This window comes from Chiloscyllium punctatum, chromosome 4 (assembly GCF_047496795.1).
Source record: "Chiloscyllium punctatum isolate Juve2018m chromosome 4, sChiPun1.3, whole genome shotgun sequence".
In the NCBI taxonomy this organism is placed as follows: domain Eukaryota; kingdom Metazoa; phylum Chordata; class Chondrichthyes; order Orectolobiformes; family Hemiscylliidae; genus Chiloscyllium; species Chiloscyllium punctatum.
In genome coordinates this window covers 39,703,139-40,856,571 of record NC_092742.1, presented here as the reverse complement: position 1 = coordinate 40,856,571, position 1,153,433 = coordinate 39,703,139, and the positions used below count along the sequence as shown (strand labels likewise).

Genomic DNA, 1,153,433 nt, shown 5'->3' with positions numbered 1-1,153,433 from the left:
TCCTGGACTCTTGCCTGGGCACTTCGCTCCATTGCACTTCTCTCTTTCCTGACAATCTGCTAATCCCACTGCTACATGTCACTACTGTTATGAATGGTGATGATCTTTCTTTCCTTATGCACCTTGTATCCTGAAGCCTCTGTCCTTGATAAAAGCTGCATCCACACAAGCATTGTTTTCCAAGTATTTGCCAGAGGGATTGGAGCCAAAGGTTTCTATAAGTGAGATTTTATCTCAAGAGGCAGAGATGAAGTTAAAAACCCATCGAAACTACTGCTTAAACTCAACACTGCTTCTCCAATCAGTTTCCCAAGCCCTGAGGAACCTGTGTTGCACACATTAAATTTCAAACCAGGTTAAAACATATTTGCAAAGACTTCATTACCATCTTCTCCTGATGTTAATTGGGACAATAAGTACCTTCCTGCCTGCATTAATTAAATCTCTGACATCGCTTCACCCTGTCATTCAAAGGTACTCTGTAAAATAAAGTGAACAATTTGATCTGAACTGCATTTGGCTGTGCAAATCAAAAATCTTAAACCCCAATTCATCCACGCCCAAGCCATCTTTTGTTCAGAATGGAAATTCTGGAGGTCAACAGCCCACCCAGGGTTTCTGCCAAACCTCTGTTCAGGTTGTGGTGAAGACACCAAAACTGTAAGGAAATTATTTTTGTATAAGCCCTGCCTTGAAAACAAAAACAACTCTTTATTGATATGAGATGTGAACTGAGGATTTTGCATTCTTATTTTTCACCAATCTGTCACCAATTTGTTGTAAACTAATCAAAACTATCACCAACTAATAATGAGAATTCTGAATCTTTTTTTAAAAATGGATTTTATATTAAGACATTCCTCCCAAAACTTACAAAGTGATTGCTGTCCACTGGAGTTAAAAAGACATCTTGGGCAGTTCATTGTGGGGAATCTTTGAGGTATCTGGAAAGGGTGACCAAATTTAATTCCAAAACTGAAACAATTTGGCAAGATTAAGTTCACTTCTTGATAAATAGGACTAGGGGCCATAGGTTAAACTGGGGGAAAGGGAAGTTATGGCAGGGTGACATTCTCATGAAAAGAACAATCAACACTTAGCTTGATGCCCGGGTAGAACAAAGGAGCCTTGTTGCCAGTTGGATGCTTTAACAGTGGGTCTGTAAATCTGAATAGCTTCTGAATAGCTAGCACAAACTCAGTAGCCTTCCTCATCCGTATGTACCTTATGATTTTTTTGCACCATCATCCATCATTGAATGTTGTCAATCTGTCTCAAAGAGAACTGGCAATACCTTTCGTCCATTCTATTAGCTATCTTGCCACACCATGAAAAACCACCACTGTGGAGACATCAGTCTTCCTTATGGCTCAAAGAGATAAAAAGTAACAGCTTACTATTGCAAAAAAGCTTGACTCGAAATGAAACCAACTTTATCTAGTCCATACGCTATCCATTCTGTTCACTAACAATTTTGTCAAAATGTTGACATTCAATTGGATGAGTCAGATGAGTCATCAATTTTATTATTTGTCTGAACCTTCAAATATAGAAATGTTATTTTCTCAGGTTCTTTGGGCTGTCTGAAAGGGAACCTGACATTCTATGTTCTTTTAAATCTGCAAAACACCTTTTTTTTTCCAGCAGATTCATTTAAAATTCATCAAAGCATGGCCCTTTTGTTACAGAATTATTTACAACTCTACTGATTTTTCAATCTATTGAAAAGTCTTTGTCAGAATTAATTTTGGTTTATTCTCCAGTGTGAAATCTGAAATGCATGAAAATGTTTTAGTAATGGCATAAGTTATATCGTATGATATGATTGTCACAGACATGAAACTTTGGGTTCAACCTTGCGTATATTTGGCTCAGTTAATGGTAGGGTCCTGGGGCATGTTGCTGAACAAAGAGACTTAGGTGTGCAGGTGCATGGCTCCTTGAAAGTGGAATCACAGGTAGACGGGATAGTGAAGAAGGTATTTGGCACACTTGCCTTCTTTGGTCATAGCATTGAGTATAGGAGTTTGGATGTCATATTGCAGCTATACAGGATATCGGTGAGGCCAATTTTGGAATACTGCGTATAATTCTGTTTGTCCTTTTATTGGAAAGATGTTGTTAAACTTGAGAGGGTGCAGAAAAGATTTACAAGGATGTTGTCAGGTCGGGAGGGTTTGAGCACAGAGGGCAGCTGAAGATGATTAGATTACTTAGTGTGTGGAAACAGGCCTTTCGGCCCAACAAGTCCACACCGACCCTCTGAAGAGCAACCCACTCAGACCCATTCCCCTACACCTAATACTACGGACAATTTAGCATGGCCAATTCACCTAACCTGCACATTTTTGGACTGTGGGAGAAAACCAGAGCACCCGGAGAAAACCCATGCAGATACAGGAAGGACGTGCAAACTCCACACAGACAGTTGCAGAGGTAGGAATTGAACCCAGGTCTCTGGCAGTGTGAGGCAGCAGTGCTAACCACTGTGCCACCATGCCGCCCAAATATGCTGGAGCTTTTTTTTTCCTGGAGCGTCAGAGACTGAGGAGACCTTATAGAGGCTTATAAAATTATGAAGGGAATGACAGAGTAAATAGCCAAGGTCTTTTCCTTTGAGTGGTAGAATCCAAAACTAGAGGACAAGGTGAGAGGGGAAAGATTTAAAAAGGACCTGAGGGATAACTTTTTCGCACAGAGGCTGTTGCATGTATGGAATGAGCTGTCAGAGGAAGTGGTGGAGACAGGTACAATTGTAAGGTTTAAAAGCACCTGGATGGGTTAATGAATAGGAAAGGTTTAGCGGCATATGGGCCAAATGCTGGCAAACAGGACTGGGACAGATTGCAATGTCTGATCGGCCTGGATGAGTTAGACCGAAGGCTCTGTTTCTGTGCTGTATGACTTTAGCTCTATGACTCTAAGTCTGAGTCTTTTTGAATTATTTAGTGGGACTTTGCTGCCAGGACCTAGCAATTTCTCGCAACATATCTTGTCAAACGTATCTCATTAATTACTTACCACACCTGCATAGAGTCTCTCACAACTAATGTCTGACAAATCTTACCATATCCTGTTCCTGGAACAACTGGCTACTTAGTGGATATCTGATGGATCACTGGCATAGCTTGCACCTGCAATATGCTTAAAAGCCCATTGTAAACTTGGAGAAGCATTCTCAATCTGGAGTTGCCCTGCATGGTTCTCTGACATCTGCCTGAGAGATGGTGATCAGGGGGAATTTGGCACCCTGCCTTGTGGGCAGGCTCCTGGAAGACCTGTTGGATGTGTGGTACTGCATTGGACTTCCTCCTCCCCCAGGATCAGTAGTGGAGACCAGAATACCAGATGCTATGCCAGCCTGGATCATAGTTACCACCTGGGTTAGAGCAGTCTCAACCAATTGAGGAAAGCCTGGCATTGCAGGAAAATGAGTAATGTCCTTCTTCTTTCAGCCAGGGTTAGTGCAACCATCTTATCTCCAAGACCTCACACTTACTCTCTCTCTGCTACTGTACCCACTTCTCATCAAGGCTCACGTACTCTCACTCCTGCTATTGTCTGCAAGCTTCTGACTGGCGTTAATTGATTAAGTGACTGTGTAGAAACTGGGTGACTGAATAATCAGTAAACTCTACCTGAAAGGAGATGGTGTCTTGAGTTCTATTTCACTAAAAGGCTTAGATCCTAAGTTCCTTTGATGGAACAGTGCAGAGCAGTGGACCCCCATCATTACCTTATGGGGTCAAAGACATGAGGGCCATACCTAAATGGTGTCAGAAAAGGCACCAACTCCCTAAAAGCCAGCAGCATTAGTTTACATGTCTTTGTGTAGCATTTTGAAATGGTACTGCTGCCATACTTGGACCTTTGAAGCTCTTATCAAGACAACTCTTCCTAAGGAAAGTCATGACCCAACTCCCGAAACAGCCATCACCTAAGGTCAATGTAATAGCGCAATCTCTTCTTTCCAGTGGGCATTGGTTTAGCTCCGTTGGCTGGATTGTCAGTTTACAGAGTAGTGTGATGCCAACAGCATGGGTTCAATTCCCATCACCAGTTTGAGATTACCATGAAGGACTCTCCTTCTTAACTGCTTCTCTCACCTGAGGTCTGGTGGCCCTCAGGTTAAATCACCACCAGTTGCTTCTCTCTAATGAGAGAGCAGTCCCTATGGTCTAGTAAGACTATGGTGACACAAAACAATTTGCCTTCCCAGATCCCTGTGAGAAACTAGAGCTGCTCCTTCCTCCTCCTGACCAGCAGGACTACCTCATCTGCTGCTGCCAACTTTAACCAGTCGTGAATCTGAAGACATTTGTTCATTTGCTGCTAACTTAATCACAAAGGTATGGTTTAACATTGTTAACCATGTGCTTTAATGATTATGCATGAAATATTGTCACATTGAAAATCAGTTCTTCCTGTTCTCAGTTCCTTTGACAAAGTATCATGCAGGAAGCTGCTAAGTAAGAGAAGAGCCCATGGTATTAAGAGTAAGTTACTGGCATGGATGGAGGATTGGCTGACTGGCAGAACACAGAGTGGGTAAAAAGGGGACTTTTCAGGGAGGCAGCCGGTGACCAGTGTAGTTCCACAGGGGTTAGTGGTGAGACTACAATTATTCAACATTATTGTTCTAGATGAAGGAACTGAGGGCATTGTTGATCTGTTCGCATATGACACAAAGGTAGGTGGAGGCACAGGTGGTGTTGAGAAAGAGGGGAGACTGCAGAAGGACTTTGACAGGCAAGGATGGTGGACAGAGAAGTGGTAGACGGAATATAATGTGGGCAAGTGTGAGGTTATGCACTTAGGCAGGAAGAATCAAGGCAGAGATTATTTTCTAATTGGGGAAAGACTTTAAAAATATAAAGCCCATAAAGGGACTTAGGAGTCCTAGTTCAGGATTCTCTTGAGCGTTAACATGTAGGTTCAAGTGACAGTTAGGAAAGCAAATGCAACGTTAGCATTCATTTCAAGAAGGTTGGAATATAAGAGCAGGGATGTACTGCTGAGGCTGCATAAGACGCTGGTCAGGCTGCATTTTGAATATTGTGAGCAATTTTGGGCCTTGCTGGAGAGGGAAGCTGGTTTACAAGAATGATGCTGGGAATGTGCCTTTTTGACCATCACATCTACATGGCAAGACGAGGACGGTTGTATAGGTAAAAACAATGACTGCAGATGCTGGAAACCAGATTCTAGATTAGAGTGGTGCTGGAAAAGCACAGCAGTTCAGGCAGAATCTGAGGAGCAGGAAAATCGGCTTTTTGGGCAAAAGCCTTTCATCAGGAACAGAGGCAGAGTGCCTGCAGGGTGGAGAGATTGTCAGTTATCGTCACTCCGAGGAACTTGATGCTCTCCACTCTCTCAATCTCTTCCCCGTTGATGTAGTTGGGGGCATGTTCTCCTCTTTTCTTTCTGAAGTCAATGATCAGTTCTTTAGTTTTGCTGATTATCCATGCCCTCTTACTCTTGTTTGTTTTACACGTGGGAACAGCTTCTCCCTATATACTCTGTCTTATTCTGTCCAATCTCCAATCTACAAAATCATAGAACCATAAAATGTAGAAGAGATTCTTCATTTCAAGGAGTGTGTACCAACTTCTTCACAGTAGATCGTAACTAAAGCTTCTCATCCCTATAATCATTCTTGTAAACTGCTTCTGCACTCTCTTCAATGTGTTCACATTCCCCCTATAATGTGTCATCAAGAAATGTGTACAATATGCCAGCTGAGGTCTAATAACGGTCTTATACAAGTTCAACACCATTTCATTCCTTTTGAACTCTATGCCTCAATATTAAAGATGGGCATACTGAGTGCTTCCCTTACTGCTCTCTTTAACTCTCCTGCCACTTTCAATGATCTATGCACATATACACTCAAGTCTTTTGCTCTTACAATTCCAGCCCCACTTTAGAATTGTACCTCCTATTTTATATTGTCTTGTAAAGTTCTTCCTACCAAAGTGTAACATCTCACTCTCCTCTGCATTGAACTTCATCTGCAACCCATCTGCCCACTCCACCAAGATGTCTTGGGTTCTACAGTATACAATACTTGATTAGTGGTGCTGGAAGAGCACAGCAGTTCAGGCAGCATCCAAGTAGCTACTCGGATGCTGCCTGAACTGCTGTGCTCTTCCAGCACCACTAATCCAGAATCTGGTTTCCAGCATCTGCAGTCATTGTTTTTACCTGGTATACAATACTTGCAAGTTTTGTGTCATACTTTAAAAATGCCCTTACACTCCTAGAGCCAGATTATTAATTTATTTCAGGAAAAGCAATGGTACCAGTACTGATCCCCGGTGAATTTCACTAATAACCTGCCCCCAAGTCTAAAAATATCCACTGACCATTATTCTGTTTCCTATCACTTAGCCAAATTTTCTATCCACATTGCTACTGATCCACTAGCCCTTTTATTTCATAACTTTGCTCACAAGTTTTTATTTGAATGTATTTTTTGTTGTACAACAATTAGTTTTACAGCATGACAATGAGCTGGTACACAAAAAAAGGAACAGGAGAGTTGATGGTGTACTACCTTGCCCGACCTGCTCACATCATTGAATCTCTTACAGCACTAGTCTGCTGTTTAATAGATAAAAGGGTTTGCACTCAGAGTCAGTACCACCACAATTCATAGGGTTCATGCTACGTTACTGTCAGAATTTCTACCAAGCTCTACATCAGACTGTATCTCTTGAGACCAGTTTCATCCAAAATGGTTTTGCAGGCCATCATCAGTAATCTTTCCTTGTTCTGCTGTGCCCTGGGAATGTGCTTGTGTCCTTGTATCAGTGTCACACAAAAGTGGAATGAGAAAGAGTGAAGGAATATTCAGTGAAGCTAATTGATAGTCAACTGAGTAAGTCAAGCAGTATTCCTTAATAACAAAGTGCATAGTCAGCTATTCCAAGCTTTAGCTAAAACATATATTTTTTTTAAATTGCAATTTAGTTTTCCAACACCATAAAGTTTTTATACTAGTAACTCCTCCAATTGATATGCAAGAGCTGACCCAGTTAATGGAAAGCCTCTGCAAGTCATCAGCAGTAGAGCTCAGTTTATAAAAACACAGGATGATTGTCTCTTCATTGCTCTAAATTAAGATAGCTTGATGATGTTATATTTCAACATTCCTTGTCTAGCAACAGCCTTAGTGAACATTTTCACATTCAGCTGAGGAACCATACTGTGCTGAAAACCTTGTTAAAAAATGTTCAACTATTTTGATTCCTATAATTATGTTTTCACTTTTTTTGTTTAAAAGCTGTAATAAATCATCTTCAGACCACTTGTAGGTAATAGTTTCAAAGAACATTGCTATTTACATAAATACTGGAATTACTGATTTGAACTATTCCTATTATTGTCCCCTTACCACTAAAATGGAGGGACATGACAATCATATTTCTGTAAATGTGTATTAGTTGACCGTCCCATAGATACAACTTGCCTTTGAAAACTTATTCTGGATCCATTATCAGTGCACCTTGGATGATCATTCAGACATTTTTGTGTAATGAAGCAGTAGATGTAATTTTAACATAAAACATTGACCAAGAGCAAATCAATGAGGTGTAAAGCTTGCAGGTGATCTTTTTCCATGAATTTCCTAATCACTTGGTTAGCTTAAAATCACCCCAATGAAAATCCGAACTATTGGACTTGAATGCAGGTAGTACAGCAGCTGAAAGAGAACCCACAGACGTTGGTGGCAGAGATTATTTCTGGCCAGTTTCAGGGTGCAGAACCAACAGCCAATACCCCACATAGAAAATGGACCTTTGTTTCATAATTTACATGAGCTACCAGGGCCTTTCAAGCCAAGACAGGCAGTCTCTCCATTTCTACAAGATAAATTTTGGAACATTTGATTCTCTGGTTTTCAGATATATTCTGGTACAAGAACAATGTGAAGAGAACTAATCATTGATGGGCCATGGCCCTTGACGAGTGTATCATTTCCACTTTAAACTCTTCATCTCAGACAAGAAAACCTACAGAGCAGGTGTAACAACTGATTTGGTGAAGACAGTCCAATTTGACAAGAGCATCTCGAACCACGCGTTAGGGCTATATACAAAGGATTGAAGGCCTGAGCGGTTCACGAGGACACATGCAAAGCCACTTTTAAAAAATGTGTTGGTGCCATCGGTGCAGGTGTGTTATCAGACAATTGCTGAATTGATTGAGTAAAAATTGAGTCTTAAATCCTCGGATAATTGAAAGTATCTGCTGTTTTAGACAGGATTCAGTTTCCTCAAAAACCTGCACACAGGTTTATTGACCTTAACCCATTAACTATTTTCCTGAGTCAGGGTTCATTAGTGTATGTGGAACAGAAATGTCAAATATAGTGGTCCACTGGGAGGTCCACAATATATGAGAGAGTGATTGGTCATGTTAAGTGGGAATATTGATACAACACAAAGAAACCTGGAAAGAGAACATGAAATGGCAGAAAATTTTATATGAGTTGTTGGTTCTGAACTTGTTGAAGCCTTAAGCTTAGATTTACCTAATCTGATAATGCCATAAGTGCTTGCATGGGGAAAGGCAAAAAAAAAAGGATCTTGAAAAGGTCAGATCTAGTAGTCTAAGTAATAATCTCAATCTGATTAATGTAATTTATATGTGATTGCTATCATGCAATAAATGGTTTTGTGTATGAAAAGGCCCTTTTGTTGTTAGAATCCTCTAACACTTTAGGCCAAATAGACCCTGTTAAAAAATGAGAATGGTTGGCATCACATGTTTATCCACAACCTGAACAGCACAAACAATATCCCACTGGGGGCATCAGTTCCTTCTCCATTGGGCAGAATAGACTGAAAGGAAACTGACTCAGATGAGGGAAGTGAATGTAATTTAGCCAGGTTTGCAAGTAGCACAAAAACAGTGAGAAAGCAAATGGCGAGGATGACACTGTGATTCTCTAGAGGATATAGACAAAACTTGGCGGATGGACTATAATATGGGAAAATGTAAGATTATGCATTTGCCAGGAAACAAAAGAGGAGATGAATATTATTTAAATGGGAAAAACAATGTTGAAAGCTATAGCACAGAAGGATTTGGGAGTCCTTGTCCAAGCATCACAAAACTAACATCCAACCTCAGCGGGTGACAGAAAAGGCAAATAAAATGTTGCTTTTTATTTGGAAGAGAATGGAGTATAAAAGCAGGGAAGTTTTGTTAAAACTATACAAGGCACTGGTTAGAGCATTTAGGGAATATTGTGAACAGTTTTGATCCCATCATCTGAGGAAAAATCGGAATTAGCATTGGAAGCAGTCTAGAAAAAGTTCACTAGGTTGTTAACAGGAATGGATGGATTCTGTTGGGAAGAGAGGTTCAGTAAATTGGACCTGTACTCATAAAGGGAAGGTGATAGCTGGAAATGTTCTGTGGACCCAGCTTTCAATCCTGCCATATAGGTGGTGAAATTTGAGTTCACTAAATATGTGGAATTAGGAATCTAATGGTCACCATGAAACCATTGTTGCTTGTTGGAAACATCCATCTGGTTCAATAATGCCCTTTTAGGGAAGTAAACTGCTCTCCCACATCCCATGAATCAACATATTTAAAAAATGGGAGTTTGGTAGTGTAGGTGCAGACCTACACTAGAGGACCTAGTGTAGGTCCTCTGTGGGAGGATCTGGGATTAGATGTTTTAATTTCAGAGTAAAGAATATCCATTTAAGACAGAGATGAGGAAAAATGTCTACCCCCAGTAAGTAAAATTTCTGCAGAATTTTCTTACAGCAGAGAATGGTAAGGCTGGGTCATTAGTAATATTTAAGGATGAGAGAGACAGATTTTTTAATCAGAAAAGGAATTCAAAGCTATGGGGGAAAAGATGGGAATGTTCAGTTGAAGATAATCAGGTCCGTAGTGATCTCAGTCAATGTAGAATAGACTGAGTGAACCAAATGACCTACCTCTGCTGCTGCATTTTATGGGTCCTTACAAGACACCCTCCCAAAACAGAGTTGTTCTCTTAGCTTCCCAAGGGAACTGCCCCCTACCTGTATAATTTATCATATATTAAACCTCACTTGCTCCTCCCAATTTTGTCAGAATTATTATTACATTAGAAATCAGAATACATATCCATGGCATAAACATTCATTCATTGCCTTAAATCATGACACCTAAATCAGACCATCAACAAGTGCATTCAGAGCAGGAAAACAATCTGAAATGGAAAAGTCAGTCTGAGTTGTCAGTGATTGTTTTAAAAGCACCATGATCTCCACAGTCTCATACAGTCCAAATAATTTAGCACATTTAATATCAGTTTTACAGGATATTGGATGAGTAACCAATCAAAAAGTACAAATTAAGCAATATGTGCTATAACTGCATTTTACAAAGATGACCAAAACTTGAAATACATTTCAGTTGTGCATTAATCATCCATTAGAGTGTTTAGGTGCAGCTGTTTCTAATTTAAATTCATTCATTTCCCACATTATAGTTACTTGGCTACTCAACTGTTTTGTGAACCTGTATCACAGCAGAAATCCTAAAGGCATATTTCTTTGCTAATGCTAATGCTCTTATTCCTTTATTTCTTTATTTGGTGCCTCCTTAGCATTTTGTAAGTTTCCAGGTGTTCTAAATGTTTTATGTTAAACTGTTCAGTCATGGGAAATAAGAAATCAACTCAAAAATTGTGGTGCATCTTCTGATTAGTTTCTCTGCTGTGTTGTGAAAGGACGTCAGGACGCTGGAACATACTTGCAATGCTGTCACAGCACTGCACGTCACTGAGTATAAATGGCACAAAGTGGACAGAGTTAAAAAACGCTGGAAGAACATCACCGCACTGCAAGACTTGAAGAGTCACACAAAAGCACGAACATGAACACATGAAAAGGATGTCAGTCATTACCAAATACAACTGTCAGTCATAGTCTAATGTATCCATGATGACCACGTGTAAGTGTTCAGTTTTAATGTATAATAAATAATGTTAGTTTAAATTTTAAGTCTGGATACAGTTCTTGACTTTGCCTTCACTCTGATAAACTTGTAAATTTCCCAAACTCACAGTTTGGCAACAAACCACACAACAAAAGATACTGTATAATTAATCTAACCCAAAGATGGGTTCAAATGGAAAGTTAGTTCCTCCTTCAACAAAAACAGCCATTTGTTCCTTTACAGTAAGTATTGGTTTACAATTGCATGATAATTATTTAAATGTATAAAACGTACTCCCAGATTCAATAGGAATTAATATGTCTTTTGAGGGTTAAAAAGATATTGATAACAAGATGAGAATCCAAGGGAATATAATCCTTTTCACGCACTTTGATACTTTTTCTCTCTGATGTTTAAGGTAAGAACGAGGTATGCCATTGCTGAAAAGTAGAACTTGCGAAAAAGTAGAACTTTCTATTACATGCTCCCAAATGTGGATTTTATTTTTACAATGTTATTTTAGAAATACCATTGGATCAATTTTAACCCAATCAATGCTTTCAACTTTCTTAGATTATCAGAAATTTGGATGTAAATGGATCTAAACCGCAGACATGCTGTAAGGGTGAACATAAATTAAATGTAACATGTGGATAACAATTACATGATTAAAATGGAAAGGTCAATACTCGGAAAGGATTTGGAGAATTTCAGCAAACAGTTCAATCTACTATTGGTCGCTGCCAAGGTGAACAGAGCAGGAGACTGGAACGAATCAGCAAAAATGAGGAGTAAGTTAGTGCAAATGTATGCAATTGAGGGATCGGCTGGGCTGTGGTTAGATGACAGCTGGAGTGGAGATTGTCTGCATAAGGTTGGTGCATTGAAGTTTTCATTCTGTGCCTCACTCCATGAGCATTCTCATTGACCTATCTGAGGGGCTAGGAGAAAGTGAGGACTGCAGACGCTGGAGAGTCAGAGTTATGATGAGAAATTAGTTAATACATTTTCAAGAGTTAATAAAGCAATGTGCTGAAAAAAAACACAGCAGGTCAGACAGCATCTGAGGAGCAAGAGAATTAATGTTTCTGGAATAACCTGAAGAAGGGTTATACCTGAAACGTCGACCCTCTTGCTTCTCGGATGTTGCCTGACATGTTGTACCTTTCTCAGCACCACACTTTATCAACTCTATCCAAGAGGCATTGACCATTAGAGATAGTGTGTGCAAAGAGATGCTTGTGAGGAGCTAAATTTGAAAATGTGTTAACTCATTTTTCATTTGTAGAGCCAACATCTAATCAACTGAGGTTGGATTCGAACCAGGAGTGAAAGATGAACAGCTAACTTGCTACATCATGACGTTTCTGATCAAATGCATACATAGCATTCAGAAATATTGTATATTTAATAGTGATTCAAATACGGGTCAGAAGTGTTTGTCATAATACTGAACCCATCGTTCATTTCAGTCATGGAGTCATAGAGTCATAGAGATCTACAGCATGGAAACAGACCCTTTGGTCCAACTCGTCCATGTCAACCAGATATCCCAACCCAATCTAGTCCCACCTGCCAGCACCAGGCCTATATCCCTCCAAACCCTTCCTATTCATATACCCATCCAGATGCCTCTTAAATGTTGCAATTGTACTAGCCTCCACCACATCCTCTGGCAGCTCATTCCATACACGTACCACCCTCTGGTTGAAAAAGTTGCCCCTTAGGTCTCTTTTATATCTTTCAGTTCTGGTAAATACTGGCCCTTTCTAAAAGAAGAAATTACTCACTTGGTGAAAGTCTTCATATGAATATTTGCGCCCTGATTGCTCTATTGCCTTGCCTCAGACGAGCTTTACATTTAATCTCACCATGTCCCCAAATACACAGATATACAATATTTCAAAAAATGATCTAACCTCCCTATTTATAGTTTAAACTAATCCCTCACCAAGTAGAAAGGTGAGATACTCAAAAAAGACGTAGGTCCTAGATTTAATTGTAATAATATTTTCAGCTTCATTTGATAAAATCTCCAATTGAATAACAATAGCGTTGAGTCATTAAATGTTTATTATCTGGAAAGTGTGTTAATCCATTGTTACTGTATAACAATACTGAAAGACTTGGAATCTCTTTATAATTGGGTTTGATTAAGTTTTAATAGAATATTAACACTATGGCTTAATGCCCAATGCTTAGTATGTATAATTTTTATGGATCTGAAACGGTTAATTCTTGATTTCATGCATTAAGCTCCATCCGTAATGATGGAGTGATGGGGAACTTGGCCAGAGCAAAGCAGGAAGCAATTACTCTCCTACACTCTCTGTAGTAATTGTTTTCCTGATTATTCATTTACAGGAGGGCAGCATTGGCTAGGCCAGCATTTATTGTTCATTCTTAACTAAAAGTCAGTTAAGAGCCACTTACATTGCTGTGGATCTCGAGCCGCATGTAGGCCACACCAGATGGGGATGGCAGTTTCCTTTCCTAAAGGACGTTAGAGAATCAGATGTTTTTTTTAACAATCAGCAATGTATTCAGCATCATTATTAGGCTCTTAATTCCAGGTTTTTATTAAATTCATAGTCTACGTCTGCTGTGGTGGAATCCAAACATGGATCGTCAGAACACAACAGGGTCTTTAGATTGACAGTCTAGCGACAATATCACTAGGCTCTCAAAATTGAAGTCACATTCATATTATCTGTAAACAGCTGCAGTAATGTAATAAACTATGCAGTTTACCAAGCAAGCCTCCCCTTGTTTGATTATTCTGGTGGCTATCCTCATCCAGGCTAGACCATTTCAGGCATGAAGGAACTCACACATGCAGCATGGTGAGCAGTAGTGTGGTGGACGCTCGTGTGGTCCTGCCATAACTGAGTGATTATTTTAAAAACAAGTTGTAACTCTGATTGGATGTCACCCTCATAGCACACAGGTAGCAAAATGCAGAGCTGGAAAAGTGAAAGTGAAAGCTCAGAGATTGTAGGAAAGGAAAGCTGGGGAAGTCTTCAATTAAAGTAGGTAAGTATTGGGCAATTTCAAGACGTCTGCAAGTTTTGCCTGGCAGAACTTTTTTAAGGAGACAAGGCGAATGCTATGGGAGTCGTAGCAAGTCTTTAAACCATGGGAAAATCTCCAAATAGCTGCTAAATTTAGAAAAACCTCCACTGCACCAACAAAAGCAGGAAAATACTCCAGTACAGAGGGAAAGCATGGGTAAATGTGATTGTTGTAGATTAAACAACCTTTAAAGCAGATAAAGTCACATCAGAAAGCCAAAATATCTGAAATAACATTGCTAAGAAGATTTAATTTTAAGATTGGTCAAAAAGGACTCAAAACTAGATAACTTGGGGGAACATATTTCTTGAGGTATAGAGTAACTTCCACACTGGATGCTAAGGCAGAATTCATAAGAGACTGGATTGTCCTGGACATTATTGATGAGTCTGTCAGATTTATGACAGTCCAATAATGACCTAACCCAGAAAATATCATTCAAGTGGTAAGTGGTCCTGGAACAAACAGATAAATCCTAAGAGGGGATGATATGTGGAATCCATTAATGTGTTTGGGTATAAAAATTATGAAAGAACATCAGAGAAGCTAATGCAATGGGTGGGATAAACACCAAATAGTAACAGCACAAACCAATACTGCAGAAAAAGAGATCACACAGCCATGAGCAGTGCTTAGCTTTAAAAAAATGAAATGCTTTTGATGTTAAGAGGTTGGACACTTAACGAAAATGTTCTGAAGCAGGATAGAGAAACAAAAAGTCCAATGAACTACGCACATAAAGAGATAAATATGGTGGAACAGTTTTCTGTAACAGACAATCGTGAAGCTTTCTTAAGGGAAATTAATAACTCAGACCACTATTCCACTCGCAGCCATTTCTGTCAATGAGGCACCTCATGAATTTCAAATGTGACATTAGACAAGTGTCATTGTCATTCAACAGGATGATCCTTTTGCTGCTGCGGCCAGCATTTTATTCCATCCCCAACTGTCTGTAAGGCAGACCCGGGCATTTTATAGCCTGCGGGCCATATCCGGCCCTTTGGTCATTCCTGTCCGGCCTGCATGAGGTCAATCTTACATTACAACATAAATGAAAAAGTATTTATGCCATGCACGCAATACTTGTTTTGAAAAGGATGCTTTTTTTATTTACGTATGGACACACATGCGCGTGTATGTGCATGCATGTACAGCTAAAAGTGATGCTTGCTGGCAAGCCCTCAAAATGTCAGTTCACGCCAAGACATGTCATATCCCACAAAATCGCCAGAAACAGTAAACCGTTTTCTGATGGAGAGTTTATTAAGGCGTGCTTGTTGGACTCTGCAGAGTAATATGCCCGGAGAAAAAGGAGGCATTTGAGAATGTGCCCCTCTCCCGATGCACTGTAACGAGAAGGATTGGGGACATTGCGAGAAATCTGGAGCTTCAACTGCAGCACAGAGCGGTCAACTTTGACTTTTTTTCCTTGGCTTTGGATGAGAGCTGCGACATATGTGACACAGCCCAGCTACTCATCTTCGTACGTGGGATAACTATGGACTTTAAAATCACGGAAGAGCTGGCAGCCATGCAGTCAATGAAAGGAACAACAACTGGTAATGGTTTGTTCACAGAGGTAAATGCATGTTTGGGCACATTGGGACTAAAATGGGACAAGCTGGCGGGTGTGACAATGGATGGTTGTCAAAATCTAATGGGAAAAAATGTTGGACTCTTAAAGAGAATGCAGGGTAAAGTGGCAGAAATTGACCCTGAACAGAAATTGGTATTTTTGCATTGTATTATACATCAGAAAGTGTTGTGTAAGTCAGTGTTAAAAATTAACTATGTGGTTGATGTTGTAACTAAAATAGTTAACTTCATCAGGGCAAGAGCTTTGAATCACAGGCAGTTTGTTGCACTTTTGGAGGAAAATGAGACTGAACATCGTGATGTAGGCTACCACACAGCTATCAGGTGGCTCAGCCTGGGCAAAATGCTGAAAAGTGTATGGGACCTGAGAGAAGAGATTCAAGATTTCTGTGTGAAGAAAGGGAATGGCATTCCACAGCTTTCAGATGCAGACTGGATTGCAGACCTTGGTTTTGCTGTTGATGTGTCTAGACTTATGAATGAACTAAATGTGAAACTGCAGTGCAAGGGCCTTTTTGTGCGTGAAGTGTACAACTTGGGGAAGGCTTTTCTGAGAAGGTTGCAGTTTCTCTCAAGTCAAATGGAGGACAACATTCTCAGCCACTTGCCAACACTGAAGGAAGCCACACCTTCAGTTGATCACCCCCACAGGTACTCATCTATGTTAGAAGCACTGCATGGTGAATTTTCAAGGCAATTTCAAGACTTTAAAATGGTTGAGAAGGAAAGGCACATGATTTTTTTCCCCATTTACATGCAATGTGGAGAATGCACCTAGTGATGTTCAGCTTGAACTCATTGACCCGCAGTCTGACACACTTCTGGCAGAATACTTTAGGTCAGTCTCACTGCTTGATTTTTACTCTTCCCTCAAAGAGGAGAACTTTCTACACATGAGGAGGCATGCTCAGAAGATTCTAGTCCTCTTTGGATCTACCTATATATGCGAACAGACATCCTCAGTGATGAAGTTCAACAAATCCAAATACCGATCCTCTATCACTGATGATCACCCCTCAGCTGTCCTTCGCATACCCACCTCAGACATTCAACCAGATTTCAGTGCACTTGTTCAAGCCCAAAACACACTGGATTTTTCTCACTAAACAAGTAAAATGAACTGAAACACATCAAAAGCACTTATTGGTTTTTGTACAGAGTTGTTTGTTGTTTGTAATCCTGAACAATAATGTAACAACTTTTCATTATTGGTTTGTGAGATTAACATGTTAAAAATAAAATGAAATACCGAAATTATTGTTTTTACTGCTTATTTCTTCCATATTTTACCTCCACAATTTCATATCTTTATTGTAACAGAATGTCCTTATTCTTTTGATTATAAGTTTCAGTGCAAAACTATATAATTTAGTACTTTTTACCACGGGAGAAAATTAATACTGAGCAGAATTATGTTCAATTTATTGTTGGTTTAGCCGTCCAACACAACTTAGGTTTCTCATGTGGCCCTTTGGAAGAATTAATTGCCCACCCCTGCTTTAAGGTATTGGTGGTGAGCTGCCTTCTTGAATTATTGTAATCTACAGTGCTATCAGGAAGGGAGTTCCAGGATTTTGACTAAGCAATATAATTGCAAGACAGGATGGTGTGTGGTTTGGAATGGAACTTGCAGGTGTTGGTGTTCCCATGCATCTGCTGTCCTTGTCCTTCTAGATGGTAATGGTCATAGGATTAAAAGGTGCAATGCAAGGAACCTTGGTCAATGGCGACACTCAGAATGTTGATAATGGGGGATTCAGTGATGATGACAACAACTGATTCTCACCGCCACTATCTCAGCCAATGAAAGTAATGTCAACAGAATTGAGCCATATTTACACACAGCTTTGTAGACAGTTTTGCACTCCAAATTCAATCTGCCACTAAGGACCGAGGTGATTAAGAATTGACAAATTCACCCAAAAGGTCCGACTGCCCTATCTTCCAAAGAAGGTCCTCTAACAACTAGAAAGGGTATCATACCAGCAAGAATGCATCTCCAGGTAACATAAATGTACAAGTGAACAAATTGTTTTCACCAATATTCAATCACCAAGAAGGAAACACAAAACCCAACATTTTCAAGACATTTAAGTAAAACGTCTACCTTGGTCAGCACAGATCTACGGGTGGAATGATAGGCAAATTCCACTGAATCAAATTGGAGATATAATACAACTCTGCAGAAGGTGTCATGAATGAGAGACTAACAACATGCAAAGGGTCCAAGACATTACAAACAAAAAAATCATCTGCTTTAGCAGGGGTCACACTGATAGCCATAAACCAAGGACATACATCAGTGAAATTTTTTGTGAATGAATTACGAGATGTTAAAGGCTCTCCAATTCAAGACAGACAATGGACCTCAGACTGTCAGGAGGTCTGTCCATGTCAATGAACTTCTATCCAATACACCACTACCAATTTGCCAAGTCTGAAAATAACATGCTCAGGATGAATAAAAAGATGTCCTGATTATCTGAATTTATAAAGTTAAAGACTTGGGTATGGGCAGGAGGGGAGATGGGGTAGTGGTAAATTGATAAATATGAATACATAAACGAATGTATAAAAATAATAGTATGAAGGGAAAAAATAGAAGTGGGGAGAGAAATGTTAATTATGGGTCTAATAACAAGGGTAAGTATATGAATGAATGCATTAAGCACCACTCAGTGTGATAATTTCTTAGGGATTTGGCCACTGTAATGCAGCAGATGGTAGGAGACAGACTTAAGGCTCATGTGCTCTAACAATCACTGTAGTGATGTCCATCATATTCATGCAATATATAAATCAGTGCAATAATGCAATAAATTCATCGTATTTACTACAGGGGACTTTCTAATTAGACCAGAGAGGTATCTATCCTCATCCATGCTTTCTTATACCTTGCTACACATAACAAATACTCTCTCTATGGGTCTCATTTTGATGGTTATGCTTAAACATGAAACCATTTATCCATAGTCCTAATACAGCTACGTGGAAACCTTCTGCTGTAACACTGCATCCTGCAGTCTGTTCTATTACTCTGACGTACCTGTATCACATGATCTGCCTGTAAATCATGTAAAGACAGCACTTCTCACTGTACCTCAGTACACGTGATAATAATAAATTAAACCCAAGTCAAATCAAGTAAGGTATCATTTGGATAACAATCTATCTGATTTTCTCCAACTGTTGCTTGTAACAGTAACTGTTGCTTGTCACAACCTTTTTATAGCCTGCGTTCCTTGAGGGATGAGGATATTTACTTTAATCCTGGGGTTAGGGGAGGATTGATGTGCTGGCATTAGAATGAAGCACATGGTTCTCTTTGGTTAAAAACCCAATATTTAGTTTAGTATATAATTATGCTCAAAAGGAAAATAACTCAAGTTTCTTTTCTGTATTATTAAATAGGCCAATAGCATTTGTTACAAGTGTTAGAAATCTTTTCATGAATTTAAGCTCCATAATTATATGTCTTATGGTTGCCTTACATATGTAGTTTCTACCTAATTGGGACATGTCCACAGAGCCTTAACTCCAGGCTAGCTGCCCTCAGCACTGTAGATTAAATTTCTTACAGCACTTAGCTCAATGGGGAATAGCTGCTATAATTAATTATGTTGTAGGCAATTTAAAAAATTCCACATGACCTTTCATTATTGCAAATGGAGCTTCTAGAACTCTCGTTTGGTTGGAGCATTCATCTGATGTGACAATTTTATTGGGAGAGAGACCCAATCTGGACAACAGTGCAAAATGAGCCCATTTAATGGACTTCTTATTTCAATGGAGAGGTGAATTGAGCAGAGTGTAAAACCAGCTGCCAATGTGCAATCATCTCTTCTGCACTGTTACTGAAATTCAACTTCACTCATTATTTGTACAGATCTTATTTAACAAGAAAATGATTCTCAGTGTCTGAGAACTGAAAGTATTAAGCACTGTCAACATGCTTTTTTTAAAAGCAGATTTTAATGAATGGGCACATTAGTCTGCTTAGGATAAGAAATAAGTTTTCACACATTGGAAAGTTAAGGCATAGAAACAACTGCCTGTGTTGGAAGTGGGTTCGATTTAATCATTCAAAAGGAAGTTACCCTGTTATTTTAAAAAAGAAAGAATGTACAGTGTTACAGGGAGATTAATTGTATTTATTAATATAATGAATAGTTCAATTCAAGTACATTATGCCTGTGAAGTGAGGATCCTATAAATGTGTTAGTTAATCCAACTTTGCTTTTTAAGGATGTATGAAAACATGAATTAGGTCTTATAAAATATTCCATCTGATCAAACACAGAACCAAAATAATTGAAGTTGCAATTGGTGCCGCTGAGGACGATGAGGCTTGGAGTGGTGTTCAGCACCAAGCCTTCTCATTGGAAGGCTTGTCCAGAATAGAATTGCCTAAACTTTGCTCCACAAAATTCACAATGTGGTGCAGCTGAAAATGGAAAGCGAGATAGATTTGGCAGTGATCTGCTCACACGCAGTTCCAGAGTGGCCTGTGCCAATTGTTTTGCTTTGAAGGCTGACAGCATGTGCAGGAAGCGTGCGGAATGGGATAATGGTGACATCAGTGCAGGGCCTACATTTCAGTGAGTGCTCAATCTGTTTTGCTTGACCTTGCTGTCCTGTTGACGGTCTCTTAACATACATGGGGAATCTCTTGCTGAGTTATTTAAAGTTATCACCACTCAATATTTTGATGTGATACTCTCAATTTCCTTTTGCTGTTGCAGAGAAAGTGGAGGTAGTGTGCTGATAGTGAAGTAGATGAGATTTCTTTCATTCAAAAGAGAGTAGAGAACACTGGAATAAGTTACCTAAATTCTAAAAGCTTAGAAGCACAACACTCGCTCCTAGTTTTGAAGGCTTGACCTGAAGCATTACATGGGGGCTTGGCAGAGACAACAAACATCGAGAAGCTGTTCACAAAAGTACTTTCAGAACAATGGCAGACATTTAAGCAGATACTTCACAACATTCAGCAAGAATTTACTCTGGACAAAAGGAAGAACTCGTCGAAAAGCATGATCTATTCACAGTTAGCCAAAGTTAGAAATCACACAACCACCTGATGAAGGAGCAGCGCTCTGAAAGCTAGTGCTTCCAATTAAACCTGTTGGACTATAACCTGGTGTTGTGTGATTTTTAACTATGTACACCCTAGTCTAACACCGGCATCTCCAAATCATAGATAGCCAAAGCAGTGTTTTCAATCAAAGTCAAAGGAATACAAGGTAGCAAGAACTCATGAGAGGTCAAAGGACTCGGCATATTTTAGGACCAAGCAGGAGATGACAAAAAACCTAATAAAGAAAGATACAATTGATTCTGAACATAAATTGGTAAGAAACACGAAAACAAACAGCAAGGGTACGTAAAAGGACACAGAGTAGCTCAAGTGAGTGTAGGACTTTGGAAGATGGATCTGGGAAATTAATGATGGAGGACAGTGAAACGTCAGGTAATTTAAACCAACATTTTGTATTGGTATTCATGTGGAGGACACTATCAAATCACAACAATTACAGATAAGTAATGTGCCAGTTGGAGGAAAGATCTTGTGATAGTTTCTATCACAAGGAACAAAGTATTTGATCAACTAATGGGACTAAAGTGATACAAGTCACTCAGGACACAATGGCCTGAAACCAATGGTTTTAAAGGGAGGGGCTGCAGAGAGAGTAGTGGTATTGGTCAAAATATTCCAGAACTCACTGGATACCGGGAGACATCTAGCAGATCGGAAAACAGCTCACGTAATGCAGGAAACTATGGACAAATTAGCCAAACATCTCATTAGGAAAGTTAGAGCCCATTATGATAAATGGAAAACATCACACTTCGAGTGGCTTATTACAATCAAACAGAGTTAGTATGGTTTTTTTGAAAGGGATCGCAGATTTAACAAATTTGCCAAAGTTCTTTGAAGATATAACAAGAAGAGTTGTTTAAAGGGGAACTAGTAGAGGTAAAGTTTTTGGATTTCCAAAAGACATTTGATAAGATGCTGTAAAAAAGGTTATTGAAAAGATAGGAGCTTATGGTATGTGGGTAAAACCTTAGTAAGGATTGAGTGCTTGTTCATAAAGGAAAAAACAGAAAGTTGGGCTTAATCGGTCTTTTTCAGTTTCGAAAGATGTAACTAATGGAGTGCTACAAGGGTCAGCCATAGGCTTTCATTATTTAGTATCTATGTTGATGACTTAGAGGAGTGCAGAGTGTAATGTAATCAAATTTGTTGATGGTATCAAAATATGTGATAGGGTATGTAGAGATAAGGACATGAAGAATCTGCAAGGGGATATCGGAAGGTTAAATGGGCAAAAGTGTGGCAGATGGAATTTAATGTAGTAAGGTATGACACAATTCTGTTGCAACCAGGAATGTGTAGAAGGACACCATCGATGTCTTGAAGCTATGGTCATTTGCAAGGACTGAAATATGGGAGGGAAGGAATTGGTGGCATTCTACATGTACAGAAGCCTTTTACAAATTTCTGCATTGTCCACATTCTTACCATTATGTGAGTACAGTTCTTGTTGATATGGCTTTGGCAAGCACCTCTAAAAAGGAAGACCAGGAAGAGAAGGAAGGAAGGTGCAACATCTGCTCAGCGTAGGCTGTCCATGAGCACCTCATCAAATCCTGGTCTCCTAGAAACATTCCTAGATCATCATTGCTTCACAATTCCAGACATACAACCTCTCAGCTACAAAGTATCACATTATGTGAAACTATCACATATTCCGATCACTTAATCTGCACTATCAGCAGCACTCCACCCTTTCCTCCGCCCATACTCTCGCATAAATGCTGACCCTCTGCAATTCATGTCAGCTCTGACTAAGTTAACTAGATTTGAAATGTTAACTTGCTCTCTCCAGGATGCTGCTTGACCTGAAGTGATCTCCAGCATTTTTTGTTTTCAGTAAAACTTCCTGCATTTGCAGTAAATTGTTCTGAAATCATGTGAAAAGCTTGAAATAAAGGACACTTCAAAAGTAAACACTCCCTAATAACTTAATCCAAGACATTATCCAATTATACATATAAAACAGAACTACTCACTCTTGTTTGTTTCCTTAGTCCTTACCTTTGGCTCTGCTAGTTTTGTTGCACAGTGCTACTCCAGTGCAGCTGTCGAATGAATGGCTGACAGCTGCTGCCTTTCAGTGGAGGGGGCAGCATGAGGCACAGTTAGTTCGGGAGTGTAGGCTGCCAGCACTGCAGATTGGAATGTGCTCATGATCCAGAGCTTTTGCTATTTACAGTACACTCAGTTCTTGTTAGAAATCACATGAAATGAGTCAAAGTAGCTGAAAACAGTCTTTTGCAAAGGTGAAGAATCTGAAGGAGTTTTGCATCCATTTTACACTTCTACCTTAAGATGATTATAAGCATTCAGGCTTATCTTTTGCACTAATGTTTTGGACTCTGCCATCCTTGAGGTTGGGGACATTTAGGAATCTTCCTTCCTCCGAATTGTCCATCACTATTCAAGACTTGATTTGGCAGGACAGCAGAGGTTTGATCTAATCTATTGACTACAGGATCATTTAGTTCTAATTGTAGCATGCCACTACCACTGTTTACAATGCATGCAGTGCAGGGTAAATAGAATTGGTCACAGATCTGCCATGATCACCTTGATCAGTATAGAGGCTCAAAGTCAAGACTCCTAATTTCTTTACTTGTCAGTCAAATACCTGATTTCTGGAAGCTGCTCCACCTGACAGCAAGAAGACAACACAAAGGAAAAGTAATTGAATGTTTGTATCAGAAAAGGTACAGAAGATGTGGAATAACTGAAACCAGATGGAGTAAAGTGAAATGGAAATTTGGGCCACAGAATAGATAGCAGAAGCAAACTGACTCACAGTATTTTATTGAAAATTTAGTTTTACTTCTTTTTATTCATAGAATGTGATTGTTGGCAAGTGCAGCATTTGTTCTTCAACCCTAAATTATAGTTTACGTGAACTATTCTTTCATATACCATGCTATTAGGAAGGGAGTACCTGGGCTTTGACTGAGCATCAATGAAGGAACAGTGATCTGGTTCCAAGTTAGGATGGTGGGTTACTTCGAAGGTAATTTGCAGCTGATAATGCTCCCGTCATTTCATTTTACATTTTCTGACTAACATAATAGCATTAAAGGTATACTTTCATTCCGCGTTTTTATCATTATAACCCTAGATATTTGTGACAAAAACATATGTAAAATTTTCGGTTAATCAAAGGAGGCTTTTATTGTCTGACCCTGCTGGCAACTTACAGGTTAAGTGTTTATGTATGGTTGAATTATGTTTCATGCGTTGTTTTTTAGTTTGTTTTTCATTGAATTCAGGCTGTGAAGGAAAGTGACAGGATCAATGTGAAATCTGCTCATGTGGTGCACTTCCGAGTTGGTGAGGCCAACTTGTAAAAAATTGATATTACCCTTTTGTGATTACACTGCGTGACAGGTCAAGACCATTGAATAATAATCAATGAAGCAGTCAATAAATGAACAAAAAGTTTGTGTCATGGTTTGTTCCGTGGTAATTCGTGCCCATACATAATTATTGACTCATTGCAGGTATTTTGTATAGTAATTTAAAAGAAAATTTCAATCATGTCAGGGACAAATCAAATAGTCCTTGATAATTGACCTAATGAATACAATTGCAGTTGTACACAGTGTTGTAAGCTAAGTCAGCTTTGATGAAGGGTTTTTAACTAAAATTATATCATTGTCCTTTGAAGGTGTTGTTGAACCAGATGCATACTTTCTACAATTTTTGTTTTTTCACTCATAGTGCAGTTAACTGATGCATGTCTGTTCTGAAATATTTTGAAATAAACGTCCAATTCATTTTCCAGAAACATGACTGAAAATATCATACCCGATTATTAGAAGTAGCTTGGTAACTCTTGGAGATTTACACACTATGTCATTCTTCTAGTTGTTATAACTTCAACGCTAAGTTCCAAAAACTACATTTTCATTTCATCCCAAACCTTGTAAGAATCATTTCATAATTTCATGGGACTCATGAAAAAGCAAAAATACCAGTTATGGCAGACTAACAGTTATTGGTGCTCAGGGTAAATTTGGGACTATAGTCCAAGACGTTAACACTTTTCCATTAGCACTGACGCAAGATTATTACATCTAATGGTATTTTTAATCCATGCACCAACACTAATGCACCAGAGGCCACTATTTCATCTGGAATCATGGAATTAAATGAAATATAGGGACAGTTTATCCTATCATACCGGTGCCCCCTCTTTGGAATAGGTGTCTGATAGTTCAATTCCTCCTTTCCTTTGACATGGTCTTAAAAGTTGTTTCCTTTTATGCTCATTGTCATTTACATTCTACAGCTGCAAAGTGGGAAGGACACAGCAATCAATCCCATTGGACTGAAATTCCACAGATACTCTCCTCCAGCTACTGGGAAACTAGTGTTTCCCCTTGAAGAAATGGTTTTAGACTCCCTGTGGAATTTTACTGAAATTGAGTGTAGAATGAACTTAATTTACACATTGAGGAAGAAATTTCTCTCAGGGACACATGTAATGGATAATGCTACAAGTCAACTAAACCGGGGGAAGTGAGTATCAATGTGAACGATAAGTTTGTCAATGGACACACAGGCATCGTTTTAATTGAAAAGAAATTCCACATAATGGAATCATTTGCTGAAGTGTACTTCACATGTTTTTCATTTAAAAACTGCATTTCACCCTGACAGCGGCTGCAATGGCTAGCAACCAATGGGACATAATGGTGCAGAAACAAACTCCATTGCTAGAAACCTCAGGAAGGGCCCCTCTCAGGCAGTGGGGTGGCTGGAGCAAGTGTAGCAAAATATTCCATAGATACTGCAAGAGAGGGAAGCTCAGATTTGTCAGCCCAGCTTCCCTGAATCCCTCATCGCCCCCCTGGTGATTGTAACAGTATTAAAAAAAGCTATTTCTAATCAACCTGTTCAGCGATTTTATTACACACCTCAGGAGCAGGTGAGACTTGAACGCAGGCTGCTTGGCTCAAAGGTGGGATGCTATCATTGCACCACATGAACCCTTGAGCCCTTTGTACACACACACACACACACACACACACACACAGAGCTAGCTGACATTACAGTGCATCTGTGTATGTGGATCAGCCATTTTGGTGTTACGGACAATCACGCTGGATGTAGAAAGAGGATATTTGTGACGCTGTGACAACATCACAAAAAGAAGTGGAAGCTGTGAAGGAAATATTGCCTATATGTGTTTGAACTGTGGAAAGAATCCAATTTCTGTTATTTCATCTCTGTTGCCCCTGGGTATTGGGTTGAAAAAAAGAACAATATTGCTGTATTAAGCAGTTTCTCAGTAAAAAAAAATTGCTTCTAAAATTTATCTTGTGACTTACTGAACTATTTGTTATTAATATATAAAAAATACAGCTGCACAAATGCTGCACTCCCGCCTCAAGCTTGGCATATCAAACCTTAGCTCACTATCTGTGATACACTGCTCATTTCCATGAAAAAAACTAATCCCTTTGCAGAAAATGTAGGGCATAATTATTGAGCTTGCTGTTTAGCCCATGGATAAAAGCTTCAGGTCTCTAATATATTCAGAGGAGCACACCTAGAGTGAATGTCAGCAACTGTGAATTTTAAATTTAATTTCATAGGAGATAAGATGTTCCCTATAAAGTACTCGCAAAAAGTGTATGGCAAAATGAATTCACAAAATAAGTACCTACCTGTTCCCTCTCATCAATGTTTGATATTACTGATCTAAATAGGACCTTGAGGACTTTGGATCATACTGTGTAAGTCAAATTTATATCAGGCTTCAGTTTTTGTTTAAACTCTTATTCATTTCTAGATGTTACAGCTAGGGGTGGAATGAATTAACCCTAATTTGGATTCCGTGTTCATTTTGAATTGAGTGTGACACATATGAAATTAGCCTGGCATCACAATTGAGTGTTTCGAAAATCTCAGTTTTTTCATAAAGGCCTTCGTGAGTCACTATCTCTGCCTGTGGAAACAAGACATAGCACAGCATAACACGATGGCATCTGTCCGCAGTGTATTGATTTTTCATTGATTTCCTGATATAAAGGCTGCAGGTTCTATCCTACTTGTGGAACGTTTCAGAGAACACCTCTGGGACACCTGGACCAACCAACCCAACCGTCCCGTGGCTCAACACTTCAACTCCCCCTCCCACTCCACCAAGGACATGCAGGTCCTTGGACTCCTCCATCGCCAGACCATAGCAACATGACGGCTGGAGGAAGAGCACCTCATCTTCCGCCTAGGAACCCTCCAGCCACAAGGGATGAACTCAGATTTCTCCAGTTTCCTCATTTCCCCTCCCCCCACCTTGTCTCAGTCCCAACCCTTGAACTCAGCACCACCTTCCTAACCTGCAATCTTCTTCCTGACCTCTCCGCCCCCACCCCCACTCCGGCCTATCACCCTCACCTTATCACCCTCACCTTAACCTCCTTCCACCTATCGCATTTCCAATGTCCCTCCCCCAAGTCCCTCCTCCCTACCTTTTATCTTAGCCTGCTTGGCACACTTTCCTCATTCCTGAAGAAGGGCTCATGCCCGAAACATCGATTCTCCTGTTCCTTGGATGCTGCCTGACCCGCTGCGCTTTTCCAGCAACACATTTTCAGCTCTGCTCTCCAGCATCTGCAGTCCTCACTTTCTCCCTGCAGGTTCTATCCCATCTTGTTGCTGCTTTATGATGTTTTCTCTATACCAATGTCATTATATACACTCAATTTTAAGAGCATGGCCTAGAAGTTTGTTCACACTTAAAAAAAAACAGACATGTAGAGACGGTGCTTATGGGAGATCATTCATTGATAACCCCACTGAGACTGGTATCCCATCGCCAAGTCACCCTTTTCTGACACGTGGAAAGTTCTTGATCCAGTTATCTGAGAGCGAGCTGTCAGAGTCAACAGGATGTCGGATACTCTTGTTTATTTGTTTTTATGTTTTATTAACCAGTACAAATTACAAAAGACAATCAACATTAACAGCTGTATACAAGAAACAGTAATTCATAGGAGAAAAGAGCAACAAACCTCACCATACAACCAGCTCTCAGGAAAATGGGGATGAACCTCGAATCCCACCTGACATTACTCAAGAAGGAAACAGTAAATGCAATTACATACAGACAGTCTGATAAACCGAGCAATAAAACAGCGCATATATCATAGGCACCCCTGGCAACCCAGCAAACTACCCACCCCTCCCACCTTCCGGCCACTCAAAGGCAGCCCGCCCCTGCACCCTTTCCAGCTCTCACTCCATCCCATGTCCCTTCTGGCTCTCAGTTCGCCCTGACTCAGCTTCCAGTTACCTCTAGGCCAGCCCTCCCCGATACTTGCTCGGGATGACAGCACTGAGGATGTCCTACCTGCCTTCCAGCGCTCAGTCTGCCCTTGCATACCATCTGGCTCTCGCCCACCCTGATGTACCATCTGGCCTGTGGGCTGCACTGATACATCTTCTGGCCACCTCTATGACAGCCCGTCCCCTTCCCTGGGATGAGGGAGCTCAGGGCAGTGTACAAGCCTTCTGGATCTCGGCCTTCCCCTATGCACCTTCTGGTTCTCGGCCACTCTGACACACCTTCTGACCACCTCTAGGACAACGTGTCCTGATTACACCTTCTTGGGGCGACAGCACTCAGAATAGTCTACCCACCTTCCAGCTCTTGGGGCAACTGGCATCGGGGTGGCCTACCCACCTCCGGTTCACAGGCTGGCCTAGCCACCCTCCAGCTCTCAGGGTGACAGCTTTCAGGATGATCTATGAGCCTCTCAGCTCACAGTGAGGCCTACCAGACCCAGAGACACACAAGACAGCGCATGTGATAAACCTAATAAGTAACAAGACAGAGTCAATTACCAACAACCAGAGACCCTTCTGGTACACAGAGTCCATTACCATAAACTGTTCTCTTCAAAATGCAGAGTCTATTCCCAGGAACAGAGTCCACTCCAGTAAGCAGAATCTATTGTCAGAGATAGAGTCCACAATCAAAGGCAGAGTCCACTCTGGTATGCAGAGTCCACTCCTGAAGGCAGCAAATACACATCCCACAGCACATACACAGGTATTCAGTCCTTACAGAGGCCTAGTCCATCCATAGAGAACCAGGCCCATTCATAGGAACATAGTGTATTGTGAAGCTGCAGTTAACTCACAGGATGCTAGGAAATTGTTTCCGTTAGACGAGGAGACTAGGACCCGTGGACACAGCCTTAGAATTAGAGGGGGTCATTTCAGAACAGAAATGCGGAGACATTTCTTCAGCCAGAGAGTGGTGGGCCTGTGGAATTCATTGCCATGGAGTGCAGTGGAAGCCGGGACGCTAAATGTCTTCAAGGCCGAGATTGATAGATTCTTGTTGTCTAGAGGAATTAAGGGCTACGGGGAGAACGCTGGTAAGTGGAGCTGAAATGCGCATCAGCCATGATTGAATGGCGGAGTGGACTCGATGGGCCGAATGGCCTTACTTTCACTCCTATGTCTTATGGTCTTATGGTCTTATGGGTTTGGTCCATTCCCAAAGGCAGCAATTGCTCACCTCCCAGCACATGCACAGATGTTCAGTCTTTACAGAGGCCTAGTCCATTCACAGAGGGCCTGTCCTACCCACACAGGAACAACTCAACACATTGAATGTGTAGATCAGGTAGTTTAGAAATCAGTCCTCAATAAAGAGGAATACCAGTTAACAACTGGCTATATAATTCAGCCAATTTAGGATTCCCCCAAAAAACCAAGAAACCAAAGACAACAGTACACACTGACTGTGGACCAACCAGCTCAGAGTCAGTCCCCACCCAGACACAACTGGAGAGTCCTGGGCACTGATCCAGCTCTCTCAGAGCCAGCTCTCAGAGTGAACAAGATGTCTAACACTCCTGTTTACATCTCACAGCCAGTGCTCCCTGATTGACCCAGGTTAACAGCTCCAGTAAAGGAACTCATATTCTATGAGGTCCACTGTGCTGATCTCATTACAATCACTACAAGGGACATCATGAAATTAGTTTAGGTGGCTCATTTTAACAGGTCATGCATTCAGCTAGTGCCACCTCTGTTACTCAATGACTATAGCCTTTTAGGGCAGACTGGGAAACAGGCTTCTCTGACATAACCTATTGGCAGTCATTAGTTTTTAAAGGGAGGCTGTACCTGACCAAGTACAGAAAAGCAACACTCAACATTGCAAGAATTTGCAAGACTTTTAATCTGGCTTCTCAGGTTTTCCAATGCTATGTTGAAGGCCCTGGTCTGGGTGGTGAATATAAGGTCGGAGCTTAGGTGCCCAAGGTGAGAGAAAGCCCTCTAGACAATATTTTTCAAAGCCAGTAAGCTGAGGATTCTTATTTCCTTCCAGCAGTAAATTTATTTTACATTTCCACACTGCATTCTTTAAGGCAGTATCGGAGGGTGCCTGATAGATTAATTTTTTTTGTTCTTTCATGTAGCCAACCAAGTCTCATGGCTGAATAGCCAAACAAAATGGAAAATTGGCTTGAAAATTGAAAAATAATCAAAATCATATCTTATTTAAATCAAAGGCTTTGAAATAACTTTGACCTCTTTTAATTGCAGTATTATAATAAACTGGATAGTTAAACAATTCAACTATGAGGACATTGTCATCACAGCCTTTAGTGGTGACAGTTTTCAAAATTTTGCAGCTCTAAATTAATTTATTTATTCATGCAATAATATCAGAAAAGCCAATAAATTACATTTCAGCAGATCAGCTAAAAATACATTTGCCTTCATTTATATAAATGCTGATATCAACGCCTAATATAACTTCTACTCACATACCTTTTGTCTGTCCTGAGGATTTCATTTTGTCTGATTATTGCATAACAATTGATCAATAGATGATCTGTGTGTGTAAGGACAATTTTGTATGTCAGTATGACTCTATACTCATTAAAATTCAGAAATACATAACCAAAATAAACATTTTATTCAGTTCAGCACTCGCATTGAGGCCTTATGTAAACCTTGAAATAACTTGGATGTTCAGTGATTCAGCTAAATTTTATTTCTGTCTCCATTGTGTTTACTTCCATGAATTAATTTATTTGTTTTCAGAACTTCCTTTCTTCCCCTTAGAATGCATTTCCAATATTCTCATTCAAAGAAGAGGAGTTTTAATAATAAACAGCATGTTTGATCCAATGCACTGACTTCTGAATCTCACTACGGAGTATTTTGATACAAGATTGTAAACTCCTCCAGAAAAGTGGGTCAGTGAATATGAAATTGAAATTTGGAAAATTGAAAATTTTTTACTGATTAACATGACACGGACAGGTTTGCTGAGCTTCTGGAGATTGTTCATTGCACCAAAAACCAAAAGGAATCAACAGCAACTTATTGAATTACTTAAGTCAGATAGATAGATATAGATATATATTGAGGACGAGGACTCACATTACCTTCCATTGGGAAGGGAGTTATTTGAATAATTGGAATGAGAGCCTAAAGCAGGACACAGATTGACACTCAAAATTAAGATGGCTCGTACCAAGGTCTGCTTTTGGTTGGGTAAGGAGTAGTGTGGCTGTTAATAACAGTAAGAGCAAAATGCTGTGGAGAGTCTAGCAATGGTCAACAAAGTGGGACAACAGAGTGAGGAGGAGCAGAATGGGCATGGCGTCGAGATCAGAAACAGTTAGAGTTGAGGTTGCTGGAGGAACTACCTGCATATTAGTTTTTTGTGATGATCAGTCTTTCGGTGATGTTCCCCAATTTCTTGCAGTTCCAGACAGAATACCCATTTGTTAAACATCTGAGTAAGGAGAGATGAACAGTCTCCCTTCTTTATTTAAATGGCCCCTTCATTTGCCAAAACAAGATTCATTTTGTAAGGATTTTTTCGTTCAGACAAAATAAATAAATGTTTTAAGGAGCTAATGTAATCAAGCTGCTGAGTTAACAGAAGAATGAGTTCATTGGTTACTAAACACAAGAAGAACTAATAATGCAACACACATGCACACAGATTAAGAGTTGAGTCCCCAGAAAAGTTAAAATTAACATATAGATCTTTGATTTCTGAAAAGAGTAGACAATGAGACACTACAGCCTTTACATTGAGTATTATCAATGGAACTGACTTTGTTCATTGAGTTGATTTTGAGATTCTTGACAAAACAAGTTAGTGGAAAATCTTTTGTCTTGTTTCCTTTTAATGTTGGTTGATTTCAGCAAAGAGAGTGAAAGAGAGAGAGATTTCCTTTCTTCTCACCTGTAGCACAAGGATAACTAATGGTTTTCCCAGATGTTAGCCTCACAACATATAATTCCACCAACGAGCCAATTAAATTAGTATGTTTATTTCTGCTATTTAATTATCTTGTCGACATATAACCAGCTCCTTTATCTGGATAAAACAAAACCTCAGTATTTGTGGTAGTGAAGAGCAATGGTCTATATAATTACACTGCAATAGATGAGTCATTTTAAACTGCAGTCTTACCTCACACATATACCCATCAACACAAGATAGATGCTAGGCCTTTTATCTCCGAATGACTTGTGCTCCTTAACAGTATTGTAAATAACAACAGATATTTAGACTTTGTATGGGAGACAGTATGTGCCTTACTCAGTGGAAGTGCTCATTTATAGTTCACACAAGTCCTTGCCATTTATAGATTGGTGACCATTTTCCAGTTTTGTATGAGGCTCATATTTGTTTTTACAGAGCATGAAGTAAGGTTCACTGGCAGATTGATATATCACTCAGGACTTGTTTGCAAGAATATTTTGATGGAAATTACTTCCATAAACCTATTTTCAAACTATATTTTCAAATAGTCAAATTCAAGTTAAATTATTTATATCTATTGTCTTAATTTTCTTTCTATTTATCTAAAATTATTTTGTGTTACATTGATTTCAATTCTGTTCAAGCAAATTAAACTTATTGGTCTGGATTGTGCAGTAGTAATGATGGTGAAACTTTTAATGTTTATTGTCATTATCCATACTGGGGAGGGGTGGGGGTGCAGGGGGGTGCGGTGGGAGCTCTTCAGTGATCTCTATTTAGATGAATGTGGAGAGACAGATTTTTCTTATTCATTTGTGGGATTTGGGTATTTTTGGATGACAGTATTTATTGCCCATCTCTAGTTGGCCTTGAGAGGTGATGGTGAGCTGCCTTCTTGAACCATTATAATCAACTTGCTGTGGGTTGACCCACAATGTCGTTAGAGACGGGATTCCAGGATTTTGTCTTAGTGCCAGTGAAAGAACGATGATATATTTCCAAGTCAGAATGGTGAGTGGCTTGGAGGGGAATTGATGTTTCCATGTATCTGCTGCCCTTGATCTTCCAGATGGAAGTGCTTATAGGTTTGGAAGGTGCTGTTTAAGGACATTTGGTGAATTTTTGCAGTGCATTTTGCAAATATTGTGCGCTACTGCTACTGATCATTGCTGGTGGAGGGAATGGATCCTTGTGGATGTGGTGCCAATTAAGTGGGGTGCTTTGTCCTGGATGATGTCAAGCTTCTTGAGTGTTGTTGGTCCTCCAACCACCCAGGCAATTGGAGAGTATTCTATCACACTCCTGATTTGTGCCTTGTAGATGGTGGACAGGCTTTGGGGAGTCAGGAGGTGAGTTACTCGCCATGCTGTTCCTCGCTTCTGACCTGTGGTTGTAGCCATTGTGTTTGTAACAAGTCTGGTTGAGTTTCTGGTTATAACCTCCAGTATTTTGATAGTGGAGGTTTCAGTTATCATAGCCCCATTGAATATCAAGGGGTGGAAACAAGCTTGTCAATTATTGGAGATGGTCATAGCATGGCAGTTGTGTGGTGCAAATGTTACTTGCCACTTGTCAGCCCAAGTCTAGCTGTTGTCCAGATCTTGTTGCATTTGAATATGGACTGCTTCAGTATCTGAGGAGATGCAAATGTTGCTGAACATTGTGCAATCATCAATACACATCCTCACTTCTGACCTTATGATGGAGGGAGGGTCATTGATGAAGCAGCTGAAGATGGTTGTGCCTAGGACAGTACCCTGAGAAACTCCTGCAGAGATGTCCTAGAGCTAAGATCTTCAACAACCACGACCATCTTCCTTTGTGCCAGGTATAACTCCAACCAGTGGAATGTTTGTCCCTGATATACATCGACTCCAGTTTTGCAATGGCTCTTTGATGCCACATTTGTTTGAATGCAGCCTTATGTCAAGGGTTGTCAATCTCACAGCCCCTCCAGAATTCAGTTCTTTTGTCTGTGTTTGAAGCAAGGCTGTAATGAGGTCAGGAGCTGATTGGCCTTGATGAAACCCAAACTGGGCTTCACTAAGTAGACTATTCCTGAGCCGGTGCTGCTTGATAGCACTATTGATGACACCTTCCAAATGAAGATTGGTGGGGCTTTGTTAGATTTATTCTGCTTTTTGTGTACAGGACATACCAGGGCACTTTTCCACATTGTTGGGTAGATGCCAATATTCTAACTGTATTGGTGCTTGGCGAGGGAAGCAACATGATCTGGAGCACAAGCCTTTAGTACTGTTGTGGGAATGTTATCAGGACCCATAGACTTTGCAGTTTTCAGTGTCTCCAACCATTTCTTGATGTGTGCAGTAGGAGTATACTTAAGAGGGAAATCAGGAGGGCAAAAAGGGGACATGTGATAGCTTTGGCAAATAGAGTTAAGGAGAATTCTGATGGTTTTTACAAATACATTAAGGACAGCAGGGTAGAGAATAGGGCCCCTCAAAGATCAGCAAGGTGCCCTTTGCGTGGAACAAGAGGAGATGGGGGGGATACTAAAAGAGTATTTTGCATCAGTGTTTACAGTGGAAAAGGACATGGAAGGCATAGAATGTAGGGAAATAGATGATGATATCTTGAAAAATGTCCACATTACAGAGGAGGAAGTGCTGGATGTCTTGAAACACATAAAACTGGATAAATCCCCATGACCTGATCAGATGAACTCAAAAACTCTGTGAGAAGCTAAGGAAGTGATTGCTGGGGCCCTTGCTGAGATATTTGTATCATCATTAGTCACAGGTGAGTTGCTGGAAGACTGGAGGTTGGCTAACATGGTGCCACTGTTTAAGAAGGGTGGTAAGGACAAGCCAGGGAACTATAGATCAGTGAGGCTGATGTTGGTCGTGGGCAAGTTGTTGGAGGCAAGCCTGAGGGACAGGATGTACATGTATTTGGAAAGCAAGGACTGACTGGGGATAGTCAACATGGCTTTGTGCATGGGAAATCATATCTCACAAACTTGATTGAGTTTTTTGGAGAAGTAACAAAGAGGATTGATGAAGGCAGAGCGGTGGACGTGAGCTATATGGACTTCAGTAAGGTGTTCGACAAGGTTCCCCATGGGAGACTGCTTCGCAAGATTAGATCTCATGAAATACAGGGAGAACTAGCCATTTGGATACAGAACTGGCTCAAAGGTGGAAGACAGAGGGTGGTGGTGCAGGGTTGTTTTTCAGACTGGAGGCCTGTGACTAATAGTGTGCCAAAAGGATCGGTGCTGGGCCCACTATTTTTCATCATTTATATAGTTGATTTGGATGTGAGCATAAGAGGTATAGTTAGTAAGTTTGGAGATGACACCAAAATTGGAGGTCTAGTGGACAGCGAAGAGGGTTACTTCAGATTACTATGGGATCTTGATCAAATGGGCCAATGGGCTGAGAAATGGCAGATGGAGTCTAATTTAGATAAATATGAAGTGCTGCATTTTGGGAAAGCAAATCTTAGCAGGACTTATGCACTTAATGGTAAGGTTCTAGGGAGTGTTGCAGAACAAAGAGACCTTGGAGTGCATCTTGCTCATAGCTCCTTGAAAGTGGAGTCACAGGTAGATAGGATAGTAAAGAAGATGTTTGGTATGCTTTCCTTTATTGGTCAGAGTATTGAGTACAGGAGTTGGGAGGTCATGTTGCAGCTGTACAGGATATTGGTCGGCCCACTTTTGGAATATTGTATGCAATTCTGGTCTCCTTCTTATCGGAAAGATGTTGTGAAACTTGAAAGGGTTCAGAAAAGATTTACAAGGATGTTGCCAGGGTTGGAGGATTTGAGCTACAGGGAGAGGCTGTTTTCCCTGGAGCTCCAGACGTGAGGGGTGACCTTATAGAGGTTTATAAAATTATGAGGGGCATGGATAGGATAAATAGACAAGGTCTCTTCCCTGAGATGGAGGGAGTCCAGAACTAGAGGGCATAGGTTTAGGGTGAGGGAGGAAAGATATAAAAGAGAACTAAGGGACATTTTTTCTCACCTAGAGGGTGGTATGTGTATGGAATGACCTGCCAAGGAAGTTGTGGAGGCTAGTCCGAGTGCAACATTTAAAAGGCATTTGGATGGGTATATGAATAGGAAGGGGTTTGGAGGGATATGGGGCAGGTGCTGGCAGTTGGAACTAGTTTGTGTTGGGATATCTGGTCGGCATGGACAAGTTGGATCGAAGAGTCTGTTTCTGTGCTGTACGTCTCTATGACTCTATGACTCTATGTCCTGTGGAGTGAGTCAAATTGGCTGAAGATTGACTTAGGAGTAGGCTTAGATGAATCATCCACTCAACACTTCTGGCTGAAGATTACTGCAAATATTTCAGCCTTATCTTTTACACTGATGTGCTGGGCTCTTCCATCATTGAGGACGGAGATATCTGTGGAGCCACCACCTCCAGTGAAGTGGTTCATTGTTCACTGCTATTCATGACTGGATGTGGCAGGACTGCAGAGCTCAGCTCAGATCTGTTAATTGTGGGATCACTTAGCTCTGTCTATCACTTGATGCTTCCACCTTTTGGCATGCAAATATTTCAGTTAGTTGGCTTCAACAGGTTGATACCTTATCTTCAGGCCCTGCTCCTGACATGCTCTCCTGTGGTCTCATTGAACCAGAGTTCATCCCCTGGCTTGATGGTAATTGCTGAGTGGGGTATATGCCAGGCTGTGAGGTTACAGATTGTGTTTATAATGGCCCACAAGATCTGATGAACACCCAGTCTTGAGTTGCTGGATCTGTTCCAAGTCTGTCCCATTTAGCATAATGATGTTGCTACATAATTCAGTGAAGAATATTCTCAATATGAAGGCAGTACTTTGTCTTCACAGGGACTGTGTGATGGTCACTTCTTTGATACTATCATGTACAGATGCACCTGCAGCTGACAGATTGGTGAGGATGAGGTCAAGTATGTTTTTCCCTGTTGATGATTCTCTCACTGCCTGTTACAGCCCCAGTCTAAGGGCAATGCCATAGATTCATAGAGATGCACAGCATGGAAACAGACCCTTCGGTCCAACTCGTCCATGCCGACCAGATATCCCAACCCAATCAAGTCCAGCACCTGGCCCATATCCATCCAAACCCTTCTTATTCATATACCCATCCAAACACCTCTTAAATGTTGCAATTGTACAAGCCTCCACCACTTCCTCTGGCAGCACATTCCATACACGTACCACCCTCTGTGTGAAAATGTTGACCCATGGGTCTCTTTTATATCTTTCCCCTCTCACCCTAAACCTATGCCCTCTAGTTCTGGACTCCCCGATCCCAGGGAAAAGACTTTGTCTTGACAAAGGGTCAGTTAGACTCGAAACGTCAGCTCTTTTCTCTCCTTAAAGATGCTGCCAGACCTGCTGAGATTTTCCAGCATTTTCTCTTTTGGTAAAAGACTTTGCCTATCTACCCTATCCATGCCCCTCATAATTTTGTAAACCTCTATAAGGTCACCCCTCAGCCTCCGATGCTCCAGGGAAAACAGCCCCAGCCTGTTCAGCCTCTCCCTATAGCTCAAATCCTCCAACCCTGGCAACATCCTTCTAAATCTTTTCTGAACCCTTTCAAGTTGCACAACATCTTTCCGATAGGAAGGAGACCAGAATTGCACACAATATTCCAATAGTGGCCTAACCAATGTCCTGTACAGCAGCAACATGACCTCCCAACTGCTGTACTCAATACTCTGACCAATAAAGGAAAGCATACCAAACGCCGCCTTCACTATCCTATCTACCTGCGACTCCACTTTCAAGGAGCTATGAACCTGCACTCCAAGGTCTCTTTGTTCAGCAACACTCCCTAGGACTTACCATTAAGTGTATACGTCCTTTGGGACCTGACCAGTAATGCTGCTTCTGAACCACTCTTGGTGGTGGACATTGACATTTTGTGTCCTTACCACCTTCCGTGATTCTTCCAAGTGTTGTTCAACATGGAGGAGTATTGGTACATCAGCTGAAGGAGGACGGTATTCAGTATTCAGCGGGAGCTTTCCGTGTCCATATTTAACTTGAAGCCATGAGACCCCATGGAGTACAGAGTCAATGCTGAGGACTCCCATGGCAACTCCTTCCCGAATGTGTACCACTATGCCCTAACCTCTGTTAAATCTGTTTTTATGATAGGAGAGGAAAGATCCAGGGTTGGTAATGGTGGTGTCTCAGACATTGTTGATGAAGTATAATTCTATCAGGGTGGCTATATCAGGCTGTTGCTTGACTAGTTATGAGACAGCTCTCCAAATTTTGGCATTAGCCCCAGCTGTAAGTAAGGACGACTTTGGACAGGGCTGTTTCTGCCATTGTCTTTTGTAGGTCAATGTCAGGTGGTCTGCTCCATAAGATCATAAGACATAGGAGTGGAAGTAAGGCCAGTCGGCCCATCGAGTCCACTCCGCCAGTCAATCATGGCTGATGGGCATTTCAACTCCACTTACACGCATTCTCCCCGTGGCCCTTAATTCGTTGTGACATCAAGAATTTATCAATCTATGCCTTAAAGACATTTAGCGTCCCAGCCTCCACTGCACTCTGCAGCAATGAATTCCATAGGCCCACCACTCTCTGGCTGAAGAAACGTCTCCGTATTTCTGTTCTGAATTTACCCCCCTCTAATTCTAAGGCTGTGTCCACGGGTCCTAGTCTCCTCACCTAACGGAAACAATTTCCTAGCGTCCACCCTTTCCAAGCCATGTATTATCTTGTAAGTTTCTATTAGATCTCCCCTTAATCTTCTAAACTCCAATGAATACAATCCCAGGATCCTCAGCCATTCCTCGTATGTTAGACCTACCATTTCAGGGATCATCAGTATGAATCTCCGCTGGACACGCTCCAGTGCTAGTATGTCCTTCCTGAGGTGTGGGGACCAAAACTGGATACAGTACTCCAAATGGGGCCTAACCAGAGCTTTATAAAGTCTCAGTAGCACAACGTTGCTTTTATATTCCAACCCTCTTGCTCTGTTCCATATCTGTATGTTTCATTTCTTTGAGACTTTGTAGTAACTAGAATGGCTTGTTGGGCCATTTCAGAGGGCAGGAGGAAGTGAGGACTGCAGAGAGATTAAGGGTTTATGCTCAAAATGTCGATTCTCCTGTTCCTCAGATGCTGCCTGACTGGCTGTGCTTTTCCAATACCACACCCTCGACTATTTCAGAGGGCAATTGAGAGTCAACAACATTGCTATGAGTCCGGAGAGATTGAGTGAATTGGGACTACACTCATTGGAAATTAAAAGAATGAAAGGGAAATCTTGTATAAACATACAAAGTTATGAAGGGAATAGGTAAGATAGAAGCAGGGAAGTGAATACCACTAGCAGGTAAAAGTAGAACTTGGGGACATAGCCTCAAAATAAGGGGGAGCAGATTGAAGACTGAGTTGAGGAGGAACGTCTTCATTCAAAAGGTTGTGAATCTGTGGAATTCCCTGCCCAGAGAAGCAGTTGAAGCTACCTCATTGAATATTTTATCGTAAAGTTTTGAACAGTAAAGGAATTAAGGGCATGCAGGTAAGTGGAGCCGAGTCCACAAAACAAACAGCCATGATCCTATTCAATGGCAAAGCATGCTTGATGGGCCAGATGGTCTACTCTTGCTCCTATTACTTATGGAGTCACATGTAAGTGAGTCCAGCTGATGATAACAGATTCCCTCCCTTGAAGAACATTAGAGAAGTAGGTGTGTTTTTCCAACAATCAGCAATGGTTTCTTGGTCATCAGTAGATTCTTAATTCCAGAATTTTAAAACTGAATTCAAATCCTACCATCTGTCCCAGTGGGATTTGAACCCAGGTCCCCAGAACATGAGCTCAGTTTTTGGATAGTAGTCGAACGATAAGGTGCTAAGACCTCATGGCAATGGTGACGGAGCCCCTGTTTACTTTTCTGGGTGAGCACAGGACCTGGCATTGGAATTGGTGGCTGCTACATCAACAGACATGATGTTGACGAGGTCAGCCCAGCAGTGAAAGATGCTGCCTGAGGATTAGCGGCGTTCTTGTTGGTTGGATCTGGCACTGGTAGCAGCGAAGTGGTGGCAAAAGGGCATCATGGTTGCAGTGATGAGGTGGACCCAGCAACGAGAGATACGACTCTGACATTGGTTGGTCCGGTGTAGGTGGCACCAAGGCAGTGATAGAGGAGAATCGGCCCAGCGGTGAAAGATGGCGCCTGAAGAGTGGCGAATTCAATGTTAATTAGGTCCAGTGTAGATCCTGGCAGTGGAGGAGGGCACAAGTTTTGTTGATGATGAAAGCAAATTACTGCAGCTCAACGTTGAAGTCGCCACTCTTCAGGCTCATCTTTCACCAGTGGGCCGATTCTGCTCCATCACTGTCAGCTTTGACAAAGGTCAGTTAGACTCAAAACGTCAGTTCTTTTCTCTCCTTACAGACGCTGCCAGACCTGCTGAGATTTTCCAGCATTTTTTCTTTTGGTTTTGTTGATGATGAGCTGGCTCAGGAGTGATGGATTCTCTTTAAACTATATCTTTCTATTTTTTTCTAATTGTTAAAACTATGCAAAATGGCATCATTTCATGGCACTCGTGGAAACATTTTTCACTGTAGTTTACTGTTTCTTTTGCTCTAAAGTGCACATGACAATGAAATAATTCATTCAATAGGCTGGCCGTGCATTGGTACATTCCACAGCATCTGACTTTGGGGCATCAGATTACAGATGTCCTGCGAACTGACTTTGACCACTCGTGTGAAATCACTTCTTGTGGCACCGCTGCCTGATCCTTGAGTCCAAATGCCAGGAATTGATCTCTTTGGCTTTTTATTTTAGGGAAGCACAAACATCCCTCCTTCTGTTCAATGCCACTTCCCAAGGCATCCTGCACTGCATTCATAATTCTAGAGCCCTGTCTTTTTTGTTCCATTTCCCTTATTGAAAATTACAGTAATTCAGTGCTACTTCCATCTAAGCCGGACACACTGCCCGGAAGAATGGAACGTTATGACTCCCTGCTGAATGCAGGACCAGATAGCAGGGCAGCAGTCATTCCCTCTGTGATATGATCAGGTAAGTGAGGTGGCAGCACTAAATTTGTGTGCTTGCCCTGTCCCCCACTCCACTGGATCTGATCAAACAGGTTGTGAATTTGACTCCTATGCTTAATGAAAAACACCCCAACATTTAGCCCAGTAAATAAAACAAGGAGTAATTTGCATAATAGCAATCATGTCAAATGATGGAAACAGATTGCAAAGTGACTTGCTAATAATATATGAATTTGTGTGTGCATATGACTGGGTAATTTAATTTGTCAATTATCAGATTTATTAAAAGTAAATATAAACAACTGGATCGGTACAATATGACAAGTCCTGTCGCTCATTAATTCGATTGCTTACACATCAGTACAAATATCCCCGAACGGCCAATTAGGTTGCCGTTTATAGTCAAGTGACTTCTTTCGAAATAACTTAGCATCTGCTTTGTTATTTTTGTTTAACATTAATGTGTGTATATTTTACATAAAGCTAACACAAGAGTCTTTATCCTAGAAATAGTGCATTGATCAGCACTGGGCCTAAGAACGAGATTTAACATCATTCTTGGTGTTGAAAAACAATTTTTTTTACAACTGTTGTCACACTGGTTTAAAATACAGACTACCATCAACTAAATATTGTCAACTAACTTAAGACCATAGACTTTAGTTTTGGAGAAAGCAGTAAAATTTAATCTGTGACTCTTTTTAAAATGGTGAAAATCAACTGACCTGAAAGTAGCCAAATGTAATAGGAGTTGAAATATGTACCATACCATGAAAAGATGATGCAAGAGTAGTTGCTTGGACGCTAGAGTTCATTATCTGAAAATAAAGCTTATAATGAGACCTTCAAATATCTGAGAATGAAAGTTCTTGACTACAGATATTTCTGAAAGATCAGCCGTGCCTCTAACCTGTCAAACACTTTAAATATTTTGTAAGCTTCAATGAGATCACCTCTCATGCTTTGAAACTCAAGAGAAACAGGCCCAATTTGCCAATCTCTCTTCATTGGGCTACTCTCTTTATGGGAATAATATCATTGCTGAGATAAAAATAACTAAATTGCACACAGTATTCCATGTGCTGGATTAGTGGTGCTGGAAGAGCACAGCAGTTCAGGCAGCATCCAAGGAGCTTGGATACTGCCTGAACTGCTGTGCTCTTCCAGCACCACTAATCCAGAATCTGGTTTCCAGCAGTTGCAGTCATTGTTTTTACCTCCAGTATTCCATGTGGTCTAACCAAGCTCTTCGACAATTTACTCCTATATTCAAATCATCTTGCAGTAAAGGCTAACATTTGATTAGCTTTCCTAATAGTTCCCTGCACCAGTATGCTACCCTTTAGTAACTTGTTGCTCAGGATACCTCATTCCTTTTGTACATCTTCACTTTCTAACCTCTAAACCATTTAAGAAATACTCTGTACAGCTGTTTCTTTTGTCAAAATTACAACCTCACATTTTCCTATATTATATTCGATATGTCATGTTCATGGCCTTCAAATCTTCCTGAAATTGCTTTACATGTTCCTCACAAAACACATTTCCACTTTGTATTGCATCATGTGCAAATTTGGAAACATTACAATTGGTCCCCACTTCTAAATCATTGATATATATTGTGAACAGTCGGGTCGTAAGCACTGATCCCTGAAGTACCCCACCAGCTGCAGCCTGCCAACATGAGAATGACCAATGTAATCCAAGTCTCTGTTTTCTAATAGCTAATTGTTAATCTATGCCAGTGCAAAACCCTCTATCCCATGAGCTGTAACCTTTCCAACCAGTCCCTATGGCAGACCTATTAAAACTGTCTGAAAATCTAATTATACCACTTTCAGTAGCTCTCCTTTATCAATTTTCTTAGTAACATCTTCAAAAATCTCCAGCGGGTTTATCAAACAAAATTTCCTATTCACAGATCCATCAACTATGCCTAATGAGAGTATTATCATACAAGCGTATATATAACCTAATACTAATTATAGTTTCTTGCATTTCCCTTATATGATGTAAAGCTAACAGGTCTGTAGTTCCTCATTTTCTGATTCACTCTCTTCTTAAATAATGGGGTGACATTCATTACCTTCCAATATGTAAGCATCACTTTAGAATCTGTGGAACTTTGGAACATAACCACCAATGCATTGACTTTCTCGATGGCCACTTCTATTAACACTCTTGGATGTAGACCATGAGTCCTGTGGGTTTGCTAACTTTAGCCCTAATTATTTATACAGCAAATAATTCTTAATAATGCTAATTTGTTTCAATTTCTCATTCTCCTGAACCACTTGGATCTCTACTGTAGGATATTTCTGTTATCTTCCTCAGTGAAAACAGACACATTTCACTCCTTTGGCATTTTTCTATCTCCCATTATAAATTACCCTGACATCCTTTTAATGGACTCACATTTGTTTGAACTAAATGTTTCCTTTTTATATGCCAATAGAAGCATTTAAAGTTAATTTTTCTTGTTTATCAATAGACTGCATTCAAATTCAATTCTCAATTCCTTATCAGTTTCTTGATAAGCCTTTGATCTATTTGATAAATACCCAATGCTTATTTTTACTGATATTTCTGGCAATAGTTTATGCCTTTTCTTTTGACCTTACATGTCCTGAACTCCTTTGTTCCAAACAGTTGATAAGGCTTCTTTGAGCTTTTGCACATTGAAGGAATGTATAGTTGCTATAAGTCATGAAATACTTCTTTAAAGATGACCACTGCTTATATACAGTCATACCTTTAACATACTTCACAAATCCACTTTAGCCAATTTGTGTCTCAAGGCTTCATAATTTCACTTATTAAAATTTAACACTCTTGCTTCAGAATGAACTACCTCTTTTTCAAACATAATTTAAAATTTTATCATATTGTGGTTTGTCATCCCTAAAAGTTAATTTACATGATTAATTAGCTCTTTTTCATTACATAATACTAGATCTAAAATTGCCCTGCACCGAGATAGCTTCTCAACATACTGTTCTAGCTAATATGCCCATGACACTCCAGAAACTCATCCTCCATAGTTTTAGTGCTCAGTCAGTTTTCCCAGTCTATATGCAGATTAAAGTCATTAATGATTATTATATTACACATATTACATGCTTCTCTCATCTCTTGACAAGTACCATTCCCCACACTACCAATATAATTTGGTGGCCTTTAAATAAATCTAATCAATATCTTCTGACTCTTTCTGTTTCTTAACTCGACTCAAACAGATTCCAGACATTGTTCTTCTGATTAGACTTCCTCCCTTAAGAATATATTGATCTGTCCCATAATACCGGAACAACACTATCTCCACTTCCTTCTTGTTAGTACTTCCTAAATGTTGAATATGCAACCATGCAACCACCATGCAACCATGCAACAATGGTTAGGTCAGACCCATGTGTCTCTATTTGTGCCTTTAGATTGTCTACCTGCTGCAAATGCTGTGTATATTCAGGTACAGTGCCCTTGGATTTGTCTTTTTTTCCTGTTTTTAAAGTATATTCAATGTTTGCCTTTGTTTCTCTTGTCTTCTAGTGTGCAGGACATCTTTTTGACTTCCTGTTCTGACTTGGTTCTCCTGTTAGGTAGTAAGTCAGTTGTCCCTTCAAAAAAGACCTCTTGATTCTTCTGCACTGAAATTTTGGAAAACTGAACTAATGGCCTCCAGTCTCTTTATACACTCAGCAGTGTAAACATTCCATCCATTAACACCACAGGTCTTCTGCCAGTCACTTGATTGAAGTAATGCACCTTGTACTTGGGTCTATTTAGGTTATTGTTCCAAATGACTTTCTGACTTCTAAGAAAAACATGGACTTCACAATTTAAAATCTATCTGTCTCTATTTTAAAAATCCAAATCCCAAATTAGAGTACAATTTAGAACTACCTACTTTCAGTAGTTAAATAGAACAAGTTCTGCTTGACCACCCCCCTTGCTAGAACCTCAAGTTGAACATCAGAATGTATAAGATTTGTAATTGTTATTCAGTTCCACCTATTCCCAACAATGAACCTTACTTTGCTTGCTTGTACACCAGTATGACACAAGGAACATTGAACATTAGGAGCAGTTGTACGTCATTTGGCCCTTGGGCTAACTTTAACACTCAAAAGGAATATGACTGATCTGGTTCTAGTCGCAGTTTCACTTTCCTATCTGTACCATTGAATTCCTTATCTATCAGAAAGATATTGAACTCAACACTAAATAAATTTAAAGACTCAACATCCACTACCTTCTGGAGAAGAGAATTCTGCACTCTACTCATCCTTCGTGAGAAAATAAATCCTCATCACTGTCTTCAAAGTGACTTTTAATCTATTACCACTAGTTTGTGAACGAGTATGTGTCATGATGTCGGGGATGGCATTTACCTTTTTAATAACATTTATACCTTTTACTGAGTGAGTTTATAATGTGAAGGTCAGTGTCAAATCTAACCTGGTGACACTTCATGAAGTATTTTCAAATGTTCAACCATTTTAAAGGTTCTATATAAATGGATATTGCCAATGACTTCTGCTTTATTTTCAATACAATTAGCTTGCTGCATAAAAAGTTTGGAGGGAAGAAAATAAATTAATTACTACAAGTTGCTAAGCAGCATCAATATGTGCCACTGGGGAAAAAATAAATTCTGTTGTCATTCAGTATTGTGCCATTCGTTAATGCTATCATGAAATTTCTACCACAATAAAAGCAAAGTAAAACAAAATGCTTAAATCAATCACCTAATCAACAATGGCACTTGACTAGTTGAAACTACAAGACCATAAGAAGTGACATTTGGTAAATGCGTAGTCTATGTAATATCTGCACAGCATCACAATTCTGGTAAACCCATTCAGATAATACATGTATGGAACAGAGCCACTGAAAGTAACTGGTACAGTTCAGTTGTCTTGAATGTAAAATGAATGACTCAAAACAGAAAATGTCATTGGACAGACGTACTATTATTGATAAGTTTTAGTGGAGATACTGTCTAGAATCACAGTTGATACATTATTTTGAGAAATGTGAAAATTCAATCAATAATTAATTGACTTCAACCATATCTTTTTCACAAAAAAGCTTATAAATATTGTTTCAAAATATTTGAAAATCACCCAGAAATGTTAACACATGTTCTTGAGAGCAATTCAAATTAATTGCATTCCTGAGCCTCGGCATGTTCCTCTCTTGGACTCAAATCGTTAAGGTCGGTTACAAAGCTGGAAACTTTGGCTTTAAGCAACTCAAAGATGTTTAAACATGTAGTTTGAGCACCATGCAGCTGTGAATGTTCCTGTAGCAACCTTCACCATTTTGTCAGGATTTTGACCACTGACATGTAAAGGAGAAAACGGAACAATGAAAAAAAAATACGAAAAGCAAAGACTTCAGTACACAAATGTCAAGGAAAAGCAACTTGAAGGTATCAAGAAAAGAGGGAAGGGAAAATATAGAGAAAGATATGACAATGCAAGACACCAGAGGTTCTCAAAGAAAATGTGAGATCGAGTGTATGCTGGCTGGCATATAGCAGCGTGTTGCTGGAGGTCTGCATCAGTTCTAAATTTACTATTGAAGGTCCTGCAGGCACGTTGTCTAAAATTTGAACGAAGGAATACTGTTCCTGACAACTGAACCAGGAGTAGGTGTCACTTCTGCTCTCTCACATTCAAGACAACTGAACTGTACCAGTTACTTTCAGTGGCTCTGTTCCATGCATGTATTATCTGAATGGGTTTACCAGAATTGTGATGCTGTGCAGATATTACATGGACTATGCATTTACCAGATGTCACTTCTTCTGGTCTTGTGGTTTCATCTAGTCAGGAGCCATTGCCATTGATTTTATGCAATTTGTTCTACTTTGCTTTTATTGTGGTAGAAATTTCATGACAGCATTGTATTAACAAATAGCACAATACTGAATGACAACAGCTTTTTATTCCTCCAGTGGCACACATTAATGCTGCTTAGCAACATATTGTAATTAATTTATTTTCTCCCCTCCAAATTCTTATGCAGCGAGCTAATTGTACTGAAAATAAAGCAGAAGTCATTGGCAACTTGCACTAATATAGAATCTTTAACATGGTAGAACATTCAAAATTATTTCATGAAGTGTCACCAGGTTAAATTAGAATCTAGGAGCATGGGCAAGGATTAGTAAATGAGTAATGGCCATTTTTTGCTGATTCCTTTGCAATTACAATGCACCAATTCACTGTGATTGCAGGTGAGGAAGAAGGAACAGGCTGCCCTTCTATATTATGTAGTCATAGAGATGGGTGGAACTTAAAAAGGTTCCCTAGTTTAACTTAATATGTATGATTCATGGAGAAATTAGTTACAGTTTAGTGCTACAGGTGTGACACTTGTGCACCCTGGTCAATTACAATAAGATAGTAGGGCCTGTTAGTCCTTCTTTCCTTCATACAGATTGCCAGCTCAGAGAAATTGTCAGCTTGCAGATATTTGCTACGAAGTAATTAGCCCAAACTCAAAGGTGGTGGTCAAAACTACTAATGTGGTAATATCAGTTGCTTGAACAGACCTCCCTAAACCCAGAATGAGTTTGTGCATTTGCGTATAGCATTGTTACATTTCATGTGTAATAACATCATCATCTACGCATTCGCAAATCACTCTATTGATGCCAAACTACTGCATGTTCGGGGGAGCCTAGGTTAGAGAATCTAGGTGCATGGGAAAAGACTAGTAAAGTAGCACTGGCCATTGAGCACCATCTTAACCCACTTCTTCAAATGACCTACCCTCCATCACAAGGTCAGAAGTGGAGAAGTTCACCGATGATTGCACAATGTTCAGCATCATTCACTGCTCATTGACATTCAAGGGTGTTACCATCACTGAATCCCCAACACCCTGGGGGTCACCATTGACCAGAAACTCAACTGGACTCACCACATAAACACTGTGGCTACAAGAGCAGGTGAGAGGCTAGGGATATTGTGATGAGTAACTTACTTCCTGGCTCCCCTAAGCATGTCCATCACCTATAAGGCACAAGTCAGGAGTATGGTGGAATACTCCCCATTTGCCTGAACAAGTGCAGCCCCAATAATATTCAAGAAGCTTGACACCATTCAGGTCAAAGCAGCCCACTTGATTAGCACCACCTCCACAAGCATCCATTTCCTCCACCACCAATGCTCAGAAGCAGTGCACTATGTACAAGATGCATTGCAAGAATTCACCAAAGACCCTCAGACAGCACCCTCCAAATCCATGACCACTTTAATCTAGAAGTACAAGGGCAGCAGATGCAAGTTGCCCTCCAAGTAACTCACCATTCTGACTTGGAAATACATCACCATTCCTTCACTCCCACTAGGTCAAAATCCCTCCCTAACAGCGTTGTTGGTCAACCCACAGCAGGTGGATTGCAGTGATTCCAAAGGGCAGCTCACCACCAACATCCCAAGGGCAACTAGGGATGGGCAATAAATACTGGCTAGTCAGTGATGCCCACATCCTACAAATAAATAAAATATAGAGTAATGCAGCCAGGCAGTTCCTCGTCTTGAGCAAAGAGAGAGATTGGCTCTGGAATGATTTTGGATTTGGGAGAGATTTTGATTTGATTTATTGTAGTTATATGTACCTAAGTACAGTGAAAAGTTTTGTTTTACAAGCAATACAGGCAGATCATAGCAAACACAGAAATACCGGTCATCGGGTGCTTAGACAGAGCGAGGTCTACAACATTACACTGCACAGGAGGTGCACAAAGCAAGATTAACATTAGTAAGATCAACATATTTGAATTCAGTAACATTATCTAAAGAAGAGCTGACTGTACCAAAGATATTCCCCAACATTGCTTTCAGTTGCTGCTGCTTCGTTGGACACCCAAGTTCTGATTAAATAGACTACCCTTCTAGTTGGAAGGCAGCTGTGTTTGTCACTTGGTAATGATGTAACACTTGCAGGTGGAGTTTCTATGTCTATATACACCTTGTGGTTGCATTCCTGTGACACAGCCAGATATTAAACAAGGAGGAAAGATGGCTACTGTATGATGGGACCCTGTAACAAATACTGAATTGTTTTTCAAATAAGGCATTGTTGAAGTTTCATTTCACAATCTGAATAACTCACACACCACCTCACAGTCTATAGGTAGATGGTGATGTTCACACCTTAAATATTCTTAATAACTAAATATCTTTGTGCTTAAATGAGTCTATTTACTTCTGTGGACATCCACTCAATTCTGAAAGGTCTTTTGTGTCTGAGAATCTCTTCTGTTCTTTTGTCTTGAGTTAAAGGAGAATTTGAAGCCATAATTCTGACGGGCAATCTTTTACAGAAGTAATTTTAAATTTCAATCTTTTGTTTGTGCAGAGTAACCTTTCAAAATACATTTTTATAAGTTCATTGCATTGTCATTGATGGTTATGTTGTTTTACGTTCCAACGTATTTCTATTCCTTCCTTACTGGGGATTCCAATGTGTTTCCTGTTGTTAACATGATACAAACTGAACTACATTTTCCTTGACATTTTCTATCTACCTTTTGAAAGATCAGTGTTGGATATAGCTTTCCAAATATAACATTATGGGAACCATGATGTAGACAATTTTTTAATAAGTTGCCTAATGGCAAATTGGTCAATAAAGTAAGAGCCCATGTTGGTTTGAGAGAATACCAGCACACAATTTAACATCAGTTTAACTTGGAATAATATTAAATAGCATCCTTCATTTTATTTTGATAACATAATCTTTGAAGCAAAGATGATAGTTATACCTTAACAAACCTGATGAACTCTAAATAGATAACCAATATGAGAATATTATAAACAACCACCCTTTCTCTGTGTTTCTCAGCAGCTTAGTGTAGTGTTCCGTTACTGGTTGTTTGAAGCCAACAAAACTAGTTGATATGTATCTTACACTTGTTATTGCTCAAAAGAAGGCAAGTTACATTGAGAAGAGAGGTCCAAAGACTGTCATCAACTTTGCTTCAAGAGAAAGACAAAGAAACTCAAGCTACAGCTCCAAAATTGGAACCACCACACTGTTGTCACCTTTCTGGTGCATCTACAGTCAAAGGCACGAGTTGTCTAATGATCTGGCGAAATCTCTTCCCTCAGGAGCCAGTAAATCACAGATTAGTTGGCCTTGTCTCAGTCACCTCAAGACTCGGATTTGTTACTGCACCCTCACCATCATGCATGTGCACGAAGTCCAAAGAAAATCCACTGACAGTAAGTATGGAGATCTATCCAAGCAATGTAACATCTCCTGGAATGTCCATTAATACCAGAGGCTTGTAATTCTGAAGAGGTGAAGATTTTCAACTTTCAACCAGAGTCTGCACTAAACAGTGGCATGAGATGCTGTGGTGACAGGACAAAAATAATAAAGGTGTAACACTAGCTTCCCAATGGTAAATTGACCACGAGCCGCTCACCAGTGACAATCACCTCTCAGCATTTAATACTGGGTTGGAAAATAGAGCATTTTGTTCTCAGTGTCTTATTATGTTGCTCAAGAATAATTACTGAGTCTACTGGGAAAGGAAAATATTGTGTGGAATCTCCCAGGCCCTTAACCACATGGGTAATAGCTAGTTAAGTAGGAAGTATTGTATGAGATGGCCAATGAGAAACTTCTCAACTTTGAAGGCAAAATGCTTTATTTTCCAATCCAGTATTAAATGCTGAGAGGTGATTTTCATTGGCGAGTGGCTCGTGGCCAATTTACCATCTTCAGCATTGTATTACCATCCTCAGTATAATGCCATTTTACCTCATTGATATGCACGTTTCCATTCTCTTGCCCAACAGATAGAAACCAGGAAGTAATAATTCCCAACATGAAAGTCAGAACAAAAACCGGGTGATTCCAGTCACTTCCATCACAAACATCTCAGAGAAACACTCCATGGGCAGCAATTACATGCACATCCCCATCCAGTAGGACCTTCAGATCCCAGTCAGCAAAGCAGGGTACCAAATTGTGGGAGGACATGACAATGGCTGATACATCCACCTACAGTGAGTAAGTGAGTACAACTTGTGGGTGCCATGGGGTAATGGGACATGGGTAATACGATGAGTTTGGGAAGATAGTATGAGAAAATCCGTTAGGTCCTGTGGAGGGAAGTTTTATTTTTGCAATTTGGTTATCGTGCTGGTTAGTCAGTGAATATATTCACAAAGGCACCTCATAACATTGAAGAAGCACTTTAATATGCACTTGCAATGTCAAATCATCCAAGGATATGGGTTAACTGCTGGAAAATAGGACGACAATAGTTAGTGATTGTTGGGTGACCAGCACAGACTGAATGGGCCAAATGTCATTTTTCTGTGCTGAATGATTCTATGACTTCAAGTCTGTTCAAAATACAGAAGAAAACACATTTATTTTTTTAAAAAGCAATAAGACAACTGGGAAAGATCTCAGCAAAGAGGATCTCATCATTTGGAGCAGGGTTCTGAGTAGCCTGTCTACATGTGCTGAAGCGACTTGGGTTGCACCAGGCAAAAGGGGCAGGAGAAGAAAGAGGAAAACTCGGTAATCACATGAGGGTAATCCGATGCCTGTAAGAGAATACATATTCCACTCTCTAATAACATGAAATTTATTTATTAGCATCACTTGCAGAACAATGCTTGCAGACTGAATGCAATTCAATCAGTATACAATAGTCATGGGTGAAATTGTATTGCCTTCTGTAATCTTGCCACTTGTTTGCTACATAACAAAATAGTTATTTTGGCTGTAATCCTACTTTGCCACAATTACCTCATACTTCCTTTTTCCACAGCCAATTAAACTTAACTTAATGCATAGTTGGCAATGATGAAAATATCAATTAGACTGAACGTTAAGCTTTAGACCTGAAAAGGAGAAACCAATGAGCCATTTGCCACATCACATATCCATGTTATTGTATTCCATTATTAGTCACATTAGAAATGGGGTTAAGTGCTGTCTATACAGAAGGATACTTTTACCAAGGTAATGTGTAGCAGTATAACCTCATGTGAATTCTGTATTTGTTTTGGTAGCTGCTGGTTCACAATAGTGCAGTGGAAAATAAGAGCCTGACAGTTCTTGAAGTCTCTTTCAGTACATTTTTAACATAATTTGCTTACTTGTTGACATGTTATCTGTAGCTGACTACATCCAGAAGCTCTTAGGTACATTGCTATTAAGGACTTTTGAATAGGTTACAATATGTAAAGTGTGCTTTATGAGGTAGCCACGGTCTTAAAATCTGTCTACGCAGAAGCAATGTTGTTACTCTGCCTATAGAGTTAATTTTTGTAAAATATGTTCTACAAAGTTAATTCTGATTATTCTAGATGTTCATGAGACAAAATACTCTTTGTGAACTGATGAGCTCAGTGAAATTAACAATATTAAGTATTTGTTAGGAACTCTACTAGTCTTGCTAAAAATATATTGTGTCAAATTACCTGAAGTGATCTTGATAAATTGAAAGGGGAAGCCATGATACTTAAGGACATGGGCAGCTCAAAGATTATGAAGATGATGAACCAGGAATTCTTCTGCCCACTGGCATCAGGTATTTATAAATATGAAGTGAGATTAAGATAAACTAGAGATACAGAATATATATGTGAGAACATGCCTGTTTGAGTAAATCCTTAATCTGCCTCTTCATCTTTACATGTGGTTTATGAGGAGAGACTGAGTAGATTGGGAATATATTCATTGGAATTCAGAAGAATGAGGGAAGATCTTATGGAAACATATAAAATTATGAAGGGAATAGATAAGATAGAAGTAGAGAAGTTGTTTCCGCAGGTGGATGAAGCTATGACAAAAGGGCATAGCCTCAAAATTAGGGGGAGCAGATTTAGGACTGAATTGAGAAGGAACTTCTTCACCCAGAGGATTGTGAATCTATGGAATTCCCCGCCCAGTGAAGTGGTTGAGGTAAGGTAGATAATATTTTCAACAGTAAAGGAATTAAGGGTAATAGTAAGAGGACGGGTAAGTGGAGCTTAAGCCACAAAAAGAGCAGGCGTGATCACATTGAATGGCAGAGCAGGATCAAAGAGCCAGATGGCCGACTCCTGCTCCTGGTTCATGTTCTGACAAAGATTACTTTTCCTCCAGAGAGGATCCAATTGACTGGTCAAATTCCCTTACCTCAGTTTTCTCCCTCTTTGTTGGTACCTACTGCAAAGACCTTACTACATATTTCTTTGCTTGAGACCTGCCATTCATGAAGCTGTACACAAACACAGTGACTATTTCTTAAGGCACGGTACAACAGCAAACTGTAACAGTTTGATTGATCCATGATGGCAAGAAAGTTCAGGTTCATGTTAGTGCCAGCATTCTCATCTTGCAGCAGATAATTGGAAAAAGGGGATTAAGTAATGGTAAGGTCATTGAATGCCAAGTGATGATGGTTAAATTCCCTCCTGTTGAATATGCTTATTGCCTTGCATATGTGTGACACAAATGTCACTTGCTACTTTTCAACTGAAGTCTGGAAATTGTCCACCTCTTACTTCATTAAAAAATTGACTGCTTCAGTGTCTGAGGAGCTGTGAATGGTACTGAACGTTGTGCAATCTTTGGCAACTCCCCCACCTCTGACTTTATGATGAAGGGAGGGCCATTCATGAAGCAGCTGAAGATGTTCAGGCCTAGGACATCACTCTGATGAACTCCTGGAGCTGAAATAACTGAGCTTCTACAACCACACCCATTATCTTATGTACCAGGTATGACACCAAACAGCAGAGCGTTGTCCTCTGATTGCCGTGGACTGCAGTTTTGCTACAAGTTGCAGCAAGTTTTGGAGCACATCTTCAGTACTACTGCCTGACTACCTTTCTGGCCCTGTTGCCTTTACAGTATTCAGTTTCTTGCTATCACATGGAGTGAATGAATTTGGCTGAAGACTGACATATGTTATTAAGGGGGCCCTTTGGGGGAGGCGGAAATGGATATGTTAAGGTGTTTCCTCCTCCGGTGAATTGTTTAAATGATTCATTATTGAGGGCAGTCTCATTTTAAGTGGCCAGCACTGTCACTATTGCAAGCTTTTGGAACATCCCCTGGACAGCATCAACCATGCGATATATGGTAGAGATAGGAAAGCAAGGACTGGATCTGCACAGTCTGTCAGCAATCTATTCTGCCTGCCTCTACAACTTGATATCTACATCCTGATCCACTTCCACAGTCAGATGCTGGTCTTCATCCTGTTCTCACGAGTTCAGACTTTCCCAATATCCAATTGACATGATTCCGCACATCAACACAAGATAATTAAGGTTGTCACTACTAAGGCTCGTCAACTCTATCTGAACATTCCCATCCCTCACCACTTTGGCTGGGCAGTCATAGACTCATGCAGTACACCTTCAACTGCCTGTCTCTGTTAGATTTGAAGGAGGGATCCAGGAACATTATGTAGATGAGCTTCACCAGTTCCTTGTATTGAAAGACAAGGCTCTCCTCTTTGGCTCCCTTGCACTCATGAAACCTCTGCTGTAGCGATGTCAGGCTACTAATGTCCACACAAAACCTTGTCAGAACCAAAATGATCCTCTGCCGACTTCTTTGAATATCTGTACCTCTCTCTGGGTTCAATTCCAGCTCTGGGTGACTGCCTGTGTGGAGTTTGCACAGTCTCCCTGCATCTGCTCCAGGTTCCTGCCATAGTCTGCAGATGTATAGGTAGGTTAGGCCATGCTAAATTGCCCATGGTGTTCAGGGATGTGGCAGGCCAGATGGATTAGCCATGGGAATTGTGGGATTACGGGGCTGGGTCTGGGTGGGATGTTGTTCGGAGGGTTGGTGTAAACCCGATGGGCTGAATGGTCCCTATTGGCACTATGGGGATTTTGTGATAAACTAACAGGTACAGTGGCTCAGTGGTTAGCACTGCTGCCTCATAGTACCAGGGTCCCAAGTTCGATTCTAGCCTCGGGCGACTGTCTGTGTGGAGTTTGCACATTTTCCCTGTGTCTGCGTGGGTGTGCTCTGGTTTCCTCCCACAATTCAAAGATGTGCGGGTCAGGTGAATTGGTCATGCTAATTTGTCCATAGTGCGAGGTTGCACCCCAGAGGGTTGGTGTGGACTTGCTGGGCCAAATGGCCTGTTTCCACACTGTAGGGAATCTATTACTGGAAAACTGCAGTCTTATCTCTCCCTTGGGTTTTACAGGATTTTACATTCATCCCTCTCCTTCTGTCTATCCTTCCCTCTGCACTTCTTCATCACCTGTTATACTGCTAATATTTTCCAATTTTCATGAGAGATCATTGAGCTATTCACAGTTGCTGCCACACTTGCTGAGAATTTCTGATAATTTCCATTTCTAATGTGCATTTCCCGAACTCAGATACTCGATTATGTTCTGGACTCAGAAAGGTCACACAACTGAACTTATGTATCCTCTTCTACAAAACAATAAAAAAAGACAACACTTCTGTCCTGTTTTTAACAATCTCAGAGCATCCTAAAGTGGATTTGAATATTGTGCAATCATTGGTGAACATCCCCACTTCTGACCTTATGATAGAGGGAAGATCATTAATAAAACAGCTGAAGATGGTTGGGCCTAGGACTCTACCATGAGGAACTCCTGCAGAGATGTCCTGGAGCTGAGGTGACTGACCTCCAACAATCACAACCGTCTTCCTAAGTGCCACGTATAACGGCACAGTGATTCAGTGGTTAGCACTGCTACCTCACAGCACCTGCGTTCGATTCCCGCCTGTCTGTGTGGAGTTTGCACATTCTCCCCATCTCTGTGTGGGTTTCCTCCCACAATCCAAAGATGTGCAGGTCAGGTGAATTGCCCACAGTGTTAGATGTGTTAGTCAGGTGTAAATATAGGGTAGAGGAATGGGTTTCTCTTTGCAGGGGCAGTGTGGACTTGTTGGGCTGAATGGCCTGTTTCCACGATGTAGAGAATCTAATCTAAACTCCAACCAGCAGAGATTTTGCCTTGATAGCATTACTTACAGTTTTACAATGGGTCTCAGTTAAATGTGGCTTTCATGTCAAAGACTGTGGAATCGAGGGTTATGGAGATAAGGCAGGAACAGGACACTGATTAAGGATGATCAGCCATGATCATATTAAATGGTGGTGCAGGTTCAAAGGGCAGAATGGCCTACTCCTTTATCTACTGTCTATTGTCTATTGTCTATTTACTGTCACTGTTACCTCATCTCTAGAATTCAACTCTTTTCTCCATGTTGGAAGAAGGCTGTAATGTGGAGAGGAGCTGAATGGCCCTGGAGGAATCCAAACTGGGCATCACTGAGCAGGTTATTGCTGAGCAGGTGCTGCTTGATAACACTATTTCTGACGCCTTCCATCACTTTACTGATGACCGAGAGTAGACAGATTGGGCAGTAATTGGCCAGATTGGATTTGTTCTACTTTTTGTTTCCTGTCTTCCCAGAATCTATCCAGCTTCCAACTCTCAGAAAGTAAAATATCCAACCAAGGGTAAGGTTCGCATTCCTCTGTAGCATCAAGTGAACACACATTGGGTGTCTCTCTTTGGTTTGGCCTTGATATCCCATTTTTCTCTCTCAATGCCTGAGCCTTCAATGTTCCCTGAACAGCTTCAGTGTCTTTCATGGATATTGCCAATTTTCCAGCTGTCCAGTTCATTTCCCAAAGGGTAGACTAGAGGATTTGACATTAATCCACCAACAACAGTAGAATCCAGTTAAACGTATTTCAAAAGGGATCTAACTCCAAGTAGCAGGCATAACCTGGCAGCCATGGAGACTGATGTCTCATGCTTATCCTACTTCATAGGTGCCGTCTTTGCCTCATTAATGGCTCTGTTGCTGCACCTGCTGGCTAGGAATTGCCCAGAGAGCTGAGGTGGTCAGAGATCCCACATTCAGGTGGTGCTAATTGGCCCCAATGATGGTAGGAACTGGCTATCACCTTTAACCTGATGAGTCTTCTTGGTTGATCAGCTCAAGGATGATAACTTTAAGGCCATAAGATCATAAGATACAGGAGCAAATTAGGCCTTGTGACCCATCGACTCTGCTCCACTATTCGATCATAGCTAATATGTTTCTCAATCCTATTTTCCTACCTTCTCCTTGTAACCCTTGACTCCCTTACTATTTCAAACCTATTTATCTCTGTCTTAAATACAGTCAATGACTTGGCCTCCACAGTTGTCTGTAGCAATGCGTTCCACAGATTCATCGCCCTCTGACTGAAGAAATTCTTCCTCATCTCAGTTCTAAAGGATCATCCTAGATTAGGTTAGATTATCTACAGTGTGGAAGCAGGCCATTTGGCCCAACAAGTCAACACCGACCCTCCGAAGAATAACCTACCCTATTTGTAACAGTGAACCTCATTATTTGCAGACCTTCAATTCAGCCATGGCTTGCAATGTTTTGAAGATCATTTCGTAATATCATTAGCTATAGTTTGAAGACATGGGCCAATCTGAATTTTTTTAAAAAACCCACATTCTTCCTGAGGCAACCCTGTTCCCTGCTCAGAACATGGATTAAGTTTGTGGGAGGTTTAACACGATTTGGTTTGCTAAGTGGCTCACCTTAATTAAACTGCACTCACAGCTCCAGCCTAAATTCCGGCAGTGACAATTTAAATTTAAACCCTTGTGTGCACAATATCAGAAACATGACAATTCCAAGACATGTGGTGAGAAAATTGCTAGCTGATAATAGAAGGTAGAGTCCTGGGAAAAAAAATGCTGTCGGTTTTCTGAGCTTGTGTACACTTAACAGGTTTGATTGTTGCACTATCTTGAGCATATTGGTGAATTCTGAAGTTTTGTCTTGGCTAGCATGTGCCTGAGCTCTCAGTACTAAAGGAGATGGGCTGAAGGTTTCCAAGAGAAGATCAGGGTAAATTGAGGTTTGAAAGAGAAAATGACATTTGATAAACCATGGGAAAGAAAACAAAATCATTTGCTGAAGAAATAGCGATAAAAACCATCTGTGGAAATGTGCATAGATGGACAGGATGAATTTCATTAGCGTTTCTGCAGTGCATGTGGTGCTAAGAATTTTGTTATCCTGTTTTTTTTCTCTGTAGTGGAGTTGATCCACAATGTTAGTACCAAAAGAAGTAGGATGACATGGATGAAATGGGATCCTTTTCTAAAATGCTTCTTTTGAGAAGTTAAGGTCTGAAGGACGTTATGCCAGGTTTAGTGAAACATCCAGAGTTGATTTTGAGCAGGTTTGGGTAATTTCAAAGTTTGGCAGGCACAGCGGTATACAGTTGGGAAGGTGTTGCCCTGGGAGCCTGCAAACAGTGACTCCCGTCAAGATGAAATCTCACGTCATCGAGTCAAATATGGGTAAGGAAACCTCATGCTGATTAACATGTATTGTTCTCCTTTGGCTAATGAATCAATCCTTCTCCGTGTTGAATAACATTTGGAGAAAGCACAGAGGGTGGTAAGGGTGCAGAATTTACTCTATGTGGGGAATTCCTATGCCCACCACAAAAAGTGGCTTGGCAGAAGCACTACAGTTTGAGCTGATCATGTCCTAAAAGCCATAGCTGCTAGACTGGGTCTGCAGTAGCTTATGAGGGAACCAACAAGAAGGAAAAACATACTTGACCTCTTTCTCTGCCTGTTGTAGATGAATCTGTCCATAATAGTATTGATAAGAATGACCACCACACAAGTCTTTGTGGAGAGAAAATTTCATTTCCACAATGAGAATACCTTTCATCTATGCTATGTGGCACTACCACTCTGTCAAATGAGACAGAGTTCAAATAGGTTTAGCAACTCTAGACTGAGCTCCATGAGGCACCATGGACTAACAATAGCAGCAGCAAAACTAACGTCATTTACAAGATATCATGTAAGAACTGTGAAAAACACTACATCGGACAAACAAGCAGGAAACTTGCCACCAGGATACATGAATGCCAACTAGCCACCAAAAGACATGACCCACTATCACTTGTTTCCATACAGACAGACAAAAAAAGGACACCACTTTAACTGGGACAACGCACACATCCTAGCACAGGCAAAACAAAGACATGCATGAGAATTCTTAGAGGCATGGGATTCTAGCCAGAACACCATCAATAAGCCATCGATTTAGATCCCATCTGCCTTGTCTTGAAAAAAAAACTGGAAATGACATCAGCCACCTTGAGAAACAAAACCTATAAGTAGAGAGGTGGGACATACCACCAGTGCTTCACTGATGATGTTACCTAGTCACAAAACATCTGAAAACAAAGCTTCCAGCTCAGCGAGCTAACTTACATACTAATTACTGCTCCATTAGTTTTCCCTCAATCGCCAGTAAAAGTGTCATCAACAGTGCTGTCAAGCAGCACTTGCTTAACAACAAGCAGCTCAACAAGCAGTTCAGTTTGGGTTTTGCCAGGACCACTCAGCCCCTGACTTAATTCCAGCCTTGGTTCAAACATGGACAAAAATGATTCGAGAAATTACTAAACACAGGCTGGTATCCCATCACTCGGTCACCCTTTATTTACACAAGAACTGTCACAGAGTCATTGAGATGTACAGCACGGAGACAGATCCTTCGGTCCAACTTGTCCATGCCAACCAGATATCACAAATTAATCTAGTCCCATTTACTAACACTTGGCCCATATTCCTCTAAATCCTTCTTATTCATATACCATCCAGCGGTCTTTTAAATGTTGTAATTGTACCAGCCTCCAGCACATTCTCTAGCAGCTCATTCCATACACGCACCATCCTCTGTGTGAAAAAGCCACACCTTAGGTCCCTTCTATATCTTTCCCCTCTCACGCTAAACCTATGCCCTCTAGTTCTGGACTCCCCCACCCCAGGGAAAAGACCTTGTCTATTTACCCTATCTATGCCCCTCATGATTTTATAAATCTCGATAAGCTTAATCCCTAAACTCCGACGGTCCAGGGAAAAAAGTCCCAGTCTATTCAGCCTCTCACTATAGCTCAAACTCTCCAACCCTGGCAACATCCTTGTAAATCTTTTCTGAACCCTTTCAACTTTCACAACATCCTTCCAATAGGAAGGAGACCAAAATTGCGCACAATATTCCAAAAGTGGCCTAATCAATGTCCTGTACAGCTATAACACAATGTCCTAACCTCTGGCTCATAAAGGAAAGCGTACCAAATGCCTCCTTCACTATCCTATCTACCTGCGACTCCACTTTTAGGAACTATGAACATGAACTCCAAGGCTTTGACTATAGTACTGCCCCATACACAGTCAGGCACCAGACTGTCAGTATCTCCGACATGCAACCTTTTTTATGTCAGCCAGGGTTTTCTGATTGGACCAGATTAACAGAACAAATCAGTGAATTCATATTCTATGACATCCAGCTGGCTGGCTTCATTACAAGAGCTACAAACGATATGGGCATTTATGTGAAATGGGGAATTCAATCCTAACAAAGAGAATGAGTGTAAATATCAATAAAGTTTGAACATAAATAAAACAGAGGAAAAGGATTTTTTTTTCTTCACTGTAATGGTGGCATTTTTGGGGTAGTGTATAACCATTGCCAAGACTATGAGCAATTCTGAAATTACAGAGATTCTGGATGCATTAACACAGAATCATTACAGTTTGGGAAAAGGCCCTTCGCCCCAACAAGTCCACACCGACCTTCAAAGATTAACCCCCTCAGACCCATTCCCCCACCCTATTACTCTACATTTGACCCCTGACTAATGTACCTAACCGACACATCCCTGAACACTATGGGCAATTAAGCATGGCCAATTCAATTAACCGGCATATCTTTGGATTGTGGGAGGAAACCAGAGCACATGGAGGAAACCCACACATGCAGTCTGAGGCTGGAATCAAATCCAGGTGCCTGGCACTCTGAGGCAGCAGTGCTAACCACTGAGCCACTGTGCCACATTATTGGCATGACTAAGAATGAATTTGCATTGAGAGTTATATTCTGTGAAATGAGGCAGTTCTCAATTAAGGCTATGGCACACAATCATAAATGAACATAAGAGACACATCTGTATGTGGCTTAATGGACAAAAAAATCTTGGTCAAGTTTTTGAAGAAACACAATAAGCAGATATTGAAGTGGTCTAAGATGTGTGCACAGCTATGGAAATGGCAGAAAGAAATAGTTTTGGCCTACAAGGAAGTTCATTTTTGGGACCAGCAGGGAGTTTCAGTAGACTTCAGCATGATCTAGGCCAGGCTTGCCAAGGTCACTACCTGAGTGTCAGGAAATTAGATTTTTCCATTGAGATCACCATCATCTGTTTCCAGTCAAAGCACAATGTCTACAGGAAAGTTGGTCCTCTCCAGGTTGTGGAGCAGAGGAAATAGCAGTGCTCTAAGCCTCAGCCATGTACCAGGGTTAATGTTGTTGAAGATCTAAAGCTAGTTTAGGAGCCTATAAATTTTTGAAGGTGCATATGGTAGACGTGGAAATAGAGGTTAATGTCATTGAGCAGGAATATCTAGAAATCTGTCATAGGTCAGGGAGAAAAGCCAAATACCATGTAGAAAATATTAGGATATTAGGACCCATGATGAAAGTTCATCATCCACAGTACGCAGGAAAATCTGAGATTCATAACTTATTTCTATCATTGAAACAGCTGCAGCTGAGTCCATAATATCAGAGAGTACAAATGTCCATTATTGTAAAACCAGTGTAAAACTGACTCTACTAACAGTTTTTTGGGTGAGTTTGCACTAAAGTGGATTGCAATACTGCATCCTATTACTTGCTGTTCAGAGTAGTAAAAGGGAAGAAAGTATCACTGATGGAAGGAGTTCTCTAGAGATGATACAGTTACACAGGGGATGCACAAAGTGATCTAATCTTGCCTACCAAAGAATACCGTCCCTCAGAGCAGGAGATGTTCAGAGATTGACACTGATTTTGATGGCTTATCAGTACAAGATTAAATACAAGAAATCAGTGGATCATACAATTATTGGTATTCTCTTAAAATTTCCTGTTAAGATCAATTTATTTTTAGCCACAGCTTTACCTGAAAATTACTTTCTATATATGAATCACATGACAATGTCTATCAGAGAAATTAGTAAAAAAAAACTCACAAGGATATAATGCTCAGTGTAGCCTTGGAGTATAACAATACAAAATTGCAAGAGTATTGCAAATGTAAAAATAACCTGAGTATACCTTAAAGAGTCTCTTACGAGGTTTAAGGGTCATTACTCCAACTAGATTTAGGGGAAGATTGTTAGAGAGATTTCAACATGAACGCAAAGAGATAGTCTGTATGAAAGTAGTAACAAGAAACTTTGTTTATATTCAAACCTAGATAGAGAATTTAATGTGTTGGTGAGCAGTTATGAAGCGTGTCTCAGAATGAGAAATGATCAGGCCAGGATTCCTTTCAATTTACAAATAAATACGAGGAAGCAGTGGAAATGACTCGATGTCAAATTCTTTAAACTGGAAGGGAAAGAGTACCTTGTTTTAGTCATAAGTTACAGTAAGTGGTTTACATCAGAAGAGTTTGAAATATTTATAATTAAGAGCAGAGTCACTGTAAGAACACTATAATATTACCGCTTCACTTACCACTGAATAATGCTGCAAAGGTTTGTTAACAGATCTTCGCAGAAGTATTTTCTGGCAGGCAGTAATTTAGATCTTTCTCTTCAATGCAGGCTGGACATTTTTGTTTTGTTCCTTTCCCAAATAACCCCTCAGTTTCCTTCAGATTGTTCAGTTTAACAGTTGGTGTAGGAAAGATTTAAATCTGTGTAATAGAATGCCACTGTGAGTTAGAACATAGAACATAGAAAAGTACAGCTCAGAACAGACCCTATGGCCCACGATGTTGTGCCGAACTCTAATCCTATTGTAAAATATAGTAACTTAACCTACACACCCCTCAACTCACTGCTGTCCATATGCATGTCCAGCAGTCACTTTAATGTCCCCAATGACTCTGCTTCCACCACCACAGCTGGCAACTCATTCCATGCATTCACAACTCTCGGCGTAAAGAATCTAACTCTGACATCTCCTTTATACCTTCCTCCTAGTATCTTCAAACTATGACTCCTTGTACCAGTCAATCCTGCCCTGGGGAAAAGTCCCTGGCTATTGATGGTATCTATTCCACTCATTATTTTGTACACTTCGATCAGGCCTCCTCTCTTCCTTCTTCTCTCCAGAGAGGAAAAAAAATAAATCTTAATAAAAACAGAAAGATGAGAAATTAACTCATACATACTCCTAGGACAGGGTTTAGTTCACTTAACTCTGATATCATAGTAAAATAAAAGAAACCATTGCAAACTAAAGTTGAGTTGTGAGCAGGCGTGAAAATTGAAGAGTTCCGTGCTGGTTCAAACTCATTGTGAAATACCATTGTGGTGATAAGCACTATGCAACTGAAGTTGTTTTAAAGAGACTAGATGCATTCATATATTGAATTAAAATTGAAAGAATACTCCATTAGAATCATGTAGTTCATTTTCTTCAAAGAGGAAATCTGACAAAGAGAGAACATGATAAAAATACAAACTTTAAATTAATCCAACAACCCAAATAAAGCAACAGTCAAAAAGTAACAGAACATTTTCTAATACTACAAAATTCACTATTTGGAGAAAGTGGGTCAGGATGTTTGGTAGCAATAAATTAACTAAGGAAGGAATTTCAATGGTGAAGTCCTAGTGCAGCTTGCAGCCAAAATAAAAGTTCAAAATTGATGCAGTCAGAGATGTTGAGAGAGATTAGTCAAGCAATTTGAAATAGAAGAAGATAGATAAAGGAAAAAAGAAGCTGGGGAGTGGGTGGGGCGGAGGGGGGGGGGTTTGGCAAACTTACAATACATAGGTAGAAAGAAGAAATAAATTGTGCATTTGAAAACTTCTTGCTAAATGATGACACTTTTGTTAAATACTTGATGACATTGAAGAAAAATGTTTGTTTCCATGTACATTACTCTGGTGTGTTATTTATATGTGTATTTTGGTTATGATTACAGTTAAAAAGAAACATACAATCTAACCTATTAAATTTCAGTATGTTGATTTTGGTTTATTTATATATTCTAGGAAATTCTGTACTTGTACCATTTCACATTTTAATACATATATTTTTGCCAGTAAGTGGGAAGGGAGTGTAATATGTTGATGTTCTGAGCATTTTCTTATACTGCCTTCTCTGCTGGGGAGGTGTAAATGATATACCCCCATAATGGCTGCCTGCAGTAGAGTAGGACAGGGCATAATGAATTCACTTGCATACCTGCTGCTGTATCAGTTGCAAAGTTACATAAACGTAGGAATAAATGTCATTTACACCATTCTCTGACTGTTTATAAATAGGGTAATAGGCAGAATGCTTTAACATTTCACGCTGTGCTGTCATCACAAAGCATTTCTAATATATATATTCACTTAATTCTCAAACCATTGATACATTATCACATTGACATTTTTGGGTTAAAGTAAACATCATGCAAACACTCAAATTCTTTTTTGACAATTGACCTAATGCTCAAATGATCCATAACAACATTTATGCTTGATGGAAAGGGCAGAATTAAAGCAGCTATCACCAAGAAAACTCATGCTCCTAACAATTCATTTTAAACTATTTGCACTTGAAGGGAGCATTGGTAAATTTATTACAGGTTATGTCTATTTATAGACTGCGCTTAGATACTTTATTCCAACTCTTGGCAGGCAATGTCAGAAAGTAAATAAAATACATGCCGCGTACATGAATACCAAAAGCAAATGTGTTCAGAACTAACCATGTTAGAAATATAGTTATTTTATATGGAAGGTGCATTAGCTGCAATCTAAGTACAGAATAATATTTGTTATAGAAGCACCTATTGAGACACTTGTTATGTAATAATTTGCCATGAAGTGAAATGTACCTTTGAAGAGATATTTTTGCAAAATGTATTAAATCTTGAGAAATGTTGCCTTTGGTAATAATTAGAAGGGGGGACAGAGTGTCAGCATTGGATCATTACCTAAGCACAATACAGTTGAACCAATTTTGAAACAATACTTGGACAATATGATGCATTTATGTCGCTACCATCCCAAAATTTGACACACAATGCAAAACAGAATCAAGTAACTTCTCACATGTGACCAAGGTGGGTAAAGTCTGTAAGACATTATCTTCTTCTATTTATCCAGCTTCATTCTCCTGTTTACCAAATGTATCTTTTTCAAATGTACATCTATGACTCTATGACTCTAAATCAATACCTTGATGTCAATAAAAACTTAGTTGTGGTACAAGAAACATCTCAAATACTCAGATACCTTCGTTCGTGAAAAGTATTCTTTCAATACATTTTATCTATCCAAAAGACTTCTGCTAGACTTCAAAAGATTTCAAAGAGAAGCATCAATGACACACATAGTTCAGCATCAGGACCATGATTGTTTTTGATAAATACTGATGAATTGGAAGTAAGGGTATATGCAACAGGTTTGAAATTTACAAATGGTACAAAGCTTAGAAATGTAATAAAATAGTGAGGAAGATAGCAATAAACGTCAATAGACAAGCAGGAGGTTGGGAGAACACAGCAAGGCAGGCAAAATCAGGAGTTGGAGAAGTCAATGTTTTGGGTGTAACCTTTCTTCAGGGCTGGATGGGTGTAAGGGAAGCTGCAGATAATGTTGGGGGGAAATGGGCAGGGTGGTGACGGAGGGATAGGTGAAGTCAAATAGACAGTCCAACCTGATTGGTCGATGGGAGGAATGAATCCAGTTGGTGTCTGAGAGGAATGGAAGGGAGGGAGGGGCTGGAAAGGTAGTCAGAGGAAGGGAAGGGAGGTTATTTGAAATTGGAGAGCTCAATATTGAGTTCTCCAGGCAGAAGGCTGCCCAGGGCAGAAGATGAGGTTTTGTTCCTCCAATTTGCGGTTTGATTCATTGTAGCAATGGAGGAGGCCAAGGATGGTCATGTCGGAAAGGGAGTGGGAAGGGGAATTACAATGAGGAATGACTGGGTCGTACCCTCTACCTGTCTTCACTTATCCTCACCTCACCAACCTGCCCCTCTACCCCCTTAACCTCCAGCTCAGCGAGCTAACTCACATCCATATCATCAACTTGAGCTACAAACTTTCTCAAAAATGTAAGCATCCAGTATATATATTGCCTTGTGATAGATACAGATTCCTATTCTGACACTTACGTTCCACCTACATTTCCTTCCTTTCTATCTAGCTCAATCCCACCTTATAGTGCTTTATTTTCTGTCCTATGCTTATCTAATTCATTTTGAAACCATTGAAACTGTATGCCTCAACTATTGCCTCTTCCTTTCTGTCTTACGTTTTACCAAACTAGTTTACCCAGCTTGACTATCATTTTCTTACAGTTTGACATTTTTAAATCTACTCCCATAGTATTGAGTTGGAAGCAGCAAACAATATTTTGCTGAATTAATTACACCTAACTATACAGAAGCAGTAACTAATATGTCTTTGGTTTCGCTTATGGTGGAAGCAGAGACAATATATTTCAGACACTAGCTTTAAAGAGTATTTGAAATACAAAATATACGAGTGAGGGCAAAGCAATCAAACAGCTCTTCAAGATATCAAGGTAAACTATTTTTGCCATTTCCTTTTGTTATTATTAAAGTAGAAAAAAGAGCATCCTGTCTTTCTCCAATGACAGTAATCTCTGAAATAGTTTCTACTTGGGAATTTCATGTGCATGTTCAAATTAATAATTATCTGACAGAACTTGGTGGTCTCAATGTAACAATAGGATTCCAGCTTACCAAGAGACCCGGTAACGTGCATTGAGTGTTATGACAGGGCATTAATTCCTCTGAGACATTGGCTTACAAGCTCCATCTTTCTGATTTGTTTGTATCTCCACGCTGCAGACACTACTTGTTTGAAACTGACAGTTTTTGCAACACTTGCCTCAGCTGAAAAGAGAGCTGATGCATATTGATTAAAATGGCAATTATTCTTTCTACAACATAAGAGGGATTACAATTCAATAGATATTTCCGTTATATTTTCCAACACACAGGGAATTTGTGATGTTGAACTAAAAGATTGAAGTGAAAATTCAATATGTGTTTTGAATTCTAATAAGCCACTTCCCTTTGAGCCTGGCTTTTAAATACTTCAATATGTCTGAGCCAATTGCGTTTCAGTTTTAGTAAATTGCATCAAATAATATGTTTATATTAAAATATGAATGACCAGTTGTAAAGAAAGTTTGAGTTAATTTCTCATCTTTCTGTTTTTACTAAGGTTCCTTTTTTTTAGAAATCAAATTCCCAGTGCTATTCTCTGACACGAATCTAAAGCTTTCCTGGAAGTGTGATTCCCAGCACAAGATAATGGGGAAGACTTTAGCTGGACTGACCCCACAACAATTTCTAGGCCCACCTGATGTGTAAAGCACAGGAAAATGTCAAGTACTCTAAATGTCATTTGATTTAACTGGGAGTGGATAAGCTGTAGCAAGCTTTTAAACTGAGAGTTTGAAGCTCTTCATGCTTTTCTCATACTGACTACAGGGCACAGAGTTGAGATTTGACAAAATTGATATGGAAATTATTCAGACCAGTGTTTAGAAGCAGGAGAGGGGAGGGTAGCTTCTTAAAGGATGATAGGATCTCGGGATTATAGAGTGAGGTAATCAGGCTCTTTAATTTCCTGTCAAAGTAAAAAGGCATTTAAGGTAAAGGGAGTTGGCCACACTGTCCACACACTTACTACATTAGACAAGCAGCAGTTTTTGTTTGAGTTTTATCAGTTTTCTCGCAATCCTGGAATGGGTCCTTGTCTATATATACCTCCACATTCATTTTCTTCTGTTACTCTGAGGTATGGAGTGCATCAACAAATCGTCATATATCATCCTCATTATGTTTTCCATTGTGACCACCTTAATGCTGAATGACAGACATATTTGAATTTATTAGCATCCACCATTTCTACAGCAGACAATAGAAAGTTGAAAATGACCTAACATCTCCTGGAGAGTGCAATCAATCATGTGTTATTACTACATTGTCCCTCACCATCAGAAAGTAGAGTCCTCACTAACTCATGTACACTTCATGACACACAGAGCACAAATCAATAGGAGCAGAGAGTAGTGGCATGTGTGCAGGAAGGTACAGTAAATCAGAATGCATCCCCTTTAAGCTATTTTTCATAGCCTATGTTGATAGAAACAGTACTGCAGGTACTAGAATCCATGTCAATTTGAGTTCTGTAAGTCATACCTTAGGTGGCAGTGTGGGAGTTTATAAGGAGGAGTTTGTACAGCAATCTACCATGGAGAAAAAGGAGTTCCAAGAAATTGTTCAGCAGTCAATTCTACCTCAGAAGGCTTTATATCAATCTATGCTCCCTATTCAGAGTTGCTCCAGTGACTTCAGGCAGCAGATTGGAGAGGGCCATCTTTCCACTACTGACAGGCTTGATAACCATTTGTAAACAACCTAGATGCAGCCTTTCACTTAGTTCATTGAGACTATTATGTATACCTTCCTTCAGATTAATGATATTGTAGAAACAAGAGAACCATTACTAATAGTACACCAGGAAGGAAACATGGATGACGATTACAGTACATGTGCCCTTCAACTCAACACTAGAACATGTAGCTGAAAAGATGCATGGTCCAGCTTCCCACAAAATAGGAAATGAGGTGCTCCCTGTAGCAGACCTTAGCACTTAGCTTCTGTGAGAAAGTGAACTCACAAACAACAGAAGTTAAAGGCATAGGCACATGCTTTACAGAACTACAGTAGTAAGAAGCATGATGCACATATGCACAAACTATGAACTTCAAACCAAATTAGGCGAACATGCAGATATTGGTCCAGAATTTCCATGGAGCTGCTCCTCTTCTTCAGAAATGTGGTGCAAAACCCAGTTACCATCTCCAGTGAAATAAGAATGAGAAACGCAGGCAGAATTCCTCAAAAGGTCTGACAGAGTATGATGAGGGGTATGAATGGGAGTTGATTGACAGTAAAGAGAAGTTGGTAAATAATGGCATAAGTATGTGTTTTCAGGGGATCTAGATGCAGACAGCATTGCAGTAAGTGTCACACCATCCCATCTAAACAATTTCTTCCCCATCATCTCCTGCTGCAATTAGAATGAAGATATGATAGATTTTCCATTTTCTTTGCTCCATCTCTAATTACTGTCATTTTAATTATGCATGTGCCATTCAACATTCAGCACAGTCCGGTGAGATCATCACATTTCTAAATTAGAGGCTGTAGTTTTAAGATCTACTCGAGGGCTTAACACAGAAGTTAAGATCACACTTTGGTGCAAGATTTCATAATATTAATGGTGCTGTGTTTTAGATCATATATTTATAACTTTACTGCCTCAGCTCACTACAAAAGACCACAAGGGCAGTAATCAATGCAAATCAAGGAAGGCAGTTTTTATGATGTTGGAAATCACAGCGGGTCCGACAGCCTCTGTGGAGGGAGAATAATCTAGATGACTCTTCATCAGAGCTGATGTGAACAGTGGAGAGGGTAGCATTTATGCAATAGTGAGAGTCGGGGTGGGGTGTGGAATGCTGGGCAAGAAAGGGTGTGGGTAGTGCAGATTAAGTGATTGGAATGTGAGAATGGCAGAACAATAACTACCAAACAGAAAACACCAGACTGTCCCATTGCAGTGGGGGGAAGAGAGAGAGTACATGGTGACAGAGAATGTAACAAATAAAGCTAAAAGAAAGAGAAGGAATGGGAGTCTTTCCAGGTCAGCTCTGATGAAGAGTCATCTAAACTTGAAACATTAGCTTGCTCTCTCTCCATGGATACTGCCTGATTTGCCGTGATTTCCAGTATTTTTTTTTTGTTTACAATGCTTTTTCCTGGATGATATCAGGTTGCTTGAATAATGTTCGACGTGAACTCATCCAAGCAAATGGAGAGTATTTCTCACTTGTAGGTGAAGTGAAGGGTTTGGATAGTCAGGAGGTGAGCTCATCACCTCCCTCAATCAACACCATAGAAAACAGATTCACTATTAAAAAGATCCATCTTATGTTTTTGGGACCTCAATGTTTTACAAAATGACAGCTGTGCTTGTCTGCACAGCAGGAGCGACTCTTGTTCCAAAGGAATTTATTTCATGTGAAGAGCTTTGGAATGCTGTCTGAACAAGATTGGGTAATGCGAATTATTTTCCATTTCTCCCACAATCCATTCCCCCTCCCCAAACTGTTTTACCGTTCATCTTCAATAAGCATTTGATTGCCGCTTCTTAACCTTTCCCATCTCCAATGGAGATCCTTTTGTCTGTTTACTAAATCCTGTTCCAAAATTTCCAAACATGATTGTGTAAGATTAATTTGTTGTGAAGCATATTGTGATCAATGTTTTCGATCTGCCTAGTCTGGCTCAACACTTAGGAAATCAGACAATCAAGTTCACATGTCCTGATTCAATTCCTTCAATAATTCCATTGAACATTGAAGAGGTATTGGTCTCACAGCGCCAGAGACCTGGGTTCAATTCCTGCCTCAGGCACATTCTCCCCGTGTCTGCGTGGGTTTCCTCCGGGTGCTCCGGTTTCCTCCCATAGTCCAAAGATGTGCAGGTCAGGTGAATTGGCCATGCTAAATTGCCCGTAGTGTTAGGTACAGGGGTACGGGTGGGTTTCGCTTCGGCGGGGCGGTGTGGACTTGTTGGGCCGAAGGGCCTGTTTCCACACTGTAAGTAATCTAATCTTAATTCACTAGTCAACCATTTACATTTCTCTCATGACAAATCTTTAATCTGAATGTTTTTAACTCTTTAAATATTTTGAATTTAGACAGTCCATAGATGCATAAATGTCCACTTCTTCTGAGGTATGCGAAATCATTGGATGGAGGACAGCTGGTATTTTCATATGTGATAAGCACAAGAACATTTACCCCTACTTAGATATTGATATATCACTACAAAGTTAGTGACATTTTTGTGTCCTTGTCAATCCCAGCAGACTTCAAACTATGTGAAGGATTCAGTTTACTCCTGTTAATTACTATCACATAATCCCAGCATGGGAAAGACTGCAATTAATCACAAATGCAATTATCAAGGGAGCAATTGTAGCTGTTGTACTCGAAGTGACTTTCACTGTCTTTTCTTATGCCTTCAAGATTGAAAGAAATATATTACAATTGGGGCAGTCCTTTTCCTGAAACATATTCATTTCAGTTTTCAGAGGTTGAAAGGGAAAATACTCAATATAGTTTGCTATCTAATTGTCTCCTATCCAACACAGAACATTATAGGTTTAAGTCTCAATTGGGGAATTTAACTCCTTTTCTTTGCAAAAATGAAAGTAAATTCTTTTATTTTTGTTGTGTTTTCTGCAACCTCAGAATATTCTAAAGCATTTTCTAGTCAGTTAGGTACTTCTGAGGGAATTACTGCGATAATACAATATAGGATAGAGCCAATTTGTGTACAGTAAGAACCATAAATAACAATGTGCTCTTAATCAGTTTATCTTGGTTTTCGCAATGTTGAGTGCTTGATAATTATTAATCAATATATCAGGAATATCTCACCTTCTCTTCTTCAAAATTGATCTGTCACATCCTCCTTAATGTAGTTTAATTCTCAGTACAGGGTCCTATCTTCAAGACAACACCTTGAGCAATGTAGCACTCATTCAGTAATGCAGTATTTTGTTCAAGACTTTGATGTAAGATTGGAATTCATAGCCCTTTAACTCAGAAGCAAGCATGCTACAGCCTGATCCATGTCAGATACTTAGGCAGCAAGGGGATTAAAAGCAAGTGCCTCTATTTGCAGCTTCAATCTTATTCTTTTCTTTATTAATGGCAGATGCCTGCCAAACTTAGAAGGGAGTCTTATTAATAAATTCTAATGGTTTACCTAGGAATCCAATGTGATTTAAAAATGTCTGGGATGTAAAATTCACCTGACAGTCATGGAGGCCTGTGTTGGACCCACTTCACTGTTTAGCTGAATGTAAATAATTGTATAGCACTCACCAAAAAGCAGTAAGGACAAGATTGTTTAATACTTTTACTGAATATTTATCGGTCAACCAACATCACCAAACTCAATTACCTGGATATTCATCTCATTGACTCTTGTGGGATCTCACTCTGCATAAATAGGGTACTCTCTCTTCCTGCTTTACAACAGTGACAACTGATGAAGCATTTCAGGGTGTCCTGAGGACATGAAGGCTGCTGTGTAAACATCATCTCTTTCTTTCACTGATCTACATTGAACACATCTCTGAAATACTATGGATTTTCTTTGATTTGCAGAATATTAGAGTGCTGATGAAAGCAATGAAGTCAATGCAAATTGTACAACTCTAATTATAATACATACAAGGTGGTATTACTCTGCTAATTATAACCCAGTGCACTCCAACTTTAATCACATTCCAGTCCAAGTCTTGTTATTTGATTGTACAAGGCTGCTACCCATCACTGCCTGATATGAAACGAAAGAATATTTATCAATTCTCTACATCTACTTACATAAGCTCCACTTGTTGAAAAGTAACAATGGAGAAAATACAAAATAAGCTGTTGATTCTAATTACACCATTGTACAACATTATACTACGATAAAATTACTCCTAGTTAATAATTTCAAAGTGCAGTGATTGCTAATGCAAAATTATTTCTATGGAACTTACCAAGGAAAAATAGAAACATACAAAATAGGAGCAGAAGTCAACCATTCAATAAGATCACAGCTGATCTGTGTGTATTTTTATTTCCATATTCCCATTTAACCTTTCATTCCTTTTGTTAACAAGAATCTATTCACCACTTCTTAAACAAAACTCAACAATCCCGCTTCCAACCCCTTCAAGTGCAGAAAGTTCCAAACTCCTACACACCTCTGGGAGAAGCCCCATTTTTCCTCATCCTTGCCATGAAAGAGTGACAACTAAATTTAAAGCAGTTCTGGGGTCATTTCTTTACTATGTCCACCTGTTGAGACCTTTCAGGATTTTATACGCTTCAATCAAATCGCTTCTCACCTCTTCTAAACTCCAGTGGAACAAGGACAATCTGTCCAACCTATCCTCATGAGACAACCTACTCATTCCAGTTATTGATCAAATAAACCTCCTCTGAACCTAATCCAGAGCATTTGCTTTCTTCCTTAAATAAGGAGATCAAGTCTGCACATACTAAACAAAATGTGGTTTCACCAATGCCTTGTGTAACAAAAGTGATATCTCTATAGTAAAACAGATATCATAGAGTCATAGCATCCCTACAGTGCAGATAGAGGTCATTCAGTTCATTTAGTCTGCACTGACTCACCGAATAGCATCCCAGCAACACCACACCACACCCATTCCCCATAACTCTGCATTTACTGGAGCTAATCTGTCTAGCCTGCACAATCCTGGACACTATGGGGCAATTTAGCTCATTCCTGATGAAGGGCTTTTGCCCGAAACATCAATTTTCCTGCTCCTCCAATGCTGCCTGACCTGCTGTGCTTTTCCAGCACCACTCTCATCTTGACGGCAATTAAGCATGGCCAATCCATCTAACCTGCACATCTTTATAATATCATGTAACTTTGATATTATAATTGTGACTGTAAACTTTTATGTTTAATTCCTTTCTTAATAAATGATAGTATCCTATCAGCGTTCTTGATTAAATATTGTACTTGCATACTGTTATGACTCATGTACTAGAACACCCAACCTGTGAAGTGGCACCTTATGAAATGCCTGCTGGAACCCCAATTGCAATATTCCACAGGCTCCCTTTTATCTACAGTCCATGTTATTTCTTCTAATAAGTCTAATAAACTGGTTAAACATGGTTCCCCCTTCACAAACCATGTTAAATCAATTGTGAGTGTTTTTCCATAACATGGACAAACTTGGCCAAAGTTCCACATTGCTGAGTGAATGTCAGTGTTGTAATTGTACAAAAACAACTTGTCTGGTTGTATGGCTAACAATGCAACACATGATTTCAGTACTATTGTGGACGTTTTCAGGGGTCTTAGCCTTTGTAACATAAAATGTCTTCAGCAGTTTCTTGATATCATGTGGTGGATATCAATTTCACTGAATATTGACATCTGTGATGATGATTGGTTGGAGGGTGGAATGGATCATTTTCAAAGCACTTTTGGATGAATTGGATGTAAATGCTTCAGTCTTGTCTTTTACATGGATGTGCATATTTGTGGATCAGTCTCTTTTTGTTTGTCTAATTGTCTACCACTAATCATGACTGGATGTGGCATGACTGGAAGGGATTCAATCCATTAACTATTGAATCACATAAGCCCTTTTATATACGAGTTGTACTGCAAAAGCTCAGCAAGGCTCCTTTAACAGCCCTTTCTAAACTCCCACCTCTAGCGCCTAGAAGGACAAAGAGAGCAGGTGCATGAGATTACAACTTTCTGAAAGTTCGTCTTAAGTTCCCAGTCATTATGACTTGAAAATATGTTGCTGTTCCTTCATTGTCACTGTATTAATATCCTGGATCTCACTTCCGAAAGGTATTTTGGGTGTACCTGGACTGCAATGATTTAAGAAGGAAGCTCACCACCTCCTTTTCACAGGCAATTAGGCTTGGATAATAAAGGCTGGTCTGGCCAACAATACCAACAGCCTGATCATTCTTTTTTAGAAAGCTGTAATGTAGGATTACAAACAAGCTGGACAGTGGCAGCAACATGTCATAGGCAAAGATAAGCAATCCCTCAATTAGCGGATTGGATAAAAGTTTTCTAGTTTTACTACAACCAGTAGTACAGCTGGACAGAGTAGAGCCTGGAAATATAAAAGATAAAGTGCAAGCATTGTATCTATTTTCCACCAGAAAGGTGGAGAGGATAATTCACCTTAGTTTCCTCCTGCGATCCCCAAAATCATCAAGTCAGCGTACTTCATTCCATACGTTATCAACGTCAGAAGTCACACAACACCAGTTTATAGTTCAACAGGGTTATTTGAAATCATCAGTTTTCAGAGCACTGCTCCTTCCTCACTACACCTGACAAAGGAACAGCCCTCTGAAAGGTTGTGATTTCAAATAAACCTGCTGGATTATAACCTGGTGTTGTGTGACTTCTGACCTTGTCCACCCCAGTCCAAAACTGGCGTCTCCACATCATGTATTATCAAGAACAGAGTGGTGCTGGAAAAGCACAGCCGGTCAGGCAACATCTGAGTAGCAGGAAAATCGACTTTTCGGGTAAAAGCCAATACAGTATTCCTGATGAAGGGCTTTTGCCCGAAACATCGGTTTTCCTGCTCCTCGGATGCTGCCTGACCTGCTGTGCTTTTCCAGCACCACTCTAATCTAGACTCTGGTTTCCAGCATCTGCTGTCCTTGTTTTTACCTATTATTAAGAACAGATCAGCATGCTGCTACAGCAAAACCTAAAGGTTGTGCTGGCAGCACGGTGGCACAGTGGTGAGCACTGCTGCCTCACAGTACCAGGGTCCCAAGTTTGATTCCACCCTCGGGTGACTGTCCATTTGGAGTTTGGACATTCTCCTCATATCTGTATGGGTTTCCTCCGGGTGCTCCGGTTTCCTCCCACAGTCCAAAGATGTGCAGGTCAGGTGAAGTGGCCATGTTAAATTGCCCACAGTGTTAGGTGCATTAGTCAGAAGGAAATGGGTCTGGGTGGGTTACTCTTTGGAAGGTCAGTGTGGACTGGTTGGGCTGAAGGGCCTGTTTTGACGCTGTAGGGAATCTAATAATCTAATCTAAAAAGGAGAGTAGACAATAAACAGTCAGGAACCCTTGAATGATGCAATGATGAAATTAAGACTGGGGAATGTTGAAATGGGGGGTTTTTAACTAATAGTTTGAATCAGTCTTCACAGTGGAGGTTACTATAAATATCCCAAAGATAACAACCAGGTGGGTGCTAAAGTGAAAAGAATTGTAACAGTTTCTATCATGAGGGAAAAAATAATTGACAAACTACTAGGACTAAAGATGGTCAAGTCTCCAGGGCCTGATGGCCTGCACCCAAAAGCTTTAGAAGAAGTGGCAACAGACAGATTGGAGGCATAGGCTGAAATATTCCAGAACATCTTGGATTTCGTGTGTGTTCCAGCAGATTGTAAAACTGTTAATACGATTCCCCTGTGTAAGAGGGAAGGAGACAGAATCAGGAATGAGATCAAGTTAGCCTAACCATGTAGACATTTATCTCTACGTGTTTCGATAAAGCTTTGATAGATGTACAACATGCCCAGATCAAGTCTAGTTACTACAAATAGTAATTATAGTCAGTACAAATAGGCTGGGTAGCTTCACTTTGCTGTGTGCTACTCATCCTGGATAGATGTGCATCATTTGTCATACATGTGTGGTTGTTGTCTGGCATGGGAGGAGTTTGATCTGCAAAATCAAAACACATGGGATTGGTGGTTATATGTCAGTATGGATTAAGAATTGGTTCGCAGACGGGAAATAGACATTGTGAATAAATGGTTCTCTTCCAGAGTGGAAGGCAGTGTTAAGGGTCATACCACAGGAATTGATGTTTGGGCTGTAGCTAATTCACCAAATATATCAATGATTTGGATGAGGGAGTCAAATGTAATATTTCCAAGTTTTCTGACAGCACGTAACCAGGTCAGATTGTTAGTGTCGAGATGAAGGTAATGGCTTCAAGATATTTTTGACAAGTTGTGTGAATGTACAATTACATGGCAGATGCAATATAAAGTGTGTAAATATGAAGTTAGCCACTTTGGTCAGGCAAACAAAATGGCACAACATTAATTTAGTGATGACAGATTGGGAAATGTTTCTCTTGTACACTTCTCTTTGAAAGCAAGCATTCAGGTGCAGCAAGTCGTTAGGAAGGCAAATGGCATTTTGGTCTTCATTTAAAAAAAGTTAAGTACAGGAGCAAAGAGTCTTACTGTAGCTTGTGGCCTTGGTGAGACCATACCTGGAGTATTGTGTGCAGTTCTGGTCACTTTACTGACAAAAAGATATTCTTGTCTTCATGGGTATATAATAGGTTAATCAGACTGATTTCTAGGATGATAAGATAGTTGCATGAGGAGAGATTGGGTCAGCTGGAGCCTATATTCACCGGAGTTTAGAAGAACAAGAGGGAGTCTCATTGAAACATAGAAAGTTCCAACAGGATAATGATACTCCTGACTGACAGATCCATGGCAAGGGGTTACAGTCTCAGGATATGCTGTAGACCATTTTAGACTGTTACAACATGTAGCCAGACAGGTAAATTAAATCAACCTCACTGTGTTTGTATTTGAAAAACAGTAAAACTAAAACTTTCAAAGACCCTAAAAATTGACCAAATGGTTTCTAACCAGCCATTTTGAATAACCAGTCCTAGACTTTGTAAATAATCAATACTAGACACCAGGATTGTAGTTTAAACAAAATACTTAATAATTTGTAAACAGCTTTAGCAGAGAAAAGTTGAGCTATAAAGTAATCTAATTAATGTCTATGATTTAAACCCATTACCTTTGGTTTCAGTTCCATACACACAATAGATAGACAGAAAAACAAACTAAGCAATAAATCTTTGAAAGGAAAAAGAACGAATGTTGTGCCATCATTCAAGAAGGGCTGCAAAGAAAAACTTGGGAACTATAGACCAGTAAACTTAACATCTGTTGTGGGTGAGGTACTTGAGAAGATTCTGAGGGATAAGATATACATGAATTGGAAAGACAGGGTTTGATGAGGAGTAGTCAGCATGGCTTTGTGAGTGGGAGATCATGCCTCACAAATTTGTTAGAGTTCTTTGGTAAAGTGACCAAGAAGGTTGACAAGGGCAGGGTGGTAGATATGGTCAACATAGATTTCAGTAAGGCCTTTGATAAGGTACCACATGGTAGGCTGCTCTGGAAGGTTGGATTGTATTGAATCCAGGGCAAGCTGGCAAACTAGATACAAAGTTAGCTTGTTGGTAGAATGGTAGCGGAAGGATTCTTGCCAGACTGGAGGTTTGTGACTAATGGAGTGCCTCAGGGATCAGTGCTGGGCCCATTACTGTTTATTATCTATATCAATGATTTGTATAAAAATGTACAAGGCATGATTAGTAAGTTTGCTGATGTCACTAGAATAGGCAATATTGTGGACAGTGAGGAAGGTTATCAGAAATGGCAGCAGGACTTTGATCAGCTGGGGAAGTAAGCCCAGAAATGGTAAATGGAGTTTAATATAGATAAGTGTGAGGTCTTGAATTTTGGAAAGTCAAATCAAGGTAGGAGTTTCATGGTGAATGGTAGGGCCTTAAGGAGTGTAGTGGAACAGAGGGACCTTGGAGTTCAGGTGCACAGTTCTCTGAAAGTGGATTCACAGGTAGACAGGGCAGTGAAGAAGGCTTTTAGCACAATGGCCTTCATCGGTCAGGGCATTGAGTATAGAAGTTGGGAAGTTATGTTGCAGTTGTACAGGATGTTGGTGAGGCCATGCTTGAAGCATTGTATTCAGTTTTGGTCACCTTGTTAGAGGAAGGGTGTTATTAAACTAGGTAAAAACAATGACTGCAGATGCTGGAAACCAGATTCGGGATTAGTGGTGCTGGAAGAGCACAGCAGTTCAGGCAGCATCCAATGAGCAGCGAAATTGATGTTTCGGGCAAAAGCCCTTCATCAGGAATAAAGGCAGAGAGCCTGAAGCGTGGAGAGATAAGCTAGAGGAGGGCGGGGGTGGGGAGAAAGTAGCATAGAGTACAATCGGTGAGTGAGGGAGGGAACGAAGGTGATAGGTCAGGGAGGAGAGGGTGGAGTGGATAGGTGGAAAAGGAAATAGGCAGGTAGGACAAGTCATTGGGACAGTGCTGAACTGGAAGTGAACTAGGGTGAGGTGGGGGGAAGGGGAAATGAGGAAACTGTTGAAGTCCACATTGATGCTCTGGGGTTGAAGTGTTCCGAGGCGGAAGATGAGGCGTTCTTCTTCCAGGCGTCTGGTGATGAGGGAGCAGCGGTGAAGGAGGCCCAGGACCTCCATGTCCTTGGCAGAGTGGAAGGGGGAGTTGAAATGTTGGGCCACGGGGCGGTGTGGTTGATTGGTGCGGGTGTCCCGGAGATGTTCCCTAAAGCGCTCTGCTAGGAGGCGTCCAGTCTCCCCAATGTAGAGGAGACCGCATGGGGAGCAACGGATACAATAAATGATAGTAGTGGATGTGCAGGTAAAACTTTGATGGATGTGGAAGGCTCCTTTAGGGCTTTGGATAGAGGTGAGGGAGGAGGTGTGGGCACAGGTTTTACAGTTCCTGCAGTGGCAGGGAAAGGTGCCAGGATGGGAGGGTGAGTTGTAGGGGGGGGGGGGGGGTGCATGGACCTGACTTGGTAGTCATGGAAGGAACGGTCTTTGCGGAAGGCGGAAAGGGGTGGGGAGGGAAATATATCCCTGGTGGTGGGGTCTTTTTGGAGGTGGCGGAAATGTCGGCGGATGATGCAGTCTCCTCTAAATTGGGGAGACTGGGCGCCTCCTAGATCCTGAGGAGTAGCAGAATGATTTAGTATAGCTATCCAAAAATTATGACAAATCATTCTAATTTGACTCCCATAGATTATAGGGCTTGAACATTTATTGAGACAATTAGACTGAGGGTAGTGAGGAGAATTGTTAATATATTTTCACCATATTTTGGAATGGTGCATCTGAGAAGAGGGGACTATTATCAGACATAATTTGTTGAGGTACACAGGCATACGAAACATGATATTTAATATGTCAATTACCGATGACTCAGGGTATCTTTTATTTGTCACATAGAAGGGAACTTGGTGAAGTAGTCAGTCACCAGAATGTAATGGTGGCCTTAGACACGGAAAATATCATTGGGAGCACTGCATGACAGTACTGAAGAGCACTCATGTGGAATGAGATTCTCTCGATTGTTGATGTGATGGATAGATTCACTGTTGCAGTCTAGAACATTTGATGCTGGTGTTGATGGATTTCTAACCACATGTATCATAATCATATGTTGATCCAGGTATACTGATATGCCACTAATCAAAGGTGGAATCACTGGCTGGAATTGAAGCATTCAGAGAGAATGTGATGATTATTGAATAGAAATATTGTGCAAGGATGTGAGGAAAAGGTTAGAGATTGTTAATGAGTAATAGAATTAGTTCAGATAAAATGGACCTATTGGCATCCTTAGGTTCTCTCGGCCCATGCCATACTGTGCCACTTTTTAAAAGACTTCTCATGCCAGATGTGAAATGAGATGACATTTGCACTTGCACCAGTGTCAATGTTGGCATTTAGTGCATACTGTTTATTCCTTTTGGCATATGCAACTACTTGGATAGAGACAAACTCATTAGCTTTTCTGATGTTGTCCATACAATGTGCCAAAATAACTACATCTATTGCCTGACGGAAATGTGTATTCTGTGACATTGCTGATACCCAATGGACGTCACTGACATGTTTGCATGTCATCTATGATACTTTGGAAACCTTGTGGAGTTATTCCTCATTTGATTCTTTTTTACATGCTGCTTCAGAACATTGTGGTTTGGGTTTCCTTGGGCAATTGGTCTTCTTGCATGGTTCAGCAGAATTCTCTAATTTGCATATGTTACAAAATGCTGGCCATTGTATTTGTGGTAAGACAAGTCACATGTTGTACAAGATTTCCTGGTTTTGCTGAACATTTTGATGTGTTGTTATGAGATGGGGACTGACAGTTGAGCTAAGTCTGCCTTGCTATCACTTTATTTGTAACAAAGTAAAATCAAACCTTTGAAGACCACCAATATTCACTCCAATGATTTCTAAACAGAATTTTGAATAATCAATCCCAGACTTGCAAATAACTAAATTCCAGACACTGATTTTGTAACTCAGACAAAAGATTTAACTATTTACAAAGTACATGATAACTTTAGCAGAGAGAAAATTAAAAAAAAACATGGCAAGCTGATTACTGTCAGTGCTTGATACACAAAACATTTGTTTTCAACACCCATTCACAGAAAAGCTCGACAAGCAAACACACAGAGATTTGGGTTAACCAAAAGGAAATAACAATACTGTCCAGATTACTTAAATGTCTAATGCTTCATAGGCATAAACATGGACTCCTTCTCTATTTTTGTTTGAATCATTGCTAAGAGTCTCTTTCTCGGTTCATCTAAGCACAGGCAACAATGCATCTAACTCAACTTTCTTCTTTTGGGATTCTAGAAGTTGGGTATCAGATTAGGTAGGGAGCTTTCAAATCTTCATGCTGTCTCAGCAACAACCCAGAACCATCTCACAGAAAACATGGTTCAAAAAAACTAATTTTAACTTAGGTTCTGCTCTGATTGACTGTTAAAGCCCTCAATTACCATTCAACAAGTGCCATCTGTTTGAACATTGGATCTCTGCCAGATTTCACTGCACCAATTTCCAGGTACTGATCTCATTAATAGCCAACATCTGCTATTTGTTTGAACCCAATGCTCTTCCTGGTGGGACTGTCTGTTAGAACTTTTCATTAATCAAGGCTCAATTACCAACCCTGGCTGCAAAACAAGCAAAGCTCATTTGCTCTGATCTTTTCCTTTTTCCTCAAACTGTCCCAAAATCCATCAGTCATTTCCAGCTCATAATTCAAAATTGATAAAAGAATAAAAATAAAAATCATGAAAAGTCAGTTAGGATTCTAACAGGATGCATTAGTTGTTGGACAGTCAAACACCTGAAGATGCTACTGACCAGTTATAATTGCGTTGAACACTCCTTCGTACATCAATGATCCATGGGCTGGTCGAGAATTTTGTATTGTGAAGGGTATAATAAAATGTAGAGCCAATTGCAAGTTCTATTAGCCTTTCAGTTATGTTAGCTTTGATTAAAATATGTACCACACCTTTACATCAAAACCTGCCTTTGTATTGGTCAATTGTTTCACCTGGCTGTTGTTGATATGAAATGGACTCAAGCTGGTATATGAGTCAAAAAATGTGGTGCTGGAAAAGCACAGCCAGTCAGGCAGCATCCAAGGAGCAGGAGAGTCAATGTTTCAGGCATAAGTCCTTCATCACATTCCTGATCTCCACATCTGCAGTCCTCACTTACTCCTTCCTAAAGCTATCCTGAAGTTGACCCAAACTTGGAATATCTTTTAAGATCTTGACAATGTCTGGTCAATCTTTACAATCAGCATTAGAAATTCTGTTTTTTTCTTACTCTTTAATAAAGTAATCAGGGGTTTTAGTAAAAATCATAAAACTGCAGATGCTGGAAATCAGAAACAAAAACAGAAATTGCTGTAAAGGCTCAGCAGATCTGACAGCATCTATGGAGAGGAATCAGACTTAATGTTTTGGGTCCAGTGACCCTTCCTCAGAACCAGGTTTTACTGCCTGTCTTTCTTTGGCAGCTACTTGTTGATCTAAGGGAGAATGATTGATTCTTTCTTTAAATGACAAAATTCTGACAGAATGTCAGTGGATTTCCAGTCATAGAATTACAGAGATATACAGAGTGGAAACAGATCCTTTGGTCCAACTCGTTCATGCCAACCAGATATACCAACCCAAACTAGCCCCACCTGCCAGCACCTGGCCCATGTCCCTCCAAACCCTTCCTATTTATATACCCATCTAGATGCCTTTTAAATGTTGCAATTGTACTAGCCTCTGCCACTTCCTCTGTAGCTCATTCCATACATATATCACCCTCTGTGTGAAAACATTGTCCCTTGTGACTCTTATATTTTTCCCCTCTTATCCTAACCAGAGAAAAGACTTTGTCTATTTATCCTAGCCATACCCCTCATGATTTTATAAACCTGTATAAGGTCACCCCTCAGCTTCCAACACTCCAGGGAAAACAGTCCCAGCCTATTCAACCTCTCCCTACAGCTCAAATCCTCCAACCCCAGCAACATCCTTGTAAACCCTTTCAAGTTTCACAACACAATTCTGATAGGAAGGAGACCAGAACTACACACAGTATTCCAAAATTGGCCTAAATAGTGTCCTATATAGCTACAACATGACCTCCCAACCCCTGTACTCAATACTCTGACCAATCAAGGAAAGCATACCAAATGCCTTCTTCACTATCCTATCTACCTGCGACTCCACTTTCAAGGAGTTATGAACCTACACTCCAAGGTCTCTTTGTTCAGCAACATTCCCTAGGACCTTATCATTAATTGTATAATTCCTGCTCAGATTTGCTTTCCCAAAATGCAGCACCTTGCATTTATCTGAATTAAACTCCATCTGCCATTTCTCAGCCCATTGGCCTGTCTGATCAAGATCCTGTTGTAATCTGAGGTAACCTTCTTCGCTGTCTACTACACCTCCAATTTTGGTGTCATCTGCAAACCTACTAACTATACCTCTTATGCTCACATCCAAGTCATTTATATAAATGCCGAAAAGCAATGGACCCAGCACTGATCCTTTTGGCACACTATTAGTCACAGGCCTTCAATCTGAAAAACAATTCTCCACTCCCACTCTCTGTCTTCTACCCTGAGCCAGTTCTGTATCCAAATGACTGGTTCTCCCTGTATTCCATGAGATCTAACCTTGCTAATCAGTCTCCCATGGCGACCGCCTTACTGAAGTCCATATAGATCATGTTTACCACTCTTCCCTCATTAATCCTCTTTGTTACATCTTCAAAAAACTCAATCAAGTTTGTGAGACTTGATTTCCCACACACAAAGCTATGTTGACTATCCCTAATCAGTCCTTGCCTTTCCAAATACATGTACATCCAGTCCCTCAGGATTCCCTCCAACAACTTGCCCACCGCTGACGTCAGGCTCACCAGTCTATAATTCCCTGGCTTTTACTTAACACCTTTCTTAAATAGTGGTACCACGTTAGCTAACATCCAGTCTTCCAGCACCTGACCTGTGACTATCGATGAAACAAATATCTCAGCAAATATCTCAGCAAGAGGCCCAGCAATCACTTCCCCAGCTTCTCACAGAGGTCTAGATTATTCCTGATAAGTCCTGGGGATTTATCCACTTTTATGCATTTCAAGGCATCCAACATTTCCTCCTCTGTAATCTGGACATTTTCAAGATGTCACCATCTATTTCCCTACATTTTATATTTTGCATGCCCTTTTCCACAGTAAATACTGATGCAAAATACTCATTTGGTATCTCCCCCATCTCCTGCAGCTCCACACAAAGGCCGCCTTGCCGATCTTTGAGGGGCTCTATTTTCTCATTAGTTACCCTTTTGTCCTTAGTGTAGTTGTAAAAACCCTTTGGATTCTCCTTAACTCTATTTGCCAAAGCTATCTCATGTCCCCTTTCTGCCCACCCAATTTTCCTCTTAAGTGTATGCCTACCGTATTTATACTATTTTAAAGATCCAGTCAATCTATCCTGTCTATAACTGATATATGCTTCCATCTTTTTCTTAACCAAACCCTCAATTTCTTTAATCATCCAGCATTCCCTACATCTACTCGCCTTTCCTTTCACCCGAGCAGGAATATACTGTCTCTGGACTTGCGTTATCTTGTTTCTGAAGGCTTCCCATTTTCCAGCGGTCCCTTTACCTGTAAATATCTGCCTCCAATCAGCTTTTGAAAGTTCTTGCTTAATACTATAAAAATTAGCCTTCCTCCAATTTAGAACTTTAACTTTTAGATCTGGTCTATCCTTTTCCATCTCTATTTTAAAACGAATAGAATTATGGTCACTGACCCCAAAGTGCTCCCCCACTGACACCTCAGTCACCTGCCCTGCCTTATTTCCCAAGAGTAGGTCAAGTTTTGCACCTTCTCTAATAGATACATTCACATACTGTATCAGATAATTTTCTTGTACACAATTAACAAATTCCTTTCCATCTAAACCCTTAACACTATGGCAGTCCCAGTCTATGTTTGAAAAGTTAAAATCCACTACCATAACCACCCTATTATTCTTACAGATAACTGAGATCTCCTTCAAATTTGTTTCTCAATTTCCCTCTGACTATTTGGGGGTCTATATTACAATCACAATAAGGTGATCATCCCTTTCTTATTTATCATTTCCACACAAATAACTTCCCTGGATGTATTCCCAGGAATATCCTCCCAAAAGAACAGAGGAACCTCAATTATCCAAATATCAATTGTCCGAATATCAGATTATTTGAAGGAGATCTCGAGGTCCCGATAGAAACATTACATCAAAGACATGTTTCCAACACGATCGCTTCATTTGTTTACAGTGATTAAAAGTGAACTCGGCTTACTGAAATGCTGTCGAAGTAGTCCTGGTCATTGATTGGAGCCCAGGCACCGTCTGCAAGTGACTGACCTCTTGCCCTCTTGCTCTCCCCCCCCCCGCCAACACTTTCCCTGGAGTTCGACACAGGGGTGGACCCTAAATCCCCCTTCCCCAGATAATCTCTCCAACATTGTCCTGTACAAGGCAAAGGTGGAACCTGTCAAAAAGTTGTTGTAAAACGTTGTATGTGTGTGGGTGTGTGTGCGCGCGTGTGTGTGTGTGTGTGTGTGTGTGTGTGTGTATACATGTTGGAGACTCATTCACCCCAAAGACAGCTGCTGCAGTCTTGCTGTTGGTGTCCAGTTCGGCTGCCTCCGAGAGGGGGTGGGGGCAGACGGGGAGCGCACTGGGGGTGCTGGAAGGTCCATGGGGCGGGGGGTGGGTGGTGGCAGTGTTGCATGGGATTGGGAGTTGGGGAATGTAAGTGGTGTTGGACAGGGTTGGGGATAGGCGGGGCGGTGTTGGACAGAGTTGGGGGCAGTGTTTGATGGGGTTGGGGTGCAGGGGTGGGGTGGGGCCGGGTGGAGGGGCAGTGTTGGACTGGGTTTGGGGGGCGGGTGTGGGGCAGTGTTGGATGGGGTTGGGGGGCAGGTGGAGGGTGGCGCCAGATGGGGTTGGGGGGCTGAGGTAGGGGTGGGGGTGGGCGGGGAGCAGTGTTGGACAGGGTTTGGGGGGCAGGTGGGGGAGAGGGCATCGGGCAGTTTTGGACTGGGTTTGGGGGCGGGCGTGGGGCAGTGTTGGATGGGGTTGGGGGGCAGGCGGGGGGTGGTGTCGGATGGGGTTGGGGGGCTGGGGTGGGTGTGGGATGGGCAGGGAGCAGTGTTGGACAGGGTGTGGGGGGCAGGTGGGGGAGAGGGCATGGGGCAGTGTTAGATGGGGTTGGGAATTAGGGGAAAGTAGGCGGTGTTGGACAGGGCTGGGGATGGGTGGGAGCTGTGTTGGACGGAGTTGGGGGCAGTATTTGATGGGGTTGGGGCACAAGAGTGGGTGGGACTGGGTGGAGGGGCAGTGTTGGACAGGGTTGGGGGCAGGTAGGGGGTGGTGTCGGGTGGGTTTGGGGGGGCTGGGGTAGGGGTGGGGGTGGGCCAGGAGCAGTGTTGGACGGAGTTGGGGGCGGTGTTTGATGAGGTTGGGGCGCGGGGTGAGGTGGGGCCGGGTGGAGGGGCAGTGTTGGACTGGGCTGGGGGGGCAGGTGGGGTGTGGTGTCGGATGGGGTTGCGGGGCTGGGGTAGGGATGGGCCGGGAGCAGTGTTGGACAGGGTTTGGGGGGCAGGCGGGGGAGAGGGCGTGGGGCGATGTTGGACAGGGTTGGGAATGGGCTGGAGCGGTGTTGGACGGAGTTGGGGGCGGTGTTTGATGGGGTTGGGGCGCAGGGGTGGGGTGGGGCCGGGTGGAGGGGTAGTGTTGGACTGGGTTGGGGGTTAGGTGGGGGTGGTGTCGGATGGGGTTGCGGGGCTGGGGTAGGGGTGGGGGTTGGCGGGGAGAAGTGTTGGACAGGGTCTGGGGGGGCAGGCGGGGGAGAGGGCGTGGGGCGCTGTTGGACTGGGTTTGGGGGGCTGGCGGGGGAGAGGGCATGGGGCAATGTTGGACTGGGCTTGGGGGGCTGGCGGGGGAGAGGGCGTGGGGTGGTGTTGGATGGGTTTGGGAGCAGGTGGAGAAGCAGGGACTCGAGCACGGTGTGCTGCTGCCCAGTCTCCTGAACGGGAGTGAACTTAACAGAAAACTCCAAGCCACAGAGGAGAGGCATTGAACCAGTTAACCGAATAATCAATTATCCAAACAAAATAATGCCCGCCCATTTTGTTCAGATAATCGAGGTTCCTCAGTACAGCAATAATGCTATCCCTTAACAAAAATTCCACCCCCCTCCTCTCTTGCCTCCCATTCTGTCCTCCCTGTAGCATTTGTATCCTTGAACATTCAGCTGCCAGTCCTGTCCTTCCCTGAGCCATGTTTCCGTAATTGCTATGATATCCCAGTCCCATGTTCCTAACCATGCCCTGAGTTCATCTGCCTTCCCTGTTAGGTCCCTTGCATTGAAATAAATGCAGTTTAATTTATCAGTCCGACCTTGTTCTCTGCTTTGTCTCTGCCTGCCCTGAATGTTTGACTCATTTCTTTTAACAACTGTATCCATCTCAGATTGATCACCATTCTCAAGTATTTGCTTTCCATTTTTTCTCAACTCTATGTGTTTTTTTACTATGTCAGTGTGCAAATAGGTATTGAAAAGTAGTATGTACTTGTAGAGTAATTTTTACATAAAACTTTACATTTTATGCTTGTAATGATAGATGGTGTTTTCATTTTAAAAAAAGTCATGATATAATTAGTACCTCTCCATTTATTTTCACACCATCTCAAGAGTAATGGTATGTAGTTGACTGACATCTAGATGCAGGTAAGCATTCTCCTTCTCCTTTGATGCTGCCTGACCTGCTGCGCTTTTCCAGCAACCCATTTTTAAGCCCTGATCTCCAGCATCTGCAGTCCTCACTTTCTCCTCGCAGGTAAGCCTTGCTAATGTACAACACAGTTTTGTGTCGGCCTTATTTTGCTCCAGGGCAAAGTTGATGGATGGGCGTTGTCCTTCAACACCACTTAAAATCCTGATTTTAAATTGGGTCAGGTGTGACCACCCCTTTTGAAGAAGTGTGTATACCAGAAATGTTTCTTTGTTTATGGTTCTTATTGTTCAGTGCAGATTTATTGAAATTTAGTCTTGGTTGTAGATGTAACTTCACCTCTGGATTTAGGTAAATAATGAACAGTGACTATTAAATTGACGCTGCTGTAATCACCACTTTAGCCTTTCAGTACCAAACAGCTGGCATTGCTTTACTGTGACCATTAGCTTTTAGTACCCACACAATTCCACCAATGTATGGCATCATGACATGGTTTCTTAAGTCTTACCATGCAGCCAGTATGCTCTGGTCTGAATGCCGTCCTCTTTGCTAATGGATATAACATATACTCCAAATATTGGGTCCTTGTTGAGTCAGACATCTTAAAGTTTATTAATAATGTTAAGTATTTATATTGTTATTCTATGACGGACTTATACAGAGTCTGTATGCTGTGCTTACTGATGTTACAGTTCATGACGTAATTATAATTGAACACACGACACAGACTCCATCGTATTCAGAGACTGACTGGAGCCAAGGTGGGTATTCTTATGCCAGAACAGCACATGCTGTGATGTCATATAACTGCTATAAAAGTACATTACCTGCCTGGTCAGAAATCTAAACACAACACGAACCAATTGACCCATAAATTCCACCACAACATTTCAGGACAATGACAATCAGAACCATAAAATATATACCAAATGACCTTTGACATTCATGTACTTTATTGCTGTTTCAACTTAAATCACTAAGCTACATTTAATAAGTACAAAGCAGGTGATTGGAGGTATCACACAGTTATGTAAGTCCTAGTTATTGTCTATGTAATAGCTCAGGTGCATAAAAAGATGATGTTATTTGCAATGTTTGTGTTGGCCTTCACTTACAGTGTTTTACTGCATGCTGCTAGCATCTTCCAGCTCTTTCTATAGCTTTTTAAAATTTCCCCTGAGTCCACATCCAAGTTTAACTGAGTGAGAATCAGAAGCCAATGGATTCACTTAATCAAACGTAAAATAGTTGAACACGAAATTTGTGTTCAATCAAGGTTACATTACTTTACCAGTTACATACTAGTGACATCCTGCATATGGTTTCTGATTAATTTATGTGAATCCACTCATACATTATTGCCTGAAGTATTCAGTCAAGAAAGGTTGTAAACCCTTACTGCTATTGCATTGCCATTGAAATATATAAGAAGTAAATTGATACTTGTTCCCTTTAAATGAATATTCCCACTTATTGACATTTAGAGCATTTCAATTGATTCTTTCAAGTCAAAAGTGCTCTTTGATTACAAGCAACAATATAAATAAATCTGTTTTCATGATGCTGATTGGAATGCATCCAGAAAGCATCTGCCATCTACTGACAGCATTAACGCACTGCAGCTTACAATGATCTGTCCTTTTTAATATCAAACAGCTAAATTATGGTCTCAGCAATTCTATTGGACTGTAAAAGTCTAACGTGCCTAAATTTTAACATTATAGAGGTCTACAGCATTGAAAAATGGCCCTTCAGCTCATTGAGTCTGATGGATAAAAACAATCACATAACTATTCTGATACTATTTGCCAGCACTTGGTGTATAGCCGTGTATGCCTTGGCATCATAAGTGCATATCAAAATACTTCTTAAATGTTATGAGGGTTTTTACCTCTAACACCTTTACAGGCAGAGAGTTCCAGATTCTCACTCCTCTGGGTAGAAAGAAATCTTCATGTCTCTTCAAGTCATCTGCCCCTTGGTCTGTATGAGTCATTTTCCTGTAGATGCTAGTTTGAAGCTCCCCATTGGCTGTTCACTCTATTGTGGCATCTAGGAATGGCAGTTTGTTGTTGTTTTCCTTCTCTTTAGTGAATTTTATGCCAGCAAGGGTACTATTGATGGTCTTGAAGTTTTCCTCTAATTTGTTTTGTTTCGTGATGACAAATGCACCAACACACTAAAACAGCAGCTAACGAACGCAGCCCGCCAATTTCTCAGTGACAAGCCCAAACAAGCAGTCAAAACATGTCCAAAACCCTGAGCCACACTCCCCTACATCAAAGACATCTTGGAAATGACTGCCGGACTACTCAGACCCCTTGGCATCATGGTAGCCCACAAAATCACCAACACACTAAAACAGCAGCAAATGAACTTGAAAGACCATATACAGACAACAAGCAAAACTAATGTCATCCACAAAATACCTTGCAAGAATTGTCACAAACACTACATTAGACAAACAGGCAGAAAACCAACAAGAAGGATAAATGAACATCAACTAACCACAAAAAGACATGACCCTCTCTCACTAGTATCCTTACATATGGGTAAGGAAGGTCATCACTTCGATTGGGGCAATACATCCATCCTAGGACAAGCCAAATAGGGACACACAAGAAAATTCCTAGAAGCAAGGCATTCCAACTGGAACTCTGTCAAAAATTTCAAAAGCTGATTGGAGGCAGATGTTTGCAGGTAAAGGGACGGCTAGAAAATGGGAAGCCTTCAGAAATGAGATAGCAAGAATCCAGAGAATGTATATTCCTGTCAGGGTGAAAGGGAAGGCTGATAGGTATGGGGAATGCTGGATGATTAAAGAAATTGAGGGTTTGGTTAAGAAAAAGAAGGAAGCATATGTCAGGTATAGATATGATAGATCGAGTGAATCATTAGAAGAGTATAAAGGCAGTAGGAGTATGCATAAGAGGGAAATCAGGAGGGCCAAAAGGGGACATGAGATAGCTTTGGCAAATAGAGTTAAGGAGGATCCAAAGGGTTTTTAAAAATATATTAAGGACAAAAGGGTAACTAAGGAGACAATAGGGCCCCTCAAAGATCAGCAAGGCGGCCTTTGTGTGGAGCCACAGAAAATGGGGGAGATACTAAATTAATATTTTGCATCAGTAGTTACTGTGGAAAAGGATATGGAAGATATAGACAGAGGAGGAAGTGCTGGATGTGTTGAAACAGTTAAAGGTGGATAAGTCCCCAGGACCTGATGATATGTACCCTAGAGCTCTGTGGAAAGCTAGAAAAGTGATTGCTGGGCCTCTTGCTGACATATTTGTATCATCGATAGTCACAGGTGAGGTGCTGGAAGACTGGAGGTTGGCAAACGTGGTGCCACTGTTTAAAAAGGGCAGTAAAGACAAGCCAGGGAACTATAGACCAGTGAACCTGACCTCGGTGGTGGGCAAGTTGTTGAGGGAATCCTGAGGGACAGGATGTACATGTATTTGGAAAGGCAAGGACTGATTCAGGATAGTCAACATGGCTTTGTGCATGGGAAATCATGTCTCACAAAATTGATTAAGTTTTTTGAAGAAGTAACAAAGAAGATTGATGAGGGCAGAGCAGTAGATGTGATCTATATGGACTTCAGTAAGGCGTTCAACAAGGTTCCCCATGGGAGACTGATTAGCAAGGTCAGATCTCATGGAATACAGGGAGAACTAGCCATTTGGATACAGAACTGGCTCAAAGGTAGAAGACAGAGGGTGGTGGTGGAGGGTTGTTTTTCAGACTGGAGGCCTGTGACCAGTGGAGTGCCACAATGATCGGTGCTGGGTCCTTTACTTTTTGTCATTTACATAAATGATTTGGATGCGAACTTAAGAGGTACAGTTAGCAAGTTTGACACCAAAATTGGAGGTGTAGTGGACAGCGAAGACGGTTAACTCAGATTATAACAGGATCTGGACCAGATGGGCCAATGGGCTGTGAAGGGGCAGATGGAGTTTAATTCAGATAAATGCGAGGTACTGCATTTTGGGAAAGCAAATCTTAGCAGGACTTATACACTTAATGGTAAGGTCCTCGGGAGTGTTGCTAAACAAAGAGACCTTGGAGTGCAGGTTCATACCTCCTTGAAAGTGGAGTCGCAGGTAGATAGGATAGTGAAGAAGGCGTTTTGTATGCTTTACCTTGAGTAAAGGTATTGGGAGGTCATGTTGCGGCTGTACAGGACATCGGTTAGGCCACTTTTGGAATATTGTGTGCATTTCTGGTCTCCCTCCTATTGAAAAGATGTTGCGAAACTTGAAAGGGTTCAGAAAGGATTTACAAGGATGTTGCCAGGGTTGCAGGATTTGAGCTACAGGGATAGATTGAACAGGCTGGCGTTGTGTTCCCTGGAGCATCGGAGGCTGAGGGGTGATCTTATAGAGGTTTACAAAATTATGAGGGGCATGGATAGGATGAATAGACAAAGTCTTTTCCCTGGGGTCAGGGAGTCTACAACTAGAGGGTATAGGTGTAGGGTAAGAGGGGAAAGATATAAAAGAGACCTAAGGGGCAACTTTTTCACACAGAGGGTGATACGTGTATGGATAGAGCTGCCAGAGGATGTGGTGGAGGCTGGTACAATTGCAACATTTAAGATGCATTTGAATGGGTATATGAATAGGAAGGGTTTGGAGGGATATGGGCTGGGCGCTGGCAGGTGGGACTAGATTGGGTTGGGATGTCTGGTCAGCATGGATAGGTTGGACCGAAGGGTCTGTTTCCATGCTGTACATCTCTATGACTCTATGAATCGATGACTTGGATCCCATTTACCACCCCAACAAACAGGAAATGACATCATCACAAGAAATGATATCACCAACACAAGGAAACCCAAACAGATAAGTAGAAAGCAGGCTATACCACTCGTGCTTCATCTGGAGACCCGCAGATATTACCTAGTATGGTGACGAATTGTCTGAAAACGAACCTTCCAGCTCAGTGAGCAAACCTACATTCAGAACTTTAATTACTGTCCTGCTACCTTAATTGACCAGTGAACATGCACATCAAGCTCCCTCTGACGTCCAGTGCCTCCCAGGCTCCTACCATTCATCAAGTATTCGCTTCCCTTGTTTGTCCTGCCCAAGTGCATCACCTCAAAACTTTATCCTTCTGTATTCTAAGGCTATCCTCCTTACTATTTAGTTAGATTAGAAAGATGGCATCGGAGTAGGGCTCCTCAGCTGGAGCTCATCTGCTCTGGCCATTTTTGTTTTTTTTATCCTGTCAATATCTTTATTAACCTCTTGACCCTGAGCTTGGTCGGCATCAACAACTGCAAGAGCCCATCGTGGATCTTGAGTGGACATATCTTGAGTTGGCCCAGCACACAGACCTTGAATGGGTCCACTGCTTGGAACTTGAGTGGACCCAGCTTGCAGACCTCGAATGGACCTAGCACGTGGCTCTCAAGTGAACCCTTACTTTTCAGGGGTGAGCATTGGAATTGGCCATTGCCACCTTGGCAGAGGTGATGTTGGCACGGTAACCCCAGCAGTGAAAGATGGTACCTGAGGATTGGTGACTTTGTCATTCGTTGGCTCCGGCACTGGTAGTGGTGAAGCAGAAGCAGAAGTCCATCACAGCAACATCGATGAGGTGGGCGAGAGATGAGACTCTGATGCTGGTTGGTCCTGTGCAGGCGGTAGTTGAGGAGTATCAGCCCAACAGCGAAAAATGGCGCATGAGGATCAGTGACTTCAATGTTGGTTAGGTCCAGTGTAGACGATGGTAAAGCAGTGGATGAGGGTTGGTGATGCAGGCATTGTTGGTGATGATGAGCTGTCACTGGACTGATGGATTCTCTTTAAGCTACGTCTTTGTTTTTTCTTTTCCTTATTCTTAAGCTATTCAAAATGGCACCAAATCATGGCCACAAATTAAAGCTTTTCACTGTATTTTGTTGGATTCTTAATGTAGAATACATCTGGCAATAAAATAATGCATTCAAGTCAATCATTCATTTATTCACGACCAACTTTTGTATCATTCCCAGACTTAATAATCAACTTACCTACATTCAAGTCTAAGTCATTTATATACCACAAACAGCAAAGATCCCAATACTAATCATTGCAGACCCCACTGGATACACGTTTCTTGTCACAAAAACACCCCTCAAAAATTCTGCTTCCTGCCACTCAGCCAATTCTGTCACCAATTTGCCTAGTTTCCTTGGATCCCGTGGTCTCTTGCCTTCACTATTAGTCTCCCATGTAGGACCTTGTCAAAAGTCTTGCTGATTCTGATTAATTAATGCAGATTAAGTCTGTCCCTCGGAATTACTTCCAATAGTTTCCCCTCCGCTGAGGTTAGCCTGACTGACTGGCCTGTAGTATCCTGATTTATCCCTTACTCCCTTCTTGAATGATGGTACCAAATTGGCTATCTTCTAGTCCACTGGCACTGCTCCTGTGGCCAAAGTGGAATTGAAAATTATTGCTAATGCTCTGCTATTTCCTCCCTTGTCTCACTCAACAGCTTGCACAATATTTCATCCAGATTTGCAGATTTATCTATCTTTAAGCCTGCCAGTCCACACGGAACCTCCTCTGTGTCTAAACTAACTACTTTAAGTACATTATAGCCCTCCTCCTTGATACTTTTGCCCTGTCGGCTCTCTCACTAGTGAATACTGACACAAACTATTCATTTAGAACTCTACCTATGAATTCTGGTTCCATGCACAAATTACCACTGTGGTTCTTAATAGGTCCTACTTTTTCCCTAGTTATCCTTTTGACTAATACCGATACTCAGTCAGTTATTAAATATTTAACTAGACTACTGAACTTTAACCTTCAAAAAAGCAGAGGAAAAAAAAGCCAGTTCAATTTCCACACAGTTCCAAATTCCAAAAACCACACACACTCAGGCAGTGCCTCACTTAACCTGTGTTCTGTCCCAAAAGCTCAAGTGAAACTGACTGAAAAAAGAGCTAAAATTAAAAGTTGAATTTTTTTTGAGAAAGCTTTACATTAGAATAAGAGGAGCCTTTGTTTAGTTTGGATTTGTCTCTTTCACCTTGAATGTACAGAATGTTAATTACTATAAGGAGCAAAGTGGTTCAATTTTATGAACCAAGAGATTCCTATTTAAATGAAACATGTAGTCGCCACTTGCAGTTGAAATATTATTTTGAAGATAAAACTTTCATTGAAGGACATCTATTAATCTAGCCCAATCTTCATTAATGAAACTCACCTTTTTCCTAAAAGAAGACAGCAAAATATTGTGTTTAAATCTTGTGCTTCATGGATTCTCAGAAATAATGCTTTTATTTGAATACATTTTTAATGATAGGATTTCCTTGAAGTTTGAGTAATGGTTAGAGGTCATGATATGTTGACCTAGTGACGAGAGAGACATCATAACTTGGTGATTTTTCTGTTGCTTAACACATGAATATTAGAAGTGGCTTATTTTATTTATTGCTGCCCTATACTATGAAACAGCTAGTTTTCATTTTTACTTGGCTTTTTATACATTAATGATGCTGAGGAAATTGATAATCACTAAGTCAATAATTTTAACCAACATCCCTGTAATCCAGATTTATAGATGCTATGAGAGGTTGCCTCTTAAGTACTTATTTGAAAGGTTTTTCACCTTCAGTTCAAAAGCATGAGATTGAACATGAACAAAATCTACAAGTAGAGTTCTACATTGATAAGCTTAATCTTCTTATGAGCTCTGTTCACAGTTCAGGTCAGAGATAAGAAAAAAGCTAACAGCAAGTAATGTAAAGACTTTATACCTTTATACCAGCATGACACAAAATAAATCATTCCAAAAATCATCCAATATAAATTATTTGACAATGTACCAAGGCTTGTGATCAAGCAAATTTCACTTAAATTTATTTATACCCCTGTAGATGCAAATTTGAGTTGGGGTTAAAGCGACTTTGTAAACAACAGAGGAATTATAGTTCATTAAAAAAAATGCTACACAACCTAATCTTCCAGTGTCACAAAGCTAGTCCCTTTTTTCCTTGGCTCAGGGAGACTCTGTCCTTGATTTTTTTCAAAGTGGCAATAAACTGGGCCGGGATCCGATCAGTCTGATTTGGTACAGAGATGAAAAGGATTTTGCGAGGCCTTTTGTTTGTACGTAAACAGATGAGACCTCAGGCCAAAGTGGTCATGTTTTAGACGTGACCTGTATAGTGAAAGTGGTGTGGTCAGCTCTTTAGCTGAGCTGAGCAATATCAGTTCAGTCTTGAACTGGGAAGTCAACAGGGAGCTGTGTGGAAACTCTCTCTCTTTTCTGTCCTTCAACTTCAACCTGTAGGCATGTGTTCCATTTACACTGGGTTTTAAAGGAGTTTGCTTATTGGGACTGTTGTGTATATTCGTAACAGCATAATTAAGTCTAGTTGGATAGGCTAAGTTCTGCAGGAGTTCTTCATTTTGTTCTTTGTGTTTCATTGTGTAATTTTGTGAATACTTTTTTTTGTCTGTTTTAAAATCTAGTAGGCAACCTAGCTATCTTTCTCTGGTAATTTTCACTGCACACTTACCAAAACAAACTGCAAAGTTAGGTCAAGGGCTGCCTGCTTAACAATGGTTTGAGTTGTCTGGTCCAGTCTATAACAAAGGGAAGAGTTGCAAATATGATGATAATTGTTGAGAAGAAAATTATTTTGACCTAGATCATTGAATTAATGGATTTGCAGATCAGTTTGTGGTGGAGGAAAATAAGAAGGACACTCGCCAATCCCAACAGTTGATAGTCTTGCAGTCAGTAACTCTACTCCAGTATGGTCAACTTTCGGGAAAGGACAGGGAGAGGTTAGAGTTAATTTGGAAATTATGTATCCTACAACTGACTGGAAAGTGAAGAGCAACTCCTTCTCCACAGGATCTGGAAGCCAATGAGAAGCCCAGCAGCTGTTCAGAACCTGCAGCGCCGTTGGGACTAGTAACCACTATCTGAACTGTAGCAGACTCCAGGCCAGGAACCATACTGGAGACAATGGGACAGATGAGGTGGAGGTGGGGGAGGCTGACCAAGACCTATTAAGTAAGCTACATTAGCAGGTAGACAGCTGTTAGTCGAGAGAGCAGGAAGGGATGTCAGTCCATTGTGGGTAAAGTAAAATCGTAGAAAAAGAATCATCCAATTAAATCTAAACTTCAGTTAACTTTGTTTTGTGATGATGCTGCTCCTTTAACAAGGTTATGTTTCCTTGGTTTTCTTTCAGAGGGGCCATAAAATCAGAGGTTCCAATATGTCTAGGTTTATCTACTTGAGAATGCTTTTCGGTCTTTCTTTTACAACACCTGTACAATGAAAGGGGAGTGGCCAGTTCTCTCAATTCAGAGTCTGATTTAGTTTTAGCAAGCAGTCAGTGTTTGAGGCTGCTGGTCAAAGAAACAGCTCCACACTGATCCTCTCTCTCCCTGACATCTCTCCTGTAAGAACCTGGGTTTGATTTTACCTTTATTTTCGCTAAGGAATTATAGGAATATTACAAATATTTCAAACAGCAACATTAAGTTGAGTCGATTGGGTTTTCAGGTAAGTCATGTTATTTTATATTCTGTTCTCTTTTGTTCACGTATAAATAAATAAATATTCATTTGTTTAAATCTGAATGTTTGGGCCAGCTGCATCACTCTTGGAATACCCACTGTACACCTACATAAAACAATTAGAACAGTTAGGGTTTGGGCTACCTTCTTGAAATATTTTGAGGGGGTCTGGCCCGGTCCATAACAATTCTCCTTTGAAGCATTCAAACAACAGCTGGATTCTGAGGCAGAGCTACTTTATCCAACATATTGTCACAGGCTGAAGTATAAATATTCACAGTAAGCAATTAGTATTACATCAAAACACATTGCAAACTCCTGCTAGATCCCCACCCAGATGCCTGCTTTTTTTCTCACCTGTCTTTCTAGCTAGACTACCTGATGACAACCATTAGATTTGCATCCAATTTACCATCAAGGTAGTTGGTAAAGTGACCAATTAAAAAATGGCCTGAGGCAAACTTGCAATCAAGTTTCAAGCCTTCTTCTTTTAGCATAGAATTCACTGTCCTCAAACTAATTTAACTGGCAATTTTTCCCATATCCTTCTTACTGGTGTCTCATGCTCTATCCTCCCAAAGCTTTGACTCATTCAAATGGAGCCATAAGTTAACCTAACAATCCAGCTTCCATCCTTGCCAAAATACTTGCACTCTGCTCACCCAACACATGACTTGTTTTCCTCAAATTCCAATGGCTTATTCTTTTGAATTAAAATCTATGTCCTTGGCTTCAAATCCATGCTTGCCTTTCTTTACAGAGTTTTTATTCCCTTCCATTGAAATCTTTCAGTCATGTTTCAATGCTTTTTCTCTCTGTTCCTTCTTTGGCAAGTTGCCTCCATCTCTAGAGACTTGAGGCTGAACTTTTGCATTTCTTCCTTAAAAACCTTTTCAAACATTACTCTTTGACTGAACATTTGGTTGCCCATTTCATGAATGAATGTTAAATATAATTTTCTAATGACTCGATGAATTCTTAAAACTTTTTTTCCATTTGAGAATTGTCTTGCTGCACATTAATTCAATTGACAAAAACACCAGAAGGAAGATGTGAAGGTCTTTTAACATGGTGAACTGTTATGAACTGGATTGTGTGCCTGCAATAGTGATGGATGAAAGTTTATTATTAACTTTCAAAAGGGAACTGGATAATCGGTGCCGATTCCAAAGAGTGAGAACAAATTTCAATGTGGTGGATGCAGTTCCAGCTGTGACCCAAAGGTGGCAGCCTCATATCTGAGTGAAAGAATTGAAGATTCAAGTCATTTTTATCAGAATATAAGAATCCAGGCAGAGTCTACAGCAAGGAGGGAGTGCTGCATTGTTGGAAATGTTGTTGGGAGGTGTTGATGTGGAGTTAATGTCACTGGACTTTCAATCCAGATTCTCAGGCCAATGTTCTAAAGATCTGATACAAGTCCCACCATGGAAGATGTTAAAATTTAAATCCAATCCAAGCATCTAAAATAGAAAGCCAGCCCAATAATGACCAGGTAACCATTGTTAATTGCTATAAGAACAGATCTGGTTCACTAATGCCCTTGAAAAAAGGAAATTTGCTGATCTTACTTGGTTTGGCATACATGTGACTTCAGACCCACAGCAATATAGTTAACTCTTAATAAATACTAGTTAAGTGAGTGATGCCATGAACAAATAAAAATCATATTAAATCAAGATACTGTTTGTCCTCTCAGGTAGTCATAAAGATTCCATTGCACTATTTGTAGAAGAATTGAAATTATCTCCAGTGTCCTGGCCAACATTCACCCCGTCAATGGCATGACAAACATGCTATGTGTCATTATCATATTTCTCTTTGAGAGATTTTATGGAGGTCAGTGCATGCAAATTAGCAGATGCATTTTCTACTTTGCAATAGTGATTGCACTTCATGGGTTGTGATGTCCTGTTATTGTGAAAGATGTCAAATGAATTCAAGTCTTTATTTGAATGGCTTCCCTCTATCCTGTATAGTTCTTTGATGTCACTGAATGTGATAGTTAACCTATAGGTTCCTAATAATTATGCAGTGATGAGTATGGTCATGTAAAAGTGGCAATTCTCCGGTGAATACTTGGCACATAGTTTGAAATGTTGATGAGGACTGACTGATACTAATGAACTGATTTGGTTTTGCACACTTCAATTTTCATAAAGGTTCTGAACTCAAAACACCGAAAGAATTATTTATTCCTCCAAGATGGCACAATTCATTGCATCCTGAAAAACCAGTTAAATGTCAGCATCAGCCAGGGGTCATAGACATGTTTTGTGCATCTTTGTCATTACATACTAGAGAGATACTGTGCCTGACAACTTTTCCTAAATTATTACAATTAACTGTACTTACTTTGAATAACTAAGAAATGCTTTTCAGCAACAAATACAACAGAAAATAATGGAAGGGAACACACCCACACAAAATATTTCAACCATCAATTAATATAGACTATTGGTTTTTGTATGTGACAGTTGAAAACAATTCTTTGGCTAATCTTGCCTTGTAATGCCATGAATATTCTGACTATTTCACTTTTACGATAATTGCACATCATGTTTGAGATAAAAAAAGACGTTGTTAAAAAATACAAAATTAGACAAGACAGTGTGTCACTTTCAATCAAAACCATTTGTAATTGGTATTAAGCTCACAAACTTGAGAGAATGGAGGTGTTTGCCATTTAAAAATGAAATTTCAAAGTTTTGTGCTCTCTCAATTTCTTTTTTACCTTTTGTAAGGCAGAAAGTCTATTCCAAGAAAACATCACTTGACTTTAAATTTCTTGGCAAGCTAAGATCTGTTACAAAGGAAGACAATTTATTTTGTATTTTATTTAACAAAATCATGAATCAATTTTTAATTCTTTTTTCATGGAATGTGGGTGTCGTGACAAGCCCCATATTAAGCCACTCCTTTTATAATAACAATAGTACAATAATACAATACAAGGAACAGGCCATTCAGCCTATCACATCTGCGCAGAGTCATAATCCTTATTTTACACACCACTTATTACACTTACGTGATTTCTATCGCTTTCTTCACCCCCCCGTTCATGGTCTATCCTGGTCTATCAAGATATGCCTTTAGTGTGGCTAACACGTGGGCGGCACGGATGCACATTGGTTAGCACTGCTGCCTCACAGCGGTGGAGACCCGGGTTCAATTCCCGCCTCAGGCGACTGTCTGTGTGGAGTTTGCACATTCTCCCCGTGTCTGCGTGGGTTTCCTCCGGGTGCTCCAGTTTCCTCCCACAGTCCAAAGATGTGCAGGTCAGGTGAATTGGCCATGCTAAATTGCCCGTAGTGTTAGGTAAGGGGTAGATGTAGATGTAGATGTACATGTAGGGGTATGGGTGGGTTACGCTTCGGCGGGGCGGTGTGGACTTGTTGGGCCGAAGGGCCTGTTTCCACACTGTATGTAATCTAATCTAACATGCCTGCTTCAACCACTTGCACTAGCAGTGCATTCAAGGCACCCGCCACCTTCTGTGTGAAAACCTTTCCCTACAATTCTCTCCTAAACTTTCCACCTCTCACCTTGAACCTGTGTCTCGTGTAGTTGACTTTTCTACCCTTGGGAGAAGCCTCTGACAAGCCACCCTGGCTCTGCCTTGCATAGTTTTGTAGATCTTTTACAGGTCACTCCTCAGCCTCCAGTGAAAACAATCTGAGTTTACCCAACCTCTCCTCATAACTAAGACCCTCTAGACCAGGCAACATCCTGGTAATTCTTCTCTGCACCCTATCCAAAGCATCCATGTCCTTCTGGTTGTGTGGCGATCAGTTCTGTCACAATATTCCAAATCTGGCTTAACTAAAGTTTATACCGTTGTAACAGAACTTGTCAAATGAATATTTGGTGCCCTGGCTGATGAAGGCAAACATGCTGTATGCCTTCTTGACCACCTTATCCACCATGTGTTACCACTTTCAGGGATCTGTGGACCTTGTACACCTAGATTGCTCCTAAGGGTTCTGTGAAGTGGAGATGTTGGTATTGAACTGGGGTGGACAAGGTCAAAAATCACACAACACTGGATTATAATCCAACAGTTTTATTTGAAACCACAAGTTTTCAGAGCCACTGCTCCTTCTTCAGGCAGCTAGTGAGAGACAATAGATTGGACACAGAATTTATAGGTAAAAGATCAAAGGTTCATACAACTTATCCAAATATATTGAACAAACCTATGTGACTATTAAGTCTATTATATTATATAATTTACAGCTGAATTTGATCTTCCAAAGTGCAACACCTCACGTTTGTCTGGATTATACTTCATCTACCAATTCTTTGCCCAAATCTTCAATCTATATCCCACTGTATTCTTTGACAATCCTTCTCACTGTCTTTAACTCCCTCAGTTTTGGTGTCAGTCCAAACTTACTAGTCAGACCACCTACATTTTCCTACATCATCTATATATATATTACAAACAACAAAGGTCCCAGCACCAATCCCTGCAGAACAAAATTAGTTACTGATCTCCATTCTGAAAAGCAACATTCCTCCAGTACTCTCTGTCTTGTATGACTAAAACAGTTCAGTATCCACCGAGCCAGCTCATTCTGGATCCCATGACACTCTATGTTTGTACCAGCCTGCCGTGAGGTAGCTTATCAAATATCTCACTAAAATCCATGTAGACAACACTTTCCCTCATCAATCATACTTGTCACCTCCTCAAAAGGAGAAAGTGAGGACTGCAGATGCTTGAGACCAGAGCTGAAAAATGTGGTGCTGGAAAAACACAGCAGGCCAGGCAGCATCCGAGGAGCAGGAGAATCGACGTTTCAGGCATAAGCCCATCTTCAGGAATGAGGCTGGTGTGCCCAGCGGGCTGAGATAAAAGGTAGGGGGGAGGGAATTTGGGGGAGGGGCGCTGGGAATACAATAGGTGGCAGGAGGTGAGGGTGAGGGTGACAGGCCAGAGAGGGGGTGGGGGTGAAGAGGGCGGAAAGAAGATTGCAGGTCAAGAGGGTGGTACTAAATCCGGGGGTTGGGACTGAGATAAGGAGGGGGGAGGGGAAATGAGGAAGCTAGAGAAATCTACATTCATCCCTTGTGGTTGGAGGGTTCCAGGCATCGTGTGGTCAGGGTCTGGCGATGGAGGAGGCCAAGGACCTGCATGTCCTTGGCGGAGTGGGAGGGAGAGTTAAAGTGTTCAGCCACGCGACGGTTGGGTTGGTTGGTGCGGGTGTCCCAGAGGTGTTCCCTGAAATGTTCCGCAAGTAGGTGGCCTGTATCCCCAATGTAGAGGAGACCACATCGGGTGCAGCGGATACAGGCAATGATGTGCGTGGAGGTGCAGGTGAGTTTGCGATGGATATGGAAGGATCCACTGGGGCCTTGGAGGGAGGTGAGGGGGGAGGTGTGGGCGCAAGTTTTGCATTTCTTGCAGTTGCAGGGGAAGGTGCCGGGTGTGGAGGTTGGGTTGGTGGGGAGTGTGGACCTGACGAGGGAGTCGCAGAGGGAGTGGTCTCTCCGGAACACTGATAGGGGTGGGGAGGGAAATATATCCCTGTTGGTGGGGTCTGTTTGGAGGTGGCGGAAATGACGAAGGATGATATGATGTATATGGAGGTTGGTGGGGTGGTAGGTGAGGACCAGTGGGGTTCTGTCCTGATGGCGATTGGAGGGGCGGGGCTCAAGGGCGGAGGTGCGGGAAGTGGAGGAGATGAGGTGGAGAGCATCATTGACCACGTCAGAGGGGAAATTGCAGTCTTTGAAGAACGAGGCCATTTGGGCTGTTTGGTAGTGGAATTGGTCCCCCGGGAGCAGATGTGGTGGAGGCGAAGGAATTGGGAATATGGGATGGCGTTTTTGCAGAGGGCAGGGTGGGAGGAGGTGTAATCTAGGTAGCTGTGGGAGTCGATTGTTTGTAGTAAATGTCTCTGTTGAGTCGGTCTCCCGAGATAGAAATGGAGAGGTCTAGGAAGGGGAGGGAGGAGTCTGAGATGGTCCAGGTAAATTTGAGGTCGGGGTGGAGGTGTTAGCAAAGTGGATAAACTATTCAGCCTCCTCGTGGGAGCACGAGGTAGCGCCGATACAATCATCGATGTAGCGGAGGAAAAGGGGATGCCAGTGTAGCTGCGGAAGATGGACTGTTCCACATATCCGATGAAGAGGTAAGCATAGCTGGGGCCCACGCGGGTGCCCATGGCTACTCCTTTGGTTTGGAGGAAGTAGGAGGATTGGAAGGAGAAGTTGTTAAGAGTGAGGACCAGTTCAGTCAGTCGAAGGAGGGTGTCAGTGGAAGGGTACTGGTTGGTACAGGGGGAAAGGAAGAAGCGGAGGACCTGGAGGCCTTCGTGATGGAGGATGGAGGTGTATAGGGACCAAATGTCCATGGTGAAGATAAGGCGTTGGGGGCTGGGGAAGCGAACATCATGGAGGAGTTGGAGGGTGTGGGTGGTGTCCTGAACGTAGGTGGGGAGTTCTTGGATTAAGGGGGACAGGACAATGTCGAGGTATGCAGAGATGAGTTCAGTGGAGCAGGAGCAGGCTGAGACAATGGGTCGGCCTGGGCAGTCGGGTTTGTGGATTTTGGGCAGGAGGTAGAAACGGGCGGTGCGGGGTTGTGGGGCTATGAGGTTGGAGGCGGTGGATGGGAGATCCCCTGAGGTGATGTGGTTATGGATGGTCTGGGAGATGATGGTTTGGTGGTGGAAGGTGGGGTCATGGTCAAGGGGGCAGTAGGAGGAGGTGTCCACGAGCTGGCGTTTAGCCTCAGTGGTGTAAAGATCGGTGCGCCAAACTACTACTGCGCCTCCCTTGTCTGCCGGTTTGATAGTGAGGTTGGGGTTGGAACGGTGGGAGTGGAGGGCTGCACGTTGTGAGGGTGAGAGGTTGGAGTGGGTGAGAGGGGTGGACAGGTTGAGGCGGTCAATGTCGCAGCAGCAGTTGGATATGAAGAGATCGGGGGCAGGTAGGAGGCCAGCATGGGGTGTCCAGGTGGATGGCGGGAGAAGGGGTCTTCAGAGGGTGGGCGAGAGTCCAGGTTGAAGAAGTAGGCGCGGAGGCGAAGTCGGCTGAAGAAATGCTCTCCAAACAGACCCCCCCACCAGGGATATATTTCCCTCCCCACTCCTATCAGCGTTCCGGAGAGACCACTCCCTCCGGAACTCCCTCGTCAGGTCCACACCCCCCACCAACCCAACCTCCACACCCGGCGCCTTCCCCTGCAACCGCAAGAAATGCAAAACTTGTGCCCCCACCTCCCCCCTCATCTCCCTCCAAGGTCCCAATGGATCCTTCCAAGTCCATCGCAAATTCACTTGCACCTCCACACACAATTTACTGTATCCGCTGCACCTGATGTGGTCTCCTCTACACTGGGGAGACAGGCTGCCTACTTGTGGAACATTTTAGGGAACACCTCTGGGACACCCGCACCAACCAACCCAACTGCCCCGTGGCTGAACACTTTAACTGTCCCTCCCACTCCGCCAAGGACATGTAGGTCGTTGGCCCCCTCTATCACCAGACCCAGGCCACACGACGCCTGGAGGAAGAGCGCCTCATCTTCCGCCTAAGAACCCTCCAACCACACGGGATGAATGTAGATTTCTCCAGCTTCCTCATTTCCCCTCCCCTCACCTTATCTCAGTCCCAACCCCTGGATTCAGCACCACCCTCTTGACCTGCAATCTTCTTTCCGACCTCTCCACCCCCACCCCCTCTCCGGCCTATCACCCTCACCCTCACCTCCTTCCATCTATCGTATTCCCAGTGCCCCTCCCCCAAATTCCCTCCCCCCTACCTTTTATCTCAGCCCGCTTGGCACACCAGCCTCATTCCTGAAGATGGGCTTATGCCCGAAACGTCGATTCTCCTGCTCCTTGGATGCTGCCTGGCCTGCTGTGTTTTTCCAGCACCACATTTTTCACATCCTCAAAAGGCTCAATCAAATTAGTGAGATATGACCTTCCCATGACAAACCCATGCTGTCTATCACCAAGAAGTCCATTTACTTCCAAATGTGAATAAATCCTGTCTTTCATTACCTTCTCCAACAGCTTCCCCACCACTGGTGTCAGGTTTACCATTTTATAATTACCTGGATTATCTCGGTTTTCCTTCTTAAACAAAGGAACTACATTGGCCATTCTCCAGCCCTCTGGAACCTTGCCTGAGGCCAAAGAAGATGCAGACATATCTGTTAAGGCTCCAGCTATTTAGAAATATGCCTCCTGGTTTTGAATTCCTCACCTTATCTATGCCCCTCATGATTTTATAAACCTCTATAAGGTCACCCCTTAATTACTTATGCTCCATTGAAAAAAAGCCCCAGCATATCCAGCCTATTTTTACAACTCAAACCCTCCATTTCCTACAACATCCTGGTAAACCTTTCCTGAAGTTTCTCCAGATTAATAATATCCTTCCATAAACCCGATGACTAGAACTACACACAGTATTGCAGAAGAGGCCTCACCAATGTCCTGTACAACCTCAACATGATGTCCCAACTCTTATGCTCACAGGTCTGTGCAATGAAGGCAAGCGTGCTGAATGCCTTCTTAACCACATTCATCACATCCCTCTCTTTGGTGGATACCAATATAAAGAATCTCACCCATTTACTCTTGCTCCACATATAACCACCCTCCTTTATCATTAAGTGGGGCTACTCTTTCCCTAACTACACTCTTGATCCTAATATATGTATAACATGCCTTGAGATTCTCCTTAACTCTGCTGACCAAGAACATTTGATAGCCCCTTTTAGCCCTCCTAATTACCCATTTGAGCTCTTTCGTACTTTCTCTACAATCTTCAAGAACTTTGTCTGTTTATAATTGCACAAACTTCAGGTATCCTTCCTTTTTATTTGACTAAGCTAATAATTTCCTCTGTTATCCAAGGTTCCTGGATGCTGCCATTCCTGTCCTTCATTTTCATAGGAAAATGCCTGTCCTTCTCTCCAATCAACTTTTAAAGACTCCCATATATCAGATGTGGATTTATTCTTAAACAGCTGCTCCCAGTCCATCTTCTCCAATTGTAGCCTAGTTCAGTTAGAGCTGGCCTACCCCCAGTTTAACACTTTCATCTGAGGTCCACTCTCATCCTTATCCGAAAATTTACAGAATTATGGTCGCTATTATTAAAATGCTCACCCACTGAAACTTTGATCATCTGACTGGGCTTATTTCCCAATATTATATCCGATGTAGTCCCCTCTATCATTGGACTGTCCACATACTGCTTCAAAAAATAAATTCCTGGATGCACCTAACAAATTGCTTCCCATCCAAACCCCTGGCACTAAGGGAGTCTGAGTCAATATGGGAGAAATTTAAATCACCCAGCACAACAGCCCTGCTATTTTCACATCTTTCCAGAATCTCACTACATATCTCTTCCTCTATCTCCCATTGGTAGCTAAGTGGTCTGTAGTACAATCCCAGCATTTTGATTGCACTCTTCCTAATCATGAGCTCTACCCATAATGCCTTGCTAAAAGACCTCTCCAGGGTATCCTCCTTCTACTCAGGCATGATATACTCCCTAACTAGAAATACAACTCCCCCACCTCATTTGCTTTCACCTCTGTCTCATCTAAAACATTGATTTCCTAGAACGTTAAGCTTTCAATCCTATCCCTCTCTCAACCATGTCTCTGTGATAACAACAACATCATCATTCTATCTGAAATGTGCTTGTGTTTTTGAAGGTGCAATGAGGAAAGCTTTCCCTAAAGTTTTCTGTGTTGATTTTCTGTATTTTTTTCTTTTTTCCATTATTTTGTCCACAATCATTCAGTGAGGACAGTTTGCTCTCCTTGATTTTACACACAGAATCATTCATCGAGTGCAAGCATTGTGGATGAATTGCAGCAAACTTTTTGGCCAAGTGAGGATTCACATAACCAAAAGAGAAAATGCTGAAAAATCTCAGCAGGTCTGGCAGCATCTGTAAGGAGAGAAAAGAGCTGACGTTTCGAGTCTAACTGACCCTTTGTCAAAGGATTCACATATATGAGTAAGCAAATCCAGTTCTCAGTTGGCATTCAAGGTCACAGTGTTTTGTAACAATGATTAGGCGCAGGAAGAAAGGGACAGGAAAAGTCATTGAGCACATCCAGTCAGTCATTCTGATTGCTGTGGCTACACCATCAATTTAATTCCACATTCCTTTTCTTTCTCCATATCTCTTAGCATTCAAATTACTGTTTTGGCCTTTGTGACAGGAATGACAGCTACATTATTAGCCTCCACCTTCATTGCTCTTCTAAAACTGACACCATCTTCTGGAGTCCACACATGCCCAGTTAAACGCAAAAGTCCAAAGGTTGTGTCTATGGTTCTGTTGAGAAAATCATAACTTCAGAGGGTGAAAGGGTTTGGAAATGGGCTAAGGGGAGACAGCGGTTCAGATCATGGAATTAGCAGCATGTCAGGAAATCAATTCACCGACATCTACACTCAGAGAGTGCATTCAATACTTACTGTTTGCATGAAAATGCCTTCAGGAGTTGTGGGTTGCTACTTTAGAAGTTTATAACAAGCTATTTCAACTTTGTGGGTGTACAGATTTCCTGGACCTTCTGGCGTTCACTATTGAATATGAAGTGAGAGCTTGGTGACTATTAAGAGAGCTGACAAAGGAATACTATAGAAGTAATAAGATCTAACAATAAGACCATAAGATACGGGGGCAGAATAAGGTGATTTAGCTCAACAAATCTGCTTAGCCATTCGAATAATGGCTGAAATGTTTCTCAGCCCCATTCTCCTGCCTTCTCCCCGTAACCCTTGATCCCCTTACTAATCAAGAACCTATCTACTCTGTCTTAAAGACACTCAATTACTTGGCCTGTAAAGCCTTCTGTGGCAATAAGTTACATTAATTCACCACCCTCTGGCTGAAGAAATTCCTCCTCGTCTTGGTCCTAAAAGGTCAGACCTTTACTCTGAGGCTGTGCCCTCGGGCCCTAGTCTGTCCTACTAGTGGAAACATCTTCTCCACATCCACTCTATTCAGCTTTAACACTCAGTTTTAATGAGATGCCCACTCATCCTTCTAAACTCCATCGCATACAGATCCTGTCCATTCATCCAGTCTAAGTGAAATGGCTTTTACTCACATTAGTTTTTTTTTGTTTGATCATGGGATATGAGCATTGCTAACTAGGCTAGGATTTATTGCCCATCCTTAATTGCCCAGAGGGCAGTTAAGAATCAATGATATCGCTGTGGGTCTGGAGTTAACATGTGTTGCAGATCAGGTGAGAACAGTACTTTCCTCCCCTAAAGTGAACTGTGTTTTGTTTTTGACAATAAGCACTGGTTTCATGGTCATCATTAGCTCCTTAATTCCAAACTTTAATTGAATTCAAATTCCACCATCTACCATGGTGGGATCTGAACCCAGACCTCCAGGACCTTACCTGGTTCCGTGGATTAAGTTTAGATATAATAACATCAGGCCAATGTCTCCCCCTTTCTTGATCTGAGAGGCAACTTATATTACTTTGGAGAAGTTCTCACTATTTTGGAGAATTATACCTTTGATCTCAACTTTCTGTCATTTATCACTCATTAGGGTCACTGCTTCAGCTACTTGAACCTTATGAGTTCCTACTCTCCACCATTGTACGGGGAAAATATTTAGATTAGATTAGATTACTTACAGTGTGGAAACAGGCCCTTCGGCCCAACAAGTCCACACCGACCCGCCAAAGCGCAACCCCCCCAGACCCGTTCCCCTACATTTATCCCTTCCCCTAACACTACGGGCAATTTAGCATGGCCAATTCACCTAACCTGCACATATTTGGACTGTGGGAGGAAACCGGAGCACCCGGAGGAAACCCACACAGACACGGGGAGAATGTGCAAACTCCACACAGACAGTCATCTGAGGCGGGAATTGCTCCTCAAAACTGCTTACTTTCTTCTATTCATTGCTGTCAATGATTGTTGACTTTTCTGCTAAGGAAAATAGGTCATGTTATCCACATAATTTTACCTCAAATGTCCTTTCAGCCTCCTCTACCCCAAAGGACAAAGGTCAACCTTTTCAATCTTTCTCACTAAAGCTTTTCAGTCCTCATACTCTCACTAGAGACAGAAAGTAACCCCACCTGTAACACAGTGACCCGAACTGTATATTGTTCTCCAGCTGTGGTCTGACAACTATTTCTATATTTTAGCATAACCTCCCTGCTCTTTTATTCAATTACTTGACCAATAAAGGAAAGTATCCCCTTTGCTGTTTCAAACACCTTATCTACCCACTACTTTCAACTTCTCAACACCCAAATTCATTCTCATAAAAATGCATACATTTCAGTATTTATAAGGTAAACAGAAATGGTAAAACTGAATAAATCCTGGAAATAAATGATAGCTGTTATTTATAGAGTCATAGAGATGTACAACATGGAAACAGACTCTTCGTCCAACCTGTCTATGCTGACCAGATATCCCAACCTAATCTAGTCCCATTTGCCAGCACTTGGCCAGATCTCTCCAAATCTTTTCTTTTCACATACCCATCCAGATGCCTTTTAAATGTTGCAGTTGTACCAGCCTTCACCACTTCCTCTTGCAGCTCATTCCATACACGTACCATCCTCTGCGTGAAAAAGATTGCCCTGAGGTCCTTTTTATCCTTCCCCCCTCACCCTAAACCTATGCCCTCTAGTTCTGGACTCCCCTACCCGAGGGAAAAGACTTTGTCTACTTATCCTATCCGTGCCCCTCATGATTTTGTAAACCTCTATAAGGTCACCGCTCAGCCATCAACGCTCCAGGGAAAATAGCACCATCCTATTCAACCTCTCCCTATAGCTCAAATCTAAACTTCAGACTTTAACAAACATAAAATATCCATCAAATATTAAAGTTAGGTTATTTTAATCCCCAGGTGTGTGAAACTTGTTAAATTAAAAATAAGCCTGAAATGAATTTAAGCAAGTTTCCAAATAGTAATTATAATGAATTTCTTGGGTTGTTTAATTAATGATTGCATAGAATGTTTCACTTTGATCAATAATCTTTATTCAATATTTGTTGAAAGGACCATCTACTACAATGAAGGTGCCTGATAAATTACTAAGTAATGTAACTTTGACTTTACTCTTGAAAACCAGAGTTAGGTGACGATGCTGTCACTTTGAAAAGATTATTTTCTCCTGGGTTTTTTTTGAAGAGAGGTTGTAAAGGCAGAGGTGCCGAAGAGTCTAGGTTTAAGAGGCCTTTGGGTTTTTAAAAATAATTTAACAATGGAAGGGGAATGACCAATTCTCCCAGTTCAGGCTTTCTAGTTTTTTTTTAGCTGTAGCAATCACAAGATGTTGGAGTCCAGCAGAGTTGCAAGCTTCAGTAAAGGATTTCTCCTATTTCTCTGAAATCTCTCTCTGGATGTTGTTCCCTCCATCCTGTAAGAATCTGTGTTTGAATTTACCTTTTTGCCAAGGTTTGTGTTTATGAGATGTTACTATATTGGAACAGTTAATTAGCAACAGTTGCTGCATCAGGTCAGTTAAGTTTTCCAATAGTTATGTTATTCCAAATTCCTCTTTTTTTGTTGTTCATGTTTTAACTGTAGTGTTTAAATAATTAATGTTTTCATTAAAGCTGAGTGGTTTGACCAGCTGCATCAAACCTGGAACATCCACTTCACATCTCCCTTTACAATAAGAAAATTTTAAGGTCTAGGCTATTTTCTGAGGGGGTCTGGCCTGGTTCATAACAGATTAGTTCAATTTTCTTAGTCAAGTTTCAGGTAATAAGTCATGGGACTTATCTGATTGCAGCTTTATTTTTCAGAATGAATACTGTGCATTTACCTGCTAGTGTATGGGCAAGAGTCCATCAACTACTATTTTTTATATCCCTGTTAAAGAAATATATCCCGTTGTATGTGTTACTAAAAAGTAACTTTCAACCATATACTCCTGTATTAATCTCATATATTATGAATCATTTTCCTTCACACTACCTCACTGTTGAATAGCTGAACTAATTTAAACCCTATGAATTTCTATTGTGGAATATCCCTCATTTCATTCCCCAAACTATTGTCAGTTTCTTTCTTCCACAACTAGAGATGCTGAGGCCAGTTCTAGTGCTTTTATCTTTTCAGGGGCTGAAATTGGCTGAGTCCAAAAGTGGGAAAAGTAAATGGAGAGAAACCTACAATCTATTTCACCTCAGAGTACCTACCAAATCTACCAGGCAGCTAATTGGTTTTTCCTGTGATAAGAATTGAGAAAGTATCATCCAGGAAGAACTGTTGGCTAGTCAGAACCTGGCAGCACTAGCACTTACCAGTGTCTGGAAGGAAACTGTAGCTGCTAAAGCAGCACGCTGTGGATTATTAGTACAATGAAATGGCCCAGGGAAAAGAAAGAGTGCTGTTTGGGTGGGAATTGTGGTGTGGGTGATGATATGTATGGTCCATGTTGAGGTGGGGTCAACAGGAGGAAGGGCACTGGTGTCTGGAGTGTGAATATGAGGTGAACTCTGTACAGTCATCATGCTGTACTATGTCACACCCTCAATCGTGCACAAATCCTACAAATGGAGGCCCACCGCTATAGATTGCAACCACCTGCCAGCCCACCCACAAAAGGTTTATCAGATGGGTGAGTTGATTCATTTCTGTCTCACCTGCAATTGAAATAAACCCAGCTCAGGAAAGCTGAGGTGCTTCAGCAGTCATTCATTGACCACTTAAGGCCTCGTATGGTGGTGGGGCTGTAACATCGCAGCCAGAAATTCATTCCCCTTGAGGTCGGGAAAATAAGATGGTTCTGGTCCACAACCACCCTACCCAGTGATGATACTTTCTACCCTCTGCCCACCAACTCTGGGATTGGGAGATTCCACCATTCATATCAAACTTTCTTGGCTTTTGTGCCTCATTTTCTGGGCTAGCAGAGCCATTGAGGGAACTGTTTCAAAGTAACAATGGAAGACAACATGGACACCTATTGTAAACAGAATTCTCTCTCAGTTTGTGGGTTTGTACCATTTGTGTACTGCAATCTGTCACAAGCTGTATTTTTGAACGGTAAAGCCATTTTTCATTTCATCATGCACACTGAATTATTATGTGTAAGAAATCTTTTAATTAGGATTTGGCAGCTTTTGTCTTCACATACCATTTTTAATCTGTTAGCACATGTGTCATGAATACTGGGAGCTTTCAGATAGTGACAATACCTTTCATCCCTCTGCCTGCAACTGTCTTGCCCACAGAAATACCATATTGCAACTGCCTATTCTTGGCACAGATACAGATTGTTGTGCTGGTGCCAATCCAATAAAACAACTCTTTTCTTCATATTTGTATCTGTAGGTGATACCTCACTAAAGTATAACACTAGACAGCTGCACATAATTTATGGCATATATAAAAGGCATCACATATATAAAGTAACTTTTGTAACAATTGCATGCGCCCTAAGCTGTTCGATTATTTTATAGATGTGTTGACTGCACAATTTTCCGCAAGTTTGCATACACATTGGACAATGCTCCAATCAAAAAGCTTTTTTAGCAATAGGAAAGCATTGTTTTATTTTTACATGTTATAAATCACTCCTCCCTCTGCTTACTTGAATTTTTATCAGCTTACTACTTCTGATCCAGCTGCTGTAATGTTGTGAAAATAAAATATGTAGTAACTGGTTGGAAAGGCAATAAATCTTTTGCAAATGCAATAGCAGTATTGCTTGTAGTGGGAGGATATGTGACAATTGCATTAAGGATACTTAAAAAGATAATTCAGAGAATGATAAATATTTTACTATAAAACCATTGATCCAAATTCGTAAGTACCCAAATCTTAAGCAATAAGGCAAAATTCTGTTTTTGCATTCTCATTACTGCGTAGGATCATCTGTTGTGATTGCAGAACCAGCTTTATTTATGCTGTTTTTATAGAAAGACAGTTAGGCAGATTCCTTTACATGTGTATTCTCTGACTCACCCCACACACTGTGCCCAGCTTACCCAGGCTGATGTGGAGAACTTAATTCTATCAGTTTTACACCCTGATTGCAGCAGAATCTGCTGAATTAGAGAAAAAATTGCTCAACAATTTTAACTTAAAGTGAGATACACCCCAAACCACTTACTGTTCATGTAATCAGAGGGTCTATCATGTGACTCCACTATCATTTCCAAGTCAGAATCCTCAAAATTTCACCACCAAACACAATTGTGAAAGTAAGAAATGCAGCAGGTCAAAGACAGAACATCTCAGGGGGAAAAAAAAGTCCTTATTATCATCATATATAAGCCAAAACCATTTTTCAGACAGATCAATTTTTATTTGATTAGGGCATCAAGTGTTATAGGGAAATAGTAGGAAGGTGGAATTGAAAAATTATCAGATCAGTCTTGATCTCATTGAGTGATAGAACACACTTGACAGGCTGAATGGCCTGCTTCTGCTATTCTGTCTTATGGTTGTATTTTTGTAAATTATTTTATCATCAACTTCAAAAAGCCTAATGGCCAGGGAAGATCTGATTACTTTCAGCATCTTGTTTTTCTTGACCATGCGATTGGCCAAGATTGTAAGCACATACAGAACATGGACTCGGAAAATGATATTCTTCTGATCAAGCTTATCTCTTCCATAAGATAGAACCAGCTTTGTCATTGATATTACTCAATAAATTTTGCTCTCCAAAGAAAAATTCTGTGAGGCTTTCCTCTATTCCCAAAGGTAAATGAATCAAAAATCTAGAATGCTCCTCTAATCTAGCATTCTATAGGATTCATCTTTGATTGGTAGCCTTCATTAGCATGATATTCTTGTACATTCTACAAGTTAAGAATAATATGATCCAAACCTTTGATCAGGAATTGTTGCTGTAAATATTTCATGTTCATACCAAATCATCTTGTTAGCAAGACAAGATTCACTGCAGAAAATGAGAAACGTTATAATTTATGATATGTTCAGATTTATTGCCTTGATCTATGCTCTGTGAGTCATGCACTCACTATTCCCAGGCCAATTGAGAAACCTCCTACCTGTCTCTGTCAATACAGCTCAATAACTGGCTGCAGTCCAGGATAAATCACTGTCCAGTATCTCTTCTATACAGGAAGAGAGCACTTAACATGTGTTTGGCATGACTGGACAGAGTCCATGACAAGGTAAATAGTTCAACTTCAGTGCAAGATAAATTGTCATTGACTTATTTTTCTCTGTCCCTCGCTCCTGGCTTTTATTCTGAGAGTATGATGAAAAGTACTTACTGCTGTTGTTTTGGTCCAGGGATAACTTGATTGCTAACTGAAGAAAAATGATTGCGAAATCTATAATAAGTGGGGGGAAAGGGCAAAGGATGACAAGAAGGGAATTACATCTTATTTAAGCTTATATAACTTGACCTGCAATTGGATCATTTCACAAGCAGGCTTTTGCTAGTAAATAGCAAACACAAGATTCAATAAATAAATGCTAACAATGACAGATTTCATCATCAAATTATCATAATCAGGTATAGATGGCCTCAACTGCCTCCACTAGCTTGGTTGAATATTACTAATTAATTCTAAATTGTCCATGAAATGTAGCTAATTTCAACAACTTGAACAGCATACTTGTTTATCAGGTGACAAATGGACAGTCAGTACTTTATTGATCTCAAAATCCAATTGATCTGATTGTCAGGTGGACCTATAATGGATAAGACATGGGATGAGTAGTTTTGGATAAGAAGCTTCTTACATCCTTAAGTCCAGTTTGGAAGTTAAAGTTTAGATAAATCAGAAGTACAAATTACCAGAGAATAGTGAAAGCAAAGGTTGGCCCTTTAGAGGATGAAATTGGTGAAGTAATAATGGGAAATTCAGAAATGGCAGATGAACTGAACCAATTTTTGCCTCTGTTTTCACAGTGCAAGATAAGTTCTTTCCAAAAATTGCAGTTATTACAGAGGAATTTGTTGAAACTACTATAACTAGGGAGAAGGTATTAAGTAAACTGATGGAATTAAAGGAAGATAAATCCCCAGGGCCTGATGGCCTACACCCTAAGGTATTAAAGGAGGTGACAACAGAGATAGTGGATGCATTAGTTTGATATTCCAAAATTCCCTGGATTAGATTAAGTAATCTAATCTAATTAGTTTGATATTCCAAAATTCCCTGGATTCTGGGAAGGTACCAGTGGATTGGAAACATGCTAATATGACACACTTATTTAAAAAGGAAGATAGGCAAAAAGTAAGAAAGTTAGTTTGAGTCTGGAACAGAGAAGTTGCTGGGGTCAATCATAAAGGAAGAGATAACTAAACACTTGGAAAAAAACAAAGCTCAATTCACCAATATCAGCACAGTTTCATAAAGGACAAATTGTGCTTAACAAACCTGCTGGAGGTCTTTGAGGATGTAATCAGCGAAGTGAAAATGGGCATCGAGTGGATAGGTATGTCTAGACTTCCAGAAGGCATTTGAATAGGTGAAGCATAAAAAAAAAAACTGATCCAGAAGGTTAGATGCCAGGGGGTTAGGGATTGGGTATTGGCTTGGATAGAGGATTGACTGACTGAAACAAAACAGAATGTTGCGATAAATGGGTCCTTCTCTGGATGGCAAACTGTAATTAGTGGGGGCTACAGGGTTCCCTTTTCAGACCTCAGCTATTTACAATGTATTTACAATCAGTGACGCAGAGCAAAAAACACAGAGAGATACTAAAATATGTGGGGGAGCAGGCTGTAATGAGGAGGTAAAGAGATACAGATGGATATTGATAGGCTGGAAGAATGGGGCAGAAACTGGCAGATGGAGTTTAATGTGGATAAGTGCAAAGTTTTCCATTTTGGCTGAAAAATAAATGTGCAAAGTATTATTTAAATAGGAAACAGCTGCAATGTGTGTAAGTGGACAGGAATCTGGGTGTCTATGTGCATAAATTGCAGAAAGTAGGTATTCAGGTACAGCATATAATGAGAAAGATAAATGGAATCCTGGCAATTATTGCAAAAGGACTGGATTACAAAAGTAAAGAAGTGTTGTTACTATTATACAAGGCACTAGTGGGACTATACCTAGTAAATTATGTCCAGTTCTGGTCTCCTTACTTGAGGAAGGATACAGTAGCCCTGGAAGCAGTTCAGAGAAGATTCATCAGGTTGATTCCAGGGCTGAAGGGGCTGTCATACAAGGAGCAGTTGAATAGTTTGGGCTTGCACTCACTGCATTCAGAAGAATGACGGGGACCTGATTGAAGTATATAAATGCTGAAGGGGATTGATAAAGTGGACATGGAACAGACGTTCCCCCTTGTGGGACAGTCTCAAATAAGAAGTCAGAGATATACAGTGAAAGGAGGTAGTTTCAAAACTGAGAAGCTATTTCTCTCAGAGAGTTGTGAATGTGCAGAACACACTTCCCCAGAGCGCAGTACAGGAAGAATCAATCAACAGACTCAAGAAACAGATCGATATGTTTCTGATGAAAAGTGGAGTAAAAGCTTATGGGGAGCAGGTAGGAAAGTGGAGTTGAGATCAGGATAAGATCCACCATGGTCATATTAATGGTATAAAGGCTCGATGGGCTGAATTGCCTACTCCCTATGCTAATTCTTATGTTCCTATGCACATATGAAACTCTTCTCAATCAGCTCTTTTTAGTCAATAATAGATTGATATTTGCAAGGCAACTACAAAAAGAGGTTTCTGGAAAAGCTCAGCAGGGTCTGGTAGCATCCGTGAAGAGAAATCCTAGATTGTTGAACTTCTCCCATTAACTCAGATCATTGACTCCTGGTAACATTTTAAAAAAATTTCTTCCGCACTTTTTCCAGTTTAATAACATCCTTCCTATAGCAAGGTGACCACAACTGAACACAATACTCCAAGTGTGGCCTCACCAATGCCCTGTATAACTGCAACATAACTTTCCAACGTCTATACTCAGTAACCTGAATGATGAAGGCCAGTTTGTCAAAAGCTGTCTTCACTGTCCTGTCCACCTGTGACTCCTCTTTCAGGAAACTGTGAATCTGAACCCTCTGTTCCACTACACTCCTTAAGGCCCTACCATTTACCATGAAACTCCTACCTTGATTTGGCTTTCCAAAATGCAAGACTTCACACTTATCCATATTAAACTTCATTTGCCATTTCTCAGCCCTCTTCCTCAGCTGATCAAGGTCTTGCTGCAATTTATAATAACCTTCCTTACTGTCCACGGTAATGCCTATTTTAGTGTCATCTGCAAATCTACTAATCATACCTTGTACATTCTCATCCAAATCATTGATATACATAACAAACAGTCATGGGCATTCCACTAGTCAAAGATCTCCAGTCCTAAACAGGACCCTTCAGCCCATTAAGCTGAAAGTCCTGTCAAATGAGGTTTGGTTTAAGGTTTGACTAAACCAAGACCCTCAATCCATATAACAGAGATTGCAACTGGCAACTGTGATTTTTGATTTCTGTTTTACTTCAAAATTAACTCTTTGCTATAATTGCATTTGTTTTGAAACTTTAGAAACACCACATCCAACTATATCTTTTATGAAATCCAGTAGATGAGAAAAACTCTCAGGGATTGGGCCTTGTCTCTTTACAATCCTTCTAGTGGTTTTAGTAAGATTTGTTAGCATTGACTCTTCTTTTCATAGTATTAAGAATGTTAATTCTTTACTGCCCCAGAGCAACAAGAATACTGAGTATTACACAGAGAAGAATTGCTACAACAGCAGGGTTCGGGTTTAGTGTGAAAATGTGTTTTAGTTAAAGCAAAATTATCAGCGTGTCTTTTTGAAATCTAATATATTTCCTGTTCTATCTTGCTGTGCTCAGTGGTATGGTCTCTTGAACTAATATGTTCCCTGTAACTGAACATAATCATTATTTTTCCTAACTTGCAGTAAGTTTTACACTATGAATATTCTATTATATATAGACTAACTCATCAGCTTCCAAATGTGAGCAAAATTTGATTAGTTGAGTTTAAATGACTATGAAGGTATAATAACGTGCACATATGGCTATGCGTAATTTAACAACTATTAGTCACTTAATCCAATATGTCCCTTTGTGTTACCACATTTAGTTGTATAATTATAATTTCACATTACAGAAATTTATACTGTATTTCAATAAAAGATACAAATCCATTGCTAGTGAATTGAGAAGTGCGAATTGGGGCCTACATTCATCAACATCCGAAATCAAATGCACTGCAAATAACACATTAAAATAGTAAGCCAGAATGGAAAGGTCCACAAATACACCCTGAAACCTCATTATCATCATCATCACCATCATCATTTAGGCAAACTATGAATATTAAAATATTTGCAAAGAAACAAACCACAAAGGTCCAACGAATGGAGTCAAGATGAAACGACAATAGCTGGGCAAGGAGTTGAATATAAAAATAAAGCAAAGAACTGTGGTTGTAGCAGATCTGAAACAAAAATCAAACTTTCTGGAGAAATTCAACAGGTCTAGCAAAGTTAACATTTTGAGTCCAGTAACCCTTCTTCAGAAGAGAGTCAAAGATGTTACTTAATGGTGCATGAATCTTTTGACAGGGTGTTGATATGTATTGTGCTGAGATACAGGATGGTCTTGTCCATTTAATAATAATTACTTACAGCAACACTTTTATACCACTTTTATTTGGTGATTTAACTATAGAGAAAAAACAATTCACTGTGGAATGTACCACAGTATTGAATGCCAATGATTTGCCAATAAGCAGCAATAAATTTAATCACGTTCATTGATGTGAGTAACACATTATGTGTTACTTTATGTATGTGCAGGGTGTCCAACTGGTTAGTGTCCAACTTGGTAAATTCAAAAGTACAATTTTTCAAAATTCTATCATCAGATATTCTATGAACCAAAGTATGAAGTCAGCAGCTCCTCCATCACGTACATGGAATGGTTGAATCATGTAACACATAGTTTGGCAACAAGGCTCCGTCTTTTCAGGTCGACAGAAGTTACTAATGTAACACCAATCGTATTCAGTCATTACCTTGCATGATGTGGTGAGGAGTCCTTGAGGCAAGGATTTGGACTGCATACAATTGGTTAAGGACTTGGGTTCACAACGCATGTAATGCACGCAGGTGTGTTATTACTTACACCACGGTGAAGGCTAACAGGGATCCTTCCTTAAACTGTGAGTCTCAGGCTCAGCCTTTTCATCTTGGTGAATCCCCAAACCTAAATGACCAATTCCCAGGACCCCGCTTCATTAACCTCATAAGATTTGTACCTCCCTAAGTTCCCACTCATCATTTGTCTAATTGACCCTCCTCCCCCGCAATGTAAAGAAGCCAGGTCTAGTAATGTGTTGTCCCCCAATAATAGCCAGCATGCTGCTTACAGTCAATAATGCCCCCACCCACATGATCTTTTTCCCTGCCATTCTGTACGATATCACCCCATATATATTGAGTTGCATCACTTCTGTGTTTAATCCCTTCTTGATGCCAGTCTCCTGACTGCAATCCCCACAATTAAGTTCCTAAGCATCCCTCTCACAGAGATGTAGTTCCTGATGTACTCCCTCTTAACCTTTCATGGACAGACCTCCAGGAGTGACTGTGGTCCACCTCCTTGAGTGACTTAACTGGGCGGCCCCGAATGATGAGCAGCCAGATGCCTGACTGATTTCTATACAGCACCTCAAATGTCTTCAGAAGACTCCCTGAACTGATTGCACTGAATAAAACAGGGTTGACTGTGCGCCACTCCCTGAAGTGCAAAGCGATGGACTCCTGACCAAGCACACCCCAACCAGCCAGCTGACTGCACCTAAGTTCTTGGTCTGATATTGGAGACTGCCCTTGACTTACTCTGTCAGGAGCACTGGGCTGAAGGGTGTTCCCTTCAATTTAAGTGAGGACTATTTTCCTTTGACTTTGTGACCTGGCCATTTGTTTCTAGCACGTGCAGTGTGTTAGCTGTAAATGTGACACATGGTGCAGGGACAAAATTGAGGTAGCATGGTGCTGTTCAGAAACACGTCCACCCCTTTGACTGATGGCTGCTAACTAGTATGACAAGCTGTCTAGCTTTGTTTCGGCAAGACAGATGTATGTGAGACTTTAAAGTGCAGTTCAGGGGGCAAAGTGCAAAAGGACAAGGCAAGATAAGGCAGCGATGTTGTGAGCATGGAAGTAGGCACAAAGTGATTGAGCACTAACCGGGAAATCAGGCAGCTTGGAACAATTCATGACCTCAATCTGACAATAGATTACTTTTCAATTCTATTCTCCCGATGCACCAAGTGTCTGTACAAGAGCATTCCAATGATTGTTGCCTGTACGTGCCAGAAGCTGTGCAGTGAATTGTTCATGGATCAGAGATGTGCCATAATGATGCAGAAAGGTTAGTAGATGTTGGATGTCCATGGATGGGAGGTGTGTGTATGCACTACCCATGCAGTGTGCCCTAAGATTATAGTACTGAGTACTCAAGATCACAAAATCGTAGAATTGCTACAGTGTAAAAGGAAGCCATTCTGCCCAATGTGCCTGCTGAACCAGATCTTCAAAACAGCACCATGACATTGCACCAATCCCCTACTTTCTCCCACACCCTCACACATTATTTTTATCCAAATAATCATCTAGTGCCTTGTTGAAAAGCTCATTTGAACCAGCCTTCATCACATCTCCAGGCAGCGAGTACAAGACCCTAACTACTCTCAAATTTTGTCACATCACTCTTGTTGATTTTAAACATCACTTTAAATCTATGTCCTCTCTTTCTTGTTCCTTTTATGAATGGGATCAGTTTCTTCCTATCTACTTTATCCATGATTTCAAAAACCCCTTTCAAATTTCTTGTCAGCCTTCTTCTCTCTGAAGAACAGTCCCAACTTCTTCAATCCATCTTCATTACTAAACTTTCTCATCACTGGAACAATCTTGTAAATCACTTCTGATTGGGAAGTGTAATGTATAATGTATAACATCTCCAATGTATAACATCTTTCATACAATATATTGCCTACAACTGTACAGCTGAGATCAAATAAGTGTTTCATACAAATTCATTATCAGCTCCTTGATCTTGTACTCTATATCCCTGTTTATAAAACCCTGAACACCACATGGTCTATTAACTGCTCTTTCGACTTGCCGCCTTCAATGGCATGACCATCTTCAATTATGTGTGCACATATACATCCAGGTCCTTCTGTTTTTAGACTTGTATCCCTTATTTATAGTGCTTTTCAATGTTCTTCCAAAGTGTACCCCATCTCCCTCATATCTCAGCATTAAACCATATCTGCCACCGATTCACCCACTATATCGACTTGTCAATTTCTTTTGGACTTCTCACATCTTCTACTCACAGTTTGTAATTCTTCCAAGTTTTGTGTCATCTGAAAACTTGTAAATTGTCCCTTGCACACCAAGATCCAACTCATTAATATACATCAGGGAAGGTAAAGGCCCCAATACAGACACCTCGGAACACTATTACAAACCATTCCCCACCAAAAAACTCCATTGATCATTATTCTCTGTTTCCTATTATTCGGTTAATTCTGTATCAAGTTGCTATTGTCCCCTTTTTTACCATGATCCATAATTTTCCTCACAGATCTGTTCTTTGACACTTTAATAAATGCCTTCTGGAAATACATGAATAACACATCAACCTTATCCTCATTAAGCCTTTCTGTTACCTCTTCAAAGAAAGATAATTAAACAAAATTTATCCTTTAGGAATACATGCTAAATCTTCCAAACCAGCACTGAATTTTCCATGTGACTACTGATTCTATCTCAAATAATTGTTTCTGGTTTCCCCGCTACTGAAGTTAAACTTCAGGGCGGCACGGTGGCTCAGTGGTTAGCGCTGCTGCCTCACAGCAGCAGGGTCCCAGGTTTGATTCCAGCCTTGGGTGACTGTCTGTGTGGAGTTTGCACATTCTCCCCATGTCTGCGTGGGTTTGCTCTGGCTTCCTCCCACAGTCCAAAGATGTGCAGGTCAGATGAATTAGCCATGCTAAATTGTCCCATAACATTAGGTGTATTAGTCAGAGGGAAATGGATCTGGGTGGGTTACTTTTCAGAGGGTCAGTGTGGGCTTGCTGGGCTGAAGGGCCTGTTTCCACACTGTAGGGAATCTAATCTAAAAAAAACTGATTGTTCTTACAATTGCAGGGATTATCTTTACAAACTTTTTTGAACATGGCCATATGTTTGCAATTTGCAGTATTCTGGCACCACCCACAAGTCCAAAGAAGATTGAAAAAATATGACCATTGCCCCTACAATCTCTACCAATATTTCCTTCAAAATCCTTGGATGCATCTCACCAGTCCTGGTGCCTCTTCAAATTTAAGTATGAAAAATATATCCCGGTCTTCATATTTATCAATTTTAATGACAGGGTTTCTTCCTCTGTCACCATAACCTGAGCAGCATCCTCCTCTTTTATAAGAACAATTGCAAACTATTCATTTAACACCTCTATGGCCCTGCCTCCATATTTAAATGGGAGAAAGTGAGGACACTCCTGATGAAGGGCTTATGCTCAAACGTCGACTCTCCTGCTCCTCGGGTGCTGCCTGACTGGCTGTGCTTTTCCAGCGCACACGTTTTGACTCTGATCTCCACCAACTGCAGTCCTCACTTTCTCCAAGTTGATTATAACCTTACAGTGAAGCCTGTTTCAAGGATGCCCACCTTGAAGAAGTTCTCCTCCTCCCTCTCCATATGTCAGTCCCAAATTGATCTATAATTGGTCCTACTCCTATTTTTACCATTCTTTTACTACTTATATACCTAGAGAGGCTTTAGGATTCCCCTTTATGTTAGCTGCTAGTATTTTCTCATAATTTCTCTTTACATTCCTCATTTGCTTTTTAACCTGCCCTCTAGACTTGTTGTAATCTTCTTTGTTCTCGATTGCATTTTCTGCCTTATGCCTGTCATAAACACACCTGTTTCTTTCTATTGCTAATTTCTATTTCCTTTTATAATCTAGGGAACTCTACATTTGTTTGATTTATCTTTCCCATTTGAGGAAATATAGCTTGACTGAACCCAACCCATCTGTTTTTTGAAGGTAGCCTGTTTTTCAGTTACTGCTTTCCCCGCCAATGTCTTATCCCCTAGTCAATCCTGCTCAGCTCTGCTCTTACTCTACTGAAGACAACTCTCCACCAATTGATTTTTTTCTTTCTCTAGGTTGCTACATTTCATTCTCCATGGCCATCTTGAACCTATGATACACTGACCACGATCTCCTGAATGCTCCCCCACTAACATTTAATTCACTTTGCTCTTTCCAAGGACCAGAGCCAACTGCATCCTTCCTTGTTGGATTGACTTTGTAGAAAACTCTTCTGAACACATCCTGGGAACACTTGCCCACCACTGCCATTTATACTACCAGTATCACAGTCTATATTTAGGTTATTAAAGTGCCCCATTTTAACTACTGTATAATACTAGCACTTCTTTGTAACTTTCCTAAGGATTTGTTCCTCTACATCCTTTCCACTAGTTTGTGGCCTAGAGCAGTGGATTTGTCCCATTTCTATTCCTTTGACTTCCTTTTCTAGTTTTCATGAACAATTTACACGAGTAATATTCAAGACCCAGTGTTGCCTTTCCTTGTGCAAAGCCTCTGGTATATTTCATCGTATTTCCACATAGCAATCTGCAACTGTAACTCTCCAACCATTTCCCTATACTCCATGCACTAACACAAAGGAACGTTAACTCTGTGTTATATTTCCTTTTTTTCTCCCCTACATTGACTTAACCCATTAAATTGGTGTTCTCTAATTTAGTAACATTTGTATCCCCAAGTGTTTTATTAACCCTGGTACTGTCCTCCACCATTCTCCATTTATTTCCATCCCCTGTCAGGTTAGTTTAAAGCCCTCCCTATGGCACAAGCAAAATGCCTTGCAAGAACCTTAATCCTAGCTCTGTTCAGATGTAACCCATTCAGCTTGCAGAGGTACCATTTTCTCCAGAGTCAGTCCTAGTGTGCCAGGAATCTAAACCCCTCCTTCCTGTACCATCTTTCCTCAATCCTGTACCATCATTCATTCATCTGCCTTATCCTGCTATTTCCGCACTCACTTGCACGTGGCACCAAGATTAATCCAAAGATGATTACATTTGAGGTCCTGCTTGCTATCTTTCTATTTAGATCCCTAAATTCTAATTTAAGGACCACATCTTCCTTCCTTCCTATGCTTTTGGTACCAACATGGACCACAACATTTGGCTATTCACCCTCCCACTGAAGAATATCCAGTAGCCATTCAGTGACATCCTTAATCCTGGCACTGGGAAGACACATACTATTCTGGAGTCACATTGATAGCCACAGAAATAAATGTTTGTCCATTCCCCTAATAATTTTCCATCCTCATTTCAACCTGCTCTCCAAATACATTGCTACAGTACAACTAAATGGAGAAAGTAACAACTGAGTGGTACAGGCATAAATTGATAATTGTGGCTATCTCACAAGTTGTTTATTTAGCATAATGCACCACAATGGCCACCTTATGTAATTTTGTTTGTAATACAGGTACTTCAGCTACAAAAACCAGTTCCTTTTTTGCCATTGTTTTATAAGTACAATGGCCTGTATTGCAGGAAGATGAGCTGGTTGAACAAGAATGGAGTTGCAGTCCTTTGCGGTCACTGGCATTGACAATCCAAACTCCTTCTTATTACAGGGTTGGTCATTCAAAAGATCTGTAGAGAAGCAAAGCTTGAATGAAGAATGTGATGACCATTTACATAGAAGCAAATAAGGAAAATGTCTAATTTCTTTAAAATGTCCATGTAATCTGTAAACCACTTCAGAGAGTTTTTGAAAACAACTTTCAAAATTGGCATAAATTGCATCAGGATCAATTATACTCTATTTGAATAATAAGAAACACTGGGCTATCTGACCTGGAGACCCTTGACCTGAGAGTAATACCAAGGTATCAAGTCAACATATGAAAATCACATGACAAAACAGAAAAGAGAGCTGCAGCAGTGGAGAGAACAGGGAAGATGTATTTACAAGAGGCCATTTGTGTGTAATACAGTTAAGCAGAACAAAAATGAACAGAAGAACCAACATGAAATTTATCTTAGAATCATAGAGTCAAAGAGATGTGCAGCACGGAAACAGACCTTTTGGTCTAACTCGTCCATGCTGACCAGATATCCCAATCCAACCTAGTCCCACCTGCCAGCACCTAGTCCATATTCCTCTAAACCCTTCCTATTCATATACCCATCCAAATACCTTTTAAATGTTGCAATTGTACGAGCCTCCACCAATTCCTATAGCAGCTCATTCCATACGTGTGCCACGCTCTGTGTGGAAAAGTTGTCCCATAAGTCTCTATTATATCATTCTCCTCTCACCCTAAACCTATGCCCTCTAGTTCTGGACTCCCCGACCCTAGGGAAAAGACTTTGCCTATTTACCCTATCCATGCCTCTCACAATTTTGTAAACCTCTATAAGGTCACCCCTCAGCCTCCGACGCTCCAGGGAAAACAGCCCCAGCTGTTCAGTCTCTGCCTATAGCTCAAATCCTCCAACCCTGGCAACGTCCCTGTAAAATCTTTTCTGAACCTTTTCAAGTTTCACAACATCTTTCCAATAGGAAGGAGATCTTGTTACCTGTTAATTCAAGTTTAATTTGCATTGGTTCTGATTGTGTTAAAATACAAGTTACAAAAAGTGAATTCTTGGTACTGTCTTGATTTGGGTGACATTTACAAAATGTGATCATTCTGGTTTACAGTACCATGATAACAAGACTACTTGGGGCAGTCATTTGAATGAGTGAAAATGAGAAAACAGAAAGAAAGACACAAACATGTTAAGAATATAAATAGGAGCAGATATGAAGAATTTAAGTCACTGAGAGCTGGAAAATCACTGAAAACGGTATCAATCAAGACTCAAAAGCAACAGAATATAAACGACAGCTATGCAGCATTGAACCAGTGTCAGAGATTGTAAAGAGCTGATGGCTGATTTCTTCATATTATGACTACTTTAAGAAACAAATTAGAGTTAAATACAAAATGGTGCTAGTGCAGTACCATTGTGAGATGTTCTATTTCAATAGTTTTACCATCTTGGCACTTAAACTGGCATACTAGAATGCAATATAAATGCTTTTATTGAGATAGGTGACTGCGCTGACAAGGTTTGTATGATTTACATGGCCGCATCAGAAACTCTCATTTATTATTTTACCTCCTTGTCCTTGCAATTTCACGTGCTGTTAATTTCTGAAATTGACAGAGTTGTAACCATTTTCAGGCATCATCAGTTCATGATGGGCTTACCTCAACTCTACTTAAATATCAGAGGTCCCTATGGATACTTGTAATAAACATAAAATTAATAATCTGACAGGATATAAAATTCAAAAGTGGAACAACCTGAGCCATCTATTTTCTTTGTGAAATATTTGCCATTTTATTTCTCGAAGGATACTGATTGGTGTGTGAAAAATTGTTATTTGATAGCTAAAGGTGTACTTAAATTATCAGTGCCATTGTCACTACCTCTTTAATAAAGCCAGAATTATAGATAATTATCAGATGTGTTTTTATCTTTTGCAATATATTTTATCATGAAGTGAAAATAGCAAATGAGAGTTGATGGTTTGCTGACTATTGGTTAAGTATTACCTTTATTGGAGAACTTTCCCTGATTGCTTATGACTGTCTTATATCGACCTGAACCATATTGTCCAATCTGTACCAAGTTAGGTGACCTCAGCCAAAGTGGCAGTCATCAAGTCATAGAGTCATGTATACAGAAACTGATCCTTCGGTCCAATTGTCCACGCTGACCAGGTTTATTAAATGAACTAGTTCCATTTGCCTGCATTTGGCCCATATCCATCTAAACCTTTCCTATCCATGTACTTTTCCAAGTGTCTTTTAAATATTCTAATTGTACTCTCCTCTACCACTTCCTCTGGCAGCTTGTTCCACATATGTTCTGTGATAACGATGCTCCCCAGGTCCCTTTTAAGTCTTTCCCCTCTCACCTGAAGACTATGCCCTCTAGTTTTGGACTACTCCGCCCTGGGGAAAAGACCTTGACTATTCACCTTATCTTTGCCGTTCATGATTTTATAAACCTCTATAAGGTCACCCCTCAGCCTCGGACGTTACAGGGAACTGCTCCCAGCCTATCCAGCCTCTTCTTTTAACTCAAACCCTCCAGTCTCGGTAACATCCTTGTCAATCTTTTTTGCACCCTTTCCATTTTGATAATATCCTTCCTATTGCAGGGTGCCCAGAATTGCATGCAGTACTCCAAATGTGGCCTTACCAATAGCTCACAGCATCATTGAATCTCCATAGTGTTTGAACAGGCTATTTGGCCCAACAATCTACACCGATCCTCTGAAGAGTATCCCACCCAGTCCCATTCCTGTACCACTCTACATTTCCCCTGACTAATGCACCTTGCCTACACATCCCTGAACACTGTGGGGAATTCACCTAACTTGCACATCTTTGGACTGTGAGAGGAAATTGGACCACCTGGAGGAAACCCACGCAGACAAGGGGAGAATGTGCAAACCACACACAGACAGTCACCCGAGGCTGAAATTGAACCCTGGTCCTGTGCACGGTGAGCCACCGTGCCACTGTTGCCTGATATCCCAACTCCTGTACACCATGCTCTGACCAAGGAATGCAAACATGCCAAACACTGCTTTTGCCACCCTGCAACTCCACTTTCAAGGAACTAAAAACCTGCAGCCTTAGGTGTCTCTGTTAGACAACACTCCGCAGGACACTATCATTACTGTGTAAGTCCTGCCCTGGTTTGTCTTACCAAAATGCATCATCTTGCATTTACATAAATTAAAATCCATCTGCCAATCTTTGGCCGACTAACCCAGTTGATCATGATATCATTGCATACTTTTATGCCATTCTTAGTGTCAAAGTTTCACACTCCTGATTGCTATTTTTCCTAAAAGGTGTGGATGAACGAATTATTGAGTTTTTTTTTAATCTTAACTTTTTCAGACGTTCCATGACAAATCTCTGGATCAGGTGGCTTTTGAACATGCACCTTCTGGCTCACAGGTATGGCCACTACCACTTTGCCACTAGACACAGCCAAGGCAATTTAGATACTGACACTAGGATTGTCCGAAACCATGGTTAAATGATCCAGGGGCGCTCATGGACACAGATAAGAAAAGGCCAGTTATCTGGAGAATGTGGTCATGCAGTTCAGTTCCTCAGAACAGCCAAATTTAACATTAGGACATGATTTCATACTTGTAGAGGAGAGCACCAGTCACTGGCTTGGGAAATTGTCTTTGTCCCCATCATTTCCATTTGAGTGCCTTATGTCAGATCCACTCCGAAGGCATAACCTTCTGAGAAGTATCTTCAACAATACCAGTGAGGTAAGAAATGAACAGTCATCTCACCCTAAATTCACATCTATATTTTAGTAACAAAGCATCTGTCTTTAACTTTTGTCTGCTGATAATACAACTAAGCATTTCAATTATAACACATGAGAAAAGTACTGATGGTTCTGATTTTTGGTAACATCTTTCCTCACAAATATGATTGCTACATATAGAATGAGGAATGTTTTTGTTAAAAATTGCTGTTTGACCACTCCATCGACAGATGAAGTGTTTTTGAAAGGTTAGTTGCAAAAATAAATTATCTATCATAAGTGTGTGACCTTTGCGCGAATAAAGGAAATTGAGAAATAATAAAAATTTTCCCACAGCACTTTCTGCTTTATCGCACATTGACTAGCAAAGCCAGATAGCAGAAGCAGCAGATTTGTGTGAATCTGCTGGACATGAGAGCAGACAAGGATTAGCATGAAAGTCTTGCTTGTTCCTAAGGATTGTCAGTTACCAGGCTGTCACTGTGAACCTGGATACCCTCCAGTGTAAGTAAACTGTTATTGGTAAATGGATGATTAGCAACTTAACAGCAAATTCTGGTTAATTCCTCAAGAGTTAATTACTTGATCTTTTGTTGCTAATTGCTCTACTCACAATTTCACCACTGCCTTTTAAACACAACGGTTATCATGGCATCCTTTAGCTAGTTAGAAAATTAATAGACTCTTCATTAAACCTTTGGATGATTCCAAACTGTCAGGAAGTTCTTTCACATCCAGGTATTCTATATTTATAAAACTACCGAACACAGGTATTGAAAAGAAAATGAAAGTAAAGAAAATTGTTTTAATGCTCCTATAATTTTTCTCCAGAGTAGCTCACAGGAGTAGCATGTAGAAAATTGACCTTCCATTCTTTAAGGCAAATCTGTGGCACTAGCAATCAGTTGCAGACTGCTTTTTTCTTGGAAGGCAGACACAAATTATATGAACTGCAATGGCAAAGAAGGCAGAATTTTGAAAGAAATTACTGCTTGATCTAAAAGGCCATAAGTTTTTTCTGTATTTTTGATTGTGGAGCAGGATAGCACAATGGCTCAGGGGTTAGCACTATTACCTTACAGTGGCAGGAAACCAGGTTCAATTCCAGCCTTGGGTAACTTTGTGGAGTTTGCACATTCTCCAGTGTCTGTGTGGGTTTCCTCAGGGTGTTCTGGTTTTTGCCTACAGTCCAAAGATGTGCAGGTTAGCTGGATTGGCAATGCTAAATTGCTCATAGCATCTAGGGATGTGCAGACAAAGTAGATTAGCCATGGGAAATGCAATGATAGGTTGGATCTAGGTAGGATGCCCTTCAGAGGGTCAATGTGGACTTGATGGGCTGAATGGCCTGCTTTGCTACTGTAGGGATTCTATGAAATGGGAAAAAGACTGGTTTAAACAGCAAAGGATTGGCTGCATTTTTTTAAAATCAAGTTACCTGACACTCATTGTAAGTGCTGTTTTTACAAGAAGGGGTAAAGAGGGTGTCAGAGTATACTTGGGAGATTAATCAGGTGAGCTAATAGGGACACAGGAGGCTTTGGCAGATAAGGTAAAGGAGAATCCAGAAAGATTCCACAATTACATGTTGGGAAAAAAAGTAACTAGGCACAGAAGAGGACCTCTTAACGATCAACAAGGTCATCCATGTGCAAAGCCACAAGAGATGGGTGAGATTCTAAATGAATATTTCTCATCAGTAATTACTGTCAAGAATGGCACAGACACGAGGGAACTTGGGGAAATAAATAGTATCTTGAAGGGAACCCACATTACAGAGGAGGAGGTGCTGAAAGTCTTAAAACACATAAAGATAGATAAATCCCTGAATCCGATGAAGTGTATCATAGGAAATTGTAGGAGGTTAGGGAGGAAATTATGGGGTGCCTAGTGGAGATATTTGTATCATCAACAGCCACAGGTGAAGTGACCCATAGTTGGAGGGTGGATAATGTTGTGCCATCATTTAAGAACATTGTGACAAGATGTTCATTTTTGTTTCATGTACTTTGCACTGAGTAAGCCAGTGTGTGTGTGTGTGTGTGTGTGTGTGTGTGTGTATAGCTGTGGTCTAATCACCATCTAATTATAACAGAAACATTTTCACAGTTCCTTTCATAATAATTTCTTGGCTCCCACTGTAGGACCATAAACTATATAGTTAGATGCTGTTTCAGTTCCTCTGTACCCTTTTGTATCTGTCTCCTCTTAACTTAAACCTATGACATCTAGTTTTAGATTCCCCTATTATGGGGAAAATCTGTCGGCTATCTACCTTATCTATGCCTGTCATGATTTTACAGACAGCCAGGCAGTATCAGGACATTGAAATCAACTTTTTGGGTATAACCCTTCTTCAGAACTGGGTGTAAGGGGAGCTGTTGATAAAGGGGACGGAGTGGTGGGGGTGGCAGGGTGGTGAGATGGGGACAGGCGTCGACAGGTAGAGGGTACAATCTGGTTGGTTGATTGGGAGAATGAATCCAGTTGGTGGCTGGGAGGAGTGGAAGGAAGGGGGAGGGGGAGGGGGAGGGGAGGGACTGGGAAGAGAGTCAGGGGATGGATCTCCGAGCTGTAGGCTGTCCAGGCGAAAGATGAGGTGTTGTGACTCCAATTTGCAGTTTGATTCGCTGTGGCAATGGAGGAGACTGAGGATGGTCATGTCGGAAAGGGAGTGGGAAGGGGAATTAAAATGGGCGGTGACTGGGAGGTCAGGTCGGCCCCTGCAGGCCCGGCTGAGATGCTTGGCGATACATTCTTTTAGTTTACGTTTAGTCTCCCAGATGGAGAGAAGACTGCATAGAGAGCATTGGATACAGTAAACAAGGTTGGAGGAGAGGCAGGTGAACCTCTGTCTCACCTGGAAGGACTGTTTGGGCCCTGGATGGAGGTGAGGGGGGTGGTGTGCCTCCAGGTTTTGTATCTTTTCCAGTCGCTAGGGAAGCTACCGGGAGGTTTGGGGGTGGGGAGGTTGATGGGGAGAGTGGCACAAACCAAGGATTAGCGAATGGAACTGTCCTTATGGAAGGCAGTCAGAGGTGGAGAGGGGAAGATGTTCTTGGTGGTGGGGTCTAGCTGGAGTTGCCAGATAATGCTTTGAATGTAGAGATGGTGGGATAATAGGTGAGGACAAGGGGTCTCTGTCTTTATTGCAACTGCGATGGGGAGTTTAGAGTTGTGGAACGGGGAATGGAGGTGGTGTGATGGAGGGCTGTCTGGATGACAGAGGGAGAAAAAGCACGTTGTTCGAAAGAGGTGGACATCTGGGATGCTTGGGAGTGGAATGTCTCCTCATTCGAGCAGATGCAGCAGAGGTGGAGAAATTAGGAGAATTGAGTTTTTGCAGGATACTGAGTGGAAGGAGGTGTGGTCCAGGTAGTTGTGAGAGTCTGTGGGTTTGTAACAAACGTTTGTCTGGAGACTGTCACCGGAGATGGAAATGGTGAAGTCCAGAAAGGGGAAGGAGGTGTCTGAAATGGATGATGTGAATTTGAGGGCAGGGTGGAAGTTGTGGGAGAAGTCGATGAACTGCTCCAGTTCAGCCTGGGTGCAGGACATTGTGCCGATGCAGTCATCGATGTAATGGCAGAAGAGTTTGGGCACAGTGTCTGTATAGTACTAAAGAGGGAATGATTGACGTGGCCGACAAAGAGGCAGGCGGAACTGGGTAACGTTTTGCGGAGCATCTCAGCCGGGCCCGCAAGGGCCAACTGGACCTCCCAGTCACCACCCATTTTAAGTCCCCTTCCCACTCCCTTTCTGACATGACCATCCTTGACCTCCTCCATTACCATAACGTATCAAACCACAACTTGGAGGAACAACACCTCATCTTCTGCCTTGGCAGTGTACAGCTCGGAGACTCAACATTGAGTTCTCCAATTTCAAATAACCTGCACTCTCATTCCCGACTACCTTCCCAGCTCCTCCCCCTCCCTCTCAGCCACCTACTGGATTCATTCCTCTCATTGACCAAAAAGGTTATACCCTCTACCTATCTCCACCTATCCCCACCTCACCACTCTGCCCCACCACTCCCTTTTTCCTCTCTCTTTATCCCTTTACACCCACCCCAAGTCCTGAAGAAGGGTTACATCTGAAACGACGACTTCTCTACCTCTCGATGCTGCCTGGCTTGCTATGTTCTCCCAGCCTCCTGATTGTCTACCTTGGATTCCAGCACCTGCAATTTTTTGTCTCTCATGATGTGAGAACGATGAAACAGGATTAACATAGTGAGTAGTGTTAAGTGATGCACCCACAGGTATATCTGTATATATGAGCTCCAGTTCCAGCAGTCATCCTACCAATTAGTCACTTTAATTTCCCAGATACCCTTCTGAACTTGCTTTGTTTGCTGAATAACAGTAGCAAAAATGTGATTGTAACTGGACCCGCTGTAATTTTTCTAGCAGGAGTTCAATGTCAGTGTCATACTTCACTGACATTGACAAAGATCTCACTCCTCATAAAGATGTCTATGAGCTTGATTAGGCCTACCCTGGCTACGAGGTGTAACCTATTACTAAAGGTGGTGTTTTGGATGTTATAGTAAAGGTGCCATACTGACTGTATTCTCCCTTCCCCGTATACACGTCTCTGCTGTAATGTTCAGGTTCCAAGACTCTACAGTGCATTTTAGAATGGTGTTTGTCAGAAAACCAAACAAGGCATGTTCTTTTGAACATCTGCATTGGTCAACACTTACTGAATAATTCAGAATTTACAAAGTATTATGCTAACAGATAATTTAGGATTTTCACTTGGAATCACAATTTGACATGCTGACATGTACAAGAAGTTGCATATATTAATACACAAGGCCCTATTCTTGGCAGACAATGATAACATGTACAAGCACTACATCGTTTCAACTCAACAAAATAGTAATAGTCATTTACTAGTTCATTTCTCAGGGCAATGCTTTGACCAATCAGAATCAACTTGCCTGCTTTAATATGTAGGCAACAGTGAGGACTGCAGATGCTGGAAATCAGAGTCGACACACACACACACATACAGATATTCCTACACACACACACACTCTCTCACATACACACGGACACAGGTACACACAGACGCGCACACAGACATTCACACACACCCTTATAGACACACATACTCCTACACATGCACCCCCTCACAGACTTAAGACACTCTGCACTCACTACACACACACTTTCTCACACTCACAACCCCCACCCCAGACAGACACACACACAGACAGACAAAGACCCACATGCACACATATATATTGTGTGGTGAATTTTTTTGTACTTGCAGAGTTACATTGCACTTTGCTCAAAAACTGCATACATTCGTGTAGAACTCTGAGTTCAAAAACTGCATGAATTTATGTAAAACTCTGTTATCTCACTTTTTAGATTGGAATCAATCTAAACATCAGGTCATAGACAGAGAACACAGGGGGCTAACACCTTCAACATATTGTCTAGCTATCGCCATTGTTAACAGCTAACCCAAGAATGCAACTTTAAAAAAAAGGGTTTTGCGATTTACACATGAAAGAAGTGAAACTATCACTGTATTCTAACAGATGAAAGGCTTAACAGACAATCAATTCTTCAATGTATAATTTCAGTTACATCACACTACAAATTTTTGCTATAAATTCTGTGTTACGATCGAGCCTTCCACAATCACCTGATGAAGGACCGTCGCTCCGAAAGCTAGTGTGCTTCCAATTAAACCTGTTGGACTATAACCTGGTGTTGTGTGATTTTTAACTTTGTACATTAGAGTGGTGCTGGAAAAGCACAGCAGGTCAGGCAGCATCCGAGGAGCAAGAAAATGTAACAAAGCTTGGTAGCTAGCTGTCAATCATCATTAGTTGATTAATTTCCCATGATACTCCTCTAAAATAGCATTCGACACTGGACCCCCCCCAAGGATATGTCCTCAATCTCCTACTGTACTCCCTGTACACCCAAGACGGTATCGCCAAATTCCAAATGAACACATCTACAAGTCTGCTGATGACATCACCATGGTGGGTCGGATATCTAACAATGATGAGTTGAAATACAGAAGGAAGATAGAGGGTTTGGTGATGTGGTGCAATGAGAACAACCTCTCTCTCAATGTCAGCAAAACTAAAGAACTGGTCATTAACTTCAGATAGAAAGGAGAAGAATGTGTCCCCATCAACATTTATGGAACTGAGGTTTAAAGGTTGGAGAACATCAAGGTCCTCAGAGTGACGATAACCACCAATCAGTCTGGACATGCCACGTAGATGTGATGGTCAAGTAAGCACAACACCACCTCTTCTTCCTCAGGCAGCTCAGGAAATTTGGCATGTCAATAAGGAGCCTCACCAACTTCTACAGATGCAGTATTGAAAGCATACTGTCCGGATGCGTAATGGCCTGATATGGCAACTGCTCTGCCGAGGACCATAACAAGCTACAGAAGGTGGTGTGCACAGCCCAGACCAGCACAGAAGCTAACCTTCCATTCATGGATCCCATTTACATGGCTCACTGCTGTGGAAAGGCTGCCAACATCATCATAGACCCATCACACCTCAGTAATGCTCTCTTACAATCTCTTCCATCGGGCAGAGGATACAGAAGCCCGAACACATGCACCAGCAGATTCAGGATCAATTTCTTCCCAGTCATTATTAGATTGATGAATGGGCTCTCTAGCCTCAAATATTGCGGATCTTGCTGATGCTGATCTTGCCTCACGCACGCCCTGTGCAACATAACAATATGCCTCTGTCTAAGTCTTTTTGATCTGCACACCCTTGCTTACTATGATCTGCCTGTACTGCTTGTAAACAAAGCTGTTTACTGTACTTTGGTACATGTGACAATCAATCAGTCAATCAATCAACATCTTTACAAAATCAAAATCTTGTCAACGACAAGTCAAATGCTCTTTTGTTCTGCATCATGAGGCTATGTATCGAATCAGGGTCACCTGTTTATGACCACAAACACATTGTTGTAAGTAAACAGAAACTTGCAATCAATTAGAGATAGTAAAGGAAATTTACCAAGAGTAAAATACTTAATGTTTAACTTCAATATGTACCTCTTTATCATTAATATATCATTAATGCTCTCAAAACAGCCACAGGAGTTATAGAAGCAGACATTTTAAGACTAATTGGTGTTTGTGTAAAGAAGTAGATTTATAAATTAAAACAGTCAGGGAACCAAGCCTAGTGCACACTCTGAGAGAGAGAGAGAGAGATAGTGAAAAAAAGACATCTGCATAAAATAATTCTAAAAATAGATAAAACATTCCAACCGCTGAAGAAATTATAGATTCCATTTTTTTTCAAATTTCATACCCAATTTAATAAGGGTAAGGCAGGATTGCATTTAGTACAGTTACCGCTGCTGTTTTCAAATATCCCACTGATGCCTTCCAAGAATCAGAAGAACTCAGCCGTGACATTAACTGTATAGTTTAACACAGCCTCACATTACCCCACTTAATTATTTCAATATATCAGTCATTGTTATTTTGTGTTCCATACAGAAACATTTTTAATATTTAATGGAAGTTAAGAAAGACTCACATTTTCATGAAAATAACTGATTAAATTCACAGCTAAATGTAAATACATGTTGAAGGACTTTTATTCTTTATCTTGTTGAGATAACTATTATAGAGATTATGATGTTTTCCCTAAGTTTGGCTACTGTATTGGAAATATAATTTTGAGCAAAATAATTCTTCATTGTTATTTTCTATCCTTTTTGTTTTTGGTAGATTTTATCCCAATCCTTCAGCTCTGTAAAAATCATATTTTTTGTGTTCAAAATATTAATGTCAACACTGAGATGATAAATCCTCTTTCCAATCACAACCTAAGCAAACAGGCATATGTACAGGCTCCTCTTTCAAATATTTAATTAGGACACAGTCCTAACACAATCAAGTTATTAATTGAGTACAAATCATTCGTGGACTTGTTGCTGTAGTCAGTAGCCACTTAAGCACAGCACATGGAGGAGACCATTTGACCCATCATATCCATGTCATCAACAAATGTCTGATTATACCAATCCCACTTTCCAGAATCCTGAAAGCTCTAGCAGCGCAAGTGAATATTTAAGTGCTGCTTAAATGTTACAATTTTTTTCTGACACAAGCACCCTTTCAGGCAAGAGTTAGACTCGCACCATTCACTGGATTAAAAATTTCCCCTCGACTGATCTCTGCGTCTTCTGCTTGTTACCATAAATCTTTGCCCTCTGCTTTTTGACCTCTCTATAAATGGAAAAATTGCCATCCTATCCACCTTATCTAAGATCATTTTAACCTTATTAGGCCCACTCTCAACTTTTGCTGTCAGAAAGAAACAAAATCAGTGTATCCAATCTTTCCTCACAGCTCAGACCCACCATGAGAGGAAGTATCCTGGGAAATCTCATCTACACCCTCTCCAGCGCAACTACATCCTTCCTTTAATGTGCTGACCAAAATGGCATGCAGTAAACCAGTTGTGGCCTATACCATTCCAGCATCACCAATGTAAACAATGTTTAAACATGTGAAACAGGCTCACAGTAGAGCGTATTCCTCCTCCAAATTGTGTTAAGTCGACGTTATTACAATTATATAGCTTTTCCTTCCCTGATAGATTCTCTATAATGACAAAGCTGAACATGTTAACAAGAACAAAAACAGGCCAGTTGGCCCTTCAAGCCTGTCCTGTCATTTATCTCTCCCCACTTCAGGCACTCTGCCAGTATTCCTGATGAAGGGTTTTTGCCCGAAACGTCGATTTTACTGCTCCTTGGATGCTGCCTGAACTGCTGTGCTTTTCCAGCACCACTAATCTAGAATTATGTTAAGGACCAGACCAAACCCTTTTAAAATATATTAAGAAGACGGCTTCTAATGATCCAACTTTAAAAAAACACAAGGCCTCACAATTTGTTTCCTTGATTGGTTTTGGAGCAGACGACTCGCCATCTCTGTCCCATCATGAAAGAAACCAGGACCAAGTACACTTCTTAAAGTGATAGTATCGCAATCAATGAGATCATGGTTGATCTGAATTTAACATCAACTCTACATTCCTGCAAAGCCCTGATCAGCTTTCATTCCTTTGTTAATCTATCTACCTCTGCCTTTAAAATATTTAAAGATTCTGCATCCATTCCCCTTTGAGGAAGGAATTCCAAAAACTCACAATCTTCTGAGAGAAAAAAAGTTTCCTCATCTTTGTCTTAAATGGGTGACATTTTTAAAAAAATGACCCCTAGTTCTAGATTTTCCCACAAGAGGAAATGTCTTTTCCACATCTACATACATCCAGTCAAGTCCCCTCAGGATCTTAGATATTTCAATTACATCATCTCTGATACTTATAAACCCCACAGGATATATCTTAACCTTTCCATATATAGAAATCTGTTCATTATAGATATTAGTCCATTAAACCATCTCTGAACTGCTTCCAACACATCAACATCGTCCTATAGGTACAGTGAATAGTGCTGTACACAATACAGTCACCTCTGATATAATGTGATAGTTCCATTCTCATGCGATCTTGCATTATAAGAAAATTTCATAATAACCTCACCATTTAAAGTAGTGGGACTGGAATCGTATTATAGCCAATACAGGTAAGGAAAGTTCTCATTCAACAAATAATAGTATAAATTTTTCAACTTATTAAAACCAATTCGATTTGAAGAAACTTGCTTTATAACAGAACCAACTGTATTCCAGATGCAGCCTCAGCAATACCTTGTATAACTGAAGCATAACCACCCTATTCCCTATTCCTATACCAGAATACCCTACTCTGGTATTCAATTCCCCTTGTAATTATACATAATGTTTTGCTAGCTTTCCTGATCACTTATCGACCTGCAGACGAACATCGTGTGATTCCTGCCCTAAGACACCCAGAATTCTCTACATCTCAGAGCTCTGCAATCTCTCACCATTTAAATTATATATTTTTTTTTATTCCTTTAGCCAAAATGGACAGTTTGCTAGGTCTTCAACCACTCACATAATCCTTTGTGTTGTTTCACATAGGCTTTCCAGACCACGGGGGCTGCTCTCTCATTAGAGAGAAGTAACTGGTGGTGAGTTAATCCGAGGGCCACCAGACCTCAGGTCAGGTAACCTCAAGCCAGCGATGGGAATTGAGCCCATGCTATCAGTATCACACTGTTCTGCAAAGCCAACAATCCAGCAACTGAGCTAAACCAATTCCTATATGTTTTGTCAGCTCATTATTTCAACCTCACAGCTCACCTCCCTGTCTACTTTAGAGTCACCAGCAGATTTAGCTACCACAACTTTAATCCTTCATCCAAATTATTTATATTAATTGTAAAAATTTGAGGCCTCATTGCTAAGCCCCATGGCACACTTCTGACATCCTTCCAGCCTGAAACACAGTGACTAATTCCTACTATTTGCTTCCTGTTAGTGAGCCAATCTTCTACCTATGTGTATATGTTACCCTTGCATCATTTGTTTTCATTTTCTACATTAACCTTTTAGTGTGAAATGAATGTACAATGAATCCACTGATTCTCCTTTATTTACAGCACAAATTACTTCTTCAAAACACTCAAACAAATTAGTTAAATATGATTTCCCTTTGACAAAACTATGTTGACTGGCTGATTACTTTGAACTTATCCAAGTTTCCTGTTATAACATCTTTAATAAGAGTTTATCACATGTTCCTAATGACAAATGTTAACTGCCCTGCAGTTTCCTGCTTTCTGCCTCTCTCCCCTTTGAATAAAAGTGTTGCAATAGCTATTTTTCAATGTAAAGAAAATTACCCTGAATGAGTTTTGAAAAATTAAAACTGATGCATCAACTATTTCACTAGTTACTTCTTTTAAGAACCGAAGATAAAATCCATTAGGATTTGGGCACTTGTCAACTTGCAGTTCTAACTATTTACTCCATACTAATTCCCTAGTAATTGTAATTTTCCTGGATTCCTCTATCCCTTTGAAATCCTTATTTATAGCTATCTCTCGGATGTTACTTGTATTCTCTTCAGTGAAGGCCAACACAAAATATCTCTTCAAGTTGTCTGCCATATCTTTATCCTCCTTTATTAATTGCCCAGACTCATTTTCTATAAGACCAACACATTGTTCTCTCTTTGTTTTTTTTTAAAGTATTTGTGTATGTTTCCTATCTGTTTTTATGTCCATGGCTAACCTTCTCATTTTTCTCTCCTTATTAATCTTTTAGTAGTTCTTTTCTTTGTTTTTTTTCATAGTCTGCCCAATTTTCTGACCTGCCAGCTATATTTAAACATAAACCTTTTCTTTGAGTTTGATATGACTTTTGAATTTTTTTTAGTTCACCACAGTTTGCAGGATCATCCGTTAGAATTTCTCTTCTTTTTTTGGAATGCACCTATTCTGCATTTTCTGGAAAATCCATTTAACTGTTTGCTGCCGCATCCCTCTTGACTAATCTGTTAAACTGATCTACCAGTTATATTTTTTTCTAGTTGCCCTTCTTTAAATTTAAAATATTAGTCTTGAATCCATACTTCTTTCCCTTAAACTGTTCGTAACATTCAATTATTTTATGGTTGTTGTAACCCAGGAGTGTTTTTATGATGAGGTTAGTAATTAATCCTGTCTTGTTTGTCAATAGCATGTCTAGAACAGACTGCTCTCTGGTCAGTACCATAACATGTTGGTCTAAGAAATTGTCTTGGAAACCTTCAATTAATTCCTCATTTAGATGAGAGTTTAGAATATCCTTGATTGTCGTGTGTATTCAATATAAAATGCAGTGAAAAGTGTGTACTATCACACGTACATAGATGTCATTCAAGTTAACTTAGAGTAAAATAAACAAAAGATAACTTAAAGAGAGTCCAACTTCGCCTTCCCAGCTACTACAGTATGCCATCACCAGAATCCTGTTCTGGGCTTCCCAGCCCACACCATGCCGCAGGGAGTAATCCACTCTGGGCGTCCCACAGGGAATAATCCACTCTGGGCCTCCCAGCCCACACCATGCCACTGAGTAATCCACTCTGGGCCTCCCAGCCCACACCATGCCACTGAGTAATCCACTCTGGGCCTCCCAGCCCACACCATGCCACTGAGTAATCCACTCTGGGCCTCCCAGCCCACACCACGCTGTATGGAGTGATCCACTCTGGGCCTCCCAGTCCACACCATGCCACAGGGAGTAATCCACTCTGAGCCTCCCTCAGGGAATAATCCACTCTGGGCCTCCCAGCCCACATCATGCTGCAGGGAGTGATCCACTCTGGGCCTCCCAGCCCACACCATGCTGCAGGGAGTGATCCACTCTGGGCCTCCCTCAGGGAATAATCCACTCTGGGCCTCCCAGCCCACACCATGCTGCAGGGAGTGATCCACTCTGGGCCTCCCTCAGGGAATAATCCACTCTGGGCCTCCCAGCCCACACCATGCTGCAGGGAGTAATCCACTCTGGGCCTCCCTCAGGGAATAATCCACTCTGGGCCTCCCAGCCCACACCATGCTGCAGGAAGTAATCCACTCTAGGCCTCCCAGCCCACACCATGCTGCAGGAAGTAATCCACTCTGGGCCTCCCTCAGGGAATAATCCACTCTGGGCCTCCCAGCCCACACCATGCTGCAGGAAGTAATCCACTCTGGGCCTCCCAGCCCACACCATGCTGCAGGAAGTAATCCACTCTGGGCCTCCCTCAGGGAATAATCCACTCTGGGCCTCCCAGCCCACACCATGCTGCAGGGAGTGATCCACTCTGGGCCTCCCAGCCCACACCGTGCCGTAGGGTGTAATCCACTTTGGGCCTTCCAGCCCACACCATATCACCAAGAGTGACCCTCTCACCCATACCATGCCACCACAAGTGACTGACTCTGGACTTTCCAGCCCATGCCAACAGGTGACCCACTCTGGGTTTCCCAGCCAATGACATGTTGCTGAGAGTGCCTCACTCCAGGCTTCTCAATCCACGCCAAGCCATGGAGAATGTCCCACTCACCCATGCCATGCCATGCCATAGGGCATGACCCACTCCAGGCTTCCCAGCCTATGCCACACCAGGGCCCACTCCATAAGGAAGTGAGAACCCCACTCCAGGCTTCACAGGCCAACTGACTGGCTCTGTAGCCATGCTGCCTCAGTACACCCTATCCTATAAGTTGTGACTGCCTCCTGGTACAATCACAGTGTCTGTAGTTCAGCCTCCAGCTCAACCACTGGGCTGAACCAACTCTGAACAGTAACCCACCCAGACCCATTCCCCCTGACGAATGCACATATCCCTGAACACGATGGGCAATTTTGCATGGCCAATTTACCTAACCTGCACATCATTGGACTGTGGGAGGAAACCGGAGAACCTGGAGGAAACCCACGCAGACACCGGGAAAACGTGCAAACTCCACACAGAGAGTCATCCGAGACTGGAATCAAACCCAGGTCCCCGACACTGTCGGGCAGCAGTGCTAACCTCTGAGCCACCAAGCCACCTCAAATGAGTTCTCTTTACTTGATATCCTAGTTGAGGAATCAGTCAGGTGGCTCTCTATTACTGTCTACCACAAGTCTACCTTCAAGGACAATATGAATGTTCAGATTTCAATAATTTCACAGTCTATAGCATGGCCCTAGTAATAAGCATGTAAAAAACTGGTCTATGCTCTTTGTTCACTCTGCAAGCTGATATTGAATCTGCTGGTAGGGTGCACCTAAATGATGCTGCTTGATGATGACTACACTGATCTTGTCGTTTCTCATTGTATATCATGCAAACTCATGAACAGGCCTAAAATCATCATTTTTGTTGCTGCAAAGAGTCCAGTCTACCTCAGATTACCTTGGGGATAAGATATCTCAAAAGACCAAACAATAGATGGCTCCAGCTGTCCATAAGCTGTCAGGCCTAGAAAGGCAGACCTCCTGTTGTTCAAAGAGGCTCCTTTAGCACACAGTCTGTAAAATGCACAACAATTAGGGTGGGTACAGGACATATGCTGCTCCTCTTCTTTGGGGGATTTTGTGCCCAGGACACTTGCTCAATCTCACTGCTTCTGGGTTCAGGTAAAAGTGACTTTAATGGGTTTGCAAAGCATTGACTAAATATTGGCTCAAATCATCTATAGGAGCTGCCATTTTCTATGCTGTAATTCACAGTATTATCTCCCTTAACCTCTGGTCCTTGTGGGAGTACAATCACCACAAGGTGCCCAGGATAGTTGATGGGATGCCAATGTTGCAGGCAGTAGTGGGGAGAGAAGCATACAAATTGCAAGGGAACCTTCACAAGACAGTGTTGGAGATAGGGAGTCTGGATTAGTGGTGCTGGGAGAGCACAGCGGTTCATGCAGAGATAGGGAGTACCCCTTTCAGATGTATATAGCCATAGAAGAAATTGATGTGAGCATGGTGTCGCAGTGGGTGTTCTACTGGTGGTAACCAACATTAACATAACCATCAAAGACAAGGATTAATAAAACAATAATGTGAGTTCCTTATTTAAATATATAGCGATCTGCATAGAAAATTAATTTCATATGCATATATTTAACTTCTGTATCTTCCCTCTTGTCTCACTACATTAGCATCCCACTCTCCTGCCAGACGAGTTTAAACCCTCCTGAATAACTCGAGCAAGTCTCTCCGCCAGGATAGTCATCCCGCTCCAGTTCAGATGCAACCTGTCCCTCTTGTACAGGCCACTTCTGCCCAAACCCTGAATCCCTGCCACCTGCACCAGCTCCTCAGCCACACATTCATTTACCCCATTGTCCTATTTCTACTCTCACCAGCATGTGACACTGGCAGTAATCCAGAGATTTCTAACCTTGAGATTCTGCTTTTTAACCTCCTGCCTAATTCCCTATATTCACTCTGCAGGACGTAATTATTTTTTCTAACTATGTTGCTGGTACCAACTTGTACATCAACTTCTGGCTGTTCTGATCCTCTTTGAGAATTTTCTGCAACCATTGAGAGACACTCCGAGACTCCCTGACACCAGGGAGGCAACACGATATCCTGGAGTGTCAATGGCAGTTGCAGTAATGACTGTCTGTGCCCCTGAGCAGACAGAGTCCCCTATCACAAATGCTAACGAGGACTTTGCCATGTCCTGGTTTGCCAGTCGTGGTGCCAAAGACCTGGCTGCTGCTGCTATCGTCCCCTGAGAGGCTACCCTTCCCAACACAAAATGGTATCAGAGGGGCATAGCCACAGGAAACTGGTACAATACCTGTTTATCTCTCCTGGAGGTTCACCCATCTACCTAATTAAACTTACAGTGTGACCACCTCCCTGAAGCTACTGTCTATCACACTGTCTGCCTCATGTATGCTCCTCAGAGCTTCCAATTGCCACTCCAACCAATCCATGTGGTCTGAGATGATCCGCAGCCAGACTGACTTCCTGTAGAGATAGTCACCAGGGACACTCGACTGCTCCCTGATCTCCCACATCTGATAGGAGGGGAATACCACACCACTGACTGTCATCTTGGCCCCTTTAACAACCAGCACACTCAGGGGAAAGAAAGGTCTTAACATAGCCCATATCTTGTTGCTGCTTGTCCTCATCAACAAAGCCCAGTATTCACCTCGGCCTGCTCTTAGATCAAGCCAGTAATACCTTAACCACAAAGCAGCTCCTTTCAAAGAAAGCTGGAAAAAGTACACAGCAATACCTTCCTCCCCCACTTGCCAAAATTCCCAAATCACTCCCAGTGATTGCACATTCTTGCTGGTTGCACACTTGCTGGTCACCTCTTATTGTTCTAAACTCAGTGGATAAAAGCTGATACCAAAAGAGAAAATGCTGGAAAATCTCAGCAGGTCTGGCAGCATCTGTAAGGAGAGAAAAGAGCTGACGTTTTGAGTCTAACTGACACTTTGTCAAAACTAACAAAAGGGAGGTATTTATACTAGGCTGAGAGAAAGTCAGGAAGAAGGGCTTATGCCCGAAACATCGATTCTCCTGCTCCTCGGATGCTACCCATCCAGCTGTGTTTTTCCAGCACCACATTTTTCAACTCTGGTCTCCAGCATCTGCAGTTCTCACTTTCTCCTGAGAGAAGGTGAGTCATGGCTCCAGAAGCAAAGGTAGCAATAAAGAGGTGATAATGACAGTGCATAGAGAGATTATAGGGAGATTAGGAACTGTGAATGACCAAGGGTGAAGCCGGTGCTATGTGACAAAATATGTGAGGGATGGGGGGGATGGGTGAAGCAGAGGCAAAATGGAAAACAGGGGAGAAGGGTAGCAAAGGGGGAAGAGGAGAGGAAAAGGGTGACGAGAGAGTGGGGAGTGAGAGAAGGAGAGACAAAGGGTCAGTTCGACTCAAAACATCAGCTCTTTTCTCTCCTTACAGATGCTGCCAGACCTGCTGAGATTTTCCAGCATTTCTCTTTTGGTTTCAGATTCCAGCATCAGCAGTAATTTGCTTTTATCCAGAATAAAAGCTGATGTTCCTCATAAAGAACCCTTCCTGTCTTATCCAACTCCAGGTAAAAATTGAGTCAACCTTCTCTGAACTGTTTTCAATGCAATTAAGACATTCCTAAATTAGATCAACAATACCCTATTCCAGGTATCTTCTCATCTGCACCCTGTACACCTGAAGTACAATCTTCCTAGTTTGCTATTCAATTCCTCTTGTGATTAAATAATAACATCAGTTATCAGTTATCAGTTTAGTTTGTGGTTAGTTTTACAAATTACTTGCTGGACTTCTATATTAAGCTTTTACAATTCACACGCGAGGATGGCCAAATCCTCCTGTACCCTCAGATCTCAGAAAACTCTCACCATTTTGACAATGTGATTTATTTTGTTCTTCCTGCCAAAATGCACATTTTCACATTTTTTCTGACATGATATTCCACTTGCTGCATTTTTACCCATTCATGCAACCTATTTGTTGGTTTTTCACTACAACATCACATCCTGTCTCAGGTATCATGACTGAAAGCAGTTTAAAATATACTCGCTTAAAAGCTACATCATATCACAACATCCTCTTTTTTTTCTAAACCAAAAATGTACTTATAAAGAATCAAACTATTTACATGATCGCAAAAGGAAATAACATTGTGTTTATAAAAATGCTGTGATACAAAGCATTAGACTCACAAGACTCCAAAATGCATCAGTAATTTGATTATCCATCCAGACTTAGCTACAGCACTCTTGCCCAGATGCTGGTGTGTGTTTTTGGAATGCTGGCTTTGGATAAATGTGCAGTTTTGGGTTTCATACTGTTTGAAATCTGAATACTCGGTGACTATAGTTGTGGCATTGCTCTGATTTGACATCTGTTTCAGCTCATTGCCAATTGGAGTTTGTATGCTTTACAATCTAGGTTCTGGGCATAGGCTGACAATTTCTGATTGATTGCATGTGCCAATTTTTGACTGACATTCAGGTTGGATATTTCATGACCCACCTATTAGTTATTGACATTTTTCATATTCCCATGTTTTTCCAGTAATGTTCATGTATCAGTAACTAGTAAGGGAAGGTTTGCCAATATGTGTCTGCCAACTAGAGATTCTGTGGGTGAGAGAACAGTCACAATAAGTAATGTCATTCTAAGGTGCAGCATAGCTACATGTCAACCATGTTTTGTTTAAATCATAGAATCCCTACATTGTGGAAACAGGCCCAATAAGTCCATACTGACCCTCTGAAGAGTAACCCACCCTGACCTATTTCCCTACCCTATTTCTCTACATTTACCCCTGACTAATGCACCTAACCCACACATCCCTGAATGCTATGGGAAAAGCAGCCAATACACCTAATATGCACATCTTTGGGTTGTGGAAGGAAACCAGAGCAGCCAGAGGAAACCCATGCGGACACAGGGCGAACATGCAAACTCCACACAGGCAGTTGGCCAAAGTTGGAATTGAACCCTGGTCACTGGCATTGTGAGGCAGCAGTGCTAACCACTGAGCCATCGTATTTGACAGCATATTGGGGTGAAGGGTTTTTCAGTTCAAACCACATGATCTGCAATTTTATGACATCTAGGAGCAAGTGGTGGTCTGGTTGACTCCACACCTCATACATCAAAATGTGCAAATTTCAACAATGGTTTTGTTTGCTTGTGCCAACAATAACAAGGCTGTCTACTATATTGATGTAACACGTGATTTTAACATGGTGCTGCCCATGTCTTATGGTAAAACATCTTGGCTTAAGGTGAGCATAAACGGCAACCTTTGGAAACAGTACCTACTGAAAGGAGTATGTCCTTAGTCCTGGGATGTCTTCTCCAAGTGCATTGATGAGTAGCCATTTTTGGCTTCAAGTTTAAAAAATAATTTGGTCTTCCAGACTGAGGGATTATCTCCCCAAGTGTGAATGTTTTATAAGGACATTATTTTAAACTTCACACCTTACATTTGAGCAAATGTTTGTGGGGCCATTCCCTGAACAACATTCTGATGAATCTATATAAATCTACATGGTGCTGAACTGTTTAGACTATGTCATCTCTCTCCATGATATTCTTCTTGGTTTTCATATTGTTCAGGAGTAAAGTACTTAACTAGATGCAGGTCAATGGATCAAGTGGCATCTGTACATCATTGGAGCACAGGGGTGAATGTTGGAACCCTTGCTCTTCCTGATAATATATTTTAAGATTGAGACCTTGAAATACAGGGCACCAGTTCAATGTTCCTAGATTATATGAAACTTGGAAGCATTGTGTTCATTAAGAATAATAGGATCACGTTTCAAAAGGACATAGGCACGCTGACAGAATGGACGGATAGGTGGCAAATTAAGATTAGAGTGGCGCTGGAAAAGCACAGCAGGTCAGGCAGCATCCGAGGAGCAGGAGAATTAACTTTTTGGGCAAATGCCCTTCATCAGGAAGTTCCTGCTCCTTGGATGCTGCCTGACCTGCTGTGCTTTTCCAGCACCACTCTAATCTTGACTCTGATCTCCAGCATCTGCAGTACTCACTTCCACCTAGGTGGCAAATTAAACCTAACACAGAGAAATGTGAAAAGATTCACTTAGGTAGGAAGAACATGGGATAATAAAAAGATTTTAAAAAGATACAGTTCTAAAGAGAGACCTTGCTGTATATCTGCACAATTCATTGAACGTGGAGGGCAGGTTAATGTTGAGAGAATAGCTAATAAAGCACACAGTTCCCAAAGCTCTATCAATTGGGTCTAGATTGTAAAGGCAATGAAGTTATGTTTACTTCCATTGAGTATTATTTTGGCTTCAGCTGGAATATTGAATCCAGTTCTGGATGCCTCACTTTTAAGAAGCTGTGGAGGGATTAAAGTGACTGCAGAAAACAACCATGAGAGCAGTTCCAGCATTAAGGAACCTCAGTTCCATTGAAAGATTGAGATATTGCAGGCTGATTTCCTTGGAGGGTGAAAGGTTGAAAGGAGATTTGATATAAGTGTTCAACATTAGGAGGTTTTGGATAGAGCAGAAAGGGCTATGGAGCCTATTGTAATATAATAGTTATGTTCCTACTTCTGAACCAGAGACCTGGGCCCAAGTATCATCCCATTCCAGTGGTTGTAACAACATCTCTGAGCAAGTTGGTAAGGAAAATATCTGGAGTTGAAAGAGGAAAATCTGTTCCCATTGGTGAAGTGATTCAGAACAAAAGAGGACTGATTTAAGAAATAGGCAAACAAGCAGTACAACATGCAGAAATCATTTTTTGATGCAGCAAGTGGTTAAAAAATTGAATTTTTTGCAATGGGAATATGGTGGATCCAGCTTTAATTGAAGTTTTCAAGAAGGAAACTTCCTGAAAAGGAAGATAGTGCAAAACTATGAGGAGAATGAAGGTGAGTTAGTCATAGAGTCATAGAGATGTACAGCTTGGAAACAGACTCTTCGGTCCAACCCATCCATGCTGATCAGATATCCTAACCCACTCGAGTCCCACCTGCCGGCACTCGGCCCATATCCCTCCAAACCCTTCCTATTCATATACTCATTCAAATGCCTCTTAAATGTTGCAATTGTACCAGCTTCCACCATTTCCTCTGGCAGCTCATTCCATTCACGTACCACCCTCTGCGTGAAAAAGTTGCCCCTTAGGTCTCTTTTATATCTTTCCCCTCTCACCCTAAACCTATGCCCTCTAGTTCTGGACTCCCCGACCCCAGGGAAAAGACTTTGCCTATTTACCCTATCCAGAATTTTGTAAACTTCTATAAGGTCACCCATCAGCATCAGACACTCCAGGAAAAACAGCCCCAGCCTGTTCAGCCTCTCCTTGTAGCTCAAATCCTCCAACCCTGGCAACATCCTTGTAAATCTTTTCTGAACCCTTTCAAGTTTCACAACATCTTTGCGATAGGAAGGAGACCAGAATTGCACGCAATATTCCAACATGACCTTCCAACTCCTGTACTCAATACTCTGGAAAATATACCAAATGCCTTCTTCACTATCGTATCTACCTGCTACTCCACTTTCAAGGAGCTATGAACCTGCACTTCAAGGTCTCTTTGTTCAGCAACACTCCCTCGGACCTTACCATTAAGTGTATAAGTCCTGCTTAGATTTGCTTTCCCAAAATGCAGCACCTCGCACTTATCTGAATTAAACTCCATCTGCCACTTCTCAGCCCATTGGCCCATCTGGTCAAGATCCTATTGTAATCTGAGGTAACCCTCTTCGCTGTCCACTACACCTCCAATTTTGGTGTCATCTGCAAACTTACTAACTGTGCCTCTTATGCTCGCAATCCAAACATTTATGTTAATGACAAAAAGTAGAGGACCTGATCCTTGTGGCATTTCACTGGTCACAGGCCTCCAGTCTGAAAAACAACCCTCCACCATCACCCTCTGATTTCTACCTTTGAGCCAGTTTTGTATCCAAATGGCTAGTTGTCCCTGTATTCCATGAGATCTAACCTTGCTAATCAATCTCCCATGGGGTACCTTGTCGAACGCCTTACTGAAGTCCATATAGATCACATCTACTGCTCTGCCCTCATCAATCCTCTTTGTTACTTCTTCAAAAAACTCAAACAGGTTTGTGAGACATGATTTCCCACGCAGTTGTTCAATGTTCAAAGGAGATCTGCTGCAGATACAATGATCTGAATGGTCCGTGCCATAGTGATTTTCTATGATATCCCTGCACTGGTGCTGGACCAGCTTGAGGTATATTCTGCATTCCAGGTAATTTCTGCCTTGCTACTTGACAATGGTTTCTGTGTGTGCTCTCCTGCCAGTTAGGGACCCTTCTTTGTGTCATGTATTACTGCTGCACAGGCTTGCAGTGGAATGTGGGAAGGAGCTGGATCTATATCCAGCTGCAGCATTCCTGTTGGCAATTTTAATTGGTGACCTTGGCAGAACGCCCCTGATGCCATGGTTTTGGTACTTACAAAGTAAGGAGCTGACTCTTTATTCTTCCTGTGTGAAATTCCAGAAAGAACGAACAGCAAAGAAAATGACAGCACAGGAACAAGCCCTTTGGCCCTCCAAGCCTGTGCCAACCCAGATCCTCTATCTAAACCTGTTGCCAATTTTCTAAGAGTCTGTACCCCTTTGCTCCCTGCCCATTCATGTACCTGTCTAGATATATCTTAAATGATGCTATCATGCCCGCCTCTACCACCTCAGCTGGCAACGTGTACCAGGCACCCACCACCCTCTGCATAGATTAGATTAGATTCCCTACTGTGTGGGAAACAGGCCATTTGGCCCAACAAGTCCACACTGACCCTCCAAAGAGCAAACCACCCAGACCAATCCCCCTACATTTATCCCATAAAGAACTTTCCATGCATACCTCCCCTCTCACTTTGAACTTGTGACCCCTATAAATTGAGTCCCCCATTCTGTGAAAAAGCTTCTTGCTATCCATCCTGTCTATACCTGTCATGATTCTGTAGACCTCAATCAAGACCCCCCTCAACCTCCATATTTCTAATGAAAATAATCCTAATCTCCTCACCTTCTCTTCGTAGCTAGCATCCTTCATACCAGGCAACATCCTGATGAACCTCCTCTGCATCCTGTCCAAAGCATCCACATCCTTTTGGTAATGTGGTGACCAGAACTGTATGCAGTATTCCAAATGTGGCCAAGCCAAAGTCTTATCCAACTGTAACATGACCTACCAACTCTTATACTCAATACCCAGTCATGTCATATGCCTTCTTGACCACTCTATTGACCTGTGTTGGCAGCTTCAGGGTACAATGGACCTGAACACCCAGATCTCTCGTATATCAATTTTCCCCAGGACTTTTCATTTATTGTAAGTTTGCTCTTGAATTGGATCTTCCAAAATGCATCACCTCGTATTTACCTGGATTGAACTCCATCTGCCATTTCTCTGCCCAACTCTCCAATCTATCTACATTCTGCTGTATTCTCTGACAGTCCCCTTCACTATCTGCTACCCCACCAATTTTAGTGTCATCAATGTTCTGATGATTAAGTTGCAGCCATGATTAATACTTAAATTTCACAAACTTTGTGTACTTTCTGAATGGCTTCCCTTAACACTCCTGTCTCCACTGTGCACCAACCGTTCAGGAAGATTTCCAAATCATTACCTCTTCTATAAAAAAAAAATAGGTTCTGAAGTCAGCACTTTCACAAAATTGTACCATCATTTTCTAAATCTGTACTTGTTACATTCACAATCTGCCCCCCTTCCATACCCCAGAAGGTAGCTGCAGAAAGAAACAGAGACTGGACTTTCACTTTCATCACTTGACAGCAATTCTTCCCCGGTTCCACTTATATCATAACGCCACAAAATGTGACTCAACTCTCCACTCTCTTGAATTCCATCTGACTGCCTTTCCACTCCTCTATTAGGATCATTTGAAAACTTATCTCTTTGACCAAATTCTAGTTTTTAAATAAAATCTCCAAATATAGGCATTTGATTGGAACTGTCTGATTACACCAGTTGTAGTCTTTTTGACAACTGAATGGCTTGCAAGGCTAACTTAGAGAAGAATCAAAAGTCACTCATGTTGAGTGTAGGTCTGCAGTCCCATATTGGTAAGACTAGGTAATAATAGCAGGTTTCCATCCCTAAAGAGCATTAATGATCCAGCTGAGTTATTATAACAATCTACCAACTTTATCAGCACTGCTACTAATGCCAACATTTTGCTAGATTTATGAGATACTTCAAATTCTTACACTGAGCATCATTCATCAGAAAAAGGTTGGAATTTATTATTAAGGAACTCCTGGCAATTGTCATGAGAATACTAGGTATATCTGCCTGTGAACTGTGAATTTGTAGAGCTTATTTATTTCCTCTTTTAGCTTTTATAAGAATCCAATTTAAAACCAATCATAAGCAAGGCTTAGTTTTAAACATTCTATTATGAAATACTGAATAAATTGAGCATTTTTGAGTTCACTATAATAGAAATGATCTCATTGAAACAGAAACAATTCTGGAGGGGCTTGATAAGGGTGACATTGAGAGATTATTTCCATGGGCTGGGGAATCTAGTACATGGTGGTGCCATCGCAGGATAAGGGCAGTCTCATTTACAACTGAGATGTTAAGGAATGCCTTCACTGAAAACATTGCAATTCAATGGAATTCTTTACTCCAAATGGCTATGGCTGTGCCATCATTGAATATATTCAAGGCTGAGATAGACAGATTTCTTTGGTCTCTGAGGGAATAAAGGAATACAGAGAGTAGGCAAGAAAATGAAGAGAATTATTTCAAAATGTAAAGTAGGCTTCAGGTACTAAATAATCATTTGTTCCTGATACTTTATGTTCTTAAGTCATATTCTTTGGATTATTTGTCCAGTTCTCTGGTTTACCAGTCCAATGATATAACCGCTAACTTAAAATACTCCTGTATCATAATCCCTCCTGATAGCACTACAAACACTCACTATTTTTGTTCTGTCTATGAGAAGTATGTGGAGAATGTATCCTATGCTACATTGATAGTAACTTCTTGATAATTTGTTTGAAACAAATTCCAAAGTAAATTTTGAAAATCTGTCATTGAAATTTGTGCTCACTGTAATTATATGTATGTAATGTTGTACAACAACTATTTAGATTAGATTACTTACAGTGTGGAAACAGGCCCTTCGGCCCAACAAGTCCACATCACCCCGCCGAAGCGCAACCCACCCATACCCCTACATCTACCCCTTACCTAACACTACGGACAATTTAGCATGGCCAATTCACCTGCCCTGTACATCTTTGGACTGTGGGAGGAAACCGGAGCACCTGGAGGAAACCCACGCAGACACGGGGAGAATGTGCAAACTCCACACAGTCAGTCGCCTGAGGCGGGAATTGAACCCGGGTCTCTGGCGCTGTGAGGCAGCAGTGCTAACCACTGTGCCACCGTGCCGCCCACTGATACAATGATACATACATAATAGGAATAGCTTTTTAATTTCATGTTTTTGGCATGTTAGAAATGTTGATATATGCTGTGAAATATTTGTCACCAAGACTATGAAGTGCAACTGTTGATATGTACCTGTGTACTCTGATTGGGTGCACAATGTCAGGACATTCCCTTAATCATTTGACAAAAGATAAGAGATTAAATCACTGACATTTTTGTCACCTACTGGACTAACTAGCAAGTCAATAGGAAGCTCAGATAGAATTTTTCTCCACTCTAAAAAACTGTAGCATGGACAAGTTATATTTATATGAATGATATGTATGAAGAACAGTCTATTTAATCCCAATAAACCATAAACAATAGGGCTAACCACGATTGATGTTGCCTTCTTTGACATTTATCACCTGAGTTCCTCTTTCTGTAGTCTAAGAGAACATCCTGCAAAATGGTTTTAGAAATTGTCTGGTGATACCTGGGGAACATGATTATGACAAATAAATTAACAATAGAAATCACTTTATTTATGAAGAACAATGTCACCACAAATGGTAATGGCATTTGTTATTTTCAGCAACAACTCAAGTCTCAGCTTGAAAATGACAAGCACATATTGATGGAACTGTTCTTGCTATAACCAGTACTTCTCCTGAGGAACTGATTACCTCAGCCATCACAATTTGATCATTTATTTCTTCATTTAAGTTTGCTGTTTATGAAGAGAGAAAATTGAAACGTAGAGGAGGATTAAATCAGCAATGGAATGAAGTCACAAAACAAGGCTTCCTGAGGTAATGTGATAATAAAGTAACACTACGAAATGCATGAATTAAATGTACTAATTTGCTACAAAGCCAAATAACACCACTGAAGAGGAAACCACTCTATGGGTGATTCTGCTGGTTGTCTGCAGTTATATAGAGAGTTATAGGCTAATTGTGCTACTTTTCTAAGAAGAAGACTGTGTAAGATAATTATATCAGAACATTTACAATTACCTGGTGTAAAAATATCACAGAAGTTGAGAAAATTATCTTAGAATATGATATTTTTAAATGCTGATATTATAAAGGAATTCTGTGGTCATTTCTCAATTGAATTTGCCTATGTGTTACATGATATATTGAATAACTATGATTTACTTTCGGCTGTCTTAGGGTGCGATCATTGTGAAACCACCTTAATTTCAAATAACTCCTTCATAATTGCATCAATTATGTACTATATGGGACATGAACCAAGGCCTCATTAAAAGTGAGAAACTTGGTCACCATTTCTGGAAAGTCACTCCGTACCAGCTATTTTCACTTCCAGTTAACATGTAGTATAGAGCATGAGTGGCAAATTGATCCAACCATTAGTGTTCAGTGCCTAACCAATTACCAGAAACCAAGATGAACTAAGTTGAATTTTCTCATCAGAATATTAAAAAATAGGAGAAGTAGAACGTGTTATGATCTCTCAAGTCTGCTTTGCTGTTCAATAAGGTTATGGCATCTTTGACCTCAAATCCACTTTCCTGTTGGATCCCCATATCCCTCAATTCACTTTAAGTCCAAAAGCCCATTGTTTCTAACCTTGAATATTATTTATGAGTGAGCTTCCACAGCCCCTGGGATAGCAACTAACAATGATACAAAATGTTTGAGTGAAGAAATGCTTCTTGCCTCAGTATTAAATGTGGGGGTAGAGTCCTTATGTATATTTAAGGCTGAGATTGATAGATTCTTGATCAGTAAAGGAATCACAGATTACAGGGCAAGGGCAGGAAAGTGGATGTCAAGGTTGTCAGATCAACCGTCATCCTATTTAATGGTGGAGCAGGCTTGAGGGGTTGAATAAGCCAGTCCTGTTCCTTTTTCTTCGAGACTTAAGGCTCTTATACACGTTCAACAATTAACTCCTTGCTTTTGTACTCAATGCCCTGATTAAAAAAGCCGAGAAAACTGCACACTTTATTAACTGTTCTGTCAATCTGTCCTGTCACCTCAATGATCTGTACACACATACTATCAACTCACTCTTCTCCTACTCCTCCTTTAGAATTCCATCTCCTACTTAATGTTGTCTTTCATTTCTGATCCAACCAAAGTGCATCACTTCACACATCTCTGTATTGAACCTCATCTGCCATCTGTCTACCCACTCTAACCTACCTGTCAATATCCTTTTGGAGTTGCACACTATCCTCACAGTTTACAATTCTTCCAAATTTAGTGTCATCTGTCACTTGGAAATTGTCCCTTGCACACCAAGATCAAGATCATTAATATGAATCAGGAAAAGCAAAGTTCCTAATAGGTCCCAGGGAGCTACACTACAAACCTCCCTCCAGTGCAAAAAATATTAATTGACTGTAACTCTCTGTTTCTTATTACACAGCCAATTTTGTAATCATGTTGTCTCTGTCCTTTTTATATCATGACCAATAACATTTTTTACAAATATGTGATGTTGTATCAAATTCCTCCTGAAAAACAATACATACCACATCAAATGCTTTAGCTTCAACAGCCCTTTCCATTACCTTTTCAAAAAAACTCCAGCCAGTTAGTTAAACATGATTTCCCCTTTAGAAATCCATGCTAACTTTCCAATTAACCCACCTTTTTTTTCCCGTAAGATTACTGATTCTGTCTCAAATATTTATTTCCATAAGCTTCCCCACTGCAGAAATTGAACCGACTATTTTTTAATTGCTGGGATTATCCTGACACTCTTTTTGAACAAAGTTGTGATTTGTATAATTAGCATTCACAGGTTTGGAACATCTTGAGGACAGGTCATAATTTGCACATGAAAGCTTGATTAAGTCAATAATAAGTCTGTATTTTTGGTTAAGATGTTCAGTTTGGACAATTTCAGTTGCTTCCGCGTTCCCCTAAGGGTAGATCAGCAGTAACCTCTGTGTGGTATCCTCACAGCTTCCCACTGTTTTTGCCATTTCTGCAGGATTTCTGTTGAACTTTGAGTTAAAGCAAGAGAATGGAAAACTTCAGTCACTTATAATGAAAGAATTCACCAAAATATATGGGCATTTGACTTTATTTTAGCTCATTTACTGTACTGACTTGTTATTGACATGTGCAAGAAAACAGATTAAGTATTTTTTTAGTAACAGAATAATAACAACTTGACCCTAATCCTACACCAATTCATCACGTCATGTACTCTACTTGTTTTAATCTCCTGAAGTGTTCACTGATCTGCAAGAGTAATCAAGCAAAACTCTCATGTGTCCTCATTTCTTCACCATGCAACTTGAATCTGCTGTCCTCAGTAGTCATTGCTTAGCATCCCCAAGCATGTCATAACCTGGCAGTGCAAAAGACATTTGTCTGAATTATCCAGTCAGTTTTAAGCTTAAGTGGAACTGATGTAGTATACAAATCATCCCTCCTGTCCAAACCATAGCATGCTGATGCCTCATGAATTTTAGCATCTGTCTAATTTAAATATTGCTGCTGAGTTTCAGATATTGCAAAGACCTGTGACTGGGAGCTCACTGAGTGATATCTAGAAGGTCATGCACTGGTTTAACTTATCAAACTCTTAAAGAGGTAAGCTGTTGTTGCTTCCAGTTTGGAAACCAGTAAACCCTGGAGCAAAATGTGCAACAAGAAGTTTGCAGAACTGTTGTGAACCCAGTGTTAAGGGGAGAGACAGACTCTACCACCACGCTGCAATATACCATAAAAGGCTAAGGAACGTTCAGCCAAGTAAAAGAGGCCATTTCACCTTGCTTTCATGCTGTACTATAAATATGCACAGCTCTTGCAATGACTGACCCTCATGCTGTCTTAAAGTACTCTTATACCTTACCATAACATCCTGAAATACTGCAGATTTCCATATGCACTCTATCCTATAACTTTCAAACGATCCATCACTGCTTGCCTGAAATACAATCAACTCCCATCTACTGTCCCATATAATGTGGCTGAAATTGAACATGCTTGATATTTTCCCCCACTTATAACTTCCCACTTTATTTAGTATGCTTGAACAAAGAAAGAAATTCATGAGAACTATGTGACAGATGTCTACAGAAAAACATCTTACTTTTGGGGAAGTAATTCTTGTAATCATTTGAAAAGAATAAATTAAAGGATGCTGGATACAAGAAAATAGAAGATGTATTGCAACATAAATTCATTATGAACTTTCACTGTTCATCCTTTCCCATCATATTCCCTAATTCTTTCCATAGGGATTACATCTTGATGCTGTGGGAAAGGAATGCAGTTCCTGGAAGAGTCATCCAAGACATGAAGGTCAAAAAGGAGGCAGATGATAGCAAAGTCCTCCCACACAGAGTTGTAAGTTAGGCTAAGATAATTCCTGCTTAACAATGCTTTTTCTTATGGAAATAATCTCAGCAATAAGGCAGGTAAAAATAGAAAATACTGGAAATACGCATCAGGTCTGACAGCATGTTTTGACAAGTGAAACAGAGTTAACAAGTCAGCTTAACAACGTTTCATCAGAACTGGAAAAGTTTGGTAACATATTTTAAACAAATGGAGAGGCAAGGAATGCAGTAGGAAAGGGAGAGTCTTGGGGTCCGAGGGAATGTAGGAAAGCTAAAGTTGTAAAAGAGTTGATAGTACAAGACAAATAGTGGTGGTAGTGAGACTTCTAATGAAATAAAAAATAACTCTAAAGCATATATAAATGGAAAAGAAATGGGTGTTGCAATGTAGCATTGAGGACCAAATTGATAGCTTTGTTCTTTTGATGTGATCTTCCTTCAGAAAGTTGATCATTCCCATGAATTGTAAAGAGGTCAGGTCTCCATTGCTGGATGTTTGGTGTCAATGATGTTTGGTGTTAATGATGCAGAGTAACCATGACCATTATGCTTGCATGTATCTACACTCCAATGTTATGGATCTAGGACATTGAGTGTTGCTCCATTGAAATTGTGAGCTCTGAGTTAGAGGTGGCATTGTCTTCCATTTCAGTATGTACATGCTCTTTAGGATTCTAAGAGAAAGGATATTGGCTCTCACTCTAGTATCAATCTTTGCTCATAATCTGAGTTTTCTACCATAGATAATGTTGATGGTTACAAATGCTTTGAATGGTGCAATAGCATCCATGCATTCTGCGACATTAATCATGTCAAATTCTTACTCATTGTACTTTCTAGGGCTTTGGCCATTGTTCATTTCTTCAGTTTTTTTCACCACTTCATAGATGCAATTCCCAATAGGTTTGGCATGCCCTCTGTTTCTGACACAATGCTATATTTGTTTATCACTTAATCAAATTTTGCCATGAGCTTTGATTACCTCTGCCTGGTTATTTAAACTGTTATTTCCAGTGTCCTTTGCCACAAGACTCATGTATCACATGGTGCGTCAGGAAATTGTGAGTAGCATGCTCATGACCACATCTTCCACATAGTAAGACCATAAGACATTGGAGTGGAAGTAAGGCCATTCGGCCCATCGAGTCCACTCCGCCAGTCAATCATGGCTGATGGGCATTTCAACTCCACTTACCTGCATTCTCCCCATAGCCCTTAATTCCTTGTGACATCAAGAATTTATCAATCTCTGCCTTGAAGACATTTAGCATCCCGGCCTCCACTGCACTCTGCAGCAATGAATTCCACAGGCCCACCACTCTCTGGCTGTAGAAATGTCTCCGCATTTCTGTTCTGAATTGACCCCCTCTAATTTTAAGGCTGTGCCCATGGGTCCTAGTCTCCTTGCCTAACAGAAACAATTTCTTAGCGTCCACCCTTTCCAAGCCATGTATTATCTTGTAAGTTTCTATTAGATCTCCCCTTAATCTTCTAAACTCCAATGAATACAATCCCAGGATCCTCAGCCGTTCCTCGTATGTTAGACCTACCATTCCAGGGATCATCCGTGTGAATCTCGCTGGACACGGTCCTTCCTGAGGTGTGGGGACCAAAACTGGACACAGTACTCCAAATGGGGCCTAACCAGAGCTTTATAAAGTCTCAGTAGCACAACGGTGCTTTTATATTCCAACCCTCTTGAGATAAATGACAACACTGATGCTTTCTTAATCACGGACTCAACCTGCATGTTTACCTTTAGAGAATCCTCGACTAGCACTCCCAGATCCCTTTGAACTTTGGCTTTATGAATTTTCTCACCATTTAGAAAGTAGTCCATGCTTGTATTCTTTTTTCCAAAGTGCTAGACCTCACGTTTGCTCACATTGAATTCCATCAGCCATTTCCTGGACCATTCTCCCAAACTGTCTAGATCCTTCTGCAGCCTCCCTACTTCCTCAGTACTACCTGCCTGTCCACCTATCATCGGCAAATTTCGCTAGAATGCCCCCAGTCCCTTCATCCAGATCATTAATATATAATGTGAACAGCTGCGGCCCCAACACTGAACCCTGCGGGACACCGCTTGTCACCGGCTGCCATTCCGAAAAAGAACCTTTTATCCCAACTCTCTGCCTTCTGTCAGACAGTCAATCCTCAATCCATATCAGTAGCTCACCTCCATACCAGTAGGTCACAGTAACACCATGGGCCCTCACCTTGCTCAGCAGCCTCCCATGTGGCACCTTATCAAAGGCCTTTTGGAAGTCTAGATAGACCACATCCACTGGGCTTCCCTGGTCTAACCTACTTGTCACCTCTTCAAAGAATTCCAACAGGTTTGTCAGGCACAACCTCCCCTTACTAAATCCATGTTGACTTGTTCTAATCCGACCCTGCTCTTCCAAGAATTTAGAAACCTCATCCTTAATGATGGATTCTAGAATTTTACCAACAACTGAGGTTAGGCTAATTGGCCTATAATTTTCCATCTTTTGTCTTGATCCTTTCTTGAACAAAGGGGTTACAACACCGATCCAGGACTTTCCCTGACTCCAGTGACCTTTGAAAGATCTCAACCAACGCCTCCGCTATTTCCTCAGCCACCTCTCTCAGAACTCTAGGATGTAGCCCGTAGGGGCCAGGAGATTGATCAATTTTAAGACCTTTTAGCTTTTCTAGCACTTTCTCTTTTGTAATGGCAACTGTACTCAACTCAACCCCCTGACTCCTTTTAATTGTTGGGATATTACTCATGCCTTCCACTGTGAAGACTAACGCAAAGTACTTATTAAATTCTCCAGCTATTTCCTTTTCTCCCATTACTAGGCTTCCAGCATGAGTTCAAAGTGGCCCAATGTCTACTTTTGCCTGTCGTTTGTTTCTTATGTATTGAAAGAAACTTTCACTATCATTTCTAATATTACTGGCTAGCCTACCTTCTAGTTTGCTGGATTTGGTTCATTTAGCTACCATGTCAATAATTGAAGCTGCACACAGAGTATGTACCCTGCAATGATTACCTTATGTTCACACACAACATTAAGTGGTGCCTCAAGCATTTTAGTTTTTAGTTTTGATAGAAGACTATTTTGATAAATCTCAAAAGATGTTGCTGTCACTAATTTGATGATTCTATCAGCCAATTCTGTGTCAGAAAATTGGCAATCTCTGCCCTTTTCTCTACAGCAGATCCACAAACGATCTCTAGACATTTTTGGCTGTTGACTAAAAGGTATGAATTCCAGGTAATGACTCTTTGTTGGTTCTACTGAGATGTACCATATGGTATTTAGTTATTTTGTTTCTTTTTTGATAACCCTTGACATGTGTAAACTAGAAAGACCTTCATTACCAATTGAAATTTTTATCTTCACAGTTTGCTGTCTGGTTTTGACACTTAGATAAAACCATAATTGGCCAATTGATAAACCACAGTTGTCTGTGCTGCTCAAATAGCTTATATTTCGGAAGAATATCTGCTATTTTCCAGTTGTAACATGGTAATTTGACTGCTATTGTAATGGTTGTAATGTTTTTTTTCCAGTCTTTTTAATCCTTCCTGAAGCTTTTTGAACCTTTTGTTTGATTGACCTTCCTTGGTACGAGGGAAACTGCAAGCTGCCTCCTGTTGTTTCCTTTACTCATGCAGAACACAAATGTACCAACCACTGCAATTGGAACGGTAAACTCAAATGTCAGATTTTTATTCATGAAGATTAACTACCAATGCACAATCTTAGAAAGCGCCTGAGAAGACATCTTACTTGGATTACTAGACACTGTGGACCACCACAGTGCATAATCTCCTCATCAGTGTTGTATGAAGATCATAGTCTTGCCATGTATTTACTTCCAACTATCCAATTAAGTTCTTAAACACTACTCCCTGTTGAAATAACATTTTATTTTGACTTTTTACAATTTATTATGAAGTATATGATGCTAATGATGTGACCTTGTCTGCATAGAGGAGAGAAAATGCAGGTTGTGTGGTTGCTTTGCAAACATCCGCATTCAGTTTACAATTGTGCATCTGAGCTTCCCATCATCTATTGCTTTAATTCTCCATTCCACTCTCAGTCTGATCTCTGAATCTTCCATATCCTACACTGATCCAATGAAATCTGATGTAATTTTTCCTTCTTCCTGCTCCCTTTCTACATCCAATCTTTCTTTCCATTACTTTCTTTCCCTTTCTGAACCTGCACATTGAATATATCCACTTTAACTTTACCTTTGAATTTGGAATTTGCACTGTTGTTTTATTTATTCATTCACAGATGTGGTTGTCACTGACTAGCCAGCATTTATTACCCACCTGTAGTTACTGTTGAGAAGATAATGTTGAGCTACCCTCTTGAACTACTACAATCCATTTGGTATAGATACACACACAATGCTGTTCTGAAGAGTGTTCCACGATTTTAACCCAGTGACACTGTAGGAACAGTGATACATTTCTAAGTTAGGATGATGTGTGTCTTAAAAGGGAACATACAGGTGGCAGTGTTCTCATGTATCTGCTGCCCTTGACCTTCTAGATGGCAGTGACAGTGGGCTTCAACAAAGGAGTTATATTACTATCTTCCAATTTACTGGACCATCCCTGAGGAATCAAGCAAAGGAAAAAAAGCAAAGTACCGACTTTCTCACTCAGCACTTTTAAGACACTAGGATGAAGCCCAGCTGAACCCAGGCATTTGTCAGTCCATAGCTCCAACAGTTTACTCAGTACCACTTCTAACGATTGTGATTTTCCTGAGCTTCTCACTCCATTTCTTTCATGATTTTGTTTCGCTGCTTCTAGGTCTTGGTGAATTTCTGCAGTGTATCTTGTGGATTGTACACACTGCTGCCATTTTAAGGTGGGTGCAGGGCCACTCATGGAGATTGCTTTGTCCTGGATGGTGTCAAGCTTGTTAGTGTTGTCGGAGCTGCACTCATCCAGACAGGTGGATAATATTCCATCATGTTGCTTAACTTGTGCCTTAAAGGTTATGCTGAGGTTTTGTGGAGGGGGAGGAGGGGTGGGGGTGAAGGAGTGAGTTATTCACTGCAGAACTTTCAGTCTTTCACCTGCAGTTTAGCCACAATATTTACATGGCGCGTCCAGATCAGTTTCTGGTCAATTATAACTTCGAGAATATTGATAGTAAGCATCAGATGATACCTTCACTTTTAAAGATAGAACAAAGAACAAAGAAAATTTACAGCCTAGGAACAGGCCCTTTGGCCCTCCAAGCCTGATCCAATTTGGAGGGATATGGGTTGGGTGCTGGCAGGTGGGACTGGATTGGGTTGGGACATCTGGTTGGCATGGACGGGTTGGACCGAAGGGTCTGTTTTCATGCTATACATCTCTATGACTCAATGACTCTATAACTCTATTTTCCAATTCCTAAGAATCTGTATCCCTTTGTTCGCCACCTACCCATGCATCTGTCCAGACGCACCTCAAATGAATCTACCATGCCTGCCTCTACTACCTCTGCTGGCAACACATTCCAGGCACCTACCACCAACTGTGTAAAGTACTTGCTGCGTGTATCCCACTTCAACTTTTCATCTCTCACCTTGAACGTGTGACCTCTCGTTACTGAATCCCTCACCCTGGGAAAAGGTTTATCTCTATCTACCCTGTCTGTACCCTTCATGATTTTGTAAGCCTCAATGAGGTCCACCCTCAATCTCCTTTTCTCTAATGAAAACTCCTTCTATCGGATTGGTTATGATAATACACAGTTGCTTGCTTTGTTCACTCAGATCCTAGATAGCTTCTAATTTCCATCTTCTATTTAATAATTTCTATCTCACACTTCCAGAGATTTGCATGTGCAGTAGTTTGGAATATCAATAAACGGTGGCAAAGGTTAGTTTAATAGCCACTGACCAGTTGCCATTATATTTGGGTCAATATCTATTTATAAATCAGAATAGATATTGGCCAGTTTCCTTCGATATCTGTTCTGGACTAATACTGGATCCTTGCATTTTCTAGGGTGTCCTATTTAACTATGTAATGGACAAATCCTCAGCCTATCCCTTTCAGAGCCGACGAAATAAAGAAGAAACCTTAAAGGCAGAGTGAGTGAAAAGGGATTTCCTGCAATGGGAAGAGTGGAGGAGTGGAGGCCATTGCTTCATGCTTATGATTTTACCAGATTTTTACAGTCATTAAAATTATAAAACTTTTGACATTTTTAAATTTCTATTAATCCTAATGAAATTCATTATGCTCAACATTCTTACTGTACATTCCCAATTGGAAAATAAAACAACAAATGTTATTAATTTTCATTTTAAAAGGGATAAAAATTCAAGAATTTGTTCATGTGCAACCACAAAACTATTAGCTGGTTGTGAAGACCCAATGTATCACAATAGTCCTTCTTATGATATTGTCCTTATCCAGTCCAACCTAGGTGTGATTTCAGTCCCACTACATTGTGGTTGACTGTTATGTTTATGAAATCAATAGTAATTTCATAGTCACCATTGATGAGACTACCTTTAAATTCCCTATGTTATTAACTGAATTCAAATTCCACCAACTAATTTTATTTATTAATTTGTGGGACATGAGTGTCACTGGCTGGCCAGCATTTATTGCTTGTCCCTAGCTGCCCTTGAGAAGGTGGTGTTGAGCTGCCTTCTTTAATTGTTGCAGTTCAATTGCTGTAGATTGACCCACAAGACCCCCAGGGATGGAAATCCACGTGCTCTTGTGGGATTTGAATTTATGCTCCAAAGGATTCTCCTTGACCTCTGACTTGTTACAATGATAGTATTGCCAGTGTGTTACCATCAAAATGAAATATCCTAAGGAACTTCACATGAATATGACAGTAACAGTGACCTATATAAGGAGTTCAATGGCCTGATGACCAAACATTTGATCAAAATGTTAGATTTTAAGTGAGATAGAGAGGCAGAGGGAGAATGTTCAAAATATTTTCACCACAGTATGCAAGTTAATATTTACGAACAGCAGCAAATGAACAGTACCACTCTTTCACTGTTCTAAGTATAGGACAATTTGGTGTGCAGTAACTGGAATGTCTGATTGAAATCAATAACACATTATCAAGAAAAGTACTTTCACAAATTTAGTTGAACTCTTTTGACTCTCTTCAGTCTAATGCCATTTATTTTTGTATCCACTTGAAAAAGCGATTGTTTTACTGTAAGTGCCTCAGAATGAGGAATTGTTAGCAACAATACTGGAATATTTGTGTTCCCAGACTTCGAATTGTAAGGCAGTCAACAGACATCCTTTTAAATTTGACGCAAACTCTTAGAAATCCTAAACTGTCAAACTCTTAGAAACCCTAAACTGTCAAGCCCTTTCGCCTCACAATTGGAATACATAGCCCGCGTATTTTTGATGCTGCAGGTTCCAATTTGAGGCCAAAATGACACTTGTGTCTTGGATGCACACCTCTGTGCTGGTGTGAAAACCATATCTCTTTCTTTTTATACATTTTTGATTGTGGACTGAAATGGGAAATGGGCTGTTTTTGAAAGGCAAGGATTGTTGAAGGATTGCTGCACTTTTTTTAAAGTTAGTAAATGATGCTCATTGGAAGCATTGTTTATCCAGCTATGTGTTCAAGGTGTAGTTGAAGCCCAGTCTGCAAATAAGCTGGAGCCATGCAGTTTGTACAAACGAAACTATGGTCAGCAACAAGTAGCTGATTAGTCCGTGACTAGTGATCAGTTGTCATGCACATTGGCCTTAGGTCTGCCAATAGCTACACAATACTATCAGATAAACAAAACAAAGAACCGAAACAGAAATTACGAGAAAAAACTCAGCACGTCTGGCAGCATCAGTGGAGAGAAAACACAGTTAACATTTTGGATCCAGTGACCCTTCTTCAAGACTAATTGTAGCAAGGACAAGGTTTGTATATTTACTGAAGATGTGTTGGGGTTGGGGTGAGGGTAGGGGAGACGGGTAAACAATAGGTGGAGGTAGAGCCCAATAGAACAGTTGTACAGACAAAGGAATGTGTAAATGTCAGCCTGGGAGAATCAATAGCTGCAAATAGGGACAACACTATAGCAATAGGGTCCTCCTGGTCCTCATTTACCTTCCCACCAGCATTTGCCTCTAGAGGATCATTAGCCACCATTTCTACCAGCTGCAGTGGGATGCCACCACCAGACACATATTCTTCTCCCCTCCCTCGTCAGCCTTCCACAGGGACCATTCCGTCAGGGATACCCTAGTCCACCCCTGCTGCACTCCCACATCTCCCACAACCTCAAGGCACCTGCCATTGCAATTGCTTACTTCCTCCCTCCAGTTGCTTGACACTGTGATCTTTTGCTCTCAATTCTGTGTCTTATGATCCTGCTCCACAACAACCTGATGAAGGAGCTCCGAAAGCTAGTACTTCCAAATAAACCTGTTGGATTATAACCTGGTGTTGTGTAATTTTATACTTTAAATACCCACAGTTAGGATGGCATCTGAGAACTTTATGCCCTCTGGTCATATGTAATGACAAAATGATGATATTATGAGCATATATTTTCAAGGTATACTGACATCCTGACTCTGAGAAATAACACAACTATTTTCTCTTAAAGGCCTCTGCTCATAACGTTAACTGGTTTTGCACGCACAACACTTAAATCTGAAAATGCTTCTCAAAACAACTCTCCTTCAATGTGGGCAATCACCCTTGGGCATCATGTAGGTCAGTGCGTTATCCTGGCTGCAATCATGATGATGGTGCTCCTTCTCTACCAGTTCACCATCACATTAGCATTTGAGACACCATGAGTAATCAAAGAGTTCTACGTGTTGAAAAGGATGGGTCTAGTAGGCAACCAACAAAGATAGCATGGCAGCATTCATATAACGAGAGCCAAGCTGCAACAAGAAACATCATCGAGTAGACCACTCAGACACTTGAGCAACACTGCCATCCTGTCTCTCTGATAGTCCATCATGGCCTGCTCCGGTCTGCATAGCCTCATTCTCAATAGACACAGCTCTGATAAACTCAGAAAGAGAAAGTGAAGGAGGAGGAAGAAACAGAAAAAAAGAAACTCATTTTCCAGCTGAGCAGTGTGCGATTGGTTCATCCAAGTGTCAGAGATATATTTCCCTCCCTACTCCTATCCGCCTTCCATAAAGACTGTTCCCTCTGTGACTACCTCATCAAGTCCACACCCCCCCAACAACCCACCCTCCCCTCATGGCACACCTTCCTCTGCCACCGCAGGAATTGCAAAACCTGCACTCACACCTCCCATCTCACCTCTGTCCAAGGCCCCAAAGGAGCCTTCCACATCCATCAAAGTTTCACCTGCACTTCAACATGTCATTTATTGTATCCATTGCTCCTGACGTGATCTCCTCTACATTGGGGAGACAGGATGCCTACTCGCAGAGTGCTTCAGAAAACATCTCCAGGACACCCGCACCAATCAACCCTACCACCCCGTGACCGAACACTTTAACACCGCACCCTCTCACCCCAATCTGCCAAGGATATGGGCCTCCTCCATTGCCACTCCCTTACCACCCAACGCCTAGAGGAAGAATGCCTCATCTTCTGCCTTGTGACCCTCCAACCCCAAAGCATCAATGTGGATTTCACTAGTTTCTCATTTCCCCTCCCCCCACCTTACCCCAATTCCAAACATCCAGCCCAGCACCTGTCTGTTCCCATGACCTGTCCTATCTTCCTTCCCACCTATCCGCACCACCCTCTCCTATGACCTATCACCTTTACCGCCATCTTCATCCACCTATTGCACTCAGGCCTCCAGCCCTACTCCCATCTCATTTATCTCTCCACCCCCGAGACTATCAACCTCCTTCCTGATGAAGGGCTTTTGCCCGAAATATTGATTTTCCTGCTCCTCGGATACTGCCTGGCCTGCTGTGCTTTTCCAGCACCACACTCTTGGCCTTCATCCAAGTGTCATTCTAGTGCAGACAAATCCAATTTTGCAATCATCAATTACAATATGTACACTTTGTTGCAACCCATCATTGAATCCTCTTGATGCAGGGCTGTTGTGGTGGTGTGGTTGTGTCCCTACTTAGGTTTGGGTTCAATGGTATCTGCTCCAGAGGTGTGCCATAACACATCTAACCTCGATGATTGAAAAAAAGTACCAGAACCCTCTTGACCACTACACTGAAAGAAAAACCACCATGAAACTAAATTCCTTAACCAGCTTTATAAATCACAGCGGTGATTATTCTATAAAAAAACATCAACTTGATCACCTTTTCACTTGCTCTTAGTGCCTTTAAAGGTCCTGGTGCTCCAACACAGTGTTACTCCAGAGGCTGCTACATGCCTGATGGAAAGCTGCTGTCTTTCAGAGTAGGAGACCACAGATGGTGTAGAATTACCTCCTGTATATCTGACATTAGGAAGCATTTTTGCTCAGGACTTTTTTTTGCTTCATCTCAAAATAGGTGATAGGAGTCAGGGCTCGCTGGGTGACAGACAAGGTCACAGGCCTAGATGGAATGTTAGGGCCATGCACACTGAAAATCTGAGGGAAGACAGCAGGAAGGCATTTCCTACAGCAACTGCCAATCATCTGGAGTGGTGACTCAGCAATCGTAGCAACCCTCTGGCGGGCTAGACAGCTAGGTCAAAACAATGACTGCAGATGCTGGAAACCAGATTCTGAATTAGTGGTGCTGGAAAAGCACAGCAGTTCAGCCAGCAGCAGAGGAGCAGTAAAATTGATGTTTCGGGCAAAAGCCCTTCATCAGGAATACAGGCAGGACACCTGTAAGAAGCTCCAAGTTATTGGAATGGCAGCCATGATTCTAAGCCTAAACACATTTGAAAGTTTGGCAACCAATTTGGATGAGATTATGCAATATCATGCTGTAAACAAAGTGCATAAAGTTTTGTGGTTGTCCTTTAAGGTTCTTGCCAGTCACTGTGAGTTTCTGTCAGACGTGCCAATGCACCAAGCAAAGCCAAAAGTCACATGACACCAGGTTATAGTCCAACAGGTTTATTAGAAATCACAAGCTTTCAGAGTGCTGCTCCTTCATGAGGTGAAGTGACAAAGCAGCAGAGCTCTGAAAGTTTGTGATTTCAAATAAATCTGTTGGCCTATAACCTGGTGTCGTGTGATTTCTACCTTTGTCCACCCCAGTCCAACACAGGCACCTCCATATCAAGACATCAAGCATTTCAATATCTATACCCAGCAGCCTTTTTATGTACCTCTTAGTCTATAACTGAGTAGTCTACAGCAGAACCACAATTTGACTTTGTTACCTGGCTAGCTGAGAGCTGTACTATCCTTCTCCCTGCCCTCTCTCCCTGATTGCAGGCTACCAATGCCCAGTATTCACATTATCTGCAGATCCTATCTAAGGGCCAGCTTCTAAATTATTCAGTGTTGATGTCTGAGCTGGCGATTGTGAATATGAGATTCAGCGACAGTCTTTCTTCATAAGGATCTTTTCTTTCTCCTCTGCCTTGCTCCGGAATTACTGCTTAGCCAGGTGATAGTTCTTTTTTCGAGATTTGAAAAGCGAAATGCTTGAGGATAGGGTTTTGGTGAGGCAAGGTGGGACGACAAAGTTTATTGTTTACTCCATCCACAGCTTTTAAATCAGAAGAAGTGGGTGAGCATTTTTCCTTGCATGAGGACATGCATCAATGAGCTGTTGATTCTGGTCATTACCAATGTGTCCTGGAGATAGGGGGAGAGAGTGAATGTGGTATAATCTTTTTGGGAGTTATGCCTTTGGTAGTTGAGCAGTTGTACAAGCTGCGAGATATAGGTGTGAACTTGCAGCATAACTGTGTGTGTGAATATGAAGTGAGGCGATAAGAGAGAAGCATGAGTAGTGGTTAATAGAGATTGTTGCTCAGTGAGTAGAGGTAGTAGTAAATGGAGCAGTTTGCGAATCCAATAGTGCAATTATAGCAGACAGAATTTGAAAATATATTCCTTGGCCTTGGTCACTTGTGTGACGCCATTGGAATTCTTTTAGTACTGCATTCAGATTCTTGAGGTTATACTGCTAATACCTACCTCCACTACACTGCTCCCATTGCATTCTCTGGGTCTGTCTGAAGGGAACATGATGCCTCCATCTGAAGCAACGTTCCCTGAGCTCTTCTTTGGGTTTTATTAAAATTGACGATCCTTCATTTCTTTATCTGTCACTTCCTGACTTTGGCTTTCTGTTATGCAGGCTACCCAAAACCATGAACTAAATTTTTGCAAATCTCTTTTAACCAATCTTAACAATAGCTGCAGAGCTCTTTGCTTTACTATTCTGATAAAGCATTCTCCTCAGGACACTAATTCCACTTTAATCTTTACAAATTCTTGATTAGTATATTTTTCGCTTTTCTGTCTTATTTTCAGATTTTTCCTTTCCTTTCTAATTGCGCAGAGGGCACTAACTAGTTATGAAACCTACCAGGCAGATTAAACAGATAAGAGCTTTCAGTGATACAATATTGAAGATGTTTGCATAAACACTGTTGCTGATAATTAATTTGATGTTATAGGTGGATTCATTAACATAATGATAGAGAATGCATCTCATGATATGGCTCTCACAGGAAGCCACCTTATTATTGATAGCGTCACACAAAAACAATTACTATCATTTTTTAACAGACACTGAAAACAGCAATTTCTGGTTGCCATTGACGACAAATAATTGAACTCGTCATATAAATAGTTTGGGTACAAGAGCAGGTTAGAGACTGGGAATATTGTGCGAGTAGCTCACCTTTTGACATCCTAAAGCCTACGAGGTACAAGTTAGGAATGTGAAGGAATACTTTCCACTTGCCTGGATGAGTGCAAAAATACTCAAGAAGCCTGACACCATTCAAGACAAGGCAGCCCACTTGCTTAGCACTACATCCACAATCATCTACTCCCTCCACCACTAACATTCAGTAGCAGCAGTGTGTACTATGTACAAGGTGCACTGAAGAAATCTGCCAAACATCCTTGGACAACACCTTCCAAACCACTTCCTTCTAAAAGGACAAGGGTAGCTGGGAACACCATATATATGGGAACATCACACCTGCAAGCCACTCACCATCCTAATACTGAAATATATTGTCATTCCTTCCTAGAATCCTAGAATTATTTCCCTAATCACAATGTATGTCTACCTCCAGCACATGAACTGCAGTGGTTCAAGAAGGCAGCTCACCACTACCTTCTCAAGGGCAGCTAGCGACAGGCAAAGAATACTGCCCAGCCAGCGATGCCAACTCTCCACAAAAGATTGTTTAAAAATCCCACCATCACAAAACAATTTCTGCCTGGGTGCCTGACAACTATGAAAACCTTATGAAAGATTTACTCCTTATCCCTCTAAATGTGCTTGAACACACCACAGTATTCCAAAATCCAGAGTCATTTAGTGTAGAGGGCTGCAGAGCATCCAGAGAAAGAATTACCAGGATAAACTTCTAAATTCACAAAGAACGGAAAATCATGGCCAATACAGTTTCAATTTTTCTAAGTTGACTCAGCAGCAGAAACCTGGGAACTGAAAATGATATGTCGACCTGTAGAAGCTCCCTAACAGGACTACTTGCATGCCAAACAGCACGAGCAGCAGGTGATAGACAGACCCACAAACAAAGGATCAGTTCTAAGCTCTGCATCCAGTCAGGAATGGTGGTGGACAATTAAACTCACTTGAGGAGGAAGCTCCACAAATATCCCATCACCAATGTGGAAGAGCCCAGTACATCAATGAAAAAGATAAAGCAGAAGCAATTGCAAAAATCTGCAACCAGAAGTGCCAAGTGGATGATCTATCTTGGCCACCTTCATTTGTCCCCATCATTACAAATACTTCAGCCAATTCGATTCACTCAACATAACATCAAGAAACAGTTGGAGGTACTGTATGCTGCAACAACAATGAGGCCTGACAACATTCTGGCAATAGTATTGAAGACTTGTGCTCCAAAACTTGCTGTACTCCTAGTCAAGCTGTTCCAATACATATTCAACACTGGCATTTACCCAACAATGTGGAAAATTGCCCAGGTATGTCCTGTACATAAAAAACAGAACAAATCCAATGCAGCCATTTACTACCCCATCAGGCTAATCTTGATCACCAGTAAAGTGACAGAAGATGTCATTAATAGTGTTATCAAGTAGCACCTGTTCAGTAATAATCTGCTCACTGACACCCAGTTTGGGTTCCACCAGGGCCACTCAAGTTTTGACCTGATTACAGCCTTGGTTCAAATATGGATAAAAGAGCTGAATTCCAGAGGTGAAGTGAAGGCCTCTTTCATGATGTTATAGAGGTACACAGCTCAGAACAGCCCTTTGGTCCAACTTGTCCATGCTGAGCAGGTTTCCTAAACTGATCTAGTCCCATTTTCCTGTGTTTGGCCAACGTCCCTCTAAACCTTTCCTATCCATGTACCTGTCAAAATATCTTTTACATCTTGTAACTGTACTCACCTCTACCATTTTCTCTGGTAATTCATTCCACAAAAACACCAATTTCTGTGTGAAAACGTTGCCCTTCAGGTCCCTTTTAAATCATTAACCTCTCACCTGCCTCCAACCATTTCTTGATACCACGTTGAGTGAATTAAATTGGCTGAAGACTGGTATGCTGAGGATCACTGGAGGAGACTGAGATGGATCATCCACTTGACACATCTGCTGTCAATTGCACGAGAATTATTGTAATATGAACACATGATTAATTGTGATCACAATAAATTCATTCAACATTAGTTAATGAGAGTCTTTAGTTTCATGCTAATTATAAGGAAAAAGACATTGCAATCTTATAAAAACAGACATATGATTCAGTGAAATGCAAGAGGTACATACAGCTTGCAAAAATTGAGAATCTATCATACAATTGTTATATTTTAGACTAAAATATCTCAATCAAATCCATAAGTCAGAACTTCAATCAATGTTATTTATAAAGTATTACACCACAGAGATTAATTAGAAGTAAAATACTGTCAGAATTCATGGAACAAAAGGCAAAAATGAAGAAATGAGGCAAAAATAATTAAATTATCAATTGAAATTATTCACTTAATGAAATACAGTTATCTGGATCAAGAATAATATTAATGAAATAATCACAACACAGCACACCAGCAATCATCTGTTCTTGCTGCTGTTGAGACATTTGAAAAGGTGCAGATTGTGATTGTGCTCCTCAGAATAACAGATATGATCAAGATCATATTGTTCTTCTATCAGGGGCAAACTCTCTGCTGGTTGGAGAGTTCCTGGCACATAGGAAGTTGGTTGTAGTTGTTGGAGGTCGGTCATCTCAGCTCTAGGACATTGGAGTTCCTCAGGTAGTGTCCTTGGCCCAAACGTCTTCAGTTACTTCATTAATGACCTTCCTTCCATCATAAAATTAGAAGTGGGGGCGTTCGCCAATGATTGCACACTGTTCAGTGACTCCATCGTTACTGAAACAGTCTATCTTCAAATGCAACAAGATCTGGACAATATCCGGGCTTGGGCTGACAAGTGACAACTAATATTTATGCCACACAAATGCCAGGCAATGATCATCTCCAATAAGAGTCTATCTAATCAGTGGCTCTTGTCATTCAATATTGTTACTCTCACTCAACAGGACTGGCCACATAAACATAATAGCTACAAAAGCATGCCGCAGGCTGTGATAATTCTGAGTAATTCACCTCTGGACTTCCCAAAGCCTGTCCACCATCTACAAGGCACAAGTCAGGAGTGTGATGAAATACTCTCCACTTGCCTGAATGGTCCAACTTCAACAACACTCAAGAAGCTTGATACCATCCAGAACAAAGCAGCCCACTTGATTGACACCACGTCTGCAAACATCCAATACCTCTACCATCAATGTCCGATAGCAGCAGTATGTTCTATCTGCAATAAGCACTTGCATAAATTCATTGAAGATCCTTAGAGAGCACCTTCAAACCCACAACTACTTCCATCTAGTAGGTCAAGGGAAGCAGATACATGGGAACACCACCACCTGCAGTGATTCAAGAAGGCAACTCACCATTACCTTTTCAAGGGCGACTCAGGCCAGTCAGCACTTTCCACATATCATGGGTGAATAAAAACAAAAACCAATCCCTTCATTTCTAAAATATTGCTTTGTGTAGGGCTGGAACCCTGAAGCTTGAGAGTTCAGACTGACTGGCATGTTGGGAGGGTTAGATACAGCAAACTGAAGTTTTAGACCCCATGGAGCTCAGGGCCATCATATGACAAGAGAATCAGGAAAATCCCTGAATTGGTGCTTGTTCCTTCCTAGTTAAAAAAAAAGACATTCTGGCGTGAGCAGTGGAGCAGTGTTTTTAACCTAAAGAAGCTAAGTATTTATCCTTCTGGAAAAAGATATAAGAATGAGTTGGTATTGTATCCATTGCAGTTGCATGAAAATGTTCAGGGCAAAGGGTGGCTGTGAGGAAGGAAAGTGAAAGAGGAAATAAATTAACGGTTCAATGCACTTCTGCAATTTGCTGTAAAGCTTGCAAAGACATCAAGGCATAGGTTTGAAAACAGTTTACATGAATAACATCTGCTGTCAATTGCAAGAGAATTCTTGTAATGTGAACACAGGATTAATTGTGATCACAATAATTCATTCATATCAGTTAATGAGACTGTTTAGCTTCATGCTAAGTATAAGGAAAAATACATTGCAATCCTGTAAAAATAGACATATTATAATTCAGGGAGATGCAAGAAGTAAATGCAGCTTTCAAGAATCGAGAATCTACCATAGAATTGTTATTATATTTTTGACTTTAAAGTATCTCAATCAAATCCATATTTCAGAACTTCAATCAATGTTATTTATAAAGTATTACACCACAGAGATTAATTAGAAGTAAAATACTGTCAGAATTCAGAGAGCAAAAGTTAAAAATGAAGAAATGAGGCAAAAATAATTAAATTAATGATTGACGTTATTCACTTAATGAAATATAGTTATCTGGATTAAGAATATTACTAATGAAATAATTGCAAAGCAGCACACCAGCAATCATCTGTTTTTGCTGCTGTTGAGACATTCAAAAAGGTGCAGATTGTGATTGTGCTCCTCAGAATAACAGATATGATCAAACTCATATTGTCCTTCTAAAATTAAAAGGTCAGCTTTTTTTTGGAACTTTTTCTTCAAATTTAAATCATTTGAAGATAACTGAAAAAAAAACTGATTTTGTTTAAAATGCAAGATGTAAAATCTTTTAAGCAAAATGCTATTGTGGCAACTAAATGAAAATTTGGATTAACACTGCCATTTTGTACATTAATTTCCCCTAGGAAATCTCAGCTTGAATCTGATGAATTGAATATCAAAGCTATTTTGGATAAACAGTACTTTCAGTCAGAGATACTCAACAGAATGCAATGAAGTTGAAAATTAGGTTATTTGCACCCATGGCATGTATTGTATCTTGCTATTTGCTAGACATATAATTTCTATTCAAAACTGGTCAAATTATGAATCTAAATTATTAACACTTGACTATCAGGTTAGGCATAAGAATATGCTTAAAATATATTCATAAATAAACAGCTGTCTTCTCATTTGTAAAACAAGGTTTGTTAATCATATTGATGTGCTTTGAAGATTTTTTGGTATAAAAAGTAAGTTTTTGATATATGATGCTTAGCTACCCATTTCTGAACATTTGGAAGACTTTGCTGGGTCACAATTATCAAATTTTTCAATTGTTATGCTGCAGTACTCTCGAATTTCAGACATTTCACTGCGCAGACCTGGGAAATTACAAGCAAATTAAAGCCAAGAAAAATGTAACGCTATGTCATGGAAATGTATTAATATGTATCTTGTTGAGGTCCATCATCTTTTTAGTACTGAGTGCCTTCAGCCATTTTATGATATCATACAGAATGAATTGAATTGACTGAAGACTGGAACCCGTGATGATAGGGCTGGGATGGATCATCAATTCAATATTTCTGGCTGAAAACTGTTGCAAATACTTCAGCCTTATCTTTTACAGGAAAGTGCTGAGTTCCTCTACCATGGAGGATGAGAACATTTGTGGAGCCTCCTCCTCCAATGAGTTATTAAATTATTTGCCACCATTCACATCTGATCCATTGCTTGTGCAACTGCTTAACTCTGTCTATCACTTGCTATTTATGAGGTTTGACACTACTTGTGGGCTTCACCACGTTATCGCCTCATTTTTAGGTATATCTGGTGCTGCTCCTGGCATGCTGTATTGTACTATTCATTGAGTCAGTGTTGACCGCTGGCTTGATGATAATGAAGGAGTAGGGGATAATATGGGAGAAGTTATATGTCGACTGGTTTTGAGTACAATTTTTACGCTGCTGAAAGCCATAGTGTTATATGGAAGCCCAATCTAGACTTGTTAGAGTTGTACAAAATCCATCCCGTTTAGCATCATGTTAATCCTACACAACATGATACATGATGCACTTTTTTCCAAGGAGATGGCATGGTGACTTAGTGGTTAGTACTGCTTCCTCACAGCACCAGGTTCCCATGTTCGATTCCAGTCTCGGGCCACTGTCTGTGTGGAGTTTTCACATTCTCCCTGTGTCTGCATGGGTTTCTTCCGGGTGCTCTGGTTTCCTCCCACAGTCCAAAAATGTGCAGGTTAGGTAAATTGGCTATTCTAAATTGCTCATAGTGTTAGCTGCGTTACTCAGAGGTAAATGGGTCTGGGTGAGTTGCTCTTTGGAGGGTCAGTGTGGACTGGTTGGGCCGAAGGGCCTGTTTCCACACTGTAGGGAATCTAATCATGAAATGTACAGTGATCACTCCTACTTATACTTTCATAGACAAACTAATCTGCAGTAGAGAGATTTGTATGGATGAGCTCAAATATGTTTTTCACATTTTTTAACCCCATTTGCCACCAAATTGTAGACAAAATCTACATTTGAAAATCTTAAAAATCCTTAATCACTTCCTAGAGGCTAATAAAACAGTTCCTTTATCTGTAGCAGAACAATTCCCATTTCCAATTCATTCCAATGAATTCAGTCTGCCTCTGCCTCTGACTGCTTGTCTTCAAGTCTTCACCTTGCCTGCTCCTCACACTGATGCTGGCTGTCTGCCTCAGGGTCCTTATTTTGTCTGCTCTTCCCAGTGATGCTAACTGCTTCAATGCACTTACTTCAAACTGAAAATATCCTGAAACTTTAATTATTGGGGTCAATGATTTTTCATCAGAACTGATGAGCTCTGCTTTTCTCTCTGGACACTGCTGCCTGACCCATTAAGTGTTTCCAACATTTTCTGGCTTTATTGTCAAAACGTGTCCTGTATTGGCTGAGATAAAAATGGTTTAAGGTTGATTGAATTGACATTTTCAGAATGGAAAATGCATTTGATAGCAAGGAAACAAATAATTAATTTCCTCTATTGTGAGAATACAGAAAAAAAAGAGTGGGGCACGATGTTAAAATTAAAGTGAGGCTATTCGAGAGCAAAATCAGGAATCACTCTTTCACAAAAAGCGAGTATCTGGAGTTGTCTTCCCCAGAATCCCCAAGCAAATTAAAATTTGTAAGACTTTTGTTGATTTTTGTTAGGTAAGGATATCGAAAATGGCAACGGTGATTTGTATTTATATAGAACTTTTAATGTAATGGAACAATCCAAAACACTTCATTGACAGATTATCAGCAACATTTGACACTGAACTTGGTAAAATAATTAAGTTTTAAAGAGTATCTTAAAGGAGGGACGAGAGAGGGGTGCAGGGTAGGGTTTAGCAGATGAGGGTGCTGTTGACAGTGGTAGAGCAATTCAAGTCAGTGATGCTCAAGAGGACAGCAATGGATGCTTCTGTGACTGGAGCACATTACAGGGGTGGAGTGGGGAGAGGCTGCAGAGTGATCTGAAAATGAAGGTAATATTTTAAAATTGCTGCTTCACCAGGAACCAGGATATGTCAATAAACACAGGACAATTGAATGAGCAAATTAAGATATGGTCACGAGAGATTTAGATGGTCTCAGATTTAAGGTGAATAGAACATAGGTGACCAGCCAGGAGTACTTTGGAATAACTAAGCCACGAAGTAACAAAGGTATGGTTCAACAGATGAGATAAGACAGAGGCTGTGACATGCAATATTATGGAAGTGGAATTAGGTCATGTTATAACAATGCAAATGTGTAGTTAACATGAAGTCAAATATGATACCAAAGTTGCAACAATCTGATTCACCCTGAAACAATTGTCAGGGAAGGAATTGGTGATTAGGAAATTGAACACAATTATTTTGATCTCAAAACTTAATTGGAGGAAATTTCTTCTCAACATGCACTAGATGTCATTTATACATCTACCTAATTATTCTTCCATTATTGTTGAGCTAAGATTTGGTCATACTTTACCTCAACTCAGGTAATTGTTGAGAAACAAATAGTCACTCTATTTGTTTCCAGTGAAATTTAATTTTCAGCATCAATATAATCCTCCATTTTATTCCATAGCCTGATTGCATTATTCAGGAATTCAGACTTTTGGATTATTGAGATCTCTTCTGGTGCAGAAGTGACCTGTGCAATAGGGATTGGTTGCCACTGAACTGGAGGGGGAATAATATCCTGGTGGGAGATTTGCTACAGCAACTCGGAAGAGTTTAAACTAGTCTGTCAGGGGGTAGGGACCCTAAGTAGTAGTGAGACAAGACATAAGTTTGAGGCTGATCCAGAAGTTAAAGAGAGCAAGGTAAATAACTAGGCAGGCAAGAGCATGCAGTAAACAAGGGAAGACATAATAAACTATCCATTTGTTTCAATTCAAGAGGCCTGGCAGGTAAGGCAGATGAACTCAGGGTATGGTTGGGAACATGAGACTGGGATATCATTGCTACTACAAAGTCATGATTGAGGGAGGGACAGGACCAGCAGATCAAGCACAGATGATATAAGAAGGATAGAAGGTGAAACAAGAGCGGAGAGGGATTGACATTTTTTGTTTAGGAAAAACATCACAGCAGCATTTAGAGATGATATTCTTGAGGGATTGTCCAGTAAACTGGATGGGTGGAACTGAGAAATAGGAAGGGGGTGGTCGTTTTGATGGGATTGAGTCTAACTAAATGGCTCGAATAGCATGAGTATGTATCAGAGTTGCACAATGAGAATCTAACCAAAGTAGCAAGGTTTGTCTCTAGCACCATCTTATTTTTGATTATTTGTAATTATCTCTGTCTTAATTAATCAGTTCATGGTCATCCATTCGCTTGTTATTCAGGTGTTGATACTTCACTCACACCATTTGTATTAAGCTATTGAAACTTTTGATAACCTGCAAAGACTTGTGATTCAGCCAGTTGACACTCTACTTAGACTATTTGTAATTATCTGCTTCCACTCTTAATTACCTGAATTTATCTTACCATTATCTCTCTGACTATATATTCTGTGCCTGTGTGCACCCCTCCACTTCACCTGACGAAGGAGCAGTGCCTCAAAAGCTTGTGATTTTAAATAAAACTGTTGAACTATAACCTGGTGACTTCTTACTTTGTCCACCCTGCCCAGCACCGGCACCCCCACATCATGATTAGTAATAGTCAGCATGGTTTTGTGCATGGGAAATCATGTCTGACAAATATGATTAAGTTTTTGGAAGATGTGACCAAAAAGATAGATGAAGACAGAGCAGTAGATGTTGTCTACATGGATGGTAGCAAGGCCTTCAACAACATTCTGCATAAGAAGGTTAAATCACATGGGATCCTGGGAGATCTACCCAATTGGGTACAAAATTGGCTTGACATAGGAAACAGAAGGTAATGGTACTGGGTTGTTGTACAGATTGGAGGTCTGTGACCAGCGGTGTGCTGAGAGAATTGGTACTGAGTCCATAGTTGTTTGTAATTTATGTAAATGGTTTACATGAAAATATAAGAGGCATGCTTAATAAGTTTTTAGATGACATCAAAGTTGGTGGTATAGTAGACAGTGAAGAAGAGTGTTTACGAATACAATGGGATCACGACTAACTGGGCTATTTGGCTGAGGAATGGCAGATAGAGGTTAATTTATGTGAGTTGTTGCATTTTAGTAAGACAGACTAGGGGAAGATTTACGGAGTTAATGGTCGAGCCCTGGAGAGTGTTGTCAAGCAGCGAGACCTAGGGATATAGGTGCATTGTTCCTTGAAAGTGGCATTAAAGGTAAAGAAAATGGTAAAGAAGACATTTGACACACTTGCCTTTATTGATTAGAGCATTGAGTACAGGAGTTGGGATGTCATATTGTGGTTGTACACAATCACAATTCGAATCCTGGTTGCCCTGCTGTTGAAAGGATTAAACTGGAAAGAGTGCAAAAAATATTTTTAAAGATGTTACCAAGACTGGAAAGTTTGAGTTATAAGGAGAGGCTGGATAGGCTGGGATATGTTTCCCTGGAGTGTAGGAGGCTGAGGGTTGACCTTATAGAAGTTTATAAAATCATGAGGGACATGGATAAGGTATTTTCCATAGTTCAAAACTAGAGGTCATTGGTTTAAGGTGAGAAGGGAAAAATCTAAAGGCACCTGAGGGGCAGCTTTTTCACGCAGAGGGTGGTGCACATATAGATTGAACTGCCAGAGGAAATGCCAGCGATGGGTACAATTACAACATTGAACAGACAGTTGAACATGCACATGGATAAGAAAGGTTTAAAGTAATATGGGCCAAATGCAGGCAAATGAGACTAGTTCAGTTTAGGAAACCTGGTCAGCATGGACAAGTTGGGCTGAAAGGTCTGTTCCTGTACTGTATAACTCTGATTCTATGATGGTGGGCATAAAGTCATTCAATATTTCTAAACCTGAATCAGATAGACGCTTGATTGACTGGAAAGTCATAGAATATCAGGGCTCATTAAGAAAGTAGGGTTGAGGCCACAATCAGACTAGCCGTGACCTTATCAAATGGCAAAGCAGACTCAAGGGACTGAATGGCCAATTCCTAATTTGTATGTTCATTTGTATGTCTGTTCAAATTAAATATCATCTGTATAGATGTTCTGCACAGAGATCTGTAGATATATAGGAGAGTACCTGGCACAGTGAGATGACTGTTAGATTATTATCATGAATGGCTCTTATGTTTTTCACAAGACTCTTAAAGCATGTCTCAAAGGAGAGTGTCTGATGAGGGCAGACAAATATGGGAGCTGAGCATTGCTAGGTGGCACAATTAAAACAAAGATATTCACTGAGACAGATTTCAGATGAGGTAAACGCTGCTGCTTGTCATAAACCTATAAAGGCTTTTATAGTAAGGAAATCAAGCAGCTCTGTCTGATCTATATCTGACTGACCAATTCTAAATAGTTTTGGAGTGACTAGACTAGAATAGAATGTTTCTCTGACTATGCTGATAATGTGTTGCTGGAAAAGCGCAGCAGGTTAGGCAGCATCCAAGGAGCAGGAGAATCAACGTTTTGGGCATGAGCCCTTCTTCAGGAATGAGGAAAGTATGTCCAGTAGGCTAAGATAAAAGGTAGGGAGGAGGGACTTGGGGGAGGGGCGTTGGGAATGCGATAGGTGGAAGGAGGTAAAGGTGAGGGTGATAGGCCTGAGTGGGGGTGGGGACGGAGAGATCAGGAAGAAGATTGCAGGTTAGGAAGGCGGTGCTGAGTTCGAGGGTTGGGACTGAGACAAGATGGGAGGAGGGGAATGAGGAAACTGGAGAAATCTGAGTTCATCCCTTGTGGTTGGAGGGTTCCTAGGTGGAAGATGAGGTGTTCTTCCTCCAACTGTCGTGTTGCTATGGTCTGGCGATGGAGAAGTCCAAGGATCTACATGTCCTTGGTGGAGTGGGAGGGGGAGTTGAAGTGTTGAGCCACGGGGTGGTTGGGTTGGTTGGTCCGAGTGTCCCAGAGGTGTTCTCTGAAACGTTCCGCAAGTAGGCGGCCTGTCTCCCCAATATAGAGGAGGCCACATCGGGTGCAGCGGATGCAATAAATGATGTGTGTGGAGGTGCAGGTGAATTTGTGGTGGATATGGAAGGATCCCTTTGGGGCCTTGGAGGGAAGTAAGGGGGAGGTGTGGGCGCAAGTTTTGCATTTCTTGCCATTGCAGGGGAAGGTGCCAGGAGTCGAGGTTGGGTTGGTGGGGGGTGTGGACCTGACGAGGGAGTCATGGAGGGAGTGGTCTTTTCGGAATGCTGATAGGGGAGGGGAGGGAAATATATCCCTGGTGGTGGGGTCTGTTTGGAGGTGGCGGAAATGACGACGGATGATGCGATGTATATGGAGGTTGGTGGGGTGGTAGGTGAGGACCAGTGGGGTTCTGTCCTGGTGGCGATCGGAGGGGCGGGGCTCAAGGGCGGAGGAGCGGGAAGTGGAGGAGATGCAGTGGAGGGCATCGTCGATCACGTCTGGGGGGAAATTGTGGTCTTTGAAGAAGGAGGCCACCTGGGTTGTATGGTATTGGAACTGGTCCTCCTGGGAGCAGATGCGGCAGAGACGAAGGAATTGGGAATATGGGATGTCGTTTTTACAGGGGATGGGGTGGGAGAAGGTGTAGTCTAGTTTATAGTCGGTTTATAGTAAATGTCTGTGTTGATTCGGTCGCCCGAGATAGAAATGGAAAGTCTAGGAAGGGGAGGGAGGAGTCTGAGATAGTCCAGGTAAATTTGAGGTCGGGGTGGAAGGTGTTGATAAAGTGGATGAACTGTTCAAACTCCTCGTAGGAGCATGAGGCAGCGCCGATAGAGTCATCGATGTAGCGGAGGAAAAGGACTGTTACAAAATCCGACGAAGAGGCAGGCATAGCTGGTCCTACGAAGAGGCAGGCATAGCTGGACTATGTTGACCATATCACAAGAACTTATTTTGTAAATAGATTCAAACTGTCAAATGAAGTTGAAGTGGTCATGGTTATTATAACCGTCCTTGACAAAGGTGAATCTTTTGTTTTTTTTTTATAAAACTTGTGCCTTTTAAGAAAATTACATGTGGAACAAAGTATGGAATAGTATACAATGGTGCAGTATTCCAATTTCTTACAAGATATTCAGGGAAGGTGCAGGAAGGATACTTCTTCTGGTCAGAAGTCACCATCACAGAGTAGCAGATGACACATTTGATTAGATTAGATTAGATTAGATTAGATTAGATTACTTACAGTGTGGAAACAGGCCCTTCGGCCCAACAAGTCCACACCGCCCCGCCGAAGCGTAACCCACCCTTACCCCTACATCTACATCTACCCCTTACCTAACACTACGGGCAATTTAGCATGGCCAATTCACCTGACCTGCACATCTTTGGAGTGTGGGAGGAAACCGGAGCACCCGGAGGAAACCCACGCAGACACGGGGAGAACGTGCAAACTCCACACATTTGAGACTGAGATGAGGAGGAATTTCTTCATTCAGACAGCGGTGATTTCTTTTTCAATTCTCTGCTCTGTTGGGTGGCAAAGACTCAATTGTTGAGGATATTCAAGACAGAAATTTTTACATTTTAGACAAAAAATATCAAGAAATACAACAATTGTTCAGGAAGGTGACCTTGAGATAAAAATTTAGCCATGATTTCATTAAACAGCAGAGCAAGCTTGACGAGCTGAAGGGTTTTGGGTCCTGTTTCTTTTTTAATGTTCTTACTACATGCCATGAAATGACTCCTGTCTATGAATTTTTATTCAAGTTCTTGACTTTGGTGATGCAAATATGATTTCTGGCAGACGTTTATTTGGTGCAAACATTAACTCCAGTCATACATTTACAGTTCCTAACGATTAGTATGAGGATGAATTTAGCAAATGCCTGGATGTAGGTGATTTCTTATTCCTATGCTCTTAGAATTACAAGAGAAGTACAAGAGAATCTAAGAAAGAAGAATCTAGAATATTTTTTAAATTCAGTACCAAATATACATGGAAAATTGTGACAATGGATGAGCAACAGCAATATCAATACCTTGTTTAAGCATAGGCTGTTATTTACACTTTGAGAGGTAGTGAGGATAATGGTGAGTGAGATGTCTTAAACAGGCTCAAGTCCAATCAATTAGATTCCTGCTGCTGAGTTAAACTTCAGCAATTAAGTTCTTTTCCACTTAGATGAACTCATTTCTTACCGTCAAGTGGTAAAAAGCCAATTTGTGGGTATTTATCCCTCATAAATTCACAACCCTTTGGAATTACCTAACTTTGCCTTATCAATTAACACCAGTCCAGTTGAGCCACTTTGATTTCGCAACCTCACCACATATAGTAAGCATGTACATGTTGACTTACTCTTCAGCTTCCAGTCTGGGTGAGCTTTGGTTGCCAGTGAAACCTTCTCAAGATTCATCATCTTCACTTTTGCTGTTAGCTTTACATCTGTAGTAGCTATGTCGAAGAGACGCAGGAAGAATGTGTCCCTTGACCATTTTTGAACCAGAGAACAGCAGCACACCAGTTTCTGCTTACAGTGGAAGCTTAGTGCATAGAGTTAGTCAAAGGTTTTTGTCTCAGTCTGGTAATTTAGTGAGAAAGGCAAGGAGACAGCTTGCATCTGTAGGGAACAGTGAAGCATCAACACAAAAGGGGGACATATGGCAGAACGTATGTTGCTGAAGGGCACAAAGTTCCACCAATATTTGATGCATTTTTTGTTGATATGCAGCAAACATAGTACATGGTCAAGGCAAGTTATGATTACACTGACCTCGCTATGGAGAGGATGCAGTGTCAGCAAGGGCATCAGAATCTTCAGGGGTCAAATGAGGACAGTGACAGTAACATTAAAAAGTTCAACCAAAATAGGGGTAGGGTGAAGAGTCTTTGGTAAAACAGATGGAGAACATAGTGGCATGGTGAAGGATCACAAGCAAAGTCTGCAATTCACTGCAGTAAACATTCATTCTAAAGCTCATCATTTCAATCTGAAAATTAATGTGCAAGATGCTTTCAATATCAACAAAACAGGACCCAGAGTGGAAGGAATAATGGACATGTGTGTTTGGGAGTGGTGGGAACATAGGAGATAGGGGAATAAGGTAGTGGGGCAGCTGCTCCATGTCATGGTCACGTTGACACTTTTGGCCACCCTAAATGAGGTCAGCATGATAATTGTATGTGAAAAAGGATATTGTCAGGCTGAAGGGTAATATAGCAGGGGTAGATACATCTAGGCATCTGTGGTGCTGGTGGCAAGGAGCTGGCCTCTTAAGCCACATGACAATGTAGGTTGACACGGAGTGTTTGTTGGTTAGTGCTTTTTCTAGGTGTGGGACTTACCTCTGTGAAAGCATAAACTGGCACTTCATGGAGAAGAATATCAGGGATAAAATGTGCCTCTCCTAAGGCAGTAAGCTTTCGTTTACTGTTCTCACAGATCTCCTGTATGTGAAAGAAGCATGCCAGAGATCAACTCTGCTATTTATCATCTGTTCCTAGGAGCTGTTGCTGAAGATTGCTAATACAGCAGTAGCAGCAGCAACTTATACAGCCTGTAAAGGCAGAAGCAGCAAGATAAGAACCATAATGGAGGAGAGTTCTAGCACAAAACAGAATCTATAGGTTTTGATGTTGCTATCAGCAGATGAGTGAGAACCAGTTTGAAGAACAACTCAGGATGTCCTGAGCTTTTGTCTCATGCCTTCACAAAGTGTAGCATTCCATCTGATTTCTCTTCCTCCTGCACAGACCTCTGAGGTTCATGTGTGGCAGCAACTTCCAGATGTGGAAGTCATAAAACAGCATAATGATCAACATGCCATTGGGCTTCCCAGCAACTGTACAACTGAGAGGGAACATTACCAATGCCCTCTGGTCCAATGAGCTGAGTGGCAATTCATTTCAGAAGCCCAAAATGTAACAGTTTCCATCAGGTTCTTTGTCAGTGACTAGTTGCTGTGAGCTACTTTGTGGCATTTCATAATTTGGAATGTTGCTCATTGTGTCTTGCAATAGCCACCAATTCTTTATTTTTTCCTTTCTGTCATAGGGTGGGGATGTGTCAAGCAGCTAAGGCATTAAGCTTCTCAGTTGGCACTGGTTTCATGGTGTAATACCAATTAGAGTGTCCCAGTATCAACCAGCGTCATGGTCAATAGGAAAGAATTCCACTCCCTTATTGTCCAAATCCTTTGTGGCCACAACAGTCAGATAATGCAGGTCTGCACTCAATAACTGCAGAGCTACCAGGTCTCATAGCTCTTGGACTCCTTGTGGATGCCAACCACTTCGAAAGACATTTGGCCCATACAAGAACAGTTGCTGGGCAATGGGATACACACTCCATGTCTGGCTGATGTCACCTGTAAGACTGCCCTGAGGAGATGTAGAACTTTAGAATCATCGAGAAGTTACAGCACAGAGAAAGGCCATTCAGTCCATCGTGTTGTACAATACTTCAGGTGTAGATCTAAGTTCCTTTTAAACTAGTTGAAACTTTCTGGCTCCCTCATGAAATCAGGCAGTGAATTCAACCATCAACCACCACACATCACTCTCTGTTGAAAAGTTTATCCATGTCCTCGCTAATCATTCTACGAGATACATTAACTTGTGCATCCTGTAACTTACTTTCAGATGGGAAAATGGGTCATCCCTGTCCATTCTATCCAGATCCCTCATTATTTTGTCCACCTCAATTAAGTCACTCCTCGGCTTCGTCTATTCTAAGGAAGACAGCCTTAGCCAGTCTAATGTTTCTTTACCACTGCAATTTTAAATATTATTGTATGTCTCTTCTGTATGTTCTCCTTCCTGGATTGTTGTGACCAAAATTGTATTTGGAATTCCAGCTGTAGCTGAGTATTTATGAAGGTTTAGCATTACATTTCAGCTTTTGTATTATACACCTTGTCCATTAAAGGAAAGCATTCCAAATTCTTTCTTTATCATTTTATCAACCTGTTCTATACCAGCAGGGACCTGTGGATCATTCTAAGATCTCTCACTTCCTCAAACTCATTCAACATCCTCCTGATTATTGGACATTCCCTTGCTTTGTTTGCTCTCCACCAGTATATTACCTCATTCTTGGCTGAATTGAATTCCATTTCCCTCTTTTCTGTGTATTTGACCAAATTATTCATTCAGACACTGACAGTCATTCACTTCACTATCAACTATAAAGCGAAGTGCTGTCTCATCGACCATATTTCCCATTCATTGCCTGCAAATCATTATCATAAATGACGAACAATAATACTGTCCCTCTTTCTGAGCTCTGTGGAATCCTTCTGAAAAATGCTTTCCATTCAAAACAAAAATCCACGATTATCCACTGAACCACCAAGGGATCCAAATGCCTTAGTGGACGGCACGGTGGCACAGTGGTTAGCACTGCTGCCTCACAGCGCCTGAGACCCGGGTTCAATTCCCGCCTCAGGCGACTGACTGTGTGGAGTTTGCACGTTCTCCCCGTGTCTGTGTGGGTTTCCTCCTGCAGGCCAGGTGAATTGGCCATGCTAAATTGCCCATAGTGTTAGGTTAGGGGTATGGGTGGGTTACGCTTCGGCGGGGCAGTGTGGACTTGTTGGGCCGAAGGGCCTGTTTCCACACTGTAAGTAATCTAATCTAATCTTATATTTAAGGAGTTGGTTGTCAGCCCTCTGCTTGCTGTATGTCACATTCCTCAAGAATGAGTTATTTTTCTATTTACTTTATCTATGTAATAAAATGGCAACTTTTTCTTCTAACTGTAGTTCAGATTTCCTTATGTGAAACCAAAATGCACATACAAACCTTGTTGTGATCAAACAACAGCACTAAAGCAACTGTAATACATTGAGCATTTCCATGACCATGCACTCCAGTGTAATTGGACTAAAATTATCCTTACATAAAAGACTTAAGAATCACATGAAAAATATCTACTCCCAGGTGAATGAGTTGTCCCATATCATCAGACTACTCCATACACACTTTACACACAAAATCCTGCAGAAGATAATGATTCTTCATTATATCTTTGCAATGCCCAAGCATTTGTTTTGATTTGGTTTATTATTTGAGTTATTATTGTCACATGTACCAAGATACAGTGGAAAGCATTGTTTTGCATGCTTACAGAATATCATGTTACAGCTACAGAGAAGGTGCAGAGAAAGATTATTTCTAATAGATAAAGGGTTGTTCATAAGTCTAATAACAGTGGGGAACAAGCTGTTCTGAATTTGTTAGTATGTGTTTTCAAACTTTTGTATTTTCTGCCTGATGCAAGATGGTGGAAGAGAGTACAACTGGGGTGGGAGGGGTCTTTGATTATGTTGGTTGCTTTCCCGAGGCAGTATAGACTGAGGAAGTATAGACAGAGTCAATGGGTGGAAGGCTGGTTTGCATGATTGGCTGGGCTGAGTTCACAACTCTTTGGAGTTTCTTGTGGTATGGGGCAGAACAGTTGCCATACCAAACTATGATGCATCCAGATAGTATGCTTTCTATGATTCATCTATAAAAATTGGTAAGAGTCATTGTGAACATGCCAAATTCCTTTAGCCTTCTGAGAAAGTAGAGACATTGGTGTGGTTTCTTGAGTGTACCATCAACGTGGATGCATCAGGATAGATCCTTGGTGATATTTACTCCTAGGAACTTGAGGCTCTTGACCACCTCCACCTCAGCATCATTGATACAGACAGGGGCATGTCCCTCACTCTGCTTCCTGACTTCAATGGCCAACTCCTTCATTTTGCTGACATTAAAGGAGAGATTGTGTCTTTATAAAGTGCCATCCAATAAAGTTTCTAAATCTATGGGCTATGAAGTTTTGAGCTATTCATTCCACTTGGCTATATAATCATGTGATATTGACGCATGATATGGTAATAGATAAACACACCCTTCAGTTTGGGAATCCCATACCTGGGATGGTTCCTTCCATCCTAGAGCCTATAGATACATGGCAGTTACCACCATTGAGTGTATATACAGATCCACCAGTTGGGGATCCCTGGTTCCTGCCCCAAACCTTATCATTACTATCATTGGTCTCGAGAATGATCTATATCACCATTGCGCCATTCCCCATCTTAGAGATGTGTGGTCCTCTGATGGATGAGGTGCTCTCCTGACAACATTTTGCTGCTTATGAAAGAGGCATCTAGGTGTGGCATTTGAAAAGTAATGCATCCTTTCGATAGTGGAAGGTAATCTGTATCTTTCACTTCCGACAACCTTTTCGGCTTCTGTTGGTATCATAAGAGCACAACAGGCATTAGAATAATGCAAGTGAATAGATATTTACAAAATTTAGTTATTATATAGGCTTGATGAACATCTATGTCAGTGATGTACCCTCAAAAAGATTTTCTCTTTCACTAGTTTGAGGTGGACTCCTGACATCCATAGATAGGGTGAAGTAAGCCTGATGACTGGTATGCCCTGGTGACCTTGAAGACTTGGTGATATCCTCTGGTGCCTGTTCTCTGCACATTTCTAACGCAGGTGCAGACTCACCCTCCTTGGCCTCAGTTGCAGGAGGGAACAGGGTCACAGGCAGAGGCAAGGTGGAGGGGCAGGACACCTCTCTGGTGCCCTGAGAAGAAGCTGCCAGGGTGCCAGCCTTGCTCTCCTCCTTCCTGCGGGTGCTTCCTGTCATCAGCTGTCTTCTTGAGAAGCAGGAACAGCTGGAAAGAGGTCACAGTGCCTCATCCTCCTCGCACCTTGCCATTGATGCTGAGAACTCAAGACTGGAGAGATGGAGTGCAAACCCAGCTACCCAGCAATTTGCAGAACCTGAAACACCAAGCTGCCACCACAGTTTTTTTTAGATTCCCTACAGTGTGGAAACAGGCCCTTCAGCCCAACAGGTCCACAGCGATCCTCCGAACAGCAACCCACCCAGACCCATTCCCCTACATTTACCCCTGACTAATGCACCTAACACTGCGGGCAATTTAGCATGGCCAATTCATCTAACCTGGACATCTTTGGACTGTGGGAGGAAACCGGAGCACCCAGACATCCATACAAACACAGGGAGAATGTGCAAACTCCACACAGATAGTTTCCTGAGGTGGGAATTGAACCCAGGTCCCTGGCACTGTGAGGCAGCAGTGCTAACCACTGAGCCACCATGTCTTGGAGGCAGCCAAGTACTCAAACACCAGAGGCACCCCAATAACAAGAATGTGGACTAACTCCTCCACTTTCTGCTTTGGCCTACCTAGAGTCTTTAGCACACTTGTCTTTTGTCTTTCTGTCGGTTTCTTCAGGTTGAACATAAAGGCTCAGTTATTGCTTTGGGCAGAGCAGCTGGTCTCTGGTAGCACTTTCTTCCTGCATGAACTATGGACATGAGCCAATGATGTGCTCATCAGATTGTCTCCCTGAGTGTAATTTAGCTAAAAGAATGCGCCCAGCGAGGTGATCATCTCCAAGCTCCTGCAGGAGAATGCCTTACCAATGGATTTGCTGATGTGTCACAAAAACCCTCCTTAGAGGTGGTGCTGGTGCAGCACTGAGTCAAGCTACAACTCCTTTTGTTGGACTTGCTCCTGGGTACTGCTGGGTCCTTGAGAAATGAAGGGAATTAGTTGATGCTCATGCAGAGTGCTTACCTTTGTTCACATCTGGGAAGAACAAACGGTAATGTTGCTTCCTGGATTCCTGGGCCATTCTTGACTCCCTCTTGCTGCAGAAATGGCTGCAATCTTTTATACCCAGCTGGACAGCTCTTTCATCAATGAGTGTGAGGATTTGTGTGGCTGATCAGTTTGTGTTCTGAAATCCACATTCCCAACTAGCCTAAGTAATCTTTGATGCCCTAACAAGAATTTAGCTATGTCCACCTTCAAAATCCTTGATGACACAATCACCATTGCTTTCTTTTTTTGATTCACTCAAGGGACATGAGCTGCCAGCATTTATTATCCACTCCTAGCTGTCCTTGATCTGAGTCATTTGCTCGGCCGTTTGACAGTCACATGTAGGCCAGACCAGGTGAGGATGGCCGACTTTTTTTTCCTGAAGACAATTAGTGAACCAGATGGGTTATTGCTCACCAATCAGCGATGGTTTCATGGTCATCAGTAGACTCTTACATCCAGATTGTTTTTGAATGGAATTCAAATTCCACCATCTGCTGTGGCAGGATTCAAACCCAGTCCCCAGAATATTAGCTGAGTTTCAGGATTAATAATTTAGTGGTGGTAGCCATTGCTTCCTCCTCTACGACACAGAGTTCTGAAGTCAACAAACCTCTGAAAGCAAATAATTCTGCTCTTGTCTGTCTTAAAGAAGTGATCCCTACTTTTGAAATAATACGTCCTAGTTGTGGATTCACCCACAAGCAGAATCGACTTTTTAATGTACACCTTCTCAAGACTGTTCAGGATCTCGTATATTTTAATCAGGTCATCCCTTCACTTCTAAACAGTGGAAGTAGGCCCAATCTGTCCAACTTTTTCTCATAAAACAACTTACTAATTCTAGTCATCAGTCTGACAAATATCCCATGCTCCATCACCAATGTATTTGCATCCTTCCTTAAGTAAGAAGACAAAAACTGAACATGGTCTTTGAGATGTGGCCTCACCAATACCCTGTAAACTGAAGCAAAATGTCTAAACTTTTCATTTTGCACTTCATCAAGACAATTCACACGAAATATCAAAGTAAAAGGAAAAGAACATTTGTACTGTCTGATCTTATTGAATGTTGGAGCAGATTTGAGATGCCGAATGATTGACCTTGCTCCAAATGTATGTCCATATACTAAAAGTATCCAGTAGAAAAATAACAGCTGTCACTGCAGCACCAACACAGCAGAGTAATCAATACCTGATTTGGAACCCTTTCAATATTAACACACTGCCCATGAAATACCAATGAGAGGAGAAGCAATAACAAATGTATAAGACAAAACTGGAGACAGGTGAGATTTGGATGTTGTGTAAAGAAGGTTCACAATGACATTAGCTTGGTAGGAAAGTTGAACATTACTGTTGTGAATGTGTGCAAACCAATTAGAATACAGGTAGAATTTGTAAATAAAACAGCTATCTAGTGGACAGTTGAACTTTCTTTCATCTTGTCTTTAGTTCACAAGGGTTTAAACTAACTGTGCAGGGACATGGGAACCTAGACTGTGGCTTTAGGGTGCAGGACCTGGAGTGTAGGGAGGTTAAGAACATGGCATCAATCTCGAAGGAGGGTGCCTGTAAACAGGAAGGTGGCTTGAAGTGTGTATACTTCAATGCGAGAAGTATATGAAATAAGGTAGGTGAACTTGCAGCGTGGGTTGGTACCTGGGATTTTGATGTTGTGGCTATTACGGAGACATGGGTAGAACAGGGACAGGATTGGCTGTTGCAGGTTCTAGGGTTTAAATGTTTTAGTAGGGTCAGAGGTGGGGGTAAAAGAGGGGGAGGTGTGGCATTGCTTGTCAAAGATAGTATTACAGCGGTGGAAAGGATGATGGATGAAGACTTGCCATCTGAGGTAGTTTGGGCTGAGGTTAGGAATAGGAAAGGTGAGGTCACCCTGTTAGGAGTTTTCTACAAGCCTCCTAATAGTCCTAGAGACGTAGAAGAAAGGATTGTGAGGATGATTCAGGAGAAGAGTGAAAGTAATAGGGTGGTTGTTATGGGGGACTTTAACTTTCCAGATATTGACTGGGAAAGCTATAGCTCGAGTACGTTAGATGGGTCGGTGTTTGTCCAATGTGTGCAGGAGGGTTTCCTGACACAATATGTAGACAGGCCAACAAGAGGTGAGGCCATACTGGATTTGGTTCTGGGTAACGAACCAGGCCAGGTGTTAGAATTGGAGGTAGGTGAGCACTTTGGGGACAGTGACCACAATTCGGTGACTTTTACTCTAGTGATGGAGAGGGATAAGTGTGCACTGCAGGGCAAGAGTTATAGCTGGGGGCAGGGAAATTATGATGCGGTGAGGCATGATTTAGGATGCGTGACTTGGAAAAGTAGGCTTCAAGGGAAGGGTGCAATGGATATGTGGAGCTTGTTCAAGGAGCAACTATTGAGTGTCCTTGATAAGTATGTACCTGTCAGGCAGGGAGGAAAGGGTCGTGTGAGGGAGCCGTGGTTTAATAAGGAATTAGAATCCTTTGTTAAAGGGAAGAGGGTGGCCTATGTAAAGGTGAGGCGAGGAGGTTCAACTGGGGCAATTGAGAGTTATAAGGTAGCCAGGAAGGATATAAAGAGAGAGCTAAGAGCAGCAAGGAGGGGCCATGAAAAGTCCTTGGTTGGTAGGATTAGGGAAAACCCAAAGGTTTTCTACAGGTATGTCAGGAATAAAAAATGACTAGGGTAGGAATAGGTCCAGTCAAGGATAGTAGTGGGAAGTTGCGTGTGGAGGCTGAAGAGATTGGGGAGACACTGAATGAATACTTTTCGTCAGTATTCACTCAGAAACAGGACATTGTTGCCGATGTGGATATTGAGTCACAATTAATTAGAATGGATGGCTTTGAGGTATGTAGGGAAGAGGTGTTGGAAATTCTGGAAAGGGTGAAAATAGATAAGTCCCCTGGGCCTGGTGGCATTTATCCTAGGATTCTCTGGGAAGCAAGGGACGAGATTGCAGCCATTGGCCTTGATTTTTATGTCCTCTTTGTCTACAAGATTAGTGCCAGAAGACTGGAGGATAGCAAATGTGGTTCCCTTGTTCAAGAAGGGGAGTAGGGATAACCCTAGTAACTATAGGCCGGTGAGTCTCACTTCTGTTGTGGGCAAAGTCTTAGAGAGAATTGTAAGGGATAGGATTTATGAATATCTGGATAGGAATAATGTGATCAAGGATAGTCAGCATGGTTTTGTGAAGGGCAGGTCGTGTCTCACAAACCTTACTGAATTCTTTGAGAAGGTGACGAAGGAGGTGGACGAGGGTAAAGCAGTGGATGTGGTGTATATGGATTTTAGTAAGGCGTTTGATAAGGTTCCCCATGGTAGGCTACTGCAAAAAATACGGAGGTATGACATTGAGGGTGAGTTGGAGGTTTGGATTAGGAATTGGCTGGCTGGAAGAAGACAGAGGGTAGTAGTTGATAGTAAAGGTTCATCTTGGAGTGCAGTTACTAGCGGTGTTCCGCAAGGATCTGTTTTGGGACCATTGCTGTTTGTCATTTTTATAAATGACCTGGAGGAAGGGTTAGAAGGTTGGGTGAGCAAGTTTGCGGATGATACAAAAGTTGGTGGAGTTGTTGACAGTGAGGAAGGATGTGTCAGGTTACAGCGGGATATCAATAAGCTGCAGAGCTGGGCAGAAAGGTGGCAAATGGAGTTCAATGTAGGTAAGTGTGAAGTGATTCACTTTGGTAAGAGTAACAAAAAGATGGGGTACTGGGCTAATGGTCGGATACTTGGTAGTGTGGATGAGCAGAGGGATCTTGGTGTCCATGTACACAGATCTCTGAAAGTTGCCACCCAGGTAAATAGTGCAGTGAAGAAGGCATATGGCGTACTGGCTTTTATTGGTAGAGGAATTGAGTTCCAGAGTCCTGAGGTCATGTTGCAGTTGTATAAGATTCTGGTGTGGCCGCATCTGGAGTATTGTGTAGAGTTTTGGTCGCCATACTATAGGAAGGATGTGGAGGCACTGGAACGGGTGCAGAGGAGGTTTACCAGGATGTTGCCTGGTATGGTAGGAAGATTGTATGAGGAAAGGCTGAGGCACTTGGGGCTGTTTTCATTGGAGAAAAGAAGATTTAGGGGTGACTTGATAGAGGTGTATAAGATGATTAGGGGTTTAGATAGGGTTGACCATGAGAACCTTTTTCCACGTATGGAGTCAGCTATTATGAGAGGGCATAGCTTTAAATTAAGGGGTGGTAAGTATAGGACAGATGTTAGGGGTAGATTCTTTACTCAGCGAGTCGTGAGTTCAAGGAATGTCCTGCCAGTAGCAGTGGTGGACTCTCCCTCTTTATGGGCATTTAAACGGGCATTGGATAGGCATATGGAGGATAGTGGGCTAGTATAGGTTTAGGTGGGCTTGGATCGGTGCGACATCGAGGGCCAAAGGGCCTGTACTGCGCTGTATTTTTCCATGTTCTATGTTCTTCTATGTTCTATGGTTCTAAGCCTAGTCATCCTTGTCCTTTTGGAGGAAGCATGATATTATTTGTTGCTTTTTATAAAATATTGTAAACCAGTGGTGTGATAATAATAATATTATTATTAATCTGTTAAAGCTCTTTGTTTTATACCATTTGGGCCTGAATCATGCAACAAATATAACTGTTTGTTGCAATTATGGTATGAAAAATTTGATAACAATTAGAAAATGAAATGTTTTACTGTGGCCAAAACTGGACAATACCTGCATGTGTACTCTCAATTCTATTGACAGGAACAAAGAGTCAGACCACCAAACCCTCTGGCAGCTCATGCAATACCTTCTGCATGAAAAACATTACCCCTCTGATTTTTAAAAAATCTTTCCCCTCTCACCTGAAACCTATGCCCTCTAGTTTTTGGCCAAACAATTTCAGGGCCTAGATATGATAGCATCTGACTACCTGGTATTAGAACATGTGTCCACTAGAGGTGGTTTATAATGCTGTTAAATAGAGGAATACATTGCCTTCATCTTCCCTACTCATTTTTCTGTCCTCTTAATTACATACAATTGCCATACAATTGGGCTTTTTTGATCTTGGTTAATGGTATAGTCTAATATCCCATTTAATAAAAAATAGCATTGTGAGAGAAACATAATGGGTGACTCAATCAATATTGGTTGTCAAATTTATTCCAAACTCATTCCTTTCACGTCTGGCTGGTGTGTGCAAGTTTGTAAATAAAAATAAAAATAAAAATTGAAGGTACATATAAATCACAATTGATATATATGACTTAAAATTTTTGTTAAATGTTCATTCTTTTCACCCAGCCTTGGACAGTGGCCAGGGTGGAGAGGGGTATTTAGCTAAGGGAAAAGAGAGGTAGAAGGGATTCATTTGAGAGTACAACTTAATGGTTAGCCAGCTGCCAAATTTTAGGATGCATGGCAAGTTAGTCAAGATTAGCTTCAGGCAATTTGAAAATCTGACACTTTGGTTCAATGTGGATCATTTAATATTCTAAAAGCAAGCTAAATTTAGCAAATTACTTGCCATTCTGATGTCTTTTTTGAATAGTAAGCACAATACAAGATCACAAGAGACTGCCTATCCCCAAGAAGAGATTTCAAAGCAACAAGCTACTCATGTATGCATTGGCTGAGACATACTTCCTCAGCCGCAGACACTCTGCTTTATAACAAAAGGGCTAATTGGTGTGGTGAAGGGATTATGGGCATTTAAAGAAAAAGAACCATAAATGCTTCTTTGATAATGCATAGATTAGCTATGATTAGCTGAGATTGACCTGAGAAAATTAACTGCCTGGTAAAGAGATTGACCTAATTATTCTGAATGGCAGAGGCTGAATTTTAACTGCCCATGGTGGATATATCGCAATATAGCTCTGTAATGAAACTTTCTTTTTCAATCTACAAATAAGTTATTAATTTCTATAGAAATGATGGGTGGCACGGTGGCTCAGTGGTTAGTGCTGCTGCCTCACAGCAACAGGGACCCGGGTTTGATTCGGCCTCGGGCAACTGTGTGGAGGTTGCACATTCTTCCTGTGTCTATGTGGGCTTCCCCCAGGTACTCCGGTTTTCTCTCACATTCCAAAAGATATGCAGGTTAGGGTGAATTGGCCATGTTAAATTGCCTATAGTGTAGGTTATTAGTCAGGAGTAAGTGTTGGGGAATGGGTCTGGGTGGAATACTCTTTGGAGGGTCAGTGTGGACTTGTTGGGCTGAAGGGCCTGTTTCCACACTGTAGGGAATCTAATTTTTTTTTAAATGATTTTGTTTATGCTTTGACTGTATTGTTTCAAACGTATTAATAATGTTGAATAGATACAATAATAAAATATATCTGTTGACCACACAGATCTAAGCAGATTCAGAATTTTCTTCTTTGTATGTTGAAATTTGTGGGGGAGTTGATGGTAAGCGGAATTCAAGATTCATGTTTTCTGTTATGCCACTGTTGCTGGAACACACTCTATTAGGCACAAGTGGGTAGTTAAGCTACTTTAGTGAGATTGGTTAGGAAGAATGGCAGAACATAATAGTTACAAAAGCAATCAGGTTTGTTTAATGCCAGGAAATACTTAATTTCAGAACTTAAATTGCTAGTAATGCAGTTTTCCTGTAAAAGGTCAAAAGAGAGAGAGAGACAAATTCCTGAGAATGACTAAAATGTTTGCCACCAAAACACTGAATTCTCTTGACACTAGAAAAAGTACCTTTCACAACCAAAGAAGAACTTCCTAGATTCATTTTTTCCAAAACCGAATAATGTTTTTCCTGTGTTTTTCCTGTGTTTTCCCTATCTAATAGATACTATGATATACAAGGGAAATGGTAATAATAGGTTGCACATTTTATGTTGCGCTGAGATAGGGCTATCTCATTGCGTCAGATCCGTTAGTCTTTACCTGTCTTTCTTTCATGGATGTTTATAAATTTGTTGAGTCACTGTTACACAAAATTGCAAGAATTTACTAACCAGATCAATTAGCCTGGTTGTACAGAGGTAAAACTTTTCTAATGTTATTGTTACAATAAACTTCTTCGACCAATCATTTAAAAGTGAATATTATTGCAAGCTCATGCAATATTACATTATACAGAATGTTTCCAATGGTAGCAGTCTGCAAAGAAGTGACATAGATGGGGGATTAAACATGATATGTTCTGAATAAAGAGAAGAAATATTTTACAAAGTGGCCTGTGACGTTATGAAATGCATTGTTATGGGAAGATAATATACAGACAGCCATTCATATGGAGAACATGTGATAATATTTTGATATCTGGTTCAGTTATTTGCAACTTCATTGATTTCAACCACCTCAATTTGCCTATTTAGTAGGTTCAGTTTGGGTGGATAAGACAGAAACCTATTAAGGCAAAAGCAGAATTCTGGATAATAACTTTTAAAGGGAGTACATTAAAAGCAAAAAGATATACTTAATTTAGGAAGAACGCTTTTTGCAACTTCCCGAGACTGATCAGGCTTGAGACGTACAATGCTCAAACTCCTTTGTTGCACAGAGTGAGAATAGAGCTGACAGGGTTTGGGAAACCCAATAAGAGTCAGGCTGGTGGAGTTGAGCAATGCAAGTTGGGCTGGAATGGAAAATGTATCTATAAAGTGGGCTGGGTGAGGAGGAAAAACCAGGCTGAAAGACAACTTGCTTCCAACCATCACTTCTGAATAAACTCTGCTGAGGCCAGCTTTGAGAGTGTGCCACCAGAGTCAGTGTTAGTTAAATCTGACTCTTTAGTTTTGCCCTGGTCCCCACCCCTTCAGGACTTGGGGTCTGGTCTGTCTCTCTCTCGCCCTATCTCTTAACTGAAAAAGCAAACATTTTTATTAACTGCTGTTTGGCACTGTTTATTGGTCATTTTTTATTAATTACTCATTAAAATGATTAGCTATTTGCTTTGGAATTAGTTTTATTCCCTAAAATTTTTGTTTACTATTCATGTAAATGTTAGCTTTCTAAATTTGCTCATTGCTCAACCAAGGGAGCAAAAAATTGGAATGTTGTCCTTCATGGACAAGCCTGGTTCAATGTCAGGAAGACTCCAGTTAGCACATAATATTTAAATGAACATTTTTTTTCTTCAGGATAAGGTTACAAAAGCTACTTAATAGATTTAAGAAAAGCTTACAGTTGTTTGAGTATAACATAACATTAATACAAATACTAATTAAAAAATAATTATTCAATTGTAGTTTATTTGAACCTCTCTACTTAGTCAACCCCCAGTGTCTGATTGGTTATTAATTATACAGTAATTCTTGATTAATATATTTTAACAATCACAAAGTACAGAACACAAAGAATACAAAATGGCTCCTTTAGTCCTAAGATACTCTCAAAATGTCTTTTTTGGCCTCATTAGCTTGCTGGTAACAATGATATGTAAATAACCAAAATGGTCAAGTTATCTAAAAATTTACTGGCCAGGTCTTTGCACAATTGTTTCTGTGCCCTTTCACAAAGCCTCAACCAGTTCTATTCTGCTCAGTAACTTTCCAACTCTCAGGTTCAGTTTGCTTCCTTGGAAACTGGGAGGGTCAGTTGCCTTTTAGGCCACAAGACCATAAAACATCGGAGCAGAAGTAAATCATTCACTGATCAGGTCTGCTCCACCATTCAATTAGAACATGGTTGATCTAAAAATCCTCAACTCCACTTTCCTGCCTTTGCCCCATAGCCCTTGATTGCCTCACTAATTAAAACTTTGTCTCTTTCAGCCTTGAATATACTCAATGGCTCAGCCTCTACAGCCCTCCGTAGTAAGAAATTCCACAGATTCATGACCCTCTTAGAGAAGGAAGTCCTCCTCATTTTTATTTAGATGGGGTACTGGGCTAATGGTCGGATACTTGGTAGTGTGGAAGAGCAGAGGGATCTTGGTGTCCATGTACACAGATCTCTGAAAGTTGCCACCCAGGTAAATAGTGCAGTGAAGAAGGCATATGGCGTACTGGCTTTTATTGGTAGAGGAATTGAGTTCCGGAGTCCTGAGGTCATGCTGGAGTTGTATAAGACTCTGGTGCGGCCGCATCTGGAATATTGTGTGCAGTTTTTGTCGCCATACTATAGGAAGGATGTGGAGACACTGGAACTGGTGCAGAGGAAGTTTACCAGGATGTTGCCTGGTATGGTAGGAAGATCCTATGAGGAAAGGCTGAGGCACTTGGGGCTGTTTTCATTGGAGAAAAGAAGGTTTAGGGGTGACTTGATAGAGATGTACAAGATGATTAGGGGGTTAGATAGGGTTGACAGTGAGAACCTTTTTCCATGTATGGAGTCAGCTATTACAAGGGGGCATAGCTTTAAATTAAGGGGGGTAGATATAGGACTGATGTTAGGGGTAGGTTCTTCACTCAGCGAGTCGTAAGTTCATGGAATGCCCTGCCAGTAGCAGTGGTGGACTCTCCCTCTTTATGGGTATTTAAGCGGGCATTGGATAGGTATATGGAGGATAGTGGGTTAGTGTAGGTTAGGTGGGCTTTGATCGACGCAACATCGAGGGCCGAAGGGCCTGTACTGCGCTGTATTCTTCTATGTTCTATGTTCTATTTTAAATGTGTGACCCCTTATTCTGAGATTGTGCCCTCTGATCCTTGACTATCCCACAAGAAGAAACAAACTTTCCACTACCCTGTTAAGTCCCCTAAGATGCTTTTATGCTTCAATACATTCGCTCACATTTTCCTAAATTCAAACAAGTTTAGGCTTAACCTAATGAAGCTCTTTTCATAAGACCATCCCTCCATACCTGGTATCAGTATGGTGAACCTTCTCAGGACTGTGTCCATTGCCAGTATATGTTTCTTTAGATAAGGGTCACAAAACAGTTCAGTATTCCAGCTGTGGACTGAGTAATGCCTTGTGTAGTTTTAGCAAAACTTCCCATTTTTTATACTCCATTCCCTTGAAATAAGCACCAACATCATTTGCATCCCTATTACCCACTGAACGTGTATGCTACCTTTCTATGATTCATTGATGAGGGCTCCTTACTCTCTGTGATCAATAGTTTCTTGGAGTCTTTCTCCATTTTAATAATATTCCGCACCTCTATTTTCCTGCCAATGTGCACAAGCTCACATTTTCCGGCATTATATTCATCTGCCAAGTTTTTGCCCACATGCTTAAATTTTGCAGACTCTTTGTGTCGACCTCATCACTTATCTTCCTGTGTCATTCCCAGACTTTCCAAATCCAAATTATTAATATATCAGCGCTGATCCCAATGGCCCTCCATTTTGGATAGTTCCAGGTTGCCATATGAAAATGCCCCCTCATGGTCTTTTACTTGTTAGTCTGTGCTCAATCCACACAAATATACAATGTCCAACACCTTGGACACTTACTTTGCTAAGCAACCTAATGTCCATGTTTTCTTTCTGGACCATAAGACTATAAGAAATAGGAACAGGAGTAGGCCATTCAGCCAGCTGAGCCTGTTCCACCATTCCCTAGGATTATGGCTGATCCAATATTCCTCACATCCAACTTCCTGCCCTGCCCATAACTCTTGATTCCTTTACTAATCAAGAATCTAAGTCTTACAACCATTAATAAACTCAAGGACTCTGCCCTCACAAGTGTCTGTGACAAGGAGTTTCAAAGACTCACAATGCTTTGGAAGAAGTAATTCCTCCTCACCTCAGTCTTAAACTGCTACCCTAATTCTGTGACAATGCCCCTAGTTTTAGACTCTCCTATGAGGGGGAAACATCTTCTCAGCATTTACCCTGCCATCTTCTTTAACGATCTTCTATGTTTCAATGAGAACAGCTCTCATTCTTCTGAACTCCAATGAGTAGAGTCCCAACCTGTTTAACCTTTGCTCTATACCAGGGATCATCCTAGCAAACTTCCTCTGAACAGCTTCCAACAAAATGACATCTTTCCTTAGAAACAGGGACCAAAATGGCTCACAATATTTCAGATGTGATTTCATCACCACCTTGGATACTTGCAGTAAGCCTTCCCTACTCTTACACTCCACCCTTCTTGAACTAAGGCTCAACATCCCATTCACCTTCCTGATTATTTGCTGCACCTGTGTGCTAGCTTTCTGTGTTTCATGCACAAGTAATTTCAAGTTCCTTAGTGTTGCAGCTCTCTGCAGTTTTCCTGCACCTAAATAATACACCATTCTTTTGTTCCCTTTTCCAAAATGAAAAATGTCACATCATTCCACATTCTGCTCCATTTTTCCAACTATTTGCCTACTTACTTATTATTTTCTGTTTCACTTTTTGGTTTTGATTTTCTGTTCAGTTATATTCAGCTTTCCACCTGCCGTTTTAATATCTGCTCTTCTGAACTTTTAAGTGTAATGACTTCCCAGCTTAGTTATCTTGCATCTTATCAGATATTCACTATCTTAAAGTGAATTTTCACTCATTTACTGCAGTTAAAATGTTAATTTCCAAAAACAACAGGCTATGTTCTAAAATATATGATTCAGATACCACACCATTTAAACTATCCTGCCTTCCATCCTTTTGCAGAGCAGCTCTTTTGTTACTATTGCCTGTCCTTCTTTTCCTTATCTCTGCATGAGCTCAAAACCTGTTTCACCTCAATTTCGGAGGTAAAAACAATTACTGCAGATGCTGGAAACCAAATACTGGATTAGTGGTGCTGGAAGAGCACAGCAGTTCAGGCAGCATCCAACGAGCAGCGAAATTGACGTTTCAGGCAAAAGCCCTTCATCAGGAATAAAGGCAGTGAGCCGGAAGCGTGGAGAGATAAGCTAGAGGAGGGTGGGGGTGGGGAGAGAGTAGCATAGAGTACAATGGGTGAGTAGGGGAGGAGATGAAGGTGATAGGTCAGGGAGGAGAGGGTGGAGTGGATAGGTGGATTTCAGGACATGCTTGAAGAGCTTCAGGGCAGAGGAAATGACCTAGGAGTTGCAGTGGGAGAGGGACTCACTGAGATTCTTGTAGAGAGAGGAGGAAAACTTCTTCAAGGCAGGCATCCTTGCAAGAGGATTCGCAGTTGGGTTAAAATCAACAAGGTAAAAACAATGACAATTTCTGTCAGTTGTAAATACAAGGTTAACAACCTGAATTATTAATTGTGATTTTCTCTCTCCACATATTCTGCCTGACTTGCCCAGTATTTTCAGTGGCTCAGATAGAATCTGAAAAAAAATTGGTTCAAGTCCAAGAGATATTCTTTCTCCTTTGCTTTAGAAAATGTTTTTAAAATTCTTTTTTCAGAGTTTTTATTTGCATTTTCAATGTCTTACAATATGTTTCCAATATTGTTCTTTTTTAAAAAAATACAGGGCGTAGACCAGTTCCGGTCACAAACAATTCCGTATTCCCAAGTTCCTCTCTGGACAGAAATATCTCCTGTTCCTTTCATGTGTTTCTTAATGGTAATTTTACATAATGATCCATGTCACTGACTCTTCATAACATTAAAAAATTCTGACTATCCATTCCTTCTAAATAATTCAGAACTTGATTTTTTTCAAAAAAATCTTTCGTAAATATCTGCTATTCATTCTCTGCGGGATTAGTCTCAGCATCTCAACTTTTCTCTCGCAACTATAATTCCCTATAATTGGCCACATTCTAATTAAAATACGTTAGTGGTGACAGGAGGTTTCAATGTCCTTGGAGAGCTCAAAACTCTCACACCACCGGATCTGAAGTGTGAACCAACAGTTGTTTTGTAAAAATATAATTATTACCTCCTTACACTTGAACTCTATGAACTCACAAGACCTTAAAACCTACTGGTCAGTTGTTTGTAAATTCTCCGACCTGCACTCACACATTTTGGGTAATTATGTATCAGAATCATTTATCCAAACTCTGTAGGGATCTTCTCCACAGTAAATTACAGGTCGAATTGGCACCACTTCTGCTCACGAATGTTTTCCTTAGGTTTTTGACAGCAAGCCACGAGGGGGAGTCATAGGCTACCTGCCACATTTCGCATTTCTAACGTTTTATTGCTTCCCTGAATCAAGCAGTTGTCTTTCCCCAGCTCCATGACGCTGAATTTTGACTTTTTTTTTCTAATCACCTTATCAATTGAACCCAGAAATAGCCATAAGACAGTAAACCACATGACCACGAACGCAAAGTGCGATCACAACCTTTTAAAGTGTGGATTCATTGCCATTGTGACTGACAGGTATTCAGTTCAGTTTAAAGCGTGCAGATTCAAAGTAATCTGAAGGATGGATGATTTTCGTATTTTGAAAACTATTTTAAAGTTATGGTTCAGTGTTCTTTATGATTGTTCCCGCTTGAGTAAAGTGTTTGGAACATGTACTGATAGGTCAGATTGTTGCGGTCTGGACCATTGCACATCCTTCCATTTAGTCTGTGGTATTCACGTCTCGCTTACTTGAGCGAGATCAAAAGGACAGCACGCAGTCTGACTGCTGTACATGTGGTCTTCACATCTACATCGCCAGTGTCAACTGAACTTTGCCTGGACCTTTCACTCAACGGCAGTTTCTTGCTTCAACATCCAGAGGCACTGTTTGAGAAGGAACACTGGGGAAAGCATATATTTTGGAGCTGGATAAAGGCAGAGCTTGACAATAATACATTCATCTTTTAGATGCTATGTGATTCAAAGTAATGTTAATGAAAAGGCTATCTGAAAACATTGGAAGAATTTGAAATATAAATACAATTCGATATCTTTATTGCTCGAAAACTGAAACAATAACAGAATATAGTTGCCTCTGTGGAATTGATAAACAGTTTTAATTGTAAAATTGATATGCTTATTATTTAACTTTCACACAATACATTAATTACAGGATGTTTCGTGTGAAAAAAAATGCCTTCTGATGTTTTTATGCAGCTTTAACAAATACTAGTAACCGTGTGGGACCTCAAAAAGAACTTTCAGTTTGTAATATTTTAACTTTCTGTTTCAGTCGCACTCACCAGGAATCCAACAGCAAAAGCTTCAAAATGTGAGTGTAGTTGCGAGATTTAAATTCTAAACATAGCCTGAGCAGACTAGCACTGGGCTCTGATATAACTTAGCGTGGCATTTACAAATTTTCCTCGACTACACTTGAAGGTTTACTTCGTTGGCTGGAAAGCATTTTGGAATGAAATAAACGTTAAATTAATACCAAATTTTCCTTTTCGTATAGTAACGGTGCTTTTAGCATCATGGACAACTCCAACATGAAAGGTCAGCTCTGTGAATTGAAGACCTTGGACTGCATATCACCGACAAGAAGCACAAGTCACGTGGGCACGTTTATTGCACACTAAGTCATGATTTGCTACTAGAGTAACTCAGGTTAATGGTTCTCATCATTATTGACGCATAAAAGGTAGATGTCTACTTAAACTCGAAAGGCAGAAGTCACCAACCCATTTGTTTGATTTTGCTGTTAGCTCCATTAAACAAAAAATCATCTCAATTGAGTGGAATAAAATTGACATGCTTTCATAATAGGTACAAAATAAACTTACATTACTGAAAGTTAAATTTTCTTCATTTCAATAGATTTACTTTTAATTCTTCAATCAGTGGAATCTCTGAAAAGGTTTATTCTGAAAGGCACAGGATGAGCCAAGTCCCTTCTCCCTCCCTCTCTCTCTCTCTCTCTCTCTCTCAGTAAGCAGTATCTCAGAGGATCTCTAAACATTATCCAAAACAGGGCCATAAACCAAAGCTCGTAATTTCCAGTAAACGAGTCCAAGCAACTATCTTTAAAAAGAAGTCTTAATGTCTCAGTGTCTCCTTTAAAAACAACTTTGGTTTTCTCTTCTCAATAGAACATAGAACATTACAGTGCTGTACAGGCCCTTCAGCCTTTAATGTTGTGCTGACCGGTGGAATCAATCTGAAGTCTATCTATCCTACACTATTCCATTTTCATCCATATATTTATCCAATGACCATTTACATGCCCTTAACGTTGGTGAGTCTACTACTGTTGCAAGCAGTGATTTCCATGCCCCTACTACTCTCTGAGTAAAGAGGCTGGCTACAACAACTGTCCTATAATTATCACCCCTCAATTTAAAGCTATGACCCCATGTGCTAGCCATCATCATCTGAGGAAAAGGGCACTTACTGTCCACCCTCTGATTATCTAACCCTCTGATTATCTTGTATGTCTCAAATAAGTGACCTAACAACAGTCTTTTTTTCGAATGAAAACAGCCTCAAGTCCCTCAGCCTTTCCTCATAAGACCTTCCCTCCATATCAGGCAACATCCTAGTAAATCTCCTTTCCAATGATTCCACATCCTTTCTATAATGCAGTGACCAGAACTGTACACAATACTCCAAGTGAGGCTGCACCAGAGTTTTGTACAGCTGCAGCATGACCTCATGGCTCCAAAACTCAATCCCTCTACCAATAAGGCCTTCTTAATGTATGCCTTCTTAACAATCCTATCAGCCTGGGTGGCAACTTTCAAGGATCTATGTTCCCACCGAGATCTTTCTGCTTATCCACAGTACCAAGAATCTCACTATTAGCCCAGTACTCTTTATTCCTTTTGCTCCTTCCAAAGTGAATCACCTCACACTTTTCCACATTAAACTCCATTTGCCACCTTTCAGCCCAGCTCTGCAGCTTATCTATGTTCCTCTGTAACCTGCAACATCCTTCAGCACTATCGACAACACCACCGACCTTAGTGACATTTGCAAATTTACTAACACATCCTCCTATGCCCTCATCATGGTCATTTATAAAAATGACAAATAGCAGTGGCTCTAAAACAGATCCTTGCTGTATACCAATGGGAACTGAACTCCAAGATAAGCATTTCCCATCAACTGCCATGCTGTGTCTGCTTTCAGCTAGCCAATTCCTGATCCAAACTGCCAAATCACTCTCAATACCATCCTTTGGTATTTTGTGTAATAGCCTACTGTGGAGAACCTAATTAAATGCCTCACTGAAATCCATATACACTACATCAATGGCTTTACCTTCATCCACCTGTTTGGTCACCCTCTCAAAGAAATCAATAAGGTTTGTGAGGCACGATCTACCTCTCACAAAACTGTGTTGACTATCCCTAATCAATTTCTTCCTCTCTAGATGATTATAAATCCGATCTAAACAAAGAACAAAGAAAATTTACAGCCCAAGAACAGGCCCTTAGGCCCACCAAGCCTAAGCCAATCCAAATCTACTGTCTAAACCTGTCACCCAGTTCCTAATCATCTGTTTCCTCTGTTCCCCACCTACTCATGCATCTGTCCAGATGCATCTTAAATGAATCTACCATGCCTGCCTCTACTACCTCTGCTGGCAACGTATTCCAAGCACATACCACCCTTTTTCCAACACTTTACCCACAATCAAAGTAAGGCTCGCTGGTCTATAATTTCCAGGGTTGTCTCTACTCCCCTTCTTGAACAAGGGGACAACATTTGCTATCCTTCAATCTTCTGGCAATATTTCTGTAGACAATGCTGACATAAAGATCAATGCCAAAGCTCTGCAATCTTGTCCCTGGCTTCCCAAAGAATCCTAGGATAAATCCCATCCGGCCCAGGGGACTTTCACACTATTTTCACACTTTCTAGAATTGCTAACACCTCCTCTTTGTGAACCTCAATCCCATCTAGTCTAGTAGCCTGTATCTCAGTATTCTCCTCGACAACAATGTGTTTTTCCAGTGTGAATACTGAAGTAAAATATTTATTTTGTGCTTCCCCTATCTCCTCGGACTCCACACACAACTTCCCACTATTATCCTTGGTTGGGCCTAATCTTTCTCTAGTCCTTTTATTCCTGATATACCTAAAGAAAGCTTTAGGATTTCCTTGATCTTGTCCACCAACAACTTCTCATGTCTCCTCCTGGCTCTTCTTAGCTCTCTCTTTAGGTCTTTCCTGGCTAACTTGTAACTCTCAAGCACCTAAATAAGCCTTCATATCTCATCCTAACATTAGCCTTCTTCCTCTTGACAAGAGTTTCAACATCTTTAATAAACCACAGTTCCCTCGCTCGACCACTTCCTTCCTGCCTGACGGGTACATGATTTTCAAGGACACACAGTAGCCGTTCTTTGAATAAGCTCCACATTTCAATTGTGCCCATCCTCTGTAGTTTCCTTCCCCCTTCTATGCATTCTAAACCTTGCCTGATCCCATCATAATTATCTTTCCCCAGCAATACTCTTGTCCTGTGGAATATACTTACCACTTTCCATTGCTAAAGTAAAAATAACCAAATTGTGGTCACTATTGCCAAAGTGCTCACCTGGCTAACACCTGGCTGGGTTCAGTACCTAGTACCAAATCCAATGTGGCCTCACCCTTTGTTGGCTTGTCTACATACTGTGTCAGGAAACTCTCCTGCACACATTGGACAAAAACTGACCCTTCTAAAGTCCTCCAACTATAGAATTTACAGTCAATAATTGGAAAATTAAAGGTACCCATAACAACTACTATATTACTCTTGCTCCTATCCAGAGTTATTGTTGCTATTCTTTCCTCTACATCTCTGGAACTATTTGAAGGCCTATAGAAAACTCCCAGCAGGGTGACCTCTCCTTTCCTGTTTCTAACCTCAGCCATACCACATCAGTAGATGAGCCCTCAAATGTCCTTTCTGCCACTGTAATATTGTCCTTGATTAACAATGCCACATCTCCTCCTCTTTTACCATCTTCACTGTTCTTACTGAAACATTTAAATCCCAACAACCATTCCAGTCCCAGCTCTATCCCTATCTCCAAAATGGCCACAATGTCGAAGTCGCAGGTACTAACCCATGCTGCAAGTTCACCCACCTTATTCCGGATACTCCTGGTGTTGAAGTAGACACACTTCAAACCACCTTTCTGCTTGCCGGTGAACTCTTGTGACCTTGAAACCTCATTTCTGACCTCACTACTCTCAACTCCTGGACACTGGAGCTACAATTTAGGTTCCCATCCCCCTGCTGAATTAGATTAAACCCTACCAAAGAGCATTAGTAAATTCCACCCGCCCCCCACAGGATATTGGTATCCTTCTGGTTCAGGTGTACACTATCTAGTTTGTAGAGGTCCCACCTACCCCAGAATGAGCCCCAATTATCCAGGAATCCAAAACCCTCCCTCCTGCACAATCCCGGCAGCCACGTGTTCAACTCCTCTCTCTCCCTATTCCTCACATTGCGAGCACGTGGCACAGGTGACAAACCAGAGGAAACTGTTTTTTCTAGCACAAAGCTTCCACCCTAGCTCCCTGAATTTCTGCCTTAAATTCCCATCCTTTTCCTACCTATTTCGTTAGTACCTATGAGGACCACGACTTGGGGCTGCTCCCCCTCCCCCTCAAGGATCCCAAAACACGATCCAAGGCAACTGGGAGGCAAAGTACCAACCGTGAGTCTCTCTCATTCCCACAGAATCTCCTGTCTGTCTCCCTAACTATGGAACCCCCAATGACTAATGCTCTGCTCCTCTCCCCCCTTCCCTTCAGATGAGCAGGGACAGACTCTGTGCCAGGGACCTGTACTCCATGGCTTACCCCTGGTAAGGAGTCTTTCAAATGAATTGCTCTTACAAAAAGAATGAATGTCTTTGTAACTTTGTCCAGAAAAGAGTGAAAAGAAAGAAAAACAGAAAATGTTTACCAATCCATACTTATGGAATCAAAAGAAACTTTGATGAATTGAATTAAAGTTAATTCTCTTTCATGCGTACACAATCAAAGTGAGTTTCATAACCTTCCATTGAAATTTCTTGTACCTACTTTTATAATGAAGGTTCCCTGTGTAAACTTATATCACTGTAGTAGTTCTAAGTGTAATTACAGTGTGACAGGTTAAAATGGACAGAAAGCATATTATAAAGAAGCAAACAAGATATTTATACAGGTAGTTATGTAGAGATACACATCTCATTTTAACATTCAGATACCACCTTTGATTCAACAAACCTTAGGTGTCACATTTCAAGCATCACTTTTGTTATACAATACGCTTGCACTTGAATAGCTGAACTGCCACTTTCATAAAGAGCAACAAATCAGTCCAAGTGGAAACACAGCAATTAACAAATACAAGCAGGAAAGAAAGGCACCAGTCCTGAAGATCCATGAATCAAAGATATGAATGTCAAAACAGTGACAAATACAATGACATGAATTTATTTAGGAAGTTCTTTATATTATGATTTTGATTTATTCAATAAATTGATACTTCACACTCACATGAGGCTATAATATGATCAAGGTATAAACTATTACAGGCATTTACTATGTTTGGAGTGTTTTCCCTTGGACAGTCACATCTGTATAAGAACCATCAGCCAGGAAGTTCATGAGGCTTCCCAAGGCTATGATTCTGATAATAAAAGATTTCTCAGATTGGAAATATGATTGAAACAAATATTATTCTTTAAACTTGCAACATTGTCAAAGTGTGATTGATAACAAAACAGCACTCACAGTTCTTCTCATCTCTAGTGGGTCTTGCCCTCTTATGAATGGAAAGCTACTGCAGATGAGCCCTCCCAGGGGAGTCATTATTAGGCAGAGTTAAAGTATTTCCCACATGAGTTTTCTTTGTATACTCAACAAAAACAAGTTAACATGATCACTAGGTAATATTAAAACCAGAACCATGATATATTGTCTGTTGATGAAAGGTCAAAGACCTACTGATTTAACTGTTTTTCTTGCCACAGGTGCTGTTAGACCTGCTGAGTATACATTTTCTGTTTATTTTCATATTTCAATATCACAGTATTTTGTTTGCATAATCTTCATATTAGCTGGTTAATGCAGTAATGGTTAAAAAAAATTAAATCTGAACAAAGTTGGAAGTGAGATGTGGAGAAATACTTAGAATAAGTATTTTAAGTTTATTTTATTTATGTTTAATTATCTCAAAATTGAAATACAACCATTATGTACAAGAAAAAAGTCATAGGTTCTAGAAGGATGGCATTCTCTTTCTAATTGTGAGGCATAATCTGATTCAAATTCTCATTTAAATATGCATCCGTAAACAGAACATTTTAGTTACACTAAGTTTTGTAATTGAAATATCGGTAAAGCAAAGATGCACATGAGGAATTACATTTCATTTGTTCAGGGAATGTGGGCATTGCTGGCTAGGCCAGAATATTTGTCATCACTGGTTTTAGTACATTTTTATATTTTGCAGTAGTCACTATGAAAACTGTACTCTAAGATGTTGAACTACCCTATTATCTTGCCTTGTTAGCTCACTCCAAATATATTATTTTCTAGTTATCTTGATTGAAGTCTGCTTGATACTGTCCAACCAGCAGAATAGTCCTTTGATAACTCTCGGCATCCTCCTGTTGTTTTCTTCATTATCAACCACACAACCAATGTTTGTATCCTCTGGAAATTTTTTGATTATGTCCTCAACGTTCAAGTCAAAATCATTGATGTCAAAGAATGTTCGAGGCTGGTTCAATTGCAACATTTAATAGGCATCTGGATGGGCATATGAATAGGAAGGGTCTGGAGGGATTTGGCCCGGGTGCTGGCAAGTGGGACTAGATTAAGTTGGAATATCTGGTTGGCATGGACAAGTTGGACTAAAGGGTCTGCTTTCATGCTGTATGTCTCAATGATGCTATGACTCAATGCTGAGTCCTTTGGAACCCCATTGAAAGCAACTTTTCTTACGATAATGCCAACTGACCATTACTATTTGCCTCCAGCCTCTGAGCCAAATTTTGATCCACTTTGCCAATATGCCTTGAATTCCATGGGCATTTTCTTTCATGATCGGTCTGTCTTGTGATATTTCATCAATCGCTTGACACTTGTTGTTGCCTCCTCAAAAAATGAATTATGTTAATCAGACATGAATTTCTCATATCAGTCTAAACTGAATGTCTTTGATTAATTTGTGTCTTTCTAAATGTTTATCCCATCCCTGAGTGGTTTTCCCAATAATTTTCCTACCACCCAAATCAGAATGACAGACCGACAATTACGTGGTCTATTGATTTCCCTTTTTCTTATACAATAGCACCATATTAGTTGCTCTCCAGTTCTTTGATTTACATCTCTAGTCAGAGAAAATTTTACAAATTATAGTTAGATTCCCTGTTTTCACTTTTCATTTCCCGTCATAGCCTTGGATAGTTTTCATCCAGGCTTGTTAAATAATCCACCTCCAGCATAATGCAGTACTGTACTTCCCAATCTCTTCCATCAACTGTAGTGTTTGGTTAACCACTCTAGTTTTTCATATACATATTCAGAAAGAAAGACAATTGCAGAGTGTAATTGCCAACTAATTTCATTGAAATATTTGAGGAGATAACAAGGAAGCTCAATAAGAGTAATGTCTCAGTCCAGTCTTCAACTATTTTAGTAAGGCTTTGGTGAAGCTCTAACATGGAAGACTGATCAGGAAAGTAAGAGTTCATGACAGAAGATGATGGGTAATTGACAAGATTCATCCAAAATTGGCATATTGGCGGGAAGCTATGAGTAATGTTTAAAACGTGTTTTGGTAATTGAAAGGTTGTTTCTCATAGAGGTCCATAGAGCTCAGTACTGGGTCCTTGCTTTCTACCATATGATTTATTGTAAATGCTTGGGTCATAAGTAAAACATTAGCAGATGATTCAAAGCTTGGTTCTGTGATTGATGGTGATGGTGAAAGTTGAAGAGTATCAGCATTGGGTTGGTCAGATGAATAGAAAAGTGGCAAAAGGAACTCAATCTGAAGAAATGTGATGGAATGGTTTTGAGGAGGAGGTATTGTGGCTTAACTGGTAATTTCTCTATCTCTGAGCCAGGAGCTTCAGGTTAAAGTCGAGAATGTGGTGCTGGAAAAGCACAGCAGGTGAGACAGCATCCGAGGAGCAGGAGAATCAACACTTCAGACAAAAGTCCTTCATTAGGAGTCCTTCATAATCAATCCTGATGAAGGGCTTTTGCCCAAAACATCGATTCTCCTGCTCCTTGGATACTGCCTGACCTGCTGTGCTTTTCCAGCACCACATTCTCAACTCTAATCTCCAGCATCTGCAGTCCTCACTTTTGCCTTCAGGTTAAAGTCCCACTTCAAGACTTATTGGTGACAAAAGAGATGTTCATGATATAATTCAATAAGGTGATTAAAAGCTTACTAATCCTTCCAATTCTTTTCCATTATGTCCCATGAGGAAAAACAGTATATGAAGACACAAATAAATATGCACTTGAGGACAGCAAACAAGACAAAGGAATGCGCAATAAATTATAGGATTCGGAGAAACTGTAGATCATCCTGGAAGTAAATATCTGCAGATTGCTGAATGTGGCAGGATGGATAAATAACCAAGTATTTTCCTTTATTTTTTGAGGCATAGAATATCAGAGCACAAAGAATAGACTACAAATTGCACAAAACACAAATCAGGCCAATACCTACAGTTCTGGACACATATTAGAGGAAAAAGACGATGACACTAGAGAGGGTACAGAAGAGAATTATGAGAATGTTTGCAGGATGGAAAATCTTAGCTATGAAGAAAGATTGGAGATGTTGAAGCAGAAGAGTCTGAGGAGCTGATAAAATGAGATGTATAAAATGATCAATAGTCTAGATTGAATGGATGGGAAAGAATTTTTCTCTTAGCAGACATATCATTTCCAGTGGCAGAAATTTAAAATAATTGACAGAAAAGACTGGTTGTGTAAAAAATTTTGGAATATCACACAGAGGTGATGATGGTGGAGGTGTGGGTGTAGTGGAGTGGCAATCAAGGATTGTTGGGCATAGTCTGGACCTTTTTGCCCAAATGATAACAGAAGCAAAAACCCTCATTCCATTTACCTTATTTCATAACATTTGAATTGTTGAAACCCAAACAACTACAGGCCAAGGGCTGGAATGTCTGCCTGAGCTGGCATAACGACAGTGGGTCAAATACAGTGGGCCTGGGCTGTAAATATTCTGCCCCTTTGGTTTAATTAAAAACACTTTCTTTATTGTGATGGCTTTTTTTATTTCTCTTGTGTTATGACAGACAATAAACAATGTAATCATTTAAAGCTAATAGTTACAAAGATTCTTGTAGTAAAATGGAATATCAACAAAATCAATTTTAAATTTCTCTGAGCTCATAAGGGTGCAATAAGTGAGAATCAAAATTTAAATTATGCGCCATTCATGCCATCTTATAATAATAGAGTGAATAAACAGTTTATCAGTTTCCTGTTTTTTGCTGATTGAAGTTGAAAGAATGGAAGATGTCAACTATAATGCGTGCTTCTTTCTTACAGGTAGACAAATCAACCTTACCACCTGGCACTTAATGCAGTTCTTTGTCCATTTATGAAGTTTTAGAATTGCCAAGTCGCTATGGTGTTAATTTGCTAGGAACTAGCTTGACCTATATCCCCATAATTACGATGATTATAAACCACCTTTCCTTTCACTCCATCATTTATTGCATCGCCATAAAGACAAAGCATTATGTTTTTTTCTTAATTTAAAATGCTACTGTTATCATGGTCACTTGAAAGGAGAATTATATACCAAAAAGGAAAAAAAAAACAAAACAATTGAAGGTTATTCGCTGAACTTTACAAATGGATATACTAATTATTACTGAAAGGCATCTGCACTGCCAAATGAATAGCCCCTTCTTCCTTGCGGTGGCAGGCATCTATGGGGAGACTCTAAGCCTCGATTGTTTAACTCCACTCTAAAAATAACGACCGATTATTTACGGTCGCACGATCCTTTATGAAAGGAAGAGCTCAAGCATTTTGTGCGGATAGTCTGTCTTATCTGTACCGAGCAGCACTGTTAGACACCGGCAGCTCAACATTTGTATGTCTGCTGTGATCTTGCTAATGGATGGGGGTGGGGGTGCAGGAGGGAAAGACAGTGGCGTTCAAATCTCTAAAGCTTGCAGAAACAAACAACGGGTAGCGGACAGTGACATCCATTTTGCACATGTATTGCTGCCAATTAATCGAGCATGTAAAGTACTTTGAGTAATTCCACGATTATGCCAACCAATGCCAAATGTTTCTTTGGACGGAATTCGCGTATGTGGTTAGGGATCTAATTTTTAAATCTTAAAATCGTCACTAAACAATAAAGCGTCAATGATGTGACAGTTTGTTGATTCATAATAATTAGGAAGATTAAGACAAAGAATATTCTACCTAGAAGGCATCTTTTCATCAATTATTTTTCTGATGTTAACAAAACAGCATATGTTGATTATACATATTTATGGGTACTTAACACCCACATTCACACACAAGTAGATTAGAAAAACTCTACCAATACACTCGGGAAGTCGTCTTAGAATTTCCCAAGTTACAAAATAACTGGAGCTTACTAAATACGGATATGAGTTTGGGATCATTGTTACGGATTCGTGTCACTTTATTTTTGCCTAGTATAGCAATTAACTTTAAACTAGTTTTGAATGCCTCGAGTCATATGTTTAATACCAAAAGGAACATCAGCTGGCGTGAATAACCTTGGTCTGAATCAAAAAGGCAACACACAGATTTTGTAACGCTCTTCTGTTGGCTCTCTGCAATTAGGTTTGACGTGAATGTACTCGGAATCAAGTGGAACGGCAGCAGATGGAGTCGCGCGGTTGGATGTCTACGTGTTGCTCAGCTTGTTGGCCAGTAGAGTGCACTCAGTACATTAATACTGCAAGAGGTTTGGTACTGGCCGCCTCCACACAACTGTATATTTAAATCTGCTGATGTGCTCTTAAAAAGAACCATTGGCATTAATGGTAAATAATTGGCAGAATAATGGCATACACACACACACACACACACACACACACATTATAGGTATATCTACTCTGAATTATTATGGAAACAGTGAATTGATGTTTATTTTTCACCAGATTATTTCCAATGTACCAAATGCAACATTTGTAACCAGAAAGCTTCCTCCATCTCGCTTCTTTGCTGCTGAAGAATTGATAGTCTCGGGTGTTAGATAGACACAGTGCAGCAATGCTGCGTGGTGCATTTGAGCTAATGTGGTCCCTCAGTGGAATTGTCGCTTCGCTTCATTCGTGGCATGTGCTCCAGGACAGCACAGAAAGGACAGTCATTGAGGGAGAGCGAGAAGCTAATGGACCATTCAGAGCGATAGGCCTGTAAAAAGCTGCAAGCTAACACCTGCCGAAATGGCTAGCAATGGGCAAGGGCTACCTGAAGTGCCCTTATAAGCAGATCGTTGTCATCTGCTAACCTCTGCTCTCAGTGAACATACTTCACTGTCTCAAGTCAGGTTTTCCTTGATTGCAACCTTCTGGATGCCAATTCTCACGACAGTGGCAGAAAGTCAGAAGTGGGAATGTTTGCCAATAATTGCATAATGTTCAGCACCATTCATGACTCCTCAGATACTGTAGCAGTCCATGTTAAATTCAACAAGGTCTGGATAATATCCAGGCTTGGTCAGAGAAGTGGCAAATAACATTTGCACGACACAAACGTCAGACTATAACCATCACAAATAAGAGACAATCTAATCACCATCCCTTGGCATTCAACAGTGCTACAACCACTGAATGCCTGTGGTAGTTATCATTGACCAAAAACTCAACTGAACTCACCAATAAATACAGTGGCTACAAGAACACCTCAGAAGCTAGGAATACTGCTCACCTCCTGATTTCTCAATACCTGTCCACCATCTACAAGGCACAAGTCAGGTGTGTGATGGAATGGTCCCCATTTCCTGGATGCTGCAGCCCCATCAAACTCAAGAAGCTCAACACCAAATAGGACAAAGCAGCCTGCATGATTGGCACTACATCCACAAGTATAGCAGCAATGTGTGCTTTCTACAAGATGCACTGCAGCAGTTCACCAAAGATCCTCAGATAACACCTTCCAAACTGGAAGGACAAAGGCAGCAGATATATGGGAACACCAACATCTTCAGTTTCCCCTCCAAGCCACTCACCATCCTGATTTGGAAATATATTGCTCTTCTTTGTCGGTCACTGTCACTGGGTCAAAATCCTGGAATTCCCTCCTTAATAGCATTGTGGGTCAACCCACAGCAGGCAGTTCAAGAAGGTAGCTCACCCAAGGATGGGCAATAAATGTTGGCCAGCCAGCAATGCCCACATCCTACAAATGAATAAAAACAAAAACGAAATCTAGGGCAATAGAGCAGGGTGAAAATCAATTATGGTACTATTCGGAAGGTGCGAGAACTTGAACGCAATGGAAGGATAAGTCTCGAGATTAAGCATCCATTATGACTGTCAATCAGACATTCAGGCGTGACAGTCAATCGTTCATATGTGCCCATCACCCTGTCTTTTCAAGTTGCAAAGGAGGCATGACCGTTGTAAAGTGTTAAAAGACCTAAGCAGCATGGCGCTGTTGGAATCCAGGTCAGTTGCTGCCAACTTCAGGAACAGCCACGAGATCATATAAAGATACTGCGCTGTACAAGATGTACATGTTCCCACATGTATATTCGCACAACGGGCTCTTTTGAATTAGCAGAGGCAAGTAAATATCTATATTATTAACTTTGTGTGAAAGCTACAGGAATTGTATGATTATCAAAATAAATTGATTTACTAACGGAGAGGTGGGGGCGATCGGGGTGCAAGGACGAGTTTGAAATTGCCGTCACGCGCTCAACGTGTTTACGTGTGAATTTTCAAAATTTGTACGAAAGACAGGAAATTCCAACTTAGTCAATTCAGTAACAAGAAGGCCTACTAATAAAACATGGAGTGTTCTTATACAGTGTTCTTGCAACATAACGAGCACACGGGCTGCAGAAAGCGGTATCAACTCTCACAGAAGCACAACACTCACAGATTCCAGCCAGAAATCATCGCCAGTCTTCCTAAAGGTTGTAAATCGCGGATCTGCGACTTAGCAAAGGCTGCGCTGTGTCAGAGAGCGCATGTCAGCATCTCCTTGGCCTGTGTGCCGTTCTGCGGGCTGCGTGGCATTTACACCCCGTAAAGAAACATTGTCAGCGTAATCACCCTCGTGTGTGCAAACGGTGTTAATTCCACTTCTCGCTCAAGGAAGGAGTGTACCGGTGCGCGGTTTGCATGCTGTCAATCTGTGTGTAGCTCGGAGAAGCTATGATAGGAACTCATACTGCATTTCACATGATGAGGCCTGGAGGAACGTGATGCTGGCTATTCAGTTTAAAAAACTTGCCTTCCGCGAATAACCTGGAGCTGAGTACATTTGCCCTGTTGTGTATTTATTGGGGGCACGTTTATGCGAAGCAATGGCATATTTTTATTCCTTATTCAACTTCACAGAAGAAGTAAGCCAACAGAGAAAGATTTGCTAATGTTGAACTAATCACGAGGGCTCGTGTTGAACAGAGACTTGTCTAAAGTAATGTCACTATTAGAAATGCAAGAAAAGCAGATATCGCTTTGGTTATATTACTCAGTACGGAGGATTTTTTTTGTACTGAGGTGCGTGTTATATGAGACACTATTTATGTATAAGTTAATAAGAACATTAATTTTCTGCCCTTTTAAAACGATTGAAAGTGATTCCCTAATTAAACAGTTAATGGGTTATTAATGTGCCACATCTCAATGTTCATTCCGTTCGGCCGTAGCACTGTTAGAAGATCAAGAGAACGAGAAAATCGTATTTTATTGTATATACTTTTGGTTTCCATAGAAACCATTTGAGACATAACTGCGTTAGTGTTGGACTGAGGGGTAATATTCCCTCTGAAACACGTGCAGGAACTGGAAACAATAACCAGCAAGAGGATACATTCAATCTCATTCGCGTCTTTTGTTTTAGTAAACGTTATTGAATTTAAAGGTACCATTATTACTTGTCTTAATAAATGTTGGAAGGCGTGCTGGATCTTCCAGTCTTCTGCGTTGCAGAGTTGTTATTAACTTACAGTTCTTCATTGCCTTATATACTAACATGAGGCAAATCCCGAATCAACTTCACAGTCCCCTTGTTCATTTATTAATAGCGCCTTCGTTGTGCTTATCAAGATAATGGGAAGGAAGAGTAGGAAATTAAATTCCACTATACATCCAATTACAGAATGTAACATACCAGGATAAGGAAGCGTACAGACTTAGATCTACGCAAGGTTCAACCCTCCATTTCCCAACTGCACTGTGTGTTGGATGAGACATTGGTGCTAGGCCTGTCAGCCTACTCTAGTGTGTATGCAAAATCAATGAGTTTTTTGCAAGAGAATAACAGTGGCTTCTGATGTTTCAGCCAAGATTCCTCTCTCAAATACCTCTACGAAAACAGATCAGTGAATCAGGCCTTACTGCGCGCCAATGCGCTTGGCTCCACAATTCGGGTCACACGTTATCCTTTGGGCATCTGAAGCTCGAGAAAGTGAAAAACACTCTATAAATGCATTATTTTCCAACATATCAGCTTCCCCTAACAGAAACTTCACATATCAAGCCATCACGAGCAGTTTTGCGCCTGGATCTTTCTTCAGAAAGAACCGCCTTACACCGAATCTTGCCCAAAGCATCCATAATCTCAAAAGGGACAGTTGTCTCTGTGTGTGAGTGGCTAGCATCGTGTTAAGTCGCAACACTCGTTACTTTCAGATAGGTGACAATTGCTTTTCAAGAACTGACACATAACGATATTTTCAAACAGTATCCAATCTCCCGCAAGAGGTGATGGGCGTAAGAGTCATGGAGATGTACAGTAAGGAAACAGACCCTTCGGTCCAACCCGTCCATGCTGACCAGATATCCCAACCCAATCTAGTGCCACCTGCCAGCACCCGGCCCATATCCCTCCAAACCCTTCCTATTCATATACCCATCCAAATGCCTCTTAAGTGTTGCAATTGTACCAGCCTCCACCACTTCCTCTGGCACCCTCTGTGTGAAAAAGTTGCCCCTTAGGTCTCTTTTATATCTTTCCCCTCTCACCTTAAACCTTTGCCCTCTAGTAAGTTGAATCTGAGGTGTACAACAGGCGCCACTGTTAATGCTCAGCACACCGGCCCGGCTTATTACAAAGGCATCTGACTGATGGAGGGATTTTTTCCACTCAGCTCCAGTGAAGCCTGAACAGACAAAAGGAAACCTGTGTGCTATCTAAATCCCATAGTCCTCTGTGTATCGTTGGGCATTCGGAAACCTTGACTTCTGTCAACTTTGATTAATTCTCTCTGAATGTCATTAAAGCCATCCTATCCAATCCCTCCCCAATCTTCTCTCTGAGTCGCAAATCCTCCTTGAAGCTCAAACCTTTGACGAGGCAGCTTTGGCTCTTTGTCAAGTTTTGTCTGACCAGTCTGGCGTAGAACAGCTTGAGCAGTTTTACTCCATTTCAGTCTATTACATTATGCAAGGGGTTATGATCTTACAATCTGCAATCAGGCAATAGACAATTGCACTGAGGTGGATCACTCGTTTTCTTGGTTTCGTGAGGCGTAGCACAATTCGTCCATTTTTGACATTCAGTTACTAAAAAAATACAGATTAGTAGCAGACATTCCACAGTGCAACACTAATTTATGATCATCAGCCAGTTACTTTTCAAGGTTAACTCCATCAGTTTGTGTGCATCGGGAGCATTGGGAAAGGCTGCTGCCAGTTTTGATGGTGGCATCATTTCCTTTCCTGGGGGAGCTAAGTTTCAGCTACTGCCTCTGGTAGCAAAATACTGCAGCTGCAAGACAACTGTGTGTTTCGCCCCTTCGCTTTTGTTGCCTGATTCTGTCCATATCATTATGGCTTTGTTTGTGTTTTCACCGACATTGATACTGTCACGCGGGGCACAATTTCAAAATGTGCTGATGAGACAACACTCGGAAGTACTATTAACCATGAAGATGGTAACTTCAGAAGGGAATTCGCAGGTCGGTGGAATGGACAGACCAAATGGCAGATTAATGCAGAGAAGTGTGAAATGATTCATTTTAATGGAAGGATGTGGAGAGGCAATATCAAAGAAAAATCGCAATTCTAAAGGAGGTGCAGGAGCAGAGGTATTCTGGGTACATATGCATATAATCCCCTGGAAGTTGCATGACGGGTGGAGAGCGCGGTTTGTAAAACATACAGCATCCTGGACTTCACCAAAAGTGGCATAGAGTACAAAAGCAAGCTTATAATCAAACCAGCATAAAAATACAAGTTCAGTTCCAGCCGTGTCCCGTTCTGAGCACACACTTTAGGTTGTAAAGTTGTTGGATGACGGCAATAAATCCAGGAGAATGGTTGCATGTGCAAAGAATTTCAGTTATATGAGAAGATTCAGAGAAACTGAGACTGTTATGCTCGAAGACAAGAAAGTTGACAGAGAATTTGATTGATGTATTTACAAGCAAGAGAAGTCTGCATAAAATGGATAGGGAGAAGCTGTTTTCGTTGGTGGAAGGTTCCAGAATCCAGGGCAAAGGTTTAAGAGAAATGTCAAATGAATCAGTGGCAACATGGAGGAGTTGTTTTCTTTCCAGACAGCCGGGTGCAGATCACAGATCTGACTGAAAGTGAGATGGGGACTTTCAAAAAGCTAATTGCATCATTATCTGAACAAGGGGAAAATGCAGCTCCTCGGGAGAAGGAGGGTAGTGGCACTTGGGGAATTGCTCACACACAGAAAAAAAAGCAGACAAGACGGGCCAAAGAACCTCCTGCCTGCAGGCAATCGAAGATTCCAGAAGGCTATTCCACGGTTATCCAGAGGTGTCCTGATCAGAATCAGAAACACTCAGGCCTCTTGAACAATTGGACACACCTTGTATGCCCCATTGATCTAATGTTGCAGAATTTCAGAGACTAATGTCAAGGAGCTGAGATGGTGCAGAAGGGCGATTTCTAAGGTGGAAGGGTTCAACTGACTGATCGGCCGGGGGAGTGGGAATCCAGCAGTCTAAGGTCAGACACGGCTGTTTTAAAATGTTGTCCACAGGAGGGTCTGGACTCACGTAATGGAGGAGCGTAGAATGCGGCTTGAGAGACATGAATATCAGGTCACTGAAGGATGGGAAACTATCGTGTAACAGTGGACCAGCTCAGAAACCAAACACTGGCTGTCCTTCTTGGACATGGGTGATAGTTTAGGGTCTGGGGTGGCTCGATGATCTCATACTTGACCCTAGAATTGGGGACGGACTGGGAGAGCTTCTCATATTGGAACCAACTGGTGTGTTGGGAACTGCTCCTTCACCAGCTCGGCCCACCAAGGATACCTGCAGGGTGGCTATGTTCCCTGGCTCCTGTTGATTGCAGACGCCTCCCATGAGGCTGTTTGTCTGTATTGGGCTTGTTTGGGGTAGGAGGAAGCTGTCCCCTTTCACTAATCTCTCTCCGCACCCCCTGCATCCCGCAGTCAGGTCTGGTCCCAATGGGGAGTCAGCGTACTACCCCAGAGACACAGGAAATACTTCTGGGTAGTTTGACTGGTTGGACATGTACGTGTGCCAGGTACCTCGGCTGAACGTTTGGAAAACAAAAAGTTTGGCATTTTTTGTTTCTTGTTGTTCGTGAGGTTTTCTCCCAGGTGCGATTGAAAGCGGGACCGAAAGTCCCAGATCCGAATGTGGAACCAGAAACCATTGGACCCCGCGGGCACTGTCAGAGAAAGCTCCGGCTTCATCAGCGATGATCCACTCCCTTCCACGGGGAAGGCTCCTCTTTCACAGTTGGACTTTGAAGTTTTCCAAATGGCCCCGCGAGTTAAATTGCGACCGTTCCTCAATCGCTAATGAGGAAGGTGCCCAAATGGAACCTGTTTTCTGAGAGACAGAGAGAAACAGTGCGGTTATGAAAAAGGCCGCGGTGTGTGTGTGTGTGTGTGTGTGAGGGGTGGTGCCGGGTAAGGAGAGGGGAGCGGGGCCTCGCTCACTCCCACTGTGAGAGAGGGAGTGGGATGGAAGCTGCGCTCTCCCTCTGCTGCTGACGAGCTTCAATCACGCAGTCTGTACGTCTCCGGCTGTGGGCGAGCTCCATGCTCAGCATCGGGGGCACGTACTAAGCAACGTGATTCTCCAGCTCCGCTAAATATCTTACTTTCCCCCATCCCGACCCTCTCTCTCTCTCTCTCCGCCCTCCCCCCGCCCTCCCAGCAGCAGCAGCAGCAGCAGCACCCAGTCTCCAGCCACCACCACCACCCCCCAATCACCTCCAGATTTTCCAGCGAAGGGGCCGGCTGTGGAAGATTGTTCCTCTCTCTCTCTCTCTCTCCTGCGCAGTGACATCTTCACAGCCTTCTTTAAGCCCGGATCGAGCGGTGAAGCAGCGTCTCTCTCTGCACGTCCAGAACTTCTGGTTTCAGTGATTTGGTGTGTGTGTGTGTTAGGCTGTGCGGATCCAGCCCTCTCTCTCTCTCTCTGTGCTTCTAGAGAGGAGGGGCAGACGGGCTACTTGGAGCCGAGTCCACCCCCACCCCCCCCCCCCCCCTCCCACGGAAACAGGTTCCAGCCTGATGTGGAGGTGCTGAAATCCGATAGACACAGGAGTTTGCTGTTTGATTTTTACTGCTGCTGCTGATCTTGGCACAAGGATGGATGTGGCTGAGCGGTGACCGAGAGGCTTTTGTTAATCGTTCTCCAGGGAGCTTGGCGTGAGTTACTTGGACAGCTCTTCTCCCTCCCCCCACCCCCACCCCTTTGGGCAGCAGCAAAAAGCCCCCGTTTTCCCCGGACGGAGCGCTTTCCAATGGTTTTGCTCTCAGCTCTGAGCGGGCTCCCGGAGCCTTGAACCGCCGACGCCGGAGTTTCTATCCTGCCAGCCCGTGCTGCCCAGAGCAGGCGATCAGTGGGAGCTGGTGTGGCCGTCTTCCTGCGCTCGCCCACCCCCGGGACTGGCAGAGGGGGCATCGCTAACGGAGGACCCCCGTACCCAGAGCGAGCTGACAGAACGGATATGTTCACAGCAACGTGAAGATGGATTTTGCTTGTCTGCTGTTGTGGCTACTGACACTCGCACTGGAAAGCGTCTCGGGCCAGGGGGTTTACGGTAAGTTTGCAAATGGAAGCGATTTCCCCCTTTCTGGGGATGGGTACCAAATTGTCCTCCTTTAACTGTAAGCCGGAGGCGTTTTTCTCGACACTTGCAGCAATTTAGCGCCGCGTTGAGCCAGTATGTGAGCCCGTAGCACTGGCCTGAAAGCTCTGTCTGTGTTTTCCCTTCCAGCAGGTAGCATTCCGTTTGATGTGTTGGTTTGCACTGAGTCGCTTCATTGTGGTATATGCAAACACGGATCTTCAAATGGCAAAGTACTGAAACCGCGGCGCTTAATCGCCGGCCCGTTAAAGTGTAGCTCCAATAAAGCGCTTTCAAGGCGGTCAGGGCAGCTGTGGAATATGTACACTCTCTCACTCAGACACACTGGATGGGACCAGGGTTGTGCAGTGGGAACACTTGTATCTGAGGATATATGGAACTGAATTGTGTCCATGCAGATAGAGCGTGTGTGTCTCTGTGTGTGTCTGTCTGTGTGTGTGTGTCTGTCTGTGTGTGTGTCTGTGTGTGTGTGTGTCTCTGTGTGTGTGTCTCTGTGTGTGTGTCTGTCTGTGTGTGTCTGTCTGTGTGTGTGTGTCTGTGTGTGTCTGTCTGTGTGTGTGTCTCTGTGTGTGTGTCTGTCTGTGTGTGTGTCTCTGTGTGTGTGTGTCTGTGTGTGTGTGTATTAGCCACTTGCACCTCATTATCTCCAAGGTGGACTTCAAACTTGAGAATCTGAGCCCCCAAACCGACAGGAGACACCGAGGAGTGCTTACTGTTCAAGGTGCTCTTTTCTGGTCGATTTGCGGGGTTTAAGCGCCAAGTTTCCAAAGTGTGGGACATTTTCTTTTTTGGAAAAAAAGGAGACTGGCACCAAACTAAACGTGCGGGGCAGCGAGACATTCTGATCTCGAGCTTGCTTGAAAAGTGCAATAATCTCAAGCTCCCTCCCTCCCACCGAGAGCGGGTCACTGTTAAACACCAATAACCTCCCCATTATTTACTCCCATCGCACTTTGTGCCAACTGGATCGAGGGACTTTGTGCAAATAAAACCGACATAGATTTTATTTTTGCTAAGAATAGTAAAGGGAAGTAATTTCTTCCCTGGCAGGAAAGCATTGCCAAAGAGAGACAGAGAGGCCTCGGTAACTGCTACATACAGCGATTCATTCTCAAGGAGAGTTGTTGCATTCTTAAACTTTGAAATGAGAAAGATTTGAAAAAGCGATGCCATTTGTTTCATGGAATTTAATTATCTTTAACCCCCCCCTCCCCCAACCCCCCACTCCCACTTCCCATCCCTCCAAACGGAGGCCGTGAAATGGAGGTGTCGCCTTGACAGTCAACATATTGTCTCCTGCTGCAGATCCTGCCTGTCTAATGTTTAACATTAGATAATGTTTAACCCTACACTGGGCAATGGATGCGACAGCGATGGCATCAGCCGGGCTCCAAGTGAGTCGACCACAACCTTGTTTTGGTTTTGATTCCGAAAGCAGGGGGTTAAAAGGAAGGTGGTTCGCCGAGCGGAAATGCGAGTATATTCACCCAAGCCGATTCTGCATGTTAACAATTGCGCGGAACCTGTGCTGAATCGCCAGATGGATGTCGGCGAATTGGTTACAATATAGATGGTTGCAGAGGTCCCATTGTGAAGCGATCAGTGGGCTCGGCGGACTCACCCATTAGTCCCCTGCCCCCCATCCCCTCCACCACCACTCCCACCCCATCCCCTCCACCCCCCGCTCCTCCTCACCACCACCACCACCCCCCCCCCCTCCGAGTTCAATCCCTTGTCAAAATAAAAACTGCCGGGCGCCCTTCCTACCGACAGCGCTGTAAATTTGCTCAATGAGACGGTGGGTTTTAACGTCCGAACCTTCCAGGTTCTGGCCAGTCACCAACTGCTGGCACGCGTGAGTTCAGCAGCGAGCTGTCAGTAGTTATGTTAATTTCACGAGTGAAACTGACAGGCCTGTCCCCTGGTGATCAATCACTATTGCAGGATTCGAGGGGAATCAAATTATTCGTCACACTTGTAAATGTCAGTTTTCTGTTGTGTGCCCGCACCTCACTCCCACCCCATGCAACATAAGTAGCTAAACACACCGTCTTATAATTTTAAAAATAACCTGTGAAATGATTAATAGCGAAGTAATTGGCTGTCTAAGTCCTGCAGGTTTCCCGTAGATCCCCTTGCTTTGTGACTGACTGCCAAAAATGCCCGGATCGGGAGTCGTGAGCACAAGTGATTTGTACAAGAGAGTAGAGTGCTGAACTTGTTTATACAGAGAGAAATATTCAATGTAGAGCAGTTCAGATGTTGGTCCATGTACGGATTATTCTCGATGCAGAAGTGAGAATTGTTTTTGTCAAGGCCAGTGGCTTCTCTACTTGGATCTTAGATCGAATATTTTAAAGCCGAAGGCGGTCAGTTAAAGTGACAATTTCGCATTACTAAAATTATCAGGATCAGAATTTACTGTCAGTGGGCGTTGGTAAACAGATAATTCGGCTACTGTCTGTCCTAAAACAAAGCCAAAACAAAATTTAAATTTATCAGCCATACAACCGGGGCTGTAATTTTTTTGTTTCAGCTCAAGTAACTCACCTATTGGAAATTTGCTATGCTTTTATGGAAATTGACTCTGCCCACAAATTGCATTTACTTAGTGGCAGAATCCTGAAATTGGTCACTGCCTAAACCCCCTGCAAGATCGACAAAGTCAGTCCAGTTGGAAGCGTATATTCCACTAAAATGAGTTACGAATTCAAGCGAGCAACTGGACTGATTGAATCAGGGGCAACCTCATAGTTTTGCTTCTGGATAACTTTTAGAGATGCCCATCCTTCTTTCATCCACCAAAGTGATTCATTTTCAATGATAGTTTACAATATCGCAATATTTCAGTGCAGTTTATGCATTTGTAGTAGGAATACAAAGAATGAGTCCAAACTTTGAATTTTATTTTGCTTTAAAAAGTACAAAGAGAGGAAGAGACAGACATTCATTCCAACTGCTGTAACCCATATTTGACATTCTATTTTTAGTTAACAGCTGGAAGTGGAGGTATTTAAAATAGTTAATTGTACAGGAAAGATGATTGTGATGAATTAACGTAAAATTTCATAAGTAGGACAAAGGCTAAAAGTTCAGAGTAATAAAAGATGAATATAAATGTTTGCATTTCACGAAGTTCTGCACAAACCTGAAGTTGTGGGCGGCACGGTGGCACAGTGGTTAGCACTGCTGCCTCACAGCGCCAGAGACCTGGGTTCAATTCCCGCCTCAGGCGACTGACTGTGTGGAGTTTGCATGTTCTCCCCGTGTCTGCGTGGGTTTCCTCCGGGTGCTCCGGTTTCCTCCCACAGTCCAAAGATGTGCAGGCCAGGCGAATTGGCCATGCTAAATTGCCCGTAGTGTTAGGTAAGGGATAAATATAGATGTAGGGGTGGGTTGCGCTTCGGCGGGGTGGTGTGGACTTGTTGGGCCGAAGGGCCTGTTTCCACACTGTAAGTAATCTAATCTAATCTCTAATCTCTTAAGGTTCAGTAGCAATGACAAAAAAATTCTCACATTTCTTTCTAAACCAATTAGATGCCGTAATAGGAGGAGTTGAAGATTTTTGTGGATTGCCATAAATTACATTGAATTACTGGCCATGACATAGAATTACTACAATCCATTCAGGCTTTTGTGCTCGACATGAACCATCTACACTTCATTATCTATCTCCTTCAGCATACTCTTTGGTTCTTTTTTTCTACTTCTGATGGAAAAGGATGGGCCTAATCTAAAAATTAAAGTTCTAAATTGGAGGAAGACCAATTTGGATGGTATTAGGCAAGAACTTCCAGAAGTTGGTTGGGCCAGGTAATTCGGAGGTAAAGGGATGGCTGGAAAATGGGAAGCATTCAAAAATGAGATAACAAAAGTCTAGAGACAATATGTTCCTGTTAGGGTGAAGGGTAAGGCTGGTAGGTGTAGGGAATGCTGGATGACTAGAAAAATTAGGGTTTTGATCAAGGAAGCAGCAAATGTCAGGTATAGACAGCAGGGATCAAGCGAGTCCCTAGAAAAGTATAAAGGTAGTTATACTTAAAGGGGTAATCAGGAGGGCAAAAAGGTGACATGAGATAGTTTTGGCAAGTAGGGTTAAGGAGGATTCAAAAGGATTGTACAAATACACTAAGGACAAAAGAGTAATAAAGGAGAGAGTAGGTCTCCTTAAATATCAGCAAGGTTGCTTTTTTGAGGAAATGCAGGAGATGAAGGACAGACTGAATGAGTATTTTGCATCAGTGTTTACAATGGAAAAGGTTATGGAAGCTAGAGAACTTGGGGAAATAAATAGCATGATCTTGAAAAGTGTCCAGATTACAGAGGAAGAGGTGCTGGATGTCCTAAAATGCATTTATGCACCTTTATGCATTTTAATCCCCGGGATCTGATCAACTGTAACCTAGAACTTTGTTGGAAGATGGGCAAGTGATTGCTGGGCACCTTGCTGAGATATTTGTATCATTGCTAGCCACAAGTAAGATGCTGGAAGATTGGAGGTTGGCTAATATGGTACCATTCTTTAAGAAAAGTGGTAAGGAAGTGCCAGGGAAAACTGAGGAGCCTGACATCGTTGGTGGGCAAGTTATTGGAGGAGATTCTGAGAGATAGGATTTACATGTATTTGGAAAGACAAGGGCTGATTAGGGATAGTCAGCATGGCTTTGTGCATGGGAAATCATATCTCACTAACATAAATTTTTTGAAGAAATAACAAAGAGGATTGTTTAAGGCAGAGTGGTGGACATGATCTATATGAACTTCAGTAAGGTGTTCGACAAGGTTCGCATGGTCAACTGGTTAACAAGGTTATATCACATGGAATACAGGGAGTACTAGCCAATTAGACCACGAGAACTGGCTCATAGGTTGAAGAACCAGGATAGTGGTGGTGGGTTGCTTTTTGGACTGGAAATTTGTGACTAGTGGTGTGCCACAAGGATCGGTGTTGGGTTCATTATTTTTTGGCTTTTATATAAATAATTTGGATGTGAATATAGGAAGTATGGTTAGTAATTTTGTAGATGACACCGATATTGGTGGTGTAGAGGACAGTGAAAAGCTTTACCTCAGAATACAACAGGATCTTGATCAGATGGGACAATGGACTGAGGAGTGGCAACTGGAGTATAATTTAGATAAATGAGGGGTGCTACATTTTGGAAAGGCAAATCAGGGGAATTTTGCCGAACAAAGAGACCTTAGGTCCTTAAAAGTGGAGTCACAGACAGATAGGATAGTGAAGAAGGGGTTTGGTACGCTTGCCTTTATTTGTCAGTGCAAAGAGTAAAGGTGTTGGGAGATCATGTTGCGGCTGTACAAGGCATTAGTTAGGCCACTTTTGGAATACCGTGTTCAGTTCTGGTCTCTCTGATATGGGAAAGATGTCATGAAACTTGAAAGGGTTCTGAAAATATTTACACGGATGTGCCAGGGTACATGTTTTTGAACTGGAGGGAGAAACTGATTAGGCTGGAGCTGTTTTCAGTGGAACATTGGAGGCTGAGGGATGACCTTATAAAGGTTTATAAAATCACGAGGGGCATGGCTAAGGTGAATAGCCAAGGTCTTTCCCCCAGAATAGGAAGTACAAAATTAAAGCACATAGGTTTAAGGTGAAAGGGGAAAAATTTAAAAGAGACCTTAGGGCAACTAAGGTGGTGCATGTATGGAATGAGCTGCTAGAGGAAGAGGTGGAGGCTGGTACAATTACAATGTTTAAAGGGTATCTGAATGAGTACAAGTGAGAAGGTTTTAAATGGATTTGGGCCAAATGCTGGCATATGGGACTAGATTAATTAAAGATATCTGGTTGGCATGGATGAGTTGGACTGAGAGGTCTGTTTCTGTGCTGTACATCTCTATAACTCTATGATTCAAGGCCCATCTAGCTTGACCTTGATTGTCTCTGTATTATCTGTCACAATAAAAGAGTTTTTCTTCTCATTTATGGGATGTGGGTATTGCTGGCTGGGTCATCACCTGTTGTCCATCCCGAATTGCCCAGAGGCACAGCACTAGATTACTTTTCAAGGTCAGAAAAATTGTGCAGCAGTAGTTATAAACTGAATATGCCATTAAAAACCATTTAACATGGTGTAACTTTTAGAAGGGTTTTTACTGATTAGCTCAGTGATATTTAACTGAACATAACTGAGGGGACTTCAACCCTATGGAAAAGCAGAGAATCACTGACAGTTTTGGATTGCCATATTTAACTGCACTTTTGCAGACTCCAGAAATTATTGTCAATTTCAGTGATGTAATGATGATGAACACCATCATCACTGTCATCAATACTATCACAAAATCCAGACGAATATATGCAATAATTTGAGTAAGTCTGTTTTGCAGAGGTTAGTTGTGGATTTAATTTATCCAAATGTTATTCAGTATCATAAATGGGAAATTCAATTAATTGAACAATTTATTGTTCCTTCATTATATTGAAGCTATTGATGCCATTGAAGCTCCAATATAATCCCTTGTAAATGCCACTATCTATAGAAGGTCGTAGAAATTTCTGTGTAGAAAGACATCATCTCACTCACTGTGATTGTACCCATGAGAGTTCTATATTGAAACTAATCATTCCAACTCCATTTCTACAACTGGATTTCAAGTTATAAATGAACAGAAGAACTTCCATTTATGTAGCTTTATGCAAATCTCATGCCCCATACACTAATTGCAAGGGAAATTATTTGATATCTTTCTGTTGCAGCTTAGCAAAATACAGCCAAAGAGTTTTCACATATCAACATTTTAATGACTACTTAATCTCATTTACTGATTGTTGCTGTTTTGATGGATCAAGTCCATAGGAAGTGAAAGTGAGGGTGAACCTTGATTTTAATGCATCTATGGTAATACAACACTTCATCAGTATTGCAGTGAAGTGTTTACTTAGATTTATGGCTGAAATTTTACAGACCTTGCTTAAAGGCTGGAAGGAGGGAGGCTCCAATAGTACAAAATATAGACAGCATGCCACATACCACCCATCCATCTTTCCTTCCATTGTACAAGCGGGTAGTAGAGGTGTCATGTGGCTCACCCACCTTTGGGCCAGTTGAGGCCCTTAGGTGACCAAATAATAGCCACTTCAGTGCTTTATCCCGCCTCCACCACTAATTTATCTGTGGCATGGGTAGACCCCTACTGAGTGAGCAGGTGTCAGGCAATGAAATGGGGGCTAACTTTCTTTTGGGATCCCTGTGCCCATTTGAGAATCCCCCATTTAGTCCTTCTCCCATTCTCTCAAACCTAGACACTAGCCCCTTATCCTGTTGCTGTGACCTGAAACTAGGCTACACCGATACCCTGTACTTGCAAATTCTGGTCTCCATTATCTCCTTGACTGCTGAAGCCTGGTGCTGCTGGGACTATAAACCTGCCAGCTCATTAGATTGACTGGCAGCTGTCTAAGAAGGGTCTTCTCCCCAAGTGGAATTGGAAGTTTCATCCTTAGATAAATGTCCATCATCCTGCTGAACAATAAATAGCAGCAGGGAAGTCAGCATAGCATTCCCCTATGGTTCTTCAGGTTGGAATGGGGAGGAAGAGAGAAATGAAAGGTGGTTCCCTGTGTTCTGAAAAGTCCTGGTCTATGTAGTTAAGTCTATTTGAACTTCCAACTAACTGATTGAAGTAAGAACACTTCACTGAGCCAGAGCCATTGAAAATATACACTTTTCAGGCATATTAATAAGGACTAGGGTACCATGAATTTGTAATGTTTTATTACAGCAGTATTAAACAGGAGTAAGAGGCAAAATAAATAATAAGAAAAGAATGTGTAAACTTGTAATTTATGTGGAGAGATTAAGAAAAATTAAAAAGAGGAATGAAATAATGTTTTTCCCCTTTAACTGATTTATAATATTTATACATTAAATAAGTAAATGTACCACTGCCCAGAATGACAAAATGATATAGGAGAAGGCTTTTCACCCCATCATATCTGTGTTGGTATATCATGTTTGGTAGATATAGCTGTTTAATTCTATTTTTTAAATATTTTGTCCATTAATTTTTTTAACCAATTCCCTTTTGAATGTTTGTGAATCTAGTTCCTTTCACCTTTTCAAACAATGTATTCCATTTCATAATATTTCAATTTGTAATCGCAAAATAAAAGTTTCCCCATACCACCTCTGTTTACTTTGCCAGTCACTTTTAATTTATACCTCCCTGTTGTTCCTGTCCCTTTACTACTGGAAGCAGTTTCTTTGGATTTACTCATCAGAATCTTGAATGATTTTGCACCTCTTTATCAAGTCTCCTTTCAATTTTCTCAGCTCATATAAACACAACACTCATGTCTCCAGTCTCTCCATGTTCCTGAAATCTTTCATCCCTGGTACCATTTATGTCAATCTCCCTTAACATTCTAGGTAAAAACAATGACTGCTGATGCTGCAAACCAGATTCTGGATTAGTGTTGCTGGAAAAGCACAGCAGTTCACGCAGCATCCGAGGAGCAGTAAAATCGATGTTTCGGGCAAAAGCCCTTCATCAGGAATACAGCCTTAACATTCTTCCTAAAGAGTAGTGCACAGGATTGAACACAATACTCCAATTGAATCCTGACTGGTGTTTTATAAAGGTTTAATATAACTTACCTACTTATGTACTTTGTGACTTTGTTAATAAAGCCAAGGATCCCATCTGTTTTGTAACACACTTCTCATCTGGTCCCAACACATTTGAGGATTTGTCTACTTACACTTTCAGCTCTCGCTTTTCTTGCAGCATGTCAAAAATTGTATTAATTCATTCATAGTGCTTGTTCTTGCTTTTCCTACCAAAATATTATCTGCATTAAATGTAATTTCACATCCATTTGCCTATTTCATCTGTCTATGTCTTTCCAAATGTTTATTACATTTCCAAGTCATCATCTTAAATATCTAAAAATTATGCCTTTAACACCCAATTCCTGGTCATCTATATAAATAAAAAAAGGACAGTGAGCTTACTCCAGTTGCTGGGAAAAAACCACAGTGTAGTTCCTTCCAAAGTGAGAAGCAACTGTTCATTACTACACACTGATTTTTTTGACCCTTGGCCAACTTTGTAACCAAGCTGCCACTGCATCTATTTTGCATTCAGTTCTTGTTTTCACACTGACTGTATTTTATGTTGTCTTACCTGCAATTGTTATTGAGGTAGTGGTATGCAAACACATTGATCAATAATTGGAGTGCAGACACTGTAAACACACTCTTGTAGTTATTCTGGCATCAATGTGGATCGCATACTCAACGAATGAGTTCCAAATTGTATTTCTAATTGATACAGAGTGTTGGCAGTTAAACACATACTATTCAGGTTTTGAATGCATCATCCAAGCTGTGGTTGAAAGCTGCTATTATGTATCACCATAATCTCATGTTCACCTTTTGCGTAAATATTTGATGAAGTAGTTATTCCATTTATCTTGAATGTGGTAGGATACACAAAGAGGAGTAGCATAACCTGCATGGGTTGGCTGAGAAATAAATTTGATGTTCTGATTGGTGGAACCACTCATCAATGGGTTTTTAAATAGCAACAGAAAACACTGAAGATATTCAGCCAGTCTGGCAGCATCTGAAGAGAGAGAAGCAGAATTAATATTTTGAGTCATATTGGATTCAGAATGTTAACTCTATTTCTGTCTTCACAAGTACTGTAAAGTTTAAATGGAACTTCCTGTTTTTATTTCAGCATCCACAGTACTTTGGTTTTTATTTCAGTGATGTTTGTTATGTATTAGTCTGTGGTCAGCAGATTGGTTGCACTACTTTACTCACTGGCAATTGCCTGGTGAGAATTAAAATCCAAATCATCCCCTTATCTTTCTTCCATGCCTATGATGTTCTTACCCAACAAGAATCTAAATCTTGAAAATTCCATTTGTCTGTGCACTCACAACCTCTTGGGAGCAAGGAGACTTCCAGATTTCCATTACTTCGTACAGGGCAAAGCATGCTTTCCAGCTCCATTCTGATCAGCACTAGCTTAAGATTTTATTCTCTTGATCCTCTACTAACAGTTATTCTTTGTTCACTCTACATTACTATTTATTATTTTAAGCAAATCTATTATAGATCACATCTCAACCTTCTAATCTGAGAGAATTCAAAGCCAAATATATGCAATCTGGCCTTGTTTGTTGACTCTTTTAAGTCCTAGTATTATTATGCTACATCATTTACAAGGCCAACATATCTTTACTGAAGTTTAGTGGACAAACCTGAACGCATTGTTACAGATTACTGGAAACACACACACACACACACACAAACACACACACACACACAAACACACACATAGAATATTACAGCGCAGTACAGGTCCTTCAGCCTTTGATGTTGCACTGACCTGTGAAACCAATCTGAACCTCACACTATTCCATTATCATCCATATCATCCATTCAATGACCATTTCAATGCCCTTAAAGTTAGTGAGTCTACGACTGTTGCAGGCAGGGCATTCCACACCCTTACTACTCTCTGAGTAAAGAACCTACCTCTGATATCTGTCCTATTTCTATCACCCCTCAGTTTAAAGCTGTGTCCCCTCGTGATAGCCATCTCCAACCAAGGAAAAGAGTCTTTTACTGTCCGCCCTATCTAATCCTCTGATCATCTTGTATGTCTCTATTAAGTCACCTCTCAACCTTCTCACTCTAACAAAAAAAGCCTCGAGTCCCTCAGGCTTTCCTCATAAGACCTTCCCACCATACTAGGCAGCATCCTAGTAAATCTCCTCTGCACCCGTTCCAATGCTTCCACATCCTTCCTATAATGCAGTAACCAGAACTGTATGCAATACTCTAAGTGCAGCCGCGCCAGAATTTTGTACAGCTGCAACACGACTTCCTGGTTCTGAAACTAAATCCGTCTTCCAACAAAACCTAACACACTGTAAGCCTTCTTAATAACCATATCAACCTGGGTGGCAACTTTCAGAGATCTACGTACATGGACACCAAGATTTTTCTGTTCATCCACACTACCAAGAATCTTATCATTAGTCCAGTACTTTGTATTTCTGTTAATCCATCCAAAGTAAATCACCTCACACTTTTCCACATTAAACTCCATTTGCCACCTCTCAGCCCAGTTCTGCAGCTTATCTATGTCCTTCTGTAACCTGCAACATCCTTCAGCACTGTCCATAACTACACCAACCTTAGTATCATCCACAAATTAACTAACCCATCCTTCTATGCTCTTATCCAGGTCACTTATAAAAATGACAAACAGCAATGGCCCCAAAACAGATCCTTGTGGTACCCCATAGTAACTGAACTCCAGGATAAACACTTTCCATCAACCACCACCCTCTGCCTTCTTTCAGCTAGCCAATTTCTGATCCAAACCATTAAATCTTCCTCAATCCCATGCCTCTGTATTTTCTGCAAGAGCCTACCGTGGGGAACGTTATCAAATCATATACACCACATCAACCACTTTACCTTCATCCACCTGTTTGCTCCCCTTCTCAATGTAATCAATAAGGTTTGTGAGGCACAACCTATCCTTCACAAAACCGTGTTGACTATCCCTAATCAAATTATTTCTTTCAAGATGATTATAAATCCTTTTTATAATCCTTTCCAACACTTTACCCACAACCGAAATAAGGCTTACTGGTCTATAATTACCTGGATTTTCTCAACTCCTTGAATGAGGGGACAACATTTGCTATCCTCCAGTCTTCTGGGAGTATTTCTGTAGATTGGGTGCTGGGTTCTGTTTTAAAAACATGGGTAGTCAGAATGAAGAAAACTTTCAAAGATGCAAGTCTCTGTTTTGGTTGGAATATTTGGAAACCTGGTAAAGTTTCAACATCTTGGCATTTTGATTAGTTTTTAAATCCTGAGAAGCTAAACTATGACCACTAACCAGAATTAGCCTAATTTTTATACAAGCCAATGTTTACCTATATGATCTTCCATTACACACTCTGTGGTTGTGAAGAATTCAATGCCCGTAACATGAAACCTGATGAACTATGAGAATTCATCAAATTCTATCTTTTCTTTGACCATTAGCCAATAAAGGCAATTGTGTTTTCTTTCTCCATTTGCAAATATCATCCCTGTAAGGTTTGTGTTTTGTATTGTGTGAGTGCATTTGTGCTGGGATGAAAAAGGAATAGAGTGCTAATTCTAGATTATAATTTAGTTGTTAACCAATTTTGCCACTTGCTTTTTGCCAATGAGAATTGGTTTATTAAAAAAAAACAGATTATTTTTGAGTGGCTTAAAGAATCCTAGTAAAAGGTTTTGTTTTGTTTCCCTAGCAGGACCAAAAGAGAAATGATTGACCTTTTTGGTGATTAGTGGATTGAAAATACTTTCATGATTGGTGTAATTCATGGTGCATTGGGGCATGATTACCATCACATTTCTCTTGTCTCAGTTGTAACAAGATATAATGTGATAAAGCTTTATCCAACTGAAGCATTTCTTCCTCTGTGTTATATTCTAATCCCCAAAAGCCAACATTCCATCTTCAATAAATTTTTTCACTTGTATACAATTTTGGGTGCATGGACACTTAAATCCCATTGCTCCTCCAAAGTGACTACACTGCCATTCGGTGAATATGCTGAATTTTGACTTTCTTAGCATGAAAGTCACTGACCTCACATCCTCCATTTAATTCCATCTGTCATTGTTTTATACTCTCTCTATATTCATTTTAAATTCTCAGTCATATCAACATAGCTTCTTCAATCAAACTAATGAAAAGTCAACCGAAAACAGGGATCTACCACTCTCTATTCCTTCATCCATAACAATGATATATAGGATGAAAATATGAAGTCAAACTGCATGGACCTAGGAAACATCACTTGCCACGTTGTTTTGATCTAAAAATGAATCCTTGATCTCTATTCATTGTCTCACTTGTCCTTATTTTTGGTTTGCCAATGTGTATCATGATGTCACATCTAATTTTGTGATTTTAGTCATTTTTACTAATAGCCTTTTGCATCCAGTCTTATCAAATATCTTCTGGAAGTCCATTTAGATAATATCAGCAAATACTTACACAAAAATGAAACACTGCAGACGCAAGGTCATCAGCTCTGATAAAATTGGAAGAGAATGGGTTCATGATAGTTACATGCCTGTTTTTTGGATTTTTGTACTTTAACTTTTAATATAATCCTAACCACCCATCTGTGGAGTTTAGATTTAGATTCTTATGTGTTGGATTTTCTCTATATCATGAAGATTCCATAGAGACATGGCGTATGGGACCTGGATACTCAAATTGAACAGGGTCATTTCAAATGAATTCAGCATTCAAATAGATCCTTTTTGGCTGATCCATGGGCATTAGCCTGTGATATGGTCATCACAAAGTGGTGGAGGAAACAAAAATGTTCTTGAAGGTCAGATAAGGTTTGTTTAATGGTCAAGATGTTCGCAAATAAGGACACTTCAGCCAGAGCTCCTCTGCTTCGCCTGTTCTTTTGTCTTGTTATCTTTTTCTTACCTCTTTTCTAAAGTGTTTTTTAAAAAAACTTTTAACTTAAACTTCCTTCAAGGGGACTGAAGGAGGCAACTGCCAGACCAGAGGCTGTCGCAGGGAGACGAGTCCAGACCAGAGGCCAGCATGAGTGTCAACAAGGGGCGTATAATTACTGCATTATTAATTATTGCATTTATTTCCTTTAATTCTCTGGGATGAAAATCATCAATCACTTGAGATACTTTTATCTTAAATCCCATTTATATTTTCATTTTTAACAAATGTGAAACGCACTGTTCCTCTCCTTAATTCATTACTATTTTACTATTTGGTAGTGTGTCCATTTCCTCCACAATGAAGATGGAGACAGAGTATATCTTAGGATTCCACAGGAGGTTTCAAAAGAGAGTTCAATATATATTTGAAAGTGATGAATTTAGAGGGCTATGGAAATAAGGATGGAGAATAGGACTAGTTGGGTAGGTCCATTAGGAGTCAGTACAGAAACAATGGGTTGAATGTTTTTCTTCTATAAAATTCTATGATTCTATGGTTAACAGACTTAAGGGAACTGCAGCGAATTTGCTATTGTATGATTTTAAATCTGATAATAACCATAGCTATTAATTTTGTTCTGTCAATCATACAGCCATCTATCCTATCTGCTCATGTCCTTGTTGCTCTAACTAGGAGGATTTGAATCTTTCCAAAACACAATTCAGTTGCCAGACATAATAAAAATCATGGACATTTCATTCATGTTGTCAATATGGCATCATGGCTAAAATAAAGTTTGAGGATTCTGGAGATCTGAAATAAAAAGAGAAAGTTCTGGAGAAACTCAACATGTCTAGCAGCATCTGTGGGCACAGACAGAGTTTACATTTTGAATACAAAGTTGCAAACATATAGGACTTGAAATGTAAAGTCTTTTTTTTTGGCACTGATGTTGTCAGACCTGCTGGGTTTTACAGTGCTTTCTGTTCTTATTGCATTATGGCTATTCATGTTTTTTGTTGATGAGAAATCACTGGTAATTGGTTCCTTTAGAATCAAGGTCTTTTAACAGTTTGAGTGATCATGGGCTTCAAATATACTTTTGCTGTTGCTCTGAAATCTTTAATAGACTCAGGTTTTATTTGTTCCAAGTAAGATTCTGTATACACTTTGTGTTTCGGGTGATGACAAAACTGATCTGACAATTTTAAAGAATGTTTTAGATTTTAGAGGTAATTTTTGAGAATTGACAATTGCTTAACACAGAAGACAGTCAGGACTTATAGGTCATTCTTCCTCTTCTTTAACCTCATCCTCTGCCTTGGGACCATCCCACCACACAGCATCAATATCAACTTCACTAGTTTCCAAATCTCCCTTTGCCCCACCTCATCCCAGATCCAACCCTCCGATGCAGCATCACCCTCTTGACCTGTCCTACCTGTCCATCTTCCTTCCTATCTATTCGCTCCATCCTCCCCACCAACCTATCAGAATCATCCCCAATGTGCATCTTCTATTGCCCCTTCTATTGCCTTCCCAGCTACCTTCACCCAGCCCCACCCCCACCCTACTATTTATATTTCAGCCCCCTTCTTCCCCCCACCCTTCCCCGCATTCCTGATGAAGAGTTAATGCCCAACATGTTGACTGCCTGACTTGCTGTGCTTTTCCAACATCACGCTTTTCGACTCTGACTCTCCAGAATCTGCAGCCCTCACTTTCTCCTAGTCCCTGCAACTGTATAAAGTCTTTTAACAAACATCTTTTCTAATCCTACCAATGTGAATGGTACCAACATAGATGATGGCTAATGGATTCCTCCTCTTTCTCCAAGTTGCTCTTTAGCCCTGAAGAAATGTCTTTAACACTGGCACAGGTAGTCAACACAACTTTGGGATTCCCACTTACAACTGAAGAGTACAATATCTATCCCTCTGATTTTGCTGTCCCCTACCACAACTACGTTCCCAATTCCTTTCCCTACTTAAATGTGCACAAGATTATATTGAGGGGGGAGAGGTTGACAGGGTAAATGCAAAGATGTTGTTTTCCATATTGAGAGAGTCTAGGTACAGAGGGCAGTCTAGGAACAGAGGGCTTATTCTCATAATAAGGGGCCACATGTTTTAGACAGGAATGAGAAGGAATTTTTCTCTCAGGATGGCTAGACTGTGGAATTCACAACTGCAGAGGGCCATTGAAGTTGAGTTATTATGTATATTCAACGCTGAGATAGACATATTTTTCATCTATAAGAGAATCAAGCATTATGAGGAAAAGGCAAGAAAATGAATTTAAACATGATCAGATCTGCCAAGTTTGTATTGAATGTTGAAGTAGGGTTAGGGGTCAAATGGCCTACTTTTGCATTTGTCTTATGGTCTTATTCTACTTGTGTGGATATCTCAGTCATTTGATTTGCAGATTCTGAAGTCAATGGTTTTCAACTGAAGAAAATGAAAGATGGAATGGTGTGGATGATTGTGGCTTATGATTGCCTTTGAATTGAATGAGTTAGAATTCCAAAATTTGAATTGACTAATAGTTCTTTGTTTTTGCTATGGTTATTATTTGGTCAACCAGGAAGGGAATGCTTATGTTTGGGGGTTCACCGAAATGGAGAGGCTGAGCTTTAGACTCAGTGTTCAAGGTGTAATCATTGTTGGCTTCCATCACACTGGAAATATAGAAAGGACATGAAATTACTGTGCCCGTACCTAGACTGGGTGGGGTAAATTACTTATTTGGAGTGAAAAAGGTTTTTGATCTTCATCCTGCACTGCTGGCCATTCCTCCAGCATGCTGAGCTAGGTAGAAGCCTTGGAGCAGATTGGCAGGATCTGCTGCCCTCGTCAGAATGATGATGGTCATTCTGAAGGTGATGATGTTCCCACACCTCTCCCGCCCATGTCCTTCTAGTTACTGAGGTCACAGGTTTGAAAACAAAATCATAAATTGCTGGAAAAGTTCAGCAGGTCTGGCAGCATCTGTGGAGATAAATCAGAGTTAATGTTTCAGGTAGAGTGACCCTTCCTCAGAGCAGGTTTGGAAGTTGATATTAAAGAAGCTGTGACAAATTGACCAAGTGTATCTTGCAGCTAGAGTGCACTGTAGGTACATGCAGCAAATATGGAGAGGATAGATATTTACAGTTGGCCACTTAACAAATAACCTAGTATAGAGATGTCTAGTTGAGCTGCTCACAAGGTCATGCAGCAGTAATATGCATGACATTTGTGTGGAGAGCCCACTTGTGCTTTCTAGTTAATGACAATCCACAAGATGTTGGTAAACACCATTATTATTTCCATTTGTGGTCATCAAGTGTACAGTTAACAACAATATTCAAATATTATCCAAATCATGACATGAAAACACAAATTAGTAGGAAGAATAGGCCACTCAGTCCATCAATCCTGTTCAATATGATCGTCGTTGATCTAATTACTCTATCTTCTTGCCTAATCCTGATAATCAATATACACCTCACCTTGTCCTTCCTTACCATAAATATAAACACTTCTGTCTTAAAAATACTTTAAAAGATTCTGCTTTCAGTGCTACTTGAGAAAGAATGTTCCAAAGACTCTCAATTTCTCTTATCTCTTATGGGCAATCTCTTAATTTAAAATGACACCCAGTTCTAGGTTCTTTCGGAAGAGGAAACCTCATCTTCCGGGTCCACCCAGTCTGTGTGCTGTGGAGACATCAAGACAGGGAGCCAGTTTTTCCTGCTTTGAGCAAGGCAAGAGATAGAATATCATGGAAGTGGATGCAAGAGCAGTTATTGGTCATGTCAGAGCAGAAGTGGTAGTCATGTGTGCTCAGTAAGTGAGTAGGAATTGTAGAGGGCAGGAAAGGCTAGTAGCTTTGGAGAATGATGTGGATGTGAGCGCTTGAATGGATGAGGTGCATGGGATATTGTGGGTCTCCGTCCAGAAGCCTTGGTGAGATTTCTGTGCAGTGAAAGAGTGAGAGTGTGAGTGTCAGTTATCAGAAAGAAAATGATGGCACTTCCTCTTGCAGAGTGCAGAAGATCTTTGACCTTCTTGTGGCTTTGGTGTATGACAGTTTTGATATTGAACACAACACTGACTTGTAATGTAATCTCTGCCCTTGCTGTTTGGTGGCTTGGCCTCCTTTGCAGGAGCAGGAATATCAATCCCCTCCATCACCCATTCCAGCAACTCAAGATCCCTGTCCTGGAAGCATACCTTTCTTCTGTGACATTTCATGGTTGAATGCTGCTGTTTAAATATGACACCAGAGTTGGGTATGCCAGAGTTGGGTATGTCAGAGTTGGATTCCGCCTCTGTTACCATGTGATTTCGTGAGAATTGCGCCGAAGAGCTTCATATGATAATGAACGAGGTGAAAATAATGTTGAGATTATGTTAGTAAATTCACACAGGCAGACTGAAAACGGTGGCTTACGCATTAGCATTGCTACCTCACAGTGCCAAGGACCTGGGTTTGATTCCAGACTTGGGTGACATCTGTGTGGAGTTTGCACATTCTCCCAGTGTCTGTGTGGGTTTCCTCCAGGTGCTCCAGTTTCCTCCCACAATCCAAAGATGTGCAGGTCAGGTCAATTGGCTATGCTAAATTGCCCATAGTATTCAGGGACGTGTAATTTAGGTGTATTCGTCAGGGGTAAATGCAGAGTAATAGGGCAGGGGAATGGGTCTGGGTGGGTTATTCTTTGGAGGGTTGCTGTGGACTTGTGGGAGAATTCAGCATGATGAGTTGGTCGGGCTTTTCTTGGTCACTTATCTTTTACAGTCTGAAATAATGGAACATTTCATTTTTACAACTGAAGCGTATTGCAGTTGCTCAAGTGAGAATTCAAGCTAGATATTTTTATAATAGACCATTAAAGCTTCAGTTCCATTTTATAATTTGCCCTACCTCAGTTCAATGAACAGACCATAGCAGAGGATGGCCAGTAAGATCTCCCAAATGCCTCATTTGGAAGATGCTGATTGATGGATATATTGATTTCAAACCTGACCTTACCAATTCTTCTGGAATGAACATTTGCCATTATTTTACGGGGAAAGTCATCAGAGATTACTCATACACATTATCACACTGACCAGATTGAGAACGATGCATTGTACCTTTTGTGTTTGCTGAGAGTATGGTAATAATCTCATCCTTTTTCTTCCAAAAGTAAGCCCTTATCGCAATGCTTTTAATAAAAAGGGATAACCAACTTTTGCACAAGTCAATGAGCCATAGTGATAGTGAAATGTTACATAAATACATGCATCGCTTATTATGCATAGCTTGTTGCTACACATTGAGCTAAAAAAAATTCAAGTGAAATTAGCTTTACAGTGTGTTTGGGCTGAGATATAGCAGTCTCACTGAAATAATAAGCTTGATAATCAATGACATTTCAGTATTAAAATTCATTCTTTTAATCATGGGGTAACCAGGGTAAAATATGCAAAATAATTTACTTAAAATGAAACCCTTTTTTGTTTCCCAGCGAAATAAACTAATTTCAAAGCCTGCTGCATTGTTAGTTTGTAGATTTGGATGGTGATAAGCAGTGGATTGCAAAACTAAAGAAACAATTTATGTAAATACACAATGAATAATTTATGTAAATAATCTGAATAGTAACAACAATTATGTTATGGAATCTGTAGTCCAGAAATCTGGACTGATGATTCAGAGATGTGAGTTCAAGTGTCACCATAGCAGTAAGAGAACTTAAATTCAGTTAATTAAATAAATGCAAAATAAAAAGGTAGTATCAGTAATGGTGGTCATGTAACCTCAGATTGCTATTTAGGGCAGCATGGTGGCTCAGTGGTTAGCACTGCTGCCTCACAGCGCCAGGGCCCCAGGCTCGATTCCAACCTCGGGCGACTGTGTGGAGTTTGCACATTCTCCCCGTGTCTGCGTGGGTTCCTCTGGGTGCTCCAGAGGAGCACAAATTGGCCATGCTAAATTATCCACAGGTTAGGTGCGTTAGTCAGAGGGAAATGGGTCTGGGTGGGTTACTCTTCAGAGGGTCGATGTGGACTTGTTGGGCCGAAGGGCCTGTTTCCGCACTGGAGGTAATCTAATCTAAACCAATCTAAAAATCCATCACGTAGAGTCATAGAGTATGGAAACAGATCCTTGATCCAAATCATCTGCACTGACCAGGTATCCTAAACTGATCTTGTTGCACTTGCCAGCATATGGCTCATATCGCTCTCAACTCTTCCCATTCCTATACCAAACCAGATGTCTTTTAAATGTTACAATTCCACCAGCACCACCACCTTCTCTGAACTGCAGGAATTACCAAACCTGCTGAGTATTTCCACCATTTTCTGTTCTTAACCTCATATTTATTAACAGTCACAGGCTAGGGGAGGTTTCACATCCAATCTTAGTTGTGCACCAACTGGACTACTACCAGTAACTGTCAGCTGCTATAATCAGTTTTTGTATGCTTCCAGATAATTGCTATCAAACAATAAATCAACATAATACAATGTTGCTACCTTTTAGTTTTCCATGAGGTGTGATTGCTGCTTGTAAACCCAATGTTTATTACCAACTTCAATGTCATTTTATTGGTTCATGGAATGTGGATGTCACTGGCTGGGACATTCCCATTCCTAATTACCATGAGAAGGTGATGGTAAGTTGCCATCTCAAACTGTTATGGATGGGGTGTACAATTAGAAAGGAGTTTCTCCATTGTTAGTGAAGGAATGGTGGTTATGTTTCAAGTCAGGATGGTATATAGCTTGAAGGAGAACTTGCAGTGGGCACTGTCTCATGTACGTGCTTTCCTTGTCCTTTGAGGTGATAGGGTTCATGGGTTTGGAAGGTCCTGTCAGAGGAGCTTTGGTGAATTGCCTTTGAGATAATGAGGTGAGCCAACTTCTTAACAACTGAATGGTTTGCTAGGTATTTCAGAAAGATATATGCTGAGGAGCTGAATTCATACATAGGCCAGGCTGGACAGGAAGGTTTTTTTTTCCCGAAAGGAAATTGGTAAGTCATGAAACAAGTTTACAATGAATACGTCAGTACCATTACTTATTATGTCGAATTATTTAACTACCTGAATTTAAATTCCTTATTTGTTATGGTGGGTATTGAAATCATGTTTTTGGATTACTAGTCCAGTAACATAACCATTATGCTGATATTCCCACAAACTGTCTGCATAATTTATTTTCCATTTTGCATTTACATAAACTTGTTTAAAAAAAGAGAATATTTTTGCATGTTATTTCATCAGAATTGAATTAATACTAAGGTAAATGAAATGTTCTTAATATTAATGTGAAGTATCCTAAACAGTGCTGGTATTACTTAAAGTATGGTCACAACTTGTATTGCTTGATTTATATTGTATACAATGGTAAATTTTGAAATAGTTAACATTGACTCTAAGATAATGGTGGAGGTTTTGGTTTTTGTAAAGCAGTGAATTTGATCATCTTAAAATGTTCTAATTTAATGCATAGAGATGACACAAAATTGAACAGATGGTCGGTTTGAATCACAAAGGTGTTTGCAGTCTGAAGTTGACTTGGAGTCATGTGTTCATGAGGTGACCCATAAGGAACACTGCAAAGCTCTTTACTTTGTGACCTAACCAGCTGTTACATTCCTGCTTTGACTTTAATTAATTTTATTTCCAGTAAATACAATGACTGTTGTGTTAGGATACCAGCTAGATAGGTACACAGCCTGAGCTTCCTTTGTCAAAGTGATTGGCTGTGTGGTGTTGGGTTCTAAAGTAAAAGAAACCAATTACCGCCAATGGGAAAAAAAGACAATGCAGAACTGATGCTTCTATGCTCAAAGTTAACCTTTGTAGAAACGTGTTTACTGGAATTGTAATCACAGCTGGAGATTTACCGCAGAAATATGCTATACAGCAGCTGACATCTTCATGTGTCTGATAGAATAGAACTGGAAACTATGGTGTTATAAACCAATAAACTTTGTTGCCTATTTACATTATATATCGCAGCACATGGTCAGAATCTTCCTCAGTTTCCAGCTCCATGTTATCTGAACCATAGATGATGCACACGAACAATTTGCAGAAAAGCTACTAACCCCTTTTACTGCACGTTTTCTGAACATCACACAAAATGACTATTGAAGATACAGTATAGTTCCCAGATTTCCTCTAGCTAAAATAGAGCTCTCAACTTTGCTCTTGAGAAAAATACTCATTTCAAATAGAAACTTCCCAAAAGTAGTCATACCCATTTTATTCACCAAACTTCTTTTTATTTGCTTTCAAATTGCTTTGATTCTAACTGTAATGAAAAAAAACCCAGTTATTTCTTAAAGTTTTATTATTCTGAGCCAGTGATCATACTCATTTGAAAAGGGTATGTTGCTCTGCTGGTACCAAAAATAGTGCCTGGCATAAGTTGAATCCAAAAGGATTACATTTATGATGTGAATGAGTAATTATACTGAAACACAATCCCATAAGTATATTCTGACCCTGTAATTTAGCTACATAGTTAAAGAAGATTCAAGCAAGTGCCAATTAGATAATACTCTGGTGATAGCCAAAATGATTGATTAGAACATTAAAACAGTATGTAAGAAGATACAGCTTGCTGTTTCCTTACCTGTTCTGTGATTTACTCAATAGCTTGTTTTAGCAGTTATTTCAATCAGACTTCTTGATCCATTTCTTAGCCAATATGTTATCATTTAACAAAAACTGCTCTTGAGCTATTGTTGAGCAATGCATTAACTTCAAAGGTCATTGGGAGGGGTTGAGAATGTCCAGAAACTATATAAATGCAGGTATGATGGTGTTTCAGATGTCCTTTCTCTCCTGGTCCCAAATTAAACTTTTTTGTGCCATTGTTCGTGAAGAGTAGTCATACTGGTAAGATAACATTGAGGCCTTGGCATCTTGTTTTTTTTAATAAGAATCACCACCTTTAGGGAAAAATAATGCAAAAAATTGGCTTTGTTGTCTCCAATGTCTCTGCTAAAGGAACTTAATGACCACACTGTGTCCATACTAGACGATCAGTAGAGTGATCAGTAACATGTTACATTCTTTTGATAATTTAAATCTTATAATCAAATGAATAAATAAAGATAAGTGAACAGAGGTGTATTTAAATGACTGTAGTGTAGCAGAGGGAGGTAAATGGCATTTTGTGCTGTATGAACAAAGGTTGATTAACATTTGTCATTAGAGTGCCTGCAGACTGAAGTATTGCTGTCTTCCATTGATGGCTTTTTTTCTCTCTCTGCAATTTTCTTTGTACTTTTCCAAGCACACTCATGCTGAGTGTGGCTCCCAAGAATCTAGGAGCCTGGGGTACCTTCCACAAATGTATATTTTGTGTGATCTTTGGCATTTTGCGGTTTGCATTGATTCAGATATCAGTAAGAATGAGCTGGCCGAAGAGGAAGCAGAAATTGGCTCAGTATGGAGATACATCAAAAGAAGGCACATTGTCAAACTCAAATGAATGAGGGTTGATAGCTCTGACGCTGATCACAGTGTTGCACATGACCAAGATGCTTTTATCTTTTATGTCCTACATAAACCTTTTAGTCCCTGAAAAATTGCTGATTGTTCTGGAAATTTTAAATGCAGCAGTTGTTTCATTTGAATTTCTTGATATATCTTTTGTAGAGAGTGGATAGTTAATATCTACTGATTGTATTAAAAAAAACCTGCATGTTTTATAATGAAGGTAGTGCAAGTGACAAGAAATGTCAGATGGCAGGGAATGACGTGACAACTCTGTTGCAATGGCAGTTAGAAACCTATGATTCACTCTGTGCATTGCTCTATTATCTATGCCCATAGATTGCATTACAGCTCTGTAATTATTCTCATGCCGCTGAATGTAAATTGTGATGCTTGAAAATAATTCTTTCACATAGGGGTGGCAGTATTGCCTTGTGGACCTAAGGCACGTGATATTTATAGGTCCAGCTGCAGTTACAGGGCCTTCCATTGGCATTCACTGCCAGGAAGATAAGATGATGGCATTAATGGATTCAGCTGCCCCGCAGCTACATAGCAGCAAATAGTCTTCATACAGTACTCCTGTTAGCTTCAGCATCCCAAAGGAAAGAGGGATGAAAAAAATCAATTTGTGTTCCACTCATGACTGTTGCTCGGTATCTTCAGGCTGAAAGCTTCTCGTGTTTGGCCAGGTTCCAGCATGACTTTAACGTCTGACATGGTCACATAGTCTGCTATTGGTGGACTGGTCAAGGTAGATGGCTGTAACAACATACTCCAGAACACACTCCTTTTAAGAGAGAAGGAAAGAGAATTGAACAGATACCTTGTTAATTCATCATACTTTTATTATGGTCCAATGCTTCATACTGCAATGTCAAAATGTAAATAGAGGTTAGAACGCGTAGGGTAGAAAACTTCATTTCCTCAAAGCAAGGCTTTAGACCTTTGAGGTAACTGTCTTGTTCTCTTGCTTTCTATATCACGTGTACAGGTTTTTTGGAAATTTGAAAAAGAAATTTGGATACAAATCTTCATTTCTTCATTCTGAAGAAGGGTGACTGGATCCAAAACCTTAATTCTGCTTTCTCTCCACAGATGCTGCCAGACCTGCTGAGTTTTTCCAGCAATTTCTGTTTTTGAATCTGACTTCCAGCTTTCACAGTTCTTCAGTTTGTGATGCATTAGTTTTTATTTTGGTTTTTGGCTCTGGAAGTGTAGGAATCCCCGTCATAGCTCACACTGAAGGAATTGTCTCAGATATTGAATTTTCTGCTGGGCATTTCTTCTTTGCCAGGAAGTCTTTGAAAGATTATATTTAAATCAAAGACTTTGGAGGATTCCAGATAATTTAAGTACATAATTACTCAGGAAATGTTAAACTATTAAATACATAGACAACTCATGAATAACTATTCAACTGATGCCAGACTTAGCTCACATGTTCACAACTACATCTCCCCCAGATCACTTGCACCCCCTGACCCTCCCAGGACATGTCTCTTCTCTCTCCCACAACTGGACCTGACTGTCGCTGATCCCTGTCCCCTTCCATGGACTTGACATGGCCTGACCATCCCCCTGCTCTCCATGTTGGACCTGAAAGAAGTATACCATCCTCTCTTCCTGCTGGACTTGATTTTCCCACCCACATAGACTTACCCTAAACACTGCATTATTTACCTTGCCATTTTGCATGCTGACACCCAACCCACTTGGCATCTTAAACCTTTCCCACTTGGTATCATGCTCCAGACACCCGACACCCTAACAAGCTGGTGTCACTCAACTTACCTAGTACTATATCCCATATTAATCTATCCCACTACTTACCTGACATCCTTCACCCCACTACTCATCTGGCTACTTATCTCTGCTACCTTACCCTGTTTCTAGCTTACACCGTACTCAGTTGGCACCCTGTTTAGTTGGAGCCTGGCACCGTCCCCATCAGATACCCTGCTTACCTGGCTCTGTATCCCCTCTCCAACTGGTACTCTAGCCAGCTGACATTGTACTTGATTGGCACCCTACCCAGCTAGCACTCCACTAATCTGGCAACCCACCCCCATCCATCTGGCACTCTGCTCCTCCATGGCTAACACACTTCCCAACTGGCACTCTACCCCTCTGGCAGACTATCCACTTCGTTGTCTGGAACCTAGCTTCCCAGCATCTTTACATCACACAAAATTTAGTTACTTACAGTTTGACAGCAGCTGTCAGAATAGCAGTATGGATATTTAAATTTCAGCTTACAGAGTTGACTGTTGAGAAAAGATGATGGCAATTCTACACTGTGAGGGAGCCCTGAATAGAATCTCCATTCAGAAATGCAGAGCTCTCTTCCTTTATAACATGGAGGAGCTGGAGTAACAATCTGCATAAGATTTCCATCTCTCGGAAAATCCGGCCCACTACAATAACACAGCTCATCCCCTACATGGTGTGTGTGTGTGTGTGTAAATATATATATTATATTACCCATATATATGCCTATATACTTAAAAGATCTATGACTTTTTTTGAAAAAAAAGTTTGTATTTTTGTAAATCCATAAACTACACACTGATAAGTTCAGGTGAAATTTATTGAATGTCCAAAATGACAGTTACCCTGACACCATGCTCTTTTATTTAGAATGGAATGAATTAAACTAGGTCCACACATTTTTGGGGAAAATAATTGGGCAGTATTATGAACGGATAAGTTCATAAGAGTTAGGAGCAGAGTAAGGCCATTCAACCCATCATGTCTGCGCTGTCATTCTGATAGGACACAGCGCTCTCATCACACTGGTGTCAATTGGTAAGGCACTTTACTCCTGAATTTCAAGTCTAACACAGCATTTCAAGTTTAAGGTAAGATTTATTTCCTGTCGCTAATTGCCCAGAGGACAGTTAAGCATCCACTACATTGCTGTGGGGCTGGATTCACATGTAGGCCAGACCAGGTAAAAATGACAGAGTTCCTTCCTGGAAGGATGTTCATCAAAAACAATGGTTTCATGGTCATCATTAATGAGACTCTTAATTCCAGAGTCTTTAATGAATTCAAATTCCACCTTCAGCCATTAGCTGAGTTTCTGGATTAATACTGAAAAATGTGTTGCTGGAAAAGCGCAGCAGGTCAGGCAGCATCCAAGGAGCACGAGAAATTCCTGAAGAAGGGCTGATGCCCGAGACGTTGATTCTCCTGCTCCTTGGATGCTGCCTGACCTGCTGCGTTTTTCCAGCAGCACATTTTTCAGCTCTGATCTCCAGCGTCTGCAGTCCTCACTTTCTCCTTTCTGGATCAATAGCCTAGCGATAACACCCTCGGCCATTGCCTCCCCATAATAGATCTTGAAAACAACTAGTCACAAATAAAAGTGCTGATATGAATTAAGAACTGATAGATTTACGTTTAAATGTAGTTTTCACAAAACAAATTGTAAGAAAAGAATCAGAATTACTTTTTAGCTTTTAAATGGCCACTCATTTGATAGTTGCTTACTTGGCACCTGTAGTACTCTGCCCTCTGGAAATACAACACACTCCAGGCTGGAGTCTATGTTGCTTGACTGGAAACTACATTGAAGCATAAACTGTGCCAAAAAACAGAGAACTGACTTAGTGAGGATACATCATATACTGTATAGATATGAACAAATTGATTAGTCAGCTATGAAACCATTACAGTCAGAATGGACCAGAATCCCTATAGTGTAGATATAGGACATTTGGCCCATCAAGTCTGCACCAACACTCTGAAGACCATCCCACCCAGACCTACCTCAATCACCATGGCTAAGTCAACTAGCCTGCATGTCCTTGGACAGTACAGGGCAATTTAGCATGGCCAATCCACCTAACCTGAACATCTTTGGACTATGGGAGGAAACCAGAGAACCTGGCAGAAACAGGGAGAATGTACAAATGGTCGCCCAGAATTCAACTCAAACCTGGTGCTGTGAGGCAGCAGTGCTAAGCACTGAGCCAACATACCACCCAAAACACTCTGAAAAGATAATCGATTTTCTGGAAATGCCTAATAAGACCAGAAAGAAACTCATGCAGACAAAAAGTTGATGCGCAGCAGATGGAAAACATGACATGTTAAGAGCGGCATGTGTTGGAATTGAATGTTCTGAGGTAATATGATAATAGCCCACAGTGCATCATGGTGAGTTCAAACAAAATGTTCTTTGAGCAATATCAAACTCTTGAGCTCTCAGTATGCAAAATCTCAGAACCAGGATAATGGCTCTATTAGAAAAAGAAAGCTCAATTGCACAGCATGGGATGTAGAAACCAAATGTTTCAACTCATATTTATAGATTAAAATCTAAACAAGGAGAAAAGACTGCTTCTGGTGATAAAGCCATAGAACTCATGAGTCTTGTGTAGATCTTAAGCAAAATGATTTTGGATTTCATGAATATTTGATTATGCTCATGATTGAGAACTATTGAAAAATCCATTGGGTGTATTTATATAGCCTGGTGAATGTGAATACCAGAGTGGAGACTATGAAAACTAAGCAAAGATTATAGAAATGGAAGGCAAGCTGAGACAATGGCAGAGACATTCCCTCCCACGTCACCAACAAAAATGATTTGATGTTTTCAAGATCAATCTCAAACTCTCTTAACAGCTTGTTAGATTTCAAATACTGGCGTGATATCTTTCTGAAATTGATACCAACCTCCTGAGAACCTTGAACTCTGCCCTTCCGCATATTGAGTAGAACTTGGCTCCAGAAATAATTTGAACATCTCAGATCAGTTCACAAATTAATGTTTGACTCTAAGGCTAAAACAAAATGATAATTTCAGTTGGCATTAAAATGGATACTGCAGCTTTGGTTTGTGAGGAAGCACTCAAAATCAAAAAGCTTGATGTATAAATGATCAGAGAAACTTTGAATCTGATTTATGTGTTGAATGGAGTTAGGTCATTCAGTAAACTCCACTGTGTTTTAAAAAGAGGATGAGATAACTCGTAGAGTGATCAAAATGTTCTACAACGTTAAGTCCAGACCATGAACTGTAGAAGAGTTCCATCTTGTTTCAGTTTTGTTTTCAGCAACCAAATAAATTTATTAGAACATTTTTAATTATCAGATGAAAAATTGCTATCTAAATGAACTGTAATTTCTGGGGTCAATTTGAAATTGACTCTGGATTTTCAGAACAGTGTCAGCAACTTGACATCCAGATGAATTTCCCAAAATTGTTCCTAACACTGCTCAAGCACTGCAAACTTTAATTGTAAATGGTCTACTTGGTCTGGAGGTGGATTGGCACTCAGGAATGGTTGCTGAGCACATCCAAGAAAGCTTGCTTACCTGGTAGCAATGCCACCTACAAGCAGCAACTATGTTGGGGATAGCTGCTGCTGCCATGCTGATTGGAACAGCAACTCCTGGTAAGGCCAAAGAGATGGAATAAGATGTTCAATGGCTTTGCACTGCAAACTAAAGACCAGAGCTCATTCATTTTAAAATTTATTCTTTCACTGTAAGAATGATTTCATTATACTTGAGAGGGTGTAGAGTTGATTCACCAGGATTTTCTTAGGTTGAAGGCTCAGGGACCTGAGAAAGTGCAGAAAATTATGAAGTACATTGATAGTTTGGACAAGAAGGAGCCTTTTTTCCTTAGTTGAGGGATCAATAACCAGAGGGCATAGATTTTATGTTTGAGTTGCAAGGAGACGCTGGATATGCTGGAACCTTTTTCACTGAAATTTAGGAGGTTGAGAGGTGACCTTATAGTGGTGTATAAAATAATGACGGGTACAGATGGGGGGAATGGCAGGTGTCTTTTCCCTAGGAAGGGGGATTTCAAGACTAGGGGTCATACGTTTAAGATGAGAGGAGAAAGATTTTAAAAAGATGTGAGTGGCAATTCTTTTACATGGAGAGTGGTTCGTGTTTGGAATAAACTTCCTGAGGAAGTAATGGATGCGGGTACAGTTACAACATTTAAAAGACATTTAGCTTAGTACATAAATAGGAAATGTTTGGAGGGATATGGACCAAATGCAAGCAGGTAGGACTAGGTTCATTTGGGATTATGGTTGGCATGGACTGGTTGGACCAAAGGGTCTGTTTCTGAACCTTTGACTCTATAACTCTATGATTCAAGTAAAAGTAAGGCGAAGGAGCTTAAGAGGTGATTTATGGAAGAACTTTTCCCCCTCTCACAGGGTGGTGGGAATCTGGAACTCATTTTCTGAAAGGGTGGCAGGGGCAGGAACCATCAGACCACTTAAGAAGTATTCAGATGTACACTTGAAATGCTATGGCATATAAGGCTACAGGCCAAATGGAATATAGGACTAGAATAAATAGGTGCTTGATGACTAGTGCTGACATGTTGGACAGAACGTCTTTCTCAAAGCTGTAGAATGCTATCATTCTATCCGGCCACTTGCCTTTCCTCTACTTAACTCCAGCACTCTGTTGTAGTTTTTACTCAAATACTAAGTTATACTAGGTTGGCTGGCTTTATATGTTCCTAACACAAAAGGGCTGTCTAGCTTACTTGGTGGGGGGATCAACTTTCTCATTAAGCTGCACTTTCACTGAATTAAACCCTGCTAAAGGCTGGCATTTAGACTGTTAGTTTCAAGTTAATGCCAATGCTAAGATATAAACAAAATTTAGAAATCTAAAATTAGATCTAAATCTAAATTTAGATTTTCTTACCCAACAGCTGCGTTCTCTCAATCCTAGTCAGGCCCATGCAGACAGTTTGTCATACAACTGGAACTAAGCTGTACTCAGTATGTAATAGGGCAGAGTTTAAGGCTCTCAGGAGGCTGGTGTCAATCTTTGAGACATTTTGCTCTTATACTTCAAGTCTAATAAGCTATTAAGATGGGAGAGTTGCTTTTGTAAAGGTAGTTAGTGATCCAGAGGGTTTTTATAAACAACAATCAATGGTTGTTGTCATAGTCACCATTACTAATGATCAGCCTTTCTGTTCCAGGTCTATTACTTGAATTTAAGTTCTACCAGATATCAAGTGGGATTTGAACCCACATTACTAGAGAATTAGCCTGGGCCTCTGGATAGTTCACCCACTGATATTACCACTGCCCCACTAGACGATGTGAGCTTGTTCTACGCAAAAGTTTCAAAAATACCAAATGTATTCTGCAGTAAGCCTGACAACTGGACACTGACATGTGCGTGACTGTTCATTGAAAAAAAAATAAAGTTGCATTTGTGAACAAACAAATCCCTAAATAAGTTTGCCAATATGCTGAATAGGCCATTAATTGTCTCCAAGTATATTTCCCACACCCTGTACCTCTCCTGCCTTTTGAAAATTCCAGCTGTTCTGGAGACAGCAGATCGTGCTGCCTTCCTTGAGCCATGATTACCAAAGTCTGCCCACACCAGATCCTGATCCCAATGCTGTTTATAAAGCCCAGTTCAAATCAATTTCATTAATACATTTCCATATTGACACGTAAATGTTATTTCTGTTAATTTCAGCTTGTGAAAGGTCAGATATGACATCACCATGTGTATTTGTATGATTAATGTAATGAAGAGATATAATCCCATGTACGTTTGTTTGTATGAAAATATTTGAATTGTTATTGGCAAATAGATTAAGTAACAAACAAAGACAGGAATTAGAAGTCTAAGCAGACATTATTTATGATAAATAGGGTACAGGGTCAGCTCAGTGACAAAACTTATACCAGAGGAATGTTTAGAATATTTATGTAAATATGAATTTGCTACACTATGTCTTATCTAGAGACAAAACACAATTTTGAAAATCTTACATCTTTGTAGTCCTTGAATATTTTATTATGTTGTTATTCTACTGCATAGAGCTATGGATAGTCAATCATTAAATATATTCAAGACAGAGCTTGATATAATTTTATCATAATGTGAGACTTTGGAATTGAAATAAAGAATCAACCATGAACCTGCTGAATAGTGTAGCAAGTTCAAACAATCAAATGTCTTACTCCAACTCATTCTTATTGTCTTCTGTTGTTTATACTCTGCATAAATATGAATTTCTTTACCTATTAGCACACCAAAAACAAGAAGGCATGATGCAATTGAACTAATTTTCCAATTTCTTTTAGAATTAGCTTTTCAGTGAGGCAGAGAAGATGTATTCAGCTGCGAATTCTCTCTTGTACTTAACAATCCTCGTCAGGTCTCTCCCTCTGCTTTCTCTGTCTTAGCACAGAACTTGAAAATGTTCAGAAAAGAATTACAAGAATGTTGCCATGGTTGGAGGGTTTAAGCCATAGTGGGAGGCTGAATAGGCTAGGACTATTTTCCCTGGAGTGTCGATGGTTGAGGGGTGACCTTATACAGGTTTATAAGATCATGAGGGGCATGGGTCGGGTGAATAGGCAAGGTCCTTTACACAAAGTAGGGGAGTCCAAAACTAGAGGTTGTAGGTTTAAGGTGAGAGGAGAATGATTTAAAAGGGACATAAGGGACAACTTTTTCACACTGAGGGTGCTAAGTGTATGGAATGAACTGCCAGAGGAAGTGGTGGAGGCTGGTACAATAACAACATGCAAAAGGCATCTGGATGGGTACATGAATAGGAAGGGTTTAAAGGGATACAGGCCAACTGCTGGCAAATGAGACTAGATTAATTTAGGATGTCTGGTCAGCTTGGACGAGTTGGACCAAAGGGTTTGTTTCCATGCTGTACATCTCTCTGACTATGATTCTATACTTCTGCATTCATGGGATATGGGCAGTGCTGAGCCAGCATTCATTATCCATTCAATTTGCTTGGGAGAAATTGATGTGAGTTAATGCAGTCAATGGGGTGAAGGCGCTTTTGCAATGCTGTTAGGGAAGCACTGCCACAATGGATTGAGCCATTGTGAAGGAATTGTAATGTAATTCCTAGTCAGGATGATACATCACTTGGAGGGAAACTTGCAGGTGGTAGTGTTCCCATGTGCCTGCTGTCCTCTTTGCTTAGGCAGATGTGAGTTTAGAAAGTGCTTTTGGAGCAGCCTTGGTGAATTATTAAAGCAGTTTTGTTGATGAAGCACTCTACTGTCACTATGTACCCCAGGTGGAGGAAGGAAATTACTGCTCTAAGATCATTTGTCCATGCACTTCCTGCTCTCTTGACCTACTCTCAGCTATGATGGTTAATTTACATTTTCAATGTTTCTGTCTCCTTAAGTATTACTTCTTTGCCTCTCAAGTCCTTGTCTGCTTGAAACTTTGGCTTCCTCATTCCTAGGGAGCTAACAAATCCATATCTTCCTCCAGGCACAAAAATAACCCAGACCTGTCTCTCTAACATGGTCTGCTCACCAGGTGCTGACGTTTTAATCTGTAAGTTAGTAACTTGCAAACTTGATGAGGCCAATGAGATTCTGGACAATTTCACATTCACCATACTTGGTAAATATCTGGTCATCCAAAGCTTTCCTGCTCACACGCTGTCCTATTCATATATAGTTGATATACTTGCAGATCTAAATTGGTATCTGTTTTCCCAAAACCTCTATATTAAAATCCTCAACTTCATGTTTAAATTCCTTCATGGCCTGTACTGACTGATCTAAGTAACCTTTACCAGCCCTTAAACTGGCCACCTCTGACATCAGCATTCTCTATTCCTCCAACTCTGATCTCTTATTGTTTCTTCATCTTATGATTGTCACTTGATGCCTGGGTGACCAAAGATCCAAGACCTGCCCCTCTTCATACATGTCTCCTTAATAACTGCTTCTTATTCTTAAATTTTGGGCCAGCTTCTGTATAATCTCTGCATTGGCTCAGCTTTCAGTTTTGTTTGATTATGTTTCTGTGAAGCATTTTATGATATTTCATGAGGTGATAACTGTATAAATATTAGTTATCGAAGCTGATAGATTCAGTATGCATCCATCTCAAAAAATGTTGATGGTAAGTGTTAATTTGCTACCTTGTCATTTGTGTCTACTTTTGGCACATGAGCTTTAACTGCTTGTTTTCTTGTCTATCTAAGATATTGTTTAATCTTGTTAAGCTTTGGGCCACAATCATAGTCTTTTGTAATGTTAAAAGTTACATTTATGTGACATAATTCTCTTGTTAGATACTGAAGAACATGGATATAAACAAATGGTTCTATTTTGTGGATTATGATGTTTATGTGGGAATTCTTCTGTCCCCTCAACTTCATATCCCTCATAATATTCACTTTCTTCTGTCTTATTGAAAACTAGTCCATCACAAATGATCTCATACCAATCAAATGTTATGTCAAAGCAATCATTCAGAATCAAATAGTTATTTTGCCTCCTGCACCTCATAGCCAAAGCTATTGTAGCGAAATATGTTTTAAGCCCACAAGTATGAAGTAAACATTCCCTTTGAAGTAATATGTTCAAGAGCAAAGCAAACGGTTGTAAAAGCAGTGGCTGTATTTTCTATAAGCATATTACATACAAATAAAGAAGACAAACAACTGAAATTGTCCTATGATTGATTTGCACTATGAAAATGTGCTAGATGTTGGTAAAAAAAATTCAAATTATATTTTGGAACTTTGAAATGAAAAGTCAGGTAAAAGAAAATCCAAAAGTAATAGATAGATAAGATTAATCATTAAATATCTCAAATCAATTTGTTTGCCTCAGGAGTATCTCAAAGTCTCTCTCAAGATTCGAGGGAGCAAAAGTTGTCTTTGATGCCAGTAGAAAAGAGTCTGTTACAGGTAGGCAACCCTATCCCTAACTCTAACCATATCACAAGCACCTTATTTTACAAATCCACCTAATTTACTTACTGTTCCACCTCAACTACCCTAAACACCATTCTCCCATCCCAATGCAGAATCTTGTGTAATGTTTCTGTTTTAGTCTCTGTTTTAATGTGAGAATGGACCAATCAACCTTTTATTTCCCACAGATCCACATGTAATTGGGCCTCAAGGTTGATTTTTTGTATTAAATTGCTCATACATCTAGTTACAACACCCATTTGTTATCCGCATTCAGCCAAATTTATTTGAAGTGGAAAACATTGAATGAATTTGAGCATGTGCATGAGAGTTTGTTTTTGTTTATTTGGCAAGATTAAGTTTGTAAATATTGGAAACAGGACACAGCCCATCAATATCTAGTCCAGGTCAGCTTCAGTGCAGTTTGAGGCAAAGTAACAATTAATTAACTCTGTTGCTACACTAGAATAATAGTTTCTGTAGCACTCTTTGCACATTTCTATTATATTTGAATAAACCATAAGACTGAAACTACCTAAACTCATTGACGTAAACAACAAAAAGGTAAAGTCTGTGATCCTGAAATGTAAACAGATCAGGGTGAAGCTGCACAGCAAGTCAATAAGGAAAACAAAATCAAACTTTATATGATGCTTTGAATATGTATCTGTCCATTTATCAGAAGGTTGAAAATTAAAATGAAAGATTCTGACGAATTTAGTTTCATCAAGGATTAGACACCCAAAATATCACAATTTCTTTTTCTTGTTTATAGATTCTGACCGGGTCTGCTGTGTAATTACAGTGTACTATTATCTGTTTTACTCTGGACCTTTAGATCTAACAAATGATGAAGGTAGTTTAATCCCATTGGCTGAATTTGTGTTGACCAGGAATTTGTATCAAAATCTTGGTGTTTGAATCTGAAAAAGGTGATTACATAGAAATTTTGCAAGTTATCCAGTGACTTACTGCTTAAGGACAGAGGAAGGTTAGCTATTCAGTCCAGAAGGTGCTGGGTTAAATTTGGCTTTAGGCTGATGTGGGGTCAGGTGATGAGATTTTAACCTCCCTGTTCCAGGGAAGGGAGAGGGTTCAGTCAGTTTTGATACTCTTGGTCACTTTATACAATGTTTTCTAGTAACAAAAATGGACATGTATGAATTCAGAACAGGACTGGGCTCAAAGCTGATGCCTGCCATTCCATGTGGAATAGCTACATAGTTTAAATATCAGAGTATTTTTGATGTTCACAAGAGCATGGAATATCAAGTGTCAATGTCATTACGAGAGGCCTATGAACAAAAACCTTCAAGGTAGAAATTCCGGGCTTGTTTGTGGAGGCTTTGGGAACTCATTTGCTAACTAGACAGATGGTGAGTGACTGTTGTGGTTCCTCCAAGAAGGCCTCTCTGTATTAAGCATCACTTAGAGAATGGCAGCTGTGTTGAATGGCAGTGCTTCTGCAGTGGCCGTGGCTGATGCCAGGACAGCATCCATTGCAGGCCCAGGATCGAGGATCAGTTCATGCTATGGGTCAATAATGGTGGAAGTCGTTTTGTGGGGCAGGCAGTTGGAAGAATTTAGGAAGGTCAGCAGCAAAGGCAAGGAAGTGACTCTTTGTGGCCTTTCCCACACACCTTTATGATGTCTCATTTCTCAGATTACAAGCAGACCACACTGCCTTTCCAGTTGTGCACACCATAGCCAACAGGCTCAACCAGGTTAATTCCAGCCACTGTGGGGTGAGGACGTAAGTGCTTATTAATGGCCACTTAACAGCCTCAGTTGGTAGGGGTGGGAAGGCTGTTCACAGGCTTGTTACCATGACTTAATTCAGGTGGAGGCAGGAATGCAGCAGAGTTCAGGCACACTGCCATCCTGCCTAATTAATTACCATCTGCATCTTCAACCACAAGAGAGACCAGAAATCTTCACCCAATCAGTATGGATGCTGGAGATCTTAACCAAAGACAGAAAATGTCAGTTGACCCTTAGTAGGTCAGGCAGAATTAGATTAGATTAGATTACTTACAGTGTGGAAACAGGCCCTTCGGCCCAACAAGTCCACACCGCCCCGCCGAAGCGCAACCCACCCCTACCCTTACATCTACCCCTTACCTAACACTACGGGCAATTTAGCATGGCCAATTCACCTGACCTGCACATCTTTGGAGTGTGGGAGGAAACCGGAGCACCCGGAGGAAACCCACGCAGACACGGGGAGAACGTGCAAACTCCACAAAGAGAGTCACCTGAGGCGGGAATTGAACCCGGGTCTCTGGTGCTGTGAGGCAGCAGTGCTAACCACTGTGCCACCGTGCCGCCCCCAATTGGTGGACAATTTCGTAGTAATCGTGTTCTGTTTCTGTACAAAATAAATATGTTGTATCCAGCTGAATGTGATTCAATTTATAAGAGTTATTGCATTTTATTCATTCACGGCATGTGGGTATCACTAGCTTGACCAGGATCCGGGGTCACATCTAGGTCTGGCCAGGTAAAGATGGCAGATTTCCTTCTGTGATGGACATGAGTGAACCAATTAGGTTTTTCCTGACAATTGACATCATTGGACTCTTTATTTCCAGATTATTATTGAATTCAAATTCCACCATCTGCCATGACAGAATTAAAATGCAGTTCCTGAGATCTCTCCATCAATAGTCTGGCAATAATATCATTAGGCCATCACTTACTCAAAATGGTAGGTGAAAGTAATTCATTAACAGCCAGCACATTTTTTGTATGATAGCAAACTAAAAAGTAAGTGCTAATTTGGCCCATAGTGGGGGGAGGGGAAATGAGGAAGCTGGAGAAATCTACATTCATCCCGTGTGGTTGGAGGGTTCCTAGGCAGAAGATGAGGTGCTCTTCCTCCAGGCATCGTGTGGCCAGGCTCTGGCGATGGAGGACGCCAAGGACCTGCATGTCCTTGGCGGAGTGGAAGGGGGAGCTAAAGTGTTCATCCACAGGGCGGTTGGGTTGGTTGGTGCGGGTGTCCCAGAGGTGTTCCCTGAAACGTTCCACAAGTAGGCAGCCTGTCTCCCAAATGTAGAGGATGCCACATCGGGTGCAGCAGATACAGTAAATGATGTGTGTGGAGGTGCAGGTGAATTTGTGGCGGATATGGAAGGATCCTTTGGGGCCTTGGAGGGAAGTGAGGGGGGAGGTATGGGCGCAAGTTTTGCATTTCTTGCAGTTGCAGGGGAAGGTGCTGGGAGTGGAGGTTGGGTTGGTGGGGGGTGTGGACCTGACGAGGGAGTTGCGGAGGGAGTAGTCTCTCCGGAATGCTGATAGGGGTGGGGAGGGAAATATATCCCTGGTGGGGGGGTCTGTTTGGAGGTGGCAGAAATGACGGAGGATGATACGATGTATTTGGAGGTTGGTGGGGTGGAAGGTGAGGACTAATGGGGTTCTGTCCTGGTGGCGATTGGAGGGGTGGGGTTCAAGGGCAGAGGTGCAGGAAGAGGAGGAGATGCGGTGGAGAGCATTGTCGACCACGTCGGAGGGGAAACTGTGGTCTTTGAAGATGGACGCCATCTGGGTTGTTCGGTATTGGAATTGGTCCTCCTGGGAGCAGATGCGGCAGAGGCGAAGGAATTTGGAATATGGGACAGTGTTTTTACAGGGGGCAGGGTGGGAGGAGGTGTAAGCTAGGTAGCTGTGGGAGTCGGTTGGTTTGTAGTAAATGTCTGTGTTGAGTCCATCGCCCGAGACAGAAATGGTGAGGTCTAGGAAGGGGAGGGAGGAGTCTGAGATGGTCCAGGTACATTTGAGGTCGGTGTGGAAGATGTTAGTAAATTGGATGAACTGTTCAACCTCCTCGTGAGAGCACGAGGTAGCACCAATACAATCATCGATGCAGTGGAGGAAAAAGTGGGGGATGGTGCGACTGTAGCTGCGGAAGATGGACTGTTCCACATATCTGACAAAGAAGCAGGCATAGCTGGGGCCCATGTGGGTGCCCATGGCTACTCCTTTGGTTTGGAGGAAGTGGGAGGTTTGGAAGGAGAAGTTGTTAAGAGTGAGGACCAGTTCAGTCAGCTGAAGGAGGGTGTCAGTGGAAGGGTACTGGTTGGATCGGCGGGAGAGGAAGAAGCGGAGGGCTTTGAGGCCTTCGTGATGGCAGATGGAAGTGTATAGGGATTGGATGTCCATCATGAAGATAAGGCATTGGGGGCTGGGGAAGCGAAAATCATGGAGGAGATGGAGGGCGTGGGTGGTGTCCCGAACATTGGTGGGGTGTTATTGGACTAAGGGGGACAGGACAGTGCTGAGGTATGCAGAGATGAGTTCGGTGGGGCAGGAGCAGGCTGAGACAATGGGTCGGCCGGGGCAGTCGGGTTTGTGGATTTTGGGCAGGAGGTAGAAACGGGTGGTGCAGGGTTGTGGGACTATGAGGTTGGAGGCAGTGGATGGGAGATCTCCTGAGGTGATGAGGTTATGGATTGTCTGGGAGATGATGGTTTGGTGGTGGGAGGTGGGGTCATGGTCAAGGGGGCAGTAGCAGGAGGTGTCCACGAGTTGGCGTCTAGCTTCAGCAGTATAAAGATCAGTGCGCCTAACTACCACTGCGCTTCCCTTGTCTGCCGGTTTGATGGTGAGGTTGGGGTTGGAGTTGGAGCGGAGGGAATGGATGGCTGAACGTGTGAGGGTGAGAGGTTGGATTGGGTGAGGGGGTGGACTGGTTGAGGCAGTCAATGTCACGGCGGCAGTTGGATATGAAGAGATCGAGGGTAGGTAAGAGGCCAGCATGGGGTGTCCAGGTGGATAGAATGTATTGGAGGTGGGAGAAGGGGTCGTCAGAGGGTGGGCGAGAGTCCTGGTTGAAGAAATAGGCGCGGAGGCAAAGGCGGCGGAAGAAATGCTTGATGTCTAGCCGCGTGTCAAACTCATTGATCTGGGAGCGTAGGGGGATGAAGGTGAGGCCTCTACACGAGTTGGGAGGTCATGTTGTGGCTGTACTGGACATTGGTTAGGCCACTGTTGGAATTTTGCGTGCAATTCTGGTCTCCTTCCTATTGGAAAGATGTTGTGAAACTTGAAAGGATTCAGAAAAGATTTACAAGGATGTTGCCAGGGTTGGAGGATCTGAGCTACAGGGAGAGGCTGAACAGGCTGGGGCTGTTTTCCCTGGAGCGTCAGAGGCTGAGGGGTGACCTTCTAGAGGTTTACAAAATTATGGGGGTATGGAGAGGATAAATAGACAAAGTCTTTTCCCTGGGGTGGGGGAGTCCAGAACTAGATGGCATAGGTTTAGGGTGAGAGGGGAAAGATATAAAAGAGACCTAAGGGGCAATGTTTTCACACAGAGGGTGGTACGTGTATGGAATGAGCTGCCAGAGGAAGTGGTGGAGGCTGGTACAATTGCAACATTTAAAAGGCTTTTGAATGGGTATATGAATAGGAAGGGTTTGGAGGGATATGGGCTAGGTGCTGGCAGGTGGGACTAGATTGGGTTGGGATATCTGGCCAGCATGGACGGGTTAGACAGAAGAGTCTGTATATCTCTTTGACTCTATGACTTTATCAAAATAAGAACTAAGTTCTATCAAATTTTGATTTTCAAACATTGATTTCTAGAGTTAAAGCCTGTATATTAGTCACTGGAAACATAATGACAACTTAATCATGTAGGCATCATTTAACTTGAACAGACCATAGAATGCCTTTTTAATTATCCTATTCCAGCTGAGTCCAAATTCAGAAATCTGATCTTTGGCTCCTATAAAAGAGTTGCATGTCTGAATATAACAAGGTTGTCTTTAAAAACGCGTTTCTTTTTTTGGAAGGAATTATTTACATGTCTGGGAAACAAGAAAATGTCAAAACATGCTTGAGATTATCGTTTTCAGAACCAGAATGCTAACATTTCACAAATCCATTTGAAGTGGACTCACTTTCTGTCTTCTGGAATCTTTCTTCCCCAACGACTTTCCCTTTGGGACCACATGTCTTGGATCACAGGGTGCATACCAGAGGTTCCACAGATTCAGTTTAATGTAGTTAAGAGAAAACTCAACAACAGCAATTTGCTTAAATATCAACATTTATTAAATAATAATAAAAAAGAAAAAGTGACTGAGATATGAACATTTATTAAGTAATAAAAACAGATGAAAAAGGAACAAACAGGAACAATAAGCCTCACACCTTTTTGTCTGTCAGGGATCCCTGATCGATGGCTGGTCTCGAGGCTTAGGTTCACTCCTGGCACTGTTCCCAATCCCGGTCTGCGGTAAAGTCCAACGAATCGGAACTAAACTTTCTTTCTTCCGCAGTGTAATATGTCACGAGTACAGAAAAACACAAGTACAGAAAGTGCAGTAAAACAAGTTTGATTGTACTATCTTCGGCACATACAGTAATGTTCACAGAACTCATTCAAGATCATGCAGCTGTTGAATATCATCATCAATGTTAGCCCTTCCTGTACACCATCCTTGTATGGTTCCATTCTTAACTTGAGTGCTGCCATGTATTCTCACCAATTATTTACTTTTAAAACTCCCAAGTATAACCTGGTGTTGTGTGATTTTTAACTTTGTACACCCCAGTCCAACACCGGCATCTCCAAATCATGTCTTCCAATGTTCTCTTCATCCTCATGGGACCAACTTCCTTGTTTGCTAATAATATATAGCCCAGCTCTCTACCACTCAAGTGTTATCTAATTGCCTGGCCAATATAAGTCTTTGATGAATCACAGCTGATTCATGCTTTTCACTATTAACTCAGTCCACTCCATTATGGTTGCAAGTTCAGACTGAAACAAATTCTGCAAAATCATAACATCCTATCTGAACCACCGCTCCACATCAAAGTTAAACTGATATCCTATCTTACACCTTGGCAAATGAAGGAAACATCCCATTTTTAATCTCTGATGATTTAAGCTAGAAAGCTGTTGCATTTTCCTGGAATCAATTATTCCACCATAGACTTTTTTTATTGGTTTTTCTGAATGGATCCAACTGATATAGTGTCTGTATAACATCTCCTGTCTATTTCTTGCTAAATCTAACCTTTGTAGGTGCAAACTAAGGTGTGCAAGTCAGTCGCTATGAAATCAGAATTGATGGTATAACCAAAAGGAAGTAACTTTTCAATGTTATGCTCTGGAATCTGACATTTTAAAGACCAAACTAATAATGATACTAACCTTTAGCAACAAACCCATGTGCATACAATCATTTCAAGATTACAATCAGTTGTGTCCAGATATTTTGAATGGACCGAATCAGGCACACATTTAGAAACAGATAAGACTTAGGGCTCATGGCTTTAAAGGAGAGGACACTACAACTGTACTATAAGGAGCCCTACCTATTGCACCTATGTCACTTAAAGTTAGTTCCCCTATCTCTGGGCCAGAAGATCTGCGTTCATTTCCCATCTGTCCCAGTGGTGCATCATAACATGGCCAAACAGGTTGATTTCGAAAAATGATTGATTGTCTCTGCTGTAGATTGGTAACAATTGCAGCTGGATTATTAGTCTTGCTTGCTGAAGGTGTTAAAAAAGATTTTTAAACATATGCAACCTTCAGTGGCTAAGCAGCTGCCTTAACAACTTAAGCAAGAATTGTATCAAGAATTTAAATTACCTGAAGTAATTCAAAGTGACATCTGTAGGTAGCGCTTGATAAATGTTTGTTGAATTAAACCCACTGTCTGCTTTTAAGGTACTGTGGCGCTGCAATGGGATGCATAAAGCTGCACAAATTGGATTGGTTTCACTCCTGTGATTATTCTTTCACTTTGTCTTGGATGACCAGCTGTTTTTAATTTTACACTGTGAGCGGACCACGGTGTGTTGCTCTGTGTGCAGTGCAGCACAGTAGTGCGACCTTCTGTGGCTGCTTTGTGCCTTCTTGCATGAGATTATCTTGGTCCTGGATGAGAATCAAGCCCAGTAATAAACATCAAGACACGAAATAGGGAATAAAAGTTAAATAGGGAATGGAAGTTAAATAGGAAATTGGCTTTGCAATGAACAGATAATGGCAAGTGTAATGCTTAATTTCTGAACTGCAAAATGAAATAAACAGTAGTTTTGAAGCATGCCCTCCAGCATTGAAACCCAGGGCATGCATTGGCAGCCATTTACTTAAAGCTAATTTACTGTTATTAAATGCTTACAATCTGTTAAGGGACTAAACATGAAGCTGTAGTTATGCATACAGTGGGAATTCAGGTGTTTGTGTTGAATTGACTGTTAAGGCAATGGAGATACTGTAAACTGACATGGGCAATGACTATAAGAGTTCCTGCTGGTTATACACAATTAGTTTCCTCAAATCTGGAATGACGTAGTTAGATACAAAGCTAAGTTAATTTTATTATGTTCCAATTCATATTAGCAGCAAGAAAGGGGCTGTATATTTTCATATCTGGACAGTGTGGGCCATGAGCTCTTGCTCAATGGTTAGAGAACTGGAGTGAGTCCTATGTAGCTTTTCCCCTAGAGGCATTGTGGGCTATTCAGAGATCAGCAAGAACTTGCCTGCATGGCATCCGCTTCCCGAACAGTTGAGGCCAGCAGCTCTCCAGTATTGGTGGGAGTGGTCCCCACTATGGGAGTATGCTAGGGCCTACCTTGAGATTGACGGATGATCGCCAGATTGAACTGAGTGTGGGCCAGATAGGGGAGCAGAAAGCAGGGTACGGGCTAGGAGTTGGCTTGGAAACCAAGGAAGTTGGATAGCTTCTCCCTTCCCACTGCTGAGTCCCTCATCTCCCCCCCCTCCACCCCCACCAGGTATACCAAGGGGAAATCCAGTAGAGTTTGCTGGATGGTGTCCCACCATGGCAAGATGCCTGACGGCCATTATTTGAATACTAGCTGCAGCAGTAGATTATGGTCCTTATATGGAGATTAATTTGACAGTAAAGAGCCTCAGTTGGTATTCAGGCTGGAGGACATTTTCAGACCTAATTAGACGGAAGCAGGTCAGAAAAGGACATCCATCCTATACAGTCCCACCTAATCACATGTCTGGAGAGACCATCAGTTTACGCATATTCTCATCTTTTTTTCCTGTTCTGATGATGCCTCCTGGTTTAAAGCTTTATCAACAGGAATAACCCTTGGATAATTTGCCAAAATTTCTGTTTTTCATGGGGCTGTTGGCAGCCAATTCAAGCATCTGCACGTCTTAGCTGAGGTTGAGCAATACTCTGTAAAAATCCACAGGGCTTTGGAAGGCCCCTTGTGGCACAGTGATAGTGTACCTATCATTGACCCTGGAGGTATGGGTTCAAGTGCCACTCTCTGATCAGGCTATTTAAAAAATACCTAAGGTTTCTAACAGTGATCATTGGACAAAGTACACTATCTTGTTTTTCTCCTTCCTAATCAAGAGATGCTGAATCTACCAGGGGTACAATCAGCAATATTGCTTCAGATTAATTAAGTCAATCATATAAAGACCATTGTTCACATTTTTTGGTTGCCATTTTTGTCACATCATTTTTCTTATTCTCTCATGGGATGTGGGCATCGATAGCCATGCCAGCATTGATTGCCTATCCCTGGTTATTAATGAGAGGGTAATGATGAGCTACCTTCTTGAATCACCGCAGTCCACAAGCTGTAGATTGAAGCATAATGCCATTAAGGAGGGGAATTCGAGGATTTTGACCCAGTGACAGTGAAAGGATGGCAATATATTTCCAAGTCAGGATAGTGAAAGACTTGGAGGGGAATTTGCAGATGCTCATGCAATGCTTTCAATGTTACAATCGCAATAGAGTCTGATTATTTTTCATAAAGAAAGGAATCCCCATGGTACCAATGGAAAGAAAACTGTTGGACAAGATTTCATTTTCAAACATTAAAAAGTGAAGGATATTTAGCCAATGTTTTGCGGTTTAGGTGTTTAGAAAATTAGAAAAGAGAATGAGAGATACAGTCTCAGAATAAGTAATAGGCTACAAAAGTTGGAATGAAATTCTTTAATTTAGCGGGTGGTGCCTCTTTCGAATTTTCCACCCCACAGGGCTGTGGAATCTCAATAATTGAGAATGTTCCATCATATCTTTTCAGATAATGCCAGCTTCCACAGAAACACTTACAATGTAATTTCTTTTTCCTTAAATGAGTATTCTTTTCCACCATTTTTGACAGTGCCCTCAACTATGTCAAAGCCACTTCCTAAAATTCTACCACTCATGTTTTCTCTTCCCTGCCAGAACAGTGATAGGGTTCCACTTGTCTTCATTTACCCACTTCATCACTCTCGGCATTCAAATTGTCATCCTCTGCCACCTCTAGCAGGATGCCACAACTTAACATATCGTCACCTCCCTTACCTTCTCAGAATTCTGACAACCTTCTTTCCCTCTGTGACGTACTGATCCAAATCATTATCACTCCCAACATCTCTTCACTTGGCACTTTCCCACGCAAACTCAGATGGTGTAATAATTGTCCATTCACCTCCTCCCTCCTCATTATCCAACACCCAGAGACATCTTCAAAGTGAAGCAGCATTTTACTTGTGCTTCTTTCAATCTAGCCTGTTGTATATCCTGCTTACAATGTGGTCTTCTCTTTATCGACAAGATCAAGTGCAGACTTTGCGATCGCTTTACAGAACACCTTTGCTCTGTGCATATAAATGACCTCAACCTTCTGGTTGTTTGCTATTTCAATAAACTATCTTGCTCTGAAGTGAACATTTCCATCCTAGTCTGCTGCAGTGTTCCATGAAAACCAATAAAACTGAAGGAACTGCATTTTATTTTCCTCTTAGGCATTTTGGAGCCATCATGACTCAACTTTGAATTTAACAAGTTCAGACCATGACTTTTGATCTTTATTTTGAATTTTTTTTTGATTAGATTACTTACAATGTGGAAACAGGCCCTTCGGCCCAACAAGTCCACACTGACCTGCCAAAGCGTAACCCATCCAGACCCATTCACCTACACTTACCCCTTACCTAACACTACGGACAATTTAGCATGGCCAACTCACCTAACCTGCACCTTTTTTGGACTGTGGGAGGAAACTGGAGCACCCGGAGGAAACCCACGCAGACACGGGGAGAACGTGCAAACTCCACACAGAGAGTCATCTGAGGTAGGAATTGAACCCTGGTCTCTGACGCTGTGAGGCAGCAGTGTGCCACCGTGCCACCTACAAGTTATTTCCTTCCTCATCCCTCCAGTGTATTGTTTGCATGGGTTTGCTCTCAGCAGAGCTGACTTAATTTTTTTTGCTATTAACACTTGCCATTAATATACATGCTTTCTCTATGCTTCCTTTCTTCTACCATTTGCATTCCCTCTGCCTTTTTCTCTGGGGAACCTTTCCCATCTGTTCCACTTATTCTTGTTCCCAATACAGGTTGTTCTGGTATAAGTGTGTTTTGTCAATGTGAATTGGCTAGAACACAATTGTAGGTGCTGTTTGAATAATGTGAACTTTCTATTGGACAGGTATTACGATATTCTATAGCTATCTTTCAGAGTGTGATCTTCTAGCGGTTTCTCAAAGCACGATTTTCTATTGCATTAGGCTGCAGAGGAACAAGACTGTTGCTTCATGCCAAAACACCCTGTACATAGAAAGAAAAATCACTTTTCCAACCCCTTCAGAAATTTGCAAAAAGATTTGAAATCTTAACTTCATTGATCTCTAAGTTTCTGCTTTCTGTTTTTATGATGGAAATCTCACTGTTTTGAATACCTTCACTCCCTTGATTTCAGTGGTTCAAACAAATGGCTTAAAGGGCAATTTGAGATAGATAGTAAATGTTGGCCTTGTAGCCAATCTTGCACCTCAGTAAAGTTTGAAAAAAAAAACAAATAAAAGCAAAGTATGGAAACATAAACACTCAGGGCAATGCACCTGATCACCATTTTAATGGGGCCTACAACAGAAAGTAAATGCATCATTGACTTTAAAAGGGACTGGTCTTCAAAAATCATTGGTTGTGAACCACACAAAGAAGCAACAGGTGCGATATAACTTCAAGTTTCTTCCTTTCTGCTCTGTAGAGGCAATGAAACCAAAACTCTAACTACACATCAGCAGGTCTGTGTATACCTGCCTCACATTAAATGATACATTCCAAATAACTGAAGATAGGGAGGAAAGGTGTTGTTTGAAGACAACTAGTCACCTTATCTATACCTCTGTTCTTGTCCTTCCAATGCAAGCTGCTTTGTATTGGCTCTGTTTTAATTCCAATTTCAGAAGATTAGTTACTGTGAGAGGCACCTGGCACTTATCTATTTAAATTCAGCTCCCCCCCCAATAGGCAACTTTCCAAGGAATATTGAGTCTGCTGGCCAGGTAAGAGAATGGGATTCAGTCATGTATATGCCAGGAGGCAGAGACAAGTGAACCTTCCAGCTGAGGTGAGCAGTGTGCCTGTTTGCATGAGGATTAATAACTGTCTGCCACTTTGGACTGTGGGCGGGAAGACGAATGCCAGCTCCAAATGGCATAAGGAGTCTACTAGCTTGAATCAGAGTGGAGGACTTGTGGGGTGCATAGCTTTAATTGAGGGAAGCAGTAAAGATTGCCAACATATGAATCCGTGCCTCACTGGGGAAATGAATATACTTGACTTGGATTTTAGGGATCTCTGTGGTCTGTTTAAATATCCCACCCACATTTACGTTTTCTTCTTGGATTAGTTATAAAAGTATTTTAAATCTTTTGGAAAGGAAACTCAGGTGGGATGTAAAACAGACTGCCAACTCACTGTTGTTCATTTTGCGTGGCTGCTGGAGAATAGTTTCAACTTCCATATGTCACAAAATCTAACAAATTGTTGGTTAAAGAATGTGCTAATGAGTTTGCTCCGCCTGCTTCATCTCTTTTTTAAAAATGCTTAACTGCGATTACCTGCTTGCACATACATGGAGGTGCAGATAATTTGATACATTTTGTCATGAGGCATTAGCTGCATAATTGAAAGGACCCTCCTCCGCCATCACTTTTGTCCTGCACTGTGGGATTAAACTGTCTCAGTTCATTTTAAATGGCTATCTGACATGAGCAAACATTTAATGTGTTTCCTGCTGCTTCAAAGAATGTGACATAAGAGCTTTTTATTTGACTGAACAGTTGGAGTCCCACAGACAATCTGATGAAGCAGGTCATAGTTGGATGCCTGCTCACCTTCTTGAATACATCTACACAGTTCCACACCCAAACGTATGAATCATACATCAACAGCAGTCATTGTATAAATCAAACCAAAATTCAGATCCCTCTGTTCTAATCTAAGACTAGGAATACGTTGTGTACCTTTTGTTAGTTCTGTGGCCATTGAGTTATTGGTGCTTCCTCTCACGAGCCCAGCAAAATGCTGTGGCAATGAAAATGCTGAAGCCCGAGCCAAAACCATTCCCATGAAGGACTGTCTCCTCCACACTAATTGAACTAAGAAGTTACTCAGTATATAAAATTTAAGCAGGCTGCCAAATTCAAGGTGCCCTCAATCTCTCTCACTAGCTTTACACAGACTCTACTGGCATACGCCGTCTGGCCAAATCTGTGCCCTCCTACTCTTAACTGGATGGTGAAAGTGGAGGCAGCTGTTAATTTTTTGTCTCCTGTAGATATATTTAATCAACCTACTCAGACATAATATGACACAAATGTGGATCAGAAACTTCTGGCCTATAAGTAGGGACACTATCACTGCTTCTTCACAAGAGGCTGGCCATTCCTATATAGAAAAGCACACTACAGAAATGAGCAATATTGGGAGCTGGACTCAGTCTCAAAGTCTGAACATTTTTAATGTGATAATGTGCTCTGTTTTTAAAAAGTGATGTGGTTACCGCTATTTGGCCAGTATTTATTGTCCATCCCTAAGTACACTGCAGGAGATAGTAGTGAGCTGCCTTTTTTAACTGCTCCTCGGATGCTGCCTGAACTGCTGTGCTCTTCCAGCACCACTAATCCAGAATCTGGTTTCCAGCATCTGCAGTCGTTGTTTTTACCTGCCTTTTTTAACAGCTGCAGTCTTTGGGATGTTGGGATATCCACATTTTGGTAGGATGGATATTCCAGAGTTTTGACCCAGTAACAGGGGATGAACAATGGTATAGTTCCAAATTAGGGTGGTATGTGTTTTGGAGAGAAACTTTCACTTGGTGCTGTTCCCACGCATCTGCTGTCCTTATCCTAGGTGGCAGAGGTCACAATTTTGGAAGGTCCTGCCAAAGGACTGTTAGTGAGTTACTGCAATTGATTTTATAGATGGTAAACACTGCTGCCACTGTGCAATGGTGGTGTAGAATGAATGTAGAAGGTGGTGGATAGGGTGTCAGCCAAGCACGCTGCTTCATCCAGGGATGATGTCAAGCTTCGTATTGTTGTTGGAGCTGAACATACTCAGTTAACTAGACACTACTCAATCGTGCTCTTAACTTGTGTTTTATAGATGGTGGACAGTCTTTGAACAGATAGAAGGTGAGTTACCCATCATGGAATTCTGAGCTTCTGACCTGCTCTTGTATTTAAAGCTGATCCATTTCAGTTTCTGATCCACATTAATCCCCAAAATGTTTATAATGGGGACTTCAGTGATGGTAACGCTAATGAACATCGATGGATTATGGTTAGGTTCCCTCTTGTTGGAATGGTAATTTCCTGGCTCTTGTGTGGAATGAAGGTTACTTGCTATTTAATGGGCCCACATTTCATCTTCTGAATTGGAGTCTATTTCTATCTGATTAACTGTTGTGATGCACTTTGGGACACTTTATTCTATTAACAGAGCTATGCATTACTGATTGTTATGTGACAGAGCCTTATACATCATTGTGTAAAAGTATATTATAACATTTTGGAAAAGCACTACAATAGTTTTGGGGAACAATGGCCACATGAACCTGTTTATCACCCTGCCTTCTTCCCAAAATGAATTGGTTGATATAACAATTTAACCAGCTACTTCAAGGTGTCAAATACTGATAGCTGCTAGGGGCAGCAATAGATGTGGCATGGTACTGAAGGTGTTGAGAAATTCATAGATTTACTGTAGGTTAATGCATACAATGACAAACCTAGTTTAGTAAGTTCACGTTCATTCTGTATTTGGATTTCAATAAATGATGAATGGATTTCCGTTTGTCACACTTCAGAGAAGAGAGTTCACAGGCAAAAGGAAAGTGTGGTTCCAGGAAGTTCTTCATACACAGATTGTGAACAACACTTGGCATAAGATTTTGAATAGTGGAATGCAGGCAAACTATTTAAGAATTGGAAGTTGTAACGAGAGTTTTATTTTCTTAATGATGGTGCTTCCTCTTTTATATCGATCTTATGTTGTCAAGTTTGACAATTGGTATTGATATTCTACATGAACACTTTGGAATTCACGCAACTCTTGCTTTCCTGGTTTAGGGATAGCTACTCTTAGGGTATTGCTCCAGTTTTAATCTATGCAGTACTGTTATTATGTAACTTGGAGAAATTACTTCCCTGACATCACTGTACTGATGTGGGTAACTCTGCAGTGTGTCAAACAAGGTCAAATGATCAATCACAGTCTGGACAATTACTTTGGAGGACTCCAAAGTTTTTGACTGTGATAAATAGAACTATGCCATTCTGAAGATTTTACATCTTTTTCACACTTTTCACCAAGTACAAAAGCAAATTAGTGCAGATGTTGGAATCTGAAACCAAAAGAGAAAATGCTGGAAAATCTCAGCAAGTCCTGGCAGCATCTGTAAGGAGAGAAAAGAGCTGACATTATGAGTCTAACTGACCCTTTGTCAAAGCTCAAACAGCTTTGACAAAGGGTCAGTTAGACTTGAAATGTCAGCTCTTTTCTCTCCTTACAGATGCTACCAGACCTGCTGAGATTTTCCAGCATTTTCTCTTTTGGTTTCACCAAGTGCAGTTGGGATGCCATTTCAAGAACCAAGATGCTGGGACATTTAGATGACATGTGCCTGGATCATATCATAATCAATCTTCTTTTAAAAGTTATTGATTTTTGGTTTCTCAGTGCCAAAGCACACATTGTTTATCTTTCCATCATAGCTTTTACCATTGCAAATGATCTGCGTAAACAAAGCTTTAGAGTAGAGGTTAACCACTTCGTCATCAAATTAGTGACTAGTGATGTTCCAACCGGAACTTTATCAACAAACACATTGACTCGGACCCCACTTACCACTCCCCGAGAAAAAGAACAGGAAATGAAATCACCATAGGAAATGGCATCACCACAAGAAATGACATCACCAACCCACGGAAACCCAAACATTTAAAAAGAAAGCAGGAAACACCAACAGTGCTTCATCCAGAGACTCACTGAAGATGTTACCAAGTATGGTGATGAAACGTCTGAAAATGAACCTTCCAGATCAGCGAGTAAACCTACATCCAGAACTTCAACATGAGTGCTAAATCTTCTCAAAACTTGTTAGTGATTTATGTTGGTGTTAATGAATGAGACACTGTGTGCTTAAATAGTACATGGTATATATGTCTTGTTTAATATTCCTTTGGCTCATTGTATCAACGATATGTGGACAGGTGGGTTTCATCACTCTGTAAGTAGATATAGTATTTACATTATATGACACAGCATTTATAATATGGAAGCAAGATTTTTTAGCCCAAACGTTCCATGCCAATGATTATACTCCAAATTAATTGCTCCCTGTCATTATTCTATTTTCCCTAGTTCTGTTCTCAGCTTCTTAAAATTTATTTTGGTTAAAAATTATCACTTTGATCCTTATGATCTTCTTAATCTTTATCTTAACCCTTGTTATCGTTATGATTGCTATTATCCCAATGCTTCCCTAGGCTTCCTCTTTTTTTTGTTTCATATCCTATTATTAGATTCAGCAGTGCTCCAAATTTTCTTCTTGTTCCATACTGGATAGGAAAAGAGTTTCTACACACTGAATGTCTTTTGCAATTTTGACTGTTTATTTTAACATAGATTAAAAACATAAGAAACATTAAATATTTTGCCTGTTTGGGAGATTAGAGTTCTCCCACTGAGCCAAACCGATACTGGAATTAGGGTAATAATTTGGTTACTAAAACTTCACAATGGACTGTGGCAGTTTATAGGTCTGTATTTTCAAATTAGAATTTAGTACTTGCATTGCAAGTACTAACCTGCTTGGAAAGATACTAGCGATCTGTGTCAACCAGTATCTGTGCTCAGTCAGGGCAGGGATAAAGAGCTAATAAGTGACTCAGAAAATAATCTTAATAAGTAAGTAGTGCAAGTTAAATAGGAAGCCATTTAGATATTTATTAATCAACAATATTAATGACTTCAATTAACCTCCAAAAAAACCCCATCCATTATTGCATTGCAGAAAAAATTTTCAACTCACTGTCCAATTTTTCCTGGCTATGCTGTTGCTACTCCAGTATGATCGTAGGGAGCAAACAGCAGCATATCTCAGCTCAAGTAAATTTTGCACAGAACAATTAACATGTAGTCAAACAGGAAGCCAGAAGGTCATAATTCGTAGTCTTGTCCCTCAAGCTGCCTGACCTCTATTAAAACCTAATTACAGAAAAAGATATTTATTACTGTATTTGATCACAGTAAAACAAATGCTTTCAATTACCTTGTTTAGTTCATTCCATAATCCATATCTGTGGGTTAGAAGATGGTCATAGGGTCACTTAGTGAAGTCTCAGGCTGTAGTATAAATCAAGTATCATCAGTCATGATTTTTACAATTTCCTTCTCTCACACTCTAATGGTAAATGTGTATCAAGTATAAATTTCAGAGCACTGTTTACTCCAGATGCAAAGCCCTGTTATTCAGATCTGAACCTAGCTGGGGAGTATCATGCAACTATGAAAGACTGATTCATTTCTTCCTTTACTTGACTTTTCTCCCTGAAGACAGGAACAGTGCTATGGCTTTCCCACAATGTGGATAGTGGATTCCAAATATGGTCCAGTCAAAATAGAGATTGAACTCTATGCTGTTGGTGCCAATCTGATGCATACCAGCCATGCTGTCCAGACAAATGCTACCATCGACATTCCCCCCACCCTCAGTACAAACACAAAAGGAGTCTGAGTTGCTGTGGCTTTAGGTGCCACAATTTCTTTCCACCACATAGCTGACCAGGAATCTCTCCTGTTCTTGTCATGTGCCATTAATACATGTTCTAAGGATTTACTATTAACACAAAACTAGGTCAGAGTGTGAGTGCTGAGGATCCTGTAAAGAGGCTTTGAGGTGATTTAGACAAGCTGTGTGAGTGAGCAAATGTACGGCAGATGCAATATAACATTGATAGATATAAAGTTGTTGACTTTGATAGAAAAAAATGGCAGAGTAGTAGTTCAATAATAATAGATTGGAAATGCCAATGGACATAGGGACTTACATATCCTTCTACATCAGTCACTGAAAACAAACATCTTGTGCTAATCTGAATGAGGGTGCAAGAAGCAGATGTGAAATAAAAGACACCATTTTATACAGTGTGAGAAAAGGTTGGTGATTGGTTGGACCATCATTGGCATGGTGATCCATCAAAAACCATTAACTATCGATCTTATTTCTGACAAGCTGGCAGTTGGGGTCTGATTGGTTAGGTTGTTACCACTAAACACAACAGAGATCAGCTGTTTCCACAACACGGAAAGATAGTAATCAAGACTGCGCAAAGAATTACACAGGAAACCAGTTTAAGATCATCAGTCGGGCTGGCAGTATGATGCATTTGCACATGCTAAAAGCTATTCATAAATACTGTTTTATGATGGCAAAATGAATTTGTACAAACATTGCACCTTTTCATAGAATGGAGACAGCCAATCTCTACTGCATTCCTATGAAATCACCCTCACCAATCAGTATCTACCTTTCTAGTATGATAATTAAGATTTACAGTGAAATGTTCTTATTATATCACCAATGATGTCCCAACCAATCAGTACTCTCTTCTCATACTTTATAAAATGGTATCACTTTTTTAATGCTTGCTGCTCGCATCTTCAATCAGGTGACTGCAAAATGAAAAAGCTTCAACTTCCAGTGTCCTTTGAGTAATAGGGCAAGCAGATGTTACAGCTTTCCTACTGGGCCTTGATGAAAACACACCCGGAATATTGCTTGCAGTTTTGGACTCCTTACCTAAGAAACTATATACTTGTCATAGATGCAGTGCTAGAGGAAGTCTGCTTGACTGGACTGATTCCTGGATAGGCAGATTAATAATTTAAGGAAGAATCAGGCTGACTGGGCTGTGTTCACTGGAGTTCAGAAGAATAAGAGGGAGTCTCATTGAAATTTAAATTCTGGCATAGATGGACAGATTGGGTGCAGGGATGTTTCCTTGCCCATGATTATGTTAAATGGCAGAATGAACTTGATAGGCTGAAATGCTTTCTCTTGTTTCTATTTTCTAAGTATCTAGGACATGCAAGTTCACTTTCAGACTGTTTGGCTATGTTATGAGTACCCCTGCCTTGATCATCAAGTCGTGAAGTGGATCCTGATCCTGTAGCTTTTGGATTAGAAGCAGGGATGTTACCCATGGTGCCATCTTCTGATCTGAGCTTAATCTTGTCTTCACCTGATATCCATACACATAATCCCCGAAGGTGACATGATGGCACAGTGGTTAGCACTGCTGCCTCGCAGTGCCAGGTACTCAGGTTTGATTCTAGCCTTGCGTGACTACCTGTGTGGAGTTTGCATATTCTCCCCATGTCTGTGTGAATTTCTGTTGGGTGCTCCAGTTTCCTCCCACAGATGTGCAAATTAGGTGGATTGGCCATGTTACATTGCTCTGTAGTTCCAGCAATGTGCAGGCTAGATGGATTAGCCATGGGAAATGTGGGGTTACAGGGATAGGGCAGGGAGCTGGTGGGTGTGGGTGAAATGCTGTTCGGAGGGTTGGTACAGACTTGATGAGCCAAATGGCCTCTATCTGTACAGTAGGGATACTATGATTCGCCCCACAAATCTCTAATTAGCTTTCAGAGCAAGATGGCTTTCTGATACAGTAGTCCTCTCCATAGCGGTGTGGGATATGTTCCAGGACCTACCACAGAAGCCTGAAACCACAGATAGGAGTGAACCCATTCATTTAAATTGGTAACATACCTTCCTGGCTGGCTCCTGGTCCCTGATGCTGGAATGTTCCCTATAATATGTTCTGGCCGTGGTGAAGCGTGGAAAACAATTTCGCAGATACGGGGGTCACCCTGTAGTGTTATTAGGCAAATTGTAGCACCCCACTATTGCTCCTGATGTGATCAGTCAATTTATATGTAAGAACTGAACTGTACCGTTTAGTTTATCGCAAAACAGTGGCACTGAGTTTCTTTATGGAAACATAAGAGCAGATATTAATAGTTTATTACATTTTCATTGCACCTCCTGATCCATTTGAAATGTTATTGGCATCATTGTTGAATCATTACTGGTACTTTCTTGCTTTTCATGTATTGTTTCTTATACATTGAGGCCTTGGTGACAATCTTCACTCTCAGTGGTGTGATTCCATTGAAGCTTGCTCGGAGGAATTAATATAATGCTTTATTGATAGATATTGCTGATCTGCATCGAAGGTTCTTTGTCATTTTTATTTCTTTAATTAAGAGCTCCAGTCATCTGTTACTGGATTACGCCATGTCTTTAGGATTAAAACTCAGATTTCCTTCACACCAACGTCCTTGGGAATAGTGACTTCAATTTTCAAGCACCAAGTTCCTATAAACAATGCTTCAATGTTTCAAGAATTTAAAAGATTTATACTTATTAAGCTTGTCTTTAAATTGTAATGGAAGTTTTGATACCAGACTATTACAATTGAAAGGAATGGTGACTCAGAATGGTACGTCTTTTGTATAATAACGTCAATAACATTGAATCAAGATGGACTTTATAATGCAATGAATTCACTGAATACTGTTGAGTGAATGAAAAAGTAGGAAATGAAAGTCTTTCTAACCAACATGTCTGCATGGTCCTTGTTCGAATAAAATAGGTTATAGTAATAAGTTCAGCTAATCTGGTTTTACAGTTCTTACCACAATGGCAACAGACAATCCTTCTGTGCTTTTACTTTTATTCCTCTCACTTCAGTAGATTGAGTTTGGAATGCTATTTATTCCAATTTAGGATTGCTGATTGTCGTTTGATGAGGTTGGACTTCTTGGCTATAAACATTCATGAGCATTTTATCAGGTCCCAATTGCATGTTCACTAACAATGCTGATCAAAATGTTCAAAGATGCATGGAATACGAATGTATGTCTGGCTTGGGAAATAAAGGAAATGTTTTGGGAAATGAATCCATGAATTGTACAGAAATAAAATATTCATGAGGTGTATTATCTGAACTGAGATTGATTCTTGAAGAGAAAGTTGTACTTTCTGCAATGAAACCCAGGTGACAGCAGGAAAATAAAATCAAACAACAACTGAAATATTGAATATTACATATAATTTCTTATAATATAAATATTGTGGTTGGATTTTGTGGAGCACACAGTGAAGAGAAATGTGGTGTGCTCGGTGACTTAATTAGGCAGGATGTGAATTTTCAGTTTCGTAAAGACTGTTTAGGATGCAATGATGTATTTGCAGAAAATTAATGAGCATGTGAGATAATGTATATTTACAGGCCAAGAAAATGTATTACTGTGAAACAAATTTCAGTCCTGACTCCATAACAAAATAACATTTGAGAATTGCATAGCACCTGCTTTGTGGTCATTTAAAAGTGACATGCACTGTTAACTTTGTGCCATTGTGTATGTGCAAGGTCAGTGATTTTCCTTGGGTTAAGTAAAAAGCATAAGGGAGGAGCAGAAGAATGGATTCTTGCATGGCAGTTCAGGCCTGACAAGGGTGAATGAGTGGTGAAGTGGGTTATTGGGTTGGATTGGAGGTATAGAGGATTGAGGATCCAGGGAGGATAGAGGATGGAGTCAGGTGGAGTGAAGTTTGAAGGATCTGCTTTCCTGGGCGTGATGAGTTTTATGAGGACTGTTTGTCAATGTAAGAAGATGAGAGGCATGAAGAGCATTGGCAGTGTGATCAAATGTGTGTCGATTTACCATTTAGGCTGGCAGAATCCTTGCAGAGTTTTGAGTTCACCTACAAAATTTTGATTATCTCCACTGAGATTGCTCTCAGTCAATGTCTTTTATCACACCGTCAGGAGAATTAGTTAAGATGGCAAGTTCAGCCATATCACACAGAGTGGTAAGTACAACACTGGTTTCTAACATGGACATTCAATGAACAAAAACACAACAATGTTTCTTCCACAGTAAAGAAAATAGCTTGATCTCACCTTTATTCATAAATATGGCCAACAGTGAGGTACGCCACTACATTTAGGTGTTGGCTAGGCTAGTCTCTACAAAGAATGATGCTGTGTTCAGAAATAAAGTGAAACTGATGTGATTTGCAAGCGAAATTTAATTTTGAAAACCACTCACGTCACAACCATATGATCACAGGAAGCAGTAGCTTTGAGACACAGTCAGGAATGAAAATAATCAAACTGAAAATTCACCAGAAGCCAAATGCTTGAAAGTATTCAAGGGAATGTGTCCGTCAAAATAGTCTTATGTTGACGCAGCACCATGACTGTCTCACAATCGGCAACAAACCAGAAGCACATTGATTCAAAGTTTAATCCATAAATTTGGCATCTATTTAGTTGTTATTGAAATGGAACAAAAAAGGATACCATTACTAATTATGGGAAATCCATGCAAAGATTTTAAGGTTACAAATAGGTCAGTCATCTAGAGGATCAACTAAAACTGCAGACCTCTATGCTGCAACCAAATATTCAAATGCTTTCCTACAAAAAGCAGTCACAACAAAGTCATTAAAAGGTTAGTTAACTTTAGAATTAACATTATTTTTCTTTTTTTTTAGTTAGTACATAGTAGATAGATTTTTACAAAATAATGTGAATTTTGAAGAATATATAATTGATGTTTCTTGGATGTGGCCTTATTAGATTACAACTAACATAATGCGGCCTTCCAACATGAAAAGGTTCCCCACCTAATCTAAAGAATCTAATCTTTCCCATAAAAGAGGTAGATGTAAATATATGTGGGAGGAGCATCATCACTTGGTTTATAAATGAGGCCAAGCTATTTCCTGCCTGTGATTGACTGGAAGGTTGAAGTTCCAAATGTGTATTTTCTTTTTCAAATTTACTTGACTAGTTTCAAATGGTAATGATAAACATCAAAATCTGCGAATGTTCTAACATAACATTGTGATACCTGCTGGTAAGTTTATGTGCATAATGTAGTATTATAGTCCACATGTAAGTCTTACAAATTGTATGGTTTTGTTTCATTGTCACTACAGGTCCTGAAATATCTTGAGCAAAATTATAATTTTACTTGTAGATTTTGCTTGCTGTAAAATGAACAAACTATATGTGTATTTTGCAGTATTTTTGTGATTAATGGTGTCTGAGATGAATAACTTATCTGAATAGGAATTGGATTTACACTTCAGCTGCAAAAAGAAATTGCAAGACAATGGGTAAAATCAAGAAAGTGGAACTAACCAAATAACTCTTTTGAAGGTGTAGCATAGGTAAAATAGACTGATGACCTCCTTCTATGACTCTACCATTCTTAAAGACTGTCTATTTTGAAATGATGCAACAGCCAGATTGATATTTTGGATTTTCTTATGTAATTGTGTATCCTTACACAGTTTATATTTCCTTCATACTTCCAATGCTTTAACAATATATCTAAATGCAAGAGATCAATTTTCCTTCTTTTATTTAGGGACAGCCTTGTGTAGTTTTTGTTTGGCCATCAAATGTTATCTCCCTGATTAGAAGCACTGAGTCATTCTGGTACACAGGTTTTATTGTAGAGTTTCATGGATGATGGCTGTCTGAATTTAGATATAGATCTTTGTTTCTTCATTCAGCATCTGATGTTCTTCAATGATTTCTGCCCGTGTACCCTTCACTGTGTAGGTCTTTGGTTGGAAAATGTGATAGGATTCTAGGTTGACTCAGTTTCTGGCTGGAATAGCACAAGAAACTTACAATAATAGCTGAGTCACTTGAAAGGATATTAATGAAAAGTTTCTTTTTTTTTTCTTTATTTGATTGCGTGGCAGTCGCAGAGTTTCGAGATTGTGCACAGGAATTAGCATACAGTACTGAAATGGACTTTGATAGATTTCTTTTGAGAACAGACTACAGGAATTCATAAATATTTCAACAACATTGCAAAACAAGTTCATAATAATCACAACAAGGATTTTTTTCAAAGACCAGCTGAGTGTTGGTCTTTACAGCTGATTGATTTAGAATAATCATATGTCAGAATATTAAAGAGCAAGTAAGTTGTTTATTTGCCAAGAATAATGAAACTGATTTATAACTTGAAACTCATTCTTACTTTGAAAAGATTATTGATTTTAAAATCACCCACCTGTACACTCATTCTGTTTACCCGATCTTTAAATATTTTATAGGATGCATGCAGTGTTTGAATATCCAGGATTTATTCCCCATTCCTCATTATGTTGAGAAGATGGTTGTGAGTGATCTTCTTTGACAGACCATTTCTGAAGGTAGTTAAAAATCCAGTAGGTTAGATTGGATGAAGATGATAGATTTCCTTTCATAAGGGACATTGCTGAGTTTATCATAACTACAAGAGCAAAATCCTGCCTGGTGGATATTTCCATATTGTCTACATTCCCTTTCAACATAATGTTGATTGACTATTATTCCGACCAATATTCTGATTTGTACACATCAGATCCAAGTTTTCCTTTTGATTTAGTCCCTACTGGTGTAGTTTAAGGTGCAGAGGTAGTGAATATCCAAACTCCCAATCAATATAGAGAAAGAGTACAATAGAGGCACTGAAGGAATCTTGAAGAGTTATGATTTAGAAGAGATTCTATAAAAGGAGACTAGCAGTGTTACAAGGAGTACTAAAAAATAGACTCGAAGTCAATTTCAAAAGAGGGGAAATGGTACAAAGCTAAGTCGGAATCTAAGTTGTGAGGAAGATGCAATGCAGCTTCAAGAAGAGTTGGAAAGATTAAGGAAGACGATGGCAGTGTGAAAAAAAAAAGTGAGGCTATCCACTTTGGTTAGAGAAACAGGCATGCAGAGTATTTCTTAAGTATTGAGAGGTTGGAAAGTGTAGATGTTTAAAGGATCCTAGGTGTCCTTGTCAATAAATCACTGAAGGCTAACATACAGGTGAAACAAGCTATTAAGAAGATTGATGGAATATTAGTCTTTATTGCAAAAAACGTATACGAGTAATTAAGTCTTTTTTAAATACTATAGATATTAGACAGCATACAATGTACAGTTTTGGTGTCCTTATTGCAGGAAATATACGATTATCTCAAAGTGAGTGCACCAAAGATTGACTAGACTTGCTCCTGGGGTGGTAGGACTGTCTTATGAAGAAAGATTGGAAAAACTGGTCCTGTATTCTATAGTTTTGAAGAATGAGATCGTTGAATCTTACGTAATATTTAAACTGACAGACAGGGTAGATCATTTCCTTAGCTTTGGAGGCTAGAATAAGAGGGCACAATTTAAAAACTAAGGAGAAGGGATTCCATTCAGGTTTGAGATGAGGAAAAAGATTTTAATCTGGAAGGTTGTAAATTTTTGAAATTTTCTACTACAGAGTGGAAGCTCACATTTTGAGAATGTTTGAAGTCGAGATTGATTGGTAGACTTTTGTTGACAAGTGGCTATGGGAATGGGGTGGATAAATTACATTGAAATGTTTGATTAACTGTGATCATTCTAAGTGGTGCAACAGGATGGGCTGAATGGCTTACTTCTGTTTCTATGAAGGAGAACTTGTATGACAGAATGAAGACATGGCTGACAAATATTTGTGATATTTTTACAACAGTGCAAATGGGTCAATAGAAATGTCTGCAGAGGATGTTAAAGAGAATAATAGGCAAACATTTACAAGGAAAGCATTACATATGAAATAACAGTACAAAAGCCATTTGATATGGTCAGCAATATCCAAAAAAGAGGAACACTGGATGAGAGAAAATGAAACTAATAAACTTTTTTCAAAAATCTTTTAATACAACCTTGCTAAAGAAATGTATAAGTCAAGAGCTTTAACAAGATAATTTAATTCCATTAGGTGTGAACTACAGTTTACAGAGTTTCCTTTTTGTTGATTGCATTTGGCAAAAATAGTGCCAGTTTTGAAAATGTTCCTTCAAATCCCTCACTTGCACCATCTCCAACAATCAAATTTCTCTTCATATGTATTTGTAAAGCACTTGGAAGCAAAATTCTACTTGAGCCAATACAATTGGGCAACATAATTCTATTTTCAGCAAATTTGCATGAATGGCTTTCTATTGCATCATTAATAAAATGGGGAGCATTGAAGCATGAAACCATCTCATTGTGTGACACAAGTCACCGTTTACTAATCAGAGTACCTGTCCATTATCCTGACTCTCTGTCTGCTGTCAATTATTAAATGTAAATTTTGTTGTAAACAGTATTTATTCAACATCGAAAATTTCACTTGAGAATGTGGTAATGGGCTGTCCTCTTGAAATGCTGAAGCATAACAGGTATAGTTAGTAAGTTTGCTAATGACACCAAAATTGGAGGTGTAGTGGACAGTGAAGAAGGTTACTTCAGATTACAACAGGATTGTGATCAGTTGGGCCAATGGGCTGAGAAGTGGCAGGTGGAGTTTAATTTAGATAAATGAGAGGTGCTGCATTTTGGGAAAGCAAATCTTAGCAGGACTTATACACTTAATGGTAAGGTCCTAGGGAGTGTTACTGAACAAAGAGACCTTGGAGTGCAGGTTCATAGCTCCTTGAAAGTGGAGTTGCAGGTAGATAGGATAGTGAAGGAGGCGTTTGGTATGCCTTCCTTTGTTGGTCAGAGTATTGAGTACAGGAGTTGGGAGGTCATGTTGCGGCTGTACAGGACATTAGTTAGGCCACTGTTGGAATATTGCATGCAATTCTGGTCTCCTTCCTATCAGAAAGATGTGAAACTTGAAAAGGTTCAGAAAAGATTTACAAGGATGTTGCCAGGGTTGGAGGATTTGAGCTTTAGGTTGAATAGGCTGGGGCTGGTTTCCCTGCAGCGTTGGAGGCTGAGGGGTGACCTTATAGAGATTTATAAAATCATGAGGGGCATGGATAGGATAAATAGACAAAGTCTTTTCCCTGGGGTGGGGGAGTCCAGAACGAGAGGGCAAAGGTTTAGGGTGAGAGGGGAAAGATACAAAAGAGACCTAAGGGGCAACATTTTCACACAGAAGGTGGTACATGTATGGAATGAGCTGCCAGAGGAAGTGGTGGAGGCTTGTACAATTGCAACATTTAAGAGGCATTTGGATGGGTATGAATAGGAAGGGTTTGGAGGGATATGGGCTGGGTGCTGGTAGGTGGGACTAGATTGGGTTAGGACATCTGGTCGGCATGGACGGGTTGGACCGAAGGGTCTGTTTCCGTGCTGTACATCTCTACGACTCTGTGACTCTATATATATCCATAATGCAGTCTGAGAGGGTGTTCCAGGTTTTTGACACAGTGACAGTGAAGGAACAACAGTATTGTTCCAAGTCAAGTCCAGAAAATATTTTGCCTGGCAGGGCACTTGCAGATCACAGTGCAAGTACCTGTTGGCCTTGTTCTTCTAGGTGCTAGAGTTACAAAGTTTCAGCAGTGAACCTTATAGATGGGACACATTTTTTGTTGCTGTCTGCTAGAAGTGAATGTTGATTATTTAAAGTGGTGGATAGTCAATCAATGGGGATCCTTTGTCCTATGTGATCTGAGCTTCTTGAATATTCATGGAGCAGTACTCATTCAACAATGTGACAGCATTCCATCACAAGTCTGATTTGCACCCTCTAGATAATGGAGATGTTTTGGTAATTTAGAAGGCAAGTTAATTGGCACCACATCTCCAGTATTTGACCTTCTCTAGTAAGCAGCAACATTTTTATGGTCCAGTTAACCTTCTATTGGTAATCCCCAGGATATTGATGATGGGGGTGACTCTGCAATAACTATGCTGTTGAACATTGGAGGATAATGGTTAAGTACTCTTCTATTGGAAATGGTCATTGCCTTGCACCTGATCTGTGCAAATGTTACTTGTCACCTTTTAGCCCAAGACTGAACGTTGTCCAGTCTTACTGTACGTCAGCCAATTGCTTCAGTACCACAAAAATTATGAAATCATTAGCAAGTATTCACCCATCTGACCTAATGATGCAAAGATTATCATTGATGAAGTGGGTGAAAATGATTTAGACTGAGAGCACTACCAGGAGGACTTCATGTTTCCATTGTGTTCCTGTGCTGAGATGATTGAGCTCCAACAAACACAATCATCTCCATTTGTGTTAGGTATGACTCTAACCAGTGGAGCGTTTCCCCTGATTCCCATTGACTTCAAACTTGCCATGGCTTCTTGATGCTACAATTGGTCAAATGCTGCCTTGATGTCAGATTAGTCACTTCCTCCTCACCTCTGGAGTTGAGGTCTTTGTCCAGTTTTGGATCAAAGTTATAATGAGATGAAGAGCTGAGTCCCTCTGGCAGAACCCAAACTGAGTGTCAGAGAGCAGGTCATTGCTGAGTACATGCCACTTGATAGAAACGTTGATAACACCTTCAATCACTTTGCTGATCATTGAGGCTAGAATGATGAATTCAGGAATTTGCTGCATTGGACTTATCCTGCTTTTTATAAACCAGACAATCCTGAGCAACGTTCTATGTTTTTGGCTAGATGCCAATGTTGTAGCTACACTCCAATTTATTCCAAAACGTCAACTACCTGCATTCAATCTCTTCAGCTCAGCTTTATTTAGCAATATCTTACAGAGACTTTATCAAATGCCTTCCGGACTTCCATGGAATATTCAATGATATAAATGACATTAGTGTCTCCTCTTTGAAAAATTCAATTGTGTATGTCAGGCATAATCTATCCTGTACAAATCCATGCTGTTTCTCTTTGATCAGCTAAAAACTTAAGGTTTTTCAGTCATCCTAATATAATGACAGAGTCTATCAATTTCCTGATAATGATGGTTCGGCAAACTGTGCTGTAATGCCATAGTCTTCTCCTTTTGCCTCTGTTACAAAATGGGCTGAAGTGCAATCTTCCAAACTCAAGGAATGGTTCTGAACAGAAAGAATCTTAAAAGATTATAAAAAAGGGCATTCACAGTGGGTCTCACTTAGTCTGTTAAAAGTCCTAAGGTTGAAACCATCTGAGTCTGTTATTTTTGCTGCTTTTTAACAGTATTATTCTCTTCTTCATTTACTTTGCTTACATCACTTCTGTTGAATTTCAATGGGCTGCCTGAAATGCTGACCTCTTCATCAATAGCAAAAAACTGCTGTATAGTCATTACTTAGTACGCCTGGCATTTTCTTACTTTCATTGACAATATTATTGTTTCAATTTGGCTGATTTGTAGTTAACTGATGCAGACAGGCATGTTTTGATACGTAACTTGCAGGTTATTCATGTTTAAAATTTCTACTTGAAATTTAAAATGTTCAACTAAATTTCAGATTTAGGTATTCTCACCAAGACTGACCAGAAAATTTCCATGAACAATAAATTCACATTATTGGCTCTTCATTTCCATTGTACTGTACCCCTTTTATGACTACTATGTACAAGCAATGCACCCACAGTAGTCAATTCCTAGATATGCAAAGACAAAAATATAAGAACTAGGCTTAATAATTACCTTTTTATTGACCTTGCATTGAGAAGAGTGAGTTGAATTTCAACAGATTCCTCAAAGGCCTGCAAATGAATACAATTAGCAGAAACGTCCAATAGTGTTCAATTTACACTGCAATTACTGTATATGCAAACCCCAAACTTGGAATCTGTGGAATAATGAAGTAAATAGGACTCAGACTAGCAGGATAGAGCATCCACAATTTACATGATTATTATGTTGCTCTTATTATTACTGTTTGCATTACCAACAGCTTTACTGGAAGAAGAAAATCAGGCATGTGGTTTTGCAGGGAATCTAGCCAAGGGGAGAGAGATGATTTGGAGACAAAAGACATTGAACTTATAAACAATTATGTGTCATCTTTTCTTTCAGTAAAGTAATTAAACATTATTAAAAAGAAATAATATTAATACTTGTTGCTAACTGAAAAGCATGGCTGACTCATGAAGAATACAAACAATAGTAGGAAGATAGAGCTAAGTTAGTTCAGTGGTAAATGGAATTCAAAATGGAGAATTGAAGAACTGCTTGTGGCAATAATGAATATCAACAGGTTAAATGTATGCTAATAAAACAGGATCAAAAGATGCTATTATATACTTCTTAAGTTGTCAGTGCACATAGAAAAAGTCAGGAAAGAAAATTGGACCCAAGGTATTTTATACTTCACTGCGGAAGAAAGAAGGTACTGTTGACTTTGTGAAAGACCTCATTAGGCCATTGGTGGATAATTGTGTGCAGTTTTGAACCCACATTAATGAAAAGTTGACAGCAAAGATGTACTAAAATGACGCCAAGAAATCAAGATGTATATTTAAGAAAAATGATTCAATAAAATTAGAGCTTACTCTCTCGAACAGAAGAAGAAGATAATGGGAAATCTAATGATGGTTATTCAAGTGGAAAGTTTGAAATAGTAAAACATTTTGGGATAATTATAACTTGTGGATCTGCTTGCAGTTGCAAAAGACCCATTGATGGTTATTGAAAACAGATGTTCATGGCACAATGTTTGTTAAAGCCCTTTATCTCAATCGTGGCATTAGGTTCAAGGCTTTTGATTCCTGACAATTAGAGTCACAGAATGGTTACAGCACTGCTGAAGAGGCTATTTGGCTCATTGCACTTATTGCGCCTCTGCTACCACAATTCGCCAAGTTCTATCTTTTCTCCTTTGCCCTGAACATTTTACATTTTCAGATAATTTTCCAGTTATCAGTTGAAGGCTGTAACTGAATCTGCTGCACCACAATCTTCGGCAGTACATTTTAGAATACTTGCTACATTAAAAAAAGCTTTGTCTCCTGCCATTGTTGCTTCTTTCATCCATCATCTTACATCAATGTCCATTTGATTTTTGATTGTTCTTCTGAGAACTGTTTCTCCAAATGTATTCCATCCAAGACACCTCATGATTTTTTTATAAATGTGAACCTTCCCTTCTTTGGGGAGAAAAGACAACTCCTCCATCTATCTATATGATGGAAGCTCCTCAGTCCTGGAATTTTTCTCATGAATTGTTCCAGCACTATCTGTGATGATTTGACATGCTTTGCAAAGAAATGGATGCAACATGCCTATTCAGGCCGGTCTATGTTTTACGCAGATTTATCATAGTTTCTCTACTTTTGTACTTACACATAATTGAAATCCAGTGGAATGTTTTTTTAAAGCAATCTACTTCAGAAAACTTGCTCAGCAACTATGTATACACTGCAGAATCTAATTCCCATATACTTTGCCTTCCTCACTGAGAATTTCTGGTGGGTGCCAATTTGTTGTGCAGCATTTTCCCATTAAGTTAACTGAACAAAATGGAGAAAAACTGCATAGAGAAAGACAAAAACATGTTACTGAAGTCACATAGACAAGTAAGGCAACACCTGAGGCAGGCGGAGGGCGAAGGTGATCTCGGGTGACAGTTTGCTCAAAAGGAGGTCCAGGAGATAGGTTGCTGAGCCCTGACTGAGGGATTGGGGGAAGATGTTTCACAGTGAGTTAACAATAAAGTGGTGGTGATCCTGGTGGTGGAATTGGAAATCCAAGGGCTCAAAGTGGAAGGAAATGTAAAGTCCATGATGGAATCAAAGATCATGCGGAGTTGGGCTTGATGGGGACAATTAGTGTCGGGAACAGGGCTAGCCAAATGTAGATGCTCTCCAGGCATGTACATAGATCCAGGAGGTTGGCGAAAAGTTACTCCCTCTTCAAGCCGCCAAGTGCTACTTTGATGGAGCTACCGTGTTTCCTGGTACATTCTGGTTTCATTTAAAGTCAGAAGTAAGTAGTTTGGAGGCAGATTGGGATTGGGCAACAGTTTGTATTCCTGAAATGGAGGTTGAGGCCCCAGGTGGAGCCACAAGGTGAAATTTTGGAGTTGTAATCTCTGAGGCAGCAATGGGCACTGGAGATTTGGCAGAGCTAGAGGAGCTGTATTCCTGTTCTAACAGGACCCCACTCTAACAGCACCCCGCATTCACAGTTCTCACCAGCAGAATGCCACAATTTTTAAACTTCAAAATGGAGTCACAGCAGTAAAAAAGTTTGGGGAATCACCAGTTTACATTTTACTTAGTCTCAATTACTCCAAATCCATCCATTTTCTTCAAGTTTGTGATTAGCTCTGTCGTCTCTCTTAGTTGGTGAAATGTTGACACACAGAGCGTAGGACTAATATGATTATGATTAAAAGAACAACAAGATTATCCAAATTATTCCACACAAATGGTTATTAGAACAGAAAATGTTTTGCCACATGGCTTTTTGAGCATTCACTATATACTCAATTAAAATGGTATTTGACGACTACACTTAAGGAGAAGGGGGTTTCTGATTCCATGTCACCCATTCTGTCCATTGTAACCTTAGTATGATTTTATGCATCCTGATCCATTAGATATGATATGTATTTACTTTAAAAATGAATGAAATGAATAATGAAAACTGTTCACCATTCTTCTTTCAATGATTCACATAAACTGTCAACATCTATAGAGAACTCCTTTGATTGCACAATTGTCTTAGCATTAAAGCAGCTGGCCAGTAACAAATCAATCAGAACTACTTAATACTCAGGAGCTGTTGTTAGATGTACATTTGTGGTCCTTTAGCCCTTTGGCAATCCAGTACATGCTGTGTGCTGTCAACAGCAAATTGCAACAAAGGCCGTGTTGGCGCATTAGCAATTCATCACTGCATTGGAGATTTCAGAGAAGTTCACTTTAACTTAAAAACATTAAGGTAGAACTATTTAGAACATCTGAGCCACTCACTTATAAGACTTTATTTATTGATATGCACTAACCCTTTTTCAGCCATCAAAATTGACTAAGATTGTGCTGATACTTGAAAATACATTTTTCCATTATTTTGTCCCAATTTGTCAGGATACATTTCACAGATGAGTTGCATTTAAGCAGATGTATGGTTCGAGTCTTAAATCACTGTCTATTAATAGTTGATGGAAATGGTGACCTAAAGTTCTTCTTATTAGTGGTCAACATTTTTTTTTTGCAGAGATGCTACCGGAACAGCACTTTTTTGCAGTTTTGAGTAATTTAATACAATAAAACATAAAAATCAGTTTCTTTGTTACAAAGTTGTATACTTGTATAGAATAGTTGATTGTAAGATCAGTTATTGTTGATCTCTTTAGTAATATGAGATAATAAGATACCAGTAGACATTAGAAGAGATTTATATGCTGTTTTTTCTGAACACATCAGATGCTATAAGGCAAGTCTTGTTCAATATCCGATCTGAGTTACAAAGTTTAGGCTGTGTATTTGAGACACTGCTCAGCTATGAAAGAGCACACTTTGAATGTGGGACTTTAGTCCAGTACTGCTCATGGAAATGGAACATAGAAAAAGTGGAGAATTTTCTGATGAACGCTATGAAATCCAATGCAATTGTGAGTCAGCATTCAAATCACAGCATCACTTCCAACACCTAAGATTAATGAGACAGTGTTTCATCTTTATTTAGTCAAAAGTCATCAGCTTCATTCCTATAAAAGATAACATTTTGTCTTAAACAAGACAGTCAGATAGATTATTCACCATCTTCAGTGAATTGTAATCCTCATCATTTATGGTTCAGATCCAATCAAATTAACAGTTAAACAACTGATAGCACAGATTGCAGAACCAGTGAGGCACAAATTTCAATTTCACACCCAGCCACCTCAGTTTAACTTGATTTTTCTATTTTTGGGTGGCAAAGACTCTTAAAAATGAGGTGTACCTCACATTGGGAATGCATCCAGGGTTCCTAAGTTGGAACAAGTGTATGTTGATGATGCATAGCTCTTCCTGTCCATCTTCAAAACAAGAGAGCTCAACTCCAGCGTGGGTGTCTGACCTGCTGTAGTATGACATTGATATCTCCTACTTCATCTATCCTGTACCGTAGCAGTGTGAGACGGCTATTTTGTCCTAAAATATGAGAAATACTGTGATTGTGGAACTGCATATGTTTCACTCAAGTCTCTTCCAGATATAAGGGAGAGAATATGTCTAACTTATAATGAGAGGTCATGCTTTCAAGGTGAGAGGTGGAAAGTTTAAGGGGGATACAAGCGACAAGTACTTCACACAGAGGGTGGTGGGTGTTTGGAACACGTTGCCAGCAGAGGTGGTAGAGGCAGGCATGGTAGATTTATTTAAGATGCGTCTGGACAGATGCATGAATATAGGTGGGGAGCAGAGGGATACAAATGCTTAGGAATTGACCAACAGGTTTAGACAGTACATTTGGATCGCCTCAGCTGTAAATTTTCTTTGTTCTTTGTTCTTAACTATGCATGTTCTTTCTAAGTCTGAATGACATAAGCATTCTAATCCACCCATATCTTCAGCTGAGTTGTATTGCTTGCATTCCTGGTAAGATTGTTCGGGTAGGGGCTCTACTATAATTTCATCACTAGAAGGAAAATAAACACTGTTTGGAGGTACACCTTTCTAAGGTACTCAGTGAATGTCACCTTTAGCTGTCAGCCTTATCTAAACCAAAAATGAGCACAGACTGAGTTTTGATGTATTTCATTCTTGTTTTGTCAAAACTAAATTTTCACTGTCAATGGAAATCAAAAGAACAATCCTTCCGTAAAATACAGGCATAAATGAACCATCAGGCATTATTTGCAAGCCGGTGGGTGAAAATACTTTTCATGATGAAATTTAGAACAAATAATCTAATTGATATTTTATAGTGGCTGAAGGCCAGTGATATAGTTGGGAAAAAAATAAAGACTTTCTTTATGAGGAGCCACATAACTTGGAATACGCCAATGATCATTTCTGAAAATTAAATTGGCAGATAATTTAAGAACATAAAAATTCAGTGTAGACTATAGGTCATTTAGCCTCGAACCTGGTCTGCTATTCAATAAGATCATGGCTAACTTTATTTTCACTTTCTTGCCTGTATGCTATATGTCTCAAGGCAAATATTAATTTTCACTACACTGTAGGGTACAAAATTCCAAAGATTAGTTATCCTCTTGAGAGAAGAGATTCTTCATCATCTTACTCTTGTTATGGACCACTCCAGACCCTCTCAAAATATATTAACAAGATAGGTTGATCCAAACATTTTCTTATTTTAAAGACAGATGCCAGGAGTTTTGTTCCAGAATCAATTAGATTAGGCAAACTGAAGCAGAACACACTTTATTCATACACTATACTTAAAAATATAACAAAAGAAAGAGGAAATTGGAATAACTTAACACTACTGGAAAACTTAACAGAATAATAGATTATTTAACAACTAAACAGTAACTGTTCCAATAGTAACATCCCATTAACACACCCTTGGCAAATGCAAAGTCAGTAAAATAGATTGTTTCACATAAAGTTCTTGCAGCTCAGGAGGAAAACTATCAAGAAAATACTCTGAGAGAGTGTAGCAGGGAGCGACATACTGCAGCTTCCAAACCAAATTGAGACCCCAGCAACAACAGCTGTGACTGACAAAAATAAAAAGAAAAATTATAAATCCTGGTGCTGTGGGAGCTGGCCACAATCATTCAGGCTGCTTCTATTGTCTGATTATCAAAAAAACCCAAGGCCTCACAAGCTGTTATTTTATGGGTTTTTAATAGACAGCTCTGTGCCTCTGCCAGAAAACCTCTCAAAAAAAAGGACAAAACACACTTCTTAAAGCCAGAGTATCATCACACTCTTACAAAGGAAACAATATTATTAAGAAAATGTGTCCACAAGTTCTAGACTACCACACAGAAATGTTCACGAAGCATCTACCCATCTTCTATACTTCAATGAGCCAGTGGGCTGAGGAGTAGCAGATGAAGTTTAATTTAGATAAATGTGAGGTTCTGCATTTTGGAAAGGCAAATCAAAGCAGGACTTATACACTTACTAGTAAGGTCCTGGGGAGTATTGCTGAACAAAGAGACCTTGGAGTGCAGGTTCATAATTCTTTGAAAGTGAAGTCATGGGTAGATAGGACAATGAAGAAGGCATTTGGTATGCTTTCCTTTATTGGTCAGAACATTGAGTAGAAAGATTGGGAGATCATGTTGCGGCTGTACAGGACGTTTGTTAAGCCACTATTGGAATATTGTGTGGAATCCTGGTCTCCCTCCTGCAGGAAAGATGTTGTGAAACTTGAAAGGGTTCAGAAAAGATTTACAAGAATGTTGCCAGGATTGGAGGATTTGAGCAACAGGGAGAGGCTGAACAGGCTGGGGCTGTTTTCCCTGGAGCGTTGGAGGATGAGGGGTGACCTTATAAAGGTTTATAAAATCATGAAAGGCATGAATAGGGTAAATAGACAAGGTCTTTTCCCTGGGGTGGGGAAGTCCAGCTCCAGAGCGGCACGGTGGTGAGCACTGCTGCCTCACTGCACCAGAGACCTGGGTTCAATTCCCGCCTTGGGCAACTGTGTGGAGTTTGCACGTTCTCCCTGTGACTGCGTGGGTTTCTTCCAGGTGCTCCAGTTTCCTCGGATGGTCCAAAAATGTGCAGGTGAGGTGAATTGGCCATGCTAAATTGCCCGTAGTGTTAGGTGAAGGGGTAAATGTAGGGGAATGGGTCTTGGTGGGTTGCTCTTCGAAGGGTCGGTGTGGACTTGTTGGGCCAAAGGGCCTGTATCCACACTGTAAATAATCTAATCTAGAGGGCATAGGATTAGGGTAAGAGGGAAAAAATTAAAAGGGACCTAAGGGGAAATATTTTCACGCAGAGGTTGGAACGTGTATGGAATGAGCTGCCAGAGGGTGTGGTGGAGGCTGGCACAATTACAACATTTAAAAGGCATCTGGTTGGGTACATGAATAGGAAGGATTAAGAGGGCCAAGTGCTGGCAAATGGGACTAGATTAGATTAGGATATCTAGTCAGCATAAACAACTTGGACTGAAGGGTTTGTTTCCATGCTGGACATCTTTATGACTCTATCTGTCATTTTTCTAAACTCCAAAGAGTATAGGCTTCACCTGGTCAACCTTTTCTCATAATCTTTCCTTAATTACTGGAATCTACCTCATCAATCTTCTCTGAACTGCCTCAAATGCAAATATTTCCTCCCTGCTAGATTACAACGTTTTACAATAAAATTGAACATTGCATTTGCCTCTGACTGACTACCTGTGTGCTTTATTTTTGCTATTCGTGTATGAGAAAAGCCACTCCTTCCATACTGCAGAATGCTGCAGTCTCTCTCCATTTAGTTAGTTTGTGCTTGCCAAGGTGTACAATCTCAAATTTTCTCACAATGTTCTTCATTTCCCAAATTTTCCTCTTTGCCCATTTGCTGTTAGATTTTCACTAGCTTCATAGTTCTGTCTTTCTTTCAGAAAGCTGGCTGCAGTGTCATTATTTTAGTCAAACATAAGCCCCTACAGAGCAAAATGAATCAGCTTAACTTGGCAATCCACACTGCAAAGATCTAATGAATAAATGTCCCTTGTCAACAGCAATGTAACAGCAATGATGAATGGCAAACAGAATGTTAAACTATCTTCGATCATCTCTAGCAACAAACACCAACTGAAATAAGCTTAATGCCCTATCATCTGTGAGGTTATCACCTATGCCCTCTAGTTCTGGAGTTCTCCACCGCAGAAAAAAACCTTGTCTATTTACCCTATCTATGTGCCTCATGATTCTATAAACCTTTATCACTTAACCTATCTATATCCTTTTGTGAAATTTTTCTGCCCATTTCACAACTTGCCTTCTGTTTTTTTTTGTAGCATTAGCAAATTTGGCCATAATGCACTTCGTATAAGTCATTAACATGGATTGGATATAGTTGTGACGCCAATGCTAATGTGTGTGGCACTCCACTAATTACAGTTTGTCAACCTGAAAAGGATGCATTTTCCCTGTGTCTATTTGTTTTGAGTGTGATCCTCATGAGCTGAGGCTGCATTTATTTTCTATCCTTGATTGGTGAACTGCTTCCTTGAAGTCCTGGGGTCCTCCTTGACTGGTGTGGGTACACACACTGCTGTTCAAGAGGGAGTTACAAGTTTGACCCAGCGACAGTTATGGAACAGTGACACAGTTCCAAGTCAGGATAGTGGGCGGCTTGGAAGGGAACTTGTAAAGTGTGGTGTTCCAGTTTCCCAGTGGCTGGGAGCTTTCCATAATATAGAGAATTTTAGAGCATTATCTCAGCACCTAATTCTTTTAAGACCCCAGTCTATTTCTGACTGTCTTTGTGCTGTGGTTGTGTTATATTCAGAAGGTGAGAGCTAATTCCTGAAATAACGGGTTTCAAAAACAGCTCTCAATCTATTGTGTTGGTACACACAATGGTCTCTTTGTGATACAATCAAATGTCCAGCATGATTGCCATAATATTGAAATATATAATTTAGTTCAAGTGGCTGGAAGTCTAGTTTGCAAAAATGATGTCACCAACACAGGTTCAATTCCCATACCGGCTGGGTCAAGCTCATCACTAGCTGGCTCTGTCTGATGTAAGAACAGCCTATGGTCCTCTGGGACTATGGTGAATTTCACTTGCATGTAGATTTTACAAACAAAAATAACAGCAATTACAATGAGCAAAATCAATGTAAAGGGCTCTTATTGTTAATATATACGGGCATTTTAAAATCAAATCTGTATGTTTTGTTGCCTTCCAGCTCAAAGGTAGCAAATTAATTTAAAATTGAATAATGCAAATGGATTTTTGGTTAAATTGAAAAAGTTGTTTCCATAATTGATGTGATTGAAGAAATGAATTAACCCTTGCATGATTCTTGAACTTTTCTTCAAAACCAAAATCATCCAACACTTTTTTTGCTAAAAACCTCTAAACATCAATTTTAATTTTCATCTTCGCCCTCAGTGCAAAAATGTTGCATTGTCATCATGATTTTATGCTGCTTGAAGTCCATAAAAATCCCTTGTCAAGATTAAAACAGTTTTTCAATCAAGCTCGATATTTTGAGCTTTTCAATATAGCCTACATAAGTAAAATATGACTGTAAAAATGGCTACAATCTGGATTGTCACTTTGATTTTGCTATTAATAATTCATGTATATCCTCTTCAGTCATGATTTGTAGGGTTTTCTTCAATATCGACTTTTACAGAGCTATCTCTTTCTTTCAATCAATTGTTTCTGCGGATTGTGTTTTGGAACCTAAGTCTTCGATTGTGTTTTGGAACCTTGACTTGATATGTATTAAGAATGCTATGATCTAGATAAAGTTAAGGGGTTAACCTCACAAATGATAGGACATTAAGCTTATTTCAGTTGGTGTTCATTGCTAGAGATGATAAAAGATAGTTTGACATTCTGTTTACCATTCACCATTCACCATTGCTGTTACATCAACTTTATTCATTAAATCCTAATAGTGTGGATTGCCAAGTTAAGCTGATTCATTTTGCTCTGTAGGGGCTTATGTTTGACTAAAAGATGACACTGGAGCCAGCTTTCTGAAAAAAAAGATAGAACTATGAAGCTAGTGAAAATCTAACAGAAAAAGGGCAAAGAGGAAAATGGAATACAAGAGTCAGGAGGTAGAAATTAGTTTATTGCCAACCAACTAAAGTGGGACTGTGAGGTCATTATTCTATTTTATTATAAAAGACCAGTTTTGCTGATGGAAACATCTAAATCTGGTCATAGCTATTGTTATGCATATTCAGCAGATGGGAAATAATGTAACTTACTGATTCATGTCAAGCCTTAACTCCCAAGTGCACTCAATGTGCCTTTAGAGAAATTGAACAAAAACATGCACAAAAAACAAATATTCGAGTCAGATCACAAGGACTTGCTGTGTTTGAATCCTCATTTTACAATCTCAAGTAGACATAGTCAGCTCCAAAAACAGTAAATTATTCAGACGACATTTGGGCATTAGTGACTTCAAGCAACGTAAGGAGATATTTTCAGAACTCTCAAATGTGAAACAATCCTCAAACTGTAACCCTCCTACTCAACGATCTAGCTGTGACCTCTATACTTCTGTTCTACCCTCAACTTTGTCTGATTCATATCATACTGTAATGGAAGCTTTAATGCAGGAACTGCCAAAACTTCAACAGCTCAAAGATAGAAGTTTCTCCTCCAGGAAGTGGGACTACCTAGGGATATTGAAGCAACGTTATGTAGCTGTGAGAGCATTGAGATCAAACTTCTCTCCTACCTTAATAGATTCAACATAGTAACAGGAGCTATCAATGGAAATCAAGTGAAGTGAAGTTGTATTACTTGCATGAGTTTTCTTGATCACTCACTTTTGTGGTTATTTAGTCACTAACTGAGCCACATATACAAGGAAGGGCTTAAACCCTGGAATGCGTTTCACTAGTTCTGACTAGGACAAGGTAGGAAAAATGGATTACGGTTCCATCATCAGCTAGAAGTGCGTATGCATGGGTGTCACCCAACAATGCCATCTGCTTCGGAATGGATTCGACCTACTAGTGATTGAGTCACATTTTTAAGGTTGCTTTGTGTTTTGACTTGGTATGTGGTAAAGCAACCTAATTAATAACTTGTATCATACCTCATTCCACTAAATATTTGTTTAATTAACTTTTGACAAGACTGAAAAGTTCCTGTTTGAAAGGCACAAAGTTATTGATTCAGGTCATGAACATTATTGTTTTACTCTCTCTAGTTCAAGTTGTTATCCAGCAATGTTTCTGATGAAGGGCTCTTGTCCGAAACGTCAATTCTCCTGCTCCTCAGATGCTGTCTGACCTGCTGTGCTTTTCCAGCACCACACTCTCAACTTTGATCTCCAGCATCTGCAGTCCTCACTTTGCCAACCCAATATTTGTCAACCCAAGTCTCCCCACCGCTAGTAGGATTCTCAGACTATGACAGGAATGACTGATGTCACAAAATCTGAGAATGTTTCAATGCATGTTGTATATGTCACTAGGTGATGGAAACATTTTGAAGTTAGGTAGCAGCTTTCATGACTTATGGACATTGTAATGTGCTCTATATCCAATTAATTACAAGGAAGCTGCATTTTGGGTAGTGATTTCTTGGTAAGTTCTGCAAGTTATTATTGATGATTTTCGTCAGTAACATTGCTGACGTTATTATCATCAATATTTTAGATATGCTGCTGCACTGGTTGAAATTGAAACTTAATTGGCCCACTTTGGTCCAAATGAACATGAGGTGTTTTGATAAGAAAGATAATATTCTCATGCAAGCATAATCCATTTGTTGCAGGAACGTCAGTGCACAGCTGCCATTGATTTTAATATATCTACTTCTTAAGAATTTGGAAATGTTTAAAGATAATAAAAGCTTGCATTTGAAAAGCAGATAATAGGTATAAAAACAGCCAATGTTGTTCAGTCAAATGAAATATGAAATCTGACCTGGGTATTGTATTTTAAGAGGAACTGAATCTCTCTGGAATACTGGCAGTCAGGGCTACTGAAAGGACAGCTTCAAATGCACAAGCTGAAATTCCTATTACTTCACTAAGATGACTGACATGAGGGGTTTCACTCACGTTATGTGGTGGGTGGCATGGTGGCACAGTGGTTAGCACTGCTGCCTCACAGCGCCTGAGACCCGGGTTCAATTCCTGCCTCAGGTGATCGACTGTGTGGAGTTTGCACGTTCTCCCTGTGTCTGCGTGGGTTTCCTCCGGTTTCCTCCCACAGTCCAAAGATGTGCAGGTCAGGTGAATTGGCCATGCTAAATTGCCCGTAGTGTTAGGTAAGGGGTAAATGTAGGGGTATGGGTGGGTTGCGGGTCAGTGTGGACTTGTTGGGCCAAAGGCCTGTTTCCACACTGTAATGTAATCTAATCTTATGTAACAAAGTCATAACAACTGTAAGAAGATAGATTCCATGCAGTTGGCAATGAATCATTTAATTTTGCCATTTTTCAATAAACATTCTTCAAGTTTCTTGTAAATGGAATAATTGTGATAATCACTGAGTATATTAGCAATTCTCTGTTCACCAATAAGCTCAGTTGGGAGGTACTTTCTAATTATGGAACTAAATCATGCTAACCAGGACAATCAATCCCTTGTCTGTGCCAACAAAATCAATCACAAACCATGGAAAGATACCAGTGCAGTTAACCTCTTGTGTCCATTGGCTGCGGAGGAAGAACAACTCGAGGCCTATGTATGACTTCCTGAATACAGAGGAAATCAAACTTAGTTTGCAGTTTCCAAGTGTTTGAGGTCATATCCAAAGAATGACTCAAAGAGAGCAGCTCAGGCATTAGAAAGCTTCTGTTATCCATGAATCCACACTTGTAGGAAGATATGGAAGAAAACTGAAAGTTATAAAATGAAAGGACAGTACAACAGAAAATCTGATGGGGAGAAGTAAGTTTTCAATTAATTATTCTTTTATTTATTTGAAAATCTAAACTAAGGCACATTTATAGGTTAGCTTATGAAATTCTAACAACTTTTCTCATAGAACTAAAAGTTGTTTTGATCTTTTTCCAAAATTCCGTGAGAGTAGAGTTGCAGGTAGAGAGGGTAGTGAAGAAGGCGTTTGGTATGCTTTCCTTTATTGGTCAGAGCACTGAGTATAGGAGTTCAGAGGTCATGTGGCTGTGCAGAACATTGGTTAGGCCACTTTTGGAATATTGTGTGCAATTCTGGTCTCCTTCCTATCGAACGTTTGTTGTGAAACATGAAAGGGTTCATAAAGATTTGCAAAGATTTTGGAGGATTTGAGCTCTTGGGAGAGATGGAATTGGGTGGGGCATTTTCTCCTGGTGCATCAGAGGCTGAGGGGTGACCTTATAGAGGTTCATAAAATCATGAGGGGCATGAATAGGATAAATAGTCAAGGTCGTTTCCCTGGGGTGGGGGAGTCCAGAATTAAAAGTATAGGTTTGTCTCTCTCTGCGTCTCGATAACTTGCTTCTAGTTCCAATCTGCTCAGTTAGCTGAGAGTCAATCAGCTTCATTTGTAAACAACTTCTTGCTTTCTGATCATCTGTACATTTCAGCAATCGATAGCCCCAAAACCAGAGTTTATAATAGGTATCAAATTCCTTGTCGTAAAGTAATTCTGGTAAATCCCTGCTTTTAAAAATAGTCCTTTCTCATTGTAGTTCACAACTCTTAAACACACAAGAATTAAGAAGAAACAATGCACATTGCTACTACAAACGTGGTGGTGAAGAGAGTGAAAGTTTGTGGAGGCAGTGACAATCAATCAACTGCTTTCTCCTGGATGGTATCAAATCTTTTGAGTGTTCAAGTTGTATTCATCCAGACAAGTTGGAAATATTCCATCACACTCCTGACTTGTGTCTTGTATGTGATGGACAGGCTTTGGGGAATCAGGAGTTGAGTTATTCACTGCTATTATAGCCATTGTATTTATATGATTAGTCCAGTTTCCGCTTAATGGTGATCACCTGGATATTGATAGTTGGGGATTCTGTGATTGTAATGCCATTGAATGTCAAGAGGCAACAATTAGACTTTGTTTTACTGGCGATAGACATTTTCTGGCGAACAATGCATGCCACTTGCCTGGATGTTGTCCAGGTCTTGCTGCACTTGGACATACAGTTATAGAGTTATAAGAGATATGCAGCATTGAAATAGACATTTTGGTCCAATTTGTCCATGCCAACCAGATATCCTAAATTAATATAGTCCCATTTGCCAGCATTTAGCCCATATCTCTCTCAACCCTTCCTATTCATATACCCATCCAGATGCCTATTAAATGCTGTAATTGTACCAGCCTCCAACACATCCTCTGCCAGCTCATTCCACACATGCCTGAAGAGTCGTGAATGCTACTAAACATTCTGCAATCATCCCCATTTCTGACCTTGTGATGAAGGAAAAATGATTATTGAAGTAGGGTCTAGATTAGAGTGGTATTGGAAAAGCACAGCAGGTCAGGCAGCATCAGAGGAGCAGGAAAATCAATGTTTCAGGCAAAAGCCCTTCATCAGGAATAGAGATTATTGAAGTAGCTGATAATGGTTGGGCCTAAAATGGCATCTTGAGGAACTCAAGGCGCATCTGGCACAATGTGTCAGAAGTTCCTGACTCTGGGTTAGAGGGTCCATGTTCAAGTCTCACCTGCCCAGACTTGCCCTAACATATCTAAATTGGTTAATTTTAGGGGAAAAAAAGCTTCTTTGAGGAAGCCCTGATGTCCGAGAGCAAAGATACCTTTAGCAACCACAATCATTTTCCTTTGTGCTAGGTATGAATAACCATTGAAGAATTCAGCCCCTGATTTCCATTGATTCTACTTTTGCTAAAGTTCCTTGATACCACACTCAGTCAAATGTGGTCTTGATGTCATGGACTATCACTCTCACCTCACCTCTGGAATTCAGCCCTTTGGTCCACATCTGAACCAAGGTTTTAATAAGGTCAGGTGCTGAGTGGCACTGGTGAAACCCAAACTATTCATTAGTGAGCAGGTTATTCCTGAGCAACTGCTGCTCCATAGCACTGTTGATCACACTTTTCATTATTTTACTGATGATTGAGAGTAGATTGTTGGAATGGTAAATGGTGAGGTTGGGTTTGTTATGCTTTTTGATCCAAAGGATACACCTGGGCAATTTTCCACATTGCCAGGCAGATGTCAGTGTTGCCAATATATTGGAATAGCTTGGCTAGGGGTACAGCAAGATCTAGAACATAAGTCTTCAGTACTGTTTTGAATAATATTTAAGCCAGAATATTTTCAGGGCCTATAGCTTTTACAGTATCGAGTACCTTCACCTGTTTCTTGACATCATGTGGAGTCAATTGAATTGGCTGAAGATTGCTAATTGTGGTGCTGGGGAGCACTGAAGGAGGCTAGGATGGACCATCAACTCAGCACTTTTGGTTATAGATTGAAACAAATGATTTAGTCTTACCTTTTGCTCTGATGTGCTAGGCTCTTCCATCATTGAGAATCATGATACTTGTGGAGCCTTCTCTTCCACTGAGTTATTTAATTGTCCATCACCATTTATGACTGGATTGACAGGACTGCAGAGCTTAGGTCAGTGGATGATATTATTTGATCTTTAGAACTCTATTAGTGTTATTTTCACTCCAATTGTTCATTTTCATAAATGGTTGTTACTTTATTTGGGTTTGTGCCTTTTCTTCCAAGAAAGAAATGTAGCTGTGCAGAAACAGGTCAAGTCGTTCAACTGGTGTTGTACTCTATATAAGCTTCCTCTTACCTCTGCATCCAATCCTACTAGCAAATCTGTCTATTCCTATCTGTCACATTTGCTTATCTAGCTTTTCCTTGAATACATCTATGCTTCTTTCCTCAACTAATTAATGTGCTGCCAAATTCCACATTCCAAACTCTGAGTAAGTTGCTCCTAAATCTCTTATTGTATTTATGAATAATTTATATATGTCCTCTGGTTTTAGGCTCATCCAGATATGTTGCACTCTGTGGTTTTCCCTCTGTGTGAAGAAAAGAATCCATTTAGATTTCAAAGAAGGTCTAAACATTGGAATCTGTATGTATTCAAGGAAAATGAGGCTATTTGTCAGCTTTTTTTTAATTGATTTCTGTAACATGGTGAATATGCTTTGTTTACATGTGGCAACCACAACTGTACAAATTTAAATGACCAATGGGAAGATATTTGGTCTTATGTTTCAAGCCTATCAATTAACTGTGACACCTAGGAAAACCAAGTATTCTCAAAAGAATATACCACATGGTCAGTTAGATTATAATTAGTGAATTCCTGAAGCCTAGAGCTGTCTTTCTGGTCTGTCATATGTAGAACGTTATGCTGTATTTTGGATATTTGTGTCAGATCTAATCACTGAACGAAGTCTGTTTTGGACCGGGTCCATTTGACCATTAAAATTGGATGATTGAACACTTACTACTGTTCATGTTGAGGCTTTTCCTTGCACTTTCCTGAAGACAAGTGATACTGACCTTGGCTTGGGAGGACAGAATATGTTTGAGCCAAGTTAAAGGGAAGACAATTTGCTTTCGTGTTTGACCACCTTACATTCTGGTACCAAAGAGGGACTGGGTCACAATAGTCTTAGGGTTCTTCAGTGCATTCTCAGTTTTCAGTTTTGCAAGGGTTGCATGTCGGCTGGTGGGTTATTTTCACTACATGGTTTGCATGTATGTGAGCCAGTCAGATAGTCACATTATCAGAGCTCGCTGTATGATTGGCCAAGTGGCCAGGGTTATCAGAAGATAAATAATTTAATGTTTTCCCTCAATTACATTTTGCCCTCTTCAGCCTGTCTATTTGAAATAGACAAACAGGAAGCTGGGAAAACATAAGCCAGGCAACATCTGTAACCCTTCTTCAAGCTGAATTTTTTAAAATGTTGTGTAGCTGTGGATGTGAAGTGTCATCAAAATGACAAGTTATAAGTAACCTTCACATTGATTACTGGTTTGTCACGTGGGTGAACAACTTTTAAAAAGCAGTAGAGTTCTAGAGAGAAAATCAGTAAAGAGGAATTAAAATTGGACCTTTTTTTGTTTACAACGATCACTCTTTTCTGCAATGTTTTAAAAGTTTGTGAGAGTGTTATATAATCAAAGTTTCAACATACTGGAAAGTATTTTAGTTATGGTTTAATCTGAGATAAGAAACCTCTTATTTCAGTGAAGGTGAAGATCAGGGTTACAGATGCTTGAACACAATGTGAATAGGTACTTTCAGGCTGAGGAGTCAGAATAACAGTAAGTGACAATACACCTCTGAGAAATTATTTAGGAGGTGTTTTTGTCAGTGACTTGTTGATTGAACTGAAATTACAAGTGGTGAATTCCTGTAACTGTAACTGCACATTATAACCCTGACTGTGAGAATGGTTTCAAGGCACTGAAACAGTTTGATTATATTCTTTGTAATTGAGGTCCTTGAGATATAGATTTGGTGGATCACCTTTCATTTTGCAACACTAGGTGACCAAGAAACTCCCTGTCAGTCAACCAGTTCCTGAAGGATATGGTTGCAGTTATGTCTGTACTGTTGTTTTACAATCCCTGGTTAGCTTTGCCATTAAGTAAATATTAAGTAAATGAGCAAAAATTAGAAACAGAAGGTATTCTGTATAATAATCTATTCTTTTAATTATTGTGAACAAAGCCCAGGTGTCAAATGAGAATTGATCGGCAGAGGTCTCCAATGTACTCCAATTTGTTTACCAATGTAGTGGTAGTAACTTGATGATGAGAAATGTATTAGTCACACATGAGAAGCAATGTGCACTGTAGATATGTATCATTTTGGACAAAGATTCTCACTAATTTTCTAACACTCAACTCGAAGAAAGAAGAAAAAAATGCATTGGTGTTGGCCACAAAAAATCAATTGTTCTCAAACAAAATCATTTTTAAAAATTTAGTCAACCCACTTACTTTGCTTTAATTTGAAGACTGATTAATTTAAAGAATGAGAGGCTGTGGGTGGCCACATGATTCACGTTATTATTAGTTCTTCCCCACTTGGATGGAATTTTAACCAAGTATACACTGGCAATTACTTTCAGCATTAATTTGAATGTCTGTGTTATAACAAGGTCCATGGTGAGATCCATTCCCAAGGTCACAAATGGCTTTTCTTTTGTTAAGCAAATCATTCCAGATGGATCAAAGCATCAGTAGGAAAGGATTATACATTTTTATCACAGCAGTCGTCTTACAAGACTGTAAGAAAGTGTCCGGCACACTCTTCAGATAAATGCTATGTACAATTCCAACCTATTATTTGTATTTCTGCCATTCTGTGTGCAGTAAGTGTCATCAACATTGTTTACTTATGACCTTTCCCCCATATATTTTAAATGACTCTGTCATAGGACTTCAAGCTGACGATATCTTGATCATTTTCTGGAGATAGTGAGGTGGCTCTGGCTGCCTCATTGTACTGATCAGTTTGAATGCATAAAATGAATTGTATTACTGTTTTTGAAGAAGAAAATGTATCCTCAGCAATTAGAAATAACAATAACAATAAAGGCTGTGTCAATTGTAGTGGTATAAGAACTTCAGACACTTTGGGCCCAGGATGCAGCATCTGAGTCATTCAGATCTTGCATTCTGGTTGTCTCATCCTATTTTCAAACTTGTTTTGATCCTGTTATGGAGGTCGACAAGAAAGTAGAATTCAGCCACTATCTGATTTGCTTTGTTCTTATTGAAGGCGGGGCAAGCCCAAGGAGCTGAATGGCTCACTCCTGCTCTTCATTTGTATATTTGTAACTGGAAAGCTGCTACTTGGTTCAAGTATTGCATAACTATATAAAGCAATCAGTCAAAATGTGTGGCACTGGAAAAGCACAGCTGGTCTTGCGGCATCTGTGGAGCAGGAGGATCGACGTTTCGAGCATAAGCCCTTCATCAGGAATGTAAAGGGCTTCTGCCCAAAACATCGATTCTCCTGCTCCTTGAATTTGCCTGACTGGCTGTGGTTTTCCAGTGCCACATGTTTTGACTCTGATCTCGAGCATCTGCAGTGCTCACTTTCTCCGATACAAAGCAATTACTTCATCCTTGACTTGGAGGAACCGGTGTTGGACTAGGGTGAATAAAGTTAAAAATCACACTAAGTTATAGTCCTCAGGTTTACTTGGAAGCACTAGCTTTCAGAGTGATGCTTCTTCATTAGGTGGTTGTGGAGCAGGACCATTAGACACAGAATTTATAGCAAAAGTTTATAGTGATACATTGAACAAACCTAGATTGTAAAGTCTTTCATCATTTAGAATGGATTTGCTGGTTTCAGTTCTTCAACACGTAAATCCCAGAACTTCTTTTAAATCACATTGTCAAGATAATTTAAGGTTTTGAACAAAAGGTGTAATCTCAGCTCAGACAATGCCTTACAGATGTGAGTCAGACCAATCATGCATCAAACTGGTAATATTTCCAAAGTGGAATTTATAAATATTTTATGGATTGACTGCCTGCATTGACTGCTTGCAGGTTCTGCATTTGTTGAGCAAAACAGAATGTATCTGCAAATATAATTCTGCAAATACAAGTTCACTCCATAAACTTATGTATCCGTGTGTGCAGGAGAGAGAGAGAGACAAAGTGAGTGCATGTATGTGAAAGTGTGTGTGTGTAAGCTTGGTAAAATGTATGTGTGAGTGTGATGATGGGGCAAAAGCCTGTGAGAGGGTACATGTGTGGGTGAGAGTGTGGTAGGTGTATGTATATGTGCATGAGAGAAAGCTTGTGTATGAGAGAGAGGGTCTGTGTGAGTGTGAAGTGCATTGGGGACATCTGTCGTGTGATATGAACCCAAGGTCCCAGTTGAGGCTATCCTCATGGGTACCGAACTTGGCTATCAGCCTCTGCTCGACCACTTTGCAGGACAGGCAACAACACAAAGTGGCCAAGCAGAGGCTGATAGCCAAGTTCGGAATCCATGAGGTTAGCCTCAACTGGGACCTTGAGTTCATATCACATTACAGGTGACCACACTGCATTATACACACTCTCTCTCACATACACACACGCACGCAGACCCTCTCAAACACAAGCTGTCTCTCGTACACATGCACATACACCTACCATACACTCTCACCCATGCATGAACCCTCAGGCTTATGCCCCATCAAACTCACACACACACTTTGCCAAGCTTGGACACATACATGCACACATTCTCTTGCGCTCTCTTGAAATAGAATTGGTCTGACTCACACCTTTTCAGGCATTGTCTGAGCAGAGATATCACCATTTATTCTAAAACCTTAAATTATCATGAGAATGTGACATAAAAGAAGTTCTGGGATTTACATGTTAATGAACTGAAACCAGCAAATCCATTCTAAAAGCTGAAAGACTTAACAATCTAGATTTGTTCAATGTATCAGTGCAATCTTTTGCTATAAATTCTGTGTCTAATGGTCCTGCTCCACAACCACCTGCAAAGAAAGCAGTGCTCCAAAAGCTAATGCCTCCAAATAAACCTGTTGGACTATAACCTGGTGTTGTGTGATTTTTAATTTCACCCTTGACCACAGCACTTGCGATATGGTCTAAACATGATCTGGAAGCACTTTGAGAATTAAAAATAATGAATGCTGATGACTTCTGGGAAATCTGGCCAAAGTTGTCTTTCACCATTTCTCAAACACAGAATGCGTCTTCGTGTTTGAAACCTATACTGACTATCAGATGTCCTCATTGTCCCCATGAGCTAGATCATTCAGCAGTCACTGCTGCTGTTAGATACTCTATTGCAGCCAAGTGTTGACCAGGATTTTGAAGGTCTGTATGTTGCACTCCTGCATATCCAGTGCCTGAGCTGATGTGCTATGGAGGTAAATGAAACGTGGACAATTCTGCTCGATCCAGAACTCTCTGAGCAGGTCATGGTGAGGTCTGAATTCCCGACCAGGGTCAGTTACATCTGTCATCAGATGCCTGAATTTGTTCAGATACTATTACCTCCTCATCCTCAACCTTTACTCTGTAATTCTCTATCTGTACTCCTTCGAACCACACTAAGGATGACATTTATCTGGGGTAATGTGCAGCGATAATGGTAATAGTATCAAAAATGCCCTGGGTTGCTTTTATCTTTGACACTGACTAGTAAATCACTGTGTTCTTCTCATTTCATGATAAACAGAATGGATTACATAGTTCACTGAAACAGAATGTAATTACGCAGTTACACTTTCACTACTGTACTCATTGTGATCTTGCTCCAACTAACTTTGGTATTCAGTAAGATATATTGCAAAAAGGAAATGACAGTCCGAGCATCAGTTTGAGAAAACCCTCCAGTTCTATATTGCCATTGCTCCTGGATTCAGAACGTTCTGGGATAATGAACTGCAGTTGAACTTTAGAATTTCATTTTCCCTGTTGTTCAGTCTTTTTACGTTCAAGTAAGTTTCGTATTTCTCAAGTCATCTGATTGATGTGTTCACCATTTTGGTCATTTATGCATGTTTAATTGAGAAACAATTCATTGAAATATTAGCTTGAGTTCACTTTCTTTCACATCCGTTTAATGTTAAATTGATGTTATGTTTAATATGGATAAGCTAATAGGTTTATTCCACCCCATACCATATATTTTGCATGTGCTGTTCCTTGAGTGGGCTTGTGAATTACCAGTGACTTATTTTACCTACTCATCTTGCTCTAAAATGGGTCATTCCTTTGAGAGACATGCAGATATTCTGTCTCATAGATTGAAACTTTGTAATCCTGTACTCACTATCCTAAAGCTTCAAGTACCTGGTTTTCAAAAGGACAATTACTGCGCTTCCTATTTTCTGTGTCAGCAAATACACTCCTCAGGTAACACACAGATGTAAAAAAAACATATATCAGCATGTACCCTTCACATTTCAAAATAGGTCTGCTCACATTTATCCAGCTTCTTCCCTTTCCTCTTTGATGCCTTTCCCTTCATCCACTTATCTAATCTGATCTTGAATGTTGGCTGGTTCCTCCATTACTAAACCCAGAAGTGTACAACTTTGCAGGTCTGTTCTCGGTTTTCAATGACTTGCATTTATTTGTGTATCTTTGGCCCCTTGTTCTTCACCTTTCTGCTGGAAACAACCTGCTTGATCTACCTGGCCCAACATTTTACTTCAAGTTTCTAAGATATTGTCCCATAATCTGATTATCTACTTTAAATAACTGGGTGCAAAATTTAAAAATTGCAATAAAAGCCCTTGAAATTGGAGCTTTCCAGCTCTCATTCATCAGGGTGAACTGCCAGAAAAAAAAACTTTAGAAAGAAGGAAACATTTGCACAATAGAACAGGCTGCTCATTTTTGATCTATTGTAGACATGGAGATACAATTGTGTGGGTTAACTATTTAAATACACATCGGTTAGGCCAAATCTGACTGTTTATAGAGATGCAGTAATGATTTGTTTTCTCTATAGTGCTATACTCAGTGAAAAGGATATATTACTTTTACTGCCAAGTGATGTGGTTTTATTTGTGAATAAATGTAGATTCCAGCTCAGGTGGATGAATCACAGTGCCAACTCAACAGATATTCTTAAAGTGGTTTCCAGAGTAATTTTTATCCATACCAGACAGCCTCCAAGTGAAACTGTTATTTCATGATCTTGTGTATAGTATTGACCATAAATATTCTGAGATCCTTCATGGTTTATATGGGGCTAATCATTATCACTTGGCTATTGTGTTCTGTATCTCTTGAGGTTAGATCAATCCAAGAAACTGTCCAGTAACCTGTACCTCCAGTCCCTTTGCTCTTCCACGATTCTGAGTTTGCTTTGCTCACATATGCAAGTTAGAAATCTTGCAGTAGGAATTATTCTCTGGTGGTGCAGCAAAACAGTACTGAACGCCTATTATTTGCAATGTCTGTCTCTCCATTCCATTGACTACAAATAAACCGAATATCTATGGCTATGTATTTAAAGGATTCCACCATTTTGTACCACTGTCCAAGAAATGTCTGCCTCTGTCTAATTAGCATTTTAAAGAGGTTGTGTAAAACACTGTTGCAGTCAGTGTGATCATTATAGTGTAAATAATCCAATAATAAATTAGATTACAACTTTATATAACTTCAAAGAATATACATTTATCAAAATTTATAATTAAGGTTTGTAAGACCAAAAGTAAATTAAAATAAATGTCAGAAGACATCAAATTACAATCAATTTGTAGTGTAGATTTACAGCTCACTGAAACCTGTTTATACTCTTTCAAACAGTCGAGTACATGCTTTTTAGAGTCAGAGATGTGCAGCATGGAAACAGACCCTTCGGTCCAACTCGTCCATGCTGACCAGATATCCCAACCCAATCTAGTATCACCTGGCATATATCCCTCCAAACCCTTCCTATTCATACACACATCCTGCACAGCTCTAGGGAGAGGACGGACGTATACACACACAGACACATATTCCCCTGGCACTGAGCCATCCTTGTGTGTCTGAGGACATACAGAGCCTATGCTGATATGCACCTTAATCACCTGCAGGGGTCCTGTAGACCAGTCACATCCTGTGATGTTGGCCCTGTGGTTGTGATAGCTGAGCTGCAAGCTCTTCTTCCTCCTAGACTTGTCATCAGCCCTGGCCATTGTGCATCTGCCTTCAACTGGCAATGTAGGGAGTCAAACAGGTTTTAACTCTGAGAATAGTCAGTGGTGAAATATCCTGCAGGTGAGGCTGCCCACAGTAGTAGCCCAATAATGAGGACTATTTCTCCATCATTCATTCAGCTTCAGCCACAACAATGTGAAGGCTGTACACTGATTGCATGACCAAAACACTTCATCAAAACTCGTTCACATCCCAGACCCACTCCAAGAATAACACTCCATCATAGTCCATCATAATACATGACAGATGATGAAGCATTTGCCTTGCCTCCTGCAACACCTTGCTCATTTTTGGCCCTCATTCATCTCCTTAAATCATTGGCTTCTCATGAAGCAGGAATTAAAGACAATATTCAATTTGCTGGGACTAATGGCAAGGTGCAAATCAGCTTTGACCTACATTTGAATCCAAAGAATGTTCACTCTACATGCATTCCAAATGGACTATGAAATGGTTGTAAATATAACGTGGCTGCAGTTTACATGTTCCATGGATTTGCCCCTTCAATATTCTAGCCTGCAACAGACACGGATCTCCAGTTTTTGCGAATATACACACTAAACATACAGTCTGCCCATTAACTATAACTGGAAAATGGCTTGAATAGTGTCTTTGGACTCTTGATGCTTTTCTCGATCTCCTCCACCCTTCTTTACCACCAAACCCATTCCACTCCCCCCTCCCCCAACTGGATTGAATTTGCCCCAGAGCTCTGACCAACTTTGAGTAGCCAATGGACTGTGAGTGACAAGTGATGAAACTGGGATCCCTTGACCAAAAGCAGCGCCCCTTTTGACCATAGCCTGATGACAACCAACTTGCCCGCCTTCTCTGAGAGAGAGACTGTACTGAAAGATCATCTGCACAGCAGTACAATAGCTTTTAACCTCTGACTGAAGGCACTAACATTCATTGCACAGCAAAATAGAGATGTTGTAGAAATGTGGGCAAGTGCTCAGTATGTGAGTGCCAATTGAGCAGCCCTGAGATGTGGCCGAGTCCACTCAGCAAACTGGGTATCTGTTTCTGCATACTGTGACCCTGCAGCAGCTTTTCAAATGTTAGTTGCTTGTCCACCCAATGGTGCAAGTTTCCTGCAAGTGGACCAGAGAGTTGCTATGAGGATCCTGAGGAGTTGGCAATTATGAGATACCACCTGCCTTGGAAATGCATGTGGCTGGTGTCTGTGGCTCATCCCTGGGATGCTGTTGCATGGCAAACAACATGGACACTCTGTGATCAGTGGTGAAACTGAAGTCACAAGTACCTGCTCTGCTTGCCTTTGTCTAAAATTTGGCATCATTTGTTTGCTATGGATGGTAAGATTGGAAACTGAATATTAATGAAGTGAGCTGAGTACTTAATTAGACTGTTTTTTTTTTATTTCAAAAATATACTTTATTCATAAATGATTTGATGGTCTGTACATTGGATCATGCCATACATATGTCCATATTTACAAACACAGATTCGACTTTATTCTTGTCCTTTACAATCCTGTGCATTTTTTCAATCTTGTATATATACATATATTTGGCTGAGGCATCAGCAGAGCCCAAAAAAACGTCTGTATGGGCCCCCTGTTCTTCTTTCGGCAGGCCGATCTTACACAGTGGTCTTTCCCCACCGCGCCTTGGCGGCAGCTGCCCCAAGCTTCAGCGCGTCCCTCAACACGTAGTCTTGGACCTTGGAATGTGCCAGTCTGCAACACTCGGTCGGGGTCAACTCCTTCAGCTGGAAGATCAACAGGTTTCGGACCGCCCAGAGAGCGTCCTTCACCGAGTTGATGATCCTCCAGGCGCAGTTAATGTTCGTCTCGGTGTGAGTCCCGGGGAACAGGCCGTAGAGCACGGAGTCCCGCGTCACGGCGCTGCTCGGGACGAACCTCGACAAGCACCACTGCATTCCTCTCCAGACTTCCTCTGCATAGGCACATTCCAGAAGGAGGTGTGTGACAGTCTCGTCCCCCCCGCAGCCACTTCGAGGGCAGCGTGCGGTGCGGCAGAGAGTCCGGGCGTGCATAAAGGATCTCACAGGCAGAGCCCTTCTCACCACCAGCCAAGCCACGTCTTGGTGCTTGTTGGAAAGTTCTGGCGATGAGGCATTCTGCCAAATGGCTTTGACAGTCTGCTCAGGGAACCGCTCGACAGGATCCGCCCTCTCCTTTTCCCGAAGGGTCTCAAGGACGCTACGTGCTGACCACTTCCTGATGGACTTGTGGTCAAAGGTGTTTTTCCTCATAAATTTCTCCACGAAGGACAGGTGATACGGAACGGTCCAACTACTCGGAGCGTTCCGCGGCAGCGAGGCCAGGCCCATCCTTCGCAACACCGGGGACAGGTAGAACCTCAGTACGTAGTGACACTTGGTGTTTGCGTACCGGGGATCCACGCACAGCTTGATGCAGCCACACACAAAGGTGGCCATCAGGGTGAGGGTGGCATTGGGCGTGTTTTTTCCCCCATTGCACCGGTCTTTGTACATAGAGTCTCTTCGGACCCGGTCCATCTTTGATCTCCAAATGAATTGGAAGATGGCCCGGGTGACTGCGGCGGCACAGGTCCTGGGGATAGGCCAGACCTGTGCCACATATAGCAATACTGAGAGTACCTCACACCTGATGACCAGGTTTTTTCCCGCGATGGAGAGCGACCGTTGCCCCCATCTGCCTAGTTTCTGTCTCATCTTCCTGATCCGCTCCTCCCAGGTCTTGGCGCACGCCCCAGCCCCCCCGAACCAAATACCCAGCACCTTCAGGTGGTCAGTCCTGACGGTGAAGGGGATAGAGGATTGGTCGGCCCAGTTCCCGAAGAGCATGGCCTCGCTCTTGCCTCGGTTTACCTTGGCCCCCGAGGCCCGTTCGAACTGGTCGCAGATGCACACGAGTCTGTGCACGGACAGCGGATCCGAGCAGAAAACAGCGACGTCATCCATGTACAGGGAGGCCTTAACCTGCAGGCCCCCGCTGCCAGGAATAGTCACCCCTCTCAGGCTCGCATCCTTCCTGATGGATTCGGCAAATGGCTCTATGCAACACACAAACAAGGCGGGTGAGAGGGGGCATCCCTGCCTGACTCCAGATCTTACAGGGAAGCTATCTGATTCCCACCCATTGATTGAGACTGCACTGACAATGTTGGTGTAGAGCAGTCTGATCCAATTTCCGATTCCCTCCCCAAAGCCCATTTTGGAGAGGACATCCCTCATATATGTATGCGATATCCTGTCAAAGGCTTTCTCCTGGTCAAGGCTGATGAGGCAGGTGTCCACCCCCCTGTCCTGCACGTAGGCGATCGTATCCCTGAGGAGTGCGAGACTCTCAGAGATCTTCCTGCCCGGTACAGCACAGGTTTGGTCCGGGTGGATCACCGATCCCAGAGCAGACCTGACCCGGTTGGCGATGACCTTTGACAGGATTTTGTAGTCTGCATTTAACAGTGAGATCGGTCTCCAATTTCTAATTTCCTCCCTCTCCCCCTTCCGCTTGTAGACGAGGGTGATGATGCCTTTCCTCATGGATTCACTCATGGTACCTGCCCGGAGCATACTGACATACACCTCCAGCAGGTCCTGGCCGATCAAGTCCCAAAGAGCGGAATAAACCTCGACCGGTAAGCCGTCGCTTCCGGGAGTTTTATTCTTTTCGAAGGACTCGAGGGCCTTGGTCAGTTCATCCAGAGATAGCGGCTGGTCCAGCCTCTCTCGTGTTCCGTCATCTAGGACCTCCGTGATAGAGGACAGGAACGACTGGGAGGCCGCGCTGTCGGTCGGCTTCGAGTCATACAGGCTGGCGTAGAAGGATTTGCTGATCCTCATGACGTCAGCCTGAGATGACGTTACCGAGCCATCTTCTTTCTTCAGGCTGCTGAGCACGGAGCTCTCTTTGTGCACCTTCTGGAAGAAGAAACGTGAGCACGTCTCGTCCTGCTCCACCGAGCGGACCCTGGACCGGAAGATTATCCTGGAGGCCTCCGAGGCAAAGAGCGAGGCTTGCTGGCCCTTCACCTCCTTGAGGTCCTCCGTGACATCCACCCCCATCGTCTGCAGCAGGAGCAGGTTCTGCATACTTTCCTGGAGCTGGGACAGTTTTCCCCGCCTCTCTCTCGCCTCCTGGACACCTTTGAGGATAAAGAACCTCTTGATGTTCCCTTTTACCGTTTCCCACCAGTCCGCTGGAGACTCAAAGAGGGGCTTCACGGTTCTCCAACCTGCGTAATCCCTCTTGAGCTCTTCGATGTTTCCCGGGGTCAACAGCTTAGTGTTCAGTTTCCACGTTCCCTTGCCCGCCCGCTGTTCGTCCTGTAGGTGACAGTCGGCCAGCAGGAGGCAGTGGTCAGAGAAGAACACCGGCTTGACGTCGGTGGATCTGACCGAGAGCGTTCGGGACACAAACAGGTAATCTATCCTTGAGCGGATAGACCCGTCTGCCCGTGACCAGGTGTATCTACGCTGCGCTCCGTCTGCAGGGGCGCTGAAGACGTCGTGCAGCTTGGCGTCTTTGACCGTTTCCATCAGGGCCCTGGACGTAGCGTCCGGTTTACTGTCCCCCCCGCCGGATCGTCCATCAGCATCAATGATGCAGTTGAAGTCTCCGGCCAGAATGACCGGCCTGGACGTAGCCAGCAGCAGTGGAAGCTGTTGCAGGACGGCCAACCGTTCACTCTTACCCACTGGGGCGTACACGTTGATTAGTCTCACGGGAGCGTTTCTGTATTTGACGTCCACGACGAGGAGGCGCCCGCCCACCACCTCCTTAACCTCGGAGATGGTGAAGTTGCCTCCCCGCAACAGGATACCCAGGCCGGAGGCGCGGCTATCGTTGCCCCCCGACCACACTGACGGCCCGTGGGCCCACAAGCTCGACCATCTCCTGTAACTGCTGAGGTGCGGTATCCCGCACTCCTGCAGAAACAGGACATCGGCTTTGACGTTGGCCAGGAAGGCCAGCGTTGAAACACATCGCGTAGCCGCTTTAATGCTACGCACATTTATGCTGGCAATTTTAAACCCCATTTTAACAGTTTGCGGGGTTACCAGTGTCCATTTTCTTCTGGTCTTGCTCCAGTGGGGTAGCTGCGTGCATCCCCGTGGTGACAGCAAACTGCTGGACCTTCCCAGGGCTGAGGTAGTTGTCCGGCTCCACGCTGGAGTCATTTCCCCGCTCTGGTGTCATCGTGTCAGACCCAGGGTCCGCATCGCCCCGTTCTCCATCTGACATCAGGGCTGTCACTGGGACGCTGCTCCCAGTTCCCTGGAGCTGTGGGCCGGTGGGTACCCCTTGGTTCTCACCGGGTAGGGGGAGGCCTTCACCCATCCCCTCAGAGGGATCGTCTTTTCCTTCTTGGGCGGTGTTGCCCTCCTTTCTCCCCACGGCGCTCTGCCTCTTCCTCCGGAGGCGACCCTTCTTGCGCCCGTCCTCACCCTCGGAGGAGCTGCCTGTATCCTCCTCTTGGAGGTGTCTCTTCCCCCTTCGCTTGGTGGCTTTGGGGCCCTCGAGAGGTTTCCTTTTCCTGTTTTTAACGATAATCCACTGCTCTGCCTCCTTTGATCCCTCCTCTTCCATTTCCTCCGTCAGTCTTGCAGGAGCTTGGGTCGGCTGCTGCATCTCCCCGCTGTCTGCTGCCTGCTCCTCTACAACTTTCCCTTCCTTCTGGGTGCCTCCAGGCACCGTTCCTTTGCTGATTCGCGGTACCTCGTTAGACTTTGTCGGTCCGCGGCTCGTGTTGCCACCTCCGGCCATCTGTGCGTAGGTGGCGGCTCCTCGTCTCGGGCAGGCCTTGTACATGTGGCCCGCCTCCCCGCACAGGTTGCAGCTCTTTTCCTCCCGACAGTCCTTTGTCAAGTGACCCTCCTGTTTGCAGTTCCTGCAGATGGTCACTTTGCAATCCACCGCCACGTGTCCCGACTTCCCGCAGGTTCGGCACACTTTGGGCTGCCCTGCATATGTCAGGTAGCCTCTGCTCCCTCCGATTGCGAAGCTCGAGGGTGGGTGGAGGATGTTCCCACTGTCATCGGCCCTCAGAGTTACCTTGACCTGCCTCTTACTGGTCCAGATCCCAAAGGGGTCGATCACATCGGTGGCTTCTCCCTCGACTTGGACGTACCTTCCCAGGAAGGTCAGGACATCAGCCGCTGGAACGTAGGGGTTGTACATATGGATTGTAACAACCCGGTTCCTCTGTGCAGGAAGCACACACAATGGCGTCGCCGACAAGATGGAGAACAGCGGCTCCCCTTCCTTCTCCTTGAAGACCTTCAGGAGCTGTTCGCACTGCTTCACGCTTCTGAAGGTCACATCGAAGTAGCCTGCCCCAGGGAAATCCTGCAGGCAGTACACGTCAGCAGCTGCAAGGCCGCAACACTCCAGCAGAACTTTCTTCACAAACACCGTCCGATCCACCGGTGTGTGCTCCTCCACCTTCTTCACAGTCACCCTGACTGTGTTCCGAATGCCCTGGCCCGGGCGGCGAGTGGCTGCTGAGGCCATAGCTCAGAGGTTGGCTGGTCCCTGAATTGGCGTTAGGCCGAAGCCAGCATGAAGATCCACCAAGAGCAGGTCAGCACAACCAAACGATCCTCCAACGTCCAATCACGATCCAGTGATGGTCTCCAGCAGCTCCGACGACTCGCAACACGACCCCCGCAGTTTTTCCCCCGCCAGCACGCTTCTGCTGCGTCGAACCTCCAACACTCGAGCAGAATCTCTTCCTCTGGTCCTCAGGAACGACACATATTCCGAGCCAAAAGGCCGAGAAGTTAAGACCCTGTATTGGTAGCTTGTTTCCCCACATAGGTTACATTTGTTTGCTATGGATGGTAAGATTGGAAACTGAATATTAATGAAGTGAGCTGAGTACTTAATTAGACTGTTAACATGCACTAATTTCCCTTTAATAGGCAACTCTCTAAATGCCTGGAACTTAGTTAAAAGATGTAGTGAAAATCTCTCAACATTAAAGTGGGTGTCACTGGACTTTGCACATTTCTCACTGTTGTCCATTTCATTCAGACCCTGATCAGATTCTGCCTGTGTTGTTCAGCGGTCAGAATTTCTGTGGAAAAAAATGTTTTTTAATGAACTCTGAACATCTAATTTTGAAGTACTCAATTTAGAAATGGAGGTACCAATGCCAAATGTGCCTTTTGCCAATTGCATTCTCCTTTCTGTGCCCTCTCAAAAGCAAAACAATTGGCACAAACTGTTGGCAGTTTTAACCAAATGCACAAGATCAAAGGCAGGTGTCTCTGTTTGCCATTTTAATGTACCTGATATGAAAAACTGGCAAAAGCTAGTCAACAGCTTCAAATAAGCTGACAATGTAGAAACACTAATATTGTGACAATAATCTCATCCTTCTCTAAGGTTTCATTTCACATCCATCACAATTAATGGATAGAAAATCAAAGCAGCAGATATGACATTCCAAATTACCTGCTCCCCAGGAGCATGGTCGCGATAACTATAGTCAGGAGCTTGTGGGTTCTTTACAATTTTTGAGACATAAGTACATACAATCATTTTAGCAGTTTGTGGCAACAGCAGTCCCTTGTTCACCGAGAAAGTGGTGTTGGTGTAGGTAAGTGGAAATGTAATGGTAGTCTTTGAATTCGAGGTCTAACTCTATCCCACACCTGTCATTCCCCCAGCCCTCTAGGAGCTAGATATGTATTTGCATCTTATTTGCAAAAAATGCCATTCAGCCCAGCAGGTGGTTGCCAGCATTCCATGCAAATCACCTCCCACACTATTTCATTTAACCCTCCATTTCTGACTCCATGATGTATCTTGCATTCATTGAAAGTATTGCCCCTAACAACTGTGTTATAGTGTGTTATGCATTTCAACCACAATCTATGAAAATAAGTTCCTCGAATTCTTTTTCATAGTTTTTAATGAAATTCACATTTATGATATGGAGGTGCTGGTGTTGGACTGGGCTGGACAAAGGTAAGAATCACACAACACCAGGTTATCGGCAGGACTATAACCTGATGTTGTGTGATTCTTATATTTATGGCCACTTGCCCATAATGAAAGGATATATTGATAGATCAATGTGAAGTCAGTGGAGAAAGCTCAATTGAAACACAGAGAGCTCAATTGGAACTCTTGACCTACCCTCCCTCTTAAATACTCTCTTTAATTCAAAGCAATGCCTTTGTCTCCTATCCCATTACAGCTGCCCTAGCTTTGAATATAGTACCTGCTCTAGCTTACAGAAACTTTGTGGTTTCTGAACTCCTAAACTTCCCATGAGTGACCCCACTTTGTTTAAAAAGGTGGGACTGCCATTTGGGATATCTCGGGTAGACCCACTGCTACCAATCCTTATTAATCTGTTAAGTTACTGATATCGTGTGGGGAAGGGTTAGGTAGAATATTGGCTCAATCTTGATGAATAGAAAATAAGTCTTATTGCTTAATAGCTAGTCACATTGCATTAGATATCTCTGGTGAGATATCAGCCTCAACTTAGCAGCAAGAACAGATAACTGCATTAAACAGTATTGATAGCAGTCATTTAAAGCACTACACTCACTGCTTGTTCTTCACAGCTTCACTATCCACCAATTCATGCACTCATGAGGTCAATCCCAGGCGGAATTCTTTTCTGTCATTGAAAGGTTTTGACAAATTGCTCAGTCCTGCATTGTAGATAGGAATTTCTATCCTAGCACAATCCTTCTTTTAGTTCTGTCGAGCTGAGGTCCATGCCCCTACCCAGTGCAGATAACAAAAACTCGGTGTTGAAGGACTAAAAGAGAACATGTGGAGAAAAGCTGTAGCTTCTCCCAGCAGCAGTACTTTATATCCGAATGGGTGGAGCTTATCTTGTAATGTTAGTAAACTCTTCCAGTGCCTGATTCTCAGAGTATTATTCAGACCATGCAATAGGGTTCTACCATTGAAGCAGTATTGCCTAGTATTTGAGATCCACAGTGGAAGATTGAGCTTGAAGTTCATACCAAGAATTGGAGCAATCAGCAGAAGGAAAGTCTACATCAATTGTAAATCTATCTTATGGTAGTGTAGTGTGAACAGCATACCGTATAAGTGGTCATCATTGTTTGGAGTGTGCTTTTTGTGTCCAATATCTGGTGAATTTTAGATTTTGTTAGTTAGTAACTCTTGGTCTAGTGGGAAGTTTCCAGGAAGCTGTAAGCTGTATTTTGTAGTAGTCCTTTCCATTCCTAAAGAACAGGAATTTCCATAGAACCTTTCATTACCTCACAATACCGTAAAACAGTGTATAACATATGAAATATTTTTTGATATGCAGTCGCTGTTGTGATCCAATTTTAATGCACAGTTTTCAAAAGGTGCTTGGATTATTCAATTCAAACAAAGCAAATGGCCATTAGCAAAGGCATTCTTAGACAGATAAACTTGTCTGTTTCTGGTACCAAGCACTTAAATGTTTCACTTTTCTCAGCCTTTCTTTCTAAACTGTACACCACCTGAAGGGAACACAATGTTCATTGGGCATCATAGTAGTTTCGGACCATAGAACCAAGACATTGCAAGCTCATTTGGCTGTATGGCACTATGGTCATGGCTGATCAACATTTAATACTTGGTTGTAATTTTGCTCACTGAGGCTGGAAGGTTTGTTTGTAGATGTTTCACCACCATTCTAGGTAACATCATCACCATTTACCAACCTCCGAGAAAAGAACTGGAAATAATGTCACCCACCTTAACAGATGAAGACACACAAATAGAAAACTGGACAGAACCCAGTGCTTCATCAGAGGCTGACTGATGATATTACCGAGCATGATGACCAGACGTCTGAATACAAACCCTCCAGCTCAGCAAGCAAACGTACAACCTGAACCTCAACCTGATCTACAAATCTTCTCAAAAATCACAAGCCCTTCAATATATTTTACTCGCTCCATCTTGATAAGACAACACATCACTGCAATCAGAAATCCATCAATCTCTACTCACAGACTAAATTTCCACAGCCTCTGTGGTAAGGAAATCCAAAAGTTCACAGCATTCTCAGTAAAAATAAAAATTCCCTGATCTCGAGCCTAAGTAGCATCCCCCTTTCATTTAAATTGTCCCCCTGATTCTTGACTCCCCAACCAGGGGAAACCTCTATTAAGTATGTATCATGTCTATCCCTTTACTTATTTTGTAAGTTTCAATGTTCTCATTCTTCAAAGCTCTAGAAGAATAAAGGCCCCGTTTGCCCAATCTTCAAAGGACAATCCTGTCATCTTGGCAAGAAGTCTGGCAAACCTTTGTCATGCTCCCTCTATGACAATGATACCTTTCCTACAATAAAAATGCACACAGTAGTCCAGGTGTGGTCTAACAAAGCTCCTATACAATTGGAGCAAGTCTCCATACACCAAACGTTATACTCAAATCCTCTTGCAATGAATTTGATGCAGGTAATTGCCTTGGAGCTGAAGCATTCTGGGAATGTGACCTTGTAGTTGCAGTGTTAATAAAGATAGTCTTAAAGAATTGTTCATAGGCTGATACAAAAAAGTGCCTAAAAGGTGCATGGGATGTATTGTGCCACCTCATTGACTGGAATAATTAAAATAATGTCCTGATTGGTGCTCTGCTTCTCAATCTAATTGTATTGATGATTCAGTTTGACAAAAAATCTTGCAATACTTGCAATTTGTTATGTTGACTCACTATGCTTTGTCTTGCAAAATAATCAGTAAATTTCTTTATAATTACAATTTTATCCTAATAGAACAATGAGTCTTTTTTTATTCCCCCAGCCCACTGCAGATAAGTGTATTCCATCAAGGCACCTTCTCAACAAAGCAGTGGTGCAGGATGAAATAATTATCAAAGATGTAGCTTTGTGAACAGCAGTGAAATAATTCCTGATTACCAACATTTCCCAGTGTAGAAGTGGCTTTTCAACCATGCACAGAAAGGAGTTGGGGGAAGAGTCTTTAATGTGAAAATCATTGACCAGAGGAGACTAGGAATGGGATAGTTGTAGGTTTTTCTATTGAAATGAAACTTGTCAAGAAATTTACTAGAAGCGAGTGTTTTGTAGTGGTAATATATTGTAAGCTAAACCCTGGTCAGCTGTAGACAGACCTTAGTGGTGCTCCAGGAAATGCATACCTTTTCTCATTGGGTTAGGTAATTTGAACAAAAAGAAATTTTGGGAAGTATTTAGGGAATACTTTTCTAATATGTGGCGATGCTTTTCTTGAACACTTTCTTTCTTTCAAATATAGATTGGAATATTTGCTCTTTTTACTACTTGCCCTCTTATGTACTTATCTTTTTCTTTTTAAATGAATTTATGCTACTTGCCTCAACTACATATAGCAGTGATTTCCACATTCTATTTTTCAATCACAAAATTAATTTGAAGCTATTTATTAATATTTTCTGTTTAACTCTTCCAATTTTCTGTTCTTGCTTTTACTGACACTTATAACTAAGCTAGGCACAGGATTGGCCATTTCACACTCTTCAGCCTGCTCTACCATTCGTTATGACTGTAGCTGATCCATCTCAGTCTCAACTCCACTCTTCTGCTCTCCATAACTCTTCAACCAATTAATTAAAAATGTGTTTACCTCCTCCTCACAGTTACTCAGTGTGCTAGCATCCTGTGCACTTGGAATAATGAATTCCAGAGATTCACCTCCCATTTGAGCGAAGTAATTCTTCCTCATCTCTGTTTTAAATCTTCTTCTACCCCTTATCCTAAAACTATGACCTCTCATTCTAGATTTTCCCCATGAGAAAACTCCCTTTCTACATCCACATTGTCATTTCCCTTCAGTAAATTGTACACCTCAATTAAATTTCTGCTCATTTGTATAAACTCGACAGAGTATACCTTTCAGACTCTCTTCGTAAGACAAACTCTCACGTCTCGAATTGATTTAATGAACCTCCAATGCATCTGCATCCAACTGAAAATAAGGGGACCAAACCGTATACAATCGTTCAATGCTTAGCACTGCTGCCTCACAGCGCCAGGAACCCGGGTTCAATTCCAGCCTCTGGCGACTGTGTGGAGTTTGCACATTCTCCCCGTGCCTCCTCTGGGTGCTCCAGTTTCCTCACACAATCTAAAGATGTGCAGCTTAGGTGAATTGGTCATGCTAAATTGCCCAGAGATGTTCAGGGATGTATAGGTTAGTGCATTAGTCAGTGGTATAATATAGAGTAATAGGTTAGGGGAATGGGTCTGGGTGAGTTACTCTTCAGAGGGTTGGTGTGGACTTGGTGGGCCAAATGGCCTGTTTCTGCACTATAAGGATTCTGTGAAATACTCCAGCTGCAGTCTCATTATTGCCTTATACAGTTGCAGCAACGCTTCTCCACTTTTATACTTCATTCTTTTCACAATAAGTAACAAAATTCCATTTACTTTCCTTAGTATCTGCTGTACTTGCGTACTAGTTTTGTGATTCATGCACAAGGACATTCATATCCCTCTACACCAAAACACTTTGAAGTTGCTATCCATTCAGATAAGTTGCCTTTCTATTCTTCCAAGCAAATTAGATAACCTCATGCATTCATATTAAACTCCATCTGCTAAATTTTGGATCATTTGCCTAACCTATCCATTTCCACTTGTAATTCTTTTTGTTTGTTTATTACAGCTTCCTTTCTCACTTATTTCAGTTTCATTTGCAACCTTAACTATAGTGCCTTCTATCCCTGCATCCAAGCCATTGTAAATAATTGTTACAGCGAATTATTATGATGTGATACTGTCTAATCAAACCTCTTTACCTTGCATACCACACAATTATTGTGGTGTGAAGTTCTCGATTTCTGCTTTTAAAGAACGTTATGGTACTTTGAACATTAATGTTCTCTACTGTCAAAAGTTAGGCTAACACCATTAAATGCGCAATGAACAGAATTCACTTCTTAAACCATTTGCATGAAATAGCTCTATTCCTATCTTCAAATGTTTCCTAAAACCTAACTCTTTAATCATATGATCAGCTTCTCTCCCTTTCCTCTTCAAGTGAATTATATTGAAATAATCTTTTACATGCAGAATGCTAATGTAATTTATAAATGTAAATTATTAATGCAGGAATCTGAGACACAGTGAGAGTGAACCCAAGTCAAAGAACTCCTTGAAGTTAATGGCATGTTCCATCAATTCCTCTACTTTAATTGGAACAAGGTCCCATTGGGGAAAGTGGAGCTTTAAAAATGATTTTAAAATGCTGAATGTTTTTGCAGGTTCAAGACCATTTTTCATCTAATCAGATATGTTCACAGGTCACTAAGGAATCTTCTCTATATTGGTCTGTTGCTAATCTATAATATATCATTGATGACAGCATAAAAGTGACCCAGGGCCACCCAAAGTCATCTATCTAAGTTAATCTGATAGTATGTATCAGGAGATAATGCTGGGTTGATCCCATCCCTGCATGCATACTATCCTTCAGGCAGAAGGTGCACGGCTACCACAGGTAAGACTTTTTTATTAATAAATTGTTCTGTTTCTATGCAAAATGTTGTTACTTCTGCTGGGGGACAAAAATATCCAGTTGTTCATCAAATTTGATTCGGAGTTCTAACTGCTGAATTGAATGAATAATTATAAAATTTCTAACAAACTAAAGTGTTTTCTTAAATGTTTATTAATGGCATTTTGCAACTACATCAAACTCAAGTTGCTTATTTGCTGTTCTCTGAACCACTTTCTTTGAACAAATTGCAAATGTGAATCTTTAAATCTGCAAATTTATTGCAAGGTTTCCTCCATATGAACAGGAAAAAAATTGCATTTGTACTGTGACTCAATTTATCAGAGCATGCTATACAGCTTTCGCTACTTTGGAAGTATTGTCACTGTGTAATGTAGCAAAATGGTGTCAATTAATTTCCCCACATTGGAGTTCCAGAAATATTTTTAAAAGTCTGCTTTTGTTGTAAGTTAAGGAGTAAATATTATCCATTTCAAGACAATCTGTCTTGATTACTGCACTATTGATAATGATTAGACTGTTCATCTGACATCCAATATCAGATGAGCACAAATTTCCTCCAATTAAATAGTGACAAACTGAAGCCATTGGTTGGAATACTCCCAGGCCTTAGTCAACATGGGAAATGGTGACAAATGTTGGAAAATACAACAAGAATGAAAAAAAAACTGTGACATTGAGAATTAAACTCTGCTTCTCCCTTAAAGATTTCAGGACAAGATCTCGCTGAGCAGCTATTGCTTTATTTTCCATGCTTTTGTGTCTTGTCAATACCCCTATCAGCATCCTACTTGCAATTCTTCTGTCTTCTCCCAAGAAACAAGATGTTCACAATTCTTGACTTGAAAGTCATTGTGGTTACCTGGGCAGAGGCAGTTCATCACTTCTCTTCACTTTAATGTTCCTTCTCTCAAATGTCCTTAAATGCTCATAGTCCATGTCCCCCTCCACTCTTTGTCTGTTGAAGTTGGCATTGGCAAACTCACCACAGTATCATGGCTGATCTTGAACCAACTTCAGAATCCACTTCAGCCCTTCAGGACATCACTTTGCAGCTCAGGACCATCCTTGAATTGTACGTGCTTGTCAGGTCACATTGTACTCAGATACCTTCATGCATATCATGCATCTAAACAGGATGTATCATTGGGCTTCTATGCTTGAAGGTCCTGACAGTGGAGGAATGTCACGTCTCCTGCCACTTGATTCCATGAGAATGACGCTAAAGAAGCCAGTTGTATAAATTGAACTGAGCAGCAGAAGGTGTGTTTTGAAAATTGTTGTGAACCAGGACTGGACACCAGCAGTGAAACTTCCTGAAAAATCAGAAAATCCCAGCCTATTGTTCTGGTTCCCATTTCCATTGATTTCCTTGGTTAATCTGAGATTAAGGCAATCATTTGAAACCTTAGTGTCACCTTTTTTCAATCTCAGGAGGTGCCTCCAAGCTCATCTCGATGCCTTGACTAAGACTGTCTATCTCCATAAATTGCAAGTGTGAAGTTTTAAATCTGCAGATTTATTTCAAGGTTTTCTCCATAAATAACTATGAAAAACTTACCCTCATTTTCAGCTCATTTGCTAAAACCCTTAATTAGGCATTATGATTTCTCTAAACTCAATTATTCCTATTCTCCTCCATTCTACCATTCATAAACCTGAGTGTCTAAAACTCTGCTCTCCATTTCATAACTAGGAGCTAATTTCAATCACCTATCATCCCTGTGCTCATTGACCTACACTCAGTCCTGGCGAGAATAATTTAAAATTCTGATCCTTGTTTTCAAATTATTTTGTGAAATCATACTTCTCAATCTGTTCCAGCTCCACAATCCTGCATGATACATCCATGCCTTTTTGAATTCTGTCTTTGGATGAATCCCTGATGTTCATCTCTCCATCACTGGTGGGTTGCACTTACAGTTGCCTAGGCTCCAAGCTCAGCCCTCTCCATATCACTAAACCTCTTTGCATTGCTTTAATCTTTTGGGTGGCACGGTGGCTCAGTGGTTAGTGCTGCTATGTCATAGTGCCAGGGACCTGGGTTCGATTCCTACCTCAGGTGACTGCGTGGAGTTTGCATGTTCTCCCTAATACATTGCAATCTATGGAGATAGACCGTCTTAGTCAAGGCATCGAGATGAGCTTGGAGACTCCTCCTGAGATTGAAAAAGGTGACACTAAGGTTTCAAATGATTGCCTTAATCTCAGATTATCCAAGGAAGTCAATGGAAATGGGATGCGGATGCTCCGGTTTTCTCCCACAATCCAAAGATGTGCAGGTTAGGTGAATTGGCCATGCTAAACTACCCATAGTGTTAGGTTTGTTTGGGGTAAGTATAGGGTAGGGGAAAGGGTCTGGATGGGTTACTCTTCGGAAGGTTGGTGTTGACTTGTTGGGCCAAATAGCATGTTTCCATACTACAGGGAATCTAATCTAAAGTAATACTTCAAGCCCACCACTTTGAAGATTTGTTGTACTCATTCTTCAGGCTAATTCTCATAGGCTTGTCTCCTTTTTTTTCTCTGTAACTGCCTTCAAACCTGTCCCCAAACATTCCTCTCTTACTCTAGCCTCTACTACAGTTTTCTTCCTTTGGTTTTGGTTATATAGGCTGTACAATATGGAACCTGTTCCTCAACATTCTTTGCCTCTTCACACTTTCTGATTGACCTTTAAAGCCTGTTCAAAATGGATGGCTTTTTTGATGATCCCTTTGAAACCTCTCTCTAAATGATTCATTTGACTTGATGTCAACTTGTAGATTCAAATTCTTTTGAGAAAAATCTCCCAAAACAATTAAGAGGATTATCAAAAAGTGAAGGTCAAGTCAGTGGAGTAATTGGGTGCTCAGTGAAGGTCAGTTCTTGTTGTGAATGACAATAGTATTTGCTAAAGTCATGTATGTCTCTTGAATGTATGACTCAGCTAAAAGTGTTTCCATAAGCCAAACTGACACTTGTATGTTTGTAATTGTAGTTGACTTGTTTTCCCCAATCAGTGTCGTACAATTCCTCCATATCGTATAAGGCTGTATAAGTCTGAATATGTCAATGCTGAAGAGGGTATTGAGTAGTATCCACTATTATTCTGTCATGTGTGCTTGGTAGCTGAGGATTGCAAAGGAGTGAGACATAGATTTTGTGTATATGGACTAAAATACATCTGGTTTAAGACAAGAGCCTTTTATTAAGTTCCGAGGTGGTAATGCTCTGTTATGCTGGACCAAACAGATTTATAGATCTCAGGCCTGTAAGAGGATAGGACAGCAAATCTACGTTATAGTTGGTAATAGTACAGAGAGCTGTGGTGCAGGTAATTCATACAACGCTCCAAACCTACCCACCATAATTCCCAACATGACTTCTTAAATTTAAATCCATTCTATCTCCACTTTGTTCTTTTCAATGAGCATACTGATCATGTTATAATCTGTTATAACTGACGCTAAATTGCTAATGCCAAACACAAAGAGTTAAAAATTTCACTTGAGCACAATTAGGAAATTGCACCCGAAATGCATTTAAAATTACACAGTCTCAATAATAATTCAAGAGTTTCTGACAAAATCAATTGACATTGTCACAAACCTCTGTGGAACTGCAACCTGGAATGTAATTATTTAATTTTGTTTAATTTCCCATCAGAAGCTATTCCTGGATGTATTTAAGAGTGGTAACCGAGCACAATTTTATTAGTAGGAAATTAGTTTCCAGCAAAATTAGGCATTTCAGTGACAATATTGTGTCTACTAAAATCCTGATTTGAAATCACTGAAAATGACTTTCAAAGAATAATAATAGCCCATGAATAATTTTGGCATCCAATAGTCTGTCTTGAAGAAAACTTCGTTTGATATGAAAAGATATTAAAATATGTTCACTAATATCTGTGCACCTGTAAAGTGAATGTCAATTGCAAAACCTTCTGCCTAAATTCCATGAATATGATAGAGAGAAACGTGTCCACCATATTTGGAAGTGCTTGTTGTTGATAGAGGCAAAGTTTATTTCCTAATGTGAGCTTTTCATATGGAAATTTTCTGCTGCATGGATGTGGACTGATTGAAATTTGACATGGTATGTGTGATGAGTTTTAAATTTAGAGCCTGATTTGGATCAACTAAATCTTGAAACAGCATAAAAGATAATGAAAAACATAAATGTGAGAGATTTTGAGTGTAACTCATTTATACTCAAAGGTACTGGATCATTTAGTACTTACTTCACCAATTTTGCTCTCACTATTGACATATGTGAGCAGAAACTCCAGGCTCACACCACAGTCACACTGGGTGAAAAAATAGTTCTGATTGCAGTGAAGCTGATATAAAAAGGAAAATATTGTAGTTCAGTTTGTAGGTTCAGGAGTCCTTAAGCTTCAGCTGTTTCGCAAGTAATATTATTGAACCAAGGTTTTAAAGAATTTTGGCTGAATTAGCAGGCAAGAGTCCAGACTGAATATTTGGCCTGAACTATACCTCTGATGGAAATTTAATTGCTTGCTGATAAGTTGTCCAGTGGAGGTTTAGCAGCAACATTTATTGTCAAATGGCCAAGGTTAGTTTTAGCAGCTGAGGTCCTGTGGTCAGCTGTCAAACCTCCTGTTCATTCAAATTTGTTCAAGAGCAAATTATTAGAGGTATCATAAAGCTGTTAATTATTTGTAATTGAGTAAGGGTCAGTAAATATTCTTTTGCCTCTCAAGGCCATTGAAGGAGGTGTGGAACTCAGACTGATGTGATAAGGATTTTCCACCTTTTCTGAGACTAATTAGAAATAATTACAGATTAATTAAAGTTAAAATAGATGACCTACAGTATGCAAACAGGCCCTTCAGCCCAACAAGTCCACACCGGCCCTCTGAAGGGTAGCCCATCCAGAGCCATTCCCCTACTCTATATTTACCCCTGACTACTGCACCTAACACTATGGGCAATTTAGCACAGCCAATTTACCTGACCAACACATCTTTGGACCGTGGGAGGAAACTGGAGCACCCAGAGGAAATCCATGCAGACACAGGGAGAATGTTTGTGTGGAATTTGCACAGTCACCCAAGGCTGGAAACAAACCCAGGTCCTTGGCACTGTGAAGCAGCAGTGCTAACCACTGGACCACCACTGAACCATCCAGCTCAGTGAGTATACCTACATCCACTGAGCCACCGTGCCACCCAAAATCTGATCAGAGACTGGAATCTTCAACCTTTCAATTTTGACAAAGGGCTTTAGTCCAGTGGTGCAGAATCAGCACAAAATATTGTGGAAAGCATTAAAGATTTGGGGGTAACTAATTTACATTTAAAAATACCTAATCTTGGTGCTGATTTGTTTCTTCCACTCTGCACTGATATTGCTGGTGGAAATCCAAACTTCCTGATGTGGTTGTGTTTGATGTTGCTTGTCAGACAAAAATAAAAGCTAGTTGCACAATGTGTCTGTAACTGTGTAAACAATACCCGAACATACGTCAGGACACAAAGAAGAATAAAGGAGAAATTGGTGGCTAGTAAAGAAAGAAAATACAATCTAAGTGTCAGGGCAGTGTGGCACACCGATTCAATGAACTGAATAAGTGCCAAATGGTATTGGAACTCATTCAACTTTGCTGCGGTCTGCAATCTTGTAGGAAGTCTAAACCTCTAGTAGTGACTATGGTAATTTAGAGTTATTTTCCGATCAAATTGCTACATCAGTAAATATACACATTAGGAATGTTTCAAACTTGTTACACTGAATTACATCTTTGAATGCAAAAATAATGCAATTTCTGACTTAAATTTAGTTTCAATTCTCTTAGGCATGAAATTATTCACCACAGTGAAGATGTCAGTAAAATTTTCTTGCTTTTTTTTAAAAAACAAATCCTGTATATTGTTTGCAAAACCAGTGATGGTTTTCTTCGGGACCTCATTTAGGCAATAAGTAATGTGTTAACTTTTTTAGTGAGTTGAAATATACACTGAGTCTTTTGAATGGTCAGTATTGGCCCAGATTTTTCAACTGGAGTTGAAAACCCTTTTTCCAGACCCTGGTACATGTGACACAACCCGCAAGTTCCTCTTCAAGCCACTCACCATCCCGACTTGGAAATATGTCGCCTTCAGTGTCACTGGGTCAAAATCCTGGAACACCCTTCCTAATGATCTTCCTATACCAACTGGACTTCAGTGATTCAAGACAGCAGCTTGCCACCATCTTCTGAAGGGAAACGAGCAATTGGAAACAAATGCTGGCCCAGTAGGTGACATACACACCTGATGAATTAATTTTTAAAATATCCTCAAATTTCAACCTCAAATGGACTTTTAAAAAGAGATCTAAAGGCCAGGTAAATTCCAATTCCTACAGTCAGCTGCATTGGAATCTTCACATCATCCTTCTAAGTGACTCCAATTAATGCTGCTCATCCAAATTTCTGCTGCATAATGATGACTTTGGTTGCTGGCCATTGTCCAGACATTCAAGCCACGCAGCATCAGGAGATGGAGAAGTCAATGTTTCGGTTGTAACCCTTCTTGGGTTACACCTGAAACGTAGACACCTCCACCTCCTGATGCTGCCTGGCTTGTTGTGTTATTCCAGCTTCGTGCCTGTCTACCTTGGATTCCAACACCTGCAGTTTTTCTGTCTTTAACCATGGTCCAGGCATTCAGTAATGAAAACCTGTCCTAAGCTATCTACCAATATTCTGACATTTAAATGAGAAAACCAGATTGTGACAAAGACTCACTAAGCTGTTCACACCAACCCTGCTCTGAAAACCAGTGCAAGAGTTATGGCAAACCTGGGATTAGTTAGGGGTAATGCTTACATGAGATCACCACTTACTCGAGTGCATGGTGTTCATTCAACCTCTGAACAGCAGCACTTCCTACTATTCATTTGTGCTTTATTTTGAGAGTTTTTTTTTGTTTCTTGATATGTTGCCACTGATTTCATTGTTCTGACAAAAACAAAACAGTGGGGAGTGTGCATTGCTGTGCACCAGAGCACAAAGGTATGAGGACACTCAGAGGGTGGAAGCAATTTCACTCTCTGACATTTTTCAGCTCCTTCTCTGAGTCAAACTAACTGGAGCATATGACCTGATACAAATGGGAGGGGAAGAAATTGGTTCGGACAGTTGATCAGCAGTAGCCCCTTAGCAGCCAGTCCACGTGGTTTTCATGACTTGATCTTCACAGTGAGAAATACATTTTGGTTGATTAAAGTTCTAGAGTACAGAGAGATCCTTAGGTAATTAAAAATTAGCTTGTGTAGTTTAAATTTACTGCCCCACTATTTACTCAGTTTTTGAACTAAGGTGGCACAAGTTCTATAGGCTGTTTCACTCTGTTGTTCTAAGACACCTTTGGCATTTTCTGTCAAATGATGAGATAGCATGGTGGCTTAGTGGTTAGCACTGCTACCTCACAGTGCCAGGGACCCAGGTTTGATACCAGCCTTGGGTGACTTTTGTGTAGGTTTCCTCTGGGCGCTGTAGTTTCCTCCCACAGTCAAAAGATGTGCAGGTTAGATGAATTGGTCATGCTAAATTGCCCATAGTGTTCAGTGACCTGCAGGTCAGGTACATTAAGCATGGGAAATGTAGAGCAATAGGGTAGGGGAATGGGTCTGAGTGGGATACTCTTCAGAGCGTCGGTGTGGATTTGTTGGGCCTAATGGTCGTTTCCACACTTTTCAAATTCTATGACACTAGGTATTAAAAATTGAAACAAGTTAGTGAGTCCCAGCGCACGATGAGGATGTGCTATCCAACATGATTTCACTCATTGTAACTTCAGAATGTTGCTTGTCCCACTTGGGCTAAGGATGGTATGGGAGACAGGAATTTACCATGTAGAGTGTCACTTTGCCTAGATCTATTACCAAGTCCATAGAGTCATAGAGATATACAGCACAGAAACAGACCCTTCAGTCCAACTTGTCCATACAGACCAGATATCCTAAATAAATCTAGTCCCATTTGTCAGCATTTGACCCACTTCCCTCTAAACCCTTCCTATTCATATGCCAATCCATATGTCTTTTAAATGTTGTAAATGTACCCGCCTCCACCACTTCCTCTGGCAGCTCGTTCAATTCATGCACCACCATCTGCATGAAAGATTTTCCCCTTTGGTCCCTTTTTAAGTCTTTCCCTTTCACCTTAAACTCATGCCCTATAGTTCTGGATTCACCCACCCCTGGAAAAAGACCTTCTCTATTTACCCTAATCATGCCCCTCATGATTTTATAAACCTCGATAAGGTCACCCCTCAGCCGCTGACGTTCCAGGGAAAATAGCCCCAGTCCATTCAGCCTCTCCTGATACCTGAGCCTCTCCAACTCTAGCAACATCCTTATAAACCTTTTCTAAACTCTTTCAAGTTTCCCAACATCCTTCCTATTGCAGGGAGACCAGAATTGCATGCAGTATTCCAATATTGGCCGAACCAATGTCCTGTCCGACTGCAACATGACCTCCCAACTCACATACTCAATGTGCTGACCAATAAAGGCAAGCATATCAAAGGCCATCTTCTCTATCCTATCTACCTGCAAATCCACTTTCAAGAAACTGAGCCTGAAGTCCAAGGACTCTTTGTTGAGCAACACTCCCCAGGACCTTCATCATTAACTGTATAAGTCCTGCCTTGATTTGTCTTTCCAAAATGCACATTTATCTAAATTAAACTCCACCCATTACTCCTTGGCCCACTACACCTCCAATTTTGGTATCATCTGCAAACTTACTAACAAGACCTCCCATATTCATATCCAAATCATTTCTATAAATTACAAAAAGCAGTGAATCCAGCACTGATCCTTCTGGCACACCCACTGGTCCCAGGCCTCCAAACCGAAAAGCAACCCTCCACCACCATCCTATCTCTTCTACCTTCGACCAATCAAATCAATTCTGTGAAATGTTTTAATTCTTCAAAATAAAAACCAGTATGTAATTGCTTACTCAAATTTACAACAAACATCATAATTTCATCATCACCATCTCCACCCTGCCCTCTCCCACTCCCGATCAGAAGTCGATAAGCCAATGGTTTAAAAAAAAGTGCTGAGAACCTGAACTTAGCACTAACCAGGATAAATTTTCACAAGGTAAATGGGCAGAAGTAAAACCCAATCAAGCATTTGTCTATCATTATTCCCATTGGATCAGCATAACTAATGTCACTCGAATTTCTGTGCATTGTTTGTAATCTTTATTGTATAGAAGCTGAAGAGGCTGGTGTAGGGTGGTGAGATTAGGTTTGATATCACACGATGGTTGCTCATTTTTAGTAAGCTAAGAGTTACAAATGTTATGATACTCAGTATGCAAACTACATAATTGAAGTTGTGAATGTCAGCAGGAAAATTTGGATAGTTTCATATTTGGATGGCCCCCTCTATCCTCTCCCATTCTCAAGTGTTTCCAAGTAAAAACTTGCATAGGAATGGGCAGCTCACTGCATTTCAGTGGGAAACAATTTAAGGACCCACTTAGGACACATTTCCTGAACCTATTACTGTTTCGCTGGTGTTGGCTCCAAAGCCACTGACTCTGGAGCTAGCCAGAAGGCTATCCGTGCCACCCCTTGCTGGTTCAGTGAATGAGCCACAACTATGAAAAGATTCACAATCATCCTTAAAACCATTCCTATGGTGGTATTTTCCCCCCTTCACTTCTAACATCTGTAACTTTTCTTCACTTTAAATTTTTTAGCTGTTTTCTGAGATTATTTCTGCTTTGAGGAGACTTCACATTCTCCCTTCTGCATCATCTGTGCCCACCTCTCCCACCCAGTGAGATTGCCAGTTGTTCACTCCTGGAAGACCAGCCATTCTCCCCAGTTGACAGAAAATGTGTGTGTGAGAAATTAGGATCCTGCCTCTGGTAAAACTACATCATCAGGATCTGGTGACAAGGACAGGCTTGGGACTCACGTACGGTTCTGACATGTGTTGGAGGTTCTGGGAAATTTCAGTCCTTTAGTCTACTTCTTACCAGTGGCTGTAAGATGGGGAGAGTAGTGATATGGCAAAACAATTTGTACATTCCTGTCCAATCTCTCTCAAATTGGACCTATCTCTCCCTATTTCTTCCCCTTTTTTACTGAGTCCCTGCTCCAAGGAAGGCAATGACCTCATGGTATTATGGCTGGACTATTAATCCAGAGGCCCAGGCAATGTTCTGGCACCTGGGTTCAATTCTTGCGATTTTGGAATTTAAATTCAATAAATATCTGAAATTAAGAGTCTAATGGTGATTTATTAAATCATTGTCAATTGTTGGGGAAAATCCCATTTAGTTCACTAATGTCCTTTAGGGAAAAAATTGTCTTCCTTACCTAATCTGGCCTATATGTATCCCACATGCACATCAATTTTAATATGGCTTTGTAAAAAGCCATCATGGATAGCCAGTGAAAGATACAGGCCTCACTAATAGCAGGCTGAAATCTAGTGTATCCATGCCTGAAGCTAAAAAGAATGATGTCAATACTATTCCAACTATCCTCTTCATAATTACTGATGAGCAATAAATGCTGGCATAGCCAGTAATGCCCACATCCAGTGAATGAATTTTTTAAAAAGGCAATTTATTCCTTATTTAGGAAGGGCAGAGGCTTTTGAAACTACTGGCAAATCTGAAATCTGACAGATTCCAATATTTCCATGGGTCACTAATGGGACAGGATGTGACAAATCAGCTAACGTTGCGAAGTAAATTTAGTTGTGCCTTTTCCTAAGCTTACAATGGGTATGTAAAGCATTCTGAAGACAAGCCACAATTGGAGTATATGAAGTATCTATCTGGGTTCTGAAGAATGCTTTACATACAGGAAATGAAATCATTCTGGAGTTACAGCAGGCATGGTGTAATCACAAAATTCAATGCTGTATTTTTCCAGTTTCGATCCATGTTGAACCATGTGAAAATGACCAATATGCAGTGAGATTCTGACAAGATTTTAAATCCTGCAGCAAGACAAAATTATGAACTATTACTTTTGCACAGTTTTGCTTTCATTGTCCCCTACTTTTCCCTTTTCACTCTTTCTTCATTTGATGTACAGTAGCCAATTTTGGGGACACAATTTCCAAAAAAGTTAAAATACAAGTGAACCACAGATAGTAGCAATAGCGGAAACAATCTGCACTTACCAAGCACGTTTCATATCGAAAACATCCTTTTCTTTTGTTACTAGGGAGCAGGAAGAAAACATAATGAAGAAATGGACACTGACCCATAGGCAGAGCAGGAATAATTGGAAGAAGCTACAAAGCAGATGGTTTACAGGGTGGAAGTTTGAAAAAGTAGGTCTGAAGCAGCAAAGAGCTTGGCCATTTAATGAGGAAACAAAGAGCCATGTCACCTAAAAGAGGGGAGGTGGTCACAGTGATGAGATTGAGTGAGACGTTCGAATGAACCTGAACATAAAAAAAGAGGATTTTATAATCAGGACATAAATTACAAACAGCTGCTGTTTGGTTAGGAAGAATAATGGTGATGGATGATTAGTATGTGGTGTGGAACAGAAGATCCCCTAGTTAAGTATGTATTTGTACTGTATTTTGAAGGTTATTTGGGCTGAGGAAGAATAGAAAAAAGAAGCAAAGATACCATGGGCCTCCCATCCATCCTTGGACATCTGCTCCTGCATGACTTGGGTGGTATATACCAGGAAAACATAGAAAAAAAAGCATGATCTTATGGACTAATGTATTGGATACAGAGAGAATGGTTCATCTTGTGAGGAAGAGCATAATTGGAGGCCATCAATATAAGGTAGTCACAAGAAAATCCAATAGGGAATTCAGAGAGAACATTCTTCACCAAAGATGGTGAGCGTGTGGAACTTGCTACTGTAGGGTAAGGTCACAGCAAATAGCACAGATGCAATAAAGGAAAAGCTAGATAAATGAAATGAACAAGACAGCTAAAATTATATGTTTAGATGATAAATGATGGAAGGAATCTCAGGAGGAATATAAACACCAGCATAGGCTGGTCGTGCCAAATGGACTGTGTTGTATGCAAGTTGGTCTGGGTTTTGAGGTCTGTGCCCATTCTAAGCAGGAAGTATTGACATAATTCTTTTTAGCTTCAGGCATGGATACACTAGATTTCAGCCTGCTATTAGTGAGGCCTGTATCTTTCACTGGCTATCCATGATGGCTTTTTACAAAGCCATATTAAAATCAGAGCTTAAACAGCCACTTCAGCGGTTTCATCATATGCTGCAGCTAGTCTTAACAGCTGCGAGAGCTGAGGATTTTATAGCAAACTTTTCTGGCAATTTTGAGCTTATGTATAAATCCACTGAAATGTTGGCAATGTTGTTTTCAATTATTGTTTCAGGTCTTCAAATGAAACGCACTTAAGCAGATTATAGCCACCAATATTAAATTGAATCCTAAACCAAGTGTCCTACTTTGTGAAAAAAAAGCAACTTCTGGGATGATTAACAGAAAATAAGTCCATTCAGAATGCACTCATTCTCCATGTTGAGGCTGAGATTAACAAAAGCCATAAAAGAAAGTCATTTAAATTGGTTTCTAAGATGCACTCAGTCGAAGCAATCTGGATCATCCTGAACTAGAAGTTAATGTGCAACTTATATAGCACTCATTTGAATTGCTTTTCCACAATTGTGTCCATTTAAGTGGCTCAGAGCCACAAAGAATGATGTAACTGAGCAAGTATTGCAGCGTGCTTGCTATTTTCAAAACAATAAAATTTAAAAAGGGCCTGATTTATTTGTTATAAATTAAGATTTTGGTTTTTAAAGATAAAACATTATTTATGGATGAGTTCAAGTATGAAAGAAGTAATTTCAAAAAAAAAATTCCTTTCCCCACCTTAAATATTCAGGATTGATATCCAGTCAACACATTTTGTTTCATCTTAATTTATAGTGTAAAGAATATTGTTAAATGCTTATGTTACTCTGAAGAAAGAGCAATGTTTAACAATAGAACTAGGTCTGATGGTAAGTACTGGCACCTGATATTGAAGCCTTCCTTTGAGTGTCAGCAAAATAACAGACTACATTAAGAACAGTGATCATCTCACAACTGGAAATAGTGGATGCACCTGCTATTGTGAAGGTTGTGTGGAGTATGATCTTACTGGTGCATGTACATTTAAACTTGACCTTACAGGATGCTTCCAAAGTTGTAGTTGATTTGCTAGTAGTGGTCCAAGACAACCTCCCTATGGTAGGGCATTGAGGTCATCAAGCAAGTGTTTTGAAGCTGCTTCGAAAGGCATTCCCATTTTATGATTTCTCATCTGTCATTTTAAATGTGTCTTTACAGATTGATTACTGATAAGATCTGATATCCAATAGCATAAAGCTTTCCAATGTACCATCAACCACCACCACTTATTGTCATCAATTACAGATAGTTAAATCTGTAAAACTGTGTCATGGCTATGTGCAAACATGCCCTTTGTAAGTTTGGATATACCAAAGTTGGAATGACTATGCACCTTGATTCCAAGTCATCAAAATGCAATAAGTGACTTTCCAGCTAACAAGTCAGACAGAATCTAAGAGTAACAGGAATAATTCAGGCTCATTTTTAAGAATCATGTATCTTTTTTCAAAATTGGGATACTAGAAAATTGCAGCGCTCTCCTTTTACCCTGTCAGATATTGCTTCTTTTATGGTTTGACTGTAGAAAAATACCAAAACTACTCTGCAATTACTAGTATTAGGACATTACACTTTTAAATTGAATTCATTTGCTAGCAGATGACTTGCATCAAGTGCCTGTGGAATAGAACATTGTAGGATTATTGAATATTTCAACACAGAAATAGTACTGTCTCAGTACTTGGTACCATATGAGGTGCCTCGACTTGAAAGTATCCCATTCACCGCCATCCTTTTTAATAGTTCTTATTCTTTCAAAGAACTAAGTCTCTTTGAAAATAATTAAGGATCTTGCTTTTACAACAGTTGATGACTCAGTTTCCACATATTAACAATACTCTGAATTTATAGAGTCATAGGTTCATACAGAATTTCCTAAATTTTTCCTTCATTTTCTACTCCCTATATTGCCTCACCTAAAAACAGAAGCAATCTATGGTATTTACTTTTTTATACAACTGCCTTGTATCCCCAATTCCCTTACTATTCTCCATTGTTAACACCATGATTTTAAACGACTGTCTGACAAAGAGCATAATACACTCATTAGGCAAAAGCGAGGACTGCAGATGAAGAAGATGAGAGTCAAGAGTGCGATGCTAGAAAAGCACAGCAGATCAGGCAGCATCTTGGAGCAGGAAAATCAACGTTTCCGGCAAAAGTCCTTCATCATGAAGGGCTTTTGCCCGAAACATTGATTTTCCTGCTCCTTGGATGCTATCTGACCTGCTGTGCTTTTCCAGCACCACATTCGCGACTCATGATAGACTCATTTCTGAGCCAACAGCTTCAGCTCTGGCTTGGTAGTATTCATCTGATGAAGGATGGCCGTGTACCCAAAGATATTCTTTGTCGTGAACCTACTAGCCACAGAGTGAGGGCCTGTTGGATGTCCATTCCTCCATTAAAAGGACACTTCTGACCAAGACATGAAGATGACAGGTATTGACCATGACAACTGGGAGATGATATCTGACATCTGTGTCCTTTGGAGGTTGACAAGTTTGGTTTTTTATTTTGGCTCACCTGTTTTCAAGTTGCTTCCTTTCTGATTTATCCAGTGAAAACAGAGGACAGCAAATGCAGCAGAGACTGCTATACCAGAGTGAGGTTCCTGACCTTGGGTGATGTTTAAACAGAGTTGCTCACGATAATATCAACTACCATCTTACAAAATGGACGACTGTCATTGTGTCTTTTCTTTGTCTTTCAATGCTGTCATATCTGAGATTATCTAATTAAACAAAATCAGGGATTAAATCTGAGAGTATTCTAGTTTGTGCTGCACCAGGAAGTGCCAAATACCATTTTCAGTCATGTTGTGTCTGCAAAGTTTATTCAAAATGGGTATTAAGGACAAAAGGGTAACTAGGGAGAGAATAGGGCCCCTCAAAGATCAGCAAGGCGGCCTTTGTGTGGAGCCACAGAAAATGGGGGCAATACTAAATGAATATTTTGCATCAGTATTTACTGTGGAAAAAGATATCGAAGACTGTAGGGAAATAGATGGTGACATCTTGCAAAATGTCCAGATTACAGAGGAGGAAGTGCTGGATGTCTTGAAATGGTTAAAGGTGGATAAATCCCCAGGTCCTGATCAGGTGTACCCGAGAACTCTGTGGGAAGCTAGAGAAGTGATTGTTGGGCCTCTTGCTGAGATATTTGTATCATTGATAGTCACAGGTGAGATGCCGGAAGACTGGAGGTTGGCAAACGTGGTGCCACTGTATAAGAAGGGCAGTAAAGACAAGCCAGGGAACTATAGACCGGTGAGCCTGACCTCGGTGGTGGGAAAGTTGTTGGAGGGAATCCTGAGAGACAGGATGTGCATGTATTTGGAAAGGCAAGGACTGATTCGGGATAGTCAACATGGCTTTGTGCGTGGGAAATCATGTCTCACAAACTTGATTGAGTTTTTTGAAGAAGTAACAAAGAAGATTTGAGGGCAGAGCAGTAGATGTGATCTATATGGACTTCACTAAGGTGTTCAACAAGGTTCCCCATGGGAGACTGATTAGCAAGATTAGATCTCATGGAATACAGGGAGAACTAGCCATTTGGATACAGAACTGGCTCAAAGGTAGAAGACAGAGGGTGATGGTGGATGGTTGTTTTTCAGACTGGAGGCCTGTGACCAGCAGAGTGCCACAAGGATTGGTGCTGGATCCTCTACTTTTTGTCATTTACATAAATGATTTGGATGCGAGTATAAGAGGTACAGTTAGTAAGTTTGCAGATGACAGCAAAATTGGAGGTATAGTGGACAGCAAAGAAGGTTACCTCAGATTACAACAGGATCTTGACCAGATGGGCCAATGGGCTGAGAAGTGGCAGATAGAGTTTAATTCAGATAAATGCCAGGTGCTGCACTTTGGGAAAGCAAATCTTAGCAGGACTTATACACTTAATGGTAATGTCCTAGGGAGTGTTGCTGAACAAAGAGGCCTTGGAGTGCAGGTTCATAGCTCCTTGAAAGTGGAGTTGCAGGTAGATAGGATAGTGAAGAAGGCATTTGGTATGCTTTCCTTTTATTGGTCAGAGTATTGAGTACAGGAGTTGGGAGGTCATGTTGCGGCTATACAGGACATTGGTTAGGCCACTGTTGGAATATTGCATGCAATTCTGGTCTCCTTCCTATCGGAAAGATGTTGTGAAACTTGAAAGGGTTCAGAAAAGATTTACAAGGATGTTGTCAGGGTTGGAGGATCTGAACTACAGGGAGATTCGGGCTGGGGATGTTTTTCCTAGAGCATCAGAGGCTGAGGGGTGACCTTATAGAGGTTTACAAAATTATGAGGGGCATGGATAGGATAAATAAACAAAGTCTTTTCCCTGGGGTCAGGGAGTCCAGAACTAGAGGGCATAGGTTTAGGGTAAGTGGGGAAAGACCTAAAAGAGACTTAAGGGGCAACATTTTCATGCAGAGGGTGGTACGTGTATGGAATGAGCTGCGGAGGATGTGGTGGAGGCTGGTACAATTGCAACATTTAAGAGGCATTTGGATGGGTTTATGAATAGGAAGGGTTTGGAGGGATATGGGCTGGGTGCTAGTACGTGGGACTAGATTGGGTTGGGATATCTGGTCGGCATGGATGGGTTGGACTGAAGGGTCTGTTTCCATGCTGTATATTTCTCTGACTCCATAACATTATTTGAAATGGCGATATGGCATGTTGCCACAGATTACAAAGGGCAAGAACTTCCTTTCTCAATTTGTACTCCATCAACAAGGAGGGGATTCTGCAGATCCATAACATTTTCAACCAGCATCATAAGGACTGTGTAAAGTGAACTGTGTGTGTTTTTCTCTCCAAGTAATCCAAGTGTCTGTTACATCTCTTAAATTAAATTATCATTTCTTTCTACATGTCTCTGTGTTTTATTTATGTTTTGGCTGTTATGAAAACAAATATTTGTCCTTTCTTTAAATGCTAAAAATACCAGAAAGCCTATTTGTAACTATTCTTTCAAGTCACAAGCATTTGATTTATACCAAATTACAGGTAGTTATATGCTCAATTGCAATACAAGAAACTGGTTTATATTTAAGCTAAATTAACATGAGTTATTTTTATACCAGTCTTAAATTTAAATTTAGGTCACAGGTCAGTAAGAACAGTGCCATAACCTTTACAAAGACAAAACTGAATTGTTTACTTTATGGAAATCTTTTGGAATCTGATGTTTTATTTTCAGAAAATAATTTTTATAGTTGATATGCGATTCAAAACTTAACTCACGAGCTTTGACCATCCTTCTCAACATTCTATGGATTGTCCCATGCACCTAATCTGTTTTCAAGATAATAGAAACCTTTGTACAGGGCATTGATATTAAAGTTAGTCTTAAAATTACGTCGAGCTCCCTCGGATGCTTCATAATCACTCCCACACTTTCTTTCTAGTTTTCTCATTCACACTCTCATTTCCATGAAACATTCTCACACACACAATGGAGATTCATCTCAAGTATCAATGCAAACCTTTTGACCCAGTTCCTAAATTGCAACCCGATAATCTATCCATGATGCTGCCAAGCTGCTGTTTGCTTGAGTCTAATTTTCTGTCATTTGATAGTGCAATCTTAAGCCTCTTTCTATGGGATAGTTTAATACATGGTTTTGATTATCTTTATTCTTGTTCATTATTTCCTATATAAACTCAATCAGATATCTCCTTTTTCACTTTTGTTGTGGACAAGGTGAATCATTTGAGGTGTAATCTATTGTCCTGTGACATAGCCTAGAATATTTTTACGTTGCAGCCTCGAATCATCTTGAATTAAAAGGAACTGCTATTTTGGAACAGAATTACTACAGCAAGGACAAGTATGTTTTATGTACCAATATAGAAAGCAACTTTAGTTCGAATAAGTTCAGCAGTTTGGTTAATGTGAACCGACTGCAATACATAACTTTGCAGGTTAGCATTATTACTGATGTTTGAAATGAAATTTGGTGGCAATACCTGAATTTCATTAGTGTGATGTTTGGATGAAATTTGTGGGTCAAAACTTTGACAGTGGCAAATAATTTCTGATTGAAATTCCAATGATATAGTGTGCACTAAGGTAACAGAGTCTGAAAGTTATGGTGTAACATGAGGCATCATCTTGTACTTTTTTGAACTCTCTGAAAAATGTATCAATGTTGATGAAAATTGTGATGAATAATTCCTAAAAATGCTTAAAAACAGTGTCGTTGACCAAAAAAGGAATTCTGCTTGCAGCCATCAACTCGGTCACTGAGATTGAAACCACCACCAATGGGCAATTCAATGTGAGAAATACAGATATATTGGCAGAGTTCCAGCCTCAATGTTGTTCTAAATCAGAAGTTGCTGGAAAAGTTCAGCAGATCCGGCAGCATCTGTGGACAGAAAGTTGGGTTAATGGATCAGGGTGACATGTTGGCTCAGTGGTTAGCACTGTTACCTCACAGCGCCAAGGATCCAGGTTTGGTTCCAGTCTTGGGTGACTGTCCGTGTGGAGTTTGCACATTCTCCCTGTGTCTGTGTGGGTTTCCTCCTGGTGCTCCGGTTTCCTCCCACAGTCCAAAGATGTGCAGGTCAGGTGAATTGGCCATGCTAAGCTGTCCATAGTGTTGGGTGTATTAGTAAGAGGGAAATGGATCTGGGTGGGTTACTTTTCAGAGGGTCGGTGTGGACTTGTTGGGCTGAAGGGCCCGTTTACACACTGTAAGGGAATCTAATCTTTATGTTTCGGATCCAGTGACTCTTTATCAGAACTGATAGTAGTTCAGAAAAGATTGGTAACTCTGCTGAAGGAGGGTTGGGGGGGGAGGGGGAAGAGTTAATGATGGGTAGAGATAGAGCTCCCATCTCTGGGTGAGAAGAGAAGAGAGAAAAGAAAACAGTGGGGCAGACAAAGGAATGGGTAAAGGTCAGACTGGGAGATGCAAATGGGGGCTGTTCATGGCTGACAATGGGTTGTTTGTGGTAACAGCCCAGTTGTTGTCAAGGCCTGGTCGGTGGGGGTTCGGGTAAGAACCTGAGAGAAAATGCTCAGGGGCATAAAGCTATTGAACTCCGTATTGAGTCCTGAAGGTTGCAGGCTCCCCAAATGGAAGATGTGTTCTTCCAGCTTGTGTTGAGCTTATTGGAGCACTGCAGCAAGCCCGAGACAGAAGTGTTGGCAAGGGCTCACAGTGGTATGTGGAATTGGCAGGCAATCAGAAGCTCAGAATCATTTTTGCAGACAGGATGTAGGTGTTTCTCAAAGCAGTCGCCCAGTCTGTACTTCATTGTGAGCAGTGAACACAGTAGACTAGATTTGAGCAAACAGCAGGTAAATTGCTGCTTCATTGAATCATCGAGTTGTTGTACTGCACAGAAACAGACCCTTCAGTCAAACCAGTCCATGGCAAAAATAATCCCAAAATGAAGTAATCCTACCTGCCTACGCCTGGTCCATATCCCTCCAAACCTTTCTTATTTATGTATTTATTGAAATGGCTTTTAAACATTATTATTGTACCCACATCCACCACTTCCTCAGGAAGTTCATTCCACACATGAACCACCCTCTATGTAAAACATTTGCCCCCAAGTCTTATTTTAAACCTCTCTCCTCTCACCTTAAAAATGTGATCCCATTCTTGAAATCCGCCAACCTAGGGAAAGAACAACTACCATTAACTCCATCTACACCCCACATTATTTTATCAACTTCTGTAAGTTTACCTCTTATCCTCCTACGGTTTGGTGAAAAAGTCTCAGCCTATCCAGCCTTTCTGTACAACACAAGCCTTCCACTCCCAACAACATCCTGGTAAATCTCTTCTGAACCTTCTCCAGCTAATAGTACCCTTCCAAAAGCTGAGTGACCAGAACTGGACACAATATTTCAGGAGAGACTTCATCAATGTCCTGTACAACTTCAACATGACTTTCCAATTCCTATACTCAAAGGACTGAGCAATGAAGGCAAGCATCCCAAATGCATTTTTAACCATCTTGTCTGTGATCTATCTGAACCCTTAGGTCCCACTGTTCTCCGACACTGCCCAAGGCCCTACCATAAATTGTATAAACTCTACCCTTGTTTGTTGTACCAAAGCACAATACATCGCATTTATCTAGATTGAACTTCATCTGCCATTTTTCAGCCCATTGACCATTTGATCAAGATCCCTTTGTAATCTTAGACAACCACCTTCACTGTCCACTCTGCCACCAATTTTGATGTTCTCTGCATACTTGCTAACTATGTCATCGACATTCTCATCGAAATCATTGACATAAATGACATACAACAGAGGATCCAGAATCGATCCCAGTAGCATGCCACTGAAGACAAGTCTCCAGTCTGAAAAGAAACTCTTCACTATGAGTGTTGATCTTTTGCCGTTAAGTCAATTATTTATCCAATTGGCAAATTCATCCCGAATGCCATCTGAAAAATGTGTGGGGTCCTGGATAGTGAGGAGGGAGAAAGTAAATGAGCAGCAGTTGTACCTTTTCCGACTGCATGTGTAGGTAATGTGGGAAGTGGGGAGATATTGAGAGTGAGGGAGGAGTGGACCAGGTTTTCCCAGAGGGAACAGTCCCTGTGAAAGGCTGACAAGGGACGGGGGAGGGAATTATGTGTCTGGTGTTGGTATCCCATTGGAGGTGGCAGAAATGATGGCTTGCTGCTGCAGAAGGTGTAAAAGCTGTGCCCCCACCACGCCCCTCCTCTCTGTCCAAGGCCCTGAAGTATCCTTCCACATCCAGCAGAGCTCTTCTTGCATATCTAAATACCTCACCTACTGTGTCTGTTGCTCTTGATGTAGGCACCTGTACACAGGGAAACATGACACCAACTCGTGGAATGTTTCAGGGGATATCGATCAAACAAACAACCTCTCCGCCCTGTGGTCAACCACGTAACTCCCACTCCCACTCTGCCAAGGACATGCAAGTCCTGGGCCGCCTCCACCACCAAATCCTAGCCACCTGACATCTGGTGGAAGAATGCCTCATCTTCCACCTTGGGACCCTCTAACCACATGGCATCAACATTGACTTCACCAGTTTCTTTATCTCCCCTTCCCCCACCCGTTCCCAGATCCTACTCTCCAACTTGACACCACCCTCTTGAATTGTCCTACCTGTCTATCTTCCATCCCACTTATCTGCTCCACCCTCTGCTCTAACTTATCACTATTACCCCCCACCTGCATCTATCTATCGCCTTTCCAGATACTTTCACCCTACCCCCACCCTCCAATCTACTTCTCAGCCCCTTCCCCACTCCCCACATTCCTGATGAAGGGCTTATGTCAAAACGTCGACTCTCCTGCTCCTCAGATGCTGCCTGACCAGCTGTGCTATTCCAGCGTCACACTTTTCGACTCTGATCTCCAGCATCAGCAGTTCTCATTTTCTCAAAAGTGATTAGAATAGATTTGATTACAGTGTGGAAACAGGCCCTTCGGCCCAACAAGTCCACACCGACCCGCAACCCACCCAGACCCATTCTCCTACACCTAACACTACAGGCAATTTCGCATGGCCAATTCAACTAACCTGCACGTTTTTGGATTGTGGGAGGAAACCATAGCACCTGGAGGAAACCCACACAGACATGGGACGAATATGCAAACTCCACACAGAGGGTTGCCTGAGGCAGGAATTGAACCCAGGTCTCTGGCACTGTGAGGCTGCAGTGCTAACCACTGTGCCGCCATGCTGCTCGTGATTGTGCTCATCTGAAAAACATTAGAAAATTCCATTCTAGTCTGCGACAACTCCTAAACAAGCTCCCTATAAGGAGTTTAAAGGCCATTAATTAGCATTATCCATGTTCCTCACTTTGTTCCCTTGGACTTGCTTTTGAAAATCTGGAACAGTCCTGCAAGGGTCAATATCTCAAAACAACCTCCAGCACCATTAGTTTCACTGCCTGCTCGTATCAGGCCCTGACCCCTTTGGCAATTGAAAATCAAACCCATTATGTGTTGCGCTAAAAGGCAATATATTTTAGCCCTTTTCTGCCATCTTCCATCAGGGCAGTAGTTATTGCATTACTGCTTGATTCCTCTGAGAGTTTAAAGAACAAGAGGTCACTTTTGCTGCTCAATGCTGATTTAGTTAAATGGATAAATGCTTTCCAGATTTTATCACCCCTTGGCATTCACAAGGCTGACACACTTGTTGAAGATATTTAAATCTTTCAGCATTGTATAAGTGATATTGTGAACATTTATTTTCTTTTAAGATGTTTAACAATTGTCATTTGTGTTACATTTTCAAAATAATGAGCGGTACACTTTTGGCTCTAAATATAAAGCCTTTCAAAACAAATTGTGGAATTTTGTGCTTTGGGTTGGGACCCTGTTGGCTCTGTCAAATGCTGGAATCAGCCCCATATTAAATTGGGAATAGTCAAACTGAACGTCCATTTTGCTTGGATTAACTGATTGATTAGTGGCCAGAGAATGCCATTGCCGACTGATGAAGATGGTAGATGAGCCCCTGGCCAATGGAAGGCTCTCTAACATGAAAGGAGCTGCAGCATAAACAGCAGGCATCTCTAGCTTGTGCTCTCTCTGAACTTAAATATTTGAAGTCAAAAGTGACCACAGTTGCCAGCCTGCCATTGTGGTGCAGGCACAACTGTGTTCAGGCAAGTGGGGAGGGGGGGCCTCAAGGTCTCCCCAACTGAGAGGTGGCTTCCATATACCTGTGGTATGACAAAATGGCAGGTTGGCCATAGGGGTGGCACAGTAAACTGTAAAATTCCAGTTGACCCCTAAATGGCTTAATAGGCCCTCTTAATGATCTTAAGTTACCTGTTGCTTGCAATTCTGCCACTGATCCATCCTTCAGGAACATAGATTAGGGCTGGGATAATGTGTGGAAAATGGGCATGTCAGGTAGCAGCACAAAATTATCTACTTGCCTCTATTTCCACCTATGCTCAAGGTAGCAACTTCCATTTTCATCAGGTGCCTCACTTGCCTGTTCAAGAAAGAAACTGAGTTGACTCTTTAGGGCATGGTCTGCTCTACCTTCTTCCAATCAAACAGATTGTAAGAATACAGTACGCCTTCCTCTGAGTTCATGTTTCCAGGAGTAGAGATCCCACCCAGACAGGGCTACTGGGCAGCAGATCTTGCACTCAGCACCTCCACAGACAACACAGTGAGTGCTACCAGATGGATGACCAAGATCACATGGTCTTAATTAATTGCTTTTGGGTGGTGGGGCACAGTACCTGGGATGAGGGATGTGGAGCATCAGGAGCAAGTGCAAGTGGCTATTAGTGGTCACTCCACCACCCTAGGTCTATGCCCTACATCATGCACACATTAGTAATGATCAAGGAACACTCCCTAATTGCCAATGTGCCCTCACTGGTTTATCATTTTGGTGTGGAGGATACCATTTCAGAACATTTGGATGATATGAAACTTAGAAACATTGGAAACTGTGAGGTACGAGGGTAGAACTCCAAAGTGGATGTGAACAAGTTTGTGTCAGATAGGTGTGGATGAAAGTTTAGGATGCAGAAATCTGAGATCATTTTTTTCTATGAAGAACTTGAAAAGTCAATATAAAATAATAGCTGCTACTCTAAAGTCGGCAGAGAAGTAGATGAATCTGAGTGTACGTGTGATATTGTTTATAGCTTTCAACTCTTATTTGGAGCTAATTTAGCCTTACCATTCTTCTCTATTTCAAATATCAATTCCCATAATAATCTAGATTCTATTTCCATCTATTTCAATGCATTGGACTTTGAAGGAATGTGTCCAGCTTTTCGTCGAATCTTGTCTATTTCTTGCTCTGTATCTTTATTTTATCTGATCCTACAATGGCTCAGTTGACTATTCATCCTCATCGATAATGGACTGCCATTAAAGTCTTTCAATGCTTGAATTATGTTCCCTCCCAATGCCAGGGACAAAGGCTTGATTCCATGCGCAGGTGACTATCTGTGTGGAGCTTGCATGTTCTCCCACTCTATGTGTGAGTTTCCTGTGGGTGCTCTGGTTTCTTTCCACAGTCCAAATATGTCCAGGTTAGGTGGATCGGCCATGCTAAATTGTCCAGGGATGCACATGCCAGATGGATTAGCCATGGGAAATGTGGGGTTAAAGAGATAGGGTAGGGAGGTGTGATGCTCTTTGATGGGTCGGTATGGACTTGATAGGCTGAATGGCTGCTTCTGCACTGTAAGGATTCTATGATTCTTAATAGCAATAAATTCTTAAGCTCTTCTTTATTGTAATGATCATTGTTCTCACATTCAACACATCATTCTTCTTTATTACTACATATTCCCTATCCACTTTGTGACTGTGCTCTCATTCCCTGTCTGCTACTGTTCTTTATATTCAGATTGCCCCAGCTACATCATTAACATTCTGTCTCACCACATACACACATTAACCAATGCATCACGTCAGTGCACCATTTCACTACTTACTATTTAAATCCCATGTCCTGTTTGAAATTACAGGAATAATAGTATCCTGGAACATTGCAATAATCAATGTTTCATTATACTTTCTAAAATGATCATTGTACAATAAAGATTTCATTTTGTAATGTGAAAATCATAGTAGAGAGGTTCATGAATCCATTGTGACAGATATCCAGTTCGAGCTGAATCATAAAACATAAATGGCAATCTAGGCACAATGAATGTCACTCTTTCTTTTCTATCAGTTATAAAAGAGATGTTGATGACAACTGACCAAAGTTGGAAAATAGCATAATTGTAAACCTTTTTAGTTCAGTATTTATATATTCTCTGCCAGTAATTGTAATCTGGTGGCCCCTTAAGAAGGAGTGGAGGGAGGAATGATTATAAATTTTTCCAGGACAGTATTACTCTATATTCAAGTCTTATGTAGGTTACTTGTCTTCACTGCTCTTTTCACATGATCAAATAAATGAGCTTGAAAACAAACAAAAACAGCTAGAGAAACTTAACGAGTCTCGCAGAATCTTTGGAGAAAAAACCGAGTTAACTGTTTCCAGTCCAGTGATGCCCTCAGAAGAAGGGTCACGAGACTTAATGTTTAACTGTGGTTTTCTCTCTCCACAGTTGCTACCAGATCTGCTGAGTACCTTCAGCGAGTTTGGATTGGGTTTTGTTTGTTTCAGATTGCCAGCTTCTGCAGTTCTTTGTTTTCTTTAAATGAGTTGTAACCCTGATCAGGTGAAGGATTTGCTGATGAAGGGCTTATGCCCGAAATGTTATTTCTCCTGTTCCTCAGATGCTGCCTGACCTGCTGTGCTTTTCCAGCACCAAACTCTCTACTCTGATCTCCAGCATCTGCAGCCCTCACTTTCTCCTCCCTGCTCAGGTAGCAAATTAGTATTTTTCACTCCCTGCCAGCAATCTCAATGTTCAAATGAATGCATAATTTCCTACTAAAAGCGTTACTAAAAACAGGATGGTGGGTTCAATGGTAGGTTTGATTCAGCCTCTTTGTCCTTCCAGGTCAAATAAAGAAGTATATTCTAGTCCTTTGGTAGTATAGAACTGGAGTATTATTGAAAAAGACACACATTATCAAAGGTTTTTGTCAAATTTTGATGTGGACAATTTGCAAGAAGCACTAAAATAAAAGGAAAACCATATTTAGACAGTGTAAGAAGCATGGTCATCGTTAATCAAGGCATTCTCCTTCGCAGTGCCCCTACCAATCAAAGTTCACTTCCCAACCAAACAGCGCCTTCCTCTCATACAACCTGATTCTTTTTCTTTTGCTTTGAGGGCAAGATGAAAAGTGCCAATAAAATGGATGTTCTTTTTTCAGCAATACTGAAGTATCATGCCTCACAAGAATGCAGGAGAGTGCACGAATAGTATTTTCACCACAGAGCTGCAGTAGCTGCTCATTAGCGAAAATGTGAATCAGGGTTCTCAACCAACAAGTCTTTCATGCAAAACAAGGAGAAATTGTCAGTAATCTCTTCTATTAACCCCATTTATGCAACCATTTCTATCATCCCTCTGTCATTGCTTTCTTTTCCCTATCCAAAGATACCTGCAGATCGGAAACTGATTAAGATTACCCTATTCATTCGTTGAGAAAATGAGCTGAACCGATTACATGAAACACGTCCAAGCACACTTCATGCTCTCAATTACAGCACAACGATACCTACTTAAAAAGAAAATGAACTGCCAACTATCTTCCAAATAAGATTATTCCAATCTTTTTTAAAGTTACTTTTTAAAAATAAAAGTAAGATTTGAAAACAAATCTAATGATTGGGACTCTGTTGAATACTGGATCCTATTAGAGAAGACCTGTTAATTAACCTGACAGTTGTCAAAATGATGTCTCAGTAATTGACAGATGTTCTCATTCATTGCTATGTCCAGGCTTTGAGGGAAACAGAAAAAATGAGGCAGACTGCTTTGAACTTGTCTCTCAGCTGAGCCTGATGTTACATCAATACCTCTGTGGCAGCTTTTGTTCATTGGCATTTTAAGGCCATAAAGAGACTTGGAGAGACTTCATTTCCTTTATCAGAAACAGTTGTATACACATTCAGAATGATATTAAAATGGCATAGATGTGGAAGGTTACAACCAATTGGAAAAGAGGCAAAAAAAAATCATTTGGAAGATGAGTGAACTTGATCAGGAAAGATTGAACAGGCTAAAGCCCTTTTCTCCAATTGTGAACTGATGGGGTCTTCCATCTATAGAATCCATCTACCAGGCCTGCTGTCAAAGATCCATCCCAACCTAGCAATGTTTTTCTACACCCTCTACCACTGGGGAGAAGGCACAGAAGCCTGAACACACCAGCCAGTTTTGAAATGGTTTTTCCCTACTGTTGTTAGAATACTGAATGGACTCAAACTCTTAACATTCGCCTGTGCCTGTGTTTTTGTTTTTGTCACTGTTTACCTATTATTTACTTATCTATGCTACTTAACTCTGCCTGTGTTGCTCACAAGACCATAAGACCATAAGACAAAGCTTTTCACTGGGCCTTGGTACACGTGACAATAAATTCAATTCAATTCTTAAAGTCTTTAAAAGAAAAGGCATGGAGAATATGCTTCCACTTGTAGAAAGCTGAAACCTAGAGCTTATTATTACAATATTGTTATTGTTATTCTTAAATCTGATATTGACTCAGGAGAAAATTCCTTACACTCAGAATAGCAAGCATGAGGTACCCCGTTCCAAAAGGAGTACATGAAATACATAGCCCAGATATGTTTAAGGGGAAGATTAATCTGCACACAAAAGAGAAAAGAATGCAAGGCTATAGCTTTAGGATTGGGTGATGAAGAGTGAGAGGAATCTTGTATGGAATATAAATACTGGGATGTGGCAAATGGCCTTGTTGCTTACTGCAGAATCAATATAACTCAATATTGATTGATCTGAGATCATTACAATTTAAGGCACAGGATTGGACACTTCATTGACTGATATTTTTAGCTCAAGGTGTGTTATGGATAGGAATTGGAATTTTTAGTCTTGTACAAATGCAAAATAAAGACCCATAATCATGAAATAATGTAAAATGCCAGTATTCTTCAGGTAAGTGTATTCTTGAATAATAATCCATTTTCTCTCCAAGAACTCTATATGGCCCGACTTGTATTCTTGTGTGTTATGTTACATAAGGTGAAAGAGTTAACTGAAAGACCCTGTTCTGATATAGTCTGCCACGAGCTGTTCTAAGAAACTGTGGAAGTCTTCACTCCTTTAAATGGAATAGTTTGAAAGGTGATTAAATTTGGGTGCTTCAAAATAAGTGGAATAGATGCAGAGAAACTTCTTTTTATCTCATGAGAAAATCTAAAATGAATGGTCATAATCTTAATTTTAAAATATAGAATAAAATCAAAGGACTTTTTTAATGAAAATAATGGAATAGTGAAATTATCCCAATAATTGGACAAGTTGTGTCAATTAAAAATCTCAGTTGAAATGAACAGCTTTTGATTGGAAGAAAGTGAGGACTGCAGATGCTGGAAATCAGCATTGAGAGAGTGGTGCTGGAAAAGCACAGCAGGTCAGGCAGCATCCGAGGAGCAGGAGAATTAATGTTTCGGGCATAAACCCTTCATCAGATTTTGATAAGGTATGGTTGTGGTGAGAGGTTGATCAAAGACTGTTAAAGGGAATTGGGAATAAATATAAAGTGGGGTGGTTGTGGTATAGTGCTATTGTGGCTAAATTGATAATCCCAATAGTGTTCTCAAGACCTGGGTTCAAATCCCACATTTGTAGATGCTCTGGAATTGCAATTGCATTTAATGTTAGTGCTGGACAATTGAGATCCAGAATGAAACCTGACTTGATATTTCTTTCTGTAAAACATTTTAACATTGTGGTCATTCACTGAAACATAAACAAACAAGGCTGCAGATTTTCTTTTGCAATAAAAGTTCATTACACAAAAGGGAAAATAAGGAAACCAAGCCTTTCTAAATAGAACACAGTTTGGAAGACCTTACAATAAGCAATAAAATTACATCAGATTTATTTCCCCTAACATAAGCAATGTATAGTTTAACACCCCCTTACCAACATGTTTCCGCTGATGGGTGAGTGCCGAACCAGAGGACACAGCTTATAAATACGGGGTAGACCATTTAGGACAGAGATGAGGAGAAACATCTTCAGCTAGAGAGTGGTGGCTGTGTGGAATGCTCTTCCCCAGAGGGCAGTGGAGGCCCAGTCTTTGGATTCATTTAAGGAAGAGTTGGATAGAGCTCTCAAGGAAAGTGGAATCAAGGGTTATGGAGATAGGGCAGGAATAGGATACTGATTAAGGATGATCAGCCATGATCATATTGAATGGTGGTGCAGGCTCGAAGGGCAGAATGGCCTACTCCTGCATCTATTTTCTATTGTCTATTGTCTATTCTACAGATGCACTATTGACAGCAAAATATCCAGGTCTAGCCTTGTATGGTGACTGCTCTGCCCAGGACTGTAAGAAACCACAGGAGATTGTGTGCATAACCCAGACCATCATGGAAGCCCACCTTCCATTCATGGACAGCACTTACATGGCTTGCTATTACGGAGAGGCTGCCAACGTCACCAAAGACCCATTACATCCCGATAATGATCTCCTACAACCTCTTTCATCAGGCAGAAGACACAGAAACCTAAACACACGCACCAGCAGGTTCAGGAAGAGCTTTGTCCCAGCTGTTTCTTGATGAATGAATGGACACTTTAGCCTCAAATAATGCTAATCTTGGTAATGGTGATCTCACCTCATGCACTCCCTGTGCAACGTAACCTGTATGTCTCTGTCTAAGTCTTTTTGATCTGTCCATCCTTGCTTACTATGATCTGCCTGTACTGCTCATAAACAGAGCTCTTCATAGTACTTTGGCACATGTGACAATAAATCAATTAATCAGAGAAAGAACCCCTCTCACTCAAATCCTGACATTGAATTCATCTGATTCTACCTAGTTTATTCCTGTGAGTTGTGAAGTCACCTTCTAGTTAATAATATAACACCAAAAGCTTAGAATTAAAAACTGAAAGTGCTGGTGAAACATAGCAGACCTGGTAGTAACTGTGGAGAGAGAAAGAGAGTTAACATTTCAAGTGCAATGACTCTTCTTCAGAACACTGAACTGAGTTTTAAAAGGAGCTATTTGACTCAAGATGTTGACTCTGTTTCTGTCAGAGGAAACTCTGCCTGAAACTCATCTATCACCAATTTGCAAGCCCACCAATGTGTCAGTGTCCTTATGACATTTTGCACTGTTCTCATAGTTTGCAAAACGTCAAATTATTGTATCATCAACAAACTTTGAAGTTGTTCCATGTACAACAAGGATTTTATCATTAGTATATATCAGGATAATGTCCACTGGGAAATTCCTCCAACCTGAAAAAATATCAACTAACTTTCATTCAATGTTTCTGTTTTCAATTACTCAGACAATTTTGGATACAATATTCCCCTATCCATTTTTATTGGATGACCTCTAGCATTGGGATTGACCTTACAGAAGTTTATAAAATCATGAGGGGCATCAATAAGGTGAATAACAAAATTCTTTTCCCTAGGGTTGGGGAATTCAAAACTAGAGGGCATAGGTTTAAGATAAGAGGGGAAACATTTAAAAGGGGCTTGAGGAATAAATTTTCACACAGAGAGTTGTGTGTGAAATAATTTCACAGAAGCTGGTATCCCACCACCAAGTTACCCTTTAACTTACACATGAACAACCCTTGACTTTAGTACTGCCTCTTCAGAGTCAGCTCTCAGAGTGGCAGTATCTCTGACACTTTGATCTGATTGGACAGGATTAACAACCCTGTAGGTAAAAACAATATCTGCAGATGCTGGAAACCAGACTCTAGATTAGAATGGTGCTGGAAAAGCACAGCAGTTCAGGCAGTATCCGAGGAGCAGTAAAATCGACGTTTCGGGCAAAAGCCCAATAGGGAACCCATATTCTATGAAGTTCAGCTGCCTGACCCTATTGCAATCACTTGTGTATATATGGAATGAACTGCCTGAGGATATGGTAAATGCCAGTACAGTTACAACATTTCAAAACCATTTGGACAGGTACATGAATAGGAAAGATTTAGAGGGATATGAGCCAAATTCAGTCAAATGGGACTTCTTTAATTTGGGAAACTAGTTGAGATGGACAAGTTGGACTGAAGGGTCTGTTTCCGTGCTATATGACTCAATGACTCCATAAGCCTGTTGTGTGGCCATCCATCAAATTCCTTTTGAAGTCAATGTACACTACATCAACAGTATTGCCATCAACAAATTTCACCATTAAAACTTCAAAGAGAAACCTCCAGCAATTTGGTTAAACAATACATTCCATTAAGAAATCAAAGCTGACTTTCCTTAATTCATCCTAATTTGTCCATGTGATTATTAATTTTATCCTGAATGATTGTTTCTAGACGTTTCCTCATAATTGTAGTTAAACTCACTGGACTGTAACTATTGGGCTTATCCTTGCTTTTGTTTTAATGAGGATGTAATATTTGAAACTTCTTAATCCTCTGGCACCACTCTGAGTCTAAAGAAAACAGAAAAATCATGGCCAGCAATTCCATTATTTTGACACTTGCTTTCTTCAGTATTCTTCAATGTATCTTATCAGGTCCTGGTGCCTGGTGAACTTAAAGTAGGGACAGCTAATCCAATACCACTATCATATACATTTTGAAATAAATTTTATAATCATGACTAGGTAGCTTCTGATTCCATGGTAGGGTCAGGTACAAAGTATTCATTCAACATTGCAACCAGATCATCTGCTCTCATTTGTAAGTCCTCTTTTATTCCTTTGGTTCATATTCAGCCTCATTCCTCCTCTTACCTTCCTTTTACTATTCATCTGCCAATAGAAGACATTGGGACTCTGATTCTCTTTCGTGTTATCTGCTAATCCTATTTCATAAAATCTATTTGCTTTTTCAGTCTCATTGCTCACTTTTGAATACAAATTAGTTCTCAAGTGTATTTCATACCTGGCATCCATCTTAAACCTATATTTTCATTCATATCTTAAATCCTGTATCATTATCCATCTAGGGGTTTGCTTACCTTTTCCCATTTTGAGGAAATGTGACTTAGCTGTATCCAAACCATACCTTCTTTGAAGGTATGCTGTTGTTTATCCCATCAATCTTTAATTCCAGTCTAATTGCCCCAGTTCTGTTCTTGGCCAGATAATTGTTCTGAGGCTGGATGTTCCATTGTCCTTAGCCGGATGTTTCAATGTTCTTTCTCACCATCATCTTAAACATACAATGATCCCTGACCCATGAGTGTTCTCCACTGTCACTGACCTACGTAATCCACCTTGTTTTCAAGAACCAAGTCAAGGAGTGCCTCCTTTCTTCTGAGACTGGCAAATTAACACTGTCGGAAATTCTTTTGAATGCTATTGAGGAACATCTGTTCTTTTAATCTGACACTACTACTATTCCAGTCTACATCTGAAGAATTGAAAAGCCCCAATATAACTACACTTATATTTAAACACAATCCATGCTGGTCTCCTTAATGTACCCATATTTGTCTAGATGATTATATATTCTACCTGAATTATTGTTTCTAGAAGTTTCCCCACCATTGATGTTAAACAACAGGACTGTATTGGGCTTACCATTGTATCGATTGTTCAACATGGGCATAATATTTGCATTTCTCTAATTTCCTTGCAGATTTGACCCTCATACTAGTTGGTCGCCTGTAAACAGCTCTGAGCAATGCTGTTTCACATTTTTGTCCCTGTGCTCAAGCCAAATTGATTGTGTCCTTGAACCCTCTGAGACATTGTCTCTCTCCAGTACAGTCGTACATTCCTTATCAAGTAATGCCCCATCACCTCTTCCCTTCAGTCTTTCCTGAACACTTAATATTATTTGCAAGTTTACCCCTTTTTTTTTCTCCCAGGTTTGTTTCGTCATCTTTCGTTGGTTTTTAAAACTTTCCCAATCTTCTGTCTTATGACTAAGCTTTGCACATTGGAATTTTTTAAACTTTCAATTTGATGCAATTCTTATCTTACTGATTAACCACGGTTGGCTTATCCCTTTTCTAGAATCTTCCTTCCTCACTGGGATGTATCTTTGCAGTAAGCCATGAACTATTTTATTAAACATCTGACATTGTTCCTCAGCTGTCTTTGCTGTGAAACTTCTTTCCCAGGCCATTCCAGCCAGCTCAGCTCTCATCTCTTTTGTTGTTACCTTTGTTTAAGCTGAGCACAGTTGTTTCTGACCCAGGTTCCTTGTCTCAAACTGAATGCTAAATGGAAATCCAGGCAATCTTTTACACTGACAGCATCTCATAAATCTGCTTCATTACAGATCACCAGATAAAAAATAGCCTGATTCCTGACTGGATCCACAAAATATTGTCCAAGGGACCTGTTCTAGATATAATCTGAATTCTTCCTCATGGCTTTATCTGCCAATCTGATTATCCCAATCTACATGAAGATTTAAAGTCATCTATGATGAGTATATTGCCTTTGTTACATGTTTTCAATATCTCCCGATGTGTTCTCTATCCCACCATATAACTGCTGTTAAGGGATCTGTAGGTTACTCCCAAAAGTATCTTCTTGCCCTTTTTTTATTTCTTACCATCTCCCATGTGGATTCTACATGTTCTGATCCAGAATCATTTCTTGCTCCTTTTCTTCCAGTCCATACCAACAATGCTACCCCACAATCCTTTCCCTTCCTATCTGTCCTTTCAAAAAGCCACATACAACTGAATATTTAGTTCCCAACTCTGATCTCCTTGTAACCATGTCTCTGTAATGGCTATGACATCACAGATGGATTAACAGTGCAAAACCAGACTATTTTGTTCAGAATACAATGTGCATTGAAATAAACAGTTAATGTTGCTTTTTTCACAATTTTTATCCTTTTGTCCGTATTTACTGTGTTTTCTCTATGTTTGCCTACTTTGTTCGTTCCTGACCATTCTGGATATCATTATCCAAATAGTTGACTCAGTGATGCTGCCACGTCCTCTTGCTTATGTTTCCCCTTTCCCCCAGTTCATTTGTTTAAAGCCTTATCTGCAGCTCTAGCTATTTGATTCACCAGCATTCTGGACTCAGCATGGTTGAACTGAAGGTCCCTACACCAGAACAGTTCCCTCCTACCCAGTGTGTCTGAATCCACCTCCAACAACACTCAAAAAACTTGATATTATATAGGACAAAGCAACCTGCATGATTGACATCCCATTTCTAACTTTCACCATTCACTCCTTCCACCATGAACACTAAGTAACAATATTTTTAAAATGTATTGCAACAACTGTCTCAAAGGCATCTCCAACCTTTCAAACCATTCCACGCTCCTTGTACATAGAAGAACTAGGGATGATGACAACTTGTAAGTTGCTGTCCAAAGTTCCTATCATCCTGACTTGGGACAATATTGCTGTTGCTTCACTATCATTGGGTCAAAGTCCTGTAACTCTCCCCCCTCCTCTTGCAGCGTACTGGATGTATTTACATCATATGGTTCAAGAAGGCAGCTCACTACCGTGTTCTCCAGGGCAATTAGGTGTGAACAATAAGTGCTGGATTAGCAAGTGACACTCACATCCTATAAATGAATAAGTATTTAAAACGGCTAATGAGGATTTCATGGTATGAAGTTGATAAAGAGACTAAACTATGAAAACTGTTAGCTAACCTAACTATGATCCATACATTTGCAATTCTTCCTGCCTTACAGAATAACATATAACTCTAAGGATATAAGATTTTGGAGAACATAATTGAGGATTTCAAGTCTGCTTTACCATTCAAAGAGTTGATCGGTACCACAACTCAATTTGCCTGTGTTTACTCAATATCAGTTACTACCTTTATCTACCAAAATCATTAAGGTAGATGAAGCCTGGTAGATATTGTAAAACTCGGTGTCTGATTTTAGCAGAATGAACAGCTTTCTACGTCATTATATCAAATGTTATGCCTTTTACCCACTAAGTTTAGATTTGCTCACTATCTAGATTGCTAAGTTATCTTTGTGAAAGCTCTGAATTATTTTTGAAACATGACTTTTGAATTAGTGTTTTACTTTGGAAATTAGTTTGATGTATATTTAAATTGAATTTATAAAGCATGTGATTAAACTTCTGTTGCTGAAGTCTCCTCTTCAAACCTTAATTGAAGTGGCTATATTTAGGAGAGGCTAATGCTTTGCAATTACTGAAACTGCTTAAAGTAGTCAACCTATTGACAGAGTGAAAGATAAATACATATTCCATTCTAATCTCACATAGGATTATGTCAAATAATTGGAACACCTCTATAATGCCAGATAAAAGTTCATATGATAGATGAACCAAATTTGTGTCAATTTTTCCTGGAACTCCATGGTTGAATGATTTTGCATAGATTTCAACACCAGTCAGAGTAATGAAACCTCTGTAACTTGCCCTAATCAAAGGCCTAAAGTATTTCCTCTTTCTCTGTGACCTTGGTACACTTTTCTCATCTTCACTACTGCCCCAAACACACCTGACCACTCTAGCTGTCTCCTTGTTTCAGTGCTCTTTTCCAGTTCAGGGGCATTGTTTGGGCTTATCCGAACATATCCGTTATTGAAAAAAAACTCATGTAATTTATTCTTTTCTCTGTCTGATAATATTTTTTGAATTCTACAAAATACATTCCACCTCTGTTGTCAAAAATCCAAACATAGGAAGAGTCAGTTTCTTTACTCATTCACAGGTTGAGGGCATTGCTGGCCATGCAACATTTATTGCCTATCCCTAGTTGCCCAGAGGGCAGTTAAGACTTAACCACAATGTTGTGGATCTGGAGTCACATGTCTGCTAGATCAGGTGAGGATGGCAGTTTCCTTTGCTAAACAGCTGTTTGGTCCTTCAAACCAACTCCTCATGCAGTAAGATCATAGACAATCCTATTTTAACATCTTTGCATATCCCCAATTTAATCTTTCAACCTCCTTAGGGTTTTAGTAGTCAGTGTAGACAGGAATCTGTCTCCCTATCTTTAAAATTTAAAGATTCTTAATTCACTGCCTTTTGAGGAGAGGGTTTCCAAAGATTCTCAACAATGGGAAAGAAATATTTTCTCATCTGTCTTTAAATGGGCAACCCCTTATTTGGAAATTATAACACCTAGTTCTAAAATCTCCCTCAAGAGGAATCAACATCCATCTGGTCAAGTCCCTTCAGGACCTAATGTTTCATTTAAGTCACCTCTGACTCTTCTAAACTTCAGAGGATACATGCCAAATCCCTTTGGCCATTCCTCATAAGGCAATCTGTTCGTTCCAGGTATTAGTCTAGTAAATTTTCTCTAACCTGTATCCAATGCATTAATGTCTTTATGCAAGTACGGGTGACCAGTGCTGTACACAGTACTCCAGATGCAGTGTCACCAGTGCCCCATACAACTGAAGTATAATCTCCCTACTCTTGCATTCAATTCCCCTCACAATAAATCATAACATCATATTAGCTTTCCTGATCATTTGCTGTACCTGCATACTAACCTTCAGCAATTTATACAGACATACAGTCCATCTGGTGACTTCACCTGAAAGAGTAGTCAACTTGTCTACGTAGCTGATGATCGACATCTGTCATCGCCTTTGCCTCTGCTTTCAGACTGAATATTCAAATTAGTCCTCTATGGGATACAGTTCCTCCAGTTAATTAACACTAAGGCCAAGGCCTCTTCAACACAAACCCTGTGATATCTTTGTTTGCTACTATCCTGTTGTCACTGAACCTGTTCCCTTTCCTGTCATTGTCTCAAATTGAAACAGACTTTTCTCAGTGTTCTCTGAAACTCTGAGCTGAGATTTTGAAGTCTCCCTGATAAAGACTTCACTGTTTTCATCTCAGTCCCATGCTTCAGCTCATTTAGTGCTGAAACTGTTGCCCATTGTTTTGACATCTCCTGGATTGAACAAGTGTAGTACCCTTCTGATTACTTCCCTTACGTAAACTTCAGCTGATCAAACAGTCTGCTGCCTGTATCCTATTCTAAACCAAGTCCTGTTTACCTATTAATCTTATTCTTGCTGACTTACATTGGTTCCAGTCTCCCACTGCTGATCTAAAATCCTGATGTGTTTGTTAACATCTTCATGGGCTTGCTGTTCTCTAGTCCAGTAATGTTTAACATCCCACTCCTTTCTAGAGTTTTCCATTCCTCTGACACTGGCTTACCCTCTGGATTCCCTCCCAGTTCTTTTCATTTTAAGACATGTCTTAAAATATACTTTTGAATTTGTCTAAATGTATCTTTCTATGAAGCCCATTTGGCTCCTTTTGCATATTACATAGAAGTTTTAATAGCAACTTGATTTTCTTATGAGAACTGTTATCATTAAAGCAATTTATCTATGATCCGCATGTTGCGTATCTTAAGATTAGACTAATGTTGGAGGCAAGTCCATTGTTTGCTTTTCCAAACTCATGCTCTTGCAGGACTGAAAGAAAACCTGCAAGTGCCTGTCAAAGTGAAACATACTGTTCATTCCCTAGCTGTGGACCTTGACACTGTGCTGTTATTTAATCAGGAAAAGTGTGTACAGCAATTGATGGATTCACACTGTGAATTATCATTTATAATGTCTCGCAAACGTAAAACATCAACCTTGTAGAGGGTGAAACTCTGAGGTCTAAAATAAAGTGTATAGCTTCCAACTTAGCAAAAAGGTAGAATGGGAAATTTGTTTTACAACCACCTATCATCTTGTATACAAAGAGACATTTACTCAATGTTCTTAGAACTATTTATACCCTCAAAGAGCATGTCGCACATGATATCGATTTGCACATTTTGACGGAAAAATAGACTTAATTTGCCACATGTCCTTTGCAGTAAGGATTTCGATTACTGAGTTACAACGTGCTCTTGGCACTTCCATGTTTGTTTTGATGTTGAGATAATCAACCCGATGTTTTTCTGAAATGAGACTTCTCCCATTTCTGCTGATGTATGGAGGAATGATGCCTGTCTGTTTGTGGAGCAACAGGATTTCTCCACATTTGAACATTGAAACATCACATGAACGCAAGAAATAAGCAGCAGGGTGCATATATAGAGCTGAAGCTGAGTTACAGAATACGTGGCTGTCTGAATCCCACAAATGCAAGTTGAACCTTCATTTCCTTTTTAAAAGGGTCTTCACTTGTGCCTTTTTAAAAATCTCATTTTTGTTGCAGTTTTGACTCCGTATGGTTTTCATATCCCATCAGTACAAAAAAAAAGTAAACTAGTTAACTGAAGCCACAAAATGGAGATGTCTGAAAATATATTGACTATAATGGATTCTGAAGGATTTGGTTTCAATACTGTGGCTTCACGTAAACGGTTCCTGAATTATGGCCAGAACACATTGAACAGTAAACTATTCAATCATGTCAGAATGTTTTAATTTGTAACCTAAGAAGAGGTTGCTTCTGAATTTAGTTTGTTGTGTAAGGGGATTAAGACCATGGAGCAACCTTGAGTAGTCTCACAGAGCTGTGCATCACTCAGCAGAAATATCACAATGGAGGTGGAATTAGAAAACTCTGCAAGGGTCACAGTAGATGTCGTGGAATGTGAATCTCTGAAATAAATACTGAAAGCACATTAACCTCTTACCTCACTGCAATGGTCTCCCTCATGTCCCAATTCTAACCCCAGCTTGCCACGTGTCATTCTAGGATAACTTGGTATTCAATGGATATCCACCAAAAGAGTGGCGTTCTGTGGATCCATGCCATTTTTAAAAGCCCATTTTTCACCTGACAAGTATTCTCCATCTGAAGCTGCCCTGCAGCTGAAACTGAAACCCTGCTACATGAAGAAATTAGAATCTTTTGTTAACAGGAGGCTAGAGGTCCTGCTGGGTGTGGTTGTGTAGATGGGGATGTCCTCTTCTCTCCATTCTCCTCCCTCCCAAACCCTAGCCCAGGACCAGTAATGGGAAGCACCACGCTGGACACTAGGTGGCAACCTCATGTAAAGTGAAGTTGCCACCGAGGTCAGTTCTGACTCGGTTGTGTGGAGGAATGCACAGCACTATAGGAGCAGATCAAACCTCTCAAATCATCCAATGCAGGTGCCACCATCTTTAACTCATTCTGTCTCTGCTACTGTACCCATCAGAGCTTATTAACTTCTATTTTTACACTTGTCTGCATAATCTTACCCACTATCTGGGTGTCCCTTAGTGCAAAATGTCCACTACAGTGACAGTTGTTGATGCAGTACTGAAGGGCAGAAGGGTCTTGTAAATGGATTGGAAATATGTTTATGAGAGTTATTACAAGCTGGAACATGTCATATACCCTACCTCTGGATGTACGGTGCAACTGGCTGGTGCTCATGAAGTGTTCCCTGAGTAGATGTTACTTGGTCTAGATTTGAGTGGTGCTGGAAAAGCACAGCAGGTCAGGCAGTATCCGAGGAGCAGCAACAGGTTTCCAGCATCTGCAGTCCTTGTTTTTACCTCGTTGATTTTAACCCTCCTGTGAATCCCCTTCCAAGGATGCCAACCTTGAAGAAGTTCTCCTCCTCTCGCTACAAGAATCTCAGTGAGTCTCTCTCTCACTACAAACCCCACGTCATCTCCTCTGCCCTGAAGCTCTTCAACCATGTCCTGAAACAGACTCACATGACCTGTCCTACCTGCCTATCTTCCTTTCTATCCATCCACTCCACCCTCCTCTCTGACCTATCACCTTCATCCCAATCTCCTTTCACCTATTGTACTCTGTGCTACTTTCCCCCCATGCCCACCCCCCTCTCATTTATCTCTCCACTCTGCAGGCACCCTGCCTCTATTCCTGATGAAGGGCTTTTGCCCGAAATGTCGATTTTCCTGTTCCTCGGATGCTGCCTGACCTGCTGTGCTTTTCCAGAACCACTCTAAGCTAGACTCTGGTTTCCAGCATCTGCAGTCCTTGTTTTTACCTAGATGTTACTTGGTGTCCAACATTGAATTCCTTAACTCGCTGCATGCTCCTGGGATCATCAGTAGTTACTCTCATTTCTGATTCACTTGGTATCTAGTTTGCTCACATTTGGTAAGATAGGAAGCTGAATATTAGTTTGGTGAAATGTGGAGTTAACAGGTTGTTCGCAATTTTAATTGGAAAGTTGGTGCTACCTAATTGGAAACTCTCACCTTACTGCTCAGCAAATGGATAAAAGATGCAATGAGATTCTCTCAATGTTATGATATGTCTTGTCAGACTTTGTATCTGATTCAGCCACAAATTCTGCCATAGCCCACATCACTTCTAGAATTCCACTCATAATGTGGTAGCAAAGACATAATAAAAGATTATATCCAAGGAGCAGTAATGTTCAAACCTATTAAAGAAAAAGTTTCATTACCAAACTAGTATTCAGACATTGGCATTTCTGTGCCAGGCAATGTCCATATGTCCTCATAGGAGGAATGCAGGGTAATTGGTGTAACTCATCACTATTATCCTTGGCAACCCAAATTAACTTTTAATTGTTCAGAGTATGTTACTGTTGTGGTAAGGCTAGCACTTGTTTTCTGGCACTAATTGCCTTTGAGAAAGTGGTTCCATTTTGTGGTTCCCATTCCAGGATTCTGACCCAATCATAATGAAGAAACTGTAGTATGGCTCCCAGTCTGCATGGTGTGTCACTTGAACCTGAGCTTGCAGATGATGATTCTCCCATGTATCTTTTGCCGCTGTTTGTTCCTGGCAGCAGAGGTTGCAGGTTTGCAAGGTATTGTTGAAGAAACCTTGATGAGATTCTGCAATGCGTAATTTAGATGTTGGACACGACAGCTATGGTGTTTCAGTGGTGGAAGAATTGAAGTGTTAAATGTTGTTGAACTTCTCATGTAATGTTGAAGCTGCACCTGTCCACACAAGTTGGAGACATTGCATTACACTCCTGACACTCTTGGGGAGAAATCTTGAAGAAATCCCAGCTTCTAACCTTCTGTTGTAAGCATGGCATTTGTATGCCTGGTTCCAGTTTAGTTTCTGGTCAGTGGTGACCCGTGAGATGTGGAATTCAGTGATGGCAATGCCATTGAATGTAAATGTGATGAGTTAGATAGTCTCTTACATGAGATGATCTCTCTCTGGCACTTGTATGGTGGAAATGCTATTTGCCACTTAACAGTGTCATCCAGGTCTTGATGCCTGAAGGTGTTGATTGCTTCATTCTAAGAGAAATGATAAATAGGATGATATCTGTGCAATAATCAGTGAATATCCCACTCTGACATTATGAAGAGGTAACATCATTCGTGAAACAACTGAGAAAGATTGGGCCCAGGTCATAGCCTTGAGCAACTCCTGCTGCCGTGCCTTGGTGTCTTGTATTTACAGGACGACAATTGCTTTATAACAAATTTACATGGATAAAATGGGACTGATAATCAAGAGAAATATGTTAATTAGTGTATTTTGTAGTTGTGGTGACTAGCATTACCAGAATGTTTTTCTCCAACTATGTATTGGTTTTGCGTGAGATGAATTGCATTATAGAACATAGCATCCTTATCACACATTGTAAGTTAGTTCATGCTTTTATTGTAGGTTCTTGTCACATTTCAGATCCACTAATCAATATAGGGTATCCTTCCAGTAAATCACATGAATTGAATTCATGTCAATGAGCAATCTCTATCAATGCCATGACATTAGGGACATGTTTCTTCCAGCTTTGTTGAATTCAAAAAGAAGTACTGCAGGTGTTGGAAATAAGACGTAATAAAAACAGTAAGTGCTGAAATATTCAGCAGGTCTAGCAACATTTGTGAAAGAACAGTTCGTGTTTCAAGGTGAGAATGACCAATGGGCTGAAGAGTGGTAGATGGAGTTTAATTTAGATAAATGTGAGGTGTTGCATTTTGGTAAGGCAAACCAGGGCAGGAATTATACAGTTAACAGTAGGGCCTGGGGAGTGTTGCTGAACAAAGAGATTTAGGAGTGCAGATGCATAGTTCCTTGAAAGTGGAGTCACAGGTAGACAGGGTAGTGAAGAAGGCACTTGGCATGCTTGTCTTCATTAGTTAGGATGTTTAGCATAGGGGTTGGGACATCATGTTGTGGCTATAAGGACATTGGTGAGGCAAGTTTTAGAATACTGTGTACAATTCTGGTTGCTCTTCTATAGGAAGGATATTGTTAAACTTGAGAGGGTGCAGAAAAAAATGACAAAGGTATTGTCAGACCTCGAGGATTTGAGTTATAGGGAGAGTCTGAATAGACTGGAGCCTTTCTCCCAGGAGCAACAGAGGCTGAGGGGTGACCTTATGGAGGTTTATAAAATCATAAGGGGCAAGGATAGGGTGAATAGCTAAGATCTTTTGCCTAGAGTGGGGAAGTCCAGAACCAGAAGGCATAGGTTTGAGGTGAGAGGGGAAAGGCGGCACGGTGGCACAGTGGTTAGCACTGCTGCCTCACAGCACCTGAGACCCGGGTTCAATTCCCGCCTCAGGCGACTCACTGTGTGGAGTTTGCACGTTCTCCCCGTGTCTGCGTGGGTTTCCTCCGGGTGCTCTGGTTTCCTCCCACAGTCCAAAGATATGCAGGCCAGGTGAATTGGCCATGCTAAATTGCCCATAGTGTTAGGTAAGGGATAAATATAGATGTAGGGGTGGGTTGCGCTTCGGCGGGGCGGTGTGGACTTGTTGGGCCGAAGGGCCTGTTTCCACACTGTAAGTAATCTAATCTAATCTAAAAAAAAGACCTGAGAAGTCGCATTTTCATGCAGAAGGTGGTGTGCGTATGGAACAAGCTACCAGAGGAGTTGGTGGAGGTGGGTTCAATTTAAATTAAAAGGAACCTGGACGGAATGAGTAAGGAAGGTTTAGAGGGATATGGGCCAAACCCTGGCGAAGGGGACAAGGTCAGGTAGCGATAATGGTCAGCATGGATGAATTGAACTGAAGGGTCTGATTCTGTGCTGAGTCTATGACTCCATGACTGATTTGTCCAAGCAAGAATCATTCATATTATAATGTTAAGGCCATCTCCCCACAGATGCTGCCAGTCCTAAAGGGTATTTGCAACACTTTTTCCCTTTTTGTTTGAGTATACTTTTTAATGAGCCATACCTGAGTGAATTCAGCTTCTCAGTTACTGCATGTTTTGTATTGAAGAGGTACAGCTACTGGCATTCCTCAATGACCTCCAGTCCTATAATATCATAGGCAATAGGAGGGCAAAATGCCAATTAATTTTAGTACAATGCATTCCCAAAACAACAGTACCATTTGTAAAATATATCCAGTAGATATGTATGTGTTTACTTGTAAAACAAAAACAATTGATAAGGTTAACCAACATTTGTACATTTTACATTGCCATATTCAACCTTGATTGGTCAAAGACTGCATACAATATAATTGTGGAGTGACCTCTAAATGCTGATCTCTGATTTAGCAATTATCACAACCCTCAATTACAATATTTATATATCCAAGGATTAACACCATAGCTGCACCCACTGCTAAGCATTTTAATTTTCTGCTTTGATTCATCTGAGAATTTTAATTTATTTTGCTTTTCATCCTTGGAATATTTTATTTTTCATCTGCAGGCTTTATTTTCTGGCAGAAAGGCTCTCTGTCATCAGCATTGAGAAGTGGCCAGAATACGTTAGCATATAACTTGACCTTTGAGTGTCTTCTGGTTCAAGACCCTCCTGCCTTGCAGGTGAATCACAAGTCTGCATTGGTTGATCCAAATAAGACTTATGCACAGTGGGTGGTCACTATTTTGAAATGTGAGAAACAAAAACATATCACACGTAATTCATATTAAATTAAGGTGATGAAGAGCATTGAATAAATTAATTACATAGAGTTACTTTAAATTAAAATGAAAGTATTTTTGCCTTTCCAAATACATGTACATCCTGTCCCTCAGGATTCCCTCCAACAACTTGCCCACCACCAAGGTCAGACTCACTGGTCTATAGTTCCCTGGCTTGTCTTTACCACCTTTCTTAAACAGTGGCACCACGTTTGCCAACCTCCAGTCTTCCGGTACCTCACCTGTGACTATCGATGATACAAATATCTCAGCAAGAGGCCCAGCAATCACTTCTCTAGCTTCCCACAGAGTTCTCGGGTACACCTGATCAGGTCCTGGGGATTTATCCACCTTTAACTGTTTCAAGACATCCAGCACTTCCTCCTCTGTAATATAGACATTTTGCAAGATGTCACCATCTATTTCCGTACAGTCTATATCTTCCATATCCTTTTCCACAGTAATTACTGATGCAAAATATTCATTTAGTATCTCCCCCATTTTCTGTGGCTCCACACAAAGGCCGCCTTGCTGATTTTTGAGGGCCTATTCTCTCCCTAGTTACCCTTTTGTTGTTAATATATTTGTAAAACCCCTTTTCATTCTCTTTAATTCTATTTGCCAAAGCTATCTCATGTCCCCTTTTTGCTCTACTGATTTCCCTCTTAAGTATACTCCAACTACCTTTATACTCTTCTGAGGATTCACTCGATCTATCCTGACATATGCTTCCTTCTTTTTCTTAACCAAACCCTCAATTTCTTTAGTCATCCAGCATTCCCAATACCTACCAGCCTTCCCTTTCACCCTTTCTCTAGATTCTTGTTATTTCATTTCTGAAGACTTCCCATTTTCCAGCTGACCCTTTACCTGCGAACATCTGCCTCCAATCAGCTTTCAAAAGTTCTTGCCTAATACTGTCAAAATTGGCTTTCCTCCAATTTAGAACTTCAACTTCTAAATCTGGTCTATCCTTTTCCATCACTATTTTAAAACGAATAGAATTATGGTCGCTGGCCCCAAAGTGCTCCCCCACTGACACCTCAGTCACCTGCCCTGCCTTATTTCCCAAGAGTAGGTCAAGGTTTGCACCTTCTCTAGTAGGTACATTCACATACTGAATCAGAAAATTGCCTTGTACACACTTAAGAAATTCCTCTCCATCTAAACCTTTAACACTATGGCAGTCCCAGTCGATGTTTGGAAAGTTAAAATCCCCGACCATAACCACCCTATTATTCTTACAGATAGCTGAGATCTCCTTACAAGTTTGGATGTGAGCATAAGAGGTACAGTTAGTAAGTTTGCAGATGACACCAAAATTGGAGGTGTAGTAGACAGCGAAGAGGGTTACCTCAGATTACAACAGGATCTTGACCAGATGGGCCAATGGGCTGAGAAGTGGCAGTTGGAGTTTAATTCAGATAAATGCGAGGTGCTACATTTTGGGAAAGCAAATCTTAGCAGGACTTATACACTTAATGGTAAGGTCCTAGGGAGTGTTGCTGAATAAAGAGGCCTTGGAGTGCAGGTTCACAGCTCCTTGAAAGTGGAGTCGCAGGTAGATAGATAGTGAAGAAGGCGTTTGGTATGCTTTCCTTTATTGGTCAGAGTATTGAGTACAGGAGTTGGGAGGTCATGTTGCGGCTATACAGGACATTAGTTAGGCCACTGTTGGAATATTGCATGCAGTTCTGGTCTCCTTCCTATCAGAAAGATGTTGTGAAACTTGAAAGGGTTCAGAAAAAATTTACATGAATATTGCCAGGGTTGGAGGATCTGAGCTACAGGGAGAGGCTGAACAGGCTGGGAATGTTTTCCCTGGAGCGTCTGATGCTGAGGGGTGACCTTATAGAGGTTTACAAAATTATGAGGGGCATGGATAGGATGAATAGACAAAGTCTTTTCTCTGGGGTCAGGGGTCCAGAACTAGAGGGCATATGTTTAGGGTGAGAGGAGAAAGATATAGAAGAGGCCTAAGGGGCAACTTTTTCATGCAGAATTTGGTACGTGTATGGAATGAGCTGCCAGAGGATGTGGTGGAGGCTGGTACAATTGCAACATTTAAGAGGCATTTGGATGGGTATATGAATAGGAAGGGTTTGGAGGGATATGGGCCAGGTGCTGGCAGGTGGGACTAGATTGGGTTGGGATATCTGGTCAGCATGGATGGGTTGGACTGAAGGGTCTGTTTCCATGCTGTACATCTCTATGACTCTATGACTCTATTTTAGCACACATCAATTTCATTGTCTTTATCAGCAGATGCAATTATTCATCAAATTCATTCTGAAGCACTTTGGCTAATAATATCATGCTAGGAGTAACACTGCAGATCAGATGTAGTGTTTTTGGTTTCAAATCATCCCTCCTCAACAAATAAGTTCCCCCCCCACGCCCCATCCACTGAATATGGCACAAATGTTTTTTGAATGATGTGATGACAGTTTCTGCACTCACAGTATTTAATGTCAAAACCATGCAAAACATCACAAACATTCACTTTGAGGAAATACATTTACATAAAGCTTCCATCCTTGAATGGCTTGTTGAGGCAAACATCAAAGGGTTTAGTCCACTTGGGATAATTGAAATGTAGTTATTACTTTTTAGCAGTTTCATCCTGGTTTCATTAGTTATAGGCAATCTCAATGTGTACTGTACTGCACTCATGAACTGTAAGCTTTATGTAGGCCACAACGATACCATTTGTGGGTGGCACGGTGGCACAGTGGTTAGCACTGCTGCCTCACAGCGCCAGAGACCCGGGTTCAATTCCCGCCTCAGGCGACTAACTGTGTGGAGTTTGCACATTCTCCCTGTGTCTGCGTGGGTTTCCTCCGGGTGCTCCGGTTTCCTCCCACAGTCCAAAAATGTGCAGGTCAGGTGAATTGGCCACGCTAAATTGCCCGTAGTGTTAGATGTAGGGGTAAATGTAGGAGAAGGGGTATGGGTGGGTGCACTTCGGCGGGGCGGTGTGGACTTGTTGGGCCGAAGGGCCTGTTTCCACACTGTAAGTAATCTAATCTAATTTCCCCTCACAATCATAACTTCACTCCATCCTCAACCATTCCACCATTGTCATGGACAGACAAAAACCTCTGCAGGGAATTTGATTTGTGGTTTTATATTGCAAATCACTATAGGCTTTAATATTCCATCTGCCATGTAGTATCATTTCTTGTCATCTGGTTTTCACTAGAATTGTTTTGAACTTTTTCATGTCATATTTCAATTACCAGGCATGTTAAAATTAATGATATGGATGTATTTATGCATACAATGTACAGATTTGGGCTGACAATTGGCAAGGAACATATACATTGCGCAACTACTTGGCAATGATGATCTCAAACAAGTGAATCTTAATATTCAATCGCGTTTCTGTCGTTGAGTCCATTCTGTAGGTTACAATCAGCCAGAAATCAAACTGGACTAGCCATACAAACACTATGGCTCTAAGTCCAGGTCAGAGTGTAGGAATCCTTCAGCAAATAACTCAGCTTCACCTCAAGTAATTCCCCAAAAGACTACGCACCACCTATAAGGCACAAGTCAGTAGTGTGCCATCCACTTACTTGTATGAGTTCCTAAAGAACAATCCGAAAGAAACTTCACACAATCCAGAACAAAACAGCATGCTTGATTGAAACTACATCTCCAAACATTCACTCCCACCACCCTTGAAGCTCAGTAGCAGCTGTATGTATCAACTACAAAATGTTTTGTAGAAATTTACTGAGGCACTTTAGACAGCACCTTCCAAACCCCTGACCTCTCCCAACTAGAAGGACAAGGGCAGCAAATTTATGGGAACACTACAACCTGCACATTACTCTCCAAGCCACTCTCCACCCTAACATGGAAGTATACTGCTGTTCTTTCCTGCAGTGTCACTGAGTCAAAATCCTGAACTTCCTCTCCAATAGCACTATGAGTTTACTTAAAGCAAATGGACTACAATGGTTCAAGAAAGCAACACCACCAACTTCTTAAGGGAAATTGGGAATGTCCAATAAGCGCTGTTCTAGCCAGTGATGCCCTCCACACATGAAAGTATTTTAAAAACCATACCGTTAATGTGACATAATGGGCACTTGTGTTTTTGGTGCTGTGTGATGAATTGCCGGAGGCAGATAATTTTGGTATTGAGGTCTTCCAATAGTCTGTGGATGATCTTGGTCTTCTGTTGCAACACTTGAACTTTTTTGTTTCATGAAGGAGCTATAGTAACTAGCTTAACACAGGGTTTGATTTAAGTTTGTATATTTACATTGCATTTCTGGCAATGATTTTCATGGAACAATCCAATGCAAGATCAGGCCACAGGATGGTCCCTGTTCTTATGGCACGTTTGTTTTGACAATTATCTTCAGGAAGATTCTGTGTTACACTGGCTTTTCAGTAATGGGCCAAATTCCGTCTCTGTCACACAGTTATTTGACAAGTTAGCGAATGTTATACCTGTAAGCAGCTTCATACTTCATTCATTTAGTTGTAATACTCTTTGTCATTCACCATACAGGATCTGCTCTCTGCGGGCATCTTCATCTCTTGCACAACTTTACAGCATAGCCCATATCACCTACTGAATACATTGTACCCTGTTATAAGGCAAGCAAGACATGCATCTGTGGGATGAAAAATTGAGGCTATTACTGAGGGCACAGCATGGTATAGGTGGAAAGTGGAGTTACTTAACATGCTGAGTATGTGCAAAGTTTGATTTTTGGGATCATCTTCCATGCTGGGTTTACTTGCTGGTCCATTGCTCAGTTCACTTGTTATGACCACTGGTTTCAAATGCTCAAATGTTTTGTGTTTAAATATACTGACCGAAACATTTGCATATTAATATTCCATCTTTATCAATGAGTTGGCTGATTTCCATTACTGTTTAATAAACAGGTTCATTTTAAGTTACAATGGAGTTTGGCTAGTCATGGTGACAAATGATTTCATCTGAGTCTGCGTGAGTCAAGGAATCAAACATTTTATTTGAGCATAGGTAAGAGAGGTTTTCAGTTAACCAGATAAATTCTGAACAGTAGAGTTTGCAGATCATTTCTGTAATACTCAACTTCATCTTGGTCCATGTTATCTTAAGCTTTATTTTTTGGTCTGCTAGTTTTCATGATGATTCAGCTGTCCTCTCTGGTCTTCAGTTTCCCTTATCTCCTTTTTCTGTACTGCAATGATGATATGCATGCACAGAGTGTCATTGTTACAACTGCTGAATAATATTACTAAAACCTTGGTCAAGCATCCCATCATGCCATTGAGCTGAGCTACAGAACATGGTTCAAGACTACTATGCACTTTAATTTTAAGCCATCTCATATTAAACTCATGTGAAGGAGTTCAAAAGGTTGGGGTGGGGGGGGGGCGGTTTGGTGGCGGGGGTGGGGGGGGAGTGTAGAGAGAGGCAGGAAGTAGCAAAGTACAGAATGTTTGTTTAATGACTGTCATTGGGAAATGTTAAGAATTAACTTTTAGATGTAATAACAGAACATTTGGACATAATTCATCAAAGTCATGTTTGACTAATTTGCTAGAGTTCTTCAATGATGTAACAAGCAAAGTGAATAATGGAAGACCTGTAAATGCAGCATATCTGGACTTCCAGAGACATTTGATAAGGTACTGTGCAAAACATTAACACACACTATAAGATCACACAGGATAAGGAGTAATATATTTGCTAATGTGGAGGATTGGCTCAATATAATTCAGCATGTCAGAATAAATAGGTCTTTTTCTAATTGATGACAAGCTGTAACTAGGGTTTGGTCCTCAGAATTCCAACTATTTTGCCATCTGTATTAATGACCCGCATGGCGAGAATATACTATTGCCAAGTTTGGACTAAAATTGGTGGGAAAGTAAGTTGCAACAAAAAAAAAGAAATTTACAAATGGATATGGGTAAGTTATGTGAATGGGCTAAAATTTGGCAGTTGGAATCTAACATGGATAAATGTGAGGTTATCCGTTTTGGTCGGAACACTATGAAGACAATTTGTTTTCTAGATGGAGAGAAAGTTCAGAGTGTTTCAGCGCAGAAGGACCTGGGTGTCATTGTGCATGAATCACTGAAAAGTATTATGTATGTGCAGCAGGTAATGTTAGCAAATCGAATTATTGCAACCATCATTCAAAGAATGGAATATGAAAAGTATGAAAGTTTGTTGCAACAGTACAAGGCATTAGTGAGACTTCAGCTGGAATATTGTACACAGTTTTGATCCCCTTCCTTGAGGAAGGGTATAATTGCATTAGAGGAAGTTCAGAGAAGTTCACTGTATTAATTCCAGAAATGAAAGACTTGTCTTATGAGGAAAGATTGAGCAATCTACATCTACACTTGATTATACTTGGGTTGGCTGGATTGTTGGCTTGCAATGCAGAGTGATGACAACAGTGTGGTTCAATTCCTGCACTGGCTGGGGTTACCATGAAGGATTGTCCTTCTCAACCTCTCCGTTCATCTGAGACGTGGAAAACCTCAGGCTAAAGCACCACCAGGTGGTGTCTCTCGAGTGAGAGAGCAGCCCTATGAAATGATAAGGCTGTGGTGACTTTACTTTTACCCATTAAACATGCTAGAGTTTAGAAGAATGAAAGGAGATCCAGTTGAGATACTAAGATGCTAAAGGAGCTTAATGAAGTAATCATAGAGTGGATGATTCCTCTCATGGGGCAGTCTAAAATGTTTGAGTTCATGGTTTTAAGCTATGAGGAAAAATTACTTTTCACAAAGAAATCTGGATCTGTGCAATTCACCATCCAAAGTGTGATGGATGCTGGGACAACGCATAATTTTGAGGAGACAACTTTTTAAGTATTAATTAATTGAAGGTTTATGGAGAGCAGGGAGGAAATTGTAGTTCGGTCAAGTTGAGAACAGCTGTGACCGTAATAAATGATGAAGCGTGTTGAAGGGTTGAAATGTCTACCCCTGCTCTTACTTCACATGTCCTTTTGAAGTTTTTCTCAGTTTGACCTTACAGATATGAAAAGATTAAACCTGCAGTGACATTCTCATCTAATAAACAACAAAATGATTCTCCCATTAATAATGTCTCTGGGAGACCTTTTTAATGTATGTAATAGCTAGCAATCTTTTATATCCATATTGTCTATAAACACGCTTTTTGCCTGGGACAAAAATAACTTCAGTATTTAGAATTGTAATTTATATCACAAAATAATCAGTCATTTAATATGAGGGCTCTGCCCCTGCAATATTTACTGAGATGTATTTTCAAAACAACTACTTTATTGACTTGACTAATTTCTGGACATTGCTGAGAACATCGTTTCAGAGTTGCTGACATGCATCGAGTTAGGACAGAATCACCCAATGTTTCTTCTTTAAAAAAAAATCTTTATTTTTAGATTTGTTGGAAATGGTAAGGTCACCATTTCAATTCTGTTCTTAAATAAAACAGCGTGTTGCATTTTGGTTGACTGCAAGTGTTTTTTTTTAAGCTTGTCCAGTAGAAAAAAAAGTGTTATTTTCTTGCTACTGACTAAAATTAACAATATTAATTGCTTGATATACCCTGTTCTGACAGCAGTCTTCAATAATGCAACAGCAAAAAACTGAATTCTGTATGCTTGAAATTGGTACAGGATATGGTGGAAATCATCAGCAGTCTGGCAGCATCTGTAGAGGGAGAAACAGGATAAATGATTCAGGTTGTGACCTTTCAGCATTTTTCAAATGTTATTCTGTTTGTTGGAACTTTACATTCAACAGTGGTTTTATGTGGAATGCTAAGAGAGAGAAGTGTTGTGATGGTGGAAGTAAACAAAGCTATTTGAATACTAAATAAGTAAAGTCACCAGAGGACCAGAGGTTACTCTCTCATTCGAGAGCAAGGAAGAGTGGTAGTATAGCTTGAATATCATCATGCCTCGAGTGGGACCCCAGTTGGTGTGGGAATTGACTTGACACTGTTACCGTCATTCCACATCACACATCAGGCATTCAGACAATTGACTTAACCACCCCTAATCATGTGGTTATTTGAATATGTGTTTATAAATATACCAGATTGGATTTAAAAGTCTCAAGAAGGAAGGAAAGGCTAAGGAATTAAAGAAGAAATGCTTCCAATGAATAATGAATTAGAAACCTTGGGAAAAGCCTTAGTTTCATTATTGCCACTTTTGCAGTGGAGAGGGAAATTATGAGAAATTTATAGCAAAAGAAACTAGGATAGATAACTTCGAGGAGCACTAATCATTGATTCAATAAAATTACTTTGAATATCAGAGATGAGACATTTTGCCTTTATCTTGTCCCAGAAGTGTAAGCCTGGCAAATTATGTTGCATCAAAAGTTCTTTAGAGAGCAGAAAGTGGTTAGTTTGAGAAATTATAAATTTGGTTTTTTTTTGTAAATAAGGAAACACAAATATGAAAATTAATCCCATATTGTAATTACCTTAACTGTAAGCATTCTTATTAACTGAGTAGTTTAAATTGTTTAACTGTTAATTGATAAAGCCATAGAGTTATATAACACAATAAAGCCCCTTGAGTCTGTGCCAATCAAAAACAAGGCACCTATCTATTCTAGTCTCATTTACCAGAACTCTGCCAATAGCCTTGTATATCTTGGCATTGCAATTGAACATCTAAGTACAACTTAAATGTTCTGAGGGTTTCTGCATCTACAACCCTACAGGCAGTGAGACACAGATTCTCATCACCTTATGGGTGAAAAATCTGTTCGGCACTTCTTCTCCTTACATCTGTGCTCCCTGGTGGTCATTGGTCCCTCCAATATCCCTCCAAGGGGAAATATTTCTTGAGTGAAAACACCAAATGTTGGAGATCACAGCGGGTCAGACAGCACCCATGGAGAGACAGAAAGCTAATGCTTCAAGTCCAAATGACTCCTCATTAGAACTGAAGTGAAGCGCGGAAGGATAGCATTTATGCTATGTTTGGGTGTTGGTGGTGAGGTATTAGGTGAAGAGTGCTGGTGGAGAAAAGATGTTAGCAGTTTACATTAAGTAATCAGAATATGAGAATGGCAGAATAATGGTGTGTCTCCTGCCAGACTTGAAAAGACAGTAAATGGGATGTGGAAGAGGGAGACAGGACATGACAACAAGTTAAAAGGAAGGGAAGAAATAATTCACAATTTGAAGGTGTTGAACTCGATATTAAGTTCAGAAGGGTGTAAAGTGCCTAGTTTGAAGAAGAGATGTTGTTCCTCCAGTTAGCACTGTGATTCACTGGAACACTGCAGCATGCCGTGGACAGACATGTGGGCACACAGGCAGGACACTGCTAAAATAACCGACTACAGGAAGATTAGGGTCCTGCTTGTGCACAGACTGGATGTGTCTGTATAGGGAAATGACTGCGAGACTACTCAGACCTCTTGACATCATGGTAGCCCACAAACCCACCGACACACTAAAACAGAAGCTAATGAACTTGAAAGACCCTATACAGACAACAAGCAAAACTAATGTCATTTACACAATACTGTGCAGAGACTGTAACAAACACCACATTAGATAAACAGGCAGAAAACTTGCCACCAGGATACATGAACACCAACTAGCCACAAAAAGGCATGACCCTGTCTCACTAGTATCCTTACATACAGATGAGGAAGGACACCACTTTGACTGGGATAACACATCCATCCTAGGACAAGCCAAACAAAGACATGCACAAGAATTCCTCGAAGCATGGCATGCCAACCAGAATTCCATCAACAAACACATCAAGTTAGAGCCCATCTACCACCCCCTGAGAAAAGGAACAGGAAGTGACTTCACCACAGTAAAATGACATCAGCACAGGAAATGATATTACCAACTCAAAGAAACCCAAACATATAAATAGAAAGCAGCAATTATCAGCAGTGCTTCGCCTGAGCCCAACTGAAGATGTTATCTAGTAGGGTGATGAAACGTCTGGAAATGAACCTTCCAGCTCAGTGAGCAAACTATATCCAAAAAGGGATCAGGCTATTTTGGAACCGGTTAGGTGTAATGATGCAGGTTTAATAAATGCTCTGAGTAAAGCATTCCCTCGGTATCAGTGACCATAACATAGTAGAATTTGACATTCAATTTGAGAGTGACAAACTTAACTTGGGAACAACTGTGCTAAACTTAAATAAGGGTAATCAAATAGGTGAAATGCAGAGTTGGCTAGAGTTTACAGATTGAGGGGTTTGGCAGAAAAGATGTCTGAGAAACAATGGCAGGTGTTTAAGAAAATTGTTTATAACTCAGGGCTTTGATACACTTCAGTGAGGAAAAAGGATCCTCGGAAGGGGATAAACCAATCATGGCTGAAGAGCTTGGATAAATGGATAAGCTAATCATGGTTAACCAAGAAAGTTAAGCATAATAACAAATTGAAAGGGGAAGAAAAACATATATGTGGCAAAGATTAATAGTATATCAAAGGATTGGGAAAGTTACAAAAACCAACAGAAGATGACCAAAAAAACAATTAAGAGGAAGAAAATGAACAATGAAAGCCAAGTAGTAAATCCTATAAAAAAAGCTGCTTCAAACACGTAAAAAAGAAGACAGTGGCCAAAGTGGACATAGGCCACTTAAGAGAACAAGAATGGGTAAAGAGTAATGGGAATCCCAACATGGCAGAAATGTTGCATAAGTAATTACATCAATCGTCATGTTAGAGGACATTGATAATTTAGTATTTTTGGAATGCCATTAAGGGGCCCATTGGGACTGGTGATTGAAATAAACACAATAACTATCACAAGAGAAAAGGTACTATGGAAACTAATGGGGCTATCTATTGATACATTCCCTTGATTTGATAAATCCTAACATTTGAAAAAATGTAACTACAGAAATAGGTAGTAATCTTTCGAGAATCTTTAAATTGTTTAGCCACCCAGCAAGGTAAATTGTGGAGCCTTAAAGTTTTCTTGGAGACTGCTACAATTTTTTGTTTAAGCTTAAAAGAATACACCCATACCTTAGAGAGGAAGATGTTTCATTTCAGTTTTTACTTTATCGAGGGATTGGCCATCCATGGTGAACAGGAGGCAATTAGAGCCAGGGAACTGGAAATTGTCAGTATGATGGAGGGCATCAAAGGAGTCATGGATGTAGGTGGGCAGGGTCTGGACAAGTGGAGAGAGAATGGAGTCAAGGTAGGAGGAAATGAGTTCAGAGGGGCAGGAATAGACTGATATGATAGGTCTATAGGGGCAGTCTGGTTTGTGGATTTTGGGAAGTAGGTAGAAACGGGCTCTCCGGGGGTGGGAGACTACTAGGTTGGAGGCAGTGGGGGGGAGGATTGCTGGAGGTAATGAGGTCAGTGACTCTCCTGGCAACAATGGATTGATGTTCAGATGTGGGAACATGGCCAAGGGGGCAAAAGGAAGAAATGTCTGAGAGTTGGTGTTGAGCCTCAGCAAAATAAAGATCAGTGTGTCAGACTGCAACAGCACCACTTCTGTTAATAAACTGGCTGGCAAAGTTAGGGTTGCACCTAAGAAAGCAAAGTGTGGTAATGTCAGAAGGGGACAGGTGAGAGTGTCTGTCAACACTATGTCTGCCCCTCATAGATTCATACTTCTCAATCAGCAAGTCTCCTCTGTGCCATCTATTTTCTATTTATGCCCCAAATTGCAGTAATGTTCTATATAACCTGAATTTGATATTAATCTCTGCCTAAATATGATTAAGGAGGTTAAACCAATACAATTGTTCATACAACCTTTCTATTAAAATTGTGATGGAAATTTCTTCTTGGAATTTGTCCAGCAGTAAACAAAACATTGACATGGTGTTTGTAGTTGGTCATGAAGTATTATTACTGCAATTGATTGCAGTGTTCTTTACTGGGCATTCTCAGTGTGGAGCAGTGGTGATTACATAAAGGGATTTTCACAGGCAACCAAATCAAAAATCCAAAGCAGTAAAATAAATTTGCTTTTAAATTCTTTTGCACAGGACAAATTAAAGATTTAAACTTATACACGTAATGGAGGGAGAAGATTATTTGAAAGAAAAAGATTATTCTAAATCAGTTAGACAAAATGTACATTAAATATAGTAAATAATGATACTTTGCAAGTATAAAACTATTTCTTCAGATACCATTCAATTATTTGTCAAATTTTATTATTCACATCGGTATTAAAAATTCAGTTACATCTGCCTGAACAATGTATATATTCTGCTGGAATTTCTGACAGTGGTGTGGCAGTGGAAAAATTGACATTCTCGCAGATTGTAATGATAGTTGATTCTGAGGAAGGTGAATGGTGTGTCAAAGACCTAAGCAGTAAACCACAACTTGATAATTTCAACATTAACCTGAATCTTGATTGTGTTAATTTACAGAGGGCTAATAATGATGAATGCCAAGAGTTTGTGGCTGACTTCTTCCTACTGGGTTATTGTATATTTAAAACAACACTTCACAGAGTCATAAAGTCATAGAAATGTACAGCAGGGAAACAGACCCTTTGGTCCAACTCGTCCATACTGACCAGATATCCTAACTTAATCTAGTCCCATTTGCCAGCACTTATCCCATATCCCTCTCAATCCTTTCCATTCTCATACCCATTCAGATGCCTTTTAAATGCTGCAATTGTACCAGCCTCCACCACTTCCTCTGGCAGCTCGTTCCATACACAGAACACCCTCTGGCGAAAAAGCTGTCCTTTAGGTCTCTTTTATATCTTTCCCCTCTCAACCTAAACCTATGCCCTCTAGTTGTGGATTCCCAACCCCAGGGAAAAGACTTTGTCTATTTATCCTCTCCATGCCCCTTATAATTTTATAAACCTCTATAAAGTCATCCCTCAGCCTCCAAAGCTCCAGGGAAAACAGCCCCAGCTGATTCAGCCTCTCCCTGTAGCTCAAGTCCTCCAACCCTGGCAACATCATTGTAAATCTTTTCTGAATCATTCAAGTTTCACAACATCCTTCCAATAGGAAGGAGACCAGAATTGCACATAATATTCCAAAAGTGGCCTAACCAATGTCCTGTACACTGCAACATCACCTCCCAATACCTATACTCAGTACTCTGACCAATAAAGGAAAGCATACTAAATGCCTTCTTCACTATCCTATCTACCTGCGACTCTACTTTCAAGGAACAATGAACCTGCACTCCACAGTCTCTTTGTTCAGCAACACTCCCCAGCACCTTACCATTAAGTGTGTAAGTCCTGTCTGACTTGCTTTTCCAAAATGCAGCACCTCAATTTTCACCTCGTTCATTCACTGTTGGATATTTTTGTTTGGAGGTATGGAAGTGACCAGTCTGTTTCAGGTCACTGTGGTAGGATAGGTGTCAAAAACATCCAAGCAGCAAACAAATATACCTGTTATATGCTGCTGTTATGTCGTAGTAACTTCAGTGATATTTGAACAGAATGCTGCTGTCAAATCAAAACAGTGTCCTGCCTATCTCACAAGTGAGTAATGTAGTTTACAAATTTCAGTGCCAGCGTGATGCCTGGTATGTAGATCATATACCCTAAGCACTGGTGGATCATATCAAATTGCATATCTCTTTGTCTGTTCTCAACAAGTGTACCCAATCAAAAACTTAAAACTCCATGTTCAATTTGAAATGTGCTTTTGTGATTTGCAATATCTGCTGAATAGAGCAGGGTGTGCTAGGAATTGCATTGACATCCAATTTAACATTCAGTAAGGCTTGCACAAAAGATCGTACTGGAAATTACATAGATTAATACACGGTTTGAGGACAGAAAGTTAATGTAAACATATTGCATCTGTTTCAACTCAAGTGGCAACAGCCATTTACTGGTGGATTTCTTGGGAAAAACCTTTGGCCACTCAGAGTCAAAATATCTGGTTTAACTTTAGGCAAAACATTACAGTTAACTGTCAGTCATTATCAAACTGGTGCATTCCCCATGACAATGATTGAGTAAATCAGTAATTTCCTTTGATAGCGTGTTAATATTTTCTCTTAGCCACTGTATTTCCTGATTAGTCTGAGACAACATTTTGAGAAAAAAGAGTCTTTATTAATTAATACTGAAATGTTAAAACTGCCAGATTGCCAGACAGGCCCTTGCCTTGAATAGCTCATAGAGCAGTGAGATTCAGATCAGTGCAGATTTGCATGTATAACTGAAATGAGATTTTTTTGTGTACCTAACAACATTTTTTCTTTGTGTTTTCTGAAGTATCATCATTCATCGTTCTAATGTGCAGAATTAGATTTCTTTGCAAAAGTAAATTTACAGCTGTTACCTAATCCATTAAAAAAAAGTTAGTGTTTGAAAGTGTACAGTTTCCATTATGTCTGAACACTTGTGAGATTGGGGAGAGTTAGTCATAGATCCATAGAGATATACAGCATGGAAACAGACCCTTCGGTCCAACCCATCCATGCCAACCAGATATCCCAACCCAATCTAATCCCACCTGCCAGCACATAGCCCATATCCCTCCAAACCCTTCCTATTCATATACACCTCAGTCACCTGCCCTGCCTTATTTCCCAAGAGTAGGTCAAGTTTTGCTCCTACATCCACATACTGAATCAGAAAATTATCTTCTATGCACTTAACAAATAGCTCTCCATCTAAACCTTTAACACTATGGCAGTCCCAGTCTATGTTTGGAAAGTTAAAATCCCCTACCATAACCACCCTATTATTCTCACAGATAGCTGAGATCTCCTTACAAGTTTGTTTCTCAATTTCCCTCTGGCTATTAGGGGGTCTATAATACAATCCCAATAAAGTGATCATCCCTTTCTTATTTCTCAGTTCCACCCAAATAACTTCCCTGGATGTATTTCTGTGAATATCCTCCCTCAGCACAGCTGTAATGCTATCCCTTATCAAAAATGCCACTCCCCTCCTCTCTTGCCTCCCTTCCTATCCTTCCTGTAGCATTTGTATCCTGAAACATTAAGCTGCCAGTCCTGCCCATCTCTGAGCCATGTTTCTGTAACTGCTATGATATCCCAGTCCCATGTTCCTAAACATGCCCTGAGTTCATCTGCCTTCCCTGTTAGGCCCCTTGCATTGAAATAAATGCAGTTTAATTTATTAGTCCTACCTTGTCCCTGCCTGCCCTGACTGTTTGTTTGACTCGCTTCTGTTCTCAACTGTACCAGTCTCAGATTGATCTCTTTCCTCACAATTTCCCTGGGTTCCCCCCCATCCTCCACCTTACTAGTTTAAATCCTCCTGAGCAGTTCTAGCAAATTTCCCTGCCAGTATATGAGTCCACTTCCACTTTAGGTGCAATCCATCCTTCTTGTACAGGTCACTTCAGTCACAAAAGAGATTCCAATGATCCAGAAATGTGAATCCTTATTCCATACACCAGCTCCTCAGCCATGCATTCATCTGATCTATCCTCCTATTCCTGCCCTCACTAGCTCGTAGCACCGGGACTAATCTAGATATTACGACTCTTGAGGATCTCCTTTTTAAATTCCTGCCTAACTCTCTAATCTCCCTTCAGAATCTCAACCTTTTCCCTTCCTATGTCGTTGGTTCCAGTTTATATGATTAGATTAGATTACTTACAGAGTGGAAACAGGCCCTTCGGCCCAACAAGTCCACACCGCCCCATCGAAGCGCAACCCACCCAGACCCATTCCCCTACATTTACCCCTTCACCTAACACTACGGGCAATTTAGCACGGCCAATTCACCTAACCTGCACATTTTTGGACTGTGGGAGGAAACTGGAGCACCCGGAGGAAACCCACGCAGACACGGGGAGAATGTGCAAACTCCACACAGACAGTCGCCTGAGGCGGGAATTGAACCCATGTCTCTGGTGCTGTGAGGCAGCAGTGCTAACCACTGTGCCACTGTACCGCCCACAAATTATTTAGGGAGAAACGATACTTTTGTTCAGCTTCACTGAATGGACATCAGTTCTCTTGGTTAGGCACTCCTCGCTAAATGGAAGAGCATGCCATGTTGATAAAATAGACAGATGAGCCTCACTTCACAACATGAATGCACCACTGTGGTTTGCATGATACATAGCATTTTTGCAGTAGTGTCCTTTTGTGCAAAATTGAACAAAATTAAATTAAAGAAAAATCATGTGATGAATAATCAATTGTTAAGCAGAGATTCCAAAATGAGAGCCTGATTTTAGTGCAGTAGATAAAATGTGTGGAAACAGGCCCTTCGACCCAACAAGTCCACACCGACCCTCCAAAGAGCAACCCACCCAGACCCATTCCCCTTCACCATGGGCAATTCACCTGACCTGCACATCTTTGGACCATGGGAGGAAACCCACACAGACACTGGGAGAAGGTGCAAACTCCACACAGACAATTGCCCGAGGCGGGATTTGAACCCAGGTCTCTGGCACTGTAGTAGACTACTATGCTAACCACTGTGCCACTGTGCTATTCTCTTAAGAGCACATCAGAGCCTGAATGAAGTCACTGGACTCCAACTGTTGTCAAGGAATGAAGTCCCTGCTCGACAGTGCATGGTTGCTGTAATGCTGAAAACCTTGCAGTTAAAATGGCAGTGCATGTAAATGGAATTGGAATTGCTTAACTGTCATTTCTATCACCTTCGCACTGGGAGGAGCATTTAGACAGCATGGAATGTGATTTTAAAAATAAAATTAATTTATTGATGACAAATTGTTTCTAAATATGCCTTATCATAATTTTGTTGCATTATTTAGGCTTGACACTGAAATCTGATGGCTAAGTGTACAGAGGTTCATTCCCAAGAAAAGAAAGATTAACCGGGGAGGGATTAGACAACCTTGGCTGACAAAGGAAGTCAGGAAATGTATTAAAGAAAAAGAGAGATCCTATAAAGTGGCTAAGAACAGTGGGAAATCAGAAGATTGGGAAGGATACAAAAGCAAACAGAGGATAACAAAGAGTGTAATAAGAAATGAGAGGATCAAATATGAAGGTAGGCTAGCCAGTAATATTAGAAATAATAGTAAAAGTTTCTTTCAGTACATAAGAAACAAACGACAGGCAAAAGTAGACATTGGGCCACTTCAAACTGATGCAGGGAGCCTAGTGATGGGAGATAAGGAAATAGCAGGAGAACTTAACAAGTACTTTGCGTCAGTTTTCACAGTGGAAGACAGGAGTAATATCCCAAAAATTAAAGGGTGTCACGGGGCTGAGTTGAGTATGGTTGCCATTACGAAAGAGATAGTGCTAGAAAAGTTAAAAAGTCTTAAAATTGATAAATCTCCTGGCCCCGATGGGATACACCCTAGAGTTCTGAGAGAGGTTGCTGAGGAAATAGCAGAGGCATTGGTTGAGATCTTTCAAGAGTCACTGGAGTCAGGAAAGGTCCCGGACGATTGGAAGATGGCTGTAGTAACCCCCTTGTTCAAGAAAGGATCAAGGCAAAAGATGGAAAATTATAGGCCAATCAGCTTAACCTCGGTTGTTGGTAAAATTCTAGAATCCATCATTAAGGATGAGGTTTCTAAATTCTTGGAAGAGCAGAGTCTGATTAGAACAAGTCAACATGGATTTAGTAAAGGGAGGTCATGCCTGACAAACCTGTTGGAATTTTTTGAAGAGGTAACAAGTAGGTTAGACCAGGGGAACCCAGTGGATGTGGTCTATCTGGACTTTCAAAAGGCCTTTGATAAGGTGCCACACGGGAGACTGCTGAGCAAGGTGAGGGCCCATGGTGTTCGAGGTGAGCTGCTGGGATGGATTGAGGATTGGCTATCTAACAGAAGGCAGAGAGTTGGGATAAAAGGTTCTTTTTCAGAATGGCAGCCGGTGACGAGCGGTGTCCCGCAGGGTTCGGTGCTGGGGCCACAGCTGTTCGCATTATATATTAATGATTTGGATGAGGGAACCGGGGGCATTCTAGCGAAGTTTGCCGATGATACAAAGTTAGGTAGACAGGCAGGTAGTACTGAGGAAGTGGGGAGGCTACAGAAGGATCTAGACAGGTTGGGAGAGTGGTCCAGGAAATGGCTGATGGAATTTAACGTGAGCAAGTGCGAGGTCTTGCACTTTGGCAAAAAGAATATAGGAATGGACTACTTTCTAAATGGTGAGAAACTTAATAAAGCCAAAGCACAAAGGGATCTGGGAGTGCTAGTCGAGGATTCTCTAAAGGTAAACATGCAGGTTGAGTCTGTGATTAAGAAAGCGAATGCAATGTTGTCTCTTATCTCAAGAGGGTTGGAATATAAAAGCAGAGATGTACTACTAAGACTTTATAAAGCTCTGGTTAGGCCCCATTTGGAGTACTGTGTCCAGTTTTGGTCCCCACACCTCAGGAAGGACATACTGGCACTGGAACGTGTCCAGCGGAGATTCACACGGATGATCCCTGGAATGACAGGTCTAGCATATGAGGAACGGCTGAGGATACTGGGGTTGTATTCGTTGGAGTTTAGAAGATTAAGGGGAGATCTAATAGAGACGTACAAAATAATACATGGCTTTGAAAAGGTGGATGCTAGAAAATTGTTTCTGTTAGGCGAGGAGACTAGGACCCGTGGACACAGCCTTAGAATTAGAGGGGGTCATTTCAGAACGGAAATGCGGAGACATTTCTTCAGCCAGAGAGTGGTGGGCCTGTGGAATTCATTGCCACGGAGTGCAGTGGAAGCCGGGACGCTACATATCTTCAAGGCCGAGATTGATAGGTTCTTGTTGTCTAGAGGAATTAAGGGCTACGGGGAGAACGCTGGCAAGTGGAGCTGAAATGCGCATCAGCCATGATTGAATGGCGGAGTGGACTCGATGGGCCGAATGGTCTTATGGTCTTATGGTCTAAGTGTTCATACGCACTGACCTCAGCCATTATATAAGGATATGAAAAACTGCTTAACTTGGTCATGTTCAATGTTTTTTCCCCATATTGTCACATGATCAAAATTAGATGATATTTGAGTAGTAACATTAAGATAATACAAATTTTATTTCCTTTCATCAATTTTGGGCCATCTTGTACCTTCTGGTTAATGACTTATTTTATGCTCTCTGCACAGAAAAGTAATTCATGCATTTAAAAAGGGACATTGGTGTACTTTAAATGTATTCATACCTAAAAATGAGTCAATTTAAAAATAGATATTTGGGATAACTTGCTCAAATGCAAAATTTCACTCTTCTATCACTTCTGTCCTATGTTAGACCTCAGTGGCAGTATACCGAATTGGCCATAAAGTTTTTGTCTTCATCTGCAAGTTCTTCCATGGTCTTTTAATGTCTCTTCTCCTGCTCTGGATTGTCTGCAACCTCTATTTGCTCTCATCCTTGATATCCTTTCCAGCTTCAGCTGTGAAATTCTCATATAGCATTCCACAAATTAAAAAAAAAATATTTGAAGAGGTAGGCACTTATATTGGGGGTAGTTCAGAGGACGTTCAGTCGATTGATTCCAGGGATGTGGGCCTTTTTTTTACGAAGAGAGATTGAGCAGTTTAGATCTATACTCTCCAGTTCAGACGAATGAGAGGCGATCTAATCAAAGTGTATAAGATGCTAGGGGATTGACAAATTAGACATAGAAAGGGTGTTTCCTCATTGGGCAATCTAGACTGAGAGATCATAGTTTTAGAATAAGCGTTGGAAAATGTAAAACTGAGATGAGGAGGAATCACATCTCTCAAAGGATTGTGAATTTATAGAATTCACTAACCCAGTGTATGATGGATGCTGGGGCATGGAGTAAACATAAGAAGGAGATTGACATATTTTTCATTAATAATTGGTTGAATGGTTATGAAGAATGAATAGGGAAGTGGAGATCAGCCATGATCGTATTAAATGGCAGAGTAGGCATGAGGGGCTGAAATGCCTACCCCTGCTCTAAGTTCTTATGTTCAGATACTCTTGTATGAATGCCTCACCATATAGCCTCTTCCCTGCTTTGAAAACCACCTTTAAATTTTCAATGGAAATAAAAACATCTAAAATGGTTAACAAGTCAGGTAGAGCTGGCAGAGGGACACTTTTCCAATATTCCCTTATTTCAGGCTTCTATCACCTGCAGTACTTTGGTTATTTTGCCCTAAAATTTATCTCTTTGATATTGCCTTCTCTAAGATTTCTCCCAGCACTATTGACTGCCTGAAGTGTTGTGGGGTGTTTTGTTACATTAAACTGTCTATAAATGTGTAAGTTGTCACTTTTTAAATTGTGTAGAGTTCATTAGTGTTCACATAATGTATGACTTTAAATGTCACTGAACTTTATAATACCTGGAATTGAATTGTGTCATTGCCAACATCAATTACCATCCAGATACTGAAATGAAGAAATGCTGAATGTACATTAAAAGCAGAGTCAAAGAAAAGGCACTGCGTGGGCTGTTATCTTCAAAGGATGAAGTAAGCTGTTATGAATATAGCCTTGACTTCTTTAGGCTGCTGTTGAAATTTATTTTGGAGAATTTAATACTCAGGGTAACTTTTAGTGTTTGCTGGAGTTTGAGAAGTTGAAGGAATTCTATACTAAGCATTTTATCTTGTAAAGTTCTCTCAAAATGTGACAGGTTGCAGCATGATTGCATTCCTGGGTCTTTGATTTAGATCAGATTTATTGAGCCTTGGAATTTGAAAATAAATGTATATAATCATTCCACAAATTTTAATGTGAATCAAATCTAATAACAATAAGGGAACAGTCTTGAGTTGATTACTCTAATAAACTTGAGTGGTGATGTGTGACTTGGTTATATAAATGATTGCACAAAAATGATTTTTTGTGATCCAAATCATTACATGCAAATGAATCAAAGTTTGAGAGAACAATCGTGATATCTGATGCAGTAATGATTAGTTCAGTGATGAGTGATTTCAGAAATATAAGCCAAATCTTAATATATTCCACACCGCCCCCACCCCCACCAAAAACAGGATGACCAGGCATCTCATTTTAGAATTGATCATTTGCTTAAATATATTGTGGACTTTCTCATTGAGATGATCATTTACTTTTTAAAATGTGTCTTTTGTCTTTGTATTTTGCGATTTCTTTGAAATGTGTCCCTTATTAGTGATTTATTCTTGGACAGAAGCAAGTAGCAGCTAAGGCTTACAGATAATTATGTGTCAAGTGCCCTTTGCAAAACATGACCTAAATTTACAATCAGAGAAACAGTGCGACTTGACAAAATTCAGCTGAAAGCTGATAATTTCTGACTGAACTGGTAAACAGCCAATGTTTGATCATCTGATATTTTTGTGCTGTTTGTCATTTTACAATTTCTTTCATGTTAAGTACTTGCATATGACGGCTCTGCTGATTGAAGCATTTCTCTGAAAAACATCCAGTGCTCAGACTTTTTTTATCTTGGAACATTCCGATTGCACTTGAAATATTAACCTTGTTTCTTTCTTTGCAGATGCTGGCAGACCTGCTGAGTTTCTCCAGTACTTAGGTTTTATATCAGATTTCTGCAGTATTTTATATTTGTCCTGATGGGAGGGCGATCATTTCCTCTCCTCTGCTGAAGGTGTTGCATCTTGCATGAGTGGTTCTGTGATTGCCAACAACATGACTCCTATGGCCAATCTTCAAAAAACAATAAAGTTCTTTTGTGTGAAAACTATCTTAGAAATGCAAGCTCTTTTAGAGGTTCTCTTGTAACTAATAAACAAAATTCTAAATAAATTAGTCTTTAGGCTTCACGAAAAAGAGCTTTGATAATTAATTTATGATGAAGAATTGCTGGTAAAGAGCTTGGATAGACTCTTTAATTCTATGGTCTCCAATGTGAAATGAAACTAAAGAGTCATACATAATGCAAATGTTTTAGACATGTAACAATATATAACAAACAGGACTAATGTTTTCTAATTGGAGTGTTCGTGTTTTGTGTCTCAATGTGTCGTCTTATTAGAACTTCCACTAACGTGTCATGTAATGAGGAGAAAGTGACATTGAAAAATCTGACCGAACATTTGAGGTAATTTGTTAGAGAGTTCCTTGCAGTTTTTGGAACAAGAAATATTCACAGGAACCTTGAACCTAAATGGCAATAAAAGACAGAAATGAATAGTACACATTTTCACTAAATTTCTGTGATCCTACTCTTAATACAAATCAGTTTAATGTGCTGCAATTCATCCCTCTTTGATTGCTGTAAGGGCTCTAAACCAAGTTTAGTGAATCCAGTGAGGTCCAGACAGAGTACATAAGCAAAAGATATTTCCACTCGAGAAAGGAACAACTGCAAGGACACAGATTTAAAGACAGAAGCAAAAGTGATGTGAGGAAAAGCCTTTTCATGCAGTGAGTGTTTAGGATCTGGAATAATCTTCACGAGAATGTGATGTAGGCAGGTTTAACTGAGTCACTCAAAAAGGAGTTTTGTTGTTCCTTGTAAAGGAAGAATGCACATAATTATGGGACAATACAGGAGAAAAATTCATTTGGAGAGCCTGGAGAATGTTAATAGGCTGAATGGCTTCCTTCTGTGTTGTAAAGATTCTGAGATGGGGTCGAACTGCTCTACAATCAATTTTAATTTGCAACATGACGAAGCCTAGAAAAATGTTACTCCAATGCAATTGGGGCCATGTTTGGTGGTTGAAAACAAATCAAGTTGTTAGACCAGAGAAAAATATCTGCTCCTTCTGTTCTCTGTCTTTATGCAATGCAATTGGGAGCATTGATGACATTAGGTTTGAAATTTATAACAGATCATCAACATAATTCTAATAGCTTTCTCATTTTGAATGGAAGCATTACTCTTTGCAGTTGACTTATCTTTGAATTGGCAAGTTTGATAATGGCAGACTGGAACTAAATTGGTAAATTCTAATCTGATGTTTGAGTTTGGCAGGTCCATAATAACACATTATGCAACAGCAATTATCCAATCAACTTAGAACCAAGACTTCAATCTTTTTCTATTCTGATGGAGATCAACCCTGTAGGGCAGCACTCTGGTTTGGGGTGGCCATGGTGACTCAGCACTGGGAACTTTGTGTTCCCCTTCTGGTGAACTTCAAAACTTTATTATGCTAAACTCTAGATGCACACACACTTGCATTCTTGAGAGCCCCTAATAAAGTCATATAGCACAGAAACAGACCCTTCAGTCCAACTCATCCATGCTGACCAAGTTTTCCCAAATTAAACTGGTTCCACTTGCCTGAGTTTGGCTTGTATCCCTCTAAACCTTTCCTATTCATAAACCTGTTCAATTGTTTTTAAATGTTGTAATTGTATCTTCATCTACCACTTTCTTTAGCAATTCAATCCACATATAAACCACCCTCTGAAAAAAATTGCCCACACGTCTCTCTTAAATCTTTCTCCTTACAAAATGTAATACCTCACATTTATCCAAATAAAAATATGCCCTCTGTTTTGAATTCCCCTACCCTAGGGAAATGACCTTTGCTAATGGCCTGTCTATGCCCTTTATGATTTCATAAAGCTCCATAAGTTCACCTCTCAATCTTCTATGCTCCAGTGAACAAAGTCCTGGCCTATCCAGCCTCTCCCTATAATTTAAACCCTCCAGTCTCAGTAATTTCCTTATAAATCTTTCCTGCATCCTCTCCAATTTAATAATATCCCTCTTATAGCAGGGCAATCAGAACTGTACACAGCAGTGTGCAGAAAGGTGGCCTCACAAACGTCCTGTACAACCGCAGCATGACATCCCAACTCTTTTACTCGATGGTCTGAGCAATGAAGGCAAGCATGCCAAGTACATTCTTTACCACCCTGTCTACTTATAACACAACTTTCAAAGAACTACGTACCTGAACCCCTAGGAGTCTATCTGGCAAAAATCGGCAGAGCCATACCATTAATTGTATACATGCTGTGGAGATGCTGGTGTTGGACTAGAGTGTATAAAATTTAAAAATCACATATCAACAGGTTATAGTCCAACAGGTGTTAATTGTAAAAGTCTTGTCCTTGTTCATCTTACTAAAATGTAATACCTCACATTTATTCAAACTAAACTCCATCTATCACTCATCAGCCTCTAGGCCCAATTGATTAAGATTCCTTTGTAATCTTAGATAACCTTCTTCACTGACCACTGTACCATCAATTTTGGAGTCATGTGCAAACTTACTAACTATATACCCTAATTTGCTGGACTTAGATGGGATACTGAGAACAGAGAAGGAACTCCAGATAGATAAATCAAAGCAAATGTGGATTCTCAACCAATTTAATTTTGGAGTCTCTGAATTTAGTGTTAGAATTTTGCAAGCCAGAAAACAAGCTGACCAAAAAGAGCTGAGACAAGACAGAACCTTTCAAAATCAAATGAGTGTTGACTCTTTTTTTTTGTGTCTTATCACTCTGCTGACAGTGATTTCAAGCCTGAGGCAGTCGGCTGCCACAGGAACTCTTTGATCGAAGCCAACAACCGTTTACTCTTTCTCACAGATATCATCACCGGACACCTGCAATGGATTTCAGCATGCACATTAGATTTGGACATCCCTATTAATGTTTGATGTGAGTTGCTGCAGTGATAAATGTGAAGGTGAAGCAAATCATGTGAATGATTTAGGTTGAATTGAGCAGCATCTGAGGCTAGTAATGTAGGCAATGGGATATGGCATGTCAAGCTGGTCTCATTCACTATGACCATCCATGAACTCATTAACCCCACACCACCCATCCCCCCCCACCACCCCCAACACACACACACATACAGACCCACACACACACACACATATACATATATTTTGTGGGGTGAATTTGTACTTTCAGAGTTACATTGTATTTTGCTCAAAAACTGTATGAATTCATGTAAAACTCTGTATCTCACTTTTTAGATTAGAATCGATCTAAACATCATGGCATAGACAGAGAACACAGGGGGCTAACACCTTTAGCATATTGTCCAGCTAACACCAATTGTTACAGTTAACCTGAGAATGCAACTTTTAAAAAACAGTTTTGTGCTTTACACATGAAAGAAGAGAAACTATCATGGTATTCGAACAGATGAAAGACTCCACAGACAATCAAGGTATTTTTTAATGTTACATCACACTGTAAACTTTTTCTATAAATTCTGTGCCTTACAATTGTGTCCTCCACAACCACCCGATGAAGGAGCGGTGCTTCCAATTAAACCTGTTGGACTATAACCTGGTGTTGTGTGATTTTTAACTTTGTACACCCCAGTCCAACACCGGCATCTCCAAATCATTTTGTTGGTACACTGCAGAAATGAATATGTTAGGGTGATTAGAAGTTTCCAGTTTCAAGCAGATTAGATAACACCACCTTGGCGTTTAGACACAGTAGCATGTTGTCTTTTTTTTGAGCTAAGTAGATGTTAGACTCAACCAACAGTTTTAAAAAAAAAACTACCTGAACAAGTTTCTCACCATCTTTTTATCTACTCCTGCCCCGATTGTTAAATTCCCTCTTCATTTATGTCTCAAAGTGCTGGCAATCGGACTGAGTCAGCCTGTCTCACAGGACGGATGTATATGGCCTCATTAGCATTTTGCTAGTGGAATAGCTCCTTATCATGCACAGATGCTGCCATCTCAATGGACACAGCCTCCCTCTGGCAAAACAGGAAGCATTCAGATCCTGAGGAACCATGTTCCAAAGACAGCCATCCAGCTGGGACTTCCAAGGTTCCAGGGCTGCTGGCCCTCTGAGTTGGCCAGTAACATCGAAAGCTAGCCTACCATTCTTAATAAGAAGCTATTGCATGAAATCTTGTGCCAATTTCCAGTAAGTGCAGGTTCAAGACTCCAGTTGATCAGAATCTTGAACACTCTGGTAAGAACAAACCTGTAGGAAACTGGACAACACCGGCTCATTTGTTTGTTTTGCTGCTTACCTAGCAAATTTAAATACATTGAATTCATTTATCATGGGAGTTTGATTCATGCTCATATCCAATATTTGAAAAGGGATCCTTTCTGCTGTCGCTTTTTGGACTGGATCAAAAGTATTGTTACATTTAGTTTATTTACCTTTTGCTCACCATTGCAATTTAGTTCACATTTCAGTTATCAAACACCGGCTCTTCCTTAAGACCATGCTGGGTTTGACAGCAAGGTCTGTTCAGTCATAAAAACCAAAAAAAGCAGATGCTGGAAATCAGAAAATAAAACAAAATTTGATTGGCAAATTCAGCAGATCAGGTAGCATCTGTAGACAGAGAAACAGAGTTAACATTTCAGATCCAATGACCAGAGTCCAGTTCTGAAGAAAGGTCACTGAACTCAAAATATTAACTCTGCTTTTTCTCCATGGATGCTGCCAGACCTGCTGAGTTTTTCCAGAAATTTGTGTTTCTGTGTCTGTTCAGATATGGTAATTGTATCCTAGTGTTAGCAACTGCACTTATGAAACAATTTGAGTGATGACACTTTAAAATGTACTTGGCTCACTGCATTGACAAAGGTAGAAACCTATCTTACAGAACTGAATTAATAAAACAATTATCAGATAAAGAATACAATAAAATATCATACATCACTTTAAGGAAACACAGCTCTGATTGCATCACACCGCATCCATGTTGAACTATCCATATCAGGATACATCTGTATTCCTAGCTCTGGTATCCATCAATATTTCAGTTTACATTTGGCATATCTATTCATGTGGCAATTCCCAAATTATAACTTCTCATAGACACTGTTATTAAAACATTTTTTTAAAATGTAGAGACACGAGAGCGAACTAAAGCATTTTGCAGGATGGGATTAACTGGTGACTTTTTAAGAGAACAGGCACAGGGTTGATGAGTTGCCTGGCCTCTGTTGTCTGAACTTGTGATACTAACAGAATTTAAATTATAATTTGGAAAGATGATGCTGCTAATTTTTCACCTTTGAGGCTAATAATGAGTGAATGTTATCTTTTGAAGCTCTACGGTTGTTAATTCAGACAGTTTGGCTCTTGGAGAGTTTGGAAGAATCTAGGTAAGTGTGAGGACACCTCAAAGCTGAAAGGAAAATCAAAATGCCTGACCAGAGTAATAGGTCCCTGCTCAAGTTGTTTTTCCCTTTTTTCCTTTTGAGGTTTCTGGGTTTCTGCAATGAACACCATGTTCCAACAGCAAGTTCAGCCAAACCGGCCACAGAGTCCGTGCTGATTCTAGCAAAGCAAATGCAAATCACTCACACTATTTGAAGTTGATGAGGACTAGGACCAGAAATCTGCTCACCTGTTTGTGCAGACAGCATTGCAAAGGGAAAATGCCCTGTTCTAACACTGTAAAGTATACAATACTGGCAAGTTTTGCAATACGGGCAGTTTTCCAAAACGAAAGAAACAATGATGATGATATTTGCTACATTGGCGGGTCTTGAAAGTGATTGATAATATGCGAGTAGAGAGTGTGCCCTTTACATGAAGCTATACTCAATTCATGAGCTTCTGCATACATTTGTTTTCTTAACAATAAATCACAATGCTTAAATAAGTGAGGATTACTGTATACCATTTTGTCCTTAATGGCAGCAGCATGAAATTGGTTATTTCTCTTTATTATTCTGGCTTCGTTCTTGCTTCTTTGCATTTTGTGTATTTCATTTTTTAATGTTATAAATAGGTTTCTAGAAATATGAAGTTAAAAATCACACAACACTAGGTTATAGTCCAACAGGTTTATTGGGAAGCACTAGCTTTCGGAGTGCTGCTCCTTCATTAGACCTAGTGTCGTGTGATTTTTAACTTTGTTCACCCCAGTCTAACACTGGCATCTCCAAATCATTTCTACAAATAGATACATAGGATTTAAGCTGGAGACAGCTCCTGGAACACATTATAGAATCTCTTATAAAATGAAGAGCAATTTTATGAATGTTATTTTAATCAAAATAACATTGAATTTTTTGTGTTGTTTGTAAAATAAAGGAAATTGAAAAGAAATTGTTTCACTTACATTCTATGCCCTGCTTTACATGTGTTGCTCCTATTCATAATTTCTTTGCATTCTGGAGGAGCAGGAAAGCAGTGAGGGTGTGGAATTAGATCCTCCAATTGTTGAGAAAGTCTGTAAAATAAAATCAGTTTATTTTGAACATCATTAAAACTCAATGAAACTGGCAAGAGTCAAACCAGCCACTGTTAAACTAAATGACAACCAGCAATTACCGCTACAGTTCCCATACACCATTTTCGTGCACTTCAGTTGGGAAATTAATGTAATACAAGTTTCCGTGATCACAAAATATCATCAAGCTATTTTGACAGCAAGATTTGTGATGAAACTGTGCATTGTATAATGATGACTGCCGAAATGTATGTTTAAATAGTGCAACACTATCAGGGTCACATAGTATAAATATTTCAATGGTCTAATGAATATAATACTTAATGTAGACTATGTTTGGAATAAAATAGTATTATCATTGTGTGCATGTTGCTCATATAATAGCTGTGGTTAATTTTTAGATGTTATGAATACACTTCATTTTGTACATTTTTAATTTTGTCTTTGCTCCTTGGTGGGCACATCCACCGATATGAAGGTAGAAAGGCAGATAGACAAGGTGGTTAAGAAGGCATATGTAATATTTGCCTTTTATTAGCAGACGCATAGAAAACAAGAGCAAAGAGGTTATGCTGGAACTATATAAAACACTGGTTAGGCCACAACTGGAGCGCTCTGTGCACTTCTGGTAGTCACATGTTAGAAAAGATGTGATTGCACTAGTGAGGACGCAGAGAAGATTTGCCAGTTGCTGCCTGAACTGTCAGATCTAACCTATCAAGAAAGATTTGGATAGGCTGGGGTTAGTTTTCCTTGGAGCAGTGAAGGCTGAAAGAAAACCTGATAGAGGTGAATGAGAGAGATTGGAAAGTACATTTCCATTTGAGAGTGGTCGATAACCATGGGTATAAGTTTAAGTTAATGAGTAGATGGCTGAGGTGAATGAAGATTTTTTTTCTCTATGAGGGTCTTTGGTGTCTGGAACTCACTATCTGAAAGGATGTTTTGAGTCAAGATTTAAAGAGTATTTAGATTTCTGTTGCAGTTGCCATATGGACCACAAACTAGAAAGTGGGATTTGTGTAGTCAGATCTTTATTGAACTGTACAGATATGATGGGCCAAATGACCACCTTCTCTGTTGTAAATGTCTGAGTCCTGTCAACAAAAGTGCAGATAACCTGGTTCATTGTCTCACTGGTGTTTGTGCTACTTTAGTGCGTTGATTGTTCATATAATAGCTGTGTCAATTTTAAGGCTGAATTTACTGCAATAACTGTACAATCGAACCTGATTGAAAATTCAGATTGCTAGTATCTGTAGGAAATTTAATTTTGTATCTCAAATTCACAGCTTCTCCAGGTCTCACTGAGCTCACCTACAATGTGGACACAAAGTAGAATTCATTTAGCAAGAGTGATAAACATACTTAATAAAAAGCAGTAATGACAGCAAGAATGTTCTACCTCCAACAAGAATCAGAATCCTTCAATTGCTGACAGTGCAGCTGGATTTTTGTCTTTGTCCAAGCTGTGCCATGCTATTGTCACTATAGGGGTGATGGTGACTCGTGCCATTGACATTTTGAAACCTTTTGATGTTTATCTATAATTTTTGAATATCATGCGCTGTATTTGGACATGCCTGTATCAACTCTTCCAATTGCTTAGAAATGCATCATGATATGACACAAACAACTCTCCTGGACTTGGCTCCCTTTAGAGGGTGAAAATGATTTCTTTAATCCAGCATGACATTTGGTTGATCAACTATCTTCTCCCTAAGTGTTATTGATGAAAGTGTGGAGCCTTGTTCTTGGCCTGACAGGAGTACAGCTGTGTCATGTTTGTATCAAAAAGAAGAACTACTTGAATTTCAAGCCTGCATTCACTGTCAAGTTATGTTGCACTGTCCTCTTTTACCAGACTATTTTCCAGTTAAACAGTTAGTCAGAGTCCTCTTAATTTTTTTAGCTGCAGCAGTTCAAAGACAATGACCCATGTCAATTCACTGCGACCTATTGTTGTAGTAAAGGTTACATTTCTTGCCTGGCAAATTAACCAGGGTGATGTGTTCAGTGATTTGACCAACCTGGGCAATGTTCTTCAGTGGATTTAGAATTTGTTCCACATTACTTTCATTTTGAGTGACTTATGTAAAGTTATTATAATTAGGTGTTCAGTGAGAGAATTGAGAAGTTTCGGATGATTTTGTTAATTTGTGCAATAATTCTGTTCACAGCCAAGAACTTGTTAAAGGTAATCAACTACACATGCAATTGTCTTTATGAGAGAGTCAGTTAGACAGATGGAATTTGTGCATTTGTACAACTCAGTTGGCTGGTTTGTGATGGCATGGTTCAATTTCCACTCCATTAAGGTTTTGTCTTTTCAACCTCTTCCCAAATCTGAGGTGAGGTTAAACTCACCACCAGTGATCTCTCTCTCAGAGAGCAACCCTGTGGTCCTCTGGGATGACTATGATTTTACCCAGCCTGACTCCAGTAGAGTTGAAAATGTGTTGCTGGAAAAGCGCAGCAGGTCAGGCAGCATCCAAGGAACAGGAGAATCGACGTTTCGGGCATAAGCCCTTCTTCAGGAATCAAAGTAGATACTCCAGTAGAGTATCTTGTAGTGTAGTGCTAATATCCTAATCTCTCTGTACCAAAAAGGTTGGGTTCAAACCCTGGCAATTGTGTTACACCATATCTGAATAGATTGATTAAAACTACGTGGCACTTAGTGACACAGGGACTTACATCAGTTTCAGGAACAAATTTGACACAGTGTTAAGTAATTCTTAAGTTATGCCAAATGCTACACACCGAAAGCAGTGTGGTCTGTTTCGTTGCTATGCACATTTCTTTTTGGTTGTGTGCTAAAACACTTGCACATCTTAGATATTGCAAAATCAGCAAAATATGAAGCAGCCATGCCAACAGATTTGTCAGGAGTCTCAGTCTCAGTTATTTATTAGAAATATCCCCCTGTTGGACTGTCAAAAGATATTAGTCTCCCCATATTAAACCTATCCGCTGTTTGGAACAGAACTCAAATGGAGACCTGCACGGCCACATGTCAAACCACTCTAGCAATACTTAAAACTGAACAATATTCCACCTTCTAATTTGGCCATCAGTGCATCCCAATCAGTTTAACTGTCTTGGCCCAAGCTCTGGTGTTCCTTTTTACATATCGTCACTTCTCTAGCTGAAATTAAGGTGAGATCACATAAGGATGTAAAAGATTTTGACAGGTTTAGTTAAGATAGACCAGGAAAAACTATATGCATGAGCTGATGGTTGATTATAGTGGCAGTTGGCTTTCTGGAAGTTTGAAAGATCGCAGGATTCCAATAACAGCTGTTGAGTCTCCAAATACAGCCACAGTAACACTAGACTGTAGGGAATAAACACCAGTCTGGGTATGCACTAAATATGATGACCTGGACTTTCAGCACTTTGAGGTGAAGGCAGAGATATCCCACTGTCATCACTGTATTGTGTGCATTTTCCTTAACCATGCATAGTTAATTGTTTGGCTTCTGTATGATCATGTGTATCCAGCATCCTGTTCTAAGCAGAACAATCCTCACTTTCTGACCAACCGCTGATGACCTTGCCACTACCAGAAGATGCCACCACATACGTCATAGAGATGTACAACTTGGAAACAGACCCTTTGACCCAACTCGTCCTTGCCAACCAAATCCTTCCTATTCATATACCCATCGAGATGTCTTTTAAATCTTGTAATTGATTCAGCCTCCACCACTTCCTTTGGCAGTTCATTCCATACACACACCAACTTCTGTGTGAAAAAGTTGCCCCTTAGATCCCTTTAATATTTTTCCCCTCTCACCCTAAAGTTATGCCCTCTAGTTCTGGACTCCCCCAGCCCAGGGAAAAGACCTTGTCATAAAATCATAGAGTCACAGAGATCTACAGCATGGAAATAGACCCTTCGGTCCAACCCGTCCATGCTGACCAGATATCCCAACCCAATCTAGTCCCACCTGCCAGCACCTGGCCCATATCCCTCCAAACCCTTCCGATTCATATACCCATTCAAATGCCTTTTAAATGTTGCAATTGTACCAGCCTCCACTACTTTCTCTGGCAGCTTATTCCATACACGTACCACCCTCTACATGAAAAAGTTGCCCCTTAGGTCTCTTTTATATCTTTTCCCTCTCACCCGAAATCTATGCCCTCTAGTTCTGGACTCACCCATCTCAGGGAAAAATCTTTGTCTATTTATCCAACCATGCCCCTCATAATTTTGTAAAGCTCTCTAAGGTCATCCCTCAGCCTCCAACGCTTCAAGGAAAACAGCCCCAGCCTGTTCAGCCTATCCCTATAGCTCAAATCCTCCAACCCTGGCAACATCCTTTTTGGAACCCTTTCAAGTTTCATAACATCCTTCCGATAGGAAGGAGACCAGAATTGCATGCAATATTCTGACTGTGGTCTAACCAATGTCCTGTACAGCAGCAACATGACCTCCCAACTCCTGTACTCAATACTCTGACTAGTAAAGGAAAGCATACCAAATGCCGCCTTCACTATTCTACCTGTGACTCCACTTTCAAGGAGCTATGAACCTGCACTCCAAGGTCTCAACTATTTACCTTATCTGTGTCTCTCATGATTTTTTACACCTCTATAAGGTCACCCCTCAACCTCTGACACTCCCGGGAAAAGAGCTCCAGCCTGTACAGCTTTTCCCTGTAGCTCCACCATGTGATCTGTTGAATGACTTTGTGGGTTAGGTTCATAATCCATTTCCAGTCAACACAGATTGCAGAACTGTGCCCAAATCTAATTTGATGTGAGGCTATCAAAGGGGAAACTTCCTCTTGTTTAAACGCAGAATTATAGGAATACTATTCTTCAAGGTAATGTTATCTATATTTTCTGATTAAATCTTGCAATCAGATTCAAGCGCAGTGTTCACTCCTCTTGTTCCCACTTATTTTGCTAAATATCTTATATGGTGTCCTGTCATCTTTTTGAGCTGTTAAGACCATGAGTACAGATGGGGCATTCAACCCAATGAGACTTCTGTTTTGAGAAAGGGTATTTCAACCCAAAATGTTAAGTGATTTCTCTCTACAGATGCTGCCAGATCTTTTCCAGCAATTTCTGATTTTGTTTGTCATTCAGTCTACTCCACCATTCAATGAGGTCAAGATAATTTGATTATCCACAACTCCACTTTTCTGATTACCTTGGATTTCCTTGCTGTCTAATCTCACCCTTGAGATTGGGTCAATAAGTAAATTCAACAGCCCTCTGTGGTAGAGAATTCTATAGATTCACTATCCTCTGAGAGAAGAAATTCCTCCTTAACTGTATCTTAAATGTGTGACCCCTTGTTCTGAGTTCATGCCATCTGATCCTAATCACTTCCCATGAGGAGAAATGGCCTTTCTGCATCTACCCTGTCAATTCCCCCAGGGAATCTTGTATGTTTCCATAAGGTTACCTCTCATTTTTCTAAACTCCATTGAGTACTGGCTCAACCTTTCTTCATGAAATGGAGCCTGATTATATTTTGATTAACTCTGTTGGGATCTTTTTCCATTTCGGCACAAATTTTTTTTATTTACAAATTTCCTAGTTAACATTCTCGATGAACTTTGAATGCCTTCTTAATAGGACTGCTCCAGATTCCCATCTAGTCATGTGACCTCGCACCACACATCAAGACTTCTTAGACTCCTGTTGTTAATCCATTATTTCACATAGAGTAAATCTGTATCAACAAATTAATGCATTGATATAAATAATATCATATTTTGCAACTGTGTAAAACACAGAATCATTGCCATTTATTTTGATTTATGAATTATTTTTGATCACATAGAATATATCCTTTAGCTCAAACTCCCACACCCAACAGCATTGCTTCTTCACTTCTGTCTCTGATCAGCAGTTACCCAGAAATCAAAAATAGTTAGAAGAAATTCAATTCCAAAGAGATGTTACCAGTAGGCTTACTTTGATTCTCCATATAGGTAGTTCCGGAGCTCACTGCCTGTGGCAGCCCATGGAACTTTTGTTTCATATCTAGAAGTGACAATCTATGAATGTATTCTCTTCCACTCTAGTTTTTAACTCCTCAAATTCATCTGAATTTTTATTTGAATGATGCTTTCAAGATGTGGACATGCGCAGAAAAGTTTGCTAAGGGACATTGACTTCAGGATGTGATGTTTGTTCAAGCCACCATCTCGATGGTTACTGTTTGGCTTCTTGCTGTGTGATGGGCCAGAGGAAAATGGAGCATTTTACATTTAGGTAGGGTGAATGAGAACTGTTGGAACTGGTGTCACAAGGAAGTGTGAAATTCAGGAAATATGACAAAAGATTACCTTTCCCCAATTTATGATGAAAGGGTATTTTATTGTGCACCAGAGCAAGCCATTTTGGGGGCAGGGGGTGGAGTTATGTTGAGATATGAGTGCTGATTGGCTCACCACTGCTGTAAATGGAAAGTCACAGGACCTGCATCAGCAGCGTAACTGAGGATTTCCTTAACCAGACAGAATGAGTGCTGATCTTTCTTCTCCATATTCAGACCTGAAACAAGACTCTCTGCAAGTTCAGCTCATTTCTTTTCCCTTTATTCTTTCTTTAAATATGGCCATAACTGGCAAGTAAGTATTTATTTCCTATTCTTGGTTGCCCTTGAGCTGAGGCCAGTTAACAGCCAACTACTCAGAGTCATAGAATTATACAGAACGGAAACATACCCTTCATTCCAACTTGTCTACGCTGACCAGACATCCCACTCTGACCTCATCCCATTTATCAGCATTTGGCCCATATCCCTCTTAACCCTTCTTACTCATATACCCATCCAGATGCCTTTTAAATCTTGTAATCATACCAGTCTACACCACACCCTCTGGCAGCTCATTCCATAGACACACCATCTGCCACTTCTCGGACCACTGGCCCATCTGATTAAGGTCCCATTGTACTCTGAGATAATCTTCTTCACTGTTCACTACACCACTTATTTTGATGTTACCTGCAAAGTTATTAAACATACCTCCTATATTCACATCCAAATTGTTTGTATAAATGACAAAAAGCAGTGAACCCAGCACCAATCCTTGTGGCACACTGCTGGTCACAGGCCTCTATTCTGAAAAGCAACCCTATGCTACCCCGTCTGTTTTCTGCCTTCAAGCCTTATCCAATTGGCTATCTTCCCCCTAGATGCCATGTGCTGAAAAATGTATTGCTGGAAAAGCGCAGCAGGTCAGGCAGCATCCAAGGAGCAGGAGAATCGATGTTTCGGGCATAAGCCCTCCTTTAGGAATGAGGAAGGTATGCCAAGCAGGCTAAGATAAAAGGTAGGGAGGAAGGACTTGGGGGAGGGGCGTTGGGAATGCAACAGGTGGAAGGAGGTTAAGGTGGGGGTGATAGGCCAGAGAGAGGGTGGGGGTAGAGAGGTCGAGAAGAAGATTGCAGGTCAAGAAGGCGGTGCTGAGTCCGAGGGTTGGGACTGAGATTAGGTGGGGGGAGGGGAAATGAGGAAGCTGGAGAAAACTGCATTCATCCCCTGTAGCTGGAGGATTCCTAGGCGGAAGATGAGGCGCTCTTCCTCCAGGCGTCGTATTGCTATGGTCTGGCAATGGAGGAGGCCAAGGACCTGCATGTCCTTGGCGGGGTCGGAGGGGGAGTTAAAGTGTTCAGCCATGGGGCGGTTGGGTTGGTTGGTGCGGGTGTCCCAGAGGTGTTCTTTGAAATGTTCCGCAAGAAGACAGCCTGTCTCCCCAATGTAGAGGAGGCCACATCAGGTGCAGTGGATGCAGTAAATGATGTGTGTGTTCACCTGCACCTCCACACACATCATTTGCTGCATCCACTGCACCCGATGTGGCCTCCTCTGGGACACCCGCACCAACTAACCCAACCTAGGAACCCTCCAACCACAAGGGATGAATGCAGATTTCTCCAGCTTCCTCATTTCCCCTCTCCCCACCTTATCTCAGTCCCAACCCTCGGACTCAGCACCGCCTTCTTGACCTGCAATCTTCTTCCCGACCTCTCTGCCCCCAACCCCTCTCCGGCCTATCACCCTCACCTTAACCTCCTTCTATCTATCGCATTCCCAACACCCCTCCCCCAAGTCCCTCCTCCCTACCTTTTATCTTAGCCTGCTTGACACACCTTCCTCGTTCCTGAAGAAGGGCTTATGCCTGAAACATCGATTCTCCTGCCCCTTGGATGCTGCCTGACCTGCTGCACTTTTCCAGCAATACATTTTTCAGCTCTGATCTCCAGCATCTGCAGTCCTCACTTTCTCCTGGATGGCATGTGGTCTAACCTGAGTAACCAGTCTATCATGCAGAACCTTGTCAAATGCTTTGCTGAAGTCCGCCTGTGGGACTGGAGTCACATGTAGACAATACTGGGTAAAGATGGTAGATTTGCCATCCAAAAGGGTATTAATTACCTAGATATGTTTTTTTTGTTCAAAAATCAATGATCATCTATCTTACTAAGACAAGATTTAAATTAACTGTTTATTAGTTGACGTCAAATCCCACCAGCTGCTGTAGGCGGATTTGAACCTATGTCCCCAGAACACTAGGTTTGAGTCTCTGAATTAGTAGAATGACATTATTATTATTATGCCACCATCTCCCCAGTTGATTTTTAAATTTAATTCTTGAAAAGGTGAAACTCAAAAGTAACTCATACTTTCCATATGCTAAATATCTCAAAACATTGTATAGAATTGGTGTTCAATTTTATCAGACTACTGTTCATAGACAATAAATTGTACACTTAGGTATTAGATATTGAGGCTTATGCTTTGTTTCATGACTAAAATTAAATATGTTATATTGCACATTTACTTGAGTTTACAATTCTATAAAATTGAAATAGTGCATTCAAATCCTGTGATTGGATGGCGTCTATTGCTATTGTTCTTTGCTGAAGGATGATGCTAAATCTATTTGTCTGTTTTAATGCAGCCTTAAGTATTTATGGCAAACTTTAGCATTGCCATCTGCTGCTTCTGGTAGAATGTGCCATTAACAGATCTGTGGTGTTAGGGAAACAGATTTGCTTTCGCTTGGCCAACATCAATCATTCTGCTCATACAGAATTAGATGCAGCTTAGAATGCCTGGGTCAGTGCTTCCAAAATTTTGTCTGTGAATTGGATGATGTACAATACCAACAATATTATTAAGCCAGACAGGCTGTTATTTGATATTTCCAGAATAAAAGGAGTTTCCAAGACCCTTTTGCAAGAGCTCACTGAGTATCCAATCTGCCAAGGTTTCTCATTGTATCAAAAGTACCGACTCATATAGATATGCTTTCCTCTGACCAATGTGAAAAATGTCAGCATACATATCAAGTGAGAAAACCCAGTTTCTACTCTGCACTGATAAACCAGTGTGTCCAGCTCACTATGAGGTGGTAAGGCTACCTGTGACACTAAAGGTCTTTTATGTTATGCTAACCTCTGAGATCCCGAGAAGTAAATTTGCCAATATCCCTTTTTAAAATGTAAATTTAAATGATTTGTGGTCCTGACAACATACCCTATGTACTCTTTCTGGGAGTGAAGCAATTAATTTATTTGTGAAAAAAATCAAACAAAATTAGATTTTAGCAGCCATGCAGAGAAAGAAATCATTTCTCTGTAACTGTAAACTGAATTGTTTTAATTACAAAAACAAATCTTAAAAATTGGAATGACAGCTCTTGCAATTTCAACTTTATTTGCTAGCTACAAGCCAATATTATTTCCTGGAACAAACCCTAATACTGAAGTTTCACAGCTTTAGTTTGATTCACTTTACGTTATACCAAATCTGTCACATTCCATACATTTACATCACTATTTAGTCAAAAGAAATTGAAAATGAGACCTTGTTAATGTTCTAAACAAAAGTGCACTCTCAAAAGCTTGAACATGAATGAATGTTTGTTGCTTGCAAGGGTAACATTAGAATTTAACAGATTCTCTGGGGAATTGACAAATCCTACCTCTCAATCATTATGTGGTGTTTAATGACAGGAGTTTCACTTCAAAGTTTGTGAGAAGATTTGTAGCTTGGGTGCTCGTTGTTGTGGTTCTGTTCGCCGAGCTGGGAATTTGTTGTTTGTCCCCTGTCTAAGTGACATCTTCAGTGCTTGGGACCCCCCTGTGAAGCGCTTCTGTGATCTTTCCTCTGGCATTTGTAGTGTTTTGAATCTGCCGCTTCCAGTTGTCAGTTCCAGCTGTCCGCTGCAGTGATCGGTATATTGGGTCCAGGTCGATATGCTTATGTACAAATGCTGGAGGAAAGATCACAGAAGCGCTTCACAGGAGGCTCCCAAGCACTGAGAATGTCACCTAGACAGGGGACAAAACGTCTGCAACACAAATTCCCAGCTCTGCGAACAGAACCACAACAAGGAGTTTCACTCTTCAGATTGAGAGGCTCATTTTGCCTTCTTTCAGAAAAACCTGCTGAATTAAGTGCCAATCATGTGACACACCCCTTCCTGAGTTTGCCATCAAGGCTGGTCCTACCAGGAGTAGCAAATGCCCAATTGCATTGCTCAAGGAACCATCAAAGTGCAAGTCTCTCCAAAATATCAAGATGGCGATCCACAAAGAGGATTTTTACTGCAACGGACTAAATGAAATGCCAACTAACCATTGCTTGATGAGCAACTAATGCAATAAACCACAGAAAAGACATCATTATTAAACAAAACCAGAAATTGATGGAGAAAAATCAGCAGGTCTAGCAGCTAAAACCAAAGAATTGCAGATACTGGAAATTTGAAACAAATTGCTGTAGACACTGAGCAAGTCTGTCAGCATCTGTGGAGAGAGAAAGCAGAGTTAACGTTATGGGTCCAGTTCTTCAGAACTGACATCATTATAATTGTTTTAATGCACTCAAAACCCACATCACATTTATAGGTTGCAATATGCAGTCTGCAGGATTACAATTTTTACAAGAATCATTTCAAAGTTACTCTCAGCTTGTTTTTCCCTATTTTGCTAAGTTGTCATCCTGTAACTGATGATCCTTTGCCCATCTTCGGAGACATTCTGAACAGATCTTCAGCAGCACAATTCATTCTGGTTTGACTTGACACCCTGCCCACACACATCCCATGTGGCAAAGGCCACATCTTTGTAAGATCAAATTAAATTCCATCCATAAGGTGCAGAGGATGGAGGCACTTCCCTGCACCAGAGGTCAAAAAACAGAAGACTTCTATTATTCCTGTAAAAAATATTTATCCACTGCTGTGAGCCAGTAGGATATGCTGAACCCATATCTATGTTAATACATATTATTGTATAGTTTATATTTAAATTAAGTGAATCTAATCATAACTGCTACTGAATGTTCATGAGTGTTAAATAAATTAACTTAATATTGTCAAGCTCCCTCCTGTGTCCATAGCTTTCAGAGGTAGTGAAGGTACAAACTTTTATGCTTTCCACAAGTGGTGTGGCAAGATTCTCACTGGGCAGGGGCAAGTTTCTACTTGGTTTTTATTCCATGTCAAATGCCTTGTTAACAACCCAACTCACCTCATTAAGTTTAAGCCTCCTGTATTGGCAGCTCACCAAACAATCTCAACATCAGGAAATTGACAGGGAAATCAAAGTACAAGAGCGCCTGTACAATCTACTTGCCTTTTGCTCCAAATGACACTCATGTTAGAAACCAAGCACCAACATCTCAAGACTCACTTCCTTGTCTCCACCCAAACACATACCATGTGCACATGTGCTGGCATCCAAAATGTGTTAGCTTGTAAAAGTCCTCATTGCACATTTCTAATCAACTTATAGTACGCTTCTGCACTTTAATTCTACATCTCTGACTGCACTACCACCTGCCCTTGCAATGCTGCAGCAAGGACACTGTACTCATGGGAAAAAAAACTCCATGGACTGGAGCAGACTGCATCTCTAGGCTCTTCGCTGGCAATCATGGTGCTCATTCAGTCTGAGTTGATAGGTGGATGCTTACAGCATCTCTGCCTTGCCTTAGCTTTTTGTGCTTTGCCACTTCAGCCAGAGGTATCAAGCTTTCATTAGTCCTGTACTGCTGTGATGTTTAATGCAGACACACAGCAGGAAGCTTGTCATAATTTTCAGTATCTCAGTCAAGTCCAGGAGGATCGATTCCAGTCAGAAAGTACAGATCAGTAAGTCAGGGGCAGTCTCCGACATCTGTCCAGGCCATAATTGAGGCAGTCAGACTTCAGATTTTCTCCTTGTCAGGGGTTTTAGAGCTTAAAGTGGCCAGCACTCCATCTGACACAAGCCTTTTCTGTCCTGTTGTGGGCTGTTTTCTTCATGGAATGAGAAAGAGGCAAATATTATGAGAAACTAAAGTAAGCAACATCGATATTATTGTTAGTGCAGGTCTCCTAAGTGCCAAGATAGAGTAGATGCTATGTAGAGTTAGTGATATTGGGAACAAGAATGTGTAAGGGTGTGTTGGGAAGATGTTACAGACATTTAATGAGAACGGTAGAGGGTGAACTTTGGTGGGAGGTGAGTACAGTAGCAGGGAATGAGATGAGTGTCATCTCGGAGAGAGATGACAGTAGTGTGTTGGGTGAAATGGAGAAAGACATTGACCTTCTCTGCACTCCTCATTGGTGAGAATATTCACATCAAGGTGGAAACGTCATGGCCTGGTGTCGTGGCCTCAACTGCTGGTCTGGGAGGAGGAGGAGGTTATTCTATCTTAGTACCACTCTGCCCAGTGGGTCCTCCAGTTCCCTGCCCACAGAGCAAGGTACCGATTTTCCCCCTATCTGCCATATCCAGGGCAAAGGTCAGCAATTGTGCAATGTCACTCCAGACTGACCATGTTTGTCTGGGTGCACAAGGAACTTTTACAGATGGCCCACTCTAAGAGATGTCAAGATGAATTCCAAGATGCCCGCAGAGTAGCAGTTTGTTCTGGTAATGGCATGTGGTAACTTGGGTTGGAATTCCAAATTGAGACACCACTGGGCCTTAGTAGGAAATGTCTGTAGCAAGTTTGGTAAGATATAATGAGAGAACTCACCATGCCTCACAGTGTCAAACCTTTCAAAAGAAAACTTGATGTAGTTCCAACTTAGCCAAAATACATAAAGTTTAGCTCAAAGATCCAGTCCTGATCACAAGGATCTGATAGGCCCTCATACGTTTATATGCAGGTTGGTATGAGTGGATTCATATAAAAATAAAATGCTCAGACAACTTACAGGAGTAATTGACTTTCCAGACAGCAGAGATGTATTGATTTCAGAGTTGACTGCATCATCTACTATCTGATTCCCAGGAATTTCCTCTTTGAGCTATATTGCGACAGGAAATTTAAATGGCAATTTTTATCGTGTAACCATAAAGAAACTCGAGCATCAGCTTTTCGTTTGCCTAATTGGCAGGAAATATTGATGCTGTGAAGAGGCGAGCAACACTTACAAATGTATTCTGTTTGACTTTACACAAAAAGTACAACAGCTTCCATTTAACATGAACTCATTGACAGGTGCATTTCTTTAATAGTCAACCTTTTCATAGAAATATTATGTATTCAGCTTACAGCTTTCTACATTAAACCAGTTTGTATTTCTGAAATGCTTTTGTGCTTAAAATGTCGAATAATGCCCGCAAACACTACAATCAAGTGGCCCTGTTTTGGAACTGACATTATTGTGAGATACATTACAAGGAATCTAAGCTGTGATGGAAAAAAACAACTCACCAATGAAATGCAACTTGCTCTGCAATATTTCATGAATACCTTGTTGTAAGACTTTAAACCCAGGAGAAATGTGGGCTAAGCTAGGCACACACATCTAACATAGAAAATCAGCTTTTGAAAGAAATTATCCAAACAAATCTTCCTATTAAAATGACTTACTGTGCCACACTAATATCACTGATTACTGAAGAGATTAAGGGCATGGATAGATAAATTATAGGATGTTGGATTATTTTGTGTCCTAATCCTCTCAGTGATTGACCTTATACTTGATGTCATAGCCTGACCATAAAAGAATTGGGTCTGATAATGGATTATCACTGGCACTACATGTAACCCCACCAGACTGCTCTGTATTTGCAAATCTTACTTACTGTCCTCATCTAACACCATTACCTTGATAACTTGTTATGATCTCTCTGCCATAATTAGTTTGTACAATTTTGCATTACTTGTTACTTTGATTAGACCCTCGACATGCAACTCTAAGACCTATAATGTTATTCCAGCCTCTTTTTGTTTGTCTCCAGCATCGCCTTGTTTTTTTTTGTTAATTATCTCTTTGCCTCAATTAATTGGATAATAGGTGATCCCCTTCACTTTCTATTCAGCTGTTGACTAGGTAACACTCTAATCTAAAGTCAGGAGTCACACAATGCCAAGTTACAGTCCAACAGGCTTATATGAAATCACAAGCTTCCGGAGTGCTCCTCCTTCATCAGGTGAAGTGAAAAAAAGTACAGACACGGAATTTATTGGCAGAGAGATCAAAAGATCATGCAAATGATGTGAGTGGAATGTGAACTAATAAGTCTCTGCAGGTGATCAAAAGTGTCAGACAATGTGAGTAAAGTGTCAACAGCTGAATGGATCAGAGTGGTGCTGGAAAAGCACAGCAGGACAGGCAGCATCCGAGGAGCAGGAAAATCGATGTTTCAGGCAAGAGCCCTTCATCAGGAATGCAGGCAGGGAGCCTCCAGGGTGGAGAGACTCCTGACTTTGTCTACCCCAGTCCAACACTGGTACCTTGACAGTATGGGTCAGCTTTTGTGATGGATTCCATTTTTGGTTTAAGTTCCAGTGCTTACCTTGAACACCTATGTCCCCATAATCAGAGATTGAATTTATCAGTCTTTGGTTGTATATTTGGGGAAGTGATGGGTGTAGCTGAGGCAAAACAGGAAATTGCTCTTTATTTGTTCAGACAAGCAAGGGTCCTGCTGATGCTTGTGGAAACCATTGTTAACTGAGCTATTTCACTCTCTTGATTAGAATATGGAGCAGTATTTCTGTGGCATCATCTCTCTGTGATTGTCCCACTAAGTCCAAGCTACAACTAAAACTCTCAGGAAAAATCCAGATAAGTTTGAATTTTCCTAAGTTTCACAGATCTCCATGACAATATGGCATGCTATGCGAATGCGCTCAAATGGGCCTTCTGGTTAATTACCTTGCGTATATGATTTCTTCTTTGATCTGAAGAAAGAAATCTTGTTTCCACCTAGAGATCATTCACTGTTTAAGTTTCTTCATCTACTTTATTTTATTGTGCCTTTCTAATTCAGGGCCTCTTAAGTCAACATGGCGTAAAGCTTGGTTTACTTGTATTCACTTCAAATAATTTTCTATAATTAAAAACTGCACTTCCAAAAACTAACATTTTATATTTCAAAATACATGAATCATGAACTAGAGATTTGCAATAGTAGGAGTAGCTAAAAAAAGGTTACTTTTTATGCTGCATTTCCAGCATTGATGCTCATCATTATTTGAAGTAAGATTGTTTTACTGAGTGTTGTGGAAGATATTTGACATGTTCTGTTCAAGCCTTTATTGGTCAGTGCATTGTGTACAGGAGTTGGGAGGTCATGTCGCAGCTGTACAGGGCATTGGTTAGGCCACTTTTGGAATACTCTGTGCAGGGGTTCCCTGCACAGGTTTCATTGGGGCAGCACGGTGGCTCAGTGGTTAGCACTGCTGCCTCACAGTACCAGCGTCCCAGGTTCAATTCCAGCCTCGGGCGACTGTCTATGTGGAGTTTGCATATTCTCTCCTTGTCTGTTTGGGTTTCCTCCAGGTGCTCTGGTTTCCTCCCACAGTCCAAAGATGTGCAGGTTAGGTGGATTGGCCATGATAAATTGCCCATAGTGTTAAGTGCATTAGTCAGAGGGAAATGGGTCTGGGTGGGTTACTCTTCAGAGGGTTAGTGTGGACTTGTTGGGCTGAAGGGCCTGTTTCCACACTGCAGGCAATCTGATCTAATCTAATTCTGGTCTCTCTGCTCAAGGAAGGTTGTTGCGAAACTTGAAAGGGTTCAGAAAAGATTTACAAGGTTGGAGATTTTGAGCTATAGCAAGAAGCAGAATTGTGTGGGCTATTTTTTCTGAAGAGTCAGATGCTGAGGGGTGACTTTATAGAGGTTTATAAAATCATGTGGGACATAGGGTGAATAGAGAAGGTATTTACCCATCGAACAGTGTGACGCTGGAAAAGCACAGCAGGTCAAGCAGTGGCCGATGAGCAGGAGAATCAATGTTTTGTACATAAGCCCTTCATCAGGAATGTGCCCACAGTGGGGGGGGGGGGGGGGGGGGGTCCAAAACTAGAGGGTATCAATTTAAAGTGAAAGGGGAAAGATTTAAAAGGGACATAAGGGGCAACTTTTTCAAGCAGAGGGTGGTGTTTGTATGAAATGAGCTGTCAGAGGAAGTGGTGGAGGCTAGTACAATTGCAACATTTAAAAGGCATCTGAATGAATATATGAATGGGAGGGGTTTAGAGAGATATGGGCCAAATGCTGGCAAATGGCACGAGATTAATTTATGAAATGTGGTTGTCATGTAATAGTTGGACCAAATGGTCTATACAACTCAAAGTTCATTAGATAGAGCCAAACTAAGGTCTTTGAACCTGATGTTATGTCCTTTTCTTTGCTCTTGGGTTATTTCCACATTTAGATATATCGTTATTTTATGCAGTCACCATTGTTTTTCATTTTATTCAATTTGGTTGCATCTCTTTCACTTATTTTAATGGTTACGATGAGTCTGGGAATTGAATGAAAGTAGGGAGGTTACATTTCAGTTGTATGGGACATTGGTGAGATCATACCCAGAGGTTTGTGTACAGTATTAGTCTCTTTATTCAAAAAAGATGGTGAATGTATTGGGAATAATTCAGACAAAGTTTACTCGACCAATACCTAAAATGGGTTGGTTAGCCTGATGAGGAAAAGGCTGGGCTTGTATCCACAAAAGTTGAGAAGAATAAGAAGTGACTTGCTTAATGCATATAAGATCCTGAGAGGTCTTGACAGGATGGATGAAGAAAGGACATTTCCTGTTGTGGTCTGCTCTCCTTTATTGGTCAGGGTATTGAGTACAGGAGTTGGGAGGTCATGACTTTGGTTAGATCACTGTTGAAATATTGCATGCAATTCTGGTCTCCTTCCTATCGGAAGGATGCTGTGAAACTTGAAAGGGTTCAGAAAAGGTTTACAAGGATGTTGCCAGGGTTGAAAGATTTGAGCTATAGGAAGAGGCTGAATAGGCTAGGGTTGTTTTCCCTGAAGCATCAGAGGCTGAGGGCTGACCTTATAGAGTTTTATAAATTCATGAGGGACATGAATAGGTTAAAAAGACAAGTTTTTTTTTGGGTTGGGGGAAGTACAGAACTAAAGGGCATAGGTTTAGGGTGAGAGGGGAAAGATATAAAAGAGACCTAAAGAGCAACTTTTTCACTCAGAGGGTGGTACGTGTATGGAATGAGCTGCCAGAGGAAGTGGTGGAGGCTGGTACAATTGCAACATTTTAAAGGCATTTGGATGGGTATATGTATAGGAAGGGTTTGGAGGTATACAGGCCAGGTGCTGGCAGTTGGTACGAGATTGGGTTGGGATATCTGGTCAGTATGGACGAGTTGGACTGAAGGGTCTGTTTCCATGCTGTAGATCTGTATGACTCAATGACTCTGGAACCTAGAATGATTTTACTAATTTTAAAAAAAGTGGTCATCCATTTAAAATGAAGATGAGGAGTAATGTTTTGTCTGAAACTGTAGTGGATCTTTGGAATATTCTTTCTGTAATTTTTTCAAGGTAGAGTGAGCTAATTTCTTGAGAAGCAACGGATGAAAGATTGTCAGGGGGAAGTATGAATCAGTTGTGATCTTATTGAATTGCAGAGCAGGCTCAAAGGTCCAAGTGGTCTATTGTTCTCTATGATAGGATTTTTGTATTTGGCACTTCAAATGTAGAGATGGTGGTATCATGCCTTCTTGTAATTTCTGTTCTATACAAATTGACTTGAGTATCCCCTGACTTACATTGAAAAACGAACCTTAACAATCATATATTACTACTTTTAGAAATATAGTTTGGCCATCTTTTCTGTATAATTGTAATCAGTGTATCCCTGCCTGTTATCGTAGACAAAGCTCTCAGGCAGTAGCAGCAAGGCTTTGTGCCTGTGCTAAATGCCCGATAGGAATTCCTGCTAACTTGGACAGCCTGTGTTTGCATTGCAGGTCCTCAGGTTCTTCCTCACCAAACGTTTGAATGATTGATGCATGCGAGAAGTCCTGCTGGGCCCGACATTAGAGTTTCCATTTAATGTAGTAGACTGTAAGGATGAGCTCAGAGTCTATTCCCAGCTCAACTACCACCAAATTCAAGCTGTGCTGGATATGAAGGATTTCTCATTTTAGCAGCAGCCGGGGATGGTATTGCAATTTGGTCAGGAATTCTCTGTTAAAATGGTGTTCGTTTCTGACAGAAGTTGTAAGTTTATAGCATTTTATTTCCACAGTGGAGTTTCAGCCCTGCTATGTGGACATTTGAATTTATATTTGAGACTGAGATTACAAGGAGTGATATCATCCCCAGAAGTGAGATTTTTGCACTGCATAGTTTTGACTTTGAGCATTACTTGTAAGTAAAAATATATGTGTCCATCAAAATATAGTGAAGACAGGGTTCTTGCTCACAAGTATTATTCAGTTCACAATTCTTATCATCAAATCCCAAGTTATAAAAGTCTGTTGAAGAGGAAAAGTTTGGACTAGACATTCAACAGAATAAAATAGTCTAGATGAACTGGTATATTATCAGTATTCATAATGCCAGAAGATTATTAGCAAAAACTGAACATGCATAAAATTGAGGGAACATTTTGTATGGCCAGGGAAATGGACTGGGAAATGGGGACATAGAATAAAATGCACGTGCTACAATTGACAGAATGTGACTTGTGTGCCCAGATTTTCATCTTGGACCAGCAATATGTAAATCAGGTGAAATTGTGCCTTCAGAAACACGCTCCCGACTTATGTCTAAACTTTTGTTTCTCATAGGGAATATGATAAATGGACGTTAGGTGATCATAATCTGATGGGCATAGTCATCATGGATTTGTAAATGGGAAATCTTGTCTGATTAACTTTTTTGGAGACTTTGAGGAACTTAGAAACAGGATTGATAAAGGGGAGTTGGTGGGTATAGTATGAAAACAGAAAATACTTGAGAAACTCAGCAGGTCTGGGATGGAAGCATTATCCTTTGAAGAGAAATTTGGCGAACTGGGCTTGAAAAACAAGAGATGATTTGATTGAAACTAACAAGATTTTCAAAAGGATAGATAGCATAGATGCAGGTAAGATGTGGAATCTAAAACCAGTGGACTCAATGCCAAGATGAGGGGGAAACTGGGAAGAATTGAGATGAAGACTCTTCTTTACCCATGACAGCTAAGGAAACTCAAGCATTGAATATGCTTAATGTATAGATTGAAATTATTCTAAATATGATTGAGGTAAAGCACCATAGAAATGGTGTGAGGAAAAGGCATTGAAGTAAATCAAGTAAATGTGATTGGAAGGAACGTTGGGCTAACATTGATGGGCTGAATGACTACACCTGTCCGTGTGTTCTATTTTCATGCTAGGGTAATGTGCATTGTACTACTTAGTGTTGCAGTGTGGTATGCTATGTGTGTGGGTGCCGATGTCTAATTGTGTTGTTTAGAAAGGCTTTTTTTGGGGGGGCAGTATTTTTATTGCACCTCAAGCTTATTCCTTACCCCACACCCACTGCCTTACCACATATAATGTCCATGATCTCTCCCCATTTGCCCACTTCCCACATATTCTGCCAAGCCAATCACCAAGTATCTACATTGTATCCTCATGTCCAGAAAAGTACCCATAGCCACGGAGCTAATCTCTAGAACAGACAGGAAGCTTCAATGAATGTTTTCAATACAAAGCTAACACCACTCCAACGTCAGTCACAAAGCTTCAATATGAAAATTAAGCTGCAAGGCATTGTCAACTCCCCCTCTGAAGTATACCAAATATGATAAGCTAGAGATCCTCTTCCAAGCAGCTCCCACACTCACCACCAATTATGATCAATGGCAAATCCTAGACAATGTGCACCATTTTCTATATTTTGGCCACTTGTTCTCAACAAACATAGAACTAGATGGCAAAATTAATTTTTGCCTTCAGCGAACGGAGGAAAAGAGTAATTATAGAGTCGTAGAGATGTACAACACGGAAACAGTCTCTTCGATCTAACTCATCCATGCTGACCTGATATCCTAACCTAATTTAGTCCCATTTGCCAGCATTTGGCCCAAACCAGTTTCAACCCTTCCTCTTCATAAACCCATCCAGATGTCTTTTAAATGTTGTAATTGTACCAGCCTCCATCACTTCCTCTGACAACTCATTCCATACACGTACCCTGCTCTGCATGAAAACTTTGCCTCTTAGGTCCCTTTTAATTTTTTCCCCTCTCACTTTAAACCTATGCCCTCTAGTTCTGGACTCCCCCACCCCAGAGAAAAGACCATGTCTTTTTACCCTATCCATGCCCCTCATGATTTTATAAATCTCTATAAGGTCACCCTTCAGCTTCCGACTCTCCAGGGTAAATAGCCCCAGCCTTGTCAGCCTCCCCTATGCTCAAATCCTCCAACCCTGGCAAAATACTTGGAAATCTTTTCTGAACCCTATAAAACAGGATCTCAAATGTAAGACTAACATCATGGTTCACGGAGCAGCAGTTTTGTCTGCACGCTTATACACTTTAGAGACTTCAACAACCTACAGCAGGCACCTCAAAGTACTAGAGAAGTGACCAAGCAAGTAGATGAATGTAGGGCAGTTGAAGTGGTATACATGGACTTCAGTAAAGCCTTTGATAAGGTTCCACATGGTAGGCTGTTGGAGAAAATGCAGAGGCATGGGATTGAGGGTAATTTAGCAATTTGGATTAGAAACTGGCTTTCTGAAAGAAAGCAGCGAGTGGTGGTTAATGGAAAATATTCAGCCTGGAGACCGGTTACTAGTGGTGTGGCACAAGGATCTGTTTTGGGACCACTACTGTTTGTCATTTTTATGGATGGCATAGATAGCAGGCATAGATGGATGGATTAGTAAATTTGCAGATGACACTAAAGTTGATGGAGTAGTGGACAGTTTGTAAGAATGTTAAAGATTGCAGGGGGACTTAGATAAACTGCAAGATTGGGCTGAGAGGTGGCAAATGGAGTTCAATGCAGCTAAATGTGAGGTGATGCACTTTGGGAAGAATAACAGGAAAGCAGAGTACTGGGTCAATGGAAAGATTCTTGGTAGAGTGAATGTGCAGAGGGATCTTGGAGTCCATGTACATAGATCCCTGAAAGTTGTCGCCCAGGTTGATAGTGCTGTTAAGAAGGCATACCATGTGTTAGGTTTCATTTGTAGAGGGATTGAGTTCCAGAGCTGCAATATTGTGCTGCAACTACATAAAACGCTAGTGCAGCCACACTTGGAATATTGTGTATAGTTCTGGTCGCCCCCATTACAGGAAGGATGTGGAAGCAATGGAAAAGGTGCAGAGGAGATTTACCAGGATGTTGCCTGGTCTGGAGGGAAGGTCTTATGAGGAAAGGCTGAGAGACTGGAGTCTGTTCTCATTGGAAAGAAGAAGGCTAAGGGGGAGATTTGATAGAGACATACAAGACGATCAGAGGATTAGATAGGGTAGACAGTGAAAGACTTTTTCCTAGGATAATGATGTCAGCTTGTACAAGGGGCCATAACTACAAATTGAGGGGTGATAGATTTAAGACAAATGTCAGAGGCAGGTTCTTTACTCCGAGAGTGGTAAGGGCGTGGAATGCCCTACCTGCCAATGTAGTTAACTCAGCCACATTATGGAGATTTAAACAATCCTTGGATAAGCACATGGATGATGATGGGATAGTGTAGGGGACAAGCTGAGAATAGTTCATGAGTCGGTGCAACATCGAGGGCCGAAGGCTGTATTCTTTTATGTATTGCATGCAGTTCTTTTGGAAGATTCTCCAAATCCAATGGCAAGAAAAACTGTCCAACAGCAGCAGCCTTGCCCAAGCCAACATGCCCAACATTAAGGCACTAGACACTTAAAACTAGTTTAGTTGCCTGTGGCACATCACTCATATATACTTGATAACAAACTTGTGAAGCACTTGCAAGAGATTTCCAAAAGGACAGTAGAAATGATTTAAGGATGTCCTCAAAGCATCCCTTGAGATCCTGGGAGTTCCCAGCTTGCAGCCAGCTAAAACTTTCAATGTTTATTCAGGAAGGTTCTAAACACATGAAGGGACTTCAGAAGCATGCAGCAGCAAAGTTGAGGTATTGGAGACAGCACACAAACCTCCAAACATTTAATTTGCCCACTCCCTCAAGCACACGCTGCCTCTGATTTAGCAGAATCTACAGATCATGCATTGGACATGATATTCATCTCCATTGAATGGAGGGAATCATCTTCAATCCTGAGAAACTAAAATGGCTCACAATATAGAGTCCTCAGAAGCAATATAATAGCAACCAGTGCAGGTGTGAAACATTAATTCTGCGCCAGTTGACAGAACACTCATTCAATCCTCTCTCGTTGATACTGTGAATGAAACTGTAGGTGCATAGAAAACAATTTAATTCCTTACACGCCATGAAGCTGTTTAAACAAACAACCATGTATCAGGAACTATATCAAACCAGATTATTACTGCAACTTCTTAAAACTAAACACTGTACTTTAGATTAAACTCTATCTCAATCTAGGATCAGAGGTAGAACTGTCTGCCGGTAAGGCCTATGTTTGTAACTCTCTTTCTGAACCTTTCTGCCTTGCTACTCCATGCTGTGCTTTCATACACTCCTTGTCTTTGATATTTTCATTGTCATCACCTCTAGAATTTCCATTTGTCCTTACTTTTCTTTCTTTTCCCATTTGTGAATGTATCGAAATATTTAAGGTATTGTGAGAGCAGAAGTTGTTTTGTTCACTTTCTGTGATTTGAAATTTGCTGTAGACATTTACCATTTAATTATCTATTTGAACCAGCTCTGTCATGATAAGATGCCATGTGCTATCATCGGAACAGAACCTCTGCTAAATTTACTTGTGAGACTGAATTTGCCACATAGTCCATATTGAACTGGATAGTCAGGTTGTCTGGAAACTTCTAAAATATAAATTGGACATTGAAAATTTATTTATCCTTTATATTTTAACACTAGTTAATTGTTTTTGCCAATTTTAATGGCATCCTGAAATGTTACAACGTTGGTGTTGATGTGGAGTCACTTAGATTTTTTAATGACTAATGTATTAAAATGAAAAAACAAATCCCTGGCCTTCCATAAGGATTTGTTAGAAGGTGACAACTGGTAACTAAGCATTATGTATATATTTTTTAAAATTACTAAACATTTTTATGTAAAGTAATCTGAGGAATTAGAATTTACTTCTTATACTTATGACTATACTTCTTACTGTAAACTTAGTAGGCTTGATAGCACTCTGGCCGTTGAATTAAATATTGCTTCTTCAGTTGCTCAAAAGAAGAATGACATTTCTCTGGGTTTTCTTTAGAGTTACAGACTGAGTTAACCCCAGTTGTCTGTTTGAGTTGCTATAAAAGGTCGCATGGATTTTCAGCAAAGAACTCAGGATTCATTTGGTGTCCTGGCTAAACTGACACCATTAAAACCAGATTAATCCTTTGTTGTTTGAGGGACCTTAATTGCTTGTCAAATTTACTTATATAATGCCAGTGAGTGGACTCCAAAGTAATACAGTGATTTAGAATGCTTTGGCATGACCTCGCATTGTGATGATGTGTTATGCAACTGCGAATTATTTGTTTTTTTCCTTTTTTCACAAAGCTGGTTTGATTGTATGTACATTCAAATGAAGACTTGAGGTTTGTTTGACTGGATTGGGCTCAAAATTATCTTTGTCTACTGGCCAGTTTTCTTCTTCATTCACAAGACAGCTACTGTCTTGGAGAATGGCATTATTCAAAGCAATTTAAACAGCAAACACCAATTTAAATTATATCAAACTTTTGATCAAGGTTTGTGTACTTGTGATGCATTTGCTTGACTGGCAGAAAAACTGCCAATAATAAGCTTAGATTTACAAGATGCCAGCTTTTTGTTTTTGCCAATTTCACAGGTATGTGAAATACATTTTTAATTTAGAAACTGATGTCCACTAATATAACTTAAACATCATCTTGTAGACAACTGATGGCACACCAACACTATAGAACATTGTTAGATCTGTCCAGTTTTAGTTGAATAGAGGCTGTGTATGCTTTTTTGGTTCTTAACAGTTTTGTGCTGTTCAAGATTAGATGAGTAATAGATTAAAATAACTTGATTTGCTCTACAAGAGTGACTGGGACAATTCCTTAATCTGTGTGATGGTAAGACAGCAACTCTTTGGATCATACACCATGAATATATTAATCTGTACAAGCTCAAGATCATGTTTCCTTGGATGTTGATAGTCCACTTACTGAGATCAAAGTAACTTTGGATGCAGGAGAAATTTAAACTGCAACTATTAAGTGATTAAAATAAATAGAAGAAAAAGCACAGACTAAAGATGCTTATACCTTTCCAAGATACTATATACAAGCCAAATTTGCTTCAGCAATGCATTTTACAAGGATGCAGCGCCTTTAAAGTTTGCAAGGAAAACTGCCGCAATTTAAAGTTACAACTTCATAGAATCATAGAATCCCTACAGTGTGGGAACAGGTCCTTTGGCCCAACAAGTCCATACTGACCCTCCAAAGATTAATCCACCCAAATCCATTCTCCTAACCTATATTTACACCTGACTAATGCACCTAGCCTACTCATCCCTGAACACTATGGGCAATTTAGCATGGCGAATTCACCTAACCTGGAGCACCTGGAGACAGTTGCATATTCTCCCCCTTACAATGGAAAGATTTGCTACTCTGACATGTCCAAAAGGTTTCACACATCACATTATTTTAACACTGACGCAGTTAGCTAATGACCCAGATGAGTTGCATGTTGAGTGATGTCAAACATTGGTGACCTTTTCAATATTGGGATACACATCATTGTGTTGTCAGTGATACAACTTTAAAGCCAGTGAATCAGTCAGTATGATAAAAGAGTAAACAAAGTGCAAATCTCATACAAGTGTGAAGGGGGATATAGGCTTTCTGAAATCTGGAAGCTAAACTGGAATGAGACGATGACCCAGAGATATTATTGCTCAACTAGTAATCCAGAGATGGTAAAGAATGGAGCTGGACAAAGCTCAGAAGGTCAAGCAGCATCACAGGAGCAGGGGAGTCAACATTTCAGGTCAGGATGTTTCATCAGTCCTCTGATGCTGCTTGACCTGCTGTGCTTTTTCCAGTTCTGCACTTTATTGACTCTGACTTTCCTGCATCTGCAGTCCTCACTATCTCCTAGTAATCCAGAGACCCAACAACAGTAAGCACAGCCCTTTAAATCTTGCAAAGACCTCTTTCCTAATCACTGGGGGCTTGTGCTAAAATTGGGAGAGCTGTCTCATAGTCTAACAACAGCCTTACATAGACATACTAACAGAATCGTACCTTAACAGACAATGTCCTAGATAAGACCATCACCATTCCTGAATGTAACAGATCTAGCAGAGGTGATGACACAGTTGTATAGAATTGGGAAGGAATTCCTCTGGGAGTTCTCAACATTGACTCTGGACATCCGGGCAAACGTGAGCAAGGAAACCCGCTGATTAGCCTCTTGGCTGATGAACCTGTACTCTCCATATTGAACAATACTTGGAGGAAGCACTGAGGGTGGCTGGGGGCAGAGTGTAGTCTGGATAGGGGACTTCATTGTCCATCATCAATTGTGGATTGACAGCACTGATCAAGTTGATCGAGTCTCAGAGGACATAACTGCTAAACTGGGTCTGCGTTAGGTGATGAAGAGACCATCAAGAGCGAAAAACATACTAGACCTCATCCTCACCACTCTCTATGTTGTAGATATAGTCGTCCCTGACAGGGTCAGTCAGAGTGACCACAGGTCCTGTGGAAATTAAGTCCCATTTTTACTTTGAAAATACCTTGCATCATTTTGTATGGCACTATCACTTTGCTCAGTAAGATAAAGTCAGAAGTCACATGACACCAGGTTATAGTTAACAGGTTTATTTGAAATAAGGGGCTTTCAGAGTGCTGTTCCTTGTTAGGTGAAGTATAACTTGGTGTCATTTGACTTCAGACTTTCTCCACCCAAGTGCAACACTAAATGAGCTAGACTTCAAATGGGCTAGTGAGTACAGAAAGAGAAGAGAGCAGATGAATGAATGAGTCAAGAGTTGATGCAGGAGGGAAGTTTTAGATTCCTGGATCACTGGGAAACTTTTTGGGAAGCAGGATGGTCTGCAACTGAACCAGAATGAGACTAACATCCTTGCAGGTGGGTTTGCCAGTGCTGTTGGGAGGTATTTAAACCAGTTCGGCTGGGGAAGTGACACAGTGTTAGTGAAGGGTGAGGGAGTTCAGCCATGTTGTGTTTCAGGGGAATAAGGTGAGGCTGGATGGCCTCTGTTTTAATGCAAGGCATATTACAGGTAAGGCAATTGAGTTAAGGGCGTGGATTGACATGTGGAATTTCGAGGTTGTTGACATCACAGAGGTAAAGGAAAGGGTAGGAATGGCAAATCCACATTCCTGGAGATGGAACCTTCAGGTAGGTCAGGGGAGGGTGCAGAAGGGGAGGTGGTGTTGCAGTTTCATTAAGGAGTCAGTTACTGTTAAGGTTGAAAGTCTGGCTTTGTGAGTAGAGCTTGGAGTAAAGAAGGGGGCTGTCACATTGCTGGGAGTGTTATACAGGCTGCGAGTGTGTTATAGGCACCCAAATAGATTGTGGAGAGTAGAGCAGCAGATATGTTGTCAAATCACTTAAGGTGTGTAAAAACAATACAGTAACTATATTACAGGATTTCAACTTCTCCAGCATTTATCAAGATAGTCATATATAAAAGGTTGAGAGGGGAAAGTTTCTCAATGTATTTAAGAGACATTTTTATATCAACATGAAGAAAGTCCAACAAGGGAAAATGCAGTGCTAAACCTAATAATGGGGAGAATAGAGATGGGGGAATGAGGTGCTAGTGAGATCACATTTTTGTGAAAGTGTACACAACATCGTATGTTTTAATTTTGTTGCAGAAAAGGAACAAGGTGGCCTTTTTAAAAAAAAGGTTTTGGATTGCGTTAAGGCATATTTTATTAAAATAAGGCAGGATCTGGCCAAAGTAGAAAGGGAACAGTCACTACTGGGTAAATCTACAGCAAAACAGTGGGATGGAGACATTACCAATGGAATTGGGGAAGAATACAGGCTTAAAAGATGAGGGAAAGAATAGAAGCCATTAAGGACCAAGGATATGTGCCTTTAGCCAGGGGACGTTAATAGAGTATGAAACAAGGATTTCATATCTGTCTTCACTTTGGAGAGTCGGGTCAGAATCAGGGCTCTGGTGGCACAGTGGTAGTTTCCTTCTCTCTGAACCAGGAGGCCCAGTTTCATGTTCCATTTGCTCCAGAAGTCTGGATAAAATCTCTGAACAATGTGGTTAGAAAAATATGTTGGTACAAAATTTGTGAAGTTGGACTGTAACATTTTTAAGCAGTTTGACATGGGAATGAGGAGGTATTGGGCGTTTTGGAGTGTTTAAAGGTAACAAATTCCCAGATCGAGCTGAGTTTTATCCCAGGCTGCTGTGGGAGACATGGGAGGAAATTACAAGGGCTCTGACCCAAGTTTTTAATATCTGTGTGGCCAAAGAGGAGGTGCCAGATGCCCGTAGGACAACTAATGTGCTTCTGCTTTTCAAGAAGGGTGGTAGAGATAAACCAGGAAATTACAGATCAGAGAGTTTCACATCAATGATCAGGAGAGTAATTGAAAATTCTGCAGGAAAGAATTAATCTCCACCTGGAGGGGCATGGTTTGATCAGGGATAGTCAGCATGGTTTTGTCAGAGGAAGGTCATGTCTAAATTTCATTGAATTATTTTGGGAAATGACCAGACTTTTAAATGAGGGTCATGCAGTTGATGTAGCTTAAATAGATTTCAGAAAGCCATTTGACAAGGTCCCACATGGGAATCTAGGTAAGCTGGATTCCAAATTTACTCAGTGGTAGGGGACAGACGGTGCTGTTAGAAGGCAGTTTCTCTGATTGGAGGCTGGTGCCTGCAGTGATCAATGCTGGATCCCTTGTTGTTTGTGATGTACATGAGTGACTATAGAAGAAAACATTGGGAAGATGACATGAAGATTGCTTGGATGGTTAATGGCAAGGAAAGATGTCTAAAGTTACAGGAGGATGTAGGCTGATTAGTTAGATAGGCAGATTAGTGGCAGATGGCATTTAACCCTGAAAAGTAAGAGGTGATGTACTTTGGAAGAAGTAACAAGACAAGAGAGTACTCAATGAATGGCAGGACAATAAAAATCTCAAACGAACAGTCAGATCTTGGGGTGGTTGTCCACAGATCTCTGAAGATGGTAAGACAGGTTAGTAGGGTATTAAGAAGACATAAATTTTAAAAGCATGTAGCTTGTTGGAGGTATTCAAAACTTTGGTTAGATTGCAGTAGAGTGTGCAATTGTGGTCACTGCACTGAAGGGAGGACGTGATAGCACTGGAGGGGATGTGGAGAAGGTTCACCAGGAGCTTGCCTATTTGGGGTGGGAAAGCAGGTTAGCTATGAAGAAAGACTGGATAAGCTCAGGTTAAATTCTTTAGATTGGAGAAGTTGTGAGAGGAGACTGAATTGAGTTGCATAAGATTGAGGGGCATAGATATGGTTGATATGAAGCAACTGCTCCCCATACTTAAAAGATCAATACCAATAATTTTAAGATGGAAGGCAGGAACTTTAGAGGGCATTTGAGGAAAAGTTTTGTTTCACCCAAAGGGTCCTGAAAACATGAAATGTTCTACCTGGGTGGGTAGTTGAAGTGGAAAGTCTCAAAACTATTAAAATGTACAGCTCCAAATTTGAACTATAAACTGGTGTTGTGTGATTTTTAACTGTGTACATCCCAGACCAACACCAGCACCTCCAAACCTTTAAAATGTACGTGGATGAGTACTTGAAATATCATAACATTCATGGCTATGGGCCAACTGCTGGAAAATGGAGCTAATGTAGATTTAGAATAGATTTCATTGGTGCAGACTCAATGGGCTGATGTGCTTCTTCTGTACTGTATGATTCTATGATTCGAAGACTAGCAACTGAAGACTGGAAATTCATGAAGCAATATGGATCATCAGCAGCAGTCATATTGTACTCCAATACAATCTACAACATCATGGCCCTGCATATCACCATTAAGCCAGGCAATCGACTCGGGTTGAATGAAGGGAGCAGGAGGGCAGCAACAACACTAGCAGCTATTCAACAATGTGGAATCCTGCAGTAACGAACTCACCTCATTTATCTCCAAAACCTGTCGACCATCTACGAGGCACAAGTCAGGAGTGAGAGTGAATATTACCCACTTGCCGGGTTGACTGCAGCTCAACAATACTCAAGAAGCTTGACATCATCCAGGACAGAGCAGACCACTTGATTAATAGCATATCTACAAACATTCACTCCCTCCACAATGACACTCAGTAGCAGCAATTCACCAAAGTTGCTTGGCACCTTTCAAACCCATGACCACTACTATCTAGAAGGACAAGCACAGCAGCTACATTGGAACACCACCACATCTTTCTAAGCCACTCACCATCTTCACTTGGACAATATAACGAAATATTGTTGTTCCCTCAGTGTTGTTGAGTCAAGTTGTTGGAACCCCCTCCCATTGTTGATGCAACTAAACAAATGGGCTGCTATTGTTCAAGAAAGTATCCCACTACCACCTTGTCAAGGGCAATGAATGCCAGTCCAGCCAGCGATGCCAATATTCTAAGAGGAAATAAAATTTAAATACGTGACAACATGTCAACTAAACATTTTGAAATGTATTCTGTGAAACACTCTGGGACATTTTCCATTCATGAAAATCTGTACAGAGGAATGAGTCTTTCTTTTTACTAATGAAATTTGCATGGACTCTGTGTATGCACTGCCTTGGATGCAAACAGATGGCAAAATTGCAGTCCAGGAAATAAGTACAGGACCGACTGTACTCTTTGACTGTGTTATGCCAATGTACTGGCACACAGCACTGTCCTGATACTCATAGCTTCAATGAACTGTTCTGAGTAAGATATGTGACTATTATTTTAATTACCATGAAACCATCAGCCTTGAGATAAATGATTGGGATGGAGCAATCGTGACCACAGTAGCAAGGCAGGTACTGTATGTGCTTGTGATGGGCTGAGCTCTGCACTCCCAATGTATCGTGGAGTTCATAGGCAGTGCGTCATTGGAATCTGCAGGTGCAGAGCCTGTCATTTTCTGCCCATGGTCAATCAGCCATGATTTCCTGTAATAAGCTTTCAGCAAGTATCATTCCTCACTGGAAACATGTCATTGGCCCATGGTTTCATTGGAGGTTTTATAACTTGTTGTAATATTTACAAATTTAGTGAGGACAAATAATTCGCCTAAGAAATAAATGTTATTGTGGGTTAAGTAACTCCACAAAGGCTGGTATCGCATCACCAAGTCACTTTTTATTTGCATGTGAAAAGTCCTTGATACTGATCCAGCTCCCTCAGAGCCAGCTCTAAGTAAACAGAACCTCTAACACTCTCCTGTTTCTTTTTTTCCTTTTTATAAACTGCCTAACTGCAGTAGTGCTTATTTTTTCCTCAGCACCCATGTCATGTGTGTGCAGGTGTGAGACTCAGTGAGAGACACAAGGTGCACGAATCTTTATTCAAATTTCCACCACCAGGAAGAAAAGAAACACCCGAGTGGCCGGTGACAAGCAGGGCCCTTCACGTCAAAGGGCAATGCTGTGTGCTCAAACAGTGAAGGGGAGAGCAGGGGTTAAATCAAAATAGTGTTGGAGGGGGAAATAATGCACTCCACTCCCTGCGGTGCCCACCTCTCCCTGAACAACTCCAGGGTGTTGGTGGAGACAGCGTGCTCCTTCTCCAAGGACACCCGGGCTCTAACGTAACCGCGGAAAAGGGGCAGGCAGTCGGCCCTAACAACCCCCTCCATTGCCCGCTGCCTGGATCTGACTCTTTTTTTATATTTTTAAAATTTTTTTTCTTGAAGGGGAGAGTAGGGACGACACTCTCGTTTATTTTTTAAAAATAAGTTTAACCCCCACATTACCACCTAACTGCGGTAGTGCTTATTTTTTCCCCAGCACCCATGATGTGTGTGTGCAGGTGTGAGACACAAGGTGTATGAATCTTTATTCAATTTCCACCACCAGGAAGAAAAGAAACACCCGAGTGGTCAGTGACAAGCAGTGCCCTTCACATCAAAGGGCAATGCTGTGTGATCAAAACAGTGAAGGGGAGGGTAGAGACTAAATCTAAATAGAGTTGGAGGGAGAAATAATGCACTCCACTCCCTGCGGCGCCCACCTCTCCCTGAACAACTCCAGGGTGTTGGTGGAGACTGTGTGCTCCTTCTCCAAGGACACCCGGGCCCTAACGTAACCGCGGAAGAGGGGCAGGCAGTCGGCCCTAACGACTCCCTCCACAGCCCGCTGCCTGGACCTGACTCTCTTGTTTATTTTTTTTAATTTTTTTTTCTTTTTTTTTGTTTAGGGCAATGCTGTGTGATCAAAACAGTGAAGGGGAGGGTAGGGATCAAATCAAAATAGAGTTGGAGGGAGAAATGATGCACTCCACTCCCTGCGGCGCCCACCTCTCCCTGAACGACTCCAGGGTGTCGGTGGACACCGCGTGCTCCTTCTCCAAGGACACCCGGGCTCTAACGTAACCCCGGAAGAGGGGCAGGCAGTCGGCCCTAACGACCCCCTCCACAGCCCGCTGCCTGGACCTGACACTCTTGTTTATTTTTATTTTTTTTTTTTTATTTTTTTTCTTAAAGTGCACGAATCTTTATTCAATTTCCACCACCAGGAAGATAGGAAAGACACCCGAGTGGCCAGTGACAAGCAGTGCCCTTCGTCATCCTTTGTTTATTTATTTATTTATTTTTTTTCACCAATTTATTTTTTTTTCTTCTTTTTCTCTTTTTTTTTTGTTTTTTAAATTTAACCCCCACACTACCGCCTAACTGCGGTAGTGCTTATTTTTTCCCCAGCACCCATGGTGTGTGCGTGCAGGTGTGAGACACAGTGAAAGACACAAAGTGCACGAATCTTTATTCAATTTTCCACCACCAGGAAGATAGGAAAACACCCGAGTGGCCAGTGACAAGCACTGCCCTTCAAACCACAGGGCAATGCTGTGTGAGCAAAACAGTGAAGGGGAGGGTAGGGACTAAATCAAAATAGAGTTGGAGGGGGAAATGATGCACTCCACTCCCTGCGGCGCCCACCTCTCCCTGAACGACTCCAGGGTGTCGGTGGACACCGCGTGCTCCTTCTCCAAGGACACCCGGGCTCTAACGTAACCCCGGAAGAGGGGCAGGCAGTCGGCCCTAACGACCCCCTCCACAGCCCGCTGCCTGGACCTGACACTCTTGTTTATATCTATCTGCCAGGGTTCCCTGACTGGACCAGATTAATAGCCCAAATCAGGGAGCTCATATATTCTATGAAGTCCACCTGGCTGACCTCATTACGCTTCGGCGGGACGGTGTGGACTTGTTGGGCCGAAGGGCCTGTTTCCACACTGTAAGTAATCTAATCTAATCTAATCTAATCATTACAGCAGGTTGTACAGTAAGTCTAATCCCAAACCAATGTTTGGAATGATGTTCAACTTCATAAATACCAAATAATTTGACTGTGACAGTTATATTAACATTGTCCAGGATTAAAGTTGCCATCCTCTACATATGATAGTCAACTGATTTTAATATTATCTGGAAATTTTAAATAAACATTTTAATGGGATAACAAATGGAATTTAGAAGTCCATTTTTTGAATTATTATTGAGATTTAATCAACATTGTCAAACTGAATCAGTATATTGGCATCTGTAAATAGTAAATTGTTCAGAAAAGGCATAGTCTGTTGATGCAGTTTTAAAATTTTTGAGTGATTTACAGGTTTTTTTTCAGTTTTTGATACTCTTGTTAATTGCACTGAGACTGGCTTTTAACCAAAACCTTTCAACACTTAATAATGGGATTTAATGGAATTCTTATTCAAACTATGTAACAAATTACAGTTTTTGTTTGTTTTGTTGTAATTACCTACCTTTACAACCCACATTGGAAATCAGGCAGATTCAACATTCAAAATAACTATTACCTTGGTCACTAATGGAGATGCACTTAACATTGGCATAAAAGCATTTTAGTGTCACAAAAATGACTGACTTTTTCCAATGGTGGCCGGACACAGAAGACAAGACTCTTTCTGGGTCTCACTCACACCTGTGTTTGGGCACGCACTGGGATTTTCAGAATGGTCTTCATAATTGGCAGAGAGTCAGGTTCCCTGTCCAATTAAAGGCAATTGATGGCTTTTCAAAGCCGGATGGCTAATCAGAGGCATTCCAGCCAGAGAGAAGCAGCAGAGTGTGATGACAGGTAAATAACAGAGATGATGCTTCAACATGGAGATGCCTTGTCATCAATGTTTCCAATACCTTAAAGTATTTTCCTTTCCAATGATATGGGTGAAAGGTGCCTCTTTAGGATGATAAGTGGCTGTACTTATTTTCAAGGAGGCAAGGAGGGCCTCCGTGCCTTCCCTAGAGTGCTCTCTTTCTTTATTGCTGTTCACCTGCCCCGAAGAAACTGAACTGGTTGCTGCAAATGTCTGAAACTGGAGGTTGACTGAAAAATTAAAGCCATTTATTAGTAAATTGGTTAGACTAGGGAACTTGACAAACTTAATCAGCTGTCACATCAAGGCAAGTAGCTCTGAACACTGATCCTACCTAGTCTCAAATGGGCAGTGTTCAGAAAAACATTAGAAAATTGGCATGTTTTCAGGCCAGTTCCACCTCAGTTCCTTCCCCTGAATGGAACCCTACATGTTTCGAAATCTAGTACCAATCACATCAATATAACTAAGAAGCCTCATCCGACTGGTCAAACTATGCTACACTTTTTTGGCAGATTCCAGAATAAATCTCAAGTGCTTCAATTCTGCATTGCTGTTCCTTGGATCTGAGCTCAGTTCTGTGATCTTCATTGTTTGAAATTAGCTTGAAAGTTCTGTCCAGTAATTTTTAAAAATGACATAGCAAATCAAGGGTAACCATTATTTGTGGCTGTATGACAAGTAGCACTTTTGCAATTGTTTTTGTTTAATGCTTTTCTAATTGCTGCTCTTTTAGTTAAAAATTGACTGAAAAAAAATGTGATTCACACACCATGCATCCCTTGGGGTGTAACAAGTTAGGTACAACTTGAAGGAAGTGAATGATGATAAGGTTAAAGATGATTACACCATTACTCTCAAGTGAGAAAAAATGATATTTAACAACAGTGATCATTAGTAATATTATGCTAATAAGAATATGATGCTAAAGTTTAGCTTTGCTAAATTGTGGGGAGTCCTTACGGTGATATCCTGTGATCTACCCATTGGTATAAAATTTCAAAACTAAATGATCTTCAGCCTATACTGGTTAGGGAACTGTTACAAATTGGGCCAGATGTTCAGTGCAGTACATGTAACCCATGATCAGCTTGTCTGCATAATTATCCACACACAACGTTGCTCTCAAATAGAAACTTAGCCTAAGGTGTGAGTTTAAAAATCTTAGTCTTTATTATGCTAAATGATGTGGCAATAGTTTGACGCCCTTCTCTACATTTCAAACTATAATTGGCCTGTACCAAGGCTAAAAGGGTAGAGGAGCTGAAAGTAATATGAAAAATTAAACATAATTTAATGGTGATGTAGAATAGTTGGTATTGGAGCAGCTAAAAAGTCCTTATATCTATTGCATGGCCAATTTAGTGAATGTGGTAGAACAAGTTAATGTAGATGCTGGAATCTGTACTGAAAACAACAAATGCTGGAAATCACAAAGGAACAAATTACTGCAGATGCTGGAATCCAGTATATGTTGTTTTTAGTGAAGATGGTACTCCTGTTAGTAACTTGATGGAGCTTTACCCAGAATATAAATAGTGTAGCTATTTGGAAAGAGGCCACCTAGTGGATCTCCCATTGTTTTCAACAGTTTTGCTAATTTCATGTAATCATTTGAAGCATCTCTCTTATTGTATTCAGTGCCATGAAATCCTGTCAAGCAAACAATTTCAATTGTTTCCCATGTTATTGTGATATGTTTACAGCTTCTTATAAATTCAAATTCTGACTGGGAGCATAATCATATGAGTACCAGTGGGTGCCCTGCTTCACTACCCAAATCTGATTCACTGAGGCCCAACCTAATTTTTCTGCTACTATTGTTTCCGATAGTTGGTCGACTTTGAATGAGGCATTCAAAGTAGGACTGCAGATGCTGGAAACCAGAGCTTAGATCAGAGTGGTGCTGGAAAAGCACAGCAGGTCAAGCAGCATCTGAGGAGCAGGAAAATTGACATTTCATGCAAAAGCCCTTCTTCAGGAATAAACGTCGATTTTCCCTCTCCTCGGATGCTGCCTTGACCTGCGTTCTGTTCCAGCACCACTCTGATCTAAACTCTACTTTGAATGAGGTCCATGCCTTCTCTCTTTATTATCGTTTGTGAGTGCCTACATATTTTCTGTAACCACACACGTGGACACACAGACATATGTACCGGTTTCGATTCATAATTCCTCTGCTACTACACGATTGGATTTTAAAACTTGGTGCAGCCTTTTTGGACTCTATGCTGTCCAGTTTGTTTTATTCAATTGTGCAGTTCAAAAATTAGTCAAATTGGGGGTCTGTCTAGGGGCTGCAGATGTCCAAATGTCAGGTGTCAGCTGGATGTTCTACGCCCATGTTAAAGCTTGGGTTCTTGGTAGGCTCATGAAAATAATAATAGTTTTGTAAGCAGGAAGGCATCCAAGCTAATCAGGAGTGCACTGAATATAAGGAATCAGCCAGCTGAGAGGACCAGCAAGGTTTTCTCAGGGACAGAATACCCATTGTGCATCAAACTGTTAGTGGATTGAGGAAATAAAGCAATCTACGCGAAGGTATATACTGGCTCACTGAATGATCAGAGAATGTTTCCGGTTACTCTTGTGGAATATAAGTTTTGTCATTGCATTTTTATTGGACATTGAAGCACAGTAGAAGTGCAACAATGCCCCTGAAAACAAAGAAACATTATATTAAAAAATCATTCCAACATGTGAGAAACGAAGCTCACTCACTTCAATAATTTCAGTCAGAGACAAGATCTGAAGCAGTAGTATTGTTTATTATGCTCTTGCAAGAGGGGTGTGGTGTCTACTGTTTACAAAGGTCATCACACACACACCGAGTTTAACGAGTAACACAATATTTATGTAATTTGTTTCTCTTGCCCCCCCTCCCATTGCTCCTCCCATGTTTACATTTCCCACTACTCTAAGCCTGACGCCCACTACTCTTGTTTATCTCTGAACTCATCCAGCCTTGTCCGTGACAAAATGTTTACCTCTGGCCTCACAAGGCCGTTTGACCACATCCCTCTGTGGTCTTATTGTTATATATCCTTCTTCACTGCCATCTGTTTCCCTTGCTTTCCAAAGCAACATTTCCTTTTGTTCTTTGCCCATACTGGACCTTATGACCTCATGACCTCTTGATTGTGTTTTGTTCTTGTTTTGGCAGAAGCGGGAAACAGATGCTCATAACTACTGTTTGTACAGACGTATCTAGCTGAACCCCCTCCCCTCACAGCACCTTTTCTATTTGTCTCTAACATCTACCATTGTTTGCATGCACATTTCATTCTTGTATGCACATTTTAGCTAATACAAAAACAATTATATATTTCCTTCACATAGTTTTCATTCTTGTTAACACAGCTCTTGGATGAAACAATTATACACTGGTGTGAGTTCATTTACCTTGTATAAGCAATTATGATTGTAACACTGCTTTACCTACATCCCACAAACAGATGAGTGTTTTTTTTTTGCCTAATGGTGAAAATGGTGAGAAATACCTAATAAAGCAAAATGGGATGCTGTTTGTTGACAGCTCTCCCCCAACAGAGACCAAGGGGGGAATTAGGAGTCAGTCCATTTTCTGACTTCACAAACCTGCCTCCTGGAATCCAGTCCCTACTAATACTATGTTCATGATGGGATGGTGGGAATGGGCTGAATTCCAGGCTGTTATCACCAGAAGCAAGTCTGAGGTGGAAATGGAGTCAGGCGGATGTTAATGCTGGAAGGTTAAGAAGCTTGCCTCCTTTCACTGGAACACCACCTTAGTTTAGCTGATACTTGAGATGTTCCCTATTCCTCATTTCTTACCTGCTCACCTCCTCACCTCCTCAACCCTCTCTTTCTTTACATCTTTACTCACCCACTATCCATTATGTATAAACTCAGGATTGCTGTAAAAAAACAATAGGAAGAATTTTAAATGTTCATTAACCTGTCAAAGTATATAATCAGTACTTCATAATGCACTTGTAAAAACATAACCATATTAAAACCTTATAAAATTGTTCAGATAAGCAGTCAATCAAAAACCACTTCAAAAGATCATACCTATACTACTAAGAGGTCATACAATGATCAAAATAACTAAGCTCACAGCTTAATAGTTATATCAACAACTCCTGCTGAGATGAATCATTAGATTTTGGAGCTCAGCTAGATATTCACAATGAGATGCCATTCCACAACTGCATCATCAACTCTTGCATTTGAACATATGTAACTTTTCATGTAAGATTTCATTTTGACATAGAATCATAGAGACATCCAGCACAGAAACAGACCCTTCGGTCCAACTTGTCCACGCCGACCAGATATCCTAACCTAATTTTGGCAGCACTTTGCCCATATCTCTCTCAATCCTTCCTATTCATACACCAATACAGATGCCTTTTAAATTGTACCTTGTGAAGTTGACAAAGTCTTTTGAATGAAATGGTTATGATGAAGGTCAAAGCGTCTGACACCAGAACAGAACCCATGCTGAGGAAACCTTTGAACAAGTGTGGATCATGGTGTCTTTAAATGTTAGCCTAACTACATCAGAAATGCAAATATCTGAGGTGATCATCTTCACAGTGGAGCTTGCAATGTCAGAACAGCTGTGTGTACGCATGTAACTTGCATGCTTAGTCAATCCTGTTCTAACTTTCCAACAATAGGATTGCCACTGGCATTCCTGATATCACTCCTAAGCCCCTCCTCCACCCTCCATTAATTTTCAAGCCTACCCAATACAGGCTGATCCCACTTCACTGATTGGTGGGTTGTGGGGATGTGGAAATCCAATAACAGTGAGACAGTCTCGGTGAGGCCAAGGCCTAAATTCCTCTGAATGATTTTAAGGAACGAGTTGTCATTGGTTTTAAAATAACACCAATCCAACAATCTGTTGCTTCTAATTCAGCTGATGCTGCTGTCTCTCATTACCCTGAATTCTGTGGATATTTTGTGGATCTGCATGTCCCTTTACATTTAAAGCATACTTTGAGTCGGACCTTGTTTAATATGCATCAATTAGTGAAGTATTAAAATAATAAAACTTACAAGTTACAACATGAACCAAATTGATGGGTGGAATCTTCTCAGCCCCTGAGTGATGGGGTCAGTGGTGAGTCAGTTAGGAGACAATGACAATATCGACAGAAAGTAGATATTCAATGTCAAGTGAGAAAAAGATCAAGTGTGCAACCACATTTTGAATGGTGCGATGAAAAGCTCACTAGTGAGTGACAACAGGCCCATAGAGAAATAGAGAACACACACCGGATCATCAACGCCACACTCTCAGGAATCCGATTCACTAGAGAGGAAGAAAAGGACAACCAACTCCCATTCCTAGACGTGATGGTACAGAGAACACCGAACGGAGAATTCACCATCACTCAGGAAGCAGCCTTTGCTGGTGCATGCTCTAGAGGAGGAAGCCACACATCCTGGAGAGATGGTGGAAGATGAAATGTTTTCAGGGCCATTCTCTTAAGAGCGGAGACTGTGTAGATAGTTGATATTTTCAGGAAACAGAAGACAGAATGAATTCCCAAATAGGGGTAGATGTTTGGGCATGATAAGAGAATATTTGCAGTGGTGGTAATGGGAGAGCAGCCGAGCAAATAGGTAATGTGTCTTCCTTCATCATTGGGAAATGGAGGTTTCAGCATCTCGACATGAACTATCTTCATCCACTCAGAGTCATAGAGTCATAGAGATGTACAGCATGGAAACTGACCCTTCAGTCCAACCCGTCCATGCTGATCAGATATCCCAACCCAATCTAGTCCCACCTGCCAGCACTCGGCCCCATATCCCTCCAAACCCTTCCTATCCATATACCCATCCAAATGCCTCTTAAATGTTGCAATTGTACCAGCCTCCAACACATCCTCTGGCAGCTCATTCCATGCCTGTACCACCCTCTGCGTGAAAAAGTTGCCCCTTAGGTCTCTTTTATATCTTTCCCCTCTCACTCTAAACCTATGCTCTCTAGTTCTGGACTCCCTGACCTCAGGGAAAACACTTTGCCTATTTACCCTATCCATTCCCCTCATAATTTTGTAAGCCTCTATAAGGTCACCCCTCAGCCTCCGACACTCCAGGGAAAACAGCCCCAGCCTGTTCAGCCTCTCCCTATAGCTCAAATCCTCCAACCCTGGCAACATCCTTGTAAATCTTTTCTGAGAGTGAGGAGACAGATGTAGGGCACCCTCACCAGCCATCTTGGCTCTCTCTGCCCTATTGCGAGCCATTTCTTTGCCTGGAATGAGGAAAAAAAGGAGAGGGATTGAGTGAGATGGAAGTGGTGGTACAGCTGATAGTGCTGGCATTGGCAGGGGAACAAAGTGGGTGAGCTGCCCTGAGTGAAGGTGAAGCCAGTGTAGAGAACACATAATGATAGTAATGTGGTGGTTTGAGCAGGTGAGAGTGAGGGATAGGGCCACATGCAGCAGTGAGATTAGTAGACCATAAGCCTTGTTGGGTGGTGGGTGCAGAATTAGGGTGAGTTTAAGGTAGCTGAGACAAGATGGTGGCACTTACCCTTGTGGAATATAAAAGCTAAGACCATAAAGCAATAGGAGACCTGAGCAGAAATAGGCCATAAAGCCCATTGATTCTGCTCTGACATTCAATGAGATCATTGATCTGATAATCCTTAAATCTACTTTTCTGCCTTTTCCTTGTAACCCTTTCATTAATCTTCTTGCAGCATTGTTGAGTTTTTCTCTGGTCTGTGGAAATGGTACTAAGCCAGGATGGTATAGGTCAGTGCCATGTGCTCCGCTGGTGATCCTGAGGAAAGAAAATAGCCTTTATCTGCACCATCCCATCCACCAGGACCTCAAGTTCCCTGACATCAAAGCAGCAAACTAACTTGCCTCTATTGGCTATCTCCAGGGCAATTCCTCACAGTCAGAAACAGTGCAGGGCATTTCTGGACTGATGGCACTTGGCCTGCTGCATAACTACATTTTAAACAATTTGTTTATTGCAAAAATATACTTTATCTGCATTAACAGATGCTGAAGCAGTTTTTACTGTCTTTGCATATTAAGAAAAACAAACAATGGAATTTGACATTTCCTGCAATAACAAAACCAAAGGCATTTCTTACTCATGTGGGACAGTATTTACATTCAATGAGGCAACGAGAGGGTCCGATATCTGAACAGACCCTCATTATACTTTGGCAAAAAGACCTTAGACTGTGATCTAAGCTTTAGCATGTACCTCCGCATGTGGTCCTGGACTTTGGAATGCGCCAGTCTGCAACACTGGGTCAAGGTCAAATCTTTACACTGGAAGATCATCAACTTTCAGGCAGACCAAAGAGTGCCAAGAATCCCCAAAGCCCTGGTAGTAGAAAGTGCCTCTGCTGCTGGTGAGCAGACAATAGTGTGCGTGGGGATTGTGGAGGTGTGCTGAGTTGCTAATGATGTGAGCTACGGAGATTAGCATGAGAGAACTCACGAATGCTCACAGAGAGAAACCCTTCATGAAACTTCCTAGAAATTGACATTTAGCTTATTTTGGGTAAAATTCAATCAATGTCTGACAGTGAAGTTGGTTCAATGTTAATACATTTTTCCACAAAATGGAAACTTAAACTCCAAATCAAATAATGTAAATATTGATTTACAACCTATTATTCTACATCAGTGAGGGGAATATTAAATACCCTTCCCCAGAGAAAATACTTCTACTTAAACATTGCTTTTCATGAGCACCAGATACCTCTAAACACTGTACACCTAATGAAATATGTTCAAATTTATAGTCACTGTTGTAATGTTGGAAATAAAAATGACGGGCAAGATTCACACAGCAATGTAATAATAACCAGTTAATCTGTTTTAGTATTTTTGATTGTGGGATTAATATTGGCTAGCATATCAGGGATAATATCCCTACTTTTATTCAGAAATTTGCAATGGAATCTTTTACACCCAGCTAAGCAAGCGATGGGGTTTTGGTTTAATGGCTCATCCAAAGGACAGTAGACTCAACAATGCTGCACTGCCTTTGTAGTGCACTCACATGTCAGTGTAGGACTTTTTTTTTCTGTTAAGCTTTGTAGTCAGACAGAATCTTGGATTTACAGGCAAGACTGAGTCACAGCTGAGTCTGAACAAAATGACTGCCTTGAGGTAAGCTGTCTGCAGATCAGGTGAAGCTTTGTTTAATTTGATTTAAGGTTACAAAGTCTAACTGGACTGGTGCTGAAATCCAATCTTCCACTTGCTAAACTACTCCCTGCAGAGCTGTACTCTAATTAAACACACCCTAAGGGTAATTTGTGACTAATTGCTGTTGCTGAGGTAAGTTTACATGTTGAAGTACTAAATGGTGGAAATGGCAAACTTGCTTTATTTCCTATCTTTGGTCAGGGTAGAACAGATCATTGGTAGGGACTGAGGATTATTTGAGATCAAGGAGCTCTGAAATCAAGGTAGGCAGTGCATTTAATACAAACTGCTACAGCTAAGAGCTGGCAGAAACAAAAGCCAAGTGACATTATTGCATTGTTGTAAATTTCTACAGTGTTATGGTCTGGAATGCTCCACAATAAAATCTTGGGCCTTTCTTGCCTTTCATGCATTTGGGACCTTCTCCTGACTCCTCCCACCACCTGACCAGCTAGTTCAATACCTTGGCTCCAACAGCAGCCTTCTGCTCTCCTGTTGACCAATGCTTAAAGCTGGATGCATGTAGGAACCATATGCAGACTGTACTGTTGTGGCCTGGGAGCTCAGGTCTCCTGACCTTCCTGAAACTGTGGGCCAGATGATTTCTCATTAGTTTCAGCTCTTACCCACCTAAATTCTGCTGGAAGTTAATATCTAGGTTCCAAATTGGACTGAATCAGTATTTCTGTGGTAAATTCATCTGCTCAGCACAGTGGCGGATTCTGCCCAACTTTACTTTATGACCACGAAAAGGACTGTTTGCTTTATTTCTTCATCACACTGACTTGTACATTGCATGCTTCTCCTGGATCTCATTTAACACATCCATAAAAACTCCCCACTTGTTTCTTTGCTTTTACAGCAGAAATCAATTAAAAGGAAGATAGTTTATTGTTTGGAATTGTACTTGTTGAATAGAACCTGAATTTATCCTTGCATTTTTTTGAAAGCATTACATTTAAGAAGTAACTTTATCAATGTACTGCCTAGTTGTTAAAGGAATGTATTAAAACAGAACCTTTAAAATAAGGTACAGAGATTTATTTTTGTTCAGTGATATGCCTTTACTTGTACTCTTGAATAATGCATCCAAATGTCCTAGCAGGGGAAATCTAGGAGAATATGTTTAGTAGAAATCTCTGATTTAAATGGAATTTGAAACACCAGTGTGAATTCTTACTTTTGACAAAGTATCCAAGTTGGCTCACATCAAGAGTTCAGGAACAAAAGGACTGAAAGGACATCAATGCTCTCCTTCCATTTTAATTTGTAATGTTGATGATTTGAATGGCCATTTTCAGTTGAATATTTTTTGCAGTTCATTCACCTTCTCAGTTTCAGCGTGCTCAGTCACTCTCAGGAACTGTGTGTTTATGAATGTGAATACTGTCAGTTGGGTTTGTCCACCCCAGGGTTTCAACCTTCACTGTCACAGAAAATGTTCTTGCAACAAAAATAGAAATTTCTGGAAAGCTCTGTAGAGAAAAAGTTTACTGTTTGGGTTGAGTGACTTTTCCTCAGAATGTTTTGTTTCTGATTTACAGCATCTTCAGTTCTTTTGTTTTGTAAATGTTCTTGCAATTGGGTTGTCCTGTTTACCCACTGCCAACTTCAAAAATCATCTGTTTCTGTCTTCATGGTGGCAATATCTAAATCAGTAACACCTGTAGGTTTATATTGGAGAGTAGAGTAGTGCTGACATATTACTTTTTTATATATTAGTTTCTTTCACCTGTCAACGCTATTGACTTCCATAGTAATCTGCAAGTCCAACATCATTTAATCTTCTTCCAAATGCACAAATCTGACATAAATTGAAATTGCTGGAAAAGCTCAACAGGTCTGGCAGCATCTGTGGAGAGAAATTAAAGTTAACCTTTCAGGTCAAGCGACCCTTCCTCTGAATATTACCTTTTAACTGAGTGTTATGTTCTGATAATATGTACCTTTTAAGGAAGTAGTACTTTAAATTGCTGTCACTCATTACATACCTTGGCAGAATATGGCGTTTTTGTGTTGTACAATATTTCATAGCAAATATAGATATCTTCTAATCAACCTGCTCAGATTTATTATTACGCACCTCTGGGATTTGAAGACTGAGACTATCCTCACTGGAATTTAGAAGAATGATGGGGGATCTTATAGAAATATATGAAATCATGAAGGAAAGAGATTATATAGAAGCAGGGAGATTGTTTCCACAGGCGTGTGAAACTAGAACTAGGGGCATAACCTCAAAATAAGTTGAGGAGGAACTTCTTCACCCAAAGAGTTGTGAATCTGTGGAATTCCCAGCCCAGCTGAGGCTTTCCCATTGAATACTTTTAAGGCAAAGATAGATTTTTGAACAGTAAAGGAATTAAAGGTTATGCTGAACATGTGGGTGAGTGGAGCTGAGTTCATGAAAAGATCAGCCATGATCTTATTGAATGGTAGAGCAGGCTCAATGGGCCTGATGGCCGACTCCTGCTCCTATTTCTTATATTGTTATGATATACTGATAATGACACCACCATATCATGGAATGTAACCTGATGGGATAAAGTTCTGTCTCCATCTTACTGACCTCTGTCCTTTTGCAAGAAGACATACTGAGGGAAGTGTTCTAAAGTACATCTGAAGTACTTAGCTTCAGGTCAGGCACACAACTGCCTGTGATATTCATGTATATATGTAAATACCAGAAGCTGTAATGAAGGTTTGTTGAATTCTTCAGTAATACCTGACCAAAATCTCATCTTTATGTTATAAAAGCTAATGTAAGTATCATAGCATGATTGTTACAGATCATCAGGACAAGTTCCATGACTTGACACAGTCTGAAAAGGCAGTGATACAAGTAGATGTTACAATCTGTGGCTCTCAGTGAATGATTTCTGTGTATAGTCTTATCTACAAATGAAGAACCCACATTGTTGTTTCCTTGTATGTGGTTGGTATGTTTTTGTCTGAAATAAAGACATTTTTAGATTGATTGGAAAAAGCTGATCCCCTCACTGGATAGCCACGAGACAGAGCCAGGAGAGGGTGGGAGGTCAGAGGTCATACTCTGAAGTTGTGGAATTCAATATTGAGTCCTAGAGGCTGTAGAATGCTTAAATCTTTTCGGCATATTGAGCTCCACTGTAGCAGGCCAAGAATGGGAATGTTAACAGCAATGTGTTTTATCATAATGGCAAGCATCTTGTTGACTTTTCCCTCAGCAGAGCAGACTGATTTTTCTCACTTTCTCAGTTAATATTTAGATCTATTTTAGATATCTATTTTACATATCTCCCTCTCCTTTTATCAATGCCTTTGTCTTTTGCTCTGGGCATCCTTACAATCTGTTCCACGTGCTCCTCCTCCCCATCTGTCTTCAGCTTGAAAAATAGCATTTTCTAATTCCTTTGAGCTCTAAAAAAGAGTCATGCCAGACTTGAAACAATAGCTATTTATCTCTCCACAGATGTTCACAGACCTACTGAGTTTCTCCAGCACTTTATTCATATTTGTGTTTTCTAGTTCTCAGTCCTTCTGTTAATGGGGATAGTTTTCTCTGTCTACCTGTCCACTCTCAAATTTGGATACTAGAAATTAATCTAAAATATATGTCTGTCAAATATTTGCTTCTAAGTTCTCCTGTGAAGTGCCTTGGGACATTTTATTTTGTTAAGAGTGTGATGTAAATACAAAGGTTTGTTATTGTCTGCAAAACTCTCCTGTGTGACACCTAAATACTACTTTTTTAAAAAAATATTTTCCGGCACGAAGTGAATTATTGATCTAGCTGTACAAAGCCTATGTTTAAAGATGAAAACTGTTCTCCATCTGCTCATATAATTCTCAAAAATGGCATGCAATGTTTTGCTGTGTCAGTGGATTAGTGCCTTTTTCTGCTTTCCGTGTTAAGCAATATTGCTGATACAAGCTCATGGCTAATTTTGAAAGCACATAAGAAGAGGTCTGATAATTTGAATTATTCTGAGCACACAGGCAAAATACCGCAGACGTTGATAATCATGTGTTTTTTTTTAAAGAAAGCATGCTAAAAATACTCAGCTGGTCTGACAGCATCTGTGGAAAGAGAACCTGAGTTAATGTTTCAGGTCAATGATTCTTCGTCAAACGTTCTATGCGTTGCAATGATTGTTTTGATTCTGTGCAAACACTGGAAAAGAAAGCATCTTTTCCAGAGGTTAGCAAATGTCTTTGTATCAGTCAGATGAGGCCACATATGCCTGAGCTCAGTCAAATGGACATTTGTAAGCTATGTTTGTTCTGTTGATGTAGAATCCCAAGGAACCAATAACACTGAGATTTTGATAAAGGTTGACAATAGGACAGTTGTTCTGAGGTGGTTGCTGTGATCTACAGTCTCCAGGAATTTGACAGTGTAATGTAAGGAAGAAGTCTTGTGTTTATAATATGACAACAGTCAAACTTGACATGCAAAAGACATGTCAATTGTTGCTAATTTTGTTTTCACAAATAGCAAGAAGTCAAAATTGAACAGGAAAGGATATAAACAGACAAATTAGGTACATAATCTTTCATTGAAAACTGCATTGTATGAAAATATTCAAAACTGAAATGTCAGCAGCATTTTTTGACAGCTGAAAAGATTTTTTTTTGTCTTTGTTCCTGTAAACTAATGAGTCAGTGCTGAAAATTAGACCTCCTGCATTACTAAATACAAAAAAAAATGCCATTTTACTCTCATCACTTGCCAATCAAGCCAACCTGAGGTCCTTACACTTGGAGCCAGAGATAGCGGATGGTTCCTGGAAACTGATGGAGAACCTTGAAAAACATGGCCAACAGTACTTGACAAGTATAGAAATAAGATGCATCTAAAATACAATGGATGCTGGCTGACAATCAGCGTTATTTAAAAAAAAAACCAGCAAGCACAGAAGTTCCTGGAAGAGGAAAGTGTTAACCACCTTGCTTCTTTGTGGGAAGAGCAGGTGGTGACGAGGGCCATTATCACAACATGCCTTATTCCTGAGGTGTCCAGGATGGCCTGATTCCAACACACTTGACTTAGACTGAGGCTGTGTAGCAAGTGCCAAACACATTCTGAACCCATTGATTCCCATGAAATACTTGCATCAACTAGTCCCACATTCAACAGGTTTCACTGTCATGCATTGTTCATCGATAACTGTTATTACTTATCATAAGGAAGAAGGTCACATGAGAAACAATAGGCAAAAAATGATCAAGACAGCACTATGGAGCAGTGTAATAAATTTTATAGTATTGAGAAATGTAACTAGCTGCATACCCTTGAGCAACTACAGTTCCTTTCTTATCCACCCCTGCATGACACAACCCTTGTCAGAACATCTTGAGGCAGGCTGTTCATGTTGCTGCTCTGGTAGTTCCAGTACTCTTGGCTAACATCCTCTGGATTTGCAGCTCAAGATTTCCTCTATTTTGAAGCCTGACAGGACTCCAATAGAGATTTCTGAACTAAGGGTGAAGCTCAGACTGGGACAGCAGTGTAAGTGTTGCAAGGAGCATTTTGTATCTTGTTAGGTATTGTGATTAGCTTTCGCTATCTTCCCTCTCATGGGCTGTATTTACCTGATAGCAAAGAACAGGAAAGCACTTTGCACATTAGTGATGTGCTGAATAACCAAAGTGAGTCTTTCCTCCATCCTGTTTAATGGTGCAGGCCTAGGGCAGGCCATTAAGGGCATAATGCACATTCTTACTTGCAACATCTGATAACATTGCATGTGGCCACTATTTCTCTGGTTGCTAATACTAGTGCAAAAGATTGAAGCTTCATGGCACTGATACTGTGAATGTTCTCCACGCACTCTCTCCAACATTGTCAACACAACTGGAAGTATCAAAAGAAACCCACATCTTTCCTTTCTGCTCCAGAATGGTCCTGTTGGTTGATAGTCCCTGATGATGAGAACTGGTGTCCAATTAAACAATGCTTGGAGTTTCTTGTGCCTTACACAGAGTGTGGAAGTTGTCAGATGTTGGGGTGGGGAGGGTTACTCAGTGTGTAAGTGATTGGGGTTCGGGATGAGTTAGAGTTAGAGCAGGTCTTAGTCCTCTAACATTTCCTGGGTAACTGTCCAGGTTGTTAAATCCAAACCCTCTGAAGTTTCCAACTCTCACTTGCAGTTGCTGATTTCTTTTTTAAAACAGATTCCAGGTTCCACTGGAGGTTTAAGCTTTTGGGTAATTAACTCATTGACATTGTGTTGGGAGTTCTGAAGGGTTTGAATGTACATTTTTCAGTGTATATCTGGTCCCTAACTTGCTTGAGACCAGACCATTAAAGACCTTGTAGATAGCTGTTCAGTGAGTGAGAGTGAGCACTTGAATTATTGCCGAGGATCCAATATTTCATCCGAAACTAAGTCAGTTGTGCGGGGTGGGTGGAAGGCGCTCAGACAGTCAAGGGCAGAGGAGTCGCAGGGTTTCCCTGTGTAGTCTTCGAACATATTTCATCTAATCCCACATTGACTTACTCAGAGAAAGTGAGGACTCCAGATGCTGGAGATCAGAGTCAAAAAACGGTCGTACTGGAAAAAGCAAGCTGGTCAGGCAGTATCTGAGGAGCAGGAGATTTGACATTTTGAGCATAAACAGTACATCAAATGTTGATTAGCTTGCTTTTCCAGTGCCACACCTTTTTGAATACATTGACTTACTGACAGGTTTCACTGGAGAATCTGGCGTTTGGCTCAACAATTATAATGGCTCGTTTAAATTGCTGTTTTAATAGTAATTAGCATTTTAAGACTCCAAACTCTAAATATTAATGAGGTTGAAAAATGTGGTGCTGGAAAAACACAGCCGGCCAGGCAGCATCGGAGGAGCAGGAGAATCAACATTTCGGGCATAAGCCCTTGATTCCTGAAGAAGGGCTTATGCCCGAAATGTCGATTCTCCTGCTCCTCCGATGCTGCCTGGCCGGCTGTGTTTTTCCAGCACCACATTTTTCAACACTGGTACTCCAGCATCTGCAGTCCTCACTTTCTCCTATATTAATGAGGTTGTCATCTACTGGAGGCACCTGATAGGCTGCTGTCTGGAAGTTGCTCATTGGTGCCAGGGAGCACATGACATGGAGCTGTCAGCTCTGCAGGGCAATGGGGTGAGGACAGCTCAGTTTAAAATGACAGATATTTTGGTATTTAATGCAATAAACAGCAGTTCCAAGCAATAGTTAGTTTCAAACTAATCAAAGTTGAAATTGCAGCCCTGCTTTAAACTGCTTTTTTAGTCATCAATGGTGACACAAACATTGCCACAAGGAATAAAGTTAATTTGAATTCTGCTAATATATGGAAATGCCTGCCAATATATTTTCCCAGAATTTCAATTTGAATTTTCTACTACTGGTAATCTAATTTCTGTCTGTTTCACTGCTGGGAGCATCAACCAAGATGTCCACGCTATGACTGGGACCTGTGTACTGTCCGACCGAAAACTGACTGCTTAATCCAGTATGACTGTAATGAGCAAATACTGAGAGAGAATTCTACTCTTACATTCATAGGCTGCAAGACATTGCCCCTTGACCAGTTAAATCATACCACTCCTTGGCAGAGAGTAAGAATGCAGAGTCATCAAGACCTGAATGGCTGTTCACATCTTTAATAAAAGGCAGCATTGCAACAACCTGCCAAAATCACCAAATTTATATGGTCTCACCTGGGACCAGTAACCTTTTATGTTTCAAGTTGATGAAGTTTGAAATCCCAGCTATCTAATGATAGGATAAGGCCACAAGGTCCATGGTTTTGAACCAATAAACTAAACTTTATGCAGTTAGAATGCTAAAACAATCTACAATGTCTACACAACTTATCAACCAATAAAGAAAGCTGAGATTTAAAATGAGATAAATATGGGTAACAGACAACTGAGCACTTAGCAAAGCACATTAAATAGTAAATGTGTTCAAAACAGCCCCCACAGATTTCTCAGCACCCTCAACACCCAGATCGTAGTGACACTGTCTCACTAAATATCATTAAATCTTTATTTTCTTTACAAGACATTACATTTCTTCACTTTCAAAACTTGAACTTTGGAACTCTCTCAAAGGTCGCACTATCATAGACTGCATCAACAGCTGCTCACATTTTGGTGTACAATCTCTTCTCCCGAGTTTGCATTTCTCTGAATTCCCAAGACCACGCTCCACTGTCTAATCTCAGACACAATTCCATCTCTTTACCAAGCCAATGGTGACATTGCCCCTGGGTTTCTTCAGGTTCTAATGTTTCTCACCTATACCAAACAAAACCTGCCTATGGGCTTCTTTCACCCCCATTTTCAGCTGCATTTAACTACCAAAGACTCCCAAGGTTCATTCTGAGTCTTCTCTACAACTGACAATTCCCAGGGGTCAAGCCTCCATTCCCCAAGTCTCTGCAGTGGGATTGAAAACCAAACATTGTGACTCAAAGGCAAAAGAATTATGGTTAATGGTTGAACTTGTGTTTTTAGAATAAAAACCTTGCAGTTGAATGAAAAACTCTTGGAACTAATTGTTTTGATTTGCAATTATAGATCCTAGCAACATATTTTTAATTGTTTTGTGGAGGAGACCAAAAGTGTAAAGTAACCAGATTTGCTCAACCATGCTAGCCCTAAAACAATACGCGGAACAACCTCTCGAGTGTGGAGCTGGAGTTTTGAGCTGTAAGGATGAGAGTTGTGGCTGGGTAAAATTTGGACTCGATTAGTTTGTTAAGATTGATGAAATTCTTCAAATGTCAAACTATACTAGACCTGTGGTGAATTGGAATGTTGTTGCAACAGCAGTTTCTCTTTATGAGTATAAGGTATCGATTAAGCTCAAAATATTGATATTTTGACCAAAGTGTCAAGTTTGTTTCTTTGTTCATTTTTATACTGAAATACCACATATAAAAATAGAATCCATCACATAGTAAATCACCAAGATTGGAAATAAAATGCTAGTAAAGAAGTAAAGCTGGGTAGAGCATCTAGGTGCTTCCATTCTTGGTCATGAGAAGCTGGAAATGGGAAGACTGAAGGAGGAGTGGTCAGCCACACTTTTGAGAGTCTGGAGATATTGGATCACAACAGGATAATGAGTTCTAATGATAAATCACGCAGAATGATGTGTTGTATAGTTCCTTTGTGGGCATTGAAATAATGAGACAGGCAAGTTTAAATATTTAAATATTTCATCAATATGAAAATAGAAAAAGAGTCGATTTGTACTGAAAGAAAAATGAATTTTTCTGCATGGTAACAGAAATATTGAAGACCAGCAATTGAAAAAATGTTGTGCGATGGCTCAGAATTGTGCCCCTCAGGTGGAAGTATTGGGTTAAGCCCATATTAGTGGGCAAAAAAAGCCCTGCAGGAGCCAGAGTTTATTTGGATAAATCAGTGCAGACTCTTGCATGACACTGGGATAATGGAATGTCTTTGTGATGGGGTGGGGGGGGGGGCAGTATTCGTACCAGGGGATTGTAGCCAGGAACTTGTGGGAATAATTCCCAGTAATCAATAGCAGGGGTGACATGAGCAATCATGGCCATGATTGGGACGGTAGAGGCATGAGAAGTTAAAGGCAAATTTGGGGTTCAGTGATGTAGAAGCAATCAGGATTGGGGAGGGGGAGGACTGAGGTTGGAATTAATTGGAGTTGGTGTGAAGGAATAAATAGATGAAATTGATGATTTAAAGTTTGGAAGTTACCTTGTGGGGCAGTGGGGGTTAGTTGTCTTGGGGAGGATTTGGTTTTGCAGCTCCTAGTCAGAGAGTGACTAAAAACAGATGATTCTCCACTTAGCTTGGTCCTTTTTCGAGCCCGTTGCCTCCCTCAGCCTTGTTTTGTGTTATCAGACAGCTAACAAGATGATGCACTCCTGTGGTGAGGAGGAATTGGCCTTGACAGTTGCATATTAACATAAAAACATAGAAAAGAGATGCAGACATAGGCCCTTGGATTCTGCACCACAATCCAGTATGGTCATGGTTGATCATGTAATCTCAGCATCCCACTCCCATTTTCTCCCTATACCTCTTGATTTCTTTTGCCACAAAGGCCACATTCAGCTCCCTCTTGAATATATCTAAAGAACTGGCCCTGACAGCGTCCTGTGGGAAAGAAATCCACAGGTTTACAACTCTTTGAGTAAAGAAATTCTTCCTCATCGCAGTCCTGAATGGCTTACCCCTTATTCTTAGACTGTGACCCTTAATTCTGGACTTCTCCAACATCAGAAACATTATTCCTGCATCCAGCCTATCCAGTCCAATTATTTTATATGTTTCTATGCGATTTCCCCCCTTGTTTTTCTAAATTCCATCAAGTACAAGTTCAGTTAATTCAGTCTTTCCTTATGTGTCAGTGCCAGTAATCAGTCAGGTGAACTTTCACTGAACTCCCTCAACAGCAAGAATGTCCTTCCTCAGACTAGGAGACCAAAACTATACTCAATACTAAAGTTGTGGCTTCACCAAAGTCCTGTATAACTGCAGTAAGGTATCCTTACTCTGATACTCAAATCCTCTCACTATGAAAGCCAGCATGACATTAACTTTCCTCACTGCCTGCTGCGCCTGCATGCCATCCTTCAGCGACTGTTCCACCATGACACCCAGGACTCATTGCACCTCACCTTTTCCTAGACTGTCATCATTCAGATAAATCCTGCCTTCCTGTTTTTATGATGTAGTGAATAACTTCACACTTATCCACTTTATATTGCATTTGCCCACTCAGCCAGTCTGTCCAAGTCATCCTTTTAGCATCTTCCTCACAGCACACATACCCAGCTTAGTGTTATCTGTAAATTTGGTGATATAGCATTCAATTCCTTCATCCCAATTGTTAAAGTACATTGTAAACAGTTTGGCTCCCAGCACTGAACCCCACGACACCCCTCTCATCACTGCCTGCCACTCTGAAAAGGACCCGTTTATTCAAACTCTCTGCTTCCGGTCTGCCAACCAGTTCTCTATCCATGTCAATGCTTTACCTCCAATTCCATGAGCTTTAATTGTCCTTACTAATCTTTTGTGTGGAATTTTGTCAAAAGCCTTTTGAAAGTCCAAATATACAACATGTACTGATTCAACATTGTCTGCTCTACTGGTCACATCTTCAAAAAATTCCAGAAGATTTGTCAAGCATGATCTCTCATTCGTGCATCCATGCTGACTCGGATCGATTCTGTCATTGCTTTGCAAATGCTCAGCTATTGCATCCTTGATTTTTCTTCATTGCTGATGTCAGGCTAACCAGCCAATAATTCCCCATTTTCCCTCTCCCATCTTTCTTAAGGCATGGGGTTACGCTAGCTACCCTCCCAGCCACTGGAACTCTTCCAGAGTCTACAGCATGCTAGAAAATGATCACCAATATGTCTGCTATTTCTAGGGCCACTTTTTTCGGAGCAATAGGCTCTGAGGACTTACCAGGTTTTAATCCCATCAATCTCCCCAATACCATTTCCTTATTAATAAGGATTCCCTTCAGTTCTTCCTTCATGCTTGACCTGATGTCCCCTGAGCATTTCCTGAGGGTTGTTTTGTGTCTTCCTCAGTGAAATCAGCTCTAAAGTATTTGTTTAACTGGTCTGCCATCTCTTTGTTGTCCATTATGAACTCACCTGATTCAAACTGCACAGAACCTACATTTGTTTTCACTAGTCTTTATCTCTTGACATATGTATAGAAGCTTTTGCAGTCAGCTTTTATGTTTTCCACAACCTTACCTTCATATTCCATTTAGCCCTTCCAAATTAAACCCTTTGTCTTCCTCTGCTTCGTTCTCCTGGTCCTCAGATTTGCTGCACTTTCTGGCCAATTCGGCTTTATCTCTATCCCTGATTTCCCTTGTTAACCATAGTTAAGCCACTTTCCCTGTTTTACTCTTAAGCCAGACAGGGATATACAATTGTTGAAATTCATCAATGTGTTCTTTAAATGTCTGCCATTGCCTATCCATCGTCAACCCCTTAAGTATCCTTGGCCAGTTTATCCTAGTCAATGCGTGCCTCATACCATCAAAGTTAGCTTTCTTTAAGTTCAGGCCCCTAGTTTCAGATTTAATTATATTACTCTCCATCTGAATGAAGAATTCTACCACAATGTTGCTGATTAATCCTCTCTCATTCCACAATACCCAGCTTAGGATGGCTTGTTCAGTAGTTGGTTCCCTAATATATTGGTTGAGGAAACCATCCCTCATCTATTCCAGAAAATCCTACTCCATTGTATTGCTACCAGTTTGGTTAGTCTAATCAATATGTAGATTGAAGTCACCCACAATAACTGCTGTAGTCTTACTGCATGGATCTCTAATTTCCTGTTGAAACAATCCTAACATCACAATTACTGCTTGGTCATCTGTACACAAGTCCCACTGATGTCTTTTTCCCTTTTGTGTTCCGCACCTCCACCCATATTGTTTCCACAATGTCCAGGCTAATGTCCTTCCTTCCTATTGTGTTAATTTCCTCCTTAACCAGCAATGCTTCTCCACTTTCCTTTCCTTTCTATCTATCTATCTTTCCTGAAAACTGAATAACCCTGGACATTGATTCCCATCCTTGGCCATCCTGGAGCTAGGTCTCCATTGTCTCAATTACAGAGGAACCTCGATTATCCAGCATTTGATTTTCAGAATATTGGATTAGTGGCAAGATCGCAAGGTCCCAATGTTCGGCTAAACGACACTATCTGGCATTCGATTATCCGGAATTTAATTAACTGAACGAAGTACTCCCTGTCTGTGTTCTTTGGATAATCTAGGTTCCTCTGCACATCATATTGAATAATAATTGTTTACAGTAGTTAATTCATCCACCTTATTACAAATGCTCCTTGTCTTGAAGCACATAGCCTTTAGGCTCATTTTTTTTGACATTTATTGCCTTTTGGAATCATGATGTAATGTGGCCCATTTTGATTTTTGTTTGGTTTCTCTGCCTTCCACTATCACTTTTCCCCTTGCTGTTTTTTTTGTATCTGTTCCCACTTTACTTCCCTCTGACTTCCTGCATTGATTCCCATCCTCTTGCTATACATGTATTAGTTTAAACCATCCCCAGCAGCACCTGCAAACACTCCCCAAGGACATTGATTCCAGTCCTGCCCAGGTGCAGCTGTCCAGTTTGTACTGGTCCCACTGTCCCAGGAATGCAAATCCCTTCCCTTGCACCATCCTTCAAGCCATGTATTCACTTTAGCTATCCTGCCATTCCTACTCTGACTAGCACGTGGCACTGGTAGCATAACTCCATAAATTCAACTTGTAGGACCTCACCCCTTTTTTCTATCTACATCGTAGGAGCCTACCTGCACCATGACAGCTAGTTGTTCACCCTCCCCCTCCAGAATGTCATGCAGCCACTTTGAGAAATCCTTACTGCGTGTACCAGGGAGATAACATACCATCCTGGACTCTCAGTTGCAACCACTTACTTATCTATTCCCCTTACAATTGAATCATATATCACTATGACACTGCTGCTCTTTTTCTTGCCTTACTGTGCAGTAGAGCCAATCAGCCAGGTGCAATGAGCCAGGCTGCTGCCATCTTCCACTGGTGAGCCTTCTCTCCTAACAGTATCCAAAACCGTATGTCTGTTTGGAGGGAGATGCAGGAGGGCACCCTTGTATTGCTTTCCGACTCTTCGTCTGTTTGTTGGTCACCCATTCCTCAGTAATCTGTGGTGTGACCAACTTAGTGATGGTGCTAGCCATGATTCCCTCAACCTCGCAGATGCTCCAAAGTGAATCCAGCCACAGCTCTCGAGCTGTTAAGCAGTCAGACAGGAGCTGCAGCTGGTCACACAACCTACACGTGAAGGATTCGGAACATTGGAATGGTCCCTGAATTCCCACATCGCACAGAAGGAGCATGACACAGGCCTGGGATCTCCTGCCCTGACTTAACCCTTAAGTTAACATCAATACCAAGCAAAGAGAAAATAAGAAAGAGGGAGTGTGGATGAGCAGAGGGATCTTGGTGTCCATGTACACAGATCTCTGAAAGTTGCCACCCAGGTAAATAGTGCGGTGAAGAAGGCATATGGCGTACTGGCTTTTATTGGTAGAGGAATTGAGTTCCGGAGTCCTGAAGTCATGTTGCAGTTGTATAAGACTCTGGTGCGGCCGCATCTGGAGTATTGTGTGCAGTTTTGGTCGCCATACTATAGGAAGGATGTGGAGGCACTGGAACGGGTGCAGAAGAGGTTTACCAGGATGTTGCCTGGTATGGTAGGAAGATCGTATGAGGAAATGCTGAAGCACTTGGGGCTGTTTTCATTGGAGAAAAGAAGGTTTAGGGGTGACTTGATAGAGGTGTACAAGATGATTAGGGGTTTAGATAGGGTTGACCATAAGAATCTTTTTCCACGTATGGAGTCAGCTATTACGAGGGGGCATAGCTTTAAATTAAGGGGTGGTAGGTATGGGACAGATGTTAGGGGTAGATTCTTTGCTCAGCGAGCCGTGAGTTCATGGAATGCCCTGCCAGTAGCAGTGGTGGACTCTCCCTCTTTATGGGCATTTAAACGGGCATTGGATAGGTATATGGAGGATAGTGGGCTACTGTAGGTTAGGTGGGCTTGGATTGGCACAACATCGAGGGCCAAAGGGCCTGTACTGCGCTGTATTTTTCTATGTTCTATGTTCTATGAAACATTATCCAGCCATTCACTGTGACTGCACCGTTAATTCCTTTTCATTCACCTTTACCTTCATGCCTTCAGTAGTTGCAGTAGTTTGCTCCTCCTCGGAATGCCTTACCTTACTGCTGCTCGCCCTCCTCACAGAAGCCCAGAATGCGCATAAACCTCCAGCAGCACTTCCACCATTAAGCAGCCCTTCTCAAAATGGCCCCTCCACTGTAACATTATTTCCTTTTATTTGCTCTTGGGCAGTGACTGAAATTTTTTTTTCAAAAATATACTTTATTCATAAAATACTTTAATGGTCTGTACAGTTGGACATGCCATACATATGTGAACATTCCAATTGTTTGTATACCGAAACAGAGTAATCATTCCTATTTACAGGTCGGTATGATTACATTTTTAGCTGAGGTGTCAGCAGAGCTCAAATGACTGCGCGGGCCCCCTGTTCTTCTTTAGGCAGGCAGACGTTACACAGTGGTCTTTCCCCACTGCGCCTTGGCGGCAGCTGCCCCAAGCTTCAGCGCGTACGTTGATACATAGTCCTGGAGCTTGGAATGTGCCAGTCTGCAACACTCAGTCGGGGTCAACTCCTTCAGCTGGAAGATCAACAGGTTTCGGACCGCCCAGAGAGCGTCCTTCACTGAGTTGATGATCCTCCAGGCACAGTTGATGTACGTCTCGATGTGCTTCCTGGGGAACAGGCCGTAAAGCACGGAGTCCCGTGTCACGGCGCTGCTCGGGACGAACCTCGACAAACACCACTGCATTCCTCTCCAGACTTCTTCTGTGTAGGCACATTCCAGAAGGAGGTGTTGACAGTCTCATCGCCCCCGCAGCCGCTTCGAGGGCAGTGTGCATTGCGGCAGAGTCTGGGCGTGCATGAAGGATCTCACAGGCAGAGCCCTTCTCACCATCAACCAAGCCATGTCTTGGTGCTTGTTGGAAAGTTCTGGCAATGAGGCATTTTGCCAAATGGCTTTGACAGTCTGCTCAGGGAACCGTTCGATAGGATCCGCCCTCTCCTTTTCCCGAAGGGTCTCAAGGACACTATGTGTTGACCACTTCCTGATGGACTTGTGGTCAAAGGTGTTTTTCTTCATAAACTTCTCCATGAAGGACAGGTGATACGGAATGGTCCAACTACTCGGAGCATTCTGCGGTAGCGAGGCCAGGCCCATCCCTCGCAACACTGGGGACAGGTAGAACCTCAGTACGTAGTGACACTTGGTGTTTGCATACCAGAGATCCATGCACAGCTTGATGCAGCCACACACTAAAGTGGCCATCATGGTAAGGGTGGCATTGGGTGTATTTTTTCCCCCAGATATTTGTACAGCGAGTCCCTTCCGACCCGATCCATCTTTGACCTCCATATAAACTGGAAGATGGCCCGGGTGACTGCAGCGGCACAGCAGGTTCTGGGAATAGGCCAGATCTGTGCCATGTATAATAGCAATGACAGTGCCTCACACCTGACGACCAGGTTTTTTCCCGTGATGGAGAGCGACCGTAGCTTCCATCTGCCCAGTTTCTGCCTCACTTTGCTGATATGCTCCTCCCAAGACTTGGCACACGGCCAATCCGCATTTGTAATCCGCATTCAACAGTGAGATTGGTATCACATAGCATTGCCCTGTGGTTTGAAGGGCAGTGCTTGTCACTGGCCACTCGGGTGTTTTTCCTATCTTCCTGGTGGTGGAGATTGAATAAAGATTTGTGCACTTTATGTCTTTCACTGTGTCTCACATCTACACACACACACACCATGGGTGCTGGGGAAAAAAAATAAGCACTACTGCACTTAGGCGGTAGTGTGGGGGTTAAAAAAAAAGAAGAAAAAAAAAGAAGAAACAAGGGATTAAAAAAAAAGAAGAGAAAAAAAAACAGTGAGATTGGTCTCCAATTTTTGAGTTCCTCTCTCTCCCCCTTCCGCTTGTAGATGAGGGTGATGATGCCTCTCCTCATGGATTCACTCATGGTACCTGCCCGAAGTGTACTGACATACACCTCCAGCAGGTCCTGGCCAATCAGTGACTAAAACAACTCCTCCCAGAATCCTTCTCAACAGTGCACACTGTTGGATGCCCTTGCACCATTCGTTGACACCAGCTCTTCTGTGCTCCCTTCTCGGTTGCAGTGACTAAGACAACTTCTCTTAAAATCCTCCTTAGGAGTGCCTTTTTTTCCTAACCACATTTAATGCATGCTTCACCCAGCACCTGAATCTCTGTTGTATGTATTACAGGAACCAGAATTGACATTGGGTTGCTAGATATTGCTATTTTAAACTCCTTGTCTCATCCCAAACAGTGAGACCAACATCCCTATTATGGGTTTCTCATGCTTGTCATCCAGTTAACAGCCTTGTTTATCTGTCTGCATTTTAAATTAAAATATTGGATTGAAAGCAATTTTTGAATATGGAATTGAAGACAGAGAAGCTAATTTTACTTCATTGGAAAATGCTTTTGGCCTGTGGATAGCTGTGATTGTCACAAAGCCCTAAGTACCGTATCAAATCTGATTAAAGTTAACTCGTCTAAATTAGCAAAAATGTTTTAATGCTTTTGTAGACTTTAACAGAATTATTTTGTAAATAATGAATGATAATGGGCAATTTCATTGTTGTGATTTAATTGTAAATTTTCAGAGTGGCAGTTTACAAGTGTGAAAACCCAGTAAACAACTAGAGACGAATGTCAGTTATATTTTATGCATTTTGAAAGGGACTAATTTTGAAAATTTGAAGGATTACATTGCAACATTGAAGGCCATATTTTTGGAATGTCTTATTTGTTTGATCTTCCGTTCATCCACCCACATTAAAAGTCCTGAGATTACTCATTGAGTTATTTATTTTCTATCTTGAATTTCTCTACTGTCTTCCTCCTATTGATATTCTCTACTATCTTAAGAATCAACCTTTCATTTCTGTTAATGCTGGATTGTGATCTGGAATAGAAATCTTGGCTAATCTTCCCTTCCCTAACTCTTGAGAACCAAATCTTGAGCGTCCCTTCTGTGTTTGACACAGACTATAGTGTAGGATAGAGTACCAGCTGGAGTTTTGTATAGTTGGAGTAACTTTAAAATATGATAGGCAGGGGTTGGATGAACAAGTCCTGCACCAGTTTCCAGCAGCTCCCAGTGTTGGTGCCGGAGAAAGGGAGCAGGCCAGGAATCACATAGGTGGGAAACCTGAGACTAGCTAAGCCACCTGAAATTTAGTACTGAGTTCAAACAAACTCTTTTGGCTGTTTCTAGGTCTTGAACCTACAGAGTGAGAGTCATGAATCGATGAAAGAGATGTAAATGTTCTTGATGACAGAAAGAGCCATGATCTTAAGTCAATCAGATCTCCAGCACTTTCAAAAAAAAACTGCAGCTGTCAGGGTTTTAAAAAAATGCTGTTGCAGTGCATTGATTGAAACACTATCTGGTTTAACATGGGAAAAAGTAATTTCTGTCTTCTCCTGCAGTTACTATAGCCTCATTTGTTGATGTTTTTCATTTTCATTTTATGAGTCCATTTTTAAATAGCTGGATTTTCCAAAACCTCTGACCACGGAGGCTGAGTTCATATTTGGATTCACAATTTAAAGAGGTGATTAAAAACAAATTCTATCTTTGATGTGGTTACTGATTAGAAGTTTGTTATTATAACAAATGGACCACTTGAGAATGTTTGTTTAAAACTAATTGTATAGGTGCGAGAGATCTCTTTGAGTATTGGTCATTTATTTTCACCACCTGGGCCCTGGGATCTGCCCATGGTCAATACTGGATGAGTTACTATGGAGGTGGAGTGGTGTGAGGTAGTATGAAGTGGCATGGAGTATACGGACAGCTTAGGGCTAGGTGGTCTAACCACCTTTTATAAAATGTAGCTGAAGTGTTGTGGAACAGAGCTGTGACTTCTCCCTAGCCCTCTTCAGCACTCACTCATGGTCACATCCAAAACTGGCAGACCAACTTAGTCATTACAACTACTAGGTTGCAAGCCATCATCTCTAATGCGAGTTGCAAATAATTCAAAACAAGGACAGAAGGATGTAAACTCCAAATGTCTGTGAGGTGAGATCTTAATGACTCAGCATTTTCCCATCTTTTGCATTTGTTATGATGTTTTGCTTTGCCACAGTTTCTGCAATTGAGAGTGAAGGCTGCACAGTTGCTCATGACCAACTGCTGTTCTGCTGGGTACTCAGCTGATTGGATTAGCATTCTCTACATGAAACAATAGTGAGGTTGTCAATATTTCTTTGTTCTCATGGCAAGGTGCTCCACGGGATGTGGATAGAGGCAATAAAGGTCATTAGTTGCCGATTGAATACATTTGATAATACATCTTCAAAGCTATTAGTGGAATTGTTAAATTTTTGGTGGAGCTTTTGCAGCAGTCCCTTTGGACCCTATTTCTATAGAGAAGAGATACAAAAGCAATTCACACCATTAAGTTTTTATAAATGTGAGCTGTAAATCTGTAAAGTAAATGTATTCACACTATTGCCTTTGGAACCAATAGCACAGTTCAATTTCTTCCTCTACCTCCAATGCAAAATAACTTGATTCAAAGAATTTTGAGCTGGATATTTCATTGCAAGTCATTTGAAAAAATGTTGCAAATATGTTCAAAATTTCTAAAATTATCGTTTTCTTAGCTGTAGCCAAAGCAACAGAAGCCAAACTTGGCTATTTGAAAGTTGGAGAGAATTTCAAATCCAAAGTGGAACTAATTTTCAATCATATTTTGGAATATGTCAGATCAAACTGTGAAACTGAACTTAATTAAAATTTGTGATCTTTGAAAATCTCCCATCATGGAGCTAAACTCTTTCACCACTACTGTGACCAAGAATAAAGATGGTTCATCTTTGGAGCCAGATTGCTGAAACTTCGGGGCATTTTGAAGAAGGCAGCAACAAGCTTTGGTGTCAGTATTGTTGTGCGATGTTTTAATGCCAGCTGCAGAATCAATTGCTTTTTTATGATAGAATCAAAAATATGGGCATGCATGACAAAAAAAAACTTCATTCTTACTCTGTTGCAGGTTAGCTACAAAATATCAATATGAATTTATCAGGGAATGAATCAACATAAAAGGTTTCTCTACCTGCACCCTATTTAATGTTTTGATCCTATCATCCACACCATGAGCAAATCCCAATTTAGTAGGTTTAGAGAATGTCCTTCCTAAATGACGTTTACTTTCTCATCTGATTAGCAATTCTCTTCTGAACTTATCATATTTTGGATACTCTCACTCCCAAAGCTGGAGATATTTTACTTTTAAAGGGCGGCACGGTGGCACAGTGGTAAGCACTGCTGCCTCACAGCGCCAGAGACCCGGGTTCAATTCCCGCCTCAGGCGACCGACTGTGTGGAGTTTGCACGTTTTCCCCGTGTTTGCGTGGGTTTCCTCCGGGTGCTCCGGTTTCCTCCCACAGTCCAAAGATGTGCAGGTCAGGTGAATTGGCCATGCTAAATTGCCCGTAGTGTTAGGTAAGGGGTAGATGTAGATGTAGATGTAGGGGTATGGGTGGGTTACGCTTCGGCGGGGCGGTGTGGACTTGTTGGGCCGAAGGGCCTGTTTCCACACTGTAAGTAATCTAATCTAATCTAATCTAATCTTTAGCAGATCTTATAACTGAGGATTTGTAGTATGGTGAAATTAGTTCCTGAACACATTTAAAGCTCTGCATAGCCTGAGGTTGACTGGAAAGCCTTTGAGATGATGCCAAATTTTCTGGACTGATGTGTTCAAGTCCCAAAAAGAGAGTAGCTGTTACTTTTGCTCCCACTCTGTAAATTTGTTGAAATGCACAAGCATTGGCTAAGGTGACCACTTCTCTGACTGTTTGATACCCTCCTTCTGAGTTTCATTGCACTGCACTATGCTTGGTGTTCTGTCTTTAATGAGTGATTTCAACATGGGATAACCTTCCACCTCTTGCTGGCTGAGGTGCTGTGATTTAGGGTAAGATAGTAGTCATTTTCTTGTATACTTTAAACATGCCAGTGATCTACTTTGGTGCCTTATTGTTTCAAGTTGAAAATTGATCAATATTATAACCCTATGACTTCTGTTTGCCTTTTTCTCCCTGGTTTAACAGTTGGTTAGATCAATTGATTCAGTTTGAACATGTTTACTCTCACTCCTAATGGGGATAAATTAACAGTGACAACGCACAGGTTGAGCCTGAAGAACTGCTGAATGTAGAACAGTCATGGCAGTCATAACTCAGGAGCCATCGTCATCCTATTGTAAGAAGGGACAAAGCTAAATGAATTTAAAAGAGCAGGAATTGATCCAATGTTATGGCCATTGCTATAACAAGGAATGTGTAATCTTTTTTACAGTTGCCACTGACTTGAATCAATATGAGTACTATTGATCGTTTGACCAAGGAACTGCAAGTTATTTTGAAGCAAGGTTATTATGGTCCTTATAATGGAAATTTTGATAACTTTGTCTTTACATGCTTTGAGATGGGAAAATAAAAGTGACATGAAAAATAATTTTGTACTGCCGTTTCTTTTCATAATCATAAGGCTGGGAGGTCAGGTAGATCAGGCAGATTGGTGGCAGGCATAAGGCTCAGATTAATGCCAACAACATGGATGTAATTCCAATTCCAGCTGTGGACCTGCCTCCTCATCCTGCCACTGAGAGTAAAAAGCCAGTAAAAACTGTCATTGACAAAGTAATGGCTCAAAGTACCAGAGCACAATGAGCCAAGAACCTACTTTCAGATAGAGTGCATATATTTTCACTACATTATCCAAGTTCAAGTCAAATGATTTTTCAAAGATCATGCATTTTGTTCAATGATTGGTTCTAAAAAGGCTTGGGTTAGTGACTGTCGAAAAATCAAGTGAGTTACCTTAAGCTTCTGAAGTTGCACCCAAAACAAATAAGATAAATTCAGACTATTGTTTCTGTATTTAGACAGCAATCTTGCATATGTTGTGTCTCAGAATTCAATATTCACACTTAACAGGCTGGGGTTCAGGTGATAAAGTAACAATTCCAATACTTTCCCAATCTAGGATGTTCCATGATTGAAATAAATATTAATTTGGAAGTAAATAAGCAAATTCATAGCTTAGCAGACACTGTGACCTAGTACAAAATTAGATCCATGCAGATTATGCACGGTAGTCAAGAATTTTTGTTTTGTGAATAATTGATAATCAAAGGATAAATTATGCTCCAGTTTGTGCTAGCTTTCAGAAATTTCTGTTTATATTTCTGTAATGTATGTACATGTTGCTGTATAAACAAAACTTCTATGGACATTTGTAAACAGTATTTCAGCTTCATGAAAAAAATTGCATAATATCAATATTTCTGGATATATTTGAGTAGTAAGTTAATGCAGTTTAGGTACTATAACTGCATGTAAGTTAATGGGACAGAAAAGCATTTTTTTTATCAGTGTACAGTTTGCTGCATGTAAGTAATCTGATTTTAAGTAACAGTAGTTTTTTCCAAAAAACTATGCAGAACCAATTACTCATTTCAGTGGCATGCAATAGTGAGTTCCTTACTAAATGAAATCTTTCAAAAGGTATGTATTAATATTCTTGTGACTGAAAAGAACAATTTGATTTTACAGTCCTTATTGAAGCTTCCAGTTGTGGTTCAATTGAGATGGAAATGTGGCCAGTTTTGTCTGCTGGGCCAGCTGCAAGATAATTTTAAACTAGCCTACTCGATTTTGGACAATCAAATTTATGCTCACAGTTCTTGTTTCATAATGTTGGTTGGGCTGATATTGATAAGTTGGCCTGCAAAAAGATCAGTTCATTCCAGTAGAAACTCTTCTCACAGTTGTCATTATCTTGACCGCTTCACATTGCCATAGCTCTGTCATTAGCTACATCCAAACTGCAGAGCTGAATTAATAGCTTGTTGTGTTGTAGTGGCACTGTGGGACTGATTCCAAGTGAAGTTAGTAGGCAATGCATTGAATGTGAATAGATTATATTTTCAGCCTTTTTTATAAAGTTTTATATGCTAAACATATAACATGATATTTTTGAAAAAATATTACAATACAAATGCTAATCAGATTTTTAATTTCCTTTTGCTAAACTAGCATTTATAGTATCTTATGAAATTAGATGAGTTGTAATTTCTTTCACTTCTATGCAATTTTTTTCCCTCGTCCTTTTGCTCACTGTGTTGCATATTATCAGGGGATAGGAATGGGTGGTGGGGGTGGGCACTGTGAGGAGAGTGATAAATCCCTAGGTGTCATCCAGATTGTTCTAAAATCTTGAAACCTGCCATTGGTAAATCTTGACAGCCACCAAGACACAGAAAAGAGAATTTAAAAGATGGATTGAGGTGATGGATCTCGGTCTTTTTGCCTATAAATGTCTTACAACATTGTAGATGAGAAGTAATGGAGCTCAACCTCTTTAAGAGTTTTTTTTTGCCAAACGCAATGAAAGACAGAGCACCTAATAAAACACAACAGTCCATAAAGTGCAGATGAACCTTCACAGATTTAATTAGTAGCAATTCTGTCTTTAAAAAAAAACACTGCTGTCACTCCTCAGGGCTTTTCCTTCAAATGTTTAAAAGCTTGCCACTACAGAGAAACTTGAAAGGCAGGTAAGTGAGCTACTCCTTGCCCTTGTCTTTCTTCAGTTGCATGAGGTCAGTGGCAAATAATGTCATATAATTTCCTCTCCTCTGAGGAAATTATGCTTGGAACCGACCTGTTTGTAAAATCCAACTGTAAGGCAGTGGTATCAATGTCAAACTTTTGTGAGAAAATGGATTTATAATCCCAAAAACATTGAAAGTTGACAAATGAAAAGCTGGACAGTAAAGGAAAGAGAAGTGGCTAGTGTTTTAGTTTTCCACCACTTTATGCATGATAACGCAAAATGAGCATGTAATAGAGCAGAATGCAGAGTGAAATCTTCGAAGGCAGGTTATTCTTATTACCTTGATAGCCCTACTTTCCAATTTCATCACCAGAAGATCTTTTTCCCATCATGGCCTAATACTTTTAGTAATGATATTTTGAATTCTGCTATTCTCAACAAATGAGAAATAAAAACAAATAACTGAGCAAATGAGCAATTTATTTGAGAGAACAATATAAAGATAAAAGTTGCAATAGTCTCTAAGGACCATAAAGCTACTCTTTCGTCATAGAGAAATGACTAGTGGCGGTTTAACCTGAGGGTCACTGTGCCTCAAGTGAGAGGAGAGGTTGAAGGAAGGTCCTTCATGAATAACTCAGATACTATGGGAATTGAGCCCACACTGTTGGCATCACTTCATATTGCAACCCCAACTGAGCTAACCAGTGTCCTGGATAACAATATATAAATATAGCAATTGCACCTAAAATTATTATGCATTTCCTATGAGCAAAATAAAATATATAACTAGCCAAACCTCTGTGCCATTGTCAGTGGAGGGGTCCAGACTAAGGACAGTATTGATGTATTCAAGGTTGGTAGCATAATTAAACCAAAGGTTCAAACAGACCAAGGGAATGGGGGTGGAGAGTGGGGGCAAGCCATCAGGAAAACCTTTTCTGAATTGACTGCTCATCAAGTGAAACCACTATATCTGAAAATTGTACCATTTTGTCATGCAGGAAGTTTGTTGTGAGCTTGTTTATTAACTGGGAATGGCAGGACTGCACATAGCCACTTTTTGGTTTTTGTGCTAATTTAAAACAAAAGTTGAAAATGGTTCTTAGCTTGTTCTCAAGAAATGGTAATCAAAGCAGAACAATGCAGAAATAAAGTTAGTGGGGCTACTGTAATTCTGAGCAATGGAGCTCCCCACACTCTGGAAAATAGCAACTTGACTGATGCAACTTGACTTATTATGACCATTTTCTCTGAGGCCTGTTCTGAAAAGTCAACATTCCACACTTCCTCAGCATTTATCCTTTCAAGGGATTAGCAAGTTTGCTGATACTACAGCATCCTGTGTGTTTTGTGCATCACTATAACACTCTTTAACAACTAATCACATTGTTCCTGGAATTCTTCACTATAAATATGTTTTCATTTAGCTTTGAGAGAAAGCTGTCGGTAAACACCTGTATTTTGTTTAACCTTTTGTTTAGTTTTTGTTTTGTATTAATTTCAACAGTATTCCACAGCTCCATCATGCAAGTATTTTAGGGTTTATAATGTTGTTACTTCATCATACGTTTTCAAACTGGGCATTGATATCTCTTTTCAGAATATAATTTGGAATGAATAAAAACAAACCGAGCAAAATCACTCAACCTGTTGGCCTTTTCATGCACATTTAAAATGGCTGCCAAAGTTCCAAAAAATTGCTTTTAATCTTTTATTTTTCATTTTCATAAGTAAAGCATAAATGAATTCTGCACAAATGGTTTTAATAATTGATTAAAAGATTATTATCACTGGACTGTTAATCCAGAGACCAAGATAATATTCTGGGGACACAGGTTCAAATCCCGCCGTGGCAGATCGTGGAATTTGAATTCAATGAATATCTGAATTAAGAATCTAACGATGACCACAAATCCATTGCCAACTGTCGGGAAAAACCCATCTGGTTCACTAAGGTCCTTGAGGGAAGGTAACTACCATCCTTACCTGCCTTCATCTGACTCCAGACCCACAGTAATGTGATTGACTCTTAACTACCCTCTGGGCAATTAAGGATGTGCAATAAATGCTGTCTAGTCAGCGATGTCCTCATCCCATGAATTAATTTTAAAAAGTGCTCCACTTGTCAGATTATTGTCCACTCACCTAACCTATCTCCATCCCTGTTAAGATTAGAGTGGTACTGGAAAAGCATAGCAGGTCAGGCAGCATCCGAGGAGCTCCTGCCCGAAAAGTCGATTTTCCTGCTCCTCGGATGCTGGCTGACCTGCTGCACTTTTCCAGCACCACTCTAATCTTGACTCTAATTTCCCGCATCTGCAGTCCTCACTTTCGCCTATCTCTATCCCTGACTTATTTCTATCCCTTTGCATGTTGCTTATGTTCTCTTTTACAACTTAGTTTCCCAATTTTTTTTGTGTCATCAGTAAATTTTGCAACACTGGCTTCTTCTCATATAGAAAAATTACTCCTATATACTTTTTCTCTGTTTCCTGTTAGCTAGCACATCTTCTATCCTTACCAACATGTTACCCACCTACAATGAGGGCTTTTATTTTCTGCAAGAACCTTTGAAGTGGCATCTTATAAAATGACTTCTGGAGATCTAAACACAATTCATCCACTGGATAAAAGCAAATTACTGCGGATGCTGGAATCTGAAACCAAGAAAGAGAAAATGCTGGAAAATCTCAGCAAGTCTGGCAGCAACTGTAAGGAGAGAAAAGAGCTGACGTTTTGAGTCTAACTGACACTTTGTCAAATGTATCCACTGTTTTCCTTTTTTAAACAGTATATGACACTTTTTGAAGTATTTTATTAAATTGGTTAAATATGATTTTCCTTTCCCAAGCCATGTTCAATGATTACCTTGAACTTTTAAAAGTTTCTCACATTTTTCTTTGGCAAATACAATGCGATTAGGCAAGATTTAGGATGCATAGAATGGGGAAGGAAACTGAAGGGTATCGGCACAATTGAAATGTGAGACTTATTCAAGGACCACCTACTGCATGTCCTTGATAAATTATTGTTTCCTGTTTCCCATCCTCTTTGAATAAAAGAGTTACATTTACTAATGTCCATCTAATAAATCTTGCCAAAATTGAGGGAACACTAAAAATTCAAAGCGAATGCGTCAACTATTGAAGTATCTACTTCTCTTAAGACAATAAGGAAGAAGTCCATTGAGACCTTGGCATTTGTCAGCTCCTAGATTCAATAATTTGCTCAGTCTCACTTCTCCAATGACTGTAATTATCATGTGTTCCTCCTTCACTTCCATTTTCCTGAGGTACAGCAATTCTGGATGTGACTGTTATCAAACGATAAAGATTGATACAAGCTACCTCTTCAATACCAATTCCCCTAAGATGCCATCCTGTTATTTCCTGCAATGTTGAAAGGATCATCACTGTCATCTCCTTGTCAAAATCCTGAGACTAAAGGCACCACTAACAACAACAAAAACTTTATTCAAAAGTACTTTTCACAAAACATTAAAAACCAAATTATTTAGCTTCTTGCATTGCCCTAGTGTCTGTTTTGTGGGTACCTTTTCCTGACCTAGTGCTGGTATGCAGTTCTCCCCCAGTAGCTGCAGCATGGCCAGTGGATGTCTGGTGGTTTTCACATGAGGAGAATGCAGCCGATCTTAGTATGTTAACCTGGAGCAGTCCTGGGCCTTGATGGCCTGGGTTCTGAGCTGCACTCCCCAACGTGTGCAGCAGCAGTTTCATGAAATATAATAGAAAAGAAAGATTTGCATTCATGTTAAAATTTTCACAACTACTGGACATAACTTCCAGCCAATAAAGTACTTTTGAAGTATCATCATGTTTTAATGTATGCAATTTGCACATAGCAAACTGCCAAAGGTAGCTGTAGTGAATGTGACAAGGTCAGCCAGGTGGACCTCATAATGTGAGTTCACTGATTGGGGCTGTTATCGTTGTTCAATCAGGGAACCCTAGCTGACAGACATAAAAGGAGTGTCAGAGGCTCTGTTCACTCTGAAAGCTGGATCTGTGTCAAGAACTCTCCATGTGTAAATAACAATTAACCAGGTGGCCTCTGTGGAATTATTTCAAATGCAATGTGAATGACAAGTTAATCTGCCTTTTGAAGCTGAATTAGCCCTAAATATTGGCTAGGACCCCATGGATAACTTCTGTTCTTTCACAAAATACTTCCATGTGATCCTTTGCATTCATCTGAGCAGCCAAAAACATCCTCTGAAAGATGACACCTTCAGGGGTGCAGATTCCCTCAGGACAGCACTGGAGCATCAGACTTGGTTTTTGTGTGAAAGCATTGGAAAGAGAGGTTGTAACATTTTTAGGTTGCAATGTCTTTGCTCAAAAACATTTACAGTCACATCTTAAGGCAAGTTACTTTTGTTTTCAATAAGATTAAGTCTAAGCAGTAAATTTATCAATATATATTTCCTGATAGTATGTGTGCTCTTCAAGTTTCATAGATCCACTAGTATGTGTTACATATGAGAAAAGGACATGATTAAATAAATTATATTCAGATACCAACTTTAATTGTTATGTTGTTAAAAGAGCAGACTTATTTGAATGTCCAATCCTTGAGGTTTCATCAATTTCTATTTAGAGTCATAGAGATGTAAGCGCGGAAATAGATCCTTCAGTCAAACTCATCCATGACTCTATCCCATCCAAAGTAGTCCCACCTGCCAGCACCCGGCCCATATCTCTCCAACTCTTCCTATTTATATACCCATCCAGATGCCTTTTTAAATGTTGAAATTGTACTAGCCTCCGCCACTTCCACTGGCAGTCCATTCCACACACACACCACCCTCTGCGTGCAAAGGTTGCCCCTTAGGTCTCTTTCATATCTGTCTGTGTGGAGTTTGCACATTCTCCCCGTGTCTGTGTGGGTTTCCCCCAAGTGCTCCGGTTTCCTCCCACAGCCTGAAAAAATGTGCAGGTTAGGTGAATTGGCCATGCTAAATTGCCTGGAGTGCTAGGTGAAGGGGTATGAGTCTGGATGGGTTGCTCTTCGGAGGGTCAGTGTGGACTTGTTGGGCTGAAGGGCCTGTTTCCACACTGTAAGTAATCTAATCTAAAAAAAAAATGATTTTATAAACCTCAATAAGGTCACCCCTCAGCCTCTGATGCTCCAGGAAAATGGCCCTAGCCTGTTCAGCCTCTCCCTATAGCTCAAATCCTCCAATGCTGGCAAGATTATTGTAAACCTTTTCTAAACCCTTTCAAGTTTCACAACATCTTTTTGATAAGAAGGAGACCAGATTTGCGCGCAATATTCCAACAGTGGCCTAATCAATGTCCTGTACAGCTGCAACATGACCTCCCAACTCCTGTACTCAACATTCTGACCAATAAAAGAAAGCATACCAAGATCCCATTGCAATCCGAAGTAACCTTCTTCATTGTCCACTACACCTCTAATTTTGGTGTCATCTACAAACTTACTAACTATACCTCTTATGCTCACATCCAAGTCATTCATATAAATGATGAAAAGTAGTGAACCCAGAACTGATCCTTGTGGCACTCCACTGATCACAGGCCTTTAGTCTGAAAAACCGCCCTCCACCATCATCACCCTCTGTCTTCTACCTTTGAGCCAGTTCTGTATCCAAATGGCTAGTTCTCCCTGTATTCCATGAGATCTAACTTAGCTAACCAGCCTCCCATGGGGAACCTTATCAAATGCCTTACTGAAGTCAATATAGATCACATCTACTGATCTGACCTCATCAATCCTCTTTGTTACTTCTTCAAAAAAACTCAAGCAAGTTTGTGAGGCATTTCTCTCACACAGAGTCATGTTTAGTGAATTCAAGGGATTAATTCATGAATCAATTTCATTATCACGTTTGAATTTTTTCTGTAGGTTCATTGTTCATAATAGTTTCTGTTTACTCAGCTATATTTTTCCATGAACAATGAAAGAACCTAATTATGGTGAATAAGTTAATTCTTCAAAGCAATCTATCTGACTGGCCTGAAGCAATATTTTTTGTGCAAGCATAAAGACACAGATATTTGAAACAGAAGACAGGTGCAAATGTTTGGTTAGTTTAAGAATGACAAACTGTCAAGCTTTTTAATCAATTATATTATTCAATAATGTTCTCCCCAAATAAAATTCTGAATTTTGAGGCACTTTAGCTGCTCCTAGAACTGATTTTCAAGTCACTATGGATTATCTTGTGGGCGGCACGGTGGCACAGTGGTTAGCACTGCTGCCTCACAGTGCCGGAGACCCGGGTTCAATTCCATCTCAGGCGACTGACTGTGTGGAGTTTGCACGTTCTCCCCGTGTCTGTGTGGGTTTCCTCCGGGTGTTCCGGTTTCCTCCCACAGTCCAAAGATGTGCAGGTCAGGTGAATTGGCCATGCTAAATTGCCCGTAGTGTTAGGTTAGGGGTATGGGTGGGTTGCGCTTCGGTGGGTCAGTGTGGACTTATTGGGCCGAAGGGCCTGTTTCCACACTGTAAACTAATCTAATCTTCTTTTACCTAAACCAGCTTTTAGGAATTCAGTGAGATATTATCCAACATCGCTCAACCTACATTTAGATAGACAATGCAATGATCTACTATCTCTCAGTGATTTGGTAATTAAGAGTTTGCAAGAAGAGTTTCCTGGATAATTGGGGCCTCTACAAACAGGAGGGTCTTACCTGAACCAGAGGGATACCAATATCCTGGGGACAAAATTTGCTAATGCTCCATGGGTGGTTTTAAACTAATTCAACAGGGGAATGGGAAATGAAATTGCAGTTTGAGTATCCAGGAGGTCGAGAGTAATGAAGTCAGAACTAAGATTTCAAGATCACAAGAAGGCACTACAAGCAAGTCGTTGGTTTGAAGTGTGTGAACTTGCAGCATGGGTTGCTACCTGAGGTTTCAATGTTGTGGCCATTTCAGAGACATGGTAGAGCAGGGACAGGAAGTGTTATTGCATGCTCCAGGATTTAGATGTTTCAGTAAGAACAGAGAAAATGGTAAAAGAGGGGCTGGTGTGGCATTGCTAGTCAAGGACAGTATTATGTTTGCAGAAAGGACGTTTGAGGACTCGTCTACTGAGGTTGTATGGGTTGAGAGTAGAAACAGAAAAGGAGAAGTCACCCTTTTGTGAGTTTTCTATAGGCCTCCAAATAATTCAAGAGATGTAGAGGATAGGATAGCAAAACTTATTGTTGATAGGAGCGAGAATGACAGGGTAATTGTTATGGAGAACTTTATCTTTCCAATATTGACTGGAGGTTAGAGGTACGTGAGCACTTTGGTGATAGTGACCACAGTTCAGTTATGCTTACTTCAGTGATAGAAAGGGGAAATGTTACAGCTGGGGGAAAAGCAAATACAATGCAATTGGGCAAGATTTAGGATGCATAGAATGGGGAAGGAAAGTGAAGGGTATCGGCACAATTGAAATGTGAGACTTATTCAGGGACCACCTACTGCATGTCCTTGATATGTATGTACCTGTCAGACAGGGAGGAAGTGGTTGAGCGAGGGAACCATAGTTTACTAAGGAAGTTGAATCTCTTGTCAAGTGGAAGAAGGTGGCTTATGTTAGGATGAGATGTGATGGCTCAGTTAGGGCATATGAGAGTTACAACTTAGCCAGGAAAGACCTAAAGAAAGAGCTAAGAAGAGCCGGGGCGGAGGGGGGGAACATGAGAAGTCGTTGGCGGATAGGATCAAGGAAAATCCTAAAGCTTTCTATAAGTATATCAGGAATAAAAGTAGACTAGAGTAAGATTAGGGCCAATCAAGCATAGTAGTGGGAGGTTGTGCCTGGAGGTGGAGGAGATAGGGGAAGTGCTAAATGAATACTTTGCATCAATAGTCGCACTAGAAAAAGACAATGTTGTTGAGGAGAATACTGATATACAGGCCACCAGACTAGATGGGATTGAGGTTCACAAGGAGGAGGTGTTAGCAATCCTGGAAAGTGTAAAAATAGGTAAGTCCCTTGGGCCAGGTTGGGATTTATCCTAGGATTTTCTGGGAAGCCATGAAGGAGATTACTGAGCTTTGGCTTTGATCTTTGTCATCATTGTCACAGGAACAGTGCCAGAAGACTTGAGGATAGCAAATCTTGTTCCCTTTTCAAGAAGGGGAGTAGAAAAAACCCTGGAAGTTATAGAGCAGTGAGCCTTACTTCTGTTGTTGGTAAAATGTTGGGAAAGGTTGTAAGAGATAGGATTTATAATCATCTAGAAGGAAAATGTTGATTAGGGATAATTAACATGGTTTTGTAAAGGGTAGGACGTGCCTCACAAACCTTATTGAGTTCTTTGAGAAGGTGACCAAAGTGGTCGATGTGGTATATATGGATTTCAGCAAGGCGTTTGGTAAGGTTCCCCACAGTAGGCTATTGTACAAAATATGGAGGCGTGGGATTAAGGATGATTTAGCAGTTTGGGTCAGGAATTAGCTAGCTGAAAGAAGACAGAGGATGATGATTGATGGGAAATGTTCATCCTGGAGCTCAGTTACTACTGGCGTACCGCAAGGCCCACTGTTGTTTATCATTTTTATAAATGACCTGGATGAGGGCATAGAAGGATGGATTAGTAAACTTGCGGATGACACTAAGGTCAGTGGAATTGTAAATAGTGATGAAGGATGTTGTAGGTTACAGAGAGACATAGATAAGCTGCATAGCTGGGCTGAGAGATGGGAAATGGAGTTTAATGTGAAAAGTGTGAGGTGATTCACTTTGGAAGGAGAAACAAGAATGCAGAGTACTCGGCGAATGGTAAGATTCTTGGTCATGTAGATGAGCAGAGAGATCTCGGTGTCCAGGTATATAGATCCTTTAAAGTTGCCACCCGTGTTGATAGGGTTGTTAAGAAGGCATACAGTGTATTAGCTTTTATCGGTAGAGGAATTGAATTTTAGAAGCATGAGGTCATGCTGCAGCTGTACAAAACTCTGGTGCAGCCACATTTGTAGTACTACGTATAGTTCTGGTCACCGCATTATAGGAAGGATGTGGAAGCTTTGGAAAGGGTTCAGAGGAGATTTACTAGGATGTTTCCTGTTATGAAGGGAAGGCTGAGGGTCTTGAGGCAGTTTTCGTTAGACAGAAGAAGGTTGAGAGGTTACTTAATTGAGGCATATAAGATAATCAGAGGGTTAGATAGGTTGGACAGTAAGAGCATTTTTCCTCTGATGGTGATGGCTAGCACAGGGGGATATAGTTTTAAATTGAAGAGTGATAGATATAGAACAAATGTCAGAGGTAGTTTCTTTACTCAGAGAGTAATAGGGGCATGGAACACACAACTGAAACAGTGGTAGACTCACCAACTTTAAGCGCATTCAAATGGTCATTGGATGGACATATGGACGAGAATGGAATAGTATACGTTAGATGGGCTTCAGATTAGTTCCACGGGTCAGCACAACATTGATGACTGAAGGGCCTGTACTGCGCTGTAATGTTCTATGTTCTAATGCAGTACTCTTTTTTGAGTTTTTCCAATTTTCAGGTAGTCCATTGGATTAAATGTCAATCTGGTGTATCATTGTCTCCAGCCCATAAAGATATCACTGTATGTTTATGAGTACTTATTTATTCTTGCAGTGGTCCAAAGGAATCTTTCTTACCATGATTATCCAAAAAGAAGTGATTTTGTGTCCTTTTTTGAGCAATTTTGAAATGCACATAACCAAGCAGTCAATGGAGATGCAAACAGTCAACAGATTGTATCTCCAGTTGGTGAAACTGTCATTCAATGGGATAGGCTGCATCACTATATTGAGGAGGATCATGTACCACTGGCTATGTAATGAAGGAGCAGCTCTCTGAAAGCATGTCCCTCCAAATTCACCTGTTGGACTGTAACCTGGTGTTGTGTGATTTTTAACTTTGTCCACCCCCAGTCCAACACCAGCAACTCCACATCAAGGAGGGTAGTGGCAGTGCATTCATACAATTTATTGAGAGTTGTCCCATTCATTTCACTACTTGTAAGGTTTGATATTGTACTGTTGAGAATTCAAACTTATGAACTGTGTCATAACTTACTAGTGATCCTTTTCCTTAAGAGGCAAAAGAGGCCAACAAGATACTCGCAAATACTCGTGACTGGAAAGTGAATTACCAATCCAAGCAGATACTGAGTATACCAGGGCAGTGTTGAGATATTTCCTTCAGAGTTTCCAACCACTGAATTCATAGAAATATTTTCCATGGCATTTGAGGGTACAGATTATGATGGTAGTGGTCTTATATTCAGAGTGCTCGGTGTACATGAGCAGATCCTTCTTAATGATTTCCAAGTAAATCTTCAAGTCACTAAGAGTCTCCAAATAAATAAAGACGGAGCTGCACTTAAAGCCTCTATACTTGCCAGGCAGCAAATACCAGTGTGGTTATACTCTAGATATTATTATAGAGCTGAGTGGTACCACCCTTAGTGAGCCCTGTACTGTCTTTACCTCCACTGGACATCACAGCCCTGAGATAAATGTCTGTGATGCTCCGAGCAGTGTTGACGGTGAGTGATCACTTGGCTTCTTGAGAGGAGTTTCAAGGGTTGAATTTATCTCTAATTGTTTCAAGCTGTCAGCCACTGTGTCAGAGGGATAGAGAAAAGTTGGCAAAGTTTCAGGTGGCTAGCAGTCATCTTGTAAGCAGGAGGACAAACAAATATTTACTAATTCCTTTGAAACATTCCTATTCAATGATTGGAATCTTGCTGACTGCATGTTCTCTATATTTCATAAAAATCTCTCCTGGAGGGAAATAGTACCCCAATTTAGAGAATAGCAGTGTCTTATTTAAGAATATAAAGGGAGCATTACTTTCAAACATGCATTTTCCTAAATGCTGGAGAGACTTGACTTCCATAATTGTGCTGACTTCTTGCAATACATGAATAGGGGAGAAAGTGAGGACTGCAGATGCTGGAGATCAGAGTTGAGAGTGTGGTGCTAGAAAGCACAGCAGGTCAGGCAGCATCCAGGTAGCAGGAAAATTGATATTTCAGGCATAAGCCCTTCATCAGGAATAGATACACAGTTATCTTTCATTGACTTCGTCTTGGAATTTCCTGGACCGGAGCCTTTTGATATGAAACAGTGGAGATCAATCCAGCAGCAGGGAGAATCAATTTCAAAACTATGCCCCCTTTACATTAAGTGTTGCAATTTGTAGTTTAAATGTCCATTCACCGGTTTGACAGCTGCTGCAAATGGATAAGATGGCAAATGCGGAGTTGGAGAGTGGAGGGATAGGGACAAGTGTGCCAGAATGCTGAGAGGTTAGGATGTCAGGTGGTTGAACACATTGGGTGGCTGGTGGGTGAGGGGCTAGGGTGTCAAGTGGGTTTGGGATGTTCGTGGCATATGGAGGGTAGAGATAGGGTGACTGACACATGAGTGGGTTGCAGTGCCAGGTGGGTGAGGTGTCAGGGAGGCAAATAAGTGAGATCGTTTGGTTTTAGGGAAGTGGATGAGAACTTAGGGTCGATCAAAGGGCTGGTATCAGGTCCAGCTGAGTTTGGTGGTGTTGGTGTTTTGGGTTGGGAGATTATGAAGTGTCGGGGGGGGGGGGGGGGGGGGGGTGTAGTTTTGTACAGGTTATAGTGAGGCAGTGGTTCTCTTTAATAGTTGCCCAAGAGTTAGAATAGGTTTTTAATCTTGTAACTTTCCTGTTTGCACATTTAACCCAAATGAGTTAGAGCCCTCCAAAATCCTACAATGACAAGGGACTTTTCCAGAGAATTCCAGATGTAGAGCAATCAGCCAAAGGAAATTTGTATTTCCAGAATAGCTCACGTTGAATCAGCTGCTTTGGGGTTTTCGCCTGGTCCCGTATGCAGTTGCAGCCTTGCAAAAACAACCATTGAAATTTCTGCAGCATTCTCATTTCCCTCTCTCCATAGATGCTGCCTGATCTGCAGAGTATTTCCAATAATTCTGTTTTTAATTTCAGATTTTCAACATACAGCACACTATCTTTTGATTTAGCATCATTTTTGGCTGTTTGTTTTTTTTTAAACTTTAAAGCAATCTCTAAAATGCTATTTTGTGATGAGGCAGTTGAAGGAAATAAGTAGTTCATTCTGCTATTCAGAGGAATGTTTGTTGTAGATCAGTTTTATTATATGTATGAGATTGAATTACAATGATAATTTAGCTTCTTTCAATTTAGCAGATCATTTCATAAGATAAGTATATTGTTCAGTAGTTGCTGTCCTTGAATGATTAAGTGTGGCAGTCAATATAATTTAACATTTTATATCTTTTGTAGGTTTTCTGTCTCATAATGTCATCCAGCAAATGTTTAGCACAGCTGGATATATTCTTTAGTGATGTTTATGCATTCCCTCGAATGTCATTTGCCCTTTAGCAGCATAGGGTACGAATGGGATGATTATGTGCAGAAGATCCACTGTGCCAGAATGGGATTGACTCAGTAATAGCAACTGATCATTAATTGTCCTTCTTCCGCGCAGCAATATCATAGGCAGAACTAACATGATTCTTATAAACTAATCTCACTGTTTCTGTACAAAATTCCTTTAACTCTGGAGAGTAGCATTGTACAGAAAATTGTACTTGGAAGGCAACAACAAGATTATAATCACAAATAGTTATCTTTTGACCTGTTTTGGTATCGTTGATTGAGGGAGAAAAATTGGCCAAGAAATTAGAACAACCCTGTGCCCTTCAATGAACCCTGTTGTGTATTGGCATACTTTAAATCTTTTTTACAAGGTTTGTGAAGGTTTGTAGCTCAGGTTGAGGTTTAGGGTGTAGGTTTGCTCGCTGAGCTGTAGGTTTGACATCCAGACGTTTCATTACCTGGCTAGGTAACATCATCAGTGGCAACCTCCAAGTGAAGCAAAGCTGTTGTCTCCTTGTTTCTATTTATATGTTTGTCCTGGATGCAGTTCCTGGGATTTGTGGTGATGTCATTTCCTGTTTGTTTTCTGAGGGGTTGATAGCTGGTAGATAGATCTATGTGTTTGTTTATGGCGTTGTGGTTGGAGTGCCAGGCCTCTTGGATTTCTCTGGCATGCCTTTGCTTAGTCTGTCCCAGGAGAGATTTGTTGGCCCAGTCGAAATGGTGTTTTTTTTCATCTGTGTGTAGGGCTACGAGGGAGAGGGGGTTGTGTCTTTTTGTGGCTAGCTGGTGTTCGTGTATCCTGGTGGCTAACTTTCTTCCTGTTTGTCCTATGTAGTGTTTGTGGCAGTCCTTGCATGGAATTTTGTAGATGACGTTGGTTTTGTCCTTGGGTCGTATCCTGGTGGCTAACTTTCTTCCTGTTTGTCCCATGGATCCCATGGGATCTCCGCTATCAGGATTCATAGCAGAAGTGGTAATGCAAAGACTAGATCAAACAGCCCTACCAACCATCAAACCAAAAATCTGGGTCCGCTACGTAGATGACACCTTTGTCATCACGAAACGAAACCCTCACAGGCATAAAGTTCACCAAGGAGGAAGAAACTGATAACAACCTCACATTCCTGGACGTCACAGTCGAAAGAAAGGACAACAGAGAACTACAAACCTGCGTATACAGAAAACCGTCAAACACTGACCAAATACTTAACTACACCAGCAACCATCCCAACACACACAAACGAAGCTGTATCAGGACACTATTCCAATGAGCCACCACACATTGCAGCACATACCAACTTCGGAAAACAGAGGAGAACCACCTATACAACGTATTCAAGAAGAACAGATACTCAAAAAATATAGTCTGCAGATTCCTCAGGAACAAACCATGACAAGCAGACCTAAAACAGCCAGAAACCCTCACCACCTTACCATCCATCAAAGATGTCTCAGAAATGACAGCCAGACTACTAAGACCCCTCGGAATCCCAGTAGCACACAAACCCACCAATTCTCTCAAACAAAAACTAACAAACTTAAAAGACCCAGTACAACCCATGGACAAAACCAATGTCATCTACAAACTTCCATGCAAGGACTGCCACAAACACTACGTAGGACAAACAGGAAGAAAGTTAGCCACCAGAATACACGAACACCAGCTAGCCACAAAAAGACACGACCCTTTCTCCCTCGTAGGCGTACACACAGATGAAAAAAACTATCATTTTGACTGGGACAACACATCTATCCTGGGACAGGCTAAGCAAAGACATGCCAGAGAATTCCTAGAAGCCTGGCACTCCAACCACAACGCCATAAACAAACACATAGATCTATCTACCATCTATCAACCCCTCAGAAAACGAAGAGGAAATGACATCACCACAAACCCCAGGTACCCCATCCCGGACAAACATATAAATAGAAACCAGGAGACAACAGCTTTGCTTCACTTGGAGTTCGCCACTGATGATGTTACCTAGCCAGGTAATGAAACATCTGGATATCAAACCTACAGCTCAGCGAGCAAACCTACACCCCATATTTTACATCTATCTGGTGCATATCTTGAATTTAACTTATTCCAAAAGATAGAAGCTCCAACAGAACGGCAATCTCTCAGTTCCGCATCTAGGTGTTAGTTCAAATTACAAACAGCAATTCTGAAGTAGGGTTTAATGTAACAGTCTTCATGTATGTAAGTGGGTTTGATATTGTTGAACCAAATTATAGTATGGAATGTAAGTGAACTGTTTTCAAGTCTGTGCCAATGTTGTTCTTGTGCTGGTCATTTCCTGGAGAAGTATCTTCTGATTTAATACTTCACTAGTCATGAGGAAAGCCATATATGGACAAACCATATTGCAGAGAATGCACATCCCACCTCATCATACACCAACAAACAATGAAAAGAAACCAATTTATCTGCCTTTCTCCGATACTCAATTTTCTTAATCTTATTTTTCTTCTGTATCTTTTCTTCATTAGCCAATGAGCACAATTGTAGAGTCACATACTTATAAGAATTGGCCAATTCCTCCAGAATATTCTGAAATACAAAATATTTCAGGTGTGACTTTCTGGGAATTTGTAGAGAACCAAATTGGTACCACTTAACAGCTCATTTTCACTCAGCTGAATCGAGCTTCTGGGCTGCAAACCTCCAAATGTTGTTCAGGTGGAACATTGTTCAGAGAATAGGAATTTACAGCAGATGAATTGTTTTAAATTGGGATAGAAAAGGTCTTGGATTTTCACTGAACAGGAAATATTAATCAGGCATTTGTAAAATTAGTACTGACTGCATCTCTTTTTATTATTCTTCAGCTCCGCCAACTGTGAGCATCATGCACTCTGGTCAAGCATGTAACATAGAAGAAGAACGATATACAGAAAGGGTGTATACAATTCGGGAAGGAGAAACCTTGGAGCTAACCTGCCTTGTTAGAGGTCACCCACGGCCACAGGTGAATCCAAAATCCTTTTCCTTTTTGAATTGCCAATTTGTCGTCTTAATTTTGTTGTGTGGTGATTTTACGAATTTTGTTTTGAGTTATGCACGATTAAAAGATTAATATACTCCTTGCAAATATGATGTATGAGGCACTTAATAATATGGGTTAATGTTTGTCCTTCAGTTCAGAGACAGGGTTTAACTCTAATGCAGAGAAATGCAATGAAACAACCTGTCTGCTGAATGTTCAGCTCCATAAAAAAATAGTTTGACCTACTTCAATCCAGTGGCCAGTGGAAACAGCACATTACATGAAACACTCCTAATTTGCTACTAATTAGGTCTTCAAATTCTCAATTCAATTGTGGTCATAAAATTGTTGCTGGTAAAAATGCAAACAATTGTTTCTCTCATGCTGTCACGAGTGCTCTCTCAAGTTGGAGCTGAGACTAATTAATGGGGGACCAGGGATGTTAGACTGAATTATCATAATTTTTTGAGTGCATTGTTATTGGCACATTAGATGGAAAAGTAGATGGCACTAACATTCTTCACTCTGAGGCACAAGAAAGTAAAAATTAAGATAAGCATATCACTAAACATCTTGTAATTTGCTTTCTGGTGTTTCCCACCTTAGCCATCATTCTTGATTGCTTTCTGTCTGATGTATGCCATCACTGATAATCTGTCTGTGCCTCTAAGGTGTGTAATACTGTGTTTTCCAATCAACTTCTCTTTGTTTGAAGATGTACTTGTCAAACAGGCTGCAGCTCATTTGCACTGTGGACAGGTCGAGTTGGCACTAGCACCATTTCCAAATTTTAAAAAAATGAAGAATGTTTTCTTCACATTGTGCATTCTCTTCCAAATCGAAACCACAGTGAATAAAAATGAAAAATGAGCACATATAGGATCAGATTTTCATGATTCAGACCAACTTTAATAATCGATGACAATATATTGAAGTGTCACATTTCTTTCTTTATTCATTCACAGGGTGGGGGTATCATTGACTCGACACTAATTGCCCTAATTGTTTGAGTCAATCACATTGTATGGGTCTAGAATCACATTTAGGCCCGACCAGGGAAAGTCCTTTCCTAAAGTGAACAGATTGCGTTTTTCCAACAATCAATAATGGATTTGTGGTCATTTTTAGCCTCTTAATTCCAAACTTTTTTGAAATGAATTCCAATTCCACCAACTGCCATAGCTGAATCTGAGTCCCCAGGATCAGAACCTAAATCTCTGGGTTAATAGTCGAGTAATAATATCACTATGTCGTCACTTCCCTTTATACTGACAGGGCCTATTTTGGCAGCAGGGAGAGTGGATGGGGTAAGAATCACATGAGTGAGAAACTCAAACTCAGCAAGGCTATTTTAAATCAATATCAAATTTAAATTTACCTTATTTTCACAATTCATAATTTGATTAGCAGTTTTATGAGACTATTACAAGATGATCTGTCTTTAATGTAATTTGTGAATAAAAGTTTGATTTGACAACTGATTTACCACTTGTGGAAATATAACATTTTTGAATGGATTTCATGATTGGGAGTCTTTCAGTATCCAGTGATTATGAGTGAGAGCTCACTTAGATTGCTAGAATTTTAATTCCTTTCTCATCATCTCAAGGCCCATGGTGGATATTAGTTAAATGGCTATTGGGGGCAGGGGTTTGGTTCGGGAGTTGAGGGTTACAGACCTAACAGCCTTTTATACAACTGAACCAAAGTCTCAGAGAATGGAGCAGAGTTTACGAATCAGTTTGGCTTGACACTCAAATACCTGTGTAGCCACCCCCAGAACTCTCTATGGGAACGGGAAATCTGTTGAGCTCGTCAATTTTCCAACTTTTATTTCCTATCTTGATTATAAAATAATAACAAGAAGCTGTAGACTTCAGACAGATATCAATGGAATAATCAGTTAAGTACCCCCACCGTCACCTTACTAAAAACACATCGGGTTGGGGGGAGGGGCATGAAAGATCCAGCTTTAAATGTTTGAGATTTTCTACAAGTACAGTCTCAATGGCCACTTTAAAGTTACCTCATTATTATAATGAGTGGAGATGAGAGAACCTTTCCAGAAAATAATTTATGTTCTGACATATTTCAGTTAGGTTTCCCAAGATTACAAGAATTCTTAGTGATGAGCATGATTTGAGTTAATTATTTTGAGAGATTTAGTTTTGCTTCCTCCCAGATGAAGCCAGTTTCAGTTAGATATGCTTTAACATTCAGTAATACCATAAATAGACTAAGTTTATCCGGCAAAAAACATCTTCTCCCTGCCTCAACCATGGGATATTTGTAACAGCTAGAAGCACTGGAACATATGAGGTGCCAGAAAAAATTAATTTCAGTTTTCTAAACAGAGCAGTAAATAATTGGAGATAATGAGGAAACAGTTATTTATGCAGAAAGTAATTCTGCTAATAAACTGGTAGAAAGCCCACCTTACCCTGCAGGCTCAACAACATTAATACAATTATTTCAAATTTATCCATTGAATCTCCTCTGGCAATAAATATGACTTAGAATATTTTCTTCTTGTCAAACATTAAAGTCATTAGGCATTTTTTGGTCAAATAGTTAACTGGCTACTATATGCCCTTAAAGTCTTAACTGAAGTCATTGAAAAGGCAAAGTGATTTGGACCTAATCTGATCCAATGCTTCATTAACCCCAACTTATTTAAAGTTTTTTTTCCCAAAAAGAATAAAGCAACAATTTGTGAAAGAGAATTGCACATGATAACTGAGAAAAGAAAGTTGTAAAGAATCTCTTTCTAACATTCATTTAAAATTCTTTTTGCTCATTGCTTAAGTTTGTGACCTACTTGACCAATTTGACTGGCCTGTTAAAAACAATTTGGTTCTCCTGCCATGATTATGTTTTGTCACCACTTAACACTTTTTCCTGACCTGAAACAGGCCTAACTTTGCAAGTTTCTTCTGTAACTGTAACTCTAGTAATTGCTTAGTGAATCTATGCTGTGCCATTTTCATTAAATTTTCGTTCTTCCTGAAATGGAATGACCCAGACTGTAAACACATCCAAATTTATCAGCTATACTGACATCTTGTACAGACAGACCCATTAGATTGTCATGGAGACTGATGTTCCACAACTACAGAAACAAATAGAATTTAGATGGGTTTGATGGAAATCAAAACTAAATAAAGTATGTCCAAGTTTACTCAAAGATTTGACTTGTTTTAACAGTTATCCTCATCTATCTTAAAGAAAGCAGATTTAACTTGGCACCCAAAATCTTCTGGTCAAAATCGATGCCCAATGCATTGATGCTGTTTATGTGGATTCCTGCACTGTAGTCCTTGCACAATTCTTTAGCTAGGTCTTCTGATCCTGACTGAAGCATTGATAGTCAATGCAACATCGATGGGTAGACCATCGAGTACAAAAAAAGACAAAGTAAGGGAACTCCACTTTTTCGTGACTGTAGCTGATGCATCCCAGCATATTTTTAAAAGTCCAAATCTTTCAGTGGATTAGTGTGTGGGTGAGAGAGTGACTGAGATGGTGGTCGGCTGGGGAATTGTTTGGTCTGTTGGACGTTGGTGATTGTAGTGCTCAGTTGGTTATGTTGGCTATCAACCAGTGTAACATATTGAGCCTACTGCAAATATGACCCAAGAAATTGATAACTGCAGTAAATCAGCTCTTTGGAAGTTAAAGCTACCCAAGTAATTACTGCCTGTGCGTGTGCACCAGGAATTCCACAGAATTTGAACACAACTCCCAATGTGCATCCATTTTCCAGCTATCCAGACAATGTACTGGACAATTTGGGCTGGGGAAAGTGTTCTGTGGTATTAACTATGGACGGGAATACTGCTCATTTCTTAACTGTACTGGCACTTCTCTTAAATTTTCTGAATTTGACAATTTCAATCCCAAAGAGAGTGTGTAATCAGTAGAATTCTAAAACAATTTTGGAGCTGACAAAACCTAGCCATCTACCTCTTTATACAATTTGGCCAAGAGCTCTGTACAGGAAAAATCTGACATTTTTTGAACAGAATGATGTATTCAGAAGCATCTGGTTCTTTGTTAATTCTGATTGCAAGTCATTCTGTTTGGAATATTAATGCTGATTTTGCAACACCATGCTTCAAATTAAATTGCCCCAGGCAGCTGCAAATGCTCAACACCTGGAAACTACATGGATGAAGGAAACAAGAGCATTTCTCACTGCATAAGTATGTACTAAATATATTCATGAGTCATTTCATCCAACAAGGAAAGCCTTTCAGCGTTAACCTTAGACAAGAAGAATTGCATTCTCTTGTTAATGAATTTGTAAGACAAAAATTCCATGGGACCAAACTGACACCTATCATGACAGGTATCATAGAATTGCCCTTTATCTATGTAGTAACAATGTATTGAAGAATTTGAAGGTGACATTGTTAGACAAGTTATCCTTGTGAAATTTAAGTGTATGACATGAATATTCCATTTCAGTACTTCCCTATTTGATTCAATTGATTTTTTTCTTGTAAGGTCCCATTAAGTTTACACAATGGTTGGCAATGTGGTCCAAGTGCCTGAGGCATTGCTGCAGTTTGGGTAATAAAATATGCTCTTTTAGCATTGCAAACAGTTACCTTGCAGTGAATGCACACTGCTCAGAAACAGAAAGCGCTATCACTCTAGAATAATTAGGTCAAATGGAGCAATGGATACTATGACCATTACTCCTCCCAGGCAACTTCAAAGGTGCTTTCATCTCATGTTGGTGTTATTTGATAAGCTGAGAGTGTTGCAGAGATAGCTGATGAGAATCAAAAACTTATCTTGAAAGTTGGGATTATGCTATCACTTTGACCGACAAGGGTAAACACTGAAGTGAAATACAGTGTGTTCCACATCACTAGAGAATGTAGGGCACAGTATCATCTATATCATGAGAGAGCTGCAGTACCATCTTGCCAATACCTTCATCTCAACTTGCAGTCAGGTGCAAAGCAATGATAATTGTTGCTGACTTTGAAGAAAACTATGCTGAGCAGATTTTGTGATCATTTTGGAGTATGACCTCTCTTGATGGGTATTCCAGTGTTGATTCCAGTGTTGTTTGATGGGTATTCCCAATACTGAGCTGCATTGATAGCATCAAACTGTCTAAATAGGCAATCATATTAAAGAAATCTCATGGACAGCAAACCTGGAAGTGGAAATCCGTAATATTCAAATTCTTATGGAAACATATTGCAGAGAGCAAATTAAAGATTGGGACATAAACATTGTGTTAAAATAGAAGCTGAAAGATGGCAAGGAAATTTTAAAAACAAAATGACTTGTTTAAAAAGCAATTCATTAAAGATGCAGCTGCATCTGCAAGCAAGTGGATAGGGAACCAATAGAAAGGAGAAGACCACTTGATTTTGTCTGCACCAATCAGCTATAGCAGAACAGTACACAATCAGCACTGTAATCTAATGCCTGGCTCTCCCACTCTACCATTGTCATCAAGCCAGGAGATCAATCCTGGTTTGGGGAAGAGTGCAGGAGCAGCACCAGACATCATGGAAAATGAGTTATGAACATGGTGAAGTTACATTAGAATTAGAATTGGAATCCCTACAGGCCCTTTGGCCCAATAGATCCACACCAACCCTCCAAAGAGTAACCCACCCAGACTCATTCCCTTACATTTATCCCTAACTAAAGCATCCCTAAACACTATGGGAAATTTAGCATGGTCAATTCACCTGACCTGCACATCTTTGGACTGTGGGAGGAAATCGGAGCACCTAGAGGAAGCCCACGCAGATACTGGAAGAATGTGCAAACTCCACACAGACAATTGGCCGAGGTTGGAACCAAACCCAAGTCTCTGGCACTGTGAGGTAGCAGTGCTAACTACTGAGCCACCATGCTGCTGCCCCCCCACCCCCACCTCATGTATGAAGACAGTCAAAATCAACAGGGTTCTCCCACAACTAACAGTTCAAATCTGAGCTTTGAGGTGGTGTGAAATCTAGGTGGAGCAATTAAACAATGGGCAGGAAGGTAGAGCTCCACAAATATTCTCAACCTCCAAGATGAGGGAGCCTGACACATTGGTGCAAAAAGGCAAGGCCGTTGCACTTGTATCGCCGTCAACCCAGTAGTGCCACATGGATGATCGATCTGAGCAGCCTTCTGAGGTCTTCCACAGATGCCAGCCTTCAATCACTTTGTTTCACTCTATATGATATCAAGAAATGGTTGAAAACACTGGATTTGTACTGAGGGTTTGTGCTCCAGAATAAGTTGCAGCCCTAGCCAAGTGTAGCTTTCTAGTGTAACTAAAAAAAAACTGGTGTCTCCCCAACCTTGTCGAAAATTGCCAAGGTACATGCTGTCAATGAAAAAAGAGAAAATCAAATTCTATCAATTGTTGCCTCATCAGTCTACTCCCAATCACCAGCCAAGTGATGGAAGGCAGCTTCAACAGTACTAGCAGCTAGCAGCCTGCATACGCATGTTTGGGTTCCACAAGGGCTACTCAGCTTCAGATGTTTTTACAGCTTTCGTGCAAGTATGGACAGAAGAGCTGAACTTCAGAGATGAGGTGAGAGTGACTGTCTTGATGTCAACGCTGCATTTAACTAACTATGGCATCAAGGACCCCAACCAAAATTGGAGAGCATGGAAATATGGGTAAAACATTTCAATGGTCAGAGTCATGTTTAACATACAGGAAGGTGGTTATAGTTGTTGGACATCTCAGCTCTAAGACATCACTGCAGGAGTTCCTCAGAGTAGCGTCCTGGATCTTCAGCTGTTTTATGAATAACTCTTCTCTCCATCTTATGGTTAAAAGTGACCATGTTTGTTGATGATTGCACAATGTTCAAATCTATTTTATAAATTTATCAAAGCTGTTCTCACTCTGTTCTTAAGTACATATTAAAATAATACCAGTTTTGGGTGGATGAATTCCTTACCATTGTTTTAAATCTTAAAATATTATGAATCAGATTATTGGAAAAACATCAACTGCTCTGAACCATCATCCAATTAGAACTAATTCAAAATGTCAGTCTGTGCTGACTCCATCTAACCCATAATTGGTCCAGTATCATTTTGCACCAAGTCCTCAGGGCTGAATGCAGTATTTTGGAAATGAAGTAAGTCCACTTTGAGTCATCACTGTTCGTTGTAAATATTTGGATACCCTGTTTGAGAAAACACATTTACATTCTTAAATACATTTCCTGCCATTGTACTAATCAGTTGAGTCCATAGTCTTTTTTTGTTGTACTGTTTTTTGTAAATTACCTTTCTGCTTCTTCAACATCGAGTACTGGATGAGCTGAGGTTTCCTCTGAGTTACAATTAGAAGATTGAAACCCTTGTTTTTGGTCCCCATTTTCAAACTCTGTTCCCTAGCTACTAACTCCAAGCCTTTCTCTGACAAAGATCTTGGATTAAGCCAGTCTGTTCAAAACCTTGGTATCAGATCTGATCCTGAGATGAGCTTCCAAGCTCATATTTCGGTCTTCACTAACAGTGCCTATTTTCACTTCTACAATGTTAGTCAACATTGACCCTGTTTCAGTTGATCAGCCACTGAAATCCTCGTTCATTCATTGTCGTTAACATCACGTCTTCTGATGCACTCATGGCTCGTCCCCCACATTTCACTACCTGTAAACCTAAGGTTATCCAAAACTCTATTATAGCAAGTTCCTTTCACCACTCTTCTCATGCTTCCTGACTGACATTGACTCCTAGGCAAACAACATGTTCACTTTAATTTTCTAAATTTGTATTCAACTCCCTCCATAGCCTCATGCCTTATTATCATTCTAATCTCCTCAAGCATTGCAAACCCCTGAGATACCCAGCTCTTCTCATTCCAGTCCCTTGTGCATTTCTAGCTATCATTGCTCCAAACTAGGCCTGGCATTACCTCCCTACACCTCTCCACTCTCTACCTTGCCTACTTCATTCAAGATACATTATAATATCTATACCTACCTCTTTGCCAAATTTGTTTTGTTATCTGACTTAATATATTCTTATATTAGTTGGTTTTCTTTGTGTTATAGTACCCCCTTAAAGCATTTGGGACTGATCTTACTATGCTCCATTTTTAAAGTATAACTTGTTGTTATTGATATTTTTTATGTTCACATAATATTATGTTGCATTCTTGTTGAAATTGATTTTCAAGCACTTTGAGATTTTTGACTTGGACATTCTGAAAATTCTTATTTAGTTCTTTCTAAGCAAAGTCAACTGGTTCCAGTTTTTAACAGTATTTTGTGAACTCTTCCCCTGTCTGGCTTCCTCCTGCTTTGAATATCTGGATCTGTTCCTTTATACCACACATCTCAGTCTCTTTATTCCCTAAATTATACTGGAGCTCAAAACTTGCATTGTCTTTTTTTTTCCATGACGCATTCCCAGTAGTCTTGAATTTAAGTTCTGCATTCAAACAATTTTATGATTCATCAGCAAATCCTTTTCTTTTTATTTTCAAGGTATTTTTCACAATACTTGTTAGAGATTTCTGATACTTACAACTCATTGAGTGTTAATTGAAGATCTATCAGAATGGAGTTTGCTTCAGCCCTCATTCAAGTGTCCTAGTTTTTGTGATTGACACTGAATTGTTCGCATTAGTTCTGATTTTTCATGAGCAAACTTATTTATGTTGACAAAGGTTGCTTCTCTGCATTGATCAATTCGTCCTTCAGTGGCTCATTATTAGCAATAAGCTTTTTGTGTTTGGCCACAGTAAATTTGGGGAGCTTCACAAACTCAACATAATCAAGCAACCGCTTGATGTTATTCTCTGAATTATCAACTTTAAAGACTAGAGCTGCTTCTGTTTTCTTCAGAAAAGTTGTAGCAACGGATAGTCATTTTCAACAAATACCATACATTTCACCATGAAATCCTATTTGTTTAATTCCATTGAGTTCCACTGAATCATCTTTTTCGAAATGTTTGAAGATGCTACTTGGTCTCAGCATTCTGTAATCTTAGATTTTTTTTAGATCTTGCTATAACATACTTTATGATCCCAGTTATGAAAATACTGGACAAGCCAGATCTTTATGATTAGGCTGGATAGACCATTATATTTTAAAGAACTGAATGTGTGGAAGAACCTAGGGTAAGGAAATAAGTGGCAGGTTTCCACAGTTAAGTTGAAATACAAAACAATTTGCACTATATTATACAAATTTGAATAAATCAAACATAAACAATATTGAATAAATAAATATACTGAATATTTGAGATAATAACTCTTAACTATATGCGTTATGTACACACCTTACAAGCAATCAGTATTAATAGGAAATAAATATGTATTAACATACTAAATATGGTCAAATACTTTGCCAGCTCTATGACAAGTAGTCGATGTGGTCAAGATAGATTCCATACAGACTTTAAAAATATTGCGTCACTAAAGCTAATTAAAATCTATTTCCTTGGTGAGGAATTCCAAATCAACGCTCTTAATGGTCTAAGTTTGGAATACACACAAGGTTTCTTTGATTTGGATTGCCTCAATAGTTGCTCATGTGCCAGTTGTTCTCCTGAAACTGAGTTCCTCAACAGTTCTGAGATTGCTCCTAAGCATCTAATTATTGGAACAATTCCAACTTTTATAAAATAGCTCATTTCATGAAGTTGCTACTGAATTTATCTTGGCATCAGCCCTCCAGCAGTGCACCAGGCAAATGTTACTTGTATGCTTTCTTAACCCCACTCCCAACTATAGTGAGCTATCAATGGCTTTCAAGACTTCTATTAAGCCTAACCATTTTTTGCACCCATGGAATTATCATTTTATGAGACTCTTCCTAATTGCATGCTGTGTACTAACAGCAGCAAGAGACATTACTTCTGCTTTGGCAGAGGACAACTTGGTTGCACCTTCCCAACAAATGTAAGACAAATTGAAAACAATTTTGAGAAAATGCTTTTCCTCCATCACACCCCCTTAACTGGACAGGGAGACTATCTCCACACCAATTAAGCGGTTTCCTGTTTTTCCTCAGGGTGGGCTTCAAATGAGGAAATGTCCTGACTCCTGGCCATTGTTTATACCTGATACTGTCAAAATACTGAGTAAAATTAAATGCAGTGAATTTTCAGTTTCAAATCTAAAGGTTCAGCATTTCTAGAAAATTTGCAAAATGGTATCCTTTACTGTTGCCTTTTTGAGAATCAAATAAAACATCATCTGTTAATAAAGAGCATCTTATTAACGAATATGATGGTCTCCCAGATACAACAACATGGTAAAAGATTGACCTTTACCCAAAGTTTCTATGAAATGATGGAACATTAGGGAATGTTAATTAATTGAGAGCAAAGTTTGGTCGCAATGTTGTTCAGACTAAGCGCTTTTACTCCGGGCTCAGGGACCTTGTATATCTTTGAATCTTTTCCAGCACATTTTTTTTATCCTTTGATGATCAAAATGGTTTAAAATATATTTAGGTTCTATATTCATCTAAATTTTCACAAGTCTAACAGATTCTAAATAATTCAGCAGTCTATTTTATTAATTGGTAGACTCTTATTGTGCCTTCTGCTTTAAGTATAATAACCATTTCTAATGATGCTTGCTCAGATCAGATGGACCAAAACAGCAGGAAGTGCCTCTGACAGGTTTCACGACAACAGTGTCTTCAATGAGACCCTGAGGATCACAAAAATCCAACGTCACCAGGGAGGCCGTTACTACTGCAAGGCTGACAATGGCTTGAGCACCCCTGCAATCAAATCCATCAGAGTAGATGTATACTGTAAGTAATCTATGTCACATTATCACTTCTCAGGCACTAGATGAAACACAGATTCAAATTTGCAGAAGTTTACAATTGCTTTACACATTTGTGACAATTCTAGTGAAGTAGCTTTGATCAGGAAAGGTCAGAAAAAAGTGAAGAAATGCAAGAGAAAACCATAAGTCGATTGACAGTGTTACTGACTAATCTACTGCTCTGTCTCATGTTGGTGCATGTGATGCTGTACAGAGACACTCCTGAGACATGAAGAGATGTGTTACACAGAAGAAAGTACTTAACTTTGCAACAGAGTATGCACCAGTGGTTTGAAATTAGGTCATTCTTTGTATTCGAGCTAGGAGCTTGATTGTATTTGGACAACTATTTTGAATTTGACTGGATTTTCATTCTGTGAGGAAGATTGAAAATACTTAGAAACCAAAGTAAAAAGACTGTAGAAGCTGCAAATAAAGAGAGAATGTTGGAAATGATCAGAAATTCTGATTCCATAGTATTTGGACTGCAGAAGTTCAAGAAAATAGCTAAACACCAGCTTCATTAGAAAAGCAAGGGACATGTAATGTATTTTCAAATCAGCTTTGAATTCCGTTTCTTTTAATTCACTCATTGGACATGTGTATCATTGGCTGGGGCAGCACATATTGCACATCCCTTATTGTCCCTCAGTATGTGATTTTTGGAAGAATTAGACTCTTGTTTCTTTCACTTTTTAACAATTTATTAATTAAAAGTATATAACCTGAAAACCTTTTGAGTAGTCACCTGGCTGGAACATTGCCAGGCCTGCTGTTTTGAACATGGGTGCCTTGACCATATTGCAGCCACACTGTGCCTATTTTATCAGTTTATTTGAAGCAGCATGAGTAACTTAAGTCAAGCAACAATTTTAAAGCAAAATGCTTGTCTTCGTGGTAGCGTGTTGAAAGTTGGGGTTGCATTGTGCTGTGAAATGTTACTGATATTTAATTGCTTGCGGTTTAGCATTTAATGATTATTCAAGGAATGATAGTTCCAATGGTGAAGTAGATGGCTAATAAAGTGACTTGAAAAATTATGCTCTAATATGTGTCTTTACAAGATTCATATAGCATTGCTTATCTTAATAAATTTGCTAACGCAAGTAAAATGAAACATTTACTTCCTCTGTTGAAACAATAAATAGAAGAATGCAGGAGAAGGTTACTTGCATCATTTCACATGTTCTTGATTTACCTTCTCTGTATGAAGACAATTTCATGAACACCTCTGCATACTCATGGTAAACTAATGAGTCCTCTTCATGAATTCCCCAAAACTTTATCCTTCATTCTTAAATTTTCAGATGATAAAATAAAGGATTTTGATTGGATTAAGATAGATGGTAAATAACCAAATGTTCTTTAATACATAACTTTTAAAATTTTTACAGTATTATTCTTCATAATGGCGAATTTTGACATTTTCATTTCATGTAAATTTGTTTCTCAAGAGTGGACTTCCTTATTTGTTGAGGGCAGGTCTAGCACCAAACCTCCTACCAGTTTATCTGGAGCAGCAGGCATAGTTTAGGTAGAGTAGTCACCTTACAGCGAAGAGCTTCAATAGATTTTTAAAAAGTAGCTATTTGTTCCAAATCTGTGTTTCAATAAGAATAATTATGAAGTTGGTTTACCAGTAAATACCCAATTTCACCTTATTCCATTCAAGGTGTACAAGTAGTCTAAAAGTGTGCATTTATGTTTATTCAAAGATTTCCCATTGATTGAGCATGAGGGGTGGGGACATCAGTAACTTTAGAAATGCAGAATCATTGATAGCATTTTCTAAATTTCTGAATTATTCTATTCATGTACGGATTCCTGTTGTTCGTTTTTAGTGGTGTCATAACAATAAGTGCTAGCAGCTTTGCTATCATTCTCCACTGCAAAACTGTGCCAAAACTAAATTCCTCACACTTTTCTACTCCAGTGAAAATTGACCTAATATCTGGGATCTCTTTTCAGAATTATACGTTCTTGTCTCTGGCATTGTTCGAATGAATCAGCCACCCTGTATAATTGTAATGTTATTCCAAAAATAGCCAAAGTTGGGATTCACACTATTCGAATCATGAGTAATGTCTTGTACAAATGTATCAGAACTTCTCCACTGTAATATTTTAATTATACAATGGACAATATTATTCCTTTTGTTCATCCATGTCAGTATTAAATTCTTATAACAGGATGCTAAATGTCTAGGAGACAGAGATAACTAAGCAGACATATTTGGTGAATGAATGAATGAATTGTATTGAAATATATAAGGAATCTAGCAGCCCTATCTCTGAGCTGAAATGACAAGTTTCAGGTCTTACCAGCTCTACACCATTCAGCTATTTGTCATTGAATGGAAAATATAATTTCATGTTTTCCCATTCACACTTATTCCCATTTCGTTATAGCCATTAGGTTGTCCATGCTTTGCTGAGGTTTTTTGGCTGTCTGCCTACTTTTGTGTATTTAGCAAATTTTGAGATTGTGTCCTCCTTATTGAAGTGCAAAGCATCCAACTATTCCTGAATGAGCCAAGCTGGACTCAGCTTTGAAACCTGAGTGACATTACTTTACCATTCAGTGGTGTGAGCATTTAAAATTTATTATTTAACTTAACTTTGCTTCTGACCTGTCAAATCAGGTTTTTATCCATGAGCTAAATTTTCTCTCAAAACATATGTCTGAATTTATTTTTAACAATTTTTTTGTGGACCACTTCCATGCTTTGAAAATCCATATGTTTACTTAATTCCTTTCAGCCACATTTCTATAAATAAATTTTCAATAGATGTTTTTCAAATATGAGAACATAAATTGGAGCAGGGATAGACGTATAACCCTTTGAGACTGTTCTGCCATTCAATATAATCATAGAAACTTATTTACCTCGACTCCACTCTCCCATACGCTCTCCATCCCCTGAAAGAACAAATTTCTATCTATCTTGTATAAATTAAATGATGGAATATTCACAACTATCTGGGGTTAAAAATGTCAAGGATTCACAACCCTCAGAGTGAAGGCATTTCTCTTTAGTTTAGTCTAAAATGACAAATCCTTGTCCTAAGACTGTGCATCCTTGCTGTAGATTGTCCAACAAGGGAACCAGAGGGGTACCAATATCCTGGGGGGTGGGGGTGGAATTTGCTAATGCTCTTTGGGAGGATTTAAACCAATTCAACGGGGGATGGGCGCCTAAATTGTAGTTCCAGTATCCAGGATGTTGAGTGTAGTGAGATCAGAAATATGGTTTCAAGGTTGCAAGAGTGCACCAGCAAGCAGGAAGGTGGTTTGAAGTGTGTCTACTTCAACACCAGGAGAATCTGGAATAAGGCAGGTGTACTTGCAGCATGGGTTGGTACCTGGGCTCTCAATGTTGTGGCCATTTCAGAGACATAGATAGAGCAGGGACAGGAATGGTTGTTGCAGTTTCTGGGATTTAGATATTTCAGTAAGAACAAAGAAGTTGGTAAGAGGGGAAGGTGTAGGATTGTTAGTCAAGGACAGGTGGCAGAAAGGACATCTGAGGACTCATCTACTGAGGTCTTATTGGCTGAAGTTAGAAACCGGAAAGGAGAGGTCATCCTTTTGGGAGTTTTCTATCGGCCTCTGAATAGTTCTAGAGATGTAGAGGAAAGGATAGCAAAGATGATTCTGGATAGGAGCGAGAGTAACAGGATAGTTTTTATGGGGGATTTTAACTTTCCAAATATTGACTGGAAATACTATAGTTCGAGGATTTTAGATGGGTCAGGTTTGTCCAATGTAGGTAGGAGGGTTTCCTGACACAGTATGTAGACAGGCCAAAAAGGGGCAAGACCATATTGAATTTGGTACTGGGTAATGAACCCAGCCAGGTGTTATATTAGGAGGTAGGTGAGCACTTTGGTGATAGTGACCACAATTTGGTTATGTTCAATTTATCAATGGAAAGGGATAGGTTTAAACTGCAGGGCAAAAGTTATAGCTGGGAGAAAGGCAATTATGATGCGATTAGGCAAGATTTAGAATGTATAGGATGGGGAAGGAAACTGCAGCAGATGGGCACAATTGAAATGTGGAGCTTATTCAAGGACTAGCTACTGCATGTCCTTGATATGTACGTACCTGTCAGGCAGGGAGGAAGTGGTTGAGTGAGGGAGCCATGAGGAAGTTGAATCCCTTGTCAAGAGGAAGAAGGTGGCTTAGGATGCGATGTGAAAGCTCAGTTAGGGCACATGAGAGTTGCAAGTTAGCTAGGAAAGACTGAAACAGAGAGCTAAGAAGAGCCAGGAGGGGACATGAGTAGACATTGGGAGGTAGGATCAAGGAAAACCCTAAAGCTTTCTATAGATATATCAGGAATAAAAGAATGACTAGACGAAGATTAGGACAATCAAGGACAGCAGTGGGAAGTTGTGTATGGAGTCCGAGCAGATTGGAGAAGCGCTAAGTAAATATTTTACATCAGTGTTCACAGTGGAAAAAGATAATGTTGAAAAGGAAAATGCTGAGATATCGGTTACTAGACTAAATAATGGGATTGAGGTTCACAAGGAGGTGGCGTCAGCAATTCTAGAAAATGTGAAAATAGATAAATCCCTTGGGCTGGATGGGATTTATCCTGGGATTCTCTGGGATGCCAGGGAGGAGATTGTAGAGCCTTTGACTTTGATCTTCATGTCGTCATTGTCTACAGGAATATTGCCAGAAGACTGGAGGAAATCAAATGTTGTCCCCTGTTCACAAATGGTAGTAGAGACAATCCTAGTAATTATAGACCAGTGAGCCTTACTTCAGTTATGGATGAAGTGTTAGAAAACGTTATAAGAGACAGGATTTACAATCATCTAGAAAGGAATAAGTTGATTAGGGATAGTCAACGCAGTTTTGTGAAGGGTAGGTCATGCCTCACAAACCTTATTTGAGATGGTGACCAAACAGGTCGATAAGGGTAAAACGGTTGATGTGGTGTATATGGATTTTAGTAAGGTGTTTTATAAGATTCCCCATGGTAGGTTATTGCACAAAATACAGAGGCATGAGATTGAGTGTGATTTAGCGGTTTGGATCAGAAATTGGCTAGCTGAAAGAAGACAGGGTGGTGGTTGATGGGAAATGTTCATCCTGGAGTTCAGTTACTAGTGATGTTTCACAAGGATCTGTTTTGATCCACTGCTGATTGTCATTTTTACAAATGACCTGGGTGAGGGCATAGAAGAATGGGTCAGTAAATTTGCGGATGACACAATGGTTGGTGGAGTTGTGGGTAATACCAAAGGATGTTGCAGGTTAGAGCAAGACATAGATAAGCTGCAGAGCTGGGCTGAGAGGCGGCAAATCGAGTTTAATGTGGAAAAGTATGAGGTGATGCGCTTTGGAATGAGTAACAGTATTAAAGAGTCCTGGGCTAATGGTAAAATTCTGGGCAATGTGGATGAGCAGAGAGACCTTGGTGTCCATATACATAAATCCTTGAAAATTGCCACCCAGGTTGACAGGGTTGAAGGCCATACAATGTGTTAGCTTTTATTGGTAGAGGGATTGAGTTTTGGAGCCACAAAGTCATGTTGCAGCTGTACAAAACTCTGGTGCGGCTGCACTTGGAGTATTGTGTACAGTTCTGGTCACCACATTATAGGAAGGATGTGGAAGCTTTGGAAAGGGTTCAGAGGCAATTTACTAGGATTTTGCCTGTATGGAGGGAAGGTCTTATGACGGAAGGCTAAGGGACTTGAGGCTGTTTTTGTTAGAGTGAAGAATGTTGAGAGGTGACTTAATTGAGACGTATAAGATAATCAGAGGGTTAGATAGTTTGGACAGTGAGAGCCTTTTATCTCAGATGGAGGGGGGCGGGGTCATAGCTTTAAATTGAGGAGTGACAGGTATAGGACAGATGTCAGAGGTAGTTTCTTTACTCAGAGTAGTCGGGGTGTGGAATGTACTGCCTGCAACAGTAGTAGACTCACCAACTTTAAGGGCATTTAAACGGTCATTGGATAATCATGTAGATGAAAATGGAATAGTGTAGGATAGATAGGCTTCTGATTGGTTTCACAGGTCAGCGCAATATTGAGGGCCAAAGGGCCTGTCCTACACTGTAATGTTCTATGTTCTACTGAAACAACCTCTGTGTCTACTCTGTCAAACTTCTTCATAATCGTACATGGTTCAATCAGGTCACTTATTTTTCTAAATTCCAGTGTGTTCAGACACAATATATTCAGGCTATTAGCAGATAATTCCCTCAGCTAAGGAATTAATTGAGTGAAACTTGACTCTGCCGTCTCCAAGGCAGCTTTATTCTCCCTTAGGTATGTAGACCGGAACTGCTCCAAGTACTCCCGGTCTCAACTCAACAAAACCCTGTACAGTTGAAGCAAGATTTCCTTGTTCTTGTACTCCATTACCTTTGCAATAATGTCTAAAATGCCGTTCACCTTCCTATTTTCTTCTTCCATCTTTTGTACAATTGCATGCAAGTTTGTCAGAACATCATATTTTGAAAGTCTTACTCCTTTAAAAAAGAACAACCCATTTTATTCTTACTACTATCCTCAAACTTTCACATGTTATCCTCCCTTCCCACCTGGTTTCCCATAGACTGAGCAGGATGGAGCATTTTTCAGGTGAACTGCTCCTCAAAATCAAAAGACGACATAGAACTGGCCCCTATCGGTGTTTGACTCACTGGTAACTAACTACCCAGTTTATCCCAGTGCGCTACGTGTTTGATGTGGCAAGTCAATGACTCTGGTGTGTCTGGCTCGTATATGTGTGGAAAGTGTGCGCACATTCAGCAATTGACCGAGCATATTGCAGCACTGACGAAAGAACTCGAAGACCTTAGGCTCATCCGAGAGAACGAGATCTTTCTGGACAAGACCTTCAGTGATGTTATTACACCAATCATGCCAGAAGAGAGCAGAAGAGTGCAGACGATGAGGAAGGCAGAGAGGAGACAGGTGCAAGAGACGCCGGGAGAAGTACCTGTCAGGAACAAGTTGAAGCTTTTGGAAACAGTAGAGTCTGATGACACTACCAGTTCGCAAGGCGGCCATGTTTGTCCATCAAAAGTTGCCGCAGAAGCAGAGCGGAAGAGTCGGACATCACATAGAGCCGTGGTAATAGGGGACTCCATCGTGAGAGGAACTGACCGGGGTTTTTGTGGCAGCAGACGGGATTTAAGGATGGTGTGTTGCTTTCCTGGTGCTAGAGTGAAAGACATCGCGGACAGAGTGCAGGACATCCTCAAGGACGAGGGTGAAGAGCCCGAGGTGGTGGTACACGTCGGCACAAATGATGTCGGGAAGAAGAGGAGGAACATACTACAGCGAGACTTCGCAGAACTAGGAAGAAGGCTAAAAAGCAGGACGTCCAAGGTGGTTATCTCCAGTTTGCTTCCAGTTCCTCGGGCTAGTGTGGCCAGAAACCAGGAGATAATGGACTTGAACGTGTGGTTGGGGAACTGGTGCAGGAAGCAAGGTTTCAAGTTCTTGGATCACTGGGGTATATTTTATGGTAACCATAAATTCTACAAGAGAGATGGCTTGCACCTTAATAGAACAGGGATCGGCATTCTGGCAGGCAGGTTTTCTGCTGCAACACCGCTACATTTAAACTAAGTAGCAGGGGGGAGGGGACAAGCTGGATGTTTAAAAAGGAAATTGAAGGGGTAGTTAGAACAAGAGAAGTCAAGAAAGACAACTGTATCAAGGAGGCAGAAAACTGGAAAAGGCATCATGCTGTAAAGTTGAGTGAAATAAGGGTTGAGGGGAAGGGTGAGAGCAGTAACAAATTAAAAATTCTATATATGAATGCACGAAGCATTAGACACAAGGTGGATGAGCTTGAGGCTCTTTTGGAAATTGGCAGATACGATATTGTGGGGATAACTGAGACGTGGCTTCATGGGGACAGGGCCTGGGAAATGAATATTCAAGGCTACATGTGTTATCGTAAGGATAGACTGACGGGCAGAGGGGGTGGGGTGGCCTTGTTGGTAAGGGAGGATATTCAGTCCCTTGCGCGGGCGGACCTAGAGTCAGGGGATGTAGAGTCAGTGTGGATAGAGCTTCGAAACACTAAGGGTAAAAAGACCCTCATGGGAGTCATCTACAGGCCCCCAAACAGTAGTCTGGATGTTGGAGGTAAGTTGAATCAGGAGCTGAAATTGGCTTGTCGCAAAGATGTTACTACAGTTGTTATGGGGGATTTTAACATGCAGGTAGACTGGGAGAATCAGGATGGTATTGGGCCTCAAGAAAGAGACTTTGTGGAGTGCCTCAGAGATGGATTTTTAGTGCAGCTGGTGCTGGAGCCGACCAGGGATAAGGCGATTCTGGATCTGGTATTGTGTAACGAACCAGAATTGGTCAGTGACCTCGAAGTGAAGGAGCCGTTGGGAAGTAGTGACCATAATACAATAAGCTTCAATCTGCAATTTGAGAGGGAGTGGGTACAATCTGAAGTGACAATATTTCAGTTGAATAAAGGGAAATATGGAGCTATGAGGGAGCAACTGGCCAAAGTTCAATGGTATAATACCTTAACAGGGAAGACCGTGGAGGAACAATGGCAGATATTTCTGTGTATAATGCAGAAGATGCAGGATCAGTTCATTCCTAAAAGGAAGAAAGATCCCAGGAGGAGACATGGGCGGCCGTGGCTGACAAGGGAAGTAAAGAAGCATATAAGGTTAAAAGAGAAAAAGTATAACTTAGCGAAGATAAGCGGGAAAACGGAGGACTGGGAAGCTTTTAAAGAACAACAGAGGATTAGTAAGAAGGAAATACGCAGAGAAAAAATGAGGTACGAAGGTAAACTGGCCAAGAATATAAAGGAGGATAGTAAAAGCTTTTTTAGGTATGTCCAAGGCAAAAAAATGGTTAGGACAAAAATTGGGCCCTTGAAGACAGAAGCAGGGGAATATATTACTGGGAACGAAGAAATGGCAGAGGAATTAAATGAGTACTTCAGATCTGTGTTCACTGGGGAAGACACAAGCAATCTCCCTGAGGTAACAGTGGCTGAAGGACCTGAACTTAAGGGAATTTCTATTTGCCAGGATTTGGTGTTGGAGAGACTGTTAGGTCTGAAGGTTGATAAGTCTCCGGGACCTGATGGCCTGCATCCCAGGGTACTGAAGGAGGTGGCTCGGGAAATCGTGGATGCGCTGGTGATTATTTTCCAGAGTTCAATAGAATCGGGGTTGGTTCCTGAGGATTGGAGGGTGGCTAATGTTGTGCCACTTTTTAAGAAGGGTGGGCGGGAGAAAGCAGGAAATTATAGACCAGTTAGTCTGACCTCAGTGGTGGGAAAGATGCTGGAGTCTATTATAAAGGATGAAATTACGGCACATCTGGATAATAGTAACAGGATAGGACAGAGTCAGCATGGATTTATGAAGGGGAAATCATGCTTGACTAATCTTCTTGAATTTTTTGAGGATGTAACTCGGAAGATGGACGAGGGAGATCCAGTGGATGTAGTGTACCTGGACTTTCAGAAAGCTTTTGATAAAGTCCCACACAAGAGGTTAGTGAGTAAAATTAGGGCGCACGGGATTGGGGGCAAAGTACTAGATTGGATAGAGAATTGGTTGGCTAATAGGAAACAAAGGGTAGTGATTAACGGCTCCATTTCGAAATGGCAGGCAGTGACCAGTGGGGTACCGCAGGGATCCGTGCTGGGACCGCAGCTTTTTACAATATATGTAAATGATATAGAAGATGGTATCAGCAATAACATTAGCAAATTTGCTGATGACACAAAGCTAGGTGGTAGGGTGAAATGTGATGAGGATGTTAGGGGATTACAGGGTGACCTGGACAAGTTAGGTGAGTGGGCAGATGCATGGCAGATGCAGTTTAATGTGGATAAATGTCTGGTTATCCACTTTGGTGGCAAGAACAGGAAGGCAGATTACTACCTCAATGGTATCAAATTAGGTAAAGGGGCTGTTCAGAGAGATCTGGGTGTTCTTGTCCACCAGTCAATGAAGGCAAGCATGCAGGTACAGCAGGTCGTGAAGAAGGCTAATAGCATGCTGGCCTTCATAACAAGAGGGATTGAGTATAGAAGCAAAGAGGTGCTTCTGCAGCTGTACAGGGCCCTGGTGAGACCACACCTGGAGTACTGTGTACAGTTCTGGTCTCCAAATTTGAGGAAAGACATTCTGGCTATTGAGGGAGTGCAGCGTAGGTTCACGAGGTCAATTCCTGGAATGGCAGGATTGCCTTACACGGAAAGACTGAAGCGACTGGGCTTGTATACCCTTGAGTTTAGAAGACTGAGAGGGGATCTGATTGAAACGTATAGGCTTATGAAAGGATTGGACACTCTGGCAGGAGGGAACATATTTCCGTTGATGGGGGAGTGCCGAACCAGAGGACACAACTTAAAAATACGGGGTAGACCATTTAGGACAGAGATGAGGAGAAACTACTTCACACAGAGAGTGGTGGCTGTGTGGAATGCTCTGCCCCAGAGGGCAGTGGAGGCCCAGTCTCTGGATTCTTTTAAGAAAGAATTGGATAGAGCTCTTAAAGATAGTGGAGTCAAGGGGTACGGAGATAAGGCTGGAACAGGATACTAATTAGGAATGATCAGCCATGATCATATTGAATGGCGGTGCAGGCTCGAAGGGCAGAATGGCCTACTCCTGCATCTATTGTCTATTGTCTATTGTCTATTATCCTTCCGTTCCTTCCAGGATATTACATTTCCCAATCTCAGTCCCTAATCAGAAGTTGTACCCTAAGCAGGGATTGGCAATGTGATGAAAGCTTTCACTTTCTCCTCTTTTTCATCTTTCGAGCATCATAGGATATATATCTTCAGGCCATGGTGACTCACTCATCTTGAGTTCTGCCCTTTTCTTTGAATCAATTTTTTTTAAAATAATGTTACAGTAATTGCAATACATGCACTTCTAGTGTTAATTGAATAACATAAATATGGGTATGTGAAAATCAGAAATACATTTTAATTTCCTCATTTGTAAATGATTACCAATTGACTTTAATCAATGTGTCCCAGAATGTGAACAGTGGTGACAATAGTTAAATTCAGCCTGAACATGGAGATTAAGTTTGAATTTTTTTTAAATTACATTATATTTTGTAAAAGTGCTCAATAACAGCAGTTGATAGTTTTCAAGCACTTTGGGACATCTTGAGAGTATAATAAATCTTACTAAAATACTAATATCATATATATTACTGATATTTGTTATTTTGAGATGAAGGTTGGCTTTGTAATGTCACAGTGGATAACAATGTCTGACCCATAGTAGCAAGCTGAGTTCACAGCAATTTTAAGGCCTGCACATCATTGACACTGGCTTTCTACTCAGAATGGGCAGAAAATGGTGACCAAACTGATCACCATAAGAAAAATAACATAGGTACACTAATATTCTGACTTTCATACAATTTGTCAGATTTTCCATGCAGTGTTGAGAATTGCAACAAAGAGTCTGGGTGGCAGGGCATATAAGTACATTGAAGATGATCAGTTTTGCTTTTCATGTCCACCTTTGTCCCTAGAATCCAGCAGCATTATAAAATTAATGAGTGGTCACAGTACAGAATTTGGCAGGATTTATATGTTTCTTTGTAAATGTTGACAAAAGCACTTAATCGGGTTGACTGGATTACACTCTCAACAAAGCTGGAAGACATTAGAGTGGAAAAATAAAATTCATTTTCTCTGTCTCAAGTTGTTATCTTTTTTTGAAAATTCCTTCTGCACACCAGGGGCACTTCTGTAACTTTTCCTGTCAAACTATGGAAGTAAATAAATCAAAACCCCTCCGAAGTCTCTGACACTAACTCGAAGATGTGGACTTTTTTGGAGGGTTACAAGCAGCAGATAATTCCCCATTGGAAATGTAACCTTCTCAGGCAATTACCATGCAATCATTGCAATGGGATCTCTGAGGGATCCTGACACGCATCTTTCAGATAATGCCCAATCTCTGATTATTTGGAGATGCAAATTTCAGCCAATTTATTCATGCTACCTAAGGCATGGGAACAACAGTAGGTCATTTAGCCTCTTCAATCTAATCCAACATTCAATTAGATCCTGACTGATCTGTACTTCAAATTGATTTCCTGCCTTTGTTATACATTTCTGAATACCCTTACCTAATATAAATCTATCAATGTCAGGCTTAGATATTTCAATTAACTCAATGTCCACAGTCTTCTGGGGGAAAGCAAAGTTCAGATTTCTACGATGTGTGAAAATGCACTTCTGGATTTCATTCCTAAATGGCTTAGTTCTAATTTTAGATTTATGCCTCCTTCTTTAGGGTTGTCACCAAAGGAAGTAATTTTTTTTTCATCTACCCTGTTGAATAATTTTAATGGTATCAATTATATCACCCTCAGATCCTTATTGAAATTTATGCAAACTATCCTCATAATTTAACTTATTATGCACTGGCTACACTCTGGTAAGTCAGTGCCATAAATCCCCCAAGACGAGCGTATCTTGCTGAGGTTCTCCGTGCACAACTAATTGTCATATTTTAGAGGAGGACTAGCCAAGTACTGCTCTCAGTCAATGTTATCATAAACTATGTATGTTTCCAAATTCAGTTCTAGTGCATAATGTTTGATCATTGATTATACTGAACCGATAAATGGAAGACTCCTTTCTCTTACCCAGTCTTTTCTTGGACATTGGGTCCTGTTTTTCAGTTGGCTGCACCAAGGTTGCTGAGCATCCTAAGAACTGAGTTATTCTCACATAATCTGGACAAGTAAAATTTTGTACAGAGGAGCCTAATATTGAATAGAAGTGAAAGCTGGTGAGCACTTGCATGGCTCAGCAGGTATAGTGTTTAAATAAGCACAAAGCCTCTAAGAAAAGACTGAAAGGTTTGTAACTTTGATTGTACTGTTTGTAGTGACAGTGGGGTGTTAGACTGCGGTGGGGTGCAATGTTGTTGCAGAAGGGCATAGAAGTGTTAAAGGAAGAAATGAAAATAACTTCTCCAACTTTGATTTGACCATGTCTCATTTAATATTAATTTCTGGGCATCAGAAGCCAGAAGATGGATTATCAATTTTTGAGAGTGTAATGTGGATTATTAGAATTGTAACAGGACTTAAAGATTAAGGTGCAAGGATATACTCATTGGAATTTAGAAGGCTCAGAGGTTGTTTTAATTAAAGTCTTCAAGAAATTAAAAGGAATAGATAGGGTAGTTTGGGAGAAACTTTTTCAGTAGCATAAGGATGTTTGGTCCAAAGATTATAATGAATTGAATTGAATTATTTTTATTGTCACATGTATTCAAATAAGTACAGTGAAAAGTTTATTAGTCACCACTTACGGTGCCTTCATAGCTACAAACATACCTATGTATAACCCTTAGCTCCAAAACAGAAAAATGAAGAAAAAAAATTACCTTACAGCTGTGCACAGTTTAACCATAGGTCAGAAAGACAAAAATTACAGTCTCTTTCTTAAGGCCTTCTGCAGCAGACCAGTGCAGGGGATCTCAATGTGGTCTGACTGCTGACAGCTCCACACTCAGCACTGGACCACTGATATTGCCTCTTGGGCCATTGGTCCCCATTTCAGTCCATTGGTCGCTGGTGTCCCCAGTTCAGTCCATTGGTCGCTGGTGTCCTCAGTTCAGTCCATTGGTCGCTGGTGTCCCCAGTTCAGTCCATTAGTCGCTGGTGTCCCCATTTCAGTCCATTAGTCACTGGTGTCCCCATTTCAGTCCGCTGGTCGCTGGCATCCCCATTTCAGTCCATTAGTCACTGGTGTCCCCATTTCAGTCCATTAGTCACTGGTGTCCCCAGTTCAGTCCATTAGTCGCTGGTGTCCCCATTTCAGTCCATTAGTCGCTGGTGTCCCCATTTCAGTCCACTGGTCGCTGGTGTTCATACTTTTCTCGAGTGATATTCATAGTCTCTTTTTCAGAGATGATGTTTGGAATTCCCTTTTGCTGTTTGCAATCCATATTAGATCTGTTCTTAACTTTAAATCTGGGATTGCAAAATTTTTTAAAAGGAAAGGTATGGGGTGAAGATGGGAGTATGGCATTAGCCCTCGGTTCACACCTGGCAGAATAGACACTCAGGCTAAATATCCTATTCCTAATCTTGTGTTTCCATCTACAGCTCTGCAGTTTGTTACATCAAAGTACAATTGCTGCAGTTTTTCTCACTCACTTAATCTGTTTACAAGACTTCTGAAACTTTCTGCTCTCCTTTACACAACTAATTTCATCACCAGATATGTTTATAAGCCTTAATGCTTGAGACTGACAATTTACTGCTGAATCCTTCACTCCTCCTGAACTAGATTAGGACAGTCCAGAATCACTCCATTTACCAACAAGGCATGCGTTTGTCAGAATGATTATTATTCTTTCAGCCTGTGCTGAGTTTGGAGCTGAAAAGTCCTAAGGCTAGATTTTAAAAATTCATTTGTAGTCAATTGGCAGAAAATCTATATTCTCATCTAATGTGAAAAGTGCTGTATAAAGAGTCTTTTGGTTTCTTTTATGCTTGAATGCTGACCTAGGTTGCCCCAAGTCAATGTTATCATAAGCTACGTATGTTTCCAAATTCAGTTCTAGTGCATAATGTTTGTTCATTTGTATGATATATTTAACTGATAAATGGAAGACCCCTTTCCCTTACACAGCACTAAATTCTTTTCTTGGACTTTAGGTTCTGTTTTCCAGTTGGCTGCACCAAAGTAGCTGAGCATCCTAAGAACTGAGTTATTCTCACATAATCTGGACAAGTAAAATTTTGTACAGAGGAGCCTAATATTGAATAGAAGTGAAAGCTGGTGAGCACTTGCATGGCTCAGCAGGTATAGTGTTTAAACAAGCACAAAGCCTCTGAGAAAAGACTGAATGGTTTGTAGCTTTGATTGTACTGTTTGTAGTGACAGTGGGGTGGTAGACTGCGGTGGGGTGCAATGTTGTTGCAGAAGGGCATAGAAGTGTTAAAAACAAAAAGTTTACTTTCAGGATTTAGGAGTAGTAATCCAGGAAACAACTTCCAGTGCTCAACTGATCACTTCAATCTCGAGTAGATAGTTCATTCGTGGTTAGAAATGTTTTTGGCTAGTTTATTATTTTACCCGAATACTTTTGATTTGTGGTTAACATTATCTCTTTACTCTAAGGTAGCCTAGTTCACTGTATATCCTTCCCTACTAAGAACTGCTAATCTATATAGCCATCCTATTTCGACAACTTTGCAGGACTGCCCACGATAAAGGTCCTCTCTCTCTTTGTCTGTCTGTCTGTCTGTGTCTCTCTCTCTCTCTCTTTCTCTTCTCTCTCTCTCGCTTTCTCTCTCTGTCTATCGCTCTCTCTCTGTCGCTCTGTCTGTCTGTCTCTCTCTCTCTGTGCCTCTCTTTCTTTCTCTCTCTCTCTCTCTCTCTGTCAGCTATGTCCGCCAGTTCAACTTCCCATCAGCTTAAAGATAAACAAGTTCTGGAACTCTTTAACAAGCTTTGAGGTCCCATTACTTTACCATTCTGGGCTATAAAACAATCTAAATAAATAAAAGCCAGTACCATTTCACAAAACTCATTTACTGTAAAGCCAGGCTTTAAAATCTGTTTGTAAAAGAAATCACCATGGCTACAGAAATGTTTGCAAGGTGATTATTAACTTCAGGCACACAGAAAACCCACTGGTTATTAACTCGAAAAACCAGAAACTCAAACTGTCAACACATAACATTAAAACTTGTACATCCCACAGTTTACATCACGTAAGATTGAAAGAAAATCAGTGTTTTGTTTACATGCTGCAAAGTGTATTTATTTAATGCAAAAGCAGAAGTTGCTGGAAAAGTTCACTAGGTCTGGCAGCATCTATGAAGAGAAATCAAAGTTAACATTTTGGGTGCAGTGACCCTTCTTCAGAGCTGTTCCAGGGTCACTGAATCGTTAACTTTGATTTCTCTTCACAGATGCTGCCAGACCTGATGAACCTTTCCAGCAACTTCTGCTTTTGTTTCTGATTTACAGCATCTGCTGCAGTTCTTTCAGTTTTTATTATATATTTATTTAATGTTTACTCTATTAGATTAACAACTGCAGAATGGGACAATGATTTTGAAATTATTAAAAAGGCACTCACTTCAATTTATTCCAAATAAACCTCTGAAGTCGAAAATATTTGTTTGCTGGTAGTCTATTTTTCCCTTAACCTCTGATCTAGTTTCTCTTATCTTTTGGGTAACAACTGTAATCTTTAGACTGAATTTCCAATTGACTTTGTGTCAAAGAAAACTAACCAATCTCCCTGAGAACTTCTGGAACTTTTGTATGAAGCTGATCTGTGAAGAGCACAGTGCAGTTTTTGTCCAAGAACTCTTATTTGGTGCAACATTGACTGATTGTGAAATATTATTGAATATTCTTGTAAACAGGTGTGAAGAGAAACAGATTATTATTGTGTCATTTTGTAGCTGATTATAGAATTGAATATAACATGATCCTGAAAGAAATAATCTGAGATCAGCTTGCTCTTCTGTTGAATTTTATACAGTTTTCATCCTTTTGATGGTTCTTGTGTGTACAGGGCACATGAATTGCAATGTGATGTGGAGTCATGTTGTGCAGAAATGAGTCTGACTGTTTAGTTGTAAGAATAAAGGAGAACATGTCTATTAGATAAAGTTACACTGTGGTCTGCTGACAAATCTGCCAACTTTTACCAGTGTCAGTGTAATCTTCTGCTTCTCCTTTAATATTGTTTTTTGATCCCTGTAGATAAGATAAAAATAGTGTTACGATTTTATTCAATGCATCAAGATGCAACAAAATCAATGACTTATTTATATGGCACTTCCATCTCAATAAAATGCCTCAAGGCACTTGACAGTAATGTTATCGGACCAAATTTGTCATTGCATAAGGTGGTTTTAAGGCAGATGGCCAAAAAACGTAGTCAAAGGTAATGCTTTTAAAGATTATCTTAAAGGAGGAGAGAGAGAGAGATGTAAGAAAACAACTTTAGGGAGTTTCCTTAGTGGTGCTGCTGTTTAATTGAGCTTCTATCCCATGACTTCCACAATGGAAGTGACTTTTGACTCTGGGTGCTTGTTGCCAAGAGACAGCTGGTCAGTCAAGTGCCTGTGTGAAATAAGATGCAGCATGCCTTCCGTCAAGAGAGGGCTCTTGCCTGCTTTCTAGCTGGCAGTTGAGAACCCTGTCACCTCCACAAGATTCCAGCCCTTATCTCATCCGCAGGCACTATTTGCACATCTATAATTGATGAGAAATGAGGTCGTGCCGAACACGAGTCAAATTGGATTCCGAATTGTCATAGTGGAGAGCATGATATTGAATGTATTAGTGACATCTACTCAACATAATAACAGTTAAATGCCAGTTGGGAGTGTGATATTTAATGCTGTCAACAGATTCTGGATTTTCAAAAGCCCATGAGGATGAGGTGATGTGGATGCATATTGAAAATCTCAAAATCAGATGCACCACTAGTTATAGATTCTGCTGGAACACGATGTGACTTTTAATGGCAGGATAAGAAGGGCTGCGATTACATTCTGAATAGCTCCAGTTAAGAAATTGTTGACCTAATCACAGAACATTTGTAACAGTCTGGGGAACTGCTATCTTCACTATATCACCAAGAAGTATGGGGAACTAGTGTCTCAGGGATGCATTAGAGTGTAGCTTTTGGGGAGAAAGCAGGGATCCATGAGTACAGTTATGTGAACAGGAAGGATATACTCAGATGCTGAACCAGTGGCCCAGCATTGCCATCACTGGTACTGAGAGGTTTGCATACATGAAGAGTGAGTAGTTGGCTTATTGAGAGAGATGTGAGCCTGCTGGCATCAGCTGGACATCAGTTGAGAGAGAAGTTCCAAATAAACCAGTGGTTGAAGGTGTTGAGATAATAACAGGAGACTCTGATATTGGACAGAATAATGAGGAAAAGCTTCAACCATGTATCCTCCTGGTCTGGAGAGGTCAGAGAAGCAGAGTGAGGGCTGTGAAGGGAAGGAAGGATTACCCAAGACATCAAGTGTACCACCCAAATGTCAATTCTGTAAGCATGTGCTGAAGAGATGTGGATCTCAGCTTTTCTCCACCCAAATGTCACAGAGTGGCAGTTCCGCAGATGCTTTTGGACATTTGTGCTTTCCTCCTAGCAAAGTGACCGTGATGTGGAATCTTCATATATCAGCTTCAGACAAGAGTGGCAGCTCTCAGTCATCAGGCTGCAGAGAGTTGGAGACTGTATTCGTCCTGAGACAGGCAGACTATTGCAGGCACAATAGGCAATGGGCTTTGCTGCCACTGAGGGATGATCTCAGATCCAGGAGTCAACAGTTGCATTCATATAGCCATCAAAGCACTGACTGACCGACAACCAGATTGCCAGAAAAACCTTCCATGCAGTGAATGTCCACCAGCAAGCTTTCTTTTGAATTTCAACGGCCTCACATTTTCAAAAGAGTGATATTTAAATTATTTTGAGTAAAAGTAGCAGAAAGAGACACAAATTGGTCATTCAGGTTCCAAATTATGAGTTATGATTAGATTCAATTCCCTACAGTATGGAAACAGGCCCTTCAGCCCAACAAGTTCATACCAATCCTCCAAAGAGTGACCCACCCTGACCGTGGGCAATTTAGCATGACTAATTCACCTAACCTGCACATTTTTGAGTTGTGGGAGGAAACCAGAGGAAACCCACGCAGACATGGGGAGAATGTGTAAACTCCACACAGTCAGTTACCCAAGGCAGGATTTGAACCGAGGTTCCTGGCACTGTGAGGCAGCAGTGCTAACCACTGAGCCACCGTGCTGCCATGTGATTTGTTATCTTGTTATTCATTCAGGGACTAAGACCACAAGATCCTGGCCTAGTTTCCACATGCTGTATCAGCATGTAGATAAGAAATAGAGAGCTCTGATCCTCAGGCAATATTTGCAGTAACTGAAGAAGCAACACAAAGCATGTTTTCTGTACCATACGAAAACAAATGCAGTAAAGGTTAGATAACTTACAGTGTGGAAACAGGCCCTTCAGCCCAACAAGTCCACACCGACCCTCCAAAGAGGAACCCACCCAGACCCATTCCCCTACATCTAACACTACAGGCAATTTAGGATGGGCAATTCACCTAACCTGCACATTTTTGGACTGTGGGAGGAAACCGGAGCACCCAGAGGAAACCCACACAGACACGGGGAGAACATGCAAACTCCACACAGTCAGTTACCCAAGGCAGGGATTGAACCTAGGTTCCTGGTGCGATGAGGTAGCAGTGCTAACCACTGTGCCACAGTGCCACCCCTTCACGTTCAATCCCTAGAGAGAAATGCATGAAAAAGGAGGGAAAACAAATCAAATTTCAGTCACCCACGACTGAATTTGAGATGGATGAAAGTTTTCTATGCGTCAATCTGTGCTGAACTTGATAGCAGAATGTGGAGTTAATGAGGCAGCTATGCAGTTGGGAAACAAAGTCACAGCAGAAATTTCAACTCCATTTTCATGAGCTTTCCACCTTTCTTCATTCTGACAAAGGTTCCTTGTTTATGTCAATAGTTCGAGCTGTCTCTTTAACTGAGAGCTGAGGAAAGCAAGAAAATGGGGAAAATGAGAACAAATGTCTGAAATTTGATCAGTCAGCTTACAGATCTATGATTGAGGTTTAGCCTGATGCAAATATCACTGTTCTTCTTCTACCTAAAATCAGAAAAGGGCACAGTGAAACTACCAGCAGACAAACGTTGGTTGGCACTGACCCACCCACCAGCTGGCAGCTGTTACTAGAAAGGCAAAGGTATTCTTTAATTCATTCATGTGATGTGACAATCATTAAGCTCGAACTTGTTGCTCAACTCTTAATTGCTCCTCAAAGTTTTTGATTCACTCATGGGATTTGGACATTGATGGCTACGCCAGGATTTATCGCTTATCTTTTCAGAAGGCGGTTTTCAGCTGGCCTCTTAAATCATAGCAGTCCCTTGTGGTGTGGGTACACCCATGGTGCTTTAAAGATGGATTTCCAACAAAGTAAGGAGCAACAATATAGTTCCAAATCAAGTTGGTGTGTGGAGGGGAGGCGAACTTGAAAGCGATGACAGAGTTGTAAAGCACAGAAAAGGTTCTTCAGCCTATCAAGTCCAAGCTTAAACTAATGTCATTATCCAGCTCTCTTGGCTTTAGTCTGGATTGTTATGACATTTCAAGTGCTCATCCAAGTACTTTTTAAAGATTATAAGTTTTCCCTCCTTGACTATTCTCTTAGGCAAGGCAATCAAGTTTCCCACCAGCCTTTAGGTGAAATTTTATTTTCCTCAGGTCCCTTCTAAAGCTGCTGCCTTTAATCTTAAAGAAGATTCCTGCTTCTCTTCCCTCAAAAAGGAAATATCCCTTCAGTCACATCTTTGTCCATCCAACTACAAACTTTTTGAGCCTTCTGATAGGTTTTCCTGTTCAGCCTGCCAAGCAAATGCCTCCCGTAAATAATCCTTCAACTAAGGCAAACAATTGCTTCCTATCCACTCTGTCCATGCCCCTCATAGTCCTGTACACCTCAATCATCCTTTTCTATCTACAGAGGACAACCTGAGCTTATTCAGCCTCTCTTCAAAGCTAAGGTGCTCCATCACGGGCAACATCCTGGTGAATCTCCTCGACATAAACTCCCATCTAATTACATCCTTCTATAAGATTGGCACAGTGGTTCAGTGGTTAGCACTGCTACCTCACTGCACCAGGGACCTGGATTTGATTTCAGCCTCGGACGACTCTCTGTGTGGAGTTTGCACATTTTCTTGTGTCTGCGTGGGTTTCCTCTGGGTGCTCCAGTTTCCTTCCAAGGTTCAATGATGTGCAGGTTAGGTGGATTAGCCATGCTGGGCTAGAATAGGGTGGTGGGTCTGGGTGGGATGCTCTTCAAAGGATCAGTGTGGTCTAAGTGGAGTCTGCTTCCACACTGTAGAGATTCTATCATTCCAGTGTGGTGACCAGAACTGCACAGAGTACTTCAGCTGTTGCTTAACCAAAATTCTGTACAGCTCCAACACGACCTCTCTGCTCATATATTTGATGCCATGACTAATCAAGGCAAGTGTCCCAAATGCCTTTTTAACTGTCCTATTAACCTGTCAGCAGCTGTTGATAAGCACCGCAAGATCCCTTTGTTCCTTTGAGCTTCCTAACATTCTGCCATTCATTGAGTCCTCCCTTGTCTTGTTACTACTTCCACAGTGAATCACCTGACACTTTTCAGGGTTAAGTTCCATCTGCCACCGAACTGTCCATCTGATAAATCCATTTATATCTTCCTGTAACTTAAGACCTCCTTCTTCACTAACTATCCAGCCAATCTTTGTGTCATTCCCAATCTTACTTACCACGACGGCCCTCATTTTCTTCTACATCATCTCTGTATCACAGACAATATGAAACCCTGCATTGATTCCTGTGTATGTCACTGGACAGCAGCCTCCAGTCACACAAACAGGTTTCTACCACTACCCCCTGTCTCCCACAACTAAGCCAGTTTTAGATCCATCTTGCCAAGTTATCCTGGATCCCAAATGTTTTTACTTTCTTTATTAGCCTCTCATGTGGGACCTTGTCAAAGGCTTTACTGAAATCCATAAACACTACATCAACTGTACTACCCTCACCTATACGCATGATTACCTCCTTAAAATCATTTAGTTAATTTTGTTGGACATGACCTCCTTTTGTCAAGCTTGGAGAAAGTGAGGACTGCAGACGCTGGAGAGTCAAAGTTGATAAAGTATGGCATTGGAAAAGCACAGCAGGTCAGGCAGCATCCAAGGAACAAGAGAGTTCAGATTCAGGACAGGACTCTTCATCACAACAGGGGAGGATGAAGGACGCTGAGAGATAAATCAGGAAGCAGGGTTTGGGCTAGGGGAAAGAGAGGCGGGATGGCACTTGGTAGGTGATTGTGATATTTCGGTGGGAAGTGTGGAGCAGATCGGTGGGAAGGAAGATGGGCAGGTAAGTCAGGTCAAGAGGGCGATGTCGAGTTGGAGGGTTGGACCTGGGATGGGGTGGGGAGAGGGGAGATTTGGAAACTGGCAAATTCAATGTTCATGCCTTGTGATTGTAGGCTCCCTAGGCAGAAGAAGAGGTGTTCCTCCTTCAGTTTGCAGGTGGCCTTGTTTAGGTGGTAGAGGAGGCCCAGAATGGACATGTCCTCAGGGAGTGGGAGAGGTAATTTAAATGGATGGTCACATGCGGTTGGTTGGTGTGTACAGATCAGAGATGTTCCTTGAACTGCTCAGCGAGTTTGAGCTTGGCCTTTCCGATGTAGAGGAGACCACATCGAGAGCAACAGATGCAATAAATTAGGCTGGACGATGTACAAGTAAATCTTTGCCGGATTTGAAATGATCATTTGGGGCCTTGGACTAAGGTGAGGGGGAGGTGTGGGTGCAGGTTTCGCACCTCTTATGGTGGCAGGGGAAGGTACCAGGTGTGGAGACAGGATTGGTCGGGAATGTGAACCTAATGAGGGAGTAGCAGAGGGAACAGTCGCTATGGAATGCATCTAAGAGAGGGAAGGGAAACATATTTTTGGTGAAAATGGTGGAGAATAATGCTCTGGATTTGGAGATTAGTGGGGTGGAATGTGAGGACTGGGGGAATCCTATCCTTATTGCAGTTGGGGGGGTAGGGCTCGAGGGAGGAGATGTAGGAAATGGAGCAGATGTGATTGAGGGCACCGTTGATCATGGAGCAGTAAAAATTACGGTCCTTGAAGTAGGAGGACATCTGGGATGTCCTGGAGTTGAATTGCTCATCCTGAGAGCAGATAAGACAGAGGTGGAGGAATTGGGAGTAAGGGATCATGTTTTTACAGGAGGGAAGTTAGGTGGAGGTGCAGTCAAGGTAGCTGTGGGAGTCAATGAGTTTGTAGCAGATATCAGTGTTGAGTTGCTCACCAGAGACAGAGACGGAGAGGTCCAGGAGGGGGAGGGAGGTGTTGGAGATAGTTCAGGTGAATTTGAGGTCGGGTGGAAGATATTAGTGTGGTAGATGAACTGTTCAAGCTCTTCGTGGGTGCATGAGGCATCACTGATGCAGTCATCAATATCGTGGAAGATAAGGTGGCAAATGGTGCTGGTGTAGCTGTGGAAGATGGACTGTTCCACATACCCGACAAAGAGGCAGGCAGAGCCGTGGGTTCACCATTGCCACTGCTCTGGTTTGTAGGAAGTCAAAACCACACTGGTTATCTCTCATCAATTATACTTTTCCAAGTAGAGATTAATTTTCTCCGACAGAATATTGTCTAATGTGTTCCCTCCCACTGATGTGAGACTCACTGGTCGAAGATTCCCTGGTTTATTTTTACCATCTTTCTCAAAAAGTGAAACCACATTAGCTGTCCTCCAGTCCTCTGGCACTTCCCTTTGGCCAGAGAGGAATTCAAAATTTGGGTCAGAGTCTCCTCTTCCACAGCAAACATACTCTCTTAATATACAGCTCATCTGGACCTGGTAATTTGTCAACTTTTAAGCTTGGCACAACCTCAAATGGCTCCTCATTTCCAAGGTAGACAAGGAGGAGGCTGGAAGAACACAGCAAGCCAGGCAGTGTCAGGTGGTGGAGAAGTCAAAGTTTTGGGTATAACCCTTCTTAAGGACTGGGGGTGGGGATGGGAGAGCTGCAGATAAAGGGGGGTGAGTGTTTTGGATGGGGAAAGGGCAGAGTGGTGAGGTCGTGATAGGTGACTGCAGGTGGTGAGTATGACGATGGGAGGGATGAGCTGAAAGTGTGTTGCTGGAAAAGCGCAGCAGGTCAGGCAGCATCCAAGGAGCAGGAGAATCGACGTTTTGGGCATAAGCCCTTCATGTCTGAAGAAGGGCTTATGCCCGAAACGTCGATTTTCCTGCTCCTTGGATGCTGCCTGACCTGCTGCGCTTTTCCAGCAACACATTTTCAGCTCTGATCTCCAGCATCTGCAGTCCTCACTTTGTCCTCGATGGGAGGGATGAATCCAGTTGTAGGTGGAAGGGAGGATCAGTGGATGGGATGGAAGGGAAAAGGCAGGGCTAGAAAGGCAGAAGGTCCTGCAGCCCGGAGGACTCAATACGCCCCCTCCACCTGAACACCCCATGCCAGTCTGTCACCCGCTCTTGATCTCGTTATTTCAAAATTAACCTCATTGGGTTCTCCAATTTCAAATAACCTTCCCATCCATCTCTCGCCTCCTCCCTTCCATCCCTCCGACTGACTGTTCCTTCTAGCTTCCAACTGGATTCTTCTCTCCCATCGACCAACCACGTCGTACCCACCACCTGTATTCACCTATCTCTACTTCACCACTTTGCTCCTCTCCCCACCCATAACCCTCCCCCTCCCTTATTCGCAGCTCCCTCTACCCCCACCTTGAATCTTGAAGAAGGGTTATACACAAAACTTTGATTTCCCCACTTCCTGATGCTGCTGTGTTCTTCCAGTCTTTTGTTTACCTCAGATTCCAACATCTGCAATGTTATTGTCTCTAACTAAGTCCTCATTTAAATGTCAATCTGCTCAAGACCCTCACAATTGCTCATTCCAAGATCTATATCTGCATCCTCCTTTCCCTGAATGAAGACAGGTGTGAAGCATTTGCTTGTCACCCTGCCAATATCCTCCATTTCCATACATAGTTTGCCCCTTTGGTCCGTAGTGGCTCCTAGTCTTTTTCTGGTTATTCTCTTCCCATTACTACACTGCTAGAGTAACTTGGGATTCTCCCTAATTTTATCTGCCAGTGTTTTCTCATGCTCCTCTTTGCTTGCTTAATTGTTTTCTTAAGATCCACCCACAATTTCTATCCTCCACCAGGGCCTCTATTGATTTGCTCCTTTTGCATTATATGTGATACTCTGGTGTATCTGCTGTCCTTGCCCATCTAAATGGTCGAGGTCACAGGTTTCAAAGGTTGTCTAAGGAGCTCTGCTGAGACATTGCAGTGTGTCTTGTAGATTGTACGCACTGCCACTGAGAGTTGAGGGGGATGGATTGACTGTTTAAAGTGTGAGATGAGATGCCAATCAAGTGGACAGTTTTGAGCCGAATGGCCTCAAGCTTTTTGAGCGTTGTTGGAGCTGCAATTATCCTGGCAAGTGTGGAATATGCCATCACATCCCTGAACTGTGATGGTGGACAGGGGGTTTTGTGGAGTTAGAAGGTGTTTCTTTTCATCTGGCGAAGGGCAGGACATGAGTTTACCCATTACCCATTGAGTCCAAAAGAAGATTTCTGTTTTTCTTCACTCCATAAGGGAAATTTTCTTCAGTCACATCTTTGTCCTTTCAACTACCAACTATTTGAGCCTTATAGCAGGCTTTCCTGTTCAGCCTATCAGAGTACATAACACTCTGATTAGCATTTGGGCATGAAGTGCCTGCCTCAACCCTGGGTCCCTAATTCCTGAGTGTGTTTGCCAGAGCATCAACCATCAAAGCCTATAGTGTTAAAGCCTGAAAGAGAGAGAGGCAAGGATCAGGAAGGGAAGACATTCCATTTTGACTGTCTACCTCCTCCATTTTTACTCAGTGGGAAGAATTAAACATTCTGCACCATAATTTGTTCATTTCGTTTCTTCTGCAGCCATAAACGAGAAGTCGCATGTCATTAATCATCCTGACTTTTTCGAGGAAGTAATTAACAGTCAAAATAATTAGGTGGGATATTGAATATATTCAACAAGTAACCTTTTGGAGAAAGTTATGAAACTAATGAGAAGCTGGTGAGCTGACTCGGAGGCAAGAGGTAGAAGCTAATACTCTATGGGGGTGGGGGCTCGGTGGAGAATGGGTGTCTTCTGGGCTTTGCTTTGTTGTCCAACCAAATTATATTATGTGCCCAAGGATATTTAACAGTAAGTTAAAAAGTGTTATTCCAATAAGCCTCAAATACAAAACTTTTAGCAGCTTGATGCAACTAATCTTCAGGAAGATTCATTTGACATGATAGAAGGAATAAGTGAAAAGTAGCTAGGTTTATTCCACATCTTGGTGTCTTGTTTTCTAGTGGGAACCAGAATTGACATTGGAAGCTCAAACAGGGATGTAATCCAGATCATTATTACCAATAATTTTCCACTGTTTTATTGAAAACATCTTGGCACATTCTGCACAGGGTCATAATGAATGTATCTGGTTATTTCTACTCACAACAGGAGATTCCCAGGTAGATAACAGAAAAGCTTTAGGGATGTCACTGAAAAGGACCCTGAAAATATCAACCAGCTATTGGAGATGTGACCAAGTGGTGATGACTTTTGTTTCAGCCACTTCTGTAAGGAGAAGTTGCTGGGCTCGTCAAAAAGGCTCTTCAGAACAGCACAATGTTTTGTTAAAGCTTTTCAAGCTTAATGTGAAACTGCCTAATCCAATTCCCTCAGATACACTGTGGGATTCCTCATGGAATTGACCAGGTAGAGTTTAGGTTTGCGATAGACAAAGTCAGCTTTTCTGACCCCATATTTACTGAGAAGCAGATGGTGCACATGACATTGTTCTCTTTTACTTGAGTCATAATAAAGGCTAGTCCACTGATTATTTAAGATGGATGATGATGGCTATATTTACAATTTATACCTGTCCTAGTTGTAGCTGTACATTCAATTGATGAAATAAACATGCTCTTCGTTGACACTTTCTTATAAAAACTTGAACTTACTTCTGATAAAAATAAGTACATACATGATCTATCCTTCTTTAGACTGATTTTTCTAAGGTTCAGTGATTGCTAGTCATTGCTGCAATTGTACAACCAGTCCACATGATAAATATGGTTAACATAATGCCTTCTGCTCGGTTACATCTAATGTTTCTGGTTCCATCATAACCAAATGATTTGCATAAACTACTTAAAGTAAGGATTGCAACACAAGAAAAGAAACAATTTTATATCAATAGATAGCATGACTTACATTTTAGTTCAATCAACACAGGGTTATAAACTAACTGTGTAATCTTTGTTTCACATTAAACACTTGAGATTACGTGGGAGAAGGATTGAAGCAGGTATTTGTTTCTGTAGAAAGAACAAATTTATTCTTGGAATTTTTCCATGTCAGACTAAATGAATAAATTTGGAAAGGAATAATTGCCCACAAAATCTCACTTGTGCATTTGGTCTGTTAATTATTTCAAAATATCAATCGATCTGCTTTCAAAATGCAATCAAAAATTAGACATTATGCAAATTATATGCACTAAATAAATAGAGTTATGGATAATCTCCGGTGATAATCTAAAACCACTTTCAGACTGTCAGGAAAATTGATGATGTAAATGTAGGACATAGATTTAGAAGATAATAAATGGCTGTTAAATAAGTTTATGGGTTTTTACATCAGACTGAGGGGCAAAGTTATTAAAGTATATAACTGAAGAAATTGATTTTTTTTTGCTACTGTCTAATGACAACGCTAAAAATATAATAAAGCTTGGAATGATGTGAGGCCTACCTTCTTTCCTCAATATGGTTTTATATGAAACACTGACCATAAATCATTCTCTCCCGTTTGTTGCCTATTCCATTCCTTAAGTGATAGGAAGGGGTCACTGGCTCTGTAGGGGTCTGAGTTTTTAATTATTTAATTTAAATCATTCATGGGATGAGGCCATTGCTGACTAGGCCAGCATTTATTGCCCATTCTGAATTGCCCCAAGGACAGTTAAGAGTCAACCACATTGCTATAGGTCTGGAGTCACATGTAGGCACATCACGTTTCCTTCCCTAAAAGATATTAGGAAGCCAGATGGACTTTTTACCAACAATCTTTAATTGATTCATGGCTATCAGTAGACTCATAATTCCAGATTTTTATTAAAATTGAATTCAAATTCCATCTGTCATGGCAGGATCAAATTTGGGTCAGCAGAACAAAACCTGGGTCTTTGGATGAACACCACGTGGTCATTACCTCCCTAGTCTAATCTAATTAATCTAGTTTCATTTTCTTTGCAAATCTTGGGTTCGAGCAAATCTTCCAATGCAGTTTTCCAAACTAACTGACACTTTATTGAATAACAGACTTCTTGAACTGAAAACGAGTTGTGTTCGAATTCAGATTTCATCAATGTACCTTTTGATTTTCCATTACAATGCAACTGTTACAACTTTGATGATCATTGGTGAGAGGCAGATGAATGGCTGAGCTGATTCTTTTTGGCAGACGAATGAATTTGTGGAAAGGTAATCAAAGAGTTGATATTCTACCAAGTTATTGGAGCGTGGCTTCATTATTTCCTTATTAGGCCTACAATGGATCTCTTTTAATGTTAATTGTGACTGCCTAACTAACCTGTATAAATTGCATGGAGCTTCAGAAGAAACTTCAGAAAAACCACAATATGAACAGACAGAGTGATTGACGACTTTGTTTCAACTCTGGAGATGTGGAACCAAATGGCTGGTATGATGGTAAATTAAAAATTGTCATGCAGTTGTCTCACTTTATCATACTTAATGCAAAGTAACTCCTAAAATTTAAATTAGATTTCTTTTCTTTCAAACGTTGGTCACTGATCATTTGTAGTGATGATGTTTAATGATTGAAAAATTAGTTTTAATTTATAGTGACTGGACAATGGAATTGTACTGTTTAAAAACTTTTTCAGATTTTAACAGGGAAGATTCAATTTAATGAGCAGAGGATTGTAAACCTCAACAAGATGAAGTTTGATAATAAGAGGGACAAGGGTTTCTAAGGATGTGGGATAACTCCAATCATTAATATTTTTGTGCAAAGTTCCGGGCACCAATAAAGCTGGATTCACAAGGAAGGTCCAGGTTAGGTGGATTGAAGAAAACTTTGCTGTGCTCACCGTGGGGATTGTTAGATCCACATTTGAACCTCAATGGTCATGTCAGAAAAATGTTGCAACATAATTTTAATGAGAAACCTTTTGTGACCTCCATGCTTTTTCTGTCACACTTTCCATCTCCACTAATCATTTCCCAGCTGAATGTACTCCTCCCCTTGAGCACCAAGAATTGCACCTTGCACAAATGTTTCCTCCTATTTGTATCTTCATGACATGAATGGACCGTTCATGTTTTGTCTCATAGTTAATAGGCCGGTACACTTTTAAGTGACAAAATGTACTGGTACACCTTTAAAAGACACACTGTTTCATCACTGTATCATGATATGTGACCTGAGGGTATCGAGCTCTAAAATTCCTTATTCACTTGAATCATTTGAAGCATATCACATTACCAGAAACATAGGTCCTTTGCTGCAGCCAAATAGCCTAATACTTGCCCAGAAGAACCTGGATATGTAATATTTGTGTATTACAATACTCTGTCATCTATGTTATGAGGGTTAAGATAATCACTGTTGCATCAGGTAAAATATCCTGCTGGAGTCAAAATCCACATTACACCATTACATTTCTTTTTCCATTCCCATTCTTTGTCAAGATACAAACTGTTGAATAGCTTTTATCCCCTCCATCTTCCTTTCATGCCAACAGAAACCAACAATTCTTAATATCTAAGCTTGTCTTGACCATTGCTGAAACAATCTGTAGCTATTCCATCATTTCAGTTCTTCCATCACAAATTCAGCAGTTGATTGACCCCAAACTGAACCCAAATTAGTCTTGACCCAGTTACTAGAATGCTCTTGTGAGGCTGAAAATTTCCACGTCAATGTGGGAGTGGGCTGGGGGTATGAGTTCCCTCAGCTGAGGCAGAGTGCCACATAGCTGGTCCCTTTTATTCTAAAAGCTGTTCCTTTTCTCAACGATACAGTGTCCTTGGATTTTTTTCAGAGGGGTCATAAACTGCTCCTAGTTCTGATTAGACAGAGATTAAAGGGTATTGAGCGGCCTTTTTGTTTACATGTAAACAGATGAGACTTCAGGCCAAAATAGTCATGTTTTAGTAGTGACCTATATAATGAAAGGGGGTAGTCAGCTCTTTAGCTGAGCAGTTCAGTCCAGAACTAGTTAGGAGTTCAGCTGTGTGGAAACAAGGTTGCGAAACTCTCTCTCTCCTTCTGCCCTTCTAGCTTCAACCTGTAAGCATTTGTTCCATTTTTACTGTTTTTTTAGGGTGGCTTGCTTATTGGGACTGATGTATATATTCGGGACAGCATAGTTAAGCCTAGTTTGGATAGACTGAGTTCTGTAGGGGTTCTTTATTCTGTTCTTTGTGTAATGTTGTGAATAAATTTTTGTCTGTTTTAAAACTTTGTAGCCAACCTCGCCAACTTACTCCGGGTAATTTTCACTGTACACTTATTGAAACAAATCGCAAAGTTATGGTCTGGGCTGCTTACTTAAGAATGTTTTGAGTGGTCTGGCCTAGTCCAGAACAGATTGGGGGCTCTTTGCGGGATTTTAGGTGCCAGTGTCTTTATTTCGGGAGTTGGTTTGGTTAGGTCGACCAAGCTTGGGATAGTAATGGCTCTTTCAGTCGCCAAAAGTTTTCTGGAAGTGGATGCGATGACTTTGGAAGTTTTGCAAAAGGTAAATAGGACCAAGCTGGAGGAATTAACAGACCAGCTGGGATTGGACCTGCCTGCTTCTGTGAGGAAAGGAGAGATAATTACAGCAGTACTCAGTATTTGAACTTGCTGGAGAAACCATCAGAATCTATAGAGATGGCAAGAATTCAATTGCAAGTGAAGCAGCTTGAATTAGAGGGGAGAGATAAGGAAAGGGCAGCAGAAATGAAACAGTTTGAGTTACGGTTAACAGTAGAAGAGAAAGAAAAAGAGAGAGAAGCAGAACAGAGAGAAAAAGGGAGAGTGTTTGAACTTCAGAAACTGATACTTAAAAAGGAAAGTCAACTTAAAAGGCTGGAGATAAAAGCTGAAGGTAATCTTAGCTAGAAAGTAACGCAAACTCGTGGAAGAGTGGAATGTTCAAATGGCAAGCTGAAGTGGCTGATGATTATGAGCTGGTTCATAAAACTCTGTTTGGATTCCAGAATCAATTTCAGTCCATGAGAGATAGAAATTGGGGCAAACAGAGATTCTCACTTGGAAAGGGAAAGGTAGATCTCATAAGGATAACTCGCCACAGGGTAGAAAGAAAACCCTTGAAGGGGACAAAGAAATCAAAAAGTTCTGGTGTTTTCATCATAATATAAAGGTGGCTACACAAAATCACAATGTTGGTGGGCTAGGAGAAAGTCAGATGTAGGAAAACTGGACAAGCCTGGGAGTTTTGTTGGACTAGTAACAAAAAAACACAAGGGCAGTTAGACAACTGCCTTAGAGTGTACAAGATGATCAGAGGTTGTTTAAGGAGGAAGTGCCAGATCTGCTTTAAAAAATATACATGCAAGGGTAAAGTATTCACACAGACCAGGAGTAGCAGGTAAAGGGGTTACAATATTACGGGACACAGGATTGTCTCAGTCTGTCATGCTGAAGGATGAGGAAATATGTACTCCTGAGGGATAGTGTCAGAAAAGGTACTGGTAGCAGGAATTCACGGTGAGACAAAAAGTGCTCAATTATGTAAAGTGAAGCTAGAGGGTCCAGAGAAGACTGCAGAACTTGTGGTAGGAGTACTGGACTAACTCTCAGCTGCAGAAATACAATTTGTCCTTGCAAATGATATAACTGATTCACCAATAGGTGTGCTACCTACTTTAGTTGAAAAGCCGGTGGAGATGCAGGCAACTGAAGAAATGAAGGATGTTTATCCAGGAATCTTCCCAGATTGTGATCACAGAGGCACAAGTTGAAGCAGGAGAGAACAAAAGGTACAGCTAAGGAAGCTGATATAGCTTTATCCAAGACTTTTTTTGATCAGATAAGTGGGACGGAGCAGGAGCAACTAGGTAAATATACAATTATCTTTAGCTCTGCTAAGCTTATCGAATTACAGTAGAATGGTGAGAACTTAAAACAGTTATATCAAAAGGCATATACAGAAGAGGAGAGTGAATGCATCCCTGTGTGTTATTACTTAACACATCATGTCTTAATGAGGAAATGGAGACCATCACACATTTAAGCAGATGAGAAATGAGCAGAGATTGTTTTGCTAGTGGGGTATAGAAAGGAGGTACTGTGAGTGGCAAATGAGCTACCTCTTGGAGGTCATTTAGGGGTGAGGAAAACACAGGCTAAAATACAAAGACATTTTCACTGGCCTGGACTACACAAGGATGTAGTTGAATCTTGCCAAACGTGTCATACATGTCAACTAATTGGAAAGCCACAGGCAGTATTAAAACCTGTACCTTTAATACCTATTTCAGCATTTGAGGAACCTTTCACAAGAGTCTTGATTGATTGCGTAAGTCTAGATTAGAGTGGTGCTGGAAAAGCACAGTAGGTCAAGCAGCATCCAAGGAGCAAGAAAATCGATGTTTCGGGCATTCCTGATGAAGGGCTTTTGCCTGAAATGTCAAGTTTCCTGCTCCTCGGATGCTGCCTGACCTGCAGTGCTTTTCCAGCACCACTCCAATCTCGACCCTGATCTCCAGCATTTGCAGTCCTCCCTTTCGCCTGATTGTGGAAGTCCCCTACCTCAAACAAAAATTGGGAATAAGTATTTATTAACAATAATGGATGTGTCGACTAGATTTCCAGAGGCAATCCCATTACGCAACTCTCACAGCTAAAAGGGTAGTAGAAGAATTATTTAAATTTTTTTTACTAGATATGGACTACCAATAGAAATCCAGCCAGATCAAGGATTAAACTTCACATCTAAGGTATTGAAGGAGGTTATGGATAACTAGGGAATAAAACAATTCAAAACCACTGCAACCCATCCAGAATCGCAGGGAGTGCTAGAGAGATGGCATCAAACACGAAAGACCATGTTGAGGGCTTATGGTCAGCATTATCCAAATGATTGGGATAAGGGAGTTCCCTTTGTACTTTTTGCGATCAGAGATGCACTGAATGAATTGACCAATTTCCGTCCATTTGAATTAAATTTTGGGCATGAAGTAAGAGGACCGTTAAAATTAATTAAGGAGAAATTAATAAGTCAGAATTCAGAGACCACCCATTTGGAATATATGTCAAATTTTAGAGAATGATAAAATAGAGCTGGAGAGTTGGCTAGACAGCATTTAAAAGTATCACAGCATACAATGAAACAGAAAGTGGATAAGAAATCACATCTCCACAGTTTTGCAATTGGGGATAAGGTTTTGGTGTTACTTCCAGTAACAGGTGAAATTTTAAAAGCAAGGTTTAGTGGACTTTATCAAATTGAGAGGAAATTGAGGGAGGTGAACTACTTGATAAGGACTCCAGACAGGAGGAAATCTCTGAGTGTGTCATGTGAATAAGCTCAAAAGATGTTTTGATAAGGAAGGAATGCAAGAGGAGAAACTATTAATGATTACAGCACAGAAGGAAGAACCAAGGTTGGAGCATTCTAAATTGGACATTCCGCAAATCAAGTTGGACAATGAGGAAGTTGTCAAAAATTGGGAATAAATTATTGAGATACCTTCCACAAGAAAATCAAAATGACCTGAGTGAGTGATTACTATCACATGGGGAGATATGTGGAAATAAAGTGGGAAGTATTAACCTAATTGTTAATTAGGAGATATAGATATAGAAGATGCTGTTCGATTAAGCAACATCCTTACAGGCACAACCCTCTAAAATTGGCACATATCCAGAAGGAGATAAAGTGCATGCTCCAAGATTGCATAATCAAAGTGAGTTACTGTGACTGGAGCTCACTCATAGTCATGGTACCCAATGGTTATGTGTGGACTATTGCAAAGTCAATGCTCTTACAAAGACTGATGTACATCCAATTCCATGGACTGTGTCGAAAAAGTGGGACAAACAATTTACATTTCTAAGTTGGATTTGCTCGGAGGCTATTGGCAAGTATCTCTGTCAGTTCAACATCATGCCATTTGGTATGAAAAGCGCTCCATCCACATTTCAGAGACTGACTAATATGGTCATTGCCAGGTAACCCAATTGTGTTGTTTACGTTGAAGACCTGGTGATTTTTTTAGTCACTCATGGAAGGAACATTTTCAGCATTTATCAGACTTGTTCGAATGACTTTAGAAGGCAGGCTTGGTGGTAAACATGGCTGTGAGAAACAAAGCTCACTCACTTCAATAATTTCAGTCTGAGACAAGATCTGAATCAGTAGTGTCATTTATTTTGCCCTTGCAAGAGGGGTGTGGTGTCCACTGTGCACAAGGCAGGGACAGACACACTGAATTCAACTAGTACACAACATTTATGTAATTTGGTTCCTATTCTTTCATCCAATTGCTCCTCCCCTGTTTACATTTCCCACCTCTCTAAGGCCGGCACCCATTACTCTTGTTTATCTCTTGCCTTATCCAGCCTTGTCTGTGACAAAATGCTTATTTCTGGCCTCACAAGGCCGTTTGACCACATCCTGCTGTGGTCCATTGTTAGGTATATCCTCCTTCACTACCATCTCTTTCCCTCATTTGTATGACCTCATGACCTCTTGATTGTGATTTGTTCTTGTTTTTGCAGAAGTGGGAAACAGATGTTTATAACTACTGTTTGTACAGGCGTATCTAGCTTAACCCCCTCCCCTCACAGCACCTTATCTATTTGTCTCTAACATCTACTGTTGTTTGCAGGCACATTTCATTTTTGCATGCACATTTTAGCTAATATAGAAACAATTATATATTTTCATTCTTGTTGACTCAGCTCTTGGTTGAAGCAATTATACACTGGTGTGAGTGCATTTACCTTGAATAAGTAATTATGATTGCAGAAGTAACACTATTTTACCTCTATCCCACAATTTCCCCCTTTTTCTTTAATTACCATTTGTTACCTTCTGCATTTTTCTTTTAAGCATCACCCCTAAAATTCGCAAGCATCATTCCAGAGATTTCATCCATCTTGGTCTCCCTCATCCCCTCATTATTTAATCAATAAAGTCCCTCTGCCTGATTCCCTTTTAGGGGCATCTGTTTCATTAAGGCTGTCTCAATCAGTCTTTGGGTGAGTCCTCGTATACAGGGTATGATACAACAGCCAATGGCTACCAATACCCTGGCTACTACTATCAGGGAAGTAAGGATGGAAACCACCACCCCCTTTCATTTTCCAAACCATGATTCAAGCCATCCCATGAGAGATGTGTCTACTCCTGAATTCTCAGCCAGTTCCTCTGCTAAGGTAGTCAATCCCTTTAAGGCCCGAGTAATTGAACCATCAGGCGCAGTGTTATTAGGAATAAAGGTACAACAGCTTCCTCCTAACATCTCACACACACACACCCTTTTACCGCTAGAATCATATCAAAGGCCATTCTGTTTTCCCATACCATCCTACTTGTTGCATCAAGCTGTTTTGATATTCCTTGAGCCGCACCTCTTGTATAATTTATAAATCACTGTTGATTACAGAAAATGTAATTTATCCAATCTACATTTTTATTAATTGTTACCCACCAGAAGAGAGCTGACTCAAAGCCTGCTGCAATCTGGTTACGAGCATTGAACTCATCAGGTACCACACCCCCAGAATTGCTTCATGCCATGTGGTTTTCTTTATTGTTAGGTATATTGGGTTACGTTCTTTATCGGGACAATCGAGAGCTGATCAGAAGGGGGCCCGGCGTATGGTGATAAGACCATTATACCAAGTACCATCCCCAAAGGACTTAAGATGTATCTCTGAGCTGCTGTACTGTCTCTGATTATCTACATCCCCAAAATTTACTAAGCTACATGCATCAGGTCTATTACTTGCGGATTATTAGATTCAGGAACTGTTAATAACACATATGAAAATAATGTTTGACAAAATCCCAATATTAAGAGAGCTTGTATCATAACCCCAAGCATCCCAAAAATCATGTTGAAGCACCAAAAGACTTAATATATAATCCCATAGAAATAATCCCGCGCTCGCGTCGCCACTGTATAATCGGTTACTCAAAGCCTCTTTAGCCTGAGTTTCAGCGGTTCTTGCGTTGAATAGGCTGTCCAGACTTCTTCGTCAACTGGAGATTCCACTGGCCCTTTGATCCAAGTGTAGTGAGTCCAGCCTTTCTCTGCTGTCCTTATTGCCGTTTCGGTGGTCAAAAGAGCCTGATACGGCCCTTCCCAATTCGGCTGCAATTTAGTCTCTGTCCATGATTTTACTAAGACCCAGTCTCCCGGTCGAATCGGATAAACAGCGGGGCGGAGTCTGTGCCAATAAACCCTGTCTCCTGAGGAAAGACAAAGAGGAGGACAAGCCCAGTATAAACTTCTTTAAGAACAAATCTTTAGTTTCTGGGATTTGGCAGTGGCCAGAGATAGGAGCTTCCCGAGGACCGGGGACAGTAGGTATTAGGGAATAAACCACCGCTTCCTGTGGATTCAGGGCTGCTTCTTTCGTTACCTCATCAGCCAGTAATGTAGCTTTCCATTCTTTAATTAACAATGAATTAATGCAGTCATGTTTTAAGTTAGCCATGAATCAATATGACAGGTCACTGAGAATGTGTGAAGGGATCCTGCCAATTAATATTGATTCAGGCTAGCACAATCAATTTATTATAAATATTCATTATTAATTATATATTATATAAATATAAAAATCATTATCTGTAATTCAGGGTGGAAACGCAACAAATGACTAAAATATTTTTAAAACTGTAATTGCGCAGTTCTGTTTGTTTACCAGTCACTTGTGACTTCTCATTCTGTTTCTGTAATTGTTTTGCTCGAGCACATTCCTTTTTAAGAACCTCAACAGATTTCATAGCACCATTTGCAGTTAATTCAATCCCAATTTGATGGCAGTATCTTGTCATGAGCTCAAAACTGATTCTTCGTGCTTCTCATCACAAAACTGTCGCCATAATCCAATTAACTCTTTTGTTCCCGCTGCCTTGGGCTTAAATTTTAAGGATGACCTTGCTGCCCCCGTATCGACTAGGAAAACTATGTCCTCTTTATAATGTCCCACCTTTAAATTTAACAAGGGTTCCTGGTGGGTCCTCGGGGGCAGGAACCCCTGACACCCCTATTTTTCATCAAGGTTCATAAACGGTACTGTCTTTACTTCCTTTTTCAAATCTGGACACTCTCTCTTAAAGTGACCTGTCCTCTCACAGTAATAACGTCCCGCCTGTGGGGATTTCCACTTCGATCCTTGTTCCTGTCCACCAGACCCCTTAACATCTCCTCCCCGATCATTCTGGTTTCTTTCTCCTTTTTAGTTTTGTCCTTTATTACCTCATCAACCGTGGGCTATCATTATTTTTGCCTTTTGTTTCTACTTCTCATGTTATGTTGCCAGGTCAATTACTGACCCGATTTAACCAACTGAACAGCTTTAGGGCCACCTAATGGCCATTCTTCATCACCTAATGTTTTATTTAGAACTTGAGAATTTTTTTTAAAAGAAATATTGCAATACCTCTTGCTCCCTATAACTTCAAATACCAATTCATCAATTTATGCTTGTCTAACTTTAAAGCCTGTTCCTAACTTGTAAATACATATTTATATATTATAAATTCATTTATTCAGTATTCAATATTTAAAATGTAAAATGCATACAGTTCCCAACTTTGAAATCCACTATAATTATCCAGCTTTAGTCCCTTAATTTAAATCCAAAATTAGTTTTCTTAAGTAGTCCTGACCAATCATTGCTCAGTTACAATGCTTTTGGTCGTGAAATAATCAGAGCTGCCTTAAAAGGATTTGTCTATTCAAGTTAAATAAAAACTTCTAATGCATGAACAATGGCCGACTCCAAGGTCACAGATATTAACCATAGGATTTTTTTTACTACGATCTAATGTTGAACTGAAACTTTGACTGTCCTCCATAAATCGTTTTTATGTAAGGATAAAAGAGATTAGTTAGAAACTGATAGTAAGGCAGTCATGACCTGTAAAAAGAACAGGAGTTATTATTTTATTTCATAATCACTATAGAATCCTTAACCTTAAAAGAAATCATGTTAAATTTCCATAATAAAGATCAGATTCAAAACAGTCCTGGATCTCAAGCTCCAGGGATCAAAGCACAAACATTCAATCACCAACAAACAAATGTGCATTCAAACTGGATCACAAAGGGTTAAACTTTCTACCAGCTCTTTTTTTTCTCTCTCTCCCTCTCTCTCTCTCTCTCTCTCTCTCACATACACACCATATCTCACAGACACTTTCTGAGCTTCCCGCAACAACACCTCTGGGTGCTCCTCGCTTCAGCCCTCTATCTTTTGAATATGTTTCTGGATGTCTGCCCATGATTTAGTTACAAAGTGTACCCTCAGTAGCCCTTCCGACTTGAAGAATAATCTGATTCCTCCTGACTGTAAGGCTGTTTTTCATTGAGATATAAATTCAAATATTTACAAACCCAGTCTTTGTCCGACCCGTACTTTGACCAGAAGACAGAGGGAGGAAGAATGGATTCCTTAGTCCGTACAAAGCAACAATATTTAATCATCTTTTTCCCTTGTACAATTATTATTTTTCCAATTCCACAATATCCTGCCCAACAAACTTTCTTGAGGTATGTTGTAAGGGACCCTGCCTCCATTTCCATTGCCTTTTTCTTCTTTTGTTTTCCCGGAGGCTTTTTCCTTACCCATGGCACAGCACATATTGAGTTCCTTTGTTCATCCCTTAAAACTCAATCCCGGCCACCAAGGCAGTACTTAAAAGTCAATTTTCTTAACTTGGTCTGTGCACAGAGTTGCCTGGCCCCTTTTTGCCGTATTTCCTATCAACTTAGTTTCACTGTCTGATTCAGATGTCTCCCTTGTGGAATACGTACCAGTCGCCCAAGGGAGCAGACCCAACCGAGACACGAGACCGCTCCTCAATCGGGAACGGGACGTGTCTTCCCAGTGTCCAGGGCCACTATGTGTCTGGGCAAAGTGCCTACTTGCTTATTATACTGCAATTAACTGTTTGCTAATTGTTAAGTGATTGTACCCTATATAATCACGCAACTGTATCTCGTTGGAGTGACTTGTGACCATTTGGTTGACTTGTCCCTCCCTGTGAGCTTATGAATAAACAGTCAATAACTTTTAAGGTTTGTGTGGTGTGATTTATTGTTCCTCTAAATTGGACCGTTACAAGCGAGTCATCCACTGCATAATTTATCCCATCCCCAATAAAGATTAAGTTGTCAGAAAACATAGCGAGCAAGATTGAATATGTTCAACTCTAGGTAATGGTAGGTGAAGTCAGCTGAGTGGAGTGTGTGAGCTGTCACATGGGGAAATTATTGACCCTAACTGTATCCTAGATGACGACATGTACAGGAAGAGCTCTCAACTGCAGAAACTTGACCTCTGTGATTTGGGGCTTGAGTGATGGCTGGAGACAAAATTCACATCACCCTGTTACATCTTCTTTCCCATTCATATTCTTTGCCAAACACATTAAAAAATTCTATTGAACTGCTTATCTCCTTCCATTTTCCCTTCATTGCCAACAGAAACCAACAATCCTTAATATCAAAGCTTATATTTACCTTTGCTTCACCAATCCATAGCTTTTCCGATGGACTTGCACCATAAATAGCTACATGCTCAACCCCAAAATAGTCTTGTTGCAGTTTCTTAGTCTGTGGTTAATCTGTGATGTTGAGAGTTATATGGCTACCACGTTTGGAAAGGTGGTCACATCACAGTTCAAGAGACTGGAGGAATGAGGTGAAATGGTGACAGCAGACAATCAAAGAGAATCAGGCAGGTCATGCAAGAATCCCTTGTGTCGTGCTCACAAATCAGTTTTCCAATTTAGGAAAAGCATTGGCCTGATGGTACTAATCCAAAATGGTATTTAATCCAAAAACCCAGGTAATGTTCGGGGGACCCAGGTTCAAATTCTACCACAATGAATGATGAAATTTGAATTTTTTTAAAAATCTGAGATTAAGAATCTAATGATGACAATGAATCCATTGTCAGTTGTTGGAAAAATCCATCTAGCTCACTAACGTCCTTATCTTGTCTGGCCCACATGTGAAAGCAAACCCACAGCAATTAGAGAGGGGAATAAATATTGGCCTAGCCAGAGACACCCACATCCCATAAACAAATGATTAAACAAAACTGACGTGGGTGCTGGTTCCTCAAAGGAGTACAAACTGAACTGGACTTCTGGCTCCACAAGTGGCCTTATTTTACAAGAGGGGAGGAACAAGAAAGGAGAAGCAATAGTTATGGGGAAATTGTTAGGGGAACAGATGGGCATTTCTGCAGCTACCGATGTGATTCCAGGATGGTGTGTGGCCTACCTGGTGCCAGGGCCGAGCAATGTCACTGACATGCTGCAGGGTATCCTGAAGGGGAAGGGTGACAAGACAGAGGCTGTGATGTACGTTGATACCAATAATATAGATAGAATGAGATCTTGCAGCAAGAATTTGGGGAGCAAGGCATGACATTAAAAAGCAGGGCCTCAAAAGCTGTAGGTTTTGGATTACTCCTGGCTACTTGTGCTGGTCAGTGCAGAAATAAAAGAACATAGCAGATGAATGCATAACTTAAGTTTTGATCCAGAAGAGAGGGTCTCTGATTCCTGTATCACTGAGACCATTTCTGGGGAAGGTGGAACCTCTATAAGCAGAATGGTTTGCACCTGAACCAAGATGGGACCAACATTTTGTGGGAGGGTTGCCAGTGCTTTGAAAGGAATTGAATCTAGTTCAGTGGAGGAGGGGACACAGAGTGTAATTACAATAGGGACATACTTTAATAAAGGGGCCAGAGGGAGTTCTGCCACGTTGGGTTTTTTGGGAGTAAGACAAGGGTGGGTGGTCTCTACTTTCATGCTAGGAATATTATTGGTAAGACATATGAATTAAGGGCATGGATTGACATGAATAATGATGATTTTGCCAATACAGAGGCCTGGTTGAGAGAGGGGCAGGGTATGGAATCTTCAGGCAGGACAGGGGAGGATGTAAAAAAGGAGGTGGTGACACATTATTCATGACGGAGCCTGTTAGAATAGAAAGGAGGGATACCATCTTGGAAAACCATCTTCAAATGAAGCTTTGTGTGTGGAGCTTTGCAATATAAAGGTGGCGGTCACACCGCTGGAAATGTATTATAGGCCTTAAGTCAGTGGGCAAAAGTGGAGCAGATATGTAGAAAATTCACTGAACTGTGTATAACAATAAAGTAATTATATTCGTGGATCTTAACCACCCCAACACTAATTGGGTTAGTCGATGCAAAGGGTTTAGAGGAGACAGGAGAGTTTTACATATCAACATTTAGAAAGTTTCACAAGGGACGGTGCATTGCAAGACCTGATACTGGGGAACAAAGTCAGATTGATAGTTCAGATGGCAATGGGAGACTGTTTTCATGATAATGACCACAACTATCACTATCAAGATTTTAACAACATAAGGCAGGATCTGGCCAAAGTAGAAACAAAAACAGAAATTGTTGGAAATACTAAATGGGTCGGGCAGCATCTGTAGAGAGAAATCTGAGGGCTCACTGAACCCAAAACGTTAACTCTGATTTTCCTCCCCAGATGCTGCCAGACCTGCTGTGCTTTCCCAGTAATTTCTGCTTTTGTTTCTAATTTTCAGCACCTACAGTTCGTTTGTTTATTATCAGGCCAAACTAAATTGGGGACAGCTATTTCTGGGAAAATCTGCAGCAGAAACAGTGGAGGGCACTCAAAATGAAACTGGTGAAAGTACAGACCCAACATGCTCCTTTAAGGTGAAATGTAGGAGCAATGCTTGCTGTCGAGGAATATTCATGATTCAATTAGAAGGAAAAGAGAGGTTTTCAACCGATACAAAGGGAGCAAATCAACACAGACTTGAATGGAGTACAGAAAGTGCAGGGGGAAATCTTGTGCAAAAATGGGACATTTGAAAAAACATTGGTGGGTAAGATTAGGAAGAATCTCTAGATATTCTGTTCGTATATTAAGGGGAAGAAGATGACCAGTGAAGGACCCAATGGGTACCAAGAGTACAATTTGTGGGTGGAACTGGAGGTCATTGATAGATTGTAAAATGAATGCTTCACTCAGGAGAAAGAGGATGTAGGTACAAAGATCAGGAAAAGGAACAGTCAGATTCTTGGGCAGTTTGACATTGGGAAAGAGGAGGTACTGGAGATTTTGGTGAGCTTGAGAAAGGACAAACACTAGGTCCATACGAGCAACCTAGGCTTGGGAGATGAGGGAGGAAATTACAGGGGCTGTGACACAAATCTTTAATACCTCACTGGATACAGGGGAGGTGCCATAAGACTGCAAGATGCAAATACGATTCCAAGTTTCTTGAAGGGAAGTAAAGGTAAACCAGGGAATGACAGACCAGTGAGCCTTACACCAGTGAGAGGGAACATACTGCAGAAAATTCTGAAGGAGAGAATTCATCTCCATTTGAGGAAGCAAAGTTTGATCAGGGATAATCCGATGACCTTTCAGAGGGAGGTTGTGCTTAACAAATTTGCTTGAGTCTTTCAAGGAGGTGATCAGGTGTGTAGATGAGGGTAGTGCAGCTGATGTAGTTTATATGGATTTCAGAAAAGTCTTTGATAAGATCCCACATGTGAGACTGATAAAGAGGGTAAGTGCACTTTGGAGCCAGGATAACTTCGCAAGTTGGATCCAAAACTGACTTAGTGCTAGGAGTCAGGGGGTGATGGGAGAAGGCTGTTTGTGTGACTGGAGGCCAGTGTATGTGGCATAACACAGGGATCAATACTGGGCCCTTTATTGTTTGTGATATGAATGTAAATAATATAAAAGAAAATGTAGGGGTGGGGACAATGATATGTACTTTTGCGGATGACACAAGGCTGGATGGTTGACAGTAAGAAAGAAGGTCTTAGGTCACAAGAGGATCCCGATGGATTGGTCAGTTGGACAGATTAGTGCAAGATAGAATTTAACTCTGATAAATGTTGCTTTGGTATGGAACAGTTTAGCTATGAAGAGAGACTGAATAAGCTTGGTTGTTTCCTTTTAAGCAGGGGAGTCTGAGAGGGGACCTGACTGAGATGTACAAGATTATGACAGGCATGGGCATGGTAGATAAAGAGCTGCTGATCCACGTAGTTGAATGGCCCATAACAGGGGGCTTAATTTTAATGTGAAAGGCTTAGAGGTTTAGAAGAGATTTGAGGAAAATGTTTTTCACCCAGAATGCATTGCCTGGTAGAGTAGTAGAAGTGGGAAACCTCACAACCTTTGCACGTTCTCCCCGTGTCAGCGTGGGTTTCCTCCGGGTGCTCCGGTTTCCTCCCACAGTCCAAAGATGTGCAGGTCAGGTGAATTGGCCACGCTAAATTGCCCATAGTGTTAGGTAAGGGGTAAATGTAGGGGTATGGGTGGGTTGCGCTTCGGCGGGGCGGAGTGGACTTGTTGGGCTGAAGGGCCTGTTTCCACACTGTAAGTAATCTAATCTAATCTAAAGTACTTCAATGAGCATTGAAATGTCACAATGTTCAATATTATGGGCCAAGTGCTGGAAAGTGGGACTGATGTAGATTGAGTAGCTGTTATCAATGAGGTTAAAAACAATGACTGCAGATGCTGGAAAGCAAATACTGGATTAGTGGTGCTGGAAGAGCACAGCAGTTCAGGCAGCAGACTCGATAGGCCAACGGGCCTCTTCAGTACTTTATCATTCTAATACAATGGATACTGAATACAATCTGCAAAATACAATGTAAGGAGCTAGACATAGAGGCACCTGTGACCATATGTTTCATATTGAGCATAGTTTCTTCAGTAAATGACTAAGTCACCTATTCCTTTGACTGACTGTAGCAATCAGATTTCCTTAGCAACAGCTTGTGCGTGGGAAATCATGTCTCACAAACTTGATTGAGTTTTATGAGGAAGTAACAAAAAAGGAGTGATGAGGGCAGAGTGGTAGATGTGATCTAGATGGACTTCAGTAAGGCGTTTGACAAGGTTCCCCATGGCAGACTGATTAGCAAGGTTAGATCTCATGGAATACAGGGGGAACTAGCCATTTGGATACAGAACTGGCTCAAAAGTCAAAGAAAGAGGGTGGTGGTGGTGGAGGGTTGTTTTACAGACTGGAGGCCTGTGACCACAAGGATCGGTGCTTGGTCCTCTACTTTTTGTAATTTATGTAAATGATTTGGATGCGAGCATAAGAGGTACAGTTAGTAAGTTTGCAGATAACACCAAAATTGGAGGTGTAGTGGACAGCGAAGAGGGTTACCTCAGATTACAACAGGATCTGGACCAGATGGGCCAATGGGCTGAGAAGTGGTAGATGGAGTTTAATTCAGATAAATGCGAGGTGCTGCATTTTGGGAAAGCAAATCTTAGCAGGACTTATAAACTTAATGGTAAGGTCCTAGCGAGTGTTGCTGAACAAAGAGACCTTGGAGTGCAGGTTCATTTCTCCTTGAAATTGGAGTCGCAGGTAGATAGGATAGTGAAGAAGGCGTTTGGTATGCTTTCGTTTATCAGAGTAGGGAGGTCATGTTGCGGCTGTACAGGACATTGGTTAAGCCACTGTTGGAATATTGCGTGCAATTCTGGTCTCTTTCCTATTGGAAGGATGTTGTGAAACTTGAAAGGGTTCAGAAAAGATTTACAAGGATGTTGCCAGGGTTGGAGGATTTGAGCTATAGGGAGGGCTGGGACCATTTTCCTTGGAGCGTCAGATGCTGAGGGCTGACCTTATAGAGGTTCACAAAATTATGAGGGGCATGGATAGGATAAATAGACAGAGTCTTTTCCCTGGGGTTGGGGAGTCCAGAACTAGAGGGCGTAGATTTAGGGTGATAGATATAAAAGAGACCTAAGAGGCAACTTTTTCACGCAGAGGGTGGTACGTGTATGGAATGAGCTGCCAGAGGATGTGGTGGAGGCTGGTACAATTGCAATATTTAAGAGGCATTTGGATGGGTATATGAATAGGAAGGGTTTGGAGGGATATGGGCCGGGCGCTGGCAGATGGGACCAGATTGGGTTGGGATATCTGGTCGGCATGGACAGGTTGGACCAAAGGGTCTGTTTCCATGCTGTACATCTCAATGACTCAATAACTCTATACCAGCTGTCTATCTTTTTTTCAGTTTTGGGCAGGTTGTTATGTTGACCTGACATTGCTATATTATCAAACCCCATCTTGGGCAGCAACGTACAATAAAGAAACCATAAATTTTCCACCAGGTCGGAAAATAGCTAATGTAACTCTTCAATTCAATTAGTGAGGAAGGCAGCAAACAGGAAATTATAAGGTGATTTAGCTTGATGTCTGTCATGAGAAGCATGTTAGAATTAAGGAAGTTATAGCTGGATATTTTAGAAAATTGAAGATGTTTGGAAGAGCCAGCATGGTTTTGTTAAAGGGAAATCATGTCTAACCAATCTGTTGGCACTCTTTGAAGAAGTAGCATGTGCTGTAGATATACTGGAGCCTGTAGATATACTGGACTTTCAGTTTCAGAAGGCTTTCGACAAGATGTCACATGAAATGTTAATGCACAGAGTAGACTATTGAGCAGAGCAAACATAGAGCTTGGATTGAAAATTGGCAGGTTAGAAGGAAATGGATTATGCATAAATGGATCTTTTTCTGAAGGGCAGAATGAGATGAATGAAATTTCTCATTGAGCCTAGCTGGAGCCTCAGATTTTTACAATTTATGCCAATGACTTTGATGTGGGGAACAAAGGTACAGCAGCTAAATTTGCAGATGACACAAAAATAGGTAGGATAGTATGCTGTGCAGACGATGTGGGTGGATACACATAAGTTTAGAATATGGACAAAATTCTGGCAGATGGGCCATGTGCCTAAATATGAAGTTGTTCACTTCATAGAAAGATTAAAAAGCAGATGGGAATCAGTTTAGCTCAGATGCCAACAGCGTGAGTTCAACTCCCATCACCAGATTGAGGTTACCATGAAGGACTCTCCTTCTCAACCTCTCCCTTCGTCTGAGGTCTGGTGGCCCTCAGGTTAAATCATCACCAGTCACTTCTCTCTAATGAGAGAGCAGCCCCTATAGGCTGACAACAAAAAGCAGAGTATTATGTAAATGGAGAATGATTGCAGAATTCTGAGGAGCAGATGTCTTGCATTCTGTTGCATGAGACTCAAAAGGTTGGTGTATAGGTACAACAAGTAATTAGCAAGGCTAATGAAATGCTGTACTTAATTATAAGGATGCTTAATTACAGGACACTGGTAAGACCACATCTCAAACTGCATACAGTATTTGTTTTTTCGTTATTTTAAGGAAGAATGTAAATACATTGAACATATTCCAATGGAGGTTTACTAGACTGATAATTGCAATGAATGGGTTGTTTTGATCAGGAAAATTCGGATAGACTGGGATTGTTTCCGCTGGAGTTTAGAAGAGGGCAGGTGTGACTTGATTCAACTATGTCAGATCCTGCCCAGTCTTGACAAAGTGAATGTTTCTGTTTATGGATGAGTCCAGCATTGGGGAGCAGTGTTTTAAAATTCAGCATCATGCTTTCATTATGACCGCTTTGATTTATTTCTCTCAGGGGTTTATGTAACTTTGGAACTCTAAGTCTCAAACACAAGTGGAGGATAAGTCATTGTGTTTTTAAGGCAAAGGTGGATTGATTCTTGTTAAACAAGGGCATCAATTGTAATGAAGAGTTGATGGGGAATGTGGAATTCAAAATGCAGATAGAACAACCAGATCTTATTGAATAGCAAAGAATGTCCAAGGAAGCGAATGGCTTACTTCTGTTCATAATTTATCTATTTATATGTTTTGTTCTTTGTTTAAACAATGCATTAAAACTCAGCTTTATATAAAGGATCCTTGAAGAGCTCCTTGAGCTTTAATATATCTTTTCTGTCCTTGATTAGTCAAGCTTCCATATTGTCTTCCCTGACCTCATTTTACATTTCTAAAAATCATACAAGGAGACAGTGAAGTCTGCAGATGCTGGTGATCAGAGTAAAAAGGTGTGATGCTGGAAAAGCTCAGCCAGCATCCGAGCAGCAGGAAAGTCAACGTTTCGAACATAAGCTCTTTATCTTCATTCCTGATGAAGCACTTATGCACAAAACATTGGCTCCCATGTTCCTCAGATGCTGCCGACCTGCTGTGCTTTTCTCACGCCATACTTTTTGACAAGAATCACACAACACCAGGTTATAGTCTGAGTGCTGATCCATCATCAGGTAGCTAGTGCTCCAAAAGCTTGTGCAGAACAACCTTGATTATCCGAACGAGATGGGTGGAGAGTATTTTGTTTGGATAATTGATTGTTTGGATAACTGATTGTTCGGATAATGGATAACTTTTTTTGTAAATATATTTATTTGCAAATTGTTTTGAAGTTTACAAACATATAAAATTATTGAAAAATACAATCAATAACAAGTATCAGTATAATAAAAACTAAAAACCCCCACAAATTACAATACAACTGCTGTCTACCAACTACTAACCTACCCTATAATATAAAACAAACCCTAACACTGTGCAAAGCAACACCAAAAAAAAAGAAAGAAAAGCAAAAAAAACCCACAAAATTCAGATCAGCTATGCTCGGCACAAAGCTCCCAAACAAAGGAACAGGAGCATTGTATATATACCTGTATTAACTCAGGAGACCCCCTCCAGGGCCCAGGCTTGACAAGTCTAACCATCCTGATTAAATGCCCCAGTTAAGATAAATGACAAATCTATATCCAAATAACTCAAGTAGGGCTACCATGTCTTATAAAAATGGTCTGTTGTATGGTGCACCATGTTTGTAAAAAAGGTCCAATGGAATGTGCTCCATAATTAATTTCTGCCATCCCAGCTAACCCAGCGGGTTCTCAGACATCCAATTCATTAGAATATTCTTCCATATACAGTATGTAAGAATATTAAATAGTTTCTTCCGATGCCCGTCTAAAGATGGTAAATTTGGTAGACCTAACATCTGCAGTCATTGTTTTTACCTCTAAGAGGAGAGATATCGGGTCTACTTTGACTTCAGTTGTCAATACACTCCCTATCTCTCCCGGCACAGCACTCCAATACACACGGAGCCTGTGGCATGTCCAGAAGCAATGGGTAAGAGTACCTGCACTTATTTTACATATGGGGCACACTGAAGAAGCCCATTTTTTAAACTTCACCAGACGGTCTGGTGCCAGATGAGCCCTTTGCAGAACTTTTAACTGTGTAGCGTATGTCCTATTACTGATTGAGATCTTTCGAGTATTCTCCCATATGTTCTCCCATGTTTCAGAAGAGATCTCCACTCCTAGCTCTTGCTCCCAGACCTCACATAGCAGGTTAACATACTGCCAGGCCCTGCCACCCAGCAGGCGATAGAGGGCACTAACCAAAAGGGTGCTTGTGGAACATAGCAACAACCTCTCTGTATCGGGCCTATAGGGCTTAGTGAGAAGTGTGGTCTTCTTCTGGATGAAATCCCTAACCTGAAAAAAACAGAAAAGATCTCTGCTGGGCAACCCGTATTTATGGCTTAGTTGCTCAAAAGACATCATAACCTCCCCCTCAAACAAGTCTCCCAAACTAGAAACTCCTCTGGCTGCCCATAGTTTGAACCCTGAGTCCATCATCCCTGGTTGGAACCCTGGCATGTCAACTATAGGTGCTAGTGGCGAAGTCTTGGATAAACAACCCTCACTCTGACGCATCGCCCTCCATGCCTTGACTGTACTAATGATAATGGGGTTCTGGCAGTGTTCCATAACTGTCATGATCTTATCCATGAACAACAGGTTAATAGGGCACTTTGCCTGGGAGACCTCGATATCCAGCCATATTGAGTTTGGTTCGTTTCCTAACCAATCGCAGATAAAGGACAGCAGGGAACTGAATTAATACCTCCTGATGTCTGGGAAATCAACTCCTCCCCCTCCTTGAGGCAACTGCAATTTAGTAAGTTTGATGAGGGGCTGCCCACGATGCCAGACAAAGAAACCAAACCACCCCATAAGCTTCCGCAGCGTTGACCTGGGGAACATTATAGGGAGCATACGCATGGGATAAAGCAAACGAGGAAGAACATTCATCTTAATGAGAGATATTCAGCATGAAATTGGAAGAGCCTCCCATCTCTGGAGATCTCACCTAATATTGTCGAGCAAGTGAGCAAAATTAGTCTGAAATAACAGATTAAACTTGGGGCTAATAAAAATGCCTAGTTATCAGAACCCTGCCCATGATCACTTAAAAGGGATCTTAAGGCCACCATCAACTTCTGACACATCCTTAAGGTTCCTCGAAGGCATGGCCTCCGATTTAGCAAAGTTAATCTTATATCCTGAAATAGCCCCTAATGAATTGTTACATTGTACCAAATGGGGTACGGAGGTCATCGGGTTCAATAAAAACAGAAGGACATCATCCGCAGTGTAATCTTGTGTACCCACAGTCCCACTTCCACAGCGGTTATGTGGACGTTCTGACGAATGGCCTCTGCCAGCAGCTCTATCACCAACATAAACAACGATGGTATCCTTGCCGACTACCCCTACCAATCCTAAAATTCGTAGACTTCACCCCATTAGTGATGACCGTGGCCAGAGGGTGGTGATATAAAACCTCCACCCACCTAGCAAAGACCCCACCCACCCAAACTGCTCTAAGACATAAAAAAGATACGGCCATTCCACCCAATCAAATGCTTTCTCTGCATCTCAGGAAATCACCAACCCCTGAATTGATCATTGCTGACAAACCTGGACCATATTCAGCAACCTTCTAATATTACTAGAGGATCTACGACCCCTTATAAAGCCTGTCTGATCCTCTTTAATAATATGGGGCAATACCCTTTCCAATCTCAGTGCCAGGATCTTGGACAGAATATTGAAATCTGAATTTAATAGAGAAATGGGCCTGTATGAGGCACAATCCTCAGGAACCTTCCCTTTCTTAAGAATTAAGGAAATATTAGCTTCTCCAAAGATGGTGGCAGGCATTCATGTATATAGGAGTGGTTGTACATCTCCAACATCGGCCCTGACAGAATCCCTATAAACTCCTTATAAAACTCACCCGGGAGACCATCAGGGCCAGGCGCTTTGCCACTCTGAAGTTGCTTAGCTGCCACCTGTATTTCCTGAGCTGTTAAGGGGGCATTAAGGAGAGACGCCTGCTCCAAGGTTACCCCTGGAAAGTCCAGGTTCTTAAAAAGGTCTCCATTTTAGCTCTTCTGTCCTTGTAACCTTCAGACCGATACAATTCAGAGTAAAAGCTCCGAAAAGCCTCATTAATCTTTTTAGCATCATAAGTAAGGACCCCAGCACTGTCTCTAATTGCAGTAATGGATTGGGGAGCACGCTTTTTCCTAGTCAGGTACGCTAAATATTTCCCTGGCCTATCCCTATATTCGAACAGCCTTTGTCTAGCAAAAGTTCTTTCTTTGCATTTTGTCAGTATTGAATTCAAGGCATCCTGGAGGGCCGTGATCTACTGTAGGGCCGTGATCTACTGTAGCTTAGTCACCGAAGGCCACACAAAATGTGCCGCCTTGGCGGCTTTCAACAAGTCTCAAGTAGACGCTGCTGTTCCTCCTTCTGTCATTTCCGCTAGCTGAATAGGAAATTGCTAATCCCCTAACAAAGGCCTTAGCAGTCTCTCACAGCATAGACGACTACGAGCCGTGCCCGAGTTGATAGTCAAGAATTCCTGAAACTCCTTCAAAATGTATTCCACAAATTTGGAATCCTTAAGGAGAAAAGGGTCCAAACACCAGTGCCGCAAACCTCGCCCTTCACTCTTGGCCTTAACCTCCAAATACACTGCCACGTGATCAGAGATGGCTATATTCCCAATTTTACAACCCATAATCGAATCCAGAATGGCCGAGGGAGTCGGAAGGAGGTCAATCCTCATGTGACATTTATATGGGTTTGAAAAAAAAGGTGAAGTCCCTGCTGGTAGGGTGGAGACATCTCCAAATATCCACCAGCTGCAACCTCTCGCATAACTCAACCACCTGCTTGGCCTGCAAAGAAATAGTTAGGGGTCCACAAGGCATCCTGTCCATTGTCTGATCCAAAAGACAATTAAGATCCCTCCCTATAATAAGGTGCCATGTTCCAAAAGCACTCAACTTAGAGAAGGCACTAATCAAAATTTGAGGGGATGTGCTGGAGGACAGTAGACATTTAAAATGCCATATTCCTCTTCATGTATCAGTGCATCCCTGCTCATCTTTCACCTGTTCTATTAATGTGAACGGCAGATTTTTCTGGATAAGTACCCCCCCTACTTTTAGTAGTAAAGGATGAAAAGAATACCCGGTCATAGCCCCCCCTGTTGTAATTTCAGGTGTTCCCTATCATCAAGATGGGTTTCCTGCAACAAAGCAATATCAACCCTTTCCCTCTTAAGGCTAGAAAGCACTTTTTTCCTTTTAACAGGCGAATGACTTCCCTTAATGTTCCAGGTGCACCATTTAATAAGATACTTAGCCATATCCTCTTTCAGAGACCCTTGAACCCCTCGGAGGGAGAACCCTGCTTACAAAGCACCGAGCATAAGTAAATAAAGACTCATAGAGTCGAAAAACTATATATACAAAAACTACTCTATCATAACTATAAACAACTATTACTACCAAAAAACTACAAAGAAAACCAACTATTAAACCTTGAATGTAAGACTCTTCCCCCTGCCCATAAGGGGCACTCACCCTACCCAACCCCTCCTTCACAGCTCATTCAAAAAGGACTGTGCCCCAGCCTTAGGCCAGAAAAAAAACAAGAATATGATCCTTAAATCAACAGAAAAAGGACAAAGTCAGGATGAGCACTCCACCCATCCCGGGCTTCATGTCACCCCTACTTGTGACTAAAAGAGAAATAGAACAAACAAAACAAAACTGGGGGAGAGACAACAAAGAATATTCACAAAATTTCCCATCAGAAAATCCAGTTCATTAAAAAAAAGGAACAACTTATTCCAATGTCTTTTCCCTCCTTTCCAAAAAGGAAATTATTAGGGAGAAAGAAAGGAATATAAAAAAGGAAGAGAAAACATGGGGAAAGATAGAACGAGAACAAACATTAACCATATTCTTCAGGCCAATCTGTCTATTTTAAAATGTCCACAAAGTTTTTAGCTTTATCCACTGAGTCAAAAGTATAAATTGAGTCCTCGTGGCTGAAATTGAACACTGCGGGGTATCTCATGGAATACTGGATGCCCAGATTCCTCAGCCTCTTTTTAACTTCATCGACGGACTTCCTCTTTTGAATTACAGCTGCCGAGAAATCCTGGAAAAACATAATTTTTGACCCCTTGTACAGCAGTGCCTGCGGAATTTTCCCAGTGATCTGGAAGCTTCTATGACATTTTGCTTGTCCTTATCTGAATGGAAGTGCACTAGGACTGAGCAGGGGTGCTGCACTGGGCCTGACTTGTTCAATGTAACCCGATAAGCCCCTGCAATCTGCAGCCTGCTGGACTCTATGAGAAGGCCCAAAACCTTCGGCAGGCAGTTTTCAAAGAAGCTGTCTGGCTGCTCATCTTCCTCACCTTCAAGGAGCCTGACAATTCGGAGATTTATCCTCACACCTCGATTTTCGAGGTCGTCGATATGGTTTCGCAAGACCCGCACCTCTCGCTCTAGCACCTGGATCCGATTGGATGAGGACTCCATCGCAGCTTCCAAGGCCTTAGTTTGACCCTCCACCTCCTCCAGCCTCTCCCCGAGGCCCTGGATATCCTGCTCATGCTTCTGCAGCATGGATGTGATAGGTTGGACCTGGGCACGAATCTCCCCACGGATTTCCTCAATCGCAGCCCCAACTTTCAAGGTATGCCTCTCCATCACCGCAGCCAATTCCTGTGAGTCTGTCAGGTCCCCGGGGGGTTCAGGAGAGGCTGCTGCTGCTACAGTCTCTGGTGTGGTAGGTGGTCCAGGGGAGTGTCCTCCCTGCTGCTGTTTGCTTGTTACTTTTCCCTTTGGCATCCTTCCCACTCCCAAATATTAACAAATATGTGTTCTATAAGGTTTTAAACTAATAATTCCACCACATAAGTTGGCCAGGCATGGCAAGAAACACCTGTATGCCTTGGCTGTTAGGCAGAGCTGTTCACAGCAGTTCTACAGAATCGCCGCCATCTTGCTGAGTCCCATGGATAACGTTTTTACTGGACCTTGAGATCTTGTTTGGATAATCTGAAATTCGGATAATTGATGTTCTGATAACCGAGGTTATTCTGTATTTCCAAATAAACCTGTTGGACTATAACCTGGTGTTACTGGCACTTCCACCTCGTTTAACATAGCATTGAAGTGTAACTTTCTATTGCCTTTTCTGATATCTGTTTTTAGGTAATGGGCTTTATACCTATGCATTTTGCAGTCCAAAGAATTCTGTTTTCCCATATCCACTGAATGTAATTCGCAGCATTCAACGATGCAATTTTATTTTGAAATGTCTTTGTCCTTGCAAAGCATGCTCACAACACTTGGTCAATTTTTTTTTAGATTTTGTTAAAACTATATATTTTAAAATGACACTCTTAATATGAGGAACTTGTACAGGAGCAGTTAAAGCTAGCATCAGGAAAATGCAAAGATGAAGCCTTGGTAGGATCTCATCTGAGATATTAGAGAGTCTTACTCCCTTTTGTAAAGGAGAAATATACTTGCCATGGTGAGAGTTCAATAGAGGTTCACTCGATTAATCCTCGTGACAAGATTCCCGTGTGAAGGGAGGTTAAGAAAGCTGTGTGTTTTTTTTTGGGTCTTGAAGATTGAAAGGTGATCTCATTGAAGCAAACAAAATTCTTATAGGGCAAGACAGGGCTGATATAGATAGGAGAAAGTGGGGACTGCAGATGCTGGAGACCAGAGTTGAAAAGTGTGGTGCTGGAAAAGCGCAGCAGGCCAGGCTGCTCGGATGCTGCCTGGCCTGCTGCGCTTTTCCAGCACCACACTTTTCAACTCTGGTATAGATATGACATGATCTCAGGATAAGAGTCAAGTAATTTAAGGGATGAGAAGGAACCTCTTCACTTGGTGGATGGTGAACCTTTGGAATTTCAGTACCCCATAAGGCTGTGGAGGGTCAATCATTGAGCCGGTTCAAAATAAAGATTGATAGGTTTCTTGAGATAAATGATATTAAGGCAAATGGGAAGAGTGTGTGAAAATAGCATTGAGAAGATGATCAACCATGATCTAAAATGGTGGCTTGAAGGGCAGAATGACCTACTCTTCTTCCTATATTCCCATAAACTTAGTGGATTTCTCAAACACAAGAATTTCCTTTTCATTAATGTTCAGCTGGAATGCATCAAAAGATTATCATGCATGTCCTTGTAAGGTTTCTGGGAAGTAGCTATAATACCAGTCATATTATACTCGATGACTCTCACACATATCTTCCAAGTTTTAAGCAGACTAGATGGAGACATGCAACACCCTCTCAGGTGCCCTACCATTAAATGGCACAACCGAAGCCATATGAGCACAAAAGAGATAATCGAGTTATTTATTCAGATACTAAAACTACAACTCAGGAATCTTGGGTGTTCCTAGATCTGCCATCATGCACACCACTGAGTATGGTATTGGTCTGCTATGCTTTGCACAACATAGCGCAGCTGAGAGGTCTGCATTTACTGGAAGAGGTAGGTGAGGACTGTGCTGCACCTTAGAAGAAAAAGCAGGAAGGATTGCTGAAGGATGAGCCTCACGTGGCTCCAGCTGCATACTTGGTTAGAGACGAAAAAACTGCAGATGCTGGAATCTAAAGTAGACAACAGGAGGCTGGAAGAACACAACAGGCCAGGCAGCATCAGGAGGTGCAGAAGTCAACATTTTGGGTGTAACCGTTCTTCAGGACTGGGGATGGGTGGAAGGGGAGCTGCAGATAATTGGGGGTAGGGTGGGGGAGGGGAGGTGAGTTCCCCGGTATAGGCTGCCCAGGCAGAACATGAGATGTTGTTCCTCCTATTTGTAGTCTGATTCGCTGTGGCAATGGAGGAGGCCAAGGATAATCATGTCAGAAAAGGCATGGGAAGGGGCATGTAGAAAAGACCACATTAGGAGCACCAGACACAGTCAACTAGTTGGGAAGAGAGGCAGATGAACCTCTGTCTCACCTGGAAGGACTGTTCAGGGTCCTGGATGGAGGTGAGGGGAGTGGTCTGCCAGTAATCTTTGTGACTCCCATAACAACCTAGACTACATCTCCTCCCCACCCAGTTGCCTGCAAGAACTCCATACCGTTTTCCTAATTCCTCTGCCTCTGCAGCATTTGCTCGGATGAGGAAACATTTCACTCCCAAGCATCCCAAATGTCCACCTATTTCGAATAACGTGCATCTCCCCCCTCTGCCGTCCAATGGCCCTCCACTGCACCTCCTCCATTCCCCCCTCCACTGCTCTAAACCCTCCCCCTTCTAGATGAAATAAAGACAGGGTTTCCCTTGTCCTCACCTACCACCCCACCGGTCTCTGCATCCAACAAATCATCCTTAAACACTTCCACCGACTTGAACTAGACCTCACCACCAAGGACATCTTCCCCTCCCCTCCCATCTCTTCCTTCCGCTAGGACCATTCCCATCGCCAATTCTTGGTTCGTGCCATTCTCCCCACCAAACCCCCATGATCCCCAGGTACCTTCCTCTCCAACTGGAAAAGGTGAAAAACCTGCTGGCACATCATGCCCCTCGCTTAAAATGGATTCTTTCCTCCCATCGACCAGCCAGGTCATACCCTCTACCATTGTTCACCTATTCCTTCCTCACCAGCCTGCCCTCCACATCCCACCCCATATATCTGCAGCGCCCCTTACACCCACTCCTAGTTCTGAAGAAGGGTTACACCCAAAACATCAACTTCTCCACCTCTTGATGCTGCCTGGCTTGCTGCGCTCTCCCAGCCTCCTACTTGTCTATCACGTGCGCACTTAAATGCCATAGATACTCAGGTTCATAATATAGGCACAATTCAAATGATCTGAAACTGTTTGGCTGTGAGGATTCACCACATTGCCCCCTCACTCCTCCAGCACAAAATGTTCTTCAATAATCTTTTCAATTCACTGACACTACTCAACTCAAGTACTACTTTAATTTTGCTGGTTACCTTGAAGCTGTGCCCATTTGGCAAACAAAAGGTGACCATGGTGATACCTAGACAATAGAGTTGGAATAAAGTTTATGGTGTGTAACAATTGCAATAAGGTGAAGAGATTACAGACATTTGTGTGCCCAAGTGATTTTGTTTCCTAGATACAAGTTACATTTTGTCCTTTTTCAATAACTCTTGTGTCATGCTATCCCTACCTTTGGAGGTGTTGGTAGACACTGACAGTTGAATTGCTTGTGCTTGACTCTCTGCAATTTGGAGCCTGTAAGACCCATGCTGAATATGCAACAGCACAAGGGCAGAACTGATCATCAGGAGAGGGGTGAGGAGGGAATGGTAATAAGGAAGGAATAGGATATCCTTGAGCAAAGACCACTTTACCATGTCTCTCTTCTCCATCTTCCCTCTTAAGGTTCAGTTATGCTTTTCTGCTGGCGAGAAGTTGCTGAGGACCTTGCTGCTCTTCATAGGGTTTTTTCTTCATCCTGTTTGAATCAGCAGATGGAGAATGCAGGTCAATGGTGGAAACTAATATACACTGTGCTATCATTCACATCTGAATCTTCTCAAAGGAACTGAAAACAATACAAATGCCTTACATATCCTGCTACTTATGTGGAAACATACTGCTCCAATCTCTCTCCAATACTGAGTAATACATCTGGAAATGTTGATTTAACATGCCCGTATTTTCTGCTGCTGCTCCTATTTTTGGTCAATGATCCCTGAAGCTCAGCTGAGCAGATATTGGAAGACTGTGCAACCTCCAACAGGGACCATCCACTGCTGTCTCTAACATGTACTTCTGCTCACTTGTGGTTTGTAACTGATTTTGGTATAATCCAACTATGTGTTTTGAAGGTCCCAACAAGGTATCTGTGTCTGAGCCAGTGGAAGGTGTCAATGTGATTCCTCAGTGTAGCCTACCTTCTACTAAGGACTCCTTCATTGCTTCCTACACTAGCTCCTGTGTCATGTTTGAAAAATGTGCAGGAAAAGAATATAAACTGTAGTTTACAAGGCAAAAAGATTCAAAGTTCCAATTGTACCAAGGATCATGTTTCAGTTTTGGGTGATAAGATATTAAGACTTATGAGTTTTCTGTGCTGTGTGACTGTGAAATATCTATTGGATATCTAGGAGGTCCTCATTTCTATCTCTCCAGTGGATAATCAGTCCAAAACTTCGTGATTTTTGAATTATCTGATTTTAAAGTGCTCAGTGTGGCTATACTAAGGAGGAGCACTTTTGATTCTCTGCCTCTCCCTTGAGTTCTGCTTTTGACTTCTCCTACAAGGAGAGAGAATAGAGTGTTATCAGTGTGAGAAACAGAACAGTTTGAAAGCATGCTTGTACTTTTGTGAAAGGGACTGTGGGGAAAGTAATAAGGAAGTGGATAGCTGTGTTGATGATTTGGATGGGAAATGTAAGTCGATGCCTTGACAAAGAGAATGATTTGGGATTAGTGGTGCTGGAAGAGCACAGCAGTTCAGGCAGCATTCAAGGAGCAGCGAAATCGACGTTTCGGGCAAAAGCCCTTCATCAGGAATAAAGGCAGTGAGCCTGAAGCATGGAGAGACAAGCTAGAGGAGGGTGGGGATGGGGAGAAAGTAGCATCGAGTACAATAGGTGAGTGGGGGAGGGGATGTAGGTGAGAATGATTTGGTCTGATGAGTGTTGTGCTGGAGATAACGGTAGGTGTCTAGTGAGATGTTTGAGATTGAAAATGGTGTGTCACTCAACCTTCTTGCCCCCATAAGGTCGCCTCAATCCATATTGTATCCAGGGTCATGTGGCTACACCCCTGTTGTTGATCTTCTTTGAATCCACCAGCCATGTCTGTGAGCTTACAGTTGCTGGCCTCTATCTGCAGACCAATGTGAATAAAATGTTCCTTTTCACATGCAACCTGTAGGTGTGCCTCAGAGAATCAGAGGGATGTTGGGGTGGGCACAAATTGATAGACTGTTACTCCTTTCCAAGAGTTCTAGCCTGTGTACTGACTCTCGGAGAACAGATAAATTGTGGCCCCAACTGGACTCCAAGTGGAAACAGTCATGTATAGGTCATCATCAATTTTTGCTTGCACCAATTGCTTCGGAAACTTGAATGTGGAATGCTAGTGCCATGTGTTGGAAAGTCCTGGGAAAGTGTCCCCTTCAAATGTTCAGATTCCTAACCCATTAGCCAGACATGTTGAAAACAGGTCCACATGTTAAAATCCAGCCACTTGAACTCTGATGAGCCTGGATACAATATGGATTGAGGCGACCTTATGGGGGCAAGAAGGTTGAGTGACACACCATTTTCAATCTCAAACTTCTCACTAGACACCTACCGTTATCTCCAGCACAACACTTATCAGACCAAATCACTCTGAACATGAGGGTAGCATGGTAGCATAATGGTTAGCACTGCTGCCTCATGTCAGGGACCCAGGTTAGATTCCAGCCTTGCATGACGGTGTGTGGAGCTTGCATGTTCTCCCTGTTTCTTCCAAGTGCTCTGGTTTCCTTCCATAGTTCAACAATGTTAAAGCTGGGTAGACCAGCCATGGTAAATGTGGAGTTGCAGGGATAAAGTGGAGGTGGAGGTCAGGGTTGCGTGCCCTTTCGAGGGTTGTTGCACATTTGATAGGCCAAATGGCTGTCTTTCTGCACTATTGGAATTCTATGATTTTATTTCACAGCCGAATACTGGCATCCCTACTGACTGATCCATCCAAATATCTGTGATTGCCTTTATTCCTTAATGTATCCCACATTTTGCCTTCTCCGGGCATAGTCCATGAGGTCTTGGCTAGTTTAAAACAATTAGCAATGATCAAGAATTATTCATCTTTCATCATAGATTTCATGTAGAAAGACTTGATAAAAAATTTCCAAGGCTTTCCATGTTTTGATGTTCTTTGTAAATTCTCATTTTGCATGTACTGGAGGATTTCAGACGTTGTTATGGAGCCTGCTGTGGGTTGGTAGAGCAGAAATCACATCACAGAAGTACTGTTTTACAGCATTACAGCTCTCCCCTTGCACAGATGTTGAAATAAAAATATAATGTATCTTTCCAAAATAGATTTTTCATCCGCATGCCAGAACGTTGGTCAAGAATTCTGAATGCTCAGTAAAGATTCCCTAGTCCACTACATGGTCTGAGTTTTATGCAGCCCTGTACAATGGAAACAATAGCAAACAGGCCCAATAATTGTAGTCTAGGCCTTGCATCGTGTCAATGATAAAGCCTGTCTGGATTAGGTCAGAGAGGGGAAGGGGCTGGCAGGGGATTCCAAGCCATCAGCAACAAGATGGTGGTTAGGCTCATTAATGAGTCTAATTAAAGCCCATTATTCTTGAGCCCATCACAATTTCCTCAAGACTGAGAGACTAAAGGAAGGCAGCACAGGCCTCCAGTTGCCTCAGAAATCTGTCCAGCTAAACACATCAGGTTTGTTCTTAACCTCCTAGGTGGATGGTAGGTGGTGAGAGATTTGGGGGAAGGGACAGAGTAGAAAAGGGGTCAATTGCCAACAGACATTCTGTGGCCAATCCAGAGACCTGGTTTCAGGCAAGGGAATGGCAGCTAAAAGATAACCCCCTGCCCTAACCTGCAGTTTTTCAGACTTTCTTTGCTGGCAGCCAATTCACAGGGAAGGCTTGACAATTGCCAAATAAGTGCTTGCAAGGCATTTAATTCCATCAGGCCACCCCGCACTGTTGATAGGGTATATCTACTTGCTATCCAACTGCTGGATAAGACCACTATCATTCTAACAAAACCCAGGTTCAGAATTTAACAGGTATGTCTGTCAACCATTATAAATAACATTAAATCTGTATCCAAAGTCCAGTTTAGCAGTCTCATGTAAATTGTTCTGGCATGTGTTTACGTTCCTTGTGCTAATAAATGATTTAAAAATGTGTTATAAATTATTAATAGATTATATATTTCACACACAAATGGACAGAGACAGCCATTAATGCATAGATGGGCCATAAATACCTACAATGCTATTAGAATTTGGAAGTGGTATTGTGAAAGGTCATTGTACTCTTGCCCGGAAGCATGATCTCCTATATTGAAAGAGGGAGATTTTAACTAATTAAGGAGCGACTGCCTTAACAGTCTGTCTTCTATTCCAGAGTCATATCTAAAAGTTGTTATTCTGGAGAATATGCTGGTCTGTAAATGTGCATACTTTGGGACAAACCCTCTGATTGTGAGAACTGAATGTTTATTTCGAGCATCTGGGTTTTAAATGAAAAGAATTGCTATATTTTAATCCATGCATTGGTTGTAGCACATTTCATTAGAGCTTTATGACATTTAATGTAAGGAACAATGAAGTATAGTGTATAAATATTAAGAAAGAGAGGACATCTATTTATAAATATGTTCAATCAACCTTTGGAGCAGATGGATCTTCTAGCCCAGAGATAAGGACATCACCCTGATACCACAAGACCTATAATGAGCACTGATTTGCTGAAAACAATGAAGGCTTTGACTTGCATTTATATAATGTTTCTCATGGCCTTTGGGCATCCCAAAGCACATCAAATATTCTTTGAAGTGTAATCACTGTTGGTAAATAAGAGATGCAGCAACTAATTTCACACAGCAAGGTCCCACAGCAGCAATGTCTTAACAATCTTTGTTTTTAAATAAAGTTGATTGATAATAAATATTATACAGGAAACTTAAGAGCTTCAGTATTCTTTGAAGTAATGCCATGGGACTTTTTTGTATTCTCCTGGGAAACAGATAGGTTTCTTAATCTTGTCATCAGTGGCTGTCCTTGCTTTGAGGATGACATTTATTCAGGATTGCAAGTTTTTGCCATGGCCTTTATGTGATTTGAACAGGCTGATTCACAACATATGACCTATACAAATGTGGAGCAGGTTGGCCCATGAGGTAATAGGATTCAGACAGATGGATTTGCCTCCCTTTCTTTCCTTGTCTGCCATGGTTCAGTCTGATCATTAAGGCACTAGGACCCTGAGCGTGATGCAGCTTGATGAAGAACTTGCTGCTGTTCTGAACACTTGGCAAGCTCTCAATGTGAATGCTGCGATGTTTCAAGGATAGTTTCAGAATGTTTCTGAAATGTTCTCTTTGTCCTCTGTCTGAATATTGGTTAATTGAGATTTGAGAAAACACAAACTGGTGGGGATCTTGGTTGTCAGCCATCTGGACACAGTGTCCGGTCCACCTAAGTTAATTTAGCATTTCTGCCTGAATGCTTATGGAGCGCAGTTCAAGACGGCCACCAGCGTTTGTTTGATGGTCCTCTCATTGAATCCAGGTGACTTGGTTGAATTTCTCTAGTGCTCTTATTTGTCGATGCAGTTTTGAAGAGTAAAAGGTGAATTGGTTGAAATATATAAAATCCTGAAGTGTCCTGACAGGGTGAATGTTGAAAGGATAATTCTTCTTTTGGGAGACTCAAAAATGAGGGGCCACGACTTCAAAATCATTAATAACAGCGTGTATCGTAAAGATTTTTTTCTTACAGATGGCCATTGGTCTTTGGAACTCTCTTGCTCAAAAGACAATGGAAGCAGATTCTTTAAATATTTTTAAGGCTGAGGTAGATTCTTAATTAAAAAAAAGTGGATTCACGTTTATCAGGGATAAATAGGAATGTGCAAAAATCCATGATCTTATTGAATAGCAGAGCAGGACTGAAGAACCAATTGAGATATTTCTGCTTCTATTGTGTGATTTGTTTTTCATCCATTTGATTGCTTGATGCAATTCTTCCATCTGATGGTGGTTCACTGGTGGATTCTTCTCTGAGATTGCCGAGCCTTTGACATTGATCTTTAAATCGTCATTGTCTACAGGAATAGTGCCAGAAGACTGGAGGATAGCAAATGTGGTTCCCCTGTTCAAGAAGGAGAGTAGAGACAACCCTAGTAATTATAGACCAGTGAGCCTTAGTTCAGTTGTTGGTAAAGTGTTGGAAAAGGCTATAAGAGAAAGGATTTATAACCATCTAGAAAATAATAATTTGATTAGGGATAGTCAGCACAGTTTTGTGAAGGGTAGGTCATGCCTCACAAATCTTATTGAGTTCTTTGAGAAGGTGACCAAATAGGTAGATGAGAGTAAACTGGTTTTTGTGGTGTATATGGATTTCAGCAAGGCATTCGATAAGGTTCCCCACAGTAGGCTATTGTACAAAATGCGGAGGAATGGGATATAGCAGTTTGGATTAGTAATTGGCTTTCTGAAAGAAGACAGAGGGTGGGAAATGTTCATCCTGGAGTCCAGTTACTAGTGGTGTACTGCAAGGGTCAGTGTTGGGTCCACTGCTGTTCATCATTTTTATAAACGACCTGGATGAGGGCATAGAAGGGTGGGTTAGTAAATTTGCAGATGACACAAAGGTTGATGGAGTTGTGGATAGTGACGACAGATATTGTAGGTTACAGAGAGACATAGATAAGCTGCAGAGCTGGGCTGAGAGGTGGCAAATGGAGTTTAATGCGGACAAGTGTAAGGTGATTCACTTTGGTCGGAGTAACCAGAATGCAAAGTACTGGGCTAATGGTAAGATTCTTGGTCGTGTAGATGAGCAGAGAGATCTCGGTGTCCATGTACACAGATCCCTGAAAGTTGCCACCTAGATTGACAGGGTTGTTAAGAAGGCATATAGTGTTTTAGCTTTTATTAATAGAGGGATCAAGTTCCGGAACCATGAGGTTATGCTGCAACTGTATAAATCTCTGGTGCGGCTGCACTTGGAGTGTTGTGTACAGTCTGGTCACCGCATTATAAGAAGGATGTGGAAGCTTTGGAAAGGGTGCAGAGGAGATTTACTAGGACGTTGCTTGGTATGGAGGGAAGGTCTTACAAGGAAAGGCTGAGGGACTTGAGGCTGTTTTCATTGGAGAGAAGGAGGTTGAGAGGTGACTTAATAGAAACATAAGATAATCAGAGGGTTAGATAGGGTGGACAGGGAGAGCCTTTTTCCAAGTATGGTGACGGCGAACACGAGGGGGCATAGCTTTAAATTGAGGGGTGATAGATATAAGTCAGATGTCAAAGGTAGTTGCTTTACTCAGAGAGTAGTAAGGGTATGGAATACTTTGCCTGCAATGGTAGTAGATTTGCCAACTTTAAATACATTTAAGTCGCCATTGGACAAGCATATGGACGTACATGGAATAGTGTAGGTTAGATGGGCTTCAGATTGGTATGACAGGTCGGTGCAACATCGAGGGCCAAAGGGCCTGTACTGCGCTGTAATGTTCTATGTTCTATGTTCTATTAGTAGTCTGGCAAGTTTTATCAGTGGCGATGATGGATTCATAAATGGTGAGTTATTCAAAATATTTGTTCCAGCATTGACAGATGACATTGTTGTCATTAAGCAGAGAATCACCATGCTATAAATGAAGAGAATTTTGTCAATTTGACCTTAGTCAATTGATAGCCCTGATGGCTTCAAATAAAGCTTTGTATGTTCTGGTGGTCAGCATATTGTTAGGTCTCTTGGGTTTTCTCTTTCCATTGCAATCTTTTGAACTTGCCTCTTTGAGTCAGCATTAGGCTGCTGGAATGTTCTCTTTAAGGTTGTTCTGTCAGGCAATGAAGACTCCTGAGTTTTATTCCATGAGGCCATATATTTTGGCATAATTGTTATTGACATTGTCCTGGTGATGATGATGATGTTCAGCGCTGGTCATCTTGGTGCAAGAGACCAGTGAAGCTGACTTTATTTGATTCAATCTTTCAGGAACTAAGTTGGATACGTGACGATTTTTTTTAACCTTTTGTGTCTTTGAATGCACTTGGAATGTGCATTTAATGAAATTATCCAATTACATGCTCAATGACTGCATTGGAAGAATTAAATTCCCATTTTGAGATGTTGAGAAAGCCTTGACAGTTCAATGTCTCATCCAATAAGAAGGCATCCCAACAGAGCTCCACAGCCTGTCTACTGACCTGAAGAACCAGCATAGATCACCTACTCCAAGTGGGACCATGAACCCATAAACTCTGATTCAGTGACAAAGGTCCGAGCAAGTCTGGAGTCTGGCAGCATCTTAAATCAAACACCTATCTTTTCTTTCACTGCATGGCAAATCCTGAAGCAATTAAATTCTTTATGACCCTTTATATGTTGAAACTAATTTAGTGGATACACCATGCCATCTAATATATTATATATTTTGAGGAAAGAGCAGATAAATTGCTGCATAAATACAGCAAAATTGTTTAAATAAAGAGAAGCTCATGCAAATAAATACACAGGAATCAGTTTTAAAAGCAAGATCAAATTGCTTTGTATAAATAAATGTTTAATTAAAGAGATCGGATTAGAACCAATCAGAGGAAGACTCAAACAATTAAATAGAATGTTGTGGTTTTAAGCAATTTGATTTATTTTGTGAATGATTAACCCTCTCTAAAATATTTATTCATTAATAAATAAATAACAACTATTTCTATACTCAGTATAACATAGTTACCCACATTATATCATTTAACATTTCCCAAAATTCAGCCATATCTCTTGCCTATGTAAGTAAATCTGTTTTTGGTCCCTAATCAGCCTTTTAACATCTTTTTTACTATTGCTGTGCTTATAGAAGATTACTTACAATGTGGAAACAGGTCCTTCGGCCCAACAAGTCCACACCGACCCGCCGAAGCGTATACCACCCAAACCTATACTCCTACATTTACCCCTTCACCTAACACTACGGGCAATTTAGCATGGCCAATTCGCCTAACCTGCACATTTTTGGATTGTGGGAGGAAACCGGAGCACCCGGAGGAAACCCACGCAGACACGGGGAGAATGTGCAAACTCCACACAGAGAGTCGCCTGAGGCGGGAATTGAACCCGGGTCTCTGGCGCTGGGAGGCAAGAATTTGGGATTCCCCTTAATGTTAGCCACGAGACCTTTCTCGTAAACTGTTCTTGCCTTGCTTCTTGAATACACTTTTTCATATCCTCTCTAAACCGTCTGCATTCATCTTGGTTCTCACTTGTGTGTTTTTTTTTACCTTATCCTTGTCATAAGAATACCTTTCTCCTTTATTTTAAATTCCATCTGATCAGAAGTAAGAATGGGACAAACAGTTTTATTGTTCTCCTGGAATGCCATACTGTTGGTATTGTATACATATTCCAGTCAAACCAACACAAAAGAATGGCAGACAAAACGTCAATACCAGCCAATTCTAAATGAAAGGGGGAGCTATCAAAACTCTTTATGTCTGAGATAATACCAATAGCCCCACAGTTAACTGCTACAAAACACAGCTTTTTTTAATAAGATACATCAAAGGTCATTTTGACTTCTCTTTTACTTTCTTTTCTATACCCAGTCAGAAAACAAGAAAAGCAATTCCAGACTCAGTTAGGCCTGCATCAAAAAGTCTCAATCTCCCTTGAAATTTCATTGCTCTATTTCACCTGAAAAGTGAAGTAATTTCCCATCCTACAAGAAATATATTCCTGGGCCTTGAGAGGAATCCACCTATATCTGAGTTTGTACAAAAAATGTTCTACCAGATCAGCCAACTGCAAGAACTCACTTTTTAAAAATATTTGTTGTGGGATGTGGGCACCACTGGCTACATCAGCATTTATTATCCATCCTTAATTACCCAGCAGGCAGTTAGGAGTCAACCACCTTGTTGTGAGTCCAGAATAATACATAGGCTAGATCAGGTAAGAATGGTAGACTTCATTGCTAAAGTGTGGTGCTGGAAAAACACAGCAGGCCAGGCAGCATCCGAGGAACAGGAGAATCGATGTTTTGGGCATAAGTCCTTCTTCAGGACTTCAGGGTTTATGCCTGAAATGTTGATTCTCCTGATCCTCGGATGCTGCCTGTCCTGCTGTGTTTTTCCAGCACCACACTTTTCAACTCTGGTCTCCAGCATCTGCAGTCCTCACTTTCTCCTCCTTCCATTGCTAAAGGCCATTAGTGAGCTGGGTGAGTGTCTTTCTAAACAGTAATTACCATTAGACTTATTTTAAATTCTAGATTTTTTTTTAGTTGAATCCAAATTTCACCAACTGCCATGTTGGGAATCAAACCAGTGTCTCCAGAAAATTGATTGTATTGCTAGTCCAGTAATATTACCATTACACCACCATCCTCCGTGCATGGTAATTGGGCAAGGACTTACTGGACTTAAATTTATGTCAATTAATTAATTAATGTCATAACCTTTTCTCTTTTTCTTATTTTCCATTGTTTCTCTCTCTTTCTTCCCCTGCGTGATTTGTGTGTGTGGTTGTGTGGTTGTTTGTGTCTGTATGTGAGGTTGTGTGTCTATGTGTGTGGGGTTGTGAATCTGTGTGTGTGTGTGCGTGTGTATTGTCAACCATATACCCTGGTGTATGGTTCACAACACACACACACACACACACACACACACACCCAACCAATTAACAATAAAGAGAGTTGTTGTGAATCGTTTAAAAACCGGTCAAGTAGAGGATTTTGGGATAAATGCACAACATAACTTCAGAGATAAAATGAATAAAAATAAGAACTAAATTTAGGTTCAGCACTATTAAGGGCAGAAGAAAAGAACAGATCATTTAATTTACTTTCTCTCCGGTTAGTGACTGTGCCTCCGCACTGAAAGCTCCCAGTGTGGCTATACTTTGTTCTATCTGCTCTGATCAAAATGCCAGTGATAGCAGTGTGTCTTTCATCATCAAATCTCTCCCTTTATTCCATTTCCTCTTTCAAGGATATTGCTGCCTTTCACCCTTCTCCTGTTGCCTTAGAAATCCATTTCTCATCTGTAAATCTTTTTCTCCCAAAGCTGTACCTGAGATTCTTGTCAAAATATACATCGTCCTTTCCTCCCTCACCTTTATGATGATTTAATTCTCTCGACTTCACTTCACCATACATGCTTGGTCCTGCAGCCACCCTGCAACATGTCTGAACATCTTCCCTCAGCGTCATTATCCTTTCCTTAAGAACCATCTACAGTCCCTCCTCTTGGACCATGATTTCTCTTTCTTCTGATTTGCTTCCGCCAGTCCTCACTCCATTGCTCCCCTGTTTTAGCTAACCGTGATCAGCCACCCAATGGTATCCTTCAAAACACCTTATGTTTGGAGAACAGTAGGAACTTTTGTTGTTAACACAAATAACAAGCAGTCATCAAATAGAAAGATGGAAGTCCCAGCCAGGAAACACTCAACAAGTGAGAGCAAAGAGCATTGAATAACCACTCCACAAACATGCTGTAAAGGTTCAGCAGTCAGCAAATAACATGAGACTGAAATAGATATGTTTCACAGGTTCAATATTCAAAGCATTAATGAGGCTAAATGTGAGTGTTCAACACAAAAGATGCACCACAGGAATTCACCAAGATTCATTATAAGCATCTTTCAAAACGGTGACCATTAGGACACAGAAGGACAAGGGCAGTGGTTACATAGGAACACCACCATGTGTTCCCCTCCAAGCCATTCACAATCTTACCTTGTAGATAAATTACTGTTCTTTTTGTGCTGATGGGTCAATATCATGGATCTTCCTCCCTCATGGCATTGTGAACATATCTACAGCAAATGAACTGCAGCAATTCAGAAAGCAGCTAACCTTCTTAAGGGCACTTATGAATGGGCAATAAACACTGGCTCAGTAAGCGAAACCTACATCTCCCAATAAATTTAAAACAAAGGAAATGATACTCAATATTTACAAACCTGTGCTTAGCCATCAACTGGGTTTTTGTTTACAATTCTGTGTACCAAAGGGCATCAAGGCCTGGGACATGACACAGACAAGGTTAATTAAGATTTTACCAAGAATGACGGAGTTTATGTCCAGAAATAGGAATAGCTAGAATTTTTCAGCTTTAGAACCAGAATGTTTAGGGAAGACTAATTAATGGATTCAAAATTATGAGGGATTCTAATAAAGCACAGAGATGGAACCTATTTCATCTGGAAAATGGATTAGTAATCAAAGGGTGTAAACATAATAGAAGCACGGAGGGGAAATGAGGGGACATTTCCTCCACAAGATGTTAAAATCTGGAGCAGTACCTGAAACAGCGTTGCAATCAGATTCCAGAGGAATTTATAAAAAGGATTTGGGCATGTTCTTGAAAAAGACAATGTTGCAGAATTCTGTGAAAAAGCTGGGATTTGAGTCTATACAGCTAACACAGAGATGGCAAACCAACCTTTTGTGTTTAAGATTCTCTGATCAAAATGGGAAGTAATGTTCATGTCATATAAATGTGAGGTAATCATCATCTTCAAGATTAGAGAGAGATACTAGCCACTTCCCTTTGATATTCAACACCATGACTATCATCAGGGCCCTCATCAACAAACCCCTGATGAGCATTATTGACCAGAATTACACCGATAAAAATTCTAGATAAATATTCTAAGTTTGAGGCAGATCACCCTGTGTGACTTGTTTCCTTCCTAACTCCCCAAATCATCATCACTATCTTCACCAAAACCCAAGTTGGAGTGTGATGAAATACTCTGTACTTACCTGGATGGACGTAGATATAACAACACTCAAGAAGGTCCATACTATTGAAAGTAACACAATAAATTTAATTGGTACCTCAGTGACTGACTTAAGCATCCAAGTCCTCAACCTTTTGTATTCTCCACTGTATTCTAACTACAGCCAGCACATCCCAAATCCATGAGTTCCACCATCCAGAAAGACAAGCTTAGCGATGCATGTGAACTCCAGCCTCTCGCAATTCCTTTCCAAGTCACTAGCCATCTTTAGATACTTGACTGTACCTTCAGTGTCATTAGATCGAAATGCTGAAATTCCCTGCTTAATGAGATTTTGGGAGCTCACAAATCAAGAATGAATTCAAAAGGTTAGGATGGCTGATATCCCATGTGTTGAAATGACCATTGACAAACTGTATCAAGATAATTTATTTTTAATATTGAGAGAATTACCAGTAGCTTTTAAAGTTGAGAACCATTTTTGGTTTGAGATGAATCTGATGCACTGAATCCTTCTGTGAATTACTAGTTTAGTGAGACATGGCTGATGTCTCAGGTCCCAATCTGACAAGTTTCAAATTTCAGCCAGATTATCAGGCAGCCATGAAACAGGAAAAGAAGGTTATTTGAGGAGTCCATGTTGATTGCTGTCATGCAAGTGACCTATTTCTTAGGTCCTTATAGTTGTGTTTTCAGGATGGGTCATTCAGGCAGATCTCAAAGAAATCTGAGGAAAGAACAGGCAGAAATATGAATAAAACACAAAGTGAATAGAAACACTGAATAGCTTAGTATGGTGACAGGACATATCAACAAAAATGTGCAGGTGGTGCTATTGGACTGGGGTGGACAAAGTCAGAAGTCACACATTGTAGTCCAACAGGTTTATCTGAAATCACAAGCTTTTGGAGTGCAGCTCCTTCATCAGGTGAAGTGGAAGGAAGCACACAATTTATATGCAGAGAGATAATGGCAAGGTAATTCCAGGTAATTCAGAGTGTCAGAAGATAAACATAAATGGTGTGAGCAAAGTGTCGACGGGCTGAATAACAAGTCCTTGCAGTTTATCAAAAGGGTCACACAGTGTGAGTCAAGTGTTAACAGCTGAATAGGAAATGAAAGGATGACCGATTAATATTTACAAAAAAATCAAAAATAAGATGATGCTGTAGAAAAACCAAATGACTGGAATAAAATGATAGGTATAAGAGTCACATGACAAGGTTCTAACTGAAGTAACAAGTAATCCAAAATTGTACAAATTAATTGAGGTAGTGAGATAATAACAAGTTATCAAGATGATGGTGGCATAGCAGGATCTACTCAGATGAGGAGGAATGCAGCAGACGCATACAGATGCTGAAAGATAGCCTCAGAAGGACAGGATATGATGCTCAACTCATCGATCACCAGTTCTGACATACCACAACAAAAAACAGCAACGTTCTCCTCTGACGACAGACACTGGACTTGACCAATGGGGAACCCTTTGTTGTTCAGTATTTTCCTGGAGCAGAAAAACTATGTTATGTTCTTTGCAGCCTTCAACATGTCATTGATGACAACGTACATCTCACCAAAGCCATCCCTACAGCTCCACTTAGAACATAGAACATAGAACATAAAACAGGCTCTTCGGCCCTCAATGTTGCGCTGACCTGTGAACTAATCAAAGCTCCCCCCCACCCCCCAACACTATTCCATCATCATCAATATGCTTATCCAAGGATTGTTTAAATCTCCCTAATGTGACTGAGTTTTCTCTCCTTCAAACAGCTGCCTCATATCAAACAGACCATGGTTTGCAGCAAACTATCCAGCCTTCAGGAGAACAGTGACCGCAACACCACACATCCCTGCCACTGCAACCTCTGCAAGACATGCTAGATCATTGGCATGGATACTATCATGTCATTTGGGAACACTACCCACCAAGTACATGGCAGATACTCATATGACTTGGCCACTGTTGCCTATCTTAGGAAAGGAGGCCCCGAGGCCTGGGAGATCGACAAGACCATGCAGACACTAACAACAACAGTGAACACTGCAACAATTGCTGGGCAGGGGTGTTCCATCTCAGTCAGGGAACACTTCAGTGGTCAAGACCATTCAGCCTCCAATCTTCAGGTAAGCATCCTCCAAGGTGGCCTTCAAGATACATAACACTGCAGAATCGCCAAGCAGAAACTGATAGCCAAGTTCAGTACCCATGAAAATGGCCTCAACCGTGATCTTGGGTTCATGTCGTGCTACATGTAACCCCATCATTCTGTATTGTGTTTGTACAATCTTGCTTACTGTTACATTTTGACACCATCACCTTGGTAAGTTGTTATCATCTACCTAAATTAGTTTGTACAGTTTTTTGGATTACTTGTTACTTCGATTAGACTCTTGTCAAGTGACTCTTACACTGATCATGTTACTCCAGTCATTTGGTTTGTCTCCAGCACTATCCTTTTTTGATACTTTTGGAAATATTAATTAGTCATCCCTTCACTTTCTATTCAGCCGTTGACACTTTACTCATACCGTTTGACCCTTTTGATTACCTGCAAAGACTTGTTATTCAGCCCGTTGACACTTCGCTCACACCATTTATGTTTATCTTCCGACACTCTGAATTACCTGGCATTACCTTGCCATTATCTTTCTGCATATAAATTCTGTGCCTGTGTGCTTCCCTTCACTTTACCTGATGAAGTAGCTGTGCTCCAAAAGTTTTGATTAAAAGTAAACCTGTCGAACTATAACCTGGTGTTGTGTGACTTCTGACAAAAAAAGAAGCAGAAGCTAAAACAAGGTCATTTCAGTAATGATAAAAAGAAACAATCTGCTAAGGTGGAACTTGTTGGCAACTGAAATGTTTCAGGACACAAATGGATAGAAAGGGGAGCAAGAGAGGAGAGGGAGTGGCACGTTTGATAAGGGATATTATTACTGCTGTACTTATGGAGGAAATTCCGGGATATTTGGGTAGAACTGAGAAATAAGAAAGTAATCATCACCTTATTGGGATCCTATTATAGACCCGCTAATAATCAGCAGGAAATTGTGAAGCAAATTTCTAAGGTGATTTCAGTTAACTGTAAGAATAATAGGAAGGATATGGTAGGGGATTTTAACTTGCCAAACATAGACTGGTACTGCCATAGTGTTAAAGGTTCAGATGGAGAGGAATTTATCAAGTATGTACAAGAATATTTTCTGATTCAGGATGTGGGTGTACCCACTAGAGAAGGTGCAAAACTTGACCGACTCTTGGAAAATAAGGAAGAGCAGATGACTGAGGTGTCAGTGGGGGAGCACTTTGGGGCCAGCAACCATAATTCTATTAGATTTAAAATAGTGATGGAAAAGGATAGACCAGATCTAAAAGTTGAAGTTCTAAATTGGAGGAAGGCCAATATTGATGGTATTCGGCAAGAACTTTCAAAAGCTGATTGGAGGCAAATGTTCGCAGGTAGAGTAGAGTAGAGTAGCTTTTATTTGTAATTTCTACCATATATAATAGTAACAATTAGATAGCATTCCTCCAGTACGGAGGGTGCTACATGGACAGCATAAACTACACAATCGTACATGGTATAAAGTGCATAAATAGTGCAAAATACACAAGTTACAGTGTAACAGAAGAATGATAAATAATAGACATTTTTCTAGCAGCAGTTCAAAGTTGTGCAAAATATTTCAGATGGGAAAGAGTCTGATCATACAGTGTAAAGGAGCCTGATGGCTTACAGGAAGAAACTGTTGCACAGTCTGGCCATGAGAGATCGAAAGCTCCGGTATCTTCTGCCAGATGGCAGGAAGGATAGGAGTTTGAGTGAGGGATGTGTGGGGTCTTCCACATTACTCTTAGCCTTTTGGATGTGGACTAAATGTCTGTAATGGAGGGAAGAGAGACCCCGATGATCCTCTCAGCTGTCTTCACTGTTGTAGGGTCTTACAATCCGAGACGGTGCAATTCTCGATCGAGGCAGTGATGCAGCAGCTCAGGATGTTCTCAATGTACCCTCTGTAGAACGTGGTGAGGATGAGGGTTGGGAGGTGGGATTTCCTCAGCCTACACAGAAAGTAGAGACACTGCTTGACTTTCTTGGCTATGGATCTGGTGCTGATGGGTCAGGTGAGATTCTCCGTCAGGTGTACGCCAAGAAATTTGGTGCTTTTCACGATCTCTATGGAGAGTGGTCGCTCTGTGCCTTCCTGAAGGCAACAACCATCTCTTTCATTTTGTCCATGTTCAGAGACAGGTTGTTAGCTTTGCACCAGTCTGTTAGCTGCTGCACCTCCTCTTTGTATGTTGACTCGTCGCTCGGAGACCCACGTGCTGATGAGACCCACGACAGTTGTATCATCTGCGAACGTGATGATGTGATTGGACCTGTGCATCACTACACAGTTGTGTGTCAGCAGGGTGAACAGCAGTGGACTGAACACACAGCCCTGGGATGTCCCTGTGCTCAGTGTGATGGTGTTGGAGATGCTGTTTCCAATTCGGGCTCACTTAGGTATCCCAGTCAGGAAGTCTAGGATCCAGTTACAAAGGGAGGTTATTCAAGCCCAGCAGACTCAGCTTTCCAATCAGATGCTGAAGAATGATAGTGTTAAATGCAGAACTGAAGTCGATGCACAGTAGTCTGATGTGGGTGTCCTTCTCCAGATGGGTGAGGGCCAGATGGAGGGTGGTGGAAATGGCATCACCTGTTGAGCGATTTAGATGACATGCGAACTGCAGGATGTCCAGTAAGGGGGGGTAGCAAGGTCTCAATATGCCTCAACATGAGTCTCTCAAAGCACTTCATGATGAAGGGACGGCTGGAAAATGAGAAGCCTCCAAAAGTGAGATAACAAGAGTCTAGGGACAGTATATTCCTATTCGAGTGAAAGGAAAGGCTGGTAGGTGTAGAGAATGTCGGGTGACCAGAGAAATTGAGGTTTTGGTTAAGAAAAAGAAGGAAGCATATGTCAGGTATAGACAGGAGAGATCTAGTGAATGATTAGAAGAGTATAAAGACAGTAGGAGTATACTTGAGGGAAATCAGGAGGGCAAAAGCGGAACATGAAATAGCTTTGGCAAATAGGGTTAAGGAGAATCCAAAGGATTTTTAAAAATATATTAAGGACAAAAGGGTAACGAAGGAGAGAATAGGGCCCCTCAAAGATCAGGTAGGGTAAAGTGAGGACTGCAGATGCTGGACATCAAAATTCTTTCTACTCAAAATGTCGACTCTGCTGCTCCTTAGATACTGCCTGCCCAGCTGTGCTTTTCCAGCACCAGACTCTTTGGCCCTTCAAGGATCAGCAAGGCAGCCTATGTGTGGAGCCATAGTAGATCAATGGTTACTGCGGAGAAGGACATGGAACATTTGGAATGTGAAGAAATAGATGGTGACATCTTGAAATATGTCCATATTACAGAGGAGGGGATGCTGGATGTCTTGAAAGTATAATAGTGGATAAATCCCCAGGACCTGATCAGGTGTACCCTAGAACTTTGGGGGATGCTAGGAAAGTGATTACTGGGCCCCTTGCTGAGATATTTGTATCATCAATAATCGCAGGTGAGGGGCCAGAAGACTGGAGGTTGGCTAACGTCGTGCCACTGTTTAAGAAGGGTGGTAAGGACAAGCCCAGGAACTATAGACCAGTGAGCCTGACATTGGTGGTGGGCAAGTTATTGGAGGGAATTCTAAGGGATAGGATTTACATGTATTTGAAAAAGCAAGGACTCATTAGGGATAGTCAACATGGCTTTCTGCGTGGGAAATCATGTTTCACGAATTTGATTGAGATTTTTGCAGAAATAACAAAGAGAATTGATGAGGGCAGAGAGGTGGACATGAACTATATGGACTCAGTAAGGCGTTTGACAAGGTTCCTCATGGGAGACTAGTTAGCAAGGTTGGACCTCATGAAATACAGGGAGAAAGGGAGAACTAGCTATTTAGATACATAACTGGCTCAAAGGTAGAAGACAGAGGGTGGTGGAGCAGGGTTGCTTTTCAGACCGGAGGCCTGTGACCAGTGGAGTGTCACAAGGATCAAAACTATGTTTCGTCATTTATATAAATGAATTGAATGTAATCATAGGAAGTATAGTCAGTAAGTTTGCAGATGACACCAAAATTGGATGTGTAGTGGACAATGAATACGATTACCTCAGAGTCCAACAGGACTTTGATCAGATGGGCCAATGGTCTGAGGAGTGGCAGATGGAGTTTAATTTAGATAAATGTGAGGTGCTGCATTTTGGGAAAGCAAATCAGGGCAGAACTTATACTCTTAATGGTAAGGTCCTGGGGAGGGTTGCTGAACAAAGAGACCTTGAAGTGCAGGTTCATAGTTCCTTGAAAATGGAGTTACAGGTACAGAGGACAGTGAAGAAGGTGTTTGGTATGCTTTCCTTTTTTGATCAGAGCATTGAGTACAGGAGTTGGAAGATCATGTTCTGGTACAGGCCATTGGTTAGGCTACTTTTGGAATATTGCAATCTCAGTCTCCTTCCTATCAGGAGGATGGTGTGAAACTTGAAAGGGTTCAGAAAAGATTTGCAAGGATTGAATTGAATTAAATTTATTGTCATGTGTACTGAGGCACAGTGAAAAGTTTTGACTTGTGAGCAAGATAGACAGATCACAGAGTTAAGTAGCATAGAAAATAAATAATAGGTAAACAGCGGCAAAAACAAAAATACAAGTTCAGGCGAATGTTAAGAGTTTGTGAGCCCATTCAGTATTCCAACAACAGTAGGGTAGAAACAGTTGCGAAACTGGCTGGTGCACGTACCTTCTCCCCGATGGTAGAGGTTGTAGAAAAATATTGCCAGGGTGAGATGGATCTTTCAGAATGCTGGTGACTTTATTTGACAGTGGATCTGGTAGATGGATTCTATAGATGAGAGGTTAGCCTTGGTGATTGTCCAGGCTGAGTTCACCACTCTCTGTAACTGTCTCTGATCTTGAATGGTACAGTTGCCATACCAGGTAGTGATACATCCAGACAGAATGCTCTCAATGGCGCACCTATAAAGGTTGGCAAGGGTATTCGCCGTTATACCAAATTTCCTCAGCTGCCTGAGGAAGAAGAGACGTTATTGGGCCTTTGTAACCAGTGAAAAGTCCAAGAAAGCTTGTTGTGGATGACCACTCCCAGGAGCTTGACACTCTCCACTCGTTCCACCTCTGTGCTGTTGATGTGTAGGGGGCATGAGTAACATTCCAGTTTTGCTGGCATTGAGAGCTAGGTTGTTCTCACTGCACCATTTTTCCAGGTCTGCCACATCCTGTCTGTAGTCGGCTTCGTTGCCATCTGAGATTTGACTGACTATGTTGGTGTCATCAGCGAACTTGTAAATGACATTAGTCTGATATTTGGTGACTCATTCATGGGTATATAATAAGTACAGTAGAGGGCTGAGTATGCACCCCTGGGGGCTCCAGTGTTGAGTGTTAGTGAGGATGAAATATTGTCCCCATCTTCACTGATAGTTTCCTGATCCACAGGCCACAATGGACCCAGTTGCAGACAGTGGGGCTTAGTCAGAGATCACTAAGTTTAATAATCAGTCTCGAGGGGATAATAGTGTTGAAGACTGAACTGTAGTCAATCAGTAGGATTCTTATGTACCTGTTCTTGGTGTCAAGATGTTGCCAGGGTTGGAGGATTTGAGCTACAAGGAGAGGATGAATAGGCTGGGGCTGTTTTCTCTGGAGTGTGGGAGGCTGAGGGATGACTTTATAGAGGTTTATAAAATCATGAGGGGCATGGATAGGGTAAATAGAGAAGGTCTTTTCCCTGGGGTAGGGGAGTCCAGAATTAGAGGGAACAGGTTTAGGGTGAGAGGGGAACGATATAAAAGGGATGCAGAGGATGGTGCATGTATGGAATGAGCTGCCAGAGGAAGTGGTGGAGGTTAGTACAATTACAGCATTTTAAAAGGCACTTGGATGGCTATATGAATATGGGCCAAGGGCTGGCAAATGGGACTAAATTGGGTTGAAATATCTGGTTGACATGGACAAGTTGACCGAAGGGTCTGTTTCCACGCTGTACATCTCTGTGACTCTGTGACTCGAAGTTCATAAACATTAATGGAATGAAATCAGTTGTGGTCTCATTCCAGAAAATCAATGGGTCAAGTTCCAAAAAATAAGAAATAAAAAATAATAATTTTTGATTTACAAAATCTTTTGGATAGCTTTATGGGATGTCATTACTAAAACTATTGTAACTTTATTAATTCATTTTCAAAAATTGATAAATTAGGTTATGGAAGTAAGGAAGGTGATGGAACTCCATAGGAATGTATGAGTTACATGTGGTGAAGATATATCCTCCTTGTTTGATCATCTTATTTTTCCCAATCTTTCATCAGTAGCTTAATGACACTTCCTCTAGCATTTCCAATTGAGAAGCTTTTTTCAGATTTCATCACTGGAGCTGATGCTAAAAATATACAGCAAGTCGAATTGTATCTGCAAGACAGAAACCTTTTTTTCAATCTCCCAGGAGTAATGGAAATTTGATGTGAAATTAAGGGTTGTGTTTCTCTTTTCAAATTTTGACTGTGTTATATATTTATGAAATTTTCTCTCTTTATTTCAAATTTCCAGCACCTGCATAATCACTTTTACTGGAACGTCCAGTGTTAGAACACATTCTCCAATAGAATGAGAAAGATTAACTCTGTTTCAGATTATTAAACTACAATTAAAACATAATAGTTGTGTCCTAACATCCTTGCATAACGAGTTATCAGTTTTTGGAATTTTCATGAACAGAAAGGACAATCAGCAACCTCTTAAATTACATTGTCAAGGGCATTTTGGCATTCCACTTCTGAGTGTGTACATAAATCCCCCCAACGCAATCAAGAAAGATGCCAAACAGATCATTGTCTCTTTGTTCTTGCATCCATCCCAATGAATGATGAGAGAAGAGCTCTGGCACCAGCCAATGAACAATTCATCTATCTTCCTCTCTCAACTAAGTGAAGCTTAAGTACAAGGAGCACAAAACAAATCTATTCCTTGGGGCTAATGAAGCAAGTGAAGACAACTGCTTCATATGAAGAAAATACACAGATTGAGAACAAAAATGTGGTTGAGCTTCATGTACGTGAAAAATTTTATCCTGAAGAAACCACAATGAAAGTGAACCATTCATTTTATTCCTAAACTATATTTTCATTAATTCTAACCACAAACATCAGAAATAAAATATGTTCATTGATGGATTTCCTCTGAAAATGTAATAAGTACAGAATATTCCCTGTGTACATTTTTTTTGGAGCTCTTCAATAGAATAAATAATCTTCAATCCTGTAACTAGAGTTTAAATGGGACTTGGATTACACTTATTGAACTTTTAATGGCAGTTTTATCATTGAAGTGTGGGCAAAAGCAATCTATATTCAAAGAATAGGTCTACTCCTGTGAACGATTAATGCAAATGCTGATATGTTTGTTGAGATTTGATCTTGAGTCAATTGTCACTTTGTGGCTTCCGCATATCATTTACTTTCTACACATATGGTTAACCACCATGAATGTTCCACAATTTTGAAAGCTACTTTTATGCCCTATTTACAGAACAATGTCTAATATCATTTGCTAATTTTTACTAATCTCAAAATAAAAAAAACAAATCTAAAGGTTTACCTTATTTAACTTTTTAATGCCAGCTCTGATCAATTAAAAAAATTACCAACGATAATTTTTAAAAATCTGCACTTGAAGTTGGGGTTAATGTACAAAATATTCATTGTCTTTCAAAGGACCAATATCATGATTAGTTTGAATTGAAACGCATGCTACAGTCTGACTGCAGTTTGATTGCTGCAAATGCAGGAGTTATCTTTCAAGATTAGATTAGATTAGATTAGTTTAGATTCCCTACAGTGTGGAAACAGGCCTTTTGGCCCAATGAGTCCACACTGAACCTCCAAAGAGTAACACACCCAGACTCATTTCCCTCTGACTAATGCACCCAACACTATGGGCAATTTGGCGTGGCCAATTCACCTGACCTGCACATCTTTGGACTCCTCTACATCGCACCATGCTTTCCCATTCTACTTCAACTCACTTTATTGTGTAATAATAAAGTTTCACAATTTGTTACTTTCAAGCAAGTAAAATGTTGAAACTGCAGTATAATGTACCATCTGATCATCTTCTTATATTGTCCTTTCTGCATCCTTCCCTTTTAGGGAGGTATGAATAACTTTATAATAATGGTTGCCTACCATTGAGTCTGTGTTAGTCTTGTCTAACACACTAAACAAAACAAAGATAACTCCAATGTTGGGTGAGAATTATCTTCCACAATTCATTTGATTCATCAGAAGAGTCCCCAGTGCCTGAGGATATTAATGTTCCCTGTGTGCTGCACACCTCTCTGCCCCAGATATCTCTGACCACCGCATTCAAACAAACTCTTTTGAATTCAGAAGCCAGGGCAAGAATAGAGATGTCATAGGATGAAGGGAAATGGTGTCAGAAAGACTTGTTCCTCTTGCTTCCAGATGCTCAGCAGACTCTCAACACAGACATTGACCCATTGATTTATCCTGTATGGACATGACATGAGGTATAATGCTCGCACTGATATATTCTTGGCTATATGGAGACTCAAGGAAATAAATGTACTGGCAAGACAATGGACCTTATACAGATGAACTTCATTGTGAAGTTGAATGTAATGTGTGCCACTAATGAGCCCGCAGTATGTTTTCTTTTTCCTTTCACTCCCATTGTGTCTTAGTGTCAGCCCTGGTTCCTTAGCTGGGGAGAGGGTGCCTGCTCTACAGTGGAGCCTGGTTTCCAAGAAGGTTTGGTCAGGCAAGCAGGCCAGATAGTGTGGAATCTTTCAAGACATACTGAAGGGCTGCAAGCCAGAGGCAAGTTAACCTTCCTTGGCTTCAACCCCAAGAGCTGGAGGGTAGCAGGCAGCATGGAGCTGAAAGGCCTGACCACCAGTGGATTTTCCTGACCTGTCCTGAGCGAGGAAAGAACAACTGGAGTGCACACCAGGTTCCCCATGCCCCTGTTTGCCATAATTTCAGCCTTGAGGACCAATGGGCTGGGAGTGGGCGATGAGTTGTAGTTGTGTCCCCTCTCCAGCAGCCCCTGAGGAAGCTGGGCCTGGCTCTCCATGGCAGACACCATTCTGGCCATAGAGGCAGAGAGATGGCCACATCATTCTGCACTGCTGCAGCTTCTGGACAGTGAGGGCCTTAGTGTCCCACATATATGTCTGCTTTTCTGTGCATCTGGATAAAGTCCCTGATGACTGACACCACAGGATCCTCTCCTGCGTGGCACTGAACAGGTGCCTGCACTCCAGCAGCTCTCTGTGTTCCGACCAGCCTGAGATATCTCCTCCTGGGCCAGCAGTGGAGCTGACAAATTCATGAGTTTATGCTCCCTACCATTCGAAAGCTAATCTTCCAAGTGACGCATCAGAGCGTGCACTTCTGGGTGTGCTGGGTGCTCCCCGGGGCTTGAGTAGCTGGTGTCTGGGGGAGCAGGCTATTTTACCATGGAACTGGTGGAGATGTTGGTGTCACTTGCAAGAGAAAAGAGAATGTGGTTAGCTGCAGTATGCAGTGACTGACATTAACTTCATTGTCAATGTGAGAGTTGTAGAATGAAGAATGTGATTACTCAGATGGTTTGACATGGGTATATTGACACCCCTGTGGAAGTGATCCCAATTCTATCCTGAGAGGGCCTAGAATCTCTCCACACCAGGACTGAGGAGTTGAATGTCTGGTTCACCTCTTTCTGTCTGGACCTTCCCTGCTTTATTGTGGGTTGCATCCACGTGTACTGAAAAGGAGGGACTGACTGAACTGCTGTTGCGAGTGGAATGGTGAGGTATTCAGAGTAAGTGAGTAGCGGAGGCTATGATGGGTACACAGAATGTTAGATTAGTGTGGGCCAGGGAAGGAGGAGGGGCTATATATGGAGGTCTGTGATGGGGAAGGGGTGCACAGATTGATGGTGATGAAAGCAAGTGAGAAAAGTTGTTGCAGTAGATAGTAAGAGTGATAGAATATGAGCCTTGGTAGGAGGTGGGTGTAGTAGCGTGGTGCTGGAAAAAGTGAAGCAGGCCAGGCAGCGTCTAGGGAGCAAGTGAATCAATATTCCGGGCATAACTCTTCATCAGGACTGCTTGGCTATGACTGAAACATCGACTCTCTTGCTCTTCAGATGCTGCCTGACCTGCTGTGCTTTTTTCAGTGCCACACTTTACCAACTCTGACTTCTCCAGCATCTACAGCCCTCGCTATCTCGTAGTAGCAGGGAAAAGGTGCATGTGAACTGCAGAGAGATGAATGTGGCACTTACCCTGGCAGAGTGGAGAATGGCATTGAACTTCTTACGGCATCTCTTGTCATTCTTACATACGATTAAGATGGCAGTGACTAAAATGGCAACCTCCAGCCAAGTTACCAGGGTCTGGTGGCATGGTCTTCTCCAGCAGTGCTCTGGGAAGTGCATGCCCGTCCTCTACACCACCCCATCCATCAGGACCTCAGAGAATTACAGTTCTACGCCCTACTTCGCCCACATGTTCAAAATAATAAATCAAGTCAAATAAAGTCCCTACAGTATGGACAAAGGACATTTGGCCCATTGAGTCCATCCTAACCTCTGAGTAGCTTCCCAACCAGACGACCCCCTACATTATCCATGTAACCCTGTATTTCCCATGACTAATTCACCATCCTGCGCACCCCTAGACATAGTGACACGTCTGTTTGTAATTACAGTAAAAACAAATATGCAATTGTTGGTATGGTCATATTGTATTCTGGGAAATTCTGTGCACGTGCCATTTTTTAAAATGTACAATTCTTTTTAAAGCGGGCGGGTTTGTGCTATGTTGTGCGTTCTGCGCATTTTGTTCTAGTGCCCTCTCTGTTGCTCCCTCTATTGGGGAGCCATAAATAAAGCTGGTTTATTAATCCTGCATATAGATGAGCTAGTGACACTCCTTCCCTGTGTAAAGCACAACAGGAGCTGCATCTTTTCATGGGTTGAAGTCTTGTTCTAAAGAACGATGTAATGTTTACAATGACGTCAATCATGTGCACCTCATAGAATATGAGTTCCCTGACTGGGGCTGTTAACCTGTTCCTGACAGATGTAAACAGGACTGTCAGTGTTTCTGTTCACTCTGAGAGCTAGCTTTGAGGAAACCAGACCAGTGTTAAGTACAAAACACATGAGAATAAAGGGTGACTTGGTGTTGGGATACCGGCCTCTATGGGGTTATTTCATAAAGTGTAGCAGAGCTTATAAACATGACTGCGAATTCATGACATTACCTCTCACGATGAGCTTTTAGATCAAAGGGAAGACAACTGTTTGACACCAAGTCTGTGATTTTTTTTGTATAGTGAAGTGGATACTCATCAATGAGTACATCACTAGATTATTGCAAGTGTGCAGTATTCTGAATCTAATGCATAATACTGCTTGTACACTAACTATCAGTCTGCAATGTCTTGCAGTGACTTTGATATACAGGTATTGACTGTAACTAAGTGCTTCAGTTGCAAGTTGTTTGTTCCCAGGTCTCTTTAATTACAATTTGTGTCTACCATTGAATAATTAGAGGCTACTAAAGAGACCTTGTGTAACTTTTAGCAGCCATTGACCAGCTAAACATTTTAATTACATTGAAATATGTTGATTTCAGAGAAAGCTGTACAGGCGATGCTGGTGGCTGTTAATTATTTAAGTCTCAATGGCTATGTTGTTCTTCAGTGAAGCTTTGAATTAGAAGATTACATGTGTTATAATTTCATTCTCAATAAGCTTGTACTTTAATAATTATTCTGTCCCTTTTAACTCTATTTCAAACACTTAACATTCAACTAAGATTGTTAACTTTTGTAGTGATTTGTTTTAAACCTATTTCAATCTGAGAAATTTGGATCTCACACTCCTTCCTTCAATTTACATGATGTGAACAAAATTGGGGAAAAAAAATCTTTTTCTGTCATTTTGTAATTGAGATCCACTATATTCATGAACACTTTAAAATTTAATACTACACATGATCACTGTCCACAAGTGTTTATTTGTCCTAATATTAATCCAGAGCTGTGGTGAGTGGCAGTTGGTACAAAGTTTAGGTGTTGGGCAGGAAGGACGGCATTCCCTGAGGTAATGATAAATTTAACAGCAGGTCATGATTAGTATTTTTAGAATCTATTTCCCAGGGACCTTACAGAGGTTTATAAAATCATGAGGAGCTTAGTTAGGCTGAATAGTCATGGTCTTCTTCCGAAGGTAGGGCGTCCAAAACCAGAGGTTTAAGGTAACAAGATAAAGATTTAAAAGGGACCTAAGGGGTGATTTCTTCACACACAGGGAGGTGTGTGTGTGGAATGAGCTGCCAAAGGAAGTGGTGGAGGTTGGTCCAATTACAACATTTAAAAGGCATCTGGGGATATATAAATAAGAAGGGTTTGGAGGGATATGGGACAAATGCTGGCAAATAGGACCATGTTAATTTACAATATCTGTTTGACATGGATGGGTTGGTCCAAAGGGTCTGTTCGTGTGCTGTACCATTCTATTTCTCTCTGATTCAATATAGTCAGGGGGAGAGTGTAGTGCTGAAAAGCACAGCAGGTCAGGCAGCATCTGAGGAGCCGTAGAATGGACATTTCGGGCATAAGCCCTTCATCACTTTCTCCTATTTGATTAGTCAGCCTGTTGATTTGCTGTGGAGCAGGTTGGCCTTCAGCATCTGGCCATAACAGACAGAGGCTGGGAACAACTGGATATCAAGGGGCATCAACAAAGGACTGTGGGAAATCAGAGGAAGAGGAGAGAAGATTCCAACATGGCCTGGAAGAAAAGGAGGAATGGTTGCTATATTTCTGTGAATGACAGGGGAACTGCAGGAGAGGATCTCAGGTCAAAGTAGACATGAGGAGAATATTGGTTCATGAACAGTGATTTGATTGCTGTGAATGTAGAAGGGTGTCCGGGATGAGGCAATGGAAATGAATCCTTCTCCTTGACTATAAGCAGCATTGACAAAGTACTTTCTTATTCTTTGCATCAGTTTGTGCCTCCCTTTAGTTCTGAAATTTTCTGAGATCTGGGAAGTAGGCACCACTTAAAGTTGGAACAAGAAAAAGAAGCTCCATGACCAACCCACTTTCCAGCAATAAGTTGGTCAGTCACCTTCTTTTAAAGTTGGAAGTTGGCAGCTTTGGGACATGTTATATTCATATTTGAGATATTTTCTATTCATGCTTTGACACTTGATGGGGGTAAGCTGGGTTAAAACTCCTCTTCGTTTGGTGAAATGTTAACTTGTGCAGAACCCACACAGGGTTAAAATTGGGCCTATTCAGTCCATGTTGCTCATGACGACAGTTTGTGTCATTTGTGCAGCCATTCTCACTGATTTCAATCTATCTTCTATTTACAGCCTGACAGGGTCCCAGTTTAAACTGCCTAAACCTAACGACTACACCTTACAGCAAAATCTACCTTTACTTGGATGTTGATCAAGACTAAATTGAAAATCATGCAGAAAGTCCACAGAGTACTTAATCTCAGTTAATGCAGGTGTGAGCACTTCTCAGGAGTTCAGGCAGAGATTCTTTGCCAGGGTTGAGGGAAACATGCCCTGAGAATGTTTGCTGTTGACAGGATTTGAAACAAATAGAAAATATTTTCTTTCTTGCCATTGACATTATTCACCTTGAACACAAATTTCATAAAACTGAGTAGCAGAAAAATATAATTATATCTCCTCCATCAGTTTATGCCAGCAGAAAGTTACATGGAGAAGGAAGAGTATTTCACTCCTGAAACTGCAGCTGGCATTTCACCTAAGATTTATGATACAAATTCCACAAACAGTATTAAAATGATTGATATTAAAGGTTATTCAACTCAACTGAAGATTTTTCTTTTTGTGTTTTGCAGATTTGGATGACCCTGTACTGACGATACATCATAGTATAGGTGAAGCAAAGGAATTGTTTTACTTTGAAAGAACTGTATTCCTTAGGTGTTCAGTCAATTCAAATCCCCCTGTCCGATACAGTTGGCGTCGAGGAAGAGAAATTCTATCACAGGGATCAGACAAGGGGATTGAGATCTATGAACCCTTTTTTACTCAGGTACATTATAGACCTTATTGTCAATGTCTGAACAAAGTAACTGAATCCCATTTGACTTGTTTGTCATTTTGTTGTAATGCGACAATTATGTCTCTCAGCAACCTCATGCTATAGAAAATCATGCAATGGAAAACCACTATTGAAAATCGCACTGTAGAAGATTGCTATCGGAAATTACAATACCCATTCACTGGAAAGTTCGCATTATCCAAACATCATCCATAATGCGTTATAGCCAATTTGTGTTAACAAAACGCGTGTAATAGCAAAGCAACCTACATAGCAGACATGACTTCCTTGTTGATGGCTAGGCTGAAAATGCCTTCCATTAAGCTGTGTTCTAAGTTGGCTGGAAATTTGCAGAAGTGTCTCGGGAGGATAATCTAACTGCACTCTTCCTCCACGATCACTTTTTAATACTTCAACCAGTCTCCAGACTGGCTGCATATGGTATATTTTGCAAATGGACAATCTGCCATACAACAAAGCTTTTGATGCAAATTAAAACATAATAAAATGAATTAAGATATAACAAATTTAGCGAATAGAGCTGATATTTCAGGTGAAATAGTGCAATGCGGAAGTCTTCTGGCATCACAGGTAAAATTTCAAATATTTATTTTTAAATATATTTTAAATGTCCATTTTTAAAGTAAAATGCAAGAAACAAAACTTTCGTATTTGCATTTTTATTTATACTGATGTACTGTTCAAATTGGTCTAATTACAGCATGCTGATTAGTGGTGCATTTTGCTGATTGAAGCATTTCACTCAATTGCAGATTTCACACACTCCACCCCATTTTTTATCCTTGGCACCAAATTTGTGACAAGATCAAGCTGTTTCACTAATAAGAGAGATATGTTTTCTAACCACAGTATGTTCAAGTAATCCAAGATTAACACATCCTCTTTGACCCATGGTCTGTCCACTTCATTGTGTTATGATAAATGCCTCAGATTGTGGTAATGGCCTGGAGCAGATGGACATAGACAGATGGAGCAGTTCTCTTCAGCATCTGTACAGCTATAGCTATAGGATTTTCTAAACATTAGGCACTACCTATTGAATTTACTTTATGAAGTATAGAACAATTGGACACTTGGTTATACCAATTTTTTCCACTTGAAAGGATAGGACTATAGTGTGCCTTATTGTTGTGCAACAAATGTGTCAAAATTTGCTATTAATATTAGGAGATGAATAGTAAAAGGAAGTACAATAAACCTTCTAGCATTCTCAATGCAGGTTGCCCGTCTGAATTTTAGGTAATATTAACTCAAAAAGAAAATCCCACCGTTCTAATTTTGTGGAAACTGCAGGGTTTTGCTTCAACCAGAATCACAACATCAGCAAACTTCCTCAAGCATGTTCCAGCTGTCTGCCTTTTACTACTATTCCTAATTAAAATAAGCATCTGCATCCAGAAGTCACTGTCTACTAAATCTATTTTACAGTTCAGACTCTGCAGTTATATTTAACACAGATGAAGTGATATGGTAAATTGGATTAATGTGTATTTACAATTCCTTTTGTTGTTTTGAGAGTTGAATTAACATTTAAAAAGATGCAAAATTGTTGATAATTTTAAAAAGTCAATGTTTTGAGCTGAAGAATTACCTGGAGCCACCTTCGCCAAAGTGGAGAGAAAATTCCTCCTGTTCACTTGACGATTTAATTAAATTTGAGAATACAAACCCTTGCAGGTTTCATTATCTGCTTCAATATTCATTCTAAAAATTAATTTCTTAGTGGATGACACTGAGAATTAAATTGATATCAACAATCATACTAACTTTGGAGCAATTTTTAAAAGATGCTCCTGAAACTAGGATGTTAGTCCTAACATGTCCTTGAATTACCAGCAGTTTGGAATTAAGAAAGTTTGCAAATCGTATTAGCTATAGTTCAATGGGTCGTAGTCCCATGTCTGAGTCACAAGAATGTGAATTGATGACTGGAGCAAGGAAATCTAGTTTGACACTCCAGTGCACTATAGAGGGAATTTTGCATAGCCAGAGGTACATTTTTTCAGATGTGATATGAAACCAATGACCCATTTGCTCTCTCAGTTGAAACAAAAGATTCTGAGGCATTATATCCAACAGCCAAGGAAGATTTCCCTGCAGCCTGTTCAATCAACAACACACGAGCAGATTATCTTGCTATCATCATATTGCTGTTTGTAGGAGTGTGCTATGTGGAAATTGGCTTCGTCACTTCCTATATTAGAACAGTGACCACACTTGCAAAAATGCTTTCCTGTCTATCAATTGTTTTGTGATGACCTGAAATTATGAAAAGAGCTTTATTAATGTATTTCTTACATTACTCCTTTAAAGTCAGAAATGAGAAGGGTAACAAAGTGATAATGTAAATTAACTATTAATGCAGAGGCCTGAATGAATAAGTCAGAAACATGATTTCAAATCTTGCCACAGCAGCTAGGGAAATTTAAATGCAATTTATTAAAATAAAAATCTGGAATAGAAAGCTAATCTCAGGATGAAAGTGCCATTACAAGCCAATCTGGTCATTAATGAGTATAGAAAATCTTTAGATAGTGTGCCCTGTATGTAATCTGAGATGCATGGCATTGTAGTTGACTCTTAACTCCCCTCTAAAATTGTCAAGCAAGTCCTCCTAGTGTATCAAATGAGAATAAGATAGGACAAATGTCACCATTGACTTAGATATAAGATGTGATATGACCAACGTACACAGAAAACCAAAAAAATGTAGATGCTGGAAATCAGAAAGAAAAACAGAAATTGCTTGGAAAAGCTCAGCAGGTCAGGCAGCATCTGTGGAGAGAAAGCAGACGTAATGTTTCGGGTCGAGTTTCTGTCTTCAAAACTACTACTAGGTGCTGCCTATTGAGTTTTTCCATTAATTTCCAATTTTGTTGCATAAAACCCGTCCACCTTGCAAAGTTCTCCCAAATAAAATTGGGAAATTGTCACTGACTAGTTAGTGAGCAATCACACGTACAGAATCATTCTCTACAACCAATGTCCTCGACTCCTCCATTATCCTTCTTGGTTACCTCCTGACCCATTGATCACATTGAATGACCAGATGTGACAGCACAGTGACATACATTCAGAAATACTTGGATGGGATAGATTCAGAATTCCTGATGAAGGGTTTTGGCCCAAAACGTCGATTTTCCTGCTCCTCGGATGCTGACTGACCTGTGCTTTTCCAGCAACACACACTCAACTCTGATCTCCAGCATCTGCAGACTTTGCTGTCCTAGATTCAGATCAGTTTATAGCAGGTTAAAACACGGGGTGCTGTAAGCCAACATTTGCAGATGAATTATACTTTTTTAAATTTATAAACTCATTCAACTCCTCAAGCCTATTTGGTCATTCAGTAAGATTATAGCTGATCTGACCTCGGCTGCAACTCTACCTTCTGACTTAGCCCTAATAACATTTAACTCCTGTTAAGTAAGAATCTATCTCTGCCTTAAAAAAAAATTCAAGGGCTCTGTCTCAACTGCACACTGAAGAAGGGAGTTTCAACAACTCGAACATCTGAGAGAAAGATATTCCCTCATCTGCTTCTACAATTTTTACATGGCCCAGATTTTCTGGATGGTTGGGCAGTTGTTATTTCAGTTGAGTTGAGAGTTAGATGTGGGTACCCTGTGGAATCCCTATTTTAGTACAAGAATGAGAGGTGACTTTCTTAAAACATACATTATTCTTAAAGGATTTGGCAAGGGCAGATGTGAAAAGTATCTCCTTGTGGGAGAGTCGAGGGCCAGAGGGAATAATTTCAGAATAAAGGGTCACACATTTAAAACAGAGATATGGAGAAATTTCTTCCCTGAAGATTGTGAATCGAAAGACTTTTTTTTTACCACAGAGGGCTATTGGTGTTGGGATTTATTTTAGGTACATTCAAGGCTGAAACTGTCAGATTTCTAATAATTAAAGGAATCAAAGGTAATGGGGTAAAGGCAGAAAAGTGGAGTTGAGAATTATCAGGTTATCCATGATCTCATTGAATAGTAGAGATTCGATGGGCTGAATGACCTATTTGTGCTTCAATGTCTTATGGAAATGCCTGAGATTTTGAAGATCCCAGTGGGTTATTCGTTTGCACCTGCTACTCTCCAAAGGTCTCCATTTAAATCAAAGGATTCAGATGGTTCTCATAAAATTAAGTAAACAGATACTTAGGAAAAAATAGGGTCATTCAACACACAGTATAACCTTTGGATAGCTGTCCAAATAACCCTGTACTTACCTCACACACCCACAGCTGCATCTCCCCTGGAAGACTTACACTACACCAATCCTGGTCCGACACTATCACACCTCACTTGACCCCTTTGTCCTCCACCGACCACTCCTTCCCTTACTCTGTACCTGCTCTGCTCCCCCCACTTCCCCTGCTGTTTAATATGCCTATCCCTCCCTCCATTCCATACCCAGACCCCTCCCCCTGCTGCTGGATCCCAGCAAACCCCCAAATCAATATAAGGCACGATGGCTCAGTGGTTAGCACTGCTGCCTGACAGTACCAGGGACTCAGGTCCAATTCCAGCCCATGTCTGTGTGGACTTTGCACATTCTTCCCATGTCTGTGTGGGTTTCCTCTGGGTGCTGTGGTTTCCTCCCACAGTCCAAAGATGTGCAGTTTTCGGGAATTAGCCATATTAAATTGCCCAGTGTTCAGGCATGGGGTTAGGTGGATTAGTCATGAAAAATGTAGGGTAGGGGAATGGGTCTGGGTGTGATACACTTCGGCCGGTCATGTTGGGCAAATGGCCTGTTTCAATACTGTAAGGTTTCTATAGTAATACCCAGCCTCATGATTGTCTCACTTCCTGCCGCCCTTGTGAGCTTGCACTTGGCATCCTCTCCATCTGACAGCTTACCTCCTACACCCTTGTCCTTTCAGCACCATAACCCTCACACTTTAATATGTGCTTATCTTTTGACAGCAGCTGTCAATGTAGCTGTCTGTGATTCTGGATATTCACATTCCTGAGTGTGACAGCTCACTGCTGTGAAAAGGGCCTGTGGTTTCCGTTCCCCTGGAAGTCTGTACTACAAAAGAATTGTCAGCATAAAAGTACAGTTCCGCATTATGAAGAAGTCCTGGTCAGAATTATCTCTCAGCAATGTGGAGCTCCCTCTTTACACTGGAGAAAAATAGGGGCAAAATGGCAACTTGTGTGAGATTGCCACTCCTCAGAAAATCAGGCATTCCGTGTCAGATTTGGGTGGTGCAGTGGCTCTGTGGTTGGCACAATGGCCTCACAGCACAAGTGATGCAGGTTCGGTCTAGCCTTGGGCGACTGCCTGTGTGGAATTTGTACATTCTCCCTGTGTCTGCTTGTTTCTTCTGGGTGCTCTGGTTTCCTCCCACAGTCCAAAGATGTGCAAGTTAAGTAGATTGGATGTGTTAAATTGTGCATCGTGTCCAGGGTTGGGCAGGTTAGGTGGATTAGCCATAGGAAATGCAGGGTTACAAGGAAAGGGTGAGGGTGGTGGATCTCGGTGGAATGCTTTTCAGACGGTCCATGTGTGCCTGATGGGCTGAATGGCTTGCTTCTACACTGTAGGGATCCTATGTGTCCTCCTTGTTCTAGACATTTCCACAAGAGGAAACATCCTCAGGAAGCAGTGGAGGCAGCTTGGGAGATTTTGAGCAAAATGACGCTGCAACCAGCAGAACCAATTAATGATAGCCAATTGCAATTTTATGAAGGACAGTTGTGAGTGGCGCAAGACAATTAAACAATAAATGGAAGGGTAGAAATTTCAGGCAAAACTCAGCATATCTGGGAGCATCTAAGGGGAGAAAGCAGAGTTAACATTTCAAGGCCAGTGACTCTCCATCAGAACTCATGGTGAAAGTTGAAACATTAACTCTACGTTCTCCCAACAGATGCTGCCAGACTTGCTGAGTTTCACCAGCAATATCTGTTTTTTTTTCAGATCTCCAGCTCTCACAGTTCTTTGTTTTATTATAATGAATGGCAGGAGCAAGGTCCTTAGACACGTCAGTTTTGTGAAGGTCAGAGCAAAAGTGACTGTGTGTTTTTGTTGTGAATGTTTAGTTTCTCTGCTTTTTTCCCCTATCATAGGTAGATAACCTCAAATATTTCCCACATTATACTCCATCTTCCACATTTCTGACCACTGCAAAGTAACTTACCTAGTCTGTGTCAGACATTCAGTCCCTTTAATCATATTGAACAAAGGCTACAATGAGGAATACTTGAGTAGCCCAATATCTAACATGGAGGACAATCTCTCAACCTCAGAATACTGGTTCAGGAGTTCTTCAGGTCAGTCTCCTAGGGCCAGTCATCTTGAGCTCCTTTATCAATGCTATTTGCTCTATTATACCAGAATGGGAATGCATGCTGATGATTGCTTGGTTCAGTCTTATAATAAGTTCCTCAGATAATTAAACAGATTATGCCTGCTTGCAACAATACCTTGAGTTGAAGCTTATGCTAATAAGTGGCACAGTGCATTCATGCCACAAAATACCGAGGAAATGGCCATCTACTCTTGACATTCAATGGCATTGACATCTTTGAAACACCCACCATCAATATCTTTCTATTGATCAGAAACTGAACTGTGCACGGCATGTAAATGACATGGCTACAAGAGCAGGTCAGAGGCAAAGATTTAGTTCATTTAGTTTCTCTCTAAAACTGTTCAAAAGGCACAATTCAGTCAAAAGCCAATTATGTTTTATGTTTTGGCAATATATCGGTTTTATGTGTGTAACACGCGTTTTATTTCCAAGTGCTGCAGAAATATCCACGCTCTGGCTTCCAGCTTCTTGCTTTTGAGAATGCCCAGTGTGCAGATTAATCACAAATGATGGAAATGAATAGCCAGAAAAGTCTAGAAGACTTACACTGCAGACAAGGAAAAGCATGAAATAAAAACAAAATTGACACTTGTATCGCCTCTATAGAGAGCAACATTGGGTAAACAATTCAGGTTGACTGGCCCTTCTGAAACCTGTCTGGACATTGATCTCAAACATTAACTCAATCATTCTCTCTCCAGACATCATGAGAGACTGATTGAGTGTCCCCAGAGTTTCATGCTTCTTTACAAACTCAACAACAAACGGGTTGGGAGCAGGGTTAGTTGAATTAGACATTCAGTTTTGCTCTGCCATCAATAAAATCATGGCTGGTTTGGTTATTCCATATTTTTATCCACCCTGACATTCTCTCACCCTTTGCTTATCAAGACCTTGTCTACTTTATTCAAATATTCAAAGTCTCTGCTTCCATCATCTTTTGAGAGAAAAAGGGAAGCATAGTGGTTCAGTGGTAGGGCTGCTGCCTCACAGCATCAGGGTTTAATTCCACTCTCAGCCTGTGAGGAGTTTGCACATTCTTCCCATTTCTGCATAGGTTTCCTCCCATAGCACAATGATGTGTAGGCTGGGTGGATTGGCAATGGGAAATACAGTAATAGGAGTTTCTGGGTGGGATACTCTTTGGAGTAGGTGTGTTTAACCACAATGGGCTGAATGGCCTGCTTTCGCACTGCTTACAAGTGTTAGTTAAATTCAATTTTAATTCAAACCAAGATTTGCTACTTACTATATGTTTCATTGTTAGCCAATTTCAGTTTGAGATTGTTACAAAAGTGATAATTTTGTTAATATACTTTTGCCAATCCACACTAATGACTTGTATGTTCTAGCATGAAATTTGTAGGTGCTGATAGACAGTTGATCGGGCAAAGTTGCAGTCAGTGTGATGGGTTGAAGTGTGCCTATTTTAATACAAGAAGTGTCAGGAATAGGGGGGATGAACTTAGAGCTCGGATCAGTACTTGGATATCACAGGGGCAGGAATGGTTGTCGGATGTTCTGGTGTTTAGATATTTCAAAAGGAATTGGGAGGGAACTAAAAGAGGTGGAGGAGTGGCATTGCTAATCAGGGCTAGTATCACAGTTGCAGAAAAAGAAGTTGTTGAGGAGGGTTTGTCAGAGTCCGTATGAGTGGAAGTCAGAAACAGGAAAAGAGCAGTCACTCTACTGAGTTTTCCACAGACCCCACAGTAGCAACAGAGACATGGAGGAGCAGATTGGGAGGCAGACTTTGGAAAGATGCAGAAGTAACAGGGTTATTTTCATGGGTGACTTCAACTTCCTTAATATTGATTGGAACCTGCTTAGTTCAAATACTTTGGATGGATCAGTTTTTGTCAGGTATGTCCAGGAATGGAAATAGGCTGACTAAAGGGGAGGCCATATTGAATTTGGTGCTTAACAATGAACCAGGTCAGGTGACAGATCTCTTAGTCGGAAAGCATCTCGGTGATAGTGATCACAACTCCCTGATCTTTAATATACTCATGGAGAGGGATAGGAGCAGATGGTATGAGAAAGTATTTCATTGGGGGAGGGGGAATTACAGTGCTTTTAGGCAGGAACAGTGGAGCATAAACTGAAAACAGATGTTCTCAAGGAAATGAATGAAAGAAATGTGGAGGTTGTTTAGGGAGCACATGCTAGAAGTGCTGGATAGGTTTTTCCCACTGAGGCAAGGAAGGGATAGTAGAGTGAAGGAACCATGGATGGCAAGAGATGTGGAATATCTAGTCAAGAGGAAGGAGGAAGCGTACTTAAGTTTGAGGAAGCAAGGATCAGACAAGGCTTTAGAGGGTTACAAGGCAGGAAGGAACTGAAGAATGGACTTGGGAGAGCTAGAAGGGGGCATGAAAAAGCAGTGGTGGGTAATATTAAGGAAAACGCCAATGCATTTTACACTTATGTGAGGAACAAGACGATAGCTAGAGTGAGGGTAGGGCTGATCAAGGATAGTGGAGGGAACTTCTGCCTGGAGTCAGAGGAAGTAGGGAGGTCCTTATTGAATACATTGCTTCAGTATTCACTGGTGAGAGGGACTTTGTTGTTTGTGAGGACAGCATGAAACAGACTGATATGCTCAAACAGGTTGTGCTGGAAATTTTGATAAACATGAGGATAGATAAGTCCCCAGGGAACAATAGGATATACCCAAGGTTGCCACGGGAAGGGAAGAGATTGCTGTGTCTTTGGCAATGATCTTTGTGTCCTCACTGTCTATTGGAATGGTGCTAGATGTTTGAAGGATGTTTGAATAGGGATAATCCTGTTAATTCCCAGGGTTATCCCTAGTCCCTTTTGTTCAAGAAAGGAATAGGGATAACCCTGGGAATTACAGACCAGTCAGTCTTATGTCGGTGGTGGACAAATTATTGGAGAGGATTCTGAGAGACAGGACATGTGTTATTTGGAAAAACATAGTTTGATTAGAGATAGTCAGCATGGCTTTGTGAGGGGCAGTTCATGCCTCACAAGTCTTATTGAATCCTTTGAGGATGTGACAAAATACATTGATGAAGGTAGAGCAATGGATGTGGTGTATATGGATTTTAGAAAGGTGTTTGATAAGATTCCCCAAGATAGGTTCATTCAGAAAGTAAGGAGATATGGGATACAGGGAAACTTGTCTGTCTGGATACAGAATTGATTGGCCCATAGACAACAGAGGATGGATGGAAAGTATTCAGCCTGGAGTTCGGTGACCAGTGGTGTTCCGCAGGGATCTGTTCTGGTTTGTGATTTTTATAAATGACTTGGATGAGGAAGTGAAAGGGTATGCTCGTAAGTTTGCCGGTGACACGGTGCTTAGATAGTATGGAGGTCTGTTGTACGTTACAACAGGATGCAGAGCTGGGCTGAGAAGTGGCAGATAGTGTTCAACCTGGAAAAGTGTGAAGTGATTCACTTTGGAAGGTTGAATTTGAAGCTGAATACAGGGTTAAAGGCACAATTCTTGGCAGTGTGGAGGAACAAAGGGATCTTGGGGTCCATGTCCATAGATCCCTCAAAGTTGCCACCCAAGTTGATCGGGTTGTTAAGAAAGTTTGTTGGCTTTCATTAGCAGGGGATTGAGTTTAAGAGCTGTGAAATTATGCTGCAGCTCTAGAAAGCCATGTTTAGACCACACTTGGAATATTGTATTCAGTTCTGGTTGCCTTATTGTTGCTTTAGAGAGGGTGCAGAGGAGATTTACCAGGATGCTGCCTAGACTGGAGGGCATGTCTTATGAAGAAGTGTTGAAGGAGCACGGGCTTTCTCATTGGAGCTAGGAAGGATGAGAAGTGACTTGATAGAGGTGCCCAAGTTGATGGGAGGCATAGATAGAATGGATAGCCAGAGACATTTTCTCCAGGTAGAAATGGCTATCATGAGGGGCCATAATTTTAAGGTAATTGGAGGAAGGTTTAGTGGAGATGTCAGATGTAGGTTCTTTACTTAGAGAGTGATGGGTGCATGGAATGCACTGTCAGTGGTGATAGTAGAGTCAGATCCATTAGGGGCATTTAAGCAACTCTTGGATGAGCACATGGAAGATAGTACAATGAAGGGTACATAGGTTAGTTTGATCTTAGAGTAGAATAAAAGGTCGGCACAACATCGAGGGCTGAAGATCCTATACTGTGCTGTGCTGTTCTATGATTGAAAAACATATATGCACAGAAAGAATAATGGCATGTAAGTTCTTGCAAAGATATTTACATACTGTACTTGAGAACTGAACACTGACATGCAAACATACTTTGAGGTTTATGAATTTGTCATAGAGTAATGAAGCACTTAGGTGAATGTGCTCCCTTCTAATCCCTTGCCAATATGTTTGATGTTCAATCATCAAAGCAGTCAGATGTCCACTCTCGATTGTTTTCTCTTTTCATCATAGGATAAAAGTTCAAAAAGAGAGGAAAGATTGTTATCTTACCACCTGTCTTTTAAAAACGTGTAGAAATTTAAATTAACAGGGATGTAGGTTAGCTCGCTGAGCTGTAGGTTTGATATCCAGACGTTTCATTACCTGGCTAGGTAACATCATCAGTGGCGACCTCCAAGTGAAGCGAAGCTGTTGTCTCCTGCTTTCTATGACAGCCAGACTACTAAGACCCCTCGGAATCCTAGTAGCACACAAACCCACCAACACTCTCAAACAAAAGCTAACAAACTTAAAAGACCCATTACAACCCATGGACAAAACCAATGTCATCTATAAAATTCTATGCAAGGACTGCCACAAATACTACGTAGGATGAACAGGAAGAAAGTTAGCCACCAGGATACATGAACACCAGCTAGCCACAAAAAGACACAGCCCCCTCTCCCTCATAGCCCTACACACGGATGAAAAAAACCACCATTTCGACTGGGACAACACATCTATCCTGGGACAGGCTAAAGACATGCCAGAGAATTCCTAGAGGCCTGGCACTCCAACCACAATGCCATAAACAAGCACTTAGATCTAGATGCCATCTATAAACCCCTAAGAAAACGAACAGGAAATGACATCACCACAAACCCCAGGAACCCCATCCAGGAGAAAGATATAAATAGAAAGCAGGAGACAACAGCTTCGCTTCACTTGGAGGTTGCACTGATGATGTTACCTAGCCAGGTAATGAAACGTCTGGATATCAAACCTACAGCTCAGTGAGCAAACCTATACCCTAAACCTCAACCTGAGCTACAAACGTTTAAATTAACATTTGAATGTAGGGAAGTTGTAGTTCAGTAAAAGAAACTAAAAAGAGACAGGAATACTGGCTGGTCATCGAACACAGCAGTTATAATCAGACCAATATTAAAATGGAATGAATAAATTGAGGATTAATTGAGTAGTTAAAATAGAGACTGAAAATGAAATGTACTAGTGTTCATGGCTATCCTAAATTTGCCAAGAGCTTTCGTTTGTATATCATTATTGGATTATTTAGTTCAATCGTTCAATTTTAGAAAATAGCTCAAAAGGTAGAATCTTTGTGTTCAGGCCAATATCAGCAGATGAGGCAGAGTAGTTACTAAGATGGTCGAAGTGTAAAACTGTTTTCCTCAAAAAGAAAAATATGGCTGTGGACCACATCAATGATTAAAAATGTGCTCACCCTGCTTTGCTTGTAATTTGTGTTAGTGACCTCAAATGAGGTCAACTTCAAGTTTAGTATCACCACAAATTCAACAAATGATGACATCTTTAAAAACTGAAATCTAATTAGTTGAAATGCAGGCTGTGCTTTCCTCCTCACTGTGAATATTTCACATTTTCTAACATGTCAAGTTTGCTGTATAAGTTAAAGCCAAGCCTAATACATCAAACAGGTTCAGTTTCAAGAATATTTGATGTTGTTACATGATTTCATGAAATAATAACACTTAATTTTAAAGTTTGAGTTATTGAATTTTAAGTTTTACAGACTTTTGTGTATTACTACCTTTGGGGTGCTTTTGCACTAAGTGTATTGTTCATTCAGTATTACATTACAAAAAGTATATTCTTACTCAATTGCTATTTTTTAAACAGGGTGAAATAAAGATCCTGAAATTAAAGAATCTACGTCCTCTGGATTATGCGAATTATAGTTGCATTGCATCAGTCAGAAATGTTTGTAATATCCCTGACAAGATGGTTTCATTCAAGCTCAGCAATGCTACAGGTAGGTAAAGTCTCACTTTAAGTACAGCCATGTAGACAAATGATGCATGTTCAGGCACTTTGTTCCTCTTAATATTCAATCTGCATCCGCTGAGTCCTTTTTGATTTATGGTACTTTAGCAATAGCCCTGTAAGTTCACAATGTGCAGCACCACCCATGCACAATGTGGTAGGCTGCTGGAAGGAACCAATTATCCAAATCTATTCAAATGTTTGAGAGCTGAGATGCCCACTATCTATTTACACTGTGCCTTTCAGACTAGCTGTCAAAGTAATGCACCATTTTTTGTATGTACCTGGATGCATAAGGAAGGCAGTTTTAATATAATGCAGCTTCAGTTACATATATTGAACACTGTTTCTTCTGAATCACTAAACACTATCACGGTGATCTGCAGGTGAAAGTAGCAACAATGGATTTCACTTATGTTGCACCTTTAACCAACCAGAGTGTAATAAAACAAAATTTGACATTGAGTTAATTAAGGGAATACTATATTCGGGCAGGTAACCTAGCTCTTGACTAAAGTGGCTGCATTCTAAGGTGCAGCTCATTGGAGAAGAGAGAGAGAGAGAGTGAGAGAGATGCAGAGAGATTCAAGGAAACCATTCTAGAGGGTGAGTTATAGATGCCTAGGAGAATAAGCTCTAATGAAGAAAGATGAAAGCTGTGTGTATAGTAGACTCAACAATAGAGAAGTTCAGAAATTTGTAAGTGTTGTTGGATCGAAGGAGGTTGCTGAGATCAGGAGTGGCAAAGCCAGGGAATGATTTGAAATCAAAAATGATAGTTTTTAAAAATTCCGTGATTGTTGGACTAGAATCAGTGTAGGTTAGCAAGCAGTGTTCCTATAATGGATAAGGCTATAGCCTTGTCACGAATGCCGAATTGATGTACGACTGCAAACCTATTCACTTCAAAATCAAATCCATACTGTTAATGGGACATTGGGCAGTTTCAGTACATGTCATGATACTATGCATTGTCTCACTGAATGATAAACCTGATTCTATATCTGCCCCACTGATTTATCCGTTTGCGTGACTTTTGGTGAAAGCATATTCTAATTGCAGTTAGGTTTGTTTGATTCAAAATATTTTGACACAATTCAGCATATAGACTAGAGTGACAGCATTCACAGTAACATATGATTCAATCATCATAAATTGGCATTAGTATCATTTTACAGCTCTAACATGTCATTCATTTCAGCCTCCCACCTCAATGTATATAATTGTATGGTGCCTTACAATTCTACTGCATGCAATTTATTACCAGCCTCTAGTCTTAGTGTAAAGTATTTGGCTGCTATCTTATTCCACTCATTAAAAATGCACAATGTCAATGTATGTAATTAACTTCAACCTACAGCTCTAATATATGCTATTGATTATTACCTTCCAGCTCAACTTATATCATTGACTGTCAGCCTAACTATGTAACTTACTATGTTAGTGTGATGGATGTGTCTGAGCTTGACTTATGTTTTTTGCTCAGGGCACTGGAATTTTATGAGCATTGTTTAGTATTATTCAATACAAATTGTCAAGTAACTTAGCTTCAAAGCACAGGCTTTGCAGTTTAGAGCCCTGCAGGGTTATTGCTGGACTACAGTAAATCTACACAGTGAAATTTACTTAAAATGGTCATCATTGCAGAATACACAGCTACTCTTCACAAATAGATGGTTTCGAAATGTAGTTACAGGCCAAAATCAATGCTGTATTGACAAAATTATAGATGAATGGTCACTAAAGGATCTATGTATGTGAATATACATGGTTTTTGTGATCTTTAAGGTAATTTTCATCATACAGATTGCTTTCAAAGAAATGGTGAACATTTCATAAATAGTTTGCTATAATAGATTGGGGGTATTGGTGTGTAATGGAAACAATGTTTTCAGAGAGTTAGCAATTTAAATATATTTTAAATGGTTCTCTAGGATTACACCATAAAATGCAGAATATTACAGGAACAAACTAAAACACATTTAATTGATTTATAACACATGTTAAAGTTATCTTAGAAAGTTTACAAACAATGCAGCATTTAATCTTTTGATAGATGTCAAATGTTTTTCATGGTTTAGCTTTCTATTGCACAACACTGTAGGAGAAAAATTAAAATGCACAAGGTATAAGATTGAAGAATAGGGTAAATGCCAGGGTTTTAAAATTACACTTTATGATACTATTATGTACAGACCTGCCCCATTTATTTCTATACTCGCTTAGCATTGTAACTCATTTTTTTTTAAAAAAGGTATAAACCTTGTACTGAAATATCAGTAAGGACTTTCAATAACCAATTGATTGTTTATACATGGTGTCCTAGGTCATCATTTCAGGATCATGGATTTTAAACCATGACTTTTTAGTGTCAGTAACTTCTGCCAGTAATTTGGTAGAGTTTCTTTTTGGATGGACAGTCGGAGTCAAATTTGCATTGTAGTTGAAGTTATGCTCGCAGTAAGTGATGTTGAGTGTTGGAGCACAAAACTGGTCAAGGCACAGCTAAATTTTCAAATAACATTTTCTTCCCATCTCATTCAAAATTCCCTTTCCACATTGGGAGCAGATGTTTCAAATTCTGTAGAACTTTTAGACTTTATACCTGAGAAGACTCTAGGCAAAAGATATACCTCATAATTTCTTGCTTGTTGATGATTGTTGCCAGTTCAGAGCTGGAAATGCAGTGTAACATGGTCTTGCCCTCCTATAAATCTAGCTTCAGTCTTGTGGTCTCCATGAAGAACACTGGTGTAATTAACAGCCTGCTCTATGAAAGCCCTATTTGGATCTCAAACTCCCTGGCCAGATGTTGTCAGCACATAAATTCACTTCCCTTAGCTGTCTCTAGCTGTCCATAATTATGATGAGAAAAATGCAAGAACTGGCAAAGCAATTGTATCCTTCTTATACTTTATCCAGCAGTCTGGAAACGAGGATGAGTACGTCTGTAAGAAACACTCCTACCCACTCTGCTTTCTGCACGTGAAGCTTAGACTGTACCAATGTTAGGCTGAAAAGCTTGACCCCTTTTCTGTGAGCTACCTTCAAAGTTTCTGAAGGTGAGACAGCAGGACAAAATACAAAAAACTGAGGTCCTCACCCAAACTGACATGCCAAGTACAGGCCATAGTATCAGCCACAACTGGGGTGGGATGGTCATGCAATAAAGTCTGTGTACCTGTACCACATGGACTGCAGCAGTTCAACAAGAGATCTCACTACCAACATCTTAACAGAGTAATGGGGAAAGCTCACCCAAGATCATTACACTGGTACAACCAAACTAAATGTGCCCCTTTGAAAGTAAGCAGATTACAATTAGCGAGAAAATGCAAGGGACAGGTAACCCAGGACCAGATTTTTCAAACTACAGCCATCTGTAGGATCCCCTCCTCTTTGCAGCCAAAGCTTCTGGGTGCAGATTAGCCTCAGCAGTCACTTGTGTATACTCCAGAACTCTACCAAACACAAACAAAAACAGAAAAGCTCAGCAGGTCTGACAGCTTCTATAGAGAGAAGTCAGAGTTAATGTTTCAGGTCCAGTGACCCTTCCTCAGAATACTGTCAGTAGTCAACACACTCAGCTTCCCCTTGAAAGACAAGTGAGAAGGAGCTTCTGTGCAAATAAAATTTTCTATGAATCAGTGGCTTGAGGGAGGGTCATTGTGTGGGTGCAATTCATGAAGCAAACAAAAACACCCTGCAGGATAATATGTGTTAGCAGCACTTGTAACTGCAAATTCTATGAGTAATAAAATAACACATTCTGATGGTTGAAACACAAGCTAGAATTAGAGATATCAGTGTGTTGTAACAATGAAATGTTGAGTCACTAGATGTGTGATAAGAAGGCAGTAAATGGATACTAACTGACACTATTGTAGGAAGGTGCTTTCAACTGTAATCACTTCTTTGTCACAGTTACGCACATTTCTTTCCAGGTATTAACAACAAAAAAACACATCTGATGAAGAAACAGAACTCCTTTTAAAAAATTATGTTGTTGTTATCAGATCTTTCCACTACTTCTGGTCCTGGGTTACCTGTCCCTTGCATTTTCTCGCTAATTCTGATCTGCTTACTTTCGAAGGAGGTGCATTCTGTTTGGTTAGACCAGTGCAATGATCTTGGGTGAGCTTTCCCCATTACTCTGTTGGCTGGCACAGTTGCTCAGTGGTTAGCACTGCTGCCTCACAGTGCTGTGGACCTGAGTTTGATTCCAGCCTCGGGTGACTGTCTGTGTGGAGTTTGCACTATGTCTGCATTGGTTTTCTCTGGGTGCTCCGGTTTCCTCCCAAAATCCAAAGATGCGCAGGTTAGGTGAATTGGGTATGATAAATTGCCCATAGTATCTATGGTTGTGTAGGTTAGGCAGATTGGTAAAAACAATGACTGCAGATGCTGAAAACAAAATACTGGATTAGTGGTGCTGGAAGAGCACAGCAGTTCAGGCAGCATCCAACGAGCAGCGAAATTGACGTTTCGGGCAAAAGCCCTTCATCAGGAATAAAGGCAGTGAGCCTGAAGCGTGGAGAGATAAGCTAGAGGAGGGTGGGGGTGGGGAGAGAGTAGCATAGAGTACAATGGGTGAGTGGGGGAGGAGATGAAGGTGATAGGTAAAGGAGGAGAGGGTGGAGTGGATAGGTGGAAAAGAAGATAGGCAGGTCGGACAAGTCAAGGGGACAGTAACTGAGCTGGAAGTTTGAAACTAGGATGAGGTGGGGGAAGGGAAATGAGGAAGCTGTTGAAGTCCACATTGATGCCCTGGGGTTGAAGTGTTCCGAGGCGGAAGATGAGGCGTTCTTCCTCCAGGCGTCTGGTGGTGAGGGAGCGGCGGTGAATATGTCAGGGGAAAATGTAATATGTGAAAATGACAGAGTAGGGAAATGGGTCTGTGTGGGATACTCTTCGGAGGGTCAGTGTGTACTCAATGGACCGATTGGCCTGTTTCCACACTATAGGGATTATGTGATTCACTTCAAATGGTTCTACACTAACAATTTTTTATCCTTAAGCTACATGGAAACTGATGTGGGCAGGAATTACTTCACTGTACATTTTCAGTCTCTTTACCATCATGTGTCACTCTGAGAGTATCAATGGAGATGATGAGAATGAATAACCATCCTGTCACACGTCAGTATAAGCAGATGATTAAAGTCCAAATTTGCTACATCTTCAGAAGCATGGGAGCATACAAGTATGAAAAGCCCAACAGTCTTTTACTCATTTGTGTGTTTAGTTTTAGTCCAGCAGTGAATTGGTGCATATTTTTCTTCAGAGAGCTCCATGTTTTGGGATCTGTTTTGTGTTTCTTCAAGTGTGTTTATTATTTGCAAATGCATGGTTTAGGTGCTCTTTGGGTAGTGATGACTGCTATTTTGAAAGCTGAAGAGGCATTTAATTTTCAAACTACTGCCAAACCTTTAAACTGCTAATTTTGTTGTGTCCTTTATACTGAACAGACTGGAGTGATTCAATATGCATTGCATGAAGGGCAACCTTGCATTCTGTTAGAATGTAATCTTCTGAGAGTCACGTGGCAGTTCAATCTTTTAGTGACGTGGGCATAGGGAGTGTAAGTACCATTCTGTGAATTAAATTACCAAGGCTGGTGGGAAATAAAGTCAGTAAAGCCTGGAATTACACAACAGACCATTTAACAACGACAGAGAAATATAGGCAGGTCTATGTTTCATACGCTAGCTACCAGTTCACACCCTCTCATTAAAAGCATGAAGAACATACTTTTTTATATTTGTAAAGAAACTCTAAAATGGCACTTACTGAATCAGCTTATTAGCTGAAACTGAGCAAAATTCAATAGGTGGTCATGTGTTTTTAAATCTTTGTGGTTACGTTGTATTTTGCCCCTTCTTCAAACTGACCTATGGGTAATAGAAGTGCACATTATTGCATTCATAGTATATGCAAAAATGGAAGGCACTTTGGAATCAAAATGCATATCTTTGGCATGAAATATCTCGTTTAAATATTGCAGCACATTCAGCCCAAAAGTCTCCACACAATGATCCAATGTTAACAATCTTGCTTTAGAAAAGAAACAACTGCATCTGTGGTGAACATTTAACATCACATAAGAGGAGGTGAGCAATATCTTGTTCAGGTTTATATCGTGCCTTAATACTTAATATTTTCTCATCAGTCCGATTTTAAAAAAAGACAGCGAATAGTAGAACACATTTTGGAAGCAATGTGCCTCACATTGTCCACTCTTCTTCCTTTATGCATTATGGGAGCTGTTTGTTAGTTTAGTTAGTTTAGTTTAGTTAGTTTACTTACAGTGTGGAAACAGGCCCTTCGGCCCAACAAGTCCACACCGACCCACTGAAGCGTAACCCACCCATACCCCCACATCTACCCCTTACCCAACACTACGGGCAATTTAGCATGGCCAATTCACCTGACCTGCACATCTTTGGAGTGTGGGAGGAAACCGGAGCACCCGGAGGAAACCCACGCAGACACGGGGAGAATGTGCAAACTCCACACAGCCAGTCGCCTGAGGCAGGAATTGAACCCAGGTCTCTGGCGCTGTGAGGCAGCAGTGCTAACCACTGTTTGTGGAGGTTTCATCACCTGACCCATCACATTGCTTGGGAAATCAGTCTCTGAACTCTGGAGATGGCAGGCCAATCCTCCAAAATGTTGAGAGCACATTTTTGTGGACAATTTACACACTGGACTGAAGCAAAATAGATTGATGTTGCTATTTTATTGTAACATAGTTGAGTTAGGTACTGATTATCATCGGAATGTATATCTGGCTGTGCTACATTTACTGTTGGGTTGCAACTACATACCAAACCATGACGTTTTAGACCACCAGACACGTTAAAAACTGCAGAAAATATGTTCAATAACGCTCCAGTATTATGATCAGTGTTTCCCACCAATAAATGTATTTTTGAAAAGAAAAAAATCTGAAATTTAGTTACTTCCTAAAAGAATGGAGCCACAAAATTCCATGGTTGCAAGCAAATGAATTGTTATTGTACAAGAATCTTACAAAACAAACATTATATACTCTATTGAGTAATACAGTGTATAGGCCAGAATCAACTTAATTTAAACACAACTTAACCTTAATAGGCAAATTTTTGTTCATTATATATAATAGATTATACATTAAGTGGAAGGCACAGAAATACTCAGAAGATACTCAGACAGAGCTTACAAACTGGCCTGGAAATTTACTCAGTATATTTGTTGTCACTCGCAGTCACAAAATCCTTCAAAATGTTTTCTTCTGTTGTACTTGCCTTGATGCCCACTTCATTTGTCAGGATCGTAAGCCTAACCTGTGCTCACTTCAAAGGCCCTTTTCATCTGTCTCCAATATTCCCCACCACCCAGAGCTCTCCCTTTGGTCTTTTTCTTTGCGTCCAATCTCTCATGAGAACTGGCAACATGACATTGGCTGCTTTAATTTCTCTGTTCCCCTCACTTGACTGACCTGTCTCCCTCTGAATTTGCTACACTCTGTTCTCTCCAGGCTAACCCTGACTTTGTTATCAAACCTTTGTTTAGAAGGGTGGTGCTGTTGTCATCTGGTTTGCTGACCTCAACCAGACTGAGTGTCAATTCTCAAACACTTCCTTCTCTCTCCCCTAGACATTTCCAGGATTTGCCAGTTACCTCATCTCCTCCAGAGTTCTCCCATGCATAGCTTCCCATTTCAAAGTCCCCCAGACAAGCATAGCCCACTTCTACCTCCTTCCTGATTGACTGATCCATTTGATTTATTGTGATGTATACAGTGAAAAACTTTGTGAGCAGCGCAGGCAGATCATAATAAGCAAGGACATACAGATCATAAGGTGAAAAACACTTGGACAGATTGAGGCATACAGGTTACACCATGCAGGACTATATGCAGCAAGATCAACATTAACATGATCAATGCCATTTGAAGTTAGAGAATCCATTCATCAGTCTAATAACGGCAGGGAAGAAGCTGTTCCCGAGCCAGCTGTGCGTGTGTTGAAGCTTCTGTGTCTTCGGCCTGACAGAGGAGGTTGTAAGAGAGCATTACGGGGATGGGATGGGTCTTTGATGATGTTGGCCACCTTTTTGTGGCACGAGAGCTGTAAGTGGAGTCCATGGATGGGAAGTTGGCTTACGTGATGGTCTGGGCTGTGCACCCGGACAGTACGTTTTCCATGGTGCATCTGTAAAAGTTGATGAGGGTCCTTTTGGAAATGCCAAATTTCCTGAGGAAGAAGAGGTATTGTTGTGCCTTCTTGATCATCTCATCTACATGGGAGATCCAGGACTGATTGTTAGTTATCGTCACTCCTAGAACTTGACGCTCTCTACCCTCTCAACTTCCAATTCATTGGGGTGTGATCTCCTCCTTTCTTTCTGAAGTCAATGATCATTTCTTTAATTTTGGTGATGTTATCATTGCACCATGCCACCATCTCCTTTCTGTATTCTGACTCATTGTTGTTAGATATCCGTCCTCCCACACTGATGTCATCTGCAAAGTTGCAGATGATGTTCATTTGAAATTTGACGACACAGTCGTGGGTGTACAGGGAATACAGTAGGGAGCTGAGAACACATCCCTGGGGGGTTCCAGTGTTGAGTTTTAGTGTAGAGGAGGTGCAGTGGTCTGTCTTCATTTTTTGGCAGTCTATAGATCAGGAAGCTGAGGATCCAGTTGCAATGGGCAGAGCTGAGGCCTAGGTCTCAGAGTTTTAAGATCAGTCCAGAGGGGATAATGGTGTTGAAAGTGAAGCTGTAGTTGATGAACAGGAGTCTGACATAGGTGTCCTTGTTTTCTAGATGTTCCAGCGATGAGTGCAGGGCCAGGCAAATGGTGTCCACTGTGGACCTGTTTCACTGGTAGGCAAATTGTAGGGGGACTGAGACAAGCTGGGAGATTAGAACTGTCGCGGGCCATGAACAGCCTCTTGAAGCACTTGGTGATTTTGGAGGTCAGAGCCACTGGATAGTCGTCATTAAGACACATTGCATGTACTTTCTGAGGTACTGGGATGATGGTGGCCTTCTTGAAGTAGGTGGGGATTTCAGCTTGTAGGAAGGAGAGGTTGAAGATGCTGGTGAATACCTCTGCCAATTGGTCCACACAAGATCTGAGTGCATGGCCAGGAGACTCAGTCCAGGCCCATCGCTTTCTTTGGGTTGGCTCCCAGGAAGATCAACGAGGTAAAAACAATGACTGCAGATGCTGGAAACCAGATTCTGGATTAGTGGTGCTGGAAGAGGACAGCAGTTCAGGCAGCATCCAAGTAGCTTCGAAATCGACGTTTCGGGCAAAAGCCCTTCTTCCTGATGAAGGGCTTTTGCCCGAAACGTCGATTTCGAAGCTACTTGGATGCTGCCTGAACTGTTGTGCTCTTCCAGCACCACTAATCCAGTCCCAGGAAGATCAATCTGACGTCTGCAATGGTGACGCAGGGAACAAGTGCATCCAGAGCTGTCAGGGCAGGCAATACTGTGCCGCTGGCATTCTGCTCAAACTGAGCACAGAAAGCATTGTGCACATCAGAGAGGGATGTGCCTTTGTCTGCTATCTTGCTCTGCTTCATGTTGTGTCCTGTTATGTTGTTTAGGCGTTGCCACAGACAGCGGATGTCTGTATGGTTGGTTTGGGCCTCTAACTTGGTCCGGTTCTGCCTCTTGGCATCCCTGCTGGATTTGCTGTGGTCATACCTGAATTGCCTGTATAGTTCTGTGTCATCTAACTTGAATGCTGCATGCCAGGTCTTCAGTAGGGAGTGGATTTCCTGGTTCATCCATCTCACAGTGCGTTCCACGCACCCACCACTCTCTGCATAAAAAACCTACCTCTGCCTATCTACTCTACCTATGCCTCTCATTACCTTGTATGCCTCTTTCAAGTCACCTCACTTCCTTCATCTCTTCACTGTGAAAAGCCTGAGGTCATTCAAACTCTCTTCATGAGACAAGCCCTCCAATCCAGGCAGCATCCTAGTAAATCTCCTCTGCATCCTCTCTAAAGCATCAACATCCTTCTTATAATGAGGTGACCAGAACTTAGAGTCATAGAGTCATAGAGATGTACAGTATGGAAACAGACCCTTCGGTCCAACCCCGACCATGCCGACCAGATATCCCAACCCAAACTAGTCCCACCTGCCAGCACCCGGCCCATATCCCTCCAAACCCTTCCTATTCATATACCCATCCAAATGTCTCTTAAATGTTGCAATTGTACCAGCCTCCACCACATCCTCTGGCAGCTCATTCCATACACGTACCACCCTCTGTGTGAAAAAGTTGCCTCTTAAGTCTCTTTTATATCTTTCCCCTCTCACCCTAAACCTATGCCCTCTAGTTCTGGACTCCCGACCCCAGGGAAAAGACTTTGCCTATTTACCCTATCCATGCCCCTCATAATTTTGTAAACCTCTATAAGGTCATCCCTCAGCCTCCGACACTCCAGGGAAAACAGCCCCACCCTGTACAGCCTCTCCCTGTAGCTCAGATCCTCCAACCCTTGCAACATCCTTGTAAATCTTTTCTGAACCCTTTCAACTTGACACAATGTTCCAAGTGTAGTCGAACCAGCTGCAGCAAAACCTCCCGACTCTGAAACTCAATCCCCCTGTTAATGAAAGCCAAAACACGATACACCTTCTTAATAACCCTATCAACTGGGTGGCAACTTTGAGGGCTCTGTGTACATGGACACCAAGATCCTGCTGTTTCTCCACACTGCTAAGAAACCTGTCTTTAACCTTGCGTTCAGCATTCAAATTCAACCTTCTAAAATGAATCACTTCACACTTATCCAGGTTGATGTCCATCTGCCACTTCTCAGCCCAGTTCTGCATACTGTCAATGTCTTGTAGCCTGTAACAGCCCTCAACACTAGCCAACAACTCCACCAACCTTCGTGACATCGGCAAACTCACTAACCCACCCTTCCACTTCTTCCTCCAAGTCATTTATAAAATCCACAAAAAGCAGAGGCCCAAGAGCAGATTCCTGCAGGACACGACCGGTCACCGACCTCCGGGCAGAATACTTTCCATCCACTACCACTCGTTGTCTTCTTTTGGCCTGCCAATTCTTTATCTAGACAGCCAAATTTCCCTGTATCCCATACTTCCTAACTTTCTGAATGAGCCTTCCATGGGGAACCTTATCAAAGGATTTTTACTCCATTTTCTGCTGAGTACCTGAACACGGTCCAGTCCACCAACTCCAAGCAGTCCTAGAGATGGTCTTTAGCTGCCTCGGAGTAGCATTGCACTTCTCTTTGTGAAGGGTCTTCTCGGTTCAGCTTCTGCTTGTGAGCTGGGAGGAGGAACACCGTGCCATGATCTGATTTTCTGCAGTTTCGGTGGTGGATGGAGCAGTAGGATGTTTGGTTGTGTAGCAGTGGTCCAGGATGCTCAGTCCTCTGGTGGGGCAGGGGATGCGTTGGTGGTAATGTGACAGCACCAGGTCGATGGTCGAAGGTTGGCCAGGTCGATGTTGCCAGCCATGATGAATAAGGTCACAGGGAATTTCATCTTCAGAGTTTTGCAGCAGTGTAGATTTCATCCAGGGCATTCTTCACATCCACCTGGGATGGTACATAGACTGCTTTCAGGATGGAGGAGATGAACCTACGCGGCAGATAGTAGGGATGACATTTCACTGTAAGGTATTCTAGGTCCAGGGAGCAGTGGCTAGCTAGGGTCACCACGTCTGAGCACCAGGAGCTGTTGATCAGGAAGCATAACCCACTGCCCTTTGCCTGACATGAGGATGCCGTGCGGTCCATGCGATGTACAAAGAACCTGTCAGTTTGCAAGGCACAGTCAAGTATGGCAGGAGTGAGCCATGTCTTGTGAAACAGAGCACACAGCCGACTCTCATTTGCCTCTGGAAGGTAAGTCACACAGACAACTAGGGACACTAGTTCAGCTGGGACAATACATCTATCCTGGCACAGGCTAAATTAAGGCACGCATGGGAATTTCTGGAGGCCTGGCATTCAAACCAAAACTCCATCAACAAACACATTGATTTGGCCATTTACCAACCTCTCAGAAAAAGAACCAGAAGTGATATCACCCACTACAACAGACCCAGACACACAAACAGCAAGTGGGACAGTACACCAGTGCTTCAACGAAGGCTCACTGATGATGCTACCTAAAATGGTGATGAAACATCTGAGAACAAACCTTCCAACTCTGTGAGCAAACTTACAATCTGAGCTCTTGAGGTGAGTAGTTGAATACATTAAAAACATGGGTAGAGGAGAGCAAAATAATTACTCTGTCGCTTAGCAACAAGATGTCCAATGACAGAGGGAAACAGGATAATAATCAAATTACTTTCAAAAAGCAGTGTGCAGGTTTTCAGTTGGAGAGAAGAAGGTCCTTCAGAAGACTTGAGTGGCTAACGTGTCACAAAGAGAAAAATTCTAGGAAACAGAGGATAAGGAAGAGGAGTATCAGGAATCTATCTGAAGAAATAAAATAGCAATTTATTTGCTGGTCTAAGGAAGAGGTATTAACTAAAAGGAAGCAACAAATGAATGCAGAAAAATTCCTAAAAATAAACTAATTACAGTCCTCAATGGAATAAGGGTCTTTAGAATGCAGATAAAATGACCTTCACTGAGGTTTGAGAGTTTGAAGGTGTTTGTTGTCAATTAAAAGATGAATCTTTATATCTGATATTTGTAATAAAGTTTTTTCATGCCGTTCTTTTAAAGAATAATAATGTTTATGTTTTTGTTTTCTTTTGAATGACAAACTTTTTATGTTCTTTTGTTTAAAGTATGTTGGCAGCCACCTTAGAAAAATGATCAATGACTGATCACCAAGTAAACAGAAAGCTAAAATTACATTTATGATCGAACAAACCAGGTTTTACTCTGAAATCTGACTTGTCTAGTAGTACCATCAGCTGGGATCATAACACTTGTTCAGAAAATCAACAGCATGAACTGACTCTTACCTCAGCCCAGAAACTCAGGTTACTGAGTGGGATGAATTGACTTTGGCGGAAGAGGTGAGCTGAATTGCTGAAAATCTCTGACCTGATTTTTATTGTCAGTCCCATTCATCTCACAGTTGTACATAAATTCTTACCTTTTCTTTTCTGCCCTCTAAAGGAGCTAGCTGACCTTTCCCTCTTCACCAGGTGCCTGTTAAAAACTTTCTAAATGTACTTTATTGCGTGAAATTCCGAAATGACTTTGCAGCATCAGCCTCACAATTCACCATGAGCAGTAGCTGTGCATTATTGCAGTGGAAAAATAATTTTAATTTGCACATTTCAATCAATTTTTCTCTTGCTATTAGTGGCACTAATTTGGATTGATTTATTTCAATCTAATTCAACATTAAAACCATTTAAAATGCTGTTTCTGCTAGTCCCCGTAGTTTTAAAAATATCATACCTTTGATTCGAGAATACTTGTGTGATGGAATCATAGTTTTAAAACACTACAGTGTAAGCCAACTCTCCAATGGGAATGATGAATGCCAAATCTGCAAGATAGAGACACAAGACCCTACCACTTAAGTGATAGTATGAATAACATCTTGAGAAAAACAGCCAACACAGATTCTTAAGGTGTTCAGTTGAATTACGGCAGTGATCATTAACCTTATACAGTTTAAATTATCCAGAACAAAGTTAATGAATGTAATGGTTATATTGATCTAGAGGCAAAACACTTTCAAGAAGGAAGGATGGTCTTTAGTTACATAATTCATAAAGAGTTATGAATTGATTATTAACGGAATCTATATCCAAGGCGTCACGTTTTCTGTTTCAGCTGTTGAGTAATAAGCCTCCATGCAACCACATGGAGAACCGGAGGTAATATGCTTGATGAAGTACAAACTAAAAGGGTGATTATTCCATACTTACAGGAACTAAAAGACATAATGAATGTAGCAGCCACCAAAAACTCACTTGAGATATATATTCCTCAAACCACATACTTAGTATTTAAGCTGAGCAAATACCTATGTTTGCAGGTTGATACGGTATAGAATTAGTCAGTGTGAAAACAGCAAGAATTTTTGCAAGGTTTAGGAAGGTTTGTAGCTCAGGTTGAGGTTTAGGGTGTAGGTTTGCTCGCTGAGCTGTAAGTTTGACACTGGATTAGTGGTGCTGGAACAGCACAGCAGTTCAGGCAGCATCCAAGTAGCTTCGAAATCGACGTTTTGGGCAAAAGCCCTTCATCAGAAATAAAGGCAGTGAGCCTGAAGCGTGCCTTTATTCCTGATGAAGGGCTTTTGCCCAAAACGTCGATTTCGAAGCTACTTGGATGCTGCCTGAACTGCTGTGCTCTTCCAGCACCACTAATCCAGAATCTGATTTCCAGCATCTGCAGTCATTGTTTTTACCTTGTAAGTTTGATATCCAGGTGTTTCATTACCTGGTCAGGTAACATCATTAGTGGCAACCTCCAAGTGAAGCGAAGCTGTTGTCTCCTGCTTGCTATTTATATGTTTGTTCTGGATGGGGTTCCTGGGGTTTGTGGTGATGTCATTTCCTGTTCGTTTTCTGAGGGGTTGATAGATGGTACCTAGATCTATGTGGTAAAAAAAAATGACTGCAGATGCTGGAAACCAGATTCTGGATTAGTGGTGCTGGAAGAGCACAGCAGTTCAGGCAGCATCCGAGGAGCAGTAAAATCGACGTTTCGGGCAAAAGCCCTTCATCAGGAATAAAGGCAAAGAGCCTGAAGGGTGGAGAGATAAGCTAAAGGAGGGTGGGGGTGGGGAGAAAGTAGCATAGAATACAATAGGTGAGTGGGGGAGAGGATGACGGTGATAGGTCAGGGAGGAGGGTGGATTGGATAGGTGGAAAAGAAGATAGGCAGGTAGGACAAGTCCGGACAAGTCATGGGGACAGTGCTGAGCTGGACGTTTGGAACTAGGATGAGGTGGGGGAAGGGGAAATGAGGAAACTGTTGAAGTCCACATTGATGCCATGGGGTTGAAGTGTTTCGAGGCGGAAGATGAGGCGTTCTTCCTCCAAGCGTCTGGTGGTGAGAGAACGACGGTGAAGGAGGCCCAGGACCTCCATGTCCTCGGCAGAGTGGGAGGGGGAGTTGAAATGTTGGGCCACAGGGCGGTGTGGTTGATTGGTGCGGGTGTCCCGGAGATGTTCCCTAAAGCGTTCCACTAGGAGGCGTACAGTCTCCCCAATGTAGAGGAGACCGCATCGGGAGCAATGGATACAATAAATGATATTGGTGGATGTGCAGGTAAAACTTTGATGGATGTGGAAGGCTCCTTTAGGGCCTTGGAGGAGGTGTGGGCACAGGTTTTGCAATTCCTGCGGTGGCAGGGGAAGGTACCAGGAGGGGAGGGTGGGTTATGGGGGCGGGGGCGTGGGCCTGACCAGGTAGTCACGGAGGGAACGGTCTTTGCGGAAGGCGGAAGTCTTGGAGGAGGTGGAGGGCATGGGTGGTGTCTCGAACATATGTGGGGAGTTTGTGGACTAGGGGGAATAAGACACCCCGTGCTGGCCTATTACCTGCCTCCACCTGGACACCCCACGCTGGCCTATTACCTGCCCTCGACCTCTTCATTTCCAACTGCCACCGGGACATTAACCGCCTCAACCTGTCTACCTCCCTCCCCCACTCCAACCTCTCACCCTCACAACGCGCAGCCCTCCAATCCCTCTGCTCCAATCCTGACCTCACCATCAAGCCAGCAGATAAAGGGGACGCAGTGGTAGTCTGGCCCACTGACCTCTACACCGCTGAAGCCAAACGCCAACTCGAGGACACCTCTTCCTACCTTCCCCTCGAACATGACCCCACCCCAATCACCAAACCATCATCTCCCAAACCATACAGAATCTCATCACCTCAGGAGATCTCCCATCCACAGCTTCCAACCTCATAGTCTGGGAACCCCGCACTGCCCAGTTCTACCTCCTTCCCAAGATCCACAAGCCTGACCACCCTGGCCGACTCATTGTCTCAGCATGCTCCTGCCCCACTGAACTCATTTCTACCTACCTCGACAATGTCCTATCCCCCACATACGTTCGAGATACCACCCATGCCCTCCACCTCCTCCAAGACTTCCGTTTCCCCGGCACCCAACGCCTCATCTTCACCATGGATATCAAATTCCTCTACACTTCCATCCGCCATGACCAGGGCCTCCAAGCCCTCCATTTTTTTCCTCTCCAGACGTCCCCAACTGTACCCTTTCACTGACACACTCGTTCATTTGGCCGAACTGGTTCTCACTCTTAACAATTTCTCCTTCGAATCCTCCCACTTCCTCCAGACCAAAGGGGTAGCCATGGGCACACGTATGGGCCCCAGCTATGCCTGTCTCTTTGTTGGCTACTTAGAACAGTTGATCTTCCGTAATTACACCGGCACATCTCCCCACCTCTTCCTCCACTACATTGATGACTGCATTGGCGCCACTTCGTGCTCCCGCGAGGAGGTTGAGCAAATCATCACCTTCACCAACACATTCCACCTTGACCTTAAATTTACCTGCACCATCTCTGACACCTTCCTCCCCTTCCTGGACCTCTCCATCTCCATTAATGACGACCGAATTGACACTGACATTTTTTACAAACCCACCGACTCCCACAGCTACCTGGATTACACCTCTTCCCACCCTACCTCTTGCAAAAATGTCATCCCATATTCCCAATTCCTCCGCCTCCGTCGTATCTGCTCCCAGGAGGGCCAGTTCTACCACAGAACACACCAGATGGCCTCCTTATTTAGCGATCACAATTTCCCTTCCCACATGGTTAAAGATGCCCTCCAACGCATCTCGTCCATATCCCGCACCTCCGTCCTCAGACCCCACCCCTCCAACCATAACAAGGACAGAACGCCCCTGGGGCTCACCTTCCACCCTACCAACCTTCGCATAAAACAAATCATCCGCCGACTTTTCTGCCACCTCCAAACAGACCCCACCACCAGGGATATATTTCCCTCCCCACCCCTTTCCGCCTTCCGCAAAGACCGTTCCCTCCGTGACTACCTGGTCAGGTCCATGCCCCCCTACAACCCACCCTCCCATCCTGGCACCTTCCCCTGCCACTGCAGGAATTGCAAAACCTGTGCCCACACCTCCTCCCTCACCTCCATCCAAGGCCCTAAAGGAGCCTTCCACATCCATCAAAGTTTTACCAGCACATCCACCAATATCATTTATTGTATCCGTTGCTCCCGATGTGGTCTCCTCTACATCGGGGAGACTGGGTGCCTCCTAGCAGAGCGCTTTAGGGAACATCTCCGGGACACCCGCACCAATCAACCACACCGCCCTGTGGCCCAACATTTCAACTCCCCCTCCCACTCTGCCGAGGACATGGAGGTCCTGGGCATCCTTCACCATCGTTCTCTCACCACCAGACGCTTGGAGGAAGAACGCTTCATCTTCTGCCTCGGAACACTTCAACCCCATGGCATCAATGTGGACTTCAACAGTTTCATCATTTCCCCTTACCCCACCTCACCCTAGTTCCAAATGTCCAGCTCAGCACTGTTCCCATGACTTGTCCTACCTGCCTATCTTCTTTTCCACCTATCCACTCCACCCTCCTCCCTGACCTATCACCTTCATCACCTCCTCCACTCACCTGTTATACTCTATGCTACTTTCTCCCCACCCCCACCCTCCTTTAGCTTATCTCTCCGCCCTTCAGGCTCTCTGCCTTTATTCCTGATGAAGGGCTTTTGCCCGAAGCGTCGATTTTACTGCTCCTCGGATGCTGCCTGAACTGCTGTGCTCTTCCAGCACCACTAATCCAGAACCTAGATCTATGTGTTTGTTTATGGCATTGTGGCTGGAGTGCCAGGCCTCTAGGAAATCTCTGGCATGTCTTTGCTTAACCTGTCCTAGGATAGATGTGTTGTCCCATTCAAAATGGTGGTTTTCTTCCTCCGTATGTAGTGCTACAAGGGAGAGAGGGTCATGTCTTTTTGTGGCTAGCTGGTGTTCATGTATCCTGGTGGCTAACTTTCTTCCTGTTTGTCCTACGTAGTGTTTGTGGCAGTCCTTGCGTAGAATTTTGTAGACAATGTTGGTTTTGTCCATGGGTTGTACTGGGTCTTTTAAGTTTGTTAGTTTTTGTTTGAGAGTGTTGGTGGATTTGTGTGCTACTAGGATTCCGAGGGGTCTTAGTAGTCTGGCTGTCATTTCTGAAACTTCTTTGATGTATGGTAAGGTGTTTAGGGGTTTCTGGCTGTGTTAGGTCTGCTTGTCATGGTTTGTTCCAGAGGAATCAGCGGACTATATTTACCAACCGTAAACCAAAAATTTGGGTCTGCTACGTAGATGACACCTTTGTCATCACAAAACGAAACAAGATAGAAGAGACATGTAACATCATCAACAACACCCTTACAGGCATAAAGTTCACCCAGGAGGAAAATACCGACAACAAACTCACATTCCTGGACGTCACAGTCGAAAGAACGGACAACGGAGAACTACAAACCTGCGTATACAGAAAACTGACAAACACTGACCAAATACTTAACTACACCAGCAACCATCCCAACACACACAAACGAAGCTGTATCAGCACACTATTCCAACGAGCCACCACACACTGCAGCACAAATGAACTTCGGAAAACAGAGGAGAACCACCTATCCAATGTATTCAAGAAGTACGGATACTCAAAAAATACAGTCCGCAGATTCCTCAAGAACAAACCACGACAAGCAGACCAAACACAGCCAGAAACCCTAACCACCTTACCATATATCAAAGAAGTTTCAGAAATGACAGCCAGACTACTAAGACCCCTCGGAATCCTAGTAGCACATAAACCACCAGTACTCTCAAACAAAAACTAACAAACTTAAAAGACCCAGTACAACCCATGGACAAAACCAATGTCATCTACAAAATTCCATGCAAGGACTGCCACAAACACTACGTAGGACAAACAGGAAGAAAGTTAGCCACCAGGATACATGAACACCAGCTAGCCACAAAAAGACACGACCCTCTCTCCCTCGTAGCCCTACACACGGATGAAAAAAAAACACTATTTCGACTGGGACAACACATCTATCCTGGGACAGGCTAAGCAAAGACATGCCAGAGAATTCCTCGAGGCCTGGCACTCCAACCACAACGCCATAAACAAACACATAGATCTAGATACCATCTATCAACCCCTCAGAAAACGAACAAGAAATGTATTCACCACAAACCCCAGGAACCCCATCCAGGAGAAACATATAAATAGAAAGCAGGAGACAATAGCTTTGCTTCACTTGGAGGTCGCCACTGATGATGTTACCTAGCCAGGTAATGAAACGTCTGGATATCAAACCTACAGCTCAGTGAGCAAACCTACACCCTAAACAGCAAGAATTGCCTGAAGTGTCAATGTATGAAGCCCTGACTTGGAATATAAAAAAATTGCAATTGGAGGCTTGAATCCTGCTTTGATAGGAATCTCCAAGTCTATGCAAAGGTACTTTATGGTTTGAAGCAAAGTTGGAACAGCAGGATAGTTAGAGGATGTTACTGAAGATTAAAAAGTTATGTTTTAAGGCAGCTTTTGAAGGTAGAAACAGCACAGGTTAGGGAAGTTTTTGGCAGTTATAGAAATGTGCTTTTTTTTAAATATGCAAGGGCTGCAGTCACACACCTTCTCCTTTACAAGAATGCATGCACAACACAGTCAAACACTTGAAGACCGATTAAATAAATGAGCCAACATGCATGTAGCCAACGTTGAGTGTAGTCAAGTAAATACACAAATTAGAGGTAGGGCATGAAACTAATAGGATAAAATTTTTAATGAGCCAGAAAAGTCATGATGTACCAAATGGGTGCTGTATTTGATGTAGGATTCTATTATAGCCAATTTGAGCTTAATCTTCTTTCAACATCTGTGCACCTTTGGATAGCTGAACAATCTCTCTAACCTTGAACAATATAATTTATGTATATAGTCCCTTGCACTCATAAAGAAATTTAATTTGTGTTTTCTTTTTCTTTTGAAAATGTTTTCCTGTCTTTCTCTTGCATATCTTTCTCTCATTCCCATTTGCATGTATTAATCTCAATTGTTCTTCAAATATAATTTACATGTAATTTGTTTTTGCTTACTACTTCTTTACTGATCCTGGACCTCATTGAAAGTTCTTTAATTTTGTTTGATTGAAAAGTCTCCCGATTACTTGTCCTTTCCATCGACACCACAGAGGTGTCCTTCACAGGACACTGAATTCAAATTGGCAAAGGATTACTGGAAATCATTGCCAATAAACCTGCAAAAGATCTGTGGGCAGCTGTAAGCAAGGTGAATGGTGAAAACTGAACCTTGCTTGCTCACAGCAAAATCTAAACCATTATAGACCAATACTTTTCTATAATTCTCTGAGGAGCTCTAGTTGTTAAGTGTTTGTATGCAAGTTAAATGGTTAGGCCTTGAAACTTGAACTATCAGCTGCTCTCCAGTAAAATTGTTGTTACAGACTGAAAGTAGAGGATAATTCTGTTTACATGATTCAACATCATGATCTCAGTAACGTGTTTCAAATGCTACAAGATCATTATTATAATGAAGGAATTCCTAGCACTGGTTTGGTTTTTGTTACCATAATAACTACGTTCGCACTCTCAGTGGTATCTTGACCTATTTGTTTTGTTGCCCCTATCCATCCCTAAAGTGATTACTGAGGTGGATCAGATGCTTGATTACCATCTTTCCTGCAGCAGCCAAAAGAAACCTGACCAAAATTTACAAGCAAAGGGATAAGCGACTGTCCTGGCATTTAGTTGCAATTATTGCTTCACACCTTGGCAGTGTAACCCAACACAGGTGCCAAGCATCATCAAACAAACAGAGGTCTGAATGCTTTCAATGAGCACATTAGAGGCACACAGTGAAAGATGAGCTTTGTACTACAGGGTTACAAGGGTTTCTGGAAGCAGCAAGTGATTCCAAGCAGCCTACAGACCACATTACTGTCAGCAATACACTGTGTTTGATTTCTCGGTTATGAGTGGTTTGCATCTATTATATTGATTTATGTGGCCTTTCAAACTCCAGGCAGAGTCATTTTCTGAGGTTAAAAGCCCTCAGGATGCTAATGCACAGAATCCTTTGCGGTTTAAGTGCCACCAGCTGAACTGATGCAAATACCATTTCATTAGCCTTAATAACTGAGCTTAGCACCAACCAAAGCAGCTTACTTATGTGTCTAGCGTTGCAACATTAACAGGGATAATACTCTTGGTTAGATTTTCAATACACAATGAAGACACAGCAAAACAAATAATCTAAATTTCCATTAGATCTAGTGTTTGGGAGGACAGTGTTGGGCACTGTTTAGTTCATTGATTTTTGGAGGTACCTTTTTCAGTATTACGTGCATTCAGATGAGAAATGGTGTAGTTTAATTTTGCGAGTCAGCTGTTGTACGTGTTATTGATGTGGATACTCAAATTGCTGTAGAAATTTTCACATTACCTAATGCACATACTCCATTTTCCAAGACAAGAATTCATGTATCTTTGCAAAGCCTCCAACATAGCTACTCTCTGCAATTGCATATAGTGCTCTCACTCAGTCAGAGTTTCTCAACTTTTCAAAATCTTAACTCATAGACTCAAAGACTTTTACAGCACAGGAGATATTTGGCCTGTTGTGTTGGCACTGGTCAACATAATCTGAGTGCATCTAACTTTCTAGCTCTTGACTTAGACCTGGAGGCCATGTCAATACAAGTAAAAATTTAAATACTGCTTAAATTCAAAGTTGCTGATGGAACGACCCTTTCAGGCAGTGTATTCCAGACTCTCAAACAAAAGTTTCTCTTCCATTCTCTTAGCCTTCTACCTCTTACCTTAAATCTCTGCCCCCTGGTTATCAACCCCCTCCAATAATGGAAAAAAATGGCTTTCAATCTGTGCAGCTCATCATCTTACACCACTTTATATGGTCCTCTCTTAAACTTTGCTTCTCCAAGGAGAACAAACTCAGCCTCTCCAATCTTTTCTTATTGCTCAGACCTCCCAGCCCAGGCAGCATTCAGGTAAGTCGTCCTGTACCCTATCCAGTACAATCGCATCCTTCATATCATGTGGTGACCAGAACTGCCCACCCTACTCCTGTTGTGGCCTAATTAACATTTTATACAGTTCCAGCATAACTTCCTTGCCCTCGTATTTTAATTCGGAGCGACTTACCGCAGATGCTAGAATCTGTACTGAAAATAAAAAAAATCTAAGCTTTATCAATAAAGGCAAATATCACATACACTTTCTTAATCATTTTATTTGCTAGCCCTGCTACCTTCTGATCTATGGATATACACATCAAGATCCTCTTGATGTTCAGTACTTCCCAGGGACCTAATATTCATAGTGTAATCCCTTGCCATAATAGTCCTCCTGAGTGTATTACTTTGCAGTTTCCTGGGGTCAATTCCATTTTCCACTGCTCTGCCCATCTGAGTAGTCTTTTTCTATCCTTCTCCTTACAGCTGTCCTCCTCTCTATTTGTCTCCACATCAATTTACATGATCCATGAATATCTTGATCGTACTCCCACTGGGACAAGAAATAATACTGATGCTGCAAAAAAAAATGGTGAAGGTTGTTGTGATAAACATAGGGAGCCGAATGCATGTTGGAATGAACAAAACAGGCAATACTTCTGACGGTATCGAGGAACTATCTCCAAGCTTTGTTTCCTTATTGTATTGCTGTGAAAATGATTTGCATGGTGTAACATCTGCATTGACTCAACTTTATACATGACTGATCATTAGCTTGGAAAGAAAGGATGTATAAAATCCCATCAGTGATGCTACAATGAAGAAAAGGGAAAAAAAAGTAACTCGCATCAGACAGTGCCTTTCATGATCCCCATGTGTTCCAAAATGTTTTACGGCCAATGAAGAACAATACATTTGAAGTGAATTCATTGCTATACAGTTATGGGATTGCAGCACTCATTATGCCTACTCCTGACAAAGATTTCAGTATTAAGGAAAAGTTTCACCACAATTTTATCTTGTTGGTCACAAAATAGTCTTTAAATTGTATGTGGTGTCTGGGATATTTGTGTTGTTTGTGGGAAGCAATTGCTCTCAGTAAATAGAGTATGATATCTAGCCTATTGACTTTACCTCCATGGCTGGTGAAAAGCAGCTATTGAATTACAATGAATATGCTAAACCAGGATGAGTTACTGACAAATAATATCTTTCTATGAGCCTCTGTGCAGAAACATTATCGGTAGGAAAACAAGCTGCTGCTTCAGGCACAATGACCTTCATATGCCACAAGTACCAGCCGGCTTGATTATTACCAATGGGAAAGATGAATAATGACATGCACTCCCTGCAGGTCCAGAACACTCCACTGAGAAATCAGGACTAAAAATAGACAGAGACCACCAGGCTTCAAACCAGCGATTTCCAGGTGATTCCAATTGAATGAGCCCATTATTGTTACTAAAATCAATCTTGAACATTGAAGAACTATTTACAAAGAAAGACAATTAGCTATGCCTCACAGGGTTTTAAAATGTCATTTACAACACAGTTTGCCACTCCTGCACTGAAACACCCTCTGATACACATTGCTTACAGAGAGCATCTGAGACTCACGATTCGTCTTAAGACTTGTCCTCTGATATGCTTTGAAATATAATCATGATTGACAGGCAAGATATTTATGTAGGCTGCATGGAAGTTGTCAGTCAGTCACTTTAATCTCAGCAGGGCAAGAACCTTCATTTTAATGCTTCCCACACTAAATAGGACTTAAATTGTGATAGTCCACTGAAGGGGGTAGAACTATTGAATTTAGATTTTGGTAGGTTATGTAAACCTAAAATCCAAGATCCTGACATTCAACTTGCATTCATGCAGCTGTGTGCTCATCATTTTTGTCAAACCACTTCAGAGATATCTAATGGAACAGGATAGAGCTGCATGCTGCCCCTAAACTCTAATGCATGCTTCTCCTGTTTTATCTAAAATGTTGCACGAATGCAGAATTTGCAAGATAACATGAGGTACTGCTTTAAGTAGTAAATAAGCAATGTATAATATGCACAATGGTACTTTTAATAAAACAAAATACTCCCAGCTGATATTTAGGAAGCATTATTAAAACCAGACTTATCTGATGAATAAATGATCCTATTTTAAACGGATTCCCTCATTTCACCCAATAGAGATGGTTCATTTGAGTGTCCACACTTGGCTCAAGATGCTGCTTTGACATCAATGACCAGGAATGTCAGTAAATGGCTTCACTGATATCCTACAAATTGGTTTTGCAGCTCTTAACTTAACTAATTGCTCAATAGTAGAATTCAAAATATGTGTGAACTATTTAATGTTTGTGTTTTTTCTCGCTAATAATAATGCTTTTATGGTGAATATACCACAGGCCATAGAAATGATCCTTTTTAAATGAATGATCATCTAATTACTGGGCTTTTACGAAGCTGTCTGTCACCATGTAAAATTTAAATTTTTGAGTAAAAGTGTGTTCTTTGCAGACTTGATAAAAGATGACTAAGCATCCACATTTATATTTCTTCCATTGATTTTTTTTCCTTACAGCTTCCCCTTCCATCAAGTTGTTGGTTCCTGAGCATATTGTAGTAAACCCTGGGGATTCACTTTCCATGGTGTGTGTCACGACTGGCGGAGACCCCCCTCCCACCCTAACCTGGATCAAGGCCATTGGACCTCTTCCAAAAACAAGTGTGTTAAAAGGAGGGACCTTAACGTTGCATTCAATCAATGTAGAGGAGGCCGGAGCTTACAGTTGTCTCGCTAACAACAATGTGGGCAACCCTGCCAAAAAGTCGAGTACAATCACTGTAAGAGGTAAGGAAGCTTTATGTCACAAGATATTTCTGTTTCAAGATAATCATGTTATTATGGTGCTGAGAGCATTTTGTCTTATGTAGGTTAGCTTAATTCAGTTGGGACAGTAAGCAGTACTGCAATTGGTGCTAGTGCCCATGCTCTATGGAGGAACATGTTGTCTTGAGCCCCTGTTGCTGATTGCCATGAAGCAATTCCTGCTGATGGTGCACTGTTTGAGCAGACAATTTGGACAGGGACAGGCACAGGCACCCAGAAGCCCATAGATACTGGTTGTTTCGATTCAAGCAGGAAGAATGACGAGTTGCAACTGTATCTCAGCAGAGCAACTGAATGGAGGAGCGAGAAAAAGATGAACGCTAATTGGGAACACCAAAGGATTCTTTTGTCAATTATTGATTTGTTGCCCTTTGTTGGAAATTCTACTGCAATAGCCAGCACCCTCACCCATTCAATATACAATAACTAGGTTCAGCACACTGGGAGATAAAACTTTGAATTTGTATATCATAAGGGGTCCAATTTGAATTCTGATTGAAAATTTGAGTTTATATTGTACATACCCTCTTTACATGGAATCCTCAATGAAGAGAAACTATTGGTAATTGAAGTGACTTGATATCATTCAACATGAATTGTTATATAAACAGTCCATGTTAATACAGTGCTGTGAATCTATCTTTGCAGGTGTCCAGTACTCAGAATTAAAACATATGCTAGATGAGAAATGTTCAATATTTTTATTGTGATGATGTTGAACACAAATTGCTCTGTAATCCAGTTACATTGAAGTCTACAAACTGGAAGACAAGTACACTGAAAGATACATGAAGTTAGTGCTTCAAATAGTTGGCAGGGACAGAAGCTAATGGCGTGTTGAGATGCAGCATTTGACTCCTAACACTTAATGTGGTGGTAGTCTTTAGATAGCTGATTTTAGGGACCCTTTTAAACATAACATACTGGGTAAGGACATGATAAGAAAGTTCATTTTCTGAAGAAATCCATATATTTAAGAAAGTCTTGTTCATTAGAATATCTGGTGCTTAAACAGCAGAAATAGAATAGATGAAGTACAGGGTGACAATGAGAGATCCAGGACACTGGCTTGTTAGACAGAATGAACTCAAATGTGTGCTCTTTATTATAGGTTTTTATTTTTGGCACAAGGTGAAGATGAATCCTGCAATAAACACTGGTGATCTAAAATCCACAATAGGTACCCTCCTATGCATCATTACTACCATTAGATTATATATTTACTGTGGGGCTTTGCTGCTTTCCATTTTGTTGCATTAATGGAGGGTTTTTACTTGTTGCATTTGTTATATAGTTTCATTCTCAATGATTATCAGTTGCAGTGCTGCTGTGTCATTTTAATAAAGTTTATTTTTAATATTTTTTGCATGTAATAAATATTGATATGGAATGTATTATGCAGTTTCTATGGCTCCCCTTCTGCTGAACAGGGTTTGAGTAGTTCTGTGAGCTGCTCTTGAGCTCCTCCTAGAGGGATACATTTTATTGGCTATTTGATCTATGGTCTCGAATGCTATCGTGTGTGAGGTACTGTACCAGACGGTAAAGTTCCTTCTGTTAGATGATCATTCCTTAGCCCTTAACTGACCATCTGAATTTTGTAATGCGGATTGCTCTCTTTGATTGCTCAGTCACTCTCATTGTATTTTAGAAACCGGAAGAACGTGACCAATACAATGAAAATGTAATTGTTCAGGGACTCTAAATAATAATTGGAGTTAAAATTATTTATAACTTCATTCATGTGCTTGTGTATCTTCTAAGGTGTCACTTGGAAAAAAAAAGACTTACAAATATTCATAAATTAATTCTAACACTTGGTCAAGGCTGGCTGTTACCATACAGTATTCCTCATTACAGTCTCTCCCTGGGTTAATGGTGCAGAATGTGCTTGGCCCACTTTCTCCCAGTCCTAACTGTAGATATTCATTTCCTTTATAATTTTTGCCATCCCTCAGACTCAAACAAGGCTCTCATCTGTGGCAACCTTCAAGTGTTCTTTTATTTCCCTGCCATTTCACCTGCTTCTGATCTAAATTAAACTTCACTATTAAAAAGAAATTGTGTCTGAACATTCTATATTCCACTTGCTTGAGGTTTCTAATCAGTGGTCTTCATCACAAGATTTGAAAGAGGTTCCCTGTAAAATTTCAATGTAGTTTGCAACTATGTTTTTCATCTACAATACCATTAGATTTTGTTATCCCACTCAGTCAAAGACTGCATGTCGTTGGGAAAAGACCTGTCAGAGACTTTCCAGGCTGCTTAGCACATGGAAACCTGGGCAAGAATATTTTATGTGGTGGGAGTCAGGAGAGACTGATTACCAAAGTGTTGATGATGGAAGGCAGAAAGAGATTGTAACGTAACAAGATAAAGGGACAAAATTAGGGACAAAAAAGGTTCAAATGGCAATAGGATAATTATAACCAACAACTTCTGTTTGCAATTATTGGCAGTACAGCTATGATTTAGAATTGTTTGTGTTTGGAAGGCTAGATTGCCTAGTCAAGGGTGAGGTTCTGTTCCTTGAGATTCATTGCAACAGTGCAAAAGGCCAAGACGTTGATTTCAGAATGGGACTGGGACTGAAATTTAAAATGACAGGCAATTGGAAGCTCAGGATGAAGCTTGTAGATAGAATAGAATTTTTCTCAAAGTGATCACTCAAGCAGTGTTTGACATCCCTTGTGTAAAAGAGACCAATCATAACTGTGAATACTGTATTCTGACTTGGGATAAAGTCCAAGTAAATGATTGTTTCATTTGGAAGGAGTGCATGAGGCTCTGGAGAGTGAGAAAGGTGGACATCAAAAGGGTTGCATTTCATTGGAATGCAGGAAGTAGGAGCAGGAGTTGGCCATTTAACCCATCGAGACTGCTTTGCCATTCAAGCAGATCTTGGATGATAGTCCATCTTGATAGATTAATACTTATGATCCCCACGTTCATTGATGGCCTTTCCTGTGTTTTCATGATAAAGTACAAAGGGAAAGCGACAGAGTGATTGAGGAATAGATCAGGCTGTTGCCGAGGGAAAGGTCCCTTTCAAATTCTTTAGAGAAAAATGTGATTGGTGGTTCCATCATACTGGAGAGGGTGGATATAACAATGGGTTATTTGTTCAATGTGGAAGTAAATGAGGTAGAAAGTAAGGATCTGGTTTTGGGAGAGAATATAGTCCTACTAACTTTGACTCTCTTCTCACATCAGTCCTGCCATCCCAGGAATCAGTCTGGTAAACCATTGTTGCACTGCTACATCTTAATGCTTTACAATACACTGACAGTGGTCTCACCAAGGCCCTGCACGTTGTCAGCAAGACATCCCTGCTCCCATAATTGAGCCTCTTGCTATGAAGGCCAACATACTATTTTCCTGCTTCTCCACCTGCATGCTTACTTTCAGTAAATGAAGTATAAGGACACCCACATCTCGATGTACCATCCAACCTATCACCATTCAGATAATAATCTGCCTTCCTGTTTTTGCTATCAAAGTGAATAAACTGACATTTATCTACATTAACTTAATCTGCAATGCATTTGCTCACTCATTCAACTTGTCCAAATCAGACTGAGGCATCTCTGCAACCTCCTCACAGTTCACCCACTGTGTCACCTGTAAACCTGGAGTTATTATATTTACTTCCTTTATCTAAATCATTAATGCATATTACAAGTTACTGGGGTCCAAGCGCTGATCTGTGCAGTACCTACTCATCACTGACTGCCACTTTATTCCTACTGTTTGTTTCCTGTCTGTCAACCAGTTCTCTGTCCATGTCAGTACATTACCCCCAATCCCATGAGCTTTAATTTTATTTACATGGGGACATATGAAAGCCTTCTGAAACTCCAAGTAAATCACATCCGCTGGCTTTCTTTTATCAAGTGTATTCATTGCATCCTCAAAATTCCAGCAGATTTGTCAATCATGGTTTCCCTTTTATGTGTCCATGCTGACTCTGTCTGACCTTGTCATTGTTCTCCAAGTGTTCAGTTATTAAATCAATTACAATGGATTCTAATACATTCTCCGCTCTTGATGTCAGGCTAACCAGTCCTTCTGTCCTCTTTTTTTAAATAATGGGGTTACGTGAGCTACCCTACAACGGAACTGGTCCAGAGTTTGGAGAATCTTGCAAGGTGGCCACTCAGTTTGTATGTTCCTTGCAGTCTTATTTTTGTATTCTATTTTACCCCTCTTAATCAATCTGTTTGCCTCAGTTTGCTGAAACTGAAACTACTCCCTATCCTCAGGTCTGCTTTACTTTGGCCAATTTGTAAGCCTCTTCCTTGGATCTAATACTATCCTAAGTTTCTTTTGTTTGCCATGACCACCTTCAATGTTTTATTTTTGCGCCAGACAGCAATGAGTAATTGTTGCAGTTAATCCAACTGCCCCTCAAATGTTTGTCATTACCTATCCACTGTCATCTTTTTCAGGTATGTTCCCCAATGTCTCCCAGGCAGCTCATGCCGAATACCATTGTATTTAATTTATTTTATTTATTTATTGTCACGTATATCGAAGTACAGTGAAAAGCTTCATTTACGAGCTGTACAGGCAGATCATAGTAAGAAAGGATGTGCAGATCAGAAAGACTTAAACAGAGGCCTACAAGTTACATTGCACAGGGAGTGCAGTTGGCAAGATCAGCATTAGCAAGGTTAGCATTGTAATTTCCCATATTTAAGGGAGTCAGTTAGCTGGGTGGCTGGATGGCTGGTTTGTACTGCAAACTGACGCAGCAGCCAGTGTTTAATTCCCACACCAGCTGAGGTTACTATGGAGGTTTTGGCTTCTCCACATCAACCCTTGTCAGCCATCTCTCTCAAAAAAGATCAGTCCTCTGTGACTATGGCAACTTCACATCTTATTTAAATTCAGGAACCGAGTCTCAGAATCAACCACATCACAATTTAGTTGAATGAAGAATTCTATCTTCTTATGGTCCCAAGGGATGTTGCACAGCTAGGTTTCCAATTGTTCCTTCATCAGAAATCGTGAAAGAGGCTGGGGAAGGTCAGAACCAGAGATGAAGCCTGAGAAGGTGAGAGAAGGGTGGAAATTGAAAGGAATGCTGGTGAAAGAGAAATGTTAGCTGTGAATGTGCCAAAGATGGAAGAACATTATCATTCAGGTTGCAAATAAATTGAGCATGGTTTACATCCACATGGGACAGGCATCACAAAAATCTGTGAGGATCACAATCTCACACAAAGTTGTATTGAGCAGTTTCAGTGGAACGTTTTCCAGTCCTATGGATATTTTGTAGCCGTACATCAAAAGTAGAATGAACATCCTTGTTTTCTAGTTTCATCTGGTTAGTGGAGCTCCAACTTAATGGATTCCTCCCACACAATGCTATAAATAAAATTACAATGAGTTGGTGCTGTTAATGAAACATGCTTTGGAAAAACCCTGTGCGATTGTGGGAATTTAAATAAACTTGATAAAAAATATGTTGGCTTTCTTAGCAGGTGCACTGTAAGCTGACATCTGGCAGCTCTGGTTTTGTCCTGTTGTTAAGGATCCACAATCCTGCAAAGCTCAGTGTTGGTGACTCTAATCAGCCACTCAGTACTGTTACGTCACCTCTCCTATCTGAGAGAGGGAAAGATGTGAACAAGCAAAGAGTGGAGGGAGGAAAAAGAGATTGTCTCCTCATTACTTCAATGTAAAGTCATTGGCCAAGAAGAAGAGTGTGATTGGGAAGGAGGAGAATGTGGAAAATGTGTGGAAGAGCATGGAATAACTGAAAAGTGTAAACAGAAACATTCAGAGAATGAGCAAAAGTGGAACAGAGGAAAATAAAAAATAGCAGAGAAATATGGTGAAATGAATTAGAATGGCTGAAGTGAGCGTAGAAAACATGAGAAACAGATGTGATGAAAATTGGTGGAAGATATAAATGTATTCTTAAGGTTTGCAAGCATTCCAAATGAGCTTCAGAGTTGCACATAAGGCTTACTCATCATTCTGTATGAGTAAAATGTCAATCTAATCAAATACTGGCTGCTCATTAATTGTGCTTCAAAGATTCAGCTTGTGCTGTACAGCATTCTCTGGTGGGAGTTTATGATCAGTTGCCATGACTGCTAGTGTAGAAGGTGGAACAGACTAATGGTGATTGGGAAATTGGACAGAAAGCATGTACCAGATTTATACCCATTGGCATGCACATGACCTTCCAGTCATCTAAATTTCAATAGTTTAATTTAAATGTTAGAATGCATTTAAATAGATTTAAATGAAACTGCAGAATTTTATTCAGTTTAAGATGGGGTCATGATGTGAATTGATCTGAAGTGGGTATAAAGGGAAGCTTCATGTCTGATGGATCTCTTAAAGGAATAATAATTGATTTTTTTTTGCAACTGTTTCCCATGCATGTTTCCTACAGGCTTCGGTTTCTTTTGTTTTACGTGGGCTTCACATTTTTACTTAATTCTATTTGGTGAGAACAGCAGAGTATTTTTATGTTAAAGTTTAAATTAAGCAAACTGTTTTACTGGAGACCTAAGTGTAATTTAAACATTTGCGAATGTTTAGCTCAGCAAACAAACTGTGGTTGCAAGAAAGGTATATTCAGTGACTCTGCACATTGCTTCTTATCACTTGTAGGGATTTTGAACTATTCTGAGGAAACAAGTTTGCACATTAGTTAGTTACTTTTAATTGTCTTTTAAAACAACACCTTCTTGCACTCCTTTTTAAAATGGCCTCCAGACACAAAGTGGTCATTCCAATCAATGCCAATTGCTCTCCCCATACACTAAATAATAATGTTCTTCTGGCTTGTCTCAGTAATTGAGGAAAAATACCTCATAACCATTGTATTTGAACAACCCTTTTATCGTAAAGTGTGACTGGAGAGATATAAAAAGAGAGAAAGCTCACAATAGAGTTAAGTTTTAAAGGAAAGAATATTTGATGCTTTAGGTAAAGCCAGACATGCTAGAGGAATGGTAGAAGACCAATTGTTTGAATAAGAAAAACCAATTAATAAAGAAAGCATGACATACCACTTATTTAATATCATTCTTTGAAGGTAACTGGTGTTTTGTGCCGTTTGAAATCGATGAGCCTGGCTACAATAGTTGCTCTCTATTTCACTTATAAAATAAGATAGTGTATCAATTCTCAAACCTTATCCCCACAAGTGCTAATTTACTATTGGTAGAGATATTAAAGGTGTACTAAAATCGAATGCACAAATATTCAGATCTCAAAAAATGACTTTTTTTTTCATTCCTAGATGCATAATTATACAAGGACATATAAAACCATATGAGGCATGTTGCAATATCATCGGAGCAACTATTGTTAGTAAAAAAGAAACAATTTCAGTTTACACAATTATTAGTTCTTTTATAACATTTCTGTAAAGTTAGACTCAGCTTAGAAAGGTTAACACTTGAGGCTACATGCAATAAACTTTCTCAACTTTGGACTAGTTTCCTAGCTTTTGTCTCACAATTACTGACATAGTTTATATACTTTGAAGACGCACAATAGAATTATTGGAGTCTTTATTTATTTTTTCCTGGGATGTGAGATTTACTGGTATTTCCAGCATTTGTTGCCTATCCCTAATTGCTCTTGAACTGAGTGATTTCCCAGGCTATTCTGGAGGATGTTTAATTGTCAACCATTACCATGAATCTGAAAGTCATGTGGTGGCCAGACCAGAAAAGGATGATAGATGTCCTTCTCTTAGTGAACAAGGTGAGTTTTCCCAAGAGCATATAATAATTTCCATGCTCATCAATACAGACATTAGCTTTCAATTCTAGATTTTTTTATTAATTAAGTTAAATTTTACCATCTGCGCAGTCAAATTTGAAGCCATGTTATTGGAGTCTCTAGAATACCAATCCAGCAAAATTACTCTGACACCACCATCTCCTAATAATAAAAATTAACAAGAACCAAAATACTTTTTGTCTACATTTTATACAACTCTATCTGATGGTAATTTATTAGCTGGCTAGAGGAATAAAATAACAATCATATATTTTTCAATGAGGTCACCTTTCAAATGTCATGAAAAATTATCTGACAGATATGGATGGCACAGTGGTTAGCACTGCTGCCTCATAATGCCAGAGACCTGGGTTCAATTCCTGCCTCGGTCAACTGTCTGTGTGGAGTTTGCACGTTCTCCCTGTGTCTGGGTGCTCTGGTTTCCTCCCACAGTCCAAAGATGTGCAGGTTAGGTGAATTGGCCATGCTAAATTGCCCATAGTGTCAGATGGATTAGTCTGGGGTAAATATAGGGGTGTGGGTTTCTCTTTGGAGGGTCGGTGTGGACTTGTTGGGCCGAAGGGTCTGTTTCCACACTGTAGGTAATCTAATCAGATACAGAAAATATGTTTTACATTGCCACAGTGAGTAATTAGGTTTCTTTCTAAAAAGAAAATTCTGAATATCTGTTGTGGGAATGCACATGCATTTGAACATAAGAATAATAGACTGTTGGAGCCTTTAGATAATGAAAGATTCTGACAAATTAATTCGGGAATCAGCTTTCAGGGGATGTATGAATGAGAGAGAATTTCCAAGAAATTCAGAGATATCATTAAAAATGTTAAACTTGTGAGCTCCTCAGTCTTCAGTTCTGATGGTTTACAGTTAAATTAAAATGACTCTGGTTTGTGGAAGTTTGCATATATATTAAGTTCACATTGAACTTGAGTCAAGAAATAGAGCTGTGGTTTTCACGATCGACTAGTAAGGTGGAGATCATTTTGAAAATTATTTGAAGGAGGAGGAGAATATATTACACAGATATTGATTTTAGCAAATCTATTTAATGCAAATATTCAAGCAGCAATCTTTGGATGAGACACATAAGTAAATGTGATGTTGCAGAAATCTGAAATTATAAACTTCTTATAGTGCACTAGGATGTCCACTTGGATTGTTCCACCAGAAATATCTCACTTTTTTTTCCAGTGAGTCTAATTACATTGACTAAATTTGATACTTGAAGAAAATGAGGACTTCAGATGGTGGAGATTAGAGTCGAGAGTAGGGAGTTGGTAAAGTACAGCAGGTCAGGCAGCATCCGAGGAGCAGGAGAATCAACATTTTGGGCATAAGCCCTTCATCAAGAATAGCTTATGCCCAAAATGTCAATTCTCCTGCTTCTCAGATGCTGCCTGACTTGCTGTGCTTTTCCAGCATCCCACTCTAAATCTATAGAAATTAAAGAAGGTTCTGAAACATACATTGATTCAGATTTGATTTCCACTGATTCAAAGGGAAGCTTTGACATCTGGTCTGTTTGAAGAAAATTTTAGTTGAATGGACACCACCTGTAACAAATAAGAAATTTGAACATGCTTGTTGAGCTAACATTTACTGTTGATGATTTACTCTTTCTTTCATTCCATTATTTCATTCTTCCTATACTTGCAGTCTTCTTGTCAGGTTATACTAATGCTTCACATGAGGATTGGTAGTGGGTTCAGAATCTTATTTTGAAAGTTTTGAATTTGACCTTTCAAAGTATATATGTGGATTAAAATTATGGCTATCCCTTTCCCCCATAACAACCTAGACTGAATCAAGCCCAAATCCCTTTGGCCTTAACAATGCGAATGCTTGCTATCTGAGAACTGAAAAGGACAATACACTGTAAAATGTGAATGTGAATGACATACCTCTGAAGTCTGTTACAGTGCTGCAAATAAAAATGGTCTATTTTACTGGCAGTGTCCCCAAACTCCATAATCGATAGCTGGAACATGGAACAACAACATTAGAATCACATGACCAAAAGGAAGCCAAATCTATTAGATATATACATTAAAAATATGAGCAGATACAGTCATTCACAGGCTTTATTAACCATTTAATAAGATCATGGTTGATCTTCAACCCCCACACTGACATAGAATTTTAGAATCCCTACTGTGTGGAAACAGGCCCTTCAGTCCAACAAGTCCACACCGACTCTCTGAAGAGTAACCCACCCAGGCCCATTTTCTTCCCCCACCCCATTTTCCAATATTTACGCCTGATTAATGCACCTAACCTACACATCCCTGAACACTATGAGCAATTTAGCATGGACAATTTACCTAATTTACGCAATTTTGGATTGTGAGAAAAAACCAGAGCACCCAGAGGAAACCCACGCAGACTTAGGGAGAATGTACAAACTCCACACTGACAGTCGCCTGAGGCTGGAATCAAAACCAGGTCTCTGGATCTGTGAGGCAACAGTGCTAGCCACTGAGTCACCATGCTGCCCTTGGTCCTATTGTCTCTCTGGTTATTCTTTTTCCTTTATCTTTTTTAATTCACTGTAATCTTCTTAACCAATGCTATCTCGTGCCCCCTTTTCACCCTCCTGACCTCCTCCTTTAGTAAACTCCTGTATCCCCTTTATATCTCCAGGGATTCCCTTGATCCCAACTGCCTGTACCTGAGTCATACCTCCTTCCTTTTACTTGAGGTAATTTTCCAAAATTTTCTGGATTCTGGGGCAGTTCCAGCAGATCGGAAAATAACAAATATGATGCCACTGTTTAAAAAAAGGGAGACAAAATCCCTTCCCATATATGGAGCAGGTGAATGGTCTCTCCCTAGTATGACTGCTAAAGATTTCCAGCTGGAATGGATAATAGTATTCTTTCTCACAATCCTCATATTTCCACGGTTCCTCCATGGTGCTGGGGCAAACAGGACTGTTTGGATGGATTTCCAGTTACTACAGATAACTGAAACCTACACTGCATTCATCACATTTCCTGCATTTCTTATCAGCACTGGAACTGATGCGACAACACCAGTGGATTACAAGCCATGATCGATAATTAACTCCTTTACAACAATTCCATTTTCATAATGTTTCCATGGGGCAGGTATCCTTGTGTCTTTCTGGTTGCATGATTAATTGAAGACTTGTCCTCATACAAAACAAATCTGTGGCTTAATTGTTCCTGGGAAATGTGCCATGTTTTTCAGACTTTCAAAAACAATGAAATCTCTCTCCAGTCACCACACTAACATGGACTTTTGTGTATCTCAGTACTTTTTCGAGTCACACTGATATTTGAAATATTCTTCCACAGACCGAATGCACATCTTTCCTTCCACTTGAAAAGGCTAATGATATTCAGATCATCACAGATTAAGTAACTATCAGATCTGAGCGTGAGGTTCGATTTGAATTTCTTAATTCCAAATCCACTCTTTCAGTACCCTTTCTCCTTTCACAGTTAAATGCCAATCATATTCAGATGCTGGTGATTCTGCTGACTGTAAAAACTTGTTTTTGAGATCCCGGTCTCAATTATTCCCAATTAATGTGGCATCTCATAATTTATAGAGTCATAGTGTCATACAGCATGGAAACAGACCCTTTGGTCCAACCAGTCCACGCCGACCATGTTCCCATACTAAACCAGGCCCACCTGCCAGCATTTGGCCCATTATCTCTCTAAACCATTCCTATTCGTGTGCTTATCCAAATGCCTTTTACATGTTGGAACTGTACCTGCATCTACCATTTCTCTGACAGTTCATTCCACACACTAACCATTCTCTGTGTCAAAAAAGTTGCCTGTCCTGTCCTTTTTAAATCTTTCTCCTCCCACCTTAAATATATGCCCCCACCCAGTTTGAAATTCCCTTAGCTTAGGGAAAAGACCCTTGACATTCACCTTTTCTATGCCCCTTATGATTTTATTAACCTCTATAAGGTCTCCACTCAACCTCCTCTGCTCTAGTGGAATAAATCCCAACTTATCCAGCCTCTCCTTATAACTCAAATCCTCCATTCCAGGCAACATCATGGTAAATCTTTCCTGAATGCTCTCCAGTTTAATAATATCCTTCCTGTGACAGGGAGACCAGAACTGTACACAATACTCCGAGAGGCTTCACCAACCTCTTAATCAACCTCAACCTGATGTCCCATCTCCAATACTCAAAGTTTTGAGCAATAAAGGCTAAACACCTTCCTAACCACTCTACCTATATCACAAATTTCAAAAACTTATGTACCTGAACCCATTGGTCTGTCTCTTCTACAACACTACCCAGGGCCCTACCATTAATTTTGTAAGTCCTGCCCTTGTTTGTTTTACCAAAATGCAATACCTTGTATTTATTCAAATTAAACTCTATCTTTCACTCCTCAGCCCATTGACACAATTGATCAAGATCTCTTCTTCACAGTCCACTATACCATGAGTTTGGGTGTCATCTGCAAACTTACTAACCATGCTTCCTTTATTCTCATCCAAATCATTTATATAAATGACAAACAAAAATGGACCAGGACCAGGACCAATCCCTGTGGAGCATCGCTAAGTCAAAGTCCTCCAGCCCAAAAACAAGCCTCCACCACCATCCTCTGTCTCTTCTCTGTAAGGCCAATTTTGAATCCAATTGGCAAGCTCACCCTGAATCCCATGTGATCTAGTGTCAAAAACCCCATTACTCTCTTTCTTGAATATATTGAATGACTGAACATCCATGGCTCCTTGGGATAGAATATTCAAAAGATTCACAAAGAACTGAGCACAGAACCTTTGCTTTGTCCGAACTCCTAAAAAGCCGATGTCTTATCACATGACTCTGTATAGTTCTAGATCCCCAGCCAAGACCAACATCCCCAGCACCCACCCTTTCAGACTCCTCCATACAGAGGAACCTTGATTATCTGAACGAAATGGGTGGGCACTATTTCATTTGGGTAATTGATTATTCGGTTAATTGATTTCCTCTGGGGCTCGGAGATTTCTGTGACATCTGCTCCCTGTTCAGGAGACTAGGCAGCAGCACACCACGCATGAACCCCGCTCCCCTGCCCACCTACAACCTCGTCCGCCCTCCAACCCCATCCGCCTTCACCCTGCCCGCCCTCCAAACCCTGACCCCCCCCAAACCCCCATCCACCCCCCCAAACCCCGAATGCCACCACACCCCCACTTATTCCCCTGTACAGGACAATGTTGGTGAGATTAGCTGGGGAAGGGGGGTTCAGGGTACATCCCTGTGTAGAACTCTAGGAAAAGTGTGGGGGGAGAGAGAGGGCAGGAGGTCAGTAATTTGGAGACAGTGCCTGCACTGTACAGGACTGTTGTTGACAGCAGTGAGCTGAGTTTGTTTTCAGTCATTGTACCTGTAAACAAAAGACACAATTAGGGTTGAAACAGTTCTTTGACGTAATGTTTCTATCAGGATCTCGGGATCTTCTTCGGATAATCCGATATTTGGATAATTGATATTCGGATAATCGAGGTTCCTCTGTATTTCAATGAGATATCGCTCATTCTTCTAAACTCAATGCAAAATTACTCTAGACTACTCACTGTTCAAGCAATTATGTCCACTTCATTGCTAGTGGAATCAGCTTGGTGAATATTTGGTGCATTTCTTCTCGGATGAATACAGCCTGACGTGCCCTCTGTGGTGATGATACTAACTCTGGTAATATAAACACCGAGATTGGCTTCTTACTCAGAACAAGTATCAGAATATTTATTCATAGAGCATCTAAATTGAGTCCAACTCAATCATAAGACCATAAGACATAGGAGTGGAAGTAAGGCCATTCGGCCCATCGAGTCCACTCCGCCATTCAATCATGGCTGATGCGCATTTCAGCTCCACTTGCCAGCGTTCTCCCCGTAGCCCTTAATTCCTCTAGACAACAAGAACCTATCAATCTCGGCCTTGAAGACATTTAGCGTCCCGGCTTCCACTGCACTCCGTGGCAATGAATTCCACAGGCCCACCACTCTCTGGCTGAAGAAATGTCTCCGCATTTCCGTTCTGAAATGACCCCCTCTAATTCTAAGGCTGTGTCCACGGGTCCTAGTCTCCTCGCCTAACGGAAACAATTTTCTAGCATCCACCTTTTCAAAGCCATGTATTATTTTGTACGTCTCTATCAGATCTCCCCTTAATCTTCTAAACTCCAACGAATACAATCCCAGTATCCTCAGCCGTTCCTCATATGCTAGACCTGTCATTCCAGGGATCATCCGTGTGAATCTCCGCTGGACACGTTCCAGTGCCAGTATGTCCTTCCTGAGGTGTGGGGACCAAAACTGGACACAGTACTCCAAATGGGGCCTAACCAGAGCTTTATAAAGTCTTAGTAGTACATCTCTGCTTTTATATTCCAACCCTCTTGAGATAAGAGACAACATTGCATTCGCTTTCTTAATCACAGACTCAACCTGCATGTTTACCTTTAGAGAATCCTCGACTAGCACTCCCAGATCCCTTTGTGCTTTGGCTTTATTAAGTTTCTCACCATTTAGAAAGTAGTCCATTCCTATATTCTTTTTGCCAAAGTGCAAGACCTCGCACTTGCTCACGTTAAATTCCATCAGCCATTTCCTGGACCACTCTCCCAACCTGTCTAGATCCTTCTGTAGCCTCCCCACTTCCTCAGTACTACCTGCCTGTCTACCTAACTTTGTATCATCGGCAAACTTCGCTAGAATGCCCCCGGTTCCCTCATCCAAATCATTAATATATAATGCGAACAGCTGTGGCCCCAGCACCGAACCCTGCGGGACACCGCTCGTCACCGGCTGCCATTCTGAAAAAGAACCTTTTATCCCAACTCTCTGCCTTCTGTTAGATAGCCAATCCTCAATCCATCCCAGCAGCTCACCTCGAACACCATGGGCCCTCACCTTGCTCAGCAGTCTCCCGTGTGGCACCTTATCAAAGGCCTTTTGAAAGTCCAGATAGACCACATCCACTGGGTTCCCCTGGTCTAACCTACTTGTTACCTCTTCAAAAAATTCCAACAGTTTGTCAGGCATGACCTCCCTTTACTAAATCCATGTTGACTTGTTCTAATCAGACTCTGCTCTTCCAAGAATTTAGAAACCTCATCCTTAATGATGGATTCTAGAATTTTACCAACAACCGAGGTTAAGCTGATTGGCCTATAATTTTCCATCTTTTGCCTTGATCCTTTCTTGAACAAGGGGGTTACTACAGAATCATCACAGACATTCTGGTCTCAAACTGGTTGGCTAACTAGCCTTCCTGTTTGATTGATTACAACGTGTAGCAGTAACTATTCCAGAAGAATGTAATACCTTTACCCAATAATATCACATGACATGTCACACTAATGTCAATACTTAATCCTCTTGAAAAATGTGTGTGCTTGTCTGATCATAAATACAAGCGATATCACAACATTCTTTCTTTACCTTCCAGGAATAGGATTTATCCCACGAGAAACATGAACAAGAATATATTTCAAAAATGACAGATGCATTTACACATATTATCTTTTCATATTGAGATATTTTGATGATGTATAGTCCAATTAAATCAAGTTCTTTTTACAATTCTGAGGATGTGGGTTTACGAAGTTATGCAGTTATCTATTATTTACAATTATAAATTGATGTGGACTGGTCAGTGTTGATAAGTTATCACATCATTCTGATACAATGCTTTCAGTGCCTGTCTGATCATTTGAGAATATCTGTGGATTATCATATGTAATGTTTCATCGTGGAACATGATCATTGCTCATAGCAACATAGTTTGATCTGGATTGAGTATATGTTCTCAAAACTCTGTGTTATTGTCTCGCACCTTTACACTTTGACCTGGGTGAAGCTAACATAATTGTCTACATATTCTTCGAAGGTGTTCCTGCTCTGTTTTCTCTCTATTCTTCCCAAAAAGGAATTATATTCAACTAGTTAGGTAGGAAACATATGAGATGGAAGGATAATATGGTAATCTTACAAGCCTATGCGTTGTAAGTGAGGATGGATTCTTTGTTTTGAGTGTTGCTGAGAAGTTTATCATGGCAATTCAGAGGTCTTGACATGTTGACTTATATTATAATTGCAATATGCTCTGCCAGACAGTTGCAATGTGGATAAATGCCGGAAGAAGGTGATATGCTGGACTCCCCATTTCCTGCATGATCTTGGAATAGCTTGTCAATGTCCTGAGGACCATTGAGGATATAATCTGCTGTGGAATACCAAACATGCTGAAGATAGCAATTAATCTGTTCATGACCATGGTCCTGGTAGTATCCTTGATTTGCCTGGAAGGAAATTTTGTAAAGTAATTTGGCACCAATATATAATTTTTACTATGGACTTGAAATAGGTTTGTAGCAATCTTAGACCGTAAATTAGAGGGAATTATGTCGTGTGTAAGTGATTCTTCACATTGCTGGGATCGATGAAGTTGATATGTCTCACATGATTGTATCAATCAATGTCTTTCTTGTTGTTAGGACAATGGTCATGTTTGCATCTTACCCTTTTGGTTTTTTCAGCACTTCTAATCACTGTGAAGATGCTTCAATAAATCTTGATGCACAATTATTAGTATCAACACTTGCCTATTTTTGGAACTAGCATTTCTTGATAGGCCAAGAGAGTCAATGTTTTGAGTATATGCTCTTCATCAGTAACTTTCCTGATGAAGAGTTTATACTGCAAACATCAACTCTCTTTCTCCTCAGTTGCTGCCTGTCCAGCTGTGTTTTTCCAGTGCCACACTTTTTGACTCTGATCTCCAGCATCTTCAGTCCTCACTTTCTCCGAGTCAATATCAGTAAGACCAAAAGGAACATTCTTGTCCAAGAACCTACTTGATGCGTTCAGACCACGCACTAATGATGATATGTTTTAGCTGTGTACCTGGTCATCATCCCATGTGGTATATTGTGAATTTGTCCTGCTAGTTATGACTAATGTGGATTAAATATATGTATGGAATGAGCTGCCAAAAGAAGTGGTGGAGGCTGGTACAATTGTAACATTTAAAAGGCATTTGGCTGGGTATACGAATAGGAAGGGTTTGGAGGGATATGGGCTAAGTGCTGGCAGATGGGACTAGATTGGGTTGGGGTATCTGGTCGGCATGGATGGGTTGGACTGAAGGATCTGTTTCCATGCTGTACATCTCTATGACTCTATTTAATGATTCATTGTTAGTATTGTCTGGATTTAGCCCCATCCAGAGTATGGATTTGAAGTGGATATCTTTTGTTCAGCACACAAGTGGGGTCCAAAAGGCATGATGTAAAACCCTAACAGATAATATTGTTGTATTCAATTGTATTGAATTCCATTTTGAGGTTGTCCTTTATATGGAGTTATGCTTCAAAAGATGCAGTGCATCAACTTTAAGATGAAGGATCGCCTTAGATGTTGCAATTGGCGTCGCGCATATCAGAGGTATCGACTTGTGAGATGATGAATGGATTCAACTCATTTTTTTTTGTGATTATAGATACATGCAGTGCTGAGATAGATAATTCTTTCACTCTTTAAGAATCAAAGGGTTACAAGGAAAAGGCAGGAGAGTGGATGTGAGGGATGTCAGATCAGCTATGATCCTATTGGATGGCAAAGCAAGTTGGAGGGGCCAAACAGCCTTCTCCTGTTCACATTCCTTACGGTCAATTTCACAACATATCCTTCCTACAGGAATGAACCAAAACTGTGCACCGTATTCCAGGAACAGCCTCACTAAGGATCTATATAATTGGAGTGTGACTTATCTACTTTGACGCTTCAGTGTAAATTTTGAAAGGCTCATGTGCTATTTGCTTTCCGAACTGATTGTTGCATCTGCCTGTTAATTTTCTTTGATTTCTGTAAGAAGATCTATAGGTCTTCTGAATGCTCATATTTCCCAATTATCCACATTTGAAGAAAATCTTCTCTATTTTTCCTGACAATGTGAATAAGTTCACAGTTTAGATTAGATTTCCTACAGTGTGGAAACAGGCCCTTCAGCCCAACAAGTCCACACCAACCCTCTGAAGAATAACCTACCCAGTCCCATTTCCCTCTCACGATGGGAAATTTAGCATGGCCAGTTCACCTGACCTGCACATCTTTGGACTGTGGGAGGAAACCGGAGTGCCCGGAGGAAACACGCAGACACTGAGAGAATGTGCAAACTCCACACAGACAGTTGGCCAAGGCTGGAATCGAGCCTGGGACCCTGGTACTGTGAGGCAGCAGTGCTAACCACTGAGCCATCGTGCCATTCTCCACATTATATTCCATTTGGCACATTTTTACACTTGCAATTAATCAGTCTATATCCTTTTGTAGTCTCTGCGCCCTTGTCAACTGCCTACTTTCTCACCTTATTTCAAACCATCAGCAAACTTAAATATACTGGACACATCTAAGTCATTGAGACATCTTCAAATAGACACAGCTTTATCTTCCACTCTGAGAACAAATACAGAACAGATCAATGTAATTTCTAATTCATTTCCTTATTCCCAATTACTTTGGCCAAAATTCCAGAAGTGCCAATAGTCAGACTCCTTGGGAGTTGCTTAGGAAATTTGAACTTTTAATGGATAATTTTCCTGCTTCTTGATACACGTGGAAAGGTTTCTAAATGAGATGGAGTTAAAGAGTTCTGACTGACTTACCTGGTTAGTTACCCATGAAATCTGAAACAGAAAATTCCTAATCTAACTCCTGAATTCCAATACAACTGATCCCTCAACAACAACCCACACGCTAGTGTGTGGCATGGTAGCTCAATGGTTAGCACTACTGCCTCACAGCGCCAGGGACCCAGGTTTGATTCCCACCTTGGGCGACTGTCTGTGTGGAGTTTGAACATTCTCCCTGTGTCTACGTGGGTTCCCTCTAGGTGTTCTGGTTTCCTCACACAATCCAAAGATGTGCAGGTCAGGTGAATTGGCCATGCTAAATTGCCCATAGTGTTAGATGCATTAGTCAGGGGTAAATATAGGTTAGGGAACTAGGTCTTGGGCGGGTTACTCCTCTTTGGAGGGTCGGTGTGGACTTGGTGGGCTGAAGGGCCTACTTCCATATTGTAGAGAATCTAATCTAAACCTGCACTACAACCCTATCACCCCAAACTAACAGTCATCCATACTGATGTCCTCCATTCAACTCCACCTAATTACCCCTTCTGACCAGAGTCTCACTATAACATGCTGAGGCCCTCAGCTATGTCAAGTTTCAGGCATCCATAGTATTATCAAAAAGAAATTATTATTCTAACAGGGTAAGTAATCTGAAAATAGAAAAGCTTTATATTTTCAAATTTAATAAGTAACAACACAACCAAAACATTTTAAGACATATTTTGCAGCAAGTCCATCTGCATTATAAAATACTTTAAATGGAAATGCTTTATGATTTCTTCATCAGCAAAATAAAAACTTTTAACCTGCAACTACTCAAGGCAAATTACAAAGATCAGCTCTTACTAAATAAAAGCAGCAATACCATCTACTTAAAATTTTAAACATTTTCTTTGTGATTTTTGGACAGCAATGTCACTGATGATGTCCTCAAATGATAAGCTACAAAGTTTATTACTTTCTCTACACGTATTGCTGACAGCAGTGAGTTTTTTTTTTGCAGCATTGTTGACTGAAATCCATTCTTGGTGTTTTCCAACTGCAAAAGATGACCTTTCTCTTGGGTAGACTGTTACCAGCAGACTCAAGAAGAATTGCAATTTTGCTTGAACATCCAGGAAAGTCAATGGAGCCTTACCTTGGATGATGGTTTCATACAGGTTTTGGTGGCATAAATGTCCTTTATCTGAATGCTTTTTCCTATATATAAGCTTGACAGTACGTTACAACAAGGTTAAGATCCACATCATCAGGGTTACCTTTCATCAGAAGCTTCACACGTTTGTGTAGCTGTTTATATGCAGCATCTAAATCAAACAAAAATGAAAAATTGTTTGTCACATTTTTGTATATGATTGCTGCTTCTTCAAGTTGATTTCAAGTGTATCCAACATAGGAATTAAGAATGTCATTTTAAATCTGTCTCTCAGAAGAAAGCATTTCATCAGCATTCAGTGCCTCACCACTATTTATTATTTTTTTTCTCATTCCTTTATTTTTTTATTCACACACTTGTCTCTACATCAGGCAGGTTTCCTTTGAATTCTCTTTCATCAAACACTTCTTTTATATGTAATACTGCCTTGAAAGAGCCACAGAAGGCAATTTTATTTCATGATCAAAGTTTCAAAATGGATCACATGGCTGTCAGAAGTGAAGGGAAGGGGTCAGCACCATGGAGGTGTATTTGACCTGCATTCATCACTGTGAGACACAGGAGTCTGGCAGTCTGAGCACTGCACCTTTTTATTGGAGACTGGAAGTAAATCCAAGCTTTCTGATTATGTTCATTAGACAAACAGGACTGCAGGATACAATAATTATGTAGCTGAATATTAATGCAAGTATATTTTTGTCATATCACAACAACAAAAATTTCAGCTTTAAATTATTTTTTCTTGCGTCTGTTTTATGTTTCACATAATTATTTAAGGCTTCAAAACCTCTCATAACCTATAATCTATGATGAATGTGATGCCCAAATCTGTATCTTATTTAGCTTATGTTTAATTCCAGTGCTGATCCCAACTCATTAAGACCTAACCCAGCTCTCCCCTAATCCCAGCCTCCAATCCTAGTATGTAATTCTGGTCAGCCATCTTCACCTGACTACCCTCCAACCTGAACGGACTATCCCTTATCAAATACTCCCTTATAGATCACACTCACCACCCACCCGCCACCCCATGCCCACCTGCATCCCTGCCACCATGTACACACACCCATTCAACCCACCCTCTAACCCCCTCATCTCCATGGGCCCTGCCCATCTGGTATTCTACCGAAATGCCACCTGACCACCCTAATCATGAACCAATTTATCCACCAGCCTTCCTTTCCATTTACTTATATACCCCATCTACCCTATCGATTCACTCATTCATCTATTCTTCCAGTTGTTAACATTCACAGTGCACATTTAAATTTACTTCATGGCAGCTAGTGCCATAAGAAAAGGTGTCACATGTCTTCTGCGCTGATTCCCTTTGTTGCTGTCTGTGTGGATTCCTGGAAGAAGGCAGTTCTTCTAGTTACTGGACTTCAGATCTCGAAGTGTTTACTTTTATATCTGATTATTGTTGGACATAATGGTTCCAATGCTGATTGGAAAATCTGAGCTAATATCTTTTTATCTCTGCCTTTAAGCCCACATTCACATTTGCTAATCACTTGCCTTTTATATACTGATAAAATCTTTTTTTATATATTTCTTGGTAATTAATTCACTCAATTTCCCCTCGGCTTAATAATGTTTAGGTCACCCTTTCCTGAATTTTTAATTTCTCTTAACACAAGTTGGCAATTTTTTAAGAAAAAGTTATGAACCAAATCCTTTTATTCAGTCGTATTTTTAATTTCTTTTGATGGCATATTGGAGCATTCTTCTCATGAGGCTTTTAATTCCTTAAGGAATTATTTGTTGTGACTGTCACTCAACCTGAAACGTTCACTCTAATTTCTCTCCACAGATGCTGTCAGACCAGCTGAAATTTTCCAGCAATTTTTATTTTTTGTCTCTGATTTACAGCATCTGCAGTTCTTTTGGATTTTGTTTGTTATTCATTACTGACAGAGACCAGCACAACACTTGTGATCAAATTAATACCCTTATATTTTACAACAATATTTTACAACAATATTATTGCAACAATATTTTAAACGTGGAATTTCCAGTTATTCTTTCACCAAAAAATTAAGTAGTATCAAATCATCACACTCTGACAAAAGCTACATGACTGTCATGTGTTTAAAAAAAAGGGCCTGGAAATATAATTGCAATTCTGTCAATGGACTGGCCTTGTAGTTTGTTTGTAGTCAGACAATCTGAAAGTCTGAAACTTTGTGCTAGAAATGAAGATTCACTAGATTTACATAGAAATTTGTAGAAAAGTTGTTAGGTGTTTCAGAAGAATACTTCAGAGTTAATTCTACAGATGAAAATGATGTTAACAGTTTATACTCTTCTTCAGAACTCAAAAGAAGAGTTATATTTTCCAACCTCTTTGAATTCTGCAGAAGAACCATTTTGAACTTGAAATATTAAGTGTTTCTCTCTCCACAGACTCTGCCAGACTGAGTTTCTCCAGCACTTTGTTTTAAGTGGGTGTTTTAAATCTTTTTTTTAAATGATAGATACGACAGTCAGATGACAAGGAAATAAGGTGATTAAGCCTTGAATAATATTGAGTCCATCATAAACCTATCTCATCAACTCAGGAGAAAACAATTCCAAATTAGATTTACAGGTTAAAAACCGAGAGAACTGTGGATGCTGTAAATCAGGAATAAAAACAGAAATTGTTGGAAAAGCTCAGTAGATCTCCATGATTTGGAGAAAAATCACAGTTGAAATTTTGGTTCGAGTTTTGAGGAAGGGTCACTTGATCTGAAACATTGACACTGATTTCTTTCCAAAGATGCTGCCAGACCTACAAAGCTTTTCCAACAATTTCTGTTTTTATTCCTGATTTACAGCATCCACAGTCCTCTCGGTTTTTAACCTGTAAGTCTAATTTGTTTTCTCCTGAGTTGAAAAGATAGATTTATATATGATGGACTCAATTTTATTCAAGGCCTAATCACCTTATTACCTTGTGCTCTGACTGTTGTATCTATTTTTTTTTTAAATGATTTAAAACACCTATTTAAAACAAAGTGCTGGAGAAACTCAGTCTGGCAGAATCTGTGGAGAGAGAACCACTGTTAATACTTTGAGATCAAAATGACTCTTCCATAGAACTGAAAGAGGTTAGAAAATATAACTCTTCTTTTGAGTTCTGAAGAAGAGTATAAACTGTTAACATAATTTTCATCTGTAGAATTAACTCTGAAATATTCTTTTGAAACACATAACACAAGTTTCTATATAAATCTAGTGAATCTTCATTTCTATCATAAAGAATAACTTTCAAACAATAAATTCTATCAAATATTTCTCTACACCTTTTGCTACACTTGCACTTTGTGGGCGGCACGGTGGCACAGAGGTTAGTACTGCTGCCTCACAGTGCCAGATACCTGGGTTCAATTCCCGCTTCAGGCAGACTGACTGTGTGGAGTTTGCACGTTCTCCCCATGTTGGTGTGGGTTTCCTCCGGGTGCTCCTGTTTCCTCCCACATGTGCAGGCCAGGTGAATTAGCCATGCTAAATTGCCTGTAGTGTTAGGTAAGGGGTAAATGTAGGGGTATGGGTGGGTTGCGGTTTGGTGGGTCAGTGTGGACTTGTTGGGCCAAAGGGCCTGTTTCCACACTGGAATGTAATCTAATCTAAGCAATTCTATCACTTCGTCCCAAGCCATTCCTGTTTTCCCATATTTTCTTCATCTTATGCCATTCCATCCATCCCATACTACTCCATCCATCTTGCCATAATGATAACCTAAATGCTGGGAAAAGCCTGCACCTTTTGTTTTGTATGGTGAATGTCCATTTCTGACCAAAATGGCCATGGATATGTAAGTAGGCCATTGGATTTCCTTATTTTAACATCACTAAGTTCCAAGCAACTCTTATGTGATTTCAGATTGCCATGTTGATGAATAACTAAGAAGCAGAGGTAAACAAAAAGCTGATTGCATTATGGTTGGATCAGCCTGTGTTTTCTGACTTGCAGCTCAGAACAGAATGAGAAATTGCTTAAACAGAAAACAATGAACGAGTTTTCGAGTAAGCAGCTTGGTGTTGAAACAGGGCACTGAGAATGTAGCATGACAAGCCCTGTTACAACCCGTGTGAATGCCCACCCAGATTGCAACTGTACTCCTCCATGCTCTCTAACATAGTGCTCAGGTTCATGCACAGGCAGCTTCACAGACCAAACAGTTGAGGGTACAGTTGAATCTTATTTTAAGTTTATTGGTTGGTTGTTAGCAGTGTTTGTATCTTCTGCAGCTAGGAAAAAATTCACTTTCACACTTTGGTCAATTGCTTCCTGAAACATTCTAATTCCTTGTCCTGGTTCTTGAACGTGTATTCAGTAAATTTCCTAGTGTAGATGCTGTTTAACTGAGCATCTACATTATGTGGGCTGGCACTTTCCTGAGTTGATGATAGTTTATTCTTCGCAGTCCTGGCCTCCTCCTATCCAACTTCTGTTGAACCTAAGACTTATATGGACAACTGGAAAGGAAGACAGCTACTAGGGTTAGTAATTAATAAACGTAGACAGTTGAGTGGCAATTAGAAAACTTGTGGCTTCGACATGCAGTGTGTTTTATAAACAGATGATGGCAAAAAGAGAGTGTGAGAGGTGAACAAGTTACGTGTACCTTGCTGTGTGGTTGTGAATGTATCAATATTGAGGTTTGCATGTTATTGGTGCCTGAAAGATGACAAATCCTGGTGAAATGCGAAGCATTATCATGAAGACAATAGTGGGGGTAATGTTCAACTGTTTGCAGTAGATGACTCTGTTTGAGGAGAGTGAGGGGAAGCAGGGAAAGTGAGATTAAAAATGGAGAGAGCTACGGATGATACATGGTGAACGACATTATGGAAGGTATGACCAAGGTCTTACCTTAAGAAGTCTGATGGGATTATTGCAACTCATACAACTTTACAACAATGTCCTACCATTTCTGATGCTGGGAAAATTTCCATGACGCACCATACTCTCTTAAAGGAATAAAAATTCTCTCTATCTGATCACCTCATCTCCTGATACTTCTAAAGAAAGGTAAAGAGCACTTCACACAGCATCTCAGACAAGATGGTCAAGCAGGCATTTGGCACACTTGCCTTCAATGCTCAGACCATTGAGTATAGGTGTTGGGAGATCATGTTGCTGTTATACAGGATGTTGGTAAAGCCACTTTTGAAGTACAGTGTACAGTTCTGGTCGCTCTGCTATAGGTAGGATATTATTAAATTAGAGTGGTTGCAAGAAAGATTTACCCCCAGAATATTAGTGGGACTGGAGGGTTTGAGTTATAAGGAGAGACTGGACAAGCTGGGATTACTTTCGCTGGAGCATAGGAGGATTGGGGGAGACCTGACAGAGCTTTATAAAATCATGAGGGACATGGATGAGGTGACTAGGAAGGGTCTTTTTCCCCAGGGTGGAGGAATTCAAAGCTAGAGGGCATTTTTTTAAGGTAGGAGCAGTAAGATTTAAAAGGAACCTAATGGGCAACTTTTTCACACAGAGAGCTGTTTGTATGTGGAATGAACTGCCAGAGGAAGTAGTAGGTGCAGGTACAGTTACAACATTTAAAAGACATCTGGATAAATGCATGAATAGGAAAGGTTTGGAGAAATATGGGCCAAATGCTGGCAAACGTTTAGTTTAGTTTGGAAAACTTAGCATGCACAAGTTGGACTGAATGGTCTGTTTCCATGCCGCAAGACTCTGCATGACATTTAATCTATTTAACTCCATGGCTGATAGCAGCAACTAAAGTGTATCTCAATTGTAAGAGTTAGAAGTCATATTGCATGCTTCCTCTTGCACTACCTCAATCATTGAATTACCAATAAACAGAATTAATAGTATTGACCACTAGACACATGCAACCCTCTGAAACAGCACTTACTTTGATTTTGGCTTCAACTCTCTGAAATCCTCTGGTCTGAAGGGGTCCAGCAACAACTGAAAATTATAAAGGCTTAATTCAAAATGTCTGTGTGAGTGGGAATAATCTAGGCTCCTTGGACTGTTGCTCTCAAGCTGGAGCCACAAGAACAGCTGCCTTGTGTTGGAGCAAACTAGTCAGGAATATGCCAGCGATCTGTTCCATACAGAAATAAATGTCTTTACATATTTCATGTGCCTGAGCACCAAATTAACTTGGAACAAAGCAAACATTGAGTTCCTCCCATTAATGGCAATCTTTTATGGAAATAGTTTCAAAGGATGGAAAAGGTGATCCTCAAGAAAAAGCATTTGTCATTTTAACTATCTTCAGATTCCTAGTTTGTCTAAACTGAAAATGTTAACAATAGGAATGATTTGATGCAAGAAAATCATCAGTTATTAGCTTCATTCATATACATCTTTGAAATATTAAAGATAATATGACAAAGGTTTGGAAAGTGCCCCAAGCAATTTGAAATCAGGAGACTATCTGAAAGCATATTAATCATTTTAGCTTTAACCATGTATTTAACTAGAAATTCAGGTTGAATCCTGTAGGAGAAAATCACATGGTCTAAATGGATAATATTGATTATCTGACATTTAGGGTTATTAGCATAATTGTGACATGCTATAGCTTTAATAGGTATTATTTTAATGCCAGTAATAACTTATTAATTTTAAAATAGCTAGATAATCTGAGCTGATGTATTACCATTACTATGTTTCAGCATAACTGCAAAATTTGCTTTGATGTCAAGAATCCAACATCAGATTCCTGAAATTGGACTTTTACCCGAAAGTGAATCCTCAAGTATAATTTTATAAACCTGTGTTACTGAAAATGAAACCTCTAATTTCAGAATCCTAGTGCAAACAGAATGCAAAATGCTTTAAGTTCAACAGAAATGTCAGTTATTAATAGAGCTAAAAGAACAACAGTATAATATGCTAATCTATTGACAAATTAATACATTGGTCATAACCTTCAGAAATGAAATTGTTTGAAACAGCACAAAGTACTATTCTAATGTATTTTCTAATCAAACTGTTCAGAGATGGTATGACACATCTGTGGAGCAGGTGGGACTTGAATCCAGGCCTCCTGCATCAGAGATACAGACACTATTGCTACATGGAAAAGGCCTCAAAATGCAATTCTAATAGTATGGAGTGTTAATGAGCAGGGTAATATCTCAATAATTAGGTTTCAAAATAATGTTGATCTAATGAATTCTCTTCAATAATGACTTTACTAAGAAATTATGCTTTTCATTGATTTACAAATGATGTACAGCTCTATATGATCATTGGGAAAAGGTACCTTAACTTATAATTTTGTCTAGAATTTTACTGTAAATCAGAAAATGTAACAAATAAGGTTTGGTTTTAATCTCAATCAAAATTACTTAATGCATTAATCTAATCTGTTGGAATTCTATGATGACATTATGCACAAGGGATGCAATGGAGTCCCAGTAGATGTGGTGCATCTAGATTTCCAAAAGTCTTTTGACAAGGTGCTGCACAAAAGGCTGCTGCACAAGATAAAGATGCAAGGTGTTATGGACAATGTATTAGCATGGATAGAGGATTTGTTAACTAACAGGAAGCAAAGAGTGGGAATAGGTGAGTGCTATTCTGGTTGGCAATCAGTGACTGGTGGTGTGCCTCAGGGATCAGTGTTGGGATCGCAATTATTCACAATTTACATAGATGATTTGGAGTTGGGGAGTTTGCTGATGACACTAAGATGAGTGGCAGAGCAAAGTGTGCAGAGGACTGTGAAACTTTGCAAAGGGACATAGTTTAATTGAGCGGGCAAAGGTCTGGCAGATGGAGTACAATGTTAATAAATGTGAAGTCATCCATTTCAGTAGGAATGACAGTAAAAAGGACTATTACTTGAATAATAAGAAATTGTAGCATGCTGCTGTGTAGGGAGACCTGGGTGTCCTTGTGCATGAATCACAGAAGGATGGTGTGCAGATACAACTAATTAGGAAACAAATGGAATTTTGTCCTTCATTGCTAATGGAATTGAGTTTAAAAGCAGCGAGGTTATGTTGCAGCCATATAGGGTGCTGGTGAGGCCACACCTGGAGTACTGTGTACAGTTTTGGTCTCCTTACTTGAGAAAGGATATACTGGCATGAGAGGGGTGCAGAAGAGGTTCATTAAGTTGACTCTGGAGATTAGGGGTTTGGCTTATGTGGAGAGACTGAGTAGACTGGGATGATATTCATTGGAATTTAGAAAAATGAGGGAGGAATCTTATAGAAGCATATGATGTTATGAAGAGAATAATAAAATAAAAGTAGAGAGGATGTTTCCACTGCTGGGTGGAACTAGGACAAGAGGGTATAGCCTCAAAATTAGGGGGACCAGATTTAAGACTGAATTGAGAAGGAACTTCTTCACACAGAGGGTAGTGAATCTGTGACATTCCCTACCCAGTGACGTGGTTGAGGCTTCCTTATTTTAAAGCTAAGATAGGTAATTTTTTGAATCGTGAAAGAATTAAGGTTTTGGCGAGAAGGCGGGTAAGTGGAGCTGAGGCCACAAAAAGGTCAGACATGATCTTATTGAATAGCAAAGCAGGGTCTAAAGGCCAGATGACCTACTCCTGCTCCTAGTTCTTATGTTCTTATTTACCAGTTAATGAATGAAAAAGAAATGTAAACTGTATTTATAGTGAGCATACTATATGAATATATTATGAAATAAAACAAATTTTTTAAAGTTTTAAAAGCCATCATCTTTATAGTCTTGTTCATCAGACAATTTTTGAGAATGTAGATATAATAAATCAAATGTAATTAATTAATTAAAGGTGGTGGTGGAGGGTTGTTTATCAGACTGGAGGCCTGTGACCAGTGGAGTGCCACAAGGATCGGTGCTTGGTCCTCTACTTTTTTTCATTTGCATAAATGATTTGGATGAGGTACAGTTAGTAAGTTTGCAGATGACACCAAAATTGGAGGTGTAGTGGAGAGCAAAGAGGGTTACCTCAGATTACAGCAGGATCTTGACCAGATGGACCAATGGGCTGAGAAGTGGCAGATGGAGTTTGATTCAGATAAACGCGAGGTGCTGCATTTTGGGAAAGCAAATCTTAGCAGGACTTATACACTTAATGGTAAGGTCCTAGAGAGTGTTGCTGAACAAGGAGTGCAGGTTCATAGTTCCTTGAAAGTGGAGTCGCAGGTAGCTAGGATAGTGAAGAAGGCATTTGATATACTTTCTTTTATTGGTCAGAGTATTGAGTACAGGAGTTGGGAGGTCATGTTGCAGCTGTACAGGACATTGGTTAGGCCACTGTTGGAATATTGCATGCAATTCTGGTCTCCTTCCTATTGGAAAGATGTTGTGAAACTTGAAAGGGTTCAGAAAAGATTTACAAGGATGTTGCCAGGATTGGAGGATTTGAGCTATAGGGAGAGGCTGAACAGGCTGGGGCTGTTTTTCCTGGAGCGTCGGAGGCTGCGGGGTGACGTTATAGAGCTTTACAAAATTATGAGGGGCATGGATAGGATAAATAGACAAAGTCTTTTCCCTGGTGTTGGGGAGTCCAGAACTAGAGAGCATAGGTTTAGGGTGAGAGGGAAAGGATATAAAAGAGACCTAAGGGGCAACTTTTTCACACACAGGGTGGTATGTATATAGAATGAGCTGCCAGCGTAAGTGGTGGAGACTGGTACAATTGCAACATTTACAAAGCACTTGGATGGGTATATGAATAGGAAGAGTTTGAAGGGATATGGGCCGGGTGCTGGCAGGTGGGACTAGATTGGGGTTGGGCTATCTGGTCGGTATGGACAGGTTGGACCGAAGGGTCTGTTTTCATGCTATACATCTCTATGACTATATGACTCTATGTCAATGTACCTACTAGGAATGGAGCAAAGTTTGACCTTCTCTTGGAAAATAAGACAGGAAAAGTGACAGAAGTGTTCGTTGAGGAACACTTTGGGATCAGTGATCATAATTCTATTAGTTTTAAAACAGTTATGGAAAAGAATAGGCCTTATATAACAATTAAAATTCTTAACTGGAGTAAGGCAAATTTGATGGTATGAGACAGGAACTTTCAAAAGTGGATTGGAGTAGACTGTTCACAGGTAAAGGGATGACTGGCATGTGGGAGGCTTTCAAAAGTGAGATATCAAGAGTTCAGAGGCATTATGATCCTACTAGAGGGAATGGTAAAGCTGGTAAGATTAAATAACAATGGATGAAATAAGATATTGAGGTTCTGGTCAAAAATAAGGAGTCATATATTAGGTATGGACAACTGAATCAAATGAATCTCTTGAAGGATACAAGAAACAGAAGGGTGAGAAGGGGATATCCTTACCCTCACTGATGAGGATAAGGATAATCCAAAAAGGTTCTACATGAACTTTAAGAACAAAAGAGCAACCAGGCAGAGAATAAGCCCCCTTAAAGATCAATGAGGTTATTCATGCATGAAACCAGAGCTCATGGCAGAGATACTAAATGAACATTTCACATCAGTTTTTACTTTGGAGGAAAACATAGAGGATGGGAAACTTGAGGAAATAAATATTAACATCTTGAAAACATTTCACATTACAGAAGAGGAGGTTCTAGAGATCTTAAAGATGGATAAATCTCTAAGATGTGATCAAATGTTTCCCAGGATGTTGTGAGAAGTTATGGAAGAAATTGTGGGGCCCGTAGCAGAGATATTTGTATCATCTATAACCACAAGTGAGGTCCAGAAAACTAATATTGTAGCTAATGTTGTGCTTTAAGTAAGAAACATTGTAAGAAGGAGCCTGGAAGACCGATGAAGTCTACAATTCAATGGTGGGTAAGTTGTTGGAGTAGATTCTGAGATATAGGATTTAGATGCATTAGAAGATGCAAGGACTGATTAGGGGTAGTTACCGTGGCTTTGTATGTGGGAACGTTGTGTCTCACAAACTTGATTGAGTTTTTTGCGGATGTAACCAAAAAGGTTGATGAGGACAGAGTAATAGAAATTGTTTTACATGGACATTAATATGACAAAGTTCTTCATGGTAGACCGATTAGTGAAATTAGATAGTATGGGAATCAGAGCAAGTGGTCGATGAAGGTACAGTTACGATATTGAAAAGACATTTGGATAAGTACAATAGGAATGATTTAGTAGAATATGAGTCAAATGGAACTAATTTAATTTTGGAAGCTTGGTTGGCATGAACGAGTTGGACCGAATGGTCTGTTTCCATGCTGTATGACTCTATAACTATAAACATTGACCTGCAGTGTTGGCTACAAGGTACCTGGGCAATGTAATTGGGATGCTTGATTGCACTGGATATAGAAAGCATTCAGTGACTGTTTCACAGGATTCACACCTAAGTCATCGGCTGCTGACATATGTAACTTCAATTCTGCAGAATAAAGTGAGGAGAAAGGTCATGGCTGTAATTTAGAGTATATGCCTTGACATGATTCAATCTGATCTACTTCTGTAGAAACAAGTGCAATGGCAAAGCTTCTCTTTTTCATTGTTCATAGAATCCCTATAGCGTGGAAGTAGGCCATTTGGCCCATCAAGTCCACACCAACCTTCCAAAGAGAATCTCAACCAGACCCAGCTCCAACTGTATCACTGTAACTCTGCCTTTTCCATAGTTAATCCACCTAATCTACACATACCTGGAAGCTATGGACAATTTAGCACAGCCAATCCACTCAATCTGGACACCTTTAGACTGTAGGAAGAAACCAGAGCAACTGGAGGAAACCTACACAGACACTGGAAAAATGTGCAAACTCCACACAGAGAGTTGCCTGAGGGTGGAGTCAAACCTGGGCCCCTAGCACTGTGAGGCAATGGTCTGAACCATTGAGCCACTGTTCCAGCCCTATTATTGGCATTTAAACTAGGGTGGCAGGGGGATGGGAACCAGAGCAGCAGGTCAGCAAGTGGAGGGATTCAGGGGAAGGTAGATTTTAAGCCCAGTCAGTCAAAAAGGAAGTACAGGCAGAGACCGGTAAATAAACACAATAGTAATAATGAGCTGAAATGTGTTTATTTCAGTGCAAGGAGTATTATAGGTAAGGAAGATGAGCTGAGAACTTGGATCAGTACATGGGACTGTGATGTTGTGGCCAAGACAGAGACTTGGTTGAGAGGACAGGCCTGGCTGGTCAACTTTCCAGGCTTTTTGTTTTTGACCAGATAGAGAGCAAGGTAAAGGAGGTGGAGGAGTTGCATAACTGATCAGGGAAAATATCACATCTGCACTCAGAAAGCACATACTGGAAAGCTCATCCACTGAGGCAAGATAGGTAGAGATCAAAAATAAGATGGGTCAAATCTGTCTGATAGGATTATACTATAGGCCCCCCAACAGCCACTGAGATGTTGAGGAACAAATGTGTCAGCAGATTATGGTAAGATGGAATAACAACATGGTTGACATAGGGGTGACTTTAACCTCCCCAATAAGAAATGGGACTTCCTAAGAGTATGAGGCTCAAATAGGGCAGAATTTATTAAGTACATCTAAGACGGTTTCCTTGATTCAGGGGAGATGCCAGAAGACTGGAATTTGTCAGCATTACAATTTTGTTCAAGAGAGCTTGCAAAGATAAGCCTAGCAATTACAGACCAATCAGTTTAACTTTGGTGATGGGGGAAGTTTCTGGATACGATTACTTGGGATGAAGTTAGTAATCACATGGAAAAAGGTGAGTTGATTAGGAAGAGTCAACATGGATTTATGAAGGGAAAAACATGTTTAACCAACCAGCTTAGAAAGTTGACTGAAGAGACTATAATAATTTTAATACCTCAGCCCAATCAGTGGATAGTCTCCCAGAGTTTTGTTTCAGTCCTTTTGGGGATGAGTGGGATTCAGGTTCTGGGTTTTTTTTAGTCCTTGCTGGGAGTTGGGAACTCTGCTGAACCCACACTCCTCGTACACTCCAGCATAGCTCACAAAATGCATTGAGAGTATGACTCAAGGCAAAAACACAAAAGCAGATGCCATTTTATTTAAAATCATTCACAGGATGTGGGTATTTCTGGCTGGGCCAGCATTTACTGCCCATTTCTACTTGCCCTAGAGTAGGTAGTGGTAAGCTGCCTTGTTAAAACGGTGCAGTTCATGTGCTGTAGATTGGTTCACAATGCCCTGAGGAAGGTGGTTTCAGGACTTTTACTCAGTGACATTGAAGGAATGGTGATTTCATTTTCCCAAGGCAGGATGGTGAGTGGCTTGGAGGAATGGTCATGTGTGGGTCTGGTGTGCAGTTTGTAAACACCAAAGGTATGCACATTAGAGTGTGTTGAATAGAAAGGAAGGTTTCTTCTCACGTATACAACAATATATTGCCCTTGTAATGACATCTTGTCTGTTATGTCCAGTGGATAACCCTGATCACAATGCAGATGAGAAGGGGAGAGAATGCATCAAGAAGTGGATTCTTATCCATTCATGAGATATTGGCATTACTGTTTAGGCCAGTATTTATTGCTGTGGGTGTGGAGTCACACATAGGCCAGACCAAAGTAAGGATGGCAGATTTAATTTCCTGGAGAATATTATTGAATTGGATGGGCTTTTAAAACTATTGGTAATAGTTATATAGTTGCCATCAGGAATGTAGAAAAAAAAATCAGATTTTCATCCAGGGAAAAAATAAAATTGGTCATTTGCGCACAGAAATTTGTTTCTGTCCTTGGATGGAAAATTTGGCTTATTGAGTAGGATGGAAGGCTGTCACTGTGAGGACTTTGCCCAGATCATATTGTTCACCAGTGTACCAGCATGCTGAATAAATCCAACTGGGAGGGTGGATTTAATATATTTGCAGATGTTGGTTCAAGTAAAAATAGACACAAAATCGTGAAAATACTCAATAGGTTGGACATCATCTATGGAGAGAATGAAAGCTAAACTTTCTGATTGATGTTGGTCCTCTGGATGATGAAGCATTGGTCTCAACCTTAGCCATAGCAATGATATTTGGGCTTTGATATCTCAGAATAGATCACCACCAAAAGAAGGAATTCAGCACATAGTTAATGGGCCAATGAATATTAATGGATGGAGCCATTTCCAGTGTTCTTGTTGCAGAGATTCTAAGCTTTGGCATTGTGTACTTGAAAATCTGCATTATTTTCTACCAGTTATCAATGATTGAAATCTTTTATCAACCAACGGATTTTGCTATCTGTTCATTGAAAGAGTGAAAGTGTTTACTCTCTGCATTATCATGATCGAAAACTAAAATATCTATAAAGAATGTTCTGAAACTATTAGTAGATTCGAAATGTCAGACAATGTATTGTAATTCCATTTCAGATTTCAGGATAAGCCCATGGAAGAGTAAAAAAAATTCAATTTTAAGATTTTTCTATATTAATTTCTTTGTTGGTGGAAGTTCCTACTCCAGTCTCGTGCAATCTTGTCCATATTGTTTTCCATGGTGTGAGTCAGATGCTTGATTTTAAACACTCTTTTTAATCTCCAGTGTTTCCAGAAATTGATTAACTTGTGAAAACAAATTATTCCCTAACTTGTGAGTCTTCTATTCATAGCACATATCTAATGATACTATGATATTTATACATTCTATACGTGGTGGAGGTTGGTACAATTGCAACATTTAAGAGGCATTTGAATGGGTATATGAATAGGAAGGGTTTGGAGGGATATGGGCCGGTGCGGGCAGGTGGGACTAGATTGGATTGGGATATCTGGTTGGCGTGGACAGGTTGGACCGAAGGGTCTGTTTCCATGCTGCACATCTCTGTGACTCTATGACTTGGTTAATCAAAAATACAGTCGTCCAATTTATCTGGGGGTTGGATTATCTCAGCTGGCTGGATTGTTAATTTGCAAAGAATGTGGTGTTAACAGTATGGGTTCAAATCCTGCATCAGCTGAGGTTACCAGAATGGTTAAATCACCACCAGTTGTCTCTCTCTAATGAAAGACTAGCTGTATGCCCTATGACAACACAATTTCCCCAGAGTTCACAAACATTGAGATATAATTCTTGATTTGCAATTTTATAATGGATCTTTTGATGAGCAGCAATCAGCTTCACCAGTTTAACATTTGATTGGTGAAGCTGGAAGTTGGCCAAGACTGAAGGCCATGTCCTGATTTTTTTTTTGCAGAAAGGAGGTCCTGACTAAGCTACAATAGCACTAGAGGCTCAAATCCAGTTGCGCCACAGCTGAACATGTTCCCTTTCACTTTTGGCAGGGGAGGGGAGGGAGGTGGGTTGGCGTTGGTGGACAGAAGATTGTGGTTTATGCATTCATGGTTCATTGGTACACCTCCACTTATTAAAGTCTGAGTTCCACAGGTAGGAATTTCAAAGCATGACTTGTATATTTTAGACCCAACAGGAGAGAATCTAAACTTGTAAGAGCCCTTTGGTAAAGAAGAGGTTATTTTTGGACAGGTCAGGTATCCTTTTGGATATGAACCCAGAACACTGTTGTCAGGTATCCTGAGGGTTATCATTATATGATTAATGCATTGTAGCCAATTGCACAATCTATCATTGTCACAGTGGGATGACTGTCAATTCATAGTTTGATGCTTCGAGTGGGACTGTGAAATGTTTTTTTATAATGAATTAAAAGATATTAAATGTCATTCATTTGCTCATATCAATGAAAGTGTTTTTCAAATAGTAACTTAAGAACTTTGTCATCTCTGCACACATCCTATCTGCTCAAAGTCAACGGTTGAAGAGTTAGCATGGAAGATTTAAGATTAAAAATGGTGGATGGGAAGCATTAGTAAATTTCAGTTAGCACTAAATTGTCATATAGATTATAAAGCACAACAAGGGGTGTTGGCAGAAGGACACAGATTGATATTTGCTCTTTTGGGTGGGTTAGGGGCATAGGTTGGCACGAAATATTTAAGAATCCAGGGAAGAGAAACACAGGGTTTGACTGTCAAAGAGCTTACAATGGGACATGGGAATGCCAAATTGTAAAATGCTTGAGAAATTGAATAGCAGACTGAAGATTAGTTTGGATTTGCTGTTTACAAACTGAATATAGGATATGAGTTGTACAATCCACCATAGTTGAAGAAGAAAGAGCACAAGCATTTTATGAGGAAAACTGAACGGACAATATCTGTCAACTTTATTCCAATATCATATTTTGAAAATTAATGTTTCAAAATTATGACCAAGCAATTCGATTTCAAGAGCAATCTGACAGTATAGTAGTTTGAGAAGTGATTCTTCTTTGTTTAGCTTCCATTCACAATAGTTTTACATTGCAACATGGAAAATCTGCCATGTAGCAGGACATTTAGATGGTATTTTATAATGTATTTCTTTAATATGTTACATTTTAAAAAAAATTATTATCATTGAGTGGTAATGCAAGATTGTTAAAACACCCAAAAATAGGTTTATCATCAAAAAACATTTTTTTTGTCAAGAGTGTCCAGTCCACCATCTGTGACTAACCAAGTTTTAAATACTTGATGATTGTTTAGAAAAGTTATATTGAAGCGCTTACTGGTTATATTGATTACATGCATTTTGGATTGCTTTCTTATTTAAATTTGTCTTATAGACCTTATGCTGTAGAGTATAAATACACTTTTTAATAATGTAAGATGAAGTTTTATTGAGACACCCAGATTGGACAGCAATACTTCCTTTAAATATCTTCTTTTATAGATCGTCTTCATGTGAATGTAGTAATTTTGAGTTAGTGTAAATAGCCACACATGTGTGTACTCTCTTGAAGAGGAATAATTTGTGAGTAGCCTGCTCAGTACTCCCACATTGCTCACTCAAACAAATATAGGGTGGAATCTACTGAACCCTTAAATTATGTTGGCATTGGTAAGAAAGTTGGGAGAGTCACATGAGATCAGCAGCAAGGAGCTTCCGATCATTGAGAGCAAAATGTCCCATTTTGTTGACCAGTGAGAGGAGACATAATTCTCACTTGTGAGCCACAAGAGGATTCAGCATCCTTATATTCCATCATCCTGACTCACTGATGAACAGTCTCCTATTCTTCCACCCCCTCCATAGAAACTGGGCAGCGACAGTTCCCAACATGAATGTCAGAGCAGTAACCAGGAAACTCCAGTCTGGCACTTGGTCTTCTGGATCTTTATCAGTCACCAGCATTACAGGGCAATGATGGTATGCACCCTTGGCCAGCAAGAACTCCAAGTTAACGTCAGCAAAATGGATGATAATTACCATCTCTCTGACATGTCCAGTGGAAATAAAATGAATTGTGCAGGTCATCTGTGGATTGCAGGTGCTTGACTGAATGCATTGTTGAGCTTTATAGATTGTACCAGCACCAGGAACATGAGAAAAGCTCCAGGGCAGTGGGTAGTACATACACTTCCAGCAGATAGGGGAATGCCATCAGAGGGGTGCAATAGGATGCATACCTTATGGGGTGACTTTGGGATGACAGCATGAGAAAACTCACTAGGGCTCACAAACAGAAACCCTCCATGAAACTTGTGAAGCATTCCACATAACTACTTCCTGGTAAGATTCAGCCCATACTATTTTCATCTCTGATCATGACATGATCCACTTTGATTGCTTGGGGTGGCCAATGGCCTAGTGGTATTATTGCTAGACCTATTAATCCAGAGACCCAGATAATGTTCTGGGGACCTGGAATTGAATCACACTATGGCAGAAAGTGAACAGTGAATCCAAAAATAATCTGGAAAGAAGAGTTTAATGATAATCATGAAACCATGCAGATTATCAGGAAAAACACAACTGATACACTAATGTCCTTTTGGGAATGGAATCTGCTTCAATTACATGGTTCTGGCCTATATGTGACTCTTGACCACAGCAATGTAGTTGACTCTTAGCTGCCCTCTGAGCCATGAGAGATGGACAATAAACACTGGTCGAGCCAGTGATACTCACATCTTGTGAATGAATAAAAGAAATTCTATACACTTTATGAATAGGTTGTAAAGAAGGAAAGATACATATAAGTGACAGCAGAAAAAAAAAGCCTTGACTTTTGGTTCCTCCTTATTCTCTTCCAATCATCATATTGCCATTGTTAAATTGTCCTTTTGAATTCCATGCCATTCCTCATAAACACCAGCAGTGAAGCTGACATATTCCAGACCATCACGGACATGGTTGAGAGAATTTTATACATTCCATCATTCTTCTTTATGTGTGGAGATATTGTTGCCTTAAGCTCCCTTACATACTACATAGTTTACAGTCCATGCTGAGCAGAAAACTGTTTTAACTCATTGTCTGCTGATTCCACAGGTTGCATAGGACATTCCATTGTTCAGGTTCTATTAGAATTCCACTTCCACATTCCCCTAGTTTTTGCTGTTCTTGATCTGGATAATATCAGTATATGCATCCCAGACTATCCAACAATGACGTCTCATTGTAGCCCTGAATTTCAAGCACACGAACCTTAGTACATCGCAATTATCATATTAGTAATTGAGACGGGGCTAGTAAACGTTCTTGTCATGTTCTTTAACAATTGCCTCAACCGAACAACTTATTGTTGGAGGTAAATCTTCACTTTGTGAAACAGCTCCTCTCATTTATCAAACAGTTACAGTTTCAGTAACAAATGATGGCCAATACATAAATTTATATTCAAAAATGCAGACTTTGTTACTTGGTGAATTAAATAAAAATGATCATCAGTAGAAATGGTTAGCTCATTTCCAGGTTTATAAACATGCAGATTATCATCAGCACTATAGCATTTTAAACATTCTGCAAGACGACAACGTGGTGCTTTTCAACTACAAAATGTCTTCGTGATATTATGCGACTACACAGCAATCTTTAATTTTTTTTTCAGGTCATACCTCCAGCACCACTAAGATAATCACAGTTGATACTGACTCCTTAGCACCATTTCAAAAATATGAAAAAAAATTAAGATTTCCACAATTTAGTAGTTTAATCAAGCTCGATAATTCCACATTATTCAAACCAATACCTTATTAAGTAAACACAATAATCACCAGATAAATTAATCAAAGGAGCAATTTGTGTAATCTTCTTCCTTTACTTAAGATGGTTTTACAAATTACTACATACATATTGAATTTAACAAAAAGGTTAATTTCCACATTCTCGCACAATATGATCTAAAGGGGAAAGGATTCTCATAGTTTATGAGCTGCAAAACATTGTACTCTGCTGAAAATTATAGAGTATTTTCAACTTGTGACAGTAGTAATGAAAAAAGAATATTTATGTTTCCTCCTTATTTTATAAAGGAATAATTGAATATCTTTAACTCTGAACACAATTTGCAATTTCTGATTATGTTTTACTTGTTGGAACCTCAGGAACTTGGGATCTCAAACCAAAAGAAACCAAATTAAGAGAACAGTGTCTTGTGAACACTTAAATTAGTTTGAGGTGAGACCACACATTTCTAGCTAAAAGAAACTGCATGAAGCAATCACAACTTCCAGTTTCATTCCAATTAAAACAAAGCACATTGAAATTTTCAAATAAGCCTTGCTTCACTGTGATTCACAGATATATAAGTAAAATTTAGCCAAATAAAATCTACTCTGATATCTTTAACGAGTCTTTAACAGTTTCCCCATTTTGAATGCACATGAATAATCACATTGACACTTTCCCAAATGCAATACACAAATAGTAATTTAGACTTCGCAGTCATTAGCAAAGCATGGGCTTTTACTTTCATCTTGGGGGAAAAAAGGTCTCGTTGAAATGGCTCTGCTGAGACACTTGCCTCCATCAATATGCAATGATATTACAGCTGCTTGCAGCCTTCTTTCCCAGAGATATCCAGCGCAGAGCAGGCTGATGTCATCATGCTGTCCAAGCAACCAGTCAGATTAAAGAATTTTCACAGACATTCAAGCAGGAAATTAAAATCAATAAAACAAAATCATTTCCAAAATCATTTGACAGCGCAAATTAAAGATTGGAACATAGACATGCGATGAAGCTAGAAACTAAGCTATTCTGTCAATGTTAAATTATTAGAAGATTGAGTTTTTAAAATGTATTACTTAACAGAGGACAAATAATATGTAACCAATGGGTTTTGAGAAGATTTGTAGCTCAGGATGAGGTCCTGGATGTAGGTTTGCTCACTAAGCTGGGAGATTCATTTCCAGACGTTTCGGCACCCTACTAGGTAATATCTTCAGTGGGCCTCAGGCGAAGCAGTGTACATGATTCCTGCTTTCTATTTATAAGTTTGGGTTTCTTTGGATTGGTGATGTCATTTCCGGTGGTGATGTAATTTCCTGTTCTTTTTCTCAGGGTGTGGTGAATGGAGTCTAACTTGATGTGTTTTTTGATAGAGTTCCGGTTGGAATGCCATGCTTTTAGGAATTCTCATACATGTCTTTGTTTGGCTTGTCCTAAGATGGATGTGCTGTCCCAGTCAAAGTGGTGTCCTTCCTTATCTGTGTATGTTAGGATACTAGTGAGAGAGGGCTACTGTAGCCCACAAACCCACCAATACACTAAAACAGCAGCTAATGAACTTGAATGACCCTGTACAGACAATAAGCAAAACTAATGTCATTTATAAAATACCGTGCAAGAATTGTAACAAACACTACATTGGACAAACAGGCAGAAAACTAGCCACCAGGATACATGAACACCAACTAGCTACAAAATGACATGACCCTCTTTCACTAGTATCTTTACATACAGATAAGGAAGGACACCACTTCGACTGGGACAACACATCCATCTTAGGACAAGCCAAACAGAGACACACACGAGAATTCCTAGAAGCATGGCATTCCAACTGGAACTCTATCAACAAACTCATTGAGTTAAACTCCATCTACCACACCCTGAGAAAAAGAACAGGAAATGACATCACCACAGAAATTAACATCACCAACCCAAAGAAACCTAAATATATAAATAGTACACTGCTTCGCCTGAGTCCCACTGAAGATGTTACATAGTCGGATGACAAAAAGTCTGGAAATGAACCTCCCAGCTCAGCAAGCAAACCTGCATCCAAATATGTAAACAATTTCTCAGGGCCAGTTCTGTTCATAGTGCAGTTAAAATTTCAATTATACCTGACTGAGCAAGGTATACTCTTTGGTAGAGTTTCTAACAGTGACAGGGGAGTGAGAAAGTTGAAAATTATTGCTGATTTAACTATTTTCTATCTCTGAGCAAGGTTTACAGTACAATCTGTGGCAGACCTTTGAGTGACAGAACATATCTTCAAAATATTTTTGTGTTAATTTGTGTATGCCTAAACCCAATCCTTGGTTATGGTCAGTTTTAAAGAACGACTGAAGATGAATGATGACACCTCACTGGTAGCCTCCCCATTGTCCATCACAAAATCTGAGCCATTTACGCTTGAAGTGGATGATGAATTCAAAGTGCTTATCTATACATGATAAGCTCAAAGAATATACAATTCAAATACATTTCAGAACTAAAATCATGGCTCAAGGATCTGATAAATAATACGCATATATATGGATAGAATGTGTAAACAATGATCAAACCTAAAACCGCATACTCTTGTAGGAAAGACATTAATTAAAACTTAATAGTTCTAAAATCAAAAAGAAAAGCAAGAGAGGGTGAATAGAATGAAAGGTGGTGACCAAATCAAAAACATAACGCAGACATTTTATTTTAAGTCGTTCATTCCCATATGAAGAAATTTCCACAAATTGTATCAGAAAAGAAACAAAAAATAAATTACCTTTACCTTCCTACAACAAAATGAGATGGAAATACTTACATTATTACTTTTACAAAGCAGTTTGTACTTTTGTTATGGGCTTTTTTCTTTATCTCCTCGTCCTTTTTTTAATATCTCTTGTGTCAAGTGGAAAATCTTTTTTTACAGAATATTTTTACAACATTCGTGTGCTGTGAAAGGGCTCATATTAACTCTGATGGTACTATCTGTATGTACAAAGTGTTTAATTTCTGTGTTTTTCTTTAGCTTCCCAGTCTTCTCTCCTGCTAGGAGTTTCCAAAAATCACTAAAAGTAGTATCAGTCTCATGACTGCCATAGCAACTGAAGAATTGATGCTCGATATCTCCCCATCCATCAAGTGTGGAACTCCAATTCTCCACTTCAGTGGAAGATTGGTTGGTTGTTTTGTTGATGAGTTCCTGTGGAGACAAAGAGGCATCTAACTCATCCACTCTGTACCTAACTATTTCAGAAGTCACATAACACCAGGTTATACTCCAAGAGGTTTATTTGGAATCACAAGCTTTTGGAGTGCTGCTCATTGATCAGGTGAAGTGACTTGACAAGATGTTTACTGCAACAAAAGACTAAATGCTAACTTTCTTGCCAATATGATCAATAAACCAGAAAATAGAATATTTCCGTTTTCCTTTTAGTGCAACCAAAAACACAACTAAAGGATGGAGCAAGATGCCCCGAACGCTGATAAGCTTTGCTGGACTTCTTATCTGATTTTTCCACTATTTACAACATAGCCCATGATGCTCAGGCTGCTATGGGATTACATCCATAGTGTATGAGTGGTAAAACTTTAGAGAAGTCTTAAACAAATAAGGTTTTTAGAAATATCTGATTATGAAGTTACTTAAATTGTCAATCTTTTAAAACAAAAACTATCTGCCCATGTCTGAAAGCTGTCAAATGTTTAAATTATTGGACCTTTAAAAATGAAAAAACAGTCAGTGAGATATAGGAAAACCCTTAAGCAGACAAGTTACTTAATTGTCAAGAGTGTGCTGCTGAAAAAGCGCAGCAGGTCAGGCAGTATCCAATGAGCAGGCAAATCAACATTTCAGGCAAAAACCCTTCATCAGGAGGGCGATGATTCCTGATGAAGGGCTTTTGCCCGAAACATTGATTCTCCCACTCCTCCAGATGCTGCCTGACCTGCTGTGCTTTTCCAGTAACACACTCTCGACTCTAATCTCCAGCATTTGCAGTCCTCACTTTCGCCAAGTTATTTAAATGGCAAACCCTTTAAAATCTGAAAGAAAATTTGTCTGCTTTTTTCTGTCAGAATTGAAATAGATTTTTGAGGATTTCAGTATCTGTTTGTTGGCATAATGATAAATAATATCATCACAGGAATGATATTGCTTGATTGATTTCTACAAGCATCATAACCATAGTGGAGGGTTATATGTTCAAAGTTTGACAAATAGCATAAAAAGATTATTAAAGGTTTAGCTATCTTTAATGTTTTTTTATCATAAGTTCTTTCTTATTTCATTCAATTACAGCATGGCATCTGAGGTCGACATATTGTGAATACTGGATAAGTTGGCATTGAGGTATAATGGCATGGGGTTGAGAATGGGAGATCAAAAAGTGCCATGAATTAACACCACGTTTCATAATGACTACAGGTTTCATGGGAATGGATACATGAGTGGTCACATGTTGACATGTTGACATGTATGCCATGAAAAGCGAATGAGGTCTTGAAGGCAAGATTTGAGGGCAAGAGGGCCCAAAATGTAAAAAAAACTGAGATCAAATCCCAGGGAACCAAGGCAGAACTTCTAAATATCCTGCCCCAGCACAGGGCAGTTTCTGTGGCCATCTATAGTAGGGTGGTCAAGGCCCAAATCCATTAGGCACCCTCACCTCTCCAGAATAAAGATTCTGCCATTTGAGGCCTTTTCCCCTGAACTGTGTACGATGACCCAGAAAATTTCTGGACTCCCACAACCTGACTTGGAGGGGAAAATCCATCTATTTCTGTTTACTGCCAATTCATATTGGCAACACAATCCCATGATATTTCATCTGTATGATTAGGAAACTTTAGGAGGCAATAAGCTAGTGGTATTACCACTGGACTATTAATCCAGAGACCCAGATACCTGGGTTCAAATCCTAATATGGTTGATGGTGGAAATTGAATTCAATAAATATCTGGAATTAAAAGTCTAATGTTGATCATGAATGTATTTCTGATCTGGATCACTAATGTCCTTTGAGGAAGGAAACTATCATCGTTACCTGGTCTGGTCCATATGTGACCCCAGACCCACAGCAATGCGGTTGACTTTTAAATGCCCTCTGGTCAATTGGATATGGGCAATAAATGCTGGCCTAGCCAGTGATACCCTCATCCAATGATGAATTTTTAAAAATTATTTTGTACAAGTTAAATTGAGTCTTAAAGCTCTTAATCCTGAACCCATTAATAAACAATTGTGTTAATTTAAATAGTGCTGAACATAAATATCCTGCTTAATTTATTTTATCTCCTTCATTGTTTCCAGGATTTATAATCCATTAAAGAAAATAATTGCTATCTTGTATTAACCCAAAATTATTCAGTAAACTCAGAGTTATAAGCATTTAGTTTAATTTTGTTCGAAATTGTAGTTAAATGTGCCATTACCTTATTATAAAACTAGTTTTTTCATTTAAAGGTTGGTGAATAGACAATTTGTTGGTTGGATTCATTGTTGTGGATTTTCAGTGTTGTCAATGTCATCAAATGATGAAATAAGACTGTACACTATGACAGGAAGGATAGTTAATGCAAGTGCATTTGTAAATTACTGTTTTGCTTTTTTGTGGAAAAAAAAATCTGTTGAATGTGACGAGCTTTTTGATGAGATGAGAATGGTCTTGTGCTGAAAAATAAAGCTTGTTGCTGAGATAATGCTCAGTAACAAGAAAAAACTCTTGATATGTTTGGCTGTTAAGACTGTCACCTGTCACAGCTTTGTCAAAATGGATAAAGACTCTCAGAAACCAAAATCAGTGTGATGTTTTTCTTTCTTTACTGAGTTCAGTATTAGCAAGATATAGTAGACTAGCGAGGTACTGAGATGTGAATTGTCGAAGATAGAAAATTGAAAAGGTAGCAATGTTACAATGTTATAATTGGCCACAACTTTTGTAATTAGCAAAAATATTACATAATTAAGAAATAATGGCAACTTCAATCCCCAAGTCTGTTGACCTCCAAGTAAGACCTCTTGGGATGTGATAATTAGTGCTATATCAAAGGATGTAATTTGTGAAATATTTAATCTCTATCAGCCATTCAGTCAGCATTTAAATAGCAATCACAAACATTTTATAAATGACTATCAGTGTGTACATTGATAAAATACTACCATGCTCTCATGGAGGTCTGCTGGAGCATATAGGATAGAGTGCTGCCTGGAAATTGGCAAAACAATCTTTTTGACAGATGTTAAATCAGGGAGGTCGCCATTTCAAATGTTAAACAGTCCCTTTACAATTCGAAGGATCTTTGAATTTCTGTTATCTGATCTGCCATATGGTGTTATAATTTAGTACAATTTATTTGTCAAATTTTGGCTGCTAATTACTTCCAAATATGCATCTCCAAAATCTTGGTCTGCTATTTATCCCTCCCAACATAATTTTTTTTCTATTAATCTTATCAGTCCTCACCTCTCCACTTGACTATGTTGACTTCACTGGAGTATACTCCAAAGGTACCTTTTTCATTTATGTTCTGCAGGACACAAGGAAGTTCCGAGAAACTGAGGGACCTGAAGGTGCTTGTCCACAGATTCCTGAATGTGGCAGGACAGATTAATGGGGGTAGTTAAGAATGCAGCCTTTATCAGTTGAGCTGAAAAATGTGTTGCTGGAAAAGCGCAGCAGGTCAGGCAGCATCCAAGGAGCAGGAAAATCGACATTTCGGGCATAAGCCCTCCTTCAGGAATGAGGAAGGTGTGCCAAGCAGGCTAAGATAAAAGGTAGGAAGGAGGGACTTGGGGGAGGGGCGTTGGGAATGCGATAGGTGGAAGGAGGTTAAGGTGAGGGTGATAGGCCGGAAAGGGGGTGGGGCCGGAGAGGTCGGGAAGAAGATTGCAGGTCAAGAAGGCGGTGCTGAGTCTGAGAGTTGGGACTGAGATGAGCTGGGGGGAGGGGAAATGAGGAAACTGGAGAAATCTGCATTCATCCCTTGTGGTTGGAGGGTTCCTAGGCGGAAGATGAGGCGCTCTTCCTCCAGGCATCGTGTTGCCATGGTCTGGCAATGGAGGAGGCCAAGGACCTGCATGTCCTTGGTGGAGTGGGAGGTGGAGTTAAAGTGTTCAGCCATGGGGTGGTTGGGTTGGTTGGTGCGGGTGTCCCAGAGGTGTTCTCTGAAAAGTTCCGCAAGTAGGCGGCCTGTCTCCCCAATGTAGAGGAGGCCACATCGGGTGCAGCGGAGCAGTAAATGATGTGTGTGGAGGTGGAGGTGAGTTTGTGATGGATATGGAAGGATCCATTGGGGCCTTGGAGGGAAGTGAGGGGGGAAGTGTGGGCGTAAGTTTTGTGGTGGAGATGCAGTGGAGAGCATCATCACCAAGGATGTATTTCATGCTCTCCACCGCATGTCCTCCACTTCCCATTCCTCCAATCGCCACCAGGACAGAACCCCACTGGTCCTCACCTACCACCCCACCAACCTCCACATACATCGTATTATCCTTCGTCATATTCGCCACCTCCAAACAGACCCCATCACCAAAGATATATTTCCCTCCCCTCCCCTATCAGCGTTCCGGAAAGACCACTCCCTCCGTGACTCCCTTGTCAGGTCCACACCCCCCACCAACCCAACCTCCACTCCCAGCACCTTCCCCTGCAACCGCAAGAAATACAAAACTTGCGCCCACGCCTCCCCCCTCACTTCCCTCCAAGGCCCCAAGGGATCCTTTCATATCCATCACAAATTCACCTCCACCTCCACACATATCATTTACTGCATCTGCTGCACCCAATGTGGCCTCCTCTACATTGGGGAGACAGGCCGCCTACTTACGGAACATTTCAGAGAACACCTCTGGGTCACCCGCACCAACCAACCCAACCACCCCGTGGCTGAACACTTTAATTCCCTCTCCCACTCCGCCAAGGACATGCAGGTCCTTGGCCTCCTCCATCGCCAGACCATGGCAACACGACGCCTGGAGGAAGAGCGCCTCATCTTCTGCCGAGGAACCCTCCAACCACAAGGGATGAATGCAGATTTCTCCAGCTTCCTCATTTCCCCTCCCCCCACCTTATCTCATTCCCAACCCTCAGACTCAGCACTGCCTTCTTGACCTGCAATCTTCTTCCCGACCTCTCCGCCCCCACCCCCTCTCAGACCTATCACCCTCACCTTAACCTCCCTCCACCTATCGCATTCCCAACGCCCCTTCCCCAAGTCCCTCCACCCTACCTTTTATCTTAGCCTACTTGGCACACCTTCCTCATTCCTGAAGAAGAGCTTATACCCGAAACGTCGATTTTCCTGCTCCTTGGATGCTGCCCGACCTGCTGCGCTTTTCCAGCAACACATTTTTCAGCTCTGATCTCCAGCATCTGCAGTCCTCCGTTTCTCCCTTTATCAGTCAAGGTGTGGATTATAAGAACAGAGAGGTTATGTTGGAGTTGTACAGAATTTCGGTTGGGCCACAGTTGTAATATTGTGTGCAGTTCTGGTCACCGCACCATCAGATGGATATGATTGCACTGGAGAAGTGTAGAGGAGCTTTACCAGGATATTGCCTGGGATGGAGCATTTTAACTATGTAGAGAGGCTGGATAAGCTCCTGCCGTTTTCTGTAGAATCGAGAAGGCTGAGGAGGAATTCGATTGAGAGTAAGAGGAAGGTGGATACGAAGCAGTTATTCCCCTGAGTTGGAGGGTCAAAGTGAGGGGGCATAATTTTAGGGTGAAAGGCAGGAGATTTGATGGAAAATCATTCAACCAGAAGGTGGTGGAAAATTTGAACGTATGGCTTAGGATGGTAGTTGAGGCATGAAACCTCATAACCTTTCAAAAAAAAAGAACATTAATGAATACTTGAAATTTTGTACCAAAGAATTCTTATAGTGCAGAAACACACCATATTGACCCAACAAGGCCACACCGAACCCTGAAAGAGTAACCCACCCAGAACCATTCCCCTACATTTCCCCTGACTAATGCACTTAACCTACACATCCCTGAACACTATGGGCAATTTAACATTGCCAATTCACATAACCTGCACATCTTTAGACTTTGGGAGGAAACCGGAGCACCCAGAGAACACCAACACAGACACAAGGAGAATGTGTAAACTCCATACAGATAGTCACCTGAGGCTGGAATCAAACCCATGTGGGGCAGCAGTACCAATCACTGAGTCACCATGCCACCCATAGACATTCATGTCTATGGTCCAAGTTCTATAAAATAGGTCTAGTGTAGATTTAGAATAGTTTTCATCAGTGCAGACTCAATGGGCCGAAGGGTATCTTCTGTACAGGATGATATACTGGTTCTCTGATTCTCAAGCTTAAATAGTGCATGTTAACGCTAGACTGAAGAATGAGAGTGCTGAGACACTAGTTAGAATATAGAACAGTACAGCACAGTACAGGCCCTTCGAGCCACAATGTTTTGCTGACCTTTTGTCCTATTCTAAGATCAGACTAACCTACATACCTTTCATTTTACTTTACTCCATGTGCCTAACCAAAAGTCACTTAAATGCCCCTAATGTATCTAACGGTACTACAACTGCAGGCAGTGCATTCCACGCACCCACCACTCTGTGTAAAGAACCTACCTCTGACATCTCCCCTAAACCTTCCACCAATCATCTTAAAATTATGCCCCCTCATGATAGCCATTTCTGCCCTGGTAAAAGTCTCTGGCTATCCACTCTATCCATGCCTCTCATAATCTTGTACACCTCTATTAAGTCAGATCTCATCCTTCTTCACTTCAATGAGAGAGCCATAGCTCCCTCAACCTTTTTTCATAAGACCTGTCCTCCAGTCCAGGCAACACCCTGGTAAATCTCCTCTGCACAGTCTCTAAAGCTTCCACATTTTTCCTGTAATGACGCAACCAGAACTGAGCACAATATTCCAAGTCTAACCAGGATTTTATAACTTCACAGCTCTTAAGCCCAATCCCCCTGCTAATGAAAATCAATGCACCATATGACTTCTTAACAACCCTATCAACTTGGGTGGCAGCTTTGAGGGATCTATGGACATGGACCCTAACATCCTTCTGTTCCTCCACACTACCAAGAATCCTGCCTCTAACTTTGCACTCTGTGTTCAGATTCAACCATCCAAAGTGAATCACTTCACGCTTTCCCAGGTTGAACTTCACTCTGCATCCTGTCAGTGTCTTGTTGCAACCTACAGCAGCCCTCCATACCATCTACCACTTCACCAACCTTTATGTCATCGGCAATGTACTAACCCACCATTCCACTTCCTCATCCAAATAATTCATATAAATCACAAAGAGCAGAAGTCCCAGAACAGATCCTTGCATAATACGACTGGTCACTGAACTCCAGGCTGAATACTTTCCATCTACTCCCAACCTCTGTCGTCTATGGGCCAGTCAATTTTGTATCCAGACAATCAAGTTTCCCTGTATCCCATGCATCCTTACTTTCTGAATGAGCCTACCATGGGGAACCTTATCAAACACTTTGCTAAAATCCATATACATCACATCCACTCCTCTACTTCCATCAATGTGCTTTGTCGCATCCTCAAAGAATTCAATAAGGCTTGTGAGGCCTGACCTACCCCTCACAAAGCCATGCTGACTATCTTGAATCAAACTATCCTTTTCCAAATATTATAAACACTGTCTCTCAGAATCCTCTCCAATTATTTACACCACTGATATAAGACTGACTGATCAGTAATTCCCAGGGTTATCCCTATTCCCTTTGTTGAACAAGACAATAACATTTGTCACCTTCAATCATCTGGTACTACTCCAGTGGACAATGAGGACACAAAGATCATTGCCAAAACAATCTCTCCCCCGTTTCCTGTATTACCATGGATATATCCCATCTAGCCCAGGACACTTATGTTTCCTCATGTTTATCAAAATTTCCTGCATATCCTCCTTCTTAACATCAGCCTGTTTGAGCATATCAGCCTGTTTCACACTGTCCTCACAAATGACCGGTCTCTTTCAGTAGTGAATACTGAAGCAAAGTATTTATTAAGGACCTCCCCACCTCCTCCACTATCCCTGATCATCCCTACCCTCACTCTGGCTGTCCTCTTGTTCCACACATAAATGTAGAATTCCATCGGGTTTTCCTTAATTCTACCTGCTAAAGCTTTTCCATGCCCCCTTCTAGTCCTCCTAAGTCCATTCTTCAGTTCCTTCCTGGCTACCTTGCAACCATTTAGAGCCCAGTCTGATCCTTGCCTCCTCAGCCTTAAGTAAACTTCCTTCTTCCTCTTGACTAGATGTTCTGCATCCTTTTTCACCCATGGTTCTTTCAATCTATCATCCCTTCCTTGTGTCAATGGGGCAAACCTGGCCAGTACTATCAGCAAGTGCTTCCTAAACAACCTCCACATTTCTGTTGTGCATTTCCCTGAGAACAGATGTTTAGGTTAGTGCCCTCATGCACACGTAAAGCAGTTGGAAGTAGAAACAGGTTTTAAATGGCAGATTTTGTCTACAACAAGCCAAGCGTACTGAGGATAACTGTAGCATCACCCAGGGCCTTCTGCCTCCAGTTTGAGAGAAGGCAGGCAGTAATAGCTTCTCTTCCTAGAATCCAATGTGAAAAAGTTGGTGTCTGTGCTATTTAAAGCAATATGGCAGATTTTACTAATTGCACCACTTCCAAAATTGCATAGCTACATTCTCAAAAGGATATATCCTTGAAACTTGCAGCACACTATTGAGAGTTACAAGGCTGTAATCTATATCTATTGAACCTACTGCAGCTCAAAACTGAGCTCTCAGGACCATAGAATTCACAGATATTTATGTTAAAAGTTTTTACTTTAGTCTCAAGCCCTGCTTATTTTTAAAAATCTCTTCAGCATTTTGGAGACAGTTAAAAGTAATCCATGAAAAATGCATCATATGTTGTATTCAGCTATGTTTATAATATTTCATAGTGGTGCAAACCACTGACCTAAACAATAAGGCATTGTTTTCTTTGGTATTTCCAATTAATATACTTATATAGAAAATTCACGATATCTTATTATCTATCGGCGCTGAATATCACAAAGTAGCTATGATAATGAACTAACTCTCTTTTTGTCTTGCTGATTTAATATTAAGAAATAGTAGCTTGGTCTGACCATTGATGTTTGTGACAACAGAAAAAGAAATGAATTCTTTATGTCTGTTGCTCCACCCAACCAGATTGCCTCATCCATATAGATAATATGGAAAAGTTGCTCATTATGTGCAAGTACTGAATGTGTCATGAAAAGGACACAAAAAATAAGAATTAATTTTGATCCGCATCAGTGTAAAACTCAATTTTCTTTCATCATTCATTTTAAAGTCCAATCATACATTGATCATTTGAGAAATGCAGAATGCTCTTATCTGCAGATTAATTTCTGTAGACAAATTTTATGGGGATTATATTACAAAGAATGATTGATTGCAGTGATTCCTGAATTTTTTTACTTAGATAGCCCTGACAACAAGATAAAATGGAAATCTCAAATTCCAATTATTGTTGCATTTGGATATCTATGCCTGTGAACTTTAGTTTGTGATATTTATGGTTTGTTTTCATGTATGACCTATAAATATTTATCAACATGTCATGGATGTATCTGTAAAAGAAGTTAACTACACAGGTAAATATTGTAATAGTATGTTTTTTGCAGTAGGTCTTTGGAAAGTAAACTATACATTACTGTAAAAATAAATTGAATTTACAAGGCTCTTGAGTGCAGCCATACACTTTCTGTGAGCACAGATTGTAGTGGATAAGCTTCATGCTGTGATAGAAACCCGAGGGGATTGCTCTGGAGAATACATGATTCTTTACAGTTTGGAGAGTGGAATTGGTCCATTCTGAGATTCATTTTAGTTTTTGTTCTGGGCTCTGTTGAGTGTTTGTTTATTACTTATGGAACCACCTAGACAAAACTTAATCCCTCAATGTAGATCATCAGTAGGCAGGCCGAAGTAACCACAATAATTATCTGCAGAACTGCTTCATTAAGCTTCTCTTCATTGGTTATGTTACTGTTTCTCTATATAGTTACCTTTTGCCGAGCAGAAAGACAATGATAATATGCAAGGCCCTAAAGTCACTTGGCTAACAATAAATCATTCAGGCATATGTTGATGGGATATGAGCTAAAGGATTGTTACATGTGATATTTGCACTGATTGCCATTGCTAACACCTCATGATGCCTGCCACCTCTGCCAGTTTGTGGCTTTGGGGAAGGGTTGTTTGAGATGATTTGCTTCCACTGATCTTTCTTTGTCCAGGCTTGTTCTAAAGCCTGTCTAATTGTCAGTGGCAGAGGTAGATCACTTGACAGAAGAGCCATTTATTGATAAGACAGCAATATGAACAATTCACATTAGTGACCAGTTATATATGCTGAAGGTTTTGAGGAGCTGTAGAGAATACAACTGTTCATTAGGAAGGTCAATGCAGAATTCCTTGGCCCCACCTAAAGACTGTGACATCATCAGATTAGATAGAGTTACAGCTATTTTATACAATATCTTCTCCCAGCCTGATTTCTTAAAGTGAATGTATTAAACAATCATACATATAACTGTACTATTGCTGAAAAAGACACATTTTTATGAAGCTTTCTTCCAGGGAACAACATTTTAAATAGTATGAGAAGAGATACTGCTTGTTTAGCAAATTAACTCTGATTGGTAGCAATCTTGTCATGAAGAATGCACCACATTGATGATGACTGCCAGTTAACTTCCAGATTTTGTTGAAATTTAAACAAGGAAGTTGACACTTGATTATTCACGGCATTGCTCTGAGGAGTGAACCAAAGAATAACTATCACTTATTCTGATAAACTGAAACAGGTTGAATCCATATATCTGTTACTTCTGTATGTAAAGAACAGAGAACTCTGTATTATCATGGAAAACTCCAATATTTAACAACTCAGAACATCCAGGTTTAGTTAGAAAAATATGTTTAAGTAGACAGTAAAATAAGGAATCAAGTTTAATAAAGATGTGTACAATTGTTCAGAGGGGAAAGAAAAGTAGGCAATGTATGTACTTTAAAAATATTGCTGAAATAGACAAAGGTGAAGCTGAAGAGTTCTTGGAATCTAATTGGACTCTATTCACAAGCAATGGAAAGCAGCAAACAACCAAGTGAATAGAATGGCGAACTATACTGCAACATAAAAAAGATGAGTGGGTCTGCTCCACCTGCATTCACACATGGACCCCAACCTGCACCTACACATGGACTTATATCAACCCTCACCCATAGAAACATAGAAAATAGGAGCAGGAGTAGGCCATTCAGTCCTTCAATCTTGCTGTGCCATTCATTATGATCAATGCTGATTTTCACCCCATCTTTTCATCCTTTTCGCCCTAAGTGTGATACTCAGAATCATACAACATTGAAGCAAGCCCTTTGGCATGCCATCTCTATGCCAACCATAAAACACCAAACTACAGTAATCCCATCAACCTGGACATAGTCCAGAATCTAGTCTGTCCTGGCATTATAAGCACTCATCTACGTGCTTCTTAAATGTTGTGTGAATACTTGTCTCTACCACCCTCTCAAGCAGCAAGTTCCACATTTCTACCACCTTTTGAGTGAAAAAAGTCTTTCTCAGATCTCTTCTCAACTACTTGACAACTACTTCTCAACATCTTAAACTTATGTTGTCTGGTATTAGACAAGTTTGTTGTGGGAAAGAGATTCTCATGATCTACTCTGTCTATATCTCTCATAATTTTGTACACTTCAATTAGATACCCCTCAGTCTTTCCAGGAAAAACAAACCCAGCCTATCCGATATCTTCATAACTGAGACTTTTCATCCTGGTTAATCTCCTCTGCACCCTCTCCAGAGCAATTACATCCTTCCAATAGTGTGGTAACCAGAACTGCACAAAGTATATTATCAGTGGCCTAACTAATGTCTTAAAAAGTTGTAACTGGACTGCCTTGCTCCTCTATTCTACATACAGCTAATGAAGGAAAGCATCCCATATTCCTTTGTCACCACCCTGTCTACCTGTGCTGACACCTTCAGAGATCTGTGAACTTGTACACCAAGGTTCCTTTGATCTTCAGTAATTCTCTCAGAGTTCTACCATTCATGGCGTAAATGCTTCTCTTATTAAACCCCCAAAATGCATCACCCTGCACTTATTGTGATTAAATTCCACCTGCCACTGCTCTGCCCAGTTTACCAGCTGATCAATATGGCCTGAGACCATCCTGTTCAGTATCAACAAAACTGTGTGTGGAGTTTGCACATTCTCCCCGTGTCTGTGTAGGTTTCCTTCAGGTGCTCTGGTTTCCTCCCCCAGTCCAAAAATGTGCAGATCAGGTGAATTGGGCATGCAAAATTGTCCATAGTGTTAGGTGCATTAGTCGGAGGGAAATGCATCTGGGTACGTTACTCTTCGGAAAGTCGATGTGGACTTGTTGGGCCGAAAGGCCTGTTTCCACACTGTAGGGAATACAATCTAATCAAAAACCACCAAAGTTCATGCCAACTGCAAACTTACTAATTATACTTCCTATATTCACCACCAGGTCGTTAACTTACATAACAATTAGCAAGGGTCATAATGGTATACTGCTGATCACAGTCTCCTAATTACAGAAACAACCCTGCACCATCACTCATTGCCTTTTATTTGCATGCGACTTTTGTAACCAGTTTGCCAACTTGCCTTGGATCTCATGGCTCTAAATTTTTAGCCTTCCATGTGGGACCTTGTCAAAGACCTCACTGAAGTCCATGTAAACCATATCAAATTCTTCGTCATATATTTAGTCACTTTTTCAGAAAATTCAACTAAGTTACTAAGACAGGATTTCCCATGACATACCCATGCTGAACATAGAACAAAGAACATTACAGCACAGTACAGGCCCTTCATCCCTTGAAGTTGCGCCCACCTGTGAAGCCAACCTGAAGCCCATCTAACCTACACTATTCCGTTTTCATCCATATGTTTATTATTTAAATGCCCTTAAGGTTGATGAATCTACCACTGTTGCAGGCAGGGTGTTCCACACACCTACTGCTCTCTAACTACCTCTGACATCTGTCCTATATATATCTCACCCCTCAATTTACAACTAAGTTCCCTCAGGCTAGCCATCACCATCCAAGGAAAAGGCTCTCACTGTCCACCCTATTTAACCCTCTTATTATCTTATATGTCTCAATTAAGTCACCTCTGAATCTTCTTTTGTCTAAAGAAAACAGCCTCAAGTCCCTCAGACGTTCCTCACAAGACCTTCCCTCCAAACCAAGCAACATCATAGTAAATCTCATCTGAACCCTTTCCAAAGCTTCCACATTCTTCCTGTAATACTGTGTCCAGAGCTGTACGCATTACTCCAAGTGCGGCCGCACCAGCGTTTTGTACAGCTGCAGCATGATCTCATGGCTCCTACACTCAATAACTCTACCAATAAAAGCTAACACACCGTATGCCTTCTGAACAGCCCTATCAACCTGGGTGGCAGCTTTCATCAATTTATGTTCATTGACACCAAGATCTCTCTACTCATCTATACTACCAAGAATCTTACCATTCGCCCAGCACTCTTTATTCCTGTTGCTCCTTCCAAAGTGAATCACCTCACACTTTTCTGCATTAAACTCTATTTGCTACCTCACAGTCCAGCTCTGATGCTTATCTTTGTCCCTCTGTAACCTGCAACATTCTTCGGCACTATCCATAACTCCACCAACCTTAGTGTCATCTGCAAATTTACTAACCCATCCTTGTACACCCTCATCCAGGTCATTTATAAAAATGACAAACAGCAGTGGCCCCAAAACAGATCCTTGCAGTACACCATTAGTGACTGAACCCAGGATGAATATTTCCCATTGGCCACTACCCTCTGTCTTCTTTCAGCTAGCCAATTTCTGATCCAAACCCCCCACTAAATCACCCTCCTGACTATCCCTGCTTTTCAAATATTGATGAATAGTGTCCTTCAGAATTTGTTCCCACAATTTCTCTCTTTCTAACATCAAACTAATTAGTCTGTAATAACCTGGACTATCCCTGTTGCCATTCTTGAACAAAGAACGCATATTAGCTATCATCCAATCATATGTCACTTTGCCGGTGGCCAGCAATGTATTACGTAATTCTGCCAGGGCCCCATCAATCTCCTCCCTTGTCTCCCAGAGCAGGCTGGGACACATCTCATAAAGCTCTGGGGACTTACGCACTTGTATGCCTGTTATAACATCTAATTTCTCTTTCTTATTAATGTGAACATGCTCTAGAAACTTGCCATCCCAAATGAAATCCCTGGCTACAATGTATTTCTCCTTTGTGAATACAGGTGAGAAGTTTTCATTTAAGACCTCACACATATCCTTTGGCTCCATGCACAGTATTCTCCTTTGGTCTGTAATAGGCCCACCCTATCCCTGATAATCCTCTTACCCTTAATATACTGAGAGCAAGCTTTGGGTTTTTTTGATTCCCCATTCCAAAGATAGTTTGTAGTCCCTCTTTGCCCTCCTAGTTTCCTTCATTAGCATCTCCTACATATTGCATACTTTTGAAGGGCCTCCCCTGTTTTTAATACACTGTACCTGACAAATGTTTCCTTTTTTTTTGTTAAATTCACAATATTCCTTGTCATCCAGGGTTCTCTGCACTTGCTGCCCTTGCATATCATTCTTAGAGGATCATGCTGGCCCTGAGTTCTCACTGTACTACTTTTGAAAGATTCCCACTTGCCAAATGTAGACTTGCCTACAATTAGCTGCTCCCAGTCAATGTTCTTCAGATCTACGGAGAAAGTGAGGACTGCAGATCAGAGTCGAGGGTGTGGTGCTGGAAAAGCACAGCAGGTCAGGCAGCATCCGAGGAGCAGGAGAGTCGATGTTTCAGGCATAAGCCCTTCATCAGGAATGAGGCTTGTGGGCCTGGGTGGCTGAGAGATAAATGGGAGGGGGTGGGACTGGGGGGAAGGTCGCTGAGAGTGTGTTAGGTGGATGAAGGTTGGGGAGAGGTGATAGCGTGGAGAGGAGAGTGGAATGGATTAATGGGAAGGATGATGGACAGACAATACAGTTCATAAGGGTGGTGCTGAGTTGGAAGGTTGGATCTGGGATAAGGTGGGGGAAGGGAAAATGAGGAAACTGGTGGTCCACATTGATACCATGTGGTTCGAGGGTTCCAAGGCGGAAGATGAGGTGTTTCTCCTCCAGGCGTCGGGTAGTTGAGGTTTGGCAATGGAGGAGGCCCAGCACCTGCATATTCTTGGTGGAGTGGGATGGGGAGTTAAAGTGCTGGGCCACGGAGTGGTGGGGTTACTTCATGCGTGCGTTTCAGAGATGTTCTCTGAAGTATTCTGCGAGTAAGCGTCCTGTCTCCCCAATGTAGAGGGGACTGCATCGGGAGCAATGGATACAGTAAATGATGTGTGGAAGTAAAGGTGAAACTTTGATGGATGTGGAAGACTCATTGGGCCATGGAAGGAGGTGAGGGGGGATGTGTGGGCGCAGGTTTTGCAATTCCTGCAGTGGCAGGGGAAGGTGCCGGGAGGGGAGGGTGTATTGTTAAAGGGCATGGACCTAACCAGGTAGTCACGGAGGGAATGGTCTTTACGGAAAGCTGATAAGAGTGGGGAGGGAAATATATCTCTGGTGGTGAGGTCCGTTTCTAGATGGCAGAAATGGCAGAGGATGATGTGGTGTATACGGAGTTTAGTGGGGTGGAAGGTGAGGACTGAGGTGGGGTTCTGTTCTTACCAGAGGGATCTGGTTTTTCAGATCCTGTCTAATGATACTGAAATTAGCCATCCCCCACTTTTGGGCTCATAACTTCTGCACTGTCTTTATCTGTTTCCACAATGACTTTGCAGCTTACAGAGTTATAGTCACTATTCCAAAAATGCTTGCCTGCTTGACTGGCTTAATTCCCTTGGATTAGGTATAGCACTCTCCCATATCTAGTAAGTATAGTAATCCTTGAAATCATACAATGTTGGCCTCAACTCTTTCTGTGAATTCCACAGGCTTACCACTTTCTGGGTGAAGAAATTTCTCCTCATCTCAGCTCCTCTACGTTAGATTGTGACCCCCTGGTTCTGAACTATCCCACTATTAAGAACACGCTTTATGCAGTTGCCCTGTCTAGTTCCATTTGAATTTTATAGGTTCATCCCTCATTCTTCTGATCTACAGTGAATATAATTTGGTCTGATTGAATGTCTCCTCGTCCATCAGTCCTACCATCCAGGAATCAGTCTAGTAAGCATTCACTGCACCTGCTCTCCAGCAAGAACATCCTTCCTCAGATAAGGAGGCCAAAACTAGATACAGATTTCTGGTGTGGTCTCATCAAGGCCATGCATAATTGCAGCAAGCATTCAGCACCTGTTCACATCTTGACAGTTGTGGTGTAAGGGAGATATTTGAGAGGCTAAGTGGTTTCCTAATATTTAATTGTTCACCTAACCAGGTAACTGAGTTACAATAAACCCTTGAGGATTAAATTATTCTGAATATGAAGGATTAAACTGAAATGCACATAGCGTGTGGCCCTGATGGCAGAGTTGCACAAAGGTTTTACTCTCATCTGGTTTTTATTGAAGGGTGATTGGTGAACAGTGATAGATTTTCTATATATGTTATTTATCAGCAGCTATACTCAGGAACTACATCTTGGCCATGGTTGAGTGGCATTCTGAGTAGGTCACTCACACCAATTCCTGGGAGAAACTGCCTGAAGACCCTAGCACTTGATTCCCTGTTGCAAGTGTATTGACGTGCTCACTTGTGTGACTGTTCAAATTGAGGCTGAAGTAACTTTCATCTTGGCTGGGCAATGCTACAGGCTGGTTCTCGGCTACACTTGTTTCCTCTTCATTTGCAGAATGATCCAGCATGTTTTCTCCAATTCCAGTTTTGTTTCCACTCTTGGCCTCTCTGGCAGATATTTGGCTTGTATCTTCCTGGAATAATGATTGATTAATTGTTATTAAGCAAATACTATGAAAATCCTATGACTCCATCAGCAATAAACAGATTCTCAGAGTCTTTGGGAGAAGCGTATCCTTCTGCGCAAATGCAAAATTCTTAATGGTGGTCCTGTCAGTTATATCGTGTGATAACATTATCAATAATAGATGGAATCAGGATAACTTAATTTCGTTGCTCACTTTGTTTAAAATGGGCCTAGTGCCTTCATCCAGACACAGTGGGTGAATCCAACTGGGTATATTGAATGAAGTTGACCCATTCTGCTGGATACTCTCCGAGGGAAAAGAGCACAGCTGTAATTTGCTTGCTGTTTGTGCAAGTGGATGGATGTGATTTTGCTTCTGAGCATATAACAGATGCTGTTATATGTAAACACAAAACACATCTGCTATTATTACATAAAGTGGTCAGAAAGGACTTTGTGCAGGAGCAGTTCTACAGAGACATGACTTTGGCAATCTTTTGCACTGGTCTAGTATGGAATGGCTCCTGAACAATAAAGTTCACCTTAAAGATTGAGTAAGATTTTATTGTGGCTGGTTCATTGCACTGAGTTTGTGAGTTTTAGCCTGCATTTGAGCACCAACATAGAAAGATGAAATATCTGTGCTAATTTCTACCAAATTAGGAGACTGTTCTTAGCGATCTTGTCAGACTGCCTGGAGAGTTGGTTCTTATATAATGTAATTGTATGAACTTGTGTTATAAGAAAATCGCTCAATCTTCACGTTATTGCCATTACAGGTAAGGAAAGTTTGCATTCTCCAGATAATGGTCTGAATTAAAGCCAATTCACATTGAAGATGCACATATTATAACAGAACAGACTGTAAACTACTTCCTTTATTTATGCGAATATGCCTTAGCCAGTTGTGTGAATTTCTTTTCTTTTTATCAGTCTCTTCTCCTCCATAGAATTCATCTCATGTGCATTATGTACTATAAGACTTAGATTTATCTCTATCCCTCACAATAAAATTACATTGCTGGATTTCACTGTTGAATCATTATATTACATGTGTACAAATGCGTGACCAATTGATCAATGGATGATTCTGAAGGCTAAATCAAAACTAGTCACCAAACTCAAGTTCATTTCATTGACAATCCAACCTCTTCCAGTCAGCATCCAACTAAAGCATGAATACTCCAAAGCGATATGTTTCTGCTATCTACCTGAGATGTTTCTCGCTCTCCAATTACATTCATGTTTTGCTAGTTATACCTATAATCTCCAGATCTACTAGCATCTCTCGCTCTGAAGCAAGAGTCTACTGTTCCTTATCTGAATTCACAAATGTTTTATATGCTTCAGAAATTTCTGTCTTAATTAACAGCCTTCTTTCCAATTTGTAAATTTGAGCCATTTGAATCTTCAGAGATACAACACCCATCCCCACACCCCCTCCACACACTCTTTATACTTAGAATTATTAATGTTGCATTTCACCACTTCATTGAAACATTTGCATAGTGCTTTTCGTTACACCTTCCCAATCCCTCTACAGTGGTGTGATCAGAATGATGCACATTACTGTCAGCAGAATTTGACAAGTGCATTTTACAACCTCAATAGACTTGTGTTCATGAAAGGTTATATATTCCAGCATTTTATTTGATTTAATTGACTTGCTACATTGCCTATAGATTCACTGTTATTTTCAAATCTCTTTCTGAATCTTTCACTGCAAAATTAATCCTTTCATTTTGTGCTTATGTTGTTCATTGTTCCACATTGTATGTTTGCCAATATTCAGTGTAATTTGTCATTTCTCTTACTGAAATGCAAAAATCAAGTGAATCCCTCTGAAAGCAATTAATATATTTAAATTTCTACTGGAGAAGATACTAAGGAGAGGCTCATGGGATCACAGTTTGAACCTTTGTTGCTCATTCATATTTTGTAGAATCCATAAATTTGATAATCACATATTTGATTTTAGTATCGAGAATTATGTGCATAAAGAACAGAAATCCAAGCTGACGTTGTCGACTAAGTTCAATTTATCTAACTTCAGCTTTCCTAGATAAATTTCAATTTCCATATCAGGAACATATAACATTTCTTTCAATTGAATGTTGCATGATAACTGCAGAAAATTCTCCATGTGATCCAACCACTTTTACATCCATTCATATATCCTAGCTTGACCTCTAACTCTCTCATTGACTTCTCAACCATCCTTTTGACAAAGTCTTCCGAAGAAATCATCAAATTTGTCTCATGCGATATCCCAGGTTTTTTTTGCATAAACAGAAAATAAAAGAAAATCGTTATCTGAACAAGAGCTGAGAACTCTGGAAATGCACATTTGGTAAGGTCACAGCTGTAAACTGTAAAGATTTAACATATCAAGTATAGGCTTTCAATTAGAAGCATTCACTTGTGGTTTCGCTTTACAGATGTTGGCAGTCTGCTTTGACCTTCCAGCATTTTCTATTTGTATATTTTCATCTGTAATGCACTCGACCAGCTCCTTAACTTATTATAACTTTAATCAATCAGTGTTTTTCTTCAAAATCACAGTTTCTGCTACTTGGATGATGATTTTTCCTCAGACCTTTTATTTTGCAACACTAATTTGATATGTATTTGTATAGCCTGTTTTAACATAATAGTTTTTGAAAAAAACACATTTTTTGTGTGAAGAGTAGGGCTTGAAAACACAATCCAATATTACGACAATAGGCTGTCATCCCAAATTTTCCATAGGGCATCCTCTGCAAGTACTACTTCTTGATAGGTGTATCCTTTCCTAGAATCATTGTCACTGTCAACAAACTTTATCTCTGAGGTTAAATTTTCATTTTAGATATTCTTTCTTTCAGGCTATCTGCCTTGCATCATTGATTTCTCTTTCAAAATATTTTTGGAGATTGCTGTCATTCTAAGCTTTTCTGCCTGTAGTCTTTCTTTTGATTTGTGTTTTCATCCATTTTCCAATTATACTTTCATTTTAATTATAAGATCAGATTTCTAAAGAATGGTTCACAATAGTTGTAGTGAACTGAGAATGTACTATTCCGAATTGCTGAGATACTTTTCACTTGACGGCATTAAGGTTTGCTCTTGTATAGTCACATTATTGCCCTTGTATGTTCCTGAATAAATAGTGTTCTTGACAATTGAACAGTCCAGGACATCAATGAATATGAGAAGTCATGAAGGATGGTGCATTGTACCTCTTACCTGACTACTTTAATGCTGGACTGGAAAACCTAACCAAGATTTCTGTTTTGGAAGGTTTTGCCAAACGTTTATTGGTATAGGCAGAAGATAAGAAGGGGTGGCACAGTGGCTCAGTGGTTAGCACTGCTACCTCAGAGCACCAGGGACCTGGGTTCAATTTCAGCCCGGGCAACTGTGTGGAGTTTGCACATTCTCCCTGTGTCTACGTGGGTTTCCTCTGGGTGCTCTAGTTTCTTCCCACAATCCAAAGATGTGCAAGTTAGGGCGAATTGGCCATGCTAATTTGCCTATAGTGTTCAGGGATAGGTTAGGTGCATTAGTTGGGGTCAATACAGGATAATAGGGCAGGGGAATAGGTCTGGATGGGTTACTCTTTGGAGGACTTCTGTATGGACTTGTTGGGCCGAAGGGCCTGTTTCCACCCTGTGGGGATTCTCTTATTCTCTGAAGTCAAGCAAGGATATAGGAATATGTGTAAAAATGGTTGAAACACATATATTGGGGCTATTATCTGCAGTTATTGCTGTTTCTCCATTTCCAAATAATGTTTGATTTAAAACAAGTCATCCGTGGCAGATCGATGAACAACGTAGTAGTATAAGGCAACCTTGGTTCAGTGGGAGCTTTTGCACCACTGAAACAGAATGTTGTGGATTCAAGCCCCATGCTACAGACAAGTGCTTAATTTCAGCTCCTCTTACTGCGTATTGAGAGGTGGCAGGGGCTGGATTCTTTTTGCTGAGATGACACTGTTTTTCATCTGTAGAAATGACTGCAGAAGATTCCATGACCCTATTCAATGAAGAACAGCAAAGTTCTTCCAGTGACCTAGCTATTATTTATTTCTCAATCAATACCACTGTTCTGAGATTATTTGGTCATTTATCTTGCTGCTACTTGTGGGACCTTGGGTTGTACAAAAAGGCTTTTGTTTTTATATTAAGGACTACGGTTCAAAGGTACTTCATTGGATGTGAAATACTTGGGGACATCTTGAAAATGTGAAAAGTGACATAAGAATATGGGTTCATTTTGACTTACTGGATTCAGTTTGCTACACATATGAGCTAAAGTGAATGAGGTTTCGTTTTAATTATAATGCCTCATTATTTTAGGTGCTAGTAGTGCCAAAGACTTTGAGGAATGTGGTAAAGATTATCAACTGCAAAATAAGAATCTTTTTTAAATGACATAAGGAAGGTGAGGCAATCTCTGGAAAATAAATTATGTTGTATCAAAGTAAATAATACTATATAAAGGTATTTGTTATTAGAAGGTATATGCAAAAATGAGTTGAAAAAACAAATATTTACTTCTGTAAGAAAGTGAATTTCATATTTTAGCCATCACGTAACAGGTTTACATTTTATAACTACTCATGGTTAACATTATCAATGCTTAGGTTTTCCATCGAGATTTTTTTAAAAAAGTCAGGGTCATGTATTAAAGCACATTTCTGCTCACTCAATTAATAGCATTGCTACCTCTGAGTCAGTTGGCTACATGTTCAAGGTCCACTTGACATTCTAGTGCAGCACAAAGAGCTGTTACATTGTCGGTTATGAATGTAGGAGTTTTGATTTATAAGATGCTTTACATTATATCTTTCCTTTTGATTGTCATTCTTCCAAATAATTTTTTGTAATTAGAATGGTTTTTGGTGACTGTATTCTTAGTTTTCTTTGTATCTCTGTTGTGATGGGGTTGGGAATGAATTACTATATTACCTGGCTTTAGAATCTGTAATTTTGAACCTTTGGAACATAGAAGCAAGAGTAGGCCTTTCATCTACTTGAGCTGGTTCTGTCATTGTTAGATCTGTACATCAACCTGTTTAGAAGCCTTTGTTCAGCTCAATATTGCTTGGTATTCTAAATGATTAAAGTCAGACCATCTCAGGCCTGAAAAATTCAATTTATACAACATTTACAGGCTTTTCTGGAAGTGAATTACAGGTCCCTGTCTTTGCAGAAAGCTCTGCCTAATTTTGGATATGGTCTTTATCTAAGTTTAAGATTATTCCCCTTGTTGTGAATTCCCACATTGGAAGAAATAATGTATTTGCATTTACCCAATCTAATTCTTTCACCATTGAATAACCTTTCTTTCATTCTTTCATGGAGTATGGGCATCGCTGTCAAGGCCAGCACTCGTTCGTCATCCCCAACTGGCCTTGAATTGAGAGTTTGCAAGGCCATTTCAAGGCCTAAAGGATTCCTGTGGGCCTGGTGTCACACATAGGCTAGACTAGACAATGACATCAGAGTTCCTTTCTGATGGAATATTTGTGAATTAGATGGGATTTAAACAACAATATTTTCATGCTCATTAAGTCTAGCTTTCAGTTCCAGACTTACTCATTAAATTGTCATGGTGAGATTTGAACCCATCATGCCAAAGCATCTGTCTGGGCCTCTGAATTACGAGTCCAGTTGGCATTATCATGACACCATCATCTCCCCCATAAATTAGAACACTCTTCAATATCCTTATTGCAATAAATGCAAGTTACATTTATACAATCTGACTTCACAATTTAAAGATGAAACAGAAATTACTGGAAAAGGCTTAGCAAGTCTGGCAACATATGTGGCGAAAAGTCAGAGTTGACATTTCAGGTCTGGTGACCCTTCTTCAGAACTGATGGTAGCTCGGAAAATATTTTTTTTTAATGCAGAAGACAGGGTGGGAAGCGGGGTATGGAGTAAACAATATGTGGAGATAGAGCCCAAAGAGAGAGAATAGTTGGACAGGCACAAGGAGTGGATAATAATCAGCCTGAGAGAGTGAATAGCTGCTCCCCACCTCACCCCCACATACCAGGCCTTGTTAACATATGGTCTGCTTTTATACATGATCCATTGTTAGCCACTGATAGTCTCCAATTGCAGCTATTGATTCTCCAGGGAATCAGGTGCAACTTACGCCTCCATTGGATGGGTGGTTCTCTACATTCAGGTTTGGTGATGACCGCTTCAGCGGCAGCCCCCCCCCCCCCCCCCCCCCACCCCCTCCCCCAGTCCATTTTGGGGAGGAGTGGTGTAGTGTTGGGGCGATATGGATACCCAGCTAGCCTGAGGGGAAAGGGATAAGAGAGGTCTTGGGAAACTCAGGTGGAAGGGAGAATCTGAAGAAAAGGATAATGAATAACCTTGTCAAACCTTGCAGTCCCTCTCACCTGAAACATCTCAGGTCTCATCAGGACCCCACCTCTGCTTCTCAAGTTCTGAGAGCAGCTAAAACTGCACCTATCTCCATCTCACTGCTCCCCCACACCTCCCACCTCAACCCCCAGAGTTGGTCACCCTGCTTTCATTTTGCATGTCACTGTATTTTTCAGTCACCTGAGGGGATGGATTGTGCTCACCACTATTTCCTGGAAACATTTTGCATTCCTCCTGTCATCACAAGCTCAATGTCTGTCATGGAAATTAAATTGACTTGACTCAAATGCTAGCAAGAGCAAAGAAAAAGTTTATTCAGACTCTGCAGAATTGACCCAATACATTTGGCAAAATGCCTCGTGTAAGGGGTGCCTGAATAGCTTTCACATATTCCCTTTGTACTAAACTTCGCTTACTCCTATCACATCTCAAGGGCAAGAACTGGGAACATTCAAACTCCTTTCCATACATGGAGTTGTTTTTCTCATCCCTTGACTGTTGATATGATAGTTTACTGTCCTTGTGAGACTACTGTGAGTCTGGTTTAACTTTTACATTTTTCCCGACTTTGCTTTTCTGCCTGCCTGTGAGACTTTGCAAAGTATTCTTTTACAGATTTCACAATAAATGCTAATGTTCCATTACATGTCCAAATGTGACCATATTAAATGACTCTTCCCTCTTAGTCAGGCTGTTCTGCTCGGTCTGAAACATACTGTACTCCCTGTAGGCGAAAGTGAGGACTGCAGGTGCTGGAAATCAGAGTTGAAAAGTGAGAGATAAATGGAAGTGGGGGGGGGGGGGGGGCGCTCAGGGGAAGATATCTGGGAATGCAATACGTAGATGAAGGTGGAGGTTGATAGGTCAGAGCAGAGGGTGGAGCAGATCAGTGGGAAAGGAGATAGACAGGTAGGACAGTTCAAGAGGGCAGTGCTGAGTTAGAGAGTTGGATCTGAGATAAGGTGGGTGCGGGGAAATGAGAAAACTGATGAAATCGACATTGATCCCAAGTGATTGGAGGGTCCCAAGGTGGAAGATGAGGCATACTTTCTCCAGGCATCGGGTGGTTAGAGTTTGGAGGTGGAGGAGGCAAAGAACTTGCATGTCCTTGGCAGAATGGGAGGGGGAATTGAAGTGATCGGTGACAGGGTTGTGGAGTTGATTGATGCTTGGGTCCCAGAGATGTTCTCTGAAATGTTCTGCAAGTTGCCATCCTGTCTCTCCGATGTAGGGGAGACCACATCGGGAGCAACAGACACAGTAGATGAGTGTGGAAGTACAGGTAAATCTATCAGATATGGAAGGATCTTTGGGGCCTTGGACAGAGGTGAGAGGGGAGGTGTGGTTTGCAGGTTTTGCACTTTTTGCAGTGGCAAGGGAAGATGCCCAGAGTGGAGGGTGGATTGGTGGAGGGCGTGGACCTAACAAGGAAATCGTGGAGGGAATGGTCTTTGTGGAACACAGATAGAGGTGGGAGGGAAATATATCCCTGGTGGTGGGGTCTGACTTTAGGTGGCAGAAATGATGGAGGATGATGCGTTGTATCCGGAGGTTGATGGGAGGGCCAGTGGGGTCCTGTCCTTGTTGCGATTGGAGGGGTGTATTCAAGGCCAGAGGTGCGGGAAGTCGAGGAGATGCAATGGAGGGCATCATCAACCACGTGGGAGGGGAAATCGTGGTCCCTGAAGAAGATGGCCATCTGGCATGTTCTATGGTGGAATTCATCCTTCTGGGAGTGTATGCGGTGGAGACGGAGAAGTTGGGAGTAAAGGATAGTGTTTTTGCAGGACTTTTCCACGTACCCGACGAAGAGGTAGGCATAGCTGGGGACCATGCAGGTGCCCATGACTATCCCTTTGGTCCAGAGAAAGTGGGGGATTCGAATGAGAAATTGTTGAGGATGAGGACCAATTCAGCCAGGGGGATGAGTGTGTCAGTTGAAGGGTCCTGATTGGGATGGTGTGAGAGGAAGAAACAGAGGGCTTGGAGAACTTCATTGTGGATGTGTCCAGGGACTGGATGTCCACGGTGAAGATGAGTCATTGGGGGCAGGGGAAACAAAAGTCACGGAGGAGGTGGAGGGCGTGGTTAGTGTCCCAAATGTATGTGTGAAGATCTTGGACTGGGGGGACAGGACAGTGTCAAGGTATGCACAGATATGTTCAATGGGGCAGGAGCAGGCTGAGACAATGGGTTGACCGGGGCAGTCAGGTTGTGAATTTTGGGTAAGAGTTAGAACTGGGTGGTGTCAGGTTCCTGGACTATGAGGTTGGAGGCTGTTGATGGGAGATCCCCTGAGGGGAGATCCCCTGAGGTGATGAGATTGTGGATGGTATGGGAGCTTATGGCTTGGTGATGGGAGGTGAGGTCGTGGTTGAGAGGGAAGTAGGAGGGGGTGTGCATGAGTTGGCCCCTAGCTTCAGCAGTAGAAGGGTCAGTGTGCCAAACTACCACTGCATTCCCCTTGTCTGCTGGTTTGATGACTCTACTCTGTACAATGCTGTCAACACCAACCTATCATTCTGTTCAACCTATTGGTTTTCAAGTGCTGTGATTACTAGTATGCACCTAAATTGAGCTGTTTCATTTTCATCATCTGCATATTGCCTTTACAATGGAGCTCTGTGTCAAGGACATATGCTGATTGATGCAAGACTAATTGTTGACTCTGTTCCATTGATGATCTTATTGAATAGTTGCAAGTTTATAGTACTCCATTGTGGAGTATTTCACCTGTGCATGACTTTAATCAGCACTCAAGAGAAATAATAAAACAAACCTGCTTGTCAAGGCAATTAAAAGTCTTCCACATCTTTCAAAAATATCAGAAAATTAATCAACAATTGAGGCTAACAAGCTGATAATTAGTACTGAGATTTTTGATGTAATCTGCTATAAACCTGTAGTTGATACCTTGATTTGGTAAAAATAAATTGATGGTGTGTACCCTGTGGATGAGCATTTATATCCAGTACAGAGATAACCAGATTTCAATACTATTCTTGTATACGAACATAAGAAGGAGAAACAGGAATAGGCAATTCAGCTCCTGGACTCTGCTCTGCCAGGATATGATCATGGCGAATCTCATCTTGGTTTCAACTCCATTTTCTTGCCCACTCTCCAGAATCATTCAAACCATTACTAATTAAAAATCGGACAGCCTCATCCTTGAATTACTCAATATTCCAGCAACCACTGCAGTCTGAGGTAGTGAATTCCACAGATTCATGATCCTTTGAGAGAAGTAATTTCTCCTCATCTCTGTTTTAAATCTGGGCTGGTAAAAGCTCCTTCCCGAAATGTTGAATCTCCTGCTCCTCGGATGCTGCCTGACCTGCAGTGCTTTTTCCACTACCACATGTTATCACCCTTGACTCTCCAGCATCTACAGTGCTCACTATCTCCTATACTATACCGCATAACAAGTAGTTTTGATTTGTGATTCCAACTAAACAGGTTTTTCTTCGGTCCTCAAGAACATTGTCTCTTTCCAATATTGAAATAACTTGCCTGAATCAAAGTTGTTAGCCTCTCCTTTTTACCTTTTCTACCTTTCCTGAATACCTTATATAGAATCGTAGAATCCCTACAGTGTGGAAGCAGGCCATTCAGCCCATTGATTCCACTCTGACCCGCCAAAGACCATCCTACCCAGACCCATCCTTACCCTATCCCTGTAACTCTGGATCTCCCATGGCTAAGCCACCTATCCTGCGCCCCTCTGGACACTATGGGCATTTTGGTGAGATTAGAGTGGTGCTGGAAATGCACAGCAGGTCAGGCAGCATCCGAGGAGCAGGAAAATCGACGTTTTGGGCAGGAGCCCTTCATCAGGCAATTTAGCTGGCCAATCCACCTACTCTGCACATCTTTGGACTGTGGGAGGAAACCGGAATATCCACAGGAAGCCCACACAGACACCAGGAGAAGGTGCAAACTCCACACATACAGTCACCCAAGGCTGGAATAAAACTCAGGTCACTGGTGTTGTGAGGGAGTCGTGCTAACCACTGAGCCAACCAGTATCCAAGAATATTAACATTTCCATCCTCTGTTTTTGTAAGTCATTTCTCAATCATAGATAGTACATCATATTTCCATGGGTCAATTTGCACCTCCAGCTCAGCAACCAGTTTGAGCATTTAAACACACAGGTGGAAAATTGAAGCCTTCCCTTGCAGTGAGTTTGGACACGGGCATTTATTTGAGTCTTCAAGTAGCAAGTGGAAGTCCTTACCTGTGATGTCCATGAGGTATAACAAATTATCCATGGTGTGTAAACTTCAGATGTGACCTTGAAAGGTTCCAATTATTTGTGAAACATTCAGTTTGATCAGTGACGTGAAAAGCAATGAAGCAGCCATACAACCATTATGCTTAGGCCATAAACCTTTTTAGCTGATATTATAAAAACAATGGATTCCACTGCTCTTCTGTCGTGAAAAAAAGTTTATAAAAATGTTCTATTTTGCACTTTTTTATTGAACTAATCCAATACTATTGTTTGAAAGAAATGGTTCAGGGTACTCGGCTGGTAAAATTAATATTTGAAGAGATTAAACATATGACAGATTTGTTTGTCTTTGGCATTCTCTGCTCTTTATTCTGATGAAGGGCTTTTGCCCAAAACGTCGATTTCGAAGCTCCTTGGATGCTGCCTGAACTGCTGTGCTCTTCCAGCACCACTAATCCAGAAGTTGATGTCAAGGTTCAAGAAGTCCCAGAGGTTACTCTTCCTGTGTGAGTCTAGACAACTGGGTCCTTGTGGCCATGTCACATATTGAAATCAGTTAGCTCAGCACAGGTTCAAGAACAGATTTGGAAGTTTTGGGACTTTACAGTTAAGTACCTTTGCGGTGTGATTTTGATTATAAAGTTATGGAGAAGCAATGCTGTTAAATTGAACAAATGAGGTATTGATTTGTGCTTTAGCTTGGATTCTGATGGGAAATACAAACATTTCCACTGTGTTGGTGATCTCATAGCTACTCCGGGCATTATGCGGATGTCATTTATACACATTAGACATGAGTTATGAAATACAAACACAGTACGCTGGAGACACTCAGCAGGTCTACCGACATCGATGGAAAGAGAAGTAGAGTTACTGTTTTGAGTCCAATATAACTCTTCTTTGGAACCAAAGTTAAATTGCAAAGAAGAATCAGTGGACTCAGAAGGATAACTCTGGTTTTCTCTCTCCACAGATGCTGTCAGGCCTGCAATGTTTCTCCAGTACTTGAGGAGTTATATTTCAGATCTCCAGCATCCACGGTATTTTCCTTTTCTTAGACATGAGTTATATTCCTCCCATCCAAGTGTATGGAATATGTACTTAATTCTTCTTGTGATTTGTGTAATAACCTATTGACCATTATGTTTACTCTTTTTACTAGCTTTGAAAAAAGGACGTTTCTGGATAACACCAGATCCATACCATGATGATGACAACATTCAGATCGGCCGTGAAGTTAAAATTTCCTGTCAGGTGGAGGCCATTCCCCCGGATGAGTTGACTTTTTCTTGGTTCAAGAATGGACGTCCCCTTCGGAGCTCAGAAAGGATGGTTATCTCAACAACAGATCCTGATGTCTCACCTGGCACAACCAGCCTGGACATCATTGACCTAAGGTTCACTGATTTTGGAACATACACTTGTGTAGCATCTCTCAATAGCCAGGCTGTACCTGACATCAGCATTGACGTGAACATCTCCAGCAGTACTGGTGAGTGCTTAAACCCCAGGTAGAGATGACCAGTTTATCTTGAATTAGTTGCTGGTCAGTCAGTATTTTCTTCCACTTTGACATCATTTCTCAATTGCTCCATCATTGCTCTTCTGCATTTTAAAGATTATAATGACATGGAATATAATAAGAAATGTGTAAGATGATTTGTATAGGGATTTTATGTGGGTCTGAAGTTAATGGGAGAGTCAATAGATTTACGATTCTTCTATTCAGTTACTGGGCCATTGGAATACCACAGGCTGCCAATGATTTCCTCCGAGTGCTGAAAGGCTGAATGGTAATGTTGTGTATTTCTTTAAACTTGTTGATTTCAAAACAGCAATTGCTGCTATATAGCAATTAACAACAACTGAATTTGTATAGTGCCTGCAGGGTAGTTAAACAATCTGAACTCACTCATGGAAGCGTGAACAAATAAAAATCAAGACTGAGCCAAAGAAGAGGATGGTAAAATTTCCATCAAGTTTGATCAGTGAAGGTCATGAATAGCAAAGGCCTTGTTTCCAAGTGATTGAGAGGGCATGTGGAAGGACAGATATTGTTAGTTGGCTGGCTAAGTACACAGGGTTAACAGTGAAAGGAGTAGTAGGGATGGGAAGGAGGTTTATGGGGTTAGTTAGTCTCCAGCAAGTGCTGGGATGAAAGAGAGTGCAGTGGGATACTTGGGATTATTGCTCATTAGCAGGCACTGATTCATATTTTCATTGTCCTCCAGAACATGGTCAGGGAGGCACAGAAAGAGCATGGATCTTATTTTTTAAAAATTGCTGAGCCTGGGATGGGGACAAGAGTATGTGCACGTCAAGGCGTAATGAACATTCGGGTAATGAATTTCAATTGGGGTGGAGTAAAGTAGAAGTGAGAGGAAAAGTGCAAGGAGGTATTCCTGGTAACAGGAAGGGAAAGAAACAAGAGAGAAGACTTTAAACAGTGTAAAGCGAAATCCTGTGAGCAGTTGGCTGCCAAAGTGTGTAGATGAAAAGACATTGGGAATCTTGGGTTACAGAGTCATGAACGGTAATTTATACATATATTTAGAGTCATAGACATGTACAGACCCTTTTATCCAATTTGTTCATGCCAACCAGATATCCTAAATAATCTAGCCCCATTTTGCTGGCATAAACTCATACCCCTTTAAATGCTTCCTGTTCAAAAACCCTTCCAGGATATGTTTAAATGTTGTAATCGTACCAGCCTGCATCACTTCCTCTGGCAGCTCATTCCATTCACACACCTACCTCTGTGTGAACAAGTTGCCCCTGAGTTCCCTTTTAAATCTTTCCCCTCTCACACCCTAAACATATGCCCTCTAGTTCTGGACTCCCCCACACCAGGGAACAGACCTTGCCTATTTATCCTATCTATGCCCTCATGATTTTATAAATCTCTACAAGGTCACCCCTCAGCCTCCAATGCAAGGGAAAACAGCCCCAGCCTATTCAGCCTCTCCCTGTAGCTCAAATCCTCCAACCCTGGCAACATCCTTGCAAATCTTTTCTGAACCCTTTCAAGTTTCAAAACATCCTTCCTATAGTGGGGAGACCAGAATAACACACAATATTCCAAAAGTGACCTAACCAATGTCCTGTGCAGCTGCAACATGACCTCCAACAGCTGTACTCAATACTCTGACCAATAAAGGAAAACATTCCCAATGCCTTCTTCACTATCCTATTTATCTGCAACTCTATTTTCAAGGAGCTATGAACATGCATAGTCTCTTTGTTCAGCGACACTCCCTTGGATCCTGCTCTGGTTTGCCTTTCCAAAATGCAGCACCACACATTGACCCATTTGATCAAGATCCCCTTGTAATCTGAAGTAACCTACTGCAGTGTCCACTAAACCTGAAATTTTGATGTAATCTGCAAATTTACTAACCATACCTCCTATGTTCACATCAAAATCATTTTCATAAATGATGAAAAGCAGTGGACCCAGTTCCAATCTTTGTGGCACACCTCTAGTCATGGGCCTCCAGTCTGAAAAGCGACCATCCACCACCACTCTCTGCATTCTATCTTTGAGCCAGTTCTGTATCCAAATAGTTAGTTCTCCCTGTATTGCATGAGATCTAACCTTGCTAACCAGACTGTTATGAGGAACTTTGTCAAAAGCCTTACTGAAGTCTATACTGCCCATACTGCACATTGTTATTTTGTAATTACAGAAGCTATGTGGGAGGCCATGGAACTTTTTGTATAGGCATAGCCAGCACCCTAGATGACATCTACACAATTTATATTCATGCTGAGATTTGGTCATCATATAAAATTGCTGCTAAAAGCCTATTCCAAGTGATTTATAAATGGAATTTCACTGTGCCACTTTCTGGAAGTTCACTGGTCATCTTTTCCCAAACAGAATATTTTACTTTTATTAATAATGTGTCATCTATTGTCAAATCAAGCTCCATTGTGTTTCTCACGTCCTAGTATTTTGATCACTCCTCTAATCCAGGATTGCCTCCCAATCCCCCATTGTGTTGTCTTCTTCCATATATTGACATCATGCTTTGTTCAATAACCTTCTTATAAAGTACCTCAGGACATTTCATTACATTTAAGGCATTATATAAGCATAAGTTGTTGTTGTCACTGTTCACCTCAGACTGCATCTCGAAGGCAACTAGAGATGGGCAATAAATGCTGGACAAGGCAGTGACATCCACATCCCATAAATGAGCTTTAAGAAACCTACAACATTAGAGTTTTGGATAAACTGCTGCATGATCAAATGAAGTAACCTCTGGTGACAACCCACATCACCAACCACCAACCACCAACCCCCACTCCCCCACCCCCCACTACCCCCAGTGACACCGACTGAATTTTCCTCAGGTACACCAATAACATGCAGAGCTACTCTAATGTCAGCCAACTTGATGCCTTCACTGTCTCTAAAATTTTCAGCTTGTTCACTCTTCAAGTAGAATATTGGCAAGACTGAAGCCAATGTCATAAGTCCTAGCGACATACCCCTTTAAATGCTTCCTATTCAAAAACCTTTCCAGAATAACATTTAAATGTTGTAATTGCATCACTTCCTCTGGCAGCTCATTCCATACACGCACCACCCTCTGTGTGAACAAGTTGCCCCTGAGGTCCCTTTTAAATCTTTCCCTTCTCAACTTAAAACCATGCCTTCTACTTTTGGACTCCCCCACCCTAGGGAAATGACCTTGTCTATTTACTCTATTCATGCCTCTCATGGTTTTATAAACCTCTACAAGATAACCCCTCAGCCTCTGATGCTCCAGGGAAAACAGCCCCAGCCTATTCAGCCTCTCCCTGTAGCTCAAATCCTCCAACCCTGGCAACATCCTTGCAAATCTTTTCTGAACCCTTTCAAGTTTCAAAACATCCTTAGTGGAGATAGTGGGGAGACCAGAGTAGTACACAATGTTCCAAATGTGACCTAACCAATGTCCTGTACAGCTGCAACATGACCTCCAACTTCTGTACTCAATACTCTGACCAATAAAGGAAAGCATTCCCAATGCCTTCTTCACTATCCTATCTATCTGCAATCCACCACCGATTCCATCCCCTACCCTGACAATGATTTGAGGCTGAACCAGACTTTTCACAACTTTGGCATGAAATACCATTCTGAGATGAGCTGCCAACTACATATCTGCACTCTCCCTGTGACTATCTACTTCCACATCCATAACACCACTTAACCCCTCCCCTGCTTCAGCTCTTGTGCTGCTGAAACATGCAGCTATGCCTTTGTTACATCTGGACTTGTCTATCGGATACATTAGTGGCTAGTCTCCTGCAATGTGTTCTCTGCTAATTTGAAGACATCTGAAACTTTGAGTGCCCTAATACACAACAAACATTGTTCAACCATTGCCGAGATTGTGACGCTGGGAAAACACAGCAGGTCAGGCAGCATCCAAGGAGCAGGAGAATCAACATATTGAGCATTAGCGCTCCATCAGGAATTTATTTGCCCATCTCCCCTGTGTTGCTGACTTGAATTAGTTAAACAAAAGCTCAATTTTCAATTTCTCATCCTTGTTTTAAAATCCATCCTGGACCTTCCCTGTTTCTATCATCTTCTCCAGCCCCACAGCCCTCCAAGCTATAAATGTAATTATATATCCTGAGCATCCTCAATTCTAATAATTACACGATTTGTGGTCATACCACAAACTGCCAAAGCTCTAAAGTTGGAATTCCTACCCTGAAACTTTGTATTTCCATCTTACTTTCCTCCTTCAAAAACCCTTCTTATACTCACCTTTTTGACTAAGCTTTGACCAAGACTTTACTCATGAAACTCTAGTCATATTTTATATTGCCTCTCTGAAGTGCATTGGGATGTTTTAAAATCTTAAAGGCCCTATATAGAGGGAAAAATTGTTATTAAGTGGAGGAATACATGACCTTACGTTCATTTTAGTATGAGCTCTGAATATTATTTGAGATAAAGGACGGAAAATGAGCATTCAAAAAAGCCATTCAATATTGAGAAGAATATCCTTTGAAAAATATACAAGGTCTTTGTATATGCATAACTTTTCCGTCTTTGCTGGATGGGGGTAGTCACAACGTTCTATTATTTAAAAGGCTTTTGCAACACGCTTGCAAACAGCACTTTTGCAGATTTGTTCAAATAGAAGTACTTTCTTTATTCATATCTAGTAAAGAATAATGATACAGAATTCTATCTTGTAGTCTAAGTATCAACTGCATTCAAACACAGCCCAGTACAAAGCATTAACATTTTAATTAAATTATTCACAGTGCCTGAAGCTTTATTCTAGATTCCATCCACCTCTACTCCAACAGAGAGCACATTACTTAAAGGCTGAGTAAGGTCTGGTTTCCAATGATAATGGATACAACTGATCTCTCAATGATTGTGGCAATTAAACAGTTTTTGATCTTCACTCTGAACATTAGAAATTCGTTCATCTCTAAATAGAGAATTTAAGAATGTATTTACTGGTATTTTCTCACTCCGTTTCCTTATCAAATCAACTTCATTGAGGAAAAAAAACAAAAAACTTTTGTGGTAAACAATTCACAGTAAAGTTACATTCAATGCAAAAGAGCTACATGTGCACTTGTGTACTGCCTCGCAAGACAGATAGTGATGAGGGTCAATATTAGTTCTCAGCTACTTCACATAAATATGGTGAAATAATAGAATCTAGGAACTATTAATAAACAATGCACTGCTGTGATTTTCCAATCTATTAAATGTTTCTAGTGTTCAAGTCATGATTTAACAATGAGATGAAGAGCTATTTGGTGAAATGGAGTTATTTTTATTTCTGTTTACAAGTGCCGCCAACTTTATCTGTCCCGAAAGGAAGGTCACCAATGGTTACACGAGAAGGTGACACGGTGGAGCTACAGTGCTTGGTTTCTGGAAAGCCCAAACCCATAATTCTTTGGTCCCGTTTTGATAAGGAAAAGGAGAAGGAGCTCCCAATGCCTGATGGCACCATGCAAATGGAAAGCTATGATGGATTACTCCGCATTGTGAATGTGTCCAGGGATATGAATGGAATATACAAATGCCAAACAAGCCAGTATAATGGGTTTAATGTGAAACCAAGGGAAGCAGCCGTGCAGCTTATTGTACAGTGTAAGTAAATCATATTTCTCCTTGCACTATATCTTCCTGGATACTAATAACTTTATGCCTTCTAACTAGAGCAGTATTCTGCAGTCGATATATTATCCAAAAGTTTTTCGTTTGAATAAATCGAAATTCAGCTGATTCCTGATGAGTATATGTTCAGTCAAATTATCAGAAGAAATGCTTTATAATTCCCTATTAAGTAGAAGTTTCAATCCAGTTATCAAATTTCCCAGTATTCATATTAGCTTTATGCTTTTAGTTTTACACATTCCAACTTTTAAAGATCCAGTTTTTCAGCAGCATTTTGATTTAGTATCTTTACAACCTACTAAAATGAAAGATTTGGAAGGAATTGTGTGTCAGTCACTTCCTTTTTTAGACAGGCTGGACAAGTTTTAATCTGAGCACAAATAATTGCCAGACAAGTTAATGTGTTCAATCCAATTCCACTGGGAAGAAACATAAAATGATTGCAGATGCTTCAGTTTCCCCTGTGTACATTTAATATGAATCTGTACAGGCAAGCGATCCTCAAGGATCCATCTGCAGTGAAACAGTTGGAGGATTGATGGACATTGAAAAATAGTTGCAAATCAGGACTATGGGATTATTGTAAAGAATAATGTAAATTTAAAAGAGTGCCATGTGAAGTATAGCCTGGAAGAGCAATTGAGAAACTTTGTGCTGAACCTGCTTGGGATCAATATATCATTATATTTCCTGAAACAGTGCAAATGGCTATTTTCTGAGGTTATCACTTGGTACCCAGATATGTAGTTTGATGGAAACACAGCTGGACAATTTCCTTTGTCTGCACGTGTGTCTCGTTTCAGTACAACGCTCTGGAAATTCAGAAGAAGGTTGAAAGATGCTCGTTCGATAAATGTGGATGGCTTTTTAAATATGTCCAGAAATGTGTATTGTTACAGTGCAGCATGAGGCCACTTGGCCCGTTGTCTGTACTGGCTTCTGGCAGTAATATTTACCAAGTAATTCAAATTTCTGCAACATATGGACATATACAGACATGATGTACAGTGGTCACAAGCAAACATAAAATGTTCCAGTTTTGACAAGCAGCAAAACCATGAAGTGCCTCTTACAAAGAGCTATGATATTAATTGTGAGCTGTGCAGTCCAACTAGTTAAGGTATTTTGTCTGTTATTAAATGCTAAGTTAGCAGGAAAAGGGCAATAGGACAATCAAATGTTTGGAGCTTTTGTGTAAGAAAATTACATTGATTATAACTGGCCTGCATAAAACTTTATCATAGTTAGTCAGCAAGTCTTCCCAGAAATGGGATTTGGGAGGGGGGGTGGGCACTGAACCCGGGTTGGAGATGACCCCACTGCACTCAGCTCAGAGGCTGGAGGTCAAGGCCAGAAGCAGCTCAGGGTCCATGATTTCTGTCATTGATACTAATCACTGTAACAATATCATTAGTTAACATGGAACTTACATCAAAATATACGCAGCCGTAAATTATTGAAAAAGTTGGAATCTTTAGCTTCACACCACAATTTCCATGTCAAGTGGCTGCTGAAATACACCTTGTCTGAAAAAGAAACCTTCTTTCAATTTCAAATGTACCAAATGTTCATTTTTTATTGCTAGTCAATCTGTGCTGTCTGTGTTATTAATGAACATTGCGTGCTTCTGCATGATTTGCTGCAGTTGTTTGGTTTTCTTTTCAATGTTGTGTATGTTTTTTATGGATAAGTGTAGGCAAATAGAGCGATAAATGTAGAAAATGCCCAGGGCTATTAAAGTGTCTTCAAGCACTTCCAATGAATTGCTTTCCAAATGGACTAATTGTTCTGTTTACAAACAGGACATTTTAATGCCAGAATTACTGTACATCCCATAAATAGGAAAGAGATAGTCAATGTAATATTTGATGGTTTTGACTGGGGAAGAAATGTTGACCAAGAGGCAAAGAATATTCCATGCTGTTATGGACCAGAGCAGATGCCCTTAAAATATTTTGTGAAGGTAGCCTAGATCTTAATTTTTTTTCTTATATTAAAAGTAGATGGGAAGCACTGTGTTCCAGATGTGATTCAAATGGTCAAACTAGTCAACATTAAGCAAAACACAGTTCTTTTTAAACATTGTAGTTAAAATACAAACAAATAGCAGAGGAATTTGAATAACTTGCCTATCAGAAAATTTAACTGAATCATAAATATCAATTAACTGCTCCAATATAGTAACATAGCAAAAAGGCAAATTCAGACACAGGTTCTTACATGCAGCTCTCCAATCCTGGAGAGAAAAAGACATCAAGAGAAATTTCAGAGGAATTAATAGCTAGGAATCATTCACTGGAGCTCCAAACTCTTTTGAGACCCCAAACAGCTTCTGCTGCTAAAGATGAACAAATTAAAAATTGGAAAGCCTGGTCTATGAGATCTGGCCACACCCATTCAGGTTGTAAAAAAAACCAAGGCTTCACAAGTTGTTTAAACGAGTGGTTCTGGTGGACTGCTCTGTGCCTCTGTCTTTACAACCCCTCTTCAAAAAACCAAGGACAAAATAATCTTTTAAAGTGACAGCATCATTACACCTTGAAAAAATGACCAATCAACATACAAAGATGGCCTCACTTTAAAGCCCTTAGACTTACTCTATTAGTACACTACAATACATATACATTGTATTTATTCTAAGCATGAAAACATTCACTATGATATTCTATTTCAGTCCATTTACTCCCGCCACTGAACTCCTCCATCTTTCTTCATCAAAGTCATGACAAGGTGTTGGCAATTATGTTTTCTCATCCTTCTGTGTGTATAATTTTCAAATTTAATGACAACAGTAATAAGTTCCATCTAAACAGTATGGAATTTTTGTTGTTAAATTTCTCCAAAAAATTTTAATGGGTTATGATCAGTTTATACAGTTACCTCAGACACATTACTGGCAAGATAAATGTTGAAATGTTCTAATGGCAATACAAAGCTTAATCGTGCAATATTTCTGTTGATGAGTATTCAATTTTCTGGAAAAATACCAAATACATCTTCCAATCTTTCATCGTCATCTTGTAAGAATGCAGCACTGACACCCACATCACTCACATCGATAGCCACCTTGAATAGCATTGCGTAAGTAGGTGTGGCTAATACCGGGGCAGTGGTTAACACAGCTTTAGGGTATCAAATACCTTCTGACAGTCTACCATCCACTGAAATTTTCTGCACTTCTTCAGCAAGTCAGTCAGTGGGGCAATCACACTGCTAAAATTCAGGATGTACTTCCGATAAAACCTACTTAATCCCAGGAATCATAGTACTGCCCTCTTTGTCGATGGTAAGGGAAACATCCCAATAACCTTTGTTTTCATATTCCATGGAGCCATCTGTTCATATCCAATAACATGGCCTAGAAACGTAACATGGGCTTTTGTGAATTTACTCTTAGCCAGGTTTATCATCAAGCCTGCCTCCTGAAGTTGGTCAAACAATTCCAAAAATGCTGCAAATGTTCCTTCCATATATGACAAAAAATTATCAGGTCAACAATGTACACCACACAATTGGTTAATCCAAAAATTACTTTATTGGTTAATTTTTGAAATGCATCATTCATACCAAACGGCATGACTTTAAATTGGTATAGACCATTAGATGTCCTAAAAGCCGAAATTGTCTTTGCCCTTTTGGATAAAGGTATCTGCCAGTTTCCTCTGAGTAAGTCCAACTGTGAAAGGCAATTTGCTTGTCCCACCTTCTCAATGCAGTCTTCCAAACATGGAGTGAGACATGAATCAGATTTTGTAACTACATTGCCTTTGCAATAGTCGACACATAATATTTGGCTACCATCTGGTTTTGCAACCATTACTATGAGTTAGCTCCAGTTGCTGCAATTCACTGTGATTATGTTGTCTTTTAGCAAGGGTTCAATTTCTTTTGAACCTGTGCCAACTTTAGAGGGTTAGGTTGATAAAGATGTTGCTTGATTGGAACAGCATTTCCTCTATTTACATCATGCATATTTAAGTTAGTACTTCCCATCTTATTCCAATGTATCTCCCCATGCAACAGTAAGACCTCTTTCAGGTAATTTTGATTTTCCTCTGGAAGGTAATTTAATTATTTATCCTTACTTTTAGAACTTCCTTCTTGTCCAATTTAGTTTGAGTAATGTCCAATTCAGAATCCTCTGAACCTGGTACTTCACATTGTGTTGGAACCAGTAACACATTCTCCTTTTGCTTCCTATCTCTATAAAAATGTCTTTTGAACATATTCACATGACACACTCTGTGAGAGTTTTTCAGTCTGGTGTTCTTGTCAAATAATTCACTCAATCTTCTTTTGATTTGATAAACCTTGTTTTTAGAGGATTACCTATCACTAAAACTTTATCTCCACTGGAAAAATTGTGAATTTTTGATTTCTTGTCTGCTTCTTGTTTCATCATATGCTGTGCTACTTTGAAATGCCAACTCACACATTCCATTTAATCTTTCTCTGGAATTTGACACATGTCCAAATATGTGGTCTCTGAACTCTGATTCACCAATTTCTCCTTAATTAATTTCAGTAGCCCCCTCACCTTCTGCCCAAAATCAAATTCAAATTGACTGAATTTGATAAATTCATTTGGTGCATTCCTAATTGCGAAAAAGTACAAATATAATTCCTTCATCCCAATCCTATAGATTGTCTTGACTATAAGCTCTCAACATGGTATTTAAAGTTTAATACTACCATTTTAGTTATCCCTATGATTCTGGAGGGCATGCAGTGGACTTGAAATGTTTTATTCCTAAGTTATCCATAACATACTTGAATAATTTTGATGTAAAATTTGACTCTTTATGTGATTGTATTTCTGTGGGTAGCCCATATCTAATGCAATCCTTTTAGCTGTGATATTGTGTCAAGGAATGGCCTCTAGTGGACACATCTATTATGGTCAACAAATACCGATTCACATTTTTTCTTTTAGGTAGGGGTCCTACACAATCAATTAAGATGCTTGTAAAAGGTTCATCAAGTGTGGGAATGGGTATTAAATGTGCTGGTTTTATCACTGCCTGAGCTTTTTCAATTACTTGACACTGTGACATGTCTGGCAAAATTCCGTTACATTCTTGTGCAGTCCGGGCTTGTAAAAATGCTTTTGTATTTTGGCTGGAGTCCTCCTTACTCCCAATGACTTTGAATTGGTAATTCATATGTTATCTGCAACACTGCCTTTCTATAATCCACTGGTAATACAACTTGGTGAACTACTATCCATTTCTCAGCCACCTGAATATGTGATGGTCTCTATTTCCCCATCAAGAGATCATTTTTAAGATATTAACATCATTCTGAGATAGACTGAGATTCTCCTTCTGTGTAAGCTTTTTGATACAACTGCTTCTATTTTTCAACTTTCTGTTGTAAGTCAGTTAATTTCTCTGAATCAAAGCTTTCCACGTTGTCCTCCACCTGTTTTTGATTTTTCTCAACAATTTGATCAAATGTGGTCTCTGACAACTGCTTTTCAACTTCCTTATCCTTATTCTTTGGTTTCTCCTTTGTTTCTACCTGTGGCTTTGTGACCTTGTCATCACGCAGTCAGGAAGAATCCCAGGATATACAACCTGAAATGTCTCAGTTACCTGATTTTCCACTGGCTTCTGAACCACAGTAAGGCAGCACTCCTCCCTGTGAGCCAGCTGTATCGTTATCAAGGACAAGTTGTATTCCTGGAGTTGAGAGTTTCTCCAATACTCCTATCAACACTACTCCACATTTCATCAGACACTCCAACCTCCCTCACCATGAATTCTGCATCTTACCACTTTTTCTCTGGCAATAGCCCTGCTGAATTACATATCTCCTTATCTCTCAACATGAAAGATTGACATACACCTATATCTCTTAAAATTGTAATTTCTTTAACTGCTTCTCCCATCATATGCCAATAAATCTTACCCTCATAAGTAAGTGGTTTAAAAAGATCTGACACTTCCTTTTCAATCAATCCCTAACCAGGTTGTAAATTCTGGTGCAGCTTTTTAGTTTCCATTGTACTATCCTTTACCGTTTCAACAAAATTCATTGGTTTCTCCTGATTCCCCACACCGGCCTTCCTGTGCGTTTTCTAAACCACCAACTTCATGTTGCTGACTTTCTACCCGAGCTTTTTAAATTCTCTTTCCCTTTCATGAGTTTCCTATTTTACCCTGTGGTAAACTATCTTTATTATCTTCAATGAGATCTCCTTTTCCCTTACCACCTAAAGATTTCTCTTTTCGCCAGTTTCTATCCCTCACGGATTGAAATTGATGTTGGAAACCAAACTTTGATTTATGAGCTAATTCCTAATGGATGGCCATTTCAGCTGCTAATCTTGTTGTTTGAACTGTCTGCTCTTCCACGTAAGTTCACACTACTCCAAGAAGTGAATTTTTAACCTCCTCCATAATAATAATCTGTACAAAAGTTTATTCTATTTTCAATACCCTTATCCACCTACAAAAATTAATTTGTTTGATCCTTTCAAACTCAATGCACTTTTGACCAAGGTCCCTCCTTAGATTCCTAAAACGTTTTCTGTGGGCTTCTGGCATAAGCTCATATGTATGTAAGATGGCTTTCTTCACCTCCTCAAACTCACCATATACCTCTTCTGATAGGAATGCAAATACCTTACTAGCTCTACCCGCTAACTTTGTTTGGATCAACAAAGCCCACATGGTCACCGGCCACTTCATTTATTTAGCCACTTTCTCAAATGAAATGAAGACTTCCACATCCTTCTCGTCGAATTTAAGAGATGCTTGAACATATTTAAAAGATCCCTACCAGCCTTTTGGCTATGATGGGTTTGCTCATCATCACTATCTTCCTCACTAAACCTATTTTCTACCTTCACTTCCTCTCTAATTACTAACTTCCGAAGTTCAAATTTTCTCTCTTTCTTCTGCTTGGGCCTTCCTCTCCTTTTCTTTTTCCTCTGCTTTTAATTGTAATTCAAACTATTTCATTTCTTTTACTCTATCTTTTTGTTCTGCCAGGGTAATTCTTTCCTTAATTTTTGCCTTTAATTCAAGCTGCTTCATTTGCAGTTGAATTCTAGCCAGCCCCAAAGATTCTGATGGCATTTCTGGCAATTATAAAGGTTGAACAATTGTTGCAATTAACCCCCCTTTCCTCACAAATCCAGCCAACCCTAACTCCAGCTTGTCTACCAATTCCAGCAGCTTTGCTATGCTTACAGTTTGTAAACCTCCTGAAATCATTTCTTCTACCCCCAGAAAATGCTTAGTGACTGAAAGAGCCATCACTAAATTAGGGACACCCTGTTTAAAACAACCAAATTCAATACCCGAAACAAAAGATACTAACATCTACCACTCACTGCCTTTGAGTCCAATATGGAATTATAGATTTCAATCCCAGATGAGTGCCCAGTTTGTTCTGGTCCAGAGCAGACCTCCTCAAAATATTTTAAGAAGGTAACCTACATCCAAACTTGTTCTAATTTTAAAAGTAGATGGAAAGTGTTATGTTCCTGATGCAGTGTAACTGGTCACACTACCTGACATTAAGCAAATAACAGCTTCTTTAAACACTAGAGTCAAAATACAAAGAAAAGGCAGAGGAATTTAGAATAACTTGACTTTTGGAAAACTTAACCAAACCATAGATACAATACCATTACCAATTAACTGATCCAACATAGTGACATTTCACAAACACACGCCTTGGCAAAAAAAAGGCAAATTCAGACACAGACTGTTACATGCAGCTCTCCAACCCAGGAGGGAGAAAATATCAAGAGAAATTTCAGACAAAGTAGCAGGTAGGAATCATTTACTGAAGCTTCCAATATGTTTGGGACCCCAAACAGCTTCTGCTGCTAAAGCTAAAAATAAAACTAGAAAGTCTGGTCTGTAAAAACTGGCCACACCCATTAAGGCTGTTTTTTAAAAAAACAAGGATTCACAAGTTGTTTAATTGAGTGGTTCTGGTAGACTGCTCTGTGCCTCTGCCTTTACAACCCCTCTTAAAATAAATGAGGACAAAATAACCTTTTAAAGTGACAGCATGTTCCCCAATGATCCATAACCATTTATCTGAGCACATGGATGAGGTTCACGTTTAATTTCTCACTTAAAACAAACAGAAAACTAGCAAGGACAAAGCAGAGGCACTGGTTTACATGTGTAAACAAAAAAAAGAATAATATCAGGAGAGTGTTTGCAATTTTGGATAAGTCCTTAAAATAGCAAGCAAAACTAAAAGATAGCAACTAACAATTTTAATTAAAGATGAGGAATTTATTTTTAGTTAAAGGAATGCTGACAAAGTGAAAATTATTGCCACTGGAATGTTGAGAAGATAACATTTGGGTCACAAGATTGCATGTTTTACTGTCAGCCTCATTCACCTGATTTGCACTGTAATGTTTATGTCAGAGAATGGAATTTAATGTATGGAATGAGCTGCCAGAGAAGTGATGGAGGCTGGTATAATTACAATATTTAAAAGACACCTGGTTGTGTATATGAATAGGAAGGGTTTAGAGGGATATGAGCCAAATGCTGACAAATGGGATTAGATTAAATTAGGATATCTGGTTGGCGTGGAAGAGTTATACTGAAGGGTCTGTTCCTGTGCTGTATCATTCAAGAAAGACCACATGAAGCCATAACCATGTAACTTAATAAATGTGTAATTCTAAGTAATATTTTCTAAATGGAAACATCCCAAACCTGAAGACTTATGAAAGCACCTTTATTTAGAAGCAGCTGCATCAATAAGTAGCACAGGACAGTTCACACTCATTCTGTCTCAGATGTTTCTCCTCTGCCCATTTATACTGCAGTCCAAGATGAGGTTAAACACCACTGCCTCGATACCATGAGTTTTTAAAAAAAATAATTCATGTTAATTTGGCAACATTGCATAAGCAGCATATACTGCCTGTCCCTGACTGCCCTTGAAAGGTGATAGTGGCTTTCTTTTTGAAACATTGTAGTCCTTGAAGTGGAGGAGCATGCAAAATGCTGTGCAGGAGGAATTTCTTGGATTTTGATTCAGTGAAGGATATAGTTCCAAGTGTCAGGACTGTGTCTTGTTATTTTTGTGTTTCTGCAAGCTGGAAACTGAAATGGCAAAAAAAATGTTTATGAAAGAACATCATTTGAAAGATTATCTGGAGTTTTGAAAGCAAGCCATCTGAAACCTTTGCAGAAGGTGGAAACAATTGTTTGATCAAGCAGAAATTGAAGTTCAGACTGCGGGAAATCTGGAGCATAGGTGTGTACTAATGCAGCTCTTGGTAGTAACAAGAAGTTGACTGGACTTTGGACTAGTGGCAGTTATCAATGACCTTTTGCTTGCCAAAAACAGTGTGATTTGTTCTTAGGTGGTTGAGCAGCCTGAAGCTGGAAACAAGTTACAGAGAAACAGAGACAGAGAGAGAGCATTTACAAAGTTTACAGATCTTCTCCCAGCCTAGAACCTTCCTGTTCTCTGCGGTCAAAACTGAAATTTAAACCTGCAGAAAACCAGTTACATAAAGTTCAAGAGGTGCTGTAAACTGTGCCTTTTAAATTGTGATTTCAAAGTGAATCAATCAGTCTGTACTAATTACAAACCAGTAGAAGCATCCAGAGAAAGACATCTGGCCAGCAACACTGGAATCTGGAAGCAAAGAGCATTGAATGGTCTATCAATTTTTTTTACCTTTGACGATAATTTACTTTCCTTATTTGTCAGTTTGTGTGTGTGTTAATGTATAAGGGGAGTTAATCAAGTGATTGCAGATTTAGTCAGTAGTGTTACATACCAATGGTTTATATCTGTTTACCTGTAGAGTAATTACTTGTAATACAACATAATTCCTGTTCAATATGGAAACCTGGTCCATACTTTCTATCAACTTTCTATCTGAAAGTCAAATAAATGGAGGTTCTTAGAAAAAGAACTTGCATATTTGGTATGTCTGTATGAATAGCAGAGCTCAATTTAAGGCGCAATATCCCAGGGTGTCACAACACAGATAAGAATAGTGCTGGACGAGATCTTGTGCATAATAATATTCCAAAGCATTTGTGGCCCTCATGTTTGGTGCTCAATTATCCTGCATAGTTTATTGAATGATAGAAATGCACAGTCTCCGATTCTTATGTATGAATATTTCTTTACATGAATTTTGGAAAACTCCTAATTGACCTTCTGCCAGTCCTTGTCAACCATGTCCAAATAGTATTTACTTTTTATCAAATAAATTTTTCTGCAATTGCGGTGATGAGTGAAGCAAATTCTGGATTTAAACTTGATTTGATTTAAATCAAAATTCCAACTTAAACTACCATTTGAACTATGAGTCCTTTGTTTGAGTACAAATGGCTAATTCAGGACCTTAGTAAATGATCTCTTAATATTAGTGCAGGAATTATCATACCCCTTAATATCATTATCCAAATTTAAACAGAAAATGCAACATAATACAACTTTGTGGAGCCATAATTGTCCAGAATATTCCAATGAAGTATTTTAGTTAAAAATTACTGAAGAAATAGGTGTAATCGTGTGTTTTAAGTTAGAAATATTAGAATGGATAAATAGAAATATGTTATATTGTAAGATATACAGATGTTATTTTGAGTAGCACCACATCTCATGATAAAAATACATAGAAACAAAGAATAAAGTACACATGTTTTGTAGTGCAGAATTTGAGTATCGCTGAAAAAAAAAGGCCCTTTGTCAAAGTTTTTTTTATCTTTACTCATCAGGACAATTTACAAGAAAGGAAAAGACAATAAAGGGGAAAATACTGTATGAGAGAGGAGTACTGGTTAGTTGCAAGTGGACTGTTCCCCTTCGACAAACTGTGTCTTTTTTCAGCAATGCAGAAGTTAAGTAATTTGTGCACATTACATTGTTCGCCAAAATGTCTCCTACTCTAGGTGAAACAAATCAGACACCAGATAAAAATGTAGAATGTCCATTTCACAAAATACTTTGTTGTGTATATTATACCAGTAACACAACACAAATAGTCATTGTGTTCGCTGATATTTAGATTAGATTAGATTAGATTACTTACAGTGTGGAAACAGGCACTTCGGCCCAACAAGTCCACACCGCCCTGCCGAAGCGTAACCCACCCATACCCCTACAGCTACATTTACCCCTTACCTAATACTATGGGCAATTTAGCATGGCCAATTCACCTGGCCTGCACATCTTTGGACTGTGGGAGGAAACCGGAGCACCCGGAGGAAACCCACGCAGACACGGGGAGAACGTGCAAACTCCACACAGTCAGTCGCCTGAGGCGGGAATTGAACCCGGGTCTCAGGCGCTGTGAGGCAGCAGTGCTAACCACTGTGCCACCATGCCGCCCACGGTGTCTGGACTCAACCATGTTGTAGCATAAAACAGTTATTTATTATGTCAATAATGGGAAAAAAAGATGTACTATTTACAGAGGGAATTAAAACATTAGGAAACTTATTTGAGAGATCCTAACTAATGTATTCATGTGTGAAAGTGACACCAGTGCTTCTATTCATTGGTTTTAATTATTGTAATCAGGCCAGGTTCTGTGTGTGTTTCGTTTGATAGTGTAATCAGAGACCAATTTATTTCATTACTTGAGAAATACTGATACCTGGGTACAGCTGAGATGTTCTTGCATATTGAATTCAGGTATATTGTCTTCTATTGAAAAGCTTTAACTTAGATGTTTAGAATAATAAAGTTTATAACTGCTTTAATTTCAGAATGTCAGATGATATCTGTGGGATAGATAAGACCTACTAAAGATTAACATTACTGAAAGTTGATAATTCACCTATTTGATACATTTATGGTCTCCTTTGGGCATTGCATTTAATTGTTCAAAAGTGACTCCATACTGCTAACAGTTAATAATATTTGAGCATTAGTGAGACTTAATACTGTTAATGATCCTGTTAGGGACAATTAACATTTAAAGAAAATATCTGAATATTTCAGCGATGAACCGACCAAACTACAGCACGTGCTATGTGTCCTTCCTGTCACTTCCATATTGAGAATGGTCCGATCTTTCAATGGGTCCTCAATCTTTAGGCTTCTGAGATTTCCCCCTCAAATGTTATAAAATTCCATGGATGCCCAACAACATTTTTAAAATTGCTATCAAAAAATATTTGAAATTTATTGCAGCATTTCTCTCAATGTGAGGAGGTAGCTTCAAAAAGCACAGACATATATCTTGCTCAATGTTTACCCTTGGCTCCACTATGCTTCATTAGCAGATTCTTGCCACAGCTTAATAGGCTGTCGCTGTAAAGTTGTGCACTCTCATTGAAGTGAGACGGTCACTGAGGATGTAGACTGTGAATGTAAAGTTAATAGCATGTTACTTAGTTGATTCTTAGTCACAGTGTGGTTGTTCAACTGTTGCTTTGAGGTTGCTTGATTTTCACTGTGGGCTTGGTCTTATTAATGACCTGATAAGAAAGAATCCTCGAGGGAAGAGTGATCACAACATGCAGAATTCCAAAATCAATTGGAGGACAAGAAACTGGAGTCCGACAGAGTTCAGGAATTGGGCAAACCTAATTACATATGTATGAGTTTAATCAGGCCCTACTGGACTGAACACAAAGACTAAAAGATAGGATAGTTGATGAGCAGTGGCAGATATTTACAGAGATACTCAACTGCTCCCAGCTAAAACATAATCCAGAAAGGAGGACAAATATTAATGGTTAAGCAAGGAAGTTAAAGATACTATAAAAACAAAATTTAATGCATATTATATTGCAAAGGTCAGTGGAAGTTTGAGAAACTTTTAAAGATCAACAAAGAGTGACTAAATCTTTTTTCAAGAAAGCAAAAGTAAATTATGGAAGAAAACTCATGCATGTATAAAAACTGATATCAACAGCTTTTATATGTATATAAAAGGAAACAGAGTAGATCAAGTGAATGCTGGTCCCTTGGAGGATGAGACAAGGAAGTTAATAGTGGGGAAGGCAAAAAAGGCGGAGTCACCAAACCAGTATTTATTTCAAATTTTTATAATTTAGCTTTTAATTGTATTACCATCCCAAAAGTAACAAGTAATTGAATGAGCTGCCAGAGGAAGTGGTGGAGGCTGGTATAATTGCAACATTTAAGAGGCATTTGGATGGGTATACGAATAGGAAGGGTTTGGAGAGATATGGGCCAGGTGCAGGCAGGTGGGACTAGATTGCTTTGGGATATCTGGTTGGCATGGACGGGTTGAACCGAAGTGTCTGTTTTCATGCTCTGCATCTCTATGACTCTATGACTCTATGTGATGCAGATGTTATAGAAAGGGAGGAACTTAGAACAAGCAGCATCACTTGGGAAGAAGTAATGATCAACCTATTAGGATTGAAGGTAGACTTGTCCCCAGGAAATGATGGCCAATTTATTGCGGTATTAATGGGAATAGAAGCAGAAACAATAGATCAATTGGTTACAATATTCTAAAATTTCCTGAATGTGAGAAAGGTTCCAGTGGATTGGAAAAATGCAAACATAACATTAAAAGGGAGGGATATGGAAAGAAGAAATCTACAGACCAGTTAGTTAAACATGTGTTGTTGGGTAATTTTAGAATCTATTATTAAGGAAATAATAACAAGATATTTGGAAACTCAAAATACAATCCATCAGAGTCAGCATAGTTTTATGAAGGGTAAATTATGTTCTCAAGTTTTTTGAAGATGTAACAAGGGATCTTGTGGATGTTGTATATCTGAATTTATGAAGGCATTTCATAAGGTGCCGCATAAAAGGTTAATACACAAAGTAAGATCACATAGGGTAAGGGTTAATTCATTAGCTTGGTAGAGGATTGGCTAATCAACAGAAAGCAGAAAGTCATGATAAATCAATCTTTTTTTTCTGGTTCACAAAACATAACTAGAGGGTGTCCGCAGGGTTTGCTCTTCAGCCCCCAACCATTTACAATCTATATTAATGGCTTGGATGTGGGAATAGAAAGTACCATAACCAAATTTGCAGATAGCACTGAAATAGTTGGTATGGTGAGTTGCAATGAAGAAATAAGGAACTTAAAAATGAATCTGGATGGGTCAGGTGAATGGGCCAAAATTATACAGATGAAATTTAACACATAAGTGTGAAGTTGTCCATTCTAGCTGGGTTAATAGAAAGATAACTCATTATCAAAATGGGGAGAAAGTTCAGAGTGCTTTGCTGCAGATGAATCTGGGTGTATTTGTGCATGAATCACAAAAAACCTAGTATGCAGTACAGCAAGTAATAAGGAAGGCAAATGGAATTTTGCCATTTATTGCTAAAAGAGTAGAGTATAAAAGTAAGGAAGTGTTACTGCAACTGTACTAGACTGTCCACATCCTGATGATTGGACATAATTCTGGTCCCCTTACTTGAGGAGGGATGTAATTGTATTGCTGGCAGTTCAGAGATGGCTCACTAGATTCATTCCAGAGATGAGGGGTTTGTCTTATGAAGAGAGATTGAACAGTTTAGGCCCATACTTGCTGGAGTTTGGAAGAATGGGAGGAGACTTAATTGAGATATATAAGATGCAAAAGGACATTGACAAAGTAACTGTCAAAAGGATGTTTTCTCATGCCAGATAATCTAGAATAAGAGTGTTGTGAGTAAATCACCACAAGGTAGCTTTATCTGGCTACTTAGTAAGAAACCTCACAAACAATCAATATCAAAATATTAATTTTAAACTTTATTGCAGACAGCAACCAAAATAAGACTCAAGTAAGCAAGTTAAGCCTCAGAACCAAATTGCCTATTGTCTGATTAATGGCGGAATTTATATATGATTCCAAAAGAAGTGTCTTTTACTGCAAGTGTCCAAGGTTTGATCCCTGTGAGTTGTTATTCAACGTTCTGCTAAAGGAAAGCTATGGAATTGTTTTTTTCACATTTTTTTCTCTTTCAAGTTTGTGGTGTGATATATTAATGATCCTTAAAGATTTTTTATTCCCAACATTGATTACACATCTGGGATTCTTAGCTTGCCTTATTATCAGAAGCAGCTCCCCTGCTCCTTGTTACATTCAGTGCTAGTTAGCTGTTTGAAACAGCCTATCTTGAAATTAACCCCTTTACTTCAGGACAGTCCTCCTGCAGCCTGTTTTAATTGCCCTGCCGCCATAAGGCAGCAGATTATCAAACAATTATTATCTTCTCCCTCCCACTGTTTACTTTGCTTTGACTTCTTTCCCGACATGGTTAATTAGCATGTTGCTTTTAATTCCTTTATAACAACTTTTCCTTGTCCCTTTCATCTTGGGAAACAATTTATTCCAGGCAGAGTTATTGCTAATTCTTTCAATCCCCGAAGTTTACATTGCCGCAAGAGGTCATAATTTTAGGATAAGGGGTAACAGAATTAAAAACAGAGATGAGCAAAAATCTCTCAAAGGTTTGTGAATCTGTGGAATTCACTGTCCAAGAGTGTGGTGGATACTACTGCATTGAGTAAATTTAAGGAGGGGTTAGACAGGTTTTTAGTTAGTAGTGTGTTGAAGGGTTACGTAGAATGGGCAGCAAAGGAGTGTCAAGACTGGGATGAAATTAGCCACGTTTTCTTAAATGGCAAAGCAGGCTCAAAGAACTAAACTGTTTCCTCCTGATCAGAGTGATGAAAGCTAATCCCAAAATAAAATTTTAAAGGAGTATTGGACAGATTCTTGAAGATGGAGAACTTAAGGGGTACAGCTAAAGGAAGAGGTACATGGGCTTTAATATGACTGCTCTTTATAGAGCTAGCCATCAGGGCTCCTTCTATTCTGGGCATTTCTATAATTCTGTGAACTCAGCAATGGTTCAATTGGTAAGTATCATACTCATTTAAGACAGTTTTGAGTGGAGTTAGTAAACTGCACCAATGTGGATGGATCACGAGAAGAGGTTCAGAGTTTAGCGCCCAGGGAATGAAAAGCCCTGCCATTGTTGGAGAGGAAGGAGGATAAGAGATTTTCAGCCAAGCCAAGCTCACTGACATGCCCAAATTGAAGGGGGTTGCAGAAAGAATATGGCATTGAGGAATTTGTAAATGAAGGCTAACATTTTGAATTCAGTGTATGGGGTCAAGGGTTTTTGAGTGATTCATTGTGATAACTTACAAATTCCGAGAGCAGAAGTATTGGGAGAATAGGGCTTGGCACTGGACATTTAAACAATAAATTATAGCACATGTGTAGTGCAGTATTAGAGACTGGCAAAGCAATGTTGCGCTGGGAGTAAGACTAAAAGCAATAATTGGTATTTATCTTGCAGTGTAAGTCAGGATTTGAACTATAGTTGATCACAGGGAGAGTACCATGGTACTGTTTAACGTGGTCCAGCCAGAGCTGGGCTGTTAAACACAGATGGGCATAAGTCAGCAACCGTCAGATTAGAAAGGGTGAAAGTGACAATTGAACCAGGGCAAGGGATAGGAGACTGAGTAAGAGTTGAGTAAGTCTGCAGGGAGAACTGAAATTTACCAAATTTGAGTTAGTCGGTGCTCACCAATTACTGACCTGATTATTTTTATGTGCTATTATATTGGAATTACAGCATAGAACATAGAACATAGAAAAGTACAGCACAGAACAGGCCCTTTGGCCCACAATGTTGTGCTGAGATTTAATCCTAATGTAAAATACAGTAACTTAACCTACATACCCCTCAACTCACTGCTATCCATGTGCATGTCCAGCAGTTGCTTAAATGTCCCCAATGACCCTACTTCCACCACCTCAGCTGGCAACGCATTCCATGCATTCACTGCATAAGGAACCTACCTCTGATGTCTCCTTTATACCTTCCTTCTAATATCTTCAAACTATGACTTCTTGTACCAGTCAATCCTGCCCTGGGGAAAAGTCTCTGGCTATTGGCTCTATCTATTCCACTCATTATTTTGTACACCTCGATCAGACCTCCTCTCTTCCTCCTTCTCCCCAAAGATAAAAGTCCGAGCTTATTCAACCTTTCTTCAAACGGCAAGCCCTCCAGTCCAGGCAGCATCCTGGTAAACCTTCTTTGCACCCTCTCCAAAGCCTCTGTATCTTTCCCAAAGTAAGGTGACCCGAACTGGACACAATATTCCAAGTGTAGTCTCAGCAGGGACTTGTAGAGCTGCAGCAAAACCTCGCGACTCTTAAACTCGATCCCCCTGTTAATGAAAGCCAAAACACCATTTGATTTCTTAACAACCCTATCCACTTGGGTGGCAACTTTGAGGGATCTATGTACTTGCACACCCAGATCCCTCTATTCATCCACACTGCCAAGAATCCTGTCTTTAATCCTATATTCAGCATTTGAGTTCAATCTTCCAAAATGCATCACTTTACATTTATCCAGTTTGAACTCTATCTGCCATTTCTCAGCCCAGCTCTGCATCCTGTCTATGTCACGCTGCAGCCTGCAGTAGCCCTCTATACTATCGACAACACCTCCAACCTTTGTGTCATCTGCAAATTTACTAAACCACTCCACAACCTCCTCATCCAAGTCATTTATAAAAACTACAAAGAGCAGATGCCCAAGGACAGAGCCCTGCGGTACCCCACTCAACACTGACCTCTAGGCAGGATACTTTCCATCTACAACCACTCTCTGCCTTCTGTCAGCCAGCCAATTCTGAACCCAGATAGCCAAATCTCCCTGTATCCCATACTTCCTGACTTTATGAATGAGCCTACCGTGGGAAACCTTATCAGGTAGACTAGAATTATGCTCTCAACTCCATATGAGCCCCATCCCAACCTAATTGTCTTTCCCTGTTCTTCTCATTGTGCCACTCCTGCCTTCCCTTGAATCACTGTTATTCACTTCAACTGTTTATTTTTCTAACGAATGTTGCATTTTCACAAGTCTCTGGTAAAGCAGAAAAATACGCTTTTGTTTTGTTCACAATATCTATGCTCCTTGCTCTGGTCTCATCTATAAATGCAAACCATTGAAACTTCTGATAATTTTGAAAACTGTGATCAGGGCTTGGTCTTCTATATTTGAGGTGCGTCAATAATTCACACTAATTACATTGCTCAACTTTAACACCGCTTAACATCCTTCCTGAATATTAAATAGACAGGGCCACCAATTCACACTGACTAATTAAGTCAAATTCTTCTTTTCTTTAATGGTACTCTGGATGTTTCCTCGTGGTCTTGTGAATTGAATTCTTTAATTCCATCTGTTTTTCCCAAGCAAGTCATAAATCACTGGCCTTGGTGATGGATTAATGGAGATACTGGTGACGCTGTTCAAAGCTGCTCTGTTACTATGGTTGCTATCTTGCTGTGAAGTGATAACATCTGTTTAACAATAGTCAGATTTTCAAATCACTGTTGCATTTATTGGATTATTGCACTTTAAGCTTTTTACTGGCATTAACAGACCATTGGTTGAAAATGCTTCTGGGGCTGTACTGTTCTATATTTAGCTTTACACAATTATCTTCCACTTTTGAGTAATCAATAGAGAAAACCTGTTTTCTATAAGTAAACAATATGCGTTTCTCTCCTTAGGTGCTGTCATTGTAAGCTCAGTATTATAGAGTATGACATTCATTTGTGTTCATACACTTGAGCAGAATTCTTAGTCCTGTTTAAACTTTACCTCATGAATATTTACAGTTGACATAAATATTGCAGCTAATCTGCTCTTGATTTTAAGAGAGCTCTTTTCACATGTGCTGTGGATTTCAAAATGGAGGATGACATTAAAGTCCAGTACAACACGAGAGATAATCCTGTGGCTATTATTAAAAGCACTTCAAAATTTCAGCTGTATTTTTCCATCTAGTGACCTGTGTAAAGTTACAGACTTTAGACCAATTGCATTATTAATGAACTTTGAAGTTGAAAAATACCCTCAGGCCACTTTGGCCTAATTCATAATTTTTAAGAATACAGGAGAAAATATAAGCCATAGGATCCCTCGAGCTCTTTCATCATTCTATCAGACCTGCACCTCAATTCCACATATCTGCATTTGTTACATAATCCCACAATGCTCTTAAATTTAAAAAAAATCTGTTGATTCAACATCTATAGCATTTTGCAGGAGTAGAGTTCCAGATTTTCTCTATTATCTGAATGAAGCCAGTACCTCCTGATTTCGGTATCCAGTGACCTAGCTCTAATTTTAAGATAATATGAATTCAGTTTAGATTCCCCACCAGGGACATAGTTTTTTCTCTATCTATTCTATTCAATCCTTTACTAAATTGGAAGAAATATAAATTATGTTGATGTAATGTATTCTCAAATGTTAATAATTTCAGCCAAGATATTATTCTGGTGATTCAAATTAATGTGTTTTTCCCTGACTTTCTTAATAGACTCATATCTGCAAGTTTCAATCCAAAGGCACAATTCAAAATCTTACGAGTATTGGTGAAAATGGCCGCTAGTTGAAGCTTTACAACTTGCACTCATCTGAACCTAAAAAGCCTCATGGAAATGGAAACAACATTTTACACTATATGAAAAAAAGAGTGCAGATAGGTTGGCAAGTTGACCTTGATTGGAAGAGCTATTTCCATGGGCAACGCACTAGTCAGATGATGACAGACATTTAACGACCAAGCTTTCAAAGTTAATTGTCACTTATCATCTAAGTAGTTCACTCCACATGGCAATGCCTCTATCAATCAAGTTCTGCATGCCAATCAAACAGCACTTTCCTCTCATACAGAACAAAATATTGTTCCTGTTTAAACTGGTATTCATGAAAATGTTCTGATGAGCGCAAAACTAAAACTTTGACAAAATATGTCTTTTTTTTCAGCAATGCACAACAAACCAACTATTTAAATCTAGAGAGGTTCATAAATTTGTTACTAAAATGTTTGCAATTTTTTCACTTATTTATTTTAGTGGCCTGGATTTTGTAATCGCAATGATGACAAAACTGTCACAGTGTGCAAGTATTCTTCTGACATTGATTGTAATTTCGAGAATCTGGACAGATAAATGAAATCAATGATTCTCCACTACTCGATCAGCTACACTGTTGTAGCCCACTTTCACCTCCCTTCCTCACCCCCAATAACTGACTACAATTAAGTAAAAATAACTGAACTGACAAAAGCTTGCACAGATACTCTGTTAGCTTTGTTGTATAAATCATCCGGAAAGTTGAGTGAAGTGTAACTGGATTTTTAACAGCAAACTGAACAAGGTTTCCTCTGAAGTGTATAACTTTACTATGCTGCAATGATTTAGAACATACCATACAGTGCAACAAATTGCTTATAAATGATACTCCTGTAAGGTTTTTGTGTGTACTTCACAAAAGGCATGTAGCTTAACAACAAGCTGCATGGATCAAAGAAAAATGATTGGTACTTTGTTACATTTATTTATTCTGAAGAGTAAAACATTATTGGAATGGCTAGTATTTATTGCACATCCCTAACTACCTTTGGAAATGTGATGGTACTTGCTTGAAATATGACTATTTATAACTACTCCTGAAAACTCTCACTGACCCTGGGTAATTTAATTTTCTATGAAGAAACAATTACACATTGAAAGAGCATGTCAAGTAAAGATGAATTTTTGAAAGGCTTATAATTCTATCAATCAAACAAAGATAAGAATCCATTCCTCTCCCTCCCCTATCCCACTTCTGCTAGCAACCCTTACATGATTAAGTTCATTTCTTCATCTTGGAGCTCAGCCAAGCATTCAAAATGAGACTATCTGGAAAAACAGATGGCTGACCATCAGTTTATCCTGCATTTGATGATTCAGCTGCTCATCAAAATAGGGTGTCTAACAGGAGTGTCGGGGTAGGGTTGGGTGTGAAGGGTCAGTGCTAGGACATGAAAGATAGAATTAGGTCTGAAGATACCATTGTCCTCAAAGTTTCAACTCTGCTATTCATGACTGCTGATAATGATAGAAAGCATCACTTCCCTTTAGAGAATATCTGTACAAGTATGCTGTTCCTATTAGGAGATATTTAATAAAGTAGGTGTCCTTTAGTCTTAAAGCCTTGCATCTTGGGTGTGTCTTGGTTCCCCATTAGTCAGTGCAGTATACTTGAGAAGGTCAGTCAGTATTAGTTTGATGCAATAAGAAAATTCATGTGCAGATTTTCATAATCAATAATTGCAGCACAAATCTGCCCACCTTGGGAGGTCATGTTGCAGCCGTACATGACATTGGTTAGTTCACTTTTGGAATATGTTTGCATTTCTGGTCTCCTACCTATCGGAAGGATGTTGTGAAACTTGAAAAGGGTTCAGAGAAGATTTACAACGATGTTGCCAGGGTTGAAGGAGTTGATCTATAGGGAGAGGCTGTATTGGCTGGTGCTGTTTTCCATGGTGCATCATAGGCTGAGGGGTAAGTTCAGCAGGTCTATAAAATCATGAGAGGCTTGGATAGGGTAAATAAACAAGGTTTTTTTCTCTGGGGTGGGGGAATCCAGAACTAGAGGGTATAGGTTTAGGGTGAGAGGGGAAAAAATTAAAAGGGGCATAAGTAACGACTTTTTCATGCAGAAAGTGGTGCGTGTATGGAATGAACTGCCAGATGAAGTGGTGGAGGGTAGTACAATTACAATATTTAAAAGGCATCTGGATAGGTAAATGAAAAGGAAGGATTTTGAAGGATATGGGCCAAGTGCTGGCAAATGGGACAAGATTAGGTTAGGATATCTTGTCAGCATGGACGAGTTGGACCGAAGCGTCCGTTTCTGTACTGTACATCTCTATAACTCTATAACTTTCTTGAAATTCTGAAGGGTCTTTTGAAGGATGCTGCACTTTGACCGGAATGGGATCTGAGACAAGTGTCCACTCCTGAAACTATGCAGAAAGGTATTAACAGCAGTGTGTCTGGCATATTGCCACTGCACCTAACCTTTGTACCACTTGGTACTTCCAGACACACAACTGAAGATGTCAATTCATCACATCAAGCAATCATCATTGTATCACTCCCAGAACAGGTAACTGCTTCTATGACATGCCATCAGGCACATGTCATGCAACATGTGTCATTGGCACCCATTAACCAAGCAGACAAAATTTGAGCAGAATGTGATATTCCTAAAAGTACAGTCCACCATTGGTTTTTCTCATGTTATTGAAGTATCCATTGGCAATGGATGAAATTATTTCCAAATTCAAACTTAAAAAAAGATGAAGAAGAGAAAATGTGCAATGGTTCTGAAATATGTTCTCAGTGTTGTATTTGCAGAACGACATGTATAGTTCTACATTTTCTTTTAAGTGTGAGCAGACATGACAAGACAAGATTATTATGGTTGGAGAAAACCATTTGCACTATTATTATTCAAGCATCCAGAATGACTGAGAGCTCTCCACACTGTTGAAACAAAATAGCCCTAAAATGATTTCAATCTCCCATCCATTTCCACATTGTAATATTCTTTCTCAGAATCCATTCCATGTATTAGTTGGCTAAATAAGAATTTGAGGTGCAATCCTAAAATTGCTAATTTGAACCTGCTTCCTTATGTACCTCTTTTGAATATAATTTGAAGCAAATTTTAGCTATAATTTTCATTTTATAATCTTCTATACTTCTTTAAGATCATATTTCAGGTGTATCTTTCTGGGCTGAGAAGTCCAGGTTTCTGCAATGTTTCCTTAATTAAACTTGAAAGATTTTAGTCTAATTCATTCTATAGGTTCTGCATTGCTTTTTCCAATATCATTACCCCCTTTAGTTTGTTCTCCCAAGGAGGGCTGAGCTATTTTCTTAAGATTTTTCAACCTAAGTCGTTAACGTATGCAAGATGTAATAATGTTTTCTTGAAGCACATCTCAGCTACCCCAACCACGTCCACCCAGATATTTCTTTGCTGGTAAGTACTTGTGTCTTCCCATGTTTTAAATAATGTTTTTACCTGCACTCAAGAGAGATCCTTGTAGATTCTTTAGAGTTCCATCATGTCACACTTAACCAAATGCTGTTTTGATGTCAAGAGCACACTCACCTCAGGTCTGGAAGCTGAGTGCTTATATTGTAGCATTGCCTTCCATAATTTTTATGTGGAAGTGTCACTCAATGACAATGCCTTAGATCACTTTAATATGGAAGCGTAGAAAATAGGAGCAGAAGTAGGTCATTAAGCCCTTTGGATCATTTTTAATATGATCAAGACTGATCATCCAACTCAGTGACCCGTTCCTGCTTACTCCCCATATCCTTTGATCCCTTCAACCCTAAAAACTACATCTAACCTTTTGAAAACATTCAATGTGTTAGCCTCAATTGCTTTTGGTGGCCACATGCTGGCTATTCTCTGGGTGAAACTCCTTATTTCAATCCTAAACAGACAGTGAGTTTTGGTACTGGAACTCCCCAGCGATTGGGAACATCCTTCCTGGGTTTACCCCGTTAGAATTTTAAGGGGTTCCTTTCTCATTCTTCTAAACTGGAGTGAACATTGTCTTAACCAATCCGATCTCTCGTTATATTTGAGTCCTGTCATCCCAAGAGTCAATCTGGTAAATCTTTGCTCATGATTATGTGACAAATTATAATGGGAAAACTGGCAGATTTGTATTTTTTCATACTTTGAGGTTCACATCCAAATTCCGGATTATGAAATGATCAAATTTGCATTTCTGTGAACTTGGTGTGTAACGTTGGAAAAAATAACTCAGTGTGTAATTTGTAAGAGTATATATAATGGGCCGAATCTTGGAAAAGCACAGCAGGCCAGGTAGCATCCGAGCTTATGCCCAACATGTCAATTCTCCTGCTCCTTGGATGCCTGACTTACTGTGCTTTTCCAGCACCACACTCTTGATTCTGATCTCCAGCATCTGTAGTCCTCATTTTCTCTAATGGGCTGAAAGTTGTCATGTCAGTGTTTCTCTCTCCATGGCCTAGTCTGATTTCTTGTCCTTTGGCCAAAGTTGCCTCACTAATTAGCTCCTGTCTCATGGTGATGCACTCGCCAAAGCCAGCTCACCTGTACAACATACCAAACCCAGCAGAACTTGTCATATCAGGATATCTCAAAATAGATTGTCACTTGTGGTACTGGTGCCATCTTTAAAAGGCCATTATTACTTAGACAAGCACTGTCAGCCCAGAGCAGCCCTGCACAGTAACTAACATTTGTCCCAGGTATAGCAGAAAAGAGGAAAATGGCATCTTGCTTGTTGACAAGGTTCCTCCAGCTCCTCGAAAACCGCGTTAGGAAACTGGAGTTGGAGTTGGATGAACTTCAGATCATTCGGGAGTCAGAGGGGGTTATTGACAGGACTTCCAGAGAGGTAGTCACTCCCCAGATAAAAGAAAATGACAGATGGGTGACAGTTAGGGGACAGAAAGGGAACCGGCAGGCAGTGCAGGGATCCCCTGTGGCCATTCCCCTCAACAATAAGTATACCGTTTTGGATACTGTTGGGGGGGATGACTTACTAGGGGAAAGCAGTGGGGCACCTGCTGCTCAGAAGGGAAGGGGAAAGAGGAGCAGAGCAGTAGTCATTGGGGGCTCGATAGGGGTACAGATAGGACGTTCTGTGGGGACAAGAGAGACTCACGGTTGGCGTGTTGCCTCCTGGGTGCCAGGGTCTGTGATGTCTCTGATCGTGTTTTTGGGATCCTTCGGGGGAGGGAGAGCAGACCCAAGTCGTGGTCCACATTGGCACCAATGACATAGGTCAGAAGAGAGATGGGGACTTGAGGCAGAAATTCAGGGAGCTAGGATGGAAGCTTAGAGCTAGGACAAACAGAGTTGTTTTCTCTGGTTTGCTGCCCGTGCCATGAGCTAGTGAGGTGAAGAATAGGGAGAGGAAGGAGTTGAACACGTGGCTACAGGGATGGTGCAGGAGGGAGGGTTTCAGGTTTTTGGATAATTGGAGCTCTTTCTGGGGTAGGTGGGACCACTACAAGTAGGATGGTCTTCATCTAAACCAGAGAGATACCAATATCCTGGGGAGGAAATCCGCTAAAGCTAGTAAGGTGGATTTAAACTAATACAGCAGGGGGATGGGAATCAAAATTGTAGGACAGGTACAGAAGAGGATGAGAGTAGGGAGTTCCAAAATCAAGTATCTGACACTGGCAAGTGAGAACCTGGTTTGAAGTGTGTGTACTTCAACGCGAGGAGCATCCGAAATAAAGTGGGTGAACTGGCAGCGTGGGTTGGTACCTGGGACTTCGATTATGTGGCCATTACGAAGACATGGATAGAGCAGGGACAGGAATGGCTATTGCAGGTTCCGGGATTCAGATGTTTCAGTAAGAACAGAGAAGATGGTAAAAGAGGAGAGATTGATCAGGGACAATATTACAGTTGTAGAAAGAATGTTTGCGGACTCGTTAACTGAGGTAGTATGGGCTGAGGTTAGAAACAGGAAAGGAGAAGTCACCATGCTGGGAGTTTTCTATAGGCCTCCAAATAGTCCCAGAGATGTAGAGGAAAGGATATCAAAGATGATTCTCGATAGGAGTGAGAGAGGCAGGGTAGTTGTCATGGGGTACTTCAACTATCCAAATATTGACTGGGATCACTACAGTACGAGTACTATAGATGGGTCAGTTTTTGTCCAGTGTGTGCAGGAGGGCTTCCTGACACAGTATGTAGACAGGCCTACAAGGGGCGAAGCTACTTTAGATTTAGTACTGGGTAACGAGCCCGGCCAGATGTTAGATTTGGAAGTAGATGAGCACTTTGGAGGCAGCGATCACAATTCTGTCAGGTTTACTTTAGTGATGGAAAGGGATAGGTGTACTCCACCGAGCAAGAGTTACAGCTGGGGGAAGGGAAATTATGTTGCAATTAGGCAAGATTTAGGAAGCATAGAATGGGGAAGGAAACTGCAGAGGATGAGCACATTATAAGTGTGGAGCTTATTCAAGGAAAAGCTCCTGTGTGTCCTAGATAAGTATGTACCTGTCAGGCAGGGAGGAAGATATAGAATGCGTGAGCCGTGGTTTACTAATGAAGTGGAATCCCTGGTCGAAAAGAAGAAGAAGGCTGATGTTAGGAGAAAATGTGAAAACTCAGTTAGGGTGCTTGAGGGTTACAAGGAAGTCAGGAAAGACCTAAAAACAGAGCTCAGAAGAGCCAGGAGGAGACATGAGAAGTTGTTGGTGGATAGGATCAGGGTTAACCCTAAGACTTTCCATAGGTATGTTAGGAATAAAAGAATGATGAGAGTTAAATTAGGGCCAGTCAAGGATAATAGAGGGAAGTTGTGTGTGGAGTCAGAGGAGATAGGGGAAAGCACTAAATAAATATTTTTTGACTGTGTTCACTATAGAAAATGAAAATGTTGGCGAGAAAGATACAGAGAAACTTGCATCTAGACTATAAGAGATTGAGGTTCACAAGGAAGAGGTATTAGAAATACTGCAGAGTGTGAAAATAGACAAGTCCCCTGGGCCAGATGGGATCTATCCTAGGATTCTCTGGGAAGCAAGGGAAGAGATTGCTAAGCCTTTGGCATTGATCTTCAAATCATCATTGTCTACAGGAGTAGTGCCTGAGGACTGGAGGATAGCAAATGTTCATAAAGGGTAGTAGAGACAACCCTGGTAATTACAGACCAGTGAGTCTCACTTCAGTTGTTGGTAAAGTGTTGGAAAAGGTTATAAGAGAGCTAGGATTTATAACTATCTAGAAAAGAATAATCTGATCAGAGACAGTCAGCACGGTTTTGTGAAGGGTAGGTCATGCCTAACAAATCTTATTGACTTTTTTGACAAAAAGTGACCAAACAGGTAGATGAGAGTAAACTGGTTGATGTGGTGTATATGGATTTCAGCAAGGCATTCGATAAGGTTCCCCACAATAGGCTATTATACAAAATGCAGAGGAATGGGATTGTGGGAGACATAGCAGTTTGGATCAGTAATTGGCTTGCTGAAAGAAAACAGAGGGTTGTAGTTGATGGAACATGTTCATCTTGGTGTCCAGTTACTAATGACGTACCGCAAGAGTCGGTGTTGGGTCCACTGCTATTCGTCATTTTTATAAATAACCTGGATGAGGGCTTAGAAGGGTGGGTTAGTACATTTGCGGATGACACTAAGGTCGGTGGAGTTGTGGATAGTGACGAAGGATGTAGTAGGTTGCAGAGAGACATAGATAGGATGCAGAGCTGGGCTGAGAGGTGGCAAATGGAGTTTAATGTGGACAAGTGTGAGATGATACACTTTGGACAGAGTAATCTGAATGCAAAGTATTGGGCTAATGGTGAGATTCTTGGGAGTGCAGATGAGCAGAGAGATCTCAGTGTCCACGTACACAGATCCCCGAAAGTTGCCATCCAGATTGACAGAGTTGTTAAGAAGGCATACAGTGTTTTGGCCTTTATTAATAGAGGGATTGAGTTCTGGAACCAGAAGGTTATGCTGCAGCTGTACAAAGCTCTGGTACGGCCACACTTGGAGTATTGTGAACAGTTCTGGTCACCGCATTATAAGAAGGATGTGGAAGCTTTGGAAAGGGTGCAGAGAGATTTACTAGGATATTGCCTAGTATGGAAGGAATGTCTTACGAGGAAAGGCTGAGGCTCTTGAGGCTGCTCTCGTTAGAGAGAAGAAGGTTGAGAAGTGACTTAACAGAGACATACAAAATAATCAGAGGGTTAGATAGGGTGGACAGGGAGAGCCTTTTTCCAAGTATGGGGACGGCAAACACAAGGGGACACAACTTTAAAGTGAGGGGAGATAGGTACAAAACAGATGTCAGAGGTAGTTTCTTTACTCAGAGAGTAGTAAGGGTATGGAATGCCTTGCCTGCAACAGTAGTAGATTTGCCGAGTTTAAGTGCATTTAAGTCGTCATTGGATAGGCATATGGACGTACATGGAATAGTGTAGGTGGGATAGGCTTCAGATTGGTATAGGGGTAAAAATAATGACTGCAGATGCTGGAAACCAGACTCTGGACCAGTGGCGCTGGAAGAGCACAGCAGTTCAGGCAGCATCCAAGGAGCAGCAAAATCGACATTTCAGGCAAATGCCCTGCAGGAATAAAGGCAGTGAGCCTGAAGCGTGGAGAGATAAGCTAGAGGAGCTATGACAGGGCGGTGCAACATCGAGGGCCGAAGGGCCTGTACTGTGCTGGAATGTTCTATGCTCTAAGTCTTGGTGGATGGATGATACTAGGACCCGCAAAACAGCAGTCCCTTCTAGCCTGATCTGGCACTTACAAAAGTGTCAGTGCAGTCCAAGTTCTCTGGAGGAATATTCAGCAGTGTAGCAAGAAAGCCAGTGACCAAGGTAAGAGCAACCATATTCTCCCTGAAACTGCACTGATTCTACGTTTGCTGCTGTACTTACTTCCCTCCAAAGCTCAAGCTCTATCACTCTCATTATTGAGGACAATACTTTCCTTTATCCCCTTTTGCCCATCCCAATAGCCAGCACCACCAACCCTGCACACACTCTGTACTGCCTACTCATTCATTCAGGACAATTCATCCCTCACTCTTCCCCCAATTACACCAACGCTAAAAGTTGTGGCATTTGCTTTTATCTTATTCAGTCTGTCCCTTTCGTTCTGGGAGAATGGAGCAGAAAGAGTCAAGATGGTTTGTGTGCTCCCCAGTTTTCAGCTCCTCTTCCTCAGTGTAGAGGCTTCTGACCCTTGCAGTCCCACAAGACTGATTGAACATGCCCAAGACTCCAGACTGATATCAGCGGCTGCCCTTGGCACAGTATACTCATGACTCCCTGATTGAAGGGACTGACTTACAAGCATCCTGGATTTGTGAGTTAGTCAAGCAGCAAACCCCAAGATAAATATATTAGGAGTATGGTAGCTCTCGCTGAAGGGGCAAAGTGCTAAAAGGCCAGGCAAGACAGAGATGCTCATGGTAAATGGGTGCGAAGAGAGTGAATGAACTGCCTGGAGATGTAGACTGATCCAATCCAAGAGCTGAGTGCCTGGCCTTGCAGTATCATTCCAATGGTAGCTGCCAGTACAACTCAAAGTGAAGCTTTAAAGTAGAGAACCAGGATGTGAGTGGATTAGAGACTTATCATGAGGATTCTGAGAGGCAGGCAGATTTTGGATGCCAACATCCATGAATATGGGGTGCGTGTGGGTGGTGCCTTGGAGTGGTCCCTGAAATGTTGTTGCTAAGATAGCAGATTAGAGGAGCAAATGGTGAGCTGATGTTGTCAGGTACCCGCTCTGACTTGCATGTTCTGAATTACTGACATCTGCTTTCTTCACAGTGAGTGGTAGAGTAGGAAAGTACATATTAGTGAGGTGCGATTCATCATCAATGAGGCTGTTAGCAAGCAATAATCCTCCTTAATAGCCACCTTGCTGCTGTCTAGTGAGAATCTCATCTCAACGCCCAGAACTCTGATTGTAAATGCAACAAGTCACTCTATTTCTCATTTAATTTTCCTAGCTCTCTCACCATAGCACCTATTAGGTTCTGCCTGAGGATTTTATTTAACAAAGAGTTTAGCACAGAGGTTGAAGCTGTTTTTCATTTAGTATGCAACAACTGGCAGATTGCACTGTTAAGATGTTTTATAATGTTTTATACTTTCACTGGCATGCCAACTGCCAAATTTAGTTAGAATGAGTTCATTGTAGAATCCTGCAAAGAATTCAGGATTACTTTTATATCTCAAAAGACACAGCATATGCAAATATCTAGCCTAGGTTTTTGACTCAAGGCATACTGTTTTGTTGCAATTTTTAACAGGAGTTACTCAACAGAGATTATTTCTGCTGTAATAAAGTTTCACACTAATAGAAAATGAGAAGAGAGTATCAGGGGAATTTGATATTAGAAAGGTAGCTTTGGATATGTGGTCTATAGTTACATTACCAAGACCTCGGACTGATGACAATCATGTGATTTTCCTGCAGATGAGTAAAATCTAATGAATCTTTAATCTTAGTGGAGAAAATGCTCCATGTAATAGTCCAGTTACCTTGTCACAAAGATAGTAAGATAGCATCAACAAAGCTACTTCACTAGCATGCTCAGAGTAGACAAACTAATTATGGCACAGGATGTTAGAATGAGTTCAGACTACAATTTAACAAACCTACACAAGATTCAGTGAGATTAAACAAATCCAATAAGGAACTAATCTGGGTAACATACTTGGACAAACTGTGTTCCCACATTACCCTATTTATGCTTTAATGTATGCCCCTCATACAGTTGTTCCCTTTCACAATTGTCCTGCCCTTTTCTCCAGCCTATAGTCACCAATTCCCATGAATAGGTTCCTGAGACACCTTTCCACATTAGCATGACACCTACCCTGGGAAACCAAAGACTTTCTTTCAACAGTGCTGTCCATTCTTCCAAATTGTAAATGCAGCACTGACCCAGGCAGCGACCTTTGACCAGGCTGCCAGGGTCTCCTGGTGGCCTCCTTGCCAGTCCAACTGGAATGCCTCTCCTCTTCATCAACCTACCTACCATGGCTTCCAGGTCCATATCAGAGAACCACATTGCCATTTTTCTCTCCTCTGGCATCTTCAGAATGATAGTCTATCACCAAGCAGTACAACTTCACAATGCCAGTGATGGTCCTAAGATACGTTGAGAAGCTTGCTTGACTTCATGATAAGAAATTCTTCATGAAATTCAGTGCAATTGAAAACCGCTGAATGAAATGTAAGATTCACCCCTAGATTTCCATCTCCTTGAAACAAAATACTCTGCTCATTTCTTTGAATGTTTTTGTCCACTATAAAAGTATGGAAAATGATTTTAAAGACTCTTCAACTCAGTCGTTCAGAATATATCCTGCATCTTCCTCAGTGTCTTAGATTTTTATCCAGCTCTTTCTGTTGACGATCACTTGTGCCTTTTAGATGTCAAGGGCATTTGTAAAGAGAACTTGGGCAGTCTCAATTTAGTTGAGAAAGCTTTATGCAAAATTGTTCCTCATTTGGCGCTAATGGTCAAACTAACACATAGTGGTGATCGAGTTGCTGATTAGGAAATTGACGCAAAGGTTTCTCCTCAGTATTTGAGAAGAGTAGAGGAAGCTTTTCATTGCAGGGGGCTATACACCACCATAATTGGTGTGTGTTTGATGTCTGTTGTTAGAAAATTTGAACAGAACTCTTCCCTGGGGAAGTAAAATAACTTTTGAATGGTGCTCCATATCCTCAGCAGAAACATTGATCACTTGACTTAGCTCAAATTCTCCAGAAAATGAGTTAAATCCACAGAACCATGAAAACAATTTCAGAAAGTGTTTATTCCTGAGGTCAACCATGTTTTTTTTATAAAAAATTCAAATTGCCCTGATTGGACATATTATTAACCTGATCTGAGGCTGTTGCAACATTTTAAAAACTCATTTGTGGGATGTGGGCATCACTGGGTGGCCAGCATTTATTGCCCTTAAGAAGATGGTGGCGAGCTGCCTTCTTGAATAGTTGCAGTCCACATACTACAACTTGATCTACAATGCCATTGGGAGGGAATTCCAAGAATTTGACCCAGCAACAGTGAAGGGAATGTAATATAGTTCCAAGGTCAAGATAGTAAGTAGCTTGGAGGGGAACTTGAAGGTGGTGATGTTCCCATATATCTGCTGCCCTTGTCCTTCTAGATGGAAGTGATCATGTGTTTGGAAGGTGCTGTCAGAAGGTCTTTGGTGAATTTCTGCAGTGCATCTTGCAGGTAGTAGACACTGCTGCTACTGAGTGTTGGTGGTGGAGGAAGTGAATGCTTGTGGATGTCATGCCAAACAAGCGGGCTGCTTTATTCTGGATGGTGTCAAGCTTCTTGAGTGTTGCTGGATTCATCCAGATAAGTGGTAAATATTCTATAACTCTCATGACTTGTGCCTTGTAGTCTTTGGGGAGTCAGGTGTTGAGTATTCCTAGCCTCTGACCTACTCTTGTAGCCACTGTGTTTGTGTGGTGAGTCCAGTTGAGTTTCTGGTCAATGACAACTCCAGGATATTGATAGTGGGGGAATTCAGTGATGGTAACACCATTAAATGCAAAGGTCATTGACTTGAACCCAGACCATTTAGAACAGAGGTAGGATCATGACCATTGTACCATAACAGTCCATGGAAGTATTAATCAGGCTTAAGCTTTCAAATGAACTGAATTTATGAGAGACTTTGAGCTTAATTAATTTGGTACAAAGCAAGTGTTAGCTGAGGTTTTAACTACATCCAGAGATGAGTGGAAAAAGGATGACATTTCCTCATAAGGAGATTGATTATTTTGTTTAATGCAGAGTAACAAATTATTCATTTTATAAATTTATAAGGTTAATTTACTAGCTCTGTGAAATAATTCTGTGATTAAGTTACTGGTTCATTAATTATTAGTAAGTATATTTGACATTGAAATACTAAACTCGGCCTTGTTTCAGAGGTCTTAAACATGAGAATAGAAAAAGGAGATAAAGGAATTCAGAGAAGGATAACTCAAAGCACATCATCAAGCTTACCTATACATAAAGACAACTGTAAAGACTATTCAGGGCATAGTCAAAGATCACTGACAAGGGCTGTCTGAAACACAGATACAAAACCAAATAAAAATATAACTCACCCCTCTGCAATATTGATTGATAAAACCTGCAGGAATGTGTTTACAGTCAGGATTGTATTGAGAAAATGGAAATAGATATGACAAAATAACTGATGGGATTTTTGACAAGCAATTGTGCAAAAGTAAATTGCACCCACTGAGAATTGTAGAATAAGTTACAAATCTACAGACATGAGATTATAATAGAGGTAAACATCCCAGGAGTCCTCTTAGGAATTAGTATAAATCCGAGGCTGAGGTTTAGGTTCACACAGTATCAGGAATTCAGTCAAGACCATGCATTAGATTAGGAATTTGATAAGGTACATGCCTCCTCCAATGCAAAACCACACCATTTGTTTTGCAGTGCAGTTCAAAGAAATGACTTATGAGATGATTTAATTTTGTTGTGGCTTTGACAGAAGACCATATATCTGCAGAACAAATACACAGAACTTATCTTTGTTACTTAGATTTATTCTTTATATTCTTTGCCTAAAGTAACAATTCCATCCAGATTTCACCATTTTTTTCCACTGGGCTCTTCAGTTCAAATCATGTCCCCATAGCTTCGTTTTGTGGAGTTTGTTAATGTAATCCAAGTATTGATCTAGGTTGGTCCTTGGTCAACCTTTGACCTAACCACCAATTGAAGCCCTTAGGTGACCAATTAATGACCGGGCAATTCAAAACAAAGGATTGAATGTTGCATTTAATTGGAAACTTGGTCAGACCCTATCTGAGGTACAGTGTTGAGATTATTGGCACATTGCATAAATTGATTTTGCTTTGGGAAGAATGTGCCTGTATCACAGACCATTACATTTCTAGCAAATTTCAGCTGTTTACTTTGGTTAAAAAAACATGTTCCTGCTGTGCAGATGGATAACACATGGAAAATCATCTCTGCATTTAAGAAACTTCAAAATGATTCCTGAATTGCTATGTCGAGTTTTAATTTGCTTTGTAGGTACAGGTACTGAATCCTTTATCCGAAACGTTTGGAACCAGCTGGTTTTTGGAATTTGGAATTTTTCAAATTTTGGAATAAGTGACAGCTCAACAGTGAAATTTTTAAAAACTCTTACCGGATAGCAGACTCAGTGTGAGTAATGGGCCCTGAGGCAGAAATGAGGCCTGCCAGTGCTGAGCCACAGCCCCCCTACGTCACATCTGAGTGACACGCATCGAGTGGGTGTGGAGTTGGGTTAACTGTTTGCACGCCAAACAACCTTGTTAATGAGATAAAAACTTCACAAAAACATCTTTGGATTTTGGAGCTTTTCGGATTACGGTATTTCGGATAAAAGGTTGTCAACGTGTACTGAGTACTCTTTCCCATAGGTACACCTTTCACTTGGTTAAGCTTGGAGTGTTTAATATCATTTTGATATGAAGAGAGGTTTAGTGGTTTCCAGATGTGTATAGAATTGTTTCAAAGTTCTAATTAACTGAAGCAGACCCAGTTAACAGCAGGAAGCATGAGAAGATGTCTTATTGGTAGTCTGGGCAATGCTATGTTACGTGTTTAGGTACCTGTTTCCATGGTCATCTCAAGCTGAGTGGTAAGGTCCCAGTGCAAAGTTCATCATGACGAAGACCTTCCTGTTCAGTGAATGATCATTAAATAATGTTTGGGTGCAACAAATGAATGAAAATTTAAGTCAGTGCGATTATTGTGTCCCTAAAGTAATTGAGTAGAATGCCCCAAATACTTGGTTAAAACTTTTATTCATTAGCATAAGTATTCTGCTCTTAACTGAAACAACTCTCATGGAGAAAGAAATCAATATTTTGAAGGGAAAATTAAATTCTTATTGAACGTATTCTGATAATCCTGTAAATGCACTATTTTGCCAATTGCTATTGACTAAACAAGCCTGATTCAGGAGCTGTGTAAGTGTCGACTATCATCATCTTTAAGTAAGTAACACCTAATTGCCACAAGTGATTTGCAAAGCTGTGCCACTTCCTAACTGCACTCAAGAGAAGTTGGACAACAGCAACCTTCACTTGCAGTTTTTCACTTGTAAATGAAGCAGTTGTGTTATGTATTGCCTTTGAATTCTCCAGAAAATAAGTTCTGCTTCAGGTGATTACCCCTAACTCCCCATTGCTCCTAGACATGCTCAGCTTTGTGTGAAATTTCCTGGACATCTCTTGCTCATCAGATTGTGTTAGCTTGTCAGATTGCAGTGAAGCATCAGCACAGTGATGGTTTAAAGACCTATAGTCCTATTATATGCATGTGGTCACATTGAATATTAATATTCAATTGCAACAGCTCTTGGGCTCATTAGTATTCACTTACCTAGATTTTGTGTCCATTAATATTCAATTGCCTGGCCACTGCAGAGACACAGGGATAACAGCATATTTTCCAAGCAGTGGTAATGCAGCCTCCTGTATGATTTCAGTTTTGTAGAATCTGTTAGCAGGGCTTCCCAGTAGGTGAGTGTCATTAGCCAAAGTTTTGTGATTGTGAACTCCGAGGGAGCTGCCACAGAGCTCTGAGAGAGTGCTAAGAATAGCAACGTTCTTTAAAAACTCATCTTCATTTTAATGGTGTATATAGGGCCTAATTGGTTGGTTTTCAAGCCTTGATCCCTATCCTGTAAAACCCAGTGATAAAGTTAGTGCTTTTTACTTAAAGGTCGTGCTGTCTAAACAGTCCCATGCCCTGCTCTTACATCTCTCCACTTCCACCAACATCCCCACCCCGACCCTTTCCCAGTCCCAGTAATCTACCAGGTCTGGATCACAGCACTTTTTGAACACCAATTTTTTGTCATAATGAGAACATTTTGGAAAGCTCTGCTCTATCCACGGTAAAATGAATTGTTTGAGATAAAAGCCACAATGCGTTTAAAGAGAGAGCTCATCAAATACAATAGCAATCAGCTCAGATGCTCTGATAGGAATGTAGTTGCTGATGAGCTATAAATTAGGCATTGCATGTCTGGACCCAGCAGAACTCCTCTCCTAGTTGACTCTGTAGGGAATGACCAGGAAGCTGAAGCTTCTGATGAACAATTATCCTCTCAGATAGTTCCTGACTTTAAGTTAAGGTTGAAGACTTCAGACTGTTCTGATTTAGTTAATAGTTACAAAGGAAAAGCTGAAGGAGTGGAACCTGCTCTGGATAAGGGCTGAACTGACATCCATGACTCATCTCTACTCCCCTCCAACTCTCCACTCTGTCTCACTGACCCACCCTGATAACCCCTACTAACTCCAATATCACACCTACCCCGACCAGTCCTCAACTAAATCATGATGTAGCCTTACTCCTCACCCATGTACTCCATCGCTCCCCTTCTCCCCCCGCCATCCACTCCCTTACCTCAGTCATTCACAACCATTTATTAGTACTCATGAACTAACAATGAATGTTAAAAGAAATGTGTCAGGGGACTAGAAACTCTGCAGTGAGTAATGAGCCTTTTGTTTCCTCAATGCCTGCCCACCATCTACAAAGCACAAGTCAGAAGTTTGATGGAATTCTCACTATTTGCCTGGTTAAGTGCAACTCTAACAATACTCAAGAAGGTCGAAGCCATTCAGAACATAGCCTACTTGACTGGTGAACCATTCACCAATGTCAACATTTACTCCCATCACTACATATGTACACTGACAGCAGAGTGTATCATCTCAAGAAGTGTTTTCACAATTCAGCAAGGCTCCTAAGGTAGCACTTTCCAAACCCATGATCTCTCCCATCTAGCTGGACATTGACAAGAGTTACATGGACAATCCACCCACTTACAACTCCTTTGCAAGTTATGCACCATGCTGACCCAAAGCTACACTGCCATGTCTTTACTGTTACTGGGTTAAAATCCTGGAATCCCCTCCCTAACAATGCTGTGGGTGTCCCTACAAACCAAGAACTGCAGCAGTTCATGAAGGCAGCTGACTATCATGTCTCCAGGAATATTAAGTAATGGCCCAGGCAGGATCACCAACATATGGTGAATAAGTGAAAAAAAATAAAGAAAAGCTAATTGCATTTTGTTATTAAATGCCAGTGAGATTAAATCGTTAAAATAGATTTTATCTATTTTATCTTTAAACTTACAATTTGTAAATAAAAATAACATTTAATATTGAAAAGAAATAATAAAACAAATTAAAAGAACTATAAAGTTGAGACTGGAAAAGGGCAGATTTTAAGAGTCTAAAAGTTGAACTGGAGCACGTCGATTGGAAAAGCATTTTGTTGAGCAAAACAATAGATGCAAAATGGGAGAATTTCAAAAGAGATGAATCAAGGCAAAAACAGAAGTTACTGGAAAAACTCAGCAGGTCTTATGGTACCTGTGGAGAGAAAGCAGAGTTCAAAGGGGTCCTGAATCCAAAGAGTTAACTCTGCCTCCTCTCCGCAGAAACTGCCAGACCTGATTTCCAGCATCTGCAGTTCTTTGGTTTTATGAACAGGGACAAGATAGATACATACCTATGAGAAATAAATATGAGGAATCAAAGCTAGAGTAGCCTGGATGAATAAGGTTATTGGTGAGAAAACAAAGAAGCAAAAGGAGACATGTGATGAATACTGGAATATTAATAACAATAGAAATCAATCAGAAAGTGTAAGTCAAAAGCAAGAAAGAAGCTAAGGCTGGAATAAGGAAGGCTACGAGGAAGCATGAGGAAAGGATGGCAGGCTAAAACAAATAGTAAAATGTTCTTCAAGCATATTAATAGTAAAAGATTAGTGAAGGTGAAATGGGGCCCATGAAAAACAAGCAGGGTAAGTTGCTCACTGAAGCAAGAAGTATTAAATGAATATTTTGCCTCAGTCTTTACCAAATCAGAAAATGGTGATAATAGCCTGGTTTAAAAAATGGGTGTTGAGCAACTGAGCAGTGTAATGATTGTTAAAGAAGAGGTGCTATAAACGCCTGGCAGGTAGAGATGTCACCAGGCCTGGATGGCATGCATCCTAGATTGTCAAGAGAGGTAATGGAACAAATCATGAAGCCATTAACAGAAATTTTCTTGGCCTCTCTGAACACAGAATTAGTACCATGGGACTGGAGGACTGCAACTGTGACATTGTTGTTTTAGAAAGAGGCAAAGGATATCCCAGGAAACTACAGAATAGTCAGTTTGACATCAGTGGTGAGAAAGCTATGGAGGCTATAATAGGGTAAGGTAATTTTACAGTTAGAGAAAAATAAGTTAACACGAAACAGTTGATGTTGCTTTTTCAAGGGTACTTCATGTCTGACAAATTTAATTGAATTCCTTGATGAGGTGATAAAGAGCATGTAGAGCTACGTATGTTGTATATTTGGACTTTCAGAAAGAACTTGATACAGTACCATATGGCAGGTTGGTTAGGAAATTAAAAATGTTTGGGATTGGTAGGTCCTTGGCAGCATGGATTAGAAGTTGGCTAAAATAAAGGAAGCAGAATGTAGGTATAGATGGGTATTTATCAGATTGGAGATGAGTTGAAAATAGTGTTCCCCAGGGATTTATTTTGGAGCCTTGCTTTTTCTGATTTATATTAACAATTTGGAGATGGGTGTTAAGGGCAAAAATCCCTTAATTTGCAAGTGATATTAAGCTTGGAATAAAAGTGAACTGTGAAGATGATGCTGAATGACATCAAGGAATATTTCCTTGGGCAGATACCTAGCAGATGAATTTCAATGCAGAGAAATGTGAGGTAGTGGATTTTGGTAAAAGAAACATGGAAAGACAATACAGACTCAATGCTAAAAACTTGAGGGATGTATAGGAGCACAGGGACATCAGGGCTCATAATTCTCTGAAGGTGGCCAGGCAATTTGAAATAGTTGTAAAGAAGGCTTATAGGATGCTTAGGTTTATAAATTGAAGTATAGAGTAGGTCAAACTATATTTGGAGCATTGTGTTCAGTTCTGGGCATCATATTTAAGGAAGAATGTTAAAGCCCTGGTGAGAATTCAAAGGAGATTAACTAGAATGATCTAAGGAATAAAGAATTTTAGATACAAGGTGAGACTAGAGAAATTGAATGTGTTCTCCTTGGAGCAGAAAAGATTAAGAGGTAGCTATCCTGAAGTGTTCAAAATTATGAACAATTTTGACAGCATTGTAAACAATATTCTGTTTCCATTAGTTGGTATGTTAGGAACTAGGGGGTCAGAATTTCAGGTTGTCAGCAAGAGAGCTGAGAAGAAGTGAGATGAAGAGCAACTTCTTAGGAATTTGTTAGGATTTGGAATGCGCAGTCTGGGAGAGTAGTGGAGGCAGATTCCATAAGAGGTTTCTAAAAAGAGTTGGATATGTATTTGAAATTGATGAAGTTAGCGGGCCATAGGGATAGGACAGGAGAATGGGATGAGATGGGTTGCTCTTTTGGAAGCCGGTGTAGAAATAATGGATTGAATGGCCTCCTTCTATAATCTAAGATTCTAAAATTCTATCATTCTGTATCATATCTTTAACAAAGCTACAGAAAATACATTGTACTTACCTTTCCATCTAAGTCCTATCTGCTTCTTGTCTCTGTCAATGTTCCAGGACTTCCGTTATGATGGCAGGTATGAGAAATGTGTAGCTTGGCTGGGTCAAGGCCTGGTGTTAGCAAGCTGAGATAGAGCTATCGTGGTCACAGATGTCTGACTACAGAAAACACAGTGAAATATGTGGACATTTTTAAAATAATGATGCTCTGGATTTTCTGAGGAATGGCAATCCCCTAATTTCTTGCGTGAGGAGTGAACTTTGCATTTCTCATAGATCCCTAACTCCTGATAATGATCACTCCCCCATCCCAAATTCCCATGGTTAACTCCCCTAATCCTTGACAGGGATCACCTCGCCCAACATCCCACAGTCAGAATGGATCCATACACTCTTCAAATAGGTCATGGCAGATGTCTTGCTGTCCATCTGCAGGTGAAATGTAATGCCACATGCTTTTAGGCTGTAATGCCACATCCTGGCAGTGCGATAGACGCTGTTCAGCCCTTCGAGTCTACACTGACCCTCTGAACAGCATCATAACTCAGATCTCATGCACTTTGTTATATACAATGTGGATGCAGCCAAAAACATTTGGGAGAGTTGGAGGAGCGATACCACCACTAGATTTGTGCAGGCAAATACTTTGGGGATATGGGTTCACATCCCACCATTAAGATTCAGTTAATACATTTCAAATATTACGCTAGTCTAATGATGGTAACCACGTTATTAACAATAAATCTGTTTCACTAATCTTCTTTTGGGAAGAAAGTCTGCCCTACAGGTGATTCTGGACCTGGAGCAATGTCATTGACTCAACCCCCCCCTCTGTCACTTAGTTTTATAGCAGTCAAGATGGTGGCCTTTCCAGTGATATCTACATTACATGAAAGAACAAAACAAAGCAATAAAAAAAATCTATAACCAAAAAGACAAACTGCAAAATACGATCATTCAGTCGTTGTCAAGTTAGGTCCAAGGATCCCCTTATAAACCATGCATGAAGTTATGATAGACATATATCAGGTTAAAAGGAAAACAGCCCATGAAAATTGGCAAACACTTACTTCTGCCTTCTGTATGAAAATGTTTGCTCGATTAACCATCATTCATATTCATTAAGCACAGCACGATTAGCAACCTGCAATCAGGGATCCTTCTCCATTTTTAATCTGCCTTACGTTGTAAAATCCATTCCAAGAAATAGAAAGTACAGAGCAGATTTCAGTGAGAATTTTTTCTTTTGCTTTGTTTAAACCTCATAAATGTACAATTGCTGATGTCCTAAAGCCATCTTTACTTGAGCCAATCTTGTAATTTGTTCTGGGAACCTCCTTACATATTGTGGGAGACTGACAAGCAGGACCTTGCCTATGCTGTGAATATTTTAAATCCAATAGTTTCCCAGCTTTCAAGAAGCCTGAGTTAAATAGCAGAAGAAATAATTGGTTTCCTTTCTCTGTGTTGAGATCATTGCTTTCATTGCTCTTACTCCTTAGGGCTTACTTCTTGTATTTCAGTATTTTCTTCTCCACCTTTTCTTTCAAATAGCAGCCTTGCTCTTGGCTGCTCTTTTACTTACAGCAGCCAAATAGGCTCAGCACAGATCCCATTGAGGATTCAACTGACCTTGTTAGATTTGGATACGGAAGAGGAGACAAAAGAGATATATTTGTTTACACTTGAGATGTTATGCATATACTTGCCCTTACGACAGTGGGTCTCCTGGGAATGTCACGGGAGATCTGCCGTTGCAGCTTCCACTTCAGCGAGAACACAATCAATGATTTATTCCACCTCCTTCAGCCTGTGTTGCAGAAATCTTTCAGCACAACAATATCTCTACTCAGGGTGATGAGTTCTTACCTATGTGATATCAAATCCTTCCAAGTTACGATATTGTTGTCAAATTTACTTAGTGAATTGCAGATCACAATGTAAAATGAGCAGCATGGGATTAGTCTGGCGAGGGAAATGCTTGTCTTACTGAGTGATTAAAAAGGATGCAGACCTTCCTTATGGAGGGCTCTCCTAAAAGCATGTGGCATTATATTTCACCTGCAGATGGACAGCAAGACATCTGCCATGGCCTATTTGAAGAGTGTATGGATCCATTCTGTGGTAATCAAATTATTCAAATGGAAGCTTTCATATCTTGGCAATTCTGAAAATGCCATCATACTCTATCAGTCCCCAATCCTACCTTGATCTGAAAGGGAAGGAAGACAGGAATGATGGTTTCTCAGCATCTATGGGTATCCTTTGGTTTGTAGAAATCATGAATGGCTGTAGATTGAACTCAATGAAGCTCATGATACCATAGATTCCCTTAGATGAGGAATTGAAATCTTTTAGTTGGACAGACCTCATTTCGTAGGCTGTACTTTCATGGTGTTGGTGATGTTGCATGCTGGTGAAAGAGTAAGAAAGAGTTAATACTAAGGGATCCATTAAACACCACCCACTATGATGATGTTCTACTGACTGGGTGGGAGAACAGCTTAGGATCTCAAAGGTGTAAAGCCCACCCTCTGGATCTTCCTCATAGTCTTCTAATGATACTATCACACCAATGCAGCTTGTAACTAATCAGAGCAAGTAAGTGAAAAGTTAAATCCTTTTGTAAAGATTAGATTACTTCCAGTGTGGAAACAGGCCCTTCGGCCCAACAAGTCCACACCGACCTTCCAAAGAGCAACCCACCCAGACCCATTCCCCTACATTTACTCCTTCACTTAATACTATGGGCAATTTAGCATGGCCAATTCACCTAACCTGCACATTTTTGGATTGTGGGAGGAAACCAAAGCACCCGGAAGAAGCCCACGCAGACGCTGGGAGAATGTGCAAACTCCACACAGACAGTTGCCTGAGGCAGGCAGTGAACCCGGGTCTCTGGCGCTGTGAGGCAGTAGTGCTAACCACTGTGCCACCGTGCTACCCACTGCTATGATTTCCCATAAAAAAACCTTACCTCCAGAGCAGAAATACAAAGTACTAGAGCATTTTCTCCCTAGCTTGAGTTAATGGAGCCAGGAATTGTCTTGACTCAGAGTTCCCACTGCGGAGTGAAATTGAAGGCATTGCTGTCTCAAATTGTCCGTGTTTGGCTGCTCTGACTCATTTTTTGCCAATGGTATTTATGAAAGGAAATCACTCAACTGTCTTCCATTGGCTGAATGCAGTATCAGAGCCAGATGGGTAAAGACACATCTCATTTCAAGCTGAGTCTTGTGCTTGTAAAAATTATTTAATGAATAAAAAAGTTTGAAGCTGATTAGACTGAATTCTAACACCTACATTCAATATATCATCTTCCATTCAAAAAAGCTGTCACAGGAGTGAGAGGAACTAAAATGAAGAGAGATAGGTTATGAAAATCCCCACTGAGATGAATCACCTCCAAGCCCTGCAAATATTTTCAGTCAGTCTGCTGTCTCCCTGAGCATGTTGGGTTTTGGAGGATCAACTCTACAGCTCAGAGTGCACTTACCTATGCATTGCGAGCATTTCTTGTAAAATCATGAACTGTCACTGAATGTTGCAAGTTACTTATGCTGCAGTCAATTCTATGACCAATATTTATCCTGCAACTTACTAAATGTGAACTAATAGATGATATTTTGCCCAGACATTTATTGCCAGAGTTACAAGTATGAATGATATTTTACAAGCAATATAAATTAAACTTCATAGTATTACTCTTTTAAGTTAATTTTAGTAATCTTATAAAATTCATTAATTCGTTTTGAAAGGAGAGCATTAATTTTTTTTCCTTTCATATGGACATGGAAAACAGTCAAACTGGATAAAGAATCTTTATCATACTGTAATTCACGTGTGTTTACAGTTGTATATTTACTGGAGTGTGAGAGAAATGATGACCATAAAAGCAAGTTTTCAATGTTGAGAAATTGTTGAGGTTATAACTAATCTATATCTTACATAATCCCATTTGCCATTGATAGTTTAAAAGTTTATTGATAAGTAAAATATTCATCACTGATAATCTTCTTCAAACTTCCATTGCTTTCAGAGTAAAGTGGCACCATTTTTGTCGACTAAAATGTTATTTTCATTTTCTTTCATGAGAAAAATAGCATTCATTCTTGAAGATATGTGCTGCACTAGTTTTGTTCAGCCATTGGATTTAAAAATACATAGAATGTTGCACTTTTGGTGACCAGGACTACAAAAGATGTTGGGTAATCTCAAGATTGCGGCTATTGTGAATGTGAAAAAAAAAATTCTAAGATTCGGGGGACAGGAGTGTGAATTAACAAATTAAGTGGAGGGGTCACTATGCCCAAATAAATTAATTTACCAGCATCAGGGCATATTGACCTCTCTGCCTCCTGCTCAAATCCACATTCCCACCAAACAAAGTTTTATGTCAAGAATGGAATCTTGTAAAAGTTACAGTCAGATCTTGAGAATTTTCATGCTAACCTTGTGTTACAACTTTCCTCCAACTATTCAGGGAGGATATAGATATTGTTCTTAGGGCTAATGTAATCAAAGGATATGGGGGCAAGAAGGAACAGAGAATTGGATGATCAGCCAAGATTATATTCTGATGAAGGGCGTATGCTTGAAACGTCAACTCTCCTGCTCTTTGGATACTGCCTGACCGGCTGTGCTTTTCCAGTACCACACTTTTTGACTCTGATATCCAGCATCTGCAGTCCTCACTTCCTCCAAGTTCAAAGGACCAGATGGCCTAACCCTGTTCCTATTTTCTAAACATTTATGTATTTTGTTTTTAAAAGTGAAGTGCATTGATGTCAGAGTAGCAGGGCACCAAAGGATGATTCTGAATAGTGGGTAAAATTATTATTATTTTTAGTTATTTTATCAATTTTTTTACTGTGACACATTGTTACTGTCATCTTTAGAGTACCCAAATAATTGTTCAAACAGTATTGTTAAAAAAGTAAATATAAAATTAGGTTTTTAGAATATCTATCTGAGTCTTCCAGTTCTATTAGATAATACCTTGGGTCTCTAATGATGCTTGCATACAGTTCTGTGAATGGAATGATGCCCTGCTTTTAAACAGTGTCATTGACAACTTCCAGCCTTTTGAATGGCAGTAGCTGTTTTCATGTTGGGAATATGTCGGTCAAACTGGACACAAGAAACTCCGAGTCATGACAATGAGTCGTGACAATGATCAGACACATCTGCTTTGTTATATTGGTTGAAGAATATATATTTGCTATGTCACCAAGCAGAAAATCACTATTTCTTCTTCAGTTAGTGTCATATGTAACTGTAGCTGCATCCACCAGTTCTTCTGGCAATTCATTCCACACAAAACCCATTCTGTAAAAACTTTGCCCCTCATGTTTTTTTTTTATCTTTCTCTTCTCACTTTAAATATGCACCCTTTGTCTTGAAATCCCCAACCCTAGGGAAAAGACGTCTGCTATTTACCTTCTCTATGCCCCCTCATGATTTTATAAACTTTTACATGGTCACCTCTCAATCTCCCACTCTCAACTGAAAAAGCTCCCAGCCTTTCCAATGGAACGTTAACATCAATGGTTCAAGCCTTGAGAGTGTGAATTGAACCGATGATCTTCTGACCTTGCAGTAAGAGTGCAACCAATTAAGATAAGGGCCGCAACTGGAAGGAAGTGCTAGAGAGCACAATGAGCTCATTTTTTGCTGAGTTTCATTTCCCCCACTGTCTGTGGTGAGGAATGTTTAGTACAATATATTTTTATAGAAGTCAACACCTTCTCATGGCACTCTTTGCATACAAACTGGTATTGTTGAAAAATGACAAATTTTAGAGATTAAATTCCCTACAGTGTGGAAACAGGCCCTTTGGCCCAACGAATCCGCACCGACCCTCTGCAGAGGAACCCACCCAGACCCATTTCCCTCTGACTAATACACTTATCACTATGGACAATTTAGCATGGCCAATTCACCTAACCTGCACATCTTTGGACTGTGGGAGGAAACCAGAGCACCTGGAGGAAACCCATGTAGACACAGAGAAAATGTGCAAACTCCATACCGATAGTCACCCAAGGCTGGAATTGAACTTGGGACCCAAGTGCTGTGAGGCAGCAGTGCTAACCACTGAGCTACTGTGCCACCCTTTATTCAAATTCATTTTGTACACATTAAGACAATTCACAAGAATACCAATTTAAGGGAAAACCAATATTTATACTGTATGAGAGAAGATAATTGATTAGTTGGCAATTGGATAGTGATTTATTTAATGCCACATAAACTCATCACGTGATGATGACTAATTGTTAATTATCAGGCTTCTATTGAAATTTAAACCAGGCAGGTTGACTCTAGTCAAGGCAATGCCCTGAAAAATGAGCCAACAAATAGCTATCACGAAATTTTGTGTAGTTGAAGCAGATACAATATATGTATATGTTTTTTCTGTCTGTAATAAAGAGGATTTTGCACATATTGCTTCGGTGTTGATGTCATGTCATGAGAACCATACATCCTAACGTGCATGATGTATCAAACAACATATCCATTTGGCTGTTTGCAACAAGCAAGGTACTGACTACACCCAACCAACCCAGGCTTACAAAACATCCAACATTAAATGTGATTCCGCAATTGAACAATATTTGCTGGATAATCCCAAGCGTGTGAAGGGATTTAGGATTGTCAGTTGGGCTCACAGAGTCATGCTATTGCATGTATTATAAGTTGCATTTATTAAAACTTAGGGTTCTGTTCTTTGCAGACACCATGAACTTGCACCACACCTGTTTCAACTTAACAAAATATGCAATACCCATTCACTGCTTCATTTCTCAGGGCAAAGCCTTTACCAATCAGAATTTAAACAGTACATTGCAGTTGACTTTGACCTTTAGTCATCATTAATTGATACATTTGCCATGGCAATGCCTCTACTAATCAGAATTTACTTGTCAGCCAGTCACCTCAGACAGTATAAATTTTGGATTTCCCCTTAATTGAAACGTTTTCAAACCATCTTGATGACTGCAAGATGAAACACTTCGACAAAATGTGTCTCTTTTCAGCAATGCTCACGTACTATCAAATGACAAACTAGTATCATGTTAGCCTCGTGTAGCGTGCTGTTCTGTTCATATTTTTATTTTAAACATGAAAGCTGATCTGTTTAAGACAAGATTCCATGGCAATTCTCTTGTTCTCTTTAATGAAAATACTGGTAAATCTCCCACTGGGCAGTCTAACATACCATGTTTAGTTGCTGACCTTCCTTTAAGACCTTGCTTTATGTGATTTAAATACAAGTAACTGTAGCTACTGCTGTTTTTATTCAGGCAGGAGATGCAAGTACTTGTAATTTAAAGGCTCAAGCCTATTGATTCTGAACACTTTTAAGATGGATGTATATTTAAAATTTAGATTATATTGAGAGAAGGCAAATAATGTCATCCATAAATGATGTCTTACTTTGGCAATAATCAACTGGAATTATTAATACATTAATTAAGAAAATTAGTTTTGAGTTAGCAGCCCATGATATCAAATTAGAAATCTTTGCATTTAAAATGCAGGCAAATAAAAGGCATACTTGACTATGTCCTGCCTTTTTAAGTTTTAATTCTCAAATATTCTTATGTTTAAGCAATCTTAATTCTTTTCATTATTTTTCTTTAAATATGTCATCTTGTTAATTGGTTCCAGGAATCAACTGTGCTTTTTTCAAAGACTTAACTGCTAACATAACTGACTATAAGCTCTAAAATGTAGCCACTTACTTGGATTTACACAAAGTTAATTGTGTGTTTTACATTTTGGAGCATAGGATGGGAATAGGTGGATAGAAGTATAAATGGAAGATAGTTGGATTTACTTGAGGTAAATAGAGGATTGAAAATATCTTTTTAAAAACAAAGCCTAAATTTAGGCTAAGATATAAATGCCACATTTCTATTGAGGATCAAATTCATTTTTAAAAAAAAATTATGTTTCCAGAGTTCTTACAATTAAATAACCAGTTGACGTATATTCAAAGTTTGTGCGAAGATTTGTAGCTCGGGTGCTCGTTGTTGTGGTTATGTTCGCCAAACTGGGAATTTGTGTTGCAAACGTTTCGTCCCCTGTCTAGGTGACATCCTCAGTGCTTGGGAGCCTCCTGTGAAGCGCTTCTGTGATGTTTCCTCCGGCATTTATAGTGATTTCTATCTGCTGCTTCCGGTTGTCAGTTCCAGCTGTCCGCTGTAGTGGCCGGTATATTGGGTCCAGGTCGATGTGTTTGTTGATAGAATCTGTGGATGAGTGCCATGCCTCTAGGAATTCCCTGGCTGTTCTCTGTTTGGCTTGTCCTATACTAGTAGTGTTGTCCCAGTTGAATTCATGTTGCTTGTCATCTGCGTGTGTGCTACTAAGGATAGCTGGTCGTGTCGTTTCGTGGTTAGTGAGTTCTGGTGAGTTGTTGTCTGAGAGTGGCAGTTGGTTTGTGTGTTGTTATGAGTCCTAGTGGTCGCAGTAGTCTGGCTGTCAGTTTGGAAATGCTCCTGATGTATGGTAGTGTGGCTAGTCCTTTGGGTTGCGGCATGTCCTCGTTTCGTTGTCACCAGAACGAAGGACCCGATACCCAGCATGAGCAAAACCAATATAGTGTACAAAATCCCATGCAAAGACTGCACAAAACACTACATCGGACAAACAGGAAGACAGTTAACGATCCGTATACACGAACACCAACTAGCCACGAAACGACACAACCAGTTATCCTTAATAGCCACACACGCAGATGACAAGCAACATGAATTCGACTGGGACAACACTACCATTATAGGGCAAGCCAAACACAGAACAGCCAGGGAATTCCTAGAGGCATGGCACTCATCCACAGATTCTATCAACAAACACATCGACCTGGACCCAATATACCGGCCACTACAGCGGACAGCTCGAACTGACAACCGGAAGCGGCAGAGGAAACATGCCAGAGGAAACATCACAGAAACGCTTCACAGGAGGCTCCCAAGCACTGAGGATGTCACCTAGACAGGGGACGAAACGTTTGCAACACAAGTTCCCAGCTCCGCGAACAGAACCACAACAGTTGATGTATATGGACAAATATGATAATTTAGTCACAGAGAAGGAGGCTTTTTTCTTTCATTTTCTGTTAGAAGAGAGGATTATGGAATCATGACTGCTCCTGCAAATTGGACAGCTGGGCCACCGAGGGAGCACATAAATATGACAGACATTTGTGGAAATATTATTGAAAAGGTTAATGCTTTGACAGCAGACATTAGGTACCTCAAAATGAGTAGAAGCATCTGGGAATTTTGATGAAAGTGAAGGAGAAAGTGGACTGCCTTCAGAAAACTCTTCTGAGAGAGGCTCAACTGTTGAAATGTAACTCATGCATTTCTAATTTTTAGAAAGGAACAGAGTCACGGCTATAAGTATTATCATCAGGCTAAAATGAGATTCTTTTCTTTTATTCATTCATGAATAGCAATGTTAGCATTAATTAACCAGTGAAGGTCATCATAAGCTGCTTTCTTGCTATGCGGTGACACCCATGTTACTGTTAGGAGACAAGTTCTGGCATTTGACCTAGTGACACTGGAGGAGGGCACAAAAGCCAAGGTTGCGTGGGATATGGAGATGGACTTGCAAGGGGTGGTACTCACATGCATCTCCTGCCCTTTTCCTCCTCAATGACCTGGTAGAGGGCATTGAATTGTTAGGTGCTGACTGAACAATCCCTCAATCTCTCTAGGTTGGGGCTATTTTCCCTGGAGTATCACAGGCTGAGGGGTGATCTTCTAGAGATTTTTAAAGGGTATGGATAGGGTAAATAGGCAAGGTTTTTTCCCTGGGGTGGGGGAGTCCAAAACTAGAAGGCATAGATTTAAGGTGAGTGGTGAAAGATTTAGAAGGGAGTTAAGGGGCAACCTTTTCATGCAGAGAATGGTATGTGTATGGGATGAACTGCCAGTGGAAGTGGTGGAGGCTAGTACAAATGCAACATTTAAAAGGCATTTGGATGGATATCTGAATAGGAAAGGTTTCGAGGGATATGGGCCAAATAATCGATTAATTTAGGATATCTAGTCAGTTTGGATGAGTTGTACTGAAGGGCCTGTTTCTGTTTCTGTGTTGTACATCTCTATGACTCTATGAATCTATTTATGAGATTCAAATCAGAAGCGAAGTGAAATATTCATCCCTCATCTGTAACAGCAACAACGCTCAAGAAGTTTGACAATGTTAAGGTCAAAGGAGTTCACTTGTTCTTGCTGCTGAAAGACGCTGCAGGACATATCACGCAGGTTGCACTGTATTACCTACAACAGCACCTCACAGACCTGGCCCATTACCTCTGTGCACAAGCTGCTGTATTATTCTAGCTCATGTGGTAGGAAGATGGGAACCAAAGCAGTACGTCAGCAAGTGAAATGACGAGAGAGGAGTTCAAGACTAACACCAGTAAAGCTAAGAGGAAGAACAAACAGAGTAGTTACTGAATACAGGGACTGGCAGTCTGAAGTGTACTTGTTTTAATGTGAGGAATATGACAGCTGGTAAAGCAGATGAGTGAGGGAAGGCTAACTATGACACTATTAGGCAGGAACTGGGAAAAGTAGATTGGGAGTGGCTGTTTCAGGGTAAATCCACACAGAACATAGAACATTACAGCGCAGTACAGGCTATTCAGCCTTCGATGTTGCACTGACCACACTGAGCCTATCTATCCTACATTATTCTATTCTCATCCATATTTATCCAATGATCATTTAAATACCAATGTACTATTGTTGCAGGCAGTGCTTTCCACACCCCAACTACTCTCTGAGTAAAGAAACTATCTCTGATATCTGTCCTATATTTATCACCCCTCAATTTAAAGCTATGTACCCTCATGCTAGCCATCTGAAGAAAAAGGCTCTCACTGTCCAGCCTATCTAATCCTCTGATTATCTTATACCTCTCATCTTTCTTCTCTCTAATGAAAACAGCCTCAAGTCCCTCAGACTTTCCTCATAAGACCTTTCCTCCATCAAAGGCAACATCCTGGTAAATCTCCTCTGAACCCTTTCCCACACTTCCACATCCTTCCTGTAATGCGGTAACCAGAACTGTACACAATACTCCAAGTGTGGCTGCACCAGAGTTTTGTACAGCTGTTGCATAACTGGAACTACAAATTAGGTTCCCAACTGCCTTCTGAATTAGTTTAAACCCTCCCAAAGAAAATTAGTACATTCCCCCCAACTCCCCCCAGGATATTGGTGCCCTTCTGGTTCAGGTAAAGACTATCCTGTTTGTAGAGGTCCCACCCACCCAGAAAGAGCCCCAATTATCCAGATATTTGAATCCCTCCCTCCTGCACCATCCTTGTAGCCACGTGTTCAACTCCTCTCTCTCCCTATTCCTTATTAGGGCATGGCACAGGCAACAAACCAGAGATAACAACTCTGTTTGTTCCAGCACTAAGCTTCCACCCAAGCTCTCTGAATTTCTGCCTTAAATCGCCATCACTTTTCCTACCTATGTTGTTGGTACTTATGTAGACCATGACTTGAAGCTACTCCCTCTCCCCATCAAGGATCGTAAAAACACGATCCAAAACATCACGAACTCTCACACCTGGCAGGCAGCATGCCAACCATAAGTCTCTCTCATCCCCACAGAAACTCCTATCTGTTCCCCTAGATATGGCATCCCCAATGCCTAATCATCTCCACCACCCCCCCACCCCCCCACCCACTTCCCTTCTGAGGAACAGGGACTGACTCTGTGCCAGAAACCTGTACCCCATTGCTTAACCATGGTCGGTCATCCCCCCCAACAGAATCCAAAATGGTACACATTGAGGGGAATGACCACAGGGGATCACTGCACTGTCTGCTGGATCCTTTTCTACCCCTGACAGTAACCCATCTATCTCTTTCTTGCACCTGACTACCTCCCTGTATCTCCTCTCAATAACCCCCTCCACCTTCCAAATGATCCAAAGTTCAATCAGTTCCAGCGCCAGTTCCTAATGTGATTTTTGAGGAGCCGGAGTTGGGTGCACTTCCCACAGCTGCAGTCAGCGGGGACACTACTGATAACCCTTACCTCCCAGTTCTGCAAGAGGAACATAAAACTGTCCTAACCTCCATTTCCACTATTCTAAATTTCCCAAAGAGACTGTAGAAAAATAAAGAATAAAAAAAAGTTACCTGACCAATCCGGTGCACTGAACCTTATTCTTGGTTAGAGGAGGAGGATGGGTGGGAGACACTAACTAAGTAGTGTTTTGGGTAATACAACTACCTAAATATATTACTTCACTTACTCAGCAGTCCCATATCCACTCCTGCCCGCCTATTCACACGGCAAGTTTTTAAGTCAGTGATTCACCTTCCCATCAGCCCCCAGTCGATGCTCTCGCTCTTCCTGCTGCTGAAACAAACATGGAGGGCCCCAGCACTCAAGGTAAGTTTTCAAATCACATCTGTCATGTGGGAATATTTTAAAAACTAGTTGATTAGAATTCAGGACCAGCATGTTTATGTGAAGATAAAGGATAAGGATGACAAGATTCTGAAACCTTGGATGACAAGAAATTGTGAGCATCATCAGAAAGAAAAAGGAGGCATGCATAAGGCTTTGGAAAACAAAAAAAAAGTCAGAGCCCTTGAAAGGTATCATGAAAGCCAGAAAAAACTGAAACAAGGAGGTGGGAAGGTTAAAAGTGCCATGAAATGTACTTGGCAAAAAGGAACTCATAAAATCCTAAGGCATTTTATATGTATATAAGGAGCAAGGGGTAGCTTGGGAAAAGATAAATCCACTCAAGGAGAAGGGAGGAAATTTACATGTGGAGCCAAAGGAAGTATGTGAGGTCCTTAATAAATACTTTGCATCAGTGTTCACCAAGGAAAAGGACTTGGTGGATAATGAGTTGAGAGAGGGGAATGTTGATATTTTAGGGCATGTTGATATAAATAGCAGGAGGTGTTGGGTGTTTTAAAAAGCTTCAAAGTAGACAAGTCCTCAGAATCTGATGGAATCCATCCCCGAAAACTGAGGGAGGTGAGAGAAGAAATTGCCGGCCTTTGTACCTCTTTAGTCACAGGAGAGGTCCCAGAGGACTGGAGAATAGCCAACATTGTTCCTTTGTTTAAGGAATGATAATCTGGAAAATTACAGGCTGGTGGGCCTCATAACAGTGGCAGGAAATTTATTGCAGAAGATTCTTAGAGACAGGGTTTACTTACGCTGAGAAAAATATGCACTTATTGGTAATAGGCCATATGACTTTGTGGGGTGGAAGGTCATAGCTCAGAAACTTGATTGAGTTTTTTGAGAAAGTGAGAAACATGATTGCTGAGGGCAGAGCGGTAGATGTTGTCTGTGTGGACTTTAACAAGGCCTTTGACAAGATCACTCATGGTAGGCTGATACAGAAGGTAATGTAACATTGAGCTGATAAGATGGATTAAAAAAAACTGGGACGGTCATAGAAAACAGAGAATAACAGTGGAAGGATGTTTTTCTGACTGGAGATGTATGAGCAGTGTTTTTGTTTTATTTGTTCATTTGTGGGATGGGGGCTTTGCTAGGTGGCCAGCATTTATTGCCTGTCCCTAGTTGCCCTTGAGAAGGTGATGGCGAGCTACCTTCTTGAACTGCTGCAGTCTATCTGCCGTGGGTTGGCCAACAATGCCATTGGGGAGGGAATTCCAGAATTTGACCCAGTGACAGTGAAGGAACAATGATATATTTCCAAGTCAGGATGATGTGTGGCCTTGAAGAGGAACTTGAAGTTGGTGGTGTGTGTGGAAGGTCATATCTTAACTTGTTTTGATGTTCTTCAAAACAATTCGATGACTCAAAAACATAATGAGGATATCCTGAGGATAATGATAACTTGTTGTTTAAATGCATACAATGACTTTCTATTTGGCAGTAATTATAAGATTAAACATTGCAAAGTTTCATTAATGCAAGTGGATACTTAATGAAGCAAATCAAATATTGTTCTGGAATGGCCTATAAATCCAAGAATATTGTTCAGTCATACAGTACAGCAATACAAGAGTGTTTGTCGTAATTCAAATGAGATTTTAATGGTTCAGTAAATGTACAGAGAATAGCAAATGTTTCTTTTTAAAGTTTTCGGTAAAACCAAGTTAGAGAAGGGTGAGTGGGGTTCAGGTTCAAGCTTCGAAACAGTTAACAGTCAATGTATATAGAGTCATAGAGATGTACAGCATGGAAACAGACCCTTCGGTCCAACCCGTCCATGCTGACCAGATATCCCAATCCAATCTAGTCCCACCTGCCAGCACCCTCCAAACCCTTCCAATTCATATACCCATCCAAATGCCTCTTAAATGTTGCAATTGTACCAGCCTCCACCACTTCCTCTGGCAGCACATTCCATACCCGTACCACCCTCTGTGTGAAAAAGTTGCCCCTTAGGTCTCTTTTATATCTTTCCCCTCTCACCCTAAACCTATGCCGTCTAATTCAGGACTCCCCGACCCCAGGGAAAAGACTTTGCCTATTTACCCTATCCATGTTCCTCATAATTTTGTAAACCTCTTTAAGGTCCAACGCTCTAGGGAAAACAGCCCCAGCCTGTTCAGCCTCTCCCTATAGCTCAAATCCTCCAACCCTGGCAACATTCTTGTAAATCTTTTCTGAACCCTTTCAAGTTTCATAACATCTTTCCGATAGGAAGGAGACCAGAATTACATGCAATATTCCAACAGTAGCCTAACCAATGTCCTGCAGAGGCCGCAACATGACCTCCCAACTCCTGTACTCAATACTCTAACCAATAAAAGAAAACATACCAAATGCCTTCTTCACTATCCTGTCAACCTGTGACTCCACTTTCAAGGAGCTATGAACCTGCACTCCAAGGTCTCTTTGTTCAGCAACACTCTCTAGGACCTTACCATTAAATGTATACATCCTGCTAAGATTTGCTTTCCCAAAATACAGCACCTCACATTTATCTGAATTAAACTCCATTTGCCACTTCTCAGCCCAATAGTTACAGTTTTGGGGACTGTACAAGCAAAGTAAGAATTGGGAATGATGTTTTGTTGCACAAAACTGTTCAATTGTCTCAAACTCTTACAATTTCAAACACTTCTAACTAGAGCAGTTTAACTTTACAACTTAAAATCAAACTGCACACTTGACAGTTTCGGAATATTAAAAAGTGCTTCAGAACCAATTAAATATATTTGAAGTGCGATCACTGTTATTTTGTAGGTGAACATGGCAATTAATTTGTACACATCAAAGGCTCAAATATAATGAAATAAAAATGCAGTTTCTTGGCTGAGGTCTGAAAGTTAGCTAGGAGAATGTTAGAATTCCTATCTCCATTTTGCAAAAAGCTGACTGATGTAAGCCCATCTGCACCAGCAAACAGGCCATCAGTTTGATGTTTTGTATGAAATATAGCCCTTTTAACAATGATTCAATACATTTTTCTGCATTGAAATATCTGGTGAAATTACATTTACAAATATCTATGTGGAGCTAGTTGAACCCAAATGTTCAGATTGTGGCATGAATGTGCTACTGCCTGAGTCAAACTGAGACTTGAAACATCATCATAGAGAAGACAAATGGATAATTTCCAATGGTAGATATGTCGGGAGATGTTTGAATTTGAATTTGAACGATTTGTTGTCACTTGCCAACTCATATCACTGACTGCATTGGAAGGAAGACACAAGCATGTAATACAAAGCTAGAAAGATAAGGTTAATGTGATTATTGAATCTGACTGACTTGAAAGTAGCAACAATGAAAAATCTGTGTAACATTTGCCTTCAAATTCTAGATTCAGCAAGTAGTAACAAAATATGATTGATGAGACAGGGCATTGAAATGACAGCACAGAGGCTGGTGTCCTATCACCCAATTACCCTTTGTTTACTTGTGCACAGTACACTGGCTGTGAGCAGCTCACATCTCAGAGTCAGTTGCCTGAGCTGAGGAGATTCTCATCTGTATATTTTTTTCTTTTTGTAAATTCTCACACCACCGACAAACAGCAGTAGTGCTTATTTTTCCCCTGGACCCATGTTGAGTGTGTGCAGGTGTAGGAAATAATGAAGAAACGTCGAGTGCAGAAATCATTATTCATATTCCACCACCAGGAAGAAAAGAAACACCTGAGTGGCCAGTGACCAGTAGTACCCTTCTCAACACAGGGCACTGCCTGAGTGGCCTAAAAAGGTGAAGAGGAGGGCAGAGATTAAATCAAAATAGAATCAGAGGGGAAATTAAAACACTCCACACCCTGCGGTGCCCACTTCTCCCTGAAAGCCTATCTCCTGGTTATGTTGGTCAGCCAGGGCCTGATTGGCCCAGGTTGACAACTCCATTCACTGACCTTGTACTCAACAAGGTCAACCTGGTTCCAAAGGAGAAAGTGAGGACTGCAGATGCTGGAGATCAGAATCGAGAGTGTGGTGCTGGAAAAGCACAGCAGGTCAGACAGCATCCAAGGAGCAGGAGAATCAAATTTTCAGGCATAAGCCCTTCATCAGTCATTCCTGATGAAGGGCTTATGTCCAAAATGTCGATTCTCCTGCTCTTTAGGGATGCTGCCTGACCTGCTGTGCTTTTCCAGCACCACATTCTCATCCTGGCTCCAAACGCAACACTCCCTCCCCAACAATTTCCGGGCAAATAGGCCTGGTCTTCCTCTTGTAGCTTTTCCTGCAATGGTTTTGCCCCAGGTCCAGTACCACTGATTCAGACTCTGATAAGGGCAACATGTAGCGGACAGTAGCCCACCTCTTGCATCCAGAGCATCTCAGGGGTTTTCTCCTCTTCTTCCAGTGATAATGGTATCGAAGCTGGATCCATCTCGGACTCTGAGATTTCCCAACACTAGATGGAGGAGGTACGGCTGTGGTTTCAGGAAAGGTTTCTGGCTGGTCTGAGAGGCCAGTAATGTTTTGCTCTTGCCCTGTTTGTGAGGTAATAGTTTTCAGGTGATCAATGTGTTTGTTCCGGACTGCATCCTCTACCCAAACTTTGTAAGGCATGGGACCTGACATCGCATTCACCTTGCCTCGTACACACACTTGGCCATTTCCATTGTCCTGGCACAAACTGCATCCGCTGAATTAAATTGTCACTCTTGCTTCAAGGCAGTATGTGACTGGCATTAGTGTTCCTGCTACCATTTCACCCACCTCTCCAGGTCTGGAATATCATGTTTAACGTGGTGAGGTGCGTTCCCCCCATCAGCAACTCTGCTGGAGCTATTTCTGTTGTTGCCTGTGTGATGGTCCTACAATCAAACAGGGACTAGGACAGTTTGGTCTCAATTGATACAGTAGACTGCTTCTTTAAACCTGCTTTCAATGTTTGGACCACTCGTTCCGCTAGACTATCCGTCTACTCCTCCCTCACTCCCAACACTTTCCCTCCTGCAGCCCAATGGCACCATCCCTTGCAACTGCAGGAGGTGTATTACCTGCCTGTTTACTCCCTCCCCTCTCAGTATCCAAGGGCCCAAATGCATCTTCCAGGTGAAGCAGCATTTTACCTGCACTTCACTCATTCTAGTCTACTGCACCGTGGTCTCCTCTACACTGGGGAAATGAAGCATAGACTGGGTTACCACTTTGCACAACCTATGTTCTGCCCACAAAAAAGACCCTGAGCTTCCAATTTCCTGCCACTTCAAACGCTACTGTGTTCGCTGGCCAACATCTCCATCTGTCTTGCAGCAGTGTTCAAGGAAGAACAAGCCGGAAGAACAGCATCTCATTTACCACTTGGGAACTCTACAGCCTTTAGGACCCAATATCGAGTTCAACAATTTTAGATCTTGAGGCACCTTCCCTCATGTCCTTTCCCCAACCCCCATATGCCAGGCCTTGTTATAATGTGGTCTGCTAAAACACACAACCTATTGTTAGCCATAAATAGTCCCTGTTAGTATCTATTCATTCTCCAAGGTTGATCATCATCCACTCCTTTGTCTGTCCAACTGTCGTTCTCTCTCTTTGGGTTGTATCTCTACCAATCATTTCCACCTCAACCCCCCAACCCCATCCCCCACTCTATTTTCTACATTAAAAAAACACCTTTTTCCTGAAGAAGGGTCACTGGACCCAAAATGTTAACTCTGTTTTATCTCCATGGATGCTGTCATACCTGCTGACATTTTCCAGAATTTCTTACGTTGATCCAAGTGATTGTGATTGTTCTTGAAACTAGATTTTGCTGTTTTAATCTTATTTCTGTGATTTTCCCTTATATTGTATTACCTTCTTTTTCTTCTTTTCTCCCTTTCAAATACCTATGCAATTTCCTTTTCACCGACAGCATATTTTACGCTCTCAGCCTAAATAGCCATCTGTACAAAAAAAGTTTCATTTTGTTATGTCTCTCTGTGAATACATTCTTCTAATTCTCTCCTTTGTCTTTAGAGTGGTAATCAATGCCCTCTTTTCATTAATTTGCTAACTGGTAGAAGCCATTTTTCCTGGTATACCTTCAAACCTTTAATTACTTTGAAAATATCGGGTTGACATAGCAATATTATTACAAGGAACTGAGTGCCCAACTCAGAATCATGCCAATGTGAAAGCAATTCATTTCATAGCAACTATTTTGATTAGAACTGCTATGAGAAACTGGCTCTCATGTAATTGATTCCTGAAGAAGGGCTCATGCCCGAAACGTCGATTCTCCTGCTCCTTGGATGCTGCTTGACCTGCTGCGCTTTTCCAGCAACACATTTTCAGCTCCCTTGTAATTTCCTTCACATTGAGAGAAGGAAATATTTGGAGAAATAGGTGACTGTAGTGTACTATAGTGCACTGAGAACAGTATGTGCATCTGAATGACTTGAATGTATCTGAGACAAATGTGTTCCCAAGTTATAGGCTGAGACTGGTAAAATTCAGACAACAAATTGTCCATTTGTTTCAATGGGTATTGATAGGATGACACAAAAAATGGGGTACAATGCTTTGTAAAGGCAAATGTTTATAATAGATTCAAAGTCATTTATCTTTTAAATAAAAACGATAATACAAATCAGTGAGTCATTTTGCCAAAAGTGTCATTTTGTGGATAATGGGAAACACACCATCAGGCCATTCAACTCTTTTATTTTTGCACTCTTCTCAGAAGACCATTTCTGGTGTTAACTATCTAAACCCTAAATACATGTTTCAATTTTCTCCAATATTACTGGAGTGTGCTCAGTTGTTGACCCCTGCCGATGACATGAGGAAAACACAATATAGATTTTGCATTCTCTTTAGCCTCTTTCCACAATGCAAAATTCATTCTCATCTTTGTGTGTCAGCAGAGAACGAGAGTTCAAAAGGTGAAATTCAAATTATGTAAGCAGTAGAATGAGATTTGGCATACTTTCTAATTAATTCTCCATGGATTTCCACTTGCTATAATTAAAAAGTTGACAATATTGCAGAATATTCACTTCTATTTCTCAAGGATAGATTTTACCTTGTGGAGACTACAACTTCTCTGAAAATGTTGTTTTCCACTCAAAGGCTATTGATATTTGATAATATTATTGTATTGTGGAACTGAGGGCAGATTGTACTCTCAGCATGAAGTGTTTGGTCAACTTAAAGCCTTAAATACTACATACTATAGAATTATCTGACAAAATATTTTATTTTTTACTTTGCAATTTGTCACCAACTTGTCCATAGATATTACGGAGTGTTAGAATGTTGTGGCATGCGTCTGGGTATATCTTTCCTTGCTGTAAGAAATGTGAGCATAAAATTACATTTAAGCATACCTGCAGCTAATGTGAAAAGTACTTATTCTGAATCAACACGAGAATGGACCCCGCATTATAATCCATGCGAAGCAGAAATAGGAACTTCTAAGCAGCTAGAAGATACTTATCAAACACTATTTGAAAAGAAAAACATAGGAGGTAAGTTATTGTAATTTAAATAATTTATTATCAAATACACCTCACTAGGGTAGTGCACTGGGAATCATGCCTCACTATTCCTGGTGTTACCATAAAAACTGAAGATTTTATAAAGTGCACACAGATCCCCAGTTTACCTGACTTTAAGACTCAGGTTGATAAAAAGCATGAACCAGGTTTTGGGTTGAGTAAGAATTATGATTTATTAGACTCTAGTTACAAGTAACTAGTTTAAACTGTTGCCATCTCGTGCTATTAATTAGAAACATCTCCCTTGTCACTCGCAGACAGACGAACAAACTAAAAAAAAAAGTTACGAACAGAGAGTGAAAATAGGAAAGACAGTTCAGTTTCCTTTGTTCTCAGGTTCTGTTGTTAAGATGATCCTTGTGATTCTTCTCCTAGTGAGCACATGGCTTTAGATGTCTTTTGCTGGATGCTTCCATTAGTTGGTAAGAGATACAATGTCACTGGTTCCCTGATTTCTCAGTTAAAGGTCACAGCTCACAACAACTCTTGCAGTAAAGATGAACTAGTTTTCTTCAGATTTAAAATTCATTTTAACTGCAGAGAACTGAGATATCACTCCTGAGCTTGGTAACAACTGATTAATTCTCACTCTCTCTCTAACTTAATCCCAACTCCACACTGTTCAATTACCTGAGATTATATTGTTGTTGACAGGCAAAAGTTTGTGTCATCAATAGCTGGTCATTAGTCCATGGACCAACATCTTGTTGCCAACTAGAGCTGTGTCTGTACACCCCAATAGCTTTAACTGCCTGTAACTAAAACTTCGGTGACTGCTTGTTCACACAGTTATTTACATGATACTTGGCATGGGTGTCAGGTTACTTACTTTCAAAACATATAGCCACCCTTTTAAATACTGGCTTTAAAACAGCTTTCTCATTTCAGTCCACAGCATTAAAACAAAACAAAAAGACACAGTCCTAACATTGCCATAGTCCCAGCTTTTATGCATTCATTTGATGATTGTTCCCACATTATGATTTTGGAAGTTTGAACTCTTTAAACTAATTCTTGTCAAACAAAGCTGGAAGTGGTGATAATGTCCAAATAAATCTTGAGAGTAATCCCAAACTCTGATTTTATCTTCTATTCCCTTCTCTACTTTTTTTCCACCCTTTCTCCTACCAACTCTTTCTTTATCTTCTCATTATAAATTTCTTTCTATTTTAATTGGAATGGTGGCTTCATTTATACGAAGCAGCCAAATTCAATACTTCTCCCTTTACTTTTCAAACCCAGTACAAAATGTTGACCTTATACATTTTACAAATTGTTTAGTGCATGGAAAAAGTAAACATGGAATATGTCTTTAAATTAACTTTAAAGAAGGAGGACCAGCTCGTGCAATTTCAAACTAGTAATTTTGTGATGAATGTCAAGAAATTCTTCTTCATACAATGACTGAAGGTGGAACAGCTTTCTCCATAGACAAGTAAGGTAACATCGTTGAAATAATTTGAAAAACAAATTGCATTTCATAATTAAGAGCTTTCTGGATAAATAAATTAGAATGAGCTGAATAGATCCCTCCCCCAATATTTTGTCATGCTCTGAGAACCTCTAGAGAAAGCACTACCAATTACCATCCAAAAATTCATATACCTGAATGTAAGATCCAAACTCTCAGAAGCCAAGCCCTTTCAAAATACTTTAATGCATGAGCTTTATAGCAGTGAATGACAAATGTAGAAAGACAGCAAATCCGATCTGTTGCTTGATTGATTCTTGTTTTTACAAAAGTAAAATATCTGCCTTCACTTCTTCAATCTATGGGACTAACTATAAGACTGATTCAGAGCCATAAAACGGTTGAATATTGCTGATCTATGCTCTGTCTGTACTTGAATTCTTAATCATAACAAACTTCACTCTATCTATCTAGATCAACAGCACAACTCTATTTAATGGGACTGTCATGTACAAGATGTCCTAGGCCTGATTGCACAATGTTCAGCACTGTTATCAGCTCCTAAGACATTGAAGCAGTCCATGTCTACATGCAAGATTTGGACAATATCCAAGCTTAGGCAGATAAGTAACAAGTAGCATTCACACAACATTTGTGAAGCATTGACTAGCTCCAACAGAAGAAATTCAACCTTCCCCCTTGGCATTCAATAGCGATGCTATCTCTCAATCTTTCACTGTCAACATCGAGGGATGCTATCATTGATGAAAAAAGGAATTGGGCCAGACATAGAAATACTATGGCTATAGGAGCAGACCATAAAACTATAAGACTTGGAAGCAGAAATATATTTGAAGCCCAGCCATGAATCCAGCCAAGTGTTGGCAGTCCAGAGCTGCTCTTCAGTGAAAGAACAACCACAAATCAGTGCTTCTTAGTACACATAGGAGGCAGGACTGACACTTCATTACATATAAATGCTCAGTTTCACATCTATTGCTGTTTAGGATCCAAGCCATCACAACATATTTGTCCTTAGCCTCATCCCACTATACAGCCCTCCCCAAGATACTGGTACTCTTTCCAGTGAGTTTTGAGAAGATTTGTAGCTCAGGTTGAGGTCTTGGATGTAGGTTTGCTCACTGAGCAGGAAGCTTCATTTCTAGACGTTTTGTTACCCTGCTAGGTAACATCTTCAGTGGGCCTCAGGTGAAGCAATGCTGAAAATTCCTGCTTTCTATTTATATGTTTGGGTTTCTTTGGGTTGGTGATGTCATACATCAAATTAAACCCCATCTACCACCCTCTGAGAAAAGGAACAGGAAGTGACTTCACCACAGGAAATAACATCACCAACCCAAAGAAACCCAAACATATAAATAGAAAGCAGGAATTTTCAGCATTGCTTTGCCTGAGGCACTCTGAAGATGTTACCTAGTAGGGTAACAAAACATCTGGAAATGAACTGTCTAGCTCAGTGAGCAAACCTACATCCAAAACACTTTCCCGTGTTCAACAATTTCCAGATTGTCTATATTGTTCCACATGACTTGTTACAAGACTTTGATAACTGACCAGACTCCAACTGATCTTGGTGTTGCACCCTCACTGACCTATTAAAAATCTTCTGATTGATTGCAATGGATCCTGAAGGCTGACTGAAGCCAACTCTTTGGACCAAAGTGATATTCACTGCCTGATCATGTTTACCTGAAGTGGTCAACTGATCATCTCCAAGCCCCTGACCAAAGTTCGATAATGCCCATGACTTATTGTATCAAGACCCCGTGAATGATGGAAGCCTTGTTTGAATAAGGGGTGGTGGTAGCTAGTGTTATTGTTGCTAGATTGGTAATCCAGAAACACAAGTTAATGTTCTGGGACATGAGTTTCAATCCCATCATGGCAGACAGTGAATTCAATAAGATTCTGGAACAAAAGGCAAGCCTAAAGGTGTCCACGTAATCACTGTCAGTTCTCATTAAAACTCATCTGGTTCATTAATATCCTTTAAGGAAAGAAATTAACTCTGTCTAGTTTACATGTGACCCTCCAGCCTCACAGCATTTCTAACTACCCCGGACAATTAGGTATGGATAATAAATGTTGGTCTGACTAGTGATGCCCACATCCCATGAATGAATAAAAGTACAATTGGTTGAGGATTACTCCTCTTAGACTTTAGACGTGACCATTTAGTTGATGCACCTGCAGTGTATTTGTTGCTTAAGCTACTATTACATGCTGTAGGTGAGAGATTGACATAGCCTGGTGTTGTATCACAATATGTCCTCTTGGTGGCTGGTAGCCATGACAAGCTGCCTGACTGCACAGAACAGAAAGGCAAGACTGAAGGGTCATATGGCTTTAACTTCCAGATAAAGGGGCAAAATATCAAAAGTCATGGCAAAGTTGCTGTGAGTATTGAAGTAAACACCAAGTGCAGAGAGAGTGAGAGCAGCTTTGAGATGCAGCATGATGCAATCCATGATTTGAGTGTCTATCCCTCATTGCAAACTGTTCTTCTGGTAGCAGCATTCCAATGAAATGTGACAGCGTGCTTTCAAGTGCAGTATTAAAGGGCATATCTATACCGTAAGTGGATCAGAGATTGCCATGATGCAGTGAGGCCAGTACATGTCAGATGACATCGTCCATGGATGGAAGTTGCATGTGGTTGCTGTCCTTGGAGCATGCCCTGAGATTTTGCTGTCCAAGCTGAAGGATGTGGCATGTTAGAGTTGCCAGGGACCTATTCTGACTTTCACATCAGGAATTGTCAGCGTCCAGTTCATATCTTACTGGAGGAGAATGGGAAACTGCATATTAATAAGGTAACATTAAATTATAATGATATGTGAATGCCTGCAACTGCATCCAAATAGCTCAGCAGTAAGAATCTCATCTCACTGTTCAAATCTTGGTTGGAAATTTGAACATTTTGCTCATGGCATCATGAAAGCTCCTCATCGACCTCTAGTGATTTTCCCAACTTCCTCATTGCAGCCCTTGGTTTTCAAGAGATGGGAAGATTTCACCCATGGTTTCAAATCCCAACGTGACAAATGGTAAAATTTGAATTTAGTTAATAAATCTGGAATTATAAGTGATGGTGATCAGTCATCACTTGTTGTAAATATTTACTACTGTACTTTAGGGAAGTGGATCTGCTGTCCTTATTCCAGTCTGCTTTATATGTGATTCCAGAACTACATTGATGATGCTGACTCTTAACTGCACTCTGTGGGTCTAACAAACCATTCTGTTAAAGGTGGTTTGGGATGGGTAACAATTGCTGGCTTTGCCAGTGTTGCTCTCACTGCCAAGAAGAATTATTTTTTTAAAAATGCATTTATTATGTGGCTTCTGTTGTAGGCAAAGGAAAGAAAGAAAAAGTGATAGCAAAAGTTAGTAAAAGAAGAAAATGTTTCCCAGTTGTTGGTAAATAATATGATTGTTACAGCTTGCTGCATTCAGCTAGAAGCATACTTTCGGTGCAGAACACCTCATATATATGGGTGACTGTTAAAAATGTCAGACCAAGAAAGAACATGTAATTATTTAATGCTTTTCACAGAGTCATGATTTCCCAACTAACACTTTCCAGCTAATTTAACACTTTTGAGGTGTCATCAGTATTGAAATGTAGGCAAATTCAGCAGCCAGTTTTTACAACATTGACCCACAAACGGCATGGAGAGCAACCACCAATAACCTGCAGTGATCAACTTGATTGGGGAATAAATGTTGGCCAGGACATTTTAGGAGAACTCTTTAGGTCGTCTTAGAATAGAGCTGTTAGAATCCATTTTTTGGTCTACCTGAGAGGCCAGTTTTGTGCCCCAGTTTAACATTTCTGATAACACAGTCCACCTTTACTGCTGTGTTGAATGATAAGCCCAGATCCTGTGCTCATTTACGGAATCTGATTCAGTTCACATCCTCTTGACTCACTGATGAGTAAGTGCTTTGGAACCAAGGCTGTTGCAAAGGTAGGTCTGGGTAGTTTTGTCTAGTGTTGCCAGCACTGCTATTGTACAACTTTGTTCATTCACTATATGAGAGAGTCGCTGGTTAGGCCAGCATTTATTGCCCATATTGAATTGCCCAGAGGGCAGTTAAGAGTCAACCACATTGCTGTGGTCTGGAGTTACATGTAGGTCAGACCAGGCAAGGATGGCAATTTCCTTCCCTAAAAGACATTAGTGAACCAGATGGGATTTTCCTGATAATCAATTCATGGTCAACATTAGACTCTTAATTTCAGACTTCTATTGGATTCAAATTCTACCATCTGCCATGGCAGCACTCATACCCAGATTCCCAAGACATTACCTGAGTCTCTGGATTAACTGTCCAGTGATAATATCCCTAGGTCAATACCTCCCCTTCTCTCTCTCACTAGAGGAAATGTAGTACCAGTGGAATTTTAAAAATTTATGGAATTAAAAAAATAATAAACTACTTAAACTCCTGCAGATTTCATTGAACACTTTCTAACGTGAGTCAAGTCTACTGAAGGGAAGTACCCTTCAAGATTTTCTAAAAACATATTTTTAGCTACTGGATTTCATTCAGTTGGAATAAACCATAATGTATTATTCAAATCACTTAAAGACTAATGGTATGTCTTGTGGCTGCTCTGTTTTACAGTTGATTTTGTCTTTCTCTTTGGCCATTTTGCTTTTGACATTGATGTAAAGCCGGTGGATATTTTATTTTAAATGGACAACAAAAAATACATTTTATTTTATCGACTTTCATTGATTGGCTCTGCTTGCAGAGTCTGTTCCTGTGGTGACAGCGTGAGGTTATCACATAGTATTCCTAATAGTGATGATGTATTATGCCAATGTGGCTTCAATATTCTGCTCAGGCATGCTGACCTAAATGTCTTGGCCAGCCTAACTCATGCAAAGTTTGTTAGACCCCTATAGTGCACTTCATTTATAGAAATATAGAGTTAAGTAGATGTGGTAAAGTGGGATATTTAGTTGGCTGTCCTGACATTCAGGCTGTCAAGGTAAAAGCAGATCAAGTTAAAAGTGATGTCATAATAAAACAAAACTTTTTGTTAACAGTTACCCATCTCTCAACATTATTTGAAATTATGTCCAACTAACGTGGTGAAGCCAATTGAGTGTCAACTCAGGAAAACAGATGTTGCTGTTCATGAGATCCAGTTGTGTGTAAAATAGGTACTGTTTTCTACATTATGACTTTGACTATAAAAAGTACTTCATTGATTGCAAAGCTAACTTTACTAGACAACCCACATAGAATATAACCAGAAGAGGAGGCCAGAGCCTAGATATTTGGCAATGAGGAACTTATCTCCAGGCTCTCCAAAGCCTATTCACCAACTACAGGGTCCAAGTCAAAAGTGTGATGGGATGCTCTCCACTACAGCAACACTCTGGAAGTTCAAACAATTAGGATGAAACAGCCCACTTGATTAGTGTTCCACCCACGTTCAACATTCACTTCCTTCTCTAGTAGTTTATTGTGTGTACCATCTACCAAATGCATTGTAACAACTGGAGAGAGTTCAGACAAGATTTACTAAAATGACACCAGGAATGAAGGATTTTAGATACCAGGAAAGTTTAGAGAAATTGGATGTATTCTCCTTGGATCAGGAAGGGTGACCTTATTGAGATGTTAAAAATTAAGAACAATTTTGACAGGATAAAGAAGGATATTCTGTTTCCACTAGTTGATGTGTCAGTAACTAGGGGTCACAGTTTCAAGATTGTCAGCAAGAGCGCTAGGATTGAGATAAGGAGAACATCTTTACTCAGAGAGTTGTTAGGATTCAGAATGTACTGCCTAGGAGAATGGATGGAGGCAGATTTCATTGGAGGTTTCAAAAGGCAGCTAGATTTGCATTTTAAATTGATAAAATTAGAGGACTATGGAGATAGGGATGCATGGAGGGACGAGCTGGGTAGCTCTTTTGGGAGCCAGTACAGGCATGAAGGATCAATTGGCTTCCTTCTGTACTGTAAATGTTAGTGATTCCAGTTCATGAAGGTTTCTTCAACCACATTTTAAAATCTATAACCTTTCCTGTCTAGATGAATAAAGGCAACAGATGGACAAGAACCTTGTGAAATAGTTATCTATTCTCGGATGAATCGAGCACCTACTGTGCCAAAACCCACATGCACTTGAAACTCAACAGCATTCAGAATAGCCACAGCTGTTCAAACAATAGTCTTCTCCCTGGGAAGGGAGGACAGAAGGTGTTTATTTCAACTTCAAAACAGAGTGCTTGCAAATCATTATAAGAAAACAGGCAGTAAGATTGTGTCAAGTATCAAAACCATTTACATAAACTGTAGAGAAAACTAACAGCAGAGACTTTCAGGACATTTTGTGTCTCTGGACAATAAGTTTAGACTCACAGACTGATATGGTCAAAATTATTTCAATTCCTGAAGCACTGGTGTCAGTACTGGGCAAGGTGGGGGCTATATCATTGAGTTAATCGACTCCTAGACTGTACCAAGTTCTAGCAAGTCACACAATGAGGGAAGTGGAAAAGATTTTAAACCAAGTCATGGGGTAAGGAATCAAATTTGGAAAGATGTGGTAAATCAAAGAGTAGAGACAAATTAAAGGAGAATGCAATAAATCTGGGAAATGGTAAACAAATTGTGGCTGGAAGAAATAGAGAGAGAATGGGTGTAAGTGTAAATCAACAGATACACCTTGGAGATTACAAAAATAATAAATTGACCAAACCAAAGGCTGTGTCTCTGAACAAATGCAGCATTTGATACAAAACATTGAACTGCTAATGAAAATAAAAATGAATAAGTATAATCAACTAACCACTATGAGATGTGGCGACAGAATGACGTAGATTGAGATCTGAACATTGAAGTGTAATTTGGACATTGATAATTTGGAAAGTCAGGAAGCTAGGGAAAATAGAGGAATGATTCTGTTAGCTAATCATGGTACCAGCATGATAACAAGCAGTGAACTAAGTGATGATATACAAGTGGTTTGGACAGAGATGAGAAATGATAAAAATATGAGCTAACTTGTGAAACGTATTTATAACCAACACCCAAACCCCTCTCCCAATACCCCCACCCATTCCATGGTAACCACATGGTATATTAGAGCATAAATAAGAAACAATGTAAGTTTGCTGGATAAAATGGTGAGAATCATGGAAGATCTTAATTTGTATATAACCTGGAAAAATTAGATGGACAACGGCGACCTAAATGAGGAGCTCATATACTTCCCGAGAACAGCATGTTCTGGAGCTAACCAGAGAACAGACTGCACTTCATTTGGTATTAACTAATTATCTCAAAGCAAAGGTTACAGTGCTTACAAGATTAGTTAGGTAACAGTGATCATAATATGGTAGAATGTTACATTCACAGCAATTTACAATTTATATCAATGAGGCAATCAAACGTACTATTTTAAAGTTTACTGACAACACAAACCCAGGAGGAATTGAGAGTAAAAAGGGTTCAAGAGGATGTAAAAAGGGTTCAAAGTAATTCATACAAGTTGAATGATTTGGCAAATACATGCCAAATTCAGGATAACATTGAATTGTGAAGTTATCCAATTTGGTAGCAAATACAGAATGGCCAAGGATAACTTAAATTATGATAGATGGGAGAGACAAGGAATGGGTAAAGGTCAGCCAATAGCAGCTATTGATTCTCCCAGGTCGACCTTTAACGATGCCTTTGTCTGCCCAATTTCTGTTTTCTCTCTCTGGGCTCATGTCCACCTCCCGTTCAGTCAGCCCCGCACATCCCACTTCATCTTCAACATATATCTTTTCCTTTTCCCAGCTACAATCAGTTAGGAAGAAGGATCACTGGATCCAAAACATCAACCCTGTTTTCTTTGCACAGATGCTGCCAGACCTGTTGAGTTTCTCCAGCAATTTCTGTTTTTATTTCCAATTTGCAGCAACTGCAATTCTTTCATTTTTTTTAGCTTAAGGGATATATCACCAGCGATGTCTGACATTTCGGGAGACCGTACAGAATACACATGATAGATAATTCCAAAGAGAAAGAAAATTCCAACTGTATACTCTGTGTTAACTAAAAGAATTAAAGATAATCTCAAGCTTAATTAAAAAGAAATAATTACGCAAAGATGTGTGGCAAGTCAGAAGTTTGGAAACAACATAAAAACATAAAAAGTGACTAAAAGGAGGAAAAAAGTTGATATGTGAGAACACTATCTGGAAAAATGAAAAACAGGTAGTATATATTTGAAACTGAAAAGAGTTTACAAAGAGCTTGCTATTCCTATAGCAAGTATATCTGGACAATTAATAATGAAAAATAAGCAGATGGCTGATGGATTGAATTAGCATTTTGCATCAGTTTTCACTGCAGGTGATACAGGAAATATCTCAGCAATAGTTTATGTCAGGAAATAGAAAGAGGGCAGGACCTCAACATTACAATTTTCAGAGAAGTATTTCTAAGCAAATGATTGGAGCTGCAGGCTGACAAGTCTCTTGAGGTCATGTTAGACTTCATCCTAGGGTGTTAAAGCAAGTGGCTATTGAGAAAATTGAGATGTTGGTTTTGAATTTCCAAAATATCCTAGATTCTGGAAAGCTCCATTAGATTGGAATATAGTGAGGGTTAGTCCTTTATTTTAAAAGGGAAACAGAGCAGGAAACCGCAGGCCAGTTAGCTTAAATGTTGCAAGGCAGATGGCAGACATTGTGATTACAGAAGTTACAGCAGGGGCATCAGAAAGGCCTAAAGTAATCAGTCAGAGGTCAGTATGGTTTTTTCAAAAGGGATATCACGTTTAAGCATTTATTAGAGTTCTTTGAGGAATTAATGTGTGTTGTGGATAAAGGAGAACTAGTGGAAGTGCAGTACTTCGATCTTCAGAAAACTTTTGATGAGGTTCCACATCAAAAGGTTGTTGCAGTAACTACAAGTTTGAGGTAATATACTAATATGGATAGAAGACTGGCTGGTTAACAGGAAAAGATTGGCAATAATGAGTCATGTTCTGGTTGGCAAAATGTAATGATGCCACAAGAATCAGTGCTGGGACCTCAACGTTTTATAATTTTTACAAATGGCTTTGATGAAGGGACTGAAGATATGGTGGCTAAATTTGCTGATGACACAAAAATAAACAGAAATGTAAATTGAAGAGGGGACGAAAGGATGCTTCACAAGGATTCAAAGAAGTGAAGGTTAAATGAATGGACAACAATTTTGCACATGGAGTATAACATGAGATATGGTACAAATGCCAATTTCAATAGGAATGAAAAGAAAAAAACATTTTAGCGACATGGTGAGAAGCACAAAGCTCTGCATTACAGAATGATCTGGGTGTCCCAGTGCACGAATAACGAAAGCTTAGCCTACAAGTACATTAAGTAATTAGGAAAATGAATAGAATGTTATTGTTTATTGTGAGGGGAATGGAATACAAAGGTGAAAAGATTGTGCTTCATTAAACAAGACATCGGTGAGATCACCTTTGGATATTGTGTACAGTAGTGTTCCCTTTAGTTATGGAATGATGTAAATGCACTGGAATGATATAAATGTTCAGAAAAAGTTTACTAGACCAAAAATGATGTTAAAAATCACACAACACCAGGTTATAGTCCGACAGGTTTAATTGGAAGTACACTAGCTTTCGGAGCGACGCTCCTTCATCAGGTGATTGTGGAGGGCTCGATCGTAACACAGAATTTATAGCAAAAATTTGCAGTGTGATGTAACTGAAATTATACATTATGTATAATACATTATATATAATTATGTATAATTTCAGTTACATCACATTGCAAATTTTTGCTATAAATTCTGTGTTACGATCGAGCCCTCCATAATCACCTGATGAAGGAGCGTTGCTCCGAAAGCTAGCGTGCTTCCAATTAAACCTGTTGGACTATAACCTGGCGTTGTGTGATTTTTAACTTTGTACACCCCAGTCCAACACCGGCATCTCCAAATCATGGCAGTTAGAAAAGGCAGCATTCCCATCCCCTTCATAACTGTAATGTGGGATGAACAAATGTTGGTCTTGCCAGTGACATTCACATTCTGGAATAAATTATAAAAAAAACAATATTAAGATCAATGTCTCAGAATACAGGTTTAAAAGTCACATAAACATTTTAAATTGATTACAATTTGTAATCTCCAAATCATAGACCAAGAATGGGTGTATTGTCTTATGTGGAATGATGAGCAAGATTCTCATTCACTATGTTTTGGAGGTGATTTGATTGAAACATATAAGATTCTGAAGGGTCTTGACAGAGAGGATGTGGAAAGGTTGTTTCCTCTCACGAGAATCTGTAGAACTAGTGGCCACTGTTTTAAATTAAGGAGTTGCCCAATTATGATAGAGAATTTTCCTTGCAGAAGGTCGGTACTTTCTTCCTCAAAAGCCAGTTGAAATAAAGATTTTCAATATTTTTAAGGCATAGGTCAATAAGTTCTTTTTACAAGGTAGATCATGAAAAGTTGTGAGGAGTAGGCAAAATTGAGATTTGATACAATTAGCCATGAAGCCTTTGAGTGGCAGAACATGCTTAGAAGGCTGAGTGGTCTCATGCTTCTAATTCATATGTTCACAAGTAACACTTTTCACACATTATGGTGTTTTCTCCATCAGAATTGTAATGTGATGCATGAGAACAAATACACAGGGTTGCTCAATGTAAGGATGCACTTGCCTTCAAAGGTCAAATGTCCATGATGAACCTCAGCATGAAAAGCACATTTACTTTGTGATTTTGCAGCAAATAATGACATTTGAAGATTTGAAAGCACTTCGCATTTACCTTCCAGAATGCTCCTGACTGCTCAGCAGGCTTTCCATTTTCTTCACTGACTCTCAAAAAATGGAATGTTTCAATAGGTTTCCAAAATCTTAAGCAATGAAACAAAATTGGTACACTAGTGGAGATTTGATTTTTTTTTTAAGATCAGATTCCCTACAATGTGGAAACAGGTCCTTTAACCCAAGAAGTCCACACCAACCCTCCGAAGAGTAACCCCTCTGACTAATGCACCTAACACTATGGGCAATTTAGCATGGCCAGTTCACCTGACCTGCTCCTCTTCAGATTGTGGGAGGAAACCGGAGCACCTGGAGAAAACCCACACAGACACTCAGAGAATGTGCAAACTGCACACAGACAATCGCCTGAGGCAGACAATCGCCTGGTGCTGTGAGGCAGCAGCACTAACCACTGAGCCACTGTGCCGCCTCACTTTTCCTCCTTGATTGAAAATAGTGATCCCAGCCTCAGTAGAGGGTGTGTGTCTGTCTCTGTGTGTGTGTGTCTGTCTGTCTGTATTTTACATATTAGAACAACTGTCTTGCAAAAGGGCTGAGGAAAAATGCAGAGTTGAAAATGGAGAGGGAAATTGGATTTCTGCCAAAAAGCCATTAAATACCCAAACCTATCTGGAGTAACATACAGACCACTATCTCAACATCTGCTATTGACAAGAAAGTAGAAAATTTGGCAAATACTGACACTACAAATAAAAATTAAGGCAGGTTCATGGAAATCGAAGATTGGAATCAAATTCCATTTCACTTGGATAAATTTTAGGCAACGTATTTTTGGAAAAACACAATGATTATGTGAATGCACTCAGTGAAAAGTTACTAAATGATATGAATAAACAAATAGACTTAAGGCTTAAATATAAAATCCTTTAAAAGTGGAGAGGCAAAACATTTTTAGTTTAATAGATATCATATAGAGCTCAAAACTAAAGCAATATTGTTGTATTTATATAAAGTTGCTGGTTACGTCACAAAGAAGAGTACTTGAGGTGCTTTAACATCAATTATAACAATATTAAAACTGTAGAGGATGATAATGCCAAGCATGTGATATAATAATTAGAAAGAAAGACCCGGGATGCTGAAACTACCTTCACTGAACAAAGAAAGCTAAAAAGAAAGTGAATGCAGCTTTTCAATTCATGAAAGGTTTCCATGGAGAAAACTGATTATGTTTACATGAGGAATCAATTTAAAATGATCAGCCAAAGACTGAGAATAGGGACTGAGAATAGAGATAATTGCAATGTGCAATGTTTTTACACATAAATGGTTCAGGCAGAGATTTTTTAAGAGAAATTTGGCTAAATGCTAATACAGGGGCTATTGAAAGGGATTAAGGGAGTGAGATCCACTTAATTGAAGAATTGTCACTAAAACAACAGATTGAAGTGATGCAAATAGATTCCTGTGGTTCCATCAAAGTGAGGAAAATATGAATGCTTGCCATGAAACCCTTATATACTATGGATTATGGAACATTGTGTTAACTTTCTAAACGGAAACTGTGTCCAAAACCATAATATTCCCTTTCATTTCCCTAGGATTACAGCAAGATAGATAAAGCCATGTAATGAGTAAAGTTGGATGTAATTTCCCTATAGGTCAGGTCAAACTGAAGGTCAGCCTTTGAATACTGAAGCAGCACGCTCTCTCTCAAATGAGAATATTTGCTTGTTTAAGGTAATAGAGGGTAGTAGGTAAAAGCAGCCAGGCTAGTACTGTAAAATTTGCCTCTCAAAGCATTTCTGTGTTTGACAACTTGACTTGTGTTCAACTGCAGATGATTCTTGCACTCTCACTGCACTTCACTGCTTTGCAATTCAAATGATAAACTTCTCTTTTGTGTGGAATGACAGGATGACTATTACTTTCAGGTTGAACAGTTCATGACGAATTACTGCTTGAGAGCCCCTAATTAACATTGTTTTCACCTGTGTGCAGGATTAAGAGGAGAGATTACATGAGTAAGTCACTTCCAAAATGAGCGATCTGTATTCCAAGCAATGCACCAGAGAACTGGCTCTTCTGCTAGTGCTTCAAACTTATCTATTTTAAGAGTGTTCTAAATACCAACATGTGCAGGTTAGCAGAGCTGTTTTATCCCTATGGCAACAGTCTTCACATGGCTGTTTTTACATAAATTATTATTCAATGCTCTGGTTGGAGACCAATAAATAATGTGAGATTTGCTAAAGCACTTGTGTGAAAAACTTCATCTAGTTCATTTTTGGGAGTTTATCATGTTGAATTTATTTAACCTCTTCACTGAAAACTTCTGGGTGTCAAGATTGCTTTACTTTCCACTTTTTGGGATCTGCTGAAATTCAGACAATGACTCATTCTTCATACTTGGGTGTCCTATGAAACTGAAGCATTATATTCACTGGTGTTCTCGGTGCAATGTTCGTAACCTTCTGAGGGCAGAACCAGTGCGTTAATATTCATCCCTACCAGAGAGTGATCTGAAACTCAAATTCCATTCAGATGCAAAGAACATTACAAACAGCTAATGCTTTGCTCTTGGGATGCTCCCGTGGTTGGCACAGGCAAAGTTGGAAGTCAGACAAATAGCATAATGTAAGTATTTTATTTCTGTGCTTTTTAATCAATGGAATTAAAAGGTTATTCATGTCTCTGGATATTCGGTGCAGTTTTCAAACTTTGCTCCTTTCTCCCTACTCTGCATTTTTCACCAATATTCTATGGTCCATTATCAACCCTGAAGTTTGCAATCTTCACTGTGTGATCTATTTTTTTTTAGATTACATTACAGTGTGGAAACAGGCCCTTCGGCCCAACAAGTCCACACCGACCCGCCGAAGCGCAACCCACCTATACCCCTACATTTACCCCTTACCTAACACTACGGGTAATTTAGCATGGCCAATTCACCTGACCTGCACATCTTTGGAGTGTGGGAGGAAACCGGAACACCCGGAGGAAACCCACGCAGACACGGGGAGAATGTGCAAACTCCACACAGACAGTCGCCAGAGGCGGGAATTGAATCCAGGTCTCAGGCACGTGAGGCAGCAGTGCTAACCACTGTGCCACCGTGCCGCCCAGTTCTGTCAGCACTGTGGTGGTTTGCTGTCTATTTTAATTGCTCTCACTTCTGAAATGCCAGAAGCCATTTACATCTTTGAGTTAAAGATCTCAGAAGAGTAGTGCTCGAACAGATCACAACTTTGATGTGCCTGTTGCCCTTTTGCAACTGTTTCCAATTAAGGCCTGTTGTGACATCTCTTGAGGAAGCAACAGGACCATCTAACTCTGACAAAGACAAACCTGAATCCAAGCATAACTGGCACTGAGACTATAGCTTTAAGGCAAACGCTTTTCTTCAATATGCAATCACAGCAGAAAAGGAGCAGTAACCTTTATGTAGTGAATCCTTCACAGTCTTACTTCAAGTTACACCATCAAAGTGACACATGATAAACAGAATGAAATGGTCTTCTAAACAGGACTGAAAAAATCAAACTTCCCCTTGCATTCTAAATTTGCAGCTCATGTCGTTAAAACAGAAACATATAAGAATGGTTTTCCTTGAATTCTGATGATAAATGTGACAGATTAGGATAAAATTAACATATGTCTCTTATTCATTGCACACTGGGGGCAAATTCGAATTTTAACTTTTCTCTATGTTACTTTTTGGTATAGGAGTGCTATTTCTCTGTTCAAGGTAATAAAACATTAACTAAAAATAAACTGTGCCCTTATATGGTGTATTTCACATCCTTCTTGAACCTCCAAGGCACATCATAGCCAACAGTCACCTTTTAATCATGCGGGTAAATACAATAATAGGACACAATTGGGAAATTGATTAGGGTGTTTAAACAAAAGACAAAAATCCATCATGTACCTGCAAACAGTTTTTGGTAGCAAAATGTTTGATTCTCCTGATGTCTAATGTAAAGTTGTAAAAACAACAATTGATGTTCCTTGTGTTGGGTAGTATGAAACAATCAGATCTCCAATGTGAAACAATAACTAATGATTTACCGATGAGTCTTCAAAATATAGATGTAACTTATCAGAGGATATTGTTTTTTTGACAAAGTTACATTGGACATCAGAAGTATCAAACATTATGATTTGAGAGATTAAATGTTCCCAAATTAGTTCAATTTTCCTACATTGAAAAATACATTCTTGCACCATCTCAGGTTCTGCCCAAGTTTTGACATTTAACACAATTATTATGAACTTCATAACTGACATAGAAGCAATGGAAAAGGCCCAATGTAATGCCTGCTTTGTTTTTATATAGATCTTTGACATCGATCCAAAAGTACAAATATAACAATAATCTTCAATAATAATCACCACAGAATGACTTACAAGAATTTCATTGAGATAGCAAAGAAATTTATTATTCAATAGGAACATAAAGCTCAGGTTCACGGAGAAGGAAGTAGCTATCAAAATAGGGATCAGGACACAGTCCTAGCAGTATCTGTGCATTTTAGTATTGTCATGAATGTCTGGAGACCAATAAACCAAAAGAACAGACCAGACTAGGAAATCAATGGGCAAGATTTCAGCTTCATTTGAATTTATGTTGATTTTGGCTTCATGGATAAACATGAATTGAAAGTCAAATAGTGGTTAATAGGAAATAGAAAATATGCATTGAATAGGAGAAACACCAATGATTAGACCCAATGGAGCTCTTGGATAATTTAAGTAGGATTATATTTGGTAGTAATTTCAGCCACAAACTCCCTGAAATCTCTGAGCTTCCTCCAATAAAATTCCAGCTCCTTTTCACAGCAGCTTTTTTCATTTGTTTATTCATATGTTGGATGTGGGCATCGCTGGCTGGCCAGTGTTTATTGCCCATCCCTAGTTGTCCTTGAGAAGGTGGTGGTAAGCTGCACTCTTGAACTGCTGCAGTCCACATCCTATAGGTTAACCCACAATGACCTGAGGGAGGGAATTCCAGGATTTTGACCTAGCAACAGTGAAGGAATGGTGACATATTTCCTAGTCAGGATGGTGACTGACTTGGAAGGAACATGCAGCTGGTGGTGTTCCCATATACCTGCTGCCTTTGAGATGGAAGTGAGACAGGATATATTTAGGGATGGTGATGGTGGTGTCTGGGACATTGTCTCTAAGGAATTCAAGCCAAGATTCACAGATACAGGTTGTGCAAACAGTGCCCTTTGTCACATTCCTCTCACATCCAGTTCCCCCACATCCAGTGTTCTTTTCCGGGTGAGCACTGATTGTCACCTCTTCACTCCAAACTGGTGACTGGACCCATTTACAAAGTATGGAAGTTGATGTGGTTGTGGGATGCACCAGCAACTCCGATGTGCTTTACTGCACTCCAGCTGCTGTTGCTTGTTATGCTGTTCCAGAAACTCCTGTAACATTAAATTACAAAATAGTGCAAAGGAGAAACACAAAGGCACAGAGACAGAGGAAATATAACAATGCATTATAGTCCCTCAGCACTGCAACCTCCAAAAGATTGAAGATACCACTGTGGGAATAGTTGTTCAAGTTTCATGGTAATGCTAAATTTCATCTCCTTACAAATGTGTCTCTCACTCACCAGCAGTCTGCTCCACTAATGTGGAATTCTTGGAGAAGACTTTTTGCTTTTCATTAAACATAGAACAATACAGTGTATAACAGGCCCTTTGGCCTTTGATGTTGCCCTGATCTATGAATGAATCTGAGCCCATCCCCTTACACTACCCCATCATCATCCATGTGTTTATCCAAGGATTGTTTAAATCTCCCTAATGTGGCTGAGTTAACTACAGGTAGGGCATTCCACGCCCTTACTACGCTCTGAGTAAAGAACCTGCCTCTGACATCTGTCTTAAATCTATGCCCCTCGTACAAACTGACATTATCATCCTAGGAAAAAGACTTCCACTGTCTATCCTATCTAATCTGCTGATCATTTTGTATGTCTCTATCAAATCCCTTTTTAGCCTTCTTCTTTCCAATGAGAACATGCCCAAGTCTCTCAATTTTCATCATAAGACCTTCCCTCCAGGCTAGACAACAGCTTGATAAATCTCCTGTGCACCTTTTCCAATGACTCCACATCCTTCCTGTAATGGGGCGACCAGAAATGTACACCAGAATTGATGCCCTATTCCCCATCTCCAACTGTCAGCAAATGCAGGTTTCACTGGGGATTCACTTTGCTATGGAGTCACAAATTCTCTATTGATTGATGAGCAATAACCAATCATTGGCAGAATTATGCGGGTACCCCAAGGTAAGATTTCTTGAACACTGAATATGCCAAATTAATCAGTGTTGGCGTCAGTCAGAAATCTTTGTCAGCAGGATTTCCGTTGAATGGTTACACCTCAAACACTAAGACCATAAGACGTTGGAGCTGAAGTAGGCCATTCAGCCAATCAAGTCTGCTCCACCATGGACAATGATGATGGCACAGTAGCTCAGTGATTAACCCTGCTTACTTAGCACCAGTGACCTAGGTTCAAAGCCAGTCTTGGATGACTATCTGTGTGGAGTTTATACATTCTTCTCATTTCTGTGTGGGTTTCTGCTGTGTGCTCCAGTTTGCTCTCAGTCCAAAGATATGCATGTTAGAAAGTTTGGCCATGCTAAAAAAGCGTGGGATTACAATGATGGTGGAGGGTTTACATGAGATGCTCTATGGCGGGTCAGTGTAGACTCAATGGGCTGCATGGACTCTTTCCATACTGGTGGGATTAGAGGATTTACTGTTCACTGAGATTATGGGTGATTTTATCAGCTTCAATTCCACTTTCCTGCCTTTTCCCCTCGATTCCCTTACTGATTAAAAATCTGTTTATCTCAGCCTAGAATATACTAAACAGCCCAGTTTTGACAGCGATCTGGAATAATTCTTTTTAGATTCACTCCCCTTTGAGAAAAGAAATTCCTCCATCATCTCTGGTTTGTATGGGTACCCCTTGCTCTGAGATTACATTCTCTAGTCCAAGATAGTCCCAAAAGGGGATATAACCTCATAGAAACCATCTTGTCACATTTTAATAAGATCACCTTTCGTTCTTCTAACCTATGTAAACCTTATCAGAAAATCCTTCCATGCCTTGGATCAAACAAGTGAACATTTTGCTTTTATTCTTGCTTTCCTTTCTCATATACCATGCCAGTTTACTTTTTAAAGTTTATGTTCTTTTGTTTAGTCATCTTTTGTTGCTTTTTCAGACTTTCCTGATCTTACTACTAATCTTTACAATATCATTTCCACCCTTAACTCCACCTTTATTATCACCCTCAATACAATTTTTGCCATTTTGTATGTGTTTCATTTCTTTCAATTTGGTAATATCCTCAATTTCAGGGGTGGCACGGTGGCTCAGTGGTTGGTATGGTGGCTCAGTGGTTAGCACAGCTGCTTCATAGTGCCAAGGACTTGGATTTGATTGCAGTCTCTGGTGACTGTGTGAGGTTTGCATGTTCTCCCTGTGTTTGCGTGGGTTTCCACTATGTGCTTTGGTTTCTGCCGATGGTCCAAAAATGTGACTTTCAGTTGGATTAACCACGCTAAATTGCCTATGGTATCCAGGGATGCAGGCTAGGTGGGTTAGTTATGGTAAATGCAAGATTATGGGGATAGGGTGGGATGCTTTTTAGAAAGTCAGTATAGACCCGAAGGGCTGATTGACCTCTTCATGTGCTCTAGGGATTCTATGACCAATGATTCCCTGAATAGCCCTCACTCATTTAACCCTTTCCTAGTATCTTCTTTCCTCAGAATTTTAGCATGTTTTTTTCACTTCACAATTGGTGATCATCTATTTCTATCCTGTCTCTTTCCATTTCAGAGTTTTAACATTTGCATTCTTCCTTTTCATTTAATCTCGATGACTAACTCCACTGCCTGTGATATAGGTTATAGCAGCTTAGGATAAGTTGTAAAATCTCATCTATTGGAAGAAGTCAGCTTATTAGCTCAGTAATAATATTTGACCTACATTGGGGGAAGCAACTGGTGAAAATATTTTTTAAGGCTTATAAGAAAGGTGGGAATCTCAAGGAGCTAGTCTCTTAGTGTCACCATCTGTAGTTTCAGTATTCTACAAATAGCAAATGTAGCGTTGTTAACGTAACAAAATTTGTTGGAGAAAATAGATTGAGCAATCATCAAATAAAGAATAATAGATCTGTTGAAAATTGAAGTTTTGAAGATACTTATAAAGGTAGCGAGGATGTTGCTAGTCCAAAATGACTTAGCAAATAAGCTCCAGATGTTGCATTGAGACAGGTAAAGCCTTGATCTGAGGATTGTTATATGATAAACAGAAGATCGAGCTGCACCAAAATGACATTTGGGTTGAACGAAATGTGTAATGTAATGTAAAACTTCATGCATTTGATCCTCTTTGAATATTTTCTAATGAACCTAATGGGTAGGACGTATGGAAAACCAGACTTTGGAAGTGATGAGCCTGTCAAACATATAATGACGTATGATTGACTAGTTTGATATCTTTGCTGAAGATGCCAGTGTACTCAACATGCAGGTGTAAACCTCTAACACTTGTTGCAAGACTACCCAGAATCTTACTCAGAATATTCCTTCTGCAGGTTCTGGATGTTGAATGGATGCATTTTATACATAATTTGGATGTCTCCTTTTCTAACAAACCTGAATGATGTGATTCCACAGGTTGTTTCCTAAGAGCTTCAACGCAACCAATTCTCCAACTAAATGACTCAGCTTTGCAAAAACTCAAAGTCCATCTCACACCAAAATTGGAGGTGTGGTGGATAGTGAAGGTTATCTCAGATTACAATAGGATCTTGATCAGATGGGCCAATGGCTGAGGAGTGTCAGATGGAGATTAATTTTGATAAATGCAAGGGAAAGCTGCATTTTGGGAAAGCAAATCTTAGCAGAATTTATACAATTTATGGTAAGGTTCTGGGGCGTGTTGCTGAACAAAGAGACCTTGAAGTGCCGATTCATAGCTCATTGAAGATAGATAGGATAGTGAAGAAGGCATTTGGTATGCTTTCCTTTATTTGATCAGAGTATTGAGTGTAGGAGTTGGGAGGCCATGTTGCAGCTGTACAGGACATTGGTTAGGCCACCTTTGGAATATTGCGTGCAAATCTGATCTCCTTCCAATTGGAAAGATATTGTGAAACTTGAAAGGGTTCAGAAAAGATTTGCAAGGATGTTGCCAGGGTCGGAGGATTTGAGCTATAGGGAGAGGATGAATAGGTTAGGGCTGTTTTCCCTGGAGCATCGGAGGCTGAGGGGTGACCTTATAGAGGTTTATAAAATCAAAAAGGGCATGGATAGGATAAATAGACAACATCTTTTCTCTGGGGTGGGGGAGTCCAGAACTAGAGGGTATAGGTTTAGGGTGAGAGAGGAAAGATATAAAAGAGACCTAAGGGGCAACTTTTTCACTTAGAAGGTGGTAAGTGTATGGAATGAGCTGCCAGAGGAAGTGGTGGAGGCTGGTACAATTGCAACATTTAAAAGGCATCTGGATGGGTATATGAATAGGAAGGGTTTGGAGAGATATGGGCCAGGTGCTGGCAGGTGGGACTAGATTGGGTTAGGATATCTGGTTAGCATGGACGAGTTAGACCGAAGGGTCTGTTTCCATGCTGTACATCTCTATGATTCTATGACTCTGACACAAGTCAGCCCTTTGTTATTCCATGTAATGTAAAGGGATTGAATAGTTCAACAAATAACCTAAATACCCCTACTAAAATTGAATTTAAAGGATACATTGGCTAAAATAGAGTAATTCAGCACAAGTTGTTGATCAGGTCCTGCGCATATGGTATTTAAAAGCTCATTGTATTGGAGGTGGTATATTAGCATGTTTAGATGATTAACTAACTAACAGCAGACAGAGTCTGGATAGGGGGAGAGGTAGGGGGTGGGGAGCATTTCTGGATAGAACCCTGTAACTAGCGATGTGCCCCAGGGATAAATGCTGCGGCCATAAATGTATATTAATAGCCTGGATAAGGAAAGTAAATGTACTGTCACCAAGTTTGTGAATAACACCAAAATATGGAGAAAGGCAAGTGGTGAGGATTGCACAATGAGTCTGCAGAAGAATATAGACATGTTAAGTAGGCAGGCAAAAAGGTGGCAGATAGAATATCGAGCAGTACAGCACAGGAACAGGCCCTTTAGCCCACCATGTCTGCAACACCATGATGCCATTCTAAACTAATCCCATCAGTCTGCACATGGTCCATATCCCTTTATTCCCTGCCTGTTTGTGTATCTGTCTAAATGTTTCATAAACATTCATATTTGTTTCAATCACCTCCCTGGCAATGCGTTCCAGGCATGGGCCACCAGATGTATAAAAATGTTTCCTCACACTTCTCTTTTAAACACACCCTGTCTCACCTTAAACCTGTGTCCCCTTATATTTGACATTTTGAACCTGGAAAGAGATTCTGATATCCACCCTATCCATGCCTCTCATAATTTAATATACTTCTGTCAGATATTTTATATACTTCCTCAGCTTCCAAACATCAAGCAAAATCAATCCAAGTTTGTCCAGCCTCTACCTACAGCTAAAATTAATGTTTATGATTTAAATCCAATCTTCCTTGATTCTAACCCTTACTCTGACACAAAGTCAGACAGACACAGAGTATAGCACAACGAGTCTGCAGAAGACTACAGACATATTAAGTGAGCGGGCAAAAAGTTGGCAGGTAGAACACTGAATAGTATTTACCATGTGCAGAAATGTGAGACTATGGCAGGAAGAATAGAGGAGCTAAGTATTGTTTAATAGGAAAAGATGACAGAAAGCTACAGAATATTGGGATTTGGGGTCCTTGGCCATGAATTTCAAAAAGCTAGCATCCATTTTCAACTGGGTTAATATTGAAGCAAAATGCAATGTTGTTTTAAAAGAAATGGAATATAAAAATAGGGAGATTCTGTTGAAACTATACAAGATAGAAGTCAGAGATATGGGAGTATTGATGCATGTGTCAGTGAAATTGGCAGGACAGGTAGCGAGAATTGTTTATAACGCTTATAGTTTTTGAAACTTCATTAATAGGGACATAGAATACAAGAGCAGGTAAGTTTTACTCATTTTGTGCAGGACATTGTTTAGCCCTCAGCTGGAATATTGTGTCCAATTCTGCGTACCAAACTTTAGGAAGGATGTTATTGAATGAGTAACAGCACAATAGAAATTTATGAGAATTGTTCCAAAGACGAGAAACTTCAGTGATGAGGTTGGATTGGAGGAGTTGGAACCTATTTCCTCTGGAGAGGAGAAGGCTGAGAGGAGATTTGCTAAAGTTTTCCAAATCAGAGATCTGGACAGAGTTAGTAGGGAGAAAATGTCCATGCTCATGAAAGGACTCTGAAATAAAGGCCGCAATTATGAAGTATTTTGCAAAAGAAGTAAAGAAGGTGAGAAGACTTTTTTCACACAGTGAGTAGTGAGGGTTTGGAAAGTATTGCCTGGGTGTATACTGCTGAGTGTGGAGGAGGCAGGTTCAATCAGAACATGCAAGACTGTGTGATGGTTATTTGAATGTGCAGGATTATGATGAAAATACAGGATATTAGCACTAAATTACAATACAGAATAACCTCAGTTGTTCGAACATCAATTATCCGAATTTCAGATGATCCGAACAAGATCTCAAGGTCCCTGTAAATTCATTTCAACTGAAGTAGGAAAATTCTATTCCTCGTCCATTTAATACATCATTTTGTAAGTTTGAACAAGAATATAGATGCAAGTATGCTTTAATAAATAACTTCAAATATATACTCAAGACATGACTTTCGAGTTAAGTCTTACACTCTTTATAAAAAGGCTCTCAGATACCTACTCCCCCCAAGGACAAAGGTTTGTGACTGTGAACATACAAGAACAACATATGTACAAGCCCGAGCTGTGCACCCGAACAGTAGGATTCCCTCTCGACATTGACTCACTCCGTTTTGCAAACTCAACAATTTTTGTCCTCAGCTCATTCTCCAGAAATTTAAGTCAAAAAATGCACTTGCAATTTTCATTTCCGTTGCTTTTTGGATGGCGGGACGACAATGAACAGAAAGATGCCAGCTGCTGTCAAGGATGAGGAAAATGTCAATGAAAAATTTCACAGAATTTAGTCAAATTCTAGCCAAAAAGTGATTTTATTTGTGAAATACCATGAATCTTTCAGCAATTTCCAGTGTATGTACACATTTTATCAATAAAATGAAGTAAGAACTCTCGAAGCATGCTTTTTTAATGTAATTATGTTCAGTATGACTTCCTTTGTTTACGATCAGATCAGTTATTGGAACAAAATACACCCGCCCATCTCATTCAGATACTTGAGGTTATTCTGTACTGAGAATGACAGTTCAGACAAATAGACTCTTTATGCACAATCAAGAGAGTGGTGCTGGAAAAGCATAGCAGGTCAGGCAGCATCCGAGGAGCAGGAGAATGCTTGAAACGTCGATTCTCCTGCTCCTCGGATGCTGCCTGACCTGCTGTGCTTTTCCAGCACCACACTCTCAACTCTGATCCCCAGTTTCTGCAGTCCTCACTTTCTCTTTACATGTAATAAAAATTCTGTTCTGCGAAAACCACTTGTAGAACTGGATCTTTTGAAACTCAGCCAAGCACTCATAATGCAGCACAAGTCATGATAAAGCCTTTCAGTTCCACTATAGAACAGGGTATCTATTTCCATTTTAAAGTGGAGTGCCTGTCAGTCAGTTGATGGCAGGACAGCTACAACCCATTTTACCAGCTTCAGAAGCAAATTATTTTCTTACTGCCAGATATAGTGGTCAATTTAAATATGGGCACAAAAACATGGCAGCAGATAGCATACTTTTTACCATGTTCATTGCATCATGATGCTTTGATTAGATTAGATTCCATACAGTGTGGAAACGGGCCTTTCGGCCCAACAAGTCCACACCGACCCTCGAAGAGTAACCCACACAGAACCATTCCCTCTGATTAATGCAGCTAACACTATGGGTAATTTAGCATGGCCAATTCACCTGACCTGCACATCTTTGGATTGTGGGAGGAAACCGGAGCACCCAGAGGAAATCCACACAGACACGGGGAGAATGTGTAAACTCCACATAGACAGTCATCCGAGGCTGGAATTGAACCCAGGTCCTTGACACTGTGAGGCAGCAGTGCTAACCATTGGAAAAGCAGAGTAATGTGTGCTGCAATCACAGAAGGCTGGTTACTCTTAGGTCAACTTACCATTAAAAAGATAGGTCCCTCTATTGAATCACGCTTACAATATGATAGAGCACCTGATAGGGAATTGAAAGTGAGAAAACTTTTTCACTGGGTCATCGAAGTTGCAATGCCTCATCACATCTGTGCCAGCTTTTTCAATGTGCTTCACATGGAGTCTCATTCTCCTGCCTTCCTCCATAACTCTGTGCTTCCTTCCTTTTCAAATAACCATCTGATTCCCTTATAAATACGTTGATAGATCCTGATTCCAACATACTGTCAGGCAGTGCATTACAGACCCTAACCATTATCTGAAAACGTTGGTTTTTGTATCACTTTTGATTCTTTGATTCCTTTAGATCTGTGCCCTCTCATTCTCAATCCTTTCACAAATGGGAACATTTTCTCACTATGTTTCTCCTTTCACTAAATGTTTCTCCGACAGATATAAGACTTCCACTGGTTCATGAAAGATACTTGCATATTGCTGCTAGTTACTTACACATCATTGCCTCCAGGAATATTTGAGGGAGATTTGTTTTTCTTCTTGTTTTCTGAGTGGTCAGATATGAGAGAAAGGATCAACAGACTTTGAAGAGAATTAATCCAGGTCTCTGATTAATCAGTCAAAAGAGGTAGCCATGATGTTACAGGATGATGTGCTGTCTCCCTGGTGCCATGGGCAAGGATGTCTCTGAACGGGCACAGGATATTCTGAAAGTGAAAGGTGAACAGCCAGAGATTGTGGTCCCTATTGGTACTAACAACAAAAGCAAAAAAAGAGATAAAGTCATGCCATGGAGATTTAGGGAGTTAGGTAGGATATTGAAAAACAGGACCTCTCACCTTATAATCTTAGGATTACTCCCTGTACACATGTACCTGTGAGGATAGAAATAGGAAGCTAATACAATTGAATGTATGGCTTAAGAGCTGGTATAGGATGGAGGGATTCAGATATGTGTATCATTAAGACTCTCTTCTAGGGCAGGAAGGAGGTGTAGAAGAGGAGGGGTTGCATCTAAATTGGAGGGGCACTAATATCGTGGCAGGGAGGTTTGCGAGAGCCACTCAGAAAGGTTTAATCCAGAAATTATAGGCCAGTGAGCCTGACATCAGTAGTAGGGAAATTATTGGAGAAGATTCTTAAGATCAGGATTTATTTGCATTTGGAAAATAATGGGCTTATTAGAGATAGTTAATGTGGCTTTATGTGGGAGGAGTCTTCTATCACAAATTTGAGTTTTTTGAGCAAGAAACAAAGATGATTAATGAGGGCAGTGCAGTGGATGTTGTCGATAGGGACTTTACTCAAGCATTTGTCAAGGTCCATGATGATGGACTGATCCAGATGATTATTTGGAATTCATGGTGAGTTGGCAAGTTAAATACAAAACTGGCTTGGTTATAGAAGACTGAGGATCGTTATGGACAGGTGTTTTTCTGACTGGATATCTGTGACCATTGGTGGGACCTCTGTTGCTTGTAATATAAATAAATAACTTGGATGAAAGTGTCGGTGGCCTGATTAGTAAGTTTTCAGCTGACATGAATATTGGTGGAATTGTTGATAGTGGGGAAGGATGTTAAAGGATACAGCAAGGTATAGACTAGATGGGTGGAGAAATGGCAGATCGAGTTTAATCCAGTTAAGTGTGAGGTGATACATCTTAGCTGGTCAAATGCAAGAAGAAAGTATAGTAAATGGTGCCATCCTTAGGAGCACTGATATGCAGGTGGACCTTGAGGCACAAGCCCATAGCTCCCTGGAAGTGGAAATGACAGTGTTGGACTGAGGTGGACAAAGTCAGAAGTCACACAACCCTAGACTATAGTCCAATAGATTTAATTTGAAATCACAAACTTTGGGAGCACTGCTCCTTTGTCAGCTGAAAGCTTGTGATTGCAAATAAACCTGTTGGAGTACAATCTGGTGTTGTGTGACTTCTGTCCCTCAAAATGATAGCACAAGTGGACAAGGTGGTAAAGAAGGCATATGGAATGCTTGCCTTCATTATCAGTCGGGACATTAAGTATAAAAGTTAGTAAGTCATATTGCAGCTATATAAGTCTTCAGTTAGACCACATTGGAGTATTGTGTGCAGTTCCGATCGCCACACTACAGGAAGACTTAGGAGAAGGTATGGAAGAGGTTTACCAGGATGTTGCCTGGTTTGGAGTGTATTTGTTATAAAGAGAGGTGGACAAACCTGTGCTAGAGTGTTGGAGTCTATGTTGCAACCCAAGAGAAGCATGTAAAAAAGGCATGGATAGGTAGATACTTGGAGTCTTGTTCCCAAAGCGGAAATGTCAAATAGTAAGGGGCTTAGATATAAGAGGAGAGGGAGAAGTTTGACAGAGATTTGCGAGGCAAGCTTTTTACACAGATATGGTAGGTGCCTGAAACATGCTGCCGGGAGATGTGGAAGAAGCAAGGTATGATAGCAATGTTTTAAAAGCACTTATATATATACATGTGAACAGGCAGGGAAATAAGGGCTATGGACCACATACAGGCAGACGGGATTAATTTAGAATGGCAATATGTTGACACAGACACGGTGAGCTGAAGTGTTTTGTGCTGTATTGTTCTCTGTTCAATGTTACTATTTCCCTACTGTTAACTTTTTTTGATAACTGTTCTTGTCTATCATGAGAAATGTACAGTAAAGTTCACTTTTAAATATTTTAGTGTCATTTCTTGTTTATCCCACTTGATGCACAACAGGCGTAAAATGCATGAAAGAAGGACTGTTGGTTCCCTGCTTACTACCAACCTTTTATGAATCATAGCATTGGTCTTTGAAGTTCAAATAGATGTGGACCATTTGACAGAAATGAACCATCTTGAAAAAGAATGACAAGAACCTATGAAACCTCACCATTGCTATTTATTCCTAATGACCGCTGAGTGAATGGTGTGCTGTTGAGGCTTTTAGCAAAATTGCAGAAGGTTCCTACGTTGCACAGGATGCTGCACACATTGTACTGGTCCCTCACTTTCTACTGACGCTATCTAGTGTTTTTTGTCTGAGGAATGGGGCACTATGGACCTCAATGATAATCAGATGGACCCTGACCTGACACTCTAAAACTATGACATTTTTGGTTATATTATTGTGTCAAAATGTCCACATTAATACAATAACTGATATTACATTATGTGTTGTCTATATAAGTATTTTTCAGAAGTCCACACAATAGATAAAAATGATGCTTATCTTCATCTCAGTGCTTATTTGCCCATCATGCAGATGATAAATATGGAAGATTTAAGTTTCCTCTTTAAAATGATGCTTATGTTATATTTTGTCCATTATAACTACATTTCCTTTGACCGAGAAATGTTTACGCGATTGACAGCTTATGAAGATGGCTCATGAATTCAAAGCTCATGATTTGAAGCTCAACATTCGATATAAATATCTGTAAGCTCAGCTTAATGACAGAAATCTCACTCAAGTCTACATGGGTCAAAGAATGAGCCATGACAGCCTATTTCAACAGTATACACATATACACACACACACACACACACACACTTCAGGGTACAGACTGTTGCTCCTGTGATCTGGCCTGCAGTGCATTTTAAAAAAACCACGGTTAGTATTCCAGCATAATATTAAGGAGTACAGCAATGCTAGAAGTGCAATCTTTTAGATGAGGTGTTAAACCAAGGTCCTTTCTGGCTTTTCAAGTGGTTGTAAATGATCCTATGACAGTATTTTAAAGAAGAGCATGTAAATTCACTATCCCACAGTGCAGTGGATTCTGGGACTGTAGTGATTGTAATGAGGCCACTCAGCTGGACCTCATGATTATGAGTTTCCTAACTGGGGCTGTTAATCTGGTCAAATCCTGACTGACAGATATAAGCAGAGTTAGGCGTCTTGGGAGGCTGTCCTTCACAAAGCTGGACATGAGCCATGTAACCTTGACAATTGTGGTTAGATGAGAATGCCCAAAAATACATTATGATTAATACCCATAAGGATTTGTACTAATATATGAGATTGCCGTTTAATGTATCATTAGCCTGTGCAATCTTTCAGCAGACAGTAGAAAATATTTTATAAAGTCCATTTTGCCATTTATCTAGATGATATGTGAATAACTGGGAAGACCAAAAAGGAGCATTTAGAGAGTCTTGGACATAGTCCTTAGTTATTTCTCCCAGGTTGGCATATTCTTTAAAAGGGAAAAACATGTGCTCCAGGTACCCCCAGTGACCTACTTGGGCTACAGAGTCAATAAGACTAGGTTACATCTGTTGTCAAGAGTGTGGTGCTGGAAAAGCACAGGTGGTGAGGCAGCATCCGAGGAGCAGGAGAATCGACGTTTCAGGCATAAGCCCTTCATCAGGAATGAGGCTTGTGGACTGGGGTGCTGAGAGATAAAGGGAAGGGAGGTGGAGCTAGGGGAAGAATAGCTGAGAATGCAAGAGGGAGATGAAGGTGGGTTGGGCAGATGATAGGTCGGAGAGGAGGGTGGGGCAGATAGGTGGGAATGATGATGGACAGGTCAAGAGGCCAGTGCCAAGTTGGAGGCTTGGGACTGGGAGAAAGTGGGGGGAGGGGAGATGAGGAAACTGGTGAAATCCAAGGTGGAAGATGAGATGTTCTTCCTCCAGACATCGGATGGTTAAGGTTGGCAATGGAAGAAGCTCAGGACCTGCATGTCCTTGGTGGAGTGGGAGGGTGAGTTGAAGTGGTCAGCCATGGATCGGTGAGGTTGGTTGGTGCAGGTGTCCTGGAGAGACCTTCCCCCTAGCCCACCCCCCCCGCTCATTTACCTCTCAAGCCCCTGCCTGCAAGCCTCATTCCAGCTCCCAAATCTGTACCGGAGCTGAGGTCTTCCCTTGGATTGGTGAATTATTATTGAAAGTTCATCCATAACCTGGCCTCCATCCTGGCTCCCCTGTATCAACTCTTAAAGAAGGGTAAACCTTGGAAATGGTTGCAGACATAGTTCATAAGGACGTGAAGCAACAGCTATCATCCTCGAAGGTGTTGGCATGCTATGATCCTATGTGAGATCTGGTATTTATATGTAATGCCTCCCCATATGGTACCAGGGTAGTATTATCTTATAGATGGTCCAATGGAGAGGAATGTACAATAGCGAATGCATGCTAGATATTGGCTAATGCTGTGTGTAAATATGTCCAGATAGCGAAGGATGGTTTGGTGGTCATATTTGGGCCCAGGAAGTTCCACAGGTACTTTTTCAATTTGTAATAATAATGGACCAAAGGGTCCTGCTGGGTCTACTTAAAGAGAAGACGGCAGTGTTGCACATAGCTTCAAACTGAATTCAGCCATGGGGTCTCATGCTATATGTGTCTAATTACAAGTTGGAACACTGTCCGGGAGGCCAAGCAGCAAATGCCGAATCATTGAGCCATTCCCCCTCTGGCAGAGACATCACTGGTGGTACTGCCACCGGACAAGTCCATAATAGTTTTACATTTTCTGGACATGCTTCTAGTCAGAGCTGCCAACATCAGACTTTGGATGCAAAAGGATCTGGTCCTAATCAAACTGAAACAAATGTTTTTTTGGATCTGGAGAGACCAGATTTCATTGCAGGATGGCATATATTATCATGGGGCGCAAGAGTAATTGTCCACAGGAAAGGCCACCTCCAGTTACTGACTGAATTTTATCTGGGTCATTCAGGAGTTTCCAAAATGAATTAATATCTTTGGTCAAGATTGGATGCAGACATAGTTGAATTGGTGGGGCATGCTCAGAGAGCCAACAAGGACAGAAACTCCTGCCAGCAGTTCTCCCATATCCATAGGAATGGCCAGGTAAACCCTGGACTCCATTCCATGTTGATTCTGTAGGTCAGTCATGGGCATAATGTTCTCAGTCATTGTGGGTGCCCGCTCAATGTGACTGGATAGGCATAGAGTTCATTCGTCAAACAATGGGAAAAACTATGTGCATCTTTTATAGTACCCCAGACTCTAGAAGAATTGGTCACAGATAATGGGCCATCATTTACTAGCAGGGAAGTTAAGTATTTCCTGAAATCAAATGGTTTGTGATCCATAAGGACAGCTCCATACCATTCATCATCGAATGGTCCGGCAGAAAGAGCAGTCCAAACTTTAAGGGCAGGCTTAAAGAAACAGCCTACAGCTTCACGAGATATGAAACTGTCCCAGTTCCTAGTTGATTATAGGACCACCTGTCCTTAAGTGACGTGCATAGCTCCAGCAGAGTTGCTAATGAGGAGGAGACTTTGATCTGTGTTAAAGCTGATCTTCCCAGACTTGGTGGGTGGGTATGGTGATGAAGCAGCATCAGGAATGCCAATGCTGAACACAAGACTGCTGATTGATAGAGCCATTTCCTGAAGTGGATGACGTTTGGTAGGAACCATAAGAACGACCCAGCATGGGTAAGAGGCATGGTCAATTGAAGGTCAGGTCTAGTGAACTATAAAGTTTGGGTGGGTCCATTGGTCCTGAACAAACACATGGACTATACGATAGCCACAATTTCGCAAACAGTCCAGTCAAAATGTGTCGAGTTCCTCGACAGTCCTTCTGGGTTTTCTCTCTCCATCAATCATTGAAGATACTTTGGAATCTGGGATAGACATGACGGATGTGGCTGTCTTGATGCTTGAAGAGGAAAATGAATTTCTTACGAGATGCTCTTGGCACAAGAGGAGAACTAATATGTCTGACGCTTCACCTGCATCACAGGCAGAGTTAGAGGCACCTGATCTGGTGCTAAAACACCCCACGAAGAGCCAAAAAAAAATCAACTGGCCTAAGTCTGTGAGAGTCTGTGAGGAGGGATAGGCACTTGGTGGGGCAGTCAATATGATAAGTTGAGTTGTCTATTTTCATGCAAGAAGTATCAGGAAAAAATGGTGACAGACTCTGAGCATGGATCAGTTCTTGGAAATATGATGTTGTGGCCATTACAGAGACATGAGCAGGAATGGTTGCTGGATGTTCCAAGGTTTAGATGTTTCAAAACGAATAAGGAGGGAGGTAAAAGAGGTGAAGGAGTGGCATTGCTAATCAAGGATAATAGAACAGGGAGGTCATCGAGAAGAGTACAGAGTCAGTATGGGTGGAAGTCAGAAACAGGAAAGAAGCAGACACTTTATTTTGAGTTTTCTTCAGGCCCCCCCTATAGCAACAGAGACATGGAGGAGCAGATTGGGAGGCAGATTTTGGAGATATGCAGAAGTAACAGGGTTGTTATCAGGGTGACTTTAACTTCCCTAATCTTGATTGAAACCTCCTTTGTTCAAATAGTTTGGATGGAGAAGTTTTTGTCAGGTGTGTCCAGGCAATATGTAGATAGGCCCACTAGAGGGAAGGCCATATTGGATTTGGTGCTTGACAACGAACCATACCAGATTGCTTGGTGGGAGAGCATTTTGATGATAGTAATCACAATTCCCTGGCCTTTACTGTACTCGTGGAGAAAGATAAGTGCAGACAGTATGGGAAAGTAGGCAAAAATGAGGACTGCAGATGTTGGAAACCACAGTCTAGTTTAGAGTGGTTCTGGAAAAGCACAGCAGGTCAGGCAGCATCTGAGGCGCAGGAATTCCTGATGAAGGGATTTTGCCTGAAACATTGATTTTCCTGCTCCTCGGATGCTGCCTGACCTGTTGTGGTTTTCCAGCACCACTCAAATCTAGAGTATGGGAAAGCATTTAAATGGGGGGTGGGAATTACAATGCTATTAGGCAGGAACTGGGGTACCTAAATTGGGAACAGATATTCTTAGGGAATGCACAACAGAAATGTGAAGTTGTTTAGGAAGCACTTGTTGAGAGTGCTGGATAGGTTGTCCCACTGAAGCAAGGAAGGGATAGTAAGTTGAAAGAAACTTGGGTGACAAGGGGTGTGGAACATCTAGTCAAGAGGAAGAAGGAGACTAAAGAATGGGTTTAGGAGAGCTAGAACGGGGCATGAGAAAGCTTGAACAGGTAAGATTCAGGAAAACACGAAGACATTCGGGCGGCATGGTGCCACAGTGGTTAGCACTGCACCACAGCACCAGAGACCCGGGTTCAATTCTTGCCTCAGGCAACTGTCTGTGTGGAGTTTGCACATTCTCCCCGTGTCTGCGTGGGTTTCCTCCCACAGTCCAAAAATGTGCAGGTGAGGTGATTTGGCCATACTAAATTGCCCATAGTGTTAGGTACATTAGTTGGGGGTAAATGTAGGGGAATGAGTCTGGGTGGATTGTTTTTTGGAGGATCGGTGTGGACTTGTTGGGCTGAGAGGCCTGTTTCTATACTGTAGGTAATCTAATTCTACACTTCTGTAGGAACATGAGGATGGCCAGAGTGAGGCTAGAGCCAATCTGGGATAGTGGAGGGAACTTGTGCCTGGAGTCAGAGGAGTTACCTGATGTCAGAACTACATGGTGAAGGAACAGCGCTCCAAAGACTAGTGCTTATGTGATTTTTAACTTTGCATTAAAATAGGAACAACCCACCACACTGAGTGCACCTTTGCCATATCAACTGTCTATTTCTCCTCACAGACTCTCTGCACACTGTATCTAGCTGTTCATTACCTACTCAACCATCTAATCCACAGCTCCTGTTCCCATCCCCTGACAATCTAGTTTAAACCCTCCCAAATAGCACCTGCAAACCTCTACTTAAGGTGAAACCCATCCTTCTTGTACAGGTCTCACCTTTCCTAGAAAGTATCCCAAATATCCACATATCTGCAGGTTTCCCTAATACACCATTTCTGCAGCCATGCATTCAGCTGCACTCACTCTCTGTTCCTTACCTCACTAGCCTGTGGCACCAGTAGCAATCCTGAGATAACTACTCTGCTTGTCCTACTGTTTAGCTTCCAATCTAACTCCCTATCTTCACTTTTCAGGTCCTCATCCCTTTTTCTAGCTATGTCATTGGTACTGATGTGTACCACAACTTTTGGTTGCTCCCCCTCCCCCTTATGAATCCTTAGACTCAGTCCATGACACCCCTGACCCTGGCACCCAGGAGGCAACATACCATCCAGGAGTCTTGTTCGCAACCACACAATCCTCTATCTGCTCCTCTCACCATTGAAACTACTATTAGTATTGTTCTCCTATTCTCCCCTCTTCCCTTCTGAGCCACAGAGCCAGGCTCAGTGCAAGAGACCTGGCCACTCTGGCTTTCCTCTGATAGGTACCCCCACCCCTCACCCTACTAGTATCCAAAACAATATACTTATTCTTGAGGGGAACAGCCACAGGAGTTCCCTGCACTGCCTGTTGATTCCCTTTTGTTCTCCTGATGGTCACCCAGCCATCTTTATACTGTAACTTAGGTGTGACTACCTCCCTATAACTCCTCTCTACCACCCCCTCAGCCTCCTGAATGATCCGAAGTTCATCTACCTCCAGTTCCCTAACATAGTATGTGAGGAGCTGGAGTTGGGTGCACTTATCGCTGGTGATGTCAGCAGGGACACGAGTGGTGACCTTTACCTCCTATATCCTACATGAAGAGCATACAACCGCTCTAGCTTCCATTCCCTCTGCTACAGTTCCTGCAGCAAACTAACACAGATTGTCTGCCAATCTAAATGCCTTTAAGAGTATTTTGGCAGCATCATGCCAGCATTTGTAGCAATTACTAGGTATATAATTCAAACTAATCACTTGGATCTGTAGTCAGGGGTATAGTGCAAGGGCACTTTCAACTTTAAACTGCCAGGAGAATAAGTTCCCTTTGCTTTTGGCTGGAGAGTCTTGGCAACACTACAACCTTGTCTATAGTAACAATAGTGTTGAGGAAGCAAATGCTTGGAAATATTTGTGATCTAGTATCTTTTTGGAATTTTTGAAAACAAAAATAAAATAGATCAAAATTTACACTAAGAAGCAAAGTAACAGGGCAGAGATAACTGCACTTTTAGCAATCGTTCAACTTCATTATAGTTCTAAAATGGTAATTTAATTGGTTCCAATTATCTATTTTTCTATCAGTCAGGGCATCTGACTCAGGAAATATATTGCTAGCTGTAAGCTTTGAACATGAACGCGATCGAAGATGAATTAACAAGCTGCGCAAAGAATAAACTTTAATTGTTTTAGATCTTAAACACTGAAGCAAAATGAATATTCAAAAACTCAATGGTCTGCAGAAACTGGAAGTTTGGTAGAAGCAAACAAAAAGACACTGAAGGAATATGCTTTGATACAACTGGAGTAAAAAAACAAAATGGGACATAAGTTTTAGTACAGAAGTTTTCTCCAAATGACACCATCTTCAGGCATTTGGAACACTCTGATTGCTCCATGTGGATGTGACTGAACAGAAAAGCAAGATATTAATATATATTGAATAATAAGCAATATTGCCCCCTTCAATACCAGGATCAAAGGAGATAAATGATTGATTTTATGAATAATTATTTGATTATGTGTGTCTCCTGCTAATTTTAAGGTAGAGAAAAGGGCAAAATATGAAAGTGTCTTTTGTTTTGGAAAAGCTGAGCATGGATCATGTAAGCTTTCAACTACACCTGACCTACAATTCTGACAGTAGCCAGATATAATTGTGTGGAATTAATTGGATTACCTTGAGGGACCATATTTCCTCACTTCTGAACTGGAGGAGCCAAGGATGAGCTGGGAAGAATTGTTGGAATTAAATTCAGTGGTTCAGGCGGTGTCCGAGGAGCAGTAAAATTGACGTTCAATTATCAGTTGAGTTTTTGAATATTCAATTTGCCTCAGTGTTTAAGATCTAAAACAATTAAAGTTTATTCTTTGCACACCTTGTTAATTCATCTTCGATCGCGTTCATGTTCAAAGCTTACAGCTAGCAATATATATCCTGAGTCAGGTGCCCTGACAGTTAGAAAATAGATAATTGGAACAGTCGATCTTCCGTAATTACACTGGCACCACACCCCACCTCTTCCTCCGCTACATTGATGACTGCATTGGTGCCACCTCATGCTCCCGCGAGGAGGTTGACCAATTCATCAACTTCACCAACACATTCCACCCTGACCTTAAACTTACCTGGACTATCTCTGACTCCTCCCTCCCCTTCCTGGACCTCTCCATCTCCATTAATGACGACCGACTTGACACTGACATTTTTTACAAACCCACCGACTCCCACAGCTACCTGGATTATACCTCTTCCCACCCTACCTCCTGCAAAAATGCCAACCTATATCCCAATTCCTCTGCCTCCGCTGTATCTGCTCCCAGGAGGACCAATTCCTCCACAGAACACACCAGATGGCCACCTTCTTTAGAGACCGCAATTTCCCTTCTCCCGTAGTTAAAGATGCCCTCCAACACATTTCGTCCACATCCCGCACTTCCGCCCTCAGACCCCACCCCTCCAACCGTAACAAGGACAGAACGCCCCTGGCGCTCACCTTCCACCCTACCAACCTTCGCATAAACCAAATCATCCACCAACATTTCTGTCACCTCCAAATGGACCCCAACACCAGGGATATATTTCCCTCCCCACCCCTTTCCACCTTTCCAAAGACCGTTCCCTCTGTGACTACCTGGTCAGGTCCACGCCCCCCTACAACCCACCCTCCCATCCTGGCAACTTCCCCTGTCCCCGCAGGAATTGCAAAGCCTGCGCCCACACCTCCTCCCTCACCTCCATCCAAGGCCCTAAAGGAGCCTTCCACATCCATCAAAGTTTTACCTGCACATCCACCAATATCATTTATTGTATCCGTTGCTCCCGATGCGGTCTCCTCTACATTGAGGAGACTGGACTCCTCCTAGCAGAGCGCTTTAGGGAACATCTCTGGGACACCCACACCAATCAACCACACCGCCCTGTGGCCCAACATTTCAACTCCCCCTCCCACTCTGCCGAGGACATGGAGGTCCTGGGCCTCCTTCACCGCCGCTCCATCACCACCAGACTCCTGGAGGAAGAATGCCTCATCTTCCGCCTCGGAATACTTCAACTCCAGGGCATCAATGTGGACTTCATTTCCCCTTCCCCCACCTCACCCTGGTTCCAAACTTCCAGCTCAGCACTGTCCCCATGACTTGTCCTACCTGCCTATCTTCTTTTCTATCCAGACCTATCCAGTCCACCCTCCCCCCAACCTATCACCTTCATCCCCTCTCCCACTCACCTATTGTACTCTATGCTACTCTCTCCCCACCCCCACCCTCCTCTAGCTTATCTCTCCATGCTTCAGGCTCTCTGCCTTTATTCCTGATGAAGGGCTTTTGCCCGAAACATCGATTTTACTGCTCCTCAGATGCTGTCTGAACTGCTGTGCTTTTCCAGCACCACTCTAATCTAGACTCTGGTTTCCAGCATCTGCAGTCATTGTTTTTACCCACGGAATTAAATTCAGTTTTAAATCTTGGAATTTGTCGTAAAACAAGTATACCTTATATAGCTGCATATAAATGTGTAGAAGTCACAGTTCAGAAATAGATAATTCCTCTCTAACCCTATCAAGATATTCTTCTATTTATCTTTCTTCTTTGTTGTTTAAGTTAATGAATGTGAGAGAATTCGTGCTAAGCTATAATGAACACCATCTGATCTGATTATGTTGCATTGCCATTTTGTAGAGGAACAGTTCATTTTGTACTATGTCTTGAATAAAACATATGTAGCATATTTAACTCCTGATAATTGTATAATGCATAACTGGTTGATGTTAATTGTACCTATAGCTTTATGAAATTAACTGCACCTTGTTATGTAAGACAAGTGTCTCTTCTTAAAACTCTATAGTGGTTTATCCTCTATCATTTTTAGTTAGACAGGTCCTTAGGTGATGCCAGAATATAAAAATAAATATATACTTAAGATAAAGTTTTGCGATAAAGTTTTAAAAGCATTTGTTAATTATTTCAGTCTGAGACCATATATAATTCTTCAATGAGCAACATCAATGGTGCTGAGGTGGAGATGATCAAGAGTGTTTCAATTTTCAAACCAAATGTTAATTTTGCTTTTTGTGCACCTTTTTTGTAGGAGTAACATTTTATTTCTCACTCTGTAGAATCGCACTGTGATCTTTGTGTGGTATGAGCTGCCTGTACTACCCACAAAACAAAACTTTCCACTGTACCTAGGTACATGTGACAATAATAAATCAAATCAAATTTACCAGAAGATTTTTGCCTTACAGAGGAATTTCAATTTCATTAATTCTCACTATAGATAGAATAGAATATCTTTATTGTCACATGGACTCCAGTATAGAAGTACAGCAGTACAGTGAAAAGTTTTTACAATGGTTGCCTTTAATGGCACCATCTTAGATTCAAATCTTGGATACAAAAGAGGAATAAAAGGAAAAGTACCAGCATTACTTGCAGTGTTTAAAAAAGAAGTTAGAAACAAAATAGTTATAACATAGTAAAAGGATTGATATTACAGTCCAGTAAAGAATTTCAAATAGCAACTTCTCAGCACATAGTCTGACCTCCTAGGCCAGGCCCCAGTCCAACAATTGTCGCCCTCCGCTCCAAGCCTTTAGTCCATTCTGCACTAGCATTCAGTTGCACCAAGATAAGTTGCGCTACACCAGGACTCATTTCTCCCTGCAAGAAGGTAACCGGAAAACTGTCACAATGGAGATTATTGACGAGTTTTTGTCAGTTTTATTTAATATACAAGCAAGATTTACTTTTGGAGAAATCCATTCAAATTGTGCCTGAAACAAAAACCAGAAAGATACTCAGATTTTGAGAGAAGAAAAATAACCCTATCCCAAGAGAGCAACAGATCCAGTTACTTTGTAACATTCAAACATTATAAAGAGGCATGTGAAAGCCAACACAGAACATATCAAAAACAGATACATGTACACAATCCTTTATCCGAAATCCTTGAGAACAGTTGTTTTTTGGATTTCAGAATTTCGGATAAAGGAGTGTGAACCTGTACTAGGAGAATATAGATTTCAACATCTTGAGATGCTTATTCCAGGCCTTTAGATTACGAGTTCAGAACCTTACTAGTTCAGATATTGCTATATCTGATTTTTACTGTAAAATGTAAAATAGCACATTAGTTAATAAACAAGGCTACCTACAATGAATTACTTTAATACAGTTTAAAATGCAGAAAATGTTAATTCAATGTAGACTTTATAAATATTTTAAAGTCTTCTTTGTTGTGGTTACCTCTGCTGATGGTCACTACATTGAGAGTTGAAAAATGTGTCCTTGGTTAAAAATGAGCTAGCATGGATGCCTTAGTCTCTTTCTCTAAGTCATTTCCCTCCCTCGTTTGCTGTCCCTACACTTACTTCCTTTTCTGCTGCCACCTCTGCACTTGTCATCTCTCCACTCTTAACTGACTCCCTTTATCCTGGGGTCCATTCTAGGCTGATCTCCCACCCCACTGCCTCCTGCTCCTCAACCTCGTCATATTCCTGTAGGCCCCCCACCTTCCTGGGCAGCAACAAAATACACAAACTTTTAGGCACGGTAGTATTCTGTTTATGTTATCAGCTGTATGACCTATGGACTAATAAGACAGAGACCATGAGTTCAAATCCCAGTCGATAATTTGAAAATTTGAATTCAGTGTTCATGATATAGCAGTTTGCTAAACACAGTCAGGAACTATTTGTCAAATTAAGCATTTTTCTGTAGATAGTCAGTGCCCTTTGATGATTGTAGAGTAACACATCAGAAGAGACACAAAGGGAAATTATATTTTTCACAAATTTTCTTGAAGTGCTGTGAGATTTCTTCTTGCATTCTTGTCTTGAAACTTGTACCCAATGTTTTAACCTTAATCTAAAATGTATATACCAATGAACTGCAAGCACAGCAGTTAATGTAATGCAAGTGATTGCTATGAATTTAGATTGTCCTAAGCCTACTGATGTGATCTAGATAAAGTTTTTGTCAGTTTAATTAATCAGCTTGCAATACATCAGGCTGATCATCAGTTATCAACATCCAGAACTATTTTTACTTTGGGTTTCCCTTCGCTCAATAGAATTTGTAGTCTTTCTGTGGCATATTGCTGTAGGTTGTGCAATTAATATGTGTCGCTTCTGTGTATTTTTGATGGTGATGAAGACTGAGCGGGAAAATAAAACATTTTCTTTCATGCTGTGCTGGTGCTCCTGCATCAGATGTCACGGGCTCAGTAGCAGTGAAAGTTGCAACATGACATTGACATACCAGTTGGAGCTCGTTCTCAGAAGGATACACTCCGTTGTATTAGCTGACTTGCCTGAATCAACCTCTGTTATTTTTACTTCCCAATTTTCTGACAAAACCTTTTAGCCATTGTGGCTGAAAGTCTATTTTGTATGGTGTTCAATAGATTCCATTAAATAGAACATTTTGAACAATCGTTAATGACATTATTAGCTCTGCACATATTCCTCTACATTACAGCGTGGAAATGACTGAATGAGCTGTGCAAATCTTCTTTAGATTACTAATTTTTTCGCAAAGTAGTACCAGGACCAGATGAAGGCAAACTTGTACAGTTTCCCCTTTGATTTCTCCATATTGCCTTGTCAGGCATTGCTTGGTGGCAGGCACTTCATCAACTGCAAAGAGGCTGAATCATCACATATAATTTGCAGGGACTCCAATCTACAATTCAGCATTTGTAAAATTCCACACTCATGCTTTTTAGCCTCCTGCCAATTGTGTAATTGGCATGGAAGCTACACACCACATCCTATAATGGTAGAAGGGTGTGTCTTGATAATTTGCTGAGACATTGCCTCAGATTGAAAAAAACTATTTGCTGCATTTTTAATATATGTGACTACAGTCTTCATTCTACAGGCTCTTGATGCTAGACTTCTGTGTTGATACAAGACATATACTTAACATAATTTTACCATGTTGAAGATCCAACATAAGTTTATTTTATAATACAAATAGAAACTACGGTATCCTCATTATTTATGGCAAAAGTGAGGACTGCAGATGCTGGCGATCAGAGTCTCGATTAGAGTGGTGCTGGAAAAGCACAGCAGGTCAGGCAGCATCCGACGAACAGGAAAATCGACGTTTTGGGCAAAAGCCCTTCATCAGGAATGAAGGCAGGGACCCTCCGGGGTGGAGAGATAAACGGGAGTGGGGTGGGGCTGGGCAGATGGTAGCCAAGAGTACAATAGGTGGATTGAGGTGGCGATGAAGGGAGTAGGTCAGAGAGGAGGTTGGAGTGGATAGGTGGGAAGGAAGATTGGCAGGTAGGACAGGTCATGAGGATGGTGCTGAGCTGGAGGGTTGGAACTGGGGTAAGGTGGGGGGGAGGGGAAATGAGGAAACTGGTGAAGTCCACATTGATGCCCTGTGGCTGAAGGGTTCCGAGGCAGAAGATGAAGCATTCTTCCTCCAGGCATCATGTGGTGAGCGAGTGGCGGTGGAGGAGGCCCAAGACCTGCATGTCCTTGGCAGATTGGGAGAGGGAGTTGAAATGTTGGGCAGTTGGGTTGATTGGTGCGGGTGTCCTAGAGGTGTTCCCTAAAGCGCTCTGCGAGAAGGCATCTAGCCTTCTCAATGTAAAGGATACCACATTGGGAGCAACAGATACAATCAATTACATTGGTGGATGTGCAGGTCTAATCTAGACTCTCCTCATTATCTGTCTCTAACCAGAAAATTAATGCAGCAACAAACATTTTCACAAATACAAAAAGAGGGTATAAAACATAAACCTGAATTTTCACAGGGAGGAGACTTCTGATATGGCCAAAATAGTACTCCTGTATTCAGCATCTACCATGACATTGAGGAGATTGAAGGCAGGTCGTATTTTGGACATGTGTTTTATACAGAGGCAGCTGCCTTCCAGTAGATACAATTTGCATTAATGATATTCTAAGACATGACTTTTTTTTAATTGAAGGGCAGGAGATTAAACCTTTGTCAGTTATAATGAACATTACAGTTTCAATGAGTTTATCCATGTCTGCTCTTAATAATCCCAAAGGGCACTTAATTCTTCCACTCTCCTTTAAACTTTTCAATGTGTTTAAATGTATTGAAGTTTCTTGGAGAGGCAAAGGATAAGTCTGGGGCCTAGTTGGATATATAGGGTGTCCTTTGACTAGGTGCAGGGACTCCTTTGGGAGAGTGGAAAACAAAAGTTTCCTGCTTTCTATCTCCCTCTCTTCTTGAACAGGGACACCACATTAATGATTTTCCAGTCTGCTGGAATGCTCCCAGAATCCAGTATTTTCTGGAACATTTTGACCAATGCCCCTTTTTTTTTGCATCTACTTCTTTTAAGAACGATGTTCCAACCATTTTCTCCCTGACTGGGTTTGTGGAGTCAGGAATTTTCTTGACGTTTGTGCTCCTGACTTGAGTGAAAATCCAGGCTATATTCATTCTAATGCCTTTGGAAAATTGGAGTCATCCTGTATTTTGATGAATTAACACAAACCATTTTTTAAAATAGTATTGATTAATTCATTTGTTGTTTTGCTAATCTATTAATGTAATTAACAGTCTGTCCATAATAACTTTCAATTCATAATGTCTGTGCAGACATGCCTTTCTGTTTTTCTCACTTGTCTTACCATTGTTATGTGTCTGACAGACATTTCACAACAGCTTTTGTCATTATCATTTCCAATATTTTGCACATATATCAGAAAACACTTGGATAAAATCATAATTCTGATTCTGTTGTACATTCACAAATATTTCACAATCCTTAAATGTTTTCTTTTTTAATTTTTAAGAGCTTCCCCCCCTTTTAAGCACTAATGATTTCAATAATTAAGGCTTTAAATAAATTTAACATTTTTTAAAAACTGCATTTTATTCACAATAGCAGGAATTAGATTTGTTCCTTGAAGTGCTTTTACGTACTTTCATTTTTTTGATTAAAATTAAGATTGCTTATACCTGAAATGCTCAGTCTTTACTGAAGGTTTGGGCTTCAGTTAGTGCTAATTCTCAGCCGAGATGATTTTCTAAGCTTTATACTTTCCCTGAGGCTGGGATGACAGAGAGGAAGGGTTGTAAAACTGCTATTTCACTGTCACTTCATCGCCTTCATAGGTCTTTTATCTATGACGAACAGGCATCAGATGCTCACCTATGGTTCAGTTGAGGCTGTTAGGTATGTGGTCATATAAGGCACTCCTCCTACCACCTTGGGGATTTTCCCATAATTGGGAGGTCCACATTAAGTATTTAGGATGCCAGATGATTCTGATGGGAGCAGAGCTTTGTGTTCCCAATAGAGGACACTTTCAAGGTATTCCCACCAGATTTCCTCTCCATGCTACCAGGTTTCCTTTCCTCAAAGACTTGTCAAGTGTAACCTCAGTATCCCCATTTAAAAAAAAAACACATCTGTTTCTGAGACTTGCCAACTTGACCCTGGCAAGACCCCAGATGGGCAGAGAATCGAGGCTCTGTCATCAATGTCTTTTCGTAAAGAGGTGCAATTTCAGAAGTGGCCACAATTCCTAATAGCATTGGTGGGACTAGTTGGTGGACATATTAGAACATAGAACAGAATAGTGCAGAACAGGCCCTTCAGCCTTCGACATTGCACCAACCTGTGAATTAACCTAAGCCCATCCCCCTACACTATCCCATCATCACCCATGTGCTTATCCAAGGATTGTTTAAATCTCCCTAATGTGGCTGAGTTAACTACATTGGCAGGCAGGGCATTCCACACCCTTACCACTCTCTGAGTAAAGAATATGCCTTTGAAATCTGTCTTACATCTATCACCCCTTAATTTGTAGTAATGCCCCCTCGTACAAGCTGACATCATTATCCTTTCACTTTCTACCCTATCTAATCACCTGATCATCTTTTATGTCTCTATCAAATCCTCTCTTAGCCTTCTTTCTTCCAATGAGAACAGACCCAAGTCTCTCAGCCTTTCCTCATAAGACCATCCCTCCAGACCAGGCAACATCCTGGTAAATCTCCTCTGCACCTTTTCCAATGCTTCCACATCCTTCCTGTAATGGGGCGACCAGAACTTTACATAATATTCCAAGTGCGGCTGGACAAACATTTTTTATAGTTGCAGTATGACATTACAGCTCTGGAATGCAATCCCTTTACCAATAAAACCTAACACATCGTATGCCTTCTTAACAGCACTATCAACCTGGGCCCCTCACATTTAGCTGCATTGAACTCCATTTGCCACCTCTCAGCCCAATTCTGCAGTTATCCAAATCTCCCTGCAACCTGCAACATTCTTCCACACTGTCCACTATTTCACCGACTTTAGTGTCATCTGCAAACTTACTAATCCATCCATCCATGCCTGCATCTAAGTCATTTATAAAAATGACAAACAGCAATAGTCCCAAAGCAGATCCTTGTGGCACACCACTAGTAACTGGACTCCAGGCTGAATATTTTCCATTAACCACCATTCGCTGCCTTCTTACAGAAAGCCAGTTCCTAATCCAAACTGCTAAATCACCCTAAATCCCATCCCTCTGCATTTTCTCCAACAGCCTTCCATGTGGAACCTTATCAAAGGCTTTACCGAAGTCTATGTATACCACATCAACTGCCCTACCCTCATCTACAAACTTGGTCACCTTCTCAAAACCTCAATGAAGTTTGTGAGACATGACCTCACATTACAAAACCATATTGACTGTCTACAATCAACTTGTTGTTTCCTAGATGATTATAAATCCTATCTCTTATAATCCTTTCCAAAACTTTTCCTACAACAGATGTAAGGCCCACTGGTCTATAATTTCCTGGGTCATCTCTGCTGCCCTTCTTGAACAAAGGCACACATTTGCAATCCTCCAGTCCTCTGGTACTAAACCCATAGACAATGACGACTCAAATATCAAGGCCAAAGGCTCCAATATCTCCTATCTAGTTTCCCAGAGAATCCTCAGATAAATCCCATCTGGCCCAGGGATTTGTCTTCTTTCACTCCTTCCAGAATTGATAACACCTCTTCGTAACTAACTTCGATCCTTTCTAGTCTAAGATCCTTTATCTCATTCTTCTCCTCTACAATATTCTCCTTTTCCTGAGTGAAAACTGATGAGAAATATTCGTTTAGCACCTCTCCAATCTCCACAGGGTCCACGCCCAACTTCCCACATCTGTCTTTGACTGGCCCTATTCCTACCCTAGTCATCCTTTTATTCCTCACATACCTATAGAAAGCTTTAGTGTTCTCCTTTATTCTATTTGCTAAAGACTGCTCATGTCCTCTCTTTGCTCTTCTTAACTATCTCTTTAAATCCTTCTGAGCTAATCTGTATCTCTCAATCGTCTCATCTGAACCATCTTGTCTCATCATCACATAAGCCTCCTTCTGCTTAACAAGAGATGCAATTTCTGTAGTAAACCACGGTTCCCTTACCTTATCGCTTCCTCCCTGCCTGACAGGGACATACCTATCAAGGACACGCAATATCTGTTCCTTAAACTAGCTCCACATTTCAATTTTCCCCATCCCCTGCATTTTGCTACCCCATTCTATGCATCCTAAGTCTTGCCTAACTGCATTATAATTGCTTTTCCTCCATCTATAACTCTTTTGCTCTGTGGCATGTACCTATTCCTTTCCATCGCTAATATAAACATAACTGAATTATGATCATTCTTTCCAAAGTACTCACCTACCACTAAAATCAAGCACCTGGCCTGATTCATTACCAAGCATCAGATCCAGTGTGGCCTTGTTGGCCCTTTGACATACTGTGTCAGGGAACCCTTCTACACACATTGGACAAAAACTGATCCATCCGACATATTAAATTTATAGCATTTCCAGTCAATGTTGGGTAAGTTAAAGTCCCCCTAATGACCACCCTGTTTCTTTCATTCCTACCCAGAATCGTTTTGCTGATCCTCTCCTCCATATCCCTGGAACCCGGCTGAGGCCAATAAAAAACTCCCAACAATGTGACCTCTCCTCTCCTGTTTCTAACGTCAATCCATACCACCTCAGTAGACAAGTCCTCGTCAAAAGTTCTTTCAGCCACCGTTATATTGTCCTTGACTAACAAGACTACACCTCCCCCTCTTTTACTAACTTCCCTGTTTATTAGATTAGATTAGATTACTTACAGTGTGGAAACAGGCCCTTCGGCCCAACAAGTCCACACCGCCCCGCCGAAGCGCAACCCACCCATATCCCTACATCTACATCTACCCCTTACCTAACACTACGGGCAATTTAGCATGGCCAATTCACCTGACCTGCACATCTTTGGACTGTAGGAGGAAACCGGAGCACCCGGAGGAAACCCACGCAGACACGGGGAGAACGTGCAAACTCCACACAGTCAGTCGCCTGAGGCGGGAATTGAACCCTGGCGCTGTGAGGCAGCAGTGCTAACCACTGTGCCACCGTGCCGCCCACAAGATCTTAATGCAAGATCTAAACCTTGGATCCTACAACATCCATTCCTGACCCTGCTTTACCCATGTCTCTGAATGGCCACAACATCGAAGTCCCAGGTACCTATGCATGCTGCAAACTCACCTTGCTTATTTCGGATACTTCTGGTGTTGAAGCAGACAGACTTCAAACCAGCCTTCTCTCTGCCAGAACATTCCTGTGGCTGTGAAATCCTGTCCATGCCCCCCCTACTCTCATCTTCCTGTGCACTGGAACTATCCCCCTATTGAGCTCGTTTAGACCCATCCGAATAGCACCAGCAAATTTCCCACCCAGGATATTAGTACCCCTCTGGTTCAAGTGAAGACCGTTATGTTTGTAGAGGTCCCACCTTCCCCAGAATGAGCCCCAATTATCCATGTACCTGAAACTCTCCCTCCTGAACCATTCCTTCAGCCATGTGTTCAGTTGATATTTCTGCCTATTTCTTGCCTCGCTATCAGATGGCACAGGTAACAAACCAGTGATAACAACTCTGTTTGTTCCAGCTCTCAGCTTCCACCCTATCTCCCTGAAATCCTGCCTTCCATTTCTATCCCGCTTTCTACCTATGTCGATGATACCTACATGGACCATATTCAAAGGCCAGACTTCCTCTTTGATAAGATGCTGACCATTCAAAGGCCTGAGGGTCACTGAGTGCTATGTAGGTGCATCACTGATGTTTATATTGACAGCAGAAACACTGTAGCCACATTTCCCAGTACAAAAGCCAGCCCAGGATCTCTTGATCTTTTCTCTCAGGATTGTACAGTTCAGGCAGTTGCAGAGGAATACATTTTCCAGGATGTGTCAGCTATATTTATTGATATTATTCTTTAACTTCTACTACGGTTTCAACTCAAAAGTTCTATTAAGTTTATTCAAAGAAAAGCTAGTCAATGAATTTTAGAATGGTGAATTTCACACTGATTTTCTTTTAAGAATAATGGAGAGGCTCCTGCCTTCACACTTGAAATCTTTTGCGTTGCATTAACTTCAAATATGGAAAAGAAGTAATGGATTGAAAGGCTGAGAAATAAATAGGAATATTTTTTATTCATGCTGAAGTTTAACTACATGGAACACCTAATGACTACACTTGGATTTAAAGTATCCTTTAAAAAATTCAAGAAACATCAACAAAAACATCCACCTTTGTAAAAGTGATTCTTATTCAAAGCATTGCTTAGAGAGATGAGGTCAGCCAGTGTAAAAGCCACCTAGGAAGAATACCCTACAAATTGTTTCTTCTTTTGTTTCTTACATTGAAATTTGATAAATTGCCTTATAAAAAAAATCTGAGTTTTGACAACAATCAAATTATCTGAGAGAAAGGTGGAAAGGAGATTGGAAGTTTGAGGCGAATAAGATCGAAAGGGGACTTGAGAGAAATAAAGAGAGAAGATGGAAAGCTGGAGAAGGCATGATGAAGAAAGCATTGGGAGACAGACGATGATGTAATTTGATGAGAAGTGTACGTCAGGAGTTTCCATTATAAATATTTGTGGAAGAATTTACAGTAGAAGTGTAAAAATCAAAACAGAATTTAGAACTTGAAGCTGGGAACCTGATGTGAACATTTTGGCCTAATTATTCCCTTGTCTTTAATCTGATTTCACTCTATGTCTACATTTGTAGGTGTTAAGTTGCGATCCACCATGCTTCGGGAGGTTGACAAATATCTGATCATAAAAGAGACTTTTTCTATTATCCTCATTTATATTAGATGTGACCTGAGCAAACTGATCACATTGTAAGAAAGAAAGACTGGCATTTATAGATTGTCTTCTTTGATCATAGAATAACTCAAAGCATTTTGCAATCAATTAGATACCTTTTCTAGTGTAGTCATAACTGTACAGTTGAAAGTGTCACAGTCAGTTTCACGAAACAGGGTACCATTTGCAGACACTTGTTAGGGACTAGATAATTATTGGCCATAACATTGGAAAGAATGCCATATTGCCCTCTTTGCATCGTGTCAGTGGAACTTTTATATTTAAACTAAGATCGCACCTGCACTCTCAGTTCACATCTCACCCAAAAAACCGATCCAAATCTTCTCTTTATTCTGTGTGTACACGCTATTCTGTTACCAAGTTTATAATGAGTTAAAACAAAAAATGCAAGTCTTAAACATGGAGTTAAATTACATTAGCACCTGCCCTTGCTTCACTAAAAGGTAACATTTGAATTCAATTCCCAAGTACAAGTCATACAAGGTCGACTGGTTATAAGTACTATTAGGCATTGTTACTTTATGATATGGATACTATTTAAACTTAACAGTCTTCTATGAATCCTTAATGAAATTCTCCTTTAGCGGTCTCCAGTTCTGAAAAGTCACAATCAATACTTTGTTTTTCTCTCCATATATGCTGCCAGACCTGTTGAGTTTCTCCAGCATTTTTTTAAAATATAGTTTCAGGCTTTCAGTATCCACAGTAGATTGTTTTTATGGAACCATCCTAATTGACACTCTCAAAAAATTGTGATTTAAACTCAAGTCCAACATTTCCTTAGGTTTGAATCTTTCTTCTGTTGAGGTCTGTTTCACACAACACCCACTCTCAGCTAAGCCCCTGATAGTTTGAATGATTATGCATTACAAATTTCTTTGCTCTTTGGCCGAAAGGAATACCAATGTGTATGTTGTCTCAAAAAGAGCCATTTATAATCTCAATAGAGTATTATGGGATTGATGTTGTCATCATTTTGCCTCGAGTGAAATAGGGAACTTTATCTTCAAGTGTCAACTGCACCCAGGCCCAAGAATAATGGTGGTGGTTGGGGTGAGGAGCAATGGAGATATTCTGATTTTATGGCCCAGTAGTGGTTTCCAAGGCTCCAGGACATTTGACAATAGACAATAGACAATAAACAATAGGTGCAGGAGTAGGCCATTCTGCCCTTCAATCCAGCACCACCATTCATTATGATCATGGCAGGCCATCCTCAATCAGTATCCTGTTCCTGCCTTATCCCCATAACCCTTGATTCCACTATCCTTATCCACTATCCATCTCTTTCTTGAAAGTATCCAGAGACTTGGCCTCCACAGCTTTCTGGGGCAGAGCATTCCATACACCCACCACTCTCTGGGCGAAGAAGTTTCTCCTCAACTCTGTTCTAAGTGGCCTACCCCTTATTTTTAAACTGTGTCCTCTGGTTTGGGACTCACCCATCAGCAGAAACATGCTTCCTGCCTCCAGAGTGTCCAATCCTTTAATAATCTTATACATCTCAATCAGATCCCCTCTCAGCCTTCTAAACTCAAACGTATACAAACCCGATCGCTCCAATCTTTCAGCATAAGATAGTCCCACCATTCTGGGAATTGACTTCGTGAACCTACGCTGCACTCCCTCAATAGCTAGAATGTCTTTCCTCAAATTTGGAGACCAAAACTGCACACAATATTCCAGGTGCGGTCTCACCAGGGCCCTGTACAGTTGCAGAAGGACCTTTTTGCTTCCATACTCAATTCCTCTTGTTATGAAGGCCAGTTTGCTATTAGGTTTCTTCACTGCCTGCTGTACCTGCATGCTTACTTTCATTGACTGGTGTACAAGAACTGAAAATATGTTGCTGGAAAAGCGCAGCAGGTCAGGCAGCATCCAAGGAACAGGAGAATCAATGTTTCGGGCATCAGCCCTTCAACAAGATGTACAAGAACACCTAGATCACGTTGTACTGCCCCTTTACCTAACCTGACTCCATTTAGGTAGTAATCTGCCTTCCTGTTCTTGCCACCAAAGTGGATAACCACACATTTATCCACATTAAACTACATCTGCCATGCATCCGTCCACTCACCTGGCCTGTCCAGGTCACCCTGTATTCTCCTAACATCCTCCTCACATTTCACCCTGCCACCGAGCTTTGTGTCATCAGCAAATTTGCTAATATTACTTTTAATACCTTCATCTATATCATTAACGTACATTGTAAAAAGCTGTGGTCCCAGCACTGATCCCTGCAGCACTCCACTAGTCACCGCCTGCTATTCCGAAAGGGAGCCATTTATCACTATTCTTTGTTTCCTGTCAGCCAACCAATTTTCAATCCATATCAGTATTTTGTCCCTAATACCATGTGCCCTAATTTTGGTCACTAACCTCCTATGTGGGACTTTGTCAGAGGCTTTCTGAAAGTCCAGGTATACTACATCCACTGGATCGCCCTTGTCCATCTTCAGAGTTACATCCTCAAAAAATTCCAGAAGATTAGTCAAGCATGATTTCCCCTTCATAAATCCATACTGACTCTGACCTATCATGTTACTGCTATCCAGATCTATCGTAATTTCATCCTTTATAATTCACTCCAGCATTTTTGCCACCACTGGGGTCAGACTAACTTGTTTATAATTCTCTGTTTTCTCTATCCCTCCTTTCTTAAAAGGTGGGACAACATTAGCCACCCTCCAATCCACAGGAACTGATCCTGAATCTATAGAACATTGGAAAATGATCACCAATGCATCCACGATTTCTAGAGCCACCTCCTTCAGTACCCTGGGATGCAGACCATCAGGTCCCGGGGACCTATCAGTCTTCAGACCTAACAGTCTGTCCAACACCATTTACTGCCTAATATAAATTCCCTTCAGTTCAGGTCCTTCAGCCACTATTACATCTGGGAGATTGCTTGTGACTTCCCCAGTGAAGACAGATCTAAAGTACCAATTCAACTCTTCAGCCAGTTCTTTGTTCCCCGTAATAAATTCACCCATAAGACCATAAGACAAGACCATAAGACATAGGAGTGGAAGTAAGGCCATTCAGCCCATCGAGTCCACTCCGCCATTCAATCATGGCTGCTGGGCACTTCAACTCCACTTACCTGCATTTTCCCCGTAGCCCTTAATTCCCCGAGACAACAAGAATCTATCAATCTCTGCCTTGAAGACATTTAGCGTCCCGGCCTCCACTGCACTCTGCAGCAATGAATTCCACAGGCCCACCACTCTCTGGCTGAAGAAATGTCTCCGCATTTCTGTTCTGAATTTACCCCCTCTAATTCTAAGGCTGTGTCCACGGGTCCTAGTCTCCTCACCTAACAGAAACAATTTCCTAGCATCCACCCTTTCCAAGCCATGTATTATCTTGTATATCTCTATTAAGTCTCCCCTTAATCTTCTAAACTCCAATGAATACAATCCCAAGATCCTCAGCCGTTCCTCATATGTTAGACCGACCATTCCAGGGATCATCTGTGTGAATCTCCGCTGGACACGTTCCAGTGCCAGTATGTCCTTCCTGAGGTGTGGGGACCAAAACTGGACACAGTACTCCAAATGGGGCCTAACCAGAGCTTTATAAAGTCTCAGTAGCACAATGGTGTTTTTATATTCCAACCCTCTTGAGATACGTGACAACATCGCATTCGCTTTTTTAATCACAGACTCAACCTGCATGTTGACCTTTAGAGAATCTCAACCTGCATGTTGACCTTTAGAGAACCCGTTTCTGTCTTCAAGGGCCCAATTTTAGTCTTAACTATTTTTTTCTTTTCACATACCTAAAAAAACTTTACTATCCTCCTTTATATTTTTGGCCAGTTTACCTTCGCACCTTATTTTTTCTTTGTGTATTTCCTTTTTAGTTATCCTCTGTTGTTCTTTAAAAGCATCCCAGTCCTCCGATTTCCCACTCATCTTTGCTATGTTATACTTTTTCCCTTTTGTCTTTATGTGGTCCTTAACTTCCCTCATCTGTCACAATCACCCCTGCTTCCCCTTAGGATCTTTCTTCCTTTTTGGAATGAACTGATCCTGCACCTTCTGCTTAATACCCAGAAATACCTGCCATTGTTGTTCCACTGCCATCCCTGCTAGGGTATTGACCATTGAACTATGGCCAGCTCCTCCCTCATAGCACCATAGTTCCCCTTATTCAACTGAAATATTGTCACTTCCGATTCTACCCTCTCCCTTTCAAACTGCAGATTAAAGCTTATTGTATTGTGATCGCTACCTCCTAATGGCTCCTTCACTTCGAGGTCCCTGATCAAATCTGGTTCATTGCACAACACCAGATCCAGAATTGCTTTCTCCCTGGTAGGCTCCAGCACAGCTGTTCTAAGAATTTGTCTCAGAGACACTCCACAAACTCCCTTTCTTGGGGTCCAGTACCATCCTGATTCTCCCAGTCTACCTGCATGTTGAAATCCTCCATAACTACTATAGTAATATCTTTGCAACAGGCCAATTTCAGATCCTTATTCAACTTACACACTACATCTAGGCCACTGTTTGGGGGCCTGTAGATAACTCCCAAGAGGGTCTTTCTACCCTTAGAATTTCTCAGCTCTATCCACACTGACTCTACATGCCCTGATTCTAGATCCCCCCGCGCTAGGGACTGAATATCATTCCTTACCAACAGGGCCACCCCACCCCCTCTGCCAGTCAGCCTGTCCTTACAATAGCACGTATAGCCTTGAATATTCATTTCCCAGACCCTGTCCTCTTGAAGCCACGTCTCAGTTATCCCCACAACATCGTAACCACCAATTTCCAAATGAGCCTCAAGCCCATCCACCTTATTTCTAATGTTTCGTGCATTCATATATAATATTTTTAATGTGTTACTCCCCTCACCCTTCCTATCAATTCCTATTTCACTTGACCTTACGGCATGATCCTTTCTTGAGTTTTCTGCTCCATTGATTCCGTTGCCTTTCTTGACTTCTCTTGTTCTGACTTTCCCTTTAACTTCCTTCTTAAACTTCCAGTTTGTCCTCACCCCCCCCCCCCCCCCCACCCCCACCCCACCCCCTGCTATTTAGTTTAAACGCAGCTGGTCAGGGGCACAGCCTACTCTGCCCAGGGTACAGCCAGGAGTAGCACAGGCCCTTCTTTTCTGTCCCAGCCCCTCATGCTCCCCTAATATTTCCAGAAAAAAAACATTGGCTGCTCTTTTGGTCCTGAATGGTTCTCAGGCATTGGGCTCCTTTTATAATTTGATGAGGGGCTTAATGTTTATTTTAGATCACCTTCCTGAAATTGGGATACCCACAATGGAACTGTTTTAGCTTTCAAATCCTTAATGCCAGTTTTGTTTAAAAGTCATGTGAATCTGGGAGCAGCAGAAATGCCCTTCCAATGCCTCAGCACTTCTGTTAGCTGAAGCCATGACTGCTTAATTTCCTAGTTTTGACTCATTTCCCCCCACGCTGCTCACTTGAACCTCTTACACTTATCTAGGAGGCACGCTGTCCAAAATCAGCTGACTGAACTAAATGAGTTGTCCATTCAGGCCTGACAGGCACCAGCAACTTGGTCACATTATTGGCTAAGTCCCCAAAACCCAATGACAACACCTCAGGCCTGTATCTCCCTTCTTTAATCAGTGGACTGAAGTATTTCAGAGAGACACTCATGCAAATTAAGTCGCAATCAAGGTGTAATATAATCCAAATAACTTTATGTCCCTCTTTTTTTTTGTAGATTAGATTAGATTCCCTACAGAATAGAAACAGGCCCTTCCGCCCAACAAGTCCACACCGACCCTCCGAAGAGTAACCCACCCACACTCCTACCCTATATTTACCCCTAACTAATGCACCTAAAGCTATGGACAATTTAGCACAGCCAATTCACCTAACCTGCACATCTTTGGACTGTGGAAGAAAACTGGAGCACCCGGAGGAAACCCGGGCAGACATGGGGAGAACGTGCAAACTCTGCACTGACAGTTACCCGAGGCAGGAATTGAAGCCGGGTCCCTGGCGCTGTGAGGCAGCAGTGCTAACCACTGAGCCACTGTGCTGCCCATTTGTTGAGAACAAGGATAAGTTAAATACAACATACTGCCTTTATGAGCTTAGTTAGTTATTCCTGGTTAGTTCTCTGACCCTGGCTGGTTATGAGCTTGAGAGGACTGTGTCTCCTTTCACTATGATAAACTTCCCACTCATCGCTATGCTTCTCTGTCTATTTTCTACATATTTGTTTCCCCTGATCTCCAAAGTAGCTCGATCATTAAACAGGCAGGAACAGTGCTTAATGAAAGAAAGCTGATTATGATGATAGCTGATAAGGGAGCCAGGACAAATGACTAACATTTTAACTGGATCAACGAAACAAGTTATTCTAATACAGGAGATAAGCTCAGTGTGAGCTGTTAGCTTGTGTCATAAGCTAATAATGAGTCAGATGTTCTGAGTTCAAGTCCCTCTTTTTCCAAAAAAAATCTCAGAACAAGTTAATTAGAAAATAAACAGGATGGAGTGGGCTATTTGAGGGTTCTTGTGGTGGGGTGGTAATAGCCATTCCTTTGAACCCAGGAGGCCTGAGTTGAAGCCTCACTTGCTCCAGAGGTGTGAAATGATAACTCTAAACAGGTTGATTAGAACATATCAGGTGTGAGGCATTGGGGAGATTAGAGGAAATGGTACAATTTCCAGGGCCAAGCAAGGTGGAAACGATGGAAGAGATTGACTTGCCAGACAGAAAGCAGATGAAGGTGAGAGCAGCTGACAGAATAATTTCAATTTTAATGTTCAAGATGTAGTACGATACATGCACCCTGAAACCTCCTAGGCTTGTGGGATTAAAATTCCTCATCTTATTCAATATTTACACTCAACTGTTACAAATTGGTTTTATGCTACGTGGATAAACACCGAGCGTATTATTCAGTGCCTCAATTCCACCCACTGATTGTTGTCCAGACAGATTTAGCTGACAAGTCATGTTTTATCCTTTGTCTATGTGAGTGACATTGTACAATAATGTATGATTGTAATCTGCTGTGATGCAGAAATAAACATTTTGATAAATGAAGGAGAGTTTCTGCCTGTGTGACCTTGATAAAGGTGTGAGAAGTAATTAGCTTCACATTGCACAGCTCCACCTCAGAAATTGAACAGTGATAGGAATGTCCATTAAAGAGACAGTTCTAACAGCCTGGTGAGTTTGGAAGGTTTGAAATGAAAGAAGCCCAAAATACAAAGAAAACTTTTGTGGATAAGCATTTTTCTAGATTTAGTGATTTGAACTCCAATATCGACTGATTGATGGATGGGTTGAGCATAAAATACAAGGAAGGCACTTTCAGGATGCACCAGGTATATAATAAAATTTTTCAGCACTGTGAAAGAATACAGAAATGAACCCGTGCTGTTGAGCAGAAAATTTGACATCAGCAGCACTTGCTCAACTCCCAGACACCTTGACAACACAAGAACAGAGGAATGTGCTTTAAAAGTAAGATATTGTCAAAAAAGCTGTATCTGAATGTAATAGGGTGGCAGTAACATTTCAGAAATTGACACAACCTATGTTTGAACTTTTATTGCTTTCTCCAGAGTCCTTTGGAGAGATAATCAGAATACCTTGCATGAAAAGGACCACAGCCTTACTTTGAAGCAATATATTATTCAAACATTATTCTTCACTCTCTTGTTCAATATTCCCACAAGTATCTGCTAACATACATATATAATAAAAATACTTGCGATCTCTCTAATGGACGTAACAATTTTAAAAAATGGTGAATATTAAATATCCAAAATAAAAATATGAATAGCTGAAAATCCTTGCTGGATTAATCAGCGACTGAAAGTGAGCTGAATGATTTTTTTGTAGCTCTTTGCCAAAGCTCTGACAATGACAATGACAAGTCAGAGCTGAAATGATAACTGTTTTTTTTCCCGTTTAAATGATGATCACCCTGCAGCTTTGTTTCTCTCTGAATTTAAGTAAATGGGTTTCTTGACTCTGCATTAAAATGCTTTGCTAAAATAAAACTGATACTTAAAAAGAATCCTGATGTTAAAACAGCAACAGCTGTTGATATTAAGATAGAGGTCAAGAAGTCAGTTACAGGTGCGATAAGCAGTTCTATTTATGTAACAAGTTTGAATTAAATTTGGATCTTGCTGACTGGATCTCATAGAGCCATAGAGCATGGAAACAGACCCTTTGGTCCAAGTTGTCCATGTTGACCATGTTCCCAAACTAAACTAATCCCACCTGCCTGCATTTGGCCCATATCCCCGTAAACCTTTCCTATTCATGTACCTGTCCAAATATCTTATAAACGTCATTGCTTGTACGTGGATCCACTACTCCCTCTGGCAGTTCATTCCACAGACTAACCACTCCCTGTGTAAAAAAGTTACCCCTCATGTCCTTTTTAAATCTTTCTCCTCTCACCTTAAAAATATGGCCCTAGTTTTGAACTCCCCCACCCTAGGGAAAATATCTTTGCTACTGACCTTATATATGCCCCTCATTATTTAATTAATCTCTATAAAGTCACCCCTGAACCTCCTACTCTCCAGTGAAAAAGATCCCAGTCTATCCCGCCTATCTGATTAACTCAAGCCTTCCATTCCTGGCAACAACCTGGTAAATCGTTTCTGAACCTCTTCCAGTTTCATAATATCCTTCCTATAGCAGGGCAACCAGAACTGCACACAGCACCTCAGAAGTGGCCTCACCAATGTCCTGTATAATCTCAACGTGACTTTCCAGTGCCTATACTCAAAGGTCTGAGCAATAAAGGCAAGCATGCTTAACACCTTCTTAACTACTCGATTTACCTGTGATGCAAATTTCAAAGACTTATGTACATGAACCCCTATGTCTTTCTGTTCTACAACACTCCCAGAGGCCTGACATTAGTTGTTTAAGTCCTGCCTCTTGTTTGTTTTATCAAAATGCAATTCATTGCATTTATCCAAATTAGATTCCATCTTCCACTCCTCAGCCCATTGATCCAGTTGATCAAGATCCCTTTGTAATCTTAGATAAACTTCTTCACTGGGAGAAAGTGAGGACTGCAGATGCTGGAGATCAGAGCTGAAAATGTGTTGCTGGAAAAACGCAGCAGGTCAGGCAGCATCCAAGGAGCAGGAGAATCGACGTTTCGGGCGTGAGCCTGAAGAAGGTCTCATGCCCGAAACGTCGATTCTCCTGCTCCTTGGATGCTGCCTGACCTGCTGCGTTTTTCCAGCAACACATTTTCAGCTCTAAAGTTCTTCACTGTCACTATGCCACCGAATTTAATGTATGGTGAAGGAAATTAAAATATAACTTTCAAAAGGGGTTTGGATAAACACTCAAAGTGGAAGTGAATTTGTGGGGCTAGATGTAAAGAACAGGGACATGGGACAAGCTGGATGTCTCTTTCAAAGGGCTGACACAGACAAATGGGATGAATGTGCTGTAAAATTCTATTGTTTCCTGCAGTGAGACTTAGGAAAGCTAATTCATTATTTGTTTTATTTTTTTACACCACTTTTCCCCTTTAGTTAATAATATGGATATGTTGGAATTCTTAGTGGGTTGTTTATCAACTGTTGAACTGCAACATGAACACTTTTGCAAAAGTATCCTGGAGTGAGATTTGAACTTAGAGATTCCTGACAGCAGTGATACCTACTGAGTCCCAATGCCTCCAGAGGCCTTGATGATTGACATTAGCTCCACAGGTTGCACGATGCGCACTATTGGGCTAAAGTCATAGTGAGAGAAGCTGACTGAAAAATGTATTAACAGCAGGTTCTCGTACACAAAACACAGGTGTTGTTATTTCTTGAACATGGTATAGTGGATATACTGGATTGGATCTCTGAGGAGATTAATTCTGTGTACAAGCTCATGTTTTTCCAGTAGTCAGCATCAGACAATATATTACTCCTTGCACGTCCTCATCTTCCTGAACTGTCAGCTTCTTAATAAGTGATTTGGTAGCAGTGCAATGAATCAAAATGGGGCAAATCTGTTGCTTTTACTGCCATTCAGAGTTTAGGATATTGCACAGGTAGTAATCGTTATGCTTCTGAAGACTTTATACATGAGAACTTTCCTTTGTATTTTTCTCCTCCTTCTGCAACTTTGTAACTGATTTACAGTTATTGGTAAATGAGCCAAGTGACAAGTGCATGCAATTGATTGCTAATGGTTTGGAATAGAGCCCGTCGTGATGGGAGTTTGCTTCAGTGCCTGCATTTATCTTCTTTTCTAAAACACAATTAGTCAATTTGTCAGATTTGCAGAAACTGTTAAATGTAAAAGGGTAGCTGTGGAATTATTTTTAGCATTTACTGCTGAATAGAGATGGACCCTGTTTGGACAAAATATTTTGAACTGTTTGGATCCTGATTTTTTTGCCTTTGCACTTCAGCAAGTTGGGGCCCATGATACAATTTTTGAATGTTTTCACATTGTGTGGAATGGGGAAACTAGCAATTCAGTTTTACTCATCGTCCTCCATATTAGACCCAGATATTAATGATCTTACACCATTGTTTCCAAACCCTGTCAAATGCCATTCCATTGTGCAGCTGCTTCAGATTTAACAGTAATTCCAACATATGTTCAGACATGTATGTACTTAATCCCAAAACTACTGTGATAACAGACTATCAAGAAAATCTTAATCAACACTTGATTCTCTGGAAAGTAGTGTAAAAAATAAAAGTTTAGATGGGCTGTTAAATTTATATAAATCTGAACAGAACTGTATGCAGTTGTGCAGGTTTGAAAACCAGAAATGTTGAAGAAATAAAGATGTTACAATGCAGTTTCAGGACAACGCTGCCAAATATGGGAACGACAGATACAAAGAAAGCCTTGCAAAAGTTGGATTCTTTCAGCTAGAACAGGAAAGTATTGAAGTGATATGATGTGGTATTCAAAACTAAGATTGTGCTGAGGAGAGAACTAAAGCGTTGAAAGGGAAGTGAAAACTTTGTTTGAGTTTTTGAAGAATATTCATAATAGATAAGGGGGAACCAGCAAATGTAAATGTATTTTACTGAGTTTTGAGAATATTTGCAGCTCAGATTGAGATTCTGGGTGTAGCTTTGCTTGCTGAGCTGGAAGGTTCAGTTTTAGACGTTTCGTCACCATATTAGTTAACATCATCAGTAAGCCTCCAGTGAAACGGTGGTGTTATGTTCCACTTTCTATTTGTGTGTTTAGGTTTCCTTGGGTTGGTGATATCATTTGCTGCAGTGCATGCAGAGCTTGAACAAATAGCTCTGCCGACCATCCAACCCAAACTTTGGGCCCATGACGTGGATGACACCTTTGCCATCACTAAATAATACAAGTTAGAGGAAACCTTCAAGACCATCAATAATATCCTTATTGGCATAAATTTCACAAAAGAGGAGGAAAGCAACAACAAACTGCAGTAGAGCGAACAGTTATTGGGGAACTTCAAACCAGGAAACCAACACATACTGACCAAATACTGAACTACAGAAGCAATCATCTCAACACCCACAAACAAAGCTACATTAGAACATTACTTCAATGAGCCTCCACACACTGCAGCACAGAGGAACTACAAAGAGCAGAGAAAAATCACCTATACAGTTATTCATAAAGAATATGTATCCACTGAACACAGTCCATCAATTTCTCAGCAACAAGCCTAAATAAGCATACAAAATGCATCCAGAAACCCTAGCCACTCTCCCCTACATCAAAGACACCTCAGAAATGACTGCCAGACTACTCAGACCTCTTGGCACCATCGTAGCCCACAAACACAACACACCAAAACAGGAGCTAATGAACTTGAAATACCCCCAGACAACAAGCGAAACAAATGTCACATAGAAAATACCTTGCAAGAACTGTAACAAACACTACATTGGACAAACAGGCAAAAAGACTAGCCACCAGGATACATGAACATCAAATAGCCACAAAATAACATGATCCACCCATGTATTCATAAGCATCCTTACGTACAGATAAGGAAGGACACCACTTTGCCTGGGACAACACATCCATCCTAGAACAAGTCAAACAGAGACATGCACAAGAATTCCTAGAAGCATAGCATTCCAACTGGAATTCTATCAGCAAACACATCAATTTGGACCCCATCTACCACCCTCTGAGGAAAAGAACAGGAAATAACATCACCAGCACAAGGAATGACATAACCAACACAGGAATGTCATTACCAACCTAAGGAAACCTAAACACATAAATAGAAAGCAGGACATAACACCAGTGCTTCACCGGAGGCTGACTGATGATGTTACTTAGTATGGTGATGAAACATCTGAAAACTAACCTTCCAGCTCAGCAAGCAAATCAACATAGAACATAGAATATAGAACATTACAGCGCAGTACAGGCCCTTTGGCCCTTGATGTTGCGCAACCTGTGGAAATACATCCAAATGTACTTTAATTTTTGAAAAGCATTTGGCTAGTGCTGCTTGTAGTCAACCATGTGGACCTCATAGGATTTGAGTTCCTGATTGGAACCGTTAATGTGGTCCAATCAGGAAGCCCTGGCTGACATATTTGTTTAAGCAATATTACGACCCGAAGCTGCCTCTAATTCTAAGATGCTCTCGCTTTTACTCAGCAGTTCGAGACCAGGAGGATCTGCGTCGGGATCTTTGACCAAGGACAAGATGACTGGCAGGGGAATGTGACTTTGGTTTAAATCTTAATGAGATGCTGACAGACTGTGGTATGTGGGATTAATGATGTAACTATTCAGAAGCCCCTACTAGCTGAAACCCAGACTTCAATCAGGCTCTACACCAGGCTTTGTTGTTCAAAAATATGACAAGTGGAGCATATGAGTTGCAGGGTATGCCAATAGAAGTGGACATCCTTGCCAGTCCGAATGAGCTTGGGGAACACCACTTGAGTGAAGGCAATTGCATAGCATCACTCGGGACATATCCTGAACAGAGGGACTCTAGGTTAGCCCACAGCAAAACTCCAAAACAAAGCCAAGCCTCAGCCAAGCATTTTTGTCAGAGTCCTGGATAGCAAGCCATTATAATTGCTGCCAGCATTTGGACTCAAGATAGCAGAAGTGTTCCACCAGTCCTGAATCGAGTAAGGGAACATACAGGCCAGTATTCAGGAGAGTCCACTCCCTGGAAGGTCCACCTCCAACTGATTTGGAACAGATAAACTGCTTAGTAACACCCACATCAGAAAGAATCAAAATAAACATCTGGTTAAATGGTCACCCAGTTCTAATGGAGGTCAATACCAGTGTAGCTGTTTCAGTGATTGCAGAACCTGTCTTTTGCAAAATTCACTCTGGACTCCAACTCTTAAGTTTGTAAGACCTCAGTTAGCCTGAGAACCAATACCAGGGTAAATTTACAGATTCAGAGTACAACTTGGCTTCTGGTCTCTTATGAGAAGGAGCTGGTTCAGTTACCACTGTCGTAAAAAGCTCATGCTAAAGCCTGATGGGGCGAAATTGGTTGAGAACAATTTGACTTGTCTGGCTCAACATTTTTCGATTAGAAAATAGCTGCCTGAGTGAAGTCCTAATTAAACACATGGAAGTTTTTCAGGAAAGTCTCTGGACTATCAAAGCAGACAAGGCCACCTTGCATGTTGACCAGGAAGCAATTCCATGATTCTGCAAGGCCCGCCCAGTGCCATTTGCCTTATGGGCAAAAGATAGAGGCAGAAATCAAGAGGCTGGGAAGTGAAGTAATCATCAAACTAGTACACTTTGAGGAATAGGCAGCACTGGTTGTACTGATTATTATACGTGGCATCCATCCTGGCACCCTTAAATCTATTATTGAAAAAGGATCGGTCTTTGAAATGGTCTCATTGCCAAGACATAGCCTTTAGACAAATGAAGAAGCAGGTATCATCTAAGGTGTTGGCATACCATGGTCCTAAGCAAGATCTGGTGCTAACATGCTGTCCATATGATTTTGGGATGGTGTTCGCTTACAGATGGCCCAATAGAGGGGAACACTCAATAATGTTTACTTCGTGGACTTTGGCTGATGCAGAGTGCAAATATGCCCCGATAGGGAAGAAAGATTTGGTGGTCATCTTTGAGATGAGAAAGTTCCACCAATAATGTCTTGGATGCAAATTTGTAAAAGTAACAGCCCAAAACCTCCTACTACATCTACTCAAAGAAGACTGTGCTGCCTATAACCTCAGGTCAAATTCAGCCATGGCCCCTTATTCTCAGAGTGTATAATTATAAGTTGGAACACCATGTGGGAAGGGAGGCTAAACAGAAAATGCAGATGCCTTGAGCTACCTCCTGCTGGCAGAAACTTGACCATTTGTTCCATTAATGGAGGAGTCCATAATGGTTTTAAACTTTCTCGACACTTTTCCAGTCACAACATCAGACTGTGGATGCCAAAAGGTCCAGTCCTGGCAAAACTAAAACAGTAATGATAGGGGAAAGAAAGGGGCCGTCACAACCAAAATTGAAACCTTTCTGGACTGGCAAGACCAGATCACCGTAGAGGATGGCATTTTATTATCCGAGCAAAGGTTGCTACTAGATACTGGCTGAACTCCACTGAAGTCATCCAGGGGTGTCCAAAATGAAGATGCTAGTAAGCAGTTATGTCTGGTGGCCAGGATTCGATGCAGGCATAGTTACATTGGTGGGGCATTGGCCAGAATGCCAACCAGGACAAAAGTTACCACCAGCAGTTCACCCATGTTCATGGGAATGGCCAAGTAAACCCTGGACTTGGTCTTAGTCATTGTGGATGCCCACTCAAAGTGGCTGGCTGTGCATAGAGTTCATTCATCAAACACAGGGAATGATAGAAAAACTGTGCATATTGTTTTAAATACTCAGACTTGCAAAAGTGTTGGTCACAGATAACATGCTACTGTTCATCAGCAGGGAATTCGAATACCTCCTAAACTCAAATTGCCGTCTGTTTCTAAGGACAGCTCTATATCCTCTTTTATCCGATAGTCTGGCAGAAACTGCAGTCCAGACTTTGAAGGCACGCTTAAGGAAACAGCCCCCCCCCCCCCAACGATCGCAACTACTGGGGTAGTTCCAGCAGGACTGCTGATGGGGAGAATGCTCCACATCAGGTTAAATCTGACCTTCCCGGATCTGGAAGGTAGATTCAAAACAGCATCTGGAATGTCAATGCCAGACACTAGACTCCTCTATACAAGAGAGACAGTTTACTTCAGGGGACAAGGTTTGGTGGAGGAACCATGGGAAAGGCCTTGCATAGGTAAGAGGCATGGTCGATGTGAAGTCAGGTCCAGTGACGTATAAAGTTTAGGTAGGTGAGGTGGTCAGGAACAAGCACCTAAACCACATGAAAGCGGCAAACTTGCAAGTGGGGTAGAAACAAAATTTATGCAGCCCTTAGAATAGCAGGAAAGGCTGTCAGAACCCTTGGGTCCTCCCCCTCCACCTAGCATCGAAGAAACCTTGCAATCTGAGATGGACATGGTCGATATTGCAGCCTCAATGCTTTTACTACCCAAAGGAGAGGATGAATTTCTTCTGAGACCTTGTGGCCACAAAACAGGCTACAGCTTGTAATACACCATCCGTATCTAAGGCTAAGTCAGAGGAATTGGACCCAGTGTGAAAACTGCCCAGGAGGTGTTACAACAAACAGAATAAGCTAAGGTCCCTGGACATAGAGGGGAAGGGATATAGTGATTATAATGAGATCAGCCAGATGGACTTCATAGAATATGAGTTCCCTGATTGGGACTGTTAATCTGGTTCAATTAGGGAGCCCTGGCTGATAGATATAAATAGGAGTTTAGAGGCTCTGTTCACCCTGAGAGCTGGCTCTGAAGAAACTAGACCACTGACAAGTACTATGCATGTGTAAATAAATGGTGACTTGGTGATAGGATACTAGCCTCTATGGAGTTATTTCACTACTCACAAGGGCACAACATAAAATAAGATTTAGGGATTGGGGTTGCTGTAACAGTATGGATTAAGGATCGAGCAGTTAATACGGAATGGGAATAAAATAATCAATTTCTATTGGCAAAAGTAAAAATATTGGACACAGGATTACTGTTCATACGAAGGAGAAAAAAACATGGGACATGTTGTGATGAATGATGTCTTTACTTGGTGCAATTTTCATATAAAACAAGGATAGTGAGTAACCAAATGCCTAGAATCCATTAGTCCTGGATAATAATGTTCAGTGACTGTAACGACGTTCATTGTTTGAATGTGGTGTCAGTATGCAATCTGTGAAAAGTTTCATCCACAATAAAGATCACTGTGTGGATTTGCTGTTATTTTAAAAAATGCACACCAGGAACCAAACAAACATATCCCTTATTCAAGGCTGTTCTTCTAATATTTTGACTGGATTTGTCATAACTGTGGGGTCATTTCTTTATTGAAAGGGTATCAGGAATCAGATTACTGAAACCTACAGAACAAGCGCAGATCCAACAAGTTAAGAATCTTGACACCAGCGCTGAAAATGTGTTGCTGGAAAAGTGCAGCAGGTCAGGCAGCATCCAAGGAGCAGGAGAATCGACATTTCGGGCATCAGCCCTTCTTCAGGAAATCCGAGGAACAGGAGAATCGATGTTTCGGGCATCAGCCCTTCTTCAGAAATCTTGACACCATCCAAGTCAAAGCATCCCACTTGATTGACACCCCAACTAATACATTCAACATTCATATATTTTACCACTGATGCACAGTGACCCTCATGTACCATCTAGAAGATGCATTATAGTAACTCACAAGGCTTTTCGACAGCACCTTTAAAATGCATAACCTCAACCACTAGAAAGGCAAGGGCAGCAGATGTTTGGGAATGTGTTAGTTTTCTACAAGCCACACATTATCCTGACTTGGAACTGTACCTTTATGCCCTCACTGCCCCTGGATCAGAGTCCTGGAACTCCCTTCCTAACAGTTCCTCTGCTCCCTAAGATCCACAGTGATTCCAAATGGCAGTTCAACACCATCTTATCCAGGACAGTCAGCGATGGCCAATAAATACTGGGCTAGCCAGCAACACCTGCATCCTAGAAATGATTTTTTTTTAAGCCACTATAGGAAGATGTCCTTGCCCATCAGGGACTACAGGAGCTTTCTATTTTTAGCTACGTGACTATCACACATTCAGGCATTGGATGTGACAATATAATATTATTGTATTGTTGAAGAGGAGAGTGTGAAACGGACTGGTAAGCTAGAAGAGATACTTGTTAGGAAGGAAGATGTGTTGGACATTTTGAACAACTTGAGGATAGACAAGTCCCCCGGGGCTGACGGGATAGATCCTAGAAATATGTGGGAAGCAAGAGAGGAAATTGCAGAACCATTGGCAATGATCTTTTCGTCTTCACTATCAACGGGAGTGGTACCAGGGGACTGGAGAGTGGCGAATGTTGTGCCCCTGTTCAAAAAAAGGAATAGGGATAACCCCGGGAATTACAGGCCAGTTAGTCTTACTTCGGTGGTAGGCAAAGTAATGGAAAGGGTACTGAGGGATAGGATTTATGAGTATCTGGAAAGACACTGCTTGATTAGGGACAGCACGGATTTGTGAAGGGTAGATCTTGCCTTACAAGTCTTATTGAATTTTTTGAGGAGGTGACCAAGCATGTGGATGAGGGTAGAGCAGTGGATGTAGTGTACATGGATTTTAGTAAGGCATTTGATAAGGTTCCCCATGGTAGGCTTATGCAGAAAGTCAGGAGGCATGGGATAGAGGGACATTTGGCCAGTTGGATAGAAAACTGGCTAACCGGTTGAAGTCAGAGAGTGGTGGTAGATGGCAAATATTCAACCTGGAGCCCAGTTACAAGTGGAGTTCCGCAGGGATCAGTTCTGGGTCCTCTGTTGTTTGTAATTTTTATTAATGACTTGGAAGAGGGAGGCGAAGGGTGGGTCAGCAAATTTGCAGAAGATACGAAGATTGGTGGAGTTGTGGACAGTGAGGAGGGCTGTTGTTGGCTGCAAAGGGACTTCGATATGATGCAGAGCTGGGCTGAGGAGTGGCAGATGGAGTTCAACCCTGTTAAGTGTGAGGTTGTCCATTTTGGAAGGACAAATAAGAATGCGGAATACGGGGTTAACGGTAGGCTTCTTAGTAAGGTGGAGGAGCAGAGGGATCTTGGGGTCTATGTTCATAGATCTTTGAAAGTTGCCACTCAGGTGGATAGAGCTTGTAAGAAGGCCTATGGTGTATTAGCATTCATTAGCAGAGGGATTGAATTCAAGAGTCGTGAAGTGATGTTACAGCTGTACAGGACCTTGGTTAGGCCACATTTGGAGTGCTATGTGCAGTTCTGGTCGCCTCACTTTAGGAAAGATGTGGAAGCTTTGGAGAGGGTGCAGAGAAGATTTACCGGGATGTTGCCTGGAATGGAGAATAGGTCGTACGAGGATAGGTTGAGAGTGCTAGGCCTTTTCTCATTGGAACGGCGAAGGATGAGGGGTGACTTGATAGAGGTTTATAAGATGATCAGAGGAATAGATAGAGTAGACAGTCAGAAACTTTTTCCCCGGGTACAACAGAGTGTTACAAGGGGACATAAATTTAAGGTGAAGGGTGGAAGGTATAGGGGGGATGTCAGGGGTAGGTTCTTTACCCAGAGAGTGGTGGGGGCATGGAATGCGCTGCCTGTGGGAGTGGCAGAGTCAGAATCATTTGCGACCTTTAAGCGGCAATTGGATAGGTACATGGATGGGTGCTTAAGCTAGGACAAATGTTCGGCACAACATGGTGGGCCGAAGGGCCTGTTCTGTGCTGTATTGTTCTATGTTCTCTGTTCTATGGATGAACTGTCTAACTCCCAGAGACAGACATATTCTCTATTATATCATATTTAAAACTGACTCCATTGGTAGACACCCTTTGAGCTGACCCATGTGAAGTTTATGTTTATTCTATAAACATACCATAATTTACTGTTCACTCGATCAATATTTAATTTAAAGCATGGGAAATGAAAAAGAGCTATTTATCTCTGTGAAATTACAATCAAATCTTGGTGGAGATGGACAGCATTCCACAAATCATTTAAACCTGTGTTCATGTTTTTGCTAAGAATCCCTCAACCATAGAATAAACAGAATATCTAACCTTGATGATAAGGTCAAGGCCTTCTTCCACTTGTGTGGAAGAGCTTCATAACTTATCCAGGCCTGCAGCAGCTTTGACTGATGTCACGTTTGCACGATTGAAAGTTCTGCTATAATTTACAAGAACTGAGAGAGCTGCTCTTTATTTTGCCACCTCACAAAATCATTTTCTCCTCACTGAGACAAATAAAAATCAGCAACTGCAACTTTCCCAAAGCAAATCAAAGAATTACGTCTATAACTTTAAACATATTTATTTAAGGAGAAGAACCACAGACAATGTGCAGCAAAAGCTTATTCTTATGTCAAGCTGATTCTCTTAACATAGAAATATGGAGAACAGGAACAGGAATAGGCTATTTGGCCTTTTGAAGCTGCTACACTATTCAATATGATTACGACTGATCATCCAACTCTGTATCCTGTTCCTGCTTTCGCCTCATACCCTTAGATTCCTTTAGCCCGAAGAAGTATATCTAAATCCCTCTCGAAAACATTTGATGTTTTGTCCCCAATCTCTTTCTATGGCAGAGAGTTCCACAGATTTACCACTCTCTGGGTGAAGAAATTTCTCCTCATCTCAGTCTAAACTAACATACTCCATATCCTTAAAGTGAAGGAGATGGGAAAGTCAAGTTAGCCAACTTCCTGACTTGACATACCTATTTCCTTTAAAAAGGCTGTTGCCCACCATTTTTGTTTTCTTTTGAGGGCTCATGGATTGGGTGGAGTGAGGCTCACTGCCTCTGGAGGTAGGACTGAAGTGTTAATGGGCTGTGGTGGATGGGGTAGGCCCATAATCTGGATCACCTGCCTCTATTTACTGGGACATCAGTCCCATTCTAACTGTGAACATCAGCCCCTCAAACTCTCACACCTCACTCGGTCACCAGCCCCAAGTGCTCTTTCATAACATTGTGCATAATATCCCTCAGGCTGCTTCAGACTCCCAATGCCTCCTCCACTCTCCCCAGACATCCTTGATAGGTATTCACCCAGTATCTGCTTTTTACAGATATTAGGATAAATTTGAAATGGACATAAATGCAAAAACTAATAAACAAATAAAAGTATTGCAAACCCATCAAAGGAAATGATGAATGACAATCAGGGAGACAAAGCAGAAACACTGAACATTTAAACTTGGAGCTGAGAATAATAGGTCCCAATCAATCCCAAATGAGGTTGCAGCCAACAAATGTTTTGTATAATGGGTTTATAGCCTCCAAAATAATGCAATAATTTCCATGTTTTTATTTTAGAATTGATATCACAGTATTACTGTGTAGTCATTGATCAAGGCTTCTGTAGCTGATGTGAGCAAACGTCCTTACTGAAGGATTAGTATTTGACTAATGCACTGAGCAGGAGTGCACTGATAATCTACAGTTTGGTGTTTGAAATTGCAGCACAGGCAGACATTTGCAGTCAATAATGAATGAACCAATGACAAATTTAATGGAACAACGGATTATATGGACTACATTGTCACATCTTACTGAGGCAATGGACTGGAAAGCAAGCTTTGCTTTGTTGGAGTCATCAAAAATATTCAAGATAAAAATACACAAAGAAAATAAGTACACAAAATTCCCGAATTTACCTGATGTTCAGAGCAAATGTGATCAAAAGTATGAGCCAGGTTTCTGCACTTAACAAGAATTACAATTTATTGTAATTAGAGTCTAACTAAACCATTGTGTTGTATACCATTGTTGTATAACATTGTAAGTTAAAAATGTAAACTCTTATAAACTCTCCCACATCACTCACTCACTCTCACTCCCTCAATTGCATGTGCACAAACAAAAATACAGAAACAATGGGCTATTGACAGAGCAAGACTGGGAGGCAGTTCAATGCTTCCTATTCACAATTTGATGAAATTATCCTTATCCTGGTCAGAATGTTGCTTCTCAGTTGGTTTTCTCCACATGCTTCACTGGTTTTCAAAAGACACCCAGTGACCAAGGCTGGGAACTGAATGTTTAAGGATAGACAATCATTTCAGAAGGATAGACAAAAAGAAATCTGGAGCTCTGTATTGCTGTTAATGAAGGATTAGAGCAATAGATTAATAAGACAGATAAGATGTAGAATCAGTTTGGGTGCTGCTAAGGAAGAGTAAAAGACAAAAAACATTGGCAATAGTTATTTATAGGTCCGAAATAGTAATGGAATTGTTGGGCATGACCAAAAATAAGGACATGCTGTGGAGAATGAATTCCTGGTATGTAAACAAGATGGTTTTCTAGGAAAGTATGTTAAGGAACCAAATAGAAAGTGACTGTCTTGAGATCCAATATTTGCCACGAGAATGGGCTAATTAATAATCTAAATGTAAAGGAGTGTCTAGGGAAGAGTGACTATAATATGATAGAACGGTACATCAAGTTTGAACATGTAGTTGAACCTGAGACCAAGGTCTTAAATCTGAACAAAGAAAACCATGAAGGCAGGAGGGGGACAGGTTAGCCGTAGTAGACCACGAAACTGCTTTGAAAGATATGATGGTCGACAGGCAATGGCTAGCATTTAAATAGTAAATATGTGGTTTGCAACAAACTTATATTCCTTTGAGTAGAAAAAGTAATTAATCATTACTCACCTTCAATGATCAATTCCAAATCAGTACAAATTTGAACAATATGCAAATTGCTCAACACTGAAACAAGCAATAATATGATTTGTATTCATAGCACAATGGCGAAAACAATTTTAATTATAATTTGAAAAAAAATTATTCTTGAAAGAATGATCAGAAATTCCATGGTATTTCCAGTGGAGAAGTTAGTTTTCAAAATGTAACTTAACAATTATAAATGAGCAACTGCCAATAAAAACAAAAATTGCTGGAGAGATTCAGCAAGTCTGGCAGGGTATCTGTGGACAGAAAGAAGAGTTAATGTTTCAGGTACAATGACACTTCATCCAATCCTCACTAAAGCTGAAGATTGTATTCGAAGCTTACAAAGTTTCACAAAAAAGGTAGTAAGCTTGAGGGGTAGGGCAATTTAGAATTCGGGAAAAGATAAATAAGAAACTGAGATTTTAAAAAAACAGAATATGAAAGTAAGCTAATGAGACACTTAAAATAGATTGTAAAATTTTTAATGGGTGTATAAAAAGGAAAAGATTAGCAAAGAAATATTTGAATATTTGTCGTGACAAGAGAGTTTATAACAGTGAATCAGGAAATGACAGAAAAAGTAAACTCGTCATCTATGCTTGTCTACATGAAGGGAAATGGAACAAAAAAAGGGGAATATTAGGGATCCAAGAGACTAGCAAGAATAAGGAACCAAAAGAAATTAGTATTAGCGAAAGGAAAGTAGTACTGGAGAAGTTAATGTGACTTAAAGGTAATGTTCTTATGTACCAGCTGATTGACATGCCAGAATGTTGCAGTAATTTTAATCCCATTATTATAGAAAGAGCAAGAGAGAAAACATGAAACATCTGCTAGCCTAATATCAGTGATAACTGGACTTTTAGAAAATAATGATCAGATTGTGCTGATCCAACATTGATTTATGGACAGGAAATTTGTCAAATAGTAGAAATACAGGTTATGTAACAGTGAGGTATTGAAAAGTATTGATACACAAAGGAACCTTGATTTCCTTGCTTATGAGCCACTAAACATGCTGTGGCAAGCAATTAGGAAGGCAATTGGTAAATCAGCCTTTATTACAAAGAGATTTGTGTTATGGAGTAAAGAAATTTTGCTGCAATTATTTAGAAACCTGGTAAGACTATGTCTGCAGTATTTTGCAGTGTTTTAATTTCTCTTTGCCAATGAGAGTGCAATGAAGTTTTGCCAGACTGATCACTGGGATGGAAGAATTGCCTTGTGAGAAAAACAATGAGAAGGCTGGTCTTTTTTTTATCTCGAGTTTAGAAAAATGACAAATTATTTCATTGAAGCATAAAAAGTCAAAATTCAAAGGAAGTCCAATGGGTAATAGTGTCTGAATAAGAGTTAGATGATTTACGAATGAGATTTGGAGGAGTACCTTCACTTAGAGGTGGGGAATCTTTGGAATTCATGTGAATTTTATAGAGGTTTATCTCCCTACCAATATTCATCTTTTTTCATTGAACTTCATTTATCACCTTTCCACCAAGTTGTCTATATTTTGAAGTTCTCTAGTGTCTTTCTGACGATTCACAATGCTTCCAAATTTAGCATGATCCACAAATTTTGAAACTTTCCTGTGTATACTGAGGTCGCTATCTCATTAATGTAAATCAGGAGACTGAGGATCCCAATTACACAGAGAACTCCACTACAAACCTTCTTCCAATTTGAAACATACATTAACCATACTCTCAGCTCTCTATCTCCCAGCCAATTTTATATCCATACTGTTACAATCCTTTTATTTCAAACCACAACATAGTTCATAAATATGTGGTGTGGTACTAAATAGCTTATCAACTAAAAACAATATTATCAATCCGAATAGGTATTAACAAGTAGATAAGGAATAAGTGTTCCCATTGGTGGAAGGATTTGGGAATGACAGGGCACAGACTTGAGATAAGTCGATAAAAAGGAATGGAAAAAGCACGAGAACTTTTACATTCATCAGACTGTTAAGGTTGAGAATGAGTTGCCTGAGAGTTGATAGAGTCACATTCAATTGGGGTATTCGACAGGATATTGGATTTTTATCTCAAAAGAAAGCATGTGCTGGGTTACGGGGAGAAGGCAACAGAATGATACAAGATTCATTGCTCATTCTGAGGTCAGGCACAGACATGATATATTGAATGGCATGCGTTGTAATAATTTTGTGATTTTCAATTTCTCATTAGCTTCATCTTTCCTGTGCAGTACAGAGGGGTTGGTGCATTGTCAGAGATGATGTCTTTTGATGCGAAATTAAATTGTAAACTTGTCTGCTCTGTCTGGCGAGTGTAAGCACCTACAAGTTACATGTTTTGAAAAAGAACAAGGAAGCAAGGGAGTTGTCCTTCAAGTAAAAGCAAATACTACAGTTGCCAGAGATCTGAAATAAAAACAGAAAGTGCTGGAGATACTCTGTAGGTCTAGCGGCATTTGTGGTTCTGAAGAAGAAATATTGGACTTGAAATGTTAACTCTGTTTCTCCCTTCACAGATGCTGCCAAACCTGCTGAGTTTCTCCAACAACTTTTGTTTTTATTGTAAGGGAGTTAACATTGATACTGTGGCTAATGTTTATCCTTTAAACAACATCAGTAAAACAAATTATTTGGTCATTATTGCATTGCTCTTGCAGGAGCTAGCCATGTGCAATTTGGCTGCCGTATTCCCTACCTTACAGCAGTGACAACACTTTGAAAATACTTAATTAGTTGTAAAGTACTTTGAGATGTTTTAAGTTAGTGAAAGGCATTATATAGATGCAAATCTTTCCTTTTTCATCTTTGTAATTGCTTTGGACTATTTTAATACATTAAAAGTCATATAAATGGAAATTGTTTTATTGTTGTCATTTTTCCATGTAGCTGACAGAATAAAATTGTAAAGCTGATTAACATGACTGACTTCAAATTCAGCACTGTGACAAAGAAAAAAACAAGTTCTTGTATTAATGTATCATGCAGAAAGCGGAATGGCCAGATTGTTGTCAGAGCAGATTAAATTGAAGCAAAGATTTAAAAGAGGCATTTGATCTGATGAAGGTATGTGATGGTGTCAACTATGGAACAAAAGGAGACCATTCAGCCATTGAATCCATGGTGACTCTCAGGGAAGCAGTCAGCCCCTTCCTGGGCTCTATCCCTATAATTGTGCAAGTTTATTTCTCTTAAGTGACCATCCAATCTACTTTTGAAATTATTATCTGTCTCTTCTTTTCCACATGGAAAGAAGTTGTTTGCACTGGTGGGAGAGTTGATTCCTAGAAGATATAGATCTAAAATAATGGGCAAAAGATCCAGGGGAATAAGCCAAGATTTGCTGACACCACTCACATCTCTGCATGCACACATGCATGTGTGCTGAATTTGAAATTATTTTACCATATTAAGTCTGCACACACACAGTCAGTCACTAAGTCATCATGTTGACTTCCAGTATCAGGTCCTGGGAGTACAGGAGGGGTGTGTCATGTTAGGATCTAGGAGAGGTGTGTCAGAAGTTTGGGATATCAATTTAATAGTTACTCAGGAGTTTGACCAATTATTTAATAGTTTAACCATTAGAACTATTCATTTTACTGTAGCAGAAGCCCCTAAATTCTCCAATGGATACTTGCAGAGGATTCTAGTTGCAGAAGAATTGCCCAGTGGAATCTTCAAATTCCCATGCAATTCCTTCAGAGCCTGCTATGATGGTGATTCTGCAGGGTCTACAGTGACAACTGCATCTACACTTTAGAAATGACTGTCTAGCCATTGAAAAGTCTAGACCATGACAAGCAGTTACATAACAGATTTAATTTAAAATCACAGCAGATGTAAAGCGCCTGCAAAGTGCAGAATCGGTTAGCATTGCTGTACTCTGGTTTCCACCCACAGTCTAAAGATGTGCACATTAGCTTAGTATCCAGGGAAGTGCAGGCTAGGTGGGTTAGCCACGGTAAATATGGGGTTACAAGGATAGGGATGTGTCTGGGTTAGATGCACTTTGAAGAGTCAGTGCAGACTCGTTGGGCTGAATGGCCTGTACCTGCAATGTAGGGATTCTGTTATGGACCAAACAAGACCCCATCAGAATATTTTAAGAAGGTAGCCTGGACCCCAACTATTACTTACGTTAAAGTAAAATGTGAAATGTTATGTTCCAGATGCAATGCAACTTGTCAAACTACTAGCATGAAGCAAAACAATTTATTTAAACACTCTAGTTAAAATGCAATCAAAAAAAGAGGAACTTAGAATAACAACTCTATTGGAAAACTTAACAGAATAATAGATATAATAACTATTACTAATAACTGTTCCAATATAGTTAGATCCCATAAACTACTCCTTGGCAAAAAGGAAAATTCATCAAAATAGATCTGTCTCACAGGTAACCCATAGCAGATAGGAACCACAGGTCCTAGCTGTAACCAAGAGAGGAAAAAGATAGCTTCTACTTTTCAAATCCATAACAGCAACTGCTTAAAGCTAAATCTAAAATCTACTAAAAGCCTAGAAAGCCTGGTCTGTGAGAGATGGCCACGCCCAGCTAGGCTGCCTCCATTGTTCCACCTTTAAAACAAACTCAAGGCCTCACGAGCTGTTTTGATTAGAATGGTGCTGGAAAAGCACAGCAGGTCAGGCCGCCTCAAAGGAGCAGGAAAATTGATGTTTTGGGCAAAAGCCCTTCATCAGGAATGAGGCAGGGAGCCTCCAGGGTGAAGAGATAAATATCACTCCACCCCGGAGGCTCCCTGCCTCATTCCTGATGAAGGGCTTTTGCCCAAAACGTTGATTTTCCTGCTCCTCGGATGCTGTCTGACCTGCTGTGCTTTTCCAGCACCATTCTAATCTAAACTCTGATTTACAGCATCTACAGTCCTCACTTTTGCCTCACGAGCTGTTTGCTCTAGTGGTGTCGGTAGGGTGCTTTTCCTCTCTGTCTTCCAACCTCTCTTTAAAAAAAAACTGACAATGTAACCTCTTAAAGCCACAGCATCGTCACAATTCTATGATTCTATTCCAGTCTATAAAAATATTCTTGATCATGGAAGTGAGTCATTGTGGAAGATTTAACCATTCTTATTTCTGACAGGTTGACATATGAAAATGAGATATAATGGAAAAGAGCAATGTTGTATTGTAAACTCAGCACAAAGTTTTGTTTAAATATCATGCACGACATGCCCCTTTCCAGAAACACAATTGAAATTGTTGTTGTTAAGACACAGTGGTGGGAACTATAGACCAGTGAGCCTGATGTCAGCGGTGGGCAAGTTGTTGGAGGGAACCCTGAGAGACAGGATGTACATGTATTTGGAAAGGCAAGGATTAGGAATAGTCAACATGGCTTTGTGTGAGGGAAATCATGTCTCACAAACTTGATTGAGTTTTTTTAACAAAGAGGATTGTTGAGGGCAGAGCAGTAGACGTGATCTACATGGACTACAGTAAGGCATTTGACAAGGTTCCCCATGGGAGATTGTTTAGCAAGGTTAGATCTCATAGAATACAGGGAGAACTTGCCATTTGGATACAGAACTGGTTTGAATGTAGAAGACAGAGGGTGGTGGTGGAGGGTTGCTTTTCAGCTTGGAGGCCTGTGACCAGTGGAGAACCACAAGAATCGGTGCTGGGTCCACTACTTTTCATCATTTTGGATGTGAGCTTAAGAGGTACAGTTAGTAAATTTGCAGATGATACCAAAATTGGAGGTGTAGTGGACAGTGAAGAAGGTTACCTCAGATTACAATGGGATCTTGATCAAGTGGGCCAATGAGCTGAGAAGTGGCAGATGGTGTTTAATTCAGATAAATGCGAGGTGCGCATTTTGGGTCAGCAATTCTTAGCAGGACTAATACACTTAATGGTAAGGTCCTAGGGAATGTTGCTGAACAAAGAGACCTTGGAGTGCAGGTTCATAGCTCCTTGAAAGTGGAGTCACAGGTAGATAGAATAGTGAAGAAGGTGTTTGGTATGCTTTCCTTTATCGGGCAGGGTATTGAGTACAGGAGTTGGGAGGTCATGTTGTGGCTCTACAGGACATTGGTTAGGCCACTGTTGGAATATTGCGTGCAAATCTGGTTTCCTTCCTATTGGAAGGAAGTTGTGACACTTGAAAGGGTTCAGAAAAGATTTACAAGGATGTTGCCAGGGTTGGAGGATCTGAGTAAAAGGGAAAGGCTGAACAGGCTGGGGCTGTTTTCCCTGGAGCATCAGAGGCTGAGGGGCGGCCTTATAGAAGTTTATAAAATCATGAGGGGCATGGACAGGGTAAATAGACAAGATCTTTTCGTGGGGTCGGGGAGTCCAGAACTAGAGGGCGGAGGTTTAGGATGAGACGGGAAAGATATAAAAGAGACCTAAAGGGCAACTTTTTCATGCACAGGGTGATGCATGTGTAGAATGAGCTGCCAGAGGAACTGGTAGAAGCTAGTACAATTACAACATTTCAAAGGCATCTGGATGGGTATATGAATAGAAAGGGTTTGGAGGGATACGGATTGGATGCTGGCAGGTGGGACTAGATTGGGTTGGGATATCTGGTCAGCATGGACAAGTTGGACTGAAGGATTTGTTTCCATGCTGTACATCTCTATGACTCTATGAGTGCTGTTTTGGCGGGATGGACCATAGGGTACAAAATTCAGCTTGTGGTTCAACTTGTATTTTATGAACAAAATATTCATTAATTGAATACCAAATGAGCATTTCCCTAACTCACACAGCATTTACCTTTTATCTAGCCCTATCTATTTGAGAAAGGATATTACCCACAATTATCCATGTGTTTAAGTTGGAATCATTTCCTTTCTGATGGAAAGCTAGCTCTCTTCGACAAAGATATGTCTCTCAGGTCAGGGTGGATTTTGTCTGGCTCTCATTGACTTACAGAGTGGTCTTCTGTTATGAGTTTTGCTGCAAATCTTTATTGAGGGTCTGGCTTCTCAGTGTGTGTTTTTATCCCTCCTCATCCCAGATCTTCCAGGCAATCGTCTATGGACCATTGTGTAAATTGCTCAATACTGAAACTAGTGGGTGTAACCATAATAAATGCAAGAAAATGTAATGTTTATGAGCAATCAGTGCAGCTGAAAAATGTGGGTGTGCTGTGGAATTACTTGTCTCATTGAAGTGTGCCGATGCAAACGATCTAATTTTTGAGCAGTCCAGTGTATGTCAAAAGTACTGTCCTTCAAATGAATGTTGATGCAAGTCTGATCTGGGACTTGACTGCATTTTGAATATTACAAAAATTAAACTGTCAGCATTCTGGTCATCAATTCTCACCCAGCTTCATTTCTGTTTTGAAGATTTTGTTTTGTCTAAAATAGTTGTATTTATTTATTTACAGCACAGTAACTGACTACCTCACTGGTCGGAATTTGATAAAGTGCATCATCTTGGGATATGCTGAGTTAGGTAGACTTCCCTGCACCTTTCAATCTCAATTTTGTTTGCCATTTATCTTGCTTGCACTGTGAGCTGATGATGGTGAATGTAGGAAGCAGAGAATCTGGAACAGTTGGTGTGCAATGGAACCAATGACTTATCACTGTAATCAATGAAATGAAAACGTTGAGAAATAAAAGGGGAGGAGAATGAATTAAAGGAAATGTATTTGTTGTGAAATTAGGTTCAAAAAGACAAGTAAAAGTTAAGAAAGGAGATTGTTCCAGACAAGAAAAAAAAACAAGAGATTGAAAGAAAAGTAGGAAAAAATATCCAATTTGAGCTTTGACGTTTTAAAAATTTCCAGTGATTTGCTGCTGAAAAAGATGAGACACCAAACTTTACATTATTTGCTTTCTAAGCCCAAACATGAATGAAAATCAGAAACATTTAATACATTTTAAAAAGAGTATTCATTCTGTTAACCATTAGACCTAACTCTCGAATGGGTCATTAATGTGAAATTACAACATTTGTGTGAAATACAGAGAAGTTGGCATGGCGTGCCATTTTTGTAACGTTAACACTGAAATGGTGCATGTGTCTTTCCAAGTTTACAGGTGACACAAAGTGGGGGGAGAGGGTGAACTATGATGAGGATATTGAGATGCTTTAGTGTGATTTGGACAAGTTGAGTGAGTGAGCAAATGCTCAGTAGAAGTTCAAGAATAGACTCTCTAACCTCAAAGAATGCTAATCTGTTCACGTTGATCTCACCTAGCACACACACAACATAGCCTGTATGCCTCTGTCTAGATTTTTTTTACAATCTTTGACCTGTACCCTCTTATTATGATCTGCCTGTACAGTTCATAAATAAAGCTTTTCACTGTTCTTCGGTAAGGTTATCCACTTTGGTAGCAAGAATAAGGAGGCAGAGTATTATCCGGATGGCCATAGATTGGGAAAAGGAAACTTGAAACAGATTTTGATGTCCTTGTCGCTATGCAGATGCAGCAGATGGTGAGGAAGGCAAATAGTATGTTGGGCTCATGGCGAGAGGATTCGTGTACTGGAGCAGGAATGCAATTGTACAGGGTCTTGATGCAACCACATCTGTGTGCAGTTTGGTCTCCTTATCTCAGGAATGGGATCTTGCCTCGAGAAGGAGTGCCACAAAGTTTCATCAGACTGATTCTTGTGAGCAAAGAATGGACAGATGAAGGGATATTGGATCAGTTAGGACTAATATTCACTGGAGTTGAGAAGAATCTTAAAGAAAACCCGAAAGATTCTAACAGGAATAGAGGCTCAATGCAAGAAGGATGTTCCTGATGAGTGGGAAGTCTAGTACCGGGGTCACAGTCTTAGTGTAGGAGGTAAGTCACTTAGGATTGAGATATGAGAAATTTCTTCACCAAAAGAGTGGTGAGCCTGTGGAATTTTCTGCCACAGAAAATGGTTGCAACCAATACATCTATGTTTTCATGAAGGAATTAGATATCGTTCTCAGGGATCAAAAGGTCTGAGTTGAAAGTGAAAAAAGGTTACTGAGTTGGATGATCAGCCATGATCATATTAAATATTGAAGCAGTCTCAAAGGACCAATGGCCTATATTTGTTCATACCAATGGTGGCACAGTGGCTCAGTAGTTAGCACTGCTGCCTCACAGTACCAGGGACCCGGGTTCAATTCCAGCCTCGGGTAACTTGCTGCGTGGAGTTTGCACATTCTCCCTGTGTCTGCGTGGGTTTTCTTTGGGTGCTCCAGTTTCGTCCCACAGTCCAACAATGTGCAGGTAAAGTGGATTGGCCATGCTAAATTGCGCATAGTGTCCAGGGAGGTGTAGGCTGGGTGGATTAGCCGTGGGAAATACAGGGCAGGGGGTGAGTCTGAGGGGCTTGGTCTTCGGAGAATCAGTGTAGACTTGTTGGGTCGAACAGCTTGTTTCTCCACTGTAGGGATTCTGAAGAAGAAAGTTTTCTATGTTTCTAGATCTGGTGACTTATGATAATTTGCAATTCATAGAATCATAGAAAGTTGACAAAGCCCACTAGAACATTGTGTCTGCACTAGTCTAAAGCTGGGCAGTGAAGAGGGCTATCCAAAATTACAGAGATCTTAATTATCTAAGTCAATGAACTAAAGAGTGGCAATGGGTGTTCAATTTGGATAAATGTAAGGTATTGCATTTTGGTAAAACAAACAGGGCAGGACTAATACAATTAATGATCAGGCCCTGGGTGTTATTATAGAGCAGAGAGTCATAGAGGTTCAGGTACATAATTGTTTGGAATTTGTGTCACGGATAGACAGGGTGGTTAAGAAGGCATTTAGCATATTTGCCTTCTTTGCTCAGACCTTTAACTATAGATTATATGTTGAGTTGTACAGGATGTTGATCAGGTCTCATCTGGAGTACTGTTTACAGTTTGATCATCCTGCTATAGGAAGGATATTATAAATTGCAAAGGGTTCAGAAAAGATTTACTTGGATGTTTCTGAAAATTGAAGTTTTGAGTTATAGATATAAGCTTTATAGGCTGGGAAGTTTTTCACTGGAATGTAGGAGGTTGAAGGATACTCTTGAGGTTTATAAAATCAGGAGAAGCATGGATAAGGTGAATAGCAAGTATCTTTTCCCTCAGGTGAGGGACTTTAAAACTAGGGGGAATAATTTTAAAGTGAGAGGACAAAAATTTTAAAAACTCATGAGGGGCAATTTTTTTTACACAGTGAGTGGTTAGTATATGGAATGAATTGTCAGAGGAGGTGATGGATGCAGGTGCAGTTATAACATATAAAAGATTTTTGGATAAATACATGAATATGAAAGGCTTGGAAGGAAACGAATCGAATGCAGACAAGTGGAGCCAGTTTGGTTGGGAACATGATTGGTGTGCACTAGTTGGACCAAAGGGTCTGTTTCCATACTGTCTGAATCATAGCTCTTACAGGCTTTGCTTGTAAATATCAATTGGCCACAGGCGTGTTTTCCTGGTGGTGGAAATTAAAATAATCATAAAGTCTGTTCACAAAGCTGTTTTCATTTGCTGTCTCACTGAGAAAAAGAATGGAATTAACCACAGGTGATTTAAAACAAAACAAAAGAGAAAATGATGGTCAGACTTTCTGTGAGTTCCTCCCTAACTTCTTTTAATTGATGGGTGTACATTTAATCCAGCACCAGATAATGCTAATCCAATTAATACGTGTTCTTGCCCAATATTAATCACATCCACTCATTCTCTCACTTCCTCCTTAAAAACATTATCTGCATCATCCGCTTTATTTGTGAAGACAGACACAAAATATCCTTAAGCCTTAAACCCACATCAGTGACAATAAAAACACAAAAACACATAAAGCACAATTCTTTGTCTTTATTTCTACATCCCCTGCCTCTGCATGGATTTCATATTAGTCTTTTGCTAGCCTAACTCTTTCCTCAATTATATTCTCACTTTTAAAGTATTAATAAAACATCTTTGCATTCATATTGATTTTGATTGTCAATATTCTTTCTTGCTCCCTTATTGCTTTCTTGATTTTCTTATTGGTTTCAGCCCTAAATTATCTATACTCATTCCTGCTTTCTCTTGTATTCAGTTCTTGATGTCACATTTAAGTTTCCTTTTTCTGACTTATCCTATACACTGCTTAACATCCCAGAGGGCCCTAAATTTGTATGTCTCATGCTGTTTTATTGTGACAGCCTATTTATTCTGAATCCTTTGAATTTCCCTTTTGACTGCCTCCCACTCCTCTGATTCACCTACAAGTAGCTGTTTCCAGTCCACTTTTCTTAAATCTATGCTTAGAAAATTGGCCTTGGCCCAACGTAGAATTCTAAAAACTGCAAGACTGTTCCCTCTGGGGCGCCCTGGTCTACTCTTCCTTCACTCTCAGCAGCCCACCACAGCCCCATTGCACCTTCCCCTGCAACTGCTGAAGGTAAGACACCTGCCCATTTATCTCCTCCCTCCTTGGTATCCAAGGGCCCAAACACACCTTCCAGGTGAAGCAATACTTTTCCTACACTTCAGACAATCTGGTCTCCTGCAATCACTGCTCACAATGTGGTCTTCTTTGCATTGGGAATTGAAGCAGAGACTGGGTGACTGTTTCACAGAACATTTATGTTCTGCCCGTAAAAAGACCCTGAGTTTTCTGTTGCATGTCACTTTAACACACCCACCCTGTTCCCTGGCCAAAATCTCTGTCTCAGGCTTGCTGCAGTGTTCCAGTGAAGCTTGGCACAAGCTGGAAGAACAATACCTTATTTTCCACTTGGGGACCCTGCAGCCTTCCAGACTCAATATTGAGTTCAATAATTTTAGGGCTTGAACTCTCCCCGTCCTAGCCCCAAACCCCACAAACCAGGCCTTGTCTGCCATTACACACAACCCATTTTGAGCCACTAACAGTCTCCATGAACAGCTACTCACCCTCCCCCACGCCCCCAGCCAGATCGTTATCCACCTTTTTGTCAGTGCAATTGTTCTTCTCTCTCTTTGGGCTCTATCCCCACCAATCATTTACTTCTTACCCCATTCCCCCACCCTATCTTCTGTTTAAACTGACATTTTCCTAGCTACCATCAGTTCTGAGGAAGGGTCACCGGACCTGAAACATTAACTCTGATTTCTCTTCACAGATGCTGTCTGACCTGCTGAGCTTTTCCAGTAATTTCTGTTTTTGTTGTTGTAGAATTCTAACTCCTGTTCAGTTTTGTTCTGTTCCATAACTTCCTTAAAGCTAACTTAATTATGATCATTGTGACAAAAATGTTTTCCTGTTGTGACTCCGTCTATGTGTCCAGCTTAATTTGCTAAAACTTGATATGGTATCTCTTCCTCAACATTATGTCCTTGTCAACATCCAGTTTTATGACAGTGTGTATTGATTAAAGGCATTTTTTTCAACAAATTCTGGCCAGTGTTTCTAAAATATTTGTAAACAATTCTGATAAGGTGCCACTAAAATGCAAGTTTTCTTCCTTTTCAATCAGTTTTATTATTTTAAGGGTATCATTGCCTATACAAGTCTTAATTGGTTGTGTTGCTAATTGTTCATAATCATCTCCATCAATTACTTCACAAGATACTGCTTTGATTTTTTTTAAATTGTCCAAATTTTCTGTTTGCCATTAAGAAACCTTATCACAAAATGAACACATTGACTCAAGCATGTCTTTCCATTTTGCAGACCCACCAAGTGTGGAGCCTACATTTCTGGAGATTCGACAGGGTCAAGGCAGGAGCATTACCATGACCTGCAGAGTACTGAAAGCCTACCCAACCCGTGTGCTGACCTTTGAATGGAAGCTGGGCAATAAGATTTTACTAACAGGGCGATTTGAATCACAGGATTATACACAGATCAGAGTGGACAATCTTTCCAAAGACAGCTATGGAGTTTACAACTGCAGCATAATCAATGAGGCTGGTGCTGGCACGTGTAGTTTCCTTGTGACAGGTACTCATTTGAAATGTCATTAATGTGATATATTTATATTATAGATTATATTTTATTCCCCTGATGTCTTAACTTAGCATGGTAAAAATGTTTGTTTTCCTGCATTTGTCTGATTCACCTGGCAGAATCATTTTGCAGAGAATTTGCTGCCATGACTTTAGTGTCCAGCAAGTAAAGGGCTGGATTTTACATTTCCCTTGGACCTATTGAGAACCTGAAATGGTCAATTCATGGCCACTTGTGGGCTTTATCTGCCACCACTGATATTTCACCCATGTCAGTGGTGGTGGTGGGATGAGGATGGAGTGGGGGGATCATCCCATGAGAAGCTTTTGACTCCCCAAGTGGTCTGCCTGATTGCTGCAAGGAGCTTCTTTTACAGGGCACCATGTATTACCTCAGAATCATCAGTCCCCCACCTGGCCTCTTGAATCACATTTCAAACCCCTCGCCAAGGGGTCATAGTTTAAGGATAAGGGGTAAACCTTTTAGGACTGAGTTGAAGAGAAACTTCTTAACCCTGTAGCTGGTACGCCTGTGGAATTCATTACCACAGAAAGCAGTTGAGGTCAAAGCATTTTGTGTTTCCAACAAGGAGGTAGATATTGCTGTTGTAGCTAAAGGGGGGAGGATTGGGGGGAGAATATTGAGCTCAGTAGAGGAACAGCTTTGAGGAGTTGAGTGGCCTATTTTTCACCCCTGTCATCTTCTGTGAGGCACCCAACTCCAGACTTCTTTGAAATCCCTAGCATGGTGAGACCCATTGGTGCTGGTGGGACTACAAAACTATCAAATTGCGAGTCACTTTCTAAACTGGGGTGTCCTGCAGAGGTAGAACACAATGTCTTGGTTTGAAACAGTTAATGCTGCTCCCAGTGTTAAATTGCTGCAGGGAAGCCATTGAGAGTGAGTGTAGATTGTCCCTAACCTTTAAGGTCTTGTGGGCCAGGATTGTCTGTTTCATAAAATCCAGCCCATAGTTTCAGTTCCCTTTCTGATTTCCATTAGCATAATTTTCACCTTATTGCCATTATAACACATAGCATCAGCAGAGTAAAGGTACTTTCCCTTGTCTGAAGACTGAAGTGTATGTCCAGAATTAAAACAAATTGCGTTAATAACCATTATTAAAATGAATTATTGGAACTACTTAGCAGCTAGAAGGAACAGATAGTAGCAAATGAAAGAGAAAGATTTTAGTCTCGCAGTGGACATGGCATTTACAAACCTTTTCAAGGTTGATGGTTATAATGTGTGAAGACGTTGGTCTGTTTTTTTCCTTCACATAAATGATTTGGGAATGAGTTATTTTTTGAGCATCACTTATGAAACCAAAATGACTTCATGAGCTGTAGAAAAGCAAAAATGTTAAAGACTGCTGACATTGAAGACAAGTATTGAGGTGAGGTGAGCCAACTTGAGTAATATCAGTGTTCACAGTCTGTTATAAAATGCTGGAGAGCACATTACTGGATCATCAAATCTAAGAAAGATCCAGGTTCTATCTGTAGTAATCTAGGAACCCAGTAAAATACACTGATGTTATCCTTCAGGGTGTCTCAACATCAAGCATCAACAAATAGCATGTTGTGTAGTGAGATATTGATGTCAAGACATCATTTACTGAAGAACAGATGTCTGTGGCATTGGTGCAATCATCTTAGACAACATTAATAGTGTAGTGTGCAGTTTTGCATTGGTGAGACACCAGATTAAGGAGACAAACAATCATCGATTTCTATCTGTGATTTTAATTATTCAACATAACCTTAATTTGGCAACAGAGTCTCCACATATTCAAGCATTATTGTGTAAATGTCAAGCAGTAGGGTGAAGGTTATTGGCTGTAACTGAGTTTTAGCTTTTGCTAAAGATTTTTGTGTCATTAACATCTGTGCCAAAGATGACATTGAAGTGCTTGTCATTGTGTCCAGATAAAAAAAATTTAAATGTCTCATATTTTGAAATCATTACTGTAGACTCTACTTCCTGGCTAAATGAGGGAGTTCAATGTCAACAAAAACTTATATTTCGAAAGCACCATAACATAATAATTCACCTCAGGTGGACTCAAGGAATAGTGTCAAACACATCACACTCTCATCTCAAAATTACCTCACTGAGCCCTGGAAGGAGGGTCAGGTGACTCAGGTTTTTGATTTTAACAAATGCCTTATAGAAAGAAGAGAGGTGGAGAAGATTAGGGAGCGAATTCCAAAGTTTGAGATCTAGGCCTAAATCTGAAGAATGGTCACTGGACCCGAAACATTAACTCTGATTTCTCTCCACAGATGCTGCCAGACCTGCTGAGCTTTTGTTTGAGATCTAGGCAAGAGAAGAAATGCCACCAAGAGTGGAACAATTACAATCAAAGTTGCTTAAGTAGCCAGAAATAGGCATTGCAGATATTATGAAGAGTTGCGTGGTTGGAAGCTAAAGAGTGAGGCGTTGATGATTTGAAGAAAAAGATGAAAATTTTAAAATTATGATGCTGCTGAGTGGGAGCCAACATAACTCAGCGAGTATAGAGATTATGGGGAAAAGGAATGTGGTGTGAGTCAGGACTCAGGCAGCAGAGTTTCAGATAACTGCGTTTACCATGGGTAGAATATGAAAGGCCACCTAGGAGTGAGTTGGAGTGGTCAATTTTAGAGGTAATGACGGCATGAAAGAGGGTTTTGGCAGTCGACGAGTTGAGACAGGGGCCAAGTTGAGCAATATTATGTAGATGGGAATATGCTAATCTAGTTGTTGAATGAGCATATGGTTGTGAACTTGTCCCAGAGTTATATAAAAGACCGTGGTTGCCAACAGTCTGTTTCACTCTCAGATAGGTGGGAGGAAGAGAGACAGTGTTGGTAGCTAGGGCACAAAGTACAGATAGGGGTCCACAAACAGTAACTTCTATAATCCCAGTCCATATCACTCCATTCCCTGCCTTTTTATGCATCTTTCTAAATACCTCTTAAATGTTGCTATCATGTGCTTTTACCATCTCCCCTGGAGGTGCATTCCAGGCACCTATCGCCCTTTATTTAAAAAAAGTTATCTCACACATCTCCTTTAAACTATTTACCTCATACCTTAAACCTATGCCCCCCGAATATTTGACATTTCCGCCCTGGGAAAAAGACTCTGACTATCCATGTCTCTCATAATTTTATGTATCTCTATCAGGTCACCCCTCAGCCTCCAACTTCCAGGCAGTGTTCGACATGCACCATTGTGCCCCCTGTATGCCAATACTCCTCTCGCAATTGATCTCATAAAATACATCACCACACTTGTCTGGATTAAACACTATTTCTCAATCCAGCTTTCCAACGGATCTATATTGTGCTGTATGCTTTGATAACCTTCCTTATGAGCCACAGCTCTACTAATGGGTGGCACGGTGGCACAGTGGTTAGTACTGCTGCTTCACCGTGCTCGAGACCTGGGTTCAATTCCTGCCTCAGGTGACTGACTGAGTTTGCACATTCTCCCCATGTCTGCTTAGGTTTTCTCCGGGTGCTCCGGTTTCCTCCCACAGTCCAAAAATGTGCAGGTTAGGTGAATTGGCCATGCTAAATTGCCCATAGTGTTAGGTGTAGGGGAATAGGTCTGGGTGGGTTGCATTTTGGCAGGTCGGTGTGGACTCGTTGGGCCGAAGGGCCTGTTTCCACACTGTGAGTAATCTAATTTTCATGCCATTTGCAAATTTATTAATCAGACTAGTTAATTTTTATCCAGATTATTAATATATATTACAAACTCAAAGGTCCCAAACTGATCCCTGCAAAACACCACTGGTGACAGACCCTCTGTCAGAATAAAACCCCTGCACAATTATCCACAGTATTCTATGACCAAGCAAATTTTGTATCTAACATAACAACTCACCATGGATACCAAGCGACTTAATCTCCGAGACCAGACGATTATGAAGGAATTTGTCAAATTCTTTAATAAAGCCTGGGTAGACAACATCCTCTGCCCTACCCTCATCAATTATGTTTGTAACTTAGTCATAGAGTCGTAGAGATGTACAGCATGGAAATAGACCTTTCGGTCCAACCGGTCCATGCCGACCAGATTTCCCAACCCAATCTAGTCCCACCTGTCAGCACCCGGCCCATATCTCTCCAAACTCTTTCTATTCATATACCCATCCTCTTAAATGTTGTAATTGTACCAGCCTCCACCACTTCCTCTGGCAGCTCATTCCATACGCGTACCAACCTCTGTGGAAAACGTTGCCCCTGATGTCTCTCCCCTCTCACCCTAAACCTATGCCCTCTAGTTCTGGACTCCCTGACCTCACGGAAAAGACTGTCTTTTTATCCTATCCTTGCCCCTCATAATTTTGTTAACCTTTATAAGGTCACCCCTCAGACTCCAACGTTCCAGGGAAAACAGCCCCAGCCTGCTCAACCTTTCCCTATAGCTCAAATCCTCTAACCCTGGCAACATCCTTATAAATCTTTTCTGAACCCTTTCAAGTTTCATAACATCTTTCCGATAGGAAGGAGACCAGAATTGCACGCAATATTCTAACAGTGACCTAATCAATGTCCTGTACAGCCACAACATGACCTCCCAACCCCTGTACTCAATACTCTGACCAATAAAAGAAAGCATACCAAACGCCGCCTTCACTAACCTATCTACCTGCGACTCCACTTTCAAGGAGCTATGAACCCTCACTCCAAGGTCTCTTTGTTCAGCAGCACTCCCTATGACCTTACCATTAAGCATATAAGTCCTGCTAAGATTTGCTTTCCCAAAATGCAAAACCTCGCATTTATCTGAATTAAACTCCATCTGCCACTTCTCAGCCCATTGGCCCATTTGGTCAAGATCCTGTTGTAGTCTGAGGTATCCTTCTTGGTGTCATCTGCAAACTTACGAATCATTTTTATAAATGACAAAAAGTAGAGGACCCAGCACTGATCCTTGTGGCACTCCACTGGTCACAGGCCTCCAGTCTGAAAAACAACCCTCCACCACCACCCTCTGTCTTCTACCTTTGAGCCAGTTCTGTAACCAAATGGTTAGTTCTCCCTGTATTCCATGAGATCTAATCTTGCTCACCAGTCTCCCATGGGGAACCTTGTAGAATGCCTTACTGAAGTCCATATAGATCACATCTACCGCTCTGCCCTCATCAATCCTCTTTGTTAGTTCTTCAAAAAACTCAATCAAGTTTGTGAGACAAGATTTCCCACCCATAAAGCCATGTTGACTATCCCTAGTCAGTCCTTGCCATTCCAAATACATGTACATCCTGTCCCTCAGGATTCCCTCCAACAACTTGCCCACCACCAACGTCAGGCTCACTGGTTTATAGTTCCCTGGCTTGTCCTTACCACCCTTCTTAAATCGTGGCACTATATTAGCCAACCTCTAGTCTTCCGGTACCTCACCTGTGACTATCAATGATACAAATATCTCAGCAAGAGGCCCAGCAATCACTTCTGTAGCTTCTCACAGAGTTCTAGGGTACAGCTGATCAGGTCCTGGGGATTTATTCACCCTTATGCATTTCAAGCCATCCAGCACTTCCTCCTCTGTAATATGGACATTTTGCAAGGTGTCACTATCTATTTCCCTACAGTCTTTATCTTCCATATCCTTTTCCACAGTAAATGCTGATGCAAAATACTCGTTTAGTATCTCCTCCATTTTCTGCAGCTCCACACAAAGGTCGCCTTGCTGATCTCTGAGATGCCCTATTCTCTCCCTAGTTACCCTTTTGTCCTTAATGTATTTGTAAAATCCCTTTGGATTCTCCTTAATTCTATTTGCCAAAGATATCTCATGCTCCCTTTTTGTCCTCCTGATCTCCCTCTTAAGTATACTCCTATTGCCTTTATACTCTTTTAAGGATTCAGTCAATCTATCCTGTCTTTATCTTACATATTCCTCCTTCTTTTTCTTCACCAAACCTTCAATTTCTCTAGTCATCTAGCATTCACTAAATCCACTAGCCTTTCCTTTCATTCACCCTGGATTCCTGGTATCTCATTTCTGAACGTTTCCCATTTTCCAGCTGTCCCTTTACCTGCCAACATCTGTCCCCAGTCAGCTTTTGAAAGTTCTTGCCTAATACCATCAAAATTGGCTTTTCTCCAACTTAGAACTTCAACTTTTAGATCTGATCTATTACTTTCCATCACTATTTTAAATCTAATAGTATTACGGTCGCTGGCTCCAAAGTGCTCCCCCACTGACACCTCAGTCACCTGCCCTGCCTTATTTCCCAAGAGTAGGTCAAGTTTTGCACCTTCTCTAGTAGGTACATCCACATACTGAATAAGAATTTTTTCTTGTATACACTTAACAAATTCCTCTCCATCTAAACCCTCAACACTATGGCAGTCCCAGTCTATATTTGGAAAGTTAGTATCCCCTGCCAAAACCACCCTATTATTCTTACAGAGAGCTGAGATCTCCTTACAAGTTTGTTTCTCAATTTCCCTCTGACTATTAGGGGGTCTATAATACAATCCCAATAAGGTGATCATCCCTTTCTTAATTCTCAGTTCCACCCAAAAACTTCCCTGGATGTATTTCCGGGAATATTCTCCCTCAGTCCAGCTGTAATGCTATCCCTTATCAAAATGCCACTCCCCCTCCTCTCTTGCCTCCCTTTCTATCCTTCCTGTAGCATTTGTATCCTGGAACATTAAGCTGCCAGTCCTGCCCATCCCCGAGCTATGTTTTTGTAATTGCTACGATATCCAAGTCCCATGTTCCTAACCATGCCCTGAGTTCATCTGCCTTCCCTGTTGGGCCCCTTGCATTGAAATAAATGCAGTTTAATTTATTAGTCCTACCTTGTCCCTGCCTGCCCTGAATGTTTGGCTCGCTTCTGTTCTCAACTGTACCAGTCTCAGATTGATCCCTTTCCTCACTATCTCCCTGGGTCCCACCCCTTCACCTTACTAGTTTAAATCCTCCTGAGCAGCTCTAGCAAATTTCCCTGTCAGTATATTAGTCCCCTTCCAATATAGGGGCAAAACATCCTTCTTGTACAGGTCACTTCTACCCCAAAATAGATTCCAATGATCCAAAAATGTGAGTCCTTCTCCCATACACCAGCTCCTCAGCCATGCATTCATCTGCTCTATCCTCCTATTCCTGCCCTCACTAATCATAGCACTGGGAGTAACCTGGATATTACTACTCTCAAGGACCTCATTTTTAAACTTCTGCCTAACACTCTGTGATCTCCTTTCGGAATCTCAACCTTTTCCCTTCCTATGTCGTTGGTTCCAATGTGGACAATGACCTCTTGCTGGCTCTTCTCCCCCTTGAGAACATTCTGCACCCTCTCTGAGACATCCTTGATCCTGGCACTCGGGAAGCAACACACCATTCTGCTTTTTCACTGCTGGCCACAGAAACGTCTGTGTGTACCTTGGACTAGAGAATCCCCTAACACAATTGATCTCTTGGAACCCGACGTACCCCTCATTTCATTCGAGCCAGTCTCAATACCAGAAACTTGGCTGTTGCTTAAAACAATAATTGAAAATTGTGAAACAATACCTCTCCTGCATGAAGCCATGCTGACTGTCCCAAATAAGTCTAGTACTTTACAATGCAAGTAAGTCTTCTCCCGAAGAATCTTATCCAGTAATTTTCCTACAACAGATATGAGGCTCACCAGCCAATAATTTCCTAGATTATCCATGTTTCCTTTCTTAAACAAAGGCACAGCATTGGTTATTTTCCAGGCTTCTAGGATCTCGCCTGTGGATGAAGCAGAAACAAAGATTTCTGCCAAGGCCCCAACAATCTCCTCTCTTCAGTATCCTGGGATAAATCTCAACATGGGAACTTACCTACTTAATGTTTTTCAAGACACCCAATAAGGCTGGTCAGACAACCAAGAATCTTGCCTTGCTGGTCAGCAGTCTTCATTGAAGGGGTTACACAACTTGTTGTATGCTCATGAACTATATCAATCTCACACCTGACCCATCTGCCTACATCTTATTCAGAAAACACACTATGTGCAACAAGAACCTATCATGTTTCAAGGTATTCAGGGAGTAGTCTACACTGAAGTCAAAAGAGGCATTTGTCAGTCATGGGATCACAACACTGAAAGTCAGCCTCTGATTCCAGTCCAGAGATTGGCCATGGTCAAGCACTGGTTGGCATATTCTTGCTCAGGGGTCAGTGACTCTATACCCCCAAGGAGTAGGTCACACTAAGTTCCATAGCTCCAAAAATGCTTGTCATAGATCAGAGTCATACAGCACAGAAATAGACCTTTCATCTAACTAGTCCATGCTGACCATAATCCCAAACAAAATTTGTCTCACATGCTTGCGCTGGCCCATATCCCTCCAAACTTTTCTTATCCATGAATATTTATCCATTAAAAGTCTGGGGCTCAGGGCCAAAATACTAGGGGTGAGGCAATGTGGATTCAACCAATCAGAGTTCTAGCTGTCAGTCACAACCTGCCAAGATGAGAATGATCCAGTTATATCTATTCTCTATTTTCTGTCTGTTAGCCAACATTAATCCATGCCATTATCTTTTCTCTTATTTGATGTGCCAAGTTTGGCAAACACTCTTTTCTATTCAGAAATCCATGCTATGGCCAATCAGATCATTATCATTCTATTTATCCAATCCTTTCTAAGAGATTATACCACTTTCTCCACTATTGATGTAAGGCTGGCAGGTTTGCATTTTTCCCTCTTAGTTCCTTCTTAAATAGCGGGCTGACATTTGCTGGCATCAAATCTACAAAGTTAAAAATCACACATCACCAGTTTATAGTCCAACAGGTTTATTTGGAAGCACTAGCTTTCGGAGGGCTGCTTCTTCATCAGGTAGTTATGGAGCAGAATCAAAAGACACAGACTATATAGCAACAGGGTTGCAATGTCATGGAATGTAATATTAAACAAATTTAGCTTATGTCTTTATCTTTTGGAATGACCATGTTAGCTTCGGTTCCTTCATATGTAAATCCCACAAGTTTTTAAAGTTACATTTTCAAGATATAATTGGGAGATGCCGGTGTTGGACTGGGGTGTACAAAATTAAAAATCACACAACACCAGGTTATAGTCCAACCAACTGATGAAGCTAGTGTTTCTAATTAAACCTGTTGGACTATAACCTGGTGTTGTGTGATTTTTAATTTCCAATTTAGTTTTTGACAATGGGTGTCACATCTGCTCAGATATGCATTTAAGGTGTGAAGTTAAAGTGTCCGTGTCCCAATGTTAGGTCACACTGATTTTATTTCTAAAATGGGACTAATAGAATCTTACATGGATTTATGCAGTTTTTGAGTAAAACAAAATGTAATTCTGCAAATACAAATTCACCCCACAAACTTATATGTGTATGTGTGTGTGTTGGTGTGGGTGTGTGCAGGGGAGACCAAATGAGTGTGTGCATGTGGGTGTATGTGAGGTGGGGGTGGGGTTGGGGGGGAACGTGGTGGTGTTAGTGTCTGTGAGAGAGTGTGTGTCTGTGAGAGAGAGTGTGTGTGTGTGTGTGTGTGTGTGTGTGTGTGTGTGTGTGTGTGTGTACACGTGCGATTGTAAGAGTGTGTATAGTGTAGTGGGGTCACCTGTAGTGTGACATGAACCTAAGGTCCCAGTTGCGGCCATCCCCATGGATACTGATCTTGGCTATCAGCCTCTGCTTAACCACTTTTCGTTGTTGCCTGCCCCGAAATCCGCCTTGGAGGATGGTCACCTGAAGGTTCGAGGTTGAATGTCCCAGACCACTGAAGTGTTCTCCAACTGGGTTGGAGAACCCTGTCTGGTGATTGTTGTGCAGTGTCCATTCATCCATTGCCATGGCTTCTGCTTGGTCTCACCAATGTAACATGCCTCAGGGCATCCTTGCCTTCAGCATATGAGATAGACAACATTGGCTGGGTCACATGAGTACCTGCTGCATACATGGTGGGTGGTGTCCCCACGTGTAATGGTAGTATCTGTCTTGCAGCATCTGCCGTGACAGGGTTGTATGATGTTGGCCTGAAGGCCAGGCCGTTTGCTGCGAACAATGATCTGTTTCAGGTTTGACGGTTGTTTAAAGGTGAGAAGGGGAGGTGTTGGGTAGGTTTTGGCAAAGTGCTCATCCTCATTGATAATGTGTTGGTGGCCAAGAAGAACATGGCGTAGTTTCTCGGCTCCCGGGAAGTACTGAACAATGAGTTGCAGCTCGTGTCTGTCTTCTGAGGAGGTCATTACAGTTTTTTGCTGTGACATGTTGGAACTGGCAGTCAATGCACAGGACCTCCAACCAACACTGTACACCAGGTACATTGATGATATTTTCTTCCTCATGGCAAGGAGTCACTGAAACAACTACACAGTGATATCAATGAGTTTCATCCCACCATCAAACTCACCATGGACTATTCTTTAGTATCTGTCTCATTCTTGGACACATGCATCTCCATCAAGAATGGACACCTCAGCACCTCACTCTACCACAAACCCACGGATAACCTCCCCATGCTACACTTCTCTAGCTGCCCCCTGAAACATATTAAAATAGCCATTGACTATGGACAAGCCCTATGCATACAAAGGATCTGTTCAGATGAGGAGAAATGTGACGGACACTTAGAAGTACTCATACATGCTCTCATAAGAACGGGATACGATGCTCAACTCATCGACCGCCAGTGCTGACATGCCACAGCAAGAAAGCGTAATGACCTCCTCAGGAGACAGTCACTAGCTGCAACCAATAAGGTACCCTTCGTTGTCCAGTACTTCCCAGGAGTCAAAAAACTACGCCATGTTCTCCGTGGCCTACAACACATTATCGATGAGGATGAGCACCTCGCCAAGACTTTTCCCATGCCTCCACCTCTTGCTTTTAAACAACTGTCAAACCTTAAACAGATCATCACCATACAACCCTGTCATGGCAGACGCTGCAAGACCTGTCAGAGTGTTGACTCAGATACCACCATTACACGTGGGGATACCCACCAACCATGTATGTATCAGGTACTCATGTGACTCAGCCAATGATGTCTATCTTATATGCTGCAGGCAAGGGTGCCCTGAGGCATGATACATTGGTGAGCCCGAGCAGAGACTACGGCAACAGATGAATAGACACTGCACAACAATCAACAGAGAGGAGTGGTTCCTCCCAGTCGGAGAACACTTCAGCGGTCCAGGATATTCAGCATCGGACCTTTGGATGACCATCCTCCAAGGCGGACTTTGGGGCAGGCAACAACATGAAGTGGTCAAGCAGAGGCTCATAGCCAAGTTCAGTACCCATGGGGATGGCCGCAACTGGGACCTTGGGTTCGTGTCACATTACAGGTGACCCCATTACACTATACATACGTACACAAGCGCACACACACACACACACACACCTATCAGTTTGTGGGGTGAATTTGTACTTGCATAATTACATTTTGTTTTTACTCAAAACTGCATAAATCCATGTAAGATTCTGTAACCCCCACTTTAGAAATAGAATCAATCTGACCTAACACTGGAACACAGACAGACTTTAACTTCACACCTCCAATGCATTATCTGAGCTAAGGTGACACCTATTGTCAAAAGCTATCTTGATAATGTAACTTTAAAAAGGTTCTGGGATCTACATATGAAGGAACCAAAGTTAACGTGGTCATTCTAAAAGATTAAAGACTTAAGCTAAATTTGTTTAATATTTCATTCCAAGACACTGCAATCCTGGGGTAGTAAAGTCTGTGTTCTATGATTCTGCTCCACAACCACCTGAAAAAGGAGCAACACTTTGAAAGCTAGTGCTTCCAAATAAACCTGTTGGATGATAACCTGGTGTTGTGTGATTTTTAACTTTGACCATCCCAGTCCAACACCAGCTCCTCAACATCATGCATCCAATCCAAAGGCATCATTCCAGAATGTATAGAATTTTGGAAGATAATCACCAGTGCATTGATTATCGCTATCACCATCTCCTTCACTCTGGGATGTAAACCATCAGGTGTTGGGAATTTATTAGCTCTAAGGCTATTAATTCCTCCGGGCCAATCTTATTAATGGTACTAATTTCCGTCAACACTACACTCTCTCTCGTCACTATGATCTCTGATTCTGAATGATTTCCTGTATTTTCGTCAGTGAAAACAGACAGGAAGTAATAATTTAGGGTCTCTGCCATTTCACTATTCACTGTTATAAATTCACCTGACTCGCCTGTAATTGAATCACAGTCATTATGGAGTCATAGAGTTTACGGCATAGAAACAGACTGTTAGGTCCAACTCAACCATTCCGACCAGACATCCCAATCTAACATCGTCCAATTTGTCAGAATTTGGCCCATTTCCCTCTAAACCTTTCCTATTCATATACCCATCCAGATGCTTTTTAAATGTTTTAATGGTACTCGCCTCCACCACTGCCTCTGGTAGTTCATTCCAAACATGAACCATTCTCTGCTTGAAAAAGGTTTCCCCTTAGATCTCTTTTAAATCACTCTGCTCTCACCTTAAACCTATGCCATCTAAATTTGGACTCCCTTACCCTGGGAAAAAGACCTTCGCTGTTCACCCTATCCATGCCCCTCATGACTTTATAAATCTCTACAAGGTCACCCCTCAGCCTCTGACACTCCAGGGAAAACAGCCCCTACCTATTCAGCCTCTCCCTATAGCTCAAATCCTCCCATGCCAGCAACATCTTTGTCAATCCTTCAAATTTAGCAACATCCTTCCTGTCACAGGGAGACTAAATTTGAATGCAGTATTCCAAAAGTGGACAAATCAACAATCATGACATGACCTCCCAACTTCTGTACTCAAAGCACTGACTAATGAAGGCAAGCTTGCCAAACACCTTCTTCATCACCCTATCTACCTTGGACTCCACTTTCAAGGAACTTTGCACCTGCACTTCTAGGTCTCTTTGTTTGGCAATATCCCCAGGGTGCTACAATTAACTGTATAAGTCCTGCCTGATTTGCCTTAACAAAATGTAATATCTCACATTTATGTAAATTAAACTCCCACCTGCCACTCCTCAGCCCACTGGTCTATTTGATCAAGGTACTGCTGTACACTGAGATAACCTTCTTCTCTGTCCACTACACCACCCATTTTGGACTCATCTATAAACTTATTAACCCATACCTCCTATTTTCACATGCAAATCATTTATGTAAAAGCAGTGGACCCAGCACCGCTCCTTGTGGCATATTGCTGTTCAAAGGCCTCCAGTCTGAAAAGCAACCCTCCACCATCACCTTCTGTCTCCTACCTTCAAGCCAATCTTGTATCCAACTGGTCCTTTTTATGAATACGTAGAAGCTTCTATTATCCATTATTGTGTCTTTTCTTTTTGCGAGGTTGCATTCATTTGTGATTTTCTCTTTGCCTATCAATTTCTTGGTCCTTCTTTTATTGTATCTCATAAACCACCCAATTCTTAGAATTATTGCCAATTCTGACAATTTCATAGGCTTTTTCTTTAAATCTTGTATAATTCTGAACTTCTTTTGTTAGCCAAAATTGACTGAACGTCCAGGGAGTTTTTGCACTTTGAAAGAATGTACAGTTAATGTAAGGTATGTAATAGTTCTTTAAAGACCATCAAATGCCTATGTACAGTCATAACTTTTAATCTAACTTTCCAGTCCACCTCTGTCAATTTGTGCCTTGACACCTTCATAGTTTCCCTTATTCAAACTTATTACCCCTGTCTCAAATTGAACTGTCTAATTTTGAAACATAATCTAATTCTATTCTAAAATTCCAAATTAACTAAATAACTACTCAGGAGAAGTTAGGCTACTCATAGCTAACTATTTAACTGACACTGATACTAAACTCACAGACCCTTAACTAAACCTCCTCTAAACCACTTACATCATTCCCCCCAAGCCTGACCTGATGACCCTATTCCAACATTCCACTTACCTTACATACTCACTGTTTGACAACAATTATCAGTGGCTCCCTGCAATTCTGGATTTTCGAATTTCAGAATACAGCAGCTCACTGCAGTGAAAAAGGGAGATGGTTTGCTTTCCCCTGACAGTTCCGCAGTTGAGGTAGCTATTAGAATGCAGTTATGGTTTTGTATATCTGAAGGAGCCCTGATCACTAATCTCCTGTCTGAAATGCGGAGCTGTCTGGTTTTGTGGAAAAGGAAGGGGCGGAGTGAGAATGTGATCAGAAAATTCGGCTCACAAGAAAAGATTCCAGTTGAGTCAGCATTACTCCAACGAAGAATTTACACTTCCTCCATTCCGAGAATACAAATGTTTGAAATATTGGACAATAAAGACAGAAGGATATATTGAACCCCCAGCATAGTTGAAAGCAGTATGGTGCTATAGTCCACAAGCTGTCTCAGTTCATAAAACTTTATTAGCAGCTTGACGCTGGCTTTGTTAATGATTTCTTTCCTGTCATCATGGTAATCAGTGAGGTTACAGAAGAATACATCCTGGGATTTCAATTTAAAGCTGCTTAAATTTGACCTCCCACTGAAATAGTGCCAGCTTATTCTTATGAGCAGGTGTTTCCTGCTGTAGAGTGGCACTGGAACCTCTGCGGTGGAACTTGTTAATGATTCCATAGATCATTATGTGGTCAATACCATGGGTGTAAAATGAAAGAGTCCTTTCTAACCATTCCTTCATCTTTTAATAGCACAGTTCAGTCTTTGGTGGACAGACCATCCTGTCATTCTATTGCGCATTGAACAAAATAGCTTTTCATTTGAACGTTTTTTTTCTAATGCACAAAAATGTTGCATGTGCTGCTCCACCAAACATCAAGGACAGTTTATACACTATCCATTTAATATGCATGAGGCAGGCCATCTGGTCTATGATAGCCTATCCATTTTGAAAAATCTACAAACAGCATCAACACATATAGTTGTCTTTAAACTGCTTGTGTTCTACAGTCAGGGTCTCAGATAAATTAATTAAGTATTTTATTTCATCTGTAGCGGGATGTGAGCATTGATGTAAGACAGTGGTGCTGAGCTACCATTTTGAACTGCTGCAGGCCACTTAATGTAAGTGTACGTATAATACTGCAATGAGACTTGTGCACAATTTAGGGGAGCCCTTACTTGAGGAGGGATGTAGTTGTATTGGAGGCAATTCAGAGGAAGTTCACTAGATTGGTAACAAACAAGGGTTTATGTTATGAAGAGAGATTGAACAATTTAGGCCTCTCTGGCATTTAGAAGGATCAGAGGATATCCTGCTAAGGTATATCAGATGCTAAACAGGATTGACAAAGCAGACATAGAAGTGACATTTCCGCATATGGAACAATCTAGATCGTGAACCCATATTTTTAGGATAAGGGGTAGCAGATTTAAAACAGAGACAAGGAGAAATTACTTCGCTAAAGTGTTGTGAATCTATGGAATTCACTATTCCAGAGTATGGGAAGTTAAGTAAATTTAAGAATGAGATAGACATATTTTTCAGTACTAATGGTTTGAAGGCTTAAGGAGAGCAGGCAGGAAAGTGGAGTTGAGGTCGAGAAGAGATCAGCTATGATCATATCCAATAACAGATCGGGCATTGGGGGCTGAATTGTTTACTTCTGCTCCTAGTTTTATGTTCTTGGAAAGATGTTCCAGATTTTGACCCAGTAATGATGAAGGAACAATAATACAGTTTCAAGTCAGGATGCTTTCTGATTTGAGGGGAACTTGCATGTGTGGGTGTTGCAATGCATCTACTGCCCTTGTTTATCTAGATAGTGGAACCGCTGGGTTCACAAGGTGCTGTTGAAGGATCCGTGGTGAATTGCTGCAGTGCAGCTTGTTATTGTTATACACTACTGCTGGTGGTGGGAGGAGAAATATTAAAGCAATGGTTGGAGTACCCACCAAGTTTTGAATGGTGTTCAGTTTCCTGAGTGTTTTTTGAGCTCCATTATCTTACGCAAATTGAGCATATTTATTAAGACTCCTGGTTTGTGCCTTGTAGACGGTGGACATTGGGGAGTCAGAAGACAGATTATTCACTGTGGAGTTACTGTCCACTGACCTGCTGTTGTAACCCAGTACAACTACCACCATCACAAGGGCATTTAGGAATGAACAATAAATTACAGCGAATCCATTTATCTTTGTGACAGTGGGTAAACCCGAAGATGTTTAAGATGGGAGATTCAACTCAGTTAATTCTGTTGGATATCAAAGGAAATCATTTTGATTACCTGGCACTTGTGGTCAGTAGTTGCCTGGCACTCAGATGGTGTGAATATTATTGACCACTTAATCAACACCAGCTTGAGTATTGCTCAGGTCTTGCTGCATGCAGGCAAGACTGGCTTCATTTCTGAGGAGTTACTTGCGTAACTCAATACTGTACCATGGTAGTGAATATCACCACTTCTGGCCTAATAAAGTCATTGATGTAGCAACTAAAGTGGTTAGATGTGTATATTTCCCCGAAGATATCCCGTAACAATAACTTGAGCTAGGGTGTAGGACCTCTAACAAAAATAAATACTGGCCTTTGTGTTCAGTACAACTCAAGCTGGCTAAGGAGATTTCCTCCTGATTGACACTGGCTTCAGTTTTACTAAGGCTCTTGGGCTCACATTTGATTAAATGCTGCTCTGATATTAATGGCAGTCATTTTCATCTCACCGCTTGGATTCAATTTGTTTTTCTATGTTTGGACCAACACTACACTGGTATGTGGAGCCAGCTTGTCCTTGTAGAACCCAAAGTAAACATCAGTGAGAGAGTTCTTGGTAAATAAGTGCTGCTCTCTAATAGTATCAACAGAAACTTCCATCAGTTTGCTGATGATTGAGAGTGTGCTCAGAGGGTTGTAATTAGCCAGATTGGATTTGACCTGACAAGACATAATTTTCCACTTTCCAATTTTCCACATTACGGGTAGATGCCAGTGTTGTGACTGTACTGGAGCAGCTTGGCTAGAGGCACAGCTTATTCCCCAGCTCAAGTCTTCAGTAGTACGGCTGGGATGTTGTTGGAGTTTGTAGCCTTTGCTGTATCCAGTGAGTTCAGCTGTATATTAATATCATGTGGGATGAATTAGAATGGCTGATGATTAGCATTTGTGATGATGTGGACCGTAGTCTTAAATTTAATCCCAGGCTGAAGGCGATTTCAAATGCTTCAGCTGTTTCTTCATGATGTAGTCCCGTGTTGGCTTCATCAAATTGGCAACTCATTTTTGAGGTATGTCTGGTGTGGGTCTTCATATCTCAGCAGGTCTGACAACACCTATGGGAAGAGAAACAGAGTTAATATTATGAGCTGAATGTGATTCTTCTTCAGAACTGTTCCTAATATTCTCCACTGTACTCTTCATTCAAGCAAATTTGGTTTCCTGTCTAAATGGGAATGATAGATGGAACATGCTGCTTGACAGGGTGGCAGAGGTCACTACTCCAGCAACATTTAAGAAACATCTGATTGAACACTTAAAATGCCAGGATGTAGTAGGCAATGGACCAAGTGTCAGTACTGTATTTGTAGTTTGACGTTTGTTGGTCAGCATCGACATGGTGGGGCAAAGGGTATATAACGCAATGGAAGAGTCTCCAACGATATTGAATTTTCTGGACACGTTTCCAGTCACGCCTGACAATATCAGACTTTGGACACAGAAAGATCCAGTCATTTCTGAACTGAAACTGCTGGTATTAATGTGGGAAACTAAAGGTTGAGGATTGAAACCTTTTTTGGGCCCAGAGAGACTAACTCATGGTAGAGGACAACATATTGTTATGAGGATCAAGAGTGACCATCCCAAGCAAAGGTCACTGTCAAATACTAGCTGAACTTCACCCTGGATATCCAGAACAATCTGAAATGAAGATGTTGGTGAGGAGTTATGCCTGGGGGCCAGGTCTGGAAAATTGGTGGGGCATTGCCCAGAGTATCAACATGGGAATACTTGGGTAAATGTTGGACTCAGTTGCAAATCGACTGTCAGGGTCCTTTCATTGGCTCAATGTTCTTAGTTATTCTATGCAGCCACTCAAAGTGGTTGGACATGCATAGGTCCATTTGTCAAACACTGGGATGAAGATAGAAAAATTGTGCTAATGTTTTGCAATACATGGAGTCCCAGAAGTATTGGTCACAGCTGACAGGCCACTGTTTGCCAGCAGAGAGTTTGATTATTTCTTAAAGTCAAATGGTATTCAATATATAAGTCAGCTCCACACCCTCCATCATCCAATGGCCTGGCAGAAAGTGATCTAAACTTTGAAGGCTGGATTACAAAGGGAGCCTACATCCTTGCGAGATAACAAGCTGCAACATATCTTAATTGATTAAAGGAAAGCTCCACATGCAACTAAAGGGATAGCTCCAGCAGAGTTGCTAATGGGTAGAAGACTCCGCACCAGGTTAAGTCTGATCTTCCAAGACCCGGCGGGGGAGGGGAGGCTGGAACGGTACCAGAACTCCAGTGCTGGACTCAAGACTTCGCCAAATGAGAGAGAGAGAGAGAGAGAGAGAGAGAGAGGGGGGGGGGGGGGGGGGGGGGAAGAGAGAGAGAGAGAGAGAGAGAGAGAGAGAGAGACAGCTTGATACAGGGGATGAAGTTTAGTGTAAAAGTCATGGAAATGACTCTGCACGGGTAAGAGACATGGTTGGCACAAGGTCAGGACCGGTGAGGCAGAAAGACTCAATATTAGCTTGTTCTCTCTCCATGGATGCTGTAATCTCCAGTATTTGTTGTTTTCAGTACAGATTCCAGCATCTGCAGTATTTTGAGCCTAAAATATTTGGGTTGGTGCGACGGTCCTGAAAAAGCATGAGGACCATAAGAGAGACACAAATTCATGAATGGTGCAGGAACAAAACCAAGTCCCATCCTTCAGAACTGTCAGAAAGCTATCAGAACCCATGGCTTCACCCTCTCCAAGTGTTAACGTGTCCTCAGAATCGGAGATGGACGTGATGGCTTTGCCACCGGAAGGATAGAGTGAAATTCTACCAAAGAAATCCTGGTGCAAGAGGCAAGTTCCCGAGCAATACACACTGCCCATATTGGATGCCACATCAGAGGAATTTTACCGAGTGCTAAAACACCCCAGGAGGATCTCCAAGAGGAACGAGCAGCCAAGGTCCTCAGACTCAGAAGGGGAGGGATGTAGTGATTGTCATGAAGTCAGTCAGATGGATCTCAGAGAATATGATTTCCCTGATTGGGTTGTTAACCTGGTCCAATGAGGGAGCTCTGGCTGACATAAAAAGGTTGAATGTCAGAGATACTGTCACTCTGGTGTTTGACTCTGTAAGAAGCAATACTGTAGTCAAGGACTGTTCATGTGTAAATAAAGAGTGACTTGGTAACTGGAAATCATCCACTGTGGAATTATTTTAAAATGGCTTGTTTTAAGTGCAAATTAAAACAGATGGAAGCCATTGGTGGTGGCTTAGCTCTGTTTATCAGTTGCTACTTATGCTGTTTGACATGTAAGTATCCCTGTGTTTTAGCTGCACCTGGTTGGCACCACATTTTCTTTTTGGTGTGTCTGATGCAGCTCCTAGCATGCCCTTTTTCACTTTTCATTGAACCAGGGTTGATCTGCTGGCTTGATGGTAATGGTAGAGTGAGGGTGATGATGGGCTATGAGGTTGCAAATTGTGTTTGAATATAATTATACTGTGCTACTTATCTTAAACACCTTATGATTTGCTAGGCTTTGAAATCTATCTTACTCTATGGCAGTGCCATAGAGTACGATGGAGGGTAACTCAATGTAACTCGAGCCAGTCAGGCATCTGTGTGCTTTATTGCTCAACTAGATCAGTCAGTAGTGATGCTGCTGAGCTACTCTTTGTGATGGACATTGAAGTCCTTCATCCATATACACTCTGTCATCGAAAATTATTTCGTCAACATGGAGTAGTGCTGATTCATATCCTAAGGAAAGTTGGGAAATGGTAGCTACAAACAGCAAAAAGACTTCTTGCTAATTTGACCTTATGCTGCAAATTACAGGGTCTGGAGTCAATGTTGAGGAGTCTTGGGGCAAATCCCTCTTGACCTGTATACCACCATGCTGCCACTTCAGCTGGTTTTTTCTTCCCTTACACACTCAGGGATGTTGATAGTGGTTCTTGAGGCATTGTATGGTACAATTTAATGACTTTGACTGTTTCAGGTTGCTGCTTGACTAATCTATGAGACAGTTTTCCAAATTTTTGGCGGTAACCCCAGTAAGGAGGATTTCACAGTGTCAGCAGAGCTGAGTTTGTCATTGCCATTTCCACTGCCCAAGTCAATGTCACTGGCATACATGGTTTTATTTCTTTGTTGTTTAATATTGCTAGACTATTTTATAGAATACCTACAGTGTGGAAGCAGGCCAGTTGCCTCATCGAGTCCACAAAAACCCTTTGAAGGTCATCCCACCGAGACCCATAACCTTGCATTTCCCATGGCTAATCCACCTAACCTATACATCTCTGGATGCTATGGGCAATTTAGCATGGTCAATCCACCCAACCTATGCATCTTTAGACTGTGGGAGGAAACTGGAGCACCCGTTGGGAACCCACACAGACATGTCAAGAATATGCAAACTCCACACAGGTTGTCACCCGGGATGGAATCAAACCTGTGGCTCCTGGCACTTTGAGGCTGCAGTGCTAACCACTGAGCCACTGCAGGCCACCACCACTATGGCTGCTGTGAAGGAGCCAAGAGACCTTCCTCCGTTGCGACAACAGCTTTCAATTTCGAAATCAGGAATTCAGCAAATCTTGAGTGTTTTCAGACAGGAACCACACAAATGGAACATATATTTATACACAAGAGGTTCTACTGCTGTCTAAGCCTAAATATAGATGAACAGATCCTTGGAGTAGTTTTTGCAATTTCTAGGGCAGTTAGCAATCAAGCATGTGGGTCTGGAGTCACATGCCAGCCAGATTTCCTTTGCCAATGGAAATTAGTCAGCCAGATGGAGTATTGCAACAATAGTTTCATGGTTGTCATTGGACTTTTACTTCCAGATTCTTAAAAAGTCTAATTCCAACCATCTGCAATGATGGTATTCAAAGTCAGGTGCCCAGATTATTATTGCATTATTCCAATGACAATACCTTTATGCCTCCTGCAAGTTCAATAAATTGGAGATGGTAAAGGTTAAAACTGTTCAACCTTTTCTCCTGCCTAGCATATGATGTCCCAATCTCGCCAGTTTATAGGAATGCACTGAGGGTTCAGACTTGGTAGAATCACAGATTGACGCTATCATTCAGGTAATTATTGTTCCACTTTCTCTTCATCATCTTGGTCAGAACAGATTCAGCTTTTGTGATGCACATGTAAATTTTAGCATCAAGTGACTAATTTCTGGTGACTGTGGAGCTAAGATATGTGCAGCTATCAACCATCATCAGCATCACATAGTCAACAGTGAGATCTAGTGATACAACAATATCCAGGACCATTAGCTTTATCTTCTAAATGCTAATAGTCAAAACTAACATTTTACAGGTTGGAGATAATCTGTCCTTTTCCACTGAAGGTGTTCTTTGTGGAATTTGATTGAAACATTATCAGCTGGAGTATTTATTGAATGAAGATATAGCAAACCCATGTTATGAATGTCAGGAGTGCAAGGCTAAATAGTTTTCTGTCCGTTCTGGTTAATAAATAGACATCCCTCTTTGGATGGCCTCAATACATGTAACAACAGCAAAGAGAAGAATGTGCCAAAGAGTGTCAGTGCCAGGGCACAATGACCATGCTGTGAATCTTGAAGTGTTTGGCACTGTTCTGTTATAGCTGACCCTAGCCGTCAGGTTATCATGCGAAGAGGAGACTTTACTGAGAAACATCAGCAAGCTGCCAATTTTCTCCAGTAGACCTTTTCTGCTCACTTAGTCAAATGCTGTGATAATATCAATAAAATGGGACAGGTATGAGGTGGTCTCCTTGCTCAAACCTTGAATTGCACACTGGAGCTGGGGACTATGCACTTAGATGGATGGATGCTCACATCATTCCACATTTTAACTAAAGTGATGAGACTTAACCATGTAACTATAGGCTCATTAGATGTCTTCAGTAGTGAGTGACTCAAAGTTAATCGTATTGATGCTCAATACAACTACTCTGATAAGGAAATGATTTCCAGGAGCATCCATTCAAATACCTGAAAACAAAGTAACTTCTTATGGAGTGCTCTGTAAACTCAATAGGTTAAGTAAATGGGGATAGCACTATGAACATTTTCAACCTGAAACTTCAAAAAGATTTTAATAAGGTACCTCTCAAGTGGCATCTCTCCAGAAGTTTGAGAAATCCATTAGCGGTTCTGGTGAATTGAGAACTGGCTGAATGCCGTAAACAGAATGTTTTAAATAGATTTAGATTTGCTTGGAGACCAGTTACCATGGTAACCTTCAGTGTTTCATCCTATGGTCTTTACTCTTTATTATTTTCATTAATGACCTAGATGTAGCTACTGTGGAAATGATCTGTGGGATTGAGGTTGATACAGAAATAAATGTGAGAGTTAGCACTGTAGAGGATGCTCAACTGCTAAGTGCATATATCTTATTTTGGAAGGATAGATTTGGTCATTTTTGTAAACTTGAGTCGTGCATGGAGGCTAGTTGAATACTAAGTATGCACACAGCCTACAGGGAACAGTGCTAATGTTTGTTGCAAAAGAATTATAGAGCATCACACTCAAAAAGTTCATGGCCAGAGACATGAGGTTTAACTAAAGCAAGCATGGATTTACATTGTATTCACAGGGCAATACATGATAAAACAAATAAACCTTCATGTTTTTGTACAAGAACTTAATTAGGCATCTGTTGATTTGTGATCTGTTCATAAGTAAGCGATATTGTGGCACCTTAGCAAATAAACCCATACTTCAAGATTAAAGAATAAACTATATTTCAAAAAAAACCTCAGAGGTGATTTGATCTCGGTTCATAAAACAATGATGGGACCAAGATTGTGTTTACAAGATTCAATTAATTCAACTCGATAGGTTAGGTAGCACCAGAGGTCACATTTACAAGTTATATAAGCATAAAACTAGATTGAATGTTAGGTGGTTATTTTCCTCAAAGGTGCCAGCACTGTGAATCCTACTTCATTATGTTTCTTCAAGAATGAGCTGGATCTCTCTCTAGCTGGGGCTTTAACTGAACAAAATATTGCTAAATTGTAATGTCAATCTAGTTTCTGTGCTATCTAACATGAGTTTTGATTGCCCAAAGGTGGAATTATCCATATTTTTCCTCCATTATTGAAAGTTTAGGCTTTTATCTGTTTTTTTTCCCACTTCTCTCAGGAGATTGCAAGGTTCCAGCTCGGGTAGAGTCTGTCCCATGATTTATAAATCATCATAACTCCATAGGGCACACTTAGTGGGCCAGCTAGTGTCCCTCGCTGTCTTATTTGGCATATAAAAGTGCTGGACAAACTTAACAGGTCTGGCAGCATCTGTGGAGACAGAAACAGCTAATGTTCTGAGTCCAGTATAACAGTCTTTTAGAACTGTCATTTTTGTATACTTGTGCTTTTGAGCAGTTAACTTTTCAAAAATCCTGTATATTTAGTTTGTAGTTGACACCATCTCTGCAGATTGTTGGTGGGAAAGAAGCTGTAAGTGTCTTTGAGAATGTTTGCCCTATTACTGTGCACAAAGAAAAAGAGACCTCTTCATTTAGTCTTTTTTTTCTGTGGAGAAGGAATCCTATATTCAGCACATTTGTTTTAAATGAATTCTTATCCATAGCACATTCTCAATATTGCACCTGTTTATTTAATTATTTCATCTGCAATATCTCCAAAATCTTCCATTCTCAGCAGTTTCCTGAAGAACATTTTTAAATACTTTCCGCTTGTGGTTTGATTTCTGATTCAGTGACTCCCTGCCCTCAGCAAATTGCTAGCATCAAAGTAAATTTCTTTATTATCTTTCTTCTCACATACTAGAATTACAATGCAGCATAAAAAAATGTTGACTGGTTAAGGTCTCACAGTACTGACAGAAGAGGAATTACAACTGAGGATCAGTGAGATAGAGGAAATAGCTCAAAGAAATGCACCAGGGAGAATTGTGTGTAGGATTGGAAATAAGACCTGTTTCATTATTTTGTGATATGAATCATTCTATTGGTACACTACACACACATTGTTCAATATGAAACAGTTAACTTTGTAACTGTATACCTCTTGGTTCTAAAGGTCTCATTCGACCCTGTATTATGACATTACCAGCATTATTCCTAGGTTACACAATGTTGTTTGGCAAATATATGTCAAATGTGCTGTCCACTCAAAGGCCTGGCAATTCTTTTGGCAAACCCTTCATACTGACAGATCTTCTTGGCATCCCTTTTTAGTGATGTTTGCTTTGTGGTCAGATGTCTGTGTTAGTGATGTCATCTAACAAACTGGCATACAGTCTAACGTCTGTACCCTCTTCCAATAAATTAGCAGTTCAAGTAGCATTAAGCAGCACTGACTGTGCCCTTACCAGCTGTCTGATCAGCTTATTTTAATCACCTTGCACAATTTACAGTCAGCAGCCTTGCACATTCAGCTTGGATCTGGAACCAAAGTCTGTGCTTACATCTAACTTTTCCATTCCGAGTGTGCCTCTTTAACACTGGCCAGCTCCACACAACACATCAAGATTCTGAATCCTGTAACCACTTCTACTTATTATAGCTGGTCACAGAAATCTAAGGTGATCCCTCACTGTCTGGATAATTCACATGTTTTGTTGTATATTGTGAGAAATCACTGATGCTCACTGTAGACTCCAGGCCAAGTTTTGTTGCACTGCATTCGTAATCAGAAGATTGAGAAGGCTACAAAAAAATCAGAAGATTGGGAAGACTACAAAAAGAAACAGAGGATAACAAAGAGAGAAATAAGGAAGGAGAGGATCAAATATGAAGGTAGGCTAGTCAGTAATATTAGAAATGATAGTAAAAGTTCCTTTTAATACATATGAAACAAACAACAGGCAAAAGTAGACATTAGACCACTTCAAACTCATGCTGGAAGGCTAGTGATGGGAGATAAGGAAATAGCTGGAGAATTTAATAAGTACTTTGTGTCAGTATTCACAGTGGAAGACATGAGTAATATCCCAACAATTAAAGGGAGTCAGGGGGCTGAGTTGAGTATGGTTGCCATTACAAAAGAGATAGAGCTAGAAAAGCTAAAATGTCTTAAAATTGACAAATCTCCTGGCCCCGATGGGCTAAATCCTAGAGTTCTGAGGGAGGTGGCTGAGGAAATAGCGGAGGTGTTGGTTGAGATCTTTCAAAAGTCACTGGAGTCAGGGAAAGTCCCGGATGATTGGAAGATCGCTGTTGTAACCCCCTTGTTCAAGAAAGGATCAAGACAAAAGATGGAAAATTATAGGCCAATTAGCCTAACCTCGGTTGTTCATAAAATTCTAGAATCCATCGTTAAGGATGAGGTTTCTAAATTCTTGGAAGAGCAGGGTCGGATTAGAACAAGTCAACATGGATTTAGTAAGAGGAGGTCATGCCTGACAAACCTGTTAGAATTCTTTGAAGAGGTGACAAGTAGGTTAGACCAGGGAAACCCAGTGGATGTGGTCTATCTAGACTTCCAAAAAGCCTTTGATAAGGTGCCATACGGGAGGCTGCTGAGTAAGGTGAGGGCCCATGGTGTTTGAGGTAAGCTACTGGCATGGATTGAGGGTTGGCTGTCTGACAGAAGGCAGAGTGTTGGGATAAGGGTTCTTTTTTGGAATGGCAGCCGGTGACAAGCGATGTCCCACAGGGTTCAGTGTTGGGGCCGCAGCTGTTCACGTTATATATTAATGATCTGGATGAAGGGACTGGGGGCATTCTAGCGAAGTTTGCCGATGATACGAAGATAGGTGGACAGGCATGTAGTACTGAGGAAGTGGGGAGGCTGCAGAAGATCTAGACAGTTTGGGAGAATGGTCCAGGAAATGGCTGATGAAGTTCAATGTGAGCAAATGCGAGGTCTTCCACTTTGGAAAAAAGAATACAAGCATGGACTACTTTCTAAACGGTGAGAAAATTCATAAAGCCAAAGTACAAAGGGATCTGGGAGTGCTAGTCAAGGATTCTCTCAAGGTAAACATGCAGGTTGAATCTGTGATTAAGAAAACGAATGCAATGTTGTCATTTATCTCAAGAGGGTTGGAATATAAAAGCAGCGATGTGCTACTGAGCCTTTATAAAGCTCTGGTTAGGCCCCATTTGGAGTACTGTGTTCAGTTTTGGGCCCCACACCTCAGGAGGGACATACTGGCACTTGAGCGTGTCCAGCGGAGATTCACATGGATGATCCCTGGAATGGTAGCTCTAACATACGAGGAACAGCTGAGGATCCTGGGATTGTACTCATTGGAGTTTAGAAGATTAAGGGGAGATCTAATAGAAAATTACAAGATAATACATGGCTTGGAAAGGGTGGACGCTAAGAAATTGTTTCCGTTAGGTGAGGAGACTAGGACCCATGGGCACAGCCTTAAAATTAGAGGGGGTCAATTCAGAACAGAAATGCGGAGACATTTCTTCAGCCAGAGAGTGGTGGGCCTGTGGAATTCATTATCGCGGAGTGCAGTGGAGGCCGGGACGCTAAATGTCTTCAAGGCAGAGATTGATAAATTCTTGATGTCACAAGGAATTAAGGGCTACGGGGAGAATGTGGGTAAGTGGAGTTGAAATGCCCATCAGCCATGATTAAATGGCGGAGTGAACTTGATGGGCCGAATGGCCTTACTTCCACTCCTATGTCTTATGGTCTTATGGTCACCCTGAGTCTCACTGATGTTTCCTTTCTTTCTTAAGATTATGAAAGGAAGTGTAACAAAAAGCAATACCCGTAGCTCACCAACTCTGTTCTGTGCTGTCACATTGCACACAGCACAGCTGCCTTGCTGAAATCTGAGTCTCATTGTAAAATCAGTAACTCTGGAACCAAACATGATTCATTTGATACATCCAAGTGAGGAGTCACTTGAATCATTTCGCAGTGCACTAGGAACCAGAGTGAACTTGTTGAACTTGTGATTTTCTTCTTGTGAATGTAATCTAGGGCTTAGTTGTAAAATTAAGTTTATTCTTGTGGTGGCACAGGATTTGGATGGTGAATTATATTAACATACCGTTCTTTCACATTCAGAGCTTGTCTTCGACATCAGCTGGTACGCGAAGGATTTGCATAAAATGTTAGAATGGCTTACATTAATCTGAGTATCATCAATGTCATGCCACCTGTGAAGTGGTGAAGTTGTATATTTACCCAGGCACTCAGAAAAGCTGCAAGGGAAATGTAACTGTGTTGCAGTAAGGAATATTCTAAGTCGGAGTGTTCTAAGTTGGAAAATGCAAAGAGAATGGAGCATAAGCTAAAGGCAATTTGTAAATAGGTGATGCTGATTAAGGCTACAGAAAATAATACTAAGTCATTTTCCATGCTACTAACCAGCCACATCTTGATGAAACCAAAATCCAACTTGCAATGTGCAAATTCTTAGCATATGGAAATTGCTGATTTACATAATATCTTAAATTTTCCCTTACCTCTTCTTTCAGTAATTGTCAAAGATTCCCAACTGTATGAAAATGGTGCTGATTGTGCTGCTTTCCCTATGCAGAAAGTTCAAACAGCCATCTGTCAGAAATATCATCTGTAAGTGTTGCATTTGTACATAACACTCTTAACATAGTGAGATGACCCAAGTCCTGTCACCCAAGTGTTACCAGACAAAATCTGATGCCAAATCATTTGAGATACTCTGACAGTAGCTTTTAAGGAATGACATAAAGGAAAACAGGGAGGCACGAGGCAGCTGAAGGCATGGTTGCCAGTGGTGGTGCAATGGAAGTACAAATGAGCAAGAGAGCAGTTACAGGAATTGAAGAGCAATAGGGTGAAAGGTGGACTTGGAGATAGGATGGGTGAAAACACAAAGTGATTCCAGCAGAAAGATGATAATCTTAAAGTTTGGGTGCTGCTGGAGCAAAAGTTAAATTGTGTCAACAAGTACAGAGTTGATGATTGAACAAGACTTGATGAAACTTAGGATATTAGGGCAGTTGAGTTTTAGTTGTGTTCAAGTTTGAGATGGTTATAAAATGCTAACCATGAGAGTTGAGTCTAGAGATAACAAAAACATGGATAAAGATAAGCTGAGGGACTGAGGTGGTGGGTATGAAAAAGCTGAATGTAGGCAGTCTTAACAATGTGGTCTCCTCTACTTGCAGACCACTACAGAGAACACCTCCGGAACACATGCACAAATCAACTCCACCATCCCGTGGCTGAACACTTCAACTCCTCCTCCCACTCTGCTGAGGCCTTGCAGGTCCTGGCATTCCTCCACTGCCACTCCCTTACCACCCGACACGTGGAGGAAGAATGCCTAATCTTCCATCTTGGGACCCTCTAACTGCAGGGCATCAATGTGGATTTCACCAGTTTCCTCAATTCTCTTCTCCCTGCCTTACCCCAGTTCCAACCTTCCAGCTCAGTACTGTCCTCATGACCTGTCCCATCTGTCCGTCTACCTTCACATCTATCCGCTGCATCCTCCCCTCTGGCCTATCAACTTTACCGCCACCTCCATCCACCTATTGCATTCTCAGCTACCTTTCCCCCAAGACCCACCTCCCTCTCATTTAGGTCTCCATCCCCAAGGCTCCCAGCCTCATTCCTGATGAAGGGCTTTTGCCCAAAACGTCGATTTTCCTGCTCCTCAGATGTTGGCTGACCTGCTGTGCTTTTTCAGCACCACATTCTTGACTCTAAGCTCCAGCATCTGCAGTCCCCGCTTTTGCCTAGTCTTGGCAAAGGACAGTTCAAAACCCAATTAGTTGCGTAGCACGAGAATCAGGTCCAATATGTTTTCATTCTTGTCAGAGGTAAAAATGAACAAATAGTTTATATTTTAGGTAAATGTTCACTGGTTAGAGTCATACCTGGAACAAAGGTTGTGGTTGGAGGTCAGTCGTTTGCAGGGCATCTCTGGAAGTTTCACAGGGTAGTATCCTAGGCCCATCTTCAGCTGCTTATTCAATGACCTTCCCTCCATCATAAAGTCAGAAGTGGGAATGTTCACTGAAGACTGCTCTATTGTTAGCACTATTTTTAATACTACCTGCAAATCCCCAGATGTTGAAGTAGTCCATATGCAAATGATAAAATAAGTCTCAGTTATATTCAGGCTTAGGCTGACCAATAGCAAGTAACATTCACACCACGTCAGTGCCAGATGATAACCATTTCTGACAAGAGAAAATCTCACCATTGCCCCCTGAGAATGGGGGTTACCATTAACAAGCAACTAAACTGGGCAAGTCATGTAAGTATGGTGGGTACAACAGCAAGTCAGATGCCAGAAATCTTGCAGTTACTAACTCACCTTTCACTCCCCATTACCTGTCCATCATCTACAAGTCACAAACCAAGATTTGTGATGGAATTGTCTTCACTTACCTGAATGAGTGTAGCTCCAACAACACTCGAGAAGCTTAGGACCATTTAGGAGAAGCAGCCTATGTGAAGGGCACCACATCTGCAAGCATTCTATTCCTCCTCCATTGACCCTCAGCAGCAGCAGCAGAAGCACTGTGCACCATCTACAAGATGCACTGCAGAAATTCATCAAGGCTGCATCTTCAAAACCACTACCATCTAGAAAGGCAAGGGCAGCAGATAGAAGGGAAAGTCATCGACCGCAATTTCTCTTTCGAGCCATTCACCATCCTGACGTGAAAATATATTATTATCCCTTCAGTGTTGCTGGGTCAAAATCCAGGGACACCCTCCAGAATGGCATTGTAGGTCTATCGACATCAAATAGACTGCAGCAGTTCAAGAAGCCAGCTCACCGCCACCTTCTCAAGTGCAACGACAGAGAGGCAATAAATTCTGGTCCAGCAAGTAATGCTCACATCCCGTGACTGAATACCTAAATAAAAATCAGGACTTTAGTAATCACCAAAATGTGACACTGTGAAACTGCAATCAGTCTTGCAAACTTTATATTAAATATTTTTATATTGCTCCTCATCTATACATTGATGTTTCAGTGCATTTCACAGGATGCTGTCTGGAGCATGGATACTGAATGTATCTGGAAGCTAAAGTACAAGCAAGGAAGAGGCTTCAAAAGTCAGGGAGATCAGAAATAGACTTTCAAAGAGCAGGATCCCGGTGAATAGAGGGTTAAAAAGAATCCAAGAATCTGATGACTTATTGGAAGTCCAAATTAGGAAATGTTTATGTCATTAGGGTAGAGCTGAAATCATTACAAAAAATCATGAATTAATTGTGAGAATTTTGAAATCAACATATTAGAGCAAAGAGAGTCAGTGCAGTTTAAAAGAAGAGTGTTCTGGAAGTATGAGACTTAGGGCGGAACTTAATGCCTTCCTGAGGTGAGTTTAATGCTGGGGGGTAGGGGGGTAGGATTGGTGGGACCCCTTCCAGCCTCTGTCCAGGTCAAGTCAATGGTGGTATGGTTCACTGCCAGCCTACCTGCAATAAAAGCGTGTAAATGAGCCATGATGGTCCACCGAGGTGCCGCGTGGCAGTGCAAAATTGGCCATGCGAAAGCCTGTGGATCTTACTTTTTCAGGACCATTTGCAGGTTCCCAATTGAGGGTTCCCCAGTTCAGAGACATTCAGTGACTGATTGATGAGCCCAACATCAGAAAAGGGATCCAGCTGAAAGTGACCTCTCCTTGAGGACAACCCTTGTACCACTAGAAGAAAGTGAGGATTGCAGATGCTGGAGATCAGAGTCAAGAGTGTGGTGCTGGAAAAGCACAGCAGGTCAGGCAGCATCTGAGGAGTTATTTCTGATGAAGGGCTTATGCCAGAAACTTTGACTCTCCTGACTCTTGGATGATGCCTAACCAGCTATGCTTTTCCAACCCTTGTACCACACCTCATTCACAAACCCTACCATGACTGATGGACGCATTGCCACCACTTCCCTCCAATGTTTGTGAGGTTTCAGACATTGGGATTCAACACCCCCGCCCCGCCCCCATCTGAGTTCCTTTTTCCTCAGCTGTCTGTCTATACCCAGTTCGGAATTTAATTGGCATTTACTTTGGCAGTGCTTTCTGAAATAATGCAAGACTCTTACCTGGTTCTCCAGCTGGCAGGTGAGATCCTGTTGTTTGAGGGCATAACTGGTGACATTGAAGGGTTGAGGCAGAGAGATCACCCAAAAAGCTGTTAGTGAAGAGCATCTGAATGATGCAGACGTAGACTACGAGTGCAACAGCAAAAGGGAGAAATGGTTTGGCTAACAGTAAAAGGCTGATGTGACAGTGATTTTTTTTAAAATGCTGGTCTGGATGTTTTGCCTCAATATCCCACAATGTGCATACCAAGTGATTTCCCATTCTCAGTTGTGATTTTTCAACCACTGAAAAGGGGCTACATTGTGAAATTTCTTGGCATGCTGTTTCAATGTATTCAGGAGTGTTGAAGAGGAAATTCCAAGATTTACAGTGTAACTGCTCTTTTAATCCTTTTACAGCTCTACACGAGTGTGCATGACCAGAATCTGTTGAATCATTATTAATTCACTATAATACAGACCGAGAGATGGTTCTATATTAAAGTTAAAGTCACCTGCTGTGTCCACCTCCCCCCACCTGCTTACACCTTTCCCAGATGGTCCCAGTAACATTGCTGCAATGTGATTTGAGCTGTGTTTTCGTCGTTTATGCAGTGCCCAAGAGCATGCTGCAATGATGCCAAAAGTGCAGTTTGAAAGCAACGTCAAATTATAATAAACGTCAGATTCTACTAAAGCCGCTTTCCTTTGGCTGTGGTGCTGCTTTTCCTCACAGGACACAATGCTTATCTGTTCTTAGTTCAATACCATGTATTGAACATTAACACTGTGCACATTGGCTACTGTGCTGACACTCAGTAATTCAGTGTGCTTGACTAAGAGGTCACTTGTTCTGTACTTTAAATTAGCTAGTAGGTAAACTGGACTTTATTCACTGAGCTGATTGTAATGAAGAATGGGCTCTTTAATCAGTCACTTCTGACAAGGGGTCCTTCACAAATGGCAGTTTGTGTGTGATCAGCAGACTAAACCATTGTTGTAACTGGACAGTTCTGATTATAATTATACTGAACCCTAGAATTCTCAAACTCCTCACAGCATTCAAAATTGTGGACCATGGACAGAATTATAATCTCGTCTGTGTGGCTTGTCCTTCAGATGTCTGCTGAACAACTTCATTGAGTTGCAGCAGCAGCAGGCTAGAACACAAACATTGTGAAGTGATGAGACTTAGGCTTGTAATCCACCTCCCCCCTGCACTTGATGCAGTTCTTATTTGCTGCTGCAGCCCCTGAGGAAAAGACTGAGTAGGTGCCATGGTAACTGGTGCAGGGAGGTGAAGCAAAGAGGGCGGCACGGTGGCACAGTGGTTAGCACTGCTGCCTCACAGCGTCAGAGACCCGGATTCAATTCCCGCCTCAAGCAACTGTCAGTGTGGAGTTTGCACGTTCTCCCCATTTCCTCCGGGTGCTCCGGTTTCCTCCCACAGTCCAAAAATGTGCAGGTTAGGTGAATTGACCATACTAAATTGCCCGTCGTGTTAGGTGAAGGGGTAAAGGTAGGGGAATGTGTCTGGGTGGGTTGCTGTTCGGAGAGTTGGTGTAGACTTGTTGGTCCGAAGGGCCTGTTTCCGTACTGTAAGTGATCTAATCTAATGTGAAGAGTTATCATTGGGTCAGCCTTCCTAATAGCTCTTTACAAGTGTCTCAGAGCGGAATTGGAAATGATTCAGTTTTCCACTTCCATGGAGCAGTATTAGCGACATCAGTGGAACAGGGAAGGGTACAACAGAAAACCAGACTGAAAATATTCATGATAGGTAGATTGAAATTTGAGTGTTCCATAGTGAAGCCTGTAAAGAGAACATTATTCAACTGTGACAAAATCATGGAGACTATTTTAGATGGTGGGTAGGTTATGAATTTGGCTATTTTTACTTATAATAGAATGAGTTTGTGTGGCTGTTGATTTAGATTAGATTCCCTACAGTGTGGAAACAGGCCCTTCAGCCCAGCAAGTCCACACTGATCCTTTGTTGAGTAACCCACCCAGACCCATTTGCCTCTGACTAATTCACCTAACACTAAGGGCAATTTAGCATGGCCAATTCACCAAAACCCACGCAGACATGTAGAGAATGTGCAAATTCCACACCGACAGTTGCCCGAGGCTGGAATTGAACCTGAGTCCCTAGCACTGTGAGGCAGCAGTGCTAATCACTAATCCACCATGCCGCCCCAACTGAGCCACCATGCTGCCCCACTGAGCCACTGTTCTGCCCTACTGAGCCACCGTGCTGCCCCACTGAACCACCATGCCACCCCCAACTGATTTAACTGATAGATTTTGGCTGACGTTGACAATTTACTTAGTAATCTATATTTTCACAGCACATTTCCCAACTTCAAAAAGGTCCCAAAAAGGAAGGCCTGCATTTATGTCATGTCCCTCAAGATCCCTCAAGTTCTGAATACAGTGACTTTTTGGATGTAGGAGAAGGAAGACAAAGAAGAAATAATTGGAAAACATTAAAAAGGAAAAGATACTGCTTGATATTAATATGCTTGACTTTGTATAAATGTGCAAAGCATTAGAAGTAAAGTTAGGGAACTAATGCTGCAAATTTAAATGGAAGATCATGATATGATAGTCTTAAGAGTAAGGTCAGTTCAGGCAGGACAAGAATCAAAAATGTGTATTCTTGTCTATAACCTTTCCAGAAAGCTTAAAAGAAAATTTGAGGAGCAAGCTGTTTAATCAAAAGACTTAAACATTCACAGCAGTTTTCTTTTTTAATTCCCTTGTGGTGCTAAGTACCTGCAGAAAGTGAGGACTGCAGATGGTGGAGATCAGAGTCGAGAGTGTGGTGCTGGAAAAGCACAGCAGGTCAGGCAGCATCTGAGGAGTCATTCCTGATGAAGGGCTTATGCCCAAAATGTCAATTCTCCCTTTCCACAGAAGCTGCCTGACCTGCTGTGCTTTTCCAGCACCACACTCTCAGTGCTAAGTATGTTTGGTTAAAACTAATAAACAAATAAACCAACCCGGATTGTGTGATGTCTAGCCAAGTGCATAGAATTCATTTTTTTTAAAAAAAGACATTGCATTTAAAACCACTTTTCCCAACCTTAGGATGGCCCAAACTGCTGTACTGTCAACTACAAACTTTGTGAAGTGTGGTTAATATGAAACACAACAGCCACTGCTCTTACTTGGTTTCACTCCTATCTACATAATTTTATCCAAAGTTTCACTTCCAGTAACTAATCTTCCAACAATGTATCCATGATCTTCTATTCCTTATGTACATGCTGCCACTCGGTGACAACATCTGAAAGCACAGCATCAGTTTTCACTTGTATCCTCATTTCACCCAGTTCTCCTTCACCACCAGCTTCACATCACTTCTACTGTCAATAAGTAATCAGATTGTTTTTCCAATACCCAGATGTGCAAAGATTTCTTTCAATTACAGGAGTGAAGCCATTGTCTCAGCTTCAAACTGTTCATTGGTGTCAGCGTGGACAATTGGACTGAGACTTCACCAGTCTGTTTGTAACCTTGATATAACATTTGATCCCAGGATGAGCTGGGATTCTGAACATCAAACATTACCTGGCTTCAGTCTCCCTGAGCTCATCAACTCCTGGAACTTTCATATAAATGTTTGCTATCTTTAGACTTGACCACTCTAGCACACATTTGGCTGGACTCCCACATTGTATCTTCCTTAAATGTGAGGCCTTCCAAAACTCTGCTGTCTATGTCACAATTTCCATCAAGTTCTGTTCATCCAACATGACTGACCAACATTGGCTCCCAGTCAAACAGCATCTGGGATTTTAACATTTTCAAAGTTGTTTTCAAATCCCTTTGTTACCATATCCCTCCCTATATATGCACAGTCCTTCAGCCCCAGAAATCTCAGAGGTATTGGTACTCTTTTCTCTCTACTGTGTTTTCCTCATTAGAATCTAAAGCTTTGACCAAACATTTGGTGATTGACCTCACATTTCCTTATGTGTCTCAGTATCAGTCTTTCTTGCTTTGGGTGCTTCCATAAAGTCTTTTTGATTGTTTTATTATGTTAAAGGCACTGTACCAATATGAATTGTTGCAATTCAAACATAGAACAGAGAACAGTACAGCAACAGGCCCTTCAACTCACCATGTCTGCACTAACCACAATGCCATTTTAAACTAATCCCATCTGCCTGCAATTGGCCCATATCCGTCCATTCCCTGCCTGAACACTTCAACATCTAAATATTGCAATAAGGCAAAAGTTTGAAAAATGGAGAAAGACTCTTTCAATGCATCCAAAATTAGTTTCCTGATGAGCACAGATCCATCAAGGATAGACGTCACATTGAATCTGGTTCTAGGTGATTGAATCAGGACAAGAACACTTTTTTAATTAGCACTGAAGTAGAATACAGTGAAAAAAGAGTTGGAACCTGTCAGAGATAAGCAGATGCATCCCATACTTAGGACTGAGGGAAGGATGGACACTTTAACAATGAGATCTACAGAGAATCTAGGAGAATCACTACTGGAGTTAAACATTCAATCACAATTGTATTTTTAAGAAATTGAATTAAAATTCAGAAGACCAATGAAGCACAGATTCATGAATTCAGAACAGAAAGGTGGAAGGGACAGTAACAATATTAGGCTTTGAGTACTGGTGGGAAAAAAAAGCTTTGTTTTGCCTTGCTCAGGTCAGGTGCAAGAATACCAAATTTCAAGAGGACCAGCTATTTATAGCACTGGAGGATTGATTGGTTGTTCAGTCTGCTCTGGCTGAGGTGTTCATATGGAGAAGCACGTTCCAAAGATTTGGCTAAGATTAAGTTATCTCAAAATACACTAATGAATGTTCCAGCCTTTACATAAAGGGGAAGAACAGTAAATCATTGATTAATTGTTCTTACCACGTTTGTACATAGACATTTATAAGACCTCACAATGGACAGGAGAGCGTGTGGAGAAAGAATATTAAAAATGTAGTGTTCTTCCTCCAGATCTCAAACAATTGCTAATCTACTTGCATACATTTTTATCTTAACAGGCTTTATTCCACACTTGTAATTCCCCTTAATAGACTAAGAGCATCATCATTATACTTAAGTCAGAGAATCACAGTATAGAAGAGAGTCTGATTTAAATTTAATGTCTGCAGGTTAGGTTTCTCAAGTTTGGTGTATGGATGTGAATTTATTCTTCCTTCCTCCTGGTTGCAGTCTGGCCCCTCCCCCTTTAATCCCTCTACATCTCCCGTCCCCCCCTCTCCTGACTGCTTGTCCAGCACCCTTCATTCCCCTTCTGCCGCATTATATCTTCTAGTTCAGAGTCCTGGAGTTCATAATATGGATTGAAACTAGTGAAGGTCTGGGCTAGATGGAGATTGTCAGCATGAACGCCAGAGGAGAATTTGTCTGATTTAATTGACGTCTTTTAGAGAAATAAAAGAGTGTGTAGATAATAGAATAATTGTTGTAGATGTGGATTTTCTTGAGATTTTTAACAAGCTGCTATGCAAGAGACAAGAGGCAAACTATGCATTCTTAGATATTGGAATGAATAGAGATTTTACAAAACAAAATCAAGGCTATGATTGGAGTATTTTCTCATCTGGGCTGAAACATGTACCTTGAGATATCTAAAGAATGGAAAGTTATGAAACGTGATTGTGGAGCAAAATGAAACAAGTCACTTGGAAAGGACATAAGAGCAACATAAGGTTCTTAGAATGGCAAAGGAAGACACATCATCAGTGAATATCAAGAAAAGTCAACAACATTGGACTTCCCATATTATCAGACATGAAGGAAGTGACTGAAGGAAGAAAAGAGATCTGGACCAAGCGAATGGAAGACAATGGTAATGTTAGTCAAATTGAGATTAAAAATGGTCAACTCTTATGAGCAGTATCAGAGGAAAACACAAGATCTTGAAGCATGTAGAAATGAGCAGAGAGCTTCCCTTAGGGTAAATCACCAATATTACACAGGACTTATTAAGAAAAATAGAGTAAATAGAGCCACACAACTAGTAAGAAGATGTGGTACAAGTAAAGAAAATAGGGAAATAGTTTTTTTTTATTTTATGTGCTTAGTGATGGATCCCAGGAATCTGAGCTATTTTGGGGTTCCATTTGCATCAATAATTTAGCATAAAAGTACAACAGGATTGGTGGAAAAGTTATTGGTCGTATCAGTTTAGTTGCTATTCTGAACAGTGAGTAATAATATATTTGGTTATTATGTGAAGAAATGGAAAGTTTACTGAGTCAGGAAACAGGGTTGGAAAAAATGGAGCCAATGCAGCAGAAAGAAATAATAACAAAATACTTTCCTAATGACAAGTTTAAGTGTGGAGTTGCTGAGAGACCTATGTAGAACTTTAAAGATGGGAGCATAAGGAGTGAAAGGCCTTAAAGTGGATTTTGTATCAGAAAACACAGTGGGATCACATATATAAACAAGCAACTCTTGTTAAATTTGAAATTATTTTAATAGGTCACAAGTAGATTAAAGCTGATAGTTATAAAGAAAGATATCTTAGGAAACTAACTGTGGCCCTTTCGATCAAACAATTATCCAAATGTTGGCTCCAAAATTATTAAGGGTTTGAAAAAATAATCTATAATAGATCATCTCCATTGATTAGTGAATCAGTAACCAGAGAATTATCAAGAGACAAATGAAAGGGAAAGTTTGAAGCTATTTTCACCTCAAGGTCATGAGAATATGGAATTATGATCACAAATCGATACTGAGACAGAGATTCCAGCAGTAAAAAGGCAGTTCGATAAGCACTTGAAGTACAAGTGAACGGAATTAGTCACCTGAGTGGAAGAGCTAGTATCTCACTAAATTGAATAGCCGTCCTTGCTGTAAATTCCATAAAACCAGAGATAATGCAGATGCATATCTACTCAGTTTAATATTCCATTTAAATTAGAATAAAAGTGATACAGTTCACAGTTATAAGCATATACTGGGTCTCTGCCTGTCTTATAACAAGTCTTAGAAAGTAATAGGAGGGAAATTGATGAATTAACTGGGCATCTGTCATACAGTGAGGCCCTTAAGTTGTTTTAATAGTGAATTAGTTCCTTAAAAAATCATACACAAAGCTATGGGATGTAATCAGCAGTGTTCCTGAGATTTGATGTCTCAAATGAAGAAAAATACCATTTCAGATTAAATGAATTAAATGGCCTGGTCCTATGTTCCAACATTTTATGATTCTGTAAGTTGTTCAGCCAAGGTTTGAATTTAAATGTAGTATTCTGCTTTCACTAATGGCCAAGAAATTATTTTAGATTTGTGCACTATTTCTCACAGTCAAATCAGATTCTCTGTCTCAGGTGTAACATGAATAATGCATGGAGCAAACTTTGCTGAGCATCAACATTTTAGCTGTTTAGGGAATTTTTTGAGAGTCTTAACATTGGTTTGATAACTTGTCTCAGTCAGCTTTAGTAATATCCCAATTGGCTTAATTTTTATTCCACAATATGGTCATGTTTGTGCAGGTATTACTACAGTTGCCTTTTGCATGACACTGAGGTAATATATCAATTTTGCTTACTTTCTGTTCTATTTACCCAAACTGTAGCCAGTTGATGAGGCGAGATGATATATTTGCATCTGGAGTGTGATGAGTGGAAATGTTCACAGGCTGTTGTGAGGTTGGGAAAACTGGGAGATTCAGGTTTTCCAAATGCCCTGCAGAATCTAACTGCAGGGCTGTTTTACACTTGTTTTCCAATAGGGTTTCGTTGACATGCAACCTGACTGACACATGGGACCTCTGTCAGGACCTGGTTCTCAACCCTATAACCCTTCAGCAGCTGGGGGTGTATGGGGGATTATGGGAATGTGAGGGTCAGACACTGTAGTAGATCTGTGGATGGTAGATGGGGAGAGGATAGTGTGAAGTTGCAGTTGAGTTCTGGATTATGGGAGTTTGCAAGAGAACTGGAGTGTGGAGTGTGGTGTTCATCTGGGGTCTGGGTTAGAAGGCATGTGTCTAGTAGTCAATCAAGAGATCCCCATCAAAAGAATGAGTGTCTGGTGGTGTTTTGGGAATTCAGACAGATTTTGGAGGAGCACTTGTGGACCAAATGACTTGTTAGATGTAGAAGGAACACTCCTGCTCTTCCAGGTGCATATGTTTTGCTGTTAAAGGCACCTGCCCCATAGTATCCATCATTCTTGACTTTTTTAATTTGCTGAGTATTCCAAGGCCTGAGAAACCTGGCAATTTATGGTTAAAAATAGAATGACTGCAAAAACAAAGGCAGGCAGCCTTGTTATAACATTGACATTCATAACTTGCCCTCAACTTATCTTCACCAAACTCTGATGAGGTACGTTTGGTTTCAGTTCCAGATTTTTTGAATTTGCACACAGATATGATACCAACACAATTTTTCTGAAGATGTTAAGACTAGGCATTTTGGCTTTCAGTATTGACTGTGTTAAAGAGCACATCTTGATATCTTGGTTCAGTCTGAATGACAGTAAATTACAGTAAAATTATCCAAAGTAACTCAGATTGAGGCGACTGTAAAATAGTAACCCCAAGAGCATAGGAGTAATGCAAAACATGCTGAAAAAATGTTCTTCAATTTATTTGCATTTATTGATAGATTGATTAGCTAGAAATTTTTAAAAAATGCTTTTCATGATTTCAATATATCATGAATCTGGGGTCTGTCAGGTCACTCCCAACATTGGCTCCAATACCTGGATCCCCAACTCCCTGTGAGAGTCAACAGAAAATGATTGACTCTCATGTCATTGGATTTTCTGGAGACTTCTCTTCCAAACATGATCCCTTGTGTTTCAAATCCAAAGCTCTCTGATTGAATGGCAGCACTGGCAATGTGGATCGTCAATGTTTGGGCCTGTGATTTGCTGAGCAGCTTGTCAGTCAGCTTTTAACAAGCTGATTGGAGGGCCAGAGAGTCAGTCACCACACAACATGCCTGCTCACACACCTAGGCTACAAAATGGCCTTATTCTAGGAAAGCTTTACTGCACCTTCTGTGTGGTTCAAACCATTTTCATAATATGGACACTGTTCACACTATCCCAAATATGATCCAACCAAGATTCTATGTACATTAACTATAATGGTGCAGATCTTCTGATTAAGATCAGAAACCATATATCCCTTACCAGGCAAAACAAAAGTTCACAATTCCCTTGCTTTTACTTTTCTGTTCAATGTGCTTTTCTGATGAAGCATCCACCAGAACTGACTCAGTGCAGCACATCCCACAGAAGTCAGTGCTGGGAAGTCATGCACAGGACATGCCTCCTTCGGTAAGTGAACAGTTTAAATGTCCCAAGGCTTCTTTGAAAGACTACTGACAGAAAGTAAGTGTGCAGAGGGTAGGGTGAATGCTGCCTCACAGTGCCAGAGACCCGGGTTCAATTCCCGCCTCAGGCGACTGACTGTGTGGAGTTTGCACGTTCTCCCCATGTCTGCGTGGGTTTCCTCCGGGTGCTCCAGTTTCCTCCCACAGTCCAATGATGTGCAGGTCAGGTGAATTGGCCATACTAAAATTGCCCGTAGTGTTAGGTAAGGGGTAAATGTAGGGGTATGGGTGGGTTGCGCTTCGGCAGGTCGGTGTGGACTTGTTGGGTCGAAGGGCCTGTTTCCACACTGTAATGTAATCTAAAAAAAAACTCCATAGAAGTCTGTATCCTGTCACCAGGTCACACTTTATTTACATGTGGAGAATCTTTGACACTGATCCAGCTCTCTCAAAGCTAGCTGTCAGAGTGAACAAAACCACTGACACTTCTGTTCTTGTCTGTCAGCCAGGGCTCCCTGATTGGAGCAGGTTAACAGCCCCAATCAGGGAACTCATATTCTATGAGGTCCATTTGGCTGACCTTATTACAATCAATACAGTGGGTAAAATAATAGCTTGGCATGGGTAAGTGGAGTAAGTGAGGTAAGTGGCTAAGGTGAATTATAAGGTGGGATGGATTAATAATAAGTAAACGAATAAGAGGATACGATGCAAATGGGTCGATTGGTCAGATATAGGAGGTGGATGGTTGGCTTGAAGGGGAGTTGGGTCAAGATTAATGAGAGATTAGTGTGAATGGGCAGAGTAGCATTTCCTATATAATTATAGGGAGGTCTGCAGAACTGTCATTGGATACTTTTGCAGGTAGGAAATTGGTCATCTGAAATTCAAACTTCCCAGTCAATTCCTATAGTGCCTACGTATGTTGGGACTTTCGAGACATTGTCTGATCTCTAACCATCCAGACAGCAGACAATCTGGCCCAACATCTCTGCCTTTCAATTTTATTTAACGCCAAGAAACCCAGTGCTTTGCTTTTATCGTCGTTATTAAACAGTCTCATCACTTTTAGGAACAGAAACAGAAATTGCAGGAAGAGTTCAGCAGGTCTGGCAGTATCTATGGAGAGAAATCAGAGTGAATGTTTTGGGTCCAGTCACCTCTCCTCAGAAAAAATACTACTTTTAGTAATGTGTGTCTATGTATCCCCAGACGTAACATTTCCTTTGCCTTTGTTAGGTGGAATTTTCCAAATGGAATGTTCCCTCCCAACTCTTCCTATTAAAATGTACTATCTCACACATGCTTATGCTTAAGTTTATTTGCCTTTATTTATGACTTTAATTAATGTAATTACTGTATTTCAATATTATTCAGCTCTGCATTAACTACAACCCTTTGTAGGCATCTTAACAACCAAATTGGACAGAGTGAGGTCCCATAAACTGCAATCAGACAATGACCAATCAGTCTGTTTTTATCATTGTTGAATGAAGGGCAAATACTGTTTAGGACGGGTATTGATGTGATTTGGCCAATTCCTGAACATGTACGTTAGGCACTGCAAAAGTTCACAATTATTTAAGATTTGCTCCTATGTAGCTTATGCATCTATTAAGTGCACAGTAAATTCTGTGAAAGTTCTGTTTTGAGCATTTATTACATGGCAACTCTATCCTGTTGGAAAAATATCACAAGGAAGAGCTGAGTTGTTTTTTCCAAAATCTATTTACCATCATTCTTTCATCAATAACATGGTTTGTTAGATTCTCAAAGACCAGTTCTTCTGGTACATTACCACTTACATCATGCACATCATTCTTGCAACAGAGTTCAAACTCAATTATGTGCTAGTACTCTGGGACCTTGGCTGAGTATAGCAGCTGTACAGTCATGGAAATAAAAACACAGACAGCTGGAACACAATGTACCCGTTTATATCTGTACTGAGAAAAGTCAGGATAACGTTCTTGACTTTTAATTTTGGCACAATTAGAAAGAAATGGCAGTTGAATTCTTGTAGAATTGATCAAAATAGGATCTAACATGAAGGAAATAAATGAAGTTTGGAAATGATTAAAGAAAAAAATTGAACTAGATTTAAAAAGGTGAAAAAGGCAGATGCTGGAAATCTGAAGCAAATATATACAATGTTGGATACGCTCGGTAGGTCTGGCAGTATCTTTGGAGAAGGAAACAGAGTTACTGTTTTGAGTCTGATTCTGACTTTACTTCAAAACTGACAAGTTCAGAAAGATACTTTTTTTTGTTAGCTTGGGTTTGCTGCTCCTATTCTTTGGGGCACTCTCACAGCTCCTCTAACACAACCCCTGTGACGTTGCTGCCAGTGATGCCATAGAAATTGTATCATGGCTTCCTACTTAACATCTATTTTGTACAGCAGCCCAGTGCCCTTGAAATAAAACTATTGACCCAGAAGAGTACCCAGGAAGAGCACTCAGTGTGCCAGTTATCACCGCACTTTACCCTGCTCCCTGAGGGAAGTGCTGATCTGGACCGCACGGTGAGAGGAGTAGCAAGAGGAGTGGCCAGCAGGACAGCGAGGGGTTAAGGAGCAGGGAGCCAATGACAAGAGAGCAGCCAGGGTTCAACCAGTGGTGAGGGGACAGAAAGTGGAACAGCAAAGAAGAGGGCAGAAGTAAAAGGCTTACCATTTGCAACAAGATTATTACTTTTGGTTCCAATGCAGTGTGGATGTAAATGATGACAGAAGCAGGTAACATGAAGTCAGCATCACCGAGAGGACTGAGTAAAGTCAAGACCTGGTGGCAGGCAGGCAGTCAGTTTGTTTGAGAGGAACAGAAGACTCTTATAAAGGGGCAGAAAGATTCCTTTTGGACCTGATTCAGGACACATGTGAGAAAAAGATACTTGTGATCTATAATTAAGCAGAGTAATGGTAAAGTAAGAGCAAGGAGCTTTATGCTATTTAGCTGTGGTATGTCTGGAGAGCTCAGGCCTGTGATGTGCACACTGTGTACAGTGTGAGAATTCCCAGTTGCTCCTGGCAGTCTGCATGACCCTATATCCAGGAGGTACCCCAAGCTGCAGCAACTCAAGCCCTGGGTTTTTGGAGCTTGAGGGATATTGAGACATCCCGCAGCTGAGAAAAGTGCAGGCAGTGAGAATTGCTGACCACCAGACAGAAGAAGGAAACCAGGCAGGTGGTGAAGGATTCCCTGAGAACATCTTGCTTGCAAATCCTTTCACAGATTTGGTGAGGATGATGGTTTCTCTGTGGAGGCCAGCCAGAGTCAAGGCCAAGGTACAATGGATGGTCCAGTTGCTCAGTGTAGGAGAAAGAAGGATGGAAGGGCAATATTTATAGGGGATACATTAATGAGGAGAGTAGACAGGTATTTCAGCTGTAGGTGTGAGTTGAAGATGATAGATTTCCTCCCAGGTGTCAGGGTCAAAGATGTTAGGGAACAGCTGAAGGACATTCCAAAAGGGGAGGGTGAACAGCCAGAGGTCATGGTATATGCTGGGCCCAATAGCATAGAAAGAAAATCAGAAGTCACATGGTGTCAAGTTATAGTCCAACAGGTTTATTTAGAATCGCAAACTTTAGGCGTGCTGCTACTTCATCAGGTAAAGTGGAGGGAGATATACAGACACAGAATAAACAGACAGAGATAATGGCAAGGTAATTCCAGTTAATAAAGAGTGTCAACAGGTAAGCACAGAAAACACAGTTCATTGGTCATCTCTTCATTTGTTATTCAGCTATGATGAGGAGGTGCTGGTATTGGATTGGGTGGACAAAGTTAAAAAAATCACATGACACCAGGTTATAGTACAACGGGTTTATTTGAAAGTACAAGCTTTCGGAGTGCTGCTCCTTCGTCAGGTAGTGTCATTTTTAACTTTGTTATTTGGCTGTTGACATTTTATTCACACTGTTTGTTTGCATTAAGCTGTTAAAACTCTTGATTGCCTGGAAAGACTGGATATTCAGCCTGTCAACATTCTACTCACACTGTTTGTACTTACCTGAACATCTAATTACCTGAAATTATCTTACCATTATCCCTTCACCTATATGTTCTGTACCTGTACACATCTCTCCACTTCACTGATGAAGGAGCAGTGTTCGAAAAGCTTGTGAATTTTAATAAACCTTTTGAACTATAACCGAGAGCCATGTGAATTCTGACTTTGTCCACACCCTCCAACACGGATATCTACACATCTTAGGAAGAAAGAGAAATTATGTCCTGTAACAGAATTTAGACTCTTAAGCAGATATTTGAAAAACAGATTTCAAAGGTAGGAGTTTTTGGATTGCTCTCAGTTCCAGAGAGTATTGAGTGTGGAATAGAAGTACAGAGTGGGTGAATGTTGTTGGAGGTATTAAAATTAGATTGATGGAAAGATGGGGTCCTGTTAAGTGATTCAGAGGGGAAAGAAGCAGAGATGGATTTGGAATTTACAACATGAGTGAGCGAGCCTGGAAGGCAGAGAAAATATAAGCTATGTAATAAAGCAAGGCTTTCTGGAATAGATTTTAATGCAATAATCCTGAAGAAGATGACAGATGAATTGAGAGCACAGATAGGTCCATGGGAGTATGACATCATACCAATAACTGAGACTTGGGTGAAAGATGGGCAAGATTGGCAACTCAACATTCCTGGTTATAGGGTTTTCAGATAATGTAGAGAGAGGAAAAGAAGGAGGATGGGTGTTGCAATATTGACCAATTATAGCAGTGAAGAGGGATGATATCTTGGAAGAGCCATCAAATTGGACCATGCGGGTAAAAGTAAGAAAAGACAAAAGAGGCACACACACTGAGTGTGTATTTAAGCCTTCAAATGATCAGGGAGAGGTCGAGGGGTAAGTATGAAATCAAATTTTGGACAAGTGTAACAATAATAAGACATGAATAGTCTAGGATTTTAACTAGACAAATATTAGGGAATCAAATAAGCACATAGTACAGAAGAGGCATATCAGCCCATCAAATTTGTACTGTTGAAAACCATTCTAAATTTGGTCCTACTTTCCTGCACTAGGTCGATAGTCTTGAATATTATAACAGTTTTTTATAGGTTGTGAGGTTTCCCACCTCAACTACCTTCCCAGGCAGTGCCTTCCAGATTCCCACCACTCACTGGATGAGAAAAACTTTCCTCAAATCCCCTCAATGTTCTGTCTTTCACTTAAAAATTATGGCCCCTTGTATTGACCCTCTAACTAAGGATAACCTGTCCATCCTATCCACACCTCTCAGTATCTCATAAACCTCAATCAAGTTCCCTCTCAGCTTTCTCTGCTTAAAAGAAAACAACCAGTACTTATGCAGCCTTCATCCCTAAAGTGCTCTATCCCAGGTCACATCTTGAGGAATTTCCTCTTCATCCCCTCCAATGCAATCACATCTTTCCTATAGTGCAGTGACCAGAACTGCACACAATTTTGTTAATTATGTAAACAGCAAGGGAATAAGCCAGGGAACAATTAGGGCCATTAGTGACCATACAGGTAATCTGTGTGTGGACTTGGAAGACATAAACATAATCCTCAATTAATGTGTTGTATTGCTGTTCACAATGGGAAAGGACATGTCCAACATGGACATTGGGCAGAGAACTGTGAAATATTAGGAGACATTAATTTAGAGAGAAAGGAGTTATTTGTGGATAGATTTGCTGGCTCAGATGTGAATCTGAGTCAAAAGGTGTGCTGCTGAAAAGCGCAGCTGGTCAGGCAGCATCTGATGAGCAAGAGAGCTGATGTTTCAGGCACAAGCCCTTCATCAGGAATCCCCTAAATGTTGAGGGAGACAAAGAAGGAGATATCAGTAATTTACAAATGTTCTCTGGCCACAGGTGTGATGGCCTCCAGAGGGCTGAATGATTGGTAACATTGTTGCAGTATTTAAAAAATGGGAACAAAGCATAGGCCAAGAAATTACAAGCCAATTTGTCTAACCTTGGTGATGGGAAATTTTGTAAGAAAGAATTTTAGTGACAGAACCTGGAGAGACATTGATTACTCAGGAATGTTCAGACTGAGCTTATTAAGACAAGGTTGTGTTTCACAGACCTGAACAAATACTTGGGGTGGTAACCAGAAATATTGATGAAGCTAAGGCATTTGATCTGGTTTACATAGCCTTTTACAAAGCTTTTGATAAGGTCCTGCATAGTGGACTATCAAGAAAGTAAGAAGCCTGGGATGCAAAGCAATGTGACACATTGAATCTAACATTGGCTGAGAGGCAGATGGTCGACGGACATTCAGTGCCTGGAAATCTGTTTCCATGGGGTTTTGCACACTTTGGTGTCAGAGCTCTTACAGTGTGTGGTCTATATTAAATCTTGGCATCATCAACACCACTTGCAAAGGACATGACGGATTGATAGGGTGGTGAAAAATGAGGGTGATGGCTGTAAATAATAGGATTTGCCAATGAATTGGTCAGCTGTGCAGAGCAGTGGCAAATAGATTTCAACTTAGAAAAGTGTGAGGTAATGCACTTGAAGAGGGCTATGAATACAAGGTGTTATACTGCGAATGGTAGAATCCAAGGTAGGCGAGCAAGTGTGCTGCTCTGTCTTGGATGATATTGAGATTCTAATAATTATCAGGACTTCACTTCATACAAGTGGAGACAATGCATCACATACCTAACTTGTATTCTGTAAATCGTGGACAGTCTTTGGGGAGATGGGAACTAAGTTACTCACTGCAGAGTTCCCAGCCACCGACCTGCCCTGGTTGCCATAGTTTTTACTTGGTTGGTCCAGTTCACTTTCTGTAGTCAATAATAAACCACAGAACATTGTTGGTGTAAGCTCTAATTGTTCTAATGTCATTGAATGCCAAGGGCAGATGGTTAGATTTCTCTTGTTGGAGGTGGTTGTTGCTTGATCCAAGTGGTATCAATGTTACTTGGCAGTTCTCATGTTGAGTAGGCTTTGTTGCATGTCAGCATAGGTTGTACAGGAAAATACATTAGTGAGCATTAGTGAGTGTAAATTGAGAGAATGACCAATATTTTCCACAGTCTTAACAATGGTGTAGAAGGAAGCAAATGACCAAGTAATGCATCTCTTGCAGTTGAAGAGAGAAACATCTGAGGAAGATTAGCTGATGGTAGATGTGATGAGTGAATGAAGATTGAATAAAGTTTGATCTTAGAAAATGTAAAGAAGGAAGTAGATGGACCAGTGTAAAATGCTATGCCCTGCTGTATTTAAAAGACAATTTCATTTTGCCTTTCAGTACAGTATAACCATGACTTCTCTGTCATTAAGCTATTCTAGATCTGTGATTCTCAAAGTTTTACAGTCTTGTGACACTGTAGTGTGCCAATCGAGTCGTCATAAATCTTGGAAACAGGAATTAATAATCTTCTTGTGTTATTAAAGCTTTTGCAGTGATGTTTATTGACCTTATTTTAATTTGGCTAGTTCTATAAAAGGCTATATCCTTACCATTCCTCCTTGTTGGTGATATAAGGTCACATTTTGAAGCATCAACGTTTCTGTTTCTTTCACAGATGTTAATTGATCAAGTTTGCGTTTACACCATTTGCTGCTTTCATTTTGGATTTCCAACATTCAGATCTTTGTCTATCTCTCCTGGAGCCTATTTCTTTACCCACACAAATAGCACACATATTGTCCCAGGTGGACAAGTTCATATTTTACCGCCTTCATTCTCTACCCCTTTGAGGTTCTCTGACCGCTGCAGATTGTCAATCGCACATTTCAGTTATTAAATACCTTGATGTGGTAAAACTCTGGTCTGGGGTAAACCATCTAGATACTCCAACCTCCTTTAATCTGTGGTGGAGTTTCTTTACCTTGATGACTTTGTGCCACAGAGCAAATATATTTTACAGCTGAAGTAAGAGGTGATGTGTGATCCTGTGTCAGATTTTGTTCTTTGTGTTCCTTCACTGACTTCCCAACAACTGCCTTTGGCCATTTATCAGCAGATTCCTTTGCATCATATAAATCAAACTTAATTTATATTACTGCATGTTTATAGATGTCACTTTTCAGTTACAAATTGGGAAAGAAATGTTGCTGCAGTTTGAACTCTGATTGAACTTAGAATTGGAACCCATCTGATCCCAATAAGCCTTGTGTTTTAAAGTAAAATCCTCCTTACACTAGCGACATTAATAGGGTGATGACATACTTCAGCCTGGCATCTGTCCAGTTTTTGTAGACTCTGGTTGCTGCACATCTTGGAAGACTTCCACCAATGTGGTTAGGAAATTTGGCCAATAAACATTTTAATTCATGACAAGTGACTACAAAACTTTCAGTGACCAATGTGCCCTGTAGCTAAGAATGACCTTTGGCAACCCAAGCTGCCAATTTTATTGAAAACCAAGTAACTTGGTGCAATGATGTTACAGGACTTACTTCCTAGCATACTATTGAGAGACAGAGGTATTGTGCTGTTATCATAAGATCAGAATTGTGAATTGTTGCTCATGTCCCAGGGCTAATGGAAATAAATCTGCCTCTGTTTCATTTGTATTCTGAAAAATCTATGTATTCAGTGATGTTTGAAAATGTAAGTTAAGAAAGTGCCAGAATACTGAAAAGATCCCAGAGGGCAGAGAAGGCGTAGATGCTTTTCCGAACCTCTAGAGAATAAAGTTACCATCAAGGCACCAGGAAAGAAGCTTATAAAAAATATGGGCCAGAACTGTGTAGCTTTGTTACATGGAAGTGTGAAAAATACTGGGATTTGTCAAGAAGCAAATCTTTCCATGATGGTGGATGTTATTGTCAATCTCCACCTGCTGGTTTTTTGTAGGTATTGCAAAACTGTATAAAAATTATTCCAACATGATAGTTCGGCAATTCTTTATTTAAAATCCAAGCTATCACACTCACCGCTATTTAGGAGTAAATTAGACAGCAGTTCTAGTGTCTGAACATGCATAGTTAAATGTGGAATTCAGGAAATTGCTGTCTGAGTGCCCTTCACATCCAGGAGTTGTGCCATACTGCTACCTCACTGAAAGATATGACATTCAAACATGTCAAGATATAAACCAATGCTCCTAAATATACCAAAGTCATTAGGAGACATCCAAGCTAACTTAAGTGAATTCTAAATCAACACCAATACTTAAATTTATATACAGCCTTTAAAATAGCAAAACAGCCCAGACTGCTTCCCAAGAGCATTGCCAGATAAAGAAATGACACCGAGCCACATTGGGGGATATTTAGGCAGATGACCAATAGCCTCGTCAAAGAGGTTGTTCTTAAAGTGTGTCTTAACTGAGGAAAGAGAGTTGTAAGGTGGACAGTAATACCAGGAAAGAGGAAAGAGAACTATTAAGAAAAGCTAATATTGGAGGAGGAAAGGGAAATAACCACTTCAGCTCTGGAAAGTTAATTTTAAATATGTCCTTCAGAGCTTAATTATTGTTGGATATTTTAAAAGTTTAATTAATTTTGTTTTTGTTTTCTCCAATCTGTCTTTCATTCACTTTATTTCACTTATTACAACAGAAATGTGGAAGCTGTTTAAGGAGCAGTTGTTGCGAGTTTTGGATAACTTTTGTCCCACTGAGACAGGCAAGGAATGATAAGGTGAAGGAGCCTTGGATGACAAGAACAGAGGAGCTTCTCATCAAGAGGAAGAAGGAAGCTTACTTAAGGTTGAGGAAACAAGGATCTGGCACAGTTTTAGAAGCTTACAGGAAAGAACTCAAAAATGGACTGAGAAGAGCAAGGAGGGGTCACAAAAAAGCCTTGGCGGGAAGGATTAGGGAAAACCCAAAGGCATTCTGCACTTACATGAGGAATAAGGGAATGATCAGAGAGAGGGTAGGACTGATCAGGGATAGCGGAGAGAACTTGTGCCTGGAGTTTGAAGAGGTAGGGGGAAGCCGTAAATGAGTTTTTTGCTTCAGTATTCACTAGAGAGGGGGACCTTGTTAATAGTGAGAACACCATCGACCAGGTTAATGGGCTTGAACAGATTGATATTAAGGAAGTGGATGTGCTGGAATTTCTGGGAAGCATCAAGATAGATAAGTCATCAGGGCCAGACCAGATATGTCCAAGGCTACTATGGGAAGTGAGGAATGAGGCTGCTGAGCCTCTGGTGATGATCCTTGCATCCTCACTCACCATGAGAGTAATAGCAGATGATTAGAGGGAGGTGAATGTTGTTCCTCTGTTCAAGAAAGGGAATAGGGAAACCCCTGGGAATTAAGACCAGTCAGTCTTACATCTGTGGTAAGCAAGATACTGGAAAGAATTCTGAGAGATAAGATTTATGACTATTTGGAAAAACATCATTTGATTAAAGATAGTCCGCATGGCTTTGTGAGAGGCAGGTCATGGCTCACAAGCCTTATTGAGTTATTTGAGGATGTGACAAGACACGTTGACAAAAGTGAAGCAGTGAATGGGATGGCTATGGATTTAAGTAAGGCATTTGATAAGGTTCACCATAGTAAGCTCATTCAGAAAGTTAGGTGGTATGGAACACAGGGAAACGTGGCTGTCTGGACACAGAATTGGCTGGCAGAAAGAAGACAGAGTGGTAGTGGTTGGAAAGTATTCCTCCTGGATGTCGGTGACCAGTGGTGTCCCGTAAGGATCTGTTCTTGGGCCTCTGCTCTTTGTAGTTTTTATTAATGACTTGGATGAAAAAGTGGAAAGGTGGGCTAGTAAGTTTGCTGATGACACAAATGTTGGTGGTGGTGTAGATAGTGTTGAGGGCTGTTGCAGGCTACAACAAGACATTGACAGGATGCAGAGCTGGGCTGAGAAGTAGCAGATGGAGTTCAACCTGGATAAATGTGAAGTGATTCATTTTGGAAGGTTGAATTTGAATGCTGAGTACAGGGTTAAAGACAGGATTCTCGGTAGGGTGGAGGAAGAGTGGGATCTTGGTGTCCAAATACATAGACCCCTCAAAGTGAAGACGTATGTTGTTTTAGCTTTAATTAACAGGGGGATTACATTTAAGAGCTGTGTGGTTTTGCTGCAGTTCTATAAGACCCTGGTTAGACCACACTTGAAATATTGTGTCCAGTTCTGGTCATCTCATTATAGGAAGGTTGTAGATGCTTTAGAGAGGATGCAGAGAAGATTTACCAGCATGCTGCCTGGATTAGAAGGCTTGTCTCATGAAGAGAGGTTGAGTGAGCTTGGGCTGTTCACAGTGGAGAGAAGAGGGAAGACAGGTGACTTGATAGAGGTGGACAATGTAATGAGAAGCATAGATAGAGTAGATAGCCAGAGACTTTTTCCCCAGGGCAGAAATGGTCGTCATAAAAGGTTGTAATTTTAAGGTGATTGGAGGAAGGTATATAGGAGAAGTTAGAGGTAGGTTCTTTACACAGAGTGGTGAGTGTGTGGAATGCACTGCCAGTGGTGGTAGTAGTGTCAGAGACATTAGGGACATTTATGCGACTGCTGGACAAGCACATGGACAGCAGTAAATTGAGGGCTGTGTAGGTTGGGTTGATTCAACATCATGGGCCAAAGGGCCTGTACTATGCTGTACTGTTCTATGTTCTATGTTCTATGTTCTATGTTCTATGTTCTTGGTTCTGTACAAGTTTTGGCATTGAATTAAATTTTCCAGCTTGCACTTCGAGTTGAGGCTGTATTTAGGTTTAGCTTGAAGAGATACACTTTTATTGTTAATTCACATAAACCCAAGACTGTTTGTGGGAGGCACCATTCTGTTTGACTGTCTCATTACCACAGGTTACAGTACAAAGGTTCGAGGAAGTGCAACAAGTGGTCCCCACCATTTATTCTCCATTGACTGCAAAGTCTATTCTAATGTCTGATCCAGTGAATTTTGCGGACAAGCTGATAAGAAATTCCAATAAGACATGAGCTTTCATTTAAGATGCTAAATATTATACTTGTAATTCAATTGTGAAACATTTATTCGTTGGTGATAAATATTTTTTTATTGTTACCTTGTAAAATATGGTAAGAGAAGTAAAAAGGACCAACAATATTTTGTTAGATGATCATGAAATGCATAGCTGATAATCTTATTCAAAGTTGTCGCAGTTGCTCAACAAGACTGATGACTTTCCTCTCACTTTCGGTGAGAAGCATTGAATATGTACAGAAAATGCAGAAACTAAAGTGAAAGAAACAGAGTTACTGTTCCAGGTGAATAATTATTTGCTTGTCAGAGTAGCAATTTATGTCAGTTAATTTCATGAGACCATCAGTGGGTCATTCAGCTCATCATGTCTGTTCGTACAAGTAAGCCATGACTTTGATACCACATTCAGTTTCAATTCGCTGCCCTTTTCCATATCTTTTAAAGCATTTCATTGCCTCCCCTTTGGCCCTCTATGGCTTGTGATACATAATTTCACAAGTTCTTACATCAGGAAGTTTCTCCTGAACTCACTTATAACCAGCTTCACTCAAGTTTAAGAGGCCTCCTAGTTAATTATCAACTGAAAATTTGAATACAGTTCCCTCTGTTTCTAAGTGCAGTGTATTTAAAAAACTGGGGCCCCTCACTCGTGCTAGCAATGCAACCATCAGTGACGCATTTCATAATCAGCTCATAAAATGCGACTATGTAAAATATTCAATTCGAATACTTGGACATGGTTTTCCTTTCAAAAACTAAATCAATTCTCCCTAAGCAGCTTATACTTTTCCATGTGCTTGTTTCCTATGTCTCTAATGAAATATTCTAGAATGTTCTTGATACTAATGTTAAATTCACCCTCTGCAGGAATTTTTGTTTCTCATTCTTAATTTGAATGAAAAGGCAATGTCAAACAAGAAACTGTTAATAGCTTGGAAATGGGGACTAGATTTGAATTTTATAAAAATCTAGGTGGTGAGAAGCAACTCACCTTCATTAGAATATATTTGAAAGCATTTGTTGGGCAGCATTACGTTTGGATTATGAATATGCATAGAGAATTTACGAATTTTGGATCTGAAATCTTCAAGGAACGACTGGCTAAAACAGATACAAACAGAGCACATATTCCAGCTGGAAGGAGATTCTGACAGCTTTTAGATGCCAACATGCTTCAGGTGGATGGAAATGAAAGATATAAATTAAACATCCCAGAGCGGGAAATTCAAAGTGCATCAGGGACAGCAGACACAACAGTGAGGAACTGACAAATAATGCAAGAGAAAAATGATCGAACCTCACCAATCAGTATCACAAAATGGTGTTGACTAAGATGGAAACTGCTCATTCTGCCCGATCCTTTTCATTTGCTTGAAGATAAACATCTTCCAGATTATAATCAGTTCACACTGAAGCAAAGGAGAACTCTGTGACCATCATAAAAAAACATTAATGCACAACTGTAGCAGCTGAAAATAGATCAGATCCCAAAGAAAACCCTCTTACAAACCCTGGTCCTGAATTTCCTTATCGGCTGGCCACAAAGAGTTTGGCTGGGTTTGAAATTCTGCTCAAACCAATGCCAGTGATCTATCACGCTTTCAAGCAGTGCATTTCAGATTGTAGCCACTCACTGCGTTTAAAAAATACTTTCCTCATGCTGCCTTTACCTCTTTTGATAATTGCTTTAAATTTCTGTGCAATGGCTCTCAGCCCATCTGCTACTGGGATTGGTTTCTCTCTATCTACACTGCTCAAATCCCTCATGACCTTGAACATGCCCATTAAATCTTATGTCAACCTTCTTTTCTTTAAGAAGATCAACGTCAGCTTCTCCAGTCCATCCACCAAGAGTTGGATTCATCCTCATAAATCTTTTGTGCATTGTTTGTAAAGCTTTCACACTGAAAGTGCTGTGTATGGAACTGGACAAAATATTCCAGCTAAAGCCAAACCAAGGTTTGGAACGTGTTAGTGGTCGAGGACAGAGCGATCAGAGTGAGATGCAGATTTGAAATAGCAAGGAACTAGCACTTGTTGGTTGAAAGTTATCATTCAGTATGTTATGCAGGAAAGAAAAAGATTACCTGTTTTCCATATTTAATAAGCCATTTCCATTTTAAGGATGAAGTAAATGCCTATGATCCTGGGAAATCTTACTGTTTCCATATCTTCCAATCATCTAATATTCTCTGTGTTCAGCCTAATTATGCCATTGTGTCCTTAGACATTTTAATTTTTAACATAATAATTATTCCATGAACTGTGATATTTTCTTCTTGAACCCTTCACCACGCCATCTTGAACCACGGCAGTTCATGTACTGTAGGTGGATCCATAATGTTGTTAGCAAGGTAATTCCAGGATTTTGACCCAATGACTCTGATGAAATGGCAGTGTATTTCCAAATCAGGATGGTGAGTGGCTTAGAGGGAACTTGCAGATGGTGGTGTTCCCATTCATCTTTCCTTTCCAATCTTCCACAGAAATCCAAGATGGTTTCCCTTGAATTACATTTTCACCCCTCCCGCATCATTGAACTGGAGTTGTGTGGAGACCAGAAGATATAGGATTCAAATTAGGCCATTCAGCCCATCGAGTCTGTTATACCATTCAATCATGGCTGATATGTTCCTCAACCCCATTCTCCTGCCTTCTCTCCATAATCCTTGCACGCCTTACTAATAAGCCCATAAGGTACAGGAGCAGAACTGGCCATTCAGCCTTTAAATAAAAACCTCACACGGTCCCACTCTTATCTATCCAATTGCAGGCAGAATCTCTCTAGCATTAGCTTCTTCACCGGGAGCTTACAGGCTACAGGTAGATTGATCCTTGGTTATTTTCTCTTCCTTGTTTAATTTATGCCTTCGTGCCATTATCAACACTCAAGTGGTCAACTTCCACACCTAATGTAACCTTTAATATTAACTTTCTCAACACCTCTATTGTGTCTGTAATATTAGACTGCTTGCCTGGCATCAAACTGTGATGAAGCTGTGCTGTGAAGATTAAAGCCATCATCTTCTTCCTCAAACTCAAGCTCAGCCCCATCCCAAAGACTCAGTTCCTTGCAACAAACTTAACACTTGCAAATTCAATGCTTTGTTTAGCTCTGGGTTCAGTGTCTGTTTCCATGACTATCTGCCTCCAGTGATAACTGTCCATACACTCTTCCTACCAAGGTTGTTGTTGCAATCTTCAGCCATGGCTGTGTCAGACTCAATCATTTCAATATCCTCCTGGACAGCCTCCAATCCTCCATCATCCGTTTCTTTCAACTAATTAAAAGCTCTGATTTCTATATCTTATTTCACAGGAAGCTCTGCACAAACTGGCACTTCATCTTTCTCTTTAAATCATATCAAGGTTGTGTATCCTTCCTATCTCCAATTTCTTACTACCCTCCAACTCCACCAGCATCTCAGCCTCGATGACTCTATATTCCCCTGGGCTTGTCTCTTTTTATAGAGCTTCTTGCCTTCACACCAGTGTTAGCAACTACATCTTCAACTAAATGGCCTCATGTTCTGAAACAATCTGTCAACTTTAGTCCATCAGCCACTCCTTTAAACCCATGATGAACATCTTTCATCAACTTGTAGATATTCCTGAAAATATCTCTTTTTGGCTTGGCATCATTTTATTTTTCCATACAATTCTTTGAAGTGACTTTAAATACAGATGCTATACAAATGCATGTGGTAGTGCTGGAGTATGCAGGTCTGTTCTTTTTTGTGAGTGGTATCTGATTTTCCTAGGAATCGAGTGATAGTGTACCTGCTCCCTTGCATTTACAATTGAATGTATGATAGTGGGATTCCAGTAGCCATTTGTCAGAGTGTATAGGTAAAAACAATGACTGCAGATGCTGGAAACCAGATTCTGGATTAGTGTTGCTGGAAGAGCACAGCAGTTTAGGCAGCATCCAAGGAGCTTCGAAATCGACATTTCGGGCAAAAACCCTTCATCAGGAATAAAGGCAGTGAGCCTGAAGTGTGGAGAGATAAGCTAGAGGAGGGTGGTGGTGGGGAGAAAGTAGCATAGAGTACAATGGGTGAGTGGGGGAGGGGATGAAGGTGATAGGTCAGGGAGGAGAGGGTGGAGTGGAGAGTTGGAAAAGGAGATAGGCAGGTAGGACAAGTCGTCAGAGTGTATATGTTCCCCTCAAGGGCAGTATGCATGAAATATCCTTCAATACTGGCAGGTTGGGTAGACTGGCACACCATCTACAGGATAAGGTACACAATTGATTTGTTCTGTGGGATAATATAGCATTGCTTTCCCTTTGTAGTGGTTTGTTAATTAATTATCAAGTCAAGTTGCCCAGAAGGTAATTAACTTTATTTCAGCTGTATAAATTAAATGTATATAACTCTGCCAGAAAAGAATAGAATTGTACAAATCCAGGCAGGGCTCGTACGCGATCTAATTGCCCAATTAATTTAGCAGAGAATTTGAAAACTCCTAAACAGTTTTGGTCTATAATCTGGACAATATGCAATCATTATATTGCCATTTTTTATTGTTATAACTTGTCCTGGAACAGAACCCTGCCAAGCTGGCCCCACTACAAACATCTTGAGGTTTCCTTCTCCAGGTTACAGCAATGAATTGATATTTATTGGCACCATCATATAAGTACCAACTTGCTTCCCCACAGCTATAATTAAGTCTGAAAAAGTGGTCATTAGTGTAATTGCTCCCATGAACTGTTCCCATGAATCCATTAACTTTGACCTGCAACTAATCCTTTTTATAATCAATGCATTGTATTTGATTTTCACTTCTTTTTTTATCTATTCATATCTGGATGGCTGGTGAATAGGTTTTCTTTTATTCTCTGGGTTCTAATAGTATTTTGCAGTCTTTTTGCTACAGTATAATTGGCATTTCCTGATGCATTTTTGTTTTCGCTGTGTCTCATACCATTATTTTCTCATCAAATTGGTGGATGGGCGCGAAATGAAAAGCTGCACTTGTTACAGACAATATTGATCAGATTCAGCCATCACTCTCCACTTGTTATTGATTTTTGGATTTAAAAGGGGAAAGAATCCAGAACAAATCAAAACTCCTTTTATTATATTGTTACTAAGCCCAGGAAAGAAACTTCTTTTATGCCAATAATCATCAAGGAAGATCAAAGTGATCAGTCCTATTAATGTCAGTCATCTGAACCATTTACTATTACTTTTCTCATCGGGCAGCGTTAGTCATGAGATATCATTTCTTGTTCTATTTCCAATTAGTCTGCAGTTTTCTCCATCTTGTATTAATATACATCTTCCTCTAACAAGTTTCTTCCCAGGTTCATGAATGCTTTCCTTGGGAGCAGTTGCACAATGCATTCTTCTAAAATCTTCATCACACTTGTAAAAGATGGTATCTTTCCACTTAACTGCCAAATTTCTACTTCACCCTCTTGAATTATGCCTTGAATTGCCTCCTGCAATACATCTTCTTCTCTTTACCTCTGCTTCTGTATAGTGAGTATAAAATTGAACAGAGACTGTTTTCTCCAGCTCCTCCTCTGTTGCCTCCACTAGGTTCATTTCTGTCAATCATACTCTTGCTGTACTTGTATATCTCAGTGTCGTATGACCGTGTTTTCCAGTAAATTATCTGGATATTCCTCCTCGTTTGTCAAAGTGACTCTATTTCATGTTCCAGTTCAATGACTCTGAGCTGGAGGGATTTAAAACATCAACTTTGCGTTCCCTTCTTTGATGAGTAGTTATTATTGAATTAACGGATAATTGAACAGTCATAATGATACACTGTAGATACGTCATAGCTGCTCCCTTTGATGTTCTGCATTGTGCACTGAACCAGACACACAATCCCTGAATATTAACCTTTACATGGTTTACAGGTTAGTTTCTGACCACCAGCTGATTCTCGCTAGCCTGTTATTTTTCTGTGATGGACTCAGATGAATAGCTCAGGTGGAAAAAAAGACAATCTCTAATGTACTGTTCAAAACTTGAACCTGACCAAATAAATTGAAATATGAACTTCTTAAACTTGGATAAAGCTGCCAATTATGTATGTGTTCAAACAGGATCTTTTTTCTCTGAAATGAATGTCTAAGACGAGAATTAGAACAGGAATGAAAATTAAGCTTTATTGTCACAAATTAAGCAGTTCTCAATGGCTGATTGAGGCCTATCACATATGGAGTGATCGGCCTCAATCAGCCATTGAGAATTGCTTAATTTGTTTTGAAATAGCCCAGATCTGATATTAGACCCAAATCAGGTATCAGTAAGTACTTTCTAACTTATTTCTTTATTCTTCTACTTTTGTATCTAAGATTTTGCACCTACGAAGGTGCTGGGAATAACAGTTTTGTATGCTTTTCACTCTACTCCTGTACCCCATACTTGAGTACACGTGACAATAAAGCCTAATTTTAATTCCTGTTCTAATTCTAGTCTTAGACATTCATTTCAGAGAAAAAAGATCCTGTTTGAACACATACATAATTGGCAGCTTTATCCAAGTTTAAGAAGTTCATATTTCAATTTATTTGGTCAGGTTCAAGTTTTGAACAGTACATTGGAGATTGTCTTTTTTTCCAATTGAGCTATTCATCTGAGTCCATCACAGAAAAATGATACATCATAGACAGAAAAATTTGCTTTTTCTCAGCCAACACTGACCTAGTTTTATTAGATGCTGCTAAACCTTAAGTGATCCCTTGACTACAATAATGAGTCAAAAAATGCCAATTTATAATGTATGTTTGTCCTATTTTTACAAGAGAAAAATAACGTGTAGTTGAGGCTAATGGCATTTTGCGTCTCTAAAAGAGAATACAGATTCACTCAGTTTGCTTGATGGGATTTATGACAGCAATCTGACTGTTCCATGCAGGAACCATTGTAGCAAAAGAATTCCCTACAGTCTTGAAACACCATATATATTATTACATCTGTGCTATGAAAGTGCTCCTGAGTGGGTGCAAAATTAAGTGGGAAGCTGATACTTATTGATGAATCACTGCATGTACGTCTGTTATTTTTAAAAAAATCACTGGAGGATGACAGGGATTGTCTTTTGTGATAAGTCATTGAGTTTACTATTGTGACATTAAAGCAGAATCTCTGTTTTTCCCCAGTATGATACACACATTGTATTTCTGCATTGCAGCACTGATCAAACATAAAATATTCCTCACTACTGTAAAGGCATTGATACATCAGCTTCAAAACCTGTGAAACAAAATTGTATGAATGCGATCATCTCACTAGATAACTCATTTCTCTGCATTATTCTGCACATATTTTCCAGCAAAGTCAACTGCACTGAACATGAAAGGACATGATTCCAAAAATAACTGACTGGTTGTGTTTTTCATTCCTCCTTCTCAATAACAGCTTCGGCATAATCAATTGTCAAGTGATTGGAGGCACAATTGTGACAAAGTGGTGATCTGTGTGATGTGGTCAGTGTTTCTCCTCCCAATGTCCGTTATGTATCAGGTTTAGCGACAATAAGATAAATAAAAACAGGAGCAAAATCTGGAACACTGGGTTTCCACCTGTTTTGTCCTTGACATGTATTTTCATGAAATGGACAGAAAACTCCCACCTAGGCGGAAGTGGGTACTGCAGATGCTGGAGATTAGAGTCAAGGTTAGAGTCAAGATTCCTGATGGAAGGGCTTTTGCCCGAAACGTTGACTTTCCCGCTCCTCGGATGCTGCCTGACCTGCTGTGCTTTTCCAGCACCACTCTAATCTTGACAGAAAGCTCCCACCTGGTGAGAGCATTTACGTAAGAATTACTAACTGAAGAAAGGCTGAGAGCCATTTTGTTTGACTTTAAAACCTGGCTGTTTCATGATGCAATGTTTCTGGAATTGTTCACTAATTCTAGCAAACACTCACCATCACTTCACCTGCTGTACATGACATGAGGTAAACACCGGTGATCGAGAGCTTTGGGACACAAAAAGCCAAGGTTACCTGTTCCTTCCAAGCCAGTTCCCAAATACCAGATCTCAAATCACCCATGGACCTCATTCCAAAAGAATTTACTGAATTGAATAAAATCTCATTTTAATTTCAATGAATTAGTACTAATTGCTTTTCACTTTGAGTGTGATCACCAGGTTGTTCACTCGCTCACTGAAATATTATTGGCAATTTGTGGATTTGCGTTTGGCAGGAAGATAAGAAGGGAAACAGTATCGAAGCCAGATACTACAAACCTTGAACCAATGCAGTTCTGCTTTTAACAGAGGAGGAATACAAGCACGAGAGATCAACCTTCTCTCAGGCACATAGCTTCATTTTAATATTTAAATGAGATATGTGCCTGGGTTTATTCTTCCTACTTCCACTTTAAGGTTTTTCCTTGAGGTGGTGAGGAAAGCTGTTTGGAACAACAAAGTGCCTGTGCAGCACAACCTATAAAAAGCCTTCTAACACGCTCACTTCTTAACCTCCCCAATGACTAGACTCCTTAACACTTGCTCCTCTCCATCTCAACCACCACACTTTTTCCTTCCTGACATTATCATGTAATCTTCTCTATCATCATTGTCCCAGTTACTGATCTAACTGGATCCACCACTGATGTCTTCACCAGTGCTTGATCTCTCCCTCCCTGCCTTCTACTCCTCAGCTGTGGCCCAAAGCACCAGGCTTGTTTGTTTGATAGCCAGTTGGTCCCTCACTTTGCTTGGCTGTGGTTGGGAAATAGAGGCAGAAAGTTCCAGTGAAGCCCTGCTGCTAAATTCAATAGGACCTGATGGGAAATTGGTCTTCTTAGTTCATTCCAGGACTATTGGTTCCATTCATTAGTTGTTTTCAAGACCAACCTGTCAAGCCACTTCATACTTGTAGCTCAATCAATCACTCTTATTTCTTCAGCCATGTGTTTCCTCTCCATTTGCTTTATAAATAAAGAATAGGCCATTCCCCTTAACCAGACTCCTGGTTAACTAAATTAATCAGCACAAGGAAAATTCAGTCCCTGTATCATGACACTCCTCTTCCTAGAAAACAATTACCTCAAAATATAGACTCCTGCCTTCATAAGGAAGCATTTTGTAATGGAAAGACTGTATGTAAAAATGAATAATGTTGATGAACCAACTGAAACAGTCAAAGTGTTCTTTAGATAACATTTTTCCTCAGTAAATAATTTACTTGTTTTTGCTGGAGAAGAGATATTTCTGGACTTGAATTAAGAGTTTTCAAATGGTAGTTCCAGTGGAATGTTTGTTTGGTAGCTTATTGCAATATTTAATGGACAGTAAAACCTGGGAATCACACCTGGTCATGTGCTGGACAACAAATTAATCTGAGGCCAGATATCATGTAATAAAGCTTAATCATAGGCGATGGGGGGAAAACAAATCATAGGTTGCATGCCCAACAGCCAAATATCTGTGTTTCCATTGTCAGTACTTGACATTACAAAGTGAAATTCATTAATTTATCCAGTGATGATAATGTTAATACATTTATTTAAGTAAACTGCATAACAATAGAGATCACTTGTGTTCTTTGATGCTATTCAAGTTTAGGATGTAATTACAAAAAAAAAAATTAATACTTCATGTGCTATTGACAATAAAATTAAAATAATCCACAATTTCATAAGATTATTGATATAGAAACATAGAAACATAGGAAATAGGAATGCACCACCATTTATATGATCATGGCTGATCATACAGTTTCAGTATACCATTCCCACACTCTCCCCATGTCCAGCTTCCTCTTAAATATATCAAATGAACTGGTCCCAATAGCTTCCTGTGGGAGAAAGTTCCACAGGTTCTCAATTCTGAGTAAATAAATCCTTCCTCATTGCAGTCCCCTTATTCTTAGACTGTAATCCCTAGTTCTGGACTTCCCCAACATTGGGAACATTCTTCCCGTATCTAGCTCTCCAGTCTCATCAGGATTTTATATGTTCCTATGAGATTCCCCCTCACTCTTCTAAATTCCAGCAAGTACGTGCCCAGTTGATCCAATCTTTACTCATATGTCAGTCCTGTCATCCTGAGAATCAGTCTGGTGAACCTTCGCTGGATTCTCTCAATAGTAAGGATGTCCTTTCTCAGACTAGAAGACCAAAACTGCACACAATACTCAGGTTGTGGCCGCACCAAGGACATGAATAACTGCAGAAAGATTTCCTTACTCCTATTATCGTTTAAGTAAATGGAGAAAAATGAATTTCTAGAATACGTCAAATGAACTCTAAAGAGAAATAATGTATTGTATTAGATTCAAAAATTAATGAGTTTCGAGATTTTTGAATAAGGTGTATGAAAAAATCTTGTTCCAAATTATATGATAACAAGCTAACGTTAACTATAAATAGAATTCATATCTAATGAACATTAAAAATAATTTTTACCCATTAGTTTTAATTCCTTTGCAAACTAAATTGGTTAGCAGTATGCAATTGAAATGCATGCAGTATTCATGACCCTTGGTCATCTCTTATTATGTGACAGTGAGTTTAGCAACATCATTAACAATACATCCAGTTCGTTTACTGTAATTTCTAATGGGAAGATCATTATAAATGGATAGAAAGATGGACAATCAGGCTATTGGCATCAGTGGAGATAAAATGTATTTGGAGAAAATCTTTCTGAATTTCAAAATGAAAGGCAAGCATACATATTAACAGACTGGAATAAAATAAAGTCTCCCCAGCATTGCAAATACCAAAATTTGGGATAAGATTTGGAGCTCGGGTGCTCGTTGTTGTGGTTCTATTCGCCGAGCTGGGAATTTGTCTTGCAAACGTTTCGTCCCCTGTCGAGGTGACATCCTCAGTGCTTGGGAGCCTCCTGTGAAGTGCTTCTGTGCTGTTTCCTCCAGCATTTATAGTGGCCTGTCTCTGCCGCTTCCGGTTGTCAGTTCAAGCTGTCCGCTGTAGTGGCCGGTATATTGGGTCCAGGTCGATGTGTTTGTTGATAGAGTCTGTAGATGAGTGCCATGCCTCTAGGAATTCCCTGGCTGTTCTTTGTTTGGCTTGCCCTATAATGGTAGTGTTGTCCCAGTTGAATTCATGTTGCTTGTCATCTGTGTGTGTGGCTACTAAGGATAGCTGGTCGTGTCGTTTCGTGGCTAGTCTTCCTGTTTGTCCGATGTAGTGTTTTGTGCAGTCCTTGCATGGATTTTGTACACTACATTAGTTTTGCTCATGTTGGGTATCGGGTCCTTTGTTCTGGTGAGTTGTTGTCTGAGCGTGGCTGTTGGTTTGTGTGCTGTTATGAGTCCTAGTGATCGCAGTAGTCTGGCTGTCAGTTCAGAAATGCTCCTGATGTATGGTAGTGTGGCTAGTCCTTTGGGTTGCGGCATGTCCTCGTTCCGTTGTCTCTCCCTTAGGCATCTGTTGATGAAATTGCGAGGGTATCCGTTTTTGGCGAATACCTTGTACAGGTGTTCCTCTTCCTCTTTTTGCAGTTCTGGTGTGCTGCAGTGTGTTGTGGCCCTTTTGAATAGTGTCCTGATGCAACTTCGTTTGTGTGTGTTGGGGTGGTTGCTTTCATAGTTTAGGACTTGGTCTGTGTGTGTGGCTTTCCTGTATACCTTTGTGGTGAATTCTCCATTCGGTATTCTCTGTACCATCACGTCTAGGAATGGGAGTTAGTTGTCCTTTTCTTCCTCTCTAGTGAATCGGATTCCTGTGAGTGTGGCATTGATGATCTGGTGTGTGTTCTCTATTTCTGTGTTTTTAATTATTACAAAGGTGTCATCCACGTATCTGACCCAGAGTTTGGGTTGAATTTGCGGTAAGACTGTTTGTTCTAACCTTTGCATTACTGCTTCTGCTATGAGTCCAGAGATCTGTGAGCCCATGGGTCTTCCGTTGATTTGTTCGGATATTTTGTTGTTGAATGTGAAGTGTGTTGTGAGGCACAAGTCCAGTAGTGTAAGTATGCCGTCTTTGTTGATAGGTTCAACGTCCTGTTGTCTGTTATGTCTGTCCAGCAGGTTGGCTATTGTTTCTTTGGCTAGAGTTTTGTCGATGGAGGTGAGCAGTGCCGTTACATCGAATGAGACCATAGTTTCTTCCTTGTCTATGTGTATATTTCTGATGATGTCCAAGAATTCCTGTATCGATTGTATAGATTGTCTGGATCCACTGATCAGGTGTTTCAGTTTCTGCAGTCGTTCTTTGGCCAGTTTGTGTGATGGTGTCCCTGGTGGTGATACTATGGGTCTGAGTGGGATGTCTGGTTTGTGCACTTTGGGTAGTCCATAGAATCTGGGGGTGTTGTTGCTTTCAGGTTTCATTCTTTGTAGGTCAGACCTGGTTATCTGTCCGTTTTTTTGTAGATTCCTCAGTGTGTTGTTTATCCTATTGGTTAGCTGTGGGGTGGGGTCAAACTCCCTCTTTTGGTAGGTGTTGGTATCTGCAAGTAGTTGTTGTGCTTTTTGCATGTACTCTGCTTTGTCCAGGATGACCGTCATTCTGCCTTTGTCTGCTGGTAGTATAATTATGTTCTTATCATTTCTTAGTGATTTTAGTGCTTCCCTCTCCTTGGTGTTGAGGTTATGTGTTTGGCTTTTCCTTGTTATCAGAGGTACGATACTTTGTCTCACAGTTTGTTGTGTCTCTTCTGTCAGTCCATTGTTCCTGAGTGTGCATTCTAGTGCTGCTAGGAAGTCTGCTGTCTTGGCATCCCTGTGATTGTAGTTGAGTCCCTTGGCCAGTATTGTTCTTTCCGTGTCTGTGAGCTGTCTGTGGGAGAGGTTTTTAACCCAGGTGAGTGTTGTGGTGTCCTCTTCTTTGTGTGTTAGTTTGGCCATTTTTTCTTTTAGTGCGTGTTTTTTTGCGGTGTGTGGTCCTGTTCTGTCCTATGGTGACGGCCTGTCTATGGTCTGGGTCCATTCCTGATTAGTGGTTTTTGAAATTAACGATTTTTGGCGCGCAATTTCTTGTCTGTATTTGTGTAGTCTGTTGTGAGCATCTGTAATCATTACCTGGATCATTCAACTCCCATTCCGAGATGTGATGGTACAGAGAACACCGAATGGAGAATTCACCACAAAGGTTTACAGGAAAGCCACACACACAGACCAAGTCCTAAACTATGAAAGCAACCACCCCAACACACACAAACGAAGTTGCATCAGGACACTATTCAAAAGGGCCACAACACGCTGCAGCACACCAGAACTGCAAAAAGAGGAAGAGGAACACCTGTACAAGGTATTCGCTAAAAACGGATACCCTCGCAATTTCATCAACAGATGCCTAAGGGAGAGACAATGGAACGAGGACATGCCGCAACCCAAAGGACTAGCCACACTACCATACATCAGGAGCATTTCTGAACTGACAGCCAGACTACTGCGACCACTAGGATTCATAACAGCACACAAACCAACAGCCACACTCAGACAACAACTCACCAGAACAAAGGACCCGATACCCAACATGAGCAAAACTAATGTAGTGTACAAAATCCCATGCAAGGACTGCACAAAACACTACATCGGACAAACAGGAAGACAGCTAACGATCCGTATCCATGAACACCAACTAGCCACGAAACGACACGACCAGCTATTCTTAGTAGCCACACACACAGATGACAAGCAACATGAATTCGACTGGGACAATACTACCATTATAGGGCAAGCCAAACAAAGAACAGCCAGGGAATTCCTAGAGGCATGGCACTCATCCACAGACTCTATCAACAAACACATCAACCTGGACCCAATATACCGGCCACTACAGCGGACAGCTTGAACTGACAACCGGAAGCGGCAGAGACAGGCCACTATAAATGCCAGAGGAAACAGCACAGAAGTGCTTCACAGGAGGCTCCCAAGCACTGAGGATGTCACCTAGACAGGGGACGAAACGTTTGCAAGACAAATTCCCAGCTCGGCGAACAGAACCACAGCATTGTAAATACCAGGCTTTAGCCAATTCAATTCACTTTGTGATAGTAAGAAACAGCTGGAGGCAATGGAGGGCCACAGAGGCTATGGGCCCTAACAACATTCCAACAATAGTACTGAAGACTTGTGCTCCAGACCTTGCCATTCCCCGAGCCAAGCTGTTCCAGTAGAGTTAAAACATTGCACAACAATGTAGAAAATTGCCCAGGTGTGTCATCTGCATTAAAAGCAGGACAAATCCAAGCCGGGCAATTACCGTCCCATCAGTCTATTCCAGCTCATCAGTAAAGTGATGGAAGGTGTCATCAACAGTGCTATCGAGCAGCACCTGCTCAGCAATAACCTGCTCAGTGACGTCCAGTTTGGGATCCACCTGGGCCACTCAGCTCCTGACATCACTACAGTCCTGTTTCTAATCTAGATGAAAGAGCTGAATTCCAAAGATGAAGAGAGATTGACAGTCCTTGATATTGAGACCCCAGTCAACTGATTGTGGTATCAATGAGCCCCAGGAAAATTTGAATCAGTGTGTATCGGGGACAGATTCTCCATTGGAACATTGGAAGACGGTAGTGATTGTTGGAGATCAGTCACCTCAGCTCTAGGACATCTCTGCAGGAGTTCCTCAGGGTAGTGTCCTTGGCCGAAACATCATCAGCTGTTTCATCAAGGTCAGAAGCGAGGATTTCCACCAATAATTGCAAAATGTTAAGCACCATTCATCACTCCACAGACAATGAAGCAATCCATGTTCAAATTCAACAAGATCTGGACAATATCCAGGCTTGGACTGACAACTGGTAAGTAACAATTGTGCCACACAGATGCCAGGCTCTGACCATCACCAATAAGATACAATCCAACCACTGCCCCTTGATATTCAATGGCCTTATCATCACCAAAATCCTGACTATCGTTGACCAGAAACTCAACTGGATTCACCACATAAATGCAGTGGCTACAAAGACAGGACTCCGGTTCGAAATGCTGTGGCGAGCAACTCACCTCCTGCCTCCCTAAAGTCTGTCTATCATTGACAAGACTCAAGTCGGGGGTGTGATGGGATAATCCTCACTTTCCTGGATGAGTGCAGCTTGACTCAAGAAGCTTGACACCATCCAAGACAAAGCAGCCCGCTTGATTGCACCACTAGAAGGAGTACCCACTCTCTCCACCATTGATGCTCAGTAGCTGCAGTCTGTACTATCTACAAGATGCACTGTAAAAATTCACCAAAGATCCTCAGACAGCACCCTCCGTAGCCATTACCACTTCCATTTGGAAGGACAAGGGGAGCAGATATGTGGGAATACAACCACTGTAAATTTTCCTCCAAGCCACTCATCATCCTGACTTGGAAATATATTGCTATTCCTTCACTGTCACTGGATCAGAATCCTGGGATTCCTTCCCTAATAGCATTGTGGGTCAATCTGCAGCAGGTGGACTGCAGCGGTTCAAGAGTGCAGCTCACCACCGTACCCTCAAGGGCAACTAGGGATGGGCAATAAACGCTGGCCAGCCACGATGCCCATCTCACACATTCAAATAAAAATAATAAAAAAGTATCTAAAAATAGGTTTTAAAACGAGCATGGTGAAACATACAAAAAACAAATTACACTAAGCTTCAATGTTGACTTGACTTGGCTGAAACACTTAGATCAGAGCCAAATATCAGATTGACACAAGCTGATGGAGTTCCTTCTGGTTACTATCCTGGTTCCATTTCTGAAAGTGAGGCCAACAAGAGACTTGATGATAATGAAGTTTTCATTTTGTCATTGAACTGCAGGGATGAACTGTTGTAGCAACTCTGATTTTAGCCCGTGCTAAATGTTAACGTGATATGCATTTAGCTCAAATCTGATGAAAATCTGCTGGAAACAATCCGTACACGAGTGCATTCCCTCAGGGATGGACTAGTATAAGATTTTGCAAAGCTGAGTAGAGGGATAATCTATCCATCATGGTCCCTGCAACTCCCAGCAGAGCAAGCTGTTTATCGAAAGAAAAGCTACAAACTCCCAGAGGAAGCGTGCAACATTCTTTAAAATACACGCAACTGTTTAAAAATGAGAGCGAGATGATGATTGTACGGGCTTTGTTTTATTGACAAGTTTTTCGTGTAAAGCTCCAGTGCTTCCTTTACAATGTTACGAACTTCACACTGTATCTGCAAACAAGAGGAATGTATTACTTAAAAATGTTTTCATGTTGATAAACTAGCTGATAAACTATCACTCCAGTGTAATTTAATAATGCTGGCTGGGAGATGTATCACTCCAGTGTTATTTAATAATCCTGGATGAGGGATGTATCACTCCAGTGTTATTTAATAATGCTGTCTGTGTGTTGTATCACTCCAGTGTAATTTAATACTGCTGGCTGTGTGTTGTATCACTCCAGTGTAATTTAATAACACTGTCTCAGAGATGTATCTCTTCTCTATAATTTAATAATGTTGGCTGAGTGATGTATCCCTCCAGTGTCATTTAATGATGCTAGGTGAGGGATGTATCACTCCAGCGTAATTTAAAAATGCTGGCTGAGGGGTGTGTCAGTCCAGTGTAATTTAATCCTACTGATTGAGGAATGTATCACTCCAGTGTAATTTAACAATACTGACTGAGGGATGTATCCCTCCAGTATAATTTAATAATGCTACATGAGGGATGTATCACTCTGGTGTAATTTAACAATACTGACTGAGGGATGTATCCCTCCAGTATAATTTAATAATGCTACATGAGGGATGTGTCACTCTGGTGTAATTTAATTATACTGGTGGAGCGATGTGTCCCTCCAGTGTAATTAATAATGCTGGCTGAGAGATATATCATTCCACTGTAATTGAATAATACTGGCGGAGGGATATATTACTCCAGTCTAATTTATTAATGCCGGCTGAGGGATATATCACTCCAGTGTAATTTAATAAAGCTAGCTGAGGGATGTATCACTCCATTGTCATTTAATAACGCTGGCTGTGGGATGTATCACTCCAGTGTAAGTTAGTAATGCTGGGTGAGGGATGTGTCACTCCCCTGTAATTTAATAACGCTGTCTGAAGGATGTATCATTCCAGTGTAATTTACTAACGCTGGCTGACGGATGTGTCACTCCAGTATAATTTAATAAATCTGAGTGAGAGATGTGTCACTCCAGTATAAGATAATATTCCTGGCTGCAGGATGTGTCATTCCAGATTAATTTAATCATCCTGGCTGAGGGATGTGTCATGCCAGTGCAAGTTAGTAATGCTGGTTGTGAGATTTGTCACTTCAGTGCAACTTAATAATGTTGGCTGGGAGATGTATCATTCCAGTTCAAATTAATAATACTGCCTGAGGGATATATCACCTCACCGTAATTTAATAAAGGGGTAAAAACAATGACCAGATTCTGGATTAGTGGTGCTGGAAGAGCACAGCATCTGGGCTGCCTGAACTGCTGTGCTCTTCCAGCACCACTAATCCAGAATGTAATTTAATAACGCTGCTTGAGGGATGTATCACTCACTCCAGTGTATTTTAACAACACTGACTGAGGGATATATCCCTCCAGTGTAATTTAATAATGCTGGCAGAGGGATATATCACTCCAGTGTAGTTTAATAATGCTGGCTGAGGGATATATCACTCCAGTGTAGTTTAATAATGCTGGCAGAGGGATATATCACTCCAGTGTAATTTAATAATGCTGGCTGAGAGATGTTTCATTCCACTGTAATTTAATAATACTGGCTGAGGGATATATTACTCCAGTGTAATTTAATAATGCTGGCTGAGGGATATATCACTCCAGTGTAATGTAATAGAAATGGGTGAGTGATGTGTCACTCCAGTGTAAGTTAATAATTCTGGATGCAGGGTGTGTCACTCCAGAGTAATTTATTACTGCTGGCTGAGGGACATATTTCTGCAGTGTAATTTATTTATGCTGGCTGAGGAATGTATAACTCCAGTCTAAGTTAGTAATGCTGGGTGAGGGATGTGTCACTCCACTGTAATTTAATAACACTGTCTGAAGGACCTATCATTCCAGTATAATTTAATAACGCCGGGTGAGGGATGTGTCACTGCAGTGTAATTTAATAAATCTGAGTGGGAGATGTGTCACTCCAGTATAAAATAATACTTCTGGCTGCAGGATGTGTCATTCCAGATTAATTTAATCATCCTGGCTGAGGGATGTGTCATGCCAGTGCAAGTTAGTAATGCTGGTTGTGAGATTTGTCACTTCAGTGCAACTTAATAATGTTGGCTGGGAGATGTATCACTCCAGTTCAAATTAATAATAGTACCTGAGGGATGTATCACTCCAGTGTATTTTAATAATGCTGGCTGAGGGATGTATCACTCACTCCAGTGTATTTTAACAACACTGACTGAGGGATATATCCCTTCAGTGTAATTTAATAATGCTGGCTGAGGGATGTGTCCCTCCAGCGTAATTTAATAACTCTGGTTGGATGATTTATCACTCCAGTGTAATTTAATAATGATGGCTGAGAGATGTTTCATTCCACTGTAATTGAATATTACTGGCTGAGGGATATATCACTCCAGTGTACTTTAATAATGCCGGGTGAAGGATGTGTCCCTCCAGTGTAATTTAATAACTCTGGTTGGGTGATGTTTCACTCCAATGTAATGTAATAATGCTGGCTGAGGATAATATCACTCCAGTGTATTTTAATAATGCTGGCAGCAGGATGCAACTCTCCAGTGTAATTTAAGAGGACTGGCTGAGGGATGTATCACTCCATTGTAACTTAATAACACCGGGTGAGGGATGTGTCACTCCAATGTGATTTAATAATGCTGGCTGTGGTATGTATCACTCCAGTGTAATTTAATAATTCTGGCCTAGGGATGTATCACATCCATGTAATTTAATAGTGCAGGCTGAGGGATATATCACTCCAGTGTAATTTAATAATGCTGGCTGAGGGATATATCACTCCAGTGTAGTTTAATAAGCGTGGCTGGGGGCTGTGTCACTCCAGTGTAATTTGATTTTGCTGGCTGTAGATTGTATCACTCCAGTGTAATTTCGTAAATATGGCTAAGGAATGTATGACTCCATTGTACAATAATGATGCTGGCTGAGGGATAAATCACTCCAGTGTAATGTGATAATGCTGGCTGAGAGATGTATCACTCCAGTGTAATTTAATAATGCTGGCTGAAGGATGTGTCGCTCCAGTATAAATTAGTAATGCTGGCTGAGGGATATATCACTCCACTGTAATTTAATAATGCTGGCTGAGGGATATATCACTCCAGTGTAATTTAATAATGCTGGCAGAAGGATATATCACTCCAGTGTAATGTGATAATGCTGGCTGAAGGATGTGTCGCTCCAGTATAAATTAGTAATGCTGGCTGATGGATGAGTGACTCCAGTATAGTTTAATAATGCTGGCTGAGGGAGGTATCAGTCCATTGTAATTTAATAATCCTGGCTGAGGGAGGTATCACTCCATCATTATTGAATAACACTGCCTGACAGATATATCACTTCAGTGTAATTTAATAATTTTGGCTGCGAGATATGTCATTCCAGTGTAATGTGCTAATGCTGGCTGAGGGATGTGTCGCTCCAGTATAAATGAATAATACTGGCTGATGCATGAGGCACTCCTGTGTAGATTTGTACTGCTGGCTGAGAGATGTGTCAGTCCTGTGTAATTTAATAATGCTGGCTGAGTAATGTATTACTCCAGTGTAAATTAATAATGCTGGCTGAGGGATGTGTTGCTCCAGAGTAATTTAATAATGCTGGCTTTGGGATGTATCACTCCAGTGCAAATTAATAATGCTGGCCAGCGAATGTGTCAGTCCAGTGTAGTTTAATACTGGTGGCTGAGGGATGTGTCAGTCCAGTGTAGTTTAGTAATGCTGGCTGAGGAATGTATCACTCTAGTGCAATTTAATCATTTTAGCTGAGGGATGGGCCACTGCAGTGTAAGTTTTTAATACTGGCTGAGGGATGTGTCTAGGCTTCTGCCTGACACATCGATTTTCCTGTTCCTCTGATTCTGCCTGACCTGCTGTGCCTTTATAGCACCTCTCTAATCTTGAGGGATGTTCACTCCAGTGTAAATTAATAACGCTGGCTGGGAATGTATCACTCCAGTGCAATTTAATAATGCTGGCTGTGGGATGGGTCACTCCAGTGTAATGTAATAATGCTAGCTGAGGGATGTATCTCTCCAGTGTAAGTTGATAATGCTGGCGGAGGGATGAGTCATTCCAATGTAATTTAATAAGCATGACTGAGGGATGTATCACTCCAGTGTAATTTAATATTGCAGGCTGAAGGATGTATCACTTCAGTGTAATTTAATAATGCTGGCTCAGGGATGTGTCACTCCAGTATAATTTGATTTTGCTGGCTGAAGTTTGTATCATTCCAGTGTAATTTCGTAATGATGGCTGAGGAATGTATGACTCCATTGTACAATAATGACGCTGGGTGGTGGATGAATCACTCCACTGTAATTTAATAATGCTGGCTGAGGGATGTATCACAATAGTTTAATTTAATAATGCTGGCTGAGGGATGAATCACTCCAGTGTAATTTAGTAATGCTGGCTGAGAGATGTGTCAGTGTAGCGTAATTTATAAATGCTGCCTGAGGAACGTATCACTCCAGTGCAAATTAATAATGCTGGCCAGCGGATGTTTCATTCCAGTGTAGTTTAATAATGCTGTCTCAGGGATGTACCCCTCCTGTGTAATTTAATAGCGCTGTCTCAGGGATGTGTCTCTCCAGTGTAATTTAATAATGCTGTCTCAGGGATGTATCCCTCCAGTGTAATTTAATAATGCTGTCTCAGGGATGTATCTCTCCAGTGTAATTTAATAACCCCGGATGAGGGATTGTGGTACTCCAGTATAATATAATAATGCTGGCTGTGGAATTAATCACTCCAGTGTAATTTAGTAACACTGGCTGAGGTATTTATTACTCCAGTGTAATTTAATACATCTGGGTGAGCGATGTGTCTCTCCAGTGCAAGTTCATAATTCTGGCTGCAGGATGTGTCACTCCAGAATAATTTAAAACTTCTGACTAAGGGATGTATCACTCACTCCAGTGTATTTTAACAACACTGGTTGAGGGATATATCACTCCGGTGTATTTTAGTAATACTGCCTGTAGGATGCATCTCTCCAGTGTAATTTAATAATGCTGGCTGAGGTATTTATCACTCCAGTGTGATTTAATAAATCTGGGTGAGCGATGTGTCACTCCAGTGCAAGTTAATAATTCCGGCTGCAGGATGTGTCACTCCAGAGTAATTTACAACTGCTGGCTGAGAGATGGATCTCTGCAGTGTAATTTAATCTTGATGGCTGAGTGATGTGTCACTCCAGTGTAAGGTCGTAATGCTGGCTGAGGGATGTAATTGCAGTTTAATTTAATAGCGCTGGCTAAAGGATGTATCATAATAGTGTAATTTAATAATCCTGGCTGGGAGATGTACCACTCCAGTGTAATTTAATAATGCTGGCTGAGGTATGTTTCACTCTACTGTAATTTAATAATGCTCGCTGAGGGATGGAGTACTCCAGTGTAATTTAATGATGCTGGCTGAGCAATGTATCACCCCACTGTCATTTAATAATGCTGGCTCAATGATGTATCACTGATGTGCAAATTAATAATTTTGTCTGAGCGATATATCCCTCCAGTGTAATTTAGTATTGCCGTGTGAGGGATGTATCACTCCAGTGTAATTTAATTTTGTTGGCAGAGGGATGTGGCACTCCAGTGTAATTTAATAATGCTGGCTGAGGGATGTATCACAATAGTTTAATTTAATAATGCTGGCTGAGGGATACATCACTCCAGTCATTGAGTCAAAGAGTCATAGAAATGTACAGCACAAAAACAGACCCTTCAGTCCAACTCATTCATGCCAACCAGCTATCCCAATCCAATCTAGTCCCACCTGCCAGCAGCTTGCCCATATCCCTCCAAACCCTTCTTATTCATGTACCCACAGATGCCTTTTAAATGTTGCAATTGTACTCACCTCCACCACTTCCTCTGGCTGCTCATTCCATACATGTACCACCCTCTGAGTGAAAAGGTTGCCCCTTAGGTTTCCTTTATATCTTTCCCCTCTCAACATAAACCTGTGTGCCCTCCAGTTCTGAACTCCCCGACCCCAGGGAAAAGACTTTGTCTATTTATTCTACCAATGCCCCTCATAATTTTATAAACCTCTATAAGGTTACCTCTCAGCCTCCGATGTTCCAGTCGAATTTAATAATGCTGGCTGAGGGATGATTCACTCCAATGTAATTTATTAATGCTGGCTGAGGGATGTATTAATCCATTGTAATTTGATAGTGTTTGCTGAGGGACGTGTCATTCCATTGTAATTTAATAACGCTGGCTGAGGGATGTATCACTCCACTATAATTTAATAATGCTGGCTGTGGGATGTATTACTCCAGTGTAATCTAATAACACTGGCCAAAAGATCTGACACTCCGCTGTAAATTAATAATGCTTGCTGAGGAATGAGTCACTCTACTGTAATTGTATTGTGCTGGCTGAGGGATATGTCACTCCAGTGTAATTTAATAATGCTGGCTGAGAGATGTATAACTCCACTGTAATTGTATTGTGCTGGCTGAGGGATATGTCACTCCAGTGTAATTTAATAAAGCCTGCCGAGGGATGTATCATTCCAATGTATTTTGGTAATGCTGGCTGAGTGATGTATCACTCCAGTGTAATTTAATAATTCTGGCTGAAGGATATGTCACTCCAGTGTAATTTAATAATGTTGGCTGAGAGATGTATCACTCCAGTGTAATTTAATAATGTTGGCTGAAGGATATGTCACTCCAGTGTAATTTAGTAAAGCCTGCCGAGGGATGTATCATTCCAATGTATTTTGGTAATGCTGGCTGAGTGATGTATCACTCCAGTGTAATTTAATAATGTTGGCTGAGAGATGTATTACTCCAGTGTAATTAAATAAAGCTGGCCGAAGATGTGTCACTCCAGTTCAATTTAATACTGCTATCTGAGCAATATGTTCCTCTAGTGTATTTTAATAATGCTGGCTGAGGGTTGTACACTTGAGTGTAATTTAATAATGTTGGCTGAGTTATGTGTCAAACCAGTGTAATTTATTAACTCTGGTTATGGGATGCATCAGTCCAGTGTAATTTAATAACACTGGCTGATGGATGTGTCACTCTGGTGTAATTTTATATTGCCGACTGAGGGATGCATCACTCATTTCTAATTTAATAACGCTGGCTGAGGGATGTATCATTCCAGTGTAATTTAGTAACATTGTCTGAGGAATATATCACTCCAGTATAATGGAGTAATACTGTCTGAGGGATGTCTCACTCCTGTTTATTCAATAATGCTGTCTGGGGGATGAATCACTCCAGTGTAATTGAATAATTCTGGCTGAGGGATATGTCACTTCACGGTAATTTAGTAACGCTTACTGAGAGATGTATTTCTCCAGTGTAATTTAATAATGCTGGCTCAGGGATGTGTCACTCCAGTGTAATTTGATTATGCTGGCTGAAGGATTTATCACATCAATGTAATTTAATAATGCTGTCTGGGGTATGCATCACTCCAGTGTAATTTAACAATGCTGTCTGTGGTATGTATCACTCCAGGGTAATTTAATAATATTGTCTGAGGAATGTCTCACTCCAGTGCAACTTAGTAATGTTGGCTGCGAGATATATCATTCCAGTTTAATTTAATAATGGCGGCTGAGGAATGTGTCACTCCAGTGAAATTTAATAATGCTGGCTGAGTGATGTGTCACTCCTGTGTAATTTAGAAACATACAGTCATAGAGTCATAGAGATGTACAGCATGGAAACAGACCCTTCAGTCCAATCCGTCCATGCCGACCAAATATCCCAACCCAATCTAGTTCCACCTGCCAGCACCCGGCCCATATTCCTCCAAACCCTTCCTATTCATATACCCATCCAGATGCCTCTGTTGCAATTGTATCAGCCTCCACCACTTCCTCTGGCAGCTCATTCCATACACTTACCACCCTCTGTGTGAAAACGTTGCCCCTTTGGTCTCTTTTATATCTTTCCCCTCTCACTCTAAAACTATGCCCTCTATTTCTGGACTCCCTGACCCCAGAGAAAAGACTTTGCCTGTTTACCCCATCCATGCCCTATATAAGGTCACCCCTCAGCCTCTGACGCTCCAGGGAAAACTGTCCCAGTCTGTTCAGCCTCTCCAAGTAGGTCTAATCCTCTAACCCTGGCATCATCCTTGTAAATCTTTTCTGAACCCTTTCAAGTTTCACAACATCTTTCTGATAGGAAGGAGACCAAAATTGCATGCAATATTCCAACAGTGGCCTAACCAATGTCCTGTACAGCCGCAACATGACCTCCCAACTCCTGTACTCAATACTCTGACCAATAAAGGAAAGCACACCAAACGCCTTCTTCACTATCTTATCTACCTGCGACTTCACTTTCAAGGACCTATGAACCTGCACTCCAAGGTCTCTTTCTTCAGCAACACTCCCTAGGACCTTACCATTAAGTGTATAAGTCCTGCTAAGATTTGCTTTCCCAAAATGCAGCACCTCACATTTATCTGAATTAAACTCCATCTGCCACTTCTCAGCCCATTGGCCCATCTGGTCAAGATCCTGTTGTAATCTGAGGTAACCCTCTTCACTGTCCACTACACCTCCAATTGTGGTGTCATCTGTAAACTTACTAACTGTACCTCTTATGCTCGCATCCAAATCATTTATGTAAATGACAAAAAGTAGAGGACCCAGCACCGATCCTTGTGGCACTCCACTGGTCACAGACCTCCAGTCTGAAAAACAACTCTCCACCACCACCCTCTGTATTCTACCTTTGAGCCAGTTTTGTATCCAAATGGTTAGTTTGGATACATACTGAATCAGTCTCCCATGGGGAACCTTGTTGAACATCTTACTGAAGTCCATATAGATCACATCTACCACTCTGCCATCATCAATTCTCTTTGTTACTTCCTCAAAAAACTCTAATCAAATTTGTGACTCATGATTTCCTATGCACAAAACCATGTTGACTATCCCTAATCAGTCTTTGCCTTTCCAAATACATGTACATCCTCAGGATTCCCTCCAACAACTTGCACACCACCGATGTCAGGCTCACTGGTCTATAGTTCCCTGGCTTGTCCTTACCACCCTTCTTAAACAGTGGCATCACATTAGCCAACCAACCTCTAGTCTTCTGGCACCTCACTTGTGACTTTCAATGATACAAATATCTCAGCAAGAGGCCCAGCAATCATTTCTGTAGCTTCCCACAGAGTTCCAGGATACACCTGATCAGGTCCTGGGGATTTATCCACCTTTACCTATTTCAAGACATCCAGCACTTCCTCCTCTGTAATATGGACACTTTGCAAAGTGACAGCATCTATTTCCCTACAGTCTATATCTTCCATATCTTTTTCCACAGTAAATACTGATGCAAAATACTCATTTAGTATCTCCCCCATTTCTGTGGCTCCACACAAAGGTCACCTTGCTGATCTTTGAGGGGCCCTATTCTCTCCCTTGTTACGCTTTTGTCCTTAATGGATTTGTAAAAATGCTTTGGATTCTCCTTAATTCTATTTGCCAAAGCTATCTCATGTCCCCTTTTTGCCCTCCCAATTTCCCTCTTAAGTATACTCCTACTGCCTTTTTACTCTTCTAAGGATTCACTCGATCTATCCTGTCTATACCTGACTGTGTGGAGTTTGCACGTTCTCCCCGTGTCTGCGTGGGTTTCCTCCGGGTGCTCCGGTTTCCTCCCACACTCCAAAAGATGTGCAGGTCAGGTGAATTGGCCATGCTAAATTGTCCGTAGTGTTAGGTAAGGGGTAGATGTAGATGTAGGGGTATGAGTGAGTTACGCTTCGGTGGGGCGGTGTGGACTTGTTGGGCCGAAGGGCCTGTTTCCACACTGTAAGTAATCTAATCTAATCTAAAAAAGATAGGTAGAACACACACATATAGACTCTCACATGATATGCTTCCTTCTTTTTCTTAACCAAGCCCTCAATTTCTTTAGTCATCCAGCATTCCCTATACCTACCAGCCTTCCCTTTCATCCTAACAGGAATATACTTTCTCTGAATTCTTGTTATCTCATTTCTGAAGGCTTCCCATTTTCCAGCCGTTCTTTTACCTGCCAACATCTGCCTGCAATCAGCTTTCAAAAGTTCTTACCTAATACCGTCAAAATTGGCCTTTCTCCAATTTAGAACTTCAACTTTTAGATCTGGTCTATCCTTTTCCATCATTATTTTAAATCTAATAGAATTATGGTCGCTGGCCCCAAAGTGCTCCCCCACTGACATCTCAGTCACCTGCCCTGCCTTATTTTCCAAGAGTAGGTCAAGGTTTGCACCTTCTCTAGTAGGTACATCCACATACTGAATCAGAAAATTGTCTTGTACATATTTAATGAATTCCTCTCCATCTAAACCCTTAACTCTATGGCAGTCCCAGTCTATGTTTGAAAAGTTAAAATCCCTTCCAGAACCACCCTATTATTCTTACAGATAGCTGAGATTTCCTTACTAGTTTGTTTCTCAATTTCCCTCTGACTATTAGGGGGTCTATAATACAATCCCATAAGGTGATCATACCTTTCTTATTTCTCAATTCCACCCCGATAACGTCCCTGTATGTATTTCTGTCAATATCGTCCCTCAGCTCAGCTGTAATGCTATCCCATATCAAAAATGCCACTCCCCCTCCTCTCTTGCCTCTCTTTCTATCCTTCCTGTAGCATTTGTATCCTGGAACATTAAGCTGCCAGTCTGCCCATCCCTGAGCCATGTTTCTGTAATTGCTATGATATCCCAGTCCCATGTTCCTAACCATGCCCTGAGTTCATCTGCCTTCCTTGTTAGGCCCCTTGCATTGAAATAAATGCAGTTTAATTTATTAGTCCTATCTTGTCCCTGCCAGCCCTGACTGTTTGACTTGCTTCTGTTCCCAACTGTATCAGTCTCAGATTGATCTCTTTCCTCACTATCTCCCTGGTCCCACCCCCCACCTTACTAGTTTAAATCCTCCCAAGCAGCTTTAGCAAATTTCCCTGCCAGTATTAGTCCCCTTCCAATTTAGGTGCAATCAATTCTTGTACAGGTCACTTCTACCCCAAAAAAGATTCCAATGATCAAAAAATGTGAATTCTTCTCCCAGATACCAGCTTCTCAGCCATGCATTCATCTGCTCTATCCTCCTATTCCTGCCCTCACTAGCTCATAGCACAGGGAGTAATCCAGATATTACTACTCTCAAGGACCTCCTTTTTAAATTTCTGCCTAACTCTCTGTAATCTCCATTCAGAATCTCAACCTTTTCCCTTCCTATGCTGTTGGTTCCAATGTGGACAATGACTTCTTGCTGGCCCCTCTCCCCTGTGAGTACATTCTGCACCCTCTCTGAAACATCTTTGATCCTGGCACCAGGGAAACAACACACCATTCTGCTTATTCGCTGCTGGCTACAGAAACGTCTGTCTGTACCTCAGACTAGAGAATCCCCTAACACAATTGATCTCTTGGACCCTGACATTCCCTCATTGCATTAGAGCCAGTCTCAATACCAGAAACTTGGCTGTTTGTGCTACGTTCCCCTGAGAATCCATCACCCACAATATTTTCCAAAACAGCATACCTGCTTGAAATGGGTATATCCACAAAAGACTCCTGCACTAGCTGCCTACCTCTCTTACCCTTCCTGGAGTTAACCCATCTATGTGACGGTATCTGAGACTTTCCCCCCTTCCTATAACTGCCATCCATCACATACTGTTGCTGTTGCAAATTCCTCATCGCTTCCAACTGTCTCTCCAAACGATCCATTTGATAATAATACTGGCTGAGGGATGTATCATTCCAGAGTATTTTAATAATTCTGAAAACCTGTAAAGTAAGTTGCAAATATAATTTTGAGATACATTCTGCAACAGCTGTAGGTGATTAATGGAAGGGCAAGATACGGTATCAAAGTACTTGAATCCTTAAAGTTACGATTGGTATTTTTTTCCACCTAGTAAAGAGGAGTGAGGGCACAAATCACTGGAGTAAATGTCAGCCTTTCAGCTGATTGAGCCTGTGCTGATCTAATATCGTCAACTCCACTTTCCTGCTTTTTTCCCACTTATCTTGATTTCCTTACTGATTAAAATTCTAGCTTAGCCTTGACTATTCTTAACAACCATGTCACAGCAACCCTCCATCTAAAGAATTCCACAGATTCTCTCCCCTCATTACTCCTCATCCCTCAGTGAACTCTTAACTAAATTCCTGGATGTTTTTCATGTTAGTCTAGTGACTATTAAAGGAGCTGAGGCTGCCTTGCATGTTGACTAGGAAACAATTCTGCAAGGCCTGCCCAGTGCCATTTCCCTTACATGCAAAACTAGAGACAGAATTCAGGAGGCTGTAAAGTGATGGGAACATCAAAGTAGTCCAGTTTGCAGAATGGGCAGCACCCGTTGTATCGATGGTGAAGCTCAACCACTAGGTTCATCTTTGTGGGGATTTTAAACTAATGGTAATGCACTTCTTGCAGCTGGATAAATATTCACTCCCTCGCACAAAGGGCTTACACCTAAAGTTGGTGGGGGGGGATCGTCCTTCACAAAGCTGGACATGAGTCATGCATATTTACAATTGTATTTCTATGAGTATTCCCAGAGATATGCTACAATTAATATCCATGAGGGTTTGCACTAATACACAAGTTTGCCATTTGGAGTATTGTCAGCTTGTGCAATTTTTCAGCATATGATGGAGAACATTTTACAAGCTTTATCCTGGGTCACCATTTATCCAGATGAGTGGCAAAAAACAGGGAAGACCAGTATGGATCATTGTGAGAACTTGGACATAGTCCTTAGATGTTTCTCCAATGTGTGTTTGAGGCACCCCATGTGACCTACTTGGGCTACAGAGTCAACAAGATTGGGTTACACTTGCTGGAATGTGAAGTGAGGGCGATCAAAGGTGGCCCGGCTACCAGATCTGTATCAGAGCTTACGTCTTGGTCGGTGAATTATTTTGGAAAGTTCTTACATAGCCTGGCCTTCATCCTGGTACCTATGCTTCAACTCTTAATAAAGGGTCAGCCTTGGAAATGGTTACATAGCCAAGCCGTAGCCTTCAAGGACGTGAAACAGCTGTCGCCCTCTAAAGTGTTGGGAAACAATGATCTCAAGTGAGATCTGGTATTGACATGCAATGCCTCTCCATACAGCATCAGGGTATTATTAGCTGATAGCTGGCCCAATGGAGAGGAAGGCCCAAGTGCAAAAGCATCCATGACTTTGGCAAATGCAGAGAGTAAATACACCCAGATAGAGAAGGAAGGTTTGGCGGACATATTTAGAGTTAGGAGGTTCCACCAATACCTTTACCGATTTAAATTTGGAATAGTAATGGACCACAAACCCTTACTAGGTCTACTTAAAGAGTACAAGACTGTGTCACTCATAGCTTCAGGCCAAACTCAGCAAGGGGATCTAATACTGTGTGCATACAATGACAAGTTGGAACATTGTCCAGCAGGGCAAATAGCAAGTGCATATGTATTGAGCTGTCTCCCGCTGGCAGATATATTGCCAGTAGTACTGACACTGGAAGCATCTGTAAATTTGTAAATCTGTAAAGCCTTTAAATTTTCTGGACTCACTTGCACTCACATCTGGCAATACTGGACTTTGGATGCAAAAAGATTTGCTCCTGGCAAAACTGAAACAGCCAGTGGTAATGGGGGACGTCCAAAGGGCTGTCACAAGCAAAAGTAAAACCTTTTTGGGCCTGGAGAGACCAGATCAGAGTAGAGGGTGGCATATTATTACGGGATATGAGAGTGATTGTCCTGAGCAAATGTCACTGCCAGATACATGCTGAACTCTACCAGAGTCATTCACAGGTTTCTAAGATGAAGATGTTGGCAAAATATTATGTCTGTGGCCAGGATTGAATGCAGGAATAGTTGTATTGGTGGGGCAGTACCCAGAGTGCCAACAAAGACAACAATTACCACCAGCAGCTCCCATGCATGTGTGGCAACAGCTAGGTCAACCCTGGATTGTGTTACACATTGACCATGCAAATCCTTTCATGGGCTCAATGTTCTCAATCATTGTGTATGCCAACTTTAAGTGGTTGGACATGCATAAAGTTCATTCATCAAACACAGGGCTAGCAATAGAAAAACAGTGTGCATCTTTTGTAATACATAAACTCGCAAGAGTCACAGATACCGGGGTAGTGTTTACCAGCAGAGAAGTTGAATATTTCCTAAAGTTGAATGGTATTCAATATATAAGGAAGCTCCATACCATCCATCATCCAATGGTCTGACAAAACAAGCACTCCAAACTTTGAAGTGAGCCTTAAATAAGCAGCCTACAGCTTCGCTAGATACCAAACTGACCCAGTTCCTATTTAATTATAGTACCACCCCTCTTGCAACTACACGAATAGCTCCAGCAGTGTTGCTACTGGGGAGAAGAATCTGCACCAGGATAATTCTGATCTTCCCAAACTTGGGTGAAAGGTGAAATGGCATCAAGATCACCGATTTGGACAAGACCCCAATAAGTGAGAGAGACAGTTTACTTCAGGGGATGAAATTTGGTAAATGAACTACAGGAATGGCCCTGCATGGGTAGGAGGCATGGTTGAAGTGAGTTCAGGTCCAGTGACCTATAAAGTTCAGGTGTGGTATGTTGGTGCTGAACAAGCGTGTGGACCATATGAAAACTGCAAACTTGTAAACAGTGCAGGAGCAAAGCTTGCCCAGTTCCCCGATAGCCTTTCCCTTTGTGCTAGAACAAGTGAGTCCTCTCTCACCGTTCAGCATCGAAGATATCTTGGAATCTGAATAGGACACAGCAGATCTTGCCATCTTGACACCTTTGCCGCCTGACGAAGAGAATGAATTTCTTCCAAGATGTTCTAGGCTCAAGAGGTGAGCTGGTATGCATTACACACTGCCCGTATCAGAGGCAAAGTTGAAGGAACCGGACCCTGTGCTAAAATGCCCCAATAGGAGCTAAGAAAAAGAGAACCAGCTTATGACCTCAGACTCGTGGGAGGGATATAGTGATTGTAAAGAGGTCAGCCAGGTAGCTCTCATAGAGTATGAGTTCCCTGATTGGAGTCAACCACATTGCTGTTAGTCTGGTCCAATCAGGGAGCCCTGGCTGACAGATACGAACAGGAGTGTCATCTGTTCAGTCTGAGAGTTGCTCTGAGGAAGTTGGATCTGTGTTAAGGACTCTCCACCTGTAAATAAGGGTGACTTGGTGATGGGATACAAGCCTCGGTTGAGCTATTTCTGATGCCAAAAACTGTTCACAGTATTCCAGCTGTTGTCTGACTAATGCCTTGTACAGTTTGAACAAAACCTGTCAATGGTTTTATTCCACTCCCTTTGGAATGAAGGCCATCATTCTATTTACTTTGCCTGTTACCCCTGAACTTGGATGGTAGATTTTTGTGATTCCTGGATGAGTACTCCCAAATCCCTCTATCTTATAGCTTTGTGCAGTCTTTCATTCTTTAAATACTATTCAGCTCCCCTATTCCACCTGCCAAAGTGTATAACCTCACATTTTCCCGCATTGTACTGCATCTGCCAGGTATGTATCAAGTCTTTGGGTCATTCTTATCACTTCCCGTCCAGTTATTTTAAGTCGTCTGAATACTTGGCTCTCATACATTCACTTTCCTCATCTCAGCCATTAATAATGACATTTATATCATAAATACTTACATGTAAAAGTAAGCTAATGTAATTGTAATACCTTAGGCTTGCTATTAAATTACTTTTTATTCATTCACGAGAGGAGAGCATCACTGACTAGGCAACGTTTATTGCCCATTCCTAATTGCCCAGAGGGCTGTCAAGAGTCAACCACATTGCTGTGGGTCTGAAGTCACATGTTGGCCAGAGCAGGTCAGGAGGGCAGCTTCCTTCCCTATCCATCAACACAAGAAAATACTGCAGATGCTGGAAATACGAAGTAAGCATAGTAACTCCTGGAAATACTCATCTGTACAAATTAAAGAATTTTCAAATCCATGAACAGTAATGATGTTGGTCATTGACGAGAACATTAATTCTATTTTTCTCTCTATAGATGCATGTTCAGCAACTGTGTATTTCATGACATGAAGCAGTTAGTTTTAGTGCTGCTCATTCAGAAAGGTAATGTGGTACAGATAGACAGCCCATTATTTTTCACTTGTTGAACTCACCATTAATTGAACAGAGTTGGGTTTGTAGATTCACCTCCTTGTCAATGTTAATATTCTGTCCAGAGCCATTTTTGCAGCTATTTATCATTCTGCTTCAGGTGCTAATTTTAATATACAATTCAGAGTCCTATGGTAAAGATAGAACAGTTTTGACCATCCTCAGACCTGATATTGTACCTACACATTATGCTGTAGGATCAACACTAACAAGTGAGTGTGGATAATTACTGGAATTGCAAAAGCTTTAACATTAAGACTTGCTTCATTTTACCACTTTGAACTTGATTGAGCCTATTTTGGACTTCAACTGGATGGTTGAAAGTGCATTACCACAATCAAATCAAGAATAAGGAGGTTTTTATTATAGAGATCAGAATGCTTCTACATTTTCCCTGCAACTTTATTCATTCCCCTCTTTAAACTCTGAAGGTGTTAGGTGGAAGTCACCTGTCACATTTCTGAGTAGCCTCACAGCCTTCTTCCCCCTCAGCCGTATAAGCTGATAAACTGTGTGCACTATCCTGACACATGCGCATATGGAGTCTGCTGTATATTGTTTACAAGTTAGACTGAAAGAATGAGAAAATGTTGTGAAATAGATGGGAAGGAATTGAAGGAATGACTCAAAGATCAGACTTCATAATATCAACACATTTAAATCATTCAGACTTGCATAATTCTAAAAAGGTTGCTTGCGTGATAAATTGAGTTCAAATGTAGATAATTGATTGCTGAGATTTTGTACTGACAGTATTATTCAAATCAACTCTACAAGATGTGAAACTGCACTAATCAATGGCATCGGCAGTGAACTTCATTTGAATGAATAAATCGATCCAAGGAGATCTGAAATTAGTCACTCAAGTTTCACAGAGATTTAGTCAACAAAATCAGAAGAAATAATTTGACTGAGTGTCAGCTTCTGGTGAGGCTTGTTATGAAAACAAAGATTAAAATTCTCAAAATCATATGATAGAAATGAAGAGCTGGATGTATCCATATGGGAACAACAGGGAATCCCTTGCAATTTTCCATTTGCAAACATGACAATATCACATTATTATAGTGGTTTTGTTTTAATAAATTTTGCAGACTTGAGTTTGAAGTGTTGTGGATATCTGGATTTTTTAAGAGGCCAATTAAAGAATAAAGGGACATTTTTAAATGAAAACATTTCTTGTAAGTCGATGCAGACAAGATGGTGAAATGGCCTCCTCCTGCATCAGAAGAATTATTTGTGTAAAAGTCACATGTCCTGTCATAAATGACTGTTTACTGTAGAGCCCCTCTCTGAATTTATGACTGTCTGGTTGCAGATTCTGCTTTGGAGATTCTTTGGATTTTTTTCCTTCAGGGAATGAAAATAGCATTGCAGCCCAGCTCTCCTATCTCTGAGAAAACATTTGTCATGAGTCCACATGAGTAACTGGAGTCTAGGTCCAGTCTGAACACTGATTGTCCTCCTAAAACATATTCAGAAGAATCCTCAGTATTATGTATCCTGGGCAAACTCTGTGGCAAACATCTCAGATGCATCAGCTCACTTTTAGTGATGTCCATCTTTGTGTGACAGAACATCAGAACAACAACTGTCTGAACATTTCACACGTTATCCTTTTTTTGCCTTCAAAAAGTAAGATATATTGGCCAAAAGTGGTTCTTTTTCAAAGTGAATTTCTGCAGAGGGTATTTCTCCTTCTTTACCTGCTGTGCATGTTTCTGTGTTTGTGTACATTTCAATTTATTTGGAGAGAGAAATGTTTTTATTTCGATCAAAGAAACTGTAAGTGCGTTGACCATGTTTGTTTGTATAATCATTGAATAAGCTCTCTTAATCGCGTATCATTAATTTTGTGTTTGTTAAAGAAACTTGATGTAGAATCATTTTAAGTCTAATATAGGATAAGCACATAATTGGTCATTTTGGAATTGGAACTGGGGAAAACAATTACATGTAGTCTGTAACCCAGCGAATAGTGGGAACGGAGAAAGACAAGGCACTGCTCCCAACATGGTGAAAGCAATAATCTATTCTGTGTTGCTATAAAAATATTATGATTGGTTGTTGCCTGAACCTATTTATTTTGTCTTCATCACTGCTTTAAAATACTTTAGAGCAAGTTTGATTCGCAAATGTGTATTTGTGTCTTGTTTCTCACTGTTTCAGCAATGGTACAAATTTGTCTCTCATTTCTTTTTATCAACTCCCTCTATGTTTTGTAATAAAAGAAATAGACTGCAGCCATTTAGCCCTGGAGTCTTGGTCCACAATTCAATTTCATCATGGCTGAATTGTACCTCAATCTCATCTAACCACGATTACTCCGTATGCCATTAGCTAATCTTTCTATCTCATTCTCAAAAGTTTTAACTCTTCCTTCATCCACAAGCTTTCTAGAATTCCAGGTTTCTGCTACCATTGTCTGTGGATGTGTTCCTGACTTCTCTCCCAAACATTCTAGTTCTAATTTAAATATCCTCCCATTACCCCCAGTCCCTCAGTTCCAGATTTCTTCACAAGAGCAAATAGATTATTTGGATCCATCTTGTTGAACCATTTCATTATTATATTTGTCTTCCATCTTCTAAACTCAATAACCCAGACCATGTAATCTACCTTTTAATATCAAAGTTTAACCCCAGTATCCTTCTCTCCACACACCCCACACCAATAATGATTAGACAATAATGGTCATGTCACCTTTCTCAAGTGTAACACCCAAATCGGAATGAAGCACTCAAGACATTCTACTAACTCTTTGATTGGTTTTGCATCTCTCCAAATTTTCAGAACGTGTACACGCGTTTCTCACAATTAGAACACACTAAAATTCGTCTAAGACTCAAAGTGGATTACTACAACCTTAGCTGCATTGAACTTCATTTGCAACAGTTTTGCATTTATAATATGTTTAAAACATGTTTGTAAGTTCCTGCTTCGATCAGTGCTACGTGTGGCCCTGAAACTTCCACTTTATTGACAAACTGTGAATTGCATGCAGTTTTTTTTGGCGCGTTTCTTGCTGTGAGGTTTTGCACTGTATCTTACAAAACATGCCTCATTAACTATCGTCCCCAGCCCAATGGTGCCCCCCACATTTGCTACTATCTCTGTCATTCCATGGACTTCCCAAAAAAACACATTACTCATTAGAAATCTGCCAAAAGACCACCATCCCGAGCTGCCATGTCATCTTTAGAAGCCCATTGTGCATCTGTGCAAGCACTGTCTGACTGTAGCTGCTCTGCACAATTCAAGATATTTGCTTTGGTCATGGCAGACAAGGAGGAATTGGTGTTATGAGATGCAAGCAGGGAGCTCTTGCTGGATGGAATGCTGTACAGGTGGGACTTCCTCTTTGTCCAGGATGAGAAGTAGATAACATGACCTCAGACCATGCCAGCCTGGTCCACGGTTGCCATTCAGGTTAATGCAGTCTCAGTCATCTGGAAGAATTCACAACAATGTAGGAGGGATAATAGCATTGGTGTAAGTTCTGACATCTTCTGTCACAAAGCTGCTCCCTTTTTTTTCTAAAAGCTGATCCTTTTCTGAAGGATACTGTGTCCTTGGGTTTTTTTCAGAGGGATCTGGAATGGAAAATTAAGAAATTTTACATTTGTAACAAATTTTACATTTACTGTGAAATTTGAAAGAGAATGCATTTCTAAAATTTAATGCTGTGCTGAGCTTTGTAAACAATACTTTGACGAGGTTTGCAGCCAGCTTGTCGCTGTTTGAATTTTGTAAACATTCAACCCAACCTTGCGACAGTCGAACTCAGCGTAAGCTGAAGAACTGTTATGTCCAAGACCAGGGGATGAGAGAATAATAACTTGAGTTTTCCCAGCCTTTGCCCTTGAGAGTGTGATAAGAAACAGTATAAGGCAAGTATCTGAATTATGCTCAGGTACCCTTTATATTGAGGCATCCAGTTGAATGGACTGGGTCAATTCTGCAGAATTTAAATAAAGCTCCTTTCTTTGCTCTTGCTTACAGTTGAGTCAAGTCGATTTAACTTCCACGAGAGGTCATAAACCAGCTCCCGGTTCTGATTAGACTGGTTTGGTACAGAGATTGAAGGGTATTGAGAGGCCTATTGTTTATATGTAAACAGATAAGACTTCAGGCCAAAGTGGTCATAGAGTCAAAGAGTCATAGAGATGTACAACATGGAAGCAGACCCTTCAGTTCAACCCGTCCATGCCGACCAGATACCTCAACCCAATCTAGCCCCACCTGCCAGCACCCAGCCCCATTCTTTCCAAGCCCTTCCTATTGATACACCCATCCAAATGCCTTTTAAATGGTGCAGTTGTACCAGCCTCCACTACTTCCTCTGGCAGCTCATTCCATACACGTACCAGCCTCTCTGTTATAAAGTTGCCCCTTAACTCTCTTTAAATCTTTCCCCTCTCACCCTAAACCTACGCCCACTAGTTCTGGACTCCCCCACCCCAGGGAAAAGACTTTGTCTATTTATCCTATCCATGCCCTTCATGATTTTATAAACTTCTATAAGGTCACCCCTCAGCCTCCAATGCTCCAGTTTTAGTAGTCACATTTTAGAAGTGACCTGTAAATGAAAGGGAAGTGGTCAGCTCTCTAGCTCAGCAGTTCAGTCCAGAACTAGTTAGGGGTTCAGCTGTGTAGAAACAGGCTCTCTCTCTCTCCTTTTGCCCTTCTAACTTCAAACTGGAAACATTTATTCCATTTTTACTGTTTTTTTGGGGGGGTTGCTTATTGGGATTGTTGTGTATATTTGGAATAGCATAATTAAGTCTAGTTTGGACAGACTGAGTTCTGTAGGGGTTCTTTATTCTGTTCTTTGTGTTTCATTGTGTTATTTTGTGAATAAATTTTTGTCTGTTTTAAAACCTAGTAATCAACTTTGCTAACTTACTCCGAGTAATTTTTACTGTATATTTACCGAAACACATTGCAAAGTTATGGTCTGGGCTGCCTGCTTAAGAATGTTTTGAGTGGTCTGGTCCATAACACTTCCCTCTGATATCTCTGTGACTGTATCAATGTCCCACCAAGACTCATGCTAATTTTTTCACTATTGCTGGGAACATCTTTCACATTCGCTCTCACTACCCCAACCGTTGATAGCATTAACTCTGCATACCCTCTGCACTGCCAAATCACTGGCTTGGGACAACTCCCCATCTGTACCAAAAATTATAGTTGCGTTGTCCACTTTCATCTTCCTTCGTACCTGCTCCTCCCTCATTCCAGGAGTGAAACAACCCACAATAGGGGCAAAAAGTGGCAAGATAGCTAGTTGGATGCCAACTTTCATCTCTTCACCCTTTATGAGTAGATTATCCTTTTTGTGACTGCCCTGAACACATGATTAATTATGCTAAAGACCCTTGCGTTACTGTACTGGAAGCCCCCGACCAAAATGCTCTTCCTTGACTTGAATGAAGACTGCAGCCAACCACGACATGCATCCTGCCTTTGTGTCTGCACTAAGAAATGGTCGGTGTAGCAGTCATGTGAACCTGGTATCTCTAGCTGAGGACAAAAGGCACAAAAAGGCAATGAAAGGTAGGGATGCTGTGACCATCCAGGTCAGCTTAAAATGAGCACATGAGCATTATGGTAGTGAGTGAAAAGCCTAGAGATCTGGTCTGGTCCCATCCATGAGCTGGGTATGTATCCCTGAGCGCAACATTATCCCTTGTAGCAGCCTTAAAATGGCAGTTGCTGTTGCACCCCAGGGTGTAGCATTGAACTGGAAACACAGCCTGTAAGTGGAAATAGGGTAATGTGTCATGGGGGTTCATAGATTCTGGCACACATCTGATGTCAATACATTTGGACATGGGTTGAGGGTGACGAGTATCTGAAAAAAACTCCACAGAGACTGGTATCCCATCACCAATTAACTTTTATTTAAAATTAGAGAGTCCTGGACACTGAACCAGGTATAGCAGAGCCAGCTGTCAGAGAGAGCAGGGATGTCTGAAACTCCTGTTTATATCTGTCAGCCAGTTGTTCCTTACTGAACCAGATTATCAATCCCAATCAGGGAACTCGTATTCTCTGAAGCTCACCTTGTGACAATCACTAGAGTATCCATTCAAGTCTGCCCTAAAATGTTGGCCTCCAGTATCCAACACAAAAGTCTCTGGAGCAAGCGGTGAGATGAGATCACCAGACACCCATTAGAGTGGTGAAACAGCTGAACCTCAGGGCAAACTTGTTTTGCTTGACAGCTCTGGCCCTTTGATGTCAGCTGTGTGTTGCACAATGTTTATTTATACAAAATAAATACATTTTAAGTCCTTACTATGTTTACGATTGATAATATAAAAAGCCTGGATGATTCTGGAATCATAGAGGTAAACAGCACAGAAACAGACAAAGGAGATTTAATAAAAAGCTCTTTTATTGTATATTCTATTATCATTATAGGATTCATTCATTCTCCGGAGACTTATAGCTGGCGAATAGACGTGGACGTGTCACGGTTTGGTATGGAGGATATGAGGGGTCAATGAGAGTGGGTGGGGTAGGAGCAACCAAACACCTGCTCTAGTTTCCATATCGACTCTTTTATAACATCTAGTTTGTTGGGCATATTTGATAAGATTGCAATCAGAATGTGAATTGTGCTGATAATAAAGACCTTAATAAATGCTAATCATTGTCAATTGGCACGTTGCATCTGCCTGGTGAGCCTTTCACCATACAACTTGTGAAAAGCGTAAAAGATGGGGAAATATTATCTCAACGTCATTTTGGGCCTCACAATGTTTCTCAGCTAATTCTGCAGTTTATCTCGTCTTAGCCCATGTCACTCCAATTCTTTAAGATTCTGTCCTATATTCTTTAAGATTAAAGTTTCTTTCAGTGTGCAACATGTGACTAAGTCCTTATTTAGATGGTGCAAACAACAGCAGTGTAGCTGGTGTTCGTGGTTTCCCATATCTGGGAGCAAGTGTGATAGTTTGGTTCAAAGGACACTAAAGGATTCTCAGTGAGATCTGGAAGGATGTTCCTGACCTGCACGGAAACTTAAAAAATACATTTCAAACTTCCTTGCTGAGCCAATTCTGTCCTATCATGAACCTGTTGGCAGGTTTCATATTGGTTGGAGCAGAATTCTCATCCCCTCCTGCCCTACAACCTTTACTGTTCAGGCCTCAGGTTGAGTTTGGAGATTAGATGACATAGTTAGACCTAATAAAACTGGATCCCTGCTTTCTTTCTTTATTCCCAGCTCAGAGGAGCAAGTTACAATGGGAACATCTCAGAATGGAAATGGGATTAAACGGCTTGACCAATTCCTGTTTTTTTGTCTTTAACAGCTCTCTGAGACTTCTCAGTAGGTTGAAACATTTAACATTGAGCCCAAAGTAATGATCTATAGGAACGATGGAATTAGACTGAGGAAGCACCTGGAAGGAAGCATTGAAACAAGCTATTGATAATGGGCAAATACAGACTGGTTATATTTATTTCTGACAGTAGCAGGGTAAGGGCCATTTTGGACAGTGTCATACATCTCTTCCTTGGTTAATGTTTCTCAATAAATCCAGTTAGTTAATTCGGAATCAGAGCCAAGCTTGTCTGAAGTTTATTCCCTTCTTCCCTTGTTTCATTGTAGCTGGAGAGCTATAAAGTGAGTTGGATATTAGCATTCCAATGTTGTGTGACCCCTGGGGTTTCTACAGGGTTCCAGCTTCTTCTTCGAGGTGGAACATGCAGAAAGATCTTTGCGAAAGTAGGTACCTCACTAAAGGACAATAAAAGTATGTTACAATGGTGGCGGACAGTTTTTGAAAATAACTAGTACGTATGTTGCAAGGAACCTATTGAATCGAATAACTTAATATCACCTAAAAAAACTACTGCAGAAAAAATAATTGTTATATCCCATTCAAAGTGAATCCAGTTGCTTTCATGCACCAACAAATATATAGTAACAATAGTTTGTACAGCTTGCTGTGATAATCTTTGCTATCATTTCCAATGTTGTACATGCAGATGATTTAATCTAGTCTTTGCAATAAAATGTCATTTGCCTTCCTACCTGCCTCCCAACTTGTTTGTGTAGGAGGACACCCAAATCTCTCTGGTCTTTAATATTTAAGAGTCTTTCACTCCAGTTGTCCTCCGCGCTTTTGTTTATTTCAAACAGGGCACAACGCTGAGATATACTCCTTGTTTATGCAGAGAACAGGCCCCTGCATATGAACATACATGACTTCTAACATGTGTACGTGAGCCACATTGTGAACTTGGCTCGTGATCCTACATTGTTTGTTAGTGTAATTTTTAGCACACTCAGTTGCTGTACAATTGGGGGAGCACAATCTCCTTTTCACTATGAAATAGCCTCTGGAGTTTAGAATTACAATTAATCCAAAGGAATAGGAACAGTTAGTATTACAAGCTCTAAATAAGGTTGTTAGGTGGAGGGAATCAAATTGGTTTCGATGTTCTCGACTTTTAAAAATTGATCCTCCATGGAGGACTGGGTGGCATTGGATGCAACACCAAATTGTGTTGCCATTATCTCAATCAAAAGAAATCTTGGAAGAAAGTAGGAAAGGAAAATCATGAGAACATGGGAGGCGATGGCCTAGTGGTATTATCGTTGGACTTTTTAAATTCAAAGATTCAGGTAATGTTCTGGGAACCTGGTTTGAATCCAACCAAGCAGACAGTGGAATTTGAAATAGAAAACCTGGATGAAGAGTCTTCTGATGACCAAAACTCATTTCAATTATTGGAAAAAGATCCATCTGGTTTCCTAACGTCATTTAGGGAAGGGAACTACCATTCTTACCTGATCTGACCTACATGTAACTCCAGACCCACAGCAATGTGGTTGATCTTAACTGCCTACTGGGCAATTAGGGATGGGCAGTAAATGCTGACCTAGTCAGCGACACCCTCATCCTATCAATGAATAAAAGAAAGAGTACAAAAAAATTAGGTTTGGATGTTAAAATGACTTGCTGATATCTGCCCTTAATTTTCCTTTTGCTGATATGAATCTCAGTCACCTTGTCATACATTCAATCTAGTTAGAAGTAATTTGCCCAATTTACCTTTTCATATGATTTAGTATCTTGCATGCTGTTATAATGACACATTTCTGGCACTTCTCCCAGTTGGAAATGTTAAGAGTCTCAGAACGAAATCTGAAAGGATTTTGACAAAGCTTTGTGAGGGATATAGCTCAAAACAGTGTAATGAATATTTTTGATTGTCTTGAAATGTGAACTAATTGGCATTTACATTTTAGATGGTACATTGTAATCAACACAAACTAGCTGCAAGTGTGCTTAAATCCTTATATCCATCTTATTTTATTGTTTATGATAAAGCAAAATTAAGCTGGACAGATGAATAAATATGGATGCCAGTTATTCAATCACTTCTTTCAAGTTGTGAAATAAATATATTAGTAAATTATTGTTACGCTGTGCAATGTTTTTTGGTTAATTTGAATGATGGTGTGATTTAATTTCTTAAGTGCAGAGTTGACTTTAAATTATCAGGAATGGCTGCAGATGGATAGCAATAAAAACTAATTGCATTAGATCCACCAGAATTTGGTTTTAACTTTAAATTCTTGCTCCAGAAGGAGTAATTAATAGCACTTGTGAATTGTACATACTATCTAACTTGTCTAGTACAGCTCAAAGTGGAGCTTCAGTATTTCCCCTGCTTTCACCAACTATTTCTTTTAGCAGTTAATGCACATCTGAGACTGGCAGTTGATTTTGGATTGATATTTGGGCAGCAGTAGGTCCAGCCACAGCTATGAAAAGAGGGAATTGAATCTAAAGCACATTAATGGTTCAGAACAGCAACAGTGTCAAGATAGCAGACTCAAATTAAAGCCCAGACAGTTTGTCTCTTGTGGCCTGTGTGAAGCATGTAACTTGCTGCATTTACTTACGTGCCTCAGAATTGTGACTAATTTGTGTAGGAAACTCTAATGCTGAGGATTTGTTCTGCATTGATAACACTTCTGTGAGTGTTTAGTGATTACTTATCCAAGCATTTAGGATGATAGGAGGTGGAAATCCACTGGAAAATTATTCTCTTCTAACTAGCAAATAGAGTGCAATTTGTACAGAAGTTGTCAAAATGATCTTATAAACAATATAATGATCAGCACCCACAGGAGGGACCTCTCTTGGGATATCCCAAGATTTATGCTGCTGCCTTGTAATACAACAGGAACCATGACATTTTGATGTTGACTGCAGCCAAGTGGCATCTCTAGTTTAAAACATTGTGATTTGACTTGACAACTCAGCCAATTAGTGATCATATAGGAAATGGACCAAGCTGTTTATTGCTCATTTCTGTCTGTAATTCATTTGACCTATATCAGCAGTAAGGTACTGTTGGCAGTCAACATGTCTTTGAACTTTACAGACTTAGTTGTGAAAACAGCCAGAATATTCCACACCTTGAACAGATGGGGATAGTCAGTATTGTAGCCAGAATTTGTCACATTACAAGACTGTCCAAAATACAACTGGAGATGCGTCCTGTCACGTTGATGTACAGTGGAGGAATTTAGCAAATCAGGTGTTATTGATAGTCTCAATAACAGCAATGTAATCTTCCCTGAGAGTTGGCCACTTTATAATCCACAAACAGGAGTCATCATTAAGACAGACAAGTTCTGCTTCCTGTTTTATGGATATAATGTCCATATCACTTCAGGGCAGGTTTCAAGGTTTTGCTTTCGAACTAGTGGGGAACTAACCATGCACAGACTCTACCCAACAGGATCTTGTGGAGAAAGGGTCACTCTGATGTCAGTCAGTGAAACTTCATTAACGGTTCTAGTGAATTGCTATTTTAATTAATTCTATGAAATTTGGTAATGTCTTTTCATGACATTTTCCTTATTTAATTTTAATTCCTTAATGTTAAAACAAAGATATCCCTTATAAATAATGTCAAGGATTAATAAGTGTCAAAACAAATCCTAAACTAAATTATTAATAATGCCGCACCTTCATTCTCATCACCTTTATATCAACATTCAGTACAGCAACTTAACATCTTGGGAATCATTCTTCTGTTTAGCATGTCACACACAGCAGTTATATCTCTCTATGTGGCTGTATTTCACTTGTCCAGACATTCCTTTAATTATGTGAATTAGATCAATTCTTTGAATTTTGGTGAGTAACCTGCAAATTGTATTCATGCAAATTTTTAAAATCAATCATTAAAGCAGCCATCCTAACTGATTTGGATGTTAACTGGTTATTTTTTGAGATACTAAATGCAATATGAAGAGTAGAGTGTCCAGGTGAGGAGATTTGATAATATAGGACATCAGAACACATATTCTACCCATCTCTTTAAGTCCATCTGGATGTTGAAATGAACACTTTCAATCTTCCTAAACACTGAAATTGTTTTTTTTTGTACAGTCAGCTTATGTTCAATCTTGCTCCAGTTTTATTATAATTGTTTCTTACCCTTACAGTTTGTTGTGTTATGGGTAGTGATAATTTTCAATTTAATTATCTGGGCAGTCACTTGGTGGAATGTATCACCAGTTTTTTACAGATGTTTTTATAAAGGGTGCTCTATCTGCTCAATCAGGTCACTGCCCAAGTGACAAATGGTGGGAGTAATCCCTTGAAACTAGTACAAATAAAATTTGGTCTTCACTATCTGTACCTAAAACATCCTGGATTGAGTACTGTGAGGAGAATGAGACCGGAGGATGATGTTCCCATAGTACAGCCTGCTCAATGTTTCTTCAGTGTAGATGATTGAAAAGAAAATCAGATGACCCTATTGAAATATTTTATATTCTAAATTCACCTATTCATAAATGAAGTAACCTTTAAACTAAAATGTTTAAAAAGAGAAATGTATCTTGCTACCTACCATATCTCATTCCCAATAGTAATCCTGCTTCTCTAGTCTCCTGCTCCCTGTGCGGTATCTCTCCCTCCCCCTTCCAGTTCACCCTCTCATCACTTCCCTCTTCTGGTCTTTCATTTCTGTTCAAAACCCAGATTCAATCCACTCTGATGTAGAAGTGCTGATGTAATGATTCAGAACTGCTGGGGCTTTGCCAATCCTTGCTGTTTCTAAATATTCCCACTCTTGGCCTCCCTTTCCTGAATCCATGGGAGAAAGGCAACAAGGACAGAAACAGCTTTGAAAGTTATTTTAAAAATACATGAATTATCAAAGACTGAGCACTTCTGAACCCCCAGGGCTCTCATCTCCATAATATCAGAACTTCAGCTTTAGACTGAATCTGGATCTTGAGCAGAAACTCAAGAGCACTTGAGGAAAGCTGCTTCTGGGTGAGCTGAGGAGACAGAGGTCCCAACAAAGAGGTCAGGAAGTGGTAAAATGCTGGAATTCAGAAGATGGAGAATAGGGAGAGGCATCAAGTTAAATGGCAGAGAGAAGGAGAGTTCGCAATTTGAACATCAGGAGTGTGGAGAGACCAAAACATGGAGGTCTGGAGTGCCAAAGAAGCTTCATCTTTAGGTTGGAGGAAAGCAAGAGGTTAGGGAATAGGAGAGGCACCAATCAGATTCTGTTCAAACAATTCTCAGCGATACTTAATGAGTTTGTAAACTCTATTAATTTACCAAAGGTAAAGTAAATCAACATTAGGCAAGGTAACTTTAAATAAGGGCTCAACGTGCAAAATTCCACCATATAAACTTCGAAAGAAACCATCATTTCAGAATCCATTTTCTGTGAAATTTTGATTTGTTTATTCAGTTTTTTTGATATCCTAAGATTATTGCACAAAACCCTTTTGTTTTAAATGGTCCTTAATGATCTATTTCTATAAATGAAATCATGCTTTGTTAAGTTTGAGTTCAGTTACATGTTCTGAATGTTCTGTTTCTCATAATCTTGAGATTATGTGACCTCAAGAAACAAAACTGCCTTCCTAGTGGAAAAAATTGTATCATTCATAATGAGTCTCATGGATTTCAATGCATTGTTAATGTCACCTTGCACTCATTTGAATTACTGATTTCTGAAGCTGCTTGTAATGTGTCCTCTTATGTATTCCATTATTGTTCATGGAGTGTCAGCATTGCTTATCATGGGGAAAGTACATTATGAACAGATCATTCTATTTTAATGCTCTGTGCACTTCGTGGTTCAGTAGCTCATATTTTTTCTTGTTCCAGGTAAAGCTTACCCTCCTGAATTCTATTATGATACACCAAACCCACTCTGGCAAAACCGAGCACGCGTGTACTCCTACATGTTGCAGTGGACTCAGATGAACCCAAATGCTGTTGACCGTATCCTTGCATATCGTTTGGGGATCAGGCAGGTATGGAAATTTAATCACCTCCATCTCTCCCTCCCAGAGAAATAGTTTGGCTGTTCTTCAAGGATTATCACTTGAAGGCACAATGAACCATCATTTGGTTGTAACGGGCACTAATTTGACCAGTTGTGCTGTGACAGTGGTTTGATGAGTCAGTTGAAAGATGCAGTGTCTCCACATGATTCATTGTTTCAGTACATTGCAGACATTGTCAAAGAAGGAATATGACTTTTTATTCATACAATGGTAAATAAAATCATTGTCACTATAAAATAATTACCATGTTGGCAGCAACTAGTCACAGGAAAATACATTGACTTTGTTTTAACTCACCGAAGAATAGGTTCAAACAAGTGAGCGCTTCTTATAATTGTCTTGATTGTGCTTGTGGCAAGTTTCTTTAAATAGCTTCTGAAGCCTATGTCAAGCAATAAAGATATGTAAATACATTCAAAAGATGTTTGCCCATAGCCATTTGTATTGTCGCTTTGCATGATTCAGTCACTGGATGAAATTTGCTGTCATTAACAGTGATTTTCCGTCATCTTGAGAAATATTAGCCAAAATGCAAGCTCTTTGAAAAAAGATGAAGGTTTGGCATAAAACACAGATGAATGGATGCTATTCTAATGAAAATTGCGATAATGTAATTTTGTAGAAAATTAGTAGATTCATTCAAGGGTAGACTGGTATGTGAGTTTAATTTTGTCACAGAATTTCATAGTGTATTGGGTTCTGTCTTTAACCTTTTGGCTTGCCTTCAAGTCCCAACACCATAAATATTAAACAATAAATGAGCAAGTTCTTCTCTCAGCTAGTTAAATGTTTGCTGTGAAATGCATTTAGATGATGTTAATCCAGTTCCCCTGTGAACAGAAGCTGACAATACAAAAGTGCTTCACAATGAGCTAATGTAGGAGTGTAAAATAAGAATGGAGGATAATCTTTTGGTCATGCAGTGGTAGTAAAGTCCTACCTCTAGACCAAGAGAACCCAGCTCAAGTCATGCCTGCTCCAGAGATGTATATTATCTCAGAGCAGGTTGATTAGAAAATACCTAGTATGAGAATTGTGGAGCTCTTGTGGTACACTGGTACTGTCCCTACCTTTGGTCTAGAACACTCAGGTTCAACACCTGAATAATGTCTTAATATCTAAAAATATATTAATACCAATTTATAATGTGAGTTCGACCATGTATTTGAACCCACTCTTGTGGTATATTGCTAGTGACAGGAGGCCCAAGTTCGAATCCCATCAACCTCAGAGGTGTGTCATAATATTGCTAAACAGATTGGTTAAAAATATCTGAGTGAGAATGGTTCTTATGAGTCTGGTCCTGGACATGGCTATCAACAGGTCAAGGCAATGTGCCAAGGAGGGGGTTGTAGTTCCCAACTACCCTTCCTCTGTCATGGCTGTATTTGTACATGCGTGTCCATTATTCTCGATGTTATTTGAGAGAGTGGGCACTTCAGGGGATGGAGTGCCTTTCTTTCCCCCTCCAATTCCATTTTGATTTGATCCCCACATTATTTCCTTTGTCCCTCAACTTTGATGTTATTGCAACACTTCTGATGAGCTGTATCCGTTAATTGATGTTTTAACTGGAAAGCAGAGGTGATTTGATGGTGGAGGATAAATAAAAAAAAGCACTGATAATTTGGTGATGGAAAAAAGATCTCCAGTTTTGCATGAAAACAATACTGGATATAAAAAAAAATAGAAGAAGAAGAAATATTGAAAGAGAATGCAGCACAGGGGCACTTTTCCCTACCTCTGTGGTAGGAGGCCAGCTTCGGGTCCCACCTGCTCCAGAGGTGTATAATAACAGATTGCTTTAACGCGTCGAGACTGAGTATGACAAACCAACTCTTTTGTGGGTGGACTTGATGCTATTTTGTCTCAATAGTACAGACAGAGAATAGAGTTGCAGTTGAGAGAATACTAGTTAGACTGAGATTCACAGAGACCAGCCAGACATATTAAAGACTTGTTGACTGACGGATAAACATTTTCTCTCAAGATGTTCAGCTATGTTATCATGTGCTGAATGGCAGTATACTCACCTCTAAGCCAAAGGATCATTGATTCCAGACTAATTCTACAGCCTTGAGAATCATGACTGATACTTGCAGTACCTAAGAATTGTTACACTTTCAGAGATGGTTTATTTGAGATTTTGAGATGAGGCTCTAGGATCATTGTAAGACCCAGGGCATTAATTCAAGAAGACCCAAGGAATTTGGCCTAATGTTTATACTTGACCCAAGCTACTAAAACCAACTCATCTGGTCACTTCCATTATAACTGGGAATAGGAGCTGATTGTGCACAAATTGGCACCCATGTTTGCTATGTTATAATAATGGTGTCTTATGAGGAATTGATCCGTTATAAAGTGCTTTGATGATCTTGGGAAGTGAAAGATACTATGAACTGTCTTATGTTAAAATGTTTCATCAAATAAGGTTCATGGTACCCAATCCACCATGGCTCGGAGTGACTTTTCTCATGCAGTCTCTGCCTGTCACCTTGATAGTTATGCGTCTGGATGCCACATCGCCTTTCTCTTGGCAAAAAGTACTGGCCACTGCAAGGACCTTGCTTCACTCAAGGTGCTGGTACCATGTTTGAAGCCCATCTGCACACTGGCAGGCAGGACCTGTCTCCATCATTCTCAATGAGCACCTTGCCCAGAAAGACAAGGTATTTCCTCACCTTACCCACTGAGACATGAAAGTGCTCATGGACAATGCGAGCAGCACTTTATCCTGCTGACTGGCAAAGAAGGACAAATCACCAGTTAAACAGATCACATGGCAGTGCAGGAGATGGGTCAGTGATCTTCTGCACTCCACAAAAGTAAGTGCCACCATCTTTTTTTCTGCAACCTCACACTCCTAGGAGTACCACGCACACTATCTCTGCCACTGTACATGTTTCTCACCAGGGCTCACAGACTACACTTTCATATTGCACACAGCATATCCACTCAATAGTTCTTCCCCACCTTATGCTTCCAAAGTACTAACCCTACCTGCCCTCTGTGCTTGCTACTCACTCACTGGGAACATTTTATCACCTCCCTGTTCCTGTGTCACTAGTAACTGCTCTTCCGTTGATTTCCAAAGTTCGAACTCTATCTTTGTCTTCTGACAGGAAAGCTTGGCCAGTATCAAGGCCAACAGGTTCAAAACCAGTGAAGGAATAGCAGACCTCACGATGCACATGTGTTATGAGGAAAGTTGGTTGGAGAAGGGCGCAGGTGCTCACATGAGGATGTGGAGACCTCAAAGGCAGCCAACCAGTTAAGCTTGAGTGTTGAGTTGTGGTACTCTCCCATTCTCATCCAGGTTAACTCATTCTTAACCTACACAGGGTTTATCCCACTTAGACAACTAATTCTCTTGCCTTACCCATGCTGGCACTATTGACACCTAATCAAGGTCCGGCAGGAAGGGACCAGCACCTCCTCCTCCTCCTCCGAGGAAGCGACTGAATCCTCAGAGATACAATGTCAAGGCTTTCACGCAGACCATCCACCAGCTCAGAGACTTTCACCTTGGTGGGTGTGTTTTCTAGACTAGATTCAGGAACACAATCTGCTGAGAATATCCCTGCCATGTTTCCACAGCTGATTGAGGAAGAATGCCCACTTCTCTGATTCTCCAAGAACTACGGGAGGTGATGTACCTACTAAGCTTCAGGCAGGAGATGATCCCATGCTGTCGGCCATTAATGACTTTGCTGACATGTACAGACAGGCACAAGAATATCAGGATATTTTGTCAGAAGCCATTGATAAATTGGATTGAAGGATGGAGGAGCACACCAATGATATTTGCACCGTGCTGATTCTGGATTGTATGCATCTGGCTGGCTCTATGATTGGTTGGTGGCCATCTTAGAGACACAGAACATCCAGCGGGATATCAGAGTCTGCAGATTTGTGCATGGACTTGCACTTTATTGCTGTCGCTATCGGTCTTTGACATCAAAGGCACAATGAGAAGGGGATAAGGGCTTGGATGAATTGTCCAAGCATTTAAACCTGGAATTTTCTCTCTCCACCTTTACATTTCTTTCTGATTGTTGAAGTCATTCCTTTAAACCTGCGCATCTGACAAAGCTTTTGGGTCACCTGTCTTAATGCCTATGAGTGACTCAGTGTCAGGTTTTGCCTAATCATGCTCCTGGGAAGTTTTACTATGCTAAAGATCCTACATTTAAGTGCAATTTGCCACTGCTGTTAATTAGAAAGTGCTAAAAGTGATAGCAATATAATACTTGTCTTACATTTTAATGTTTTACTGCTTACCTGTGCTCTTAATTGCAAACTGTTCAACAAAGAGTCTTGCTTAATAGATGAGACACTTTCGGGCACATTTTCTTCCTGTGGCTTTTGATCATGCTTTGTGCCACTTATTTGCAATTGACACAAATACAATTTTCTGTACATGACTATCTGGAAATGTGATGCAGAGTTAAAACTATTTGGCAATTCCAATAGTACGATTAAGCTGAATCTAACTGACAAATTCAAACTATTTATGCAGTAATGGTTCCAGTAATAGCCTAAAAATGCTAATAGGCTGGTCGCATGCATCAATGGATACAGCAACCAAACTTCTTGCATGCTTTGTTATCAAATGTGTATAAATGCTTCAGCTACAGCAAATCACTGAGCAGCAATTTGGCGCTGGATGGAGAAAATGAGACATCAAACAACTTGAGACCAGCAACCATAACATTTGTTTTTGGAGCACTGTTGGAGCAGAACAAATAGTCATGATTTGCAGCAAACTATTTATAATGAGAAGATTTCACTACCTAACTGGGCTTACCAAAAGTCTTATATGAAAATTTGAAACTTGGGCAGGTGGCTGTCCTACTTAATTCAATAGGTTGTAATTCCCATGGCAATTCTGCTGATCAAAATTGCCAGAATAAATCACAAAATTTTTCCCAGTATCCAGAACAATAATTTGCAAGTGTAGAGTTTTTGACCCAGAGTTACACTCTGTATGCTAATAAATTCATGTTCTTACAGAACATTAAATTGCAAAAGTGGCAAAGTCATTGGTAGGAAGTCTATAGGCTCCTCAGCAGTAGCTATACAATGTGATAGAGAATAAATCAGGAGGAATGGCAGTATCTTAATCATAAATGGCAGTATCTTAATCATAGATGATTTTTAATCTTCACGTCAATTGAGATAGTCTGACTGACAGAGTAGGAATTCATAGAGCGTATTTAAGACAGTTTCCTCAAAAAAAAATGTTGCAGATCCAGCCAGGGATCAAGCTATTTTAGATCTTGTGACTTATGATGAGAAAGGTTTACTAAATGATGTAAGAATAAATGATCCCCTAGGAAACAGTGACCATATGGGGGCGGCACAGTGGCTCAGTGGTTGGCACTGCTGCCTCACAGCACCAGGGACCTGGGTTCGATTCCTGCCTTGGGCAATTGTCTATGTGGAGTTTGCACATTCTCCCCGTGTCTGCATGGGTTTCCTCCGGGTGCTCTGGTTTCCTCCCACAATTCAAAAATGTGCAGGTTGGGTGAATTGGCCATGCTAAATTGCCCATAGTGTTAGGTGCATTAGTTGGGGTAAATATGGGGTTGGGGAGTGGGTCTGGGTGGGTTACTGTTCGGAGGGGTGGTGTGGACTTGCTGGGCCTAAGGGCCTGTTACCATACTATAGGGAATCTAATCTAATCATAACATGGTGGAAGTTGGCATTCAATTTGAGAGGGAGGAATGTGGGTTGGGAAATAAATGTGCTAAGCTTAAATAAGGGCAATTACAAAGGAATAAGGGTGGGCTGGACTGGACTGGACTGCAAAAGGAGTTTAGTAACAAGGACAGTTGAGGTAAAATGGCAGATGTTTAAGAAAATAGTTAATATCTTACAGTAAATGTGTACCCCTGTGAGAAGGAAGGAGGCTAAGCAGGCGATAAGCAAATGATGGTCAACCAGGGAAGTTAAGTATGCATTCAACTTGAAAGAAAATCACATGATGTGGCAAAGCAAAAACTGACAAGTTAGAGGATAGGGAAAGTTTTACAAAACAACAACAGAACACCAAAAAAGTAATAGAAAGGAGGAAGAACTTTAATATAAGCTTACAAATAACAATGATGGACAGCAAAACTTTTTTTTATATTAAAAAACAGACCCCAAAGTGAACGTGGAATGAGGATGGGAAAATAATACCAGCCAATCTGGAATTGGCACCGGAGCTGAATAAATATTTTTCATCACTCTTCAGAGTAGAAGACGCCAATAGCAATTCACAAATACTAAATAATCAAAGAGGAAATGGATGAGAGAAAATAACTTCAATAACTATCAGTAGAGAAAAGTGCAAGAGAAAATATTGGGATTAAAGACCAATCGGTCACCTGGACCTGATGGATACATACAATATTAGAAGAAATAGCTATGGAGATAATGGTTGCACTGTTTGCAATCTTCCAAGAATCCTTAGATTCTGGAGTAGTTTAAGATGGTTGGAAAATTGTCAATTTAACATCTTATTTTAAAGAATAGAAGAAAAAAAAGAGTGAACTACAGGCTAGTAAGCTTAATATTAATTATTGGGAAAATGCTAGAGTTTATTATAAAGAATATAATAGCACAACATTTAGAAAAATACACAATATGATCAAGTAGAGTCGATATTAATGAAGAGGAAACCATGCCTGACAAATCTATCAGAGGAGGCAGTGATAAGCGGAATAGATAAAGAGAAAAATTGGATGTAATTTATTTGGCTTTTCAGAAAGCATGTGATAAGGCACCATATGTTAGGCTACTTAATCAGATAAGAGCCCATGGTTTTGGGGATACTAAATCAGCATGGATCAGAGATTAGCTAATTAATGGAAATCAGTGAGTTGGGATGAGGACTTTTTTTTAGGATGACAACTTGTGACTTGTGGAATGCTACAGAGATCAGTACTGGGGACACAATTATTTACAATATATGTAATGACTGAAATGAGGAAAATCAATGTACTAAGTTTGTGATCACCCAAAAATAAATGGGAAGAGGTATGGATAACACAAAGAGTCTGTAGAGAGATATAATCAGGTTAAGTGAGTGGGCAGATAGATGATAATGTGGAAAAGTTTGAGTTATGCATTTTGGCAGGATGAGTAGAGGAGATGAATATTATTTAAATGGGAAAAAAAACTGTAGAAAGCTACAGGACAGTAGGCTTTGAGTGTGCTCATGCTTAAATCACAAGAAGCTAACATATGTGGAATGGAGTATAAAAATAGGGAAAGTTTGTTAAAAAATACACAATGCACTAGTTAAACCACACCTGGAATACTGTGAACCGAATTTGTCCCTTTGCTGAAGAAAAGACAAACTGGCATTGGAGGTAGTCCAGAAAAGGTTCAGTCAGTTGATCTGTGGCATTGAAAGATTGTCCTCTGAAGGGAGATTGAGTAAGGTTAGGTTTCAATCATCAAAGTTTAGAAGAATGAGAGGTAATCCTATTGAAGCATACAAAATTCTTCAGGGATTTGACAGGGTAGATATGGAATGGTTGTTCCCCTTTTGGGAAAGTTTAGAACCAGAGGACATGAGCTCAGAATAAGGGGTTACCCATATAAATGTGTCTAATTGCAAGAGAAAATGACTCATAATAAAGCAGAAAGCACCAAGACAGGTGGTGGCATGCCTGACATTTGGGTCCCCACTTACTCTGAGACGATGAGACGTTGCTGACTATGCCTGCCCTGAGCAGCTGACGAATCATGCCCCAGCTCCTGACCTGTATTGGATGCTACCATGGTATTGCAACCTCCTGTCTGAAGGATGTCTCCCTTAACTTGACTAAGGGCTATTCCCCACAGGCTTTGAGACATGGTCATTTGAAATGCAGTGTGATAACTGTGTGCACTGGAGGCACATGGTGCAGTTTTAAGATTGACTAGAACTGTGCTGTAATGTAACATGTCCTCTCCATTGACTGATCACTCCTGACAACCATGCTAGGTTGACTAGCTTTGTGGCTGTGCTAAAATGTAGAACAAGACAGAAGCAATGTGAGTCTTTTAAGCTCAAGCCAACTGGGCAAAGTGCAAAACAGGATGGTAAAGTAAAGTAGAGATACTGTGAGTATTCAGAAAGACTCAAAATAAATGAGAGAATAAGTGAAAAGCCCTGAGATGCAGCCTGGTCCAGTCAATGATGCGGGTGCTTGTGTCTGTCTCCAAAATTTCCTGTCATTAGCATGGGAATGAAAGGTGCTGGAGCATTCCAGAGAGCAACACTGGACTTCAGAAAGTGCACTGTCAGTGGATTGGAGATGGTGCATGATAATACGGCAATGCTGGCACATGTCAAATATCAAGGTTCATGGACGGAGGCTGTCTCAGGTCACTGGATAAAAGAGTGTGTCCTGAGATTCTGGTGGCAGGAACCCAAGCTGGAGCTCCAGGGAAGCAAGCCATAAGGTGGAGTCACTAGGTACTTGCTCTGACTTCCACATTGAAAACTCTTGGCACCTCATTTCTATTCAGTAAGTGGGAAAATGAGAAACTGCATATTCATGAGGTGAGCTTAAGTAATAAGAAGGGTGATGATGAATAATAATCCATGCTACTAGGCCTCTGGTCACTCATAGAACCCCAGCTTCTGTTGCGACACTACAGATTTCTTACAGAAACTCAGCACTCACGGACCAGTCGAACCGGGAACATTCCTTGTCAAAATGGATGTTTCCGCACTCTACACCAGCATCCCCCACAATGATGGCAACGTGGCAACAACCTCAGTACTCAACACCAACAACTGCCAATCTCCAAACACCATCCTACAACCTATCCGCTTTATCCTTGATCACAACGTCTTCACCTTTGATAACCAGTTCTTCATCAGACACATGGAACAACCATGGGGACCAAATTTGCACCCCAATATGTCAACATTTTCATGCACGGGTATAAACAAGACTTCTCTATGCAGGATCTCCAACTAACACTATACACCAGGTACATTGATGACATTTTCTTCCACTGGACCCATGGAGAGGACTCAAGTTTCATCCCACCATCAAACTCACCATGGACTATTCTCTGCTATCTGTCTCATTCTTGTCCACATGCGTCTCCATCAAGGATGGGCACCTCAGCACCTCACTCTACCGCAAACCCACGGATAACCTCACGATGCTACACTTCTCCAGCTCCCACCTGAAACATATTAAAACATCCATTCCCTGTGGACAAGCCCTATGCATACACAGGATCTGTTCAGATGAGGAGGAACATGACACTTGGAAATGTTCAGGCAAGCTCTCATAAGAATGGGCTACAATGCTCAACTCATTGACCACCAGTTCTGACGTGCCACAGCGAGAAACCGTAATGACCTTCTCAGGAGACAGATATGAGCTACAACTGACAGGGTACCTATCATTGTCCAGTATTTCCAGGAGTCAAAAAACTGCACCATGTTCTGACCAGCCTGCAACACATTACCAATGAGAGTGAGCACTTTGCCAAGACCTTCCCCATGCCTCCATTTCTCGCCTTTAAACAAACCCCAAACCTCAAACAGATAATTGTTCATAGCAAAGTGCCCGGCTTTCATTGTGATAGCATACAACCTTGTCACAGTAGATGCTACAAGACGGTTCAGCATGTCGACACGGACACCACTATAACACGTGGGGACACCTCCCACTATGTATCTGACAGGTGTTCATGCGACTCAGCCAACGTTGTCTATCTCCTACGCTGCAGGCAAGGGTACTCTGAGGCAAGACTAAGCAGAGCCTACAGCAACAGATGAATGGACACAGCACAATCAACAGACAGGAGTCTCCCAGTTGGAGAACACTTCAACAGTCTGGGATGTTCAACCTCGGACCTTTGGTGACCGTTCTCGAACAAGGACTTCAGGACAGGCAACAACGAAAAGTGGCCAAGCAGAGGCTGATAGCCAGGTTCGGTACCCATGAGGATGGCCTCAATCAGGACCTTGGGTTCATGTCACGCCACAGGTGATCCCATTGCACTATATACACGCACACACTCATGCAGACCCTTTCTCATACACTCACAGAAACAGTCCTACACACATCCTCTCACAGACTTATACCTCTTTACACTCACACTCACACACACTTTTTCCAGATACTCATAACCACCCCTCAGCCCACCACACACGTACATATATAAGTTTGTGCGGTGAATTTGTACTTGCCGAATTACATTCTACTTTGCTCAAAAACTGCATGAATCCATGTAAGATCTGTAAATCTGTTTTTAAAATTAAAATCAGTCTGACCATTGTGGCATAGACAGCCTCACACAGGGAAACTCACACCTTCAATACATTATCTGGGCAAGAACATGACACCAATTGTTAAAGTCCACTTGAGAGTGTAACTTCTAAAAACAATGTTTTGTGATTTAAATATGAAAGAACTGAAACCAACATGGTCATTCAAAAAGATGAGAGACCTAATGGACAATCCAGGTCTTTTTCAATATCTAATTTCAGTTACATCACACTTTTGCTCTTTGTAAACTTTTGCTTTAAATTCAGTGTCTTACAATCTTATTCTCCACAACCACCTGATGAAGGAGCAGTGCTCCGAAAGCTAGTGCTTCCAAATAAATCTGTTGGACTGTAACCTGGTGTTGTGTGATTTTTAACTTAGTTAGAAGCTGGTCTCCTTGTTCAAAACTTTCTTGAAAAATGTGACATCTTGCTCTCAATTCTGAGAAGGTTCTTGCTGGACTCCTCACCTGATATTCCCATGTTTCCCATGATGGCTCATATTGTAGCATGCTGGGAAGATGCTGCCTGATGTTCTGGTCACTGGACATAGAGAATAAGTGCATCATTTTCTAGTCCGTAATTTGTTCTCAATGGCAATGGATGTACAGAACATAACTGAATAAATGAAAAAATAGACTATCCTCAAATGTGAGCCTGTATTCAACCGGAGACTGATATATTTTTGACAAAAGACTGATATGAAGTATGCCAAACAGAAAATAGCTAGAATTGTGGTTAGAATAGAAAAGAATCCTCAGGATTATGGGTGGCATGGTGGCTCAGTGGTTAGCACTGCTGCCTGACAGCACTGGGCCCCAGGTTCAGTTCCAGCCTCGGGCGACCGTCTGTGTGAAGTTTGCACATTCTCCCCGTGTCTGCGTGGGATTCCTCCGGGTGCTCTTGTTTCCTCCCACAGTCCAAAGATGTGCAGGGCAGGTGAATTGGCCATGCTAAATTGCTGGATTAGTGGTCCTGGAAGAGCACAGCAGTTCAGGCAGCATCCAATGCTGCCTGAACTGCTGTGCTCTTCCAGCACCACTAATCCAGTATTTGGTTTTCAGCATCTGCAGTTATTGGTTTTACCATGCTAAATTGCCCACAGTGTTTGGTGTATTAGTGAGAGGGAAATGGGTCTGGGTGGGTTACACTTCGGAGGATCAGTGTGGACCTGCTGGGCTGCAGGGTCTGTTTCCACACTGTAGGGAATCTCATCTAATCTAATCATTATGGTAATTGACACCTTACAATTTGGAATTCAAATATCGTAGAAATAGTTGTCAACATTTTAAATGTTTAAGCTGCCAATACTGGAACAACAGCAAGCTATATTTATACACAACATTTAATATACTGAAACACCCCAAAAAAATTCAGAGGGCATAAAGATCAAAATATGAAAACAAATGACATGGGGATTTTAATTCAGAGGACAAGGATTCAGTTAAAGAAGCAGGTTTTTAAGGAGTGCTTTAAATGAAGAAACTGGGGTAGAGGCAGAGAGCTGGAGGGAGGCTATCCTGCAGACAACTAAAGACCGTGGCATCAATGGCAGAATAATTGTAGTTTGGCACAAAAAGCATTTTGAAAACAAGACAATGCTTGTCCAAGAGCCAGTGTAAGCCAGCAATAGGTGTGATAGCTAATAGGCTCTTTTGGCATCTTAGAAGGTTAAAAAGAACTTGACCTCTCCTTCTCAGTTTCCATGCACAGATTGAAAGCTCCTACCAAAGCCATAGCAGCCTAGCGATGACTGTGGGAGAGCTAACTCCTCTGGCAAGGTGGGGTTGTATGGGGGGAATGGAGGAGTCAGCTATTGTCTGTGGCTGTGGCCCAGCTTGTGTTATGGGTCAGGCAGTAGAAGGGGGTTATCTCATTTTACCTTGCAATAAACCACCCCAAACCCAGTCCATCATCAGCCCTCCTCATCATCAGCCACACATTTTCACCCTGAGCTTAGAAAAGTCCTGGACATAAGCTGCCCATGTTGCTGCGTTACATCAGTCGGCGTAGGGATCAGACCTTATTAGGCTCATTCTGATTGGCCTTCTGTCACCAGGAGACTTTGTGGCTGCTGTCACTGATTGGTTGGGGAATGAGATCCCAGGCCTTTAGCTATCTGGAGTATTGAAAATGAGAGTGGATATATCTAAAGCTTGTCATGAAGAGCTGGGGTCTGGATGTATATACATTAGAAATCCAGCCCCCTAACAATGATAAAGATAGAGCTTGGTCAAAATCACAAAGGATGCCATTTATGGCTTTGGTAAGAGCTGTTTCAGTGCTGTAGCAGGGACAGAAATCGAATTCAGATATGCAGCTTCAGGAAAATAAGCAAGGATTTGGGAGGTGCAAACACATTCATGAAGAGAAATAGGCTTCAGACCCTGACAAAGTAATCATTCCATGTTTCATAATTATTGGGCAGGGAGTTGAGATTTGCTGTGCCAAAGGAAAAACTTAATCATTTATATTCAGTCAAATCAGCCAGTGGATGTTTATTTGTATAATACCTAGAGAAACAGTTTCAGTTGTTTAAATTTGTTGAGCTCATAAGAGAAGTTGAATTTGATTACAGCTTTGGAAAAGATGTTTCTTCTAGCTTTAGAATATTCTGTTCAAATGCTAGTCTGATGAGATTTTTTTTTGCCACAGGATAGTTGTTTCTTTCCCTCATGTAATTACACTTGAGCAAATTCTGAAGCTATGACACTAATTATGGAATTGCCTTGATATGTGTGCATTTTATTTGACTAATAATTTTCAGTTTCTTGCTTTTCTCCCAGTAAAGTAGAAATATTGCTCTGTAACAACCCTGGTAACTTTTTATTGCAGTTTAATTAGTTCTTTTATTTAGTTTAATGAGTTCTTTTCTTTTTATTCTTGCTTAATGCATGTTTTGCCAAAAGTGCGACTCATAAATTGGACTGTGCTTTGTGTGTTCATACTGTTGGGATTTCAAACTCATCCGCAAACAGAGCTGGTTGCTTTGGATTGAGTGTTCTCAAACATGGTGTGCAATTTAGGTTAACTGCAAGAGGGCAACATTTGCCTTTTCAGCTATTAAAATGATTGCAGGTCACTGTGTGTGCTTGCCTGAAAATGGAGAACTGTAGATTGGGACTCTATTCCAATGGGATAATAAGCTTGCTTGACACTGCAATAGGCAGCATTTTATTCTCTCTCCCTCCCTGAAAGTGATCTAACAGACAGGAGGTACTTGATCAGATGGAATGATGCAGCAAGATGGATAACTGTACTCTTCTTAACATCCCCTTCATAGCTCATGGCTGAGAACAGTTTTAGACCCATTTTCCAGGAGATCTATAGCTAAGACAGCAGCTAAACAGTTGAACTCAAGACTGTTCTTTCTTGCAATCCAAGGGAATCTTAAGATCTGCAACTGCATCTGTCTATATTTTCCCTTTCACAAAAATGTAGCCATGCCTTACACCATTATACACTTGTTACCTATTTTTCTGGTATTGTTTTGAGTGGAGAAGCTGCTGTCAGTAAGAAATCGCCACTCTCACTCAAGATTTGAAAGCTCATGTGAACAAATCTGAGGTCAGTTGTAGGCACAATTAATTTCCTCTGAAAAGGCAAAAACACCGACTGAATGATATAAACTCTCTAAAGTTTGCCATTTGTTATTCAGTTAATCAGAAACACATTAGCCCAATTAAGGACCAGCGTTGCTGAATAGTTAGGTCAATGGAGGCAATTCGGTTGAAAATTCACTGTGAATTTACTGCAATGATTTACTAGAACAAAACTATTCAGAGAGAATAACACATTTCCTATTGCTTGGACCTTATTATGAGTCTTGACATAACGCATCTTTGTACACACAGTGGCACACATACTCCATTGACCATTTTGCCAGTTTTGATAGGTTCATTGACAATTCCAATGAGCACATTGTTAATGAATTTTAAGCACTTTTCATTCACATTCATGCCGACTTTTATCAGTTCTGAAGCTCTCCCAAAGAGTATATTTCTCAAGTGTCCCTGGTGGAGTAGACTATCCTCCAAAGGGGTTCATTGGCTATCCAACCTACTCTTAGCAGCTCTGGTCTGCATACATTGGGTTTCTCATTCCTGGGCTATCAAAGTTAAAGAAGGTGGCTACTGATGTTGATAGGAGGCTGTTTCTGTCAAACACACCCAAAGGAATTTGGATCCAACCCCATTCCTGCCTCGGCAAAACTTAGAAGTACCTTGTTTGAGGTGGGAATTCTGATATTCAACCACATTTGCCATTTTTGCAACAACTCAGAGACTTTTCATGTGATGAAACTTTCGGCCATTGTCTCCAAATGAGCTATCTATGCTTACAGAAATCCCTTGATCCTTCTAAATTCACCAGCATATCTTGCTCACTTAACCAAAGCTTGAAGAATCCTAATGACCTAATCGAAACCATATCTTTACTTCCATCACACAAAATACATTAGTATAGCAATGCCATATAATTTAGTTGCTTTTCATTATGTCTCACTAGATATTCTAAATTTTTCAGCTAATCTTGTTTCCAATGTATCAATAGATTCAACACTTTGTTCTTTACCATAGCTGTCCGTGCCTACAATCCCATGATACTTTTTTTATTTTGCTAATCTGTTAGTCTACTGTGTTAGAGATTATTCAACATGCTGTTGGGGCAGATGGATGTGTTAAGGTAAATTAATTTTCATTGTATACTGCTTCCATGGCGATACACTTCCATTTGATAGCCCTTGAAAAATTCTGCTGTTCTGACTGATCTGTGTCATAAAAATGCTATCCAAAACTTCCAAAATCTTGTGTAAAAAGACTTTATGCCAAAGGGCTAGCGGATGGCAAGAAAATATGGCAAAAACCAGGGTCTCATTGCAATCTAAGGAAAACAACTGGATTGCCTTTTCGCTGTATTTCTTCATGATCTCAGAACCCCATTACCATGCACCATTCAATCACATCATAATGCGTGGTATAGTAGAAGGAGTTTATTTGATTTTTATTTCTTGTCTATCAGATAACTGTCAGAGCTCCATGTAAGTTTAGATCTATATTGTATGTGATCTCGAGTTACATAAGACATACAGCCCATACAGGTGATTATAATGATTTTAATTCAAGCCTTTCTCCTATCTTCCTTCAGTAAAATCTAACAGTATATCCATCTCTGTCTCCTTCATATGCTAGTCTTACTTCTTGAATATGTCTACACTGTTTGTTTCAGCTATTCACTATGATAGCAAGTTCTACATTCTCATCAATCTTCGGGGCAGAATTTCCTTCTGAATTCCCTTTTGGATTTCTTGGTGGTGATTTCATATTAATGGCCTCTTAGTTATGCACTTCCCCACAAGAGGAAACATTCTCTCTGCATTCACCCCATTAAAATATTACATAATTACAAAAGGTAGGAGAAGCCTTGAATCAAGCCTGATTCCTCTTCAATCAAACAAGCCTGGTGACTGGTGTCACTACAGCATCAGGACATATGAGAAAGAGGAGGTTATGGCCTAGAGGTATTATCGCGAGACAATTAATCCAAAAACTCAGCTAATGTTCTCTGGATCAATGTCAAATCCCACCACAGTAGATGGCGGAATTTGAATTAAATTCTGGAATTAGGTAACTACTGAAGTCCATGAAATGATTGTTAGAAAAAAACCATCTGGTTCACTAATGCCCTTCAGGGAAGGAAGTTCACCATCTTCACATAATCTGGCCTACATGTGACTCCTAATCCACAGCAATGCAGTTGACTCTCAACTGCTCACTAACTCTTAACTCTGTTCAAGGGCAGCTGTGGGTGGGCAGTAAATGCTGGCCAGTAAAGCCCACTCCCACAAGTTTAGTTGTTAAAAAAGCCATTAACCCATTGAGCCCGCTCTGTCATTTAATCTGTTTATGACTGATTACGCAGTTCAATGCCTTTTATCCACACTATCTCCACTACCTTTTACGCCATTGATAATCAAAAATGTATTAACCTCTACTACAAATATACTCAAAACCTGAGCTTGCAAAACTCAATAAGGTAGAGGGTTCTATAGACTCACGACTGTCTGAATAAAGAAATTTCTCCTTAGCCTGGTTCTAAGTGTCATCTCCCTTATTTTTAAATGTCTCCCCTGGTTATCAACTTCCAAACTAGTGGAAACATCTGACCCACATCCATCCAGTCTATCTTTCTAACGATGCTCTCGATTTCAGTGAGATCATCACTGAGATCATCACTCATTCTTTGAAACTCTAGTGAATACAGACTCCATTTCAGAATCTCTTTTCATAAGATGCTGCCATCATCTGTGGCAATGATATCTTTTCTGAGATAGGGTGACCTAAATTGCACATAGTACTCCAGGTATGTTCTAAATAAACTTTTAAACAACTGAAACGAGGCTTCACTACTCGTGTGCTTAAATCCTCTTGCAATAAAGGATAACATTTCATTGGCTTTCCTCATAGCTTGCTGCTCCTGCATGTTAGCGAGTCATTGACAAGGGACATCCATACTTCCCAATGTCTCAATATTTCTCTCTTCTACCAAAGTAAATCTGAGAGGAAGAAGATAGAACCTGAGGTAACAGTGTTACAGCTGAATGAAGGCAACTACAGAGGCATGATGGAAGAGCTGGGCAGGATTGACTGGGAGAGGAGCCCAGCAGGAATGATAGTGAAACAACAATGGCAGGGCTTTCTGGGAGTGGTACAGGAGACACAGCAGAGATTCATCCTGAGGAAAAAGAAGCAGAGCGAAGGGAGGATGAGAGAACCATTGCTGATGAAGGAAGACAGGGATAGCATTAAAGCAAAAGAGAAAGCATATAATGTGGCAAAAGGTAGTGGGAAACCAGAGCATTGCAAAGACCAGCAGAAAGTAACAATAAAAAGAAATAAGGAGAGAGAAGATAAAATATGAGGGTAAGCTAGCCAGTAATATAAAGGAAAACTGTAAGAGTTTCTTTAGATATATAAAGGACAGAAGAGAAGCAGAAGTGGACATTGTGCTACTGGGAAAGTGACGCTGGAGAGGTAGTAGTGGGGAACAAGGAAATGGCTAAGGAACTGAATAATTACTTAGCTTCAGTCTTCACGGAGGAAATCATAAGTAAAATTCCAAAACTTCAAGAGAGTGAGGGGGGAGAGCTGAGTATGATGGCCATCACCAAGGAAACGGTGCTAGAAAAACTGAATGGCTTGAAGGTGGATAAGTCACCTGGACCAGATGGACTACACCTCAGAGTTCAAAGGGAGATAGCTGAAGAGATAGCGGAGACGTTAGTGATGACCTTTCAGGAAATACTAGAATCAGGGAGGGTCCTAAAGGACTGGAAACTTGTTAACGTGACATCCCTGTTTAAAATGGGTGTAAGGCAAAAGACAGAAAATTACAGACTGATTAGCATAACCTTGGTCATGGGTAAGATCCTGGAATCCATTTTGAAGGATGAAATGTCTGAATATTTGGAACTGTGTGGTAAAATAGGGCAAAGTCAGCATGGTTTCGTCAAGGGGAGCTCCTGCCTGACAAATCTGCTAGAATTCTTCGAGAAAGTAACAAACAGGTTAGACCAAGGAAGCTAATGGATGTCATCTACCTGGACTTCAAGAAGACCTTTTACAAGGTGCCACACAGGAGGTTACTAAGTAAGATAAGGGACCATGGTGTCAGAGGCAAGGTGCTAGCATGGATAGAAACTTGGCTGTCTGGCATAAAGCACAGAGTGAGGATAAAAGGCTCCTTCTCAAGATGGCAGCTGGTGACAAGTGGTATTCCATAAGGCTCAGTTTCACTTTATACATGAACGATGTAGATGAAGGAACTGAGGGCATTCAGGCTATGTTTGCAGATGATACAAAGGTAAGTAGAGGCACTGGTAACATTGAGGAGGCAGGGAGGCTGTAGAAGGATTTGGGCAGGTCAGGGGAGTGGGCAAAGAAGTGGGAAAATGTGAGGTCATGAACTTTGGTAGGAAGAATTGAGGGACGGCTGGAAAATGGGAACCTTTCAGAAATGAGATAACGAGAATCCAGAGAAAGGATATTCTGTTGGGGTGAAAGGAAAGGCTGGTAGGTATAGGTAATGCTGGATGACTAAAGAAATTGAGAGTTTGGTTAAGAAAAAGAAGGAAGCATATGTCAGGTATAGACAGGATAGACCGAGTGAATCCTTAGAAGAGTATAAAGGCAGTAGGAGTATACTTAAGAGGGAAATCAGGAGAGCAAAAAGGGGACAAGAGAAAGATTTGGCAAATAGAATTAAGGAGAATCCAAAGGGTTTTTACAAATACGTTAATGATAAAAGGATAACTAGGGAGAGAATAGGGCCCCTCAAAAATCAACAAGGTGGCCTTTGTGTGGAGCCGCAGAAAATGGGGGAGATACTAAATGAGTATTTTGCTTCAGTATTTACTGTGGAAAAGGATATGGAAGATATAGACTGTAGGGAAATAGATGGTGACACTTTGCAAACTGTCCATATTACAGAGGAGGAAGTGCTGGATGTCTTGAAACGCATGAAGGTGGATAAATCCCCAGGACCTGATCAGATGTACCCTAGAACTCTGTGGGATGCTAGAGAAGTGATTGCTGGGCCTCTTGTTGAGATATTTGTATCATCGATAGTCACAGGTGAGGTGCCGGAAGACCCCAGGTTGACTAATGTGGTGTCACTGCTTAAGAAGGGTGGTAAGGACAAGCCAGGGAACTGTAGACCGGTGAGCCTGACCTTGGTGGTGGGCAAGTTGTTGGAGGGAATCCTGAGGGACAGGATGTACATGTATTTGGAAAGGCAAGGACTGACTAGGGATAGTCAACATGGCTTTGTGTGTGGGAAAGCATGTCTCACAAACTTGATTGAGTTTTTTGAAGAAGTAACAAAGAGGATTGATGAGGGCAGAGCGGTAGATGTGATCTATATGGACTTCAGTAAGGCGTTCGACAAAGTTCCCCATGGGAGACTGATTATCAAGGTTAGATCTCATGGAATACAGGGACAACTAACCATTTGGATACAGAACTGGCTCAAAGGTAGAAGACAGAGGGTAGTGGTGGAGGGTTGTTTTTCAGACTGGAGGCCTGTGACCAGTGGAGTGCCACAAGGATCAGTGCTGGATCCTCTACTTTTTGTCATTTACATAAATGATTTGGATGCGAGTATAAGAGGTACAGTTAGTAAGTTTGTAGATGACACCAAAATTGGAGGTGTAGTGGACAGTGAAGAGGGTTACCTCAGATTACAACAGGATCTTGATCAGATGGGCTAATGGGCTGAGAAGTGGCAGATGGAGTTTAATTCAGATAACTGTGAGGTGCTGCATTTTAGGAAAGCAAATCTTAGCAGGACTTATACACTTAATGGTAAGGTCCTAGGGAGGGTTGCTGAACAAAGAGACCTTGGAGTGCAGGCTCATAGCTCCTTGAAAGTGGAGTTGCAGATAGATAGGATAGTGAAGAAGGCGTTTGGTATGTTTTCTTTTATTGGTCAGAGTACTGAGTACAGGTCATGTTGCAGCTGTACAGGACATTGGTTAGGCCACTGTTGGAATATTGCATGCAATTCTGGTCTCCTTCCTATCGGAAAGATGTTTTGAAACTTGAAAGGGTTCAGAAAAGATTTACAAGGATGTCGCCAGGGTTGGAGGATCTGAGCTATAGGGAGAGGCTGAATAGGCTGGGGCTGTTTTCCCTGGAGCATCGGAGGCTGAGGGGTGACCTGAGAGAGATCTACAAAATCATGAGGGGCATGGATAGGATAAATAGGCAAAATCTTCTCCTGGGATCGGGGAGTCCAGAACTAGAGGGCATAGGTTCAGGGTGAGAGGGGAAAGATATAAAAGAGACCTAAGGGGCAACGTTTTCACACAGAGGGTGGTATGTGTATGGAATGAGCTACCAGAGAAAGTGGTGGAGGCTGGTACAATTGCAACATTTAAAAGACATTTGGATGGGTGTATGAATAGGAAGAGTTCGGAGGGATATGGACCGGGTACTGGCAGGTGGGACTAGATTGGGTTGGGATATCTGGTCTGCCTGGAGGGGTTAGACTGAAGAGTCTGTTTCCATGCTGTACATCTCTATGACTGTATGACTCTATATTTCACTTGCCATACCCAATCAGTAAGCTTGTCCAAATCTTCATGAAACTGCTTTGCACATCTTCCTGACAATACACATTCCCACTCCATTTTGCATCATCTGTTAATTTGAAAATATTGCATTTGATCTCACATTTTAAATCATAGATATATATTATGAACATCTGGGCTCAAGGTATTGCTCCTTGCAATACCACATGAGAAACTTAATATATCTTTCATTCCTGGAGAAAGATCCAGCTGGTGAATTGTTGCATTGAATTTAAAATCTTCACACGCATTGTCCCTTCTATCATGAGTTCTCTACTGCCTCTTCACGTCTAACCTAGACACTACTTTTAGTTTTATCGATGACATATGGTTGGTGCCATGGTTTTCTGGTGCTTAACTTGGATAATATTAACCACTTCGATACATCTACAATGCCTTCATCGTTTTAAATTACTGATTTACATTCCCTCTAACTCACCGCTGTTCCAAGATAAAAATACATTGCTCTTGTTAAATAAAAACTTTCAAACTATGAATTTATCAATGGATTGTCCTCTCTATTTTACTATTGCTTTTAAATTGAGTGTGCAAACCTGCCAAGTTGAAATAAATTGGCAATTTCATTCAAACAAAATCCCCATAATGTATCTGGTGCAAATTAAACATAAATGTCATAGTAATGGAGTTTAGGGAGATTAATTTTGAGATTGGGACTGAGGCTTGTCATTGGGACAAAGGAGAAGTAGCAGTTCATTAGGCTGATACCAGGGATAGCAGGATTGTCATGTCAGGAGAGATTGATTCAACAGGGCGTGTATTGACTAGAGTTTTGAAGAATGAGAGGGGATCTGATTGAAACATATGGAAGTGTATCAAACTGAACAGAGCAGATGCAGGATGGATGTTTAAATGATTAGGGAGTTTCGAGCCTGCCACACATTCTCAGAGGTGGACCATTTAGAACTGAGATGAGGAAAAAGTCCTTCACTCAAAGAGTAACGAAGCAGTGGAATTTTCTCCCCAAGTAGGCTGTGGAGGGCAAATCATTGAATGCAGTCAAGGAAGGAATAAATAAATGTTTCGCTTTTAAAGACATCAAGGGATATGAGGAGAAAGTGAGCTCTTTAGATTGGTCACTGGACTTGAAATGTTAGTTCTGTCCTCTCTCCAAAGATGCTCGCAGACTTGTTGAATTTCTCTAGCAATTTCTGTTTTTGTTTCTATGTTTCTTTGCTCGAACTCCACTAAGACTGGTTTGGACTGCATGATGTCCCTGTATTGGGAAATAGTCCATGGCTTAATATTCCTCACTGTAATGAAAACCCCAAATGACATTAATAATCAGATAAATAAGCAAAAATAAAATAATCCCATTGAAGAATTAATATAGTGAAGAAATAATTTCTTTCACACCATTGGAGATGAGTTCTTCTTAGTTTCTGGAATCAAAAATTGTTCATTCTAAAGACACTTTTGACCTGTCTGCCTGTTAGCATCTCTTTATAATGATGGTGTCTTATTAGTGAAGCCTGAACACATCATTGTTCACAAATGAAATGAATTAGGCAATTGGTGCTGTCACTCGGGCCTGAAATAATAACACAATCTGGACCACACTCAAAGGCAGTGAATGGATCTTATCAAAGATGTAGTTTATAGAAAGCTATGCTCAGTTCAATGTGTATTAAATAATACTTAACTTGTCCAGGCTAAGAAGACACAATACTCTAAATAGATTTGCTTAAAATCATACATAAGAATAAAATAATTTTAATTTGTAGTTAAGTTTTAATAAAATGACTTTTTGTGTGTTCTATTTTGATAACAGTATAAGTTAATGAGAGAAATGCGTATTATTGCAAATGTAATTAATGTTTTTAATAACTAATTTCTTTCAGGCTTCTGTATTGTTTAATTAATTCATTATCTTGCCTTGAGAGAAAAAAAATTGCATTCAATTATTGCAAGTATTTTCTGCTCTAGTTGAATAGGTGAATTCAAATCAAGCTGTTAATTTTGTATTTTGCTATGAATATGGTACTAGCCTGTGCCAGTAGATTATTTGCAGGAGCTTGCAAAATATTGACACTAATTTTACATTGCAGATTTTTGATTTTATTCATTTTGTGGGATGTGGCCGTTGCAGGGTGGCCAACATTTCTTAGGCAGAAGTGGGTAATACAGACGCGGGACATTAGAGTCAAGATTAGAGCGGTGCTAGAAAAGCACAGCAGGTCAGGCAGCATCCGAGGAGTAGGAAAATCAACGCTGTGGGCAAAGGCCCTTCATCAGGACTCATTCAAATGAGATGCTGGGCCTGAATCTCCATGGCAGACACCAACCTGTCCATGGATGCAGCCAGATGATAACATGACTTGGCGCTGCTTCTGCGCAGGGAAGTACCATCAATCACATATTCCAGTCAGTTGCTCCATTCCCTCTCTGTGAATGATTGGGGGTGGGGGAGGAGGGTGTTGCAGGAGGCAGCTTTACCAATGAGACCTAAGTATTCCTGTCCTCAGAGGTTCTGGGGAACTCCAGCATTTCACGATGGAGTTTACAGAGATGATGGCAGTACTTGCCAAACAAAAGAGAGATGGCATCTCCGGTAGTGACTAGAAATTGGATGTCATTAATGAGATTGCCAGCAGAGTTACTGATAGAGTTACAATGGAACAGGAGTGGTTCGTGCTCCATTGGCAAGATATGGATGTCTTGACATCCTCGTGGGAGCAGTCCCAGTTTTCTCCTGTGAGGGATAAAATTCTCTCTTCAAGGAGTCTGAGAAATCAAATGCAGAGCATTTTTCTTTGCACTTTCCACCTTATTGTGGACTACCCCTCTCCTGCAATGAGAGCAAGGGGTGCAATTGAATGGGTAGAAAAGATATTAGTCCTGATGTAGGTAGGTGAAAGGTAGAGAGGTGTTCATATTTAATAAGTGGGCAGCACAGACAGAGACCATACAAGGTTTGTGAAGTGAGGGGTTGGGGAGTTAAAAAGAGCAAGTGAGGGAAGATGGTGTAAGCAATAGTGAGAGCGGTGGGCATGAGTCTTCATGGTCGTAGGTATAGTCACAGAGGCAAAATGAGTATGAGGTAGAAGAGAGAAGAGTGAGACACTTACTCTGGCAGTGAAAGTCATTGACCTTCTAATGGCAGTAATGTCATTTCTCTGCATTGTTAAGATGACACTGACCCAGGTGGTGACCTCAAACCAAGCTTCTAGTACCTGGCGCTGCATCTTCCTCTGCACGCTCTCTAGGAGGAGGTTGCCTCTCCTTTGCACAATCCTTCGTCAGGACATCAACGTCTCTGCCAGAGAATCAGGCTGCCATCTTCCGCTGCTCTGACGAGTTCAAGTTCTCTCCTTGACTGAGCAAGGCAGCATCTAAATACCAGTGCTCGTTCTGGTACACAATGACTTCATAAATATGGAATGGATGCCAGGGAAGCCAGTGTTGCGGTGGATATCTGCTGAGTAGTGAGCTGTTCCAGGAATGGTGCATGGTCAGGTGATGATGGGACTGGGCACAAGGGACACCACTGGTGTTGGGTAGATATTTAATGAGGTTCATTTGGTGTGAAATCTTACTGCGGGTGGTGATGGGAATACCTCCCAAACCCTCAATACAACTTGCATTTAGCCAATAAAATGTAACATTCAGTCCCATGTATCTGTATTGCTAGCCAATCATTTTAAGGCATTTACTTGATTAATTTAACAGCAATAGTTCTGAAATAAATTAAATTTCCCTTTATCTTGTTTAAAACTCAAGCTTTGCTACTTGTTATTTATAATATGTCGTGCTTCACTGGTTAGAATGGTGAAAATTAAGCCCAGATTTGTCACAAAAGTTAAAGATTTTATAAAGTATGCCGTTTCCCAATTTACAAAACTTTCACACCTAGTTTGATAGAATGCATACATTCTTATTACATGATTTCTGCATGTAATACGAATCAAGTAATTGCACTCTAGCTACAAATAAAGAGTTACAAACCATTGGCCTCCTGCTCTACAAATTAAAGCTCTGATACCGTCAGAAACTCCCATTCACATACACACTAAGAATGACACGGACAGGATTTAAAAAAAAACATAGAGTCATAGAGATGTAAAGCATGGAAACAGACCCTGCGGTCCATGCTGACCAGATATCCCAACCCAATCTACTCCCACCTGCCAGCACCCGGCTCATATCCCTCCAAACCCTTCCCATTCATACTCCACCACTTCCTTTGGCAGCTCAGTCCATACACATACCACCCTTTGTGTGAAAAATTCTTAGGTCTCTTTTATATCTTTCCCCTCTCACCCTAAACCTATGCCCTCTAGTTATGGACTCCCCAACCCCAGGGAAAGACTTTGTCTATTTATCCTATCCATGCCCCTCATAATTTTGTAAACCTCTATAAGGTCAACCCTCAGCCTCTGATGCTCTAGGGAAAACAGCCCCAGCCTGTTCAGCCTCTCTCTATAGCTAAAATCCTTCAAACCTGGCAACATCCTTGTAAATCTTTTCTGAACCCTTTCAAGTTTCACAACATCTTTCTGATAGGAAGGAGACCAGAACTGCACGCAATATTCCAACAGTGGCCTAACCAATGTCCTGTACAGCTGCAACATGACCTGTACTCAATACTCTGACCAATAAAGGAAATCATGCCAACCGCCTTCTTCACTATCCTATCTACCTGCGACTCCACTTTCAAGGAGCTATGAACCTGCATTTCAAGGTCTCTTTGTTCAGCAACCGTCCCTAGGACCTTCCCATTAAGAGTATAAGTCCTGCTAAGATTCGCTTTCCCAAAATGTAGCAACTCACATTTATCTGAATTAAACTCCACCTGCCACTTCTTAGCCCATTGGCCCATCTGGTCAAGATCTTGTTGTAATCTAACATGGTTATGGACAGATGGAAAAACTGAAAAAGCAGTTCATTGTTTCTGTTCACAAGGGTTGCTGAGACCATTCTTATGACTCTTGTACTGTTTAGAACTCTATTTCTTAGTTTCCTTCTCCAGATGCTTCCATTGGTTTACAAGAGGCACAGAGTGGCTGGTTCATTTATAAATGATCTCTGATTATGGATTTAAAATTACAGCTTATAGCAATTGCTGAGCAAAAGGTAAACTGATTTTCTTCAGGCCTGGTGTTAAGCTAGTGGTGGTCCAGGGTGAGTAAATATTAGCTGGATTTATTGAAGATAACTGCACAGAAGGATTGGCGAGAAAAAAAATCTCTGGAATCCTACAGGCACAAATTCCAATTCTATGGTATCTCCTTTATTACATGTTGGATAATCACTGAGAGTAAAGATAACATTTACCTTCTTCACACTCCACAGCTCCGACATTAGCAGAGTGCAGTATTGAAATGTGCTGTATTTATGCTGAGCAGCATTTGTGAGACATTACATTGCAGAATCTGAGTGATATAATCTTATTTGGTGCCCAACAAATTAATAGAACTCAAGCTGTAACAATTGGCACTTGTAAAAATAAATGCATTTCTCAAATGATGACATGGTTCTTTACACTCATAATAGTACGTATCAAGATAGCCCTCTGTAATAAAAATAGAAACACTGAGAAGATCTGGCAGTATCTGGGGAGACAGAAACAATTAAGATTTCAGGTTGATGAACATCACTAGAATGCAAGTGTTGTTTTGAACAATAAAAGTTAAATCCAGAATTTAAGAACTCTCTTCCTCCCCTATTCTTCTGTGTGAACAATTACATTTTGCAACATCTTAAAATAAAATCTCCTATATTAGCTTCTGAAAAAAGTCAGAGCATTTGCTTCTGAATTTAATTGACATTCATGGGCATGCAGAATATGCTGTAGATTCAGATGTACTGAGAGGTGACTATACACTTTGCACCAGAGTTCTAATATTCAAATTAGCCTTCTGATTATAATTTGTAAAATTGAAATGAGGTCTCTGAGGTTATTTCACTTGCACTTCACTGTAAGTCATGAGCAATGTGTTCTTTAAAAATTACAATTCTGAAGAGCAGTCATTTATTTTCTTCTCCCTTCCATTCCAATAATAAAACGGCAGAGCAGCAAATCCACATAATCTTGGTGACATCTCCTTTAACCTATGTTAACTTTGGTGATGTGACTTCTATTACCCAGGGCATTCCCTTGATACTATACTCTGCAAATGAGGAGCTTGTTTGCATGCCTTCAGTTTCGACTTCCTGAAAACCGAGTTGTAAAAGTTGAGGTGTAAATGCAATAGGAACTCATTGACTGTCATGTTTGCACCTTGCCTGCTTAAATATCCAGATAGCATATGCTCACAATGAGCAATAATAGGCAATGTCACTCACAGCTGATACTAACAGCCCAAGGACAGCCAAAAAAAGGATTGTGGAAAGGAAATATCAGACAAGAAAGTACATGCTACATGATTAAAGCTTCCTGAATCTGACAAAAACAGAAACAAAAATTGAGTGACTTTATTTCTCAGTAACATTGGTGATAACAGAAAGGATCTCCCAAAAATAGTATTAAAATCAGTGGACATTCTAGTCAGCTTGTATCCTGTCTGGACTTTCCTGGTGTCATTATTTCGTGCTGTGTGTGCACACGATTGAGGATGAGCAAATTTTGCAACATTGCGAAGAGTCAATCTAATCTGTGGCTCATGATATAACAGGACATGGTGTTGCAATTGTATGGGGAGGCTGCCATCTCCAAAATGAGCTGTTTGCTGAACACAGCATTCAGGCAGAATAGTGAGGAACTGGGAATTAATTCTTAAAAACCACTAAACTGATAATTATTTTCAGTGGCTTAAAAAACTAAATGAAACATCAATTTCATAGTTTAGAGATTGGCAATGGGAAGGGGGAAAGGCTAAAGTGATTCAGTTTTAGAATTGACCTCTATCTGAAGAAACATGGGGGCTGAATCTTCGCAGAAAGTGTCAGTTTTGTCAAGTTTCATGGAGGGCTTCTCTCTGCAAGACCAAACAAATCTTAACTCGTTGCTTTGGTACCCCTCTCATCTGTTATTAGCCTAATTCTCCAACTCAATGCAGCTAGGACATGCTGGGATTCCTAATGCCAGTGCCATCTTTAAAAGACTGTTGTATATCCAATCAAGGATTGGCTATCCTGCATGGTGTGTGGTATTTACTGCAGGAATTGCAGGTAAGGTGAAATTGGCTGCATTGTGGACAATGATCTGGGTGGATGAAAGTGAGGACTGCAGATGCTGGAGATCAGAGTCAAGATTAGAGTGGTGCTGGAAAAGCACAGCAGGTCAGGCAACATCCAAGGAGCAGGAAATCAATGTTTCAGGCAAAAACCTGATTCCTCTAATCTTAACAGTGATCTGGGTGGAGTCCAGTGTAATAGAGAGCTGTCTTCAATCCCTGATATTGTTAGAGGGGACCAAGCCTCCAGGTCCTGCCAGTGTGGTCTGGGGCTGTACCTGGGTCAATGCACAATGTTACAAAAAAAATCAGTGATTAATTCCACGCTGCTGCAATAAGAGCCACTATCTTCTCTGTGCTACCTTACACAAGCTCTATCTCTGCCACTCCACCCATCTCCGACCTAAGGCACTTGATCTTCCATTTTCACTGTCACCTGCACTGCCTCACCCCTATCACCAACGCCTCCACCTCACTAATTTTGCATGGCCTCTGCACCTCTTACTCACTTCCTTGGGACACATCTACAATGCTCCACCACCAGCATGACCTTTATTAGATGTGCCAGCCATATTCATCCCGCTCAATCCCTCCCTTTTCTCATACCAGGAGAAAATGTCCCACAGTAGCTTCTCATCAACCATGTGAGGAGGGGATCCTGCTGTGAGTAACCACACACCTGGAATGATATTAGACAAAGCTATAGCTTCCAACCGCAACCCCGCCATGGCCAACTTTACTTCACTGAGGACTACTCCCCTTTGACTTTGAGACTTGGCTATTTGATTGATTCATATGCAGTGTGTTATCTGGGTACCTCCTTTGATTGATCACTGTTGACAACCATGGCAATCAGGAGCAAATTATTGCTTATGCTAGAAACTGTACCAAGAACAACAAATGCTGGAAATCACAATGGGTCAGGCAGCAACCATGGAGAGAGAGAGCGAGAGGGATAAAGAGTCTCAATGATTCTTCAAGGTAACAATCAGCTTGTCTTGAACAGCAATGCAAGACAGAAGTACTATGAGCCTTTAAGCTCTGGCTGAGCAGGCAAAGAACAAAAAGGCAAGAATGCTGTGAGTGTTCAGGGAGGTGCAAAGCGAGTGTGTGACGAGGGAGTGGGGGAAGCAGCCCTGAACTACAGCCTGTCCCAGTCTGTTCACTGTGTGTAAAGTGTTCTTACAGCAGAATTGTAATGAAAGGTCCTGGTGTGCTCCAGCAGGAAGTGCAGAAGAGCACTGTAAGTAAATATGAGATGTACTATGATGATGAAATGGAGGACCCCAATGTCCATGCATTCTTGTCATTTTGTTTCAATCAACAGGTGGGAGAATAGGAGCCTGCATATTAATCTAATGAAATGAGTTCGTAATGACATTATAATGAAGGAAAATCACTTAATAGACCTCTTGGCACTCGCCAGTGAAAATCTTGTGTCAACATCCAAGACTTATTTGGTAACTGCAATGTTTTGGTGTTGATACTGGGACATTGTACATCCCAATATTGCGCCTGACCTTTTCGAAACTTCTCACCATCAGCCATCTTATTGATGTGCTGAGAATATTCTGCCATGTTCTCTTGCCTTGACTGCTTAATGATCATGAGCCTGTCGTCCTCTAATAAGGAATGATTGTATGATGTCTTTAATAACAGAGAATGCAAATAGCACAGCTACCAGGAAAATTCAGAGTGCTGATGTTGCAACTGAAGAGCACCTAGGCAAAAGTGAGGACTGCAGATACACAGCAGGTCAGCCAGCATCCGAGGAGCAGGAAAGTCGACGTTTTGGGCATTCCTGATGAAGGGCTTTTGTCCAAAACATCGATTTTCCTGCTCCTCGGATGCTGGCTGACCTGCTGTGTTTTTCTAGCCCCAGTCTAATCTTGACTCTGCAGTCCTCACTTTCGCCTAGGTGCTCTTCAGTTGCAATATCAGCATCACTCTAATCTTGCCACTGAAGAGCACTTGGCAGGCCATCCTAACAAAACCACCTCTCCCTTGTCAAACTGCTGCTCAAGGAAGAATCACCCATCATGTACAGCAATATGAAGCAAGGCAGAGTCTCAATCACTTTGTACGTGAATGAGCACCCTGAAAACATTAAGTCTTACAATGTAGGCTGTAGCACAATGTCATACTTTCTCAAGAATTGCCCTCAAGCAGAATGTCATTGAGGTAACTAGAAATAAAATACAGTTAATGAAAGTAAATTATTTGAGCCTGAAGCAACATGATAAATATCTTTGGGGCTGACATTAATTTTCCTTGCAAAATACAATTGCAAGGAGATCTCTGAAATGCCTTGTATTCTGGCAATGCATCTATAGTCTCCTAAGCCTGCATGTCCCCATCCCACCACTCACCCTCCATAATATCATCTCCCTCCAACCTCTCCCTCTCCAGCCATTTCGCTCTGGCTCTTCCCTGCTTTCCTTTCAAAGGCTAGACTATTGCCTTCCAATCCCAAGCTCATGTAGCTTGCATATCATCCAACTAGCTTCACATTTAATATACACTCAGCCCTTCCATTTATCAAACTCCTTCAGTTATCAGCTGGTCATAACCAGCCTTTCTTTTCCAATATGCACAGTCGAAATTTCCCCGAGTGGTACATTCTCGCAATGTTGCAGTTGAAACCTTTTTGGGAGCATGTGCCTTTCTTTGCTGATTTTTCACCAAAATGAGCTTAAAAGTCATATGAAGTCACTTCTGTTAGATGGATTGAAAGAACTGCTGAAAGGGAATGTATGTTCATGTCCAGAAAGTACAAAGTCATTACAGCTAACAGCAAGGAAACATCCTTTAGATTTGTCCTGTTTAAGTATTAAACTACGCCTGACATTAATATTGACATTTCATTTCTGAGAAAATAACTTGTATTCAAATACCAGCACCTCTGCTTTCTTGTTGACCTATCCCTTTGAGCAGTGATAGGGAGCTGTTAAATGAACAAAACAGTAACAACCATGGGCACAAATGCAGCATATGATTTCAAGAATAAAACCTTACAAAGGACACAGGCTGACATTTAAAGAAAACTGGGGGGGAAATGAATAATGGCTGGCTTCCAATTAGCATTTCTGTGAGTATCGCTTGAAAGGGCCAATGCTAATTTGTTATACATCCTTGGATACAATTGTGGATTAATTAGGGAAAGCTCGTATAGCTTTGTGAAGGAAAACTGACATAATTGAGTTTCTGATGCAATTTCAGAGAGGGTTGATGAGGATAATGGAGTTGAACGTGTTTTAGATTAGATTGCTTACAGTGTGGAAACAGGCTCTTCGGCCCAACAAGTCCACACCGATCCTCCGAAGAGCAACCCACCCAGACCCATTCCCCTACATTTAGCCCTTCACCTAACACTACAGGCAATTTAGCATGGTCAATTCACCTAACCTGCATATTTTCAGACTGTGGGAGGAAACCAGAGCACCCAGAGCAAACTCCACACAGACAGTTGTCTGAGGCAGGAATTGAACCCAGGTCTCTGGCACTGTGAGGCAGCAGTGCTAACCACTGTGCCACCGTGTTGTTTTATACGGGCTTCCAAAAGACATTTAATAAAGTGACACGTTACAGGCTTGTCAGAAAACTCACAGCTCGTGATTAAACAGGGATAGTGATGGTATGAATATGAAGTTGGCTGAGAGACTGCAACAGAGTAGTAGTGAAGGGTTGTTTTTCAGGCTGGAGAGAGATGTATAGCGAAATTTTTCAGGATTGATATTAAACCGCTGATTTTCATGATATTTATTAATGACCTTAACTTTAACACAGCTTTGATATTTGCTGATGACACAAAGTTTGGAAATATATTGAACTATGGGGAGGTTAATGATAGATTTCAAGATGACATTGACAGCTAGTGGAATTTACAGTCATGCGACAGATGCAATTTAATTTAGGGAAATACACAATTATACGTTTTGATAAGGCAGATGAAGAGAGATGAAATAAAATTAAGGATGCAATTCTGAAGGGGGTGCAGGTGCACAGTGAATTGGGGATATTTGTGAACAAATAATTGGAAATGGCAGTTTGAGAAAGCAATTAATAAGATGCCACGGAATTCTGGAATTTATAAATAAAGTACAAAACAGGGAAGTTATGGTGAACACTTATAAACATTAGTTTGGCCTCACATCAGGAGGAATATGAAGACTTTAAGCTGCTGCAGAAAAGATTCCAGGAAAGGTTCCAGGGATGAGGAGACCTCATGGATAAATTGGAGAAGGTCCATTCTCCATAGAGAGTGGAGAGTTAATTGTGTTGTTCAAGATCACAAGGTTCCAGACCCACCAAAATGGGTGAAGATGCTTCAATTGGCAGAAGAGTGGAAAATCTGAGGACACTGATTTGTGCTGTGTGACATAAAAACCAAAGGTGGTGGGAAGATATATGCATTTTTGCAGTGAGTGTATAGGATGTAGAATGTTACATGGAGATCATTTCCATAATAGCTTGATAAAGGGAGTTGAAAATTGGCTGAAAAGAAAATAATCTTTCAAACTGTGGAAAAAGCTGGGGAAGTAGGTCATGTTGAATTTGATTCACCCACTCAGATGATCTACGTGAGATGAGTTAGCATTTTGTGGCACATCTGCCAAATCTTTAATAAAACATTGTGGGCATTAACCATCCATATTCCCTGTCTGCACTCCCTTCACAGCGTTAGTCTGATGTGCTTCCTGCCTTCTCTGGAAACCGGGCATCTTCCCTGTCCGAGACCTCTCAACAGAGACAGTCCAGGCTGGTGTCACAAGATCTGAGAGACCTTTCTTTCTCTTGTGCCTTTACATCTTCCTGAATACTAAAAGGTAAATTATCCAGCAGCTTACTGTTCCTGGTTGCAGTTTTCCCTTTTATACATGTTGTCCCTTTAAGAAGGAAAGGCTGCCAACAGTTTGTTCAGAATCTGATTCAGTCCTCTGGAGTGTGGAGAGGGCAATTACGATGAAATGAAACTCCAAGTTACACAGGACCTGCTCATACATGTCCTCTGGATGCAGGCACACTGCAAATTGAAACCCCTGCTCCCAATTATCAGCCTGAATGAATTTTGCATTCACATCAAGGTGGACATTATAGAGTAGCCCTTAGTTAACATCCACAGATTCACACATTTTAGTGCAAGATACTGCAAACCAAGCCACAGTTTGAGAGTTTTGATCATTTCTTTTCCTTCGTAGGCAAGTTTTCTGGACTGAGTTATCCTTTATGGTCCGTGCTTTAAAACAAAATAAATTGAAGTGTATATAAATGAAAGGACAACAGGTGCAAGGTTTGAAGACATGTTCAAGGCAGTCTGGCCAGCTTATAGAATAACAAAAACCAGCTTATGATTATATAGGAATTCTAATGTAGTAAACTGGCCGAAGTTACTTTACAGGAAGATGATTGAACAAAATTTGACAAAACGCTGCTTGAGAATTTAAGACAAATTTTGACCAAAGGTATAGTTTTTAAGATGCATTTTAAGAAGGGAAAGAGATGTAGAGCAGCAGAGAGATTTAGAGAGGGAATTCCAGAGTTCTGGGCCTAGATAGCTGAGGCCACAATCATCAGTGTTGAAGCAATTTAAATCGGATATGTTCAAGCCAACAGTATTGGGAGAATGCAGGTCTACATTCAGAATGTAGAATGAAGGAAATGAAAGTGATGCAGAAGCAATGACATGAATCATTGGATTAATTTGCCAATACTTCTCAATCAGATATGATTTTGGATATAAAGGGAGTTAGCAGTCAACGGATGTGGAGATTTGGAAAGGGAAGTAGATTAATGTTTGGTTTTGGCTAATGTTGGCAGATATTAGAAAAATGCATATTACCATGATGTATACTCTTCGGGACTTATTGGTCCCAGTGCTCATGAAAAATTGTTACTTTTGTAGGTCTCCAGCCAGAATTGACTCAGATATGTGGAGAGAATAATATTCTGGAACTTTACCTCATAATCTTATCAATTTGGGACTATAATTATGTGCTGATCCATTATTATGCACTGACAAAGTATTAAAGACTGAATGCTTGAGCTTAAGGTTGTAGATGTGAAGATTAATCTAGAAAATGCTATTCACTTCCCTGTGGGTCCTGGCTCATCAGTTTCATATTTCTGTTGATAAAAGTAGCATACCCTTAAGATCCATTTCCAATCTAATGTTGCATTATTTTTCACAATATTTTAATGAGAAAATACAAAATATCATATTTTATTGTTCTGACTGACTTGTTTATTTGCAGTTTTTGTATCATTGTTTAAATGGGAACACCAGATAAAGAACTGTGACTCTCAGACCTCAGTTCTTCTATTCACAAAGTTGGATGTGCAATCAGAGCAATTTTCAGCTTTGCAAGGCTGACTTGTAAACATCAGGTTCTGGTTCAGGGATGGGGAGCATTGAGCCAAGTTAGATGTTGGAGCGGGTGACCCAAAAATAGGAGACTGTTAGAGCTAGGCCTGGCATCAAGGCCTGCCCCAGAGCACCAGCACAGTGTCTGAATTTAAAAAACAAACAATAAACTATCCCTCCAGCCATTGCTCCTTCCATTCCTTAAACCCCGATATACTTTCCATGCCACCTCTATGCTATGAATCCACCCCCATAATTTCTTAAACACTCCATACTAAATTAGCCACTTTACCCACCCCTCATATCTTTCACACCTACCAGTGCCCTTACGCTCACCTCCCATTGCCCTTTATACACCATATGCTAACTTAGTGCAAAGTTATTGTGGCCCCATGATAACTTATGTTAAGCATCAGAGTGAAAAAGCAAGATTTTTCTTTCTATTCGTGGCACTTATTTTTAAACATTTAAAGATTTTGACACTTCCTCTTCACATTTTTTGACAGGACCTCTTGACAGTTGCTTTTGATAGTTCTGTTGATCGTTCCAAAGAGTTAGACAGTTCCAATGGGTTAATCAGATTTTGCATTTTTTAATGCATGTTCACATCTTCTCTTAAAAAAAATCTCTCCCAAAAGGCAGCTTACCTCTTCCAAGATAGTCCTGGGAACATATCCAAAAGAATGCTTTACCTCTCCAAAAGGATACGCTGGCCATCCAAGGAAATCCAAAGATTCAGACTTGCTCCTGGAAGCCGAATATTTGTAGCTGGTGTGTCAGGCTCTAATATCACGCAGGAGTGGAGACAGCTGCTTGCACAAAATGTAAATGTCTGAAACATGACTGTTAGCTCCCCAAAACCGACAGATCCTGTGCTGACACTTCTGATTTTTGGCTATTTCTTTTAATTTTGAAACAAAGGAAAGGCTCATAAACAAAGGAGAACCAGTGGACATGATCTATTTGGATTTCCAAAAATCCTTTGACAAGGGGCTGCACTGAGGGTTGCTAAATAAGATAAGAGCCCATGGATGCGTTAGGGGGCAAGGTACTAGCATGGATAGAGGGTTGGCTGACTGACAGATAACAGAGAGTGAGGATAAAGAAGTTTTATTTTAGGATGGCAGTGGTTACAAGTGGAATTCTGCAGGAGTTTGTGTTTTGGACCTCAACTGTTCACATTATACATTAACTACCTGGATGAAAGAACTGAGGGTAGTGTTGCTAAGTTTGCAGAACAACACACAGAATCGTGAAAGGACAGATAGTGTTGAAGAAGCAGGGAAGTTGCAGAAGGACTCGAACAGGCTAGGAGACTGGGCAAAAAAAGGAGTGGTGGATAGAATATAATGTGGGAAAGTGTGAGCTTCTGCACTTTTTTCGGAAGGCTCGAGGTGTAGACTATTTTCTAAGAGGAAAGAGTTTGGAAATCTGAAGCACAAATTGACTTAGAAGCTCCACTTCAGCGATTCTCTTAAGGTTGACATGCAGGTTCAGTTAACAGTTAGGAAAGCAAAAACAAAATTAACATTCATTTCAAGCTGGCTAGAGCAGGGACATATTGCTGCGGCTATATAAGGCTCTGGTCAGATCGCATTTGGATATTGTGAGCAATTTTATGCCCCATATTTGTGGAAGGATGTGCTGTCTTTGGAGGCGGTCCAGAGGAAGTATACAATTATGATCCCAGTGATGAAGGGCTTGTCATATGAGTAGCAGTTGAGGAGTCTGCCACTGTACTTGAAGTTTAGAAGAATGAGGGATCTCTTTAAAACTTACAGAATACTGAGAGGCCTGGGTAGAGTAAACATGGAGAAGATGTTTCCACTTGTAGGAGAGGCCAGGACCTGAAGATACAGCCTCAATGTGAAGAGGCAACCCTTCAGATCTGAGATGAAGAGAAATTTCTTCAGCTCATGTACGGTGAATTTGTAGTACTCATTGTGCCACAAAGGGTGGAGGCCAAGTCATTGAGTGTATTTAAGACATAGTTTTTTGATTAGTAAGAGGATGAAAAGTTATAGGAAGAAGATAGGAGAATGGGGTTGAGATACATATCAGCCATGATTGAATGGCAGAGCAGACTCAATGGAGCAAATGGCCTAACTGTGCTCCAGTATCTGATTGTCTTATGGTCTCTCCATTGTGGCAAAAAGTCACGTTAATGAAGGGTACCTTTTGTGCGTAAATGGTTTGACTGTGTATAAGATTTCAAGAAGAAGGAAGGGAAGAGTCTCTCAGTTTCATACCAACAGGTGAGTAAAGCCATGGTGACATTAAAGCTGCTGGGTTTCATTATTGTGCTGCTGATCCACTTCCTGGAATGGACAGGATGCAACTGCAGGATTTGCAAAAGATCTTGGTTGCTCAGTGGCATTCAGATGTGTGTGGACAAATGGAGGATGGGGTAAAGTTCATAGCAAAGGAAGCTTAAACTTGCCAGATCGGATCTTTAGGAACATTGGTTTTCAGAATTTATTCATGCCATGACCCTTTTCTGACTTACAAAGAGCAAGGATGCTGTGGAGCACTTGGTCAGTTTTAAATTCTATAACGGTCTGACTGGCCTGACTCAACTCTGGTTAAGTTGCATTGAAGATGGCTGCACTGGCTTCAAAGGGTGCCTTTGCTGCATTGTGTAAATGAAAACTGAAATTGAATGTTGTGAAATCTAACCACCTTTTAGGATGGGAAGCAACCAGATAGGTATGACTAAAATTCCATCTCCTTCTTTGGTGAAACTTATTACTCAATGGAAGATTATGCAAAAGACAAAAGAACACTTTAGAATGCATGGTAATATTACCACAGCAACTTTTAATAAAATATGCCAATTTTATAACTGCAGACAGACAAACAGCACTCTTTTAAAACACAAAGACAGCCTCTGGCATTATAGACTGTCTGCCAGTATTTACACTGGAGTTGTTTCTCTAATGATTTCAATAGAAACTTTTGGATGAATGCCATGTATTTGCAGCTGTAAAACAGCAGAGAGGTAAGAAGTGTACTGTGTTAAAGTAAAATACTGTTGAAGTACTGCTGTGCAGTATTAATAATAAATATTTCAATGCATGCAAATGGCAATTTGCTATCAGTATTTTCAGCAAAATCATGAACAATTGTACCAGAGCAACTAGCCTGTATATATCGTCTTTTATGATTTTAGGATGCCTCAAATTGATGCTCAACTAAATAATTGTTTTCAAAATATAGGCCACAACATTCTCAGGCATTGAATGGTGAGAGCCATTATGAGAAATTTCAGAGAATCTCCTGAGATGGCCAGTGGGGAACTTCTCAATGTCAACAGCGAAAATCCCATTTTCTTATCAAGTGTTGAGTGGTACAATGAGATTCTCACTAGTGAGCAGCAAGAGGACTATAAGCATGACCACACATGCATATCTCATTCTTCATTAATCTTGCCTCATAGTTTCCATTCTCATTCAAAGCAGTTATGTGGCAACTTCAGCTCACCACTTGATCCTGCAGACCTCCACCTTGGAGACCAGGCACTAATAGCTCAGGGGACACTCCAAGGATAGCAACCCCATCTATAGACATTGGCATTCAACACAAATCAGTTTCACTGTATCATCATGGCACATGTTTGAACTACTTATGGTATGGTACCCCACTTTAATGGTGCAAGCTTAAAGTGTACTGGTACAGTTCATTGTAATGCTGCTGCCAAGACACTTAGTGCTGAGGGGTAGGTTCCCATCTCATGGAGTAGACCAGGCTGCATCTGTGGAGAGAAATCAGAATTAACATTTTGGGTCCAGCGACCCTTCAGAAGGCTGGTTCAGATGCTGCCAGACCTGCTGAGCTTTTCCAGCCCTGTGTTGTTTCTGATTTCCAGCATCTAACGTTCTTTCGGTTTTTAGTTAGTGCACTTTGATGTTGAACCGCTTGAGGAGATATAACGAGAGAAGTAGATTTGAAAGATAGTTGTAAAAGAGGAAAGAGAAATGGAAAGACAAAGAGGTTTAGGGTTGAAATTCCATAGATTAAGAAGCTGAAATCTGAAAGTCACACAACCACTTGGCAAAGGGTTGGAAATAGTGATGTGCAACAATTGCAGCTGTTATTTTAATATGTAAAGGTCCCAGGTGTTTCAAAAGAGTCTTATTTCATGTCATTTCATAGTTGCAATTTTAACATGGACCGTGCTTGTACTTAAGTTTCTGTAATTGTCTTAATTTATTTAAAAATTGACACTGCACTCAGTTTCTTTGTCTCATGGTTTGCAATACATCAAGGGGAAGCTAGCGAGGCCAGTTATTCACAAGTTAATTGTGAAAGACTACCTTCTGTTAAATATCAGTGGCTGTTAAAACGTGTTACTGAAACTGATTCCCTGATATGGAGACCTCCATCTGACTTCTATTGTATCCCAAATCTGAGAAGAGACCAGAGCAATCTGTGGAATAACATCAAAAGATCAGCAACAGAGTTGCCATTCAAGAAACCAAGAGGCGTAAATGTCTCTTAAAAAACCCTCCCAACCTAATTCCAAACTGCAAGGTTACTTTAAAGAAATTGGAGCTTCTGATACAACAGCTACAAGTGCGGGTCTGCGTAACATGCTGAAAAGCCTTTTCCTCAAAGGAAATCTGCTGTTTATCCAGATATCTGACCCCAACTATTTGAGCGTACTTAAAATTCAAGTCAAGAATGGAAAAGGTTTTCTTCTTCAGTAGACTCTGAAAATAGAAACTGTCAATTAATCCTTTGGTTCAATACTTGTAAATTGCACACCTCTGTTTAATTGTATTTTTTATGAGTATGTGGTCTACGAATGATGTACTGACATTTGACTGATGGAACATTTTAGCGATGGAGAGAGCTAAAATAGACAGGACTCACTTTCTTTAGACCAGGGAGGACTGAGTCAGACCAGATTGAGCTACACAAAATTGAGGGGAGTATATAGGATGGATGAATGATTTGAATGATTTTATTGTCACATATATTTACCAGTGAAAAATAAAATAAAATACAGTGAAAAGCTTGCACCATCACTCTGATCCAGTGCTATTTTGAATAGTTTAAGAATCACAAAAAGAAAAATAGAGCTTAAAGAGAGTCCATGACCCTTTCACCAAACTTCGCTACCGCCAGTGATAGACCCTTCAGTCAAAGCAGTGATGTGGCAACTCTAGCTCACTGCTTGATCCTGCAGACCTCCACCTTGGATACCAGACACCAACAGCTCAGGGCACACAGCAAGGGCAGCAACACCATCCACAATGTCGAAGTCGCTGATCCTCAGGCCCCATCTTTCACCACTAGGGCTATCTTGCCATCATTGCCTCCACTGATGTAACAGCTGATGCGGGGTCCTGTGCTCACCCCTCCACCAGCCGTATCTTCGCCTATGTGTGTCAGAGTTCTGCTTCGGGCTCACCAACTGCCACCACACGCTGGACCCCAATGAAACTGCCTTCCGTCTTCGTTGTCAAAGCTGTTGCCACCAATGCCACCACAACCGAGCTTTCCCCAGAAGACAAGTAGAGGCAAAATCAAAATAAGAGAAAAAGAAAGAAATTAAGAAAAAAATAAGCCAACAGATATAGTGGCTGAACACTGCACTCAGGAACCTGGATGCCACCACCACCATTTTGAACCTGTAATAGGATAGATAGGAGTAAACCTTTCCCCTCAGTGAAGGAATCAATAACCAAGGGGCATTGATTTAAGGTAAAAAGTAGATTTAGAGTGAATTTAAGAAATAATTTGTTCACTCGGCGATGATTATCTGGAATTCACTGCTTGAAAGGATGGAGAAATGGGAACTGTCACAATTTTAAAGAAATATTTAGATGAAGTGACATGCATAGAAGAATACAAGCCAAATGCTGGAAATTTAGATGTGAGTAGATAGGTGCTTTAAGCCAGCACAGACATGATGGGCATCAGGGCCTTCTTCCACGCTGTAAACTCTATGATTCAAAAACTTTATGTTTCAGTGGTATGTAATGTCACCCATTCAAAAGGAACAATCAGTTAATCAGAATGCACTTGAAGAATCAACCTTGATGGATTTGAGAACTTGGCTCAAGGTTTTTGCAAGAAACATTTTGTAAGATTGCTTTTATTTCTCTCCAGTCCTTGTTTGTAAATGGCTTTAAAAAAAAACAGGAAAAATCCTCAGCAAGGGAAATTTGGTTCTCCAAGAATCTGGATGCCTTGTTCTGCATTTTATAATTTCACGATGGATAAGAGCTGATATTTTTATTCCAACAAAAAAGATGAAAGTTTGTGAGAAGATTTGTAGCTTGGGTGCTCGTTGTTGTGGTTCTGTTCGCCGAGCTGGGAATTTGTGTTGCAGACGTTTCGTCCCCTGTCTAGGTGACATCCTCAGTGCTTGGGAGCCTCCTGTGAAGCGCTTCTGTGATGTTTCCTCTGGCATTTGTAATGGTTTGAATCTGCCGCTTCTAGTTGTCAGTTCCAGCTGTCTGCTGCAGTGGCCAGTATATTGGGTACAGGTCGATGTGCTTATTGATTGAATCTGTGGATGAGTGCCATGCCTCTAGGAATTCCCTGGCTTTCCTGTATACCTTTGTGGTGAATTCTCTGTTCGGTGTTTTTTGTACCATCTTGTCTAGAAATGGGAGTTGGTTGTCCTTTTCTTCCTCTCTAGTGAATTGGATTCCTGTGAGTGTGGCATTGATGATCCGGTGTGTGTTCTCTATTTCTGTGTTTTTAATGATTACAAAGGTATCATCTACATATCTGACTCAGAGTTTGGGTAGAATTTGTGGTAAGACTGTTTGTTCTAACCCTTGCATTACTGCTTCTGCTATGAGTCCCAGAGATGGGTGAACCCATGGGTGTGCCGTTGATTTGTTCATATATTTGGTTGTTGAACATGAAGTGTGTTGTGAGGCACAGGTCCAGTAGTTTGAGTATGCAGTCTTTGTTGATAGGTTCAATGTCCTGTTGTCTGTTCTGTATGTCCAGCAGGTTGGCTTTTGTTTCTCTGGCTAGTGTTTTGTCATTAGAAAATTCCTAGAGGCATGGCACTCATCCACAGATTCAATCAATATGCACATCGACCTGGACCCAATATACCGGCCACTGCAGTGGACAGGTGGAACTCACAACCGGAAGCAGCAGAGACAGGCCACTATAAATGCCAGAGAAAACATCACAGAATCGCTTCACAGGATGTTCCCAAGCACTGAGGATGTCACCTAGACAAGGGACGAACCGTCTGCAACACAAATTCCCAGCTCGGTGAACAGAACCACAACAAAAAAGATGAAAACTAAACAAAACATTAAAGCACTTGATGCAAAATTATCGACTCAAATGGAAACAATTTTAGAGCCAGACCATATCACAGGGACTTCTTCAGTCTATGGTTACTGACTGAAAATATTTTAGTTATCATCTTGAAGACATCAGGATATTTAAAATGCTGCTTAAAGAACTTTAGTTAGGCCACACTTGGAATATTGTGTGCAATTCCAGTCACCACATGACCTGAAGGATGTGGATGCTTTGGAAAGAATACAGAAAAGAGTGACCAGGATCTTGCCTGTTAAGGAGGATTTTAATTATGAAGAAATTTGGAAAGACTGGGTTTGTTTTCACTGGAATGCAGGAGATTGAGGGGGTGACCTGAGTAGAAGTTTATAAGATTGTGAATGCCATAGACAGTATTGGAAAGTGTGAGGCATTTTCCCAGGGTGGAGGGGTCAATTACTAGGGGACATGGGTTTTTTAAGGTGCAGGGGGAATGTTTAAAACAGATGTGCAAGGCAGGTTTTTCACACAAACTGTGGTGAGACCCTGGAACACATGTCTGAGAAGGTGGTGGAAACAGACACAATAGCAGCATTCAAGAAGCACCTGGAAAGGCAGAGAGGGTTACAGATCCTGTAAGTGAAGACAGTTTTGGTGTGGAAGGGCATAACGTGTTGATGCAGGTGTGGAGGGCTAAAGAGCCTGTTCCTGTCCTGTACTGTTCTTTGATCCTGTTCTTTGTTCTAATAGCCATGTTGTTACTAAATAAAGTCAATTAATTCAGGCATGTGAGTAATGGGCGAGTGAGTAGGTGAAGTTAAATGCTTACCTGCCTCTTTATTAGACTGACAGTTGCAATACAATAGCGTAAAGTTGAAATTTTGATATTCTGATTAATTTTGATAATAAAAGGCACCTTTGGTAAATACTTTCCTTTTTTTGTATTCAATTGTGGTATGTGGGCGTCGCTGGTTGGCCAGCATTTATTGCCCCTCCTTAGTTGCCCTTGAAAGATGATGGTGAACTGCCTTCTTAAATTCGCTGCATTTCACCTGCTGTGACTTGACCCACAATGTCCTTAGGGAGAGAATTCCAGGTTCTTGACCCAGCGACAGTGAAGCAATGGCGATATATTTCCAAGTCAGGATGGTGAGGGGCTTGGAGGGGAAGTTGCAGGTGATCATGTTCCCATGTGTTGCTGCCTTTGTTCTTCGAGATAGAAGTGGTTGTAGGTTTGGAAGGTACTATCTGAGGATCTTTGGTGAATTTCTGCTGTGCATCTTGTAGATAATGCATACTGCTGCTCCTGAATATTGGTGGTGTAGAGAAGAGCTGTTTGTGAATTAAGTGCCAATCAAGCGGGCTGCTTTGTCCTGAATGTTGTTAAGCTTCTTTATTTAAAATGCATTTATGAAGGCCCTTTGTTAATTTAGTATGGTGTTAATGGAAGTTGATCTTATTGTTCAGTGTGTGCAAGTGAAATCAAAATCCATGTTACAGCAAAATCCATGAATGGGCACATTCCTTCATGTTCAAACTTTTGTCTTAAATATCATATACTCTTGAAGACTCATCTCATGTGATTTCCCTTGCTATTTTGAAGAACGTCATCACCCAAGTACTCATACCTGAATGATAAAGAAAATAATCACTCAAACTAAATATATATTTAATACTGCTTAACAGTGTGAAACACAAAATGCCAGGCTGAATATTAATTTGATTTTCTTTTAATCTTGATGTAATAAATATAAAATTAGAACATGTCAATGACTTCACCTGTAATTTTATACTCCTTGCTCTTACTTTAAATCATAATTAGATTATAGTGTTTAGCCTGTACAGACTAATGAATTTCCATTTTCTGTTTCACACTAATCTGTAATTGTATTAAAATATAAATGTAATTAAAGTATTTCACCTGGTAGTATTAATCATATATTTAAAAATAAAATGAGCAACAGTACCATTGAAAACTTCAATTATCTTTATATTGGCTTACAGTACAGAGACAGACCATTCAACACAACCAATTCATGCTGGTCTCTACGTACCTCTCAAACTTTATTTCATCTTTCCTCATATACCCACACATTTCGGTTATTATCCTTGCAGACTTTCTCACATCCTCTGTAGTTCCTCAGTATGGTTTTTATAATATGGTAACCAGAACTGCACACAGTAATCCAAGAGTGCTCAAAAGAAGGTTCAATATGGGTATAGCATAGTTTCTCTAATTTTCAATTACATCCCTCAAGAAATAATGCCTATTGTTTGCATTTTACATAACCTTACTATCAAGTTAAACAATTTTTAACAATGGACATTGTGGTCTTTGTCCTTTTAATCTGCTTAGACTTATCATCTTCCAAATAATAAGTCACCTTCATATTCTTACTATCAAAATATACAAACCCATATTTATGTGTGGTGAACATCATTTGTCATTTATATGCCCATACTGTAAATTTATTGATGAGCTCCTGTAACTTCTTGCAGTACACCTCTTCACTGTCTCTACCTGGCCCCCACACTCCCAATGTGGTGCCATCCAAAAATGTAATTATTTGTTTATTTTAAAGTCCAATTTGGTGGTATGAGTTGTTAAGGGAAATGGTTCCAGCACTAATCCTTTCAGAAGATCATATTACAGGTTTTCTGAAAATCCAGTTGAGTTACTTAAATGGAAGATTACGAACTGGAGTTTCACTACTGAGACAAATAGTTCAAGTCAGGAAATTTCTCAAGTTGGCAGAGTTGACCCTGAATGAAGCACCTATTAGATTCTAATTCTAGGAAGTCAAAGAGTGATCATTTGTGCACATTCGATAGTGAAAGATAACAACTTCGTGAAACCAATTCAAAACTTTCAAATCTCAAATGTTTAATTTCATAAAAGAAAAAAAAGACCCAATATCAAAGAAAGCTAATTCTTTAATAGCTTCTTTAAACTGTTAATTACATTGTAAACTCAGAAACGCATGCTGACATTATGATAGCATTTGAAACTCAACTAAATTTTAATAATGATGTGAGAAAAAACATTGGCTAAAACCTCTGTTGAAACTGTACAAACAAATTATTTTCATGATATGTTACTAAAGCTAGTTTATCAATCAAAGTAGTCTGCAGAGGGTTTCTCTTCTCTGTTGCTGACAGCTTCTGTCTATTTCATTCATGTTTAAAGAGCAGAAGATTTCAAAAGAAGCTTCTGATCCTGACATTTAAAAAGCCTTTACCTGCTCCTCAGGAGACCATTTTTAATGTATTTCATCAATGTGTGCCTCCTACACTTCAGGTAATGTCCTTGCCACAGTCAGAACATGTTTGTTTGAATTTAGCAATAATTTCAAATGGTTCTGCTGAGTTTAAATTTCCTGCCAATGAAAACTATTCTCCACCTCCTTCCCCTGCCAGCAAAAGTTGTATCTCTCAGAAAGAGGAGTGAGACTTCCAAATCCAGGTCTTGCCCATCATTTTTAAAGGTTCGTGACTCTGCAAAACTCCAGCCTTACACTTACTCTGCATTTATGAATTTTTCTTTGGCCCATTTGAATCTATCTATATTTAAGTGTAATTTTATCACCTATTGCCTTGCGTAGAGCATTACTGCCTTAAGAGCTACAGTACAACAAGGACTTGCATTTAAATAGCACTTTTCAATCTCTTAAGATATCCTAACATGCTCAATGCCTAATGAAGTACTTTTTCTTAAATTGCAGTCACTAGTTTATTGTTGAATACAAAAACTTGATTATATTTAGTGTGCTGTTCATTTCTTTATAATAAATAGAAATGTGTTGTCATCAAGGAAACATTGAGACCCCATGTAACTGCCATCTTTATTTTTTTAATGATGCAAACTCACCTATGTTTGCTTGGCAACAGAATGAGTTAATAATAGAATATTGTTAAACATTATTGAACATGTGCATGCACATAGAGGGATCTACCGAAGATAAAGTATGTTGAGACAATAAATACGTTCATTAAATATGATTTAAGAAATACTCCGTGGATATCTGTGATGTTGACATGCTGAATGTTAGGACTGCTTTTGAGGGTTAGTGCAGGTAATGTAAAAATGGAAATGCATGATGTCAGACGATGGTGCAATGATAATCAAAATGACTTCTAATAGTCTAAATATTTGAGAAGGTTTGAAATGCCATAGGAATTATAAAGGCATTGTTAGGTTTGCTCTGCACACATCATTAACCTTTGAAAGAGACAGACTTGATATGACATTGAGGTTTGAGGGACTAGAAGTACAAGGACTAATTTCCCACTTCTAGTGACTTAGTTCCTGATATCAGCAAACCCAGATTGGACAGTGAATGTCTAAAACCAATGTGTTTCCAAGGGCTGTTAGAGTCAGTGCGAAGACAATTAAGCAAGTGAATGAATTACTTCATTGTTCACAGATCTGGTCTTTTTTTGGATGTGGAGAGTCATTTATGCAGGAAGGTTTCACACATGCCTCTCCTTTAACCTGAGTGCCCAAAAAGTCTTTGTGGAGGAATACTTTAAATAGATATCTCAAGAAGTCAATTAGAGGCTGCTTTTTGTAGAATGTTTCAGTAAATTCAGCTTATTATAAATCCACACCTTTTAACTCTGGGGAGTGGCAACGCTATTGAATGTTGTTGGGGGGAGTGGAGTATGTCAAATCATAGAGTCATAGAGATGTACAGCATGGAACAGACCCTTCAGTCCAATCCGTCCATGCCGACCAGATATCCCAACCCAATTTAGTCCCACCTGCCAGCACCTGGCCCATATCTCTCCAAACCCCTCCCATTCATATACCCATCCAAATGCCTCTTAAGTGTTGGTTGCTGAGATATTTGTATCATCGATAGTCACAGGTGAGGTGCCAGAAGACTGGAGGTTGGCTAACGTGGTGCCACTGTTTAAGAAGGGTGGTAAAGACAAGCCAGGGAACTATAGACCAGTGAGCCTGACGTCGGTGATGGGCAAGTTATTGGGGGTATTCTAAGGGACAGGATGTACATGCATTTGGAAATGCAAGGACTGATTAGGGTTGTCAACATGGCTTTGTGCATGGGAAATCATGTCGCACAAAATTGATTGAGTATTTTGAGGAAGTAACAAAGAGGATTGATGAGGGCAGAGTGGTAAATGTGATCTATATGGATTTCAGAAAGGTGTTCAACAAGGTTCCCCATGGGAGATTGATTAGCAAGGTTAGGTTTCAAAGAATACAGGGAGAACTAGCCATTTGGATGCAGAACTGGCTCAAAGATAGAAGGGTGCTGGTGGAGGATGGTTTTTCAGACTGGAGGCCATTTCCAAAAATTCATTAGATTTGGAAACAGCCCCATCAAATTGGCAGGCGGCAAATGTTTCACAACTTTTCAAGAGCGGACGGACAGAGAAACCGTTTATCGACAGGATGTTAGCTTAGCATCAGTCATTAAGTAAGTGAGAATGCATCTTCATGGTTTTCCAAAAAGGAAATCTTTCTGACAAGTGTCTTTAATGATGTAACTTGCAGGAAAGACAGTGGGAAACTAACAGAAGTAACATAGTTTGACTTCAAAAAGGCTTACAATAAGATGTCACACAAACAGTTAATCACGACATAACTGATGGCGGCAGATTAGGACACTCCAGTCTGAGCTTTTCTGTTCCACCCATTCTTTTTCTTTTCCTTTTTCTCTTTTATTTTCAAACTTTTAACTTTAAATTTACTCGGAGGGAAATGGAGGAGGTGACTCCCAGACCAGAGGCCATCACAAGCGAGTTCCAGACCAGGCCGGCACAGGAGGCAAGTCCTGAAGGTGAATCCCGGACGTGAGTCCTGGACCAGAGGCCATCTCGGGGAGATGAGTCCCAGACAGGAGGTTGGCACGGGGAGTAGAGGCCCTTCCAGGCTGGAGGCAAGGCCTCAAGGTTTGAAGCCCAGCGTGGTCTGGAGACTTGGCCCATTGCAGTCTGAAGGCTCATGCTGGCACAGACTGGGATGAATGGACTGTAATTCAAGCACTTATTTTTTCTTTTCATTTTTTAATGGACTTTTATTTATTATGCTTTCAATTTTGCACCAAATTCTTAAGTATCTGTACCTAGGTCTTGTACCTAAGGCGACACCACAAGTGGTGACATTGTAAACTTTTCACTGCATTCACTCAAGTGCACATGATAATTCCAATTCTGAGCGTTCTTTCTTTCTCATGATATTCTCTTATACTTTGAAGTGTGACATCTCAAGTGTGACAGACACCACTAGACAAATGAGGACTGCACCAATTTGGATGCTTTGATGCAGTAGAATTTAAATATCTGCATTGTTTGCCATGTCCTGTTTGTACAGATTAGCATACCAGACAATTCACTTCAGGAGCACTGTATGGTACTTAGATGCTTACAACCATTCTATTGAGTTAATCCACTTTGAGAGCTTAAGTCAAACAGACAATCAGGCTGGAATTCGTTTCCATTCTTTATTTTCTTTCCATTCGGTTGGGCAAATATTCCAAAAAATGTTTAAAGTTACCAACTCTGGCAGGACCAATTCCTGGTTTTATCACTTGGCTATTTTCTTGTTGCCCATTGCCCCAACCATGCCCTTGCCATCGGTTATTGATACGTCTTTTCTCTAAGTGCACTACCTTCTCACACTAAATGAAGAAGAAAATGGACTTCATTAAAGCAATTAATTGATTCTTGGATGTCAGTCAAACATTTTCCCATGTCAGCTGTTATTATAACCACAAAAATAAAAGTCTTCCTAGAATTTGTTTTTTTGAAATCACATTTTTTTTGTAATGTTCCTCCAAATGTTCTCCCATTCTGCTCGGAGCAGCATCCTGGAAATCATTCTTTTATTCCAGAGAACTACAAGGCCAAACCAGGGGATTGACAACCTTATCTCGGAATAACAGTTAACCTGGAGTTATTAAGAGATGTCAACATCCTTTGTTCCTGTTTCGTTTCAAACCAGATTGGCTTCTTTTTCTGTGACAAGCTTGTTTTACCTGGAGGGCAGTCTGTAGTTAGTTTTAGATTTGCAGCCAACAAATTAATAGCTGTGTGTTTTTAAAATGTTGATTCAGCCGAGAAAGAGAGTTATGCCAGATGAAACCGTAAAGCTCAGTTTTGTCATCTCAGTTTAAAGGGCAAATTTATTATATTGTGTATCAATATAGATTTATTTATATGTTTTTAAGAAGTGCATGCCACATAAGTTTTACATTGCTCGTATATTACAAGGTACTCTATATTGCAATAGTAGATAGTATTATACAGTATGCTACTAATTTTCTTAGAAACATTTACAGAGAAAAACAAAGCAAAAGGCTCTAGCTCAGTAACTAAGAGTACATCTTAATCCATTTTGGTGAAAGGTGAATTACATTGAAGCATGTTTGTAAGTGATGCTTGTAATTCCAGGAGTTGGTGTGTCAAGTTACAGTTCTCTGAGTTATCTTGGATCTTGTTAACATTTTCTAAAGTATCAGTCACTCTGGTTCTTAAGAAGCACACTTCTCATTTACAGGGGTGGCTTATGTTGCTGTACCAAGGAAATACTGGAATAAAAGTGTAAATTGTGTCTATGATGGAAATTCACATTTGACGCTAAGATAAATCTGAAGTGTGATAGACAGGAAGTGTAGACCATATGTACAATGTTTAGAGCATTCACAGTTCACAGTCAGTCAGGGAAATATGCTGTCTTGTAAAATCAGGACTCTTATACCATGGTAACACATCTGGCTTATTGATTTATAGTTGCTGTATATGTCAAATTAAACAGAGAAATCACAGATTCTGAAAATCATTTAGACCTATGTTCATAAGTGTTGTTTAAGTGAACAGAAGCAAGAAATTACTGTTGATTGGCTGTCCATTCCAATTTCCAGGTGAACGTCTTTGGAAATTGTCAGCACTCCACTAGAAACATGTCATAAGGCAGATAATGTTGTCAGGATCACTATCATTTTCATTTCAGCATGCACTGCTTAACCCTATTATGACCCCTCACGATGGATAGCTGCCAGTGATTTGATTTTAATGGTTTCGAAAGGTATTATCAGCTGTTTCCAGTCAAAAGATTTACAAGAAATTTGCACAGGGTGGAGGGTTTGAACTGTAGGGTAAGGCTGAATTAGCTGGGGCTATTTTTCATGGAGCAGCGGAAATTGAGGAGTCACCTGATAGAGGTTTATTAAATCATGAGGAGCATGTGTAGGATGAACAGCCAAGGTCTTTTTTCCAGGGTAGGGAATCCAAAAGTAGAGGACATAGGTTTATGGTGCGATGAGAAAGATGTAACTGGGACCGAAGGAGAACTTTTCCACACAAAGGGTGGTGCATATATGAAATGAGCTGCTAGAGGCAGTGGTGGACACTATTTCAATTACAACATTTAAGAGGCATCTGGATGGGTATATGAATAGGAAAGGTTTAGAGGGATATGGGCCAAATGCTGCAAATGGGACTAGATTAATTTTGGATATCTGGACAAGTTAGGCCGTATAATCTGTGTCCGTGCTGTATGACTCTCTGATTAGATTAGATTAGATTACTTACAGTGTGGAAACAGGCCCTTCAGCCCAACAAGTCCACACCCCCCCGCTGAAGTGCAACCCACCCATACCCCTACATCTACCCCTTACCTAACACTACGGGCAATTTAGCATGGCCAATTCACCTGACCTGCACATCTTTGAAGTGTGGGGGGAAACCGGAGCACCCGGAGGAAACCCACGCAGACACGGGGAGAATGTGCAAACTCCACACAGAGAGTCGCCTGAAGCGGGAATTGAACCCGGGTCTCTGATTCCATGAATACTTATTACTTTGCAAAATTGGCTACTTCAATTTGCACTTAAGTGTTTGTATTATACGCTGATTTGAGAGAACTAATGTATTCATAGCATATTCAGTTTGGGAGGGTACTGTGTACTGATTTCTGTGTTGGGAGAGGCTGGGAACTTATTTCTCATTTTCTGGGGAGAGAATTTTGTGATAGGATCTGCTCAATGGATGGAGTGCTTTGGCTGTATTTCTGCTCAGTTGTCAGATTGGGGAGAGGTAATTGAATAGATTAGGTACAGGATGCGTTCAAAATGAGATTTCATTCAGTGGAGAGCCATAAGACAAAGTAGGCCATTGAATTAATTGAATGTGCTCTGCCATTAGATGACATCATGGTTGAACTAATAATCCTCATCTGCAATTTCCTGCTCTTTCTCCATAACACTTAATTCCCTTCCTGATTAAAATCTGTCTGTTTCAGTTTTGAATATACTTAATGACACAGCCTCTGCAGCCCTCCGCAATAAAGAATTCCATAGATTCACCACCGTCTGAGAGATGAAATTCCTCCTTATCTCTGTTGTAAGTGGATAACCCTTTCCTCTGAGATTATGATCTCTGGTCCCAGACTGTCCCACACAGGAAAACAATGTTTCTGCATCGAGACTGTCGAGTCTACTGAGATATTTGTTTGTTTCAAGAAGGTCACCTCTCATTCTTCTGTGCTCCAATAGGTACAAGCTCTATATACTCAATCCCTCCTTTTAAGATAATCCATTTATACGAGTTATCAACCTTGTGGCTCTCTTTGGACTACCTGCAATGACAATATATCTTTCCCTAGTTATCTAAAACTGTCCACAGTATTCCAAGTGTGATCTGACACATGCCTTGTACACTTTTAGAGAGTCAATTAGCACAGTTGGCTAGATGGCTGGTTTGCAATGCACAGTGATACAAATAGTGTGGGTTCAATTCCTACACCTTGATGTTAATATAAAGAACACACTTTCATAGCCCTTGTCCCACCTGAGGCATGGTGACTCACAGGTTAAACCACACCAATCACCCCTTTCTAATGAGAGAGCAGCTTTATGGTCCTGTAGCACTCCGATGACTTTACCTTTTTTAGAATAGTCTTAGGAAGACCTCTCTATTTTTATACTCTATTTCCTTCAAAATAAAGTCCAACAATCAATTTGCTTTCCCAATTACCTGCTGAGCTTGTTTGCTAGCTATTTGTAATTTTGAATCATAAAATCCATATCGTGTGGAAACAGCCCATTTGGCCCAACAAGTCTGCACCGATCCTCTGAAGAGTATCCCACCCAGAAACATTCCCATACCCTATTATTCTATATTTCCCCTGACTCATGCACCTAACCTACACACCTCTGAACACTATGGGCAATTTAGTATGGCCAATTCACCTGATCTGCACATCTTTGGATTGTGGGAAGAAACTGGAGCACCCATGCAGACACAGGGAGAATGTGCAAACTCCACACAGTTACCCAAAGCTGGAAGCGAACCCGGGTCCCTGGCACTGTGAGACAGCAGTGATAACTACTGAGCCAATTTATGCAAATGAATCCCCAAATCCCTCTGTGCTTCGGCTTTCTGCAGTCTTCCTTCATTTAAATAAAATTCAAACCCTCGATTCCTGCCAAGGCTGACGCTTTTCCACATAATATTCCATCTGACAAGTTTTTGCTTACTCGCTTAAACTGTACATAACCCTCTCTAGACTCCTTGTGTCATTCGCATCGCTTGATCTCTCACCTGCTTTTGTATCATAGTGTCATAGAGTCGTACAGGATGGAAACAAGTCCAACGAGTCCATGCCGGCCATTTTCACAAACTAAACTAGTCCCCATCTGCCTGCAATTGGCCCATATCCCTCCAAACCTTTCCTATTTATGCACTTATCTAAATGTCTTTTAAGTTTAAGTATACCTGCATCCACCACATCCTCTGGAAGTTCATTCTACATACTGAGGTCTCTCTGTGCAAAAACATGTCCTCTTTAAATCTTTCTCCTCACTGTAAAAATATACCCTCTGCTATTCATCTTATCTATGTCCCTTATGTTTTTATAAACCTCCATAAGATCACCCCTCAACCTCCTACATTCCAGTAAAAAAAGTCCCAGCCTATCCTTACAACTCAAACCTTCCATTCCCGCCAACATCCTGGTAAATCTTTTCTGAACCCTCTCCAGTTTAACAATATCCTTCCGATAATGGGGCATCCTGAACTGCATCCAGTACTCCAGAAGAGGCCTCACCAATGTCTTGTACAACCTGAACATAATGTTTCAGTTCCTTTCCTGAAGGGTCTGCACAATGAAGGCAAGTATTCAAAATGCCCTTTTAAACACCCTGTCTATCTGTGATGCAAATTTCAAAGAGTTATGAACCTGAACTCATCGGTCTCTCTGTCTTTGTTACAGGACTTCCTCATCCCAGTCATTAATATATAGTGTAAATAATTCTGGCCCCAGCAGTAATCCATGAGAAACTCCATTACTTACAAGTTGCCATGCTGAGGAAGCATCCCACCCATCCCAACTTTCTATTAGTTAACCAATCCTCCGTACATGCTGATATGCGATCTTCAAAACCATGAGGTCCTGTCTTATTAAATAGCTTAAAGTGTACCTTATCAAAAGTCCATGGATGAGTGCCAAGCTTCTAGGAATTCTCTGGTTGTCCTCTGACATCTTGGAACCGACAGCCAGACTCCTCCGACCACTCGGACTTATGACAGTACATAATCTGACAGACACGCTTAGATAACAACTCACCAGAACAAAAGACCTAATGCCCATCATATGCAGGATAAATGTGGTGTACAAGACTCCATGCAGAGACTGCATGAAATGCTGTATAGGACAAACAGGCAGACAGCTAGCAATCTGCATTCATGAATGTCAACTAGCCACTAGACGCTGTGACCAGCTGGCCCTAGTATCTATACATACAGACAACAAGGACTACAAGTTCAACTGGGACAACACAACAATAACAGGACAAGCTAAACAGAGGATAGCTAGAGAATTCCTAGAAGCATGGCACTCATTCACGGTCTCCTTTCAATAAACACTTTGACCTTGAACCAATATACCGACCACTGTAATGAACACCGCAACAAGCAACCAGAAGCAGCGGGAACAAAAGCAAATAAATTCCAACTAACACAGTACAGCAGCACTTCACAGAAAGCTCCACAGCACTGAGGATCTCATCTAGACAGGGGACAAAACATCTGCAAACCAAATTCCCAGCTCGGCGAACACACCCACAACCACAGCAACCGATACCCGAGCTACAAATCTTTACACAAATCTTGAACTTTTTCTCAATAATAGTTAATATGTTCATTTCATTTCCTTCTTTTGCCCTGTGAGTATTTATTATTGTTAGAATGCTATTAGTGATGGAGGAAAAGCACTTATTCAACTCGTCTGCCATTCCCTGGTTCTCAATTATTATTTATCCAGCCTCATGCTCCAATTGTTAGCTTTGGCCTCTCTTTTCCTTTTTATTTAATGAAGGTCTAGCTATTTGCTTTTATGTTACTTTCTAATTTGCCTTCAGAGTTTATTTTTGCTTGGTTTATTTTTATCTGATTATCTATTTTTGTTTTTAGAAACTTTCATAGCCCTCTGTCTTACCATTACTCTTTGATACATTATATGCTTTTGTCTTTTGATTTCATGCTACCATAAACTTCTGAAAATTCCCCAGCTGGTTATCCCCTTCCTAGAATCCTTCTTTCTCAATGGGATATATATATATATATATATATATATAGAAAATTGTTGTGATCCATGAACTATTTTCTTAAACATCTCCCATTGTTCTTAAATTATCTTTGCTGCTAACCCCTTCCCCAGTCAACCCCAGCGAGCTCTACATTCAATTCCTCAGTTGTTCTTATTTAAGCTTAGCACAGTTGTTTTGAATCCAAATTTCTCTCTCTCAAGCTGACTGCTAAATTCTACCATGTTGCTGTCACTGTTTCCTGGGGATCTTTTACTCTGACTTTTTAAAAAATTAAAACATGCCTTATTAGACAACACCGAATCCAAAAGTGGTTAATCCTTGATTTTGATCCACAACATTTTTAAGAAACGTTTTAAGAAACTATCCCAAATATGCTTTATGAATTTTACATCATGGCTACTTTGCTGTATATAAATCCTGCAGGAACCAGGATTTATGCTTTCATACTTACTCTCATAATCACTGACATTGATTTTCTTTTGTGCTTGACAGTAGCTTATGACCATATCATTAACTGCGGGCGACAGACTGTATTGTTCTTTTAATTTTGTTAGTTACCATTCAGATCTGCTTCATTGTAATTAATAACATAGCATTATGGTTATAGCATTGCACACTGGCATAGTTTGCCATTGTGTTATGCATTTCATGATTTATGCTGAACTTACACAAAATTAAGGAGCAAAATACAACTCTAATATTTATTATTTAATTCATCACGTTTTTGTGCATTAATAAAGATGAACTGCACTCTAACCTTTTATGCAGATTCATAATGTCCAGTCATTCAAATTAATTGAGATTTGAGTTTTTTTTCTATCAAACAATTGTCGATAAAAGTTTTTGTGTTCAATTCCCATGACGCATGAAGTTTTACTGTATTCACACACTGCTTTGTCTCTTGACAGGGAAGCACATACCCATTATAATATTTGAAGAAACAATAAACAAATGATTGAATTCTGAGCTGAAAGTTGCTTTACTGACTGCAGGGGAGCTTTAAACACAAAGTGTGTTGATTGCAAATTCCCCAGTGGTCTACAGAATCTGTTTTCTCACTTAGTTTACACAAACAGGTTTTACTTGTCCTAAGTGAAAGTCTGAGCTTCTTTAGAAGTCAGATATGCAAGCTACTTCAACTGGGAAGCTGACATTTATACATTCCCTTAATCTTACTCCAGAGTTATCAAACATGTAAAATCTCTCGTGTTTCATGTGAAAATGAACATTGTGACACTTTTTAAGTGGCTGTACAGCGTACACTTTGTGAAGCAATCCTGTCACCATTGCTTGTGGGAATGCTTTGGCTTTATCCTAACCACAAGGAAATCATGTCTCACAAGCTTGATTGAGTCTTTTGAATAAGTAACCAAGAAGATTGATGAGGGCAGAGGGGTAGAATTTATTTACATGGACTTTAGTAAAGCCTTTGACAAAGTTCCGCATGATAGACTAATTGGTAAAGTTAGGTCACATGGGATTCAGGGTAAGCTTGCCAATTGGTTACAAGATTAGCTTAACGGCAGGAGTCAGAGAGTGATGGTGGGTTGTTTTTCAGAGTGAAGGCCTGTGGACATCAGTGTTCCACAGGGATCGGCACTGGGTCCACTTTGGTTTGTCATTTATATGAACAATTTAGATGAGAACATAGAAAACATGGTTAGCAATTTTGAAGGTGACACCAAGATCAGTGGACAGTGAAGAAGGCTATCTAAGATTACAAAGAAATCTTGATCAGTAGTGACAAAGGACTGAAGAGTTGCAGATGGAGTTTAATTTGGATAAATGCGAAGTCTTGCATTTTGGTAAAAACAAACAAAGGCAACACTTATACAACTAAAAGTAGAGCTTTGGGTTTTTTTCATTCATTCACAGGATGAGGGAATCTCCAGCTAGGCCAGCATTTCTTGCCCAGCCCTAATTGCCTAGAGGGCAGTTAATAGTCAGCCACATTGCTGTGGCTTTGAAGTCAAAGGTAGAATGGACCAGATAATGATAGCAGTTTCTTTTCCCATAGGACATTAGTGAACCAAATAGGCTTTTCATGGTCATCATGAGACTCCTAATTATAGACATTTTTTTGAATTCAAATTCCACCATCTACCATGGTGGGATTTAAACCCAGGTCCCCAGAACTTGACCTGGGTCTTTGGATTAACAGTCCAGCAATAATACCATTAGGCCATCACCTAGAATACAGAAACCTAGGGGTTCAGGTGCATAATCGTTTAAAATTTGCGTCAAGGTAGACTGGGTGGTTAAGACGGTGTATAGCATGCTTGCCTTCAATGCTCAGACTTATGAATGCAGGAGTTGAGATGTCACATTGAGGTTGTATAGGACATTGGTGAGGCCTTTTCTGGAGTGCTGTGTCCAGTTCTGGTCTTCCTGTTATGGGAGGAACATTATTAAATTGGAGAGGGTTCAGAAGAGATTTGACAGGAAGTTGCTAGGAAAGGAGGGTTTGTGTTATAAGGAGATGCTGGACAAGCTGGGGCATTTTTCACTGGAGCTTAGGAGGTTGAGAGTTGACCCAATAGAGATTTATAAATTCATTAGGGGTATAAATAGGATGAATGGTGGGTGTTTTATTTTCCTTAGGGTGGGGGGTTTCAAGCCTGAAGGCATATTTTTAAGATGAGAGGAGAAAGGTTTTATAAAGGCACGAGGACTATTTTTTTTTACACAGAATGGTTTGTATGTCGAATGAACTTCCAGAGGAAGTTGTGGAAGTGAGTACAGTTACAATGTTTAAAAGAGATGTTTGGACAAGTATGCAAATAAGAAATGTTATGAGAGATTATAGGAAAGTGCAAGCAGGTAGGACTAGTTTGGTTTGGGATTATGGGCTGGTTTGATCAAAGAGTCTGTTTCTGTGCTGTACGACTTTATGACTTTGTAAATGCCAATATTTGTGAATTATTAGCTTTTCATTATTTGTGCACTGAACTACATGACTCTTCTTTCTCATATTTTCATCTGTGAAGGATTAAACCACAATCTTGTTTCCAACTCCAAGTCAATGTGTGTTTGAAGACTGGAATTCCAGACTTATCATTTCCAAATGGCTTTGACATTTATATTCTTGGTATGAATTCTATAGAATTGAAATGATCTCAAGCAAATACAGGTTGGAGATTGAGGAGAAAACCAGCTTCACTGTAACATTGTATCCTTGGCAAGGAGCTGGTCTGAGAGCTACATATCATTGCAGTACAAATTGTAATCAATTTAAAATGTTTATGTGACTTTTAAACTTGTATTCTGAGACATTGACCTTAATATTGTTTTTTTATAATTCATTCCAGAATGTGAATGTCACTGGCAAGACCAACATTTGTTCATCCCACATTACAGTTATGAAGGGGATGGGAATGCTGCCTTTTCTAACTGCCATGATTTGGAGATGCCGGTGTTGGAGTGGGGTGTACAAAGTTAAAAATCACACAACACCAGGTTATAGTCCAACAGGTTTAATTGGAAGCATTAGCTTTCGGAGCGGACAACCACCTGATGAAGGAGCTGCACTCCGAAAGCTTGTGTGCTTCCAATTAAACCTGTTGGACTATAACCTGGTGTTGTGTGATTTTTAACTTTACTAACTGCTTCAGTGCTTGTGCTGAAGGTGTTGCCATTGTGTTGTTAAGTATAGAGTTCTGGAATTTGATTCAGCAACGATGAAGCGATGTATGTTCAAGTCACAAATGTGTGCAACTTAAAAGTGGTAGCGTTGTGTGTGTCTGGTTGGTAAAGGTCATGGGTTTAGAAGGTCATGCTGCAGAAACCACGATACGTTGCTGCACTGCATCTGGTAGATGGTACATACAGCTGCCATAGTACTCCATTGGGAGGAGGAGTGTTTTTTTTCTGATGATAAATAGGATGTCAATCAACTGAGCTCCTTCATCCTGGATGTGCAGATCTTTTTGAATGAGTCTGAAATTATAACCATCCAGACATGTGAAGAGCATTCCATCACACTCCAGACTTGTTTAAACCAAAAGAACTGCAGATGCTGTAAATCTGTAACAAAAGCAGAAATTGCTGGAAAAGCTCTGCAAGTCTGGCAGCATCTGCAGAGAGAAATGAGTTATTGTTTCAGGTCGAGTAGCCCTTCCTCAGAACTGATGGTATCTAGGAAAATAAAAACTGAAAGAACTGTGGATGCTATAAATCAGAAACAAAACCAGGAATTGCTGGAAAAGCTCAACAGGTCCAGTAGCAACTGTGGAGAGAAACCAGAGCCAACATCTCAGGTCAAGTAACCCCTCTCCAGAACTTCTGAGGAAGGGTCAGACTTGTTAAACCTCTCTCTGTATTATTAAATATATTGCAGGTTCACCTCACTGTTTAATTTCTGAACAAATGGCCACTTGTTGATTGCAGGTCATTCTCTCACTCATTTTGGGGATCTGAATAAATGTCTCCAGTCTCTGCATCATTTGTTGTGCTCCTCCAATTCTAGCCTCTTGGGCATCCCCAATTTCCTGGCCCCACTGTTATATAGTCCATACCTTCTGTTAAATGTAGGAGGTTGAGGGGTAACCTTACAGAGGTTTATAAAATCATGAGCAGCATGGATAGGGTGACTAGCAGGAGTCTTCTCCCTAAGACCGAAGAGTTCAAAACAAGGGGGCAAATTTTTAAAGTGAGAGGAGAAAGTTTTAAAAAGGGCATGAAGGGCAATCTTTTTAGACGGAGAGTGGTTAGTGTGTGGAATGACCTTCCAGAGGATGTGGTAGATACCAGTACAGTTACAATGTTTAAAAAACATTTAGGTAAGTACATGAAAAGGAAAGCTTTGGAGAGATATAGTCCAAATGCAGGCAAGTGGGTCTAGTTTTGTTTTAGAATATGGTTGGTCCGGACCACTTGGACCGAAGTGCCTGTTTCCACACTGTCTGAATCTATGACTCTAACAGTAAGTGCATAAAGTCATGTAATTCAATTCCTGCCAAGATCTTAACTCTTCCTTCCTTTCCTTCTCTGCTCTGCAAGGTAAAACCAGACACTGTCTCAGCATCCAATTTGGACCAGAGCTGACTCATTGACTCTATATCCCATTCATCAAAAGGACAACATACTTTCAATTCTGCAACATTCCCTTAACGTGGTGATTGTCAGCCACCTCTTAGATTGTTGAAACCTTATTTTATCTCAAGACTCAAATTTATTAACATCCCTCTCATTGTTTTCCTGATGTTCTTCAGTACGTACTCCCGTTCAACCAAAGTTCTGCATCCTCACTCCTTGTGTTGCTGGCTTCCATGAGCTCCCTGTCTTTCAGTAAATTAATTCAAATTAATTTGTCTTTTCACTCTTTGCTCCAACAACACTTTGCATACATCTAGCACCTTTTACAGAACAAAACATCCCTGTGAGCTTCACAGACAAAATTAGGCAAAATTTAATACCATGTCAGAACTAATGACCAAAGCCTTGATTAAATAGGTGAGTTTAAAACAGTGTCTTAAAGAAGAAAAGTGAAGTGGAGACACACAGAGGCCTGGAGAGGAATTCCATAGCTTAGGCCCAAGTAGCTAAAAGCACAGTCACCAACATTGGAGGAATTAAAACCAGGGACTCTTAAGACTAGTGAATTGGAGGGGAGGAGATGAAGTGTTAGCACTGATGCCTCATAATGCCATGGACTTACGTTCAATTCCAGTCTCAGGCAGCTGTCTGTGTGGAGTTTGCATATTCTCCCCCTGTCTGTGTGGGTTTCCTCCGGGTGCCCCGGTTTCTTCCCATAATCCAAAGATGTGCATGTCAGGTGAATTGGCCATGCTAAATTGCCCATAGGTTAGGTACATTAGTCAGGGGTAAAAATGCAGGGGAATAGGTCTGAGTGGGTTACTGTCATGCGGGTCGGTGTGCACTTGTTGGGCCGATGTTCGTGTTTCTATACTGTAGAGAATCTAATCATTGTAACTAGAACAGTGAGCATAGAGTCATGAGGGAACAAAATTTCAAGCATGTTAGAACCAAAGCAGAGTTTTGAACGACTTCAAATTTAGAACTCGGGATGAAAACTAGGAGTACATTACAGTAATCAGAAGAAGAAATGGTCTTGGTGATCAGTCCTGAGGAAGAGTCGTACTGGACTAGAAACATTATCTTTGTTTTTCTCTCTCCATTAGATGCTGCCAGACCTGCATTTCTCAAGCATGTTTTGTGTTGGTTTCAGATATCCAGCATCCACAGTTTTGTACTTCCATTTCAGTAGTCAAGTCTGGAAGTAAAACAGGCATGGACAACCTGTGCAATTGCTTCCAGGCTTCTATCACAGCTTCTATAGTCTTCTTAATTTGTATTCCTGTGACTTCACCACTGTAGACTGTTCTCTTACAGCACCTCCCAGATGCATGTTCCACTGGCTCTGTATCAAGATTTGAAAAATCAGCCTTCCAGATAAATTTAAGCCATTAATCTTGCAACTCAAATCAACAGCACAGATAGAAATCTGGTTCACTTTCGTCTTGTTCTTGATTCTGAGTCTTAGTGAAATGGAAGATTTTAACCTTCATTAAGTTGTCAAACAGCAGTCAGATTCGAGTTTCTTTCTGCTCTTGTCAGTTTGCTGAGTGACATGGATAACGACAAGTCTGTTGAAGTGATTCCCAGTTTCTTGATCAGTGTTATTGTTAATTTTATTTTCAGACTGGCCAACAGCGTTGGTGGGAACAAGAAATTTCAATGAATACTATGATCCAATCAGGAGAATTAATCACACACAACCTGACTGAACTACTGAAGCCCGAGGCCTATGAAGTTCGTCTGACACCGATTACACGATTTGGAGAAGGTGATTCCACCATTCGAGTCATTAAGTACACTGATGGTAAGAATTATACTCAGAGATATTTCAGATTCTGATAATTCATATAAAAAAACTCTGAAGATAAATTGCTTGAGATAAATACAGCAATATGTCAGCTTGTTTAAAATTTTAAAATATGTAATATATGAACGCATCCTTTCATCATACAGAGCATCATTTACAGTTTTTGGAAAGAAAATCCTATAACACTGATGCAGCCTGTTCATACCTTGCTTTTTATGTGGTGAAAAAGCTCTTTGATTCAATATAATTATTCAGATTAGGCCCATGAACTAAAATTACCAGACAGTTTAGTCAGTCCCTTAACCTTGACTAATTTTAAGACATGCATTGGTGTATGACACTTGAGAATCTTGTCAAAAAGACATTCAACTATAGGTCATAAGCACACCAATGGCCTATAAAACAAAATGAAGTGGAAAAAGTATTACACTGACTTTTTTAAGGAGTGATTCATAGTTCTGTCATCAATTTTGTGCATTCTCTCAGTGGTTCATGTTGCCATGACATATTGAGATTTAGACTGGGGTTTTGAGAGAAATAAAGATCAGCAGAATGATATCAAAATGGCTTCAGAAGGGAAGCACAATGTGTTCATGCTACTGGGAAGAGTAGTTCCCACAGGAGGCTATTCTGGTAGGTAGAAGTCATGCTTGAAGGTAATGGGAAGGTAATTATATATGCTAAACAGTTAGGTCATGAAAAGCTATTTTACCAGAGATTTTATATTTTGATGGATGAGAAAGCAAGAATTCATCTTCACTAACTCTAAGGAAGTGGATGTTCAGTTGAAGATGCATTGTCAATGGTAGCAGTAGGGAAGGTGTGAAAGAGTAGGCAGTGACAATCCCAATCTGGAGTCTATCCAAATCTATCTGACATAATGGATTGTGCTGTCTAACTTGTTAGTTGTATGCATGGAGTTTGGGGCTCAAGGTCCTGAGAATTGAATGCAACGATTTTCAATGTGCCCCATTCAGTCAGATCTTGAGATCTCATTTAGGAGCATCAGAAAGGGAGGGTGCAGCAGCACTCCGGCATCAGGATTAGGAGGCTAGAAGGACAAGGAAAGCACAGGCTGGTGAACTACCAGCCTCTTGCACAAATCACACTACCCACCAGAGAGGTGTGACCTCTGAGGCTCTCCTTTCCACAAATGCTAGAGCAGCAGTGTCACCAAAGATTGAGTCTCTCCAGGGAGACAGTACAAAGTGACAGAAGAGGATCCAAGGGGAAGTGGCACACTCCTGTTGCTGTAGTGAAAGCATCTGTTGTGCTGAATCTCTACACCTCAGGATCATTCCCAGGATCCATTATAGATATCTATGGGATCTCATATTCTATAGCTCATTGCCACATCAAGATGGTCATTAATGGTCTATTGAAGGGGAAGGGTCAATATATGCACTGGATATTTAAACTGAGAGTTCTGTAGGAATCAGGACCATTATCGACTACATACATATGGGCCTGAAGAGAGTAGACAGCAGCCTCTATTAACTGGAACAACATTCTCTTGCTCTAAGTGTGTGTGTGTGTGTGTGTGTGAGCATTGCAAAAGGACCTTTCAGGTTTGTGCAAGGTTCCTGGGAAACTGTCACGATGCTGTCATATTTCAGTAATCCAACATACCTGGCTTTTTCAGGTGCTTCTTTGGCTCTGTATGTCTGTCGAAGATGAAGTGTAAATGCAGAGGAGACATGCAATAGTTGCCATAGGACAACTCAAGTGACCATCGTGCAAAACATAGCTTACAAAGATATGACTCACAGGGCCTTTATATACCTCAGCCTTTCAATATGTCCCAGCAAAGCTATTGCATATCTTTGTAGTCAGGTGTTCACTGCAAAACCTGGTGCTAAAATACAGAGAAGTGTTGAACAATGAAGACAACTAGGAGCATGATACCTCCCTCAAGGATAAGGATATGGAGGAGAATGGTGACAAGGCATTGTACAGTGAGAACTTCAAAGGAGCACCGGCAAAAGACAATATGATACATGTGAGATAGGCTCGTGGCTCACAAGCAACTTATACACTTTTCATTTGAGTATATGTGACAATAAAGCCAATTCTCATGCTAAATAGAAAGATTTCTCCCAAACTTTCCTCACACCCCTGTGTGAATCTTACAGCTTCTGTAGCCTGTTCTACTTTTCTTAAAAACCCTTAAAATGTCACAGATCAGAAGCTGTTAGCATGTGAGTCTCAGGCTTGGGAAATGTATTGATGTCATTGAGTGTGCTCTTCCTCACTGCACCCAGTAACCTGCCGCTGAACCAGCCATTTCTGAAGGAGTCTCTCTGTGATGCAGCATGTTAAAATTCATTATAAGCAATTAAGCAGCAAGGTGACATCTAAACATATAATTTAACCCAATGAAATCCAAATATTTTCTCAACTACTTGTGAATGTAGTGTTAGCTGACATAAAAGTGAAAGGCTAATTTCCTGCTCCATGCTCTTCACTGGCATCGGCAGTCATCTTCTGGTTGTCTGGGGCCTTGAGACTCCAGACCTCTTGACTACTCATAACCTGGAACATGTTTTTGTATCGACCTGGGTACTCACTGTCTGGGTCTCACCAACTTTTTATGCCCTGTCTTTATGCCTCCCAGCTCCAGTGCCTCTTTTTCTACAGCTGTGAGATATTCAACCTTCCAGTTCTTGATCTTTCTCAAACATTTTAATCACTTTTCTTTTGTAATTAGAAATTTCCATTTTATTTGTCCATCAAGAGCACAGACTACAGCTATAGAAGTGAGAGCCTAACTGTGTGTGGTGTGACAGAGGTGACTTCTGCATTCAGCCATTCAAAACAGACAGTGCAGAAGTTAATGCTGCCTAACACAGAGCTGTATTATAGAAACCAGAAGCACATGTGCGCCTAAGAGCGTGCTCCACCTTTCAACATGATTGTGGCTGATCCTCCATTTCACTACAATATTTCTGCTTGTTCCTCATACCTCTTGGAATGCAAGTTCATTGTCCCTTGAAAGTAAAGTCTGAAATAAATAGGATAGTAAAGAAGATAGTTTAGTATGCTTTCCTTTATTGGTCAGAGCATTGAGTATCGGAGTTGTGAGGTCATGTTGCGGCTGTACAAGACATTGGTTAGGTCATATTTGGAATATAGTGTGCAATCCTGGTCTCCCTCCCAGAGAAAGATTGTTGTGCAACTTGAAAGGGTTCAGAAAAGATTGACAAGGATGTTGCCAGGGTTGGACGGTTTGAGCTACAGGGAGAGGCTGAGTAGGCTGGGAATGTTCTCCCTGGAGCGTCAAAGGCTGGGGGGGGGGGGGGTCTGACAGAGGTTTATAAAATTATGAGCGGCATGAATAGGGTAAATAGACAAGGTCTTTTTGCTGGTTTGGGAAAGCATAAATTTAGGGTGAGAGGGGACATATTTAAAAGGGACCTAACAGATAACTTTTTAACACAAAGAGTAGTGCATGTATGGAATGTGCTGCCAGAGGATGTGGTGGAGGCTGGTACAATTAAAACATTTAAAAGGCATCTGGATGGGTACACGGTGGGCGGCACGGTGGCACAGTGGTTAGTACTGCTGCCTCACAGTGCCAGAGACCCGGGTTCAATTCCTGCCTCAGGCAACTCTCTGTGTGGAGATTGCACGTTCTCCCTGTGTCTGCATGAGTTTCCTCCGGGTGCTCCGGTTTCCTCCCACAGTCCAAAAATGTGCAGGTTAAGTGAATTAGCCAAGTTAAATTGGCCGTAGTATTAGGTGAAGGGGTAAATGTAGGGGAATGGGTCTGGGTGGGTTGCGCTTCGGCAAGTCAGTGTGGACTTGTTGGGCCGAAGGGCCTGTTTCCACACTGTAAGTAATCTAATCTAATGAATAGGACGGATATAGAGTGCTAGCAAATGGGACTAGATTAATTTAGGATATCTGATTAGCATGGATAAGTTCGACTGAAGAGTCTGTTGCCATGCTGTACATCTCTTTGACTCTATGACACCGAAGTGTAATGACTTCACATTTATCCACTTTTATACTGCATCTGCCACATGCTTACCCGTATACCCAACTAGTCTCAATCATCCTGAAGCCTCTTTGCATCCTCCTTATTACTCACAATCCACAATCCTGACCAGTTTTGTGTCATCAACAAACTTGGAAATATTGCATTTCATTCCCTTATGCAAGTTATAAATCTATATTGTGAATAACTGGGGGCCAAGCACTGATTCCTACAGTACACTTCTATACCTGCTACATAGAAAAAGATCCATTTATTACCACTGTCTAATTTCAGCCTGTCAACCAGTTCTCAATCTATGACAGGATATTACCACAATCTTGCATGATTTATTATTTCCATTAACTCTTCTGTGGGAACTTATCAAAAGCCTTTTTCAGAATCCAAATACATCACATCCACAGGTTCTCCCTTAACTATTCTATTGGCCACATTGCCAAAAAACTCCAGAGAATTAGTTAAGCAGGACTTGCCTTTCATAAACTCATGCTGACTTTATCTAATTTCATTAATGCATTTCAAGTGTTCTGTTATCACATCTTTTACAATAGGTTTCAGAATTTTTCCGACTACTGATGTTAACTGGTCCATAATTGTCTGTTCTTCCCCTCCCTCCTTTGTTCAATATTGGGGTTACGTTTGCCACTCCCCACTCTGGAGCTGTTCCAGAGTCTCCAGAATTTTAGAAGATGATGCTATTGCATCAATATTTCCAGGGCCACTTCCTGTAGTATCCTGCAATACAGATTGGCTGGCACTGGCAATTTGTTAGACTTTAACCCCATTAATTTCTGCAGCTCTTCTTTTTTTTTAATAATTCTGACTTTCTTCAATTCTCCCTCTCACTGGACACTTGATTCCCAAATATTTCAGAGAAATTACTTGCACCCTCTTTTGTGAAGACACAGCAAAAATACATGTTCAATTCTTTCTTCATTTCTTTGTCCAACACTGTAACTTCCAACTTTTCTGACTGTAACAGATAATTGTCTTCACTTTTTTTTGTGTGTTTGCATACTTATAGAAGCTTTTACAGTCAGTTTTTATGTTTCTTACAAGTTTCCTCTCATAATCTATTTTCCCCCTCTTGAGCAATCTTTTTGTCATCTTTTGAAGGGTTTTAATGCTTTCCCAATCCTCAGGCTTGGTGCTTTTTCTTGCAATATTTTGTGTCTCCTATTGGAATCTAATGTTATTCCTAATTTCTCTGGTAATCCATCTTTACCTTGCTGTAATCTAGAGCCAATACTGCTGTTTGACCAGGTGGACACTGACTGCTCCAAAATCATATTTACTTTGAGTCACATTTAACTCATATTAGGTCAGCTTAACATTGTATGCTGCATTCACTTTGCCTGGACACATCAGGCTATTGACAAGTATGTGGAACAATTGGCTGCTTAACTCCTCTGCTATCACTATCCAGGTCTATTTCATTCCACCAGCTTATCTCCTTCTGATATTTCAAGGGAACAAAACTCTAGTCACCCAGAGGAACAGTATAAGTGAATCTATGCTCTGCATTCAGTTGCAGGAGCACAAGAAATAGAAACAGCAAAAGCCATTTGCTCTTTTGAAGTTGCCACTCGTCTACATCATAACTGATCTTGTACTTCAGCATCAAACTCCTGCATTATTGTTACATCCCTAAATGCCTTTGGAGGGAAAAAATTACTCTATATCTCATTCCTAAATTGCATCCCTCTTGTTCTGAGACTGTGTCCACTGATTCTAGCCTCACCAACCAGGACAAACATCTCTGTGTTTCAATGAGGGTGACTCTCATTCATCTACGCCCTAGACGTGAAAGTGCTACCATTGAGCCATAACTACACTCTGTAGCAACTGCTCCATATGTCTGAATAATTATTTCAAATCTTTTAACTAGTGATCAGGCCTCAGCCATAAGTTTCATCTTGAGCTGCAGGTTTCAAGTTTGGTGGTTGACTTTATCTGCAATAATGCTTTTAATGTCATAGAAACATTGGAAAGAGGTCACCTTGTTCGACCATTTTGAAGTCTTTTCTGTTTTAATTTTATGCCATTCATGACAAAGGAAATAATTTAAAGATATTGTGTGTTCATTGAATGTATGATTTATTGAATATATGATTTATAGGCAAAACGAATATTAAAGAAATTCAGTTTTCATTACAATTAGGCCACAATGGATTGTTAGAGTCAATATGGCATGATCTTAGCTTATAATATTTAAAGATTACATTCAGAAGGTTACTTTACTTGAGACAAAGATGGTTTGTGTTTTGTGCAGCAAAAAATAGTTCCTGTATCAAACCAATTTATATCAGGCTGAAGCCCTGAAACCAAAGGCTGAGTTCATTGTCTTTCAAATAATCTCCAAACTGGGGATTTGTTTAACAAATTCTCCTCAGGCTTTTTATTCATTTGAAATGTGTAATATTTCTTTTCTACACTTCCTTATTTCATGTTGTTTTATTGAACTTGCCATTTGTGAAAATGAAGCACCTTTTGCAGAGGGTTAATGGTTCTTTGCTGGGACTCAACTAATCACTATTTATTAACCATTTCGACAGTGGGATAGAAAGGCGCATATCCAAACTTACTGATGCCACAAAGAAAGGCAGCATTGCAAGTCATGTAAATGGAAGCATAAAATCACAGAGAGATTACATGAATGGGCAAAACTGTGGCAGATGGATTTCAGTGTAGAGATACTTCAAATTGGACCTCAAAAGGATACATGAGAATGCTATCTAAATGGTGAAAAGCCAGAATTACTAGAAATCCACAGAGTCTTTGGGGTGCCAGCACAGAGATCATTTAAAATGGCATAAACAAATCTCCTGAAAATAACAGACAAGGCCAATGAAATGCAAACCTTCAGTGCTAAAGGATGAGGGTACAATGGGGTAGAGGTTATACAAAGCCATTATTTGATCACACTCAGTAATGGGAACAGTTTTGGGCTCTATATCCTACAAAAGGTATGTAGGAATTTAAACACTACAGCATAGTTTATCAAATGATACCTGGACTCCAAAGGTTCAATTAAAGTAGACCATACAAATTTGTGTTTATTGTCTGGAATTTAGATTGTATGGTGTGATGTGATCAAAATTGTCAAGGCGTTAATGGGAACCATTTTCTCTCTATTTACCCTTGGTCTATGAGTTAGAGAGTTCAGCACTGGGGTGCATAGGGCCACATGCACTGTACAAAAATTAAAGCCAGCGAGTCAAAATGACAATTTGAAAAATCTACACAAAAAAGTGGTAGAATTAAGGAACTCCTCTGCACCAGCAATAGATAGATGCTAATTTTAGATCTGAGATTGGGGTTTATTTACATCCAAAGGTGCTGAGGGATATTGGCCCAAGAAGTTCGGTTGCAGATTAACCAAGAGTTCATTGAATGACGGGAAAGGTCTGAGGGGCAAAAAGACCCAGTCTCATTCATTTGGCAGTAAGAAAAAGATACATTTTGGATTTTGGTGTTGCTATTCCAGCATGATTATGCAGTTTATTTATATAACAGGTTTCTCATTAGCTTCTTTTACCCTTTGTGGATAAAACTTAACTATTATTTGTATTTATGATAGCTTTATGAAACTGACGAACTTGGTGTTACATCGAAAGCATATAGCGAAGTAATTAGCAGATTAACATTTGCATTTGTGACAACCGTGATACTAGTTGTAAAATTATAAATAATCAAACCGCAAGAAATTTTATTAAGATAACTTTAAGATAAAGACACTTATCTGCCTTTATATGAATGCAACATTCTGTACTCTGATTTTGTTTTGAAATATCAAAGTAATTAAAATTGCCAATATTTGAGCTGGTACACAGAACAGTGTACCTTCAGCCCTTGATTTTGTGTCGACCTTTTAACCTACTCTGAGACCAAACTAAGCTACATAACCTTCATTTTACTATCATCCAAATGTCTATCCAAGAGTCGCTTAAATGATCCTAATGTATCGAAGTTTGGATGTATCTAACTCTACTACACCACCGGCAGTGCATTCCACGCATCCACCTCTCTCTGTGTAAAGAACTCTCTCTGATATCTCCCCTAAACCTTCCTTCAATCACCTTAGAATTATGCCCCCCTCATGATAGCCATTTCCGCCATGGGAAAAAGTCTCTGGCTATCCACTATGTGCATGCCTCTCATCCTCTTGTACACCACTATCAAGTCACCTGTCACTTTTTTTCACTCCAATAGAAAAGCCCTAGCTCCCGCAACCTTTCTTCATAAGACCTGCCCTCCAGTCCAGGCAGCATACTGATAAATCACCTCTGCACCCTCTCTAAATCTTCCACATCCTTCCTATAATGAGGCAACCAGAACTGAACACAATATTCCAAGAGTGGTCTCACCACAACTTTATAGAGCTGCACCATGCCTTGCGGCTTTTAAACTCTATCCCACTGTTAATGAAAGACAGCACAAAGTAGGCCTTCTTAAAAGAGTATTGACACTATTCTGTTAGTGCTTGGATAAATGAGATAAATTTTCATGTACAATAATTGGAATTAGAAAATGTTGCTTAGCAAATAAAGACTACAGGACTAACCCTTTGCTACGACTGTAAAAAATCCATGTTATAAATAATGTTATGCCAACCTGATACAATTACAATATTTAAAAGGCATCTGAATAGGTACAAGAATAGGAAGGGTTTCAAGGGAGGAACAAATTACTACAGATGCTGGAATTTGTACTGAAGACAACAAATGTTGGAGGTCACAGCAGGTCAGACAGCATCCATGGAGAGAAAGGAAGCTAATGTTTTGAATTCAGATGACTCTTCATCAGAGCAAAAGTGAGGTGTGGGGTGGGGTGGGGTGGGGCAAGCAGAGGTACTGAATGCAGGGTGCTGGTGGAGAAAATATGTCTTTAGTTCAGATTAAGTGATCAGTATGTGAGAATGGTGGAATAATGGTGTGTCCACTGCCAGACTTGAAAGGGCAGACACTGGGATGGGAGAGGGGAGGACATGACAACAAGCTAAAAAAAGGGAAGGAATGATTCACAACTTGAAGGTGTTGAACTCAATATTAAGTCCAGAAGGTTGTAATGTGCCTAGTCTGAAGATGAGATGTGATTCACTGGAGCACTGCAGCATGCTGAGAACAGACATGTGGGCAGGCAAGCAGGACGTTGTGTTAAAATGACCAGCTGCAGGAAGGTCAGGATCCTGCTTGTGCACAGACTGGAGATGTTCTGCAAAGCGGTCACCCAGTCTGTGTTTGGTTTCTCCAGCATGGCTTACTCTGGTGTGTCTGTCCTCGGCCTGCTGGAGTGTTCCAGGGAATCACGGAGCAAACTGGAGGAACAACATCTCATCTTCAGACTTTACAGCCTTCTGGACTTCATATTGAGTTCCACACCTTCAAATTGTGAACTATTTCTTCCCTTTCTTTTAGCATGTCATCATGTTCTCTCTCCCCTCCCCCCATCCCACTTACTATCTTTCCAAGTGTGGCAGGAGACACACCATCATTCTGCCATTCTCACATTCCGATCACTTAATCTGCGCTATCAACATCTTTTATTCTCTGACACCCTACACCCACTATCACTAGTGCTCACCGTCCCCCCAAACTATCAAATAAATGCTGACCCCTCCACACTTTACTTCAGCTCTGATGAAGAGTCATCTAGACTTGAAACATGCTGTCTGGCCCACTTGATCTTCAGCATTTATTGTCTTCAGTAAGGGTTTAGAGGGATATCGGCCAAATGCTGGTAAATAGGAATAGATTAATTCAGAATATCTGATTGGCAGAGATGAGTTTGATGAAAAAGATGTACATCTCTGTGACTCTAAGTGGGTCTTTGGTACTAATTATTGTGAAATCAGAATCCAAAGTCTTTAGAAATGTCTGAAATTACCAGCCTATTGGTTACTAAAGGGTAAACGTCTTTTTGGAATGACAATCTGATGGAGAATGCAGACTTGAACATAGGGGGAATGTTGGCATGGCAACAGAATATATATTAAATTGCTTTTAAAGTTTCAGTGAGCTATTCAAAAAGCTAATACCCAATTGGACTTAGGAAATGCTATCACAGTCCTATAGAATTTTCCAAGGTGTGTGTGTGTGTGTGTGTGTGTGTGTGTGTGTGTTTTCTCTATTTTATTGCCCATTGATTTGAATCTTTGTTTTTATATTTCTGTGTGTTCTCACTCCTTCTCCTCTGTGCCTGTCTAGCCCTTTCATCTCTTACTGATTTTTTTTATGTTTCTTTTCATTCTTTAGGTTTCTCAATTCATCTGTTTGTCTAGAGTTCTATCTGTGTCCCTTTATCCCCAGTCAGAGCCACAGTAATAATTCAGAAGTAAATATGTGCAACAATGAAATGTGCATCAGAGCAATGGGAAGCTGACTACCTACCTTTTAAGAACTTGGCATGCAGCTGCTTCTATGCAAAACATTTTGTATGGAATTGTCAAGTTTCCCCACATCATTTGTTTTTAAACCCAAGCACTGACTTATACTCACTTTATATCATTACTGTGGAAACAAAAGAGTTCATTGTAGCCTATCAATTCTATACAAATAAGTGATTCAGGTTTAAAGGCAATGTTTTCTTGTTTATCTACAGAATGGCTATCTCCCACAGCCTGAGAACCACTGGCATCGCCAGCCTGGTGTGTGAGCTGTATTGGAATTATACAACAACTATTTGTGTTTCTGTAGCATTTTTAGCATTATAAAATACCCTGAGGTGCTTCACTGGAGCCTTATCAAAGAAAATTCAACACACATTGCAGTATAGTATTAGGTGTGAGAAAATTGTCTGTTTCAAACCAGTGGCATGCATCAAGTGCTGCCTATGGTGCAATTTAAAGTTTTGACATAGACAGTAAGTAACAGTAGTTAACAATTCCTCTTTGTAGAATGTTTTGAGAGGGTCGGGATCCCTTCATTTTTTTTGTTTGTCTCATCCCCACCCCTACTGTCTGTCTTGAAGATGACCACTCTTTGCAGGGCTATGATGCTCTGTTCTAGTTCTCTGATACCTTGCCAAATCGTAAGACTAAGATGTCGGGGCAGAATTAGCCAATTTGTTCCATCAAATCCGCTGCATCATTCAATTATGACTGATAAGTTTCTCAACTCCATTCTCCTGCCTTTTCCCCATAACCCAAGATGTTCTTACTAATCGAGAACCCATCCATCTCTGTCATAATTACACTCAAAGACTTGACCTCCACAGGCTTCTGCTGCAGTCGGATCCACGGCTTAACCCCCTCTGGCTGAAGAAATTCCACCTCGTCTTAGTTCTAAAGGGCCAATTCCTTCACTCTGAGGCTGTGCCCCTGGGTCCTAGTCTCTCCTACTAGTGGAAACATCTTCTCCACTTCCAGTCGATTCAGCCTATCAGTATTCTGGAAGCTTCAATGAAATACCACCTCATCCTTTTAACATACATCGAGTACAGACCAACAGTCCTCAACCACTCCACATATGACAAGCTGTTCATCCCTGGAGTTATTCTTCAAACTTTCTCTGGACCTCTTCCAAGGCCAACACATCCTACATCGGAATCAAGAGCTGGAGTACGCAATTTAGTGCTTCAAGCCCACCCCACTTGATATTTTCTGAGATACAGGGCCCAAAACGGCTCAGAATATTCCAAATGCAGTCTGACCAGAGCCTTTTGCAGCCTCAACACTACCATTCTGGTCTTGAATTCTCGCCCACTTGAAATGAATACTAATATTACGTTTGCCTTCCTAACGGCCAACTGAACCTGACTACTAACCTTAAGAGAATCCTGAACTAGTACTCTAAAGTTCCTTTGTGTTTCAAATTTCTGAAGCCATTTCCTGTTTAGAAAATAGTCTATGCCTCTATTCTTCCCACTAATGTGTGTAACCTCACTTTTCAATGCTGCATTCCATTTGCCACTTCTTTGCGGACTCGCCTAGCCTATACAAGTTCTTCTGCAGCCTTCCCATTTTGTCAACAATGCCTGTCCTTTTACTTACCTTTGCATCACGTGCAAACGTAGCAACAATGCCATCAGTTCCTTCATCCAGATCGCTAATGTATAACATTAATAGCTGTGGTCTCAAATCAGAGCCCTGTGGAACTCCACTAGACATTGGCTGCCATCCTGAATTGACCCCATTCTCCTCACTGTCTACCTTCTGCCAAAGTTACAAATCATACAACACCAGGTTATAGTCCAACAGGTTTATTTGGAAGTACATGCTTTTGGAGCACTGCTCCTTCATCAGGTAGCTACGGAGCACTCCAAAAGCTTGTATTTCCAAATAACGCTGATGCTGTGTGATTCTTAACTTTGTCTTCCCCTGTCCAACACTGGCACCTCCACATCATGGTTGTCGTCTGCCAGTCAGCCAATCCTCTATCCATGCCAGAACCTTACCCCTAACATCGTGAGCTCTTATCTTATTTAGCAGCCTCCAGTGTGGCACCAAAGGCCATCTGGAAATCCAAATATATTGCCAAAGACATATTTCATCACATCTGAACCTTAAATATGAATGTCAGCAAGTTACTCAGCTGAGCAGTATGCTGATCTTATCCTCAAGTCTTCATCCACATGAGATTTCTATTCCAGTTCCTGACTATTAATTGTAAGAGAGACCAAAAGTTGATCTTCTGTTTGCTGACATATTTGTTACTTCATTTTGGTTTGTTGTGTTTGTTGATTTTAAATTTGGATCACGAATAATGATGTAAATGTGCAAATAAATTAAAGAAAACCTAATGAAAACCTAAATAATGATGGATGTTCTTTGTCTCAGAAAATACTATATGCACAACTGATTATTCATTTAGCTAACTCTGGACTGGACTTTCTAATTGTTGATAGGTTTCTCCACAGTTGGGACACAAGGATTATGAGAAATAATAAGAACATACCGGTTATGTTTGCATTTCACAAGAACCATGAATCGAACACGAGGTAGATGGAGGGTAAATTTGAACAGGGAATACTTTATTGTAGGTTTCTTAGCCCCACAGTCAATGTTTAACTGCATTCCCTAGCTCCTGTGCCAGATCACCTGACATGCTCTCTAAAAGGGGCAGCACACACCCAACTGCATATATAATATGCCTCTGCTTTATTTCCATATCCTTGTAGAATCATAGAATCCCTACAATGTGAAGGCAGGCCACTTGGCCCAATAACTCCACACCGACCCTCTGAAGAGTAACTCACCCAGACTCATTCACCTAACCTATTACTCTACACATACCCTTAACTAATGCACCTAATCTACACATCCCTGAACACTGTAGGCAATTTAGCATAGCCAATTCACCTAACCTGCACATCTTTGGATCGTGAGAGGAAACCGGAGCACCGGAGGAAACCTATGCAGACATGAGGAGAACGTGCAAACTCCACGCAGACAGTCACTCTAGGATGGAATTGAACCTGGGTTCCTGGCACTGTGAGGCAGCAGTGCTTATCACTGAGCCATCATGGTAACTACATATATATGTGTGTGTATATATATCTGACAATTATAACTATTATCCAGGCATGGTATAATAGTTAACATATGTACATCATTAGGAAGTTTTCCAAACAGAAACAAATCATGGAAAAAGAAAGTGACTGTCTGGCAGTCTACGTTGACAAGATCACTCTCTCAGGGAGATGGTGATTCCTTAAAGACCGTCTCAGGAACCTTACCTGATGTGGTCTCCCTGAAGCTCCTGTTGTTCTGCAGGAACGTCCCTCTCTGGCTGCCATTGTCCAGGGACAAAGCTGCTGCTATCTCCCTAGGGATGGCCAACTCTGTCTCAGAGATACATGACTCGGTTGACACCATTGGACCCATCTGGACTGTCTCAGTGGTCTGAGGGACAATCACCCCATTGGTGAGGTGCAGCAACCAGCTGTCTCCTCCAGTCCATCTTCACCCCTGGTCTGCACTGTATATGACAATGGTCCTGCTGAAGCCACCACCACTGTTGGGATCCATTTCTCCCCAGAAGTGTAATTCCAGGCCAACATGATCTCTCCTCTTTGGAATATCCTTGACTTTGAGGTTCTTGCTCATCTATCTGTCCTTCTTGATGTCACTCTACCACCTCTTTGCTCTCTTCCAGCCGCAATAAGTCAAACATGGTTCTCAGCCGGCAGCTGAACATTAGGGACATTGGCGAATGCTGGGTCTTTGTTGTGTGGTGTGTTCCTGTACGTGCTGAGGGACTTGTTGAGCTACTGTCCTATTGAGCACCCCCCTTGTGAGGCCTTTAAGGCCAACTTCAAGGTTTATACAAATCTCTTCATTTGGCCATTTTGTCACAGGGTGATATGGAGCCATGTCGGACTCCATGGTTTTCCAGATACCCCTTGAACTTTCACGACACAAACTGTGGACTATTGTCACTCATGCTTTGTTTGAGGTTCCCGAACCTGGTAAGGATTTCATCCAGTCAGTCTATTGTTGCTTCCATTGATACCAACTTCATGACCACCACCTTGGGCCACTTGGAGTAGGCATCCATGACCACTAGTACCATCTCTCCTTCTACTGGTCCTGTGAAATCGACATGAATCTACTGCCATGGTGGTTGAGGCCATTCCCATGGATGAAGGGGTGATAATGGTGGCAGTTATTGAAAAGTGTGGTGCTGGAAAAGCGCAGCAGGCCAGGCAGCATCTGAGGAGCAGGAGAATCAATTCTCCAGCTCCTCGGATGCTGTCTGGCCTGCTGTGCTTTTCTAGCACCACACTTTTCAACACTGGTCTCCAGCATCTGCAGCCCTCACTTTCTCCTAGTTGATAATGGCGGTACCTTCCTTACTAATGGACAGGATTGTCATGATCTCGCTTTCTCCTAACCTGGAAGTCCCCATTCAGCCATCAAAAGTAGCTCCTGGCTATTTCCTTCACTTGCACTATGCCAGGCTGCCCTTGGTACTTTTGTTCCAGCACCTTCTTTCTTAACAGGGAAGGGATAACAACTCTCACTCCCCTCATGATGCAGACAACTCCCACCTCCTGGATAGGTAAGGGTATAATTCTGAGCAGTTTCTATGACAAGTCCTTTCTGTCAGGACTAAGTCCATCATTCGGCTCAACACTGGGTCATTCTGGGTAGCGCTCTGCGCCTGACTCACTGACACTGGCACCTTGTCATCATGGAAAAAGTACATAATTTTCAGGTTCCAGTCAGGAACATTCTTATTTGGTGACAAAGCATTGTGTGTATTGCTGTGTTTCTCTGCCTGTTGGTATCTGATTTCATTAGACTAGGCTGACAGAGCCAATGCCCATATCAGCAGGCATACTGCTGCCATTGAGGGTATATTACTGGCACTGAACAAGATGACAGCTGAGTAGCAGGGCTGCGTGCTGGTTCTTGATCCCAGGGCTCTTTCACTCCCATCTCCTTGCCTTCTTTTTTGTTCCTTTTCACTTCTGCTCTTTTTCTTTTTCTCCTTTTGTTCTTTAATTTGTTTTTCTTTAAAGCCTATTGCAGGGGGTTAATCAGTGGCATCGGCCTGGGAGCGAGAGCGGAATAGTAGCAGCCTCCCAGAAGTTGGAGGAGGTTGAGGTGGTGGACACAGCTCCTCCTTGTGATTGGAGATGGCAGCTGCAACAGACCTTTCAAGATGGTGGGCGCTGGCATGGCGACATCTCAGAGGAGTGCAGGCAGAGTGGGACACTTTGCAAGACAGCGGCCTGGCCTGGCAGCAGAGCCAGGGACTTCTAGTTGCAGTAGATCCTGAGGAGGGACTCCAGGCATTGGCGAGGCAGAGGCTGCAGCACTGTATGCCCTGAGCCGGGACTCCTGGTGTTATCGAGGCTGCAGTGGAAAGTCCTGCTTACAGTCAGGGTTCTGGTTATCTATGAGGCAGTAGTGGCAGCTCCTCTTTGTGGTAGGCCCAGAGCTAAGGAACTCCTTGTTGCGAGGTGTGTGGGGGTCCAGCACTCGACCCTGCATCAGCAATGGTGTCCATGAGGTGGGCACAGTGGCAAGGAAATGGCGCCTAAAGACTGGTGACTCCTATATTGGTGGGTTCAGGACTCTTGGTGGAGGCAGTGGGCAGACTTTCTTTCTGTTCTATCTTTTTATTCTTAAATTATTCAAAATGACGGTGGATTGTGGTGACAGTTACATTTTTTCACTGTATTTTACTGTGTTACTTACTGTAAAATACAAGTGACAATAAATCATTCAATTCAATTCCTTTCTGTGGCCAAAAATGGCCTGTGGTCAGTCAGCAGCACTAAGTGCCTGCTGACAAGGAACTGGGTGAACTTCTTAACACTGAATCCAATGTTCAATCCTTCCCTTTTCACTTGGGCACACTTCTCCTCCATCTTTATTAGTGACCTGGATGTGAACACAATGGGCCTTTCCTCTCCATTCAGCAGGATGTGTGACAGTGCAGCCCCAACCGCGTAAGGCAAGGCCTCACACACCAAGTGCAGTGGCAGCTGCGGGTCGAAATCAGTCAACCTTTCGATCATTTTAGGGCTTGCTTCACCTGGTGAGCCTCCTCACATTCTTAGGTCCATTTCCACAGCTGCCCTTTGCCCAGCCACCAATGCAGAGGTTTCAGCACTGTTGCCAAATCAGATATGAACTTACAGTCATAGAGATGTACAGCAGAACGATCTCAGTTGAGGCACATTCTCTAATCTAGGGGCCTTCTTGATAGCCTCAATCTCCTTGGGTGCCTTGTGTGATCCCTTGCCATTGATCACATGACCCAACTACTCTATGAATTCTTTACAAAAACTCACATTTCTCTCTTTTTACTCGCAGGCTGTGTTTCTGCAATCTTCTTAGGATTTTTTTCGAGGCTTTTCAAATGCTTCTTTTCAGAGGATCCAGTAATAAAAACATTGTCCAGATAACACTGGACCCCTGGCAATCCACTCACAAATTGGATGATGACCCTTTGGAATAGAGCCAACACTGACCTGATGCCAAAGGGAAGTCGCTTCATGCAGGACAGTCCCCTGTGAGTACTATTGTCAGCAGCAACTGACACTCCTCCATGACCCCAGAGGTCAGCAGGCCATGGCAGATTCATTTTGAGAATTTCTTTCTCCCGGCCAGTCCCTTTAACAGAAATCAGAGACACTGCTGCAGCCATATCCACTTCAATCTTTACTGTCTTCTGCTCTGGAAGGACCCAGGAACAATCAGCTTCACCCCATACCAACAGGATGTTCAACTGAAACTCTGCTGACTCTGGGCCTTCTTCTTCTCCTGCAGACCCAGCTGACTTGCAGTCTACTTACTGGCTGACAGAATGGACCTGGTGGCATGCTCTCTGAATGATGTCCTTCTCTTGTACCCAATGATTTCAGTCAATATGACCCACTCGGTTACACCTGCAGCATTAGCTTCTTGAGTACAATACATTGACTCCTTGCAGCCACTCTTGCCACATCGGCAGCATTCTACGATTGATATTACACTCAGCTTCGACTCTATGCACCTAGGCATCATCAGTCACCTGTGTTGGCAGCCAACTTCATTGAGGTAATGATTTGGAAAGGTGCCTTGAAATCCAGATCTCCCCTTGTTCGTAACTTCTGTTGGATGACTTTGTATTGGAAGCCACAAATCACATGATCCCACAAGACATCTTGGTGGAACCCTTTGAATTCGCAATATTCTGCTAATCTCTTTAAGGCAGCCAAAAATTGGGTGATGGACTTTCCTTCACGTTGTATGTGTTTATAAAAACTTAAATGCTCTGCAATCATCAGTGGCTTTAGTGCAAGATAACTCCCCAACACATTACTTAGATCATGATATGTCTGGGTTTCTCTGATTGTACCAGTTACGTTAGAATCACAAAGATCTTCCTCGCAATGGTGCTGAAGAAAACCTGTACCATAATGTCTTCAGCCACCTTATTTGCCTTTAAGTACACATTAAAACGTTCGGTATAGAATCCAACTTTCTGTCTCTTCGGTAAACAGTACCATCATTCCAAATTGACCCACCATTTTGTTTTCCCGCTGGCAGGAATTTTTCTCCCATTCAAGCCTAGTCACCATTGCAGCCTGAATCCCCTCAGTGAATGCTCTCTGTGCCAACCTCTCCCTTACCAGCTATGCTAGTGTACCACCACTCTTCCTTGGCATCACCTACGACCCGAGACCTCTCATGACCACTTCCCTCAATGTTATCTCCACAACCCCACATCTTTTTCAAAGTCTGGGCTACATCCTTCCACCCAACCAAAAAATGGAATTTGCACACAGTTTGTGGGCTGGATCTCACTCTTGTCACCAGTTATTATGTTCGTGGCTCACTAGAACTATAAATAGAACACAATGCAAAAGGAGAGTAAACTTGAACAAGGAATACTTTAATCTAGGTTTCTCAGTTCCATGGTTGGATTTTAGGCTGCTCCTCTAACTCCCACCTCCTGTTCATGTGACCCATTCTCTTAAAGGGGCAGTGCACACCCAACTACAACATGCACATACTGACATTAAATATTAAGCTTTATGCGCTCAGGCAAGCAATGCACACAGAATAAAGGCTCAACACAGAATATAAAGAAAAACAAACCACAGAACTCATACAAAGCAAATGCACACACAATTATATCTTTCAACCAGAAATTAGCTCTCCTTAGCCTATGAATAAAGATGATTTAACAATGCAGTACTCAGCTTATTAAATTGTTATATAGTTGCATGAGTCATAAACTCCTTTTTATTGCAGACTTTTTTTTGATGATGGGTCAGGCTCCCACAATTTTTCTGATGATGCGCCAGACTCCGTAGATATTTTTGCAACAATGAGTTGGACTCCCTTAAACATCCAGGAAAAAGTGAGGACTGCAGATGCTGGAGATCAGAGCTGAAAAATGTGTTGCTGGAAAAGCGCAGCAGGTCAGGCAGCATCCAAGGAGCAGGAGAATCGATGTTTCGGGCATAAGCTCTTCTTCAGGAATGAGGAGGGTGTGCCAAGCAGGCTAAGATAAAAGGTAGGGAGGAGGGACTTGGAAGAGGGGTGTTGGGAATGTGATAGGTATCCAACGCCCCTCCCCCAAGTCCCTCCTCCCTACCTTTTATCTTAGCCTGCTTGGCATACCCTCCACATTCCTGAAGAAGGGCTTATGCCCAAAACGTCGATTCTCCTCCTCCTTTGATGCTGCCTGACCTGCTGCACTTTCCCAGCAACACATTTTTCATCCCTTACTAGTCCACCCAACAAGGGTTCTAGGCTTTCTTAAATATTCCACTAAAGATGAGGTTCTGTCGCCCTTAAACAACTAGTCCTGAGCTGAAAACAGATGATTTGTTCTGCAAATGAGTCACGCTCCTCTTTTGGCTGCTATTCTTCTCTTGGCTGCAGCTCTCCTTCTGTGATTGATCAGTGTGCCTGCAGCCACAAGGTTACCAGCTTCTTTTACATCTAGTTCCTTTCAACGCTGAACATGATGTTACATCGCCAAGGCCTCACTGGCCTATCAATGACAGCCTTGGATCAAGATAACCAGTGATAGATCACATTTTGTTTCAATCTTAAAGTTAAAACCGCATGACACTGCACATCAGCAGACTTCCTTTCTGTAAATCCCGGTCTTGAAAACTACATTAACAGTTGAATGGCTGGTTGAAAGAAATCACAAATGCCTAGCTGAGATACCTCCTGATGAGGCTTTATAACAAAGTGTGAAATCTATGTGGAACATCATTTTGCACAGATCTTTTATTTTGACTATACCGTGTCTGTTTGATTAATAGCCCTGTTTGGTTTTGATACTTTGCAGAATCCTAGCAAGCTTTGATTTTTTTTTCGAAAAAAAGAATTTCATTCCATTACATATTCAGTTGAAAGTCTTCCTTTAGAATTTTATTAAAAATGTTTTTGTTTCCTATTATTCATTTCACTGACTTGTTGTGCAAAGTCATGCAAGAAGGATTACACTTTGATATCAACCAGTAAACTCTTGCATATCCTTTTCCATTTAGAAATATGAATTGTGCTGCATGATTTGTCCATTAATTGAGCGGTTGATTATTATTGGCTGTTGTATTGCCAGTAACACATTCCCTGTACTTCAAGTAAGTGCTGCAAAATGTTTTTGAGACATTGTGAAACATACTACAGAAATTGATAACATAGAGGCCAGTTAATTCATCTTGTGTGACAATTCCTTATGAAAGCAATTAAAACAACCTATTTGCTTTATTCCTTTTGGCCGTCTTCTCTTCCTGTAGCCCTGTATCTTCCTTTGTTTCAAATACTTATTGATTTCTTTCCTGAAAGATTCAATCATTTTTGCCTCAAACACTTTCTTTCAATAAAGTCATATATTTATAAAGCACTTTTAACATAAGAAAATGTTCCTAGGCTTTTGCAGAAGCCTTACATAGCAAATTAGATTCTAAGCCACATAGATGATAATGAGAATAGATGGCCAAATGCGTTGTCAAAGCAGTAGGTTTTAATGAAAATATTTGAGGAAGAAAGATAGGTAGAGTCAGAGACATGTGAAGAAGGATTTCCAGATCTTAGGACCAGGTGTGACCTCCAATGACGGATTAAAATTCAAGTATATTAGAGAGGCTAGATTTAGATAAACAAAGATATGTCGGAGGGATGTGGAGCTGGAGGAGATTACAGCGATAATGAAGCTTGAGTCTTGGAAGAATGTGAAAAAAAGGATAGAATTTTAAACCAAGATAATGTTTGCCCAGTAACTATTATAGGTTAGCAAGCACAGGGGTTACACATGATTTGATGCATTTCAGGACAGGGAAGGCAGAATGTTTGGTGAGTTCAAGCTTACAAAGGATATGATGTGAAAACCAGCCAGTGGTATACAGGCATAAATGAGTCCAGAGATAAGAAAAGTATGGGTGATTATTTCAGTAATAGAATAGCTGAGAACAGGATATGGTCGAGTAATGATAGCATAGTAGAAAGGCGATCTTACTGAATTTATCGCTATGTAGCCAGAAGCTCATCTTGGAGTCATATGCAAAATATGGTTTAATCCTTTAAGAAGGCAAACTTCCACAATCTCTCATTCAAAAAAAGACTGAGGGTCACTTGCTGCTTCCTCCAGACGCCAGTTAAATAATTCTTCACAAAGTTCGCTGTAATTTAATAAATGTATTCAATTCAACCTCCATTTAGCCTCATCTGTTCCAATAGAAATATTGCCAGTACCTTGTATTTCTTCTCCTAATTACTGTTCCTATCTCTGGCAACGTCTGGTTCAATCTGTGGAGCACAGTATTTGGCTAAAGTGGCTTTTCTGTCATTGGGTATGCTAAACATGGTTTTTCAACAGTCACTTGCTTTTTAACTAGGCAAGAGTAAGGACTGCAAATGCTGGAGATTAGAGTCGAGAGTGTGGTGCTGGAAAAGCACAGCAGGTCAGGCAGCATCCAAAGAGCAGGAAATTGACATTTCAGCACACCATACACTTGCTTTTTCACACTTGTTTCACAATGTTCCTCTGTGTAAAATTCAACATGCTATTGGTCTTCTTCTGGATTTATCGACCTGAATCCATACTTTCAGATGTTTCCATCTTTGTACTTTTATATTCCTCTGTTCAGTCACACTTTTCATATCTTTCACATCAAAGCACAATCACATTCTTTTCTTTACCAAACATATTGTGTTGTTAATCCCAATCTCTAAAAACAACAAGAACCAAAGTTAGAAATTAGTACTTTCTGTCACATCACTTCCAACCTTCCTCCAGTCTGAGCAATGCCTGTTTCCTTAAGCCTTGACTCCTATTATCAACTAATTTTCTCAATAAATACCCAAATTAAATCAATTCTTTCCCCTTTTTTCCCACTCACTTCTTGTATAGTTGCTTTCCAGTTCACAAGGAAGTTTGTTAAGTTTAAAACTTTTGTAAAAGGCATAAACATGATCATCTATCTGTTCATTAGTGTTTAATAGTTTCATCTGATTGCTAAATATATGGGGGGGGAGAAATTGTTTTTTGTAGCATCTCATTTCTACTGGTGCTCTGCAGATTTACAGTAATTTCCCCAGGGCAGACCGTGATGCCACTTGTACACACATGGCCCATACAATGTTCTTCATTGATAGAAGCGACAGTACAAAAAGAATTATCAGTCTTGTAACCCAGTGCATCATTATTCTGCTGCCGTCCAGAAACAATGATTATGTGAAAACATGAGAGAGAATTAAAAAGTATATAATAACAATTCTCTGCATTCCCAGGACGCATTGGAAGAATATCTGAGCAGATGAAGAACAAGCTTAAATTCACAAAGAGCTATGACTTGTGATAGTATTTTAAAAGGTTGAAGCAAAATCTATTGTAATGTTAAAGAAAAGGAACTGAAGAAGTGTTTCAAGAATTAACACTGCTTTTATGTTATGCAATTAATGATGTGCTGTAGCTAACTGTCATCACTTAAACTAATCTCTAACCTTTGGTTCTCCGTTTCAAAAGAAATGTTTGAATTAAAATATTGCCTTAGTGTGACTATGGTAGCACTGATCTCAAGGCCAGGTAAGTTTGAATGAATTAATATGGTAAAATATATTTGGCGTTTTTTGGTTTAAGTGACACATGACAAACTGGAATGAACAGAAATATGTACAGTTGTGGAAATAATGTAATAATGTGCAAGGGGCTCAAAATTCCTTTTTGTTTTATTTATAGCTCCCATGACGAATCCACATTTAGGTAAGTGCATTTTCTTTTCTTCTTTTGGAGTCACCAATCTATTTGTACCATTTGGTTTTTTCTGGCTGGAGGATTGCGACCATAATAATGTGATTTGTTAAATTTTGAATTGGGTCTGCCACCATGAACTTACAAAGCACAATTTTTCAAACAAAGATGTCTTCACTTTGATGTGTGCCGACTCCAGCACCCTGTGGAAATTTTCATATTACGTAGCATTAAAAAAGACTTTTTATAAATCTTTTGAAGAAATACCTTGAAAATGTGTACTTCCCAAACGATGTGTGATTTCTTCATTAGACTTTGGTTTCAAACTTTTTAAGCTCTCTCAGTTAACTATTCTGAAGCAGTTGATTTGTTTGTCACTTGCAAATGATCATTACCGAGACGGAATGCCATTAACATCATGTTGATAATTTAGGACTGAAAGAGCAGACTACAGGATATATAAAAAATTGGTTGCATGTTAGCAATTGGAAGATTGTTATTAATAGTCGTCCTCTTGCATGGAACTTGATAATGCAGAGTCCTGCAGGAATTTCTGTGAGGATTATTAGTCAATAATATCTGTGTTAGTGATCTTTTCCGCCACCTCCAAACAGACCCCACTACCAGGAATATATTTCCCTCCCCACCCCTTTCCACCTTCCGCAAAGACCGTTCCCTCCACGACTACCTGGTCAGGTCCACGCCCCCAAACAACCCACCTCCAATCCTGGCACTTGCCCCTGCCACCGCAGGAACTGTAAAACCTGCGCCCACACCTCCTCCCTCACCTCTATCCATGGCCCTAAAAGAGCCTTCCACATCCATCAAAGTTTTACTTGCACATCCACTAATATCATTTATTGTATCCGTTGCTCCCGATGCGGTCTCCTCTACATTGGGGAGACTGGGCGCCTCCTAGCGGAGCGCTATAGGGAACATCTCCGAGTCACCCGCACCAATCAACCAAACCGCCCCGTGGCCCAACATTTCAACTCCCCCTCCCACTCTGCCGAGGACATGGAGGTCCTGGGCCTCCTTCACCGCCGCTCCCTCACCACCAGACGCCTAGAGGAAGAACGCCTCATCTTCCGCCTCGGAACACTTCAACCCCAGGGCATCAATGTGGACTTCAACAGTTTCCTCATTTCCCCTTCCTCCACCTCACCCTAGTTCTAAACTTCCAGCTCAGTAACTGTCCCCATGACTTGTCCGGACTTGTCCTACCTGCCCATCTCCTTTTCCACCTATCCACTCCACCCTCTGCTCCCTGACCTATCACCTTCATCCCCTCCCCCACTCACCCATTGTACTCTATGCTACTTTCTCCCCACCCCCACCCTCCTCTAGCTTATCTCTCCACGCTTCAGGCTCACTGCCTTTATTCCTGATGAAGGGCTTTTGCCCGAAACGTTGATTTCAAAGCTCCTTGGATGCTGCCTGAACTGCTGTGCTCTTCCAGCACCACTAATCCAGAATCTGGTTTCCAGCATCTGCAGTCATTGTTTTTACCTGGGTGAACTAACTGAGGGAACAGTCCACATGTTGTGGATTATTTAAAGATTTATACTAATGTGTAGGGAAAACAAAAACTGAAATCGCTGGAGAAATTCAGCAAGTCTGGCAACTGTGGAGAAGAAGCAGACTTAATGTTTCAGGTTCAGTGACCTTTCTTCAGAAGTAGCCAGGAAAACATGGTATATAAGCTAAAGGTCAGGGGTGGGGTGCGATGGCAAAGGAATGTACAGATGGGCAGAAATGGAGCCCAGAGAGAGAGAAAGAATGACAGCTAGCGAGACAAAAGGTGTTCAGCAAAGTGGTCGTCCAGTCTGCGTTTTATCTTCCCAGCGTAGAGGAGACCACATCGTGAGCAGCAAGCACAGTAAACTAGTTTGAGTGCAGTAGAGGTAAATTGCTGCTTCATCTGGAAGGTTGGTCTCCAGACTTGGATAGTGAGTAGATAAATGGGCAATTATTCAACAATTGCATCGATAGGTGCCATAGAGATGTGGATGGTGTTGGGAGTGGAGGAAGCGTAGATCAAGGTGTCCTGAGGGGAACCTATGAAATGTTGACAAGGGAAGACAGGAGAAATGTGTCTTGTAGTGGCATTCTGCTAGAGATGGCAGAAATGGTGGCTTATGATCCACCTTTACATATAAAACAACTTTTCTTAGTTACTATCAGTTCTGAAGGATGGTCACTGGACTTAAAATGTTAATTCTGTTTCTCTCTCCACAGACGCTGCAAGATCTGCTGAGTTTCTCAGCAATGTCTGTTGTTGTTTTGGATTTCCAGCATCTGCAATTCTTTGTTTTATTCTAATACTGGGAGGTTCTGCTATTTGTAGGTTTCACTGTGTGCAGTGTGCCATTTGGACTTGCTGATCCCTATCTTCCTAGCTGACACAAATTCCCTTCAAATGTCCAAACGTGCTTGGGCCTGATGCTGATGTCACTGCTTGCAGAAGGTAACTGAGGTGTTCAGTTCAGTGTCTCATGATTGACAGGGAAGAGCAACTCATTTCAGCTCCAGGGTTCAGAGAGAAATTTGATGTTTTATGTGGAGAGGTGGAAGAGATTGATCTATACTCACTGGATTATAGAAGAATGAAGGATGATCTTATTGAAGCGTACATGATTCTTAGGGGACTTGACAGGGTAAATGTTGGAAGACTGTTTCCCTTTGTGGAGAATGTCAAGGGCATCATTTCAGAATAAGGAATTGCACATCTGAAATAGAGATGAGGAGGACTTCCTTCACTAAGGATAGTGAATCTGTGAAATTCTTTACCTCAGAGGGCTGTTGAGACTGGGTTGTTAACTATATTCAAAGCTGAGATAGACAGACTTCCAATCAGTAAGGAAATCAAGGGTTACGGGGAAAAGACAGACCAATATAGTTGAGGATTATGTGATCACCTGTGACCTGATTGAACAGCAAAACTGGCTTGATGGATTGAATGGCTCCTTCTGCCCTTATGCTTTATGGTATTATGTTAATCCAGGTTGACCGATTTATTTCTACCAGTAGATAATAGGAGCACTGGGAGTCACAACAATTAATTTTACGAATGTCAACAGAATACATTGGGTGCATAGTGAGTCTGCAGCTATGTCTTCACTCCCTAAGCAACAGAGATTTTTAAAAATATAATCTTTTTAAAAAAATAATATTTATCAAACCCAACCACGAGCTTCCAAAGACTAAGTTCTCCTGACATCCTGTAGACTGTGATGATATATTGTGAATAAGACAACACAAAATAAGGCACCTAAAACATAAGGCTGTACCTTATGTTTGTTTGGCTAAGTCTGAGCTGGGTCAAATTTCTGCAGCAATTTCTGTTGCGGAGTACAGCAAGTTTTCTCACTGTATCTTAACACACTCACTTCATTAACTACTTACTCGACATCCATTACATCCAGTTGCAACCTGAGTTTACAATGTCATACCCAGGCCATTTATTATTCAGCAGTTATCCTGGAATTCACTGGCATCCTTTGCCTGTACCATGCTTAAAAATGTATCATGCACCAGGGTAAGCACTGTTAGTCCAGAGCTGCTCTGCACAGTTCCTGACAGTTGCCTCGCACATGGCAGCCAATGGGAAATCAGTAACCCACTGTGCAGGAAGGAGCCTGGAGCTCCTGCTGGGATGGGTGATGCAGAGGCAGGAGCTCCTCTTCGCTAAGGCCCACCAATGGAGGCCACGTCACCAGACCTTGCAGCTTGGTCCAAGGTTGCCATCTGCGTTAAACCATTCACATCCATTTGAAGAAATGTACAGGATGAAGGATGGTCAATGACCTTCATCTTGCCACTATTGTAATTGCCACCATCCGGTACCTCCCACCTATTCCACCTCTGCTCCTGTACCACTGTACCACTTCCACTATTGGCTGTAATATCTTTCCTCACTCACTGTCACACAGCCCAATCCCCAAAATCACTAACCCAGTGCTGCCTACTTACTCACTTGGGACACCTCTCGACCTGCACAGACAATAACCACTGTGCCATGCACTTTCATCGCCCTTAATATGCATCTCTTTCTCATTCCAGGAGTAAAGTAGCTCCCCCCAGCAGTACAGTAAACCTCAAGGTGGGTGGTGGGCTGTCTGATGTTCAGTTCCTCATTCATTATGTGGAGACCATCCTGACTCTCACCACCTCAAGTGACTAACTGACTGTTTCCAAGCTCCAGGACTGGCATCAGAGGCTGATCTTGACTTATTGTGCTGGGGTCGCTGAGCAAAGGTTATCTCCCTTGGCTTTACTGAGGCTAGCTCACTACCATAAAAAACTTCTTGGCTTTGTGACAGTGTAATACCACGATGTGGAGGTGTCGGTGTTGGACTGGGATGGACAAAGTTAAAAATCATAACTAGTTACCTCCATGAAGGAGCAACACTCTGAAAGCTCATACTTCCAAATGTACCTGTTGAGCCATAACCTGGTGTTATGCGATTTTAACTGCATAAAACCAGGCAAAGCAACACAGCAGTAATATGAGCCTGATATCTCTGGCTGAGGGAGCAAAGTACACAAAGGTAAGACAAGGCAAGACAGTCAGGTAAGCTGAGAGTGAGTGAGAACTATGACAGTAAGTAAAGATCCCAGAGATACACCATAGTTGAGTCCATGGAAATGAATGTAAGTGCTTGACACACACTGTTCTTGTTACAGCTTTACAATGATAGTTATCCATGCAGTATTGAAGTAAAGGAGTACATGTAAATGAATTGGAAATCTGCCATTAGCATTCTTACAGACCGGCACATTTCAGATACCAATGTTCATGGAGGTGCAGTGCATGTGGTCCATATCCCTTGAATGTGACCTAAAATATTGCTGCTCGATGTCCAACTTGGAGGTCCTATGGTGCAAGTGAGGAGCTGAAGCCACCAGGTTCCGATTTCCATGTCATGTTTTCTCAGTATCTAGCTTGTTTGGCAAATTTGGCACAACATCTGAATATTAATGAAGGGTGTTGGATCGCCAACACCGCATTTACCAAGCAGCAATCCCTCTTAATTGGTAATCCACCCCAAAAGATGCAGCGAGATATTCCTGATGTCAAGATTGGCTTCTATGGAATTCTAGTCTAATTCTGCCACAAGTTTCTCCACAGCCCACATTGTTCAGATCCCAATAAGATTCCCGCCATTGTTCTATGCTGCTGATAGTGGACATGGTGCACCTCTGTGTGTAGAACAATGAGGTTATTTCAACGTTCTTTCATTCCAGCAAATGACTTTTCATCAAAATTTAGAAATGATCAAACAAGAAAGTTCAATGCAGTATTCATTTGACGTTGAAATCTCCATTTCAATGAGCTGGCTGCTAAGGCATGACCAGATATTTAGGCAGTTGGCTGAGTGGGGAAGATATGAAATTAAGGAAAAATGTTGCAACATTTCTCGTTGATCACCAAGTCTGTCCAAACCTTCCCTTTGCACAGTGTGAACTTCTTACCGTCTAATGACATAAAATTTAAGTGCGATAAAAGATGTTTTATAACAACTTCCACCAGGCAACAGGGAAGGACAGGATGACACAGTATCTCAGTATATTCTGCTTTTGCCTCAAGGTCCTGACATCAAAACTTGTCTGATCTAATTTGATGAAAGTTTGTTTGTTTGTTCTGTCTCCTGGCTGGAAGGTGTCTCAGTGAATTGAGTTCAAAAAATCTCCAGCCAGTTTCATGTGCTTTTGGGCCTGCAGCACTCAACAGACTATAAGGAACACTGAACAGATTGGATGAAATAAAACTGCTGGTGTCCACTTTGCCCATCCAAAGCCCAAGGATTAATTCTACAACTGTACATATCATGATATGCATCTGAGACAGTATCATTCCAATGTAAAAGTTTCATGCAACTGTCTCCCTGATTTATACTGTAATCTGTTACCAATCTTCGATGTGAAATCTAGATCCATATTGACTGAGGGTGTGTGAATGTACTGGTGTACACTTTCAGAAAGGAATGCAATGGCCTCCATTTATGTTTGGGTAAGTCACAGTTGTAGCAGGGCTGGGGAACTGACGTAAAGCTGCTTCTGTGTATCTGTTTAGTTGTGAAGCATGGGGTGAAATAAGCAGATCTGAGGAACTAGCTCTAAACACTCAATGAACAATCATGTGAAGTGCCTAACTCTAAAAGTGCAAATATCTGGGGGCTGCAGCTGGAAATTCTGACATTGCCATCACAATATTTGGGAGTTCTGGCCAGAGAGACACTGTTCTGGGTTTGAAAGATAATGGATTCTTCTGTATAAATTGACAAAGTCAAAAGAAATACCCTTTCTCTGACATCACCTCCTGCATTTGTCGCTAATTCAAACATATTTTTTATCATTACTGTCTAGACTGTCCGTGTTTTTGAGGAAGTGGATTTAATGGTGGATGAAGCCCTTTAATTGAGAAAAATATGAATTGGGAGTTGTGAAATTAAGAACAGTGACAAATGTTGAAAGTTAGCAAATATAATTTATGCAGGTATAGAGAAAGCTGCAGTTTTTATACTGGCAATATGTATTCAACAGCATGATCGACTGTTATTTTTAATATACCAAATTTGTGGTAGTCTGAAAAATTCAGTTATTTATCACTAATTGTCAAAAACAGAACAGTTCACAGAAATCAGAGGCACAATAAATTTATTCAGAAAGTAAAATCTTTTTAATGTCCTGTGTACTCTGCAAATTCTTGTATTGTTCAACATATTGATGAGTTTAACAATTGCTATGGACATTAACCCCTGTAATAAATGAGCACTGGAAATTCCAAATGTTAGTGTTCCTCCCAATGATAATTTATTATTAATAACAGAGAAGGGCCAAATTTGGTCAGATATCAAACAGATTTATTACAGAAATTAAGCTTTATTCCAACTAAGGGCTTCTGTACAGCATCTGTGCAATGAAATGTAGGTTTGAGCTAGGACTCGGCATCCTTAGTATTCTATCAGGGAAGTCATTTTTAAGGGATGTTTGAAGACTTCTTGGATACAATAAAGAAAATCAAACAGAATTTAAGTGAGCTGGAATTTAAGATAGTGCAAATTTAACAGCAAAGCATTTATTTTAACTTGAGTGGCCCATCTGCTATTTGAGCAGAAATAAAATGTTGGAATTCAAAAATTCCAAGATGACGAACAGAGAAAGAATGACCTATTCTTGAATTTGTCAGGTGAAGTGCATTTTGAGGAAAGTAGCAGATGGAATATAATGTGGAGATGTGTGCATTTTCATAGGAAACACCGAGAAACAGATTATTTTTTAATTGATGATAAACTGGAGAAATTGTGTGCCCTTGTGCATAAGTCACAGAAAGTTAACATGCGGGTGAATAAACATTTCAAAACCAATGATTTATTGTATTTTATGCAAAGGAATGAGAGAATAATAGAATGAATAAGTCTTAATGAAATCATTATGTGCCATGATGAGATCACATCTTCAGTATTATGTGCACATCTTATGTCCTAAGTAAAGGAGGGATCTCTTGCCTTAAGACGAGTGTGATGAAGGTTCAACAGGCTGATTCCTGGGGAAAAGTAATTGTCTTATCATAAGAAATTGAGCAGGATAGGTTTGTGTTCCACACCGCTTGGAAGAATGAGAGATAATTTAATCTTTAGATAGCTTGGTAGCATAAAAGCTGAGAGGAAGATTGATCTGGTGGGGAATCTAGAAATTTGAAGCTGGTTTTTAACACTGAATTGAGGAGGAATCTCTTCACTCAAAGCATTGTCCATCTACAGAATTCTCTACCTCCTGAGAGCTCCAGAGTGTTTGAGGAATTGAGTATTTTTCAAATCAAGAGATTGATAAATTATTTGGATGTGAGAGGAATCTAAAGCTATGTGGATAATGTAAGAAGGTGTAGCTAAGAGAGAAGTTCAGTCATGATTCTTTTGATTGGCAGAGCAAAAGGCCTGAGGGCTTATGCTTCCTGTTTCTCTGACACTGTTATTAGTAACTAGTTAAAAATCACACAACACCAGGTTATAGTCCAACAGGTTTAATTGGAAGCACACTAGCTTTCGGAGCATCACTCCTTCATCTACCACCTGATGAAGGAGCGGTGCTTCCAATTAAACCTGTTGGACTCTAACCTGCTTTGTGTGATTTTTAACTTTGTACACCCCAGTCCAACACTGGCATCTCCAAATCATTAGTAATTAGGAACACAAGACATTCAATAGCTGATCTATCAGTATGTTAAGATATTGTTGTAATTGAATATATCTCTGTTAAGCATGGGAGCAGTTCAGTTCTATGCTTCCAAAGAATTAAAAATGCACAAATAAAAACAGTAAGTGCTAGAGAAACTCAGTAGGTCTGACAGCATCTGTGGAAAGAGAAACAGAATTAATATTTTGAGCCTGTATAAATCTTCTTCCAAAGAAAGGTCACATGAAGCTTGAGACATTAAGTCTGCTTCCTTCTCCACAGATGCTGCTGGAACTACAGTCTTTGTCTAATACTCTTTCTTTTTATTACATATTTCCGGTGTCTGCAGTATTTTATTTTTGTTTAAAAATATCCACTGAATTTCTTTGTGTATTGATGCATTAAAAACATGGTGTGATAACAAAGCATATTATAAATCAGCAATTTAATGCGGTCAAAATCTAATATTCACAGTGAACAAATAAATGCAGTAATAATCTGTTCAATCATCTTAAATAAAAATGTAATTAAACAGATATTGGCAGAGTTCTACAGTTATCAGTGTGACTGCAAAGTTATTTCGGCGCAATGACAGCATTATTAATGCAACTTAAGATAATGTGTTGTGGTATTCTAATGAGAAAAATGGCTTTGAAATATTAACACTAGCCAACCCAATATAATTTGTGAATACTGGATCTGTAAAGAGCTTCATTAATGATGTCTTACATCATAACAATGAACTTTTCAGTCCTTGTAAGATTTTTCTAATTCACTCATGGGATGTGGTTTTACCAGCATTTATTGCCCATCCTTAATTGCCCTGGACCACTTTCTTGAACTGGTACAGTCCACATGGTGGAGGTACAAACACAATGTTGTACCACAATGAGAAGGGGAGTTCTAGGATTTTGTCCCAGCAATAGCAAAAGCGCAACACCATAACACCATCCAAAAGCTCAACCTGAGCTACAAATCGTCTCAAAACAAGCTAAGACCATAATTCAGCATCAGGATTGGATGTGGTTTTGAGGGGAACTTGCAGGTGGTGTCACTCCAGTATACCTGCAGCCCTTGTACTTCTAGGTGGTAGAGGTCTCAGGTTTAGAAGGTTCATCGAAGAGCCTTGATGAGTAGCCGCTGTGTATCTTCTAGATGATATGTACTACTGCCAGTGTACTTCTGTGGTGAAGGACCATGAATGTTTATGATGTCAGATTGGGTGCCAATGAAGTGGGTTGCTTTATCCCAGATGGTGTCAAGTTTGTTATGCTATTGGAGCTGCAGTCATCCAGGCAAATGGGGGTATTCCATCACCCTCTACTTTGTTCAGCAGAACTGGTTTAAAGGAGACAGGAGGTGAGTTACTCATCATGGGATTTCTAACCTCTGACCTATATGAGTTTTCTTTGTCAGTGGATGGACTGTTCTGGGGCCGCCCACAAGATATGTTAAGGAAATTAATGAACATCCTCTTTGCAAGAAAATGAAGAACATGGGTTCATGGATCAAAGGAAATAACAGAAAACATATGGAGATTCTGTTAGGATCTAAATACAGTTACATAGAGTCATAGAGATGTACAGCACGGAAACAGACCCTTCTGTCCAACTCATTCATGCCCAGCAGATATCCCAACTTAATCTAGTCCGACCTGCCAGTATACAGCCCATATCCATCCAAACCCTTCCTATTCATATACCTATCCAGATGCCTTTTCAATGTTGTAATTGTACCAGCCTCCACCACATCCTCTGGCAGCTCATTCCATTAATGTACCACCCTCTGTGTGAAAAGGTTGCACCTTAGATCTCCTTTAGATCTTTCCCCTCTCACCCTAAACCTATGCTTTCTAGTTCTAGACTCCCCGACCCCAGGGAAAAGCTTTTGTCTATTTTTCATTTCCATGCCCTTCATAATTTTATAAACCTCTATAAGATCACACCTCAACCTCCAATGCTTCACGGAAAACAGCCCCAACCTATTCAGCCTCTCCCTATAGCTCGAATCCTCCAACCCTGGCAATATGGTTGTAAATCTTTTCTGAACCCTTTCAAGTTTCACAACATCCTTTCAATAGGGCCATTGGCCCATCTGCTCAAGCTCCTGTTATAATCTGCGGTAACCTTCTTCACTGTCCACTACACCAGCAATTTTGGTGTCATCTGCAAGCTCACTAACTATATCTCTTATGCTCACATATGCTTACATCAGGTGTTGAAATACAGGAAACTGGAACCCCCAAGCCTGGACGTCACTGAAGTAATTCAGCTGCATGAAGGTGGTGGATGGATGAGAGGTAGACCTTTGGAAACTGAATGTACGGGTTAAATTTATTTGGCCCTGATAGGGCCAACGCAGAAGTTGGTAGATGCAGAGTATCTTACTGCAAGCTGACCTGTCAGTTTCCTCTATCAACCTTAATGTCCACCAACCCAAACCATTGTCCTGGAAGTAGGATTGTGTGGGAGGAGTCAGTAGAGTCACGCACCTGTAAGTAGCCATGAGGCAACATTTTCTTGCTGGAAAAGCACAGCAGGTCAGGGCCTCGGATGCTGCCTGACCTGCTGTGCTTTTCAAGGAACACACACTCGACTCTGATCTCCAGCATCTGCAGACCTCAGTTTCTCCTGTAAGTGGCAATGAGCCAATTCTCCTCAATGATGGTCTAATGAGGGCTATTGTTGAAAGCCAACTCGAATTGTCCAGTCAGTCTCCAGGTCCTTGGAGGCATTGGGCACCATTGTCTGAAGTTATAGAGTCATAGAGAGTCATACAACATGGAAACAGATGCTTTAGTCCAACCCGTCCATGCCAACCAAATATCCCAACCCAATCTAGTCCCACCTGTCAGCACCCGGCCCATATCCCTCCAAACCCTTCCTATTCACATACCCATCCAAATGCCTCTTAAATATTTACAATTGTACCAGCCTCTACCACTTCCTCTGGCAGCTCATTCCATACACGTACCACCCTCTGTGTGAAAACATTGCCCCCGTAAGTCTCTTTTATATCTTTCTCCTCTCATTCCTAAACCTATGCCCTCTAGTTCTGGACTCCCTGACCCCAGGGAAAAGACTTTGCCTATTTACCCTATTTACCATGCCCCTCATAATTTTGTAAACCTCTATAAGGTCACCCCTCAGCCTCCGATGCTCTAGGGAAAACAGCCACAGTCTGTTCAGCCTCTCCCTGTAGCTCAGATCCTCCAACCCTGGCAACATCCTTGTAAATCTTTTCTAAACCCTTTCAAGATTCACAACATCTTTCCGATAGGAAGGAGACCAGAATTGCATGCAATATTCCAATAGTGGCCGAACCAATGTCCTGTACAGCCGCAACATGACCTCCCAACTCCTGTACTCAATACTCTGACCAATAAAGGAAAGCATACCAAATGCCTTCTTCACTATCCTATCTACCTGTGACTCCACTTTCAAGGAGCTATGAACCTGCACTCCAAGGTCTCTTTGTTCAACAACAGTCCCTAGGACTTCACAATTAAGTGTATAAGTCCTGCTAAGATTTGCTTTACCAAAATGCAGCACCTCGCATTTATCTGAATTAAACTCCACCTGCCACTTCTTAGCCCATTGGCCCATCTGGTCCGGATTCTGTTGTAATCTGAGGTAACCCTCTTCACTGTCCACTACACTTCCAATTTTGGTGTCATCTGCAAACTTCCTAACTGTACCTCTTATGCTCGCATCCAAATCATTTATGTAAATGACAAAAAGTAGAGGGCCCAGCACCGATCCTTGTGGCACTCCACTGGTCACAAGCCTCCAGTCTCAAAAACAACCCTCCACCACCACCCTCTGTCTTCTACCTTTGAGCCAGTTCTGTATCCAAATGGCTAGTTCTCCCTGTATTCCGTGTGATCTAACCTTGCTCATCAGTCTCCCATGGGGAACCTTGTCAAACACCTTACTGAAGTCCATATAGATCACATCTACTACTCTGCCCTTATCAATCCTCTTCGTTACTTCCTCAAAAAACTCCAAGTTGCCTCCAAGTGGCAGACTAGGGTTGGGGTAGATCATCAGTGTTCCTCCAGGCAGCCTGAGAGAGTCCCACTAACTGTATAGGTATACCTGCACTTAAAACCTGAGTTTCAAATGTCTTCAAGGCTGGGACTCACTCTGGGTGTAATTTTAGAGTCTTGGAGGTTGCCTCTAAATGTTGACACCACAAGGATAGCCTTCAATGTTCAAACTGCTGCCAGTGGACTAGGGGAGCCAGGAACCCGTTCAGCCTGGTGGCCTCCATTCAAATATTGATATTCGAATTTTCAAAGGGCAAATCAGCAAACCCAAATAGTTTGATACCTAGCTGTCAGGTTCCCTTGATGGGACGTCTAAGTGTTTTTTTGTAATTTTATTTTATTTGTTTCATGGGTTAGCTTGTGCCATGTCAAGTGATGTACCCGCATTTTACCTTCACGGCCACTTTGTTCTGGGTCAACACTGCTGGCCTCTTTGAAGGAGCTGCCAATGAGTGATAGCCCTCATCATAGCTGCCACCTGCTTTTGCAGCTGGTACCATACAAATGCCTCCCACCTCCTGAATTTATATAGCACCATTAATTGTGTTCCCAATTAGAACATTTATGTCCCAAAATCATGTTGCAGAGTCTGAAACTAGAATTTATCTGGGTTTTGGGTTCTTTACCCTGCTCTGAAAATCCAGCCCTGGAATAGCTTTGCACTTTTCCCATATTGTATCCCAAAAATTTCACAAGAATGAAAGTAGCATTAAGTGTCGATATGCTATTTTGTACTAACGTGGGGAACCAATTTACTTGCAATAATGATCAAGAAGACAAGGTAATAACCTTGATTTATTTGCCCATTTTGTGTTTGACAGACGCTCTACTGATGTGTTTAAGTCAAAGATACGTAGAACTGAACTCTCAAATAAATTGCATCATGTGTGCAAAGCTTCATTATAAACTAATTTGCAGGATTATAAACCCACACAAATTTAGAATCGTAGTGCACATAATAATACAAACTTCATTTGAAACTAAAGAGGACATAACTTTAAAAATAAAAGATGTTGATTTAAAATGTGGCCTGCACTGATTAAAGATGCATTTATATAATTCATTACCTCCAGTACTGAAGGTGAGAGAGGTAATGTTTTCATCCTTGTTTATCGATTTGTAAACAGTAATCTCAAAAACTAACATACTGATCCCAATGCAAATTGGTATCCAAACTATGGTCAAAAGAAGAGTTGATTAATGTTTAACTAAAATGTGAATCTGAATATTGGAACCTTTTAAATAAAATATCCATGAAACATTGTGAGATAGGGCAAATTAATGTTTTTAATATTACGGGTTGTTTCATTTGGAATATTGGTGATTGTTTTAGAATGCTGTGGATCGGTTCAACTGAGGTGTTGAAAAACTGCTAAAATGTAAGCAGAGCTTTCACAGCAGATTATAAGATTGCCTGAATCCTCAGTGAGCTGGAAGATCTCAATAAATAGTGTGCTTTTTTGGCTCAGGTTCCTGCCCCAGGGTATGGCAGGTGCTTGATTCAAGGATCCATGTCTGTGTAATCTGGAGATTGTGAGGATTACAGGACTGACAGTCTGGATAGGGTGGTGACATGAGTCTTGAGGGTGCACCAACTTTTCTATAATGAGCCATAAGGAGGCACTGACTATGATGACAGTGAATGGAAGAGCAGTTCGTGCTGATGTAGGACCAAGAGAGGTTATAAAGTGTCCCCAGTGAGTGAGTACGAAGTGCAGAGGGCAGAAAGATACGGGAGCTTGTGAGGATGAGATGTAGTGTTGAGTGTTTATGTTACTTGCAGTACTGAAAGTTGTGGTTCATGATTGTGAGTAGCAGCATCATAAGACGTAGGAGATGTAGAAGTAGGCTATTCAGCCCATCAAGTCTGTTCTGAAATTCAATGAGATCATGTCTGATCCGATAATCCTCAACTCCACATTCCTGTCTTTTTCCCACAATCCTTGGTTCGCTTATAGATAGCTGTCTCTCTCTCAGCTTTCAATGTATTTAATGCCCCAGCCATAAATAATTCACTGATTTACAACCATCTGAAAGATAGAATTACTTGTCATCTCTGTCTTAAAAGTGCAACCACTTTTTCTGAGATTATGCCCATTGGTCCTTAACTCTCCCACAAGTGGAAACAACTTTTCCTATATACCCTGTCAAGTTCTCTCCAAATCTTATATGTTTCAATGAGGTTGCATCTCATTCTTCTTAAAGTGAGTGGTGGTCCTGTGAGTGTGAGGTAGCAGAGAAGTTGGTGACACTCATCCTTGTGGAATGCAGAAGACCAGGCATGGCGTTGTTACCAGGGCCTCTGCACGGTGTGGACTGCTGTCTAGGTGGTAGCTGACCTAGTCTGGGAGTATGGCCTCTTCTGCTGGTCAGCTGGATACCGCACTGTCCTCCCTTCTACCAAAGGTTTCATGTCTCTGTCAGTGAACTGAGGTACTAACTTGCCCTCCTCAATCATTTCTTTGGTGTAATGCTGTGGGATAACAGGGTGAAAGGCAGTTCTTGGCTTATAACATCTAAAGTATTGTGGAGCTGGGGTTTAAACTTGGTCCCAGGTGTGCAAGTGTCTCAAAGTCCCAGCAGTGGCAATCCCTCCCACATTTCTTGTTTTGCAAATCCATAAGTCAGGCATCATAACCATAAGAAGGTGGTTGCACGGGGAGGTGAATGAGATAGCGAGCGGAAGATTGCAATGGGAAAGGTTGCCGTGAACCATAGTGGGCTAGGCACCATGCATCCTATTTGGAAAATAGACTTTGTCAAATACTGGAAACATTTAACACAGTGATCTGGTGTCAAGATTTATTTTCATCATCTCAAGACTCTTGTACCTGCTTAAAATAACCATTAATTATTTTGAAGAGATTGTTTTCAGCACCTTTTTAATGAACAACTTATTCAGGAAGATGTGGTGACTAAAACATGGAGAAGAGCATGTTTTGGATCTCTTTAAGTCTTAAGTGTTTTCTTGATGTGCAGTTACAGAATATTCATTTAAACCACGTCAAAATTGGTGGCCATCTACCTTTGAACCAAAAAACCGAAAGAACTGTGGATGCTTCTGTATTCTATGTTTCTATGTAAAAATGTGGTAAGAACACCAGCTCTAAACCTATGGATTTCCACTGACAATGACATATCCAAGAATTCACCAAGGTCTGCCAAACTAACTCTTGTCACATCCTCAGTGAGCTGCAGCAAATTTATCAAACCAAGATCTTCCACCTGTGAAGTTATGTTAATTCCTGCTCATTACGAAAACTGCTTTTATAATGTCTGACATGCAGCCTAATACTGTTGGTTCACAATACTTGGAAAATTCTGACAAGTAATGGAAATTCCCAAACCAAACTTGCAGGATTCATTAAGGCTGGCCGTGCTTAGAGATAACAAAGTTTCTGGTTAAAAATCACACAACACCAGGTTATAGTCCAACAGGTTTAATTGGAAGCACACTAGCTTTCGGAGCGACGCTCCTTCATCAGGTGATTGTGGGTGAAGGAGCGTCGCTCCGAAAGCTAGTGTGCTTCCAATTAAACCTGTTGGACTATAACCTGGTGTTGTGTGATTTTTAACTTTGTTCACCCCAGTCCAACACCGGCATCTCCAAAGTTTCTGGTAGTTTTGTGAATCTGATCTATTTGGTGCATGTGACTATACATGCTAGGAATCCACAGAGTCACTAAGAGTATGAACTGTGACTGCAACATAAATGGTCTGTATGGCTTGACATGTAGTATGTTTTGTTTGATGGATCAGCAGAATATTTTGATGATATATTGGATTTAATTTGTTAATATGAAGTCAATGTAGATGAAGAGTGTGATACAGTGCCACTGTGCAGGTTACTTTACAAAGTAAAAATGATAAGAATAAGGAAGCTTAGAACTAATTGTTTTGTTATTAAGTAAGCTTGATCAATAGTTGGTTCTCTTTAGCCATATATTCTCAAAGATATTAGCGTAGTTTGACAATGACAGTGAGAGCATTTTCGGTGATTTCAATTTGTCTAATGATGAGTCATAGATAAAAATGGATCTTTTGGTATTTCCATGAGGACCTTATCCAGGCAAGGAGGATTTTTTCTGAATTCTTTTTTCAAATTCATCACTGCTTTTCTTTTACCTCCCATGTTACTCATTTTACCTTTTGGAGAGTGTGGCAAATGAAGTTGTATAATCAAATGGTAGAGGAAGATTAATGGAACCAATTCAGTTTTATTATCTTTTTGTACTCATGTATATTAAATGCACTTACCAAATGCAGTCCTGTATGTCAAAGTGTCTAATTTCCTTGAAATGGTGTTCAATTTATGATACCATTGATTACAATATGAACAGTAGCTGCAGGAAGAAGTTGCATGCAGTTCAACTTGATAGTTTTTCTTTCCTAATCAACCTTTGCAAAGGTGTTGTTACACACCTCTCAGGTCAGGTAAAATTTGAATCCAGGCCTTCAGGTATTGAGGTAGGGACATTACCACTGCACCACAAGAGTTCTTCTGTGCTAATTCTTTATGTACATAGTGGGGTGGCATGGTGGCTCAGTGGTTAGCACTGCTGCCTCACAGCACCAGAGTCCCAGGTTCAATTCCAGCCTCAGGTGGCTGTCTTTGTGGAATTTGCACATTCTCTGTGTGGGTTTCCTCCTATAGTCCAAAAGCATGCAGTTCAGGTGAATTGGCCATAGTGTTGGGGAAATGGGTCTGGGTGGGTTACTCTTCGGAGGACTAACCAGTCTGTGGACTGGTTAGGCCTTTCGGCCTCACTGTAGGAAATCTAATCTACATATGTTTTTATCCAACTTTTCTAATCAACCACTTCAGAAAAGTTATTGCCCAGTTCTGAAGTGGCTGGGACTTGAACTCAACCCTCCTTGTCCACAGGTGGAAACACTACCAAGAGCCCTTCAATTCCTATTTACTGTATCCTAGTTTTCTAATCAACCTGTTGAGAGATCGTATTACAGACCTGTGGAGCAGGTGGAACATGAGCCTGGACCTCTTGGTTCAGGGCTAGGAACACTACCATTGCACTACAAGAGCCCTTCAGTTCCAATTCGTAAGTTAAACTTGCAAGGGACTGTTAGAGACAGAGACTCTTGTTTGAATAATGCATGAGTTGTTGTGTACTGTGCATAGGCTGTCATTTTTCTTTGCATTTATGACAGTGTGTTTTGGGAATGATGGGATTATACTTTTACTGTTTGCTTAAAAGATGGTTTGATTTATTCTATTTTATCTACATTTATTCTGTTAATAAACTTCTTATTTATTGTCAAGCCAAAATCTACAGCATTGTGTCCTTATGTTTCAGCAAGATACCACAGTGTTAAAACCAAAATAAAATAAAATAAGATTTACCAAGTTAATCAATCTGGATCTGCAGCTATAACAGGATTGTAATAAACATTATTGCATCAAACCTTTATGGTCCAGTTACTGGTACATTTGAGCTGTTACTGGACTGTCATATATTCAAAATATATAATGGTAAATACAGCTGTAATAAAATGATTCGAAGTTGCATGTATTTGTTAACAGGCGAATTCAACTGTGCATTTGAAAATGAGAAGATCTGTGGATTCACACAAGATCGACTTGATAACTTTGACTGGACGAGACAAAGTGCTTCAACCAGGAACCCAAAATACACTCCAAATACAGGACCCAGTGCTGACCGAAGTGGATCCAAGCAAGGTAAAGTAGCAATTTCCATTTACCAAAAAGGCCCTGTCGAAACAGAAATATGTTCACAATTCTAAAAGAAGAGTGTAATATAATCCTGTTTCTTTTCATTGTCACCGTTTTACCTCATGTGCTATTTTATTTGGTTGGTATAACATCAAGTTGGAGCTGGGAGAATCATTAACTGTGGATACATAATGTGGGGTAAAACTAATTGCTTGGATAAAATAGATTATTGTAGTTACACCTCAAATTAAATGAACTCAGAGCTCCTCCAGAGAACCACGCTGTTTCTGGCAGACACGATGAACTCCACTGGAGTAAAATCCAATCCTTCATAGCTTGATCTTTTTTAAAAAAAAACAAATGCATTTTGTTTTCACATGGCCTACACATTATAAAATAAAATCAGGAACCATTCAAACAATTCCATGCATTTTACATTTACTTATAAACTGTCCTTTAAAATTTCAGGATCTAATTTAATTGGTAAAAAATAGGAATAGCTATAATTTCCAATCAAAGGACCCATGCTGTGTGTTAGATTTTCTCTCATGTTTGGATTTTAGAAATGCTTTACATCACGATTTGTAAACAAAGCAAGCTGGGAATCAGGCAGGGTATTGGGGAGCATGAGTGAACAGTCCAAATTACTGTATTTTTAATGTATTTTTAATGAATCACCCCAAAGATTGTGAAATAAACAGTTCCGAAGTTGAGGAGGAATCATAAATTTAAGTGGGTGAATTTTCAACATCAAAATCAGGTTACATTTACATGAGTGAATTTTCTATTGTCTGACAGCAATTAACTCACATTACTTATACTTAAATGGATAAGACTTTACTTTTCATTGTTAGATTAGCCCACACCTACCACACTAATATAGTAACCTCATGGCCTTCATGAAGCAGTGAAATCCAACCTTAATGAAAGGGTTTTGCATCATGGACAGGAACTTTTGGATTTACAAACTTAACTGTGCATTTGTGCATGCCTAAAGATGCTGTGGCATTTGCAATAATTTATAAGTGCCATGAACTTTGTGGTTATTTTAGCAGCAAATATAATACTTTTCTTGTTGACATGGTAACATAAAGCATAAAAAGAAAACAACAGAGTTAGTACAGTGTAATGAACCTTGATTATGCTTCCAAAAAATTTGCAAGGCAATTATGAACTGTTTCTATCACATTTCATTGGCTCAGGAAAGTGGTGAACAAAAATGGAATAACTTGTCTGGTTCTGCTGAATTAATGACAACTGAGAAGTAAATTGTGTGTTCGGATTCAAATTTGCATATGAACATGAACATCCATAAACACCTTTTCAAACAGGGAAGCATTATTTTTCTAGGCAGATGTGAGCAGCACGAGAGAAGAAAATGAAGCTTTAAAGTTACAGAAATTTTCACAAGAACTCTACACAATATAATAACATGCAAACACTAGATAATTTGATGTTTAATTCTTCTATTTGTGTTTGATGTTCAATATGGCAGGTGTCTCTTTGGGCCACCACAATGCAGCTCTTTGCCATTTTTCTTTCAGTTTTACAATATTGGGGTTGGGGTTGGAGTTGGAGTTCTGTTTTGCATTTGGTCTATTATAACTCCTCAAGTCCACTGTTAGCAATCAGCATTCGAACTTCCAAGCATTACACTCCTGATGCATCACAATTTTTTCCTGAACTCTTTGTGGTACCTACTTTTCATATCCTCCTCAAAATTGCTCATCGAACCATAGACTCAAGAGTACAGAAGAGGCCCTTTGACCAATCATGTCTGTACAACCAAAGCTGCACTAAATCTACACTCGTCCCATCTTCCAGCACCAGACCTACAACATTGGAAGGTGTGACACTTCAAGTACTTATCTCAGAGCTTTTAAAAGGTTGTGAGATTACCTGCCTCAACTACCGTCCTAAACAGTGCATTCCACACCCCCACCACTGTCTGGGTGAAAAGACTTTTCTTCAATCACCTCTAAATGTTCAGCCTTTCACCTTAACATTATGCCCCTCATTATTGACTCTTCAGCTAAGGAGAATAGCTGCTTTCCAAACCACCCTTTCCACTTATGAGATTAGAGATCAGATTCCCTACAGTGTAGAAACATGCCCTTCGGCCCAACAAGTCCACTCCGATCCTCTGAAGAGTAACCCACCCATATCCATTCCCCTACCTGATATTTACCCCTGACACTGTGGGCAATTTAGCATGGTCAATTCGCCTGACCTGCACATCTTTAGATTGTGAGAGGAAACCGGAGCACCCAGAGGAAACCCACGCAGACACGGGGAGAATGTGCAAACTCCACACAGACAGTTGCCCGAGGTGGGAATCAAATCTGGGTCTTTGGTGCTGTGAGGCAGCAGTGCCAACCACTGAGCCACCGTGCCGCCCCATACTTCAACCAGGTCCCCCCTCAACTTTTTCTGCTCCAAAGGAAAGAACAATCTGGGCTTATCCAGCTGCTCCTCACAGCTAATTGCTCTTTTGTACAAATCTTTGGTCACAGACATTAACTCTTCCCTAATTCTGATTTAATATCTTTTTATCTTCCTTTGTCTTTCCTTTTCCGCTCTCCAACTCACTGAACTGCTTTGACCACGTTCATAAGACTAATGTATTCTCTCCACTCTGTGCTTTGCTCCTTCATCTTGTTCCCCACCTGATGGGTGTCTTGCTGTAATGAATTAATGCTTCAAATTCACTGGACTGAATCATTACTCCTTCCTGGAGCTGATAGAGTCTTAGAGTCATGGAGATGTCGGCATGGAAAAAGACCTTTCAGTCCAACCTGTCCATACCAACCAGTTATCCCAACCCAATCTAGTCCCACCTGCCAGCACCCGGCCCATATCCCTCCAAACCCTTCTTATTCATCTGCCCATCCAAATGCCTCTTAAATGTTGCAATTGTACCAGCCTCCATCACATCCTCTGGCAGCTCATTCCATACACGTACCACCCTCTGTGTGAAAACGTTGCCCCTTAGGTCTCTTTTATATCTTTCCCCTCTTACCCTAAACCTATGCCCTCTAGTTCTGGACTCCCTGACCCCAGGGAAAAGACTTTGTCTATTTATCCTATCCATGCCCCTCATAATTTTGTAGACCTCTCTGAGGTCACCCCTCAGCCTCCAACGTTCCAGGGAAAATAGCCCCAGCCTGTTCAGGCTCTCCCTGTAGCTCAGATCCTCCAACCCTGGCAACATCCTTGTAAATCTTTTCTGAACCCTTTCAAGTTTCACAATATCTTTCCGATAGGAAGGAGACCAGAATTGCACGCAATATTCCAATAATGGCCTAACCAATATCCTGTACAGCCAAAACATGACCTCCTAACTCCTGTACTCAATACTCTGACCAATGAAGGAAAGCATATGAAACACCTTCTTCACTATTCTATCAATCTGCGACTCCACTTTCAAGGAACTATGAACCTGCACTTCAAGGTCTCTTTGTTCAGCAATACTCCCTAGGACATTATCATTAAGTGTATAGGTCCTGCTAAGATTTGCTTTCCCAAACTTTAGCGCCTCTCATTTATCTAAATTAAACTCCATCTGCCACTTCTTAGCCATTCGCCCATCTGGTCCAGATCCTGTTGTAATCTGAAGTAACACTCATCGCTATCCACTACACCTCCAATTTTGGTGTCATCTGCAAACTTACTAACTGTACCTCTTATGGTCGCATCCAAATCATTTATGTAAATGACAAAAAGTAGAGCACTGATCCTTGTGGCACTCCACTGGTCACAGGCCTCCAGTCTGAAAAACAACCCTCCACCACCACCCTCTGTCTTCTACCTTTGAGCCAGTTCTGTATCCAAATGGCTAGTTCTCCTGTATTCCATGAGATCTAACCTTGCTAATCAGTCTCCCATGTCGAACGCCTTACTGAAGTCCATATAGACCACATCTACTGCCCTGCCCTCATCAATCCTCATCAAAAAACTCAATCAAGTTTGTGAGACTTGATTTCCCATGCACAAAGCCATGTTGACTATCCCTAATCAGTTCTTGCCTTTCCAAATACATGTTCCAAATCCTGTCCTTTAGGATTCCCTCCAACAACTTGCCTACCACCAAGGTCAGGCTCACCGGTCAATAGTTCCCTGGTTTGTCCTTACAGCCCTTCTTAAACAGTGGCACCACGTTTGCCAACGTCCAGTCTTCCGGCACCTCACCTGTGACTATCGATGATACAAATATCTCAGCAAGAGGCCCAGCAATCACTTCTCTAGCTTCCCACAGAGTTCTCGGGTACACCTGATGGGGATTTATCCACCTTTAACTGTTTCAAGTCATCCAGCACTTCCTCCTCTGTATTCTGGACATTTTGCAAGATGTCACCATCTATTTCCCTACAGTCTATATCTTCCATATCCTTTTCCACAGTACAATGGGGAACCTGGAAAGCAGGTTTACTTCACTCGACACAACTTTAACTTAACTTACACTGATCAGATAACTGACTAAAAGTCAAAATTAACTGATTGACAAGCTTCCAGCCGATCAGAGAGATAGTCAGTGAAGACTCCAAGACTGTGTAATCCCATGACAAATAGGTGAGGAGGAGGGGTGCAATCTTGAAGGTTATAGTGGTGTGTGGTAAGGACAGCAACAAGTCCAATCGCAGCGGGGGTGATCAGAGATTTTTGGGAAGCTGCAGGTTTGTCAAAGCTGCATTCAGAGTGAAATAGAAACTGTGTCACTCAGGGATTAGTGGCAGCAAAGTAATCTTGCATCTTAATCTGTACAAAAAAGGCAACCATGCTGTCACATTATTCCTTATGGAACTCTCAACAAAGTTTCTCCCATTTATAATATAAAATCAAGGAAATAGAATTCATACCTGCATGCACACTGCTGAGGAGAATTAGTGCGTCACGTTGTTTACCTCCTTAATGCTGTTTGAAGGTTACATTGGAACCATGTTTTTTGAAATTGATAAATATTTATTCTGGACTTTCTGTGCCATATGGAATTAAGTTCATGTCTGAAGCAGAGAAGGAAAGAAATATTTGTTACATCAATAGTCTGCTGTGAATCTCATCACATCTAGTGTATTGGTGTATTTGAGGCATCAGAAAAAAAGGTATACTTTACAAAAATTACTTGTCAAAAATGCAAGTACGTAGCAATTATGATCGTAGAAATGAAAATAGCAGTGTTATACAGCTACACTCATACATTTGTTGCCATGATGGGAAAGAACACAGACTGATTGAAGGAGTTTAAATTCCCACTAGTCTGACCTTTAATTTTAAATAATAAGTCAGTCTGCACAAGAGCTGACCTAATCCAGTCTCATGAATCACTCTTTAAAACCACTTTAGTCATTGAACACAGCAAGGGATCATGTAGAATTTTTAATAAGAAAAGGTTGGTGCCTCTGTTATGCCTATTACCTACATGTTATTTGTTATGCAAGCTTTCAGAGCTAATGAATACCAGAAATTTCATTTGAAGAAAATTGCTTGTTGTAAGTGATATGTTTGCAAATGGACATGGGTAGCATTATAACCAAAGACATAATAACTTACAAGCATCTTGGTAGAAGTAATCATGATTCTGTACATTTAATGCTTTCTACAGTAAGAGTAAGGGCAAATTATGAACTCCCTAAATAGTCTTTTGTGAATGGATAAGCATTTGGTTCTGTCTGCTGATTGACAAGTGCAATGATGTTAAATAGACATTGTCATAAATAACACAGCTATTTACGGGTTAGATAATAAAACTATGCCTAATTAGAAACAACAAGGCCTACAATTCCTGGTCCTAGTTGATAATCCCAGTCGGAATTGGGTCATAGCTGTTGTCAAGAATTTTCAGCTTCTATATTTTTTTCCTCAAATTTCCCTCCCTTCTTAAAGTGAGAGCCCTGGCTGACTGGGCTGGTACCCTAGATGTCTTTTCAAACAGGAATAACTCTACAGAGACTGGTATCCTGTCACCACGTCATCCATTATTTAAATGTGGAGAGTCCTTGTCGTTGATCCAGCTCCCTCAGAGCCAAATCTCTGACAGAGCAGAACCTCTGACATTTCTGTTTATATCTGTCAGTCAGGGTTCCCTGATTGGGACTATTTTTCTGGACCAATCAGGGAATTCATATTCCATGATGTCTACCTGGCTGACCTTGTTACAAATCTTTGCTACAATGGCTGTTTTTCATGAATGGGCACGATAACTGGCAACCAACACACCTTACCTCCACACATGCACTTTTTGGAAGTCAGTTATTCAACCAGTAGCAACCTGGTTTGGTGTTTGATACGTGGAACCAAATACAGTGTGCCTGCTGCCACTCTGATTGACCTGCAGTATACAGATATGAGCCAAGGATGAAACTTTGTGAATCTTTTAGGCTTATGTTCTACGTTGTGCAATGCGATTGCCAGTTAAGCCTTTAAGCTAGTGCAAGTTATACATCACGTATTGCTCCTAAATAAGTAGATTCAGCAGAGCGCATAGATTTAAAGTGACCTGCAAAAGAAGTAATGGTGAAGTGAGGAAATTTTGTTTCACTCAGAGAGTAGTTAGGGTATAGGACACAATGCCTGTAGGTGTGGGAGAGACAAAAAAAAACTTGAAGATGCTGGAATCCAAGGTAGACAAGCGGGAGGCTGGAAGATCTCCGCAAGGGTTACACCTGAAACATTGATTTCTCCACCTCCTGATGCTACCTGCCTTACTGTGTGCTTCCAGCCTCCTTCTTTTCTACCTTGTAGGTGTGGTAGACGCAGGTGCAGTTCAGGCAGTCAGAGGGCACTGGATGAGTATTTGGATAAAAATAATGTGCAAGGATATGGGAAAACAGCAGCAGATTGGCACAACATAATGATGCTCACTTAATAAGCTGGTAAAGCATGATGGGCCAAACAACCACCTTCTGCTCCATAACAATTCTTCATGGGATCAGGAGTCAACGTTCAGAAAATCCTGGGCAAATCTAACTCAATGTACACCAATGTTTGTCCACCTCTGCTGGAGCTGTCTTGGCTCTGGGACAAAGCAAATGCAGGAATGGTGATGGTAGTGTCTGGGACATTGTCTGTAAGCTACAATTCAGTAAACATGGCAATTTCAGACTGTTGCTTAATTAATTTGAGGTATAGCTCTTCTAATTTTGACATCAGCCCCTATATATTCATAAGATAGTGTTTGCCGCTATCATTTCCAGTGGTTAGATCAATGCCGGGTTAACTTCTGATTTTATTCATTTTAACCTTTGTAGCATTTTTATGTAATGGAGAACTTGGTAGTGCATTTCTGAGAACATTCAATTTCATTGCTGTGAGTTTGAAATGATATCAAGGCTAGATTGTTTAAGAGAAGATTTTAATGTAAATAATTTCAAGGTTACCAATACTGAGATGAGATTTTAATACCTTATTTGTTCATTGAATTCAAGTTTCATCAGCTGCCTTAGTGAGGTTTGTACCTGTGTCGCCAGAGTATTTGCCTGAGCCACTGGATTATTCAAGCAGTATTATACTCTAGAGTCCTGATGAAGATTGGAAGAGGGAGAATTTACTTCATTATACAATCAATTAGCATGACTTCATGCATTAAGTGAAACAGCAGGTGAGTGGTGTACAACAGCAACATTCCTTCCTGAAAATGAGCCAATTGTTGAACAGATTGGGGAAAGGCTTCAGAAACCTGAAGCACCAAGGCACTTGGGAGTCCTCGTTCAGGATTCTCTTAAGGTTGATGTGCAGGTTCAGCTGGCAGTTAAGAAGGCAAATGTAATGTTAGCATTCATTCCAAGAAGGTTACAATACAAGAGAAAAGATGCACTGCTGAGGTGTACAAGTTCTGGTTAGGCAGCATTTGGAATGTTGTGAAGCAGTTTGGACCCCATATCTAGGAAGGATGTGTTGACCTTGAAGGGGTTCCATCGGAGATGTAAAAGAATGATCCTGGAAATGAAAGGCTTGTCAAATGAGGAGCGATTGAGGGCTCTGGGTCTGCACTCAATGGAGTTTAGAAGGATTAGGAAGAATCTCATTGAAATGTACAAAATATTTAGAGGCCAAGATACAGTAGATGTGGATAAGATGTTTCCACTAATAGGCACAAGTTCAGAGTGAAAGCATGACTCTTTAGATCTGAGATAAGGAGGGAATTTTTCAGTCAGAAGGCGGTTAAACCGAAGGCTGTGGAAAGTCATTGAGTGTATTTCTGACAGATAGATGGATTCTTGATTATTAACAGGATCAAGGAGAATGGAATTGAGAAACCATAATGGCATGATGGTGTAGACTTGATGGGCCAAATGGACTAATTCTGCTCCTATATCTTATGGTTTTAAAATCTTATCATAATCTATCCTGTATTCGAGCTGCATGAAGCAATCTCAGAATAATTTCTGGTTAGACTTTGTGGTGAAATTCATTAAATATTGACAATAAGAAAATCATTACAACCTCACAGCAGATGGAAAATTGATGTCCTTTCTCTTCTATTTAAGTAAAGCTCAAATCAGAGATATCACATCAATTTATTTTTCACATCCATAATACAAAGGTTGGTTCAACTATTAAATGAAATATTTTTGTCCTTTTACGTCAAAGTGATGCCTGATGTATGTTGAAGGCAGTAACAAGAATTGATGACATTGAGTCTCCTGACAATGTATATCAAAATAAATTCCTAATTCCAAAACTAATTCCCTTGATAGCACGTTCTAAACCCACACAGTCACTTCTAGCTAGAAGGAGAAGGACAGAAGATATACCACAAGCTGCAAGTTTCCGTCCAAGCTAGTTGCCATTCTGGACTTATATTGCCATTCCAAGCCTGAAATTCCCTCTATAACAGCACTGTGTAGTCTACCTATAAAACACAGAATGCCCTTTGAGGAAGGATATTCCACAGACTGTCATGACTGGCAGAGTCAAAGGTCTTTGTGAGATCGAATAAGGCCACATACAGAGGTTTGTGCTGTTCCTGTACTTTCCTTGGATTTGTTGTGCACTGAAAGCCATGTCCATTGTGCCTCTTGATGGGTGAAAGCCACATTGAGATGCTTCAGCCACTGTGTAGAGGTGGTTGAGGAACATTCTTGTGCTGGCTTTTTTCCGAGTAAATAGTTGGGAAATATCTCTGTAATTTCCACAGTCAGACCTGTCTCCTTTCTTGAAGATGATCACAATTCCCACACCTCTGAAATCTCCTGGCAAGCTCCCTTCCTTTCAGACCAAGGCAATGAAGTCATGGATTCATGTCAAGTATCACAATTATATAATTACTGCTCAATAACTTCATCAAAAAAGATTCTACTCTGTAATCAAAGTAGGAATCTCCAGCTAGGGAACACTCCTGTTGTCTATTTCTTCTCTTCTTTCTCTCTTTCTTCTCTTTTGTGATTTATTCCCCTTCCTTCCTCTCGACAATGTGCTGAACTCCTGGCCTTAGAGCAGTCCCGGTATGGCAGTCTCTCGGCCCAGCCTGGGAATCTCTTGGACTGGAATTGCAGTTTTCCGGGGCAGCATGGCTATCTCTCGGCATGGTGGTCTCTAACGTGGCAGTATCTCAGAGCAGTGTAGCGGTCTATCGGCCCAGCATAGGAGTCTCTCAGTCCAGCGTGGCGGTCTCTAGGCCCAGCATGGCGGTCTCTCGGCGTGGCAGTCTCTTGGTCCAGTGTAACAGTCTCTCATCTGAGCGTGGCAGTCTCTCTGCCCAGCGGAACTGTCTCTCATCCCACCATGGCAGACTCTCAGCGTGGCAGTCTCTCGGCTTGGCATAGCGGTCTATTGGTCCAGTGTAGTTGCCTATTGGCCCAGTGTGGCATTCTCTTGGCTTGGCATGGGAGTCTCTCTGCCCAGGGTGGTGGTCTCTCAGTCTGGCGTTGTGGTTTCTCAGCCCAACGTGGCAGTTTCTTGGTTCGGCATGGTGGTCTATCGCCCCGGTGTTCTGGTCTCTCTGCCAAGCGTGGTGGTGTCTTAGAGTGGCGGTCTCTCGGCCCAGTGTTGCAGTTTCTTGGCTCGGTATGGCAGTCTGTCAGAAAGCATGGTAGTCTATCAGCCCAGTATGGTGGTGTCTTGGCCCAACGTGGTGGTCTGTTGACCTGGTGTGGCATTCTCTCAGCTCGGCATGGTGATCTCTCGGTCCAACATGGCAGTCTCTCTGCTTGGCATGATGGTCCCTCGGCCCAGCATGGTGGTCACTCAGCTCAGTGTGAAGGACTCTTGGCTCAGTCTGGTGGTGTCTCAGCCTGGTGAGGTGGTCTCTCGGCTTGGTATGGCAGTCTATAGGCCCATAGAGATCTCTCAGCCCAGCGTGGCGGTCTCTTGGCCGAGTATGGCTGTCTGTCGACACAGCATTGCAGTCTCTTGACATGGCATTCTCTCGGTCCAGTGTGGTGGTCTCTCGGCCCGGCATGGCAGTCCCTCAGCTTGGCGTGGCAGTCTCTTCGACTAGCGTGGTGGTCTCTCGGCCTCGCATGACAGCCCCTCGGCCGGTGTGGCAATCTCCCAGTTTGATGGACTCTTGGCTCGGTGTGGTAGTCTCTCGGCCAGATGTGTTGGTCTCTTGGCCCGGTGTGGTGGTCTCTCGGCTCAGTGTGGCAGTCTATCGGCTCAGCACGGCAATCTCTTGGCCCAGCAAGGTGGTCTCTTGGCCTCGTGTGGCAATCTGTCAACACAGCATGGCAGTCTCTTGGCCCAGCGTGGTGGCCTCTCTGCCAGGCATGGTGGCCTCTCGGCCCAGCATGATGGTCTTTCAGCCTGGCGTGTTGTTTGTCAGCCTTGTGTGGTTATCTCTCAGCCCAGTGTGGTGGTCTACTGGCCCAGCATGGTGGTCTATCAGCCCAGCGTGGCGGTCTGTCAGCCTAGCATGGTGGTCTCTTGGCATGGCAATCACTCAGTACGGCATTGTGGTCTTTCATCCTGGCATGACTGTTTCTCTGTCCAACATGGCGGGCTCTCGGCCCAGCATGGTAGTCTCTCAGCGCAGCTAGTGGTCTCACAACCAGATGTGGTGGTCTCTCAGCTCAGTATGGTGGTTTCTCAGCCCAGCATGGTTGTATCTCAGCCTGGCATGGTGGTCTGTCAGCCCAGTGTAGCAGTCTCTTGACCCAGTGTGGTGGTCTATCGGCCTGGTGTAGCGGTCTATCGGCCCAGCATGGTGGTCTCTTCGCCCGGCATGGTGCTCTCTCAGCCCAGCATGGTCATCTCTCAGCCCGGTGTGGTGGCCTCTCGGCCAAGCGTGATGATCTCTTGGTCTGGCAGGTGGTCTTTCATCCCAGCATGGCAGTCTCCAGGTGTGGTGTGGCCTTAGCCTGGACTTGCAGCTTCAAGATGAACCCCAGACTGGAGGCTAGGTGCTGGGTTGGAAGGATTGTTATTCTGAACTTTTATTTCTTTATTATTCTAATTTTTTCCCCTAAAAAATTGTGCTTAAGAAGCTGTACTTAAGTATCTAAGTATGTAAGATGGTACTGTAACTAGTGAGTTGTAAACTTTTCTCTAATTTGAGTAAATGTGACAATAAAGCTAAGTCTAATTCTAATTCCAATAAATCAAAATCTGGCACCTAAATCACTTGCCAATTCCTCATTACGCATGAAAATGGTTGCAGACGATGACTACTGTATATCTAAGATTTTTTTCTGAAATAAAACAACCCTGAAAAATTGTAGGTTTTTTTAATTCATTTTAATTCACTTATAAATGAGCCGTAAGAATGCAGAAAACAAAAGATTGTGGAGGCTGGATAATTAAAATAGAAAGAGAAATTGCTGCAATTACTCAGCAGATCTTGCAGCATCTATGGAGAGAGAAATATTTTGAGTTGATGCCTTTTCATCACTTCACAGGTTCTGCATGACCTAATAGGTTTCTCCAGAATTTTCTGTTTTTATTTCCAAAACATATTACAAAGTTTGTCTGATTCAAGAGTCCAGCATGATTGTGTACAAAATACAGTAAGAATCTCTTGGAAATATCCAAAGGTAAATTTATTATTATTAAAGATATGCCTATATTCTGTACCTTGAAGGTTAAATATTCTTCAAGACAGAGGGATTTTCATTGTTGGAATGTCAAATTGTTCACAATTATTTTGATGGTGTTCTCATTCTTGGACCCTGTAGGACCTGCAACAAGGGCCAGATGTCATGAGGTTGTATAGGACATTGGTGAGGCCTCTTCTGAAATACTGTGTGCTGTTCTGGTCGTCCTGTTATAGGAAGGATATTATTAAATCAGGGAGGGTTCAGATTTACCAGAATGTTGCCAGGAATAAAGGGTTTGAGGTATAAAAATAAGCTAGAGAGACTAGGACTTTTTTTCACTGGAACTTAGGAGGTTGAGGGGTAACCTTATAGAGATATATAATATCTTGAGGGATACAGATAAGGTGAACAGCAGGTGTCTTTTCCTTAGGGTTGGGGATTTCAATACTGGGGGTATATTTTTAAGTTAAGAGGAGAAAGATTTAAAAAGACGTGAGGGGCAAGCTTTTTGCAAAGAGAGTGGTTCAGGTGTAGAATGAACTGCTAGAGGAAGCGGTGGATGTGACAATGTTTTAAAGATGTTTGGATAAGTTCTTGAATAAGAAATATTTGGAAGGATGTAGGCTAAGTGCAGAGAGGTGGGACTAGTTTATGTTTGGATTATGGTCGACAGGGACTGGTTAGACTGAAGAGATAATTTGTGTGCTGTCTGACTCTAATAACTCGATGGCTAACTTACAGGAGAACAAGATGGTGTGAGATGCAACTATCTTTGTCATAATTTCAGACTTATTCAGAATGATACTAAGTTGTAGGTAAGTATAGATATGAGGCATAAAACATATTTTTCAATTTACTTAATTATGTTCCGAAAAGCTTGTTTATGTAATTATTACAATTTATAGGTTGTGACTGCATCTGTAATTTAAGGTAAATGGAGGCGGTCATGTAACATGTTCTGAAGTTTGCCTGAGAATAAGCAAACATGGTTTGATTGCTCAAGATCGAAGGATGGCTTCAATTGTCCTGAGAAGAAGGTGAAAGTTCTTAATGAAATAAAAAGACTGAATCCTGGAAATAGCAGGTCAAGTAATATGTTGAGGAACCAAACAGAGCATAGCTTATTTTAGATTTCATCTTAGACAACAATGATATAGTTCAATCTGAATTAAATCTAAATAAGGGCAATTATGAAATTGTGGGGAGAAACTTGCCTGTGGCCAGTTAGAAAAACACATTAGAAGGTTTGACATTAGATAGGAAATGTATCGTATTGAAAGATTTAATGGTTGCTTTTCAAATGAAAGGTATAAATTCCTTTAAGGCAAAATAGCCAACAGAGGAATTGAGAGAACCATGGCTAATGAGGAAAGTTGAGCAAAGTCTAAGTTCAAAGGAAGAGGTTAATAAATGTAAGTCTGATGATAGGGAGAATTTCAGGATTCAGCAAGGAAGAACCAATGAATTATTAACAGAGAGAATAGAATCTGAATATAAAACAGAAAGAGACATAAAAATAACATGTCAAGATTCAGTAGGTGTGTAAAAAGATAAAGATTAATGAAGATAAATGTGAGTTCATTACAGCCAGAGACAGGAGAATTTATAATAGGAAATAGAGAAATAGCTGAAAAACTGAACAAACATTTTACAAATGTTTTCTCAGAGGAAGACAAAAGAAATCTCATTGAAATAATTAAGATCCAAGGCTTTGGTGAGAATGTTAACCTGAAAGAAAGTGACATTTGAAAAATTTAGGTTTGAAGAAATTAATAGGATTTAAAGCTGACAACTACCGTAGACCCAATGGCATTTATCATAAAATGTTGAAAGAGGTCTGAGAATTCTGGGTTATTCAAGGTGAAGGACAGGAAAAATTTCTGCTCCTTTTTTGAGGTATTTTAGATGCTGGAGGTGATTTCCTTGAATGCCAGGAGCAGCAATTACTGTTTTATATGCTGTTGCATTGTTTTGGAACTTTGGAAAAAAAAAGTCAAAACAACAGTAGTTTTAAAAGGAAGAAGAACAGACAAAGGAAGCACATGGTGAGGACAGTGCAGGAGAGAGAGAGAGAGAGAGAACCTGCACAGTTACTGCCTTTGCTGTTTGAATTCATGTATCGTTGGACATCGGAGTGCATCTGAGAAAATTAACAAACAGTGAAATTCACAACTGATCTTGGAGGAACTGTTGGGCGAAGTGTACAACACAGAATCAGATAAGTGTATTGTATTGTTTTTAAGTGTGGCCTACAGAGAATCTACAGTAGTGAGAAGAGTGGGTTCTTTCTTGATTATATGTTTTTGGAGATAAGTCTCTTGATTAAATTTAAAATATAAGCCATAGCTATTAATTTAAACTGGGGCAGTGTTGGTAGAGGAATAAGATGGTGTTATTTTCTGGGTCTATAGATTGTGAATCAGCAAAAATGGCCTTTAATAGAGTGATATGTACTTCTTGTCAGATGTGGGAGTTTAAAGAGAGTTTAAGCGTTACTGCGGATTATATCTGCCATAAATGCTGTTGGCTGCAAATCTTATCAGATCGAATGGATCAGTTGGAGAGACAGAGAGAAGCAATGAGGAATTTGCAACAGCAACAGTATGTCATGGATAGCAGTTACAGGAAGGGGGGAAAGTTTCAGATACAGTCACATAGATGGGTTAACTCCAGGAAAGGTAGGGGAGGAAGGCAGCTAGTGCAGGAGTCTTTTGTGGATATACTCATTTCAGACAGGTATGCTGTTTTGGAAAATGTAGGGGGTGATGGATTCTCAGGGTATGTAGCATGAACAGCCAAATTTCTGGTATTGAGACTTGCCCTAATGCAATGAGGGGAACGTTGGGTTCCAAGAGATCAATTGTGTTAGGAGATTCTCTAGTCTGAGGTACAGACAGATGTTTCTGTGGCCAGCAGTGAAAAAGCAGAATGGTGTGTGGCATTTTTGATAAGGGATAGTATTACAGCTGCGCTGAGGGAAGATATTCCAGGAAATACATCCAGGAAGTTATTTGGGTGGAACTGAGAAATAAGAAAGGGATGACAACCTTATTGGGATTGTATTATAGACCCCCCAATAGTCAGAGGGAAATTGAGAAATAAACTTGTAAGGAGATCTCAGCTCTCTGTAAGAATAATAGGTTAGTTATGGCAGGGGAATTTAACTTTCCAAACGTAGACTGGGACTGCCATAGTGTTAAGGGTTTAGATGGAGAGGAATTTGTTAAGTGTGTACAAGACAATTTTCTGATTCAGTATGTGGATGTACCGACTAGAGAAGGTGCAAAACTTGACCTAGTTTTGAGAAATAAGGCACGGCAGGTGACTGAGGTGACAGTGGGGGAGCACGTTGGGGCCAGTGACCATAATTCTAATAGATTTAAAATAGTGATGGAAAAGGATAGACCAGATCTAAAAGTTGAAGTTCTAAATTGGAGAAAGGCCAATTTTGATGGTATTAGGCAAGAACGTTTGAAAGCAGATGTATGCAGGTAAAGGGACAGCTGGAAAATGGGAAGCCTTCAGAAATGAGATAACGAGAATCCAGAGAAAGTATATTCCTGTTAGCGTGAAGGGAAAAGCTGGTAGGTATAGGGAATGCTGGATGACTAAAGAAATTGAGGGTTTGGTTAAGAAAAAGAAGGAAGCATATGTAAGGTATCGACAGGATAGATCGAGTGAATCCTTAGAAGAGTATAAAGGAAGTAGGAGTATACTTAAGAGGGAAATCAGGAGGGCAAAAAGGTGACATGAGATAGCTTTGGCAAATAGAATTAAGGAGAATCCAAAGAGTTTTTACAAATACATTCAGGACAAAAGGGTAACTAGGGTGAGAATAGGGCACCTCAAAGATCTGCTGCCTTTGTGTGGAGCCGCAGAAAATGGGAGAGATACTAAATGAGTATTTTGCATCAGTAATTATTGTGGAAAAGGATATGGAAGATATAGACTGTAGGGATATAGATGGTGACATCTTGCAAAATGTCCATATTACAGAGGAGGAAGTGCTGGATGCCTTGAAACGTTTAAAGGTGGATAAATCCCTAGGACCTGATCAGGTGTACCCTAGAACTCTGTGGAAAGCGAGAGAAGGGATTGGTGGGCCTCTTGTTGAGATATTTGTATCATCGATAGTCACAGGTGAGGTGCTGGAAGACTGGAGGTTGGCAAACGTGGTGCCACTGTTTAAGAAGGGCAGTAATGACAAGCCAGGGAACTATAGACTGGTGAGTCTGACCTCGGTGGTGGGCAAGTTGTTGGAGGGAATCCTGAGGGACAGGATGTACATGTATTTGGAAAGGCAAGGACTGATTAGGGATAGTCAACATGACTTTGTGTATGGGAAATCATGTCTCACAAACTTGATTGAGTTATTTGAAGAAGTAACAAAGAGGATTGATGAGGGCAGAGCGGTAGATGTGATCTATATGGACTTCAGTAAGGTGTTCGACAAGGTTCCCCATGGGAGACTGATTAGCAAGGTTAGATCTCATGGAATACAGGAAGAACTAGCCATTTGGATAAAGAAGTGGCTTGAAGGCAGAGGACATGGGGTGGTGGTGGAGGATTGTTTTTCAGACTGGAGGCCTGTAACCAGTGGAGTGCGACAAGGATCAATACTGGCTCCACTACTTTTTGACATTTATATAAATGATTTGGATGTGAGTTTAAGAGGTACAGATAGTAAGTTTGCAGATGACACCAAAATTGGAGGTGTAGTGGACAACAAAGAAGGTTACCTTAGATTACAACAGGATCTTGATCAGATGGGCCAATGGGCTGAGAAGTGGCAGATGGAATTTAATTCAGATAAATGTGAGGTGCTGCATTTTGTGAAAGCAAATCTTAGCAGAACTTATACACCTAATGGTAAAGTCCAAGGGACTGTTGCTGAACAAAGAGACCTTGGAGTGCAGGTTCCTAGCTCCTTGGAAGTGGAGTCGCAGGTAGATAGGATAGTGAAGAAGGCGTTTGGTCTGCTTTCCTTTATTGGCCAGAGTATTGCCTACAGGAATTGGGAGGTCATGTTATGGCTGTAAAAGACTTTGGTTAGGCCATTTTTTGAATATTGCATGCAAATCTGGTCTCCTTCCTATCGGAAAGATGTTGTGAAACTTGAAAGGGTTCAGAAAAGGTTTACAAGGATGTTGCCAGGGTTGGAGGATTTGAGCTATTGGGAGAGGCTAAATAGGCTAGACCTGTTTTCCCTGGAGTGTCAGAGGCTGAGGGGTGACCTTATAGAGGTTTATAAAATCATGAGAGTAATGGGTAGAATAAATAGGCTAAGTTTTTTTCCCTGGGGTTGGGGAGTCCAGAACTAGAGGGCAGAGGTTTAGGGTGAGAGTGGAAAGATAGAGATAAAAAACCTAAGGGGCAACTTTTTCATGCAGAGTGTGGAGTGTGTATGGAATGAGCTGCCAGAGGAAGTTGTGGAGGCTGGTACAATTGGAACATTTAAAAGGCATTTGGATGGGTTTATGAATAGAAAGGGTTTGGAGGGATATGGGCCAGGTGCTGGCAGGTAGGACTAGATTGGGTTGGGATATCTGGTCAGCATGGATGAGTTGGACTAAAGGTCTGTTTCCATGCTGTACATCTCTATGACTCTCTGACTCGATGTTGTTCAATGCCATTTTCCTATGAAACACTATGTCTATTTGGTGTCATTCATATCCATTAATCTATCGATCCCAGGTCTGAACAGTCAATGACTAAGCTTCCACATAGAATTCCCAACAATTATTAGCGTCTAAGTGAAGAAATTACCCCTCACCTTGGTGCCAAACAGCTTGCCTTTTATTCTGAGATTGTGTTTCCTGAGTCTGGACCCTCCAGCCAGGCAAAACATCCTTTCTGCATCCACCCTGTCACAATTAAAAATCAAAACACTGAATGAAACCACTTCTCAGTCATCAAAACTTGAGAGAGAATACAGGGCATGCTCCACAATCCGTCCTCACGAGGCATTTGGCTATCCAAGGAATTAGTCTTGTGAACTGTAGGGTGGGTATTCCAGAACTGAGGGCACAGTCACTGAAGCCACACCCACCAGATCTAGAAATAGGTGAGCACTGACAGGAGTTTGGGTCGAGGAAATGCAAAGGTTTTGAAACCAGGGTGAAAACTTTAAAAGTAAAAATAGTGTAGGTCAGTGAGTACAGGCATGGTAGATGAATGGCATCTAGCCTGAGTTGGGACAGGACCAGCAGAGTTTTGATGACCTGACATCTTTAAAGAGTATTATGTCCGAGGGCAGCTGCATTAGAAAGTACATTAGAAAAGACAAGTCTGTGTACAACAAATGAATCGTTAATGTGTTTACAGCAGAGGTTCTGAGATTGGGGTGGGGATGGGCAATTGTTATGAAGGCCTCATGGTGGTGTGAATATGTGATTGGAAGTTCACCTTGGGATCACCTATGCCACTGAAGTTGCAAACAGTCTGGTTCTGCTTCAAGTAGTTGCCAAGGAGTGGTCAAGATGGCAGTGGAGTAGGATTCTCCAAACGAAGCTCCTCCAATCCTTCTGTTCCCTTCTCTTGTTTTTGTTCCCCTTTGGTCTCTCGGTGGCTCTCGGCCCGCTCTCTCAATGATACAATGCAGCTCTCTGCCCGGTCTCTCGGTGAATCACAGCAGCTCTCAGCCCGGTCACTCGGAGAATCATGGTAGCTCACAGCCCGGTCTCTCGGTGAATCACAGTGGCTCTCGGCCCGGTCTCTCAATGAAACACGGCAGCTCTCAGCCCGGTCTCTTGGTGAATCACGGCAGCTCTCAGCCTGGTCTCTCGGAGAATCACGGCAGCTCTCTGCCCGGTCTCTCGGTGAATCATGGCAGCTCTCAGCCCGGTCTCTTGGAGAATCAAGGCAGCTCTCAGCCCGGTCTCTCGGTGAATCATGGCAGCTCTCAGCCCGGTCTCTTGGTGAATCACGGCAGCTCTCAGCCTGGTCTCTCGGAGAATCACGGCAGCTCTCTGCCCGGTCTCTCGGTGAATCATGGCAGCTCTCAGCCTGGTCTCTCGGAGAATCACGGCAGCTCTCTGCCCGGTCTCTCGGTGAATCATGGCAGCTCTCTGCCCGGTCTCTCGGTGAATCATGGCAGCTCTCAGCCCGGTCTCTTGGAGAATCACGGCAGCTCACAGCCCGGTCTCTCGGTGAATCATGGCAGCTCTCTGCCCGGTCTCTTGGTGAATCACGGCAGCTCTCAGCCTGGTCTCTCGGAGAATCACGGCAGCTCACAGCCCGGTCTCTCGGTGAATCATGGCAGCTCTCAGCCCGGTCTCTCGGAGAATCACGGCAGCTCTCTGCCCGGTCTCTCGGTGAATCATGGCAGCTCTCAGCCCGGTCTCTCGGAGAATCACGGCAGCTCACAGCCCGGTCTCTCGCTGAATCATGGTGGCTCATAGCCCAGTCTCTCGGTGAATCACGGCAGCTCTCAGCCCAGCCTCTCGATGAATTACAGTGGCTCTCAGCCCAGACTCTTGGTGAATCACTGTGGATCTCGGCCTGGTCGCTCGCTGAATCACGGTGGCTCACAGAATCACGGTGGCTCACAGCCAAGTCTCTTGGTGAATCACGGTGGCTCACAGCCAAGTCTCTTGGTGAATCACGGTGGCTCTCAGCCAAGTCTCTTGGTGAATCACGGCAGCTCACAGCCCAGTCTCTTGGTGAATCACGGCAGCTCACAGCCCAGTCTCTCGGTGAATCACGGCAGCTCTCTGCCCAGTCTCTCGGTGAATCACGGTGGCTCTCAGCCCAGTCTCTTGGTGAATCATGGCAGCTCACAGCCCAGTCTCTCAGTGAATCACGGCAGCTCACAGCCCAGTCTCTTGGTGAATCACGGCAGCTCTCAGCCCAGTCTCTTGGTGAATCACGGCAGCTCTCTGCCCGGTCTCTCGGTGAATCACACCAGCTCTCAGCCCAGTCTCTCGGTGAATCACGGTGGCTCTCAGCCCAGTCTCTCGGTGAATCACGGCAGCTCTCAGCCCAGTCTCTCAGTGAATCACGGTGGATCTCGGCCCGGTCTCTCGGTGAAGCATGGCAACTCTGAGCCTGGTCTCTCGGTGAGTCACGGTGGCTCTCAGCCCAGTCTCTTGGTGAATCACGGCAGCTCTCGGCACGGTCTCTCAGTGAATCATGGCGGCTCACAGCCCAGTCTCTCGGTGAATCACGGTGGCTCTCAGCCCAGTCTCTGGGTGAATCTCGGTGGCTCACAGCCCGGTCTCTCGGTGAATCACGGCAGCTCTCTGCCCCGTCTCTCAGTGAATCACGGCAGCTCTTGGCCCTGTCTCTCGATGAATCATGATGGCTCTCAGCCCGGTCTCTCGGTCAATCACGGTAGCTCCCGGTCTCTGGGCGGTGTGTCAGTTGGTCTCTCAGTGGTCAAGGCAGTGTCTCAGCTCAACATGTGAGTGGATCTTGTCTGAGTATGTTGCTGAGGCAACGGGGGTGATCGGGAGGCAGCAGCTCTGGCAGCGGTGATGATATCTGTGACAGTGGTATCAAGAACAGACAGCTGAGCAAGATTAGCGGCGGACTCATCAAAGACCGTTGAACCTTTAACTATTCCTTTATTTTCCGAGTTTAAATTATGAAAGATTTTAATGTAAACTATTACCTAGTCCTTTATTTTTCTACTCTCTCATATCTCTTATTACTTTGTACCTAAGTTACTTTTGTACCTAGATCCCTTGGAACCTAAAATGGGACCATATCTGGTAACATTAGACACTTTTGACTATACGTCTGTGCTTGAGTGCAAGTGACAATGAAATCTAAAATCTAAAAGTCTGGAGCCGATGGTGAGCTAATGGAGTTTCTGGAAGAGCCTGAAGACAATGCTTTGGTCTTCCCAATATTTATTAAGAGGAAGTTTGTGCTTATTCTGTGCAGAATATTGGTCAAATAGTTTTGACAATCTAGTGACGAGATCGGGTCATGTGATGGTGAAGTAGAGCTGCATGTCATCAGCCGACAGAAAGAAACTGATTTGAGTGTCACTGAGTACAGCTTGTAGCTGAGGAATGGGAGGGGGCTGAGGATAGATCTTTGGAAGCCACCAGGGACAAAGATGTAGGAATGGGAAGAGAAGGCATTAAAGACTGTTCTTGAACTGCAATTAGATAGATAAGAAGGAAACAAAGTTAGTGTACTCTTGTCCAGCTTGATGACAATGGTGAATCTTTGGAGGTGGATGGTATGATCAAGTGTATCAAAGGCTGCTGACAGTGCAAGAAGTACAAAGAGGGCTTTATATATTTGTACCAATTACACAGCTTATCATTCCTATACGAGGAGTAAATATCTTGTTGGCGTGATTCAAGCATGGAGTTTCAGGGTACAGGGGCACGCATTTGAAGGTGATAGCACTATCAAAGCTATTTCAAAGGACCAGAGGTGTAAAACATTGTTTTTCTGAGGAGGAAGGTGTAAAACATTGTTTTTCTGAGGAGGAAGGTGTAAAACATGGTTTTTCTGAGGAGGAAGGTGTAAGACATTGTTTTTCTGAGGAGGAAAGTGTAAAACATTGTTTTTCTGAGGAGGAAGCAGAACTAGACCATTCGACCTATCAAGTCTGCTGCACCGTTCAAACATGGCTGCTCCATGTGAGGTTGGAAGATATAGTGGAAAGAGATTTTAACGAGTAGTTTAAAGTAAAGAATCTGGGCTTTACCTTTACATCCACCATATCGTTCCAAGTTTGCATCCCTTGAATTAAGGGAGCGTAGGAGTGGACCACACTTGGGGTATGGTCAAGGTGAGATAAAGGAATGGTTTTAATGGGATCTAAAACATTGAAGATATAGGTGGGAACTTACTTGAGAAGAATTGTAACTGTAGAAAGTCATGGCGAATAAAGAGGCATACGTAAGACAGTTGATTATTTGAGAATGCAGACACAAAAATTGGGTTTTGGGGGGAAAAGCAGGATATGAGGAATTCATATAAGGAATTGTTCTGGCCTTAATTTTTTTGATACTATGGGGGTAGAGAGGCCATGTAAGTTGGCAGGCTATGTCACATAATGAGATTGTAAGCATGATTGATACAAGTATTGAAGTGCATCAATTTATTAATAATTGAATAGACCAACTTTTTTCTATAAATTATACTGCGGCAAAGAACTTTGTATAAAGAGTTTATTGGGAAAAATTTATGATAGAATTGTTCATGCAGTGATAATCTTTGCCATTACCTTGTCTGCCGGATGTAGTATTTATTGTTTTTGAATCACAACGTTTTATTGTATAAGTCTCATCACTATCAATTACCCAACATGAGACCCTCAATGTGACATTATTAGATAATAAAATGTTCCCTGTTGTCTTTAATGCCTCATCTTTATTGATCTAGCAATTGCAGTGTGGATGTACATCTTTGCAGTAAATATATATCATTGCTAGTTAATCCATTAATGCATTCCAATATACAGAATTAATCTTTGGGAATTAAAGTTTAGCTCCTGGAATAAGCTTCAAGATTCAGAAAATGTAATATTGAAGAAATGCAACTTTTGGAAAAATATTATACTGTAAGCTATGAGATTCATTCATAATATCAGCTTCCATTCAGATGATACACTTCTTGTTTACAGCTTTGCTGGTAAATGTCAGTGGGAAAATGTAAATTTTCTTCGCAAACAGTATTACTGGTTGCTACAGGCCAGTATTCAAAGTGAACACATGCTAGAAAAGAGCAATGTATAAAGCTGCTGACCATGGTTTAGTCTGGTACTGCTCTGAATATGCAACTGGTTTAATTGCAGACCTGCATTCAAATGGTTCCTCTTGAACCATCGCTGAAAATATATGATCTTAAAAGTACTTAAATGAAATTTGTAAGTAAAACCAGAGTACAACATAATTTTCATCCCTGGTGAAGTAAAGATAAAAGACTGCAAATTCTGGGAAAATGAAACTGAAATCGTAAATGCTCTGTTTTTGGGCTCCTTCCTTTTCCAATGAAGGCCATGAACAGCACCTGATCATTCTGCTAGACCAACTCTCTGGTTTTAACAATACATTCAGAAGATTTAATCTCAAATAACAGGCATTAGCAGTGAAGGGTGCTGCTTCACAAGCACTCGGGAGTAAGGGAGTTATGGATTAGTGCTTGGGGTGGAATCCCTTATCATGACTAGTTGGTTAAGTTGTCCACTGTCCTGATGTGGTGTTTGGTCCATTATCCTAGGCCACAGTTTTCATCTTTCCCTCCATTTTTTTGAAGTGATTGACACTTTTTCAATATCAATTTAAAATTTTTTTAAAAACAATTCCATCACGCAACAAGGCATTGATGACTGAACCTACATTTATTACCTATTCCTAGTTGCCCTTGAGAAGGTAGTGATGAGATTCCTTTGGAACCGCAGACCCTTTGGTGTGAGAACACCCCCAATGCTATGATGGGTGGAATTCCAGGATTTTGACTCAATAACACTGAAAGAATGGTAAAATATTTTCAAGTTAGGATGATCAGTGGTTTGGACAGTGGTATTGATTCCATTTATCTGCTGCCTCTGTCTTTCTATATGGTTGTTGTTGTGGATTTGGAAGATGACATCTAAGGATTTTTGTAGTGCATCTTTTGTACAGTATACACTGCTGCTACTGACCATCAGTGGTGGAGAGAGTGGATATTTGAGGATGTTCTGCCAATCAAGCGGGCTGCTTTGTCCTGGATGGAATGAAGGTTCTTGAGTGTTGTTGGAGGTGCACCCATCCAGGCATGTGGGAAGCTTTCCATCCCAGTCTACACTTGCTTTATTACCAACCCCTTCAGAATTTATCATCGTTCTTTTTGTCATTTAACCCTCAGCTTACCACAGACTTTTGTTTTTTTTCTCTCATACATCTTAAAAGTTGCTGTCTCTTTCCAGCAATGTTTTTATTCCTTCACTAGTGTTGGTAAATGGGTAGAGTACTGCACTGGTGATTTGTTTGCAACTATACACATGGACCGATAATCTCATTCTCATCACAATGAGAGTTTGGAAGTTTGAATTCAGTTTTAAAACTTAAATTTATATGCATATATATGTGTATGTTAGAAATTAATAAAAAGATTGGTTTTATTAAAAGAAAAGCTGTCATATTATTATAAAACACCAAATGGCTCACTATTGTGCATTGCAGAAGAATGTCTTTTGGCCATACATTGTCTGACCTATATATTTCACATCGATGTACTTGACTCTGAACTGGCCTAGTAAACCATTCAGTTGTTTCAAAGTTAGACAACTAGGGATGGTAATTTCTGGCCTTGCTGGATATTTATATCCTGAATGAATGAATAATATAAAGAATGAACTTGTACTTACGTAGTGCTTTTCATGACTTCATTATCCAACAATTGCAAAGTGCCCTTGACTCTCTTATTTTGGTTCTAGGGGTTGTCCTGATGTATATTTGCAAAAATTTTTAAGATTACTTCACACCTTTCCTTTCCAGGAAGAAAAACCTACATTTCTTTCATAGTGATTTATCAATCAGGATTTTGACACTGAGTCTCCAATATATTGGAATCTCAGAGTGGTGGGATGGTGATTGTTCAGGCAGTCTGCAGTAGGGAAGGTTGGAATTTAAATCTTAACTGAAAAATGAAATTGATCTTCATGTTGAATACGTGAATATTTATTTTTCTGAGCAGATTCCCAATCCAGCAAATAGTCTGATTGCTCAAACCAAAAACACTCATCGAGGGAGGCAATCGCCTAATAAACTCTTAATCCAGAGACCCAGGTAGTATTCTGGGGACCCGGAGTTGAATTCTGCCATAACAGATGGGGACATTTGAACTCAATTACAAGAAAATATCTGGAATTAAGAGTCTAATAATGGTCATGAAACCATTGTTGGAAAAACCCATCTGGCTTACTAATGTCCTTTTAGGGAAGCAACTGCCATCCTTACCTGATCTGGCCAACATGTGACTCCAGACCCGTAGCAGTGTGATTGACTCTTAACTGCCCTCTGGACAATTAGGGATGGGCAATAAATGCTGGCTGAGCCAATGAAGCCCACATCCTGTTGGATGGCACCTTCGAATAGAAAGAGTGAACTTTTCAGGTTAACAAGTTGAAATCAGATACAGAATGGAAATGGATCATTGAAATGAAATGTTATTTCAAAACATATGCTGCCTGAACTGCTGAGTTTTTCCAGTATTTTCTGTTTTTATTTCAGTTTTACTGCTTCTGATATATTTTCATTTTTGCTGACTCCCTGTTGGGTGGGTACACTCCAGAGGGGTGGATAGGGCTTTAAATTATCAAGATAATAAGGTTCAGATAAGGGCGTATTTATGGGTTGAAATTTACCACATGCTTGGGACCCAGTGCAGAAAGTGAGTCCTGATCCTATACTCGCTAGCAGTGGGATTGGTTGTGCTTAGAGGCAGCTTCTTTGCGATAGGGATATCATGTGGGCTCTTAATCTCACTCGTCTAATCCGAGGATTGGCCACTTCTGTCGTGTTCGCAGCACCACCAGGATAGGTGAGCACTGATGAAGCACATAGGACATCTCAGGGGCTTTCACAATTAAGAAAAATACTCAGTGCAACTGAGTCTCTGAGGTGAAATCTCTCCAATGGTGGGGGAGGAAGGATGGACCCCTGGATCCTTGAAGCCTCCACTTCCTGTAGTCTCCAGTTTTCACCATGGCACCTGCAGTTCCAATGACCTTCTGCTGGCTACTACAGGGAGACTACTTCCCCTCAGCAGTGAAGCATGGAGTCACCCTACTATAGGCAAAATGCTGGCAGCCCCCACAAGTGGCTATTCATAGGTCCTTTAAAATTTCTCTTTAGGGTAGGCAACCATCCTGCCATACTGCTGGGAAACTTACCATTGTGCTGGCATCTATAGTGTCTGTCTCAACTTGACTCTCCACCAACTTAATTATCTACTCCACCATCTAGCACCAGTGAATTACTGTCCTTTATATCTAAAGAGAAAAATCAAAGCTGTCAAGCAGAGAAAGAACTTGGGTAAAATCACGCACATGTGACAAGAGAGCAAAGCGTCAGACCATTATAATAAAGCTTAGCACAAGGCCACTTCAAGGACAGGTAGTAAGATGATAATATGAATGTTACTTTCTATAACTGTGGGAAATGTTTGCACAAGATACATAAATTAGACATAATTGTAGATGAATATGCTTGATAAAGCAGCCTTACTGAAATGTGGTGGCATGGTGCCCGAGGATAGAAATCCAGGAAGTCCTGATACTTGACTTTTTGAAAAGATAAGGTGAAATGGAAAAGGAAGTAGAGTCGCTCTGATAGTAAAGGATGAGATAAAAACAATAGGGCGGCACGGCGGCACAGTGGTTAGCACTGCTGCCTCACAGCGCCAGAGACTCGGGTTCAGTTCCCGCCTCAGACTGTGTGGAGTTTGCATATTCTCCCCGTGTCTGCGTGGGTTTCCTCTGGGTGCTCCGGTTTCCTCCCACAGTCCAAAGATGTGCAGGTTAGGTGAATTGGCCATGCTAAATTGCCCGTAGTGTTAGGTAAGGGGTAGATGTAGATGTAGGGGTATGGGTGGGTTACGCTTCGGCGGGGCGGTGTGGACTTGTTGGGCCGAAGGGCCTGTTTCCACACTGTAAGTAATCTAACCTAATCTAATCTAAAAGTCTGAGCCTAGAAGAATAGATGCAGGATCAGAATTAACAGAATTAAGAAACAGCAAAGGGCAGAAAACTCTAGAAAACTCTATTGTCTAACTACATTTACAAAAGTTGCTTGTAGGATAGGTTCATGGAATCCATTAGAGGCAGTTTTCTAAAGTAATTTATCAAAAAAGCAAATGGTGAACAGGCTATTTTTGATCCAATATTGCATAGCGCGACAGAGTTAAATAGTAATCTCGTATTAAAGAATCCTATGGTAAACAATGATCATTATAAAAGTTTATATTAACTTTGAGAGTAGCAGGTTAAAGCTAAAACTCAGATTTTAAATTACATCAATTACAGGTGCAAAGTCAACTTGGCCAACATAGTTTAGGAACCTGGATTAAAATAAGTGATAGCAGTTAATCAATGAAATACCTAAACTTAAACAAATCAGGATTTTAAATGAATACACATGCCCACGAAGAATAAAAACTGTTGGAAAAGAAGAACAGCCATGGCTGCATACTGAAGTTAAGGGTACTATTAAGATTCAAAGAAAAGATTGACTAGATTGCTAAAATAAATGGTAAGCCTCAGGATATAGATGATTTTAAAACTAATAAAGAACGTCTAAGAACTTGATAAAATGATGAAAATAGAATATGGAAGCAACGAAGAAGAATTTTTAAGAAATGATTGTCATGAAAAGGGGGAGATTATTTAAAAAACCACAGTTGGACCTTTACGAGATGAGACAGGGAATTAATAATGAGGAAAAATGAAGAAATAGCAGATATGCTAACCAAGTATGCTTCATTTCTCTACATTGGAAGCCACAAGGAATATATTAGAAATACTGGGGATCTAAGAAGCTATTGATAGTAAGAAGTTAATATTCTTAACATTGATAATTGGAGAAGTTAATATAACTTAAAGCTAACACTTTGATGGGCCTGACAACCTATGTCCTTGAGTTTTAAATGGGTTGACAGAAATAGTTTAGCCTTGATCTTTCAGACTTTCCCAGCTTGTAGAAAATTCTGAGCCAATTGGACACCACTGTTAAAGAAAAGAGAGAGAGTGAAAGCAGGGAAATAATGGCTAATTAGCAGAGCATCAGTCATACGGAAATTGTAGAAATCCATTACTTAGGAGATGGCATCAATGCATTTGCAAAACCACCAAATGAATACTGAGAGTGCATGTGATTTTACCAAAGGATGTTCGTGTTTGACTATCTTTTCAAGTGTATTGAGGTCTAAATGATAGGACAAATTTGGGAAAAATAATGGATGTAATATATTCAGAAGGCATTTAACAAAGCGTCACACCAAAGATGTTTGTACTGATTATGGCTTTTAATATACTAGCATTGTATGAGAATTGATTAACAGATAGAAGGTAGAAGTAAACAAGACATTTTCGAGATAGCAGGCGATAATTCATGAGAAACTGCAAGGATCAGTGCTTGAGCCCTCAACAATCTATTCTGTGTACATTATATGATATGTCAATGGTTTAGATGAAGGAATGGTATGTCATGGATTGAAGCTTTTTGATGATACAAAGCTAAATTGGAAGTAAGAAGAATATAAAGAGGCTGCATAAAGATACAGACCAAGAATAGATCATTTGGCCTGTTGAATTAACCCTGTCATTCAACATGATCAGGACTGACTTTGGACATCATCGTCAATTTCCTGTCTGCTCCCCAGAATCCATCATTCCCTGAGAGATCAAGAATCTGCATGCTCCTGCCTTAAACACATTTGCCAATGAATCATCCACAATTCTTTGCTGCAGAAACTTTCACTTATTTATAAATCCTTGAGTGAAGACATTTCTCCTCAACTCTGTTTTAAATGGTCCAGGCATTAAGCCAAGAGTATCCCCCAAGTGAGAGATAAACAACCTTACAGTGTTTGTCCTGTCAAACCCCAAATCAGTGACAGGGCAAGAAGAGGGCCAGTGGAATGTAATGTTTGAAACTGGTGGGGAGAGTCGAAAAACAAAACACTTTTATAATAGTGAATATTTATATGCAGAAAGTTAACGTGCATTTCAAGAGATAAATACGAACATAGGAAGAGGAGTAGGCCATTCAGCCCTTTGAGCCTGTTCCACCATTCAATAAGATCAGGACTGATTTGTGGCCTAACTCCATATGCCTGCCTTGGGCTCATATCCCTTGGTCCCTTTGCTTAATAAAAAATTGTCCACCTCAGATTTAAATTTAACAATTGAATTAACATCGGCCACCATTTGAGGAAGAGATTTCCAAACCTCCAATACTCTTTGCTTTAGAACATCTCTGCTAAATGGCCTGGCCTTATTGTTGTGGTTCTGTTCACTGAGCTGGGAATTTGTGTTGCAGATGTTTCGTCTCCTGTCTAGGAGACATCCTCAGTGCTTGGGAGCCTCCTGTGAAGCGCTTCTGTGATGTTTCCTCCGGCATTTATAGTGGTTTGTACCTGCCTACTATTATAGGACAAGCTAAACAGAGAACAGCCAGGGAATTCCTAGAGGTATGGCACTCATCCACAGATTCAATCAATAAGCACATCGACCTGGACCCAATATATCGGCCACTGCAGCAGACAGCTGGAACTGACAACTAGAAGCGGCAGATTCAAACCATTACAAATGCCAGAGGAAACATCACAGAAGCGCTTCACAGAGGCTCCCAAGCACTGAGGAAGTCACCTAGACAGAGGACGAAACATCTGCAACACAAATTCCCAGCTCGGCGAACAAAACTACAACAACGAGCATCCGAGCTACAAATCTTCTCACAAACTTTGACCTGGCCTTAACTTTTAGACTGTGACCCCGGTTCTAGAACCTTCAACCAGTGGAAATAGTTTATCCTTATCTTCCAGTCATTCCCTGGTAACATCCTGAAAACCTCAATTAGATCACTCCTTAACCTTCTACATTCTAGACGATATAGGCCTATTTTGTCTAATCTCTCCTCATAACTGAACACCTGAAGTCCAAGTATCATCCTTGTAAACCTGCATTGAACTCCCTCCAGGGTCAAAACATCCTTCCTAAAATGTGGTGTCCAGATCTGTTGTCATTACTTTAAGTGGGGTTTGACTCGAGTTTTGAATAACTGCAACACAATCTCTACATCTACTCAAGCCCTTTGGATATGAAAGCCAGCATTCTATTGGCTTTCTTCACTATTTTCTGCACCTGATTGTAGTATTTTAAAGAGCCATGTACCTGAACCCCCAAATCCTGTTGGACATCCACTGTAAAACACCCTGATGTCTCCTTTTTTTGGTTTGAAATGGACAACCTCACACTTGCCTATATTACAATCCATCTGTCACAGCTTTGCCCATTCACCTAATCTATCAATATACTGTTGTAATTTTATGTTGTTGTCAACACTATCTCTAATGCTGCCCAATTTTGTGCCATTATCTAAGTCAGTAAGGAATATTATGAACAACTGGGCCCCCAACACTGATCTGTGCTGGACACTCGTTAGTCGCATCCTGCCAATTTGAGTATTTATGATTCCAACTCTCTGTTTCCTGCCACTCAACCAATTTCTTGTCCATGTCAGTAATTTGACCTAAATACGTGGGCGTCCACCTTATAAAACAATCTCTTCTGTGGACTATACCAATAGCCTGCTGGAAGTCCATATAAACAACATTCATGGACTTACTTATGTTGACCACCTTCGTCACCTCTTCAAGGAACTATGACATTTGTCAGGTATGACCTACCTTTCATGAATCCATACTGACTCTCTGTGATTCACTGAAAATTTTCAGGGTGATCAATTACATATTCTTGACTATAGACTCCAACAATTTCCCCACTACAGATGCCAGGCTGACTGGTCAGTAATTCCCTACTTTCCCTCTTTCACCCTTCTTAAACAGCAGAGGGGCATGAACAAATTTCCAATCCAGTGGTACTCCTAAATCCAGGGAATTGTAAAAGATTATGGTGAGGGTATCTGCAATATGTGCTCCTACTTCTTTTAACACACTTGGAAAGAAACCAACATCAATGTCACTCTTCTGTTCCATTAACTTCCCCATCATTAATGATTTACTTATGATAATTTTATTTAGACCCCGACCCTGATCTTCTGTTAGCTTTTCGGATATGAAATGTTAGCTATTATTTCAAGTGGAATTGGAGTACAAGAGTATATACTGGGTCTTAGCGAGACCATACTTGGACCACTGTGTAAAATTTCATTTTACTTAAAATAAGTATATCCTCACTTCAGAGAGAGGTCTCTAGACTGATTCCTGAGATGATAAGAGTGCATTATGAGGAGGCATTAGCTACAGTAAGCCTGTACTCCCCAGAGTTTACAATAATAATAAGTGGTTTCATTGAAACATGTACAGTTCTTAGGAGTGCTTGATGTGATAAATGTTGGAAGTCAGTTATTCCCCAGTCAGACAAAAGTAAAATGAAAGCTCCCCCACGTCCCTCCTCCCTACCTTTTAGCCTGCTTGGCACACTTTCCTCATTCCTGAAGAAGGGCTCATGCCCGAAACGTCGATTCTCCTGCTCCTTGGATGCTGCCTGACCTGCTGCACTTTTCCAGCAACACATTTTCAGCTATTTTGGGTGAACACTGTGATCTGAAGTTCAATCTCATTCTTTGCATTGTCTTTATAGATGAAAGTAGCCTTGCTTCGACCAGCAGAACAAGACACAACACTCAACACATGGTCAGAACAGAGCACTCTACAGTTTGGTTACGTCTTCTGACATGCATTCAAATTTTTTAGTAATCAATATTAAATATCATAGAATTTTTTTGTAGATGGCAACAATTATGCTGTACGATTCAAATCACAGATCTGCCCCTGTGCAGAATTCCTGAAACACAATTACTTCTCAAACGTGTAGCAGTGTTTTTATAACAGCATATTATCTATGAGAAAACAATACTGCAATATTCTATCCACTATAAAAGAAGTGCAGGGGGGAACTGAATCTCTTAGGTACAACTCCTATTTCAATTCATTTTGTCAAAATGAGGCAGTAATAAATTCACTTCATTGTATCTTTCTTCTGAATGAAAGCTGCAGCTATCATCTTTTGAGATATAAACAAATCATTATGTCAGAAAGACATGGTCTCTAATATTTCCAGACATTATCTGGCTGAGAGGGGAGTTAGGGAGCATGGGCAACGCTCTCTACTACATTTCCTGTGTGTCAATTTTGAAGTTAGTCACGTTACTCAGTGTTGAGCGCCATTGTAGAGAAGAATGATTGCTTCACTGATCACGAGCATTTAATTAGCTGTGTACAATATGTTGGACATGTGAGTCTGATTGTATTGATTTTTGAATCTTTTATAATCTCAGCTGATGCTAATACTGGAAAAGTCAATTCCCAAAGTGACACCTGACTTGGTAAACATAAACTTTGTGACTTCTTTTCAGCCATGGAAGCCAATTATGAATAAATTCAGAGAGTCTTACGGTATACTTTCAAAACAAAAAGTGTTTCGTAAACAAAAAGAGCACAATTTATGTTACATAAGTTGAAAGTTTGGAAAGACTTCACTACAAATGGCAGAAAAGAATTCAAATTCAGTCTATCTATTTTATCCCAGCAATATATTTACAAACATCAAAATCCAGCAAAGGTTTATGACTAACTCCATAAGAAAGCTTTTGTTTTGGCTGGCACAGCTGTATCTGGTTTCCTTCTGGTGAATTTCTGCTCATTCATTCAATAACTCTTTTCTTCAGCTACTATTTCTTCCTGAGACATCTAAAGCAAACACATTTTCAAATCTTTTAACTTCAAAGCAGCCATATAAATTTCCTAAATTCCATTTCCAACTTACATGTAGGATTTCTTGCTGGATAGTATCTGGCATACCCATACTATGACTGACTGACGGACTCCCTCCCTCCTGGATTTTTGTGTGTGTCTCTATGTGTCTTTGGATCCCAATGTCTAGGCAACAGCAGAATTTTTTTCACCACTTCTTTTACTGCACTAAACTACAAAACCACCTCTCTTCACTTCCAAGGATGTAAAACTTCATTAAAAGTGCACGTAGACAAACAGGTCTCCAAACCTCCAACCACCAAGCTCACAAGAACAACTGGGGGGAAAAAATGCCACTTGGCATGTACAAAATATGTAAAGTAAACTTATTTATAAGAACTGGGTATACTTCAGTTGTAGAATAATCATTGATTGTAAAGTATGAACGTAGAGACCTTTTCAGAACTCAGTCAAGCATCACTGGCTAGACCAGCATTTATTTCCCTAATTGATATTAAGAGTCAAACACATGGCTGTGGGTCTGGGGTCAGCATGTTTCCTTCACTAAAGGGCATCAGTGAACCATATGGAGTTTTACCATAGTGTTTACATTGGGCTAGATTTTAATTCAACATTAATTCTTATTGAATTCAAATGTGTCCATGTGCTATGGTGGGATTTGAACCCTGAATATTCCCTGAATATTAAACTAAGCTCTGAATTACTCACCTAGTGATGTTACTATTACATCACTGCTTCCCTTGTGGCTTTAGCTACTGCTTTTTACTTCAATGGAGAGACAACGTCTCCTTCTATGTTTGAAAGAACTGTTACCTGGAATAATGGAAACATGGTAACGTGTAATATCACATGGAAATCTCTGTTTTAGTCCTTCCCACAATCAAAGCTTTCATGACAAGAATTCCTGAAATTACATATTAATGAGTAGGAATGCTTCATATTCCCACTACCTGTATGAAGATTCCAGTATGTTGATCCAAACATACTTTATAAATTGGTGTTGATTTCAATGGTTGGCTCAGAAATAGGAAATAATGGAGAAACTCAGTAGGTCTGGAGACAGAAGATAATTTGAGTCCAATTATCCTTTGTCACACAGTTAATGGCTCCTCTGTTGAAGAATACTTTTTTAGCCTACAATAATAATTCATATTTGATGGGAATATTTCATCTTTTTCATGCATGCTACCACTGTACTTCATATATCACTTTCTGATCACATGAATTTTTGATTTTACCTTATGTATTGGGACACTGAAACACTAATAGTAGTTGCTATCAAAAGCAAATTATTATAAACAATCAGTAAAATCTCAGTTCAAACTAAAACTTGAAAATACATTACGTCGGCTCTCTCTGCTCTCCCATGTTCATTTCTGTTGACTCTGTCCTGTTTGTACTTTATCATTGCTAATCTTTGTACCTCAGAACATACTTGCATGGCTATTCATCATGTTCTTTCTCTTGAGTGCTTTCTCACTGAAGACTGGGTTTGAAAGTAAATTTTTCAAAGTTGACAGCTCAGACTTGAATAGTTGATGAGTCTTAAAATCGAGACTGGCTTAATCTGCCTTATCGTTTTATATGTCAAAACCAAAAAGCAGTACCAAATGACTATAATCAGTACCTTCTTCTGCAGCCTAACAGCAACCAGATAATTAAGCATATTAACAGTGCCTGAAGAGAAAAAGACTTCACTCTTTCTCTTTTCAAGTGAAATCAGAAGATGCTTTAGCTTCAGATCGCTCTCAGAGCATTGAATAATGCAGCAGTAAATGGTAAAACAACTACATTCATTGGACAGGATTTTAACTTCTAAGTGGGGGGGCAGTGTTTGGGTGTGAGGTGGCAGTTAAATAGCAACAGTAAGAACTTCCAATTACGCAGTACTACTTACATACTAAAACATCACAAGGTCAGATATTCAGTCGGATGACTAAAAGTTTGACTCAAGAAGTAAGTCTTGAGTAGTGTAGAAAGTGACATATATAGATATACAAACAAATTGAGAGATAGAGAGTGAATTCCAGAGTTTGGGTAGCTAAATGCACAGTGACCAATTGTGGAGCAAATAAATTTGGGGATGCTCAAGAGGCCAGAATTCGATGAACATAAATATCTCAGAGCATTGTGTGCCTGGAGGAGATTACAGATAAATGGAGAGATGTGGCCATCGAAAGATGTTACTTAATCACGAAAGTAGTTTCCAGGGAAACGGACAGAATCAGTAGTTAGAGAAAAGAGACTGGAGTAGGGAACAGAGGCTTCAGCTTTCCCAATATTTAAATGAAGGAAATCTCTGTTCCTCTCTTGCTCGATGCTGGATAAATCAACAGTCTAGGACAGAGGTGGTGATGAGATAGAGTCGGGTATTATCTGTGTCTGTGTGATCCTTGAAGAAGCTGAAAAACGTGTTGCTGGAAAAGCGCAGCAGGTCAGGCAGCATCCAAGGAGCAGGAGAATCGACATTTCAGGCATAAGCCCTTCTTCAGGAATGAGGAAGGTGTGCCAAGCAGGCTAAGATAAAAGGTAAGGAGGAGGGACTTGGGGGAGGGGCGTTGGGAATGCGATAGGTGGAAGGAGGTTAAGGTGAGGGTGATAGGCCGGAGAGGGGGTGAACAACTTCTCTTTCCAATCCTCCCACTTCCTCCAAACCAAAGGAGTAGCCATGGGCACCTGCATGGACCCCAGCTATGCCTGCCTCTTTGTCGGATATGTGGAACAGTCCGTCTTCCGCAGCTACACTGGCACTACCCCCCACCTTTTCCTCCACTACATCGATGATTGTATTGGCGGTACCTCGTGCTCCCACGAGGAGGTTGAACAGTTCATCTGCTTTACCAACACCTTCCACCCCAACCTCAAATTCACCTGGACCGTCTCAGACTCCTCCCTCCCCTCCCTAGACCTCTCCATTTCTAACTTGGGCGACCGACTCAACACGGACATTTAATATAAACTGACTGACTCCCACAACTACCTAGGTTACACCTCCTCCCACCCTGTCCCCTGTAAAAACGCCATCCCATGTTCCCAATTCCATCGCCTCCGCTGCATCTGCTCCCAGGAGGACCAATTCCAATACCGAACAACCCAGATGGCCTCCTTCTTCAAAGACTGCAATTTCCCCTCAGATGTGGTTGTCGATGCTCTCCACCGCATCTCCTCCACTTCCCGCTCCTCCACCCTTGAACCCCACCCCTCCAATCGCCACCAGGACAGAACCCCACTGGTCCTCACCTACCACCCCACCAACCTCCAGATACATCGTATCATCCTTCATCATTTCTGCCACCTCCAAACAGACCCCACCACCAAGGATATATTTCCCTCCCCACCCCTGTCAGCATTCCGAAAAGACCACTCCCTCCGTGAGTCCCTTCTCAGGTCCACACCCCCCACCAACCCAACCTCCACTCCCGGCACCTTCCCCTGCAACTGCAACATTGGGGAGACAGGCCGCCTACTTGCGGAACTTTTCAGAGAACACCTCTGGAAAACCCGCACCAACCAACCTTACCGTGGCTGAACACTTTAACTCCCCCTCCCACTCCGCCAAGGACATGCAGGTCCTTGGACTCCTCCATCACCAGACCATGGCAACACGACGCCTGGAGGAAGAGTGCCTCATCTTCCACCTAGGAACCCTCCAACCACAAAGGATGAATGCAGCTTCCTCATTTCCCCTCCCCCCACCTTATCTCAGTCCCAACCCTCGGACTTAGCACCGCCTTCTTGACCTGCAGTCTTCTTCCCAACCTCTCTGGCCTATCACCCTCACCTTAACCTCCTTCCACCTATCGCATTCCCAATGCCCCTCCCCCAAGTCCCTCCTCCCTACCTTTTATCTTAGCCTGCTTGGCACACCTTCCTCATTCCTGAAGAAGGGCTTATGCCCGAAACATCGATTCTCCTGCTCCTTGGATGCTGCCTGATCTGCTGTGCTTTTCCACAACACATTTTTTAGCTCTGATCTCCAGCATCTGCGATCCTCACTTTCTTCTGATCCTTGAAGGACACTAGGTAACACGGTATGAAAGCAGGAAGAGAAAAATTGCAATTGATTCCCTGGCTATGATTGGATGGTTGTGAATGAATTAGGTGGGAGCAGAGAGACATTGAGAGGACGGTGTGCTTAACCATGTCAAAGACTGAAGACAAGTCAAAATAGACAACGAGGAAACATTGACATGTATTAAATTTGTATAGGACTCCAACTGTGCCTTTGCTAAGAACTGTTTTGGTCTTGAGATGGGGAAGAAAACTACTAGGAAAATTGGAATGGATTTGGGAAGAGACAATACATCCAAAGACTTTGGAGGGGTAAGGGTAGTTCAAGAGTGACTGGTAATTTGTATGGGTGGCGAGGCTGAGGGACTTTGTTCAGGAGAGACGTGATGATGGCAGTTTCAAAGGAGAATGGGGCAGCACTTGACGTGAGAGAACCATTAACAATATTGATTAACATGGACACAGGAAAGGAAATGAGTAATCAGCAGTTCAGTCAGAATAGATATAAGATATTAGGAGGTGGATCCCATGGATAAATTAAGCTTGGAGAGGGCATGAGAGCAGATAAGAGAGCAAGATGCAAATTAGATCTCGGTCTGGACAAATCCTTTGAACAAGGTTGGTCAGGTGAACTGGTAAAATTAAGGAGCTTGGCAAACGCTTCTGATTGTGTGGTCTAGATCACAATGGAATCCCGATATCTTACCAATTTTAACCTGTGTGGATTTGCAGGCAAGTGAGAAAAGAAATCACCAAGGAACTCATAAGTGATCAAAGTATATAAACACTCCCCTCCCCTCCCCCATGATTCAACTCACAATTTGACTCAGCATTTTGGCTTTAAAAGCTCCCTGGGCTACATAGGACTCACCAGGGTCAGTTAGGTGAGAGCACAGTGGCAGGCTGGGAAGCCATCAAAGAATAAAGCTGAATAGCTGCAGCCATTCCTTGAGGTGAAAGGCTGGTATTGGCAGTATCAGTTCTGAGAGTGTTCTTCTACTGCATCATGACTGTTTTCCAACTTCATAGGGACTATTAATAGAGTCACAGAAGCATACAGTGTGGAAACAGGCCCATTGGTCCAACTCATCCATGACAACCAAGTTTCCCAACCTAAACCAGTCCCACTTTCCTATGTTTGGCCTATATGCCTCTAAGCCTTTCCTATTCATGTATTTGTCCAAATGTCTTTTAAATGTAACTGTACGTGCATCTTCAACTTCCTCTGGCAGTTAATTCCACCTACAAACCCTATCTGTATGAAAACCCTCAACTCCCTTTTAAATCTTTCTCCTCTTCCCTGAAAAATATGCTCCTTAGCTTTAGACTCCTCTATTCTATGGAAGATACCTTTATTATTCATCTTCCCTATGTACCTCATGATTTTATAAACTTTTATAAGATCACCCCTACGCTGCAGTGAGCAATGTCCCAGCCTATTCAGACTCTCGTTATAACTCAAACCCTCCAGTCCTGGTAACATCCTTGGGAAACATTTCTGAACCCTCTCCAATTTAATAATATCCTTCCTATAGCAAGGCATCCAGAACTGTACCCAGTACTCCAAAAGTGGCCTCATCAATGTCCTGTTCAAACCCAGTACAACATTTCAACTCCTGTACTCAATGGTCTGAGCAATGAAGACAAGCATGCTAAATGCGTTCTTAAATATCCTGTCTACCTGTGACCCAAAGTCCTATGCATCTGAACCCCTAGATCTCTTTGTAGAATAGTATTACCCAGGGCCCTACCATAACTTGGAAGGGTTCAGAAAAGATTTACAAGGAAGTTGCCAGGGTTGGAGGGTTTGAGCTAAAGGGAGAGGCTGAATAGGCTGGGGCTATCCTGCAGTGTCAGAGGCCGAGGGGTGACGTTATAGAAGTTTATAAATCATGAGGGGCATGGATAGGCTAAATTGCAAGGTCTTTTTCCCAGGGTTGGAGAGTCCAAAAGTGAAGGGCATAGGTTTGAAATGAGAGGGGAAATATTTAAAAGGGACCTAAGGGGCAACTTTTTCATGTAGAAGCTGGTGCAAATATGCCATGAGCTGCCAGAGGAAGAGGTGGCGGCTGGTACAATTACAACATTTAAAAGGCATCTGAATGGGTTTTTGAACAGGAAGAATTTAGATATGGGCCAAATTCTGGCAAATGGGACTAGATTTATTTAGGATATCTGGTCAGCATGAACAAGTTGGACCGAAGGGTCTGTTTCCATGCTGTACAACTCTATGACTCGAAGTCCTGCCCTTGTTTGTTTTACCAAAATGCTATACCTTGCACTTATCCAATTAAACTCCATCAGTCACTCTTCAGCCCATTGACCCAACTGATCAAGATCCCTTTATAATTTTAGAAAGTCTTCCTCACTGTCGATTATATCACCAGTTTTGTGTCATCCACAAACTTACTAACCATGCCTCCTAAGTTCGGATCCAAATCGTTCTTGGTCTTCATTCGCTTAGATCTGCACTTCTTTTGCTGCAGCACAAAGGCAGCTCTATCTTGACTTCTGATGAGCAACAAAAATGGCAGCCAGGAGGAACACCAACACCAGTATCATTTCCTCAGGCACTTGCTGATCCACAGGACAAAGAATAATGGCACAGATCGAGCTTGCAGGAAGTGAGTTCCCCAACTCAGGATCTACAGACTGAGGAGCAGCAGTCTGAGCACCAGGATCCTGGGTGTTTTGGGGGAGGGGAGCGGGACAGGGATTTTCAGCAGCTCCTATTGCTGATATCTGCAGTATTCAGGCTCAATACTGCATTCTCATGAAAACAAGTGGGCATACATGGCCAATGGGCTTCAAATGGACCTCCTTGCTGCCAGGTTATCTGCCTTTTTTCTCCTGAAAAGAGAGTGTAACAAGTGATTGAACACAGAGAAGGCAAAGATATCATGAAGCAGGGATTCTTTAATCCACTGTCAAATTGAAAGGAAATAAGATTAAAGATGAAAATACTTACATAGAATAAAGCCTGTGATTTAGATTGGGTTCAGGAATCCTTTGTCTTGTCTGCTTCATCTGATGAGCCCTCCTTCACTTACAGGCACACCTTTTCCAGACAGGGCCCATTTGACTGCTCCTGCCATCTTCCCTCACCGTCATCACCTGCTGCTGGACATTCCAGAAACACAACTCCTTGCTTGAAACTGGTCATCCCAACAGTATACATAGCATTTACTGACCATTTGCTAAGCTGTTGCAAGATTAGCAGGTTCAATTGCACTATGATGCCAAGAACATGAAAGTCCACATTAGGGGCAGAATACCATTCTTGCACCAATTACCTGGGCACATGGTAAATGTTGGGACGATATCAGCATTTGCTTGAGAGGGCCTTCTCAGCCTCTTATCAGTACTTGGACCTTCTAAGGGATCCTGGCTCTCTTTTTATGAAGTGAGTGGGTTCAGTGGATGTCTGGGCCATGAAGAGTGTTCAGATTACATGCCACAAGAGACCTCAACAGATTTTAACTCCCTGGTTTTGTTGCTTGGCTTCCTGTCCAATCAACATTATTTCCAGTCTGGTCCTGGAACAATGGTCCCTTGGACTAAATGAATTGGTTGGGCAGGTGGGGCAAGGTTCAATTGGGGATCATCGTTTGGAGTGTATATGGGATACTATGGGTAGGGTAGGCCCAAAGTTTCTTTGTTGGGCCGAGAGACACTCTCCAGTTCCATTTGACAAGCAAGGAAACCTAAAAAAATGCTAAAAATCACACACCAGGTTATAGTCCAACAGGTTTAATGGGAAGCACGAGCTTTCGGGGTGTCGCTCCTTTGGCACCCTGAAAGCTTGTGCTTCTAATTAAACCTGTTGGACTATAACCTGGTGTTGTGTGACTTTTAACTTTGTACACCCCAGTCCAACACCAGCATCTCCAAATCATAAAAAAAAATGCTTTTGCCGGTTTATCTCTTTGAGTTTTTTTTACGACCTAAACCCTTTTCTTGACAGGGAAGGCACTCAGGCTTTGGGCTATGTTTGCAGATTGGGACTGGAATTGAACTAGTTGTGTTTTTAAAGATGGACCACGCTGATGTCTACCATTTGGGTCCTTCTGAGCAGACCAATAAGCTATCTGGTCCATCTTTACTGCCCCACACTTGCCACTATTTTGTTGATGAGTGAGGAGGTCATACTGTCCTTTTTCCACTAGTCTATATCGAACAGGTTTCCTGAGATTATGTGGAACAGTGAGTACTATTATGGCTATAGAAATGAAATAATGAACAGAAACAAACAAGTCTACCAGCCAACTTGTTATGGGCGGAATTTAGGTAAGGCTGGATGATGTAAATTTTCTATTAGTTTCCATTGTATCGTACTGCTGAGGAAAGGTTTGAGCAGAAATCAATGACTTTTTTCTAAAAAAAGTGAAACAGAAAGTCCGTGGAAGAGTTTGCTAGGAGTCAGTGTTAGGATCTCTGCGTCACTATATTCATGACCTGGATCTTGGTTTATAGTGTAGAATTTCAAATATGCAAGTAATATGAAACTTGGAAACAGTGTGAACTGTGAAGACGGAAGTGTAGAACTTCAAAAGAATGGACAGATAAGTGCAGGTAAAAGTAAATAGACTGAAATATATAAAGTGATTTATTCAGTAGAAACAACATGGAGAGACACTACACAGTAAAGACTCCTATTTAACGGGGTTACAGGAGCAGAGGGACCTGGCTGCATGTGTGCATATATCATTAAAGGTCACAGTGCAGACTGAGAGCATGGTTAATAAAGTAAACAATACCATAGGCTTTATTAATAGCAGCAGAGAGTAAAAGAACAAGGAGGTTCTCTTAACCTTATGTAAAGCAATAGGTCAGCTTCACCTGGAGAATTGCATCCAGGTCTGGACACCACCCTTTAAGAAAGATGTGAAGGCATTGGGGAGAGTGCAGAAAAGATGGACAAGAATTGTCCATTCTGTTACATACCAGCTTGGAGAAGTAAGAAATGTTTCTTTGGGGAGGAGATTTGACAGAGGTATTCAAAATCAAGGACAGAGAAGAGAGAGAAAAAATGTTTCTACTTGGAGAAGAATCGAGAGTATGAGGGCAAAGATTTAAAATGGTTCACAAAAAAATCAATGTTGACATAAGGAGAAACTTCTCACTCAGCAAGTTGTTAACATTTAAAATGTGCTGCCTCAGAGAGTGATGGATGCAGGTTCAATCATTCCACTCCAGAGGGAATAGATTGTTATCTGGAAAGGAACAAAGCCCGGCTACAAGGGCAAGGCAGGAGCGTGGCACTGGGTGCATTGCTCCTTTGGAGATTTGTTGCAGCTATAACCAACAAACTGGCTTCCTTTGGTGCTGTGACAGTTCTGTGAATCAAAGTAATGAAGCTGCTAATCTTTGAAATAGCAAGGTTAGTACAACAGGGCAAACACAAAAGGAGGAACCTTGTTGTTTTCTGACTGGTGTGTGCTATGGTGGGATTTGTGGCAGAATCAGATGAGAGATCCAGTGAGATCTAGCTGGAGAGGATCTAGCTGCATCTTGTACGCTTTTGCTGGGTTTCAACCAAGTTTCTCGGTTCGAGTGTTGCCAATTAGGAGGATTATAGTTAGCAAAATGCCTTATTAATAGCACAGCTTGCCTCATTATTATTCCACTTGTCATCTTACTAAATGCACCAAGTAAGCCAAGAAAATGTGACATGGAAATCAGAGCAGGTGCCTGGCAACTTCAATATGCCCCTTGTTCCACCAGACATCACACTGGACAGCACTGGGCAACTTCTCAGGGCACACGCAGTGGGCAATGGCCTCTATACATTGGCATCTGATATATGCCAGCCTCAATTTCAGGAATAGCGGAAGACGGTGAAAAGTGTATCAAGTCACCATCCTCCAGCGCCCTCTTAGCGTACAAAGGACAGGATTAAAAACAGAAACGGAAATAAAACAACAGCCAAAAGAAAAGGAAATGTCCAGATCACTCCCCTGCCTCTGACAATAACCACCTTCAATACCAATTCAGTTCGATGGGCTAGATGCCATAAATGTTCTACATCATTAAAAGAGATGGATCGCCTATTGCTGGGCAATCTTTGCACAGACCTATACAGTGTTAGAATCCATGAGGTAACAAACTTGGTATTTGCAACACTGGTGCTGCAGACTGCAGCATTGATCTTGTACATTTAGTCACAGCCAAGCAGAGCAGATTCAGCAAGCTGTATCAAATGATGACCAGGGACAACAGGTCCAATAGCCTGAAAATATCCAACAAGCCCCTGAGTCAGCAAAAATAAAGCTAAGAACGACAGATGCTAGGGATTTGAAACAAGCAAAAACCAAAATTGATGGAATTACTGGCAGCATGTATGGAGAGCGAGAGAGAGAGAGAGAGAGAGAGAGAGAGACAGAGACGCATTTAACTTATATAAACGTATGAAAACATGTCAATTCCATACCTCAACAACTGAGGGAACATATCCTCCCACACAAGATTCCTTCTGATTTGTGATGGGAGATTGCCACTGGTATTTTCTACCAGTTCCTTCATTCCCGATGTAGGGCTTTTGCCCGAATCATCACTTTTCCTGCTCCTCGGATGCTGCCTGACCTGCTGTGCTTTTCCAGCACCACTCTAATCTAGACTCTGATCTCCAGCATCTGCAGTCCTCACTTATGCCTGACTGGTATTATCTATGCCCAGAATTTCATTAAGTTCTGGCAGCTGACTATTTCGCCAAGTTTTCTTGTGTGCAACACTTCTAAAATACCATGTGTGCATCAAGTTAAAAATCTCACAACACCAGGTTATAGTTCAACAGGTTTATATTTGGAAGTACTAGCTTTCGGAGCGCTGCTCCTTCATCAGGTGGTTGTGGAGTATAAGATTGTAAGACATCACATAAGATCATGTAAGACATGAGTGCATTCATGTATTGGAACATTGACCACCATATTCAGTTTGCTCAGTGGTACCTTGACAAATAATTTCTCACAACGTTCAACTGTACATTAATCCATTATTCCAAGATTTCTGCAAACAATATTGATGAGGCCACTTTGAGAATATTGCATTCAATTCTGGTCTCCCTGCTATAGGAAAGATGTTGTTGAACTTGAAAGTGTTCAGAAAAGATTTACAAAGATGTTGCCAGGATTGGAGGATCTGAATTAGACAGAGAAGCTGAATAGACTGGGATTTTTTTTCCCTAGAACATCAGAAGCCTTCTGGGGATGACGTTAAAGAGGTTCATGCATAGGGTGAATAGTCAAGTTCTTTTTTGCAGGGTAGGGGCATCCAAAAGTTGAGGGCATAGATTAAAGGTGAAAGGGAAAAGATTTAAAAGGGACCTGAGGGGTAACTTTTTCACGCAGAGGGTAGTGCATGTATGGAATGAGCTGCCAGAGGAAGTGGTGGAGACTGGCACAATTATAACATTTAAAAGGCATTTGGATGCGTACATGAGAAGAACATGGTTTAGAGGAATATGGGCCAAATGCTAGCAAATGGGACTACGTATTTATAGGATATCTGGTCGGCACGGATGAGTTAGACTAAAGGGTCTGCTTCTGTGCTGTACAGCTCTATGACTCAATGATTCTAAATGTGATGTTCAACACATTACCTCATTTCCTAAACAAGTAGTCTTGCAGAATACACTATTCATACTGAAAAATCCATGATCATTAAACATAAAGTGATTTGCCAAGATTTTTAAAAAGCTATGTTAGATCTCTATGATACTCCCTTAGACTATAGTCAACCCTCACTGTCCAACTCGCATGTTTGGAAGACTGATCCAACAGTACAAAAGCAGAAATTGCTAGAAAAGTTCAGCAGCATCTTTGGAGAGAAATCAGAGTTAAAGTTTCAGGTCCTGTCACCCTTCTTCAGAATGGAAGATTTCTCTGCACCGATGCTGCCAGACCTGTTGAGCTTTTCCAGCAATTTCTATCTTTGTTTCTAATTCCCAGCATCCGCAGTTCTTTTGGTATTTTTAGATCCACATAGTACTTCCCTCTTGTATTCTTACTACCCAATTGTTGGAAAGAAGTTGCCAGACCTGCTGAGCTTCTTCAGCAATTTTGGTTTTTGTTTGTTTCAGATCCCCAGGACCCACAACTCCACTAATTTTTGTGTCATCTGCAAACTTACTAATCTGACCACCTATATTTTTATCCAAATCACGTATACATATATTACAAACAATAAACATTCCAGTAATGATCTTTGATCAACGAGCAAACAGGCAGCAATCCCAACTTCAACCATGTCAAAGCATCACCATGGCAAGGTACAACATTGTTGAGTCCAGTACACCTACAATGACAGTAGTCAGATCCTGTAAAGAAATAGATGATATATCTGGACTGCACATCACTAATTATCCATCACACAGGATGAAACTCTGATACTGAAGATATCATGTCAGACAACAACTGTACACTTATGATAAATGACACACATCCATCTGTGATGACAGCAAAGCACAGAGTATTGAAGCATCACTAACAAGTCATAACAACTGTATAAGAACTAAATCTGATTGTGCTGAATGTCCACAAAGTGTTATCTGAATTTACAGGGATAATATATCTGGGTGTAATCTTTGTACCTGTTTATCAGAACAAGGGTTCCATTCTTTAAAGGAAAAACGGAGGATATTTTATGATGGCACAGATTCTAGACCAGACAGGCCTATACATTTAAGATAGTCACATGCCATCACAATGTATGATGTTCTAATATTTTTAAAAAACTGCCTTGCCTTCAATCACTCTGTGCATGTAGTCAGTTATGGACATTAAAACTGACTTTGCATCTACATCTGTGATATTATAGTCTTGTCATCAGTGCATTTGTAAATAAATTTCATGGTATCTGACTCAACAGTATCCAGCCGTCATAGTATATGTTATGTGGACTGACATATGTAGAAAATTACAGAATCATAGGAAGTGGTGGTGTTACCAAGGTGCTCTTAATGGTGAGCAGTGAAGGTCCTCACCACCCCACCCAGAATATATTCTGAATCCTTGCCACATGCATTGCTTCTCTTTGTTCATGCTAGAGTCAAATGTGGGCTGGATTTCCTTTCCTACAGGATGTTAATTTATCAGATGAACTTTTATGATTTATGGTCATCATTAGGCTAGCCTTCAATTTCAGATGTATGAATTGAATTTATATTCTACCAACTGCTTTGGAGGGATGTATATTTATGTCCCCAGAGCACTAGCCTGGATTACTAATCTAGTGACATTAGCTCTAAGAGATCAACTTCCTTGAGAAGGAATCAATTAGCTGATGGTACTGCAATTGGCACTGTTGTACAGTAGGGAGGGTCAAAGTGTAGTTCAGTGATCATGATAGGGGACTCTATATTCACAAATGAGTGTTTCTGTGACTGCAAGTAGGTTGTTGTGGAGAGGTGTTTTTCTCACTGGCAGTCTGTGACCAGAGGTGTTCCACAAGGATCAGTGCTGGGACCTTTGTTGTTTGTAATGTAGGTGGTCTTCTTAGTAATTTGCAGATGACACAAAAAATGGTGGAGTTGTGGATAATGAGGAAGATTGTCAAAGAATACCATATAACAGAGATCCGTTGGAAAGTTGGGTGGGGAAATGGCAAATGGAGTTTAATCCAGGCAAGTGTTAGATGCTGCATTTTGGGAGGTTGAAACCAAGTGAAAAGTATACAGTAAAAGGCAGTACTCTCATGAGCATTTGTATGCAGAGAGATCTTGGGTGCAAGCCCATATCTCCCTAAAAGTGATCATACAAATGGATATGGTTGTAAAGAAAGTGTGTGGCATGCTTACCTTCGTCAGTCAGGGCATTGAGTGTGAAAGTTGCCAAGTCATGTTGCAGCTATATAAAACTTTAGTGAGACCATATTTGGAGAGTGCAGTTCTGGTTAACGCACTATAGAAAGGATGTGGAAACTTTGAAGAGGGTGCAAAAGAGTTTTACCAGGATGTTGTCTGCTTTGGAGTGTATTAATGATAAGGAGAAGTTGAATAAACTTGGATTATTTTTGTTTGAGCATTGAAGACTGAGGGAGTGACCTGATAATAGTATATAAAATTGATGAGAACCATGGATAGTGTGGATAGTTGGAGTCTTTTTCCCAGGGTGGAAATGGCAAATTGTAGGGGGCTTCGGTTTAAGGTGAAAGGGGAAAGGTTAAAAGAGATATATGAGGCAATTTCTTTACACATAGTGTGGTAAGTGCCTGGAATGTGCTGCCTGAGGAGGTGTTCGAAACAGATATGATATCAATGTTTAAGAAGCATTTAGACAGACACATGAATAAGTTAAGGACTGGAGTGATAAGCACCATATCCAGGCAATTCGGATTAGTTTAGAATGGCCTCATGGTTGGCACAGACATGGTGGGGTCAAGATTAGAGTGGTGCTGGAAAAGCACAGCAGTTCAGGCAGCATCCAAGGAGCAGTAAAATCGATGTTTAGGGCAAAAGCCCTTCATCAGGAATACAAGGCCAAAGGACCTGTTTTTCGGCTGTACTGTTGTATGTTCCATGTTTAATTTCAAGCATTGTTCTGCTTGACACTTTATATAGTTTTATGTAAATATAATTTGAAGTGAATTGGAGACACTTGAATGTTTGTTGTACAAATTTAGCTCAATTGCTTTTTTTATGTTTACAGGTTTCTACATGTATATAGAGACTTCCCGCCCTCGAACAGAAGGTGAAAAGGCTCGACTCCTAAGTCCTATTTTCAGCACACTGCCTAAAAATCCATATGGTTCCATTAACAGTGCTTACTGCGTCAGCTTCTACTATAACATGTATGGAAAGCACATAGGTATGTGTGAGCAAAAGAAATTTGTTCATCTGTTTGAATTAAAACATGTTTAACAGCATCTTCAGTTTAACATTTACCTCTTTGGTAAAGGATCAATAGAATGCAGAAGAAAAGTGATCAAAATAATATGGCTAACAGGAAACCATTGACATAAATTAAACAATAGATAATGTTAAAAGAAGCAAGATAATAATGTGTATTCTTGCACTATTTACATTGAATCCAATAGGAAGTATTCACTTACAATACATTTTGGACATAGGAATATTACCTTGAAGTGTGGTAGTATCAGTAAATGATAAGAAAAATTGCTAAATATATCTGTTTATTGATCTAAATTGTCTTTTTAAAGTATTTTGTATGCCAAATTTGGAAAGCAACATTTTATATTATTGTATAATGTATAATTTGTCAGTCTCTCTGGGGTTTGGGCCTAGAGAGTTAGGAAAGTGATGTCTTCAGTTCAAGGAGGGCTAGCAATTGATTCAAGGCTGAATCAGCACTGCGAGGATTGGGATATGAATAGGATGGAGGGTAATGTGAGAGTGGAATGGTACAAGTAGGCTGGTGAGAGAGTGAATTGAGGAAGCAGAGAGAAAGAGAAGAGGGAGTAGGGAAGGGAAGACCATAGTGAACCAAAGGAGGAGAATTAGTGATCGACAGGCTTGAGGAAAAGAATTGGAAGTCTTTGGGATCGGAAGGAATGATCCATAGATGTTGAAATGTGGAGGGATGGAGTCGAGGCAGGTAGATGAGATTTGAGAAAGAATGCATAAAGCGATGAAATGAGGGACAGAGGCTTGGAAAGTGGGAGAAAGAGATTAAGAAACAGAACAGAGGAGGGAGTGATGAACGGAATAGAGGAAAATGGTTTCATCAGAATTGGAGGGGACCAACATCCTGGAGATTTGTTAGTGCTATTTGGGAGCCTTTAAACTAGTAGAGATAGGGATGGGAGAACCCTCATTAGTTGTGAGAATAGCAATGAGGATGGTTCTGAATTTAAAAAGAGCATGTTGGTTAGAAAAAACAGGCAAAAGCAAGTCAGTGAACAAAGTAACTCTGAAGAATTAAACTGCATTTATTTCAAAACAAGACGCCTTACAAGTAATGAAGATGAACTCAGGGAATGTATAGGGGCTGGGACACGATAGCTATTATTGAAACTTGGCTGAGAGATGGACAGGACTGGCAGTTCAATGTTCTGGGGTGTAGATGCTTTAGGAAGCATAGAAAGTGAGGCAAGAGAGGAGGGGGAGTGGCATTTTTGATAAAGGCAAACATTACTGCTGTACTTAGAGGGGATATTTCTAAGGGATCATCCAGTGAAGCTATATGGATGGAAGTCAGAAATAAGGAGGGGATGATCACCTTGAAGGGATTGTACTATAGGCCCCCCAATAGTAAGAGGGAAATTGAGAAAAAACTGTGTAGAAAGATGTCAGATGTATGTCAGAATAATATAGTTGTAACATTAGGGGATTTTAACTTTCCAAACATAAACTGGGGCTACAATGGTGTTAAATACTTAAATGTTGAGGAATTTGTTAAATATGTTCAAGAAAATTTCTTTATCAATATGTCAGTGTATCCACTAGAGAAGGAACACAGAGCCATAGAGTCATAGAAATGTACAGCACGGAAACAAACACTTCAGTCCAACTAATCCAAGCTGACCAGTTATCCTAAATAAGGCTGGTGTCATTTGCCTGCATTTGGCCCATATCCCTCTAAATCCTTGCTATTCATGTACCCATGCAGATGCCTTTTAAATGTATCAGCCTCCACCACTTACTCTGGCAGCTCATTCCATATATGCGCCATTCTCTGCATGAAAAACTTTACCTTTAAATCACTTTTAAATCTCAACTTAAAACTTTCTCCTGTAGTTTTGGACTCCTCTACCCTGGGAAAAAGACTTTGGCTATTCACCTATCCATGCTGCTCGCAATTTTATAGACCTCTATAAGGTCACTCCTCAGCCTCTGACACTCCAGGGGAAAAAGTCCCAGGCTATTCAGCCTCTCCCGATAACCCAAACCCTCTAACCCTGACAATATCCTGGTAAATCTTTTCTGGACCCTTTCAAGTTTAACAAAATCTTTTCTATAGCAGGGAGACTAAGATTACTTGCAGTTTTCCTATGGTGCCCTAACTAATATCCTGTACAGCACAACTTGGCATCCCAACTCCAATACTCAATGCACTGATCAATAAAGGCAAGTGTACCAAATGCTTCTTTACTACCTTGTCTACCTGCATCTCCACCTTCAATGAGCTATGAACCTGCACCCTGCTCTGTTCCCTAGGTCCCTTACCGTCTCTCTTTAATACTGGGTCTATATTAGCCACCCTCCAGACTTCCAATGGTACCTTACCAGCGGCTATCAATGAAACAAATATCTTAGTAAAGAGCCGAGCAATCACTTTCCCAGCTTCCCACAAAGCTCTAGGATACACGTGATCAGGTCTCAGGAATTTATCCACTTTTATGCATTTTAAGATGTCCAACACTTCCTCCTCTGTAATACGGACCTTTTTCCAGATCTCACTATTTATTTCTCCAAGTTCTCTAGCTTCCATATCCTTCTTCACAGTAAATGTTGATGTGAAATGCTCATTTAGTATCTCCTCCATCTCCTGCGGTTCCACACAGAGATCACCTTGTTAATCTTTAAGGGCCCTGTTCTCTCTCTGGTTACTCTTTTGCCCTTAATGTCATTGCAGAATCTCTTTGCATTCTCCTTAACCCTATTTGCCAAAGCTATCGCATGTCTCCTTTCTGCCTTCCTGATTTCCTCCTTAAGTATATCTCTCCCTAGTTGTTCTTTTGCTCTGAATGTATTTGTAGAATCTCTATGGATTATCCTTAATCTTATCCACCAAGGCTATCTCTGCCATATTCCTTTTCTTGACCAGAGCCTCAATTTCTAGTCTACATTGCCTACACCTACCAGTCTTGCCCTTTAACCTAACAGGAACATACTTCCTCTGGACTCTCATTATCTCATTTTTGGAGGCCTCCCACTTTCCAACCATCCCTTTACCTGCGAATAGTCTTTCCCAATCAACTTTTGAAAGTTATTGCCTAATACAGTCAAAATTTTCCTCACTCCAATTTAAACTTTAACCTTTAGATCAGGTATATCATTTTCCAAAACTATCTTAAAACTAGCACAATTATGATCACTGACTCCATGGTTATGGAAAAGGATGGACCTTGTATAAAAGTTAAAGTTCTAAATGGGATTGAGGCAAATTTTGACAGTATGAGACAGGAACTTTCAAAAGTTGATCTGAGTAGTCTGTTCGCAGGTAAAGGGGATGACTGGCAAGTGAGATGTTTTCCAAAAGTGAGATAACAAGCGTTCAGAGGAATTATGTTCCAGTTAAAGTGAAGGGTAAGGCTGGTAAGAATATGGAACAACAGATGAATAAATATATTGAAGCTCTGGTCAAGGATAATTAGAAGTAATATATAAGGTATAAAAAAACTGGAATCAAATGAATTTCTTGAAGAGATGAGGGGTAGGGGCATTTTCTTAACAGGGAAATCAGGAGGGCAAAAAGGAAATTTGAGATAGCCTTGGTTGGTAAGGTTAAGGATAATCCAAAGAGATTCTACAAGTAGATTAAGAGCAAAAGCATAGGGCCCCTTAAAGATCAACAAGCTTGTTTATGGGTGGAACCACAGATGATGGGAGACATGTTAAACTCATACTCCATGCCAGTTTTTAATGTGGAGAAAGAAATAGAGGCTAGGGAACTTGGGGAAGTAAATATTAATGTCTTGACAACAGTCCACGTGTCAGAAGAGGAAGTGCTGGAGGTCCTAAAAATGTGAAGGTGGATAAATCAGAGGGACCTGATCAAATGTATCCCAGAACATTGTGGGAAGTTAGGGAAGAATTTGTGGGGCCCCTAGCAGAGATACTTATATGATCTACAGCCCCAGTTGAGGTGCTGAAGGAATGGAGGGTGGCTAATGTTGTGCTTTTATTCAAAGAAGGTTGTAATGACATGTGAACCGAAATTCAGTGATGAGTCAGTAGTTGGACGGAATTCTCAGAGATGGATTTCCATGCATTTGGAGAGGCAAGGATTGATTATGGTTTGAAAGTGCTAGTGTTGGACTAGGGTAAGCAAAGTTAAAGATCAGACAGCCCCAGGTTATAATCCAAAAGGTTTATTTGGACGTACAAGCTTTCAGAGCGCTGCTCCTTCATCAGGTAGCTAGTAGGGCAGGATCATAGGGCACAGAATTTATAGTAAAACAATTGATTAGAGATAGTCAACGTGACTTTGCGCATGGGAAACCATGTGTCACAGACCTGATGGAGTTTGTTGCGGACATAACCAAAACATATGGTGAGGGTAGAGTGGTAAACGTTGTCTGTATGGACTTTAGTAACGTCTTTGACAAGCTTCTACAGGGTAGACTAATTAGATCACATGGGATTCAGGAAGAATTTGCCAATTGGATACAAAATTAGCTTGACGGTAGGAGACAGGATATTGGTGGAGGGTTGGTTTTCGGAATGGAAAGTGAGATGCTTTCGGACTGGAAGCCTGTGACCAGCTGTATTCCAAAGGAATCAGTGATGGGTCTACTTTTGTTTGTCATTTATATAAATAATTTTGATGAGAAGTTAGGAGCATTGTTAGTAAGTTTGTGGATGACACCAAAATTGGTGCTATAGTCGACAGTGAAAAAGGTTATCTAAGGTTACAAAGGGATCTTGATCAATTGGATCAATGGGCTGAGCAGTGGCAGATAGAGTTTAATTTGTATAAATGCGAGATATTACACTTTGGTAAAACAAGCAAGATCAGGACTTATCTAGGTAATGGTAAGGCCCTGGGTAATGTTGTCAAACATAGAGACCTGAGGGTTCAGATACACAGTTCTTTGGAAGTTGCATAACAGGTAAACAGAGTGGTTAAGAAAGCATTGATCACACTTGCCTTCATTGCTCAGACCGTTGAGTATAGGAGTTGGGATGTCATATTGAGGTTGTAAAGAACATTGGTGAGGCCAGTTTTGGAGTACTGGGTACAGTTCTGCTCATCCTGTTACAGGAAGGATATTACTAAGTTGGAGAGGATTCAGAAAATATTTACCAGAAAATATTTCTGGAAGGTTTGAGTTACAAGGAGAGACTGGATAGGTTGGGGCGTTTTTCTCTAGAGTGTAGGAGGTTGAGGGATGACCTTATAAACGTTTATAAGATCATGAGGGGCATAAATAAGGTGAATAGCAAAGGGTAGGTGAGTTCAAATCTGGGGGACATATTTTTGAAGTGAGAGGAGAAAGATTTAAAAGGGATCTGAGGGGCAACCTTTTTGTTGATTAAGCAACATTATACTCTAAGAACTTTTTACTTTTCAAAGCATTCTTTTAGCTGGGGGTTGTGACAAGCTGCAAAGTTTTGATACATAGTAAGTTGCCCAAGCAGAACCATTGAAAATTTCAGATTGATTCTGCAGTGGTGACACTTGTGATGGAATGTCACCATTCTCTGATTTGCATAAAGGCAAACTGTGTTGCATCAGATGCAATTTAGCAAAGTGCTCTGACCTTTTGGAGAACAGTCAGCAGGAACTCTCAAGTTGGTATGGGAATGTTGATAATCGGCACAGTGTTCCAAATGAATTAGGATCCTATTTACAACCAACAAATCACTCAACCTCTCTATTGATCCATGGTGCCGAATGTTGCAGATGCTGGAAATCTGCAAACAAAACAGAAAATGCTGGAAATACTTGGCAATATGTGTGGAAAGAGAATTGGGATTAAATGGACTGAACGTTTCTGGCCACCAGATGTCAGAAAAGCAGAAGGAGGAATTGGTAAAGTAGCCGAGTTGGATTGGGTTCGTGGGGCTCCCTGATGCTATTCTTTTCTTTTTATTCCATCATATGTTGTGGGCAATGTTGGATAGGACAGCATTTATTACCTATCCCTAATTGCCCTGATGGCAGTTAAGTGTCAACCACATTGCTGCAGGTCTGGAGTCATGTGTACACCAGACCAAATCAAGGACGGCAGTTTCCTTCCCTAAAGAACATTAATGAATCAGATGGGCTTTGCTGATGCAAAATGGTCTGCAAATGGTCATCATTAGACTCCTCATTCCAGATATTTATTGAATTCAAATTCCACCATTTGCCAGCATTCAAACCTGGGTCCACGGAACATGACCTGGATCTCTAGGTTAATTGTCTAGAAATAGTATCATTGACCGTCTCCACTCCGACCACAGACAAAGTTACTCAGTAGTAAATAGGAAGCAGGTTGTGGTTTGAATTGACTGTGGGCTGGCAGGAGTCTTGCTTTGTTAAGGCCCAAATAGTCTCTTTGTGGCAGGATGTGCAGAGAAGGACATGGACATTGGAGAAAGTGAGCAGATCAGCATCAAAATGGGTTGCACTGGAAAAGCATAGCAGGTCAGGCAGCATCTGAGAAGCAGGAGAATCAATATTTCAGATATAAGCCCTTCATCAGGAAACAAGGGCCTTCGAAACTTCGATTCTCTTGTTCCTCAGATACTACCTGACCTGCTGTGCTTTTGCAGTGCCACATTTTTCGACATGGACATTGGAGTCAATACAAGTAACAATGGCAGCCTATGCAACCACAATAGTTTCCTCGAAAGGGATTTTCTTTATACCTTCTCACCTCTAAACATTTATTGTCAATTTGGTTAAGCTATGTCAAGCTTGAGAGGTCATATAATGTTGTCAAAAGAAGTGTATTATTCTAACAGTAAAAACAATAAAAATAAAAATATCAAAACTTTGCATTTTCACACAGGCAAATGAACAACAGAAAATATCTATTTAAAACACCTATCTTGCAATAAACCTATTTAAAATAGGAAGTGCTTACAAATGAAAATGCTTTATGATTTTTTAAATTAGCTTATATCCACACTTTTAATCTGGAGCAACAGAAAAGCAATGTCAAAAATCAGTATTTACCCAAAAGAAACAACAATACAAGCAGGCATAAAATTTAAAGCACGTGTTTCATGATCTTTGGAAGATGTTCTCAAATAATTAGCTAAGAAGTGGCCATTGCCATCTGTGACCAAAAAGGCCTCAACTGTAACCAATATGATGGTGTGTAATTGATATGACCATTTGGAATTCCATGTCAGATTAATGGTGAACAGGGGTGCAACTTCAACAACAAGATGCCACAGGCGCTTTGCAAGGTCTATGGCATTCCCACCCTCCATCAGCCAAAGGATAATTCAACAGAGCTCCGCCTGACTGCGTATACACTTGCCTTCTGCGACTGAACAAAAGGGGTCAGAATACCTTAAGAGCTGTTTTATGCTTCTAATAGCACCCCACACTCATCCACATACTATTCAGCATGCTTTCCCCTTTATAGATGAGACTCAGTCATTCCCATCTCCTTGGGATCATTACTGTTTGATAGTGATGGCCTACTCAATGAGTAACTTACAACAGGGTTTCACCAGTCATTAAATCCATCATTAGCCATTGCAGTCAATGAGGTTGAAAAGAATTTTCAGACAAAACAGTGAGTATAACAAATTAGGTAGTCTGATTGTATTTTTCATTGTTAATATTTTAACTCATTTGTAGTATGTGGGCATCACTGGCTGGCCAGTATTTACTGCCCATCCCTAGTTGCCCTTGAGAAGGTGGTGATGAGCTGCCTTCTTGAACCGCCTGCTGTGGGTTGACCCACAATGTCATTAGGGAGGGAATTGCAGGATTTTGGGTCAGTGACAGTGAAGGAACAGTGATATATTTTCAAGTCAAGGTGGAGATTGGTTTTGGGGGTAACTTAAAGGAATTTTTTTGAATGAAATTTAACTTGGTTTCTTAATGACTGCATTGATTTCTCAAATGTGTCATTAAAATCTTGGCAACATGAGGAATCTTTCTTCATCCAGAATGAGATATCATCCTTAGTCAAGCCACCACAGAGACCAAGATCATTGGACTTTGTGCATGTATTTCCTTCAGATGGATTTCAGGCTCTGTGACATTCTCAGGTGTAGTAGTCACTTTCACTACTGTATCATTTATCCAAGTGAAGGAGCTCAATTCTTGTGGTTCCCATGTAGCTGAATGACTCTTGAGTATGATGTTCCTCCTTTATTGCAATGCATTAACTGTCAACTTGCAGACATTGCAATTTCTTTCTCTCCCTTTCCAAAAATCCTCACAATGTTTTTTAACAGGCACCTCAAAAATAATCACTGAAATCAACGCTAGACATTTTTTTGAAAGCAATCCTTATTAATATTTATTCAACTCAATGCTTTCTAACGTACAAGAAAGGAGCAGGATTAGGCCATTTTGCTCCTCAATTCTACTCCAGCGTTCAATAATAATTGTAACATTAGCTCCACATTTCTGCTTACCTCTGATAACCTTTCATTTCCCTGCTCACCAGGAATCTATCCACAGCAGGTTTGGCAGCATCCAAGAAGCAGGAGAGTCAACGTTTCGGGCATAAGCCCTTTATCAGCATCGACTCTCCTGCTCCTTGGATGCTGCCTAACCTGCTATGCTCTCCCAGCATCTGCAGTCCTCAGGAATCTATCGACGTCTGTCTTAAAAATATTCAAACATATGTAGTTTCTGCTACATTTTCAAGAGCACATTTACCTAATCTCTGTTCTAAGTGGGCAACTTTTATTTTTAAACTGTGACCACTGGTTCGAAATTATTCCATAAGAGGGTACTTCATCTCCACATCCACCCTGTAAATTCCTGAGAGAAACTTAGACGTTTCCATCTAGTTAATTCTGACTATTCTAAACTCCAGCAAATGTAAGGTGAGCCTGTGAAATGCCCCCACCACCGCCAATCCAGATAGTCCCTTCTGGTGCACCTTCTCTGCATGATTTCTGACACAATAATATTGAACTGAAATGAATTGATTTAGGTTTATAGTCACATGTACTCAGGCCATGTGCCAACCTCAGCACAGAGTTACCACAGTACAGAATCTTGGTACAAAGTCGAAAAATAAAGAAAGCAAAGTTAAAAAGTTAAAACTTACAGACCCACTTACTGAAAAATAGAAAAACAATGAAACTCAGTTAACAGTTCAACACCACAGTCCCAGAAACACCAAGCCATTCTGGGCTTGCAATCCTCTCAAGGGGTGGACCTCATCTGAACCAGAGATCTGGGCTGGTAAAAACAATGACTGCAGATGCTGGAAACCAGATTCTGGATTAGTGGTGCTGGAAGAGCACAGCAGTTCAGGCAGCATCCAAATAGCTTCGAAATCGACGTTTCGGGCAAAAGCCATCATCCTGGCTTTTGCCCGAAACGTCGATTTCGAAGCTATTTGGATGCTGCCTGAACTGCTGTGCTCTTCCAGCACCACTAATCCAGAGATCTGGGCTGCCTGCTCTCTTCACCTTGCAGCTTGCTCCTGCTCCCACAGCCTTGGGCTGCCTCTTACACACGTCTTTAAATGCATTTACAAGTAAAGTAGAAGTAAAAATGCAATACGTGCATTTCAATAATACTTATATTTATGTGGTGTCAAGGGAAGAAGCATTTTAGTTGTTTATTATTTTCTCGAAAATAAATGTATGCATTGTTTTAAAGCTTAAATGAATATTTGTATTTTATATTTAACATTGTCTTGAAAAAGCCCCACAGAGAACATTTAGTTATTGAACAAAGTATCTAAATGTGACTGTTAGCTCAAAAGAGAGAGGTGGCTGCAGATGATCAGTGTGTGTCACAGAAGGCCAAGGTCTGAGTACTACACTTTATAAATGGAGGATGGGAGTAAATCAAAGCTTTCTGATTGTGTTCAATATCTAAGCAGGACTGTCTTATGTAATAATTGTGTCATGATTTTGTCACATCAAGACACAAATGTTCACTTTAAAGAGTCTTTTCTCCCTGCTTCTTTTTTTCTTAATCATATATGTAAATGCAAAATTTAGTCTTTTTATTCATATTTAGAGACTTCTCATAACGTGAGGTCCTAATTTATGCCTAATGGATGTGGGCTCTGATTCAGCCAATTTAAAGGCCGTTTTTTTTGGAAAATCAGCAAACCAATCCTACTGTTTGCAAGCACAGTCTTTGAACACCTATTATCCTGATTTTGGGATTCCTGACGTGCAGAGTACAATTGAGTCCAGTGTTTGAGATTGATGTTTCTTCACATGAATTGGAATATGGTACCCTGGAGCTATAAAAATACCCTCTTGAGGAATGCTTTGTACAATTGAACTAATATTATTTATTTAAAAAATACAGAATTTACAATCCATAAAAGATCCAACTTTAGTCCCGTTCAGAATTGTTCATGATACACAACAGTAAAGCTTGCTGTTTATAATATCTTAATTGTACTTTACGTTATTTCATTGCTGTCTTTCATTTTCAAATCAATTGAAGATTAATTTGAGTTAGCTTGCTCTTTATAATATCTTAATCCTATTTTACATTATTTCATTGCTGCCTTTCATTTTCAAATCAATTGAAGACTAATTTGAGTTTATAGAACTGCATGTCTAACAGTTGGCATGGAATAAAGGCAATAATTCACAAGCAGGTTGCTAATTTGTATGTGGCTTCCTGTCAGTTAGCAGATTTACACAAAGTTGGTGTGGTTAGTTTAACAAAAATAGTCACATTATAGGTGGTCTCAATTATCTTTAAATCGACAGTATCTCTCTGAAAAGAATTTATGACTTTGCGGTGACTGAATTACATCTGAACATCCTTAACTTCTCTCTAATGGACCTTCAACACACTTAGTCTTAGTCCTTTGTGCAATGCAGTGACGCAGGACATCAACTTGTTTTGAATATCTGATGCATTTCATGTACTTTGAAGACACAACTTCTACGTTTGTGAATATAATCTGTAGATTAAACATTAATGTGTTAATTATAAGACAAATAGAAGTATTGGATTAAGAAGATGATAACTAACCCTACAACATGAGTAATTCAAACAGATCTGGGTAATTATTTAATGAAATTCACATTAGAATGGAGAAAGCCCAAACAATAGATGACCCATCTCTCATCTTGTGGTGGAACCAGAGGATCTAAAATTATCTGAGCAAAGATTTAAATTATCTGGTTCCTAGATAAAAAATAAATTAAAAGCAACTTGGAGCCAAAGGAGTTTCTTGGTAGAACCAACCATCAGATGTATAAATTATTCATCTAGGCTTCCAAATCAAAAAAGATGTTTAGAAGGAAAGTAATAGTTTATTTACATTTCCATTTGGACCACTCTAGCGATGCCATGGTGCCATGGAGATGGACTGTGGATTTAGGGAGGTTTTTTTTGTTTAAATTATTGATATATTTCTGTCAACAAAGCCAGCAGACATTGGAAGTTACAGTTTATTTCTATATGTTGCAGGTCACCGGGTTTTGAGAGCAAAATTGATTAATGTTAGCCAGATCTACATCTTACACAGATACAACATTAACATTATTACTCGTCATGCAGAACGTAGGTGGGAGCTCAAGATCAGTTTGGAGGTACAATGCATGAAAGAGACATGAAGGAACAGGGGGAAAAAAAATCCACAGTAACTTCCATCATGAAAAAACACAGTTCAACTTTGCAACAGGTAGAGAGAGAGATACGTAAAGCAACTTCAGACCAGAAGCAATGGGGAAATGAGAAATCAAGAGCATTTCAAATGTAGAGTCACCAAATCTTGAAGTTGAATGAAGCTTATGATTGAGCTGGAGCTTCCACAATCGTGACATCTTTTAAAACTGGTGGGCAGTCACTTGACTGAAAGGTTATGGAAGGAAACAAAGAAAGCTCATAACTCAGACATTAGCAGGAACTCTGAGCATAATCAATATATATTGCTGTGTTGCACTGGTACTGAAGGTACTTTCAAGAGTCTGATAAGTAGACAAAGACTTTGTGTGAGGAAAATAAAGTTAAAAGAGAAAGGTTCATTTGAAGATTTTGGTTTTAAAATATAAGTGATTTTGCTTCTTTTTATTGTATTGTAAATTGATAACCTAAGGCAATGTTTAGTTAGTAGCATTTGTTTTGTTTGATTCTTATATATTTGTTTAAACTGTGGAGTCATACAGGATCATTCTTTCAGAATCCAATTTCTCTGTAAATGTTGATAGTTCCTTTTGGACTGTGTGCTATGACACATTAGTTATTATTTATACACAGATGTGCGATCTTAACATTTTCATCATATTAGTATTGTTGGTGCTGTTAACATTGAAACATTGCATGTAAACGGTTACAATGCAATCTATTTTGTTGCTCTCTGGTTGCACATTTCATTCACAATAAAAGACTATGTCATAGGTTTTATGACTCTCCTTCCAACTTTCATCAGTCATTTTGTTTTTAACTTGATCTGAATTGCCTTTTAAGTGAATTAACTCCTTTTCTTTTAGTTTTGAATGTCATTTTGTTCCTTTTTTTTCTTTTCCTTAACTCAGTTCAGCTGCAATTGCTGTCTTTCCTTGGCTGCTACCTGAGTTCTGCAGCTTCACCTTTATTTTTCGAAAGCTGGATAAGTGTGAGGTGATTCACTTGGGCAGGACAAACAAGGCAAAGAGCTTACGTGGTGAGCAGTAGGACCCTGGGAAGCACCAAGGGTCAGGGACCTTGGTGTGGATGTATTTCAAACCCTTATGGCGTTGGGACATCTATCTCCCTGTGACTAAGAAGGTTGTATGGGATTCTTTATGAGCTGAGGCATAGTTTCAAGAGCAGAAAAGTTATGTTGAAACTGTATAAAATGTTGGTTAGGCCACAGCTAGTGTATTGTATGCAGTTCCTTAATCCGTATTTTAGGAGGGATGTGATAACATTGGAGAAGATGCAGAAAAGATTTACCAGGATGTTGCCTGAGCTGTTGGGAAGTTATGAAGAGCTGTTTTCCTTGGAGTAGGGGAGACTGGGAGGGGACATGATTGAAATGTATAAAATTATGAGGGACATAGATGAGATACACAGGAAGAAGCTTTTTCCTTTGGTGGAGGGATCAGCGACTATGGGGCATAGATTTAAGGTAAGGGACAGGAGACTTAGAGGAGGTATGAGGAATTTCTTTACACCCAGTGGGGTGAGAGTTTACACTCTTACACTCTTCTGCCTGTAAGAGTGATAGAGGCAGAAAACCTCATAACATTTAAGTAGATTTTGGATGTGCATTTGCAATGCCAAAACACACAAGGCTGTGGGTCAACAGCTGAAAAGTGGGATTAGAATGTTAGGTGGTTGCTGTTGGCGGGTGCAGACTCCTTGGACAAAGAAGTCTTTTTTTCTGAGTCTGGGCTACTATGACTCTAACTCCTGCATTGACTCTTGGTTCTCCAGTCTCTTTTTGCCTTTGATGACCCCACTCAGATGCAGCCCCTCAACTGTCCCAATCTATTTTTCTATTCCTTTCTGCTTCCATCACAGCCCCCATCCTAGAGCAAGGGGCAAATGTCATCTTGATTTTCTTTCTGTCACTTTTCACAAGGTTCTTTTTGGCTGAATCAGCTAACATGCCCTCACTCTTGGAACTTGGAGGCTGTGATACAAAATTTGGAAATATAAACAGCTATGAGGAGGAAAGCAATAGCCTTTGAGAAACTGGGGAGTGAGCAGACACATCACAGCTGAAACTTCCTGCAGAGAAATCTAATGTCACACATTTTGGGAGGAAGAATACAAAAAGTAATACAAAATCAAGGGTTTTCTAAAGAGGTGAAGGGGCAAAGAATCATGAGGTTATATGGGCACAAAATGCACACAAACTCCTGGGCTCTGTAAATAGAGGTGCAGAATACAGGGCCATATAGGTTATAATGAACTTGTCCAAAGCATGTTTCAGCCTCAATGATGGAACTGATTCCAATTTTGGCCACCATACTTTTTAAAGGGTGTGAAGAGTTTAGAGAGTGCATAGAAAAGACTTACAAAGATATTTCCGGGTATGACAGACTTCAGTTCTATGGAACAATAGAAAAAGTTGTTTGTTCTCCTTTGAAAATGCATAATGGAAAGGAGATGTGATCAAGGTGATCCAAAATCATGAGGGGTTTGGACAGTGTAGATCAAAACTGTGACTATTGGTAGAAAGCTTGAGAACAGAGAATACATTATAAGTTGTTTAGCAAAGGAGCCAAAGGCAGCATAAGAAGGATTCGTTCTTACGCTGTGAGTAGTTCTGATCTAGAATGCACTGTCTGACAGTATGTGAAGTATTTGATTGTGGTTTTCAAAGGGGAATTGGATAAACATTAACATGTAGAAAATATGAAGAGTGACAGGCAAAGGGCAAGAGTTGGTCTGGCTAGTTTGCTTTGCAAAGAGCAGTTGTGGTGCTGACCAGCTCCATTGCTTCCTTCTAAGCTGTAACCATTCCATGATTCTGACCCAGGTCAAATTCCAGTTTACTGGTCCCTTCTTCCCTTCTTGTCCCTCCCTTCCTTTGTCAGCCTTCAGCAGGACAACTCCCTCTCTGACACTCTGATCTCCTCTTCCTTCACTCCCAATATCCCCCCTCAGCCACACAGCACCTTCCATTGCAACTGTTGAAATCTGGCCCTTTACTTCCTCCCTTTTCGGTTTCCAAGGGCCCAAACACAGCTTCCAGATGAAACAGCACTTCACCTGCACTTCGCTCAATCTAGTCTACTGCATTCGCTGCCCACAATGTGGACTCCTCTGCATTGGTGACCACTGTGCAGAACACCTAAGTTCTGTCTGCAAAAAAGATCCTGAGCTTCCAGCTGCATGCCACTTCAACACATCACCTGCCCAATAGAGTTGATTGCTTTGTTCTAGATGATGTCAAGTTTTTTTTAAATATTATTGGAGCTGCACTTCTCCAGACAAGTGAGGAATATTTCATCATACTCCTGACCTGTGGACAGACTTTGGGAGTCAGGAGGTGACTTACATACTTCAGTATTCCTAGCCTCTGACCTTCTCTTGTACCCACAATATTCAAATGGCTAGTCCAGTTCAGTGTCCTTTCATTGGTAGCCCAGAGGACGTTGATAGTGGGGGATTCAGTGATGGCAATATTATTTAAAATCAAGGGATTATAGTTACGTTTTATCTTGTTGAATATATCCCAAGGCTGATATTGTCCAATTCTTCCTGTTCCCATTCAGCATAGTCACATCTGGTTCTCATGCAGATCATTCAGTATCTGGATTCAGGTTTCAGTTTCATTCTTCTCTCCCTCTCCATAGACTGTCGGGCCACACCCAGTTGCTATTGAGTCTTGTTCCCCACCTCTACCTCCCAGTGATATCTCTCTGACATAAAGTCATCTGTTCCTCTGACAAAGGCCTAGTAATTAAACTTCTCTGATCTTTTAGGATAATGGGTCTGTTTTGCTCCGAATCTCAGACTGAACTGGTTATTAGGAAGAATCAGTGTAGAATGAGCTAAGCTTGCTCCCTGAGTGTTTCCTTTCCACTGCACCCGACCCATATACATCAATATGGCCCCCAGGCCTTCATCCATGGTGCTAGATCACCATGTTTCATGGCTAACCAAAAACACATGCTGACCAAGCACACTGTTCAGTTCCTGATAAGTGTTCAGCCAAGCCAACAACGTGAGCTGCAGTTGGTGGATTGTTAAAGTCACCTCAATAAAACCAGACACAAACTGCAAATCACAATCTCCACACTCAAAAATCAAAGAAACAAATTGCACTTTTGTGTGCTTTTTAGTGCACAAATATTGCCTTTTAATGCCCACATTTCAAGCCACCTCTAGCATGTACTCGCATAATTGAACATCTGCACGAAGCTCAGGAGGCATTTTTTGACTTAGCAAAAGTTTTTTGATTGTAGAAATTGATTATATGCTATATATTGTAGAAATTGATATATGAGTCAAGGTTTTTGACAGAATGACTGGCCTCCTGAAGTGAAGCTAACATGAAACTTATCCACCCACTGTGCAGTTTTGCATGTATTTGTGTGCAATAATTTGGTTACGACTCGTCTTTTACATGACAGATTAATTACTCAGCAGAAGGCAGTGTCATCAACAATATTGCTTTTTGGAATAATAGCCACCAAATTATTAATGAAGATGAAAATTAGCTCAGCACAGAGCTAAGTACTCCTCTCTGAGGAATCCTTGGGCACATGTTGTCATAAAGAGGTATATAATTTATATGTGTGTTCTGTGAGGAAATCGTGGAACTAATTTGGCAGCTGGATATGTGTGTCTATTAAACCTCAAGAGTGATTTATAAGCAGTATCTGAGCACCTTTATCAGCTTTCACTGCTTTAAGCTTGCTGTTTGGTTTCAGGGCTGAATTTTCTGATGGGCTTCAGAACACTGACCTTGATTGTTCTGTAAATCATTTCTCTCCTGGAGGCTCATTTATCTCATAGACGCACTTTGTCGTGGATATTGTTCCTTCTCAACCTAATGTTTTGTCTGTTACATTATCTGAAGGACCCTTTATCTCCTGACCTGTCCATATCATCATCTGGGGATCACATAATTTTATGAATTGTTACTATATATGGTGGCTGCTCGATGGCAACATAGTTTTTTGTAATGTTCTGGATTTCTGAGCCACATCTTTTGTTCCTTAACTATGTTCTGAATATGTGGAAGTTGATCTACCTTCCTTGGGGTCAAATGCAGCTCAACTTCATTTTGTTCAAACAAATTTTTATTTTCAATTGTATTGAAGAATGTGAGAACTTGACTTCAACTTTTTGAGTTGGTTGTATATCTTTGTTCACTCTCTGCAGATATCATCTGGCAAACTAAGTATTTTTGCAAACTCAGTCATAATGGGGGAGGATTGCAAATGACTTAGTGTTATCCTTGTCACTGGTAATAACAACAATGTTTAGAAGACAAAGGATTGAAATGTGTTCATGCCATCATCTAGCAATGCCTAAGTGTTCCCTGATATATCCTTTCCAAGACATCTTAATGAGGGGAAGCTGAAATAACTGGTCTTTGGTCATAAACTAGTAAATGCTTTATATGTTTGAAATACTGAGAGTGCTAACTGTGTGTTCTCGGTCAATACATTGAACTTTTGGTCTGGCCATCCTTCAATGCAACACTGGAAAATGGAAGCACACTCTTCATCATTCTTTCCTTCTTATTGAATTTATTTGAGATCCTTTTGTCTTGCTAGCCACTGGCACTTCTGGCCATGTGAAACACTTCTTTATGCCATTGTAGGTAACGTCAATGGATTATTTTGTTCTTTTTGAATTTGGCCATGAGTCTAGAAAGTCCATTGAATTCTTCAACTGATTTTGCCTTGCCTGTTTGATCACCAACAATTTATTGCTGGGTTAGCTTTCCCTTGAAACTGGTTGAACATCTTCTGTTCCCTCAAGGATGTTGAGGTCAAGATTTGTGTGGAAGCTCAAAAGTAAGAAATGTTGATTAGGCATTGCGCATATGTTTTCAACTCCCTTACAGAGTTGCTTCTAACATATCTTTAATGTTAAGAATTATTCCACCTGGACTATGTAACTTCATATTGTTATCTATAACATTTGTTTCTTTAGCCACAGTATTTGATCTGGTAGGACAGCCCCATAATTAAAAACGTAAAACTAAGTCATGAAGTTATTGAGATGTCCATTGTCATAAGTAGGTCTATCATAATTGTGACAATTTTATCACATTAGCAACTTTATATGAGTTAGCATTTTTGCAGCTCTGACACTACATCCTACTTCTACACGTAATTTGGAAGTGGCCTGTAGTTTTACATATGTGGCATTCTTTTGTCATAGCTGACATTACTTGTACCTGTAAGGCTGTTTTGGTCCATAGCATTGACAAAGACTATCTGCTGTCTGGCCTGTGTTTGTGTTGGCTTGTTACGTGTGTCTGTGAAATACTTGTACCTTACATAATGATGGGCTCTGCTATTTCATGAAATAATGTTGTCATTGTCCTCTCAGGATTTGTCAAAGAGTTTTCCAGGTTTCTGCTTCTAATGCACTTTGAATAGCTCTCTTCAAATTCAAATTTTGTTTGGACTGTAGTAAATATTAGGGTGCTTAATCAGTCAATCAACCAAGAATTAGTTCAGTTATAAATTCTAATTGCAAAGTTTCATAATCGATATTTTCTACTATTCAGGAGAAATTATTCATGAAGTTATCAATGGATTTATCCAACTGCAATAATCTTCTATTCTGTCTTGCTTTTCAAGAACTTTGATTTATTTTCCTAAAATTAAGGTCATTACCAAAAGCTTAAACACATTTTTCAAATTATATATGCCTTATTTCACATTTTTATGATTTATAACTCATTTGTCATATTTACTATTGACTGCAGTGGTATATTTACTTATTCAGCTTGAGATTTCTTATTTAATTTTAAAGTAATTGTGTCCTTTAAGTACTATTTTCTCCAAGGTGTCCAATGTCTGATTCAAGCTGGTGGCAGTGTAGCAGGGCTGCGTGTGGGCTGTTGCCCAGGTACCTTCCTTGTTTTTCTCTTTATACTTCTGCTCTTTTTTCCTTTCTTTTTTTCTTTCATTTTTCTTTTCATTGGATCATTTTATGCTGGGGGTTCGTTGGTCAAATTGGCATGGCTGCTTGAGCAGGTATTGCCTGAGATGGCAGCTTTTCCCAGTGGTCAGAGGTAGTGGCTCCTCATGGCGACTGGAGACAGTGATGGCAGCAGCAGCAGTGGCAGTGGCAGCAGGGACATCCTCCCAGTCTTTGGGCCTGATGGCGGCCACGGCTGCAGCAATAGCAAAGCCCCTCCAGTGAGCAGAGGCAGTGGCAGTGGCAGTGGCAGTAGACCTTTCAAGATGGCAGTGCCAGCAAGTTGACACCTCAGAGGATGGCGGGGCTCTTGGTGAGGCAGCAGCAGCACCCTGGTCTGGCAGCAGAGCCATGAACTCCAGTAGGCTCATTTGGCAACACTGTGTGACCAGAGCTGAGACTCCTGGTTGTGGGGTGAGTGTGGGTTCAGCTTGGGACTCAGCATTAGCACTGGTGAGGTGGGCCGAGTGGTGAAGAAATGGTGCCGAAAGAGTGGCGACTCCTACATTGGTGGGGCCAGCACAGATGATGGTGAGGCAGAAGGAGGAGGGCTGGCAGTGCCGATGTCACTCGTGAGCCAGGTCAGGGTTCAGGACTCTAAGTTTTAACTTTTATCCTTTTTATTCTTAAACAATTTTAAATGACACCGGATTATGTCATTGTTGAAGCTTTTAGCTGTATTTTATTGCATTAATTACTGTAAAATACAAGCGACAATAAATAAATCATCATCATCAATATTTTGTTGTGTTTGACTCATCTTTATTTTAATCTTTGCAGTATTGCTATTTTTATTTCCATGTCTTCTTATTGTGATTATTTATTCATCTTCCTTTCATGCTGTTTTAAATTCTACAGTATCTAAATGCTGTTTAATCCTTGGATGAGTTTTGCTTGCATAAATAACAATGTTGTTTATATTTTCTTTGTCTTACAAGCTTTTGAATTGAAAACAAAAAAATGCTGGAAATCATGGTGAGTCAGGCAAGGTCCATGGAGAAAGAGCAAGCTAACATTTTGAGTCGAGATGACTTTTCATCCAGAATTGAAACATTAGCTTGCTCTCTCTCCATGGATGCTGCCTGACCTGCTGTGATCGCCAGCATTTTTTTGCTTTCAGTACAAATTGCAGTATCTGCAATGATTTGCTTCTACAAGCTTTTAAAATGTTTGGTATAGCAAGGTTGCTTTATTTTCTTCCAATAAAGTTTCCTATTCTATGTCATAGCAATGCTGTTATTTTACTCCTTTTAAAACTTTAAATTCAATTAAAAGGCAATGTTGTTGCTCTGTACGGTTTGCTGGGGGGTGACTTCACATATTTTCACAGTAAGATTGGTGGTTCCCTACCCTCTGCTGGTAAAATGTAAGATTTCCTGCCTTCTGTAGACAAGGTGAAGGTTTTCCCTTTGGAGTAGGTGAAATGGACACTTTCCCACGTTTTCACGTGCTAAAACATAATACACATTCCCTTCCATGATTTACCAAGAAAGCTTCATGGGCTATTGCTTTAAAAAATCATCCCACCAAAATTATGGTTTTAGTTATTGATCACCTACTATTCTCACAGTCTTAACAGTCTTTTAGCTATCTTGCTCTATTAGACTCTATCTTCTCGAACTTTTAATTTGACCTTTCATTACATTAATTCTGCTCCACAGCAGCCACAGTTTAAATTAACTCCAAGATCCTGACTTTGTCCTATCACTTGTACCTAATGATATGTGTTTGCAGTGACAGTGACACTTGTTGTGAATAGTAAGTAGCCCTTCCATAATTTAAATCTTTCCCAGTCTGGCCCTTTTCTCATAAATTTAGATTCTTTCATTTATCAAACAAGATTTTTTGCTTTACTCTTGTAGTTCTGAAATGGTTAGTTCCAATCGAACTTCACATCAGGACAGCCCTTACAGATCTCTCTTCTCGAAGCACCTTATTCTTGCCAAGTGTGACTGTTATTTTTTAAACTTCCAGAATACATTGCTTTTCCTGCGCTCTTTACCAGGTCTGAAATGAAGATTTAATCCTCAGATGTTGGTTTTGCTTCATTGTTATTTCCACTTGTTCAATTGATTACTGCCCATCACTGACGACCAAGTTGTATGTGCTGCAGAACCAACCACCATTGGATATTGGTTTGGTTAGACTGCTTCCACCGATCCTTTCTCTTTACTGGGATTAAGGGCTAATTTCGTTGACATCCTAATCCTTTCCCCAGGAACAGAGTTTATATTTAATTAGATTGACTCTATGACCTGCATTGATCCTGATGGTTTATTGATGCTGGTTTTGGTTAGTGAATAAGGTAGGAGATTTTCAAGTCAGGTCAAGTCAAGAGGCTTTTGCCCGAAACGTCAATTTTACTGCTCCTCAGATGCTGCCTGAACTGCTGTGCTCTTCCAGCACCACTAATCCAGAATCAAGTCAAGAGTAGCTTTATTTGTCATTTCGACCATATACAGCTGATACAGTAAAAACAAGACAGTGTTCTTCCAGGACCAAGGTGCTACATGGACAGCACAAACCACACAATCATACAGTGGCATAAAGTGCATATGAAATGCAAAACATGCAAGTCAGCACAGTAATTGTTGACATGTCAAGACAATAGGTGTAGTGGTGTACAAATTACTGCATAATTTAAAAAAATTAATTAATAAAACATTGCTCTAGCAGCAATTTGAAATACTAATCAGAATGCGTCCAAATGGAGAGCACTCTAGAAGCACCTTTATCCCTTTCTGAGAGGGACTCCATGTCATCTCTTGAAAGTAATGGATGCCTTCAAAGGTGAGTCAAGTACTTTCTTTAATGAACCCAAGTAACAAGATGGCTCCAGTCCCTCTGCAGCCCTGAACCCTTCTGCAGATTGACGCTTCACCCACAAATCCATGCCAAGCCACCCTGCACCTCTGACCCAGGCACCTTGGTAGACCAATCCAACAAATTTTCTTTATTCATTCACGGGATGAGGGCATCGTTGGCTAGGCAGCATTTATTGCCCATTCTCCAGACGGCAATTAAGAATCAATCACCTTGCTGTGGGTTGGGAGTCACATGTAGGGCAGACCAAGTAAGGATGGCAGTTTCCTTCCCTAGAGGACATCAGTTAATTGGAAATTTGCAGAGTGAAAAGATGGTATAGTCAACTGTAAACAGATCCTAGTTACAATCACAAAGGAAGTTAACTGATATTTATTTAGGGATGTACATTATTACGCAAAGATCACCAACTCTTGTTTTTCTTGTTAAGAAGTTGAAAGGTTATCAAGATAGGCAGGACTGTGGATTTAGGGCTACATTCTGACGAACCATGAGCTTATTGAATGACAGAGTAGGCTTGAGGGGGTGAATGGCCTACTCCTGCTCTTGATTTGTGTGTTTCTATGCAACTGACTAACCAGAGACTTTGGGAAAGCTGCATCTGAAGTTTGAGAGCAGTAATACATTCAGGACCACCATGTCTTGAATCAGAATTAAGAGCAGAGGCAACAACTACAACTGTTTTGATTTGTGTGCCATAACCCACAGTCAGTATATTCAAACTTTTATTTCAGAGCCACTTTAGCTGCATCTGAACCCAATCAATTTCCCAACCAAAATTCAATACATAGGTTGTACATAAAGATAGAGATTGGCTTTATAAAGTGTGAGAGCATAGGGTGAGCTGCTCTAGGTCCATAAAACATAATCGGTCTTGTTTTATTTTTCAATAACGTACAGGCTCATTTGGGAATGATTTGGCTTTTCTTTATTTTGCTTTTTGGCAGTAAAACTAATTTACAGAGAGCAAGGAATGGTATGTCCCTAACCATGGCTAATATCTTTAGAATGGAAGAGTTATTGCATAATATTTTGAACAGCCCCGAATTAGGTTTTATTTCAATCTATATTATTGAGAAATGATATCGCTCAAGTAGTTCCTATTTAAAGGGTCACTACCTTCCTGAAAGTCACCTCACTGTCATTTGTGTATGGCACACTGTCAAAATGATGCATAGCCTCTTTGAACCCTTCCCCCACAGTGCATAAAACAATGCACTAAACTTTGTAATGATCAACATCCCTCTAAAGTAACACCAGAAGAGAAGGAAAATTTCAGGAGGGCATGAAAATGAAAGAGTCTTCTGCTGACATTGTTTTGAAGGATAGCAAGTTATATTTTTTAAAAATCCATGAAACTGAACTAAAAGCTGCCAACAAATTGTGCTTTATGTCTGTCCCACTCACAACTATTAAACCTTTGGCAAAGGTTTGAAATATTTGAGATTGAAAATCCTTAAAAATGCTGCTCATCAGACTTGGATTTTTCATTTTCTTTAGGTCAAAAGTCATCTGTTGAGTAACATGTCCAATGACTGTTTAAGCTCATTTATCTCCAGGAAATAATTGAGTTCAGCAGGAAGCAGGCAGGGTCCAGGAATCTTTTTGTCCAGCAGCGGACATTTAGCAATCCATAAATGATCAGGCTGACTCCTGGCTGCTGCTGAAAGCCCTTTGTTATAAGTTTCTGCCTCACAAAGCTGCTAGTCCTGGCTGATGGACCCATCATCCCTATTCTTCTAGGACCACGTGTACAATAAAGTTGCTGAAAGCAGTCTGTTCTGGTTAAAAGTCTTTTGAAGCAAGTACATAAACACACCTGATTCAACACAAGTATTTCCAAAAGTTATGCTGTGGTTTAAACCCTTTATATTAACTTTTAACTCTGAGAACAAAGACAAACCATTTTGTACTGAATTTGGTCAAGCAGACATCAAAGGTCAGGCATGTATCAATGGGGAAGGAGCCACAATGATCACGAAAAAAAGGATAAATACATCTATCTTACTGGTATGCATAAAAGAAGGAGGATACTAACAATCCTGTATTCAAATCATAAAGTAACTTCTTAACTTACTAGTTCATTTATTTTTACTGTTGAACAAGTGAAGTAACCTCCTTGATAAAGGTATGAAGTGATTTCTGAGAGAAGAATTGCCAGCAGCTTTCCTCAGTAAGCTGTTAAATCCAGATCTCCTGCCCTGGTTGTCTTTCCCTAGGTTAAAGCATGGGAAAAGAACATCTACAATGAAGTGTATTGAACTGTGACCTATAAGCCGACCTGTTCATGAGAATTTGACAGATAGCAGCAGAAATAAGCTATTCAGCCCCTCAAGCGTATTTCAATAAATTCATCTAAACTTCAATGAGTCTGGTTCCAAGCTACTCAATTTTTCCGAATGAGATTGACCCCTCATCTGTGGGCTAAAGCTAGTGAACCTTATCTGAACTGCATTCAATGCAAGTATCATGAGTTGTTTGTTTATTGCATGAATATTTACTACTGTACTGTGATCGCCTGTCTGATTAAAACAATCTGTTAAAATATTTGAAGGCAGTGAAGTGCTGTATTTGAGATAGATTTAACAACAGAAAATCACTTGCTGAATAGAAATAAACAAAAACAAACAAATTCTTTAATATTTAGTATACATTAATATTTTGTGACAGATCATTGGCAATCTGTTTGATCATTTCACAGTTTGATTTGATGGTTTGTCTACGTGAAGTTCACATTGTCTATTAATTGCAGAATCATAGAATTGCAGCAGGATATGAGGAGCCCATTTGATTGATAGTGTCCATGTGGGTTCTCTGAAAGAACATGTAAGCCACTCTGACTGTCACATCTCTCCTGTAGTCCTGTACATTTTCTCCACTCAGATAATTATTCAATTATCTTTTGAAAGTCAGGCGGAGCCTGGCTCCACCATACACTTCAGCATTGCATTCCAGATCTTAAATTCTTGCTGCATGGAAAATGCTTTGCCTTATGTTATTAGTTCTTTTGTTATTTGGTCTAGTTGTCTGGTTCCTGATCCTTCCACCAACAGGAGCAGTTACTCTCTGTATACTGTGTCTGGACCCCTCATAATTTTGAATACTTATTTCAAATCTCCTCTCAATCATGTATTCTCTAAGGAGAACAATTCCATATTCTCCAATCTATTCCCATGTGTATATGTCCCTTCTCCCTGTAACCATTCTCAAAAATCTTTTCTGGACCCTTCCCAATGCCTGCTAAATTGTAGTGCCCAAAACTGAACATAAGTTCACCATAACTTGTTATTTTTGTTCTATGTCTGTGTTTCTTCTTAAAAAGCCTAGGAAATGTGATTGTGCTCATTAATTCTTCAAACTATTGTATTACTTCTTAAAAGCCTAGGAGCCTGTGAACTTTGCTCATTAATTTCTCAACTTATTGTGTCACTTTCAGTGTTTTGTGTACATCTAACCCAAGGCCCCTCTACTTCTGCAACCACTTTAGAATTGCTTCCTTTGTTTATATTGCCTCCCTAACAAAATACATGACTTCACACTTCTCTACATTACATTCGTCACCTTTCTGCCTAATCCACCAGCTTGCCCAGTATCCTCTGAAACTCTATCATTACCCTTCACACAATTCAATGTTTGCTAGTTTGAAGAAGCACCTGCACAACAAAGTCAGTAATACAAATTATGAAAAGCAGTGGTCCCAATACTGACCTCATGGACAATGTGTTTTGCAACCTGGGCTGGTTATGTATGGTCACTGGGGGGAAAAACTGAAGGGAAGTGGTATTGATACAATCCATCAGTCCGCCAGTCTTTAGGATATACAGCCTACATATCTAACATCACGCCAGCATGGAAATTCATACAAATGTTTGTGTGATAGTTAAAACATTTTTTTGGCTTGATGACATTTAGTTTGTGGCAAACTCCACTTGCATCGTTACATGTTACCAGTGTGAAGCAACTAACTTCACCTATTACTCGAACTTTTGAGATACCTTACCCTTCCAGGTAGACTATACACCTGTTATTAAGCTACTCTGTAAGGCTGTGTCCTTAGTTTGGATATAAGATTGGATATAGTCAATGCTAATCTTGGATCAGATCCAAAATCATTTTATGGTAGCAGAAGCAATTCAAAGGGCCTTGATTCTCTGGGGAGCTGAAACTGCTTTTGTCCTTGTCATCTTTTCCTAATACCGATATTTTTAGTTACATGCCATTTTTCAGAATTCAAGTTTGATGAGCAATAACAAAGCGTCTCACCAATCTCCACTAAATTATCCCTGTCAGAAAAGTCTTGGGCTGTTTCTAAGGGCTGTTCAACATTGAAATTGTTTTGTAACATGTTGTTTTCCAGGTACTTTGAATGTGTTTTTGCGATTCAAAGGATTCAAAGGATCAACTGTGACTGAAAATCTCATCTGGACTATGTCTGGAAACCAAGGGGAACAATGGATGCATGCAAATATCAACATCAATCCAAGTGGAACTTTCCAGGTGAGAATGTGAAAATAAGATGAATACAGAGAGAGACAGGTATTTCTACAATATTGCAGATCATATGGATATTAAACTACATATAGAATTCAGTTTTTTAAATGCCAGCCACTTTGTAATGCAAGAAAAATGCTAAGTTAAAATTGCACATAGTTTTATGAAAGATGTATGTGTAAGTCTAAAGCATTGATTTGTATTGAAGTATAGAAGCACATGATGGGTTCATTAATTTACTAAATCTTGTGTAAATGATCATAGAATCCCCACAGTGCCGTTAGAGGCCATTTGGCGCATCAGTTCTGCACTGATTCTCCAAACTGTATCCCGCCTTATCCCATACACACAGTCGGCAAAAGTGTAAAGAGTAAAAAAAACTGTGAATCAGGGAAAAAATAAATTCATTATTATTTGACTAAAAAGAGCCTTTAGCTTGCTCAATCAGAGTTACAAGGTGTCAATCTGAGTATTTCTGGAATTCCATCCAGCCAGGTGACCCTACAGTCACCCACAATGTTTACTAGAAGAGGCCCTATGCTGGAGTTTGATAAAAGGTTGATATCCTTAACAATCTGTGACTGAAAGTTTCACTTCACTGGATTCCTGATGGCAGAACTGGCTCTTTGTGTCTCTGTGTTATGTAAAGTGATTATACACTGGTTGCAATGCCACCTCAACCTGAAATCTGCTAATGCCATGAAAAATTTCCACGAAAAACAATTGCATGTAAGTAGATGGATTTGTTTCATCAAGGCAGGATGAAATGTTTTCCATTGTATTGCAATTTGGTATTATTAATTGTCATCCTAACATCACTCTGGCCTTGCACTGTCATTTGTTTCCTTAGAAAATTAGCTTCCTGTCTAAAAGCCGGTTTTCAATCTCGCGAGTAACTCAGGTCTTTTAGAGTCTAGACTAGTAAATTAAACTGTCATGTGTTTTCAACATACAGCCTACTGGGTTTCAACTAAATCTGCTCGAACAAAATTTAGTGGTGACCTTTAGCATTGCTTGCTTCATTCTCGTCCATTATGTTGTACTGGTTCCAGACCCAAAGCAGTCACTTCATAGAAGATTCTGTGGAATCGTTTCTCAGAATCATTCAAAGCACAGTAATTTTCATGTGCCTGTTTCTAAGATGAAGCTATAATTAGTGTTTATTATTTAACGACTTATATCACATCAGATAACTTAAATTATTTGAGAGTGTTTGTATTTTTTTCATGGTATATGTCAGGAATTTACCTTGGGGTCAAACATGGATTGACATAAGTTAAAGTAATCTTTCTAGATCATCTGATAGTTTGTTGGGTAAGTACATTGTAATCTGGCACTGAGACCTTGTTCTGTTTTGCATTATACGCTGATCTCAGTTAGAATACCAGTGAAGATTTCAAGTTAGTCTCAGTGTCCTGGCTAAAGATGCAAATGAAAATGAACCATGACTCATGTTCCAGATCAATTTGCTTAAAGTATATTTTGTTGATAACAAGTGAGGGCAGAATTAGACTAAGGTCAGTCACATCCCTTGACAAACCTCCGCCCTGCCCCCTCCACCCCTCCAGGCAGCACGGTGGCTCAGTGGTTAGCACTGCTACCTCACAGCACTAGGGACCCAGGTTCAACTCCAGCCTCAGGTGACTATGTGGAGTTTGCACATTCTCCCTGTATCTGAGTGGGTTTCCTCTGGCATGTTAAATTTCTCATAATGTCTAGGAAGGTGTCGGCTAGGTGCAGTAGCCATGGGAAATGTAAAGGGTTTGTTTTTGAGTGGGATGCCCATTGGATGGTCGGTGTGGACTCAATGGACTGAATGAACTGCTTCTGCACTGTATGGATTCTATGATCAACAGCCTGCTGACATTGGCTGTCAATATAGAGTTGGATTGCCAGAACCCTTAAAGCAGCATGCACCACTTTATCAAAGATAGAATCAAATAATCTTACCAATATTAATGCAGCACCAAGTTGGTCCAAAGATCAGGCAAGTCACACTTGCCTTCAGTGCCCTGAGATTCGCAAGAACAAAGATTAATTCAGAGCTGATGGCAGAGTGCTCACTATTGCAGACTGCCAGAAATGATGAAAACATTTATCCCAACCTTCAAAAAACAAAATTAAGCCATGAGGTAACAAGTCTTATTAATCAGCTGTCTAATGCGTATCTATGTTACATGCAAAGCTGGCCTGCCCCATTTCTACATGTCATAAACCAACTCCCTGCCCATCATGTCCTCACCTTCCCACTGCCACTAGGGTTGACCACAATATAGGCCTATCACCTTTCCCCATCACACACTAATCCTCCTGCCTGGTCACAGGTACATCCCCTACCCACCTCAGGATTACCCTGCCACTGCAACCAACTCTGTTACAAACCAATCTCCTGCCCTTGCCCACCCCCATACCCCAACACTCTTGGTCATCACAGATCCATGTCCCACCCTATTCCCCAGCCTGCAGGCCCATTGCACTATCATCACCATCCCCTCTGCCCACAGAAGAGCAAAACTATTGCGAGGCAATAACAGAAACATATTGCAGCACTATACATTAAACTGGTACAATTCAATTCATAAGTCTTCAAGGTGCCCTGCTATGTCCAACAATTTCTAAATGTTTAATCTTCATTTACTGATCATCCATGTAACTCTTTGAGTAGTGTGAATAGAGTGACTGCTTTCATCCCCAATCCTAATGTAATCATTCAATTCGATGCTGTGCAACAAGAGTACTCAAACACATAAATATTCAAAGAACCACAGACAATACGAGACATATTCAGCATATGACTGAAATAGATTCTGTCACATAAATCACATCTTACATCCATTAACAAAAAAGAGAAAAGCACTTAAATGATGAGACTAATTCAGTGATAGTCAGTGTTTGAAACAATTTGTATGGGTTACTGGATGGAAGAAATTGAACTTCGTGGCTGTTGATACTTTCTGTCAGCCTGGGTCTGTATTTCACAGCACCATAGAAAAAATACAGTACAGAAAGAAGCCATTCAGCCCATCTGATCTGAATCTGATCCCATCTTCCAGCATCTTGTTCCGAGATTTGAAGATTACGCCATTTTTAAATAGTTGAAGGTTTCTGCATCCAAAATTATGCTGGATGATGAATTCCAGACACCACCTTCCCTCCTCTGCAGGCGCTGTTCTTTTCTTCCCCTGTACTGTCTACTCCTTTTTACCAAACACCTTCAATCTCTGAAAATATGTTTTTCCTGACTATTCAATCCAAGCACCTTATAATTTTATACAACTCCATTAAATCACTTCACAGCCTCCTATGCACTAAGGAAACAACCCTAAGCTTTTATTATTTATTTCAAAGTTACTTTGTTCAATAAAAAACATAGTCACCAATGCAGTTTGGGTCTGTACAGTGGCATAACAAGGAAACAAACATTGGAGATTGGCTCTATCCAAACAAACTAAAGGCATTTCTTACTTGAACCAAGCTAGGGACCAGAGAGTCTGATAACTGAACGGACATCCATTTAGCAATCCAATCTTTCCTTATTGTTGCAACTTTCCAGCTGTGGCACTATCTCCTCTGTACTCTCTCTTCAGCAACTGTGCCCTCATAATGCAGTGACAAGAACTGTATGTAAAATTCCAGCTGCAACCTTCTCCAGTAAAGGAAAGCATTTCATGTATTTGTTTTACCACCTTATCTGTATGATCTTCGGGGACCTGTCCACATGTCATCCAAGGTCTTACACTGCCTCTGTTCTTCTCAATATTCTCAGAGCACTAAATCAGATGGCTCTGAGCTGAAATCCCACTCCACAGGCTTAAGCACATAGTATTCAATTGAGATGGCAGCCTAAACTGAGGGAGTGCTGCAGTGTTGGAGGTGTCGTCTTTCAAAAAAAATTTTAAAGCAAAATCCTACCCATGCAGAGGATGATGTAGAAGATCTCATTGCACTGGTTGAAGAAGAGCAAGACATTTCTGCCAATGAGTACTTTGCCAAGTATTGACAATTATACCAAAGCTACTAAAAACCAAGATTCAACAATCAATAAAGTAACAACACTAAGAAGCTTGACAATATCCAAGACAAAACAGCTCACTTGATTGGCATCACTTTCACAAGCACCCACTCCCTCAGCCACTGACGCTCCGTAGCAACAGTGTGTATTATCTACAAGATGCACTGCAAAAATTCACCAAAGATCCTCAGACAGCACCGTCCAAACTCACAGCCACTTCCATTTGGAGGGGTAGGGCATCAGATATATGGGAACACCACCACCTTCAAGATTCCCTCCAAGCCACTCACCATCCTGACTTGGAAATATTTTGATCCAGTGACAGTGAAGGAATGGCAACAGCAGGCTTGCGTAAATACCATTTTCTCCCAGCTACTATCATTTCTGCTGAAGAGTTACTGGACTCAAGATGTTAACTCTGCTTTCTCTCCAAAGATGCTGCTAGACCTGCTGAGTTTCACCAGCAATTTCTGCTTTTGTTTCAGATCTCCAGAATCCACAGTTGTTTATTTTAGTACAGCAGTAATGTGAGCCTGGTATCTCTGGCTGAGAGGGCAAACTGCAAAATGTCAAGGCAAGGTAATACAAGTCAGGTTTAGGGTGAGGGGAAAGATATTAAAGAGATCTAAGGGGCAGTTTTTTCACACAGAGGTTGGTACATGTATCGAATGATCTGCCAGAGAACATGGTGGAGGCTGGTACAATTGCAACATTTAAAAGGGATCTGGATGGGTACATGAATAGGAAGGGTTTGGAGGGATATGGGCCAGGTGCTGGCAGGTGGGACTAGATTGGGTTGGGAAATCTGGTCAGCATGGACAAGTTGGACCGAAGGGTCTGTTTCCATGCTGTACATCTCTATGACTCTATGACTCTATAAGTAAAGAAGCAATCCGTAAATGTATAAATACCACATACATCCTTAGAGGTTGGCACATTTTGGATACCTTGAAGTGGACGTGGATTATCCATGGCACTTAGATGACATTGGTGCCTAATGTCAAACATTACCACTCTTTGGAGCAAGTGGCAAGCTGCAGCCACCAGCCTGTTCTGACTTCCATTTCGCTTGCAATTTCGGTTTTTGTTTCCCAGCACCGTGCCATTTAACGCTAACACAAAGCTTGTCAGGCCTCAGTCAAGGGAGAGTGAGTCTTCTCTCGGGGGATAGGGGCAAAATAAGTCAAGGGCAGCTTCTGATACCAGTTCAGGAGCTTGGACACAGTAAGTCATCAATTGGGTGGTCAGAGTCAGGACCCTCCCCTCATGAGGGATGAGGAACTGAATATCAGAAAGCCCACTATCAGTATTGGTTCTTTCTGTCCAGTTGGCTGTTTTTACCTCCTGGAATGAGAGGGCAGGCAAGTATGAAGGGAGTTTTAAGTGGATGGTTGGTGCTGGTCCTGGGTGAGTGAGTAGGCAGCACAGAGGGCACGCAGGGTTAGTGACGGTGGGGGCTATGATGGGTGAAATTAAGTGAGGCAAGTTGTTATAAATAATGGTGACTGTGTTAGAACATGAGCCTTGATGAGAGATGGAGTGCAGCAACAGAGGTACAGTGCATGTGAGGTATTGGAGCGAAGATTATGGCATTAATACTGACAGAGAGGAGAAGGATTATTGATGTTTTTCCTACACCACTGGGCATTCCAACAGATGGCTGACACTGCACTGATCTGAGTGGCTTCCTCTTCTGTTCTTGAGGGAAGATTAAATCCCACATCGGTACCATTCCATCCAGCAGGACCATAAGGGCCCTGCCCACAAACTGGGGACCAGTTTTCCCCTGCCTGCCATGTCTGGACAAATATCAGAAACCATTCAGGGCAATTCCAGACTGACAGTGCTGGTCCAGGTGCACAATGGTCGTTGGCACAATGGCAATAACGCTAGGGATCTTGGGAGATCCCAGCAGTGATGTGTTGTTCCAGGAATGGCATTTAGTTAAAAGGGGCTTGTATTTGATGTGAAGGATGCCTTGGGGGTGGGTGAGATAATTAATAAGGTGAGATTGGGAAGTTGCAGTGAGAAAATTCAATCAGCCTTGCAGTGAAAATCCCTCCAAAAAAACTCCACACAGCTGGCACTTTGCCAAAGAAAATTAAGATTCAGCTCTGCATTTGAAGGATATGAATGTTAACAGGTATCTGTTGCATCTTTGATTGGGTGTCTGAAATCCTGGCAACATGGAACGATAACTCGATATTTGAGCAACTTCAGTCTAATTCCAATTAAATTAATTTAAATTCAGTTGGGGTCATGCTACATTGAATACTCAACACTGGGATGGTAAGTTGCCAGTTTTGATAAAATCTGGTATTGTATAGCGAGATTCTGGGAATAAAAGCAGATGCAAGCACCAAATACCACTGTACAACATAGAAACCAAACTGTTCAGGCAATTGGCCAGTGAAAGTGGTGCAAAATAGTTAAACTCCAGAGAGAGAGAGGACTTCTGCTCGGTTCTGCACAATATTAATTTTTTTTTGTGAACCATCTGGAGGGAATTAGCTTCGCTTGTTCTTTAAGATTTAGTCTATTTGTATAGTTGTGCAATATAACTTGAAACTATTTGCTGAAGCAAATTTGATCACACTTGGTTATATTTTACTTGCCTGAATGAGGAAGCACATGTTTGTCAAGTAAGTGACATATCTGTGGAGATGTACTTTACGTAAATGTATTATTTTCAGCTGTGGTGTGAGGGTGAAGCAGAATGTAACTTGCTGTAAGTGGCTAAAATAAGGATCTGTGGTTTAAAGATTGTCAGATGAAATGAGTCAATGTCACTCACTTCAAGGAAGTTTACATTTCTGAAGTATCGAAATGATTGTGGCACATTGGTGCACGGAGCCATTGAAGTGGGAGAAGTAGAATGTAGTTGTGGTAAGAGTTAGGGGAATAGATATTGTTTTCTGCAGCTGAAGTCCAACACCCACCATAATGCTGCCATTCCAGTGTCAATGTGAATGACATTTCCAACAATCCTGGATAGAAACATGGATTCATCGTGTGGTTTATGTTAATACCACCAGCATAGGTAGGAAAGGGAGAAAGAGTTTATGCAGACAAAGCCATAAGACATACTACTTTAGGCCTTGTCTTGGATGACTTTGGTGTGTGGTCTCTAAAGTCCAAGGCCTTAGGCTTCTGGCCTGCCCAGGTTCTTCAGTACACATGCAGGCAAAGTTTCATTGGCCTGACCTAGTGGAAGCAGTTGGCGAGGCATTTGGCTCCCTGTTAGAAGGGAGTTAGTGCAGTAGAGCACCACTGGGGTGTCCTGGGATGACACTCCCTTGGTGACTCTCTGATTCTCCTCTGCCTATCAGTGTGCAGTGACACCGCCTTCCCTTGCTGAGGGGATGGAGTCACCTGAAGGGAGGTCACGGTGCCTTAGTCCTCTCTGAACTGGCTCAAATGATGGAGTAAAGGTTCCTTAACAGAGCTGATGTAAACTGATAGTTCTCGGTTCCTGGCTGTTGCTGGTGGCCACTACCTGTTTCATGCAGGCAACCTTGAGAATGCATACCTGAACCACACCATCAGTCAGAATTTGTCCCCTCTGTCCTTCACTCCAGTCTGTACATGATCATTTACACCTCTGCCAAACATTCCTCTGCTTGTCTCTGCATCTCCGTCTGTTTATGTCATCTGGAGGCTCATTACCCATACTAGCCCTAGCAGAGGCCTGTTCCCCAGCATTCCTTCATATCAGAAACTTTGGCCATTTCTTCCTGCTCTAGTTACAAGTGCGGGGCTCACTAGACTGTGACTCTGAATCTACTCCAGCTAGGTTACTCAGCAAGGTGAATGACTTGTCCTGGTGGAGGGTGGACAATAGACTTTGAAGCACAGCAGGTCAGGCAGCATCTAAGGAGCAGGAAAATCAATGTTTCAGGCAAAAGCCCTTCATCAGGAGTGATTCCTGTTGAAGGGCTTTTGCCCGAAATGTCAATTTTCCTGCTCCTCAGATGCTGCCTGACCTGCTGTGCTGTTCCAGCACCACTCTAATTTGACTCTGATCTTCAACAATTGCAGTCCTCATTTTCACCTAATAGGCTTTGAAGGTCCATCCTTTGAGACTCGCAACTATTCCTTCTCAGAGGCATAACTCAAGTGGCTGGAGTAGATGGGCTGTAAGGCCTGGCATTCTGCTTTTGTTTGTCCTATTTTAAAACTGGCATCCAGACCCTGCAGAGAAAACACAATGATTTGTTAGTTACCCAAGATTTCATGAAGACATGTTGCTGATTGCTGTGAAATAAGGAGAAGCAGATTTTAGACGTTTTCACTAGCAGTTGTAAATAATTGAAAATGGAAGCACTGGCTATGCTGTAGTTCCACTGTGAGGTACACAAGTCAGACCAGTATGTCTGAGTCACCAATTTTACCAATTATTTTTGTTTTCTTTGGGGTCATCAATCAGGATGGCCTCTTGTTGCCATCATAGTGAGAAGAATCTCCCTTCTCTCCCAGATAGCCTTCAGGAGAATTTTGAGGTTGGCATTGTTAACATGCAGTGCCATTTTTTGCCTGATCTCTGACATTCCCAGGGATGGGTGGGAATGATGTGAAGAGATTGAGTGAAGCTCCACATGCCTTTTAATTCGGTATTGGAGCAGCAGTTCTTTTCATCCATTATTGCCAGATTACAATGATCATGGAATGAGCAGAGAGGAACCTTATTTGCACCAGAAGTTCTGACCAGATCTGCATTCCTATGTTTTGATTCATTTTTAGGTTAGCAAAGATAGACAGAAGATTATCCAGCATTCTATTATCCGAATATCAGATTATCCAGCAAGATTGCAAGGTCCTGATGTTTGGCTAAACAATGTTATCCGGCACTCGAGTATCCAGCATTCGATTAACCAAACGAAATATTCCCCACCTGTGTCCTTTGGATAATCGAGGTTCCTCTGTATGGAACATAGAACATAGAACATCGAACATTACAGCGCAGTACACACCCTTGTGCCAACCTGTGAAATTAATCTGAAGCCCATCTAATTCACACCATTCCATTATTATACATATGTATGTCCAATGCCCATTTAAATGTCCTTAACTAGTCTATTAGTTTTGCAGACAGGCTGTTCCAAGGCCCTACTACTCTCTGAGTAAAGAAACTACCCCTAATATCTGTCCTAAACCTATCACCCCTCAATTTAAAGCTATGTCTCCTCCTGTTAGCCTTCACTATCTGATGAAAAAAATCTAACCCCTGATTATCTTATACATTTTGATTCAGACACCTCTCAACCTTCTTCTCTCCAACGAAAACAGCCTCAGTTCCCTCAGCCTTTCCTTGTAAGACCTTCCTTCCATACCAAGCAACATCCTCGTAAATATCCTCTAAACTCTTTCCAAAGCTTTCACATCCTTCTTGTAATGCAATGACTAGAAGTGCATACACTCCAGGAGTGGCAACTGGACACTGAGATCTCTCTGTTCATCTACACTGCCATGAAATTTACCATTAGCCCATTACTCTGCATTTCTGTTATTTCTTCCAATGTAAACTGCCTCACACTTTTCTGCATTAAACTTCATTTGCCACTTCTCAGTCCAGCTCTGCATCTTATCCATGTCCCTCTGTAACCCACAACATCCTTTGGCACTATCTACAACTCTGCCTTCCTTACTGTTATTTGCAAATTTACTAACCCATCCTTCTACATCCACATCCAGATCATTTATAAAAATGACAAACAGCAGTGGTCCCAAAGCAGATCCTTGCGGCACTCCACTGGTAACTGAGCTCCAGGATGAACATTTCCCATAAATCACCACCCTCTGTCTTTTTTCAGCTAAAACACCTTCAATCTGGAAACTCTGTATTTTGTGTAATAGCCTACTGTGTGGAACCTTATCACATGCCCTACTGAAGTCCAAATACACCACATCAACCACTTTACCTTTGTCACCTTCTCAAAGAATTCAATAAGTTTAGTGAGGCACGACCTCTCTTCACACTATCTCTAAGTATATTATTCCTTTCCAGATGATTATAAATCCTATCTCTTATAACCTTTAACAACACCTTACCCACAACTGAAGTAAGGCTCACTGGCCTATAATTACCAGGGACACCCCTTCTTAAACAAGGGAATAACATTTGCCATCTTCCAGTCTTCTGGCACTACTCCTGTTGACAATGGTAACATAAAGATTGAAGCCAAAAGCCCTACAGTTTCCTCCCTGGTTTCCCAGAGAATCCAAGGATAAATCCCATCCTGTCCAGGGGTCTTACCTATTTTCAGATCTTCCAAAATTTCTGAAAACTCCTCTTTGTCAACCTCAATCCCACCTAATCTCGTAGCCTGATTCTCCGTATTCTCACTAACATTGCCCTTTTCCAAAATGAATACTGATGAAAAGTATTCATTAAGCATTTCTCCTATATCCTCAGATTCTACACACAACTTTCCACCACTATCTTTGACTGGCCCTAATCTTACTCTAATCATTCTTTTATTCCTGATATACCTATAGAAGGCCTTAGGGTTTTCCTTGATCCTATCAGCCAACAACTTCTCATGTCCCCTCCTGGCTCTTCTTAGCCCTCTCTTTAGATCTTATCCAGCTAACTTATAATTCTCAAGCCCCCTTAATGAGCCTTCACGCCTCATCCTCACATAAGCCTTCTTCTTCCTCTTGACAAGAGCTTCAACTTCTTTAGTATACTATGGGTCCCTCTCTCGACAACTACCTCCCTGCCTGATAGATATATACTTGTTCCAGGGATGTAGAGGAAAGGATAGCAAAGATAGTTATCCCATAGTAGCTGTTCCTTGAATAAGCTCCACATTCAAGAGTATCCATCCCCTGCAGTTTCCTTCCCCATCCAATACATCCTCAATCTTGCCTAATCGCCCAATTATACCTATCCCTACCCACTGCTATTGTAAACATAACTGAATTGAGGTCACTGCCGCTAAAGTGCTCACCTACCTCCACATCTAACACCTGGCCGGACTACCAAATCTAATATGGCATCACCCCTTGCTGGCTGTCTACATACTGTGTCAGAGAACCCTCCTGCACACTTTGAACAAAAATGTATCCATCTAAAGAACTTAAACTATTGTATTCCCAACCAATGTTGGGGAAGTTAAAGACCTCCTTAACAACTACCCTGTCACTCTCGTTCCTATCAAGAATCATCTTTGCTATCCTTTCCTCTACACCCCTGGAGCAATTCGGAGGCCTAATGAAAACTCCCAGCAGGGTGATATCACCTTTCCTGTTTCTAAGCTCAGTCCAAACTACCTCAGTGGATGAGTCCTCAGCTGCTATCATACACCCTTGATTAACAGTGATTCCCCCCTTTTTACCATCCTCTCTGTTCTAACTGAAATACCTAAATCCCAGAATCTGCAACAACCATTCCTGTCCCTCCTCCAACCATGTCTCTGAAATGCCCACAACATCGTAATCCCAGGTACCAACCCATGCTGCAAGTTCAACCACCTTATCCCGAATGCTCCTGAAATTGAAGTACACACATTTCAAACAAACACCCTGATTGCCGGTGCCCTCTCACGACTTTGTAAATCTATCCCTGACCTCACTACCCTCAACCTCCTGTACACTGGAACTACAATTCAGGTTCCCATCCCCCTGCAGCATTAGAGAAGTCATGATTGTGTAATCACGGGCAGAGGAAGGATTATGTAAAGAAGTGTAATGTTATTCAGCAGAATATCGGTTAAAAGGCATGAACCTTGTTAATGTCCAAAGAGAGTTAGATACATTAGCACAAGGGAAGAAAAGGTTTAGCATGCAGGTATAGCAGGAAATTAGAAAAGCACATACCATGTTGGGCTTTGTTGCTGGACTTGGAGGACGAGAAGAAGCAAGCCTTGCTACAATGGCGTGGAGTTTTGGTGAACTTGCACCTTGAATGTGCGAGTTGTTTTGGACTCAATATTTACAAGATTTACTCACCTTGGAGACAGTACAGTGAATGTTAACTAGGTTGGTACCTGGGCTATGAGGATGGTCCTCCAATGAGAGAATGAGCAAATTTAGTTTATATTCCCTGGAATTTAGAAAAATGAGATGCGATCTGATTGAAATATTTAACCTTATGAAGATTATGGTACATACTGAGAAGTTGATTTCCCTGAATGGAGAAATTAGAACAAGAAGAGATATTTTCAGAATAAGGAACTGATTATTTAGGAATAAAATGAGGAGAATTTTCTTCACAAAATGAGTGTAAATCTTTGGAATTCATTGAATAAATGTAAAACTGTGACAGTCAGATTTTCAGTCTCTCAGGGAATTATGGGATACGGGTGAGGTGAACTTGAGGCAGAAGATTACCATAGAGTCAGTGTCATATAGCACAGAAGAGGCCCTCCAGCCTGTTGGGACTGCACCAATCTATCTACATTGATTCCATTTTCCAGTCATGGTTATGTTGAATGGCAGGATAGGTTCAATGCATTTAACGGCTTTTTCCTGCTCTTATGTTTTTCCTTCTGATATACTTACCAGAGCAGTTAATGTAATGTTCATATTGAATGACTGAACACATTACAATAAATGTAGAATAATCATCAGTCTTGGTGGGTAATCTTTGCAAGATTAATTTAACACTGAGTGAATTCTTGATGACATAAATGTGGAGGTTAGGTTTCCTTGTCTGATACTAGCCTGTTTCATGACTTGAGTTTTTGTTGTGCTAACAGCATTCCTAAGCAGGATGAACAGCATTTGCTAATTGCTTCAGAGATTGTGGTTCATTCACATATTGTGTATTTCACACAATTCTCACAGGAGTTCCGATTTGCAAGAATGCAGCAAACTGAACTTGTACTGCCTGTGACAACCATGCCATTAATTACAGGATAACAAAAATCCTGTCTTCCTCTTTCAAGGTCTCTCGAAAGACTATAAATATGTTCTTCTCAATGGCTATGTTCCAGAATTCTATTCAATTAATATGGCCAATCTGGCTCTCCCCAGTGACCACCATACTCTTGCTGTTTTGCTAATACCTGTCTGCTGATCTTGGGCCAGAAATTCTGATCTCTAAACTATTCTTAGAGGAGGGAAAAAGAAAGAGAATCAGGGATAGTGGCTTTTTTTTTTAACAAACAGAAATCATCAGGTTGCTACATTTGTAAAAGTGGCCACCAGACAATCAATACTCAGGATTATGGCTCTCGACCAACCAATTAACAGGACGGTAAGCTGTCATTTTTATTTCCACCAAAGATTGAGAGTGGAAACTCAGTTGCAGGACTTAGATCACCTTTGCTATGTTGACACTCAAGTGCAATACTGACAGAATACTGCACAGTCGAAGATGCTCTCTTTCATGAGGCAATAAACAAAAAGACTGTCTATCTGTTCAGGTTAGCACAATCAAAGAAATGGGGAGCTTTTCTTGAGAGAAAAATCATTGCCATAAAGCACATGAAATGGGGCATTCATTTCTTTGTCCTTTGTGAGTTTGACAGTGTGTGCAAACTGGCTGAAGTATTTTCTCAGAAAATGGCACTAATTCAAACTTAGCCTGTTCTCCCTGTGTCTGGGTGGGGTACTCTGATTTACTCCCGCAGTCACAATGATGTGCAAGTCAGGTAGATTAGCCATGCTAAATTACTCATGGTGTCCAGCGATGTGTAGTTTAGGAGGATTAGCTATGGAAAATGCAGGGCTATAGAATAGGGAGAGGGTGGGTTTAGTTGGGATACTCTTCAGAAAGTTGGTGTGGACTTGATGGGCCAAGTCGCCTATTTTCACAATGTCAGGATTCTATGACTCTACGTTCCTGACAAATGAGAGATTCGGATAGTCATAGAGATGTACAGCAGGGAAACAACCCGTCCATGCCAATCAGATATCTCAACCAAACCTAGTCCCACCTGCCAGCACCTGGCCCGTATCCCTCCAAACCCTCCAAACTATTCACATACCCATCCAAATGCCTCTTAAATGTTGCAATTGTATCAGCTTCCACCACTTCCTCTGGCAGCTCATTCCATACACGTACCACCCTCTGTGTGAAAACGTTGTCCCATAGGTCTCTTTTATATCTTTCCCCTCTCACCCTAAACCTATGCCCTCTAATTCTGGACTCCCCAACCCCAGGGAAAAGTCTTTGTCTATTTACCCTATCCATGCTCCTCATAATTTTGTAAACCTCGAGAAGGTCACTCTTCAGCCTCTGACGCTCCAGGGAAAACAGCCCTAGCCTGTTCAACCTCTCCCTATAGCTCCCTATAACCCTGGCAACATCCTTATAACTTTTTTCTGAACCCTTTCAAGTTTCACAACATCTTTCTGATGTGAAGGAAACCAGAATTGCATGTAATATTCCAACAATGGCCTAATCAATGTCTTGTACAGTATTAACATGACCTTCCAACTCCGGGCGGCACGGTGGCACAGTGGTTAGCACTGTTGCCTCACAGCGCCAGAGAGCCGGGTTCAATTCCTGCCTCAGGCGACTGACTGTGTGGAGTTTGCACGTTCTCCCCGTGTCTGCGTGGGTTTCCTCCGGGTGCTCCGGTTTCCTCCCACACTCCAAAGATGTGCAGGTCAGGTGAATTGGCCATGTTAAATTGCCCGTAGTGTTAGGGTGGGTTACGCTTTGGCGGGGCGGTGTGGACTTGTTGGGCTGAAGGGCCTGTTTCCACACTGTAAGTAATCTAATCTAATCCTGTACTCAATACTCTGACCAATAAAGGAGAGCATACCAACCGCCTTCTTCACTTTCCTATCTACCTGCGACTCCACTTTCAAGGAGCTATAAACCTGCACTCCAAGGTCTCTTTGTTCAGCAACACTCCCTAAGACCTTACCATTAAGTGTATAAGTCCTGCTAAGATTTGCTTTCCCAAAATGCAGCACCTCGCATTTATCCGAATTAAACTCCATCTGCCACTTCTCAGCCCATTGGCCCATCTGGTCAAGATCCCGTTGTAATCTGAGGTAACCTTCTTCACTGTCCACTACACCTCCAATTTTGGTGTCATCTGCAAACTTACTAACTGTATCTCTTATGCTCACATCTAAATCATCTATGTAAATGACACAAAGTAGTGGACCCAGCACCGATACTTGTGGCACTCCACTGGTCACAAGCCTCCAGTCTGAAAAACAACTCTCCACCACCACCCTCTGTCTTCTACCTTTGAGCCAGTTCTATATCCACATGGCTAGTTCTCCTTGTATTCCATGAGATCTAATCTAAACTTGCGAAGCAGTCTCCTATGGGGAACCTTGTCAAACACCTTACTGAAGGCGTTACTTCTTCCTCTTTGTTACTTCTTCAAATAATTCAATCATGTTTGTGAGACATGATATCCCATGCACAAAGCCATGTTGACTATCCCAAATCAGTCCTTGCCTTCCCAAATACATGTACATCCTGTTCCTTAGCTTTAAATTAAGGGGGGGTAGATATAGGACTGATGTTAGGGGTAGGTTCTTCACTCAGCGAGTTGTAAGTTCATGGAATGCCCTACCAGAAGCAGTGGTGGACTCTCCCTCTTTATGGGTATTTAAGCGGGCATTGGATAGGTATATGGAGGATAGTGGGTTAGTGTAGGTTAGGTGGGCTTTGATCGGCGCAACATCGAGGGCCGAAGGGCCTGTACTGCGCTGTATTCTTCTATGTTCTATGTTCTATGATTCCCTCCAACAACTTGCACACCACCGACGTGAGACTCACTGGTTTATAGTTCCCTGGCTTGTCCTTACCGCCCTTCTTAAACAGTGGCACCACGTTTGCCAACCTCCAGTCTTCCGGCACCTCACCTGTGACTATCGATGATACAAATATCTCAGCAAGAGGCCCAGCAATCATTTCTCTAACTTCCCACAGAATTCCAGGGTACACCTGATCAGGTCCTGGGGATTTATCCACCTTTACCCGTTTCAAGACATCCAGCACTTCCTCCTCTGTAATATGGATATTTTGCAAGATGTCACCATCTATTTCCCTACAGTCTATATCTTCCATATCCTTTTCTACAGTAAATGCAGATGCAAAATACTCATTTAGTATCTCCCCCATTTTCTGCTGCTCCACACAAAGGCCGCCTTGCTGATCTTTGAGGGACCCTATTCTCTCCCTAGTTACCCTTTTGTCCTTAATGTATTTGTAACAATTCTTTGGATTCTCCTTAATTCTATTTGCCAAAGCTATCTCATGTCCCCTTTTTGTCCTCCTGATTTCCCTCTTAAGTAAACGCCTACAGCCTTTATACTCTTCTCAGGATTCACTCGATCTATCTTGTCTATACCTGACATATGCTTCCTTCCTTTTCTTAACCAAACCCTCAATTTCTTTAGTCATCCAGCATTCCCTATACCTACCAGCCTTTCCTTTCACCCTGACAGGAATATACTTTCTCTGGATTCTCGTTATTCTAAAATACTTTGTGTAATTTAAATCTATCTAACTACAGGTAGGAGTCAGCTTCAATGTTCTGAAATTTGACAAGATTACAAGTCAATAAAAGAATCAATGTGGTTTACTTATGAGTGTTGTACAGAGGTGGACATTTTGGTATTCAGGTAAGGTAGAATGAACCATATATCAGAACAAGTACCCAGTTTGGAAAACTTTGGTGTTACCAGACTCTGGAAGGGATCATATACTGTTCCTTATTGCTATCATTCCTCACTTTAATGAAGACCTACATGATATGCATCAAGAGTCCTCAGCTCACAACAGAGAGCTGTGCTTACATCCCTGCATTTCAGTGAATTAGAGTATAAACTTTTATTACTATCTACAGAGAACGGCTCACCTAAAGGCAACTTCTCACTTGGTCATGATTACAAAATCATCCTTTACACCAAAAGCAGATCACACACAATGCCAGGAATTAGAAAGAAGAGGGCAGTGATTTCTGAAGATACTTTGAATTTTCAAAGAACCCTTGCACATTGAATGTGACATTGTTAATCTTTGCCATGAATGTTTGACAGTTTTCCTTACAACGTGTTCACCAGAGCATTCTATCATTTCATGTGTACCCATTGCAATACTAAACTTTCTGTTTGTTATTGTGCAGCTGATATTTGAAGGCATTCGGGGGCCCAGTATAGAAGGGGACATTGCAATCGATGATGTCACTGTAACAGAAGGTGAATGCAGGAAAGTTGACCAGCCTGTCAACAGTAAGTAAAAGAACTGGCTTCCGGCTCGTTTTCCTCTTCTTCAATTGTCTATATTTGATTCTTCTTTTTCTCAGGGTTCACCAAGTAACACACAGGGAATTGAATTCAATTTTAGAGGGGCATAATACTAGAGTTAGTCATTATTAAACCATTTACCACTCCCTCAATTTCTACTTCCTTTAAAGATACAAAATCAGATTAAACATAAACTGGTCCACACTGAAGGTAGGGCTGTTGAAGTGATGCACATGAGTGTCACACAATAGATTTGTAAGGTGGATTATAAGTCATGAAGCAAAAGGGACATTAGTGACATGGATACAAAATTAGTTGAGGGATAGGCAATATAGAGTAATGGTTGGTTTGTAGTTTTCTGGGCTTGAAGAAAGTTTGAGATGGAGTTTCCCAGAGGTCAAACAAATATAACTGATCTACAACTTAGTGTGAAGAAGTCAATTTCAAATTTTGCAGATGACACAAAACTGAGCAATTGTAAATTGTGAGGAGGACAGTGTTGAGCTTTCAAAAAGACTTTGATGCATTATAATAGTGTTGTCACTTTAACAGAGTTATTTTGCCTTTGGGTTTTTTTTAAGATAGGTTGGAATGGCAGAAGTGCTGAAATGTCTCAGAAAGAGCCTAGTTTAACAATAACAGGGAAATGGCCAGTTCTCCCAGTTCATTTTTTTTTTCCAGTTTGGTTCTGTTGCAGCGCAGAAGCTGCTGGTAGCAGGCACAAAAGCTGCAGCAGAGAAAATATTTCATGCTTCAGCAGATGATCCCTGGCTGACTTTTCTCTCTGAAAGCTTTCCTGCCTGTAAAAACCTGTGTTTGGATTTATGTTTTGCCAAGGGGTGTGTTTATGGGATGTTACAGGAATTGGAACAGCTCCTTAGTTATGTTGCAGTGTTGAGTCGGTTGAATTTTCAAGTAAAGTTATTCTAAATTCTGTTTTCTTTTGTTTGTGTTTCAACTGTAGTGTTTTAAAAATATTCTGTTTTGTTTAAGGCTGAGTTGTTTGACAAGCTGCATCACACCTGGAATATCCACTTCACACCTGTTTTTAAAATAAAAAAAAAGTTAGATCTAGGCTACCTCCTTGAAATATTTTGACGGGGTCTGGCCTGGTCCTTATTACATTGGTTGAGTGAGAAGGTAGATTGCAGATAGAAATTCAATGCAAAGAAATGTTGATATTTTTAATCAACCTGCTCAGGCATATTTTGACACAGTCCTGATGAAGGGCTTTTGCCTGAAATGTCGATTCCCCTGCTCCTCGGATGCTGCCTGACCTGCTATACTTTTCCAGCACCACACTCTCAACTCTAATCTGCAGCATTTGCAGCAGTCCTCACTTTTGCCTATATTTTGACACGTGTCTGGAGTGGGTGAGACTCAAACCCGGGCTTTCTGAACCAGAAGAAGGGACCATTGTACCACAAGAGCCATTGCAAGGAGGTGTAAGATGATACACTTTGATACAAAGAACATTGAGAGACAATATGAAGGTCTATACTACAGGGTGTACAGGAGCAGAGAGACTTGGGTGTACATGCATGTAAATCATTAATAATGATGGGCAGGAAAAGAGAGCTTTTAATAAAGCATACAAAATTCTAGGCATCATAAAGAAGGGATGTAGAATACAAGAGCAGGGAAGTTATGATGAAGATACGTAAGACACTGGTTAGACCTCAGCTGGAATATTGTGTACATTTCTGGATGACACACTATAGAAAGGACGTGAATCCATTGGAAAGACTGCAGAAGAGAATGATTCCTTGAGGGAGGAATGAATACGCTGGGACAGTTTTACTCAGAGAGGAGAATGCTAACAGGAGATTTGATAGAAGTTTTCAAAATTTTAAGAAAACTCATAAACCATATCAAGTACAGTCTTAAAATGTTTCACCAAAGAAGCAGATGGGATCTGAGAAAAATCATTTCACATGGTGAGAAATGTGCATCTGGAATGCACATCACGTAGGTGTGCTGAAGTTAGGACGAATGAAGGCATTCAAGAGGCGATTAAATGATGGTTCAAATTGAAACAAAGGATAAAGCAAGGGAAAAAGGAGGAGAGTGGCACAGAGTTAAAATGCTCAGACAGCCAGAGTAAATCCATCAGGCTAAATGGCCTTCTGATACACTATAACATTTCTGTGATTCTGTAGTCTCAGTGATTCATATGCTCTCAGTCTCATGCAATGTCATAATGTACTGCAAAGTAAGAATACAACTGAGAAACAGTTTTCTTCTGAGATTTAACTGTATAATCTTGTATGGAAATTAATTCCCTTTCTTTTCTGAGAATTGGTAATAATTTAACCCCGAGAAGAAAGTGAGGTCTACAGATGCTGGAGATCAGAGTCGAAAAGTGTGGCCTTGGAAAAGCACAGCCAGTCAGGCAGCATTGGAGGAGCAGGAGAATCGATGTTTCGAGCAAGAGCCCTTCATCAGAAATGAGGGGAGAGGAGGGGGCTGAGAGATAAATAGGAGAATGGGGGTGGGGGTGGGGCTGGGGCTGGGGCTGGGCTTGGGGGGAGAGGTGGCCAGGAAGGCAATAAGTGGATGCAGATGGGGGAGTGATTGTGATAGATCGGAGCAGAGGGTCGAGTGAATAAGTGGGAAGGGAGATGGACAGGTGGAACAGTTCAAGAGGGTGGTGTCAAGTTGGAGGGTAGGATCTGGGATAAGGTCTGGGGGAAGGGGAGATGAGGAAACTGGTGAAATTGATATTGATGTCATGTGGTTGGAAGGTCCCAAGGCAGAAGCCCTTGGTGGAGTGGGATGGGGGTGGTGTGTTTGTGTGTGTGTGTGTGTGTGTGTGTGTGTGTGTGTGTGTGTGTGTGTGTGTGTGGAAGTTGAAGTGATTGGCCACAGGGCGATGGGGTTGTTTGGTGTGTGTGTCCCAAAGATGTTCCCTGAAACATTCTGCAACTTGGTGTCCTATCTCCCCAATGTAGAGGAGACCACATTGAGAGCAACAGACACAGTAGTTGAGGTGTTTGGATGTGCAGGAAAATCTCTGCTGGATATGGAAGGATCATTTGGGGCCTTGGACAGAGGGGAGGTGTGGGTGCAGGTTTTATACCTCTTGCGGTGGCAAGGAAAGGGGCTGGGAGCGGAGGGTGTGGACCTAACGAGGGAGGGAGTTGAGGAGGGAATGGTCTCTGTGGAAGGCTGGTAAGGGTGGTGAGGGAAATATATCTGTCCTGATGGGGTCTGACTGTAAGTGGTGGAAATGGCAGAGGCTCTCATTTAATTGGGGTAAATAGGGAGTGTTTCGGGCTCCCTCAACCAACTTTGGGGTGAGAAGAGTTGAGGACAGCTTTCCCACTCAGAAGCTGAAGTTCTTCAAAGTTTCTTTGCCAGCTTCGTTGGTACATAATGTGTGGTAAGTGAGGGCTACACCATGTGCACAAGCCGGCTGGCTTTGCCCATGGTCTCATGAGGGGCATCCCTTCTCCTTGGTGCAGCTTGTGCCCAACAGTAGGATTCGTCAGGGGCTTGTAAAGAAGGCCGAGGGCTGCCAGTACAATGGGGTTAAAAGCAAATTACTGCGGATGCTGGAATCTGAAACCAAGAGAGAAAATGCTGGAAAATCTCAGCAAGTCTGACAGCATCTGTAAGGAGAGAAAAGAGTTGACGTTTCGAGTCAACTGACCCTTTGTCAAAGCTCAGTGAAGTTGATGGTCGCTGAGCAGCTTCCCTCTCATGGAGGCAGGATATCGCCCTGACCATAATAAGGAGCCCTACACTGCTCAATAAAATTGCCTGATTGTCAATCAATTGCAAATTGGATATGCAGAATTTTTGAGCGGGTTTGCCTAGTCTCACCAACTGGTGAATGGAGCCCATACATTTCTAAGTCTGGTCCCTTGACTTTGTTACAGTGCAGATTAGAGTGGTGCTGGAAAAGCACAGCAAGTCAGGCAGCATCCGAGGAGCAGGAAAATCGACGTTTCGGGCAAAAACCCTTCCTCAGGAATGACGCAGGAAGCCTCTGGGGTGAAGAGATAAATGGGAAGGGGTGGGGCTGGGGAGAAGGTAGCCAAGAGTACAATATGGATGGAGGTGGGGATGAAGGTGATAGATCAGTGAGGAGGATGGAGTGGATAGGTAGTACTCCCTCTTTGTTACAGTGCAGTCTCCTCTAACCAAAGTCCTGCAGTGTCATGGTGCTGTATTTCAGATGAAATACTGAACTGACAGCAGCTTATTTGTTCATTTTGAAGTTAAAAACATTTTATTGTGATCTCTAAAAAAGAACAAAGATGTTTGTGTTCTGGTTAGCATTCATTCCCCAACCACATTTTTTCCTAATTTTCTATCTGTGGGACTTTACATAAACTGATTTCAACACTTCGTTACAAGACAAAGGCAATCTATACTTCAAAAGTCATAAATTGATCAGAAGTGCTTGAGACATTCCATAATCATGCACGTTCTTAGATTAGATTCCCTACAGTTGTGGAAACAGGCCCATCGGCCCAGCAAGTGCACACTGAACCTCCAAAGAATAACCCACCCAGACCCATTTCCCTCTGACTAATGCACCTAACACTAGGGGCAATTTAGCATGGCCAATCCACCTGACCTGTACATCCTTTGGATTGTGGGAGGAAACCAGAGCACCCAGAGGAAGCCCATGCAGACACAGGGAGAATAGTGCAGACTCCACACAGACAGTTGCTTGAGGCTGGAATCAAACCCAGGTCCTTGGCACTGTGAGGCTGCAGTGCTAATCACTGAGCCACCATGCCACCCTATTGTTTCCCAATAAAATAAGCCCCCTATGGGTATTGGAGACAAGTAACCCTGCTACACTGATTCCAGGGAGCTATCACTGTTTTAAAGCACATATTAATGTTTTCATTGCACTGACCATGTTATGTTTAACTCTGGTCTCAGTATACTTAGGAAAAAAAAAATTAAAAATCAAAAAGTTCATGGATTGCAGCCTAGTTAAAATTAATTACATCCATCTCCCAATAATTGACATAATTGCCACTGTTAATTTAGCAATGTTAAAATTTTATTGCCTTGTTAAATTAAAGTATAACGTCTGACTGCCATCATTATTGAATGCCAACACTTCATAGCCAGCTGGTCATTAGCTGCGAGGCATTCAGTGAACTCTGTACCAGGCTGACTTTGATGCCAGCATTTCCTTTGTGAGCTATATATTTTTAGAAGTCTACAAAAGGAAAACAACAAACAACATGGACCTGTGGTGTCACTTTGGATTATGAGCTAGAGTGGTCTGGGTAAAGAGGAAAGATGCTGTGCTTTGTTCCACATCCTCTCTCCCAGTCAGACGCTGGGATTTATTTTTCAGCATAGCTGCCAATATGTAACATCAAATACTTGATGGAGATTGTGGAGAATATTCATGTGGTGTATTAAAAATGAATTCTCCTTCAAGGATTTATTAATTTTATAGAGGAATTAATGCTTTTAATTAACCTGGTTCTTCTATTCAGATACAAGTGCCTTTATTATTTTGAGTACTTCACGGATCTGAAATTAATGGAATGGCATTGACGACAGTTCTAGTCAAATGTTAGATGTGAAAGTTTACAGACTGCCATTGAGATGTTTGGTGGATAATTCTGTTATCCAAGTTCTATGTACTGATCACATTATAGCACATGACTGGCTGAATATCCTCCTATCATGGTCTAACCACTTAAGTTTTAGGAAAAGGGTAAATAAAAGTAAAAATCTGCTGTGGGAGCAGTAGGTTCCAGTGTGTGGGGCACTGGTATCTGCTTTGGGGAAAGTCAGTGCTCTACTATTGGGATGGATTCACCTGAATAGCAATAACGGTAGTGATAATCAAAGTATGAGATGAAAGGACAAGGGACAGCGATGACACATTTAAGAGTGTTCCAGCAACTCTGGCCAAAGTTTGCAAACACATTAAAAATGTTGAATTAAAGGCTCTGTATCAGAATGCCTTCAGCATTCACAATAGAACAGATGAATTGTTAGCACAAATAGAAATATATATGTTTGATTCAAAAGCCATTACAAAGATGTGGTAATAAGTAAACCAAAGCCAGGACATGAATTCACAGAGTATCACATTCATGAACCATAGAAAGGAGAGAAAAGGTGGTGGTGTGGCTCTGTCAATTAAAGCTGGCATTGATACTGTTGAGCAATACTTAGTTTCAAAGTTCAAGATATCATAGCAAGAACGAGCAAAGAACACAAAACTTTGGTGTGAAGTACCAAATATCAGTGACAATGTAAATCATGGTATAAATCAATAAATAAGTGTTTACAAGAAGGGTAGTAGAGTAATCATTGGAGATTTCAATCTACATATAGGCTGGGTAGTCCTAATTAATACTAATGTTGAGTAAGATGATTTCTTGGAAAGTTTGCGAGGTGGTGTTCCCAAACAGTACATTGAGGAACCAATGAGGGAGCAGATTTCTAAAATCCAGGAATGTGCGATGAACATGGACTAGTTAGTAGTCTTGTTTCGAGAAGTGTTACCACAATATGATAGAATTTTACAATAAGTTTGAAAGTGATGTAGTTGAAGTAGTCGAAATAGGGGATTAAATCTAAACCAAAGAAACTATGAAATAATCAGAACACTTTAGCTCCGATGGATTGAGAAATAAAGTTAAAAGATGTGGTAGAAAGGCAATAGATACAGTCATAGAATCATCAAGGTGTACAGTACAAAAAACAGACCCTTCAGTCCAACTCATCCATGCCAACCAGATATCCGATATAAATCTAATATCGTTTGTCAGCATTTGGCTCATATCCCTCAAAACCCTTCCTATTCATACAGTCATCCAGATGTTTGGCACGGATGAGTTGGACTGAAGGATCAGAGGATATGGTGGAGGCTGGTACAATTGCAACATTTAAGAGGCATTTGGATGGGTATATGAATAGGAAGGGTTTGGAGGGATATGGACCGGGTGCTGGCAGGTGGGACTAGATTGAGTTGGGATATCTGGTCAGCATGGACAGGTTGGACCGAAGGGTCTGTTTCCATACTGTACATCTCTATGACTCTAAGACTATAAATGTCATAATTGTACCAGCCTCCACCACTTCCTTTGGCAGCTCATTCCATACAAAAACACACAATCCTATTCCTCTATAAATCCTTAATTCCTCTATAAAATTAATAAATTCTTGAAAGAGAATTTTTGTGTAGAAAAGGTTTCCTTTCTATCTCTTTTATATCTTTCCCCTATTACGTTAAACCTATGCCCTCTAGTTTTGGACTCCCCTACCTCAGGAAAAGTACCTTGTCCATTTACTCTATCCACACCCAAATGATTTTATAAAAGTCTGTAGGATCACCCATTAGCCTCCGACATGCTAGGGAAAACAGCCTCAGCCTATTCAGCCTCTCACCATCGCTGAAACCCTCCAATCTCGGCAACATCCTTGTGAATCTTTTCTGAACCCTTTCAAGTTTCACAACATCCTTCCTATTGGAGGGAGACCAGGAATTGCATGCAATATTCCAACAGTGGCCTAACCAATGTCCTGTACAGCCACAACATTACCTCCCAACTCGTATACTCAATACTCTGACCAATAAAGGAAAGCATACCAAACACCTCCTTCACTATCTTATCTACCTGCAAGTCCACTTTCAAGGAACTATGAACCTGCACTCCAAGGTCTCTTTGTTCAGCAACAGTCCCAATGACCTTACCAAGAATTGTATAAGTCCTGCCCTGATTTACTTTTCCAAAATGCAGCACTTCACATTTATCTAAATTAAACTCTATCTTGCCACTCCTCAGCCCATTGGCCCATCTGATCAAGATCCCATTGTACTCTCAGGTAAACGTCTTTGCTGTCCATAACGTCTCCAATTTTAGTGTCACCTGCAAACTTACTAACCATACCTCCTGTGTTCACATCCAAATCATTTATATAAATGACAAAAACCAGTGGACCCAGCATTGATTCTTGCAGCACACTGCTGGTCACAGGCTTCAAGTGACAAACAAAATATGTTCGTTTATGCTCAAATTAGCTGCAAAGGAAGTGTTCTAACTATGGCAAAGGAAATCAAGGATTTTATTAGATCAAAGGAAGAGATCTATAAAGCTGTGAAGAAAATGGTAAATGTGAGGATTGGGAGCATTTTAGAATTCTTTAAGTAAGGGTCGAGGACATGATAAAGAGAAAAACAATGTAAGAATAAACTAACGAGAAACATAAAAGTAGGCAACAAAGGTTTCCATTGATATGTAAGAAGGAAAGGATCAATGAAAACAAATTTGGTCCGTTACAAGCGGAGTCAGAAGAAGTTGTAATGGAGAGTAAGAATATGGCAAAGCAGCTAAACAAATATTTTATTTGTATTCAAGAGGGAATACGACAAACTTCCCAGAATAAATGGGGAAACTAGGGAATTCTGGAAATGAGGAACAGTAAGATATTAATATTCATGAAAAAGTAGAACTAAAGAAGTGAACTGGATTCAAAGTAAGTCAATCCCCTGGAACAGATGATTCATATCCCAGAACATTGAAAAAGGTGACTATTGAAATAATAGAAGCATTGGTGGTTATCTTTCAAAATACTACAGATTCTGGAATGGTCCTTGCATGAAGCTGGCAAATGTAACCACACCATTTAGATTAGATTACCTACAGTGTGGAAACAGGCCCTTCGGCCCAACAAGTCCACACCGACCCTCCGAAGAGCAATCCACCCAGACCCATTCCCCTATATTTACCCCTGGCTAATCCACCTAATACTCTGGACAATTTAGCATGGACAGTTCACCTAACCTGCACCTGTGGGAGGAAACCGGAGCACCCAGAGGAAACCCACGCAGAAACAGGGAGAATGTGCAAACTCCATACAGACAGTTGCCCGAGGTGGGAATCGAGCCCAGGTCTCTGGCACTGTGAGGTAGCAGTGCTAACCACTGAGCAACGTGCTGCCAAGAAGAGAGAAAAATGGGTGACTATAGGTCTGTTAGCCTAATATTAGTTGTAGGGAAAATGCTGAAATCTATTACTAAAGGACATGACAACAGGAACTGGGCAGAGTCAACATGGATCTGATTACATATCTATCAGAATAGACAAGGGGTTATTGTTGAATGTGGTATGTTTAAATTTTCAGAAAGCTTTTGATGAGGTCCCATACAAGGTGTTAGTAAACAAAATTAGTGCTCAAAGAACTGGGAGAATATACTATCGTGGATTGAGAACCAGTTAACAGACACAGAGAGTAGAAGTAAATGGGTCATTTTCAGGTTGGCAGGCTGCTACTATTGGGAAACCACAAGGGTTAGTGATTGGTCCACAGTTGTTCACATATCAATGAGCTAGATATGAGGATTAAATGCAATATTTTCAAGTTTGTAGATGACCACTAAACTGGGTGGGAGTGGGAGTTGTGAGGAGGATGTGACGACATTTAAAGGACATCTGGAGAGACTAAATGAGTAAGCATAAATTTGGCAGATGGAATACGTTATGGAGAAATGTGAAGTTATGCACATTGGAAAACAGAAATGCAGATTATTGCTTGAATGGTGAAAGGTTGGCAAGTATTGCACTTCAAAGAGACTTTCTGTATTTGTGAATGAGTCACTGAAACTGAACCTGGTAGTTACAGCAAGCATTTAAGAAGACAAATGGTATGTCAGCCTTTATTATAAAGCGGATTCAAATATAATAGTAAAGGTGATTTACTGCAATTATATGGAACTTTGGTGAAATTGCACCTGGAGTATAGTAGTTTTTAATCCTATTACCAAAGGAAAGAGATGCTTGCCGTAAAGGAAGTGCAATCAACGTCCACTTGCTAATTCCTGGGATGGAAGGATTATCCTATGGGGAAGGTTTAACTACAATCAGTTCTGCTATAGTGTGTGTTTCTTCATCGCAAATTGCTTTAATGCAATTGAAGAATTTATACCATTATTTGTAGAACCCGACCTTTCCTTACGTGTATTGGCTATAATGCAATTCCAGTCTTGTTAGTTTAAATGTCACTGCCATTGTGTGATTTTCTTATAAAACGAGATTGCACAAGAATGGAACTATTGCATTATACAGGTACACAATCCTTTATCTGAAACGCTCGGGACCAATTGGTTTTTGGAATTCGGAATCTTACGAATTTTGGAATAAGTGACTGTTTGACAGTGAAATTTTTAAAAATCTTACTGGACATCAAACTCACTGAGTACTATGGGCCCTGAGACAGAATTGAGGCCTGCCAGTGCTGGGCCACACCCACCCATGTCACATTTGAATGACATGCATTGAGTGGGTGTGGAGTTGGTTGAACTGCTTAGACGCCAAGCCACCTTGTTAATGAGAAAAATACTTCACAAAGACACCTTCGGATTTCTGAGCCTTTCGGATTTGGGGATTTCGGATAAAGGGTTGTCTACCTGTATCAGAAACGACTGTAGACTAGACCTAGAAGAATGAAAAATGATCTCATTCAAACATCCAAAATTCTTACAGGAATTAACAGGATTAATTTATGAAAGATGTTTCCCCTGGCTGGCATGCCTAGAACAAGTGTAAATCATTTAGAAATAGAAAGAGGAGACTTTTTTTTACTAAGTGTTTTTTTACTAACAGTCCCAGATGACTGTGGAAGCTCAGTCATTGTGTATGTTCAAGACTGATATCGATAAATTCCCACATATTAAAGACACCAAGGGATATGAGGATAGTGTGGGCATAGGGTACTAAGGTAGAAGATGAGCCATGATCTCCTTGAATGGTGGAGCAGGCTCCTTTTTTTTATGTTCTTATGTTCTTCTATGTTTCTATGATTACTGGAGTGAGCCAAATTCTTTTAAGGAATATGTCAGACTTGATAATGACATTTCAACAATATTCCTTCCACATAGAGGAACTAGTGAGTGATAAGATGTTGCAGGCCAGCCACACAACTGAGGGCATCAGAAACTAAACTGAGAACCGAGTTCATGTTTGTTCAGTGATTTAAAGCTTGAGAGAGAAGAGTATATTGCTAGGATTTGTGTTTCTGTAACCTGAGCAATTAATTTTTTTTCTGATGTTGCTGACTATGTTTGCTTCATAGCTTATGTTTGCCTAATTTTCTGCTTCATAAGTTTTCCAAAGGTTATATTCAAGAAACATGCCTCCTGACAAAGAAACAAATTGAGAAAGCTAGCTTTATACAAGGAGCATAACAAAAGAGTTGAACATTTTGCAGAATATTTCTTGTTTCATTCACAATAGTTTTGTCACCATGTGAGAATTGCCCATTTCTAAGAATAAGAACCATTTTGGTCAGCCTCCTGGGGACAAACGTTCAATTATCGAAATTCACAGAACAGAGGCAACACTGCTGTGTCATGCTCAAAGGCCTGTTTTCAAGCCTTTCACGTGACTTAACCACTCCATAATGAAACATAGACTTAAGAAAATGGAAATTGGCCCTTAATTTTAATTGCATTTTTCCTCATAGTTCACTCAAAGTATCTGAGGGGTAGACCAAAATTCAAAACTTTTTCTCACTACAGACATTACCAGAACCTTGAGGGAACAGATTGAAAGATAGTCTAATTCAATTTCTTTTACAGGGATTGCAACTGTCTCTGTAATAGTTTCATCTCATGAAAAGTCAATTTTCCATCTTCATGTATGAGCTAATCGTGTAGAAGAAATCTGAAAATACGGTCTTTTGATTTCTTAATGTTTGCGAGGCCTTCTTGTGCAAGGATGGGCTACTGTGTTTCCTAAAGCATAACTGTGAAAAGTAAAAGCTGCTTTGGCAACTCCTGAATGCAAGAATTATGCATGCATATTCCTTTTTCTATTGTTCTTCCTTACCTTCTTCCTTCTCTTATTCTTTCATTCATTCCTTCCTTTTTTTGCTTCTTTCAACTTTCTTTTTTCTTTCTCTGCTTCATTCCTCCCGAGCCCTGTACTAACTTCTTTTTCCCATTATAAGATCTTGAGCAGATTGGATGTGGTATATAGCCAGAGGATGTACCCTCTTGTGGAAGAGACTAGAACTAGAGGAATTGAGTAATAAGGTTTCCTTTTTAAGGTACAGGAGGAGAATAGTTTTCTCTAGCAAAGGGTCATTACTATAATTAATTGTATTTCACAGAAGGTAGTTAAGGTGATATCTTTATCTAATTTGGCCTTGAATGAATTTAGATTTTTGATAGACAAGAAATTTGAGCATTATGGGTTTCTAGCAAGAAAGTGAAGTGAAGACCACACCAGGTTGGTAGGTTGGAAAGTGAGGACCAGAGAGGTTCTGTCCTAGTAACAGTTGGAGGGGTGGGGTTTGAGGTTGGAGGTGTTTTGCCTAGACCACACCAGGTCAACCATAATCATATTGAGTGGTGCAGCAGGTTCAAAGGATCAAATGGTCTTCACTTCCTACCCCCAACTTCCCAGTTTCCCTCCTTCCTTTCTTCTCTTCTCTCTAGAAAGAATAGATGTTACCTTTGTAAGTCTGGATGATTAATAGCAAAGAAAAGAAATCACTGATAAAATAATCATGATTGGTCCCAGTTGCAATTTTTTTTTCCCTTTTTATAATCAGCAAAGGCCAACCGATAGTGAGACAAAATGAAGTAAAATTTTGTTTTTGCAACACAAAAACAAATAGCTACAGGGTAGCAGCAAAACTGGAGAGCTGTGTTATTGGATCATGATTCCTCTCAGACAAGTAACCTCCAGCCAGATAGTCCTCTCTAACCAAAAGGGCAAGATAAAAATCTTCCATCGCTAGATGAAGCTTGTACATTCAGCAATCGTAGCTTATAACCATTTAACAATTTTTTCTTCCATTGAAATCTTTATTATTAATGTGATTAGTGAAAGTAACATTTTTCAGAAACACTTTTAAAGCAATTTACTAATGTCCACTTTTTCTCAAAATAGATTTAAAAACTGGTGGTGAAGCCTCCGTATTAATACATTTATGGCTGTTTCCAGTCACTCTTCTTATTGCCATGTTAAGCCATCGAAGGTGACCTTATTATGGCAGAGGCTGTGAAAAGATTCATCAGGCATTGCACAAAGAATGAATCTTTATCTATGGACCTTCGAGAATAATTACCAAAGATTCATCAGCTGATTGCAGACTCAAACTGTACGTGTGATGGTGGAAGGCATCAAGGGGGGGATCAGAAAGGATGCCAGATTTAAACAAAAACAAACAAAAAACTGTATATGTGTAAAGTGGTGAACCCAAGAAAGAGAAGAGCTTTCCATGTTGCTTTAGAGGGATTCAAAAGTACAACTCATCAAGATGGACTCTGAAAGATCTACAGAAATTTTGTCAAAGCACAAAGATCTAGCTAGTTTTATTACAGTTGGACGGAGATGCTTGTCGCCAGGAGACATAATGGTTGGCCAACAAAGGAATTTCCTACTGGAAACAGGGTAAAAGAAGTGCTGACAATTACTTGCCTTCAGAGTTTTCAGCAAAGTATTCGATAACTGTGACTGTCTATTATGCTGTGAATACCTGATCTCTCAACCATCTGTAGCAAACGTTTTATTCCTTTCCCACCTCTTCACTGTTAACTTTGCTGTGCTTTATTATATGTTTGGTGTCTCTGCATGCATTTCTGCCCACTGTATGTGAACTGGGCTCAAATAGTACTGGGCTATATAAGAGTTGCTTGTGGCCACGATAACGCAACTGGTCATCTGTCTGAAGTGAGGAACCTAAATCACCCACTGTTCACGACATGCCATAAAACCAAGTGCCTTCAATTTGGAAAAAAATATATAGAAGAATTGCCTGAATCATTTCAATACAAAACACTTTGCACTGCTAACAATGGAGTGTGTGGAACCTTTTGTATATATGTCGCAGCTGATTCCTACAAATAACAGGCAAGGAAAGCAAACAACCACTGTATCGTTCCTCCAAGAGAAACTCGAGTTACAATCAAAGCCCTTGGACAAGGCATTTAGTTAAAGCCATCAAAGTGGCTTGCAACCTGGGATCCTGTAGAATATTGGGAGCATCACTTTGTACAGTTATTGAGTGCAAATGCGATCACCAGAGCAAAGGTTTCTGGAAATGTGCACAGTGCAGAAGTAGCAAACAGATGATGGATTGAACTTATTTACAGTAATCTCCATTCAGATTGAAAAATAGGCAGTCTGTGTGAAAGCGCTTTAGTGACAAGACAAACTGTGCTGAATCACCTGTGATTTTTAGGCTTGCAAGCATGGAGTTTTCTTTGGGATTGAAGTCTTAACTGAAGACTACAAGAAGGCAACATGCCTCTGCCCCATTATCCAAATCTGTGCCGATTGTTACATCTTATTTTCCTACTTTAACAGGGGTGAAAAATGTAATGTTGCCTTTGGAACTCAAGAAGAAAAGGACAAGGTCACAATCAAGTCACATGAAACACTTCAGACCTTAGCCACGTGGTCTCAAATTGTTCTTGACTACTCTCAAATTGCTGGTTTTAAAATTCTGTGATCCTTTTTGTTTAAATTATTTGATCTTTTAAATTAATTCAAAAAATACTTTTTAGTCTAAAGATTGCATAATTATACACTCTGAAATCCCAAGCATTGACAAAAAAACAACTATATGCAAGAATTTGGATTAGAATTATAAACAAAACTGCATTGGAGAATTTGTGTGATCCAGAGCATTGATATAAAAAGCACAAGATGTAATAGATGATGATGAGGCTTGAACTTTTATTTTAAATTCCATAGAAAATGTGTCCATATTCAAGACAATATGGCTGCCAAGATGATTTTTCATTCGTGTTCAATAAACCTCTTTTCAGGTATGGTGTGACTTATTGCATGTCTGATTGCTCGAATGGGAGATTTTAATTAAAAGGGAGATCTAATGAGATTCTACTACGCCCTTAAACTTGCAAAGTTATATTCTTTCTGCTTGAATTCATTTGCTCATTCCCACAGCCATCCTAAGCCCTGATATGTTGCATTTGATGTGGATTTCTCTGAATCCTTTCTCAAAATCTATTCTTGTGTTATTTAATCTCATTTTTTTCGTTATATCACAGCCTGATTCTTTGTGAAATGGCAAGTTTCTTATTGCCCTGAATCCAACTGTTCACTTGACTCTCGTCTATCATTCCCATTTGCTGTTTTTAACTAAAAACATTGTTTAGTTTACCAAATTCACAAATTGAGCTGAAGTAATAGTATTTTTATTGAGCAATTGCAATAATCATCACTGGCCTCCTTGTTTAAATAGGCTAATAATTTTAGGAAAAGAAAATTTCCTGTTATCTTTGTGTTGTAGATCTGGCTCACTTCAAATATTTTTCTGTCTGCTTTTCTAATAGAAAAATAAACCTTTTTTCTGTTCTCGATCTAGAATTAGCCACAAGAGACTTACAAATTTCAAGCAGAAGCAACTGATGACAAAAATGATAACTGATACAAATACAATACCATGTTTTTTTTGTACAGTCTTTCATTTGATTTCCAGTTGGTGTGGACCACTGCAAGTAGTAACATTGAAGTTGCAGTTATCACTTTTCTCAGGCCATTTATACACCTGTATTAAAAACTGTAAAACTTTACAAGCGTATTGTCTCTTGTTTGAATTTTTGAATGATTTCTCCCAATGTCATAGCAATTTGATTTGAATTTTAAAGCCAGCGAACTGCATTGAGGAAAGAAAACAGCCTCATTCACTTGTGATTGATCAATGTAAACTCCAAGTGTGCCCACTTGAAAGAGATGCTGCAATGTTGCAGGTACTGTGTTTTCTAAAGTGGAGGATGAGAGTGGGCAATTATAAAAATTAGACCAGAATGCACTGCACCTTTTGAAGGTTTCGAACCAGATCACATCCACAAGTGAGGATCTTCTCTGTCTTGTCATCGTCTTCGTCATCGTCACCTTTCAGAGTGGTTTGAGCTGCAAAACGTGTTTACATTAAACCCCAAAATGATAAAGCTTGCTGTTCCTTCTGCCTTGCTGTTCATCAAAAAAACACATCTTTATGTCATCCCAATACTGTTGTTAAAGGTATAAGCTTAAGGAAGGAGATATAAAAGTGGAAAAGCCCATTTTGACCACTTGAAGATAAAAACAGTATTTTTGCAGTGAAATTATCTTTTGGTAGATTTCATTTAGTTTTACTAACACCTCAATATATTGTGGGACTTTTAAAACTCTTCATTGAAAAACCCAAGCACAACTGTTGTGAATTTCTAATAAAAAAATGCAGAGTTCTCAACTTAGATGGGAAAATCTCAAGTTGCTGCATTATATTAAGGATGGGGCATGTATTTCAGCATTTGGCACTGAATCTTTCTTTCCTATTGTGATAAATTCAACAAAGATGAATTTAGATGTATACAAAGGGACAACATTAGAGTTATAAGAGACACTCCAGCTCATACAAACATACTCAATATCTGTGAAGGCTTCTAAGTATTATCATTCTCCATTTTTAACCGAAAGTGCTCCCAAAAGTTAATAACTACTGCTCTCATTGTTTTCACAGTGAGAACTACTGGAATGTAACAGTTACTATTGCTGCTGAAAAACGTATATTTTTACTTATTTTAGGGTGTGGCAATTTTTGCCTCTCAGAATCAGAACAATCTAACAGCATTTTATCTCAGCGTCATTAACAAATATAACATGGTAAAGGTATGTGTAGCCTAATAACTTGTGTCATTTAGTTCAAAATGTGTCTCAAGGTATTCCAAACCTAATCTTTACAGTAATCACTACAATTTCATTTAATTGCCTAGATATTAACAATGGCAAGTGTGTGGTATTTTTGTTAATCTTTGTGGCTTTTACTGAATGATGAGCTGTGACTAAGAGCACAGACTGCTAACCTCATCCATATGCTCTAAAGGTAGACAGCTGTGAAGTAAATACATTGGCTCTGGGACCTATTTTATGTTTGTGAGCCATGAACAACTTATTTCAACATTTGTAACTGTATTTGGGCTCACATACAAATGGTGATATGGTGTTGCATGCATTTTTTTAGCCAGCTTTGCTGAAGTGCATTTGGAAATGAATGGCTACTTATATAATCAAATGTACCAATGATCAGTCTTAGCTGCACATTTCTGTGTAATTATCTGTTTAACTTTACTCACGATTAGTGCGCACCTTTCAGAGAAGAGGATATTTGTAAAGTAGCTGCCATTTTCATCATCAGTCATGCAAGTAATTCTGATTTTTTCAAACACTGCCTTAAAATTCACCACATCCAGTGCATAGCTGTATTTATTAAGACACACATCTGACCACCTGTTTCTTTTGATGTATTTTGCATTATATAGAATTGATGACTGGAAAAGGCACATTGAAAAAGTAGCGCTTCCCAAACATTTTTCCACTGTGAATTCATTCCAAGGTTTTAAAATAGCCAGGACCTCACAATGAGGGCTCTGGGACTTGGGACTTAGGGAGGTATGAGATTGAGGTGGGGCAAAGGGATTTAAAGGGGCTTTGAACTGGAAGCTGCAAGCTAGAGTTTGGGAAGCCCAGCATTGAAGTGTTAGAAGTAGAGTGTAGACAAGTTCACAATTAGCTCCTTTGCTTGTGTATCACATAAACAGGGAAGAATAATTGTGATTTATATTATTAAAAAGCATTTGTCATATAATTATTATCCTTGCATGAAGATGAATTGACTATTAACAGATAGTAGATTTAAACTTTTTTTTCAGCATAAATGGAACAGTTTCTATTACCTTTGAAAATGACCTTTGCTTCACGTAAATTTAGAAAATAACAGTTCACTAACATGACACAATTAATATTAAGCAGTTACTAAGAATTATAATTTATTTTTATATATTTTAGTATTGTTTCTCTGCTGGCTCATTCCATATGCTTCTTAATGGCTACTTAATTTACAAGACAAGTAAAATCTGCGACAGGAAGTGCAATAATTCAGATTTTGAAACCCAATGTCCACACCTACTGCTCTCAGTTCAGGTATAGCATTAGCTATAAGCAGGATTACACTCCCTTTGCTGTCTAACAAACAGACTCTAGCCAAACGTTCATACAGAACTTTTCAGTTTCTTGTATCAGATGACAGCCTCTCAGAGCAAGGCTCTCTGTCCTTTGGGTATGTTTCACTATCGACTAATCGGATGGAATGACCCCAAGCCGATTTGGCAAGAAACTCTTAAAGCTACGAAGTAGTGGAGTCTGGGATCCAATCTATTAGTCAAAGTTGAAGTCAAATTGATTCCAAAAGATGAGATGGTGGTGAGTGAATGCAGTGCATGGCTCAGCTCTGTTTTGTTTTAGGCTCTTTGTGCAATGAAGCTTGAAGAAATCTCAAGGAACAAGCTTGCAAGAGATATTGCTGGAACATTCCTTGGAGCTTCTCCTATTTGCTGCTGTAACCTCAAGTATCACAGGTCAAGAGGTATCTCTGCTCAACATCCAGTGAAATAACAACAGAATGTGAAGGTATTACTGTCACTGGCCCCAATGTGCAGTGCACTGAAAATGAATTTATATACATCATTAAAATAAGATAATTGAAACATCTCTGCAGATATTACTTCCACTTCATGACACTTCCAGCTTAGCTATCTTCCTTGAGTCAATAACACTTAAACTTTTAACTGTGTCCTTTTTAATGTTAATTAGAATTATTGGTAATTGGTTTTCAAAATTAGATTGATCAAAAATTGTTTAATAGTTATCCACTGGTCCAAATATATGGGAGGTATGTTAAGTCAGAAATAACCCAGCATTTATGTAAACAACACAAATAGATTTTTTTTTTGTTCATTCATGGCTCATGGGTATCACTGGTTGGCCAGCCTTTATTGCCTGTCCCTAATTATCCTTGAGAAGGTGGTGGTGAACTGCCTTCTTGAATCATTGCAGTCCTCATGGTAGATCCATAATGCCCTTGGGGAGGGAAATCCAAGATTTTGACACAGCAATAGTAAAGGAATAGCAATATATTTCAAGTCAAGATGCTGAGTGGCTTGGAGGGGAACTTGGAGGTGATAGTGTTCTCATATATCTGCTGGCCTTGTCCTTCAGGGTGGAAGTGATTGGTGTTTTATAAGGTGCTGTCTAAGGATCTTTGGTGAGTTTCTGCAGTGCACCTTGTAAATAGTACAGATTGCTATTACTGAGCATCAGTGGTGGAGGAAGTGGATGTTTGTGGATGTGGTGCCAATCAAGCGGGCTGCTTTGTCTGGATGGTGTCAAGCATTTTAAATATTGTTAGAACTGCAGCTATCCAGGCAAGTGGGGAGTATTTCATCACACTTCTTCAATTACACAGACTTGTGCCTGGTGGGCAGGCTTTGAGGAGTCAGGATGTGGCATACTCACCATATCATTCCTAGCCTTTGATCTGCTCTTGTAGCCACTGTCTTTATGTGGTGAGTCCAGCTGAGGTTTTGCTTAATGGTAACCCCCTGGATGTTGATAGTGAGTGATTCAGTGATGGGACTGCCATTGACTGTCAAGGCGCAATGATTAGATTGTCTCTTCTTATAGATGGTTATGCCTGGCATTTGTGTGGTGCAAATGTTACTTGCCACTTGTCAACCCAAGCCTGGATATTGTCCAAATCCTGTTGAATTTGAGCAGTGTCTGGAGAGTTGCAAGTGGTACTGAACCATTGGTAAACATCCTCACTTCTTACCTTTGGTGAACAGAAGGTAATTGATGAAACAGTTGGAGATGGTTAACCTACAGACACCATTCTGAGGAACTCCTGCAGAATGTCCTGCACTGAGATGACAGACCTCCAGCAACGACAACCATCTTCGTATATGCTAGGTATGACTCCAACCACCGGAGACTTTGACTCCTAAAAGCCATTGATTCCAGTTTTGCTAAGTTGACTTGATGTCACACTCAATCAGATGCAGTATTGATATAAAAGGCTGTCATTTCAGCTCACCTTGAGAATTCAATTGTTTTATTCGAATTTGAACCAAGGCTGTAATTAGGTCAGGAGCTGCTAGTGTAGATGCCAGTGTTACAATTTACTAGAAGAGCTTGACAAGCGAAGCAGCAAGTTCTGGAGCACAAATCTGCTATACTTTTGCTGGAATGTTGTCAGGGTCCATAGACTTTGCAGTATCCAATTCCTCCAATCATGTCTTGTTATCTCATGGAGTGAATCAAATTGGCTGAAGAATGGTTTATGTAATAATAAGGACCACTGGAGGAGGTCAGGATGCCACTTCTGGCTGAAGATTGTTGCAAGAGCTTTAGGCTTATCGTTTGCCCTGATATGCTGGGCTCTTCAATCATTGAGGATTGGAATATTTCCATTCAACTCCTCCACTAAGCTGTTTAATTGTTCACCACCATTCACCAATTGGATATGGCAAGATATCAGAGCTTAGAACTGGTCTGTTGATTATGGGATCACTAAGCCTTGTCTGTCACTTACTGATTATGCTTATTGATAGCTTCAACATGTTTGTACCTGATTTTTAGATATGCCTACTGCTGTTCTTGGCATGCCCTTCTGCACTCTCCAATGAACCAGGGTTGTTCCCCTGGCTTGATAGTAATGGTTAAGTGGGGGATATGCTGGTGGCTGTAAGGTTACAGATTGTGCTGGGATACAGTTCTGCTGTTGCTGATGACTGACTGTGCTTCATAGACACCCAGTCTTGTGGTGTTTGAATTCATTCCCATTTACCGTGGTGATAGTGCCACACAAAATGATGAGGGGTATTCTCAGTGTGAAAGTGGAACTTTGTCACCACAAGAACTGTGCAGTGGTCACTCTTACTATTAATGTCATGGACAGATGCGTCTACAGCTGGCAGATTGGTAAGGATGAGGTCAAGTATGTTTTTCCTTTTTGTTGGTTCCCTCACCACCTGCCGCAGCTGAAGTCTAACAATTACGTCCTTTAAGACCCAACCATCTTGATCAGTAATGTTGCTGCCAATGGTCATTGAAATCACTCACACAGAGGACATTTTTTGCCCTTGCCACCCTCAGTGCTTCCTCCAAATGTGTTTCAACATGGAGGAGTACCGAATCACAGCAGAGGAACAGCAGTACATGGTAACCAGCAGGAGGTTTCCTTGCCCAAGTTTAACCTGAAATTACGAGACTTGCGTTTCTCCAACTTAAACTTGATTTGCCACTCTTCAGCCCGTTGACCTCCCCACCAACCTATTACAATCACCCCTGATATGCATCTACCTATCACCTTCCCAGCTACCTTCACCCCTACACTAACCTCCACCCTCCTTTTTATCTCTAGGCCGCCGCCCCCCCCCACCACCCCCCCCCCCCACATTCCTGATGAAGGGCTTATGTATGAAACATCAACTCTCCTGCTCCTCAGATGCTGCCTGATCTGTTGTGCGTTACTAGCACCACACATTTCGACTCTGATCTCCAGCATCTGCAGTCCTCACTTTCTCCTAGCCCTTTGATATAATTGGTCAAGATCTCTTTGTAATCTGAGATAACTTTCTTTACCATCCACTATACCATCAATTTTGCCATCATCCACAAACTTACTAACCATGTCTTCTATATTCACATCTAAATCATTTATATAAATGACAATCAAAAGTAGACCCAGCATCGATTCCTGTGGAACACCAGTGGTAACAGGCCTCCAGTCCAAAAACACAACCCTCCACAATCACTCTCTATCTCCTGCCTTCAAACCAATTTTGTATCCAATTGGCAAGCTTTTCCTGACTCCCATGTGATCTAACTTTACTGATTAGTTTACATGTGGAACCTTGTCAAAGGCTTTACTAAAGTCCAAGTAAACAATATCTACTGCTCTGCCTCATCGATCTTCTTAGTTACTTCCTCAAAAAACTCAATCAAGTTTGTGAAACATGATTTGCCTCATATAAAACCTTGCCGACTATCCCTAATCAGTCTTTGTCTCTCCAAATGTAGATCAATCCTCTCGTTCAAAACCACCATCAACGACTTACCTACCACCAAAGTCAGACTCACAGGTCAATAGTGCCCAGGCTTCTCCTTACAGCCCAGCATTAGCCACTCTCCAATTCTCCAGCACATCACCTGTAATTATAGATGATGCAAACATTTCTGCAAGGGGCCCCACAATTTCCTCCCCAATTTCCCACAATGTCCTGGGATACACTAGGTCAGGTCCTTGGAGATTCTTTGAAGTAACTATTTCTGCATCTGACGGGGAGAGTTGAGGATCAGGAAACCAGCCCACACATAGGTTGCAAATGGCGCAAGGCCAGAGGAAGTTGATCAATGGGGGGACTGCAACAAGAGCAAGCTGTACATGATGTCCTCTATCAGTTTGGGGCTGGGGTCCTGTCAATATACCCAGGATCTTAGTGTGCATGCTCATCAACACTGTCCAGTGTGCTGTCCCATCATGACTGTCATCTAAGTCCTTGGCAGGATTTCCTGTCTGCAACGTTATGCTCTGCTGAACTGGCAGACAACCAATCTTTTCCTCCTTGGCTTTGCTTTTTTTATTTCCATTTGATTCAATGCATGCAGATCCGAACTCTATGCCAGCATCACAACTACTGGCTGCAAGCATCAGATGAAGTGATGATACCCCATCAATTGGAAACTGCTAATGTCTTCCTGGGTGTGCTGCACCAAGGGAGGCAACAAGATTTGAAAATCTCTCTGAAAATATAAAATCAGAAGGGCGAGATTTGTCTGAGAGAAAGAGGTGGGTGGCAAGTAGATTATTTTAGAGCAAGGTTTTAGTGATAATCCAGACTGGATGTGTGGTGATAAATTCTGAAAAAAGGACTTGAAGGTGAGTTTGTTTAAAGAAAGCTCAAGGAATAACTTATTCGAGGTTCCAGGTTAAAGACAGATTACCTTAAACCTACTGATGTGTTAGAGAAAAGGATTCAGATGTTGGTACTGTACAAAAGTCACAGCTGTGCACTAATCAAGGATTTATCTTAAATTTGTAAGAAGTGTTTGGGGGTTAATGATTTATTAATTGTTTAAAACTCTTTGAATTTAAGTACACATAAATTGTTTTCCTCCATTTTATCTTCACTTCCTTATGCTTAATGAATCTGTTGTATGGTTAAAACAAAATCTGTGTGCATCTATGTGATAGCGTGAGACTATCTCCTTAAATACCAGAAGTCAATAGTGAACAGCAAGATGGGTGAAATGTTACCAGGGTAGGCAGGAATGTGTTTTGAGATTACAATCTGATCAGGCATAATCTTATTGAATGGCAGATCAGTGTCAAGGGGAAGAACATTGTACTGTTGTCCTTTCCTCATATGTTTGTTGGTACCCCTACATTCACTGACCTACACTGGCTCCTGATCAAACAATATACTGATTTTAAAGTTTCCATCTTGTTTTCACATCCTTCCATGATCTTTCCTCTATCTCTATAATCTCTTCCAGTCGTATAAGCTTCCAATATATCTATGCTTCTCATGCTGGCCTCTTCAGCATACCTTACTTTAACTGCTCCACCATTGATGACTGTGCCTTCAGTTGCCTGGATCCCAAAGATCTGGAGGCAAGTGCGATGCAGTTGCACAATGATGATGACATTCGACTATTGATCCAAAGGTTTATGCTAATGCTTCAGGTTCAAATCCCACCATGCAAGCTGAATGATTCTGAATGAATGATTTTTATTGTCACATGTATTTGGGAAAATACGATGAAAAGTGCTTTGTTGCCACAATCCAACACCATTTTAGATTACAAAATGAATAAAAAGAAATTACTCAAATAGAGCTTCATCTTCTGTTCAATTGACAGAAAAATACAAAGGCAGAAACATAAGAAATAATATTCAACTTTGAGTCTTTCCTGTCAAGCACGGTTCCAGGTTTTCTTGCAGTTTCTGGGGTTTCTAGAAGGTGTTCTGGTCTCCGGCCCACAGTTTGTTCCTATTCCAGGTCCAACCGATGCCTAAGAACTTCCCGGCTCCTCTGCTGCTGCCTTACCAGCATTGCCAGGATACCCAATACGGATATTCCAGGAAAGATGCAGTTGGTCAAACCACATAGTTTGAAACAAAATGGTATTTATTTAAAAGGTTACCAAATTAAATACAAACAAAAGAGAACAGAATACTGAATAATGTAATCGATCCAAAAACCCAACAGACTACCCCAACTTAATGATGCTGTTCCCAATACTTGCAGCAATCCCCATAAATACCCCTTGGCACAAAAGGTAAAATCAAACACAGGGTCTTATAGGAGAGAGGTCAGAGAGAGAGAGAACCAGCCTGAAGCTGCTTTTTTGGGGTCCAGCAGCTTTTTCACACTCCTACTAAAATCCAAACCAAACCAGAGTTAGGCCAAGCTGGGAGAACTGGCCAGTCCCCTTTCATTGTACAAGTTTTTTTTTTCAAAATCTTGGAAGCCTCTTATCTGAGGCAATATCTGTTCGTTATAATGAAACTGGCTCAAAAACCCTTCAACATAGACTTTTCGGAGCCTATGTCTTTTCCAACCTTTCTGAGAAAATAACCAAGGACAACTTAACCTTGTTAAAGGAGTAGCTTTGTCACAGGTGGCACAGAGGTACAAAATCATTATAATGTTGTACTTGAAGTCCTCAAAACTCATAAGGTCAGTTATGAACAAAAAAACTTCTTACTCATTATTGCCTCTTGTCACTGATCCACCAACACCGTTCCTACCCACACTCAAACCCACTCACTCAATCAGTGCTGCTGTCTCTTGAAAACCAATTCGAGGAAGCACTGTTGGTGGAAAGGGCACAGAACGTACACTGGATGGGTGGCCTTCAATGTTCATCACCAGTTACACTATCACTGACCAAGCTGGCTGAGTCCAAAAGGACAAAGCTGCTAGATTGGATTTTCAGCAGATGCTGAGGGAACCAACAAGAAAGAAAAGACTAATTGACCTTGTCCTTCCAGATCTACTTGTTTTGGACATATCTGTCTATGACAGTCATGGTAGGCTCACCGCTTGTTGTGGACGTATCTTTCTATGACAGTCATGATAGGCTTACCTCTGCCTTCACATCAAAGATACTTCCAGTGTGTTGGGTGGCACTACCACTATACTGAATGGATAGATTTCAAACAGATCCACCAACTCAAAGTTGGCCATCCATTAGGTGCTATCGGCCATCAGCAGCAGAGTTAGGGAAAAACTCAAACTATAAATTCATTGCCCTGGCAATACTCCAAGCTACCATTACCATCAAGTTAATGAGATCAATGCTACTTCTCTGAAGAGACAGGAGAACATCAGGGACAGCACCAGGTGTACACAAAATGGAGATGTCAACCTAGTGAAGTTACAGGATGACTCGTATGCTAAACAGCATAAGCAGCATGTAAAAAACCTGCTTAAGAAATCCTATGACCAATAGATCAGGTATAAATTCTGCAGTCCTGCCACATCTAGTTGTGAATGATCATGGACAATTAAGCAACTCACTGGAGGAGGAGGAGGAATCCCACACATCAGTGTAAAAGACAAGGCTGAAACATTTGTAGCCATCTTCAGCCAGAAGTGCTGAACAGATGGTGCATTTTTAACCCTCCTGAGCTTACCTAGTATCATGGATATTGGTCTTCAGTCAATTCAATTCACTCCACCTGTCATAAGAAACAGCAGACATAACTGGATACTGCAAAGGTTATGGTCCCTGATGACATTCTGGCAATATTACTGAAGATGTGTTCCTGAACTAGTCACATTTTCTCATCAAGCTGTTCCAATACAGCAATGATACGAACGTCTGCTCAGTGGAAAATGGCCTAGGCATGTCCTATATGCAAAAAGCAGGATGAATCCAATCCAGCTAATTACTGCTCCATCACTTTCCTCTCAAACATCAACAAAGTTATGGAAGTGATCATCAACAGTGCTTTGAAGCAACTGCAGCTCAGTAACAACTTGCTCACCGTTTGCATTCCACCAGGGCCATTCAGCTCCACACTGCATTCTAGCCTTAACTCAAAGATTAAAGTAAGACCTGAACTCAAGAGGTGAGTTAGAGTGATTACCTATTGACATCAAGGCAGCATTTGATCAAATATGGTATTCAGGAACTACAGCAAAACTGGATTCAATGGAAATCAAGGAGAAACTCTCTGTTGACAGGAGTCACACTTCGGAAGTGTGCAAAGGAAGATGGATATGGTCATTGGAAGGCAATCATCCCTGGACATTGTTGAGGGAGCTCACTACGATAGTGTGCTTGAAACAAATAATCTGTTGTAGCTTCCCCCTCTATGCACACTTACAGACAGAAACAAACACAAAAATGGATATTATGAGCAGATAGAAAGACTGGGGAGGTAGTACAGTGGCTCGTGTACACAGACTTTGCTGAGGTGAATCTTCATTGATCAGAATTCTACCTCTCAATCTTCCTTCTTCAGGTATTTTCACTTCTTTGCAGAAGGTACAGGATACCTGGATTGCATTTATAAAGATTCCTGACTGATTAGTTACAAGTCACAACTTACAGCAACTGATGAGGAGAATGAATTGGTTCTCTTCAAACAGGAGTTGCCTGTTCCTGCGGAGAAACAATTGATCTTTCTGTTTTGGAGGTCAAATGGGTTCTGACCTGAACATTCACTCCCCAGGCTGTTCAGCCAGCACATAGTTTTAGCCAGGAAAGAGACCTTTGCCATCAGTAACTGGACACCACTTCACAGACCCAGCAGCTACCTATTGCTGGCCAAGTTTCTATTTGTGCACCACCCCCGGCTCAAATTTGTCCACAACTAGATTTTCCCCACTGCCTGAACTAACAGCTGTATAAACAACACTGACAATAATTATCAGGTAACTTGCTTTTATAATGTTCAGCTTTCCTTCAACAATCTTTGGCTTTTAGTACAGCTCTTTCCCCCTTTCAGTTCAGAAAAATACAGACGTACAGTCTTTACATTCTGCAGCAAAACCTGGATAACATTCAGGCTTGGGCTAATATTCACACCAGTGCTGAAAAATGTGTTGCTGGAAAAGTGCAGCAGCTCAGGCATTATCCAAGGAGCAGGAAAATCGACGTTTCGGGCATAAGCCCTTCTTCAGGAATGAAGAAAGTGTGCCAAGCAGGCTAAGATAAAAGGTAGGGAGGAGGGACTTGGGGGAGGGGCATTGGGAATGCGATAGGTGGAAGGAGGTTAAGGTGAGGGTGATAGGCCGGAGAGGGAGTGGGGGCGGAGAGGTCGGGAAGAAGATTGCAGGTCAAGAAGGCGGTGCTGAGTCCGAGGGTTGGGATTGAGATGAGGTGGGTGGAGGGGAAATGAGGAAACTGGAGAAATCTGCATTCATTCCTCATGGTTGGAGGGTTCCTTTGCGGAAGATGAGGCGCTCTTCCTCCAGGCGTCGTGTTGCCATGGTCTGACAATGGAAGAGTGCAAGGACCTGCATGTCCTTGGTGGAGTGGGAGGGGGAGTTAAAGTGTTCAGCCACGGTTGGTCCAGGTGTCCCAGAGGTGTTCTCTGAAATGTTCCGCAAGTAGGCGGCCTGTCTCCCCAATGTACAGGAGGCCACATCGGGTGCAGCGGATGCAGTAAATGATGTGTGTGGAGATGGAGGTGAATTTGTGATGGATATGGAAGGATCCCTTGGGGCCTTGGAGGGAAGTGAGGGGGGAGGTGTGGGTGCAAGTTTTGTATTTCTTGCGGTTGCAGGGGAAGGTGCTGGGAGTGGAGGTTGGGTTGATGGGGGGGTGTGGACCTGACGAGGGAGTCGCGGAGGGAGTGGGCATTCCGGAATGCTGATAGGGGAGGGGAGGGAAATATATCCTTGGTGGTGGGGTCTGTTTGGAGGTGGTGGAAATTACGAAGGATGATACGATGTAGCTGGAGGTTGGTGGGGTGGTAGGTGGTAGGTTCTGTCCTGGTGGCGATTGGAGGGGAGGGGTTCAAGGGCGGACGAGTGGGATGTGGAGGAGATGCTGTGGAGAGCATCGTCAACCACGTCTGAGGGGAATTGCAGTCTTTGAAGAAAGAGGCCATCTGGGTTGTTAGGTACTAGAATTGGTCCTCCTGGGAGCAGATGCGGCGGAGGTGAAGGAATTGGGAATATCGGATGACGTTTTTACAGGGGGCAGGGTGGGAAGAGGTGTAATCTAGGTAGCTGGGGGCGTCGGTCGGTTTACAGTAAATGTCAGTGTTGAGTCAGTCGCTCGAGATAGAAATGGAGAGGTCTAGGAAGGGGAGGGAGGAGTCTGAGACGGTCCAGGTAAATTTGAGGTTGGGGTGGAAGGTGTTAGTAGAGTGGATGAACTGTTCAACCTCCTCGTGGGAGCACGAGGTAGCGCCAATACAGTCATCGATGTAGCGGAGGAAAAGGTGGGGTGCGGTGCCAGTGTAGCTGCGGAAGATGGACTGTTCCACATATCCGACGAAGAGGCAGGCATAGCTGGGGCCCATGTGGGTGCCCATGGCTACTCCTTTGGTTTGGAGGAAGTGGGAGGATTGGAAAGAGAAGTTGTTCAGAGTGACGACCAGCTCAGTCGAAGGAGGGTGTCAGTGGAAGGGTACTGGTTGGTTCGGTGGGAAAGGAAGAAACGGAGGGCTTTGAGGCCTTCGTGATGGGGGATGGAGGTGTACAGGGACTGGATATCCATGGTGAAGATAAGGCATTGGGGGCAGGGGAAGCGAAAATCATGGAGGAGGTGGAGGGCGTGGGTGATGTCCCGAACGTAGGTGGGGAGCTCTTGAACTAAGGGGAACAGGACCGTGTCGAGGTGTGCAGAGATGAGTTCGGTGGGGCAGGAGCAGGATGAGATAATGGGTCGGCCGGGGCAGTCGGGTTTCTGGATTTTGGGCAGGATAGAAACGGGCGGTACGGGGTTGTGGGACTATGAGGTTGGAGGTGGTAGATAGGAGATCCCCTGAGGTGATGTGGTTATGGATGGTCTGGGAGATGATGGTCTGGTGGTGGGAGGTGGGGTCATGGTCAAGGGGGCAGTAGGAGGAGGTGTTTAGCCTCAGCGGTGTAAAGATCGGTGCGCCAAACTACCACCGCACCTCCCTTGTCTGCCGGTTTGATAGTGAGGTTGGGGTTGGAACGGTGGGAGTGGAGGGCTGCGCGTTGTGAGGGTGAGAGGTTGGAGTGGGTGAGAGGAGTGGAGAGATTGAGGCAGTTAATGTCGTGGCGGCAGTTGGCTATGAAGAGATCGATGGCAGGTAAGAGGCCAGCATGGGGTGTCCAGGTGGATGGGTGTGTTGGAGGCGGGAGAAGGGGTCGTCAGAGGGTGGGCAAGAATCCTGGTTGAAGAAATAGGTGCGGAGGCGAAGTCTCGCCGCATGTTGAAGTCATTAATCTGGGAGCGTAGGGGGATGAAGGTGAGGCCTCGGCTGAGGACTGATCTTTCATCCTCAGAGAGGGGGAGGTCTGGAGGGATAGTGAAAATACGACAGGGCTGGGAGCTAGGACCTGGTGTGGGGGGTGGAGCTGGAAGTTGGGGCGGGGTTAGGACTGGGGGCGGGGTTAGGCGTGGGGGCAGAGTTGGGCGTGGGGCGGAGATCGGCGTGGGGGCGGAGATTGGCGCGGGGCGGAGACGCATGCGGCATGGTCGTTGTGCAGGTGAGTGACGTCACTGGGGGCGGAAGTAGATGCGGCAACGGCAACTCCGGGGGCGGAAGTGGCTGTGGCGGCAACAGAAACAGTGTTGTTCCCGGTGGCTGTGGACCCCGTGGAGGCCACGAATCTGTCAGCGATGGTCTTCCTGGCGATCGTGGCGGCGGTTGTCTGGGCGGCGATCGCGGCGGCTGCATGGTCGGTGGGGGCAGAAGTGACGTCATGGTTCACGGCAGCAGTTGCTGCAGCGGCCGTGTGGTTAATGGTGCCCGAGCAGTTCCAGAGGCCAATGGAAGATACTGGAATGGTTGAGGAATCCGGAGTGTGGGGGTAAGTACATGAACATTTTTGGTACTTACTGTCTTTAATTTCCGATATGGCTAGGAAGAACTGTTTGTTTAGTGTATGGATTCTTCTGTGGATGAAGAAGAGTAGAGGTCCTTTGCAGGTCTGTGAAAGTGTTGTCCTGAGCTGGGATAGGGCTGACTGCAGGGAATGTAGGTAGCGGCCCCGGCTGCAAGCGTGAAGCAGAGGATCCAGAGGGAGGTCTGTTGCTGGAGGCTTTGGATTTGTTGTAGGTACTGGTTGTCCTGGTTGGGTCCAAATTTTGTTGGTCTGAATGTAGTCCGGACACCATCCCATATTCCCAATTCCGTCGCGTCCGCTGCATCTGCTCCCAGGAGGACCAATTCCAATACCGAACAGCCCAGATGGCCTCCTTCAAAGACTGCAGTTTCCCTCAGACGTGGTTGACGATGCTCTCCACCGCATCTCCTCCACTTCCCGCTCCTCTGCCCTTGAACCCCGTCCCTCCAATTGCCACCAGGACAGAACCCCACTGGTCCTCGCCTACCACGCCACCAACCTCCAGATACATCGTATCATCCTTCGTCATTTCCGCCACCTCAATTGCCCTGTGGCTGAACACTTTAACTCCCCCTCCCACTCCGCCAAGGACATGCAGGTCCTTGGCCTCCTCCATCGCTAGACCATGGCAACACGACGCCTGGAGCAAGAGCACCTCACCTTCCGCATAGGTTGCAGATTTCTCCAGCTTCCTCATTTCGCCTCCACCCACCTCATCTCAATCCCAACCCTCGGACTCAGCACCGCCTTCTTGACCTGCAATCTTCTTCCTGACCTCTCCGCCCCCACCCCCACTCCGGCCTATCACCCTCATCTTAACCTCCTTCCATCTATCGCATTCCCAATGCCCCTCACCCAAGTCCCTCCTCCCTACCTTTTATCTTAGCCTGCTTGGCACACTTTCCTCATTCCTGAAGAAGGGCTTATGCCCGAAACGTCGATTCTTCTACTCCTTGGATGCTGCCTGACCTGCTGCACTTTTCCAGCAACACATTTTTCAGCTCTGATCTCCAGCATCTGCAGTCCTCACTTTCTCCTAATATTCACACCACTCAAGTACTAGACAGTGACCACCTCCAACAAGAATGGACCTAACCATCTCCCCTTGAATCCCAATGGCAATCATTGAATTTCCAAATATCATAACCTGGGGTTACCATTTTTTGACCAAAAGCTGAACTATACTAGCGGTCTAAATACTGTGGTCACATGAGCAGATCAGAGGCTAGGAATTTTTTTGGTAACTCATTTCCTGATTTACCAAAACCAATTCATCATGTAAAAGGCATATTGAAGGTTCGATATCAATCTAAGTTGTTGCTAAAAATGGTATGGTCTCAATGCTCTTTTATAGCTAACTCAATTTTTGAGAAAACCATGTAGTGGGGACAGTCAGTCAGGTATGACAATGGGTGAAGCCCATACATCGAATCTAATTCAATGCATTGAGCAGCATCAGAGGTTGATAATTCGGTGGGTGTCAGATATGATATCTAGACGCATTAACTAAATTTGACAATCCATATCTGGTCATTAAACATCATCTGACATTGCTACCCAGGCCTCACAGCTATGCTCTGGCACTCCCCTGCCTGTTCCTACTCTCTGTGGATAGCCTGGGGTCAGAGTAGAAGAGCATGGTGCTGGAAAAGCACAGCCGGTCAGGCAGCATCTGAGGAGGAGGAGAATCGACATTTCAAACATAAACTCTTCATCAGGTCAAATTATCCTGCCTCCTAGAAAACTGTCACCTTTTGAGGTCTTACATTTGTCTTATTTACAGGGAAAATGCAGGAAAGTGGACATGAGGAAGGTCAGATTAGCCATGATCTTATTGAATTACAGAGTAGGCTTGAGGGCTGAAACAGCCTACTCCTGTTCTATTTCTTATGGTCTTATGTCTGACATTAATGCCTCCAGGAAGTGTCTTAAAATCTTGGAGTCATTTCCTAGTATTTCATTTTCTTTCCCTTTGACCATTGCAATGTCAGTTATTCGCAGTCTTTAGTTTCCCAGTACAGCTTTAAGAGGAGCACACTGCTTTAATGAGCTGGAGTCTAGCTACAGCATATGCAAGGTTCACGTGCTCTTAGATTTCATGTGTGAGCAAGGAGCCAGCAGTCATGGATCACAATGGGCTGCACACCACAATCATAAATGAAGAGGGAATGAGAAATGTGCTCATTGCTTATCCCCATTGGGCCTGCTGGGGGCAGTTAAGAAATCGTGACCCCCACATGAAAAGAAACGCAATCCAAGTTGTAATCCAGGGACTGTTGTTAACAAAAACATTTTATGGAGATTGACAGAATAGAGTAAGTACTGGCAAAACATTATAAATAATCCTGAAATGTTCTACTTGCTGGAACAAAAAAGCTATTATATGATTGACTATACTCAAGTGCAGAATATTTTGCAATTAACAATTTGCCATTTATGGCATAATAAAAATAAAATCATGCCTTGCAATATTTCAGAAACCATTCCATCAGCAGTTAATTTTAAACTAACGCTGCAATTCTTACTTGTAACCGCAGGGATCCTGTTAGTAACTTGACAATTTTTCAAGATGTCATCCTATTGTTTTATTATGTGTTAGCAACATAAACACAAAGTTAATAGAAATATTTGTAGTCAAATGTACGAAATAGCAGACACCTTGACAACATACCGCACGTGTTCTTTTCACACAGTTTTCTTTTACTTCGTTTTGTTATGTTCTGGCAAGGACAGAGCATGCAGTGTATAAGAGGCAGATGCTAAAATAAAAGCAGCATTGCTGCATAATTTATATGTATCTAGCAGGCACTTAGAGTTTTCATTAACTCTACTTCTTGTCTCACAATTATGATTTCTAAAATCGAAAATATCAACAAGTGACATTTTATAATGCAAAACAAAATGGTGCCATCTCATCTTGTTTACAAAGCAGTCAAATTGCACTAAAGATTTTCATTTGCTCTTTTTTCTTCTCAACTGAGGTTTCTAGTAATCAAAACAACATAAATGCACAAAGTTCTAATATAGCTTTCAGACCATTTTCAACTATCTGACAGCCACAAAAGTGATGACAGATGGAATTAAATGGGTGAGTGCCTGAACAGTTCTGGATGAGAAGGTCTGTGGGGGAAGTCTGGGGACAGGAACTTAATCTGCACATGATTGGTGCTCATGTTTGAATGACTCTTATTGCTTTTCCTGTTCTGCAGCAGAACATGCACAATAATCACAAGGCTGTTCTGACTGGGGGCTTTGAGGGACGCATGGGGAAATGGCTGACAGAAGGCTCCTAACGTTCTCTGAGGTATAGGCTGGCATTCTGGCAAGAGATTAAGGGGGTTGTGAATGTGCCGACCATAGGATTAAATTCAAAAAACATCTAGTGAGACTGCCTCCAATCTGCTAATCTCAGCCTCAAATGAAGCACTAACAGCTCACAACATTAACAAATCATTATGTTTCTCTATTTCTCTCTTGCAAACCAGGACAAAAGAGTATCCCTGACACCAGGTCCACCTCTATCGGCCTCTTGAAGCACATTTCTGAGGAGGAGCAACAGTAAACCTCAAAGGTACTACCATCAAGGCCTATCTCCCTTGTTTTGTCCAGTGCAGAGATGTTCACCTCTCTTGGTCATCTATCTAGAGTAAGCGTGGGGTCACTGTCTGATGAGTTCAGCACTGGAAGGGTGATCATGTACAGCAGGAGGAAATGGCCAAGATCTCTGACACTCAGGGGACTGCCAGCGAATAAGCTCTTGCTGACCCAGTACAGTATGGACTTGATCATTAATGAGCTGTTGGAGATGTATAGCAAACAGGATAAGGTCTGGCAGAGATGCCAGAGTCTGAAGTGAAGAGTTGAGCAGTCTGTCCATGTTCTGTCTGATATCCTGATTCTGGCTGACAAATGCAAGGCTGCCTCCATGTACCAGGACCAGCAGAACCATCTGGACCTGCTGGGTATCTGCAGGAACCTTCATTCCATCACTCAAAGCATTCATTCATGGGCTAGACAGGAAAGGACTGAGAGATCTGTCATCCTTCCGGGTGTCCCCTTCCCTTCACTGGATGTTAGAGAAACAGAGGAGGAGGGGCAGCCATGTTTCTAATGGTCTCCCACTCCAGACGTGCCTTCTCACACCACCTCTCCACTGCCAAGGCCCAAAATGTTTCGATCAGCTCAGCTCAACTCAGCTCAGCTCAGCAGGTAATGCTTCCAGCTATGCTGGAGCATTCTACATCCCAGAGAGCCAGTGAATACCTGCCGAAACCAGAAAAACAGGCTTCCTTAAGCTCAGGTGACACCAATGGTGGGGAAAGAAAAATCAAACAACATTGAGATCTTTTTGGCTCTAGTTGTGAAAATTTTCTGTACAGTCTGACACTTGTCACAAATAAATAACGGAGAACAATACAGCACTGGAACAGGCCCTTTGACCCATCATGATTGCACCCCCACGTCACCTTTCTAAACTTTGGCCTCTACACAATCATTAGCCATCTATTTCCTGCCTATTCATGTATCTGTCAAGATGCCTCTTGAATTTTGCTACTGTATCTGCGTCTAACTCCCTCTGGCAGCAAATTCCAGGCACTTTCCACCCTCTGTGTAAACTAAAATGCCTCTCTCATCTCCTTTAAACTTTCCCCTTTTTACTCTAAACCAAGTCCCCTCATAATTTACATTTCTACTCTGTGAAAAAGACTCTGATTATCCATTCTGTCTATGTCTCTCTTAATGTTGTAAACGTCAATCAGGTCAACCTTCAGCCTCCAACATTCAGGTGAAAACAAACCAAGTTTGTGGAATGTCTCCTCAGAGCTAAAACTCTCCAAGCCAAGCAACGTCCTGGTAAACCTTTTCTGTATTCTCTCCAAAGCATCCACATCCTTCTGGTAATGTGGTGACCAGAACTGCACACAATATACCAAATGTGGCCTAACTAAAGTACAATACTACAGCCACTTGACTTGCCAATTTTGATATTCTATGCCCCAACTAATGAAGGAAAGCATAACATATGCTTTCTTGACCACCTTATTCACTTGCATTGCCACCTTCAGAGAATTGTGAACCTGTATGCCTAGATCCATCTGTGTTTTAATGTTTCTAATGGTTCCTCCATTAAATGTCTATTTCCTGCCTGCATTAGACTTTCCAAAATGCATCACTATGGAGTTGTTCAGATTAAATTCCATTTACCATTTCTTCAGTCTATCTATATCCTGTAATCCCTACAGTGCAAAACAAAAAGGGATTTGTGTCTATGACAACTCTCCATAGAGCAGCCGATCTAGTCTCACCCTCTCTCCACATTTATCATGACTAATCCACCTAGCCTGCACACTATAGGGCAATTTAGCATGGCCAATACACCTAGTCTGCACACTACAGGGCAATTTAGCATGGCCAATACACCTAGTCTGCACACTACAGGGCAATTTAGCATGGCCAATACGCCTAGCCTGCACACTACAGAGCAATTTAGCATGGCCAATACACCTAGCCTGCACACTACAGGGCAATTTAGCATGGCCAATACACCTATCCTGCACACTACAGAGCAATTTAGCATGGCCAATACACCTAGCCTGCACATTATAGGGCAATTTAGCATGGCCAATACACCTATCCTGCACACTATAGGGCAATTTAGCATGGCCAATACACCTATCCTGCACACTATAGGGCAATTTAGCATGGCCAATACACCTATCCTGCACACTACAGGGCAATTTAGCATGGCCAATACTCTGAGCCTGCACACTATAGGGCAATTTAGCATGGCCAATACACCTATCCTGCACACTATAGGGCAATTTAGCATGGCCAATACACCTAGCCTGCACACTATAGGGCAATTTAGCATGGCCAATACACCTAGCCTGCACACTACAGGGCAATTTAGCATGGCCAATACACCTATCCTGCACACTACAGGGCAATTTAGCATGGCCAATACACCTAGCCTGCACACTATAGGGCAATTTAGCATGGCCAATAATCCTATCCAGCACACTACAGGGCAATTTAGCATGGCCAATACACCTATCCTGCACACTACAGGGCAATTTAGCATGGCCAATACACCTAGCCTGCACATTATAGGGCAATTTAGCATGGCCAATACACCTAGCCTGCACACTACAGGGCAATTTAGCATGGCCAATACACCTAGCCTGCACACTATAGGGCAATTTAGCATGGCCAATAATCCTATCCTGCACACTATAGGGCAATTTAGCATGGCCAATACACCTATCCTGCACACTACAGCGCAACTTAGCATGGCCAATACACCTAGCCTGCACATTATAGGGCAATTTAGCATGGCCAATACACCTATCCTGCACACTATAGGGCAATTTAGCATGGCCAATACACCTAGCCTGCACATTATAGGGCAATTTAGCATGGCCAATACACCTATCCTGCACACTATAGGGCAATTTAGCATGGCCAATAATCCTATCCTGCACACTATAGGGCAATTTAGCATTGCCAATAATCCTATCCTGCACACTATAGGGCAACTTAGCATGGCCAATACACCTATCCTGCACACTACAGAGCAACTTAGCATGGCCAAACCACTTAATCTGCACCTCGTTGCACTGTGGGAGGAAATTAGAGCACCCAGACGAAACCCACATAGACACAGGGACAACAAGCAAACCTCACGCAGACGGTCACTCAAGGCTTGATTTGAATATAGGGCCCTGGCACTGTGAGGCTGCAGTGCTAACCTCTGAGCCACCACGCTGCCCCAAAGCAGGGTCCTGCTGTATATGGATGGGGTCCCAATATTGTTCCTTGCAGAACACCACTTGTCACAGAACTCCAGTCAGAAAAACATCCTTCTTTGGCTATTCTCTGTGACCAAGTGAATTGATCATAGAATCCCTACCATATAGAAGCAGGCCACTTGATCCATTGAGTCCACACCAACCCTCCAACAAGCATCCCACCCAGACTCAACCTCTTAAGCTCTTCCAGTACCCCTTCATTGTAGCCTGCACATCCCTGGACACTGTGGACAATATAGCATGGCCAATCCACCTAACCTGTAACCATCTTACCAGCTCACTGCAAATCCCATGTGATTTTACCTTCTGTATCAGCCTGCCATGAGGGACCTTGTCAAAAACCTTGCTAAAGTCCCTGTAGATAACCTCCACCATCCTGACCTTATCAATCACATTTGTTAGTTCCTAAAAAAGGTTTATCAAGTTTGTGAGACAGAACCTCCCCCTGTACAAAGTCATGCTGGCTTGTCATTAATAAGCCCATATTTTTCCAAATGTGCCCATTCCCATTCCTGCCAAATATTGTGGTAGTTAGCCTTCCCTCAATGTAGTACTTTCATCTGAGGACTAATCTTATCCTTATCTATAAGTAAATTAAAACTTAAGGAATTATTGTCAATGTTACTGAAATGCTCCCCTACCAAAACTGTGATCACCTAGCTGAGTTCATTCCATAGCAGGTTCAGTTTGGCCTGTTACTTAGTTGGACGATTTGTATATTGCTTCAAACAACCCTGTTCGATGCACCTAACAAATTCCCCCATCTAAGCACCTGACATTAAGGGAGATGCATAGAGCAATATAAGGGATGTTAAAATCAACAACCCTTTTGTTTTAACATTTTTTTTCCATAATCTGTCCACGAATCTGTTCCTCTTTCTCCTGCTGGCTGTTATGAGGTTTGTAGTGCAACCCCATTAAAGTGATTGTGTCTTTCCATTCCGGAGCTCCACCCATTTAGCAAGTGTAGCACATTATACAACAGTCTTGTGGTCCCTTTTGATTTTTAAGGCTTCTGACTGAAGGACATTGATCACTGTTTGCAGATGCATTTGCATCATGAGGGGAAGTGCAAAGATTGCTGAGACTGTCATTCACTGCTGCTCTCAGGGAAGAACATCATCTCGGGGAAAGTGGGAACATAGGACGGCTGTTTGCATTTCAGGAGTCAAACAGTATAGTTTAGCCCCTTTACATTTCTAACAGATGAATGTCCTTTGAGTCACCAAGCACTGCTCCAACTTACAATAGGCTGGCAATGTATTTTTAACAAAAAAAATGTTTATTACCTATTACACTAGACAAGGACTATTAGGTTGATTTCATTACCAACATTAGAAAAGAAGGGTTCAGCTAATTTATCCAAGTAATACCATTGCACTTTAACCTCAAGGATAAAATGTCTTGCTCAGCTGGCATGGCTGTTTTTAACTTCCTTTCTACAAATGTTTGGGCA

The 1,153,433-nt window shown here is 40.7% G+C and overlaps 1 protein-coding gene and 1 long non-coding RNA gene across 4 annotated transcripts; one reads left to right on the top strand and one right to left on the bottom strand.

Annotated features, from left to right (window-relative positions):
* Window positions 1-222,104: 222,104 nt before the first annotated feature.
* mdga2a (MAM domain containing glycosylphosphatidylinositol anchor 2a) lies at window positions 222,105-1,130,827 on the top strand. 3 transcript variants are annotated; one of them, XM_072568466.1, is made up of 18 exons: window positions 222,105-222,697; window positions 474,897-475,036; window positions 485,646-485,820; window positions 570,341-570,537; window positions 582,924-583,056; window positions 606,425-606,499; window positions 607,654-607,923; window positions 678,149-678,478; window positions 683,807-684,112; window positions 825,883-826,152; window positions 923,802-923,950; window positions 984,366-984,546; window positions 1,007,182-1,007,205; window positions 1,024,962-1,025,117; window positions 1,072,138-1,072,296; window positions 1,098,008-1,098,147; window positions 1,115,197-1,115,302; window positions 1,129,624-1,130,827. In XM_072568466.1, exons 1-18 carry the CDS (start codon window positions 222,625-222,627, stop codon window positions 1,129,707-1,129,709), a joined length of 2,970 nt encoding a protein of 989 aa, XP_072424567.1. In that variant the 5' UTR covers window positions 222,105-222,624; the 3' UTR covers window positions 1,129,710-1,130,827. The 3 variants fall into 3 exon arrangements, with proteins under 3 accessions (XP_072424567.1, XP_072424565.1, XP_072424568.1); XM_072568464.1 differs by having other exon boundaries at window positions 1,128,205-1,130,827; XM_072568467.1 differs by lacking the exon at window positions 606,425-606,499 and having other exon boundaries at window positions 1,128,205-1,130,827.
* Window positions 1,025,080-1,031,412, bottom strand: LOC140476215 (uncharacterized). Its single transcript, XR_011960432.1, has 3 exons — window positions 1,031,330-1,031,412; window positions 1,029,968-1,030,111; window positions 1,025,080-1,025,150 (listed from the first exon to the last, which is right to left on the bottom strand). It is a non-coding gene; the product is annotated as an uncharacterized lncRNA (long non-coding RNA).
* Window positions 1,130,828-1,153,433: the final 22,606 nt, after the last annotated feature.

Bases quoted from the DNA above. Each gene is read 5' to 3' on its own strand.
- mdga2a (XM_072568464.1), top strand. From the start codon at position 222,625: ATGGATTTTGCTTGTCTGCTGTTGTGGCTACTGACACTCGCACTGGAA. The intron at 607,924-678,148 runs GTAAGGAAGCTT...TCTTTTTACTAG, and splicing joins GAGTACAATCACTGTAAGAG to CTTTGAAAAAAGGACGTTTC. The intron at 1,115,303-1,128,204 runs GTAAGTAAAAGA...TTCTCAAAATAG, and splicing joins AGTTGACCAGCCTGTCAACA to ATTTAAAAACTGGTGGTGAA.